This window comes from Microcebus murinus, chromosome 17 (genome assembly GCF_040939455.1).
Source record: "Microcebus murinus isolate Inina chromosome 17, M.murinus_Inina_mat1.0, whole genome shotgun sequence".
Classification (NCBI taxonomy): domain Eukaryota; kingdom Metazoa; phylum Chordata; class Mammalia; order Primates; family Cheirogaleidae; genus Microcebus; species Microcebus murinus.
In genome coordinates, this window is record NC_134120.1 from 11,860,903 (window position 1) to 12,929,761 (window position 1,068,859).

Here is a 1,068,859-nt window from a genome sequence, read left to right on the forward strand (position 1 = left end):
ATACAAAAATTAACTAAGAATGGATTGAAGACTTAAATGTGAGGACTGAAAACATAAAACTAATAGAAGAAAACATAGTGGAAAAGCTCCGTGACGTTGGTCTGGGCAATGATTATTTAGCTATGATTCTAAAAGCACAGGCAACAAAAGCAAAAAGAGACAGATATGATTACTTAAAGCCAAAAACACTCTCCACAACAAAGGAGAAAATAATTCATGGTCAACAGAGTGAAGAGACAACCTAACAAGTGGGAAAAGTATGTGAAAACTACATCTCTGATAAGGGGTTACTATTTAAAATGTAGAATGAACTGCAAAACTCAATAGCACAAAAACAAATAAGGCTATTTAAAAATGTGCAAAGGATGTGAATAGTGTTTTTCAAAAGAAGTCATACAAATGGCCAACAGATGTATGAAAAAATGTTCAATATCACTCATCATCAGGGAAACGCAAATCAGAACCATGATGAGATATCATCTCACAACTCTTAGAATGGCTATTACCAAAAAATCAAAAGATAAAAAGTAATGGTGAAGATGTGGAAAAATGGAGCCCTTGTACCCTGTAGGTGGGAATAAAATTAGTATAGTCATTTAGAAGATAGTACGGAAGTTTCTCAAAAAATTAAGAACAGGACTACCATATGATTCTGCAATCTCACCTCTGGGAATACATCCAAAGGAAATGAAGTCAGTATTTCAATTTGCATCCCCTTGTTCATTGCAGCACTATTCACAATAGCCAAGATAAGGCATCAGCCCAAGTGTCCATCAGTGGACTTGTGGACAAAGAAAATGTGGTTGATATACACAATGGAATACTATTCAGCCATAAAAAAGAAGGAAATTCTGTCATTGGTGACAACATGGATGAACCTGAGGATATTATGTTAAGTAAAATAATCAAGACACAGAGAGACAAATACTATATGATCTCACTTACAGGTGGAATCTAAAAAAGTTGAACTCATAGCAGCAGAGAGTAGAATGGTGGATACCAGAGGCTGGGGGAGTAGTGGGATTGGGGAGATGCTAGTAAAGGATATGAAATTTTAGTTAGGAGGAATCAGTTAAAGGTCTCTATTTTACATCCTCACTACTATAGTTAATAACAATATATTGTATATTTGAAAATTGCAAAGAGTAGATTTTCAATTCTAATCACAAAAAAGTGTATAAAGTAATACATAGGTTAATTAGCTTGATTTGGCCATTCCACATGTATACATATATCAAAATATGTTGTACACCATTACTACATACAATTTTTATTTACCAATTAAAAGTTATTAAAACTTTTAAAAAATATTCTGAAAGCAATTTAAGAAGTTCATATACCTACTACTTAGACTTGACACAAGTTAATATATATTTATTTGTCTGTTTTAAAAAATACATTACAGATACAACGTTAAGGATTCTTTTATAAAATTAAATAAATGATATTTACCTTTCCTTTCAACTTTCTTTCCCTCTACACATTCTGTTTAGAGATTTATCCTTTTTGATACATGAATATCTGTTTTATTTATAATTACTGCTGTAGAATACACCATTGTGTAAACTTAGCTTAATGTTTTCCTTATTCTTCTTTTGAATACATTTAAGCTTTTTTATATTTCAAGAAAACATGAGAGTACAAACATTTTGGTTGCATTTTCTATCTTTGCCTCTCCCTAGCAAGGGTTACACGTATGCCCCTCCCCGCCACAATGCTCACTGCATTCCTCAGATGTGGGTCTAACCCCTCATCTTCCGAATCCCTGGTGAACACCACCACCCTTTGAGCACCATAGTGTCAATCAGTCAGTACCACTTTGATGGCGAGTATATGTGGAGCCCACTATTCTGATCTTGTGTCATCTCACTTTGGATAATGGACTTAAGCTCAATCCGGGATGATATAAGCAGTGCTAGCTCACTGTCGTTTCTTAGAATTGAGTAACATTCCACTGTGAACATATACCAAATTTTAATAATCCACTCATGATTGTTGGACACTAGGGTTGTTTCCATGTCTATGCAATAGTGAATTGTGCTGCCATAAACATTAGGGTGCAGATGTCTTTATAATAGAATGTCTTATGCTCTTTGTGGTAGATGCCTAATAATGCTATTGCTGGGTCGAATGGTATTTCTATTTTTAGCTCTTTGAGGTACCTCCAAATTCTTTTCCATAAAGGTTGCACTAATTTGCAGTCCCACCAGCAGTGTGCTGGCTGGATTCTAAGATGGTGCAGTCTCTCTGCAAAACAGTCTGGCATTTCCTCAAAATTTTAAGCACAGAGTTATTACATGATCCAGTGATTCCAGTCGTAGCTATACACCCAAGATAAATGAAGAGCTATGCCACACAAAAAACGGACGTGGGTATATAAGACATATGCCACACAAAAAACGTATGCCACGTTTGCATACAGGATTATGACTACCTGATATTATACATTGTCACAGGAAACTCAGCAATTCTCAGAAGTTTTTGCATGTGTGCACTTGCCAATTTATGTCTATCAGTGTTTCATAATCATATACCGATTTCATTGGTTCCAAAACTGCATAAATAAAAGAAAATACTCAACAGGAAATTGCACTTTCACAATCATCCTCCTATTACTAATGCTTTTACAGGTTGGTTAAGAAATATCCTCTAGGTTTTTCTGAACTCCACTTTCTTGTGAAGAGTGTGAAGTTTTCTCAGCATTTTAACATTACAAATTAAAGAGAACATTTTATTTCTTTTTTCTTACCAAGTATGGGCTTTTTGTTGTCTATATGGAAGCTGGTTAGTGTTAGGTAGGGATAAGGAGGAGAAGTAGGAACAGATGTCTTGTCCAGAGGATATTTAAGGACTGAGTGAATAGCTCTTTGGTCTATGATAGGGTGTTTTTAAGGACTGACTAATGAGAAAGAGAAATCATAAAGAGGAGATATGATTCTATTTTTAGCTCTGTGAGGTATCACCAAATTCTTTTCCACAGAAGTTGCACTAATTTGCAGTCCCGCCAGCAGTGTTAGAGTGTTCCTGTCTCTCCACATCCTCGCCAGCATTTGTTGTTTTGGGATTTTTTGATAGAGGCCAATCTCACTGGGTTAGGTGATATCTCATTGTGGTTTTGATTTGCATTTCTCCAATAATTAGAGATGTTGAGCATTTTTTATATGTTTGCTGCCCATTTTTTCTCTTCTTTGGAAAAGGTTCTGTTCATTTCCATTGTCCATTTATCCATGGGGTTGTTTGAATTTTTCTTGTGAATGCTTTTGAGTTCTAGATATATTCTTGTTATCAGACCTTTATCAGAAGCATAGAGAGCAAATATTTTCTCCCATTCTGTAGATTCTCTATTTGGTCCAATGGGAGTTTCCTTGGCTATGCAGAAGCTTTTTAATTTGATCAGATCCCATTTGTTTATATTTGTTTGCCATTGGCAAGAATACTGCAATTCACACCCTGGTGTAGGTTTTGTTTGACATAGTACATGGGTTCATCTAGGTTATATATTTAAAGGTAGAATTGGAAGCGGTTAAGATAAAGAGAAAAATCATGGAAGAGTGGATAGGTGACAAATTACCTAATGAATTAATATTCACAGGAGTAGCACAGAAGGTACCAAGTGGGCACATGGTATAACTGCATGGCCAGATAATTAAAATAGGATATTGAAGACAGGGAAAGAACAATGGCTAGAAAAGGCAGTGGGAATAAAAGAGAAGCACCGAGGATGAAGAACAGTTCTAACAAAAAAGAAAATCCATATTGATGTATTTTGGCAATAGAACAAGAATGTCAAGAAGAATCAGGGAAGGAGCTATAGGACATGAGTGAGAAAACAGGGTTAGATTTGGTTGAAAGCATAGTATGATGTCTGTCCTGAGTGGTGTTGAGGTGGGAAGTGGGTAAGGTCAGTGGACATAGCATCATTTGTCTGTGTTCCATGATATACTTAGATGAGAATATTTCCCTAACTAACTTTTTTTAAGCCTTACTGGAGTTGGTTTTCCTCATGAAGACTTAAAAAGGAAAGCTAATTGACCTTGTTATAAAGCTGTTCAATATATACATATCTATTTCCATAAAGAGATCCTTGGGAATACAGTCATTGGCACAAATCCTATAATTTAATGGTTGAAGAATCGTCTTCAGTGTTAGGTTTGATGTCAAAATATCAGGTTTGTGTTTCCTGGTTGTTGGTTTCCAGTACCAAAGAATGGTTACTGGTATCAAGTTAATGGAATAAATGAGCAAGCCAAACAGATGCAAGGAAGCCAAATGGTAACATTTATTATGCACAGAACATTCTGAAGAGGGGACGGGTCTAACTCCATGAGGAAAGACAACCCTTAAAATGAAAGTATGTTCCAAAGAAGGTCGAAGTCTAGCTCAACCAGTGGAGACCACCCTGAGATTCAATAGAATTCTCTCCTTTACACTAAAGTTTTAATTCTATGTTAAGTTGGGGCTGAATATTTATTTATCATTTTTCAGAATGGGGTGGAGAGTTCTCAGAATGGCAAGTCCTCCCCCCATTTTCAACCTTGAAAGGCAATTTCTGGGAGTTGCCACAACATTTGCAAACTGTTGTGGCATAGGTGGGTGTGATTTTTACTATGCTAAAAAGGGTAGGTCACTTGAGGACACTGCCACCTTGTTGTACACATGTCCCAAGACCCCCTTTTGTAATCTGAATAATATCTCCTCTTCATGATTTCTCTGCCTCTTTCTCGTTAGTCAGTCCTTAAAAACACCCTATCATAGACCAAAGAGCTATTCACTCAGTCCTTAAATATCCCCTGGACAAGACATCTGTTCCTACTTTTCCTCCTTAACCCTACCTAACACTAACCAGCTTTCATATAGACAACCAAAAGCACTTACTTGGTAAGAAAAAAAAATAAAATGTTCTCTTTAATTTGTAATGTTAAAATGCTGAGAAAACTTCACACTCTTCACAAGAAAGTGAAGTTCAGAAAAATCTAGAAGATATTTCTTAACCAACCTGTAAAAGCATTAGTAATAGGAGGATGATTGTGAAAGTGCAATTTCCTGTTGAGTATTTTCTTTTATTTATGCAGTTTTGGAACCAATGAAATCGGTATATGATTATGAAACACTGATAGACATAAATTGGCAAGTGCACATATGCAAAAACTTCTGAGAATTGCTGAGTTTCCTGTGACAATGTATAATATCAGGTAGTCATAATCCTGTATATAAATGTAGCATACGTTTTTTGTGTGGTATATGTCTTGTATTCCCATGTATGTTTTTTTTGTGTGGCATAGCTCTTCATTGATCTTGGGTGTATAGCTACGACTGGAATCACTGGATCATGTAATAACTCTATGCTTAACATTTTGAGGAAATGCCAGACTGTTTTGCAGAGAGACTGCACCATCTTAGATTCCAGCCAGCACACTGCTGGTGGGACTGCAAATTAGTGCAACCTTTATGGAAAAGAATTTGGAGGTACCTCAAAGAGCTAAAAATAGAAATACCATTCGACCCAGCAATAGCATTATTAGGCATCTACCCCAAAGAGCATAAGACATTCTATTATAAAGACATCTGCACCCTAATGTTTATGGCAGCACAATTCACTATTGCATAGACATGGAAACAACCCTAGTGTCCAACAATCATGAGTGGATTAATAAAATTTGGTATATGTTCACAATGGAATATTACTCAATTCTAAGAAACGACAGTGAGCTAGCACTGCTTATATCATCCCGGATTGAGCTTAAGCCCATTATCCAAAGTGAAATGACACAAGATCAGAATAGTGGGCTCCACATATACTCGCCATCAAAGTGATACTGACTGATTGACACTATGGTGCTCAAAGGGTGGTGGTGTTCACCAGGGATTTGCAGATTGGAGGGTAGTCCCACATCTAAGGGATGTGGTGAACAATGTGGAGTGGAAGGAGATACCTCTAACCCTTGCTAGGGAGAGGCAAACAGATAAAATATAACCTAAAGTTAAGAAAAGTAGAAAAACAAACATTTGTCGGGTGTGGGGCAGGTGGGAGGGGGGAGGAGAGGATGGGTATATACATACATAGTGAGTGTGATGTACCCCGTCTTGGGGATGGACACATTGAAAATCTGACTCTAGGTGGGAGGGGAAACAAGGGCAATGTGTGTAACCTTAATGTTTGTACCACCATAATAATCTGAAATTAAAAAAAAGATAAGAAAAAAAAAGTATGTGAAAGGTCAGAGCACCATTATTCATAAGAGCCAAAAAATGGAAGCAGCATAAATGTTTACCAATTAATAAAGAAATAAATGCAATGTGAGAAAAGGAGAAATGGTGGTATATCCATACAAAGGAACATTATTCTGACTTGAAAAGGAATGATGCACTGATCTATGCAACAACATGGAGGAAACTTGAAAATAATGCTTGGTGAAATTAGTCACAAAAGGACAAATATTGTATGTTTCCATTTACACGAAGTGTTTAGAGTAGGTAAATCCATAGAGGAAGTAGGTAGATTAGTGATTTCCAGGGTCTGGAAAGAAGGAAGAATGAAATATGAGGTTTCTTTTGGAGGTAATAAAATTATTGTGTAATGAGATCACGGTGGTAATTTCACAACTTTGTGAATATACTTTAAAAAACTGAAATGCACAATTTAAAGTAGTAAACCTGATGGTGTGTAAATTATATTTCAATAAAAAAGGGCCTCCACCGAACAAACAGCCCCCACCCCTGGTGGTCAGGGAGATATTGGGTTAAATGGCCTTGGACAACAACCTTCTCCTTGGCCACAGACATCTTTCAGGGTATGGGGTATTCCATGGAAAACACTTTTTTTTTTTTTTTTTTTGGCCCTTCTCTTTTTCCTCTCAAAGTTACTCATTTCTCCTAAATCCAAGCTTGACAGAGCAGTTTGGCAAAGAGAATATTGGGCAGGATTTGATTGTCTCTCTGAGGCCCACAGTCAGAAGAAATTACCCTGTTTCCATCCCCCCTCTGGATGCAGCCCCCAAGGTTATCTATGGGCCCAGCCTTCTCCCCTGGCTCCTGGGAGACCCCAGGGAGGGCAGATCTAGGGCTTAGTATTTGATCCACCTCTGCCCCTTCATTTTTTTTGTTGTTGTTTCTTTCTTTCTTTTTTTTTTTTTTTTTTTGGCAGGGGGGAACATTTTCTCTTCTGAGTACAGAAGAAAAGGGCCTTGTCACTGAAAAAGGAGGGAAATAGATCATTTTAAAGCTGAAGGCTATCTTATGTGGTACAGGGAGCCAGATAAACATGTGGGTCCCTCACCTAGATTATCTGCCTGGAAGTCTCAACCATGCTGTTCACAAGCTATATGACACAGACTCTGTACAATTAAAAACAGATGTGTTTTCTCATTGGTAATATGGGGAAAACAAAGGCACCTACATTAATGAGTTGCTGTAAGGTGCAAGTAAGCAAATACATATTCCAACTCAGTGAGGGTCCACAGTCATTACCATTATTCTACATACAGAAACACCATGCATATGCAGAGAATAAGGATCCAGTAAAAGTGGACTTACCGACAGAATTCAAAGAATGCTTTTCCACTTCTTGGTATGTCTTACAGGCATTTGATCGTGGCAGCCAGCCCAGGCTGATAAATGGTGAGGTTGACAGAGAAATGCTGTCATCCTGACAGCTCAAACAACTTATTTTTCTGTTTCATTTTTATATGAAAAATTGGAAATTTGCCATTCAAAATGGCTTCTGTTTCTTTTTCCACCTGTTCTTCTCATTGTCAGCATGTTAAGTTAGTGAGGTAAATAACCTTCTGACTGACCTTAAGCAAAGGAAAACACTGGTGTGGCTGCAAGGAGCATGGGAGGTAACCAAGAGGATCACTGCCAAGGCAGAGCATGTAGGAGAAAGCAATAGAACCCTGTTCTCCACAGTTTGATGACACATCTCCTCAGTATCTCTTCAGATGCAGAATTAGAACTATTTTCCTGGTTTTGCAGAACAGTTACTAAGGAAATTGTAAGGATGAACAAAACTTTTCAGAAATGTAAAATAGTCAATGTAAGCTCTTTAGCCATTTGGTATTGCAAGTGTGCCTTAAAAACAGTTACATATTCAAGAACAGAAAGAATTGTTTTTACAACTGGGGAAGTGTACAAAGGGATGGAGCTGAAAGGAATAAGAGGAAGTTGAAATTTTAAACTTATTCTCATTGGTATTAGAAGGGCACCTACATGCATTTCAAATAAGCCAAAGATTGCCAAAGACTGCAGATTTGCAATTTTTTTCCACATATTAAAAAGGAAGTACACTGCTAGAACAAACAGTCACATCTGTGTTTCATAAATTTTCATGTTCATAAAAGTGAGTGTTATCATGGTTGTGAAATCTAAGGTTCTTTTACTGGAAACACCAACTGCAATGAAGAGGGAGTGGCAGAAAGAGGAAAGGTATATATATTCAGGATCTCGCCATACAGAACACTGAGACTCTCATAGGCTTCCTGACAACCTCTGCTCCCTCCAAGAACACAGGTGAGTGCGTCCAGATGCTCCACATAACTATATGAATCAATTTTAGAATAATAACAATAATGTGTTTTATATCATGCATCTACTTTATTCTGTCTAATTGTATTTTGCTTATTCTGCAAGGGCTAAATTAAAATACCCATTACATCAGACTTATCCTTTCAATTATTTATTTCTAAGTGAACAAATGCGCCCTTAAAAGCATGGGGGTAGTTGGAAGACTGCCTTGCAGACACAGAACTTTGAAAGAAAAGTCAGAGGTGCCTCTTGAGAGCTGGCTGCATGCCACCCACAGTAATCTTAATCTGAGTGTTTGTTTTAAAGCCTTTCTACCTAGACCTAGTACCGCCCCCCATGAAGAACAGATAAAGATGTTCTATTTCCTGTAGACAAAGTCTTTGAAAATAGTAATTTCATGAGTCTTGTAATTTTGACATTAATACATGACCTTGTAGAAGGCTTAAAAAGTAAAAAGAAAGAAAATTTTAATTGCCAGAATCCTATAACCCAGATATGTCACTTTCTGTAAGAAAATGTTATTATGAAGTGATTCTCCATTCAGTAAAGTGATTTTAAAATGAATCTGATGCTTTTCCAGGAGTTCTAGATCACACCAAGGTCACCATGAAGTCACTCAGTGAAGCAAACACCCAGTTTGCTTTAGATATGTTCTGACAGTTTGGAAAATCAAAGGAGGACAACATCTTCTATTCCCCTTTCAGCATCACATCAGCATTTGGGATGCTTCTATTAGGGTGCAGAGAAAACACTGCACTACAAATCGAGAAGGTAGGTGACAGCTGTGGTATCTTGGCCTGTTTGAACATTGCTATCCATTTTTGTGTCAGTGAGCATGTGGATGGCACCAGATCTGGTGGCCTATGGGGTGGCAAGGAGCCTCATGGGTGGTGGAGGGGCTGATGGGAAGTACAAGGGCTGGGAAGAAATTCCCATAATTGAGTGAGCATTAATTTAAACAGATCTTCTGAATAAAGTTTTCTTCTCCCACTTCATATCTCTTCCAGGTCCTTCACTTCAATCAACTCACAGAAAACGCAAAACAAAGAACTGCCGCATGTCATGTGAGTCACAAAGCACTGCAGTTCAGAAATAGCTTTAGGTATCTCAGTGGGTCGCAGTTTAAACTGGGACTTCATAATAAATTAAGAAACTAAAGGCAATTTTTAGAAGTATTCTGGGACAAAAAAAGATTGTGGCATACACAGTGGTTTTGCATTTTGTGTCACATAATTATTATTTTCACATTTTGCTTTACTGTCAGAAGGTCAGCATTGCACTTAAGAGAAAGGTTCTAGAGCTACATATGTTCAAATTCCAACTCTGCTCTTCACACATAGCGAACGCAGACAAGATATAACTGCTGAGTCACACTGACCTCATACCAACAAACTAGGGGTAATAAACAATCTGACTCAATACATGCAAATACATGCAAACATTTACAACACTGCCTGGCCTCTAAAAAGCCATAATAAAAGATATTATTATAAAATAATAATTATACTAATGACAATGTTGCTAAAATAATTTAATTTTCATTGTCATCAGTGAGATCAAGAAGAATAAGCAAAATACCAAGTATATTTTGAGAAATGATACATAAGAAATATATTGATTTAGAGCATCAATGGTGCAAAACTCTTAGCTACAAAGTAGAAGGTTCTAGAATAAGACAGGTTTAGGTTCAAACCTTGGAATTTCTAATTCATGTCTCTTTAGACAGGTTTTTTAATTCTCTGAGTCTTCTTGTTTTCATCTGAATTGGACAAAAGACTTCGAGCTACCCTTGTAAAGCCCTCAGATGAGTACCAGGCACACATACAGAGAATGACCATCATGAGGAAAGAGCCATAAATCACAGTCAATGTGTCTTAGAAGATGATTCCATCAGGGGGTAGAACAGCGCTTCATGTCATAACATATTTAAAAAATTGATACTTCCACATAATCATATCCTTGATGGCTGTTAGAAATGAAAACTAGTTCTTGCCCATGAAAGCTTAGAGTTTAGCAGGGAAGTTACACTTAACTGTTTAAACCAATGAGGGGACAATTCAGTGGTAGAATGGTATTGCATCTTTAGTTCAAAAAAGAAAACATTGGATGTCTTAGAACAAGAAGAAAGAATGTACTGGAAAAGTTCAATGTAAGGTAGATTTCAAAGAGTATTTGAGGTAAAAATGCAGCAAATGTCAAGGAATTGGCACAAAAGGTCATATTTGAGACCACCCACCTTTAGGTATTGACACCACAGATTTAGCATGAGTTTAGTAAATTCATTGACAGGGTATTTCAATGAGGTCCTTTTTGATGTTTGAAGGATGAAAAGCCAGGAAATGTGCATCACCAATTTCAAAAGCTTCTGACTGAATTACACAAACACACTGAAGCATATGAGCTGAAGATTGCCAACAAGCTTTATGGAGAAAAGACTTATCAATTCCTTGAGGTAATTTCACCTGATCTACCAAAACTTTCCTCTGCCTCCTGGGTCCTACTTGTCTGAATGGTCTAATGTGGCAGGGCAAGGAAGATGAGTCTGTTCCTCTCAGGTGGGGAGCATTCACTCAGGGTGCATAAGTTCCAATACCACAACTCCACCCCAGACTCTGATAATGCACCAGGAAAGTATAGTTTTAGGGATAATCTGATGAGGAAACAGGAGGTGGGGTAGCACAGTGAGACATGACATGCCAGGAATATAGAGCACGTGTTGGTGGAAATTGTAAGGCTAATGGGATATTACTGGAGTGGGCAGACTTGGGTGAATCCCTAGGGACAGCTGAGGAATACTGAATGCCTGAGGAAGACACAAAGGTGAGAAATGACTTGGATGAAATTACTGGAAAGAAGCCTCAGAAGCAAGTCACCTGCTTAAGAGCAAGGTGCTTTGAAGCTTGCCAACCACAGCCTCTTCTGCCTCGATGTCTGCCAGGTGACTTTGACCTGCAGTTACCTCCATCTTGTGCCAGCCTGTACCCCTGTCATGTGGACTACGTGACAGCTGCACAAAAATAGGCTTGGGCAGGAGATAGTGGATGTGTTCAGGGTCTGGACTCACCTTACTATAATTATAAATAATTAAATTTGGTAACAGTAACAAATATCTACTGATACCTTACCATTAATTCCTCTTTTATTTTTTTCCAATCTCAAAGCAATATTTAGACAATGTTAAGGAATTTTACCTGGCCAGTGCGGAATCTGTAGATTTTCAAAATGCTACAGAAGAAAGTGAAAAGAAGATTAACACCTGGGTGGAAACTCAAACAAATGGTAAGAGGACTGCCCATTATAGGAACATTTTTGATTCTCCTGTGTGAGTGAGTCCTGTGCTTGACACTGCATGAGGTTCTGAGTGTTGGTGCAGAGATGGATTTGCAGAGCGGAGGCAGGAGGACTCGGCAGAAGATGAAAAGGTCCACGATAATATGGGAGATCCAAGGGGAAATCCCACAGGAGGGATTCACAGGAAGCCAATTATGCAGAAACACAGGTGGAGAACTCTTTGCACATGGCCCACGTGACCCACATGACTGTATTTCTGTGGATCCCAAGTCTCTGCACAGGCCCATTTCAAGGTCATATCATTTTCTTTAAGTCAGACCCAATTTTTGACTATGGATCTTTAAGAGAAAACATTACAAAGGGTCCCTTCTCCTTTACTAAATGGAAAATGAGCAGCCCTCCTATAAGCCACTCTTTTTACCACCTGTGCTGGAGCTGCAAGGACCACACCCACACCCACATAGTCTGCAGGGATTGTCACAACTGTTTTACTGATGCATAGTAGAGAGTTTCATTCTATGAACATCCATCCTACCTCCCAACTGTCATTACAGGACAAATTTACAGCAATTCAACATGGGAATGAATGGAAAAACTCCCCAGGAAGTAGTGGCTGATAGCACAGGGCGTGTATTTCAGAGCATAGAGTTCATATTTTTCCTAAATTACAATCAAGTCCTAATCCTCTTTGAGTAAGGCCACATTTGAAAAAAATAGGAAGACAGGAAGGTAGAAATGAATTCTATATAGATATGTTGAAAGAGCTCAAGTTTATCACTATTCAGTGTAGATGACTGACATCACCCATAGACAGAGAACCTGCACCCCTTTCCCATCACGAGGAGTGGTATCTCCTACAGGGCTAACTCTATGGGGCTGCAGCCATGAGGACAGCTGAGTCTGGTGAATGGTTAGTCAGTGATTTTCTAATGTAGTGACTTGGTGAATAATTAATGATCACTCATGAACTTTTGCAAAGCATCTTCCAGACAAACCACTTGTACCTTGCATGACAGATGCTTCTTTCCTTTCCTTGCAGGAAAAATCAAAGACCTTATTCCTAACAAGACTCTTGACAACACCACCGTACTGGTTCTTGTGAATGCAGTCTATTTCAAAGGGCAGTGGGAGAAGAAATTTAATAAAGAAGATACAAAAGAGGGAGAATTTTGGCTGAACAAGGTATTGCCTATATTTTATTCATATAATGTAATGCAGTTATACAGGAGATATTAATTATTTATTTCAGAAAATTATGATGGTACAAATATTTTGGATACAAGTAATGCCTTTGGCTTACCCAAGCCAGGGCTAGAGGTGTGCCCTTCCCCTATACAGTGTGCTCCATCTCCATTAGTTGTGAATTTACCCACCTACCCCCCCAACCTGACTGACACCCAGTGAATATTACTACCCAGTGAGTTCCTTCGTGTTGATCAGTTAGTATAAATTTGATCGTGAGTACATGTGTGATCACCATATTTTTTGTAGTTGAGTAGTATTCCATAGTACACATGTACCACATTTTCTTAATCCACTCATGTCAAATTTAAACACATCTAATGGGATGTACCATGCAAAGTAAAACATTTCATTCTTATAACTTTATTTAGCTACAAATACCGACAGAAACTCTTTTCTCCTATTCACAAATTTCCTGCCTTATTCCTTAGAAAGAGAAAGATGTGTTGGTAACTCAATACTATTATCATTTTTGGCTTGTGTCTCACTTGGTATTTGTTTGGCACATTAATTTATTGCAGGGCACAAGCAAATCTGTACAGATGATGAATCAAAGAAAATCCTTTAATTTTGCCTTGCTGGAGGATGTGCAGGCTAAAGTTCTGGAAATACCATACAAAGGCGAAGACCTAAGCATGATTGTGCTACTGCCAAATGAAATAGATGGTCTGCAGAAGGTAAAATCTTGCATGCACAATCCTTCTATTGCCCGATTTTCAAGTACCAAGTCTAAACAAGGCTAAAGGTTTTACACAAAGGAGCCTCAAACTAATAAAGAATTAAAACTGAGGAACAATGATTCACTTTTCTCTTAAACATCTTTTAACATAAGACATGATAAAAACAGAAGGCTTAAGCAATTATTAATTAACGACAGTTATATACAGTGGATCTCAATTTGATGGCAGTATTATGCAACAATTTACACTTGATTGAGAGAAATGTATAGCACTGTGGGAAAAATTTAAAAATCCATAAAGCAAAAAAGTAATTATAATAGTGTAGATGCTGTAGTTGCAGAATGTGGCAAGTAATGTATACAAGAAAGGAAGAGTCTATTACAATTAGACACATTTAGGAAGTTGTCGGCATAAGAAATAGTGAAATAGAGTTAAGTACAAACTGATATAATGATTCTGTTTTTACATATAAATACATATGTACATACATATATACTTATACATAAATAATCAAATGTACTTACATAATCAACACTGTTATTTTTCCTATTAGAATATCTAATAAACTGGACCTTTTGTATTTTTATTTATTGCTAAAATAAAAACTTTATACATATTCATTCTCTGTTAAGCTGTGTTAGAGGTCTGTAGTTAACCATATCAGTTTCTTTTTATCATTTTTATAGCTTGAAGATAAACTCACTGCTGAGAAATTGATAGAATGGACAAGCTCACAGAATATGAGCAAGAGAGGTGTGGACCTATACTTACCTCGGTTCAAGGTGGAAAAGAGCTACGACCTCAAGGACGTGTTGATGGCCATGGGGATGGTGGACGTTTTCTCTCCACAGGATGCTGACCTCTCAGGCATGACTGGGAGTCGGGGTCTTGTAGTGACTAAAGTCCTGCACAAGGCATTTGTAGAGGTCACGGAGGAGGGAACAGAGGCTGCTGCTGCCACTGGCATAGTTATCAGTAAAACATCTACTCCATATTCAATTTACGAAGAGTTCCATTGTAATCACCCATTCCTATTCTTCATCAAGCAAAATAAGACCAACAACATTCTCTTCTTTGGCAGAGTCTCTTCCCCTTAGATGTGATTGGCCTGTAATTATTATAAGATGTTCACAGAATTGTTCCAGTAAACTTATTGCTGGAAACAAGAGGTTGTCTTGATTCATTTTTCTTTTCATACTCATAATCGTCACCAAGAATTTACTGGTTCAAATAGCACTTCTTTCTGTCTTTCTCTTTCTAAACACACATATAAATCTACCTTATCTCCAATAAAAATTTCCTTGGGGAAATATGTCCAACTTCAATAATACTAAAGGTTATTTCAATACAATATCTTCTAAATTTGAAATGTAATTGTTTGCAACCTACTTTTTTGATTTTTTTTTCATTTCATCATATTGTGGGGGTACAAATGTTGTTAAGGTTACATATATTGCCCTTGCTATCCCTCTCCCCTGGAGTCAGAGCTTCAAGCGTGTCCATCTTCCAGGTGGTGGGCATCACACTCATTATGTAAGTATATACACATCCCCTCCTCCCCACTCCCACTTCCTGACACCCAATAAAAGTTTGTGGGGTTTTTTTGACTTTCTGGCTACATTTTATATCTTTGCCTCTCTAGCAAGGGTTAAAGGTATGCCTTTCCCCTCCACAATGCTTGCCACATTCCTAAGTTGTGAGACTGCCCCTCTACCCCTGAATCCCTGGTGAATACCACCACCTTTTGAGCACCATAGTTTTAATCAGTCAGTACCAATTTGATGGCGAGTACATGTGGAGCCCATTTTCCTGATCTTGTGTCGCCTCACTTTGGATAATGGGCTTAAGCTTAATCCAGGATAGTATAAGCGATGCTAGCTCACTGTCATTTCTTAGCATTGAGTAATATTCCATTATAAGCATATACCAAATTTTAATTATCCACTCATGAATTGACGGGCACTTGGGTTGTTTCCACATTCTTGCAATAGTGAATTGTGCTGCCATAAACATTCGGGTGCAGACTGTAAGATACTGAGCTATAAGGACAATGGACACCTTCCAGCTTCTGTTTACTGCTTGTTTGCTAACAGCAAGGCATTATGAGTACATTATGGGATGCAGAAGAAAAAGACAAAGAACGCAGAAACCGAAGTCTCTCAGCTAGGTCCTGGAACTGGTTAGAGCCTATCAGGGGCAGCATGAAGTAAGAATCACTGTGGGGGCGGATGCATGATCAGTGTGTAAACAACTTAGCTATAAAAGGGTCACTAGCACACAAAGGGGGGGGTCCCTGCTTGAAGAAGAGGCCACTGCGCTGGCACTCTGGGGGCTCGGACCCTAGCTCGAGCTAGACAATAAAACTCCTTTTGATAATTACAGCCTCGGTGACTCTGTCTCTCTGTCTTGTGGCCCAGCGAATCTCGAATATAACAAGATATCTTTGTTATAAAATGCGTTGTTGTCTTTTGGGTAGATGCCTAATAATGCTATTTGCTGGATCGAATGGTATTTCTATTTTTAGCTCTTTGAGATATCACCAAATTCTTTTCCACAGAAGTTGCACTAATTTGCAGTCCCACCAGCAGTGTAAGAGTTTTCCTGTCTCTCCACATCCTCCTCAGCATTTGTTGTTTGTGGATTTTTTGATAGAGGCCAATCTCACTGGGGTTAGGTGATATCTCATTGTGGTTTTGATTTGCATTTCTCTGATGATTAGAGATGTTGAGCGTTTTTTGTATGTTTGCTGGCCATTATTCTGTCTTCTTTTGAAAAGTTTCTGTTCATTTCCATTGCCCATTTATTGACAGAGTTGTTTGATTTTTTCTGGTTGATTTTTTAAAGTTCTAGATAGATTCTTGTTATCTGCCCTTTATCGGATGTATAGACAGCAAATATTTTCTCCCGTTCTGTAGGTTGTCTATTTGCTCTAATAATAGTTTCCTTGGCTGTGCAAAAGCTTTTTAATTTGATCAGATCTCATTTATTTATTTTTGTTGCTGTGGTGATTGTTTTGGGGATCTTCTTCAAAAATTTTTTGCCTATGTCCTTTGCCTTTGCCAATGTCTGAAAGGGTCTTCCAACATCTTCTTCTAGAATTCTTAAGGTTTCATGCCTTAGGTTTAAGTCTGTTATTCATCTTGAATTGACTTTTATGAGAGGTGAGCAGTGGGGATCCAGATTCATTGTTCTGCATGTAGCTATCCAGTTTTCCCAGCACCATTTATTGAAAAGAGATTATTTTCCCCATTCAGTCCTTTTAACCTCAAACTACGTTTTAATAATAGAAACACTAAACATCCAAGAAAAGCTTATTAGGCTTACTGGTATTTTAAACTGTACAAGAAAGCATTGTCAAATATGAAATAGCATGTAACTTTCTTTTGGTTGTATTTATATCAATGTATTATAAATACTTGTTCCAAAAGTATATAAGATTCCTAAAATTCTATTATGCCTTGGTATAATACTATCAATAATAATTATACATGCTAAATTGTTATATGCCACAGAAATAACTAAATCTCTTTGCTTCTTTAACCATGACTATTGCAAGGCTTTTATCATCCACAATAATTATTTTACTTTGATTGTCGTTAAACAACAATTTATAATCAACTACATCACTTCTCGGCCTTTCGGCTAAGATCAAGTGTAGTATAATCAACTACAATCCAAGAATTCCTTCTTTTATAAAAAGGTCATGGAAAGAACTAAAATATTTTTTATGACTTTTATTTAAAATATTACTGATTCTCTTGCTTTGTTTTCCAGAGTCATGACAACTTTCAAATAAAAACAAGTCTACCTGATATCTCCAGGATTTAAAACAATTGAATCCTGCTGGGCCCAACCTGTTAGGTGAGATTACAAGAGCCAATTATAAGGGACAGAATTAGTTTAAACCCTCCAGATCAAGGATGGGCACGCAAAAGCCTAAACAAATACTAAATGAGAGACTTTGCCTTTCTGGGCCAAGTGGATATCCATCCCAATCATAAAAATTTCCTGCTTCCCATAGACTTAGAGCTCCCTGAGCATAATCCTACTCAGTTATGGGGTTTAAGCAAAAAGGGATGAAACAAGAATTTTATGAGCCTCCTTAGGACAAATTACTAAAGAGACTAAAATATTGTGACACAAGGAAAGTCCCTAAATCCCTCAGCTTAAATGGTTAACAATGATTGCATTTGCTACAAGTATTTGGCTTCTTTTCTGTTGGCAAATGGTAGAAAAAAAAATCCTGACTTTTTGTCCGAAACTCTTCACCCTCATAAATCTAAAGTTGATTTACTTGAAATACCAATTGCAATGAAGAGGGAGTGGCAGAAAGAAGAAAGGTATATATATTCAGGATCTCACCATTTATCACACCGAGACACTCTAGGCTTTCTGACAACTTCACCTCCTCGAGGAACACTGGTGAGTGTTTCCAGCCACTCCAGCTTAACACCATGAATTATTTTTTAGAATAATAATAATAATGTGTTTTATATCTACTTCATTCTGTCTAATTGTATTTTGCTTATTCTGCAAGGGCTAAATTAAAATACCTACTTCATCAAATTTATCCTTTCAATTATTTATTTGCAAGTGAACAAATGCACCCTTAGCAGCATGGGGGTGGGGAATAGTGCCTTGCAGACACAGAACCTTGAAGGAAAAGTCAGAGGTGCCTCTTGAGAGCTGACTGCATGCCACCCACAGAAATCTTCATCTGAGTGTTTGTTATAAAGCCTTTCTGCCTAGACCTAGTACCGCCCCCAATGAAGAACAGATAAAGATGTTCTATTTCCTGTTGACAAAGTCTTAGAAAATAGTAATTTCATGAGTCTTGTAATTTTGACATTAATACATGACCTTGTAGAAGGCTTGAAAAGTAAAAAGAAAGAAAATTTTAATTGCCAGAATCCTATAACCCAGATATGTCACTTTCTGTAAGAAAAATGTTATTATGAAGTGATTCTCCATTCAGTAAAGTGATTTTAAAATGAATCTGATGCTTTTCCAGGAGTTCTAGATCACACCAAGGTCACCATGAAGTCACTCAGTGAAGCAAACACCCAGTTTGCTTTAGATATGTTCCGACAGTTTGGAAAATCAAAGGAGGACGACATCTTCTATTCCCCTTTCAGCATCACATCAGCATTTGGGATGCTTCTATTAGGGTGCAGAGAAAGCACTGCACTACAAATCGAGAAGGTAGGTGTCAGCTTTGTTATCTTGACCTGTTTGAACGTTGCTCTCCATCACTGTGTCAGTGAGCATGCGTAGGACACCAGATCTGGAGGCCTATGGAGTAGCACAGGGCCTGATGTATGTGCAGGGGCTGATGGATACCACAGGGGCTGAGCAGAAATTTCCATAACTGTGTGAGCACTAATTCAAACATAGCTTCTCAATAAAATTTTCTTCTCCCACTTTGTATCTCTTCTAGGTCCTTCACTTTAATGAAGTCACAGAAAACACAAAAGAAAGAGATACAAAGTGCCATGTGAGTCACAGAGCATTGCCCTTCAGAGAGAGCTTCAGATATATAAGTGGGTCACAGTATAAGCTGGAAATTTCACATAAACTAAGAAACTAAAGGCAATTGTTAGAAGAACTCCTGGACAAAAAAGAATATGGTGTACAGACTGGTTTGCATTTCATGTTGCACAATTGTTAGTTTGTGTTTTAGCTTTACTGTGAGCAAGTCAGCATTGTACTTAAGAGCAGGGGTCTAGAACTGCATAGCCTAGGATCAAATTCTAGCTCTGCTCTTCACACATAGTGAAAGCGAGTAAGCTACAACTGCTGAGCCTCACTGACCTCATCCCAGTTAAAGTAGGGATGACAAACAATCTGGTTCAATACATGCAAATACATGCAAACATTTGCAACAGTGACTGGCTTATTAAAAGCCACAATAAAAGTTATTATTATAAACTAATAATTATATTAATCACAATAATATCACTAAAATAATTTAATTTTAATTGTCATTAATGAAATCAAGAATAATAAGTAAAATTCCAAGTACATTTTGAGAAATGATATCTATGAGATATTTTGATTTAGAGCCTCAATGGTGCAAAACTCTTAGCTACAAATTACAGACTTCTAGAATCAGACAGGTTTAGGTTCAAACCTTCGATTTTCCAATTCATGTCTCTTTAGACCGGTTTTTTAATTCTCTGACTTTTCTTGTTTTCATCTGAATTGGACAAAAGACTTCTCGAGCTACCCATGTAAAGGCCTCAGATGAGTACCAGGCACACACCGCTCTTACATGCAGAGAATGACCATCATGAGGAAAGAGCCATAAATTGCAGTCAATGTGTCTTAGAAGATGATTCCATCAAGGGGTAGAACAGCATGTCTATGTCATGTCACAACATATCTAAAAAATCGAAACTTCAACATAATCATATCATTATGGTTGTTAGAAATGAAATATGGTTCTTGCCCTTGAGAAGCTTAGAGTTTAGCTTTAGGAAAATACACCTAACCATTTAAACCAACGAGGGGACAATTCAGTGGTAGAATGGTGTTGCATCTTTAGTTCAAAAGAGAAAACATTGGATATGTTAGAGGAAGAAGAAAGAATTTACTGGAAGAGGTTAATTGTAAGGTAGATTTTGAAAAATATTTGAGGTAAAAAGACAGCAAATATCAGGGAATTGACACAAAAGGTCATCTTTGAGACCACTCACCTTTAGGTATTGACACCACAGATTTAGCATGGGTTTAGTAATTACATTGATAGGGTATTTCAATGAGGTCCTTTTTGATGTTTGAAGGATGAAAAGCCAGGAAATGTGCATCACCAATTTCAAAAGCTTCTGACTGAATTACACAAACACACTGAAGTATATGAGCTGAAGATTGCCAACAAGCTTTATGGAGAAAAGACTTATCAATTCCTTGAGGTAATTTCACCTGATCTACCAAAACTTTCCTCTGCCTCCTGGGTCCTACTTGTCTGAATGGTCTAAAGTGGCAGGGCAAGGAAGATGAGTCTGGTCCTCTCAGGTGGGGAGCATATTGACTAAGGGTTCATCGGCTCCAATACCACAACTCCACCCCAGACTCTGATATTGCACCAGGAAAGTATGGTTTTAGGGATAATCTGATGAGGAAACAGGAGGTGGGGTAGCACAGTGAGACATGACATGCCAGTAATATAGAGCAGGGATTGGTGGAAATTGTAAGACTCCTGGGATATTACTGGAGTGGGCAGGCTTGGGTGAATCCCTGGGGACAGCTGAGGAATACTGAATGCCTGAGGAAGACACAAAGGTGAGGAGATGTCTTGATTGGAATTACTGGAAAGAAGCCTCAGAAGCAAGTCACCTGCTTCAGAGTAAGGTGCTTTGGAGCTTGCCAACCACAGCCTCTTCTGCCTCGATGTCTGCCAGGTGACTTTGACCTGCAGTTACCTCCATCTTGTGCCAGCCTGCACCTCTTTAACATGGGCTACGAGGCAGCTGCACAAAAATAGGCTTGGGCAGGAGATAGTGGATGTGTTCACGGTCTGGACTCACCTTGCTATAATTATAAATAACTAAATTTGGTAGCAGTAATACATAGCTGCTGATACATTACCCCAATTCCTCTTTTATTCCATTACATCTTAAAGGAATATTTAGATAATATTAAGGAATTTTACCTGGCCAGTGCAGAATCTATTGATTTTCAAAATGCTGCAGAAGAAAACGAAAAGAAGATTAACTCCTGGGTGGAAACTCAAACAAATGGTAAGAGGACTTCCCATTATAGGAACATTTTTGAGTCTCCTGTGTGAGTGAGCCCTGTGCTTGACACTGTTTGGGGTTTTGAGGGTGGATGTAGAGATGGATTTGCAGAAAGAAGGCAGGAGGACTCTGCAGAAGATGAAACAGTACATGTTAATGTGGGAGAGCCAAGGGGAAATCCCACAGGAAGGAATCACAGGAAGCCAATTATGTAGAAACACAGCTGGAGAATTCTTTGCACCTGGTCCCACATGACTATATTTTTGTAGATCCCAAGTCTCTGCACAGGCTCATTTCAAGATCATATCCTTTTCTTTAAGTCAGAGACAATTTTTGACTATAGATCTTTAAGGAAAAATATTCCAACAGGTCCCTTCTCCTTAATTAACTGGGAAATAAGCAGCTCTTAACCCACTCTGTAACCCACTCTTTTTACCACCTGAGCTGGAGCTGCAGGGATTGTCACAGCTTTATTTCTCCTGCATGGTAGAGAGCTTACCAAAGGTTTCATTCTATGAACATCCATCCTACCTCCCAACTGTCATTACAGACAAATTTACAGCAATTCAACATGGGAATTAATGGAATAACTCCCCAGGAAGTAGTGTCTGACAGCACAGGGCATGTATTTCAGAGCATAGAGTTCATATTTGTCCTAATGAAACATCAAGTCCTACACCTCTGTGTGTGAGCCCTAAGTTGACAAAAAGAGGAAGACAGGAAGGGAGGGAGACATGAATTCTTAATAGATATGTTGAAAGAGCACATAAAATCAGTTTAAAAGTATTCAGTGTAGATGACTGAACTCAGCCATAGACAGAGAACCTGCACCCCTTTCTCATCACAAGGAGTGGAATCTCCTACAGGGGTAACTCTATCGGGCAGCAGCCATGAGCACAGCTGAGTCTGGTGAACTGTTGGTCAGTGAGTTTCTGAAGTAGTGAATTTGTGATTAATTAATGATCAGTCACAAACTTTTGCAAAGCATCTTCCAGACAAACCACTTGTACCTTGCATGACAGATGCTCTTTTTCCTTTCCTTGCAGGAAAAATCAAAGACCTATTTCCTAACAAGACTCTTGACAACACCACCATACTGGTTCTTGTGAATGCAGTCTATTTCAAAGGGCAGTGGGAGGAGAAATTTAATAAAGAAGATACAAAAGAGGGAGAATTTTGGCTGAACAAGGTATTGCCTACATTTTATTTATATAATGTAATGTAGTTATAAAGAGCATGTTAATTTTTTTTTTTTTCAGAAAATTAGGTAGGTACAAAAATTTTGGATACAAGCAATGCCTTTGCCTCATACAAGCCAGGGTTAGAGGTGTGCCCTTCCCCCATACAGTGTGCTCCATCTCCATTAGTTGTGAGCTTACGCACCCACCCTTCCCAACCTGACTGACACCAGTGAATATTACTACCAAGTGAGTACCTTTGTGTTGATCAGTTCATACCAATTTGATGGTGAGTACATGAGGTGCTTATTTTTTCATGCTTGTGATATCTCACTTCGAAGGATGCGCTCAAGCTCTATCCAGGACAATATAAGAGGTGCTCGATCACCATTGTTTTCTGTAGTTTAGTAGTATTCCATAGTATACATGAACAATGTTTTCTTAATCCACTCATGTCAAATTTAAACACATCTGATGGGATGTACCATGCAAAGTAAAACATTTCATTCTTATAATTTTATTTCGCTACAAATACCTACAGAAACTCTTTTCTCCTATTCACAAATTTCCTGCCTTATTTCTTAGAAAGAGAAAGATGTGTTGGTAACTCAATACTATTTTCATTTTTGGCTTGTGTCTCACTTGGTATTTGTTTGGCACATTAATTTTTTGCAGGGCACCAGCAAATCTGTACAGATGATGAATCAAAGAAAATCCTTTAATTTTGCCTTGCTGGAGGATGTGCAGGCTAAAGTTCTGGAAATACCATACAAAGGCGAAGACCTAACCATGATTGTGCTGCTGCCAAATGACATAGATGGTCTGCAGAAGGTAAAATTTTGCATCTGCAATCCTTCTATTGCCCGAGATTTTCTTCCTAAGGTAACAAGTCTCAACAAGGCTAAAGGTTTTGGACAAAGGAGCCTTAAACTAATGAAAAATTCAAAATGAAGAAAAATGATTTACTTTTGTATTACACATCTTTTAACATAAGACCTGATACAAACTGAAAGCTTCAGCAATTATTAATTAATTACAGTTATATACAGTGGATCTCAATTTGATGGTAGTATTATGCAACAATTTACACTTGATTGAGAGAAATATATAGCAACGTGAGAAAAATTTATAAATACACCAAAAAAAAAATTACAATAGGCTAGACACTGTAATTGCAGTATGTGTTAAGTGATGTGTACAGGACAGGAAGAGACTATTACAAATTAACATATGTAAGAGGCTGTTGGCATAAGGAAAGTGAAATAGAGTTCATTTAGTATAAAATAATGTAATGATTCTGTTTATATATATACATGTACATACATATATAGTTACACATGTATAATCCAATGTACTTATATAATCAGGACTCTTGTTTATTAGAATATTTAATAAAATAAATGTTTTGTATTTTTATTTAGTGCTAAAACAAAAACTTTACACATATTCAATTCATTGTTAAGCTATGTTAGAGGTCTGTAGTTAACCATATCAGTTTCTTTTTTCATGTTTATAGCTTGAAGATAAACTCACTGCTGAGAAATTGATAGAATGGACAAGCTCACAGAATATGAGCAAGAGAGATGTGGATCTATACTTACCTCGGTTCAAAGTGGAAGAGAGCTATGACCTCAAGGACATGTTGATGGCCATTGGGATGGTGGATGTTTTCTCTCCACAGGATGCTGACCTCTCAGGCATGACTGGGAGTCGGGGTCTTGTAGTGACTAAAGTCCTACACAAGGCATTTGTAGAGGTCACAGAGGAGGGAGCAGAGGCTGCTGCTGCCACTGGCATAGCTATCAACCTGACATCTGCTTCTTATCCAATTCATGAAGAGTTCCATTGTAATCACCCATTCCTATTCTTCATCAAGCAAACTAAGACCAACAGCATCCTCTTCTTTGGAAGAGTCTCTTCCCCTTAGATGTGATTAGCCTGTAACTTTTGGAAGATGTTCACAGATTTATTCCAGTAAACTTATTGCTGGAAACAACAGGTTGTCTTGATTCAGTTTTCTTTTCAATATCGTATTCATCACCAAGAATTTAATAGCTGAAATAGCATGTCTCTCTATCTTTCTCTTTTTAAACACATACATAAATCTACTTTCTCTCCAACAAAAATTTCCTTGGGGAAAAATGTTCAACTTCCAAGTACTATAAAAGGTTATTTCAATACAATATCTTCTAAATTTGAAATATAATTGTTTGCAACCTATTTTAAATGAATCAAAACAAATCTTATTTTCTCTTCAAACTCATTAACCTAGACACCCACAATTCTTTGAATTTAGGTAACATCTGGGACCCTTCTTATATATCTAAATTTGTGATTCTATATAATACATTATCAATAAAATAATGACTTAAATTATTTTCTGTTTTGTCTTTCTTCTTTCCACAAAATGCAGTGGCCATTCACACATAGAAAGGATAATTTGGAAATATATTAATTATATAGATAGAAAAATTCTAAACTAGAATAGAGCATGACTATTCCAGAGTGGTAGGCAGATAGTAGAACATGAAGAGCCTTGTAAACCACATTAAGAACTTTCTGTTTTATCCTGAAAGGAATAGGAAGCTCATTACAGGCTTTGATTATTTGTTTCTCTAAGAGCGAAATAAAATCACTGTAGAGATGAAGAGAATGAGATAACTTATAAGAATTATTTAGGAAGTAACGGACGCAGGATTATGGCAACAGGGTAGATATAGGGAAGTGAAGAAAAGCCAAGAAAGACACCCAAGTTTCTGAGCTAGCCAGCTAGATTTTGTTTTGGAGAGAAGAGAGGATCATGAGTTAAAATTAGAATTGAATTTGAGGCTCTTTTAAGATCCAAATAGATTTGTCTGGCAGGCACATGAAAATATTAGTATAGAACTCAGAGACAGTATATGTTCAGAAGCTCTAAATTAGTGATGTTCAATATAAAATTGCTGAGCTACTGGCATAAATATGGTAACTTTAGCTTAAGGCAAAGATGATATCCTAGGGAGATAGGATAAATTCAGAAGAATGGAGGGTCTAGAACTGACCTTAAAGTATGCCAATATGCAAAGGCCAGGATTGAAAATTTTTATTTTCTAGAAGGTAGCTTTATTCATGGATATATGTTTATCCCAGATTCTTCCCAGTCATTACTGAATCCCAGCTGATTTCAAAAAACATAAATTTAGAGTATTTGACCAAGGTCAAATTTTCCTCAGGAGGACTCAGCAGCCCAAGAATAAAGAAAGCTGAGGGAACAGAACTGTCATCACTTAAGAATGAGACTTGGTGAAGCTGTCAAGGGAACTGGAAAAACTGGATAGCTACATACAGAACAATGAATCAAGACCCCTATTTCTTGCCATGTATAAATATTAATTCAAGATTTACAAAAGACAGTATAGTCATGAAACCATAAATATTCTAGAGGAAAACATAGGAAAAAAATCTTCTAGACACTGGCCTAGGTAAAGAATTTATAACTATGACCCCAAAGACAAATACAGGAAAAGAAAAACAAATAAATGAAACTTAATTAAATTAAAAAGCTTCTTCAAAGGAAATAAGCAACAGAATTAATAGACAACCTAAGGAATACGAGAAAATATTCAAATAGTATTCTTCAATAAAGGACTAATATCCAGAATTTACAAAGAACTCAAATCAGCAGGAAACAAACAACTCTATTAAAAAGTGGGCAAAAGACATAAATAGAAGTTTTTCAAAACAACATAGGCAAATAGCTAACAAATATATGAAAAAATGTGTGACAATCACTAATCAATAGGAAAATACAAATTAAAATCACAATGAGATTTCACCTGACCCCTGTCAGAATGCCCCTTATTAAAAAGTCAAAAAACAGTAGATGCTGGCATATATGCAGACAGAAAGGAATGCTCCCCACTGTTGGTGGGACTGAAAATTAGGACAGTCTCTATGTAAAACAGTATGAAGATTCCTCATAGAAATAAATGTAGACATACCGTTTGATCCAGCAATCCCACTTGATACTTTCCCAAAGGAAGGGAGATTTTTATTTTGAGACACAGTCTCACTCTGTTGCCTGAGCTGGAGGCCAGTGGCATCATCATAATTCATTGCAACCTCAAACTCCTGGGATCAAGCAATCCTCCTGCTCAGCCTCCCAAGTAGCTGGGACTACAGACATGCACCACCACACCTGACTAATTTTTCTATTTTTTCTAGAGACAGGGTCTTGCTCTTGCTTAGGCTGGTCTAAAACTTCTGCCCTCACGCAAGCCTCCAGCCTTGGCTTCCCAGAGTGTGAAGATTATAGGTGTGAGCCACCATGCCCAGCAAAGAAGTTATTTTATCAAAAGAAATCTGCACACAAATGCTTATTGCAGCACAATTCATAATTGCATAGATGTTGAATTAACCTAAGTGCTCATCAGTTCATGAGTGGGTAAAGAAAATGTGGTATGTATGTGTACCTACAATTTTCTTCATTATGGCAATTAAAAAAAAAAATCCAGAGAAATAAAGTGCCTTCTGAGTTCTCAGTTAAGTCAGGGCAGAGTTAGAATAGAAACTCTAGCGTCCTGACTCTCGACCTGGTGCCTTCACCATGATTGAGCTTAAGCCCATTATCCAAAGTGAGGTGACACAAGATCGGAAGAATAGGTTCCACATGTACTCACCATCAAATTCGTACTGATTAACACTATGGTGCTCAAATGGTGGTGGTGTTCACCAGGGATTCAGGGCTTGGACAGGTAGACCCGCATCTGAAGGATGTGATGAGCATTGTGGAGGGGAAGGGCATGCCTCTAACCCTTGCTAGGGAGAGGCAAAGATATAAAATGCAACCAAAATGTTTCTCCTCTCATATTTTATTGAAAAAAAGAAAAAAGCCACATCAAAGCCCATATTGTAAAATTTCAAAACACTGGATACAAAAGAAAAATATTCTTCAAGCTTTCAAGTAGAAAAAATAAAAGAAAGAAGTCATGCATAAGGAATCTGAGTGGCTCCAAATTCTCCATAGCAAAAGAGACAGAAAGAAGACAATACAGCAAAGCCTTTTCAAAACTGTGAAGAAAAATCATTTTCCACTAAGAAGTCTAATCTCAGATAAATATCAACCAAATGTGAAAGTAGAATATAGACATATTCAGACATGCAAAGTGTCAGAAAAATTATCTCATAACCCACCTTTCTCAGGAAGCTAGATGTTCCACTAAATACAAGAGTAAACCAAGAAAGAGGAGACATAAGATTAGGAAAGAGGACAGATATCCAGAGGAGGAGAAAGGCAAAGGGAAACTTGAGACGATAGTAAAGAGAAATCCAAGGATGGTAACTGTCGACCTGACAGCACTAATTAGCATATTTTGGAAAGTGTGACTTAAGGAAAAAGGAACAACACATCGAGAACTGTCACCTTCAAGACTGCTGCCACAATTGTCCCACATTTTGATCTTGAGGATAGAATACCCAGGAGATTGTAAGTCAGACTCTTACCTGTACTTGGCTTGTCTTGACCATGTGCTGACAAATTTCTTATTGTCCATAACCTGTTGGCTGGATATGCCAGGAGCGTTCATTTCCCCACAGAAGCTTCTGGAAATTGGAATTAGGCTAAGGTGAGCTTAAAAGAAAAAGCCACAGAGCAGCTCCATCTGTAACCTACTGTACCAAATAACCAGTAACCAATGGAGCAGCTCAAGAAATTTCACCCTAAAATATGACTCTTTGATATAAAGAGTATTTTGAATTAAAGGCCCTTAGAGATCAACAAGCCCTTGGAAGGGGCTATCCCTCTATTTGCATAACCAGACAGGCCTATCAAAAGAACAATGGATTTCCCTTCCTTTTCTTATTATCTGGCAACATTGCAGAAAAGAAAATCAGCAATGCAACCAAACCTGGCCTAAATAATTTTAAACATAATACCTGTCTCTTGGGTTTTACAAGTCAATCTGTTTCTTCCCAGCCATTCATTCTCCCAACTATCTATTCATCTTCCCTAGCAATCATTTATTGCCCCTACACAGAATTACATATATTCCTCATCTCTCCTTTCCTCTAAAAGAAAGGTATAAAAATATCTGGGTCCCACTGGGATATTGGGTAATCACTCTGAGATTCTGCCCATGCACACAGTAAATAAAGCTCTTCCTCTTATTAATTTGCCTTAATTGTGAGTTGATCTTTCAGTGAACTTTCAGGAGAAATGGGAAGTTTCCCCTCACTCCCACACTAGACACACTAAACAACCTTACCTGATGCCCCACCTGTGGAGAAACCCATGCCTCCCAGGATCACCTCATTACTTCAGCCACTGACTGCTTCAAATGGAGCTCTGAGAAACTCCCAAGAAGGCTGAGATCCTGAAATTCTGTGTTACTTACCCTGTCCTAGGACAGTGAAGACAGTGGCTTTTCCTTGTATGGCTAGGTTTGTGCTTGCTACTCAGTTTTTTTAGCTAATTGACACATTATTTAAGAGTACAATCCTAGTGAATAAAACTATTTTCAAAAACAGGAATTGACTAAAGCAAAAGTCCATGTAGTATATATCTGCAGGAAGGAACATGGATAAAAAGGGATTCTGAGGCCAATTTACTGACCTATGGGAAGGATATATGGGGAATTATTTATTATTATTAAGATTATATATACATATTTGTATACATTTTTGTACATATTTGCATTTTATATATTTTTAAATCATCTAAAATTTAGAATACGACAACATGACAAAATGGGCTCATTCCAGATAGCCACAGTAGAAAATACATTAATATACTTGGTCACATTAACAGATCTCAGGGGGAAATTGCTTTAGACCTGCACTGTTCAATACAGTAATCATTAGCCACATGTGGCTATTTAAATTTAAATTAAGTAACAAGAAACAAATTAAAAATATAATTCCTCTGCCATACTAGTCATATATCACATGTTCAATACCTTCCTATGGCTAGCAGCTATCATATTGGACCATGCAATTATTGAACATTTTCATCATCATATAACATTCTATTGAACAATATTGCTTTCTAGTAGATCCTAGAAAATTATGTGGCAAAAATTTAATATATATGTTTTATAAGAGCTCTTTACAATAAAATAGAGATTGATTCTTTAACATATTAAAATGTAACTCTCTCAATTTTGAAGCCAAAATCCATTTTAATAGGAAACACTAGAAGCATCTAGAAACACTAAAAGCATTGAATTCAAAAGATAAAAAAGGACAGAAATATTACTACTATTTTTGCAGTACCAGATAATTATTAATAACTAGTAAAAAATCAGTGAAAAAGAACAGAGATCATTTTATAGAGTGTGACACCATTTGTGCTAAAAAGAAATAAAAAATAATCTGTATGTGTGTATTTGTGTGTGTGTATATATATATATGTAACATATCTCTGGAGTAACAGATAATAAAACTATACCATGTATTCGAGGGGAGGGTAAGTGAGTAGCTTAGTGATGTTTGTGGCAGAGATTGTGCACTCTGTAAACTCTTTTCACCTTTTGTATCTTAATTCATGAATGTATTATCTATTCAGAAATATCAATAAAATCTAAATTTTCAAAAAGTTCACTGACTCTAAGTCTGATCAATTTTACTCATAAATCTAGGTATAATTTTTAAATAATTATAATTTGCATTAATATACTATCAACTCTCAAAGAACACAGACTATGACATAATACTGCTATTGGAATCAAGATACAACTCATTAAACAAAACAGGATAAACTGTAACTATACTGGATTACTACTGTCTACAATGATTCACTATTTTCTATGCACTGTAATTCTAATAAGTGGATTTGGCAACTATGATACTATTTCCAAACAGCTGGTAATACTGTTTCAAGTAAATAGTCATAAAGTAATGTGGTGAGTTCAAAGAAAAAGAATTGAATATATGTTAATGACCACATTTTTTACATAAATTTTTGAATGTTATGACAGTTGTAATAACCAGATTGTGGTTAACTGTGCTAATGTCAAACGAGAACCCCAATGTCAATGTAACATTTGTTAAGACACATACAAGTTAAAAATAAGAGGCTTAATGTTCTTTGATAAAAATTAAGGAAGAGATTCTCCTCCATCTTTTTTATCAGAATATTTACTTTAGAAAATTTATTATTTTAAATATTTTCTCCTCTCTTTGAAATGTACATTAATCCTTTTGAAGACAAAATGGGCTTTTTTCAGCTTTATGGCCAAAAGAGTTGTTTCTTAAGAACCTGGGAACAATTTCTTAGAAATGTCTCCATCAGGGGAGATAGGAACACTATATCCCAGTTTCTGTAAGAGGATAAGAGTCTAAGGTCAAAGGGCACCTGCCTCTGAGCTGCAAAATTTCCTTCTGTCCTAAAGATAGAAAAAGTTTGTTTTTCCTCTGTATAAAGCCAATTAGCTAACACAGATGGTCACCCCAATTACCAGGTGAATCTAGGATGAATTATATGTGACAAATGGAGCAGCCAAATCCTCTTGTTTGGGGACCAGTTATTGTTTACCTTGAGAACATGTGTGTGATGGGTTGTATCTGCTTGCCAATATCAAAGGGTGAGATTTCCTTCTGTCTCTACAGTCTCTCAGCACATTACCTATGATGTGCATCACATTCTGTTTTAATGTTTATTCAATACTAAAAGTGTTTTTTATTTTTCTCTACTACCACAATAGAGAAGTATTCTGGGTTGGAAAGATTTGTTTTTAATTATATCTCCCCAACACATTTCACAATTATGAAGAGTGTGCTTTGTTCCGCAAGAAACTTGCTGTGGGATACCTAAAGAAATCATGTGGTACCTATAACATTGAAGACAGGAGGTTCTGTTTTCTAAGAATCTGATGCATTGTGAAATGGAGAGACCACTAGGTATTGCTTTACTAAGAGATTTGGATCTCAGTATTCTGAGGGATTTGCAGACAGGAACATACTGAGACATTGTCGAGATTGAATGGGCTCATGGAGAACTTGGGGCTTTGGTGCCTTCACCTCCAAATTCTCATTCTTAGGGTCACTTATTACATATCTAGGGTATGGTGCCCTCCAAACCTCAGAGCAGCTACAGCCCAGTTCCCTGACCACAGCTCTGAAAATTCCAGCTCCTAAATATATTGGGAACACAGAAAGACTTGATGGCACAGTCTTAAGAAAGAAAATAAGCATCTGACATGAAATACTTGGTCTTAGAAAGTCACTGCTACCTTACTCAGCTTGATGAATGAACATTAAAATCGTTTTTGGGAAACACAAATTATTTGTTGCAAGTTCAGTTAAGCTGATTTTAATATTACATTATAATTTTTTTTACTTTTACTGATCATTGGAGTAACAAATGTGGCTCAAAATTAGAATTTAGTATTTATAACATTTTGTTTATTCACAAGTCTCACATACGCCCATAAGATCTTCTATTTAAATTTTTTTCCTTTATAAAGTATGCTTATATTTGTCTTTTATACCTAGATATTCAAAATATTTTAAGGCAGGTGAGTATCTTTTCAAATATCTGTTTGTTGCAGAGTCAATAAAGATGGCTCACAGAACATCTATACATATGTTATTATCATCTCAGGTAACACCCATTTTCCTTATTCTAATCCTTCCTTTACCAAGCAAATTTCCAAACTATAATTCTGTCTGTGAACATACCTGTCTAGCAGAAAGATGTTCCAAGATGACTAAACATGGCTTACAATATAGGTCCACTTATATGTCAGTAAACTTACCTGTTTCTGGTTAATAACTCAGACATACAAGTTTGAACAATGAGAAACACTCTTCCAGGAAATCTTTCTCATCCCTCCCAATCTGTGCTAAATCTCTCTCCCACTCTGACCCTCCACTGAACTAAGTACAAGTCTCTTTCAGATTAATAGCATCATTGTAGAACTGTTCCTTTTTACATGTCTGTTTCTACCACCAAATTGGATATTCTTCAAAGGCAAGGATCATCCCAGTCATGCCTGTATTCTCTGCAGCAAGTGGTTAAGAGATATACATTAAATCAAATTAAACTAGATCCCTGGGATCTGATAGTCTATGAATACCAAAACAAACAAAAAATGCCATTTCATCTTGTAAAATTGAAACCAGATCCTGAAACCTTGTGAAGCCTCACCAAAGAACAGCCAGCTCACAAGTGAGACTTGGGAAAATCCCTCAATTCTGCACATTTTACTCCAAGGCTACTCATAAGCCCTGTCAACTGCACAACACTCCTACCTGACAGGGAACAGATGTAGGCAATATCAAATGGTCAGTGTTGTGAGACTGATATAACTGACCAGGAGGACTGATATGTTGACTAGCAAGTAGCCTGTTAGTTAAACTTATTGTGAATCTGCTCTGGACTTAGGATTAGATTTCTTCAGACCGAAGAGGGTAATATTCTCAGAGGACACAGGTTGGTCTTCAACTGTATAGGATGAGTGTGAGGAGCCAACACTAATATATGAAAGCTTCAGTGGTTACATTAATATCAGACAAATTAAACTTCAGGACACAGACTACTACCAGGTACGTTTTGGTGTTGACATAATAACAGATATATAAATCAGTAGAAGCACAGACAATCCAGAAATTGACCCACATATCTACATGGCACAAAGTGTCCAAGGCAATTAATTCATTAGGATAAGGAATCTTTTCAACAAACAATGCTGAAACAACTGAATATCCACATGGAAAACAATTGATTCTAACCCTTACTTTGCAAAAATTAACTCAAAATGAATCCTAGGCCTAAATGTAAATGCTAAAACCATAAAAATTCTAGAAAAAAATATGAGTGAAAATATCAGCAAAATTGAGATTGACAAATGTTTCTTAGATAAGACAGAGAAAAGTAGAAACTATAAAATAAAAATTTAATAAATTGGACTTCATCAAAATTTAAAACCACTTTTTAAAACCATCATCAAGAAATGCAATCCATGTATCTCACTCTTATATTTGGAATACATTAAAAAACAATTACAAGTCAATAATAAAAAGAAAAACAGATTAATTTAAAAATTGGAAAAGTTTGAATAGACACTTCACAAAATAAGATATACATATGGCCAATAAGCATACAAAAAGATGCTCAACATAATTAGTCATAAGATAATGCAAAAATTAAAACCACAATGAGATACTGTTAAAATTACAGCCACTAGAGTAAGGCTGCAGAGCAACTGGATTGCTCACACATTGCTGGTAAAAATGTAAAGTGGTATTAATACAACCCCTTTGGAGAACATTTTGGCAGTTTCTTATAGATTTAAACCTATACTTAGCAAACAACCCAGCAGTTTCACCCTAGGTATCTACCCAAGAGAAATGAAAACATGTGCCCATACCAAATTTATACCCACAAATTTTTATAGTAATTATTCATGATAACCAAATACTGAAAACAACACAAATGTCCATCAATGGGTAAATAGATAAACAAAATGTAGTTTTTCCATACAGTGAAATACAATTTGTTGATAGAAAGTAACAAACTACTGATATGCCAAAAAAATTGATGAGTCTCAAAAACATAACACTGAACAAAAGAAGTCAAGCGCAAAGGGATATCTGCTATGTGAATCCTATTTTATAAAAACCTGGAAATGACAAATCTGCTCTGTAGTGATTGAAAGCACATCGAGTCGCTGGGCTGGGGTTGCAGAGGGTAGTCAATGGGAAAAAGAGCAAGAGAACCTTGAGGAATGATGTCCTATATCTTCATTATAGTAACATTTTCATTAGTGTATACACATGTCAAAATACATCAAATTATAGGCTTTACATGAATGCATTTTGTAACATATAAATTATATCTTAAGAAAGTTGATTAAATATTAACTTTTAAAGATAATCTTCTGAATTTTCCTCACAGAAAAATTGCAAATTATATATGTAGATACTCTCCCTTTCAGTGTGTTGAGCTTAATCCTTCCCCCACAAATGTGGGCTGCACTTGGTAACTTGCTTTCAATTTATACAGAGTATGGAAATGGAAAAACAGAAACTTTACACTGGAGAAATCTAACAAACTTTACCTTAACCAAGCAATCAAGGTTAACTTCCCAGTGACATCATGTAGATATCAAAGACTTTCTCAATTGAAATGAGAAGGGCACTTCCCCTCTGTGACATCCTTTCCAATACCCCATAACCCTCATCTAGTCATGAGAAAATAAATTGGACAAGCCCAAAACACAGATACCTGAGCAGTACCCTTCCAAACTACCAAGGTTATGAAAAACAAGGAAAGCCTGAGAAACTGTCCTAGATCAGAGGATCCGAGGAAACTAAGACGTGATAACTAAACCATTGTTATATCCTGGACTGTATCTTATGGCTCAAAAAGAACATTAATTTTTTAAATGATGATATCTGAATAAAGTTTGGAGTTTAGCTAGCAGTAATTATGTTAGTTTATTATTATTATTATTATTACTGCCTAACGAATTGCCAGAAATTCATTAACTCACAGTTCCATAGTTCAGAAGAAGTCAGGCACAGAGTGGCTGAGTTCTCTGCTCAGTGTCTTACAAAGCTGCAATCAGAGTGTCAGCCAGACTGTGCTCCTTTCTGGAGACTGTGGGGAAGAATACACTGTCAAGCTCATTTGGGTTGTTGGCCAAATTCGTTTTTTTGCAATTGTAGGATTAGGCTCCCCATTTCCTTGCTAGCTGCCAGTAGGGGCTCTCTCAGCAATTAGAGGTTGCTCTCAGAGTTTTTCCACAAGACACTCCCATCTTCCAAGTTAGCAGGATAATTATACTCTTGCCAAATACATCTCAGGTTTTGCAACTCTCTGACTTCCCTGCCTCTAGACCAAGATATAAAGGGGTCAAAGGATTGGATCAGGTCCACTCTGACAATTTCTCTATCTTAAGGCCAACTTGTCTGGGAACCATGCTTCACACCTGTAATCCTAGCACTTTGGGAAGCCAAGTTGGGAGAATGGCTTGAGCCCAGGAGTTCAAGTTCAAGACCAGCCTGGGAAATAGCAAGATCCTGTCTCTACCAAAAATAAAAAGAAATTACCCAGGTGTGGTGGTGCATGCCCGTATTTCCAGCCACTTGGGAAGCTAAGGAGGAAGGATCCCTCAAGCCCGGGAGTTGGAGGCTACAGTAAGCTATGATGATAATGATTCCACTGCACTCCAGCCTGGGCAACAAAGCAAGACCCTGTCTCAAAAAATAAAAATGAAAAAGGAAAAGTCAACTGACTGGCACCTTAATTATTTCTGCAAAATCCCTTTATAGCAATACTTTGATTAGCATTTGATTGAATAACAAGGAGAAGGTATGTGTACACCAGGGGCCTGGAATCTTAGGGCCGTCTCAGAATTCTGCCTGCCACAGTGATGTACCAATGTTCATCTTAGATTTGAAAAGTGCAGCATAACAATTAGGTGAAATTTAAAGTGAGTGAGGGCATATGGAAACTCACTGTACTGTCTTTGCAACTTTTATGTAAATCTAAAATGATTTAAAATCAAAAGTTTATGTAAAAAATTTCTCTTTGAAAATCTTAGTTAAATATACCACCTCTTTCCTGCTGGGACAAAAACTGATAGAATCACTATATTCAATTGCTATAAACAATAATTCAGAGAGAAGGAGGAGAGGGAAGAAACAGCAGCATTTATCAAGTGCCAGGCATTTTCTTAAGCACTTTGCATAAACAGTCTTATTTAATCTCCACTATAACCCTATGAGATATTATTTTATTGGGTAATCTCCCCATTTTACTGATGAAGAAATTATGATAGAGAAGTTTATATAACTTGTTCAAAGTCACACCGTTATTGAGTGTTGAAGCTAGGAATCAAATTCAAGTAATCTGATGCCAGAGTCCTCATTTGGAAGCATTTCCCCTTCAGACCTCTTGGTCATAATCCACAGGTTCCACAACACCAATCCATTGCTTCAGCCACTCGGCTCTTTCCTCAGATGCAAATAGCTTCCAAAGAATGTAATATAGGCAGTAGCTGACATTGGACACAAATACTTCTGTAAATGTGATTCATCACTGTAGGAGCCAAGAGGACATTGTCCTAAATTCACTCGCAAAAAGAACACTTGATACTCACTCATCTTGTATCTTTTTTTCTCCATGCACAGAGCTCAGAGCTCATTTTGATGGTTTGTGTTCATTTGTGAACATACTCTTATCTGTAAAGTTTGATCAATTGCAATTATATGTCCACTGAAATCTTACCAACCTAACTACTTTAAAGCAGATGTGAATTATCCCAATCATAAACCATCTCAAATGGGAACAAGAAGCAAGAGATTTATTTGAAAACCGTTGCCTAAATTGAAAATATTTTAAGATTTAACTCAGATTTTTCTCTTCTTATTTTCCCTGTGATAATAGATGATTTTCTCTTTAGGCAAGAATATAAGGCAAGATTTATATTCTCTAAAAATATGTTAGCGGTGCTATTGGCACCCCCAATATCTAAAACAAGTGAAAATCTCTTCAATCAATTCATCGACAACTGTGGTTAGGAACACCCCTGTCTTAACTGTTTAATTCTTGGCAACCCTACCACACTTCCTAAGGGTTTGTTATTCATAATCCAGATGAGTCACCTCCTCTCTTTCCTCCCTGCCTTTTTAATAGACTGAGAAGGGGGTGGCCATTGGAATGGTTGGAAGCAGAAGAGCTGGTTTGGCCTTCTCATCCCAAGCCTGAGAAGGTATCTGGTCTCAATTACTCAGAGATTTTATGAATGTAGGGTACTTAAAATCTCTTTGTCCCAGCTGTGAGCCCCATTATCTAGTTCTTTTTTTTAAAAAAAAAAAAAACAGGGTCTTGCTCTGTTGCCCAGGCTGGAGTGCAGGGGCATCATCATATCTCACTGTAGCCTCAAACTCCTGGACTCAAGTGATCTTCATGCCTCAGCCTCCCAAGTAGCTGGGACCAAAGGAGAGTGCACCACCTAAATTTTTGTTATTGTTCTTGTAGAGATGAGGTCTCACTACATTTTCAAGGCTGGTTTTGAACTCCTGGCCTCCTCCCTCCTGCCTCACCACTCAAAGTGCTAGGATTACAGATGTAAGTATCAACAAAATACCGTGAAAACTAACACTCCCCCACTTTTTAAATTCTCTTAAAACATCTTATATTAATGCTTCTTTTTATAATAATTGACCTCTTTTTAGTTTATTATATGTTAAATGTCCTCTTTTGAGTATCATTGTAAACACACAATCTTTTTTCTTCCTCTTCTTATTGTATATATTTAAGGGATACAACATGACGCTCTAATATACATATATATTGTGAAATGGTTACTCTAATAAAGTATATTAGTGTGTATCAGGCATCTCACACAGTTACCCTTTTAGTGTGTGTCAGGAGCACCTAAAATTTATTCTTTTAGCAAAACTCCCCAATACAGTATTATTAACTTTAGTCCTCGTATTGTATGGTAGATCTCTAGACTTGTTCATCCCATGTATCTTCAACTTCAGGTTCTTTGACCTACATGTCCCCATTTCCTCACCCTCTGCCCTAAACTCCACCCCTGGTATCCACCGTTTTTATTCTCTATCTTTGAGTATTTGACTTTTATTGGAGTACACGTATAAGTGAGATAATTCGGTACTTTTCTTTCTCTGTATGGCTTTCACTTAGCATAATGTCCTCCAGGTTCATCCATGTTGTAGCAAATGGCAGGATCTCCTTTATTTTTTAAGGCTGAATAATATTCCATTATATATTATATTGTATTATAATATCACATGTCTTCACCTATTCATCTATCGACAAACACTTCGGTTGTGTCCATATCTTAGCTTTTGTAAATAACCCCACAATTACATGGGAGTGCAGATATCTTTATGAAGTGGTGATTTCATTTCTTTATTTACCCAGAAGAAGGATTGCTGGGACACATGGTAGTACTATTTTTAATTTCTTCAGGAACCTTCATACTCTTTTCCTCAATGGCTACACTAATCTACATTCATCTCATCAGTAAATAAACAATCTTTAAAAATGCAAACAGTTTCAACCAACCACAGAATTTTGCCAGAATTATAGATGAAACAGATTGTCCAATGTGGCTATGAGAACCCCCTAACCCGGTGCTTTCATCCTTTTGGCATGACTCATTTTTCTTAGAACAACAGAGGTTTGCAAAATCCTTCTTAATTTTTCCTGCCCAATACCTGAAAGAGCTATCTTCCAAAAAGTCTTCATTCTTTTTTAATGAATAATGCTGTCCAAGACTACACTCTTGCTGCTGCAAATTATGAATGGTGCTTCTGTGGACTTGGGTGTTTGTGTTAGTAACAGACCTGGAGAAGGCTATTGGGACTTAGCTTGAAAAAATAGCCTTTTGTAAATTCCCAGTGTTCATCCCACAAACAACTAAAACCTTAATAATAAAAATGATCAACAAAGCACTGAAATCAACCATAATACAGAATTCATTTTTTGGTTAACTTTGCACAATTCAAAGGATAGACATATTTTATATCACACTACAAGGAATGCATTAGGGTAGTAGTAGGGTTATTTGTCCATTCTATGAAGAAATGCCATGCAAAAATTAAAATAATTGAACTAAATTTCCATTTGTCAATGTAGTGAAGTATCAAATAAAAATTCAAATGATTTAGGCAAATTACAGAAAAAGAGGTAGATAAAATTTAAAAACAAAATTACATTATATATTTTCTATAGATACATGTAGCTATATGGTAGAAGTATAAAGCATAACTAATGTCCTAATTACCACCTTCAGAATAGTGATTATACTTCAATATTGAGGAATAAGAAAGGTATGGCGCTGGGTTTAGTAGTATACATAACATTTCCTGTATTTGAAAAGAGAAATTGAAGCACATATGCAAAATGTAAGCACCTGTTGAATCTGATTATTATATTACTTCATATTTGTTTCTGTTTGCCTGAAATATTCATAATTGAAAATAATTTTTAAATCTCAGTAGGCAGAAGGAAATGTTTTTAATAAATAGCATACAAGAATAATTTATTCCAAAAATAATTCTCAAGAAACTGATGTTGTACAAAGTCACAAGGATCTGAGAAGAGCAATTACCATTATGCTAAAATACTGCAAATAACATATGTGTATTAATTAGGGACTAGGCAGGAAAAAAAGAACTCACAACATGTATTGCAACAGAAAGAATTTAACTTAATTAACTGAACAGTTATAGTGGGAACCCTGAGGTAACATAAAGGAAGTAACCCATAGACAAGAATTACCACCCTGGAGTTGATGGAACAAAGTCACTTACTGATATTATCAGAACCTAGATATTCAGCAGAGGATCTCTACAGACATAGAACTCAGATTTTGGAGAGGGCATTGCATAGCTGATACATCAGCTGATGCTGATGTATCTGAAGTCACTAGAGCTCCCTACATCACCAGGAGAAAAGAACCCTTACTAGAATGAGGTTAAAGATCAGTTAGAGGTTATAGGTAAAGTTAGTAAAAGGAAGAAAAGAGGAAGAAGAAAGTCTTTACTCCTCTCCTGTTCCCAAGTGTCCTTCTACTGCCCTCTGAGACTTTAAGAGCACTCAGTTTGATCATAAAGGCATGGCTTCAAAGTCTTATTCAAAATGGTTTGGGAACTCCTTGGGGATTTCCATGGAGTCCATAGCATATAATTTGTAATATCTTCAATGGAGAAAATATTCTTTTTTTTTTTTTTTTTTTTTTTTTTTTTTTTTTTTTTTTTGAGACAGAGTCTGACTCTCTCACCTGGGCTAGAGTGCCCTGGCATCAGCCTAGCTCAGAGCAACCTCAAACTCCTGGGCTCAAGCGATCCTCCTGCTTCAGCCTCCCAAGTAGCTGGGACTACAGGCATGTGCCACCATGCCTGACTAATTTTTTCTATTTTTAGTTGCTTGGTTAATTTCTTTCTATTTTTAGTAGAGATGGGGTCTCGCTCTTGCTCAGGCTGGTGTCAAACTCCTGACCTTGAGTGATCCTCCTGCCTTGGCCTTCCAGAGTGCTAGGATTACAGGCATGAGCCACCGTGCCCAGCCAATGGAGAAAAGATTCTTTGAAGATTTTTTTTTATTTGAAGAATTTCCTTATCTGAAAAATCAACAGTGAAAATTCACAATCATTTTAGGTTAAAAAATGAAATGGTATAAACTACAGAATAATGTCCATATGTTCTCTTAAGAAAGATAAGTAAAAAATTTTTGCCACTGTAAACTCTTTCAAAGAAGAGTTGGAGATATAAATAAATCAAATACATTTATTACTAAATAAATACATTACAAAACTGTTTAAACATGGCCATATGCATACATACAATCTCTGTTTTTAGAATCAATTTATTTTTTGAAAGTTCTATAATATTAATTATAAGTGTTTAGAACAAAAAATAACAGAAAAAGCTGAGGTAAAAAAACAAATAGGAAGTTTACAAAACATAGGAAGAATTTTAGGGGAATTGAATTGAATGCTAAAAATAGTCATAAGTTAAATCGAATTTAAAATGGAGCTATCAAAACAATACAGTACACATATTTATGAGCAAAAGAGAACATGTGATCATCTCCATAGATGCACAAAAGGCATTTAAAAAAAATCAATTCCCACTAATGTTAAAAAAACACCTATGTATCATGAGTTGACAGACACTTTCAAAAGTTGGGAGAATATTTATGTAGCTTAGCCAAAAGCCAACATATTTTTTAATTTAATAGGGAAATATGAGAGGCAATCCCATTAATGCAGGATATAGAGAAGAATGCTCACTATCTTCACTACTATTTAACATATTATTAGAGGTATTAGCCATGCAATCATAAAAAAGAAAGGAAGCAGAAGCTTAGATTAGAAAGGAGGAAATAAAAATCAACCTGAAAATTATATACACTATATTTGATATAATATTAATATATGGTATTTTTAAATATCTGAAAACCCAAAATAATTAAGGAAAAAATATTGTAAACAATAAAATAATTTCATAAGGTAAGAGCTTTTAAAACTTTTATATAATAATGAATAAACTTTATATATGCAAAATAAAAAATTTGAAAATATAATGAAACAGAACATGTCATGTATGATAGCAAAAGAAAATAAGATGCTTAGGCATAAGCTTAATAAATATCCTTATATTTCTGGTCAATTTATGGTCAGTTAAATCTTTTTTGTTTTTGTGAAGTACATCATAACATTCAAGATTGTTAATAAAGATACAAAGACAAGGCCGGGCGCGGTGGCTCACGCCTGTAATCCTAGCACTCTGGGAGGCCGAGGCGGGCGGATTGCTTGAGGTCAGGAGTTCGAAACCAGCCTGAGCAAGAGCGAGACCCCGTCTCTACTATAAATAGGAAGAAATTAATTGGCCAAGTAATACATACGGAAAAAATTAGCCGGGCATGGTAGCATATGCCTGTAGTCCCAGCTACTCGGGAGGCTGAGGCAGGAGGATTGCTTGAGCCCAGGAGTTTGAGGTTGCTGTGAGCTAGGCTGACGCCATGGCACTCACTCTAGCCAGGGCAACAGAGTGAGACTCTGTCTCAAAAAAAAAAAAAAAAAAAAAAAAGATACAAAGACAATTCAATGCAGAAAAAAAATCATCTTTTTGAGACATGGAGACATAAGTGCAGAGGCAACTTATAGATTGGGAGAAAATATCTGCAAACCATTTTTCTGATAAAAGGTTAATATCTAAAATATATAAATAACAAACAACTCAATAGCAACAGAATGAAAAGCACAATTTTAAAAATGGGCAAAGAATCTAAATAAACATTTCTCAGAAGAAAACATACAAATGCCAACAAGTATATGATAAAATGCTCAACATTGCTACTTATTAGGGAAATGTTCTTAGATTTGACACCAAAAGCATGGTCCCTAAAAGATAATACTGATAAATTGGACTCCAATCACACTTCAAAAGATGCTATAAAACCATGATGAGACACTACTTCACATTTAATAGAATAGCAAAAATTAAAAGGACTACAATAAGTATTGGCAAAGATGTAGAGAAATTGGAACCATCATACATTACTGTGGTATTGTGATATGATGGAGCTGCTTTGGGAAATAATTTAGCAATTCCTGAAAATGACAAACACAAAGATATCATATGACCCAGTAATTCCATTTCTAGGTATATAGCTAAAAGAAATGAAAATATAAGTCCACACAAAACCCTGTACACAAAATGTTCATAGCATCATTATTCATAAGAGCCAAAAAGTCAAATACAAATGTTTATAAACTAATGAATAAACAAAATCTGATATATCTTATAATGGAACATTACTCAGCCATGAAAAGGAATGAAGTATTGATTCATGATACGATTTCAATGAACCTTGAAAACATTATGCTAAGTGGAGCCCATTCTACTAACTGAAGTATCACAAGAATAGAAAAACAAGCACCACATGTACTGACCATCAAATTGGTACTAATTGATCATTAATTATGTGTATATATAGTAGTAACATTCATCGGGTGTCAGGCAGGTATGGGGAGAAAAGAGGATGGGTAAATTCACATCTATTGGGTACAATACACACTATCTGGGGGATGGGGCCAGTATAAAAGTAGTTTATGTAATCAAAATATCTGTACCCTTGCAATATTTGAAAAAGCAAGAAGGAAGGAAGGAAGGAAGGAAGGAAGGAAGGAAGGAAGGAAGGAAGGAAGGAAGGAAGGAAGGAAGGAAGGAAGGAAGGAAGGAAGGAAGGAAGTTAAAGAAAAAAATGCTCATGTAACTGACAAAATGGGTAATATACTCTGTTAAAATGAATATGAAAATACAGAATCCTCTCTGTCTGACATATGGTTTTATTTTGTCCTGACAATTGAAGTTTTTTTTTAGATCATAATTTTAATAGCTATATTAGAAGTTCACCATAGAATTTATGCTGAACATTATTTATTTATTTACCAAATTGAATCTGTTATTATTTATTTAACATCATTTATTTAACATTATTTATTTAACAAATTGAATTTGGAGTTTAAAAATTTTTATTTACATTTCAAATTATTTGCTTTGAATAAATTCTTGAATATAGAATTATTTGGTTAAAAGATTCTTATAAAAATATCTTTGATCCACATTTCTAAATTATTCTCAAGTTTATACTAATTTACAATTCAAACAATAGAGTATGAATTGGCCATTTTCTCAACCCAGAAGAAGTTTCTTTAAAAAAATTATACAGTTTTTTTCTTAATATGCAGGGAATGAAAAGTAAAATGGGCAGTGATTACTTAGCTTATTCTGACATTTGAGTTTTAATTTACATTTTGCTACTATGTTTCTAAATTCTCCTTCCTATGTTGTAGTTTGCCACAATATCTTTTGAAAAAGAAAAAAATAATACAGGAATTGAGTAAATTATTATTTTATTTTACTTGTGTATTACAATATGCCAAAATACTAGAACTAGGACCCCCAAAATCACCAGTCCATGCTCTCATTACTGAAGATACTATTGCTCTTCATAGTATACAAAACTGCAAGACATTGATTTACTTTCAAGAGAAATCAAGGAGAGATTATCAATGAGCTCTGGTTCACTCCCCTTATACATGGCACAAACAAAAGAACATTTCACTTTCAAAGAAAAGTTTTAAACACATACACACTATTACAGTCACTAAATCATTGATTTGATGATAGCACTGGAATGAAAGAGAGTAAAACAAAATTTACATGAACATACGATTTCCATAATCACACGACTACTCTAACACTGGTGGCTGTTTTTTCTAACAGCAGCAATGCCATGGCAATGATTGTCTTAAGGGGAAGAAAATCTGCCAAAGAAGAGGATGCTGTTGGACTCATTGTGCTTGATGAAGAACAGGAAGGGATGATCACAGTGAACATTTTCATCACCTGGGGCTGATGTGACGTTGAAGCTGATACTGGTGGCAGCTGCAGCTTCTGTGCCTTCCTCAGTGACCATGATGAAGGAGCTGTGCAAGAACTTCTGGGCATGCAACCCAGAGCGTAGGGACATTCCTGAATAGTCGGCTTTGTGCTCACTGAAAGCATCTCCCATCTCCATGGCTGCCAGGACTGCCTCAAGGTCATAATGATCCTCCACTTGGAACCGGGGCAGGTGTAAATTCACATTCCTTTCTTCCATATGCCCTGGACTGGTCCACTCTACTAACTGCTCAGGACTTATTTTATCTATAATCTATTTTTTTTTAAATGAGAGCAGAACGGAATGCTTATTAATAAAAATTCAAAACAGTGTAACACTGATTTGTGTCCATCAAATGTTACTAATTTTAGTAAGAAATAAAAGTAAACTTTTCACTAGACTCTTGTCTTTATATAGCAGGCAGTTGTCTTACATTTCTCTAGTTAAATTATCTGTGTATACGTGAAAATCCAATAATATTAAATGAATTTTTAAAGATTAAAAGTAAGTCATTTCTTATTGCATCAATGTAATACATATTATTTCATTTTTTACTATCCTCCTCTAGTCTATACATACATATATATATATTTACATAGTTGCAATCACAGTGAATGTCCACTTTGTTATAATATGAACTTTTTCACACAACTGCATCTCTCTTTTAAACATCTTTAAACTGCTAGATCATATTCCCATTAAGTTGATAATTTTTACCTAATATTCATCTATTCATTCACTTTACAAGCATGTGGTATGTATCAGGTATTATGATAGATGTTAATGGATACTGCAGATACAAAAATAAAAATCACTGTAAATTTCAAACTAGGTATCCTAATGTATTTGATACTGAAATTACTGATTTGACTCAAAGGGCAACTTTTTTTCTCCTGAAATATTTCTTTATGGTAATTCCCACAACTGGGATTTTTGAGTCAGAGTATAAATTCTCTTAAAGCTCCCATACATAGTGCCATTTTGCTGCCCCCAAATATGTTCTAATTTAAAGTTCTATTAGCAACGTTTCACAGCAATAGCACAGCATGTAATAGTATAATAATACAGCAGCTATTGTTTATTGAGTGCTAGATCCACTCTAGGCTACATTTCTCTAAGCATTATAACAACACTGCACGTTAAGCACCATGGAGCCCACTTTACAGAAGGAAAATATTGAAGTTCAAGAAAGTTAAGAAGCTTCAAAGATGAGAAAGCTGCTGGAGGAACAGGGTTTGAAACAAAGCCTTCCTAATTTTCAAAATATGAAACACTAGCTCCATAAATTGTTTAACTGAAAAATGGCTGGGACTAAATCAATGGGTTCAAGACTAAGGGTCTAAGAAATTCAAAAGGTCCAGGAATCAACTGAATCATATGCAAAATTGGCTGAATATGTGCATATGTGATTTTTTTTCTAGAAAGGAACCCATAGATACCAACCATTTCTCAGAATAGTAGGTCATCTTTAGAACTTCCATAAAATCTTAAATGTTCATTTTAGCTCATCCACAAATATTTTAGTATTGTTTGTTCTCAACAGACCAGATACATACTATTTAATTCTCCTTTTTGGACATCCACCTGTAGCTGCTACACGGAGTGAGAAACACTTTCTACTTGATGCTGCCACACACCAGCTCCCACTAAGAAGCCCTATTTCCAGGCTCACCCAGAACAAGCTCTGGGATACAAAGCCTCAGAAAATGAAAGCAAGAATAGGGAGATGCAAGTGTTTACCTGCTCCAGACCATCTATGTCATTGGGAAGAAGCACAAACATGCTTAGGTCTTTGTTTTTATATGGAATCCCCACAATTTTGGCCTGCAAGTCCTCCAGGAAAGTGAAGCTAAAGGAATGGCTCTGGGTCATCATCCGCACGGATTTACTTGTAGTCTGCAACAAATGAACAGAGCGCACAAGGTCAAAAGACAAGACCACAGACATAAGGCAACCAAGTGAACTCACCGAAATAATAGCTCGACCAAAAATGATGCTCAACATCAGAGCCTCAGAGCATTTGCTATCTACCAGTGTACGTTTGCCCAAATATGACTTTAGATTTTACATTCCATGTGTGACACATCACATAAATAAATTAAGGACTGTACCTTATTCATCCAAAATTCCTCCTCCTTGGTATTTTCTTTCTTAAACTCCCTATCCCATTGCCCTTTAAAATAAACTGTGTTCACCAGCACCAGCTTGGTAGAGCTGCTAAGAGAGCCATCTGGAAGCAGGTCCTTGATTTCTTCTGCAAACAAATGACAACAATAAAAAAAACTGGCCCATCTTCTCAATTTTAGTGATATGTGTGGCAGAATCAATGCACATGGACTTGACTGATCATTAAAAATACAGCCAGGTCAGCACCTGAAGGCCTTGCCAAAAAGGGTTTGCTGGCAGAATCAGTAGGGAGGTTCTCACTTTGCCCATTGCCTACTTATCCCACTGGATAAATGGAGGTTGATGGTTAAGAGTCCCGACTCTGGGGTTAGATGCCTCTGTCAGCATCCAGTTTTGCCTCTTATCAGCTGAGAATCTTGGGTAAGTTATGTAAGCTCTCTGTGCCTCAGTTTCTAAATCTGTAAAATAGGAAGAAAACATGCCTCATAGCATTATTGGAAGGAGTAAATGATTTAATATGTGAAAGCACTTAAGACACTATCTAGCACATATTAAGTACTCAATGTTAGCTATTACTATTCTTACCCATTAGATATAGTTACCACATGAGATTTAGAGACTATTTATTCTATTAAAAAAGAAGTTGATTTTTTGTCTCTGGGTTCAGCCCATCTCACACCAAATTCTAATAAATATCATTCAACCAACCTTTTGATAGACCCTTTTTTTCTGCTTCTTTTAATTTTCTTTCTTTGGACTAAGCATGAAGAAAAAAAATGCACTCGGAAATAACAGAGATCTCCCTGATAACCAGGATAAAAAATTCAGCTCTAAATAAAAACTCGAATAAAAACTTTAACACTAAAGTATCAGCTATTGCTCCTCCAAATATGTTTACACATGAACATTCCTCTTTGCTGTCTCTTACAAGCTTGTCTAATATTTGGGGTTGAGAAGGGAGAATGGGGTACAGAGTTTGTCAAATTCTCTGTTGTGGATGGGGCTGAACGTTGTTATTATCCCTGCAGGATGCTCAGGTGGAGAAGGCCCAGGTGACCCCAGCTGCAGGTAGCACAGGCAGGTCTTGCTGGGAGAGTTGCATGTCTCTCATTTAGCAAAGAAAAGCCCTCTGATGTTTTCACTTTGGGACTCAGACTCAGAAAGAAAGTTTCTAGTATAAAGGAAAGAATGTAAACACAAGACAGGCATGAGCCTCACTCTCTGGAGCCTCCAAGGTATTATGATCCATGGTCATATGCAAACAAATCTCCACAAGTGTTTCCACTTCCTGTGGTCCCCTCCCTGGCTCACCTGGGCCCTCTCCACACTTGCTGAGACCACTGCAACATCTGCAGTGCCCTCCCCCACCCTCTGCACCCAGCCCTGCCCTTCCAACCCTTCAAAAGCCATCTCAAGTCCCCTCCCAAAGCTTGTTCACCTGGCACCCCATGCGGTGTGAAGCCCAAGGATTTATTCCCAGCAGGTTGTCAAGAAAGTATTTTTATGATGAATGACCCACACATACACTACCATTTGTTTGGCTTTCAACCCAGGAATTAATCTTCTTTCGACTTTCATCTGCTGCATTTATAAAATCAACAGGTTCCAGAGATGCATGGTAATATTTTTCAACATAATCTAAGTATTTCTTTAGGAAAAACAAAGAAGGAATAGAAAGAGGTAGAAAAATCAATTTATTAATTCCAGACATTTCCAAATAAAGTTATCTGTACATTAGGATGACTCATGTCATAAAAGGGATTTTAAGGCCCTGGGCACATCCCTTTGAGTACCTCCATGCACATTTTAATGCAGGTAAAATGGAGTTAAGACAAGAGCCAAATTCAGATTGCCAGGATTAGAAAGAAGCTCCCTAAGGTTCCGAATGTCTGGCCCCGAAAACACAGCAGTGATGTAGGTGGAGCCAGACAGCCAGTGGCACATGTCCCCAAGACCACAGTCCCAGCAGGGCCACCTGGCCACTCACAAACACTGCTCACAGATGTGGTAGACCCTGCAAAACTTACTTGAAGGAAGAGGTATGTTTTTTCTCCAAACAGCCTGTTGCTTATGTTCAGTTCATAATCACTAGGGAGTTTGCTTATTTCGGTCAAAAACTTTTGGAATTGGTGATGTATCTCTTCTGTCTCCTCAATCTTCAAAATCAAAATAAAAACTCAATCGGTTATCTTGGCAAAAGCAAGCCTAGATTCAGCTGTAAGAGGAGGTGGCTGCTGTATCTCCCCCTTAGTTTGGCAGACTTGAGGGTGGTCCGTGCATTTAATGTGGCCCCTGTATAGCAGGTGGCTTTTACTCCAATCGTATTGTAATATAACTCATGACCAATCTCGGTTTTAGAGAGAAGCTTTCTCTGTCACCCCAGCACCAGAAGTCTTGCTTCTTTGAGGGTGCATTTTGGGTCTCAAATGTATTTGCCCACCAAATGTTTCATAAACTTGTGTTTAGCTCCGCAGAAGACTCTAACCACATGAGGATTCCCAAATAATTTTTACTCACTAAATCTTAAAAATTTCTGTTCTAGCAGTGGATAAGAAAAGCGAATCCTAATGGTATGAGTTAGCCATTTATCAGAGCTACACACTGGGTGGAGTGGGGAAACAAACTTTTCCAGACATTTCTGTAGGATGCATCAGTTTTCTGACTTAGGGCTGAGGAGTCTTCAGGGCAGTGCTGGCTGACCCAGCACACTTCCCTGGAACAGAGTGGAACACTGTCTCATTGCCTGTCGAATGATGTCTGAAAAACCTATTCCTGATCAAATATGAGAACAGAAAGGCAATCTTCCTCTAGAATATGAAGCCCATGGAGTTTTTTGTTATTTATTTTATTTCTTTATTATTGGTTCCCCAATGCCTAAAGTAGTATCTGACTCATAATAGATACTTGATTTTTGCGAATAAACAATGAAGTTTTGAATACATTCAAATTGAAAATGTAAAAGTATGCTGCTCTAACAAAATATATGAGGCTGAATTTGACCTTTGGCTACCTCCTTGCTACTACGAGCTTTTAAAGAGTTGGCAATCATTCTCTGGCTCTTAGGTTGCTGCAGTGTGGTATGAGCAGATCAAGGTAGTACTGGAGCCTTTGGGGATAAGTGGATTGATGCAAAGAGAAGGTATCTAGCCAGAGCAATTTTACAAGGAAAATAAATAAAAGGCATCCAAATTCAAAGGCAAAAAGTAAAATTATCTCTGTTCACAGATGACATGATCTTATATGTAGAAAGAAAAAAAGATTACACATGAAAAACCTGTTAAAGCTAATCAATCATCTCAGCAAACTTGCAGAACATAGAATCTGCATACAAAAATTTGTTGTGTTTCTATGCACTATGACCAATACAAAAAAGAAATTAATAAAATAGTCCCATTTACTATAACATCAAAAAAGATAAAATACTTAGGAATAAATTTACTAGAAGGTGAAAGACTAGTACACTGAAAACTATAAAATGTCACTAAAAGAAATCAAAGAAAATAAAAATAAATGGGAAAAAAATCCATGTGCATGAGTTAGAAGACATAATATTGTTAAAATGTCCACACTATCCAAAGCAATCTTCACATTCAATGAAATTCTTGTGAAAACCCCAATGGCATTTTTTTCAGAAACAGAAAAAAAAAAATCCTAAAATTTATATAGAATTTAAAGGGATCCCAAATAGCCAAAACAACATTGAAAAGGAACAAATTTGGAAGCCTCATGCCTCCTGATTTCAAAGCGTGCTACAAAGCAACAGTAATTAAGACAATGTGCTGTTGCTAGTATGAAGATAAATATATACACCAATGGAACAGAATGAAGAGCCCAGAAAGAAGCCCTTGGATATTGGCCAAATGATTTTTAATAAGGATGCCAAGACTACCCCAGAGCACAGGGCAATCTTCAACAAATGGTGTTGGGAAAATTGAACATCCATAGGCAAAAGAATGATGTTGGATATTTTCCTTATACCATATACAAAAATTAACTCAAAATATATTAAAGCCCTAAACATAAGGCATAAAACTATAAAACTACTAAAAAAAACAGGTGGAAATTTTGAAGGCATTGAATTTGGTAATGATTTCTTGGCTAGGACATCAAAAGCACAAGCAACAAAAGCAAAATAATCAAATGGGACTACATCAAACTGAAAACTGTGAAACAAAAGAAACCATCAACAGAGAGAAAAGGCAACCTACAAAACGGGAAAAATATTTCCAAGTCATATATTTGATAAGGAGTTAATATGCAAAATAGGTAATAAAATTCTACAACACAACAACAAAAATACAAATAATTAAAAAATGGACAAAGAACTTGAATAGACAACTCTCCAAAGAAGATATGCAAATGGCCAACAAGCATATGAAAAGATGCTCAACAACACTAATCATAAGAGAAAGGCACATCAAAACCATGAGGAGATATCACTTCACATCCATTAAAATGGCCACTATCAAAAGAAAAAATAACAAGTGTTTGGTGAGGATGCAGAGGATTTGGAACCCTTGTGCATGTTTGGTAATGTAAAATGGTGCAGCTGTTATGGAAAATAGCATGTACCATACTCAAGAAAATTACAAATAGAATTACCATATGATCCAGCAGTCTCACTTTTGAGTATACCTAGTATAATCCAAAAATAATTCAAAGAGGGGGCAAAACAAGCCCAAATCTCAAAAAACAAAAAATTCAAAGCAGGATCTCAAAGAAATATATGCACACTCATGTTCATTGCAGCATTATTCACAATACCTACAAGGTAGAAGCAACCCAAGTGCCCATCAACAGAAGACTCATCTGTTTAATGCATAAAGAAAATATGGTATATACATACAATAAAATATTATGCAGCCTTAAAAAAAAGGAAGTCTCAACATGGATGAACTTTGAAACATAACTCTAGGCAAAATAAGCCAGTCACAGAAAGACAAATATTGCATGATTCTACTCATATGAAGTATCTAAAGTAGTCAAAATCATAGAAACAGGAAGTAAGAATGTATTATAATTGCCATGGGCTGTACGGAGAGGGTAGGAGAGATTAGTGTTTAACAGTATAGAGTTTCAGTTGTACAAAATGAAAAGGTTTTAGAGATCTGTTAAACAACAATGTAAATATACCTAACATAATTAAACTATACAGTTAAAAATGGTTAGGTTGGTAAATTTAATGTTATTTATTTTTTACCACAATAAAAAAAAGAAATTTCTAAAAAATATGTTATAAGAAGAAGTTTATTGATCCTAGAAGGGAAATTGGAGTCCAAGAAGGTACAGTAAGCAAAGAAACTCATAAACATGTGAACAAATCTAAACAAATACAAACACATTATATAATAATGGATAATGACAAATTTTGGAATATATAACATAATAACAGAAGAAAGATATTGAATAATAATTTAAGGTAAAAACAGAACTTTTGGAATTAAAATATTCTAAGATTTGTGCTCGAAAGTATAAAGCTATTTATTAATTTTTTTAAATTTATATATATAAAATTAGAGATGAGGTCTCACTATGTTGCCCAGGCTGATTTTGAACTCCTGGCCTCAAGCAGTCCTCCCGCCTTCACTTCCCAAGAAGCTGGGATTACAGGCACAAGCCACCGCATTTAACTGATTAAATTTAAACTCTAAATGAAGTATATTCATTAAAATATTATGGGTAGCCAGTAAAATAATAGATATAAAATTATGATTTCCAAAATAGTAAAAGTGTATATATAAATTTATACACACATATTTGTGAGTTCAAAAAGATATCAAGAAAGAAGGGAAGGGAGCAAACAGAAAGCCCCAAAATAATATAGTGGAGATGATGCTAAATATATTAGTAAATGGACTAAACTTTCCAGTTTAAAAGACAATTTTTCAGTTAGGATTCTTTTTAATTTTATTTTGAAAAAGGATACAAAACAAAGCACTAAAAATAAAAGATAGAAAAATGTATCCCAAAAAAATATATCTCAAAATATGGCTCATATAGACATGTTGATATGCATCAAAAATATATAATATCTAAAGCATAAAATGTTACACACATTGGGAAAGATTTAATTCACCATAAATGTATGACTATTTTAATGATTAATGCACAAAATTATCACCTCAGAATATACTAACCAAAAATGACAGAAATACAAGATAAAGTATTCAAATCAACCATTATGGCAGGAGATTTTTAACACATCTTTCCCAGTAATTGATAAATCAAAGAGAAAAAAATCTTGGGAAGGCTAAAGCATAGCAGTTGTGTGTCTTTCCAGAGAGCTCTGACCATCTCAGATGCTAGCCCTGATCTAATGGACTTATTCCTTCCCCAGCTTTGGGCAGACTGTCCTTTGGCTGAGGAATACTATTAATAGAACTCTGGAGCAGGAAAACATCAGCAAGGGGCTAAAACTATGAATGGAATTTAGTAATAATATCCATTATCCTACTACTACTGCCACCACTGGATGAGTTACTCGTGTGTTCCAAATGCTCTTACAGATACTTTACAAAGGCTGAAAGAAGATAACTTGCCCAAAGTAACATAGCTCTTAAGTGACTGAGCCAGGACTTGAAACAGTAACTACAAAACTACAAAACACTCTGCCATGGGGAATTTTCAATCTAGTAGCCTTTGCCAGCTATATCATAGTGGTTATTATCCATTAAAACTAAGGTCTCTTCTTAATATTAAGAATATTAAGCAACATTATTTGACTACAGTGATTATTATTGCTTAATAACAATCGTGAAGTGTTACCTTCTTTCATGCCTTTGCAAGTCCTTCGCCCCAGTGAGTCCACACCTGAAAAACCTCAACCCTATGGAAGTGTGTAAAACATGTCTCCTCACCTCATTTTCTTCAGCCTTTATTCTTGAGCTCTCAGTGTCTTCTTCAGAGCAAAACACCTAGGAAGGACAGAAAATATTTCTCAGAGCAAGAAAACCTCACACAGAATCAGTCAGGGCAAAGTGGATGCTTGTTAAAGAAACCTCTGGACACTTCTCTCCTCTCAAAATCATGGAAAGGTCTGGGTTTCCCATGGATGTCTTTTGAGGAGCCTGTATTGGTTTAGCCGTTTGTGTTTTCCTCTTTGATGTGTCATTTAAACACATCAAAGGATTATTATAAGGATGATGTCATTTTATCCAGTGACTGTTGCTTTTCATCCTTTGCCTAATTATGAGTGTAATGGCTTTAGACGAAGTCACCCAACCAGTCCCCACCAAAAGCAATTTCAACCATCCAGGGGCTGGGGGCATGATAGTATTTGGATAGGGAAGAGGGCTCCCCTGACAGACCTGAAATTGCTCCATGCCTTGATAGTTTTTGTTTCCTGGCCCACAGGTCAAAACAAGCATGGTTTCAAGGTATTTGCCAGAAGGCCAATCCCTCAAAATGAGTCTGAGTAGATAAAGCAAAGGAAGCCCCTCCCCCACCTTCTGTAATTGGGAGGCGGTGGCTCCTCGGGTACCAAGGAGGAGCATGCCAATGACAGTTGAGATGCCAATCGGGGAAAAGAAGACATTGCTGTCATCTCTTTTCTTCAGCTCTTTGAAAAGATCAAACCCAAAATGAATGCTGGCTGCACCAAGTGAATCCATGACAGTTTTAGCGAGATCTAGAACAGCAACAACAATCAAAAGTGAGCATTTGAATTGCTTTGTATCACAGGAACACTTCCAGCTTCTATTCCTCTTCTTGCATTGTTCCAGAAAATACAGATTTTCACTCTCAGTGAAAGGTCACTGCTGCCTGCTTCTCACCCCTTCTCTTGGCCTCCTGTTGACAGGGGACATCAATCAGCTGGAGTCTGGCATCACCCCGTCATGCTCGGTTCTCATTTCCCCAGGGAGCAAGGTTGACGCCTAAATGGCTTTGTTCTCACTTGTTCTCTGCCCAAACCTGCCTGCCTCTGCCTGCCCGCAGCCTCCCACCTGTGCTAAGCTTCTCTGGGCGCCAGACCCAGCCCTTGTCTAGCTGCCGGGCCTGGGATAAGGCAGGGACAAGGCATGGGGATCTCAGGGGCCCCAAGTGCAGGCAGTGCTCTTCCGTCCAGCCTAACAATAATAAACCAATAGTTGTATCCTTATCTGATACTTTCTATTTCTCAATTCACTCAAAATCCAGTCCAGAGAGCAGCAGGATTGGTCAGTTCTCTGAAACCTCAATCCCTAGCTGCATGAAAACTTGACTCTGAGCAGAATTTTCCCTAGGGGGCAACGGCCTATCTATCCCTGTTCAAGGTGAGAGTAAAAGCATTTTCTTTTTTATGCTTTTCTGTATTGTTTTAGGCTTGTCCATGAGCTTATCTTACTTTTGTTATCTCACAAAAAAAATTTTTAAAGAGCAATTAACATTTACCAAAAATAAACAGGTAGAATAGGTTTTATATTTTCTTCATGATCAGCTACTTTATAACTGGTGAATAAAGACTTTAAGAAGAATCCTAAAAATAAATAAATAAATAAATAAGATTAATGCAGAATAAAGTTTTGAAAGCCCACATACTTTCAGAGCTTTTGTTCTCAAGGGCTCATCCCTGCCAGGGAACCCTGCATCTGATGTTAAAGCTTCAGTTTCAACCTCAGGTTTCCACGCAGGTTGACACAGAAATAAAATGAATGAACTTATTGTCAAGCAAGATGAAGAAGATAAATTGTCATAGCAGTGCAGACACTAAATTAAATAAAACCACCCCAAGGAAAGTCTGTGCACAATAAAAGTACTTCTTTCAAATCAACAAACATCAGTGTTTTTATCTACAGAAGTCTTAAATTGGAACCAAAAGAAGAACTTACCAGACTTATGAAGAAACAGAGGTGGCTGGGCAAGGAAGACGGAAGCATATGTAAATTGAGTAGCCAAGATCCTTAATTTATAGCTCGCTCTCTTTGCCTCAGCACTGATTTTCCATCTTGCATGCTCATTAAATTCCCCTGGGGAACTTTAAAAATATATATCTATGCCCAAGCCCCACCCCCAACCAACTGAGTCAGCATCTCTGGGGTGGAAACCAGGAAACAGAGTTTTTATCACCTCAGGTGATTTCCACGTGCGCCAAGGTTGGGAACCACTGGGATACAGGCTGGTGAAGACATAAATCAAATGTACACTTGCCGTACCACAGATGGACAGAGGTGTATCATGATAAGCCATTCTCTGTAATAGAGTTATCTCCGCAGTTGCATTATTTTGGTGTGCCAAATGCAAAGAAGAACATGAAAGAAAAGTACCTTGCTAGAAAAGAATAAGAAAAAGGAGTGAGAAGTGTTTGCTCAGGAGCACATACACATATACATGCACACACACACACACACACACACACTTGTTCTCAAGTATTCTGTACACTAATTACGAAATCTCTCATTTTAACGTATTCAATAAACAATTATTGAGTCTACTATGTAGTAGACATGTGCTAGACTCCAATAATTCATAAACACCCAACACTCTCACTGTTTTCAGGAAAATAACACTACCAAAAAAGAAAAAAGAAGAAACAGAACTCAGTAGGAAATTACGCCTCCAGATTCCAGTTTTTCCTGCTAATCCTGGAGCATGTCTGCTGGCTCTACCAGTTCATTAAAAGAAACAGCCCTGGGATTATTCTCGGCTTTGATCTTCAGTACAGAATGTGAAGATTCACCATCATCACTAGGCTGCAGCTCCTGGAAGGGCACATTAGCTCTGTCCTGTACTGGGATGCCCGTTCTCAGACCAGCGACTCTCAGCTAAAGAAAATCCCCTTCAGAGACACAGACTCAAGGGACATGGGTCATGTATGTGCCAGTCTCAATACTCAAAATTTTCTTTTCTCAAAAAAAAATTTTTTTTATTAACAATCTTTAAGCAACCTCAAAGCAGTATTTGATTGATTTTGCCTTTTAATAGTCACCGAGAAACATGCAAAGGGAGTAAAATTTAGAAAGAATGAACAGTTATGGAGTTAACCTTAGATGCCAATGAAATGGAAATGTTAGCTTTTTAAATGGCATAAAATCTTTGATCTGGAAATAAGGCTCTTTTTTAAATATCCCTATCAGTTTATGTCTTCTACTTTCTTTCTCTGTGGCCCCTGGACTTCCTATTCAATTGCCCAGCCATTTCTATAGGCCCTCTGCTTTGTCCTAAAGCTGTTTCTGTACCATCCTGCTTTTCCAGGGAAACCCACCTTTCCCCTGAGGACAACTACCTCCTGCAAAGTCTTCTCTGAGAACAACCACTCACATCTTGGGGTAAGGAGAAAAGCTCACAACTCCTATTTTCCCTCCTACTCTCACTTATTCCAAGCCTTTCTTCCTTCAGTCACCCTCGACATTCCCCTTTGAAGTCTTGCACTGTCAAGCTGGCCTGCCCTTGCCCCAACCACAGGCCCCTCTGGTGCTCTGCTCAGGGCCTTCTGTCCACCCCAGCTGCTCCCACCACTCTGTACACCCTCCCCGTTCTTGCCCATGGTGCCTCCCACTTCCCTGACCTTCCCCTTCCCTACCCTGCGGTAGCCTACTCACATGGTCATGCATTGGCTGCTGTCATCACCAGAAATTGCTTCTGTTGTAAAATATGAACACCAAAATACCTCCATCTGGTGACAGATTCTCATCCGTATTCTCTCTAAACCTAATTTTCAATGTTTTCACAACCTCCAATCACTGGACCTCTCCCCATTCTTCTATTTGTATCAGTCTCTTCTTTCTAGTATCAAAACTGACCCAGAGGTAGAAAATATGTTGATGATCAAGAATCATAAAAGTGATTCCTATGCTTACAAGAGAGAAGAGGAACAGTTAAGCCCTGAAGCAGAGCACTGAAGGGTTCCTCACTCTGTTCCATAACTCTCAGTTTTGGTAAAACCTTTGCATGTCTGTTACTGACACAGACTTGTAACATTTTTCTTCTCTGAACCTATGATGTAGTGAATGCTGCTGGTGTCCCAGCCAGATTCCCTTTACCAGCCAGAACATCTGTCATCCGGTTGCTGTTTTGGCTTGCAATTCAGAGATGCCCTTTTCTCGGGCAGATGATTCTCAGCTAAACAGGAGCCACCGGCCTGGGAAGCTACGCAGCCCTCCACCCGCCAGCCAGGGCACACCTCAGACATGACTCACTGGCATAAGGGTTTAAAGATAGCCTTCTCACATCAGGTAAAACAACTTTGTAGGGCACTTTCTTCTCCAGTCCTTACCCATGGGATCAGACTGAAGCCGATCTCTAGAAACCACGTGATTGATCAAAACTTTTCCCTCACTCTGTCCTGCATCTCTCAGAGAAGGCCCTGATCCTCACCCCCACCAACACCCTCCACACAAGTTACCTGAACAAAAATCTCTATCTTTGGCTCTGCTTCTAGGGTACCTGACCTAAGACGAAAGTGTTTTAATACCAAGCCCAAGCCCCTTGCTGTTTTCGCTTTCCAAACATTTCTTTACAATTCTTGCATACTTTAGATAATATTTAGATAATATTTTTAATCAGTTTATAAAGACCTATGAAAAATTCTCTTGGGGTTTAGACTGGGAATCTTTAGAATTAATAAATTAGGTGTGAAAAAGTATCACCTTTGTATATTGAGGAAAAAGGATGCTCATCTTACATGCCCATCAACAGAGTTTATAGATAGAAAGAGCTAGAGGGAGAGGGGGAGAGGGAGAACCAGTTCCTTCTTTGTGATCAAAAACAAGAGAAGTATGCTTGCTATCACTGCTTCCATTCAAAATTGAACCAGAGACTCTGGCATGTACAATAAGGCAATTATTTAATTGATTAATTAATTATTTAAAAGGTAAAGATGATTTGAAAGGAAAAATAAAATTATCATTAACAAAGAAACTGAGATATATGTTATAAAATTTAGAAAGTAAATTCCACAAGATGCTGAATGCAAGGTCAATTATAAAGAGCCAGGTATTTTTAATATATAGTTAGAAACTTTTAAAATATATGATTTAGAAGAACATGAAAAGCTATGCAAAGTAATGTATATGTTAATTATCTAGATTTAGTTATTACACAATGTTCTTAATCTTCAAAACATTATGTTGTACATGGTAAATACATACAATTTTATCTGTCAATTAAAAAATAAAATAATAAAAACATCACATACCTAGTAAATATAAGAGATGTGTAAGCTTATATATAGAAAAAGGTTAAACATAATTTAGAGAAATTAAGAAGACTAGGTAAGTGGAGGGATATATTTTATATCATATGATTTATGATTTGGAAGGGTCAATATTTTAACGATGTCAATTTTCTCAAAATTGATCACTGCAATCTCAATCAAAATCTCAGGAAGTTCATTTTTCAAAAAACTGGCCATCTGATTCTAAATTCTTATGAAATAGCAGAGGGCCAATAATATCCAAAACACTTTTGATGGAGAAGGAGGAGGTGAGAGCTGCTCTATCTATAACAAGATTTATTAAATAATTGTCAGTGTGGTTTTGGCAAAGGATAGGCCAGACCAGAGGCCCAGAAAAGTTATAATGCATATGTTCACACTTTATTTTTTTTAAAACTGTTGTTTCAGAGCGGTGGGGAAAGAGTGGTCTCTTTAATAAATTATACTGAGTTTGTTGAATACTTACAAGGAGCAAAAAAGGAATCTTGACTCCTATCTAACACTGTATACAAATTACCATCATAAATGGATTGCACAGCTAAATGGAGCACACAAAAGCATGTACAATAATAGTAAAGATTAACAAAGTGTACTATGTGAACTTTAAAAGCTTTCATTAATCAAAAGACACTATCAAAGTTGAACATGCATATACCCCATGACCTAGCAATTCCATCTCAGGTATACACCCAGCACAAATGTGTGCCCATGGGCACCAAAATACATGTAAAAGAATGTTTATAGCAGGCTATTATTTATAATAGCCAAATACTGAAAACCTAAATGTGCATGAACAGTGGAATGTGTAAATAAATAATATGTTCACACAATCAAATGCTACACAGTAATAACAATGAACAAACTAAAGCTATAGACAACAAAATAAACGAATTTCACAAATACTATTGAAAAAAGAAGCCAAATGCAAAAGAATACATACTGTATGCTTCTATTTATATAAAGTTCAAAAGCAGGCAAAACTTAACTATAGTGCTGCAAATCAGCATACTGGTTATATTTTGGATAAGGTGAAAAGGTAATAATTGGAAAGAGACACAAGTGGGGTGTTTTAGAGTGATGCTAACATTCCATTTCTTTACCTGGGTGGTAGCTGCATGGATGTTTATTGTGATAATACATCCAGCTATATGTTTATATTTTAATATTTCCATATTTGTGTTATTCATTATGAAAAAATTCTTATTCAATTTATTCATAGATGTTTTATAGTTTTGATGTTGTTATGAATAAGGTCTTTGGCTTTTCCATTTATTCATTTAAGCATCTACTCTGTGTCATATACTGCTTTAGCTGCTGTGGTACAGCAACGAATACTGTGTAAAGGGTCCTCTCCTTTAAATTCACATTGTATTGAGGAGATGCATACAATAAATAAGATAGTCTCAAATAGAATTTGGTGTTTTGAATTAAATAAAGCATTAAAGTTATTACTGGTGTATAAGAAAACTTTTTTTTTGGATGTCTAGCAAACCATCTTGAAGAACATTCTTTTCTGGTAAATTGTCAGCCTATTCACTGGATTTTCTAGAAACATGATCATAAAATATCTGTTTAATGGCTTGGTCTCTCTTTATCAATATTTATTGCTCTGATAAAATCATTTCTCTGTACAATGAAAGAGACCTAATTTCAAATTTCTGTGTACATAGACCAACAAGCAAAGCAGCAAGGCACCTTAACTATACCAACAGAAGAGGGCACTCTTGAACCAAGAAACCAGAGTATGGTACCCATTCACCTTCATAAAGTTGCTTATCATTTTTAGTCCAAAAATTCTACACATTTTAGTACGAACAGGAAAAGTTACTCAAGAAATATGCAAAACTACTATAAGAAGAAAACAGAATCAAAACTTTTCAGCTGATGAAAATACTGCCGAAGAGATCAACCATGGTGGGGGTCCTGTGGGAAGCTGTGTTAAACAGTCACCAATTTAGAGAACATTGACTTGTTAGCCTTTCTTGAGGAATCTACCAGAGATTCAACACTAACAAAAAAAAATGATTGGAGAAATTCGGGCAAAAGACTTACAGAGTGCACAAATATATTTTATTGTAGCTCTAAGACATTAGAAACATGGGAATAAGGGTAGAAAATAATATGTGTTATATATTTTATATGTTCTTCCAAAATAAAAAGAAAAAAAGACCAAAAAAGTAGGAGGAGATGCTAGGAAGAAAAAAATCCATTGATTATTGCCCAGGCAATAGACAAGAGGCAAATGATATCACTTAAAAATGATAAAAACCTGAGTAAGGAAAAAAGTAATGTGAGGCCATTAGATAATAATATAGTATAAAAGTAATATCTAGTAAAAAAAAGTAAAAACTTTTGTAATATCACAAGAAAAAATTAAAAAGAGAAAAATAGTGCAATAGCAAGATAATATGATTCTAAAGCTCATATAGAAAAATAAAAAAACAAGAATAAGTAGGGAAGCACTGCAAAGAAAAAGCAATAAAGCTCCAATAACTAAAACACTGATATTGGCATGTGAATAGATAGAACACAGGAAGAGGACAGAAAGATCATAAATAGACCAAAGCACATGTGTACTTGTTATATGACATGACACATACGAAATTTAGTATATGATAAATTGGATATCTCAAAGCCCTGAGGGAAAGATAATTTTTTTAATAAGTGACATTGGACAAACTCTAATAGAATCAGAGATCTAATTTTAGAAATGAAACTATACAGGTAAAAGAAGGAAACACGGGTAAATTCCCACAAACCTAGATGGAGACAAAGCCTGATTTTAAACCTGGAAGCACTGGTGCAGTGGCATATGCCTGTAATCCCAGCATTTTGGAAGGCCAAGGGAGGAGGACCACTTGAGGTCAGGAGTTCTAAACCAGCCTGGGCAAATAATGAGAACACCGCCCCCCACACACACCCCCCACGAACCTCTACCAAAAAAAAATATTTTTAAATGCACCAGGCATGGTGATACCCACCTGTAGTCCCAGATGCCCAGGGGCTAAGCAGGGAGGATCACTTGAGCCCAGGAGCTCGAGACTGCAATGAGCTATGATCAATCACATCACTGTACTCCAGTCCAAGTGACAGAGCAAGACCCTGTCTCAAAAATCAATTAATTCAATTCAATTCAATTCAAAAAATCTGCAAATGAAAGATTGGTAAATTCATCTTACAAAAATTAAAAAGATAGATTCAATAAGCAAAGAGAAATGACAAACTGAGGAAAGGATTTTTGCTAATTCTAGTACAGAAGGCTAATCTCCCTAACGCATAAAGACATCTCTAACATCAGGAAGAAAATCAAACACCTACGTAAATATGGTTGAAAAAACAGATATTGTACTGGAGAAGATCTACAAATGACTTAACATATATGATCACATGCTCAAATTCATTCCAAACAAGACAAATTCAAATTACATACATACTAATCTACCATTTTTAATCTATCAATTTGGCGAAAATCCAAACACTTTACAACGTTCCGTGGGTGTGCTTGTCAGGAAATCGGAACCTATATATATTGCTAATGGAGTGTTATGGTGTAATCCTTACAATCTGAATTTGGCAATAGCTAACAAAATTACATACGTAATTGCACTTTGGCTCAGCAATTCTACGCCTATGAATTTACCCTACAGATGTAGCACCACAAATACAGAAGAGCATATAGCCCTTTTCTTCTTAAATTGTTTGTTAGTGTCATTACTTTTTAATCATACCTCCAATTCCTTTTTTTCAGCTTTCGTCTTCCATTTTTTAAATTTCTGCCTTTATTATTTTCACCTTCATTTGGATTTGTGAAGCATGTTGTTCTCTTTTCAAACTTCTTGGGGGAAAAACAACTCATGTGTTTTAGTTATTTTCTGTTTTCTAATAAATGAATCAAGAACCTTAATTTTTTCCCTAAGGAAGTTTTTTCTACCTCAATTATTGGTATTTAGAAAAGGTATATTAAAGTTTTCACCATTTTTGTAGATTTTTCAATTTATTTATACCTCCTTGTATTTTGAAACTAAGATATTAGATTGTAATATTTTTTAGTTTTGATATATAGCATCTTTTATCAAAGTGGAATATTTATCTTTGTTCCTATTATTGTTTTGGACTTTGATTGGATTTTTTTCTGATGTTATTGTTGGGTTTTTGTTTGTTTGTATTTTTGCCTTCCTTATGTTAATATTTCTCTAGTATCTCTTTTTCCCTGTCATTATTTTAATCTTCTTATCATTGCTGTTTTAAAGTTGTCTCTTATAAATCATCTTTAAATGGATCTTTGTCTTTTTAATGCAGTCTATCTTTGGACTGGCCAATTTAAAATATTCATGTTTCTTGTAACTAGTCATATTTGGACTTATTTGCCATTTTGCTTTGTTTTGTATACACCATGCTTTCTTGTGTCTTTTTTGGTTTCTTTTTTCACGTTCCTTTGATTTGATCAAGTGTTTTTCCTTCTCTTTTCCCCTAATGTTTTGGAGGTCATGCATCCTGTCTCAGTTTTTCAACTGGTTATTCTTATAAATAGCACAAATATTAGACATAATTTTCTATTAATGTCTAGGGTCTAGGGTTACACTATTTTCCCCACCACCCCCTGAAAGATAGCAGGAACCTCAGAGATTTTATTTCTTTCCGTCCTCTATCTGTAATTCCTTCTTCACTCCTCAAGCCCACCATCTCCCACCTCTCAATATGAGATAATCTGAATCTTGATTTTCAATTATTAATTCTGATTTAATCTTAAATCATGTTTTACTCTCCTTTTTTTGCATCACTGCTACTCATATTCCATATTTTCCTCTCCAATTTATTTTTTAAGATTTTTTTGGAATAAAACTTCTAGACATTCTTTTAGGTTAAAGTTTGCACATAGTAAACTTAAGAGTCCTTGCTGGTGCATTTTGCCCTCACACTTGAATAATAGTCTGTATAGGTAAACATTTTAGTTTCATGATGTTTTTTCTTTTAGAATTTCAAAATATTGCCTGTGTCTTCTCGTGGGGCCAAAGAGAAACCTAAACTCTATCTCATTCTCATTTCATTTTATGAATTCTATCTCTTTTAACTCATGAAGCTTTCAGAATACTTTCTTTTTGCTTTGATCTTCTGTAATTTTGCCAGTGTGGAAGTGTGAGTTCTCAGAGGGCCCTTTCAATGTTAGGATACATGACTTTTTTTCAACTCGATACATTTTTCTTATTTCTTTGAGTACTTCCTCTCCTCAGTTCTCTCTGTTGTTTTTCTTGAAATGCCCATTAATGAATGTTGAAATTCTTAAACTACCCTGCATGACTCAACATTTTTAAGTACTTTCAATCTCTTTATCCTTTTATCCTGTTTTATGGAATCCCACAGCTCACTCTTCCAGCTAACGCTTCAGCTGTGCTCATTCTACTCTTCCGTCTACGTACTGATCTTTTGTGATAATTACATTTACTTCCAGGAACTTTAAATTAATCTTTAAAAAAAAAAACCTGTTCTTATTTTATGGATGTTATTAATTATAATATTTACATATTTTTTAAATCTTTTGTTTGACCTATTAACTCTGTTGGGGTTGATATCCTTCTTTCATGGGGTTATTTTCTTCAAACATTTGGTAGGCCTAGGTTGTAGGATTATCTTTGTATTTGAGATCTCTCCTTAGGCTGTCTGTGAATACTGCTCTGAGGTTTACCACAGCCTGCCTTGGCAATTTAGCACTAGGAGGGGCAGGCAAGTGTACAAGTGGTTTATAAACCTTCTGTGGAAACTCTTCCTATTCTTGAATATTGCCAGTCACCAGAGGACAGACACTGCTACGCCTCCGTGACTCCAGCATACACACTTACTGTCCCAGCCTTGGGGCAAAGGCGTCTGCCACTCATTGCCTAGCTCACAACAGGGGCAGAAAGACACAGACTTGTTGGGCACAGTCCTTGAACCAGCCACCACAATGGTTGCCTGCCTCGGTCCTCCTCCGTTCCCTGAATCCTCCCTTTCCAAACTTAAAGAACACTGGCACTCACGACCCTAGTCTCTAATCTGCCACCCAAAACTTTATCTTGAGTAAGTCCTGAGCCCTCAAAGTTCACATATGCAAAATAAAGAAATGGAAAAAAATGATATGTTCTTTACTGTGTTCTTTATTTCTACTTGGGAGGATATATTGAGGAGTGGTTATATATCTTCTGTTTAACTTCCAGCCTAGTTCAAATCCTAGTTCAACCACTTGCTACCTGGGTTACCTAAGGCAAGTTACTTAATCTCTCTGTGCCTCAGTCTCCTCATGTGTTAAGTATAGATAATAATAATAACCTACCTCTCAGGATGATTGAGAAGATTAAATGGACTAATGCATATAAAGGTCTTCAACTACTGATGGCACACAAAAAGCACAGTATTAGTACTATTCCCGTTCCAGTTCAGAGATGTCATAGTTGCAGTCTTATTCTGGATGCTGAAACTCCTCCCATGCCAGACCCAACATATTAAAAAATCAGTACTAAAAGAAAGAGTCACAGCTGCCAACAATTTGGGGAAATTGTAAGAATTTTAAATAAGGAATTTCTCTCTTTCCTTTGTCAGTTGAGGTCATATTTTTACTGAAGGATTTTCTTTACTGGCTTTTGTGAGTCTCTGCATTGGATTCCACTCAAAGTAACATACATTTAAGTTTAGTTTCTGTAGCGTTTACAAGATGGTGCCACGTGCAGGGGATTAAACCTATCTGCACTCACATGCACCAAAATAGATCTAAAAATGATTTTCTGTTGCATTTGCACACAAAAGCAACCTGACTAAACATGAAACTCTTTAATCATGTGTTTTCGTTTCAAACTTATAGACTGTTTCATTGTCTTAAGACACAAAACAAATATCTGAGGCCCATCTGAGTTTTTCTTTTTTATCCTTTATATGTAATCTATTTGTTTTCTGGCATCATTACTTTCTCAACCTTTTATTTTTAAAGTTTTTTAGCATTTCTATTTTTGCTTTTTAAAAAATTTAATCAGTATCATCAGGTGACTGTCCAAGTTAAGAAGGTTTTCTTTCATCATGTCTTTGATTATGGATTTTATGCCAATTAATCTGCTTTCTTCCCCAGAAACACAATGATTCTTGGGTTTACTTTCTGTTCTGTCTTTCTATCTATCAACTTCTCTCTTATTTTTTCTATATATTGTAAGAGAGACACTCTATCCATCACTATTAAATTTTCCAGTGTGTCAGTTTTGCTCCTTTGCTTCCTTTAAAATCTATTTAAATTCTTTTATTGCATTTTAGTTCCCTAACAGTCTTCTTATATCTCATTCAATTATTTCATGTCTCATCACAGTTTATCGTCACAGATTTCCACTCCACTTCCATAGATGTCATGTCTTCTTAAGTCCTATTAATCATGCCAAAAAGTTTTCTAAGATTTTCTTCCAGCTCTTAACATAAATCATTTTATGAACTCTCTCACTCTCTTTCTCTCTCTCTAGCATGATGTGTCTCTTCCTTACTTGGCACTTATTTTTTTTTTAGTAACATTATACTTTTTTCCCCATTTACTCAATTTTGAAAATGGAATGATCCATTGAGAACAGATGTGTGTCAACAAAGCTATGTGAGTTTCTCTCAGCCCAGTTTTGCGCATTCAGTTGCTTTTTAAATCCTTTTCACCCATCCATAGCTAAAATTTTGTTAGCTGCACATGATGGATAACATTATTTAAAAGGTAAATCTATTATATTAAAATATGGAAATTTATAACTCAAATATTAAGTAGATGGAGTTCATTTGTGAGAAATGTATATGTTTATGTATATATTTTGTTATTTTTATTAAATAAAAAGGAAGGATTTGGATTTCCTTTCAGTAAAAAAGAGAAGAATAAGAAAATGAGTTTGGGAAAATAAGAACACAAGATGAGTAATGTGGATGAAGAACATGTTTAGAGTTGGCATTCAACTGCGGAACAAAGAAGCCCACTGACACCACTGCACAAGCTTCCTCATCCTGTTGCCCCAATTGGACCTCTTCCCTCAGGTTAATGATATTATAATTTTTTTAAATACCACACATGCAAAGGAAGTAAATAGCAATTATGAGTGAAGCAACATCTGTTCTGGCCTGCCCCAGCACAAAGGAAAACTGGAGATGAGTTTGAGGGAGAATATGCTCTAGACATCATATGAAACCAGGAGGAGGGCTCAGGCTGAACTACAACAGAACATACGGTCTGTGAACTAGAGTACGAGAGAGCCCGCTGAGTACTCTACAGCCATGGTTCTCTTACCAGAATATTTACAGTCGGCATAAATGAATCGATTGTTTTTGAATCTATATTACCTCATTTGTTCTACCTGTCAACATTGCTGGCTGGAGGGAACCTTGAACTGAGAACAGGAGGAGCTTGTTCTCCTGGTGATGTTCATGCTCTTGTTGGTTTTCTAGCAATCATGGCAGCTTGCATGACTTGCATGTTCTTTCTGCCTCTGGCTGCCATGCTGCAGGGTCAATCTTGCTGGTGCAAGAAAAATGACAAGAGCTTCTAATTTTGAGCATAATTCCCAGTGTCTCACAGGCTACCATGTAGTGTAGTTCTGCTGGACTAGGGCAGAATCTTCTCCTCCCTGTATGGCCTGGCTTTGTAACACTTTAAACAGATAGGGTAGATGAAATATAGAAACCCATGAACACTGCTACCAGGGCTTTTCCTGTCCTTGGTCCCACCAAAGATATTTCACTTGTGATGACTAAACTGGCTAGTCAATGGAGAGAGCCAATGCCTGTCCTCATTCTCCTCTAAGTCGTAATTGTGAAGTTCCACTCAGTTTTCAAATGGATGCACACACAAAAAAAAACTGATATGAAAGACAGAGCAGGAGAGAAAGCAGTGAGTACAAGAGAGACAGATGTCCAGAATTTAGGTTGGCAGAGGTCTCATGTCTCTGAACTCAAGGGAAGGCAGTAGTGCAAGGAAACAAGGCAGACACAGGTGGCGTGACACAGGTGAGTCCTTGACTATGCCTCCCTGTCCAGCCACATTAACTTGAAGTCAGCAGAAATGTCTTCTATAATCTGATAAATCAGTTTGCTGTCACTCTTAGGTTTTAGCATTCTTGTGAATTTTCATCTTTTTTTATATGCCTTAGTATGTAACTATGATGGAAAGTTGGGAGAAATTATTACTGGGGCAAGATATATTTTCCCCATGCAACTGAGATGAATTGCTAGTTTCATGAAACATGTAATTTTACATTTTTTGATCAAAGTTTTCAGGTTAAAGTTATATCACTAAAAAAAGTCACTTGGCAACACATTACATGCATTTTAGCTAATAACAAAAGTGCTTTATTCGTTAAGAAGAAACATTATGATCAAAGGTTTGTAAAGAATATGTTTACTGATTTACATAAAGATTTAAGAATCTTACTCTTACTATTGTAAACAGATATATTTTCCCTCTCATACCTCAAATTTTGAGAAATCCCAATATAAATGAAAAACATGTGTTTACCAAGAATAAGAACACAAGAAATACCAGACAGTGAGGGCTGACATTATATGGTTGTGATTATGCAGCTCAGCACCTGGCAGTGATGCCCAGACAAGTGTGGAACCAGCCCTCGAAACGTCAGCCCCAAAAGGAACCCCAGGAGACACTAAGCTTTTGATTATCTGAGATAAATTTGACCCATAGGACATGCATTCTAGGAAAAGAACTGCCTAAAACTGCTTCACATTGCCAAGGACAAATTGTTTATACCATAAATGAGTTTCAACAATGAGAATGTGGGACTTGTCTCTCACAGCACAAAGAGATCCCTGGGGTAGGAGAGAACCAGGGAAGGAGGCCAGCCTCAGAGCAGGTGTAGTTAACCGGTGTCCTCCTTGGAACACTGCCGCAGCCACTTTTAACTCACACGGTAGCAGTTGGTAGGGGAGTCCTAGGCAGAGCAGGAACAGTGGGCCACAACCAAGACCAGAAATTCACCTCAGCAGAAAAGAGACCGACTCAAAAGAGACTTGAGTTATACATGTCTGTGGACATTCCAGAGCACTCAGCTAAGGCAAAACTTTAGAGCTCAGACTGCCACAGCAGAGAACACAGGTCCCGACGCCGGGAGTAGGAGGAACACTCGGGCATCGGGCTTCAGCAGACGGGGGCTTGAGATGAAGCCAGTGGCCTTCCTGACAAGGATTTCTGGGTGCATCATGCTCAGGCCCATGTTTTCTGTGACGATGTGGTCAAACATGAGGCTCGGAGAGGACACATAGGTCGAGAGGGCAGAGAGAGTTGAATGGGGGGCAGCAGTCCACCAGGATTCAGTGCTGCTCCCCACACCTGAACACACCTGGTATGTAGGAGAAACAAGCCACAGCTGGGAATTCTCTGAAGAAGGAGGTGAAGAAGAGACAGGAAAGTGCTCAATAATGGTGCCCTAGAGCAGTGGTCCCCAACCTTTTAGCACCAGGGACTGGTTTCATGGAAGACAATTTTTCCACAGACAGTGGCATGGGCAGTGGAGCTCTGAAGCTCAGTCCCTAACAGGCCATGGACCAGTACCGGTCTGTGGCCGGAGGATTGGGGATCGCAGCCCTAGGGGACTCAAAAAGGAAAACTGAGACCAATCACCTCTAAATCGACTTGCAAACTCCTGGGTCAGTGTCAGATTCCCAAGACAAATATCATTCTCCTGCTCTGTGCAAAATGAGTCCTGGCTGGGGGATTCATATATCTTTGGGCTATCACTTAGATACACCCCAAGATACCTCCCAGAGACCTCACAGGACATCTTCCATACAGTAAGAAGACAGAAAAGGAAGAGGCAGAGCATCCTGACCAGTGATGGCCACAATTATAACTACCCTAGAAATAGAGCTGAGTTTCCAAAAGACATTTTAGTCAAATATTTTCTCTTGCCATCTGTTAAAGTGGCTTCTGAGTTTGCCATCTCTTAGAATGGGTCTAATGACTTGAACTTTCAGGATTCTTTCTTAAGGAGGTAGGTAACAAATAAAATGAAAACCATTCTCAATGGTGCTTACTTCAGGTTGCAGAGGATGAATTTATATGCTTGAATGTTTAGGGTGGGGAAAGGTTAGAGAGGGAGCAAGAGCCCTTCAATACCAACAGACTCAGATGAAAACAGCTGCAGAGGGAGAGGAAGACGAGGATAAGCCGAGCTGATGGCCAGAGGAAGGGAGTGGTCAGCTTTAGATTTTGGCAAAAAGGCAAGTGACCTTGTTATACAAGGGAAAGAATATATGGCCATTTTCCTCCAGCTCCCACGTGCTAGAGGGTGTGCTTCTTTCAAGGAGAGCAGACCCTTCCATAGAAGAGAATGGTTTGGGTTTTGTTGTGTCTGATGAAAAAGAGAAAAGGGTGGTTGGCATTAAACTCCACCAATGATGGCATTGACTTAGTCATGCCGACAACCCCACTGGCTGCCGCTGCCTCTGCACCATTTTCATCCACCTCCACGAAGGTCTTGTGGATGATTTTTGATAAATACAAATTGGGAGTTGGAGAGATTCCAGTAAGATCAGCCCTCGTTTCATCAAAGATATCCGTGATGCCCATGTCTTGTAGAATAGAATTGAGATCGTAGCTGTCTTCTAAGGTGAACTGGGGGAAGGACACAGCTACCATTTTCTCAGACATGTTTTCTGAGCTGCTCCAGGCCACTAGTTTTTCATAGGTGACTTTCCTTCCAAGCTACAAGAGGAAGAAAATAATATTCAGGGTCAGATTATGAGTTTGCAAAGAATGTCCCACCTTAGGTGCATGAGTCTGTTTCTACAGTCAATGACAACCTTCACGGTCTTTCTCTAAGCCTCAGAATAGTCTGGTTCCATTTAAAATTCCTCCAAGCAAACATCTTTCCTCTTTAGAAAAAGCTATGGGACAATTTGAGTTCCAGCGTGCTTTGGTGTTTGACAGATGAGTGTTCAAAGCCCAGCAAAGCTCAGTTGATTAGTTGGGTGCTTTGGCCAAGCTCTAACATTCTGAAGTTAAATTTCCTCTTCTAAAAAATAGAGGTAATACTATTAGGCTCTTGCAAGGATTAGCAAAATAATGTGTGTAAAGTAGTTAACACAGTGCAGGCACAGAGTAAATATTGAATAATGATTATTATTGATATTATAATTACTATGCCTGCTATCCAGGTATTTCTCTCACTTTCTCCCTCTATCCCTATGTCTTTACCGCACTGGATAATATGTAGCTGAGCTTCTCCAGCCTTCATTAATTCCTACCTAACAATCAATCTATTCTGGTGTCAAAATCCTTACTCCTGTCAAGGTACATGTGCTCAAAAACAAGATTCAGTTAAAGGGTCTTTAACTGAGCTAGAGAAAAACAACTCTGAGTATGTGACCAGAAATCAGGATATTCAGGGAGAAGGAAAAGCTGTTTTATTTGTAGCAATTCTCAAGTTACTCAGAACCCAGACCCCTTGGTTTGGAAAAATGGTTGCAGAGAACTAAGAGATTAGAGGGAAAATGTCAATTCCAATATTTTTGGCATTTGTTCTTTAGGTCTAAACAAATAAGGAATAAATATCTCATTTAATTCAGATTTTTATATACTCTTTGATATCTCTGACAGCTCAGGTACTACCCAGGTATCAGCCTTCCTCAGGATTGTAGATGGTAGACAGTGTTGTTCTCCAAAGATCCATAATTAAATATTTTGTAGAGACATGGAAATTAAGACTTACTTACCTCTTCCAGACCCTTCAGGTTATCTTGCGAGCAAGACGGCAGCAGGATGAACATGCTGAGCTCCCCCTTAGTATATCTCATCTCAAGGATCTGTGCCTTCAGCTCCTCTATGAAGCCAATTCTATACTGACCTTTTTGAGTCATCATCTTCACATTCTTCTTTTCATTCTGCAGGAGACAAGGTAGGAAGTCACAGGATGGCCATGGGAAGCTCACAAACGCACATGGCCCCAACTCCCCTGAGAACAGAGGTTCTGTAAGATGAGACGAGTCTGCCGCAGAAGTCCTGAACCACACCAGTAACCCAGCCCAAGAAAGTCTGCCCTCTGATTGGTTGGCCCTTATGTTGCTAATACTGTGTCTTTATGTGTTTTTAGCCAGTTGTTCAGCTCTCAAGACTGCTGCTGGTAGACTCTCTATACGAGCACCTCCCACTGCCTGGTCAGCAGAAACGAGCCCTGCCAGCTGTCCATCTTCAATGCCTGCCTCACCTTGCCTCTTGGCCTCAAACCACCCTGTCCCCTCTGACCTGGAGGAGCCCACCACAGCACTGATGGGAGCCGTGGCTAAACAATAATCATCTACATATTAAATAACAACCCCTGCTCAAAAGGCGTACTTCAGAGGAAGGACACCCCCAAGCACATTAAACCTCACAATAACCTTGAGGTAAAGGGTGAGGTGTCATCAATCTACAGATGAGGACATTCAGTGCTTGAGAGAAAAACTTGTCCCCAGTAACAAGCTAACCAAATAACAAGTGGTTGGCTGGGATCCAACCCTTGTTCTTTCCTCCCATTCTAAGCCCAGTGGCTTAAAACGCAGGTTTCTCAGGCAAATTCTCACAGATGTGAATCCTTATGCATTAATTTGGTTAACTAACTTAGCTTTTGCATTTTATTCCCCCAGATCCTAAGTGAAAATAATAATAACATTCATCTCATAATGTATTTGGGGGAAATAATGAATGGAAAAATATTCAGTGCAGTAGGTATTTGGCAAAAAAAACACCCAGTGAACTTCATGTGCTTTAAATGTTCTTATTATTTAAGCTATAAATAATAAGCTATAACTCAGAGAGCTAAGTTTTACTCAGTGGAAATTATGAGTTGAATAGCTAGAAAACCATGAGCTCTAATACAGTACCTCATTTAGAGAGAAAAGTGCATCAACTGTGTTTTCACAGTCAAAATATTTTTCCCATTTGGCCTTAAAGTAAACAGCATTCACCAGCACCAGCACAGTCGCATCATTAATAGTGTCCTTGCTGAAGAGTTCTTTGATTTTGCCTAAAGAAAAGGCCCCAGAGAATATCCTCAGTATGAATTTTATCAAAGGTATTCATGCATATAGATTTTTTTTAATGCAGCTTAACAACATCAACACTAGGGAGTGTCTCATCCAAGAGCTAACCTGAGAAAATTAAACCCTTTTGAGTCCCAGGAAGGGGATATGGAGGTAAGCGTGGGGGTTAAGGGGTGGGGAGGAAGCCTCTCACTGCACCCTGGGGGGATCTGATTCAGAGCACTCTAACATGGAGAATCTCCTCTGATTCTATCACTTGTGATTGGGACTTGTCCTTAGACATCTCATACTATGGTTTGTCTTTCAAATTATAGATCCAGTCACCTGACTATATGATAACCTCTTTCAGAAAAGACTATGGTATAAACTTCCATCTCAAACACTCATCACAACATAGTATATGTGCTTACATATAAACAAAAATATACATAAATGTAGTAGGCCATGACATAAAGTCTATTTTACTGGGACGTTCATGGGCCCTCTCTCATTCCATCCTACCTAAACCATAGGAAGGAGGTACTGTTATCCCTTCTTTATGAAAGAATAAACTGCATCCAGTAAGAGGTGAGGCCACACAGCCAAGAAACAACAAGACCAGGTAGGATGGGTTCTTGGGTCTTCCAACTTTGGGCTAAGCTCTGGGGCTCCTTCTGTAACCAGCCCTGTGAACAAATGCAGGACGAACCACCATACACATTTTCCCCATAGCTTTCCTGTGCTTTGGATTCCCAGGCCAGTAGGGCTTAAAAACAAGGACCCTGCAACATTTAACTAACTACTTGACCTTTTAAGTTGTTTCCCAGAGACAGCAAAATTTCTGCAAGAGTTGAGATTCCAAGGTCCCTGCTGCAGACTTCCTGACGCCAAGACTCACCATCCCTCACTAAATTGTGACCTATGAATCAAACCACCCTCTTCAGTGACTTTCAACGCAACTTGCCCTGATGCACATAGCCACACTCCTTAACCCCTATAAAATCCCTTCCTCATCTCCATTAGTCAGGGAGACAAATTTAAGGCTACTTCCCTCCCTCGTCACCCAGTTGACGTCATTCATATTAAAAATTCCTTTCTTCCTTAGCAATCCTCATTGTCTCAGTAATTGGCTTTCTGTGCAGTGAGCAACCAGACCTAGGGCAGAGCCCCCCTGCAGTTTCAGTAATACTCCCACAATGGCACAGCTCTGAGGTTGCCTGGAAAAGCCCAGTGCCATCAGTCAATAGTTCATCTTCATCAAAAGTGCATGCTTTTCTACCCGAAAGTACCAAGTCACCAGTTACTTGAATGCTTGCTGGGTTCTTAAGAAGAAACAACCCTTCCTTCCACATCAAGATCTCTGCTTAAATCCCATAATAATAACAGATTATGTTGACATCATCCACCTTTAAAATGCTCTGGGAGACTTAACTTACTAAGAAGAAACTACATACTCAGGATGAACTCCTTTAGTGAACTGTTTTCCTCCTGACACCTGAGTGGAGGCTTGAAGAAATGGGAATTTTTGTGGTATGTGCAAGAAGGAAGAACAGACAATTTTGGAATTTGGGGATTTCTCCCAAGGAAAAGCCAGGCGGAGGTATCCCAGCTCTAAGTCAGTGTGAGGAGTGGAGGAGACGTGGAAAGAAAGAAACCAAATGGAAAAGCAGAGCAGAAAGTGTTGCACCTGTGCCAAAGACAACCCAAGGGCAGTCAGCTGTTGTTCCCAGGACACCAATCACTCAAAATTTGTGCCAATGCCGTGGGTCATGGGGAAGCAATGCACGACCTGTGTTCTCTCGGGTACTCCAAACTTTTCATTGCACATGAAATTCTTCCCAAGTTCCACACTGGCAATCAAAAACTGCCCTAATCTGCATCTAGCAGCCTGACTTGTCCCTTCAGGTCACTAACCTTTAGGCCTGTGGGCAAGACCTTACTCTGTTTTTCACATCCATAGATGCAATGTTGGAAGGGAACATTCTCTAAGGCCTTCATAGAGCATCAGCACCCACTGGGGCTGGTCCCCTCCCTTCTTTTCCACAGAGGGTCAACAAGCCCACAGACCAAAGGACTAATAATAACAGTAATATGTAAGCATTTTGGCTGTTCAAATCACACTTTGAGCATATTCTACATATGGGAACTTCTGACCCCAACAGACTGGCAATCTGAAAAGCTGGGCTGCCTGGTTTTCTTTTCTCTCTCTTTTTTTTTTTTCATTTCAGAATATTATAGATTTTGCCTAAAGAAAAGGCCCCAGAGAATATCCTCAGTATGAATTTTATCAAAGGTATTCATGCATACCTTTGATGTTTTGATTACATGTTTTGATTACATGTTTTGCTTTTGTGCAGTTTGAGCCAAAGTTATATGTGTGCCCGTCACCAAGGTAGCATGCATTGTATCCATTATATGTAAATTTACCCATCCCCTCCACCCCCTCCCATCTACTTGGTTTCTGTTGAGTTTTACTACCACATGTGCACATGCGTACTGATCAATCAGTTCCCATTTAATAGTGAGCACATGTGTTTGTTTTTCCATTCTTGTAGTACTTTGCTTAGAAGAATGGTCTCTGGGTCCATCCAGGTTGTTACAAAAGGTATTATTAGTCCACTTATTTTTTTTTATAGCTGCATAACAAACCTGGTTTTCTTTTAAATGGAAAAGAATTCCAGTTACCATGTGTTTTGTCCTCCTTACCTTGAGACTGAGATTCAACCCAATAGTTAATCTCTTGTCTGGACTTTTCAGTGTGTTTCCGGAAATCGACACTTTCAATGGTTGTGTGATAAAACTGAATCACACCATCTGTATACTCCTGTTCAGTTGGAATGAAGGGGAAATCATGCAATAAAGTCATAATAGTGACATTACTAGTTAAGTGTGAGGCAGTCTTGAGACAGACAAGTCTGGTCATTAACACTGGAGGAACAGGCATGTCAGTTTCTATCTCTTCCCCAGTCTTAATTCAGCCAGAGACATTTCTGCTCTTGTGCTGACACTGTAAGATATAAAACTTTTATTCATGATGCAGTCTACAGTCACAAAGGCATGAGCCTTTCTTACCAGATGTCATTTTATCTGGACAATCCATTTGTGGAGGCATCACAAGATAAATGTCAAGTAACTTGAGAGACTCAGCTGTAAAATGCTTCCGTTTTTAAGAACTAAAACCTTGCTTAACAGTTGCAATTTCTGTTTGGGGTGATGAAAAAGTTTCAGAAATAGAGCAATGGTTTCACAACATTGCGAATGTAATTCATGCCACTGAATTGTACACTTAAAAATGGTGAAAATGGCAAATTTTATGTTATATGTGTTTTACCACAACTTTTTAAAAAATGTATACTATAATATATCAAAACCATTCATTTGTACTCTTTCAATAGGTGAATTGTATGATATGCAAATTGATATTCCAAAAAAGAAAGCTAGTTGGAAAAAAATGCAAAAGATAAAAATCTCATTTTTATTGTAAGAGAACACACTTATTTTGGTCAGAAGTGGGCTGTCCCCATCCCTGACTAGTCCAGCCCTAACCATCTGTGCTGCATCTTTGCCACTAGCCACATTCCTTACATTTATCACTTAGTGTGTGGCTCTTCTAGGGATTAGAGAGGAAACCAGAGCCCAGATGGAGACACATCTTGCTCTAGGTACAAAGCTGTTTATCCACAGAGACAAGTCCTGCACCTTTTGCTCCAAATGGCAAAGTGCAGTCTCCTTCTGCTGTGACACTTTACTTAGAAAAAGCACAGTGAGCACAATTTCACTGATGCCAAAGGTGACTTTAGAGAATTGCCTTGGGGGGAAGCCAACAGGTAGGGGAGGTACAAAGTGCATCTACCAGGCACCTTGACAGGGAAAGACATCAGGAAATAATGCCGTCACCGTCCCCACACACTCTGAAGGCTGTTCTTAATAGGACCCTTCTCCATCCACTCAATTCTACTCCTGACTGACCTCATCAACTGCTCAAGGTGAAAACTGGGAGGACCAAAACAAAAGTAGGAGACTGAAAGAGGTGGGTCCTGAACACCCCACAAGTCCCCCGCATATCATCCCGTCAGAGGGGTTTGCATTCTAGACAACAGGTGAGTAATCCAGATACTCATTTTCTTTCAATTGTATGCTATGTGATAACTTAAATCACCAGGTGTGTGCAACTCACCTGACAGATGGGGAATTCCTGCTCTCCATAAAGCCTATTGGCAATGCTCAGGGTGCAATCAGTTTTGATGCTGTCTAATTTGCAGAGAAGCTTTCCGAAGTAGCAGCCAAGCAGTGCACTCTCATCATTTGAAGACTCGGCCTAACAAAAGAAGAAACAAAATGTGACCTGAAATGTGTCTATCAGAAAAGCTGAACACCCCTAAGAGACAGGTGTTTTGTACAGAAGCAAGATAGAGCTGCTTAGTAAGATGTCATTTGTCTGTCTTACTATGTCAAGGAACAAGTTGGGAAAAAGAGAGGAAGAAAGGATGAGAAGTGGTCCCAGTGGGAGATCATGGCTCGCACATTTGTGTTAAGATCATACAGGAAAAATGTCTAGGGACTCAGCAATACACCCTGTATTTCAGAATGGTGCACCCTAGTTTTCTCTGTACTCAAAAAGGCATATGTGGCCAGGCGTGGTGGCCCACGCCTGTAATCCTAGCACTCTGGGAGGCCAAGGCGGGAGGATCACTTGAGGTTAGGAGTTCAATGACCAGCCTGAGCAAGAGCGAGACCCCATCTTACCAAAAATAGAAAAAATTATCCAGGCATGGTGGTGTGTGCCTGTAGTCCCATCTACTTGGGAAGCTGAGCCAGGAGGATCGCTTGAGCCCTGGAATTTGAGGTTGCTGTGAGCTAGGCTGATGCCATAGCATTTAGCCTGGGTGACAGAGCAAGAGTCTGTCTCAAAAAAAAAAAAAAAAAAAAAAAAGGGTATATGAAAGACAATCATCTCTCTACCTCCTTTTAAACTTTCTAAGGTAGGAGAATATATAACCTGAAGAATATCTTTCCTGCTCCTGGTACAAAACAGTCAATAAAAGTTTTATGTGTCAGTACAGTTTTCATTATGAACTAGAACAGGCAGAGGTAGAAGGAGAAAGTAACACTTCCATGTTGGATCCTACCCCTTACTGCGCTTCGTCCTTAATCATGCTCCTTCCTGGGGACCCGTGGCCTATAGAAGTAGGTGAATAATAGGGTTTTATTATTAAATATCTAAGTTTCTTTATCATGAGCAGAAGATACTAGATCCTACTCTTAAGGAAACAAGCTCACAGCCAAGGACATATAAGACACATAGAAAGAAATTGCAGATCACATGAGGTTATTGCTGTTGAAGGCAGCCAGGACCTAATGTTTGGGGATAAGCAACCATCACCAAATGGTGCAGCCAGAATGAACAGTTTGTAAAGAAGAGGAGCAGGAGTTCATGTAGCAGCTCACCTGCTGACTCAGAGATTCTGTTGTTTTCTTCTGCCCTTCCAGAGAGCTGTCAGCCATCTCTTCTTGCTTATTGTTTTTCAGACAGGGGTCAGGTTCTTTGCTTTCATTCTGAGAAATTTCACTGAAGTGTAGTACCTGCATGATAATGGAATAGGGTATTTCAGACAGTATGGACAGCAGGAAGTCTAAATAGTTTCAGAAACATTTTTATAATGTGACAATGACAATGATTACATAGTCAAACAATAGTTTAAAGGAAAGTGGATGCTTCTTTTCTTGGGTTGTAAGGTGAAATGGAGAGGAAGTAATTGAATGCTACCCCCCAGAAATGCATATATGAATGGATACAACCAAAAAGAATACAGAGGTATCTGTGAGCTCCGTGCAGCTATTGAGCACTGCATAGATGGCCAGTCTGAATTGTCCGTAAGCTCAAAATACACACCAGCTCTAGAATATAGTATGAAAAGCAAAGAATGTAAAATATCTCAGTAAAATCCTTATGTTGATTACAGGTTGATATGATAGTATTTTGGATATATTGGGCTAATTAAAATTTATTATTAAAATTAGCCTCACCTGTTTCTTTTTACGTTTTTAATGTGGCTACTAAAATTTTTTTTAATTACTGTGTGTCTCCCATTAGATTTGTGTCAGACAGAGCTGTTCCAGAGTTTTGCACCAATCAAGGAAGCCAGGACAGCAAAGACAAGTTGTCCAGAGCCTTACAGAAAGGTAAGGCTGGTGCAGGATGGTGACATGTCCTGCACTGTTCAGACCAAGTGTGTTGGCAGATGACCCCCAAGTGCCTGAAGGAAGAACATCTGAAACCTGACCTGGAGGATGCAAACCACACTCTAATGCTAAGTTTTTCTAATGGAATAAGAAAGTAATAATACACCCAATCTAAGTAGATGAATAACGTAGAATGACTCCAAACACATTCTGCCTGAATCCATAAATTTGATTCATCCATATTCAGGGGCAACAGCCATATTCACACATAACCCTTGTGCTATGTGCTAATCCAAGGAAGGAAGCATAAGACCAACCTCAGGAGCTTACAGTTTATTTGGGGAGTCGTTATCATCTTCATTCATTCAACCTACAAATATTTATTGGGTGCCTACTTTAAGCCAAGTACTGTCCTAGACAAAGATCCCTGCCCTCTAGGAGATTATATTCTAGTGAAAGAGACATACAAAGAGCAATACATATAGTCATTAATTACTGTGTGCAGTATGTTAGACAGTGGAAAATGCCACATGGGGAGAAGTAGTAGGAATTTCTTATGGAATTGAGATCCAAGATGCAGCACTAGATTGGGAGGTCAGAACAGGCATTCTAGAGGAGGTAAACCCTGATCAAAGTCTTGAAGGAGAAAGAAAACTAAAATCAGTTATCTGAGGTAATCTGAGCCATGAGGCAAAGGCAGCCAGAGCAAAGGCCCCAAGACAGGATGGCGCAGCTTCCCCCAAGGAAGTGGGAGACCAATGTGACAGGTGCAAGGGAGGAGGGGAAAGGGGAGAGATGGAGTCACAGGGATTATCTGGGATTCACATCGTCAGATCCTCATAGGCCATTGTAAGCACTTGGTCTTCTATGATGAGCAAAATGAGAAGTCTGAGATTTTTGAGCAGAAGAGAAACAGGATCTGACTCAGGTTTTAAAAGGATCTCAAGCTGCCATGTTAAGAACAGACTGTCATGAGAGCAGGAAAGCCCACCAGAAGGTTGTCACAGTGTGCAAGTTAGAAAAGATGGTGGCAGTTCAGATCTCAGGGAGGCTATGGGAAGAGCTTGCATCCTGGATATATTTTTGAAAGAAAAGCCAACAAAATGTTCTGATAAATGTGGTATAAAGTGAGAGAGAAAGAGAAGAGCCCAGGAGAACACCAAGATCTCCAGCCTCTGGATACACATCTGTGCTTAATAAATACTGATGAATGAATCAGGTGAGAGAGAAAACGCATACACTTACTGAAAGCTACTAGCAATATTGGTATCAGTAATGATGAGAAAGGGTGACAGACATGCAGAGATAGACAGAGAAGACAAATGAGAAAAGCTGTCAGACTGGAGAGGATGGGGAAACACAATAAAGGAGGTAGAAGTTTAATTGAACATGGAAGAATGGTAGGATTGAAGAGACAGCAAAGTGTGGGGAATATTAATACAAATGAGGGCTCAGAAGCAGATGCCAGTGCCAGCTCCGAGCAAGTCCAGGGTGCGGTGAGCACCGCGACTTTCCTGAGTATGACTAGCGTCTGACCTGGCCCGCAGACCAGGATGTTCAGGACCCCAGGCAGCACCTTAAAGGTACGTACTTCGTCGATCTGATGTGCGCTGTCATTTCTAGCTCCCAGACGGACCATACCAAGGGCAGCCGAGAGACTCAGAGGACAGAAAAAGATATTTTTACAATAATCATCTCTGCTTAGCTTGTGGAAAAGATCAAAGCAAAATTTGGTGTTTGCTGCAACAAGACCGTCCATTGTAAAACGCCTAATAGTCTAAAACCAAAAAAAGGGAGAAAACGGTGAGTGGAAAAAAACAGGTAAACAAACAATTCTTATTTTAAGTACCCAAAATACAATCATTCACTGTTATGCAATATGTTATTAACAACTGGGAAACTAAGATCATTATCATCCCCGTATGTAATTATTGGTGTCAATATTGATAGAGATAGAGATCTATTTTCATGTAGAGGAATGAATTAGTTTCCTGGTGCTGCCATATCACAAAACATCACAAATATCACAAAACAAATAGTTTAAACAACAAGTTCTCCCCCGGTTCTGGAGGACAGACATCCAAAATTGAGGTGTTGATTTATTCTAGAGACAATCAAGGAAAATCTTTCCTCTCCCAATTTCTGGTGGTTGCCAGCAATCTTTGCCATTCCTTTCTTGTAGACAAATCACTCCAATCTTTGCCTCCATCCTCACATTCTTCCCTTTATCTTCCGTGTGCATATCCAAATTTCCTCTTCTTTTAGAGATACCAGTCACTGAATTAGAGCCCATCCTAAACCAGTATGACCTCATCTTAACTTGATGACATCTGCAAAGAACCTATTTTCAAATAAGATCATATTCACAGATACAGGGGTTAGGACTTAAACATATGCTTTTGAGGAACAAAATTCTGCCTTCTTTGTGGTGGAACTTCCTTTACAGGTAAAATAAAGTCAAAGGCTACTATTCCTCATGGTCAAGTTAGCAGCCAGGCGAACATCATTCATCTCGTTCTCCATGGGCTATGCCTGGTTCTGCAGAAGACTCTTGCCTGTACTCTCCCCTCAGTGTTCTGTCACTTAGGAGATGCCCAGCATATTGTCCTGAGTCACGTACCTTGTTAACATTCTCACTCCCTTTTGACTCATCCCATATGAAACCTACAGAACTTGAGACACTTTAGTCAGTCATCAATATTGTTCAAGAAATAATAGATCTTGAAAGATGTCAGGTGTTTCAAAATCACTGAGTTTAGCCGGGCGCGGCGGCTCACGCCTGTAATCCTAGCTCTCTGGGAGGCCGAGGCAGGCGGATTGCTCGAGGTCAGGAGTTCAAAACCAGCCTGAACAAGAGCAAGACCCCGTTTCTACTATAAATAGAAAGAAATTAATTGGCCAACTGATATATATATGTAAAAAATTAGCCGGGCATGGTGGCACATGCCTGTAGTCCCAGCTACTCGGGAGGCTGAGGCAGTAGGATCGCTTGAGCCCAGGAGTTTGAGGTTGCTGTGAGCTAGGCTGACGCCACGGCACTCACTCTAGCCTGGACAACAAAGTGAGACTCTGTCTCAAAAAAAAAAAAAATCACTGAGTTTAATGTTCTCTTTGACATTGTAGAATCACAGATGATAGAGAACCAAAGTAAGAGAGTAAGAGACTTCCCTAAAAACAGATTCCCTGCCTCCCCCTGCCCAATCTATTTCAGAAGTATCAAGAGAACCGTATGTAGATTTTGTCCTGGTTCTATGCCTCTCACATAAAATGTCTTTTCTTTCGTCCCTTTGCCTATGGATAGTGTGTATTTCCAAGATGGAAATGTAAGCCTCCTTATTTGTGTTTTGATCATCAGATGTGGCACATTGTAAAGATGAAAAAATCATTATTGCATTGAATTAAATGATATCCATTGGCTTTAACATTTTCCCCATTTAATATAGGCCTTTTTAGCCTATAAAACTTAATTCAAAAATATAATATTATGTGACTTTTTAAAAATGTGCCTGACATGTGTTAAATATTTTACCTGTATTAGCTTTAATCTTACCACTCTGTAAGGTAGATATTATCCCTTCCCCTTTCTAGATCAGAAAGCTGAGGAATCAATCACACATGTACTTGGCCCCAAAATAAGTACTCTTTCTCCTATATCTACTATTTCTGCTAAGTGTCCCCTCAACGTAGGATAGGCTGATCTAACACATGTTCACTATTTTCACCCCCTGTTCGGCTTACAGTCCATTTTTATCCTGACATTTTGTCTGCTAACTTTGCATCTGACTTGTATTTCTCACTCTGTGCCTGTGAAGCTGTGTTTTGATACCTATTTTGTACTTTGAAACCAATTTTTGGCCATCAGAGTTTTTTCAAGAGCTATCTTCTGGACAAGGTAGGTGTTTTCCAAGTAATAATGAATGCCCTCGGTGTGCTCAGAAATGCAATAACATCTCATACCTCAGAAAGCTAAGCTCAATGCTTGCATATATTAGAAAATATCTTCATACTCAGGGTAGTTTCTCTGCACATGGCTTGCATTACCCATTTAGCAACAAGTCTACTAAAGAAAATCAAGTAAAGATGGTCTGAGTTGAGATGGCCTGAGATTTCATAGGCTTTTGTTTAATCATAAAACTTTATATGAAATGTAGTCTAATATTTTTAAAGCCTTTGTATATAACTTAGGTTGATATTTGATCAAAATTTTCGCATCAAAGAGGAGAAGGTAATGGACATCTTGGCTGTTTTTGCATTACTAGCAAAAGACTAGACACAGACTATATTGAAGGAAAAGAGGAGTTTGGATGGAAAGACTAAATGATCCCGACTTGGCTCTTTAGATGTTCCAGCTATTTGCTTGACTTCACCCATGCTCCCTCCTGTGGATGCACCCTGGCATCGTAGTGGAAAGTGTTTCTTTCTGCCACAAGCACACCCAGAACTGAAAGATCAGCGTCTGACCGGATTTAGAAAAACATGACTGCTCATGTAGGCCAACTCCCTTCTTTTCAAGATTTAAAAACTGAGGCCAGATGAGGTGAGGTGACTTGCACACCATCATGCAGCTGGCCAAGAGCAAAGCAAGGCCAAGAGCCCTCCATGTCCAGGCCTGCTTTCTACTGGATCATATGCTTTTGGCACTTGTTTCTAATTTTGGCCCTATCCTTACTCACTCTGTGAGCTACAGGATGCTCCCAAACTCTTTCCTTTTCTCTCTCTCTCTCTCTCTCTCTCTCTCTCTCTCTCTCTCTCTCTCTCTCTCTCTCTCTCTCCATTTCTGCATAAAACTTCTATAAACTTTGTGAGAGTCTCCTGAACTAGCTGCAAAGACTGATGCACTCACCCAACAACCATTCTCTCTTCTGAATGTTACCTGGTTATATGCCATAGACTGGTTCTAAGCTTTCATTACAATTCTGCGTAGCTTTAACCCTACCTCATCTTCTAAGAGAGAGTTGAGAATAGCAGTGATACAAAACTACTGAAAGAAATAAATAGCTAGAAAGTTGCTATAAGAATGCATGAGTACATGTAAGCAGGAAGATCCTTCCTGGCTTTATATCAATGTCTAAAATATACAAAAAGTGAACATTTAATAACTTGATTAAAATGACATCTAATAACCATCTTCTGATGGTTTGTTTTGTTGTTTGAGGTTGGGGGGTGGTTCTTGTTTGTTTGATTCATTAGTATTTTTGCAAGGGGGAGTTAGTTTTTAAATTAGGAACTAAATCTAACAGTAACCTAATTTTGAATTTCTCCCTCTGGATTAGTCGCTTTGTATAAAAGGATGAACTGAACAGGACACTATCTCTGCCTTTGAGAAATTCATGACCTAAGAGAGCAGATAATGCAATATTAGCAACTACAGGGGTAGAATCTAAGAAACATAGAGGAACAAGTTATTACTTTACAAAATGAAATGGAAAAGGCAAGGGAATATTATGTAAGAAGAGGTTGTTAAACAACACTCATTAAGATTTGGTTATTTTAATAATACAGAGTCAAATAGACATTTAAAAATATAACAATTTTAAAAACACTTTGAAGCTTTTTTGCCAAGTGTGTGGCTAATGCCTGTAATCCTAGTACTTTGGGTGTGGCTAATGCCTGTAATCCTAGTACTTTGGGAGGCCAAGGTGGGAGGCTCGCTTAAGCCCAGGAGTTCAAGACCAGCCTGGACAACATAGCAAGATCCCATCTCTATTTTCCCAAAAATAGAAAAATTAGCCAGATGTGGTAGTATGCACCTATAGTCCCAGCTTCTCAGAAGGCTAAAGCAGGAGGATCACTTAAGCCCAGGAGTTTGAGGTTGCCATGAGCTATGATGATGCCACTGAGCTCTATTCCAGGCAACAGAATGAGAGCCTGTCTTTAAAAAAAAAATTAAGCTTTTTAACACTTTTTATTTATTAAATATAAGCTTAGATGGTCAATAAAAGTCATGGTATGATGTTTTGTTGCAATAAAACATAAAAATACAAAGAAATGTAAGATTAGTTTTCTCATTCTTATCAAAAATCCCTTAAGATCAGTATTAATTTGAAAACAGTAATGACTAACCCACAAATTCCAAATGCATTGTATTTGTAGATAGGACTAACTTAGCAATAAATAGAAAAGATAGAGATCTAGACATCATAATACTAAAATGTATTTGTAAGAGATATTTCTCAGAGGTATCTCTTTCAGATTTTAAAAAATTATGTGAACAAATATGTTCACAGTGACACTTTCATAATAGCCAAAACTCAGAAACAGCACAAATGTCCATCATCAGTAGAATAAACAAGTAAAATGTGCTTTAGTCATAGAGTGGAATATACACACCAATGAGACTGAACTGTAGTCAACACATAATAACACGGATCTCACATCACATCATGGTGTAATGTTAAGTGAAAGAAGCCCTACATGAAAATTTTCATACTGTAAGATTCCACTAACATAAGGTTCCAAACCTGGCAAAACTAATCTGCAGTTTTAGAATTCTGGAGAGTGGTTACCCTTGGGGATGGGTAGGAAAATCATGGTTTAGCAACAGGTAGGAACAGTGGTAGACTAGTAAACTAACCACCCTCACCAAAAAAATCCATGATTTTTAGTGTTTGCCAATTTCCATGGTATAAATACCCCCTACTAAGGCCAATTTCAAACTACTAACAAGGCATCACTGTACCCAGAGTTGGGAAAATATGAACTGCTTTGGTGAGCTGGTAGGAGATGGCTCCAGGCCACCACATGGCTCAGGCCAGAAGGAGACTTCTAGGAAGCTGGTAATATTTTGTTTCTTGATCTTGGTGTTGGTTACACACCAAACTTACACTTATTTCTTATGCAATTTGTATGTGTGTGTGTTCACATACAACTTTTACATATACATATAAATTTGAACCTATAAACTTTAATTTTAAAATGTACTGTAGACATATTACTAAACGTGGCAGTTAATTTTACATCATTGCAAGTTTGTGTCTAACATGAAAACTAAGAACAGTATATATGAAAAATTAAAAAATAACCTTGCACAATGAAATTTAGGCTCCAGATGCAATTAGGACATGCTGCCCTAAGCATTAACAGCATTTGCATCTACTCTGGAAAGATCCACCATACACAGAAGTTACTGTTTGATTGTCTCAAGATGATTGCTGATGCAGGCTGCCTCCTAATGAGCTACAGCTTGAAAAACTTGTACATAATTTACTTCAGTCATCATTATTTTCAAACAGACCTGAAATAACCTTTCAAAATAATAAGGTCCCGAAAATCTATTCAGCTCCCCACCCACAATGACTTTATAATACTAATAGCTGCCATTTAATTTAAGCCTATGTTGTACCTGGCATTTTACAAATGATTGCTTCTAAATCTCAAAAAATCCTCTAAGCTCAAAATTATCTGCATTTTACATAAAAATTATCTTCATTTTATATCTAACCAATTAGTGGCTGAGCATCAAGAGGTTTTCTCAACTCTCAATAGTAAGATTAGAAGACAAATATGTTGTTTCAATAGTTTACTCCATGATCATTAGAAAACGCGTGTGCTTTTCTTCCTATATGCTTCCACAAAATTCTAAAAACCAGTCTAATCATTGGTTATGATTTGCAAGAAATCAGAACACTTTAACACATGAATCGATTAATACCTATTCCAGGTAATCTCTAACTACTTCATGTCATTGCTGCCCATCATAGCCTTCCAGAAGGGTGAAAAAAATATAAGCATATCCTCTAAGCTCAAAATTATCTTCATTTTACATCTAACCACTAAGTGACAAAGGTGGTGTGCAAATCAGTCAATTCAGGCTTGTTTCAAAGCTGGATCTGATAATACTTGTGCTCTCAAACACCATGCCCTGAGTGACCCTCCCTGCAGCTCTACGGTGTGAAGATGCTGCCAGCAGGTGCATGTCTTGTCTGTGTCTCTCATCAAGGCCACAGGCTGTAGAAAGGACCTCCCAGCTCTGAGAGTCCGTCTCAAGACTGCCCTGAACTCCCTCTCCACCAATGGAACAGCTCAGACCCCTTCTTCCAAGACTACTATCACCTACATGGCTATCGCTTCTCTAAATTAAAAATGTGCTTGAAAATCTTTTTCAAATTTCACTGAAAGGTGTGCAGATGTATCATAAATATACATTGAGATTTTGAGATTGCAAACAACCTTACCACCAATTGGGATTGACTTACATAACTGCATATTTACTGTCCCCAATATCACCTCCTACTGACCATAGCTATATAGGAAGGATATGATAAGTATCATAATAAGATAACTTATTCTGAATAAGATAACACTTATTCAGAAAAAAGATAAATCATATTTATATCAATATAAATATTATCATATTTTTGCCTATAATACTTTCTAAGTAAGTGAGTCACTATTTAACCACTAATGAAGTAAAAGAAGGAATTTGCTTCTCAAATTCTAATTTATTGTACAAATGGTAGAATAATAATAATGAGGACTTTTGCTCTAACTATATTGACAAATCAATTGCCTTTATTTTTCCATGTGCTTTCCAATGTTGCAATCATAGCAAAAATGTGTATAAGTATATATATATGTATACTTTATGTTTGCTTGTTTTCACTTTAAATTGCATTTGAAGTTTTTATCCACACTCATACCATCCTCTTATTTTTCCTTTTAATGTCCTTACAATATCTCCTTGTAAGGATATCTCATATTGATATGTCTAAAGGATTAAATTAATATTATATTGCAGAGCATTTATATTAGTTTACTATTTTTCACTACTATGAATAATTCTACAGTAAACATCTTCATAAATATACCTTTTATCTCTTTTCAATTATTTGTTCAGGATATCTTCTTCGAGATGGGATTTCTAGGTCAAATATTATAAAGATTTTTAACTTTCATACTGTCAACCAAAGGTTACAGATTAAATGGCTGCATCATAATCTCACTGTTTTCAGATCATATCATTGTCTGTGATTCTTAATAACTTAAAAAGTAAAAAGGAAATTTATATCATTTTAAATTTACATTTCATTAAATTATTAAAGTTATATCCTTTAAATTGTAAATTTACATTGATACTTGCTAACATTTGAAGCCATGTGGTCTTTTCTGTTTATAGATTCTCTCATTTTAATTGTCTCTGCATGTTCAATTATCAATTATCTGTTGGAGTCTTGGTAATTTATTGACGAGTTATTATGAACTCTTCATATTATATAGACATTATGTTTTTCAAAATTTTTAAAATATTTTCCCCAGCTGCTGTAGCCTCCTTTATTTTATTTTCTATTGTTGTTATAGAATTATTTTTACTCTTACTTAAAATTGTCAACATTTTTTGGTGCCCTCTTCTATACTTCAAAACCTTGAAAGTAACATATTTTTAATTTAATTTTAAAACTCCATCTACTTCCAATTTATTGTAAGGAAGATAATCTTCCTTGTAAGATTTTAACTTACATTGCTAGCTTTGAAAATAAATTCCTAAATATTAGTCATCTTAAATTTTGAACATTTTTTTTAAATGATATTTTTTCCTTTTATGGTTTTTGACACATCAATACATGATATGTTTTGCTTGTCTTCTTTCCCTCTGACTTTACTCCTCATGTGAAACCCTCTTTGACTTTCCTCCCACCCTCTCCCCTCAAAGAGTTAGTCACCACTGTATACAATAACTCCACAGCATTTAGCTCTCTCATTTCCCTTATCACACTATAAGATAATTGCTTTTTTTATATTTCCACTTTTACTTCCAAAACATAATTCTTTTGTGGGTAGGTTCAATGCTTTTTATTTTTGCATCTCACCAGTAAGGAACACAATGGCTGCACATAGGCACACTTAATAAGTGTTTATGGATTTATTTGCTATCATCTGCCCCTTTTTCATTGTAGACAATTCTAATACCTGAAATGTTAGAAGATTATTTAGCATTTTGTATTAACTTCATATATATATTCTGCAGGCAGCTGTAATCAATAGAGATTCTATATAAGAGAACCAGCTTTTGATTAATTTTCTACTATCTAAGAAATAGTTCATTTATTAAAATATGGTTTCCTTTATAGTCAAATGTGAAAACTTAGACAAATAGATGTTCTAACAACCCAAAATAGTTTTAAGATTTTTTTTCTATATATAGTAGGAAGAAAAAACTTTATAGTCCAAAAATATTTCATGTCTTATAATTTCTATAATTTCCACAAAGGTACCAATAACCCAAGAATGCAATTTCAACTTTACACGCAGGTAAACACTATTCTGCCAGAATAAATACTCAAACAAGATTGTAGCAAACTAAATAATAAACAATACCTAAAAACAAAGAAATACTTGTGAAAGATATAATCAAAGTGTTTTCCAACTTATAGTGCCAAAGGGAAATCTAAACTCACATTGCTTAAAATACAGATATTCTATATATTCTACCATTTTATATTTCAGAAATAGTTCATTAAAAGATGAACTACAATCTGTCAAGTATGTGAAAGTTAAAAAAATTATTAAACCATCCACATTTAAAAAAAATCAATCAGATACATCAAATGTCTCACCAGGTAGCTGGGGACTGAGGAAGAAAATAGGTATTATTAATATCTTCCAGTAAGTATTCTCACATCTGCAGAAAATCCAAAACATCATAAAACAAATTGCTCTTTTTTTAAAGGTATTTAACTTAATAAAAATAGCATATTCATTGGTTTCAATTACATCTCCTTTGGGTTTCTATTGTTTAAAATAATTTTCCCATGCAGTGTTCTTTGTTAAAAATGATATTTAGCAATGTTAACATTTACCTTCTTGCCTTCAGAGTTGCTGCTAACAGCTGGCCAGGTGAGCTGCAATTCACACCCTCCCTAGGGTGGAAATATATCGACTCTGCTCCTCCCTCAAAGGCACTTTTCCAAGTGCCATTTTGGAATCCTGGGTGAAATCATCATTGATTGATTAGAAGAAAAAGAAAATAAAAGAAAGGCTCACACTTTGAAACAAATTCTCATGCTCTATGCTTTCAACTAAATCAAATGTTGAACTGAATATGCTTATATTTTCTTTGCTGTTGCCATTGAATCACTATATAGGGACCCACAGAATATTTGACCCACACTTTTCTACCCAAATTTCTATACTAGATAAAAGTGAAGTAGAAATCTGTTTTACTTCATATACCTATTCCCTTGGATGATCTCTTATTTTTGAATTTTTATATTATTCAAAGCTTTTTAAAAACTTATTACATAGGATTTGCAAAGTGTATTTTAAGCTATTTTCAAAGTTTTGTGTTTTTTTTCCTGCAACAGGGCTGGGGTGGGGGTGGGAATTACTATTGACAAATATATTCCACAATTGAAAAAACAAAAGTTTTAAAACTGAGCCAACTAATGTTCTAATGTTACTTTTAGTTTTAACACTCTATGATCTTGAAGTGTTACTTACTGTCACATAAGGGTCAACCCCACCAATATGAGCCTATTAAACATAGGGAAATTCAAAAGAAAAACCTTTAAAAAGGGGGGGGGGGAGTGTATATTGCCTTTATGGAAAATATGAGCTACTTATGTAGCTAGCATATAAATAAAACAAGTAACAACCATTTTTATAAGATAATATATCAACCAATGGAAATTAGTGGCTGAGCATCAAGAGGTTTTCTCAACTCTCAATAGTAAGATTAGAAAACAAATATGTGGTTATCAATAGTTTACTCCAGGATCATTAGAAAATGTGTGTGCTTTTCTTCCTAAATGCTTCTACAAAATTCTAAAAACCAGTCTAATCATTGGTCATGATTTGCAAGAGATCAGAACACTTTAACACGTGAATCGATTAATATCTATTCCAGGTGATCTCTAAGTGCTTCATGCCATTGCTGCCCATCATAGCCTTCCAGAAAGGGTGCTGTTTACATTTAGAATGGGGTGATTTTTTGTTTGTGGATGTTCCTTTTGTTACTGTTGGCTGTTGGTATTCACGTTTCACTGGGCTCCTGGGCACCTGAGCAGTTTCCAACCTTTTTTGAATATCTTTAACCTAGGATTTGCATCTGTTTGTCCTCTGAGATAATACAACAAAGATCTGACTACAGATGACTGTGCTTTACAAACCTAAAAGTTTGGTGTGGTATGATTGCTCAAGCGGTGATGATGAAACATACCACTAAATGTAGTTAAATATTAAGCAACTTGATAAATCACTAAAGAAGGGATGAGAATTTCTAGAGAATTTACTATATGCCAGGCACCATTTGATACTCTACACACATAATTTCATTTGAACGGCTGAAGGAAGTGAATCCCTCTAATTATCAGTGACTCCAAGCATCAGAGAATTATGCTAAAGTTTGAAGGAATTTTGGAGGCCAACTAGCCTGACAGTACTATTCAAGACAAGCTAAAAAAAAAAAAAAAATTCTGTGTCAACAAACTGTAAAATTAGTGTCTACTTCATCAAGTATAGCATTAGATGGTTCCTCTTTCATATGTTACGACTCAACATGACTTATGAGCCAATCAACTGACCTTGTAGTATTATAATTAGTCTTTTTCTGCCTAAAATTAAAAACTCATGGATGCCAGAATGACTCACCAATCAAAATCTTTGCCAGCTTATGATGCCAAAGGATATTATTAAAATTCTCTTGCTGATAAAGGCAGTACTTTTGCAACATTGTAAAGAGGTTCTTCTGCATTTAACAACCCAATACTGAGGAAACAAAATGTGTTTATAGGAAAAATATCAGCATAGACACTTTCAGTCTAATTAAAAATGTATCTTTTATCTGAAGTACACAGTTTTCCTGATGTTCATCATTTTATCCTCCAAACTTAAAAGCCTCATAACATATAAAATCAAAAAAAAATCCAGTGAAACAGCAAATAGCAACAATAATAAAGACTAAAACACAACAAACTTGTTTCAAAATGTGCTATCACCCTTAAGATATTAATTATTCTTCTCATAAAAGCCCTCAGTTCTTTCAGATCCGAAATTAAAGCGTCCAGGACTGGAATCAATCTGAACTCCCCAATATGACAGAGACAGAGACACACAGAGACAGGCAAGCTGGTGAGATGGCAAAGAACACAGCATGGAAAAAGCAGCACATTTGCCATCAGAGGACCTAGATCCTGGTCTGGATCTTACTAGCCTGAGACACCAAGCAAACATCTCTTAAACTTCAATTTTCTCACCTATTAAAAAAAATGGGCATAATGATATGGTTATCCATGCTCTTATGTGTTATACAACCGTTTGTTATTAATATAATTACATAATATTGGTACTTTCCAGGCTCCTATGGGTTATACAACCATTTATGTTATTAAGATAATTACAGAGATTTCTTAGCCAAGCCTTTATGGCATATATCTGTTTCTCCCAAAATTGTAACTCAGGGATTTATCCTTTAAATCAGGATTTCCAAACTACAGCCCACAGGCCAAATGCAACCCTCCGTTTGCATGAATAAAGTTTTATTGGAATGAAGCACACCCACTCATTTATTACTGTCTATGACTGCTTTTGCGCTACAACAGCAGAGTTGAATGGCAGTACTTGAGAAGAGATCATACAGCCTGCAAAGCCAAAAATATTTACTATATACCCCTTTATTGGAAAGTCTATGATCTCTTCTTTAAGTGATGAAATAAAATAGTTTTTAAAACTTGTGATGTTTTTATATCCTTGGATATATAACCTCTTTTTACATTTAATAAATGTTATAATTCATTGAAAGTAATATAGTGTCTTAAATTTAAAATGTGCACTTTGGTTTGATGTTAACTGCAGGCAAAACTCTAAGACCCTTCAGTATTGCAGTAAAATAACAGCCCAGACATTCATTTGTTGAACAATTATTTATCAAGTGCCAGGCACTGGGTATACAATGAATAAGAGCACCATTGTCCCTGCACTCATCATGCCTAGTGCAGCAGGAGCTTCCAAACCATACTGTATTACCTGCATCTAAATGTAATAAACATTTATTGAGGACCTAATATTGTAACAGGCCCTTCCACATCCATTATCTCATAAAGTCTTTCCAATAAGTCAGGGAGGTAGACATTATTATCTCAATATGACTAATGCAAAAACTAGGACTCAGAGAAGTTAAGTTGCTCATAGTTATGATGCCAGAAAGCAGCAGAATGATAATTTTAGCACTTCTCTGACTCTCTGATCTCAAGAATGAAGACCTGCAATATAGCTTCAATACCGGGACAACCAACCCCAAAAGGCATCTCTACCAACAACAGCTTTCCCACCTCCCAGCACACACTTGGAATCCAGTGATGACAGTCCACAGCTAAGGTCTGTCTGTGCCCTGACAAAGTCAATTCAAAATCACATAGAGCAGGGAACAGCCAAGCCCTGTAGCCCATGGAAACTGGTAAGGAGAGGTGTTGAGCTAGTAATTCTGTGACTTTTAAATAGTGGCCATGAATGAGAATAATTAACCTATAAAGCATGCATTTATGGTCATCAACTCAATGAACTTTAAATTAATTGTCTCTAATCTATGTTATTACTCCTTTAGAACAAAGCATTTCACCACAAAGGCTTCTCTTTCCAAGCTGGCACAGTGGCAAAGCCACAGATTGGGAGCTAGAGCCTTCAGTAACAGGCAAGCTTCATATCTCTGTTCCTCATTCTCCCTAGACAACTTACAGAGCCCTTACGACATTGTGGAAGGCCGTGAATTCATAATTTGTAAATGGAATACATAAAATCCACCAGGAATATTTTTCATAGCCTGTCTCAATGCACCACCACCAAACAGACTGAGAGAATTATACAGTTCTAAGCCAAGTGTGAGGCTATACCTTTTAGATATTATCAACTGTTTTCTCTATGCTTCTATTATCTACTCTATCATGATGGCAACTCTGCAGCTGTCCAGGGAAATTCCATAAGCATCCTCACCAGTTAATATTTTCTTCTGGCATCTCAGACAGAACCTAGCAAATAACAAAAAAATCTTTCCCCTCTTCCCTTCTCTCCCTGGTTCCTTCTCTCTTCTCTGTCTTCCTCATCTCCTCTATTCCCAATCTCTCTCTCCTGCCTGACCCCATTTCCCTATCTGTCACTCCCTTTCTACCCTTCCCCCCCTCCCTCCTCCTCTCCCTCTCTCAGTAAGGACATTTCAGAGGACCTAATTTACCTGCAAAACTCACCAGGTATTACCTATCATCATAGAACAACATTGGCTCTTCTTGAAAACATGGTTCATGTTCTGTTAAGAAAAATAACAGATGCCCCACCCAAATCAGAGCTATAAACGTGTCCATCCATCCCTCAGACAGTGCACACTGCTCCCCTTAGGTGTGAATATACCCATCCTTTCCCCGCCTCTCCCACCTGTCCCACACCCAATGAATATTATCATATGTGCACATAAATGTTGATCAATTAATACCAATTTGATAATGAATACATGTGATGCTTGTTTTTCATTCTTGTGATACTTCAGTTAGCAGAATGGGCTCCACGTCCATCCAGGATAATACAAGAGATGCCAGATCACAATTGTTTTCTGTAGTTGAGTAATATTCCATGGTATACATATACCACATTTTATTAATCCACTCATGTATTGATGGGGACTTGGGTTGTTTCCACATCTTTGCAATCATGAATTGTGCTGCTATGAACATTCAAGTGCAGGTGTCTTTTTTATAGAATGTCTTTTGTTCTTTTGGGTACATGCCCAATAAAGGGATTGCTGGATCAAATGGTAATTTTACTTGTAGCTCATTGAGGTATCTTCACATTTCTTTCCACAGAGGTTGTACTAGTTTGCAGTCCCATTCAGCAGTGTATGAATGTTTCTATCTCTGAGATATCACTTAACTCCAGTGAGAGTAGCTTTTATCAAAAAGTCCCAAAACAACAAAAGTTGGTGTTAATGCAGAGAGGTAGGAATGTTATGTTATTTTTAAACCAGTTTTTCTCTTCTAATACCTGGTAAGGTCTCTCCTAAGGAAGACCTTAGGAAGGTTTCCTAAAGAAGGTCCCAGAGAGGAATACAAAGATCAGCATTCTTTACAGCTTCTCTAACATAAATCACTGCTATTCACATTCCAGACAAGTGGCTATTTAAACACTTTCAAGTCAGGTTTTGAGCATCCTTCAAGCTAGTCTGTCACCATCAGGTGGGGACAGGGTGTAACCACCTAATTTTCTGAGTATCCTTAAGTGAACACCAAAGACAATTGGAGTCTACCTTTCTTATATTTTTTCCCTGTGACTCTTTTGCCCTATTGCAATTCTGTATGTCCACATACTAAGTTTCTCCAGTGGCACCCAGCAATGGCTTCTATAGGATATGGCATTGAAAAACTTAAGAAAGTAGACAAGCCTGAAAAACTTATTTGGTCATATTAGTGCACAGATTGGAGGCTAAAAGAAACTGTGCCCATGGAGAGGACCCATCTGGCAAGGACCCTGGCAAATGGCCAGCTGGTTCCCCTTCTACCATAAGGATTTCTGGGAGAGTGATCACCCCACATCTGTCTCGCAGTGTGCTTGGAAAATAGAGCTCATTTTAGAAAAACACTACACAAGACATTCGTGTGAGCACCCAAATAGAATGATAGGATTTTGTTTGTGTTTTATTTGAAAGTGGAGGGAGGGGGTGCCTAGTTAGTGGAGGGAAAATTGAGAGTTCAGACATGAGTTCCTTGGCACAGTCTCAGGAAAAAGCCCTCCCACATCCCTCCCTGCTGCTATCCCCTCTCTCCCAAATCCTAGATACCCTCTCTCCCTACTTCTGGAAAAAACAAGGAATAAAACCACTGGGACATTCAATGCCTCCTAGCTGCCTGGATTTGTTGGAGAAGTGTGAAAATTTTGTGCAACTTTTTTTTATTTGTATTCTTTTTTAGCAGGAGAGTTGGGGGAATAGAATAAAATTTATGTTATCTAGAGCATGTTTAGATTTACTGCAAAGTTATGCAGTAATGCAGTAAGCATGCTTTCTGTTTTTGTATCTCCTTATCCATTCTGATTGGGCCTTTGAAAGAGATGTGACAATTACTTAATGGGAGCTCTTCAGAAGAGTCATAGTCATAAAGAGAAAGCTGATAATGAGTGCTGCTCATTTATTTGTTCACTACATTATTATTAAGTTAGTGCTATGCTTAGCAATGATCATGTTAAGATTTATCCCTTAAAGAGTTTTATCAAGCAGATTAATTAATTTATCATGCAGGCTAATAAAAAATGTATCAGTTGACCCAGGCTTATTTGTTGAAAAACTATTCTTTCCCCACTGAATTCTTTTGGCACCCTTGTGAAAATCAGTTGACCATAAATTTAAGGGTTTATTTCTGGATTCTCAATCCTATTTCATTCATCTATATTTCTATCCTGATGCCAGCACTTCACTGTTTTGATTATACTTATAAAAGAATAAAGTTGGACCCCACCTGACACCATACACAAAAATTAACTCTAAATTGACCAAAAACCTAAATGTAAGAGCTAAAACTAAAAAATTCTTAGAAGAAAATATAGACATACATTTTTGTGACCTTGGATTAGGCAATAGTTTCTTAAACATGATACCAAAAATATGCCACCAAAAGAAAAAATAGATAAATTAGAATTCATCAAAATCAAAGAGCTTTGTGCTACAAAAGACACCATCAAGAAATTAAAAAAAGAGTCCACAAAAGGAAGAAGATATTTGTAAACCCTATCTTTGATAAGAGACTTGTATCCAGAAAACATAAAGAATTTTACAACTCAGCAATAAAAAGACAAATAATCCAATTATAAAATGGGCAAATGATTTCAATAGAAATATTTTTGAAGGGCATATGCAAATGATCAGTAAGAATATTTTTAAATTCCAAACATTATTAGTTGTTAGGGAAATGCAACTTAAAACTACAATGAGATACCACTTTAGACCCACAGGATGGTTATAATAAAAAAGACAGATAATAACAAGTGTTGGTGAAGATGTGGAAAAACTGGAACCTACCTACAAAACTGGTGGGAATGTAAAGTGCCCACCAAAGTGGTGCAGCCACTTTGGAAAACGAAATGGTACAGTCACTTTGGAAAATAGTCTGGTGGTTAGAGTTACCATATGACCCACCAATTCTACTCCTAGGTGTACACCCAAGAGAAATGAAAACATAAGTCCACACAAAAACTTGTACACAAATGTTTATATCAGTGTCATTCATAATAGCCAGAAAGTGGAAACAATTCAAATGTCCGTCAGCTGATGAATAGATAAGCAAAATGTGGTATATCCAAAAAAATGGAATACTATTTGGCCTTTAAAAATGTTTTGATACATACTACAACATAGATGAACACTGAAGACATTATGCTAAGTGAAAGAAACAGGTCACAAAAAAACTACATAAATGTCCAGAAGAGGCGAATCCATAGAGAAAGAAAGTAAATTAGTGGTTGCCAGGGAAATAGGGACTGCTCATTTATATAGAGTTTCTTTTAGGGGTGATGAAAATATTTTGAAATTGATTATGGTTATGGTTGCACAACTCTGTGAATATACTAAAAGCCACTAAGTTATACACTTAATAAAAGGGTGAATTTTATTGTATGCAAATTATATATCAATAAAGCAGTTTTCTAAGTAAAGTATTAGACATGCTCCTTTCAGCAGATAAAGACTAGCAGAAGTCAAGAAGTCCAAGTGTTTGAAGTCCTTCCATACTTCCATATCTTATTGATATGTTACTTTTATATTCAGTTATCATTCAACAAATATTATTGGGTACTTATTATACAATAGAGTGTATGCATCTAGAAATGAATCAGACAGACCCAAAGTTAGCATATGGTGAAATTTCCGTTATATATTAGAAAAGCCTCAACCATAGCCTCTGGCTCACGACAGGCTAACTTAGGTTATTAAGTATTAAATGTACAATTTCCTTAAGTACCAAGTTTGATATTTATTATCTCTGACATTTCACTTTGACACTTTTTGTTTTATTTTTATTGCGAAGGTACATCCTCATTCTTTCAAATGCATAGTTTGGCTTCTGATTGTCTTTCAAATTTTTTTAGAGCAATTTTTATGAAACCATGGATAAGTCAAAAATTCTTGTTATTTTCAAATATGAGTTCCATCGTGGAACCAAAGCAGCACAGACAGTTAGAAATATCAACAAAGTGTTTGGGAAGGATGTGACTAATGAATGCACAGTACGTGGATGGTTTGAAAAGTTCCAATCTGATTTTAATCTTGAAAATGAGCCACATGGGTGACCTGAGACCAAGGTGGATAATGACAAGCTGAAAGCTGTAGTGGAAGCAAATCCATCTCAACCTACCTGTGAATTAGCAGCAAGATTTGACCTTACTATTACAATGATATTGGACCATCTGAAACAAATTGGCAAGGTAAAGAAGCTGGATAGATGGATTCTGCATGAATTAAATGAGCATCAGAAAATAAATCATCTGGAAGCTTGCCTTTCTTTGCTGTCCCACATAAAGGCAAACCATTCTACACTTCATTGTTTACCTGTGATGAAAAACGGATTCTTTTTGGCAATGGCAAGCATTTCTCACATGTTTGGTTAAAGATGAAGTGCTAAAAGACAGTCCAAAACAAAATATTCATCAAAAAAAAAGCTAATGGTGTCTGTTTGGTGGTCCAGCGCTGGTATTATACACTTCAGTTTCATGAAACTTGGTCAATCCATTACAGCAGACGTCTACTGCAACCAATTGGTTGAAATGATGAGGGTGCTTGTGATTAAGCAGCTAAGATTGGTCAATAAAGACAGGCCAATTCTCTTGCAAGACAATGCTCAACCACATGTCACACAAACAACGCTGCTCAAACTACAGAGACTGGACTTGGAAACTCTCTGTCACCCACCATATTTGCCAGACCTTGCACCAATTGTCTACCACTTATTTCAGGCTTTGGACCACTTCTTGCAAGGAAAAATATTTAATTCTTAACAAGCTGTGGAAAACAACTTTTGTGATTTCATCACCACTTGCTCTCCAGGATTCTTCGCTGTCAGCATCAACAAGCTACTATGAACATGGCAAAACTGTGTCAATAGTTTAGCACATACTTTGATTAATTGTACTGCTTCTTGTTTGAGATATAATAAACTGCACTTTTGATTTGAAATCAGATACTTCATATTTAACGGCCTAACATATTTGTCCTTGTCCACTTTCTGCTCACCCAAATGTACTCCAACATGCTCTAAACCTCATCTCTGAGGGCAAAGACTTAATACTATTTTAAAATAATAGTCATAAAATAATTCTAAAGATTAGTCATTAAATGGAAAAGAATAAATGTGACCTACCTTCATGAGTTTTTTTTAACCATGTACAAGGGGGGGAGGGTTCCATATGATCATATTTAGTTCAGATAGTATTATGAGTTCTACTGATGTGTTTTAGTCTTTCAAGCTTCCAATAGCAATTTGTTAGGCACAAAAAAATATTTATGCACTATATCCACATTCCTGGTGAATTTAGAAATACGGGTGTGGAAGTCAGTCAACCGAATTATCTTTCCATCGTAAAACCGTTTCAGCTCTATCATTACCCCTGGTATGTCACCAGTCTAGGGACATGCCTGCTGTGCTTTTTCTAGTCTTCTTTTTTGGCCACACCTCAATAGAATTCTTTCATCTACTCAATCTATCAAAACAGAGAACAGAATGCTCAAGATGTACTAGATGCAAACAAAGATGTTAGGAACACACACATGAGTAGAAGACAGTCCTTCCATGGAGAAACATGTAGTTTATTAAAGGAGACACAGAGTACACGGGGTGTCAACCTGCAATTCTCCGTACACCAACTCTTTCACAGAGCCCTAGCTGTCCCCACATAAATCATAGCTCATAATCACTTCACGATGTAGAGATGTGTTAGTAGATTCTGTTAAACATACATTTTTATGTGCTAAATTTAATCTTTTCCTTGATAATTTTTTAAATTATATTTATCAAGTCATTCTCCCTCCAGAGAACAGGTTCTTCCATAGTGTCTAGTAGATTTTATTTTTAACTTTTTTGGTTTTTGCCCACCAAGAATTTATTCTGGTCTACGATGTGAGGTAGGGATTTAAGACAATTTTCCCCCCTAAAATACTGAGCCAATGTTCCTAGTACAATGTGGTAAATTATCAAATCCTTTGTTGATTGGCATTGCTTCTCTTACCATCTAATTAGTGTTCATGTATGATAAATTAAACCATTTGTAAAAACAATACTATTATTATTTGTAAAATAATAGTAACAACTTTATAGAATTATTTTGAGGGGTGAGTGAAATAATGTATGTGTATAGTGTACTCCATGTCCTGCCTAACACACCAAAGCCATCAACAAGATACTGATCAGTTTAGCTCAGTGGAGATCAGATTCTGTCCAATCTAGCCAGTCCTCATTGGGTGGAATGGGTGGGGAATGGCTAGGGATGAAATTATTAGTTAATCTGTGCTTCCTTCTATGTGCTTCTATGGGAATAGAAAAAAAAGGAAGCCCCCTTATCTATATAAAAATGATAGTTTCTCCTAATGCCAATTTTGATAAATTTGGCAAAATGGCAAAGAATGGACCCCCCATTATAATTTGTATTTCTTTGATTATTTACAAGTTAAGCATCTCTTTCATGTTCATTGACATTTTGCATTTTATTTCATTTTCTGTTATGTATGTCTTTATATCCATTACCACTTACCACTTTTAAAAAACTGAGTAATTTGTATTTTCTTAATAATTTATGTATGTGTTTTTGTTGTTATATATATTAATATTAGCTATACCTATATTGCACATATTCTCTCATTTCTGTCATTTGACCTTTAAATTTAATTATTTATTTTAAAGTGTAGACATTTTAATTTTTATTAAATCAAATCATCTGTCTCTCTTTTTCTTTATACCTTTTCTAGGAGAACTTTTTTCTTTTTAAAAATTTATATTTGCAATTAATGTCAAACTTAGAGAAAGTAACAAGAATCAAAAAACTACTACATTTTTGGAGGCCAAGGTGGGTCACTTGAGGCCAGGAGTTTGTGATTAGCCTGGTCAACATAGCAAGACCCCCATCTCTACAAAACAATTTTTTTAATTAACCAGGCATGGTGGTACACACCTGTAGTCACAGCTACTCAGAAGGTTGAGGCAGGAGGAAGGCTTGAGCCCAGGAATTCTAGGCTACAGCGAACTATTGTTGTGCCACTGCACTTCATTTTCAGACTGGGCAACAGAGCAAGAAACTGTTTCAAAAAAAACAGAAACAAAAAAAAAATATCTACTATTTATATTCATTACCCAGATTTATCATCATTAACATTTTGTCTCTCTTTCTGTTTCCATATATATACACACACATATTATATAAACACACATATATAAAGACACACATATATACACATATTATATATGCATATACATCATATATGTATATATGTATATTCAGAATGATAGGGGAATAAGTTGCATATATCATTCCCCTATATTTTGTCATGCATTTCCCAAGAAAAATTAAATTCTCTTACCTAACTACAGTGCAATTATTGAAATCTGGAAATTTAACATAGTCCATAATTCACATTCCAATGTCACAAATTGTCCCAAAAATGTCCAATTTTTCTTAGTCCAGGATCCAATCCAGGATTGCAAACTACATGTCATAGTCATGTCTCTTTTGTCTTCTAATCTAGGAAAGTTCTTCAAGCCTTTCTTTGATTTTCATGGAATTGACATTTTGAAGGGTATATGTTGGAAGACGGGAGACATGAAAGGTTTCAGGAGTTTTTCAGGGCCTTTGCCTTGAAGGAATCTGTGAACATGTTAGTTCATAGACCAAAAGCTGCCTAGACACAGGAGGGCTTCTCACCTGTCAGAGGCGTATGAAAGGCAACGCCTGTCTTGAGACCTGAAGGCCAATGCCTGATGCTTGTGTAAGACAGAGCTCAGCATGGGGTCACAGGTTAAGGACTGGTCAAAGAATGTCAGCCCAGCAGACATCTGCAGCTAAAACCAATTAGCCTCAAGGACAGTTCCTGCTTCACTCCGGACCACTTGTCTCAGTTAATAAAGAAATAGATAAGAAATATATAGCCTCTATATTTCCGTTTAGCTTTTCTGCTAATTAACAATTTTATCTTTAACCTGTATATTCAGCTAAGTCTATTCTTAATGTAGGACTTAGAACTTTATCTTAGAAAGATTTTGTAACCGTTTGCTCACATAGATAGAGTTAATTAAGGGATCTCTAGAAACTTTTGGGGAGCCTTAAAACCGAAACAAATTATCTGTACATGTAAATCTGTAACCACAACAACCAATTGCTACACCAATACATAATAATAATAATAAGGACTTCACTCAGAGCCTCACAGCTCACAGGAATGCTGGAGGACCCCTGACTCCTCCATCACTTTAAACTATACTTTGTCTCTGTCTTGGTTATTTCTGTCTCTATTATTTCTCTATTTCTATTATTTCCAAATCTCATGTGATGATCCTGCCTGGGACCTGTTTTGCTGGGAGTGTAGCTAACTCCCGGCAGGAACAGGCCAGTTATTTTGTAAAATGTCCCTCAGTTTCGGGTATTTTTTAAAGTTTCCTGATGATTTGATTCAAGTTATACACTTTGGCAAAAGCAGTACATAAACAATATTATGCCATTCTCCAACCATCACCTCAGAAGACACATCCTGTTCATTTTTCCCATTACTCATGATTTTACCTTTGCTCATTTGGTTAGGCAATGTCCCATAGGCTTCTCCACTGTAAAGTTACCACTGTCCTTTTCATTGGATAAAACATAAGAGAGGGAGATATTTTGAGACTCTGAAAATATCCTTGTCATCATTAATCATTTTCAAATCTTAGCACCCATTAATGATAGTTGTTTGAATCACTGATTACTATAATGTTTCCAGTGATTTTCTAACCAGCATTCCATCTGTATTCATTAGTTCATAATCTGGAAAGCTGTTCTTAAAATCAGTAAACCATTAGAGAAATTCTGACTGAGCATAGCTTGTCTATATTTTGATTTCAAACTCTCATCTAAAATATTATATTTTGGCTGGGCATGGTGGCTCACGCTTGTAATCCTAGCACTCTAGGAGGCTGAGGTGGGAGGATTGTTTGAGCTCAGGAGTTCAAGACCAGCCTGAGCAACAGTGAGACCCCATCTATACTAAAAATAGAAAGAAATTCATTGGCCAACTAAAAATATATAGAAAAAATTAGCCGGGCATGATGGCACATGCCTATAGTCTCAGCTACTCGGGAGGCTGAGACAGGAGAATAGCATGAGCCCAGGAGTTGGAGGTTGCTGTGAGTTAGGCTGACACTATGGCACTCTAGCCTGAGCAACAGAGTGAGACTCTGTTTCAAAAAATATATATATTATATTTTAAAGAAAATAGTCTCCTTTTCTGAGATACTGGCTCTGCTCGTGGAAAATCTAAGTCTCATGAGTATGGACTCTGATCTGCACTTGTTTGTTGGTCATAACATGGTGTGAATGAGACAGTGTTTTGCAGTTTCAATTTCCAAATAAGTTTGATCCCAGGCACACACCTTCCTCAGCCACCCAGTCATTATATCAGAGAAGCCATTAAGGGAAAAGTGTTGTTGCAAAGTGTTTCCACTACTGGAAAAGCAACTCTGATGAATAATGTGCAAAGACACCATATTAGAATATAAATAAGTACAAATTACTGGGAACTCTGGTTGGTTTGGTTTCTCCTAAAGAGTGATTCTTTCTACTGGAGGAAAAATGAGAAATGAAAAAACAACCTTTTGTGAGTTTTAGGCTCTTTCCATGTTTCGTTAGATTAAAACCTCAGAACTCAAGTGCACAGTCAAAGTCAGCAGAGTCTAGCTATTCTGGGCTGTCCAATATCATGCTTGTTTATGGAAATATTTGTGAGTAATAAGTAATTTGGAAAATCTAGTCCTCTTGTGTGACAGATGATACAATAAGGCATCAAGGACAGTTGACAAACCTAGAGCTCTCTAAATTTAGTAAGTACCTACAGACATCCACATAGTTTTTCTCCTTAATGAGTTGTCTCCTTCAAAAATAGAACATCAATTACTATTGATTTTACAGTTGTTTGTGATGGGTTTTGTTCCTTTTTTAGATGCTAAGAATGGCAGTGAAGATATATTAATTTTAAAAGATTGGTGAGGAATTTTTCAACAAGGCATATGAGTTTAGTAAGCAGGGATCAACTTTTAAAATCATGAAATAGAGCAAAGATGGAATCAAAGCTGGAACAAGCAGTAACCTGTGTCAATGTGACTTCAAATTCTCAACACAACGGTGTCTCTGTGCATCCCAAAGCCATCTCACCTCACAGATTTGTTCTTTGAAGGTGATATATACATCAATGAGGAAGTAAACCCATTCTCCTTTAATCAGTATTCTCTTTATCTAAACCTATAGCACAACCCAAAAATTTCAAACGGCCATAAAGGTTTAGATCTAGAAAGATATCATGGAATAAAAAAATCCTCCCTTCTCCAAATACACACATTTCCCACATGCCTGTGTGGATTTCTATAATTCTACATTTGTAGATATATTCATTTGGCCATCAAAATTCAAGAGTTAGGAAGCTGTACTGGAAAGGGAAGTGGAAGAATGCCAAAGCTACAAATACTCCATTATAAATGGGGTTATGCAAACTAATCTCTAAAACCCTAGCTCTGGATCAGCAATGAAGATTAGCACCTGTTCATTACAGCCATAAGGGAATCTGGATTAACATGTTTTCAAAAGGATTTAAACTATGCTTCTATTTCATTATCTGTAAACTAAGAGGTTAGATAAAGGGAACTCTAAGATTTCTTTCAGCTTTGACATTCTGCAATTTCAGATGTGGCAGTAATAGAGTGCTGTATTTTTTCCCATGATAATTGAATAGGAGGATGATGACTAGATTAACTGGTAATTATATCAAGATGTCAAGTTTGAAAGACCTCATTAAATGCCATACTCAGGATTCAACCTTCTTATATGGCCCCAACCACTAAAACTTAACTTTTGATTCATTCATTAATAAACATGTACTGAGTGTGTATTATACGCCAACTATTTATGAAATTAAAAGCTATTACACTCAAGGTCAAACTTTTGCAGGCTCAGAAAGGTTTATGGACTCACTACAAACATATCCTAGACTCTAAAAACAAAAATGATAATGGTATTTGCTGTTGTTGCTGCTGCTGCTATTGTTGGTTTTTCCCTTACTATTCAATTATCTTCACTTTCAAACATCACCCAGAAGCCAGAATTTGCACCATCTGATTTGTGGACACACCCTTAGAGGTAGCAACCCTTCAGCAAACTCTTTCCTACTGAATTTCAAGAATCATTTGCATCTACCATGGAGACAATCTCTTTAATCTTGAGCAACCCTTTTCTTGAAGATGTGTCACATAAGATACGAAAGACAAAACTGTAGAGTAGGCATAATTTGTCCAAAGCCTTCATCTCCACCTCCAAAATCTCCACCGCTCCTATAGACACACAGCCCAGCACTACATCGTGTTATACCTGTTCCCTTAATCAGCATTCTCTTGCTGTATCCCAAACCCCAATATTGAGGCCCCAACCAGAAACTGACCTTTCCATCACTCCCATTGAAATTGAAGATGTCAGCTAACTGATCTGATAAACTAGTGCTAAGGGAAACCCTCCTATAATATATGTGGCCTTCTCTAGATACCCCTGGCTTTGATGAACAACCATTAACCTATCAGTGAGGAGTATTTTCAACCATGTGAAAGAGGATGTCGGGGTTTTGGCAAACTTGTAAGTAAAATGCTGGAAATAAGTAATAGCTGAGTCTCTTGAACTAAAATGTATGATTGTGTCCTATATCTGTGCAGGGTGTCCTCCATCAAAAAGATTTCTTCAGTCTTCCCCAGTAGAATATAAGAAATAAGGAGGCAAACATGTGAACTAGAGTCCCATTGGCCTTGAGAACCATGTTATTTGAGTTTAATGGTGAAAATTATCTAGCAGTCCACTCCTGGATAAGTTTGAAAATCACAGTCTTGACCCATATCTTTGACAGTTTCTTGTCCCTTCTTCTGAAGTTGGCACAAATACTAACCTATATGTTGATTAGAATTTAAGAAAGGCTGCAGCCAACTCAAGCTTAAAGATCTCAAGATCAGTAAAGAGAGGAAAAATTAAATGACCCAAGGGAACACTCTTAATCTGTTAGGGTACATGAATTCACTACTGTCAACAAATACTGACTGAATTCTCCCAAGTATTTGAGGTTTGGCAAACCCCTCACAACCCCTGCACATTAGGACAAGAATGCTACACTTTTCAAGCTATAATGGTGTAATGAAAGATTTATATCTGTAGTGTCTTGGGGAACCCTACGATTTAAAAGAATTATTGTTCCTTTCTGCCATGCAGTATATACCTAAGTATGAATTATATTTCTTATAGCAAAAATAATGTATGTGGCAGTGCCTGGCACTTAGTAGCTGATAGGCAAATATTTATTAAATATAAATCTGAGGGTTTTTTTTAAATTTCAAAGTATTACAGGGGTACAAATGTGTTTGGTTACACAGGTTGCTTTTGTAACGCTCAAGTCAGGATTAGAAGTGTGCCTGTTACCCAGATAGAGTTCATTGTACCCATTCGGTAGGTTTTCACCCATTCCCTCCTCCCTCCTCCCCCTGCTTTATTTCTTTTTATATTTACTTCCCTCTGTGAATATTTGTGCTCATCAGTTACTTCCAATTTAATAGTGAGTACATGTGGTGTTTATTTTTCCATGCTTTAGATACTTCACTTAGGATAATGGTTTCCAGTTCCATCCAAATTGTTGCAAAAGGCATTAGGTTACTCAAATGTTTACTGCAGCACAATTCACAATTGCAAAGATGTGTAATCAACCCAAATGCCCATCAGTTCATGACAGAATTTTAAAAATGTGGTATCTGTATACCATGGAGTACTATTCAGCCCTGAAGAAGTCTGAGTTTCTGAACTGTTCAAAGTCTACCATCTCTGCAAGGTTTCCCCAACTTGCTCTAACCCTCTCTTACCATTCGGTCTGATTTAAGGATACTGTTCTAATTATTGCTTTTCTGTGTCATGCTTCACTTAATTATACACTTGTCACCATAATCCCTGAGGGAGGTCCTGAGTCTGTGAGCACCACATATTATGTATCTATGGAAACCTGTGACATGCTCACTAATTATGTTGACTGATACCATTTGACACAAGGCACTGAGGGCAACTACTTGAAAGTAAGACATATTTGGAAGGCGGTGGGGTGACAGCAACTTTTGACTTTTACCAATAGTATTTTGATTGATTTCTAACAAGTTGAGTAAAGAAATATCATTCAATCTGGGACAAGAAATAGAAGCAAGCCCTGAGTCCAAGGGAAAGGGGATCTTCCTCTGCTTCAAAAGCTGAGACTTGGAAATTTCGAGAGAAGGTAGGCCCAGGCCTGGCCATCCTGCAGCATACCTTAGAAAAACGGCTATATGTGTATATAAATTAAGAAAAAACGGTGACAAAATGGCAGCATAAATGAAGAGGGTCCACATCTGTGGTGGTGTGGTCTTTATAACTCAGAACACTAATGAAGTCAAAGACCTCTCCCGCCCTATCCCCAAAATACTATTCTTCTGCCAGCAATGGTAGCTTCAGCCTCAGGCCACCAAAGAGCTTTGCTTCAGTGGACAGGAGTGTCCCACCACTGCAATGTAACCTGACCTGGACTCTATATGCCCAGTTACCCAGATAACTTAGCAATTGATGAAAAGCCATATATGCAGGACGCCTGTATTTCAACAAAGACAATGACCAAGGTGATTGCATGAAACTCCTCTACAAACTTAGATGGGTTTTTCATTTTTTTCTCAATATTATAGTATGCTAGTGATTAAGACTGATTCTTTGGCACAAGTAAGCATCCTGCAGGCTATAAAATTACCATAGGAGATATTTCTTGAAGTAGGGAACAAAAATATTATGTAAAAAGTAAGATAACTTAGCACTCTGGGAGGCCAAGACAAGAGGATTGCTTGAGGCCAGGAGTTCGAGACCAGCCTGAGCAAGAGTAAGACCCCATCTTTACAAAAAGTCGAAAAATGAACCAGGCATGGTGGCATACACTGTAGTCCCAGCTACTCAGGAGGCTGAGGCAGGAGGATTGCTTGAGCCCAGGAATTTGAGGTTGCAGTGAGCTATGATCACAACACTGCACTCTAGCCAGGGTGACAGAGCAAGACTTTGTCTCAAAAAAAAAAAAAGTAAAATGACTAATGAGTCATTTAATTTGAACAGAGTGAAAAAAAGTAACCTAATCTTGTGCCTCATATCGATAAACAAAACATTAGTTTTTAAATGATAAATTATTTTATCTTTTAATTGGCAAAATTCTGTTTTCACTGATTTCAACTCCTCTTCCCACCCCAAACCACACACACACACACACACACACACACACACACGGATCAGTCCACCAGTTTATGCAGTAAAACTTAATTGGTTGTTTACTTTTATGAAAGAATAATCCAATATATGATTTTATGAAGTACTGACATCTGGGCTGGTAGAAAACTCAGTATATCCAGAACTGAATTCAATCTATTTTTTGCAAACTGGCTTTCCTCTGTGATAGTTATCAAAATTGGATGGAGTCCCTTGTGTCAAGCCCTGAACAAAGGAATCCAAGGAAGGCCATGAAGGAGGCATCTCTGGAGTATAGATCTGATAACAAGAACTATCACAAAATACTCTGCAAGAACCACAACTTTTCACAAAGGCCATCACCACCTTACACAGAAAATACTTCTGCAAGGACATCTGTCCAGTAACAGTTACTGGACAGATGGACTGACAGACACTACCCTTGTTTATTGACTCTTGTAGCCAACATAATCAATTCAAAACAACTTATGTAATGCTCCTTTTTTTGCCTTTAAGAACTTTCCCTTGCCTCAGCCTCTTTGAATACACACTTAGTTTACTAAGGCACACGTGTCGTCATTGCAATGCTACTCCTGAATAAATATCATTTTCTTTTAGAGAGTTTCCTTCTCTGTTATTTAGTGTAACACCTCCTATGTATCTTACGTTATAGAATGGCCTCACCATCTGTTTATTCACTTCAGTTTAAAATCTTGGAGGTTTTGTTGATTTCGCCTTCTGTTTTTACCCACCCCCACCTTCAACTGAGCATCAAGATGCTTTGCTTCTACCTGCCAAAGTTCTCTGCATTCTTTCCTTTGTTGTCTGGTTTTTCTACCACTACCCTGATTTAAGCCTTTCTTGTGTTCATTCTGTACTATTGCAACAGCCTATGATCAACTTTTCTATCTCCCACTGAGTTCTATTTCAATCCATCTCCCCCTTGCAAGTGCACACCTGCTCACGTCCCCACCCAGCACGCAGCACGGTCTCCTGTGTGTGGCTCCAGGCCCTCCACACATGCATCTTGCCTCATTCCCCACTCTTCCCAATCACGTGCACTTCAGTCACACGGGCCTCGTCTATGCTCCCAAACACACCTTGCTCTTTTCTCTCCCAGAAATAGCTTCCACCTTGCCCTTCTCCTGTCTAAGAACTCCTCATGGTCCTCTAGGGTAGAGTGGGAGCATAGTTTCCGCCACCATTGTCCCATCCTGGTAACTCTGGTCCTGTGTGTGCTCCACAGTTAAGGCATTAGATCACTACCCAGCCTGCACAGGGGGTGAGGCCACTCCCTGCTTATAGAGAACGGGTCTCACCCGAAGGATAAGACTATTCATGGGATCTGTCTCTGCAGAAAAGCAAGAGCCTCACCCTTCAAAGGAAAGCCGAGGGTGAAGTGGAGAAACTGTGCACTGTTGGTGAGGATGTAAAATGGTGCAGCCACTGTAGAAAACAGCATAGAGGTTCCTCAAAAAATTAAAAATGGAACTACCATATGGTCCAGACATCCAACTTCTGGGTATTAATCCAAAAGATTTGAAAACAGAATCTCAAAAGAGGTATTAGAACTCTGATGTTTGTTGCAGCACTATTCACAATAGCCAAGATACAACTTAAATGTCCATCGAAAGATAAATGGATAGAGAAAATGAAGTACAGACATAGGAATTCTATTCAGCCTTCAAAAAGAAGGAAATTCTGCAATATGTGACATCATGGATGACCCTGGAGGACATTATGCCAAGTGAAATAAGCCAGGCACAGAAAGACAAATCCTGCATGATTCCATATATATGGTAGGTTCCACTTCTAACCGGAGGATGGGAAGGAGGGCATATTTTTTCACATATATGGTAGATTCCAGTTAAAATGGTTAAAGTCATAGAATCAGAGTGGAATGGGGGAGGGGAAATGGACAGTTAGTAATCAAGGGGCATAAAGTTTCAGTTAAGCAAGATGAATAAGCTCTAGAGATCTGCTGTGGGGGTGGGGGATGGGGGGTGGGGGGTGCCTAGAATAAAACTTTAAAGAATGTTAACATATAAGGAACAGGCAGAGGGAGAGTTGAAGAGTGTGCCTCCTGCCGTCAAAGGGAACAAAGTGCTTCAAGAACGTCCCTAGAAAAGCAGGAGCAGAAGGTCTGAGGCATGGTGTGAGTTTACAGATCTCAAAGAAAAGCTATTGACAGCTGGTAGTTTGAGACCCCGGACAGCACTATTATAGTGTGACGAACAGCGCCATCTAGTGGAAGATAAGATGAAGAGACGCGATGGTCAATTTTCTTAATTGTGGATAATACAATGGCATTGTTTGAGTTGGAATGAACCTCTCTGACTCAGCTTAGACTCAGTTGGAGTCTTACCTCTTGCCCTGGCTCCCCTCTAGTGACCCCATCAGGGCTCTGCTTCCTGCCCATTTTCTGTGACATGACTATGACCCCTGTGTCTCACTTTTGCTTCTCATCCCCCACACTTCAGCCAATAAACATTTATCCAAAGAATTAATTGAACAATTAATTCAATTAGTTAATTGAATTAAGTGAATTAATTAATTCACTTAAAAGAATTAAGTGAAGGATTGGATAGAAGACAATTTCTGTGATAACCTTGTGGACAAGACAGAGATAGGAAATGAAAGTCTAGTTAGGAGTTCCATAGTTAGGTGGTCAGACAGCTGTCTATTACATGCTCAGTATGATTTTATTAAATAAAGACATAAATTCATTATTGAGCATGACATGCTTAAAATTGTGGAATACAGAGTGTAAATCTAATTTGCTGCTTCCTGTGCCTCCATTATAGGTGGTGAATTTTGACAAGGAGAACAACACTCAGGATGGTCTCGTGTCTGCCAGCTGAGGCAGGTGCTCATGCCAGCACCTTTCCAATGATGCCTCCCTATGGATGGGAAAACCTCTTCTGTGCATGGAAAGCCATTGACCTAATTACCCAATGTGTTGAGTTCCTGCTTTTTCCTACATCAGCAAAGAAGAAGAACTAAGGGTAAGGGAAAACAGCTCATCCCAACTTCCAGAACCGGCTTTTAGCAGTTGACCAAGCTTAGCATCCACACCAGCCTCTCAGCAAAGGAGAAAAGCCTGTTTATTTGGGTGCAGTGCATAAGTGCCCATATCCCCAGCACCCAAGCTTTGCTTCTTAGGCATAAAACTCCCTTCACCCAGGTGTCCTCCTTGAGGAATGGTGGAGCTGGGGATGGTATTATAATTACCCCTGTTGGACCACAGGCAGTCTGAGGTGAAGGCCAGGGTGACAGCCAAAGAGTGCAGTCTCAGCTTGTCATCACAGCAAACAGAATGTGCATTGCAACATCACGGCTGTGAGCTGCCCAAGGCTCCTCCCCAGCCCTCTATCCCAGGGTAGGTGTGTTCTCCGAAGCATGACCTACTTCTCATCAGCTTATTTGCTCCTGAAATCTACCTACTTTTAATTGGTCTAATTTTACATAGGATCATTATCTTAGCAAAGTAAAATATTGAATTGATGATGATGATGTCAGCAATGGTAATAATGATAGTAATATTAATGATGTGATGATGCTTTTATTTCTTCTGCAAGTTTTACTGAATACTGAACAGGTCACTGCTAGCCTATACAGCATCTTTTTGTGAATTCAAAAGAGGTGACTCTTCCTCAGACACAGTTCCACACCCTGGGGTCCTGATATGCCAGGGCAGCATAAGCTTGATGTTAGCCCCTGCTCACCTCTCTATAGGATGCCCTTGTGCAGGGATCAACCCTCACAGGCTATGCGATGGTGCTCATGTAGGAGAAAGCCTGAAGGAAAAGGAAAAGGCTGGGGTGGACGGTAGGAAACAAGACAGCCCTATGTTTATAGCTGAACAGAAAAAAAACAAGCATACAGTGTGGGAGAAGCAGCTGGTTATATTGCCTTTACACTTCCTACCTCCCTTGGTAGCATTGCTGGAATTTCTGGGGGGGAAAGAGTCATTTCACCACTAAGTTGAGGTTCTAGAATTGACACAGGTGGGTCCTAGCCTCAGGTGTTCCAATTTTCCTGCCAAAGTGGGGATGGGGAGCCATAGCACTCATGCCTCTTCACTTCGGGGAAGCCAGCCTTGTTCTCAGTGTCAAAGAGCAGCGTCAGACCCTTGACTGTGCTTTTAGGTGTGGAGGTGACAGTCAGCTCCCCACAGATGGATGGGTGAGGACTGGCTCAGGACAGAGGATGCATCTCAGCCTTGTGGACTGTAGGCATCAAGAAAAATCTCAGAGATTGCTGAGATAAAGGCCCTCCCTCCCTCATGTCCAGGTAGAAGCTGAGCCACAGATGGGGGAGTGTCTTGGATGTTGGAATCCAGGGCTTCTTGTCTCCCACACCAGGGTTCTTTCCACAGCACCCACATGGCACCCTGAAAAATCTGGATTTTCTTCCCCAAGTCTGTTTCCCAGGTGAGTTGACTTTTCCCCAAACTAGATCCACTAAACAACAGTCCTCTAAGATGCAGTGAGACTAGCAGATTTAAAGGTCACATAAATTTAGGAAACCAAGCACTACACCTTCTACCAGAGATTCAGAAAACACATTAACTTCACAAACACTTAGGAAACTGCTGCAGAATCTGTTTAGCTTTGTTCAACACAGTCTTTTCAAGATTTTTTCGACCATGGACTCCTATTTTCACAGAACTTCTGGTCCCCCACGGAAGTACCATTCCTCCAGACACATGCTTGGAAACACTGAACAGTTTTGTTTTAAGTCTTCAGAGAAGCCCTTGTTAGGTCCAATGGACAACCAAGACAACAAAAACACATGGATCACCCACGCGATCAAACTCTATTTTCCACTGATCAAAACTATGTGTTGATATTGACTATTTGTTAGAGTGGGTACCAGGTTACGTGAGAGGTAGGAAGGAGCCCATGGTGGAGACAGAAGGAGCTGTCAGTTCGGGCTACACGGGTCTGGCAAGACTCCTTGAGGCTGTCGAAACTTCTAGGAACACATCTGTATCTATCTCATCACTAATGGGAATAATGCCATTCACTTTGTTCCAGGACTTGGGACAAAAATAGTCATTCACGGTCAGTGAAAAACTTTAATCTCTTCTTTTGAAAGGCTCTGACAAACTCAAGCAGCTATTAGTATCTGGGCAGAGGATGGTGACAGGAACAAAAGCCATTGAGCAGGTAAGTTCTCATCCCCGAAATCCTCTGTGACAGTGGGCAGGGTTGAGAATAAGAATGTTGTACAAGTGGTATCTAGTCCCAGAGCTAAAACGAAAAGAGGGAAGCCTTTTCATCCGGTGTCAATTGCAAAGGGCCTACAGCTGACTGACCAGAACCATGAAAAAAACAGAGTTTTTGAAAAAGTGTATTACGTTTAACCAGAAATATTTGAAAAGTAAACACTTATGGAAGATGTACTTTTTATGTAGACATTTAACTGTTTTATTTTATCTACACTCATTTGTCTTCCATTTAACCTAATATTTCATTTTTAACATAAACAGAAGAAAATATGCCCTTGAAGGTAGACGGTTTAATTCACCAAGTAAGTTTTTAATGGAATCAAATCTAGTGATTAAAAGTTTAGACTGTGGAGTGAGAGAGCTGAGGTTTAAATCCTAACCGTAACAACTCACCAGCCATCTGTGCTCAGCAAGGTTTGTTATGTCCTGTGTCTGAACTTCAGTTCTTTTCATCTCTAACAAGTTCTCACAGGGTTGTTATGAAGCCAAATTATAATAAATGTCATGTTTATCAACATGCTCAGCTCATAATAATTACTCCAAGAGTGGCAGTGGTGATGGTAGGAGCCATAGTTGGAAAAGTTAATTATTAATAATTATTATTTAATAATAATAAAAGATAGAGGGGCACTAGTAGAACCGCTTTGGGAAACTGACACTGTCTACCAAAGCTGAATATTTGCATAAACTATGGCTCAGCAATCCCATATATGTGCATGTACATGTATATGTTACATTTTTATGTACATATATACAAACATCAGAAATGCATACTTATTTCACCAAAAGACTTGTGGTTACAGAGCAAGATCCTGTCTCAAAAAAAAAGATTATTCAAAGGCAGTTTTGAGATTATTAAAATTTGATCTTTGTGAAGTGGGAGAATTTGAAATATCATTTAATCTAAATTTCACAATCATCTGAGATTTCAAAAGCCTGAATTCAGAAACTTAGAGTTCAAATTCATGGGCTTTTGCTTCTAAAACCCTGGTCATCATATTCCCCAGGCCTCCTGTTAGGTGAGGGCTTTTGTGCTACACTGGAGGCCCCTTCCTGAGTTGTTTGATTACTTAAGTCAAAGGCTAACCCCTCCCCCAGATCTGCCTCAAGGTCCCAGAGCAGGCCTGAAACCCCGTGGCCTGGCCCCTCCCTTTAGGTAAGTGCACGCGGCTCTGAGGTGGCACCAGCTCCCCACTGTTTGCCAGCAATTTCGCCTTCCAGATTTCAAATACTTAACAAAAGCACTGTCCTGCAACTTGCCATTTCTCTATAACACGAAGGGGCAGATTATGCCGCATGTGGCTGTCACTCTGGTCTAAAGTGAGGAGCAGAAGCCGCTGAGCTACACCCTCGCCCATCACAAGCAAGCATGGATGTGAGCACCACAGCCCCAGGCACTGCCACTGTTGGGGCGTGGGGAAGCTGGTGACTGTGGCACAGGCGTTCTCCCTCAAGGAACACCCTGCCCCATTCCTGCCTGTCCATGTCCTACTGAGGCTCCGGGCCTGGCTGACATCCCACTTCCTTCTCACACCTTTCTGGGTGCAGCTACCTCGGGCAGAAGTGCCCTGTCCTGCAAGGGACAGTATCAGCCTGTCTCTCCAGCAGGCAGGCAAGAGGTCCTGCTGCTCCCGTGTCCTGGTAGGACTAGCACAGGTTCTGGCCAAGAGGTGTTCTGTTTTTTCCTTAAAGGCAGGGACAGGTTGATCATTTTGGAAACACTGGGTGGCCAGGGGTCCCGTGTAATGCGTGAGTCACAGCTAAGCCATCCAGAGGGAGCCCCCATGCATAGCCCAAAGGCCATGAGGCCCAGCAGAAGGAGTACTGGGCTTTGGGGTCAGACAGAGCTGCAGCCAAGTCCGAACCCATTACCAATTTGGATGCCTTATCTATTCATCTGAGCCCATATTTCCTCATAAAATAGGCACAGCCCCTAACTCTAGGGTCACTGTGAGAATAAGCAAAGGAAGTAATTGAGCCCATTACTGCAGGACCAGTCTCTGACTTCAGGGATGTTTTGTTTGACAAGAAAAGGACTTCCAGGATAAAACAAACATTTGGGAACTCCTAAATAGAGAAGAACTCTTTAAAGAGGGAGGAATTCTTTAAAGGCAGGCGTTCAGGGTCCGTTTGTCACAGGTTATTGCCAGTTGGAAGATGGTGGCATCTAGTACAGAGGTTGGAAGGTCTAGCTCTGGACTCAGTCTCAAAATGCTCTTGATAAGAAAAGAAAATATTTTAAATATATACAGCTTACTTAATACAATTAAATACATTTTGAGGGTGGACCTGGAGTGAAAAGGACCTGGAGTGAAAAAGCCTCTGATTTCCTTAAACATTGTCATGTGGTTGAGAATCAATCCAGCACCTCCCTGGTCCTCTCTCCCCTAGGATGAAAGGATGTGGGAGGAAAAAGGAGAGTGGAGGGCCAGGAAGAAAGGAAAACAAGAGGGAAGGGACAGTAATAATTCTTACTCATTTTCAGTCTACATCAATCCCCAAAAAACATTTACATACAGGGATGCTTTTGTAAATGAATGGCTTGGTTCTATTTCAAAAACAGTAATGTCTAACTTAATGGAAAAAAACAAGATATGTTGTTCAATAATATTTTATTGTCAATAGCATAGGAGAAATTCAATGTGGAACCTTGGAACAAGAAAAATCTATTTACAATGAATAGCACAGAAGAGATAGGGGAAGGAATGTCTCAAAATCTTCAGTAAATATATTCTTTGGGTAGTGAATTAATACATGAACATTTAGCATGGATAGCTTATCAAACCAACTTTACAAATTACTATTAATGTAAGTTATCAGCTTGCTGTCTAAAATAACTAAACCCATAGACTTTGAAAAAATATGTGTCAAGGCAGTATGAGCACTTTCATAGCCTGACTTATATTTTCTAAAGATATTAGGTTCCTTTCCTTTTCCCGCTATCACAGTACACAGACACAAGTTCCTTCAACATTCACGAAACTCTTTTATTGGCCATTGAGAGAGTCCCTGTGCATTTCAAGTCCCTGGCGTCCAACATCCAAAACCTTATGAGTCAGTTAGAAGCCCCTGCCACCAGTCTAGCACCAATCAAATGATGAGGTGGGACACCTATCAAAAGTGAAAGTCGGTTTTCAATAAGATCTGAACTTCCCCCTGGGATTTTGCACTTTAGCTACTAGAGGTCTTTACTTCCTTACCTAACATTCCACAATCTAAAAAGTTCTGCAAAAAAAGGATTTTCACAAGCTGGTGCTATACTCATTTGGCATCAAAAATTGACCACTTAAGGGCTAAAGTCTTTATTTATCCATTTTGTATACATATTCTACACCTTGCTACAGAAATATATAGGTGTTGATTTATAGGGTACTGTCTCAGATCCTATCAATAGAGTTCCATAATATAAAGTATGTGCGACATATTATCTTTCTAAAATTCTAAAAATTCAGACTTTGAAAAAACATCTGCCTCCCAGAAACATAAGGAGTTCTGGACCTGTAGTAGCCTGAGCACGTGCCCAAGTTTCCTAGGCTCCAGGGAAGTTTTGTGGGTCCCATGCACCAGTTTCTTTATAGTCTTTCAGGGAAATAAGAATGTCTGGAATATTCTATATCCCAGGGAAGGAAGGCAAAGCTCCGAGAATAAGATCCTCCACATCTTCCTTATAGGAATTTTCTTTGTGGAAGATTATGTTTCTGCCAACAACCCTGGACAGTTTGCCAAATAACAAATAAATATTTTTCTCTAAGGTGATTCCTTTTCATTAAAAGCATATGTCATTGTCTTTTATGAGGAAAAAAAGGGAAACAAAGGAAAGACTTGGAAAAGAAAAGCCTATTAATGCAAAGGCTACATATGACATGTACTGGGTGCTTCCTGATCCAGCAACATTAACAATTTTTTGTATTTAGAAATGGATTCTCTGGATGCAGAATTTACAGAAATCTGCATCCACAGAAAAGTAGGGAGTGGGAGGTTGGGACTTAACTTTGCACCAAGCTATTTAAGGGGAACAGAATTTGCCAAAGAACACAATGTTCCGAGTTTTGTTGTGCCTGATGAGGTAAATAAATGGGTGGTCGGCATTGAATTCATCCTTGTGCTGCAAGATTCGTGACCCTGGCACCTCAATGGAATCCCCGCCATCTTCGGTGATTTCTAAGCACACTCTGTGAACGACATTTGATAGGGCCACTCCCTTAGTCTCTGAAATTCCAGAGAAATCAGATGTTGTTTCATTAAAGATATTTTTCAGCCCTAGGTTTTCCAGACTAGCCTTGGGATCAATATTCCTTTCCACCTTAAATTTTGGAATGGAGAGTTTGACTTTGGCGTTGGCCATGGTGCTGGGATTGGTCCACTGCGACAGCGACTCTGAGCTGAGTTGTTTTTCAATCTGAAAAACAAAAAGGAGAAGAAATTATTTTTATTTGTTTCTAATTGTAAAAGATCTTGCTTGACTAGAAACAAAGTTTTATTACAAGCCCAGTTTTGAAGCAGTCTGGATGGACCATCAAAGACGGGCCAGCAGTTGTGGAAGTGACTAGTTTCTTTTGTAAGATCCACCAGCTTTGCTCCCCACCCCCCACCATACAATAATGCTCCCTTTGCACTGAAATTTATGAGGGCAGGGGTTTCTTATTTTCTTTTAAGTTATAGAGTAGCTTTAGGGAAACAAATGCATGGATTATGGTGTTGCATACACAATAAGGAAAAGAATATAAAATGAGAAAAGTTTTTATACAGATTTCTTGAATGCTTATTATAAATTCTCTAAGAGGAAATCCAAAATATTCATGTACTAGGTATGGCATCAAATTTAATAACTTAAATTAAAGCTAAAGTACTTTTTTAAAAATGAGAACTTGAACTGTCTCTGAGTCATTCTTTAATATCATAGGTGGTGAAAGCATCCATTTTAGCTAGTTTAAAAAATGAGAGATATGCAATGAAGCATAAAATTACTGTGTCATAAAATTCTTCACTGAGCAAATCTCAAATTGCTCCTTGTCCTTGCAATCTCCCCACTAGTTAGGAGAGAAACACATGTACAACAAAGAATGATAATACCTAGACCTTTACTATCCTGGAGCAATATTATACCTGCATTATTCATGTGAACTCTGTAAAAATCAGGGACATACCAAGGTCACAACCTGGGTTGTTTTATTTTCTTTTGTTTTTTACTAGGGGAGGGAACCATTGGATTCTCTTGCTATCCTATTATAATTACTTTTCAATGGAAACTGTTTCAACTTTTCGACAAATTATTAGGATGGAAAGACTGTCATAAGTAACTAGAGTTTTGAGCCAACAGGATATTCCTTGTCCATTTTCCATTTACCACGCAGGAATGGGACGAGGGGAAAATACATTTATAATTCAAAAAGACCATGTAAGAGGAAAAAAAAAATCCCTCCATTGTATATGTGTTATGGGTTGAACTGGGCCTCTCAATCCATATGCTGAAGTCCTAACTGAAGTACCTCAGAATGTGACATTATTTGAAAATAGAATCATTGCAGATGTAATCAGTGAAGATCATCAGAGGTCATTAGGGTGGGCCATAATCCAATATTACTGGTGTAATTCCCCCTTGTAAAAAGGGGGAATTTGACCCCAGAGACACACAGGAAGAACGCCACATGAGAATGAAGGCAGAGATCAGGGTGATGCATTTACAAGCCGAGGACACTGAAGATCCGAAGATCACCAGCAGCCCCCAGCAGCAAGGGCAGAGGCCTGGGACAGATTCTCCCGCAGGGCCCTCAGAAAGAACCAACCCTGCCCACAACTTGATCTCAGATTTACAGCCTCCAGAACTGTGAGAAAATAAATCTCTGTCATTTAAGCTACCCAGCTTGTGGCACACTTTGTTACAGCAACCCAAACAAACTAATACAATATGTATTTTTAAACATTCCTTTCTGAAACTCAAAAGATCATTTTCTGTAGTTCCATACTTTAAGAAGAAGAAAATTGGCACTTGTTTGAGGGTAGTTTCATATGTAAGGAAAAATCCAAGACAGCTTAATAGTGGCTGAAAGATTAAGGCATGAGATGGAGTTAAAAAAGAGAACAAAAACCAAAGAAGGAACCAGAACAGTAATTATTATTCAGTTAATAAAGTGATGGATAAAACATAATGACAAGTGGATAAAGTTAAGATGGGGACTGGGTCAGACTGTCCCCTGGAAAGTCAGCAAGTAACTGAGGCTGGAAGGTGATCCCTGGCTCTTCAGAGAGCCTCCTCCTTCCTGGCCAACGGTGGAGGCCCAGGTGGGCGGAGCAAGAAGGGAAGCCAGGGACGGCACCTGCAGGACAGCAGGACTCAGGCAGCTGGGTGGAAGGGGAGGGAGCAGGGGGACACCAAAATTTCATTCCCCAGCAGATCAAACTGCTACTTTTATGTAAATCTTATGCCTTAATAATCCATATAAATAAATAATATAATAATTTTACAATATAAAAAATATATACTATAAATTATAAAGTATAGTATAATAATATAATAATCTATAGAATACAAAAAGTTGAAGCATAATAAAATCTCATATATGTGTGTATATGTATTAAAACCCCATAAATGTACAACACAAAGAGTGAACCTTAATGTAGACTGTGGACCTGAGTTAATAATAATGTGTCAATATTGGCTCATCAACTGTAACAAATGCAAGATGCTAATAATAGGGGAAACTGTAGGATTGGGAGGGGAGAGGGAGTATATGGGAATTCCCTGTACTTTCTGTTCATTTTTCTGTAAGCCAAAAACTGCTCTAAAAAATAATGCCTACTAATTTTTTAAAAAGAGAGAGAGACAGAGGGGGGTGGCTTTTGTTCTCAAGACAATGGACTGGGCAGTATATAGCAATTTGGTGCCTTACAGCAGAGGAGATATGAGAGGGGCTCTAGCCTAGAGTTAAGAACATGCCCCAACCTTCCTGGGCTCAAATCCTGACTCTGCATACCATGGATGAGTTATGTGACCATGGACTAGTTACCTAACCTACCCCTCTGTGCCTCAATTCTCTCAGTGGTAAATAAGAGTATAGCAATAGTCTCTCACTCCTCGTACTGCTTTAAGAGTTAAATGAGATAATGCACATAGGCAACTTATCACAGTTCTTGCACATTGTAAGTGCCAAATAAATGTCAGCTGTTTTTAATATTAAGGAGGAAAGGCCCCAGAAAGGACCATGGAATCCTTGGAGGTTGCTGAGCCAGTGACAGTAAGGCAGGGCTGTCCCCACTTCTCACAGCCCCACACTGCTCTGTCCACACATCTCTTTGCCAGGGGGCACCTTCGCGTAGAACACCTGCCTCCTCCTTACCTTCTCCAAGCCCGTTGACTCATCCTCCACGTCCTTGGGTAGGAGGATGAGCATGCTGAGATGCTTATTTTGAAAAGGAAGCTCTATGATCTTAGAATTGATACTGTCAATGTTGCCCAGACAGAACGTGGCCTCCAGATTCATCATTTGCACTGGTTTGGTGTCTGTCTGTAAAATGAAAAATTTGGACTGCTTACTTTTCAGTTTACACAGATATTTGTAGCTATTTTCTAGCTGATGATTCAGCTTTCCCCACTGGGTTATAAGTTCTATAAATTTCACTCAGGCCCTTGAAGACATTCTGGAAATGAATGGAGGAAGGTCTCTGAATTATGGTTGCTTTTCTACCTCTTACCTCCCAGCTGTTCATCCGAGGACAGGCACTTCCTATTCCCTCAGATCCCTCATTGGAATGAACTCCTATGCTCCGCTCTGCTGCTATCATTTTTCAGATCTATAGTTGGGATCCTTTTACTGCTATGTGTTGCCCCACATACCTTGCTGACTCTGAAAGGGCATTCTTTTGTTTCTGATTCAGGAAATTTCTTCATCCACTTTCCAACAAAATACGCAGCATTAACCATGAGGATTTTGGTCTGGTCATTCACACTGTTGTCAGCTAAAATGTTCTCAAAGTGGCCTGCAATGATTTTAGAAAAACACAAATAGCAGAGTTATTATTCCAAACTATATCTGATATTCATATGCATATGATTCACTGAGTGTTTACCACTTGCTAGAGTCACATCATGTAAGGCCTGGTAGCCCAGACCATCTAATTTTAAAGGACTCTTTCCCCTTCTTCTACCTTGACACAATCAGATTTACCAAATAAGGCAAGATAGAAGAATGAAGGAAGGTAGGGAGAAAAAAGGACAAGAAGTAGGAAGGACAGCCATCATTTTTAAATGCCTATTCTGTGTCAGGCAGTATGCAAGATATTTATATATATGATATCATATATTGGTCCCTAGTTTACAGATGAGGAACCAGAGACTCATCAGTGATTTTAAGTTACTTGCTCAAGATGACACACAAGCAAAGGTGAATTAAGGATTCAAAGCCAGGTCTTTCTGACTCCATAGCCTGAGCTCTTAAATGAAAATGCATTATCACTTGCTTTACATCTGGCCCTGTGCTCAACATTTGTTAATAAATTATCTCACTTTTTTCACAACAGTCCTTTAGGGCAAAGATGATTATTCCCATTTTATAGTGGAGTAAACTGAAGCTGAGAGAGGCCAAAGGACTGTCCTAGTTCACTCAGCTGGAAAGCGTGTCTGGAGGCTCTTTCCTTCACCCCACAGCTCTCCACCCACTCCCACAATTGCACTCCTTGCAGGTAGGCTGTATGCCTCAATGTCACCTGAAATCACCATGGGTCTCAAACACAACTGTAATTATTATAGAGTTCAAATCCCCAACAGCCAAAATAGTTCAAGGGTGATAATCTCTTACTAAAAAGAACTTCTCATATTTGAATAGAATTTAAGTTTGTTTTTTGTTGTTGTTGTTGTTGTTTTTGAGACAGAGTCTCACTCTGTTGCCCAGGCTAGAGTGAGTGCCGTGGCGTCAGCCTCGCTCACAGCAACCTCAAACTCCTGGGCTCAGGTGATCCTCCTGCCTCAGCCTCCCGAGTAGCTGGGACTATAGGCATGTGCCACCATGCCCAGCTAATTTTTTCTATATATATTAGTTGGCCAATTAATTTCTTTCTATTGATAGTAGAGACGGGGTCTTGCTCTTGCTCAGGCTGGTTTCGAACTCCTGACCTCGAGCAATCCGCCTGCCTCAGCCTCCCAGAGTGCTAGGATTACAGGCGTGAGCCACCGCGCCCGGCAGAATTTGAGTTTTTTAAAAAGTGTTTTCATTTACCTAATCTCTGATTTTCACATCAATCTTCAGGGTCCACTTCACAGGCCTGTGACTCCTGTGTGAAAGGCCCTATGTTTGGCTTAATGTTAATCTATCACCATCTTAAAATTCTTATTAAATTTTTAAATAAGAGGGCCAGGCGAGGAACTCACGCCTGTATCCTAGCACTCTGGGAGGCTGAGGCGGGTGGATTGCTCAAGGTCAGGAGTTCGAGACCAGCCTGAGCAAGAGCGAGACCCCATCTCTATTAAAAATAGAAAGAAATTAGCTGGACAACTAAAAACATATAGAAAAAATTAGCTTGGCATAGTGGCACATGCCTATAGTCCCAGCTACTCAGGAGGCTGAGGCAGCAGGATTGCTTGAGCCCAGGAATTTGAGGTTGTTGTGAGCTAGGCTGATGCCACAGCACTCTAGCCTGGGCAACAGAGTGAGACGCTGTCTCAAAAAAAAAAAAAAAAAATTTTAAATAAGAGGCCCTGCATTTTGATTTTTGCACTGAACCACACAAATTATGTATGTAACTGGTCTTGCCAATGCTATGGGATGTGTTGGATATGTATTAGTGTTACTGAAGAACAAAAGAAGCATAGGAGCCAGTAAGTGACAAAGCTTCAGCTTAAATCCTGAGCTTCTGACTTCAAATTTAGAAGTCTTCACTAAACTACCTTCTCCAGTCAAAACCGTAAGTATATTAAGATATAAAAGGCTCTTCCAGAGAAAATACGATTATTTAGAAATTCTAAAAGCAAACCTGTTACACAGTGATTTAAACAGGAGCTGCTTTTTGCTTATAACTTTAAAAACTGTGCTTAACCTGATGTTACTTATACCAAAGTTTTGCTTTATATATGAAGCCAAAGAAACTTCATTTCAGTAATATTTATGTACACGATATATATGTATGTATATGTGTGTACATATATATGTGGGTATATATTACCTAATTTGATCCTCACAGCAACCACGTAAAAATTAAAACAGGTAATTATTGCCCCATTTTACAGTAAATTGAGGCTCCGTGTCCAAATATCACAGTTAATAAGTGGCAGTGCCTGGATTTAAATCTAGGTCTTGAATGACTTCAGAGTTCGTTCTGAGTCCTCACCCTGCAATTCCTGCCCTGACAGACCATATCATTCCTGAATCAGCTCAGAGGGAGGGCAGCTGTGGACTCCGGTCATTCTCACAGGAAGTGGGTCTCCCTTGCACCGGAAGTGTATCTCTCCGTAGACGTCAGTGACTGCCCGCGCGCTTCTTTCCTTCATGATTAGGTGCTTTCTCCCAGTGGGTCCCTCCCTACACAAATATAAATATATCCCCTGGGAAGGGGGACATAGTCACTGATTTGCACTCAAAATCATCTTAGCTCCAATTCCTTTCTAGCAAGGAAGACGACTCCCCGGGCATTTTAACCGAAGGAGGAGGTGTCCGAGAAGGGAGACGCCTGGGGGAGCCCTGAGGCAGAGATCGGACCCGAGGTGCTGCCGAGGAACGCCGGGACTGTCAGAGAAGCGACCAGCAGGGGGCGCTGTGGCACTGAGGACAAGATTCCGCTACAGTTTATTTGGTTTTTCTATATGTATATTTGCGTAAGATCTTTTGTTCTTTTTTCCGTCATACGTTTGTAGAATTTATGATCTGGAAGCGGCCTTGGGGATCATGAAGTTATAGTCCAATCCCTCCATTTCCAAATTGAAAAACTGGCTTCATGATATGCCCAGTCATACTTTGTTAGAGGCCCAGCTGGGGCTGCACTAGGGCTTGTGGCTGATAGAGGGCGATCAAGGCAAGGCGGACTAAAACTGAAGCACCAGCAGTTTCTGCCAAGCGATGAGATGATGCAAGAAATGCCCAAAAATACAAGTTGTTGACATGGCTTGACAGGGCAAGAATTTAGCTTGTGTACTGAAAATATCTGAGGAATCCTCCAGATGTTCATTTTTTTTTTTTTTTTAATGCTTGAAGCAAGGATTCATAGAAAGGAGGATCTGTTTACTTAGGAATTTGTAGCGGAACAAATAAAGGGTACTTGCCATCTGTGAGATCCTTAATTGAGTTGTTGATCTGGCCTTTCGTTTCTTCCAATTTATCTTTGAAGTCAACAGTTTCCAATTCTTTTGCATAGGGTCTCTTAGTAGAGCTGATGAACTCCTGAAAAATATCCAGTTCATAAAATCACAAAGTACTTAAAGTCTGTAGTCAAGCTATTGCATTGTTGCCCTGTTCTAACAAAAGGATTCTTAAATATCTATTACCATGGATCAGTAACACTATAATGGGTTGAAACCTCATGTAAAAATCGGTGAATTTTCTTTGTATTTGATGTTTCATTTTTATCAATTATAAGACAATTTCAAATATTAAATGCATCCATCAATTTAGTATCCACTTTGGGGAAAACAAAAGAAACACTATGTTAAACATACCCAATTATAATATGGATTCCAATTTCAGAAACATTAAAATGTTATATGTGTATATGTATACATATATATTAGAATAGAGGAAATGTACAGAGAAGAGAACTATGAACAGAAAACTCTTATCTCACTAAAATAAATAAATACTCTATAGGCTCTTGTTACTCAAAGTGTGGTCCAAGGTGGTACTTACAGCATCACCTGGGACCTTGTTAGAATTGAAGAACCTCAGCCCCCACCCTAGACTTACTGAATCAGAATGTGAATTTTAACAAGATTTCCAGGTGTTTTCATCTGCACATTAAAGTCTGAAACACAGTGCTGTAGAGAACATAGCAGTGGTTCTAATTCTAATGCTTGTTAAAAATGCAAAACCATAAATCCCATCCCCATTGACCTTGATTTAAGAAATCTGAGCCCAAGAATTTGCCCTTTTAACCCCCAGGTAGTTCTGATGCAGGTGGTCCTCCACAGACCACCTAATAGTTTGTACTATTAGCTAGTAAATTTGCAGATGTTATACAACCAACAGGAGCAATGGAAAGGAGTCTTAAATATTTACAACTCCTAGTCTGGTTGAAATAATTCCAAACATTGAATGAGTGAAAGTTCAACAAAACTGAATGAAAGTAACTTGATTAGATATCATGTCACTTCACTTCTAAGCACAGGAATCCTTGAATTGCTTCAGAGCAGCTACAGCCTCAGCCAATTAACTTAGCTTCAGTTAATTGCAAACCAACCTTGGGGCTGACTATTGCCTGACTAACTATTGCCTCTATTGACTGAGAGAGCTGGTGCTACCTAAGAGCCTCAGAAAGCCTCAGCAAGATGAAGGGCCCCCATTGTCCTCACTGGAGCAACAAAAACGTATTAATCATCTTCTTAAAGATCACCTACAGAGCTTTTAGAAATTTTCCATGCTCAGGCTCCAAATCACATCTCAGATTTTTTTAATTCCCCAGGTGATTGTTGGAAGAAAAATGGTTGTGTATCTATGTCTTCAAGCAACAATAACAAACTCACAACCATATCTAGTAACCCATGTCCTCAAAGGCTCTCAAACACAAAAACAAATACCTACTGCAAAAAGTGTAAAATTTTGATACAATATTTAACTGGCAGTCTAGCTTTTAGATTTAGAAAGCTTGAAATTTTGACCATCCAAACAAGAACTAAATCAACTCTATATTGCTAAAGTAGAGAGAGAACCTCCATATAGTCTAGAATGTTGACTATGTATTTCAATACAAATTTTAAAAATATTATGATACACTCTGGTGCCAAATATAAGGGTACCACAGTGTTCTTTGTATAATTTCATCAAGAAATGGCTGAACTTAAACAATCAGAGCTTCCTTGTATACATCTCCATCTGACTGGCCTAGTAAAACAAACAAAAACAATTAGTAACTGATAAAAACTGTTGATTCATAGTTAGTATTTTTCTTATTGATTTTGATGAACATAAGGAGAACATTGTGTGCCTAAACAAATTAGGTGGAGAGCCAAAACATTGTTCCAGGCCATATGCCCTGCTGCTTATGGAGAAAAAAATTTAAATCATGAGCTGTCTTGCACTCCTTGTCTAAATAGATAAGCAGATACATTTGTTAGAGAGTTAATTACTATGTTCTCAATTCTCTCAGAGGAAGCTGAAAGGAAGGGTAAGATTTATGAGTGTTTGAGAGGGAAAGGGAAGCCCACAAGCTTCTCTATATTTTTAGTTAGAAGATGTGACTGCAGTTGATTCCTGCTGTATTCAACCTCTCCATAGGGATTTACTTATTTTAAGAAGCCTCACATCATAAATGAACATCCTACAAATTCACTGAAAAAAAGTTATAGGTCTAACAATGCAAAAATGCCACTCCTGGCAAAAAGTTAAATCATTCTAATTGTTTTAAAGAACTTACTGTTGAAGGATTCAGAGATTTGTCTACATAGAGCCGCTTGATTAGTTTCAATGAGTAAAAGGAACTAAGTTTGTTTACATCCGATGTTACTGTTTGAAATCCAAAGGGCACATCTTTGACATTTTCAAAATGAAGAACCTGTCAAGAGAAAACTCCATTACCCAGAAAGCACTGCCTCTTCCCACTGAAGTGGACACGTGATAATGGCCAGTCTCATCAGGACGTACAGAATATCCCTGCCCAGTTGTTCCTATAAAGCAAGGCTTCTTAGCCTTAGCACTATTGACATTTTTGGCTTGATAATTCTCTGTTGTGGGGAGCTGTCTTGGGTATTGCAGGATGCTTAGCAGCATCCCTGGCCTATGAGATGTCATACCACTCCTCCCCCCATTAGTGGCAACCAAAAATGTCTGCAGGCATTGCCAAATGTCCCCAGAGTGGGAAGGGGAGGACAAAATTGTCCCAGTTGAGAGACACTACCATAAAGATATTCTTCCTGATTGTGAAATAGGGAACATTTGTCCCTTCTTCAAAGTGATTCCCTTAACGCTCACACAGAAAGATTTACAAACCTGAAAAAAGATGAAGCTAGGTTGAAATTTCTATCCAATTTAGAAACCAGAAGAGAGAGATTTAATACCAAGAGAGAGAATCATTAGCCAAGTAATCAGATTCCAGGACAGAAGTACCTCTAGCCAGAGTCTATATGCTCACTCTAAATGCTTTAAAAAGTGCCAGATGAATTTATGACAAGCAACTATAATCCATGGTGGGCTGCTCTGGGTGGTCTAGAGTCACATTGCCCTGCCTTTGAATTCCAGCCTTTGCCTTCTAGAAACGGAATCTCGTCCAACTCTTCAGAGCCTTCTTTTCCCCTCTGTAAAATGAACTGAGGATACCTACTTTTCTGAGTTGTTATGAAGATTCCAAATATCATATGCAAAACACCTAAAATATCATATGGATTCACTGAACTGTTAATTATTATTCTTAAAGTGTTATTTTAAGCCATTTAAAACCAGGATACTATTATTTGCAGGGCTTAATCCTTTTATTTTGGTCCTAATTTATTTTTGTTCCAACCAATTATAGTCTAGCATCTTCTCTATTTTGTGGCACCACAAAATGTGATTTCAGCATAAGGTGATTCTCTCCTCACTCCATAACTCATAATGGCCACACCCTGACACCACACCTCAGGTAACGCCACCAAACCGGCACGTTGTGCCAGTGAATCACAATGCCTCAGCATCGCAGGGTCAAAATGGCTTCTCCCAGGCGGTGCATAACTCTCATTCCTAATGATGGGTGAAGGAGACCAGAAAATTAAAAAGCCCAGGTAACTGCTGAGGAATCAATTACATGTACTGAAAATATCTTTGTTATTATTTAGGGACATACCCACCACCAGGAAGTTCTCTTTTCTGGCCCTTCTCTAATGGGAGATAAGACATGAAGAGTGAGAGATGGAGTAGGAAATATGGGGTTGGGGTGTTCAGAATGAGAACAGATGAGAAAATACATCTCTTCCCAGGACTGAAGCTGCTTCCTCAAGTCCCACACATAAATTCTTCATTCTGACCTTAACAACATTTTGTGGGTCATACTTTCTAGGGATTTATGGATACAAGAGGTGGTCCCATGGCTGGGTGCAGTGGCTCACGCCTATAATTTAGCACTCTGGGAGACCAAGGTGGGAGGATCACTTAAGGTCAGGAGTTCAAGACCAGCCTGAGCAAGAGCAAGACCCCATATCTACTTTAAAAAAAATAGAAAAACAAATTAGCCGGGCAACTAGAAAAAAAAATAGCTGGGCCCAGTGGCATGTGCCTGTAGTCCCAGCTACTTGGGAGGCTAGGGCAGGAGGATCACTTAAGCCCCAGGAGTTTGAGGTCGCTGTGAGCTAGGCTGATGCCATGGCACTCTAGCCCAGGCAACAGAGTGAGCTTCTGTCTCAAAAAAAAAAAAAAAGAAAAAGAAAAAAAGAAGGTGTTCCCTTTTGAAATACTTACAAGCTCATGGAAAAAAAATTCTATTCAAACTAGGACAATCACCATAAGAATAATAATGAAATGGAATTAGAAGAACATTCACCTACTATCTAAATGTACATGAGGACTTAAGTCGAATAGTCAGGAAAATCATCTCATTTGAAGGTCTAAGAACTTTACAAAACTAGATAACCAACCATAGCCAAAAAGAAATCTTAAAAAATTACAGATTTTGCTTCTTGATTTATAATGAGATTGTATCTTGATAAACCCATCATAAATTGAGAATATCTTAAGTCAAAATTAAAAGCATATGATTACCTGGCAGATCTCCAAGTTTTCCATCACAACCTGATACCTGTTCTAAACATGGGTTGCTGGATACATAAATGAACTTTCCCATCTAAAAATAAACTAAAAAGACTCCTGGAAATGCCACGACTCTCAATCCTGAGCAATTCTGATCACAAAGTCTCCATTCATTTTTTTTCCCTAGGTACTGCCTATGGGTTCTAATAACTGTATCCTGAATTAAAGAAGAAATAAGATATGGGATTTACCTGTCCAATTTCACTTGCTGTGTCACCTTTGGCACCTACTTGAGCAAGTGACAGAGAGGTGGAGAGACAGATTGGAGAGAAGAGGACATTGCCCACTGGCTCCTTTTCACACAGTTGTTTAAAAAGATCAACAGCAAACGCTGAATTTGCCAGTTGCAGGGCATCCATTGTGAGCCTGGAAGCAAGAGCAAGGGAGAGATTAATTTCTAAAACATCTTTAAACTACATTCTGCCAACACGGTAAGAATTCTACTTCAAACTCTGACTCAGGTGGGGCAAAGGCAATATATGTAACCTAAACATCTGTACCTCCATAATATGCTAAAATTAAAAAAAATTTTTTTAAAGAATTCTATTTCAACAAAGTAATGATCTTGAGTAGAAGAGAGGAAGGAGTTTTCAGTAAGTTCAACAAGCAAGCCAGTTGAGGTCTATGATGCCCCCTGGGTGTGCAGCTCTGCCTGGAATCTCCAAACTCAGACCTGCCCAGATGCAGCGCCCCTTGCCCGGAGCCCAGAGGTCATGCCTCTTCTTCAGCAAGTGGCCAGAAGAATTGACAGCACTCATCAAAACTGGTTTTATTTATCACATATTGTTTCATTTGCTATTGCAGTTAATCCATGCAAAATTGAAATTTTTATAGATCAAAAACAGTCAAATTGCAGCAGTTTTGTGTGGTTCAATTTAATATTTAGCAAATGTTATGGGTTGAGTTGTGTGCCCCAAAAAGATATGTTGAAGTCCTAATCCCCAGTACCTGTGAATGTGACCTTCTGTGGAAATAGGGTCTTTTCTGTTCCCTAACTAGTTAAGAGGAGGTCCTACTGGAGTTAGGTGGGCCCTAATCCAGGATGACCAGTGTCCTTGTGAGAATAAGAGAAAAGACACAAACAGACATGCGCAGAGGACAGAAGATGTAGACACAAGGGGGGTGCATAAGCCATGTACTGAGGGAGACAGACGTTGCAGTGATGCTTCCACAAGCCAAGAAATGCTAAGCATTGCTGGCAACACCAGAAACTGAGAGGGGGGTATGGAACAGATTCTCCCCCAGAGGCTTCGAAGTGCTAGCCTCCAGACTAGCAGGAGAATAAAATTCTGCTGTTTCAAGCCACCCTGTTTATGTTGCTTTGTTACAGCAGCCCTAGGAAACAACTACAGTAAGTAGTGCTTGAGTAGGACACTAAGCACGTAGCAATATTTAATAAGTAGAGCTGTTATTGTTTTGTTACTAATGCATACCTACTGTGTGTAAGAGGCTATAAGGACCAACTGAGTTTCCCCTTCTCTGAGTTGGCACTCTCTTTGGGCAGATATGTAGACAGATAAATAGAATGCAGGGCTGCCCCTGCCATATTTGTGACATAATAAATATTATGGGAGTTAAAGGAAAGGGAGAACAGCTTCAGCTAAAATATATGAAGCCTTGTAAAGTGGATATAGCAGCAAGTGGGCAACTGGCAACATGTCAGAGTTCTTTAATTCTAATAAAGCAGCTTTCAAAGTGTTGTTGCTTGACTCCTGGCAATCCCTAAGGCACTTTGAGGGGGTCCATGAGGCCAAAAGTATCTTCATAATAATACTTAGACATTATTTGCCTTTTTTACTCTCAATCTCTCATAGGTATACAGTGGCGTTTCCCAGAGGCAATATGTCTTCTATTAAGCCAACTATTGAAGAAATTTACAGAAATGAAAACAATGTCACTCTTCTCCCTACATTTTTGGCTTTAGAAAATATTTTTATTAAAATATTATTCACATTAATATATAATGATTACATTATTGTTATGCTTAAATAAATTAGTAAATATTTCAAAATTTTTCCGGTTTTAATTTCTAGTTGGTAAATACTGACAGATATAATACACACTTTAAAAAAAAAAAAACAGCTTTATGGGATCCTCAAAGTAATTTTTAGAAGAGTAAAGTAATCCTCAGATTTAAAAAGATTGAGCATCACAGCTCTAATGAAAAGTCTACCGTACCTGTTTAGTCTAGTAGTTACTGATTAACTCCAAAGCCACCTAGGTTAAGTTCAAACAGTCAGGGTTTCCCTTTCTGAAAGTGGAGCTGAGCTACATAAACTCTCCAGGCTCTGCCTGACCCCAGGATAGCATATTCTCAGGGACATCCATTGATATTACTACACCTGGGTGATTAGGGCATGGACCAGGGCTCAAAGCTTTCCCCATAAACAGTCAGACACATGCACACAGATTGAGAGTAATGGAACATTGAAGGGCTCCAGGTAGGACCTGTGCCCTGGCATCAGAAAGGAAGCTCCACTACTCAAGATAGACAGCTTCCTTTAGCCAGGACCCAAGAATGTGTTACAGTCAAATGCATGAATAGGATAGCAATTTGCACTTTGTACCTGGACAGAAATTCAAAGTGCAAAGACATAAGAATAAGATCTAGGAGTGGGCCCCTAGTCTTCAAATAATTCTTCAGAATTCTCCCTTTTATGGGATATATGGCTTATGTGTAGGATGGATGCAAATATAATATATCTCAAAGTCTGAGCAAGTTCATTAGCAAGCAGAATGTTTTGTTAACCCCATTCACGCTCCCTGGTCATCTCCACTGACTTCCTCCTTCTCTTTACATGCCAGATAGATACAGCTAGTGCACTCAGGCCAGCGTTCCAATTACAAAACTCTGAAAAGGTAACATAAGGTCAGGGTGGGCATCTTACTTTTCTTTAAAGCCAACAACATTATTCCTTCTCTCCTCGGTGCAGGGGCAGGAGCCAAGGGGTGACCTCACACCCCAGTGGAAGCTGCCCAGCATTAGGTGTGTACTGAGACCAGCAGAGTGTACAGAGACAAAGCTGGGCGCCTGTGGAGTGTTTCAACCAGTGTGCCCAGCACTGGAGAAATTAAAGGAATCTCTTCACAAAAGGTTTGGGGAATCTGTGGAACATACTTTCAGAATAAGAATTCTGGCTTCCTCCAGCAGCAAATTTCACAATGATAATGCTGAGTTTGTCTACACCTACAACTCTTCATATACATGGAGTAATGAACTATTTCTTCACCAAATAGAAATAGCTAAACCAGATCCCTGCAAGCTGCTTAACACTGCCACAACTTGAGGCCTAATTACACTGATAATAATATGAAAACACACAAACTGTCTTTTAACAAACACAAGTAGTTCTCCCCAGCATGTATTTACTACTCTCCAGAAGAAAAATTAGAATAATTTTCCATAGTGGGTAACAAACTGTGCTTTTTGTGATTTCCTCTGTGTAGAAAAACTGTGTTTAAGGACTTGTATTAATCTGCCGAGAGAGTTTGCAAACACCTAGAAATGGATTCTAGAAATTGATCAAAAGGTAAGGAAATGTTCATTTTACCATTTTGTTCAACTAAAGCGTTATACATTCACTCATAACATTTTGGAATACATTTAGCCTAAATGACTCTGTGAATACAAGATCACTGTGGCTTCTAGTACAGCTAATTACACAACACAATTAACACTGTGTTGCAATTCAAGGCTTAGATCCAGGTCCCTGTTGGAGAATGTAGATCAGTCCACACCTAACCTCTCAGGGGGCTTTCTCACCAGCTGCCGACCCTCCCTTTGAGTGAGTCTCTTCCTCTGCATGGTAGTCCTCCATGCATGAATGCAAACAGGTCTGCCTTCCTGTTCATGTGCTAACTGGCTCCTTTCTCAAAAAATCCTCCTTCAGGTTGGGGAAGGTCATGCAGCCCTTAATGCCTGAGATTCCAGCTATAGCAGCATTGTTCGATGCTGGCCAAAGGCCAGAAAAGGTCAGGAATGGAAACTGTCATAGTGGCAAACAATCACCCATTAAGTAATTAATCAAATATTGCATGATACATCTGATCAGTTACTCCATGATTAGTCCCAAGTGACCTAAAAACACTGTAAAGATGATCTGGTCTGGGGTAACTCAAATGATGACTTTGGCCGTAACAATTGCCACCTCACTGTGTTGCAAGACAATCAAAGCATTTAAAGAAATCTCAGCAATATTAGCAATGCACACCCAAGAAAAAGCATCAAGTTCCTACATAGACAATTTTGTATGGTCAAATGCTATAAAGCTTACAGGTGCAAGGGATTAGCAATTCCTATATGGTAAATTTACATACCTAATGACTTGTGTTCAAAATGCTAAAAATCGCTACAAATTTTTTCCATTTTACCACCTGATTACAAAGATCTCTTCTTTCATTTTATGAAAACCCTGTAATAATTTTTAACAAAGAGAATTTCATTTATTTTTTGTTTTATTTATTACATAAACTTAGTCGATAAGATAATTTCATTTAGAGTTACAACGTAGAAAACACTACATCTTTCAGTCACTTAAAAGTTTAAAAGGAAATTTGATTTTAACCAGAGAAAAGTGAGATGGAAGTTCGAGTAGTAATACAAATGAAGTTTTAAGAATTTTTTTCAGAGTACCTGTTTTTGCAATACGGCCTAAAATCATAAACCTTTACAGTGGGACAAGACTGTGGAGAGGATCTAGTCAGGCCCCACCCCTTCATTTCACAGATGAGGAAAGTGAGGCAGACGGAGATGAATTAAGTCTCCCAGGCCACCCACGCAGGGAGTGAGAGTGGCAAAACCAGCCCTGAATTCACTTTTCCAGCTCCCAGCCTGGTACCTCCCCACCACACCTTACCACCTGCTTTCCTGGTAATTTCATCTTTGCTGGCATTCGTTCTCTCGGGTGTCTCTATGATTTTACTACTTGAAGGTGCTCTTGTTCTTTCTGCCACTGATATTGCAAACTCTTAATATTATGTTGCTTTCATCTAACGAGTATTAACTGAGTCTGTAATGTGTGTCAGGCACTGAGGTAGGCATTAAGAAATCCAAGGTGAGCAGGTGCTCCTGCCTCCAAGGAGCTGTCGGCTAGTGGTGTGGTAAGTGTGATGAGTGTTTTGATGGGGTGCACAAGTCCCCATGGGAACCCCCTCAAGCAGCAACAGCCAGCCCATAGTAGAAACCTCAGCGACACCTCTTCAGAGACAGTGACATGTAAGTAAGTCACACTAAAAGTGAGGCCTGACGGACAAGTAGCAGTTAGCCATGCAAAAATATTGGCCAGAGAGAACTGACACAATCCAGAGGCTGCAAGTAGCCCCCGATGAATGGAGATGCTGTACTGGGATGGCACAGGGAGTGTTCACTTCTCTAGACTTAGAGGGTGTCACTGGCCCCTATATAAAGATTTTCTAAGGTTTTAATGCATCTAAGCCAACAATCCTCAAACTTTTTGTCTCTAGACCATTTGGGTGAGATAAAGGCCATATGAGATAAGATGACTATGTGTCCCACTTCATCTGAGAAAGTCCAGATTTACATCTGTTGTCCTGACAGTGGCCCTTTCAAGCATCTTGATTTGAACAACGTTCATCCTACTTACAGGCCATCAACCATACACATGCGTGCACACACACAGCTATATGCAGAGTTTTTTCATCCCTTAGAAACTAAATTTTTACTGTATTAAGGTATTATAGATATCATGTAGCCTAGTCTGCCTAATTTTACAGATGGAGAGATGTGGTGAAAAAAAACTCTTTAAGTATTTGGTGTAACTGGTCTTTAGGCAATGCCATGAGAAACCTTGCCTGTTATAGCTATAATGGAAGGCTAAAAATACAATGTCTGTTGGCCACATTCTAAGTCTATGAGGATGGATGGTTGTGCCAGATTAAGAAAATACATTTTACAGCTTCTGCAGCATGAAAGAATATTATGAGGGTAAAGGAAGTGAGTAAGTCAATAAACGTATGTGAAAAGTGCTTTGTGGGCAAGAAAGTTCAGTGCAGCTATTACTAATAAGGTTAATTGCTTTAATTTCCCATGGCAGGGGAGCCTCTGCTTTCCTCACATTTTCAGAAATATCATATATGCTCCTGTTTCTTTCAAAGCCTCACCTTTGCTGACCCACCTCACCGGTTGCCTGACAGTAAACGTAGAGCCAGACTCAGTAAGAATCACAAAACTGCATAGCCCCAAAGTCAATCCACAACCCAGAGCAACTGAAATGGCACAATTCAAGGTGTTAGGAAGCAAAGATAAAAAAAACCTGCTGGCTCCTTTTCCATGGAGAATCCTTTCCTCAGACTGGCTTCCACCTCTACCCATCAAGACTCATCAAGACTCACACTTGCACTTACTGGCAGGGACTGAGGTTTGGAACCTGCCTAATTTTACTGGAAACCTCCTGGGAGATGTACAGGAAGAAACAGATGTTACAGGAACCCACGGCATCACGGAAACATCCTGCAAGTTTGGAGGCAAGTTTGGAATCTCTTTCAGCTGTGCCACTTACGCACTGCGTCACTTTGGACACCACTCACCTCTGTGAGTTCTACTCATCTACAAAATGAGGGGGCTGGGCTGAAACATGTCCAAGAACCTCTAGCGCTGAGAGTCTGATTACAAGCCTGTGGAGTCACCTGGCAGGTTAAATTGGTTTTTTGTATGATGCGCTTAAATGAAGCCATTAAGAAAAAAAAAAAGTGTGGCATCAACGAGTAAAAAACTACGAGCAGCCTAAATTTAAAAGTCCAAGAATACACATCTGAAATGTGTAACTTGTTTAAAACTATGCTGAAACCCAGAGAGACAGAGGGAGAACACTTTCTGCCTAGAAGAATGCAGTTACAAGGAGATGAACACCAATCTGACACTTTAAAATGCCAAAAAGAAGAGCAGTTCGTAAGTCTGAATCTCAACCCCACGTTGCCAACCAGGAAGGTGAGCCACACACACAAATACCTCTCAACTTTCTCCAGTTTGTATCACACACACTTTCAGAAATTAGCATTGTCAATTCATTCTGTGCTCCAAGGTAGGGTTGAAAATATCCTCAGAAATATTTTCTTCTCCACGAATCACTGTCGCTCCCACCCCCACCCCCACCAAAACCTCCTAGGCATGTTATTTCCTCATATTCTTACCTTATATGGTTAAGGGATTTTACTCCCTCTCTGGTATTCTTGGTGCCCAAAGGGCTGGGAGCTGGAAGTGCTGCCAATTTCGGGTGGGGGGGGGGAGGCGATAGTACTGAAGCCTAACAACCTATTCTTGAAAATAGCCCATTATGTCCACTTTGTTCACTGTCTTGAATCAGCTCAAACAACTATTTTATGAATTGCCCTAAAAAGGGAAATCATCAGCCCTGCTACCCCACTTTGCTTACCTGGAGTTCCAGTTATCCTGGAAAACGTGCGGCAAAGGAAAAGGCAAGCAACGAGCACAAAGACCTGAGGTAGACACAACCCTCTCTGGTCAAAAGAGCAGGAGGCTCACCTGAACAGCGCCACGCCCCCCGTGACCACGCCCAGCCTGGGCTCTCTCCGTGCCGCCCACCGCTGCACCCTCAGTTCTTACTCATGCCACTTGGCAGCTTGTCCGTGATTGAAAGAAATGATTCAGGCTGAAGTTGCTGTTGTCTGCACAGCTTCTAAAGGCCTCCAACGTGCTCGGGCAGGAAGGGGCTGTCGGCACATCCTGCTTTGGGCTAAATACATTCACCATACATTCATAAAGGCAACCCTAGTGGCCCACGCAGGACAGGAAAGTGAAAGGTTATAGGAAAAAAAGGAAAATGTGATTATAGTTAATACTACAAACTTTTCAAACATGTTGGTGGTACAAAAAGTACTCTAATGTTCATCCTTTATATGTAAACTGCAGTAGCGCAGTCTGCTAGATGCCAGAAGAGGTTTCCACAGAGAAAAACAGATATATATATATATATCTGTATATATATAGTATATATATACTATATATATTTAACATATATTTAGTATATATATACTATATATATAGTATATACTGTATATACCTAAAATTAGGCATTATTAGCAAAATATTTAATACCCAATTGATAGTAGAAATTGTTTAGTGGGGTGGCAGAGTGCTCACTTCTCTAGACTTAGAGCTTGTCTGGCTCCTGAATAAAGATTTTCTAAGTTTTTAATGCATCTAAGCCAATAATCCTCAAATTTTTTGTCTTTAGACCATTTGGGTGAGATAAAGGCCATATGGGCAGAGGATTACACAGTTTTGCTCTGAATTCTCTTTGTGACGCCTGCTCTAGACATATTCCTGTTTTCCTGCCTTCCTGCAGCTCCTTCATCCAGTGGGACCTGCTCTCTTCCTGCCAAATCCATCTGAGGAAAAAACCTAGATCTGAGCCAGTTGCCTCTCTGCTGTGCTCATCTAATAGTCCCTATTGTTCACTTACCACATTGTTTCGTACTAACCTATTTATCTTACAGTCTCCTCCATGTGACTACAAGAATTTTAAAGATAAGAGCCAAGCCTCATTCATTTTTGAAACACTAAAGCTTGGTATTGACTTGACAGTACGTAGTCAATAAATGCTTTCTGACAGAATGAAGGAGAACAATTCATTATACTAAACTAAAATTAACTGAGAGCTTCCCCTCCCCCCTACATCCTGGGTATTTTATAATTAACCAGGATCAAAGTCCTAAACTAAATGAGTTCAACTCCAAAAGCAGAATTTCAGGTATCCATGGAGTAAGTGCAGGACAAGTTATAGGAGGGGATGTGGGCAGAAAGCCTCTTAAAAATTACATTATCCAGCTGTCATGGGGAAGATGAAGGTTTGGAGGCAGAGACAAAAATTTGCAAAATGACTCTGACTCTTTGCTTGAGTAATCCTGAACAAAGTGCTTAATCTCTCTAGAGTCAGATTCTTCATCTGTAAAATGGGATATATAGAGAGAATTATGAAGAGACATATAAAGTATCTGGCACATAGCATGTGCTTCCTAATGATAGCAATCACCACTTTGCCTATTCATCAGGAAGGCCCAGGGAATAATCACAGTGGCCAAAAGGCTGAAGCATGATATTGACACCTAATTCACCACAATTACTTATGGAACATCTACTGCATGCTTGTCTGTGATCCAAAGAATGAAAGGGACTTGCACTTAAATCATAAGCTTTTCTATTCTCCCTTTCGATGTTTTTAATTTCCTCTACAACACTCCTGTTCAGTGCTTGCCCAGCCTGACAGAAACATTCCCAGGAACAGGAATTCAGCAATACCCAAGGAAGCCCAAATCTAATGTTTTCATTCTGACGAGTTGAAAGTTGAAGTCACCATTCAATTAAGGATATAAGACATGCTTCGTCCCCCCAAAGAGCTTGCAAATAATACAATAAGAGGATAAGAAACAAAAATACTAGTGTACCTGGCAGCATATAATAAGGGACATAAGAGATGACAAAAGGAGTTCAGAGACAAGTGTGACCCTTTCAAAGTGGGAGTAAGTGGGGAAGGATCATAGAGGTGGTGTCACTGGACATGAGGAGACCATTCAGGCCTGGGGACAAAGCATGAACAAAGGTCCATAGCTGGGATGATATGTTAACAAAAAGTTAAATAGAGCATTTCTTGGTCTATTCTAAGGGTTCAAAAAAAAAAAAAGAAAAAAAAATAAGAAAAAAAAAATAAATAGAGCATTTCCTGTCAAAAGCTTTCACTTGTTGAAATGTTTCTGGAGGTAAGACTACATACCTGAGTGTTCTCACCTTCTCATTGAACCCAAGTAAGGCAAGGATGCACAAGTTTCAAGTGTAACATCAATACAAGACAAACTACTGAGGCAAATTAGTGACTCCCATTCAGTAGTAAGAATATAAAAATTGTGATTCTATGTGACTAAGAAGAGCCATTTCCCAGCAATATTTTTTCTCCATGATATCCATAATTTTAAGTTCTTTAAAATTCCACCTAAAAAGACTGGAAAAGAGAACAGTGGGAGGGGGTAGAGTTATACAAGTATTTCACATTATAAAAGTCACACATTTTCAAACTAGTTTCTGGAGAACATGATTAACTTCAGGAGAGAATGGCCTCAAGAATTTCTTCTGCATCCACCACGTGGGTTTCTCCTCTGCCTCCCCATTTCAATTGCTTATTTTGATTGGAGTCTGCGATTGATTAAATAAGCGCTTGTTCACCGTGTCAGACCCTGAGCAAGACCCTGGAACAGGTAGATACCAAGAATAAAAAGACCTAGTTGTGGATCTCAAGGAGACTACAGTTTAGTTTTGAGTTTCCATGAGTCTGGTATCTACAATAACTGTTATAGTGTCAAAAACACATATCCTAAAGAAAATACTTGAAAAAACCATGTTGTCGGTTATGTTAACATGTGGACTTACAGGCATGAGACTTTTAAGAAAATGGTTCTATTCATACTGATAAATCATAGAGCAGCAATATCAAAATAACTATGTGTTCTTTTTATCATGTGTAATCTTTAATCTCTTGCTTCATGAAAAGCTTTTCATGTGGCCTCGTGAAAAGCCAACTCTTGAGCTCTTTTGATCTTCCTTCCTCTTGATGAAGTTTGAACCTGTAGGAAGCACATATAAAACCAGATTTTACAGTTTTCTATATATTATACAATTCTCTTATTATATATACTGTTGAGTGCCTCTTCGAGCTAAAATCTAAGCAGAAGCAATGTGAGGTTCTGTTTTATTCATTAATATATTCCAAGAACTTAGCACAGTATCTGGCACATAGTAGGTGTAGATTGAATAAATGGGAAATAACCCTACCTGAAAATGAGTCAGATCACATAACATTTTGTTAATTTCAATAGTGATGAATTCAACCCATAAGTTTAAAATTGGTTTGGTGTTTCTTTAATATCAGCTACCTGTCCTACAGTTCTCTTTATTGGTACTAAAAATCATTCCATCTGCTTCATCCCAAACACTTAATATTTGTGAAATAAATGTTTCTTTAAAAAATATTTAGTGAGAAATGATATACCTGTTTGTAGGAAAAAGCATTTGCTCTATAATTTCAAAAGTAATCCATAATGTTCTTCCCTCTCTTTTACTTGCCACAAAAGCCATTTTATTGACCATATATTTAAAAGAGTAGATTTTTTAGAGGGAAGAAATATAGCTTAAAGAATGAATAATTCATTTGTTCATTATACAGTTTTATGAAACAATAATTTCCCCTAGTACAGCAAAGTAATCATTGGCCCAAATATTTGATAACCTAGGAGACTGTTTTGTTAGTACTTTTTCTTACCTATAGGCTGAAACTTTGCAAAGGTTATAACTTGATTACTCAGCATTCTGGCTGAGGGATGACCTGACACACCCAGCCACTCCCAGGAGCAAATGAAAGGAGCTTTGTTACAGCATGCTTAGGATCTCTCCTCTCTTTCTCTGTCTCTCCCTCTCCCTTTTCCTCCTCCTCTCCCTCCCTCCCCCTTCTTCTCCCCATCCCTTCCCTCTATCTCCTTTCCTAAGAAGTTTCAACCACAAATTCCTGAATCTTCTCCCCAGATATCTACAAATCATCAAGTGTTTTTTTCCCCCACTGATCCATATGACAGCTCTCCTTTACAATGATGGAAGGATGTTACCCTTATGTTTCCAGTGATTCACAGGAAGTTCACAATAAAGCCTGCCATCTAGTCACTGAGGACTATGATCTCCTTTTCATAGGTGGAGAAACTGAGTCAGGAAAGATAAAGTGACTTTACCTTGGAGCTTCTGACTGAGAGAGAAAAAAATGTTTTAAAAGCCCCAGATTCATAATCCTGTACCCTAACTACCCCATTGTGAGAATCCAACAGTTTCATGCTTTTTGTCTTATCAACTTCTAGTGTTGACTACACGAGTCTGATATGTACAATAATTGTTATAGTGTAAAAAAATACACATCCTGAAGGAAATGCCTAAAAAGAACATGTTGTTGGTCAAGTAGTGAAGAAATCTGATATCAAATAATAAGCTGTTATGGAAAATAGCTTCTGTGAAATTTTCTACTAAGAAGCAAACTTAAAGAAAAAAAAGACAACGGTGAAAAAATAGAAGAGTTAAAGTTAGACCCCAGAGTTAAACTATGCACAGCCAGATATTGAAAATGGCACAATTTGCCTTTAAAATGCTTAATATTATGTGTAAAGGCATAGCTTATCCAAAAATTCAAAAATAAATCGCTAGATAAATGTAGAAAAGAGTGAAGTGACAGTGTAGAAAAGAGAATTCCTTTTGGAGTCAATTCTGATCCACACTTAATATTAACTATTATTGAAAAACTTAACTTCTCTGGGCCTTAGACCTCTCCATATTTAGGAGCAGAGGGAGGAGGGTTGAACAAGTTGTCCTTATGTTCCTTTCAAATGTAAAGGTCACAGAGTAAAATCCTGGTTTTACCTTACCACATAAAGCTTAATCTTAAAAATTGTACAGAATGCATTTGAATCTGACATAAAAGTAAAATAAAAATTAAACATATTACTTAGTTCATCAATGACTGAATTTTAATTATGAATTTTAATTATTTAATAGAGCTATGTGATTCAGTTACTTCACATTCAGTTATTCAATATTTGTACCTATAGAAGATTTTATAGTTTTCACATATAATTCTCATAAGACAAAAGGAACAAATATAAGAATCAAAATGCAGCCTTTCCAAAATATTCAGTAGAAATAAGAATTTCAGTACAGCTGGTAAGAATGTAAATTGGTCCACTCTTCTGGAAAAACATTTGGCAATATATCACTTTTTTAATATTCATCTCCTTTGACTCAATAATACAGCTTTTAGAAATCTTTCTTAAGGACATAATTACAGATAAAGTTGATGATGATTGAGGTATAGAAATGTTCATGATAATATTATTTATAATAGAAAAAACTAGAAACCAGCTGCATGTTCATCAATAAGAAATAACTAAATTCATGTTTTCATAGTAATGTTCACAAGATTAGGTTATGTTAAAGTAGGTTACAAAATATATATACAAATTGTAATCCCAATTTTGTTTGATAAAAAATACATTGTATCAATAGTAACATCTGGAGAGTAGGATTCAGGAGCTTGTGTTTCTTGTTACAATGTACTTAATTTTGTATTGCAAACTATATAAAAGAAGACTTGAGGAAAATACCTAAAATAATGTTAACAATAATTATTTCTGGCTTGCAAAATGGAAGATGATTCTTTTCCATAAGTTCGCTGTATCTTCCAATTTTCTACAGTTACCCTATATCATTTTTTATGATACAAAGTTATATATCTTACGCAGTAGAAATTCCAGAGCATCTCTGTGAGGTGTAGGAACTCTCAGCTGCCCAGCAGATGCTCGTGTCACTCAGAGATGAGTGACCAGCCCTTCACATGTTCCCAGGTGAGCCAGGCTGAGGAGAGCTGAGCCCCAGGCAGAACAGGAGCACTCTGCGAGCAGAGTCTCTCAAGTGGGAACAGGCCTGACCTCTTTCTCCCTCCTCTTCCTCCTGCACAGCATCAACCAAGGTGCTGACTCAGTTTCAGGCCACGATCTCTGCCTTGTTACATGATGCAACTAAAGCATGTCAAGGAGGAGTGAAGCTTGTCTCTAAAGGAAGCTTGGCAATCACTCCATCCAAATTCCTTGTTTCCAAATGGTGAAATCTTTGGAGGCCCATAGTGCCTTATGTAGACATTTTTTAAAGTGATATAAGTAAGACTTTATATACATGCTTTGCAATAACCATTTTATATAAGGTCTATTTTCACTCCATTTTATAAGTGAGAAGGAAACAAATACAGATGCACAGGGCTATTGAATAACTTCCCTTGGGTTACATTAGTGAATGGAAGGCCCAGACTTAAAACCAGGTAGTGCTCTTAACAAATGCACCATACTCTTGTGATTATTCTGGGATTAAACATACCCATCCCTGTGTGGAATATAAGAAATGTTCCTTCCTTCAGTAAGCACTCAGTGTTGTGTGACGGCAGGACCAATTCAATGTGAGAGAATGTAGCCCATTTACAGGGCTCAGAAATATGAAGTTATCTGGCTTCACTTGGGAAGGGAGGGAATTTTCACGAGGGCTTCAAAGGACTTTTTTGGGGGGGAAGGACAGTGTATCAGTCAATCTATTCTATGTGTGTAAGGCACCATGCTAGACTTTGGATGAGAACTCTATCTTTGTCTCCACCTTCTAAAATGGGTCTTAAGAGTGATTCCTTCCATCCAGCATCCTCAATTGCCCCCAGATCCAGAAGACTCTGGGATTCACCTGTAACTCCAAGTGCTTCCAATGTAGACAGTGGGGACCAGATGTTTCTTCACTGAGCCCTATTCTGTATTTCCACCCCTTCATCCACACCCACATTACCTGCATTTGGCCCTGGTCCCTCCCTAGACCCTGAGTCACCTTAAGGGCAGGGACCACGGTTTATCTGCACATCCCTACTCCCTCTCACACAGTGCTTTGTATACTAAACATTAAATAAACTTGTCTCAAATTTTCAAAGGGACACAGGAGCAGATATCTAATGGTAGAAACCAGTAAATGATCTGTAGCAAGAACTTGGTGCAGACAGGGATTGTTATGAAAGAAAGAGGTGTCCAAGAAAGAGTACTGCCATTTTAATGTTTTAAAATATAAAGGAAAATTTTAAAGTTATGGCAAGAAATTCAAAGTTTTATTTTTTATCCAATTAGATCAAAATGCTTATGCTCCTGGTTCCAGCGCCACTGTGCATCAGAACCACGTGGGGTCAGAGGATGTGTGGGAGGGAGGACAGGAGAAGAAGTACAATCTAGTCGCACATTTCCAGACCTCAGTCCTCAGAGATTGTGATGCAGTAGGTCGAGAGTGAAGTCCAGGAATCTGAATTCCTTCCAGTGGTTCAGAACTGACCACATGGTTCAGAATCCCAGGCTTCTGGCAGGTTCTGCACTGACACAGGCTGTCCAATGGTTAGCACTGATTTTGGCAGGAGACTGGCTGGTTCCAGCTCGGCCATTTACTGACTCCATGGCCTTGAGCAAATTGCTACATTTCATTTTGCCTTAGTCCCTTCTGTAAAACAGAGGTGACATTAGCAATCCCTCATAGGGTTACAATGAGGACCAAATGAGGTAAAACACATAAAGTGCTTGGAATATTGCCTGCCACCAATAAGTGTTCCATAGATGTTAACTATCACAATTTTACTCTTTAAGGCTGTAGCAAAGTTACAAGCCTTAGAGAGATTAGTTTTACCTCTATATTAGGTAGAAGGTAGATTTTTTTTAAAATTAGAAGAAAAATTGATCGTCTTTAAAGCTTGAGAGGAATTAAGAACCACTGGCCATATCAGAGGATGTTGTTAGGTGACTAATAAGAAAAATCTAACATCAGAAAGAGGCTTCTGGGTTTCTTACTTTTGCAACTCCTTATTTATGTTGGTTTACTCTGGCACCACTGACAGTGGGGTTTGTGCTGATCCAGCAAACATACCCCAGGACTAGGGAATTATAGGCTGTTAGGGCCATTTGTTTAGGTGGAGAACACAAGTTTTATATGTTCCAGCTATAAGATGCCGAAATTATTTTAACTTCAACATCCCTACTATGAAAATGCCAAACACCAACCCAGATGCTTAAAAGATTGATTTCCAAGAATTATATTAATATCATGTCTTGTTTAAGCCAGGCTTACGATTACATGTGATCTTTCAGCACAAACTGAGTATGTTCCAAATGTAATATAGCTATTATCTTTGCTTTATACAAGAAGTAATCAGCATGCACTATATAGTTCCAACTCAGAGAAAAAACAGCTGTCATCTTCCAACTGACTGCAATACAGTACAATAACTGAGAAGTCTGAATGTAGTGAAGCATTTTCTATCCTTTTTACACAAGGACATAGAGCTATCCATAGTGGTAAATTATTTGTTTATAATCATCTAAGAAACGTTAATTCATCACCTACCATGTATCAAGCACTACAATATCAAATACTTTATTAATAATGCCCATCCCACGGTGTCCTCACGTTTCTAAACACTGCACAACTCTTGATATCAGAATTGGGTCAGAGATCTACAGCTCCCTTTTTCTCTGACTCTCCCAGTACTTCCTTTCCTCAGGATGAAATTAAAAATTAAGCCATACCTAAATTATAATTTCATCTCTCATCATGATGCCCTCTTAGCTTGGGGCAGATCATTCTCATACCTTCTTCAAGTCTCCATTTCCTTATCTTTAAAATGACGTTAATAGCACCTACTTCTTTGGGAAGATGGGAGAAATAATTAGCCCCGAAATGCTTTGAAGATGAAAAGTGCCACATTACTTTTTATGCTCATTTTCTGACGTAAGGTGCCAAATTTTCCATTTTCATGAACATCTTCTACAGGAAAACCAAAAATAAGACCATACTAAAAGAGTTGGTCTGGCTAATTCTTGGCAAGTAGGCAAGCATCTTCACATTCTTCTACTGTCTTAAAGAATACACTGTCCTACCCAACTTAGTGTTTTGAAAACTGATGCAAAAGAGAGAGAACCCAACATTTATTTTGCGTTTCTTATACAAATCTTAGATAACTAAGTAGTTAGTAAGAGGAAGCTTTCTTTTTTTAAGTATATTCCATCCAACAAAGAAGAAATGACAGGGATGGAACCCCTAATGAATTAATACATCTTAGGCCATGATTATCGGTGGCTGATACCATCACAAGAGACTCTACAATATACTACTGTTCTTCAACAGTTAAACTTCAAGGACAAAAAGAGTTCAAGGGGGAATTGATAAATTCAAGTAAATTTAAGAGACAAATAATTGCAATGATTTGAATCATGCTATAGAATTTTCTCTAGTTTAAATGTGCTTGAAATATTTCATAATAAAAATGTTTTTAAAAGAGAAAGGAAATTTAAAAATTTTTTTAAAAAGAAAGACATACATAGCCTCTAAATACAAGAAGGGGAGGATACTGCTACGTAAAATGGATTATTTTTAAAGATAGGCCACTTTGCCAATTAAGGAAGGGTGTGAGGGGTGAGTGGCATCAGCATAATCAGAACCAGGCAGAGAAGTAGGAGGAAGAAGAAAACTGCTCAGCAAGAGACACAGTATGAAGCAGTTAACAGAGTATGTGAACATCTGTACCCCATTGGGTTATTGGGTAAGCATGCTCCTATGATTCAGACTCTATTAGACACCACTCAAAGATCAAGTATTGAATAGCAGTTGATAGCCCAGGCTCTGAACTCAACTTTAATACTGACTTCATACTTACTAAATATATGAACTTGGGCCAATTGTTTATCTCTCTGTGCCTCAGTTTTCTCATTCATATTATGAGATTGATAGCAGTACCTACCTCATAGGGTTGGTAGGGGAATGAAATGAATTAATACAAGTAAAGTGCTCAAGCATATTGTAGGTGCATGATAAAAGTTATTATTGTCTATAAGTATTAAAATCTCATCATCTGACACTCAACATCATTAATTATCAGGGAAATACAAATGAAAACCACAATGAGATATCATTATACACTCTTAGAACTGCTAAATATCTACTCTGATATTCTTTAAGTGTTTGTGGTCCCTCAGCTACAACCAGAAAGAAATGTAGGAGCCAAAGGAAAACTTCCCCTTTGCCCTCTGAAGGATCATCAAAAATCAACTGCAGATTAATAAGAAAAAAGGCATGCAAATTTATTAACGTGCATAGCATGGGGGAATCATAGGAGCATGCTTTCCCAGTAATCCAGTGGGGTACAGATGTTCCCATACCCTTCTTCACAGGGGAAAAGAACAAGGGGGAATCTGGCAATTTGAGGGCTAATAAGTGATTTTTAGGGGAAAATGAATGGACTTGGAGGATATACAATGGCCTGGGACAAAGTCCCAACAGGGCCTGCAGAGCAGACAATGGCTAGTAAATGAATCTCTTTGAAATAATGAATGGAACCAAAGCAGAAGACAATGGTTTATGACAAAAGTCTGTCCAGGCATATTGACAGACTTCAATATTTCTTCTGGAAATGTGAGTTAAGTTAATGAGAACTCAGGGAAGGGAGCAGAGGTATTTGTTTTCTTATTTGGTGGGTCCGGACTTAAGGCAGATAAAGGAGCTTCAGAGAACAACTTCACCCTGCACTTTGGGAGAGACAGAGGATTGAAAGACAGGGTGGGAGGAGGTCAAGGAGACCTTGAAGATTCTTCTTCAGTTCAGCACATCAAAGCGCCATATTTTGGGATATCACATTCTGAGCCCCAACCAGAAGAAAGGGATAAGAGTGCTGCCACCTGGTTTATGCTTCTAAGCTAAAGATAGTTTTGTTCATTTCATGCCCTAGTGGTTGGATGTTGTCATGGTATTTACCAGACCACAACAGTCTGGACCACTGTGCTCCTACTTGACTGTGCATTCAGAGCACAGTGACCAGATTGCTCGTGGTCCCAGATGCTTAGGAGGAGCAAATGTAAATACTCTCTGTAATAAGATATCGTCCTGGGCATCAAATTAAATCCACAAACAATATTGACATGCAAAGACTCATGTGATAAAATAATCTGGCAAACTAGGAACCAAGACAACATAAATGAGAACAGGATGAAAAAAATGATAACAGAAACAGACCTAAAGGGGCTCCAGATATTGTGTATTTGGCTAAACATTATCCTGGGTGTCTGAATGAAAGTAACATTTGAATGAGTGGACTGAGAAAAGCAGATTGCCCTCCCCAAAGAGAGGGGTCCTCATCCCATCCACTGAAGGCCTGAGTAGAACAAAAAGGCTGAGTGAAAGAGGACTGTCTCGCTCTGCCTGTCTTGGAGCTAGGACATCAGTCTTCTCTTGCCTTCTGACCCAAACTCAGACTGGAACTTACATCACTGGCTTTACTGGTTCTCTAGCTCACCTAAGGAAGATCTTGGGGCTTCTCAGCCTCCATAATTGCATGAGCCAATTCCTTATAATAAATATATCCATATGTGTTTCTCTGGAGAACCCAGACTAATACAGACTTTGGTACTAATACAGACTTTGGTATAGCAGAATGGAATTCTGCTATAACAAATACTTATGTATGTATTAATAGAAGCATCTTTGGAACTGGGTAATGGGTAGAGATTGGAAGAGTTTTGAGATTGTTCAGTTGACATATCTCAATAAAGCTGTCATTTTTAAAATATACATTAAATACTATAGGGAAAGTCAGAGTGACACATAAATACTAGTACTGAGCCAGTGCAGGTTGGAGGAAAACCATGCTTTGCTGGACCATCCTTGATAGAATTATGGGCTCTTTTAGAGGCTCTAGAGAAAAGATAAGAATGCCATGAGGTGATGCCTGAGACCAGCACTGGATGATGGAGTGGGTGGAGCCAGCACTCAATCCGCTTTCTGGTTGGAGCGGTCACTGCATACCATGCCCAAGGAGGAAAAAGAAATTTGCACTGGGGTAGTGGCTTATTTTGCAATTATGCATCACACAAATGTAATGCTTCTCAGTAGCATTCTAGTTATTCCAGAATAGTACTGAAAACTCTAAAACCTAAAATATTAATCTCTCTTTCAAATTCTAAATCTACCTTCAAAATCAAAGATTTTGTGTCATGACTTACTGAGAAAAATGCACCCAATCAAACCTCATGTGAGTGCAGGAAATACACAAGATTCCCGTATTTAATTGAAAGGAGTCCTCCCTTAATCCAGGGGTAAATGGAGCAGAGGGTGGGGCAGTCAATGTTGGTGTCCAAACAGCCTCAGGCTACTGTGCACTCTTGGTGAGTAAGCCTGAGTCCACCAAAGCCACAGCCTCGCCCAGGGCAGTCTGGCAGCCAGTGACGTCGAAGGGGGAAAAATTCATTTCTTTTTTCAACCCTCATAAATTCATTAAAGGGGCAGATTCCTGTTAACAAAACAGATTAATGAGAAAAACAAACCTTGTTATTTACCGGTGCCACGCCCACCACACAGGTGAAAGCGACTCTCATGAAGCAGTAGCTTAGGGCCTTGCTTAAGCCGTACCTCATCAAAGAGCGACAACTCTAGAGCAGCGACAAGACGTAAGGGAGAGAAGTTCCAGTCCCTCAAGCTGGGAAAACTGTGGGAAGGGAGTAGGTTTGCTCTCCTATTCCCCTAGCCATGCCAGCGCCAATTTCTGAGCTGATAAGAGCCCAGAACTATTTCCAGTGAAGACAGAGTTTACATCTGTCTTGAGGCAGGAAAAGTGGGGAGGGTCAAAAGACCTTTTCTGTTTGTGGATCGCTGTCCTTCTATCAGGCAAGCACAGAGAAAGTCAGTGCCCCACCTCCATTCTAACCCTCTTTAGCTCAACAATCCTCCGTATTTTAGACAGAAATATTTTGGTTTCCTTCCACATCCACAGTCGAAGTGAAAGAAAGCTGTCTGGACTGCTGTCATACCCTCTAGAGAGATTGTGTGAGGTGTGAAACACCACAAAGGAGGAACCTACGGAGGGGACTCGGGACTCAATATTTTCTTTCAATTTTCACACATGAATTAATGTACCACTGAGATCCAAAACAGCTATTGAACTTGGGGAAACAAGAGACAATTGTTCTAGGGACACCTCCACTCCACCCAAGCCTAAGAGGAACTGACTGGTTTTCCTGGAAGAGTCTCCAGGAAAGAGTCTCCAGCCACAGCAAGCGGAACTTTCTGGCACGTGTGGGGAGACTGGACTTCATCCTCTTTCCACATAACCAACCTTCCTGATACAGCAGCGCTTTTTATCCATTGTGTCCAAGTCATTGATCGTTCATCGTGTGACCTACCTAAGCTGATAAAACAATGTTTAAAAACAGATTTCAATGGGGGCAGTTTTGTTTTTTTTTTAATTAAGGAATTTTGGTCATCAGTTCACTTGAATTCTAAAAGTGAATTAAACAAATTTTTGGCTTTTTCTTTCTTTTTCCATAGCATCTCTCAAAGGAAGGAGGCAGCAAGATGTATAAAAATAAAGTCCTTTGGCCCCAGAATCCAATGCTGGTTCCAACACTCGTGTGTCCTGACATTAATTATACAACTTTTCTGAGCCTCAGCCTTTTAAATCTAAATATGGAGCTAGGCTGGTCCAAAAGTAGTGTACAGGTGAGGAAAAGCTCAAGGTGGATGACTTTAGGGACATAATGAATGATTTTTAGGTGAATTCAGTGGGCTGGAAGAACATACAATAATCTGGAGCAGAGTCTGTTAGGCCTGCAGACCCCAAACAATGGTTTGTCACGAAAGTCTGTCCAGGTGTCTTGACAGAATTCAGTCTTTCTCCTTCGATATGGGTTCAGTTATTGAAACCTAAGCGAAGGGACCAGAGGTCATTGTTTTCTTCTTTGGCAGGTCAGGACTTTAGGCAGATAAGGGAACTGCAGCCTGTATTTGGGAGAGGTAGAGGATTGAGGCAGGGCGCAGGGAACTGTTCTCAGTTGTGGGTCTGTCTAGTCTTTATGTAGTACAAGAGAAAAGTCTCTCTGGCTTTTGCTGATCTCTAAAGATCTTTAATTTAAAATCTGCATTATACCAGGGAGCCATATTTTGAGGTGAAGCTCCCCACACTCCTCCAGTAGTGAATCACCTCCATTGATTTTTCACAGCCAGTTACAGATCGAACTCCTTGTTCTACTCTTCCCCTTCTCACTATCACACTTCACTAGTCTTTAAAAATAAGTGATTTTTTAAAATAAAAAATAGATTAAAATGGGATTAATTATACCAAACTCATAGAATTGTTGTAAGGTTTAAATAAACATCTTCGATTGTGAGTAAACACCATTGTCTCCATGCATTTAGGTGAATGCCAACATCGCCCTGGACATTTGGTTATCCAGCTGGGATCCTCCCTGCCTTGGCTGAATTTTGAAATCTCCTGAGAGCACTGAACAAATACAGTTCCCAAGCTCTACCCCTAGAAATTCTGATGTAATTGATCTGGGGTGTGACCCAGGCATATATCATTATTTTAAATAGCCCCAGGCAATTCTAAACAGCAGCCAAGATTTAGAATCAATGGATAGGAGAGTTCTCAAGTTGAGATCTAAGAATCAGTTCCAACAGGATCTCAGGGTTGATCATAGAATGAAGATTCCAGGGCAGGACCCTACCCTATGCCTACTGTGTCAGAATCTCTGGGAGGAGCCCAATCAGCAGTGCTTTAGCAATAAGTATGCCCAGAGAGAAGGCTACAGGAGCAAGTTATAAAGCTTAGATGTGAGGTCCAGCATGACCACAGACTTAACACTTGGGGTTCCTTAGTGCTCCATTTGCAAATTCAAGGAACTAGTACTAACAAGTACTGGATCAGGCAGATCCTTTTGGTTGCAAGTAACAGAAACACAAGCTCACCTAAACAAAAAAGGGGACGGTATAAGTCCATTTAACCAAGTGGGTAGGGCAGGAGTTAACTAGGGATTCAACCCAAATGAGACTTTATCTCACTGTCTCTCATCTCTACATCTCCCTGCATGTTGGCCTCAGTCTACTGCTGCCGGTGGGCTTTCCCTGGGCAGCAGGGAACAGGGGTCCCACAGCTTCACCCACACATCATAATACCCCATCCCCAGAGCACAGAGCTCTATCCTGCCAACTCGAGTGAGAAAGACCTCAAGGCAGTATTCTGATTGGCCTGGCTCTGGACACATTTCTATCTCTAGACAAATGGTTACCATCTGAGTCTGTTACCAATAGAGCATACCCTACAGATCCTTGAATTCAAACTGCTCCATTGCAACGAGAAACATCCCTCATGTGTCCTTTCGGAAAGCTTAGAGCAGTTATCGTAATGATTAAGCAACAATTTCTTTATTATTAATAATAAGCCAAAGATCTTCCTTGATTTCTGCTTCACTCATCTGAATTTTATTCTCATGTATACATAGTACTAATTTGTATTGGCTTAGAAGTTCAAAATGATTTTTAATATTTATTATATATTAATATACAATGCAAGATTATGAAAAATTGTAACTTTTCATCTAGTTGACTAACAGGTATTTTAGCTTATTACATATAAGATTTTAAGATTTGAAATTATGTTTCTCTGGAAATATTCCATAATTAAGAATTTTCCTTTATCTAAACTCAATTTTTTCCCCAATAATTCCAAGCCAGGGGGGCTTTTGTCCTCTCTCCCTGCCTTCTTTGGTCTCTCTCACCTCAGTCAAACCCACCCCTTCTGCTGCTGCCTTAAAATGTCTGGGAGAACTCATTCATTTCCTCACAAGACAAGACATTTGGCTTCAGGATACAAATGTGATTGGGCAGGTTCTCTGCCCGAGAGTTGGGCACAGTTCTGAGTGGGGTTTGTTCCAATAGAAGATCACCCAAGCAGGCCCCAACAAGAAGATCTCTGGATTCCAGTGTCTAGGAATGAATGCATCTCTGTTACATGATGCCCCATGCCCTGTCTTCCCTGAATCTTGGCTCAAGAGAATGAATTCACACTTCGAAGAAGAATGGGGAAGGAATTTTTTGGAGGGGAGCTTTTTTGGCCATTAAAAAAAAGCTCACATTTCAGGCACTTGTTTACCCCAGGAGTGGAGTTACTGAACTGTACCATTGAGGAATGGACTCGGAATACTCTAATCTATCATCATGACATGCACTCTACCTTAGGGATAAATTTTTACGTGGTAATAAGTAATAAAATATATATGTATGCATTTCCAGAGACATATTTACATCTCATGGAACTAGAGGAACTAGAAGCTGAATGATGTGTTTCCCAGAGGACTCTTTGTTAACTTCCTGTCAGCCTCAGTGATGGCTCTGCAAGTATTCACTGCCAATGAGTGACATAATCACTGTCTCATTCAGACAGTACATTGTGAAGAGACACTCAACTTGACCCACTCAGACGTACTTGGGTGTGTGTTGGGGGGGTAATATTTCCATAAGCTACTACATGCTTTTAATTTATTACATTCTCAAATATCTAGGCATTTACTCAATAGTAAAAGAAAGTTTTTAATACCCAAGAAATAAAATAAGCAATCTATGTTTCCAAGCACAACACTTCTTAACTTGAATACATGAAAAAAAGGAATGAAAAATAAATTTTTAGAACCATAGTACTAATGATTTATAGAACATAAGGTTAAGTTCTACGTACTCTAAAGCCCCCATCTCTACTAGCATGACACCCCCTCGACTCAATGACCCTCAATTCAGGTACCTACCCTCCCTGCATTCCAAGAGCATATCTCTGACCTTGACTATTTCTTCCCATGTTCACTTCTGTCCTGATTAGCTCTAGCTCTTCCCAAGACCCACATCACTCCTGCCCACCACTCTACCATTCTGGGCCATTTTTAAATTCCTGTTCTCTTGCGAATGGAGTGGAGTATTTGTATTTTGGGGAGTGTGTTATTGGGTGTGTCCGCCACCTCCATATGCATCTTTCTTTTACACTCTCAGCCCCTCCCACTAGCCCAGGCATGGCCAGAATTAGCAAACAAAGATGTTGAAAGGAGTAGGGCAGAAAATATTTGAAAGGAGGTACAACAGAGAAGACCCAGTTCTCCTAGGCCTCACCCTCACTCCAATAAAATAAAAGGCCCTCTGATTTGGGATGAAAGAGGAAAAATTTGGAAAGCAAGTAAGAGGGTAAGATTCAGTGTGGAAGCCACACAATCCTCCCCATTGCTTGGCAGGTCAAGCTGGGAATAGAAGAATAAGTAAAAGCACATGCTAAAGATGCCTTTTATGTTTCAGAATCCAAGAACACGTAGGGCCTGAGCCTCAAATGCTGGAGGAGGCCCAGGGAGACAGCAAACTGCACAGAGAAGTTCTCCTGGGGTTGTGGGCTGTGACAACCTAGAGGGGAAATGGTAGTACAAGAATGCATCTTGCTCAGGAGGGCATCTGGAGGTACCCATGGCCACCCCCTGCCAGTGGTCTTCTGTGGCTGGGATGCAAAGTTCACATCCTAATATCTATCCTTGGGAAAGGAGTAGTGCCAGGAATGGGAATCCTGAATGTGACTGACTTTGTTCTGAGTGTGACTAAACCATTAAATCAGTAATGACCCTCGAATTACTGAATGTAGCAATTTACTCATAAGTAACCAGCCCATTGTTTTCTTCTATGTTATAACTAAATTTGCTTATCAAAAAAGTTGCATTTCTGTATATCTCAGTTTTAAAAATTCATAACATGCATATGAAGATACCCTGTATCTTCAAACATTTCTTTGTGTACTTGTTCTACCTCCATAAATTTTATTACTTGGAATTTGGCTTTTGCCCACTGACACCATGACCCTTACAATCTTCTCTAATGAAAGGTGAGTTTCGGCCAGTTCTCCCCCAAGGAAGCATTTCGTGGCCACCCTTCTCCCTCCTTTTCTAAACCTTCTCACAGAACTTTCACATCATAGCATTTATTGTACTTATACTGTTTGTGATTATCTACCATATTATTTGGGATTATCTCACCTACTGGACTACAAAAGCCATGGCTTTTTGATTTCTTCTATCCAGGGTCAAGCATGGTGCCTGCCCTATAATAGATATTCAATAGAATCTAGCAGATTCTCTACTTACAAAGTTCCTACTCACAAACTTTCACAGGTATATATACACAAGCTCCTCTGCAAGGCAAGAGTGCATCAGATCAGCACCAATATTACAGTCTAATCTCCACTACAAATACAGTTAATTTACAGCTAAAGTCAATGGGTGGCTTTTCTTATAATACAGCCCAATCTGCTCTGTCTCAAAGGATTACTACTTGGAACATCCCCCTGCAAAGAAGCCCCATCTCCATCTGTTGGTGTCTTTCCCGATCTTCAAAGGTCCAACTTAAAAGTGTCACGGTTCTATATATTATTTCCAGAGAAAATTCAGCTCCACTTGGGATAGTTTGATGAGAATATTCATTTTAAATGATTTTGACCTTGATTTATTTTTTGCTTTCCCAATTGTAGGCAAACTTAGGGACAAATTTGACTAATAGAGAGAGGGGAAAACAAGAGGGTCCTCAACACAGAAGCAAAGGCTTCGGAAGGTGGGGGGAATGCCAGTTAAGATATTGTAACATGTATGGAGAGATGGTGAGGCCTGACAAGAAAGTCTCTTGCCTAATGAATTCCTGGTGGGGTGGCTTTAGTTGCCATTGACATCTCATGCCCTTCTTAAAGCAGGAGTCTATGGACTGCCACGTGCTTTGTTTAGTTTATGTATTCGTCAAACATTGAGTGTCTGGAACATATCTACACCCAAGACACAGACTAGAAAGGCATAGACTTGTCCTCAAAGGTGATGAAGCAAGGAAGTGAATGATGACAATCTAATGTGGGACAAGTGGCAGGACAGAGCAATGCGTGGTGCAGGAAAGCAGTGCCCTGCCAGAGGAAGGCAGGGAGACGGATTGGATGAGCATCCATTGTGGTGGAGACCTGAAGGGAAGGAGCTAAATCTCTGCTCCACTAGCCCCATGGAGTCGATGAACACTTGAAATGTGGCTAGTCCACACTGAGATGTGCTGCAAGTAGAAAGCACACACCATATTTCAGGGATAGTACAACAAATGAATGTAAAATATCTCATTAATTTTTTATATTGATTACATGCTGAAATGAATGTAAAATATCTCATTAATTTTTTATATTGATTACAGGATATTTTAGGTAAATTATATTAAATTAAAATACATTATTAAAATTATTTTCACACGCTTCTTTACACTTTTTTTTAAGGTGACCACTACAAAATTTTAAATTATATATATGGCTCACACTTCTGGCTTGCATTATTTTTCCATTGACCAGTATTGTTCCATAGAGAAGCAAGCATTTTTCAATTCAACACAGAGAGCAATGGGCTAAGACTTAATTCACAGTGGGTTTCTTAAACTGTCCTTCTATGTTCCTGCTCTGAGGCTACTACCTCTGATAGTTTTCTAAGGTGGCTGTAACAGCAGGTGAGCTACTGTTAATACTTTCGAATCCCTGCATTAAATTGCATAGGTAGGGAACTGTAGCTTCCACATGTCGCCAGTAGAGGGAACTCTTACCACACGTAAGACTGAAAACCTATGACACTAATTGTTCACACTGGAATGCAGATTCTCTTTAACCAGCTCTGGGCTGTTAATTGATTAACAGATAGATCGAGTGAACTAAGCAAATCAAATTATTTCATATTGAGTGGGAGAATTTCTTTTTTTGCAGATGGACCTGACACTTGGGAACTGCCCCAACAGCCAAAACATCATTAAGAGGAGCGATAATACTTGAACTACTCTTTTAATTTTTTAATTACAATTTGAATTACAATTTTAAAAATTATTTGAATTCCTCTTTCAAACCACTAGACACTAAAGAGTAAATCTGAAACTTCCTGATGTAATTACTGTATGGACTAAGGAGCTTTAGCCTATTGTTTGTATAAAATATTTACAACAGAAGAGTGACCTGGTAGTCCATAGTTAATCTCCAGGCACAACTGATGTTCTTTTTTTTTTTTTTTTTTTTTTTGAGACAGAGTCTCGCTTTGTTGTCCAGGCTAGAGTGAGTGCCGTGGCCTCAGCCTAGCTCACAGCAACCTCAAACTCCTGGGCTCGAGTGATCCTTCTGCCTCAGCCTCCCAAGTAGCTGGGACTACAGGCATGCGCCACCATGCCCGGCTAATTTTTTATATATATATCAGTTGGCCAATTAATTTCTTTCTATTTATAGTAGAGACAGGGTCTCGCTCTTGCTCAGGCTGGTTTTGAATTCCTGACCTTGAGCAATCCGCCCGCCTCGGCCTCCAAAGAGCTAGGATTACAGGCGTGAGCCACCGCGCCCGGCACAACTGATGTTCTTAATGACAATTATTCTTCTGACACCCATTGTCCCCAGGTTCTGCTTCTCCTAGGAACTTTCTGGTAATATCTGGATAATAAATTTGTTTAAGTTCATACTGCCGTTACTCAGAGTTCTTGTTTGTTAACTGGTGTCCTTGTAAGAAGAGGGAAATTTGGATGCAGAGGCTCAGACACCCAGGGAGAATATGATGGAGGCAGAGATGGGGTGATTCATCTGTAACAAAGGGAAGAAACAGAAACCACTGCCGATCACCACCAGAAACTAGAAGAGGCAAGGAGGGATCCTTTCCTAGAGGGAAGTTGGCCCTGGCGATCCCTTGATTCCAGATTTCCAGTCTCCAGAAGTGTGAGAGAATATATTTCTGTTGTTTGAAGCCACCCAGTTTGTTACAGCAACCCTGGGGGGACTGAAACACTGGGGTCTTTTCAACAAGGAAGGGCAGTTCGGAAGATGGGCAACCAAAAACCCCAGATACAATGTCTGTACTAAAACACTGGACTAGATTTCTTTAAAATTATTCTAAAAAGATCTTTCAATACTCCACAGAAATATTTCAGAAAGAACAAAGAACTAAGAAATCTACTATGTTTGGATTTATTCACTTAAGTATGTTAATTAATTTGCAAATAAATTCTTACATAAGATTAATAAATTACAGAGATGACTATGACCCAACCCCGACCTGTCATATATATAAATATATATTTATGTGGAGTGGGGGGAGAGGCGGCATCTCCCATTCATCAGGAACATGCTCCCTCCTGCTATCATCATGTGCTACATCTTAGCTGCCACACTAACCCTTAACTGTTGACCTTAACTGTTGAAATTGGACTTAATATGGACATATGGTCTAACCAAGTTCACACATCTAGTACCTAGTACCCACTTTCCTTCTCCAGGTTAGACCAAAATGAATGTCTACAGCAGAGATGAGTTTATGAACTGATCGGGAAATAATCTTCTTTAAAAGTTCTCAGGAGGAGAATCTGCACAAACCATGTGTTCGGCAGCATCCTGCCCCCACGCCTTGGCCCCCCGCCTTGGTCCCCCACCTGTCCACTCTTGAAAGTCTCAGCCTCTCCTCTCCCACTGTGAAGGGACAGCTCGTTAGTAGCCAGCCCAGCCCGGAACAGTGTCTTCTCCTTCCTGAAGCCCCACTGCCTGTAACGCTGTGCTCACCCTTGTCACACAGGACTGCGTAGTGCTTATTTCTCCATATGCGAATGGATTGTAAACTCTTTGAGAACAGGGATCGTGCCTTACACAGGGAGTTGCTCATGAAATCACGAAATCTAGAAACATTACAAATGAATGCTCATTTGTGAGTGCCAACAAGAAATTTTAGGTCAAAGAATAGAGAATGACAGGTGCTCAAAAGTGGGATAAATTAACTAACCCATAGTTGGCCCCAGAAGCAAGCATTGTTGCGTAAAATGTAAGGGGTCTGTCACTTTGCACCTTACAAGGATCCCTGGTGATGCACAGGAGAGGAAGACGAGTGACCAGGGGTGGCAGAAACCTGCATGCTGGTCTGTGTTTTCCTGAAAGAAAGAGGAAGCATTCAACTGTATCCACGATGTGACAAAAATGGAGGAACACGGAGTAATGGGATCACAACGTGCCAGGGATGATGGTGAATAAGAGGAACCTGGAGAGAATAATTGGAGAAAACACCAAGATGAGAAGCAGCTTCATTCAATCAGTATCGTCCCCCTAACATGAAGCCTGTTTGTTGGAGCGAGCCTAACTACTCGTGGAAACCTTAGGCTTAAGTGTCAGAATTAAGCATAAGATCTGAGTGAGGCACATTACAAAGGCAACATCCGATACCTTTGTAAAGTACGGACTCCATTAGTAAATTTTCCTAAAATTTCATACCTCAAAAGATAACATTATACTGTGTCTGCCACAGCAATGCCCTAGAAATGGTAGACTGTTATAAAGTCTATTTTATTTTCCCTTAGGAATAATACTACCCCTTGGCATCAAGTAGTTCACAGAGGTAAAAATAAAGAGCAGCACCAATTACTTAGTGTCCGATATGGGCCAGACATCATAGTTCATTATCTCTCATCTTTGCAGCCACCTTGTAAAGTAGGAATTATTAGTCCTGGTTTAAAGATAAGAAAAGTAAGTTTGAAAGCAGTTAAGTGCCTTTCCTTGGGTCTCACTTCAAAATCTCTGTTACTTTCTGTTATACAACAGTGTCTCAAGAGTAGAGCATGAAAGCAAAAGTGCAACTCTAAAAGTCTACAGTAATTTCAAGTAATATAATTATACTTTGCTTCAAGAGACTAGTTTGAAGCAACAGGAGACTTCAGAGGTGATGTAGTTCATTCTTGTCATAGACAGCAAACTAAAGACAAAAGAAAAAATGACCTTCTCAAAGTCAAAAGGCAAGGGAATGGCTCATATCTGTTATCCCCAGCTATTTAGGAGGCCAAAGCAGGAGGATCGCTTGAAGCTAGGGGTTTGAGACTAGCCTGGGCAACATAGCAAGACCTTATCTCTAAGAAAAAAAAATTAAATTAGCTGAGTGTGGTTGTGCATACCTGTAGCCCCAACTACTCAGGAGGCTGAGGGAGGAGGATCACTTGAGCCTAGGTGTTTGAGGCTACAGTGAGCTATAATTGTACCAGTGCACTCCAGCCTGGGCAACAGAGCAAGACCCTGTCTCTAAAAAGTAAAAATAAGTTAAAATTTTAAAAACAAGGACACTAGGATAGCTGAGTATAGAACTAAGTTCTTCTGATTCTATCACACCATCTTTCATCCAAACTCTTCTCTCTACTCTCTAAGAAAGGCATCGAAGCTGATGAGTAGAAGAGTCAGGATTAGAACCTAGGACTTCTGGACTCCAAGCCCAGAGAAAGCTCTTTGAACCACATTACAATGTGCACACGCAGCATAATAAAATTACAATGTCACTGTTGGCACTTCTAAAATATATTTGTGTTGTAATACCCATGAGTTAGACAATCAATGCACAATGCTGCTCTTTTTCTTTTGCGAAATTTAGAAGGAGCTTGTAGGGTTAGGTGCCTTTCACATAATAGTCAACTCAATTTAGATTTGTTGATTGACATATTGGCCACTTGGATCAATTACATGATACTTTACACTCTGGGGTCTTTAAAGAGAGCCAATTTCTAAATAAGTTAATGTCTCCAACTCCCTCCAAGGTATAGATTTCCCTTGACCTAAATCTACCCCTTAGGGGCTCTTATAATATCCCTCTTCTGGAGTTTCTCACTTGTCCCTAGCACAATAAAACCACTTTGTTTGGGGGTATTCCTTGCCTTGATAGGGGTAGTGTATCTTTTTTTTAGTGGGAACCTGAACCTTTTGCTGCTATAATGCCCCACCATTGAAAAAATAGGCTCCAAGACATGAAGAGTAAAAGCTAAACATTTCTCTTTTCACATCTGTATTTGTAATGTTTCCAAGCATAATATCTCTTAGTATAGCTTTTTGACAACCTGTGAGTACCTGATCATAAGATTATGTGGAAGGCACTTGTAATTAACACTAGAACACACTGCTTCTCATGCAATTTTTATAGACCAAGTTTTGTTTTTATAAAATCTATTACAATTGGCCTTTCAGACTACTACTAAGGGTCACTCATATGTTATTGAGTGTGTTTTGCATGATACTTTTTGGCCCAGTGCTTTCTTGTGCTAAGTTAGGTAAGCTACAGAATTGTCTAAGAGTACCAGGGGTGGAGGATGGAATTTTCCAATGAAAAACACATCCACTTTGCAACTTCAAAAATATCATTGGCCAGGAATTACCCTTGGGAATAGTTTGTCTGGCATAGAATAGCTTATTTTCCCAGGATGAACTTAGGGTATAATTTGGTAATGAGATCATTTGGCAACCTTGAGCTTTAATACAGTGAAATTAAATAATTGAGTTGGCTGTGGTTTTTAACTTATTCTTACTCTTACAAAGTGGAACTTGGCCAAGATTATAAATAAACATTTGGGCTTTCAAGACTTCCATTTTGTAATTGTAATTTGAATAATATGAAGAGACAACTCTCTTCAGTAGCACTGAGTGTCTTTATATGAACAAGTAAATTCTTTCACTGTATCAAGTTTCCTCTATAGGCATATTTCAGGCCTAACCTTTCTTATGATCACTAAGGCCAGCATGTCTCACTACTTGTTTCTAACTCATAAGGTGTACATGGTAATTATCATTCATTTTGACTGGTAAAGGCTGCTTTCTTTCTATATCTGCTTTATTTTTCCAATTGTATTAGAAGTTTTCAGGAAAAAAGGGGTCATGTTTAACTTCTGGTTTTAAATCTCTTTTTTTTGAACATCAAATTCAAGTGCTGCATACCAGATAGAATCTCACTTAACACCAGTGGATTGCCGTGTCACCAATTCTATTGTCTTTTCTTTGAGTCTCAGTTTTACATGTATTTACACATATAAATAAGAATTCCATCCCACGTGTGTTGATTTTGAATCCAATGCTATTACAGCTAACGTAGGAACACAAGTATTGAATGTCTTACAGAGTTAAAATATTGACCTTGGCCGGGCCCGGTGGCTCACGCCTATAATCCTAGCTCTTGGGAGGCCGAGGCGGGCGGATTGCTCAAGGTCAGGAGTTCAAAACCAGCCTGAACAAGAGCGAGACCCCGTCTCTACTATAAATAGAAAGAAATTAATTGGCCAACTGATATATATATAAAAAATTAGCCGGGCATGGTGGCTCATGCCTGTAGTCCCAGCTACTCGGGAGGCTGAGGCAGGAGGATCGCTTGAGCCCAGGAGTTTGAGGTTGCTGTGAGCTAGGCTGACGCCACGGCACTCACTCTAGCCTGGACAACAAAGCGACACTCTGTCTCAAAAAAAAAAAAAAAAAAAAAAAAAAATTGACCTTAAGGTGCCCTAAAACAGTAGCTTTCAATAAAATATTTTTTAGGTTTGGCAATGTTTGGTTTTTCATAGGGAAACTGATAAATCACAAAGAAGAAGGTTGCCAGCCAATTTTCAGTCCGTGTGTGTGTGTGTGTGTGTGTGTGTGTGTGACGTCAACAGAGGAAGATGACTTTCAGTCTTGAGGTTTTAATTGGGTGATCTTTTCCTCAGGGGTTTCCAGTCCTGTTCCCATATTTCCCTCACTCATCACTCAGAAATTTATCAAAGGGCCATTTACTAAATGTTTAGCTAGTAATTAAATCATGAGGCTTCTCTATGTATTTTACACAAAACCACAACCAACTTATTTTTTTCCTGACACAATCACATCTTCTTAAAAATATTTATGGTATCTAGACATGATAAGTTTATGTACTTCAAAAAGGAAGAAAAGGAAGATGGAAGCAAAGCTTAAAGTCTCAGCAAAGATCTGCTTGCAGTCAATACAAATGAGTTTCTAAAAAGATGAAGAGAGCTTTATACTCATTTCAAAAGTAAAAAAAAATTACTAAACAGACATTAAATTTGAACCCTCTCTGCTACAACACATCATTGCTACTCTTATGATATATTCATTTTGTTTCTGCCTAACCTTTTTTTACTTCCTTTAGTAATCAAATGGGACAATGAACAACTAATGTGTACTATAATTCCTGGGAAAATGTTCAGTTAGATAACAAAATGCAAATTTCTTTGCTCATTTAGACAGTCATTAGCTTGATGATGGTATTGTTGCTATTTGAGAAATTGCGCTATTTGGTGTTGGGGGACATCCTGAAATTCTTCTAAAATCCTTCTCCTGAAACTAGTCCACCAGAAGTAAATAAATGGAGGTTGATTTTTGGACCTAAAATGATTCACCCAGTACCCTTACCCCAGATCTCTGTGCTAATTTAGTGACAGCAATCTTGCAGAATTTTGTCTATTGAAAAGACAACTAGAATTAGTTGCTCTGGAGAGGGAATGCTCAGTAGACACTGAGAGCTTCTATGTCCAAATGAATTTTGCTGCTGGAATATGTATTGGCTGGCATATTTCAAAGGTATGGAAAGCTAACTCCTCTTTAATAAAAGAAATGCTTCCCCTTCATAACACAGTGCAGGCAGAAATTGTGACTTGTTTCAAACCAATAGAATATGGCAAAGGTAAAGGGATTTTGCAGATGTAATTAAGGTACCTAATTAGTTGACTTGGAGTTCAGCTTTAAATCATCTCTAGATCACTTACAGCAACTAATACAATGTAAATGCTATGTAAATAGCTGTTACGCTGTATTGTTTAGGGAATAAAGACAAGAAAAACGTCTGGACATGTTCAGTATTGACACAACTATCCTTTTTCCCCCCCTACTATTTTCACCCGCTGTTGGTTGAATCTACGAATGTGGCACAGATGACTATGGAGGGTTGTATATCTAAGATTATAATATACCAATTTTTCCTATTGTACTGGCAAAGATCAATTAATTTTGCACAGGGCCTTGAAAGCAGGAGAAAACAGAAAGAATGTGGCTCATATCTGATAATCTCTGAGAGGGGAAAAAGAGAATTTTGAGAAGAAAGCAAATATTTTCTACCTTCCTTCAACAAGTAGAACACTATGAGCCACAACTGCTTGAATACAGAATCTAGACCAAGAGTTAAGGAGGCATTTTGGGGTGGGGGGAAGTCCAGGAAAAGACTTAGTTTGAGCAGTGGAAGCGAAAGGTGTTTGAGACCAACTCTTCCCAGGTGCATTATCTCTGTGCCAAGTATCCATCATCTGGAGGAGGATGCTGTTAGCCTGAAAACTTCTTGGGGGCAGGCTCTCATCTCTTCCTGTGTGCTAATGCCTTACAGCACACTTGCCCTTGTGTAATAAGCAGTGAGGAATGGCGGCTTCATCTCCACACCCTCCATCACAAGGCTGAATGTGACTCCATGGGTTGATTCCTGGACCCACTTATCAGTCCACAAGCTGGCTGTGGCCTCATGGGAATAAAATGAACAGCAATAAGTGAGAAAGGGCTGGGCCTCAGGGCATCTGAGCACATTCAAAAGGTGTGTCACTTGATATTGCCCAACAGGTTTCCTGCCCAAGAACTGCCTGTGAGTCACTTCTTTCAAGGGACCAACCCTGTCAGCACTTTGCTTTCCTTCTATACTCCAGGTCAGGGAGGGAGCTGGAAACTCAACAAACAGAGACCTGACTCACACAAGTCTGTGCAGGGCATGTATGTGGGCCTTAGTATGATGTGTGTTCTTTAAAATGGTCTGAGATGGATTCAGTCCTGGACGGGCTGCATATGAGACCCTGTTGAAGGCTGAATCCATGAATGCCACCTACTAGCCCATGGACCCTCCCCCCCTCTATTTCCAAAATCCTTAATCACAGCAGGAAAATTTTATTCTGTTCAACAAATCTTGGCTCTTTAAGCACATACCCTGTGTGTATATGTGGTGGGTAAGTGCACACAGTGGGAGAGTGTGTTACAAAAATGATTGAAATGAAGCCTTAGCCCTTGGGGGTTTTACAGTCTAGAAAGGTAGAACACTATGCTGGTGAGGCTACTGATGTTTGGTAGCTGCTCTGTGCCAGGCACTGTATTAGGCGCTTAGCATGCATCATCTAAGGGTAATCTAAGGTCCAAAGTTTGATAAGAGTTTCTTGAGGAAGTGGCATTCAAAGTGGCATTTGAAGAATAAGTATGATTTTAATGGGCTGAATTGGTGAAAGCAACTGAAGCAGCAAGGATGTATTCATCAAAGCCCATGAGGCAAGGAACTAGGGGCTGTGCTCTAGGAATCGGAAATACTGTTGGCTCTGTACATCCTGTTTTCTAAAATGTAACATTCCTGTTGGACCCTCCTACTTGATCTTCCTGCCTCTTCTCTCTTCCTGGTCCATTTGCAAGCGAATGTCAGATCCATCTTCATAAAACCAGTATATGACCAAATTACAACTCTAACAAGGAAGACAAGAAGGGATAAAGGCAGGGAGGAAGGGTGGAAAAGACAGTGTGTGGGGAGGGACTTTCCATAAACTCTACTGCCTCCAGGATAAAGTCCAAACTCCCTATCATTTAAAGCACTGAGCACCTAGCAGTTCTGGCTGGTGTGTTTCTAGCTTTCTCTCCTGCCACTTGGTCCCCACAGCTCCTCTGCTTCCTACACTCCAACCACCCCTCAGATATGTCATGTATTGTTTGTATTTGTCCACACCTTTATTCATGCTCTTCCTTCTGCCTGAAATGGCTTAGCCTCTGTCAAAATCAGTGTAAGGTTTTAAGATTCACTTTAAATGACACTTCCTAACACATTCCTAACCACTCATTCAGAATTAAGCCTTCTCTCTCCTGTGGTCCCACAGTGCACTCTGTCTCTATTCCAGCACTTGTCACCTTGGAGTCAGATGACCTGGGCTCAAACTCCAGTTCTGCCATAGAATAACTGCATGGACTGGGGAACTTATACTGATCTCTTGGAAGCTGTCTCCTCATTTGTAAAAATGGAATACTTAAAATCTACCTCACAGAATTCAATAAGATAATGTATATAAAAGTACTTTGTAGATGTTACACATGTAACATTTTTACATTTACATTTTAAATACCTAAAAGGTAAAGAGTTTCTACTCCACTAGAATGTAAGGTCCCAGAGAATAGGAATTTAAAAAAAAAACTTTCATTTTAAAATAAAACTTACAGAAGAGCTGCAAAGATATATAGAGAATTCCCAGGTACTCTTCACCCAACTTCCCCTACTTGTAATATCTCAAATAACCAGGGTACTAAGAAATTCACATTGATATAATACTACTAGCTAAGCTGTAGGCTTTATTCTTATCTTTATCAGTTTTTCAGCTAATGCCATTTTTCTGTTCCAGGATCCAATCCAGAATCCCATACAGCATACAGTTGTCATGCCTCCTTCCTTAGTCTCTTCCAATCTGTGACACTCCTCAGTCTTTCCTTGTCTTTCACAACCTTGACTTTTTTGAAGAGTAATAGCTGTAGAAGTAGAAAAACCCTCCACTTGGATTTTTCTGTTGTTTTCTTATTAGACAGAGGTTATAAATTTTTGGAAGAATGCCACAGAGGTGATGTGCCTTCTAATTGCATATCAGGGGATCCATCATATCATCATGATGGATCATGGACATCCATCATGTCAACGTGATAAAAGAGGAATTTTTGACTGTTCATATCAAGCATTTAAAACTGGCACATGGCGGTATTCAATAAATCTCAACAAATTCTTCTTAAATAGCAAGGAAATAAATAGCAATGAAACTCCTTAAATAGCAAGGACCATATCATATTCATCTTTGTAGTTTCCTGATGTCCAGTACTTGTATTGAGTTTTAGCAAATGTTTATAGAGATTGAATTGAAAAGTATGTTAGAGTCTGGTTGTCTATTCAGGAAAAATCAGGTTTATCTGATAGTCATTAAGAAACCAGTGGCTGATTTTAAGCAGCTCAGTTGAACAGCTTAATATTTATTAAGTATCTACTATGTACAGCATTCTCCTACTGGCTGGAGGCCCTGTGGTATTTTATCAATAACTAGAAGGGGAAAGAGAGGTGGGAAGAAAGGAATGGTAGATGCAGGGTAGAGAGAGGGCTTTGAGCTTTGAGCCTGGGTGATATAGATTCGGTGATACAATTCTAAGAAGGAGAGACCACAGAAGGGAGTTTGTGATAGAAAATAATTTGGCTTTGAACATGTTGAATTTATCTTGCTGAAAAACCCTGTGATGAGACCTCTGGGAAGCAGTTGTAAATGCTGGACATGGGATAGGACAGGCCTAGAGATCCAGATTTGAAGTCATTTCTCATCTATTAACAGCTGAAGTCCAGGAAGAGGATAAAATGAACAGAGATGGAATAGTGAGAGAGAACAGGGCATCAGACTCTTGAGGAAATTCTGCTCTTAGAGAGGAGTAAGGCGAGGCAATGAAGGAGATAGAGAAAGAACATTAGGAAGGGAGATAAGAGAGATTTGACGAACTGAATAGTTGACAATACCAGTTAAGAGGCGGGAGGTGAGTACTTTATCTAGGTGATACCAAATGATTGAAAAGAAGTAGTGAATGACTAGGAAAGAAAATGGAGTGATTAAACACATATTTTTGCATTCCTTTAAGAAACTTAATTACGAAAAGAATAAAAAGAGGACTGTGGCTGAAAATCATAGGCTGAAAAAAGGTTTTATTTCTGCCACTAATCCCTGCCTTATATGATCTTGAATAGCGCCATCAACTTACCTTGTAAATATAACTGGCATAAATAATATGTGATATACCCATTTTACAAGACAAGTTCAGGAGCCTGCTTCCCCATCAGAGTGTAAACTCGAGGGCAGTGGCCACACATAGGCTATTCATATTAGTAGTCGCAAAGCGGCGGAGAGTCAACACAATAATCATGCGAAAGATGTTTGTTGAATGATGTGTGAACTATGAGCAATAACAAGCGCCAACACGACTGAGGCCTGACTGTTCGCCCCCCCACTGGGCCGTGGACCTTCTAGAGCATTTCCTCTAGTATTCTTCACCACTCCAAGATAGGTACCACGATTGTCCCCATTTCACAAAAGAGAAAACGGAGTGGATGAGGGGCCCAAAGTCTTCAACCGGTGGGTCTTGGAGAAGAAATGACGTTTTCCCTCAAAAGCCACATAAGGACAATTCACGCAGAAGAGGAACAGGAACCAGGGCCAATAACTCATGTTCAAGTAAAAGACTTCCGGAAAAACAAAGGAACCTGCCCTTCCGCGCTTGCGCTCCTCTTGGCCCTCCAGGCCGCCTCCCGACCCCTGGTCCGGAGTCGCAGTGCGCCTGCGCTAAGCCTGACTTCCGCCAGGGCTCATAGGGTTCAAGGCTACTTTTCCCAGTCTCTGGATGGCATGGGCTGTAGCCAGATGCGGGGAATGCCGGTGACTGGGTAGCGCGCGTGCTGATGACGAAAGCGGAAGTGCACAGGCTAGAGGCGGGATCAGAGCCCAGAGGGGCTCGGGATTGCGGAAGTTTTGTGAGGAGGGTCGGGCGTACAGTGGTGTTTTAGGATAAGTTCCGGAAGGGAGGCTGCCTCTTGGGGTCTGAGAGCCACCAGCCTCCTCAGTTTGGGAACTGTTACACCCGGCGCAATTCGACGTTGGTGCTGTTGGCTCTCCTCAGCCCTCGTTCCCCTCTAGGGAACCGCCTCGGATCTCCGCCATGGCATCCACTTCGACCAACCTCCAGGTATCTCTACTCATCTCCCGTGCCCCTGAAGAGCTGGGGCGGGGTAGGCGCGAGAAGTAGGGTGCGGGGCGGGAAGGAAGGAGGAGGCCGCCGCGCCTCTGGTAGGGGCGGAGGAGGGCGGGTCGGGGCGAAGCCGCAGGTGGGAGAGTGGGCGCTTTCCAGCGGAAAGGTGGTTTCCGGCTCGCGCCGGGGTCTCCCAAGCCAGTGCCTTTGTGAGACTCTTGACTTGTTGGGGCTTTTTTGTATGTTTCCCCCCAAACCAGCCGATTTTGAGCCAAACTGGGCAGATCTCTCCACTCAGTGTAAGAGAGAAAGGAAAGAATGCAATTTTTGCAAAGCACTCTCTGGACCAGTTGAAAATAGGGTGATCATAGTTAATTTAGTTTCTCAAGCTGATAATAGCAAAGGCCTTCCTACTGAGCTGTCAGGTAAATAGAAATAAGAAAACGGCCCTGCAGTCTGAGCTTAGAACCAGCCAACATACAGTCTTTGTGAATTCATTGAACCTAAGTGCTCATGTGCACTGTCCTGTGTCTGTCTCCCAAATTGTGTATAAGATCGTGAAGTATTCTTCAACTATTTTGTGGCTACACTTCCCCACCCCCGCCGCAATGAGCACAATGTTTTGTACATAAGTCATGGAATCCTAAGGTTTTAGACTTAATCGTTAGCCTTCTGTTGAATGGAATTCATTGAGAGAAGAAATTTATGTGACAGTGTCTCCCATCCCCAGAATGGGTCTAGGGCGTTGGTGGAGTTTAGATTATAATGAGGCTTACTCCGAATCAATCTATTTGATACAAAAGAATACCATGAAATGCCTGTGTTGAATCCTTGTCTTGATCTTCTGGTAATTTGTTGAACAGGCATTTATTCAGGGCCTGGTACAGGCATGGAAGATAATGGAAGAACTCCCAAACGCAAGATAATTTATCCTCAAGAAAGACACACTCAAAGTAAACTCTTTTAAACAGACATCAAAAATTCACAAAAAGAATGGAAGGAGAGGCTTACTTGAGACTTTTATCTTGAAAATTGACCCAAAAGATTATGAAGATAAATGTTTTATCTTTCACAAAACATTATAATTACAATGACTTATTGTGTAGAATAAAGAACAAGTCATGTGTTGATTTTGTCTGCATATCTTTTCCACCAAAATTGTATTAAACTAAGATAAAATGATCTTCACTTAATCTTAAGTTTTTTTGTAGTCCCATTTGTAAAGGGTCTTTTTGGTAAGTATATTTGAAAAAAAGTATTGGTCATTTGGTCAAAGTATTGTTCCTTTGAGTATTAAATGTGATTTCTTTTGAAGGCCCATCTTGTCCTCATCCTTGTTGGTTTGTTAACTAGTTTTATTTCATTAGCTTTTTTTTTTGTTGTTTTTTTTGTTTTTTTTTGAGACAGAGTCTCACTTTATTGCCCAGGCTAGAGTGAGTGCCGTGGCGTCAGTCTAGCTCACAGCAACCTCAAACTCCTGGCTCAAGCAATCCTCCTGCCTCAGCCTCCCAAGTAGCTGGGACTACAGGCATTCGCCACCATGCCCGGCTAATTTTTTGTATATATATATTAGTTGGCCAATTAATTTCTTTCTATTTCTAGTAGAGACGGGGTCTCGCTCTTGCTCAGGCTGGTTTCGAACTCCTGACCTCAAGCAATCCGCCCGCCTCGGCCTCCCAGAGAGCTAGGATTACAGGCGTGAGCCACCGCGCCCGGCCATTTCATTAGCTTTTGATTTGTCAGAGACTTTGCCTGTGACTTGGGCATTCTATAACATAATCTTCAGCCATTCACTGTTACCTTTCTTCTACAAGATTTGCAGTTTTGTTCTATAACCAGAAAGCATCATATTTGAATTGTTGGGTGTTCTTCAGTGAACCAACTAGAGATTGACCAGTATTAAAGGAATAATTGCTAGTGTTAAACAGGAAGAATCTCGAGTTATAATTTTATTAGTGATGGGTTCACAGGTATGCTTTCTTATTCAGCCTTTTCATCCTTCTAACTCAGGAAATTTGGATGAAGAACATTCACATAATAACTTTTCCACTGAACAAGGCAAAAATCCCTATAGCCAGGTGTTTATAATCTAATGGGGGAATGTAGATAACTAAAAAATCAAAATTATAAAATAATACATGCTATATAGTAGTCCTCCCTCATCCACAGTTTTGCTGCAGTCCAAAAATATTAAATGGAAAATTCTAGGAATAAACAACTTATAATTTGTAAATGCTACATTACAATACCTATATCATTCACCTTGTTTCATCTCATCACGTAGGCATTTTATTATCTCACATCACAAGAGAGATGAGTATAGTACAATAAAGATTTTAAGAGAGAAACCACATTCACATAACTTTTGTTACAGTATATTATTGTAATTCTATTTAATTATTAGTTATTGTTAATTTCTTACTGTGTCTAACTTATAAATTAATCTTTATCATAGGTATATATGTATAGGGAAAAATAGTATATATAGGATTCAGTACTATAGCAGTTTCAGGCATCCACTGGGGATCTTGGTACATATCCCCCATCAGAGGAAGGGGACTACTGCAATGGAATCAGAGGTTAGTGTGGGAAGGTAGAAAGGAAGGGCATATCTTATTCTTCCAAGAACATGTGAGAAATGGTTCACAGGAGGTGATGTGATCTTAGGTAAAGTCAATGCTAGTTGTCTGCATGGTGTTTGATATGATCTCATTTAATCCTCAAAAAAATTCTTTAGAGTGAATATTATTCCAGTTTCACAGTATAAGAAACTTAAGCTTATTAAGGTTATGATTTGCCCAAAGACATATAGTTAATTAGTGTTGAAGATAGTTTTGAATCTAAGTCTGTCTGCTTACAAATCTGTGTTTTTGTTCATTACATCATTCTGCTTCCTTGAGCGAGAAAGTTGATTACTTTTCAGGCAGAGAAAACCAACTTGTGCCTCAGTCTAGAATTGTAATAAAATTTACAGAGGATTGGGGGAAACTACAAATAATACGATGTGAAATGGAACTCAAAGTTTACTCAATCTTAAATATTTTTTGAGTGTCTACTGTAGCATGCATTTTGCTGAGTCCTGGGGAACATAAAAATAATATATCATCCATGACTTCAGATGGCTTATGTTCTGATGTGAAAACAGACATATAAAGACATAGGATAGATACATCACAGTGTGATCACTGGAAGTGTGTACAGGAGGCAGAGGGAAGCTAGAGGAAGTTCAGGGTAGGCTACCCAGGGGTGTTGGGGAGGGCTTTGCAGCAGGAGGCCCAGGACTGCACTGAGTCTTGGAGAAGCTGGAGTTTCATGGGGAGACAGTGGAACAGAGTATTCCAGACAGAGCATATGCTGTATACAAAGGCACTCAGTCCAAGTTGGTCCAGGTTGTGCCAGTAGCTTGGTATGACTAGAACTTAATGTATGAGGTGGAAACTCGAGCCTAAAGAGTTAGGCCATGCATGGCACACATAAATGATGGATCCTCATCCTTTATTTTGTTGTAGATGGGGAGTCATTGAAGAATGACTATTGTGTAAACAGGGAAAAACTTGACTGGTAGGAAACCTGGAAGCAGGATGGGCAGTTAGGAAGCAGGGGTCTGTGTGACGGGAGATGATGAGGGGCCAAATTAGTGTAGTGCCTGTTCAAGTAAAGAAGAGGATTGGCTAGAGGAAAGCTGGAGAAGAATAGTCAGGCTTGTTACCTGCAATTAAAAATGGAGGGAGGAGAAAGAGTCTGGGTTTTCTTACAGATGTCTGGATTGGATATCTGAGTAGGTAGGAATTGGTTCTAGGAATATAAAAGGAGGGGTATATTTGGGGTTAGGGTTGGGGAGCAAAATAAGTTCTAAATTTGTTGAGTTTACAATGCTTGTGGAGACAATCAAATCGAAATGTCCAGTGAGCATTTGTATACATACAAGGGCTGTCCAGAAAGTATCCAGCCATTGTTAATATAATAACTGTCTATTTGGCTGGATACTTTCCGGACAGCCCTCATATGCGTAAAACTAGGGATAGTGGGTTGGTTGGAGTTAGGATATGGGATTTATTATTATACAGATGGTAGCAGAGGTTGTAGGCATAGAGAGTCTCATCTTGGAGAGTTTACAGAATGAGGAGAAACAAGGACCAAGATAGAAACTCTACAGAATATGGACATTTAAGGAGAGAGGAAATGGAGTCTGAAAAAGAATCATTAAATAGTAAAGAGTAAAACCAGAAGAGAATGATTTTGTGAAGGCCAAGAAAAGAGACACTATCAAGGTATTTGTTACTAGTGTTAAAGTACAGCAGAGATGGAGTTAGATAAACTCTCTCTCTGTGAGATTTGGCAATCAAGAGGTAGAAAGCATTGCTGTAGGAGGACTAGGAGCTGGAGAAACCAAGATGGGCCAGGCCTGGTGGCTCACACCTGTAATCCCAGTGCTTTGGAAGGCTGAGGCTGGAGGATTGCTTGAGGACAGAAGTTCAAGATCAGCCTGGGCAACACAATGAGACTCCACCTCTACAAAAAATAAGAAAAACTATCTGGGCATGGTGGTGTATATCTGTAGTCCTTGCTATTCGAGAAGCTGAGGTGGGAGGATAGCTTGAGCCCAGGAGTTTCAGTCTGGGAGACAGAGCAAGACCATGACTCTTAAAAAAAAAAAAAAAAAAAAGAAGAAGAAAGAAAGAAAGAAACCAAGATGAAGTTAGGATGTTCTTTAGGATTTTGCTGTGAAGGCAAAGAGATAAGTAAGATGATAGAGAGGAACCTAGGAACTGGGGAGAGTCAGTCAGTGTATTTTATATGAATCTGAGATGGAACTTAAACACACTTTCCTGCTGTAGAGTTCCCCAATTGGCATATCATTGATGGAGGGAATTTCAGAATAGGAAGGTGGGGATGGGCTCCAGAGCATAGGAGAAAGAATTCTTCTTGACAGTCAAGAGCTGAGACGTCTTTTCTCTTGAGGTAGGTGATTATAGAATTTACCTCATTTCCCAGGGTTTCCTAAGGTGGACATGTCAGGGTCTCCTAATCTGAAAAAACAATCCCACATCTTCCCAATCTTTATATCTATATTCATGACCAGATCCTGACCGACCTGAGGTAATAAAGTCATTCAGTCTTGTGCCAGCCTCTGTGCTAGACTCTGGGAATATAAAAAAGTGAAGACAGTAGACATAACCCTGGTCTTCATGGCGCTCACATTCTAGTGGAAGAAAAAGACAAACCAAAAAACAAATAAAACAAAACCCATGTGTGCATGAGTGGATTCTATTGGGGAGAGAGGCAAAAGACAAACCCCACTTACACTGTGTGTGTGTGTGTGTGTGTGTGTGCGCGCGCGCGCACGAAGGATTTTAAACATAGAAATGATGTAGACAGCTGTGTTTTAAAATTGAATTTGGGGCCAGGCTTGGTGACTCACTCCTGCAGTCCTAGCACTCTGGAAGGCTGAGGCAGAATGATCCCTTGAGGTCAGGAGTTCAAGACCAGCCTAAGCAAGAATTAGACCCTATCTCTACTAAAAATAAAAAAATAATAGCTGGGTGTGGTGATACTTGCCTGGAGTCCGAGCTACTCGGGAGGCTGAGGCAAGAAGATTGCTTGAACCCAAGAGTTTGAGGTTGCTCTGAGCTAGGCTGATGCCACGGCACTCGCCTAGGCAGCACAATGAGACTCTGTCTCAAAAATATATACATATTTAATTTGGGAGTCATCAGCCTGAAGATCATTAGCCTTAAATCATTCAAAGCATCACATAGGGAGAGAGTAAACAAAGCGAACTGAGTCCTAGCTCAAACCTGAGGAATGTATTTCATTGTCACATGCAAGAGGAAGAATCAGCAGAGGAGAATGAGAAGGAGCTGCCAGAGAGGTGGAAGGGAAACCAGCAAAGTGGTTCTTGGGGGTTCATCAGAGGACTGTTGGAGAAGGAAATGAACAGCATTGTAGAATATCATCAAAAGGTCAAGATGAAGACAGCTATTCTTTGGATATGGCATCAGCAGGAGTCTTCTTACTAGTTTTATTGATGTGATAAGGGAAAGAAAATAGAGGCCGCTCCAGTGAGATTTGGGCTCTAAAAGGTAGCAGAGAAACAGAACTAAACCTGAAGGGTGTTTGGATGTCAAAGATGACATTTTTTTTTTTAAAGGAGGACTGTTGGTATGCTGATGGAAATAGTGGAGAGAAATTTTTGTTAAGAGATGACAGGTGAAATAACCAGAGGGAGGAAGATTTTCAGAAAGCAATAGGGGATTTTTTTCATTCGTTCAACAATTTCATTGAGTACACATGGAATGCCAGCACCATTCTAGGCTCCGGGAGCTCCAGGTGAAGCCCTGTGCTTATGGAGCCTGCCTGCGTAAAGGAGATAGGCAGTAAGTGAGTACACAGGTAAATATAATGACAGTGATGGACTAACAGCAGAGGTCAAGGGAGAGCTGAAAGCAGGATTGGAATGCAGCCTCATGTAGCTGATTTGGGGGGGGGGCTTGCCATCTGAACTAGGACAAAAAGGAGAATGCCATGTGTTGATCAAGAAGAACAAAGAGCATTCCAGGTAAAGGGGTCAACTGCTCAGGCTCCCTGGGTGAGAGAGGTTTAGAGGGTTTCAGGTGCAATCCAGACAGAGCTAGGGCCCAGGTCATTTCAGGCCTTATTGGTCATGCTCCAGCATTTGGATTTATTGTTTACAATGGGAAGCCATCAAAAGTTGCTGTGTCTTCTTGGTGGCAAGGATGGGAGCAGGCTGACCACTGATAAGCTGGGTCATAGTTTTGGCATATGTGATGGTAGATTGAACTAGGGTGTTAGCAATGGCGGTGAAAAGGATTGTGTTCTGAAAGAATAGCACACCAAAACCTTACAAGCCATGGTTAATTTAATTTCAAATGAAAAACACCAACGTAAATGAGGGTGAAATGGGGCATTCATCAGGGGGAAGATAGATGTATATCCTGATAAGTCATCATCTTTGATTAAAGGTTTAATGTGGTTATTGAAATTTAAATTTTAATTAAATAAACTTACTCGTCAGTCACACTAGCCACATTTCAGGTGCTCAGAAGCCATATGTGGCTGTCCCATGCTAGTCAGCTGCCCGTATGATCACTTCTGGGGGCATCGCCAGCGAAACCGCGCCCTCCTTGACTTCCAGGGCAGGATCATCTGGGTCCCTTGGGTCTGAAAAGCCAGGCCGGAGTACCTTCCAGGTGGGCCACCGCAACCTGCCAGCACTGCACATGGTGCTGGAGGCGCTGCTGGGGGCGGGGGAGTGGTGGGAAGCAGCGCCAGGGCATGTCGTTGGTGCCATCAAACGCTACATCCTGCACAAGTACCTGACGGTGGATGTCATCCACTTCAAGTACCTGCTGAAGCAGGCCCTGGCCACGGGTGTACACCGCAGCCTCCTCACCAGGCCGCTCAGAACTCCAAGGCCAACGGGGCCACTGGCAGCTTCAGGTTAGTTCCTAAGCACAAGAGGAAAATCCGGCCCAGGAGGACAGCTGCCTCGGTAGCCCCCAGGGGAGCTGGGGAGGCCAAGGAGAAGGTCCCCAAGAAACCAAGGGCAGCAGAGAAGGGCCCTCCCAGCTTGGGCAAGGTGGAAAAGGCAGCTGAGAAGCCTGGAGAAGTGAGGACTGCGCCTCCCAAACCATGTGCAGCCAAGCAGAAGGCCCCCAAGAAAGGCAACAAGGCCAAAGACACCGAGGCAAAACTGGTTGAGGCTGGGAAGGCCCCCCCAAAGCCAGACAAGACCACACAGGCCCCTTCTAGTACCAGCGGGCTCAGTGGAAAGTCAAAGGTCAAAGGCAGTAGGAACGGCCAAGGAGATGCCGAGGTCCACAGGAAAATCAAATCTGAGAGCAAGAGTTCAAAACCCACAGCCAGCAAGGTCAAGAATGGGGCTGTTCCCCCAACCAGGAAGAAGATAGTGGCCAAGGCTCCTCGAGAGGCAGCTGCCCAGGGGTCTAGGGAGGGGCCAAACGCCAGGGCAGCTTTTCCTGCTAAGGGCAGTGGGTCCACAACAGCACCTGCAGCCCTGGCCACGAAGACGGAGGCCCCCACAGGCCCAAGAAAGCCTGGGCAGCCCGTTAAGGCCTCGGCATCCAAGGCGCTTAGCAAGAGGGCTGAAGCCTAGACCCAGAGGTGCGGGTAGAAACTGAGATTCAGCTCGAGTTTTTATTCCCCAGCGAACTGTTGCTGTATTTAACCTGTAACTTATATCAACAGAGACTTTTGTTTCTCCTCACACACACACACACACACACACACAAAAATGGGCAGAGCAGATGCAGACATTTTCATCATCAGAAAAAGGCTGGTTTTAACCCATTGGTACCGTGTTTGGACTTAGATGCTTAAATAATGCCAACTACAGCAGCGGTCCCCAACCTTTTCTGCACCAGGGACCAGTTTCCTGGAAGACAGTTTTTCCACAGGGTGAGGGGGTGGCCCTCAGGCCGTAATGCTAACTTCATGCTCATGTGGGTACGCAGCGGAGTTCTGTGGCCTGGTCCTTAACCTTGGGACCAATCCAGAGCTCGGAGGTTGGGAACCACAGAACTACAGTATAAGGAATTTTCCTTTAACAAATATCAGTGTGTTGCCACAATAAGGGATGATTGCGAGTGAAGGGAATGAGTGGCACAGCACTTCAAAATAATCTGAGAAAAAATTAAGTCAGAATAAGAAAGAATTTGTTTCTGTTGCTGTGTAGCTTAACTGCTGAGCCTTTGGGATGCATTTTTATATGACCAGTCTCACCTAACCACCAGTTGACCATATGCTATGACTCTACTTTTTGTTTATATCCTGCCTAGCTTATAAAACTTATGAAAATTTAGCTTTGAGTTTAGGCTATTTGAACTGTGAAACATGTAGCTACTACGTTTTGTCAATTCTAAAACACATAATTTTTCTTCTCCTTCTACAGCAGAGGAAGTGTGTTTCTCCAATGGGAGGCCTGTTCCTACCATTTATAGATTTCCCATCTATCTTCTTATGAATGATTGATTTTTGGATTGTTTGGATGATTTTTTAAATTATATACTTATTTTTAATATAGCCTAGCCATGATTGTTTTCTTTTCTTTTTTTTTTTTTTACTGGCTCATACTTCCGGTTGAGTAGAGGTTTACTACTTAAATTAACCTAGTTGGAATGTTTTATAATAAATCATGCTTGTTCTTTGTTTGGATGTATCTATATTTTTAATTAAATGTAGTTTTTAATGAAAATTTTATTTTGAGATAACTGGAGATTGACACAGTTATAAGAAATAATACAGAGAGATTCATTGTACTCTTTACCCAATTTCCTCCAACGATAACATATTATAAAACAAGCAAAATATCAGTCAGGATATTGACATTGGTACATTCCACTACTCTTACTCATTTTCCCAGTTTTACTTATGTGTATTTATATGTGTGTACCTGTACAGTTTTTCACATGTGTAAGTTCTTGTTGCATTTTGAGAGTTATGATTTCTAGATACTAATCCTTTGTTGGATATGTGTTTTGCAAATATTTCTTCCAGTCTGTGGTTTGTCTTTTCATCCTTTAAACAGGATCTTTTAGAGAGCAAAAGTTTTAAGTTTGATAAGGTCCAGCTTATCATTTTTTATTTTATATATTGTGCTTTTGATACCAAATTTAAGAACTCTTTGCCCAGCCTTAGACTGTGACATTTTCCATGTTTTTCTTGAAAGTTTTATAGTTTTACATTTTATGTTTAACTCTCTGATCCAGTTTGAGTTAATTTTTTTTTCAGACAAAATGTAACATGTTATGAGACTTCAATTTTTGTAGAAAGTGTTACGGTTGAGGTTCTTTTTTGCAGAAAGTATTAGGGTTGAGTTTCTTTTTTGTGTGCTTATGGATGTCCTATTGCTCCAGCATCATTTCTTTAAAAAAGCCTTCCTTTTTGCTATTGACTTGCTTTTTGTACCATTTTCAAAAATCTCTTGGATATACTTGTATGAATCTATTTCTAGAAGGTTTCTTTCTTAATACTACAAAAGTAGTCCATGTTCATATGTACATTTTTAGAAGGTATGAAAAAGTAGAAAATGAAAAATCAATGAAATCTTATCAAATTAAGCCCTGTTAAATTTCCTTTCCAATTTTTTCCTTTTTTTCCCCACTATTGTTTCAAATAGTTGAACTTATGCTACATATAAAAGATTGTATGTTGTTTTTAAAAAAAGGCCCATCATAAACACTTTCTATGTTATTACAAATATTTCTTAACATTAATACTATTTCAGTGATCCTTTAATACTATTGTGTGGCATCATTTTGCTCTTTATGATACAAGTTTCCAGGTTTTGTTTTTGTTAAAAGATCTTTCTGGTTAAAGTCTTTGCTCAGTAAACCTTTTACAAATTATTACTGGGTTAAAAGATTCAGGTATTTTTTAGGTTCTTGAACCATTGGCACATTGCTTTTGACATTTCTATTTTCATTGTTATGTGCTTTAAATATAGCAGCATTTAATTTTTGATAATTTCCCTAAATGCTTATTTAATTTGAATTTTCAGTTATTTGATTATTCCTTACTAGCCCTAAGTTTGACTTTAGTTGAATGAAAATTGTATGTGAATCTTAGTGATTGGTACTAGAGAAAGTAGTATTCAGACAGCATTTATTCACATAACAAGTGTAATTTGTCCTGTATAAATTTGTAATTTATAATAAAATATAGTTATCATTTAGAAAAAAAGATGGATTTGTTTTTAGGTTGCTTTTATTTTTTAAGAAAACTTTCAGCTTGATTGTTTACTTTAAACTTAATTTTATGCTTTGAATTAATATTATTGTTTTGCCTCCCTGAAACAGAAAGCAATAGATCTTGCTAGCAAAGCAGCCCAAGAAGACAAAGCTGGGAACTATGAAGAAGCCCTTCTTCTCTATCAAAATGCTGTGCAGTATTTTCTCCATGTAGTTAAATGTAAGGTCATTGGTTATTTATTTTAAAACACTAGGCTGGGCGCGGTGGCTCACGCCTGTAATCCTAGCTCTCTGGGAGGCCGAGGCGGGCGGATTGCTCAAGGTCAGGAGTTCAAAACCAGCCTGAGCAAGAGCGAGACCCCGTCTCTACTATAAATAGAAAGAAACTAATTGGCCAACTGATATATATATATAAAAATTAGCCGGGCATGGTGGCGCATACCTGTAGTCCCAGCTACTCGGGAGGCTGAGACAGAAGGATCGCTCGAGCCCAGGAGTTTGAGGTTGCTGTGAGCTAGGCTGACGCCACGGCACTCACTCTAGCCTGGGCAACAAAGCAAGACTCTGTCTCAAAAAAAAAAAAAAAAAAAAAAACACTAAAAGAAGAAATTACTCTATTTCATTTATAAAAATTGAAATAAAATGCCAGAAAATTCTAAACCTTCCATTTGCAAACGAATTTCCACTTTTTTCATAGTAACTTTTAAGTTTAAGTACTTAGACTTAGCTCATGACTGTGAGAGCTGTCATAGTTACTACTTTATATACCTAAACATCTCAATGGAAATAATTTTTTATTTTACTGATAATGTACCCAAATTATATAATCTAAATTTACTCATTTGTCTAAGCCTATGTTTGAAAATATTCTGTTTAAAAAACAGGTTTGGAAACATTTTACTCGTGTATTTCATAAGAATGTATTGCATGTTTACCATGTGCCAGGCACTGTTCCAAGCACAGAAGATGTAACAGTGAGCAAAAATGGATAGAGACCCCTGCCCTCATGGACCTTAAATCTAATGTAGTTGAATAATTTAAGGTTTTCTTTAGAGCTTCCTCATTTAATTTGAGATTTTATGTCAAATTTTATGTCAGATTATTCCTAGTGAAACTAGGAATGAATCATAGAATGTAAGATACAGGGGACTGATCCCATACATTGCATATTTTGCCAAAGTTGACTTTTGAAAATAGCCCTGACAGAAGCCTTTATGTGGTAAAATTACTATGGGGAAAACGTAGGAAAGAGTTGGTAATCGTTGGTTATCAATGATGAATTAGAGATGATCTTTCCTCCCTCTCCCAACATAGAATTTCCTTGTTTGAAAAATTTATTTAAGAACCTTTCTATATGGAATTCTCATGGAAAAATCTTTCTCATTTCCCTTTAATAGATGAAACACAGGGTGATAAAGCCAAGCAAAGTATCAGGGCAAAGTGTAAAGAATATCTTGACAGAGCAGAAAAACTAAAGGAGTACCTGAAAAAGAAAGAGAAACCACAGAAGCCAGTGAAGGAGGGACAGCCGAGTCCATCAGATGAGAAAGGGTATGTGTTTAAAAGTGTTAGATTTTATTGTACCTTTTAGTTTTAATTTGTGAAGTAAATTTCTTTTGATTAAACCAGGTGTTGGCAAACCATGGCTCATGGGCTGAACCTGACCTGCTGCCTGTTTTTACAAATAAGTTTTATCAGAACACAGCCTTGCCCATTCATTTTTCTATTGTCTGTGGTTGCTTTCATGCAATAACAACAAAGTTGAGTGGTTGCAATAGAGACTGCATGGCCCACAAAACCTAAAATATTTTCTTTTCTTCTGGTCCTTTATGGAAGAAAGTTTGCCAACCCCTAGTTTACTAAGGTTAGGACGTGATATAACTTAAATAACCCTCCATGACTGCTTGCTAATAGTAGGGGAAAACATTTGAAGGAATAGCACTCAGTTACCTTCTGGCCATTAGGTAATATTAAAGTTTAAAATTATTATAGGAGTAATCTGTGAATTAAATCTTTGACCATGTGGACAAAAAGAAAAATAATTCTAATATAAATAATTTTTTTGATATCTTATACAAAGTTTTTAGATGTGGATTTGCTTTCTGTTATTATAAAGAAAAACAACACAGCATAATTTATAAGCATTGAAACCCATTTTTGGAATGTCTTCCAGAGATATATCACTTCTAGATGCAGAATTTATTTATTCACCATGTAATATATGCATGTCAAGTTCCGTCATAAGCAACAGGAACATATTCTAACGAGATCGTCTCAGACTTTTCTATGAATTGGTTCCAGAGGTAGTTCCGGGTGACACATTCTTAAGAAAATGAGAGTCCAGAATGGAGTTCCTGGCCTGGTTGGGCTTAAACGCACTAAGGTTCTGCTTCAGAGGATGTGATACTCACAGTTGATAGCACATAGTGGCACACATTACTTAGACAGATAATCCCCTGTGGTCATGAGGAATGAAGTGCCTTATAGGCAGTGCTTTGGGGCTTTATGGCTGCCACCATAGACCATTGAGAAGAATACAAGGAATTGTAGAGTTGACATATTGCTTCTCTGTGTGACAGAGTTTGAAGAAAATTATAAGCTCACAGTTTTATATTTTCTGTTCATGATGTGATCAGGAAACCAGGGAGTTTCTGTGGCACCCTAAGAATAGTTTATCTTTTGCACCTGTGGCATTGATATAACAAAAATCAGTTGATAGTCTGATCTAATGGATTATTGAATTTCAACCTCTATGCAAGTAAAGATATTTAGTGTAAGATAGGGACTCCAAACATAAAATGAAAATATTGGAAGAAAAATTCAGTTGACTTTGGGTGCTCGGGATCTCCAACTGTCACTGAGACTCCCTTGCCAGCAGAAGATTCTCTCTTCCCCTATCTGTTGAAGTTCTTCTAGTCTTGCTTGGGGACCCTGTAATGATCTATCCTGAGGTGGTTACCTGACTAGGGGATGACAGTTTTTCTCCTGTACTAAAGAGCAATCTTAGTTACAAACAGTAGGACCTGCTTTGACTAATTTAAGCAAAAAGGGATTTATTGTACGGTATTACCTTACAGAATTTGTGGGCAAGAAAGTCAAGCTTGGATTCCATATCACTAGGAGAAGTGCCTAGCTATGACCGGGTTGTTCAAATAGGGATCCTCCTGTTGCCATCCACCCTGCTCAGCATCACAGTGCTTGGGAACAGGCAGTAGAACCTCTGTGCAGCTCCCTCAACAAAGCTGGTGCTTTCCCATGAAGAATTGGTCTCCTTGCGAGCAGCCCCGAATTTCTTGAAGGAACTTAGATCTTGTGTGGAACCCTAACTTCAGGGGAGCCAAAAAAGGGCAGTTTTTTATAAAGACAGCCTTTACAGTACAGGACAGCATGATAGAAGAGATTGGAGTGAGTATCCAGAGAATCAGTTTCTTAGTGTCTACCTCACCCATAGCCCCACCATCCTACAAGGTGGTCCCGTTTTGGTATAAAACTTGTCAAGCTATTAATCCCCCTTTATATCTTACAGTTTTAAAAATTATTTAATGCCATATTTTTTGCTTTATCACTTTTTCCCTCAACGTTGTAGCAGGAATACCTTTCCAATAAACTATTTCTACAACATCATGTTTAAAGGATGTAGTGTTTTTTATCATATGCTAACCCTTATAATTGAACATAAATTATTTCCATATTTTCTCTGTTGGCAAACAGTATGGGTGCAATCATCCTTATAGTTAAATCTTTGAACTCATTTTAAATTATTTCTTCAGGATAAATTCCTAGATATGAAATGCCTCAGTTGATCTACTTGTTCTTTGGGTTCAGTTCATTGTCATCAGGAAGCTTTATCAATCCTTTGGAACCCTAGATTAAGGGTTATAGACTCTTGTACCTTAGATAATTAGTATTCTGGATTTTTTTCCTCCTGGTGTGACTTCTCATTCTAATTTATATTTTGTCCAGTTCTGGTGTTTTTATTGTTGTTTGCAACTCTCCTGTAATTCATCTTAAATCCTTCATGGAATGATATGTGGGGCATGCATTTATGACTTAACACATATGTAGGTATGTCATAGGAATTTGGAGCTAGTTCCTGAATTTATTTTGGTCTTTTTGTCCTTCTATTGTTCATGATTCTCTATTAATTGATAATGTGCCTGCTTCCTATTTTATTTAATATATGCTTAAAAATAATAACGTAAGCATAACTTTTAATGGGAATGTGTTCTTTTGCCACTTAAATTACAAATATTTAGGTTAATTTTTCCTTCATTTTGCCTTATTTGATAGTAATGAGTGATCATTTGAATATATTAAATTCTTTTTATTAGGAATGACAGTGATGGGGAAGGAGAATCTGATGATCCTGAAAAAAAGAAACTACAGAATCAACTTCAAGGTTGCTTTAGATTTCATTTTTAAACTTACTATCTTATTTAAAAGACTCATAGTGAATTGTCTATTTGAATTGTTTTATGCCCACCACACCCCCCTTTGTATTTAAGTGAGGTTCAAGAACTGGCTTTGGTTCCCATTGGTCAATGGGCTGGATTTATTTATAGCATTTTCATAGGGGTAGCCCTCTACGGTCTCTAATGGCTTGGTTTTTTCATGTAATAAAAATATTGTTTGGTTTTATATCTGCCTTTAAAAGGCTGTAAGTCAACTTATTCTCTTTAATTTTGTTTATTTGCCCTCTTTTAGAGAAGGTAGCATTTATACTGTTAGCACGCTACAAAATCTGGTGGTATTAAAATTCACTACTGTCAGAGGAGCATAACTAATTAGGAATTACACATGTCTATTGTGGCCATCACTGTAGCTGATTCATTGATGTTTTATTTCATGTTTCTTACCTACTGTTCCTCATTTGCTTGTCAGTGTTCCTATTTACATTTATCTTTTTAAGCTTTCTGTTTTTACCTTCCATACCTGTAAGCGCCCTTTCATGCTGTGTTACAGTGTAGTAGTGTAATGGGGAGGGTAGAAATTTTGGCTCAATTCAGATCTCTTTTCCACTCAAGGGTCTGCCAATTAGAAGCCTTCTAATCATGGACAAGTTACTGAACCTGTTGGAGTCTGAGTCCCCATCTGTAAAATAGAAATCAATAATACCTCTCTTTCAGGGCTATCAGATTAATGACAATGTAAAAACTGCCTAATATATCTGACAAATTCTAGGGACTCAATAAATGGTAGCTTTGTATATCTAAACAGGCATCTGTTTAATTGCTGGTTTCTTTAATTGCTGAGATTTGATTGTTATTAGATATAACTATTAAATGATTTTTCAGACTGAATTTATATTCACCCATTAGTATGGTTTTTGTTCATTTGAATTACACCACACAGAGTGCATAACTGGGAAAGAATTTCCATTAGATAGATTCAGTCTTTGTTAGTGAATAGTGAATATACCTAGCTTAGCCAGACCTCTTTAACTTTGCTCTACTAGTCTATTCATTTTGGTAATATTTCTGTCTTCCCTACCCCACTAGGCTTTATAGAAGAACACTGTAGGATAGTATGTTGGAAACAGTACAGTTAATGAGCATAGAGATTATATTTATATGCCAAGAATTTCAGTGGTGGATGTAGTCCAAGGGCAGAGACTCTCAGTTTCCACTGCAAGTGCCTTATTCCACTTGTAAGGCAAGAAGCTTTTTTCTGTCTCTGCTATTGGTTTTGGTTTTGTTTACCTCATCCCACCTGCCCACCCCCAAGTGAAAATTGGATTGTCTTTAATTTTGAAAAAGATAACAATGTTTTTAATAGGGATTTCTCTAAATTACCTGTCAGTTATGACAACTATCAAATATTATACTTAATGTTAGAAATAGTTTGCTGATGGATTTCATGGTATAATATCTTTTTTTGAATCTTTCCTCTTTTTTTTTGAAACAGTATTTTAAATCTTTTACTTCTGTTTTAGATCATGACATTAAGCATAATATTTGATAGTTAAAATTAAAAATGGGTTTATGATTTGATTTGGCTTTTTTTAATATTCAGTGGTTTTTTTGCGGTTAAATAATATATTAGTGTAATAAATAGTATGATCAAAGACTGGATAAACTTATATAAATAGAAGTACAACTCAATTGTTTTATTTATATTTTCTAATAATCCCACCTCCCCTTTTTAACTTTACAAACAATTAATATCTATTAGTATTTAATTGTTTATCAGGAAACATTCCAAACTTACCTTTAAACTTCAAGGAGAAAAGTGTTAGTTAAATATGAAAATAAAGTATAGTATATTTTTAAAATTCATAGCAAAAATCTGAGCTAGATGATGCACACTCATAAAGTAAATTTACTTTAATTTAACTGACTCAAAATCCTGTCATGATGTAGATATTTTCTTACGTAGGATTACTAATCTTAATGGAATATAAGAAAGAAAAAGTGAATTGACTGTTTTCTTGCTTTATAGTACTCTGAACTTATAGAATGCAAAAGTGTTTATGGTTTCATTTAATTTTAATCTAGCAACTAAAGATTTGCATAGTTTAAGGAAGTTGCTAAGTATAACTAGTTTTAACATAGTAGATAGATGATCTTTACTAACCAGAAGAAATGATAAAACTAATTTCATGAAGTAATTAGATTATATAAGGGTTAGGTGTTTTGTACTTAATACAACTACATGTCAACTGAGAACAAGCTGCTTAATAATTTATACTTGAACAATTTCTGTATACTAGAAAATTGGAAAACCTTTTAATGATACTAGAAAATTTTGCCAGTAAACTGTATTAAAATAAATTCTTCTTGGACTCTCACTGCAACAATTGTTATAGCTTTTGAATATACTGTATTTAGAAACCAAATCATCGATTTAAGTAACTTTGTTAATTTACAAAAATGGTAAATCTGTTGAGAAGCCAAATAGAAATTTTGGCAGATCTCAGGAAAGTATTGCAAATCTACAGGGCTGTACTCTGTCTCTTTTCCATCATCTGCTTCTGTTGTAGCCTTTCCTCTCTCCTTCTTTCCTGTCTTCTCCCTTCTGTCTGCCTGTCTTTGGTTAACGTTTTTAAGCATATTGTCTTTCTGTGGTTGAGGAGATTAGATCACCTTTTCTTTTGGTTAACAGAAGAAAAGGTAGATGAACCCCCATTGAACAAGTAGTTTTGATACTCTGGAATCAGTATATTCAGATATTATAACCACTTTATGAAATGTTTGGTGCTTTTCTGAACACTCTAGTATTCATTATGTCATTTGATTTTTACACTAACCTATCTCTAAGTAGTTTGGGCAGATGGCTTTATTTTCATTTCACAAATGAGAAAGTAGAAATGTAAAAGGTAAAAGTGACCTGCCTAGGTAATTTAGCCACTCGCCCAGGCTGCTGACTCCTCCCTAGCAACTACTTCCTCATCACACTTTGCAGAAAGGGTTTTAACACATAAAACTTACCCAGACAATTTTATAGTACATTTCTTTAATGTCATGATTCCATGTTGTCTTCTAACTTTGATGAAATAGTCTTCCTCAATTTAAAGGTGACAAAATTTTTTGTAGGTGCCATTGTTATAGAACGACCAAATGTGAAGTGGAGTGATGTTGCTGGTCTTGAAGGAGCCAAAGAAGCACTTAAAGAGGCTGTGATTCTGCCTATTAAATTTCCTCATCTTTTTACAGGTGAGATGACTTTTAAGTAATTTTATTTTATGATATTTTAAAAACACATTGATGACTGAGGTAAAGCTTGGTGAATTCTTGTCACCATGTCATGAAGTATCTTAAATAAATTGTGACTGTTATACGGCAGTGATACATCTTTACACAAAGATGTTTTATTTCTTATACATATCCATATTTGCAATAGATATATTTCAAGACAACCTAATGTCAACCAGTAGGATAATTCCCCAGCATGTAATAGAATGCTATGCACTTAATAAAATGTAGTGTACATCTATATTAATAAATTTAAATCTGCTTATAATTCATTGAAGAATGTCTACATCTATTATAAAGATCAAAAAGCAAGTTATAAAATATGTATAGTATGATTCCACATTTGTTAGTAAGTGTGTGTGCTGAGAAGTAAGTATAGATAGATCCACTTAAAAATGTTAATGTATGCCTAGGAGATAAGGTTATAGGTAATTTTTACTTTTTCTTTTGATTTTCATCTCAATTTTTTGCAATGGGCATATATTAATTTTTAAAGAGTATTTCCATTTCTTAAAAAGAGTAAGACTTATTTAATAGCTTCAGATAAAGTACGTATCAAAGGAACTTTCTGCTCATGAAGGGCAGAAATCCTTTTGTCTGTGTCCACACATTGTGCTTTTACTACATGTTGGTGGAATGAATGAATGAGCAAGCAAATGAACTTCCTGTTAGAAGGCTTGTATTTATATATACTCACTTTTGACAAAATGGGCTTTAGAGAAAACAAAATATATTCAAGACATACCTTAGATTGATTTATTTTAAAAATATTATTATTGGTTGCTTTAGATTTAAAATCTTTTCACAGTATTCTTCACTATGGATGATGTCTATAGTAACTAAAATTAAGTTTTGAAATTCTCTTATTATTTTTCTAATGCAAATTTTAGGCAAGAGAACACCTTGGAGGGGAATCCTATTATTTGGGCCTCCTGGAACAGGAAAGTCCTATTTAGCCAAAGCTGTAGCAACAGAAGCAAACAACTCAACATTTTTTTCAATATCTTCCTCTGATCTTGTTTCAAAATGGCTAGGTGAAAGTGAAAAGTAAGTGGTAAATTAATTTTAAATGTTTTTGTCTTTGCCTGGTAGTCTATAAAGTAATAGGTTCTTACATCATTAATAGATATTCAGAGATCTGACATAATATAAATACTCATTTATCTGTCACATCAGACCCTAATTTGGAATTTATTTTGTGGAAAAAAGATAGTACACATGTGTAACTTAGTAAATGGTAAAGTGAATTATCCAGTTGTAGCATTCTTATTTTCTGTACCTGAAACATGATTAGGCTTTTTAATCTATAGAGTTCTTGTAATATTGGTATATTGCCTTGTTTTGGTTTGTTAATATTTTTTAGAGAACGAAAGTTTTTCTTTATTTTTAGATTAGTTAAGAATTTATTCCAACTTGCCAGAGAGAATAAGCCCTCCATTATCTTCATTGATGAAATTGATTCTTTGTGTGGTTCAAGAAGTGAAAATGAAAGTGAAGCTGCACGTAGAATTAAGACAGAGTTCCTAGTTCAAATGCAAGGTAATATTACTGATTTTTAAAATAGTTTCTGTTTATTGTATAACTATTATTTTATAACAGTAATGGAAAAAATTCAAGCAGAATTTTTCCACTCTAATAAACTAACAGTTTCATTATGCCATGTTTCATTCTGATAGTTTCCATGTGTATACATAATTTTTACCCAGTTATAATCATCTTATAGGATTCACCTATACAAATAGTATACAAATAGTAAAGAGATTAATATTTCACTATAACATGCCAGGAGCAATATTAGTAAAAGTAATATGTAGACTTTAAATGAAATCTTTCAAGAAATATTTTGAAAAGAATATTAGGTTATTAAGTATGAAATGTCTGATTTCATATTTGAAGAATCAAGTACTAAGTTTGACAGTTGATATCTCTGACATTTCACTTTGACACTTGTTTTATGTTTATCGTGAAGGTACATCCTCAGTCTTTCAAATGCACATTTTGGCTTGTGATTATCTTTCACATTTTTTTAGAGTAATTTTTTTGAAACCATGGGTAAGTCAAAAATTCATGTTATTTTCAAATATGAGTTCTGTCGTGGAACCAATACAGTGCAGATAGCTCAAAATATCAACGAAGTGTTTGGGAGGATGTGGCTCATGAGTGCATAGTATGTTGATGGTTTGAGCAGTTCCATTCTGGTGATATTAATCTTGAAAATGAGCCACGTGGATGACCTGAGACCAAGGTGGGTAATGATTAGCTGAAAGCTGTAGTGGAAACAAATTCATCTAACCTACACATGATTAGCAGCAAGGTTTGACGTTACTATTCCAACAATATTGGACTGTTGGAAACAAATCGGTAAGGTAAAGAAGCTGGATAGATGGGTTCCGCATGAATTAAACAAGCGTCAGAAGCGAAGCTTGCCTTTCTTTGCTGTCGCAGCATAAAGATGAACAAACCATTTCTACACTGTATTGTTACGGGTGATGAAAAATGGATTCTTTTTGACAATCACAAATGTTCAGCACAATGGTTGGATAAAGAAGAAGTGCCAAAACACAGTCCAAAACCAATATTCGTCAAAAAAAGCTAATAGTGGCTGTTTGGTGGGGTGCAGCACTGGTATTATCCATTATAGCTTCATGAAACCTGGTCAGTTGATTAGAGTGGATGTCTACTGCAACTAAATGGATGACATGATAAAGAATCTTGCGATCAAGCACTGGAGATTGGTCAATAGAGACAGGACAATCGTTTTGCCAGACAACATTCAACCACATGTTGCACAAACAATGCTGCACAAATTACAGAAGCTGGACTTGGAAACTCAGTTTCTCAATAAGCTGTGGAAAATGCCTTTTGCAATTTAATTGCCACTTGCTGTGCAGCCTTCTTCACTGCTAGCATAAATAAGTTGTTAAGATGGCAAAACTATGTTGATAGTTTAGGTACATACTTTGATAAATTGTACTGCTGCTTGTTTGAGATATGATAAACTATACTTTGATTTGAAATCAGACATATATTTAGGAGATTTTATTCTTGGGAATATATTTGTATCATATTGCAATAATATATTAATATTTGAGTAAATACAATTTTTTCAGAGAGATACTCTCAAGATGAGGCACTTTAATGTTAAAGTACCACATTTCTTAACAGAACAATGGTCTAAAGAGCACTAAAATGACAAATTATTTAAACTATTACCTATTTTAATGCAGGGGTTGGTGTGGACAATGATGGAATTTTGGTTCTGGGAGCCACAAATATACCCTGGGTTCTGGATTCTGCCATTAGACGAAGGTATGATGATCCAGTAAATATCTTATTTCCAGCTGCAGATGTAACAAGGAAATGATAATTCCCTTTTTGTGCAGCAAGGAGGCATTCTGGTAAATTTTCACAGAAGTTTTAATGTACCCTAACCTTGTTGCTTCCCTGCCTTGAGGGAAGAGAGCTGGTCATTTGCTTGTTTGCTTGCCTGCTATACTGAAGATAAAAGATTTCCATATACTGTAGTCTTTCATGCTGGAAATTATATTACCTAATGCTTACCCTTAGTTCAAATTAAGCTTAGTGGGCACCGATGCTTCAAAAATTACAAATATAGTTTGATATTTCAGTAAAAACTTTTTATGTATAAAATTTTAGTAAAATGACCATTATATAAATCAAAGTAAGATAACTAAGATATACTTTTAGTAAAAAAAATTTATGTCTCTAATTTTTAAGTTGAATATGAAACTAGATGTAGGAAAGGCATACAGACACTTCACTTTCCACTGTTTCACAGTTCCTTACTCCATTCATTTAATTTTACGTGGTAAAAACCAGCACTTCAGTTTTGCCACTTTTATCACATTCACTTGATGGTTTCCCAGTATGCTAGATTAGGAAATGTGGTGGGTATTTTTGAAAAATGGCCTGATTCCAAACCCATCTCTAGAGGTAATGGAAACTTTAAATTTCTTCTCATTGCCACAGAGAGTTACCTGAAGGACAGAAGTCTGCACAGACCATTTATATTGTCCCTCATTGCTTTCCCCCTATCTCTAAATACTGAAATTCTAAGAAGGCAAGCAAAATTATTATTGATAAAACATAATGTTTATAATATAGGATTATTTGTTCTGAATATACTCACTATAATACATTTTGTGGACATTTTGTGTAATATATATTTAATTATATATGATATTGGATAATTTTACCATTTTGAATTTAGAGAATGTGTCATTTCTACTCCTCTTTTAAATTGTTAATCATTAGCCCCTCGATCAAGAATTCAGAGTACAATTTTATGAGAAACAGTAATCCTGTAGGACATGTCTTTTTATATCATGAATTCTAGACATATAAATACTATGGCCAAAATAACCCAAAAATCATGTGAGAAAGATTAACCTATCCAAGCTGGTTCCCTGGCTATTTTTGAATTTGTTTGTTTGTTTTTAATGTGTTTTGGGCATCCTCCCTTTATCTGCCCTAAATGTATATGTTTAACCTTAGCTCATATGGGCACATTTAACTGATTCGACTCAACTTGTTATAATTGAGAATATCTACATATCTGTTTCTTCTTGAAAATACCCTAATTTTCAGTTAAAATTAAGTATAATATCTTTGATATAATGTATTTTTTATTTTAAGATTTGAGAAACGAATTTATATTCCTTTGCCTGAAGCCCATGCCCGAGCAGCAATGTTTAAACTGCACTTGGGGACCACTCAGAACAGTCTAACAGAAACAGACTTCCGAGAACTTGGGAAGAAAACTGATGGTTATTCAGGGGCAGATATAAGTATCATTGTACGGGATGCACTTATGCAGCCTGTTAGAAAAGTACAGTCAGCTACTCATTTTAAAAAGGTAAGTCACTTTTATCTATCCTTTCATATGTTTTGTCTTCAAAGAATTTGGAAGAGTTTCAGTGTTGTATAATAGTTACAATAGGTTTACATAATAGACATATTTCTATTTCATTGAAATAAGTTCTCCAGTCAAGTTTATTAGTAGCCATTATTAATAGTTCTAACATGTTTTACATTTTCCATGGCTTTGGATCACCAACTGTAGTAGACCTCTCTATGGCTCCATCCTTTTAATCTTTTTAAGGCTAATTATTTCAATTAGCAAGAATAGGTTTGCCTGTTTATTTTTTTTATTTATCAAATGTCTAACATATCAATGTGGGCCCAGAGGAAGATCAGAAAGTAGAACAGTCAAAAAAGACAAAAATCTCTGACTTCATGCAGCTGAAATTTTTGTGAGGACAGACAATAAAATATATATATAATAAGTAAAGTGAGATGGTGTATTTCTCCATACCTATACCAATCCTGAGATAATATTTAAAGTTGATCATTAAAAAACAGATAGGAAATAGCCCCCAATATGTTACAAATTTATTGCCATCTAAATACTTGTGTGTGACTTTATCACAAAAGTTCTTTTTCTAGATATTCTTAAAACTGTTAAATAAGTTATATATCATAAAAATGACCCTGCAGTTAACATTTAGCATTGAATTTTATATATATGTTTGAAAGAATTTTTGTTGAAAGATAAGAGTTCAGTAATTTCAGACTAAAGGTGCCAGATATTACAGAATTTTCTCAGCTATGGACAATAAAGCAACTTATAAGAATTTTTTATTAGGTCTATTTTTGGTCTCTAAAGTTACTACCACTTATTAAGCAGTAGAGGAAAAAAAGGGAAAGGTTAGCCACAGATAACTTTTTTTTAAACTCATTTTCCCCATGTATGTAAGTATTGTAATTTATTGTAGGAAATTTCAAAATATAAAAAAGCATCAAGAAAAAAGCTAAAACCAACCAAAGTCTATTCCATGACTCGGAGAAAACTACTTTGTTGTATATTCTTAATTTTTTTCAGAAGTAAACATTTAAACAAAACATACAAAAATATTAATACAATTTCAACTTTCCTGATGATGACTTTAATGTTTATTTAATTTGTTCAAATAAATATTTCAGATTGCTATTTATTCCAGGTTCGTGGACCTTCCCGAGCTGATCCTAACAACCTCGTAGATGATCTGCTAACACCCTGCTCTCCAGGTGACCCTGGTGCCATTGAAATGACATGGATGGATGTTCCTGGGGATAAACTTTTGGAGCCAGTTGTTTGCATGGTTTGAACTTTTGTTTGTTTTTAAGAAAAATTTTAAAACATTATACTTTATAATTTGCCAAAGATAAAATTTTCCATTTATATAAGACTTGGGAAATGTTGGTGTGAACAGGCATGTTTATTTAATACTATTGACTCATGTTAAAAATTGTGAAGATTGGCTGGACACAGTGGTTCACACCTGTAAACCTAGCATTTTGCGAGGCTGAGATGGGAGGAACAACACTTGAGCCCAGGAGTTTGAGTTTGCAGTGAGCTATGATGACCTACTATACTTTAGCCCAGGCAACAGAGACCTTGTCAATCAGTCTCTCTCTCTCTATATATATATATATCCTCCAACTCCTCCCACCTCAGCCTTCTGAGTAGCTGGGACTACAGTTACATGCTACTATACTCAGCTAATATTTTAAAATTTTTTGTAGAGATGGGGTCTCAAACGCCTGGCTTCAAGTGATCCTCCCACTTTGGCCTCCTAAAGTGCTGAGATTACAGACATGATCCACCATGCCCAGCCAAAAATTATTTTTAAAGCATTTTCTTGGGCTTTGATGAAACTTTAAGTGAAAAGGCTACTTTTTAAAAACATAGGTTTCTGACTTTGTAGCTTTTATGGCTAGAATATTATTTTCAAAATGCTCATATATATTGTAGAAATTATTGTTAAGACTTAACTAAAAAACAGAATTGGTGAAAATTTTTTCCCCTAAATGTCAGATTTTTAAAAATAACTAGAAATTGCTAATCCTTGTATCACTGAATTCAGAATGGTGTTTTTCTGTTTTACTTTTCTAGGCTCCATAGAAAGTTTAAATATTGCAGTTCTTAAAAATTTTAACTGAATTTAAACAACTTTTATTACAAAAAAGAACGTTTTTATGGTTTCTATTGGGAGAATTAAAATATCTTACAGGACTTTGTTTTGTGAAGTATATTGTTTTTAGGAAACTTTGGGCGATTGTAGAGTTATATTGATTATGTTTTTCTTTGTTTTTTTTCCTTCTTTACTTAGCCAATGATGGATGAGATTATGTTTTTAAGTTTTTGTTCTCTGTCCAGCTTTGAAGAATTTACAATAACTTAGGAGTGGTCCTTTTACAATAACTTAGGAGTGGTCCTATTTTCCTTACTATTTTACAGGAGACATACCCTAGAAGTTAGTTTTTTAATGAACCTCTGATATTAGCATATTTTCTTATCATTTTGATCTTACGTTTTTAAATTCTGGTTAGTTGATTTTGACAAAATGGTATTCTGCTTCACTTACGTGTAAATCAATGACCACATTCCTTTTGAATTGTATTTTCTTGGAAAACTGATCTCTTGTTTAAGAAAAACAGATGAGGCCAGAAATTAGATCATAAACATACCTTGGAGGGCCTTGGTCCTCAGGCTAAAAGGATTGTACTTCTGATAGGTATTGGGGAGCCACTGAAAGGTTCTGATCAGTTCAGGGGAAGATATTGGAAGTTTCTACGCAAAGGAATAACAACATGTCAAAGATATCTTTTAGAAAGAATAACAGAGTTTATTGTCAGTATCTTATGGCACACTGCAAATTTAGGTTAAAGTTAGTAAAAATAATGATAGTATGATGATTTTGTATTTTCTTAAATCTATTATTTATATACTCCTTCCCCCTTCTTTTCTCTGACAGTCGGATATGTTGCGGTCACTCTCTAACACAAAACCCACAGTCAATGAACATGACTTGTTGAAATTAAAGAAGTTTACAGAAGATTTTGGTCAAGAAGGCTAAGCCAAAGATGAGGAAGATGTTTACTATGTGTATTGTTTCTTTCATAGATATTTTTGCCTCTTTTGGATAGCATTCAGATTATTTCCAGTAAAACTCTTTTACCACGGGGAAATACACATCTTACTTCAGAGTTCCTTTAAGTTTGATTTTGTAATTTTTCTCCATTACCTATCAAATGCTCCTATTAATGAAAAGTATAAGATAATGAGCTATAAAGAAATGAGCAATATATGAATGGCAAAAAAAGAAATTACCTAGTAAGAAGAATATTAGAAATTGATTGACATACAAATATTTACAATTTTATGAATGGTGGTCTTTGCAAAGAGCATTTATTATTTCTTTTGGACTAAAATGAAACAGGGCTTATTTTATATTTTGAAAAAAATTCTTAAAACATTCTTATCAGTGCAAAATTTATTTACTGTATTAAAAAATTAAAAGTGATAGCATCTTTACTCTCAGGGACAGGCAATAAAAAGCAAAGAGTACTGTGATTGGGTTTGAAGGATTTTGAAGTGATAGCCAGTGCTCTTATTGGTTTTTAATAGGTTGACTTTTTTCCTGTGTAGATTTAAATAATTTCTTTAAAAGCAGCAAGCTTTTATATTTAATTAAATACCTTTCACTGTGCAATCTCAAGAGAAACACTTTCTAAATTAGGAGTTTTCTTTACCTTGAAGAAGAAAATTGTCTAATTCAATGTCTTTTTGTAGCAAGATTGACCAAAACAGGTGGTAAGCATGTAATTTTTAAATAACTGTCATGAATACTGTAACGGAAACCTTTGCTCATGAGGAAATGGCCTACCCTTGGATTATGGGAACTTTCTGTGTGTGATGTTGGCGTGTGTGTGTACATATATATATATAAATTTCTTTTTTTAATGTAAGGTAGCAGTATAGGGTCTTGTCTTTCTCACCTTTTAAGTTCAGGGAACAGTTTGTCCTGGCCACACATCTGTATCAGTATAATGCTTATAAAGCTTTAGAAATGAGCTGATGACTCATTAATAAAATACAAACATGATATTATTTTAATATCTTCAAATAATCAGAGGATGTGTGTTATACACTTTAGCACCAACACTAAGTTGTGCCTTGTACATTTGCATTGGCTCTACATGCAAAAGATTACTAAGTTAGGTAGAATGAGATAGATTCCTTAATTACTATGAAGTTTTACCTTGCAAATGCTATAGAATAACTTGCATTTTTAAAGTATATTTGCACATTTTACATATTATGCTATATGGCTGCCTTTGGGTTTTCTGTACAGATTGTTTTTGTTAATATTAAATGGAAATCAGAGGCCTGAAATATGCAGTTCTTATGTGAAGTAAATTGATATAACCTACTATTGGCTATATTCTGTGTATGCTTCTTTATTTTGGGACCTTCTGTGCTGAAGAAAATATTATCTCAATTGATTAGATATAAAGAAATCATTAAAAATTACTAAGAATATATACTTGAAAATTCTATTTTTCAGCAACTTTTGTGTGAGGGTTGGGAATTAACTTGACCAAGAAACATTGAATTCTTTCTGGATAAGATAATTAATATACCTTATTTATCAGCCTCAGTGTTATATGGTACTGCTGTTCATTAATTAGGATAATTAATATAATTATATGATTATACATAATATAGTTGAAATCTAGAATTTTTTGTAAATCAAAAAGGTGATGAAGTTTTCTACTTAAATTGATCAAATACATGACCAAGTAATATGCAAACAAAGTATTGATGATAAGTGAATACTTTATCCCACTTCATTCTTACATGTGCTTTAAGAGCTGTGTCTTATATCTATATCACTTCTAGCCTGAGCTCCATTTTCTAAATTTCTGGGTCTAAAGATAATTATGGAATCTAATAATTTTAGATTCATTCTACAATAGTAGAGGATGCTTTATAGGCCATATTTATGTGTTCTTTATGTAAAGGTATTGAAAGGAACCTGGATGGGTATGCTCTGGTTCTCTGGCTCTTGACCCTTATGAAGTTTTGGGTAGACATTTTCTGAGCCAACAGAAAATTGTTATTGACCATCTCTATGAGCTGCACCCTGGATGTTTAAGAGGCTTTGTCTCAGCCTGAGAAATGTGTAGGGACTCTAATTATTAGGCATGTCAATAGAGAATTTTTTATTTTTTATTTATTTTTGTTGAGACAGAATCTCGTTTTGTTGCCCAGGCTAGAGTGAGTGCCGTGGCGTCAACCTAGCTCACAGCAACCTCAAACTCCTTGGCTCAAGTAATCCTCCTGAGTAGCTGGGACTACAGGCATATGCCACCATGCCCGGCTAATTTTTTTTTCTATATATATTAGTTGGCCAATTAATTTCTTTCTATTTATAGTAGAGACAGGGTCTCGCTCTTGATGTCTGAGTTCACTGTCAACAACATGCTGAAGAACAGAATGAGTGACTTTTATTATTAATGTTATGGAACCTCTATTTAGCCACGTTCATCATTAAAGAATGGAGGCATACCTACCTAACATTGGTGCAGCAGGCTACAAATGAAGCAACACAGGGTGCATGGTGTTGACACTGGTGTTACCTCAAGTTCGTGAGCTCTCACAGGTGCCATGTTCTTTCCTACCTTCATTCCTTCAAATTTATATCAGTCTCCAATATAGTGTCCTTTTCTCTGCTAGTCCAAATCACATACTTCCTTTAAAACCTAGCTGATGAACCAGGTAATCTTTTCTAGGAAGGATCCCTGACCTATGCTCATCCTACCTTTGGATTTCTTTAGTCCTAAGTTGCTACTCCTATCTTGAGGTTTTTCTCTGTTTCAAGCATGTTCTATTCATCTTGTTTAGATCATTTAGATTATAAGCTCTGAGAATTAAATTTTCCCTACCAATTAACATAGTACTGGTCATTACTTATTAGATACTTAGTAAAGGCTTAAAAAAAATAAGGCAGTTATGCTTTTATTTTGATTTACCTGATGGATTATCTGTGTGACTTTTTATAAAATAGTTAATTTTATAAGGTGGCTTTGTTCTTACTGGTCTAGTGAAGTTGTGATATATTTCTGTCTTGGTTATTGGGGACTTCAAAATGAGAGATATGCTAGAGCCGACTTGCACTGTCCCACAAAAACCAATTGTGCTGAGGCAGGAGGATTGCTTGAGGCCAGGAGTTTGAGACCAGCCTGGGCTTCATAGTAATATAATAGCCCTATCTAAATCTGGGTGACATAAATATGGATACTTATTTTTTCCTTATATTTTTATCTTTAAATTTTTTTTGTTTTTTTGAGACAGAGTCTCACTCTGTTGCCCTAGCTAGAGTGCTGTGGTGTCAGCGTAGCTCATAGCAACCTAAACTCTTGGGCTCAAGCGATCCTCCTGCCTCAGCCTCCCGAGTAGCTGGGACTACAGTCATGCACTACCATGCCCGGCTAATTTTTTCTGTATATTTTTAGTTGGCCAATTAATTTCTCTGTATTTTTAGTAGAGACGGATCTCATTCTTGCTCAGGCTAGTTTCGAACTCCTAACCTTGAGTGATCCTCCCACCTCAGCCTCCCAGAGTGCTAGGATTACAGGTGTGAGCCAGTGTGCCCGGCCTAAATATTTTTAATTTCCCAAAGTTAAGAAAAAGTTTTAAAGAAGAATTACAGTCAGATTGACAGCAAATCACAAGAATTAAAGTCTCCTCCTCTGGAATTCTATAAAATAACAGAAAAGGTTTTAAAAAGAGAAAACTAGGACGGCAAAGATATTTATTCATCAAACAAATACACTCTGAAAGACGGTATATTTCATCCAGACTGCCTTCCTAGTTTTTTGGCAGTGCCCCTGTCCTCCCACTACAGGAACCAAAATAGAAAGATCCTATTTTTCTGCATCAATCAGCAGCCAGTCCATGGGCCCTTGACTTCACCTTGGCATGTCAGGTGCTGCCACTCAGGTCCTTCAAGTAACACGAAGGAGCAAGTAATACGAAGTTGGTAGGACATTAAAAATAGGATCGTAGCTGCATCCACAGCATCTAGCCGCATGGGAATCTGGTAGCTCATGGTGAGACAGGTAATTACATTATTGCCTATGGTCACATGGAATGAAGTGCCCAGTGAGGACAAGACATTGGGGAGCCACTTTGCAGCTACTGGAGTACAAAACAAAGAGCATGAGAATGGCTGGTTGAGATCAAAGCAGAGATGGAAACCCAAAGATCTTCCATGACTATGCTAAAAGAGACATTTCCTACAACCACAGTGCCTAAGTAATCAAAAGCCAAACAGCATTTGATCCTGTGAGTTGCCAAATTATATCAATTGAATTCGCAGATTCACCACGTTTGTATGTGAAAGTAACAAAATTTAGTGAGAAAAGAACAGGCTTCATAGGACTGTATATTTGCAAGAATTTAGAGGATTCTGAATTATCAGCAAATATCTGAGGCTTGTATAACAATGGGTTATGTTGATGAAGAAAAAGGAGAATCAAGTTTCAGATGTGATAGAATTTATCAATATGAGTTCAATCAACAAAGATTCTGCATTCAATATTTTGGTTTGAGCTGCTGAGAGTGATTTTGTGTGACTGGTTGAAGGAACTGAACTGAACAGTGGATCCTCTTTGAACTCCAATAACATGTAATGGGAAAGAAAACCCAACATCATTAGGAAATATAAATGCTAGACTAGATTTATCATGTAAGAATCATCTTCAAAGCCACAGCGTTCCTAGAAAAGACCCAGAATCCAATCCCTTAGCCAAGGCTTTTTTTTTTTTTTTTTTTTTTTGAGACAGAGTCTCGCTTTGTTGTCCAGGCTAGAGTGAGTGCCATGGCGTCAGCCTAGCTCACAGCAACCTCAAACTCCTGGGCTCGAGCGATCCTTCTGCCTCAGCCTCCCAAGTAGCTGGGACTACAGGCATGCGCCACCATGCCCGGCTAATTTTATATATATATCAGTTGGCCAATTAATTTCTTTCTATTTCTAGTAGAGACAGGGTCTTGCTCTTGCTCAGGCTGGTTTTGAACTCCTGACCTTGAGCAATCCGCCCGCCTCGGCCTCCCAAGAGCTAGGATTACAGGCGTGAGCCACCGCGCCCGGCCTTAGCCAAGGCTTTGATAAGTGGAAGGAACACTTTCTAATGTGCTTTACTGGCTTTTCAATTCATCAGAGCTAGAAAGATCCATCGGTTGCAAAAGCCAAGTAGTGGCAATTGGCCAGCACATGGCTAATGCACTTGCGCACCACATTAGGCTGCAGGGCTAATGTGGTCATCAGGATGGCCTTTCCCACAGAGATCTTAAGCAATAATTCATTGGCGATGAGGTACCTAGGACAAAAACAAATGACTCCTCTGCTCACTAAGGTGCTACTTCCTTAGCATAACCAAAAAAACTCCCAAGTCTGGTGAACAGCCCAGAACTATAACAGGCAGGGCATGAAGCACAGCACAGACTCGGTACCTCTCTTTTTTTTTTTTTTTTTTTTGAGATAGAGTCTCGCTTTGTTGCCCAGGCTAGAGTGAGTGCCGTGGCGTCAGCCTGGCTCACAGCAACCTCAATCTCCGGGGCTCAGCGATCCTCCTGCCTCAGCCTCCCAAGTAGCTGGGACTACAGGCATGCGCCACCATGCCCGGCTAATTTTTTGTATATATATTTTAGTTGGTCAATTAATTTATTTCTATTTTTGGTAGAGACGGGGTCTCGCTCAGGCTGGTTTCGAACTCCTGACCTTGAGCAATCCGCCCGCCTCGGCCTCCCAGAGTGCTGGGATTACAGGCATGAGCCACCACGCCCGGCGGTACCTCTTGATATAACTCAGCAGTTCCTTCCCCTCAAACCCTCCTCAACGCTGATTCCACTCCCCAGAAGTAATCACTTTCAGTCATTTTTAGGTTTGGTTCTTGTATAAGATTTTATTTTCCAAAAATGGCCACAATGATATCTTCCCACTCAAATCCTCTTACAATGTCCCTTTGACATTCCTTCCAGTGATATGTGGGATCTGTCCTCTCTTAAAATTGGGTGGGCTTTTGTGAATATTTTAGACCAACAGCATATGGCAGAAGTGACACTATGAAGCTTATGTCTGCAGACACCAGTCTGCAGCTTGCCTTTTCTTCCTTTTAACAGTCTTTTGCAGAGTAAAATTTTCAAATTTTGATGAAGCCCAATTTATCAGTGTTTTCTTTTAGTGACCCCTAGGCTGGGTCACTAAAGATGATACAGCCTCCACTTCACTCCCTGGAATACTTGCTCTGAAAGTTTTGGTCTCCAGTCTCCTGTCGGCAGTCTGACTGTCCTGAGGCTACTATGCTGTGTAGAAGCTCACACTAGCCCAGGCAGAGAAACCAATTGGAGAGAGCTGTCCCTAGATGCTTCAGCCCTGTGCTACACCAGCCCCAGATACTGTGTGGGTGCAACTGTGCAAAGCGCTCCTAGCTAGAATTGCCTAAACTAAACCCTTCCTGAATTCCTGACCCACAGGAACTGAAAGAGAAAATAATTGCTGTTTTAAGCCATAAAGTTCCACGATGACTTGCCATGCAAAAATTCCAAACAGTGTTAGTCTCAGTGGGCAAGGGGAACTTGTATTAGATTTGTAATACTGCTCTAACAAATTACGGCAAAGTTAGTGGCTTAAACCAACACAGATTTATTGTCTTGCAGTTCTGTAGGTCAGAAGTCCAATATGATTCTCACTGGAGTAAAATCAAGATGTCAGCAGGGCTGCATTCCTTTCTGGAGGCTCTAGGTCATAGTTTCCTTGTTCATTCAGGTTGTGGGCAGAATTCAGTACCTTGCAGATGCAGGACTGACATCCTGTGTCCTTGCTGGCTGTCAGCTGAGGGCTGTTCCCAGTTTCTAGAGTCCCCCTACATTCCTTGGCTTATGGCCCCCTCCCTCCATTTGCAAAGCCAGCAATGGTGAGTTGAGGCCCTCTCATGCTTAAAATCTTTTCTGGCTCTTCCTGTGTTGTTACATCTCTCTGACCCACTTTCCTGCCTTCCTCTTCCACTTGAATTTTCTGTTTCTTTTTTATTAAGCTTTTTATTTTGAGATAATTATACACTCACATATAGTTGCAAGAAACAAAACAGATCTCCTGTACCCAGTTTCCCCCAAGGGGAACATCTTGCAAAACTATAGCACTATATCCCATGACATTGATATCATCCAGCTATAGGACATTCCCTTTCTCAGGCTGGTCTCAAACTTCTGACTTCAAGTAATCCTCCTGCGTTGGCCTCAGAGTGCTAGGATTATAGGTATGGACCGAGAATTCTTTACATATCCTAGATACTAGTTCTTTGTCAGATATGTGGTTTGCAAATATTTTCTCCCAGTGTGCAGCTTCCCTTTTCTTCCTTTTAACAGGGTCTTTTGCAGAGTAGTTTTCAAATTTTGATGAGGCCCAATTTATCGGTGTTTTCTTTTATACACTGTGCCTTTGGTACCAAATCTATAAAGTGTTTACATAATCCTGGCTCTCAAAGATCATCTATGTTTTTTCTAAACATTTTATAGTTTTACATTTAGGTCCCTGATCCCTTCTGTATTAGGATGAATAGGATACATACATAACAAAGAGATTTATTGTAAGGAATTGGCTTACGCAATTATGAAGGCTGAGAGTCCCAGGATCTGCAGGGCAAGCTGGCAAGCTGGAGACCCAGGAGAGCCAATATTTCAGGTCAAGCCCTAAGGCCATGGAAAAAGCCAATGTCCTAGTCCAAAGTTCATCAGGCAGAAAGAATTCTTACTCAAGGAAGGGTCAGTCTTTTTGTCCTATTCAAGCTTTCAATTGATAGGATAAGGTCCACTAACATTAGAAATCGCAATCTGCTTTGAGGTTAAATGATAATCTCATCCAAAATACCCTCACAGAAACACCCAGAATATTTGACCAAATAAATATCTAGGCACTACACAGCTTAGTCAAGTTGAAAATAAAATTAACCATCACACCTTCTTGAGTTAATTTTTGCAAAATGTATAAGCTTCAGGTCAAAATTCATTCATTTATTTATTGTCTATGGATGTCCAATTGTCCTAGGACCATTTCATAAAAAGGCTACCTTTCCTCCATTAAATTGCTTTTTCATTATTGTCAAAAATCAGTTGGGTGTATTTGTATGGGTCTGTTTCCAAGTTCTATTGATCTATGTGTCTGTCCTTCACCAATGCAATACAGTCTTCATGACTGCAGCTAAATAACCAGTCTTACAATTGGGTAGACTGATTCCTCCCACTTTATTCTTTTAAAAATATGTGTTAGCTATTCTAGTTTGTTTGCCTTTACATATAAATTTTAGAGTAATCTTGTCTGTATTTACAAAAATATTGCTGGGGTTAGAATAGGAAGTGCATTAAAACAGTAATCAATTTGGGAAAAAATGACATCTTTATTACTATGTTGAGTCTTCCAATGCATAAACATGATGATGTAACTCTCTATTTAGATCTCCTTGGATTTCTTTTATCAGCATTGTGTAGTTTTCTTCAGCATACAAGTTCTGTACATGTTTAGTGACAGTGACACCTATTTATTTCCTTTAGCAATTTTAAGTGAAATTATATTTTTAATTTCAGTGTCCACAAGATCATGGCTACTATATAGAAATGCATTTTACTTTTGTATATTTATTTTGTACCCTGCATCTTTGCTAGAGTTGCTTACTTCTACTAGGTTTTTGTTTTTGTTTAGATTCCTAGGGATTTTCTGCATGATCAGTCATGCCATCTGCAAATAGAAATAGTTTTATTTATTCCTTTATGATCTATGTGACTTTTATTTCCTTGTCTTGTCTTACTATACTGGCTGGAACTTATAGCATTTTGTTGAATAAGGGTGGTGAGAGCAAGTATCTTTGCCTTGTTCTTGATCTTACAGGGAAAGCAGTCAATCTTTCACCATTAAATATAATGTTAGCTGTAGATTTTTTTGTAGATGTTCTTTATCAAGTTGAGGAAGTTCCCCTGTATTCCTATTTTTCTGAGAGTTGTAATTATGAATGAGTGTCAAATTTTGTCAGATGTCTTTTCTGCATTGATATGATCATACAATTTTTCTTCTTTAGCTTGTTAATAATATGGTAGATTACATTGATTGAATTTCAAATATTGAACCAGCCTTGCATCTCTGGAATAAACTCCAGTTCATCATGCGTGTACTTACCTTTTGGAAATAAGATTCACCAGTGGAATTTAGAAATGATGGATTCCACTCCCAGGGAGTTGGCTCATTGGATGCAAAATAAATGCAAAGTAACAAGAAAAAAGCTGAACATGTAATCCTTTGATGATGATGATGATGATGATGATGATCTGTAATAGCTGAAAGTAAGGGATAGTGTTGGGGCAGATCCTGAGGCTGGGCCAAGCTTGAATCCTGGACAGTTTGAGCTGCAGCTGCTACCTCAGGGCCACCTCCAAAGGTAAAAGTTATGCTGAACAACATATAGCAGACTAATTCCAAGACAATAGGGAAATAGAAAAGGGAGAGTGAATGAAATATTTAAACAGTTATTAAGAAATGGTATGAATAAAGCAGGCACAAAACAGAAGTCTTGATGCAGCACTCTCAGAGGCTGGGTGGCCCAATGGGAGCCTCTGCTGGTCCACTAACATTGAAGGGCCCTAAACAAATCCATCCTAGTTCTGATAAATCCTAAAACCTGCAAAGCAAAGATGACAAGAAGAAACCTGACCTCCATTCGCCTGTGGTAATGATGTGCAAGGTAATCAAGATAATAACTAAAGAAAGAAACTGGGTCCATTGGTCCCAACCCCTGGCTGGGGGCCCAAAGCCAAATTTACCTGAATAGGTAAATAGTCATGGGTGGCAAAGAAACATTTCTGAAATTCCTTGGTATGGGGGCCCCATATAATGTGGTTCTAAAACCTATTGGTAAAGTCCTAACAGAGGCTACATTTAAATTGGGAAGATGTGGAAATATAAGGTTTGGTAGGATTAAGGTGAAATTTGGATAAAAACTGAACATTTGAACAGACTATATGAAGTGGTTGCATCTCCTTATCATGAATGTACTGTTGGGATGGATACTGTGTCTCCCCAAGAGTTTCCCTTAACAGGAATTACAAAATGTAAGGCAGTTAAATTTGGCCTTCAGGCAATTTGATTGGACATGCTAAATTGGAACAAATAAGATTACTGGGTCCACATAAGCTATTAATTTTAAAAAGTAGAGGATACCTGGTGGACAAAACATGTGCAGTGTCTGCTGCCTGAAAGGGTTTTCCTGGTTTTGGAAACTGATAAGTGTTAAATGGGAACCTGCAAGCCTGAATTGCAGTGCTCTGGGTGATAGAGATAGTTTGGTCATATGTTACGATTGTCAGTGTGGCGTTCTACCCTCAGTTCTTGGTGTGCTCTTGGCCAAAGAATGGCCAGACACACCAAAGTGTCAAGTCCAGACTATTATCCTGGTCCTCTGATTCCTTACTTGGAAAAGTCACCAATAGGGCCAATGCCACAGAGTAACCTCAGGCAGGAAGCAGTTTCACAGGAGCAGCTCATTACTGTACAACAAAATGGGTGAGTCTCCATGAGTAGAGAGAGACCGACCGATCAAGTCACTGACTCACTCTCCCTGAATTCTCGGATTTTTCCTTTTATTAGCCTAGTCCTGGGGAGGGCTCTCAGGAGGTGTGGGAATGTTATGAAATGATCGACAGGTGTCCTCAAAATTCCATCTGCCTATAAGAGCTCCTTCTCTGAAAGCTCATGGGGGGGGACCATGATGCAGATTGAACCTGATGGCATAATAATTACCCTTAGGTTACTCTAACTCACTTTGGAAACCCTATTATGCCTGGGCTGGGGAATTCCCAGATTGAGAACACAGTCCCTCTATCCCAGGTGTTGCCTGGGCTAGGATTAAGGGTGGGGCAACACCAAAATGGAGTGCCACCCTTATCCTTCTTCCCAAGTGGAGCCATTGCCTAAGACAGCACCAAAACAGGGCACCCTGGTCCCTAGAAGAGCCAGAGATCCTATCTACCTAATATCATGATGAATAGGACAGGACCAATTGTTGATGACTGAGTAGATGCTAGTAATATGTCACTATCTTTTGACTCTTATTTTCCACGTTATGTTTACTACCATACAGGATAACACCTAGCAGCATTAGTGAGATTGTAATACTGATTATAATAATATTGATGATCAATGTATTGGGAAATTGAGTTAAAAGTCTCCTACTCCACACTGGTTCCTCCAAATGTTGGACATATGTTCATTTTTCTGTAAGATAGCTTTGGCCAGAGGTTAGGTGGCAGCCTGTGTAGTAAAAGAATTCAGCCTTTTCTGAAAAGGTTTGGCCTTTGCCCTTGGCTTTTGGTAGGTCATGTATGTCATACCTGATAGGAGTGTCTTTGTTTAGATGGGGATTGGCCATGCCAGAAAAGTCAACCATGTGATTTCAGTGGGGGCTGTGTGTTATGCACTATCAGTCTAGTTGGAGACTGAGTTCATCCACGTGGACAATTAATCAAGCCTATGTAATGAGGCCACAATAAAACTTCTGGACACAGAAACTCAGATGACCTTCACTGATTGGCAATACTCCAAGCATATTGTCACATACCAATGCTGGGAGGGTCACACATCCTGACTCCATGGGAGATGACAACAGAAGATTTGCATTTGGAACTCTCCAGATTTTGCCCCTATACGTTTACTTCCTTGGCTTATTCTGATCTATATTCTTTCCTGTAATAAACTGTAACCACGAATACTCATAACTTTCAGTGAATTCTATGAGTCCTTCCAGTGAATTATCAAACCTGAGGGTGGTTTGGGAACCTCCAAACTTGCACTGGTGTCACAAGTCTTGGGAACTGCCCTCTCAAGTCTTGCAGTTTGGCTTACTCTGGACAGTAAGAAAAGAAATACAGTACAGGATTTCTTTGGGGGTGTGACAAAAATGTTCTAAAAGTTATGGTTGTGATGGCAGCACAACTCTGTAACTATATTAAAACCCATTTATTATGCACTTTAAATCGGTGAATCGTATGGTAGAGTATGTGAATTCGATTTCAATAAAGCTGGTTTGGTTTTGTTTCGTTTTGTTTTGAACCTGCTTTGGTAAAGAAGATGAACACAGAGCTCAATCAACGAAACTGAATCATCTAAGTGATTTTTCAAAACTCCACGTTAAGGCTTTCCGGTCCTCTGAAAAGCGAAAGTGCTGTGACCATTTTCTCAGTACACTAAGAAAACATGAAAGGGAAGCTGGGATTTCAGGGCTTAATCTTCGGGCTTCCACACTGTTTATCACACTCCGACGTACAGCCCGGGCGGCGGTACTCACGAAATGGCGGCGCTCCCCGCGCCGGGGTGCTGCTGATGCAGGAGGTTTGGGGAGGTCTGCAGACCTGCTCTGCGAGGTCCTAAGAGGCACCCTCAAATCAACCCAGGAGCAAGTCACCCAGCCCTTCCCGGGAGCGCTCGCAGGTGGCGCTGCCCGCTGCACGCTCGGGGACGCCCCGGTTCGGCAGCGCAGGTTGCGGGGCCCGTCCCCACGCCGGGGGCTGTGGGGGACACCAGTGCACCCCAGAAGCGGTTCGGTCCGCGAGGCGGCGGCGGCGGCCTCAGAGCGTGCGCGGCAGCCCCTCCCCGCCTGGGCGGCGCCCCCGCCCGGCTCCTCCTCTTCCCCTCCGCGCCACCCCGCCCCGCTGCGAACCCAAACACTGCGCCGCGCTGCGCGAGCCGCGCGTGACGCTCCGCCGCCGCAGAGCCCAGCGCGCCTGAGCCTGCGCGGCCCCCGCCGCCGCGGCCGAGCGATGCTGCTGCTGGCCGCCGCCTTCCTCGTGGCCTTCGTGCTGCTGCTCTACATGGTGTCTCCGCTCATCAGCCCCAAGCCCCTCGCCCTGCCTGGGGCGCATGTGGTGGTGAGTGGCCTCCTGTTGCTGCGCCCCGACATCCCGGCCCGCTCGGCCAGCCGGCCACTGAGGCGGGGCCGCCACCGTCCCTTTCTCCAGGCCAGGGTCCCCAGGAAGGGACGGCCAAATGGGGAGAGTCACCTGCCGCCGTCCACTCCGGCACTGTCACCTCAGGCCGAGCACCCGGCCTTTGGAACCCTCCCGCCGTTGCACCTGGCGCCTCTTGGGGCTGGAGAGCGGTGCGACCGGGGGACAGCGCCAGCCAGCAGGGTTCCCGGGGCTCCGGAGGCACAGTAGCTGCTCGTTAATTCACGAGCATCCCTGGGATGTGGATATTTTGTTCTCCGTTTTCCTGATGAGTCAGCTGAGGAACAGGGGCTGAGAAACTTAGCCAAGGACACAGCGGTCGGTGGTGCGCGGGGTACGGAGCGCGGTGCCAGGGAGGGCGCAGACGCCACTGGGTCGCGAGGGGGAGGGCGGGTCCCACCGCCAGGACCCGCTGAGGCAGCCCCCAAGTGGAAGACGGCCTGTTCGAGTGACAGGAAGAGCAGTTGCCAAAGGATTCCAGGAAGTGACTCTGAACCCAGTGGGCTGGCGGTCCTGGTTAGCGGTGTTAGGACGCTTCTGTCCCGTCTGCACACTTGTCTCTGAGCTCAGTCCAGGGACTGCTGATGGCTGCTTCAAAGTAATCCTTTGCCATTACTTCAGAGTCAAAAGGGGGAGCCTAACGACACGGATGGTGCTTTGGGAGTGAAGGAGATGTGGGTAGGTTTGGTTTGTGTCCTGCCGGAAGCTCGCGTATCCAGCGATCCCTATTCTGCATGTGTGGCACCTTCCTTACTGTGAGAGAGGACGCCTCCCCGCCCGCGCCAGCACTGGACCGTGTGCGGTAGCTTTTTCCTCGGCTTTCTTATTCGGATCTCCTACCCCCAAAGCACACCGAGGCGGGGAGTTAGGAGTAAGGAGAGTTAGTTACTAACTAAGCCGGCAGCACGTACGGTATCTTCCTGGCACATCGGCTCCGCGTCAGCGCTCTGAGCCTCCCCACCGAGCTGTTGTAGAATAAGGTGGTCGTTTCTTCAGTGTGCTTTAAATCTGGACAAGAGTTTGTGAATGAGGCCGTGTATTTTCTTTGATTTCTCCTTTGTAAAAAAAAAAAAAAAAACAACAAAAAACTATATAATCATACTAAACTCTGAAAGTTTCACAGCCACAAGAAAACTTCTGCCACAAAAGGATTCTTTCAGGACTTGTGCTTGCAGAGGGTAATTTGGAAAAAAGTAGTAGCAAAAGCAGAATGAAAAATGTGATTCCTTATTTATAAGACATTTTCACTTAACCCTGACTGTAGTCCTTCCAGCTCCGTGGAGCTGCAGGTCATAGATATGATGAATAAATATCATGTCTGGTTGGGATAGACTAAGGAGAATTTCTTATTATTACCATCCCACTTTAAAACAAAGGATTATTATTTCACACTATAAATAAGGTGAGAATGACTTAATTCATACGGATGTCACCATCTGTCTTCTTTTATAATGTCCTAAGAAGAGTGAAAGTGTAATTATTTTTCCTGAGATTTCTTAAGAAAAAAAGAAAAAAATTTAAAATAAGACTAGACTGGTTGGTTTTAGGAGGGGGAGCTAATCTTTAGGCTGTCTGCTTATGTGGAAGCATGAACAAACTTATAACTATTGTTTATTTTTAGAAAAATTCTTATATATTGGTGTTATCAATCTAATTACAGTAGCAAAACTGCAGCAAGTCTCACACAGTATATAGTTATTTATATATCTTCCCCTTTTTGGGGATGACTGGGAGTAGCTCTCCTGGCAGCAGTCCCTTTGTTGCCGTTAATAACAGCTATGTGATGTGATTAAGATAGTAACACTTAAAAAACATTTGCAATGAATAGTAAGAGGGAATAAAGGAAATTGAACTATTAACTTTAGTGTGTCCTATCAGGGCTCGATTTAGCAGCAGTTGTCTGGCAACTCAATAGACATTTATCACTTTTTTCAGCCCTTGTGGAAATCCCTTGTATTTTCTTATAACATTCAGAATAACATAGCCCAATTGGCATAAATGTATTCTTGGATACCTTCTAAGAATTACCTGACTTGACTAGGTTAGTTTCCCATGAACTACACTCCAAAATGATGTCAGACTCTTCTTGTGGGTTTGGGTTTAAACTTGTTTCTTGCCTTGCAGTAAATTTACACAGCTAGCTTACATATATATATGGTCTAGAAAAAGGAAATGATAGCAATAGCTTAAAATCTACAAAGCACTTCAGAGCATATACATTTTCTCAGTAACCTCATAACTTCCACTAATTCATTGAATAATTAATTCAATTAATTCATTGAATAACAAACAGAGAAATTTTATTTACAAGGGTTTCTTTTGGCATTATACTTTTCAGAAAAATGGCATCATACACCAATTTGCAAATTAACATAGGCAACTATTTATTTAGCAATTGCTTATGTGAGGTGCTGTTCTAGGAATGAGTGAAATCAGTTGGACTTGGTTCTCATCCTTAGAGAACTGATGTCCGGCAAGGGAGCTAAGATATGTAAGCAACTGCACAAGGTAGATGTGACAGCTAAGGTTAGGACTGGGTAGCAAAGTCAGGAAAAGCTTCATGGAGGAGGATATGTTTGAGCTGGGCTCTGTAGGATGGGTAGGGTATGGAAATGTACGTGTGTGTGGCATGTGAGTAGAAGGACATCTAAGCAGCAGGGGCAATGTCATAAAACAGGAACATTTTGGGGGGTCCTGCCAGTTCCTGTGGAATTGCCATATCTGGTGATATTTAATAAGCCAAAACAACCCATGAACTGTCCCTTTAGCAGAGACCTCTTCAGAGTCAACCGTTAGCTTAGGCAATAGGTATATTTTAACAGCAACCTTCTGTAATTAATTGGTTAATTATCCACCAAAGAAATCTCTTCAGTAGTGGCAAGTTGAGGCTAAAGAGTTATAAGAGATGCCTGTGAGTCAAATAGAAGTAGATGCATTTGTGTAGGAGGCACTCCACGATGATTTGAAAATCCTGGGATAGGGTCAGAGCTCTTCCTTACAGCATGATTTATGTATAACAGTAAAATATTAAATAATCTAAATATCTGAGTATAGGGAAATGGTTAAGTTTGGATATAGCTATTTAATGCAATATTGTGAAGCCTTTTAGTTTTTTGACGTAAGACATTATGATATAATTTTTTTAAAAATGGGATACAGTACCATGCAATATTATATAATTTGCATGGGGACAAAATGACTAGAAAGATAATGTTGCAGTTGTCTTACTCAGTGAAATATATATCAAATCCTCCCTGTGCTAAGAGAGAAGTTTATGGGGTGGTGATAGAGAGATGACTGTGAATCAAATAATCACACAAATGAATGTATGGCTGTTTCATTCTGTGTGTGCCATAGAGAGGAAGGAATGCAGTGCTGAAAAGTGAGGCAGGGTGGGGCTGAGAGGCAGCAAAGGCTTTCCTGAGGAAGTGATATTTGAGCTGAGATTTGATGGGTGAGTAGGTGCCAGTTAGATGAAAAGAGGGGAGGAGAGCATTCCTGGCAAGAGAAATAGAATGTGCAAAGGCACTGTGGTTGGAAGGTACATGGAACTATGGAACTGAAAGACAGCTGATATGGCTAAGGTATAGATAATGAGGGGGAAAAAGAAAACCTTTACTTTTCAGATTTTTCTTATGATTATATATTACTTTTATAGAAAGCACTCATTTCAAATATCATAAGATATATACAGATGACCGTTCTTTTAAATCTGTTGTAGTCATACCTATAGATACAGTAAGGAAATAAGATTCATTTGGATTTGGGATCAGAGACAGACTAATGTTTACTAGCTAGACTTATAGATTACTTTTTTGCCAATAAATTCAGTAAAATATCCTAACTGTGTAATTTATGCTTCAGTACTGAAAACTATCAAAGCAGCAAGCCCTACTGACAATCTTTCATGTTTGCAGTTATTCCAGTTGTTAAGTTTGGTATGAAGAAGATACAATAGCTAAACATTTAGGTCTTGTAGATTCATTTTTAGAGCATATCATAGTTACTTTTAAATTAAGATTTTTAAAAATCTTCCTACAGAGGGGAAATTTCAAGTGCTAAGAAGATTTTATGATTTTTGTTTTTAGGTTACAGGAGGTTCCAGTGGCATTGGGAAGTGCATTGCTATCGAGTGCTATAAACAAGGAGCATTTATTACTCTGGTTGCTCGAAATGAGGTAAGTCTTCTAGGTTTGTTATTACTAACTTACTTATTCAACTTTACATTAGTTAAAGAGGCTTGCTGAACTTCTTAGCATTCACATCTGTACTGGAAAATGCTTGGCTTCCTTAATTTGAGATATGATTCCTGAACTACTGGTTCTTTCTCATATGTAGGCCAAATACTTCTCAACTGAAGTCAGGTCAGCTCAACAGAAGTTTATTTATGCCATTAACATATTAGGCAACATCATCATAGATACCGCAGATCTTGAGTTAGAAGAGGCCAAGGAATAGTTAGGTAGCACATCTGGCCATCGGAAGCCAGGCAGGGCCCTCTGTCAGGCCAGAGGTGTTAGAAGCAGTGATTCTGGAGCTGAGACCTGAAGGTGTGTAGGTGTTTCTCTGTATAATTTACTTATGACATGATAGATATCGCTCGTGAAATCTGGACACCACAGAGGAGTCTCATTCTTCCCTAGAAGTTTAGCATAACATGTTTTTCTAAGTCAAGTTGATGCAAGATCTGTTTTTCTTTATGTCATAATTTGTTATTCTTACCAAAGTTGTTTTTGGAGTGCAAAGCAGTGATACTATGTGCACACGAACTGTCTCAAAGTCCTCTTGCTCCCCATATGGGAGCCAGGGGATAGTGTCCATAGCTGCCCTGTCCACTGCTGCTTATTCTGTGTCTGGCACATAGCATATGCTCAAACATATTTGCTGAATGAAGAAATGAAGGGAGGAATGATGAAGAGTGTGAGAATGCCAGAATGGCATCGTTGCGTGGGGATTTGGGATTCATCTACACCAAAGGATGGTAATAGTATGGTAACTGCTCAAGTAGGGCATGGATAGTGGAACAGAGCCCAGTGGGAATGGCAGGTCAGGGAGGGCCTTTGGGGGAAAGTGTTTAAATAATGACACAGAATTAGGCCTGGTCATCCACAATTTCTTTTAAAAACTAAGAAAGGCAGAATTAACTACCTGTCTTTTATTTATAGCTTTACTTCTCAAACAGTGAATTTGCTTTGGCATTGAAGCCATCTTATGTGAGTGAAGACACAAATTTAATAAAATGGCATTTTGTGAGTTTTAAACAATGCCATTATTTGACTCAAGATAAAGAAAAATGGAGGCAGAGCAGCCAAGTGTTTTAAGTGCTCAGGATCTCTTAGAGGGTCCTTGCAGTGTTAGAAAGGAATGAGCTGAAGAGCCTCTGGCATCAAGACATTCTTTCTTTTCTTTTTTTTAAATCTAATTTTACTTTTTCACTGCCATGCCAGTGTTAGGAACCGGGCTGCCCAACAAGAGGTGAGCGGCAGGTGAGCAAGCAAAGCTTCTTCTGTATTTACAGGCGCTCCCCATCGCTTGCATTACTGCATAAGCTCCACCTCCTGTCAGATCAGCAGTGGCATCAGATTCTCCTAGGAGCACAAACCCTACTGTAAACTGCACATGTGAGGGATCTATGTTGTGTGCTCCTTATGAGAATCTAATGCCTGACGATCTGAGGTGGAGCTGAGGTGGTGATGCTAGTGCTGGGGAGATTTATCATTAGCAGAGAGGTTTGACTACAAAATAATGGTAATGCACTTGAATCATCCTGAAACCATCTCGCCCACCATCCCCAGTCCATGGAAAAATTGTCTTCTGTGAAACCAGTCCGTGATGCCCAAAAGGTTGGGAACTGCTGCTTTTTTATTCCAGTCTCAGCAAAGTCAAGTTTTATGTATCTTTAGTAATAGAACAATGTTATTGTATTATAGACATGTTCAGGTTTAGAAACCTTGTATGTCCTTTGGAAGAATTTTCCTCCTCTTTTTTCTTCTTGATATCATACTGTTATTTAACTTACTTTTGTAGCAAATTAAGATACTATAATTCAATATCTGTTTCCTTGAAAGTAAGTAAAACAAACAAAATTGAGACCTTACAAGAATTACTCAGTTACTTGGGTGCTTTGCTTGTCTTCAGAGTATTTTATAAAGTAGCCAGGTAGAGGTTTACCCGTTTCAGCTAGAAAGTGATTTTTACTATATTTGCTTTTATAATAGAGCAGGGAAATTTTGGAAAATATCTTACGAAAGCACTCTTGACATAGGATCATACATACCTTTAAATTTGAAAGCATTGCACATTAATATGTTTGCTCTTGTTTTGGTTCACAACTTAATAATGTCAGATGAAACCATTTATGAGAACTGTACCATAACTATCAGTAGTTAATACTGTTAATTTTATTTTTCTATTATCTTTCTCTGCAGTGAATTTAAAACCCTGTTATCACTTAGTCATATCTGAATATACTTTACAGTTTTTCTCTCCTAGACTGTGGCCCAGTCCACCTTTGCAGTGTAGATACTCTTTTGTGTATTTTCTAGAATTTAACAAATAATACTTAAACAAACACTTAGACAAATAATTGCTTTTTCTTTCATTTTCAACAAACAGACATAGGTATAGACAATCACTAGAACTAATTGTTCCATGTTGCTTTCAGGACAAGCTGCTGCAGGCAAAGAAGGAAATTGAAAAGCACTCTATTAATGATAAACAGGTAAGTCTCTGTCTTTAGTATGCATTCTCTGACATCAGCACACTTCTATAAAGGAGAAAAGGATTACCTTCAACTGTGAATAGTTAACTGAAAGCATATATGCTTTTCTTAATTAAAATTAACACATATTACACTCTTTTTTAAAAATGTAAAATTGTTTGAATTGTCTAGGAACTCAAGTTATACCCCCCCCCAAAAAAGGATTGACTCAACACACATCCACAAATGGTCAAATAACAGAATGTTTTACTAGAAAATGATTTCATTTGAATCATTTATTTAAATGAACTTTATACAAATGCTTAAGAGGAAAGGGGTATTTAAAAGCCTTTTGGATTATGGAATTTTTTGATGAATAAAATGGCATCTATAATATACATTTCAGTATAAAACATAATAACAAATTAATCACCACACACCTATCACCCAGCCTAAGGAATAGAATTTATCAGAGTCTCTGAAGCCCCCTATATGCTCCAAGGCAGCCTCAATCTCCCTTGTCTTGTTCCTAGAGGTACCCCCACCCTGATTTTTGTGTTGTTCCTTCCTTTGGTTTTCTTTACCATTTTATTATATATGCATGTGACCCTGAATTATCTGTTGTTCAGTTGTGTTTTGAACTTTATGGTATCATTCTTATTTATTTACTTATTTTGAGATAGAGTCTTGCTGTCTTGCCCAGTGTACAGTGACATCATCATAGCTCGCTGCACCCTCAAACTGCTAGGCTCAAGCATCCTCCTGCCTCAGCCTCCCCAGTGGCTGGGACTGTAGGCATGCACCACTACAGGCTAATTTTTCTATGTTTTGTAGAGATGAGGTCTTCTCTTACTCAGGCTGATTAACAAACTACTTCATGCTTTCTTGTGCAACTTTATTTCTTTACTTGATATTATTTTAAAAATTCATCTATGTTGCCACATAAACTAGGAGTTCATTTTTTTTAACTGCTGTCTAGTATTGTATGTACAGATTACCTTTTGTTCATCAGTTCCACTATTGGTGGATATTTAGGTTGTTTCCAAAAGTTGTTTCCTTTTTTGTTTGTTTGTTATTGTTTTTTGCTTTCAGAAGAGTTTTCACTGTGTCTCTTTGTATACATGTACAGGAATGGTGCATACCTAGAAATGGAACTGCTGAGTAGTAGTATGATGTGAGTCTTCAGTCTCACCAAGGTGGTCACGGTCCCACCATTTGGATTTCAGTTCCTGTTGCACCACATCCTTGTCAACACTTGGTATTGGCAGACTTTGATTTTTGCCTTTTTGATGAGTTTTAGATAGTATTTCATTGTGGTTTTAATTGCCTTTTCCCCTCTCCAGAATAGGTTAGAGATCTTTCCATGACAATTAAATAAATCTGCCTCATTTTTTAAACTACTGCAGCAGAGTTAAATAAACCAGAGTTTATTTAAATCAGTCCCTTGTTGCTGAGCTGTTCCTGTTCTTTTTTGTTTGTTTTTGCTATTGCAATCTATGCCACGGGTAAAACTCCTCGTCCCTATCTCATGTGTATGTGGGAGTTTTTCTCTATGACTATGGCCTCTGCCTGTAGCCTCTTCTCCAAAACCCACAAGCATTGGAAGAACAGCAACCCCAGCCTCCATTCTTTCCATACTCCTGTAACTTCTGATAGAAAAAGGAGTGTGGTGTAAAACCACACGGATCCTGAATGCTCATGGCCAAGGCCAATCTTGCCTGCTGCCATCACCATCTCTCCCTCTCTTTATCTATTAAAACATGTTAGGGCAGGTAGAAAACTCTTTTCTTTCATATCAAGGAAGGGAGGTTATCAGGCCTGGGGGGCAAAAGTGAGCTTGATCCTTTGTCCTACCAAGCTTATGTGAGCTGTTTTATTTTTTTTGTGCCTTAACTTTTTTTTTTTAATTTTATTTGTCTGTGGTATAGATTTTATTTACAGTAACTGATCTAATACTGTATGAAAAGGCATATTTTAAAAGTAATCATATGATTCCCACTGCCTTTAAAAATGTTTTCTGTGTGAGGATGTCGGGATAGAATCCACTTTCAGCCAAGGGCAACCCCTCTAGACTGGAATACTTCAGGTTATGTTTGTGATCGCGGCATTTACTTTTCTTATAAATTTACATCATTTGGATGGGAGCTCCTTCTTGCATTAAATAAAACTTCCTGCCCTTAAGGCAATGGGTCCCTTTTTATTCAGCCCTTCGGCATAGTTTCTCAGAGCAGGAGAGAATCTTGGACATCGTTAGCTACTGATGGCCTTATTTACAGTGGAGGCCACTGCACCCTTCTCAGGTTCTGCTGGACTAGAAAGTGAAGAGCCAGCATTGTATGTGCACATTGTTTCTGTGTGGATGTGCCGCCTATACACATGTGTTCTCTCTCTGTGTTAGTGTGGCAGCCAGTCTGAAAAAGGAAGAATTAATGGAAAGGCTGAGAAATTGAGAACCCCATTCTGCTTCTTGCGATGACCTCCTTTGGAACTTAGAACGTTCCTCTGTCGGAGATCTAAACTCTGGATCTGAAAACACTACTCGAAAAGGAAAATCAAAAGGGCTCTTGATGTCTTTTTCATAAATTTCTATCAAAGTATGCACCCGAGTCTGTGCTTCCTCCCTTTTTACCTCCTTCCCTTTCTTTTTTTTCTTTTCAAAGTCTAAATGGAATCATTGTCTGTGATAAGAACAGGCTGTGCTCTTCCCCACCATCACTCTGCTACGGCCCCCTGAGCATGGCTGGGTTTGTCCTGGGTTACCCTCTGGGGTCTGTTTGGTGTCTCTTATCCAGATAATTTTGTGAATGGCCTGATCAGCTCCAGAGTCAGGGGTCTCAAGCAAACCTCAGATGCCACTCTGCACCCAACTCAGGTCTGACAGGCCAAGACTGACCCTCAGCCTTCCTCGTCAGATAATGTCCCTCGGTCTACTTGGCTTATCACTGACTCAGTCTTCAGCATGGGCCCAAGCTGAGGTGACTTCTGAAATAGGTGTTTGCTCAACACTTTGTTCTACCTACTGATATTGAATCTCAACAAGGTAGTCATAGCCAGTACTGCTTCAAGGGGAGTATCTTTAAAAACTTATTAGGTTTGTTGTTATTCCTTTTAAAAGTTTCATTGAGATATAATTTATGTATAATAAACCATACCCATCTGAAGCATATAGCTGGATGGCTTTTGACAGATGAAACACCACTGCAATGGGACACAGAGCATTTTCATCATTCCCCAAAGTCTGCCCATGCCCTTTTGAAGTTCTTTCCATCTTCCACTCCTGGCTGCATGGCCCCCAATCTCCCTTTTGTCATTATAGATTAGTGGCATTTCAAGAGGAGCATTTTTACATTTCTTAAACCATTCTTTGGAGTTTGCTTAACTCCAAAAACTGCTAAGAAAATTAGACTCTACTAATTGCATTGTCAGCAGATTTCAAACACTACAATTTGTACATTCAAAATTGGCCTTTATTGAGGAGAATTGCCTTTAATTTTAAAAACATCTTTTTTTTTTTTTTGAGACAAAGTCTCGCTTTGTTGCCCAGGCTAGAGTGAGTGCCGTGGCATCAGCCTAGCTCACAGCAACCTCAAACTCCTGGACTCAAGCAATTCTGCTGCCTCAGCCTCCAAAGTAGCTGGGACTACAGGCATCCACCACCATGCCCAGCTCATTTTTTCTATATATATTAGTTGGCCAATTAATTTCTTTCTGTTTATAGTAGAGATGGGGTCTTGCTCTTGCTCAGGCTGGTTTCGGACTCCTGACCTCAAGCAATCCGCCCGCCTCAGCCTCCTAGAGTGCTAGGATTACAGGCGTGAGCCACCGCGCCCGGCCTAAAAACATCTTTTAAAAATAGTTTTGACGTCTGCATTTTTGATCATTTTTTTTTTCTTTTTTTAACAGGTGGTGCTTTGTATATCAGTTGATGTATGTCAAGACTATAACCAAGTGGAAAATGTCATAAAACAAGTAAGAGGTTGGGCTAATTGGAATGAATGCGCTTGACTTTTGATTGGTTCTTACCATTTGCTGTGTGACTTGGAATTGGTAAATCTTCCCTATAGGTTTAATAGTTTAGATGTTATTTATTAGCATTGATTTGCTGCTGTGGTTTTTCTCTTCTCTTTCATAATGCCTGCTCTAATACTTTTTTCTAGGCGCAGGAGAAACTGGGTCCAGTGGACATGCTTGTAAACTGTGCAGGAATGTCACTGTCAGGAAAATTTGAAGATCTTGAAGTTAGTACTTTTGAAGTAAGTAAAAATGTTCGCTCACTAGGGTGGCCCATGTACTAAAAGTAGAATAAGCCATGGGTAAAGGCTTTAAGACTGAAACCATTGAATGCATTCGGATGTTCATGGAAGTTTGAGAGGACCAGAAGAAGGCTGAACAAGGTTTTGGTCACAGTGCCATGACCATCTAACCTTAAGAATTTAGACGAGTTTCTCAGCCTTGGTTCTCTCAGCTGTGAAATGGGGTTGAAACCTCTAACCTGACACAGATAACTTCAACACCAACTTCAACTTCAACTTCACCGAGGTCATATTTTCAAGAGAGCACTCGATAATCCAAGAGATGTTAGATGTTCAGGTCAAGTTCACATTATTAGCAAGGAGAAACCAAAACATTTGGAGGACAGACTTGCTAGACTTCTCAAATAAAGGTTAAAAAATAACGCATCTATTGATGTTTCTATTTTTAAACAGATTTTCCAGGGAACCTTTCTTAGTAATTTATTTTAGCATCAAAAAATGGACATTAGATTTGAAATATTTTTAAGTGCACAACATTTTTTAGTTGGCAGCACATCAGCCATCTTTTTCCTAATGTTCTCTTGAGTCTTCATTGTAATAATGTTTTTGTTTTTTTTTTTCTTTTTTTGAGTCAGAGTCTTACTCTGTTGCCCAGGCTAGCATGCCATGGCGTCAACTTAGCTCACAGCAACCTCAAACTCCTGGGCTCAAGCAATCCTACTGCCTCAGCCTCCCGAGTAGCTGAGACTACAGGCATGCGCCACTATGCCTGGCTAATTTTTTCTATGTATTTGTAGTTGGCCAATTAATTTCTTTCTATTTTTAGTAGAGATGGGAACTCGCTCTTGCTCAGGCTGGTTTCAAACTCCTGACCTTGAGTGATCTCCCCGCCTCGGCCTCCCAGGTAATAATGGGTTTTGAATGCTTGACCTTGTAAAGTTAAATTACATTCCACTTTGGAGGAAAAGAGACACTGAACCAGTAGCACAGACCTCTTTGTTGCTTCTGGTAGGCTGGGGAAAGCACCCTTAACCCTGTGGTTTACTTAAGTCAGGAGAGTCAAGAGGTAGACACAGGCAGAGTGATGGAACTCAAGCATCATAAGACTCCTTTATCAAGTAGGCATAAAAGAGTGCTGTCTAGGCCTGTGTGCCTTCATCTGTAAGGAGCGGAAGGCAGATTTCCAAGATTATGCCACTATCTATATAAAGGATCAATTAGAGAAAATGGTTTTTATAGTAGTTATAGACATGAAGTGATCAAGCAGAAGACTTGGAAGGTAGCAAGAAAAAGAGGAATAGGTGTGTGAATGTGTGTGTGAGGGTCTGTGCGTGTGTGCACGCAAGTGTGTGAGAGGGTGTGTATGTGCATACGTGTGCAAGATGATAGGAAGGAGAATCGGCAGAGTCATTTGACTAAACGGGGATACAGTGGACTGAGGAATATGGAGGTGCATGATTGTGATAAATAAATGCACAGCTGTAATGTCAGGACCTCAGGAAGTGGGGTGTGTCTGTTGGGGGCAGCAGGAGTGGGGATTGTCTGATGGAAGCGCAGGATAATTGAGAGGTTTTGTGGAGGTGTGTGATTGTGAACAGGAAGAGAAGAAACTGAGGTTTTAATAACAGGTGAATGTGTGTAGGTATCAATGGCAAGGAGAAATGTGAAGCAGGTGAGATGAGGGAAGACATAGAAATAGAGAGAGAGAGACTATAACATGAAGCATGTTGAAATATAAAAACATGCACAATTTTCTTTGTAAAAAACTAACTTTACTCTTAACCTTTAGTCTCCATTCACACTGCTATTTCCTTCTTTCTTTCTTTCTTTTTTAAAAAAAATCACAATTTATTTCTTTTCTATGACCACCATCATCTTTCCACACCTGTGCCCACCCACATGGACTATTTGTTGTGCTATTTCCCAGCAGCAGGGTACAATCAGAAAAAAAAGGTAGGCTTTGGCATCAGGTTAAACCAGTTTCAAATCTTAACCCCAATGGTTCTAAGTCTGACCATGTACTAGCAAAGCATTCTGTTTTCTTCTGGCGTCAGCTTTTTTTCCAGCCTCAGCTTCCATCTCTGTAAAATGGATATAGAGCTCACAGAGCTGTGAGGATTAAGTAGCGTAATGTCTGCCCATGTCAGCTGTTTAGTAAACATTAATCTCCTTCCCCTTTTATTCACTCAATCCACAGATATTCGGCAGAGTGGCTAGTGTGCCAGTGTTGTTCTGGGGGTGGCTTGGTGAGCGAGGAAATAAAGTCGTGGTCTACGTAAGGTAGGGCAGGCCATGATGGGCAAGCAGATAAGCAATAGAATTATTTTTAAGTTTTCTTTTGTCCTTTCACTGTCTGTGCTTTGTGTGTTCATTAGACCTAAGAGGCCAGTGTCTCAGTCTCGTGTTAGAGGCTTCGCTGGGAAGTCTGGTAGCTTTCTGAAGGGTTATTGTCTGGGCCTTATCTCCGGGGGAAGTTTCAGTGTCAGTATCTGTAGACTTTGTCTGCTGGGTTGGTTAGAAGCCGGGAGAAGAGTCTTCCTTCTCCTACCTAGGAAGAACAGGCCCGTCCATGGTGGAGCTGGGGAAGACAGCTGGCCTCTCAGTGTTCAGTGTGTAGACAGACTTTCACTTAAACCTCTCACTTAATCTAGACTTACTCTCTCCAGAAACTAAATCTCCAGTGTCCTCCAGGCCAGAAGAGGGGCACAGATCTCCTCTATGGGGAGGAAAAAGGCATCTAGAATCTGACTGCTTTTTTCTTTTTGTCGTTGTCACACGTCGATTTCTTTAAATTGAGGTGAAATTCATATAAAATTAACCATTTTAAAGTGAACAGTTCAGAGGCATTTTTCAGATTCACAGTGTTATGAGACCTTCTCCTCTATCTAGTTCCAAAACATTTTCATCGCCCCAAAGGGAAACTCTGTACCTACTAAGCAATTATTCCCCATTCCTCGCTCCCGCCCCTGGCCCCTGGGCCCCAACAACCACCAAGCTGTATTCTGTCTCTCCAGATATTTTATATAAATGGAATCATATGATATATGCCCTTTCGTGTCTGGCTTCTTTCACTTAGCGTAATGTTTTGAGGTTCATCCACATTGTAGAATGTATCAGTGCTTCATTCCTTTTTACAGGGTGATAATATTCCATTGTGTGGATATACCACATTTTGTTTATCTTGCTGACATTTTGTTTGTTGATGGACATTTGGGCTGTTTCTAGCTGACTGCTTTTTAAACAGATTCGTAGTATGGACTTTCAGCCCTGTGTCCACCCCCCTACCCTCCATACCAGAGATACTTGGTGTGGCTTGAGCCTGTTGGGCTCTCTGATACAATCCTGTTTCTCAGTTTCTCCCACTTAGCTTTCATTTTCCTGTGGTTGCCTAAGTTAGTTATCACTTGTCATTCTGTTCTTCAGCTTCCTAAAGGTTATTGCTGCTGTTATTTTATTAATTATTATTGATTGATTGACTGGTTGAGGCAGGGTCTCACTTTGTGGTCTGAGCATGAGAGCAGTGGCATCATCGTAGCTCACTGCAACCTCAAACTCCTGGGCTCAAGTGATCCTCCTGCCTCAGCCTCCGAGTTGCTGGGGACTACAGGTACATGCCACCACACCTGGCTAGCTTTTCTATTTTTTGTAGAGATGGGGTCTTGCTATGTTGCCCAGGCTGGTCCTGCCTGAACGCCTAACTTCAATCCACCTGCCTTGGCCTCCCAAAGTGCTAGGATTATAGGCATGAGCCACTGTGCCTAGCCCATTGCTTTTATTTTTATTTCTATATTCATTGTTCTTATGGGATCTTGCCTTAAAAAAAATTTCTTTGTTAAGATTTTAATGGATTCCCTAAAGGGTGCCAATATAAATACATGGATTTAGTGTACCATATTTTTTCAAATACTTTTTAAGAACATTTTTATTATCAACATAATATAATGGTATTAAAACACATGTTGAGTAAAAAAAAGAGAATCCCAACATCCTAACACAATCACGATTTTCTGTATTTCATTGGTTTTGCACCTGAGCTTGTGTACTTTTATTAAATGTTTAAAATAGTTACAGTCACAGTCTGCCTTCTGCTTTTTCTCAACTTAGAGCATAGTTATTTCCCCATCTCTCTCAGTGTTTCTGGTCATCATTTCAAAAAGTTACCTAATATTCTCTTAAGTTAATATATCATGATTGACTTCAAACCCCCAGTTGAAGTGTTTAGTGTTACATGATGATCTAATATTGTTAAAAATATTTGAATATTTGAAACATTTTAATGCAAGTAATAGAGAAACGTTTTAATGCAAGTATTCTTAGATTTTCAAGTTAAGATTTAAGATATTTAAGAGCTCTCAGGATGAGGAAAAAATTTATTATTAGTCTCTATATGAGCTCTTATTCACATAATATAAGAGCCAGTGTTTTGTGAGTTCTTATTTGAGCCAGGGGTTGTGCTAATGCTTAACTTGTGTTTTCTCCTTGAATCCTTGTAAACACCCTGTGAGTTACTACCAATATTAACCTTGTTTTCAGCTCAGAAAATGGGTGGAGTGTCTGACTCTCTTACTCATCATCAAATAGCCAATAAATGGTAGAGCCAAGGCTTGAAACCAAACTCAGTACTGTTAACCACTGTCCTATTCTCTTTGTGGTCTTTTTTAGCTTAGAACTAAGGGCTAGAAATATTTGGAAGCTCTTTCCTAAAATTATCTTTCAAGAAGTATTACCTGCAACATGCTGTATACTTTTTATAAGGAGAAAACTAATATTGACCGGTTTTCAGCAAAGACATAACTGCTGTTATTATGAGAATGCAAGATTAGATTGAAATAGGCTTTACATGGTAGGTCCTGAGGCTTCAGTGGTAGGCTTCATGTCACATCCCATTTGCAGCATCACTTATTCATTCTTTCAACAAATCTAAGCAGAGCAGGTTGGCTCACACCTGTAATCCCAGCAACTCAGAAAGCTGAGGTGAGAGGATCTCTTGATCCAAGGAGTTCAAGGCTGTAGTGAGCTATGATCAGCTGTACTATAGCCTGGGCAAGAGAGTAAGACCCCATCTCTTAAAAAAAACAAAACCCCAGGTCCGTTGAGCTTTCACTGAAGAACTTAAATCTGGAAAGCAGACTAAATTCGAGGTGAGTGCAGCCTTGAGGCTTTTAACCTCATTTACTCCTCATGCAGCCTCTTTGTTCTCTGCAGAGATTAATGAGCATCAATTACCTGGGCAGCGTGTACCCCAGCCGAGCAGTGATCACCACCATGAAGGAGCGCCGGGTGGGCAGGATCGTGTTTGTGTCTTCCCAGGCGGGACAGCTGGGACTATTCGGCTTCACGGCCTACTCTTCATCCAAGTTTGCCTTACGGGGATTGGCTGAAGCTTTGCAGATGGAGGTAAACATATTCGTTTCTGTATTTATTCCTCCCAGCTCAGCCATATACATTCCTCTTTAGTTTTGGAGCTTCTTTACATATTACTGTATTAAATTCGAGATTTGTAGATTTGACATTAGTGAAAGAGAATTGACTCCAACCTGAGTTTTGCAGTTAACATTTTTTCATTGCGTGAAATTATAGTTATGATTTATTGCGTGAAATATAGTTATGATTTTCATTGCGTGAAATTATAGCTATGAATTATAGTTATGACAGATGCAAAATGGTTATAGGGTTTTTGCCCGTTTAATTTGATACACACAGAGTACCAGTAATATCTTCATATTGTATTGGTCCAGTACTATATGAGCATGGGTAAAGTTAACCAGATATTTTATTCTATGGAGATTTTTCTTCAACCAAAAGATCTGTTCTTGTGACTGAATAATAAAATAAGGGAAGAGCTTGAATCAGCTACTGTCTAAATTCTTAGCTTGTAGACAAGTCATTTAACTTGCTTTCAGTTTTCTCATCTGTCAGATGAGAGGGTTGGAATAAAAAAATCATTTGGCTCTCTTACTACTTATATTTTCATATCCTCAGGAAATGTTGAGGAAAGTAGATGCTTTTTATTTTCACAGTTAATAGAACATTTTGTGGAAGAAGGGCATAGTTAGGATTAGTACCAAAGTAAGTGTTTGTCATGATGTATAGAACCTTATACCTGAGCTGCATGAAGTAGACTTCTTAATCATTGTCACATGGGGATGCTTAGAGAGCATCACATATATATCTATATCACATACAGAAAAAGGCAAGGTAAAGTTCTTTGTTATTGCTATACACAGTTCCAAGACCCATAGTGGATGCCTGAAACTGCAGATAGTACCAAACCCTATATATACTATGTTTTTTGCTATATATACATACCTATGATAAAGTTTAATTTATAAATTAGACACAGTAAGAGATTAACAACATAACTAATAATAAAACAGAACAATTATAACAGTAGACTATAATAAAAGTTATGTGGATGTGGTCTCTTTCTCTCAAAATATCTTATTCTACTATAATCACCTATTTTTGGACCTTGGTTGACTGCAGGTAGCTGAAACCACAGAAAGAGAAACCGCAGATAAAGGGGGACTACTGTATGCTGAAATATAACATTACATCATGATGTTCAAAACCTAGAAGAGAATTCGTTGTTTGGCCCTCTTGTACTAAGAGGGGGCTTTTGGGAAACCTGGTTAATGACTTAGATCATGGGTTGGTAAAAGTGAAGGACCAGATTGTAAATATTTTAGGCTTTGAAGGCTAAATGGTGTCTATCACAACTACTCAAGTTTGCTGTGGTAGTAGGAAAGCAGCCATAGTAGATAATATATAAATGAATAGGTGTGGCTGTGTTCCAATAAAACTTTATTTATAAAAACAGGCAGAGGGCCAGATTAGGCATATAGGCCATAGATTGCCAGCCTTATTTAGAAGATCCTCAGAAGGGACCTTTATGGTGTATGATGGAGTGCCACACTGCCTAGATAATAGGTGAGTACTGCAGTACAGATGAGTTGGATCAGCGGCTGAGTCCTGATGCGCTACTTGGGGACTGATAGACTGGGCCATTATCATACCAAAGGAACCAGCCACAGATTCCATCGTTAACAACTGGTTTAATACTCTTAATGAATAATAGACCATTACAATATGCTTAGCCAATAGGGCACACATGGCTATGAACTTTCAAACAAGAATTCTGATTTTTTTTTTTTTTTTGCATTCTTTATTTTGAAAAAGTACCTTTGTGAATAACCATTTTATTTTTATCACAGTTTTGGGGGTTTTTTTTGTTTGTTTGTTTTTTGAGAGAGGTCTCACTATGTTGCCCAGGCTGATCTCAAACTCCTGGCCTCAAACAGTCCTTGCACCTCGGCCTCCCAAGTCTGGGTTTACAGGCGTGAGCCACCACATCCAGATTTATCACAGTTTTGTGAACTATGTGAGGTAGATGTTGTCATGCCACCTTTTAAATGAGAAAACTGAGTTTTCTATAAATTCAGTGAGTTTCTCAAAGGCACATAGTTGCTTAATGACTAATAAAAACAAGGCCCAAGCTCTTGACTGCACATCTCTTTTGCAGCAGGTGATGCAGGTCAGAGCTTGCTTAATTCATCCAGTTAGTTGCCTCAGCCTTTTACTTCGGTCTCAGACTCCATGTAAGTGAAGGTGTGTTTTGGAGATGAAAAATTTGCACATTAGGGCTTTTTGCAGAGTTGTGTCCAGATTCACTAATTTAGAGCAAAACCCAAATCTGGGTCGCCTGGTTTCACTTCAGGTAGAGCGGAGATGCTAATAAAGAAGAGGACAAAGAAAGTGAATTGCTAGTATAGAGAGAGTCCCCTCAGCCTCCCTGTGACACGTGCAATTCCCACGCTGCAGAGAGCTGGCCTGGACTTTCAAGTTGGCTTGACTTCTGTCCATATTTGGACTGCATTAAAAATGTCCTCACTTAGCTATGATCAAGCCACTGCACTCTAGCCTGGTGACAGAGTGAGGCTCTGTCTCAAAAAAAAAAAAAGTTCTCACTTGAACAAAAATTAAAATTAATCTATACCATGAAAAATAGTTTTAGGGGAAAATAAATTTAGTCATCAAAATCTATTTCATTCGTAGTAAGGCTTGCATCAAATAAATTGTTTCCCTACGAATTTATGGTAGTGTTTTTTAGAAACCTGGATAATTTGATCAAGGTGGTTGTGTTTTCTATAAATGAAATCTTATATAATTGCTCAAAGTCTAAGTGCTTTTGATGATCTTTTTTAGTTCAATTAACTTTGGGGTCTTCCTGTCTCCCTCTCATCGCCCCCAAACTAAGGCAGGGCCCTGCCAGTATTGTTGTAGGTACAATGAGTAATTTTGAAAGGATACTTTGTTGGCATTTTTTTTTTTTTTTTTTTTTTTTTTGAGACAGAGTCTCGCTTTGTTGGCATTTTTTTTTTTTGTCTTTTTTCTTACTCAGTCTTTTAGGAGCGAATATATTTTTTAAAGATTTTAAAAGGTTATCTTTTTGGAAAGCAGACTTCTGAGGTGGGTAATAGCTAAAGACATGTTAACAGAGATCAAGCCAAAAAAACAAAAAAAAGTAGCTGTCTCCTTTTTGCGTATCTTACCCCTATCATGCCCCTCCCCTGCCTTTGTCTCTACCTGCTATAATAGGAAAGTAAGCTAAAGCTTAAATTCTGGAGTTTGTGTAAACAGCTATAATCTTCTCCCAGCCACCTGTCTTTGTTCTGATGGAACGAGGAACTACACATTCTAGGTGGATTATTTTGATAATAAATTCATTCTTGAGCCAGTGGTCTGTTGTCTTTCTGTTTAAGGTTGAGGCCAGGCAGAAGGGAGAAAGTGGTGATAGCAGGGTGGGAGTGGGGCACAGCGGGGGGACAGAGAGCAGCCAGGCGACAGGCACAAGGAGAAGCAGTGGCTAGGTCAGCTAGTGAAGACCTGGCTTATCTATTCTTAGAAAAAGTAGTGTCTCAGGGAGTGTCTCACTGTCTTACCATGAGCAAGTGAAGCCAAGCTACCCTCATTTCCTTTTTTTATAGGGTTATGAGATCGGTAGATTGAAGAAAGGTGTAAATATAGATTGGTGTATTCGGCTTTTAGCAAATTATTTGAGCAAGAGTTTCAGGAGACTAGAATCTCCATGAAGGCAGGGATTATGTTTGTTTGTTCACATTCATATGCTTCATTAAGAATGATATTGGCACATAGTAGTGATTGAGTAAGTATACATTGGATGAATAAATGCAAGACTGCATAAATGGTCAAGTGACCAGCCACCAGAGGTATTCAGCCTTAGACTGGCAGTCGTTCGGCTTGTTGGTCATAGAAAGGATACCAGCCCAGAGCAGGGCTGGACTGATTTCTCCTGCCCCCACGACAAAGCTGTTCTGAAAAGCTCTGTATAACCTCTGGCAATTCAGCCAAAATCTTGAGTTTGAGAAGCAGTGCTTTGACATTAGCTTAGGCACCACAATCCTTGCTTCTGAGGAACAGCACAGAAACAACCGCGTCTGAGCAGTCAGGCTCAGTCTCTGTAGAGGCTAATGACCGTGGATGGGCTGTTTTGTGGGGTTTTTCTCTGGTCTGTGCACAGTACAGGGCAAGGCTGTGGGAAACATTTTTTTTTTTAAAGCCACTCTCTCAAAAACAGTGGAAGAGAAGTTGCTTGCTCATCAGGCTCATTGCCTGGCCCCAGTCCAGAGCTATTTCTGAGTGTAGCTGGGCCATGCAGCTGCACGCCTCAGTGATGCCGAGCGGACGGGCTGTCCCACGCCCTAGTTGCATTAGAACAGAACCAACAAAGACACCTCCCTTTTGCTACTGTGCTTTCCAGGGTGGCTGGCCAGGATCTGCTGATATGCTTCTGCAGGCTTCCCCGACCCCTGCAGCTCCTGCCACAAGCCTCGGAACTGTACTTCACTAAGGGGGACCTAGGGAGCAAAGGGATCCATGATCAGACAGGACCCTGGGTGCTCTGTGAAGCTGTTGCGTGAGGCAGCGGTGTTGTTGTCTGTTCTCAGCTCAGGTACCCAGTGCCTCTCCACTTCCAGATCCCCTGGGTGTTTTCATGGGGACCAAAACTGAGCCAGTAGCAAACAGAAATCATGGCAAAGAGATTCTGATGGTATGAGCCGTTGCCCTAATTACCAGGGCAAGATAAGAGTGTGTAGCAGGGCGGTTGCTGAGCAGAGTCTTTGGGAAGGGCGTGTCTGGTATGCCCAGCAGAAGAATCTGTGATTCTGTGGGGGCGTGTTTATGAGTAGGTGTGGAGGCATGGTGGGGAGGGAAACAAGGGTAATAAGCTGTTCCCAGTTTCGAGTATCAGAGGAGTGAGATGGAACTTTAGATAAGACAAAAGAGTTCCTTTATGTAAACGTAGGCTGAGGTGGTTCACAGGGAGGTGGTTGGCTGGTCTGACAGCAGGGGTTGCAACCAGCAGGAGGGTGTTCTCTGTTGGTTCTGTGAAGAAGGAAGCGACTCTTGACCTCTTAATGGTCAGGGGTGGTTGTGCAGGGAATTCTCAAATAAGCAAACTTCTTAGGGACAGATACAGTTCTAGACTGGGCCTGGGGAGCACAGCAAGGCCACAGGGGAAGGGATTTTAATGACTTTAAGCCTACTTTGTAGATATCAACAGAAGCAGCCTGAAGGGAAAACAAATTTGCAGTCTGGGGGAGGAGGGAGGAGCAGGCCAGTCCCACTGCTTTGGCGAAGTGCTTGAATGGTGTGCAGTGTTCAGGGAGAAAGTGAACAGACCTTTTTTTTTTAAATGCTGCCTGGCTCTCCTGGTTAGACAGCTCCCCAGGCCTCTGCTTAGGTGGCCAGAGTGGAGGACACTGAGGAGGAGGTGATTTGCTGTACTTTTCGGATCAGCTGAGATAGGGATGAGTTTTCTGCCTCCATTTCAGAGTCATCTTTGTGGAGCGGAGTTTCTCGATGCAATTGGTGGTACTTCTCCACTCATGGAACAACCCTGTTGGTCTCACCACAGTGTGAGAATCAGGACAGCCAGTGCAGGTTGGCAGTGCAGGGCCTCAGGTTTTGTCCCATTCACTGAAGGTGCATGTGTCGTTTCTGAAATGCAGGTGAAGCCGTACAATGTCTACGTCACAGTTGCCTACCCGCCAGACACAGACACCCCTGGGCTAGCTGAAGAAAACAAAACAAAGGTCAGTATTCCCACATGTCCCATTTTGAATCTTTAATGTCGCAAACCCACTTTTCTAATTTTCTTTCTACTCTTCAGCTCACACTTGTTTTTGTCAGCCAGCAACGTCCATCAAGTGTCTGTCAGGTGCAGGGCACCGAGCTGGTTTCTGACGACCTTCCTGAAGTTCTCCAGGCAAATCTTCCTTCTTTCCTTCCTCTCTTCCCTCACCCCCTTTTCTTAAAGTTTAATTTAAATTTTTTTTCAAATTGTTACCAGAGACATATGTCACACAGTTTTAGAGGTCCAATATCAACCCTTAGCCTCATCTACCCCGTTCCTGATTTCTGCTCCCAAAAGGTAGCTGTTTATTTTAACTAACATGTTTATACTGCTATTTTTTTTAAGATATAGAAATTATTCATTGACTTTCTGGTGTGGAAGATAAAATTTAAGAATCATTTCTGTTCCCCACTCCCTATGTCAGGGGTCCTCAAACTTTTTAAACGGGGCCAGTTCACTGTCCCTCAGACCGTTGGAGAGCTCGCACTGTGGGCCCAGGGCGAGTCAGCTGCTAAGCAGGACAGGCAGCGGTGGCAAAAACAGCCAGCGGGCTGGATAAATGTCCTAGGCGGGCGGCCCTAGAGGGCGGGTGGCCTGTGTTTGAGGACGCCTGCTGTACTCCCTCCATCACTGGTTAATCAGGTTCAGTGTTTAAAGTTTTATAATGGGACTTTATAAACATTCTTCATACCTGAGCCACTCTATAATGGCATTTCCTTTCTTGCCTTTTCATTTGCTTAGCTTTGTGTGTATCTATTAATATAACTAATTCAACCCCAGATTCAGGCAGACTGAGAATCTCCTTTTGATTCATTTGAGCACATGGGTATTCTGTTAATTTCACTCTTTTTTCCTCAAAGACGTTTCTTCTGGGGTCCTCCTGCTTCCTGGTAATTCTAGGTCTGCTGCCTAATGGTGGTCTCAGGACTTGTCTTCACCATCATTCTGCAAGTTCCCCTTGCCTTTTCCTTTGGTGGATCCTGTATGTTTCACTTTTTTGGTTTATCTACTCGTTTGGTGGATCCGTTAACTTCCTGAGAAAAGCACATCAGAGGTAACATTTTTTTTTTTTAGAGTGAAAATACCTTTGTTTTCACTTTATTTTTGATGGATTGTTTTTTTCGGTATAGCATTATAGTTTGGAAGTAATATTTCCTAGATTTTTGTGGGTGTTTATTGATATCTAACTTCCAGAGTTTCCATTGGTAATCTGATGCCATGTGGAGTCCCAACCCTTTGCATAGGACCCATTTATCTTTTGAAAACGTTTTATCCCTTTCTGTCTTTACTTAATGTATTTTGGTGTGGAACCATCTCATTCCATATACTAGATACTCAAATGAGCTCTTTTATTTTGTCAACTCACGAACTTTGTTTCTGGGACTTTTTATTATATTCTTTGATAATTTCTTTCCATCCCAATTATTTTAAGTGTTCATTGTTTCTGGAGCTTCTGTTACTCAGATATTGAACTTTCTAGGCTGATCCTCTAATTTCTTTTCTCTCATTTTCTATCTCTTGGTCTTTTTCTTCTACTTTCTAGTCTTACTAAGTTTATCCTTAAACTTTTCTGTTGAAATTTTTACCTCTGCTGACTTCTGTAAAAATTCTTCCAGATATCATTTCTCTGAATAATTTAGAAAGTTTTTGTTATAGCTTCTTGCCTTGTTTTATGGATTTTATATTTTCTCTTATTTCTAAGGATATTTATTCTGGGCTTTTGGTCTTGTTTTTATTATTGTTTTCTTATTTAAAGTTTTCCACTATAACTTGTTTTTTCTGTTTCCTCTGAGTTCCTTTTTATCTGTTGTTGTTATCTTGGGCTTCCTCAAATGTCCAGTGATCCTTGGTTGTCCACATTTAAGAGTGAGGCTCTGGCTTCTCAACTGTTTATTTTACCATAGGGGGATCAGGAGGAATGCAGCCACTTCTTTAGCATTAGATGATTGCTCTATGTCAGCAGCTGCCCACCTTCCCTCAGGGTTTGAACAATTTCCCTAGTGAGGAATCATGTAGTCTTCAGCCCTGGGGAGAGTAAGACCTGCTGTCTGTGTTGTGAGAGCCAAGCAGGGTCACGGGGGAGAGCTCACCATTTAGTACCAGTTTCCTACAAGGTGTCACAGATCTACTCTTGGTAGTGGCTGCTGTTCTAGCTTGAAGAGCCTCTGATTAGTAAACTTCTGATTTTCTGCCATTGTCAGGGAGATGATTTGGGGTCTGATGATTTGGGTCTCCATAGCACTTTCCACGGCCGGACATACCCATTGCACAAAATGACTGCCAACAATCACCCTGAGCTGAACACAAGTGTCAGGCTTTGTTACAAACACCCTCTTTGCCTTAGTGACACAGTAGTCACTCTCAAAGCAAACCAGTAAGTGAAGTGGGAAGAAAGGAATCAATCAGAACTTACCACCTTGCACTGTGGCCGATTTTAGTTGTAGGTTTTTGTTTTCTTCCCTTTTATAGTAATACTTTGTAAGTGTGAATCTCCATAGCATAAAAAAATGGCACTTATGCTCCATAGACTGTACATTTGCAGAAAGATGTTTATGATTTAAAAGCCATTCTTTTCTCTTTGACTCTGCCTCTTTTAAAATTACTACTATTTCAAAGAAGTAAATTTAAGCCAAATGTGCTGTCTTAGAATAAGCAGAGATCTGTTAAGCAGATTTGCAACATTTGGTATGCAGTCTTTTAGTTTGAAGCCAAAGCTGACAAAGGGTGGTGATTTCTCTCTTAAGACTTGCTTCTGATGTTGATTAAGTTGGGGTTTTTTTCCCCTCCAATAAAATTTTGGGTCAGACTTGTTTGGGTAAATAAAATTTGATGTTGTTCTATGTGCCCCTTAGGGGGCGCCATAGTGCTTTTAAGGCTACATGTTTATGTCAACTTGGTGGTCTGGGAGAATGGGAATAGTGGCACCTTCAAAAGGGCCCTTCTCTTAATTCAGGTTCATCAAGAAATACTTGACTTTTATGGAATGCTTTACTTTTCTATTTTAAGAAAATATATTGTTTTTTATTTTCTTTAATTTTTTCAAGACAATGTAGTAAATACAATTTATAGTCTCATGCAGTTTAAGGCTTTAGTTTGAAACTCCTAATCAAAAGTCTTTTTTAAATAATTTTTGAGCACACATGTTTAAATCACCACAAAGAATAATCAAAGATAAATGGGGAAAAAAAAAAGACCCTGCCCACAAGAAACTTAGGAGGTAAAAATGTAAATACACACATGGCTAATATGTGTGTAATATAAACACAATGTATATTATGGCAGAAATGTTCAAAGAAAAGAGAAAGAGATTACTCCCAGTTAAGAATTCAGGAAAGGCTTTTTGAGCTAGATGAGAGTTGAGATGACCTATTGAAGAAGAAATAGCCATGGTTTGGAGTCTGAAGCACCAACCTAGAGCATGCAACTGAACTGGGGGCCAATCCACGTTGTCTAGTAGGTGGCTCCTTTTATCGTCCTATTGCTTTGCCACCTCTGCAGGTCCTTTAAGAAACAGCTACAGTTGAACAGGGGCTGGGTTGGGGCTCTCATTGTCCAGGGCCTTAGCTCTGTCCCCAGAGCGCAGTCCTCTGCCGGCCTGAGAGTATGGTCAGATGGAGTGCTGGTCACGGGACACAGGGTCTAGCCTTTGCATAAGCACCATCAGTTAGGAGGAGTCAAAGAGGGGGTCCTTCTGAACTTGTATCCAGTGATGTGTTTTCGCTTTAGCTTCCATGGTCCTCATTGGAGCTGAGACTACACATGTCCTAAGAGAATGATTAGGGCCTCCTTGTCTTGCCTCAGCTACTAGGCTAAATTTTACATATTAACCAGGTTGAAACTGATTAGAATCCAGATGGGCCTTATTCTAAAAAATAGGAATCTTATCAGAAGTGGAAGATTGGAATTATGTATAAATCATGGAACTATAAAATAATTTATTTTTTGATGTAATGGGCAATAATGATATTGATATATACATTTTTTTCCACCTTTAGCCTTTAGAGACTCGACTCATTTCAGAGACCTCATCTGTTTGCAAACCAGAACAGGTGGCCAAACAAATTGTTAAAGATGCCATAGTAAGTAAAATCTTTGTTGTGTTTTTTATACTATTTGTAGTTGTAGTACTACACTGCTGGAAAGATATTTGTCCAAAGACTTATTTCAAAACATAAATTATTATAATTTTTTAGTCAGATTCATTGTATCTAATATTGGACTCTACTTTTGTTCACTTTAAGATTTTATTGTTAGTAGGTTCCTGGAAACTAATTATATACTTTAACCTTAGGAACAGATTTACCAGTAAGGATGTCTGGGGACTTTGGTTATTTAAAAAGAAAATGAGGCCAGGTGTGGTGGCTCATGCCTGTAATCCCAGAGCTTTGGGAGGCCGAGGCAGGAAGATTGCTTTAAGCCAGGAGTTTGGGACCAGCCTGGGCAACATAGCAAGACCCCATCTCGACAAAAAATAAAAACATTAGCTAGGCATGGTGGCACGTGCCTGTGGTTCTAGCTACTTGAGAGGCTGAGGTGGAAGGATCACTTGAGCCCAGGACTTCGAGGCTGCAGTGAGCTATGGTTGTGCCACTACACTCCAGCCTGGGTGGGCAGGCTCTCCCACAAGACCTTGTCTCTAAAATAAAAAAAATTTTTTAAAAGAGATTTTTCTATAATATGTAAACACTATATATTTTATACTATATACTATATGTATATTGTTGCCTTCTTTCTTTTTTCCCCACAGTACTTTTAGTTTTAGATTATTTCAGATACCTTATTGCCAGGCTTCTTGTTTAAAGATTTTTCTTTCCACTTCCAGCTTCCCAGTATCATTTTCCAAAAAGTTAACTTATAAGAAAGCACGACCAGCTCACTGGATCCATCACCCGTCCTCCCAGCTGATGTGCTTTTTGGGCTACTAAGTTTACTTACAATCAAAAAGGGTATCTTTAGAAGCCATGTGCTATTTTGTAGAACAGCGTATGTGCCACATTCTTTTTTACAATCATCCTGGCAGTACTCTGTAAATGGTCAAAAAAAAAAAAAAAAAAAGAAATACAATCATCCTGTAACCCACATGCAGAAAAATATATGTTTATGAGGGGTGTCTGTAAACCACATTGAATTTGGAAAATCTTTAGGCCCATTGGAATGAGGGTGTAAGCACATGGCGGGTCAGCCCTGAAGTAGCCTGAGTACTATTGCATCAGGCTGGACTGAGCAGAGTAAAAGAAATACCAAACCCGTCACACAGGTGTGAAGGACTCTTCCCTGAGTACGCTAAAAGGCATAGGAAGATGGCACAAGTGGCTTGCGTGGAACTTTGTTTTTCCTGCTTATCTCAAATAAAAAGAAACACTCAATGTTTTTAATCATCCTCAGTAGCTCGTAGTGTTTTGGCAGGATTCATTTAATCTGGTGGTTTTCAAACCTTTTCTTTTCTTGACCACCGTACACTCTTAAAGGTTGTTGACAATCCCAGAGAACTTTATTTACACAGGTTATATTGATTGGTATTTGCCATATTAGAAATTGAAACTGTAATTTAAAAAAATATATTAATTTATTTAAAATGATAATAAACTGATTGCATTTTAATGTGACCTTTTTTTAAAACAAAAATTACTATTTTTCAAAACAAAAATTCAGTGACAGGAGTGGCATCTTTCACATTTTCACCAGTCTCTTTAAGGTCTGTGTTAATGGGAGACAGCTGGATTCACATAACTGCTTCTGCATTCAATCTGTTGTAATATGTTGTTGTGATTGAAGAATATGAAGGAAATCCAGCCCTACACAGATATGGAGTTGGACAAAGGAGGAGTATTTTACTAGGCTTTGTAGATCATTGTAGACATTCTTTTTTTGATATCAAACCCAAACTCAACAAATGGTAGTTTCTTAAAAGTTAGTTACAATATAGAATTGGAAACCACATCAATGAACTTTTTGTTCTCTGTTACATTAAATTCCATTAGTCTGCCTTGCACTTTGAATGGATCTTTTAACCATTCATGATTTTGTAACATTATGCATTAGTCATTTGGAAAATATGGGTTCACTGAATGACCAAAAAAAATTACATTCGTCAATATCAATGCTGGTTTCATCATAAAAGTCTGTATGTGTTGAGAAGCTGACAGTCTCACAATGGCAGAGTCTAGTTTTCACAAATCTTAATTTTTTCTTGAAAGCTCAGATTTTAACATTGACCACATGTGTGGCCAGTTGTTTTCCTAAAGCAGCAGGCTCACTTTATTATTTTCCACAAGTCTGCTATGTACGCAAGCAAGTCTGGAAAAAGCAGCAGGTTTAGCTCTTGACTTAAACAGTTGCACAAGGGCTTTTCTTCCAGGCGCCCATCATTCTTTGGTATGCAACTTGGCATAAGCGCTTTGTGCCTATTTCTCATTTGTCACACGAGGTATTAGCCTTTGGAACCCATGTCATCAAGGGTTGTGATTTAATAAAGTGACGAATTTTATTGCTTTATCAAGAACATTTTAAAACAAAACTGACACTTTTAATTTTTTAAAGATTTTTAGAAGTTGTATTTTCTTTATATTTTTATTTATTACTGCAAGCACATGTGGCAATAGAGGTGATGGTGACTACTAGTCCATTTTGGCAAGAACACTGAAATTTGTCCTAATGCTCCGCAGTTTTGCCTATCAGTACAATGTCACTCTGGTGAAAAATATCATTACTGTCTTAGGATTATTACGGCAATCATTTTGTCCTCAGGGACCTGCAGGGGCCCGTGGACTCACATTTTGAGAAGCACCTATTTACCAAGCCTGTGTATCCAGTTATGAGTTCTGATACTGTGCTTTGTTTCTGTCTTATTCCACCTAAAGTGAACAAACATACTGCATTATTTCTGATATGCTGAACTGATATCTTTCCATGTTACTGTGATTCCCTCTTTCTTTTTTCTTCCTTCTCTTTCAGCAAGGAAATTTTAACAGTTCCATTGGCTCAGATGGGTACATGCTCTCGGCCCTGACCTGTGGGATGGCTCCAGTAACTTCTATTACTGAAGGGCTTCAGCAGGTAAGTTCTGCCTGGGCCAGCAATCAGACAGACCGACACATGGGTGGACATGACACAAACTGCCTCTCACCAGACTTGATGGGAAAAGGACAAGGGAAGACTAAGTAACTTTACTTGAGAGTGTGAAGAATTTTTATGGAGCTATCAACTTTTCCTCTTTCTCTGCTAGGAATAAATAAATAGGAAATAGGTTAAAGTTATAACTTCAGGAATTTAGACTGGGAAGAAGTCTTCCGTGCTGGGCCTTGCAGATAGAAAGCTAAAATGCCATCTCTGCTGTTGAGGTGTTAATCTGGATTCTCATCTAAAAATCACTTCTCCAGAGTTTTGAAAAATGGAATCCTCCTCTGTCTGAAGTAGTTTAGAGGTGGCCTTGGTTAAAAGTACTGGGGTGTTAAACTGGACAACCTTTCCTAGGGGAGTCGGGTAACAGTACAAATCAAGGATTAAACACAGTTCCTACCCCTGTGGAATTTATTGTTTTATCCAAGACACAAAAGGTAATAGTAGTTCATTGATGGGTGAGGTGCTGAGTTTGCTCCTGGAAAATCAGATGTTAGGCAACCTCAGGGATCTTACGGTGTAGTGGGAAAGACTGACAACAAGGATGATAGTAGTAAAGTGTTATAAGAGTTTCATTAGAGGAATTGTTCTGGAAGGACAAAGCCGTGGGCTAGTTCATGACACCTACTAAATTCTGTGCAGTCGACCGTGATCAGACTAAGGCAAATGACTTAGTTGTTGGTTTTCCTCGGGTCTTTCCGAAGCCCTCTTTCCTTTTCACTCTGTAATATACCCATGATCTTGTCTTTCTCTCTTGGAGGTTGACACTGTATTAGATATAAACTCTTTGGGGACAGGTCCATGTCGCTCTTGTTTGCCATTGTACTTCTAGCAGCCAGCGCCTGGCACTCAGCAGAACTCTAGAACAACTGAGTAGAACAAATGCATGAATTCTTTTTTAAAAAAGTTTTTTATTGCTCTATCATATATTTTTGGGATACATGTGATATTTGATATTTGTATACAATGCATAATGATCAAATCAGGATACTTGGGGAAATCTATCACCTCGAACATTTATCTTTGAGTTGGTAACATTATAATTCTTCTCTTGTAGCTATTTTTAAATATACAATAAATTCCTGATACTATAATTTCCCTATTATACTGCCGAATTCTAAAACTTATTCCTTCTGACTTTATGTTTGTACTCCTAACCAACCTGTCTTTCCTCCCCTCCTGAATGGGTGAATTCTGCACATTCTCCATGGGCGATCCCATCCTTTCTCGTGACTTCCACTTCTACACAAATGATGCCAAGGATAAAACTCCAGCCCATAACTAGTGTCTGAACTCTAATTCTGCATAAACATTTATAGATATTTTAGATATTTTCCCTAGGAAGTGATGAAACATCTTCTATTCAGTGTGCATCCTGCTGCCTGCCTCATGCACCTCCTCCTCCTCCTCTGTCTGTCTCTGGGAACTGTGCTCACGTTCACACAGCGCCCAGCCACAAACTGGGGTATCATCCCCAACTCCCCTGCTTTTGTCCCTTATATCAGGGACCGTACCTCACCCCCATCACTCTATTTCTCCATTCTGTTTTCTACAATCCTGTTGCTGCTCCTGGATCTCAGGCCTGGGTCGCTGTAGTAACTTGCTCAAGTTGTACACTTTGCGAGCCAGAGTTTGTAAATGGGGTCCCAAGGGCCTGTAAAACAAGTTTTGTTTGGTCCATCTGGCATGAGAGTGTGTGTTCAAATAAAATAGTTTTAAAATTAGATTTTACATCAAAAAGTCCAGATTTTAGACTTTTCTTAGAAAACGAGAAGGTCTAGTAGCCCGGGGTCGCATTCTCACGTGGTAGTCATCAGTGGGCACAGGTGGCAGCTGCTCCCATGGGACAAGGCACAGCCCCCTCAATCACTGTGGTCTGTAGCCCCCTGCCCGGGCCCCTGGATGTGCTGGAGTGTGTCATCACGTGTTCCACACTGGTTTTTCTAAACTGCAAATCTACCTTGCTTGAAAGCCTTTCAGTGGCTCCCCAATACCAATACTGGGATGAAGCTTAAATTCTACTGCAGGGCACAAGCCCTCTAATCTCCTACCCACTTACCTTTAGGCCTCTTTTCTTTCTTTCACTACCCTTCCTCTTCTTTCTGGAACTTGATCTGTGGCCTACCAACTTCTAATATTCCTTCAGTTCTCACCTTTAAATGTTGCTTTTTCCAGACAACTCCAGGACTGGTGCTCTGAGGATATGGCGGTGGGGGTGGGGGTGGGGACCAAAGTGGTTTTTCTATTCTCTCACTAGACAATCAACACAGAAGGCTTCTGTGACCTCTGGTCACCAAGAAGTATGTGGGGATTTCTCCCTGACAACAGCCAATCAGTCAGTTCTGCACCAGTTGGATGTCCCATAATTCACTTCAATTCTGACACTGTCTACCTTGAAATAGAGCCAGATCCCACAGCTTAAGGGCCCAGCCCCACAAGACTGCCCTGCACCTGGGACACCAATCACAAGTAATAGGTGTCACCGATAATTCTGTCTGATCAGCTATGAATTGGGGTTTCTACAGTCCCTTCCTTGGGTTTGGTTAATTTGCTAGGATGGCTCACAGAACTCTGAGAAACACTTAATTGCATTCTCTGATTTGTTATAAAGGACATTACAGTGGATACAGATGAAGGGAGAGATGGGCCAGGCACGTAAGGAAGGGTGTGGAGCTTACGTGCCCTCTCTGGGCGTGCCCAGGAGCCTGGTGCAGAGCTGATGCCTTGGGGGACCGTGGCTTCCCCACCACAGTCATGCTGGGGAGTTGCCTCGGCTTCTCTTCAGTATTGGGTTCCCTGGTGCTTCTGTCTCGTGACATTGGCATTCTGTGTTGACCTTCTCATCTTGGTCGTTTACCTCTTCTGCTAGCTTTCTGAAAACAGGGCCTGGGAGGCAAATTTGTTGACCTTGCCTATTTGAAAATTTTTCTGTCTGTAGTTTTATGCCTTTTTAAAGTCCCATTTGGAGTTGTTCTAATGAGAGTCTTTTAGTGGAAAGAGTAAAGGTAAATGGATATGGGTAATTGCTGTCTTACCCCAGAAACCGGAATTGCCTTTTTACTCGATTGTCGTTACAGTCTGAGAATAAGTTCGTTGAAGGCAGGGACTGTGTATTTCTCACCACAGCTTTTCTGCACCTAGTATAGGGTCTCGCTTTTGTGTTCAGAACATACATGTTAAACTGAAAAGCCTTGATTGTAGTTTGGATATTTGGAATGCTGGAGTGGATCTTTCCTAGCTATGATAACCCTAAGACTACTAAGAATATGCATTTTGTTCTGTTTATGGTTTGAATGTACTAATTGGACAAATAGTTTACTATCCATCTGGCAGGCCCTGTGCTATACAGTGGTGCAGGGCACACATATTTTGTTCTTAGGGCTTACTGATGTTTACAAAATTTTTACTATACTTGTCCTTGGAGCAGATTAGAAGATGTCTTGGAAACTATTTATTAGGGACCTAAATACCTTAAAATGAACTATTGTATTGTACTCTTGGATGAGCTAAAATGTCTCTCTCTATCGTGCAGGTGGTCACCATGGGCCTTTTCCGCACCATTGCTTTGTTCTACCTTGGAAGTTTCGATAGCATAGTTCGCCGCTGCATGATGCAGAGAGAAAAATCTGAAATCACAGATAAAACTGCCTAATTCCTCCCCCTTGGAAGAAGACTGTTTCCAAATAATTTGAACATCTTGCTGCTAAATGGGACCCAATTTTTGGCCTATAGACACTTATGTATTGTTTCTGATTATGTGAGATTGGACCGGTGCTCTTCAGAAATATGGCTGCACGCAAGGAGATAGAAGCTCAACTCCAGACAATATCATTAATACTATGCAAATATGGAATAGGAGACCATTTGATCTTCTGGGCTTTGAGATGGAGAGGTGATGGTATGAGAACTAGTAGCATGTGATTAAGGTAAAGAACAGAATTCCAGAATGGTAATTTAACATTTTTTTTCTAATTATTTTTTACCCCCATAGAGATCTAGTCCAGAAAGGTACTTTATGGCAGCATAAGAAGTCTTGAGAATTTTTGTAACCTTCCATAAAAGGCAGTTTATGGGTTTCTGGGACTTTTTTTTTTAAGTTGGTATATTTTATTCAAGATTAGTTTTACTCATTGTCAGTGAGTCTGAATGTCACTGACACCTGTGCTGCTGGTGGCAACTCATGGCTTCTCTCTCTCTTTGATCCCATAAAGCCGCATGGGGGATGGGAGAGGGCGGTGCAGGTGGAAGATAATAAGGAGATAGATATTTTCCAGCAGGAAAAGCAGTATTTTCTTGTCTTCTTTAGGTTCGACTGCATAGGGAACTTTTCATTCTTCTCTCATGGAGAAAGGCAGCCTCCTTAAATGTTTTCTGAAGAGAAATAAAATCTTAGAAGCTTAAAAGTTTACAGTTTCCTCAATAGCCATGATGACCTGAAGTTCACCTATTCCAGTTTAGTGTCTACTTGTTCTTCCCATCTTCCTTTCCAATTTTGCTTACATTGCTTTAATATTTTTATAAAAAAAAAAAAAAAGGACAGAAAAAAGACCAGCTAAAATTTTTGACTTTTTAAATTAATTCATGAATTAATTAAAACAAACAACAAAGAAAAAAGTGTGACATTCTTTTCATAGCGTATATGTAGCTTTTATGAAAGGCTGATGATTGTATATTTAAATTTTACTCATTAAGAAAGATGAGGCTGATTTTGAAGATACTCATTTTTGAAATGAAATAATCACCTGTTCTTTCTGTGACTCTCCTACTGACCCTAACAACGTCATCTTCATACCATATGTTAAGGAAGCCCATGTATCACTCTAACCATATAGCCCTGGAAATCCTCTTGGCCCTGTGAATGTTGTTTCCAGGTTGTAGGATCTGTTGCTTACTTAGTGGATTTCTACAGCAAGTGCCTACGATGAGTTTTAGCAAACATTCCTTGTTTCATCCTGTTCGTTGTACACACTCACACACTCTCCTCTGACTTAAGAATAATTACCTTCGTCTTGATGTTTCTCCTCCACCTTGCATATACAGTAGCACATTCCAGTTCACTTTGGGGAGAAAAGACCTCTGCTTTTGAAGAAGAAACTTTTTTATTGTTTGAAAAAAAAAAACCAAAAAAACTATAACAATAAGATTGAAGACCTAAAAATTATAGCGAATCTTTTTTGCTCTTAAGTTTTTGAAGCTCTTGGTGACTTAATTGTTAAATAATAATTTGTGTAATGGCTTTAATCCATGGTATCCTTTTATCAGGATCTGAGAATGGCATATTTTAAACACTGACAAATACAGAAGAAATTATTATTTAATATATAAATTGCTTGGAATGACTTCATTACAGTCTACAGGGCTGGGTTGATGCCAAAATGGTTTCATGAATCTTTCAGTCTTACATAGCCAAAGTTCTCAAACTATATTGAGTTGCATTCTGCAGCCACTAACACATGATAATGGCTTTTCATAATTTGCAAAAAGCTATTACATTAATGTCTGGACATTTCTCAATTTTATTCTTTTCTCATAAATGTTCCTTGAATGTTGGCACCTTCTGCTGATCTGTATGAAAATCTACTCCTAGATGGGGTCTGATTTAATTAAATTAACTATTTAACCATAGTTATTTCAATATATATATTTTCATATTATCCTTAGAGAGAGTACTGTTCCCTCCAGGTAACCCACTGCCTAAACACATGTAAGAGCCCCTGTTCTGTAGTGGAATATGTTGCCCCTAACCCAGCATGAGAGCAGATTTGTAGAGCTAATGATGTTAGGCAAGGAGCTTCTTTATCAGAGATGTTAAAGGTCTACAGTCCCTTACCTAAAAAACTCAGAAATCTAAGTTGGCTGGTTTGGTTTTTCTAAATTTGATGCCATAATTCATTTGGTAGTAAAACCTGATTTAAATTGATGTGAGATTATTGTACTTTTTTATTTATGCCACTTCATGTGACTATTTGTTAATTTTACCAGAAGAAATATCAGTGGGTTTGATGACAGATATTTGGAGTTTCATAATATTCAAAATATGCTTAGATTACCTTTTTAAAATGCAAAAATTATGAATTCTGAAACACATCTGGCCCATGGGTTTTGGATAAGGGATTGTAGACATTTAAGAAGCATCGCACAATGGTCTGACTTCATTCAAAACATAAAAATATTACAAAGCAAATTATATTTTTAATCTTTTTTGGCTCAATTCTTGTACAACTTGTTTTTTGTGAGGGGAAGAAAACAAAACAAAACCCTGAGTCTGATTGTTAGGGAATCGATTATTATTATTATTTTTTTTAAGGATCACATTGATTCAGGACGTTCTACTGGACCTAGAAATGGATAAGTCTTTCCTGTGGCAGTAGAAGTTCAGTTATAATTCTGTTGGCTTTGTAAATGTGACCCTACAACAGATTATTATGTGAATTTCAGTTCAGAAGTGCCTGCTCTTTGGTTTGGTTGTACTATTTTATTATGTATTTGTAAGCATATTTATTTAGAAATTAACATCATTCAGCCATGGAAATTCTAAAATATGTTCAAGGACCCTTCATAATTAAAACATGTATAGAAAACAATCCTCATTTCTTTTTTAAAAAAACAAAATCATGAGAATTACTCTCTTCTGTATGTTATAAATCTTTATCTGGATCTGTTAAACCATATATTATTGATCCTTGCAAGTGAAACCTAGGGAGACTTTCTAATGTTTATATTATGAAAGAATTTTGGTAACAGTTGCTTCCGTTTGAATAATTATATGTCTTTTTCTTTGTAGAAGAAGGTAATACCATAATATTTTGCTGAATTATATCAACAGATTTAATTTTATTACATCATGTTATAATATAAACGTATTACTCATTTGAGGTCACTTTTAAATATTCGTACTTTTTGACATAAGATGCTTTGTATCTTTCTCATTTCCTTTAGTTCTAAGTAAGTCAGCTTTAAAAAGTACCTGCTAACCATAACTTTCCATGTTTCTGACTAAATTTTTCAGTTCAGATTATAGTTCAGTATGGTGACTATAAATTTGGTATTTTGAGGAGGAGATATAGTAGCTGTTATATTTTACACTTGCTTGATGTGACAACTCTAAAGACATTTTTAAATTGATAAAAGTGTACATGGCTATTTTGATACATATTAGAACTTGTGTTTGCTACTTTAGAAGCTTTTGTGGCAGAATTGTAACCTAACTTTCATATCTTGTATTTCTGAATCACAACAAAAAATAAATGGGGAATAAGCTTTTCAGATTTGAAAATTATTTTTCTGAGAATTTGCATTTTTAAGAGACCATTTAAGCAAAACATAAATGTCTTCTATAATGTTATCCTTACTTTCTATCCTAAGCATTTCACCAGGCCTGATTTTTATCCTTTTTTAGGAATAGGAATTATTATTTTTGGAGTACTTAGTATTCTGAGCTCTTGTTTCAAATATGTTCTGTTCGTGTGAACTATGATGTGGGATTTATGAGTTTAAGAAATGTGGAATTTAGTAAAATTCCTAAGTAATTATGTTTTCCATACAAATAGATTTCTCATACTTTAAATTAAACCTGCGTATTCCAACAATGAAATATCTTCTAGAGCCTGATGGGCAGCAAATGATACAAGACTGATAAGTAAAAGGACATACCTTATTATTTATGAGTTTTTAAATAGAAGCATTTTGGCATGTTGAGAAGAGATTTCTTGAACATCTTGGTTTGCAGGTTAAACTTTCTTTACATTTGAGCAATGAATAGCATGGGATAGTCCTATAATTTTTATGTTTGGATGTTAAAAAGAAAATTATTTTTTTATTTCTGTTCCACTTCTGATTTTATAACCGCCATTTTTCTCATTCAACATGTATTTGTTGAGCAGCAATTTTGAGCTCTGTATTAGGCACTGGAGATATAATTCCATATAAATAATTTGTCCCTTTCTCATGGCAATTAACATTTGTTTCCTCACCCTCCCTCGCCCCACTTTCATCCCTCTGGTGGCTCTTCTGTGTCCTTACAAGTCTTCCTGGAGAAAGAAGAACCACTCCCCCTTCCCTTCTTCAGCTTGGAGCCTCTGAATTTTAGGCCCCAAATATCTGAATGCTAAGCACTGTTCTAAGCTGGGAATTCACCAAGGAAAAATATGGTCTCTGCCCCCAAATAGTTTATAATCTAGTGAGAAAAACATATGCCAGAAATTACACTGTGATCCGAGAATAGCTATAATTAAGATATCATAACTAACACTGAACACTTAACAGGTGCCAGTTGGTCACTGTTGGGAGTGCGTTACATGTTTTAACTCATTGAAATCATACACTAACCCTAAGAGTAGTACTATTTATAGCTCCATGTTATAAATGAAGGAATAGGAACAGAGGGGTTAAATAACTAGCTGAAGGTCACAGCTACTAAGTGATGGAGCCAGGATTCAAACTCCTGCTTTGGTTTTTTAGCTTCTAGGCTCTGTACTAAACATCTTCTAGCTGCACAGATCAAATCCTAAGACTGCCTGGGAAAGTCAGGGATGGTTGCACAGAGGAAGTTCTTGAGCTGTCACTTGAGGAATGAGTATGAATTTGCCAGGTGAAAGGGTTGGGTGCATTTCAGGGAGACCAGCAGAAAGGCAGAAGATGTGAGGAATTGTGGCATTTTCCAGAAACCACAAAAAGTTAATATAGCTGCAAGAAGGGAAAGAGAAGCCTGAGGCTTGGGCCAGATCATGCCCTCAGAAGAGGTGAGATTTTAGCTTTTAAATAACTTTAAGCAGAAATATGAAATAGCTAGAGTCTAGCTTTTGAAAAGTCATGGTACCCCCCGGAATTCAGTTCTAATGTTGCTGAGTCCTTAGTCCTTCGGGTAAAAAGCTCATTAGTTTGAAAAATACCATATTTGATACATATTGTTATGAGTTGAGTCACCCAAATAGATGTTGAAATCCTAACTCCCAGTACCTGTGAATGTGGCCCTATTTGGAAATAGGGTCTGTAAAGATGTAATCAAGTCACGATGAGGTTATTAGGGTGGGCCCTTATCCAATATGACTGGTGACCTTGTAAGAATAGGAGAAGACAGAGCCACACAGGAAGAATGCCATGTCACAGCAGAGGCATAGATTAGAGATGTAACTGCAAGCCAAAGAATATCAAGGATTGCTGGCCACTCCCGAAAGCTAGGAAGAAAGAGACAAGGGAAGGATTCTACCCAGTGCTTCAGAGGGATCATGGCCCTGCTAGCACCTTGATTTTGGATTTCTAGCCTCCAGAACTGTGAGAGAATAAATGTCTTTTGTTTTAAGCCACTCAGTTTGTGGTCCTTTGTCATGGCAGCCCTAGGAAACAAACATATTAACCTTGATTTTTCTAATTGTGTTCATTAGCAATTAATATATGGGAGATACTGTGCTCTGTGGTAAATAGCATAAGAGAATAAAAGTTATTGCACATAATAATGTAAATTCTTCCCATATCCCATTTGATACTATGGTGTTAAACCTCATTTGGTTCTATTAGTGCAGTTTCAATCCAACCAGAGCAGTATGCATTTGAAATATACAAGACAAGTTCCTACGCTTAGTTTATTTCACTTTAAATGCCAAGTTATTAATTTGAAAGGAAGAAAAATCATCACAAGTTAAGTTTCCTATGCTTTCCATTGTAAACCAAAAATAAATGTTATTTACCCACTATTAAACTTTCACAACAGAATGATTTATTTGTGGTCCACTGCCCAGTTTCAAAGGTTGTTGCTTAATTATTCTGAATATTTTTTAAGATTAGTACCCACCATAAATTAGTTAGGTGGGTTTCTAAATTAAATGAAAGCTTTTTGGTTTACATTTGATAAAAAGAGTTTCCTGATTATGACAAGAATGATCTGAGAGCTGACAACTTGGATGTGATCACTTACAGCAGAAGATGGATTCTGAAGCACAAATGAATTGGGAACAGTGCACTTGGGCCTTATATAATGCTTGTCTACATCGTATTCAAACCATTTGAGAGAGCGTGGCACTATTCAACAGAAGAGTCCACCATGTAGAAGGGACTTGAAATTGGAAACTAGCATTTTGGATTGCTTATTTAAGCCTTGTGAGATGTTATTTTTTAAGCAGTTCACATTTTTCTTTTATGTAAGTTATACGGACTACTTGTTTTTACTCTCTGTAGTCAGTTCATTTTGTTTATGGATTTATTTCTGCTTCCATTTGAAGTCATGGTTTATATTTTTAACCTAAAATAAATGGTTTGTGATCATGTTTTATATTTTTAACTCTTTCATCTGCCCTATCCGTTACCAACTCCTTCTCAGTCAATGATCTCTTTGTACCCTCATTTTAAATAAAGATTTTAATAGTTGGAACAATTTGATACATACCTATATTAAACTGTATGCTCAGATTAGAACACTGTTATATAGAATTTCATAAACTTAGGGAACATGCATATTGACGATGGATAAAGAGAACTTTCTGAATAATGCTGTTAAACATCAACCAGTAGGTGGCGAAACTGGCGATAAAAAGCTTTTTGTTTGGCAGACTGGGGAATGAAGGAAAGAAAACACAGGCCTTTCGGACTCTTGATATGATCTCCATTCTCTGCATCTGATCTTTTCTCTTCCTGATGCCACCCTGGTTGTAGAATCCAACCAGGCAAAGCTGCCAAATGGATCATTCACTGGCTCGTAGAAGTGGGAAAGGTCTTGGAAAGTGAAACGTCTGCTGTGTATGTTTGGAAGCTGGTTAGGTTGTTGGAAGGTCTCAGGCACAGATCTGGGGTTCAAATCCAGGAGCCCTGCCTCAGGCTGGTATTCCCTCCACTGCCTCAGCATTACCCAAATATTAATAGTTAATGTTCCATATTTCCTGGGAATGCTTACCCTTAAGCTTTGAAATGGAATCTAATAAACAACGGTTTCACTCTTCACAACTGAAAAGAGTATCCAGAACATTCCCAGGGTATATAACCCTAGTCAATGACTGTAGCAACCTATCCTGAGACTGTCTGGTTGTAGCCAAGGTGTCACATAAGGAACTAGTCTGGGAAAATCCATAAAGCGAGGCTCTCTGGGAGCAAAGCAAGAGAAAAACCAGGAAGCTTTTCTTTCTCCAGGAATAGGAGATCCATCTTCTGGCTGCCCCCTTGGCAGAAGTACAATTTCTTTTCCAGCTCTCTCATTTCCTCACTTGCATGCTCAGCGTAGAGGCATGAAGTCTTTCAATTCCTCTTAAGTAATTTTGGAGGTTTAAGACAAGGTTCTGAGGTTTCTAAGCCAAAATGTAGAATTAGTATGGATTACTATGAGAACATATATGCCAGGTCAATCTATACCCTGTGTCTATCCAGACAAGAACACCTCCCTACCACTGTCCATGGACAAAAGGGGACTCTGTCTCAACCACCAGGAGGGCAGGAAGGAACATCTCCCTTCATTTCCTCATGGCTGCATAAGAGTTTGTACCAAGGCACCAGGAGAAGTTGGCACCTTGGCTGATTGGATGTGATAAATTAAGTAATAAAAATAGCCAGGTGGGTGGAGAGTGCCTGTAGTCCCAGCTATTCAGGGGCTGGGGCAGAAGGATTCTTTGAGCCCAGGAGTTACAGATCAGCCTGGGTAACATAGTGAGATATCATATCTTAAAAAAAAATAAGTAAACAACTAAAAATAATTTGATTTTCTCTCTTTCTCTCTCTTTTTTTTTTTTGCTTAGCAATAAATGCTTTTAGACTAGGAATAAGACAAAGTAAAGAAGGTGTCAGAACGTAATACTCCTTGGTCATGTTTCTATGACCATAATAGTCCAGTGTCCCTCTATATTTGTTGAGCCCTAGTATGTAAGCTGCTGTGCTGCTAGTAAACTTTTTTCCTCTTGGTGCTTTATTTGTCAAAGATTCTTAGAGATAAAAACAGTTAAACACGTGCAACTTGTTTGTCCTCTTGTCCTTTTCTCCCAGGATTTATTCCTGCTGATGAATTTAAAACTGTGTCTGCTCGTGTGTACGGGCGGGCGCACGACTTGGTGTGTATCATTTGAGAAAGTGCGGCCATCTATAGCAGGATTGGCTGCCAGGCAAAGGTGGAGACCTCTCGAAACCCACCCACCCCGGCGTCAGGACCGTGGGCCTGAGGTTGCCATATAGAACTCCTCAGCGTCCCAGCTCTATCCTGGTGCCCAGTGTTAGGAGCAGAGGGAAAACATGGACTTAACTATAGAGCCCAGTGGACCCCACCGGCCCCTTCACCGGCCCGCTGAGTTCTGTCTGGCCTTGGCCACAGATGGGGTGTTCAGGTGGAATCCGGCCGGGGTGCGTGCGCGCGCGCCCGTGTTTTGCGTGGACACCTAGGAATGCAACTTGAAAGTAAACACGACGCTGGGGCGTCCCTCATCACTCCTTAAAGAGTGTGCAGTCGCCTCCCTTCACAGCAGGGCAGCGCTGAGGTCCCACTGCTGGGGGTCGGCATTGGCCTCGGCCCTCTCACCAGCGGCCAAGCGGTGACACGGGGTGTGCGTATGTGTGTGCATACCCGCGCGAGCACACACACTCGGGCAGAAAGGGTCGAAGCGATTCCCGGCGCTTTTCCAGCCCTTGTTTTTTTGGCGCACCCACCCGGCAGCCGCCCCCTCTGCGCCCCGCCACCCGCCCAGCGCGGCCGCGAGCGGCTCCCCAGGCGCCCCCAGCCCACGGCGGGCCCCGGCGGCCCCCGAGCCCGCGCCGCAGGCCCGAGGAGGCCGCTCGCACACCCACCGCGCCGCGGCCGCGCTGGAGGCCTGTGCAGCCCGCGCCACCCACCGGCCGGGCCCGGCGGGCGGAGCGGAGCGGGCGGGTGGCCGGCCCGGGCGCGCCCTCCCCGGCCCCGGCCCTGCGCGCCATGCGTCCCCGGCGGGGCGCGTCGCTCCGGGCCGGCCGCGGCGCCTTTAACCGGGGAAGGGGAGCCGGGCGGAGGGGGCGGTCGGCGGCTCAGAGGAGGGCTCTTTCTTTCTTCTTTTTTTGAATGAACGGTGTGACGTACGTACAGGAAACCAGTCGGTTTGTGCGGAGAATGAAGTAAGAGGCCAGGCCCCCCCGCCCCGCGCCCGCCCCTTTCCTCCCGCCCCCGCCCCCGCCCCCTCCCCGCCCGCCTGCCCGCCCGCCCGCCGCGCTCCCGCCCGCAGCTCTCGGTGTCCCCGCCGAGCCGCCGCCGCCAGCGAAGGTGCCTGGGCGCCGGGCCCTCCCCGCGGCGGCCGTCAGCGCTCGGAGCGGGCTGCTCGGCGGGAGCTCGGGGAGGCGGCCGCCGCTGCCGCCGCCGCGCAGGAGCAGCAGGAGGAGAAAGGGTGCGCAGCCCGGAGGCGGGGTGCGCCGGTGGGGTGCAGCGGAAGAGGGGGTCCAGGGGGGAGAACTTCGTAGCAGTCATCCTTTTTAGGAAAAGAGGGAAAAAATAAAACCCTCCCCCACCACCTCCTCCTCCCCAGCCCTCGCCGCACCACACACAGCGCGCGGGCTCTCGCGCTCGGCACCGGCGGGCCGGGCGCGTCCTGCCTTCATTTATCAAGCAGCTTTTCGGAAAATGCATTTGCTGTTCGGAGTTTAATCAGAAGAGGATTCCTGCCCCCGTCCCCGGCTCTTCCATCGTCCCCCCTCCCCTGTCCCTCTTCGTGGAGGCGTGAAGCGGTCCCGTGGATGGAGGTCCATGTCTGCGCCCGCGCGTGTCTGTGCGTGTGTAAATTGCCGAGAAGGGGAAAAATCACAGGACTTCTGCACATACTGGACTGAAAATTGTAATTCATCTGCCGCCGCCGCTGCCTTCTCTCGTGCTCTTGAGATCTCCGGTTGGGATTCCTACGGACTGACATTTCTGTGAAGCCCAAGTCTGGGAATCAATCTGGAAATCCTCCTAATTTTTACTGCCCCCTACTCCTGATTCATTTGGAAGTTTCAAAGCAGCTATAACCGGAGAGTTCTGAAGATTGATGGGATCGTTGCCTTATGCATTTGTTTTTGGTTTGACAAAAAAGGAAACTTGACAGAGGATCATGCTGTCCTTAAAAAATACAAGTAAGTTCTTTGCACAGGAAGTTGGTTTAATGTAACTTTCAATGGAAACATTTGAGATTTTAACTTTAAGTGCATTCGAGTAAATTTAATTTCCAGGCAGTTTAATACATTTTAGCTGTGTAACTTGTAGTGTGTATGCCCTGCTTTCACCCAGTGTATAAAGGAAAATGCACCTGATTTTGACTTACTAGATTTTTTTTTAACCTTTCAGCATCACGGAGGAAGTAGACTGATACTAACAATCTTATTAATAATAATGTGCCTCATGAAATAAAGATCCGAAAGGAATTTGAATAAAAATTTCCTGCATCTCATGCCAAGGGGAAACACCAGAATCAAGTGTTCCGCGTGACTGAAGACACCCCCTCATCCAAGAATGCAAAGCACATCCAATGAAATAACTGGATTATAACTATTCCTCTTTCTTTGGGGGCCGTGGGGTGGGAACGGGGGCGAGAGGTGCTGTTGGTACCCGGCTGCTCTTCCTCGGTGGAAGGATGGCGCACGCTGGGAGAACAGGGTATGATAACCGGGAGATAGTGATGAAGTACATCCACTATAAGCTGTCGCAGAGGGGCTACGAGTGGGATGCTGGAGAAGCGAGCGCTGCGCCCCCGGGGGCCGTCCCCGCACCTGGCATCTTCTCTTCCCAGCCCGGGGACACCCCCCCTCCCGCTGCGCCTCGGGACCCGGCCGCCAGGACCTCGCCCCCGGCCGCCCACGCCGCTGCCGCGGGGCCTGCGCTCAGCCCAGTGCCACCTGTGGTCCACCTGACCCTCCGCCAGGCGGGCGATGACTTCTCCCGCCGCTACCGCCGCGACTTCGCCGAGATGTCCAGCCAGCTGCACCTGACGCCCTTCACCGCGAGGGGACGCTTTGCCACGGTGGTGGAGGAGCTCTTCAGGGATGGGGTGAACTGGGGGAGGATTGTGGCCTTCTTTGAGTTCGGTGGGGTCATGTGTGTGGAGAGCGTCAACCGGGAGATGTCGCCCCTGGTGGACAACATCGCCCTGTGGATGACTGAGTACCTGAACCGGCACCTGCACACCTGGATCCAGGATAACGGAGGCTGGGTAGGTGCATGTCTGGTTGAATGTGAGTCTGGGCTGAGGTCTCAGGTCTGAGATGCCGCGGTTGGCGTGTGGGTGGACTCCTGGGGCAAGGGCAGGCTGTGCAGCCCGTGAGATGAAATCAGGTTTCCCTCTCTCTTCCTCTGGACCGAGCGCTCCTTGCCAACCCGACTGTGATAACTCCTTCCAGCCAAGTGTTTAACTTGCTTGCCAGCCGTTGAGGTTCAGAGATCCAGCATTTCTGATCCAGTAAGATTTGTGATAAATGATGTCCCTTCAGTGTTAAACTGGGGGTGCAGGGGTCCCCAGCATCACAGTTATGTGGCCTGAGTTGCGTGTTGAAACCGGAGGTTTCTGGGACTGCTTATGAACAAGACCCCTAGGTTGGGTCTTGATAACCTGCGTCCTAAACAAGCTCCTCTTGAACAAGCTCCTTGTGTACTAAAATTTGAGAACTATCCAATTAGAAGAACAGACTCCACCAAAGGACCAAGGATGTGCTTTTTCTGACTCACTTGGTAAAATTTTCCAAAAGAGGGAAACCAATATAGCCTCTCTCCCTGGAAAACAGTTGTGTTTATAAAGAGGTAAATTGACAGTCCAAGGTCCTTGGACTGGAATCTACAGTGTGTGCCATATTCCCACTGGGCGTGATGAGGTGTCTTGAACATTAGGCTAGGGATGCTTTACTTGATCTCATCAGTGCTAGTGTTTGCATTGGCTGCCTACTTTGTGTTCTGTAATTCACGTGTGATTTAAAAGTTTACTTGGATTTTAGTATCTTTTATCTTGCACCACCCTGAATCTACATAATTTTGTGGTCTCCTCAGCTGAAAAAAATATGCATCCAAGGTATCCGTGTAAAGTGTACAAGAATTGATTCTTAGCTGTGGATTCTCTCATGACCTGACTTTAGTTGAAGTGATTGATACCTGTGGCTTTGAAGAACATCTGTGAGATGATTTTTTTTTTCTGGTACTGCACTAGATAGAGCTTCCATCATTTTACCATACAGTTCTACTTTTCTGTGATTATTGGAGGAGGGGTGTAGATCCTAAGACTCGAAGATTGTAAATAATACCTACATCTTATATCTAAAATGATTAATTTTTGAAAAAGTAATAATTCTTCTCTGAAGTTTCTTTTTAGGCTTTGGGTTTTAATCTGAAGAGTTATCTTTGAAAAGGGATGCAAGTTAGTGCTTCCTTTTATAGTGTCTTGGGAGAATGACTAATGTTATTATTTTATAGGACCGAACAGGAGTAAAAAGCCTAGAAATGACTGCAAGTGGATTAGATGTCAAGAAGCACATTACATGTTTTTATTACATTTTACAAAGTATGCTAATATTAAGGGGCCAGAAAGAGAAAAAGCCAAGAAAAGTAGATGATTGATGTGAACATACGATCTTATTTGACCAAAGTTGACAAAATATTTATGCCACTGTTCAGTGTTTAAAAGTAAAATTAACTAAAATATTCCAATTTAAATCTCTAAAAAATGGAATGTTCTTTGTGAATTGTTTGTTTGTTGAGATCACACATTATCAGATCTTTAGTAATTCTGGAAGAATTTGCCAAAGGGTGGAAAGAATATTTTTGTTAAATATTTGGTTAAGTAGGTGGTTTGATTTTTAACCACCATAACCAAAGAGATAGGGACTTCCAGACTCCAAAAGGATCATTTTAAATGCAAAGTAAAACTTATTTAATAGTTTTACTATTTCATATTTTTATGGGGAAAAAATCATCTTTAAAAGTTTTCTTGCTAGTTGAAAGAAATCCAAGGTGGTAATGGTCATCTATCAAGTAAGTTAATAAAAAGGTGGGAAAGAATGACATGTTTATGATAGAAATTAAGATATAACCTTGCTCTTTGTTGTCGAATTGCAGAATGTTAACATCTCATACAACTGAGGTTTCTTTTTAAGTAAAAGGCTCACTTTTTCCTCCTTTCAAAATAGAGTTTTCATAGTAGAGCTTATCTTTGTGGTCAACAGGTATCTGAGGTTGATAAATGTAGAGGCTACATTTTATGATGCCAAACCACAATGACATACTATAGAACAGGATAAAAAATTTTTGAAAAAACTTTTATAGTAAAAATAAATCATATAAAAGCACACATGGCTGTTGGTAAAGTGTGTAATAGTTTTCAGAACAACACATAGGTTGATGATTATATAGGAAAACAAAGGAATTTTGATTCCTTTTGATTGGCAAAAAACAAAAAACAAACAGGAAATACAATCCTATATGTAGACACTGGAATAAAAGTGGTAGCGTTTGAGAGTTATGAATGATTTGCCTATCATTTCACATGCACATTATAAATCTAAATTTTAATTTTAGGTATTTGGCATACAGACAGAGTTTCCTCAAAATTTGTACCCGTCAGGTTTGCATCTCTAATAATATGTTGCATCTTATAGTGTAAAGTGGTCTTAATGGTAAAGTTTCAGAAGAGATCTAGCATATTTTCTTGACATGGGAGAATAATCTGCACTGTTCCAGAGCTCAGTGGATCAGCTTATCCTGGATACTCCAGGCTTTAGACTTCGAGTTGTTTCTTTTTCTTTGCTGCTGCTCCTGCAAAATCAGAACCTTCTGAGGCTGAGGAACACTGTTTGCATTCCTTGTTCCTTAACATGGAGAAATAAGGTCCTTGGAAGGATCAGCCTCAGATAGATTGTCCCAGAAGCCTACAAATTAAAGACTAAAGAAGTAATTGAGTGTAGACTGGGGTGTGGCTTTATTCCTAAGCCTGAATAAGGCTTTGTGTGGCATCCAGAGAAAGGACGGAGGGAGCAGCAAGAGAGCAGCAGTTGTAGAATATGTTGAGGACCTTGGTGCTCAAAGTGACTCACAGACCAGCAACATGTGCATCTTCTGAGAAATTCTTAGAAATGCAGAACCCCAGGTTCCACCCCAGAGCTATTGAGTCAGAATCTGCAGTTTGTGTGTGCATTAGAGATGCTGACTGCTATCCTTGATTCCTGGGACATCTTTTTGGAAGAATCGCAATGTGGGATAGATTCTGCATTGTCCCTTTCCAGTGGCCTCACAGGTCCATAGAATTACCTGGGATACTGAATATTTCCCAGATGTCCACTAGAGTGATCTGACTCTGGGAAGAAATAGATTGGAATGAAGGAGAGATAGGAGGTAATTACTACATGCCCAGTCTTAATGTTTTTCATGGTAGTTACACAATTTGTATTGGCATCACTGGTCCCATTAAAAAGTAAGATAGCTATTCTTCTTCAATTAAAGGCAAGAGAGTTAGCTCTTTTAATAAGCTCTACAAGTTATGATTTTGTCCCCTCATAACACAGTTTAAATTCTGTAAGCAACGTTACTAACCTTGCCACTGCTTTGGGACAAAGGGACTCTTGCAGGCAAAGGGTTGAGATATGGGCAAGTGATGGTGACTGAAAATGGTTAGCATTTTTCAAACTGAGAACTGTGATGACATTCACCTTCAGGTCTTGGGGGGAGTGAGATGGAGACTACTAGAAGAAAGAGATGATTCAACCCAAGATTGGAGGATATCTGCCTCATTTTGTTGATGAGATGGTAGTCTGATGGGTTTTTTTGTTTGTTTGCTTTTATTTATTTATATATATTTTTTGGTGTTACTAGTTTAGGAAGATAGGAACTTCGCCACATTCAGTAGAGGTCAGCCTCATTTTTATTAGTTAGCAAGCAGTTTTTCTTTTCTGAATGCAATCCACATCCAGCAAAACATTTGATTAACTCATGCCAGTGTACAAATTACATGAAAAAGCATCATTTTTCTGGTGGCTTAAGTATCAGTTGCTTATGGCCAATTTTGGCAGCAAAATGATAACAATTAAAAATAGTCTGAAGATGATCCAGTCTTAAATAATATATTTAATGATGAACTTTCCTTGGGAAAGTGTATCTTTCTGTCTGCTAAGAATCATATGACCCCTTTCAATAATTTATTTTGTAGAAAAAAAACATATTATGTCTTCTAGAGTTTTCGGTCATGTGCTGTTGAGTGATTATATTTCTGGACCTTTGTAAAATTTTATACTTCACTCAGTTCTCTTTTCTGTCTTAAGGCCTTAGTTGCTATTTAATATCTGTTGAAAACATGGCTTTACTTTTGTGCATCCTATTACTTTTAGTTGTGCTTTCTAACTCTTTTTAGCAGTCCTTGATTGAACTGGTACATTTCAGATTGCTTAAGTGTCATGAGACTGCACAGCATACCAGGTAACAGAAAGCCACAGATTTAAAAAAAAAAAAAAAAGAAAGAAAGAAGGCCAAATTCTTGTAGTTTTTTTCTTATCTCCGCTTTCAGTCCTATTCTACTTTTTGGAGGGATGAGAACCTCACTCATAACCAAGTATGTGGGTGCTGCACGTGTTAATAATGGGTGTCTCCCACCCCTACCTGTTTCTAAGGTCATTCATCGTGTCTTAGCAGTAGTCTAGCAAAGCAGTATCTCAGCAGAAGTGCATTTGTGCTGGAAAACAACACTGTCTTTGTAATGTACAAGTAGAAAGTTTTCTTTTTCCCCCCAGAGATATATTGTATTTGAGGTTCAAAGGTTGCTAAACCTTTTTAAGGTAATCTAATATTACCTTATTCAAGTATAGCAGTAAACTCTCAGTCTGGGCACCCTTTTCCCCAACTACATGTAGGAGACCACTCAGGGAATTTACTTCACTGTGAGGTTTGTCTTTCATTCTTCTTGGTTTGGTTCAGACATTAGTGCTTGACATCTAAACAAGGTTAATGATGAAAATCATCCAGGGACTGAGACAGTTATTCGACTAGACGTGATTGCAAGTCTTACATGTGTCTGGCCCTGGGGAAGGTTGGGGCATGGGAAGGAGAGCTTTGGCCCTGCCCTGGATGAACTCCGAGGCCAGTGGTGTAGGTGTCTTAATAAACACACAGTTACTACACAGCCCAATAAGCATCATCCTAGACTCTGAGCCTTAGAGGGAGAAAGAAAATTCCTGGGTATATGTTATTTTGCATGCACTTTGATCTTTGCCTAAAAAAGTTATTTCTAACTATACGGCTATTCATGTGTGCATTAGGCCTAATTTAAATAGGGTGCAAAATATAGATTCGTTTTAAAAATACTGTATAACATAGACATATGCTTAACAGAACTGAAAGGGAAGGGGAGTTCCCTTGTTAAACATTAACCCACTAAGCACTCTTTATGCACATTAAGAAGACTTAATAAACACCAGTCTACAGTTTCTAAAGTATTTCATTAATTCTTTTTAAGTAAAGGACAAGCAAGGTTCTGATTAGACCAATTAGAACAGGATAATTTGAAGAACTATCTTTCTTAAATAACTCTTTCTTTTATACAGAAAATTACAAGTAGATTTGGAACCGGAATAGGGTCTCTTGCTTTGGGAGAAAAAAGAGTTTTTGTTTTGCCTTGTTTTTAGGTTATATTACTATTCTATTTATCAACATGCCCCTCTTTCACAATGCTATTTACAGAAATTCACAGTCCACTGTACCATTTATGTTCCTAAAGAGCAGGTGTTTATCTTCTGATGTCTTGCACTCATGGTCCTCTCTCTTTCTTTAAATGGAGATTGTAAAACTTTTAAAATGACAACAAAGCTGTTTTCATTTTAAAGCATATTTTTGTAGGTTGCCACTTGTTCTGATATAGGCCCAATTCTATAGTACCAACACGGTTTCTCTGCTCTTTATTTGCCAGACAAAAGATAAACCCACCTATTCTTTGATGAGAATGAGGATTGAATGATCATTCTCATCTCTTCAAAGCTGATTAGTGTTTCTCATAAGTATCACCACTGTCTTGATTGTCCCTACCTATCTTGTCATTCCACCGAAGGGAGACCTCTTACATGTGGCTCCTTGTTAATATTCCAGTACGTCGAAGGGTGAGATTCATGTGAAGAAAATAGCAATATGCCTAGATACCAGCAAAAAAGTGAAATGATGTCTAACCAAGGTGAGAATATAATCCCTACTCTAGACTTACTACAGACAGTTGGGCAAGTAAAACTTCTGTTAACACGGCCAGGCGTGGTGCTTCACACCTATAAACCTAGCACTCTGGGAGGCTGAGGCAGGAGGATCACTCGAGCCAGGAATTTGAGGTTGCTATGAGCTATGATGATGCCACTGCACTCTAGCCTGGGCAACAGAGTGAGACTGTGTCTCAAAAAACCAAAAAACTTCTGTTTACACAAAATATCCCTTCTGTTAGCAGAAACTGTTCTTTCCCTCCAGAGGTTAAAAATTTCAACTTTGCGCAGTGAAAAGGTAGTATCTGCCGGCAAAATTTTTACTTGCTTCAATCCCTGTACTGCAAGATTATAGTGGGGTTATACTTGAGCCTTAGATAAATTTTGACAAACTAGACTAAAATAGCTTGTAGTTAAGACTACTTCCCCAAACACCCTCTTAAACATGTTAGAAAGGGAATCTCCCTGACGTGCTATGCTGGTGTGGCCATTTGTAGCAATATACTGAGAGCTACTTGGGTGATTTTCTTGGGCAATCGCCACATTCCATGAGCAGGTTAACTATCGGATGCACCTTCTCTTACACGTTGCACCGGTGGCACATGCTTTTAACGGGGACATTTGCGTTTCCATTCTGCTGCTTGTTTTGCCTTCCAAATTTCAGGGATAGAACCATATTCCATTTTTAGTTAATAATCAGCTCTCTGGGGCTTCAGCGTAATGAGTCAGAAGCTTATGACCGACTCCACTCTGTTCGTTCTTATGTCTCCCGAAAACAACACGAGAACCCACCGTGTCAAGTGAAGCTTTAATTTTTCAAAGGAGATTTTTTTTTCCATTGAGACTAATAGATCTTTTCTTGTGACAGTTCCAATTACTGTATTTCTCTATTTTTAACTGTTGAAAAGACAGTTAAGCTGCAGAGGAGTATGGAGAGTTTATGAATTCTAATGCTTAGAACACCAAACAAAGGATCAATGTTGCACGTTGTCTTTTCTTGACTTTTTCCAGCTCTCCATAGCAGATAACTAAGATTCCTTCTGCTTTACGGCACGATAAATGTTATATCTGTGTATTCACCCTGAAATTGAACTGCAGTCAAATATTCCTCTCAGCTTCATTAGAATTTTCTATGAGAATATTGGACAGATACTTAATCCTCTTAATTCAGTGCCTATCTGATATATCTCTATATACATACAGATATCTTTCTTACAGTTATAATAGGAATACAATTAATTACAAATTGTATCATCAGCTTTAAATATTGATTTGTTATCTCTTTTTTTAAAAAAAGCAACTCCATAAGGATAGCTGCGTAGGAACTTCTGGCTCTCAAATTTTAGTGCTGTCTCCTGACCATTTTATTTATGGCTTCTAGCCAGCATATTATATTTTTTAAACACCAAAAACACAGAGAGGAGTTTGGAGGTATTTTATAACAAAATTATAAGTACCGTAAGACAGAACCACTTACTCAACATTAAAGTGACAGCGTAAGAAGAAAATGATTTGAAGAAGTCTTCATTGAAAAAATTAGCAATTATCCATGAAATTTAACCCTGAGTTCTCAGTAACCAGGGCAGTGATGGGAATAGAAAGGATTGTAAGGATCTGGTTATTTTGGAAAGCATGCACACTAACTTTTTCCATTGAGAAAAAGATTTATTGAGGGCCTACTATGTGCAAAGCTCTATGCCAGGTGTTTTAGTTAAGTGAAAAATGGGTAAGATAACTTTCTTCAAGGAACTTGCCAACCAGTAGGAGACTAAGACAAGTATATAAATTGCTGTCATTCTCAACAATCTTTTGTGGATAGAGAGATCCGATCCAGTTAGCAGGGTATCTGAAGAGTTTCTTGCAGGAGGTAATTTTGAGACAACCTTTGGAGAACAGGTAGGAGATGTGGGGAGAAGGCATTTCAGGTAGCAGGAACCAGCAGGAATGTCTGAGGTGTGTTTGGAGAATTGTGAAGAGTCTGCCTTAACTGGGGCATAGAGAACTCTCATGAGATAAGACTGTAGGTGGAGAACTTATCACTGGTTCCTGACTTGAGAGGTTTGTCCATTTGGCCCTCCGCATCTGTGAGTTCCACCAATATAGGGTGAAAAATATTTGGGGCAAGAAAAATGTCTGTACTGAACATGTTCAGACTTTTTTTGGTCATTGTTCCCTAAACAATACAGCATAGCAGCTGTCTATATAGCATTTACATTATATAAGCAGTAGTATAAGTAATTGAGAGATATTAAAAGTATACATGAGGATGTGCATAGGTTATATATGAATACTATACCATTTTATGTCAGGGACTTGCGCATCCCTGGATTTTGTTACCCGAAGGAGGTCCTGAAGCCAATCCCCCAAGGAAACTGAGGTACGATTGTGTTTAACTGTACAGATGAGGACTCAAGTGCCACCCCAGCTGGCTCAAAGAATGATACTGTCTTTCAGAGAGAAAGAAAAGAACAGTTCCCTTTTTGTGCAATAAATGCGATTAATTTAATTGTGGACATTTTCAACTTGAGCTTCCAGTATGATATCTAAGTGGAAATGCCCTGTAAGCAGTTGGACATAAGGATCTGGAGCTCAAAAGACAAACTGAGGTTGGAATATTATGCCTTTCCTCCCAAATCATGTAGATTTCCCTTTTTCTTCTTTCATTTCCAAAAGTGGGCCTAATTGCTACTACTGATTCTGCCTTCTTTGCTGTTTGCATACCACCTTTCCCCAAAAGTCCTCTGTAGACTTGTATGGATGGGATTAATGTAGTTAACTTGAAGCTTTACTGTTCAAAGCTTGGCTTCCTGCCACCAGTTTACCAACTTAACAAATAATGACACTTGAGTCAAATTAGTATTCTTAAAAAATATCCTGATAGTATCCTCCACTTGTGGCTCTCGGCCTCACAAAATCAAGGTGTCCTACTTATCTGGGATTTCCTCATTTAATAAAATATTTCTCCTATTAAATTCAGCCTGGCACCTAGCATAGCAGGTAATAGGCACACTTGATGATTGTTTATTGAATGAATGAATTCATAGACTGATTATGTTAGAGGGACTTTGGGCATCTAATTCACCCAAAACAGCTAATGTTCTCCCACTTCTCTTATTACAGTGTGTGTATATATCCCAAATATCCCATCCTATAGGTTCATTAATATTCAGTAGAAATGAAAAAATAAAAATACCTAGTGTTTTGATTTCATCCTTTTCATTGAATTGAAGAAGTTTGTCATTCATACCTAAAGAGAAATCTTCTGTATTTTACTTTATATCAAACATTCAACAATTTATTAGTTCTTAATGCTAATATTAGACACCAGCCTGCTGGTTGTCATATTGTATCTCTTTATACAAAGGTTGTACACACACAATCTACATATATGTGCCTACTTGCTTTCATTCCTCCTGTTTTACCTCTGAAGCCTAACCCAGACTGAGAAGGTCTTGGAGCCTGAGATTATGTGTCCCCTTTATCATTAAAGAAAGCAGGGCTTGCCCAAGGTCCTCACATTGGGAGCGAGGTGGATTTTAACCCTGATTGGTGGTGCAGCTCAAATATGAAAAGAACTACAGCATAAAACTCAACAAAAATAGAGCATTCCCCAATTCTTCTCCCATAAACACAAGCAGCCAATTGAAGGTGGAAGTCAGTACAGCATTCCCAGAGGTGAGAAAGCCTAAGATTTTATTTCTAAAGACACTGATCATCAAGAAGACCACCAGAGCTGTCTTGGATTTAACTATCGGCCTGGCAGCTTTGGGATAAGTTGTCTGTTCTGGTTCAAGTAAGCATCGCAGCCTATCTGTGATTGTAAGAACTGGTGGAATTTGTGCTTTGGAATTTGTATTCTGTCATCTGTTTGAGAAAGATTGTATGATTTGTTTACTTATAATGAAGCTGGACCACACTTCTCCAGGGGCTTTTTAAAAAGATGAATGTGTCAGCTTGCAGATTTGTCCCCATGAATGAAACCACAAGCAAATTCTCTTCTCTCTCCCATCCTCCCTTCCTCCCTCTTGTTTCTTCAGTGGCCATCTGTGCATTATGTCCCCATTGCCTGCCCCTCTTCAAGTGGCTTATCTATGACTGAATTCAGAAACTTCAAATTATAAAGGACACCCAGATAATTGGCCTGTTCTCCAAAGTATCTGTCCCCTGTGCTGCTGCCAGATTCCTTCTTAATGAATACATCCAGTGACAGTGGGATTCTTGAGCTGGTCTGTATCTGTGAGAAAATGAGCTCCCCTGCTTTGTAACAGCTTGTGGCTTGGGGGAAAAAAAATGACAGCCATTGCACAAGTTTTCTTTGAATGTAGTTTTCTTTCCCATAAATGATACTTCGAGAATACAGTTAAGGGGTTATTAGTTTTCTATTTCATGCTTGGCCTGTGTGTGAGAATAACACAAGCTGTCACTGCAAATCAGTAGCTAAACACACTTTGTCTGGTTAATGTGAGTATTTGATATTTGGCTCAATTAAAAATTAACTGATGAAAGTACATGTCATTGGAATTTGAAAATAACTTTTGTAAGGAATACTTAAAGAGCATGACCAATGAATAAATTAGTGGTTTCAAAATATGAAGAATTTAGGGAAATTTAATATGAGTCGGAACACTTGACTCTTCTTTAAAACCTCTCTATCTGTTTGGCATGTCAGGGTATTAAAGAGGAGTGTCCTCATTGTATTGTTAAGGACCCATTGCATCTCTGCATTTTTTAGTGAATAATTGCTTTTTGCACTGGGTCGTATGATTAAAGCAGACAGAATAGGAGATAAGTTATTCATTTATACCACACATTTTAGTGAGCCAGGCCCTGAAGAAGTGGGAGCCAGAGAGGCACGGCTGACAGTCTAGGGGGGTGGGGACCACGCCACGGCAGCTGCAGGAGGGCATGCTTACAGCCAGGGGAGAAAAAATGCCACAGTACTAAGAGCAGCCACTGGCATCAAGGCAGTCTTCCCAGGAAGGGGACTGAAGCCCAAAGGATGAGCAGGAGTTAACCTGTGAAGTGGGTGGGAAAAGCCAAGTGTGGCCAGCAGACAGAACTTTGAGAACAAAGGCCAGAGGCAGAGACCACGTGGTGGGTTGCAGGGACTGCAGAGTCCAGCCTGGCTGGAATAGTGAGAGCAAGAGGATGGGTCAGAAGGATAATGCTGGAGATGCACTCCCTGGGAGGGTGTACGTAAGATAGGTCACTCTGACTCCCCACCAGACCATTAATGAGCCTGGGGAGAAATCAGTGACCAGATAGGAGGCTGTTTCAGTAAATGAACAAGAGACCAGGTGGTAGTGGGAACGGCAAGAAACTGATAGCTTTGCGCAACGATTAGGACTAGACTGAAGCAATTTTAGGAAGAGGTAACAATCAACTAAATGCTTCAAAACATGGCACATTTCTTCTTCAACTTCAGTGGTCTTTTTCTGTAATTATTTTGAAAAGAATGTGGTCACTGCTCTGATTATATACAAGTATTTATTTTTCTTATTTCTCATTCTCTTAAAATTAACAATGCCTGGTTGAAAACCCTAGTTTGTTAGAATTTACATTGTAATAAATCTTCATTAACAATCAGTTAGCAAAAGTGTATTTGAGGAAATAATTCCATTACAAAAGGCAGTTTTCATAGAATTTTTCCCCACGTGAAAAAATTACAAGGGTCTCATGCCTTTATTTAGGATTTTAAAATTTCCAAATGAATTCCATATCTGTTGGCCCCTTTGATATAATCAACAATCCTGAGCAAGGCAGGTATTATATTCCAACTTCTCCCTGCCTTCCTCTCTTCATACACTTTTTGTTATTTGATTATTCCCACGTGAAGAGAAAAAGTCTGGCTAACAAAGCTACGTGAGAGCCAGTAAGCGAAGGAGGAGCTGGTGTGCACTCCCGGGCTTGGAGTCCAGTGCATACTTCATTATCCTATGCTGCTTCTCTGGGCATGTTTTATGAGGATACGAGGTCACTCAGTAACAACTCAATCACATATATTTAATTTTGAAAACTAGTGTACTCTACTGCTTTCTATCTCAAATATTTTTCAGGAAAATTGCAATGTAGTCTTTTGTTTCTGGTTATCTTTCCTCCTTTGAGTCAGACTTTGAAGTGTTTTCCATGCTTGTAGCAGAGGAGCACCTCGCTGCAGATTTGTTCATAGTGCATTGAGACACCATTTTCCTTTATAAAAAAAAAATAATAAATAAATAAAACCAGCCTCCTCTCTTTAGGTGACCAGTAAAAATCTGGCAAGTGTGTATTTAATTTAAAAAATGGTGGAGCCTTCATAGGGTTTCCACAGTGTTCAAAGGCACGTTCAACTTCATTCATTGAATAAATACTTAATATAAAGAGCCTACTCTGTGCCAAGCAATATTCTAGGGGCTGGAGCTACAATAGAAAACATGGCAGTCAAAAACTCTCCTAATCTCCTGTGAGTCTAAGGTTGTGGAGAAGTCAGAACAGTCAATAGGGAAATAATTAACAATATAACATAAGGCTACAAAGTGAAGTAAACAGGGCAGTGCAATGCAAGGGTGCTGATGGGGGGATGTGAACTTCTTTGTTAGTGTTTGAGTTCCTCCTAGCAGTACGGTAGTTTACACAGAGGAGGTTTAATGCTTTTCCTCATTAACAGCTGAAGACACCATTCTACCTTAAAATCAATATAAGTGTTAGTGTAAAATAGCCCCCATCTCAGCTTAAAATGAGTTACCATCCACGATACAGAATTAAAGAAATTTCTACTGTTTTTGACTAAGATGTTCAGAGCACTCTTTCCCTTACCTACTAATCCTTCTATCCTTCTCCTTGTCCCCACTTCCTTTATCCCATCAATAATCATTGGCCTCAGTCCTGGACAATCAGCAGGAAGGAAGGAAACGAGCATTTATTGAACCCCAGTATATGCTAGACCCCGGGTTTAACACTTTTAGGGAAAGGTTATTTAACCTCAGTGACCTCCCCCTGAGGGTAGGAAGTGGAATTATAGTTGAGGAAACAGTTCTGCAAAGTCAAGTAACTTTGTCTCATAACAGTCAAAAATCAGGGTCCTTTATTTAGGCAGTGCAAGTGATATTAATGTCCTCTGGAACTTAAAAGAAATTTTTAAAAATTTAAAACAGAAACCTATTAAAGATAACAATTTGATGCATGTGACTTTTTGGTTTCTTTAGGAAACCAATTAGTCATCTTTATTTTAATAACCAGAACGGGAACTCTTTCTCACAACATGAATTTTTAAAAGTTTTTTTCGTAGTTAAAATATAAGTGAAACTTTTAAGTGAAACTTGTTTTTCCCTCTCTTTCCCCTTTGACTCCAAGAGTCTGTCTAAATAGCCTTTGAAAAATAAGTTGTAATCACTGCTTCATACCAAGACAGACACCTGATTCAGAAGCTCTCTCTGGGGTCAGAGAGTATGTTGGAATAACAAACCCACGGTGCTTTCCTGGTTTTAGAAAAATGATCTCACTGTCAAATTGTAACCTGCCTAATGCCTTAATAAAAAGGTGGGAAAAGTTTGTGGTTTTACCTCTGGTGCTATCCTCATCCCTTCGCTGTTCTTATTTTAGGCATGACCTTAGTGTTTTTCTCAGAGCCCAGAGGTGGAATGACATGTTCCTCAAAGTTTACAAGATGATGATGTATCTGTTTTTATGTTTAGCCGTAAATTTTACTCTATTTCTAAACAAACCCACCTTCAGCAACCACTGGTGTATCAAGGGAGAGTTATTTCCATCCCCCTCCGTTTAATTTGGATACATCTGGCCTAGAACAGCACAGTGTTTCCATAATAACATTTGAACAGGATGCCGTTGTGTTGATTTGCAGGGCTAAAGGAGTTTCAGCATGGGCCAGGAAACTGTTTTCTTAAAAGAAACTTAAACACTAAGTTTGACAAAATAGGAAACTTACTTCCTTATTAAGCCTATCTTTTTTTCCCCCTGCTTTCTTATTAATTTATATACTGTCTTGTGTTGTTTGACGTGTATAGATAGAATATTTAACAAAGTTCATGTGCAGAATCGGTAACTCAAATTCAGAAGGAAAAAAGCTAATGTTTTAAGTGGTTTAATAAAGCATATATTAAAAAATTTGAATTCAACATTTTTCCAAGGCACAACATGTTATGTCTTTTTTAGAGTAGACCCTCATGGTATTTCATAAGGAAGCAAAAAAGGAAGAGAAATTATTATTCAGGCAGAGGGACAATAGTAACCTTTCATTAAGTAAGACAGAGTTCACCACCAGGCTTCCCAAACCCTGGGCTCTGGGTTAGTTGAACTGAACAAGCCACCAACTATTTCCTCTCTCTTTTATGGACCAGACTGCTTTAAAAATGTTGGTCCAATATAATCTAAAATGTTTCATTTATAAGCTATAACCCAACATTGTAATATTTAAAAGGCTGCTTTATGTATTTTTACAAATCCTTAAAATCCTAATGAATTCAGATAATAGGTATCTTGTTCTTTTAACAGCTTTATATGTGACCTCTTAGCTACAGAGATTGATTTCAGGACAAGGGAAGAATAGACTGGGATTCTGTGTCCTGGAAGAGCTCACTGGTTTCCCCGCCCTTTCTGGCCTCAGTTCTCTTTGGAATTATTCATAGTGTCCACCGAGAAGCAAGGAACGCCTGTGTGTCACCAACACTGTAATTTGTGAGCAAAAGACCTTTATGACTGCAAGTACATTAACACCTTCAGAGATCTCTGTTTAATGTTGATGATCCAAACCCAAGTGGGAACTAGGAAGTCATTTCAACCCCTTCTGTGCAGAAGGATGTCACGGAGTTCACACGCTTAGGTTTGCACCCGTTACTTGTAAGAGTTTGGCCATCATTCTCAACCAGTTTATTTTCTTAAAAAAATACATATATATATATATACATACATACATACATATACATATATATACATATATACATATATATACACAGACACACACGCACACACACACATACACACATGTATGTATGTATATGTGGTGTGTGTTAAAATATACATAAAATAAAATAAAATTGACCATTTTAACCATTTTTTTAAAAGACACAGGATCTCCGTCTTTTGCCCAGGCGGGAGTGCAGTGGTGTGATGATAGCTCACTGTAACCTCGAACTCCTGGCCTCAAGCAATCCTCCCACCTCAGCCTCCCAAAGTGCTAGAGTTACAGCCATGAGCCACTGTGCCTGGCCCATTTTTAAATGTACAATTCAGTGACATTAAGCACATTCACATTGTTATGCAACCGTTACCACCATCCATTTCCAGAACCTTTTCAATCATCCCAAATCGAAACTCTACCTATTAAACAAAAATTTCCCCATTTTTCCCCCCTCCAGTCTTGGATAACCACTATTCTACTTTCTGTCTGTAAGAATTTGATTTTTCTAGGTACCTCATATAAGTAGAGTTATACAGTATTTGTCGTTTTGTGGCCTAGATTATTTTATTTAACTTATTTTCAAGGTTCATCCACGTTACAGCATGTGCCGGAATATATACCTTTTTAAGGCTGAATATTCCATATAGTTTGCTTTTTTCTCACAAGATGGGTTATCATTTTTTTCCCCAGCCGATAGAAACAGCAGATACATTAAATTAGAACTGAGTTGGCAGTGGGGGTAATGGAGGCCTGCAAATTATTTGAAACATTATTTTAGAGTCTGACAGCAAGGAAGAGACAAAAATGCTATTAATACCAGCCCAGGCACCACAAAGCGCAGCCCTCTGAGGCTCTTCTGCGTCGGGCAGACAGTCATGAAGATCTCAACAGCTCTTGAGGGTGTCACTGGGGTGTAGCACAAGACAATCTCAGCTATCCCTAATGCTGCAGCTGAGTCAGCAAGACAGGGTTATGTTCCCAAGGAACAGTTGAAGAGTTCAGGGAAAGTGGGTAATAAGTTGCAGAAATAGCTCCATTCCAAATGGTTAAAATTTTTTAAAAGTTTAGGCTTCAGTCATCTGAAAAATTTACTTATGTGAAATGATACATTCCAGAATACAGTGAGAGGAAGCAAGCAATAGCAATGTAAAAAAAAAAAAAATTAAATAGACTAAGAGACCTAAAATGGCATGGCATTTGCTTACCTCTTATGTTCTTTTTCTCCTCCTGCTTGACTCAAGGAACTTGACTCAAGTGGATGTGGATGTTATTTCTGGGGGATTTCTGGCTGCACTGCTGTATCTAAACCATTCTGCCTGTGCATAAACCAAATCGTGCCCGCATTTAGAGTAGCCGCCTGCCCTGCCGCATGATGCGTAGAGAGCCTCATGGGAGGAGCTGCTCTGCGGCCTTAACTCTGCCTCATGCCTTCATTTTGAAACCACTGTACAATAAAACGTGGTCATCTGTTCACTCAGTAGTCTCTGTGCCTATTAGGTCTCTGGATTGATCTCTGGCCTGGGGAGGGCAAGGTCCTGCGAAACAGATGCACAAACAGATATGTCACCATCCAGTGAGTTTTTTCTTGGGAAAGTTAAGGACGGCATCATGGAGAAGGTGCTGTTTGGCCTGGGTCTTGAGGGATAAGTAAGAGCTTGTTAGAGAAAGAGAGAAAGAGAGAGAGAGAGAGAGACAGAGAGAGAGAGAGAGAAAGCAAGCTTGCTCTGCAGACAATATGAAAACGTACCACATACAAATAAACAGGGTAACTGAGGAGCCTGACAAGCTTGGGAATGGCAAAAGGTCAGGGGGACCAGAATATAGGGGTTTGGGGGTGGAATGGAAGGAGATGAAGCTGGGAGGGTAGTTGAGGCTCACTTACCAAGGCACTGGGTGCCACACTGAGGAGTTTAGATCTGGTCTTCGCTGCAGTGGAAAGCCAGCAAAGGTTTCTAGCAGGTTACTGAGTAGCATGACCATATTTTTTGTTGAGGAAGATACTGCTGGCAGCAGCGTGTTGGCGGTGAGAGGGCGGCAGGGAGGCCAGTTGGGAAGGTGGGGGCAGGTGTCCCAGAAAAGGTGCTGAGCAGCTGCCCCAAGGCCTGGCAGTAGGAATAGCCAGGATGGGACGAGCTGAACAGGCATATCTAAGGTAGAACCAACAAGGCTGTGGACAGGAGCTGAGGAACATGGATATAATTCGATCATCACATAGGAGGCTCTCAGTAAATACCCACTGAATGAATGAATGAATGGATGGATGGACAGCAGGCTGGGTTGACGTCACCACCAGTACTAGCAAGTATTAAAAGGACACCGTGGTTATGCTCATGACAATGACAAGGCCAAGGTTTATACAGTGTATACCCTGTGCTTGAATGCACACCTTTCTTACAACCGTCTGGGGAGGTTGGTGTGATTTGCATCCTTGTCTTGCAGATGAGGGCACTGAGGCTTGGAGAGGTGAATGATTGTAGCTGCTTTGGTGGTCAAGCTGGGATTTGAACCCGGGCAGTCACAGAGCACGTGGTGCTCTTACTTACCTTGCTCTGCTGCTGCTCTGCTCTTAGAGCTGCCAGGAAGCTGCTTCTATCAAGGCCCCAGAAGTGATGACTCGGGGCAAACATAAGCAGTGGCCGGATGCAGAGAAGCCTGTTTAGGAAACCATTTATCTCACGTAGACATGCCATCTGAGATGACCTTAGCAGAAATAACAATGGCAGTGATAACAGTGCCACAGCCTTTTTCCCTGGCATGAGAAACCAGTTTTGTAATGAAAATGGAATTTGTCTGGGGAATAGTCCTAGAAAGAGATAGGCAGTTGAAATACAAATAACAAAATGTAAAATAGCATCAAAGTGTCTTCTCTGTGTTTTCTCTTCCACCCTTGGCCTTCTCCGTTGTGTGATGCACCTTGTTCTCTCACCATCGTAGCTTGGGCCTCACTGTAATTTGACTCACTTGTCCCTTGGTCTGCGGGAAGAGAGATGACAGGCAATTATTTGCACACTACCTGGAGTTTGCACTCCACATTCCTGACCAAAAGGAGGAGAGACCCTTCAGGGTAAACGTGACTGTGGGAATGGAAGCCCATGGCTTTCTGGAATGAAGGCTGTTGAGTTTGGTTTCCCAGATGGCCCATGGGCCGGAATCTGAGCTCCTTGGCACTCAGGTGTGTGTGCCGTCATGGGTCATTACAACCTCGACTGAAGCTGTGTTTTCATGCCATAGGTCAGAGTCACGTAAAATAAACTGTTGTCATAACAAAGGATGCAGCAGCCAGATTATGTCTCAGAGTTCCTTCACTGGTTTACCCTAGAGGCCCCTGATTTTCATGTCAGTATAGACAAGAGATTCCATTTTTAAGCTGGTTTTAATTGGAGGGTGTACCTTGCTCGACCACCCTGATAAACGGTGATAAACAGTGGTGGCCATAGCAGCGCAGAGAGAGAGCACAGCTTGGAAACCCAGCCAAGCTCTCTTGGCTCCAATTTTATGCAAATTTGCCTAACAGAATGCAAATGATTTCACAGTAATACGGATCCCAGGGACACGTGCTCATCTGTTTTCAGCAGTGTCCCTGGGCTTTTAGAAGCAGCCACGTTAGAGGCAGGGCAAGTCTGCAGCGAGGCAGGTTAAAGACGGCTTGCGAAGGAACAGCTCACGCCATCAATAGACACCACGCCTGGAATTTCATCACTGGTGGCAGCTTTCCCTTAGGCAGCCCACAAGCCAAGACTTCCGTGTTCTGGAAACAGGAAAAGGTCAACACAGACTAATGCTTTTGCAGAGTCCTTTATTCCTGCTCTTATCCCATAGATTTTTCATGAGCACATGATGTATCCAAACATTTATTCATACCACACATACACATTGCATATTTAATCATTACAGAGCACTGTGCTGGGCACTGAATAAAGGCCACTATGTCCCACCAAAGAGGGACACCATAACACTGTGTCTGAAATCTACTCCTGCACTCCCCAGGATGGTAGCCACTTGCCACCTGTGGCTATTGGGAAATGTTTGGCTAATCTGAGTTGAGATATGATTGGAGGATAATATATACATCAGATTTCAAAGACTTACTATGAAAAAATGAATGCAAAATATTTCTTCAGTAATTTTTATATTAATTATGTGTTGAAATGATAGTTGAAATAAAATAAGTTACATGTAACCACTAGAATATTTAAAATTACATACATGGCTCCCATCATATTGCTGTTGGACAGCACCCATTTAAGGTGCTAACCATTTATTGCACAATGTGGTCACCTTTGTGTTCCCATATTTGGATGTTGTTATATAGGAGGGTAGAAAGACCTTTCCTTTTTGCCACAGGTAGGGTACAGTTGTATAACCCTTTTCAAAGTGCACCCATGTCCCGGTTGTTGTGGCTTCCATTGTCAGTCTGCTGAGGTGGGTGGGGGAGGCCTCACCATACCTTTACCGGTAACTGTAAGGAAGTATAAGAGGTCACTCTTGCCAGCCTGCTCTAAGAGCAAGAGCTGGGAGCAGAACATCAGTAGTCTGCAATTCTTGCCAGCCTGCACAGTTAGAGCTGGGTTGGGAATCAGACTTCAGCCTTTCAACTTCTGTTCCAAGGCCTGTTGGAAATATAGTGAAACTTACCCATGGAAATACTTTTATTTCTATGCCAGAGATAGTAGAACACAGCCCATTTAGAAATGGTTATGTGTGCATGTGTGTGTATAGATTTGCACAAACATGTCCTGGAGCTGGCTAATAACACATTAGTCAAAAGTTATAGCCAATATTTAATCTAAACGTACCACTCCTGTTGAGTTTTTAGGCCCATCAAGGGAAGGGCAGGGTCCGAGTAGCAGGCATATCATCACGACAAGAGGGTGTTTTCTTCTGTTGGGAGTCAGCTACCATCATATCAAATTCCAGGCAGTTTGAATCAAGGTTGGGTGGGTCCCACCTTGTCAGCAAGTCCTGAGACTGAGTTTCAGTCTTTGATGGCATGGAAGAATGAGGCAGGTACCCTGGACCAAAGAGGCAAAAAGTCAGATCCGGGAAGTCACCAGTATTGGGCATGGCTTAGGACAAAGGACGGGAAGGTGCATTTCCAGGGAAGAAGAGAGAAACAATCAAGGCCAAGAATCGGAGGTCGATAAGGCAGTGGAGATCTGTGTAGGGGTTGAGGGCACTCAGGATAAGGACCTGGGGGTGTACCTCCAGGCCTTGTCAGGAACTTACCATTGGGCACACCACATTCTTTTCTGAGACTCTGTTTCTTCGTCTGCAAACAAGGGAGTTGAATTGAAGAGTCTCTCGCGAACATTTTATGAACCTATGCGTTTTGAAGGCCAGAGAATCAGCACAAATAATACTAATAAGCTATCAGTTACCATGCAGAGGTTTTGGTTCTTACCGCTGCTCTTTGTGTTGTCTCTTGTTCTTGGGGGCACTGAGATCTACAGCAAATGAGACCATTGGCCTGGACCGTTCGCTGGGCCAGACTGAGACCCAGGTTGGGTCTAGGATTTCTTTACAACTAGTGTCAATACACACATATTATAGTGTAATATTTAAAAACATTTATACTCACTTGTCTTTCTCGGTTCTCTCTATTCTTATCCCTACACTGTCTGTGAATTAACTCCCATCTCAGAGTCTAGTGTACACAGGCAGTAATGCCCACACTGATCATATGCCTCAGCGAATCCCTGCTCGCTCTCTGTTGTGAACTGTTTTCTCTGCCTATACTTCCTATGAATTAAAAAAAAAATGCTTTGGGGCCATAGATGAATAATATAAGACTCTAACCAATTTTACTTTTTAAAAGATTTTATTTTAATTGGTTTTCCTAAACGCAGGGAGACAAAAACCGTTGGATCTTGGAATAGCTTTGTATTTTGTAGAGAAGCGTCCCAGGAGCACATTCCCTCACGGAGGGTTCCAGCCACGTCTTCCGCCTCATTATACTTTGCTTAGCGCTGAGAAGTCTGCCATCGTTTCTGTTGGAATGAAAAGATTGGCAGAGCTGCCCTGGACAACAGCACCGCGAAACACTGTGGCAGAAGGTTTGGTCTACATACCAAGGCAGCCAAAGTATTAATTGCATTCTCTGTGATCACAAAAAAGGCGCTGAATTATTCTCGTCGTGTTTTAAGAATGACAGGCTCTGGCTCTGCCAGCTCCGAGCATAGTGCATCGCTTAGAAAGGAGATGCTAGATTTGAAAGAAAAAAAGAAAAAGCCTGGAAGTGAAGATCTCTGGTAGCCAGCTGGTTCTTAAATAGATCTGAAGCCGAACTGTTGCATGATTGGTACCTGTAAAAAGGTTACGAGTAGGGTGAGGAAGCATTTCCATAAATTTCCATAGTCTAGGAAGCCATTTTCCATTTTGAAATCTTACTTTAAATTTTGAAATGGGACTCTTCAAGCTGATCCCATTTCTCTTTGTGTTGGTGTGAATACTGGTATTTCTGTATGTCCTTATCTTCCCCCAGCCCCTGAACAACACACACTGGTGAATATTCCAGATTCCCGGGTCCTCTGCACATGCCATGCTCTTTCATGAAGCTTCGTTTCCTTGGAGCCTGTTGTTCCCTCTTCCAGGAGTCGACCCCCTTCCCAACCCTTCCCGCCCCCCACACCCCAACACTCCACAGTTTCTTGCTGGTCACTCCTTTAATGTCTGTGAACCTGCAGAGGGTATTTCATAAAGAGCTGTTTGTGATTATTTAACTTGGTTGGGAGGAGAGCAGATAAAGCAGGTGTCAGCCTGTGTATTGGGGATTTTCCTATGCTGAAAATTGTTATTCTGTGCAGCACCCCACCCTCCCTTCACAACCCCCAAAAAAGAGAAGTACGAGCACTGCTGATGTTCAGGGTTTGAGTATGTTTTAGTTTAAAATGTTCAGTGGATCAGAGAGAATTTCATTCTGGGCAATGCAGAGGCTGGAGGAGTATTTCAATTTCATATTAAATCTCCTTTCTGTGTCCCTGTTGCTATGTGCTCTCTTGGGGTGGGGTGGCGTGGCCGCTGAGAACCTGGATGGTCCCTGCTGGGCGGGAGTACTATATGGGGGGCTGGGGCCAGCTAAGGGTGAGGGCATCTCTGTGCGCATCTTGCATGTCGCATGAGCCCAGCTTGACTCTTCTGAACTTCCCCTGTCAGAGCACACCCTGCAACCAAAGTGAGGGGCCAGCAGCCGCCAGGTTGGGTATGAGAGCCATCGTCACCATTACTTGTCGCCTGTAGCAGAAGGAAGAGTGCCCAGAAAAGTCTTGTCTTCTGGCCCGTTTGCCTCCCGCATCCAGGAGAGAGCTCCTAAGCGCCTTTCCTAAAGCCGGGTGTGTGAAAATGCTTTTATTCAACGAGTTTTCTGCAGCAGAAACCTTTTCTGACACTTTCTGCTCCCCATAATTACTTCACCCACAGAACCAGGGAGAACTTGAAGCTATTCCTCAGAATTATATCTCATGGCTGAAGAACCATTCACTCACGACATTGATGAAAAGGGTTCTTAGTGGCCTTCCTTCAAAGACCATTCAGTTGCTTCCCATTTACCGAGCACCTGGTTGGTGCCACACACTAGCCCTTTTCCTTTTGTGCACACGCCCAGCTCTTTGGTGTCAGAGCGCAACTCCCGGACTAGAATTGCATGTGAAATGTGGTATATAAAGTTGGGGATCACAATTCAGAAGGAAAACCCTTCTGAAAGCATTTTGTTTTGATGTTCACCTTAACCTATCAGGTTGCAATTCTTTCATATCTAGGATGAGCAGATGTATCATCCAAGCTGAGATACTTGTGAGAGGGAAAAGAGGTGTTGTTAATCATTATACTGGGACATCAGAGTAAACCAGGATGGTCCCACTATTCTGGCAGCTCAAATTAAACATATAATCGACATATTTTTAAGACTTGGACATGATTTTTTTTCCTGGGGGTGTTGATGGTTGTGATGAGTCCTTCTAGTATTTTCCTGAAACCCAGTAAACCCTTTTGTAAGTTTCTTTGCCATTATCAATGTGCAAACATATCCACTAGAACCGCTCTAGTTGATCTATTGTCATTAGGTCTTATCTGGACACTCTTCATTGGTGTCCTCGTGATCTGTCCACATTGTTGGCCCTTTTCCCTATGACATAGCTCTCCTGTGAGCCCAGCACTGCTTTTAAATGGTTTCTAGCCTTCTTGGACTCTAATTGAACTGCCTTCCCATGGGACTCTTCTAACTGCTTCCCCAAACCACCTTCTAGACATTCATTTCTTTGTGTAGGATTTCAAGAATAGGAAGAAGAGACATATGCTAGAGTCATTGTCTAACTGTTTCAGTAAGGTGGTTTTCCACCTTTCTGCCATAAGAAAGGAATATATCTGAAGATTTCTTTCAGCAATTTTTTCCATTTCATTGATGGGGAAAAAGAGAATACTCATGAGTACTCCAGGGCCTTGTTTGATAGTGCGACAAATATAGTTCCAGCTGAACTAAGTAACTGAAGGCTATTTGTTTGCTTTACCTTTGTCCTCTTTAATGTGCTCTTGTGTGTGCTTTTACAGATTGGGATAGAACCTGCTGGTTTAAATTGCAAACTCTAAGAGGGTGGGAGCTCTGTTTGTTTAACTTTCTCTGAAAGATCCCTGGTGCGGGGCTGCGGACTAGTTGACACTCAAGGAGTGTTGGTTTCCAGCGCTAATGATGCTCTGTTGAAGAACAGAAGGCGTATGTGAAGGTCTCCATCCAACTAGGCAATGGTCCCATCAACACCGTATTGTGAATCTTTGGTAAGAAGAGTGATAACTTTTTGAAAAATGTAGTTTTTTTTTTCTTTTTTAATAACCATGAACTTGATTTTATCCAGTCAAAATAATAATCCATTTGGGGAACAATTTAGAGATTCAACAAATACAGAAGAGTGAACACCAAGCCTATGTGCCTTAAGAATTTGATATTGGAAGAAAATCAGCTTCATCTTGCTAAGTGTCTCTTGTGAAAACTTTATCCTTTTTTTTGCTTTTTTTGCACTTTTCTATGTACAGCTAAATTAGGCCACAGGAAAAGGATGGTGTACCTTCAAAGAGCCACTTGGGTTGGCTGTGTTCTTTCTCTTAGTGGAAAACAGCTGTGGGTGCCGAGTGTCGAAGTCAGGCTTTTGTTCCATGCAAAGGTGGAAAGGTTCGTCTTGAGACGATGGCTGTGGAGGAGGAGCGCGCAGATGTTGAGCTGCTTTATCAACATCTCAGAGGCTTTTGAAATGTGTTGATAACGACCTGGGAAAGAGAGCCATGAGGGTGGGAGTAGGAAAGAAACATTCATCCCACACAGTGCTCATATCGGCTCTTGTTTTTGTGTCTGTGGCGAATGCAGATTAAATGAATTAGGCTATTCTTTTCCATTGCCTTCTACCAAATAGAAGTACTGATTGAAGCCTGGGTTGTTTTTTCCTACAGAGTGAAGCATGAACTCAGTCCACGAAAGGCGATCTGTACAACGCACGGGGTTCTATTTCCCTCCTTCCATCCCCTTCCGTCCCGTCCTGCTCTCTCGCAAGTGAAATTCCTGCAGTGGCATTTGTCCTTAGCTTTGTCCTGAAGGATTCCTGCTGTTGCCCTTATTACCAATGAGGTGCTGAGGCATTTTCTTTATTTCAAGTTGAAAAACACATTTAGGAATTCTCTTTTGCTATAAAAAAAACGTGTTCTGAAGGAATTAAACTTACCCTCATTTCCATTTTTGTGCTGAGTATATGGTTTGCAAGTTCCTTCAATACTGCTTACCTTGACTCATTCTCACCCTTTGTTTTTTTCTGACTCTATCTTGCAGGAACCTTCTCTGTCCCACAGCTTCGGTGTCACCTATATGCAGCTGATTCTCAAATGGGCATTTTTGCAAATTCCAGTTTTGCTTTTATACTATTTCCCTAGGACCCTTTCTATCTGGATTTCCTGTTGGTGGCTCAAATTAAACATATAATCAAAATAGTTAATTCAGGGCTAAACTTGTCTTCAAAACCTGCCCCAAAGCACTAATGTTCTTGCTCCTTCCTAAGACTCCCCATTTTTGTAGCCACCCTCCTCAGCTCTTGAAGAAACAATAGGCAGTTATTTTAAACGCAACTCACTTTCTGTTTTGTTATTCTGTGATTAAACTTTGCTGCCAAGAACATTATGCTTTTTCAGTAGTTTGCATCTTTAAGGTTCTGGTTCTGAAAATGGGTTGTGTATCCCAGTGGTTGTGAGGGGGTTGAAATCTCTAATCCTTTTCCTTCCCTGACTACTAAGTCGAGTCATTTTCCAGATTGCTTTGAAATATGGACAGAAGCCTCCTTAGTCTCTGCCCTTTATGCAGTATGGAAATTTTCACTAGGCTGGTGCCTGTTGACTGATAGCAAGTCAATGTCCGTCTTCGCCGGGTTATTTGCCACAGGTTATAAAATGAAAACAAAACAGCAGTGAGTTATAACCTGACATCGATAAGAATGGAAAACAACTGTTTATCATAGTTTGGCTTGTATTATTATTAATAAGGAAGAAAAAGCTTTGTGGTATAGATATGTGGAACTATGGTAGTGTCAATGGCAAATGCATTACTGAAGAATGTGCCTAAAATCTTTATTTAATCAGTATCATTCCTTCTTTGTGATGTTAAAGGCAGTCGCAAAACAAAAACAACTCAGAATAATCTCACGTGTCATCTTCACGTAGGAATCTTATCGTCACAAGTTCTTTTTTACTGTAGCTGCAAGGAAACAGTATTTGTGGAAAGATAGTGCTTTCAGTGCCAAAACCCAACAATTTTGTTTTCAAATTCCTAAAAACTAAAAAAAGAAATTTTGATGAGATAAATGTTCCAAAATCAAGATGTCCAAAAGTGAACTCATCAGCTTCCTCCTTCAGCCTGTTCTTCAATGTCTGTTCTGTCTGGTTGGTGACATCACCGTCCACCCAGACAAAACCCCAAACTCTTAAATCATTTCAACTCAGTTTTCTCATCTGTGAGATAGAACTTTCCTGGATGGTCTCTTAAGGTCCTTTCCAGTCCTGAAAATCTGTGCGTCTGTGTTTCTTCACCCTTACTCCCCACATATCTGAATCCCACTTCTGAAATCTCCCCTGCATCCCTGATTACGATTATTTTTTTATCCTGCTGCTGCTCTAACTCAACCTTTCATTACTTCTTGCCTATTCCGTAACCTCCCAGCTGGTCTCCATGTCACTTTTTAAAATTTATTTTAAAATTTACATACAGTAACATTAATTTTTTTGTATAGTTTTGTTGAGTTTTGATAGATGCATAGAGAAATCACCACCACCATAATCAGGTTATAGAACAGGTCCCTCACCCCTAAAAATATTCCATCATTCTGCCCCCTTTGTATGCGGACTTTTAGCCCCAACAACTGCTTTTGTTTTCTCTAGCCCTAGAGTTTTGTATTTTCAAGTTGTCATAAACTGGTCTCTCTCTTGTTGAGCACCTGTTCCCAGCCCATCCATGCTCTTATTCAATGCCAGGCTACCTTCCTAAAACACATCTGTGTTGTAGACTTTGAGAAATACTTATTTTCTCTGAACTTCAGTTTCCTTGTTAGTATGTGCCTCAGCAGGTGTATAAAATGATGAATATAAGGAATTCTAATATTTTCTAATGAGGTTGGCTCCTGATGAAGACTCTTTACCTTGCTAATTGATGGGGAAGCAGGAAGCCACTCTGCGTATGAAATGGTGGCTTGGAGCTATTGTGAAGAAAAGAGATCCAGGAATGGGGTATTATAGAAAGGAGACAGAGAAAGAGAGGGAGAAATGAGATCAATTATGACAAGGAGTGAAAAGTGGAGGAGAGGGACAGACATCTGCAGAAGATGTTTTGGGGGAGTTTGGCAATGGAATGTCCCCGTCATCCTTCCTCAGTGGCCTCAGGAAACCTGCGGTAGCAACCTCTGTTGGGGAGTGTCTTTCGAATGGGTCTTCACATTGAGAAGGGAGGCAGGAGACCCAGATCTACAATGGGGATAACTCATCTTCTCCGTGAGGCAGCAGGCTGGTCCCGCCCCAGCCCCCAATTCCGCCCAAATCTCACGTTCCAGCTGCATTCAACTCCTTTGTTGAGCCCTCCGCTCTCCCTTTCAACCAAAACTAACCTCTTCTTCGTCTGCGTTCATTTTGTGTCATATAAAACACGATAGGTTTTGTATCATGGCTATTCACATATGTCTCTATCCCTGCGTCCCCTGCACTGTGTGAAAGTTGTGAGCGCATAAGGCAGTCTGTTTCCCAACAACTGTCACATGGTCAGAGCTCCTCAGGTGATCCTCTTATGTGCCCAAGACTAGGACACAGTCCAGAAATACCCAGGAGAAGGAAGGGCATTGAATACCTGGCCAGCTACTCTTGCAGAAAGGAGGGAGAGAATGCCACCTTCTGGAAGTGGGGTCACCGTTTGTTCCCTCCATCCCCATCCAAGAGTTTGTGTGCTGTCAAGTTTCAGTTGCCAACAGAAGGCACAGAACACAAAGACATACTTGCTAAATCAGGTTGAGTGAGCTGCACTTCCAGTACCTTCCAAACCCCGCCAAGATGCAGGTCCCCACTCCCACACAGACACTTTTGCCCTGCACATAAATCTGGGCCACCGTCACACAACCATCTCTCTCTGTACGTGCTCAGAGAGGAGAGGAGATGAGCCTGTTTGTGAAACCCAAGCTCAGGATTCCGCTCTTGTGTAAGAGCACTACCACATGGCTGACATATGTTCCGTCTGTGGCCCGCACGAGCCTCCGAACACTTCTCCCATCCAGTACCTCACCGGCAATCACCCGTCTTGCATTTGCGTATGTTCCCCCTTCACGAGACTGTGGGGAGGATGCAGTCTGCAGAGACAGCTCCAGCTAAGGCCGTGCATCCTTGCTCGGAGATGGCAGGAGAATCACAAGGGCCCCTAACATCCCCTGGAACTCAATTCCAAAGGTCAGCCAGAGAGAGAAGGCAGCAAGGACAGAGCCCCCCCTGACATTTTTCTTCCCACCCGTTCCATCTCCAGGGCAATGTCTTCCACAGGGAACAACAAGCCCTCACTCCCTGCCAGGGGAGCAGAGTACACACAACTGCTGGACGAGTGAGCAGTTCCCCCATGATCTTTATTTTTCCATTTACAAAGGACCCCTGTTCCAGCCCCTCGCTCCAGCTGCTGCTGTCCCAGTCCCTCGGGTGGCGCAGCTGCAGGCGAGCAGGCAGGCCCTGGGCTGCCCTGAAGATGAGGAGAAAGGCGGTGATGTGGGGGGTCCCGACTAGAGACCTCCGCTCCCTGGGGGTGCTCTGCAGCCTGTTGCCAGCAGCAAGTCTGAAACCTTCCCTGCCTGACTCCCCCTTTGCCTTTTTTCCTGGCGTCTACACTGGCTGGAGTGGAGCCTGCCCGGAGCCAGCCCCTGTGGCCTTCCAGAATTCTCCTAGTCTGGAGCCAGAGCTTCATGGGCCTGGGCCTGGGGGGAGGGTGGCTTTGAGGAAAAACCCACAGTTTCTCTCCCTCGCAGGTCCTAGAATACACTGTGACCAAAGATTGCTCAAGTTGCCCCGCACCAATTTAAAATAAGGTACGCCACCTACCAGTGCAGCCTGGAGTTCTCTGCTCTGAAGCTTTATGCTCTTGAGTCATGGCGAAGGTATTTTTTTCTTTTATTGGATTTAAAATTTCAAAATAATGAACTTGTTTAAATTTCTCGGTCAACCTCTGGGAGCTGCTTAAGTACCTACTGCCATCTGGGCCCGGTGGGGGTCTGTATCTGGTGCTCGTGGACTAGCTGGGCCCGGCCTGCCCAGGAAAAGCCCGCCTTGTTGTCAGCGACCCTCAATTAGACTCTGTCTACCTTTGGTGCATCTCAGATCCTGGGAATACGGACTTCCGGGGTCCCCAAATAGGGGAGACTTTGCTCAATACAAATTGGGTCAATACACTTGGGTCAATACACTTGGGTCCTTCCACAAGAGAAGCAAGACTATTTGTGACCTTCCTGCTCTGGTTCGAGGAATTCTGAAGCTTCTTAGTGGGGACAGAGGAGTGACTGATTGGGAGCTCCAACTCAGTCCTGTCTTTGTTCTTCTACCTTGCAGAGCTTCTGTTAAAATTGCCCAGGCCACATCTCAGACCAATGTAATCAGAATATCTGGGGGTGGAGGGTGGGACCCAGGAATCAGGATTTGGGGAGGTTCCCAGAAGCTCTTCCAGGCTAAGGCTGCCCACAGCAGCTCAGAGCTTTCAGGGCACTTCAGTACCCTCGTGCTGACCTCCTACAGTGGGGGGTGACAAAAGCCACGTTCTGATTGCCCAGAAAGGTAAGGCTTCTTTGCTGTCGCTGTAGAGTCTGAAGTCACATTTTCCATTGGAGTAGGAAACAAACGCCAAGTTTATTTTAAAAGTACTCTTGATCTACGTAAAACTAGGAAGTATAAAGAATCCTCTGGGAGCAGTTTATTCCCACATTTGAATGCCTCTTTGCTTCCTTTGCACCAAACCTTATGGTTTTATCCATCACCGAAGGGGCCATGTGACTTACAAAGAATAGAATTGAACTGAAAATTCTGGGGTCACTGGGAGAGTGACTTAACCAGTTTTTCACCAACACACTGAAAAGTGATTTTAGTTGAGACACTGATCTCCATAAACTACAAGGTGGTTCTGCGTTGGCATAGGTATCTCCTGGCAGAGGATCATTCCCAGCTGATTATGTCAGTGATTATTTGTTTAAAACTTTAAAAGAAGGAGAGCAGATACAGTACATTTGTACTCAGTTAACCACGCAAATGTTTTTAGGCTAAGAAAATAAACAACTAAATTGGTGGTTTATTTTATTACCAAACTGATGGAGTTTCACAGGCTAGAAAGAGTCTACCTTCCAGACTGGAAAAGGTTAAATGTTTTTCTCCAGGAAGATTAAAGACTCTAAAAACATTACTATTGGTTGAATTTTACTGAAATCAGAAAGTGATCCATTTGATAGCCAGTGACCAAAGACCCTTAGAGGTGACACGGAATGTTTTGAATTCTGAGTGATGGGCTTTTTAGAGCTCTGCAAATGACATTTGTTTTGGCATTTGGCATTTTTGTTGCCATACTTACTGCTTTTAGTTCCTAGTGGGAGTAGTTTTCTGCTCCTAATTATCCAAAAGGCAAGGAAAAATAACTAAGATTTTTTTAAAAAGTGAGGAAATATGTCTTGAAAGTTTCATTAATTGCAAAATGAAGTTAAATGGAGCGGTCAATAAAAGTACTTCTCAGAACCGATGTAGGATTTCTCAGAAAGGAGCCCATTAAAGCTGGATTCTCTAAAGCAGTGGAAATCCCAGGAATAAAAGCCAAATGCCTGGGAATTGAGTTCAAAATTTTTGAATTGGTACAGCTCAATAATTTACAAAATGGAGTGGAATCATTGAATGCTCTAAAATCTGTTCAGCTAAAATGGGATAATAAATTTAGCCTACATAGACCATGCTTATTCAACTCGTGATATTATTATATTTTTTTTACTATCATTTATTAAGCATTTTCCATGAGCTGGGGTCTGTGTTTTGACATTCACAATCTTACTTTGGATGACTACAAAGATTCAGTACCTTTTACAGAAGTCATTAGTAAATTTTGGAAGGGTCATAATACTGACTCTTTGGTGTTCTTAGTAAGTAAAATCTGTAATGGCCTTTGAAATATTCTTTAGATGTATGTTAAAGCTAACCTCGAAAATAAAATTTGCATTCCATTGACATGCTTTACAAATCGGACTGCCATTTAGGAGGAAAAAAAGAAAAATAAATGAAGTCAACTTTCTTTATTGCTTAAACCATGGGATAAACCGGGTATTTGGGCAGATCGTTTTCAAGGCCACTGTAGGCTGTTGCATGCAAATAAGACTTTTTGAAACTTGAAAGCAATTCTGATAAACTTCCAGGGTAAATTCTGATCCTTTGGCACAGGAGAGAATAACTACTAGTTACAACTCATGGATTGGAATTACAGTTTAAACATCATCTAAGGGTGACTTGTAGCTTAACTTTCTTAATTACACATGTCAAGATCTTAAGATAACAGCCCTAATTGAAATGAGTTATCGAGTCAGGTAATATTAATTCTCTTTTAATCAACTGTAATCCTTAATTAACCTGATCAGCATTAGCTCACTTTAACAAGTGCAATGGGCTATAGTCAAGCTACAAATAGAATACTTAGTAAGACTATTTGATATTTATTAGTATTAATTACTGCTCTGGACTAATTTTAATTTGATCTTTACCATAAGAAATTCTTGTTTGTATTTATCCTGAAGGATGAAATAACTTAGGAAAATTGTTAATGGAGTATTGGATAGGGCAATAGGAAAAAAAAAACCTGCCAACAGCAAAACAAATAAACCATCAGCCTATAGTGGTGGTGTTGGCTTCTTTCTATTCTAAACATGTTAACATTAACTTCTCTGGTTTGTGGAGGCATCTTACAATCACAGTTGCTACCATTTCTTCTTTTCATGGTTAAGCATTTTAAAAAATTGGAGTAAAATGTATATTACATAAAATTTACTATTTTAACCATTTTTAAGTATACAGTTTAGTGGCATTAAGTTCATTTGCATTGTTCATTAAACCATCACCACCACTTATCTGCAGATTTTTTTGTCTTCCCAGACAGAAACTCGGTACCCATGAAACAATAACTCCTCATCCCCCACCCCTGTCCCTGTTCCCCAGTCCCTGGAAACTACCATTTTACTGTCTGTCTCCATGAATTTGACTATTCCAGGTACCTCATGTAAATGGAATCATGCTTGTGACTGGCTGTTTCACTTAACATAAGGTCTTCGAGGTTCATCCATATTGTGGCATGTGCCAGAATTTCCTTCCTTTTTAAGCCTGGACAATATTCCATTGTATGTATACACCACGTATTGTTTATCCATTCATTCATCTGTTGACACTTGAGTTGCTTCCCTGCTTTTGGCTATTGTGAATAACGCTGCTGTGAACAGTGTACAAATAACAGTTTGAGTCCTTCTTTCCATTCCTTTGAGTATGTACCCAAAAGTGGAATTTCTGGATTGTATGGTAATTTTATTTTTAATTTTTTTTAGAAACCCCACTGTACTGTTTTCCATAGCAGCTGCACCATTTTACATTCCTACCAGCAGTTACTAGTGTTTCAGTTTCTCTACTTCCTGGCCAACCAATGCTTGTTATTTTCTTTCTTTTTTTTTTGATAATAGCCATTTTAATGGGTATGAAATGGTACCTTGCTGTGGTTTTGATTTGCATTTCCCTACTGATTAGTGATATTGAGCATCTTTTTTATGTGCTTATTTGCCATTTGTTTATCTTTTTTGGAGAAATGTCTAGTCAAGTTCTTTGCTCATTTTTTAATCAGGTTGTTGTTGTTGAGTTGTAGGAGTTCTTTACATATTCTGAATATTAATCCCTTATCAGATATACGATTTGTAAATGCTACCATTTTTCGAGACTTATAGTGCCAGATGTTCTGCTAAGTGCTTTATATATAGGACCTTAATCCATTCTGTAACCCTGAGACATAGGTAGTATCATCCTCATTTCATAGATGTGGAAACTGAGGCTTTGGGGTTTAAATACTTATTCAAGATCATACAGTTTGTAAGCAGCAGAGCTAGGTTTGGAACCCAGGTATGTCTTACTCCAAAGCCTGTGATCTTATGTAATTTGGGGTGCATACTCTGCTATCTTTTAGATTTATGATTTTATTTCCTTAAATTTGTTTTAATTTAGAAGTATAATATATTTACCAAAATGTACATAGAATACAAATGTATAGCCCTTTGGATTATTTGAAAGTAAATACCTGTAACCATCGTCCAGATAAAAGAGTCAGAGCATTGCTAGCACCTGGAAGCCATCCTTGTGTCCCCTGATAACTACAGCCTTGTACCTCCCACCAAAGGCAGAAATTATGTTAACTTTTTTGGTAGTCAATTCTTTGCCTTATACTTTTACCACCTACGTATGTAACCCTAAATGATATAAATTGGTTGTGTGTGTTAACTTTGCCGAGCTGAAATTATATATTATTTATATGTTTGTAGATTTAGTGAAGCTGAAGTTTGCTCATTTTCCTTGTTGTATTCTGTTGTAAAAATCCATCCACTGTTTTTATCCATCCTGTTGTTTTGGCTATCATATATAATGCTGCTGTGAACATTATTATACCTGTCTTTCAGTGCATAATGCATATATTTCTGTTGGGTACATACCAAATAGTGAAGTGGTGGAAGATGTGATACCATGTGTGAGAATTCCTGTTGTTTTGCATACTTTCCAAGCTTAGAATTGTCAGTCTCTTTAATTTTAGCCACTCTGGTGTGTTCATCACAGTGTAACAGTGTGGGCTTACTTTGCATTTCCCTGATATTAATTACTGATTACTAATAATCTTTTCATGTGCTTATTGATCATCTTCTCTTTTGACATGCCTATTCAAGTTTCTCGCCCATTCTTCAACTGTGTCGTCTTTTTCTTGTGGATCTGTAGAAGTTCTCTGCAGCTTCTGGCTGTGGACCCTTCATTAGTTTTCTTTATTGCACATACCTTCCCCTGCTCCATGATGAGCCTTTTTACTTTCTTAACAGGATCTTTTGATGAAAAGAATTTCTTACCTTTAATGTATTCTTATTTATCACTCTTTTCCTTTATGGTTAGTGCTTGGTGTGTCTTGTCTGAGAACATTTCCTATCCCAAGGTCGTGCAGATTTTCTCTTGTGTGAAATTCTACAAGTTGGGTCATTTGCCTTTACATTTTCATGTATCTAATGAACCTGGAATTGAGTCACATAAATGGTGTGAGTTTGGGAAGGGTGGTGTCAAGTTTCCCTTCTCCCACACGGATATTCAGTTGACTAAGCCACATTTATTGGGGGAAAACGTCTTTTTCCTAATCCTCTGCAGTGTTAGATTTTTTAAAAATTAGGTGTCTATATCTATGTATGGGCTGTATTCCATTACATTAGTCTGTTTACTTAAGCTTGTGCCAATGCCACACTGTCTTTCTATCTTACAGCTTTATAATAAGTCTTGATAGTGTTAAAGGAAAAATTACTTTCCACACTTGCTGAAGACAACAAAGGAAACTTTATTCCAGAAGGGACCATCACGATAGGTACGGGGACCACTGCCATGGGGTCCTGCAGTGGGGAGAGGGATTGGGCTCGACTCTAACTTCTAAAGGAACAAGTGGGGAGTCATAGCCAAGAAGCAAGGGGGATCAGTGGATGGAAAACTACTATGAGGAAACATTAGGGGTGAGGGGAATTCTTGCTAGACCAACTTTCCAAACTCTCACTGAAGGTGGGCCAGCATGATGAGTCACTGAGGATGGGGGATGAGGACTAATACAAGAATGGAAGAATTTTGCTAAATTGACTTAGTGGGATTCTTGCTTAAGTGGATTCTACAAGGACAGAGAAGGATGCCCAAGGTCGGGGTCTAAGTCGAAAAGAAGATTCAGAGGAGCATGACTTGAGTTTGGTCAGAGGAGAGAGTCTTTGTCAATTTCCAGCAGAGTAACTTTTTCACCTCATTTTCTTTTCCTCAAGTGTGTTAGTATTTGGCCATTCAGGCTTTCACATGACTTTTAGAGTAAGTTTATCAAGATCCACAAATATACCTATTGGGATTTTGATTTTAATAGCATTTATTCCTGATCATTTCTGAATAAAATTCATCTCAAGGAAGCATGTGGGTCAGTGGCACGATAAAAAAAAGCAAAAATGAAAAAAAGAATAAGGAACTTTTGCCATCACAAGCCAATATTTTATCATCTTAAAATATCTGTTTTTGCTTTTGAGTGGCATTTTGTCTTGAGTTGGATATGGAATTGCAGAAGTTGATTATTTCTTGAGGGACTTTGCCTTCAAGAATCAAATATTTGCCTCCAGAGTGTGTTTCTGTATAGGGAGCAGAGAGGACAGGAAGGTTGTCCTGATGGAGACCCCATGTTAGAGTGTATCCCACACAGAGCTTGTCTCGGAAATATGCTGATTTAAAATATTACATGTCCCTCCCTTTCATGGGCCTTTTCCCTTTAACTGCTCTTTTATCTGGGAAAGGGTGGGCAAGAACAAGCACAGTGGAAGAAAAAGCATATTTGGCAATAGCAGTTATGGGGGTGGGGGTAGAATGTGCTGGTTCCCAGGGAAGCTGAGCTCTTTTGCAGGGCCAGACTTCCATTTGCTTGTGTGTCTCTTTTTTTCTTCATCCACTGATGTTAATAAGTGTCTTTTATGTGTCGGGCCTTGTTCCTGGTGCTGGAGAACAAGACAGACAAAGCCCTTGGTCTCATAGAGCTTAATTGTACTAAAATAGACAAAGTTGGTAAATGGTTAAGTACAAAATTTCGTGTTGGGCAGTGATAAATTCTGTAGAAAGAAAAAGGAAGATCAGGGGGGAGGGGAAGGGAAGCAAGGAAGGAGCCGTGCAGGTATCTGAGAGCGTTGCCTTCCAGACAAGGGCAGGAGCACTTGGCCTGGTGACACAGAAGAAAAAGATGTCACAGGGTGATGGCGGGGAAGTGGTGGGAAATGAGGTGGAGGGAAGCAGCGCTGGCCAGACCCAAACCTCACTTTTTATGATAGATATTTAGTAGCACTCCTTTTATTCTTCTGCGATGAAATTTGTAGGAAATATAACCTACCTACCCACGTAATTCAACATAATACCTTAACTGCAATATAAAGGAAGTACAAAAGAAGAGAAATTTGTAACGAAATAAGAAGTATTTCAGCACATCAGCATAGGTGTGGCTACACTGGAAGGCTTAACGGTGTGGTCATATGTTTTGCACCCACTTGTAGGGCTCACCATGAACGTGGCAGCTATAAATGCAGATGGCTACAGATGTGTTACATGGGCGACTCAAATGACATCATCGGTGTTGACTTCAGTGATGTGATATTTCTGAAACGGTGAATACTTCTTAGTAAAGCTAGAACAAAGCAAAGTACATCATCCCTATTGCATTCCCAGAAATTCAGCATTTAATAATAGAGCGGAAGGAACCCTTGTGTTGACATGGAAAATGGCGCCAGGCTGTTCAGCCGCATCCTGTGGATGCTGGAAAATCCTAGGGGACATTTCTGAGTTGTGTCGGACCATGACCATTCATGTATTTCAGGTTGTCCCCCACCCTGTAAATGCCACTAATAAACTCTGATTATCAGGTGACTACCAAACAGCCCCCACGGGTTTCCAGAACGCCCTCCCAAGGGTTCGGGATTTTGTTTGTGGGTCAAGAGAAGCTGGCAGACGGTTGGGAGCTGGGAGGTGAAGTGATCTGCTTAGGTTTTAAAGGGATCTGCTGTCCATAAAAGGAATGATGTGGAGACTGAGGTTTCTGTGTCCCTCAGCAAGGACCTGGCCCCAAATCTGAGATGTAGAGGTGCCAAGCAGACCTCCATCTTCCCTGTCTGTCTCAAGCTTAGACTCACCCAAAAGTCTGTCCGCCTGCCCAGAGCCATCTGAATCACCCGCCCAAGACCTCCCTCTGATGCAGAGCGCAGTGGGGCACCCCGTGGTGCCCTCTGACCGTGCCCCAAGCCTTTTACAAATACAGGTGTGGGCTGTCAGCTCAAGCAGTTTTCAGCCATCACTCCTTTCCCTCCAAACACACTCCCAATCCACTTTCACTCCCCTTCCTGCAGTAAATAACAGATCCTCGCAAAGTGGTTAGAAGAAGTTTTGTGGTTAAACTTCACACTCGGCTTATTTTGCCTGGGGATCTCTCCCTCCCATAGGACCCTCCCCAACACGCAGGCACCACTGTAGGGTCTGCTGCCATCTGGCCAGGGTTTGATTTGGGCCAGCAGCGCCTGCCATGGCGAAAGCATTTCCTGTAACTGGGGTCCCTTGTGCCCAGCCTTCCAGACAGTAGATAGATAATTGTACAAACCCTGAACTGGAAACTACAACAATAAACTACTCTGAGCTAGTTTACGTATGAACGATGAAGCTCATTATTTGTGACACTCAGAGGCACTCTCAAAATATGCTTAATAAAAGGGTCAGGACTTTATAGCATTTAGCACCAGAATGGAAACGCCTGTTCCAAGTTCTCTTCTACCTTTTGGCCACCAACAGGTTTAGGGGTGCTGAGGAGGACAGTAAGGGTAGAGCCACTGTGACTCATTGTGCTTGGTGAAGGAGTGACAGGAGTGATGGGCATTGTTATTGCTGTGTGTGTGTGTTAATGAAATCTAGCTTTATTTAACATGGCCTCAGTAACTCGCTATTCAAGTCACACAAACTTCAGTGATCAAATATTATTTCCCAGTGTTTCTAAATAAAAGGATAATGGAGCAAAATAGTGCATATGTATACCATAGTGGTCAAATAAATACTTCCTCAGGGACCACACGCAAAATTATGAAGGCAGAATCTACTTTTGTCCTTAGATGTGTTGGAGAATGAAAGTTTGGGTCCGAGAATTTAGCAGTGGTATACACCACAGCATGTGCATAGCTGGATTTAGAATTTTCTGTTTAAAAAATTAAGCTTTTATTTATATTTATCAATTCACTCAACAAATACCTGGATTCAGCCTAATGCCTGAACGTTTCTTCTTTGGGGGCAGGTGGGATTGGAGGCGGAAATAATCACTGCAGACTCCACACTGAGGGCTTCATTAGCTCCCAAGTGGCAGGTCGAAGGAGATCTTGTTGCCCTGTCATTCCATGTGCTTCAAAAATATGGGTGGGAAGACCTTGGTGCATATCCAGTGTGGGAAAAGTGTTACTTGGAAAATGTTTATAAAAAGTCAGCTCTCACGGTAGATGGGCCTAATTAAAGTTTACCAGCAAGTCTCAGAAATTGGCGTATGAAATTACCATAGAGGCATGCAGGACAGTGATTCAGATTTGGCCAAATCAGAGGTAAAGAGAAAAATATCTTAAAGGAGACAGGAAATCAGAAGAATCAGAGCCTCAAGAATGAGGGTTGAGCAAGTAGAATGTAAAAATGGCTTTTTTAGATCCCTTCTTGGAAAAAAGAAGGGATCCAGAGAGTTTCCAAAAGTGGCTTTTTCCTCCTTTTTTGGAGGAATATGTGTTTTTCTTCCTTTGTGAAGAATATCATCTCAATCGTCTTAGTTCATCTTAGTATTCCCCCCTTTACTGTTCATTTGCTCTGAGATGCTTATGCAAACCAAGGAACAGGAAGCATCTTGATGAAAAAGGTCTCGTGTCTCCACCTATGAGGTCCAGAAAACACAGTGTAGACAGAGCCTTAGAAGAGACACGTCAGGTGCAAGGGCTCAGAGTCAGGGGTAGCCACAGCCTCTTTGTTTGATCATAAACCATGGACAGTTAGTGCTAAAAGGAACATTAGAAACTGCCGAGGGTTGTACAGCTCATGGGTGGCTGAGCTAGCAATGGAAGGGCAGATTTTTGATGAGGAACTTTCTGAAGTTTTTCAGATAGGCTCACATAACTGACAGGGAGAGAGTATAAAGGACTTGAATATATATATATATTTTAAAGCACAGGCTGTTTTAATTCTTTATCAGTGTCAGTTTACTTGGGTTTGCCTTTGACCTTCACCACCCCAGCTGGGAAACATAAATTGTCATTTTTAATTTGCTTCCCTTGACCTGTTTTTGAAGGACTCTCCTCTAAAGGAGTCAGTAGGGTTGAGAAGGGAGGAGTGTTTGTTGCACATTACATACCCCTACTCTGAGATTCCATCCAGAACGGCCTTGGAAGTTCTTAGTCGGCTGACACAAGGCAAAGCCCAGGCTCTGATCTGAAAAAGTTTGCAGGGTGCATTTTCCATGTGCATTGATTGATTGGTTTTGCTGGAAAACCTAACCAAGAGAAAGCATTCTGACCCTGCCATTAGCCTCCCTCTTCATGCGTCCATTTTATACTTTCTGCATTTTTGTCTATACAATTTTCCACTTAAGAACTATCCTTTCATAGAAAATGGACTTGAGATATCTATATCTATATCTGTATCTATATCATTATGGAAATCTTGCTGCATTACCAAATCTTCCTAAAAGGTTAGGAAGCTTTTTTTCTCTTTTAAATCTCTATCTTTCCTGAGATTTCAGACTAGGTTATAAACAAGCCGTAATGCAAAGGGACGACCAAGAAATGCACAACAGAAACAGGCTCAGAAATAGAAATTGAATTTATAGGCAGTGAGATAGGATAATTAGTTTTTATATTTCAAAATATCCTCAAACCAGAGGAGTCTGCTGTCTCAGATAGAGGATGAAATTGAGTTTGAATCCCAATACCTCAAACAATTTAGTGGAAATCGCCTGTTTTGTGTAAAATATATCCATAAATCTGCTGTGTGTGTATATTTATGATATATATGTATATATTCCTCCCTAACACGTGAATTCAAGTGTCAGTTTAAGTCCAAAGATTCAGATTGCACGTACCATTTGTACTTACAGTTCTCAGCCGTAAATGTTGTTGATAGAGCTAAAGATAATCTGATTGGCCGACTGTCTACCCTTTCTCTTTGAGCAGCTTAGAGTTCAGAAATCAAACAAACAAGAAACCTTTTCTGCTTTTTATGTGTAAAGCAAAAACTGTCTCTGTTGTTTACCAAAAGTTTTGTTTTATATCTGTTATTGACTACGAAATTTACAATGTAAAACTTTATATATATATTAACATATGTATGTTAAACAATAAAAGACAAAGGAATATTAAGTGTCTACTATTGTTAAATATGTGTAAATTCAGCATACTTTCTAGAATGGCCAGTGTCTTAGCCACCAATCCCTATTGCTCTGAATTGGTGGAAACCAGATCCTGGTTTTGGATCTGGAACAGACTTTTTTTGTTGTTCAAGGTTGCATCATGACTCTTGGGAGGGCATCCTGTCTGAAATGTGCTGTATCCCCAGCTTGGGTCAGTGGGGACAGAGAGAAGTAGTATCTGTCAGCTGGATTGAAGTCCCCCACATGTGAAATCCATCACTGGTTCTTTGCTGAGGGTTTGGCTAATGAAACTGAACTGCTTACAGCACCCTAGTTTCCACAGAGAAGACCCTAAGAGCTTGATGAACTTGAAAACAAGAGGTACCAGTGCCATTCCTCCTCACAGCTTTAGCTCTATTTTGCCTTTAAGCAGGGAGGAGCCAGAAGCACGAAGCTCTTGCTACCTGCACTGTGGATCTTAGGAGGGTTTCATCAATCCTGGGATCGTTGCCCCTTTCTCTGCCTCCTGTCATAAATCTCTGCTTCAAAGGAAAGAAAAGGGATGGTTGTTAAAGCATAAACCTCCCGGTCAGCTCTTGTTACATCAAACTCAAGATGATGTCCAAAACCTTTTGTTGAACTGAAATGCTAGATTGGTTTGAAATAACTGAGCCATTCATTGCCTGGGGATAGGAAATCTTTCTGTTGTAAAAAGGTGGTTGGTTGGTTGGTTGGTTGGTTGGTTGGTTGACGTGTGGGTGTGTTTGCAAATGTAGGAAGTGGGATGGGGTTCAGAGTAGTATTTGCATTGTGGGGACTGAACACAAAAAAACAGCAAAACCTGACGTTCCTTAAAACTAGAGAAGATTGAATAAGTGAATTCATCCATATTTTAGAGCCATTTTCATTCAGGTATAATTTTTTTCAGTTGCTTGAAGTTTTCAGTGTCGGATCAAGTTTTCTTTCTTGCTCCTCAGTAACTCTTACGCATGTTTGCCATCTGTTCATTTCCACTGCAAACTGCTCTTTGCACAATGTTACTCGGTGTTAATTAGAACATGTGTCTCTTTGTCATTCATCTGGGGAAGGGGTTAATGATGATTTATGTCCCTTTAATTGGTTTTCCTCCAAACTATTATATTTAATTCATTATTTTATAAGAACTCCAAGAGACTGGAAAAGAGGAAGAGTACCTCATTTTTATTCTTCATAACTTTAATTGTATGTTTTTTTTTTCTTTTAAAAAAACCCAAGCTTGGCCTAAATGTTTTGGTGTTTAAAAGATATAGTCCTTCAAGTTCTTATTAAATGGTAATACATGTAAGTATGTGTTTACTTTTTACCAGTGACAACTTATTAGTCACATTTTAAAATTTATTTCTGAATAAGTAATGTGTTCACATGGTTCAAAATTCAAAAGGTCCCCAAAGGTATACAGTGAAGTCTTCCCCAACTACTGTCCCCAGACAATTGGTTTCCTTTCCTAGAATCTGTCAGAGTCTTGTGTGTAGGTATACTCGTACTTATGTATAATACACATATGTATATAGATGGGTATATGCATATGTACATATATATGTGTGTATACTTACTTTCTCCCTTTTTATGCAGAGAGTGGCAAACATATATGCTGTTCTGCATATGCATTTTAAATACATTTTGGAATTTAGTGCATATCAGTAAGTTAAGAGCTTCATTTTTCTTTGTTAAGGCTGCATTGTGTTACCATATTGTGACTAACTAGTCCGTGACTGATAAACATTTAGGCTGTTTCCAGTTTTTGCTGGGACAAACAGTGAGGCAGTGAATAGCTTTGTATCACATTATTTTGTAAATCTCTGTATATATGTGTGTATATATAAATATATATACACACACACACATCTATCTATAAAAATTTATCTCTTTAGAGTGTTCATTAAGCTCAATATCACTCAAAATAAGAAAAAGGACAAATTAAACTAAATTAAACTATAAGCTGGAATAGTTATTTTACCTGTTATTTTCACAAACATGAAAAAGGCTGGTGACTATTCATACTGCTGGCCTGACTGTAAACCGTTACGTTCTATGGAGGACAATTTGACAGAATCAATCAAAATGATAAACATACTCACTTTTCAGCTGCAGCTAAAGAGGTAAATTTTTATAGATAGATGTGTGTGTATACACACACACACACACACACACACACACATATGAAAGATGGAAACCCATTTGTACATTTTTCCCTTTACCCCTCAAAACACTAGTAAATTATATCTGGTTCTAGTAAATTAGACAGATAATTTCTATATTGCTGTGTTATTAACATCGAATACACTACAAATGTTAGAAGACACCTAATATTCTTCTTCATATGGTTACCAAAACGTATTGCTGAAATCTGATTTCAGCTGAAATTATTTTTCAGAATAATGCCTTTCAAACTAATCTAATCAGGTTTTGATTTATAAGGGTACATTACATGCTATCTTTCAAGATACAATATTTTAAGTCAATTAAACTCTGACATATGCTGCTTTTTACTGAAAGCACACAGATTATAGGGAAATCATGGTTTGACTGACATGATGAAACAAAAATATTCTTATACATAAAAATGGCCACCTTCTTCTCAGTATTGTTCTTTGTGTTGAGCTTTAGATGAAAATCCCTTGTGGGGATTTTTAATGACTTGCTTTGCTATAATAACTGAATTCGTCTCGATGGCCCCATCAGGAGGGAAGTCAGAGGGTCTGTCATTCGTGTTATTTCCTTGTCCATATTCTTTGCTTGCTGTCACAAAAGTCACATAAATCTCTACAAGTGGAAAAATAGGTTGTCCATTTCTTGGTACATTGAACTATCTAATATTTTAAAACTGTAAGCCCATCCTTTGCCTGGCTAAAGACTGAGTACTGATTCCACAGCTTGGATGCCATGTTTTCTCCACTGGGAGTCCACACCTGTGGTTTCCTCAGGCCGTGAAGAAATGGCTTCTTTGGAAAATACAAAATTTGAAAATTGAGTATCTGCTGAATTATAACAGTAGGGATTTCCCTTTGGGATAAATATAGTTGTCATTGCAACCAAGTTTTTGTGAGCAATAAAAGATAATATTTCTATTGCCCAGTCAGGAAATCAACCAGTCTCCAAAATGAAATTGCCTTGAATATGTAAGAGTGGTTTTGAATTGTCGAAATATTCCTTACTGTCATGAAACCAAATCAAATCAAATTAAACGGGATCTAGACTCACAAAGTTTTAGAGCCAGAAGGGGATTTGAAGATGGTCAAGCTGTTAATCTCCATTTTATAGGTGAGAAAACTGAAGGTGAGAAAAGGTTGTGATCATTTGAGTGAGTGACTGAGTCACAAAGCTGGCACCCTGGAATCCTGCCCCCAGCCCCCGCCTGGTGAAATTGTTCCAGAAATCTTGCTTAAACATTTTTTTCTAATAGAAAATGTATGCTCTTTTAGAAATAAGTTGTGAGGTCTCTTAGTCAAACACTTTGGTAGGTCATCCTTTAGTGAGGGTTGGTTTTGCTGAAGAGAAGAAGAGAAAACCACAGAATGCTCTTTCTAAGAAACACCTAGACAGCACACATGAGGCAAGCACATGGTGTTCCTTCTCTCTCTTTGTAATTGGTAGTCTGTAAAATACTCCCCTATTGGAAAAATAAAGTCTTCAGGCTGCTCATGGTGGTGTGGAGATGTGCCTACACAACTGTGTCAACTTTCTAGTGGTTTCTGCTACGCACGAGGAGAGACACAAAAGGAATGCAGGAATAATGGTGGGGGGGAGGCATCGCCACTAATTAGCTGGGACTAGTCAGAAATGGGTTATTTCATGTGAAGCATCTAAGGAAACTTCTTGTAAGGACTTTTATTGTATTTTTAGAAAAGAAGGAAGAGACGGGGAGGAGAGAAAAAGAAATAGATAAAGAGAAGGAAGAAGGGAGAGAGGTGAGAAGAGAAGAGAGAGGAGGAGGGAGGGAGTGGGATTTACCCGCATGACAAGTAATATATGTTCTCCAAAGTGTATTGCTTGGACCAAAGGGACCATTGGTGGCAGCTACCTTAACCATATTCCAGGACTTTAGTGCTAAAAACTTGTCTGATACCTTCCATAGCCCAAATATCCATCTCAGGTCTGCCATCTGAAATTTAGCTACCTACAGCTAACTACAGATGACCTGTGAGATGTTTGAACCTCAACAGATTCAGGACTTAACTCCCCCTCCCCCTATCCAGTTCCTTTCTCTGAACTCGTCATCTCAGTGAGCTGCATCACAGTCCCCCAAATGGTCCAGGTCAGAACCTTGGGGATTATCCTTGATGGCATCTTCTGTTGCTCCCATCGGGTCCCATCAAGGTCAGCAAGCCTGGGTGACTCCAGCTCCTATGTGCCTTCTGAATCCTTCCTCTCATACTGGCCACTGCCACCACTTTAGTTCACAGCCTCATGATTTCTTCCTTGAGTTGCTGCAGCAGTCCCCAGCTGGCCTCTCTGCCACCCCGTTTTTGCCTCTCTCCAACCTCTCCTCCAGGCTGTTGCCAGCGAAATCGTTCTAGGAAAGCCTGTGCAGTCACGGAATTCCCCTGTTTAAAATGCTCCACTGACTGCCCACCACCCACAGAGACCCTGCTGAGACCGATCTGTGCTCACTTGTTAGCCATGTCTCTGCTGTCCCCACCCTCACAGGCTCTTTGTTTGGAGGAACATATTCTGTCTCCCTACTTCCCTCTTCCTTGACTGATTCCTACTTATCCTTCTGATCTGACCTGCGATGGCACTTTTCAGAGATGTTGTCCTTGACCAACCAAACAAACTTATTTAGCAAACACTTGCATAGGTTTACTGTGTGCCAGGCACTGACCTAAGGGCATTACATATATTCATTCTTTACTCCTCAAAACTTTAAGAAGAAAGAAGGATTATAATCCCCATTTTATGGATGAGGAAACTGAGACCTCGTTTGGGTGGGGAAGCAACTTCTGCAGGATCACACAGCTTTGTGTGCCAGAAGCCACTTTTGCCACAGTTTGGCACTTGATTTTTATTTGTATGTGATACAGAATATATATATACACACATACATTTACATATATCTTCTATATATATATGTTATTTTTTGAATAGGTAATAGAATCACATACTGTAAAATTCAAAAGATACAAAGAATATACAGTGACAAGAAAGTCTCTCTCCTAAACTTGCATCTCTCTTCTCCTCGGAAGCAGCTACTGTTACCAGTTTATTGAGTATCTTTCCAGAGTATATACAAATATATATATGTAGACACTGTGTAATTTTGTTTTTACATTTGTGATAGCATATTCTGCTTGCTGTTTTTAATTTGTTTTGTTTGCTTAACAGTATACCTTGGGGCTTGTTCCATATCAACTTATTAATATTAAGAACTTCCTCTTCTCTTTTATGTCTAAACAATAGGCCATTATGGGGATGTACTGTAGTTTATTTAATTGGTCTCCTTTTGTTGGCTATTTAGGTAGTTCTGAAACTTTTGGCAGTACAAACCATGCTGCAAAAACTGGCTTCCTCCAGACATTATTTTGCATTCATATGAGTTTATGTGTAGGGTAAAATCCTGGAATTGGAATTTTAGGTCAAAGGGTAAGCACATTTGTAATTTTGATAGATAGTGCCAGCTTGTCCTTCCTAGCGGATGTATCCACTTATTCTCTCATTAGTAATTTATGAATGCCTGTCTCCTCATAACCTCACCATTGCGTGGATAATAAAACGTTTTGATGTTCATCATCCTAATATGTTCAATCTGCATTTCTCTTACTATGAGTAAAGTTAAGTGTCTTTCAATGTGTTTATGAACTATTTTTGATTTTCTTTTCTATTAGCTGTTTATTAGGCTTTGTTGGCTCTTTTAGTATTGATTTATTGGCATTTCTTATATATTAAAGAAATTTAGTCTTTTGTCTGTGATTTATGTTCCAAATAGGTCTCCGGATTGTCATTTGTTTATGGTGTTTTTTTCCCCTTGCAGAAAATTTTTATTTTCATGCAATCAAATTTATCAGTTTTTTTCTTTTATAGCCTCTGGGGTTTGAGTCATAGTTAGACTGACTTTCCCCACGCCTAGATTATAAAATTCTCTTCTCTGTGCTTGCATGCCTGTGCGAAGTTGTTTCAAATAGAGAATTAGTGGAACATAATAGCTTAGAAAATAGATTCTGGAGTCAGACTGACCTAACTGCCCTGGCCTCATCTCTCATTCTCTAATCTTGGATGACATTTTTTAATGAGTTAGTAATAACTACATCCTAGGGTTATGGGGTACTACAAAGATCAAATGCCACAATATGGGAAAGTGTCCCATATTCAATTACAGATAGCCATTTTTATGGCGTTATTATTTTCTCCAAATTCAGTGATACTTCCACGAGAACAGAAGCCCTTCCTTCTCTTTCTTTTGGGTTACTCTAGCCACCTTGGCTCTTCCCTGACCCAACCCAAGTCCCGACGTTACCATCTTGTGGTGCTCTGCTGCTTGCTTAAGTGCTCATTGTGATCGCTTCACTATTTTGATCGGAGGCGGAAAGGCCTGGAGTTCTGTCTGGAATCACCTGGAGAGCCGGAGGTGCTTCTCCACTTGCCATGTGGCTGCTCCCCCAGCCTTCGAGGACCCTGGTACCTTGGCGGATCTTGACCCCACTAGCCATGGGGCATCAGTAAGAGTCCGTGTCCTTCCCTTGAGCCACCCTGTGGCCCCTTGCCCTGGAAGTCCCCTTGTCCTTGTGCCTTCTGCTCTGTGGACATTACTGCTGTGGTCTTGGAAACCGTCACGTCTTCTCCCATTGCTGTAGCTCCACGGGCTGGTGCCTTACCTCGTTCTCCTTCACATCCTGAGAAGACTTGAGACAGTGTGCACCACTCAGAGGTGCCCCCAAAATATCTTTGACCAAATGGGTTGGGAGAAGTCAGAGGTTCAGTATGTAGTATTGATTGGAAGAGCCCCAAATCACTTGGTTCTCCCTTCATTCCCACCGGCCATAAAGGAAGGAATTACCCAAAGTATTATGTTTTTTAGAGTTTCTAGTATGTCAGCTTCTGTTACTATTTACTAAAAGTTTCAGTTGCTGTAGATGGTAACTCACTTAAAAATGTTTAATATCATGCAAGCTGTTCAAAGACACCAGTCATTTAGAGACTGGGCTGAGAATTAGGCTTTAATTTCCTGACTGTTATTTCTGTTTCTCCCTTCTATTCTCCTTTGCCTCTTTAAGTGTTTCCTTTGTATACTTAATTTTCACAAAGGCCCCTTGAAATTCCAGGGGTAGGAGAAGCAGTGGAGCAGTAAGTAAGGTCATCTCATATTTAATTTTACCACTAGCCTGGCCATTAATTAAAATAATGCTTGAGCATAAGTGTCAAGTTTTACAGGAGGTATATAAAATTCTAATCATGACTAATCCGCAGCATGCTAGTGCAGTTCCGGGGAGGGAGTTTGGGGGCAAAGGCAGAGGACATGTTATCAGAAGGAGGAAAAAATAAGGGAAATAGAACATTTTACTATTTTGTTGAATGTAGCATAAGCCCCTACTATGGGCGAGTATGACAGAACATGCAGTGAAGGGTAAGGCATAGTCCCTGAACTCAAAGGCAGGACCTACTGCATGCTGAGCGTTTTATTTATACAGTTACATGAAAGATTCACAACAGTTCTAAGAGTTGGTCATGTTGACTCCAATCTTATGGGTGGTAAGGTTGAGTTTTGAAGAGAAGTTGAGTCCAAGAGTGTAGCAGAGCCAGGATTAGTGGGGTGGACCTGACTCTGAAGCCCCAGGTCTTCAGCCACATTGCATCACCCTCCAGAAACTTACAGTCCAGTAAAGGGGAGAAGGCAATAATACAGGGATGTGACTGTTGTCAGTGGAAAAGAAAAAAATAATGAACTAAACACAGGAGAAACATCTTAGTACCCTTGAGTTTTCTTTCTGGCTGGGGATTTTGACTCTACGTTCTATGATGCAGTTGAAAATGGTGGACATTCACAAGAGGGAAGCCACCCATCAGCAATCATGCTCCCACAGCCCCATCTTGACACAAGAAGTCTCCTTATGATCTGACGCAGCTGCAGGTAACAAAACAGGTGCTTAAGGAGCGCTGCAGCACTGCTTGTTCCTTTCTGGCCATAATCCCTGTGGTAGTAAAACTACATTGGACTGCCTGGGACCGTGGGCCCAAGGGGTTAATTTTTTTTAAATGCTTGAAGTTATTGGGTTCCTCTCATATGTTACTAGAATGTTCTGTAGCTTTAAGAACTCTCAGCCTTCATTTCCCCCACTCTCTCTATACCTATCGCACGTATTCGGGGATTGATCAGCTCACCATCCGCACTGGCTGCCCACGTATGCTGAAGCTCACTTATGAGCGTGGAGCTTTTTTGGAAGGATTTCAGCCCTTCTGTGAAAGATTTCAGTTATCTCCTCTCTTGTTTCCAGAAGTAGCTTCTTTACCCCAACTTAAAATCTTGCTGTATTCCTTAGTGTTTTGGAAACAAAATGTGCAGTAGGAGAATTCTGGCTTTGTGGATATTGGATCACTTTGTTCCCTGGCACAACAATCTCTCCTTTGTATTAAACATCTGAGAACAGAAGTTCTAAATAACATTTTTATATTCCCTGTTGATATGAGTTCTTTATTTGGGGACAACAGTTTGGTGCTTGTTCCTCTGTCAAATTCTGATGTCCTTTCCCCTTCCCCTGTGAGGAGGATGCCACAGACCCATCGCCTGGAATTGTACTTTATGTAGTAGTGGTTCGTGTGTTCCTTACCCCCTGGGACTCTCTTGTTGGGTTGTTCCAGTCTGCAGTGAGTGGCGTGTGTCACAGTGGGATGACTGACTAACTGGTCAGAGCAAACGTACCTAATCCACTGGCCCTAACCATGGGCTGAGTGGCTAAACCAGCTAGCCACAAAGAGACCAGATGGGCAGACAGACCAAAATAGCCACTTCTCCACCTCCTTCCTGGAAACGCAGAAGGGCTGCTCCGGCGGTCCAAGAAGACCTAATTTGGTCAGTGACCTGGCACTTACTCTGGACAGGAGGTTGAGTTGGGACCCTGGTCTGAGTTTCTACCTCCAGTTTTATTTCCATCAACGACGTTTACACATCCTAAAGTGTTTGATCACCTACATCAGCCACAACTAATTGGTAATGAATACCCTTAACATTAAAGTATTCCTGATTTATTTTCCTTTATTTTGTACTTGTACAAAGTACTTGTACTTTTATTCCAAAGAAAATAAGTATACGTTCTCTCATCTTTAGGCAAACCCAGTAGTATGCAAGTCCAGTTTTGTAAGACAAAGTAGGACGTTTTTATTTATTTTTCAGAAAATTTATCACCATATTCCTTAAATGGAATAGGTAGTATAATAAAAATAAGATTTATCTCCTAAGAATGTTTTTATTTCTCTGTAAGTTTCAAAGCTATGTCTTTTTCTTATTCATTCAACAAATACATGATATAAGTTGTCCTAGAGGAGGGAAGGCTGCCCTACATGGCTATCTTGTGGCTAATGACAGGAGCATGTCAGCTCTGGTGTTTAATCACTTTGGGTCAGACAGAGATGTACTTTTTGCTCCGCCTTTCTTTATTATTTATTTCCTGCTTCCTATGGGCCTAGCATTGTGCTGGTTTTCTCCCTGTCTGCCTTGTTCCCAGTGGGAGCAGTTGGGATGGTGGTGCTGTTTTCTCCCCTGGAGGAAGCGGCAATGTTTTGTTGCACTCGTACCCAGGAGCCGGGACGCTGCTCTTGGCAAACTGGTGCACCAAAGGGAGGCGCGGTCAGCCTGAGGCCCTGGGATGGACTGGATTATTTTCTAAGTGGAATAACATTCTACTCCTCCTGTTTAACCTTTCCTTGCAAACTAAAACGGGAAAGTCACTCTACGGACAGACAAGCTCAAGTGGTAATAAAAAATACCCTCCACGAGGCTGCCTGACAGTACCTGCTTGAGTCAGCCCGTGTTTGGATAAGAAGAAGCCCCTCAAGGAGAAATGGGGCCCTTCTCCGGAACTTAATTGATTTTTGTGTTCATTCTGCTCCTTTTAATTCTTTTTGGAAAAATGATTTGTAGTGCAAAGTGGCTTTACATGTTATGGGTGCTGTATTATGTAATACTGTTCTTATCAAAAGATCATTTCTGCTTGTTTTGACGTATTTTTTTTTCTGATCCAACTCATGTTTGTTTTCTTTTTCATTTTATTTCTTCTTGTTTAGGCAGTTGTTGTTCCTCTTATTTTTTTCCCACTACATCAACCTCCATCCTCTGCCAGGAGAATGGGAGAAGAAATGGAGCACTCTTTTCTTTTCTTTTCTTTTCTTTTCTTTTCTTTTCTTTTCTTTTCTTTTCTTTTTAAAACCAATTGAGTAGACTTCTTCAGAAATAGTCACCTTTTCCCTAGTGAGTGTGTTTCAGAATGCAGAGCCTCATTAGTTATAAATCTGACTCTGAAGAAGTTGGATTATATTCCTAGGGATTAAGGAACTGTCCTGGCCTGATTGTTTCTTTGTGGTCTGTGCCATGACCAGGTTGAGCCAGGCTCATGACATGGGTACCTCCTCACAGAGGTACCCTGCTATGTGACAAAGTTCTGTAGACTAGTAGCTAGGAAAATCTTTTTTGGTAAAATGAGGTCTTGAAGCCTTCATTCATATGCCCCAAACAATTGACATAATAAATCCAGAACTTGGAGATCCAAAGGGTATTGACATGTTTTCGGTTATGTTGCTATGGGAACTCCATCTCTGACCTCAAATAATACATCGCTCTGTGTGTGCGTGTCATGCGTGCACGTGTGCGTATATATGGAATGAGAAAAATGAGATATTTCATGTTTAGGCGCTATGGTGAAATCGTTGTTAGGCTTATGTGATGGATATCATAACTAAAAATACAGAATTTGTTTATAGCAGTGTTCATGTGACCAAGAAAAAAAAGCAGACGAGAAGTAGCCAGGCACATTCAAGGCACAACTAATACATCAGGTTTCTGGAACATCTGAGTCGAAGGGTTTGGTCTTTTTCACGATGTGTTGAGAGGTGATGTTTTAAAAGCAAGAAAGGAGAAAAGGCCAGCTGTGGGGAGTGGCAGCTGAGACGATTAGAAAGCAGAAGTGTGCAACTGAGTCTAGTCGGCCTTAAATGGATCCATGCTCTCTTCTGTATGAGGGACCAGAAGGGAGAGTTCACAGGATAAAAATTGAGTCATTTTATTCTTTCTGTTCAATATAGATTTGCACATGCAGTGGGTACTAGAATTGTGACTTGCTTTCTCATTGGCATAATTCCCACCTGCCTTTGGAAGTCCATTCCAGGGTGACCTTGCCACCTGCAACATGGAATGGGAAAACACTGGCTGAGTCTAGACGTCTGATAACCAAGTAGGCAGGTAAGGTAATCACCTGGGTCGCTGGAAGGTATTACCCAGGGAAACCAAAGGCTAGGATGAAAATAAAAGCAAACGGTTTCCCCTTGGGCAATGACTGCAATCAGGATTCTGCTGCTGATAAAATGCCGCCCCTTTGTTCTGCTTCCTGCGTGTTCATCCATATGATAGCTGTTCGGCATTTCATTCAGCTTTCACCCACCTGGCACTGCTTCAGCGCCAACAAATGGCAAGGTGCTCCCCAGCTGCCACGGGGAGCTGTGTACAAACAGACCTCGGCAAAGCCCTTTGTGCACACAAACTGTGTTTGTCCTTTGCATCCTGTTTCTCTCTCCGGGCCGTGCTGGGGTCACTGACATGCTCCCCTGCGCTCTCTCTGTGCTGGGGGCTGGTGCCTTTGCACTAGGTCCCCACAGTCATCAATAGGCCTGTTCACGTGGGAGGTGACAACAACATTTTGCCACATTACAGGCTGCTGGGCTCAATGTGCACATTCTTCTTAGAATGAGCAAAGGGCATGGGACTTCTGATGGCTGGGAGGGTCACCGCCTGTACCACAGGGCGAAGATGCTTGATACAGACCATGGGGACACTTAGAATTTCTTTTTGTGGGTGCAGTAATATGCGATGAGCAAACGTTTGGGATGAAGCTCTATTGTGAGGTTTTCTGATAACATATAACCTAATTACAGAAATCTTTGTGGGGCATTGTTTTGCATTTTTAATCTACAAAGGAAGCCATTGACAAGCTTTCTGCTGTTCTCTGTTTTCAGTGTAGTCGACACTTAATCATCTAAGTCAATAGAGAAAATCACCATCATCGATGTTTCAAACCCACAAAAAAAATCTAAAAATAATTTGTGTTTGATTTTGAGATGGAGATAGGAGGCATGTGAGCAGCCACATGCCCAGACACTTAGTTACTTTGAGGTCCAGGTGAGGCCCTCCTGGCTCAGTTCCACTCGCCCTGAAGAGGGGGCGGGGGTGGGAGTGGGGCGGGGCAGCATCCAGTGGTCTGGCAGCCACAGGGGAGAAGTCAGGGGGACGAGAGGAGGAGGAGGGGCCATCAGTCCTCGGAGCACATCCTCCACTATGGAGAAAGCTGACCAGGGTTTGCTCTGATCACATCACATGGATATTTTATTTACCCTTTTTAAAAAGATCAAAGTAACATACGTGTGTGGTTAAAAAGCCAAATAGCATGTAAGCCTTTTAATGAAAAAATAACAGCTCTGCCTGGATCCTCTCCTCCCTTTGCTCCAATTCCCGGAGGCAACACCTTTAACCCTCCCACGCTTGTTTAAAGTTCTTTGGGTGGTTACTTTCATATCTTTAAATAATATATGTATGCCATTCGTGCTGGTCTTCTAGGACTGCTGTGACAAAGTACCATAAACGGAGCGGCTTAAAACAACAGAAATTTATTCTCTCGCAGCTCTGGAGGGCGGAAGTCTGGGTGTCGGCAGGGCATGCTCCTCTGACGGCTACAGGGATGGACCCTTCTTTGCCTCTTCCCTCTGTTGGTGGCAGCCTGCGATCCTTGGTGTTCCTTGGCTTGCTCTGTGTGTCCCTGCGTGTCTCTGGCTTTACGGGGTGTTTTCTCTTCCTATAAGGACACTGTCGTATTGGATAGGAGCTCACCCTAATGACTTCTTAACTTACGTTTGCAAAGACCTTGTTTCTGACTAAAGCCAGACTCATGGATACCAGGGACTTGAACATAACTTTTGAAGGGACACAAGTCAACCCGTAACACCATCGTTTCTCAGTTTATAAACATTTGACTTTGTTGGCTTCCTTTTGTAGAAATGAGCTTTCTCTCCCTTGTTCGGCCCCCTCTCTTCTCCCAAGCCTCTTCCCTCCATGGTATGTCCCTCCACTTAAAGGACATTGCTTAAATCCCAAACAGATTCTTGTAACCTCATTTCTCATTGTATTAACCATAGACCACATCATTTAATTACCTGTAAGAAATGAGAACATTAGCTCTTTCAGCTCCCTTCTTCCGCCTGGAAGCCTCTGTCAACCAGTGCCAAGGTTGACAAGACCTGTGTTCATTCTGGTTCCCCGAATGGTTAGGTCCTCTGTCGTTTGTCCTCAGATGGAGAATCGATATTTGACTATAGCTTCTCTGGATAGGATCTAAAAGTTGAAAACCAATAAACAGTGTTTTCTCTTTCCTTGTTGTTACGACTGTGTATACTGGATTACATTGCCTTTGCATGCTCTCTGGGTTTTAATTAAAATACTCTATACCATTTGAAAAATGGCAATGTAATTTGTTTGTGTAGTACTTTAGAATCTGTATTGCATTTGATTTTAGATGACAGGATACTTTTCTAGCTCTGAATTCGGAAACTCCTTTTATTAGTATATCTTTAAATTCTTTTGCATTGCATATTGACATGAAGCTTGTGCTTGTGTCTTATTATGAAATGTTTGATCACACAAAAGGCAGCCACATGGGTCTCTTTATGAGTTTTTAGCAACAAGTAACCCATTATAAGATAGTGGTAGCCAAACCTTTGGATTTCAAAGCTCTTTTTTCCACCTAATTAAAACACCAATACAATGAAGCTAACTTCTTGTTTTGCTAAAATGGGATATCAATAAATCATCTACTATTTACCCTCATTGGTAAAATAAAGAACATTTAACACCAAAAAAAAAAAAAAAAAAAAGCCAAATAGGAAGGACATGATCTCAGAATAATTTATACAGTTTTAAAATTGAATGAATTTAACTTTCACAAAAACTCACTACTTGCTCTAATTTTTCCCATTTGGTGTAGATTGGTGAAAACAGTCTGGATGGAGTTTGTCCTAGATTAACCTTGTTTAGTGATCATGTATTTGGTTTAATCTAGAACTGTTAATTACTCCACGTACTCTGGGGATGGTTAAGTTGACCCGTTAGAACCACTACCTCTACATCCCTGAGAGGTAGGGAGACATTGCCTTCCCACCATTTTTCACACAGGGAAATCCAAGACAGACCAGGGTTAAGAAGTGAGTAGCCCAAGTTTACTCAGCTGGTCAGTCGCAAAGTGAGAAAAGGAAGTCCAGGATCTTAAAACCACATTACCTATCCTGGCTAGGGAAGGGCATCCTTCTGAGTCCATATTCTTGACTTTTAGGATTTCATTTGAGGGAGGCCACTTTGGTTTGTGAAGACCTCAACATTTGACTAAATCAGATGTGGCTTTCTAACTAGAAGCTTAGACAGTCATGTCTCTGGAAGGTTCAGTGTGCCCAGAAATGAAGGTAGAGACGGCTGCCAAGACCCTGGGACACAGGCCAGTCCCCATAGACAAGGAATCAGGCTCTGAACTGGTAGCATCACCAAGTTTAGTCTGTGATCAGAAGTAATGGTTTAGATGGCGCTGTCCACACTGTCATCCCATTTTATTGGTGACCAATGGCATATACTACAGAAAAAGTCAGGTTATAATTTATGGAGCCAGAGAAGGTGACAAGTGCTAGCCTTGTGCTGCTCTAGCTCTGTGCTTCTTAGCTCTTTTGTACCTCAGCTGTGCCATCAGTAAAATGGGGATAATGTTAGCTGCCAGACCCTTCCCATTGTACTTGATTCTTTGATTCTTCCAAATGCCATTAATAGGAATCGAACCATATGTTCTTTAGATCTATGCACTCAACAGTTGGACTTCACAACCCAAGGGCCAGGTCCAATCTAGGACAGGGCCCATGTTTTGCCACTTTGCATTCTGTCTCCTCTACATTTCTTCTCTGCCTGCATCCCACCTGACCTTTGGAAGACTTCGTGCCTCACTGTCTTTAGTTCTCATCAAATGGTTTTTGCTGAGATCCAGGGAGTCCACTGCCTGTGTGCCGCCAGGATGGTGCCTCTGGTGATCCCACTTGAAGATAATGGTCTTCATTTTATTTGAAATCTAATACTTCAGCGTGAAGAATAAGGGCAGTACAACTCAAAGGTTTGGACCACTACATATAGTACCTTTTCTATAACCCATAGTTTGAGTATGTGTATTCATTTGTAACACAAACATCAGGAGGTTTCAAATAACATTGGACCATAATCATGACTACATTGAGAAGTACTCATCAAAGGAAGATGGAGTTCAGTCTAAGCACATTTTAGTTTTTGTCCAGTCATGTTATACGTGGTCATTATTCTAAAGCTGAAAAACCACCAGGTATCTTTTTATCTCCTGAGCAAACATTCTAAGTAGTTGGGAGTTTGCTGTACATAAAAGGAAGCTTTTTGTCACACCAAGTTTTCCAAACAAAATTGTGACTCCTGAAAGCAAAGACCAAAGAAAGAATAACTTGAATAAGCTTTCAGTGGCTAGAAAATAAACACTAACTTTATATGTATTTCAAGGACGTAAAAGACACAGGTGGGAAATGAATCCTCCTTGATAAAAGAGAAATGCTTAGTAGGGTGGAAAAAAAAAAACATTCAGCAGTTTTTTTTGAACTGTACAAGTCCAGAGAGTTTTTTTTCTTTTCTTTTTTTTTTTTAATTCTGGTTAGCTGCTCATAGCCACAAATATGTCTATTATTTCCTTCTTGCCCACAATTTACTGAGAATCATCTTTCTAATATACTGGGGAATCCCAAATAAAAATCTCATTTTCCTAAACACAGACAAGTCTTTTAACTCTGGCAATTAAATGATTGAATTATTCATACATAGACTGCAAAAGAAATAAATTGTTTTAATAGAAGTCTCCAATGTCCATCTCAAATAGTTTCTTCCCCAAATTTATGCTGTGAATGGCTTAGGTTCTTAAGGAGGGGTTTTTGCCCTCGTCACTGATGTTTTGGAATCAGACTCAGAAGCCTCTTTTGTGAAGTTTCTTTGGTGATTAGGCTGCCCTAGAATATGTGATATAGTGGTAGGATCATAGAATATTGTAGCCCTGTTTTTAGTGTTGCCGTATATTCTTATGTGAGAAATGATTATTAGCTACTTTGAATATGCTTCTTATCTAAGTATGTCAGAAGAGTGGGCACAGCTAACTTTGTAGATGGTCAGGGTGGTGTCAGGTGTGAGCAGCGTGGACTCTAGCTGGCATGCCTAGAGCCAAGCCTGAGCTCTGTTCTTTCCTACCCAAGGTTTTCGTGGCTCCTTTTCCTCATCTGCAAAGTGCCAAGTATAATAGCATCTTCCCCATAGGGTTGTTGTGAGCTCTAAATGCCTTCACATGAGCCAAGTGCTTAGAACAATGCCAGGTACATAATAAACACTGTGTAAATGGCAGCTGCATGGTGAGCAAACAAACCCAAACTGTGTGCATCCCAGGAATAATTTTAGTTACCAGTAAAATATGTTTTTTGTTTATAAGAGTTGGTGTCTGTTGTCTGTGCATTCACTTTAAAAAAGATCAAGAAATAGCAGATGCTAGGAAGCTATTTATTTTGCTTGTTCTTCCTCCTTACTTTCTGTGTGCTATCTATATCTATTCCAGTTCTAGATCTGAGATATGTCTCTGTGCGGAATTTCTCCCATGCAGAACTAACCCTATCAGATTTTCTTGGGTACAGGAGGAAGAAAAATACTATTTAAAAAAAAAAAAAAAAAAAACAAGAGCTCTCCCACTAAGACATTAGGACATATGCAGAAAGTGAGGAAATAAAGGGAGTTGGGAATGTTAAAAAAAAAAAAAAAAAAAAAGCAAGTGGCAAAGCCAAGTAGGTGCCGACTTTCAATTTGCTGTCGGTTAACTTGAAAGCAAATTTTCTATCAATGAGCCGTGATGAGTTCTGTGTCCTAGTAAACATTCACTTCTTCATTGTACCTAAAAATCTTAGTGCATGAAGATCTCATTGACACCTTTTTTGATATATTAGGAAAATTCGCATTACTTGTATTTAAGGAGTAAAAGATTGGTAGAGACGTAAATTCATCCTTGTGACTCGTGTTTTTGTTTTTATTTTCAGATGGTCAGTCTAAAGCTAAAGTTCACTAAAGACTGACTAAAAATTTTGCCTTGATAACTAAATATAAAATACCCTTCTTTGTGTTAGGCACTCCTTTTCTTAAGGTTACATCGTGGTGGTTGACTTTCCTGGAGCTCAGAACATACTATCCCAGACAGACTATCACCTACTCTTCCAAGGGCCGCTCCGACATAACTTCTATTACCTGAGAGACTTCATTTGCCTAACAAGACAACCTTTATTCACTGTACATTTCCTCCTCTCAAAGTCCCATAACTTGGGTCCCCACCATCCCCAGAAGCCCCCAACCCTGTTTCCTTTCAGGAGCTCAGGATACTGTGTAAGCTTCAATCATCTGACCCTTCTTCAAGTCTCATATTTTGTGAAACTCCCATAAGTACCTACATAATCCAATATGGGTTTTCTCCTATTAATCTGTCTTATATCAGTTTAATTCATAACCCAGCTGAAGAAGCTGGAAGGGTGGAGGGAAGCCACTTTTCTCTCCTCTACAACTTTTAAGTACTAAAATTAAAACTTTTCCCTTCCATCAATTGAAACTCCATGGTATTCATAAGCTGGGTTGCATATTAATTGTTGTAATGAGCAATATAAATCCTTCCATGCCAGTATTTTATTTGATTATTCATGGATCTGTGACCATTATTTGATATTTATTGGTTTGTGTTGTTGTTGTGAATATTTTACTTGCACTTATAGACCATGTGTTTACTTCAGAAATTCTCTAAAAGACAGAAATTCCACTAGTAAGTGGAAAAAATCACTTAGTATTCAGAGTACTTCAAAAGATGCCATAAAGAAGCTTGACTTGAACTATGGAAAAGATGAATATTAAAAAGAATGTTCTTATAATTTATCAATTGATTATCCCTGGGGAAAGTTTTTGTTCCCATTAGGACTTTAGGAGTTTTGAAGGTACGTTTTTGTGTATAAAATGGAAATATACCACCACCACCACCACCACCACCACCATCATCTTATTAACTGTGCCCGTTATAGATTTCATGAAAAATAACCAACCATCGATAATAACCTGACAGGAGAAGCCAATAAACTCTAACATTAAATGGTCCTGTAAAACTTCCCAGGTATATTATTTGTGATATTCAATAATATCATAAATTAGTTTTCATTACTTCATTAACTTGATTCATGTTTCATTAATAGTAAAAATTCACTACCTTCCCCACATTCACAAATGATAGGCTATTTTGACAGAAAAACAAAGGCTTGCTTTGTGTTCTTCTTTGAAGTCATGGTGGTAGTCGCTGCCAGCAACCTCAGATATGCAATTCCTAGTTGTAATATGTAATTCCGCATGCTTTTATCGGGGGCCTCTTTGTTGAGAGGGAGTATAATACACTAGCAGGAGTATATGTTTTAGAGTCAGACTGTTCTTGGCTCAAATCCTGGCACAGCTACTTGCTTGCTATGTGGTCTCGAGCTTCCTGGTCTGTGAAACCCCTGACCTACAGAGTTGTTGAGAAGGTTAAGTGGGAAGATGTATGTGCGAGTGTGGGGGGGCGGCATTTAGGGGGTGCTCCATAGCACGGTTTCCCTCTCCTTTCCCGCTGGGGCCCACTGTGCTAATTCCTGTCCACAGAGTAGACGGGGAGGCAGGGAGAGGAAGCACTTGAAACCACCCTGATCTTAGGTGAGCCAAACATGTCACATTGTGACATCTTGGGCCATTTGCTTCACCTTGGGGGGCCTTGGTTAACTCCTCCTTTTACATTCGGGGTTGACCTTTATTTTGTGATTATTTCTAAGAGCACATCCAGATCCGACCTTCTGTGAATCTTCAACACTGTGAAGCAATAAGTTTAAGACTAGGAGATTAACAATAGGATGTGAAATGGGCGGTACCGATCACAATAATAAATCATGAAGGAAGAACCACTTGGACTTGGTAACACGTGAGCTGTGATTAGAAGTGCATTAGAAACTTTTCTAAGGTCATGTTCTTCAGTGTGCCTTCTACAAAACACTAGCTCCTGAGGATGGTAATAGGTATTCATTTTGAAAAGGTTTCTGAAAATCACTTGGGAAATGTTGACTTAAACAGGTTTCTTTCCTGCAGGACTTCTCAGACTCTTTAATATGCTCACATGCATTATGATTCTGAATTTGGGGAATGTAGTGATTGTATGAAGCATTTCTAAAACTTATTTCATTATGGAATCAGAATTATTTTACACCCAAGTAGCATATTATAGGACCAGTATTTCATGAGAAATATTCTATAAAGGCTGCTGTACGGTTTTAAAACCAGGAACGAGTATGCATGCCACGACTCAACCCACTGAATAGGCTGAGCATCAGTCACTCGAGAGGTCCCGTGGAGGCCAGAGACAAGTAAGATCCCATTTTTGCAACAAGTCTGGCAACAAGACCTCAAGGGTGGTCTTGTCTGCATGGCAAATAGCAGCGATGCTGGGGAGAAACAACATCCCACGGGATTATTGATTCAGGATCAGCTGGGGCAGTGTCCTATGGGTTCAGAGCCCAGGTTTCTGCCTTGGATGGGTTTATTCCCTGTCTCTCTACACAGCTCCTAGAATGGTATTAGCATCCTATTTACCTTGGAGAAATTCTGCAGATAAAATGAACATGCAGTGCCCAACATCGGTGGCTGAAATTAAACCAGTTGCAAGTTTCATTCAGGAGAAGATTTTACAAAATGGACCCTCTGGACTTTGCGTGCATAGTCATTGACCATTTTTATACTCGACCTTAGTGTCAAAATATGCTCCAGGGAGAGGAACCTGAAAAAACAAACTGTATGCATAGGTAACCTCCTTCTTCATGACGGACGTGGTAAGTCAATGATGGTTGAACCTGACAGCATAATCTTTATTTTTATTTCTCATCGATAAATTAGGAACTAGAGGCCTGATGGCGCATTTTACTGGGAAGGACCTTTTTTTTTCCCTCACTGGTCAGATCTGTGGACTATTTCACCATGGACTTTTCTGCCTGTTAGGCCTTTGGAAACGTTTTGGCAGGTTGAGCAGTTATTTTGCTCATGTTGTGAGTAGCATTTCTCTGACCTTTTGTTATTTACTGAAACAGTCCAGCCTGTTTTCTTTTAAGAGAAGCGTGAAATGAAGGGGAGTCAGTCAGCACATGCTGACTTTGGTATCAGAAGGCTAACTTTTGGGCTGCTTGGCACCATGTATACTTTTAAAGTTACAGGGTCATTGGCCTCCTTGTTTCTTATTCCCGTGATTTTTAAGGAGTCTTCTGGGGAATTTTTTTTTCCCTGCTAAAGCAGATGTGTGTAAGGTTAGTAATTTGTTTAAAACATTTCACCACATCTAAAAACACAACCCTCTAAGAGTTTTCTTATGACTTCTTGGGCATGGTGGGTTATCTGAAGCCTCACCTGTTTTGAGCACTGATGTGACATGTTCCAAGGGCTGGTGACTTGGTGACAGGGCAGCCCTCACTCCCAGCCTCCCATGACCTTGTGAGTCCAGACCACTGAAGTGATGACATCATTTAGGACACCCTCTGTCAGCCATAACAGCATCCCTGGAGCTGCTTCTCCCCCCCTTCTCTGCCTACCTGTGCCTAGAATACCTGTCTCCTTGGTGCTTTTGTACCTCTCTCCATGAGAGAGGATTTTCATTCACTGCAGACTGACTTACAAGGGTAAAATACATATCAGGATCTTACTGTATCTTTGACAAAGAAAACTGTGTGTGTGTGTATTTAGATGTATGTTTCTTCCTACCTCCCCATATATCTACTTACCTACTAATCTCATTCTATCCCAGTCCAAAAATTCAACAGAAATCATGTCTTTTCCTTGGGATCCCCATAGCATTTGAACTCGGCTGCTGGTATCAAAGACATCACTCAAATTTGTCATGTTCATTCTCTTAGCCAAACATAAAGTGATCATTACATACATAAACTAGCCTAGATGTATCATTTAATAATGATCTCTGTGTTTGAGAATTATTGAAATCTAATAATGGGCTGTTTCTTCATTCAGTCAATAGATACAGACAATAAATAAGTTAAACCAAAAAATAAGGTATTGGTAGACAACAAAAAGGATAATGTAGGGAATAAGCGGGGAGGTGGGAGACTAGTTTAAATCTAGTTTAAGACTAGTTTAAAAGAGTTTCACAGGACATGGTGCTTTGCTTTGAGATCTGTAAGATGAGGATCCAGCCATGAGAAGTCCTGGGGAAAATGTCAAGACAGAAGAAAGAACAAAGTCATGGACTAAGTTAGACTATTCATTCCTTCCTGTTCTTACTGAATGACCTCATGTATATGTTTGCCACTGGGGGTTGCAGCCTGATTACTCTTTAAACCTCTTGGTCATTGGGAACTCATGAAACAACAGAAAGATAGAGTGTTGGTTGTAATGCAGGACACTGGTGAACCTAGTATGAACCTTTCAGAAACCTGGTTATCCCTTTCCATCCCCTCTCTACAGCTCTTATATTGAGAGAAACTACCTTTTACAGATCAGAAAGTAGGTCAACTTCATTTCTTAGGGGAAGATTGTAGGAAATACTTAAAAATACTGTGAGTATAAGACAAGAAGTAGTGTAGAGCTCCAAATACAATCAAGATAAATTGTGTAAGCTACTTCCAGTCTGGGAGTAACTTTCTCCTAGAACTTGAAAAATAACAAAAAACTTTTAACTTTTTATTTTGAAATAATTATAGATTCACAGGAATTTGCAAAAATAGTACAGAAAAGTCCCACGTACTCATCATCCAGCTTCCCCCTGTGGTAACATGTTGTGTAACAATAGGGTATAGTATCACATACAAAGCATACCATTATCAAGACAAGGAAATTGACATTTGCATAATCTCCAGACTTTATTCAGATTCTGCTGGTTTTTATATGCACTCATCCATGTCTGTGTGTGAGTGTGTGTGTGTGTGTGTGTGTGTAGTCTACCCCATATCTAGAACTCTGTAGTCACCACTGCCATCGGGACCCAGAGCTATTCCATCACCACCCAGAAACTCCCTTGTCTTACCATACTTTTGTGTACGAGAAGTAGCAGCAGATGTTATGCTACTTCTGGCCTGGATCCTATTCTGGATGAATCTATAGTGAGAGAGGTTGGACACGTCTCTGAAATCTATTGCTTGGTTTGGCCACCATGAATCTGCTTCCCTGGCATACACGTGGGAAGTTCCTTGGTCTGTCCTACATGAAGACCATCCACAAGCCCAGAACAGAAACATCCAGTTTGAGTCAGTAACCCTGACCACATCACGGGAGCCTATCCGTGGACACCCAGCTGGGTTAAGAAGCTAATACCAGTCATGTGGCCTCAGTGGTTTACTTCTAAGAAGAACAAAACCCTTTCTGATGTGACATAACGTAAGGGATTAATCATTTATATGGGGTGTTTACTGCATTTCTTGAAGATGGCTGAGGAAGCAAACACACCAGCAATGGGTTAACGCGTTACCTGAAGAGTGGGGGAGTCCCTTGTGGAAAACAGAACAAATGATAGAAAAATAGCCCTTTGTGTGTGGAAGCAGGACGTGCAGTTAGCAGTGAGAACTTAAGTAAGGTGCAGGCTGAAATGGAAACACGCTATAAACAGATTGAGAGAGAGACAACAGATTTAAGGGAAAACATCTGTCTGCTGGATCTGACATCCAAAAGCTGCATCTGTGGCCTAGGACCAATCTTGTAATGCTTAAAAAAGGAATGCAAAGGGGCCCAACATGGGCTCTGAAAGATTCTTTTTTTCCTCGAGATTTTCTGTTTGCTGTGCCCAGAATGCTGCCAGGGACTAAAGAAATGAACTCATCTGGTCCTATTTCTCAATGCTGAAGTAGCATGCCTTAGAAGTTAACTTTAGAGTGATTGGTTGAAAAGATCTTTTGCCTGTATTGTTGTTCTAGACACACTGATCAGCGGAGTCCATTTACTTTGCCTACTGAAATTTCTGGAAATCTTTGGGTAGACTCTTCAGGTATTTTGTATTCCAAGTAGAACTTTTCAGTAATAATGAAGTTAGGAACCAGAAGAAAGCAGTAGGTGATGCTTTCACGAAGGTTCAGAGGAGATGAAAACATCTATCCCAATCCTGCAGTAAACTTAAAATGCGTCACATTAGTACCTGGACTTAGTCATATATTTTTTTTCTCTTGAGCCATTTGTTTGTGTTCTGTAGACAAAGCCTAAGAGGCTTATTTATGGGAAATAGAGATCAGGTGTTCTCCGTAGACAGGCTAGTTCTCGATTTCTCAGTGGGAGCAAAAGAGGATTATGAGAAGACTCATCGTCACCCCAGCACATCATCCCTTCTCCTTGCACAGTCTTCACAGTGGGATGCTGATGAATTTACACTTCACTTTCAGTGATTTTCCCCTTGAAGAACTTAAATGACCCAATCCGTGTTACCTGAAGACTACCATATCTTGAGATGGACGAAGTTGTTCTGATTATCATAAACAATTTTGGGGGGATTTCATAATAATCTCAACCTTCTTAGTCCCTCTCGCTGTCCTCCCCACATGATCCCTCTTTTTAACTTTTTTCTTTTTTCTTTTTTTCTTTTGGAGATAGTCTCGCTCTGCCACCCCAACTAGAGTGCAGTGGCATCATCATAGCTCACTGCAGCCTGGAACTCCTGGGCTCAAGGCATCCTCTTGCCTCAGTCTCCCGAGTAGCTGGGATTACACGTGCCCACCATGCCAGGCTAATTTTTCTATTTTTTGTAGAGATGGGAGTCTTGCTCTTGCTCAGGCTGGTCTCAAACTCCTGACCTCAAGCAATCCTCCCACCTTGGCCTCCCAGAGTGCTGAGATTATAGGAGTGAGCCTCCACGCCTGGTATGTTTTATTTTTATACATCTTACCCCAAACCAAGATTGCAGTAAGATCCCTATGTACCATTGCCACATGTGATTTAAGCAAGTGGAAATATTACCTAATGAACGAAGCTTGTATAAATAGTATTGCTTCATGTGCATGATGTTGTTTGCTAGAGCCTTGTTGTGAGTACAGTGGGAATGCCTTCCTTGTTTTGTGGCAGGGAGGAGGAGGAGATGTTTTTAATGAGAAGTGACTGGTAATTAGACATCGTGTAAACTGGAAGGGGAGAAAATTTAATAAGCAGAATAGAGGAACCCAGGATAGTTGGGCACTGGAATGCTACAAAAAAAGCACTATGTGATGCTCCGACGACACAGTGCCTACCTGTTTTCTGTGCTGGGAGTCTGTGAAATTCATTTTCCACTATCCAACACAAGAACATGATGCATTCTCGGCATTTGTTGAAATAAATTGGGCCATATTTTATGCGCCCGCTGTCTCCCTGATCTCCCTGATTTCTTCTCAATAATATGTATATTCTAGCCCTGCATTGAAAATTAGCACGTCAATTTACATTAAAGTCAGATAATTTGCCTCCAGGCGCATAGGTTGAAAGTGGTAGATGGGAACAGGGGTCTTTTGCCTCCCGTCATGACACCTCTTATCTCTAAGCTGCTGGTAGCTCATTTGCTTAAGGCACAGAATCCTAAGTTTCTTAACCTGGTCTAGTGTTCTGGAGAAACATAGCATAATGGAAGGGCTCAAATGTCATTTTTTTCTTTCTTAAAAGAACTCTCTAGAACTATCTCATCATAACTTGGGGATGGCTGATGCCATTTGAAGATCCCCACCTTAGAGTAGCTCATCTCAGGAATTGTCACTGGGGTGCTTGGTGGGACAATGTTTACTGTACGTTTTCTCATTCCTCGGAAAGGACTAGTTGAATTTTTCTGCATCCGTTCAGCGTCAGCCACAATTCAAATCCAGCTTCTTTTTTAAATTGTATGTTACATGACCTGATAGCGGGGCAAAGAGTAATGACGGCGAGGCGTCCTCCAATCAGGCCGGGGTGGCAGGCCGGGACATCTTGTTTTCATCAAATTCTCATAGTTACCCTTTACTTCTCTGTGTGTTTGCTGAGCTTTTGAGATTCTGTTGTGCTCTTTGTAGCTGGATGTTTTCCAGAGGGTCATCAAGAAAAAGGAGTATCTTCTGCATTAATAACCTTGGGAAGGATTTTAGCAGTAAAATCAGAGACCATATGATCTGGTGGAGAGCAGGATGGGGAAACATTTATTCCCCCTTTCCCAGAAGAGTGTCAAGTTCAGCATGACCTAGCACCAGACCCTTCACTCAGTAACTCCGAGATCTTATCATATCAAGTTAGCTCAGTAGGATGATGTAAATGGCAAAACTACTACCCTTATTTCTGGGGATACGAATTTTAAAGGCATATAATATACAAAATAAGTAACCATGAAATATGCTTGGTGGAACAGCTAATTTCTGTGTGTGCTTTCCTGTTGTTGTTTTTTTAAGTGAATTTATTACTGTAAGTTAAAAAACAGCTCTTTAGCATTTATGTTTTCTATTCTTTATCTAATTTTTGAAAAACAAAGATGCCTAATGAAAATTTGAAGAATATGCCAAGGTTTATGGCAAGATTAGGGGTCAGAAAACTGTGTCCTATGGGCCAAATCTTTCTCACCATCTGCTTTTGTACATAAAGTTTTATTGGAACATGCCCATTTGTTTATATATTGTCTATCTCTGCTTTTGTACTACAACAGCAGAGCTGAGTAATTATGATAGAGATCATATGGCTTAAAATATTTACTATCTGGTCCTTCACTGAGAAAGTTTTCCAAGTTTTCAAGACATTTTCATGATATTTATTTACTCATTGATTTATTCATTCTTTCAGTGGGCACCAACTCTGTTAATGGGTAATATAAAAAGGAATAAAACGGGGGATGGTCATGCTGGAAACTCAGACTTGGGGGGGAGGGGGGAAAGGGCATTTATTGAGACCTTAAAATTTGTACCCCCATAATATGCCGAAAAAAAATAAAATAATTAAAAAAATAAAGAAATAAAAAAGACTGGAAAAAAAGGAATAAAACAGTCTCTGATGTCCAAGAACTTACTTGGACATTACTGCTATAATGTAACAGAGACAAGAAATGTTCTCCAATAGCTGTCTGATGAGGCAGAGTGCCACATGTAGAGAAGAAATGATGACATTGCTGTGGCAGCTCAGAGATGGTGAGGGTCACCGACAATGGGAGAGAATTGGGACGTGCACAAAGATATTGCCTCCATAACTGTGGCTCTCTGTGATTTCCCAGTAGGAACTTCATGAGAAATAAGAGTCATTTCCTTCATAGATTTTATACATTGTAGTATCCAAAGGGTGGACATGATTTAGGATATTAGTTTTTGTCCAAATTCCTTTATCTGGAAGCATATTTCCCCTGTAACTATGGGGATAATCATATTTATAGAAAAATTTTGAAGATTTGAAGGAAGGCTTCCTTCTTCAGGGTGGGAAGACAGAATTCTTTTTTCTTTTTTTACTAACTGTTCACAGAACAAAGTAATATTAAATGCTACGAGTCTTAAAGAAAAGATCTCTAGGGGGAATCCCTCAAATATCAAATGGATTATAAAAACAAGATAAAATTATAGAACATCAGCCAGGAAATAACATGACTCAGTGACAGCTATATCTCTTTCTTCTCCAGAATGCCATAGTGCATAAGCAAGAACTGAACTTTTGGTAAGTTCCCATTGGCTTGTTGAAACCTTTTAAGGGTTCGGCTCCCTAACCCCGGGAGGATTCCATGCATGAAGCCCACCTGAATCCTCTCTGTTGGGATTATTGTCTGCCCCTTCATTTGTGATGTGCCTGAAGGTTCATGCCTTTTTGATTTTTGTATCACCAGTAGTGCCTAGTCCAGTATTTGTGTTTTCCAAATATTGAATTAACTTGAACTGGATGCAGACAGACATCTTGCATTCAAAATCTAGGTGGCTGATTTGGTGAAGAATTAAAGAATTCCAGGTTAAAGGAGTGATACTTAGTGAGACTCCTTCCATTTTGCTTCCAGCAGGGTAGCAAAATTATTGGCTAAATTCCAGACACCTATTCTTTAGAGTCATAACAATGATGGTACCAGAGCTAATGCAGCGTAGTTTTAGAATATGGCCCTGTGCTGTTTTACCCACTGAAAGCATAATATTTTGATGGATAAAGTGTGAATGTGTTTGGCAAGAAAGCTACCGAAAGAAAATAATACTGGACCCCTCATCAGGTAATTTAAATGTGCTAGCAAGCACCAAACCCAAATGTTTCATATTTGCTCCCTCTGAGTGGGAGACCCCTGCAGGTAGCCATCCGACAGTGTCCCCTAGGGCTCTCCCTTTCCCAGGAAGGACACACCAGCCTGGCTCCCAGTGTTCCCTGGGACTTTCACTGTAGACAGACAGGAGGATGCCCCAGATACAGACAAAGGAGGGAGACACAGTCTGTAAGCTCATCTTGCTGGCCCCCTTCCACTCCCAGAAGAGGAAAATCCAACCCTCTGTGTGTGAAGAACACATTTCAGGGCATTTACTGACAGTAGGTATATTACTGCATACCCATGTGAGGGCTGTATTATATCAAAACTGTCTAAATAATCATAGACTCTGCTCACTCCTTCAAGCCCCACTGTGTATTTATGAATGAGATTGCTTCATCGTTTTATTTTAATGTCAGTAGCAGGCAGGGAAGTCAGAAAGCATTACCTCTAAAATGGGGAAGGAACACTGCAAATACATATATTTCCCACCAGCTGCGCAACCAGAAAACAAAATTACTTCCTCCCCCCACCCCCGTCATCATCATGGGCCGGGTCCCTGCAGGATTTTCCTAAGTTTCTGATTTATAGTGATCACTTTTGAAGGCCTAGAAATGCTTAAGGTGAGATTAAATTACTGATTGTCCTAAAGTTCTGTTTTCACTGGAGTCTTTCTGGACGGTTGCTGATTCGGTCCCATTTAAAGCATTCGGTGGCATGAACACACTCGGTTTCTGCCCACATCACTGCATTCCTGAAATGCCGTTCACAGGCCTTAGCAAGATCATCTGACAGCCGCCTGTGAGGTCAACGAACTTTATACATAATTAAACACTCGCAGTTAGGAGAATTCTTTTTTTCTCTCCCAGAGAAGTGGAGAAAGAATACATGTTATGTTGCCTTCCATTACTGAGTAAAAGTTACGTGGAGTAATCAGGCTAGTTTCATATGATTTAATGCTGAACCGAATAAGAAAGTGATTGCATCCTCTACTGGGCCTCACAGAACAGTCACCACCCACACTGTTTATTCAGACTGGGATCTTGGCCATTTGGGGTTTAAGCCAGAAGAAAGGGGGGGAAAAATCCAACCCTGGAATGAACGCTTTTGAAACTCTGTATTCTCGATGAAATGCAGCCAAGGATTCTTTTAAAAAATCTATTTAAAATCAATTACTGGGATCATATTTTCATTTACAATGGATTGTTAGCAACAGCTAATTCTCTGTTTCCATCCAGATTTGAAGTTTAGGCTTTGATAGGCTGGCACTGGAACTGTCTCTGTTTTGCCTGGGTATCCGATGCCACCACCAAACTATTTGGGGATAGTTGGGCAACTCTGACCTCTGACCAGCTTTCCATAAAATAACAAGGAAAGGTGCAAGGAGGCAGGGATTGAATGAAAACAAGCCGAAGCGAAGGCAGTAAGCGTTCTCCACCAGGGGCAAAGGCACAGAGAAGACTGCCAAAGGCAGGAGAAAGCAAAAGTCAGGATCATGTGCCCGGGGAAGAGGGTCAGCAAGGCACCGAGTCCATCTGTCTCTAGTCAGGACTGCAAAAAAAATCAGCTCAGATGTGAGATTGTATCGTGTTTTTAAAGATCTCTAGAGGAGATTCCGGAACCTCCCTTGGTTATCCACCCTATTATTTAGCAATGCCTACAGCCAGGAAATTCTTCCTTATTTCCAGCCTAAAATGTGCACGTGGTGCTGCTGCGGGGCAAGTTACCGACGCAGACCACGCCCCCTGCCCACGTCTGCTCCTTCGCTGGGACGGAGCATACTCCTCGCTTCTTCCTTGCAGCGACGGTCCCGTGGCCCTCGGTGGCCGAGAGTCCCCGGGCGCCGGGCGCGGGGTGGGCGCGGGGTGGGCGCGGCCGAGCGGTGGCGTTCGCGGGGACTGGCAGCCGCCGGGAACTGTTGCTCGGCATTTTCCGTCTTCACCAGCGGCCGGAGAACGCGGCTGACACTGCGGGGCCAGCCTCGAACCGCCCGCACACGTTCAGTGCGCAAGCTCCTGTTTCAGACTTTAAAATAAAAAATAAAAAAAAGTCCTGAAAAATCAGAAAGGACAGCCTGGCGTCTCACTGGCCTGGAGACGGCAGTGTCCTCCGAGGTCTTAGCCAAGAAGAGGCCAACGCTGGAGAAGGAAGGAGACCAGTCCGGGACGCGGGCTCGGGTCTGGGCCCCCAGGGCGGCAGGCTCCGGGGCCAGAGGAGGCTGGGGCCGCGGCCTCCGCTCTCACTTCCTCCGGCCTCTTCCTCCTCGGCAGACGCGCAGTGGACGGCCGGCCAGCGCCTCCTCCCGCGGATGTCACATTCATCGAGGAGCCGTCAGATGACCGGAGCAGCCTAGCTCCTTCCCTTTTCAAGGAGTTATGTCATTGCCCGGCCTCGGGCTGCGGTTTGGTCCAGAGAGGAAGAGGCCGTGCTCTCCTTCCCGCGCCTGCCCGAGCGGCGTCCAGTTCCCGTCCCCGCGTTAGGTGACCCACTCCCTGAGCGGAGCGAGCGCCCCAATGCGAGGAGTCCGGCTTTCGAGTCCTGGGACGACCGTCACGGGCCTCGCCCGGCTCTGTCGTCTACCTAATGATGACGGTAACGCTCGCCTACCTGCGATCGGGGCCTCCCCAGAACAAACGATAGTGTTTATTGACGTCTTACAAACGTGCAAAACACAGTGCTTGTTACCATGAAATGGCTCCAGCGAGCAGGAAACACAGAGAGTCAGATCTTGAACCCATGCATCCTCCGCTATTTTGTCATGTCCTTGTCCGTGGTAGCTTGAGATCTTCCAACTTAGCTTATTTTTTATTTTTTTCAGACAGGGTCTTGCTCTGTCGCTCAGGTTGGAGTGTAGTGGCCTGATCATAGCTCACTGTAACCTCCAACCCCTGAGCTCAAGCGATCCTCCCCCCTCAGCCTCCTCAGTAGCTAGGACTACAGGTGCATAGTCTAACTTTTAAACATGCCTGGCTACTTTGTTTTTCATTTTTTATTTTTGTAGAGATGGGGTCTTGCTATGTTGCCCAGCTGATCTTGAACTCCTGGCTTCAGTGGTCCTCTTGCCTTGGCCTACCAAAGTGTTAGGTCTGTTTGTCTTTCTTTCTTCTCTCTCTCTCTCTCTCTCTCTCTCTCTCTCTCTCTCTCTCTCTCTCTCTCTCTCTCTCTCTCTCTCTCTCTCCCTCTCTTTTTATTTTTGGTAAAAAAGAGCTAAAGCCCTCCTTCATTCCCACCTCCTTCTTCCTTCCCCAGCTTCCCACAGCATCAATTTAAGTGTGATGCTCATTATCTCCATGCGTGGTTTCATCTTTTACACATGTATATCCATGTGTAAAACATATCCATGCATATCCACGTGTAAAACAATATGTATTTTTAAAAATGTCTTTAAACTTTATCTAAGTGGTATCATGGAGTTTGTTCTACATTGTATTTGTAAGATTTGTGTGTTGCAAAACACCTGCTTCCACTTCATTTGTTTTCCGTGCTGTGTGGTATTATATCCTAGGAAGGATATTAACGTCATTTCTAACTTTTAAACTGTCCTTTGAAAGGATGTTATAGTTGTTTCTAGCTTTTTGATAATAGAGGCAGTGCTACCGCATGCACATGTTCTTTGCGCACTATGTGTGACAGTTTCTCTTGGATATGTAGCCAATAGCAAAGTGATACAGTTAGCACATCTTCAGTTTTCCTGGATGTTGCTGAATTGCTCTCCAAAATGAAAGTATCAATTCACCTTCTCACCAGCAGGGTTTGAGAATTCCTGTTGTTCCGTATTTTGTCCAATACTTATTATAGTCATCTTTTAAACTTTTTCTTTTGCCAACCTGATAGTTGTTTAATGCTTAGATTGCAATTTCCTGAATACCAGTGCTTTTGAGCATCTTTTCATTTGCTTACTGAATAGTCAGGAGTCTTTCTCCATGATCTGTTTATCCTTTGCCCGTTTTTCTATTGGTTTGTTGATTTTTTAATTGACTTATTGCACTGTGTCAATATACTTGATACCAACCTTTTATCCATTTGTATGCATGGCAAATATCTTCCCTTGGTTTTGTAATTTTATTTTTTTAATGGTGATATGCTAAGAGTTTTTCATTCTTCATTTTGTTTTGTTCTCATAACAAGTCTGTGAACTAGATATTATCTCTGTTCCCATTTTATAGATGAGGATAGGACATCTTAGAAAGTTTAAATAAATTGGCTAAGGTCTCACAGCTGGTAAGGAGGGGGCCAGGGATCAAGTCCATATCTAATTCCAGAGCCCATGCTCTTAAATACTGCTCTCTAAGACATAAGCTCTGTGACTATCCCAATTTTACAGGTGAGCACACTGACGCCCAGAGAGGTTCAGTGATTTGCTCAGGGTCACATTGAAACCAGGACTATTTCCTAAGGTCCTCAGACTGCTAACACAACTGTATACCTAGATTGAAAGATGGGAGAAATGAGCAGATAAATATCACATACAACCACATTAAAAATGCAACTTTAAAAAATTATGAACTATTTAAAATACACAAAAATTTACAGAGAATAATATAGCAAACAATCAGGCACCCACAACTCAGATTTGATAAATATTGACATTTAGTCACACTTTAAAACGATTTTTAAACAGAAAATATTATAGTCAAAGCCTCTTTTGTATCCATGATGACCCTATTCTTCATAAACAATAACTAGTAGTATTTTTTAAATTTACAGTAATATTCTGTCTTAGTCATCCATTTTTCTGCAACACACTTTGTTGCTTGAAATTATGTTTTTGAGACTTGTCCCAAATAATTTCTGTAGAACTAGTTCCTTTAACTGCTTTATTGCTGTAGACTGAATGTGTCTCCCCAAAATTCTGACCAGGCTAGCTAGTGTGCAATGGTATGATCATAGCTCACTATGGCCTCAAACTCCTGGGCTGAAGTGATCCTCCTGCCTCAGCCTCCTGAGTAGCTGGGACCATCGGCATGCACCACCGTACCTGGCTGATTTATTTTTTAATTTTTTCTTGAGACGAGGTCTTGCTATGTTGCCCAGGCTGGTCTTGAACTCCTGGCCTCAAGCAATCCTCCACCTCAGCCTCCCAAAGTGCTGAGATTTCAGGTATGAGCCACCATGGCCAGCCTCCCCAAAATTTATATGCTGTAATCCTAACCTCCAATGTGATACTCTTAGAAGGTGGGACTTTGGGAGGTGATTAGGTCATGAGAGTTGAGCCTCCATGAGTGGGATTAGTGCCGTTATAAAAGAGACCTCAGAGAGGTCTCTCACCCCTTTCACTGTGTGAGAACACAGTAAGAAGGCCATCTATGAACCAGAAAGCGGGTCTTGTGTCTTGATCTTGGATTCTCAGCCTCCAGAACTGAGAGATAAATGTTACATAAGTCACCCAGCCTATAGTATTTTTGTTATAGCAGCCTGAACAGACTTAAGACATATATCAATTCCCTTCTGTGAATATATCTTAATATATCCACTCCCTAATTGATGGGGTTTGGATTGCTTCCAGTTTTTCATTTTATAAACTGTTGTGAACTTCTCTGGATATGTTTCCATGTGGACATGTGGAGCTTCTCAAAGATATAGAAGCAGAAGTGGAATTACTGGGTCTCTGTGTACAGACATTATAAACTTTGGTAGGTATTGCCAAATTGTTCTCAATTTACACTTTCGGCATCAATGTATGTGAGTTCTTATTGTTTGGCATCTTCTCCAATTCTTGGCATTGTCAGGCTTTTAAGACTTGCTGATCTGATGAATTGAAAAAGCATTTGATTATGGTATTGATTTATATTTCTCTAATTACTCATGAGGTTATATGTTTGGAGTTTATGGTTTGTGTGTTTATGTCATTTCCTAGCCTGAGATCATAACCATGTCTAAAAATCATTTTTCTCTAAATGTTTTAAAATTAACTGTAATTCTCTTGGAATTCGTTTTTGGATACAGTGTGAGTTAGAGATATATTTTTTCTCCCATATGGATAACTGTTGTCCCAGAACCACCTATTAAATAATTCAGTCTCTGTCACATACTAAGTTCCCACACATTGCAGGGCTCTTTCTCTGGCACTGGTCTGTCTAGTTATCTATATCTGCACCAATACTCTACTGTCTTAATTATATGGCTTTTATAGATATTACTGTATTGATATCTAGTAGGGCAAGTCCCTATCTTATTCTTTTCAAATATTTTGGCTGGTTTTGGACCTTAATTCTGTATGAATTTTTCAAACCAGCTAAAAATGTTTATAAATAAACCTTTATGGGATTTTGATATGAATTTCATTCAATTTATCTATTAACTTAGGGGGAATTGATGTTGATGTTGACTCTTCTAATCTCTGAGCATGATATATATACATCTCTGTTTATTTAGGTCTTATCTTGTGACTTTCAATGTTGTTTTATCATTTTTTTTCATGTAGTCTTGCACCTCTTTATTTAGATTTATTCTTAGGTACCTCACAGTTTATTGCTGTTGCTAATGGGATGATCTAAAAATTACATTTTCTAATTGCTTGTTACCGATGTATAGGACGCCATGGATGTTTGCATATTAATCCTGGCTCTGGCATCTTTACCAGACTCTCTAATTACTTGTAATTATTCGTAGTTTCTCGTGGATTCTCTAGTAGACAATCTTATTGCTTGCAAATTATGCCGCCTTTCCCCCTTCACTTCTAATCCTGATTCTCTTACTCCTTTTTCTTGTTTTATTGCATCAGGTAGATATCTCACACAATAATGAATGGAGTGTGAGAGACAAAGCATGTTTGTTTGGTTCCTGACTTGAAAGGAAACATTCCTCAAGTTTATTGTAGGTTCTTAGGATAAACTGCTTCTTGGTAAAAACTTTCTTCTGCTCCCATTTGGCTAGGCATTTTATTGTATTTCCAAATTGTGCATGAGGGTTAAATTTTATTAAATGCTTTTTCTTCATCTATTGAGATGATTATTATGACTTTTCCTTCCTAATCTGTCAATGTGGTGAATTACATTAATATTTCCTAATGTTGAAACTTCTTTAAGCTTCTGGATGAACCTTACTGGGTCATCGCACACACATCCCATATATTTATCATGTGATAAATATGATATATATCGTCTCAAACATATATATATATATTAAAGAAATTGTGTATATTTATGCACACACTGCATGGCTGGAATGTTTTCTGACATTTTATTTAGGATTTTTGCATTGATTTTTAAACTGAGATTGATCTATTGCTTTCTTTTAAAATCTAGGTTTAGACTGGACTCATAAAAATACATTCAGGAGTCTGGGTTTTTTTCTCTTTTTTGTGTGTCAAGTTTGGTAACATACTTTTCCAAGAGACTTTTCATTTCATCTGTGTTTAGATTGTATTGCATTAAAGCAGAGAATAGAATTCTCATACTTTACAATCTTTACTATATTTAATTATAGCCCCTTTTCATACCTAATAGTGTTGATGTGTTTCTTCTTTCCTTTTTCTTGCTCAATCTTGTCAAATATTTACCTACTTTATTAGTCTTTTTACAGAATTACTATATTTTATTTCTACTCTTTATTATTTCTTTGTTTCAATTGTATTGATTTGTTATCTTTATTATTGCCTTCCTACTACTTTGGCTTTATGTGTGGAAAAAGAATTTTCTTCTGTTGTTTTTGAGTTTACATTTTTGCTCTTTCTCTTTTTTTTTTTTTTTTTTTTTTTTGAGACAGAGTCTCACTTTGTTGTCCAGGCTAGAGTGAGTGCCGTGGCGTCAGCCTAGCTCACAGCAACCTCAAACTCCTGGGCTCAAGCGATCCTCCTGCCTCAGCCTCCCGAGTAGCTGGGACTACAGGCATGCGCCACAATGCCCAGCTAATTTTTTATATATATATCAGTTGGCCAATTAATTTCTTTCTATTTATAGTAGAGACGGGGTCTCGCTCTTGCTCAGGCTGGTTTTGAACTCCTGACCTTGAGCAATCCGCCCGCCTCGGCCTCCCAAGAGCTAGGATTACAGGCGTGAGCCACAGCGCCCGGCCTCTTTCTCTTATTAATTTTAAATTTTTCTTGTTTACTGATATTGCATTCAATGCTAAACATTTTCTTCTACTGAAATTTAGAGCTTCAACTGTTGTTCAGTTCTAAATATTTTTTACTTTCATTTTGATTTCATATTAATAATTTAGCAGTGTGTTTCTGAAATTTCAAAATGCACAGTTTGAGGGCTGTGGTTTTGTTATTGATTTCAAATTTTATTGCATTTTGGTTGGGGAATGTGGTCTATATGATAGCAGTTTTTCTAAATTTGTTGAAATTTGTTCTGTGACCTAGAACCTGGTCAGTTTTTATAAACATTTTATGTGTATTCTCTTTAGGTTGGAGCATTTCTCTTTCCATGTCCATTAAATGAAACTTATAAAATACATTATTTAAATCTTCAATTGTTTTCTTTTTTTTGACTTGATCTATCAGTTTCATAGAGATGTATGCTAAAATCTCTCACTATAATTTTGAATTTGTTACCTTCTTAAAGTTAAATAAATTTTTTACTATATAAATTTGACATTGTATGGTGAAGTATACAAAAGGATTTTGCTTAATGTACCTTTTTGTCATTAAGCAATGATCCTCTTTATCCCCCAAAATGCTTTTAGCTGCAAAGTCTATTTTATCAGATTCACTCATTTATTCATTCCCTTATTCCATTAAGACAAATAGTTATTGAATACTTAGTTATTTGTAGACTGTTCTAAACACCGGTGTTACAGTAGTGAGCAAAATGAGAAAGCCCCTACTCTCTTGGATCTGACAGATCTTATATTTTATTTAGAGATCACAGATAATAAACAAACATAAAATTTGTCAGATGGTATAGCACTATAAAGAAAAATAAGGCAAGTTGAGGTAGAGTTATGCTGGGAGTTATTGCCATTTTATGTTATGTGGTCATGGGGCAACTCTTGGATTAGATGACATTTGGGCAGAAACCTAAAGGAAGTGAGCCACCTGATGTTTATATTGGTGTTGTGGACTGAATGTTTATGTCCCCCCGAAATTTATATGAAGAAGCTCCAACCCCCAGTATGATGGTATTTGGAGATGAGGCCTTTGAGAGGTAGAGTTAGATTAGGTCATGAGCATGGGCCCTTATAAAGTCATTAGTGGCCTTTTGAGAAAAAGAGAGAGATTTCTCTCTTCACATGCACTGAGGAAAGACCATGTGAGGACACAGCAAGAAGATGGCCATCTCCAAGCCAAGAAGAGAGCCCTCACCTGAAACCAAATCAGCTGGCACCCTGATTTTGGACTTCCCAGCCTCCAGAAGTGTGAGAAATAAATTTCTGTTGTTTGAGCCACCAAGTCCATGGTATTTTGATATGGTAACCTGAGATGACTAGTGCAATTACTATATCAGGTTCTTCTGGGCATTTCCCCGAGATATTTCTTTCTCTGCCTTTACATTTATCCTTGTTGTTACATTATGTTTTAGGCTTCATTCTCGAAAACATCATAGTTTTAAAAAATTCAATCTGGATGGGGCACAGTGGCTCATACCTATAATCCCAGCACCTTTGAGGCCAAGGTGGGAGGATTGCTTTAGCCCAGGTGTTTGAGGCCAGCCTGGGCAACATAGCAAGCCCCCATCTCTAAAAAAAAAAAAAAAAAATCAGCCAGGTGTGGTGGCACATGGCTATAGTCCCAGTTACTCAGAAGGTTGAGGTAGGAGGATCACTTAAGCGCAGGAGGTGGAGGTTGCAGTGAACTATAATTGTGCCTTTGCGCTCCAGCCTAGGTGAACAGAGCAAGACCCTATCTCTAAAAATAAATAAATAAATAAATAATCTTAGAATTTCTTTTAGTAGATTATTTTTCTCTTAATATACGTTAAGAATATCCTTCCAGATAAGTGGATACAAATTTAACTCATTTTAAAAAATAGCTAAGTAAATTTCATGGTATGTCTGTACTACAATTTATTCAACCTTTTCACTATTAATGAGCATCTAGGTTGTTTTCAGTTTTATGTCGCCACAAACATCATAGCCCAAAATGTCCTTATGCATATTTCCATATGTCCTGGGTCCTTAGTGTTTGTGGAAGCCAGTTCTGTGCCACCCTACACCCCCCAGTGCCCCTTCTCAAAGAACATCGCTTTCTATATTTTAGCTTTTTCTTCTTCTTATATACATATCCACATTTCTAGATAATGTATATATTGTTCTCTTTTTTAAAATCAATTTTTTATTGTCTTAATCTCTTACTATATTAAATAAAAATTTAGCCCCCTTACACAACCATGTCCCCTGCTTTTCCTCCCTCTTCCTCCCAGTATAGTTATGTTATAATTTTGGGGTAAACTAGTCATCAGAGTTTTTACTATTTTGCCAATGTAAATAGGATTAACATCTAAACCTTTTTTTGAAAAAAATGAAGTTAATATCTGTCCTTTTTATTTTTCATTTCCTTGGTGTTCTCCATACCTGGTACAGATTTTTCCTGTACCTTCCATAGTCTCTCAATACATTTTCCACAGGGCTGAGCACATAAGGAATCTGTTAGTTCTACTTCTTCTGTGGTGACATCTCCCCTGGAGACTTACATTTTTCCTTATGTCTGGACCTCTCTCCAGGCCTGCTACACAGCTGTCATCCTAGGATTTGTCTTCCATGTTATTCTGGAAATTTCCATTGCTTTTCCTCTGAGTCGGATCCCCTTTCTTGATTTACTCCATTGTTTGGGAGAGCACGCCCTCCAGCAGCCCATCAGAATAGAACCCAGTGCAGTGGTGACACCCCCAATATGCCTTTCTCTGAGTCCCCTGGTTGGGTCTGGGTGACTGCTCTCTGTGCCTGGGCCCAGTTGTCACCCTGGGACATCTCACTTCATCGCCACCATCTCTATGTCAGTCCTGTGTTGGAACTCATCAAATTCCCTTCTTTCCCTCTCTCACTTTTGTGGCTCCCAGCCTACAGTAAGTAGCCTGTAGAAAATGTATCCATGAGACACACATTCACACTTTGAATGTCTGAAAATGTCATTATTCTACTATCTTACTTGATGGCTTGTCTGTCTTGTGCAAGAAAATCTGGATCAAAAATCATTTTCCTTTAGAATTTTGAAGATATTGCTGTCTTGCATGCTATCTCCCACTATTGCTGTTAGAAGGCTAAAATAGTTCTGATTCTAGATGTTTTTTTACCTGACCTTTTCCCCCCCCTAGAACCTGTAGAATATTTCCTTTCCCCTTGTATTCTAAATTTCACAATAATTGTCCTAATGGTGGGTCTGTTTTCACCTGTTGTACTGAGCAATTGATGTGTTCTTTCAATCTGAAAAATATTTGATTCTCTCTGCAAGCTCCAGTCTTTCTTTCCAGAACTTCTATTATTTGGGTGCTGTACTTCCTGGACAATCTTCTAATTTTCTTCCCTATTTTCCTTTTTTTTTTTTTTTTTTTTGCGCTCTTTTTGGACAATTTCTTTAACTTCAATTTTCACCCCATCTATTGGGGTCATTTCTGTTATTGTTTAAATTTCCTCTTTTCATCTATAAATAGGTTTTTTTTAAGCATTCTGTTCTGTTTTCAGGATGCATGACATTCTCTTAGCTTTCTGCAAAATATTTTTTCTTTTTTGAAATTTTCTTCATCCTCCATCATCTCTGTCTCCTCCATGTCACCTGTTTCTGTCTGTCTGCTGTGAACTCTTTCACATAGAGAGAAGCTTTGCATGTCTGGAAGTCCTGGCTATCTGACCTTATTTGGGAATGAAGAACTAATAAACTTACTAGAAGCTCTGAGGATGTGTGTTGTCAACTCTGAGCATCTCTGGAATGATATGTTGATGCCATTTGTTGAGGGAATTCCTAATGTCAACCCCCAAAGTCTCCTAATGGGCAATCCAGGGGATGGTCAAACTCTCCAGAGAATATTCTTCCAAATTCCCACTTTAGGGTGAAGACCTGCCTGTCCCAGGGCTGAGAGCTGAGATAAGGAATAAGACTGGAAGGTTCAACCTTCGGTATGCATATTTCCTATTTTATTGGATGTATGGCACCTCCTGGTCCAGGAACACTGTCTCCAGAAACCAGCCTTCAGGTATTAGTGGTTGGGATAGAGGCTGCTGCCCAGCAGGTAGAAGAGGGGATTTAGGGATCTAACTGGTTCTTAAACAGCTTCTATCCCGTTCTCCTTACTTTAATGACTCTCTCCTCCCCATCCCCAGTCTCAGAGGTCACCGGTTCTATGTTCCTGAACCCTTTAAGTATCTGCTGGTTGTTCCTCACATTCCCTACTCCTAACTTGGGATTCACCTTCCTTTCATGTACTCAGTCTATTCTCATTTGTCCATCTGCTCTCCGTCTTCTATAATCTGGTTACTATTATCTCCTCACCCATTCTTCTTGTCCTCATGGGTTTCTGTATTTTAAAAGGTCACCTTCCCTAGTTTTAGTGAAGTTTCAGGGGAAACTAATATTAGATATGGTGTGTTCAATTCTCCATTTTTGCTTGCAAGTCCTACATTATATTTTGATTTAATTTCCTCACATCTGTCTTCCAGGTCACTGGTTGCCTATTTTGTGTTACTCTACTATCTAACCTTTCCATTGAGTTATTTCTGGGAGTTCTGTTCTGTTCTGTTCTTTTTTAAAATCTTACTCTTTTTTGTGTTTCATCTAATCCAATTTTTTATCATGGTTTTTGGTCTCCCCTTTATCACTTTCATAATTTTAAGCAATCTTATTGTCCATTTCAGATTGTTGTATTTTTCCAGTTCTTAGGATTTAATTTTTAAATATTTCCCTCTATGACTGTCCCTCATGGTAGTTTATTCCCATGTGTGTGTGTTTTGCCAAGCTCATCTTCAAAGATCTTTCTTTTCTATGGGACTCTTGTGACTCCTAAGTTGTGAAATTGTCCCTACATAGTGGCCACATGTTTGATTTTTCTGGAGATCTAAAAATTTTCAGCAGCCCTGGAATGGTGTTTATGTTAATTTCTTGTCATGGGATTTCCATACCCAGGTACACAAGTAGTGTAAATTCTCATCCTACAACTGAACATGGTTCATGCCTGGGGCTTTGATATCTCAAAGGTGTCCTGAGCTATGAATATCAGAGAATTTTCTACTCTCTATGTCTGGGCCAGTGGACAGTGTTTTGTCCCCTTTTCATGGATAGGGTGACTTTTTGAGGTTTTTAGATTTATGAAGAAAGCTCAATTCTGGCCCTCTTACCTCATGCAGGAACAAGGTCATGTCCCTGTGTGGGTATTAGAATCTAACCACTATCCCCAGACCCCTAGGGGCATTCATGTGGGTCTGAAACTCCCTTGGGCACCGTGGAGTCAACTTTTATTTAAAGCTCTGGCTTCAATTTTTATCTTTATTTCTGGGGCCTATGCTTTTCTCTCTCCCTCCCTCCCTCCCTTCCTTCCTTCCTTGTTTCCCTCCTCCCTTCTTTTTTCCCAAGTTCAGCTCTGTGACATTTTCTTGGGAATTTCACATCTTTGTAGTAGAACCATAGGATCATCCCAGTGTTTGCCATTTTGCTGGAAATGAATGCTCATGTCTACTTTTGAGCTAAACCTACAACATACTAAACAAATTCTGGCATTGATTGTAGAGGGTCGTGGATTGCCAGAGATGAAAAGGTTTGTAAAGATCACTTTGTCCCACCCTAGCATTTAATTTAAGGAAACTGAGGCTCAAAACTGATACAGTCACTTGCCCAAAGACACATGGCCAGTTAGTGGAGAAGCTGGGATAGAACGCAAAGGGTAGTCACTTTTTTCTCACCACATCACAACGAGGAGGAAATGCTGTCATCTAGCAGTTAGCACTTGTCCCTTGTTTGGTTGTCAAAACACCTAGATTCAATGATTGTTGAGCTTCAAAATCACTGTGATATTTTGGGAAAGCCCCACAGACCATTTATATTGGGGGGGGAGGTTTCTTCTGGAATATAGAGTAAAAATGCTTGTAGAATTATTCAAGTTGGTTATTTCTGTCCTAATTTCATTTGTTTTCTATTTTTAAAGAAAAATGCCTTTTCCTCCCCTTTCTGGGTTTTCCTTCCTCTAAGGGCCTAGTTCATGATCCATCACCTTCCAGAAACCTACCCTGAAGTCTGAAGCCATAGGCAGTTTTTTCCCTTCTCTTAACTCCTTTTGAAATTGTCATTTGAACTGCATAATTAAGTACCATATTTTGAATTTATCTGATTCTCTTTAATTATTGAACAAGATTATAAGTGCAAGTTTGTAGAAACCATGGCTAAAAAATATCTTTACCATTTTATAAAGTGTTTTTCTGTTGATTACTTGATGAAGAAACAACCTAGAGGAGATATATTCTTTTGGATAGAGCCAGGGCTTGGCATCGGAAAGCTTGCATTGTGCCCAGTTTCTCTGCTCCTAGAGTACCTGAGCAAACCATCAAACCTTGGATGGAGAGACCACTGATGTCTGACAGCAGCACTGATAGGTGGTCTCATAATTTATCATGCAAACTGGGACAGTTTAAAGAGTAAAAGGGGGTGCTATTAATAATTTTTGAGGGATGACAGGTGTCAACTGGGAATTTCCCTGACGAACTGGGACATATGGTGGGTCACCTTATGTTATAGATCACCTTGAGCTCTTCTGAAGAATTTGCACAGCTGCTCTTGATACTAGTTTTTCAAACAGAAAGTTATCATTCCTTATAAAAGTTTTCATCCACCAGCCCAACTTTACAGGTAATAAAATTTTTAGTTTCTCAAGACATTTTTGTTTTCTCAGCTACTTTCATGTCTTGCATTGTTCATTAAAACTGAAGTTAAAGTAGATTATGGATTTAAGGATTAGTACTGCTGAGTGACAAGTGCCTTCATTTTTCTGTATCAACCACTCTCTCTCCTGGAAGGAAAGAGAAGCTCTGATTTCTAGAGTTCTGAGTCTGCTTTTCTTGAGTGTATTTCGAACCATAAAGATCTTACCCCTCGTATATTCAGTGAGGAGGGAAGGTTTGTGAATGATTGGTGATCCACAAGACTGGGTTATATCTCCATAATGGTACATTAGGTGCACAGTGAGGTGAGGTAGGTCATTAAACAGATGCGATATAAATGCCATTGTTTCCAAGCTCCCTGGATGCTACTCTTGCCAGAGTGCTTCATGCATAGTAGGCACTTCATAAATGCTTATTATCTTTAAATTCCAAGGCACACTTGAAAGACTGTGGTGGCTGTTGAATTCATCATCAGTGCTAGTAACTTCATTTCTGCCTATGCTTATGGAGTATGACCATGGCTGAGGCCTGGTGTTGGAATGCAAAGAAAAATAGAGACTATCTCTGTTCTCCAGCATTTTATGATCTAGAGGCAGCTTCGGAGCTGTAAACCACTAAAATTTAAAAAGTGTAGGAGAAAGATGTCAATTTTGATTTGGGGGAGTTTGGTGGCATTTGAGCTAGGATTGAAAAGTAGGATTTTTCTCTAGGACAGAGGTGGGAGAAGGTCATTCCACATGGTGAGAATGGCTTGAACAAAAACCCACAACAACAGAATTGTACTGTGTGTTTGGGGAATCAGAAGAAGTCTTGTGTGTTTGGAAGATATGATTGAATAGATGGTGGGATGGGGAAGGTCAACTGAAGGAACTCGCCTTATATTATGTAGACAGTGGGACTCGAATAAAGTTTCGGATGGGTGCAGTGATATCAACCAACTCGTGTGTTAGAATGATAACTTGGCTGCAGGGAGACCAGTTATGAAAAGGCTTTGGTGTTCAGGAGAGATATAAAGGCAGGAGAATAAAAAGGAGGAGGTAGAAATGAGATTCAGAATTGGCAGTTGACGGGATGGAGGGCAAGGCGGAGAGAAGTGCCAAACACGACACCAGGGGCAGAGTGCATGGGGCTGAGTAGAGGCTGGTTCCGGGAGACGCGGAGAGGAGCAGAATTCCAACTGCCCAGAACGCTGGGTTTCCAGGGAGGCTTGTGGAGAGGTGAAAGGAAGGCTGGGCACCGTGGCTCCCGCCTATAATCCCAGCACCTTGGAAAGCTGAGGCTGGAAGATCTCTTGAGCCCAGGAGTTCCAGGCTGCAGTGAGCTATGATCACACCACTGCACGCCAGCCTGGGAGACAGAGGCAAACCCTATCTGTTTCAAAAAAAAAAAAAAACTATATGAAATGGTATGTGATGGAACCTTGAACAGTGCTTTGCATAAAGTAAGTGTTCAATAAACATTAAAGGAAATAAAGAGGGAGGAAGGAGCTTTCCCCTCTCCCCGCCGTGCCACTCAGGGGGGGGAAGCACTGAGGGTTCTAGGAGGTCCAGTGGGAGTCGTGCACTGGGGCGGTTCCTGCCCACAGACTTGCTGATGACTTCATGCTCATTAAGTGTACAAACCAGGAGAGGACTCAGACAGAATGAAAGATCAGAACTTGCTGGTGTCAGACAGAGAAGTGGGGAGCTTTGAGCCAAGTCTGAAGGAAGAGAACTGGGTTGAAGAAGAGGCCGTGCGGAGACTGCCAGAGACGCAGCAGGAAGGCAAGAGGCAGGAGCGTCCCCAGTACACGAGAACAGGATGAGAAGGACGCCAAGTGACCTTGGAGGTTGGCTCCGCATGTGGAGAAATGTCCTGGGTGAATGACGGGGTCACCTAAAGGAGGGCGTTGCTTGCTTTCTGATCAGCCTGTCCTGAAACTCTACCAGGAAAACCCCATTTCTCTACAAAAACCAACCCAATTGCTCCTCATTTTTTCCTGACCATTGGGAATAATAACAGGACAATCCTTTTTGTGATTAGAAACCAAGTCACGTTGAATTTTTCTGATGAGGCACTTTGGGACAACCTTCAATAAATTCTCTTGTTGGAAGTGCTGGCCAATACTTTGACTTACAAAATGCCTTTTGGTTTCTTTGTCTCAGTCTTTGATTATTTGGTAAACATTTTAGTTTCGTGATTACATGGTGTTTAGATGGCGATGCATGAATTGTATTACTAAAATTGTTTGCCTTCAGTTATATTACATCTCCTTCAGGAATGCTAGAAAACATAAACACTGTTTATTGAGTAAGTTACCTCTATTGGATCATCTTGGATCAGAGGATCTTGAAGCTGGGCAGTTCCCTGGTGCCCTGGGCAGTGCCACCTTTGACAGCACCGTGCACCATCCTCCCCCAAATGCGTCAACGAAGGGGAGTTCTCAGAACCTGCAGACTGGTGGAGAAAGACAAACACAGACTTTAAAATTAATTTCTCCTAACACTGACCATAAATGTGTTATGTGGACTACAGTAGAAAAAGAATCAAGCCAGAATTATGTTGGAATATTTTTATTTAATCTACAGGATACCAGTGTACCTTTGAAGCAAAGCTTCCAAAGATGCGTGTCTTTTCTGCCTGGAGGAAGCCTTTTTACATCAACTGAGCACATAGTTCACCTGTATCTTCTAGGGCTTCTAACATTTATTTTGTCTTTTCCCTTAGGTATTATAACTTTCCTTGATATGGGTTCCAAAATGTAGCTGTATTTAGAGGTTTGATATTTAAAATGGGCCAGTCTCTAAAACATTTAAAGTTCTTTGTAATTTTTGGATCAAATCAACCAGCTTTGACATTTGGCTAAGTGTGTTTTTGTAGGCATCCGTATACTCTTTGCATTTCTTCCTTAGCAATGTCTCTCTCATCCATTCCTTTATTCATTTACTTATTTATTTATTTATTCATTTACTTATTTATTTATTGTTTTCTTTAGAGATAGGGTCTGTCTCTGTTGCCCAGGCTGGAATGCATGGCACAGTCACAGCTCACTGTAGCCCTGAACTCTTGGGCTCCAGCAGGCCTCCCACCTCAGCCTCCTAAGTAGCTAGAACTATAGGCCCGTGCCACAATGCCAGCTACTTTAATTTTTTTTTTTTTTTTTTTTTTTTTTGTAGAGACAGAATCTTGCTATGTTGCCCAGGCTGATCTTGAACTCTTGGCCTCAAGCCATCATCCTGGCTCGGCCTCTCCAAGCGCTGGAATTATAGACGTGAGCACCCAGCCTGTATTTAAAAAAGCATTTAAGGCCTACTATGTTCTTTTCTACTTCCACTCTTTCTTCTTTATTTGGGTCCCTTATGGACTCACACTGCCACCACTGCTTCATAAATGGGGTTTTCTCTCTTTCTCTGGAGGTCACTGCAGATTAACATCCCCAAACATCACTTTGATGATCATCCACTTCCACTTAAAAACGTTCACTGCATTACTTTTTACGTAATACTTTTGTTCTGGTTACAAAAGCAAGATTGGTTTTTGCCAAAAATCTGGAAAATAGAGAAAAGCAAAAAGAAGAAAAAGAAGTCACTCATAATCCACCACCCCCCCCCCCGAAAGAAATAAAAACACAACCCTCTTGTTAATATGTTGATATGCATCTTCCAGGCTGATCTTCCCTGTCTCTGCCTAGTTAGAACCTTCCCAGTCTGGTTCTAACCTGACTTTACAGCCTCACCTGCCTGCTTGCTTCTTCTGCTCTGTGTACCTGTGTTGCCTTGCGTAGGACTTTTCATATTTTCTTCTCAATGAATTTTTTCTGATTGTATAAATAATGCATGTGGTTGCACACATTAACAAAATACATCTAAGGATAAGGAATAAAATAAAAATTATTTTTAAAACATCTCACCGTCCTGAAATGAAAACCATTGACATTTTGGGGGACCATCCCATCATCGTCTGTCTATGTATGTGTGCGTGTAAGTCTACGCACACATGATATCCTATAAACGAGATCTAAGCATCCATGTGGTTTTAATGGTCAGCACCTTCTTCCATTTTTCACTTGTTTTTCTTCCCTCCTTCCACCTTAATCCCTCTCCCCTGGGTTGTCAGTGTATATCCTTCCACACTTCACTCCATGCTCCTACAATTACACCAAGCATTTTTAGACAGAGAGAAAGAGAGACATATAAAGATACATATTCACACATATATGTCGTGATTTTTGTCACTGTTTTATAAAAATCAGATCCTTTCATATGTCCCTTTCTGCAGCTTTCTTCTCACTTAACAATGATACATTGTTGAAATCCCTCTACTGTTTTTTTCCTGACTGAATACTATTCCGTGGTTGGCTGTGGCATGATTTACTGAACTAGTCTACCCCAAGCAATGCCAGCCAGAGTAAACATGCCTGTGCTTATGTGGGCATGAGATGACTTGATTAAGAACAGAATATATTTTTAAATTGGGATAGATATTTCCAGATTGCTTTTTAAATGGTATGGCAGTTAGTATTGCTAACCGCAGTGTATGCAAGGAATCTTTGTACATCCTGCCAAGGGACAGTGCCTCTAAATTGCAAGAGAGGATGGGATTCCTTGTCTCTTTGAAATCCAAAACATCAAGACAAATACGGGGCCATAATAAGACCATTGCAATAATATATATAAGAGAATTCATTAAGATGATTATGGTTTACTAGAATTGGGTTCTGGGGAAGTATTATTTATAGAAATGAGCACTAGGGCCTGAAGTATAATTTTATTTTTAGGATGACTTTTTTTTTAACTACCCGGCATTATTTGGTTAGTGTGCCAGCTAGAAATTTCCCTCTTGGCTTTAATTTGTTTCTTTACAGTTTTTGTCAAAAACTCGAAAGGTAAAACACGTCACACTCGACTTTTGAACATTTGAGTCAATGTTGAAAATACACAGATGGATGAATGTCAAGGTGAGAGCTGACTGCAAGTTCCCGTGAACATGGTTTATATTTTAAATGCTTTGAAAATAACCATCTGTGTGGTGGCATTAGGGGTCTGGAAGCAGGTGGAAAAGCTGGGTCTCGCAGGTCTTCTCCTGAGCTGTGTGGACATGTTTGTCTCACCCTTCTCCTGCGGCAGTGTAGACCTGTTCTTTCCTCGCTGCGTGTCTTCCTCTAGGTGATGCTTTCTACCCTCATCCTCGCCGCCTGTATCTGTCACCACGTCTGGCGACCCTCTCGCTTCCCTTCTCCTTGTCTCTTCTACCCTTGTCCCTTCTGTTTCTCCCAGACATCTCTGCCTTCCCGACGAGAGACTCGGCTTTCACGGCCACTGTCTGCCGTGGCGATGCCATTTGTTGTCCAGCAGACCCCCCGACCTGCCTCCTTCTGGCTGCAGCCTCAAGGTCATTGGCTTGTCTTAGCTCTTTTCATCCATAGTTTTTCTGCTGGTGGGCTTTCTTTCTGACCGAAATGCATCTCCCAGCCCCCTTTTGATATTTTTTTTATCTGATGCCATTTCGGGACCTTGAGGTCTGAGGCTCCTTGTACCTGGGGTAGGCCAGGTAGATCCTGCCACTGGGAGAACTCCAGCCAGCCTGTAAGAGCCACTGGTTTATAATGAGTCCATAGAACAGTCAGGACAACAGACGGAATAATCTGGAATGTGACTTCATCATCCGTCAATATGTTCTTGGTGTTGGGGAAAGTCATGAGTAGGATTCTGTTCTTAACTCCTTAATTCTGAATTTGCTCACATTTTTGGTTTAGATAAGGCCTCGATGTCATTTTGGTAGAGAAAAAGAGAGAGAGAGAGAGAGTGTGTGTATGGGTATGTGTGTGTGTGTGTGTGTGTGTGTGTGTGTGTGTGTGTGTATGTGTGTGTGTGTGTGGTTTAATGTGTACAACTCATCTGAACGCCGAGGCTCTGTGGTTGTCTTTTACCGAGAACTGGTTTCTTTCCCTTCCTTTTCTAAGAAAATGCTAGTTTCCTAAACTAAAGTATTTATTGCGAGTTCATCAGCAGTAGGGAGGGGTGTTGTGTGAGGACTTGTCAGTGATAATGAGATCAAGCAATCAGCCAATTCGGGTGACTATAACACAAATCATATTGACTAAAATAGTATTGAGCACGTGATGCTGGCATGTGACATTTGAATATTTGCCAAGAAAAACACCTACGTGGTAACAGTTGGCTGCAAGTGTAAGATATTTGCCTGTTTTATTGTTTTTACAGTTTTTACATACATTTTTATGAGAGAATCTGAAACCAACCTTTGTAGTTAAGGGAGGGAAAGTAACATATACATCCAGCATGGATCTGTTCACCTGCTTTTCTCTTCCTCTGCTTATAAGAACTCAAGTCTCTCTGGCTTCAGCACTTAGTCCAAGTCAAGAGCAACACTCAAACTGGGGGATAGGTGTCTTAACAAATGTGGAATTTCTCTATGTTCTTTCTCTTTCACACCCGCTTCCTGAATCTTTTTCCTACTTTTCCATCCTTCATGTAAAGGTAGCAATCTCTGTTTGAAAAAGCCTGGACTTAAGACAGTTGGGTCCCCATTGTGGCTTGTGGCCACTCATTACCATGAAAGTCACTCCCTACCTTTGGTTTTCTAATCTCTAAAATGGGACACTCTATTTCATGTGGCTATTAAAAACATCATAACTTCCTTTCCTGCTTTCCTTTGGAGAAACTTAGAATTTTTCAAAACTATTAATGCAAAAAAACAAACAAAAAAAAAAACAGCCACTTGGAAAATTGCCCCTAACAATAGAGGGCAACTAGAAATGTCATATTCTATTACTGCATTCATTAAAACCATCCCCCCACCACATAGAGAAAGGAGTCACACGATTACATTTCTGATAAAATCTGATTGCATTCTGATAAAACCTGTGCAGGGACCAGGACGATCAGCAGTGACGTGTTCCCTGATTTTCATGATTCAAGATCACTCTGGTGGGGCCTTTGCACAGCGTGGCTCCTTGTGTGTTGGCAAATGCGTCATTACCTGTGTAGAAACAGAGATTGCAGCCAAGTTGGAACGATGCCAAATGCCATGCTATTTGTCATTCAGGAGAAAAAGAACTGTCATCAGCAACATAGATTATTGGCAAGTACTGATTTCACGGCACATGTCTGAAGGACTAACCTGAAGCCAGGTCTCCCCTATACACACCAAATGTATGCAGAAAGTAAGGGGTTACCCTAACTTTGCTGCTTCGCCGAAAGGAACTTAGTTGAGGTTTAAAGGTGAAGACTTTAAAAATATAGACGGCTTAAAACTGGAAATAAAGGATGCCACGCAGAGACTTTTGTGGGCTCAGAAAACCAGGAGAAGATTTAGGTCAAGAGAAAATAAGACCAGCGTCTCTCAAGTGGCAGTTTTCTGCAGGCTTTGGAAAGATGTGTAGAAATAAAAGCTGCAAAAGGACCAATGAACAGATTCGGGCCGGAAAGTGAGAACAGAGCTGTGTCTGAGCATGAGGCTTGCTATTTGGGATTAAGCGAGATGAAGTGAAGAGAAGGGCTGGAGAACTCGGAAGTGGGTCAGAGAACAATGAGACCGGGGCAGAGGTGAAAGCGCGGGTCGCAGGGCCACCCCGAGACCCGTCCTCAGGGCAGGGCTACCCCGAGACCCGTCCTCAGGGCAGGGCCAAGCACCAAGTGAGCAGAGTTAGTTCCCAGAGTCCTGCAGAAGTGAATGGAAAGAAATTTCTTATAAAAAAACCTATGAATGGCAGGAGGGAAAAAAAAAAAAAAAGAAGAACTGAAAGGAAAGCAGAAGGCTTCTGGATAAGATAAGCTCGTTCTTCGACATATGACTGAACTGAAACTCAGATAAAATATTATCTTCTAATTCAGTGTCTTTCATTAGCAAGAAGTTCAGTTTCTTTATATTTCATTCATAAAAGAGCAATGTCAATTTCAACTAATATATTTGCTCGTAGAAATGTGGATAGAAACTCATTGCTGATTAGAATATTATGAATTAAGGGAGTTTCAACAAAATATACATGGAAAGTATAATATGGGAATGAAATTTAAGCCAACGATAAGATCATGAAGACTCAGTACTAATCTTATGTGCACTGTTTTGTAAAGAATTAAAGATAATTCTTTCTTGGGCCTGAAGTCCACACTCCCCAAATAACCACAGGGAAGACCCCAAGGTGTCCCACTCCCCAAGACCTTCACAAGTCTTCTGTATGTTTGGTTCTGTCCCCTCTGCCTCCTGTCTCCATCTGAAAAGTCCAGACCCTTCCAGAAGCTCCTCTGCCCACACATCCTGGGAGAAGGTTGCCTCGAATGCAATGATGCTCCTTTGGGCTGTCGTGGCCTCTCCCTGTGTTTTTAGCTTCTTTAGGCTGCATTGTTTCTTTCTGACTCCATGTCTCCATGTCCTATGCCCCCTGCCACTACCCTCTGGCACGCCAGGGGTCTCCTGTCCCCAGCGTTCTACAGAAACGCTGTCTTGGGGGGGTTACACACCAATGTCAGCTGGCATCCAGAGCCATGCCGCTTTGCTTTTCTGTAGCCACGTTGTTTTACTTTTTCTGTCTCTCTTTAAATGCTGGACCCTCTTGCTCCTGTCACATGGTCTGATTCCTCTCCGGTCTTGCTGCCCTGCCCACCTCCACCCAGCACGCCAGCTCTTCTCTCTTCTCCAGACATTGGCCCAAGCCCAGGCCTTCTGTTCATCTCTGTGTTCACTCTCCCAGAGACCCTGTTTCCATCCCATGTTTCCACATCACCCTGGACGCCCACCACCACTCCAAACCAAGTTCTTCCTCTTCCTCCCCCATATTACCCCCCCCCAAGTTGCCTGTGGGGCCACCTGGTGATGGGAGCCCCCAGTCCTAGTCCCCACCCCTCAGTCATCTTTGGTTCCATTGTCCCTCTTTCTCCTATATAGAAATGCTCACTAACACCCTATAGTCCCCATTTCAAACTCTGTCCTTATGGTGTCCCTAGAAGTGGCTTAGATGGGCAGTTTACTGAATCCTTACTTGATCTCTGTAGTGGAAGAGGGCTAACACAAGGGAACAAAAGTTCAACGTGAACCACAAAAATAAAGAGTTATGGCCCTGAGGTCAATCCCCAAACTTGAGCCAGTTTACCAGAACCCCTTGAATGAAGGGGAGGCCAGGTCCCCTTGAGGAAGGACCCTGCCACACTGCCAAAAATGTACTCTTGCTCTTTCTCCCAGCCTTCCCCAACGGGAGCTGCAGTCTTTCCAGGGTGTCTACATCAAGGAAAAGGAAACAATCAGCCCTCTAGGGACTGTGGCCACTGGCTCTGAGCTGACACTGAAGCCAGGAGACCCAAAACATCACCGTGGTCCCCCCGTCAGAGCAGGAGCTCACGGAGGTCAGGTGGTGCCACAGCACCGTGTGCAGGTGGCATGGCTGGGCAGCTCCCTGCGGCCTTGCCCTCCCCTTCCTCAGTGCCAAAGCACCTCGGTGACATTTATAGCCCCTGGCTCAAAACTTGCAACTTGCACTGGTGCCCAGTTAGCAGTGCCTTAGCCTGACGGTTAAAACCTTTCACAAATCCTTCCAGCCTCCTTGGCTATGAATCCTCCGCTCCCCTCACCCCTCAGCATAACACGCTTACCTTCTTCTCATGTTTGCTTTTATTCACGCTCTTCCCTGCGCCTGGTATTTCTTTTTGGCCCCTTTCTCTGGATTAGTGTTGTGCCTGTTTTTAGCACAAATATACCATGTCCCCTTGTAAAACTTCTTTTCTTCACTTTCACCTATAATAGCCAGGAAAGTGAGCAAAAATGTGTGGATGGATTAATTCTCCAGTGTTGGGGAAGTGGGGGTGGGCGGGCATGTCTTTCTATGGGTAGGTCGTTAACAGTTTTCGTCAACAAAAGATTGCCTTGTTTATACCTGTTCAACAGAGTCAACATTTCTTAAATCTGCTTAAGGTGGAAAGTGAGTGCTTTGTGTTTAAAAAATCATATGGGAAGCAAAGAAATATGAAATATTCACTTTGTTTAATGTGTAAGTATATTGCACAACAGGTGGCCTCTCAACTGGCACAAATAAAACAAAATTGGTTGGCTAAAACCTACCAGGGAAGAAGAAGGAATAATGGCCAGGTGGTGGGACCAGGAGCAGATGGGGAATATTTACTAAGATCTTCAATACTCCTTGTTAAGTGTCCCTCCAATTAAGTACCACACCTTAAATGTTAAATAAACTTCCAGTATCTTTGAATAGGCTTTTTTCAAAAAAGCATATTCCTATGCCAGTTTCTCCTTTTTCCAAAGTCAAGGGTAGAATAACCGTACATTGTTGGTGGAGTCTATGCAAGCATGAGTATTCCAAGTTTCCTTTCAGACTTTTATTTGAAGTTTGCAAATTTCACAGCCAAAATAAAAACAGCACAGAATTTAAATTGAAAACACAATATATCCTGGGTTTTTTTTTCCATACCAAATAAGGCAGTGTCAGCCCTGGGGGTCCACGTCGACTCAGTACAGTTGAGGCAGAATTTCCAGGTGAGCTAGCTCATGCTCCCCACCCCACCTCCACTGCTTCTACCCTCTGGTGCACCCAGGCAGTCCAGAGCCCGGCGCTGCCTTGGTCTTCAGGGATACTGTACTTTCGATGCAGAGTTAGCCCTTAGTCATCTCTGGACTCTTATTCTGTGACTTACGCAGCATAAGTCTGCTACTCTGACTATTGCATTTCCACTGCCTTCAGCAAACATTTATGAAACATTTGTCCAGAACCTGCTGGGGGTCAGGGCTGTGCTGAGTTCCATGGATCTGAACAAAGACAAGTGAGACAAGCCCACGCCCATCTAACGAGGGGCTTGAAGTCCAAGGCTCTCTCCTGCCACCTCCACCTGTGACTCTGAGCGGCCCCCACACTCCTCTCTCGTTCTCTGCTTCCCTGTGCTCCTTCTGAAAAACTTGTTGTTTTCATGGCTTCACCCACAAAACTATGTTCCCAATCCTAATTTCTCATCTGAGGTCAAGTATGAAATCTCCTCTTGTTTTCCCCAAAGTCAACCAGCTCTCCACAAGCCCTCTCTGCCAGACCCCCTCATCTGAAAGCCATCTTTGAGTCATCCTGCCCCTTTTCCCCTATGTCCAGGAATCAGCTTTTGAGCTTTTCCTCTGACCTGCCTGTTCATTCTTTCTGTCTTCCCAGTTCCCACTGCCTTCATCCTACCCTGATCTTGAGGCCTTGCCCTGCCTCACCCTGTCCAACACGCCCTTCATACCCAAGCCAGATTCTCTTCTTTGAATCCCGTCTGATCAGTGCCACTCAACATAAGTGGCAGAGATGAAGTCTTAACTTTTTATATCTCCAGCAGCATCTGACCTAGCACCTGCCACTTAGGAGGCGAGTCAGTAGCACTGGTAGGGCTGTCGCGGCCAAAGCATGCCTGGGCTTTAGATCCATCTCTGCTTCCATCTTATTGCCACCTCCCAGAGCCTCCAAATGGTGATCTCCACAATGACAGTCTCCTCCACCTTAGTTGTGGAGGAGATGCAGCATCACAGAAAATAGTGCAACTGGTGAGAACATTGGGAAATGGAATCTAGGAGGGAAGTTAAGGACTTGGAATTGTTTGACCTGGGAAAGGGAGACAAAGACGACGAGAGATAGTAAGAAGGTGAAGTGCCCTGTCTTTCTTGAGACAAGTGTAGGCACATCCTTAGTTTCATGCGTCAGGCATGCATATCCTTGGCACGTCCTTTAATACTTAGTGCTTTGCTGTCTCCCTAGTCCCTGCACACGGTGCTTATCTTCTGCTGTGTTGATCCAGACCTGGTACCAAGGCTACGTGATGCTGCCCAAGGGTGCAGTCCAGGACGCACAGGGCTGAGAGGGCTCTGCACGTCCTTGAGGAAGTGATGTGGACACAGCTGTGAAAGTGACCCAGACTTCCTCCTCCGGGAGCTTGCACTTGCGTGGGGGCCAGACATGGAGAGGGAGAGGCTTTGAGGCAGCGTAGGAAAGGTACAGGTTCAGGGTTAGTGAAGATTGCCAGCCAGAGTTGTCAACCCCTTGAAATGGGTTTTGGAGAAAGCTTGTGGTCTCCTTCCCAGAAATGCTAAAGTCATGACCGATGAGCTCTCCACGGTGGCTTGAGTGCCGACTTCTCCGGAGGCCTGAGGATGGGCGGGGAGCCTCTGGCTCTGCATTCCCAGGGTCCACTTTCCTGGGTTGCGCGTTTGCTTTGTAGAGGAGCCGCATGTTCCAACCACAGAAGTCAAATTTGTTACTTATGAGAACTATCAGAGATATTCCTTTCTTTCTTTTTTTAAGACTCCTAGTCAAATGTTTTTTTAAGTACATGAGCTTGTTTGGCATTTTTCCTTTTGTAGCATTCAAATTTAGCTTTTGTATATACTTTCCCCAGTAGTTCAGGGTACATTCATGAGCCTCAAGTTGTAATGAATGTTCCCCCTTTTCCTGAAAGTTGGCGTGTGGCGTGTGTGTACAGACAGAAATTAGGCAGTTGAAGATTTTATAGAGCTCACCAGCATTAACAATGCACACTTTTAGTGATGTCAGAATGCTTTTACTTATTTCTCTGACTCAACAAGCATGTACTGAGCACTTCTCTGTGCCTGGCACTACGCTTGCCAGTCACTAAAGAAACAAAGATACATGAGATGTGGTCCCTGCTTTTAAGGCACTTACAATCTAGTAGGGTAGATAAATATGTGTATGTGCAAAAATAACCATGCGTATTACAAAGAAAGGATTGTTGTGGTTCGAAGGAGGGCCATTTGCTGTGAAGGATGGCTTCATAGTAGAATTATAATCATCAGCTTGAAATTCAGCTTTTTCAAGCTTTGTCATTTCTATCTTGTATCAGCCTTGTTTTTCACTTTTTAGAAATTATTATTTCTGAACAGGTACTATATTCACATGATCTGCGCACCGAAACAATTTAGAAAGGTGTTTCTTGATGAGTTTTACTCCTACCCTTGTCCTCTGGGCCCAACTCACTACCCTCCCTCATTGGGACAGGTAACCAAGTCTGCTAATTTCTTCAGTGTATGTCACTGTGTCTTCATACAAAGTGAAAAGTATGTATTTTTTTTAAATTATCTCTCTTTCTTACACAAAAGGTAGTCCTCTGTTTGCCATGTTAATGTAACAGTATATTTTGAGATCTTACCACTGTGTCAGTTTATAGAATGCATCTTTTTCCTTGCTTCACAGGTAGTATACTAGTATGGCATTGTTTTGGAGATATCGGGGTGTATCTGTTACCTGTTGCTGTGTAACAAACTACTCTATAACATAGTGGCTTAAAACCACAACCATTTTATTAGTCACAATGCCATAGGTGAACTATTTGGCCTGGGATCAGCTGGGTGGTTTTTCTGCTGGTGTTGCCTGAATTCGGTCCCATAGATGCTGTCGTCTGGGGCTAGATGGGCTAAGATTGCCTCACTCACAGGTCAGCGGGAGGTTCTGACCCCCGCTGCAATATGTGGCTCCGGAAGGCTTGCCCCCGGCGGCTCTACATGGCACCTGGGTCCCCAAAGCCAAGAGGGGTTATGCCCCATGGTGGAGGCAGTTATTAGGCTTCTGCTTGCATCATGTTTGCTAATGTTCCTTGGCAAAAGCAGGTCACAGGGCCAAGCCAGAGTCTACGTGGGAAGGAACACTGGGATAATGTCGTGATGAGCAATCTATTGGAGGCCATTATGTAACTACTACACATGGTGTAATTAACCAGCCCCCGCTGACGGACATCTGTTTATTTCCAATCTTTCAGTATTAGAAATAATACTCTTGTCCATAAGTCAGTTCATATGTGAGCAGGATAAACGACCAGAAGTGGGTGGCTGGGTCAAAGGGCAAACGCTTCCTAAATTATCTATCTATTCTATTTCTGTGGTACTGTTCCTCTGGTTATTTTAAGCTTGTGTTTTTATGTCACTTGCACAGGAGCTTTGCAAATGTGAAAAGAGTTTAGATAGGAAACGCATATAACCTGAATTAATTAGAAACTCATTCCTAAAATAACAAAAAAGGATGAAGGCTAGACTAGAAATAAAGTAGTTTGGAATAAAGTAACATGTGTATATTATTTGAAAAAATATGTCTATTATTATTACAATGTTTTATGTTTCTATTGTGTCTACAGCATAGAAAAACAGTTTGTTTATAGCATCTCACTTAATTCTCAGAACAATTCTACGAGTTGAAGGTATAATTGGCCTCATTTTATATATTATAAATATATGTATCTATACGTATGTATTTTAAAGCTTACAGAAGGTACATGACTTCCCCAGCTAGCAAGTTATACCCAAGCCTGTGACAACACATTTAACTTCTTCCCATTTACTGCATCTCATTTGTAGTGACCTGCGTCTTGTATCTGGCTTAGTTTCAAATGACATAAATTTTCTCAACTTGCTCATCACCACACTAATCCAATCATGACCACATGTAATCTCTTCTCAGGAGACTCTTTATTAGAAAATTATTTCTAATTTCTGAATACCGGGAACATCCCTAAAGTTTTCTCTTGTTTTGCACGTGACATTGTCATCCAAGGTGGGAGCTCCATCTTCCGATCTTACTCACTAGTAAATCTCAACAGACGAATTCGCTGTAAGCTCATAGGCTTGCTTTCAGCCTCCATGAATTTCAGCCTTCATGAAAGAAGAGTTATTTTTAAATAAAACCTTGTCTTGGCCTTCCTGCAGTGGACACGGAAAGTAGACTGTTTTCTTTCTTTTAATTCACACTCAGACGTTTTCACAGGGGCTTGGTCACGGCGAAGTGGGCCCCACATACAAACCACCCACTTCCCTGAAGTGTGATTGATTAGCAAAGCTGTTCTGCTCAAGGGCAGCCTGTTTTCCCGAGCTGGGATGTTGACAGGTCCGACATGCACAGATTTTAAAACAGGTCGCTAGTCCTCGGGCTGCAGGCTGTGGGCCAGGACGCTTGTGCTTGAAGGAGAAAAGAGGAGAAGAGATCCACTTGGGGAACAGGAATTACCCCACATGCTAGAATACTGGGACGTGGCATCTCAGGCCAATGTAGTCCCTGTTGAGAGAGCTCCTGATGGTTTAAGGCGCCAAGAAAACTTTGGCTGCAGGAGACACACAGAGGGAAGGTGAATGTAAGGATGTTTAGGCAAAGCCTGTGCAAATAGGAGTGAGAATATCTAAACATCAAAGAGAGGCATAAATTTAAAGAAAGATGGAAATCTGATGCCTAATCAAAGTAGCCTATGATGGAAGTCTGGAAATACAGCCAAGCAATGACACTATAAACAGGATGAGGTATGGATCGTGTCTTTGCATGTTTGTCTCCTTCGTGGCATCTAACAGGGTGTCTTTTACAGACCAGAATCTACATAAACATATAGTCACAAAATGTTACGGCTGGAAGTAACCTTAGGAGCCATCTTGTCCAGGCCTCACCTTTTTAGAAATAAGTAAACTGAGGCACAGGCAGGTGAGATCAGTGGCCTCAGATTGTTTTCCTAGGCTGAACCAGGTCTTCTGAATCTAATCTCAAATTAGTTGTCATAAAATCGTGCTGCTAATATTCTAATCAGTGTTATTATGTAAATGAATTAGTTAATTTCCTTTTAGAGAAACTTATTTAAAAGCCACTAATTCAGTAAAATCCCATATAATCATGTACTTAATTTACTTCCGTCTTAATGCTAGGAGATCACCCTGGGTACATTCTGTTGGGGGTGGTAGAAAAAGGGAGGGCTTATAGGATGAATTGACTAGTGTCTTTTGAAAGACTTTCAGGAATCTGGGTCTGAAGATATTTGGCCATCTTACAGGAAGTCTTAAATGTCAGAGTTGGATGAAAAAATCAGACTTTGAGCATATAACAATGACTTGTTATATGCTCAAGGTGCAGATAGCCTGGTAGGGGAAATTCAGCCCGAGGCTAAGAGTGATCTTTATGTACCAACTGGGTGTCAGTGTCACCCGGTAGGAGCAGAAATCATGAAGAAAGAGGGCCCCAGCCTTTCACTTGACTTCTCCCCCTTAGGGCTGTCTGCTCATTGTTCGGGTAACTCAGGAGGTGCCGGACTCCTTCCTGATATACCCTGCTGGGTGGAGCTTCGAGCTGCAGACCCAGTGGCCTCATTTGAATGCCGCCCCTTTCATTCAAAGCTTGACTTGTTCCCATCCCACAGGCCACTGTCAGTTCTCTGTCATCTTGATCCTTGACTGTCTTCCTGCCCGGAAGGGTAGGTTTTGCCAGTCTCTTCCAAGATGCATTTGATAAAATCTATTGTCATAAATAAATGCTGATACCTGGCCTAAGACTTTCTAGAATCTTACTTTCCTCTATAAGGCATAAAGGCTCAGATGTATGGCCCCTTTGGGGATATAAATCAATTATTTTTCTGCCAGTCACTGAGAACATTTTAGAAGCCCATTTATCAGAATCTACAGCAGTGCCTCATATTTGGTTTCCTGTGTCATCAAGAAAAACCTGCAAATACCTAAAAGTAAGGATTCCAGTGAAATGTGGGTTCTACTTCACTGTGTTTGGTGTGGGAGGCTGTGCAGCTCTAACTCTAAGAATACCGGTAGTGGTATCTATCTTCATTCTAAGAATTTAGGGAGGCGAGGTTTGTACAGAATTAAATCACCCAGTCGTATCTGTGAGGCTTCCTGCAGAATGAAGGCAAAAATAAACCCAAACAAACAAGACAGGAATATGTCTGAAAACTGCACGATGTGTGCTTCTGGAGCAGTAAAGATTATGAACTGATCCTCAAAGCCTTCCTTAGAAACCGAGTTGCTTGAAAAGATCCTTTTTTTTTTTTTTTTTTTTTGGTGTTTTTGCTTTGTTTTGTTTGTTATGGTTTTGGTTTTGGTCCTTACTACCATATTTGCCCCGTGTGTGGTTGGAAATGTCAGGGTTTTCTTGATAAAAAGTGGGGAGGAGATAAGAGATTCTGCTACTCACAGGACAGGAGAAGTGGGATAAGCCTAAGCATTATAATGTGCACACGTGTGTGTGTCTGTGTCTCTGTGTGTATATCCGTGTGTGTGTATCTGTGCATGTGTTGTGTGTGTTTGTGTGTATGTCTCTGTGTCTTTATATCTGTGTGTGTGCATGTGTTTGTCTATGTGTGTCTCTGTCTATGCCTGTCTGTATGTGTGTTATGTCTCTGTGCACATGTGTCTGTGTGTCCGTGCATGTCTTGTGTATATGTCTGTGCACATGTGTCTGTGTGTCGTGCATGTCTTGTGTATATGTCTGTGCACGTGTGTCTATGTGTCTGTGCGTGTCTTGTGTATGTCTGTGCACATGTGTCTGCGTCTGTGCATGTCTTGTGTATATGTCTTCGCATGTGTGTCTGTGCGTGTCTTGTGTATATGTCTGTGCATGTGTGTCTGTGTGTCTGTGCATGTCTTGTGTATGTCTGTGCACATGTGTCTGTGTGTCCGTGCATGTCTTGTGTATATGTCTGTGCACGTGTGTCTGTGTGTCTGTGCGTGTCTTGTGTATGTCTGTGCACATGTGTCTGCGTCTGTGCATGTCTTGTGTATATGTCTTCGCATGTGTGTCTGTGCGTGTCTTGTGTATATGTGTGTCTTGTGTATGTCTTTGCATGTGTGTCTGTGCGTGTCTTGTGTAAATGTCTGTGCATGTGTATCTGTGCGTGTCTTGTGTAAATGTCTGTGCATGTGTGTCTGTGTCTGTGCAAGTGTCTCTACATGTGTTGTCTGTCCCTTTGTCTCTGTCTGTGCCTGCCCGTGTGTGTTCCTGTGTGTCCCTGTGCCTGTGTGTCCAGTGTGTGTCTGTATCTGTATGTTTATACATGTGTCTGTGTGTGTGTTTGTGAGCACCTGTGCATGTCTCTACATGCATTGCATGTGTTGTGCATATCCCTGTGTGTGTGCGTACACGCACACGTGTGCAATACACACAGCACAATCACACTGAACTGTCTTCATTCAGCATCATAGTTCTCTCCTTCCTTAACCTGAAGCCACTGTATTTTGTAAGAAAGTAGTTATTCTATATTTGTTTTACAACAAAGCAAAGACCAAATAACCTGAAAAGCTCGAATAAAACCCACCTTATGACACAATATTAAAAAACATAGAAATTTTCCATGGAGAAGATCCCACAGCAGACTGAGGAAGACAGGCCAATTTCGTTTGAGTTTTTGCTTGTTTTGCATTTCTTTTCTACCCTTCACCCCCATTTGCCAACAAAAGAATGCTCTCTCTCAGGCCACACATTTCAGCATCTGACTCAACATCTGACTGATAATGGTTTTCATTTGGACTTAAAATATTTGGTGATGATTGGAGAAGGATGAGGATGGGGGACAGAATATTGTACTTTCCTGTGAAAACTTTTTCCTTCCTTCCCTCCTCCTTATCTTCCTTTTCTCCCTCCCTCCTTCCCTCTCTTCCTCCCTTCTTCTCTGTTCCTGCTTGTGATCTTTCCCTTGATGGACCAGATGTGAACATGCAGAAGCCAACTGTGAGGGTGACCGGCACCTCCCAGTACTATTCTGAGGTAGCTGCCGCCGGGGCACGTCACTGAGAATGCAGGGATGGTTGGCATTGGATTGTGTCCTGCGCTTCTCAAGCAGGACAGATTATGGCAGAAGATGACAACAGACATAGCCACGGTGTAGTGAGCTCTCATCACACGACAGACACGGGGCTAATCTCTTGAATTGCTCTGAGTCTGGAAAACTTCTAGCAGGTATGAGCGTTTTCCCTATTTTCAGATGAGGCCATAGAAGCTCAGAGAAAGTGAATGACCTGTCAGGGGTCACGCAGCTAGGAAGTGGCAGGTCAGGGCTTGAGCCGGGTTGGACTCTGAAGGCCACAATTTGTGACTTCAGCATCCTTACAAAGACCCAAGCCCTTAGGGACACATTAAAATCCATTTCAACCCATATGTATTTGGCAGCCATGTGTCAACAAGAGCTAACTTTCTTACCTAGTTCAGGAAAACGTTTATTTTCTCTCGCTTGTGTTCATAATCCTCCTATTTTCTCTTTCACCAAATCAAAGCGTGTGAAGACGATAGAGTTGAAGAAGAGGCAGTTTTGGGGCCACTTCTGGTGGTGACATGCAGTCAGGGAAATGGAATTTAGATGGCTATTCATGGTTAGAGAGAAAGTTAAGTTGTAATGTGGAATTAAGAAATCCAAGAAATTCAGGAAATCTAAGCCGAGAGAAACCCGTAACTATCACGCTGCCAGGTGTGGGAAACTTCAGGTCGCTCTCTAACCCCAGCCTTCCTGGAAGGCTTTTTTCTTTAATTATATTGATTTTTAAATTATTTATTTATTTATTTGTAATTGACAAATTAAAAATTATATATAAAGGCTTTTGTGTTTTATCCCGTGTGATAAAGGGCCTTGCAGTTCTTTTTTGCTGCCTGAGTTAACTAAGCATATTAACTGCGTGCAGTGTTCAGCTCTCATTAATTTTCCATAGGCTTATTTGCCTTTGATCTTTCTATTTCAAAGCCAAAAAAGACCATAGAGAGAGAGAGAGAGAAAATGATCACGTTTTATCTTCTCCTCCAGTATGGGCAGCTCAACCCCTAACAGTGTCTTTCAATCGAGAAGAAGGTTTTAGTAACCAAGTGACTAAATTATACAACTAAACTTTCCCCTCTTTCTTTATCAATACTTAATTAGTATTGACTCTTTTCTTGGCTAAATCTCATTTTGCAACCTGCACAATTGAACTTTTTCCATAAATGAACCTTTTAAAGTATATATTTGAAGTATCTTTAAGCCTAAGAAAAAAATAGTTTTTAAACAAGCTATGCATTGATTTTCTTTTTACTCTAAAATATTTCTCAAGCGATTTTCCTGAAAGATTCTTTGTGGTTCATTGAACACAAAAAACAAACCATGTACCAGGTTTGGTAGAGGTTACGGGGATATAGGTAACACACATTTGTTCTCAAGGAGTTTATGTCGATTAGAGAAAATAAGACACATAGCCATAACGTAAAATAGAAAATTGTCCAGTGCTGTAATTTTATTACTGATTACTATATAGCTAAAAGCTGGTTAAATTATAGTTTTATTGAATGCTAACAAACTCTTATACCCCTCCTGTGTAGAATTTTCAAACCCCTTTATTTTCTCTGGGTTATAATTATGGTGACCGCATTTTCCATACCAAAAATTAAGACACATGGTCTGACAAAGGATTCTTGTGCCACTTCTAGGTGTGAGGCCACCCAGAGTTAGAATTTTTTTAAAGCAGCCTTTTTTAGGCAGGCCCTATAAAAATAGGTGTTTTTCTAGACTTTTTAAAGGTTAAATAGGTGTGTTTCTAGACTTTTCATTAAAAGCCTACAATACAAACAGTATTTTATTTTGTATCTGAATCAACATGTTAGATCCTAAGCACTATTTTACAGCCTAAGCCGTGTTAGCCTATTCACAAAAACATACCGCTGCATAGAGTAATAATACCTGCCATTATCCAGGTGTAATAAAAAGGTCCCAAGTGGTCTTCTCCAGGACTTTAATTTTCCTTTTGGAGATAAAGCTCCTTATTTCATTTTCAAGGTTCAAGGTTTTCGAACCTTGCAAATGACTGCCATTGAGGTGTGCCAGATGTGAGCAATTGTGAGCAGTTCTTGAAAAGAGGGTAATGAAGTGACTTTTTCTTCCTTATTTTCTCCCCCTACTATCATCTGTGGTTTCTACACATGTAATTTTTCAAAACAGCAAGGCATGGGAAGAGACAGCAGGCAGGGCTGCCACCGTCCGGGCATGGGACTTCGGAACTGAGGGGACCCTAGAGATAAAACAGGCCAGTATTGAGAACTTAACAGATGATAAAACCAAGGCCCGCTGAACCCACAGTTAAATGACTTGCCCAAGGCCACACAGCTTGCCAGTGGCAGAGCGAGCTCCTCCTCCCCAGCTTTGTGACCAAGGTAGGCTTCTATTCCCTGGCCATGATGTTTTATTCTGTTCTGGGCTCACACTGGGCGATTCCCTACCACTCTCTGTTGGGTGCAGCCCCCAAATGTGATTGTATCATTCTAGAATCATATTGGCTATATGGACCACCATACTATTAAGGAAAAAATAAGCTGGAAAACCTGGAGAGGTAATGCTTGCCACTGATGACTCCTTGGTAGAGGTGACTTAGTAGGTACCAGGGCTTCCCACAGCTGACTCTGAGCTATTCTGGGGCTGAGTTCAAAGCAAGTCATACGTACCATGGTTCCTGCTCTCCTGGGGGTTGCTGACTCAAACTGCTGATTCAGGAGCCCTTGGAACCAGACTTTTCCCATGAATGCTTTATTTGTGGTTGGAGTATCGCAGCGTATGGTTGGACCACTGCTCTCTTTAGTAGATGGTTTTGATACTTAATTATTTGAGAAGATGGCTATATTTTTAGGTTGATTCTCTGAATGCCCTGTCAGAATGTGTCTCTCCCATTAAAAACATCTGCGAGCAAGGCATAGTGGTGTGCACCTATAATCCATCTACTCAGGAGGCTGAGACAGGAGGATTGCTTGAGACTGGGAGTTCAAGATCAGCCTGGGAAACATAGTGAGATGCTGTCTGAAAAAAATATAGTCATCTGACAGTTAATTCAGCAAAGATAGTTGACCGACCTTTGAATTCAACCACATTTTACTATAACTTCCCGTTCATTCATTCAATGACTGTTCATTGAGCACCTATGATATGGAAGACACTTTTCTGCTTGCTCAAGATACAGCAGTGAACAAACAGACAAAAATTCCAGTTCTTTTGTGGCTTGTACACCATTGGATAGTAGTAATAACTATATCCAAAAAAAATAAAAACTATTAGCTTCCCCAAAACTTGGACTAGCATAGAAGCAGAGAGCTAAAGGAAAAGGGAACTTATATTCATTGAGTATCTGTGACTTTGTCATGTGCTGTGTTGGGTGCTTGATAAAGATATCATTTGAGATATCATTTAATCATTGCAACAAGCCTATGAAAGATGAATATGATTATCTTTATTTTTTATAGATGAGGAACCAAGGTTTAGGAATGTTAATACATCTTGCTTAGGGTTACACTAGTAAGGAAATAAAAATCTATATCAGTGTTTTCAATACCTTGCTAGATGTGATTCTATTATTTTAGAGCCACGTATTTGATGTATGGACTACCATGCTATCGTGGTGAGAAACCTCAAGGCACATTTTTGCCCATTAATAATATATCTCAAGAAATGTCTTTTCATAGATGAATGGATAAAGAAAATGTGGTATATACATGCAGTGGAATATCATTCAACCTTAAAAAGGAAGGAAATCCTGCTAATATGCAACAACTTGGATGGATCTTGAGGACATTATGCTGGGTGAAATACCCAGTCACAGAAATACAAATACTGCACGATTCTACTTATGTGAGCTGTCTACAATCACCGACTCACAGAAGGGGAGAGCAGAATGGTGGTTGCCAGGAGTTGAAGGGAGGGGGAAGTGGGGAGTTGCTATTTCAGTGGGTGTAAAGAAAGTAGATCTCATGTTAAGTGTGCTTCCTATACACACACAAAAATGTTATTTCATACATCATTTGAAATTTAGTTGCTAAGTCCATGTTCCACTTACCATTTATTTAGAATTATATAAATTTCTGAATAGCAGGAATCACTATACTATATACTATACTATACTATACTATACTATACTATACTATACTATACTATACTGTAGTTTCATAGCAAGCATCTTCCATAGAACACCTCACCCCAGATTAGCTATTTGGTGACCACAATAACATGTGCTTCTCAGATAACACATGACCTTTCATTTGGCTCAGAACTTAGTGGTTGGCTTTGCTAAAAATAGGTCTTTAATGGTCGAGTATGACATTCATCACAGGCTGTTACTTGAGAGTTTTTGTCTTCATACGTGAAACAAGTATGGCTGTAGGGTTAATTACCCTCGTCTCTTTAATGAAATTCATCAAGAATTTCAAAGATATTAGAAATTTTTGTTCCCAAAATTAGTTACACAGGAGAACTGTGGAATCTGCCAGTGCTTGGGGACCCAAACACTTCCGTGTATCCAAAACACAAAAAGTAGACCAGGGCAGCATTTCTGGAAAGGAGTTAGAGGCTGGATCAAGTCTGGGTGCGAGGAAAGGGGTGAGGAAGAACATCTTGCAGACTCAGGTCTTGACCAAGTGGATTCTCATGTAATGGCATGTGCTGTGGCTGTGGGGTCACCTGATGATGTCATTCCAAGAACCCAGCTGTCTTCAGCTCTCCCCAGAGCCACGCTCCCTGGGTGAGAGGTCCCAAGAGATACATGTGAACCTCAGCTACACCTTCTACACCTTCTCTTCAGCTATCTCGCTTGTCTGGGGTCTTTGTAGAAGAGTTGTGTGAACCACACTTTTCCGTTTGTCTTATCACCCCTAATACTTCCTATCACCCTCAGAATAACATCCAAACTCTCCATGTGATTTCCAAAATCGCACATGGCTTTCACACGAGTTCTCAAGCCTCATCTCTCACCACTTGTGCACGGACCACTCAGGCTGAATTCCTGGTCCGGTGGCTCCTTCCTTGAAGCCTTCTGCTACTTGTGACCTCTGCTTGCATTTCTTACCCCTAATTTTCCCAGGGCTGGGTCCTCCTTGCCTTTCAAAACTCAGCTCAAGTGTCATTTCCTCTCGAGAGGCTCTTTCTGACCACCTAGTCACTCCCTCTTCTGTCACCCCTCATTAATTCTCTACCTATTTTCCTCATATGCATCCGATGCTTTGCTTGTTTATTCTTTCAGCTCCATGAAAGGAGGGACCTGCCTGTCTTATTCTTCACAATGCCCCACCACCTAGATGCGCACCAAGCCCATAGCAGCTGAATGATTAGGTGTCAAGTGTAGGAAGGAGGCACTCAAGTTGTAGGTGATTTAAATGTAACAAATATATGCATGGGTCATTTTTTTAACAATACAAAAAAAACAAAAAAAAAATGAGGACCAGGCCAATTTTGTTTTTTAATTTTATATTTCACCTCAACATTTAGCTGCTTCTGATTGGTCAGAGATTAATTAATCATATTCAACAACTGTCCTAAGGGGATCCAATTGTTCTTTGCAACGATTTGCAAATGTACCGGCCTAAAACCTTACTTTCTGGCACCGATTTCATAATCTCCACTTAATGCATCAGAAACCTTTAGGGCTTATCCTGAACTCCAAGGCTAGCTTAACTTCTTTAGCGAGCAGCTGCTCGTGCAGGGATACCCACAGTGCGTGACCACGCCAGAAACCCACCTCAGCTACTTAAATGGAGTTTGATGTATTTCACACACATAAAAATCACTTTTTCATTTGAGTAGCTTAGTGACACTCTTGAATACAAATGACCTGTTCTTAAATATACTGGAAACTCACAAAAAATTTTTCTGACTAGAAAGTGGAATTCAGTTGAAGATATGCCTGTCATAGAAAACCAAGTTATTTCAGTAACTATTTTATTTATTTTATTTTGTAGTTACTAAAATAAAGACTCTTACTTGCTGGGGCATCCCCCGTGGTCTCTGGGGTTTGAGAACCATCTCTGAGGCTTCACATGCAGAAAGGGAGAAGAACCCCCTTCCCTTGCAGGGAGCATGGGGTGGGGGGTGGTTGTGCTCCTGCTGTCTGCAAATGAGTCGTGGGCTTTGATAAATCTTGACTTGAATCCCACAACCTGGTTGGTGTCCAGCTTCTGATACTTTATGAAACATACCTTTGTACTTGCGGATCTAATGTTGTTAATTGGGAGGGGAAAGATGTAGATTGAGTTTCAAAACCCTGATTTTAGAAAAGTGTTTTTCTGTTTTGTTTTGTTTTTACTAAATTTGAGGCTTTGTATTTAGCAAATCGCAGAGGATATCCTGTGGCGTAGAATCATTTCGTCAAGCTTTGCATTCCAGACCGATTATTTGCTCTAATCTCAGTGATGTAACTGTTAACTTGGAGATTATGATTAAGGGTGGATTTCACAGTCTTCCATTGGATTTTTTCTAGGGAGGAGGATGGGAAAGGACTCTTTTTCAAATGTTTTACCTGGGAGGAGGGCACCCACTCTTTTGTTCAGTGTGCTAGTGAGAGTGAAGTCTTCGTGGTGAGATCGGGGCTGAGTAATATGGTAAATCCCAGTTTATCTTAAGTACAGTAAATTCTCAGTTAGCTAGAAGAAGAGTGAAGTGTTCCTGTTAATTCAACATTCTGTTTAATCTAGAGGTTGACCAAACTTCTCTATGACTGATTTTTTAAAGAATTCGAATACAACAAAATATACTTGACACCAAAACTATGCTGAACACACGTTTATCTCTTTTGATGATTTAGAAGACATCTAAAGATCTCCCCAAGCCTCAGAGTCATCGCAAAGAACCCCGGTTATCTCAGAAATGGCTGTTAGTAGGGACTTTTGGCTGGTCGTGGCCTGGCCCCCTATTGCTGACTGAAAGCAGCACTTTACTGGGTACAGCCACACCAGTTCTTATTTTCTCAGGTGTCATCAGGCAATCTGGGAGGCTTGCTCAAATTACACAGACCCTAAAATGAGCTAATACATGTAAAGCCCCCAGTGCTGAGTCTCACACAGAGAGGCGCGGTCAGCCAATGCAAGGGAACTTTAATATGTTCATCTGTCATTAGTTTGGGTTACTTTTGCTTTTTTCTTTTTGGGGGCAGGGGGGCTTTTTCTACACAAGTCCAGGCTCCTCAGCTGGAGAAACTGGCTATGCCTACCACAGAACAAGGAGAAACTGCACGACCCCCAACATTGTTTCAGTTTTAAACTAAGCAACCACAGAGGACAACTGCAAGGAACTACCGTTAATTAAGAGTAAATGCTGAAGGGTGAAATACTGAGATCAGTTATTATTATGAATTCAGATCATACCTTCTCTGGGACGATTCTGGAGAGAGTTAGGAGAAGCAAGTGTGAAAAAAGCCCAGGTTGTTTGTCTTTTTCTTTCTTTCTTTCTTAATATGCTGTTCATGAGAGGGTAAATTCTTGTAAATTGTTTGGAGGGCAATTTGACCTTAATTGTGAAAATGCAAAGTTTACATACTCAGTTATTTCACTTCTCAGAGGTTTTTTTTGTGTGTGTAAGGACATCCATGGCAGCATTATTTGTTTTGATTCTGCAACAGAAACAAAAAACAAACTGGGGGGAAAAAAATGTCTGTGTAGGAGACTGGCTAAATTGGTAAATTGATATTATGAAATAAAATGCTGCTATTAACAAGGTGATAGATACATATGAATTCACATTTAAAAATGCCCGAGATCTATTGGAGAGGGAAAAAGTTGAAGTCTGTATGGACAATATGATCTCATTAATGAGGAAAAAATTAGGTACACATATAAATGCATGTATATGCATACCATTTTCTGGAAGGATATATAGTGTACTGTTCAGTTAATATATACTATGTAAGTATTATGAATATTATAAATTAAAATTGATAATTATTACAAATGAATAAAAATTAAGATGAGTTGATATAAACATATTCTTTATGATAAAATGGGTATGGTTAAATTATTTAAAAGTTTGCTTTCTTATATTTGTTAGATATTTTCTAGTTTACATTCTCTTTTGCTTATTCAAATCTTTATTCCTATCACCCATATAATTAAACTTCAATCCAGCTTAGGGTCATTCATAATTTCCAAATTGATGATTTTACTGTTTCTCCAGTGGTGTTGAAGATAGCGGTGATCACACTAGTCATTACTTATTGAACCTCTGTGGTGTCCTAAATACTTGTGCATATATTTTCTCTAAACCTCACAAAGTCCTGAAAGATGATGTGGTAACAGAGGTTCTACCATCTTTAGGATCTTGCTAAAGTCATGTAGCCAGGAAATTTCGGAGCTCACACTGAAACTCGGCTCCAGCTCCAAAAGGCCATACTGTTTCCATATGATATTCTGCCTTAGATACAGTGCAGGCAAATTAATCATTTCTCACAGAGTCTGTTTTGAGGTTAAAACAGATAATTAAAAAAAAAAAGTAGATATAACAGAAAACATGCTTTGGATTATTGCTTTCTAGCATTTTCCACTCACCGTTGTTATTAATTATTCCGTGCTTCACCTTTGTCCAGACTTTGATCGCATACATAGAAAAGTTTATGGAAACTTCCCAAGCCCACTCGATTGCACTAACATTTCCACGGCGTGAACGCCAGCCCCACGAGCAGAGGCCAAGTGGAGCGTGCCATCTGAACACCAACTGCTCCAGCTTTCAGGGTTGGACTTGATTCAGATGAGAACGCCATACCATTGTTTATTTTCTTGAGATAAAGAACCAAGAAAAATAAAAGAGCTAAGTAATGTACTTTTTATTAGTTGAACTAATTCAAGGTTTGGCCTGGTTTCGATTTAAGAGATTTCCACAGTTCCAACGGGTACCCCCAGGGTGGCCACATAGAAGTAACGATAACAATATTAGGAAGACCCTTCCAAGTCCCTCTCTTCTTTCCTGGTTTTTGGATATCCTTCATCTGTTCTTTCATTCTGCTGTTTACTGAGGTGTGGTCTGTATATGAAGCTGTTCCCAGTATTTTCAACTCATTAACATAAATGGGGTGAGTTGGGGAGCCTATTCCCACAAAATAAGCGTCCAAAATAAGGAAAGGCTTTTTAGAGGAAATGATGGCTATACTGAGTCCTGAAAGAGAAAGAATAGAATTGCCTGCTTATCTAGAAAGAGAGAACAGTGTGTGCAGAAGCCTGAGATAAAAGTACAGGGCACCTCTGTATAAGCTGCGAGTCCCCAAATATCTGACCTCTCTTGAATGAGGATATTGACTACACATTAGTTACTTGACCTTGTCAAAGGCTCATCATATCAGTATTACCAGAGTACAAAAACATTCCTCAAATAAATTCCTTTTTTCTTAACACTCCGCCCCCCAGCACCAGTAGTGACACTGTGGGTATTTATGACTTCTTTCTATCTCCTGTATCTGGTCATACCTGTCTCATCTTCCTAAATTCATACTGGCAAATGATATGTCTGGGCAAGAGGAGAGCTTCAGGGACTCATGCAGAATGAAATGGTAACTGCCCATTCTTAAAAAGAGACCGTTGGTAAAATATCCTTTTTGCAAAAACAGGGAAGTGCTTGAGACTGGAGTTTCTGTTTTCAATAATGAAGAGGATGAGAAGAGGACACATGAGAAGAGGACAAAAGAAAACAATGCCCCAGCCACAGGAACAAAAACATCAAATGACAGTTCTTTCTTCAGTCTCTTAATGCATCCTGTACTGAGGCGTGCTACCAAATTTTAAGTTCTGTTAATTCCTGACAATGCATAAACTTAGTGTTCCAGGGCACATATGCCATAGTTTGGGATCTGTTCTCCAGCTAGTCAGGGAAAGCTTTGTTTAGAGTTCTTTTCTTTCTTCTGATTACTATTTCATCATCTAAACATATTCTTTCCCAGTAATACCTATAGATTAAAGGCAGCCAGTAATACCTATAGATTATAAAAACTAGTTGAAAACTGAGAGTCCTGCAGTAAATATTAAGCATTGTGGGGTATATTAGTCACATGCGTATAATAAAGACAATAAATCTACATAGGTATAACTGTGATGAAATGTATATAAAGCAGTTTGAACTCCAGAGAAGTAAGCAAAGTATAAATAGATAGCATGCTCAGGCACAGAGAAAATCAAGTGCTCTTTTAGCACTTGGGCTAGTGATAATTTATGGTTCGAGCTCTCCAGTTGAGTCAATGTTTATACGGTGCTGTATATTAACTGAGACAAAAATAGTCTGTGCACATCACTGTCTTGGATAAATTACTGAGTGATCAACAGAAACTGTATCAAACAACCACTCCCCTATGAGTGAGGGATTTATAATATTTAAAATATTCATCCTCCAACTCCAAGTTGTTTTGACAATTTTATCTGTTAATAAATATGGTTCCAGGAGAGGCAGTGTGGCATATGCAAGGGAAAAAGATAGTAAAGTGGTTTACATTTCAAACTGAGGGCCCAGATTGCCCAGGGTTCAAATCCAGGCTCTGTTGCTTACTAGCTGTGTTGACTTTAGGCAAGTCACTTAACTTTTCTGTGCCTTTGTTTTCCTCATAGGGGTTAAGGATAGTACTTACCTCATCGAGTTGTTGTGAAGCTGAAACAGCCAATACAAATAAAGTATTTAGAATAGTTCCTGACACAGAGTGAGGGTTAACTACCTAGAGTCTGCCACGGACCAGCAGAGTGACTTTAGACAAGTTACTGAACCTTCTTGATCTTTGGTTTCGTCTTTGTAAAATGCAAAGAAGAATAAAACACCTCACAGTATGACTATGAGAATCAAATGAGACACACCATATGGAAAGCAGCTGCCCTGAAGGAAGCATTGAAGGTTTTCTTCTAAGTGTCTCCCTTCATCCATAAAAATATGCAGGGATATTTTTAATGACTATTTTTTGTGCACTTTTGTGTGCCAGGCACTTCGCTTCCACCCTGCTTAGCCCTGTGAAGTCACAAAGAGTCAGGCATTGCAACCCAAGTCCATTTGACTTCAAGACCTGGCCTTTTATCATGACACTAAGTGGCTCTTCCTTAGAAAATAACGTCTTTCAGGAAGCCTCTTGAGATTAACACCATCCAATCCTGGCTCCCTCACTTCTTTCTCAGTTTGGGCTATATTTTTATTTGTGACATTGGATATGTTTGATATACCATTTCGTGTACATATGTATATATTATGTCTCCCCAAGCATCTCTTATAACTCCTTCTGGTTAACCTTTTCCACTGATTTTCAGTCTGATGAGGTCAGGATTGGGCGTGGCTGAAGGATTCCATGGGTCAGAAGGGATATCAACGGTGAAGATGGCTAAGGAGTGGAACAGAGGTGTCCACCACTCCTGGGGCCACACCAATCATGCTCAGACATCCAGACTCTGCAAAACCCAGGTCGATTCTGAGTCTAGGGTCTTCATTCAAGAAGATGGTAGAAATTCTGGAATTAGCCATGGAAACCTGTCAACAATGCACTGAGGTGTCCCAGGGGGAGACTAAGAGTACGGCCTCCAAGAGCCTCCAAGGATGGCATTACTTGCTGAGTTCACTATGGTCTGGGATCCGAGCTTCATTCTGGCATGCTCCAAGATCTGATCTGTTCGACCTCTCAAAGGACAGATCTGTCTGCTATTAAAAGCCCACTGCACAGATGTTCAAACCAGATGCCAGTATATTAATTTCTAAGAACATGCCAGATGAGTATGTGTGCTTACCTGCCCAGCCCATGCTCTCTCTGCAGACAGGTTGTCCGGGGAAGCCAGATGTGCTGCAGAGGTAGCTTGGGGAGCACAGGATCTGATTACAGAAAGGAGACTGGGCAGGTGTCAAGCTGATGTCACACATGAGTTCCTAAGTTTGCTGAGATGGTTGAACAAAGCTCCCTTTCCATGACCAAGGCCAGCGTTGGCCTCCCCAGCTCACTGGCCAGCAAGGCCCCTATTCTGATGGGCACAGTCCTCCTCTGAATGCATCCAGTCGAGTTATCATCAAACATTTCAGGACTGGGATCCGATCTGTTTCTTGGAAGTGCCTTTTTCTTTTCTGCCCTGTCATGTCTCTGTGCCTGTGTGGTCCTGGAGACAGCGAGTGTGGGAGGCCAGGGCCACAGCACAGGCGTCGTACGCAGAGGAATGGAGTGCCAGTGCTCTGTGGCAAGAAGCTCAAAGAAAAGCAGTAAGAGAGGAGCACAGTTATTCTTGCTAAAATAAATTACACCGCTTAATGTACACAAGAGATAGGAAAAAGAAGAGAGCACAGGAATGCTCCCCAGGCCAGTGTTTACTATTGAAACTATGTGGTTACAGATGTCCACATACAGTTCTCAGGCACGGCCGTCCCCACCCCCGCTCCCTTGTCCCACGCAGATGGCGATGTCGTGATTTCCCTTTCTTCTGAACGCCTGCCACACACGTCATGATCCCACTGCCACCTCTCGTCTGCAGTCACCTTTCTCAGAGTGCGTTTGCTTCTTGATGTCTTTGAACCTTCTGTCATCTAGAAGCTGCCTCCACTCTCCGAGGTGCCCACGGGCACAGCTGAGCTGGTGGCCAAGTGTGCGGGCCCCATCTGCAGCTGTCTCTCACGAGGAACAGCTGTCCCGAACTCGGCAAGCGAGCAAGCGCGTCAGGCCTGTGTCCCAAGTAGCTCTACGCGCCCCCTCCCCATCCGTGCGGTGGTGGCTCAGCCCCCGTGGAGCCTGTGTGACTCGGGGCATGCCCCACGACACCAGTTCCTCCAGGACACCCCTTTTCCTCACCTGGGGCAGTGGAGGAGCAGACACCAGCCTCTGCCTTTCTTCTTTCTCTCCCTTGCTCCTGGCTCCAGGTGGGGGGTGGGGTGTCCAGAGGGGCCATTGCCTGCCATCTGTGCCAGCTGACCTGGCTCCGTGTAAAAGCTTCGTGTTCACCACCCTCCCCAGCATCTCCTTGTCTGTGGCAGGTGGTGGGCCTAAGCCCCGCCTTCAGCGTGACTCTCCTCTGCTCTTTTATACACTGACGGGAGATTTGCTGGTGACCTACAGGTGCCAGCTGGGTGCCAAGCGCTCCAGGCAGTCCCGTCACTCCTTGCAGAAGCCGCTCGCTCTCCTCGACAGGAATCCTCTTGCAAGGAGTTGCACTTGTCTTCAGGCAAGTTTCCCAGGTAGGGACGTGAGGTTTTGTTACAGTCTGCAATATTTCCTTAAGGAGGCTGGTGCAAAGCAATTTGCGGGATGTCTTGTCCTCCACGCAGTGTGTGTGTTTGTGTGTGTAATAAACTGGGGGTCTGATTTGCAGAATGGGCCAATGAAGCCGGTTTTATGGTCTCCTTTATGGCACGGATCTCACTAGGAGAAGGGCGTTTGCACAGCCGCTCCTTGTTTCAGGCTGTTTAATATGCAGAGAGGCTGGGGTAGCTGCTGCTCTTCCTGTCACCCACCCTGTGGTCACCCCCTGGTTTCAAGGGCACAGCATATGTTTTTCCAGGGGGTCTCTGCAGAGGCCAGCCAAGGACGCTGGTTGCCCACCAGGTGCTGGGATTCCTCGCTCCATGCGGTCAGCTGGTGGCAGCCAGGTGTTTTCTCAGCACGCAGCTGGTGTGGCAGGGCTGGCACTGGGCCCGCCTGGTGCTCCCTCATGGTGCCCTGTTTAAAGCAGTGGCCAGTGGCCTGCATGTCCAGGTGAGCCTCCTGATTCTGCAGCTGTGGCTCACAGGTCTCTGCAGGGCGTGGCTCTCAACCTGGGCTGCACATGAAACTCACTCAGGAGTATTTAAAATTCCTGATGCCCAGGCCACACCCCAAACCAATTCTGCCACACTTCCGGGGGCTGGGACCCAGAACCTCGCAAGTGATTTCAGGACTGGGCTGAGGGAAAAGAGAAAGGGTGAAAGCAAAGCAAGGTGGGAGGAGAGGAATGGAACCAGGAAGAAGAGCAGAAACAAGGGCCGCCTGGGGATGCTGGAGTGGGGCGAGGGGGGGGCCCAGCAGGTGCCGGCGCTCTCCCCAGCACAAGGGCCACGTGCTCGCCCTTCTCCTTGGACTTGCATGTGAGGAACAGGCTGTGCTGAAAGAGGGCAGGGTTCCTGTTGTGGAATCTGTGTGTGTCTGATCTTCCCATCGGCTGAGCTGCTTCCCAGCTGTGGATCTCCTCAGGGCTCACCTGAACCCCTCCGACCTCTGTTCCGTCATCAACAGAATAGAGGGGTCACTTGAGGGTGGTCGTGTGGATTGGGCAGGATGATGGTGAAGTGGGCAAGTGCCAGGCATTCTGCGCATGGAAGTCGATAGTCATAAGACTAGAAGTATTTTCCATCTTTATTTCAAAAATTTTACCACTCTTCCCACCTGTTGGTTCTCTCTGCTGTCCTGAAAGGCAATGGCTCTGAAAAGGTTGGTTTAGGAAAACGAATAAAAAACACAGAGGCCCAGGATCATGGAAAGGCCCGGGCATCTGTGCTTTTCTCAGGCTTCGCAGGTGATACTGGGATGCTTGGGACCCTCTCCGCAGGTGAGGACCTGGAGGGGCCAAACGGTGTGATCGCAGAACCGAGCGAGGGATTCTGCGCCACTGACCCGGCTTTGAGACCTTCCGATGCTCACCTGACACCTCCTGGTTTCTCTTTCTGGTGACCTCAGTGCACTCCTGTCCCTCCTCAGCTAGAGAGCAGGGTCTGAGAGGCGTGCTGGGGCGGCAGCCGCACAGCGGGGCAATTTTGGCTAGGTTCCACCTTTCATTTGCAAGTCAAACTGAGAGCAGCTCTAAAACGGGCATCCCCCAAATTAGTAACCCCTCGTAGAACGAGGCAAACAGGAGTTGTCTCTGTAGCCTTTTGCATTTGGTTTGCCTTGAAAGCTTTTCATCTGGAGCCTCCATCCTCAGCCATGAGAGTGCATGGTGAAACAAAGCACCCTCTCTGCGCTAATATTTATTTTTAAAGGCATGAAAAGCCCCTCGGATCACAATGAATCAGAGGGTCTGTGCATGGACACGTTTCCACTGGGCATTGTGAGAATGTTGGTCCGTGGGAGCCCGCAAGGCCCCTCGGTGGATTTACTGCTTATTGTTTGTGTTGTAACTATAATAGGAAAAAGGATGTGTCTGCCCAGAGGAGCAGCTACCGTAGGGGCTCTGCTCGAAAAGCACAGGAGCTGGAGGGCCAAGGGACCTTGACATTGGAGGTCTGAGAGCCTCAATGCTAGCAGAAGGGCTGGGAATCCTGGCCGGACACCTGCGTACCCTATCATGCGGCTCCAGTCCCTCGTGCCTCTGCGAGGCAGAGTTCTCCCCGCGAGCAGTCGGCTGGCTGGCAGCGAAGCGTTCACGTTGCCGTGGCCGGCCTGGGAAAGTGGAAAACGCCATGGAGATTAAGCCTGGGGTGGGCTGGGCGGCCACCCGCCTCCCCCTTCTCTCTCCCTGGGGAGCAGTGCTGCCCCAGGAGCCCCCACAGAGCAAGGGAGCCGGGCGAGCCGTTTGTTTTCCATTGCACAAAGGGCAAGAGGGGATTCCGGCTGCGATTTTTACTGAAGAACAAGAATTCCTAGCAACACCAAGGGCTTCTGCTTTATCACGGGATTTTAATCTCTCTTCCCTGCGCTTCACGATTTGGCTGGGGAACTGGCGTCTGATTCACAAAAGCGACTTTACTAAATGACATTTATCTTCATACTACTAAAACTTGTTTTTCATAACCTGCCAGGGGTTAATAAAATATTGGCTATGAATCCTTAGCGGATTTCGACGGGATAAGGGGGGAGAAAAAGGAAAGAAGGAATGTGGCAGAAAGTTAAGTGTTTTTTTAGTCATGTGAAGCATGGTACTTAATTGACTGCGTAGGTTGCCATATGCCTGAGGACCCCAGGGCATCTCAGGGATGAAGGGGCACGTACAGACAGACATTCATCACAATATTGTAGAAATAGCACTGAGGACACAGGAAGCCAAATGAATGATCAGAGACACTTTCAACAGTAATGAAATCTAACATCTATTGAGCACCTACTGTGTGCCCTGTGCACTCTAAGTGCTATGCCTGTCAACTCACTTAATCTTCACAAGAACCCTAACCTGTGAGGCAGGTACTGTTATTACCCCCACCCTAGAAGTGAGGGTGAATTGGCTTGATGAGAACCACTCGACGTACTCAAAGAGTATTTCTTCAATGTGAGTCTCCATTCCAAAGACCGCTGGGAATATGCAGACCGGGTAAAGACCCAGCCCCTTGCCAAGAGGCGATTTCTCCCTAAGGCGAAGCTAGAGGCCCGTCACCTCCTTACCTGCCTCCCACACCCCAGCACAGGGCTCTGCGGCACCATGCCCGTGGGATTAGAGCAGCGTTGGTGTCACCACCTTTCCTTGCCTTTGCAAACAGCATGAGGAGAAAGTGTGGAGGGCCCCTGTGTATAGCAGGCTTGGCCAGTTCCAAAGATTTGGAACCAGATGGGAGACCCCGGGGGCCCTTTTCAAAAGCTAGGGTGCACCGTGTGTCCAAGAATCTGACCACACCACCAAACCAGGGCAGGTTTTTCACAGCCTGCTTCAAACTCTTCAGCCTTTTCTGCCCCATGCCTTGAGAACTTGTACACCTTTTCTCTCACCTTTAACCCAGCGGCTTTGCTAAGCACCAACCCACCTCTCAGGAAATGTCCAGGGCAGGGTGGGCCATTCATTCCCACTCTCTGTTACAGAATCTTTGTGTGTGAAGGGCAGGAAAGTAGGTAAAAAACAGCCACTGGGCACCCATGCTGTGTTCCAGGAAGTCTGCTCCGAGGTTCCCAAGCAGGCTCAAGAATGGAACCAGAGAACGAGCCAGAATAGCCTTGCCACGTTATTTTATTATTATGTTTAAATTGTGTGTTGGTGCTTTTCCATTAATTTTAATTGAGTCAGGTCCCATGACTTTTGCGATCCCCAAATCCTCCATAAATTCATTGCAACTGACTTTTTCCCCCTCGAGTCCCCTTTCGCTTCCCCGCCTGGGAACCTGCCCTTTAAATTGGACATGGCTGCGGTTTTAATCGCTCCTCAAAGGCCCAGTGACAATTTCACAACAAAGCAGGGAGGTTGGGTGGGGGAAAGAGGGGGAGAGAGTTTTGTTTTGTGCTCCGATTAAGAGAGCAACTGTTCCCTCTTTGTCCCTGGGGGCGGCTCTTGGCACCAGACTGGGGAGACCTCAAACTTGGTGTTGCAACATACATCGGACCCAAGTGAGTCTGGGGCTCCTCAAAGGTGAACTGCAGCTGTTTGGACAAAATTCTAGAATCTTGTTTGGGAGATTCTCAGCCCTTGTTTTACAATCGCTCTTCCTGGCAGAGAAACCAGGAAGTTTTACTTTCCCAGGATCTCAGGCAGGTAATTGTTTTCCCAAACTGCATTTTAATCTGATGGAAATGGACATTCTTCACCCTGAGAACCTTCGCCCGCATCTATAAAGTGCTCGCATCCGCCTGGCGCCCCCGTTCAGAATGGCCCGCCCTCCCCCTCGACCCGTTCCCATCTCTGGCTATGATTTAGGGCCGTTTTCACTTTTAAACAACAGCTATGAGCCTTTTTAGTCTTTTGGCATCTCGGAGTCCTTTCCTGTCCCGGCCCACGGGACCTTCTGTTACTCGTGGGGTCAAGGGGGACCGTGCCTGAAAGAGATGGGCGAGAGAAGGAACAAGACCAAGCAAAGGGTTGTCAAGGTCTACTATACTTAGATTCTTAGTAGGTTTTATAAGCATACAGAAACAAGGAAGTAGAAACAGAAAAATAGAGTGGGGTGATGATGAGGCTTGGGTCTGGGTTAATCAGCCCCAATCAGCGTCTTATCGGTATCGAAGCTGTTTTTGACTGGTTACTCAACCCCAACCTGGCAGGTGGTCGGGAACAATTGCAGTCAGCACTCCCTGGAGCATTCCGTGGTCAGCACGTCATGGAATGCATTCTTCTCGGAGCTATAGCTGGAATTTTCCAGGGCGAAGCCCGTGCATAGGACGAGTCATAGGGGAGTTGAGGGTCTTTGAGGGTCCTTGCCTCTAACATCTCCCCGTCTCTTTATTAATATGAGGGAGATTTATATAGGTGGGTGGAGAGCCTGTCTTAGGCTACGCGATGGGCTTCCTCGACCAGCACCCCAAATATAAGATTGGGCGATTAACGTGAAGGTGAGGCCTCTGTCTTAGGCTATGTAGGTGGCATCCAGCTCCGGCACTTCTGATTATGAAGTGTGCCCCCGGGCATAGACCTACAATATTCCCGTCATGGAGTCACCTCACCGTCGGCAGGGTGTGCCTCTGGTACACGGCATCGTGATAATCCCGTCATGGGCGTCTCCACAGCTTTTGGAACCAACTGCGTTCCATGTCTGAGGCAAGGTCTGAGAAATTTAGACCTTCAGTGGGTGTATTGGGAGACTCTTCATGGAGGTCTTCTCTGGAGCCTCTTTGTTCTAGCTGTTGGTAAAACACGGAGACTGATTTTTGTGTGGCTGCGTCTACCTGTGACTTGACAAAATTAGTTAGTTTCTTAAATGCCCAAGGCCCAAAGGTGAGGAGCAACAGAAAACCTACAAGCGGCCCTAAGACACTGGGAAGCAATGTGGATAGCCAGGGGGATGTGGAAAACCAATTTTGATACCACGCTTCACTCTGTTCTCTCCGTTTTTTTTCTATCTTCTAGGCTCTGTCTAACCCTTTCAATGCTATCTTCTACCAGGCCTGTTTTGTCTGCGTAGAAGCAACATTCTTCTTTAAGTGCTGCGCACAAACCTCCCTCTTGGAGGAACACTAAGTCTAGGCCTCTTTCTATTTTGTAACACTATCTCAGAAAGTGAAGCAAGGGATTCTTTGAGATATTTTAGGCCCTGCTGTAGCTCTCGGAGATCATTATCGATGGCAGCAGAGAGCTGCAGGTACTGCTGGTTGGAGGTGACTAGAGAGGCTATGCCTGTTCCAGCCCCTGTGGCACCAAGGCCTAGAACAACTGTGAGTGTTATGGCCGTGATGGGCTCCCTCTTTTCTCAGGGCATTATGGTGCCACGTTCCCAAAATTTGAGCAATTCGTCAGCAGGACGTATAGTGAGTCTGGGGAAGAGCATGACTAACACACAATATTCTCTATGCTCAAGAAACGTTGCAGTGACTACATACGGGGTAAGGCCGGAAGAACAAGCAAAATAAGAGGTGTTAGATGCCTGAATATACTGAAAGGTGGAGTCGACAGTAATTGACTAATTGCATATTTTCTCTAAGGGTGCGGGGGGAAGCATTCTTGAGCTAAGAAGGCAAAGGCCTAGGCCTGTGATTTGGCTGAGTGTCAGGCCATCATGGGTCTCCAGGCCCCATCTGAGTTTGCTGGTGTCGTTAGTAAATAATGGTTTACCAAATGTAGCGACACCTTCATAGAAGGGAGGCCGGGGGAGTAGCATACCCAACACTCCTGATATTCTGAATTGTTGGCCTCTCGGATGGTCCTGACAGAGGCGTTGACTAGGGTGAGAATTAGTTCTGCAGAGGAGGGGGGCAGAGCTGAATTTTTTCAGGGGACAAGCGGAGGCCTCGAGCCTGTAAGGCCGAGACAACCTGCATGGTAACTTGATGTAAGGTTGCCTCGTCGGCCCCAGCGAGAAGAATGTCATCCATATAATGAATTATATATAGCTGAGGATGTTGAATTCTAAAAGAATCAATTGTCTGAGCTACATATTTTTGGCAAAGGGTAGGGCTGTTGGCCATGCCTTGAGGCAATACTCGCCATTGGAAGCGCGGAGAGGGTCCTACAGAGTACTACCAGAAGACTGAACGCGAAGCGTTCGCAGTCATCTGGGTGCAATGGTATGGAGAAGAAGCAGTCTTTTAGGTCAATGACTATTTTATAGTAGCCTTTGGGGATAGCTACGGGAGAAGGCAAACCAGGCTGGAGTGCCCCCATGGGGACCATTGTTTGGTTAACAGCCCCTAAGTCTTGTAGCAGCCGCCACTTGCCAGTCTTTTTTTGAATGACGAAAATGGGGGTGTTCCATGGTGAAGTAGAGGGCTCTATGTGTCCGGCAGCTAATTGTTCCTGCACCAACGCTGCAGCTGCGGCTAGCTTGTTAGATGGGAGGGGCCACTGATCGATCCACATAGGTGAGTCACTCTTCCAAGTGACACACTTTCCTGTTCAGCAGCGAGCCGTGTCCAGGTGGTGCGTGATCTCCAGAGGATGAGAATGAACAAAAAATCCTTCCTCGGTGTCATTTCGAGGCAAAGTAGCATAAACTGTGACTAGCTGGTAGTTTCTGCCACAGCCAACACTCGGTGGCCTCTGGTCTCCAGTCAGTTTATCATGAGGCCTCTTGCTCAGGGGACTTGGCTCACGGCTAACACTGGAGCCTGTTCCCTGAGCTCATGTCGGGACTGCGCACCCCAAGAGCGGCAGGGGACCAGGTGCTCTCCCGAGGTGTGCTCAGGGACATGCCCCTCCCCCCATGCAGGGCTGGGCTAATTCTCCACCACTGCCTCTTCCAGAAGGTGGGGACCCCGTACTGCAGGGAGGCTGGCCCAGCCATCCCGAGTCAACTAAGTGACTCTGCAGAGTCAACTTGGAAACCTCCCACAGGGTCCCGTCACCCTCTGAGAGGCCACCGTCACTTCCTTCTTACCCCAGACTTCAGGCCTCTGATTTCCTGACTGTCACCAAAATGTAAAAGCCAAACCATTTGAAGGGAAAAGTCTAACTTGCCAAAATGTCTTCGTTGTTCATCCACCAATATTGATCTGTCGCATCTTGTGCTAGGTTCCACAGCACTGGAGAAGTAGCTGTCCCATTTAAAATGTGAGCAGAAATTGCAGTCCCAGGCAGTTCCCTCCACTGGCCAGGAGAGGGGCACAAGGGTCAGTGGTCTTGGCTGCCAGGGACAGGGCCTCCCCGGCAGGAATGGACCTGGCTGCAGTCGGAAAGCACGTGGTGGATATTTAGAGGACTGCAACAGGCCCTTCTGGGAGAGCATCACGTAGGGGGCCTGTCCCCAGAACCAGAGGCCCTGGGTTAGGTTTGGTGTTTTGTGTTCTCTGTGCTGCTCTTCATGTTGTGGAGAGGCACCCTTAGTGGAGGGGAGTTAGGTCAACTGTGTGAAGGTGGCTGAATATTCACCCTTGCCCGCCCTTAGGAAAGGGCATCCTGCCCACGGGCTCCCGGCAATCAGTGAAAGACTATTTTTTTAAATTTATATTTTACTCTTCAAAAACGTCAAGTTCTTTGGGAAAGGGGCATGAAGAGAGGTTGGTTAATGGTACAAACATACAGTCAGATAGAAAGAATAAGGTCTGATGTCTGTAGCACAGTAGGGCGACAGCAGTAAACAATAACATTGTATATTTCACAACAGCTGGAAGATTGGAATGTTCCCGACACACAGAAATGATAGATGTTTGAGGTGATAGAGATCCTAAATCCCCCGATGTGATCATTACGCATTATATGCGTGTATGAAACTATCACATGTACCCCATAATCACGTGCAATTATTATGTGGCAACTTAAAAAAGGGAAAAAAGACTGAGTATTCCTGCCCTTGCCCATTTACCCACATACCTACCACTCACTCATTCATCATTCACTCACTTATTCACGAACTCGGTCATTTCGTACTCTCATCCACTCACTCACTCAATCAGCAAACATTTCCTGAACGGGCGCTGACTGCACTGAACACTGTGCCAGGCACACAAACACCCTGTCATAAGGCGAAAGCAAAACGGTTGTGGAATCTGGTCCCCAGGTGCCAGGCCACCTGCGTCAGTCTCGTGGGCTTCCCTGCTCAGGCCCAGTGGATCTCTAGTGTCAGAAAAGTGTGGAGAGAGGACAAGAGAAAGACCAATTTCTTAGGCTGGTTCTCATCATTATATTAATAGAAAAGTACTGAATAGTCGGCAAGTGATTTTGTCTTGAGGGTTCTCAAAACACTCCTTTTCGTCCTGCCTCTGCTCTCGTGTTAATAAAGTACCATCCTGTCAGTGGGCCGTGCGGAATGCTGATGGGAGCAGACGGCACGGCTTGTCTGGGAACAGACGTCGCCAAAGGACAACGGCAGGAGTTCCAGCTGAGATCACGTTTTAGATTTACCTTTGCTTGAGAATGCCGTCCAGTTTTCAGCTCCCGTCCCATCATCCCAAGTCAAATTTCATTCCACCATCCCCAGTCACATCTGCAGGGCGAGTGCCTCCCACACTGCAGGCAGCAGAAATGACAGTGACACGGTTCTGAGAGCTGCAAGCCCGGCAGAAAGCTGGAGGTCGATGGCACTTGTCCCGCGGGCCCCTGGCACTCTTCGGAAGGCGTCTAAATGGATCCCCTCCGGAGTCATTCCAGTAGCTTCACTGTCCTGTGTGGCGCGGGGCTCCAGACGAGCTTGTCTGCCTCAGGACGTTTTAGGGCACCTGTGTAGTGGGAGGAGCATAGAGCAGGGCTCAGAAAATCTTGAATTTCGTCTCTACTGTTCACCAGCTGATTGGCCACCTCTTACCTTCCTCAAGCCTTGGCTTCCTTTTTAAATCCATTGGCAAAACAATTTTAGCACCAATAGGGACCTTGAACTACCCAGGGCTGGAATTCACCTGGGATGCCCCAGCACACCTGTGCCAGCTGTTTGCAGCCGGCTGAAGTGTAGTCTGATTGGGCTGGGTGCTCACCACACTGGTTGTTAAATATTTTGGAGATGACTCTTGGAAATGATATATGTGCAAGAGTCTGGAGCAGCACAGCACCCTGTTAGCTAACTTGACTATGGCATTTAGGTAAGTCACCACATCCAAGTCTAACTTAAATTATGTTTCCAATGCACATTTTTTGAATCAACAGACAAATTAATAAGTCTTCAAATTTGCCTGTATCCTTTGAGGCTTAACAAAGGAGAAGTCCTGCAACCTTTAGGTCCAAACCTTCTTTTCCAGGATTTTTTCATACCTACAGATTGGTGATTTGGCCCTTGAGGGTCCAGGGAACGAACTGTATCTGAGCCTTGGAAGGTAATTGGAGGCAGCCTTATGACTAAAGATATTTGAGGAAGGTGACTTTCGACAAAATGTGGTAGACTTCTGTAGCGTGTCAAGACAGATACCCCTCAACTTTGACTTGTGCGTCACTGTGACATCTTACTTGAAAATGGCAGACAAGAAACGTTTTTAAAAGGAAGTATGCTATGTGGTTCTTAATGGAATGCCATGAAATTCAGTTTTGGGGGAGATGTGATTAGATTGAGGAAGGGCATTAGAACCTCTTTAGGATGGTAATAATGGAAATGAGTGTCCCATTCTTTCATTGGGTCTCAGAAAAGTATGACTCGGCATTTAACTTTAGACTGTGATGTGAATTGAGCAGAGACCCATCAGCACGTGTGAGAAAAAGAAAAGTAGAGTCACAAAACCAAAAAGCAACCCCAAACATCCACACATCCACCCATGTCCACACATGCTGATGTACCAACTGGGAATTCTAAGTTGTAATTTTGTTTTGCAGTGAATAACATTTTGGGTTCACAGTCTTGATGGAGTCCCTTAAGCATCAAGTGAAACAACTGCTAACCTAGAAAAGAGGTGATCTGTGTTCTGGAATGGACCATGCTACAAACTGACATATGACGCAGGACAAATTGTTTTCTAGGCCTCAGTTTATTATCTGTAAAATGGGTATCAAAATGGTTCTTATTTCATAGAGTTTTTAAGAATTAAATGATAAAATATATATACATGTGTATATATGTATATTTATAGAGTCATATATATGTATATTATAGATGTATGTGTGTGTGTATCCTTCGAAAATTAAATTAAAGCTATTTACCTTCTCCTCAGAAAAGTTCAGAAACACAAGAAACTTAGCCTAATATTGTCCAGGAATTTATGGGTTCCCCAAAGCCATAGGTCTCCTGATAGAGGAGTCTATTATCTAGGGGGAGGGGGAGCCCTTTCTAAGCTGAAATTATTATGTTTTTCTCACTTAAAAGGAAACTTCAAGTCAAATTCGATTATAGTCAGTATTCTATAATAAATATTTCTTTATGATTGCTACCCCCTAAGATTTCTAAGTTCAGTCATGTCAAGAATATACCAAATGATAAAAAGTCTGGAACAAATAAGAGATCTTATACAATTATTACAGCTTATAGTAACAGGGTTTGGCCTATAATAACAGGAAAAATCATTATATGGACATATATCAATTTGTTTCTGAGCTTAATTCCATATGAGGAATAAATTTTCATTTCCATTTGTACAGGGTGGAGATGTACTTTTTTCTTGCAATTTGTTTTTCCACATCTATTTAGAGCAACCAAAATAGGAAAACTACTACACAGATCCTAAAATTCACTTCCTCCATCCATTTTCTGTACTTTGCTCCAGGTCTGATGACTGTAACTTTTTAAACATGTCATTTATTTTTATTTCTATTTTAGTCTAACAGTCCCTTCAGAAACACCAGGGAAAAACATTTTTAGCTTAACTAAGAAAACAAACAGGTTTAAACAAATAACACCCAAAATATGCAGGTAGAGTTGGTGTTTGGGGCTTGTGTGTATTTTAACAATGAGCCTGGTAAAATATATCCTGAAAACAGAATTTTTTTTTCTTCATCTTTGATGTGCGAATTTCTTTGTGGAATAAAACAAAAAGGATAATTGGTCACAATTTTTATGTTATAGCTAAGCTTTTTGTTGTTTTGAAAGAGTATTTCAATTTCAAGTTAAACAGTAGGATGCTTTTTTTTTTTAGTTTTTAATTACTATTTATAGACATCCTGTGTAGAGTCAGTAGAAATGCAGAGAATCATGCAAGTGAATAAAAAGGTAATCTGGAAGAGGAATGAACACTGAGTTGAGACCTGTTAGTACACTAGGACTTTTCTGCCCTCGTGACTTCATAGGAAGCTTTTTACATTTTCAAGCAGAATTGCTAGTTTAAATGGGAGCCCTTTGCTCATCATTTTGATTCCTACTCTCAGAGCATGATTCTTGACTTCCCAAAGATCCAAGTAGGAAAATAGTAATATTTCGATTAAAAAAGCAAGATACATCTTGCCAGTTCATCAGGACCAGGCAGTCCCAGGAATGTTTAATGTTTGCATTGTTCCTGCTCAAAAAAGCCCAGATAAGTGAGGAGTAATACTCATGAGTGAGTAAATAATACTCATTCAGCAAGTGAGTGAATGAATGAAAGTATGTGTGGACTATGTGTTACCTAGTAAAGTGTTCCATCCATCTTTAGAAAGTGTTCATTGGAAGCCCAACGTGCTCTGCACCATGGAAGCCAGTTAGAATAATCTGTGCCTGGTAGGTAACAACCCAACTATATGTCAAAGTTAAAATCTAACTCTGAAATACAACAAACACATTTGATATTCTATCTAATATACATATTACTTTTATCTCCTATAACTTGAAACATACTAACTCTATATAGTTGACTCTACTTCTTCTAGAGTTTCACTTTACCTGTTGCATCGTATGCTGTTTTGTGAGAGCACTTAACGAGACTCTTGCAAGAATAAATGACGTGATCAATCTGTTGGCTATTGTCAGTAACTTCTCTTCCCATCTCATGATTATAAGTGCTTTGCTCTCGGAAGCCTTTTGAACCCTGCTGGGCCACCAGTTGCTAAGCATTTTCTTTTATACTTTATCTGAATTTATCAGGATCTCCTAACCTCCCCAACTCCAGCTGTGAATCAGGCTCATTCACACAGTGCTAGTAAAATTGCAAGGTAGACACTATGAGATGTATCAGCAGGCTATTTAAACCCTTTCATTTCCTAAAAGGTTAAAAGGCCAGATCTTAGAAATTAGGGTGGGTTTTTCCCCCCTTAAATCCATTAAGCTGACAGAGGGACTGAAACTTGAAAAGTAAGCAGTGAACTCTGACCATTGTCAGATGATGGATACACATCGCACATGGCTTAAGAATGCTTAGAGCATGGCTTTTAGACTTCTATAAAACAGCTCACTTTGAATTCAGAACAGAAGAAAACATTAACATTATAATGGTGAGAAAATTTCATAGACACTCAATTTATAATATTTTGCTAGTGTTATTTCAAAAATAAATCAATCTCCTCAAAAAAGTCTATTTGCTAAGAATGCCTAATTAAAAGATTGGCTTCCACCTGTTCTAAGGACTTTGGAGGAAGGCACGCAGTTGGTATAATCTCTTTGTACCAATGCACAGCCAACCAGCAACAGCAGCCCATGTGAGACCTGCATATTTGTTAGCACAGTGATCATCCATGACTAGCCTGATTAATTTCATACCCCCCCATGATTAAGTTCATGTTGTCATTTGTGCATATGTTTCCTGATGTGAAAAATAGAAGTACTAGTGAATGAAGGTTTTAAAGGGTGTAAGTGGCCCCAAAGTTTGAAGACTCAAGGACATATAAAGAGGAATGTGTGGGAAAATTTGTAGAAGGGCAATAAAATGGGAGAAGAACTCCAAAATGAGACTTGACTTACTGGTCTTATATCAGAATGTGACTCTGCCTCTCACGTGGTTAGAAGAGGATTCCCTCTGACCTGGGTTGGGGGCTTGGCCTTTTCCCCCTGAGCACCAAAGATGAGAGAAAGGAAGCAAAATGTAATGTAGTACCACTGAGCTTTGAGCAGGATTAAGTCAAGGTTATAAAAAACAGTTCAAAGTAAAAAGGGGACCCAGGTACCCCAAGTTATCAGTTGCTAACATTGAACACTTACTAGGCACTAGGCACCATTCCAAGCTCTTTGCTGTATTATTTTACTCCATTTAAAACCCAGGTTCCTAGATGCTGTCTCATCTGCTTGGTGTTGATCCATTCAATGATTTATTCATTCATCATTATAAGAGTACTTACCAGGTGCCAGTTTCTGTTTTAAGCATGTTATATGTAACAACTCATTTTATCCTCCCAAGAACCTAATGAGGTAGGTACTGTCATTAGCCCCATTTTGCAGATGAAGAAACTGAAGCACAGAGATGGTTAGCAGCTTGCTCAAGATCACACAATAAGTGGCTGAGCTGGGATTAACCCATGCTGGTCCTCTTAGCTGCCATGTGGGGCTTCCTCTTGTATACCGATCAGTGATTACAGAAAGCATGTAGGTATTGATTACATTAGCTCAGTTGTTATAATTACAAAGAAAACATCAAAAAATGTCTACAAGAATATAAGTGGATCATCTCTGTTCTTCCCAACAGATAAAAATTTAAAATTGCTTTGAGGGTGGCCATTGGTATCTATCCAGTAAAGAAAATGCAAAAGGGAAAAAACTATTCTGTTTGCATTTAGTTTAGAAAATGAGGCCTGGCTTTTTCTGACAGCCCAAAAGAAGCCCTCCATGGAATCAGTTAAGGAATGAATGTCACCAGGGATTATCAGGTGCCTACCTGTACCTGTGAAGCCCTTGTTGGACTTTAAGAATCAGAAGATACTTCAGGAGAGTAAACCAGAGCCTCCTAAAGGTCTATTTATTCAGTGCTGTTAGGCCAATAAACAGTTCTTATCAAAGACAGATAAGACCCCAAGATAAAGACTGATGACCGCTGAGCCTGCTAAATGCATAGCATCCAGGTTGTTGCTGAGGGTGGCTAACCCTTTGGTTTGGGCTCCAGCAGGGAAAGTGCAGTAACTGTTGTTAAGCAATGTTTCCAGATACCACCCTCGGATTACCTTTCCTCTCCCACAACACGCAGCCCTTCTAGAGAGCCCTAGCATTCCGGGAGGACTTCATACCTTACAGAAGATAGGGAACCTTTGGAAATTTATTGCTGCAAAGGCCAAATTTAACAATAAATGGAGTAGTCCTCATCTCCCTCCAATTGGAAACAGATCAGAAGCTTTAGAGCATTAGAAAACGCTAGCTATGGAACGAAATTCGGAGTTCAAGCACCTCATGGGTTTTTGGCACTTGATGTCAGTTATGGATGACTGTAGCCTGGTGTGACTGTCAGTGCCGAGTGGGCAGTCCCTAGTAGAACCGCAGCCAGCAGCAGTGGTGACCTCTGAGACTACAGAAATGCAGTCCAGAAATGTGCCCTCCAGGGCCACTGTTTCTCACCTCAGTGTTTGTCCCACACAAATCTGCGTGGGACAAACACTGAGGCGAGAAATACAGTATTATTACAGTATCAATACAGTATTGAGGGTAGCAGCTACTCATGGTCCAAGGAAACTTACAGGCTCTCAGGAATGGAGGATACAAGGATGAATGAAAACTCGTGAGAGGTTCTCTAGTAGGCCCCTCTGCCTTTAGGCAGGACCACCCAACCGTCCCAGCCAGAGGAGAACAATCCTGTTTTCAAAGGCCTCCAGAGGAGGAACCCTAAATCTCCCTTATCAGCTTTCACTTTGGCAAAACGATCTTGGATAGCCAGCCTTCCCCTGGAGCAAGAAGAGAAACCTGTCTCAAGAAGGCTATGTGTTCACAATGTTTTTAGATAGATAGATGCTGGGTGGATGTATGGATGGAGAGAGGTGGGGAGGTAGGTGATAGGTGATGGAGGGAAAAAGAGAGCGAGGAGGTAGCTGTGAGAAACAGTTGAACCCTGAGACATATTTATTATAGAATTATACGCAGAGGAAGCCTCTAGAACCAGTTCAAAACAAAAGCCACCTTTTGTTTTATGGTGCTCCCGTGGCATTTTCCACATTCTGCTGCTATAGCACCTTGTGATTTGCAACATTAGAACCCATTAGCTGTTGGTCTCCGGGCTGGAGCGTGAGCGCCCTAGAGCAGGGATTGCGTCTTACCCTTCTGTGTGGTCACAGCATCTAGCCTGATGCCCAGCACCTGGGAAATGCTCTGTGGATGGAAGGATAGAAGGAAAAAAGGAGGGAGGAAGGGAGGTAAGTCAGTCAACCAGCGTGAGAATAAAACTCATATAAGGTGATACTGTCCCTTTTCAGGAGCACGCCATTCCTAACACTGCAGTCATTGGTGTTTTCCTACCCAAACTTAATCTATATGATTCCCCATTTCCCCTCGGTAAGCTGTCATACGCAAAGCCAGTATAATTATATAATCTGCACGGTGTTGGAGGAATTTGTTAATACTTGCTTCTATTTAACATCATGCTAAGGAACACACCAATTCATCATCATACCATTTGTCTCCAAAAAATGTCTTTCCCTGGGTTCATTGTTAGCACACAGAGAGTGTCACTGTGTGGTCTGGGCCAGTGAGAGCTAGTGTGGCAAACTGCCCAGCATCCTCCCTGCCGGTGACATCGTGCACCTTGTGTTCATGCCCTCGTTTGCCAATCAGGCTGTGCGTGGTCCTCTCTGCCCCTCGAGGGCTCCTGGCAGCTCACATCATCTGGAATGGCCCCTCTCTGACCTCCCCCATCCAAATCCTCATCCTCCCAAGCCCACCCTAAGGCTAGTCCAGTTTCTCCTCTTCCATGGCATGTCCTTCTCCCTCCCTTGGTGCTGTCTGGTCTTTCTCCTTAGCACCTGCTGCTTTCCCTGTTTTCCCTGCTAACTGCCTCTCTCTGGGCACAGGACTGGGCAATCTATAACACTCCTTCTGCTGCGAGGCCAGGCTTTGCGTCCCAGCTTTGTGTCCCCTGGGCTCTGCAACCCTGCCTGTGACTGATACTGGATTGAGGACCCCGGTTGAACAAAAAGACAACGGACTTGCTCTAAGGCGGGCAGCACAGCTTCAACGTGATTTGGCACAAGAACTGCCCATCTAAGGCAGAGTTCAGCAATAACTGTTTGCTTGAAATGGACCCTACCCCGGAGTTATCTCTGTTTCTAACATTGTCATATTGCTTGTTTATTATCGGGACGTTCCCTTGGCTTAGATCTTTCTTTTCCCTTTTCTGCAGCTCATCAGGTCCTTGAGGACGGAGTCTTGCCTGATCTTCTTTGTCTCCCTCTCCGTACCTGGACCCTTTGCGTTCGGTAACTGTTAGTTGCTCAGGTGAATGTAAAACACCAGCGTCCGATGCCTTAACCCAGAGGAGTCAACTTCTCCTTGGCTCCCTTCCAGGTCGTGCAGCCAGTTAGCATGAGAGAGATTTGGGGTCAGAGATGTCTCTCCAGCACCCCCGACAAGCGCGGTCAGGCCGCCGGGCAGGGCAGTGGAGGCAGCACAGCTGTTGGCCAAGGATGTGGTTGGAGGATAAACACAGAAGATGCCTGCGGCAACCCAGGCCGGGGAGGTCTGCGGCTAGGGGCCTGGGAGAAGGGGACAAACAGTCCGGGAACAATGAAGATGGAGCCAGAGACATGAAAAGGGACAGCAACAAGCCCAGGGAGAAGGACAGACACCCAGAGACTGACGGTTACACTAGGTGGTGTTCATCCAAACCAAACACTTCTCCCTGAGCTGGTTAGCCCTCCCTCGGGTTGTAAATTCCTCCTGAGCAGGGGTTGTGTTTGTTCCTCTCGGTGTCCCCAGGGCCTTGCAGGGCACCATATAGGGGCTGGCACGTAGTAGGCTCCCAGTCATGGTTTCTAACCTGACCTGAATTAACAGAAGAGGATTTCTCAGCCTTTCTGGACAATCTATTCACAGGGCTAGCAAGGTTTCAATCACCTTGAACACTATGAAGTTCTTTCCCTTAAATCTAACTGTGCTTTCTTGACACGGCTTAAGTCCGTTTCTCCTTGAGTGGTTTCAAATGCATGGGATGATTTTTTAGCCATTCAGGAAGAAGGAATGCTGTGTATAAAGCCTGGATTCAATAAAACCAGATTTTTGAAAAACAGCTCTTAGCATCTTCTACTACAGACATCGGTCTGGGCAGGGCTTTTTATTTTATTGAATCCAGCTGAATAGCTTGACTACATTAATAATGGGGCTTCATTTCCAACCACTACCTCCCAGTGTTTTCCCCTAAAAGCCTTATGGTACTTAAGCAACTGCTAATACATGAATAATTGTCGGTGGCATCATTTCCTGCCGTGATTTGACCACCAGGATGAGGTTTTCTTCTTGTACATAATCTGGAGTTCTCAAGCGTACCATGTGTGGGTCTCAAGATCATATTTAAAACATAGTAAACAAATCTAATGGCAGCTATGATTTGGGTTTTATTGAGTTTATGTTGAGAAATGCAGGATTTGGGAAGATTATGTTTTGTGTGTAGTAATATTTGTCTGCAGCGAGCCTACCTGAAGATTGTCCAGAAGTTCAAATCTGGTGTTTCTACAGAGAGTGGATGGGTGGTACCATTTTGCAGGGTCCTGAGAGTAGACTGGCAGATTTTACCCCCTTACAGTTCAAAGAAAACTCTATTTATTTAGGTCCCATATTGCCATTCTTCTTTTTGAAGTGTCCCTGGAAGATTACGTCTCACCACCAGTTTTCTTTACAATGGACCTGCATGGTGACGGGTTTAGTATATACAACTGCGACAAGGTGTTCGTGTTGAAGACAGGCTCCTTTTTGCTGCAGTGAAAGAAGCCATGTAAAAACACACCCCCGTTAACAGGGATATAGCACAGCCACCAAGAGCACAGACCCTTGGAGCTAGATTGCCTGAGTTTAGATCCAGCTCAACCACTTTCTATATGTGTGACTTTGGACAAGTTACCTTCTATACTTCAATCTTCTCGTGTGTAAAGTGGGGATAATAATAGTGCCTATGTTTTTGTGTCAATGTGAAGTTTAGAAGAATTGTTATTTGTTAGGTGCTTAGATCAATGTTTACACATAGTGCTACGTAAATGCCTATCAGTGCCTGCATTGGTCACTTTGTTGAATATTCAATGCATTTATTCCTCTCCATGTAGCCTCCTCCTAGGATAAAAAGTAAAGCTTATCTTCCAGGTGACATGCAGTCAAAATTAACACAGGGCCAAAAGTTTGGTAAGAACTTGCATATTATACCTTTTGGGCAAAAATAAAAGGTTATTTCTCTTAATCTGAAGCTCAGTTTGCCTGTTGCTGTGGAGCTAGGCACGGTGGGGCCACATGGGAGTGAAATGTGTGATACCTGTCCTGAAAGAACTTGCAACCAAACCATATTGCAGGCAAAAAGCATTGGAGAATATAAAGAGTCATGTAGTAGGTAGCAGATAAAACTGGAGGGCAGAGGCCATGAAGTATGCGGGGAATTTAGGAGCTGTAGGCAGTAGAGACAGCGTGAATGGGCAGGTAAGGAAGGTTTCCTGGAATGTTTTCAGGTGGGATGAGCTAAGCTGGAAGAATGGGAGTAAGAGTTGGGTGATGATGACAAGAGGGCTCCGGGAAGGTAGAGGTAGGGCAAGGGTGGAAGAAAGGTGGAAGAAAGGCATGGGTTGGGAGGGTGAAGGCTCTGGTGTCTTCCTCAGAGGGGCCACCCTGGTGGCAGCCAAGGATAAATTGTGCCAACGACATAGACAGTGCTAGCAAATAAGACGAGGGGCCAGATTATGAAGGTCTTCACGAAGCAGGCAAATGAGTTCAGCTTTGGTTTAATAAAAATAGGAAGTGAGAAAGAGGTAGGAAGCACTCTCTAGAATGCCTGCCAGCTGTGTCACCCGCGTGCCTTCCTGCAACAGCAGTGTCGCCGGGCAGGGCCTGACACCACTCTCTGGTGATGGAGGAATAAAGACAAGTTGGAGAAATAAAAACATTTTCATGTCTGTGAGTTACCAAGACAAAGCACAAGCAGATCCCAGGGACGTTTTTCTGATTTAGAAATAAAGACACATAGGTGGGGTTTCAGTCGGTGTGGGTGTCATTGCTACTTCATTAGGTCTAAATTTCTACTGGGGCAGAAAGAGACAGAACTTAGAGTAGTTTTTTGTTTCTATGGATCCTCATCGAATTAGATTTTTGTGGGTTTTTCTCAGAACTTCCTGATGGTCTACTGATATCGAAATAAGTATACTGGGCCTTTTGCCTGTCTCTTTTATTTTCTGTCACTGAGTGCTGTCCTTGGTTTCCCCTGAGGGGCACATCCCAGGTTTGAGCGCAGAGCGGGCAGCCCCGGCCACTCCTCTCAGCCGTGGCTGCCTCCCTGTGAAGCGAGGGATATAAACAGCACGTGGGAGGGGGAATCTGTGTTCTAAGAACTGCTTTGGTTTACACATCTATAGATACACTCAGGCAGCACTGCAGGTCACATGTCCCGGCTGGTGAGGCTGAGGATGAGTCATTTTTAAATTACTCATAGAGAAAGAAATATGTTTCTGAAAGCTGCACGATCGGCTTACACACAGAGGTGGGAGAGTGAGCAGGCGGCTTCTGAAAGCCCTCAGGCCGCCCATGACAGCTGAGATGCACAGTGCTTTAGGCGGCACGAAGGGGCCCTGGGGCCTGAGCACTGTTCGTTGGGCAACATGTCTGCAGGTGAGGCTCTCCCTGAGTGGGAGAGCCTCCCCCTGCACTGCGGCTGTGGCTGCTTGGGACAAATTTCCCATCTGGCAAGTGTTTCTCTTCCAGTGCCACTTTGTAAATGGCAGCAGAACTCTTAAGACCTTCAATAACACAGTCTAGCGGTGGGTACCAAACCCACCTGTGACGGGACTATGGAGAACTCTGTCAGTTCAGCAGCAGGTCAGAGGGGCAGGAGCTGAGGGACAGAGGGCTCTCACAGCATCTTAGAGCACGAGGACTTCAACAGAGCCTGAAGGTCTTAGTTCAGGGCAAAGGAGGAGGAATTCCATCCCAAGCGAGATGGAAAGCATAAATGACAAAGGCCATGACTTCATTTCATTGGTTGGGAGTCTAAACTTTTTGACACACAAAAAAAATACCTAAAAGCTAAGAGAACAATCAGCTAGGAAGCCCAAGGCACTGCTTACTAAATTGGTCCAAAGGGGGGATTTCACCAAATGCAAATGAACAAAGAACAATACATGTGACTCAAAATATCCGTTATGCTCTTAATACATGAGGGTGTGAGGCAGGGAGGTGACCTTTTCAAGGGTTGAAAGTTGTAAACTTTTCAACCGCATTGTTTTGATTGCTGGGAGATTTAAGAAAGGATCACCTCAGGGTACCATTTTGGAAAAGTGATTTAAAAAAAAAAGAAAAACTACTTCCTGCATAACATTTTGGGACATGTTTTATTTTGTTTTTGCTTTGAAGACACAGTTCAGACGTCTGTGAAGTATCTTAATCTTTTATGGGAAACTAATGCCCAGAAGTTGAGAGGTGCCTGGCACCTGCTCTGCAGCAGGTCTTTCACTACTGGTCCCATTGCAAAAATGTTGGCAGAAGGGACAGTGAGGAGTGCAGACTCACTGGAGCAGGGGTACCCTCTCCCCACCCTGCAGGAGCATATATGGCCTTGGGATTCCTCCCAGCCCTGCCTGCCTCCCCTTTGGCAGGCCACGAGGCCAACACAGCGCCCAGGTGGCGACTTGGGGAATGTGGTGATGATGGTGGGGACCCAAAAGTAACCATTTTCCTTCATCCTGAACGTGCCACCCTCTGCCAGACATTCCCTGAAGGGCTTCTCTGAAATCTGGGAAACAGGAAATGCCAAGAGAATTTTTAATTTGCCTGGTCATGTGAACTCTTTTCTCAGTGTCGCAACAGAATTTTGGAAGCGAGGACTCTGAGCTGTGGTCGAACCCTCCTAATCAGAGAGCACTGGAGCATTTGCTCCTACGAGAATATGGTAGATTTGACTATGCAGCCTCAACTTCCTTCTTTCTAAACATATAAATCCTGATGCCTAAAGAAAAAAAAAAAAAAACAGAAAAGAAACCCACTCAGTTACATGATCAAATGCCAGCAGGACTGCAGAGAGGGACCCACGTGCCAGTCCCTAAGAAGCCCCTTTGGTGTTTCCCAACAGGACCCATCCCCGCAGACAGGTCTGCGCAGGCTCACGCACCATCTTCAAAACCTTTCCTACCTGTGTTTGCAGACGATTAATGATTCGGCTTGCTTCCCACACATTCGGCTTGATAGTCTCCACTCAGAACATTCAGATGCAAATAATTTAAAAACAAAGTGGCTTCGAGGGATCTTTCTGGGAGGGTGGAAGCGCTCCCTGTCTTGATGGGGAGAGCGGGTACAGCAGTGTGTGCGTTTGTCAGTATTCATCAGCCTGTACACGTAAGATGGATTCATTTTACCGTTATGTAAATGATACCAAAATGAATAATTTTAAGACATGAAAGTGGGTTGAGTTGGGAAAATATAAAAAGTGGATATGATGTCAATGGCCCCAAAGGAATTCAGAAACATCAGAGCTGGCCACCAGAAACTAAGAAATGTGCACGTGTGGGCCGCCCCCACTGTACGGAGAATCTTTGCAAGGTGAGCAGATTTGGCTCAGCTGATAGAAACTGCAGCCAGTGATGTACATTCATCTGTGTTTGTGTGGGTGGTTTTGTTTTTTTTTTTTGTATCTATATGTCCATTTTTGTTTGGCTCATTTCCCTATTCTGTTGGATTTTGACTTCTATGTCCTTAATGCAACTCTCCCACACCACCTAATGTCTCAGGCCAGTCAAAAGTGAATGCCCCATAAATGTTCACTCACCCGCCAGGGTGGAGGGTGTCTCCTCTCCAAAACACTCTATCGAAATTAACCAGCACCTTTGGCCTTACATGCATACATAAAAATGGAAAGTGAAAGGAGAAACATCCACTCTTGTACTAGTTTAGAGAAAATTCCCAGCTATCTCTGCTTCTAAAAAATCCATCTCAGAACTTGTACTTTGGAAAAACTATTTGGGCCCAACAGGAAAAAAATAAAGCAGGTACTCCCTATGCAGGGATGTTCATTTTAAAGTAAGAAAGCAGAGATGGTGCATAAGTGTTCACGGGGGCAGATGCAGGCGAAGGTCCCTTCCTATCTCCTCTCTCTCCTTCTCTGATGTGAGGCACATCAGAAGAGCAGGTGTGGAAATTCCCACAAGTTGTTCTATGTCGGTTTGCACGTTTCTAGATGGAGTTTCGTGTTGTTTCTGACAAGTCAGTCTTTTTGTCATCATCTCATCTTGAAACCAGAGAGGAAGGGAATGGAGGGGCAAATTGCTAATATCAGAGGCTTCTGGAATTCCCCTTTTATGGTACATGAGTCTTTCAGAATAGTTCTCTTTCGGTTGTGTTTTTGTGATGTTTGGTGACACTCAGCACACCCGGCCCCACCTCTGGCCGGGCTGCAGCGTACTTTGCACTCTCCGAGCTCTCTGCAGGGCATGCGGTGGCGGCGGTGGGTGGGAGGGCGGCGGAATGGTAGCGCTTTGGGGAGAACAGCCCAATAAAAATGCTTTTCACGGTAGATAACCAGAGCATAAATCTATACTCACATGATTCTAAATAATTAATTTATCTGGGATCTTTTGTAAACTGATAAATCTCACATGAATTAATGACTCATCGCTGCCTAGAATGGTGAGTAGACAAGCAGCCCTGTACATTTCTATTGACATTTTAGGTGTTATTATATATGATCAGTTCCAGTAATAGCCTGGCTTCATTGAAGATTATTTTAAAGGAAAAGGCTTTTTTTCCCCACGTGGTTTCGGGAGATGCGGTATTGAAGATGAATTGGATTCTGGGGCTAGCATGGGTTTGTGTCCACTGTGGGCAGTGGCCCCTGGGGACTGCTCACTGGCTGGCAGGCTACCTGGGGTTCTCTGAGGGCCCAGTGTAGACTGACACTGGAGTGTAGGAGAGTCGTGTGTGACTGCCAGTCCCAAGGCTGGGCCGTGAGGGACTATGCTAATTAGCAAAGTCCATGCAGGGGTCAGGTCGCTGGGCGGCCAGGTGAAGAGTATCAGGTTATCTCTGCACTGGCAGCGGGAGTCGGGGGCTGAATGTCTTCGCTGCAGACTTGCTCTGTGCAGTTACTTATTAATTGCACCTCAAGGCACCACTAAGTTAGACAAGAAAAATTCCTTCTCCATCAACTTTCCCTATGACTTCCTCACGCCCCCAACAGTTTGGGCAACCAGGAGGAACTTTCTAAGGAGCCAGTGGCTTCCCAGGCCCCTGGGGTGCACCCTCTTCCCCTCCCCAGTCAAAGGAATCCCAAGGTTCTAGGCCAGGTGAGTTTCATCCTACTCAGTGGTTTTCTTACGAAATGTCTTAACTTTTGAATTTCTTTTTCCTGCGCCATTGAGCCCTGTGTATGTTTGTTTTTGTTCTAATTTTGGCTTGTGGGGGGAGAAGAAAAGAAAAAAGAATGTTTGGGTACAGTGTAAAAGTGTTCTCATTTCCAGATTGGAAACTCCCTAGTCACCCTGAAACCGGACAGGTGCTGAGCCGTGTTTGTTTCTCCGTCAATAAAACAGCACGCACCCGCCCAGGCGGGCAGCCCGGAGGCGGCAGCCGTGCTCGGGGCGGCGCGGAGTTTGGGAAAGACCGAATGGCCCTGCTTTAGGAGGAAGGCCTGCTTCTCGCCTCTCCTCTTTTGATCTTCTGATAGAGACCACATAGTGTTCTCTTCATGGTATTTTGACGGCGTATGGCGTGTAAACACAGGTGTGACCTTTACACGGTGCACTGCGATACAATGATAATAAGTGAGAGAAGATAAAGCCAGCTGGAGTTTAAGGTTAAAGCTGAAAACAGCTAATGCTAATTTTCACTGAAAACAATGTCACGGGAGCAAGCACGGGTGCCCTTTAGGGGATTCTTTTCAGCTGCCTCGAGCGCGTGGTTTTACGAACAGCCCCAGGTGAAGGGTTTCCATGAAATAAGTCATCTCTTCAGGTACAGAAATAGTCAGTGACTCAGGCTCCGAGGACACCCTTCCATACCGCCCTCCCGGGTACCAGCACATCCCTGATCCTTGTCTGGGTGTGGGGGACGGAGCGTCAGGTAACTTCCCTCAGAACAAGGAATCATGTGTCTGGTCCTGGCTTCAGCGCTGGCTGGAATTTCACCTCCAGGACGCACTGTCCTTGATTTAAAAATAAGGGACTTTGACAACATTCACCATATTCCATCAGCTTCTTGCAGTCTTGTTTTTCAGACAGAGGCTCAGCGTGGAGGCCTAACCCTAAATGGGTACTTAATTCCTCAGGAAAAAAATATTTGTCAGACCCACAATTAACTTAATTGTGTATTTGTGTGAAGGCTTTCTTGTTTATCTCCAGGACTTGCTGTTGAAATTTGAGGGAGGGTGGACCCAGATTCCTGCTCACATGAGTAGTACTGTGGCTTCTACTCACTCTGTGCAAGCTCAGGGGAGAGCAAAAGGAGGAGAAAACGAGGGGGGAAAAACAGACAGCAAAGGAAAACAAGATCTCCAAGGTTTACCTAAGATCTGCTTCTGGGCAAGCACTTCAACCTGGATCTCTGGTTGCCCAGGAAGTTGGGGGATCAGGGCTTTGGGTGTGGAGCCCCCTGGGCAGTCGTGAAGTCCACTGGGTTGCAGTTTCTGAGCACGGCAAGAGACAGACCCCCTCCCCTCACAGGTCTGGACTTGGAAAGAGATTCCTGGGCTTCTGAAAGAAGCTTCTCTTGCTGTTTCTGGGAACATCAAGTGGATGGGGAGGTGGACGCCAGCTTGTGGCGTTCTCGTACTGCCCAGGTGGGGGTGAGGTTGGCGGGGGAAGTACAGGGTGGGGCGTCTGGGTAGCCCCTAACAATAATGTAAGGCAGTGGTTCTCAACAGGGCGATTTTGCCTCCCAGGGGACATTTGGTCAAAAGGTCTGGGGACATTTTTGGTTGTCACAACTAGACAAGGTTTTCTCCTGGCATTTAGTGGGTAGAGGCCAGGGATGCTGTTCAACATTCTGCAGTGAACAGGACAGCCCTCCCCCCACCCGACAAAGGATTATCTGACCCAACATGTCAATGGATCTAAGTCTTAACGCTTAATAACACTTCGTAAGTTGAAAGCACTGGGCTGACGCAAATGGGAAAAGTTATGTGCAACTTTTTTTCCCAAGGGATAATTGGCCACCACTGTCTTCCAGTCTATTGCTGGACAAGATTTCTGTTAGCACTTGCTTCCTTCACCCCTTTGCCCCTCCCTGTCTGATGCCCCTTCAGCCGTTTTGGTTTTGGTTTTTTGTTTTCTGCATCTCCACAAACCTCATCATATTAATGGAGGTATTTAGAGCTAAAATAGTTTCTGGCCTTAAGAAATGCTTGGGTACCAAGAGTCCCAAGAATGCCAAGTGCCCCTCACATTGGTCACACCAGTGGTTCACGCTGGCCGGGGAGGGGGTCTTGGGAGACAGAGAATAAGCCTCTGACCAACAAAGGAAAATAGGTGGAGGACAGGGTGTGACTGGTATTCCAGGGAAAGAAAAGAGAGGAGGTTTCAAGGTGACCCACAGCTCAGCACAAGACCTCTGGCCAAGCAGCCCTCCTCCTCTTCTCTCCCCACCTGCAGCACCTGCTCCCAGTTGCTACATTTCTCCCTCCTTCCTGGGCCTCTTCTCACCTGCACCCTCCTCCCGCCCTCCTCCTCTTCCTGCTCCACACCAACAGGGGGCAGCAGAGAGCAACAGACGAGTCTAAAGGCAACAAACCCAGTTTCTTCACTGCGGCATCCCTTGCAACCCCAGGCCCCATAGCCTGTGTCCCCAGGTGGGCCCTCCTTCTCCCCCAGGCTCACCCCCCGCCCCTGCCCTCCCCACCCAGTGCACGGCACGTCCCGCGCCAACCTGGCATCGAGCCTGTTCTGCCTCATGACTCATCCAATATCGTTGACTTGCTGTACGTTTCTCACCTTTCCCAGTGAAGATACGCTGCCTCTTCAAGTTGACTGTCCGCCCCTTGAGGCCAGGAGTGCCGCTGTGCCCCTCCTGTCTCCCGGCCAGTGCCTTTCCTTTCCCAGAGTCTATGTTTGGTTCAGTCCTGTTAACTGAGGAAGGAGGACACTGTGCCAACCTCGCCGGACACTTGGCACATTCCCTCCTAGCCCTTGTGCGGATGCTGTATCCTCCTCTTATTTGCATGGATGAATAAGCTGCGGCTCGGAGACGTTAGATACCTTGGCTGAGGTAAAGCTGTGATACCGTAAACTTGGGGACCTAACTCGACATCCTAGACTCTGCCCCACACTAGTTGCCATCCCAGTCCCAGAAAGTCCTGAGGTTCCTTTAAAATATGTAATGAGTCCCTCTTCCTTGAGCATAACACCACCTTTATGGACCTGTTTAAAGAGTTTTAATTTCCATCCGCTCATTCATTCATTCCACAAACACTTACACAGCCTGCGCTGTGTTAGAACCTGGACCGAGAGTGATGAATAAAATGCAGGCGCTGCCCTCGGGGAGGAGACAGAGGACAGGTAGCAGGGAGTTCAACAGCAGAGTAAGAAAAGGGCATGCTGCGGAGGTGGGGCTTGGTCAGGAAAGGCTTCTCAGAGGAGGTGATGTTTGAGCTGAGTCTGAGAGCAAAAGGCAGAGTGGCTTCCCAGCTCAAGGACACGCGTGCTCAGCCGGAGGTGCGAGGTGTCAGGCTGACAGTAGTCACGTGAGTTTAAGGCACACGAGGCAGGTGTGGGGAGAGGGGAGGCTGGGGCCTGGGTCCAGGCCAGCTCGCCGGGGATAACGGGAGCCACTGGGGCATTTGAAGGAGAGGGGGGACCCAATCGCTTTGTGGCTTAAGGGGAGTAGTGCAGAGGGGGTTGGATGCGGCAAGATGACAGAAGGTGACTTCGGAGCTTCTTGCCATTGTCTGGGTGAGCGATGCAGTGGGGTGGACAGAGGAGACCTCTGTAAGCGATGTCCAGGATGACGGTGGTGGTGTGGCAGTGTGGCAGTGGGAAGAGAAGAGTGTCCAGCCAGGCTGTACGCTGCTGTCAGGGGGGCTGGGTGGACCCTTAGGGGCAGATTTTGAGAAAGCTCAGAAAGTTCCCTCTGGGGTACGCTGAGTTTTCTGTGCCTGATGTGTATGCAGATCTAATTGGTAGCAAACGAGGGTTTGAGGCTCTTGAGAAATTGGAGAAGCATCAGCCTCAAGGCCCCATAACAAGGTTATAACTGAGGTCAAGGGAGGGCATGAGGTCTCTACCTTGAATGGGGTAGCAGTTTCCATAAATCTAAATGGAGAACAGTATTGCCTGTGTCTTTTCCCCCAAACTACCTACTTCAGGTTGATAGAAGTAGCTCAGAGTCGAACGATTTAGGTATGTGATGGAATAGGTGGTTTTAATACTTTCCATAACATTACGAGTCCATGGATATACCCACCATTCACATCCAGGTCTCTCCTTTCCAGGGTGATGCCTCATTTTTAAATATTATTGTCTCGTGAAAGGCTCCCTCCTCGATTTTAGCTGTCTGCCCTCCTCTGGAGCCAGCACGGGCTTTTTGGAGTGGCCAGCTCTGCGCAGAGCATTCTTCATAGAGCATTCCAGGTGGGAGCCGCGTGGCTGAGGACAAGGTCTGAGGCTCTTGCTGTTGGGTTGGAAACCAACCCTGATTAGGCCCAAAATTTAGCTGCCCTTTCTGCACTGATGTCTTTAAGAAATCACTTCTGTTGACTCCAGAACTCTTCCCCAGGCAGAAAGCTCACAGGTATTGAGTCTAGTTGAATGCTTGTCTTTAAGAACTTACCTGGACTAACGATGTTAGGAAATAAGATCCTAAAATTTAAAATTACAAACTCTGCACAAAGAGCTTTACCAGCTTTCAGATGTTTTACACTACTCCCTTCATATATGCATTCCCTGTAATCTCCTTTTAAATAAAGAGCATCCCCAGGAAAGGGAAATTGAGATCTCTGATAGTTCAGTGAAAAAATAAGAAGGGGACGAGAGAGAGTCACCACGACTGAATGCCACTCCCTGTGCCGGGCCCTTCCCCAGAGTCATTTCATCCTCTGCGACTCTACAGCTAGAGTTTTTTATTTTCCCTGTAACATGAATTAAGAAATGGAGGCTCAGAGAGGTTGAAGAACGCCTCTAACATGAGTTAGATTTTAGCAACGCAGGGAAGGAGAGAACAGATAGTTCCTCCAGGGCTCTGACACAGCTAGTAGTGTTCCTTCCCGGCACCACTAGCTGGAGTTAGACTTGAGCATTCCGGGGAGGTGACAGGTGGAGGTGCAGAGTCAACAGCTGAGTCAAACAGTTCCTCAGGTGAGAGAGAGTGGGCTGGGGGTGGGTATTTGTGAAGCGAATTGGATACCACCTGAAATCAGAGTGAAAGTTGCGTGGGTATACCAGCCTCTCGTAATCTCTGCTGAAGGAGCAGTTACCAAATAGGTAGAAAATACTAAAATTGAAGAAATGGTGAAGTGTTATATTACCTGACCAATTCACCATGCTGTTACAACGGCTATCGTACAATTGCACCAAACCCGAGTGATTCCATCTTCTAGAAAGAAAGGAACCTCTAGTAAGTGCTGAGGACAAGCACCGTACATATTACTGTTTTGCCTCTTGGAGATACTTGGCACTTTATCATTCAGTAGTGAGAACATTTAGGAGTTGCAGTCTTAGGTATGTTGGTTGGCTAGTTTGTGCACCAATATTACAAAAATTCAAGAATATATTTGGTTGATGTAATGTCTTTTTGCCTTTCCTTGACTTAGGAATGGTCCTGGCAAATCTCAGGCACTTTGAGACTAACTTTGGGGAAGCTTGTTACGAATTAATGAAAAAAATCTTTCATTTTAGAATTTTCTTCAAATAGGTATGTTTTTAAAATTGTTGAGTACCTAGAATTGGGCAAACAAGGTGTTACCAAACAGAGGCTCTGCTGAGCGAATAATGACCACATCAAAACACCAGCCTGGCTGGGGTGAGCTCGGGTTCTGCTCCCAGAGCAGTTTCATTGGTGTGGTGTCAAATGCGTGTTTCTAAAGAACTCGAACGTTGTTTTCTCTTAGTTAGGTAAACAAACTCCTTGATGTCTATTTATAACTAGTTGTTAGTGAGTCTCTTGTAAGCTGTACAGAGCAGTAAGAACATGAAGGAGATGTTCTGCAGGTTGGCTGTTGAGTAAAGACCTTCTGTTTTGATCGGTGTTTCCGCGTCCCCTACCCAAGCCCCTACTTGAAGTTCTGAATTAGTGTTTCTCTGATTGCCATCCAAAACTGTCCTGCCAACCACTGCAGATTATATATGTCCGGAGCAGCAACTAAGTTTGCTTCTTCCTGTGAAGGAGCCTGGCCTTGAGAATTAGCCAACGAGCCCTTTTAACTCTCTGTTTTCTAGCTTATGTATCCAAGAGCTCAATGGAAAACGTTCATCTAACTGAAAGCCAGTGTTTAGGGGGCAGGCATTTGGTTTCAACTTGCTTGTGTTTGAACATTTATATTTATAATAGTGCTAATCTCTAAGGGACTCAAATCACATTAAGAGCTTTATTTTAGGCTGCCAAGGAAATTAGCATATATCCACATTACTGGGAACTATGAGAAATTGGGTTGGGCCTGCAGAAATTTAATAAGCTCCGATTTTAATTTCAATTATCTTTTCCATGAGATTTTGTTTGGAAGCCCACGAAGTCAGGCCGGGCCATGAGTGTTTCCCTGTGCACACATTCGTCCCTTCCTTCCAGCTTGTGCTGTCCCTTTGCTGTCTACCCTCCTTGCCCCCAGCCCCTCACCTGCTATCCCTGAACTGGCCCTTCTCTGAACCCTCAGGGCTCCTCCTCCTGCCAGTGGGACACTCCTTCTCCTGTCTTTCTCCTGACTTCACACACGTTTGTCTCTTAGTAGAGGGAGAGGTTATATTTCTCTCGAGTCCACTCCAGAGTTTAGTCAAGCCCAGGCCCAGTACATTCTGCTGCAATTGCTGTTAGTCAGCCATGGGTAGATTGGGTGAGAGGCAGTTGAGGGTGGGTGACTGGGCCATATGCAAAAGTAGCGTAGGGTCATGACTGTCACTGTCAGCAAAGGGGAAGGGAATTTTGGGGGGAAATCTGGACAGATCAATTTGACCAATCTATATGGCTAATTTATAGAAAAGAGCACAAAAGGGAAAAATCCCTTTTGGCAATTAGGTGAAAGAGAAGCAGGGAATGCCCCCTGACTGCATTATAGAAGAGGAAACCAAGATGACTTCAGAAGTACTTTTTTGAGGGTTCGCTGAGAGCTCAGTGGAGTCAGGGTGAAACGAGGCCCTTTTGCCTTCCCTGGGGGGGGGGGGGCATGGCTTAGTGATCCTCGAGGCGTGTTGCCTGCCAAGCTCGAAAAATATGACCCGAGTCGCCCAGCAGAGGTTGGAGATCCAGCATCCCTTCCCACCCCCAACCTGGATAACTCTTTCTGAAGCATCAAATTTTATGTTACAGTCCAACATTTCTGGACAATTTTCTGCCAGAAGAGTCTCCAAAATGTGTTTGTTAAGCTTCAGCTTTTTTATTCTCCGTGTAGGGATAAAGAAGTAGATTTATTATTAAACAAATTTAATATTAAATAGTAATACTGCTTTATCCCTACATGGAGACTGCTGGAATGTAAGACAAAAACAGCTCCTGAGAAGGCCACGCAGAGTCTAGATCTAGAGTTTGTGGCAGGCTTGTGGGTCACAGAGAAGGCACAGGGAAGATGGGTTCAAGGGCAGGGAGAGTAACTCAAAGGAGGACCAGTGAGAGCAAAGGCAATGAGAAGAAGAAACAAGAGTAGATACACATACACAGCAGTAAAAGAAGAAAAATCATTACAATGCCCGATGGGCAGAAAAGTGATTTTTCTGTTTTCTTTGGGCTCTCCTGGGCCCATAACTCTTGCTGGAAGGTGAGAGCAAAGTGTTTTCTCTGGAGTCCACACTCGAAGTGGGTGTTGCTAAGGGAGAGGAGAGAAACTTTAGCATTCTTTCTACCAAATTTCGTTCATTTTTCAGCAAAATGGGGAAAAATTGCATCTGGACATAGGGAACTTCTCTCCCCAAATCTGAAAGCTTTGGTCAAGAGAATCCTTCCTGTAGAGAGCCATATAGTTCATCATTGTGCTTGATTCCAAACAAAAGCAAGAGAAAGGGTTAGAAATCGATATTATTAGTGACATCTCCCCTCTTCCTCACTACCACCCTGCACCACCAGGTCACTATCATAACAGTGTTATTTTTCATGTCTGAAAGGAAAATTGGCGATTCCATCAAGAAAAGGCTTTTAAAGGAAGGCTGAGTTACGGTATTATTATTTGGATTTGGAGTCTCACTGTAAATATTTGAATGATTACACTTTCTTTGAACATGGGTTGAGGGTGGCAGAATTCTCTCTTGCTGGGCTAGAGGAGAAACAGGCAGAAACAAGTCAAGGTCCTCTAATGTCAGTCAACAGTTATGATATAAATGTTATGAATAAGCAAGTCACTACCATATTCAAGTTCACAACTTCATGGTTCTGTGCAAACCCATTTAGCTGGGAGTCACAGCTACATTTAGGGAGGCCTCAGGATTGAGTGGAGAGGGAAGATATTTTACGTTGGAATTCTAGGTTTGAGTCCTGGTTTCATCACTGATTAACTATGCATCCTTTGGAAAGTTGCATACTCTTGGTGATCTGTAAAACAGGAGTGACAACAGTAATAACTTACCTGTGGGTTGTAGTGAGGGGCACACCAGTTCATAGATATGGAAGCAGTTTATCAACCTGCCGTGTGGCATGGGAATACTTGTTTTCATTTACAGTAGGTACCTCTGTAATAAAGGAAAAGAGAAGGTTGTCATTTCATCCTCAATGTATGTTCCCTCTTTTTATTTAACAACTGTTTTTCCATCCTACTATGTTCCAGGCAGCAGGCTAGAGACCAGGAAGATCCATTCCCACCTCCCAGCATCGCATTGCATCATTGTGAGGGTCATTCCTGATCTGCACCAAATAATCATTTTTGGCCTTTAAAAAATAAGGATAAAAGTCCAAGAGCCAGAAGATTAAGGATTAGGCTAATTTTTAAAATAACAAATCTTTTCTTATATTCTCTTCTCATTTATATGGTGCTGGTAATTTTTTAAATTAGATTTTCCTCTGGGCATTTCATACTAAAAATGATATAGTTCTCTGTCCCTTGTAATTGCATTTCTTTTGATTTTCTTTTATTATGACTTGCATATCACTGACACTTTTTTCCTGGAATGTTAAAAGTATACATCATCCAGCTAAAAGGAAAAAATACTGACTTAATAAAAATGGAAAAGAGAGAGAGAGAGAGAAAGTGGATATTCCTCTCTTTTGGTTCCAAACAAGGCAAAGTCTTCATTCCTCGTTCTTTATACATGCCAAGGTTGATGTCATGGAGCCAAACCAGTTTTGAGTTATCTGAAATTGGGGGTGGGGGGAAGGGGAAAGGCAGTTCAACAATCTTCTGAAGCTTGAAAAACAAATTTTTCACAGTCTGATAACCCAAAAATGACTGATGGATTTTCTCTGCAATTTCCAAGGGGGAGAGGGGTGGGCATGGAGAAGGAAATGTTCTGAGAAAGGACTTAACGATGGAACTTGCAGTTCAAGGGTGCTCTGGGAGACACAAGAAACATCGCCTGGAGGGGCCAAAAAGGAATAACACAGTAATCTTGAGTATCATGCGGTTCTATTACCAGGGATGAAAACCATAAAACTCCTTTGGTTGATGTATTAACTTATCATCAAAAGTTACCACTAATAAATATTATTTATGACTGATAAGGAGGGAAAGCATCCCTTAATTTTTCATAAAATCATCTCAGTGCTATTGAAATATGGCTTTCATTCCATTTGAACTGTCTAAATATCTATTGTGTGGATTCTTAAGCAGAAATAGATAGTTGGGACAGTGTTTCTAATGTCTGGTGCCTTGAAGAGTTTGGCACGTGTTTCTTTCGATGTCTAGACAACCCGGCACATCCCTAGCCTCTAGATCACAGCACGCCACGTGGTTTGCTCTAGTAAAACCACCTGCAGGATTCAGGCTGCTGCTTGCACCTGTAATAGATATGATAGCAACACCATGATTTTTAATGACAGCCAAAAAGGCCATAGCAGCCCTCTTTCTGCCAATGTCCCAGTTGCACAACCCTTGTCATTCTCTCTACTTTTGATGCACAAACATAAAACAGAGTCCCAGAATCTAAAAATCATGTTACCTTAGAACTGCCAAGGGCCTGTAGGGGACCATGGGGCATCTCTTCCTGTGACAGATGGGACTCCAAAAACCTGGGGAGGTAAAGCCCTAGACAGCAAGCAGAGAACCGGTTTAGAGAGGAGTTGTGGACACTCAGACCCCATAGGCTGCCACTGTGTGGATTGTGATAAAACGAAGGACGTCAGAACAGAACAACTTACACAGTTCCGAATCTGAGATGACACGATGCACCTCCGAGCCAGGGGTACAGCTCTGCTGGGACTCTTGCTCTTGAAAGGGCACGTTCCACTGCCAAACATGAAATCCTTGGAATTCTTGTTCTCATTAAATGATATTGTAAACATGGTGTGGCAGTGAAATTATAATTTTTTAACATTTAAAATTACCCTTAATAGAATTACCTTTTCCAAGTGATGTACTGAGTTAGTGAAACATACCTGTTTGAATCTGTAAATCCATCAACCATGAATTTATGCCCAGGGATCAAAAATCTCTTAAAACTCTCCAGGTGCATGTATGGAATAACCCTAATATTTTTCCACAGTTTTTCAAGGGTGTTTCAGTAAGTTACTAGGATTACCTCAAAAGACATCTAAATGACATTCCAGATTCAAAAGGAAATGAAAAGCACATAAAATTGGAAGTCTTAAGAATTCCGAGAATTTGGCAGAGGTGAAAACACACAAAGAAAAGATGAAATGTAGACATTTTTATTCTGCTCTTTTATCCAACACAAATCCCTCTCCCGTTGTCCCACAACCACAATGCCAGTATTTAGCTCCCAGGGGTTAAAGGAGGCTTGTAGAGCAAGCCTCTGGCTGACTGCAGCCCAGATCGCAGGCCTGGCGCGCTGTAGGACTTTCTTGGTCAGACGGTAACCACGATGCCTGGCGGAGCTTCGCACCATTTCCCGAGGGGCTCGGGTACAGCTCACTCTCTCCCAACTGCGCCCACGGCCAGGGCCCTTCAAACCGGGAGGAGGGCTGGAAGGTCCCACACAGCCATGCCCAAGCCGGTTCCATGGCTTTAGAGGTCCTGCTTGTTCCACCTAGGCAATGTTTGTTTCTTTATGTACCTGAGAGGGTGAGGAATTACTGTCTTCCAGAGAACTTAGAGCCTGAATTTTCTATCCTAGAGCACAGCAGGCGAATGGAGAATGGGGGGGTGAGGGGGGATCAGAACTGAGGAATAAACTTCCGGTGATAAGATGCATGACAAGGAGGGAACAGGAAAGCAAAGCAAAAGACAAAGGCAAAGGAGAAAAATAAAAAGAGATACCTGTAATCCTAGCACTTTGGGAGGCCTAGGTAAGAGGATCGCTGGAGGCCAGGAGTTCAAGACCAGCCTGGGCAACATAGTGAGACCCTGTCTGAAAAGAAAGAAAGAAAGAAAGAAAGAAAGAAAGAAAGAAAGAAAGAAAGAAAGAAAGAAAGAAAGAAAGAAAGAAAGAAAGAAAGAAAGAAAGAAAGAAAGAAAAGAGAGAGAGAGAGAGAGAGAAAGAGAGAAAAGGGAAAGAGAGAGAGAAGAAAAGAAACGAAGAAGGGAGGGAGTGAGGGAGGAAAGAAAAAAGGAAAGGAAAGAAAAGGAAAAATCAGCCAGCTGTGGTGGCATGCACCTGTAGCTACTTGGGAGGCTAGGGACTGGGGCAGGAGGATTCCTGAAGCCCAGGAATTGAAGGCTGCAGTGAGCTACAGTGATGCCACTGTACTCTACTCTAACCTGGGCAACAGAGCAAGACTCTATCTCAAAAAAAAGGGGGGGAGATTTGGAAATTTGGGGCGAAAGGAATTTGAGATGTAGGAGTGGCATTCTGCCTGAATTATGGTAGAGCAGAGGAAGCCAGGTTGGAAGGTCTCAGAGGACCTCCCACGTCCAGCCTGTTTTGTCTCCCCACAACTCCTCGCTGTTCGGTGACCCCACAAAGCAGGGTTAAAGGCCTCGTGTGTGCTGAGGGTGGAGCTGTTGTAGGTGACAGACTCTGCAATTCTGCTTCCATTTGCTCGTCTTTAACTGTGCATAGCGGACGCTGCACTGAACGAATGCTCTCCCGGCGTGCGACTCCTGACTGCAACAGCCACAAACTGCCCCACAAACTTCTAGCCTTCCAGAAACACACTGAACGCTAAAGGACTAAATAGTGAGCATAGATAGGTTCTTGTAAAATACTTGTTGGGCCTGTTCCTAGGAATTTAAAGGTCTCTGCTTTTGTTAAATTATGAAAAATCTTAAGAACGTAAGTCAGTAGAGAAAACTGCCACTTGTCACAAGGAATAAGGGGGATACCTCAGAAGGAAGACCACATGGTGAGTGGGACAGCGTGGCAGGTGGCCCAGCGACGCCTCCTTCCTCCCTGTGTCTCTTCTGAGGGCTCACGCCCCGTCCCTGGCGTGGGAGCCCCTCTCGTTCACGCGTGTCGCAGACACAACTGCTTGTGATCCAGCCAAAACGGCTGAGCCGGTCCCTTGGAAGGATCACAGTCGGGCGACGACCATGAACGTTCTTGGGTCACATGGTTTAATATTCTAAATAGGCCTCACGTTTGATTCATTCTTGTGACTCAAGGAAATTTTATTCGCTTTCACGTTCCAGAGTCCCCTGTACATGGGAAGGTTTTTCCTCAATAATAACGAAAAAAAAATGTCTCTGTCGGGATGTGAGTCCTTATCACACAGCATTTTAAAATACTCCTGAGGCATGTGCAGCCCCAGCCGACAGGGCCAAACCACAGACAGGGGATCCCAGAGTGTGCAGTGCACGTTCCCGTGGGATTGAGTCCTGCAGAGCTGCCCGGGGGGATGGCGGGTGGGTCCTGTGACTTGTGGTTTCTCCTTGGTCACGGGTCCTCTTTCTGCTGGTGCAGCCCTGTGTGCTGTGCTCGCCCGGGCCTGCACATGCCAGCTCGCTTTAGGGCCCCCAGGTATGGCCCAAACTCCGTGCTGTTCCATGCCCTGAAATCCTCCGTTTTCCTCCTTTACTCAAAGTCCTTAAGACTCAGCTCCCATCTCCCTCTCTGTCCCCTCCAGCCAAGCCCATCTTAAGAACCCTTGATGCATTTACTGTCACTCCTCAGGACTTCCTGTTTAACCTCTCAGATGTATTGCTTGTCTCCCTTGGGACTGGATCTTGTATGTCTTTTCTGCCTCCAAAAAGCACATTTCTAGGACTTGCGCAGTCCTAGGTTCAGATCCCAGCTTTGCTACTCTGAGCTGTGTGACTCGGAGCAAGCTGTGTGACCTCTCTGATGGCAGTCTCGTCTGTTTAGTGTTGTTTATAAAAGCCGCCTCATGGGGTTTGGCACCACAGTTAGTTCTCTCTTCTCATCCCAGAGTCAGTGCCTGGCCAGACGTAGACACTAAATAAATACTTTGATAAGTGGTTTGACTGCGACTGGATCCCTTGAGCCAGATGTGTTCCAAGGATAGATCAAAGCAAGAGGAAAGAGGGCCACACTCTCGAAAGAAGGCCCATGCAGTGTCAGGAAGAGCCATCCAAAGTTTGTACCAAATGTTAGGAAAAGCATGTTGCCCATGGAACCAAGACAGGCCACGGGATTCCCTTGGTGGAAATAGCAATCTGCTCAACCCACAGTCCCTCCTGGAGCCTTTGCCAGCGTAAGCTTGAGCTTCTTCTTGTGACTTTAGAGTGAACATCTCTGAGTTGTCCCATTGGAAGAGCGTTTATGGAGTACCCGATTTGGGTAATGAGGATGACATCATCCCTGCCTTAGGAAGCTCATTGTCATACAGAGCTCTGGTCGCCCGACTTCCCCTGCAGCACTCGGCACAATGCCGTGCACAAAGCAGATGTTCACTAAATGTTTGTGTCACTGAATTCAACTTGAGCTGACTCACTCCAAGGTTTTGGCCATGGCAGGAGCCCCAAGACCATGCACCTAGGCATGGGCACTGACTGCTGAGCTGCCGGTCCCTCCTGGGACATGCTGGCCCTGCCCTTTTGCCTGGGGAGTAATTGGTGTAGGAAGGCTCCGGCCCTGTGGTGCAATTCAAACCCCCTCTCAAATCCAGCCAGCACATACTTGAGTTCCTTCTGCAGGCAGGTCCCACAGGTGCTGTGAGCTGCAAATGTGTCTGACCCACACTGAGCGTTTGACGGGAAGTGACGGTTGCCGTGGAAGTCGAGCTCCCAGGGGCACGACTTTCCTCGTTTTAAGTGCCCGCTGCCGACAACACTGACAGGCCTTCTGCGGTGGGCACGTGTGGTTTTCTGACCTTGCTCGCGCCCCCAGCAGGCACGCCTCACTGCGAGAGGGTGTCCTTGTGTCAGGTCGGCCAGCTGTCAACTGTCCCCCCGGAGGTTGTGCTGATGGAAGAGTTTTCATCCCCTCTGCTCATCTGAAGCTCATCCATGATTGCCTTCAGCATCTCTCTGTCTTTCTGTGTCTCTCTGTGTTTTCCAATATCTCTCGTGCGCGCTCGCTCTCTCCCCCCGTATACACGGCCGTATCATTTTGGCAGTCGCGCACTCAGAGGTCCCTCACAGTGAAGAGGCCACGCGGGCAGATCTCACCCGTGTGCTAACGAGCCTGCATCCCGGACCACAGCCCGACCTTGCCCGGCATCTGCAGGTCTCGGTACTAACAGCTGTTGCCATTGACAGAGACTTTGCATTTTCCTCGTGATGGGTCTGCTGCCTTCCCTGGGCACAGGAAGACAATCTGATGAGGAAGGGAGGGGGTTGTCAAAGAGCCAGGCAGTGTGCCTTGAAATGCATCTGGTTTTATTCATGTTGAGTCTTTCCAGGTGAACTGAACTCAATCATAAACTGCAAAATGAAAGCAGATTCTTCTTAGCGCGCCCACATAGAGCACACTGAGAGAGTACACCATGGACGGACGTCAGGCCCCCAGCACAGAGGAGATGACTATTCTCTTACTGATGGGGGGATTGATAGTGTGGGTAAGAAGCTTCTCCCGGGAGCTGCTCAGAGAATATCATGGTCATTTTGACCATCACGGGGTGACTCACTGGGCTGCAGAATGGGGGAGCTTGGGAGGGGGGAGACTCACTACATGTCGAGGTGTTTCTGAGGCTGTGAAGGCTCAGCAGTCTGTGACTTACCTGCCCCAAGCGGAGAACAGGACAAGCACCATCTGCGGGCAGATCTGGTCTGCCAGATCTGAGCCTCCAGAACCCTGGAGCCAGTGCAGTGCGAAGCTTCCAGAAAAGACACCCAGGGTGATTTCTTAACCAGTCCTGAAAAGCAAGTGTCAGACAAGGCACAGCTGGAAGCTGGCAATACCCAGGCCCCCCGAGGATGCCACTGGCCAAACCCAGTCTACTTTGCTCTTACACTCCAACACATCCCCCGCCAGGGCTGAGGCCACTTTCAGCAGTTTCCTATTAGGAAATGCAGGTTCTTTGTGCTCTCCCCTCCTGCCAAGCTCAGTCAACACTTACTGATTTAAACAAGTGAGAACCAAACATTTGGCCCCCAACTCTGGCCCTCTATGTTTAATAAATGAAGGACTCCTCCCCACCACCCCCCAGGAGTGATGTCCTGATGACAGCGATTAGACCAAGCTGCAGAACTTAACAAGCATCTGCTTTCAGTTCCCATTTTTGGCATATTTTCATGAATTAACTCTTGCAGCGGCAGAGATACAGGTAGGCAGCCTTGGTCATGCCCTACACTCCCAGGTCACATGCCCTACACTCCCAGGTCACATGGCAGGCACCAGACCACTGTGCCCTTGGTCCAAACAATGACCTACATACAGGTAGAGCAGTCACCTGCTGCCAAGCCCCGGGCAGTGTGTGATGATTCTGTTCATGCTCACATCCAGGGAGACAGGTGTGGGCAGTGGCGGGGTGTGGGGAGGGAGCCACACCTGTGGCCGCAGAGCCCAAGAGAGAACAGTTGGTGGATCTGTTTCAGACGCTGGTCTGGTCTGCCCGTGGGATGCCCAGCCCGTGTCGGGGAGTGGAGAGTCCTGTTTGGCACTGAGGATAAGCAAAGCTTCCCACCTTCTCCTCACTCCGAGGAACACTGATGTCGCCAGGTCTAATTAAAATTGGCGAGAGAGGCAGAGGGCTCTGTGGAAATATGTGGGGTGGAGACTGTGGGACAAATAAACTGGATTATCCTCATAAAAGCAAACAGATTAAAAGCACAGAGGCACGTGAGAGGCCACAGCAGCTTGGCCACCGTGCCGAGGCGGCTTCCTCCTGCTTCATGCGGGAGGTTCTGCGGCCAGGTGTGCGTTTTGGGGAGAAGGGGGACACGGAAGCGGCGTGTGGCAGAGACGAGCCAGGCAGGGAAGAGCCAGGAGATCCGTCATCGGCAATAGTTACAGTAACACAGTTTCTGACATGCATCGGCATATCCCAAATCACGTCCTAAAGGGTGGCAAGAAAGGGGGAAGAGTCCGATGATTAACTCTGTAAGCCTGGGCGGTGGAGCGGAGAGACAGTCTTTGGAGATGAGCTGCTGCAGAGTTTTCAGATGAGGAAAATCGAAGTCCTGAGAGATAAGATGAGCTGCTCATCTGGTGAGGAGGAGCCCAGACTGGTGCTCAGCCATCCTGACTGCGCACACAGGACACAAACTGTGCCACCTCGTACATTTTTGTTTGTTTTGAGGATGACAATGGCACAAAGTTTTTAACCAAAGGAGTCCCATCCCCCGTATATTTGTGAGCAAGGGTTACAGAACAAACTAGTACTTCTGTCAAACTCTGTATGGTATAAAAATGGTCCCTCTTCATGTAGAAATGTAATTGAGTTTTTTAAATTGAGATATACTTTGCATACCATAAATTCTATTTAAGATGATGCATTCATTGTTTTTTTGCATATTCATAAGGTTGTGCAGCTATCACCGTTATCTAATTCTGGCTCTTTTTCATCACTCCAAAAAGAACCCCTGGACCCATTAGCAGTGACTCTCTCCTCTCCCCGCTCCCCAGCCCTGGCAGCCACTACTCTGCTTTCTGTCGCTATGGACTTGCCTATTTGGACATTTCATATGAATAGAGTTATATGACATGTGACCTCTTGTACCTGGCTTCTTTCACTTAGCACTATGTTTTCGAGGGTCATACATGTTGCAGCATGTAACATATGCTTCATTCCTTCTTACGACTGAATGATACTCCATGGCATGGATAGACCACATTCTGTTTATCTGTTCATCAGTCAATGGACATTTGGGTCATTTCCATTTTGGGCTAATATGAATAATGCTGCTGTGAATATTTGTGTCCAAGTTTGGTGTCAACATACTTTTTTATTACTTTGGGTATATATATCTAGGAGGTGAATTGCTAGAATCTCATGGTAACCCTGTTTAACTTTTTGAGGAACCTCAAACTGTTTTCTACAGTAACTGCACTATTTTACATTCTCACTACCACCGTGCGAGGGTTCCAGTTTCTCTACATCCTCGCCAACACTTGTCATTGTCCATTTTAAATTACAGCCATTATAGTGAGTATGAAGTGATATATCACTGTGGTTTCAATTTGCATTGCCTCAATGACTAATGATGTTGAGCATCTTTTCATGCACTTTTGGCCATTTGTATATTTTTTTGGTAAAATGTCTATGCCAATCTTTTACCAATTTTTTAATTAGGCTGGTTAGCTTTTCATTGTTGAGTTGTAATAGTTAAGATTTTTTTGGCATGACATACTTTCATGCTCAACACAATATCATAATGTGGTATTTCCCCTGAAACAGTAAAATAGAATAAGCCCAAAGCAAGGAAGGGCGGTCAAGGGCTCTAGCCAAAAGAAGGTAGTGGAATGAGGAAGGTAAGGAAGAAAAACGAAGAAACTTTGTTTTAAAGCCAAAACACTGGAAGGCAGGTTACTGAGACCTGTGTGTGTGAGATGCTGAGGACGGCACCTTCTTTAGGGCATCCACAGGTGTGCTGTAAAGTGAGGACAACAGCATCAGTCTCTTCTCTCCTGGCCAGGGCACTGCAGGAAAAACATGCCTACGTGTACAGAGTGCTTTGAATTCAGTACTGGGAACACTCTCGTGGCCAATACAGCGGCTACAAAGGGATTAGAGTATTACCAAGCAATTACTGTAGGGCAGGGCCCATGTCCTGTTTAGCTTTAAGATTTCTTGCACTTTACAAAAAATGTCTTTGGTTACTGAATGAATAAGCAAGCTGATGGTGATATTTCAGGGTCTAGTATAGATACATTCTCTTGTCTTTCTAATTATGGTTTATTACGTAAACTTGAATCGAACAGCATAATCATTAACATCTTTTGAGCACATTTTGCTATAAATGCATTTCTTAGCCCATTTCAAAAGTATATCTGTAATTTGGAATACTAGACTGGTCACACTACCTGAGCCCACAGGTGGCTGGGCAGCCTCTCCCCAAAATATTTGCATAGCTAGTGCAGCAGTGGGGAATTTGTCTCTGTGCTTGCCTCCAGATAGCAGCTCCTACCCCAGCCCAGATGCTAATTAGACTAGGAATCCTCTGTGCACCAGCCATGGAGGCTGGTGGGCTCTCAGCTCAGGTCTCTGCTAGCAGGTGGACATGGCCAAGGTTCCTTTGACCTGGCCCTGTGGCTGCAGGTTCCCAGGAGAGTCAGACACCTTTGCAAATTATTTTCAAACTCTGCCCTGCCCAAGAAAGGAAGCAGCTAGTGGGGCTTCTCATTTTTCAGCCTCCCCAGCTCCTGAGGGCCTCTGCCTAATTTGCATCCTCAGCTAAATTTGCATAACAAAATACACCAAAACTTTCCTGGACCTACGCTGGTAGGCGGGCAAGTTTTGTTTTTGTTTTGTTTGGGTTTTTCATCTCCTGCCATTTTTCTAGCAGGTTTCTAGTTACATCCAAATGAGGCTCAGATTAGGTTTCATTGTCTGTCGTTGGCCTGCGATTCAACGAGCCCCTCCCCCTGGGCCTGAAGTTCCTCCGGGATCAACCCCCATCACTGAAGGTGACTTTGGGGTGCAGGAAGGACAGTCCTTGTGCTTCTCACGCTTGTGTGTGTCTCTTCACAATCTCCGGGCCAGGCAGCTGTGTGTCCTTCAGTTATATGCTCGAGGGTTATTTTTTCCTTTTCCTTTTCCTCCAAACCCGGAATTAATATTTTGGGAGTAAATATTACTCCCAATATTTGGCGAGGGAGGGCGACGGAGGAGGAGTCACAGGGGACAGAAGCATGCAACTGCCAGCACCACTCTGTTCCGCAGAAGGAACCCTCTAGACTCATTCAGCACAATGTGGCTGCAGAGGAAATCCTGCTGAGCCAATGATAAGGGGGGAAATGGAGTCACTTCCTCACCAGCTGCTTTATTCAGGTAGAAAAAAGGCCTTACTTCCTCGCGTGTGCTCTGCCGGCCACTACTCCCAGCAGCCAGGGCCGCTGCTTCCCTTCTACTCTCGGCCAAGCCTGGTGTCATGAGAATTGCCACTTCCTTCGCTTCACGGAGAGCTCTCATCTCTGCCAGCGCGTGTCTGTCTCGCTCCCTTCCTCCTTCACCTCCTCCCATCTCTTCCTCTCTCACCAGGCAGTTGCGAGTCAGCAGACTCTATGGGGCTGAAGGCGTTGTAGGTAGTGTTGCTAATGAGCCTCACGTCCCCTTGGTAGAATCCAGGGCGAGGACCCATTGGGTGGTCTTTATGTTTGCATACAAGTCCAGAAACAGCCCTTGACCTTTGGTCATTTCCCCTGTCCTGTACAACCAGCGTCAACGCTGCCCATGTTGCCAAATGCCCCGAATTTTTTGCTCTTTTACCTCTAGGCAGCATTTGTCAAGATGTGTCTTCATAACACTCAAAGCACAGCGGGAGTCTCCCTGGCAGAGGGCTGAGTGGTCAAGTGAGTTTGGAGCACACTGCTCAGCTCATCCCTTCCTTGCAGAACCATAGTGTCTATGGGTGGGATGATATTCAAAATATTTAGTAAGCAGTATGGCATGGACCCTGACCACTCAGATCCCAGGCCGACGAGTGCACTGTGCCCTTATGAACTGGCCGAACATAAGTCCCTGGGAGGAAGACACCAGAGGGTACTGCAAAAAAAAGGGGGCACTGGAATTTTGTTTAAGCCAGTCATTTATTTGGCCTCTGAATAATCCCCTAAAAAAATATCATCTAGTAGGATATGTTTGGAAAACCTGCTATGTAGTAAAAGAAATCAGTTTATTTCAGTTCTGCAAACATTTGCTGAGTGCCTAAAATATGACAGACGCATGCTCCAGGGATCCAAAGATAAATAAAACATGGTCCTGCACCTCCAGGTGCTAATAGTTAAATGGGGAAGACAGACATGTAAACAGATGATCTTCATATAATACTGTGAACAGGGAACAGCCGAGGATTATTAAACTCATCCTAGGGATTTGGAGAAAGTAGCCTGCAGAAAATGATTGCCCTGAATCTCTGAATGAACCAAAGTTGACTTAAAAGTGACAGAAGCTGAGGAGAAGTAAGTTGGGGCCAGAGCATTGGGAACCTTTGCGCTTAAGCTTGCAAATGAGACATTTGATTCCAAATAGATTTCTCTGGCTGCAACACAAAGAGGAGATTTAAGGGCTGAGCAAGATATAAAATTGGAAGTCACAGCATTCATCCTGGGGAGACAGGCAATCAAGAGAGCAAAATGTTTAGGTGACAGTATCCAGGGTGCATATACTGTGGGGTCTGGTCCCCTCACCCTTTGCTCAGTGCTCACTAGCTGACCTCCAGCTACAAGAGACAAATAATCTGCATCTCTTTCTTGAGGGCTCTTCTGACCCTTAGGGCCCACTTCATCTGTGCACATGGCCTGCCGGAAGTGCTGGGTATTGACGCTCCATAGGAGCAACCTCCAGCCAATGAATGGCAGGAGTTGGTGTATCAAAGCCCCCGATCGCTGGCCCCTCGGTGGGATAATAAGAGGTGCATATTCTACATTGGCCCTAAGATTTCCCCACCAGGATTAAGCTCTACTCGCCAGTAGCAATAACTTTCTTGATAAGGCAATTGGTGCATGACTATTTCTCTCTTTTACCTATTCCCCTAGAGTTCCTGGCATCGTTGTCTCTCCAATAAACTGCTTGCACGCAAATCTTTGTCTTAGGGTCTGCTTTGGGGGGCATTTACTGATGAATGAATGTGGGGGACACTCTCAGGGCATAGGTTTACTTGATGAGACAGGCATGGGCACGGGGAAGGCAGGAAGAAAGGCAGGCTTGGTGCAGGGAGTGAGGACAGCTTTAGTTTGGGGCAGGTTGATTATATCTTCCTGGGGGGTGTCTTAGAAAGCAATTAGAGTAAGAATCTGGTGCTTAGAGGAGAAAGTGTAGCTGAATATAAAGATTTCAGAGTGAGAAAGAGGTTGGCCAAAGAGAGAAAAGACATAGCAGGGCAGGCGGAGGAGGAGGTGCCTGTGCAGGAGACAGAGCGGAAGTTGTCCAGGAGACAGGAAGACTCTTCAGTGGTCCAGTGTCCAGTGCATTGAAGCACCTAGCAAGACACAACCTGAAAAGCATCTGGTGAATTTAGCCACAGGGAGGATGATGGTGGCTTCTGTGGGAGTGGCTTCAGAGGCACAAGAGAAAAAGTGGCAGACCGAGTGGGTGACAGGTGGGTGGGAAGTGAGCCGGGGGGGGGGGGTCGGAAAATTGTCCAGGAGGGAAGGAGAAAGAGATGATTAGGGCAGGACAGGCACCAGCATGAACATTTTGAGGAAATCTGAGGCAGAAGGAAGGATGAGGTTGAAGTCATGGTTGACAGCAGGGACAGTTGATAGAGGAAGGTTCCCAAAGTAATGAAAGATGGTAGAGCCAGGATGAAGAGCAGGAGGAGCAGGGAAGGACAGGCAGAGATGGGAGCTAGTGGCTGAGCTGGGAGAGGAAGTTATAGTAATTCTTGCCCAGTGGCTCTGATTTTCTCAGAGAAGAAAAGGGTGGCTTTAGCTACTGAAAAGTGAGGAAATGTGAGAAAAGTGGTGGCTGTTTGGAACGGTCATCTAAGGGAACGGAGAAAAGACCTGACAAAGGTTATGGCTGAGAGGTTTCACGAACTCACTCACTGAGTTTGGAGACTGTGAGTTTAGAGCAGCACCCGTCTGCACGGTTGGGCGACTTTCTTCAGCACCACTGGGAAGCCCAGATGAGGATCCTGTGGGGTAGAGGCAGAGAAGGAGGGCAGGGAGGGGGAGAGCAAGGTGAGGGAGGCAGGGAGAGGCCCCGGGGAGACAGAAGAACCAGCTGCTCGACAGTGTTCTCACCTGTGAGGTGCAGGGGGCAAGTGAAACCCCGAGTTTACACTCCCGGTCCACCGCGAATCTGCTTCTCTATCAGGCATTATTACACCAAGACAGGAAATCTGAACATACCTGGAGGTTCCTTCCAGCTCAAAGCTTTCTGTTACTTTGATTCATCCTTTCCTTTCTTTTTCTTCCCTAACCTTAAGATTGTCATGAGAGAGGAGATCCCCCTGGAGACAAAATTATAAAGCCATGAAAAATAGAAAATATCAAAGGAGTCTGGTAGCAGTGTTTGATTTCCTGTTGGCACCATCTGGTTTTCTTTTTACTTTCTTCTTCTGATGGAACCTTCCAGTCTGAAGGGTGCAAAGTGGCAGCACACGTTGATTTAATCTAGTTTAGATGTGCACACAGAGGTGTGACCCTCTCAGGACTGTAAGCTCTTTGAGGAAGGATGGCTTTTCCCCCTTACCATCTCCCCTTGATTACATAGTGCCTGCGTGCACAGTCGGCTCAAAGATTGTAGAATGTAGCTGAATTTCGAATTTGTTTATAGCCAGCCAAGCCATATTAAATTTCCCCAATGTAAAAAGAAAGTTGAAAATCAGCATTGAGCTCAAAGCCTGAACCTCTTATTGCAGACGCTGGTGTAGCTGGGTAGAGCTCCTGACAGCTTGTCTGGGCTTGGGTCTAAGGAGGAGTCCACCTCCCTCGGGATCGCTGTGTGGATTTGGGCCAAGCTGCTCCTGCCTGGGAGCCCACGTATCCCAATGTTTTTGTCTGTTAAATTATGGAGTCTAGGTTTTTTGTTTTCAGATGCAATAAGCACTTAAGCATATATCATTATTACATATAGTATATTCTAAAGTATACTTCATAAATAGCAATACATATTTTGTATAAAAATTAAAAAATACAGCTAAGAAAAAAATTCCTAATACCCTCATAAATACCGTCTCTTCACACCCACCCTTGCCTTCAAAGATAACCACTGGTAACATCCTGGCATTTTTCCTTATATTCTTCTTTTCCCCCTGTGTGTACACACAAACACACACACACACACAAAAGCACATGTTCGATTTTTACAAAAATGGAATTATGTTTTGCTTACTGTTTTGTCCTGCTTTATCAGTATAATGTTAGGAACACCTTTCCTTGCCAATAAATAAGTACAGGATATGACTTTTAATGGGTGAACACCACTCCTGTGCCGTAAGTCACTTAAACAATCATATTTCAGTTGTTTCTAGGTTTATGCTATTATAAATAACCTGTACATTTTATTATTTTTTCAAGATCAATAACTAGGAGTGAAATTACCAACCAAAGGATCATATTTTTAAGGCTTTGGATATGCATTACCCAATTCTCAAGGTCTCTCCACTCCCCTCTGCCTAGGTGTAAGGGTTTGGGAGACCCCCTCCCAACTTCATCCTTTTCAGCACTTGGTATCAATACCCTCTTCTGCTTTTCCCAATCTAACTGGTTTGTTTTTCTAATCTCGTTTTATTTGGAATCAGGTTCAAATGGAACTCCTTGAAGGGTTCTGAAGGGGAAAAGGAAAATTTTGGAGGGTGCATTGCCTCCAGGGGTGCAAGAGAGGAAGAGATGGAGAGAGGAGGGGAGAGTGGTCCCATGACCGGGTCACAGTCACAGTGCAGGAGGGATGAGGACGCTTCTGCTGAGTTAGGGAGTCCTGACTCGGGTCTTTCCTGTCCTCCCCTTCCTGGCTGCTTTCCACCCTGCAGCAGAGAGTAGAGGCTGGGCTGTGAGTTTGGCCATCCTGCCCTGGGTGGAACTTAGAGCCTCCGTGGCCTCTGAATGTAACGTTTGTGAAGAAGCCATTGTCGAAAAAGCAGCCAGAGCTGGGGCCCTGCCCACCGCCTCCCCAATGTGAGGGGCCCGCAAAGGGCACGAGGAACCCTCCTGGAGGGACCTGAGTGCGCCACTGACGTGTGTGAGCCCTGGCCAGTCCTGACATGAGCAAGGGATGTGGAGCCTCCTAAATATATAGCCTGGGATTTTGTCTGAATCACATGGTGGTGACCCAGGCTTTCTTTGTCCCTCTTGGTTGCTTTTAATACATAAAATGAGCATGTGTTTATTTAAAACGGCTTTCAAAGTTAAACAAATAATGACAGACTGTTCAAACAGACTTCGAAAATCACCCTAATCAGGATGTTTGAAAAAGCAAGAAGACTGTCTACGAAAGTAGCTTTTAGGACGTTCTGTCCTGAAGCCACAGGGTCTCCTTTGCGCTTTGGAATCACAGAAGGGCAAAGTGGGGGAGCCAGATCCAACCTCAAGAGGGCTAAATGATTCTCCCCCTAGTCTTTCAACCTGACCAATAATTTATGAAGATCTATAGATGGGCATTGTATTGTCACTTCCCATCTTGCACCAGAACATGAACGTGCACATTTTCATTCATAATTTCTATAGAACTCACTGACCATCTCCAGAACCAAAAGCTTAGTGGAGCTGCTGTGAAGTGGCAGGCTCTGCAAACCTGGAGGGGCAGTGCCGGCTGAGCAGGTCCCCAGCAGGTGTGCAAGACCACAGACTCGAGAGCAAGGCATCTGTCCTTCCACTAGTTTCCATTCTATACCGCACTGACAAACGGCTTTGAGTGACCTACCCTAATCTTCCCAACAACCAATTCTGTGGTGAGGGGTGCAGTAAATGAGGCTCAGGGCTGGGCACTATGCTCAAGATCGTAAATGAATAAAACATCGCAGCCTGGGCTTCACCCAGATTTCTCCAAGCCCAGTGCCCTTCCCAGCCCCGGGGACTGCAATAGCACTTCTGTGCTCACACTTTGGATCAAGAGATGCTAGTTTAGCTCCTCTCACTCTAGAACTGACGTTTTTCTTTATACTTCACGTCAGAAACAGCCTGTGTGGTCCATTAGAAGCGCTGTTATTTGTGTGAGGGGTGCAGGCTGTGAAAGGGAATTCTGCCAGCTCCAAAAGGGTAGGGATATCTGGGGAGGCCTTTCTTCTGCCTCCTAGTACATGTGCCAGGAAGACTGGGAGAAAATGCCAGAGTTTGTCCTGATTCTTGCATGTCCCTAGGATACTCCCGGTCCAGAAAGGGCCAGGGGCTTAGTCTGTTTCAGATTTTGCCCCAGAAAACTCCGTTGGTGACTCTAGGAATTCAGGGCCCAGCCATTGACCCTCTCAATGTCAAGCCAAATTGCAGACAACCCAGTGCCAGGGCCCTGAAGAATTCGGGGTGTCCTTTGGCTGGGTTGATGCGGGGTTTGGCCTGCCTGTCCCTCAGAGAGAGAAGCGTGGAAGGGGGCTGTTCGACATTTGAAGCTGTGTCTATGGGATCCTGCCATGTATTTGGAGGAGATGAAATTTCTCCTGCCTGTAAAGAAGTCCCCGAGATGTCTTTCTGCACAAACAGTCATGATTGTACCTCAGGTTTGTGCCAAGAGCACTAAACACATATCTCATTAATGTCCATCACCTCGATTTTCTAAGAATCAAATTAAAAAGTTTTAAGCAATAGATACTCAAGAAGAAGAAGAAAACCCTTACGCCCTCTCCTGGTAAAAGTCAGTCTGGTACGTCTGAAGACACAGAGTGCCCACTTGTTGGTGTGCCATTACTTGTCTGGACGAACTAATCAACCTGTACTGATCTGACCAACACTCGTGACACACCAGCTGGATCATTTGTTCTTCAGTGGTCTGTGATCACAGGGTATCTTTTAAACTAGGGTTTCTCAGCATCGGCCCTATTGGTATTTGGGGGCTGGATACTTCTTTGTGGTGGGCGCTGCCCTGTTAATTGTGGGCTGTTGAACAGCATCCCTGGCCTCTACCCACTGGTGACCAGTACCGCCCTCACCCCAAGTCATGACTACCAAAATGTTTCCAAACGTTGCCAAATGTCCCATGGGAGGTACATCACCCTCAGTGTGAACTGCTGACCTAAACGCTTGCCCGCCTTTTGCAAAAGGGGCCATTGGTCACAGGGCACCCCATGAGAGAGTGAGGGTGGCTCACACAGGTCCTTCATCATTGCCAGAAGCAATTTTGATGACTGAGTTCACTTCTAGGAGTTTATTTCAAAAAAAACAATTGAACAAGTACTGGTAGATAAAAATTTATATACAAAGATATATCACGATATTTTTTATAATAGCAACATTTTTAAACAGCCTAATTAAGGAATTGGCTAAATAAGGTATGACATATATATGATGGGCTACTATGCACACATGAAAAGTAACTGTCTAAATCTATATGTAATAATGTGGGACATTCTCCTAACAATGCCTTAAACCCTCACTTCAAGATGTTTGCAGGATTCCAAGAGATTGTTATGTATGGCAAGAATAATTTCTAACAGATTAATAAGCATCTGGGTGAAGTGTTTAGGCCAAAGACAGACTTCAAACCAATGACTGAATTCAGAACACTTTAATCAATCATTGAACACTAAGTACCTACAATGTACCAAGACCATGCACAGCTACCTTGTCCATCTACTGCCGAACTTGCCCCAGGTAGACAAAAATCACTGTGAACATTGTTAAGAGTTTCCTCCTCACAGCAGTGCCCAGAGTCATAGTATTGTTACGGTTTCCTATAGTAAAATCATGTGTTTTGATTCAGAGTTGTTGGGAATAATCTGGAACTATGCCTTGTCTTCCTCTTCATACCTGAATAAATCATAGCAAGTAAAAAGAATCCATTTACTGATTTATACATTCAAATATTCATGCAGGGAGTTGTCCAAATACTCATTGGGCCCAAATGTGAAACAGTAACTTTCCAAAATCTAGGAAATGAGCACTCAATGATTTGTTCAATCTAAGACAGTCCAGAGGGTGAACTTTGCTACAACACACTTCACCCCCGACTTCAGATGCAGCAATAGGAACAGAAAGCAGAAGCCCTTGGCTACCCTCAGGGACCTGCGTGTCCAGGGACACCTCACAGAGCGTGTGCTTTGTGCATTTCACAATGAGTTAAATGCAGAGTGGTGGGCGTCCAGTCTAGCCACCCCCAAGAGAAACCCTCCGACAGCTCCGTTTCCCTGGGAGAAACATCTTTTCAACCTCAGGGCCCAGGCCCTTCCTTACCCACCCGCTAGCACCCTGGCAGGCTACCCGCTCTCACAGAGCTGCCGTTAGCCATGCCAGGGCATCAGCAGAGTGAAGCGGCTGGTTTGGATCTGGCTTCAAAGCTGGTTGTGCCATTTATTAGGCAAGTCCCCTAACCTTGGTGAGTCTGTCTTTTTTCATCTTGAGAACAGGAACAAATAAAATGACTTCCTAAAATTGGTATGAAGACTCAGTAAAATAATGCATGTCATCTATTCGGTACAGTGCCTGGCATATAGCAAGCAGTCGATACAGGAGTGACAGTCGCCTTCATTGCTGCGTTTTATTGTTTTTGTGAATGGCCATGCTAGCTAAAATTGCAAAACCTCCAGTATTTCCTAACTGCCTTTGCTGTTTTATTTTTCTTCTTAGCACTTACTATTAATATGATGTATTTATTTTGTTTGCTGTCTATAGTGCTTCACTAGATAAAAGGTAGGAACCTTTAGTCTATTCTGTGCACCACTGTATCGCTAAGGTGCCCAGCAAGTGAACAAGTTCTCAATAAATATTTCTTGAATGAATGAAAAAAGTGAAAAAATGTGAAAAAAATGAAAAAAGTTTGAGTCATGCTCTCCAAAGAGTGTTTTTCTTTTTCCCTCTGGCCCTTGTGAAGGTGCCCAGGTTGCTGTGGCAGGATCCTTCTTTCTTGGTAGGGTGGCATTCTGTGCGTGCTCTCTAATACTCTTTCTTTTTCTTCCTTCCTCTTCCCCCACTACAGGACGCCTTCGTGGAATTGTATGGCCCCAACATGCGGCCTCTGTTTGATTTCTCCTGGCTGTCTCTGAAGACTCTGCTCAGCCTGGCCCTGGTGGGAGCTTGCATCACCCTGGGTGCCTATCTGGGCCACAAATGAAGTCAACACACCTGCACCAAACAAATATGCAAAAGGTTCACTAAAGCAGTAGAAATAATATGCATTGTCAGTGATGTACCCTGTAACGAAGAAGCTGTGCTCTCTCTCTAAAACGAAAACAAAAAAACAAAAACAAAAAATCAATAAACAACACACACACAAAACAGCTTTCAGACAAAATGTCGAATCAGCTATTTACTGCCAAAGGGAAATATCATTTATTTTTTACATTATTAAGAAAAAAGATTTATTTATTTAAGACAGTCCCATCAAAACTCCTGTCTTTGGAAGCCCTACCACGAATTGCAAAGCACCACTTCATGTGGCTCCACCTGGGTGTCTGGTGCCAATAAACACAGATTTGTTTTCCATGTTGTTGGCTGGACTGACTCACCATCTGAAGAGGAGACAGATGGACAAGGACCTGACTGTCGGTGAAGGCTGGGGAGAAGGTGTTCCTTTTACTTGCATTTCTTTGCCCTGGGGGGTAGGATATTAATAAAGGGAGGGTGCTGGGAGGAAGTCCATTCTTTCCTGGCCTGAAGAACAGACTTTGTGCATATAACTCAAGTGGTACATACCTGGTTAGAGGAAAAAAGTTGGGAATTTCAGATGAACATGGTACCCTCCGGGATTTCCACATGAAAGGACAGTGATGGGAAAAATGCCCTTAAACCATAGGAAAGTATTTTTTTAAGCTACCAATTGTGCCGAGAAGCATTTTAGCAATTTATACAATATCATCCAGTACCTTAAGCCCTGATTGTGTATAATCATATATTTTAGATACGCAACACCTCCCCCCCCCTTCCTCCCAATACTGGTTCTGTCTGAGTAGGAAATGATCCTCTGGAACTTGAAGAACTGAGCATTTCAGCGACGTCTTCAACTTCAGAAAGGCTAAGAGTTACCCAGAGCAACAGGCCGCCACAAGTGCCTGCTTTTAGAGACCCAAGTCTGCAGATCCTGCCCTGCGTCCCAGCTCAGAGGCCTGGTCCTGGAAATTGGCCTGGGCACTCGCGGGCCTCCTCCAGGGGTATTAAACAGAGTAGTGTGGTCTCTGAATGTTTGGAAGCTGACGGAGCTCAGAATTCCACTGCCAAGAAAGAGCAATAGAGGGCCAGGCCTGGGCCTGCTCGCCGGGGGGGCCCCCCAGGTAGGCCCGTTTTGATGTGGAACCTGGAAGCCACTGCTCTTCTTAAGACATGTATCACTGTGGAAGGAAGGAACAGAGGCGCTGTGCCTTTCCTCGCAGAGGGACATGGGGAAGCCTCATGGAAACGAAAGATAAGAGGAGATGGCGGCCGCCATTTTGGCCACGGCACATGCGCACTGGCTGTGCGGACATCAGCCGGCCAGTGCGTGCGGCTTAAAGCAAGGCTTTAAATGATTTTGAGGAGGGTCATAAATCCTAAAGGAAGCGTTGAAATGAGGTGTCATGGATTAATTGACCTATGGCTATGGAATTACATGTAAAACATTATCTTGTCATTGTAGTTTGGTTTTATTTGAAAACTTGACAGAAAAAAAAAAAGAGTTCCAGGTGTGGAATGTGGGGCTTAGCTATACATCCTGGGGCGTTAAAAAAAAAAAAATTAAAAAAAGGTGGAAAACTATAGAGAAGTAGTGAAAGAAGAGAAATCTCCAGCTAATAAACTAGAAAGTATTTTTTTCAAGTTTAGAGTCAGCCTTGAGACATTTGTGCATTAACTTTGTGGCATTATCACATTATATACCATTTATCTGTATTAACTCTGGAATGTACTATGTTCATTGTTTAATGCTGTGGTTGATATTTCGAAAGCTGCTTTTGAAAAAAAGATACCTGCATCTCAGCGTTTTTAAAGAAATTGTATTTAGTTATGGCCTCTACACTATTCTTTAGCAAAAGTGATCATTTTCCATTTGAGATTTTTGTTTATTGATTCTTCAAAAGCATTTCTGATAAGGTGAGATGAGCCCTGAGTCTCAGCTACCTGAGAGACCCTGGATTTCAGTGGCCACTGAGGAGCTTTGTTTAAACCACGTTGTGTGCATCTCCATGTCAACAGAATTGTTTATTGTGATGGATATATCTGTTGTCCCTTTGACCTTGTTTCTTGAAGGTTTACTTTCCCTGGGCAATCCAGCGTTTAACTCATGTTACTTAGGATTACATGCATGTTTGGTTAAACCCATGAGGTTCATTCAGTTGAAAATCCAGATGGGAAATGGCCAGAGAATTAAAATCTGGCTATGATAGTTTTGACCTTTAGAGAGTTGCTTTACGTGGCCGGAAATCAGCAAGACCCATCTAGAGCCCTCCTGCCCTCCTTCCACAGGGGTCTCCACGGCTCTCCTATTGGGCCTTCCTGAACCACAGTGGCAGCTACACTCCACTGAGAAAGCAGGAAACCTGTGGTATGAAGCCAGACCTCCCTGGCGGGCCTCAGGGAACAGAATGATCAGACCCTTGAATGATGCTAATTTTTAAGCAAAATATTATTTTATGAAAGGTTTACATTGTCAAAGTGATGAATACGGAATATCAAATCCTGTGCTGCTATCCTGCCAAGATCATATTAATGGAGTCAGTTTGCAGTACACTCCAAGTGGCAAGATCCTCCAAGCTGCTTTAGAAGTAACAATGAAGAACATGGACATTTTTAATATAAAGCCTATTTGTCTTTTGTTGTTGTTGTTATTGTTGTTGTTCAAATGGATACATAGAGTATTTGAAAAATGTATATATAAAAAAAAGTTACAGGGGGAGCTAACTTCTGGCTGGTTTTCTTTAGCTGTGGGATTTTGTTATATGGTTTTAATGATAAATGTGCCAGCCACCCAACTCCAGAACTGTACAGTATTGTGGCTGCACTCGCTCTAAGAGTAGTTGATGTTGCATTTTTCTTATTGTTAAAAACATATTAGAAGAAATGAATGTATATAAAAGCCTCAACTAGTCATTTTTTTCTCCTCCTTTTTTTCATGTAATCAGATTATTTTGCAACCAGGCAACAGAGAACCATCCATAATTTCGTGTTGAGAAGGGGGTCACACCTGCATCTTAATTCCTCTTTATAAACGAAAGGGAATCCTCTGTAAGTACTCCTCTTTGCATTGGGTAGGCTCAGAGTTAAACAGAGCACACATACTTTCCAAATTGGAGTTGGGTCTCTAAAAAGAGCCCCAAGAAGAAAAGCATCTAAGAACCTTCTGGGTCCTCCCAAGCCCTCATTGCACAAGTCCCCTAAGAGACCAAAACAGCAACTGACAGATTCTACAGCAAACAGTTCATCCCAGAAGATTTTTCAGGGGCTGACAATTCCTGTAGTCTTAAGATTTGGATAAAATTCATATTTGGAATTAAGGAAGCACCTTAATTTAATTCAAACAAAAAACCAGCATCTCTGCCCCAGCTCACTTATCTATGATTTTCAGATGTGGCCTTTCATTTACATGTGACTTTTATGTCATTGGTAAATGCTTATTGCTTACCATCTAAAGACCTAGCTCTGGCCCAGTGGGAAAAATTAGGAAGTGATTATAAATCAAGAGGAGTTATAATAATCAAGATTAAACGTACATAATTAGGGCAATCCCAACACATGTCTAGCTTTCACATCAAGAATCTATTGAATGAACAGAATTGCAAATAGTCTATATTTGTGATGAAACTTATCCTCAAACAAATCATTTATAAATATGAACTTAAACTCATTCCAATTGTACTTTTAAGGCAGTGGTTGTTTTTATACTTTCTTATCACTTATAGTTAGTAATGTACACCTACTCTATCAGAGAAAAACAGGAAAGGCTTGAAATATAAGCCCTTCTAAGGAAATTAGGGAGTCAGTTGAAATTCTATTCTGATCTTATTCTGCGCTGTCTTTTGCAGCCCAGACAAATGTGGTTACACACTTTTTAAAAAATACAATTCTACATTGTCAGGCTTATGAAGGTTCTAATCAGATCTTTATTGTTATTCAATTTGGATCTTTCAGGGAATTTTTTTTTTAATTATTATGGCACAAAGGACATTTGTTGCAGGGGTGGGAGGGAGGAAGAATTTTTAAGTAAGTAAAACATTCCCAAGTTTGGATCAGCAAGTGGAAGTTTTCAGAATAGCCAGAGCTGTAGGGTATGAGGTACCTTCAGTAGGGTCAATGTGACAAATGAGAAACATTTTGAAGTTCTGTGGTAAAGCATTTAGATTCCCAAGTGCAGTGCAGTTTGGCAGTGTAATGTTGTACATTTCAAGCTGGATATGTTTAATAGGTATTTAAACAATAAATTTGAAATTTTAACCAATAGGATATTTAATGGCAACCTTCTGGTTGACAGGGACATCTGTTTCCAAATGCTTATTATGCACAATACAGGGGAAAAAAATTAATAAAATGTGATTAAATAGAACAATGTTAAACTGAATTGGGTAAGTGATAATACAAGTCTCTTAGCCTTACCCAATGAATCATTCTGTTCCATGTCTTTGAACAACCATGAAATATGCATCTCACTGGGCACAAAGAAAACCAGATGGCATATAGATGGTATTGCACCAATTCATCATGACTACCCAAAGCCAACATTCCATCAATAACAAAGTCGTTCTTCCTACCAGGCTCAGCATAGAAGACAAAAATACTCGTGGAAAATGAAGGCTAGCTTAATCAAAAAATCCTGGAACTGTTAATAAATATGATTATAGTGTAATACTCAGTAATGCCATACACCTAAACCTTTTGGGAAATCTGCAGTGGACCCTCCAGATAGCTCATTTCATTAAGTTTTTCCCTCCAGGGTACCATTTGAAGGAGTGATAGAAGATTAAATTTCTTTGGGGAAAACTTTCTTTCAGTGATTGTGTTTATTATGATATCTTCTTAAGTTCTCAACCAAGATTTGTTTTTGTTTTGAGTTACTGGGGTTATTTTTGTTTTAAATAAAATAAGTGTACAATAAGTGTTTTTGTATTGAAAGCTTTTGTTACCAAGATTCTCATACTTTTACCTTCCATGGCTGTTTTTAAGGTTGATACTTTTTAGGGGTGGCTGATAATCCTGCAATGCAATAGACACACAAAAATATATGGTAAGCATACTTTACATAGTTAACGCAAAATAAGTCTCCAGTTGGCCACTATTAAGTATAATGGCACTTTGTTTGTGTTGTTGGAAAAAGTCGCATTGCCATTAAATTTTTTCTTGTCTTTCCAGTTAATATTTGAAGAAAAATAAAGTACAGTGTGAGATATTGGTTGTGCCCTGGAATTGTTTATAATGTGTTCACATGATTTTTTTTCCCTGACATTCATCATCATTAAACAAGACTTTGAAAAGCCTTCTTAACAAGCCAGTAAAACCACCAACCCTCAGGGATCAGGCTAAGGGATTGCCTTACAGGTGAAACCACCTTAGAAGGAGACCCTTTTTGTTTCTTAGTAATTAACCCTCTTGGTTATGTGCAAGATGGACCAATCTAGAGTTCTACTCCCTGAGAGAGCCACAGTTGTTGATGGGTATGTTCTTCCTTATAGACTGGAGATCTCATCCTCTGCATCCCCTAAGATGAAAGCTTGTATGAAACAGAGTGAAACAACCTGAAAGTTCTATTTTGAAGTTAACATTTTTAGATAACCAAAGCAGCCACTTGGTTTGGAGCAAGTAAATCCTAAATTACAAGGGATCCAATGTTTCCCACTTAGTTTGTGCCTTGATACCCTAAGCCTCAATACTCCACATCTCTTCTCTTAGACTCCTCAATACTCCACATCTCTTCTCTTAGACTTAATTAAAAGGACTCTGATAGTAACATCTATCTGTTGAACATCTTCCAGGTGCAACACAAATGTGTGTACTACCATTTGTTCTCAAACCTTGGAAGGTAGGTACTGGCTTCTCCTATTTTATAGGAGAAAACTAAGACTTAGAAGTTAATATACCCAAGTTCTCAAATGTAATAAGTTATAGAGGCTGGATTTGATCATCAGTTATATAGAGACATGTCTCACGCCAGGGCCCTGCTCCATGCTTTCAATCGGTGGTCTCCAAACTACTGCATGTGGAACCCTGGGGACACACAGCCTTTCCAAGAGGTACCCAGGCAAGGGATGCTTAAAAGAACCAAGGTTCTTAACACCCATGAGTACTTTGTCATAAACTGATCTTGAGAACACCTCGAAAATCAGACCAGTTCTCACCCACCTCCCCTTTCATGGTCATCTGTCAAACTTCTTAAAAGAGAGGCACACTGCTTGCCCCTCTCTGAATCTTATTGTGAGGCACCGTGGTAGTGGCTGGGACTGCCTCACACTGGCCAGCAGAGACAACCGTGCACCTGTCTTCCCAAGTGCATGTCAGTGAAGTCAGGTTGGTAGCTTGAAATTGGCTGTGGTAGAAGCATTTACGCCATGGAAATGAGCAAAAGTTACCCGCACGCCACTGATGATGGCCTTGGGGTGTTAAAATCCTTAGGTTAACAGAAGGCATGATTTGAAATCCTGGGGCTATATTAGTCTCTAATGACTGGGGAAAAAAATCTTTTTGTAAATTGTTTTCCCAATGCTTTGTTTTCAACAAAATTGAAAGAGTACCTAGTCAAGACGGCCAACAGATTTTTTTTGGAATATAACTCAGAAATTCAAAGAGTTGAGGAACGTCACTATAACAAAACTCCTTCCCCTCCCATGTAGTTGTCATATGAACAACACTTGTCAGAGCTTTTATCCATAACAATGAAAAACATGAATAGACTTGCTGGGAACCCTAGCTCTTTCTTAGAAATTACTTATTGTCAAAGTAATTTCTATTTATGGATACATGAATTTCTTGTGGAGGGGGAATAAAGTAGCTCCATTTATCTTAAGAGGTATATTTCCAATAAAATTTAACTTTTATATTTAATAATTATTTGTCAATATTGTAATATATTTGTGCATTTTTATCAATTGAGTAATAAAAATAGTTGTAATAATTAACCAACCCAGGAACAAAATAGTCAAGACTTATGGTCACAAAACTTCATAGACTTACTTTTGCTGTAGAAAACTATGACAGGTTCATCAGTTTTAAACTTCAGTTGTAAGAAATATCATATCAGGATAAAGTGGGGGGTAAAATTATGAACAAGGAGCAAAAGGAAAGTTGTTTTCACAATTTTCCAGGTATGAAAAAATAACTCCTGTATTTTTCATGTAGAGGATGTTGAGTATCACTTCATTATGGTATTTAGGTTCCACTGTGTATTATTAAAAAGTGATGTAACAAATCTATTTTAAAATGTCAGTTGTTAAAATAACTTTCCAGACAAACTTGTTATTAGCATGTATCAAAATTCTATTTTGAACTGTCCTCAAGGGAAGAGGCTCCCAGCAAACCAGCCAATTCAGAAGCTCTCTTGTGAAAGAGACATACAGAAAGAAGAAATGGCACCACAACAAAAGAATGGCTGGAACCTAGGTGACGGGGTTTAGCATAGCTGAGTGAGGAACCCTAACGTCTCAGCAGTTCTTAATCCCATTAAAGTGTATCCGGAAATTACCCAAGCATTTTATCAGGAATCACAATTACTTCATGGTGGAAGGGGTTGTAAGTTACCTCATACAAAAAAGTTCTGCCACAGACAGTTTGGGGACAATTTTCTTTTTCATACTATTAACAATGCATTGGAAATTATCCTTAGCAACTATTTGCATTCAAATTTTAAAAATTAAATGCCAACTTTAATACGTGTGAGGGTGGAGCATGTCTTTCAAACTTTGTTCAGGTGGCACATGCGCCAACCTGTCAGAAGACCGCTTCCCTGGAAGTCCCTCCTGGCAAATCCTCTGGACTTTACTGGAAACTAAAGGGCAGATGTGCAGGGGAGGCAGCAGATACTACCTAGAGGGCATTTATTTAAATTCATCTTTCCATCAGTACCAAGGAAACAAGTAATTGGACAGTAATAATAGTTATAATAATTACTCAATCCAGGAACAAAAACGTAAAGGGTTAAGGTCACTAAAATTTATTAAAATGCATAGACTTAACCTTTGTTGCAGAAAAGTATGAGAAGTTAATCGTTTTAAACATTAATTAACAATTTTCATCTGGGATAAAATGGGGGATGAAAATGTGAATTGTATACATTTTAAAAGTTATGAAACAGACTTAGTTGGTATTCCTACTCCATATTTATAGGAAGAGGAGCGAAGGCAATAGGTTTAGAGTGACTGTGTTTGCTGGTGTCCCACCACACATGCCACCAAGTGGAGGATTAAATCTCAGGTCCCTGTCAACCTCCACCAAGAGCAGAAGACTTGCCAGACAGAACCATTCCAATTCAGTGATTCTCTTTTGAAAGAGAGACACATAGAGAAAAACCTAGATACAACTGTATACAAACTGTAAAATGTATATAATGGAATCTAAGTACCATAATGATTTGACTCTCAAACATTGTCTATAAGAAAAATACAGAAACAAGTTCTTTTTTAACATGGAAATTTGACATCATTTCTTTTACTCCTCAAATGCATATTTTCAATCCCCCGTTTTATCCTAGATGCTATTTCTTAATGTGATTAGCCTCTCATACTTTTCTACATATGTCTCTTTGGCCATTAACACTACCCTCAGGCCATTACCACCACCACCTTCCCTGGAAAGGCATTGTCCATCTGCCCTGGTGAGTTTAAAAATTACTGTTGGGTTTTTAGCCTGACCAACTGGGTAGATAGTGGTGTCATTTATAGTGGTCTCAATCCTGCCGAAGGATTGAGAAAGTGAGGTCAGCAAGGATCAGATCTGGTGGAGGAGAATCGAGAAAACTATAGGCTAATAACTTCGTCCTATATCTTTGTCATGAGCACAAAACTCATGTTCAACTGAACAGTCATCATCTCCTCTTGAGCAACCAGCAGGTGTCTCAAGCTTAGTATGGCCCAAAGAGTACTTTGATCAGAGTCATCAGCCTATAGATAACATGCAGACATGGACCTGGATGAGGTCACCTGAGGAAAGAGAGAACAGGTGAGGCTAGAGCTGTGGACCACTTCAACATGCAGAACTTTCAAAATGAAGTCACCAGCAGGGTGGGGGGAGGTTGAGAAGAGAGAGGGAAGGTATGGCCAGAGAGGAGGAGGCAAACATCTTATTATGATATCATCTTATTTAAATCTCATGAATTAGGTGTTATTATCCCCATTGTATTGATGTAGTGAGACTAAAAGAGATGCATTAGTTAAGGTAGGTTAAATTAAGCTGCAGCAATAAATAAACCTTCCAGTCTAAGTACCTTAACAAAATGATTTATGCTCATGCCATAATCTGACACAGGTTGGGTGACTCTTCCTGAGCACCTCTCATCCAAGAATTGACTTGAGAACCCAGCCTCTATCTGTCCTGTGATGCCATCATCTTTGACAGGAGGTTGGCAGACATGTGAAGCTAACAAAACAGCAAAAGGATCAGTCTTCCCCTTCTGGGTGTCAGATCCTCAAATGTAAAGATGGTAAAATGTCTCTCAGTGGGCTTTTCTCCTTCAAGCTGAATGTCTCAGCCATTCATAGGCCTTCATCATCTTGGTTGTCCCATTTGGATACACTTTTTCTTTCAATATGCCTTTAGAAGATTACACTAAGCTAGAATACAGTTACCTGGTCAGCAACTGTCCTGTTCCAACTGCTTTGGGGCTATTCCCTTCCTGACCTGGAAGCCACACCTCTGATAATACAGATCAGAGCCACATTCAGGTTTTAGCCAGTGTTGTTATCTGATAAGTTGGGATTGACATTGACCCAGCCCTTTTTTTCCCCATGAACCACTAGGAAGTGTCCAAATTATTGCAGGTGTCCAAACTTATGCAATTGATTTCTTTTAGTTCAAACTCAAGTCTTGACATTTCTGTAAACTTTCTTTTTCTTGGTCTCTGCCCTACATGCCAAGTCATATGACTGTTCCCAGTCTTGGTTCTTACCTCTGTCATACCATCAAGCCCTTCAGATTTAAATTTGTGTCAACCACAAATTTGATAAGACAGCCTTCTACACCTCTAAGTCTTTGATAACATTACAAAACAGGTCAAGGTCAAAAATAGAGCCCTGGGCTGCTCTCCTAACATTTCTCCAATAAAAATAGACTGTAGTTTCTTCTTTTTATCTTTTTGTACTTCATAATTTGCTGAATAAAGGCAAAAGAATAGCTGGGATTTCTCCCTTCTCTGTATCTGTATCACCTTATCTGTGCCTATCTGTATTCTTTTTGTTGCAAATATAGGAGGTTATCCAGAAAGTATCCAGCCATTTAACCGTTCTTGTTATATTAACAATGGCTGAATACTTTCTGGACAGCCCTCGTATGTCAAAAATCCTTTTGCTATTTTGTGTTAAAAAAAAAAAAAAAAAAAAAAAAACAACTACAGCTCATTGCCCACCTTGCCTTACTTGTCCTTAGTCTCTCTGTCTGTATTCTTAATCACATGCTATCTGAGCCCATGTCCACAGTGAAGGGCATACCACCAAAGCAATCAGGGCCTGGTCTTTTCTTTTCTCTCACCTACTACAGGAGAACTCTCTCTGGTTTGACTTTAATTACAGACTCCTTTCAGTGTCTTCTACAGCTCCTCCATGGACCCTAGAATAAGAATCTCAGAGGGTGACTGTCAAAAATTCTGAGAGGCCTGAATTTTTCGCTACTCGCAAGCTAACGAGTCAATCTGCCACAGTTTTATGGATGCTGGTTGAAACATGAGATTCCTGGGTCAGAGACAAAGGACAGTTTATTACAGTAATTGCAGTTGCCAGAGTTATCAGCATTTTTAAGCGGGGGTCCCCAAACCCTAATTCCCACAGGGCAATATGGAGAAGAGCAGGTGATACCTGCAGGCAAGATGGGTTGTAATATAGGAGAGGAAGTCAGAATTTAGGGAACTTGAATCTTTTATGTTGGGCAGTAACCATGTATGCACATTGCTCTGGATGGAGACATTATCTCTGTCTTCCAAGGCTATTCATGGTACGGATATTCTTAAAGAAATAGTCTGGAGCAAAGAGCAATCAGTGGCTTGCTTGCAACATGAACAGAAACAAGATAGACCCATGGAAAATTATCTCCCAGCAGTGACTCAGAACACGTCTACCCTGCTGGATTCAGGCCACCAGATGCAGACACAAAATATATATCCCTGGAGGCTTTGCTCTTTGAAGCTGAGTGTTCTAGCTGCAATTCCAGCCTTACACCATCCTAGCTCCTGCAACTGGACTCATGCCACACATCAACATCTCTTTAGAAGGATTACACCAAATACATCCCTGGTTCCCTAGGTAAGAACTGGCTTAGTGATGCTGATCATCAAAGATAATGACTCTTCTCTTTTCAGCCACCTGCTATCCATAGACACCTGAATATTTACTATCATCTCAACTAAGGCCAGCTATGGGCCGAATCAAATTTATAATCTACTCCCAAGACAAGGTCCTTCCTTAGCTTCCAGTTTTCTGTCCGTGGTATCATCATTTCCTCAGGTTAAACATCTTGGGCACATCAGTTCACACTCTATCCTCAATTTGTGGGTTGATTAATGGATCCAGTTATTTGACAAATATTTGTTGAGCTCCACAAGGAGTAAAGGTGTGGGCTGGGCTCTCAGATTTAGGAATTATTAACACCCAGTCCAGGTTCCCATGGGTAAACCATAAACATTTCTCTCTCTCTGTGTAGACAAGCTTTGGAACAACTGGCTTAGACGCTATGTAGCAATGGATTTTTCTACATGTTATTTGTCTGTTTTTACACAGTTTCGAGCCCACTCTATTTCAGAGCCCTGCAGGCGGGTAGAGGTTGAAAGTGCAAAGATTGTGAGTGAAACTCAGCAGCATGTAGACCCAGGGTGGCTTTGATCCCCTCTCCCAAGGGGACCATCACCATCTATATCCATGTGGAATCTCTAAGCTGGAGAACAAAAGGAAAAAAAAAGAGAGAGAGAAATGAAATATTTATAGGAAAGCTATTTCTCACAAGCAAACATTTGTTCTAAAAGCTTTTAGAAATATAATTATTTTTCTCCTTCTTGGGTTCTTCTGTTTTTAATATGAAACACTTTCAAGTCCCCTGGTTCAATTTCCAGGAAGTAATAATCCATTTTGCCTTGGGTGGAGTTTAGGTTTCAGAAGTGAAAATGTTTCCATTGAAATTGCCACATGGAGCTCTTGCTCCTTCTTTAATGTTCTTGCATAATGAAGGCCCCATTCCCTGGGGCCAGATGGACCAGCTTTCTTTCCTTCACCCTCTAGTGCAAGTCTCAGTCCTCTTTGACCCACAGCAGGACTCCTGGTCTCACTTACTGCCACCTACCAAGTAATTGTTGCATCCAGAGGGGAGAACTCCAGACCAGCACTGTCCAACAGAAATAAAGTGTGAGCCACAAACATGAGCTGCACATGTACTTTTAAATATTCTAGTAGTGACTGCAAAAAATTTAAAGTAACTCCATGAAATTCATTTTAATAATATATTTTATTTAACTCAATCTATCATATCAACATACAATAAATACAAAAGTTATTGAGATAGTTCATATTCTTTTTTCAACTAAGGCTGAATTTGGTGTGGAACTAACAGTTGTAGCCCATCTCAATTTGAAAAAGCCATGTTTCAAGTGCTCGATAGCCACATGTGGGTGGTGACACCATGTTGGCCAACCCAGCACTAGGCTCAGTGTACAGCTACGGTACAGCTCACACACAAGCAATGTGTCCGTCAACTGCCTTCCTCTGCATGCTCCATGTCCCCACACCTTACCCCATACTTGCTAATTAAGTTGTAAGTCTTCCTCTCCAACTCCCTCAACTCTCCTTTTGCAAGCTTACCCCAAAGAATTCGTAATTTTGAAACCTTTGTTGTCAGTTCAAAGGAGAAACTAGATCAGACTTGTGTCCAATGAAAGTATTGCAAGTCCTATTGGCAGTCAGAGAACTATTGATGTCAGATCAGGGTTCATATCCAAGCTTGCTAATACTTTTGGGCAAAGTATTTGGCCTCTTTGAATCTTTGCTTTCTCAGTTCAGTGGGGGTGTGAGGTTTGTCCTACCACATTCTACCAGCCTCATGGGACAGTGGGGTAAGAGAGAACAAAAGGGTAAACGAGAAGGGGTTTTAATGCCACATAAAATGGAAAATAATATTATTTATTATGCCAAACCATTAAAAGCTATGCAACTACAGAAAATAATAAACCCATAATAACTACAATGACAGTATAAGAATTCAAATTAAGAAACTGAACCAAAGAAGCAAAATTTTTTAATTACCCATGTCAATGATTTTCTTAACCACTACCAAACCTTGACTTGTCATTTTTATTTACAGAGAGTGAGCAAGTGTGCGAGAGAATGATAAATTACTCCCCAAGATAATAATCAACTATAGTCCTTGGAGCCAGGTACACAACATGAGAAAGCATCTTGATAATGCCTCGCAATAAACTTAGTTATGATCTTGACAATGGCACTGCAGAGAGCATCCCATGTGGACCTTGTTTTCAAAGACCAATAATTTGAGATGTCCACAGAGAGTTCCTGCAATATCTCTGCCCCATAACTACCTGTATATTTCCTTGTACTGATAGTTTTTAGATTAGTAACATTAGCTTCTAACATTCCCTATGACACCACTTAAAACTTACCTTCTCATTGTTTTCTTTAAAATGAGATCTGTGAGCTAGGGAATAGGGAAATGTGTTGTCTTCTCATATTGGGAAATTGTTCTCTCCCAAGTGTTACTTAAAAACAAAATTCCAATTTTGAACTTTTCCCATTCGCCTTTACTAATTACTTCCTTTATGCTCCATAACTAATTCAAGTTCAAACAGAACTGAGTCATTATTTCATCACACTCATCTCCTGCCCCTAGGGAAGCCACTCCACAAACTGGCCACTCCATAAAGACAGGAGTTAAGAGGTATCTTGGGCTTCATGAGGCCACAGTTGTGGTCATGCTGATCCCAGCACATGACAGCACATTTGTTTAGGTCCAAGAGTGCAGAACATGTTCTCACCTCCAAATGCACATTCACTAGTTGTACGGTGTGTGGAAATAAACAAGGACCAACCAAGTGAGAAGAACAAAGGCAATTTATCCAGAGCTTTCTATATATAGCAAGGGAGTCAGCCACTCAGTATCCTTTGCATTTTAGCAGAGACTCAAAGAGAGGCAGAAGAGTGGGAAAGATTTATAATGGGAAAAAGAGAAGGCCCTCGGTGCAGGTTGTTCGTATGGGGAAGTCTATGTGGAGTTGGGCTAACTAGAAGCAGGACGTCCTATGTGAGCAGTTAGAGGTGCATATTTGGCCTTCTCTGGTTGGTCCTAAATCGGAATCAGAAAGAAAAAAGTCAAGAAAGCTGTCAGTTATTAATCAGATCCTGGCCATTTGGGGCCAACTGTTATGGGGGTTATTGTTTGGCTTCCTGGATTGTTACTAAAGATAGTGATCTGACTTCCGATGGACTGGCTTCCTGGGCTGGTTTCCATGGATAATGGGCTGGTTTTCTGGGATGGTTGCTGCAAATAGTGGGTCAGATTCTACTTTCATATGGGGTCTGGCCATTGTCCATTTGTATATTCAGTCTCTTGGAGTTAAACAAAGCCAGTGAGGAGAGCAGGAACCCAGAAAGGGATAAACAGGAATGATCAGCAAATTATCAAACACAATCATCAGATTTATGCAACACCCTGACAGTCACCAGACTTATGCAACACCCTGACAGCAACTTGTGAATGACATTCTGAGTGCTTCTCGCCCACTTCACAGCCACACAGCTTGGTGATACTTTTTTCATTTTCATTGCCACATTATATGAGAGAGTGCCTCAAGTGCACATGCAGTCCTGCCAAAGCCACCAAGGACTTGAACTTGCAGAGATCAGATACAGGAATTAACACATGTCTGCAGGACTGATGATGCAAGAGGTTCCTTAAGCGGTCGGTCCCCTAGGGTCCTCAAAGCTTTCTGGAATAAAGGACTTGGTAGCATCTCTTTGGATTCCAGCAATCCTAAAACGCTTTACCATAGATTCTTTGGAAAAGCTGCATCCACTTCCAACCACCCCAAGTTGTCTTTAGTATAATGTAGTGAGCAGACTTTAACCCAGATGCTATCCAAACCTGGCTCTGGTAATATAATTTCTAAAAGCAAAGGATAAAATCATCTACCTTTTACTTGGCACCTAGTTCATGGCAGACACTATGCTAAGTGCTTTAGGTAGATTGTCACCACAGCCCTATGGGGGGGAGTGCCTTTATTTTGAATTTTATAGATCTGGGCTAAAATCAAGCTGTAGCCAGAGCTATGTCCCTTCTGGAGGCTCTAGGGTAGCATCGTCTCCTTGCATTTTCCAGCTTTTAGGGGCTTCCTTCGTTCTGTGTTTGGTGAGCCTTTCTCCCATCACTCCAACGTCTATGTTTGTTATCAAACCCCCTCTCTCATTCTCACTCTGCTGCTCCTGCCTCCTTCTAAACCTGTGATTAGGTTGGGTCCTCCCAGGAAATCCAAGATAATCTCCCCATCTCAAGATCATTAACTTTTTTATTTTATTCATTTATTAATTTTAGAGACTGGGTCTTGTTATGCTGCCCAGGTTGGAATGTACTGGCTTGATCATAGCTCACTGCAGCCTCAAACTCCTGGGCTCAAGCAATTCTCCCACCTCAGACTCCTGAGTAGCTGGGACTACAGGTACATGCCACCACACCTAGCTAATTAAACAATATTGTTTATAGAGACAGGGTCTCACTATGATCCCAAGGCTGGTCTTGAAGTCTTGGCCTCAAACAATCCTCTCACTTTGGCCTCCCAAAGTGCTGGAATTACAGGTGTGAGCCACCACACCCAACCTAGAGATCCTTAACATAAGCACATCTGCAAAGTGCATTCTACAATGTAAGGTAATATATTTGTAAGTTTCAGAGATTGGAATATAGGCATCTTTGGAGGAGCCATTATTCAGCCTTCCACAATAGATAAAGAGACTGAGGTTCAGAGAGGTTAATTTGTTTTCACAAAGCTAGTAGTAGCGGAGCTGAAGTTTGAATTTTCCTGCTACATCAAGATTCCCCTTCTGAGTTCACAGCATGATGCCACATGTGTAAAGTCTAGCCTTCGCCAGGCACTGCAGTCAGCACCCAGCCATCCACACCATTCGATCCAGAAGCTCCAGCTTTTAGGAAGACAATCGTCTGCAGGGGAGGGGGTGCAGTAGCCAGACATGCCTCCCTCCAAAGCTCAGCCTCCTCCGCTCCACAGCCACAGCCCTGCAATCTCCCCTGGTTTCATTTCTTCTTGTTCCCTGTGCGTCTTCCATGCACTGCCCTCACCCCAACTCTGGACCCCTCGAAACTCTTCCCTGGCTTCCCTAGCTAGTGCTTTGAGCTCTATCCTCAACACACACAGGGATAATGCCTGCCCTACAGCTGTTCTTGCCCCCATTTCCTCTTCAAGGAGATCAGGGGTTAGAAAAAATACCTGGTTTGACCAAGAATTATTCCCAAGCAAAGCCAATATACCAGCCCCTGAATGAACAGGGTGCTGAGGACAAGAGGACCCCTCAAGAAACCTGTAGAGCACATCTCCAGGCTGAGTGCCAGGAGAGATAAAGGTTCTCCCTGAGAGGAGGAAGATAGACCCTTGTTACCACTGTGAAGGCCTCACCTTCTGCCCTACCTTCACCCTTCCTCCTGATTATCAGGAAACTCAAGGCACCCTTACTGATACAGGGTAGAATTAGGAAAGAGAGCAGTGCACTAGTGTTGGGTATACTAATTCTCTGACCTTCTGGGTCAACTGTACTTGGCCACACCTACGTTACCTGGTCAATGCTCCCTGCCTCATCTGGACCTGGTATTTTGTCTTCTGGCTCCTTATGAGTTGGTTGGCTATTCTGATACACAACCTCTTATCACGTAATTTACCTAAAAGATTGTCAGAACTGGTGTCCCAGTTCTCTGGGTCTGTTCAATAAAATCACATCCATGAGAGATATGAGCCTTTCATGGTATCTTCTCCAACAAGTCAAGGCCCCGAAGTTAAAGAAACACAATCTATGGGGCCAAGAGGAGATACTCTGCTGCTCTCTTTTGTATTTCCTCGTTGCATGTGGGTGGGCAGGAGCATAGAAGAACATAGGAGAGGTATTCATGGTAAATAAGAAATTAATAAAGACCACAGTGAACCCAGATTCTTCTTTTATCTTCTCTCTAGACCATGGTTCAGTTACCTGTTAAAATAACTGCAGATCAATTTCATTTAGTTAATAACTAAAAACAATTGCCCAGAATTCCCTTTGATCTCTCTCCACAGGGATAAATTGTATACAAGGAAGCTTAGCAGGAAAGGTGACTCTTAGAGGAAGTATCTGGGCTCCTTCTATGGGAGGACATTTTTTTAAGAGTCCCTAAGCCCTGAATTCCCCATCTTTAACACTCTATAGCTCTTTGTGTTTGATTTCTGCAATTGAACAAGGCTTCAACCCTCCCCCATTTAATAGTAGAGATAGGCTCTTGCTCTTTCTAGGGCTGGTGTTGAACATCTGAACTCAAGCAATCCAGGTTGATGTCAAACACCTGAGCTCAAGCATTCCAGGTTGGTCTCAAACACCTGTGCTCAAGCAATCTTCCCACCTCAGCCTCCCAGACTGTTAGGATTATAGGCATGAGCCACCACGCCTAGCCAGAAATGTTCTATATATTTTGTTTCTATATCAGAAACAAAATTTTAAGTTTTATTTAATTCCAATTAAAATAGCTGTATGTAGCTAGTGGGGATGTATTGGACAGGGCAGCTCTAAGGGGTCCCCTCTTGAGGTAAGGACTATGAAAAGAGAGGTAGAGGTGAATGATGCCATAGGACTAAGGAGCCTTGGGATCCACGTCTATAGTTACCCCACTTTGGAGAGCTACTCCTCTGCCGAAAGGACGCTCTTAGACAAAGAGAAGGGCGAAGAAGAGAAGCTGCAGGGCCCAGTACACTATGCACCTGCTTTACGATTGGCAAGACCACTGAGAATCCAAAGGAGAAAGGTGTGAGGAGCTGGGTGGACACTTAGCAGGTATAGCTACCTAGTGGCCGGCAGGACATGAGGCGGGAAAGAACAGAGCAGCCTCTTCCACGTCCCGCCTGGCCTTCCCGGATGTTCTCTAACTCCAGACAGCTGTGGACACCAACGACTCCACAGCTGTGGAGAGAGCAGGACTTAGTCCAGTGAGACAAGGGAGCTGGCTCCCTGCTGCCAATCAATCAGAAAGCTTTTAAGATGGGAGTCTATGAAATATGTATTAAATATAAAAAAAAAAAGAATGCAATGAAGTTTTCAACTTAGAAGCACTCTTGGGAGCCAGGGGCCAGGTTCTCACAACATAAAACCTGCATTAAGGCCTCATTGCAGATCGGACTCGTAGCCACCTTCCTAAGGGATCAGTGAGCTCCATCGGGGTATTTTACCTTTTTTTTGGGGGGGGGTGGAAATTTGGTACTCTTCCCAAGAGCTAATTTCCTTTCTAAAAGAAACAAAGACAACAGAAAACACTCATTCATGCCATTGTGTTTTGCACAATCACACGCCTTTAAATTGCCACATTAAAAACTCTTCCCAAGGCCCTGTGGAGTTAGGTGATTATGTTTAATATAACCTTCTGGGTTTGGGTTTCATGCAGACCAACAAAGAATATGGAAACATGTAACTCCATACTGCCCAAAGTACTTCTGCAGTTTGAGCCTCAATTAAAATGTTTGTTTACTTATCTGTTAATCTCATTATTTTTTCTAAACTCGTTCTCAGTCAGTGAGAGTGCAGAATCTGATGTCCAGTCATTTCTGAAATATGACCAAAATAGAAACCTGGAGAGAGAGCTCTTCAACTAGGGGGGAAAGGAAATACATAAACTCCCAAATGAATGACTTGGAGTGTCCTTTAATTTTCCTCTAACAGAAAACCATTTTCTGGGAGAACATATGTGCACAAAGGAGTAACTTTTTAGAAATTTACCAGCGATTTTATCGTAGTAAATTGAGCCACAATCCCAACGAGAATACTTACTATTATTGCTAGAAATGCATAGAGCCTGTATTTATTTTCAGAGGGTTTGGTATCATTTTTATTAGTTGCTCTTCACAAAAAGCAAAACAGAAACCACCCTGAACCTCTAAGAGGTAGATCAGATTTTATCTCTCTCTCTCCCTCCCTCTCTCTCTTTCTCTCTCTCTTCCAAAAAAGGAAAGCACACACAGTGATCTGCCCTGGGGTCAGTGGGCCCCTGGGTGGCTGGGCTGGGGTTAGCAGTTCTCGTCTCTGAACTCCCAAACTGCTGGACTGTCACTGGAGCCTGCTCCGTAAGTCTAGGCGCGGACAGCATGTAGCTAGTAACTATGCCAACAGACAAGTCTTTCTCCCTAAATACTCCCCAGTGTCACCACCTGGCAGTCCCTGAGGGCTCAAAGCTGCCTCACCAGTGAGACCTTCTAAGGTGGTTCTTTTGGTTTCTTTGTAACTAACACCCGCTGGATGGAGTCCAAGATCCTTCTTATACTGAATTCTCTTCTGTAGCAAATAAGTCATATTGTTATTTTTGCTATGATCTGGCCATGACCCCCCCAGGCTGTTCTGAAGTCCCCGTTGGTGTCTTCCCCGAGGCAGAACGTTCTTCAGAGAGACAGAGAGAATGGCTCCTGTATCTGCCTGCCCAGGTGTGTGGGACAGAGTCAGGGACAGCTCCCCCAGCCTGGCCAGAGCTGCCAAGCAGGACAGGCACACCGCCATCCTCAGGAAGGCTAGCGCGGGGCCGTTGTCAAGGTGAGTCCTCTCCTGCCTGCAGGCCAGCCACAGGGAGAGCAAACACATTGTCCCAAGGTCCCCGGCAGCAGCAGACTCTGGGGCAGCGATCCCTATCAAGGTTAAGAAAACAAAGTAAACAAACGAGAAGACTCACTAGGACAGTCAAACAAGAGCCTCACTCTGCACTCAAGTCTCCAAATTAGCGAATCACCCACTCACCCACAACACAGCGGGGGATGGACCCTGCAGCGTTTCCCAAACAGCGTTCTGTGGAACACCAGCTCCAGGAGGCACTTGGCAGAAACTGGGTTTCATTGTCAGGTAAGTTCGAGAAATACCACAGATTACATTTCCCAGAGTCCCGTTGGGCATATCAGAGGCTAGGAGAAGTTCTACAATAAAGAACCCTATTTTGTTCAACCCAGAGCTCTCCAAATGCGACCACTAGTAGATCCTCTTACGTATGGAACTTGCTTTGGGAGATGCTGTCTCCTGCGCTGTCTGTCTGCTCTGTCCTTTCCTGTCTCTGGCCACCCCTCCACCTCAGGCCGGGCCCATGCTGCCCAATCCTGTGCAGTCTCCCTGCCTTCTGGCATCTTCTAGCTAAGCCCAACCCCTTTCTCTACAGGCCTCCCATGGTCAAAGACCCACCACAACTCTCTACGGCCTCCTGCAATAAGACTGGAATCTTCTGTCCCCTTCTCGAGTCTCCAACGTCGACCCCTCACCCTCTCTGTGCAACCGCGTTGCCCTACTCAACACCACGTTCCCGCCTTCCACCAGCCGGGTCCCACCAGGGTGTGAGTAGGAGCAGGGGCTTCGGAGACTGACACAAGCTTGGGTCCTCTTTCTTTCCCTGGTGGGCCACATGGCTCAAGCATCTCTGAACCTTAGTTTACTCCTCTGTAAAATGAACATAATAAGACCTGACTCTCAGGGCTGTCACAAGGATGGGGTGAGCTAACACATGTCAGTGTGCTGCCTAGCACATGGGAAGCTCAACGAATGTTCCTCACTCTTCTTCTGAGCCAAATATCCCCTGCTAAGCCCACTTCCAGATTTAAGCTTATTCTGACTCACATACACACACCCACACTCACACACATGCACCTGCTAGAATTCCTTCTCCCCCTTCCCCATGACATGACCTTCCTCATCCTCTGGGCCCGACTCATTCCACCTCCCCCAGGAATCCTTCCTGGAAAGGCCTGTGCAGCTCTACCCGCCCCTGCCTTGCTCCTGCAGCCGTGGCCTTGGCTGCCCTCTAACGTTTCCAAACGTTCCATAGCGTTTCCCACCTGGTCCCCAAATGGCTGCAAACCTGAGAGAGCAGGGGCCTCTTCCTCCTGCTCCATGTGGCCCCACAAACCTGAGCTCTGCAGAGACGAGGGCCAGCCTGGCGGCTGTGTATCCGACTCAGGATGAACCTGGGGGCTTTTCCTCCCAGCTCTCTGAAAGCCTTACTGGTTCTCAATGTGCTACAACTTCTGAACCCCCACCTTGTCGGCGTGTTGTAGGGAAGAAAGAACAAACCCAAAGGCCTGCCCTTTTTTAACATCTCACATAACAGAAGGAAAAGCAACGAATGGGTTTGGGGGAATTTCATCAACACACACTCAGTGAGCGCCTTCTCCGGGCTTCGGTAAACACCTGTGCGGGAAGGAGGCTCGGCTGAGAGGCGCAGGTGAGGGAGTTACCAGAAGCTCCCAGCCTGCCCCGCCACACCCGGGAGAGGAGCATGGAGAGAAATGACCAGGGGAGATGTCCAGAAATCCCGCCTCAGGCAGCACTGGGGGTGTTAGAAAGCAAGGGGACACCCCCCCACCACCACCACCTGCTTCTCCCAACTGAAGGCTTCAGGAACTCCAAGAAGCCCTCTCCTCTCTGGAAGCCAAGCCCGGGCCTCGCATGTCCTCTCTCCGCCCTGCGGCAGAGAGGGCCCCGGCTGCTGGCGGAAGCCCTGGGGCCACCCCTCGCACCCCAACTTCTTCGCACACAAGCCGAGCCTTGCCTTCACTGGGCTTCCTGGCAGGAATCCTCTCTCTTTTTGCCCCTCACCCTCCCCACAGTCCTAGGGAGCCTGACCCTTTTGGTGCCGCCACACACTGGCCCACGTGTCAGCAGAACAGCAAAGTCACACGCCAAGGATTTTTTTTAACGCCAAGTCAAAGGCCAAGGATTTTTTTCTCTGAAACAGGATGATGCCTGCAGGCGTCTCTCTCTTTTTACTGTGCTGTTCCACTTAGAAACATGCTTCCCAGCTGATACCCACACCAGTAACAACCCCGTGGAAGCTTTTCATCATTTTAGGGGCTCCCCTGGGACCTCCCAGCCACCACGCCTCCCCTGAGGGCCGTGGGAGACCGGCTTTCCCTCCCCGGCCGGGGAGCTCCCGAGGGCCGCGGCCCTCCTGCTGGGACGGGCCTGGGTCTGCCCCACGCAGAGAGCCAGTTACGCAAGAGGATCTTTTTTCTAACTTCTATTTTAAAAGATCAGGTCTTTCCTAACACGGATGGAATGCCAAGGAATCCAAAGGAGCCTTCCTGAGCCAGGTTCTGCTCAAAGCAAAGAGGTTTCCTGTTCTCTTTCTGGTTCTTAGTCCTCTACTCAGCTCAGAGATCTTTGTCCCTGTCCCTCTTCTCACCTCTCCTCCTGCCCACTGGCCAAGATCTCCTGACATAAGGTCGTTGGCCCTCTCCAGCAACAACCTACTGCACCTTCTTCCCCGAATATGCACACACGCACGCACACACTAGCACTCGCACATGCAGTCACGCACGAAGTCCCCGTTTCGATCTGGGACACCATCCTCCCAACCTTTTATCCTAGGTGTAGACAAGTTCTTGTGGCAGAAGTTGGAATGCCACACGAGAGAGGCTGGGTCCCCTCATCTGTCTGTCAGCACCTCTTCATTATGGCTGGGCTAATTCGAAATGAGCAGACGCCTCGCCCCCCACCTCCCTGCCCCGGGAGGATCTTCTTACCCAGCAGATGATCATCTGCGTGCCCACAGCAGGTGATAAGAGCCTGCGACTTCCCCGGTGTGCCCGGTGGGGAGGCTCCAGTCGGTGAGCCGGGAGCTGTCATGGGCAGGGAGGAGCAGGCCAGGCATCGAGCCCACGAGGAGCCTGAAACACAAAATGGAAAAGACGCCATGAGGCCAGAGGGCGCCAGGACGATGGAGAAGTGCTCGCCTGCTCACCCAGCTCCGGGGTGCAGAGTAGGTTTCCAGGACTCATGACAGGTTACCAGCGAGCTCCATCATTGTCAACATTCACTCTCCTGACTTCTTTTTAACTTCAATTCTTGGAATCATGCACAGCAGATAAACTGCCGACACTTGTTGCCTCTGTTGCAAAAGACAGTTTCGAATTATTGGTGAGCAACTGGTGGTGGCAGAGGAGAAGAAGGAAGGGGTGAGACAAGAGAATGATGGATTGGAGGGGATTAGACATGCCTGGCAGAGCCGGGAGGTCAGACCTGGGACCGCCATGCTTGAACACATCTGTCTAAATTCAGCAGCGGTGAAAGGCCAGTGACAGGAAGCTGTCTCATTGTGCCAGGGAAGAGGGCGAGCCCCCACCCCACACACCCCAGGGCTCAGCACAGAGCAGGAAGCAGGGACGATCGACTGGGTAGAGACCAGCTAGAGCGGCTGTAGCTGGGGTGAGAGACCCGGAACCAGGCAGTCAGGGACACTGGCGAGCTCCCCTGAGGCCCCCAGAAGGGATTTGGGTGTGGGATGAATCCAGACTCTGCCACGCCAGGAGGATGAGCTCAGCGTTTAGTTCACACGTCCACACATGCCAGAGAGGCTTATTTTACAGCATCGTGTTGTCCTCACAGCCTTTATTCAGGGCGGGGCATTAACACCCTTGAATGTGCCAGTGAACCTGTCGAATCCCATTTTGTTCGGGACTGGGTGCTTCACTGAGCCTCCCGTGACGTCTGAGGAACAGCGGCAGCACCGCCAGGGGCCCAGCCCCAGGGGCCCCCCTTGCCCTCGAGGAGGGAGCCCGGCCAGGGGGCTCAGCCTCCCAGAGCCGGTGCCTGCCCCCACGGCCCAGCCTGGAGGAGCAGAGAGCCCGGAGCCGCGGGTCCACAGGGCTGGCCCATCCCACGCACTCAGTGCCCTCGAGCCCAGAGCTGGAGGAGAAGGGGCCTCAGAGGGCCGCATGCCTGTTGGCTGTGCACCAGGAGCTGCAGCATCAGGTAGGGCACCCCATGACACTGGGTGTGGCACCTGTGAACACTGTGGGGGCCCCTCCCATCCTCCCTTGCTCTGTCCTACTCTCCTGCCTTCTCTCCCTTCCCTGGTCATTTGTGGGCTTGCCCGCCTCTCCTGCGCTTTTTCATTCTGCTTCACCCTGAAGCCTGTCAATGCACTCTTGCCTTTGGCTTAACGTACCTCAGAATTTAAAAAGGAAATTGTTGCCACCTGCCCTGGACCATCCTGACGCTGCCTTGAGGTCTGCAGTACCTCCATGGGCGAGACGGAAGCACCAGAGGCTCCTCATTCAGATGGCACTGCTGAATGAGCTTGCGGCCAGTTAAAAACACTTTGTAGGACTTCAGCGCTTCAGCGAAGTCTCACATTTGCTGCCCGGGCAGACGACCGTGGTGGAGAGGGAATGCAGCAACAGCAATTGCAACACTGGAGTGTGCAGGCGGTATTGGAGTGAGGGGTGCAGGGGGCGTTCACTGGGGAAGAAGGCTAATTGATCTTCCATGGCGAGAGCTTCGTGGCAGGGTGGACCCAACTGGCAAGTTGTTGGGTGTGGGTTTGGGGTCGCAGCTGTCAGAGAGGATATCCCTTCTTGAGTGAGCAGAAGGCGGCATGAATCTGCTGAACATACCACGGCATGAAATTCACTGACACGTGATGGAGCTCATCAGCTCATCACGATGGGACGGGTGGCCTTGGCCTGTGGACACCAACCCCGATCCGTGGTGGACAAGAGCCCCAGGCACATCTTGAACCACGACAGGAAGCCAGAGGCCAGATACCAGGCTGACGCTTGAATGAGTCCAAGGGAAAATCACCCACAAGCCCCCACCCCCAAACCCAAACCTAAGTAAGACCAACTTGAAAACTAAAAATAGGAGATGGAGAGGAGATGGTGGAGAAGACAGCCCTAAAGGAAATTCGTTTTTGACCATAGAGGTTGGAAAAGGCTCGTCTGTTCCCTCGGTTGGCAGAGTGGTTTGTTGTGCAACCTGTGAGCCTTCGCCCAGTACCTCTTATCTGGGCTGTCAGTTAAACTGACACAGGGTAACTCTCCCCACAACAGAGCTGTAATTAGCTCAGACCCGGAGCCAGGACAGGCCTGGGACCGGGCGCTCCCAGGTGCTGGTTATTGCTCAAAAGGGACGGGCTCCGGCAGCTGCTGTCTCCTCTGGGTGCTCCTTCCCCGCCCAGGCTCAGGGCTCGCGTTGCTCCGGGAGAGGCCACAGACAGGCAGTGCACCCGGCAGCCCACGGCAAGCTGTCCACACGCCCACGCTAACGTTCCATGCAGCCCTAGGCTTCCCAGTGAGAATCAGAAGCCGAGTTAAAAAGTTGAGTGCTTACAGGCCATCCCATACCTTTGAAAGATAAGGAAAGCCCTCAACTGTGTGATAAGCATTGCTCAAAGTCAGAAGCCTACGGGGGAGGTGTCTTTGGAAATCCGTGTTTCCTATGGTCAGGGCTACCTTAGCCTTCCAGGCCTTCCCAGAAGGGAGGACGGAGACAGAGGCCCCGCGTGCCCACCAGCCTGGGCTGCCCACTGAACATAGTGGGCCATGGGGTACACACTTGGGGACGCTTGTCACTCAGGCCAGTCCTGAATCATTTTCCTGGACCCCAACAGTCCAGGTCTGGTTCTGCCCTCAGCCCCGCTTTGGGTGGTGGCTGTCCCATCACTTTCTCTGGCTTCCTGGGACCATTTGAAAGATCATGGTGTCTGCCGTCATGCATCTCGATAACAAAAATGTTTCCAAGCCGTAAGTTTACAAATTCCACAGAGTTCTGATTTCCTCTTGGTGACCACTTGCACACTGCAGCCGCTCCTTCTCACTTTTCGTCGTCTTCTTCCTTCCTCTTCCTCCTCCTCTTTCTCTTCTTCTTCAAGGGTCAAATTCTTTCGACCTTTATCTGATGTTCCTGGTTGCCGGGTGCCCTAAGCATGGGCTTGAGCTGCTGTTGGGTGCCCCGTACTGGCCTCAACCTGGCTCTTAGCAAACAGCTCCCAGCAGTGACATGTACCCCTTGGTCACCATCCTTCATCACCAGATGGCCATTCTTGGTCATCAGAACCAGTTCTGGTGATGCCAACTAGTCATTAGCTTACAGCTATGGGTACAACTTGTCCCCTTAGAATGAACTAGAGCCAGGAGCTCAGAGACCCAGGTGCCAGTCCAGGCTCTGCCTCTGACCAGTCACCTCTCCCTGGGCTCAGTTTCTTCATCTGTAAAGCGACTAAGAGGCTGTTGCAGTCCTTCCCAGCTACTGCGGGGTACGCCGTTGCCATCAATTGGATTCAGACCCAGGCCTGGACAGCATGTGGCCCTTTCCCTGTGTCACCTCTGTCCATCCTGCCTCTGGCTTAGTTCTCATCCAGGAGAAGAGTGTGAGTCCAGGTAGCAACGGGAGGCTGAGTGGAATCCACTCCCCAAGCCAGAGATTTGGATCAAGTTGGGATCCAGGGTAAACTCAGTGCCCACCCTGACGTGCTAACCACTGGATGAATTATTTTCACTTCTGCGAACAGGACCTCTGCTATCGCTTCACCAGCAAGCCTGCCACATCTTAAAACACTGGTGTCTGAAGCTGTATTATGGAAAGTGGAAACGGGGCAGGATGTGGTTTGAACTGACAAAACACCGAGGCAGCCCATTCCTCATTAGGGAGTTTGAAGCAATGTTAAGGGGGTGGGAAAGAGACTGTCTTTCTGACTTGGAACCAACCGGCCATGAAGTCTGGGCCAGCTGAACCAGCTGCTTGGTACCAAGACAGTAAACAACAACAACAAAACACACACACAACCACTGAAAGACAAGAACAAATCAGATGACAGTATTTCTCCTTGCAGTAGTAAAACCTGACATCTGTACAACAACTAACACACTCAAGAAATGTTCACGTACACTTGATTCTTGTAATGACCTACAGATACATGTCAAGCTATGTTAACAGTCCCATTTTCAGGACAAGAATGCTGAACTAGGGTTACAGTTGTGAAGGCAGCAAGTGAGAAAACGGGCCCAAGAATCCAGGACTCCTGTTCTCTGGTCCAAATCCAGTGTCTGGTTCTTCTGGACTTGTGTAAACAGAGCCCAAGGCAGCTTCTCCTGGTGACATCCCGGCACACACCCCGGTCTGGATTTGGGGCTGTGTCCCCCCAACTGGCTGCTGTGTGAGGGCAAAGGTCTCACCTGTGCTCCCAGTGCCTAACACCTTGCTGGCCCACTGAGACACTCAATGAACATCTGAAAAGCAAACAATTCATTACAAAAGATAAAAACACCCACAGGCCACTAATCTCCAAAGATTTGGGTACAGAATTCTCTGAGCTACCATAGGATCTCGTGAGAAAAAAGTTTCGATCCTCCCCTCTCAAGCCAATTAGACGAAAAGCCTCTTGCTTAGCCTTCCTGGAAAGGAGAAACACTGGTGTGAAAACACAGGAGTTAAACGAGTTCCTGGAATTGACAGCGGTCCACATTTCTCAGAACCATAGAATTCACTGGCTTGATTCCATTATGTCCTCTCGCGAGACGATGCTGCATCCTATGCTCCATCTGCAGGGACCTTCCTGGGGTGTTGTTTGTTGACATCTGATGTCTTTGCTGAGAAGTGCTGTTTTGAAGAAGGTGACAATCCCAGCGCCCCCGCTGATTGGCTGGTTTAGCCACATTTTAGGCAGTTGTCCTTTTGAATGACTTTGGGGGAAGGGACATGGTATCTCTGGGCCTCAGTTTTCTGATGTCTAAAAGCCGGGTGATGATAACAACACCCACATCGTGGATTAGGGTTAGGTCGTAAGGGTGGAGTGACGTCATCCTGTGGACCTGCCCAGGACAGCGCCTGGCATAGAGTGAGTGCCCGATAAATAGTAGTTATTGTTACTTTCGCAGGGTTCTTAAGCAGCATAATAGTCTTTAAATCATAAAATCCCTGCCTGCTTTTTTTCTTCATAGACATTATCCAGAGCAGCAGACCTTGTTTAATGTTTCCCTGGCTTCCTTCCCTCTATTTTCAGTCTCTGGGGAGGAGAAGAAAGGAAGGACGTCCACATGTTGCGAACATCACCTCTACAAACTCCTCAGATTAATACAGGGCTCTCAACCGAAATGACTTTTTATTTTTAGCTCACATGAGTATTTAATATATGATAAAGGTTACACCACACATCAGTGGGGAAAGAAAGGACTGACCACTCAGTAAATGGAGCTGGAACAACTGGCAAATTATTTAGAAAAATGTGAGTCTATTTTTATCTCTAACCACACACCAAAAACTTTACATATGGATCAGAAATTAATGCCCTCCCAAATCCCATATCAAATATATGAACTTCGGAATGAGGAATGTCTTTTTAAAGCATAAAAGTGGTAGAGAGAAAGACACAGAGACTTGACCCCATAAAATACAAGCCTATGAGAATCACAAAAATAATATAATCAAAGAGTAAATGTCACACCAGATTAAAATATGTGTAACATACACAAGAGCCCATTGCTCCATTGGGTTATTTATCTTTTTATTAACTCTTAAGAGCTCTTCGTGTATTCAAGAAATCAGCACTCTGTGTCTCGCGTGTGCCATAGGCATCTATCTCCTCATTTGTGGCATTCTCTGCCTCACATAAACTTGGGACCCTATGCAGTTAAATTTGTAAATCTAACAGTAATTGTAAGCTGACTTCATTGCATATATATCTATACAGTCACCTTTGATGTCACCTGAGATCTGAGCTCTGCCAAGAATAACATAAACCTCACTATAGAACTGTTGTTGTTAGAGTCTTAGTTGAGTGGGATTACACAGAATTGGGGGTCTATGTTCTCCTGCTGCCTTTGAAGCAAAAAAAAAAAATAGCTGATGACTATTTTTGTTGGAATTTGGACAGAAAGCTGCCACTCTTAAAGCCTTAAAGCCCACGTCTGCTTTCAACCCATGCCTTCACGTCTGAAATACCAACCAAGTCACCAGCTTCCACTGAATGTTCCCAGAGGCAGAGCCAGAAGGGTTACTGCATCTGAGCAACTGGCTCCACAGGGACTGAAAGGCACTGAACGTTTTGTGATGTCATTCTTCATATCTCTCCGTGTCTGCCCATCCATATAGGCTATTCGTCGACTGGTTGCCATTGTGTTTTTCAAAGCTGGACATGTGGAATTTCCAAACAAGAACTAGAACAGGTAGGCATGCAATCCAAAGCTCCTGATTTCATTAGTTGTCTCTAAATCTCCGTGAAGTTTTTATTAGCTTCTGGTAACCAAGAAAGAAAAAAAAAAAATAGCAAGTCATTTGTTAAAGTCATAAAGCGGAACTAAATGGATAAGGTCCTCTAATTGACCTCGAGGAAGCTCAGGGACACTGTAGATCAGCGGTTAAATGACTCGTATGTCTAGATTTAGAGAAGATGTCTGGCTCCCCGGCAAATTTGTCCGCCCATAAATTTCTTGATTAGGCTAAAGGCTTCTGCCAACATATCCAGAACTTCAATTCAGTACGTCCTTCATTTGAGCTAATATCTTGACGGAAAGCACATTCAGAGTGACACAATATTTAAATTTAAAATTGTGCTCACAGCTTGTTTCTAAGAGATCAATTTATTAGTCTAGGCGGGAGATGGAAATCCTCAAGGTTGCAGCTGTGACGCTATTGCAACTTTATTAATTGCAACCCTGGGCTGCAGGCAGGAGCTCCGTTTGACTTCACGCTGCCTGCCAAGTGTGCCTTGCTTTAAGCACGTCAGTATTCCTCTCAGGAAAATACATTTAATTTTGATGGTTTAGGTCAGGATCCACAAGGCATCACTGAAATGCCCAAGTAAACTCTTAGTATAAGTCACAGGTGTTAAAGATAAGCCAGGAGCTTCTCGCAGTATCTCCACGACATCAAAACAAAGGTTCAGGTCCTTGTTCAAAAGGGGACAACAGGTGAAAGAAGCTGTGGGGAGCTTGGGACTTATTTACCAACTTTCCTCCTCTCCAACTATTAGTAGAGATATATGTACAACACACTCCCTCTTAAATTAATGTTTCTCTTTTTTGAACTCCTAATATTCTTTTTCAAAAAGAAATAAGCTTATGTGAAAAAAGTATGAAAATCTCACTTAGGAATGGTATAAAACAAACAAGTAACAATAACAACAACAACAACAAAAAATCACTCAAAATTTTTGATTTTCTAGATCTTTCTTTTCAGCAGCAAGTAATCTATTTTCTTCTTGGTAGGAATTTCCTTCCTACCAAGTATAAGTAAAGAGCACTCTCATCAGGAAGAGTAAGAATGAAAATAAATAGGTATAACATCTTTTGTAATAGACTTTTTTTGGGAGTCTTTTGATGGGCGACTTTTGGTTTCGTTTTTCACTTTACCAATCACTAAGATCCAGACAACCAAGTATTCTTGTTGTTCCTCTGTCTAGTAGTTTTTTTCTTGCTCAAGAATGGCACTCTTCAGGGGTCTGGCCTGTGTAGGTGTCTCTGGTCCGACATCTGTCTTGCGTGGTCATAGACTTTATCCTCTGCCACTGGGGGGAAAGAGCAAGGTTAAGCCCACCATGAATGGCAAATGCCTGTGGAACGAACAGCAACTTTGGTCTTCTCTTATGTCATTTGGGGGATTTTATGATTTTCTCTTCCTTTCCTTCCCCTCAGCCATAGACACTGTTATATAAGGGACGTTTAATTATATAAGGGAGGTTTCTCCAGAAACCAGCACCATATTGCCTGCATATGTTTTGTTACTACAGACTGTCTCTTTTTCTGTTTTTGTTCCCATTAATACTATAGTATTAATACTCTCTCTCTTTCTCTCTCTCTCAGGATCCCTCAACCCTTCTGATGTTTCTATAACCAATTCCTGTGTTAAATCCTCTCTGTCTGAAATACTTAGTTTGATCTCTGTGCTCCCATCTGGCGTCTGGCACAGACTCGATCCCTGAGTCTGACCCAGGTCCCATCCACGACTTTCCATCTTCCTACTCGTCTTCCCACTGTGGGGACCAGTACTTGCGGTGTTGCAAAAAGGGTTGTGGGTAAGGCAATACACAGCTAAAATAAACCTGAGAAAATCACACATGTTGATTAATGCAATTGCATAAATTAGTGTACAGGAAAGAAAGGAGTTTTGAAGTCAGTATTGGGTCCAGATTTTCTCTGCCATCTGCAGGCAGTGTGACCTTGAGCAAGCTATTTTGTTCATGTTTAATGGGTTGAATTGTGCTTCCCCCAAAAGATATGTTAAGAACCAAATACCCAGTACCTTAGAATGTGATCTTACTTGGAAATATGGTCATTGAGATATAGTTAGGTAGATAGATAAGATCTTGCCGGAGTAGGGTGGGTCCTTAATTCAACATGACTGGTGTTCTTATAAGAGGAGACACAGACACCAGGACACAGAGAGGAGAATGCCATGCAGTGACAGATGCAGAGATTGAAGTGACGCAGTTGCAAATCAAAGAGTGCCAAGGGCTGAGAGCACCCGGCAAGGAAGCATCCTACTCAGAGCACCAGGGGGGTCAGGACCTGCCGGCACCTCAATTTCTGACCTCCAGCCTCCAGAGTGATGAGAGGATAAAATTCTGGATTTGGGAGGATTCCGGAGGATTTTAAACCCTTGAGTTTGTGGTACTTTGTTACGGCAGCCTTAGCAAACTAATATGTCACCTGAGTCTCAGTTTCCTCATCTGCAAACCTGGGAGAGTAATACTTTATAGAGTTGTTTTGAAGACTGAGATAAGGTAACATATGCTAAGCACCTGGCACCCAGAAGGCAAATAGGACACAGTCACTGTTAGCGCCATTCTGCAGTGTTGAGGGCACCGGCTTGCGACAGGACTCATTGCCTGTCTACAGTGCCTGTCTCCCTACACACACACACACACACACACACACACACACACACACACACACTTTATACGCACAAAAACACACCACACACACCACACACATCACACACATGTACAATATACACACAAAAACATGCCACACATCCCATATACAGCGCACACACGCAAAAACACACCACATGCCACGTACACCGCATACACAGCACACAATCACACACACATATCCTACACACACAGAAACACCCCACTCACACCCCACACCCCCCACACATACACACAGCCTGGTAGCCCCTGTTCTACGTGTTGCCCTGTGCTCTGTGAGAGCAAACTCCGATGTACCCTTGTCCCGTTCCAAACTTCTGGGATATTCAGTTCAGCTGGGCTCAGGCTGTGCAAAAGGTTCAGCCAGGTGCAAACATCCGAGTCCAGTGATGGCCCTGGAGAGGGGACCTCTGGAGAGCTTCCTGCTCTTGGCTTGGCCCTCATCCCACCTGAAAACTACTCCCTGCGGCTTTAACATCTGTGGCCTTAACTTAAAACCATGAGGAGTTGCCAGTTATAGAAAAGTTGAATGAAAAGTGCATTTGTTTTACATTAGCCAAGATGTTTGCCCATGATAGATAAATATGACCATAACTTCTGGTCCTTTAATGTGCCTTTAAAAAAAATTAATTGCTGGTGACAACTCAAACTAAGACGGAGGGAGACGAGCAGGTTGGTTTGGTTTGGTTGAGTGTGAATCTGAGTAGGAGCCCCAGGAAGGGGGCAGCCTGGTCCCTCCACCAGCACAGGCAGCCTGCATGTCATTCTTGCTACCACTTAGGAACACTTGAAAGTAATTTTCAAGGGAAGTAGGTAACTTTCCAAAATGCTCAGAGTACAAATGAAAAACAGAGAGTCCTGCAGCCTTGAGCATGTGTCCAAGGCGAGCCCTCGGCTGCAGAGAGAACACGAATGTGCCCGTCACCAGCTGCTCAGAGCTTCAACTGGAGCAGCCACAGACCAAAGATGCCACTTGCAAGCAAGTACTTGTAACCCCTCAATGACGCCAGCACTGCTCCCTCTCCTCCTTGTTGCTCAACAAATCTGTACTCCAGAAAAACAGCAGGACTCTGGACTGACCTGCTCCCTATCTGAGTCATCTCACCTTTAAGCCACAGTTGGATGGAGCTGCAGAGCCATGAATAGTGCACCTCTCCAAAAAATGCATGACCGCTGAAGAGAAGCAGTCTCTGGGAACTCTAAACAGCAATTAGGCAAAATCCTAAATTACAGACTTCTCACTCCACAGAGAAATGCAAATTATAATTTTGTCTCCTGCAAAAGCCCACAGCCTGATTTTGCTCTCCATCTGCAAAACGTACCCCCCCAGCAAGGGAAGCAGAGCTCTTCCCCAGTGAGGATTTCTTGGGCGAGCTCACCATTGGGCAGCTCTGCCTGTGTACAATTCCTGCTGAAATCCTGGAAGGAGGGAGGGGAGGGACAGAGGGAAGGAGAGAAAAGGCAGAGAGAGTGGAAGGGGTTGGGGAGGGAAGGGAGGAGAAAAAGAAAGAGAATTTCTTTTGCATTGTTTTCAGCAATCCCAAATATTAGTTGGGCACTAACTATGTGCTAAGCACTGTTGCAGATAAAGTATAAAATGTAACTTATGCTCAAGTCGTTCCTGATCTACACAGGAAACAAAAAGCCTAATGTAAAAGTATTTTAATGTCATGTGCAATGATGGCTGTAGGAATTCCGGAAACAGAGAGACAATTGAGAACCTCCAGGCTTCCCCATGGGCTCTCGCACCTCCCTCAAAGTCCCTTTGTGCCTCCCTGTGCCCAGTTCTCTGGTGATTAGCACAGTGTCACTCCAGGGCTCCTGGAGTTCCTGGGGGAAGGGGGCTGTCTCCCCGCTTTGTGCGCAGCCCAGAACACAGCGCCTGGGACACACAACCATGGGCCTGAATTGTTGCTTGAACAAGTGAGTGACTGAGAATAACATGAACTGCAAAGTGGGCACCTGGTAGGAAACCTGCCAGCCTGTCCTTGGTGATCTTTGATTCACCATCACCTTCTGTGTCCTTAAGAACCATCCAATGGGCTCTCAGTCTACAAGGGAACAAAATGAGGAGTCCGAGAAACGTGGGCTGGGAGCCAGCCGCCCCTGCACTGTGCCTCCCCCGTGCTGTGCGACTCCCGCCTTCATGGGGCGGTTGAGCCCTGGCCTTTTCCGGCCCCATCCCAGCTGTCCCCGAAGATTTTGCTCCAGAACCAGTGAGCTCTCCACCCAGCCAGATGCAACGGCTTCCTCCCTCCTCAGTGCGTTTGGGGACAACCTCAGCATCATGCCTGCAGCTCCTCTGAGCTCAGCGGGTGACAGTGTAGGCTGGCTCCTCCACAAGCTGCTCCCAGTGAAGTTCTCATCATGGGGCCTCCCTTCTCCTGGGGTCTCCCCGCTGGGAGGGCCCAACTCAGGCCTGCCCAGCTCCAGGTCCCCACCTTGTCTGAGTTTCTAACTCTGGATCACAGGGACTTCCTGGCTCCATCCTGCGCTGGATGCTCTTGCTGTCTCAGCACCGGGTCTGAGAGAGGCGCTTCCTGAGAAGGCAGATCTGAGCCGGGGCTGAAGGAGCAGGAGCCCCCAGGAGCTACAGAGTCCAGGAGGTGAGATGCCCAGGTGGGAGGAAAAGGCAACCGGGCCGCAGGGGCTGATTGGAACGTGGGGTGCACAGGCCCAGACTGTGGCCGGGAGGGGGTCAGCCTTCGGTGAGCCTTGAGCAGGGCACGGCATTGAGAGTTTGCCCTGTGGGCAGAGGACAGCCATTAATGAGTTTTAAGCAGAGGAGATAAATGGCTAGATTTGTGTTTTGGGAAGATAACCCTAGCTGTGGTATTTTTAGCCATAAAGGGTTGCCTAGGTTAATGAATCACTTTTTACAGGTCCTGTCTCCTAGGTACTCATCCATCAATACCCATCTCTGATTCATTATGGAGACATCCAAGGCACTCAGATTTATGAGGATGTGGGAGACAGTCAAGTGTAGGATGGGGGTGGGGGATTCTAAACGGGGGGCCTGTGCGTCCCTCGGAACTGAGGTTTTCATCTCTCCATTCCCAGCATAAAATGTACTTTCCCCACAAGTCGTTTGGATTTTTAAAATCTCTATTTCATACACACCAGAACTAAGTTTCTGTATACTTGTGCCAGCAGGAGATGATGTGTATAAATCATTCGATTAAGTTATTACCGGGTAAATCAAGAGCATCTGTGTGGGTGAGTGAGTCTGCCATCCCGATGTCAGTGATTTGCAGCAGTGCCTAATAATATCTCCACTTGTGCAGCTTCGCAGAGCCAAGAGCCTGGCCACCAACTGTTACCTCTCTCGAGCCCTGTGACCACCAACAGACTGCCTGGATCGAACCCCAGCCCTGGCATTTACATGCTGTGCAACCTTGGGTAAAATAGTTGACCTCTCTGTGCCTCAGATGCCTCTTTGGTAAGACAGGAATTATAACAGAACCTACATCATAAGGGTGTTATAAGGCCCAAATGAATGAATACACGCAATGTTCTTAGAACAGTGCCTGGCACACAGGAGGCACACAGTAAATATTATCTATTCCCCTTATTCCTTATTGTCCCCCTGGCTACCAAGACATGGCCAGAATTACACTTAAACTTGTCACTTTTCCATAGATTCATCGTTGATTCTTGGCCCTTCCGTGTCCAAGGAAAGAGCTCCTATTCCAACACCTGTGAAGTTCCCGTTTGTACTACTTTCCAGCTTGAGTCCAGAATGCCTATAGGCCTGCAAGATTACTTAGATTGTGTCAATCCCCATCTAGTTAGTAATTAGCATATTTGCAGAGATTTAGGATTGGGTGCCTGGCAGTGAATTACTCTAAGTCATTGTGTGATGTGAATAAAACCAGGGCAGGCATTTGTATTCCCAGTTTCCAGAATATTCTAGGCACTCAATAACATTTGGTGGATAAGTGATGCTAAGGGCAGCAATACAGAGTACTATCTGGGCTACTATAGATTCATTATTTCGTCATGCACATCACATGCTAGAAGTCACCCTTGTACTATGAGTAGTTATAAAATGATCTCATTTAATTTACTAAGTGCCAATCTTAAATTACACTGTAAAGCTGAATGCAGTCCTGAAATCACACAGATTAATTCTGGCCAACTGGTCAGTTGCTACTTGATAAACTTTAAAATGCAGTATTTACTGAATCAGATTAACCTGATTTAAGAAAACTAAATCTACAGACTTACAAAATTAGCCAATTAGAGATTGTGTGCTTTACAAAACTATTCTTCAACTTTAAAGAAAAAGATCCTTAGGAAGTATCTATAAATTTCAAGCTTCTTATGAATGTTAAAAATATTGCTCAACTTACTAAAATGTATTTTTCCCCAAGAATACACCTATTTTACAAATACATCAAGCTATAGTACATTGCTGTTTAGCTATGTCCAAGAACAAATGTAGGTGCTAATAATGAGTATGTAGGACATATAAAAGACTGAAAATATATAAATGTGTTAGAGATGAAAGATGGGACAGAGAACCAAAGATGACTAGAAAAGGAAGGTAGAAAAAAGAAGTGTGTCAAAGGAAAGCCATCAAGGCCTGGGGGAACATCCTAAAGACAACAAAAAGAGTCTAGGATTTTCGTCCCTAGCTTAGAAGGACAAAGAAAAGCTAGACCGTGCTGGGGTAGACAGCACAATATTGAGCAACATTGAAGAGAAAAGAGCTTCTTAACTCCTTGACCATAAGGAACAGGTCCAGCGTCCACTTGGGCAGGACCTCAGCCATGACAGGTAGAGCAGATGCCACAGGACTTTGACTGAAAACACGGCTGCTGCTGCTCATGACTACACAAGCTGATTGTCTTGAGCTCCACGCTGAGATTTTTCCTTCTGGATCTTCACTGGGAAATTGGGTCAAACCTATGTTTCAACTTTTGTCTCTCATTCTTCAGCCTAATGTTCGGGCCCCTTCAAGACCCAGGATTGCATGTCTTTGAATTCTCCCAGCCAACTGTGCCTTTATTAGTCTCCAACCCTTGGGCTCAGTTCTTAACTCTCTTCCCTTATTTCCTGCTTTGACAGAACTAATAGATTGTAGGGACACAGGCATGCTATGGGCACAGTGCCTCATAATTACAGCAGAATACTTGGTAAAGCCTCTCATTTAAATCCCAGGGGGACAGACTGGAAGCTTGCATGCTGCATGATATAGTAACAGAATTAGATCAGGGTTTTCCAAGTGTGTTTTATAGGACTCCATAAGATGATACCCTCACACGCAGACACACATAGACAGAGTATTCCACATTATTAATGATTCGCAGGGCACAATAATAAAGACTAAGGACTTTTTTTTTAAAGCAAATCTTATCAATATTTAGAGGAACAGTTCCTCCATCAGACACATTCTGAGATACCCTGCATTTGGGCTGATTCATAGATAGTTTAATAACTGTACTCAAAGACTACTGTTCAGTGTCAATTTGTAGAGACATGGCTAGTTCTATTTGGATGAAAAGGCTTTATATTTGGCCCTGGTCAGTTCAATTTTTTTCCCCATCAATGACTTTGAGTAAGATGTAGAAACTATGCCTATTAATTGATGATAGGAAGACAGCTAATATAATGGAAGGCATGGTCAAAATCACAATATTCTGAATAATGACTACTCATTGTTCCTTTCTGACTTGACTCATGTACCATCCTGCACTTATGTTTAAAAATTCATTGCACAAGAGTATAACAGGGGAGAGTTGATTTGGCAATGGCTCCTGAATGGCCTACAAGCACAACCCAAGTCAATGCAGTGAGGCTAATGCAATCCAAAGCCACAGGAACAGAAGCTTATTGTTCAGACCATGTCAGGAGTATATATTCAATCCTACATACTACATTTTAAGAGGGCCACTTGAGACTAAATTATGTGCAGAAGTGGTTGGACAGAGTGAACGCTACCATCATAGGAAAACCGTTTGAAGGCATTAAATATGCTTAGCTAGAAGAGAAAACTCTAGAAGGACTGTATATTGATTTGTCTTCATTATACAAAGGATTATCATGTATGTGTACATTGTGTAAACTTTGATCTATGTGCTAAATGGCAGCCCAAAGCATAGAATTCAAATTTCCCTTTAAAATTAGGACTTTCTCATACTTCATATGGTCCAATAATGGAATAGGTTGTCCTCATAAATAGTATGCACACCATCACAGAAGATGTTCAAACAGATGCAGAATTCCCAAGTTTGGGGGCAAAAAAGGAAGGGATAACATCAAGGATTCTAAGATTTTCCCTGATTGTTTAAATATTTAACTACTGTGCAGCCACTTCATTTGGGCGACAACTGGGATTACCTAGCCTGTTCCCTCCACGTTTCAGAGAAGCTTCTCCCATGCCTACTTCTCTATAAAGTTCATACTCTTAGTCAGTTGTTAGCACAATCTGACAGTGAGGGAGCACCAGGAGCTGCCGCTGCAGAGGCCCCTGAGCTGCCCTGGTGTCTGCTCCTGGCCTCTGCCCAAGGAGTGTGTCCAGCGCATGCTTTAACACTGCAAAGCATCTCGATATCTTTCCAGCAAATTCTTTTTTTGTTGTTCAAACTGACCTGACTTGGTTTTTACCACTGACAAATTAAAGAACCTTAACTACAACCCCAGCCGCGTGCCTTTTAAATATTTTCTCACCATAAGATAGTTCAAGTTTATTTAAGCAGGAATCTGGGTCATAATTTTATAATATACTTATTTTCCACCCTTGTACCATGAGTAGTGAACGCCATAAACTTTAGAGCAATAGGACAGAGATCCAGATTAGCCTCATAGTAATTCATCCTCCAGTGGCAGGCTATCTGAAAGGCCCCCAAAAAAGGCTGCTAGGAACAGATTTATTTACCTTTTAATTTATTAAAAAATGCATGTCCTGTGATGCACACTTGATTCAGAAGGCAACCCTTTATCATGCAAATACCAATTTCTCTCCGAAATGTCTCACTAGCGGTAAAGTTTTATACCTATCATTTCTGGCCTGGGACCAAGAACATGGCACAGAAAGTAAAAGTTCACTTGTTACATGGCAGGCCTGACAGTTAATTAACAGGCTTTATTAGGCTGGAGGTTGGGAGGCATCCCTGAGCCAAGTTTAGGACCCAGTTGGATCTCAAGTGTCAGGTGCTCAAACATCATGCTGTTAACTCCCCAAACTCTTGGCAAAGCACAGCTTTCTTTTCAGAAAGTAATGGTCTCGTGTGTCTCGTGAACAATTCCTATTAGGGATCAAAGCAATTTTTCATAACTTTGTTTTGATGAGTTAAGGGGAAAAGAACCTTAAATGTCCCTTAAAACTCCCCTTGGGATGTAAATACTGAGAAGAATGCACTGGGCCAAACTATATATGGATTTTATCAGATGCCAACCATATGCAGAAACAAAGCAAGGCACGGCTGGGTCTACCTCTACCTAATTGGTCTGGATCATAGTCCTTAAGGGGGTCTCCTCGTGGAAAGGGCACCTGGGCTGTCTTGGGGGGCTGCTCCCATCAACAGGGCATAATCTCTTCAAATGGACCAATCATAGCCATCTAAAATTTAGTTTGCTACTTTTGCTTTAAATCATTCATTACACACAGTGATTCTGCACAGTTATAGATGTCTTGGATGGCTCCAGGCTTATAAGTAAAAATGGTTTTGTTTAAGTGTTAGTTTCTAACTAAAAACACAGCTCTCTCAAAGGAGTTTTTATTGCACACATGACATCAAAAACAAATGCTCACTCTGTCTCTTAAATGTGCGACGACTATCCCTGCATGTAAGAACATAGAGGGTTTTGTTTGTTTTTATTAAGGTGAAGTTCACATAACATAGAATTGACTGTCATAAAGTGAACAATTCAGTGGCATTTAGTACATTCACAGTGTTGTACAACCACCACCTCTGTCTATTTACAAAACATTTTCATCACCCTAAAAGGAAACCCCATCCCCATCGAGCAGTTGTTCCCCAATCTTTCCTCCCCTCAGCCCCTGGCAACCACCAATCTGCTTTCTGTCTCTATGGATTCGCCTATTCTGGATCTGTCATATGAATGGACTCATACAGCGTGTGACCTTTGCATCTGGCTTCCTTCACTTAGCATCATGTTTTTGAGCTTCATCCGTATTGTAACATGAATCAGTTCTTCATTTGTTTTTATGGCTGAATAATATTCCATTATATGTATATGCCACAATGTATCTATTCATCAATTTGTGAACATTTGGGCTGTTTCTGCCTTTTGGCTATTGTGAATAGTGCTGCTATTAACGTGTGCACATGTACTTGTTTGCTCACCTGTTTTAAATTCTGTAGGGTTTTTAATTTTTTTTTTTTTTGAGATAAGGTCTTCTTGCTCTGTAACCCAGGCTAGAGTCCAGTGGCAGGATCTTAGCTCACTGTAGCCTATAACTCCTGGGTTCAAGTGATCCTTTCTGCCTCAGCCTCCCAAGTAGCTAGGTCTACAGGTGTGTACCACCATGCCTGGCTAATTTTTTAATTTTTTGTACAGACAGGGTCTCGCTGTGTTGCCCTGGCTGTTCTCAAACTCCTGGCCTCAAGCAATCCTCTCATCTTGGCTTCCCAAAGTGCTAGAATTACAGGCATGGGCCATCACACCTGTCTTCTTTTTTTTTTTTTTTTTTTAAGATGAGCTCTCACTATGTTGCCCAGGCTGGAGTGCAGTGGCTATTCATAGCTCACTGCAGCCTCAAACTCCTGGCCTCGAACAACCCTCTCATCTCATTCTCCCAAGTGGCTGGGACTACAGGCCTAGGCTACCCTTGCCTGGATATTTTCAATTCTTTGGGGTATACGCTTAAGAGTGGAATTGCTAAAAAAAGACACTTGATGCTAGAAAGAGCTGTAACTGTTCTCTGCGTGCCTATTTTTCCCCAATACCAAAATACACACACAGGAAGTTACATAACCATAGTCAGAGCAGTGGCCCTGTCACCAGTTCCCTTGAATCAGAACTGACATTGCTACCTGGCCAGGAGAGGAATAAGCAAAAATGGAGGTCTCAGTGCTTGCTAGAGAGATCGGGCCCACCTGCAAGGAAGCAGGGAGACGGGTGCAGCAGAAGCCCGAAGAGCGCTGGTAGATATCCGGGGCGGGGCTTAGCCCTGAGGGTGTCCATTTGTACCGCCTGCCTCATGGTCAAGGTTAACCAAGCACCACATCAGCTCAACATGGGCAGAATCACCATGCCTCAAACTCTTCAGGAATAAAAATTTAGGTCTCATTAAGCAATGAGCTGCTGGGAAAAGGTAAGGGAAGTGTGGAATAGTAGGCAGGGTTACTCAACCAACCTACTCCTGCAACCTACCGCAGATAAGCAGACTGACATCTTCACCAATATTTCTCTGCATGTTCCATGTAATAATTTCCTCTCCTTTTTGGTTTAAATACAAGTTACAATTTTTTCAAGTAAAATATCAGAATTTTATGAGGAGTACATATGGAAACTTTCCTCATTTTTTCAAACATGGAAAAATATATTCATTGATTCATTAATCAACAAATATTATGTAATGAATACTATTCAATGTGCTGGGGAAATGGCAGGCAACAAAATAGGCAAAGTCCCTGCCCTCATAGACATTGCCTTCTAGAAGAGGAAGACAGTGCACAATGAGTTGATAATATTAATATGGTAAGTGGTGATAAGAGCTGAGTGGAAAAATGAAAGAGATTAAGGAGACAGAGCTTTAAGACAGGGATGCTAATTTAGATAAGATGGCCGGCAAGGCCTCTGTGATGAGAAGCTATTTGAGCAGAGACTTTAATGAAAGGAGGAGGGAAGCCCTGTGCCTCTCTGAAGCAAGAGCATTCCAAGCAGAGAGAACAGCAGACACCAAGGCCTTGAGGAGGATGTGCACTTGGTTTGTTTGAGGAACAGCAGAGAACTGTGAGACTGAAGTGGAGTGAGCAATGTGGGGAGGGTGGCAGGATATGACACGGAGAAGCAGGGAGGTCCTATATCACATGGAACCCCTGACCACAGTAAGGATTCTATAGAGCTAGTAAACCCTGGATGCCAACACCAAACAGGAATACAAGAAAGGAAAATCACAGGCCAGTCTCAATCATGGACATTATAAAAGTCTTAACATAATATTAATAAATTAAATCTAGAGATATATTTTTTAAAAATCACTTTGGATTTATCTCAAGAATGCAAGGATGGTTCCGGTGGAAAAGATATTCAAATGTCATTTACCACTTTAGCAGATTAAAGGAGGAAATCATATGATTCTCTCAATAGTTACAGATAAATTCATTTGATAAATTCAACAGGAATTCATGATTTGTAAAAAATCATAATAAACTAGGATTAGAAGTTAATAAACTTCCTTAACCTGATAGAAAATATGTACAAACAACACCCTCAAAGAAGAAATGTTAGAAGCATGCCCTCCAAAATAAAGAATAGGACAAAGATGTCTACTCTCAGTACTTTCTTCATCATTTTCCTAGAGGCTAATCAGTAAGACATGAGATGTATAAAGATTGATGTGTCTACATCCACCTGGCATCATCACCACTTCCTTCTACAGCTGTCTCTGAATTGCATAGGAGAAGCCAGGAACCACATTTCCCAGAGATTCCTTCTTTGCATGGCTCTGCATTAAAGTTTGCAGTCAGTGAGCTCTGACAGGTAGAAGAGGAGTTGAGGCTTTTATTCTCCACATATGGATATAACCAGATGTTTGCACAGACTTGATTCGCCCAGTGAATATATGAGAACCACCTGCTTCACTGCTGCAGGCTGAGGCAGTTGATGGAAGCTTCTCAGAAATTTTTAGGATTGCAGGTGTTTCCTGTCAAGAACCACCAATTTGGACCATCACGCTAATCTCTTGTACATCGCTAGTAGGATATGTAATAAGGACAAAAAGAATTGAAAAAAAATTAAATATTGATTTTGTTCTTATGAAACTATTATATGTATTTTGTAGAATGAAACAAATATGTAATTATGTTAATGTCATTAGAAACCAGTTTTCAGTGTAAGAAGAGAACCCAATACAAAGCAAAAAATAAAAACCTGTGATCTTTAACTGGAAATATGAGTATCATATGATGACTTTCCTTTAAAAAATTAATATATTAAGAAATACACTTCCCAGGAAGCTCTGTCCACTGAAAAAATTATCTAGAAATGAAAAAATAGCCTACAAATAAAGGATCAACCCAGTGTCAATGAGTACTCTTCATATCCATTAGGGAAATGCAAATCAAAACCACAAAGATATATCACTTCACACCCACTAAGATGGTTATAATAAAAAAGACAGATATAGCAAGTGTTGGTGAGCATGTGATGAAACTGGAACCTTCATACACTGACATGGTGCAGCCATTTGGAAACAATCAGGCAGTTCCTCAAAAGCTGAAACATAGAGTTACCAAATGACCTAACAATTACACCACTCAGTATATTACCCCCTTGAAGGAAAGATATGTCCACAAAAACTTGTATACAAATGTTCGCAGTGGCATTATTTATAATAGCCAAAAATGGAAACAACTCAAATATCCATCAACTGATAACATCATAACTCTCCAAACCCTGAATTCCATCCTGAATTTCTTGTGACTCTATTTCCTTTAGAACCATTGGCCCCAATCTCTCATGTCGAGCAATAGAGCTCTCATGGGGCAGATGAGAAGGAGTGCTCATCTTTACCGCTTAGAGACGAAATGCATGGGTTGTGCAGATATGCTGTATAGCCACGCCCATCACTAGGTCTTATTTCAGGGTAGGGCTTCTATTGTGCAGATGCTTAGAAATCCAGCTAGGGCTTATTTTATGGGTAGGGCTTATTTTATAGGTAGGGCCTATTTTATGGGTAGGGCTTATTTTGTGGGAAACATAGTAGTACATGCTACAACACAGATGAACCATTAAAATATTGTGCTAAATGAAAAGAGCCAGTCATAAAAGCCCACACATTGCATTGTTAGGATTGGCAGAGGGTAAACATGTGGCAAGGAGGTGGCTAGGGGCAGAGAGCAGGAACCGAATTGTAGCTAGGAACCAAACTGTGGCTAAGGACTGTACCCTGGGGGGAACATACATAGTAAAAAGTTCCTAGTAACCTTGAGCTCATTACCATCTAATTAGCATAACATGGGTGGAGCTTTGTGGAAAATTCTAGAAAAGACCTATGTGCAGGAAGGGAAACTGTTATATAAATTAGCCTGTTATATAACAAGTCATTTAACCACAACCTGTCAATCACCCCCAAAAGCAGGAAATGGTAACCAATACTACCAGGGAAAAGGCGGGACAAACTAGTGAGCTTATAAAAGGCGACGTGTGCAAGGTTTCCATCATCTTTCTCCACTCCTGGAAACTGACCTGTTCCACTGTCTCTAGAACACATTTTCCCTTTGTGTAGCTTCCTTTATTTTCATTATTTCTTTTATATGATAAACTGTTTGTATTAAGTTGCTCTGTGTTTGTGATCACTCTATCATCGGCTCTATTCGGTACCAGTACTCACTCTGGACACTGGGAACCAGGGGACCAGGCAAAAGCCATACAGAGGAACCCAACAGCATGATTCCATTTGTATGAGAAGTCAGAATAGGCTAATCTATAGGGATAGAGTGTAGATTAGTGGTTGCCTAGGGCTGAGGGAATGGAAAAAGACAATGGTCAGTGGTCTGGTATGCATTCCTACACTTCCATAAGAATTACAGTTTTAAAAATGTTCCCCTGTTTTCTCTCTGTCTTTAATATGATGTGAGAAAGACAAATACATCATTTAACCTATATATTGTGTGATGTGAGCTAACATCATGAGAGAAATAATGGCATATTCTCTGTATAAAAATTGCACGGGCAAACCTCATGTTAGATTCCCCCAAAAATATACTTTTGAAGAAAAACAATAAGAAAATTTCTGTAGCTTTATGCTCAATTCAATTTTAAATTTTGCATATGCTTTATTTTCATGAAATAAAGATAGAAACCATAATGATTCATTTATAATGATTTTAGGTCTAAAAAAGTAACAAATCCCCTCCTGGGATTGCCATGTTCTTCACAACAATGCTGTACCTCTGTGTAGCCGTGGCTGTAAGCCTCTGAGACCACAATTTTGACACACACCTGTCATTCACAGTCCAAGCCACAGGATGCCACTGTTGCATTTTTGCTATAATAGATTTTTACTTAAACTAAGATAAATGAAGAAAGAAAAAAAGGGAAAAATCTATTTTTTAAATAAACAGACACATGGCAACTATTTAAGATTTAAGAGTCAAACCTTATCTTAGTCAGTAGTTATGGCTAATTTTTAGAATCCCCTTAGATTGGATTTTACACATCACATATTGAAGTTGTATGAGTCTTTTATTAATTACATTCCAGAATCAAACTAAATCAAAGTATTTGGGGACAATCTAAAAAATGTGAGCACCCACAAATGCTTAGAACAAAGCCCTCTGAGAGTTAAATCCTCACAAGAGATGCCTGCGCCAGCCATGTGAAGTCACCTGCTGTATTTATAGAGTCATGAGATTTCTGTGATATATTACTTGCTACAACTGACAAATAATATATTCGCTAGTATTTAAACCTCTCTACAATTATTTCTTTTTAATGGGGTCGATGTATGTTTGAAATCAAAGTGTTGGGTAAATCAAATTATAGTTTTCCTTTGCCTCACCCAAAGATGCTTTATTTGCATTTCTGACTGAACCACAACTGATAGTTACTCTTGGCACTTCACAATTTCTTTCTGACCCTGTCCCAGACTCCCTAGCAAGTAATTAAAGGTTTATAAATTAACAATTACGGATCCCAAAGAAACTCCTATTTGAAGGGAAGCATTCCTTTTGTCTCACGTGTAAATTAAATGTAAAGGAAGGCGTTCCCAAAGTAAAATACATTCTATTAAAAAGTGACCGTATTTCTGAATGCCTGTCCATGCATACAGGGGATAAATCAACTGTGGACTGTCAAAGAGAATGCAGTCCCATCAGGGACACGGGACACATTTATATGAAAAAGAAAACACTAGCAGGAATACGAAGTGCCAAGATAGTTAAGTTGCACAGTTTGGCTGAGGAGAGTCTTCAAGGGCTGAAGCAGCCAAGAGGAGGTTTGGAGCAGGCCGAACGCGTGGCCTGCAGCCTCAGTGTCACCTGTGGAGTTTCACCTGCCCTGACTTCACCCAGCCCAGTGGGTCCCTTTCCTTTGTGGACTTGGTCAGTCTCTGCCTTCTGCAGATCCTCGCAGCTCTTTGAACATGTGTCTAGTCATAACCCTCAGAAATTGCTCATTTGCTTATTCGTTTACTTATTCAACAAATACTAGGCACAGAGAACAAGACCAACAAGGTCTGTCCTAGGCGCTCGTGGTCTAATAAACGCATTGCGATTATTTGCTCATTCATCTCTCTCTTCTGCAGCACGGTGAGCTACTGCGGATCCCCAGAAGCAGGGCAGGGCAGACTGTGACGCAGTGTGGCTTCTGCGAATGACGCGCCATGGTGAAGTAGAAGGAGGAAGGCCAGAAGTTAGCACAGTCATCTGTCATCTGCCCAAGAGGTGCTGGGAGCTCAGATCAGAGTGACAGAGAGCTCATGGGAGAGTGGGACAGTCCAACAAGATGGAAAAGCAAGGGGACTTGAGGTTCCTGCAAGCAGTCGGGCAGAGGATCAAGCCAAAAGCTACTCCAAGGCTGGCTGTGGACAGTGAGGTTTTTTGTGTGTTCGTTTTCCTCACTGACCCTTGTGCTGTGGTCTGAATTTTTTTGTCCTTCAAAACTCATATGTTGAAATCCTAACCCCCAAGGTGATGGGATTAGGAAGTGGGGCCTTTAGACAGTAGGCCATGAGAGTAGAACCCTCATGGATGGGATTAGTGGCTTTATAAAAGAGAACCCAGGGCCAGGTGTGGTGGCTCACACCTGTAATACCAGCATTTTGGGAGGCAGAGCTGGGAAGATTACTTGAGGCCAGGAGTTGGAGACCAGCCTGGACAACATAGCCAGACCCTATCTCTACAAAAAATAAGAAAAACTAGCCCTGCGCAGTGGCACATGCCTGTAGTCCCAACTATTTGGGAGGCTGAGGTGAGATTGCTTGAGCCTAGGAGTTCAAGCCTATAGTGAGCTATGATCTTGCCACTTCACTCATGCCTGGGTGACAGAGCAAGTCCCTGTTCTCTTAAAAAATTAACAGCAGAGGCCCCAGGGAGCTGCCTGGCCCCTTCCACCATGTAAGGACACAGCAACAAGATGCCATCTATAAGCCAGAAAGTGGGTCTTCACCAGACACCAAATCTGCCTTGATCATGCACTTCCCAGATTCCAGAGCTGTGAGCAATACATTTCTATTGTTTATAAGCCACCCAAACTTTGGTTTTTGTTACAGCAGCCTGAACAAACTAAGACACATGGGCACTAGCAACCTTTCTGTTCCAGAATTAACCCCATGCTAGGCTAGTTGCTATGAAGTGAGCTCTTCAATTCTGCAGTAGATAGTGATGCAGCAATAAAGGGCAGGTGTTGAAAAGTTGACGTGGAATGTTCCTCTGCCCATTCTGTTTGACGGACTTAGCGAGGAGACTTAGTGAGGAGATGAGCAGGCGCTGTCGATGTGAGTCCTGAGGCATTTGTTCCTGAGCTTCACATGCACCGGGGCCACAGGTCTTAGTTAATTTAGAGTTTGAAGCAACTCTTAGGGGGTCAGTGTGACTCATAGGACTGGAACATGAGCAAAGTGATGGGCTGAGTGGTTATAAGGTAATAAATTTTTAAACTTAACTAAAATAGCCCAAGTCTTAATTCAGGATATTGGTTGCCTAAGCAACAGAGAGGTTAAAGCAGCAATAAATTTTGGCTAGTCTTATCAAAATAGAGCTATTACAGTTTTACAACAGGGCACTAGCACCCTAGTTGTTGGCTGCCAAACACAATTCGGCATGGAGAAATTATCAACAAGTCCATATCAAAGGAAAACAGAACACCATGACCAAGGTCCAAGGTTCAGGAAGACTGAAGTTCTAATCTCAGACAGTTTAGAAAACAGAAGACCTACATCCTAATGTCAGCTCTGCCCTGCACTAATAGCATGACCTCTTTGGGCAGCTCACTTTATCTGTCTGAACCTCAGACTGCCTTCTTTAAAGGAGAGATGTTGTAAGGCTCCTATGAACCTGAGTTCATGAAAACTCAAAAAATAGTAAGATGCTCTGCAAAAAAAGTACTGCTATCTGTAAGAGATGAAAAAAAAATATTAGTTGAGTGAGAGCAACAGTAAAGCTAAATATTTTAATAAGAAATACCTGTCAGCCAGCAGTTCAGGTGACTGAAATTATCTGAACAAAGAAACCACATCTTTAGCAACTTTAAAAAATCATTTTTTGTTAACACTCATGCTGACCTTCAGAGACACCAACATTCCGGCTAAGTTAGACATTTTTGGCAAGTCCTAGGTGGAGACTCACAGGGGTATAGTCATTCTCCTCTGTCTTATTCCAATGTTCGATTAATTTTTCTAGGACAGTGTTTCTGCCCAAATGCCTCTGTCACTCATCTGGTGCCTTGCTCGCCACGTGTTATTTTCTGCATTTATGTTCTCTCTCTCTCTCTCTTCTCTCTCTCTCCTCTCTCTCTCAGCCTCTGCTTCCACATGTGAGTTCTCCTCTCCAGCCAGACTGATTTCTCAGTGCCACATGCATGACTCATAGTCCTTTTCTCCTTGAAGACCCAGGTCAGAGCTCAGTGGCCCAGTGATGTCTACCCATACGTGCTACACCTGCCAAATATGTGTGGTGTTGTCTTGCTCCCTGTGCCTTCAGGTAGACCATAAGCTCTTAGAGAAAGGCCAGGAGGGATCCCGCTTATTGCTGTTCACTCCACACTACCTGCGACTCACCCTTGCACAGGTGAGTTGTCTGAGGAAGGGGAGGAGGGTGAAGAAGATTCCAGTGACCCTGAGCTCTAACACCTCTGATAGGCCCCCCGGGGCTTAGCACAGTGCGGAGGCCCAAACAGTCCTTGAAGAAGAGGCAGCTTTCTTTCCTCTGGAGGAACTTAGGAACCTACACGTGTAGGGGAGATGCCAAATGTGCGCTGTGCTGCCAGCGAGGACCCTAAGTTGGATGACGCGGGCAGCTGGTGCAGCTGCCTTCTCTTCCCTTCTACTATCCTGTTGGACGTGGAGGACAGAGACAGGTGTGGAGAAAACCCACGTCTGCAGGTGCATGGCCCCATTGAAAGTTAGACATGGCACACAGGAATATATGACACCCGAATGGCATATCTTTGGAAACTTTAGCTAAATATATGAAAATATATTTAACACACACACACACACACACACACACATATCTGAATGGCTGATTTCTTTCTTCTTCACATCCCAAAGGCAATGAGGATTCAAGACTGACACCTATGACCTGTGTTTCCCCAGCACAACCACATGCTGTAGCCCTACATGGATGGCTTTCTGACAGACAGACAGAAATAGCTTTCAGACAGACAGACGGAAATGCGACTTCTTGTCCTTCCTGAAATTTGCCTCGGTGAATTATGCATTCGCCTCTGCCTCCCAGGACGCCATGGAGAGAAGAGAAATCCATATTAATAATCCTCAAGACTGAATATTCTCATTTGCCAACGTTCTATTTCTATTCAGGTATAATAAAAACAGTGAAATGCACAGATCTTAAGTGTTCAGTCTGATGAGTTTTGACAATTATATACCCATGTTAACCAGCACTTCAATCAAAACACAGAACATTTCCATCACTCCGGGAAGCTTCCTCGGCGCTCAGTTCCAGGCAACCCCCCCTCACCCCCCCCAGAGGCAATCACTCTGATTTTATCACCACCGAGAAGTTTTGCCTATTTTTGCATTTCATATAAAAGGAATCATACAATTTGCATTCTTTTGGTTCTGACTTTTTTTTTTTAGCTCAACATAACGTTCATCTGCATTGTTGAGTGAATTAGTGGTTGGTTCTTTTTCGTTACCGAGTAGAATTCTGAATGTACCACAACTTACCTAATCGCCTGTTGATAAACATTTGGATTGTTTCCAGTTTTTGTCTATTACTTTTTTTCCCAGCATATTATGGAGGTAGAGCTGCTGTTACAGTCATGTCCAAATCCTTACATGTACATATGTTTCCCTTTATCTTGGGTAAATGCGTTGGAATGGAATACCTTATGTCCAAGTACCTATGTCTGCATCAGAAGGAAAAGGCACAACAACTCAACATAGCAAACTGCCACGAGAGCTCTCTCTCTCTCTCTCCCTTGCTTTCTTAGAATGAATCAATTTTCTCCCGTTCCCCCTCTATCCATTTGCTCCCCCCTCCCCAATAGTCTTGTTTTTAAGCCAATTTAATGCCTGAATCACTTACTTTGAGCCCAATCCATTTGGAATCATCAAACATGGTCACCTGCCTTAGAAGGCTCAGGTGTAATGAATGAGAATTTGGAGCCAGGAGAGAGGAACTGAGGGAATCTGGATTCAGAGGACGAAGCATAGTAAAAAAAAGTCAACATTTTTAACTTGGAGGAACTGATGACGAGGCAGGAGGAGGGGCGGGGCTGGCGAATGCGTGAGGGGCGCTCAGTGATGGGGGCGCAAGCAGACAGGCCCTGCAAGCACAGGATTCTGACGGAGCAGACCTGAGAGTCCATTAAATTACAGCATGCTTTTGTTAAACAATGCCTGAGAGATGACCTAATTTCTTGTAAGTAAAATTAAATCCAACCGTAAGCCCCAATTTCACCATTAACAAATGAGATAACCAAGTCAATAGTTCCCACAATACGCTGGGGTTAGGGACGCCCCCAAGGCCCTTCACGCTCTGCCAGCCAGAGGAATTTGGCAATAGTTATGGTCATTCATATGACTTTTTTAAAAACAAATATCTAAATAAATTTGGAAGCCCAACGATTAGGTGATTTCTTGTTTCCCTTGCAGTGCTGACATAATTTCTTCCTTCTTTTGAGCCCAAGCCGCCCCCCCGCCCCGTGACTTTGATTTATTAAACACGTGTGCCATTCTCGCTCCTTGGGTTCCCTGCCTGTTGCTCACCAAGACTCAGAACCCAGGTGTCTGATGAACGTAGATTTGTGCTATGGAGACGAATAAATGAGGAAAAAGGAAAGAGCGTGTCAGGGTGTGGGTGGTGGTTTTGATGAGGGTGGTCAGGGGACTCTCAGTGAGAGCGTGGAGCTCCGGTGGAGAAGGAAGCAAGGCCTGGGGACAGCAAGGGGGGACCCATGCAGGGCAAGGCCACAGCAAGGACAGAGCCCCGTGGGGACAGCCTGGAGCCACAGCAGAACGGGCAAGAGTGATGCGGCCGCTGCGTCTCAAACTTGGAGGTGCAGCAGAATCCCAGCAGGGTTTGTGAAAACACAGAGCCCCCTGCCCAGTGGCTCTCACTCTGTAGGTCTGGGCAGAGCCAAGCAGTTTGCATTTCTGATGAATTCCCACGTGCTGCCAGTCTAGGCCGGTGCTGTCAGAGCCACCGCTGTGGACAACTGCCGCAGGCTCTTCTCCAACAGTCTCGCTCTCACTTCTTTAGGTCCGTATTCAAATATGTCCTTTGCAATGAGGGCATCACTGGCCACCCTGTCTACGGTTTTCAAACCTCCACTGTTGGACACACGCTACCCTCAATGCCGACTGTCTCCATAGCACTTCTCACCTGTTTTGGTTTCCTAGAGCTGCTATAACAAACTTTTGCCATAACAAAAAACAAACTGGGGGTCTTACAACAACCGAAATTTATTCTCTCACAGTTTTGGAGATCAGAAGTCCAAAATCGAGGTGCTGGCAGAGTTGATTTTCTCTGAAGACCCTGGGGGAGAGACTCTCTCCCAGCTCCTGCGGTTCCCAGCCATCCCTGGTGTTCCCTGGCTTGTAGATGCAACACTCCAGGCTCTGCCCCCTTCTTCACGTGGCCTTCTCTCCTCTGTGACTCTTCGTGTCTCCACGCGGCCTTCTCGTTATGACACCAATAATTGGAATTAGGCCCACTCTAATCTGGTATGAACGCATCTTAACTGGTCTGCAAAGACCCTTTTTCCAAATAAGTTCATATTCTGTGGTTCTAGGTGGGCATGGATTTTGGAGGGTTACAATTTAACCCAGAACCTGACCCTTTGACACACAATATTTTTAATATTTCTAAGAGCCTAGAAAATACTAGCCTCTTTCTCCATGAAAAGGCCCCTGCTACAAGCTCCATAATGGGGGTTTTCCCCCCATCTTTTCTTCTATTAAATTATCAGTGACTAGAACAGTGCCTGACACTTAACAGATACTCAACAGATATCTGTTGAATCAATAAATGAATGCATAATAGAATAAATGGTTTGAAGACAAAAACATGGCATGAGGGCATCAAGGGAGCCAGTGAAGACAGAGAATTCCCAGGACTGGGCTCTGGAGCTCCAATGTCCAGAAGTGAGGGAGACGAGAAGGCCAGCCTGGGAGGGAGAAGAATCGGGTATTGTGCTGTTCTGGAAACTTGGTGAAGACAGTGTTTCCAGGAGGAGAGAACATCATCCGTGTCTGATGGATATGCCAAGTGGAGTGAGGACTGAGAATTTAGCCACATGGAAGTGACTGGTGACCTTGACAAAAGCCATTTTGATGGAATTTTGGAGGTCAAAGCCAGTCAAATGCAGATGGTGGGAAATAGGCTAAGATGATATCCGCGGTGGCTGCCGGATGGCTGGGACTGCTGTCATTTTTATCTTCCTTTGCTTAACTGTACCTCTTTCCTTTAGGGCAGGAGCTATTTTTATTATTATCAAGGAATCCACATCTGTGACTGTCATGAAGCTCAGGCTGAGTTAACACTGGCAAGTTCTGACTGTAACCACACTCCATTTAGAATTTTCTGGTTCCAATTCCTGTCTTCTCTCTCGACCTCAGCTGAAAACCCAGGCTCATGAAGCCTCAATCCCTGCCCTCCTCTTCCTAGCAAATGGCAAAGCCAACTAGGCATGTGGGTGTTTCGGAGGAGAAAATGACTTTGTCTTCCCAGAAAACAAACCCTCTGCTCTGCTTCATGAGGCAGACAGCAAAGCTCAGGCTACCCCAGCCACAGACACGCTGGGGCCGTGCAGGCCTCCACTATATCTCTTTTACTGCAATGAATATGCATCTCCTTTTATAAAAATAAAATAATCTTAAACCCTATATGATAAAATAGAAAAAAATGTTATCTGGGATTTTTTGGAGTTTAATTTTTTTCTAATTTATTTTTAACCTGTTTTACTTATCTGCCAATGTGTTGATGAAATTTTAGAATTAGGCCAAGCTGAATATTACAGATTACCAGTCCACATTTTTAAAGTTTTTGTGCATAATATAAAACACCTTTTATAATTTATTGAACCAATCCTTTATCGTTGGACTTTTGAGTTACCGCCAACTAAACTCCTATTGTTAGACGTTTGGTTGCTTCCAATTTGGCCCTAACAAACCAACACCAGAATAATTGGATGAAACCAATAATTGGATGAAACAAACCACCAGAGCCAGAATAACTGGATGAAAATAAATTACAAGTAGAGGAGGAGGTGAAAAAAAGCAGCAAAACCACTGGTGAAATTTGGGAAAGATTTACAAAAGTTCTTAAAGGAAAAAATATTCTTTAAAAATGTATCTTGGTGCACAAAATTTGCCCGCATTTACAAAAAATATGATGATTAGAGATTAATTTTCAATCAAATTATGATTTTTATTTTTAGAAATTATTGATTTACTGACTGGACTAATTACGCATACGTACCCTCCCAGGCCAACACTTAACAACGTAGCCACTCGGGGACTGTGTGAGCATCCAGTGGTACAAATGGAAAGAGTGTTTGTTTTTCATAACATTTGCAAGATTGTTTTCTAAACTCCAGTGCCTTTCTCTCAAATCTCAAGTCTGGTATATCCTTGACACAGTTCACAAGCAATCCAACAAGAGGGCATCACTTGACACAGCATTCAAATGTAGTGAATGACGGGGTCTCTTTCTCAGTCCCTTTCTTCCTCCTTGTTGATCCCAACCAATCCCATCGTGATTGGTGCAGAAAGAGACAGACAGGGCTGCCTGGGCTCTAGCATCCAAAACATGCCTGGTGCATAACAGAAATGGAGAGCCACTCCGAAAATAGTTTGTTCCCTCCTGATCCAACCCCATCCTCAAAATAGTAATAGAATTCTTCATTTTTTCCCAATGGGGACATGAGTAGTAGCAGGCAGAGGCCCTTATCAAAGCATCTACCGTGGCGGGCTTTACTTTGACCAGCTTTAACCTGTCTTCTTCCGGTCTCCTGAAACATGATCGATCCTCGTTTCAGACTGAGAAATAAAAACAAGCCCAGCAGTATACTCGTCATAAAGCCACAGTTAGAATTCTCATTTCCAAGGAGGGCGAATCCACTTTTGGCACTTAAAGTTGCTTGTCTGGTTCTTTATAGCATTAAATTCATTCCCAGGTATGAGTAAAACCACCAAGCATTCTTTATCTCTTCCACCAGGAACAGAGGTGAGAACCCAGCCCCGTTCCTTAGAATATACCTGTAAGCAAATTGCAGTTTGTTTTATCTCGTCCTTAGACAGGATATTATTTTTCTTTGATATATATATATACTTTGGCTGAATCATTTGAAAGTTTAAGTTTCAGACATCGTGACACTTCATCCCTAAGAACTTCTGCAAACATCTACCCCTGATGACACTTTCCTACCTAACCACACCATTATCACACCAAATAAAATCCACATTGATTGGATATTATAGTATCTAATGTAGAGTTCATATTCAATTTCCACAAGAGTCTTCAAAATGTCCTTTACAGCTTTAAAAATTATTGTCATACAGCTGAGGTTCATATATTATGTTTTCATGTCTCTTTTCACTGTCTTTTAACTTAGAATAATCCCCTTGCCTTTAGTTTTGCCTAGTTTGTCTGTTTTCCATTACTTGGATTTTTTTTTAGTCCACATTAATTGTCTTGCAGAATCTCCCACAACCTACATTTTTCTGATTAGTCCCTGATGAGTAGATCCAGGTTAAACATTTTGGGCCAGAATGCCGTATAGACGATGCTGGGTCCTTACAGCCTCATATCAGAAAACAGGTCATGTTAGGCTGTCCAGATGCTGTGTTTGATCACTCAGTAGCCAACTTATTTTTAAAAAATAAAATTAAAGCATACAGTAAACAAATATGTATTTTTAATTGCCTCTATGTGTGATGAAAGCTTAGCATATCTTTCAATATAATTGTCATGAGCTTTTTTGATTTCTTAATTTGGCCATAAGCAATGAGCCTTCTAAAACCTTCTTTTAAAACCAAACACCACTTTGCACACAGAAAAAAAAAAAAAAAACCAATCTTTACAAGCTGTGAATTTACAAGCCAAATTCCAGGTCTGAAACACAAAGCCGGGGACAGTGGGCACGGCGGTTGCAAATGTGGCCTCTGTCCCCGTTCAGGAATGGTCACTGGTCCCGACACACCTCACTCACCTGAGGGGTGTCCTCTAACCCACCGCAGGTCAAGTGCAACCGGGAGTCCCAGGGCTGAGCTACGCTGGTATTTTGGAACTCACGTAAGCAAACATTCACTGGCGTGGCACCGAGTCATTCCAGCCGGCTGAGAAACAAGGCGACTTCCAGCCCTGAAAGGGAGCGTGGACTCGGGCTGAGTTCCAGCCTTCTTGCATGCCCAGCACCTAACAGTCGCCCTGGCACTGCGCAGGGGCTGAGGCGGGCTTGTGGTGATTCCTTGGTCACCACCACTCACCCCTTGTCCTTGTGGTGTGATTCCTGGGCCTGGCAATGGCTCTTCTGTGGCCCCCAGAGCTTTCCTATCTGCCAGAGCTGCAGAAAACCTTAGTTGGGGAGCCCTGCTGCATTCCCACTGCCCCCAGAAGCCGCTGCTGGGGTGTGCCAGGCCCCAGGGCCCAAGCGAACATCGAGGCATTGAGTGCCCCGGGACAGGGTCTCCACACCAGGCGCCACCAGGGCTGGCTCATGGCTGCTTTAGCTTCCTGGGCACCTGCTTAATAAGCACCTACTGTATGCTGAGATACCTACTTTATCCCTGCAACCTCAGCTCCCCCAAATCCACAGACAAGACGCCCCCTCTCCTTCCTCTGGTCCAGGCTGGGCTGCCATAGCAGGGCAGGTGCCAGCCCACCTGGGACGTGGCAGGGCTGAGCCAGGCTGGCGTCCACAAGGGCAGAGCTCGGCCTCATGAAGCCCGCAGTTGGGGCCAGACAGGGTTTTCTGAAGGGCTTTCACCACACCCCTGCATGGGAGATGGTGGAAAGGAAGGAGGAAGAGCAGATGACAATGTGCGGGATGTTTCCTGCAGGGGTCCTCAAGCTTTTTAAACAGGAGGCCAGTTCACTGCCCCTCAGACTGTTGGAGGGCCATTGGGGCACATTCCACACATGCGCACTGTGGGCCTGGGAGGACTCTGCTACTAAGCAGCACAGGCAGCGGTGTCAAAAACACCCAGCGGGCTGGATAAATGTCCTCGGCAGGCCACATGTGGCCCGCGGGCCGTAGTTTGACGCAGTGTAGACTAGGGTGTCCAATAGAGAAACGACATGAGCCCCAGGTGTAATTTAAAATTTTCTAGCAGCCACATTTTAAAAAGGACAAAGAAACATAAGAAATTAATTTAAATGATATATTTTTGTTAGTCCCATATATCAAAAATAACATTTCAACCCGTAAGTCAGTGTTAAAATCTAGTGAGATGTTGTCCACTCTCTTTTTTGTGCAAGTCTTAGAAATCTGAGGTGCACAATCCTTTCCTATTTGGATTTGTCACATTCCAGGTGCTCAGTAACCACACATGGAGAGCAGGTGCCCTCTTGCACAACCCAGGTGTAGACAGAATGAGCCTCGGGGAGAGGCCAGTGACTGGTTTGACTAGGGTGGTTTCCAGCCACTCTAGTAGGAAGGATTGGGGGATGAGAAGAGGAAAGATATTTTTAAAATTGTACTTTGAAATGGTTAGAATCCTTTGCTTGTTGAAATTTCAGACTTAAAAAACATTTTTCAGGAAGAGGAGCAATTTGAATGAATCTGTGTGTGTTTTATGATTTTGAGTTTGATCAGTGCTTTATTATTATTATTATTTATGATATGGATGAGATGTTTTCTATTTGGGCAGTGGATTCCAGACTTGAAGCATCTCTTGCCAAACTCGGTTCTAACTTGATGGATATTTCAGTGCGCAGAGCTTCTTACTCCCACTTCTCATTTTGGGGAAGTGCACTGCTGATAAGAAATGGGCTGAACATTCAGTCAGTGATAGTTACATAAATACTCTCACGTTGCATAAATAAAACTGCTTTTTTAAATGAACTGTATTTTCGGCTTCTGGCAGTAGCAACTTTAGCAAATGTTCTTTAGGGAAATACCCTCCATAAATATTAACTTTGAAAAGAGTTTTGTGAACTCAAGATACTATAATACATGAAGTCATAGAAGAGTGACCTTATTTAAAAATCTGTTTTCAGCTGCCATTTCGGTTTTCAAGGTAATGAACTGTCCTACTCATTGAACTTGAGATTCACCTTTCAATTATGCATCAAATTGCAGAACCAGAGGACAGGCAGGTAAATGTGAAATGACGAGCAATCATGTTGCAAGTAAGACGTACTTTGTTCCATCAGCTATGGGCAACAGAGCTTTGTATTCTTTGTAAATCTTCCTGGCGGTGTCTGGGAAACATACCAATCCCAAAGCATCTCAGGATGGTGCCTAGGGAGGGGTTGGCGAGGGGTGGGGTGAGGAGGAGGAAAGGGGAGAGAGATTGAGAGATTCTCCTTTTACAGCGTTTCCTCCTTGTTTTTCTGCACTACACGAGAAAACGGTCTTCATGTGACAGAATGAATTAAAGAGAAGGCCTGTGTTTATTTTCCCCGGCTTTGACTCTGAGGGAAGCGGAATTGAGCGGTGGTAAATAACTATATAATTGAAATCGCCCTGCTTTGTATTACCTTAGGAGTGGCTTGTTTTGTAGAGGCTTCAGATTTATTGAGACAGATTACACTCCGGTGTGTAAATCACTTTGTAAAAGTAAATCAGGCCGGTTTTTCGTAATTCCCTTAGGCCTCCAGGGTACAATTTAATACACTAAAACAATAATTTACTATTAAGTGGGACCCTCGGGGTGACTTTTTCTTAGGGAATCATCTTTTCCTTGGGAGACTCTCATTCATTATGCTACAATAAAGAAGCCTCCCAGTTCCTGTCGGCTCAAGCCGTTCTTTGTTTATACGTCCAAGAGGGGAATGCTCAGGCTCTAGGTTGGGAAGGTTGAAGGTCAGTTCTTGTGCGTCTGGCACAGGGAAGGCGTTATCTATTCTCAGGAATGACGAGGTGACACCACATGGAGGATGTGTGTGTGTCTGGGGGTTGGACTGAACAGGACAGGCCCCGTTCAATCAACTAGGCTTCCCTTGGCTTTGGAGAAAAGGCCAGCTAGGACCCTGGCACTAGGTTCTCTATGCAGTCTTTCTACGACATTTAACTTGCATTTTTTATTTGATTTAGGATGTGGTAGTACAGTGTTTTAAATGTCCTCATATTTCTGATTTGCAGAAATACTAATAACCATTTGGGTGCTCCATCCTCGACTGCTAAAGTGAAGAAGAACTTGGGGAGATAATAGTTAAATATTTTTAAAATTGTGCACTGAAATTAAGAAGACCCATTTAAGAATTGGTAGCTTTAGTTTATTGAAAATGTAATTACTTTTAGCCTTTGTAATTTTGTTCCTCTTTCATGAACGAAGACAAGAATTCTGCAAACAATGCCATTCAGTGGAACTTAATATTCAAGAGAGGATTTGGGTGGTTCAAGATGAAATTAAATCACATGCTTGGGTAGGCTGCATTATTAGCAACCTCCAAGCTACATTCTTGGATTTTCTAGTTTCTGGTTTCCTTCTGCTCCATGCTGCTCCTCCTCTCCATTGGCAGCCAGTGGTTTCGTTGCCACTCTAGTGACCAGTTCCCTAACAGCCCTGTAATCCTCCTTCCACACCCACACTTTTCTATTTCATTATTAAGTGAACAGGACTTAAACAACCTTTCTCTTGTGCCTCTTTTTCTCATCTCATGGCTCTACTCTTTCACTTTTGAATTTAATTATTTTTCTCTAGTGGTTTCTTATTATGTAATTCAAAGAGTAAGGGGTGAGAAAAGAGAATTCAGCATTGCACACTCCTATTCCAAACGAGATCAAGATTCACATTCTTATTTAATAGGCCTGGGTCATGCTTCCTTAAGCAACAGTAGCGTGGAAAGTTAGTAAGAGCTGTTAGTTGTCCTGTGTAGCTTTAGAAAATTGGGCTTGATTGCAGTGGAGATGTTTAAGCAGCAGAAAACTCTCTAGTAAATGGTGGCAAAACCATGTGTAAATCAAGCTTTGATTTGTAAATTTGCCAAAATATTCTTTTGGCCTAGTAAAACCTAGACACTTTGTCCCATGACACCCCATTTATATTTCAAAAATGAAAATATGCTGTGTGTACTATTTATAGCCTACTTTTCTTTTTTACTTAACAGTATATATTATGAACTTTTTTTTGCCTATAATTAAATGCCTTATAATACCTTTTTATGGTTACATATTATTCCATCTCATGGCGGCCTGTCATTTATTGAGCCACGTGTTCCCAGTTTTTTCAGCAATACGTGATGTATGTCCATCTCTGTGCCCAGGCTTCCTGGCCTTCCTGATTTCTTTCTCCATACTGTGGGTTGAAGCAATTCCCTGGCACGGATGTTGCTTGGTAAAGCCAACAGAATGGTTTATCTCACCAACAAATGACTCAGGCTTACACGTGATCTCAGGAATCCACAAGCATCAAGGTCACTTATTTCACAGATGCAAACAAGCCCTGGAGAAGCCAAGAAATTGGCTAAAAGTCTCATAGCAGGTGAGTTCAAAGCATAGTCTGGAACCCAGGACAGCTGGGTCCCCATTCAGTGATCTTTCCATCCTACTGGATCACCTCCCACAGTGCCTGAAAATGAAACTTTCAGAATCATGCAAAAGCAAAACATTATGTGTGTGTGTGTCTCTATACACACACATACACATATACATATATATCGAATTTAGCAGGAACGAAATGTCATTTACCTAAAAAAACACTCACTGCAATATTGTACAGATCTCAGTACAATATTATATTAGTAGCATGAAATAATCCTACACTTACAGTTCATGTCCCTGAAAAGTTTCCAGATGAGACCAAGGGATGGCAGGGAAGCCCCTGTCACCCCCAAACCCCCGTGTCTCCAAGCTTGGGGTGCAGGCACACAGCCCTTGAGTGTGAAATGCTGTGGCCTCACCTGAATCTCAGATGTCAAAGCACTCATCTGCCTTTCCTCCCACCCTCCCATTGACTCTTGGAAGACATGAGAGGACACTACAACAAAAATCTGTCCAATATATATACAAAAAAAAAAAAAAATAGCCAGGCATGGTGGTGCATGCCTGTAGTCCCAGCTACTTGGGAAGCTGAGGCAGGAGGATTGCTTGAGCCCAGGAATTGGAGGTTGCTGTGAGCTAGGCTGACGCCATGGTACTCTAGCCCGGGCAACAGAGTAAGACTCTGTCTCACAAAAAAAAAGTTTGTCCAAAACCAGTGAATCAATTAAATAGTCTAGTCTTGGTGGCTTTTCACATGTATTGGTGACTTTACTACTGCTGTCCCAGGCTCACGGGCTGTGACAACCACAGAAGTATGCTTTGAAGCCTAAAATGACAACCTCACACAACTGAAATGCTGCCAGTGTTTAAGAGGTGCAGATAGGTCTCAAGCACCTGAGGAGGTCTTCGTCATCAGAATGTCACAGAGAGAACAAGCTCCTCGTGGCTGTGGCCTTTGTGTGAGTCTGTAGTCCCTTTCACTTGGCCACAGAACAGCCATGGATGTGTGCTGGACAATTTTTAAAATAATCCCAGAAGTGGGCTCATATTTCCACTTGGCTCGGTGTGAGTTGTGTAACCAGCCCCCAACACGACTCCGGCAGCGTGGACACGCCTGATGACGTCACTTCATCGGTGTCAGCGGGGACTTGAGCTGGAGTTTGCTGGTGTTGCTGCCTTGGGAAAATAAACCAGTACTTACCGACTTGGAGTAGACAGATCTGCGAAAGTCTGAATCGCTTTTTAGAGCTTTGCAAACAGTTATTGCAAGCCTGGTATTTTTCAGATACCTAATAATACAGTAGTATTTTACATAATTGCCTTCCCTAACATTCGTAGAAAACTATAAATAGTCTTCTTAATATGCACAGAAGTACTTATATTCCAGATGTTCCCATGGTGAAGGAACTCGAGCTATAATTTCCACCTATTTCAGATGCACTGAGACACCGAAACTTGACAAGCACGTTCTTCCCCTTCCCCTCCTACAGAATCTCACCACCCATCCTCCAAGCCAGCACTCGAGACACCCACCTCCCTTTGCTGCAGGCCAAGTGCACCTGCAGCCGTCCCTGCGCCTTTCTACTCCCTCTGAAATAAAACCCAAGGAAAGCCCTCCTCAGAGAAATGCTTTCACCTTTGCTCCAGGAAAGATGTGTTTCGTGTGTCATTTGCTTCCTTGTGTCTGTTTTTAAAGGCTATTGGAGGTGGGTTGAGTGAAGGCTTCCTGGCATTATTTTATTGGAGTTTCCTTTTCTTGGTTACTGTGCTTTCATGCCTCGTTATAAAACCACTGATGTGTAAATCTAGCAAAAGGTCTTTTTCCACAATTTGGATTAGAACCTTGACCAATAATTATCTTGAATTTTTTTTTAGGCTGAACTAAAATTTGCAGCACTATTTTAGTGCTCAATGTTTACTAGAATCAGAACTGTGTTTTAAATCATTTTGGCCTTAACTTGCACCCTCAATGCATTCTAAGTCTCATCTTCAAAGGTACCATGGACCTGAATCTTGCCAGGTGTGTGATTGGGTAGGGGACAGGCATAGGGTGGAGGTGGAGGAGAGGGTCTGGAAGGCTCCAGGGCCTCGTTCATAAACCCTTTGGCATGGACAGAAGTGTTGCTTTGCTAACCTTCTGGGTGGTGTGAGGAACTCTGTCAGGCGCATCAATATCAGGCAAGATTCCCAAGGAAGTCGGGGAATCTGGAAGTGTATTTCTGTTAACCCAATTCTTTGTACCTCTCTCCCTGGAAGTCACTGGGCTTCCATAGCAGTAGGCACCAAAAAGTCCCCAGACTGAAAGAGCAGACAGAGTAACCAGCACAGCAAAGGGAAAGATCCACATCGAGGCACATTACTGTCAACAACAAAGATAAAGGAATGTTCCTAAAAGCTTTCTGAGGAGAACAGAAAGCAGAGCTTGGCATCAGGCTCCTCAACGCAGGCTGTGGAAGATAGGGGAGCAACGCCTTCCAGATCCTCAGAAAAGTTAACTGAATTTAGAATTTGGCACTCCGCTAAACTCTCTCGAATGCAGGCAAAACAGTTTCAGACCTGTTGGGACTCAGAATCTCTGCCTTCCATTCACTGTGTCATGCAAAGTGAATGGAGTTTTATGCTGAAGACAGATCCAAGAAGTCAACCGAGACAAATGAATCACTGGGACCAGGAAAGAGTGCATGTACGCCAGGAGCAAGGTGAAGAGAAGGTTCCAAGAGACAGAGGAGCAGCAGCCCAACCTGGAGCAGGAGCACAGGGCTGGGGAAATAGGGGGGCTCCCTGGGTAGCTGAGGCACCACCAGGGTGAGATAAAAGACAGACAGATGGCAGAGATGATGGAGTGTCTGAAACGAAACAAGTTATATTCACATAGTCATAAGAATATGATTTAATTAAAAATGGCGATCCATCATAACAGACAACAGATACCATCTAAGACACACAGATGAAGCACTAGCCGTCGAAGCATCTCCTACAGTGGCGTGCAGGTAACTGCCAGAGCCACAGCTGACGGGGTTCAAAGTAGTTGCCTCGAGGTACGGGAACTAGTGTGTGGGGAGGTTCAGGGAGGGAAAAGGATGGCTAAGATTTATTGCCAGCCTTTGGGCACAATTTGATTTTTAACTCTATATATGTATGACTTTGATAAAAAATTTCAAACTAAAGGAAAACAACCACAGTGTGGTATGTGCTACAGAAGTGGGTGTGGAGAGAAAGTAGTTATGAGTCATGTGTGGTGTTCTGAAGGGAAACCTTCCTAGAAGAGAATGATGATAATACATCGTAGCATCGTTATAGAAACCAACTGAGAGTGCTTCGTAAACTACAGAGTTCTGTGAACATTTTACTGACTTTATCCTTGGGATTATAAGGAGACTTTGTCTATTGCTTTTAGCAGAATGAGAGCTTAGGAGCTTGGAGTTCATGTTGTCCATCCTATCATTGGACAGAAGAGGACACTAGGCTCAAAACGGGGCAGTGGGTCACCCAAGATTATGCAACCAGGCCCTGGGATCCACGCTGGTGCATTTGCTGTGCCTTCCTGTAAGACAGCCCGACCCAGTCTGTGCCCTTTGGGTTCAGAGATTTCAATTCAGAACTTTTCGGAAGTTCTGTAATTTAAAAATGAAATTATATAATTTAAAAGTGAAAAAAAGAACTAGTCAAGCATGAAAGAATTCAAGGTTTTATGTATAAGAAAGTCCTAAGGTTCAAACGAGCAAATTACGACAAGTTAGCTCTCAAGTCCGACAGAATCTTCTGTCTGATTTTCAGTGATGGGCTGATCCCTTATTTCCCAAGTGCAGACCAGGCACCGAAAGCGTGACTGCTTTGCGAATGAACAGCAGTGCAGCAAGCCGCCGCTCTGGTCTTAGGCCACTACATATAGAGGTGTGTAGATGCGTCTATGCTGCATTCCAGAAGGATCCAGGAAGAAGTTAAGTTTAGAAAATGAATTACATCTAATAAAGGCTTTGGAAATCTCATTCAAAGGACTTTAGTCCCGAAGCTGTGTGTGAATTGATGTTATAGAGGGTAAGCACAGAAAAGCAGCTGTTATTTATTGGGTTTTCCTTTTGTGCCAGGCATTCGGAGAAAAATCTTATTTGTATTGGGCCATTGGTCAATGGCAAAAACTCCTTTCTCCACAGAAGACCTGGACACGGAAGCTGCTGTCGTAAAGACAGTGAGGGAACAACATACAAAACACCCAAAGATTCAGGCTCCCCCCAGGGGTTAGTAATGGTGGCTCCAACCTCTTCTTCCTCTGAGTACACTGCACAGAAACTCACACTCGAGTGAACTCGCGGAGCTTTGGAGGCTTCAAGATGAGTTTGCCAGAGCTCCACCCTGCCCCAGTGTCCACAATCTATGTCATATGATGAATAATTATAATGCAGTTTTATATATCAAATATCATACATGTGATATAGCTCATGTATAATATATATTTTGTTTTAGTATAATTAATATATTATGTATTTAATATAAGTTTAATATATCTATATTCAAATATATATTTAATATATACTATAAAATTGATGATATATTTATATAACATATTACATGCTGTATTGTAATATTATATAAAATTAAATGAGGAGCTTAGTAATATATAATGATATTATATTATATAACATTATATAACAATTATAGAGTATATTATGTAATATATATACACACATAGAAGGAGCTTAGGAACCACAGCAATGTGGAGACCCTAAGCCCAGAATAAACTATTCTTAAAATATGTGGAAACAAAATCAATCATCAGCGGTCCATCCTGAGTGACTTAATAGCTTGGATCCTTTATTCAAATCTCTTTAACAAATTACCAAGTACTTATCACAAGTGCCAGGCCCCTTGCCAGGCACAGTGAGCAATTCAGAGATACTTTTGCTCTGAGTTGCTTAGAGTGGATAAGACGGAAAATTCCATTTCATGAACTCTCTTTCTGTTGTGTCTTCTTGGACCTGCCTCAACTGGTAAGATCTGCACCGGTTCAGGTTGTAGGTCATAGCTGAGACCATGGCGTGTGGGTCTCTCACTGGGTTCTACAGAGCTCCAAGGATCTGAGGATGTGACAAGGGCCACCAAGTTCTCTACAATATGTATTTGTAAAATTTCATATTAATATTTTCATTTTGATGCTAATTTCAAAAAATAGAAGTGAATTCAGGGTCATTTGATGACCACTATAAAACTGAATCCCACGATCACTGAAGAGCATATAATTGTCCTGGGCTACTGCAAGAACAGTGGGGTTTGATAAAGGAAGGTTCTCAGCAGGTGACGCCCGTGATACCACCTGGGTGACTGAACACAAAGATCTCCCAGCAATTAACAGAGAAGAGGCAAAGAAATCACTGAGCCATTACATGCCTCCCAAGAATATGGGTTTGTTGAAATTAAACAAAACAACAAGACAAAACCAGGTGCCACAGCAATCAGTGTTATATTAATATTTCCATGAAGAACAACAGTTTAGCTTCAGCAAACAAGAACAACGGTCCTGGAAGATACTATTTTAATTTTCTTGGTTTTGTGCTTTAATTTTGATTTGTAAATTTGTTTTTATAAATCAATGTATAAGAGCTATTAGTATAAAGGGTTAAATGTGGAGATTTGCTTTTGTAAGCAACATTACTATAGAAATAATTTAAGCCAATAGTGGAGATCCACAAGATATTTTCCCTTTAAAAAGGGTCTGTATGTTGCTCAAGGTTAAAAGCAGGCAGGTAGCAGGAAAGGGAATATTTAGCCACACTGGGCCATGGAGGCAGGTGGCTTGCTCACAGAAGGCCATGGCAAAGAGAGGGAAAAACTGTCCCACCTTATATCAAGAAACCTGAGAGTCCTAAAACAGTGGACTTTTCTCCTGTAGCTTACATAATAGGTAAATCAAAACTAGAAACCCCCTGCATACAATTTTTTATTTAACATTAAAATTTTTCGTAAGTTAAAATAACCATAAAGATATACTTTCCCATGTGTTATAAACATTGGCATTTAAAAAACAAACTGCTACACAGAACTATTTAAAATACAAAATAATGAAGTCTAAATACTGTAAGAGTTGAAAACCCCATTGTTCATTTATAAAAGATGTGAAACTTCTGTATCCTTCCTTTTTTCTTCTAGAACCCACATTTCTGTTCTACTCCCACTGAATTTTGTCCCACTGTAATATCTGTGTGCTTCAAGGTATTAATCGATCACCCTACCATGATTCTCTGCCACAGAAATATGCATATAAATTAGAATTTAAAACTGTTTAAACTTCCAGTAGCCATAGGGTGCTGAGCATTAATTTTTATCTGGATTGATTTATTGCTATAATTATTATTAGTTCACAATTGATCAAAAATACATACCTATATTTCAAATGTTGATATATAATTATTACATATAAAAGTAAAACGCTGTTAGAAGTGCCTCTCTTAAAGAGATGGATTCATCCATAGGTGAATTATTACTTATTGCTAGAGTAAAACAGGGTTCTGCTTTAATTATATTCCTAGTTTTCATTTTTGCATATGTAAGCTCTAAAAAAATCTTTGTTTCCATAAATAAATGGCAGGTGTTTTGTTACAGCAAATGACACAATTCTTTGAACTCCTTCCAAAGGATATTCCAAAATCACCTAATAATCCATCATCAAAATTATTTTTAGTTATCTATCAGCTGACAACTCAATTAGCTTCTCCTTCCATTCTAGTAAAAGCTAACTCCCTCCCCACCCCCACCAAAGGAAACTGTCCGATTTACAAAAGATTCAAAAGATTGGTTATTTAATCATTGTAGTCATTTAGTGTCTCGATTTGGGGAAAATATCACCAAAAAGGCTCTACTAAGACTTAGTAAATGATGATTAATTATACCTATTTATTCTTTCACTTAAGCATTTAAAAAATTTCACCCAATATTACCAGAAAAAGTTGGGAAAATTTAAACACTGTTAATTTCAGTATGCCTTTGCCAATAGACTAGTTTTGACAAAATGCTATTAGCCTTATCAAGGGCTTTACGTCTATTTTATTTAAAACATTGGAGCTACTAATCTAGCTTATTTAATTTATGGAAAATGTTTTGGGTGTTGGTTACTGTGACCTGGCCTTAGGCTAGGAGAGCATTCCATGTGCAGACTTGTGCCTATTCCCTCCCTGTTTCAGCCCAGCTATCTCACCCCCACCTCCACTGTGTCAATGGCTTGAAGCTAAATTCCTCCCATTCAGTTCCTTCAGAAAATAAATGCTAAATGTCCTGCTGGCAGCTAGCACCCCCTTGGGACAGCAGAAGAGAGTTAAAGGCTCTTTGAACTTCAACCCAAGCCCTTCCCCTCCACTGGATATCTCAGCCCTTCTCTCAGCCATTCCTGGCACCCCCACATCCTGACCTCTTGGGGTACATCAGGGCCTTCTCCTTAGAGATACCATTCTCTACATCCACTGTGGGTTGTGGCTTTCTACCTCCTACTAAGTCAGATAACAATTGTCCATCCAGTTTTCATCCTGCAATTTTCATTGAACTCTCTTCCTCTCCTCTATATTCTTTGCTCTTTGGGGTTTATTCTTTTCTACTTCTCTACTACCATCTTATCAGAAGTGTCAGAAGGGAGAGTTGAAAAATATATGTGTTTAATATACTCTCTTTGCTTGTGATTTGCTCACACAACCCCCTGATATTAGATACTAGATTAGATTTCCTTGGAAAAGCTTATTGAGAGGGGCTAGATTTTTGAAAACACAGGCAGAGGAAATGATTTGTCAATTTCTCTGTGTCCTTGGAAAGTGGTTTCCTTCCTACCCTGGGTCCACTCAGTCCTTGGTCACCAACGTCTCTGCTGCGTTCCACCACCAGAAAGGAGGGTGCCTGAAGACCGTGCTCTCAGCAGCTGAGTACTTTGTGGTCCGGGCGCCGGGTCTCTGACTTGGATTATGCCATGTTTGGTGCAGTAGACTCATTTATAACTTGCTTGCCTTGGATGCTTGCTCTTTGGAGTTTGTAAATGGCATACTTGGTTCTAGGTTGAGTGTTGTGTTGAGGTGCAGCTAATTAGAACCCATCTGAAGCTGGTGGAATAACCGTGTACTTCCTCGGGTGGGCCTCCCTCATTTTTCTAGTGACAGTCCTGACCTCTACCAAATATTGCTTTTGCTCATCCAGCCCCAGCCTTAGGCTAGAAGAAGGGCATTGTGAAAAGCACAAGCAGCAATAAGAAAGAGACACCCAGGTGACTGCCCTGCCTGTGACTATGTCATCTTTTATTTAAAAACTCTCCTTGCACATTTTCTGGGGTAGCAAGAACCACCTGCCATGTTTTTCCACTTGGGTCCAGGTATTTGGGGATAGGTGGCTAATATTTGCCAGGCTGTAATAGATGTGCAGAAATGCTTCTTTCCCCTCCAGCTTTGGGCCTAAAAATATTAAAGATGACAACCCTTATTACAGTTAGAAATTGTGAGTAGAAGAAAATTTTCATTTTGTGCACTCAAGCAAAATGACTTAATCAATTTCTCCTTGACTTACACAAAGGGAGTTTGAAGTTAAAGTTCATGCTTTAGAAGGCTTTATTGCAGAGACTTTTTTTTCTCCCACACTGCACATCAAACTGACTTTTTATTCAACTGCTAATGATGTTGGGATAATTAAGATAAGCCTCTGAAACACTGTGTGGAGACAAGTAGAAATTCCACTTATATAGTTAAAAAGAGAAAATTGTCAGAGCGTTTATTGTCAATGGATGCATTATGCAATTGTATATCATTATAAGTCAATTATTGGCAGGTATTGTGTCTATATAACAGTTTTCAATTCGCCCATTTCCCATAATACAGAGTAAATTGGCTCATCTAAACAGAACAAAACACAAAAGCAAAAGAAGGAAAGAAGGGCCTTAATTGTAGGTGTCCTTTTTTAGGAATGACATCTTTTTAGTTGCAGCTTGTAGTAACCTTAGAGTGTGCTGGGCTCGTTTTATGTTATTCTTTGTTCGGCTTCTTAAAGGTGATTTAAGGTTTTTTTTTGTCTTTTTTTTTTGAGACAGAGTCTCACTTTGTTGCCCAGGCTAGAGTGAGTGCCGAGGCGTCAGCCTAGCTCACAGCAACCTCAAACTCCTGGGCTCAAGCGATCCTGCTGCCTCAGCCTCCCGAGTAGCTGGGACTACAGGCATGCGCCACCATGCCCGGCTAATTTTTTCTATATATATCAGTTGGCCAATTAATTTCTTTCTATTTATAGTAGAGACGGGGGTCTCGCTCTTGCTCAGGCTGGTTTCGAACTCCTGAGCTCAAAGGATCCGCCCGCCTCAGCCTCCCAGAGAGCTAGGATTACAGGCGTGAGCCACCGCGCCCGGCTTGATTTAAGGTTTTGACTCTGATGAATCTTAGCTTTACTATATCTAGGTGGCGTGGGAAGGGATTTGGAAACTTGGGAATGAGTGTTGAAAAAAGGCAGCACCGAATGCAAGACAGCAGCTGTCTAAAAAGACAGCAATACAGATGTGTAAGATAATGATTTCTGAAAAAGTGGGCCAGCGACACCTATAGCACTGAGGGTCTTGCTGGAAATGCAAATTCTCATGTCCCGCTCCAGAGCTACTGAGTCAGAATCTGCATTTTCATGAAACCCCTATTAAATTGTGAGAAACACTGCTTTAAGAGACTTTTAAGATCAGTGCTAATTCAAACATTTTATAAAGGAGAGAGTGAATTTATCCAAAGTCACTAACTGGCAATATAGCCCGTCTCTGTTGTTTATAATGTCCTCTGTCTGTTCAACCTCTACAGCACCTGTAGTTATAATTCCCTTTTAAATTCATATTCCTTGTTTATCTTTGTTTTCTTTTTTTCTTGGTTAATATTGCTAGATTTTTTTTTGATTTTTGTCCTTCAAATAACCAACTTTTGGCTTTGTTGACCCTCTCTAATATTTATATTTTATTTTATTAATGTTTGCTGTTACCTTTATTATCTTCTTTCTTTGGGTTTCTTTTGCTATTTTTTGTTAATTCTTCAGTTGGTTCTTAGGCTTATTAAGTTTCAGATTTTCTTCTTTCCTAATATAAACATCTAAGGCTATAAATTCCCTTTTAAATTCATGTTCCTTGTTTATCTTTGTTTTCTTTATTTCTTGGTTAATATTGTTAGATTTTTTTTTTTGGATTTTTGTCCTTCAAAAACCAACTTTTGGCTTTGTTGATCCTCTCTAATATATATTTTTTATTTTATTAATGTCTGCTGTTACCTTTATTATCTTCTTTCTTTGAGTTTCTTTTGCTATTTTTTCTTAATTCTTCAGTTGGTTCTTAGGCTTATTAAGTTTCAGATTTTCTTCTTTTCTAATATAAACATCTAAGGCTATAAATTGTTCTCTAAGTCTCATGCTAGCTGCACCTGACACATTTTGATACATAATTTTCAGTTACTGTCTAGTGACAAATATTTTCTAAATTCCATTGTGATTTTGTTCTTAATGTAGTAATAGATTTGAAGTGTTATATGTAAGTTGACCAATGGATGATGTTTTTTAGTTATCTTTTTATTTCTAATTTAATTAAATTATGATTAAAGTTTATGTCTATATGATGTCAAATTCTTTGAAATATTTACCAAAATAGATACGCTAAAATTTTTCACAAAGATGGTGAATTTGGTAGTTTCCTTTATAAAGCTATTAATTTTTGTTTTATGTGTGTTTGAGAGTCTGTTATTAGTTACATTCAAATTTAGAACCATTGTGTATTTATAGAAAACTGAACCCTTTATCACTCACTATATGGTGACTTTTAGTTCCAGTAATGCTTTTTGCCTTAAAGTTTATATAGCCTAATGTTAATATCAATATTATTACTTAATTTCTTTTTTGGTTAGTATTTCTTTAGCATATCCTTTTTTTTCTCCCATCCTTTAACTTTTAATCTTCTTCTACTCTTATGCTTAAGAAGTCTCTCTCTTACACAGCAAATACCTGGAATTATTTTTTTTAATCCAGTCTGGCAATCTTTGTCTTTTCAACAGAGAGTTTAGCCCTTTCATATTTTTAGTGATTACTGATATACTTGGATTTTATTCACCATCTTATTATGTGTTCTATTTGTTCTATTTTGTTGTCTTTTGTTCTTCCTCACTTTAAAATGTTTTCTTCTTTTTGTCACTCACTTCATCCCTCCCCCCTCCACTTATTTGGAAATTATGTGCAATATGTCCCTTTGTTAAGCGGTTACTCTAGCATTAACATGCATGCTAACAAAATTTAAAGTTAATGACTTTAGCACCCACTGACGACTTTATAAAGCTTTAACTCCAGACATTCTCCTCCCAACTTGTATGTTATTGTTGCCCATTGTTTAATCCTGTCCTTTCCCGACAAATTAGATGTTACTGTTATTATCAATCAAATAAAATCACTTTCCTTTAGCCTGGAATACATCCCTTAAAATTTTCTTTAATCAGAGATTTGCTGTTTTTCTTTAAATGATAAACTCTCTGTTTCTATTGATATTACAATTTCCTTATTTTGGTTTCATTCTTAAGATATTTTTCCAGATATAGCTTTCTGGGTTGATAATTATTGCACACATTGAAGATTTATTCTACTGTCTTCTGGCTTCCAATATTGTGACTGAGAAATCAGTAATCTAATGATCACTTTTTATAGGTGAGATCTTTCTTTTGTCTCTGGCTGCTGTTAAGATTTTCTCCTTTCCTGTGCTTCTCTTTAACTCTACTGTGATGGATCTAGGATTTTTACACTTCAAAAATTCTGGAAAATTTACAACTATTTTTTGAGTACTACCTATTCTTCATTCTTGTTGTTTTCTGGACTCTGATTAGACACATGTTAAACAATCTTACTTTGTAAGCCATGTTTCCTAACCTTTGTTCCATATTTTCTATATCTTTTTTGTTGTTGTTGTAATTTCTTCTTTGACCCACAGGTTATTTAGAAACATGTTGCTTAGGGACAGGCGAGGTGGCTCACACCTGTAATCCTAGCACTCTGGGAAGCCAAGGTGGGAGGATCACTCAAGGTCAGGAGTTCAAGACCAGCCTAAGCAAGAGCAAGACCCCTGTCTCTACTAAAAATAGAAAGAAATTAGCTGGATAACTAAAAATATGTAGAAAAAATTAGGCAGGCATGGTGCTGCATGCCTGTAGTCCCAGCTACTTGGGAGGCTGAGGCAGAAGTATTGTTTGAGTTTGAGTTTGAGTTTGAGTATTGCAGGAGTTTGAGGTTGTTGTGAGCTAGGCTGATGCCATGGCACTCCAGCCTGGGCAACAGAACAAAACTCTGTCTCAAAAAAAATAAAAGAAAGAAAGAAAGAAAGAAAAGGAAACATGTTTCTTAATTTCCCAACATTTAAAAATTTTCTAGTTATATTTGTGTTATTTATTATATTTATAGTGTAATATCACTGTGTAGAGAATATATGTTCAATCTTCCATATGCTGCCTGGTTTTAAAAAAATTTTGTTGTTAATACACAATATTTGTACATATTTATTTGGTACATGTGATGTTTTGTTACATGTATAAAATGTGTAATGATCAAGTCAGGGTATGTAGGGTATCCATCACTTTGAGTATTTATCATTTCTATGTGTTGGGAACATTTCAAGTCCTCTTTTCTAGATCTTTTAAAATATATGTTGTTGTTAACTATAGTTATCCTACTGTGCTATCAAACATTAGAACTTATTCCTTCTATCTAACAGTATATTTGTGGCCATTAACCACCCTCTCTTCACCACTCAACCCCACATCCTTCCCAGCCTCTGGTAATTATCATTCTACACTCTACCATCATGAGAAGAACTTTTTTAGCTCCCACAAATGAGTGAGAATATGTGATATTTGTCTTTTGGGGCCTGGCTTATTTCAATTAACATAATGACCTCCAGTTTCATTCATGTTCCTACAAATGATGGGATTTAATTCTTTGTATGGCCAAATAGTATCCCATTGTATATATGTGTGTGTGTGTGTGTATGTGTGTGTGTATATATATATATATATATATATATATATGCCACATTTTCTTTATCCACTCATCCATTGATATTTATTCGAGACTGCATTCTAAATTTTTCCAGATCCATCTTCCAGTTTACAAATAGCCACTTCGCCTGTACCTAATCAGTTAGTTTGTCCACTGATTTAAAAAGCATATGTAATTGTTATAATTTTTATTTACTGAAGTTCTATTGGGTTTGGTTTGTTTTCATATCTACTTGTTCACTTGTTCACATCTACCTGTTCACATCTGCAGGCTTCCCTTTAATTTTAAAAAACATATTAGATATAGATAATGTGTATTCCTTATCTGAAAATAAGTGTGTGAACTTCTAAAAGATCTATTTTTACTATCTGTTGTTTCTACCTCTTCTCATTCATGATGTCTTGATTCCTCATAAATTTCATAATTTTTTGGGCTGCTTATATTCTTTGCAACTTCACCTGTGGGAATTCTTACAGACCTGGGCTGAATTATGTGTTTTCCAGAAAGGATATTTATTTCTATGAATCACCTAGAGGTGCTGCTAACCAAGGATTTTAATTTAAAGTCTGCTTGATGTTTTCCAGACCACACTAGTGGTGAGTTGAGATAAGATCTTGCATGAGGGCTGGCAAATGGTTACACATTCTCAGGGTATTTTTTTTTTTTCCTTTTCCACCTGGCAGCGGAGCTGAGAGAAGCAAATTGCTTTGCTATGTATTTCTGTGCAATAGGGCTTATTTCCCACACATATGTAGTGTGGGTCCCAGTTATATACGGGAGTCCCCCACTATAACCCCAGCTTGGGTAGGATCTAGGCTTTATCTCCAGGCCCCACACCTAGTCCACTTGTCAAAGTGAAATCTCAACATCTCCAGAGTTGGCTAGAAACCCTTGGAGGAAAAGCTGGCTTTGGAACCTGCTAACCCTCCCAGTGTTCCTACTGTCATTTCACTTTTTGACTTGGTGTGTCCCTCACTTGTAATCATTATTTTAAAATTTGGCTTAAAATTTTTTCTTAAATCATTTTAGTTGTTCCATTCAGGAGGGTCGTTCAGCATTTAATTGCCATTTGCTAGAAGAGAAAGTTATCAGGTACCACTGAGAGACAGGATTTAAAGGAAGCCATGAAGATCATCCATATGCATCTTACTGTACAGTTTTAGGGTAATTTTGTTGTTAATCCAGGACCGTAGAAGACCGATTGTACGGTGAGTAGGTAAAAAGTGAATTATTTGTGCTAATGGAGGGTATCCATTACACAAATAATCTAAAAATGTATATGAGATAGAAAGAATTGATTATACTAGGGAAATTAAAGAATTTAGAGATAAATTGGCAAGTCAGAAAATTAAACAAAAGATTCTAATACTCTATGGAGAGTACCTTCTGAATTTATATTACAGAGAGTTTGTGAACATATAGGCCTATTTATTATAATTAAGGTTTAAAATTAATATCCAATTTATTAAAGTAGTAAATTTTAAAATATACATATTCTTATACCCTTGTGTTTAACTTGCAAATTGTATTCTCTTAATAAATCTAATTTTTATTCAAAAAATTTTTGAGTTTTTTAAAATTTTTTGTTCAAAATGTGATTTTTGTTAAAAAATAAGAAATATAATATTCACTCATTTTTTGATTAATCTTAGATTAACTTAAGCTTAATAGTTATAGTCTTCTAAACAATTAAATACAACTTATAAACATAATTGCATTCTTTTAAACATTCTAAACACATTTACACATTTAATATATTTAATTTGCTCAAACATTTCCAATGCCTGACTGGATAAATTTACAAAACAAAATCTTCTAAGTGCTTAAGAAACTCTTGCAAATTTAATTAATCAAACTTATAAATGCAGCAACTCAGTTTTTCTTAAACATTTAAATACGGTTTTAAAATTTAATCAAATTCTTTTAGAGTTTGCAAATTAAATTTGCAAATCTAATGCCAATGAAATATTTCTTTTTTTTTTGAGACAGTCTCACTGTGTTGCCCAGGCTAGAGTGCCGTGGTGTCAGCCTAGCTCACAGCAACCTCAAACTCCTGGGCTCAATCAATCCTTCTGTCTCAGCCTCCCAAGTAGCTGGGACTACAGGCATGCGCCACCATGCCCGTCTAATTTTTTCTATATATATTTTTAGTTGGCCAATTAATTTCTTTCTATTTATAGTAGAGACGGGGTCTCACTCTTGCTCAGGCTGGTTTCGAACTCCTGACCTTGAGCAATCCACCCGCCTCAGCCTCCCAGAGTGCCAGGATTACAGGCATGAGCCACCATGCTTGCCCGAAATATTTCAAATTGAAATCATAAGATTGATAACTCAGAGCTTTGAATGTATTATACATTGTTAACACAAAGTATTAATACCACAAGTTTACCATCTCGCTACTAATTTTTATATAATTTTGGAATTATGAAGGTAGTTAAGTAAAGAGGACACATTTCTAGCACTGCAGGTAGCACCAATATTATTGGGATGAAGTTTCAGAACCATAATGTAATTCCTTACTGGTCACAGCCGGAGTGGGACATGGGCATGGGCACTGAATGCTTTTAGACTGACTCTACCTAAGCCTGGGCGAACATACTGGGCCAATTCTGTCAACAGGAAGCCCAGAGCCATGCTTTCCAACTGGGTTCTAGTTTCCAACACAATGCATCATGTATTCTTGGAATGTACCTCAAATTTTAATTTTGTCCACTTTTTAATGAAAACTCTTTCAACTCTTTATTACCTGATTTGAGTGGATGGCCCCCTACCCATATTGCAACCAATTCCCTTCATCATTTGTTTGGACTCTAATAACCTCTCCACTGGATACTGTGGATGCTGTGTGCTATTGTTTTTTATTATTATTATTGTTTTTGTTTTTATCTGTGTGTTATTTGGTTCTCAGCCACAATTCTGTTCTCATTTTATTCACAGGATGGGCATGTCACCTGATCAAGTCAAGTCAGAAAAAATTGACAGGAAGAAATAATGTCAAAGCCAAGATCTCAAGGACTCATCCATCTATTAAAAAATATTTATTAATTACCATGTGCAAATACTGATTTGGTATCTATAGAGTAGGTGACATATTCAGAGACTGGTAGTCTAGCAGTGAAAAAAAACAGACCAAAACGGCTGCCCTCATGAAGCTTACATTCTAGTGGAGGATGACAGGCAACAAACCACTCACTAACATAGTGTAAATGGCAGGTGACATGTGAACAGTAACCTGAATGTATAGGAGGTCACTAAAAAGGATGACATAGATTAGAGAGTTTCAACTCTGTCAGGCTCAACACCCCATTTTTACAGTAATAAATATTTTGTAATACTCTCCTTTGATATCCTGAAATTAAATTCATAGGTAATATATCAACCCAAGTGCATAATTTTTTAAAAAAATGTATATAATGGCTTGACCATACTATAGGTAAGATGCTAAGCATTTTTTGTCCATACATATCCAATCAGGAAAACAAACCACTCTAGGTATTTCAAACAGAGGAGAGTTAATATAGGGGATTGGTTATAAGGTTTTAGAAAGGCTGGAAGAGAAAATAGAGGAAGGTAGGGTTTTCCGGGATTAGTAGGTGCAGGGAATCACTACCCGGAGAACTGGAAAAGCAAAAGGGGAAATGGTGACACCCAGAGCCTCCACCTGGCTGGCGGCTGCAGCTGCCATCATCCAGTGTTTACTAAGATACACTGACCCAGAAATGCCACCCTCCTGCCTGTACCGGACCCCTCTTTGGCACTTCCCCCTCCTTAGGGATGGTGAACAGAGCATCTCCTTTCCTGGACAGGTTATGCTGGTCTGAAGTAGGCCAGGCTGTATTTTTTGGCTTCGTGGCATGGAGTTTTCCTTTAACCACTTCGGTGCGGCGCTCACCGGCCAGAAAACCTTGCCCACAGCTGGCACTCACAGTCCGCACGATAGTTTGTGCTGTGCATTGACGACAAATCTGTTTTGCTCTTGTGTGATGAGGAAAGCTTGAAAGCACCGAAAGCTTGTTTTACTTTACAGGCAGCTTTACTGGTAATGTAAATCAGAACAGGTAACATAGACATACATGTTTTCATTATGTTATTTTTAAATGTTCACAATTTTATTTTGATGAATGAAAAATTAGAAAAGTCTTGTCACGGCTGTCAGCTAAAGTTGCTGTACTCGTTTATTTGTGGCTGTCGACTACAGTCAACACTGGTATCGAAGTGGTTAAGAATAGGTGCCCCCTAAACTCAGCACTTGGTGATGTAGAAATATTTCACCCTCATGCCTGTGCCATAAATCTCAGCTGTAAAGCCCCAAACCGGGAGACCCAGTTCAGATAACCGTTTCCCACCATGGGCCAAGCCAAGGCGGAGGCACCAGTGAGACAAGGTAGGTCACGCGCTGGATGCTTGCAGTAGGCCTGGCACTTTGAGCCCTGCCAAAAAACAAAAACCAAGGAAGGCTGATGGGACAGGAACACAGCGCAGTGCTGTTGGCAGGTGGTCCCAGCATTTTCCAAACGACTACCCATTAGGACTTAAACCAACACACCGTCTCCGTCTCCAAACCAGCCCCCAGCCGCCGGGCCCCCTGCCCTGCAAAGGCTCTTGTGTTTGGATCAACAGGCAGGGTGTGGTCGTACCTGAAACACACAGCTCCTCAGCCTGAACACTTGGGCCAAGACTAGGGATAGCTTCCAGATGTGGACTTCACATCTGGGCCAGCCATCAGGAGGCTGCTTATTTGAACAAAGGCTGTAAGTACTCAAAGAGCCCCAAGGTCCAGAGAAGGCTGCCAAGACCTGGCGAACAGATGAGCGCACAGCAGACCTTAATTTATGGTTCCAGGAGAGAGCGAGCTGCGCTCTGCGGTCCTGCACTGGCGTGCGCGAGCAAGCTGTCCGCTCTCGCAGGGCAGGCGACAGGACTCACGCGAGGGGCTCGGCCTCTACGACAAACAGAATCCCGGACTGAGGATGGGCTCCTATTTGTGGCATCCTGTCTCTTTACCCCTGCCCCCCTTTCCACACCATCTCTTCGCTGGGATTCCCCAGAAATACTAATATTTTAGAAATGCAGAATCTCACAACTCTACGGTTTGGTGGGCTCCTTCAGCCTGCTGTCCCCACCAGAACACATTCTTTTATGCATGACCATGTGGCTTGAGAATTTTCCCCACCAGATAAGGAGAAACAAATGAGCAGGCCTGTTAGCAGTCGCCTCTGGGAGAGGCCAGCGAGATTGCTGCGACATGACAGCGCAAATCGCACCGCGAGGAAGGGAAAGGTGCCCCACTGCCCACCTGCTGGGGGCTGAGCTGTCGCCCTCCTGGCCCCAAAACTCACACGTTGAAGTTCTAGCCCCCAGCACCTCCCAGCGTGACTGCCCTTGGGGATAGGGCTTTTGAAGCTAAGTGAGATAAAATGGGATCACCGGGGTGGCCCTAATCCAACATGGCTGTGTCCTTATGAGAAGAGACGGGGACACAGACACACAGAGGGAAGACCACGTGCAGACACAGGGAGAAGGCGGCCACCTACAAGCCAAGGAGAGAAGTCTCCGAAAAAACAACACTGTCCACACCTGCTCTCAGACTTCCTGCCTCTGGGACGGTGAGAAAATAAATTTCTGTTGTTGGAGCCACCATCTGTAGTATTTTGTCACGGCAGCTCCGCAGACTAACACGGGGGATGCCTGGCGTGTGCTATGAGAGTGGGGACCGGGGACCAGGCTGGTTGTGAGGCCCAAAGAGGAGCCCCGGGTATGGGGCTGAGCCCAAGGGTGTTTGTAATTTATTTTCTGTTTTGTGCTCTCGTTATCCTCGAACCGTCAATAAAGGTCTATTACAAGTCACTACCTGCCCTTTGCTTTGCTGTGGGACATTGGGAATGTCCTGAGAATGGAGTGGCCAAGGGAGAACCATGTCCCTTCCTCTGGGCATGGGGGACCGTTATGCCACAGGGCACAAACCTTCCAGTTCAGACACAGGACCCAGGGAGGAGCCCACCCGTACACAGGGACAGCGTCCATGGGGCTGTTCCGTTATAATGTGAATCGCATGTAGAATGTAATTTTCCCTAGCCATGTTACCTCAGGGAAGTCACATAAACTCTCTGGTCCTGTGTTTTGACTATAAAATGAGGATAATTGTCCTTTCATAGAGCTGTTGTAAAAATTAAAAGAGACAGTGTATGGAAAGGGTTTATACACCAAATATTTCTTGAGCACCTACTAAGTGCCAGGTATCATTTTTGCTGCGAGGATGTAATAGAGAACAAGAGGGAACATGTCCGTTCCCTGGCAGAACTCACAGTGTGGAGAGGGAGAAACGATGAAGGAAACAAAAGTGGAAAGTGATTCTAGAAGGAAGACGTGGTCCGCTGCGTCAGAAATCGTTGCGAAGTCAAGGTCAGGGCAGGAAAGCATCCCCGAGCAGGCGCCGCCCGCGTCATTCGCTCCTGAGGCGGGGCCCTGGGTCTGTGCCAGTTGGAACCCAGAGCTGAACCCCATGCAAACCAGACCCCGCAGGGGCTGCGGCACCAGGGAGAAGAGGCTGGAAAACCCTGCTCATTGTCCCAGGGAAATGATTCGGAAGTTTGTTCGTGCCCAGGACCCTGAGTGAGGAAAAGCAATCTCCTGTTTAAAAATTAAAGGAGGCTGGGCGCGGTGGCTCACACCTGTAATCCTAGCACTCTGGGAGGCTGAGGCAGGTGGATTGCTCAAGGTCAGGAGTTCGAAACCAGCCTGAGGAAGAGCGAGACCCCGTCTCTATTATAAAAATAGAAAGAAATTAATTGGCCAACTAATATATATATAGAAAAAATTAGCCAGGCATGGTGGCACATACCTGTAGTCCCAGCTACTCGGGAAGCTGAGGCAGCAGGATCGCTTGAGCCCAGGAGTTTGAGGTTGCTGTGAGCTAGGCTAACGCCACGGCACTCACGCTAGCCTGGGCAACAAAGCGAGACTCTGTCTCAAAAAAAATAAAATAAAATAAAATAAATATAAGGAGTTTGGCAGTTCCTCCAGAAGTTAAGCACATAATTACCACGTGATCCAGCAATTCCCCTCCAAGGTGTGTATTCCGAAGACTCGGAAGCAGGGACTCAAGCAGATCCCCGGACACCCGCGTTCCCAGCAGCACCACGCACGACAGCCCAGCGGTGGACACCACCCAGATGTCCATCGACAGAGGAACGGATAAGCGAAATGTGGGCTGCACAGAGAACAGAATATCACTGAGCCTCCGAGAGGAATGAAATGCTGATGCATGCCAAACACAGATGAGCCTTGGAAACATTCTACTAAGTGAAATAAGCCGGACACAAAAGGACAAATATTGTGCGATCCCACTTACATGGGGTACCCGGAGCAGGCGAGTTCATAGAGGTCTGCGCGGGTCTCGGAGCTGGAAGGGCGGCGCTGAGCTGGATCCCAGCAGCTGCGGTGGCAGTCAGGGCAGGGGCTGTCGTCACGGCAGGGGCTGTCGTCACGGCAGGGGCTGCCGGCAGAGCACCCAGCTGCCTCCTCAGCTCCTGCAGCGTGATCTTCCATCGCTCGTATAGGTTTCTTCCACTTCTATTGCTTTTTCACTGTTTTTCCTGTCTTCCCTTCAAATCCCTCTTTCTCTTCTTCAGTTTTGAACGGTCACGGACTGGGACACCCAGCGCTGTGTAGGTCGGAGCCGGGTAGCCTGGGTTCAAATCCCAGCCCTGCCGCTTCCTCAGTAAGGAGCCGTGAGCAGGTTCCTTAACCTCTCTGGCCCTCAGTGTTCCCACCTGTGTGGGGGAGGGGGTGGGCAACAGTGGCATCTGCCTCACTGGGGGTTGTGAAGACAAAACGAAGTGACCCATGCAGAGCGCCGGGAGCCTTGCCCGTGTGCGAGTCCCCAGCGCAGGCGCTGCAGGGCTGAGAGCCCGGCCTAAGCGCCAGGCTGTGCGCTGGCTCCCAAGCCTGTTGACCTCTAAGAATCCTTTTGCATGATTAAGACCAAAGACTCTTCTAGATGGTTGTATCAGAGGCAGGGAGCATGGCAATGAGATGTGTTGTCCACATGCATCCTTCCTTTCCTTCCTAGTGATGCTCGATGGATCTCAGTTTCCATAGGATAAGGTTTATAAATTGCGGGGCTGTCATCAGTGTAGCCTAACAATACATGAAGTGTGTTCAAAACTTCCACACACTCTCAGCCCAGCACCTCCCACTGAGCAGCATGACCCACTCTGGGCAGTCCCCACTGCAGCCTGCAGGGGGGTTGGAGGAGCCAGGGAGAATTCCTGGGCTTGGTGGTATTCTTTCCCTGGCATGAGCCCACTCCTAACTCTGTTCCCTCTGTTCTCTCTGAAATGAATTTGTGAGATACAGCGCTGAGGCTTAAGAAAAAGAAAAGAAAAGGGCAGCCAACCTCTGCTAACCCAAGGAGGGCAACTGCCATCTGTGACCGGGGCGGTGTGTGGGCAGGACCACGGGACCACGGCCTGCACGTTTCTGGCCTTTCAGAGCAAACCTGCTTCTAGAGGCCCAGGGTCTACTCTCCCATAAAGAACATCCCTTTTTGAACCTATGACTCAAAATTCAGAGGTATACAGGAAAAAAACAACATGTTCTACTACATTTTTAAACCTGTGCATGAAAAGGAAAAACCAACCACAATATGCTACATTTTTAAAACTGATAAATGGAAAAAATACTTTTGCAATTCATATGACAAGTCCTAATCTTCCTAATATATAAAGAGCTCCTAGAAAGAGGAAGGAAGGAAGGAAGGAAGGAAGGAAGGAAGGAAGGAAGGAAGGAAGGAAGGAAGGAAGGAAGGAAGGAAGGAAGGCTATAGAAAATATGGATAACATTCACAGAAACAACACTAAAATACCATTTTAACTCACCAAATTGGTAAAAATCCTACTGTTTAATACCACACTCTGTTGGCCAATCTGTGGAAAGAGAGGCACTCTCCAATGCTGATTGCTTCATGGGAATATAAATTGGTATATCCGTTATGGAGGGGAATTTGGCCATATTTAACAAAAATCACAAATACGTAATTCCACTTCTGAGGATTTATCCAATGGCTACAGGTATGCGTGCAAGATGACATATGAGTGAGATTATTCATTCCAACACTGTTTGCAATAGAAAACAACGGAAACAAACAGGTGGCCGGTACTCAATTTTGACGCCTCCTGAGATGGAACACTATGCAACTGAAAAAGGCAGGAAGGTGTGCTCTGAGTACTGATGCGGAAAGAGCCTCACCACATGTTGTTACGAAAAATATGCAAGGTTCAGGTCAGTGTATATAATTTGCTACTTTCATATAAAAAAGTGGAAGATAAGAATCTATATTTGAATTTTTTGGGCTTTGCAAAACAAAACTGAACAGACATAGAAAAAATTGCTTTAAGAAATTTCCTGTGGGGGACAATTGGACCAATGGGGACAGGACTCAGAGGAAGAATTTCCACTGTTCTCTTTCTGCTACTCTTAATTGTTGAATAATACGAATGCATCACCAATGCAAACTTAAACAAATATATCCTGACTCATAGAGGAGTGGGGACGATTCTCACATACTACAATGGGAGAATGAATAGTCCAATATTTCTGAAATGCAACAACATGCATGCACATGAAAATTTAACTGCAAGGAAGCTGATTGTGTGTTGTTCAAAGGGAAAAACTCCAAATTTCTGGAAGATGGGCATGTTAAATGTCCAATATCAGGGGATTGGTTGAATAAACTGATACATTCATAGGACAGAACACTCAAAGTTAATTAAAATATGATGAAATATATGTATTGACATGAAAAGTTGGCTATTTGATATCATAGAGTAGAAAAGCAGGTTACAAATTTGTATGTAAGTCCTGGTACAATATTTATAAATATGTAGATACAGACACAGATAAACTCTGTAAGGATAATAACACCAAAATGTCACCAGTGGTTCTAGCTAGGTGGTAGGTCAATGTCAATTTTAATTTTTGTCTTTTTCTTATCTTACTTTTTGGATATCAATATTATAATTAATGCTAATAAAAATAATCTTCCATATATATGTATATATGGAATTACATTTTTAATGATGGGCTCATTACATATATACTGTTACATAATCTGTTTTTCCACCTTGAGCATTCATCAACAATGTCTTTCCATGTCAATAAACACACCTTAGGTCAGCTCTAGGTAATGGAACTACAGGTTTTTATGTTTATTTGTTTTAATTTTTTGCATTTGAATCTGTTTATTTTTCCATAGTTGATGTTTAGCATTGATGTAATTAGGAAGTAATAAACAATTTAAAAATGAAATACTGTTGTCTAATAGTTGGTAGTTTTCAATGTTCTTTTCATAGACCATTTGCACACAATTTATGCAAAAGCAGGCAGGGCCATAACCCTACATGGAGATCCAGAGACCTGGGAGGTTATGAGTTCTTCTGGGGGTAGTGAACCAATAAAGTGAGGCTGGCCTTAGACCACGTTGGAAAACGCCAAGGGCTGCTCACTCTGCCTGCACACGCACGTGCCCTGAATCCTCCTGGACATCTGGAAGGCTGGATCTTAATTCCCATTCCATTAGAAAAGTGGACAAGGTCATCAATAATGCTCAATGAAAATCCACAGAAGGAAGGGCTGAACAACAAGACAGCATACGCCTTGGAAGACACTTGCTTGACAGCCCCATATTGAATTGCAATAAAATTCTCAAGAATTCACTTTCACCTGAATGTGCTTACTACTAAATGTGGGAAGATTCACAGATATTTCTAGATAAAATTATTTCCATTTAAATAAAAAGAAAAAAAATTATCCCCATTCCTAAATTTTAAAAATGTTATTAAAGGATAAATTCTTTGACAGTAAAACCATTTTTACCTCTGTGTTTCTTAGCTTAGGTTAGACCAGAGGTACTCAAGAAATGTTGGATGGTTGTGATAAATGGGTGGATGGACAGATGAGTGGAGAGATAGATAGGTAGAAGGATGATTGCTTGAGATGCACTAATGGAAGGAGAGAAAAAAGGAGAAAAGAAAGGAGGAAAGAAAAGAAGGAAGGGTTGGGAGAAGGAGGAAAGGGAGGATGCTTGGGTTGGATGGATGGATGAATGGAGGATGGCTGGGATGGAAGAAAGGCTGGCTGGCTGGGTGTGATGGAATAATGGATAGGAGGATGAAAGGACCGATTGATGGATGGACAGAATGGAAGATGGAAAGCTGAAATTGATCCTGAATTATAACAAGACTCCTATTCAAGTGGTATGGCTTGTCTCAGTTTAGGGACAGAGGAGTTGATGTAATTCTCTTCTCTTCCAGGAAGCGTGGAAATACCACGACTTTTTGTTTTGTTTTGTTTTTTCTACTAGTCTCATTAACAGCTGCCAAGACATGCAGGGCTCTCAGCTGAGATCCTTCCTTTTGAGCAAGAGGAAGCTGAAATGAGGAGGTGCCAGGGACTAGCATCTTTATTTCACAGATGAGGTAAGTAACTGAATCCTCTTATTCTAAATAAGAATGCCCAAGCCATTAGAGACCTTATAAAATACCATGGATTTAAAATAAAATTGTAGACCTCAGAAATGAACAAAAGAAGAAAAAGAACAGGGTCATTAAAGCTATTCTATAGGACAGGACAGGTCACCGGCTGCAGTTACGGCCAAGGCTAAATTACAGCGTGCGACGCCATCTGCCTGGTCATCTTCCTGCCACTCCAGAAAGCTTTTTATTCCAACTTATTTTAGGAGTGCCAAAAGGTGTGTTTCTAATTTTATTTCTCTTTAGTTCTTTTTATAGTACTCGAATCTGGGAAAATGTCAGTGAAATATAAGTGTGTCCTCATTTTTGTATTTTAAGTCAGCAATAATTTTAAGTATCCTGGATTTCCTGCTTCTTTGGAATTCATCACCTGCTGTTTTCAGTGCCCGCTGCACCTGCACGGTTCTCAGCGCGCTCGTCTACCTGCTGGACCACCTGCCAGGCCATTAGCAAAGCCAGCGGACAATCACACACCTGGGTGTTTTTAGACTCTTGTCACTGGTGAAAAGCTCCAGGTTGCCTACGACCCCTCCCAATGTCTGCCAGAGAACTGGGAGCTGGGGGCCGGGGGTGTTTAGAAAGTGCCAGTAAGCAACAGGAAGTTCTCTAAGTTCTTTTTACTTATGAAGAAGATAACCAATTATTGCCCTGAGTTTGTTGGGGTCTTATTATTTTCACCTGTAAAAGTGCATTCTCCTAAAGGTATTGAATGAAGGGGTATAGTAAACGCTGCCTGAGCCCCACCCACATCCCCTCGCCTTTTCCCTTCGGTGCTGACAGGCCCCAGTGCCAACTGCCAGACCCCATTTCTTCATCTGAAGACTTTATCTTGCCCCAGAGTTCCAGGGAAGTGATGCCCCTGGGAGCACCTCCCAGCAATGACCGGCAAGCGTTGGTGTACACAACTCCCTGGTGGGGGACCCTGACATGTGTGTTCTCAATGGCTTCTGGAATTTCCCAAGCAGAATTAAGCTTCAGCCACCCACAGTGGCTGCTAGATAACACAGGTGTTACTGGCCACCTTCCCATCCCCATCTCACTTCCCCACCCTTTGTCTCCCTCAATCATGTCCCAAATAAACTACTCAATCTGGATTCTTTGTCTTAGGGTCTGGTTCGGAGAGGACCCAAACAGAGTCAGATGTCCACCTGTATGAATGGGATACTGTTGGAGAGATAGGGAACAGGTTATGGGTGATTCCCTCATAAAATCGGAAAGTGTGGCTACTTTTACAGCCTGAGCCACATGCAGTTGGAGGTCCTCTGGTGTAGATTGGGGACCAGGTGGTGCCAAGCACATGTTGGGTCCCAGGGGTGGTGTGCTGATGGGGAGCTCCAGCTCTTGTTCAGAGCACAAGAGTAAAGACACAGGGACAAGGGGGGTGTCAGGACAGTGCCCAACGTGAGGACCTTTGTGTTCTCCTGCTGTCACCATCAGGTGTACATTCCCATCCTCAGTCCCTTTTAAGGCAGGAAGTGGAGGGAGAAAAATGACAGGGAAAAGCAGAGGTCTTCCTGTATCCTACTCAGTCCTTTTAGATTTAACTAATTTTTCTTCTCCAAAGTACACTTTTTAGTGTTTCTTTCAGGGAGGGCCCGCTAAGAGTAAACTCACAATTTTTAATTTGATAGTTTCTTCATAGTCATCCCTCAGTTTCTATGGGGGATTGGTTTTAGGTTCTAGGACCTTCTGAGGATACCAAAATCCATAGAAGTTCAAATCCCTTATACAAAATAGCATAGCATTTGCCTATAACCTATGCATATAAGTCATCTCTATATTATTTATAACACCTTATATAGTGTAAATGCTGTGTTAACAGTTGTTATACTGTATTCTTTTTTTAATATGTATTATTTTTTACTGTGGTACTATTTTTATTGGTTTATTTCCCCAATAGTTTTGATCTGTGGTTGACTGAATCTGCAAATGTGGAACCCACAAATACAGAGGATGGACTGTATTTTGCCCTTAATCTTGAATAATAGTTTGACTAGGTTTTGAATTCTACCCTAGTAGTTATTTTCCGTCAGCTTGTGCTTTGTCTTGACTTCTCTTGTTGATACTAAGAAGGTTATTGTTAATCTACCTGTCATTGTTTTGTAGATAAGCAGTCTCCCCTGCCCCCTGCCTTAATCAGAATAAATTTAATCCCCCTTTCTCTCTCTGGTATTCTGCAGTTTCATTTTCATGTGTCTAGATGTGCCTTTATTTTTGTCTCAGGATTCCCTGCTACTTGAACTTGAGGAATCATATCTTCTATTAATTCTAAAAGCAAACAAAACAAAACAACCTCAGCCATTATCTCTTTGAGGATTACCACCCTCTTACCTTTTCTATTCTCTCCTTAGATTATTGGGGATATGATAGCTCTTGTTATTCTATCTTCCACGTCTCTTAATCTTTTCGTAATATTCCCTATCTCCCCTTGGCTTCATCTTCCAGTTTACAAACTCTGTTTTTAGCTATGTCTAACCACCTGCTTAACCTCATCCACTAAGAGGTTTAAATGATCCTATTTTTCATTTCTGTAAGTCCTATTTTGTTCTTTTTCAAATTCATCTGGGATATTTATCCTCATTAGTCTCACTTCTATGGTTTTTATTTTTAACATATTACTGTATACTCATTATCTGGGCATTTTATTATCTGAAAGCTACAACATTTGGGGTGAATGCTTACTTTCACTCATGATGGAATGTGTCCCTTTTGTGTTTATTTATTTTTTTTATTGCAAGCTTGTCTTCCACAGAGGTGGTCTTGTTTTATTCTGTTTTGTTTTCTGTGGCAATCCTGTGCAGCTTGGATCATAGATGTGTCCCTCCAGTTTTGGTTTTGCTTTCGGTTTTGCTGTTGCCAGGTGTGTCGGGGATAGTCAGTGCAAAATAAAATGTGGTATATGTACACCATGGAGTACTATTCAGTTCTAAGAAACAATGGCGATATAGCACATCTTATATTTTCCTGGTTAGAGCTGGAACCCATACTACCAAGTGAAGTATCCCAAGAATGGAAAAGCAAGCACCAGATATATTCTCCAGCAAACTGGTATTAACTGAGTAGCACCTAAGTGGACACATAGGTGCTACAGTAATAGGGTATTGGGCAGGTGGGAGGGGGGAGGGGGGCAGGTATATACATACATAGTGAGTGAGATGTGCACCATCTGGGGGATGGTCATGATGGAGACTCAGACTTTTGGGGGGAGGGGGGAAATGGGCATTTATTGAAACCTTAAAATCTGTACCCCCATAATATGCCAAAATAAAAAAAAATAATTAAAACTTAAAAAAAAAAAAAATCACCACCTCTGTGCTGCCTCCTCAGGTACCTTCCCATCAGCTGAGTCTTAGAACCTTGTTCGCATCTCTATGGCACCTCAGATCACACTCTGTTTTGAAGCCTATGCCTCTGTTTTCTCTGTATTGTTCTGTGAGCCCCTCATAACATTCCTCAGGTTTGTTGAGTGAATGAACTTGGAGAAACACATTCTCAGAGCCTCAGCTTCTTTAAATGGGATATTATCTTTCATCCTTATTGCATAAGATTTTTGGGAGATCACAGCCTCTCAGGGTCAAAAGGTGCTTTAATTCTCCCCACAGGTGGACCACATCGAATGCCTAATTCCCTGCATGAGGTAATTAACTAAAAAGCCCTCACAAGCTGTGGAGAACCAACAGAGGTAAATGACTGTGATTTTCCACTGCACCTGGCAGCTGGGCCACTCCGACATCATTGTCACGTGTTGTGCTTTGTGAGCCAGGAATGGTTCCAATGGAAAAGACCTGTCATGTAGTAACAATGTCAAACTTTTCTGAGACCAGAACAAGGTTGTACCTGAGGCTGGTTCCCTTTGGGCTTATGTTGGACTTAAACGATCCTTCAAAATCAAAATTCTTGCGACCAAGAATGCAGCTGTGTCAACTGTGAATGTCCATTGTCCGCTCCTGACTTTTCCAACTCGACTGAATGCTCTTTAATGGCAGTGACCATAACACATACGTCTGTGTACATTCCTACGGGTCAAGCTGGGCACACTGTCCCAAACAGTAGGATTGACTGAATTTTTACCCATTGAATTTCAAGTTAAAGGCAGAATTGCATTTGACGCTCAGCACGCTAAACGTAAAATATAAGCTACTTCAGAAAACTAGGAATTCTTGATAATGATAAGGCCATGTTGGGTTAGGGGTATACTTTTTCTTTTTTACTCAAGCATCTTTTGGTGGGAAAATAGGATTGGGTTTGCTGTGGTGTTCAGTGGCTCCAACAGCTATCGTCCCCTGCCCCCTAGTGGCTTCATGACAAACTGCAAAAACCTTTGCGTCGTTTCTTCTCAAAAACCATTTTGTTCATTTCCCCTATTCTTACTGCTTTTATTGTTTGTGAAAAGAGACTTTCCTAAACTTGCACAACCTCAAAGTTCCCTGTGCTTAAATAAAATAAATTGTAAGTGTGCTTTTTCTAGAAAAAGTCAGAGACACCATCCTAGACACAGAGGACTGAGGATTCAGGAAGTGATTTCCTCTCCCTCCCCGGCTCCAGGCTCCATCTGTGGCCATTGCCCTTGGTGTAAATACTTCCTGGGACACTTGGTCCCCACTCTGGGAACCTTTGTTCCATGGTTGCATCTGATCCAACATGAAACGTTCACACCTTCCCCAGCTGCACTCTACCGCCGGGAGCCTCCTCCAGCCGTCACGGCTCCCCCAGCCCCAGTCTCCTGTCCAGGTCCCACCCCCTGCAGACAGCACCCTGTGCTCTCTGCATAAACACTAGTGGGTGGGGCCCCAATAAAACCGGATCCTGGACTCAGACACAGGGTTCATTCCCGGTGTCTGACCAGCAGCAACCACAGTTATTTCTGGTGCGGCAAAGACCGTGCACGCCACGTCTTCATTTATGCCACGTACCTCCACATTCTTTCCTTTATCAGACACTGAATCCAATCAGTTCCTATGGGGTTTCTGCCCTCCGACACCCCCAGATCGTCTTCCTGTCTACTGCTGCCCAGCCAGGACTCTCTCATCTATCCTCATAATAGTAGTTTATTTCTTCTTTTTTCAATATAATCTTGGAAACTTTATTTTCATCCCTGTTGCTTGCCAGGAGACTGGATCGGGATCTGACTCATAAAGAGAAACTCCAGCCTGAAAAACTTTGACCACAGAGGAGAGAACATCCTGACAGCACAGGGTGACGCGGCAGCCCTGGGCCCAGGAAGCAGAAGTCCTATCCCTGGGCAAACCTTGGACCCTCCCTGGCTGCCAGCCTCCTCATCCTGATGTGGAATTTACTTCTCCACACCCATGTGGGGACAGAAGGAAGGGAAAGAGTTTTCTAGGAGGCAATGTTACAACCTTGAGAGGACAGCAGATTTTAGAAACTGCTCCCAGGGGCTGGGCGTGGTGGCTATAACCCCAGCCCCACTTTGGGAGGCCAAGGCAGGAGGATCACTTTAGCCCAGGAGTTCAAGACCAGCCTGAGCAACATAGTGAGATCCTGTCCCTAAAAACACTCTAAAAATTAGCCAGGCATGGTGGCACACACCTATAGACTCAGCTACTCGGAAGGCTGAGGCAGGAGGAGGATCGCTTGAGCCCAGGAGTTTGAGGCAGCAGTGAGATATGATCATGCCACTGCACTCTAGCCCAGGCAACAGAATGAGGCCCTATCTCAAAATATAAATTACAAAAAAAAAAAAAAAATAGAATCTTCCTCCAGGAAACCACATTGGCCCGAAGGATATTAGCTTTTCTATCTCTGGATAGTGGGAACCTCTGTCCAAAAATGTGGGTGTGTAAGAAAGATTGCATTTTACTTTCCCTAAGTCCAATTTTGAATCTCTGCACTAGTTTGTTGGGAATGCCATAACAAGGTCCCATCAACTGGATGGCTTAAATGAAAGAAATTTATTCTTTCATGGTTCTGGAGTTCGTGGTGTTCTCCCTACGTGCATGCCTCTGTGTCCACATTTTCCCAAAATTTTATAAGGCTTTCAGTCATGTAGGATTAGGGCCCACTGTGTTAACCTAATTTTTAACTACCTCTTTAATGATTCTATTTCCAAATAAGGTTGCAGAGTTAGAACTTCAATGTATCTTTTTCTGAGGGGGGTGGGCCACAAAAATCTCCATTCTGCTGAGTTAACAGAAAACCCAACCGTGACTATTATAAGCTACTGAACCCCCATATCCTGCAGCCCAGAACTGAGTTTCTGATGCTTTTGGGGAATCCGAAGTGCCTGGGAGGACCCTCTGCTCTTCTGTCTTTCCTGGTCACTGCCAAGTGCCCAAGCTTGCATGGTCTCCCCAAGCCAGAGGCCAGCTGTGGGCCCAAATTCCTCTGTCACCGTTCACAGCCCCAGTGTCCAGGGCCTGAGCAGCGCAGTGCCCTACACAAGCATCTGAGTGCTGCTGCCCCACCAGCACCTGGGCCTGCTGTCCTTGACCCAACCAAGCTCTTTCCTTTTCCCTCTGGAAGCTTCTAAAGGCAATTACTCAAGCCATTTCAAAAGCCTGAAAGAGCCACTGGCATTAAGTGGATTCATCTTCAAGCCTTCCCTGAGGGGAGGCCACTCAGAGTCAGTTACTTGCATGCAATGGAGGGACAGAAATATGCAGGGTGAATAACAAAGCAGTATGTAAATAGATCATCCTGCAAGGTCCGACTGCACCCATGGAACAAGCCAGAGGCAGTTCACTGACAGGAGCCAGGCTGGCAGGAACATGGCCTCCCTCCTCTCTTCCACCCCCAGCCCCGAGACATTTGCCTTCCTCAGCAGGCGCTGCTGAGACTTGCAGGTGACTGGGTGCAAGTGGGCTCTGCTGGGGTCCCCAGAGTCAGGGCTAGATACAGGGAGCTGGACACAGAGCCCAGAGCAAGAGCCAGAGAAGTCAGAGCTTGGGAAAAGTTAGGAGGGGAGAGGTCCATAGTCTCTCCTGAGGAAGAGAGAAGTGACCACATGCTTGGGCAGGGTCACCCTGACTCCAAAGTCCCAGAGGAGCTGGCTGGGTGGATGGGGCTCCCCTGTCCTTGAGATGGAATTATTATGGGAGACTTGAGGGCAGAGAGGATTCCTTTCTCTGAGGTCCAAGGGCCAGCCAGAGACCCATTTGCCTCTCACCACCTGTGAGATTCCTGTCACTAAGGAAAGTCCAGGGCGAGACCTGAGGGCTAAGATCTGCTGAGAACAGTGACATGCTTTTGGGCGGCCCAAACCAGAGAGAATGGAGCGAGGCAGAACCACACAGACACAAGTGCAGGGGAGCTGAGTGCTCGAGGACACCGATGAGCACCAGACAAGAAACTGCTAAGTGCTCTAGGGACATGCACATGCAGGACACACGTGTGCATGTGCACAGAAATATGCACACACATGTGCACACACACACACACACACCCCAACTCCGTGGAGCTTAATCAACATGCTTTGCAGAATCAAAAATGCTGCAGATGAATTAAGACATTGTGTACATTGTGAGATATGAATTTGTACCCAGGAAGATCTGGTACAAGGACTGTCCCATGAACTAAGTTGCTGAATTCAAAATACATGAAATCTATTGATTTTCTCTGTCCCAGCAAGCACAACTAGAAAATAGATTTTTTTAAATGACATCTTTCACAACTATATCAAGAAAACATCAAATACCTGGGAACAAATCTAACAAAAGATGTTTAAGACCTTTAAACTGAAAACTACAAAACATCATTAGAAGAAATTTAAGGAGATCTAAGTCAATGGAGGGATATGCAAAGTTCATGGTATGGAAGCCTCGATAGTATAAAAAATGTCCATTATTCCAAAATTGGTTTATAGATTTACACTAATCCCCAGCAAAATGCCAGGATTTTTTGGCAAGATTATTCTAAAAATTCATCAGGAAATGAAAAAGCCTAAAAATAGGCAAAATACGATTTAAGAAAAAGAACAAGGCTAAAAGAGTTACACTATCAGATATCAAGAATTTGTGCATAATTCCACATTTGGGTACAGACACAAAAGAATTGAAAGCAGGGACTTAAGCAGGGCTTTGTACACCCATGTTCATAGCAGCATAATTCCCAGAAGCCAAAAGGTAGAAGCAACCTAAGCGAACCTCAACAGATGAATGGATAGACAAAATGTGGTGTCTACAAGCAACAGAATGTTATTCAGCCCTAAGAAGAAAGTAAATTCTTACACATGCTACAACACGGACAAACCTTGAAGACGTTGTGTTAAGTAAAATAAGCCAGACACAAAAGGACACACACGGTATGATTCCACTTACCTGGGGCACCTAGAGCAGTCCAACATGTAAAGACAGAAAGCAGAATGGTGGTTGCCAGAGGCTTAGGGGAGAGAGGGAAATTATTGTTTAATGAGTTCGGAGTTTCAGTTTGGGAAGATGAAAAGGGTTCTGGAGATGAACGGTGGTGACGATTGCACAACAATGCAAATATGCTTAATGCCACTCAACTACACACTTAAAATGCTTAAGATGGTTAATTTTACGTTATGTATATTTTAGCATAATTGTTAAAAAGACTTGCTATAAAGCTACAGTAACTAAGACAGTGTGATAAAGGACTAAGGACAAATAAACCAATGGAACAGTAGAGAAAGTGCAGACACAGACGCACACACGGTCACCTGATTGATGGCAATGGCGACAAGGCAGTATAATAAGGACAAACTGGACTTTTCTATAAATGGGGTTGGATCAATTGGATAACTTTATGAGAAAAAATGAGCCTTGACACCTAATTCACACCACACACAGAAATCAATTCCAGATGGGTCATAGATCTAAATGTAAAAGATGAAATACTAAAGTCATCTAGAAGAAAACATGGGAGAATATCCAAAAAGCACTAACCCTAAGAGAACAGACTGGTAAACCAGACTTAATTGAAATTAGGAACTTTTTATTTTCATTTTGATTTATTTGTTATTGAGGTAAAATACACATATATAATTTACGACCTTTACCATTTTTAAGTGTATAGTTCAGTGGTAATAAATATGTTTATATTCTTTTCTCCCCTTCATCCCTACCCCTCCTCCCCAGTTCCTCAGAATATCACATTAGAAAGGTAAAAGGGCATGTCTTAGAGTGAGAGAACATGTGTAGCACATACACCCAACAATGTACAAAATGTGCCACAAATCATTTAAAAAGACAGACAACGCAACAGAAAAATGGACAAAAGACTTGGACAGGGACTGCCCAAAAGAATGCACCCAAATGACCAATAAGCACATCAAAAGTTGCTCCACAACAAAATAAAACTACAAAAAGACATGACAACAAATAAAATCAAATAGACAACACCACAGGTTGATGAGATTTTTGGAACGACTAAAACTCTCATGTATTGCTGAAAGCATAACTTGGTACAAATATTCCAGAAAATTGTTTATCTGTATATACAATAGTTGAGAATACGCATATCTTACGGCCCAGAAATTCTACTTCTGGGAATGAATCCAACAGAACTTTCAGCATGAATGTTAATAGTCCTAGTATTCATTAAAAAACCAGAATTAGAAACAACTCAAATGTCCATTAACAGTGGAATGGATAAATAAATTGTATACAGTCCAAAACCAGGCAGAAGTATCCTATAGTGTTGGCAGTTAGGAGGATAGTGGTCCCTGGCAGGGGTGATGACTGGTGGGGACGTGGAAGAGACTTCTGGAACAATAGTAACCTTCTACTTCTTCGCTGGTGACACAAGTGTGGACTCTGAAAATTCCTTCATCAGCAAACTAATAATGAGTGCACTTTTCTCTATGTGTGTTACTCTTCAAGAAAAATTTACTTTAAAAAAGTGTATATGCTATACACTTTTTAAAATTTAGTCCAAAACCAACAGTTTGCTTAATGGAGAAACACTAGACGTAGAAAACACTAACAGTAGGGAAAAACACAAGGTTTCCCAGGATGTTCATATTCAAAATTATATTCAAAATATCACCCAATAAAATCAAACAAGAAAAAACAATTAGAAGAATAATAACCAGAAACAAAAAGGTTAAACTATCTCTGTTTGTAGATGATATGACAATATATCTGGGAAACAAAAAATTAACAGAAAAACTACTATGGACAATAAGAGAATTCAGTAAAAATAACAGAAACTTAGCATCCAGAAAACAATAACTTTCATGTAAACAATGATTAACTCGGTGATATATAATAGAATAGATTTATAATATAAAAAGTATTTTAAATAAAATAGCTCAACAAAAAACTAAAATGAAATGTGTAAAACCTATATGAAAAAATTATACTCCTGAAAGACACAAAAGTAGACTTGGTTGAAAAATCATATTTTTTTGATAGAAAGATTCAATGTCATAAAAATGTTGATGCTTCCTAATTTATATATAAATTCAATGTGATAGTGAGGGTTTTCTTTGTTTTATTTTCTGGAGCTAGCCAAGTTAGTTGTAAAGATCATATGGAAGAAAAATCAAACAAGAATAGCTAGGAAAACTCTGCCAAAAAAGAATAATATGTGTGGGTTAGACAGGGGAGGCTACCAGATATTAAAACATAGCATAAAATCTTTATAATTAGAACAATGTGGTATTGACCCATGAATAGACAGGCCAATGAAAAAGAACCAGAAATCCAGAAATAAACCTAACTGTATAAGAAAATATACCTTACCATAAAGATAACATCTCAAATTAGTAGAGAAAAGATGGAATTTTTAATAAGTGATGTTTGAACAATTGGATAACTATATAGGAAAAGATAAAATTGAATTTGCTTCTTGCACCATACACCAGGATAAATACCAATGAGTCAGTCACACAAATCCTAAAGGAAAATATGGGTAAATTGCTTTATTACCAGGAAGAAGACACATTTTTTCAAAATCCAGAAGCAGTAAAGAGGAAAAAAAAGATTTTTATAAATGTGACTACATTAAAAAAACTTTTGCATGGCAAAAAATAACATAAGCATAGATGTTAACAGAATAATAAAGGAATATAAATAACTCTATGTTCACAAATTTGATAACTTAGATGGACCAATTCTTTAAAAGATACAATCTACCAAAACTCATACAAGAAAGAATAGATAATCTGAATATGACTATTTCTGTTAAAGAAATTGAGTAATAATTAATAATCTTCCAAAACAGAAGGCACCAGGCCCAGATGGGTTCACTGGCAAATTCTACCAAACATTTAAGGAACAAATTATACTAATTTCCTAGAATCTCTCCCACAAAATAGAAGCAGAGAGAACACTTCCTAATTCATTCTATGAGGCCAGCATTACCCTAATACCAAACACAGACAAAGACATTATAAAAAAAGAAAACTACAGACCAATACCTCTCATGAAAGATGTAAAAATCCTCAACAAAATATTAGCAAATAAAATTCAACAATGCATAAAAAAATTACATGCCACAACCAAGTGGGATTTATTTTAGGTATGCAAGCCTGGTTCATCATCTGAAAATCAGTATAATCTATCATATCAACAGCCTACAAAAAAGAAAATTACATAATTATATCAATAGATGCAGAAAAATCTTTTGACAAAATCCAACACTCATTCATAATAAAAACTCTCAGCAATATAAGAATAGAGGGGAAACTTGCTCAATTTGATAAAGAACATCTACAAAAAATCTACAGTAAAAATCATACTTGATGAGAAACTAGAAGCTCTCCCACTAAGATCAGCAATAAGGCAAGGCTGTCTGCTCTCATTACTTCTAATAAACATCATACTGGGAGTCTTAGCTAATGCAATATGACAAGAAAAGGATATAAAAGATATACAGCATGGAAAGAAGGAAATAAAACTAACTTTGTTTGCAGATGACGTGATTATCTATGTAGAAAATCCAAAGAACTGACAATAAAACTCCAGGAACTAAAAAGTGATTATAGCAAGGTTGCAGGATACAAGGTTATCATATAAAAGTCAATTGCTTTCCTATATACCAGCAAAGAACAATTGGAATTTAACATTAAAAACATGGCATCACTTATATTAGCATTCACAAAATTAAATAAATTTAAAACGCTCAACTAATTTTTGACATAGAAACAAAAGTAACTCAATGGAGAAAGAATAGTCTTTTAACAAATGATGCTAGAACATTCACAGGCAAAAAAAAAAAAATGAATCTAGACACTGACTTTACACCTTTCACAAAAATTAATTCAACATGGATCACAGACCTAAATGTAAAATGCAAAACTATAAAGTTTCTTAAATATAAAATAGGAGAAAATCTAGGTGACTTTGAGTTTGCTGATGACCTTTTATAATATAATAACTTCAACATCAAAAGTACAATATATGAAAGAAAATCTTGATAACGTGGACTTCATTAAAATTCAAAACTTCTGCTCTGCAAAAGACATTGTCAAGAAAGTAAGAAGACAAGCCACAGACTGGAAGAAAATATTTGCAAAATACATACCTGATAAAGAGTTTATACTCAAAATATTTTTAAAAATCCTCTTAAAACTTAACAGTAAGAAAAACAACATAACAAAATAAATGAGCAAAAGATTTATACAGACATCTCACTATACAGATGACAATTAAACATATAAAAATATTTATAACATCATATATAATTAGACTATTGCAAATTAAAATGAGATACCACTACACATCTATCGGAATGGCTAAAATCCAAAATATTGAAAACACCCACTGATGGCGAGAATGTGGAACAAACAGATGGCACAGCCATTTTGGAAGACAGTTTTGTAAGAAACTGTGAAACTATCAAATTTTGTAACTGTGTGCAAGGGAAAGAGTGGAAATATGAGAACCCTGTAGTTTCTGTGCATTTTTTCTGTAAATCTAAAACTGCTCTTAAAAATAAACTGTATTAATTAAAAAGCAACAACAACATTGCAAAGTCAAAAGACTGGGGAAAATATTTGCAACTTTTATTACAGACAAAGGACTCATTTCCTGAACATGTATAGAGCTGAAAAACCGAGTAGAAATGGACCAACTTGAATGAAAACAAACTGACAAAAAACACAACAGATAATTCACAAAAAATAAAAGCAAATGGCTTTTAAAGACATGAAAAGATAGAAAACTTCATTCACAATAACGGAAATGCACATTTTAAAAACCAGGATGCTATTTCTCACCTATCAGATTGGGAAACAGTCACGAATGAGACATGCATTCTGTGTCCAGGTTGCAGACAAAAGGCACCTTCATATATTGCTGCAGAGAATGCAAAACAGCATAAGCTCTATGAAAGAGAATTTGGTGCTATCTACTAAAATTGCATATGCATTTACCCTTTGTCTCAGTAATTCCGCTTCTAGAAATCTATCCAAAGAGATACTAGGAAAAAAAAGCAAAACGATGATTGTGCGAGGCAATGTGGCAATACGTACAACGAAACACTGGAAACAACCCAAGTTGCTCATCAACAGACGGAATAAAACCAGGTACACACACACTCCATAAAGTACTGTGTACTCGCCGTAAAAAGCCACAAGGATGATCTCTAAATGGTGATATGGAAAGATCCCGCACCATCTTTATGTGTGTGTATTGGAAGTGGATTTTGTACTGCAGTCAGCCTCATAAAGGACAAGGTTTAGCCTCCTCTGGGGACTAACAGTCTCCTGTATATCCGGTATATTCTACCAAGATTTCGAAACTCTTAGAGTTGAGTTTTAGTCGGGGCACCCAGTGTGTGCGTGTGCGTGTGTGTATGCGTGTCACAGTTTAAATAGCCTTTGGTAAAATAATCTGCAATCCTGCCTTCAGACAGCAATTCTCCAATTCCTTTTCCAATTCAGTTCTTCAGCACTGCCACCGAGCTCTATCCACCCGGGTGGAAAAGCAGCGGGGTGAGAGTGAGTCTCAGCATTCGCTCACCACAGCGCCACAACAATGACGAATTCTCACGAGTCCAAGGACACCGGATATCCCAGCCTTGGTGCGCACCCGGATGCCGCTGCGGTGAGAACCACAGATTCTGGCGTGGCTTTCCTCCCCCGAGGGGACGAAAGCCACAGAGCGTCCCGGATGCTCAGCTCAAGTCCATCGGGAACGTGTTCCAGGCTGATCGATACGTGCTTTTGCAGCTGGGAGCGTGCTGTTCTGAGCAGCTGCCTTTCTATGGCATGTAATAAAGTGATTCATTTTGATGTAGAAAACTTCAATATTTGACACAAATTCTGTCAATATGCCTTTCCCCCCGAGCTCCTGCCTCTGATGTGTAATTGTAATGTACTGTAGTTGCAACAAGGCAAATCAACTGAAATTGAAAAATGAGATGTAAAAAAAAAAAAATGGAAAAACATATCCTTTGTGGTTAATATTAATCTCGCAAAGGGTTTTTTTTTTTTTTTTTCCCTTAAGGAAGCCTGCCAAGAGTGGAGGAGACAATTAGGAGAAAAAGTGATTCACTGTGTCCGCAGCTTCGGAGAGGTCAGAAGGAGACAGAGCTGCCCTTGGAATTTGGCAAACAGAGGAGAGTCAAGAGCTCGGGCCACAAACAAAGGCCTCACGTGGGGGTGAGGCGAGGCGAGCAGGAGGCAGGGACCACGCGGCGGTCGGGAGGACGCGGCTCCGGCCTCCGCACCGTGGCTCCCGGCAGGGCGGCTTCCCCTTCCCGGACTGGCTTCCTGCGCCAGACGGAACGCTCAGTGCCCCGTTTAGTCGGTCACCTCCCCAAGACCAGACTATTCTTGGCCCACCGCACTTCCGCTTGGGCTGTCCCAGCAGTGACCCCTCTGTCAGAGCCAAGGAGGTGGGGTGGAACCTGCTCAGTATGAAGACAGGCTCGGGGAGTCCCTCACCTGGGACCCCCGGCGCTCAGCTCATCTGACAGAGAAAGCTGAGGCTAGAAGATGCTGACGACGCAAAACAAAACAGTAGCCCCCCACCTTCTCCAATAATCACGTCCCAGAAAGAACCGAAGCGTCAGTGACACCCCCAGGCCGCCACCCCAACCTTCACAGGTCCTCACCAAAGACGGAAGTTGTTCACGCCTCCATTCAACATGTGTTATTTGTCACTCAACTGCTACGTGCTGGTACTGTTGTCATAGTAGGGACGCGTCAGACACATGTCTGCTCTCAGGAAGCTTACAGCCATGCGGGGCAGACCGTGGACTGACAGACAGGATCATCTCACGTACTGATGCAGGAGATGAAGACACTGAAATGTAGTGCAGGGTGACCCAGAAGGGGGCGCCTTCCAAGTTGCGGTGGTCAGGGAAGACCCTCCTGTTACCCTCTGAGGAGGTAACACCCGGGCTGAGGCCAGAAGGGGAGGCCAGTCACGAATGTCCAGGGAAGAGCAGCAGCTCCAAGGATCTAAGTGGCTTGTTCCACAGGAAGGAGGCCCCGTGTGACTAGACTGATGACTGTCCACCAGAGGGCACTGTGCCCCTCAGGGGATACTGGCAATGTCTGGAGACATTTTTGCTGCCACTAGTTGGTGACAACTGGCAGCTAGTGGGCAGGGGCTAGAGATGGCACTGAACATGCAGTGATGCACAGGACAGCACCCATGCCAGAGGACCATTGGGACCCAGATGTCACCGGCGCTGAGGTTGAGAAACCCCGGCCAGAGGGTGTGAGTGGGGGTGAGAGTGCGAAAGCCACAGATGGGGCGGCGGGTCACACGGGCCCTCAGAGGCCTGAGGACGAGTTTGGGCTGTGTTCTGGAGGACACTGGACACCTCTCCTCGGGAGCCTGGCGTGGCCTGCATGTAAAATGATGGCTCTGGTGGGAAATGGGCGGGCTGGGCACCACCATGGCACGCCCCTCTGAAGCACAAGTGGGAGATAAGGGCCACCAAGACCAGCAGGGTAGATGGAGAGAAGCGGATGGCCGGGATACGGCTTAAAAATAAGACCTGTCGATGAATCGTCTTGCGGAGTGGTGAGGGGAAAGTTATCAAGGATGAATCTTGGTGTTCTGGGCAGAGCAAATGAGTGGACAATGGTGACTTTTTTTGTGACAAGAAAGCCTAAGAGAGGAATACTTTGGGGTAGAAAACTGGAAGTTCTGTTTCAGGCGGAGGAGTTTGTGATGCCTATTAAAAATCCACATGCAGGCCGGGCACGGTGGCTCACGCCTGTAATCCTAGCAATCTGGGAGGCCGAGGCAGGCGGATTGCTCGAGGTCAAGAGTTCGAAACCAGCCTGAGCAAGATCGAGACCCCGTCTCTACTATAAATAGAAAGAAATTAATTGGCCAACTAATATATATATATATAAAAATTAGCCGGGCATGGTGGCACATGCCTATAGTCCCAGCTACTCAGGAGGCTGAGGCAGAAGGATTACTTGAGCCCAGGAGTTTGAGGTTGCTGTGAGCTAGGCTGATGCCACGGCACTCACTATAGCCTGGGCAACAAGCGAGACTCTGTCTCAAAAAAAAAAAAAATCCACATGCAGATACGGTAGGCAGTGGGCTATCACCACAGAGGTGGTATTTAAAGTAGATAAAATACACTGAAATCCACTAACAGTGGACCATTTTTTGCCGGACTCCTGAAACAACAATACTACATTCAACATCAAAGAAAAATAGAGGGAGATATTTTCCTCTTGCTATTTGCCTAGCAAAAGTTGACTAATCTCTAACAATCCATGATATTTAGAAGAATAGATAGATAGATAGATAGATAGATAGATAGATAGATAGATAGATAGATAGACAGATAGATAGATATTTTTTAAAGAGGCAGGACAACTCTCACTCTTTTTCACCTGTGATCTAAAAAGATGTCAACACATGCAGAATGATCCGGCAGAAGCAGTTAAGAATCAGGGCTCAGAGAACTTGAACTTCTTGCTGGCATACAAACTTCACATGCCTGAAACACCCGTTCCCCTGGCTGGGATGCTGTCACCCGACTTCTCCACGGGCCACTTCCCAAACTCCTCTAAGAACCACAGAAAGCACCTCCGCGTGACGTGGTCTCTCTTCTTGACCTGGGTGGCTGTTCTCTTTTCTGTGCATGTGAGACACTTTGAAATTAAGCCCCTTCCACAAGCCAAGCCTGCACTGATGATGTCACGTGCATCATTGAATCTTCGTGTACTATAAATCCCAGTTTACAAAGTCACGAAGGCACTTGGGAGTCAAATTGCCAAGGCTGCTATGCCAGTCCACTCAAGCTACCCCAACAAAGGACCAGAGGCTTTTAACACCAGAAACTTATTGCTCACAGTTCTGGAGGCTTGGTGTCAGCAGATTTGGTGTCTGGTGAGGGCCTACTTTCTGGGCACCTTCTTTGTGTGCTTACATGGTGGAAGGGGCAAGGCAGCTCTCTGGGGTTCATTTATAAGGGCACTAATCCCATTCATGAGGTCAAAGCTCTCATGACCTAATCACCTCCCAAGCACCCCACCACCTAATACCATCACGTTGGGAATTAGGTTTCAACATATGAATTTTAGCAGGGGAACACAAACAGTCAGACCTAGCTCATTAGGGGTAGAGCCAGGATTTGAACTCGGGGCTGTCTGCTCCAGAACCCCTGCTCCTATTATTTACAAATGTTAGGAGGGCAAGGTCTCCCCTGCAAGAGGTGCTCAGAAGATGTGTAATGACCATTTCAAATCTTGCAATGAGAAAAAAAAATGTTTAAAAAGTATGAACCAAAATCCTTAAAGATGAATACTTTCCTTTTTTTTCAAAAAACTTTCCAGGGATTGAAACAAACAATCCTGACCAAATGTAAAAGTGATAAACTAAATGGGGTGTTAGATATTTTTCCTAAACCTGTCTTCTACTTCTGCAGGGCTGGCTGTAATCTCTCTTTCCCCCTCAAATGCGCTCCACAGGAAGGTGACGGAAGACACTGTGACCTTCCCAAATATGGTTTGTGCTCCAGCCTTACCTCAGAGTTATATTTCCTCCTTCTATAAAAACACCAGCTCCCTACCCATAAATTGCATCGCGTCCGACAGACCTTCTCTTCCGCAGTAATGAACTGGAGACCTCTCCAAGCATGCCCTGTGATTTGTTTTGTGACACCCTGGATCCTCCCCAAGTGCAGGCCACCCCCCCTCCCTACTTGCTGTCCCTGGGAGTGTTCCCTGGACTTCACTGGAACAGCGACACCACAATCCTGTCACTAGCAACAGACCCAGAAACACCAAAAAAGCCAAAGCCCTCTTTCTTTTCCTTTTTAAGCTAAATTTTTCCAAATCACATCCATCTAGAATGAAAAGGTCCCAAACTATCCAAGGTGCTTACATCATCGCTTAAGCACTCCCAGTGGAACAGGCAGTCAAATGCCAGGGGAGACTGCTGTCCTCTCCCTAAACTCAGGCTCAGTGGCATGAGTTCACTGTGGACGCCTGTCCCGGGGACAGTGCCCCAGGAAACAGGGCTGTCCTGGAAGCAGTGAATTACACAGCTGGAAATGGCCCGAGGTCACTGCCCCAAAGCTCTCCTTCACAAACTAAAGTCCTCAGAGTCCGAGGTCCAAGGGACTTGTCCAAATTCCCACTGTTGGGGTCAGAGTGACATACTCTCTCCTTTGACCAAACTTGAATCAGGCTGCTCTGGGTCCCTTGGCTTTGGGCTCTGTGCTTGGCCCATTCAGTCCAGTTTTAGCAAGAATCCTGCTGGGCAGCCTTAGCAGAAAATCCCTCACCCTTGATGTTTAAGGGTCCACCCCAAGTTCTCTGTCCAGCCACGCTACCGATCAAGTATCATGTTGATCAAGTGTCATGGGAAAACAAAGATATTTTCAGACAGGTAGGGTCTCATAAAATGTACTTCCTATGCATATTTTCTAAGGGAGTAGCTAGAGATCACTTCCCAGTAAAATGAAAGAGTACAACACCCAGATAAAGGAAGTGTGGATTCAGGGACAGTTGATCCAACGCAGGGGATGAGGGAGGCGCCTGGGTGACAGCTTTGTCCCAAGCCTGGGGAGGAAGAGTCTGGACTGGATGGGGCAACAGAGGTGCTAGAGGGACGTCGCTGAGAAAAAGAGGAACTGATTAGCAGCGAATGTGTCTGAACATATCCACACTTCTGTGGAGAGGTCGGGGATGGGTGAATGGTAATTACATACTAAGCTGAGAGAGTAAAAAAATAAAAAATAAAAAATAAAAAAAGCAAGTATCACCTCCAAAACAAATAAAAACCTGTTTATGAAAGGAAATATAATCAATATAATGAGAATGCATTACACGGCTCAGCTGTGAATAGTATTTACATGCTCACGATGATATAAACACTGAGTCCTGAGCTGACAGAACATGATTTAACAGTATCAGGAGGACGGGAGGAAGGGGGTGTGTACAGGGGCCGGGAGAAAGGGAGGACAAGAGAGCAAACTCAGAGCTTTGCAGGGATTTCTTGGGCAGTCACGTGGAGGACAAGACTGAGTCAAAAGGGGTAAAAGTGAAAGTGGCTGGGAGGAGCCCCAGGAATCCCTTCTGATAACTTGGGAGAAAAGCGAGCCTCTCAACAGACAGGACGAAGGGGAAGAGGGGCGCACGGGGGTGCTGAGGAAGCAGAGCTGACAGGGGGTGGAGGGTGGGGATGAGGTGGGAGGGGAGGGCTTTGGCCCCACTGGGCCTGCGGTGCCCACGTGATGGTGGGGGTGTCCAGGAGGGTGGGGGATGAGCCCAGCTGCCTTGTGGGAGTGACCGAGAGCCCCAGGGGAGGGGAAGAGAAGGGAATGGCTGTGGGACCCACCACCCTTCAGGATCAGGCAGGGGACATCTGCAAAATGGAACAGAGAAGCAGCAGTTCCAAATCAGACCAAATGCAAAATAAGAGCTGGCCAGACAAGAGGGAAGGTGCTGAGAGCTGGTCGCCCGAGGCCAGTGCTGCCAAAGGCTGAAACAGGCCCCTGCAAGTCCACCCTGGGGCGCTGGTGCCTGGGGAGTGGGGCACAGGGTGCCAGGAGAGCACGGGGAGGCATGAGAGCCAGGTGGTGGCCAGGACAGAGACTGCCTGGGGAGAGGGTGGAGAGAAGGAGGTGGGGAAGAGCTAGATCACACTCAGGTCCAGGAGAGAATTTTTAGTTTTTATTTTTGTAAATGGGAGGGATCCCGCAGATAAAGACAGGCTGCAGGAAGTGCCAGGCTTGACGATGAGAAAGGTGAAGGGGCTGTAAGCAGTTCCGCAGGGCAAAGGAGCACCCCGAGGACTCAGTGGGGACTGGAGGCTGGACATCTGCAGAGGGCACCCATCTCCACAGCCCCAGGGGAAGCGAAGAGGACAGAAGGCTGGGATCTCAAGTTAAGACCTTGAGGTCTTTAGAGGCTGCTTCTTGCCCAATAGCAAGGGGGGGTGGTGGCGGGCATCGCACTCAGCTCCACGCGCAACTGCCCCCAGCTCTACACGCACCCCCGTCCACTCTGCCCTTCACTACAAGGCACTCAGGGGTCTCTGCTGCTAGTGGGGCTGTGGCCTGTCCTCAGTGTGTTGGGATAGCGTGTCCAGGGCATGCTCCTAGCGGGCTGCAGAAAGGACCAGGGAGCCCTGCAGTCATGGGAGCCATGAGGCAAGCGTGCCAGATGGGAACAAGGGGTGGTCGCTGTGCCACCATCCCCGGCACGCACAATTGAAAGCTGATCAACATCAAACCTGCCCATTCAAGAAAAACAGTTTGGGGAGGTGTTTTTGACGGTGTCTGGTGCACAGAGCACAGAAGCATCGGTCCTTCTGTCCTTTGGTGCCCTGAATTTGAGTCTTCGTGAGCTCTGTAAGTGCAGGACAGGGCCCCTCTGTCTGTCTATTGATTTGAGACAGGGTCTCACTCTGTCGCCCTGGCTAGAGTGCATGGCGTCATCATAGCTCACTGCAACCTCCAACTTCTGGGCTCAAGTGATCCCCCTGCCTCAGCCTCCTGAGTAGCTGGGACTACAGGTGCATGCCACCATGCCCAGCTAATTTAAATTTTTTTGTAGAGATGGGGTCTCACTATGTTGCCCACGGGTCTCTCTTATCTACCCTTGCGCCCCCAGCGCTCCGGGGTATTAGGAAGCGTCTCCTGGGCGGGGCGGTAGCAGCGGCTAACGGCTCTCCGTTGTGGGAAGGAGCCTTGTCTGGGCATCAGGGAGGCAGCAGCTCTTGGGATGTGGACACTCGTCCCTCTTTGATGACCAGAGATGGAAAGTTAGTGTCAGCTCTCAGAATGTCACCAGACAGAAGAGTCTGGACAGCAAGAACTTCCCACTGAGCCAGTTCCCAGTGGCCGCACCACAGGGCTGGGGCTTGGCGACCCTTTGGGACCCTGGGTGGTCCCACCAGCAACCTCAGACCGGGTGCACGTCCGGGCCATTCCCACCCCGGGCTCCCTACCCCGCCACTGCCACCGCACTCCCTGCTTCCAGGTCTCTGCAGTGGGCTGCCATCTTTGGAATGTGCTTTTGTTATCCATTTCTGCGGTCCTCTCCCAGCCGCTGGGACAGCACTTCTGCACAGTGGGTGCTCCCCAGGCGCCCAGCAGCTTAGAGAGGGGCATCGTGGAGCCTCTCTCTGCAGCTCCAGCGGGAAAGCACAAAAAAACCGCTCGGGAGGACAATGTAGTTTGGATTCTGCCCAGAAGTGGGCATTAGGTGTCCACACTGGTGCTCAGACTAGAACGATATGGAGGGAAAGAGCCCTGTCTGGTCAAACCGATGTGCTTGGCGTTTCCGTCCACTGCCCCTTCCCAACACGCACCAGCTCGTCCCTTGCGACATGTGCCAGGGGCAGCGGCAGAGCACACACCCTGCACACTGCAATCCTGGGAATGCAATGATGACACTTAAACTGGAAAACTCAAGACTGTTTACATGGAAACGGTATGCAAATCGTATGCAGGCGACATTGTAACACATGCCTAATGACGTTTCTAGGGGAAAAATCCTAATGGGTTTGCTTGGTGGTTTCAGTGCATTGCTAAAGTGTGGCTTATTGTTTTTAAGGTGAGCAGGAATGTGACACACATTGAAATAAGCTATTTTTAACCTACAGAAGTGCTCTAGGAGGAGTACTGAATAGGTCTTAAACAGTATTGTAGATACTAAGGCAAATAAAAGACATTTATTTTGTGTGTTTGATTTATTCCTGCCTTATAGGGCAATTTCTATTAAGTTGGAACTGGTTTAAGGACCTCCAAATGTTAATTGTGGAGCCATTTTCTTAAAGCTCAGAAAAGCAAATGACCTATAAATGAGTTCAAGGAAAGTCAACAGCTGGAGGTGCAGCATTTGGGAAAATCATCCTAGTTGCCATTTGAAGTCTTTCAGTAGGTAAGATTGGTAATTAGGGGAAAGTACAAGTTTATTGGAATAAGACTGAAGAAACAGTAATAACTAGAAAGTACTTGAAATTGCAGTTTGAAGCCAGTTTTCCTTCTTTGTCCTTAGCAAAGGAGAGGAATGACAATAGGAGCAATTCTAGGCAGGAGCAGATGGAAGAAAATTCTCCAAGTGTTCTATTGTTTCTCCTTTGAACAGGATGGAACATTGTGTTTCTGATTTAGAATAAAACGAAGGGACTAATGAACTGAATTCCCAAACACGCAGTGCTTGTTTATGGGGACCTGAATTCAGGCCAGGCAAGGCCATGGCTTCTGCCTCCTACCACACTGCCCAGAAATGGAAGGCAGCCTCGGGGACCCACTTGCACATTTCCTCCTCAGTCTCAAGGGGACACTAGGCAGGGCCTCCAGACCGATTTGTGACATTGGTGTGGACTTGTGTGCCATCTTTATGCTGGTTCACACCCTCACGAGGTTGGCACAGCCACCATCACACCTACACCGTGTGTTTGAGGCCCCATGCGGGTGACCCAAAGCCAAGCACAGTGGCCAGCTCTTTGCTGGTGTTTCCTAAACACGGTTGAATGAACAGACGTGGGGAATGAGGTGGGTGCGGAGTCAGAGCTGGATGCTTGCTCCCTGTCAATAGCCCAAACTGCATCCACTAGATGTAATTCCTCCGTTCACTTACTGCCCAGCGCAACAGGTTTGCCAAACTAAGTCTGAGCTTTGTAGTAATTTTGGTACTGGTTGGGGTGAGGATTAGAAAATCAAAAAAACTTTAGAATCATCTTTCAAATACTCAGCAGTAAGAATCAGTTCGTGACAGATGAATGACAATAGTGATATAAAACAAAGTTTCCATAGACTAATTTGCATAGTGAGTTGAGGGATGCATTGAAAGAAAAATGAAATTCAGTGGCAAGAAATGAGAAAAGCCTATTTTCTCTACCATTACTGTATCTTTTCCTCCTACAGTAGATGTTTCCCTAAGAGTTTTCCATTTGAAAAGGTACTTTTTTTCTTTTAAGAGATGGGCTCTCACTATGTTGCCTAAGCTGGACTTGAACCCCTGGGCTCAAGTGATCCTCCCGTCTCAGCCTCCAGAATAGCTGGGACTACAGGTGTGTGCTACCTCGCCCAGCTTAATAAAGTTACTTTTGCTGTGTTCCCAATTATTTTCATTCCAACCGCCCTTAGTTCTTAATTTATAACAATGACAACAACACTCACACATAAATAAGGCTCTACTATTTACAAATTACTTTAAATACATTACCAGATTTGATCTTTGTAGAGGTAGGTAGGACAGATACCACAACCCCACACTTTACAGAAATTCTATCTTCTGATATGTGTCAAGGACGAATTCAAAATACCCTTTGATGAGTGTTCACATGATCAAACGGGAATTATTTTTTCCTCCTCAATGGGCCCTATGCCAGCAGGGAGTAGATTCTCAGGTTCAAAACATACAACAGATGCTTTTTGTTTTGCTTTTTAAACCATGGATAATGGGGAATTGGGAATTGAATGGACATCGGAGATAGACTATATGGACAGGACAGCCATATGATTCTGGTGATACATCTTAATATTTCTGCATGTCAGCATCCCATGGAAAAACAGTGCCCATGACAGGAATCAACCAGCTGTCATCAGTTACACCACCTTGCAGAGCAGAAACCGCTACAGCTGCAACAAACAATACTATACAAAGCAGTCAGCGTCTCCGCTGTACTTAACAGTGGCGCAGGAAGGCTGCTTTCCATCAGGTGTCTAGGAAAATACAGTAATAAGAAACTTCCTAAGCTTTGTTTCTTCTTAGAGAGTGGAGGAAGGATAAAGAACGGACAGGAGTCAAGCCCATTTCCACCCAAAGTCTAACTCACCAGCAGGTGGCGCTGAGTCAAAAGCGATCAAGAGAAACTCGGTCGGCCGGGCTGGGTCTCCCGACGCCCGGCCCGGGTGTGCCCGTCCAAGCTGGTCCTGGGGAGCGGCCGCCGTGCGCAGGAGGCTTGAGGGCACGCACAGGGCAGCATGCGGCCGACCCGACACCAGCTAACTTCTATAGGCTCGGTTGGGAGCGTTTACTCTGCTCGCGGCTGTAGGCTCGCCAGGGCTTCTCAGCGTCTGCTCTTCTCCCCGCCCCCTCCCAATATCGGACGTCCCAGCAGGAAGCAGAAACAGCAGGCAGGCGTGCCCTTCACCCTGACACTCACCCTGCAGATACCATGGCTTCAGGGACCTTCAAATATTCAGCACTGCCATATTCAGAAAGCACTTTACAGTTCTATAAGCAGCTCTCTGTTACTATTAGATGCTGTTTTGGCAAGCAGAAATGAAAACTCTTTGGAAAATAACTAGAGAGGCTCCTATGCAAGAGCTTGGAGACCTGTTAGTAAGTCTGTGCCTCTCTGGTTACTCACCATGTGCTTCACTGAATGATCCTCCTGTCTTCACGCCCTATTTCCCACAAGCTCCCAAAGGGCAAAGTCTCATGCGGAATCTCCACAGTAGCTTATATGTAGCCTGTGCACAAGGGGACTCAATGATGTACCAAGCACTGCCTGCGCTGGGGGACTTAGGAAAACACTAATTCCAAGTCTAGGATTCCTTTTTCCCATATCAGAGCTAAGAGCTGGTAAAGGAGGCAAATCTCTGCATGAGACCTTCTCAGTCCAGGGGCTGCCCCTGGCAGTGGAGCTGCTGCAGGGCCCCTTATGGAATCCCAGAAGCAAAGGTTGCCGCTGATGACCACACGTGGGTTCTGCCCCCCATGAGTGAGCTGCAGCAGGCGATATCCATACCGATAGGCTGGTCGGTGCCACCCACAGTGACAGCTGAACCCTGCCCAGAGGGGAATTTAAGAACTGGGGGGGAGGGGGAGAATTAAACACTGGTGTGAAAACCCAGAGCTGTCCAGCCTGCTCCGACCCATATGGAGTGGAGCAGACAAGGAAGGTGAGGGGGGCTGGTTGAGTACAGCTGGGGCAGGGGTCCCGAGACTGTCTGGCTTCCAGCCTAAGACAGAGCACTCTGCTTGCAGTTGGGGAATTCAGCTCCCTTGGTTACTGGGTCCCTCACTGGGCTGAGATGAGCAGATTCTTCTTCCTTAGCAATCTCCAAAGAGCACCATGTGCAAGTTGCCCCACAGGGATATTAAGTATGGTCATTACCACAACAAAGCCAGTCCACTGGCTGCCTTGTGAGCGACAGAGAGCCCACCAAGTCTACAAGGTAAGAACTATGAGCTGCCAGCCACTGAACTAGCAATGCAAGGGCAGGCCTGGAAAAGAAATACAGGTCTATATAGAAAGTTGGTCCATGTGAGATGAAGACCAACAGTATCGTCTACACGCGTAGGGTGGGAGGTGTGGGTGGGAGGACCAGTCTGTAGATGGCTGGGTCAGTTAGGAGTACTGGCTTTCTTATGTGTGCCCTACTATGCCTATATCATATCCGCTAGTGTTGCGGAGTGAGCCAACAAGCTCTTCATTTTTTCACTGTTCAAATAAAAGGAATGTTAACCTGTTTATGTGATCCATGGGTCCCTGGGAAAATTGAAAATGAACTTGGCTTTGTGGGAGAAGTTTTCCAAGGATCTCCTCTATGCAGCCTCTATCTATTCCCCTTTTAACATCTACCCTACATCATAATAATTATAAAGGCTGTAAGACCAGCTATTTAGCCATAAAGTTAGCCATAAAGTTAATTTCACTACCTCACTCAATGTCGGTTAACTTGTTGGATATTTTTCCCTTCTAAAAGTATATTCAAGTCAGAAGTATCTGATAACCCCAACATTCCATCCATTCAGTCCAAACCCAAGCTGGTGATTGTCTGCAAGACACATCTGGCTGCTGAGACAAAAGCAGATGGGTCCAATACTTGTAAATTTTGTATTTATTATAACAAAAATTATGACATGTCCATTTGTGCATTCTGCTTTAATATAACTCTGGGTATGTAAATGGTCTAATGGAACGCTATACAATCATGCTGATTGTGGCAGCAGTAAGGAACACAATTAAAAAGTGTCTGCAGAGTCAGGACGCTGGGGACAGGGGAGGAGGAAAGCGGGTTCAGGGCCTTGTGTGTGCGGGTTCTTGTCCCGCAGCCTACGATCCGCCGCCTTTGGACAGAACCCCCCAGCTGCTCAGCCTCTTCATTCGATGAAGAGAGGTGTATTGTGAGGTGGGGGTGAGCAGGGGGCTCCTCAAAGGGGAGGAGAAGAGACAGTTATTTAGGCTGTGTCCTTGTGCCGAGACTACAAAACATTTTAAGCATCACTATACAACACTGAGCTATTTACAATAGAAATTTCTCAATCAACTGTTCTCTCAGAGAAAATTAGTGAATCCCAGTGACTTAAGTCACCTGACAGAGTAAAGCAACTCCTAGGAGTTAGTCTCCATATTCTACAAATGTCTATCATTTTCAAGACAAAAAAAAAAGGCCTCCCCCCCACGAAATACAGAATTACAATATTAATAAATCATTTAGCAATGGCAATTGCCCTGCCTTCCAAACAAAAAGCCATTTTAAAAAATATTACATTATCATTAACTGTTTCTCTGTAATATATTAAACCTTTTCTTCTTTGTCTTTACATATCTGATATGTTAGGGGAAGAAGTTAACAAATTTAAATCATATTGGTAAAAGCATCACTAGAAGAAAAGCAGTATTTAAAAAAATAACCAACAGAAAGAGAACCTACAGATTAGCTGCAAAGACAGGTTGGGGGCAGTGTCTGGGATAAGGACGTGGAGTAAAACCCCTGGTTTAATGTGAGCCTGGGAGACTCTTGCAACTCAGTCTTTCCTGGTTAGTTTATTGTGTAAATAGCGCCCAGACCGGGTCATAGTGGTGTGTCGTAATAGTCCGGCAGCTGGTCCACCTGATAGTGCCGCTGTGGCGGTGGCTGCTGGAGCTGGGGCTGGGGATGGGGCTGCGGCTGCTGCTGCTGCTGCTGCTGCTGCTGTTCCTGGTGATGTTTCATGATTTCTTTGACTTCCTCTTCTAGCTCCGGGGGGATGATAAACTGATCATCAGGATCCGGCTGAGCTGGGGCAGCAAAATAGCCTCCCGGCTTTCGAAGAGGTGCGTCTGTAGCCACCTCTATCACGTTGTGGCTCCTTTCCTGGGGTGCGACAGAGCCATTAGCCCTCCGGCGCCCAATGGTCCCCACTGCAGAAAAGTCTGCCTTCCTAGGCAGGCCTAGCTCATCCTCGTTGGCGCTGATGACGATGCCCTCATCGCTGGCCTCGGCTGGCACCTGAAGCAGGTGCTGCTGTTTCTCCTTCTCCTTGGCCCGGCTACAGTGGATGTCCACTTCCACCTCCACCCGGCTGCCGTTGATGAACACACCCTCAATGGGTTCTTCGTCATCACTGTCAAGGCCATTGTCGGAGAAGGCGCTAGAGAACGTGGCGCTGGACAGCTGGCGCTGGAAGGAGTTGGACAGGCAGACGGGGTGGAGCATGCAGCGCTGCTCGCTGGGGCAGGCGGGGCTGCTCTCATTCAGGGCCCCCGACGGGGGCTCGTCAGAGGCTGTGGACCCTACCTCGCTGCTCATCTCGGAAGTGGAGAGCTCGCTGCTGATCTCGGAAGCCATGCCGCTGCTGGAGGACGGCACGCCCAGCCCGTCGGAGGGCCGGTCCTTGATCACCATGTTGACCGAGGGCGGGAAGATGCCCGGACTGGGTGGTGGCACGCTCCCGCCGGCGCTGAGCTCGCAGCAGCAGAAGCTGTCCTCGGTGACACTGAGCTGCACCACCACAGCGCTGATGCTGTCGTGGCAGCCGTAGCTCTGGGCCAGGGTGCACAGCTTCTTGGCAGCCGCCAGGGCATCGGGCACGTTGCGTACGGCCTCCACAGCCTCCTCGACGGACAGGCTGTCCCACAGCCCCTTACTGCCCAGGATGAAGAACTCGTCCTGGGGGGTCAGGAGCACGGACTGCACGTGGGGACGCGGCACCACACTGGGGTGGAGGAAAGTGTAGCCCAGGATGCGCGTGGACTCGGTCACTCCATTCACCTTGCCGTCCTGGAAGAAGAAGGGATTCCAGAGTTAACACAGAGCACCTGAAGCGACTGTAAAGCTTCCCTCTGGGCAACCCGACTGGGGACCACAGGGACAGTGCTTTGTGTCCCACAGGGGGAAGACGTAAGCAGTCACCGTGTACCCTTCATCAGAAACCACAGGGGTAGTGAGCCTGGTAAGCAGCAGTCCGGACACAAGGAAAAGATTTTGGCTATTCGCTTTGGTGGCACCATGTTCATACCAGGTAGGTAGCAAGTTCTGTCACTTCTCTAAAGCAAGCCATTTAGGCCATGGTTGAGTAGCTCCTCCTGTAAACCCAGGAAGAGCCTTTCTGAAATAAGCCAGTCCTGAGCAAAGACACACAAGGCAGACAGTTTTCAAGATAACGCCCCCAAATCTTACATTCCTCTCCGACAGTGCATCAAGGAGTGGCCACTGTGTATGAAGGTCTGGAAGGGACCTGAAGGGGACAGACACTGAAAGCACTTAAATAGTGGAGAAAATCCTGGTGTGACTAGCTGGGTAAGAATGTCCATGTGTGGAGAGGCAGATGCTAAAGGAGAAGCGCCAATTCTTATTCTTAGAATTTCCTTGAACTTCATTTCCTGGTGGCAAATGGAGAAGGCAGAGTCAACTGGCTTTCATTCAGCTGGGCTCATGCCATTTAAATCAGCAGCCGAAGTTCCAGACCATTTGCCAGCAACGAGACCTGAATTTTTATTTTTCCCCTGTGTACCTGCTCGGTTCTTTCTTCTTCAAGCCTGGGGTTCTCAGGTCCATCACGTGCCTCTGTGTGCACCTGGCTTCACACCTCCTTCCAGAGAAGGCTCCACTATGACAAATGCAACTTTGTGTGCGTCTAGGAAGAGCAACCGCTTCTTCCAGAGAACACCTACTTCCTTTCTAATCCTACCACCTTCCTTTCTTTGGGATTTTGCAAGGTGCTTGCTTGTTCTAGGGGGGCCTTTCCCGACTCCTCACGTAACCTCGCCACACTCACAAGCAGGCCACTTTCCTAGAAGTAAAATTGGTAAGATGGGGCTTCCAGCAGCATTTTAGACTCCCTTGATTGTAATGGTGCAATCTGTCCCCCAAGCGTGAACTTTGGCAAAAACTACTCTTGCTGTGCTGCTCTCTCCTTTAGGTGTCTGTCCGTTAGAACCACTGGTTTTGTGCATTTGTGTGTGTGCCTCCAGGGTGTGCCTCAAGAAACAAAGCAAAACCTCACTGTTGAGTATTCAGCGATGCAGACAAAAGTGAAGAGGACACAGAAAACAAGAGAAGTCTGATGTACAAATTGTGATTCACTTACGTAGCAGAAATCACTAGCTTTCTAATCATGTTGACATAACTCTAGGCTTTTAATTCAATACATTCTATACCGTATGAGACTGCCTGCTCCCTGACATAGAGTTCACTGTAACTCTCTCTGCTGCTAGAATATGCAGAGAGCTAAAGTTTATACACAGACTCATTTCCAGTGCCCAATGGTCCCCATGGTATATCTTGAGCCCTTCTGTATCTTTCTTTCTTATTACTCTTACCAAAGCATCCAGAATCAGTCTTTTTTTCTACTGGACTAGAAACTGTCACCAGAGTCTACTGTGAACTACATGTGGCTCTGTGGGTTTTTATCAATAATACGAGACTGGAAACTTCTTGAAGGCGGGTGTGTATCTGTAGGCATCACTGATGTGTCCCACATCATTTTTTCAGGACACTGCAGGAGATCGACATTGTATGATGAATTAGTGAATGGAGGAGAACTCCTGGAAGACATTACAGAAATTTTGCTGGTGATGGGTCTTGTCACAATGTTGCAGACTCACTCCAGGGTTTCTCAATAGCAGCGCTATTGACATTTTGGGCCAGGTAAGTCTTTTGTGGGAACTGCCCTGTGCATTGCAGGGAGTTCAGCAGCTTCCCTGGCCTCTACCCACTACATGCCAGTAGCACTCTCCACCCCAGCTGTGATAATCCAAAATGTCTCTGTATGGTGCCAAATGGCCTGTGGGGGTAACCACTCACTGCATTACTCAAGTGGAATATGAGGTGTGAACATTTACACAGACACTTCTAGTTTATAGTTACACCAGCCCTCTAAGATAAGGCAGATACATTGTCATTCCTACTTTACAGATGAGAAAACTGAGGCTTAGAGAGGTTTTAAAGGTCACAGCCTATAGTAGCAGGGCTAAGGTATGAAAACCAGTTTGGGGTAGACCCCTGAACCACTAACCCCGTGGCCACGAGGGTCAGTGCAGTCAAGCATGTTCTCCTGTTCTACACAGTGCAATGTTCAGACATCCCAGGCCAGGAGTCTGCTTTGTGACATGGATTTGGACTTCTCATTTTAAACCAACTTCAAAAATATTCCTTGAAGGCAGACGCTCCCTAGCTGGTTTCTGCCATGCCCTGGTCCTCTCCTCGCCACCTCCCTGAGGAAAATCCCTTTCCTCACCTCAGTGATGATGGCCTTGTGCTGTTTAATTCTCTTCAGTTCTTCTTCGCAGCTCATGACGTAAGATCTGGACAGAGGCAGCGGTTTTCCATTTCGACAGAGAACTGTTTGGCACTTGCCCACATTAGCAGAGGTCAAGGTGAAGGATCCTCCTGGGTCCACAGGGTCATGCTTGATGTGACAAAGGACAGCAGCACCTCCAAGCTTTTGCCCAGCAGTTCCAAGTTTCCTGGAACCGGAAGAAAGGGGGTGAAAACTCGAATGCAACCGCGTCACACGCCTGTTTTATTAACTCCACAGGAAGACTGCACCACGGGATGGCCAGGAGGGAGGCAGAACCTGGGACTCAACCCAGCCTCTTTCGTCAGAGCACACAGTGCTCAGCTTCTCACAGGAAAAGAGCCCCTGGAACCGGATATCACAAACACCCACACTGAGTGGCATCTGCTCACAACTGGGAGACAGTGTCACTTTACCAATAAAAGCCACAGGAGCCCCGGGACTGCTGTGTCCAGCCTGCTACCCCCTGTCACTCACTGTGCCCTATCAGCACACTCCAAAGGCAGCAAGGAAATGACCATTGCTTCCTCCATCCACCTCTCAGCTCCCTCTGCCCCCAGGAGAGGAACACTGAAGGGACTGTGTACACAAGAGCAGGTATGAACACACTGCCCCCGCCGACAGACACACTCAGAATAACCTGACCACTCCTCCCCTTGTATAGGGACGTTTGCTGATAGGAGCCTTTAAGTATTGGACTGTTTGTGTTCTTACCCTAAACAATGAAACTTTCCAGATCAGAACTATCTATTCCAGGACATTCACAAAAAGGACATTCTAGTAATCAAACACCAAAGGCTTGTGATTTATCCTTTCATTCATGACATTAATCCATAGATTTACTGAATACATGAAGCACCTGCAAGTTGTGAAAATCAAAAGGAGTAAAGAGCTCCCATCACAAGCCCCAGAAATGGTGACACCTCCCCAGCCCCAGCTGTGCCTGCGTGATGACAGAAAAACAGCCTCCCTGGTTTTACAAGCTGACCCTCAGGTACTGTCAGCTCCAATCAGGTGTCCAAGGTAAGCAAGTGGCAAGAGCAGCAATGGAGACCAGGGCTGCCTACGTGTACGCATTAGGAGGTCACTCACAGAGAGCACATGGGCCCGCTAAGGACCATAAAGCTCATCACACATCTGTACCCTGTTAACACACGGTGAAGCTAAGAGGCTTAGCAAAGCCCCTGGAGATGGGCCTACAGTTTGGGTGTCTAAACTCCAGCTTCCAGTGTTCATGACCAGATTTGGCTCTAGGCTCTTCTGAGGTAGCTCTACATTCTTCCTCTCATAGGCATAATGATTTATAAAAAGTATAGCTAGTAAACAGAGTTTGGGTTTCTCAGTTTTTGTTATCCAGAGCTTAAGGGTCCATAAGAAGTACACCTCTTAGGGGTTGCAAAGGGTGTGTGTGTGTGTGTGTGTGTGTGTGTAGTGTGTGCACATGCCTGTGTCTGTGCGTGTGATACATGTTCGCTTTTCCTCTAGGACGAGGTGATCAAAACAGAAAGCTGATGTGCATGGTAGTTAGAACATTCTTTGGAGCCTCACTGCCCAAGGTCAAATCCTGGCTGCGCCAACTACTGGCTCTTAGGGCACTTTGCTTCACCTCTCTGCACCTCAGTTCCTCACCAGTAGAATAAGAATAACAACAATACCTAACTGGTAAAAATTTATGACGTAAGGTATTCAGAACAATGACTGGTACGTATTAAGGGCTCGCTCAGTATTAGCTATTATCATTGTTCCATTGCTAATCGTACGTGCTCACTGAGAATCTGAAAGACAGAGGGAGTCTAGCAGGAAGGACCACACTGGGCCTGCCTCTACTGAGCTCTTTGGGAGGAACCATCCCTGACTAGGTACAACTCCAAACACTGCTCCAAACAGTATCCGCAGCAGACACTACTCCACCCCTGTTACAAAGCTGCTCGCTTTGACAGATTATCCAGGGAGAGAAAGAGAGAACATTGCTGCTCCCATGACTTTTAGAGCACTAGTACACTTGTCACTTCTGGGTCCCACATGAGCGAGAGTCCGTAGTACAATATTTATAAATAGGCATTTCTTTTACAACCTATAAAGCCATTAAGGTGTCATAAATGAACAGATCTTTGAATAAGGAAATCCTTCTAACACTCAGCTTTAAGAGTTATTACAAACAACATTCCACAATTTTCACAGTGGCCTGTAAAGCTCTGTTGCAAGTGGAAGCTCCAGGCAAAGGCCTAGGATTCTGCTAGTAACACTGCTGTGAACATTTAATAAGGGGGGAAGACATCATAGAAAGAATGATTGAACTCCTGGCCTAAAATCTGACTATTTCAATTTCATAAAGGTTTGCACTATCTCAAACCAGTGACAGTATTTCATAAGGATCACCAAGTAGAAACAGTACATTTCAAAAAGCAGTCCACTTACTGGAAGGTCTAAAAAGCCTCTGGGAAGCCTCTGGGGATCACATGATTTGGGAAGAAGGAGGGTATTGCAAATGACCTGGTGAAAATCTGGAATCAGTACAGACCTGTGCAGTCCAGTTCTCGGAGAAACTAAATCCCTGTCACTGACTTAGGCTTCTCCAAAGTCATCTGAACACGAGTATGTCTCGACTAAGGCCTAGCCCAGCCCCAGGGTTTAGGTAACACCAAACTCACCAGAACGCACCTTGATACCCACATTCAAAAACAGTCACAGACATCACTGGGCACCTACTTTTCTAACCAGAGTGCAAACACCCAAAGAACAGGAAAACATAGCAGGGGCTCTGAGTTTTACCTTTGCATAACAATGAACGTATTGACCATGTATTCCTCTTCATTTTTAGTTTTTTGCAGCTCTTCAGCCAGAATGTCACTCATGGTGCACTGCAGAAGGTAGGGCACCTCCACATTGCGGTCCCCATCAAACACACCGTACAGGGCTTCCCGATTGTCACAGAAGTTATTCACCGACAGGGCTGCAACACATAACCTGCAAGGCAAGAACATTTCTGTGCCAAGTCTGCTCAGCTTGCCTGTTCCCTGCCCAGCCCAACTCTGTTTTGCCTATCTCGGTGCTGTCTCTGTCTTCATGGCTGCAGACATGGTAAACTGAGCAGAGAATAGGTAAACTGAGCCCAGCTAATTTGTACCAGCCAATCTCTAAGAGCAAAGAATAGGCATACACGCTGTGCTTTGCACATGCTTTCCTCCACCCTTCTCTTCTAATGAGTTTATTTTTAAATGGCAGTGAAGGAGGGGAATAAGAGACATGGGAAAGAACAGATTTCCATACAAAATTATGAATCCATACCTACACATTAATTCAATAAAGAGTTATTAAGGAGAACCTCCACATCTGGCCCAAATAGACTGACAACTATAACACTGGGAAAAAGACATGAAACACATATGAGGAGCATGTAAAAATATATGAAAAGCCTCAAACAAATTTTTTAAAAGGCAGAAAAAAATATAAAACAAAAACAGGAAAACAACAAGTGTTCAGACACCGGACAATAAGCAGCGCAGGATGACAGTCCCTGGGAGAGCCTGATACCCGGCCGCTCCCTGTTGAGGAAAGGTCCAGGCTGCAGCAGAGGGGCGTCTGCCTGCGCAGCGGAGATGGAGCTGAGCGCGCACAGCAGAGCACAGGTGCCGAGAGCGGCGCTGGCAAGGGCCCGAGTCGCAGAGACTCTCCCTGCCCCACCTCCAAAGAATCAAACTATTTCCACATACTTAACTCTGTCCCAGAAACTATCCAAAATGAAACAAAGAGAGAAAAAAAAGACTGGAAAAAAAAGCCAGGGTATTAGCAAGTGGTGGGATAACTTCAAGTAGCCTGATATACAGGGGATCGGACTCTTTAAAGAGGAGAGAGGGACAACTAACTGCTAGAGAAACGTGAACAAAACCTAACTGAGGCACATCAAAATCAAATTGCTAAAAACCAGGAGCAAAGGTGGGAGGGTGAGGGCACAAGGACATGAATGACAGCAGACTGCTCACTGGAAACCCCGCCAAGACAGTGGAGCAACATCTTTAAAGTAATGATGGAAAAAACTAGAAAAAACCCTAGATTTCAAAACCAGTAAAAATACCTTTGAAAAGTTAAGGTGAAATAAAGACATTTTCATATGCACAAATACAAGAATTTACCACCAGAAGACTCACACTATAAGAAATGTAAAAGGAAATGAGGCAGAAGAAAACTATACCAGATGGAAAGCCGGATCTGCACAAAAGAATGAAGAACACAGAAATGACAAATAGGTGAGTAAGAATAAAAATGTTCTTCTTTTAAAAATCACTTTAGAATTGTAGTTTTGCCCACAAGAGACATTTTCACTCTCAGGATCGAGGGGCGGCACCACCAGCACCTAGAGGGTAGAGGCTGCGTGGGAATGCTGCTAGACATCCCACGATGCACATGACCACCATTCCCACGGCCACCACCAACACAGAATTATCTGGCTCAAAATGTCAATAGTGCTGAAATTGAGAAACATTGCTTTAGAAAATAACTCACTAAAATAAAAATAGTAACAATGAATTTTGGAGTTTATACAAATGTAGAAGTAAAACATGACAACAACAGCACAAAGACCAGAATAGGAGAAGCAGAAGTACATATTTATAAGGTTCTTATATGTAAAGTGACATATTACTTAAAGATAAATCATAACAAGTTAATGATTATACTATAAGCCCTCAACAAACCACAAAGTAGAACTAATGACTAAAAAAGATAAAATCAAACCATAAAAAAAAAAAAAATACTCAATCCTGCCGGGCGCAGTGGCACACGCCTGTAATCCTAGCACTCTGGGAGGCCGAGGCGGGCAGATTACTCGAGGTCAGGAGTTTGAAACCAGCCTTAGCAAGAGCTAGACCCTGTCTCTACTATAAATAGAAAGAATTAATTGACCAACTCATATATATAGAAAAAATTAGCCGGGCATGGTGGCGCGTGTCTGTAGTCCCAGCTACTTGGGAGGCTGAGGCAGGAGGATCACTTGAGCCCAGGAGTTTGAGGTTGCTGTGAGCTAGGCTGACGCCATGGCACTCACTCTAACCAGGGCAACAAAGCAAGACTCTGTCTTAAAAAAAAAAAAACAAAAAAAAAACCCAACTCAATCCAAAAGAATAAAAAAAAGATGAAAAATAAGATAAAGAACAGATGACAGAAATAGAAAACAACAGTAAGTTGGAAGGTTTAAACCTAACCATCTCAATAATTTCATTAAATATAAGTGGTCTAAACCCTACCCCAAAAGACAGAAAATTCAGATTGAATAAAAAATGCAAGGCCTAATTATATGTTGCCTATAAGAAATCCATTTTAAATATAAGGAGACAAATAGTTTAAAAGTAAAAAAGGTGTACCATGCTAACACTAATCAAAAGCAAGCTGGAGTGGCTATGTTAATATCAGACAACGTATATTTCAGAATAAAGACTATTACAGGAATAAACAGAATGATACATAATGAAAAAACTGACAGTTCATCAAGAGGCCTTAACATTCTAAATGTTTACACACTTAAATAAGAGAACTTCAAAATACAGGAAGTAAAAACTGAGAGGACTACAAGGAGAAACAGACAAAAGAGACATTTAAAGTCTCTCAATCAGAACAAATAGCAGAAAATCAGAAGGAATAGTTAACACTTGAGCAACATTATCAATCAACTTGATCTGATACCCTACCCCAATAGCAGTCATTTTTTCCAAACGCACATAGAACTTTTAACACAATAGGTCATATTCTGGGCTAAAAAATGAGTCTCAGTAAACTTAAAGGATTCAAGTCATACAAAGTATGTTCTTCAACCATATTAAAGAAATTGCTCAGAAGGAAATTTATAATTCTAAATACTTACATTATAAAATTAGAGAGTCTCAAATCAATGATCTAAGCTTCCACCTTAAGAAACTAGAAAAACAAGTACAAAACAAACCTGAAGCAAGCAGAAAGAAAATCATAAAAATAAGAAAAGTGAATGAAACAGAAAAATGATACAGAAAACTCAATGGAACTAAAATTTGGTTCTTTGAGAATATAAATAAAATTGAATAACCAAACCAAATTGATCAGGAAAAAAACCACATACACACAAGTTACCAATACCGGGAATGAGAGAGGAGAAGAATATCACTACAGATCCTATAGATATTAAAAGTGTAATAATGGAATATTAGAAACAAGTTTATACCAATAAATTTGAAAACTAGACGAAGTGGACAAATTTCTTGAAAGACACAAATTGCCAAAGTTCATTCAAGAAGAAAGAGATAATTCTATATTAAAGTAATTGTATGTTTAAAGACCAAAGAAAATTCCAGGCCCAGATGGCTTTACTGGTGAATTATTCTAAATGGTTAAGGAAGATATAGTATCAATTCTATACAAACTCTTCCAGAAAACTCAAGAAGAGGAAATACTCCCCAACTCATTGTATGAGGTCGGCGTTACCCTGATACCAAAACCTGACAAAGATATCACGAGAAAACCACAGTGTATATACAGTGGGAATATACACACCCACAACAAATTACTAACAAATAGAATCCATCTGTGTATAAAGAGGACACTATATCGTGACCAAGTGGAGTTTATATTGGCAATGCAAGGCTGATTCAACATTTTAAAATCAGTCAATGTAATCCACTATATATCAACAGACTAAAGAAGAAAAAACATATAATCATCTCAATTGATGACAAAATTTGATATCCATTTATTGTAAAAACTCTTAGAAAACTAGGTATATTAGAGAATTTTCTTAATTTGATAAAGGATGTCTACAAAAATATCTCTAGCTAACATCATGTATAATTGTGAATGAATTAATTCTATATGGATGGTAAATATTAGGTCATTAAATATAAAATGTCCGATTTCAAATCAAAAGTGTAGTTTATCATATCTCAAAGAAGCAGTACAATTAATCAATTAATCAAAGTATGCGCCTAAACTATTGACACAGTTTTGCCGTCTTAACAGTAACTTGTTTATGCCAGCAGTGAAGAAACCTAGAGAGCAAGTGGTGATAAAATCATGAAAGTAATTTTCCACAGCTTGCTGAGAACTGAATATTTTTCCCTGCAAGAAGTGGTCCAAAGCCTGGAAGAAGGGGTAGTCAATTGGTGCAAAGTCTGCTGAATATGGTGGATGACAGAGTTTCCAAGTCCAACTACTGTAGTTTGAGCAGCATTGTTTATGGGACATGTGGTCAAATGGTGTTTTGCAAGAGGATTGGCCTGTCTCTATTGACCAATCTTGGCTACTTAATTGCAAGCATTCTCATCATTTTATCCAATTGGTTGCAGTAGACATCCGCTGTAATGGATTGACCAGGTTTCATGAGGCTTAGTGGATGACACCAGCACTGGACCACCAAACAGACACCATTAGCTTTTTTTGATGAATATTTGGTTTTGGACTGTGTTTCAGCACTTCATCTTTATCCAAACATTGTGCCAAATGCTTGTGATTATCAAAAAGAATCCATTTTTCATCACATATAACAATATGGTATAGAAATGGTTCACCTTTATGTCATGACAGCAAAGAAAGGCAAGCTCAGAGACCATTTCTCTTCTGATGTTTGTTTAATTCATGCAGAACCCATCTATCCAGCTTCTTTGCCCTGCTGATTTGTTTCAAATGGTCCAATAGTGTTAGGATAGTAATGTCAAACCTCGCTGCTAATTCATGCATACGTTGAGATGGATTCACTTCCACTACAGCTTTCAGCTCATCATTATCGACCTTGGTCTCAGGTCGGCCACGTGACTCATTTTCAGTATTAAAATCACCGGAATGGAACTTCTCAAACCATCAATGTACTGTGTGTTCCTCAGCCACATCCTTTCCAAACACTTTGTTACTATTTTGAGCTTTCTGTGCTGCATTATTTCCATGACAGAACTCATATTAAAAAATAACATGTATTTTTGACTTATCCACGGTTTCACAAAAATTGCTCTAAAAAATGTGAAAGATAATCACAAGCCAAAATTTGCATTTTAAAGACTGAGCATGTACCTTCACAATAAAAATAAAACCAGAAGTGTTAAAGTGAAATGTCAGAGATATCAACTAGTACTTAAGGAAATCGGACATTTCATACTTAATAACCTAGTACGTACATGGAAAGATGCTCAGCATCATTAGTCATTAGGGAAATGTAAATTAAAACTGCAATGAGATGTTAATATTAAAATAGCCAAAACAACAACAAACTGACAATAACAAGTACTGGTAAGGATGTGGGGTTACTGAAACTCTTATGCATTGCTGCTGGGAGTACAAAATAGTATGGACACCTTGGAAAAGTTTAGCAGCTTCTTATAAAAGTAAATACACACTTACCATATGACCCAGCAATGCCACCCCTAGGCATTTACCAAGAAACGAAAACAAACATTTATACAAAAACCTGTATGTAATTGTCTGCAATCTGTAGCATTTTTATTCTTAATAGCTAAACACTTGAAACAATCTAAATATCCTTCAAATGGCAAATGGATAAAATAAAGCATAATACATCCATGCAATCCATGAATCCTACTCAGCAATAAAGATCAATAAAAATTAACAACTACTGACATATGCAACAATACAAATGAATCTCAAATGCATTATGCTAAGCGAAAGAAGTCAGACTGAGAAGGTTATATACTGTATAATTCCATTTGTGACATTCTGGAAAAGGCAAACTTAATGGGATAAAAAATAGATCAGAAACTGCCAGAAACTGAGGGTGGGGAGAAATGACAAAAAAAGGGCATGGGTGAATTTTGGGGGATGACGGAACTGCTCTATAACTTGATTGTGTGGTGGTTACATGATGATATTCTTTCATCAAAACCTGCAGATCTACCTACCTACCTATCCCTATCTATCTTTCCATCCATCCCTCCCTTCCTTTCTCCCTCCCCATCCACTTTCCTGCTATATAGGATACTTCCCTACCTCCAAAACTGTGAGAAATAAATGTCTGCTGTTTAACATATTAACTTCCATGAGAACTGTATTTAACTTACTCTAGTTTTGACGCTGGGGCTGCCTGAAGCATATAGAAAATCCTACTTACTGGTGTTCTTATTGTTATAATTAATATTGACAATTCAATTCTAAAAACATGGATTAAATGAATAGACGTTAATACAGTTTGTTTTTCTATTTATGTTTACCTTTAAATTACACTTGAAGTTTTTATTCTATTTTTGTAATAAAACACTGTGGCCCCAAGGAAAAGTTTCTGATTTGTTTGTGTGGCAGTAAATGTGTTAAAAAAACAAAACAACTTGTAGAACTGCACACTAAAAAGGGTGAAGTTTACCGAATACAGATAACTTCTTACTGCATATAAATAAAAAGAAAAAATCTATTAAGCATTTGCGATGTATTATGGCTAGATACCAGAGAAATAAAAATATAATCCCTGCCCTTAAGGAGTTCAGGGATAAATAACAGTAATAACCATTATCATTAATAATAATAGTAGATAGCACTTAAATAGGGTTTATGGTACACATTGTTCTGCCTATGTTACATGAGGATAGGCAGTATTTTTTTCACATTTTTACAGAGGAGGAAATTAAGCTAAATAGAGACTGAAAAACTGCCCCTGGTCACATAGCAGTAAGTATAGAGCTCAGATTCAAAGCCAGGCAGTCTGGCTCTTATCTTAGTACTTTGAAATTCTTGCCTCCATTTACTAAGAAAAACAAGTCATCCAGAATTATATGGCAATGTATAGCAAAGTTAAATTTTATAATCATCCTAAAATTGTCTTTCTTCTGTAAGATTCCCTTGTTAGTCAGAAGGAAGTAGTGTGAAGGAGAGAAAAACGTACAGTAATGTGTATGTGATTTTTTTTAAGAAAAGTAGAGTAGTGATCACTTTTAGGATTTATTTCTGCTGAAGTTTCCTGTTTTTGTCTTTTTTTTTTGTCTAAGGAAGAGCATAGATTATCAAATTGCAGCTCCTTTCTTGGGTTTCCCTAAAAGATCTGAAATGACCTGATAGGGAGGCAACATTGCACCCCAGGGAAAAGGACGGAGAGAGACCAGAATAGACATCTATTGAGATTTGGAGGAATGGACAACTGCAGTTCTCCCCTTCCTTCAAGATAGCAAGTAGCATGCTCTTTGTTTCAATGACCACTTTTTCTACATTGCACCCCAGGGAAAAGGACAGAGAGAGAGACGAGAATAGACATCTATTGAGATTTGGAGGAACGGACAACTGCAGTTCTCCCCTTCCTTCAAGACAGCAAGTAGCATGCTCTTTGTTTCAATGACCACTTTTTCTACAATGCAAACAAGAACACCAAAAAATAAAAATAAACACTTGAGAAACTTTTACTGGCAAAATCAAAGGGTATAAAAGCAAAGGGAAATAGAAACTGAGGGCCAGGGGTGGCCTGGGAAGACTGGGGTGCTGTTCATCGTTTGTGGATCCAGGTGGTGGTCTGCAGGGGTGTTCACTTCAGAACAATTCACAGAAGTCGTATACCTCTCTATGCACTTTTCTGCACCTATGTTACACTTTAATAACAAGAGTTTTTAAAAAAGTAATTGTGGAAGAGGAAATTATGGAAAAACAAAACGAAACAAAAAAACCCCACAAAACTCAGATCTAATTGGCTACTTCTTTATTTAGTATGGTATAAGTAGATAATGAATTCTAATATCTAGAGAACTTAAAAACCAATCTTAGATTTCACATCAGTGTTCTGGAAAATTAAAAAGCAATTTCACATACTGGTGTTTATAAACAAGACATAAGGTCCTTTGACCTAAAAAGTGATTATCTCCAGAAAGAAACTCTGAGTGCTTTGAGGAAGATGTTAACTCCCCCTGCCCTGATATAATGACATACAGTGCAAAGCATATGGAAGAAATAGGGCGATAACTGGAGAACAGGCAGAACTGAGGCAGGCCTCCTCTGGTTATTCTGCCTTTATTGAGCAAATGGAACAGAGGTGTTGAAATGGGGGCTACTCCTTCTCTAGCTAGCACAAGGCCAAATTACACCTCAGAGAAAGAGGAGAAGATTCATGTGTCAGATCCAGACTTGAGCTGATGCTGGTTTTTATCCCAAAGAAAACCAGTCAGCATGGCAGCAATGAAGCCACCTTTATTTTCCATGAAGGGTCTCAGCCGGTCAGTGGTTCTCAGTCCTAGATACATATTAGAGTCACCTGGGGGAGATTTTAAAACATTCTGATTCAATGGGTCTAGGTTTAGGGATTTTTAAAAAAAATTTCCTTACCTAATTCTGATGTGCACCCAGGGTTGAATACTAATGTTAGCTATTATTAGATCTTCCTCTACTTTCTGTTCTTCCCCTACTCTCAATACTATGTTCTTATACCTTAGCTAATTACATTATGACTCTTCTAATTTATAGGATTCTTTACCTTTCTAGTACTAATTATGAGCACCTCTTCATACAATGCAAGCAAGCCTGAAATGCTTGATTACATTTCTCAGGAAAATCAACATTTATATCTAAGGAAGGGACGGCTGGTGAAACTAGGGAAGAAAAACAAATTAAAATGGACAAGTCCTGGTGGCAAGGCAAGCAGATGACATTACAGGGAATGGACATCAAACTCCTACCAAGCTAATTTAGATTGTAAAATTAGCTCCACAGTCAATAACATGAGTGATCTTGAATACAGACAATCAAAGCTACTTCTCCTTTAATACTATCCCTGTTATGCTTGGTAAACAGGCTTCAGAGAAAGGGGCTTTTCAAAGGAGCAGGGATGCATTTCAATACTTAGGCCTTCTCCAAACACTGGAGTCTTACATAGATATAACGTGTCAGTTACATTGTATCCTAGCAACGTCTCTCACAAAGGGAGTTTATATGATGCCAAACAGGGCCTTAGCTGAATGTTCAAACATAAGTCATAAAGGATCCTTCCTCACTTTGGGGAAACATCCTCAAAGAAATTTTACATGAGCAAAATGTGTGCTATAGCACTGGGTTTCTTTCTATACCATTAAAGAAGTGAGGCAGGCAGGAGGCAGTTCTTGCTCCAAAGTTTCATCTGACTTACTTATTTTTCACCCCAGAAGCTTCGGTGTAACCGTGACTCCATACAGCCGGAGCTCCGGATGTGTCTCCTGCCGAAGGCTGATCAATCTTGAAACAGCGGATATTACTAACAAGAGAAACAGGGAGGGAACAGGAATCATTAAAACTAAACATGTGCAAATTGCTACCTTTATCTGAGAAATGAAAAACACCTGCGAAGCATGCTGTACTTATCATTTCTTACTGCGTTTAATGTGAGTGAAATATTTATCAGCAACAAGAACCAGCTACTCATCATAATGAAAACCAAGGGGCATATACACAGAGCATGAAAATTAGTTTTTATGAGCACCTAGTAAAGGCTGTCACACACTCCACACTAGATGGCTGCTCTCTTCTGGGAATGAAAATGACAGCTCTCAGCCTTGGCATCAGAAAACAAAACTTAAGTATTGCATTGGGTGTATTCTTACACCATTAACATCCAGACTCGAAAAGAACAAAGCCTAAGCCACAATTATATTGTGTTCAGGTGATGTGAGAGAATTCTACAATATTCATCTCCAAATCCAATTTCTACCCACATAACCCCTTCGACTATTTAACTAATATTATCAATGACTTGCCATTCCCTAGAACTTTCAATTCTTTCCTCATGTGGATAGCCACTTATGCTGAGACCATAAAATAAAATGTATATGTAAAATTATAAAGTTAATGAGGGGTATTTTAATAAATCACAAGTTAACTACTTGTATTTAAACTGGGAGATTTAAGTTCTTATCTCACCTCAGCTCGCATATGCCATAACTGGTCCCAACAGGACCCAAAACAGAAATATTAAAAGGATAAACTCTCAAATGGGGTTTCTTAAAAATCAGCCTACCAGAAACCATTTAGTGCCCCCAAACAGGAAGTCATAACAGATGTAAAGGAGTCTGTTAAAAAGCTGGCTACCACATGGTAAAATAAATTCTGCTTACTTGTAAATTTTTAGTTAAGTACCACACCATTATTTAAACGAAAAAAATACATATGTATCATCTCTTGACAACACAACACCTACTTTTGTTATGACCACAAGAACTTAAGAAATACTATTAATATACATCCTTCCCAGAAACCAGTTAAAACTCAAAGAAGTAAATCAGTATCTAACTAGTATTCAATCTGATTCTAGAAATAACTTGCAGCAATTTCTCTGAAATTTAAAAATATTTGGTTAAAGAAATGTTCCTATTCTTAGTTACTAGCAAACATTCACTTTCCCTCATATCCTAAAAAAGCTGAAAAACATATAAATCATAGATAGTGTAAATAAAAAATCCCCAAATCAAGTTAATACTTCATTTTACAGTAAGGTCATAGCTATAAATCCTCCCTTTAACATTTTCAATCCTATCAATAAAAGAGAGGCATTAAAAACAAAACAACAACAACAACAAAAACACAGCCCCCAGTATTTGCTTTCCATATGATCTGGTGCTCAATTTTACTCATCTAAAATGGTAAACAGTGCAATGGGCTTAAGTTATACCTTAAGGTTCTTACTACATCTGCTTACTTAAGGTTCTTACTACACTGCTACCTTTCTGAATCCTGGGGAAAAGTGAAGGCTCATTTCTAAAGACATTTATGGTATTATAGAAAACAAAATCTTAAAAGAAGTAATTCCATTTCCTAGCCTGATTATTAAAGGAAAAAAATAATCCTTACTCTCCCCCTTCCCAAGTAATCCTTTCTAGTGAAGCAGCAATTTCTCTTCTCTGCCTAGCTGAATACGGTGTGGCTGTGCAGCTCTCTGGAGTGCTCTGAATGTTCACTCTTGTTCATATCTGAGTCTGAAAGAGTCCAGGAGCTGCCACTCGATCCCACATGTACTTACCCCAACTCCCGCAGAGCAAACAAGCTAACCCTCTAAAAGCACAAATAATGGATAGAAACTCTTCTGAGTTATTAAGAACCCACAACCTTCTAGATGCTAAACAGAAGGTAACATTTTTATGTGTTACGATTTCATTGTCTTATACTAATTCTTTTAAAATCTGACAGGATGATGCACATGAGCACAGTTTAGACTGCTGCTGATATGCTACACAACATTCTGAAAATTTAGAAAAGTTTAAAGAAAAGAAAGAACACCCATAATCCCAGTAATCCAGAGAATAACCCTATTTTAACATCTTGTTACACACCCTTTTAGGCATTTTCTAGGTGTATGCATGCACATGCACGCACATATACCCAAATGCACACTAATTTAATTTGCAAAAAATGGCATTGTACTGTACAGATTCCTTTGTAAATTTTCTTTTCACTTAATATTATACTGCAGAGCTCTTTCAAGTTAGTAATATAGTTCTACATCATCATTTTTCATGGATACACAATATTCAATTGTGGAGCATAATTTATTTAATTCTACTAATAGACATTTAGAGTTCTGTGATGAACATTCTTAGAAAGACATCTTTTCTACTGAGGTAACCTTTAATGTTTTACAAAGCAAACTTCAACCTGTAACTCTTTATCAATACCAAGAAAATGGTATCAATGAACTACTTCCCAAAACACAAAAAGAACATCAGCAGGATCTAACTACTCCACAGTCCTACGTTTACATCATCTGTCTCTTTCAAAATCCTTTCTTAACATTTGTATTAAGTGGCACAACCATGCTGTCAGTCTCAGTAACTGCTGAGAATTAAGTTTGCATCTTGGCTGTTCCCTGATCTCCCTGTGTCTTCTACATCCTGTATATGTGCAGATACAGACAATGAGTCAACGATGCTCCATATTTTCTGTTTCATTTTTTAATAAATTACAAATCCCACTGCCAGTGAACAATGACGGGGCTACAATGTAACTATTTTTACAAAATACTTACTTCAGTAGTTCCAGGGTTTTGTGATCAAGAACGAGGCGAGGGTTTCCAGTCAGGTCTAGCTCTTGCAGTTTGGGAGGCAGGTTTTCTGGTAAAGTGACTTCGCTTAGCTCATTACAGCTCAAGTCCACACACTGAAAGAACAAGTGCAAACAAGAAAGAGATGGTCTAGAAAATTCTTCAGGTAGTTTTGTACTCCTACACTTTGCAGGCAAATCAGTCCAACCATTCACTGTAATATAGTGGTCAAATGCAGGGAAAAAAAGACTACTGCTTTGCCATAAACCTTTAAAACAGATTTCACTAAATGCAGTACAATTTTTTACTTTCTTGAATAACAGAAAATCTATGTTCTTTATTCTCCCTACTTTTTCCATTAAGTTTATCTCTATATTGAACATTAAGCAGTTTAACTGAAAAATCCTAAGAATGGGAGTTTTTCTTATTGCTCACAAAATCTCTGTGCCTGTTGTGGTCATGAGAGCCATAGTTCAAACATTAAAATGAACAGAGAGGGACTTTCTTAAAATGAAAAGCAAACAAAAAAACATGCAAAGTGAGGAAAAGGCAGGGAAAACACACCCAAAATGAGAAGATACTTCAAAAGGAGCTAAATAAGAAGTTGGTAAAGGCCGGTGCGGTGGCTCATGCCTGTAATCCTAGCTCTCTGGGAGGCCGAGGCGGGCGGATTGCTCAGGTCAGGAGTTCGAAACCAGCCTGAACAAGAGCGAGACCCCATCTCTTCTATAAATAGAAAGAAATTAATTGGCCAACTAATATATATAGAAAAAATTAGCAGGGCATGGTGGCGCATGCCTGTAGTCCCAGCTACTCGGAAGGCTGAGGCAGGAGGATCGCTTGAGTCCAGGAGTTTGAGGTTGCTGTGAGCTAGGCTAACGCCACGGCACTCACTCTAGCCTAGGCTAGGCAACAAAGTGAGACTCTGTCTCAAAAAAAAAAAAAAAAAAAGAAGTTGGTAAAAGACAGCAGGTGGGCCTGCCTACTATAGGCAAGAAAAAAAAAAAAAAAAAAAAAAGGCTGAGCCAGGCGTGGCTCCTGCCCTCAAGGCATTAACATCTGGACTCTCCAACAGGTCCTGCCTAATTTAGCTTGAGAAACAACCACAAAAGGGTCATCCTGTTGATTAGAACAAAAATTATAAGTTAGTTCTAAATGGGAGTAATACCTCCTCTCTCACAAAATTGATTAAGGCTTAAATGAGGCAAACTCTAAAAAGAGGTGCTGCTCTTGTGGTTGGGGAGCAGGGAACTGGGTAGAGAAGGCTCACCACACACAAAAGAAAACGAGTGACTGGCCAGTGCTGTGGACTTTACGATTAGATAGAATGGGGTGGAAGCTTTCAATTATCTGGCTTGAGTTAGCACTTTATTATAATTTTTTAAAATGCTTAAAAAGCCTATTAAAAGGGGAATTGGGCCGGGCGCTGTGGCTCACGCCTGTAATCCTAGCTCTTGGGAGGCCGAGGCGGGTGGATTGCTCAAGGTCAGGAGTTCAAAACCAGCCTGAGCAAGAGCGAGACCCCGTCTCTACTATAAATAGAAAGAAATTAATTGGCCAACTGATATATATATAAAAAATTAGCCGGGCATGGTGGCGCATGCCTGTAATCCCAGCTACTCGGGAGGCTGAGGCAGAAGGATCACTCAAGCCCAGGAGTTTGAGGTTGCTGTGAGCTAGGCTGACGCCACGGCACTCACTCTAGCCTGGACAACAAAGTGAGACTCTGTCTCAAAAAAAAAAAAAAAAAAAAAAAAAAAAGGGGAATTGTATTCAAGAATGTCAGGATCTTAGAAGTGGACAAAAATCTTTTTATTTGGAAAAATTCTTAAAGTATTTATTAGGCATTGGGGAGGGGTAGAGATTGGGTAAAATGAAAATCTGTACTTTTGGAGAAATATATTTTCTACAGACTTCAAACAACACAATGCTTCCACATAAAATGTTCCGTACTGTTGCTTCCAAGTAGTAGCAATGATATACAATTATATTGCCATTTTAAATAATTACAGTTTATTATGAGAACATGATAACCACACTGCCCAAAAAAATGTTGGGCAAACATAAAACCTCAGAAAACTTACCCTTAAATCTACCACCCTAATACAACCAGTGTTAGCATTCTGAGGCTTTTTTTCCCTTGTAACCTTATCACTGCTATTAAAAAAAGAACTTTAAAAATCATAAATGTAGGTACAATTTCATTACATTTCATTTACTCTTCTATCACACTTACTCTTCTACCATTTTTCCACGTTCATTCCCATCGCTGTGGTCCGAATGTTGCATCTCACCAAAATTCATATGTTAAAACTTAATCCCCAATGTGACAGTATTAAGAAGGGGTCCTTTGGGAGATGATTAGGTCCTGAGGGCTTTGCACTCATGAATGGAATTAGTAGTGCCCTTATAAAAGAGGCCCAGTGGAGCTTGTTCACTCCTTCTGTAAGGTGAGAACACATAAAGGCACCATCTGCGAGGAATGGGCCCTCGCCAGGCCAAATCTGCTGGCACCTTGATCTTGGACTTCCTAGCTTCCAGAACTGTGAGCAATGTATTTCTGTTGTTCACACATTACCCAGTCTATGGTATTTTGTTATAGCAGCCTGAATGGCCTACGACACTATCACCTTTAATAGCTCCATACTACTTCTAGTAGGTGTACATTAATTCACTTCACCTAAGCAGTAATAACAGAGAAGTGGTCATCTCCTTTTTGGTTTGTGTTTCAATTACAAATAATGGTTGCCATGAACAGTCTACCAGACTTTAAGGAAAAATTGTGATAATACTGCCTAATAATGGGTCGTGCTGCCAGCACAGTCAGTACATATCAGCATAGGAAGACCATCCACTGCGGGTAGAATGGCTTGAGGTCTATGGGGATAAATACAATCTACTAGATAGTGATGCAGGATGAGCTAAAGGACCAATAAGTGTGGATAATTTAGAACATAAGTCATTGACAGAAACAAATTCAGGGGGCAGAGAATGCCTTTGGTGAAGAATTAAAGACATTCTACAGCAATACTGAATTTTATAAAATTGATAGAAACTTTTTATAAGATGTTACCTAAAGATGTAAACTTTCAGATTTCTATAGATATAAAGCAGCTCATTCTGTAAATTACCAAAGTGTGAAATGAGTTCAGCAGGGTAATTATGTATGAAGGAAATGCTGTAGGTCATAATGTAGATCTTAGAGATGATGCTTCCAGGCCACCAGCCCAGGCCGTTGGGTCTCCAAGGCTTCTCCGACTGAGTGTTTGATTCACTTAGCCAGGTCCCTTTCATGGAGTGCTGCTACCCTGGCCCACACTCCGGCCTGACCTGCACCCCACCCCCAGGCTCTGGCTATACTGTAACGCTGCTTTGGGTGTCACTTCACTACATGCATTCCTCCGTCAGGGTGGTTTCTCTACTGTGGTTTATTCCATCTGCTCACACTCCAGCTACAGTCCCTCTGCTGCTCCCAACTGCCCTTCAACTGCCACTGAACTCCTCAGGATGTCCAAATAAAGCCCTTCCTCCCTGCTTTCCCCACCCGATTCCTCACACTGTCAGAGTCATCACAGCTCCTGCAGGGGCCACACTCTCGTTTGTCTGTGTGCCTCTGCATGTACTACTTACTCTCTGTGCTTGTAACTCTCTGAAGTGTTTCTTGCCTTTTACCTGGTAAAATCTGCCTTATTCATTTTAAGACTGAACTCAATGCCAACTCTACTACAACTTCTATTTCAATTAGAAGTCCCTTGCTATAATTATCTGCTTATTTATTTCTTCTATCTACTAGACTATGACCTCCTAGAGAGCAGAGATTGCTTCTCCCTGTACATGCTAAGTGCAGTGCATCAGAAACAGCAGATGCTCGGTAAGTGCTTTCATTAAAAGGGTGAACAAATGAACAACGGAATTGTCTGGCATGTTGTAGACAATTATTTGTTGAATGAATAAATGAAGGAATCTTGTAAGGTCCTTCAGTAATTAAATCTGCTAGGATGGGAACTGAAATACAAGTGCTTAGGTTAAGTTCAGCCTAGAGTAAACAGCATTGTAGTGCAATTCTGATATATTCTGAATGTCAGTGTTTATTTCTACACGAGAATGCAACTATTTTCTTTAATGGCAGATAAGCAGAGAAACACCCTTTTATACTTCTGCACGTTGGAGGCAGTTTGTTCATAAAAACTGTAAGAGGTGGAAAAATAATTATAGGAAGTTGGTATCTGGTGCCGCTCTACTGATGTTAACACGGTGAATGACGCACAAGTACCATTTCATATTTTTTTAATGGTCCTCAACACTGGTTACTGCTGAGACACTTAACAAACACTTGTTGGCTGAATAATTATAAAGGCTACCACTCAGAGAACAGAAAATATTTGAGTAAGACTGGAGGAAAAAAAATAGTATCAACATATTCTATTTTGTTAATGAAAGTAACTGTGTTTAATGCACTATAATTTTCTTAAAAATGCACTGTTAAATAGAATGTTAAATCTGGCTAAAAGATGACTAACATAAAATTACCTTTCCCCCTTTCAGGTCCATTCTGCAATGCAGCTAACAAAAATTACTTTGTTATAATAAAAATTCTGGTAAGAATACCCAAAACAGAAAATCCAATCTCCAGAAAAAGTGAGATAACTCATAGCTGAGAAAAAAACTCATGATTTAGAAGAAAACTACTACAAATACATTTAGATAGGAGCATATAAAAATAATCCGTCTATCTCAGAGAAAAAGGAATACAATTTGATGTATACTATAAGTGTAATTCTCACAAAAGCTTCATGGAACATATCTTTGTTTTCTCATAAAACATTACCAGAGAAATAGGCATATTAATTTTCATAGCAATGAATTATATATCATCTGCTAAACAGTTGACTATATTGCCCTGAAATGGCAACTAGCTCCTAGAGATTCTGCAACACCTTGCTTGCTTTCCTCCTTCCTTCAGACTCCACTAGTCCACCACCTCAACTGTGCTCCCCAACACAAATGGGGCTCCCAGCCACAGTCTGCACTTCCTTGGCCTTACAAGGTAAAAGCTGCTGGTGTATAACATATTTCCACACTGAACAGTCTCACTAATTTTCATTCTGAATTCATAAGCAAATAAATTCAAGTATTCACTCAAAAAAACACGTATTAAAGCACCTATAAATTGGCAGGCAATAAGGCAGATATCAGGGAACTACAGAGGCAGCAGACACAGTCCCTGCCCTCAAGGAACCCTCAGGCTAGTGGGAGAAGTAAATAATACAACCTTTAGCTGCCATGATCGATGGTATGGAAGAACTGTGCATGGCTTATGAGAGCACAGGGACAGATACTAAGACCCAAAAGAGAAGATTTTTGTATAGAATCAAAGTTAATCAGGCATGTGAGGACAGGAGAGCTAGCAGCACATACACCAGGAAGGAGACGAGAACAATGTATGTGTGGTATGCCAGGAGATCACTATGCGTAGTTGGTGTGGCTTGACATTGTTGGATCTAAGAACAGAAGATAAGGCTTATCCTGCAGAGATGGACCAAATGATGAAATTGTATATCGTGTCTCATACAGAAGCAGTCTCCTTTTAGCACAGCTATCTAAGAACTAGAGCACTGTAGCCTAATAATAAAATAAATATACATATATTATTTCTCAATATATAGCTTTTAGTCAAATTCTCTTAAACAACTATATATTCCTACTGTTGTAAAAGGTTAAGTGATCATTACCGTGGGATAGTCATATATCTAAGTAAAACCTATGAACTGAATGAGTCCGCCTGAACCTACCTTATACCTCAAACATAGACCCCAAAGCCAAAGTATAGTACTATTTTACTATATAAAGTCATGTTTATATAATTATTCAGAAATGTTTATTAATGTTTAAACCTCTTCATCTTTCAGGGAGTTGCAAGAGATTAATCTTACATAAAGCCTTCCTTTTAAATTTCGATATCCTAACTCTTAGATTTTTTTCAACTGGATTTTAGATTTAGGGAACCTTACTGGCAAGAATTTGAACTGATAAAAATGACAATCAGGGTAAAGATTTGTTTTAAAAAAAAATCCTCAGTATTCTATTCCTCCAAATACTGAATTTTCTCAAACATTATAACTAAATTATTTGCAAAATTTGACTTTAAGAAAATACATCCTGTATAAACAATTCCTTTACATTATTACTTCTTAAAATTGGTTGTGTGTGCCCTCAGGGGCACTCAGTGAGTGGTATGTTACAAAGTTACAGGGCACCTGGTACATGCTTCTGAGGGCTTTGGTTTTACTCAGAGACTGTGGAGAGGAAGAGTCATTATTTCTACAGTAAAACAAACAGAAATAGTAAAAAGTAGAACACAAAATTCATAAAACGTGAATTTCATTTCACAAAATGAAATTTGAGACTGAAGAGGGGACTTCATCTCCTAGATTGCTGGGTGCATGAGCACATTTCCCTTTACTCTCAGGGATCTCAACAGCACCAGAGTGACCATCTCACAGCGGACTCAGAGTCACAGTGCTCCCTTCTCCAGGCGCATCTCTAAAGAGAGAGCTTTTAACATGCACAAGCTCACAAAGGACCAGTTGTTTATCTGTGTATCTTACATAACACCTGCTCCATAAGATGTATGCAATATTTTGTTGGAAAGGGCATGGCTTTGAATTTAGAAAGATCTGCTGAAACTAGAGTTCAAAAACAAACACAATAACAAAGCTACTCTGGGTTAACTCGTTATACCAATTTTGAAAGACAGATAATATGCAGTCCTGGCTTTCAGTGAGTCTATTCCTCAAGAGGCAAGGAGCAAAGGGGCTTCAATGGCATTTCCAAGTATACACTGCTTGCTTTCTCCTTCCTTAGCCCTTGTATGGAACCCTGTCCCAAACAGGAATTGACACTGGACTTTTGAGTGTTAGAGAATTTCCTAAGTAACTATTACTCAACCTGATTCCAGGACCATAATGATGACCACTCCTGGTTACTGGTTTGGGGATATGCATTATGCCTAGCTGACCTTTTAAGTCTACTAGGTCAACTGTGCCACCCAAATGACACCTAACTTGGTTCCTGCCATGTCTTCATTGCCATTACCCTACTTGACAAAGGACTAATCCATTTTCTTTCATCCATTCTGACCCAGCCATTTCCCCAGGTTCTTTGTGTCTTTATGGCTGATTCTCTTCCATCTCACTTTAGAGACAAGAACAACAAATAGGGCTTGCAAGGATCCAACTATGGATCCAGCTGCGCCAAGTCAGGCTACTTGGTGACTCTGGGGTTGTGTTTTCCTCTCTAGCTGATTGAGAGCTGATCTGCGTCTAGGAGGAGGTCTGTCCATTTTTGAAACTTCCTGTAGTCATTGTCCTCAAGAATATGGCATATTAAAAATAATTCATACATAGCCGGGCGCGGTGGCTCACGCCTGTAATCCTAGCACTCTGGGAGGCTGAGGCGGGCGGATTGCTCAAGGTCAGGAGTTCGAAACCAGCCTGAGCAAGAGCGAGACCCCGTCTCTACTATAAATAGAAAGAAATTAATTGGCCAACTAATATATATAGAAAATTAGCTGGGCATGGTGGCGCATGCCTGTAGTCCCAGCTACTCGGGAGGCTGAGGCAGCAGGATTGCTTGAGCCCAGGAGTTTGAGGTTGCTGTGAGCTAGGCTGACGCCACGGCACTCACTCTAGCCTGGGCAACAAGCGAGACTCTGTCTCAAAAAATAAATAAATAAATAAATAAATAATAAATAATAAAAAATAATTCATACATACTCCATTTCCCAGTTTTAGTAACAAAGATTCTAGGTATGAGCTCACCCAACTTTTATCTAGTTTATTACATAGCACAAACATGAAAATAATCTTCTGAAGAGAATTAAGACATTTTAAAAGATGCCATTCTTAGAATCAAGAAGCCACAGGAACACAAAAATTTGCTAAGGAAGTTGCTGATATGGTTTTAAATCCCAAATTACAAATTTCATTTACCACATGTTTGCTTAAAATACACTTCTAAAAGGTTAGAGTAAGTCCCTAATTAGAAATTACTCAACTAACAGCTTGGGTGTTGTTGCAGACCTACTACACCACCAGTATGAGAGCTATGTAGTTCAGCAGAAGGACAACCAAGTGCCATATCCACAGCTATCTCTGCTTCTGGGGTCATCAGCCATGAGCATTAAGCATGGGCGTAGGCCCAGGTCCAGCCAAACCAAGTTTTAGGTGTACATGAACAATAGCCTAATTTTTCAAATGTCTTACAAACACATTTTAGCACACATAGTTTAGTATGGAGACTTATTTACCCTTTCAAATAATAATTGCTTTTAAAGCTTTGGTAACAAAGCTGTAAATAAGCACTTTCCTTAGTGTCTGAAAAGATCAGACTGCTTGGGGAGAGCTAGCTAGTTACACACACCATGATCTTATATCTTTAAAATATTTTCTGCTAAGTTTTTATAATTACAATGATCTTAATACCTTTATGAGATACTATACAATGAACACCTATTGTACTTTATTTTCAAGAAGCAATATGAATGTAATCTAGGGTTACTAACTCAATAATAAATTTTTAATATAGGTTACATTATCTTATCCTAGGAATGAAATTCTTTCTTTTACATTAAAAACATGCTTTAAGGCCGGGCGTGGTGGCTCACACCTGTAATTCTAGCACTCTGGGAGGCAGAAGTGGGCAGATTGCTCAAGGTCAGGAGTTCGAAACCAGCCTGAGCAAGAGTGTTACCCCCGTCTCTACTATAAATAGAAAGAAATTAATTGGCTAACTAATATATATAGAAAAAATTAGCCGGGCATGGTGGCGCATGCCTGTAGTCCCAGCTAATAGGGAGGCTGAGGCAGCAGGATTGCTTGAGTCCAGGAGATGGAGGTTGCTGTGAGCTAGGCTGACGCCACAGCACTCACTCTAGCCTGGGCAACAAAGTGAGACTCAGTTTAAAAAAACAAAAACAAAAACAAAAAAAACCACACATGCTTTAGGGCTCAATTTGCAATGAAGACTTTCATAGGTATATTTATCATTTAAGATACAGCAACCATTTTTATCAGGAACTTTCTTTTAGACAGTTCAAATGTATGTAAATACACTGCAACTTAAAATATTCTCATAAGAAAGTACATTAAAATATCAATTTAAAGTTCTAACATAATATACCTACTCTTCTTTCAATAACATTATCTGTCCATGGCTGGAAAATTTTTATTTTTATACATAAAGATTACTTGATATTGCTCAACACCCCCCCACCCCCCAAAATCCCAACAACAAAACCTCTATTGGTAATGGAAAAGCTGCTTCTCAAAGACTGGACATTATTAACATGAGGAAAATGCTAAGGTATAATAGCTGGGGGGAAAATCAATCAAAGAAAAAGAATGGAAACCATTTAAAAAGTAAAATTTAAAAGGAGTTGTAAAGAAGGGTACAGAGAGAAGACAACAGGGGAAGGAATTCAACAGAAATAGACGATACTGATTCTGAAATCTAGAAATCCAAGCAAGAGTCTAGGAGAGGACTAGCTTTCATATAGCAAGATTTACAGTTTTCAAAATCTAGTCAAAACCTAAAAACATTTAAGCGTCTATTTGTATTTTAAGCTAGAAATTAAAAAAAAAAAAAAAAACAACTAAAACGAACTAATCTACATTTAAGAGTTATATAACATTAAAAGACAGGTATAGGCATTAAGACCAGCAAACAGGAGGTTAATCTTGAGACTCTTACTTTCTTTTGTGCTAGTGTATCACCTTGTACCTCACACTGAGGCCAGTTTAACAACCCCCTGTAAAAGATAACACAGCACAGCCCCTATGTCAAATGGGCAGCTTAGGAACTCCCGGAAGGCTTAGCTGGCATCTTTCCTGTGCTAGAGGCAAAGAAGCATTTGCTTGAGTAGTAAATTTCCTGGATTTTGTTGAGCTTCAGCCAAAACAGTTGTTCCATATAATCAATATCATAGCTGAATCCTATGGAGGACTTGTATTAATCACAGCTAACATTTAGGGAGCACTTCCTATGTGCCACTCCTATTTCAAATGCTTTCATTTCATCCTTACAATCCTATAAGGGAAGTACTATTCTTTTCCTCAATTTACATATGAGGAAACAGAGCAGTGAAGTAGTAATTTTCAGCTGAGATCCAACTCTGAGCTCTGTCCCCCTTCATGGCCCTGCCATTCCCCACTGTGAAAGGTACTACACAGGAAGTAAAAGGAAAATATTTCTGGAAATTTATAATAAACATTCTAAAATGCCAGTGTGATCTATGAGATAATAGTGCTCTTAAAGCCCCAAGTAAATCATTTCGTGGCTTAAAGCACACACACATGCACACACCTAAGTGTATAAAAACCTGAGATAAAAAATTATGCATGCTATTTAAAGTGTCTTCAAATGTCTATACACTTTCTTAATCTTATACACAAGGTTTATATCAGAAAGTGCCTGAAAATTGAAGAATGGCTAAGTAAGGGCTACTTGTTCCTTGTTAGATTAGAATATGCTCTGAGTCTGAAACCACCAAATTATTTTTTATTAAGCATAAAATTGATGATATTTAGAAATGCTAAGAAACAAATGAAAAACTGTATTATATAATAAAGAACTTCTCAATTCTGCATCCCCTATAACCTCAGGAAGGAAATAAAGCAGGAATACAGTTGTTAGATGGCTTTCATGCTAGTGAACTGGTTTCATCCCATGAGGCTACCTCGAGTCAGGAGTCAAGAATTGAAGACTGTCTCTGCCACCAATTTGCTATCTTAATTTACACAAATCTCTTCATTTTTCAGCTCCTTAGTGTTCTGACCTATCAAATGAGAATAATATCTGTTCTACCAATTTCATTCAATTGAAATGAACGTACGGCGACAGCAATGATGCTAGTCTATACGGAGAATTACTACTGATTGGCTACTGTGGGGGATATGCTATTTGATCAGTTGAGTTAGGAAGGGCAGGGTGTACAGTGGCACTTTTCACTTTTTCAAACTGCTATGGTGCTGGACTTATCCTTTGAGCCTTATAACTACCTTGGAAATAAGTAGGACAAGTATTAATAGATAGAGAAAGAAGTATGGGGCAGTTATGTGGCTAACCTCATGTCACACAGCTTGTTAGGGACAGGGCCCAGAAATATAGTTTTCCCAACACCTAGTCCAGTGTTTTGTTTTGTTTGTTTTTTTAACTCTGCTGGCTCAACTGTAGTGCCTATTGGTTAGGAAGGATAGAGCAAGGACTACTGAGGTCTCCACTCTGAGTAAATCCAACAAAGGTGCACACATCTTGAACTGATGAATTGGGGAAATCAACTCTCTTTGCTGACTTGAAGCTTAGAGTTTGTGGAATCAAGCCACCAACCTTGATTTCTGGGAGCTGCATAACTTCAGGAAAGACTTCGATGCAATTTGAGTGAGCAATCACTGTGTGCATACGCCTGCAATTCATGATAGTTGTTGGGATGGCTTTCAGTTTATTCCCACTTATATCAATTTCTTCAAGTTCCTCCAGTTTTGCCATTTTACTAAAAAAGAGAAAAATTCATGGGGGAGAGTTATAAAATAATTATAAGGCAATTAAAAGAAATAATATATAATGAGAATCAAAAGATGAATTTACTATGCCTTTAAAGATTCACTTGTAATAGTTAATCTTACAACCAAGATAATTTTTCACTATTGTTTTGGAGTATTCAAAGCATTTTAACACCTCCTTTCCTACCACAGAACAAAAACTATTAACTAACTCTTCAAATTGGCAACAAGAAGGAAAATGGATGCCCCTTTCCTCCTAAAAATCTGTGTATAACTTAAGTTATCCTGGCAATAATCACTTTGCTATGTAGCTTACTCTGAACACTAATGAAAATCCTACTTAAATGGATCAAAAGCCAGCATTAATCCAATATAACTACCTTAAAAAAACTTAGTTTGAGAGTATGATTTCTTTGTAGTGGCACTGAAATATCAAGGGGACATAGAGAACACGGCTATAGCTCAAATTAAGATACGCTTTTCCTTGAAAGCCCCTCCCCAAATTCCTCAGGCACCAATGATGAACACAGGCTGGTGACGGGAGCAGGTGCAGCTGAAAGGCCTTTGGATCATCTCTTGGCTTCTGGCAGATCCTGTATTCAAACCAGGCCCCAAAGAAATTTCTCTCAACTCTTGTTAAATGTCTTCAAAGAAGATCTCTCCAACCTTGCCTAAATAACGTCTTCTAATGTAATTTAACACTTCTGAATGTCTTTTACTATTCAATCTTTGTCTATAATCTTAATAAGTACAGAAACCAACTAAAGAAAAATTTGAGAATCAGAGTTTCTTGCATTGTCTATAAATTTGGAGGAAAAAACAACCCCTCCACCTCTGCAATCTTCTGACCCTCTCCCTACCACTGGTGATGCTGGACTCCAAGAAGTACAGGATTCCCAGATAGCGTAACTCAAATTTATAATCCAAATCACTTAGTTTACAGTTATTGGTATCCTTGCAGCTTGTTATAGTTTCATTTGTTACACTACAAATGAAACAACTTAACCTTTAAACAATTTAACAAGAAATACTTCATAATTTTTCTTTGTTATCTTTCAAATTCTTTGTTATCTTTCAAATACAAAGGTTATCTTATTTGCTTATCTTAAAAATAAATATGTGCCTAAGATACAACAAGAACTAAGTTTTGATCTCATGAAATCAGATCTTTTAATATCATCCAGTGTGATATCAGGATATACTACAAACAACATTACATACACAGACTGTGAAGTAATCCACCTATGATTGCCTGAATTTGTAAGAATATTATTTAAATATGTTGTCATCATATTTTGAAAAGAAATATGGAGAAACTAATGGGTAATGCTGCATGAAAAATGATTAGAAGTACAGAAAACAGGCCCAAGAAAGAAAAAGTTAAGGAAGTTTCATCTCTCAACATAGAAAGAAGGTAGCAAAAGACTTGATCACTGGGGCATGTTCTTTAATTAAGCAACCATTTGTTGAGTGTTGACTGTGGGCCAGGCCTTGTGTGAGCTATGAGGCTGAAGGAGACAAAGAAAGTCATAAACCCAGCTCTTGAGGTGCTCAGCCACATCACAGCCCCCAGGGGAAGAGAATTATTGCTAGGTGGATTTTTACAAGGCACATAAAAAACTTCTCTGCACTTGGGGTGGGTGATTATACCTGGCATGGGGGACATCCTCAGCATTAGAGCTGAGGATCATTTCTCCTGCGGGGCTTATACATTCACCACCTGAGAGAGGATGATGAGCCTTTCAGATGTGTTACTGCTGTATGATTGCCATGGTTTTTTTCCCCAAAAATATTTTATTCCCATTCCATAGTAAAGTAAAAGTATATGGAAGTAAACATAAAATAGTTTAATCATTAATATCAAATGGGTGGAAAATTTTTTAAAAATATTTTATTACACCAAAAACAGAGTAATATTTTAAGTCAGTACATAATTTGGGCTGTCTTCCTGTTAGCAAGGGCTTACACAGACTGGTAGCCCTGTTGGCAGCATAGGGAGGCTGTGTGAGTATTTTGATTTGGTCCCAACACTGAGTTCCAGTTACGAGCAGAATACCAGAGGGGTTAGTGTTTGCTTCTTTGATGTGTGGGTGTGTTCCAAGTCCTAACTTGTTAGATGGATAAATGCCAATGAAATGAAAGTGGAGTAAATCCTCATGGCAGACTCTGTAAATTCACTTAAGGGCTAAATGTAATGCCACCACTCCCCCCAAATTAGACATTAAAATGAAAACGAATTAAAAATGGAATCTTCTGAGAGCCATAATATGCAATGTCACAGTTTGTGTGGTTGTACAGGCCACCATTGCTTTGTACAACATGAACACAGATGCAAAAGTTGGTAGATAACAAAAAATCTTCAGGTTCCTGGTTTACATTTTAATTCCTACCATATTAGGTTAACTTAAAAAAAAAATTAACTGGGTTAAAAAGAAGTAAAAAAAAATTACCTGCTAAACAACACATCTTCAAAATCTTAAGAACATTTTTATGATTGAAACTTTGGATACATTCATACTGAGAAAACCAATATATTTCTCTTTTGGGAAATACCCAAATACTTTGCATAAAAGACAACTGTGAACAAACAGGGAATAAGCGAACAAGCTTTACATTACCTGGAAAATAAATATTTCAGCTTTTGCCTTTCCCCTTTCTATCTATGCATACATTTTTAGAAATGCAATTAAGAACATCACTTTATAACCCTCCTTTACCTTGCTGGAAAACTTTGAAGTCGGTTATAGGCCATGTGAAGAATCTTCAGATGGGGGTGTCCTGTTAACAAGGGTACACATTTATCCGTGAGGCTGTTATTTGTCAAATACAACTCTTGTAAGATACTGTTTGTCTCTTCACAAAGTGTGGCTGGAGGAAGGGTTTCCAGTTTGTTTGCAGATGCATTCAGGAATCTCAGGCTACAATGACAAAATGCAATAAAATGCTGTTGATAAGCCAGAGCTCTAGTTCAGAACCCTCAACAAACCCTCTTTTTTTTTTTTTTTTTTTTTTTTTTACTGCTACCCACTGTGTCCTAACCCTACAGGCTTTCTGATCAATACCAGGCATATTAGAAGTTGGCTTCGGAAACATGAATGAAAAGATAAGCCCTGGCTTCCAGGAATTCAATTTAGTAGGCATATGGATCTCTGACTCACTATCTATGATAGATACAATAGTTATCTATATGCATCCAATACAAAAAAATAAAAATCAATTTTTATGGAAGCACAGAGGTAAAAAGATGAGATTATTTTTTTTATAGCTGGTGGACAGTGAAAGATAAAGTAGTATGGTAAAGTTAATATTCTGACTTAAGAGAAAAACAATTCCTTATTTTTTAATAAGAGGGTTCTTATAGTAATAAAACAATTAGGCATTAGATCACAATACAACTAAATCATGTAGTGACTAGGTTCTTTTTAGTATGATGTCCAAATCACATTTTACAGGCATACATTCACAACTGCAGGAGATAATTTACTCTGTATTAAAATATCAGGATACAATGAAGCAATGAACACAAAGAACCACAACTATGTTCATCAACAAGATGAACCTCACAAATACAATGTTTAGCAAATGAAGCTGGACACAAGACGACACACCGCACAATTCCATAATTATAAAGCTCAAAGTCACGCAGAACTAATCTACGGTAACAGAAGTCAGAATGGTGGTGACTCTTAGATGTTGAGGGCAAGAGTATCTAGGAGACGGTGTGCAACATTTCTAACTTCGTAATTTTCTGTTTCTTTGGGTGCAGGTTGCACAAATGTGTTCACTTTGAGAAAATTCACCAAGCGTTGCACTTATGATTTGGCCGCTTTTCTGTATTTATATTATACTTCAATAAAATTTACATTAAAACAAACGAGATAACACATATGCTGTCACAGTTTCCAGATGATAGAGTGAACAATGGATAAAATACAAAGAACAGTTTCACACCTAAGATAACTAAAACTTCAAAAACTATATAATCCTCCACAGTTGGGAAACGTAGATAACGCACAATGCAAATCTAGGGAACTGCAACAAAATCTTTGCTGTGATCAGGTTCCAAATCACTCTGAAGGGATGGGAAGGGCAGAGCCGGGATGGACTGTGTCATGGCTCGGGTCAGAGAGGACCCTCTCCGATGCAGGTGGATGCCCAACTGTGCAGCCGCAGCAACTAGGAAACAGAGAGTGCTCAGTGCACAGGACTCACCCGTGAAAGTCAGTAGGGTCAAATCTGCCTTGTCTTTCCACCCAGAGATATACCCTGTTAACAAGCCTCTCTGTTCTCTCATTTCAAAATCAACTTGGTTTGAAATGTTCAGGATTCAATTCAGGACTATTCTGCCATAAGTTAGAAATAAAAATAAAATCATCCTTAAAAAGGGAGAATATGGAATACTAGGTACAGTGATGTTTAATCTTGGATTTTAAAAAAGGCCTTATATTAGAAGTTTTTACCAGGACTCCTAATATAGTCCAAGCTCCCGATCCATTACTTTAGCACTACTCAATCTTGCACAACCTACACAACTTACACACACGTGCACATACACCAACTCCATTACTTATCTGAGGAAAAGCAGCTTCCCCAAAATAGAAAATTTTCCATTAAAGAAACACGTATTCCGTTGACATTTTAAAAAAAGGGGGGGAGGAGTTAGAGAAGGGCTGTACAGACCATAAATAGTCATGGGAAATAATAGTCGTATGTGCTACAGAGAAGAAAATAAAGGTCACTCATGCAGTTTCTGAACTGGTTTTGAACTAGGAAGGAAACTAGCTTCAGCACCATAGGACTTTAGAGTATTTTCACAAGTCTGTTTCTTCAGGTCCCATTTATTCCTTCTGACTTAAATTTTCTGTTAAGAATTTCATCAGTGTAGAATCAGAATATATTAAAATGAAACAAATACATTTTATTGCCCTAAAATATCGTGGACTAGGGTTGGCTAGGAAACCATCTAACAATCCCATTAAAATAGAATTCTCTAGGAAATACGTAGTTATAGACACATAAAAAGAAAAGAGAATGAATTCATGAATGTTTGCATATTTTTAGGCCAGAAAAAGAGGGAATGCTGTTTTAAAAATATATACAAATGAATGTTCATCTAGAAAGCTGCCAAGGGACTTAAAAACCCCTTCTATCATCTGCATAAAGGGAAGAAAGTGATTTCCAAAAAGACTTATCCTCTTGTCTTTTTGAAATTTTCCTGTACTTAAGGAACTATATATACTCTTTATGCAAAATTAAGGGGGGTGGGGAAGTCCTACATTGTCCCCCTCCAAGGAATTGAAACTAAGTTAGCTGAAATTACATGGGCTAGTTCCAAAGGACATTATTTGAACTATATAAAGTCTGACTGAATCACCTTGTTGGTTAACAAAGAGTAAACAATTGTACTAAAAAGATTTTTATCACAATGGTCTCAGGAAAATTAAATTTAATATCCACCTTTTAAAACACTCTCTCCACAACCTCACAATGTTTCAGCAGGAGACTAATTAAACTGATTTAATGGTCTAGGTGTCATCCTTCCACCAGAATGAATGACCACTTTGATTTTACAAAGTTTCTCCAGTATGGATAACAGTTTTACTCAATAAATGAACTTTAGAACCATATCCCCTACTTTTAACCCTGTAAAAAAGCAAAATTCCTAAAGCACCGAGTTTGGTTTCAACTCACTATGATGCAATTAACTATCCTCAAGCTTCTCCCTTACAAAATTTTGTAGCTGTATGCAAAAAGATGTTTTAATGTGCCAAGAGATGTTTCCCCCATATAACCTTTCTCCCTATGTAACTCTCTTGTAATTACAGAAAAGGCAGTAACATGAAATCACTGCTTTCTTTTCATTTATAAGGTGCTTTGTAAGATTCCCTAGATCTTCCCTATTTTCTATCTCACTGAATTCTCCCATCATCTTAAATATACCACCCTCACATTTCACAAAAGACAGAAACTGAAGCTGAGAAAGTCAAATTGCTTGGGAATGGTTCAATAGTAACTAGTGGCAGAGCCAGAAATAAAACCCAGTCCTCAACAATCTGAAGAGTCCACAATTCTCAAAAATACTTCTCCAAAATTCAAACATTAAAATAATAATAATAACGAAAACCTTTTCCTGGGGACATTTTCATAGGTCCCTTTTCTCCAAAAAGGCAAGAGGTCAAGCACGGCACCTGCTAGGTGACAAGAAGACCATTTGTACACAGCACTTCAAACTCAATTCTTCAACCAAGTTAGTAAATAGCATAGTACTTAGAAACTTTTCTTGGCATAAAGTGCAAAAGTCATAGAGAAAAGATACACAGATATGGTTCCTGCCCTGAGGCATCTGGAAAGTCGCCCATAACAGCAGTGAGACAAATCCATTTCCTGCTTCTTGAGCAATTGCTCTGTTCCTCTGCCTTGGCACATTCTGTCCATCTGGCTCATGTATGGGTTTTTTTTTTTTTGGTGGTGGTGGTGGTGGTGGTGTTTTGTTTTGTTTGATTTTTAGTAATTTCCAGCACACCCTTACATTTTGCAGCCAAATTCTGTCCTTGAAACAGAGCACAGGATTTTGTACCATGACAGATTTAGTATTTACAAAATAGGCACACCAGGCATTCGGCATTTAAGTGACTTTTCTGGAGATCAGTATTGGGACTTGTATTCCATTAAAAATCCAAATGGTTAAAACCAAACAAAACTCTCCTGGTTTCTGTCTCCAAAATGTCCTAGAAGTATCAAACAAAATGCTTTGAATTTCTTATTGCCTGTCTTTACAACACAACACTTTTGACAATTTCATCTACCATCACAACGTTGATTAGTTCTTAAAGCAGAGGCCTTCAAACTTTTTATGATGGGAACCAACAGTACAAAGTATATTTTATGTGACGAGACAGTATACATGTGACATATACACGTGTAACTGAAACAAAAAGTTTCGTGACACTTTGGGAGATTGAGGTAGGAGGATCATTTGAGGCCAGGAGTTCAAGACCAGTCTGGGCAAGATAGTGAGACCCTGTTTCTATAAAAAAATTTAAAAGTTAGCCAACCATGGTGATGTGCACCTGTAGTCCTAGCTACTCAGGAGACTGAGGCAGGAGGATCACTTGAGCCCAGGAATTTCAGATTACAATGATCTATGACTGTACCACTACACTACAGCCTGCGTGAAAGAGTGAGACCCTCTTCAAAGAAAAAAAAAAGAAAAAAAGATTCATGAAATAATACTTAATCTTACTCTGTGATACACACTGGTATTTTCTATCCTATTTAATTTTTTTAAGTCCTGGTTGTAACCTACCACATTAATGTTATACATCTCACTAATCAGTCTGAAAAAAGGAACACAATTATTTGTCTAGCAATATCACCTAACAGTGGGGACTGCAAATGAAGAAAAAGTGCATACAATCTAACAGAACCTACATCACCATTATTTTTGAAGGTCTGAGAATCTGGCTTGGACAATAAAGACTATATGCCTACAGGAAAAATGGCAAAAATTATACAGATTTAAGAATTGTTGAACAAGGACTCAAAAATCAATTTTAAAGATTAATTAAAATGAATACTGATGCAATACTTTAATCTACAGACTTTATCCTAGTTGTACCAATTATTCCATTAATGTCCTTTATCTGGTCTAGGATCCAATTCAGGGTCTCACCTTGCATGTCTTAGTTTCCTCCAATCAGTCTTACTATCTTAAATGACCTTAACACTTTTGAAGAATATTAGGTACTTATTTTGTAAAATATCCCTCAATTTAGGTTTGTTTCATGTTTTATCATCATTAGAATACGGTCATATATTTTTAGAAAAAATATCACAGAAGTTGTGCCCTTCTTAGTGTACCATATCAGGAGGTGCATGATATGAATGTCTTATTATTGGCAATATTAATTTTGATCACTTGGTTAAGGTGGTGCCTGCCAAGTAATTGTTTTTTCTTTTATAATTAATAAACTTGTAGGTAGATCATTTAAGACTATGAAAATCTCCTGTTTCTCTTCATACTTTTTTCCATTAATTTAGGATTCTTGCTTGCAACAGTTATTTCTGTGGTATTTGCCAAATGGTTATTTTTCTATTTCCATGATTCCTTCTACTTTCAGTTTATTAATTGGAATTATTCTGTAAGACCTATCCCTATTTATTTAATTATTTATTTTATATCAATATGGTCTTACATATATTTATTTTATTCTACTGAATATAATTCATTACTATCATTGTGTATTTGTTGCTCAAATTGTCCTAGATGTGACTTTTGGGAGGCTCCTCCAAGTTGGCTCATGTATCCTTTGACATGCCCCCTCATTTTTTGAGCACTTCTTTACTTTTGGGCTCGTTTGTGTTAACTCTTTTCTGGCCTGAGAATCAGTTCTGTTTCCAAGGGTACCTGGTTCCTTTTCTGGAGAATGGCACTTAGAAACTGAGGTCTAGGCATTCAATATTCCCACTGGAGCTGGCCTGTGACTGCTTCTAGGCTTTCTCAGCAGAAGAACCAAAACACACATGTTCTGATATCTGGTAAGGTTTGTCTCTCCCCTTTGTAGTTTCACTTTTTCAGTGTTTTCCTGGCTATTCTTGTATGTTTCTTTTTTCCATATGAACTATAGCATCAATTTGTCTGACCTCATTACAAAAGCTTTTTGGTATTTACATGAAAATTGTGTTAAACTTACAAAGTAACTTACAGAAAACTTGATATCTTAATAATATTAAGAACAGGGGATATCTTTCCATCTGTTTAAATTTGCTTTTGTGATTTTCAGAAGAGTTTTAACATTTTATTCATATAGCCTTTGTACATTTCTTAAGTTTATTCCTTAGTATTTAATCTTCCTTGATGATATTATAAATGGGATTTTTGCTACTACCTTTTAATGGCTATATTTGTGTACACAAAGACTTTTATTTTATATATTAATTTCATATTCTGTTACCTTACTAAAATTTTTTATTGTCTGAGTTCATTCATAAGTGATTCTCTAGGGTTTTCAAGTATACTATCATGTTAACTGCAAATAGAGATCTTTTCTTTACCAATTCTCAAGCCTCTAATTGATATTTTCTTGTCTAACCTCATAGCTAATACATCTAGTATAAAATTGAATCATAGCAGAAATAGTGGGCATCCTTGTACTGTTACTACTGAACTTAGTAGTTGGAAATGCAACTGGGGTTTCCCCTTTTAGAAAGTGGCTTTAGGATTAAGTGTATATATGTATAGTGTTAAGGAAGTATTCCTCAATACTTGGGTACTATGTTTTTTATTAGCAGCTTTACTGAGATACAATTCACAATGCACATATGAATATGCTACATTTTTTTCTATCCATCCATCAGCTGATGGACATTGGGTTGTTTCCATTTGGGGGGTAAGTTCAGTTCAAGCATATGTATTGATATATCTGAGGTTTGGTCTCAACTGTATCATATATTTTATATTCATATGTATTTGCTATGTAGCTCTCTCTATGGGTATATATTATTTCTTCAACACATTTATTTATGTTTTTGTATTTAGGGAATGTTGTATTCTTGTCCTAGTGGTTACCTTTCTACTTATGCCTTATTGAATGACCTTAGTCCCTTGGCTTTTTATTTAATCATTTACTATCTAGCTTGTCAGTTTTTGATAGTGTTCTTTAAGTCACATCTATTGCATATACAGCAATCAATAACCTCCTTCTACTTTACTTTCTCCTTTTTCCCTCTTCCTATTTTTAAGCAGCATTATTTATAGTTTGTCACCACTTAAAACTTTTGTATATTAATTTTCCACCCTCCTCCTTACCTTTGTTTTAGTCTCAGAGCTACATTTATATCTACCCCGAGGCTCATTATCATTCCTTTTAGCAATTTACTAGTTACTTCTTGGTTGGATAACATTCATCCTCTGGCATATCAGTGTCCAAGAGCTTACTGTGTGGAAATAAATGTTCTTTTTGAGAAGACTGATGATAGTCTAAATATTTGCCTTTTAAAATTATCTGATCTTTTTCCTGGTAGCCATGAAGATTTTGTATCTTCAAAATCGAATAAAATGTCTCAAAAGTGAACATTCTTGGTTAATTTTTTCCAGATACTCAATTGTAGTCTCTTTCAAATATACATTAAAATCTTTTGTTTATCGCTGGAAAAATTTCTTGGATTACAGTTTTAAATATTAGTTCTGTTTGATGGTTTTGTCTTTGTTCTTCAAGGACTCATATATAAATGTTATTTCTTTTTGGTCTATCTATTTCCACTATTGTATCTCTAACCTTTTAAATTTTTCTTTATCTCATTTTCATTCTTTTCATTTTCCTGCCTTTAATGCCCCTTATTAATTTTTTATTTGAGTCTATTCTCCCTTGGGCACCCTGTAATATATTCCTCATTTCTGAGATCACTGCCATTCTCTTCCACTTTCTGAGTTCAATTACTTCTCTTTTTAATCCTTATTGTTTATCCACTGGTGTTCTTAGTTTCTCCACTTTTTGTTTTCTATATCCCAAAGTGCTTGAGTATATTTAATTCTGCTTAGAACAGTTTCTTATAGCTTCCTTAGGCTTCACAAAAGATTTTTGGGGGGAGAACATTCCACAGTGGATGCCTATTGTTTTTTGTTTTCTCATTGGGGGGGATAATAACTCAATATGGATCTGTTCATCTTTTTCCTTTTCATTTTCAAGGTATCAGGTTGTAAGATTCTTAGTTGAATAGTGTCATCTTCTATTTTAGCATAGCAAAGTCAAGATAAAATAATGTATTTTTGTTTGTCTGAGTTGAGTATGGAAGTGTTGTGTGTCCTACGATGTTCTGGTTTACTTTTGTTTTGTAGGACCTTTAGTTTTCCCATTTGCTTCTCTTCACTTTCACCAACTCAATTGCCAATTTTCCTTCAACAGCCATATTTTGTGCACACTACCCCTTCAACTGCACGTACTTTTGCCTAAGCTTTAGGTGGTAGCTGTAGACCCATCTTAAGCCCCATTGCTAGCTCCCCTCTTTTCTCTTCCCATAGCTTTTCTCACCCTGCCGCCTTTGCTTGACAAAAAGTCCCAAGGGTAAAGTAGTGGTGAAGTGCAAATGTGAGAGATTGCTTGCCGCGATTTGGTGTTTATTTCTTTATTTACACTTTATACTCTCACTGAATTAAGACTGGAGATGCTAAAGGAGCAACATTCCTCACACAAGATGCTCTAGGTCAGTAGTTTGCAATCTGGCTATGCTTCAGAATTATCTAGGGAGCTTTCATTAGTACAGATTCTCAACTTCAACTCTCAGATATTCTTGCTAAGTAGGTCAGAGTGAGGCCCCAAAATCTATATAAAAAAATTCTGATGACTGAGAATCATTGCAGTACAAAAACCTCTGTCTTAATGCATTGTAGTAGTTTTGGGGGATACACACACCCCTCTCCCACCAGGGAGGCACACTTGACCATCTTATCTGTTTTAGGAGCATCAGAGAAGCAGTGCAAGGATTAACAAAGCAGAGGGTTGGCAGGACTCTTTTGCTCAGAGCTCTGTTCACAGACAGGAGTGCTTGGAAACTTCTGGTTAAACTCCTCTGGTTTGTTTTGGTTAACAACAAATTGAGTTTGCCACCAGAACTTTGCCCTTGTCGAGATCACATAATCGGCCACTTTCCAGTAGCCCACCCCGCCTCCCTTCTCCAGGACTGAGGTCAATCCTGGGGGGTCTGAGGGGTTGGCAGGGAGAAAAGGATGGAAACTCTCCTTCTTTTCATAGTGTTCTAAACCCCATTAACTGATTTTCTAGTTTTGAAAAATTTGTTAGTTAATTTTTTTTTTTTTTTTTTTTTTTTGAGACAGAGTCTCACTTTGTTGCCCGGGCTAGAGTGAGTGCCGTGGCGTCAGCCTAGCTCACAGCAACCTCAATCTCCTGGGCTCGAGTGATCCTTCTGCCTCAGCCTCCCGGGTAGCTGGGACTACAGGCATGTGCCACCATGCCCGGCTAATTTTTTTATATATATATCAGTTGGCCAATTAATTCCTTTCTATTTATAGTAGAGACGGGGTCTCGCTCAGGCTGGTTTTGAACTCCTGACCTTGAGCAATCCACCCGCCTCGGCCTCCCAAGAGCTAGGATTACAGGCGTGAGCCACAGCGCCCGGCCTGTTAGTTAATTTTGATTTAACAACCCTGGCTAAGAACCACTTACCTTAAAATATTTGAGAAACACAACACTTTAAAAAGCAGGGATGTATATAATATCCAGAAATAGCACTAGACTCAAATTCAATTTTTGTATTAAAATTCTTCTACAGAAATCTATTTATTTCAGCAATAGCACCTGAGGTCAACTTTAGCTTCTAGTGTGTTTGGCAGACCCTCTGCACTGAACTCATTGGGGGAGTGCTGTTAAACATGCAGATTCCCAGGCTATCCCTCTAAAGTCCAAGTAACAAGAACTGAGATAAGAGCCAGAATCTGCATGTTTGAGAACTCCTCTAGGGGATTCTGAAGACACACTTTGAGAAAAACTATTTGAGTCCACTATGACTCTCAAATCATCGAAACATCACCAGATAGCTCTCTTCACTCAAAAAAAAAAAAAAAAAAAAAAAAAAGTGTAGGCAACTTAGTTCTTTAAAATGCCAGAAATGTCTGTCTTTGCCAAAAGGTAGCAGTTGTCATGGTCAATCGATCACGCTCTTCTAAGTTTTCTGTTCCCATTTAGTCCCTTTGATATTTACATGTATTCTGTCTGAGTCACTAAAACTTATGGTTTGTAATGTGACTAATGCTCTGGGGATATTTAATAAAAAAGAATGAGCAGTTACCATGAACTCATTTGTACACATACTCACCCCACTCCTGCCCTGAAAATAACCTGTACTGGTCCAACTAGGGAAAAAAAACAGACCTGGATACCCACACACAAAAGGGAGCTATAACTTTCCCTTAAAGGGTCTGTTTTGGCTTTGTTAATTAGACTGACTTCCCCAGGAGAAGCTGTCTGGCCATCAAATGTGCATGCAGATGCTAGGTGGACAGGGAGTCAGCCATCGCCAAGATTTCAGGAAGGAACAGAAGGATGGCAGTACCTCTGGCAATGTCTCATCCACTCTCGTGACCCATGGGGAATCTACTTCCTCTCCTGCCCATCTGCTGATGACAACCAATTATCTGAAACTCTTTTTGGGTTTCCATCAAGAAAATCCTCAACTCAAAGCTAAAAGAGGTAAGATGAGAAATTCAGGCAAGTAAGATCCAGATTAGAATATGTGCCAGGTTACCCAGCAGAACCAAATCCTGACCTGATAGTAAGATATAAAAATCACAGTCAACTTCTAGGCGCGATGTACAGTCCACCATATTTCATGTGTGTCTATAACTTGTGAGCTGCCGGTGAAAAACAAGTCAAAATAAACAAAACTCAAAGGATGAATATAAATAAGGTAGTTGGTACTGCCATACTTACTTGAACATAAGATTTATAACTACTTGTATAACTAAGGCACACAGAATGAGAAGATTCAAAAGGGATACTCAGTACATGTTTTTAGTTGGCAAGAAAAAAAAAAGATGAATCTGGAGAGTAAACTCAAACTGCAATTGCTGATTCAAATCATAAGAATTTTAATAAAACTGATCTCAAGTTTTCAAAGGAAGATGAAGATATTACTAAAAGTCATCTAATTTGAAGTCGATTCCTCCTCTCTCTTATTTGGTTATCAAACTATCTTCCTGCTACCAGGTATAGCAGATTAAAATATACTGGTCTAAAGCTGTAATATTTAACAGGCAATGCCATGTAATTAAAACCATGAGATTGGGTTAAGCAGGCAAGATTCACAGCAAAGGAAAACTCCCAAGAAAGAGAGACAAAATTTGGTCTTCTACTCTATGTCCAATGATGCATGTTTTTCTGATAGTTCACTTTACACATTCAAGCACAAGTTCTACTTAAAGCATAAACTAAACCATTTTAAGTTACAATGCTTGTATTTGGGCCTTTCCTCAGTTATAAAACCAAATGTAGAACTGGTAATAATTTATTATCACAAAGAATGCAAAAACAGGAACTTAAATATTTTTAAGATTTCTATCATGGAACAAATTGAATGGAAAAAGAATTGAAGCAAAGTGTCATTAATGGCTGTAGCTATATTCCAAACACACAGCTTTGTATTGTACAATCACGAAGTGTCGTTCTTAATTATCATGAGCCTAAATTATGCCAAATCCAACTGTATCATGTTTCATGTCTTCTACCTTCTTAAACCTACCTTTTACTACAATTTACTAGTTATTTTAAATTCTGCATTAGATTGTAAGCTCCTTGAGGGTAATTCCTACATTTAGTTATTTTTCAATGCCCTATACCATCCAGCACAGTGACACACAATTTACTTGGCCAGTAAGATGTTTGCTGTACTGAACCATGTAAACTAAAATCAATCACAACTGAAAACACCTGTAAGAGGCCTGTCACAAGGATTCTTTCCTAAAAACCTCCTTTAATATTTCAAACTGCATGTTTTATGGGTTGGTATGCTTTAATAACTGTCAGTACTAGTTTATTCCTCTCTCCCAAACTTACCAAACCAAATATATAATATCTGTAAATTTTCCTGAATGTAAATTATGCCTCAACAAAAAATATACTTTTTGTTTTAATTAGGCAAGTAAAACCTCCATTATTTAGGCTGTACAAGCAGGATAAGTAGAAGTATTAACCCATTAAGAAACATAGTTTGGTGGAAATTATTAGAAAACATTTTTTAACCCTCTAACAAGTAAAATAATACAAAAATGTGCTTAAAAAAAAAACAACTAACCAGGATTACCCCATCATAAACCTGTATGTCTGAGATAACCAACTCTCTTAACTTTCTTTCTGACTCTACTAAATCAGGTGCTATACCATGCTGGCGATATAGCTATTATACTAGCTGAAAAACAAAGACACAAATATACCTTCTTGAAAAAATTTCCAATTTCTGTCTTTTTTTGGTCATGTGCATTTCTCTCATAAAAGAAAACCAGGATACTTGCTCCTTCTAATTCACCCAACCCCTTACTCCAGAAATCTCCTGTGTCAGAAATGCATTTAGCATGCCCTACCCTCTTCTCAGGGCCTACAGAGGCTAGTTAATTTCCCCTACAACATTTTCCAAAATGCAATTGGCTCTAGAAAGGTCAGTCTATTTGGACTCTGGTGATTTCTGCCTAAATGCCTTTAGCTGACATGGCCAGCTTAGCTTATGTTGTTCATTACAGCAATGTCCCCTTTTAATGGCTCAGTTCACATCCTAGTTTGTCCACACTTCTACATTACTAGAAACATTCTAGTTCACACAATCCTTCCTTTTCCAACTTACAGTTTCCATGTAGGAAATGTACTAAATAAGCAAAATGAGAAAACTGAGGTTTAGAGCGACCTGCATGGGGTCACAAAGTCAACAGTGAAGGCAGTGGTCCTCTATCCTGGAACAACCTGAAGTTACAGCTGTTCTAGCTCGAATCCTCATCCAAACCCATCTCCACATGAAAATACAGTCACCCTAATCTAAACAAGGAGCTCCTCCAGGGATCTGTTTTCACATCTTCCCTGGCATCAAGGATACTCAATGACTGCCTCCAGAGAGCAAAAATTAGAACTGTCCTTTAAAACTAAACCCTCAGAAATGAATAAACAATGATTGTTATCAAGTGGAAATTCCAGCACTTATTCACCTACTAGTTGTGAACTTACCAGAGTTGACAAGATTCAGAAATAGTTTTATCTCACTCAAAGACTCCTGAAATCTGAATCAATCTATGTATTTGGTTCTATAGATTCAGTGTAGAACTCTAGGGGAATAAGTGGATTCCCATTACAAAATTGCAACCAAATTTTGCCTACTTAGCTTTATAAAAGAAATACAAGATTATAACATAGCTTGTAATTCTCCACAAGGGAAGAAATCAAATTCTATAGTATTTACAACAAAAAGCACATGTCTAAAGCTACCCATCTGCTGCACACTGTACCTTGATATGAATGTAAAAACAAGAAAAATTCTTTATATGATCTTGAAACATTTCACTTTTTGTCAGGAGAATGACATCACACCATTCAATTGCAATATGGCAATCCCATTTTCTTACAATGCCACTATTTCTTTATAATTTTTCTAGTACGAAGTCATTATAATTTACCTAAGTACACTGAAGATAATTTTTTTTTAAATGAGGAAAACAGAACACATGGAAAAGGAAGTGCTGGAAATATTCTATATCTTGATCTGGGTAGTAGTTGCAGGGATATCTATGTATCTACCTATGTACAAATTCATTGAGTAGTATGCTTAAGAGCTGTACACTTTACTGAATATAAGTTACATCTTGGAATAAGATTTATTTAAAAAGGAAAAGGAGAAGAAGAAAAAATATGAAGCCAGGAGTGAAGGTAGTATTTAAAATTCCTTAAATTTTCTATGGTTTATTATACAAATATTTGTTGAGTACTTTCCTTTACTCCACACACAGTATAAAATGTTGAGGATAAAACTATGATTAAGGCCGGGTGTGGTGGCAAATGCCTGTAATCCCAGCACTTTGGGAGGCCGAGATAGGAGGAGCACTTGAGGCCAGGAGTTCATGACCAGCCTGGGCAACATAGTGAGACCATGTCTCTACAAAAAATAAAAAAAATAGCCAGGCATGGTGGCTCATGCCTGTAGTCCCAGCTACTAGTGAAGCTGAGGCAGGTGGACTGTTTTGAGCCCAGGAGTTCAAGGCTTCAATGAGCTATGATGATGCCACTGCACTATAGCCCAGGCAACAGAGCAAGAAGATGCTGTCTCTTAAAAAAACAAACAAAAAAAATTTTTTTTTGAGACAGAGTCTTGCTCTGTGTCACCCCAGGCAGACAGAAATCAGAAACTCTTCCTTAGGGCCACAGTCTTTTATTACAAAAATAAAATAAGAAGTTTGACTGTAATTTACAGATAAATATAAGTAGAAAAACAAAATTTATTGGCTTCTATTCATTTAATCCATGTTTCTAGAATTGTCAATATTAATTGTAACGATAAGAACATAAACAAGATTTTATATATGCTTCAGGCAGCCCCAGGGTCAAAACTAAAGTTGAATTAAATCTAACTCTCATGACAGTTAATGTGTTAAAACAGTCATTGGCTTCACAGAATTAATAACCTAATAATGGAGAGAGACAAGAAATAATAATACAGTGTGTGATGAGTATTGTGATGGGTGCAAGCACAAGGACGTGGGGACACATGGTGGGGTATGCAATTCAGCTCCAGAGAGCCAGAGTTCTCAGACTGCTATTTTACCTGCATAACATCACACATGGTGAAACACATCTAACTTTTATTTTTTTAAAGTAAAAAGATCCATCATCATTTCCTTCTCTTCTCTGTACTTGTAGAAGCAAAATTAAATTTAACTTTTTGGTCTTCATCATGAGATACACTAAAAGTCAGATCCCTCATACTGTCTCTAAAGCAATGGTCATTCACTAAAAATAAACATGAACAGAAGTTGAAATGATTTGTGCCAACTGTCTAGGAAACACGTTAGTATAAGGCACAGGGCTCTGGTGCACACGAGAGGCTCCACCGTAAGTGAACTGCCACTGTTACTTCAATCTCTCTTTAATGAAAGTTCTGCATGTGGCAACTCATAGAAAATAGAACTTCACTTAATGTTTAAATTTACCTCTCCCCTATTCAAAACAGAATTCTTCAAATGCTTAGTGTATAATATAAATTATTTAGAAAAATTGTTTGTTCAAAAGAAAATAAATTAAAACAAATAAATTAAATATGAAGGGAAAACTGGTAAAGATAAGGAGGACTGATAAAAAAAAAGAACTAAGCGAGGCCGGGCGCGGTGGCTCACGCCTGTAATCCTAGCTCTCTGGGAGGCCGAGGCGGGCGGATTGCTTGAGGTCAGGAGTTCGAAACCAGCCTGAGCAAGAGCGAGACCCCGTCTCTACTATAAATAGAAAGAAATTAATTGACCAACTAATATATACAAAAAATTAGCCGGGCATGGTGGCGAATGCCTGTAGTCCCAGCTACTTGGGAGGCTGAGGCAGGAGGATTGCTTGAGCCAGGAGTTTGAGGTTGCTGTGAGCTAGGCTGACGCCACGGCACTCACTCTAGCCTGGGCAACAAAGCGAGACTCTGTCTCAAAAAAAAAAAAAAAAAAAAAAACTAAGCGAACTCTAGGAGAATCCATCCCTATCACCAAAAGTCCCAATTTTGAAAGCAGGAAGGGAGAATCGTAAGATAATTAAGCTAAGCATGCAGCAGGCTGCACGAGTTCTGATCAGGTGGCGATACAGGAGTATATCTCTCATCCTTGTTTTATACCGATATCCTCATGACACATTTCTATGCACAACATAACCTACTTCTCTCCAGAGAGCAGCAAAATTAATAAGGAATCTATAGGATGCCCCTGATTCCATCCTCTCCCAAATGGTTGGAGAAGTGGTAAAACTATTTTCTTCATAAATCTACAACAGACATATAAGCAGAAAGTTTACACAAACGGTCTCAGATCATGGAAGACAAAAATGCAAATGAGGGAGTATTTACAGACTCAGATGAATAACCCGGACAAACAAACCACTTTACCTGTCTGCCTTCATCAGAAGGTTAGGTGGTAGCTCAAGGAGCTGGTTGTGTTGCACGTCCAAGACCTCCACTGAGGTTCTCTCTAGCCTTTCAGGTAGCCTTGCCAACTGGTTGTGTCCTGCCAATAGTTTCCGGAGACTGCTATTACAAAATAAGCTGTACAAAAAAGACAAGACAGAAGGCAACTTACTTAGAGCTAATTTGGGGTAAAGTTTGAAAAATGAGTAAGAATAGGAGAATACTTAAAATTAACTCTCCAAAAATCATAAATTCATTCAGAGCAACTACAAATTCATTTTAAGATAAGTTCAAACCTACAGCTATTTATGTTTCAATACTTTCTATACTTTAAGAAAAAAGGGAAAAGGAGAAACTATGAAAAGAAATATTGAGCAAAGAAGCTCTACATAGCAAAAAAGGTTTCATAAAAGTAGCCACTGAAGAGATCGGTTTAATCTTACTCAATTCACAAGGCAAGCTTTTAAAGGTTGTATGCTTCTTCAAGGTAGCGTTTGTGTCTTCTATTGAACTAGAATGCTGGGTGTTTTATTGGCAACAGATTCTGAATAAACATAGCTGAGCAATCTTTACTTAGAGGATCCGTATTAAATAAAAGATTCTTCTATTCAACTAAACTTTTACAAATGTCAACTGAGAAAATGTTACATTTTCCTTCAGCTGCATTTCACAATCAAAACTGTTTCTCCCTTGCCTCACTTCTCTGGCTGGTATTTTTATTTTCACTTTAGTTTAATGCTAGACCAAGGTAGAGATTCTCTCCTAAAGAAAGTAGAATGCATTTAATCCACTACCTTCTTAGGAGTCTGATATAGCCATTTGGAAGCTTGGCTGTGTTTCTTCTAAAGGTTATCAGAACTGTCACAAATGATGAATACTTGTTAATCTAATGTAAATCTGCATTATGACCACTTCAGACATCTTCAAGAGTTGCAGAGAATAAGACAGGCCCTAGGTTTAAACAGACATCTGGGAGCTGTGGGAAAGCAAGGTTATAATTACATCATGATCACTTTAGAATAAGAATTCATGGCTGGGCACAGTGGCTCCCGCCTGTAGTCCTAGCACTATGGGAGGCCAAGGGTCGGATTGCTTGAGGCCAGGAGTTTGAGACCAGCCTGAGAAAGAGTGAGATCCTGTCTCCAGAAAAAATTAGCCTGGTGTGATGGTGTGTGACTGAGGGCAGGAGAATCGCTTGAGGTTGTGGTGAGCTATGATGATGCCATTGGACTCTAGCTGGGGTAACAGAGTAAGACTCTTTCTCAAAAAAGAAAAAATAATAATGATTAATTAAAATTAAATAAATAAATAAATAAATAAAGGAAGAATTCTTGTTATAGTGTCATCCATTTCCTGTTTTCCACCATTCTGACCCCTCATTTACTGATGCTCGCAATTATTTTTTAGTTAACTAATTTAATTTTTAACTAACAAAAAGTTTACATATATTTCTGGTGTACATCATGATGTTTTGCTATATGTATACACTATGAAATGGCTAAATCAAGTCAATTAATATATGTATTATCTCACATACCTATCTTTTTTATAGTAAGAACATTTAAAATCTACTCTCTTAGCAATTTTCAAGAGTTCAATGCATTATTATTAACTATAATCACAATGTTTTAGACCTCTTGAATTATTCCTCCTGTCTAATTGAAACTTTGTATCTTCTGACTTATAATCGTTAAAAATCACCATACCTTATGGCATAACTTTACTTTAAATATCAGATCTAGATTCTTTGCTCATGAAGATGTTAGCTAACAACTTGTCTCAACCCTGTGACACCACAGACCACAATTAAAGGTATCTGGCTTTGTAGGTTTAGATATCAGTGTGACAAGACAGATGATCCAGGCCAATCAGATTATCCTCACATTCACAGTTATCCCAGGGGAGTCTCTGAAATGGTCACTTCAAACCAATAATTCAGCATTTGGTTCATTTTATATCTATCTATCTATCTATCTATCTATCTATCTATCTATCTATCTATCCATCCATCCATCCATCCATCCATCCATCTATCCATCCACACACACACACACATATGTATAATTTATCATATATATTATTTATCCTTTTACACATAAAAAACTGAAAGACAGTTGAAAAATTCTTATTCTTGATTTTTCCAAATAAAAAAGTAGATTTGATCAACTGCAGGATGAGTATTAAATGCTAATTATAGGATTTAGTTAAATTCTTTTGAATACTGTTTAAGCATAAAAATACTTTCTTTCCCTTTTAATATATTTCCACTTCTAAATAATAATTTCTATTTTGCCAAACTCCTCATAAACCACTTAGGTAAACACAGTCTGAATATTAAATCAATTCTAATGAATCACTGTCTTGCCTAAATGTTATTAATACATCAACAATAGGGCTCATACAAAATTTGCAACTGAATACCACCATAAACCAGAAAACAATACACATTCTTTTTGTCCCATGAGCTAAAACACACACACACACACACACATACACATGGTTTAAATTCTTTGACAATAGAGCATTTGGGATTTGTTGTGAATAAGCATTTGTTTAGATCCCCCAAAAGCCTATACTGATATAAAGCAAATCTAAGATTAACAAATTTGGGGAAAAATTGGATAAAATATCATATCTTGTATTTACTGTTTATTTACATATATACACAAATACATTAAAAATGTCTTTGTTTTACCCTACAGCAAGAGAGGCCTTAGGCACCTATGTGATATCTGTTGGATTGAAGGGCTGGATAGGGAAAGAGAAGAAAGAAAATAGGAGGAAAGATATGGTAAGAAATTTTTTCAACAAGCTATTTTTTCCCCACCAGTAGTAGCCTGTTTTCATCTTTGCTGTTCCTCTTTTAACAGGATCATACATACTCTTGACCCTCAGCACTGAGCCACCTAAATGCTCAGTCAACATAATACTTGAGGGCAGAGAGCATTTTCAAATGGATCAAATTTACAGGTATAATGTATGGCTGAGGAACAAAGCAAAATTAGCTGAGCTTTTCAGGGACTGAAAATATAACTCAGATTTCTTTTATGGGAGCTATGTTATAATACATTGTTATCGAACAGAAATATAATGCAAGCCACATATGTAGTTTTAAATTTTCTTAAGAGCCACACATAAAGTAAAAAGAAACAAGTAAATTAATGTTTAGTGTGTATTTTACTTGACCCCAAATATATCCAAAATATTAACATGCAATTAATATATACTATTATTAGATTGCCGGCCGGTAAATTAGGGATTTGGTGATCGACCTCTTTATAAGGAATCAGAGACATGGCCCATGGACATGGACATGAACATGGACATGGACATAGTAAAATGGAACTTCCAGATTATAAACAGTGGAAGATAGAAGGGACACCATTAGAAACTGTCCAACAGAAGCTGGCTGCAAGAGGGCTAAGAGATCCATGGGGCCGTAATGAAGCTTGGAGATACATGGGCGGCTATGCAAACAATGTTTCCTTTATTGGTGCATTATTAAAAGGATTCAAATGGGGATTTGTTGCATTTGTGGTAGCTGCAGGGGCTGAATATTTCCTGAAGTCCGTGAATAAAGATAAGAAGCATCACTGAAGATAATACCTGGAACATAATTCTCTTATAAAAATAAGATTTCTTCACTGTAGCCTACTTGTGTCTGTGTTTGTCCCTTAAAGATTATAAGTAAGATTTAATAAAGAAAAGCATATTCCAAAAAAAAAAAAAAAATATATACTATTATTAATATTTCGTATCCAATGTATACTTTACACTTGCAGTACTTCTCAATTAGGACTAGTCACTTTTCGGGTGCTCACTAGTCATGTGGCTAATGGGTAGGAGCTACGATATTGGACAGTCCAACTCCAACATATTTACTAGGTTTATTAAGCATGTATATTTCACCATCCTTGTTCTTTACAAGAAAACAGAGGAATACTGATGACATACCTTTAAAGAGTGTGTGCTTGAAGTAAAAGTTTACTCCACAATGGTGACACACTTTTATAATATTTTCACTGCTATTTTTGACGACAGTTTAAAACAGCTAACTTCCTCTGTTTGGTGATTGGCTAAGAACAGTGGCAATAACTAGACCTGATCTGTGGCAGGCATTAGTCACAAGTGGCTATTTAAATTTAAGTTAATTAAAATTAAATAAATAAATCAGTTCCTCAGTAACACTAGCCACATTTCAAGTGCTTAACAGCCCCATGTGCCTTGTGGATACTCTATTGGGCAGCACAGATATCAGAGAAAGTTCTAAAAGACAGCACTGACTAGACTACTTTTTTAGTTATTAATTACATGGCTAGTCACTAACAGTTCAATAATATTTGGACCACAATTAGTCAACTTGAAAATATTTCTCTGTATTTATGGGCACTAGTTGTCATCACATGGCTGTTTTGCAAATCTCGCCACTAAAGTGAAAATTATGAAATAAAAATAATAACACATTTGAGAGAGAGAAGGAAAGAGAAGTTCTTGAAACTTTTACTCCAAATTTCACACCAAGAAAAAGATAATCTAATTTGCCCCTTCTACATTTAATGATCTAACAATCTTTTGTTTTGCTCAAAGTTATATTCTATATAAACAAAACAAACAAACAAAATATATATATATATATATATATATATGAAACAAAAGTTATTTCTGGGTAAGGTAGACATATTAAGTCAATGGATAGAAGTGGAAGATTCTGAAATAATTAAGGTCCCAGAGGCAGGCTAATTATATTGTTTGCTGAATCACTGAACACTTCTCTTAGCTTCTTGAAAAATGTCTACCAAGCATCATTTTCTGCATGGCTTTAAAAAGTCAGACTGAGAGTCGAAACCTGACTCTACTCACTGCATGAAGAAAGTATGTAACTTGAAGACATCGCATGGGGTAAAAACACCAAATAAGGTTTTAAAACAAACTCTTAAGGGTTTATAATAACAAGTTAAACACTGAATCAGCAATTTTTTTTCTTATTGCTCATTTGTTTTGAGATTCTTTCACTTGATCTGTACTTACCGGGCGGGAAGTTCACATATTTCATTATGGCCAATATCCAAAACTTCTAACTTTCGGCTCTCACATACCCACTCAGGCACATTTTCTAAGCGGTTCCTAAATATAATAACATAAAATTAATTTTCTGATTGAACTTGGCCTCAAATATAGTTCTAAACTAAAAATAATTAACAAAAAATAAATAAAAATTTAAATGAAATACCAAAGTACAGTGAGTATGAATCAAAATCATATGTGCATTCACTTTACTCTAGAATCAAGATGAATTGTGAAAGGGAGAAGCAGGAAAGAAAAAGTAAGAAAGGACATGGTTACATCATCTGTATCATCTCAAGTCTAAAAATAACTCTAAGCTAGGCACAGTGGCTCACACTCATAATCCTAGCACTTTGACAGGTGAGGCAGGACGATCGCTTGAGGCCAGGAGTTCAAGACCAGCCTGAACAACATAGTGAGACCCTGTCTCTACAAAAACAATTTTTTAATTAGCCAGGTATGGTGGCATATGCCTACAGTTCTCAGCTACTCAGGAAGTTGAGGTGGGAGGTCACTTAAGGTCAGGAGTTTGAGGTTGCAGTGAGCTGTGATCATGCCACTGCACTCCAGCCTGGGCAATATAGCGAGACCTTGTCTCAAAATAAATAAATAAATAAAAATAAAAAATACATAAAAATATTTTTAAAAGGTCAAGTTCCCAAACTTACTTTCCTATAAATTCTATAGATCCATGTCAATTTTAGGGAGAGGATGTCATATTGGAAATAAAAACACATACACTTCCATTAAGTCAATGACTCAAATGATGTAATGGTTTTATTTTCAAATGTACATTTTAACCCTTAACATTAAAATACTTCCCAGTTCCAGTTGGCATCATGAAAACATAGTCATGGATAACTGGGAAGAGTGAGAAGCGGTTTTAAAATGGTACCAGTGAAAAAGTGCACTGACAGTTAAGACTCAGATTTAATTACTTCAAAACATTTACTTGGGTATTAGACAGTAATTATATTTACTAGAGACAAGTGAACTAAACTAATGTTGATTTTATTAAATGAACTGACAATTACTTAAACACATCTACTCTATTTGGATGTGACCCTAGTCAGACATGGTTAGCCTTTTACCTTCTTTTTTAAATATATTAAGTGACCAGGCACAAGGAATCTAAAATGGTATGTATACTATAACTCTTTATATACAGATAAAAATTCTATGAAAATATGATGCTTGGGACAAGAGCTATAAGATATTAAATAAAAAACAAAAATAGTTGTAATGTGTATACCTGAAATACATCTGTTCAAGATATTTATATGCACACATGAATGCATACCCTATTCCTATACTGTTTCTATTTAAAAGGTAAAAATAACAATATCCAGGGCTAATAGGAAAAAACAGTAAACTAATCAAGCAATGTCTGACTTCAAGTTCATTAAATAAAACTGTCTGATATATGTATTTAGTAGAAAATGCATGAAGCACTACTCAAAGGGTTTTATAATGATAAACTTATAATAAAATTTTAAGAATTCTCCCAATAGCTGACACATTCTTATATAATTATATTATTAAAATAGCCAAGTCTGTGTACTTCATGACAAAAGGTAAATTTTTTTATATGACAAACCTACATGACTATTGTGATTACAAAGTATGGTGGTTGTTAACAAACTATCAGAATTTATACACTGATACAAGTTAACAGTTATCACCTGACTGGGCCACAGACTCCCATGTACTGAGAAAATTTTATGTATTTCCTTTGGAATTATCTTGAGTTTCAATTTTAAAATTCAACATTAAAAATTTTAAAGTTTAATTTATACAAATATATGCTGTAGACAGAGTCACATCTTTGTGCCTTCAGGAAAAAGTCTATCATAGTATTTGTATGAACTGGAATAAGTATGATATACTGCAGAAGCAAATTTGCATAAAGGGTAAGATGGTCAGCCTATTCAAAAAGGAGCTAAGAAAACTGAACAGGTTGTACAGAATTCCTATTTTGTATTGCTATCTTCTAAGAATTCTTACCAAGGAGATACAGGTACAAAATAATAAAGGGGAGGAGGAATTAAAAGAAATAGCACTTAAAAAAATAAAATTAATATCATTTTAGGGAAAGACACAAAGCCCTGGTTAATATAATTAAAGTAACTGAGGGACTACTGGACCTTCAATTCATATAACCCTCAACTCACTAATCTTTCAAGTCCAAACTTGGTGTTCAAATTGAGACACACTGACACCTTCCTTGGTGTTTTGGTCTGAACTACAGAACACAAATGCATTTTAAGTGAAAGATACTTGTATACATTTTTAGAGGATAAGTAAAAACTATTAAATTTAATTATTATTTACCTTCAAAATATAAAAAAGTGATTATACATAAGTTCAGAGAGACTTATCTAAATAATTTTCAAGTAGACTCTAGAGTGCTCTAAGACTTGACTTCTTACCTTGACACATCCATGTAGGACAAATAATTTGGAACTGGGTAAACATCAAGTTGAACAAGTTCTAGGAGGGAAAAAAACCCACAAAAACATCACTATCCCAATGATACAAAGACTCTTTTTGTATGTCAAATATCATTACTGTGCTTTATTCTCCATTGTTTGTTTAGTTTAGGAAGTACAATACATCCATTTGTTTAACTTTGAAACTACAGGAAAGTAAAAAACTTTCAATTTAATCACAAGATCTTACTCAGAGATTGAAATAAATCACTCATTCTACCTTCCTACCTCTTTCCATTTCCTGTGGTTCTCCTCTTATGTTATGCATGCTAAATTATACCCAGAAGATTAACTGAATAAATGCTCTAACACTCACCAAATGCATCTTGTCTTTTATCTTCATCACTCTACTGAAACAGCACTCTGGAGGGTCACAAATGACTTTCTACTCACATCTGAAACTCCTTCTCAAAATCTTTTGAAATATGACCCCATTGCCCAGCTAGGGCTTTGTTTCTTGGACAGAGTAGATTCTAAATGTCCTTCTGCTTCTCTAAACACTTACCAAGTAATTCACATGTTCAGTTCCTACCTAGTTGACCACTCTGGCCCCAGTTAACTGTGAGGGTTTGTAAGACGACTTTTGGTACCAGGTCTCTCTGCCCTTTCAGTTGCCTTACTTCCCTGGTTTCAGGTATCATGTCTGAGCAGAGGAGTCTCAAATCAACACCTATAGCTCTGACTACAAGTTCCCATTCGCTCACATGGAAGCCCATCACAATAACTTAGATTAGCAGAGTGGTGAATTACCTCACTTTTCTACCATTAATGCATTCTGTGCAATACTTTTAAATTAACAGTCTTACAGAATCATTTCTCTCATGTCTCCTCCACTTAAGAATCTCTACTGCTTCTCTATAGCTTACTGTACTAAGTTCAGTGCTTCACTTCACCATCAGATCCCAACACATGCATCCCATAATTACTTCCATGAGTTCAGAATTCCCTGTCTTCTCCCAAATGCTGAACAAGCCACATTCAGATCTTTTACTCCCATTTTGTTGTCACTGGCTATCAAAATCCTATAACCCTCTGGTGTTCAGCAAACCGATTACACTAGATCGTGTGCTTATTTGAGGTTTGGCTTGTTTTTCTAATGAGATGACAGTAAGCACATTAAAAAAAAATCTCTTATCTTTCAGAAATCATGAGCTACACTATGCATACTACACATATATTTTATACAAGTGCTTGATAAACATTTGTTCAAATAGTTGTAACTATTTGTTCTCATTCAGTTTTCTGATTATATGAGATTGAAATCTTCACCTTAGCACACATATGTCCATATGATCTTTTCTTTTTTGGAACTACCATGATTTTCAAATTCTAAGAGATATTACTGAATGATTAGGACTCTTGCTTTATGATGTAGGTATATAATTCAGGTTTACTTCAGGTGAGGTCTTTGTTGGTGGAACATGAAACTGGTAATATGGGACATCCCAAAACGGGATTTTCTTTCATCCTCCAGTATTAAGTCAAGGTTCTGGATTTACTATCTTACTGTAACAAGGTAGCCCACTTTCCCCCATTCCCTTTAAGCAAAGGGACCAAAGCAAAAGTGGGAATAACTTAACTAAATATCACAATATGAGAAAAAAAAATAGTAACAATAAAATTTTCTTCTTGATTCCTTTAAATACTAAATTGGCATTCTTCTTTTATAACTTTTATCTTAGCAAAATTTGACACTTATTTTGCTAACTAAATGGGGAAAGAAAAATCAGAGAGGCAGACTTGATGCTGCTGGGTAAATTCTTGGAACCAAAAGAGAAACTTCGATGTGATCTATGTTACATACCATTAGAAGAGGCATAGAGTGCTTTTAGAAAATAGCCACAGATGTTCAATGTCACTAGTTGATTCCTTTCACAGTGTAAAACTTCAATGTTGTTGAAAATCATAGCATCTAGATCACCAAGTTTATTGTCTCTCAGGTCAAGCTGAGTGACATGCTGCAGAAAGTCCACTTCATCTGCTATTAGCTTCCTAATTACATTCAATCTTGAGGGGAAAGAACACAAATAGAGACTACAGTTAAGTCCAGTGCTATAAATAAATGGCCTTTCCTTTAAAAACAAACAACAACAAAACCCCTCCACTTTTCATTACAAAGCCAACAAAGTGCCAAGATCATGCGCTTGATTAGAAGAGAATTAATACCAGGATGTAGTATAGGAAAAAGCCAAAGTTTCTCTGTAGTGAATTTCTGCCCTTTAAAAAAAGAAAATAAAACTATGGTAAATGAATTTTTAAGAGCAATATCATAAAGCTACTGAAACACAAGGATGAGTGACAGCAAAGAGCCAGGCCTTGTCACATGCAAGCACAGCATATGGCCTCTTCAAATGTCCCTAAGACGATGTGTTTTTGGCTACTTCTCTTTTTTTATTCCAGGTTGTAGGATTAAAAAACTGGCCCCAACCCAGCAATTTGCCTATTTCCAAATGCTCACTAAATTACTAGAATGTGCACACAGAATAAAAAAGAAAAAACAAATCTCATCTTGAATACAACAGGCTGCATAAATTTTAAAAATGTCTCATCTTCTTCCCAATCTACACTTTAAATAACCTTCAAAAGGCATCATCTTCATTTGAAATAACCACAAAAACACACAATTTCATTGTATTAATACTAAAATAATGAAAGTGTTGGTTTAATGAAGAGAAAAAAGAAAGCCTATAATGAAAGAAACGTTAACATTTGGCTTAAATTGCCAACTCTCACCATAATTCAAATATCAAGTTTTTAGCCTCACACAGTAATTTACCTATTTAGGATGAACTGTATTATTATTATTGTTATTTATAAAATTGACTGATAAAATAATATGCATTTATAGTGTACATGATGTTTTGAAGTCTATATATATTGTGGAATGAATAAATCTAGCTAATTAACATGTGCATTATCTCACAGAATTATCATTTTTGTGCTAAGAGTGCTTTACTTCCATTCTCTTAGTGTTTTCAAGAAAACGATCTACTTATTGTTAACTATACTCACCATGTTGTATTAGGATGAACATTTTAAGGAGCAAAATGTGGTTAAAATTCCCTTTCAATAGTCCCCTCAGTTAACACAGCTATTTTGTTCACATTATCAATATTCACTGAGTGGCTCAGATGTGTGAGGAAGTATCATGTCCTAGCCCCAGTTGGCAGCCCAACCTTTGCATATAAGACTATGAGCAAGTCAACCTAACACCTGAGTCTAATTTTAATCTGTGAAATAAGGACAACACCTTCCTTGTCCTGCGAAGCAGTTGGGAAGATCAAATAAGTAATATGTGATGGCATTTTGTAAACTGTGAAGGGCCATGGTGATGATGGTGATGACAACAACCTGTGGCCTTGTGGCAGTAAGAGAGGAATAAAACAAGGTGTTTGGCAACAGATTTCAAAATTTAGTGAGGAGACTCAGACATGTTTTAAACAATATAAGGACTACAAGTATGTGATAAGTGCCATAAATGATGTATAAAATATAGAGAATGGTCAAAAAAGATCCTAAGAAAAAGGAAGCGTCTCATCTGAATCCCAAGAGTAGTGAGAATCTAACAGTTGTAAATGGGAGAAGACAAGTAGACCAGGAGGAAGTGGCAGAACGGCATCTGCACTGAAGAGCAGAGAGTACAAGGTGACCTCGTGCCTGCATGCACAGGTTCCTCAGGAACATAGGGGATGTGAGAGGAGAGACTATGCGGCTAGGAAGATGGGGCAGTCAATAATATTTATCAAGGACTGTGCCTACCACCTGCTAACACTGGGGCTCAAGGATAACTAAGAGCAGTGCCTAAATTATCTCTGGTGAAGGACCTATTTTCTAAGCTTGTCATTCATCAGAGGCTGGTTCACAGCCCCACTGCACACGACCAGTACCTAGCTCACACCCTCACACCACATGCAACTCACTGTGCAAGTCTGACAACACCTGAACTAGTGAATCCCTGTACAATGAGATGAGTCTACTTATAATCACTTCGATGCTGTGACAATGTCAAATCAGTATAAGTTTCTTAAAATATTAGTCTCAAATTCTATACACATCTCATCGTGGAAAAGTGGCAAATAGTTGGTTTGCCAGCACGGGCTAGAGCACTGCACTTGAGCAGCTCTGAGATCCCCTCATCCTCAAGGGACTCACAGCCTAGTGAGCTAAAGCCAAACATGAGTTTGAAGCCTCAAACTAGAGAACCGGAGGCTCTGAGCAAGGCTGTGCTTGCCTGAGAGGCTGTACAATGGAGGCAACAGTCACAGTGAGAAGAAAAAGGGACATGAGGGAAATGAGTGTAAAAGAAGAACAGATAGACTCTGATGGAAGACAAGAAACAGGGCCAAAAGGTTTGTCTGGGAAACCAACGAGGTGGTGCTGTTCTCAGCAGAAACAGGAATCCAGGGGAAAGAACTGGTTGAGTAAAAAAAGACAGAGAACTCTGTTTCACATGTACTTGGTTAAATGTGTCAATAAGGCAAACCAAGGAGAAATGATCCAGCTGGCAGCTGAAGTGAAACTGGTCCCAAGAAGAGAAGGCTTAGGGAAAGATCAAGGGATTGTTTAACATCGAGACGAAAAGTGAAAGATGATGCGAGAATACATGCAACTACCAAGCGAGAAGATGTGGATGGAAAGAGAAGTAAGCGAGGGGAGAGATGAGGCCGAGGGTAACAGCCATGTTACAGGAGGTGGAGGCGGAGGAATTATGAGTGATGCCATAAAGGAAATAATATCAGACTCAAAGAACTTATGTGTGTGTGTGTGTGTGTGTGTGTGTGTGTGTGTGTGTGTGTGTGTGTGTGTGTGTGTGTGTGTGTGTATAAAAGAATAAGATTAAAAGAAAAATGATCACTTAATCTAATGCAACATTTCTATTTAAAGGAATAAAACACCCAATAAAATTAGCCTTTTGCTTAGAGAAACTAAGTGAAACTCCCCTTACATGTCTCCATTAGCTTCAACTTAAAGTATTAAGGCAGAATCAGAGCAAAATCTGATCTGGTTTTTTCCTTCTGCGCCTCAGGAAGGAAGCAGTTATCTATCTACTCACTGTCATTCAACAGTTACAGAGTGTCCAGTGTCTATTATGGCATTTAAATATCTTGTAGGTGATGTCATTAAAGAGACTCAAGCTAGAACTAGAAATCTGAAGAACTTATAAAGCTCTTACTAAGAATCATTACTTTTGGACATATTGGACTGATCTTATTTGTAAGCTAACTCAGATCAAGAAAAGTATCTTCTTACAGTACCAGGTAACTCAAAAATCATCTCATGCTTGTTACCTAAGGTCAATGCAAACCATTGTCCTTGGCTCTAACAAAGTTATACCACTAGGTGGCTGAATAAAAAGGGCCTAAATTCTGGAACATAAGAGTTTGCTAAGATTTCTTAGTGATTCATAAGCAAATATGGCTAATAATTTGGAAAGAAAATTAATATGACAAAATGGTTAGTTCCCTATCTTGTTACATCCAAAAAGTTCTCAAAGTCAAATAAATTGTAACCTTCTGTACTCTCCAAATTAAGAACTCTGGAATTGCAAACTGCTAACATTTCCCCAGGTGGGACAGGTCTGATTCCTTTAGTCTAAGGAACGGTGAAGCCAAACAATTCTTTGAGGGACTGAACTGTATGGGCTTCTAGGCCAAACCATATGAATGGAGAACAGGGAGCCAAAGATGATGCTACTTTATGCTGATGAAACTGAGCAAGCCTGAGTAAGGGTCTGGGGTTATCAAGAGAGGAAAGTGGATATAACACAAGAAAAGAACCACCTTTTAACAAAGAGAAAGGAGTAAAGATGCCAGGAATGACAGCTGAGCAGGTTCCACAAACACAGAAGAGTCCTCAATCAGGTAAGAGTACCAAAACATACCACTTGGTGGGAGTGCTAGCGAATTTAATTTTCTCCACAACTCTGTGAATTAAGTTCTATTATTAGCCACAATTTAGAGATGCAAACACAGAGGCATGGAAACATTAAATATATTGCCCAAAATTTAACTTGGCTAGTATGTGGTCATCAATCCTGCCAATTGGGGGAATTATTAATGGTTTGGTTGAAAAAGTATCATACAGGGCAAGTCAGTATCAAGGCTAGCCCTATATGTTGCTTTGCAGGAACTCAAGCCCATGAAAGGCTATTATTTTTCCTTAAAATAGAGAAACTTAGAATAGCTTGCTCCTGTGCACTTGTTCTCTGTATATTAGAAACTGAAGCTGAACCTTACCAAGGGCAGACTGCTGAGGATCTAACATGTAGCAAGGACTGTGCTAGTGGTTTCCAGTTAGGGTTTAATGTGATCAGGATTCAGAATGCAGGTTCCTTGTTTTTGCAAGGGTGAGAGTGGAGGTTCTAGCCAAATTTTGGTATTATGGGAGATTATGAATTTCATATTTTTGTAAATGAATGGTAAACTAAGGCAGAGTTACCGGATAAAGAGAGGAAATTAAAATAAATAAGTAAAATAAATTTAACTTAATGGATACATTATCTTAAGGAAGCCAAGGAAGAAAAAAAAATTAAGAAAAGGGACATGATCACTGACGTCAAATGCCTCAGATAAGCCACAGAAAAGAAGGACTAAGAGAGAAAAATATTCACTTTGTTCTCAATGATATGATTTTCATCCATCATAAATAGCCCTCCCACTCAGTGGCCGTATCTATTATCATATAAAACTGGGTTCAAATTTGCAAAGGGGTAGGACCCTCAGGACACCAAAATCTCACCAAAAGTGATATAACACCAATCCCCCAAATATAAACCAACCACTCAAATGAGATATATTTCTCAAAAATGGATACCTTAGGTCCACATGTTTAATGTGAGGCATTCTTCTTAAAGCCTGTAGCCTAAGGGTCTCCATACAGTTTCCAGACATACAAAGTTTATCCATAGCAGTTAATTTCTCCAATACCTCCGGAATGTCAGTAAATTCATTGAAAGAAAGACCAAGATAACTAAGCTGGTGCATGTTCTCCAGCTCAGCAGGAAGGGACTGGAGGAAGTTTCCATCCAACAAAAATGTCTGTAAACTATTAAAGAAAACATAAGAATCAGAAAGAATGTATAAATTTCACATCTTTATTATCAACATACAAGTTCCATAAGCATAGATCATATTACTAGAAAATGTACTACTCTTTGCAAAATGCATAAGGGCAGAGCCCGAGGCGATAATGGACCAGAGACAAATTACCAGAGATAGGCATCTTAATCTTTTACTGAAAATGAGAGTTATGACCAATTTTCCCAACTTCGAAAGGCACAAATGGGAACAATGTGAACTGTGGTGTGAATCAGCCCAAATACCTATCTTTCCTTGCTATTTCTTAAAATTAATTTCTAAGTCTTAGAATTCAATATAACTCAGAAAATGAGAAAGTAACACCCTCCCCCATGTTTAGATATAGGCATCCATAGGAATTCCGCTCTAAACAAGGATATTTTAACTTTTTACAAGATTCTAAAGACTATAAACCTAATAAATGAACTCTCCACACCAACCACACAGTGCCTAATTTCCTGATTTGGGGCCAAGCCTTACATGACCAACAGAACAGGTTAACTAATCTCATGTGCTATGACCCCTATGCAGTTTCCCTGGGCTTTCTGGACACTCCCGCCAGTGGGGTTTAAAGTACGCACTTGTGCATAGCTCCAACAGCTGCTGGGACTGCTCGCAGGGCATTGCAGGACACATTCAGCTCCACCAGGGTTGGAATACTGCAGACTGCTAATGGGAAGTCCCCTAAATGATTATTGGAAAGGTTAAGACTCTTCAATTTGGTGAACCTATTACAATAAAAAAAAGGAAAAAAGACAAATGTCATAGATGCAAACATCACATAATTTTAGCATAGCCTTATAATCTAGCCTGACTCCCAAAATCAACTGTAGAGGAAATGGAGCCCTCAGAGGTTAAGGACAGCACAGCAGAGCTGGAATGCACATCTTCTGACCCTGACCGTTAAGGCCAGGGTTTTACCTAAAATGTAAACATTGTATTTAAAAACAAACTTGTGACTCTTAACCCTTTGCACTCAGATGTCGAGTGTGACTCAACACGGTTAGCAAAAATTATAAAGATTAAAATTACTCTTTGAATGTATCAATAATTTGAAATATAAAAAAATCCAAATACTCCAGTTTTTTATTATACTGCCGCACTTTGTAAAATCTAGGATATTTAAAAAACTAAATCCTGAGTAGAATAAAGGAATCGAGAAAAAAGCAAGCGAGTGCAAAGGGTTAAATAAGGTTGACTATTTGAGGAAGTGAGTTCTGCTGGAGTAAGTTTTTTAACTATATCTCAGCTTAATTAACACACATGTACATGGTCCGGGTGAGGGAGGGCTGGAGCTAGCCCTTCTGGATTCTGTGTTGTTCCAAACAAGTCAAAAACCCAAAATGGAATAAAAACTCAACAATTTATCAAAACGACACTCTAAGAGAACCAGGACTTTGTTCCAAATTTAAAAACCAATTATCATTCCTCAATCTCAATACAACACTTGATAATGCTGGCCACGTACCCCTCCTTGAAAAGCTTTTCTCATTTCAGTTTAACAGCATTTTCCTCATGTGATCTCTTTCTAACTCTCTTAAATCCTCTTCTCCTGTATTACCTTCTTTTCTCTTCTTCATCTCCTGTTCTTCACTCCTAATTGAAGTACTCCTCACAGATAAGTTGACAGTTTCACTTTCTCTATACATTGTCTTCCTTGGAAATCTTTTTACTGCTATGTGAACTCTCTCAATCCTATCACACGCCAGCTCCTCTCCAGATCTGCCCTACAACATTTCCAGCCCCAAATTGAACTTACCATCTTTATTCCGAACCAGCACTTCCTCCTGTTCTATTTTTGTTGATGGCTCTTTTATTTCATTTTCTCAGTTGCCCAAGCAACTAAAGCATGAAAGAAGCTATCTTTATTTTTTTTTTTACTTTACTTTTTTATTTCTCTGTGTACTCTTACATTGGATCCACTGCCGACCTCTATACCATTTCTAGATAAGAATCAGATCAGTGGCTGCATTACGCTAATTCTTTTAAAAATTGTCCTAATACTAGGTAGTACATACTCGCCTAGAACTAATGCACACAACCTAAAAATAAATACAATTCAACTCAATCCAATCCAACATGATAATTTTAAAGAAATTATCATGTGACCTACTTGTCAAATTCTATAATAAAAAAGTTAAGCTTTTTTCTAAATAGACAGATAAAAGTTCATTCTAAACAGAGAGATGACAATGTACCTATTTGACAGCTTAAAAGTGTTACTTTGATACCTGTTTTCTTGGATGGCTGCTTAAGAGTCCTCAATTTTTGAGAGGGTAAATGAGTCCTAAAATAGGATTGCCTGATAAAACACAGGACATCCAGTTAAATTTGGATTTCAAATAAACAATAAATGTTTAGTATGAGTATGTCCCAAATATTGCATGGGACATATTTATACTAAAAATTAATTATTTATATGAAATCCAAATTGAACTGGTGCTCATTTTTCCTTCTACTAAATCTGGCAACTCTATCTGAGATAAAATGTTTGTTGTAGTCATCACAGATGAAACTGCTGTTCTAGTCCAAACAAAAACAGCATCCTACTATTCTAGATACTTTCACTTATTTGATAGAACAGGCCACAGTTTTTAAATTTACATGCAATTAAATTGAATTTTAAAAGAAAGTTCCTCTAGGAGGGAAAATGTTCCACTAGACATTATCCAACACAATACAGTACACAGACTTTTCAGACAGTGGGGAAATGGACGGATTTCAGAACCAGTAATTACTCATGATGGGAAACAGAAATATTGGCTTTTGGGAAAGTATAAGTCAATAACAGAGGGTGGGGGAGGTATAATTCATCTGTGCAAACAAATTTACTAGGACCATGTCACTCCTGAGGACAAAGGAAAGCAGAAGCAAGTAGAATGAGTAAAACGCAGTTGACAAACTTAAATGGAAGAGGGGGAAAAAAACCTCTTAACAGGTATTTCCCATTTGTTTTATATATATACAAACACTTTGTATTTTAAAGTGTCCACCAATTCTAAATATAAAGACAAAGCGATATGATTATTTTCTACATCAACTCAATGATAAAACACTACCAGATAGACATAAAGAGACCTGCTCTCAGTCTCCGGGCCAAATGTGCACATAGAACGAGGAGTTAGCACCCTTTCCCTGGAGCAGCAAGGCCTGGTAGGAAACCACTAGCCCCACCTCAAACTGGATAGTCCAGAACCAGATGTTCTCTAAATATAAAATACAGACTAGATTTCAAAGACTTAATACAAAAAAAAGAACATAAACTATCTCATACATTTTTTAGAACTAGTAATAATTTTGATATACTAGATTAAATAAAATACATTATTAAAATTAACTGCATGGCTTGCATTATATTGCTACTGGAAAAGTACTCTCTCCATCCTAAGAGTAATTAGGACCCTGGAATACCCTACCCAATTGATGACAACCCTGTTTGCAGAGCTTGTATGACCCGTTCCCTGGGTTCATCCTCCCACTGATGTGCACCCATAGGCCCTAGGGTGGGCGGAGATTGGACCTGGGGGCCGCAGTGTCCATAGCCTTGCAAGGTGAGGAATGGAGCTGGAGATGGGAAGAGAACAGCAGGGGCTGCTGGCCTAGCTCTGCCCAAGCTGCCATATTCAGCGCGGAATCCCAAGGATTCCGAAGATTTTAAATTTGAATCTATGTTTCCAGGACATTACATGGTATGTGGGTCTCCATTTATACCCTTACCCTAGACCTGTAATTTTAAGACCTGATATGATTTGCAAGTATCCACAATGTCTCCCTCCTTCTTGCCATGTTCTTCACTCCCCTCACATTCCTCCCCATGCAGCCAATCTGCCAACTCCTCCCAGAGAAGAAAACAGTGTTCAGCAGAGACTTGTTTACCAAAGAAAGTATGGACTGCTTCTGAGAACCTGAGTTCTGGATCAGAACACATCACTCAACATTAAATTCATCTGTTTTGGGAACTCTAAACCTTAGTGCTCTTAGAGTTCTACTTTTTCTTTTACAGATATGGAAAACAGTCAGATTATAGGCATTTGCAGATGGAAAAAAAAAAAAAACTCTTTCAGAAAAAGAGAGAGAGATGGTCCACATAAAATTCACTTCCCTTTGGTACTTAAAATAGGTGAAACAGATACCTGGAGACAATGTCTAAGTTATGAGAGACATGAGATCAAAATGTTGAGTGGCTGGATGACCTTTCCACACTTTGCCTTCTTTTAAAAGGATGAAGAGGAGAGAGCAAGGTGACAGCACATTATTATGGATGAAAAGACTAGAAATCTGTCTCTATGACAAAATATAAGACTTTTAGCTCTGCCATGGTAATAGGTAAGTCAGACAAATTATGAAATGTGCACAGACCCGGATTCTAAAATAAAATTGGCTGTTTGGGGGAAAAATACATTTGATGAAATATTTTAAACTAATATTTCAGTTCACTCAGGCTACAGATATTTCCTCATAGCTGTCCAATAAGGGTAAGTAGAAGAGCATCAGAGCATCACAGAATTTAAGATTAGTAAAACATATTTTAATGATGACTGTTCTGACTGTAGTGGTCAGATTAGTAATAACAAGGTAATTGTTATTCTAGTTAATGCTTTAGAAGCTGAAAGGACAAGAAACCTACTTTTTTTTTCAAGCATTTCTTGTTATACATGTATATTCACGTATAGCACCAAGACTAAAGAAAATTAGTTAAAGTAGATGCTGTGGTATGAATGTTTGTCTCCCCAAAATTTCTCTCCCACTTAACATCTAATGTGATAGTATTAAGAGGTGGGGCCCTGAGCAGGTGAGATTATATTGAGGAATGAGATGAGTGCCCTTATAAAAGAGGTTGGAGGGAACTGCCTTGCCCTTCTGCCACCTGAGGATGCAGGGGGAAAGCAGTATCTCTGAAGCAGAGGCTGAGCCCTCACTGGATATCAAAACTGCTGGTGCCCTGAAATTGGAATTCCCAGCCTCTAGGACTATAAGCAATAAATTTCTACAGTTTGCACATTACCCAGTTTAAGGCATATATATAACATGTAACATGTTATACATGTAACATGACACACATTACAGTTTTGCATTTAGCAAATCACAATGGCATTGTGGGAGTTTAGACTCAGGTCTGACTTAGTCCAAAGCTCCAAGGCATACTTTTGTTTTTTAATATCAAGCATCACAGAAATGCACAATCAACTAAATATACTTGATAACCTACAGGGACAAAAAAAACCCCTGTAATTGTAATGTGTTTACAAACAAAACTTGAAGTCTTCTTTCAAACCAGGTAACCTACGTTCCATATAACAAAGTATGTGATTGTTTGCCCAGGGTGGGGTTTTGAGGTGGTAGAAAGTCAAAAGGAGGGATAGGGAAAAGATGGTAGAATGGAGCCAATAATATCACCACTCTGCCAAAGTAAGGTATTTCTTTAATTTGTATCTCCTACTGTATTTACATCATAAAACAAAAGTATAGTAACAATGACACTGGATCTAGACACAAAATGTGCCAAACTATCTAGGGGTGTGATCTATTAACATCCCTACCTTTTTTCCTTACTTTCCCCAACTTCACAGTCATAACTAATTAACAGAAAGTGGGAATAGCTCACGCCTTAAAACTGCTATTGAGGGAACAGAGTCATCATTAGTTTGTTCCTGTATTTGTCTAGCTTCCCTTTTAATCTAGACAACACATATTACTGTCTACACTTAGCTGTAAATGGATTTTTTTCTCAGTTACTAAATTTTGAGGTATAGTCTTCCAATCTTCCAAGAATAATTTGCTTGTTACCACCTTAAATTAAGCAACCCTACAAAAGAGGTTAGTGCTTAGTTTCTTAATTAGAAAAGTTAAAAAGCACCAAATTCATGGTTCAACTTCCCTACATTTATGAGGTATATGTAAAGGTTTTAAAATAGGTCAAACATAGTTCAACATGTTTATTTCATTCTGGCTTCCAAAAAACTATTTGGGAGTGAGTGCTCCTCAGAAAATGAAGTGGGGCCATTTTTATCCAAGGGTAGAGAAGAAAAAAAGCTAATGTTCTACAATATCAAAGTTGAAAGAAACAAACAAATATACACAAATGCAGCTAATCCGTACATACTTCCTCCTGGGCTTGTTCTGTCATGATCATAAGACATGCTTAATCCTTTTTTCTTTCTTAGTATTTACTCAGCAGTCTATCCACACTCAAAAATTTATGTACGAAGTTGTTTTTTTTTTTTTTGCATTTGAGTTACAAGGAATATCTATATATACTTGTAATATTTAAGAAATAAAAACAAATATATAGCATGATGACTATTTAGAGATATGATATTAATTAAATTTAGATATATCTAAATCCTTATAATTTCCTTCCAGGAACTTAGGATATACGTGACACACTTGGAAAGCTTGACTGTAAAATAACAGTATGATGGAACTAATTCTATTTTTAAATGTATTCCAAATGTACTTAAAATGAGTTTCACATATGACCATACTTGTTTTTCCTCAATGAGTCTAACAGAGAAAAATCAATATTTCCTTAAATTAATACTCACTACAAGTGGGTCAATTAAAAGAGATTCCCTAGGTGAATGGATTTCTATTAAATAGTAACAGCCCATGTTTATTTAGTTCTTTCCCCCTGTGTAGGAACATGTTAACACACTTCAGAAATTATTGGGCTTCTGTACTGAGTAATAAAAGAGATGCTCAAAGGCTGGATTTGTAAGCCTAGCTCTGGACTTAGACCCCTGCTTTGCATTAATTATGAAAAGCAGGATCCTTGATGACTTAAGAGTGACTCTACCTCAGTGGAGAGTCGCCAGGCTGTCAGTGCTCTAATAAGATTCACTATATTTGCTTTTAAGAGAAAAGACTGACTTTCTTTGATTACCAAAAAACAAATGCTTATTTTAACAAAATGAGTCAAACTACAACAACATATAAGGAAAAAGTTAACAGTCCCTCCTACTTCCTTTCAAATCCCATTCTTCTGAGATAGCCAGTGTCAATGGTTTGGTATACATCCTTTCAAAGCTTTTCTCCTTATAAAACATATATTTGCATAAACAGCACAGCCCTCTCCTTACTTTTTTGAATGAGATTATACCACACACATTTTTTCTACAACTTGTTTTCTCGTCTAATACAAACAAATCATCTTTCTGAAACAGTACATAAAAATATAACTCAGCCGGGAGCAAGATGGCGGACGAATAACACCGCCAGACAGAGGGTCTCTGCAGAAAAGACAGATTCTAGCAGAAATTAGAGGAAAGAAGCAAGAAGACGAGCATACAGCGGACAAGGGCCGGAAGGAGGGGTACCTGAGACCCCGGGAGACTCCACGGGAGGAGGCTGCGGAGGAGAACTGGAGGCTGAGACCACCAGAGCAGCCCAGAGACCAGCGGCAAGGGTAGGTGGATTTGCTGTTTCCCCTCCCCTGCATTCGGGACTGCTGGTGGGCTCCCCAGCAGGTGGAGAGACCTGCGGACATCAGCCCAGAGACCGCCGCCGCCTGCCAATGGTGAGCCTGTAGCAGACGTGGCACCAGGTTCCCAACTTCCTCCGGGCACCTCCGTGTGCACCGACCCGAGCCGCACGGCAGGCGCCATATTGCCTCCTCCTCCCCTCCGCCGACCCTACCCGCGGCTGCCCAGAGAAACAATACAGCCACCAGCCGGAGGCACCTCCAGGGAACAGGACCTTCCCGTTTGGGACCCTGCCCGCCCTCCCAGGTGCTGCTGGCACCGCGTTCCCAGGAAAACGGTGCCGACTCAGAGGCTGAGAGACATAGACCCAGCTTGGGCTCCCTGTGGGTGAATTAGGACCAGAAATCCTCTCCCTGGTGGGAATACAGTTTGAACTCTGGGACCCAGAGGTCGGACCTGCAGACCAGATCCCCTGCACCGAGGGCTAGCAGTGCCCGGGGCACAGAAGGGTTATACGTGAACAGCCTACTGAGGCGTGTGTGCCTCCAGGGGCGGATCGGCATCCTAGAGGACAACCCTCCTCCCAGGAGGAGGCCGTGCGCCCAACCCAGGTGGCATTCCTGTGCAGGGAACCTCCCCGCCGGCATCACAGTCCGGGGAGGCCTGGTGGCTTGTGGTCTGGCCTGCTGGCAGAGGCCCAGGAGTAGCTTCGGAGTTGGGGAGGGTGGAAAGAAGCCAGGCCCTCTCCAGACTGCGGGTCTCAGACAGCCCCACCCCCACACACAGACTTTCTGGCAGAGCAGGACCATTCCAGCCCCGCCCTGACAGCTTTCCCTGGAAGCAGAGAACAGAACCTTGACCCCTGCTAACGGCCTGAGGGCAGGCTTACCCAACCCAGCTCCGCCCAGAACGAGAGCTGATAACAGGACTTAAAATCAACACCATAGCCTGTTCCTCCAAGCAAACACCACCTACTGACAGGGACGGCATCTTACACAGCCTTTCCACGGCACCCACTGACTCAATATACAGGGAGTGGTCCAATTTCACCCACAGACACCACCTAACGCCTCAGAAACTAAACAAGGTGTGTGAATACCCAAACAATAACCTAAGGAAAGAAACAACAACTGATCGACATGGGAAGAAATCAGCGAAAGAACTCAGGAAATATGAAGAACCAAACGGAAAACACACCCCCAAAGAGGAGCACCAGCCCCCTAGAAACGGACACTGACCAAAATCAGGCAACCAATATGACAGAAGAGGAATTTCGGATGTGGATCATAAGAACACTCACCCAGCTGCAACAACAACTCAATAACCAACACCAAGAAACCACAAAAAGCCTCCGGGAAATGGAACAAAGGTTCAACAAAGAGATTGACACAGTGAAGAAAACTTTAACCGAAGTCCTGGAGATGAAGAATCAACTCAGAGAACTACAAAATACTGTGGAAAGTCTCAAGAACAGGGTAGATCAAGCAGAAGAAAGAATCTCAGAGCTTGAAGATAACACCTTCCAATTAAATAAATCAGTCACAGAAATACAGCAGAGAAACAAGAGAAAAGACCAAAGCCTACAAGAGCTGTGGGATTATGTGAAAAAACCTAACGTGAAGGTCATAGGGTTAGCCGAAGGGGAGGAAGACAACACTCAAGGGCTGGACAAGCTTTTTGAAGATATAATAGAGGAAAATTTCCCAGGCCTTGCTCAAAATCTCGATATACAAGTTCAAGAAGCCCAGAGGACCCCTGGGAGATTCAATGCAAACAGGAAGACGTCACATCATGCAGTCATCAGACTAACCAAAGTATCAACTAAAGAGGCCCTTCTAAGAGCTGTAAGACAAAAGAAGCAAGTAACATACAAGGGAAAGCCAATTCGAATAACATCAGACTTCTCTAATGAGACTTTACAAGCAAGGAGAGACTGGGGCCCCATTCTCACTCTTTTGAAACAAAACAATGCCCAGCCTAGAATATTATTCCCTGCAAAACTAAGCTTCGTATATGAAGGAGAAATAAAAACATTCTCAGACAAGCAAAGGCTCAGAGAATTCACCAAGACAAGACCAGCCCTACAAGAAGTACTTAAAACAGCGTTATGCACAGAACATCATAATAATAACCCACGAATATAAAAACCACCAAAACCCAAAGATATTAAAGGCCAGATATTACAATGGCTCAAGACAGAAATCATAGCAACAACATCCAACCCAACAGAATGATCAGTAATCTACCTTACCTATCAGTTCTCTCAATAAATGTGAATGGCTTAAACTCTCCACTCAAGAGACATAGGCTGGCTGAATGGATAAGAAAATACAGGCCAAGTATATGCTGTCTTCAGGAAACACATCTAACCTGCAAGGATGCATAGAGACTAAAAATAAAAGGGTGGAGATCAATATTCCAAGCAAATAGAAGCCAAAAGAAGGCTGGTGTGGCAGTTCTAATTTCAGACGATTTAGTTTTTAAACCAACAAAAGTAGTAAAAGACAAAGAGGGTCATTATATAATGGTGAAGGGCACAGTCCAACAAGAAGAGATAACAATTTTAAATATATATGCACCCAACTTAGGTGCACCCAGATTCATAAAGCAAACCTTACTGGAGCTAAGCAAATGGATTAATAGCAACTCCATAATCGCCGGAGATTTCAACACCCCACTGACGGCACGAGACAGATCCTCCAAACAGAAAATTAATAAAGAAATAATGGACTTAAACAAAACTCTAGAACAATTGGGTCTGACAGACATCTACAGAACATTCTACCCAAAATCCACTGAATATACGTTCTTCTCAACAGCTCATGGGACATTCTCTAAGATTGACCATATCCTAGGACACAAAGAAAATCTCAAGAAATTTAAAAAAATAGAAATCATACCATGTACCTTCTCAGATCACAGTGGAATAAAACTAGAAATCAACCCTAACAGAAACTCACATTTCTACACAAAAACGTGGAAATTAAACAACCTCCTACTAAATGATTACTTCGTAAATGAAGAAATCAAGACGGAAATAAAAAACTTCTATGAAGAAAACAACAATGGAGAGACAAGTTATCAACTCCTCTGGGGCACAGCTAAAGTAGTTCTGGAAAGTTTATCTCCATAAATGCCTATAACCAAAAGACAAGAAGATCACAAATAGACAATCTAATGAAACGACTCAAAGAGCTGGAAAAAGAAGAACAGACCAACCCCAAACCCAGCAGAAGAAGTGAAATCAACAAGATCAAATCAGAACTAAACGAAATTGAAAACAGGAAAGCTATTCAGGAGATTAATAAAACAAAAAGTTGGTTCTTTGAAAAAATAAACAAAATTGACACACCATTGGCTAAGCTAACGAAAAGCAGAAAAGAGAAATCTCTAATAAGCTCCATCAGGAATAAAAAAGGAGATATCACAACTGATCCCAAAGAGATACAAGATACAATTTATGAATACTACAAAAATCTTTATGCACACAAACTGGAAAATGTGGAGGAAATGGACAAATTTCTAGAAACACACAGCCTCCCTAGGCTCAACCAGGAAGAAATAGATTCCCTGAACAGACCAATCTCAACAGCTGAAATCGAAACAGCAATTAAAAATCTCCCTAAAAAGAAAAGTCCCGGTCCAGATGGCTTCACACCTGAATTTTACCACACTTACAAAGAAGAACTAGTACCTATCTTGCAGAAACTATTCCACAACATCGAGAAGAACGGAAACCTCCCCGACACCTTTTATGAAGCGAATATTACGCTGATACCAAAACCAGGAAAGGATGCAACAAAAAAAGAAAACTACAGACCAATATCCCTAATGAATATAGATGCAAAAATTTTCAACAAAATCTTAGCTAACCGAATCCAGACACTTATCAAAAAAATAATCCACCACGACCAAGTGGGCTTCATCCCAGGGATGCAAGGATGGTTCAACATACGTAAATCTATAAATGCAATTCACCACATAAACAGAAGCAAAAACAAAGACCACATGATTCTTTCAATAGATGCAGAAAAAGCTTTTGACAAAATTCAACACCCTTTCATGATACGAACACTTAAGAAAATAGGCATAGAAGGGACATACCTAAAAATGATACAAGCCATATATGACAGACCCATAGCCAACATCATACTGAATGGGGAAAAATTGAAATCATTCCCACTTAGAACTGGAACCAGACAAGGCTGCCCACTATCTCCACTTCTGTTCAACATAGTGCTGGAAGTCTTGGCTACAGCAATCAGACAGGAAAATGGAATCAAAGGTATCCAAATAGGGGCAGAAGAGATCAAACTTTCACTGTTTGCTGATGATATGATATTGTATCTAGAAAACCCCAAGGATTCAACCAAGAAACTCCTGGAACTGATCAATGAATTTAGTAAAGTCTCAGGATACAAAATCAATACACGGAAATCAGAGGCATTCATATACGCCAACAACAATCTAATTGAGAACCAAATCAAAGACTCAATTCCCTTCACAATAGCAACAAAGAAATTAAAGTATCTAGGAATTTACTTAACCACGGACGTAAAAGACCTCTACAGGGAGAACTATGAAACACTGAGGAAGGAAATAGCAGAGGATGTAAACAGATGGAAATCCATACCATGCTCGTGGATCGGCAGACTCAATATCATCAAAATGTCTATACTACCCAAACTGATCTACAGATTCAATGCAATACCTATTAAAATCCCATCAGCATTCTTCACAGATATAGAAAAAATAATTTTACGCTTCGTATGGAACCAAAGAAGACCCCGAATATCAAGAGCAATTCTTGGCAACAAAATCAAAATGGGAGGCATTAATATGCCAGATATCAAACTATACTACAAAGCTGTAGTAATTAAAACAATATGGTATTGGCACAAAAACAGGAATATTGACCAGTGGAACAGATGTGAGAATCCTGATATAAAACCATCCTCATATAGCCATCTCATCTTTGACAAAGCAGGCAAAAACATACGCTGGGGAAAAGAATCCCTCTTCAATAAATGGTGCTGGGAAAACTGGATAGCCACCTGTAGAAGGCTAAAACAGGACCCACACCTTTCACCTCTCACAAAAACCAACTCACGCTGGATAACAGACTTAAACCTAAGATATGAAACTATTAGAACTCTAGAGGAAAAAGTTGGAAACACTCTCCTAGACATCGGCCTGGGCAAAGAGTTTATGAAGAAGTCCCCAAAGGCAATCACAGCAGCAACAAAAATAAATAAATGGGACATGATCAAACTAAAAAGCTTCTGCACAGCCAAAGAAATAGTCATGAAAGTAAACAGACAACCTACAGAATGGGAGAAAATTTTTGCATCCTATGCATCCGATAAGGGACTGATAACTAGAATATACTTAGAACTCACCAAAATTAGGAAGAAAAAATCAAATAACCCCATTAAAAAGTGGGCAAAGGACTTGAACAGAAATTTTTCTAAAGAAGACAGAAGAATGGCCAACAAACATATGAAGAAATGCTCAACATCTCTAATCATCAGGGAAATGCAAATCAAAACCACAATGAGATATCACTTAACCCCAGTGAGAATGGGCTTTATCAAAAAATCTCCAAACAATAAATGCTGGTGTGGTTGCGGAGAGAGAGGAACACTCCTACACTGCTGGTGGGACTGCAAACTAGTTCAACCTCTGTGGAAAGCAATATGGAGATACCTTAAAGCGATACAAGTGAATCTACCATTTGATCCAGCAATCCCATTGCTGGGCATCTACCCAAATGATCCAGTGACACTCTACAAAAAAGACACCTGCACTCGAATGTTTATAGCAGCACAATTCATAATTGCAAGGCTGTGGAAACAGCCCAAGTGCCCATCAATCCAAGAATGGATTAATAAAATGTGGTATATGTATACCATGGAGTACTATTCAGCTCTAAGAAACAATGGTGATATAGCACATCTTATATTTTCCTGGTTAGAGCTGGAACCCATATTACTAAGTGAAGTATCCCAAGAATGGAAAAACAAGCACCAGATATATTCTCCAGCAAACTGGTATTAACTGAGTAGCACCTAAGTGGACACATAGGTGCTACAGTAATAGGGTATTGGGCAGGTGGGAGGGGGAAGGGGGGCGGGTATATACATACATAATGAGTGAGATGTGCACCATCTGGGGGATGGTCATGATGGAGACTCAGACTTTTGGGGGAGGGGGGAAATGGGCATTTATTGAAACCTTAAAATCTGTACCCCCATAATATGCCAAAATAAAAGAAAAAAAAAATCTAACTCAATCTTTTTCAAAGCTGCATAATACACACTGTACAATTGTATCAAAATTTATTCTATTCCTCCACTGACTGCCATTAGGAGTACCTCCAGTTTTCTGCTGTTAAAATTCTACAAGAAACATCCCAGTCATATATCCATTTGTGCATCAATGATTTTATTTTGCAGCATGTATACTTAATGCCTCATCCCTAATTCTGAAATCCAAATGACTCTGGAAATGGAAAGATTTTTCATTGACATATGTGGTAGCAAAAAATGACCTGAACTGATGTGAATATTCATTTGTTCTCTCTAGAAATATGAATGTGTTTGCTAATGACTGCTGTCCTAAACTCTGCTGGAGGTGTTATATAATATACAGTATATGCACCATGTTATCTTCATATAATCTGAAAACTTCTGAAATCTAAAACACAAATAACCTCAAGACTTTTGGATAAGGGACTATGAATCTCTACTTCTAAAACTATAACTAATGGGCCCAAGAGTATATACAATTAAAATTTTAATATGTACTGCAAAACTATAAAAAAAAAAGTCGCAGAAATTCACGCTCCCAATCAGCCATGAGAGAGAGGATCTCTTCCCTCATGCTACTTTTTCACTGGCATTTAATGTCAATATCCTTTCAATTTTTACTAATCTGATGGACAAAAATGATACCAGGTTATTTTAATTTTAATTTTTCAGTGAACTTGAGCTTCTCTTTGTGAAGAAGGGAGTGGTATTTGCAAATCTTGAGATACACATTCACATCCTTTGCCCATTTTTCCACTGGGCTATTCATCTTCCATTTATCACTTTATAGATGCTCCCCGAGCACTCCTGTCATGTATTGTCATATGCTGCAAATATTCCCTCCCAGCCTACTGTTTAGTTTTTCCCACTCTGTTAATAGTGACTTTTAACACACACTAATTTTTGATTTTTGTTTGCTCAAATTAGGCAATCTTTTCCATTATGGGGTACATATTTTTCTCCTTGCTTAAGAAGCTCCTCTCACTCCACTCCAAAGTGGTATAAATGTTCTCCTGTATTTTCTTCTAATATTTAGATATTTCATTTTTTACATTTGGATCTTAACTCCATATGACATTAATTTTTACATGTAATTTTACATAGAGGTCTATTTACTTTTTGGTAGCTAACTATGTTAGCATAATTTATTAAATAAATCATCCTTTCTGATATCCATTCAATTTAAATAAATTTCATATAGTAGGGGAAGGGAGAACAAAAAGAGAAAGCTTAGTGCTGTTCCAATCAAGTAGACAACGAGAAAAGGTTAGATAAAAACAAGTTACATTTACTTTTTGTTTTTTTCTTCAAGAGATTTTTATAAAACCAAATGCATGCATGCTGTTGTTCTTCCTAAGAGCCCACCTTGTGGTTTTCAGCAGGTAAAGTGCTTCAATAAGACCATTAGTTTGACAGAGTAACTTTTCTAGCTTTATAAGGAAAAATCTTGAAAAAGGTATCAAAGTACTTTATAAAATGTGTACTGAATACACTTGCTCTTAACAATAGTTAAGAAATGAATGAAAGAGAGATCACTAGTCAGCAATTTCCTTGATTTATCTTCCACACTCCTCACATTTTGATTCCCTTAGTGTGGTGCTTTAATACCTTAGGAACTTAGTCCTATGGCCATGTTTTAACATTTTTGCCTCGATCTAGGTATGATAAAAGGCAACCTGCATGTACTATAATAGTTATGTAAGGAAGCAAAATAATTTGCAAAAGACATAAATAAGAGGCTGTCTTTCCTGAGTGCAGAAGAAAAGAAAGTATCTTTTGCCCCATGTTCCTCCTGGACTTGTCTGTGGTTGCACTGGCATGAGAAACGTGTGACTGGTTGTGCCTGCTTCAGAACTGCTGGGAACACCGACCCTGTAGAAGGCATGACTCAACTCCCTTTGGCTCTCACACTGCTGTCCACACCCCTAAACTCTGCTGGCCTGTAACTGAACTTTCATCTCTTCTTGGTTTCTTGCTGCAGTGCTTTGCCTGTCAACTCTATATGACATGTCAAATGAATGCGCATGAACTTATATATGCCCTTCTGTTCCAAGGGCCAGGCAGTTCACCCAGTGGGCCCCTGCCATTGTCTTCTGGGAGGCTCAGTGGTGCATGAGTGCTAATGTGGCACCAGCTTCTTAACAGTTGAGCCAAAATAAACAGAAACCATCCTATCTGAATCCTAATCAACATAAATGACTCTTGGTATAAGCAAAAGAAGCATATCATCACTTTCTCATATGACTAGAAAACAAAAATAAACACATGTATATTTTACTTGATAAAAATTAAAATTTATGGTCACAGGATTTCATCATAATGTTCTAAAGAACTGCTTCATGGCTGCTGGGTACAGCGGCTCATGCCTATAATGAGGCGAAAGTGGGAGGATCACCTGAGGCCAGGAGTTCAAGACTGGCCTGGGCAACACAGCAAGACCCTGTCTGTACAAAAACATTAGCCGGGTATGGTGGCACATACCTATAGGCCTAGCTACTAGGGAGACTGAGGCAGGAGGATGGCTTGAGCCCAGGAGTTCAAAGCTGTACTGGGCTATGATCACACCTCTGCACTACAGCCTAGGTGACAGAGTGAGGTCCTATCTCAAAAAACAAAAAAAAAAAAGAAAGAATTGCTGCAGATGCTAAAAATCAGAATATCAAAGCTAAAACTCACACACATAACTTTTTCAAAGTAATAAAGAAATAGAGAGTGTTGGCAGTAAATGCCATGGACATATTGCTATAATGGCAAATTAAAGCATTCCCTGAAGAGAGAAATTCTTATTTTAATCCTTATTGTAAAATAATTCAAACAAGAGGCCCTTACTCATTACCTACCATGTGCCAGGCGCGAGGCTAGGTTAACTCTATGGATACAGCAGTGAAGGAGACGGAGCCCTTGCAGGGGTGTGCAGGGGCAGGCTCTGTGAATCCAGTAAGTGCATTATATGGAAAACTACTTCAAATCATAAGATGGTGATTATGTGAAAATGCCAGTCACTAGATCTACAATAACCTCACACCAACTAAATTCATTAAAACAATGAGTCATAGAAGCATAATTTGTCATTTTCTGATTCTTTTATAAATTAGCAATATAAGAATCAAAAGACAAGCACTATGTTATCATGTTACACTTAAACATCTTTCGAGATAGTTTTCTTTACTCAATTTATTCATGACTACATTTTTTCATTTTCTCACCAACAGATCTGCCCACAGTTTGCCAATTTAATCACCGATACTATTCAAGAGATGCTTAATATGAACCACCACACTAGTAGGACAAATTTTTAAAAAGTAAAAAGAACATTTCTATAAAAGGCAGAAAATGGATCATTATTTCTGTTCCTTTTCTCAAAGCAAAGGTGAGAAGATCCACAAGTATACTTGGATAAAATTCCATTTGAGTCATACAAAGATATACAAAAATAAAAACCAGACCAGATCTATATCAAGAATACTAGATTACTAAGGGAATGAGAAAGTGAGCTTAAACAAAAGCCAGAGAGAATAATTGTGTCATGAAAACGTGCTTAGACATGAGTAGCTTAAACTCCACATCACCAATAGGCCAAGGATATATATCTGATAGCTAAACAGAAAAAAAAAAAAAAAAAACAAAAAAACAACACCCAAAAGTTTACTAGGTATAATAAAACTCAGATGCTAGGATTGAACCATTCATTCATTAAACATTTACTGAGTTCTTACTATGTACAAAGGTGTTTGAAGCATGCAAATGTGAATTGGACATAGGTTTCACCCTCCAGGAACTTGAAACAATTTAAGAACAAAGCTTCTATATAATACAAAGCAGAAGACGAAAACTTACTAGAAAAAAAAATATCATGAGTGCTTACAGAAGAGAAAACTCACTTTTATCTAAGGGACATGAATAAGAGTTCACAACAGGCAGATGAGTACTGGAGGAGATAACATTTAAAAAGAATGGCATGGTGTGACTGTTTCCCAAACGTTAGCATGCACTGTTAAAAATGCAGATTCCTGAGCCCTCTCACCAGAGGTTTTGATTTGGGTTTGGGATGAAAAATAAGTACCTGTGCTTCTAGTTGTCTTAGTCCATTTTGTTTTGGTATAACAGAACACTACAGACTGGGTAATTTATACAGAAAAAATTTATTTCTCATAGTTCTGAAGGCTGGGAATTCCAATATCGAAGTGCCAGCATCTGGTAAGGGCCTTCCTGCTGTGTCATCCCATGGGGGAAGAGCAGAGAGGACGTTAATTCATTGATGAGGGCAGAGTCCTCATGGTCCAATCACCTCGTATAGATTCCACGTCCTAATACTGTTACCTTGGAGATCAAGTGAACTTTGGTGGACACATTCAAACCACAGCACCAATGAATTCCCCAGGTACTTCTGATGCAGACATTTCATGAATCATTTTGAGAAACACTGATTTGGAGGGCAAAAACTATAGGCTGTACTTGGGAAACATTAAGTAGGCCAAATTATTAAGCAGAAAGAACTCCTATGGTTGTAAAGAATGCCTAAAGCTTAATCACAGAGCATCCCGATGAAGACACTGGTACTGAACTAAGTGAAATAATCCATTCTAGAATGCTTGGGTTGGTGTATCACATAAATCAGATAATATCTCTCCTCCCTTTGTTGCACTTGCCCTGTGTACATACACACACACACACACACACAAACACACAGACACATACACACACACACACACAGAGTATGGGGTCAAAGTATACATTCTAACAGAAAATTTAAAATTGGAGGAAAGAACAACTATTTGGAAATTCAGACTTTCCCTGAGACTTTCTTATTAATTATAAGTCTAAAAGACATCTTCAAGGAGGGGTGGGTGTGTCCTGGATTCACAGAGGTCATTGTCAAATATCCTGCCAGTTCTAGTGTCATCATCTAACCCACCCTTGAGAAATGACAACAGGCATGTGACTCCTCCCACTCAAAGCTCCATGACTTTGGAGAATAGTGAGTGACATCAAAATTTATAGTCACTCAGGGAAAACAGAAACTCACAAGGCTTTAGTTTTCAAAACTGACATGTGTGTTATCAGTATGAGCTTCAGAGTTAGAGCTCCAGAGTTAGATGTGTTTGTTTTTTATGAGGTACTGGAGAGAGGGAGAAAGAGGAGCATTACTAGTCTCCATCAGCGTTCTCACACTGGCAACCAGAGAATTATTTCAGAAATCATCAGTAAAGATGTTAATCACGTTCCCAAGTTACAATGGTACTTCGCCACCACCAACCACAAAATAATCATCTGTTGGCTTCCTTACTCTAGACTTACTATTGACCCCCCAAGAGCTGTACAAAGTTGATTATCACTCAAAATAGCAAATATCTACAAACACAATGTCTAGCATTAAACTCTGCTATTAAGATAAAGCTCAGAGAATAAAACAAAGAACTCAACTAAACCACAAAAGAATGGAATTGGGCAGAATACAATAGCAGAATTAGAATCAAGATAAGGTTTTTGAACCTGAAGTATCCTGCCCCCTTCCAATTTGTATTTAAGGGGGGGGGGAGTTAAAGACCATCTTAAATGATCCCATTAAGTTAATGGGACAAACTGTAATTTAATGCAGCCTGGCGGATAAATAAATCTTTTGTTTCTGAGCTCCCTCTTCAAAATGTGTTATATGAGAGAAGAAGAAAATAGACCATTATTGCCAGAAATAAGGCTGGCAGCATTTGCCAAGGAGAGGACCAAAGGCCCAAGCACAATCTCAGAGCCCCAAACACCATGTAAAGACCCTTCTTTGATCAAATGCTCCAGGAAGGAAAGTGGGAATCTTGTGAAATGGAAAGCGTCCCAAGAGGATCAAAATTCCATCTGAAAAGCAAAGCTGTATAAGAAAGGAACTTCCAGTGTTGGGAACAGTTAACTGAAAAAAGGACATTCCATACATTCCATGAAATTCCTTGAACACTTGGCAAGCCTCACCAAACCCCAGTAGTGGAAACTACTTCCCAAGGTTATCTCTATGCCTAAGTAGCACTTGTGCTGAGTGTTTTTTCTTTTACATTGGGCTTTACTCTTTCTTTAGCAATTAGCAACTGGTTTGCTTGTAACATCTTTCATATAACAGAGCATCTTCAAAGAAGCTGAAATTGTTTTAAGTACTGCTGTCTAATCTGGCAAATGAGCTGCAAAAATATTTCAGCATGCCACTCCTTATTCCATTATGCTAATGAATTATCACTATTTCCATTAAAAGTAGTTTTCAGGAATTACTAACAAAAATTCTCTTTCAATAAAAACCTGGAAATGTGAGCTTTTCCTAAGGATGAGTAATTAACATTAACAACTTTGTACCTCTGGAATGCCAAGATCCCCAAAAGAATAGAATAGGAAATAAGGTCATTTGTTTTCCACACCATGGAGATTAAAAATGTAGAAATTTGAGCTTTTAAAAAAGAAAGGTACTTGATAAATGCCATGCATAATTATGAGTTTCTCATTGCTCATTTCTCCATAACTTTCATTCTCTTACACCCACATCCTTGTACACCCAACTCAACTTCATTCCATCTTTCCCATTGTTCTCTTATTCCAGAAAGCCAGCCCCTCTCTCCTATTCTTTTTGGCTAAAACAAATTTCACATCTACTCAGAGATCTAATTACTTTTTTCCTCTAAGCCTTTAATTACCTCCCCACTTATTTCAGGTGACAATATACTCATTTATACCACAGCCTCTAAAACACAATCCTATACTACAAGTTCCTTTGACATTGACCTCTAGGTACCATATAAGGTAATGTGATTGATCAGAAATCATTCTGAATGACTGATGTCCCCTTATAATAGTTACCTTGAATGCTAAATACACAAAATGGTTCCAGTGCTGAAAGTATTTGAATGCTCTCTTTTGAAAGTTTTATGATCACATCCTTTTGATTATCCTTGGTGGTGGGAACCAACAATTCAACAAATATTTATTAAGGACTTTATAACTAGATGGTGATTTTAGAAGTCTTCAGCTGTTCATTAAAAGGTATAATTGATAAGTGCAATAGGTATAAAGAAAGCTAACAATGCAGAAGAGGAAAAGGTCACATGGAATTGGGAAATAACCATAAGCTTCAAGAAACAAAAGTCATTACCAATACAACCTGAGAGTGGGGTAGGATTCTAGGGGTGCCTATTCTTGCAAGGTCAGAGGCAAGAGGATGTGAGGTGTGTTTAGAGAATGGTGAACAGAACCACAGATTTTGTTTTTTAGAAAGGGCAATTTCATACTGTCCATTTTAAAATTAATGTCTCCTTTTCCAACTTCAAATTCTTTCTTACAAATCCTTTTCTATGTAAGGTTTTCTGAATCATCTCACTGTGCACACTGTCTTCTCATACCTTCAACCAAAGAGAAATATAATGATAAAATTACTGGTCTCACTTCTTTCTGAAAGTTGCTATAAATACGTTTTGCAAAGGTGTGGGGTATATTTACACATAACTGAATGAATAAAGACAATTCCCACCATCACTCACTCATGCATTCGTATATTTATGAAGTATGTATTTAATGGTTCACCTAGCAACAGCAATGACCTCTGAGGAAGACCTGAATCCTGCCCTCCAGGGATTCAAAGCCAAGCAGAAAAACAAGATAAATACAGAACATGGTGAGGGGAGGTGATAGACTAAAGTCACTGAGGCAAAAATTAAATGTGACATCAAGTATCTAAAAGTTAAAACAGTGCTATTCCTATGTACTATAATATCATTACAAAAACAGGCATTAAATCTCGTCAATCTATTGCATAAAATCTTGCAAAACTGTGAGAAGACAACAGAAAAAAAAATTTAGTATTCATAGGAGAATGTTAAAAAACAAAAAAAGCTGACTGCACTTCAGTATCACATGTGGTAAAAATCACATTAAAACTCTACGGATATAGAGCAAGTCCTCAAATAATGTCACTTCATTCAACATCATTTTCTTATAACATTGATGAGAAAAAAATCATCTACCCTGGACGCGGCCACAGTCTTTGTGGAGCTTGCACATTCCCCCCACTTCTATGTGGGTTTTTTCAGAGTACTACAGTTTCCTCCCACATCCCAATACTATGCACATTAGGTTCAGTGGCATGTCTACATGGTCCCAGTCTGAGCATGGGTGTGAGTGTGTCCCGCAAGGGAATGACATCCGGTCCAGGGTGGGTTCCCACCTTGTGCCCGGAGCCACTGGGAGAGGCTCTGTGACCCAAGACTCTGAACTGGAATAATTGGGTAAATAATTATATTGTTTTTATTAATCTTTCTTAAATGTATGAATAGCTTACATTTATTTCAACATTTAATATTAACTGTTTTGGTTTTTATTTATTAGTTTGGTGATTTTTTTTGTGGCCAGAAATATGACATACGAACTTAACTCTTATTTATAACATCAATTAGCCTATGGTAAAACTGGTTTCATATTCACTGTCTTGCTTAAAGTTGCAGTTTCTAAGAACCTACTGATGATGATGTTAAATGAGGAGTTACTGCACATGACATATCACGTCGTTGAAAATACCAAATTACACTGAAATTAAAGTTAGTTCTCTTCCTCTAAAATTCCTGTGCTAGCTTTGTTTCTCTGTACCAATTTATCTACAAATAGCAAAAGCAGATTCACTTCCCTTATTAATGGATGGAAGTGATGACCACTAACCACAAAAACAACTGAAACACTATAACAAATTTCTGTTTATGAAGTAGTTACCTTATAATTTGTCTAATTCCCACATACAGAATTAAGCAATCGAAGTATATTTTCATTATCAACAATTTGTAAAGCACTTACTAAAACTCAGGCTTCTCTCTTAAAGTGGTAGGTAGAAATGATTAGTAAAGTAAAATAGCCTAAGATAAAGACATTTAAGTTCAACTTAAGTGACAAGCTTTTCAACTACCATGAACAAAGCAACTGAAACCATGTACATACAAATTATTACTATCAGACTTTGCTTTTGAGGCCATTCTCTATACTACTCTTTCTAAACGTGGCAGGATATCACTATAAAAGAATTCTCTGATCTATTATCTCATATGAAGGATGGCAGGATGTGCCACCCCAAATCATGCCACTTTGGACTTTGGCCAAAAGACACTTGGTTTCTTCATGAAACCAAGAGAGAAAACTCCTAAGTGAAAGATGCCCTCCCTATCCCAGGAGGAAAGCAACATTCTTATTAGCAGAGACTGGAAATCAAGGCTGAGGATTCTGTACAAATAGATCTTGTTAAAATAATTCTCATCTTCATTTGGTCTCCCCATATATTAGTTACTTTTCCATAATTTCCTCTTTATTCAACCCAATACATGAGCACGTAGGTTTTGCCATCTCTTTAGGTCTTTATATTCCTATGGGGGCTCCTATGTACACATAGAAATCGGTGCGCTTTTCTACTGTTAATGCTTATGTCCATTTAATTCTCAGGTCCAAATAAAAACCCTTACAAAGTACAAAGTACAACCCTTACAAAGTAAAGTTTTGCCTCCTCTACACTTTTACAAATTCCAGGTAAAGTTTTGCCTCCCCTACACTTACAAACTCTAGATCTTACCAATGAAATTTTAATAAATGATAAATGAATAAATGACAAATTTATGAGAGCTAAATTTATCAGGACAATAAAGTGTTTGAACACCATTATAATTGACTGCAAATAAGTCCATACTGCTTTGCTATCATATGAAAAACACAAAATTAAGACATGGGAAGCAAAGTTATATTCCTTGGATTTAAACCAGCAAAAAGTTGTCCTCTACTGACTCTACAAAGAAAGTTATTATATCTTATTAAAAATCATTCTCCATTGTAAAACCATCTAGGTCATTTTAACATAAGTGAAGTGCTATTTATTAACAAAAAAGATAAACAATGTATTATAGTTATTAGTGACATATATAATCAGGAAAGAAACCATTCAAACCACCAAAAATTACTCTCATGTTTGCCTCTCCTTTATATTCTTCCTTCGTTTTTGAGATATAATAAACTAAACTTTTGATTCAAAATCGGACAGTTCATATTTAATGACCTAATATTTTTTTTTTTTTTAAACTTGAAAATTCCAATGCCAATACAGGAAAAACAAACAGCAGTAGTTCCAAGAACAATGTTTTCCTCCTGAAACTGCTGACCTGTATGTGTACAACAGCATGCCATCTTTCCAGATTTAGAATGCTGGTGCAAATACCAATTTAAATGTTCTGTAAAATAGCTCACTTCTTTAAGATGAAAATTTGCAGAAGAGATAAAAATTAAGGGGCTATGCGCTCAAGATAAAATGTCTCAGAACTCCTACCTGATATAACTATACTATAGTTAAAGTTTCTTCCTGGATATTTGCCCTAACACTATAATCTAAAAATTAATTACTTTAAGACTTAGGTAAAAATATAAAAATAAATTACCTTTTGGTATCTCTCTAATAGGTTCCTTGTGAAACATACACTAGAGATTTATTAGCACAAATTCCTTAAACACACAAATAAAAACAAACAAATATATGGCGCATCTCAAAGTCACCACACTAACTGAATGAATATAAAAAAGGTACATTAATGTTTTCTGAAGTATAAATATAATTTTCTTAAATACATATTATAGGTTTAATTCCTGGCATTAAGTATACACATGTATGTGTGGTGTATGTATGTTTATATGTATATTTTTCAACTTACTACTCTAAAACTTAGCAATAAAATCTTTCTTGGCTAATCAGAGTGGGAGACAAACACCTCATAGTAGTGTATGGTGAAAAATAAATTGGTTTAAAGCCTAGTTTTTTCAAAAGGACAACACAACAACTCACCAGTTACTCAGACCCTATATACCAAGTCCTCTGGGCCTACCTTTCCCATGCTTTAGCAACAGAAAGGACAAAACAGAAACCCTTTTTATTGCAATGCTAAACTTGAAAGTCTTTTACCTTAAATAAAAATCACCGCTTTATATTTTACACTATAAAGTACGAGTTGATAATGTAACTTGGTATGTTTTGTTTTGTTTTTTTACAAGAAAAGTCAATTAAAGAAGCTGGACATCAGCTGGATCACATACTGTGTGATCCATTTATATCAAGTACAAAAACAAGCAAAACTAATTTATGGTGTTTGAAGTCAGGATAGTAGTTATCTTTGGGATAATAAAAGGAGAGGTACAAGGAGGTCTGCTGGAGTGCTGATAAAATTTCATTTCTCAATATGTGTAGTGGATAGCATACAGTATGTAATCTTCAAGATAAATTACTATTTATCAATAAGAATGATGGATTTATCAGCACAAAGGGATTTTTGATTATTCTGTTCTAGATACCTAAGTGCTTATTTCTGAATAATTTTAAAGACATAAACCAAACCAAGATTTTTTTTTAAAAAATATGTGTACTGGTTACATAGATGTATTCACTTTGTGGAAATCCATCAAGTGGAATACTCATATTTGTGCCTTTTCTATGTTTTTGTTGTACTTCTACAAAAAGACTTTCAAAAGGTTACATAAGGAGGAGTTATAGCCTAGATTCTCTCCCTAATTCCAGCAGGAGACAGTTTATTCCCTGGAAGAAACTAAACCACAGAGTCCCTGATTCAAAGACATCAGGCGTAGTAGAAAACACTGCTCTGGAAACAGAGAGATTAAATACTCACTAACCTTGAGATGCCAGTTTTTTTCCCTACTCAGTTCCCTGAATCTTGGTGTTCACTGCTGAAGGAAAAGACCAAAAGACTTCTCTCAAGTAAAACTGACACACCTAAGGAAAAGATCCACATACTCTTTGTTGTGTAGCAGGCCAAAAGAGCAACCTACACTAGGCTCCAGGAAGGAGGTCTCCAAAAATGGAGTGTTGAGAAGAGTGTTGGAGTTTTGTCAGAAAGCTTACAAGTATTAGAGAAAAATCAAAGTATATAAATGAAAAAGTAGGACCACTCTGCAGCCAGCACAAGAAAGGAAATATAATCATTGCATTTAAACACCTTATCTAGGCCGGGCGCTGTGGCTCACGCCTGTAATCCTAGCTCTTGGGAGGCCGAGGCGGGCGGATTGCTCAAGGTCAGGAGTTCAAAACCAGCCTGAGCAAGAGCGAGACCCCGTCTCTACTATAAATAGAAAGAAATTAATTGGCCAACTGATATATATATAAAAAATTAGCTGAGCATGGTGGCGCATGCCTGTAGTCCCAGCTACTCGGGAGGCTGAGGCAGAAGGATCACTCAAGCCCAGGAGTTTGAGGTTGCTGTGAGCTAGGCTGACGCCACGGCACTCACTCTAGCCTGGACAACAAAGTGAGACTCTGTCTCAAAAAAAAAAAAATAAAAAAAATAAAATAAACACCTTATCTGTGGATAATAGTTCCATGCGCATAATAATGTGAACAGTGGATATTGATTTAACAAAAAAATATATTATTGAGAGAACAGGGAAGGAGAAGTTTGTGCATGTGACATGGCGCAGAGGGAGTGTGATATAATGAAAAAGAACTAAACCCTTACCTTCCACAGTAGTAAGTCAACATATAATGTTCCCTAATGAAAAATCAAAACATAGTAGTACATGTATAAAATTTAAAGAGACGGAAGAAAACAGCAGAAAGAGCCAGAAGACTGGGGAGCAGGACTTGGTTATAAGGATGGGCTAAAGCTTCAGGCACCTATTTTTTTAGTATAAACCTATTGCTTATTAAGATTTTTACAAATCTATATATGATATTACTTTGATGGAGAAAAAAGGTTAAACTTTTTTAAAGTTTGCAAACTTTGTAAAGTAAAGGCTGGGTGCAGTGGCTGGCACCTGTAATCCCAGCACTTTAGGAGGCCAAGGCAGGAGGATTGCTTGAGGCCAGAAGTTTGAGATCAGCCTAACATAGCGAGATCTTATTAGCCAGGCATGGTGACATGTGCCTGAATTCCCAGTTACTCAGGAGGGTGAGATAGGAGGATCGCTTGAGCCCCGAATTGTATTCTTAGCAGTGAGCTAAGAATACCACCACTGCACGTTGACCTGGGTGACAAAGTGAGACCCTGTCTGTCTATATCTATCTATCTATCCATCCATCATCTATCTATCTATCTATCTAAAATATATGTAAATAAATAAATACAAAATAAAACAAAAACCAAGAAACATATAAAATAACAGGCAATAATAATAAAGTCTGACCTGCAGAAGGAAAATGACAGTAAGACAATCAGTTCTCCAAGGTAGTACAAGGTCCAGGTGAGAGCTGAGAAGTTCTTTTACTATGACAGCTGCTAAGAGAAGGTATGTATAGTAGAGAGATGAGAGTAGAGGGGAACAGAGGATGGATTCAAAAGATACAGAGATTCAGAATCAAGAGATATGGGGGGTCAAGTAGGTGACTAAAAGGCAAGGCAGGACTTGAACCCTAGTGAAGTAGGGCATGCCCAAAATATCCTTCCATCTGGATATTTATTTATTCCACAAATACTGGTTCTTTGGGAGCATCATATTCTCCTATGTAACAAGAAGGGTGTTTTTTTTTCTTTTCTTTTCTGTTTTATTTTGTTTTCTTTTAAAGAGATAGTGTCTCATTGTGTCACTCAGACTGGAGTGCAGTGGCACAATCATAGCTCAATGTAGCCTCAAACTCCTAGGCTCAAGTGATTTCCCCACCCCAGCCTCCAGATTAGCTGGGACTATAGGTATACACCACCATGTGTGGCTAATTTTTTCCCTTTTTTTGGTAGAGACAGGGTCTCGTCATGTTGTCTAGGCTGGTCTCAAACTCCTGCCCCAAGCTATCTTCTCATCTCAGCCTCCCAAAGTGCTGGGATTACAGGCACAGGCCACTGCACCCAGCCTAGAAACATTTTAATTTTCTTCTTGTTTAAAGTTTTGGATTATTACAAAATACTCAAATAGAAAAATACAGAAAATAATAATAGTGATCATCGAGGTATTCACTATTCAGCTTTTCAAAATATTAACATTTTCCTTATAATTTCTTTTTATTTTTTAAAGAAATAAACATTACATACAGATATAGTTGAAATCCTCTTCAAACCATTCCTTAATCCATTCCCCTAACTTCCTCCCCAGAAAGTACTATTAACCTGAATTTGGCATTTAACATCCCCATAGATGTCACCTCTAAAAAGAGAGCATTCATTTAAATGAACTCTAATGCCCTGTTCTTTTCTAAGACACCAGGATTCTGTAGTATAACAAAAAGTCCTTGATGTTCTATAATAGAAATGCAGAAGTCTACGCTACTGTGAAATACACAAAAAGATTTCAAAATAATTTCAAACCTCAGAACAGATTTTGAATCATGACGTAATCCTTCAGCAAAAAAAAAAAATCATATCATATTAACTTTATTGCAGTAGTATCAGTACAAAGATTAATATCAATACATAGGGTACATAAAAACCAAAATTTGAGAAGTCCACTGTGGTTTACTTTCATAGTACCCATCAGCTACAGGGAACAATGAGTTGCTTAAGTACAACATCCTTATTGGAGTCTCTACTATCTATGTAACTAATTCACTGCAGTACCAAATTGTCCCAGTTGTCGTTATATTCTTCTATGTTCTTCTCTGCCAGGCAATTGCAGCAGAAATATTCTTTTAAAAAGTCTGTAATGCCAGTTTTACTTAAGAATGTCCTTGATGGTACAGGTAAGTTATTTTTATTACATCTCAACCCCTGAGTGCATGTCTTTTTAATTTTATGGGTGATAAAGTAGGAAGTAAACATAAAGCACATCTGGTGCATACTAAAGCATGATGGCTATCTCAAGGAAGACACCTGTATGATGATTTTAATTGTAAGCCAAACCAATCACTATTTACATGGAGTACCATTTTTACTTGCAAGAACTGACAAACTACTGTTATTTGTACTTGGGTATTTGGCAGCCATTTTCTTAAAAATGAAGTGAGAAGGTTGCTTTAGAAAAAAACTGATGGTGTCTGTTGCCCATGATAACCTTTAAGTTTGTTTTGTTTTGTTTTGTTTTGAGACAGAGTCTCACTTTGTTGCCCAGCCTAGAGTGAGTGCCGTGGCATCAGCCTAGCTCACAGCAACCTCAATCTCCTGGGCTCAAGCGATCCTCCTGCCTCAGCCTCCTGCGTAGTTGGGACTACAGGCGTGCATCTCCATGCCCGGCTAATTTTTTGTATATATATATTTTAGTTGGTCAATTAATTTCTTCCTATTTTTAGTAGAGACGGGTTCTTGCTCAGGCTGGTTTCGAACTCCTGACCTCAAGCAATCCGCCTGCCTCCCAGAGTGCTAGGATTACAGGCGTGAGCCCCCACGCCCAGCCTTTAAGCTTTTGATAGAAAATAAAAATTTTGGAAAACTTGTTTCTACAATGAGCTTGAAACTTCCTAATACTTAAAGACTTGTCTAATAAGATCAAGTGGTGCTATCAACATATGTGAACTCTTGAAATTGTACAATGAATGTGTTAATATTTGGAATATCTATATTACCCAATAAACCAGTACTTTCCAAATGACCAACACTTCATGCAGTAAAATGGGGCATGGATATTCAATGGATCTTAATGTTAAAGAATTCAAAAGGTTTTAGATCTCATATTAGAACTAACAATTAAGAAATGACCACTTGTCAAGTTTTGATATAGTATCAAAGAAGAATATTCACAATTATCTGAAAAGGCAATTACAATACTCTTCCATTTCCAATTATATTCACAAGCTTTATAAGCAATTGTTGGATTATTCTTTCTGAATGTTAAAAACCATAAACACAGAATCACAATGGTTAATTACCAGTTTAACCTCTTATCATACCAGTCATATAAAAACAAATGAACTGGCCATTATTTATTTAAAACATACTCTTTTACAGTTATAGTTTTATACGTTTGCAACAAATATATAAATATCAGAGGATTAATTTACTGCAGAATCAAGATTGATTACTGCTCCAAAAGGAAAGGAAATGAATATCGTAAACTCTGACATCTGTTTTGGAGACGTGCAAGTCAAGTTCCTTCTCTCTGGTTATAAAGGAGCAAACCTATTTATTTAACATGTGACTCTTCAAACATATATACTAATCACTCAGATGACATGGTGTCAATGGATTTAAACCTTGGTTCTTAAATTTCTAAGGAAATGTCTTTCCATTGAAAAAACAGATCTTCCGTAAATTTCAAAAGAAATAATTTAATCTGAACAAAACCCTGAAACTCAGAAGTAGCATATCCAATGTTATTAACTTTTTGCAGATGCATTTTTAGATAGGTTAAGGAATAAAAGTGATTGAAAGAGGATTGATTGTTCTTATACAAATCTATCTAGTTAATAAATATCATAAAGCACTAATTTCAAAGGCAAAAACTTTGGAAAAAATTCAGAATGAGAATTGACAATGTCCTAATAAGCAAAGTTCTATTACTCTGCTCTCTGAAAGAGAAAGTTTATACACTGTAGCTTTTCCAGTCAGGATATTCAAGAGATAACAATCAGAAGCTGCTTCTGCCCCTGTGCCTCCCTAAGGAGCCACCCATTTCCACAGGCTCACCTTTGCAGTTCATTGAGCCCCCTGGCAGCTGGAAGGTTAGGGTTTTGCCTTAGGAAGTTTTGTTTTAAATTGAGATGAGTGAGGTCTTGGCTGTAGAAGAGGTTGGCAGGCAGATGCTCTAGGCTGCAACACGAGAGGTCCACTGAGCTAATGCGCTGCGATGCAACCTACAGTGGGGATAAAAGTACAATTTAATTTTAATACCATCCACTTATCCTATAATTACTTTCTATGAATAGAAATAAGATAACCACATTTGGGAACAGACACACTATGCAAGTAGCACTGTTAGTCCAAGCATAACTAATAGAGTATTGACAGCCATGCACCACATAACACTGCAGTCAATGACAGACTGTACATGCAGTGGTGGTCTCATAAATTATAATGAAGCTGAAAAATTTCTATAGCCTCGTGATTTGGTAGCCATCATAATGCTACAGTGCTACGTATAACCCTTTCTATGTTTAGACATGTTTAGGTACACAAATACTTATCATTGTATTACAACTGCCTACAGCATTCAGTACAATAACTTGTTGTACAGGTTTGTAGCCTAGGAGTAACAGGCTATACTATATATGGCCTTAGTGTATGGTAGGTTATACAATCTATGTTTGTGTAAAAAAAAGTGCACTCTATGATGTTAACACAATAAGGAAATCGCCTAATGATGCATTTCTCAGACTATATCCCCATCACTAAGTGATACATGACTGTACCTAGTACAGAAAACAGAGCCTCTGCCTAGGAGGGTGCTTATAGTAACCTAGCATAGGAGACAAGTTCAAAATAATACAGATTATCCCATCAGGTTTAGTGATATCCGTAATTTCCTCTGATGTAGGAGTTTTATTCCTAAAAATATAAGGAATAATTCTACCTCATGGTAAGAAAATTCAGAGCTAAATAATACAAGACTTTAAAGCAAATGCAGGGTTAGGAGATAGACACTAAGATGTAAATCAAATGTATGAAAGTTCTTGTATATATACATTGATTTAAAATAGCACAAACAAAAAAAAGCAGTTTATCAATGGCCTTGTACACATCTTCAATAATAGTATCATATAATCAGGTTCCATTACCTACTTGCTATATACTTCTCAGGTTGCCTGTCCCTCCCACAGTTTCAATGAGATGCTTATAGATTCATTGTGCTTTGCTTCACATGTAAGTATTCTATGTAAAACTTATTTTATGTCTAAATGTTTATCCAGATGTTCAATGCCTTCCTGGTTAAATGACTCCTGCCATAGCCATGATCCTAGGGCTACAGACCAACTTGCATGCTGGAGACAGAAAATATGTTGGGTACCCTCTATTTCTCAAATGTTCTCGCCAATGTTCCATGGAATACACTGCCAGGTTATGCCAAAGCATGCGGCTTTAGCCGCACCACCCCACATCTTGGCTCCTCTCCTCACAGAGACCATGGGAATATAGCTCTAAGACTCCAGTTGATTCTCCCTCTTTATTGTTACCAAAGCTTTAGGGCAGAAGCTTTACTCTTAATCTCTGATCAATCTGATGTCCTTTGCTATTGCCAAAGCTCAGGTTTCTTTTATTAATTACAGAAGGCAATAGAATAGAGTCCTTAGGACTGTGGGTCTAGACTCCCAGTGTGTGGATTCCTATCCCAGCACCATCACTTAGGAGCTGAGATAACTTGAGCAGATCACTGATCTCTCCAAGATCCAGTTTTCTCATCTGCATTATAGGCATAAAGCTAGTACCTACTTCTGTGTGCCTGGCACACAGAAAAAGTATTCAGTAAATGTTAACTACTATTACCACTAATACTGCTATTTCCAAACAGAGTAATTCACATTTTATATCCATTGGAATCCAAATTCTCCTGATGCTAAAGAGGTATTCAGAAGTAAATTCGCATAAAATATTTTCTGCTGATGGCATATTTGAGATTGGAAATAAATTACTGTGCACATATAAAATGTAAAGGGACCCTAGGGTGAAAAGGGCTGGGCAGGACTCATCCCAAAAGATCTTACAGAGGAAGTCTTGAGTTTGCATTTCAGCAGTTTTATCTTTCCTTGAATTTTCACCATTAAATAAGAAAAAGAAAATTCCAAACAGGGCCAAACCACTCATATAAAACAACAGATGTGAAAAGAAACAGAATTTTAATGGGCCTGAAAGACAGGTGCAAAAGCTATGGAGTTGACAGGAACCTGTTTCTAGAAAGTAAGATTGAAAGTTCTGTTAGTCAGTGGAATCATTCATTGAAAACTATGTGTTGAGCATCGAAGGGTGTGTGCCAGACCTTATATTTTCCGAGGTACAACCATAAAACAGGACAGATGCACACTCTGTCCTGAATGCGTACACATCAAGAGGAGATGGCAATTAAGATACTGCATGATAGTTGTTATAATAATAGAAAGTGCAATAGCACAGAACACTATCCCAAGGGATCAGGAAGGCTTCCCAGAGGATGTAACGTCCAAGCCCAAACTTGAAGCCTGAGTAGAAATCTGTGTTTTGTGTCTGCCGCAAATCCTTTCTCCAGTTCTTCCTGGTACAGTCCTTCAAACACATGTGATCCTAAGGGGAGCTGCAAACAAAGTATCCTGATGTTCCGTGTATAGGATAGGCATGTACTCCCACATGAGCAACCCTAGTGCTCCATCTGCTGAAGCCACAGATCCAACAGGTGCCAACAAGGGGATCCAAGTTAGGCTAAGCAGAGGACTTCTCTAGGATTTACATATTCTGAAGCCAGGAGAGAGATAGAGAGAACCAGCTGCTTGGTGCTGTGGTTAAAATGAATGAACTAGATCAGGTATCAACCTGAATTGATAAAAAAGCAAATTGCAATATGCTTCACACAGTATAATACCATTTAGGAAACACATTTTTAACACGAACATATACAACTCCATATTATATATAAATAGTTATATGTGCAATAGGCTGTAAAACCACACATTGGTCATATACCAAATTAATGACTGACTGTTTCTAGATAGGAAGGGAGGGAAATGGAAATAGGGAAGACAGGAGATTTTATCTGTAATGTTTATTTCCTTATAAGAGGAACAGCAGAAGATACAAAGCAACTGTATCAGTATGTTAAGAACTTGGGAGGCTGGTACATGGAAATTATATTTGTATTATCTTTTGTATTCTTCTGTGTATATGTGTGTGTATTTAATTTGAAAAATATAATATGATCTCAATAAAAATTTCAGTAAAAATAGGAAAAAAAGATGAAAGCAGTCTTCTGATTTTCCTCCCAATCGAGTGTTCTAATGAGTGGCGCACCAGGGACAATTCTTCCTCCTGTAATCGAAGGATCCCCCAATACTGTGTAGTGGGCGAATGGTAACCCTCAGAAATACACATTCATGTCCCAGTCCCCAGAATCTATGAATATTATCTTAAATGGCAAAAGTGTGAATATTACCTAATATGATGAACGATGTCATTAAGTTAAGGATCTTGACAAGGAGATGCTTACCCTGGATGATCCAGGTGGACCCTAAATACAATTGCATGGATCTTTATCTGAGAAGCAGATGGCATTGTACGATAGAAGAGGAAAAGGCACCGTGACCATGGAGGCAGAGACTGGAGTGATGTGACCATAAGTCAAAGAATACTGGCAGCCACCAGGAGCCAGGAAAGGCAAAGAGTGGATTCTATCCTGAATTCTCCCCAGAGCCTTTGAAGGAAACCAGGTCCTGCTGGTACCTTGATTTTGGATTTCTGGCCTCTAGAACTGTCAGAGAATAAGTTTCTATTCTTTTAAGCAGGAAGGTTTTATTAATTTGTTGCAGCAGCCACAGGAAACTAATACATCCCTTCTCTATCTTTTCCATAGAAAAGTGCTTTTCATTTTCATTTATTCAGCATGTTCACTGAGTATCTACTAGGTGCCAATTACCATTCTAGGTAAGCACTTAATATACTTTAGTAAACAAAATGAACATCCCTGCCCCTATGAAGCTTTCCTCACAAATAAATTAGATGTTAAAAATTGGTAAGTCCTCTGGGAACAAACAGAACATGAAGATGGAGGTGAGGGAGCAGGATTGCTGCAACGGTGGTAGACTGTAATTTAAACGGGTTGGTCAGGGTGGGTGTCACTCAGAAGGTGACATTTAGACATGAAGGACAAGAGGAAGTCAGCTAAAAGGATTTATCTAGGAAAAGAACATTCCAGGCAGAGGAAGTAGCCAGTGTTAGGGCCAGCAGAAAGTAATGTGCCTGGCATGTGTGAGGGACATGGGGACCACTGAGAACAAGGGGATGGTGACTGGCAATAAGGTCAGAGAGGTCAGGGGGTAGGTGAGCAGCAGATGCTGTGGGGCCTTCAGGCCACTGTAAGGATGCTGGCTTTAAATGTGAGCAGAATGGGAAGTAAGTGTGGAAAGGTTCTGAGAAAAAGTGAGAGGTAATCACCAACATATAGTCCACTCTCTGTATCCACAGGGGATTGGTCCTAGGACCCCCTTGGATACCAAAATCCGCAGATGCTCAGGTGCTTGATAGCAAAATGGCATAGCACAGTTGGCCCTCTGTATCCATGGTTTCAATTCACACTTGGTTGGCTCCAGGGGTGGGAAACCTGCAGACACCGAGGGCCAAATGTATTATGTAATTTCCTTATTTTTTATCTGTCTCTAGACTGTCCGCTCCATAAAGGCAGATATTTTTCTATTTTGTTCACTGATATAACCCTATGCTTAGCACTTGGTGCGACCCTCAAAACTTACCTGCTGGAAGAATGGCCAATGGATCACTTTACAGCCCTTCCCGCTCACCAGTTTACCTCTGCATTTAATGTATTCATTCACGTGAAGATCACTTTAAAGAAGACAAATTCTATTTCAACTGAAAGATCACGCTAAACACTCCCTTTGGACAACTAAGATAAAATGATTAAACGTCAAGCTGTATTTGCTTCCTTTCCTCATTCTGGACCACAAGCTGTTTCTGCTGGAAACAAGGGAGAGGAAACCACAGTAACGAGGCTACAACAAGTGCAAGCAGTCTTACAGGAGCTGTGGCAGAACTAGGAACATCTAGAGTGAGGAAATAAATTCAACATATCATGATGGCCATGGACAGTGAGCTGCCAAAGTGACCATAAAAGCTACCACTGGCTGCATGTCTGCCCAGTCCCCTGCCCTGGCTATAGAATGGGAGATTTAAGTGCTTCCACCCAGGCCCCACCTGGGAACACCAGGACTCCACCACAAAGAGGAAAGCACTCTAGTTAGAAGGTTTTGCTTGAATCCCAACTGAAAAACCTACCAGTTGGGTGACCCAAAGAAACTCTGACCCATCTACACAGCAGCTGATAAGATCCTTCTTAAAATGATAAAGACCTACATAAATAAAATTAATCAGAAAACTACCTATACATATCTCAGAGCAAGTAGCCTTTAATGTTCTTTTTATTTTTTCAAGTAATAGTAACCACAATAATAATAGCTAAAATTTAGGTAGTGCTTCCTTTGTTACAGGCACTGTTCCATGAACTTAAGACATGGTGCTTAATCTTCACAACAACTTCATGTAGTAAGGGCTTACTCCCATTTCAGAGATAACGGTTAAACTGAGTCACAGAGCATGCCTAAGGTCGCATGGTTAAAGCAACAGGATCAGAGTTTAAACAAAAGCCTGTACTCGTAACTCAATGCCATCAGCTCAGGACTTGGAAGAAGTTTAGATCTGACCAGAATGGAGGCTCCTCTAACCCTAATAATAAATAATAACATAACTAGAGCAAAGAAAATTAGATGTAGTCCCTAAGATAAGTTTAAGCCTTACAAATGAAGACAATGTGGTGAAAGATAGTGAGTCCTCCTCGAGAGAAGCAGAGGAGACCATCTGCTGACCAAACACAGATTTCAGAGGAGAGAGAAGCCCTATTGGGCATCATTCCCTGACATCATGGGCTCTGCCCGCTCCAATCTCACACAGCCTGTCCAAATAGGCAATAGCAGTGCCACCTGGTGAGCACCTAATCAAATTTTAAAAGTTACAAGAAAAGTGTAAGAGGTCACAGACATTTGGAAAGAAAGTGAAAGAAACAGGCACGTATAAAATTGCCTCAAATCTTTGTTATAAAAAAGGACTTCTAAAGGATCTCATAATCAGAATATTTTTCCTTTTGGCAAAAGCTACTCTACTTGTACTCAAAAACTTCAAGACAGTAAAAGACACAAAGCTGAGACCCAAGCAACTTGACAGATAGAAGGAAGAAAGGGCATAGGCTTAACAGTCTGCAGGGGTGTGTGCAAAGGGTTCTACTGACAAGCTTTGTGGTTTTAGGTAAGTCATTTCATCTACCTGACCTCCAGTTTCCTCATCTCTAAGGTAGAATAAATAATATCTTCCCTGATCAGCTTGATAAGTGGCTATAGTAATAACACTTTTCTCATTTTAAAAAAATCAGAAGAGGCTCTGTAGACCAAGTAAACCATTGCTCTTGTCACCCTAAGCAGTTATACAGATAAAGTGCAATCAAAGACAAACCATCAATGAACTACAAGTGACTGAATTCAGGTTTTAGATCAGTTAAAGGTAATTGTGGCTTAGGAAATCAGTTCTAGTCTATATTAACAACAAGAAAATGTTTAAAGCTTATAATTTAGAGTTAGTAAATTAAATGCAACTTTTCCCGCATGAACCTACATACTCTGGGAGATATAGGAAAATGAACATGAATCCCAACTACCTGCCTAGGTTGTCTTCTTTTCCAAATGACTTGTAAACATATATGGGGGGAAAAGTTCATTTGGCTCTCATTTGGCTTTCCCCCAAAGAACACTACAGGGTAAAAATAAAAATGATAGTATGAACAACAAGATTTTCAGATTACTTAAATGGGCATCCACAAATTTTCTAACATGTTACACAGCTGGACACTTTCTTGAGTCATTTCTTTGCCTATCCAGAGGACTCTTATGTCAAAAAATGTCATTGTTCTAAGTCTAGCTGAGTTGCATTTCCAAAGCAATATATCTGTCCTATCCTTAACCTATCCCCACCAAGCTGTCAAAATTATTAAATATCATCTTCCCTTATAATAGGACTGTATTCTGCATCACTCACATTACTCTTTATGGTTCACTTAGTGGATAATCATCTTTTATAGACAAGGGAAAGTTCGCAGTATCATTCACCTGATTTTTTTGTCCGCTTTGTACTTTAGTAAAGTTACATTTATCCTTATTATGTGCATCGCATGCTCAAAATTAAGCAAAATGATTCTGAAAGGTTTGGTCAAAGCAGCTTAAATAGCACAAATAATTCAGCCTGTGTAAAGTAAAAGATTGCTGTGAACTGGCATTATGAGTCATTAATTGCTCTGGCCTACCCTTTAGTGGCTTAGGAAATTACGCCCCTGGCTACAGGGATAGTCTCTGGGGAGTTCACCAGACTTTTCTAAATAATTCTTAACCTCGACTGACCTAGTTTTCATTCTCATCCCTCCCAAAAATGCTTTGGGAAGGCATGAGGTGGGAGAGTATAAATTTAGAATACAGTTTATTAATCTTTATCAGTTAAGCAACTTCTAACAGCTTTACTTGCTTCAATTTCATCCTTATCAATACAATTTTACAGTGTTTTATATCAAACAAAAAATTTCAATTTAAAAAAATTTTAATCCCTACTGCTCCAAAACACGCAATTATTTCTTTTAAAAACTTCTATAAAAATGCCTTTTGCTTGACCCCAGAGCTTTTCACAATGACATCTCATCTCTTGATTCTGTACTAATTATCATTCTATAAAATCTGTTTAACAACAGATACTAAAAATCTTCCTATAAAATTAATTATAATATATACCTTAATAATGTCCTAATAGGAGCATATCAAGCTACCAATTTTGGACTCAGTAAATTTTATCTGGAATTTCAGTACTTTACCGTTTCTTTTCCTTAAAAAGGTTAAACAATATGGAATATAAAATAAAATATGCAAATTAATTTTAAATTATTAGAGCTAATGAAGTGGCAAATCAATGAAGATAACAGGAAAATCCAGAGAGGCTGTCATTAATAGGTAAAAATGAGAGATGGAATTCTATGAGGCCAAGAGTGGTTAGGGGTGCAGAAGGATACCTATGATTTTAAGATAGGCTTAAGGTACCTGTGAAAATATAGTTAACAAACCCCAAAATAAAAGAGTATGGAAAGAGCTACGGGATAAAGAAACAATACATTTGGCTCATTGTTCAATCACCAAGCTATACCAATATAGAGAAATCTAGACTAAGAGATCCTCCTAGGCATCTCTCACTCTTTTTTGCCAGGGAGGAGGGGTACAGGGAGAGAGATGAGGAGTTGCCATGCTTACGGCCATCATGAAAACCTGAGTGAATTGTGCTATATATGTTCTTTATTGGCATTTTATGAACCAGGCACTGTCCTTGGGACTGGAGAGATGCAGTCTTTGTCTTCACAAGCTTAGCCTCTTGAGGACAGAGACCTCTAAACAACTATAATTCAACAATGTACATGCAGTGGTGCCAAGAGGGCAAGCACAGAGCCAAGAACACGATCCGATCCTTAGAGCTCCACGTCAACAATAACAGTTCCCAACAGTAACAGTCCCCTCCCGTGACAAAATGAGCCGTGGATTCACAGGCACTTCTGCTGTATTTGTCCAGCGAGCTCAGTGTGTAGCCAAAAGTGAAAATGTGGACCTGGTACCTCATTCTTCATGAGTCAGAAGCAACTGTAAGGGGACAGAGGAGATGGCACCAACAGCCTTCCAAAATCACAAACCACCGGTGTCATTCTAACAGTTATCTCTCCTCCACACACATAAACCCCATTGTGTTTCTCGGTAACAACAAGAAAATAGAGCTCAGCTTGGGTGGAGATAAAATCTGAACTCAAGAGTTCCTGCCTCATTTCCTTATTGGCAAAATATGTGTAAACAATCTCTTTAGAATGTTTTTACCTGGGAATGTTTCAGAAAATCATGGCCACGTTCTCCCATATGTGGTATCTCCTTGAAAAAGGAGAAGCAAACCACAAAAAACTTACATACTCGCTCTCTAGTAAAAGAAATAATATAAATAAATATTTGATCAATTATATGACTAAAATTAAGCTACTTGTTTTGTATTTAAATTTTTAAACATCAATGTTTAAGTTCCAAGTCTAACATACAAGGTCCAGTATGTTTAATATAGAGTTCATAGATTTTTTCCAATTATTCCACAATTTCCTGCTTTATAAAATTATAAACTAGACCAGTGGGTAGAAGAATTTAACCCTTCTGAATAGCTGGAGAAAATTCAGCACTAGGGACTCCCATGATAAGTAAGCATTAATATATAATGGGAACACTAAACTTTTAATAATATATATATATATATTTAAATTGGTCTAACCCCAGATTAAAAGGATTTAATTTCAAAATAGAACATGACCAGATACAGAGATCTGATTAATTATATATGCTAAGTTCTTGATATATCAATATTTGACCACTTTGCAAAGAATCAGACAACAGCAGTCCTCTCAATATTGAAAACAATTAAATCTGCCTTAGATGATTCAGAAGGCATCTCATATTCCTTAAATACTTCATAATTATCATTTAAAAAGATCAGTGATCAATGTAAAGTGGCTGTGCTCAAGTGTCCTTTAGTAACTGCTTGATAAACCACCTTTTTCATACAATTGGAGCTGCCTGGATTCTGCTAACAACTCTGTATATAAAATATTTTGACAGTGTTTGTAGATCTTACTTGTTATTTGAATCTTGGTTTGTTTTTAGACCCTTCTGATCACTGTAAAATATTAAAAGTACAATTAAATAAAAGGAGCAAGGCAATAGAACCTATTGCATAAAACAGTAATTGAATATTTTATACTTCAATTCCCTCAACTGCAAACTGAAGATGATAATATCCAAGAGATAGTATGAGCATCTATCTCACAGGGCTACTATTAAGTATCTATAACCATGATTGCCAAACAGCAAAACTTATAAAAATCTTAGTTAAACTATTATGTGCACTATTTTTGTCATTACACCATCAATTTGGTATGGTAAACAATTTTGCTATTAACAAAATATATCTACCAACAAGTTGGGGGAGGAAAAACAGCAAAACAAAAGTGTTTTTATTTTCGAGTTGACCTCACAGATACATAACATACTTACTTTGGACATAATGTCTAAAGTAAGGAAAATAATGGTCACATACTCTGTGATGGCCAGATAATATCTGCAAGTATATCCACAAACCACAGAGCACCCAGAAGGGAAGCTACTAGATAGAGGATCTGAGAACCAAGTGAGAGAGGGAATTGTTGGGATTACCAGAGATGGTTCTCCTGAAAATAGATGCTAAGGAGGGAATAGGGCCACAGAAGGACATAGATCAGGGTAAGGCAACAATATTTAGAAGTTATGAAATAGGAAAGGAAGTAGAATCATGTTGTGTTATACCAGAGAGCAAATCTAGGATCAATGTGTCAAAGCTAAAGGAATAAAGACTTAGCTCAATTGTAAGGAAGAACTATCTTATCAGACACTACAGATGTCTGAAACACTCTTGACATTGAGGGAGGGGGAAGTCTGGGAGGCTACAAGAGCTTTTTCAAATCTTAAATTCTATTCTAAGTCTCTGAACTAAGAGCCATTTAATGACAACTACAATTCAAGGTTAAACTAAAGAACACTTTCAAAGAAAATGCCAAATAACACAATTATTTTAGAAAATAACAATAATTAATATTATCTTCTCCACAAATACTTTACAAGGGGCCTTTAGAATCTTAAAATAACATGTTGCAACTTTAAAATGTAGCTATAAGTTCATCCCTTAAAACCCAGAATGTATTTTATTAAAGTTAACAATATACAGACAAAATCCACAAATATTTGGAAATACTAATAATAGTAGTGCAGACCCCAAACAAGCTTCCTTAATGATTCCTAGGAAAATGTTTCCAGGGTTCCAGCAGGAACATGAGGAACACATTTCCATTTGCTGCAGTCCAGACAACCCACATGCAGCCTAGAATGGTGCCTGCCACAAAGAAAGACCAGAGTAGAGTCCTCTCTTTCCTCCCTCCCTTTCCCTGCTGAGCAGGTGGAGGTACAGCCCTGCTAAAGCCAACACAGCTGGAGAAAGCAAGAGGAAGGGAAGAGGAAACAGGAAGAAGGGAGATGGAGGTGCAGAGGATGAGTTTAAAATGGTAATAGTCTAAATATACAAATACACACTGCTTCACAAAAGCATGCTTCTTTCCTTATGAGATGCTAAGCAGTCTAGGCAGCTTTGCTATTAGTATAAAACATGATTATAAAATTTTGGGAAAAATAAAATCACATAGTTTTAAACTGAAATAGCTTTAGAAGCAAAGTAAAAACTTCTTCTTCAGGAATATTAACTAGGATTTCTGAAACAACAGCTACCAAAGGAAAATAAAAGAATAGAAAAGATTAGCAATGTGGAAATAAGATATGGGTAGATGGAACATAATTCTAACTGTAATGAGACAATTCTATTATTTTTACTCTTTTAATAAGTTGTATGTATAACAAAAGCAAAATTCAATACAATTGAAAATATTCCATCTTTAGCTTAAATTCAAAGCAGAATTTCTAAGTTCCTAATTTCATAGATGGCTCCTTTATATCTGTAATAAAGATTTCATAATATTAGTTTTTATAATATATAACAAACTCATTACTATGCTGGAAAGCTCATTATAATAGTGGGCAACTTATAGTCACATTTCTGTAAGGAAATGAAATGCAACTAGCAGGAAACAATTTATACTGGCCAGAATTCTTTTGCTTTTTTTAGCTTCAGTTATTTTTTCCACACTGTTCAGACCCCTGTGATATGATTATATCTTTACAGTACATCTTTGCGAACTGCCTATGATTTACCTATTCTTAAAATGAACTTTCTTTTCTTGTCTTCATGGTGAACTCCTATGTATCCTTTAAAAGACTCAGCTTGCCCATTACCTCCCTGAAGTCTTCCTACACCCAAATTTCTCATATACTAAACATCCAAACCTTCCTCACATCCTCATTACAGAATTGATACCAGGTCACATTTTATAAGCTAAAATTCATGTCATTCAGACCCTCAGTTCCACTTCACATTCTACATAGCTTTGTTAAATCAAAGGGCTCTTCATATTTTATCTAAAAAATGGGTATAAAATGTGAAGTGTTTCCAGAAAAGCCTTGGACTTTTCAGGAGAAAACTACTGAGAGCAAAGTTTCTTACCATTATAACCCCAATGCAATGAACTACAGCACAATCCTTAAAGGACAAAGGACAGATCATGCTGACAAAAAGCAGGAGACTCCCTAAACTATGTTTCAAGAAGCAAAACATGTATGAAAGATAACCAAGTCATATTAAAGTATTCTTTGCAACTACATCTAATGACATGAATCTGTATGATGGAAACCTCCATCCTATTAGACCAGAATGATTTGACTCTAGTGGTTGGTTAAGTATTCTTTAACTAAAATCTGAACGTAAAACGCTATTTCTAAGCAAATGAAACCAAAAGTTCAACTGTGATTCACCATGTTTCACTCTTATTTAAAGGGTGATGCTTACCCATCAGTTCATGTGATCTTTCAGCATAGTATGTGGCCCCAACTTCCCTACACTGTGCACTTAAAGGTGAACCCAATACATTACAGCAACCAAAAGGTCACTGCAGTGACTTTTTTTTCAAGTTAATGGCCTAGAATTAAAATACTATGGTTAATATTAAGAGCTACACAGGAGAGATAATGACCATGATGATCACCGTTACCTGTAACTTTCATCACATCAGCCACTGATCAGCAGAGAAAGAGACACAGACAAATAAATGGCCCTCAAGAGGCCTGAATTAATAACATTGGGATCATTGCCACCATGTTATAACCAACTAAACTGGCCAGGTTTGAGGTCCTGGAAAGAGATTATGCTGTGCCTTTTTCCTTTCTCCTACAGAACAGAATTAAGATAATTCTGTCAAAAGTGCATATTATTAAATATAGTATTCCTAACTACAGGGCTCCAATCCCTTTCAATTCAGTCATTTTACTAATTCAAATTCAAAATACTAAATTTTGAAATGTGCCAAGTAGTAAATTGTTTTCATCATCATTTAGCTAATCAATGCTTGAGCACATTCAATCTGTCTGATAAAAAGTTAAGAGTGACTCACAATATGCCCTTTTCTACAAGTGCTGTATATTCTCTTCGGTATTGCAGGCTACATCATTATTTCAGGAATAAGACATCTGAGTCAACTCTAAGTTTTGTGATCTGAACAGAAGATTTGTAAAAAATTATCATAATTACCTGAATTGTCCATTTTATAAAAAAAACACCCATCAATAGTAGTATTGTGATTGTATTTGTAAGAAGAATTCTCATCTTCTAACACACACATAAACACACACAAATAGTTGTGGGTGAAATAATAGATGTCTGGGATTTGCTTTATAATAATCCAGAAGAGATGGTGTACAGATAAAACACCACTGGCATGAGCTGGTAATTGTGGAAGCTGGGTCATAGGTATGTGGGTGTTATATTATCTCTACTTCTGAATATTTGACATTTTCCATAATAAAGAGTTAAAAACATATAAGCATACAATACTAATTCAGTGATCTGAATCCACTTTTAATCTTCCATGAAATAAAGAAACAGACTTTAAAGTGGGATAACACAGTGTCACAAAGCTACTAAAAACTTCTACATTAAAGCTAAGGCTGAGGCTATAGATTCACATGAAAGACTAACTTTGAAAAGAATTCATAGGATCAAACATGTCTAAAATGAACATGCTCTAAAAAGTGGGCCACAAAGATGGACAGACAGGTCAGAGTTCTACGAAGTTACTCATATATCTGAAAGGACCTCTTCTGCAATTCCTATTCTTCCCTCAGCTACCACCCTCTGCCTTTGTACATCACTGCCCCACCAACCACTTTGAAAACATGCCGGACACATGTACCTATATTGAGCAAATAGAGCCCCTTTTTTACATTGCATACAATAGGATGTTTACTGAATTTTTAAAGCATGCCATGCATTAATATTTTAGGGATGAATTTACAACCGATATTGTAATCCTCCCAAAGGAGCTCTTCCACAGTTTCTACCACTAAAGCACATCCAAAATAAAAACTCTAAACGGACTACATTGGGTATTACTTTGGCAAGCAATAGTAAGTGCTAACATTAAGCTTAAAAGTATATAAGAGCCTATCTTGGTAGAAACACATTTGATTAATCAACTTTTATAAATTTTCCCCAAATCAAATGAAACAAATTAGAACAAAGATTAACACTTCACTTATATCTAAAATCCAGAAAAAGGAACTGAAAATAAAGAACCTTCCTTTTAAATTACTTATCTAACTCATTTTAATTTAAAAATAACTAGAATTCTTTTTTGTCCTCCCACCCTGACTGGGGTGGGATGGTGGCTGAAAATCAGAAACTCAGATATTCCTTTGTGTTGTTGGTTTGTTTTTCTTTCAGATCTTTATCAAATGGATCTCCATTTAAACATCAGGATATAAAGACAATCCACTCTGTGTATGTTTTATTTATCAATATGAAAGAAAAAGAAACTAAATGTTTCCACAGTAACCCTGAGTGTGAACTAAATTATCTAACTTCCTAATACTTACTTAGGAGGAAGAACAGATGACAACTGAAGGGGAAGCTAGAAGTAGAATGGGCTTTTAACAGTCAGCCTTATCTACACCAAACTCCCTCTCTATATGCCCATATTCCCAAATGGACTGAGATTCTCACCCTCTTTTCAGCAGCCCCAACCTACCCTCCCCACATGCTGGATTAAAAAATACTATTATCACAGTGTCACAAAGCTACTAAGACTTATCTGCAACATATGAAATTTAAAGAAAGTTGTGGTCATATTTTATATGTATTCAAATCCAAATAGGGAGTTCCTTCACTCATTTCTTACATAATATCTAACTTCTTTAATCAGCCCCTTGAAACTCATTTGCCCTTTAATTCATTAACTATAACAACTTCTAAACATTTTTGAAATACATATTTAGGTTTTAAGATTAAAGAAAAGAAAGACACCATATCTAAAATCTGCATTTACTAAAATGTTTTTGCCTTCTATTCCCCACCCCTAACTTTTAGGAGGAAATCTTCTTTCTCCAATGTCTGCCATCCTTAATTACTTTCCCCACAAGGATGCTATAGTTAAGAGCAGCAAAAGGTAATTTACTCAGACAAAGTGAGACATGAGTGTCCTTATCTGCTGAACATAAATGTATAAATAGATAATACTTTAAAAATTGACCAATCGATAATAGCAGGAATGCATCATAAAATTATTGTATTTACTTAGTTAAAATTTAGTCATTCACATACACGTGGACACACACCTACTTACTATGTGTCAGTGTGAGTCCATTACATGTATATCTATCTCACATAAGCCCTAAAAGGTAAGTGCTATTACTATTCCTTCTATCAGATGAAAAAGCTTGAAATTGAGAAACTTGGATATAGCCACATAGCTTGTAAACAGTGGAATTCCCATCTGCCTTACTTTGAAACTCAAACGCTACCCCCACACTCTATATCTTCTCCAAACAAAGTCTTTCTGAAGGGAAAGGAGGTTAAAGTTCTCATTCTAATTAGTTCTAATTGATACTAATAATTTAAAGTAATTAAATTGAAATCTCTCCTCCCTCCTAGAAATACTCACCTACCCTTGTTTTAGGTATAAAATGTATTTTGTGTAAGTATATATGCATGAATTTTCCTCTACATATAATTGTACTACATTTCAGCACTCACATATCAAACGTTTTGGAATGGTGATACAATAATCAGTGGACAGGGAAACTAGCACCAACACTCCTTTCTCCCATCCTGCCACCATCATGTTCTCCTGTGTCACAATTCTCCCCTCACCTTCCACTGTCTCCTGTCACAGAGGTCTAATGGCTGTTCATGGTTTGGATAATCAGAGAGAGAGCCTCGTTATAGATATACTACACTACTAGACCATAGAGATGGCACATTAAGCAACCAGGAAAAGAATACTAACCAAGCTAACCTGATATTTACAAATCCCTAGAAACGAGTTAGAAGTCAGTATTTTTTGCACCCAACTTAAGATAGATATTTCATAATCTACCTCTTGAGCTTTGCCTCCCTGCCCTCTCTTGCAATAGAAGCTCTCTGAAGTCAAGAACTGTATTTTGCCAAAGTTTTAAAGGTGTAAAAAAAATAAAGGGTCTAATTAGTGCTATGGTTTCTGACTGAAGCTACAATCTACCTAGTAATTCAAAGGTAGAACCTAGAAGCCGTTCTTTATTTCTGCCCTTTTCTCATACCCCATGTATATGATTTATCAGTAATCCTGTCACTCGATCTCTAAAACATATCCCCAAACAGCTTTCCCTGCAAAGCCACCTTCACCTCCTGCCCAGACTAACGACAAGAGCCTCCTGGGGGTCAGGCCTCCCTTCTTGCCTTCTACAATCCACTGGTTACCCAACAGCCACTAACAGATTATGTAACTTTCTGCAAGTAAACTCTTTAATGGCTTGCTATTAATAACAAAATCCAAACTCTTTATTCTATAAGCCCCTGCCTATCCTGACTTCACATGCTATATCGTTCCTTTGTTGCTATCTCGGGGCCTTCATTTTCTTTACCCTCAGTGTGGAAAGCTCCTCCCACCAGATCGTCAAATAATTATACTACTTTAATTGAAGTTCCAGTTTACTCCTCAAAAAGAGCTGTCTCTCCCCCACCATTCTCCGTCACACATCACCTTGTATTACACCACTCTGATACTTGCTACCTTCTTTCTTGTGTGCTTACTTATTTATCATCTGTCTCCCTAGCATAAGGCCTAACAAGAGAGGGGGACTGGAATTGTTTTTTGCTGTATCTCCAGTGCTTAAAACACCATTCAACTCAATGCCTATTAATCTTTTCGTTATTACTGTTTCAATCAAAACAATACGCCAGGTAAGCCTGATAATTTATGTTTATTCCTATTTACACCTTTAGCCATGTTTAAGAATTTATACCTCTGATTTGTTTCATAAAGAATGTAAAGCAGCTGACATTTGGTCTCAAATGCATCACACTGCATTTGGTCTAAAAGGTTAAAACATCTCCACATAGGACATTCTATAAAATACCCCACTGGTACTCCTCAAAACTGTCGAGGTCATGAAAAACACAGAAACACTGAAAACCTGTCACAGACCAGAGAAAGAAAAGGAGACATGAATGACAACAAATGTAATGTGGTACCTTGGATTACATCCTGGAAAAGAAAGACTATGGAAAAACTAGTGAAATCCAAATAAAGTCTGGAGGCAGAGTAATATACCAATATTGGTTTCTTAGATTTGACAAATGTGGTGATGTGTTTGGGAAACTGCATGAGGGGTCTATAGCAACTCTTTGTACTATCTTTGCAACTTGTCTGTAAATATAAACATCTGCCAAAATAAAGAAAAGTTAATAATTAAATAAAAAGTTTATTTAAGAAATCAACATCTGGGCCGGGCACGCGGTGGCTCACGCCTGTAATCCTAGCACTCTGGGAGGCCGAGGCGGGCGGATCACTCGAGGTCAGGAGTTTGAAACCAGCCTGATTAAGAGCAAGACCCCATCTCTACTAAAAATAGAAAGAAATTAATTGACCAACTAAAAATATATATACAGAAAATTAGCCAGGCATGGTGGCGCATGCCTATAGTCCCAGCTACTCGGGAGGCTGAGGCAGAAGGATTGCTTGAGCCCAGGAGATTGAGGTTGTTGTGAGCTAGGCTGATGCCACACCACTCACTCTAGCCTGGGCAACAAGGTGAGACTGTCTCAAAAAAAAAAAAAAGAAATTATCTTCATACAGAAAAAAATTTGCTGCACTTTCATCACAGTTTGGCATTTTATTCTGAATAAAGCAGCATGAAGGCAATCGGCTTATTGCTTTGAACCCATATAACCACTTAAATATAAATACATATAAAAGCACAATTTAAAAGAATGCACAGCCACTTAAATATAAAGGCCCAATATTACTTAATACTTATCTAGTCAAATTTGCAATCACAGGAGTAATTTTAAAACAGCTAGACAAATGTAATTATCCCCTCTAATATTCACATGAATTCTACATGCAAGTTGGAAGGAAAAGTGCCATCTTTCTCATTTTCTCCCAAAAGGTTGCTGCAATACACATTACAGGACTTCCATTTACTTGTTAGGTTAAAATCTACTAAGTACTATCGACTGAAACTCTGTTGCTTCTTCTCTAGAAAGAAAAGAAACTAGTATTCCTAAGTGATAGCATGTTATCAGAGAATGGGTTTTTCCCTGATAATTCAAATGTGGCCAGTATTTCAAAACAACTTTCTATACATGATTCTCTAATTTTCTGTTAACTGTTTTACAAAGCTATTCCCTTACTCATTCACTTAACAAATAATTACAACACACAGCAATATGAATCACATTGAACTTGGACAACAAGTTGGATTATAAATTAAAAATACGAAAACAAATTCCGTTGTAATGTTCCCGCACCCTAGAGGTTTCATCATTTCAGAAACACACCCAAAAACAACACACTAAGTACTATAATCTACCCCATCATTTTACACATAATTCTATAAATGAGATGTAAAAATATCAGCATTTACTTATTATCAAGTTATTGTTTTTCATTATACACATACACAAAGGTACTACATATTATTTCATGAGACATGGTAATCTTAATGAGGGGAATAGAAAATGGTCAAAATAAAACAAAAAAAGATAATTATTCAAAAGGCAGAATAAAGGTGAAAGAGATATGGCATAAGACTAGCCTGTTTATATGAAAAATAGTCAAAGGAAGAAGGGAAATTTGTAACAATTCTCTGGGTAATTTTGTGGTTTGTAGTTGTCCTACCTTGGGCCAGTCCCTTAAATATTCTCAATCTCATGTTTTTATCTACAACATTAAGACAGTAATGCCATTCTACTGAATGAATAAGTATAAACAAAACCTGGCAAATAAAAAAAATTTTTACAAAGCTACTTTTCAGACAAAAATTAGCTCTTAAAAAACTAAAAATTGCTAACCCCTGGCAGCATCTGGAGGAAAAAATTGTGAGTATAACTGTATTCTGGACCTGGGTAAAGCAGAAAGCAACTTTTCAGCCAGCTCGAAGCTGAACAGATTCCTGGGTAAGTGCTTGCTTACCTTGGAGACTTGTCGCAGCCACCTTAAGTACTCTGCGAAAGTATCAAAGCAAATGTAGTAAGTCTGGCTTTGGGGTCCAGAGGAGCTAAATGCTAAACAATGCTGGTGTTTTTTCACTTCTTCTACCTATAAAAATAAACAGAGAGAAGCAAAAACAAGTAAGACAGCAGAACCATTGACGTATTTCACTAACTATATCTTGGATCAATGAGCCTGCACAGATTTGCATCTTTCCCTACATATGTTCCTCTTATCACTTAAAACAACTAAGTTCCTGTGTCTGACCAACCAATCTGAATTACAAGTAAACCAAAAAAGGGGAATTTTATCTTTATTAGATTTCCCCACCAGACTGATATTCTCTTCTTCCTGTTTAAAACTGCTCCAGACTCCCTTTCTCTTACCTCACAATGGGGTGCTGGGGTTCTTACTTCCTCTTAGGAGTTTTACTTAAGATTTTACTTAGAATTTTTACTTAGGGGACTTTTGTATTACTCTGAATCACAATCTTTTTTTTTTTTTTTTTTTTTTTGAGACAGAGTCTCGCTTTGTTGCCCAGGCTAGAGTGAGTGCCATGGCGTCAGCCTAGCTCACAGCAACCTCAAACTCCTGGGCTCGAGTGATCCTTCTGCCTCAGCCTCCCGGGTAGCTGGGACTACAGGCATGTGCCACCATGCCCGGCTAATTTTTTATATATATATCAGTTGGCCAATTAATTTCTTTCTATTTATAGTAGAGACAGGGTCTCGCTCTTGCTCAGGCTGGTTTCGAACTCCTGACCTTGAGCAATCCGCCCGCCTCGGCCTCCCAAGAGCTAGGATTACAGGCGTGAGCCACAGCGCCCGGCCTTGAATCACAATCTTTTTAAAAAAGAGGTCTTCAACCATGTTAAATAAGTTTTTAAAAACTGTGAAACTGAAATTAACCTGAAATAAAACCCTACCACGAGAACTTTCAAGTCCTAATAATGCAGTATTAGAGTCAAACCAAATTTCAACTCCCAGTAATTTTTCACAATGGGGGAAAAATTTAAACAATAAAGTAACATGATATTACACAAACTCCTATGTTTCACTTAAAAAAGGACCATAAGCCAAGTCACAAAGAAAGTATAAAAATATTTCAAAGAGGTCAGCATCACATAGACTATGTTCTTGGACCAAATGCAATTAATTTATAAGTCAATAATAAAAAATTTAAAAATCAATTTAAAATCCATGTATGTTTAGAAAATTAATAACATACTTCTAAAATGACACACTTTTAAATTATATACTTCTAAATAACTCACAGGAGAAAGGAGAAATCATAATCAAAATTTTAAAATTCTTAGAACTAAACAATTATAAAAATACTATACATCAAAATTTATGTAATGCAATAAAAGGAGATGAATAAGGAGAAATTTATGCTCTTAAATACTCATATTGGAAAAGAAGGTAGAAAATTAATTTGATTAGTATGTATCATAAGAATTTGGGGAGGAAAAATTCAAAACCAAAACCTGAATAAACCCAGAATGAAGGCAATGATAAAAAGCAGAAATTGGTGAAATGAAAAACACTTAACAGAAATTGGTGAAATGAAATCTTCTGGCAAGTTTTATAAAAAAAAAAAAGAGACAAGATATTTATAAATAATATTAACAATGAAAAGGGGAACATAGTACAGATTCACGAGAGATTAAAAAATATAAATAATTTTGTGGCAAATTCTTAGAAAAAATATATTTTGCCAACATTACTAAATCGAGAAAAAACAGAAAGGCTAAATAAGCCCTATAACCATTTAAGAAATAGAATGAGTATTTTTTTTAATTTCTCAAAAAAAAATCAGGCCCACACAGTTTTACAGGTTAGTTTTACCAAAGTTATAAGAAACAGATCACTCCAAATTCATGCAAACTCATCTAGCAAACAAAAAGGAAGGAAAATACCCCAACCCATTCTATGAGACAAGTATAACTAGGACCATACCAGAAGGGTAACAGAAAGGAAAATTATAGGCAACCTCTGTCATGGAGACTTATCTTAAACAAAACGTTTCCTCAGAATACAGTAATACAGAAAAAAATGTATCAAAGAACAAGGTGAATTTACCTCAGGTAAGGCAAAATGGTTTAACATTATTAGACCTATAAAATCATTAACCAAACTAACAGATTAAAGAAGTAAACCATATATGATCATCTCTCCTACTGCAGAAAAAGCAGTTAGTAACATTCACCACCTATTTAGCATTCAGGATCAGAACTTTAGCAACTCAGAACATGAATTCACTTAAGCTAACCAAGGGTGTTTAACAAATGTCTAAAACAAACCAGTGTAAATGATTTCACTCTCTTTTAAATCATATTTATAAGATTCAAATATCTACTTTTTCTTTTCAACACTGTAAGAGTCCTGGCCATTATAATAAGGTAAAGAAATGGAAGAAAGAAAATTGTCACTATGAGTATGATATGATTAGCTACACAGTAAACTCAAGATAATCTATAGGCATCATATCTGAATAAGCCAGAAAATTTAGCAAGGTGGCTGGATATCAGATCAAAACTCAAAAATAAACTGTATTTCTATATACCAAACAAAAAATATAATTTTTTAAAAATGTCATTTAAACTAATCTATATTCACAGAGATCAGGGTGAAGGTTTCTTGGGGATAGTGAGGAGTGAGTGGGAAGGGATGAGAGGGAAGGAGCACAAAAGGGCGCAGGGACACTCTGGAGAGTGATGGATATGCTCACTATCTTGATTGTGGCAATGGATTAGGGAGGGTATACAGCTAGAAAATTGGATTTACAGGAGTATGCAGTTATCAAAATGTGGTTTATCGTTATCAATTATAGTTTAATAAAGTGTCAGTGGTCATGTAGAGAAATAAGAACACTTGAACACTGATGTGGATGTAAAATGGTACAACAATTTTGTAAAACAACTTGACATCATCTTGTAAAAGTAAATGCATATATAAATGCTCCAGAGTCCAGTAACTGCACTCCTAAGTATGTACCCCAGAGCAGTATTTACCAAGGAGGTCATCATAGCAATTATTCATTATAGGAATTCTGAACAGTTCTTCATTGTGCATTGTGTAGGACCATCTAATACTTTGTATATTTTACTCTCTAAGCCCCTGCCCTTTAATGTCAAGAGTGTCCCACTGCAGCAAAGACATTGGTATTCACCAAGCACTTTATCTGCTTCTCTATATTTCTCAGACCACTTGAAATTAAGGCAGAGTCATGTGACTGGCTCTGGCCAATGAGCCGTGGGCAGAAGTGGCACGGGTCACCTCTATATCTAAACACAGATGAGCCAGTGAATGACCCTCCAGTTACCTCTCCCCCTGTCAAAGCAATAAAGGAAGGTTACGTGTCCCAAACGTTGTAAGTACAAAAGAGCAGAGTCTCCATCAGGCTGGGTACCTGTACAACTTCGTGAAAATAAAAATTCCCAGCCCCCAACCCCACTGACCCACAGTGGACATATAATGTGAGTGAGGAATACCTGTTATAAGTCACTGAGATGGGGGTTGAGGGGTTCCATGGCGTAATTTAAGCCTATATTAACTAATAGGTTGACTGTTCAATCATTTGACCATCAAAACACTCCTACATATTACCAAATATCCCTTGGGCACAGAAACCCTAGTTGCAAACTACTGCCCCAGAAGAAGTACTTACAGGAGGCCTATCAACGTAAGACTATGACAGCAGCATTGTTTATAACAACAAAAAACTGGAAGTAACCTAAATGTCCATCAGCAGGGAAATTACTTAGGAAATTATGGAAATTGTGTAATTTTACAGAGTGGAACATTATGGAGAAATAAAGCCCATATAAGCAACATGGAATCTTATTATAAAACATTATATTGAGTGAAAAATTTCAATTACATTAGACAATATGCAGTATAGTAACATTTTTAAACAGATCAACAAGCAAAATATAGTTACATGATAAAATTTATGTAACAAAAAAAGAAAACGAATACATATTCTAGGACAGTGGATACCTCTGGTGTCAGGGGAGGCAAGAACACAGGTAAAAGAAACATTGGGATTGATATTGCAATAGTTCCTAAATTAAGGTGTAGTTTAACAATTATTCAATTTATTATGCTTCATAATTTAACAAACATTAAGTATTTATCAAAGCATATTACCTAAAAATCTATGTTAAATTCTAAAGGACAAATTAAACATAACATAAAAACTATAGGATGAATAAAAATATATCTATTAAATATCTGTTCAATAAATTAAAATATTAAGAGAGCTTTAACAGTAAAATATTTATTACTTGAAAAATGTAAACTTAATGGTCATGCTAAATTGGTGTGCCAATTAGATACCATAGCAATTATAGTTAGGCTTTGACCAGTTTATCTCACATCTTATTTCTAGCTCTTCCACATATAAATTAAAAATAAAAAATAAAAGCCCTTCCATTTACTCTCAGTTTTTCCTTTAACAACAGAACAGGATGAAAAAAGTAATAGACAAACATTAATGAAAGCTCAGATTGCAAAAAGTGAATTATTTTTCCCTAACTTGGTCGACAGGTTTTAAAGACTCAATATTTCAATGTACTCAATTATTTTTAAAGGCATAGTGAAGAACAGGTTTTACAAGGTTTGCCTGTGAAAAGAGGAAGCTATTAACTTTCAATTCACTCAATAGTAGAAGTCCATCCAATAATAGGCCTGGGAAACAGGACAAGTCCCCCATTCTGAATGAAAATGCTAATTATAACTGAATCCGCTGACCTTATCTGAACATTCCCCATGCTTTCCTGCCTCTGCCTAAGCATAATAATCTTTCTGACCATCTCCTTCATATGTCAAAAGATTTTTCATCCTTCAAGTTCTATCATAATTGCTACTTTATTATAAAATTTCCTCTTATCCCCCCCCCCCACAAAATATAATCTCTCCTTCCACTAACCTTCCACATGGCTTTTCTGTACCTCTCTTATAGCAAATATTATTGTGTACATCATTCATCTCCTGATAAAAAATTATAAGCTATTCAATGGCAAGGATGGGGGACTTACCCATCTTAGTATTTCTGCAGTGCCAAGCACCGAGTCTTACTCACTGAGGACGTTGAATAAATAGTTATATTAGATTTGCCTATGCAAACACCCAGAATCACAGAGAAGAAAGAGATAGACTATTGACTTAAAGACTCAAACATTAAATATGTACTTCTATGATGACCTACGGTGGTATATTGATAACTAATTTTTCAGTAGTCCATCCAAAGGACAAAATCTTAAGTACTAAGTATCAGTCACTAACTCTTCAATGTTCAGACAAAAGTTAAGGAGCAATGGTTTCAAAATGAATGACTAAAATAGATTTAAATATGTACCTTGTAGCCTCACCAAAATCTATTTTTGAAAATGATCAAGCCTTCTTAGAACTAGAATGTAAAAATAGTGTAGAGAAAAAAAACTGACCTGGGCTATTTATTCGCAAGCAAAAACTATGAAGAATGTACTTGCTACATAGCAGGTGAACAACAAAACTATTTAATACTACACACATCAGTCTCACCTTCTTCATTTATAACCCTTGGAACAGATCAGACATTTGTAAGTCAAAAAGGTTTACTTTAACAAAAGTTAGTTTCCTATTTTTCCTCTCTTTAGAATCTCCCTCTCCTGCCTCCTTTCCTGTGTTCATTTAAAGGGGGAAAATGGTAAAGAAAATAATTGTTTAACATATCCCCAATTTCCGACAACCCGTTTTCTCATCCAAATCTCCCTTCCCAATTATTAATATTATATCACTTAAAAATCAAGAAATACTGACACATAATCATGGTGATGCTACCCCTACCAATGCTTAGGAGTTTATAAATAAATCTGACAAATAAAAAAATATAACATTTTCCCAAGCAATCTGGTTCTTTCTATTTTATAAATGATAGGAATAAAATAGTTAACAAGTGCAAAGAAACGCAGCCAGTAGTGTCGGAAATAGGCCAGTTTTATCACATATTCTCCAAAATGAAAAACATTTAAGATTCACACTTTATGACTAGTTATAGTAATAAACTAAAAATGTTAACCCCACTTATCACTAAAGGTAAGGGAAAGTGTGATCAAAGACTGAAGCACTAGAGAGTCCCACCCTTGGTAAGTATGTGTGAATGTTCCTAAGGTCACTCACTTAAAGATCAGTATGATCTATTACAAAATATATGTTGAAGATATCAAAAGATATCTACTCATAAATAATGAATTTATCATCTACACTATAAAATATAACAATGAAATTCTATTTGATCTATTTTCAGTCCAGTAGGTATAGTTCATATATTAATGAGGCAACCATCACCCAGGCCTCACATGAGCCAATGCCATGCATTTTTCACAACTTCACCAACCAACAATGCCCACTGGGGGAGCACAATGGTAACTGAATAAAACCTCAGGTCAAAAATCATTTACCTCTTATATCAGAAATGGCTCAAAGAAAGGTCAGTACTGATGCCAGGAAATACGTCAGTATTTTGATTGTTTTAAACTTACTTTTCCACCAATTAGTGGAAGAACATGCATCTTTCCAGTCAAACTGTCTTTCACAGATGATACTATCAGGCAGGTCCCACACAGGATGACTTGGCGTCTTGTCCATCGGTTCACTGGCAACTGCATTTTGCCCTTACGGACATTATACATTCCTGAGAGCTGAATCCGTTCAGAGCTACCGGTACTGTGAGGTTTCCCTGAAATAAACACAAACAAAGATGTTATTCTCCAAATATGAGCTTTTTTCCCTAATCATCTACATACCAAATGTATTAAGTGGACAACAAGAGAATAACTATAGAGAAACAATCTAATTTATAATGAAGAGAATATGACAGCTGTGGTAATGGAATTATCTCACGTGTACTTATTAAGGGCCTTTTCCTTAAAAAGACCATTTTAACTCCTCTGTTTTAACCCGTTTTATTTTCTTGAGTATCTTTCATGGTTTAATTTTAAATTTGGAAACAGATAATTTCAAGATTTTTATGGATAGTAGAGTTAATTTAAGCATACCAAGAAGAAAATATTAGACTGAGGTAGGAAAATAACATCCAATATCTTGCATTTAAAACTAACTGGTGGCCAGTCACGGTGGCTCACGCCTGTAATCCTAGCACTCTGGGAGCCCAAGGTAGGAGGACTGCTTGAGCTCAGGAGTTCAAAGACCAGCCTGAGCAAGAGTGCGACCCTGTCTTACTAAAAATAGAAAAATTAGTTGGATGTCATGGTACTCGCCTATAGTCCCAGCTACTCAGGAGGCTGAGGCAGGAGGATCACTTGAGCCCAGGAATTTGAGGTTGCAGTGAGCTACAATGATGCCACTGCACAATGATGCCACTACCGTGAGTGACAGTGCAAGATTTTGTCTCAAAAAACAAAAAAAACCCCACCTAACTGGTATAATGAATTAACTGCTGATATTTTCCTTCTACAGATATTCAATATTCAATCAATGCATATTTACTATAAAGGAGACATAAAAAAATTAAAGATTTTTCTAATAGGAAAATACTATTATTTCCTACTCGAAATAATAGGAATAGTATATGTCCTATTTTAATATCCATAACCATAGGATAAATCTTCAAAGATAAATCTAACAGCAATCCATGAAGGATGGGTACCATGACGCTTGTGATTCAAGGAGAGAAGCACAGAGACAGAGAGAGTGAGCGAGATCTGAGAAAGATCTAAAGAGCCTTCATTTCCCAAATGGAAATGAATTTGGCAAAATTACATTCAGGCAAGTCCTATCAACTTAATGGAGAACTACAGCAATTAACATGACATAGTGATGGGGTTGTATAAGCAACTAGAAAAGTATTTCCCCAGTTCTAGATACTGAATATATAACAACAAAGAGCACTGAAGCCCATGCTCAGAAATAAATTAATAAGGGGTATATGTACTACAGTACAGATACAGAAGTGATATATTTATTTGGAAATTTGACTGGTTGCCAAGGGCTAGCAGAAGAAATAGGTTTAAGAAAATTATATTCTTATTAATATTAAAAATCAACATGCATACTAAGTAGTTTTGATAGATGTTTAGTACCTATTAGACAGGGACCAGGAAGAGCAACAGCACAAAAAAGAGATCTCAAGAAGATCCAGAGTGTCTGAGACCTCCCAATACACATTTGGGTAGAGATGTTAAGAAATAACAAAACCAGCAGGTTGAATTTTACTTCCTCTTTCTCCCAGTATATCTAAACGTTTTACAAATTAAATACTTCACACTACATAATTTTGCTGCTGCTGAGCCAGAATAAAGTATAACAGTGATTCAGCTATTCAGCCAGGTGGCCAGTAAACAACTGTTAAAGCTCTCAGTGGAAAGGTACTGAGTTGTTTGTTTACCAGATGTTAATTTTCCCACAAATGAGTAGGAAGCCCAGGAGACTATTCAAAACAGACACGACTTTCCAAGAGCTACCAATGACAGACAAGACAGAGTCATTTACATGTCCCATTCTGCACAAATGCATTTATACCCAGAGATGAAGATGTCTAGGTCTCCAGCCTAAGAGCTCCTTTCTAAATGACAGACTCTTCCTGAAGGAGAGAAGACTCAAGAAAAATGAAAGGTAAGTAAGACTCAAAACAATGAACAACAGGCAACTGGGTTTCCAAAATCCAACTTCCTTGACTATAATAAATCTTCTCTAACAAGGTATTTTGATCTACACACACACACACACACACACACACACACACACACACACACACACACACACACACGTACTAGTAAATGCAAAGAAACAGATGTTTTATTCAGCCACATCAGAGAGTGGCTTCAAGAACACTTGTTAACCCATCACATTTACGCAGATCTGTGAATGACTGGAGAAAAAAAGACAACTGGGTAAATAAGAAACAGCCCTTCCATTCTCCTATTCCATATACACCCTAGAGAAAGCCCCAGAGCAAATCACCAAATAGACTGGACTAAGACTGAAAGCAATCTTTAAGAAAAAAGTATGGATACATCAACAGAGACTGGCTTCTTATGCCCTAGTCAGAAAGTCCTGGAGCCCAATGGTAAGATCAGACTGTCCTTGGAAAGCCCTGAACATCCCAGTCTGAATCAAATCCCTCTAGTCTTGCTCTGAGTGCATTTCAATACCTTTGTTTTCTGTCCTCTCCCTGGGTGTTCCAGATCAGACACACCCTCAGGGCTGTGTGCCAACTGGGCTCTGGGGAATATGGAGATAAATGAGGTAATATATACCTGGGCAATCGCCCAGGAGCACCCTCCTTTGTATCAACTTTCTTATTCTATGACATAAGAAATTATCTTTGCTTTCCCTGCCAATTCTCAAAACTTTCAATTCAGAGGAATTCCAATTGCCCTATGCTCTAATAAACACTGACAACACCAGAGTAACCAATGTCTCCCAGTTTAAAGCTGGGTCAGTTGTCGTAACTTTTGCTTTAGAAATGTTACTCTCATTCTCTGCAGGTTTAAGGCATTTTTACATGATCCAGGAGGAAAAACAGACACCAAAAGCAAACATTTCAAGCTGAGACAGAAACATGACCACAACAGAGAGTGATTTAAAAACATACTCATATACTTTCTCTTTTACTTACTCACCGGACACATAGTGGATAAGGTGTACTATACCAGTCTATTTACAAAACAGACACTGGCCCACAGGTGGTTAAGGGCCACTTGTAGAAAATTACAGCATGATGCTAATCATGCTAGGACCTCTGGGTCCTATTACTTACTCAAGACTCCTCTCCCACACCAAACTGGCAGTTCTTACTTATTTTACACAGTAAAACTGTTGTTTAAAAAGGGAGAAAAAATAATATAAAATGTCTACTACAAGCCACTATGTTAGATACTGGGGATATCAAGAATATGTTCTCTGCACCAAATTGCTTAAAGCAGAATTTCTCAAAATGTCTAAAAACCACATTTATCAGAATCATTTGGATTCTGTCCACTACAACAACCCTACAGATTTGGAACCTTGGTAGCCAAGGCCTAAGATCTGCATTTCGGCAACCATCATCTCATGTGTATGTTTTGTGGCCATAAATCTAAAAACAAAATGATCAACTCATTCCCCAAAGTCAGCTTATTTTCTAACAAATGTATTAATATTCCTCACTTTCACGAATTCAGGATTTCAAATTTGTCTTTCCCTAAGTCAGCTACTTTAAGGATTTTGTGTCATGTAAAGACACCTGAAAAATATGATGAAAGCTATGGACCTCTAGAAGGAAAAAACATATAAATATGTACAGACATCAAATTTGGCAGATAATGGCAGTAGATTCATTTAATCATCCCCAATAGAATAAAAAGATGGTGAAATTACTCAATGGCAAAGGCCTATTCCCATTTGCACAAATCACATTCCAAACACAGGAAAGTAGTGGTTTAAAATTAATTTCTCCTATAGCTGAATTTACTCTTATCATATTTTCTCTCTCATTGGCTTATTCTGTCTCTTTGACCTCCCTCACCCTCTCTCCCGCCCTCTCTTTCTTTCTGGTTAGTCAAGTTAAACAGTGGGAGTAGAGAAGGAACAAAGAATCTCTGACTTTTCTCATCTCTTCCTTGACATATTCTACCTATATTAGGAGGCCCAGCCTACCTAACAAACTATCTAGATAGATAATATGTATCTAGATATTTATTTATTTAACAAAAAAAGCTCATGGAGTATCATAGTGACAGGTCTATTATAATCCCTATAGTTGAAAAATGTCTGTTTTTTAAAGGATTTACAATTTTAAATGAAAAAGCCAAAGATAATATCTTAACTAAAAAATAAAACATTATTTGAGAAAGTACATCATCATATTGGTTCATTTAACTAATGTTCTAAAAAATGAGTCCATTATAAGTTAAACTAAGAAAACTAAAGCAACACACTGCCTTTTTTGGGTTGTTATTTTACGTCATGAAGGTTTGAAACATTTATTTTCAGAGTAAAAGCCAAAAGGTCAATATTTTTGTGAACTGAAATATTTTTTGAATGCCATGAATGGTTTTTGCAAAATGCTTGCCATGACAGAAATGTTTGCCTTTTTTTAATCAACTAATTCTATCATTTGCATCATTTCTGCGTCAGTTTAGTTTCATTGAGTTTTCTCCCTATATTTTCCACACTTAGAGGACAGTCATTATGAATTTTACTTGTTGAGTACTGCATATATTTGTATTTCTAGAAATACTGCAGAGCTTTGTTCTAGGACACAGTTGTTTGGAAACAGTTTGCTTCTTATAAGGCTTGGTTCTAAGATTTGTTATACAGGACCAGAGCAGTCTTAAGTCTAGAGCTAATAATAATAACAGCTGGCAACACCCTGCTGAGTACTCTACCTGTTGCCCTGTAAATCATAAGGTTTTCTACTCTGGCTCATAGGAACATGAACCTGGCCCTGCATGAACTTCAAGGTTTGTTCCCTCTGTTCCTTTTTGGTGTTTCCCAGCCCTGGATAGTTTCCTCACACACATGCATTGATCAGGACTCAGTTTAGGCTGAGTGACAACCCCTTGCACACATCCAGAGCACCACCTCTGACAGCCGCTCTTTCCTCTCCAGCACTCTGCCCTATAAACACAAGCGGCCTAGAATCAACAGACTCCCAGCTCTGTCTCCTGGACTCAGGGTGAGTACCAGGTTCTATGTGGGTTCTTTCTCCTGCACTGAGGCCTAGAACTCTCTTCCATCAGCATATTGGTCCATGTAGAGGGTTTATCTAATTTGTTCCCCCTCTCTCAAGAACTGGATTTACTGTGAGCTTTTGTAACCTGTGCTAACTGATGCCCAATGTCTGAAAGCTGCTGTCTCACATATTTCCTCCCATTTTTAGTTGTGGTGGGTGAAAGAATAAATGCAGTCCCTATTTCTGCATCTTGGCTGGAACAAAGTGTTATATTTTTAATTTAACTTTAATACCTACTATTTATTTTTCTAATTTCTAAGAGTATAGTTAACATAATTAAAGATTTTCTTCAAAATGCTGCTTATAAATATATTACTACAATCAGGAATTCAGAGAGGCCTGTGGGACCAGTGGACTGGAACAGCTATCTGTCCTCATCCAAAAACAGTTCCAAACATCAGTAATAACATAGTTCTTCTGCTCTTTGTTCTCCATTACTGACAGTGATAAGTATAAAAACAACTTCTTATTTGCTGCTTTACTTCATATTCAACCCTACAATGATAGGCCTAAAGTTAGCCCTCTAGCCCTATTCAAAGTAAAATACTAAAATTTATGGTAGCTCTTTCTGTACTCAGGGGCCTTTCTTGATTTTCATATTTGCAGGTATTAATCTAAGTAGTGGGGGCTACTGACCAATTCGCTTATGGTTAAACTGGGTGTTACTATACTATCTACCTTTCAAAAATGGATGTAAATAGAACAATAATGAATAGTTCATAAATCTCTCTACACCACCACAAATATTAGAACTCTGACCTTAACAGACATACCTAATACTGGATAAAGCTACTTAGGTAGAAAAATCTTGACTGAGAATTCTGACGTAGACTTTGAATGGCTTCAGCCACAGTGATTTTCAAAGTGTAGTCCCAAGAGTGGTATCAGAATCACTTGGACTCTTATTGGAAGTGCAAATTCTCAGTCTCTACCCCAAACTGCTGCATCAGCATCTCTGGAGGTGTAGCCCAGCAATCTGTTTTCATAAAGCCTATATAAACACCAGTCAGAAATAGAGAAAGCACCTTGATGCTTTAAACAAACACCTCCATCTGATACAAGAAGAGTCTAGGTTTCTCTCTTTTCTATTTCATAATCAAAATATACCATTCTATAGAGAAACTATCCTCTATATTTGTTTTATATAGAAAGATTTTTAGCATCTCTAAAGTTCCATTAATTCAATGAGACACTAACTGGTCATGTTGCTGATTTCACCAATTAAAATTTCTGTGAACTTGTTAAATGTTTTTTTCTTAGATTAACTTTTTAGAAGTTGAAAAGGGGTTACAAAAACTAAGGCTTTTGATACTTATTTCCAAATTGCCATTCAGAAAGGTTATAATAATGTACATGCATATCAGCAGTGTAATGCATGTAATGTTATTTACAGTGATAAAACATTAAAAACTCTCCTAAACATCTCACAGAAGAGAACTGATTAAAGTAGGATACATCCATAAATAGAATCCTAAGGTATCACTTGAAATGATACTACAGACCAGGGGTCCTCAAACTTTTTAAACAGGAGGCCAGTTCACTGTCCCTCAGACCATTGGAGGGCCGATGGACAGTGCGGCGTGCATTCCACACATGCGCACTATGGGCCCAGGATGAGTTGGCTGCTAAGCAGGACAGGCAGCGATAGCAAAAACACCCAGCGGCGGGCTGGATAAATGTTCTCGGTGGACCGCATGTGGCCCAAGTGCCATAGTTTGAGGATGCTTGCTACAGACAATTACTGACCTGAAAAAATGGTTATAATAGAGTATTAACAGGAAAATGTCTATTTTAGACTACAAGTATGACATAATTCCAGCATTATAAATATATGCATGCATTCAAATTCATATGTACGCATTCAAATATCATAAAAATATAGCACATATTTAAAGTTTAAAAACAGAACAAGTCTAAAATATTTGTGGATATATTGTCCACAAATTCTTTGAAATCCTTCCCTTCAAAAGGTAGAGCCTAATTTCTATTCCCTATGTGTATGGACTGCACTCAGTGACTCGCTTCTAACAAAGAAAATGTGGTAGAAGCCACAGCTGCAGTTTCTGATTTCTGAAACTAGGTCATAAAAAGCATATAGCTTCCTCCTTGCTCTCTCTCTAGGATCACTCCCTCTGGGGAAGCCAGCTGCCATGTCATGAGGATACTCACACAATCCTATGAAAAGGGCAACAAGGGTGAGGAACCAAAACTTCTTGCCAAAAGCCAGCAAGGAACTAAGGCCTCTTATCAACAGCCACAACAGCAAGTCACAGTGGAAACAGATCCTCCAGCCACTGTCAAGCCTAGAAAACTCCAGCCCCTAGGACCCTGACTGCAAACTTCAAGCTAGACCCTGAGCCAGAACTACCCCACTGGGCCACTCCTGAAGTCCTAAGAGATAAATGTTTGGTGTTTGAAACCACTAAGTTTGGGGGTGATAACTCATACAACTTTACTATGTTGGTTTCACTTAGTTCTATTTACTGTGTTTATTTAGTTCTACTTACTAAAACTTTAATAACCTACACTTCCCTTAAAGGACTTTGTATAAACTAATGAGGGTCTACTATGACCGAAAATGGTCAAAAACAAGAATAAAAATTAAGCAATCACAACAACTTCCAAAACATTAGAGAGTGAAAGTGCTCATCATAATACAGCACCAAAAACTAGGAAAAGTTTGATCACTACATAAAGTTACTGGAAGAATTTACCGTGTCCCTGCAGCTGAAAATTGTCAGGAATGAGTGAAAACACTCAACTCTCACCTCACCCTCTTTACCTTTAGAGTTTGGACTGATAAAACTCTAAAGCATGTTTCTTATTGCATATAAATCCTTAAATCCTTCTTGACTACCACCAGTGACAGAAAGAATGAATTAAATTACTTGCCTAGGGTCATTTCAAGAGCCAGCAGAAGGATTGAAATGACTCCATAAGAGGTCTAGAGACATGAGCACAAAACTGCATCTGGGAATTTCGTCTGGAAGCTGAAAGGCTAAAGAAGCTCAGCAAGGAGTGCTGGCAAGAGCTTTGAAACAGATTTAAGACTAGCTGCTTTTTAGCTAATGGAAATGACAACCAGCTGCTAAATAGATTTGGGAGAGTTAATGTATGCATCAGATCAAAATATATAAAGCCAACTGCCCAGTAAATCTTACTGGTTACTGACAAGTATTCAATTTGATTAGTTTGTTTGTATCTCCCAAATTACTGTAGACCCTTATTGCTAGGCAAATGTCATGCCCTGAGCCTTTCTTTAATCTTTAAATTCTTTAATGTCCCTACAGCTTATAATTTCATTTATAATGCTGATTAAATAGTAGCTGAAAAATGTAAACTACCACTTTATAGACTTACAGATTCTGTAAACACAGAGCTGAAGTAATTAAAAAGGGGTGAAAAAACACCAAAGAAAACTATCACATAATCCATAGTAACATTAGCCATGAGCTATTAAAATATGCAAAATCAAAGTTATGAAGATGATTACTGACTGTACATTCACGTAATGTATAGCAGAAGATAATAAATTAAAATGCTGAAAGGAAATGCTGAATGAAGACAAATTAGAATAGAAGGTCTCAAACTTTAGCATCTACCAAAACACCTTGGAAGGCTTGCTAAAACACAGATTGCATGGCTCCACCACCCAGAGGTTTCTCATTAAACAGTTCTGGGTGGGGGGCTAGATTGTGCTGATGCTGAAGATCTGGAGACCACAATTTGAGACCCACTGGGTCCAACACTATAATACTAGTATACTTCCTGACCTGGTGGATCAACGTCATTTGGTTGATCAACTTGGACCAAAGAAGCAAGTGAACCAGGCTGGGGAGAAAATGAGAGGCCAATGCAAGGCAGAATGGACTAGCGAGCAGGTGCTGCCTTTGCACTCCCCTCTACCCTCCTTCATTCCCCATCTCCTGTCCTCACAAGGAGCTAGATTCAGTTCTCAGGCATCCTTAAAGTTCCGTCCATTCCAAGATTCCACTGACAGATCAAAATTACTCTTTAGTTGTCCTGAATACCTGATGCTCCTGTCTCTTCTTAGGCTGTGTGTTTAGAGAAGGTGAGACAGTATCTTGCTCAACTGTGGGCTTCATTATAATTCTGTGTTCACACAGACCATAAACCTTCCCCCCTTTAACAAGTAGCTTAGTTCGGTTCCAGGAATTAGTTAGGGGCAGCCTCCTGCTATTTAACTTCATATCTGGCAAAGAAAACACATTTAAAATTTTTCAAATCAACCTTCACTTGTCAGTTGAATGTCTTCACCATCTGTTACTTCCCTGAAATGGTGGTCTCACATTTCCTGTGTATATCTTCATACAATACCTTGAGAGTCTTTTCAGCGTTTTTTTTTTTTTTTTTTTAGCTTTCTTTCTTATTCGATGAGCAATATTGTCATTGGCTGGAACAATCACTGAAATATTTTCACTAACTTTTTATTGTGGTCATTTTCATTTTAATGAGTGGTTGACTTTGTTCAGGTCCATGGGTTTGTTAAGCTTCTGCCACATTCAACATTCTTAAGTTGCCTAAAACTTATCTATCATGAGGTTTTAGAGGCCTCAGGGATGATTAAATCTTAAATCTAAGACTGCCTATGGTCCAGTATATCCCTATTTACTCTTAACTGCTCTAAAAGAATAAACAACATACTCAGCTAGCTCCTTTAGGTAGAAATTGTGACAGTGTCAGGGGTGATACACACTGCTGTGGGTGTGGAAATCAGGATGATGAAGCTAGACAGCTTCACAGCTCCAGCTGAGTCAGGTTTTCACGGTGACATGCTTTTATTAGAAGTGTTATAGTGTTCCATCCAAGTAAACACACACTTCTAACTAAATACTAACTCAAAAATACTAAAGCCAAGCATGAATGATTTTTGGATAATCCACACCACTATTGCTCTCTCCGAAGACGGTGAAAGAATTGACTACATTTGAACTTCCTTTCCTGCTAAGGACAGACATCAGCCAATATGACTCCAGAAGATCACAAAGAATAATATCTACACAATCACATAAGTTGCAATAAGATTCAAAATTCTGTTTCACAGTGATTCTCTCTGGAAGGTTGGGTTATAGAGTTTACTTTCCACCTTATAATACATACTAATATTGTTTAAATTTGACTTTTATAAACAAATACAAAAATTTCAAGAGCAAAGCAATTCCCTAAAACCTTTATTTTCTACTCCTATTTATTGTGTTAGGTAATAGTCAGTAACTACTCTTTTCCCTACAAAGCTGATTACAATAAAGTTGTTGAGTCTGGATTCAAAAGTTCCAAAACTGACCTTAAGAAGCTATCTCAGACTTCACCTCAGAAATGTCTAAAACTTACCCATGCCAAATAAATGACTATTTCTCAACTTACTAGGAATCTTTTTTTAAAAACTACGAAACTTTCCATAATTAGCCCATTCCTATGATGTACCTATAGGAAATTTCAGAAGCTTTATTTTAAAACTTCTTAGAACCACACACAAAATCTAGAGTTCCTCCCTAAATTTTTCCAATTATCATAAATACAGCCCCATCAAAAGTTTAAAATAAAAGGAAATTTTAAAAAACCACCCACTTTCTTTATTATATTGTTAACATTTTGAATTTTTGTCAATCTTTAAAATTTACCTACTTGTAATCATAACAGAATAAGAAGAAAGTTAAGTAAACCACATTCACAAAACTTATCACAGCATACTGTTATAATTGTTTTATTTTATTGTTAGTAATTATTGTTAATCTCTTACTGTGTCTAATTTATAAATTAAACTTTATCATAATTAAGTAAGTATAGGAAAAACTTAGTATTAATATATACAGAGTTCGGTACTATCCATGGTTTCAGACATCCATTGAGGGTCTTAGAATGGGTCTTCATTCTAAGACCCTCAGTGGATGTTTGAAGATAAGGGAGGACTCTACGAAGTTTACAATAAAATTTACTTAATCACCAAGTATTACATAAGATCAAGTACTTCTTGTCATCATAGCTCCAAATGAATTTCTAGGCACAATATGGCATCTTGACTTTTAAATGTTAAAGGCAAATGCCCTAGAAGACAAAAATATTATGCCTCTAGGCATTGTATCTGAACATTAAAACTACTAAAGACACATGAAGCACACAGTGAGTTTTGTTAAGTGTAAGGCAATTAGTTGGCTAAAGTCCAATAATCCGGTGTATTAAACTGTGCCAGAGTTAACCCTTCAGCTCTCAGTTAAACCTTGTTGTTTACTTAGCTATCTTCAAGAGAAGCTCTTAGCATCTGGAAAGGACTTAAAAACCATGAAGATCAACTCTGCAGACTATCACAATCTTACATATTCAACAATTTTATAAATTTTTGCTACTTACAACACCAAATACAACTAGATCCACTAATTAAATAAACCAACTGGACAGTGAACTAAAATGTCAACACATGTACAAAAGACTTGTATATTAGTTGTAAAACACTGAACAGAACATAATTATTTAGGATAATTCATTCTAACACATTCATTTAACCAATATTCAGGGTAAAGAATATGTAAACAAATAAAATAAATAGTGTAATATTCAATTAGTTATAAGACATGCTCAGAAATGCCAATAAAAATTTTCACCACTTAAATGTATTCAAGGTTATCACTATAAATCTATCATTCTCACTTCCTTGGATTAGCAGCTCTTTATACACATAAATAGAAAAGTCATTGGCAATCTTCCCTTCTCCCTCATAATCTTCAGCAAATCATCTCAGCTCTATCCCCCAAATATATCTATCCTGAATCTAACAGCCATCATCTCTCGCCCACAGAGCAACAACCTCCCAATTATTAATAGTTCCCTTGCTTCCACTCTCAGTCACTGTGTCAGCAATCCACACCCCCTGTTGTGGGCTGAACTATGGTATGCTCAAGTCCTAACCCCAGGTATCTGTGAATGTGGCTTTATAAGGAAATAAGGTCTCTGTAGGAGTAATCAAGTTAAGATGAGGCCAGGCGAGGTGGCTCAGGCCTGTAATCCTAGCTCTCTGGGAGGCCGAGGCGGGCAGATCGTTTGAGCTCAGGAGTTCGAAACCAACCTGAGCAAGAGCGAGACCCGTCTCTAGTATAAATAGAAAGAAATTAATTGGCCAACCAATATATATAGAAAAAATTAGCCGGGCATGGTGGTGCATGCCTGTAGTCTCAGCTACTCGGGAGGCTGAGACAGAAGGATTGCTTGAGCCCAGGAGTTTGAGGTTGCTGTGAGCTAGGCTGACGCCACGGCACTCACTCTAGCCTGGGCAACAAAGTGAGACTCTGTCTCAAAAAAATAAATAAATAAAAGGTTAAGATGAGGTCATACTGGACTAGGATGGGCCCTAATACAATGACTGGTGTCCTTAGAAAAGAGAAATTTGGACACAAACAGAGAGGGGAAAAAGGATAGATGACAACAGAGGTAGAGCTTAGAGTGATGCAGCTGCAAGGAACACTAAGAATTGCCAACAGCAACCAGAAGCTAAGAAAGACAGGGAAGAATCCTTCCCTATAACCTTCACAGGGAGATCTTCTAGGAAAATAAATTACTGTTAAGTCACCCGGTTTGTGGTAATTTGTTATAGCAGCCCTAGAAAACAGGTGTCAGCAGGGTGGTACTCCCCAGAGGTTCTAGGGGCTGCTGGCATTCCTTGACTTATCGCCATATTATTCCAATCTCTGTCTCCATCTTCACATCTCCTCCTGTGTGTGTCTCAAATTTGCCTCTGCTCTTTAAGAACACTTGTGACTGAATTTAGGGCTTACCTGGATAACCCAGGATAATCTCCCCATCTCAAGATCCTTAGATTAACCACATCTGCAAAGACCCTTTTTCCAAATAAGGTAATATTCACAGGTTCTAGGAATCAGGATGCAGACATATCTTTGGGACCCATTATCAGACTATTATTAGGCATAGTCCTAGGAACCTCATCAATGTGTCCAACAAGTAAAATACCTTTTTTTTACAGAGATGCAAAGTGGAAAAAAGAGAGTTAATAGGAATGAACCTTACTGAAAATTATGTAAACCTGCTGTTAAACAAAATATTTCTGAATCTTAGAAGACTACTGACAGGAATTTAGAATATGAGGGGGGAGAACTTTTTCAGAGGTTACATTCACAGTGATAAAAATTCAGCCTGTTAAAATCTATATTTAAATCAAAAAACCAATTCCTGCCCATCCTTCAAGGCCCAGCTCAAATATCTCATATGTAAGCCTTTCTTTGCCTACCACCTTAATTTCTCTCTCATTTGTCTTCCCATATACTTTACATATACTTCATACTTGCTATAGTTGGGATGTTTGTCCCCTCTAAATCTCATGCTGAAATTTTATCCCCAGTACTAGAGGAGGTAGGGCCTAATAGGTGTCTGGGTCATAGGGACAAATCCCTCATGAGTAGATTAATGCCTTCCCTCAGGGGTGAGTTTTTACTCTATTAGTTCCAAGGGAGCTGGTGGTTAAAATGAGCCTGGCACCTCCCCTCTCGCTCTCTTGCTTCCCCTCTCACTATGCTATCTCTGCACACACTGGCTCCCCTTTGCCTCCACCATGAGCGGAAGCAGCATGAGCCCCTCACCAGCTGCAGGTGATGGTGCCGCTGGTGCTATGCTTCTCATACACCCTGCAGAATCATGAGCCAAAAAAATCTCTTTTTTTATGAAGTTATTCAGATTTCTTTATAGCAACACAAGACAGACTAAGACAGTACTAAAAAGTATGATTCATATAATGTTCAAAGATTAAACTTCCTATCTTCTGTTAGCTTCAGGAGCAAGAATCATGCCCATTCACCTTTGTGTTCTCAGAGGACTAGACCAATGACAAATACACAGTAGGTATTCAATAAAAGTCTACATAAGTGAAGATTTTTTTAAAAACTACTTCTAGAGAGAAATTCAATGTATGTATGATATTTTCCAATGATAAACTAGATATAAAAGAAACTGCCTCAATTACCTAAGATATAAAGGTATAAAAGCTGAAGAAGATAGTTCAGCTAATGAACTATTCAGAAAGAAGTGTATATTTTCACCCAATCAAGCCGATTACATAACTTGTCCCTCAAATATATAAAATATTTAATTTAAAACTTTTACATTTTTTAGGAGCAAAGAAAAACTAATTATTATACTAGTTATGGATACAAAATGATATACTACAGTGATCAAAGACAATTAAACACAAAACTTTCTAAGACTCTGATTATGATAAAATCCATCCATTTCTGATGCTAACTCAAAAAAAAATACTTTCATTTTCCATATTTACCACTGTTAACTGTGACAAAACTCCTTTAGGGCAGTATTATTAAGTTTTTAATCATATGACTAGTTTTTTTCCACCCTGAGTTTAGGAGAATGAATGCTTCTCATTCACTGAGCTCTTGTTTATCAGCCACCACTTATCTGCATCTTCCGTTTTGCTTGAGCCATTCAGCTTATAGATTAAGCTGGAGGAAATCTCTCCAATCCCATCATGAGCACAAAATGTAGCTTACCTCTGAAAGTGAATGCAGGCTGGAGCCATCCTAGATCCTAGTGTGTCATCTTACACAACTGCACTCTGTCTTCACCACATTTGACTCACCCACCCCCCCTTCCTCCCACATAGGAGAAGCAGAATTCTGGGACACGCTACTGAATCAACGATTTCTAAATGCCCACCTCAGAATAATTCATATATACAGTTATGTTTCAGTCAACAATGGACCACATATACAACAGTGGTCCCATAAAATTATAATATCCTATTTTTACTGAACCTTTTTTCTATGTTTAGATAAACAAATGCTTCTCATTGTGTCACAACTGCCTACAGTATTCAGGACAATATACTATATACAGGTTTGTAGCCTAGGAGCAACAGCTATACTTTATAGCCTAGAGGTGTAGAAGCTACACCATTTAGGTTTGTGTAAGTACACTCCATGATGTTTACACAAGGACACAATCACCTACCAACGCATTTCTCAAAACATTAAGCGACACCGACTATGTAAATGTCTTAGTCCTATTTTAGCTTATGAGCTATGTGAGTACCACAATGGTATTCTTGGTTATACTTCGTCCTCAGAAATAAGTCTTGGAGCAAATGCTCAATACATACAAATGAAATTTACTTAAAATTTGAAAGTAATGCCATAATTTTACATCCTTGAGTTTTAGAGTAAATACAATTAATGGAAAATAAAACTTGCTGAGCAAACCAAGACTGATTACAATTAAGAAGAACTCTCCTTCACCATCACTATCTCTTATATTTTGCCATAACTATGCAATAAAGAAGATGTGTGAGTTTACTTTTCATAAAACAAGGAAGAAAATTATCTTACAGTCGCATACTGCCATAATCCTTAACGATTAACTTGGAAAACCCCCAATTAATATATTCATCTTATACTAAACCAGAAGATTTCATTATGAAAGACAGTAAGGGCAACTTAATTCATAAAAAAGATATTAAACCAAAAGCTGACTACTGTTGAGTAAATAATATACTGATTTAAACTAAATCCTGATGAACTGAGCCTTTACCTCAAGGTTCTTATTTCTTGGAGTTTCCTCAGATAGTTGTGACTCTCTTTATCTTATCTCCTATAGACAAAACTTGAGCTCATATAATCCCAAACAAATTTTTAGGGAAAACAAAACTGTAGTTAAGAGCTCTAGAGCTGAAGAATATAATCTCATACTAAGATCTGAGGACAAAGTTCTGTTTAGATAAATAGAAAATTATGGATTTCAAAACAGATGTTAAGCTAATCCTCAAAGATCTAATTTCAACATTGCAAACAACACTTATGTTGATAGTCCAACTACAGAAAGCGTGTACACGCAGTACACCACAAAATTCTTACCTTTTTTATTTTCCTATATAATGTTTGCCTTGGAAGTACAGTGCTATGTATCTTTCAGAAGAAAAGGGTTTTCTCTAAATCTTAGGAACAATAAAAATAGCAAAGTAAGTATCAACTAACCAAATAATAAGCTGCCCTGAAAGCATAATGCTTGTTCATCAGTCCACTGCTATAACTGTTTTAATGCTTTATGCCTGTGAAGAAAAATGAGGAGAGAAGGAGAAACTAAAAAGTATAAATAATAAATGCTAGAAGGAAATACCATAGAAGGTTTCCTGGAGGAGAAAATAAAAAGTATAAATAATGAATACTAGGAAAGAATAACACAGAAGGTTCCCTTTCCTTCTAATAAATCCTTTTTGGAATCACTATAAGAAATCAATCTAAAAGGAAGAAGTAGAAAGGAGTCAAATAATAAAAATTACTAGTTTCCCTGATTTATCTATCAATTCTCTGTTCTTCTATGTATGCATAAACATGCTCAATGCGCATATTGTGTGTTTATGCATACATACAGACATGTAGAGGATTTTCTTATATTCGACATAAAGATATGACTTCTCAGAGCAAAGACACTATATAAAATTCTTAAAGTTTTTGTTTTGTTTTGTTTTGTTTTGTTTTCTCTACATCAGATGAAGGAAGTCCATGGGAACGCAGAAAAACCAGTTTGTTTGCAATTTAGAGTATTGTTACAGAAACAAAACCACCACTATTTCCATTAAAAGAGAACATTTTAAGTCACTTAACATTATTAATATTTGCAAAAAAGACTGAATTTGATAAAACATTTTGAAATCTTTTATGTTCTAAAATTTGACACTTAAAAAAAGCAAGGCTGGCAATCCACATGGGTGGGGGGAAAAAGAATCTTGACCTCTACCTCACATCATACCTACACACTGACATTGGAGAATATCTTCATGACCTTGATATAGATGAAGATTTCTTAAATAGGACACAAAAAAGAACAATCATAAGAAAGACACACTAGAACACATTAATACTAAGAATGTCTGCCATCAAAAGATATCATAAGAGAGAAGGAAAAAAAGCAAGGCAAGAATGAAAAAAGGTATCTGCAACATACATAACTAGCAAAGAGCTAGTATCCAGAATAAAAAGAATCCCTAATAATTATTTTTTTAAAAGGACCCAAATAAAAAACAAAGAAAACAACTAGACACACACACCCACACACACACCACTTGTACCTACATAGCCTACTCTTTCCAGCCTACTCTTCAATTCATCTCCTGCCATTCACCTTATGCTCAAGCCTCCCGACCTTCTCCCCAGTCCTGACATGTTGATCTTTACCTGTACTTGCCCTACCTTCAATCCTGCTACTCCCCTGCCTGAAATGGATTTTCTGAACTCTAATTCAATTTTTATTTGGTTTCTACAGGACTGGCCTCTCCCACTCAAAAGGCATAATTACTAGGTTTCTACCTAGTTTATATTCCTTAGATAATTTTACAAGTTGTCGTTTGCCCAACTAGGTTCCAATCTCAACAAAGGGCACCGACTCATCCGTTTATACATTCTCAGTGCCTGGCACAAGAGTATAAAGATAGATGGAAACATATATATGTGCATTTAAAAAAGTTACAAAAGAGGTAAAATTACTTTCCATTCAACCGGTGTTTATTGTTTATTTTACCTAAGATATTAGGTCATTAAATATGAAATGTCTGATTTCGAATTAAAAGTTTAGTTTATTATATCACAAACAAGAAGCAGTACAATTAATCAAAGTATGTGCCTAAACTATTGACACAGTTTTGCCATCTTAACAGTAGCTTGTTTGTGCTAGTAGCAAAGAAGCCTTGAGAGCAAGTGGCGATGAAATCAAGAATGGCCTTTTCCGACTGGGAGTGGTGGCTCATACCTATAATCCTAGCACTCTGGTAGGCTGAGTCGGGCAGATCACTAGAGCTCAGGAGTTCGAGACCAGCCTGAGCAAGAGTGAGACCCCCGTCTCTACTATAAATAGAAAGAAATTAGCCAGACAACTAAAAATATATGGAAAAAATTGGCCAGGCATGGTGGCACATGCCTGTAGTCTCAGCTACTCAGGAGACTAAGGCAAGAGGATTGCCTGAGCCCAGGAGTCTGAGTTTGCTGTGAGCGAGGCTTATTACGCCATGGCACTCTAGCCCCAGCAATAGAGTGAGACTCTGTCTCAAAAAAAAAAAAAAAGAATGGCCTTTTCCACAGCTTGTTGAGAACTGAATATTCTGCCTTGCAAGCGGTGGTCCAAAGCCTGGAAGTGGTAGTCAGTTGATACAAGGTCTAGTGCACACAACAGATGACAGAGAGTTTCCAAGTCTAGCTGCTATAGTTTGAGGAGTGTTGTTTTTTGAGACATGTAGTCTTGCAAGAGCATTGGCCTGTCTCTATTGACCAATCTCAGCTGCTTAATCACAAGTATCCTCATCATTTTGTCCAACTGGTTGCAGTAGACATTGCTGTAATCAATTGACCATGTTTTATGAAGCTATATAGTGGATAATACCAGAGCTGGGACCACCAAACAGACACCATTAGCTTTTTTTTTTTGACGAATACTGGATTTGGACTGTGTTTCAGAACTTCATCTTTATCCAACCATTGTGCTGAATACTTGCAATTGTCAAAAAGAGTTCATTTTCATCACACGTAACAATTTGTAATGGTTCCCTGTATGTCATGACAGCAAAGAAAGGCAAGCTTCGAGACCATTTCTCTTCTGATGCTCATTCAATTCATGCAGAACCCATCCAGCCAGCTTCTTTACCTTGTCAATTTGTTTCAGATGGTCCAATATTGTTGGAATACTAATGTCAAACCCTGCTGCTAGTTCACGCGTAGGTTGAGATGGGTTCAACTTCACTATAACTTTCAATGTACCATTACCCACCTTGCTCTCAGGTCACCCACGTGGCTCATTTTCAAGATTAAAATCACCAGAATGAAACTTCTCAAACCATCGACATACTATGTGCATTCATTAGCCAGCCACATCCTTCCCAAACACTTCATTGATATTTTGAGCTGTCTGCGCTGCACTGGTTCCACACTGGAACCTATATCCAAAAATAACATCAAATTTTTGACTTATCCATGGTTTCACAAAATGGCTCTAAAAAAAAATTTGAAAGATAATCAGAAGCCAAAACGTGTGTTTGAAAGAATGAGGATGTACCTTTGCAAAAAAAAAAAAAAAAAAAAAAAGTGTCAAAGTGAAATGTCAGAGATATCAACTGTCAAACTTAATACTTAAGGAAATCAGACATTTCATACTAATAACCTAATATTAATACTTAGCCCTAATTAGGAGATCAGAAATAATGTTACTTCCACATCAGCTGCATTTTGTGCTCCATGTCCCACTCTCTCTCTCTATCCTATACTAGTTAGCAGTATGGTGGTCTGGAGCCACAAATACGATATTTGTGATTCTTACAACAGTTTCAATCATCAAAATAATTCACTTAGGAGGGAGTTAATCCCCACATGCTCAGGCTCCACATTGTTCTCTCCCTTCCACAGAATCGAGCCTGCTCTCTTCCTCAATGTACCTCACCAATGAGACTTGGGGGACCTCTCTTGTTTCTTTGCTGGGTTGCTCCAGTGTTTTGCAGTTCAGGCTCAGCTCTGCAGTTCCAGCAGACTCACCACTCCCCTGCCTCTGGGCACATAATCAGTCCTTTCCCTAACCACTGGTCACCTCACCACCTTTCCTCTTTTCTCTGGACCTCTCTTCCCACCAACAACTGAAAGAGGGGTAGCTCACATCCCCCTCTGCACACTGCTCCAGCCCTTCTCTGCCTCTGAGTGCTAGTATACACACACTCTGGCAGAGAAAATAAGGCAGTCAGGTGAATGAGGGAAAAGAATGATGACAAGCAAAAAAAGGTAAAGGAGGAAGGGGAGGAAGAAGAGAGAAGTAAAAATATGAAATGGTGAATGATACCAGATATAAATCAAAACAATGCAAAACCAATCATGTTCCTAGAGACTAGGAGTCATACTCTAGTGTATGTGAATGTGACTATGACATAAAAGGTAAATATGAAAGATGGAACATGAGAAAAATAAGAAATAGGTGAGAAAAATATGTTAAAATGCTGAAAAGACAAAAGGTAAATGCCTAAGACTTAACAAGAAATAAGGGAAACCATGGACATAATAAGAAATAGAAGTCCCTATATCTCAGTGCTGAAGAGCCCGGGATGTGGAGCCAGGTGGCTATATCCCAGCAATGTCCTTTTAGAACTCTACTCTCTGCTTTGGGTGAGTTCCTTAACAACTCCCTTTCGTAGAACTGTTTTGCTTCATTTTATTTTTATTTTTGAGACAGAGTCTCACTTTGTTGCACAGAGTAGAGTGCTGTGGCATCAGCCCAGCTCACAGCAAACTCAGACTCCTGGGCTCCAGCAATCCTTCTGCCTCAGCCTCCCGAGAAGCTGGGTGGGACTACAGGCATGCACCACTATGCCCAGCTAATTTTTTCTCTATATATATTAGTTGGCCAATTAATTTCTTTCTATTTATAGTAGAGACGGGGTCTCGCTCTTACTCAGGCTGGTTTCGAACTCCTGACTTCGAGTGATCCGCCCACCTCGGCCTCCCAGAGTGCTAGGATTACAGGTGTGAGCCACCATGCCTGGCCTAGGAAGCCATTTTAAAAAGACAAACATCGGAACACATAGCCAAGTAGCTGATCCCAAGCAAATAAATTATCCAAGTATTTTATTATTACTTTTTGACAAGTTCATATCACTTATCCAAATGAATGAGTAATCTTGGTAGTTAAATTGTAATATAAATTTTATATTCCATAAAAATCATTTCTGCTCAATGCATCTCTAGCTCCAAAGCAAACCTACCATGGAAAACACATCACCTCAGAAAACCCATAGTTAAAAGTTAATTGCTCTGAATAATTATATTAGAAATTGACTTCAATTCAGCACTCAATTTGCACAAATACCAATAAAGAAAACTTCTGGTTAAAAAAGTAGACAATAAAAGGACTTCATAAAATAAATCTGCTGAATTTTTCTCTGTGTATCTTCTACCAGCAGTGACAAGAGAGCCCTATTCCTAAGGATTGAGTCAATGTTTACAAAAACTCACTGCTAAGTCACGCAAAGAATGCAGGTAGCTAGAGAAACCAGTTCAGTATTCAATTCCTTCAAGGCACTCCAGAAAATAACGTCCAACCTCAACAAGTTCTTATTAGGATCATAAGCAGAAACTCTCTAAACAACAACAACAAAAGTAACTAAAACCAAGGTAAATATCAAAATTAAGAGGTCTTTTATAATAAAGACCCTTCTTTTTATAGGTTCCCCTAAAAGAAAACACCTCATTCTTCATCCACTCTCACTTCACCTTGCCCATGAGAATAATTTCAACTGCATATAATGCAGGATGTTATAGGTGAGAGTTTGTATGCATTATACACAACTAATCTAGAGGCAGAAAAAAGTTGAGACCACCACTATACCTAATGTTACCTAATATTAACAACTATAGAGCCAGTCTTAAAACATAATTGAAGACTGAACCTGCTAAAACTCATCAAACCACAAAATCTATAGAGTTGACCCAAATAAACTATCAATACATTGTATGCAACGCAAATTCTAAAGCCTTAATTTATTTGGATATCCCTTGTCGTCTCCACCCTTCCCCACCCTACTCTGTGCCCCCAGAAGCTGGCCAGTGCGTAAAGTACTTTCTGTGTGCCCTGGCTTCCCAGTGGATTCAGTTCCCCTGATCCCTTCCTGTAAGGTGGCCTCCAGCAGGCTATGACCCTGCTCTCAAGTTCTCTCAAGGAGCAATCATCTCTAAATAAAGGCTCTATCTCCTGTCAGGTCTATAAACCTCACCCTCCACTCACCCACTTGGGGTTTGGGATGATAACAGCTCCACATTGCTAACCTCAGGCACTGAACATGATTGTAAACCTGGCAGTTCCCCTACACCCTGCACATATCCTCCTCAAATTCTCCTAATTTAAGTGTGCTATCTATTTCCTGATGGGACCCTGACTGTTATACTTGTCAATAAAAGGAAAAATGTTTTAAGGAGTATTTAAGAGCCATGTTCTGTTCATAAGCAGAGAGACACAAACAGAAAAAACCCACCTCAACTATATTTTCAATATAAATACAGGTGAGGTCAAGTCAAAGAATTAGGGTTCCTCTGTATGAATGCAGAAGACACATTGCATGAAATAAATGGTTTAGGAGAGATGAATGGAGACAGATCTGGGAGGGGGGAAATGTATACCAGGACAATCTGGGGACAGACAGACCCTGAGACTATCATTCAATCTATCCCACACTTTGCCATTAATTAGCTGTGCACCTGAACACACCCTATGAGAGCTCAGTTTCCTAATGTAAGGCATAGTCAGGTGGCCTCAAACTACGGCCCTCGGGCCACATGAGGCCCACCAAGGGCATTTATCCAGCCCACCGGGTGTTTTTGCCGCCGCTGCCTGTCCTGCTTAGCAGCAGACTCACCCGAGGCCCACAGTGCGCATGTGTGGAATGTGCGCCGCACTCTCCAACGGCCCTCCAACGGTCTGAGGGACAGTGAACTGGCCCCCTGTTTAAAAAGATTGAGGACCCCTGGCATAGAATCTAACAGATGAACTCTGAGGTCCTGCCTAGCTTGAAAATTTTCTAAATGGCTCCTGGGATGAAAGGATAGAGGTTCTAAACAGTGAACACCACAGCATCTCCATGGCCTTTATAACCATCTCTAGAGGTTTCCCAGCCAGCAGACTGTAAGTCCTCAAAGTCTCCCTAAATATAGTAGTTGCTTGTTAGCAAATGAAAGCTCAATGATATAAACCAAATGACATACAATACATGAAATAAAATGTTATTTTTAGTATCTTTTCATTGCCCATTTCATATAACAGCCTATTTACCACTCTCTGGTTCTTTTCTTTCTCCTTATGGGGGATTATCCAAGATCACTGCTGCTTCTCTTTCTTTCCTTAAAGTCTCCCTCACCATCTGTGAACTCCATTCAGCAGAGAGTATTTCAAGGCCAAAGGCAAGATGGGAAATTCCAATAAGTCAATTCTGCTACTTAATAATTTGACTAAAACACTTGGGCTTTGGAAGGGAGCTGACCTTAACTCTAAATGCTTGACTAAGATTTGCCAATTTTATGAGCTCAATTTCTTAAACATCCACATGCCTTTAACAGGTATCAAGTAGACACATAAGGAGATCCAGGAACATCTGTTTTCTGACTACTGGATCTCACTGGGGACCTTTCTGGATCTTATCAGGGCTGACCTGATCAGTGAATCAATTATATACAGAAACCATCCAGACAGTTCAGCCACAGAGTTCAAAAGAGAGAATGTGAAGCAAACTCCAAGGAACAAATAAGCAATAAAAAACAAGATTCATTTTTGCATATGATTTATGCAAGAGTTGTCAAAGCAAGCCTATAAACTTTCATAATGTAAACTCTGAAACAACATCCCTCTAAAATGTTTCTGAAGACTTTTGAAAGGGCCTTTCCTTTCTTAGTTACCAGTTTAATATGATCTACTTTAACAAAAGTAGGACGACGAGTCCTATGGAAACTTCTGTGAGTCAAACAACTCCTATAAATGATCTCAAGAGTTTAAATTTTGCTTCATAAAATATATCACTTTTAGACTAAGAAATACCAAGAAGTACTAAGATGATGTATTTTGCTCATTTCCAAAGAAAAAATTAAGAAAGATGCAGGATAAGAGACAAAGGATGAGTGGAGTCATGTAGACCTGGTTTCAAAGCCTTGGCAAGCTGATTCCATTTCAAAATAATTTGAAAAATATAATTCCAATTTCTGAGGCATGTGGTAAAGTGGTAGTCCTGGGTCCAAGAGCATCATGACCTCCAAACTACTGAGAAGAAACTCTGGGGCTGAGGTCCAGCCACTTGTGTTTTAGTAAGTCCTCCAGGTAAGTGTGATGCATGCTGGAGTTTGAGAAGCATTGTTGTAAGGAAGGAATGAAGTCATGTCTGCAAAATCTCTAACTCAGAAAAGGACATCAAGTTCTTTTCAACAATATTTAAGATACTAATTCTTTCCTTTTTAAGAAATGTACTGATAGTTACTATGTAACAGGAGATATTTAAACATAAGTGGCCCTACATGTCTTCCCAGTGATCAGGCTAAGGCCTCACAATGAATCAGTGGTCAGGATAAACCAAAAACTTAAATCATAGTCAAATAGTCTTCTCAGGTTTTATGAATTGCATTTCACTGAGCCATAATCCAGCTCCATCCCAGGTTATGCTTATCCTCAGATTCCTCATAATTTCACCCCACCAAGATACTGAAAATTGTTATCATTTAATGTAGGGAAGGCTGAGATATTTAAAGGCATATAAATATCTTCTGAGATACTTAAAGGCATATAAATGTCTTATAAGCAGGGACTCAAATTAATCAAGGTCTGTCTACAACAAGCCTAACAGTGGTAATAAAAAAAAGGAGATGACAAGCTTTATAGCTAATTAGCTATTCGGATTATTTCCTCATTTCCTTCAGGTCTCTACTCAAATCACTAGCAGGTCTGCCTTGGCCACCCATCTACAACTCTGCAATCTGCCTCTCCCCATTCCCTGGCACTTCTTAGCCTGCACCTGTAAGGTGCTTTTCCATAGCACCTAACACATAATATATAATTTACTTACATATTATGCTTATTATTTATCTTCCCTCCCACACACAGAATATAAGCTTTATGGGGACACAGAGCTTTATTTTATTGATATAGCCTGAGTAGCCACAACAGTGCCTGGGGCAGGGAAGTCATTCAGTACCTGACACATAATGGCCTCAGTAAAAAGCTGTAAAATGAATGGCTGGGTAATATTTAAGATCTGTTTTATTGTGATAAAAAGTGTTTTAGTTGCTGAAGAATAATCTTGTCTTACCCAACAGGTTGGGAAGAATGAATTTTATTTATCAGCTTTCTTTACCTTTAATATCTGAGGATGTTCAATAAGATCAGATATTTATCTCTCACTCAGTCAACATTCATAGATCACCTGCCTATACACAGAATTCTGAGAAATGTCAATTTGGGCTTGGATTGCCAAAGAAACAGAAAATAGAATTTCTCATCCCAAGCAATTAATCCAGATGACAATATGCAATCCATAAACAAAACACTAATCAACAGTTTTCTGAAATAACTGCAAATTCATAACAAGTTCATTTCTATCTTCCAGCAGATGGCTGACCAAAACAGTACTTTGTTGATGTTTTTAACACATTTTCCACAATGAATAATCATGCTCAAAGGCCTTCTCTTGTCCTTGCTTATGGATAGGATCCTTGGCACATTCTATGTAAAAGGAACCTACCTGATTATGCTTCAGGAAAAGAGCTGAATTTTTTCTATTCTGATAACTCTTCAGCTCTTCCCTATTTCAAATGAAATACTTCCATCTGTAAAGTTTGGCCAAGTTCACAAACTATCTGGCAAAACAACAAAATAAAAAAAAACCTGGGGCCTTGGCAGGGAAAGGGATGAAAGGTTAAAGCCATATTTGAATGATTCCTTCCTCTCCTCTACTAGGTTTAAAGTCTTTCTTTTAGCTATTAATTCATTATGGAAGCACTATAGCATAGTGGTTCAAAAACACAGATTCTGAAGCCAGACAGCTTGGATTTGAATCCTAATTCTGCCACTTCCTCTACTGACCTCTCTGTCTTAGTTTCCTCCCTGTAAAATAGTAAAAATAACAGTACCTTCCTCATTAGTTTGTTGTGAGTTCAAAATAGGCTAATGTATCTGCAAAGCTCAATGATTCTTGTTATTTACCATTATTGCTAGAGCCGCTGAATTTTACCTCTAAGTTTTACAAACTTGGAATTTACTTTTAACAATGTACTTCAACAAAATCCTTTATGACTAATAAATTTCAGATTTGGCAAGAAATTAATCACAAGCTATAACCTCCTTTATAAACTGTGGAATTATGTAGGAAACTAATAAGAAAGACAGTCAGTGTATGGAAAGCTCGATAACCTTTCAAAGGTAAGAATGGTAAATGTCAATGTCACATAACAAAAAATTAGGAAGCCATTAATGTACCTTCAGTAGAAGGACGACACAGTGAGACTGTATCTCCGAAATGTCATTTTAATAGCTGTGTATACGACAGTTTATACAAGTGATTGGAAGCAGGAAACTAGCAAGAAACTTGGGCAACAGGTAATCTTACAATAATCCAGGCAATAGGTCAATAAGAGTTGAGATTAGAGGGTAAAATTGAAAAAGAAGAGGTAGGACAGAGATGGTGGATCATGTCTGTAATCCCAGCACTTTGGAAGGTCAAAGGAAGGCGGGATGATTACTTAAGGTCAGGAGTTGGAGACCAGTTGGGGCAACACAGCAAGACCCCCATCTCTACAAAAACTAATAAAAAATAAATAAATAAAAGGGGAAGAGATAGGTCATACTAAAAGCCTGAGAGTGATGAGGAATGACACGAGCGGTGGAAAGGGACTTCTGTGCGTTCCGCAGGATAGGACACAATATGAGTTCACATTTATAATGCAGGTGTTCGTGGGGCTCAACTGAAAAGATTCCTATAGAGTAGAGGTCAGCAAACTATCATCTAGGGGCCAAGTCTACCCATGGCTTGTTTTTGAATAGCCAGTGAGCTAAGAGTGGTTTCTACATTTTTAAAATAAAAATTTTTAAAGGTTTGCAAAAAACAAAATAATATACAACAGAGACCTATGTGGCCAGCAAAACATAAAATATTTACTATTAACACTTTACAGAAAAAGTTTGCTGACTCTTTTTTTAAAGCAATATCAAAGTGATTTCAAAATAAGCTAGAACTGATGGATAATAAAGAGGCTGAGAGCTACACAGTGTAAAGTCCATGATCCACACTACTTTGTTGCCTCAACAGCAGAGTTTTCTTCCCTATCCCACCTATTTAATTCTGAATGTGGTTATGTTAGTAAAAGTATTGATATTCATTAAAAATTAATCCTCCCCAGCGCTGTAACCACCAGGCCTACCGAGTCCACTTTGAGCATTTAAATAACAGGGCCAGTTCCTATGTGTCCTTCATCTTTTTCTGTCAACAATAAATCTACAATCTGAGTGATTTGTATAAAATCACTGTTCTTTAATCAGTATAAATCATGTTCTTTAAATTGTTAGCATGATTGTATTAATCATGTTCTTTAAATTGTTAGCTGTAGATTAAAATAGTATTAATTAAACTCTCCACAAAAAGTATACTTGTGGAATGAAATGTCATTCTTTCCTATCTCCAAAATCACAGCCTAATAAATACACTGATTTATCAAATGTTCTAGGAAAGAACTTTGCTTGTTTTTTCCAGGAGAAGCTCAAAAAACAAGCAAACAAGCATTTCAAATATATCAGGGGGTGGAGGGGTTATGTATATATGTATACATGTATGTACAGCAAAATGTACCTTACAGGAAAACAAGTTATTATAGTGGATAGCAACAACACAGGAGACCCAACAATATCAGGAAACAAAACTTATTTAACTTAGGTTTGACATAAGATCGAACATAAAAGAAAATAAGGCCCAGCTGGGTGGCTCAGTCTGTAATCCTAGCACTCTCAGAGGTAGAGGTGGGAGGGTTGTTTGAGCTCAGTAGCTTGAAGCCAGGCTGAGCAAGAGTGAAACTCTATCTCTACAAAAAATAGAAAAATTAGCCAGGCACAGTGGCGTGCACCTGTAGTTCCAGCTACTTGGGAGGCGGAGGCAGGAGGATCACTTGAGCCCAGGAGTTTGAGGTTGCAGTGAGGTATTAATACTCTACCCTAGGTAGAGTGCCCCACAGCACTCTACCTGGGGCAATAGACCAAGACTCTGTTCCAAAAAAGAAGAAGAAGAAGAAAGAAATTAAGACCCAAATGGCAGGCCAATGGACCCCAGTTTGAGAAACATTCAACTAGTCCAAACCATATCGAGTAGAACAGGGAATTACCAACATGGTAGGGGAGTTGATTAAATAGACTTTGGAGTCAAACAGACCTGTTTGAGTCCTGGCTCTACCTCTCCCTACTGTGTGAACTTGGGCAACTTACTAAACCAAGCCTCAGTTTATTCACCTGTAAAAATAGATAAAACTACCATCTAAACCTGCGCTCCCCAACCCCCGGACATGGCCGGGTACTGGTCCATGCCGTGTTAAGAACTGAGCTATGCATGACCACCTGAACTCTGCCCCCTCCTCAGTCCCACCCTACACCGGTGGAAAAATTGTCTTATTGTCTTCCATGAAACTTAGGAACCAGGCCTCACAGCTGCAAGCCAGAGAAACTTCAACTGTATTTACAGCCCTCCCCAGAGAGCATCACCACTTGAGCTCAGTCTCCCTCCCTCAGCTCCACCCCCACAGCACCCCCGCCCCTACTCCATGGAAAAATTGTCTTCCATGAAGCCGGTGTTCCCTAGTTCCAAAAAGGTTGGGGACCATTGATCTAAATTACGTATCTGTAGTATTTGGCATAGTGCCTGATATATAGCAAGCACTTGGTAACTGTTAATTAATATTACAGTGCATATAAAGCTCTATGTTCAAACAAATACATGTTTGTTTGTTTTTGAGACAAAAATCTCGCTGTTGCAGTAGGTAGAGCGCAGTGTAGTCATTATAGCTCACTGCAACCTCAAACTCTTGAGTTCACACAAACCTCCTGCCTCAGCCTCCCAAGTAGCTGGGGTGACAGGTGTGTGCCACAAGGCCCACTAATTTTTCTGTTTTTAGTAGAGATGGTGTCTTAACTGTTGCTCAGGCTGGTCTCAAAAGCCTGGGCTCAAGTGATCCTCCCACCTCAGCCTCCCAGAGTGCCAGGATTACAGGCATGAGCCATCTCGCCCAGCCCGATACAGGGTATGTTTGTTATTATGGAAGAGCTGAAGAGCAGGCTACAGGAGACTGGAAAAAGGAACAGTCAGTGTTAAGAATGACCAATACTAAATAATCAAGTAGATCAAGTTTCATCACCTGGTAAATCTGGCAGTTAGAATGAGATGGTTCAAACAGGCAAGCACACTGACATGAAGGTCAATCAGCAGCAGGTGGTAAAGACCCAGCTCTGAAGACACATTCACTAAAGTTAGATACAGAACTGTTACTAAATTTTTCAGAACTGATTTTCTATGCAAATATCTAGATAACCTGCAGGTCATGACAAGTACCCCCTTGCAATCTCGGATAAGCCTTACACAGATTTTCTAATGGAACTATTAGAAAAGCATCACTATCATTGCTATTACACAACATAAATTGTATTCTTAATTGCCAGGGAATTTGTGTGTGTGCCACTTATACAGCATCAAATAAAGGGAAAAACCCACTTCTCTTTCAAAGGAGAAGTGAGAAAAAGGGAAAGTGAATTCATTTAGAAATCCTTTATTGGAGTTGTTCAATTTTTAAAAAAAATTCAAACCCAGGCCGGGCGTGGTGGCTCACGCCTGTAATCCTAGCACTCTGGGAGGCCGAGGCAGGTGGATTGCTCGAGGTCAGGAGTTCGGAACCAGCCTGAGCAAGAGCGAGACCCTGTCTCTACCATAAATAGGAAGAAATTAATTGGCCAACTAGTATATATAGAAAAAATTAGCCGGGCATGGTGGTGCATGCCTGTGGTCCCAGCTACTCGGGAGGTGAGGCAGAAGGATCGCTTGAGCCCAGGAGTTTGAGGTTGCTGTGAGCTAGGCTGACGCCACGGCACTCACTCTAGCCTGGGCAACAAAGTGAGACTCTGTCTCAAAAAAAAAAAAAAAAAAAAATTCAAACCCAGAGCTTGATAGTAAAAGAAAAGAAAAAATTTAAACTTGTTTATCAATGGGTGCTCCTTTGTTTAGGAAAGTAAATATATTAAGAAGTCATCAGAATACATTGATTAGAAGGCAAAAGGTAGGTTAGACAGAAATGAGAAAAGAGCAAAAGTGGTAATTAAGGCAGAGAAAAAGTAGCAAAATCAGAATGTTTTCCCCAGAAAAAAGTGATGCCATCCAAAAAATATAAAAAATCATTTACACTAAGAGAACCTCAGCAATAAAATCAACTGTTTCACATTAGTGTCCACAGAGCACAGGCAAGATAGCAAATTACAGTTTAACTCTGGCACTAAATATTAATTGTTACAGAGTCAGTAAGTCATGCCTGAAAACATACTTTTCTAAACTGCCTTTATGTTCCAGCATTTTGAAAGATGGGAAACCCTCCAAAGTCTAGAAGTAAGGCTTAGTCAGTATTGTATATTCCCCTGGACTTAATTTTTCTATTTCTATAGCTTTCACTGGAAATGATAGTTTGCAGCATGAAAAGAGGGGTTTGCTTTAATCATTATGATTAGAAAAATCATGTGTTTAAATTTATAATAAAATCTGCTTGGTTATAGGAATCCAAACAATATCCAGACTGTAAAAAAAAAAATCTATCTTTATAATTTCTTTACTCAGAAAGAGAGAAAATGTCTCACTCAGAAAGAGAGAAAATGTCTCACTCCAGGAAAAAGTAGTGTGTTCCTCAATTAGCAGGGTAATAATTAGAATTATAAAACAGAAAAATAGGTACTAATTCAAGTTACCTATGGTTGCCTTCCCTCAAAGCTACCTATTAACCACATGGATTCTTGACCCTTCAATGACAGTATCTGCAATTATTAGCCACTTCAATAAAAAGCACTATTTTCTATGAAGACAAAAGTCTTCAGTCTCTTCAGAAGTTCCCTATTGTTCTGTTATAAATACAGCCACAAGAAATGTTTAAATGATATGAAGCTGTGCTATCTTGCTTTCCTAACAGCATTTCATAATGCTCAGCTGGTAAATTTATAATATGTGCCTAAAGATTATGGAATAACATAAAGAACATTCAATGATGTAGCACAAGAGCTGTCATATTGCTGGGGGGAACTGTATTTCCCTTTGTAGTTGGAATAAAGTCAGGAGCAAAGCATACATCCTTGTAAGAAGCAAAAGAGCCAGGCAAAACCATGAGAGAAACACGGTAGGAAACTTTTCATTTGGGGTTAATGGCAATTCTCAAAACTTTTATACTTTTTAAATTATATTCAAATAAGTATTATGGAGTAGAATGGAGATTTTACACATTTCAAGAAAAAACATGTGGCTTCATTCACAGTGATGTAACAGGCCAGCATGTCTGCTTCTGCTTCCACTCCCACCCTCCAATTACATGAGCGAGTCTCATTACTTTTTATTTGTAAGTATGATAAAAACTATATTTCTGAACAAAGTTTGTTTTCAAGCAAATCCAACCATCCCACAAAATTAAAAACAAAACACCAACCCAATAATTACTAAGCAATTACCAGGGCAACAATGAAAGCATGCCTGTCTCTACTTGTCTTGGGAACTGCTGAAAAGAGCCTCTCTCTTGGGGCTAAAGGACCTTAAATCCAAGCTCCTCAACTCCACACCTTGAAAACAAATCCAATCTTCCTCCCTGCAAAATCAGCTGCTGTCCCACTTTTGCAGTAGTAAACAACATTCTCCCAGGCTCGGACTCGGAGCTGGAAAACCTGGGGTCACCTTTACTTCCTCTCTCTATGCTATCTATACCAAGTTAGTCATAGCATCTCTTGCATCCACCCATCCCCTTCCTCTCTTCCCAGGTCACGACCCAGGCTCAGTTTCTTGACCTTAACTCCCCACTCAATTACAGCAACAGCCACCTAACTATTCTGTCCCCAGTTTCTCCCTACTACATACCACCACCAGTATACGTGCAACCCCTAGGAATTACTGTGGGTATCTTCTTTTGTCCCACTTAAAGTGTGTGAGTTTTTCTGGAACATTTTAAGTCCCTGTGGCTGTAAACAATAATATCTTGGCTTTCCTAAACTTGGGAATCATGTGGTGTTCTAGATTACCAAGCTTTATAGATGCCCAAGAATTTATTCTTTTGGCAATAAATTTTATTTCAATACTTTTGAGTATACCATAACTTGTCCTGCCCTGTCAAAAATAAAATAAATAGCAAATACTTCTTCTTGATGGCCTTGAGTCATCATCATTACAGAGATATATACAAGTATAAATTCTATTCACAAAAACATCCACAGACACTACTCAGGTCCCAGGCTGGCTGGCTCCCACATTTTGTGAGTGCTACTTCTGATATACCCCACGTGTTTACACTCGAATCCTGTAGAGTCTATTCAGGCTTCATAAAGGCCTTTTCCGCTAGCCTCCTAGCCTAAGGTTTTGCTTGCAGTTGATATTACTGAATGACAACCAAATACCAAACAGGTGAGGGGTACCTATATTTAACCTTGTAAGTCTTGCCTTTCCAAATCCTTTAAAAATTCATGGAAGGTACTTCCTTTTATGCAATTTCCTGTTATTCCTAGCCACTGTTTCATCATCATATAGTTCATGAAATCACTACCTTCGCACAGAATTGATTTTTTAAAATTAGCTAAAAAATAAGTATTTAGACACATAGGACTTAGGCTCTTTAAAGAAAAAGCCAAAGAGAATTTAAGTTGTTGCTATGAAGAGAACTGAAGATTTATATGTCCAGTTTTCTTTTATTTATGTGTGTATATATATGTATATATAAAATTGATCTCAAGTGCAGCCTTGAACTATTTGCCTTCAATAGTCAGAAATTCCCCAGCCACAGAAGTAAAAAGCTGCATTCCAAACGGACTTCAGGGATTTGCAGTATAAAGAAATGCAAGCCAGACAGAGCAGGAACTTGTAGATAAAAGGCGTGGTGCCTGGAGACTAGACATGGTGCAGAAGGTTTTGTGGTGTGTAAGAAGGCGCTGGTGAGGAGTGGAGGGAGTCAGGTCCACCCCCTGCCGCCAGGCTTCCTACTGCACCTACACCATCCAGCAGAGAATAAGATTAGCATTTTACCTCTGCAAAAAAAGGCTTTTGAAAATACAGCCCAGAAATATTTGGTAAAAATTCAGATATTTTATCAAAATCTGCGATGTACTTGTCTGATTCTTCAAAAACAAATGCACTGTTTTACTTTCACTCAGAAACATCTGAGACTATCATTTGATTGCTATAGCTACACACACATACACAACCATCTGAGATTTTTCAAGCAGTAATTCAGGACAAAAATGCAACCTACTCACATGAAAATGTTCACTGCTATTGTTTGTTTCTGTAGAAACAACAACAACAAAGTCTTACATATATTCACTAATGCTTAAGGAAAGAAATTACAACAGTGCTGTTCAGACTCTGAAGTATTTTCAGTTCATCCTGCTCTTCCCCCACATCCCCGAGTGTGTTCATCTGACCTGGCATCATCAGTGTGGCTCTCCTTGCCTGGTTTACTGCCTTGACATAAGCCTTGATGTGGCTTTGTTTAATTTAGCTTTATGGGCTTCCCTGCCACAACATTAAATCCCCAGTGATGGGAAATAAAGCAAGCCACCTCAATAGCTGGTTAAAGCTGCTTTTTTCTTTTATTTTTTTTAACTCTCCCCTTATTTGCCAACACCAAGATGGAAGGGCCTGGTAGAACTGGTTCCCTTGGCACAATAGAGAAACAGACATAAGAATACAAATAGGTAAAAGAATATAAGGTATAAGAAATTTATGTATACAATTAAACACACTAAGAGGACAAAAGAATATGTAAAATGCCAGATATTAAAAAAAATCACTTTTTAATGCATTGTGATTTAATGAAGCTTAGGCCAAAAAGACAGCCGGAAAACAGTGGGAAGCAACGGCCAAGATATCCTGGAAGTTCCTACTTGCCTATATTCCACATACAGATAATCAGGGTTAACCACATTTCAAAATTTGAGAACAATCTGTTATGCCAAAATGAAAAAAGGAAAAAGAAAAAAAGCCATCCTTGAGTAAACCACCTTTTCTCTGGGATTCAGAATACTCTGTTTTTGGTTTATCTATCTGGTATCAAAAACAGAAGCTGTGCCTTATCAAGGGCTTGGTATGGTTATTTAAAAGTCAAGACTACTGAGTTTTAAATATTTTCATATTTTTTAAAACGTTTTTTATATTTTTATATTTTAAATATATTTTTAAAAACATAAAATGTAATAAGTTTTAATTACAATTTATGGTAACACACCTCACTAGACTTAATGAGAACAGCCCTTGGGTTTGAAAAAAAAAAGCAAAAACAAACTCTCACTACCCATCTATTTTTGAAGGGACACTAGAATCACATAAAATAAACAGCATACAAAAGGAAAAAGCTTTCATGTTTTACAAGAATTCCACACACCTTTGCCACCTTTTGCACAATTCTAATAAAAAAGTGAGAAGGGAGAGGCTGATTTCATGATAGCCTTGTCTCTGTTACTTACTCTTACGGATCACAGGCACTGCTAGTCCTGGCTGTCTCTGACAACAGTCGTCCCTCCCTATTCCCACCATCCCAGCTCCTGCCTTACCACTTTGGCTTCCTGCACTCCTAGTATCTGGCTCATACAGAAAAATACAAGTGTGCCAACCTACACAACACGTTGGCAGTAGAATCGCTCCACCTCCCAGAGATACAGCCTAGGGGTTCTCTGTTAACAACCAATTCAAAGGAAGGAATTTAAAGAAAACTAACATAAAAGGCCTCTCTGCTGCTGAGCCTCAGGAGACCACAGCTTCAAAGGATAGAAAATGCTATTGGTATAACTTCTTCATTAACATATTATTGGGGGAGGGGGATCAAATAACATAAAGTAGACATGAAATGTTTATGACAAGAGGATACTGAATGAATGCTATGCTGCTGACATCTGATAAAATTAGCAATTTTCTCCCAAAGGCAGGAGACTAAATAAAGACTGAACAGAGCAAATGTTCTGTTAACTAGGTTCCACTTAACCAACCCACCATATTAACCACACATCTCTATTCGTTCAGTAAAATACACCAGTGAAATCCACAGCACTATGGGTCCCCCACTATATGCACAGGATATTTCTATCCCCCACACCACACTTCAACAGGGGGTCAAACCAAACCTGTAATGCTACTTGTACTTTCTATAATTATATTAATTTTCATATGGACCAGTGAAATATGAAGGCAAAAGTAATTTCTATGAAAATTAAATTGAATGCTTTAAAGAAGCTCAGTAATGAGTGAATCAATTAATAAAAGATTAAGTTTAGGAAGAAATTATAAACAGGGAGAGCTAATAAAATATCTATACCCTGATTCTGAGGCAAGAACTAAAATAACAATTCCATTCCTGATTCCATTGGCTTCGGAATATTACTCCAGAAATTGTCACTCTCTGCTCCCCTCAGTTCCTTTCTTCAAAATGATGCTTTACATGTATCCTACCTCCCTGCCTTCGTACAAAGTCTAGAATAAGTGTAAAAAATTACCTTATTTTATGCTGTGCTTTAATCAGCTTTTGCAATTTACTGACCAAATATTAGTTCTGATCATGTTAGGTAAGAGGTTTTATACTAAATAAACTTAGCATAAACCATTGCAAGGCAGAAAGACAAATATCATCACTTGTTTGACACAATCAGCAGCTTTCAGAAGAGGCCGTTCAGTAGGGAAAAGTCAGACTAGACTATAAACGGAAGGGCCACCAGGGCCCTCTTTCAAAATTAATTCTACCAAAGGTAGGTACTATAAAGGCAGGAGCTTAAAAGAGCCTTTAAGTGTGGATACAAAAAAGTCAACAACTGACTTTTTATTCATCTGCTTTGTAAACACCATTCTTAAATTACAAGTGACTTTTTCTCTTTAATATTGATCAAGCAGAATTGGGTGTTTAAATGAAAAGTTCGTTGCTAAAAGAGAATATTACAGTAAACTTCATGCAAACAGCAGCTCTGAAAATAAGTCATGGAGAGATTAATAACTTATCCAAGGTCACAGAGTGAGGAAATAATACAGCCAAGACAGTCAGATTCCATGGACTCATCTCTCGACCAAAAGTAACAGCAACAGTAAGGGCCATGATAAAGAAAAGAAATGCGGGTGGTGATGACGATAATAAATAATAACAAACCTGATAGTTCGATTCAGAAAGTTCAAGAAATGGAAAGCATTAGACTCATCAGCCCACTGGAGAGAACTTGAAGAAACAGAATAAAAATAATGTTTACCTTTTTAAATATCAATCACTCCCTAGGCAGCAAGGAACACTTTAAAAACTCACTTTCATCTGTGAGCGTTAGCCACAGGTGCCTATAGTAAGCAATGGAATGCCTCTCTTACAGGAAGACATCGGAGTGAAGAAAGGACCAGAAACTGGTGGAGCATGCTGGAGGTCATTGCTGTCTGGTTTACTATCAAACAAGAAATTAATGATGGCCTGAGCTAAGGCAGGGACAGAAAGTCAAGGAGGGCGATAAAAGATATAGTCAGAAAGCAGTCATCTCCCTGTAAATATTTATTATTATGACCTATAAATTACTATAGTTACTGATTAAGCACTTATTGTAGGTAAAACATTGAGCTACAGACTGAAAATACTGAAATACAATTCAGTTGAAGGCCTAATTTATCTGTCTAGTCCTCCCTACATGGTCCACTCCTCCATACCAAACGGTGGCATGGTTTCCTCATCTCTGAAATAGAACTGCCATGCAGCATATTCCTTTCTCAATTAGGCCCCACATCCAGCATGACAAGTAATGATCCAGGGGGGGAATAAAAGACAAAATCTTGGCAAGACAGCACAGTGTGCAGTAGGCATCTGATGGAGAAGGCCTTTGGCATTTGGAATAATCAGTTTTAAGTTAGACTCTTCTTACCTAGAAAGCTTTATTTTTTTCCCCACCATTTTTTTCCACACATAATTTAAGTCTAATGCCATTTTCCTCTCCCCAAAGGGATGTTACTAATCTATAAACAGTATTAGAATTTGCAATCTAGGTAGATCAATATCTTCCACCACCATATCTAATAGCCACAGTACAAAGCTGGAAACCAGCATTATTTTCTCTATTTCAGTCCCAAGGTACTGCTTAGAGATTGTATTTCTGTTCTAACAAAGCAACTACTTTTCCTCTGGAAAGCAGTACTCTCTCCTTTCCTAGATGATGTTAAATATAATTTGTAAATTATAAGTAATTAAATGTTGAAAACATTATCATTTAAAGCAACAGAACAGAGGAACACAGTAGGAATTTTAACATTGGTTCAGATGTTACACAAATTCTCCCTGTCTAATGATGATTATAAAGAGTCTTAAATGGCTCTTTATCTACTGACTGTGACATCACCATTGGCAGTCGCTGCACTATAATTGTTTTTGGGGAGAAGCACTGCATATCTCTGAGCTGCTATCACATGCATTCTCTATTCCCTCCCTATCATCCAAACACTGTATTTAGTGAACAATATAAACAATACATCAATTAGAGTCCTTTAAAATTGAAAGTCAAACAGAAAAACATACCAATTATCTGATTTTCTATGTTTTATAACAATTTTGGAACTATGATTTATTTGCCTTATGTTATAAATAATGAGTTTTTCAAATCATTCTTCCTCTCCTCTAGCATTTGTTATATTACTCTTTTTCCACAAATATCTATATATTTTCTGACTTCATGACTTATTTTGCCCTGAACAGATCATGCTTCAATTTCTCAATTATGGCAACTACGTCAAAAAAGAAACCACAATTCCAAAATTCCAAAAAGGATCCCTATAATCTCCTGTCATTAATAATTTAAGTGTCAGTGAAAGTAGATTCTTGCTCTATTCAAATTCACTCTCAAAAAGTCCCCGTAGGACTGAATTAAAGGACAAGAAACTATAGGTCCAACAATGTAACACATACTGCAGCCAGTTGTATACCATTTTGCAAACCAAAGAGGTTTTACTGTGTGATTCTCCCATTTTTTCAGCACACAGACAAATTTGTGGCTTTATAAGTTTCTGAATATGTATCACTCACTTAAATGCAAATTGGCTTGCACTGAAACTAAGCCTTTGAACCTCTCTTCCTCCTAAAGATGACTTAAGATAAAGCCCTAAAACCTGTCATGTGTTATCATAGTATACCAACTTCTATTACCTTCATTCTAAGGCCTAAAATAAGAATTCTATGCCTGCTTTCTTTCCTGGAGCTACCTTTCAGGGTAAGAACATTATACTAGAAACTTTGCATCCCTCTGTTCCTCTCTTCCAAATGATACTTTGACAATGATGTTTCTCACCTGTTTCTCTTTCTCAACATTTTGGGTCACATAATTCTTTCTTGAGGGGCTATCCTGTGTATTGTAGGATGACAATAGATGCTAGGAGCAACTTCCCTAGTTGTGACAACCAAAACTGTCTCTAGATGTTGCCAAATGTCTCCTGGGAGGCAAAATCTCCTCAGATGAGAATCACTGCTTTAGAGATATCCCTCACTGTCTGTCTGCCTCTACATGAAGTTTAGGATGAGAAAAATGTGTTATAAGAGAATGAGAATAACTTCAAAATTGTTCCCATTGTCTTGAATCTTAAAGATGAACAACCTTGAAGGCCATAAGCCTGGATCTGGAGTTACAAGTTCTCCCAGCTCTAGCCCAGCTGCTCAGGCTCTGACTAGCAGGTAAACAATAGCCACCCCCCTCCCCCGCTGTAGCAATCTTTCTTCTCATTCTCAGTCCCATAAATGAGAGATCACACCAAAACTGTGAGAAGTATGAATTTCCTAAAAGTTAATTATAATACAGTATTCCTTTTTATTTCCATTATGAGGACTATTGTGCCTATAGTTTTTCATTTCACCCTGTAGAAAGATGATTTAATTAGTTAAGATACAAGTTATTAGGCTAGGTTCCAAACATAAACTGGTAGCTGCTAAGAGAAAAAAAAAGTGCATCAAGAAGAAAGGGCAAAAGAAAAGCAGTTTCTTCAAGGCTTCAAGTGTCCCTTTGATAATGGTGCTATTCATGGATCAGAAAAGATACTCATTTCATGAGTACCACACAATAGCTTCTTGTTGTAATAACCATTATAATATAGCATTCATTTAAAGGCTGTGAGGAGCAGAATCAAAACCCAATAATTGTAGGTGACTCACCTTTTAAAAAAAGTCTGAAAACAAATGCTCTTAACTCATCAAGTTTTAGCATAAGTACCACTGATGGGTACCAGTTCCATCTTCTGGCAAGAATAATGTTTTATTGGCCCCTAATCTATTTAGAGATTCTTATAAACTCTCACCAAAGCCATTTCCTTATGAGAGCTGGAATCAAGCCAAACTATGGTTAAGTGTTAAAAACATTATAAAAGTAAATAAATTCATTTTACTCCAGCACAAACAGATGTCGAAAAACAGACCACTGGAAGTCAAAAACCAAACAGCGCCTTTCTCTGAAAACATCTGATCTTACTCTGTCAAAAATTACCACTACATTGCTCTTTGCTATGCCATCTTTAACAACACTAAAAGTCATTATTTCATGTTACTTCTCCTACCCTCAAAGAATTTTTAGGGAAGTTGCATTTTACTCAGGGACAGATATTAAAGTCAGTGAAGAATAGGATAAAATCATATATTATTAAAATTATCCTTGTAAATTCCTTCATTTGTAAATTTTTCACATATGTAAAACATTTGTAGTTAATACAAAAGATGGAGTGTATATAGTTGAATTCATGTAAATTAAATTTGTATATAATGTCTACACTGTACTAAGATACTTTGAAGCAAGAATATGGAAATGGTAGGGAGATCTCCTTTATTTATTATTCAGTCCTCCATAGTAAGTCACATATTTTTAGTCAATAATATTGTGTGCCAACCCTGAATTATTCTACCAGATTTAAATATCCAGATTCAATCAAATAAAACTATTACATTTTGTTCTTTACATAATTCCATATATAACTGTTAGTCTATATCTGCTGCCTCTGTTCTCTCTCCATGAGTTTCACTTGGTCCAGTACCAGAGGCTTGCCACATGCTCACAAATGCAAGCAAAAATCATGATTTGGAGACAACTGCTCAGTCAGACTCGATATCGATTTGCTGAAACCCTCCAGTTGAATCAGATGAGCATCAATAAAGTGAAAAGGAAATAGGAAGCAAATTGTTTTAAAACGTAGCAAAGACAAACTCCTTTGGCCTCTGGAAAGCATTAAATCACTAAGTATGGCTGAAAATGTATCATTACAATAGGACTTAGGACAATGGAGAATTCATGACCCTAACCAAAAAAAGAATGTGAAACAACAATGACTAGTCACTGAACCTCCAACACTGCCACCAAGTGTAATCTGTGATGGAAGCAACTGGCACGTTCTCACAAAACATTTGTTAGTCACTAAAACTGTTTCTTAGGGCATCGCCATCCCAATCAACTGAATTCACAGTTTGAAAATTTCCCAATGTATTCCATGCTAACTAAAATTTGGTGAATACAGGTCCTTTTTAAGAAAACACAATAAATCAAAGGTCTCTCCATGGGGCTATGCTTGTAGTGAACATTCAGTATTAAAACTAGAGCTTAAAATGCAAAAGAAAATTAATAAATCTAATAAAATTAACATCATCCACATATTGAAAGACATATTTAAAGATTAAAATGGTTAATTTTGTGACCACAAGAAAAATCGCCCCATCCCAGGTGGAGGGGACAGCTATACACCTCTAACCACACTGGTTTTCACGTGGAGCTAGAAAGAGGAGCACAAAATCACACCATTATATGGTGAAGGTTAGTGTCAGAGAAACACGCTCCAACAGGTCACCAGGGCAGGAAGGGCTTGATATGAAACCAGGAGCCAAAGCTAAGTGCCCAGGGATGCAGAGCTGGGTTAGACAGGAACAAGACACGGCATTTCCAAACAAGTAAGGTGAAGTGGGATCTGTGCAAACACTGGAGACATGTCCACTGCCCATGGCTAGGCCCCAGGAAGCAGGTTAGGTGAGCAATACACATTAAGGAAGACATAAATAGCGCTCTGAAATTAACACTGTCCAAAACTACACTGAAGTTATAACCACTCAGACTGACATATAAACTTTTCTATAACCACCAATTATTCAGTATCTGTGAAGTACTTTATATACTTTATCTAATTTAGTTATTGCAAAAATGTCACGAGGCAAATATTACCAACTCCATTTTAAAAATAAGAAAACAAAGATTTAGAAAAGTTACATAGTTTTCCCAAACTCAAATAGCCAATAAATGGTAGAACTAACCTTTGAGCCAAGGTCTTTTTGATTCCAAAGCCAGTGTTCTCGAGAATAAATGCTTATCACCTCTAAATGTATGCTCTTCCCATTTAAACACACAATTGAAAAAGTTAAAAGTTACTGGCAGCATTCTGTTAAGAGTTCCACTGGCATTTAAAAGTGTGTTATGTATCACACCAGGAAGCTGGAAAGGATTTGAGGTATCACATAATATGAGAGAATCTAATGACCACAAGGTAAACAGAGGAATGGGGCTCAGGTGTTATTGAGATGCATCAGTATACAATATGGAGCAACCTAGACTCCTGTGGATGGGAATGCTGCCAGCACATGCAAATAAAGAACTTGACAAGCTACAGCAGAGGTCCTTCAAGTGTGGCTGTCAGACCAGCAGCATTGATATAACCTAGGAATCCATTAGAAATGTAAATTCTCAGGCCTCACTCTGGACCTTCTGAATCAGAAACTCAGGGTGGGGACCAGCAATGCGTGTTTTAACAAATCCTACAGAGATTCTGTTGACTACACTAGAGTCTGAGGACCATTAAACTACAGAATATAGAATGGAACATACAGTATTCTACTATATTTCTTAAAACTGATATATGTATAATATGGATGAAGAATGATATGAACTTTAAAACTGATACGCTGAAGTAGTACACATTAGGCCAGGCGTCCTCAAACTATGACCCACGGGCCACATGCCACCCGCCTAGGACATTTATCCATCCCTCCGGGTGTTTTTGCCACCGCTGCCTATCCTGCTTAGCAGCCAACTCGTCCCGGGCCCACAGTGCGCACTCTCCAACGGTCTGAGGGACAGTGAAATGGCCCCCCGTTTAAAAAGTTTGAGGACTCCTGCATTAGGCCATTGGGCCAAGTCAATTATAAAACTCATAAATGAATTCCAAAGAAGAAAAGGGTTGGGATTCTTAAAACAGTGATAAAGCCAACATTAGTATCCTAAAGACAAACCTTCATTATCCACTTAAATAATACTATGAATTTTTAAATCAATACTTCCAATAAATCAGGTATAGTATTTCTTACTGTGGCCTCTACCAAAAAACAAAAACAAAACAAAGTGAAATAAATGAGACCACTTCTGAATCCTTCAGATGTTTTAATGTTCAGCTAAGTGAAACAAATTTGACTTTTCATTCTTGAAAAGCTTAATATCTGGGTAACTATCTATCATATATACCACATATTCATACAACCCATAAAAATTTCCCGAAGTGCAAAAATGACTGGTTCATGCCCAGAATTATATAATTATACACTGTAAAAAGAAGACAGACATTTGAGATCACTTCATTCAACCCTATTATTTTATAAATTAGGGAACTGAGGGCGAAAATTCTCATGCAGAGAGTTGGCTACTGGCAGAACTAAAACTAAAGGCTGGGCTTTCTGACCTCTAGCCTGGATTGCTCTCAACCCACAACCTTGCTTCAGCCATGATTTAATTTAATAAAAAAAAAAAAAAAAAACAGAACACATGACCTGGTGATGCTTCAGCAAGTTCCAAAAAGCCTCAAGAATTAATAGAAACTTAAAAAAAAAAAAAAAAAAGACTATTATTCAGCGGTCTTAAAGAATTGATAGAGAAACCATGACCTGACAAATTGAATACGAGACAGGACTCTGTATCTTCATGCCAGCTCCAACCACAAGAGACAGTATCCATTTATACCATAATTGAATTCTGTACTATGTAATGAAAAGATGAATCAATTATTGAGTAATTTAAACAGACAATTGTATAAATTAGTACCTGTTTAGTCACAGTTGGTTCTGACTCATCATTTTATTTCAGGGAGGATAATGATAAAGATGACATTTATCCCTTTGAACACTTCCAAAGCACCCACTACGTGTGTCCATGCAGAGGACACCACAGCAGGTGAACCAAACAGCAAGGCAAAGACTTTCCTGAGGATCACTGACCAATGAGAGGTAGAGTAACGAGTACTATGGAGACAATAAAAATAGTGTAATGGAATAGGTGACTAGAGAGGTGGGGAGACTGGTGAAGACCTTTCTGAGGAGGTGACATTTGATCAGAGACCTGAAAAAGACATTTGAAGGACTGCAGGAAGAGGATTACATAGACCGAGGTGATTGAAAGTACAAAGCAGGGAGGGGACTTGGGTGCTCAGAAGCAGAGCAGCTGAAGCAAGGCTACTAAGGGAGGAGGGGCAGGAGATAAGGCTGAGAGGCCCAGGAGCAGGTCGTCCTGGGAGGGTGTTTGGATTTCATTCTAAGTGCAATGGGAAACCCCAGGAAGGTTTAAATAGGAACACAACAGGATCTAATTACATACGAATACAACAAAATCATTACAGACTCTAAACAACCTTTGAGTTTATTATTGCAGCCAGCATCATTCCCTGCATTAAAGATGTACAAAGCCCACAGCTAACCTCCTGGGACCATAGGAGTCAGAAGGTTTATTTGAAAGTATTTCCAAAGCATAGTATGAGCAAACACACTAAAGAATGACTCGAAATCTACACCATATCATCAAGCTATAAACATTAAATCAATAAACTAACACACAGTTACTCCACAGGCTAAACAATTCTATCTTCTGGATACTTAGCCCGTGTATTATCTAGAAAAGCAGTAATGAAAGTTTTATAAAGTGCCTTTTGGAGCTCTGAAACCCTCCAAAGAACACACTTAATTGAATACATGCTTCTATATTTCTAAAAACATATAATATTATTGCTTAGAAATCTATGTCTGAAACAAAACAACAGCAAGGCCCTGATGAATGAATAGCCATGGTATACAATATGTCAGAGAAAGTTCAGAATAATGAATCAATGACACTCTTACCATTCTCATCAACACATCTTCCACTGCCAGTTTAACAAAAGCTACTTCCTATTAAAGGCTATAGTCTTCCAGATTAGTCTCTTTAAATTAGGCACTCTAAGCATAAAATTACATGGTTTAAAAAAAAAATGGGCAAAAGATCTAAACACACATATCACAAATGAAGATAACTGAATGGCAAATAAGCACATGGAAAGATGCTCAAACTTACCATAAAGAAAATGCAAATTTAAAACATAGTAAGATACCCCAAAACACCCATTAGAATGACTAAAATTTTTTATTTTTTTTTATTTCAGGATATTATGAGGGTACAAACATTTTGGTTACATTTTATATCATTGCCTCTCCCTAGCGGGGGTTAGAGGCATGCCCCTCCCCCCCAATGCACACCATAAAATGACTAAAATTTAAGATTTACAACCAAATATTGCAGAAAATGTAGAGCAACTGGAACTTTCATTCATTGCTAATGAGAAGACGAAATGGTACACACCCTTTGAAAAACTGTTTGGAAGTTTCTTATAAAGTTAAACAACATCTACCATTGTGCTGCTGAGTATTTACCCAAGAGAAATAAAAACATATGTTCACAGAAAGTCTTGTACACCCATGTTCATAATGTGTTCATATTTGCCAAAAACTGGAAACAGCCCAAGTGTCCATCAATAGGAGAATGACTAAACAGTATCATACAATAGAATATATGTATGTATGTATACATACAATAGAAAGGAATGAACTGCTGAATACAACATGGATAAATCTCAAAATCATTATGCTGAGTAAAAGTGACCAGACACAAATAGAACACATAGCATATGTGATGGTTAAATTTTATACGTCAACTTAGCTAAGCTATGGTACCCAAACACTAGTCTACATGTTGCTTTGAAAATATTTTATAGATATGATTAACATCCATAATCAGCTGACTTTAAGTAGACTTCCCTGGATAATGTGGGTGGGCATCATCCAATCAGGTGAAAATCGTAAGAACAAAAAACTAGGTTTCCTAGGAAAAAGGATTCTGCCTCAAGACTCTAACATAGAAATCCTGCCTACATTACTAGCCTGCCCTATAGATTTTGTACTCAAGACTACAATACCAACTCCTGTCCCAGCCTGCTAGCCTGACCTACAAACTCCAGACTCAAGACTGTATCATAGACTCCTGCATGAGTTTAAAGCCTGTCAGCTTGCAATCTGGGGCTTGCAAGTTGCCAATTCCTTAAAATAAATTTATTTATATATTTGCATATATTTTCAAAAATGTCTTTATAGATATATAAACACAGATATCATATTGGTTCTCTTTTACTGGAGAACCCTAATACAATATATATTTATATGAAATTTACACAAATTATGTAAGTTATATAAAATTATATAATAGAAAGTACAAACTAATCTCCAGTGACTAAATGCAGACAATGATCTTAGTTCCCTGGGGCCAAGAGTAGCGAAAGGATGAACTGACTGCAAAGTAGCATGAAAAAATTTCTGGGAATGATAGAAATATTTCATATCCTGACTATGGTGGTGACTTCGCAGGTGTATATATGTCAAAATTGATCTAATTATATATATAGTTTAAATAGGTACAGTTTACTATACATAAATTATACCCCAATAAATAATACATAAACTGGGCAACTGGGTGAATGACCGTGCTATTAGCTAAGATCAAAAATACAGGAATACATGCTGAAGTGGATTTAGCTTTAATCACATTAAACTGTGGTTCTGTTGGGACATCCTGTGGTAATGCCAAGAAAGCCAATGAATATGAGTCTAGGCCTCAAAAGATAAATCTGAGCTGAATGCAGCTTTGGGAGCTGTCTGCACGAAAGTAATAAGAATGGCTAGGGGTAGATTCAATAAGAGCAAGACAGCAAGTGAAGGAAAAAAAAATGCCTCATAGTGTCTCATAGACTCTGCTATTGGGGTTTTTATGACCTGAGAGAGTACAGTTTCAATACAGCAGGAAGGCTGAAAGCTGCACTGAAAGTGGCTTTACAAAGGAAAGGAATTTTTTTTTTTTTTGAAAGTGACTATAGTGATTATGGGTTATTTTTTGAAGATGGAACCTATAAAAAAGGAAGAGAAAAAGAGGTTGATAAACAGAAATGAGAACCAAGAAGGGTTTTGCATTTTGGTTTTGAGGAGGTATTTTGTTTGCTTGCATTTAGTTTTGTTATTCATTTGTCTGACATCTTATTTAGTTTTGTTTGTACACAGAAAAAAACTAGAACACTTATAGCCTGAGAAAATTAGCCCACAATGTCGGTGGGTTGATGTGACAAGACAGAAGGGTATGGTCTCTAAATGAAAGATCAAGAACACAGATGGAATTGTTACCTTAAATAAGCATCTCAAGCGGTACTACAAATTCTCAAGAAAACTTTCAAATTTACTGTGATTGTAAGCATATGTATAATGCTTCTTTTAAAAGAAGAGGAAGGAGCCATTATGATATTAGCTCAGTCAAGGGCAAAGGAAGAGAAGAGTTATTGAGTGACCTCTATGTCAAAGCCTTTCACATTTATCAAAGCATTTGAACATCACAACTTTGCGATCCATTTGTAGATGAAGAAAGAGAGGCTCAGAGAGGTCAAGTGAGTTTCCCAAGGTCAAAAACCCAGTTGGCAGCAGAGTAAGGCTCAAAATGAAGTTGGTCTGACTCCCATCTCCTTGCACTTCCCCAAACCATGCTTTGTGCCTAACAATGTGGAAGTGTCATAGGGGAGCAAATATAGCTAAACTCAGCTGCAGTGAACTATATATGGGAGAAGGAGAAAAAATTGCCTGGGACCATATCTTGTAAATGGTCTTGAATCTAGCCAAGATAATCAGATTCTGGACAATAGGCAGAATGAGCCAATAAATCAATACATGTCACAAGAAGGTAGCTGTAGATTGAATATTTGTGTCCCCCGCCCCCCAAAAAACAATTCATATGTTGAAATACTAACCCCGCCATGTGAAGGTATTAGGAAGTAAGGCCTTTGGGAGGTGATTAGGTCACCAGGCAAAGCCCTTATGAATGGATTAGTGCCCTCAATAAAGAAGCCCCAGCTTGCCTTTTCTGCAATGGGAGCACACAACGAAAAGATGGCCATCTCTGAACCAGGAAGCAGGCCTCAACAGACACATAATCTGCCAGCACCTTGATCTTGGACTTTCCAGCCTCCAGAATTATGAGAAATCAATTCTGTTGTTTCAAAGACCACTCATTCTATGGTCTTCTGTTATAGCAGCCTGAACAAACTATGACAAAGGCAAACTAAGGGCAAACAATGTCAAACTAAGACAAACAAATTCACAGCAACAAAAGCAATGGCTTTTCAAATTTCATTTCTTTGAGGTTTCTCAACATTTAGAGTAGAAATACTCTAAATTTTGGCTAACAACAGGTAGAATCCAACTCCTCTCTTCCCCAAAAGTATTTTCAGTAATCCTTCCCAAAAATCTGACATGTTGTAGTGGCAAAGAAATATGAATAAAGAAAACACAAATATATTAACAACAAGGGAATTTTACATATAGACACTAATACCTGTGTCTGAAATTTACTTCTTTTTTTTTTTTTTTTTTTGAGACAGAGTCTCACTTTGTTGTCCAGGCTAGAGTGAGTGCCGTGGCGTCAGCCTAGCTCACAGCAACCTCAAACTCCTGGGCTCGAGTGATCCTTCTGCCTCAGCCTCCCGAGTAGCTGGGACTACAGGCATGTGCCACTATGCCCGGCTAATTTTTTATATATATATATCAGTTGGCCAATTAATTTCTTTCTGTTTATAGTAGAGACGGGGTCTCGCTCTTGCTCAGGCTGGTTTTGAACTCCTGACCTTGAGCAATCCGCCCGCCTCGGCCTCCCAAGAGCTAGGATTACAGGTGTGAGCCACAGCGCCCGGCCTTGAAATTTACTTCTTTATCTGAGGGAGACAATTAAGGCAAAATAAGTCAAGGCCGAAGGGAATAAGTCAAGGCCAAAGGCCATAATAATAATAATTATTATTATTATTATTATTCATGATGTACAAAGCTCAAACAACATTACAGGTTTTGAAGGGCTTTGACAATGTCCCACCTTCAACCTAACTGCGAGATTTAGACTACTTAACACAAATATTCCATTATATTTCTTAACATTTTTCAGCAGCTAAAATCTATGAAATATATTAAAAAGAAAAAAATAAAGTAAGGTGGGTGGGCATCTTACAGTAGACCCAATTCAGCAAATACCACAGGAACTAAAGCTTAAATAACAGTACTCTCAAAACTCCAGAAGCCTAAAGTTCCCAAATAATCAAACTGAAGGCCTTTATTGTTCATGTTGTTTCCTATACCCATTCCTTCCCTTTTGCTTCCAAAAACATCATATATTGCCTACAATCTTGATTGGCCCTCAGCATACCACAAGAGTCCACTGTATTCAACTTTAGGTTATTTTAGCTTCTCTTTTGAGTAGTTCTAACTGTAAGGATTGTATTTCATGACATATTTTTTCTTTAAGTCCCCTAAAGAACAAACAGAAAATCTAATTATTTCTAAAAACAGAATAAAATTCACTATATCTTTCCATTACCATATGTGTCCACTGGACCATTTTATCAATCTAAGGTACATTATGAGACCTTAGTGATCTTACTTTCCCATATCTTAAAACACTTTGCTATTTCATCACCCTAAGAATTAGCTCATTATTACTCATCACTTATTCCCAAATATGCTTAAACAAAACAACAAACTAAAATAAGAAGACAGGAAAATGGTGAAGCATGTATAGAAGGATAATATAATAATGAAATGAATTGTTACTATTGTATTATCCTTCAGTTTTCTTATTGTATTGCCCATGATCTTCCAAAATAGTTTTAGACTAAAGGCAGTAAGTTCATAGTCTGCTTTTAGCTTTCACTGAACACAATTGAGAATTCAGAATTTTTCATTTTCCACCTATAACAGCAAGGAGAAGAAAAATGACAAAGGACGACACGTTAGCCCTGTTTTCAGCATAGACCAACTTGCCAATTGCATGATGTATTAACAACAGCTAATACAGGTATTCTGATGATGCTACCACGCTTAGTTACCCTGAACACATTATTTCTTTACTGTATTAATTGTATGTCAGATTTTTTACTGTAAGTACTTATGTATAAGAAAATGACTACTTATCGGTAGCACAAAAATTCAGAGTCAGGAATCCTGGTGATGCCAAACCACCACAGATTGTTCACATGGGTGGCTAAGATAGTGACATCTCTGTTTTCTGATGGCTCAATGTACACAAACTGTTTCATATACAAAATTACTAAATATATTGTATAAAATTACCTTCAGGCTATGTGTATAAGGTATATATGAAATATAAATCTCATGTTTAGATTTGGGTCCTATCCCCAAGATATCTCATTATGAATACGCAAATATTCCAAAACTCAAAAAATCCAAAATTCAAACACTTCTGGTCCCAAGCATTTCGGAAAAAGGATACTCAACCTGTATAAGAAAAATCCAGATTATAAGTCTTCAAACGAAGATACCTGACACAGATTTCCTCAAATTCAAGAAATGATATATTGGCTAGACGCGGTGGCTCATGCCTGTAATCCTAGCACTCTGGGAGGCCCAGGCAGGCGGATCGCTCAAGATCAGGAGTTGGAAACCAGCCTGAGCAAAAGTGAGACCCCATCTCTACCATAAATAGAAAGAAATTAATTGGCCAACTAATATATATAGAAAAAATTAGCCGGGCATGGTGGCATATGCCTGTAGTCCCAGCTACGCAGGAGGCTGAGGCAGCAGGATTGTTTGAGCCCAGGAGATTGAGGTTGCTGTGAGATAGGCTGATGCCACAGCACTCACTCTAGCCTGGGCAACAAAGCAAGACTGTCTCAAAAAATAAATAAATAAATAAATGAATGAATGAATGAATGAATGAGTGAGTGAGTGAATGAATGAATGAATGAATGAATGAATGAATGAATGAATGAATGAAAGAAATGATATATCACCAATATATTTCTAAATACAAAAACAAAGTATGGTGTTCTTATCCAATAAGTCATTTAACAGGAAGGACTACATCATGCAATATTCTGCAACAAGAACTTGGACCAAACCATACCATTTTGCTAAAGGGGCTAGTGACAAAATTTAATATGATTAGTGGGTGGCAAGCTGACATATGCTGAAAACAGAATGAAATGAAAATCACACTATGAAATGAAAAATATACATTAGATTGACCATGCTAATTTGTTTTTCCAAGCCTAGGAATAAAAATGTTTCGCAATTACAAAGCAAAGATGATGGCCCCCTTCTCTTCAACAGAACTATGAGTTGTCCCAAATTTCAAAAAATTCAAGCATGGCATTTGATGATGCAAGTACAAGAAGAACAAGAAGTAATAATAAACTAGAACCTATGAGAGATGTATTTGAAATATGGAATCAGTATTAAGATGGATATGTTTTACACTCATGTATAACAGCTAATGAGCAGTTAGTTGCATTCACAGAATGCTGTACATTTTGGACATATACTGTAAAAAGAATTTGGGCATACCATGCTTAAATTCTTGTTAAACTAGTCTTAATAAAGCTGTTTTTCCTATGCCTTTATTGTTCTGTAAATTATTTGTAAAGTGAAAAATGCAAGAAAATTAAAAAGGAGCCATTGGACCCAGATAGTAAATGGTAATGGACTATTCTTCCTGGTATACGGAAGATAAAGCAGCTTTACAATATTTCTGTGAATGTTTTAAAAGATACATTTTGGAAACACAGAATACCATCCTTTGAATCCTAGCATGATTAAACAAGAGTTTGCTTAAAATTGTTGTTTATCTTCCCTTCCCACAGTAATCACATCTAATTAATCTACTCATTTCAAAATCAGAAATCATTTTTTCAGTTGATCAATACTTTTTACCTCTAAGATAATAGGCATAAAAACCCTGTAAAACATCCTAGCAGAAACCAGGGATTAAATCCTCTTTAAGACCATTCCTACCTCTAGACTTCTGATTCCACAATACTGAAGAGTTTAGTCAAGATTTATACCCAACATTCCATTAAAATTCAAATGTATTTCTGATCTACAACTCCTAATCACGCTTGACTTTCTGTTTCTTTCAATTAAACAATCTCTGAAACTTTGTACATAGAATGCTAAGTGAATGAGCAGTTCTTAATAGTTTCTAGACATTATACTTGTAAGGACTCTATCATTATAAGCAATCATTTTATAGATAATATGTTAAATATTCAAAAGTGTATCTCCAATTCAACCTTGATGTTCAAAGAGGATAGCAGTCATCACTAACAGTCATCCCCACCACCATCACCCCAGAGACTAAAACATATAAACCATTTTCTTGATATCTATAAAATAATCCAATTATAATTCTGATACTTAAAGGTGTACTAAGGTATAAATTGTTTGTTTTTACCCTAATGGAACCCAGATTCTGCGATTTTAAATCCTTGTATTTGCTTTTTATAGTTTTTTTTTATCTCCTTTCTCATTGTTAGATAATCATAAAATTTCTCATCCCCACCCACATATTTGTTTGACACTATCACTGCAAACGCCTATAGCTGCCTCTTTACCATTTACATATTTCTAATATAACCATATATCCAAGCTTAGCAAAATTATATTTAAAGACAATGAAATCTGATCTTAGCTAAGGTTTAGGAATTTCAATTTGAGATATTCAGAGAATTTTCTGATATATTTGCTCATTTTTGCCTATATTCCAGGTAGGTATGGTTATTACAGAACCTTTGTGTTGTTTCTGTTGTTTACAGAGTAACGTAATTATTAAACTCCTATTCCAGAGAGTTATAAAATAGCTTCTCCATCATCAGCCAATGATATCATTGTTGAATTGTTTTCAATAGAAGTTCAAGCTGTACTTCCTGCCTCACAGGTCATGTCTGGTTCCGTTTTTGGTTCCTTCCACTGTAGTCAATCCCTTTGGTTCTCAAGGTGCCTACTCATTGATCTGGGGCTTTAGGAATGGGAGGCAATGTTGGTTTTTAATTTGTTTTTGTTTTTCTTTAATTATAGCAGCTGAACTTTTTCATTCAAGCTGTGGCTTCTCAAACTTTTGACTTTAGATTTCTCTGGATAGATTCTAAGACAGAAATTAAACTGAGTGTCAATGAAAACAAACTTATAAAACAGGCCTTCTGGCAACACACCTTTTCCAGATATAGAGGTGCTAATGGATTCTCATCCATCCTCTGGGAGCCCTAAGATGACTTGAGTCTCCTCCTAACTCTCTTCTCTACTGTCTATGTAGTTAACCAAGTGCTAGCCAAATACTAACTCTTAGCCTCTTTTATTCCTAACCACTTTGTGGATACAGAGGGCCAGACTGAAATGGGCAACTCCCTGAACTGGTTAGTTTTCTTTTATATTCTATTAAACCAGATAGGAAAAAACAAAAGTATAATTTCTCTAACACAAAAGCAGTACACTCCATCACCTCCCCCATGCCGCCAAACACACACCACCACAGCTGTTACCATTTACCTATTTAGAAATGCAATTAAACATAAATATTTTCAGAGACAGATCAGTCCCTGTATTCTAAATCTCTATAGCAGCAGTAATTCTCATGAGTCATTACCTAGGATTTCATGCCTATGCCACAGGTGAGTCATGCTCCAAACTAGTAAATCATTTCACATAAAGCTCTCAAAAACTGAATTGGGTTTTGCCATATATGGGCTGTATCTTTTCATGCATGGAGGAACAGATCAAATCCAACAGGAAACTGCAAATGATTTTCTTTCTAGTTTTATGCTGTAATGGGTAGAATTGTCCCAAATTCTAGGACTTTCACAAGTGGTAGTAGGAATTGTGGTTTTGGCTCCCTTCATCCTATGCAAGCACATTTCCCACTGTTCATTAACTGAGAGAAGAGCAAATAACATTGTGGTACTTTTGAAAAGCTGAGGGAATCTCTATTTTAGTGGTCTCCTTTGAAATTATTTATTCTAACTTTCTCCACTCCTGTTGGAAAATTAATTTTCTTGATCTGATATTTCTTTATTTCCATATTCTGTGATATCCTAATACTATGATTTTAAGGCCTGATACCCACTTTATGTTCAAAGTGATATATTTTTCATTTGCTATATGCACTCACTGCCACCCCCTACACGGCTTCCTATAATCCAAGGATCTGGCAGGGAGTGGCTGGCAGGAGCTAGAATTTAATCTGTGGATGGCAGTTAATTATAAAAGCAACAGGTCCCAGCTTGTTTCTACTTTTCACCTCCAAGAACATGTATAAATCTATACATCTGTAGATGGTTTATTTTTCAAAACTTTTCATTCTATATTCTTCACCCTCACCTCACAACTCTGAGTTAGTGATTGGTGACTTGATTTTAGAGATGAAGGCTTTGGTGTTGAAGAAAAGAGATTCAATACTTAACACCCCTATTCTTCCAGACTAAGTTCAAAACCAGTGGAAGAAGGACAGGAAATCCAAGCAAACAGAAGACTTTTTAAAAAATCAGCTTTATTACTAATAAAGGCCTAGTTTGGAAAAGGTAGCTTAGTCGAGTGGTCTTCCAGGGGTGGGTAACCTACAGCCTTAGGGGCCGCACGTGTGTGGCCTTATGGATCCTTGAGTGTGGCCTTTTGATTAAATACAAATTTTACAGAACAAATCCTTTTAATAAAGGGGGATGGTGGCAGTCACAGTAGAGTTCAACAGCAAAGATCCTCCTCAAGGGGCCTGCCCCTATAAAACTCACAGCACATGCGCACAGGGCAGAATGCAGGCTCTGCAGGAAGGGATGAGCTGAACTAGAAAGGCCAATTCCTTTTTCCAAACTCTAGGGAGATAAGTCACTTCTCCTCCCTGGGGAAGAATAAGTTGAGGGTTCCTAGAAAGGCCAAGAGTATTACCTCAGTGAATGCCCATCCCATAAAAGCAAGCAAACATGAAACCAGAAGGAGTTCTCCCCCAACACACAGCACCAAAGCTGCCCCCAAACCCAGCCTGATATTCCCAAGTCCCTGTGCATAATTCTCTCTTGACTGAAACACTTTTCCTCTCCCCATATCTAAATGCTATTCATCTCACATTATTAATATCATCTTCAATTCTCCTTCTTTTATAGGAATCTTAAGTCACTTACCCACTTCAGGAACATTTGCTTATTAAAAACTAAGCAATACACTCTGTACAGCCACTTAAGCAGACACATGTAAACCTTCACAGACTGTAATAAACTGAGAGGCAACAAACAACGAAAGGCTATTAACTCATCTCGTACTCTTTCCCTGGGTACTTCAAGGTATATGACCAAATGACTTACAGATTCAATGAAGGTACCAAGGCCAATGCCCACATCAATTGTCAGTGAAGCTTAATTTAAGCATAAACACAAGCTTTAATGTTTTCTTCACGCATCCAAATGTATTTATGTGCATACTTCCTATGATACAAGCACCCCTCTTTGGAGACCACCACTTCATGCAATGGGGAGTGACATCAGGGCTGAATTTTAAGAGAACTGTGGAAGTAATGAGAAAAGGGGGAAGGTGAATGGCCAGAGATTTAAATTGGGTAGTAGCAAAAAATATGACAAGGCCATGCATACAATGGTACAGGTGCAATCAATAAATTTGGAAAAAGGTTATATTTGGGGGTGGTCTAAAGAAGAGAAGTGAAGGAAGAGACAGAATTTTGGATGACTTCAAAGTAATAATCTGGAGTGACTCAGAAAATATAATAGCATTAACCAAAAAGGAAAATGTATAAGACAGCAATTTGAGAAAAGGACATTTAGATGGAGAGGACCTTGAGACGTATTTATATTTAAAGGACAAGTGGAATAGAAACTAATGAAGGAACTGAAAATGGTCAATGACACTGGAAAAGAACAAGGACAGTAAAGTGTCATAATAGCCAAGGGAAGGAAAAAGCATTTTAAAAGAATGAGGTGATCATTTGTATAAAATACTGTCAATAATTAAATGAGACAAGGGACAAAGACATTAGTGGATATGGCAAATAACTAATAATAACAAAAGCAAGTATCTACTGAATGCTTTCCATGCGCCAGGCACACCATTCCAAGGGTTTTACAACTAAGAGCTCATTTAATCCCTCCAGAGCCCTATGAGGTAAGTATTATTACCATCCCTATATTTTGGTGATCCTCAAGAATAATAATAAGTAATATATAGTAAGGAAGAGGCAGAACCCAACTTTGATGAGGTTGAGAACGAGAGGTGAGAAAATTATCTGCCAACAAACGAACAGAGGGAAAGAAATCAGAATAGTAGCTGGAGGTAAAAATGATTTTCGTTTTGCTTTGTTTTTTATTTTTAAGATGGAGGGTAATTGAGCATTTAAAATGATTATGAACTGAAGTGATAGAATCAAGGTTTATCCAACAGTAAAAACAACTCTGGTGCCACTGGGAAAAGTCACAGCTAGAGAGGAGAGAAATATATCAAAGGGTCCAGGAAGCAGACAGGGAAGGACATACGGTAGCCAACAGCACAGTGCCACGGACTGGTGGATTCTGACAGTGAGAAACTAAAATGGAGGGACTGAAAAAAAGTAAGATCCTAGAGGGGATCAGGCAGAAATGGCCATTGGGTAGCAGTCTCAGGCTTCCTTCCACCCCAACACAGGAGTGACAGCAGTTCAATACAGGCTGCAAGAGGTTGAAAGAGGCAACCACATGGTTGCTGCAAGAGAGATGTGAAAACCTGACAAAAGGACAAACCCCAGGGCCCACTCGCCCTATAGGAGAGGCACTAAGTGATCTTCCCCCTCTGTTAGGCAGCACCCTGCCTCTTCATGAATTCCACGTGAGGTCAGAGATCACAGTAACAGGCCATTACACTACCAGTATTTCAGAAGCATGCAGAGTTACGGAGAGGAAAGAACTCTCAGAGGAGTGGAGAAGACAAGTTACTGCAACAGCTTTCGCTAAACGGGCTGGCTACTTCCCTAGGCAGTTTGGGAGTTCACACATGGCCTGGAGGCAGAATTGCTTGTTAGAGAAGGGACAAAAAATGGATAACTGAGTCACGCTGGGAAAATTTCTGGATGAAAATTTTAACTGGCTAGGTGGATCCCTGGGCTGGTAGATTTTGTGGATTTAACTGCAAGTGGTGTTAAAAAGGGTGTTAAAAAGTAACAACTGTGTTTTGATATCTTATTTTACAATTTATATTTCCTGGGTAAAAACACTAAGAATGCTTTCTCATGGGCACCTCTATCACAACCATTAAAATAAAATTTTAAAAAGAGTCAGTATTTTAAAATGAATTTTAGACATGCAATATAGATATTTTCCTTTGAGCGGTATATTAATATATCCTACTTGGATGAATTATAAAAAATCAAGGTCATAAAATTAAAGAACTGTTCTAATTTTTAAAATCTAAATTCAAAGTATAAACCTACATGAAAATCCTGTACTATCAAGAGAACAGGAATGATTTCTAAAAAAACACTTTTTTTAAAGTTTTTATAAAAGAGTTACAGAAATATGTAAACTCAGTGGAAAAGACATGGGTCATAGCCCAGGGTAAACTGATAATTATTTATGGGATCCTAAACAATCAATTCCCCCTTTAAGACTCAGTCTCCTCAGCTTCGTATGAATGAGGTGAACTAGATTCAAAGTACATCAAAACCACAGCTTTACAAATGCAGATAATCAATTTTCTAAAACAAAAACAGGGTTCTATTTAGCTGAACAGTGAGAAATACAGCACTTATAATTTATCAATTAAAAATCAATATTGTTATAATAATAAATCCTGTCAGTTACATACTAAGTAAAAGGTATTAAATAAATCTTCAGTAGGTTTTAGATCTGATTATAAATGAAAACAGAGTCTAGGAAATTTCTGTTTTCTAAATCTTTTTTATTAAAGCTGCTTACAGAGATGTATCACATTTAGTACTTCTACTTCAAATTTGTATATGCCTGTATTTTTTCTTTATTGATACCCTCATTTTCAATAAACCATATTCTGTCAGCACCTTGCTTAGAAAACTGTACTATTTGACAATCACCACTCTTCTAAGAATATTGAGAGGGATGTCGTATTGCTTTAAGTTTTAACTTAAGACTTCTCCATCCCCAGAGAATATGCACATGTGCAGCCCTGTCCTCATTAAAAATGCCAGTGGGACACCCATTCCAAGGGGTATCACTGTGCAAATTTCATCAAGTTGTGCTAAGCAGGCCACAAATAAAAACATACAAAAAACCCACCTATGTGTAAATCTTGTTTTATAATCACCCTCAAACTCTGGGTTTCCAACAAAATTAAATCATGTTATCCAGCTTACAATGTGGAAGTAGAAGAAAAAAAAATAAAGGCAGGCAATAGAAAGAGCCTCAGACTGAGGCCACAGGCACTCCACAAGGTGGGATTTCACTGGTGCCATACATGAGGAATCTGAAGCTTAAGGAGGTGACTTAAAAAGTGTAAATGGTGAGACTTGTATTCAAAACTAATTCTATTTGGCTGCCAAAACCATACTTTGTTTCATCAGTTCACAAGCCATGGTAAGCACAGAATCAACAGCAATAAAGGTAGAAAATCTAATGCCATGAAAATAGGGAAACACCTGTAACAAGAATACCTGTAACAAGCACTGACTGCAAACTGAAAATGCCTACAGGGGCCAGGCACGGAATATAAAATGGAGGGAATTCATTGGAATTGGGAACAGCAGACCATGTGTATCATCCTCAGAGGCAGCTGCTGCTTCACTCCATGCAGGAATGTGGGCCCAGTGTTGCCAGATTCTCTGCTTCTTTTCGAGAGACACTAAATTTAATCTCATTATTTTAAGGTATTGACGACTAATTTTAAAAAATTAAACACTCCTCTGATCAAACAATATAAATTTGTTAACCACTAGTATCCAGCCCCTGGAACTGCCAGTTTTTAACCTGCAGTATTCTGGGGGCACTATATTATCAATTCTAACAGAAACAGAAATAAAAAGGCAAGTGTGGAACCCAAGGGACAAATAGGCACAGGTCTGAGAACAGCTGGAAGATTACAAAACTAGATGAATCATCATATCTGCTTAACCTAAGCTGCAATTAGTTACTAGTTATATGTTTCATTCTCAGTGTTTTAGTTTTCAATTTCCCAAAGTTAGAAGAGCAAGCAAGAGGGAAGAAAGGAGGGACGGACGATATAGTAATGATTTTAATTAATGTCCAGGCTAAACCTATTCATAACTGAGTCAACCACCAGTCACAGAAACTACAGTTAACACCAATTCTGAACAAGATTAATTTGGGAAAGTAGAATTAGTCATTTTTTATTAGGCCTTGATTTTAGTCAACAATGCATAGCTAAGGGAAAGTAAGCCTATCCGTGTGGTTTCATTTCAAGCAGTATTTTGAAGTTAAGACAAATATTTCATGTTTAAGAGATTTTTGACAAATATTACCTAAGCTAAAGATAAAACGAGAACATAACCAGTATAGCTACCTCTTCACATCTCTCCATATATTCTCAATCTTTATATTTTCAAAGAAATGTTTGTGAATAAATTCAAAACATTTCAGCTGCAAACACAACAGAATCTGACAATGAAAAGTGACATAAGATATGTAAGTGGTGATTTTTAAGCTTTCAAAGAAAACATTTTTCCAAACTTTGAGACCTCAAGACAATTCCTTTCCCTATGTTTTTTCTGCAGAAACCTTCTCGGTAAATGGCATGGCCATTTGATACACTCCATACCATTACAGGTACTCAAACCCTTGTTGTGGATCCCACCACATCTGTTAAATCACTTTCTGTCATTATATTTATGTGATTTTTTTTTTGTTGTTAAAGTGGCTATAAGTTATCTTAAGGACTGTTCTCTCCACCTTCTATATTTCCCACAAACGAGAATCACAAATTCAACAAATAAACATTTCCAAATAAATCTTGTTTTTGACTCATAAACATCACACTTCTACAAACATTACATAGGAATCAGACACAAAATTTTCCTTTTATCTTAGTTTAGAAGGACAGATTCAACAAGAGCCTCTATTCTCCCCTTGCAGAAATCACCATGTGAAAAGAAGCTAATTTGCATTTGATTCATTATCCTTAAAAAGGAGGAATTTTCAAAGAGGGGAAAGAAAGATTTTATTTTTTTTAAAACTCTTAAAAGAAATAGATTGCTCCAGTGGCATAGGTTTTCCACATATAAAATGCAAGTGTGGTCATTAACTGAAATTTTCTTTTCTGAAATGGGTTTACTGGGGAAAGTTATAAGTTTAATAAGATGTATAATCTCTGCCTCAAAGCAATTCACTAAGCAGTACCTACAAAGTTAAGATGTCAGAAGCTCTTTCCCTCAGCAAAAAGAAGCTAATTTTTTTTTTCTTTGCTCGGTAATTATGGGCTTCTCTGACTACCCCAAAATCCACAAAGGAATAAAGGCTTTGGTTTTGTTTTGTTTTATCTTTTAAAAAAAAAATTCTAATGGTCACCAACCTAAAAGAATAAAAATATAGAAGAAATGTATAGTTCAGACCTTCTCACTTTTTCTAAGCATGATATGAACTACATCAAAAAAAACAAAGAAAGAAAAAAAGAACACGCAAAAAGAAAAAGAAAAGCTAAAGGAGTGCAATAAGGAGAGAATACCATCACAATAAAGCATGGGCTGAGGCCGGGTGCGGTGGCTCACGCCTGTAATCCTAGCTCTCTGGGAGGCCGAGGCGGGTGGATTGCTCGAGGTCGGGAGTTCAAAACCAGCCTGAGCAAGAGCAAGACCCCGTCTCTACTATAAATAGAAAGAAACTAATTGGCCAACTAATATATATAGAAAAAATTAGCCGGGCATGGTGGCTCATGCCTGTAGTCCCAGCTACTTGGGAGGCTGAGACAGAAGGATCGCTCGAGCCCAGGAGTTTGAGGTTGCTGTGAGCTAGGCTGACGCCATGGCACTCACTCTAGCCTAGGCAACAAAGCGAGACTCTGTCTCAAAAAAAAAAACAAAAAAAAAAAAAAAAAAAAAAAAAAGCATGGGCTGAGTACAAAAGGAGGCCCATTTACTAGCTGAAGAATCTTGATCAAGTTACTCAGCCTCCTGGTTACCTTATCTTTGAAATTTCAGTTTACTGGCCCTGACAAGATGTTTCATTTTGCTTTTAAAAAAAAAAAAAAAAAGCTGGCAGGGCATGGAGGCTCTGGCCTATAATCCCAGTACTTTGGGAGACCCTACTGGAGGCCAGGAGTTCAAGACCAGAATAGGCAACGTAGTGAGACCTCCATTTGTACAAAAAATGTAAACATTAGCTGGCATGGTGGGGTGCACCTGTAGTCCCAACTACTTGGGAGGCTGAGGTGGGAGGATGGCTTGAGCCCAGGAGTTCCAGGCTTCAGTGCACTATGATTGCACCACTGCACTCCAGCCTGGGCAACATAGCAAGACCCTGACTCTATAAAAAATAAAATAAATTTGTTAAAAGCTGTGTTATTAATTACTGGATACCAAGGATATGATTTACTTTGGTAAATGTAGCCCAAAAGGTTTTTTAATAAAGGAGTTACAATTACAATTAAGTAATTTTACCAAAGTGCAACAAATTTTCTTAAAATAGGGAAAAAGATTTCTATTTTCCAATAACAATAATGAACTTTTACATTTGTAATTTTTAAAGCACTTGGAGAAAAAGACATTTTATATATGCAGAAACTGCTTCCTGGAGTCAAACACAAGCTGTCTCCACCAAACAATAATCTATGTGGTTTTATTTAAAAGTGTTTCTAACTTAGAACTTTCCACAGATGAAAACTAATTAATTGAACACATTTACCTCAAACCCCAAACACACAAATGAAAAAGGCCTTGCTCATAAAAACAAATAAACTCCTTAAGGGCCTAGAGCCAAATGGGCAAGATGAAAAGGCTTCTGCAGGAAGTACTCACAGGTTGATCTGCTCATACAGGTCTACAGGCAGGTGAAAGAGCAAGCCACAAGGAGCACGGAAAGCTAGAAATGCAAAGCTGGAAAACAGTACAGTGGTGGCCCTGAGCAAACACCAAGGCAACTAGGTATTCTCTGCCAGCTGAGGATCACGGGAGTCCTACTAAACAATTTAGATAAGAAAAACAAATGAAAAGCTATAAAGAGGGACAGTATACCTTTACTAGCACATTGCCAGTTTTAGGGTTCAGCACCCTCTCCAGGCACCTCAGATGTTGGGAAAAGAGTAAAGTTCTGCCATTTGAGAACAGAAAAGAAACAAATGTTTCAGAAATTAAGATGGGCCCACACCATACAAATAGGTAGAGGTATCACCAATATGGCCTGTACTAGAGAGAAAAGAGAGACATTAGAGTACACCTTTTTCAAAACCTTAAAGAAACACCAAGCTTTATATGAAACACAACAGGACAATCAGTACAACATTACTAATACATCTCTAATAGAGAGCAAGAGATGAAATAAAAACTAATTAAATTCACATTTGAGTTTTATCTCAGTCAGACAAAATATGAACAGTTTCACAGGTACTAACTAGATGCAATAGCCCATTTCTGGTTTGCTACATGTAGGTTTCTGTTTGTTTCAGTAGGAGTTCTATAAACTAATGACAAGATGTACTCAGGCCTTGTTTTTCTTATAATGTATAACCTGGCACCTACTGTAGTGTTGACTTCTGTACAAATGATCATTTTCTATAATTACTGAGTTATTTGAAAATGAGATTTTAAAGTTAACGTTACCCCTTTTCCACTCAAGAGTTTCTTTTATATGCACCATCTTACACCCATGAGAAATTAGCATCTCTCATCACCTCTCTGGACAAAAGCCTCAAACATCTACACACACACTGTAAGAGTATGGCAGACACTGCTGGTGGCTTATTCTACATTCCCATTCTTGATTGAACACCACTTTTATTGAAGTGTCTACCTCTCCTACATACAGCCCTGTGCTCCAGAGAGAAGTCAACCTTGGCCCTAGCTCCAACAAAGAGATTCTCATTTCTAAACCAATCATGGTAACTTGTTTAGAGTGGATATATTATAATTCTTCCCAATGAAACATGAGAAATCTAAGTGAGGGCTTCTGGAAAAAGTATGTTGCTTCCTATATCTCCTTTCTTCTCTAGACTATCCTTTCTGGAAGGATAGTCATCTTGAAATGCTAAAGCAGCTTCTGACCAAAAGGTAAGCCTGCCTGAGAACAGACCTCCAGGTCAAGGGAAGCAGAGCTGAGAGACAGAAAGAAGTCAAGTCCTTAGGACATCACTGAGTTCCTCATCATACCACACACTGTCTGGATCCCATGACTGTCTGGATCCTCAGTGTTGTAAAATAATAAATCCCCTTATTATTTAAGCTTGCCTGATTCAGGCTGTCCTTCACTTGTAGCCAACAGCAGCTAAAGGACCCACACAACAGAGTGGGTCTCCTCTCCTACTGGGCATAAGGCAGGATTACCCTTCCTGGCTTCCTGGATACTGGGTGGGGCCATGCCACTTCCGCTAAGTGAGCTGAAACCCTCTAGAACTCTCTTTTCCCTTTGGTAACCAGCAACACTCCAAACAGTTCGTACTCCACCAGCCTGACTTCCCGAGTGATAATGATGTGCAAAGCTCTTCTCTCCCTCCATGATGATTATATACAACTTGAGCAGAAAATAAACCTTTATTATTTTAAGCTACTAAAGTCATTTGGGAATTATTAGCCAGTATAGCATAACCTAGTGTACCCTAGTACATTTTATTTTAAAAATATATAAAAACAAATGAAATAAACATTAATCTGGGTTCCCAATTGGTACAAATTGAAGGGAGAAAAAAAAAACACACACAAAATATTCTCACAAATCATATTTCTTTTTGCCCTCCCCAGACATAAAGAAATGGCAAAGAAGAAGAGTTTGCTAACGGAAGGTAAAAAAAGGGAACTGCCCCTGAAGAGAGAATAACACCTGCTAAGAAACCCCTAGTAGTAGTACTTGTCCAGTGCACTAAAAAATAGTAACAACCTATCTTACCAGCACAAAATAAAGCAATTTTCTATCTTTCTTACTCTGTCTGGGCTGCTATAACAAATAAACCACAGAAAATTTCTTTCTCACAGTTCTGAACACTATGAAGTCCAAGATCGAGGTGGTATCTGGTGAGGACCAACTCCCAGTTCTATCTGGCACCTTCTCACTGTGCCCTCATATGGTGGAAGGGGCATGCGGTCTCTCTCTGGCCTCTTATAAGGGCACTAATCCCATTCTGGATTAGGATGGGATGGGTGGAGCCTCATGATCTAATCACCTTCCAAAAGCCCCACATCTTTACACTATCACCATGGGAGTTAGGATTTCAACATATGAATCTGGGTGGGGACACAAACATTCAGACCACAGCACTATCTAAACTTTTCCCTCTTCATTCCCCATGGGAGTCATTAGAGAGAATGGAGTTATTTATGGAGAAGATTGGTATTGGTAAGAACAACCTACAAAAAAGAAAAGAATGAAACAATGGGCTGACAAAGCATCCATAGGACAACAAAGAAAGGGATATAAAATGTCTAAACCTCTAGCTCATTTGTCTACATCAGTTACTACAAAATGCTATTATCTAGCTGGCTAACTCAAAGACAAAAAAATCTGCCAATTGTTAATTTCAAGAAGCCTACTGTGGTCTCAGAGACACATATTAGGGATCCTAGACTGCAGCAGTTTTGTTTGTTTTTAAGAGATAGGGTCTCGCTATGCTGTCCAGACCTTTAACTCCTGGGCTCTAGCAATCCTCCCACCTCAGCCTCCTGAGTAGCTTGCCCAACTTGACTACAGCAATTTGCACAATGCAAAAATTACCATCTCAACCCATATTTTTTTCTGTCTTAATTTACATGTGAAAATTGGTACATTATATATGTTATTGTTACCTCACAGCAAATTACAGAGGGAAATGATGACTTCCACTACCCTTTGACAAAATAGCTGGACAGGCCTCCTTGGGATATTTCAGTCAGGGGCAGGGAGGCCTACTTTTGACACTACTGATCCAAACTAGACTAAGCCTTCTCAACCACCTTTTTAGTCCATTCCATCATACTCTCCAAAGCATCATACCTCTCTCTCAGCATAACTGCAAAATGTAATCTACTTGTCCCTCTTACCAGAAAGCCTCTATGACAGCCAAACATTTTATTACACTGAAACTGGAAGAGAAACAGTTTAGAAAAGTATGAAGGCAGCAGCCTCCATCCCTCTAGGATAATGGCTAAATGAGCAGACAGGACCCCTGCACACATTCCTGTGCACACACAGACACACACTATTGCTACACCAACATTTACACCCAACAAAAACCGCCTAGTCCTTTCTCTAAGCACATTCTGCCAGAGTGACAAGACAGGTGATGGGAATGCCTGTTGCACAAGGATGAAAGGAATTCCATACCAGAACAGGAACAGCTGAGCAAGTAACTCATGCACAACTGAAAGTCCAAAAGCTATGACAGTACAATGGGCAAACTCTCTCCACTCTGGAGAAGGCAAGATGGTAAAGCAGTTCAGAAGAACAGCTGAAGCGTTTAAGACTAGAGGGGTAGGAACTGCAGGCTTAACAGCTAGTTACAGGACTGTTGCAAAATGCTTTTACCATACAGCCTTCAGGGGGAATCAAGAGCATGTGACAGCTCAAGGAAATAACCAACCCAACTCCAAAAGGAAAAGCAATAGCCTCAATCCCATAAGATAAAAAATTATACGTTTTTTTTTTTTTTGGTCCATGATAAGAAATCTTATAAAAACAGTTCATTTCTCTAATCAAACTTGTAGGTAAAAAATGCCCAACTTTTAAAATTCAGAATCTTGAGGAAACCATACTTTTATTAGTCTGATTTGTTGGAAATTACATCAATAGTAGTCACACCATGACATACTCTGATAAGAAGGATGAAGTTCATCCTAGTCAATAACATAGGTAGGGCGTGATCCTATTTCAATGGTAATAGCATTAACTAATGAGTTTCTAAAGTCCCACTACTTAGCAAGGCACCTGAAGGCAGCTACACAAAACTCCTGACACCGAACTGATGACACTGAAATTATTACTGGCAGTGAATAAAGGATTCAGACATCTGCCAGAGAACAAGATCAGATGCCAACAATGCATGTAAAGTGCCTTATGGGACATTGTTTGGGTTTAATAAATAATAGTTATTATAATTACTATTATTAGAATGAGTTCTCAGTTATTTTCCTCTAACCAAACACTATATATATACCATATTATAAAAATCTTCTCATGACTTACATAGATTCAGTTGATTATTAGAAAAGAACCCTTTAAAATAACACATTTAGAATACTATGAACATAAATACCATAAACAACTGCATTTTAACATAAATGTACATGCATCTGTCAATTCTTTGTATAGCCAAGCATAAACTTGGTTCTTACATAAACATCACAATTCATTCTCTAAAACACTCAGTTTCTGTTTCTTTAAAGTGGGAAGCATTCATTTGTTCAACAAATGCTGAGTGCCCACTACAAGCAAGCACTGTTCTAGGAATTAGTAAAGACTTTGGCTTTTGGCCTGGTATGGTGGCTCACGCCTGTAATCCTAGCTCTCTGGGAGGCCAAGGTGGGTGGACCGCTCAAGGTCAGGAGTTTGAAACCAGCCTGAGCAAGAGCAAGGCCCCGCCTCCACTAAAAATAAAAAGAAATTAATTGGCCAACTAAAAATATATAGAAAACATTAGCTAGGCATGGGGGTGCATGCCTGTAGTCCCAGCTACTCAGGAGGCTGAGGCAGAAGGATTGCTTGAGCCCAGGAGTTTGAGGTTGCTGTGAACTAGGGTGATGCCATGGCACTCTAGGCCAAGCAACAGAGTGAGACTCTGTCTCAAAAAAAAAAAAAAAAGACTGGCTTTTACTCTGAGACAGAAACCATCGGAGGGGCTGGTCCGATGGTAGTGGGTTATCAGAACGTATTAACATTAGTGTCACTAAAGTTGGTATTCAATCCCCCACTGCTAAATTTGACTGGCTTAAAAAAAAAAAAAAGAAACCATCGGAGGGTTATGAGAAGAGTGACAAGATCTGATTTTAATTTTATCAGGATCATTTTGCTTAGACAGGTGGAAGCAAGGAGACAGAAAAGATAAGAGGCTATGATAATAACCCCAGGTGAGACATGATGGGGCCAGGTATTCTTTGTTATAGGGGGCTGTCCTGTACATGGTAGGATGTTTAGCAGCATCCTTGGCCTCTAACTGCTAAAATGCCATTAGCCACCACTCCATCAGTTGTGACAACCAATATGTCTCCAGATATTGCAATGTCTCCGGGGGGACAAAACAGCCCCTGGTTGAGGACCACTATTCTAGAGAATATTCCTGAACACAACAAAATATCCCTATTTTACATCAAAATAAAAACTTTAATTCACTGTGATGAAAATTACAGCTTCAGTGAAATGAAATAAAGAAAAATCCTGGCATTAATATTTTTTAAAAGTTCCATTCAAAATAGAAATCATTTTATTTTTCACTAATATTTACAGAGTGCCTGGTGTACAGGTGCTGAATAATTTGAACTAAATTAAATATCTTAAAAAGAAATTGTCCCATGAAAAATCTTTTAACAAGACAACTTCAGATTAAAGAGGAAAAAAATTTTAATTATTTCTGTTTAAGTCTTAATTCCACTAAATTTAAACCAAAAGGGTAGGTGAAAGTTAACATATGAACAAAATCAGCACTCCCATGTACAGGGAGCCTCCTCTTCACTCTAGGCACTAGGGATACAACAGTGGATAAAAGGGGCAGAGCTTCTTGGCCCCATTGTACTTCCATCCCCATCATCAGACTGGAAAGCCAATCCTGTTAGCAGTACAGCGCCCACTTTAGATTAGTACCCTGAGAACCACACTTTATGAGGATGCAATCTAAAACTTAAGCATTATCATTTGTACAAGTACATACCCTAGAAGAAAAACATCACATCATGAATAGCTATACAGTATATACATAATAGCTAAGATTGTTTCTCACTAGTAATATTAATTAGCAAATATGACTAATGATAAAGAAAAGGATAATGCAGAACACAAAAAGGAGGAAATTAATTTAAGTATTAGGGTTTTACTTGAGAAACTATTCTTCCAAGGCAGAGAAACAAAAATGCTTGGAAATCTCATCTGAAAATATGACCTGTTTCTCTTTCATAAACTACATTTCAAATTTAACTAGAAACATTTTTGCTACCCTCCCATATTAGAAAGACATAACAACTTTACCTAATTACATGCTTAAATACAACAAAATGTAGGAGCACACTGTTATTCCCACCTACTAAAAAACAAAATGACAAAATTCTGCACTATTTCTCTCAATGCAAACTGCTGAATCTTCAGTTCTTCATCTTTATTCCATTCAATTACTTGGTTTCCTATGCTTCTAGTCAAGGGCTCTAGTCAGAATTCTTCTTGTCATATCCTTAAATAGCTATTTTTCTGGGTTAATAACTTTTAAAAATTTATGCCACAGTAGAAAACACAGTGCAACGACACACAACCACATTCTTCACTTTCATCCTATTTTCTACTACAGATTTTATAGAGATTTGAGGGGTTGTTTAATTTTGATTTGTTTTTTAACTATGTGTCCAGGTTTGATGATCTACTGAGACAATAAGAGATCACATACTTGAAATGATCCCATGTACCCAAAAGTTCTGAAAAAGACACTAAATCTGTAACAAAAGTAGACTCTAACCTTGACCACTCCCTGATAACTTGTTCATTCACTTTTCAAGATTTCAAAACAAACAAAACCCAAGATCAAACTTCCCTTGGGTTACAGAACACTGTTAACCAAGATAACCCTGGCAATTCAAAACCTGTGCACTGACACTCTCAGGAATCAATCTACACGCATCATTCCTTCATCTACAGGCCTCTCAAACTAAAATAAAACTGAAATCATTTTGGTTTCCCTGCTTATGTGCAGGGAACATAAGCGACTGTAAGCATAAGCAACAATTAACATCTACTGGCAAGATGTCACATATTCTAAACCAGACCTAAAATACTACTTATTTTTAAAGACTCTGCAGAAAGAGGGGGGGAAAAGGATGCCTTGGCCTCTTTATCTTCCCCTGTTTAGACTGTAAGATGTTCACTCAACCCCTGCTTCTCTGTGTCAATTCCCAACTTAACTGCTAATACAACTATAAGAGCTATTCTTTACAAAAAAAAAAAAAAAAAAGTCCTTTAAAATACATTCATTTGAAGGAAACAAATCCTTTGGAGAACATTACCATCTATTCTTCCAATGCCTCCTACCCTCATCTGACCTGAAATGCTTTTTCTGGGTGGTTTAGTACTATTTGTAAATAGATGCCAGAAGTAGACACATTTTTCTGTTATTTACCAGGATTTATCAATCCATTAAGTCACTTGAGAATCTCCTTGATGGCTATCTTCCTGAGTTTGCTGTTTGTTTGGGGTTTTGTTTTATTTTAAGGGGCAGAGCAGGAAATGGAGGGGGGAAAGATCCACACAGTACTTTCCCTCCCCCATTTTCCCCTCCCCCTCCATCCACCCCAAATGACTGTGAGAACTTCCTGCAGAGAGAACACCATGAATAGGGCTGGCATCCAGACAGGAAAGATAGTGCAGGACTAGGAATGCTCTGAATAAAGCTTCTATGCAGCCACGAAATTAAAGGGATTCAGGAGCCACACAAAGGGCCTGGCTATTTAATGGATTCAGTCTTTTATTTTACGGTATAATTAGGCAGCATACAAATGAAAGCCTTTTCCAAGGAGCTGGACTGGACTAACAAGGCCAACCGACTTTCCCCTACATGCTCGCCATTTTCTCCTTGAGTTGATGTTGCTCTTACTCTTAGACAAACATTTCAGGAGGAAGTTCAAGTTCAAATTCTCTCTTACCTAGAGGTCAAATTCTGAGGTACCTTCAAGTTTTACTCCTTTAAGTTCCCATGCATATTATTTATTCTAGAGACAGTTAAGACAGGAAAGACTACTTCCTTCCCCATACATACATTCTATGTGCATAACACTTATTTTTTAAAAAATAACAATACTAAAAAATATTTCCAGGCCAATTCTGCCTATGAATAAGTGGCGGGGGAAACCTACCACACATCTCAGATGTGCAGCTGTTATAAGAACAATCCAAGATTCACTCTGGATCACTGACATCTGAGCTGCAGTACTGAAAAATCAAATGTAGCTAACACTGTATACAGTTTTTTAATTCATCTCTCATTTTGGGCACCTAAAGAATCTGATGTACCTGAGAAACAGCATTTAAAATGAACAGATACACTGACAAATTAACCCCACAAGTTTCTCTCTTTTTCCCTTCTCTATTTTACTTGAATCTTTCATTTTCTCTTTCTTTGCATTGTTCTGGCCAGGACTTCCACCCAAAATCAGGTGATTTGTCATCTTAAACTTAATGAAGGGGGAACTTTTTTTAAGATGCAGCAATCAATCAATCAATGAAATGTATTAAGGAACTGCAGAAGAAAATAAAGAACCCAGAAACTTGTAAAAATCTAAGAAATGCACCCTCTCTCCCTATTTTAAAACTACAGAATAGTCTTTCTATTAATATAACAGCAACAAGTCACACAAGTAGCTGGAAATATATGAAAAAGAAAAGAACAATAAATACAAAAGAAAAAAATTCAACAGTCAGAAATCTAGGGACAAGATGAATCTGAGCAGAGCTCTCAAAAAATTTATAAAAATATAAGTGCAAGGTTTAAGACTATAAAGGCTTTTTTCTCCTGTGTATATATTAATAAAATAGAATGGTTATATTAACAACCACAAAGCAGCAAGCATAATATGATTTCACATGTGCACTACTGTGTGTGTAGAGGAAGGAAGAGAGAGACAAAGAAACAGAGAAATTATCATTAGATTTCTCTGGATTGTAAGCCTCATGAGGACATGAATTATGTCTCACTTACTACTGTATCCCCAATGAACACACACCTGCACAGAGTGACAACACCATTTAGCAAAAGGAAGACAATGGAAAGTGGGTGTTCTGGGCTGATTTGTGTCCCCTTCATAATTAATATGTTAAGCCCTAACCCCTAGTACCTCAGAATGTGACTGTATTTGGAGATCTGGCCTTACAAAGGTGATTAAGTGAAAATAAGGTTGTTAAGTTGGATTCTAATCCAATCTGACTGGTATCCTTATAAGAAGAGGAAATTTGGACACACAAGAGACACCAGGGATGCACAGGCACAGATTGAAAGAGCAAGTGAGGACACAGAGAGAAGGTGGCTGTCTGTAAGTCAAGAACAGAGGCCTCAGAAGAAATCAAACCTGTTCCCAACCTTGATCTTGGACTTCTAGCCTCCAGAAATGTTGAGAAAATAAATTTCTGTTGTTTAAACCACCCACCTGTGGAATTTTGTTAACGCAGCCAGAGCTGAATAATACAATGGGAAAAGGGGGAAACTGAAAAGGAAAGAGAGAAACTGAAAAGAAGGAAAGAAAGTCTAAGATTCCAGAAATTTATACTCTCTCCACTATACTTTTCCATATTATAACAAATTATTTTTACAATTATGTATCTTTTTCATAATGGTGGGGGAAAGAGTTTATCCTTTTTTCCCATTCCCAGGAAGTTTGGAGTTTGAAGCTATAAAAACTTGAATTTAAAAAAAGACTTCCCCTTATATATTTAGAGCGCCATTAAACCTATGAGTAAATCTAAACATCTGCTGACTAAATACTAGTAATATTAATAATAATGTATAATTTCAGGAGTATAAAGGTAAGAAAAAAAAAACCAGTTAAAAATAACACCTACAAATGCAGAAGTGTTACCAGAGTTAAAGTATTCTAAGGTCTTTGTTTTTGGGGGTTTTGTTTTTAAGGAGAGGATGCTGAAGAAATGGTGATTACAGGCTTTTTAGGTCACAAGTGAAATGTTTAAAGGTAAAGACTAAAATAGTAAAACAAATTATAAAACTTCCAGATGAATGGATGGCAAAATGAAGCTGCTCCTAAGAGAAAACCCAAAGGTATTGGGGGAGAGGGTAACAAAGTCAAAAGTAAATAAATACAAATACAAATAAACAGATTTAAGTTATAAACTCTCAGATTAAATTTAAGCCTGCGATATGCTGCTTAGAAGGCAACTATAGCAATACAGAAAGAACATCAAAGAAAGAAAAAATATACACCAAACAAATATTAGCCAAAGAAAGCTAGTATAATCATATTAATATCAAATAACACATTGACTAAAGCAAAAGTCACTACTGAGGCCGGGCGCTGTGGCTCACGCCTGTAATCCTAGCTCTTGGGAGGCCGAGGCGGGCGGATTGCTCAAGGTCAGGAGTTCAAAACCAGCCTGAGCAAGAGCGAGACCCCGTCTCTACTATAAACAGAAAGAAATTAATTGGCCAACTGATATATATATAAAAAAAAATTAGCCGGGCATAGTGGCGCATGCCTGTAGTCCCAGCTACTCGGGAGGCTGAGACAGCAGGATTGCTTGAGCCCAGGAGTTTGAGGTTGCTGTGAGCTAGGCTGACGCCACGGCACTCACTCTAGCCTGGACAACAAAGTGAGACTCTGTCTCAAAAAAAAAAAAAAAAAAAAAGTCACTACTGCAAATAAAAATAGTCACTACATAGTGAGAAAAAGATTCAAATGAAGGTAATTTTCACTTTATCTACTATTTACTAACATAGCCTCAAAATACATAAAGCAAAATTAGAATTAAAGAGGGAATGTCATGAATTCACAAACACAGAGGGAGATTTTACTACTCTTAATGGTTAAACAGTCAAAAATTAGTAAACCTACAGAAGACCTGAATACATTATTAAAAAGCAGGATCTTGTTGTCTCTAAAAAAAAAAAAAAAAATCATGAAATGAAGGGAGAGAAAATAACAAAATCACAACATATAGAACTGAAACACATATCAAATGAAAATTGAAACTTGTACAATGCCACTAAAGTGGTCTTAAACAGCTATTATATATGGTCTTAGGAAAGAAGAAAAGCTAAAAAATTAATAAGCTAAATATCTGACTGTAGTTAGTAATAAAAGGAAAGACAACTTCTAACAAAATTGATTGATGGAATTAAAAATAAGAGTATGTATGGGACAGAAGTTTAACAAAACCTAATACTGATTTTTTTAAAGCACTAATAGAAGTTACAAACCCATGGTTAGACCAACAATAAAGAGAAGGAACATATAAATAAACATAACTGAAAGAGTAGACTTTAATACTGTTAAACAGACATGGAATATTTTCTAGAAAAATGTATCTTTCCATGTTTCTTTTTTCTATAGAATCTATGATAAGAATCTTTACAGTTTGGAGGAAAACTATGATTTCATAAAGGGAAAGATTTTAATGAAAGATTTGAGTCTAGAAAAAGTAGAAAACCTGAAAATAGCTATATAAACATTAGATAAATCAAATTCAGCTTAAAAGCTACCAGGTCCAGGAAGTATAAGCATGTTCTACCTCACAAAAAATAAATCAAATCGCTATGTGCCAGCAAACAATTTTTTAAAATTTTAACCCATTTATAATAGACCAAAAAACCACATAAGATATATGGGAATAAATCTCACAAAGCATGCACCAGGATGCTGGGACCAAAAGGTGTACACAGGTTTACAACTTAAAAAAAAATCACATCTGAAGCAAATACTGCAAAATGTTAGTTATACAGGTGTCCTTTATATGTATAATCTATTAAAATTTTTTAAAAAGAATACTTGAAAACTAAAATCATTGGACAAAATCAAACTAAATTAATTGCTATTTAAGTACATCTTTAAAATAGTGTCCATCCTATGATTTTCAAAGGCTTTTATAGGCAATACATAGAAAAGGAAGAAAATAAAATTGCATATACAAACCATGACTAACAAAAGCAGGAAAAGGCTAGCATCTGAGAAAACCTCACTATAAAAAAATTACTTTAGTTTTTCTTCCATCTGTCCCCTTCCAGTTATTAATATATAAAGCAATCCATTAGACCTGCATTTCAGTCTTCCTCTTGGGGGCCCAGAAAGAAATCCTGGTCAGCTATCTGGATTTAACAGCTCTTGTGCAGTCTGTCTCTGACACAGTTCATTTAAAACTAGTATGGTATTTCAGGTCCAAATCTTTCACTGAAATCATAGTTTTCCTCCAAATTATAACAACTCTTATCATAGATTCATATGAAGAAAAGAAACATTGGCTGACATTTACTACCAGTAACTATTTTTTTTTTAAATATACTCACTAGAAAGGGCAACAGTAACATTAATAATTTTTCTTTTCATCAGGAATTTCTCACAGATTTGGTTTAGTCACTATCATTTCAATACTGAAAATGTTTTGAAAACTGTTAAGCATTTTGTAAATACAGAGTGATTATTTGATTGTTATTGTTATTATTAAAATCATTGCTCAAAAACAAGTCCTCTAATTTCTTTCAACATTATACTTCCCAGTAATACTCCACCTCACTATGCCAAGATAATACACACTCTCAGTGAGAGTTTATAATTTCTCACCACCCACAAATGCCAGTGAAGGACTCTTTAAAACTGAAAACTCCTTACTTTTAATGGTACCACTTCTTTAGTTCACAATTTTTAAAAAAAATGTATAAAATGAGCTAGATTTCCTAATGAAATGATAGTTTATTGTGGTTTGGGTCATCCAAACTACATATTCATATGATCACCACTAGTTATAGGAATTAAGACCACTAGAACATGCTATTAGTAACATGTATTTGCTTTTCCTCTTCTCCTAATTACAATAAATATTCTCCTAGAGTCAAAAAGGTACAGAACCTGACCTCACCCACACTTTTTAATCAAAGGTTGTCAATAGCAAGGCAAGGTTCAGACAGACTTAACACCTACCAAAAAAAAAACAAAAAACCTCAATTCTAATTTTTAGGTATGTATTAGTGTAACACAGATAAGATTATTAAGCCCTAAAATGCAATAGCATTTAAAAATTCTTATTGTTTGCAATGATATCCAAATGTTAGGTTTTAAAATATTACCAAATTACCTCAACTACACTTCCTAAAGTATCTTCAAGTCTGTGGACTCTGTCCATGCTGTCTTCTTTTCCTTTGGACATAAACCAAATAGAGGAAAAAACTTTAAAAATAAACCAAATGGAGAAAAATTCAAACTCCAAATTCTTAGAACACAATGGGAAAGCCTAACTGTGTTCTCCAAACCACAAATAAATTGAAATCTCTTATTAAGAAATCTATCCCCAACTTACATGTTATTATGTATGAGTTAAACATCTGTATATCTATACAGAAATTATTTCTAATACTGTATAGTTTTATACTAATAACACATTATAATCACAATCACCTTTCAATAACATACCAATGGAAGAAGCAAAGGTACTGACATCACTGAAATTTCAAGCATGAATGTACATTACATGTTTTTTTTTCTCTTCCTATGCTTTCTTTATCTGGTATTTTGTTTACTGGTTCCTTTACTCATTCAACAAGAATGTACTGAGTATCATACAGTAATATGCCAAGCCTTCTGTTAGGTACTAAAAATATAAATACCAATTTCCACAGTCCCAAAGGAGAGGGACATGAGAATAAATTAATACAATACACTGAATAAGTCTTATGACAGAGGTACAAACCACAACAGGAACATTAGCTGACACTCTGACCACTATGTGAAAAAACAATTCTTACACAGTAAAACAGCCCGAACACCAGCTTGGAGAAAAACACATAGCAAAAAATTAGGAGTAAACTATCATGCATAGAATTGAAGAGACACCATACAAAAGTAATTTCTGTTGCTCTAAGTCAGGGTTCACAAACCCAACAGGTCACCGGGCCCAGGCAGGAAACCTGCGTGAGTGGCCCACACTATGTAGGGTGGCACAGGCAGGCACCCTCTACAGGGAGCTGCCACCAGTCAGCAGCAAAGCACAGAAGCATGGCACAGAAGCCCAGTATGCCCAGATCATATGGTTTTAAAAAAAGGAAAAAAAAAATCTTGAGTCTTATGGGAAACTCTACAATGTTTAACTGATGGTAATTAATTATTAAATATTTCCAAATGTGTCTACCAAATAAAACAAGCCAGTGAACCACATGTGCCTGGCCCAGCTGTAGACCTCAGCTCTAAGTATAGTAAAAGAAGATCCAACTCAACTCTTCTTTATCAAGATAGCAGAAGTTAGGTAAAACTCAAAAAACAAACAAACCTACCAACATATACCCAAACTTTCAGTGTAAGCTGAAAATGTAAGACAACTGGCAATTTGAACACTGACTAGATATTTGTTGAAAAATAAGAATTAGTGTTAATTTTAAAGAAAATAACAGTGTCAGCTTTTTTTAAGAGCACTTATGTTTGGAGATAGTTTAGAGATATCTATGGATGAAATGATATGAGGTCTAGAAATTTTTGCTTCAAAATACTCTAAGCAGAGGAAAGGGATTCAAAAGAAACCAAGACTGGCCATAAGCTGCTAATATTTAATGCTGGGTGATTACATGACAATTATTATTTTGCCTACTTTTGTGATTGTTTTTAAATTTTCCACACACAAAAAAACGCTAAAATAATAAGCTATTTTTTAGGTCTTTCCTGTTCACTATCACTTGATCTGCTCAAAAGTAGGAAAATGATTCAAAGGATTAAAAAGACCAAGAAAGGAAAAAAAAAAAAAAAAAAACAGAGAATAATAGCTTCAATAATAACTCTAAAGAAACTAATTAACCTGCCCCTTAATTTAAAAATAATTGACTCTGTGCACAAATGACCCTGGGACCTGTCTTGTTTATAGATAAAAAGTATAAAAAAAATTCTAAGCAGGTATAATCTCATTTAATGTTTCCCCAACAGGAGATAAAAATTGGAATGCTATATTCCAACTTCATTAAAATGGAAGTTGGTTGCTAAAGTGCCAAGAGAACACATTGAATTGGTGTTTTTTAATTTCCTCAATCAAACATGCTTGATGTTGAGCACAGCTTATTATTGCTGAGGGTGAGTTAGGGGAAAGTGGAGTGCACAACAGGGGATGTTTATATACACTCATTCTAATGAGAGATACTAATTTTTCTTTTCTAAGAAAGGGAAAATGAGTATGCTGGGATGGGGCAGAAAGAGGGTAAAACAGAGTTACCTGTAACAATTACTGTGAAACCAGAAAAAAAAAGGGTAGGCCCCTTGTATGTTGGGATTATCTTGGAGTCTCATGGAATATACAGCCAATCACTGTAGCTGTATAAGGAAGTAGGTAGACGGCTAGGGAAGCCAGAAAGATGAAGAAAGTCCTGTACGTAGGAAGGATAGAAAAGCAGCTCAAAATGTTGGACTTAGAAATAGAAGAGACAAGGTTACTTTCATCCTCCCTTTATCCCTCCTACTGATAAGATAAAAAAAAGTTAGTTATAAAATGACAGCCATGGCACCTGCCCTTGAAAAAGACAAACTAAAGAACATTTGATAACTGAATGGAATGATTTCCCATTATTCTTAAAATCAACTCCAAAACACTAACTTTGACCTTCTAAGGCCTTTGTAGCCAGGGATTACAGAGAATGCATATCTACCTATTTTGCATTTAATTTGAGGGAGTTGGGGGGACCATGATAACCAAAGCACTCTGCAGGCAGAAGTTCGACTTAGATCACACACACCCATGATACAGCCCTTGCTATTTCCTGATACTCTCAATCACTGCACTATACTCTGGTCCTTCCCTGAGTCCTTCACCTTGCTGGGCTCCCTACCTCAGGACCTTCACACACACTCTTCCCCTATATGAAACACTCTTTCATGTAGCCCTAAGCCAACATTCAACCCTCAGGTCTCAGTTTATTCACTGCATACTTATTTTTCCCTAGTGGCACATATCAAAATTACAATTAAGTGACTATTTATACAAGGACTTGGTAAGTTTCCTCCTTATTGTGAAATCACAAGGGCAGGGACCACATCCATCTTGTTAAAGACTGGCACATAATAGGAACAAAGTTCAAGAAATATCTGTAAGAAAGAAAAGCTGGAGAACTGTCACAGTATGGTCTTATTCTACTGTTTTTATGATAATCTGTGTCCTTCTGCAATTTGGCTTAAGCTTCTGAAAAGGCAGAGGCTGTGGCTGACTCATCTTTTCCCCCAACCTTCAAAGCACCTTATACCTGGGGAAGCAAAGCACTCCACAACTGTTTGAATTGACTAAGCAGATTGGGGGGCAGGGGGGAGGAGACAATATTCCATATAAAAAAAAGTTTCTGTTACCACCAATCAGTGACTTTTGAACACAAACAAAACTTTGTGCCAACTTATAGCCCAATAAATACGAAGTTCCTAAGCAAGTAAAAGAATAACAAAACTCTACAGCCATTCTACCAGGCCCTATACAAAATCATGGAGAACGGTCCATTATTTTTTCCACTGTTACTGCTGTTTGTCAATTCATCATGTTTGATATGAAGAGTTTGCAATTATGGTTCTTTCTCAAGAGTTTCTTTCCTAGTACTCAAAACATCTATATTAAAAATTTACAAAAATCAACTTTGCAACTGGAATAAGACTTCAGTAAATATTTGAGCAATTATATTCTTAAAAATAAACAAAATAAGGCTAGTTTCTCATTTGTTTCAATAACCACAATTTGAAATCTCAGCATCTAGCCCAGTACTGAGCACAAAACAGAAATTCAATGCTTACTACAACTAACAAGAAGAAAAATGATAGGTTTAACATGGTTTCTCTTAACAGTGTTTATTATTTATAATAACTGTCCTTATACCATCTGCTTTATATCTATCTAAAATGAAATTTTAGCATGTCTTTGTGCTCACTTTATAAACAGATTTAATCCATAAGTCACTTTGATAATGTATGAATGGAAAATGCATTCTTCAGAATCAACTCTCATCTCGGCAAGTATAATCAATAGGTCATGAGAAAAAAAAATCAAAACTATTTCAGAAGTTATATATATAAGTGATTTTATAAACAGAAAGGAAATGGAATATATGGAAGGCACAATCCTAACCTGGTCATTTACTACTTGTAACTTCCCTGAAGGCTTGTGACCAACCTTCTTCCTACACCTAGTCTTACACACACACACACACCCCACCCCCTTAGAAATTAGGGGCAGGCAACCACAAATCAAAGTCCAATGAAAGCATCGATAAACCTGTAAAACCAAGTTTGGCAATCAGTTCCTCTACCTCTAGTTTGTCCCCACCCCACTTCCAGTCCCCACCCCACTTCCACTGCCCTAAGCTACTTTATTATGGCCCAAGAAAGGATCACCCTTCAGAAAATTTAGCATAGGTTGAAATCACAAATTCCCCACAGACAGTATACACTATTATTAGTTGGTCAATTGACTCAAGGAAAAGCTATATTATAATAAATATTGAGACTCGAGGCCGGGCGCGGTGGCTCACGCCTGTAATCCTAGCTCTCTGGGAGGCCAAGGCGAGCGGATTGCTCAAGGTCAGGAGTTCGAAACCAGCCTGAGCAAGAGGGAGACCCCATCTCTACTATAAATAGAAAGAAATTAATTGGCCAATATATATATATATATATAAATATAAAATTAGCCGGGCATGGTGACGCATGCCTGTAGTCCCAGCTACTTGGGAGGCTGAGGCAGAAGGATTACTTGAGCCCAGGAGTTTGAGGTTGCTGTGAGCTAGGCTGACGTCACGGCACTCACTATAGCCTGGGCAACAAGCGAGACTCTGTCTCAAAAAAAAAAAAAAAAAAAAAAAAATATTGAGACTCGGCTTTTCCTTACCTTCTAATTCATGAAGAAAATTGAGGCCCTTTGAGACCCAGAGACTTTCAGAACTCTTAAAAGAATCTTTTCCTCTACCCATATTTCCTAAGAGCTTCAAAGAAATGGGTAGCCCTCTTCACAGCCAGGGTTAACTCCTTCATGGATGTTCATAATTTCATACCCTCTAATTTCCTCCAGGACTTCCCTTTGTTTATTTTTCCCACTCTACTCATCTATCCTCCTTGGCCTCTCCTTCCCTCTCTTTTTCCCTTCAGGACAGAAATACCGTTCAATACTATTCAAGTTTCTTCCTTCAGGACCACTTCCCTTCTTCCACTGAGGTATGACTCACATCTAGTGAAGCACACAAACCATAAGGGTATTGATCAGTAAAGTTTCATATACATACATACCCAGATAACACCCAGATCAAAACGAAGAATAATATCAAGACCAGATGGGCTCCTCATACCCTTCCCATCAACATCCCTCTGAAAGGTAACCACTATTATGGTCTATCACCAAAAATTAGCTTTGCCAGTTAACTGACCTTCATATAAATATACTCATACACTATGTCTCTTTTGTGTCTAAATTCTTTTACTCAACACAATCTACTACCACGTTCTAAACAGAGGCATTCCTCAGAGTTGCTTCCTAAGGCCTTTCCTCACTCTGTCTACTGTATCTAGCAATTTCATTCAATTCAAAGGCTTGAACTACTACCTAAATACAGATGATCCCAGAGTTCTTCACACATACCTAGATGTCCTTCAGGTACCTCAAACTTAACACATCCAAATTCTAACTCATCATCTCTCTCCCTCACCTGAAAGCCAATTCCTGCTCCTGTATTCAGTCATGCCCAAACTAGAAACCTCCAAGTCATCCTATCATACAAAACCTTACTGGTCTTGTTCACACTATGTCCCTAGTTCTTGACATGGAAGCCATACAGTGGTCTCCTGCTTATCTGTGGTTGCACTTTCCACGGCTTCAGTTACCCCTAGTCAATCACACACAGTCCAAAAATAGGTGAGTATCATACAATAAGATATTCTGAGAGTGAGTGAGTGAGTGAGAGAGAGAGAGAGAGAGAGAGACACCACATTGACATAACTTTCATTATGGTATACTGTTATAATTGTTCTATTTTATCATTAGTTATTTATGTTAATCTCCTAATGTATATACTACATAAATTAAATTTTATCATAAGTACATATGTATAGGAAAAAACATAGAATCATTCCTTGGTCCAAATGGAAGACCATTCCTGGTCTACCATCACCCTGCACCACCATCCATCTACATCCCTTGCAGATACCAAAATCCACAGATGCTCAAGTCTCTTATATAAGTATTTGTATATAACCTACATTTATCCTCCCATATACTTTAAGTCATTTCTAGATTATTTATAATACCTAATCCAATATAAATGCTATGCAAATAGTAGTTATACTTTGTTGGTTTTTTATTTGTATTATTTTTTATTTTTGTATTGTTATTTTAACTGAGTTTTCCCCCCAAATATTTATTACCTACAGTTGGTAGAATCCACAGATGGAGAACCCATTGTTACAGAGAGCCAACATTGTATCTATGGTTCTAGAGAGAGAGAGATAGGTACTATCCTCGGTTTCAGGCATCCACGGGGGTCTAGAAACATATCCCCCATAAATAAGCGGGAACTACTGTACTGAAATTAATTCAGGAATGAATAAAAAGTCTTGAGCCTCTCCTTCTCTCCACACATATAATTATTCGATAAGACCCAACAATTCTACATTCTAAACAATTCTTCCATGTCCACAGTTCTTCATCTGAACTGACCCCATGTAGACCTTCCTCATCAAGGTCCTAGATGCCCTGCCAGGAATGTCATATCCCATCCACTCCTACTCCTGGTCTACTCTTTCTAATCTTCAACATCTTCTCCCACCTACTCCCAGCTGCAGCAGAGGTTATTTCCCTATTTGGTACGACAACCACATTGTACATACCTCAAAAGTAGCTCACTCTGTACTATATAATTCTTTCCTTCTCCCCTACTCATCAGAACTCCTTGAAGCAAGGGCAGTATACCATTATTTCATTGCATCTCCAGCTCCTAAGAGTGCTTTAGCACACAGAAGTCAAAAATGTTTATTCAAGGCCCCACTAAGGCAGCCTCCGAGTCTTGTCTAGCAGCTCCCTCTCCAATCTGTCCTCCAGCTGGCTGCCAGTTAACACCCAAGAAAACAAATCTAATCGCTTCACTCTCCGCTGTACTGTTCCTCCAGTCAAGTCCTTAGCACGTGTGGACCCAACCTCCCTCTTAGTCTCATCTCCTACCATTTTTAATCTCACCACCTAACACTCACCACTCCAAGCTACTCACCATTCCCCACGCACATCAAGCACTTTCATTCATGCTTTCATACCTGACATGCCCTTTTTAAGCAATGCTAGTCCCATTCACACGGGGAATCATTCCCAGGAAGCATCTCCAGAGCATTCCACTTCCAGGCAGAGTTGGTTTGTCAGCTTTCTGGGTTCCCTTGGCACTGTATAAATGTCTCCATTAAGACATTTCAAGTTGTATTCTAAATGTTTATGTGAATCCTCCCACAAACACTAGATAGAAAAGCCTCACCATTCGAAAAGACATACATCCTAGGAGCTTCATAAATTTAATACATTCTTTTCAGACCTCTTCGCTTGTTCCACAGCCATAGTCAGTACTAGCACATATTTTGTGTATGAGGAAAGAACGACTCTCACATGAAAAACGAAGTAAATAATGTTTTTATCACCTTCTTGAGAGTTACCACACATATGGCAACCAGTAGGAAGCAACAAAGCTCCACTGAGATTTGGAAGCTGGGTGGTGAGCCAGGTCCATTTACCAGATAAATGAATGGCTACAGTCAGCTTAATGTGCATTACCATTTCAAACCCATGCCTCAGCAAAATTAGTCCTCCAATTATTTAATTAACATTACAGTGTAAATACCAGAGAAGGCACATCTTCATTACATCACCAACTCCTAACTGTAATACCTGGTTCTCGAGGTACACCAAATTAATTAGCAATAGCCCCAGCATTGCTTCCTAGTTTTATGAAATGACCCACAATTCTCCCTCCACCCAAACTATTATCTTTGTTATCGTTGAGTTTCTATCACCAGAACAGCCAATTAGCTACTGAATCCCACGATAACATCCAAATCAGTCTCCTTGGCTCCTTCCCACTGCCCTAGCTCACACAATGGTTTCCCTCCTTCAACTTCTAATCTCTCCTGCTCCCAATTCATCCAGCACTAGTGCTTCTCAAACTGTAATGTGCAAATGAAACATCTGGGGATCTTGTTATGCTGATTATTCAGTAAGTCTAAGGTGAGGCTTGAAATTCTGCATTTCTAACAAGCTCCCAGGAGAAGCTGATGGTGCTGGTCCACAGACCACATTCCAAGGAGCCAGGCTGGACACAATGCTGTCCTGGAATAAAATGCCTAGCAACAGTCAATAAACAGAGGCCATATGACCATCAATCAGGAATGCATGAGGTAAGAAACTAGACTAGATGCCCTCTGGTCCCTTCCAGTGCTAAGATTCTATGCCATCCCTGGGATAGCCAAGAGGTTGTCACCTATTTTACAACAGTGAAGCCTGGCAAAGCTAAACTCTAGCAGGTATTACTTCAATTATTGAACTCATCAGGTTCTGACTTGGTAACTGCCTTCAGCCAACTCTGGCTTACTAGTCTATTCTAATATCACAAAAGTTTCTAAAAGATAAAGAAGATACTGTGCAAGGGGTAAGTACAATTGTGCCTATGATATTACCTTAAAAACAAATGAACACTACTACCTTCCCTTATCCATCAGTGTTATCTGGAGGTTGATACCACTTGGGTTAATTCATCAGTTTCTTAGAACCAAGAGGACAGTCAACTGTTATTTTTAATTAATGTTGTTTTGATGGGGGGGAGGGTTATGTATATCCACAGAAACAGGAAGCAGAGAGCTCCCAATTCTCTATTAGCAGCTACAAGCCAATTCAGGACATAAAACAAGCATTCCAACTATGCTAACTATAAACAATCAATCCCTACTCTCACATATGGACTTGTGTGGTATCTTCTTCAGAATGACATTATCCTCTTAAGCTGTTCCTAGGTATGTTTACAGAATTTTTGTCATCATGTATTTACTCATTAATGACAGTACCATTTAGATTTTGGTTAAAAACACCAAGTCCCTCATATGACTTGGTTACAAAGCAAAAGATCCTTGAGCTCCTGCTTCATAATCACACGGGCCAATAATTATTCTCCTTATGATTACATTGCTGCTAACATGTCTGTTAATATCCTCCGTGACAATCAGCTTGTCAGGTGCTGATAATTGCTCTAATGAGTTAACTGACGTCTCTGAAAAAATTTTCAGAGGGCAAATAGGTGCTAGTTGGTAATAGATGGTAGAAAATACACAGTGGCCAGTAATTAACCTGAATGTTGATTAATTTGAAAAAAAAAGGTATTTTATTCAAATTAGAAAAGCATGACTTATTTTAGTCATAACTTTTCTTACCATGGTATTTCTCATAATTCTAAAACATAAAAAGCTAAAGGAAGCTCTTTTTCCAGTGTTGTCATTCACATTATTACTTAAGACAATATTTCACAGAACCATATGCCATCCATCTAAGACAAAAATAATTTACAGTAGGTCATTAGTTAAGACTTAACTTGCCAGGTGTGAAGCACAGGTTTTACAGCAGGGGTAAAAAAGCTAATAAGTTGTTTTTGCTTATGTGAACACTGAAGAATTTAGTTACCTCCTAGTCCACACAAGAGTTTTAAAAAAATTCCTCCAGGTCATGACTAATTCATCTTCCAAATTTTACATTAATGTGGTCTACATCTGACACTAAACACATGACCTTCAGAAGATACATAGCTCAGGCGTCCAGCAGATGGGAGGGGGAAGGAGAGGACGGGTATATACATACATAATGAGTACGATGCGCACCATCTCGGGGATGGACACGCTTAAAGCTCTGATTCTGGGGGGAAAGGGCAACACATGTAACCTAAACATTTATACCCCCATAATATGCTGAAATAAAAAAAAAAGAAGATACATAGCATTTCCCATAAATCTCAGACACCCATAGAAAAACAAAACCTAATAGGCCTTAAAAAACAGAAATAAGAAAATGTCTTTCAGTGTACAATAGGCCACTGCCAGGCTTCACTGCAACCTCCATCGTGCACATTTGCATCTTCTTTTCAAAAACTAAAAACTATTATTTGTTTTACCCAGAACTTAGATCCTCACAAACTATGATACCAAATGGAGCCCAAAATGATTCAAGTGGATAAAAGGGCCCAGATGCCTAGATAGAGAAGTATTTGGTAAATTTTAAGGATTAAACTGGAATTATTAATTCTAAACTCAGTCAGAATAGACCTCAAACCAATAATGTACAGTTGCTTCTAAAAAAATTCAGGATCTCAGAAGGGAAGCAACAGTTTACTCCTTCTGGTCCTTCAAGGGCAGCACATAGTAGAGTCAGTCCCTCTCTTCTTTTTTGCTACTGCAGTAACTTGTGAATACTATGTCTCTATTAGAACACTTTTTACCTTTCTATTATAAATGTTGGCTGCTTGTTTGTTTCCACAAACATGCCCTCAAATTGATAATGATTTCAAGGGATCATCAACAATTCATATTAGTCATCTCTGAATCGAAAGCACCCTAGACACAGTAAATAATCATAGTAATTACTGAATGAATGAATGAGTGCCACCATACCTCAGATATTTTGGGTTCGGCTCCAGACCACTGCAATTGAGCAAGTATCACAACAAAGCAATGTGAATTTTTTTTGTTTCCCAGTGATATGTTTACACTATACTGCATTCTATTAAGTGTGCAACATTATGTCTAAAACACATTATGTCTAAAAACCCAATATACATGGCTTATTTTTAAATGTTTTATTGCCTTTCTGCCCCTTTCCAGCATTCAAGATGTCAAAGTGAGGACGTGGTGGGTCCTCTGGTACAAAATTCTGGATTTCCTTGGGTCTTCCGGTAAGAGCTGTGATCAACTGTGCTGACAATACAGGAGCCAAAAATCTGCACATCATCTCTGTGAAGGGGATCAAAGGACAAGTGAACCAACTTCCCGCTGCTGGTGTGGGTGACATGGTGGCAGACCACAGTCAAGAAAGGCAAACCAGAAACTCAGAAAAAAGGTATAGCCAGCAGTGGTAAATTGACAATTAAAATCTTACTGGAAAAAAGATGACATGTTTATTTTGAAGATAATGCAGAGGTCATAGTAAACAATAAAGGTGAGATAAAAGGTTCTGCTATTATAGGACCAGTTGCAAAGGAGTGTGCAGACTTGTGACCCAGGATTGTGTCCAATGCTGGCAGAACTGAATGATTCTCCAGTATATTTGTAAAAAACTAAACCAAAAAAACATTAAAAAGTATTTGCTCCCCCCCTCAAAAAAAATAAAAATGCTTCATTGCTAAAAAGTGCTAATGATCACTGGAGCCTTCAGTGAGTCATAATCTTTCTACTGGTGGAGGGTCTTGCCTGGATATTGATGCTGTTGACTGATCAAAATGGTTACTACTGAAGACTGGGGTAGCTGTAGCAATTTCTTAAAATAGACAATAATGAAGTTTGTTACATCTATTGATTCTTCTTTCATGAAAGACTTCTCTGTAACATGCAATGCTGCTTTATGGCATTTTACCCACAGGTCTTTCAAAATTGGAGTCAGTCCTCTCAAACCCCTGCCACTGCTTTATCAACTAAGTTTATGTAATATTCTAAAGTCTACATCGTTTCAAAGATGTTTACAGTATCTTCACCAGGAGTAGGTTCCATCTCTAGAAACCACTTTCTTTGCTCATCCATAAGAGCAACTCCTCATTTCTTGAAGTTTGAGCATCTAGAATGGTGAATCCCTTCCAGAAGGTTTTTAATTTACTTTGCCCAGATCCATCAAAGAAAATCACTATTTATGGCAGCTGAAGGCTTACAAAATGTATTTCTTAAATAATAAGACTTGAAAGTCAAAATTACTCCTTAATCCATGGACTGAAGAATGAATGTTGAGTTAGCACCATGAAAAAATATTAATCACTTTGTAAGTCTCCATCAGAACTCCTGGGTGACCAGGTGCATTGTCAGTGAGCAGTAATATTTTGAAAGGAATTTTTTTGTCTGAGCAGGTCTCAACAGTGGGCTTAAATATTCAGTAAACCATACTATACACAGATGTGTTGTCATCCAGCCTTTGTTGTTCAATTTATACAGCACATGCAGTGTAGATTTAGCATAATTCTCAAGAGTCCTAGGATTTTCAGAATGGTAAATGAATACTAGCTTCAACTTAAAGTTACCAGCTATATTCGCCCCTAACAAGAGAGTTAGCCTGTCATTTGAAACTTTGAAGCCAGGCACTGACCTCATTCTAGCTATGAAAGTCCTAGATGGCATCTTCTTGCAATAATAGAAGGCTGCTTCATCTACATTGAAAAATCTGTTGTTTAGCGTAGCCACCTTCATCAATGATCTTGGCTAGATTTTCTAGATAACTTGCTATAGCTTCTACATCAGCACATGCTGCTTCGCCTTGCATTCTCATGTTATGTAAATGGCTTCTTTCCTTCAACCTTATGAACCAACTTCTGCTAGCTTCAAACTTTTCTTCTGCAGCTTCCTCACTTCTCTCAGCCTTCTCAGAATTAGAGTTCGGACCAAAGCTCTGAATTAGGTCTTGGTTTAAGAGAATGTTGTGGCTGATTTGATCTTCTATCTATACTACTAAAACTTTCTCCATATCTGCAAAAGGGCTGTTTTGCTTTCTTATCATTTGTGTATTCACTGGAATAGCAACTTTTAACTTCCTTCAAGAACTTTTCTTTTGCATTTACAACTTGGCTAACTGTTTGGCACAGGAGACCTAACCTTTGGCCTATCTCAGCTTTCAACATACCTTCCTCACCAAGCTAAATCATTTCTAGCTATTGACTTAATGTGAGACATGTACAACTCTTCCTTTCACTTGAACACTTAGAGGCTATTATAGGATTACTAATTGGCCTAATTTCAATATTGTGTCTCAGGGAATAGGAAGACCCAACAAGAGGGGAGAAAGAGGAGGAAATGGCCAGCTGGTGGAGCAGTGAGAACACACATATTTACCGAGTCTGCCATCTTATATGGGCATGGTTTGTGGTGTCTCAAAACAATTACAGTAGTAATATCAAAGATCACTGATCACCATAACAAATATAATAATAATAATGAAAAAAGCCAGGCACCGTGGTTTACACCTATAATCCTAGCACTCTGGGAAATCAAGGCGGAAAGGACTGCTTAAGGTCAGGAGTTCGAGACCAGCCCTCTGAGCAAGAGCAAGACCCTGTCTCTACTAAAAATAGAAAAAATTAGCCAGGTGTGGTGGCACAGGCCTGTAGTTCCACGTACACAGGAGATTAAGGCAAGAGGATAGGCTGAGCCCAGGAGTTTAAGGTTGCTATAAGACAGGCTGATGCCACAGCACTCTAGCCCAGGCAACAGAGTGAAACTCTGTCTCAAATAATAATAATAATGAAGAAGAAAAGGTTTGAAATATTGCAAAAATTACCAAAACATGACAAAGAGACACAAAGTAAGCACATGCTGTTGGAAAATGGCATCAATAAACTTGTTCAATGCAGGGTTGCCACAAACCTTCAGTTTGGAAGAAACACAGTATCTGTGAAGCACAATAAAACAAGGTATACCTGTATATTCATCCATGTAACTGAGCATCAGTGCCCAACAACAGTATATCCCATCTTCCTTAATGAGCCCTAATTAACTCTAATTAAGATCTGTGGCAATTTACTATGGCTAAAAATAATAAAACCACATTACATTTGTATAACATCTCACAGTTTACAAAGCACTTCCATATATATCATCAAATCTGAATCTCACAATATTCTCTAACACAGAATTTATTTTTTTAAGCATATTATGGGAGTACAAGTGTTAAGGTTACATATATTGCCCATCCCCCCCTGCCCCCTCGAGTAAGGGCTTCAAGTGTGACACAGAATTTTTTTATCATCTTTTCTTTCTCTCTAATAAATGAGGCTGAAGGAGGTTAAGAGATTTATTATAGGTCTCATATCAAACAGAAGCCACATTCAAACATGGGTCTCCAGTTTCTCAATCAGTGCTCTTTCCACCCAAAGAAAAAGTGGCAACATATATAACTAGTATTGTTGTCCTAAATCCTTTCATTCATTACCTCATTTGATTCTCTCAATAACCTTGTGCTGCAGGTAGAAAAGGATGAAGTAGAACTTTAGGGTCAGTGGCACAGCCAGAAATCAAGTCCAAGGCCTAACTAGTTCAAGGTCTGTGCTCCAAAACACTGATGTGTCCAAACTGACCACAGAAGCTTATTAGGGATAAGTTTTCCATATTCAGCGAATCAGGGGGGACACTTATTCTGGTGTCAGATGCCTGGACTTGAATTCTGTCTCTCTCTTGCTCACTCTCACTGTACAAATCCAGACAAGTTACCAACTATTCTGTAACTCAGTTTCTCTACCTGTAATACTGGGGTGGTAACATTATCTACCTTATAGAGTTGTTATGAGGATCAAATTAATATTTGTAAAGCACTTAAAACAGTGCTTAGCATATAGTAAGTAGGATATAAATGTTTGCTAAATCATTAAATACAACACAGTTTCTTGAACATTATACAGCAGGATACAGTTATGCTGAGGCAATTTAATTCTTTCACACTTATTTATGCAAATCTTTTGAAAATGACATCTGGTTTGTCACTGTGTAAGAAAGAAATGTTACTTGCAAATAACTAAGTTTAGTGACCATAGTTTTATTTCATTAAGTATTTTAGAGCAATCAGTCTGGAGAGTTTCTCCTTAAATGTTGATGTATTAAATAGAGACTACTCCAGCAAAGGTAATTTAGAACTTCGGCAATATAACTAAAAGAGAAACCCAGTTCTCCACCAATAACCTTATAATGTCACAAAATCCAACAGTAGTCCAATTTGTCTTGTGGTCACACATAATAACTAAGAGTTGATCACTAGACCATGAAAGCCTGCTTACCAAAGGTGGTAGATGTTCTAAGTTGACTTTTCTATTTGACATCTGTTACTTTCCCCCTCCCCCATCCCTACTATAACTATCTCATCTTTTCTGGGAGTTCATTTACTTAATAGCACTAAAGCACCATGGATACCATTTGAACACGTCTCTGCATGACAATATTGTGCTATCTCAAATCAGAGTTATTTCAAATTAAATTCCTGTAATCAAGAATTGTCATCAGTTCATGACTACACATGAAACCTCTTTCTCAGGTCAACTAAAGAAAACAAAGAAATCCCCTGCCTGCTTGTTTATAAAGGAAAAGGAATAAACTCTGGGGAATAGTGGCATTTTAAATCAGTGAAGAAAAATGTTTTTTCTTCACTGATTTAACTTAGAACATCTACCACCTAACATCTACCATCTAACAACTTAGAACATCTACCACCTTCACATCCAATAAAAAATATGGGGATAATTTGTTATCTTTCCTCTTTACTATCTTACTTAAACAACAAATTAAAATTTTAAGTATAGAAAATAAAACTATAAAACACTATAAGAAAATATGAAAGATTTTTTTAAATCTAGGGTAAAGGAGACCTCCTAAGCATGACACAGACCCTCAAAATCTACAGGGAAAGATTAATGTAAAAGTGAACAACAGATAAAAAATATATTAGTGACTTAGAAAACAAAATTAGTTTCCCTAAATTTACCTCCCAAAGAAATCTGTAAATCAGCAGGAGAAAAGCAAACATCTAATAAAACAACAACAAAAAAGTGGGCAAGGGATAGGAACAGGCGATTCATAATAAATTACCAATTAATATGGGGGGAAAAGGGCTAAAAAGTTAAGCACTGCAAATTTTTTTTAATTGGGATTTTTTCCCCTACTTACCTCCTCCCATCCATAAATATAACTACCCCTTCCATTACATTCTACCTCAACACTCAGTGGAGAACATATAAATGTGCATGTGTCATGTCTGTGTGTAAGGAAGAGAATAAGTCTAAACTTACAGCAGTGTTTATGCAGGAGAGTTCCTTGTTACTTAAAACTGAATGTCAGCTATACCCCAGCCATACCACCTCTCTAAGATAAATTTCTCCTCTGCTTCAGCACCTAGAGTACATATTCAATATGCTAGATGCCACGTATTTTTACCCTTCTGTACTTAGGTACTTTAAAAAGTTCCTTTCCTCATATTAAAAATGAACGGTAATCTTTGGAGAATTAATTGACTCAGTAGGTTAACTTTCATAGAAAGGGAAGCTAAAACTTTGGCTCAAGGTAAATGATTAAATCTCTCTCACACCCCTAAAAATATCTGGGACTATTTATTTCCAGAGTTCACAAACTGTCTTTTTGCTACCAGCAGCAGGATACTTCTTTTCTTTTCTTTTTTTTTAAGAGACAGAAATAAAAAGAGAGAGAAGGTATTCAAGGCCGTGGCAGATTTCATAATAAAGACTTCCAAAATCAGTACACAACAAAAGCCCTAAGATTATTGAACAGAGTTGTTTCAATTTTTTATGTCATACAAAGGAAGAACTGTGTATGTATACCTGAAGAATAAGCTAAGTGCAATTAATTTTGAGATGACTTCTTTTTTAAAAAATTGAAATAAAGAATACAATGATCGGCATGCAAAATCCTGTCGAACAAAAAGAAAAAAAAAAAAAAGAATACAATGAATACTGAATCTTTTTAGTACATATATGTTTGGATGGAAATTTTTAAATCTGTTCTTAAATTTCTCTCTCAAATATTTTTGTAAAATTCAATGATTTCTTTTTCCAACATTTCTATTCAACAATTTAAACTTCAAAATACTGGATGAACCAACATTGATTTTCTAGCATTGTACCTCTTCTCAGCCAACTGTCAAAAGTTCTATCATGCATCCCCTAAAGGGTAAAATCACTAATGAAATCTAATTTCCCTCTGTGCAATTAAAATATCCAGCTGTTCCATCAGAAGCTCCTCCCTTATAATCTGTCAAAGTGATCAAAGTGATATGCAACCTCTTCAAAGCTCTTATTAGAATGAAAAGAAACTCAAAAAACCTTGAATTGGGAAACCACCACCTATGTGAAGCACACAATTTTTTAAACTTTCATTCTGAATAATAAATACAAGGAATATCCAAATATAGTAAGTATACAAGTTCACAGTGTGTGAAAAAAAAGAACACTGGACAGATCATTTTATAAGCTGGATTATGAAGATATTTTGGTAAGTCAATTTAAGAAAAGAATTTTACTTTAAAAGAGTATGTAGTTCTTTAAATCCATTTCTAGAATTTTGGGGAGTAGCAATGGCAAGGAGAGGGTAATCAAACACTATTTGCTCTTCATTAGTCCTAATCTACACCAAAAAGGAAGTCCGCTTTGTTGGCAATCTCAGGATGTCTTGTATATGTTAGGTGCAAGTCCATAAGAAAAGGCAGGGGATTTCACAGTTTTAAATCCATAAACAGGTCTTACAGAACTTAAAACAACTATAACTTTCAAAGCCCTTCAAAAATACAGGCTCACTAATGAAGCCCCAGAATGTTGAGAGCTGGAAGAGATCTCAGACTTGTCCTACCTACTCCAATCCCACTGTTTTACAGATGAGGAAATCAAAACCCAGGACACGTTTAAATGAATGCCCAATGCCACACCAAGTTTCCCAACTCTCAGACTAGTTTCTTTAAAATACAATGCATTTTCTCTCAATCAAAGTGTAAGATAAAAAGATATAAATTCTTTCCCAAAGTTCTGTTTTTGAAAGGAAAAGAGTTACTTTCACCAATACTCCACCCAACCCCCACTCCCACATATTAGCCAAACTCACGCTGTATTTAAAAACATGCCTGGTATTTGGGGAAAAAAAAGCCCAAACCTTCTAACATATTATTAACTGAGGCAGGTATATGAAAAGACTCATTCTCCAACTGCTCTTCATCAGATATATGAGTCAGAAGAAATAGCAACAAATAAAATCTCTTCCTGCTTTAAAAGAATGAGGAAAATAAAAAACCACACAACCAATTCAAATGATCTCAAACTTCAAATTTCTAATTAAATTTTTCACTCATTATTGAAATGGTCCAAAACCAAATATTATTCAATCTTAAACTGAATGCTTTCACAAAGTAGAAATGAGACTAATTTATTTTTAGCTAAGCTTCATTTGGGAAAGTATATACCAAAAATTCTAGATATTTTTTGTTTCTTTGCTAAGTATTAATATCTGCAAACTCATATAATATGTACAAACTACAAATAAAGTATTTCACCCAGTTTCCAACAGAATTTATAGGTTATAAACGCAGAGATAACTAGATTTATACCTCAATAAGACACTTTATTCTACCATTAAATACATTTACAATATATAAAAACAATCTCAAATGTAAAAATACAACAGGGAAAAAAATTTTTCAGCATGAATGGGGCATTATAGGATAATCATGCTTTGTTTCATTTAACATCGCAGTCCCCACCCACTGGGTGGACCAGGCCACAGAGCTCCACTGTCCTCTACCCACCCACCCTCAGTCCATGGAAAAACTGTCTTCCAAGAAACCAGTCCCTGGTGCCAAAAAGGTTGGGGACTACTGAATACTGAAAGGTATACCAGGCCAATTCATGGTAACAGAACCATTTCAACACTAAAAACAAAGTGTAATAACACTTCATTAATCCAGTAACTATTACTATATGCTTGATAAAAAGTACAATATCACACAACCTGAAAGAGCTGCTATTCCACAGTTAAACAAATACACTGATGTCCTTTAATCAAGCATCATTATAATCTATTCTTTCCAGATCCTTGGGTTTGAATTTATCAAAATTTTCTAAAGCCTACAGTTGAAGTTTCATACAAATCCAAACATAGTCACAAACCTTAGGTTATAAATACCTAATACACCAAAAGAATCCACATGGCTGATTTTTTTTGTTACAATTATATTATCTTTAGAAAACCAAAGGTAAGTATAAAAAAGGGTTTGCCCTAGAAGCACAGTGACATTAGGCCAGATTCAAAACCCCTCATTACCAGTGTTCCACCAGATGCATGTGATTAAAGGGGTGGAATCGGTTTTAGAAGGTGGGATTTTAAAGGAAAAAAAGGCTTCATTTCCCCAGACTGTTTTAGACATTTTGATAACATCTCTTTCTCCTTTTCAAAATGTCAGGCGTCTTTAAAAGAACAGTTTTCTATTGAGTGGCTTCAGGATCTCTTGATTTTCTAGTTACTATTAAACCCTTCTCTTGTCCAGACAGACTGAACTACATTAAACCCTGGCACATAACAAAATCATTAAATCTAAGATGCTTCATTTGACAGATGTCTCATTAAATTCATCTCAAAGTTGAGGTAAGAGATGCCTTTTAAAAGAAGAGAAAAAACCTGTTAACTCTAAGAAAACTTTGAGAGAGAATTGCTCTCTTAAAATCCACATAGAGTTCACTCACGTGCAACAGAAGATATTAATAGTATGTGGCACATCTAAAATGTCCTGCCATGGGAGAAATACCTCCATGTATATGTATGCTTAACACATCCCTGGGGACCCAAGCAGGCTGTAAAGCTGAAGAATCAGGATACATATCACCAGCTGTTTCACAAAATTCCACAAATTCAATTCAACAAATGTAAAACTGAAATGCCAAGTATACTAGGCTTGGATCACATACAATGTCAGTGAGTGTTATGTTACCAATAAACCAAAAGCTACATTCAGGATTCTAAAAAGAAAGAGAATGAGAAGCAACAAAAACATCTTACACATTAAAAAATAATTATCATTTTTGCATAACCAATCATTTAAGGTAGCTGAATTGACAATCTTATAGAACAAAAGATATAACCTTCAACCTTACACAACTCATTTACACCCATCTCTTCTCCCTACAATTAGTTAAATGAATACAAAAGACACACCAATGTAGGAATAACTATGAAATTCAAGAACACACTTTCTAGCTCTATATAACATATGAATTATAAAAACTGTACTAGAGCATAGTAACAACAATTAAGTATCATTGAAAGACAAATAATTCTATTTTAAAACAAAATGTTTAGGCAAATAAGATCTTTAATGGCAAGTTCAGTTTCTTTTAGCCATGTTTTAAAGGAACTGAACTGTCACATACCCCCCACACACACACACTCTGAAAAGTTATCCACTTTTCAGGTGAAGTGTTAATTCTCTACTTCCCAATGGAAATTTATAGTCTAACAAATGAGGCATCTTGAAAAAGTGAATAAATAATTATTTTGTATACTTTAATTCATATCAACTTAAATGTAAGTATGACCATTTGCAACCAGAACATTTAGAACACTTTATTCTTTCTGAGTTGCCTACTTATTTGCCAGTCTTGGCTCTTTACGTTTTTAAGGGCAGCATGATAAAAATAGAACCATCCACATTTCACAAGGAATACCACTTTGAACTAGAGGAAAGTATCACCTCATTACCACCAAAAATAGCATATTTTCTGAATGCTTTTTAACCAAGTGAAAATTCAACTGTAAATGAAATTCAGCATCGAGATTCATGGAAAGTGATATGAATTGCAAAATAGAATACCCAAGCTCTGCCAAGGACTGAAAAACCACAAGCAATAGTCAACCCTCACTGTGCATCAGTTTCTCTATCTGAAAAGAGGATTGACACCGACTCCTCCCTAATGTTTTTGAAAGAACAAATGAAATAATTTATGTGAAAAGCCTTTTTAAGATTTTTGAAGATAAGACCCAAGATATAAATGTTATCAAACCATAGGTATAAAGAAAGACAGCATGTACTTTATATCAAAAATAACAAATAGAAAATAGAAAAACAACAAAAATAAATTTAAACCCTTTGGCCTTAAAATTAAGAAGACTGTTCAAGCACACACTGGTGTCACATGTTCAAACCACATTACTCAATACTGCTGTAATTATAGTAATAAGAACCTGCCCATCAATATTATAGCTTAATGGTGAATCACCCCTTCTTGGTTTCCATGTAGAAAACCACATAAGGTTTGATCATTCCCAGAAAAGAAAAAAGAGAAGAAATATGAGAGGGATAGGGAGATTGTTCCCGAGCAATCCTAAGGAATCACACACAAAAATACCTTGTCCAAGATTCACTAGGTATAGTGGGTGTGCGTGGCATTCTGTCAACACCCTTTCTCAATATTGCAATTGGAACTGAAATAGCTAGACTACTCAGATCTAAAGGGTAGCAGAAAAGAGTCAAAAAAATATTTAAAAATATAGTTTAATACTGCCCTTGATCAATGACACAGACTCCCAGGGAGTCCAAAACAAAAGTTCATTCATGTTTAGAAGTCCATAATTTATGTCAGGCGATCTAAGTTCTTTAATTTTTTGAACCTAAAATTACTCTTTTTCAGGTAAAATTTAAGATGTTTGACTTTGAAAGTAAATTAAAGACAAGAAACTTCAGATAAAGCCACTTAAATTTTCTCATATTTTAACTCAGGAGAATGGTTGCTTGATAAACGCAATAACAATTTTCAAACTAAGTTTTCATTAACAAGTCTATAATTAGATAGTACCTTTTATCCAACGCCTCTACTTCATTAAAGACTTTCATTTTACTTTACCCAAATAAATATTTAAATATTCAAAGCAACCACAAATGGCTTTCAAAGCCTTTAAAGAACAACCTGAGTCAGGCTATATATACTAAAATCTAATTGAAAGGTGACCCTTAAGAGAATGAAAGTTCTGTTGGATAAGAGCTTCTCAAAAAAAGTAGCTGACTAGATAAACTAGATAGACAATAGATAAGCTAAATTTAAATATAGAAAAATATTCAAAAGGCTTTAAAAGCAACTTCCTACCTATCCTCCAACTACAGATAAATATTAATAAAACATGCAGCAATAAATTACACAGAAAATTATTAAAGCAAATGGGGTATAAAATTTTCCAACACCCTCTAAAAGGGTGTCATGTAAAAAACAAACAGTAATTATCCTCTTTCTAAGGAAAAGAATATCAAAATGTAACACTTTCCTGTAGAGGTGTCCTAATTTCCACTGGAGCACACAGGTAATTTCTAGGAATTTCTTCCGGCCTGGTGCAAACCTTCACCATATGTGAAATCCTGACAATGTTCCCATAATTGAGACCACCTTCTATCAAGGTCCTTTTGTTCGTCAATAACTAAACTTCCTTGCAAAAGTTCAAGTGGATTCACCATATGCTAAATTTTGTTCTATAGCAAATGAACATCAGCACAGGGATGTCTAGTAGACTAACTTAGGCTTTAAATAAGCTCAACTTTGTTTAAAAACCAAAATAAGCAATTAGATATTTTTTTAAAAATCAGGCATCTTCCTTGTAGGACACTTATACACTAGCTTCACATTCAAGAATAGGGTAGATACTGAGTGTGTGTGTGTAATCCCCACTTTATTAGTTATTTTTACGAGCATATACTCAGAGACATACATATATTTATGCTGTGCATATAGAAATAAAGCAGTAAGTTCAGGATGAGGTAACATTTACTGCTTTTCATAAAGAACAAGACAAAAAGATTTTAAATGATCATGCCAGAAATTTAAAATTTAACCAGAAAATCGACATGCCATTTATATATTGAGATGAGTTTAATAAACAAATAAAAATGCTTAATATCCACTTAGAATATTTTAGACACTCTTGAAGAGAAAAATCAAAGAGAATCAAAGATTGAAATTTCATGACTGTGACACCAAAACCTTTCCCATGAGCATTTATCAGGATCAACATATCCAATCATAAGCAAAACAAGGGATGCAGAGCTCTTACCACACAAAATATGTTCAAATACTGTTTATTTAATATATCCTTTGTTTCACGCCTATTTCCTTCCATGTAGTTATTTTAATAATAAGGGCATCTGTGGTTCTCTTGTCAACAAAATATTCTCCTTCCAAGTGTGATTACCATTTAATGCTTTTGTAAAATAACAGTATTTTACAAATTACATGAGCCATAGGAGAAAAGGATAGTTGTTGCTCCTACATAATAAAATCACCAATTTTCTGGGTCATAGGCTTCAAAAGTCATGTCATCTAGTTGAGATATTACCTTCAGATACTGCAAATGCTATTGTATTATGATTTGGTTTTCTTTATAAGGCAAATATTCATCAGAAATCCACTTGAGAATTTCAAAAACATTTCAATTAATCTCTACGAGGAATGCTATCTGTCCTGCATATTTCATTGTGGGAGTAATAATTTCTTCATGCAAACTAAAACTACTACTAGGAGACATTCTGGAACAAAAATATATTTAATTTGAAAGAATACCTATAGATTAATGAAGATGCAAGTATGCTTATTTTTCCACCATACAACATAAAGGCTAAAGTTGGCAAAGATTTATCACTCCTGATTTAATCTTGCTATGCTAACTTTATTTTAAATAAAAGTCCTTATCACTGAGAACATAATTCTTTAAACCAGAGGAAGAAAAGGATGCAAATTACTTATTAAGCTCAAATACAATAACCAAGACCTACAGCTACCTAATTTAGTACCAGCCAAGTCTTCAGCCAAAAGAGAAACCTTGTATTAGTCACCCCTAGTCAAGAATTTGATCAAGTTTTGAAAAAAGATGGGGAAGACTTTAGGTCACATCTGAAGAAACAGCAATCATCAAATTCTTATTATGAACCCTACTGCAACTCTTATTGCAATGGTCAGTTCTGACTATTAAAGCTGGAAGAAAGAAGAGAGAGAAAGAAACAGATAAAATCATTCTTGATTCGAGACTCAACGTTGCAGAGGAGATTGAAATAAAGCAAAAAAGCGCTGGGGAAGGAAATTACTTTTAAAAAGGATCGTTTTTGTCAGGTTTCTAACCAGGACTACGTGAGTAAATATGCACGGCAGGCAGAGCTGAACAAACAAGGGCACCAGATGAGAAGGAACGAGCTCCTGGTGGCATATACTTAACATGGCATAATACTTAACTGAATAGTAGGTAGACTGGACAGTCAAATGTAGGCAAGGGTGTTCTTGAGCATTTCGGTTGATCATTTTCCTCTGTCGGTATTATGTTCACGTGATAGTTTACCTGAAATCCCAAACTGCCTGAAACCCAACAAGCCCCTGAGGAGAGGCCTGAAGGAAGCACCTTTATTGTTAAATGTGCTATCGCCTCTTTCAGGAGTGTCTGCTTCCTGTACTTCCTGGTGATCGGCCACCTCCTTCACATTGCTTTCCAACCTCTGAGTCCCCAAGATTGACTAAAACTCGCAGATTTAAAGATTGCTCAATTTAGTACTACACAGATTCTATGTAAAATCTGGAAAGAAGTATGAGACAAAGACTCACCAGGACCCGCATTTACTCTTGGGTAGGGCAAACAGACGAGCAATTTGAATCATTCCTTGGTCCTTCCAAGTGTTTGCACCCACCTGTCAACGTGCAGGTGATTTCCTTACCTGCATAAAAGCGGATGAGGCAGCCAATCTCCGAGTCCATGCCTTCCTCCTGCACCCTCCACAGCTCCCCAAATCCCAGTTGGAAGAGGTAGTCATTTTGGATCTGCAATGGCTTCTCGTCCGCCTCCAGGCGCCGGGTGGTCTCTCCGTGGAGCTGCACATACAGGGTGGGTGGCGGGGGCGGCGGGGGCGCTTTCTCTGCGGCCGCCCCGCTCCTCCCCGGGGTCGACTGGGGGCTGCCCGGGGCCGCGGCTGCCGCCACCTTCTCCCCTGCAGGCTCACCGCGGGCGACCCCGCTCGGGCCGTCGACGCCCCTCGGGGCTTTCTGCTGCGGCCAAGGCGGGGAGGCCGGGGCGGGGCGGCGGGGCTGTCCTGGGGCCCCCGTCGGGGCCGGGTCGGTGTCGAGCTCCTCCGACGACGACGAGGAGCCGCCGCCGCTGCTGTAGGGGTCCAGGCGGTCGGACACGCTCTCGGCGCTGGGGCTCAGGCTGAAGCTCTCCGTGTCGGAGGCTGGGCCGGCGGCCGAGCCATCCAGAGGCCGCGGGGTGCCGGGCGGAGAAGCAGGGCCCCTCGCGAACGGTTCGCCGGGGCTGGAGTCCGAGGGCGCGGGGCTGGCGCGGGAGGTGTAGCGCGCCCACCCGCCCCGGCCGCCGTCGGGCAGAGGCAGGTCGGCAGGAGGCGCGCGCGGAGGGGCCCCGACGGCACCCAGCGCGCTCCTCGGAGGCGGCGGCTCCAAGTCCCGAGGCTCCGGCGGCAGGAGCCGGGGGCCGGCATCGGGGGGCAGCTCAACGCCCGACCGGGAGGCGGCGGGTCTGGACCCCTGGCCCAGCACCTTCACCACGCCGCCGCCTTTGTGGCCCTGCTGCAGCAGGCGGGCGGCCACCTCGCCCGCGGTGGTGTCCAGAGTGCAGAGCACCGGGCGCAGGTAGGTCGAAGCCATGTGGCGGTCGAAGACGTGCACACAGCCCCGCTGGAGCTGGTGCCTCACCCAGTCCCTGTCCGACGGCTGCAGCTGCATTATTTGCCGGTGCTTCAGGAGCAGCGTCTTCCTGTCCAGGCTCCGGGTGCACAGCGACGCCGAGGCCGAGCAGGAGGCGGAGAGGCCGGCGGCTCCGGGGGAGTGCGAGGCGGCAGCGGCCGAGAACGACGACGACGACGAGGACGACGAGGCGGCGGCGGCCGCGGACAGATTCCTCTTCAGCCGCCCTCTCCTCAGCAGGAGGGAGTTAGCGCCGCTGCCGACCCCGGACACCGGGGCAACCCCGCCGGCGGTGGGCTGGGGCGCCCCGCGCCGCCTCCTGCGCCCGGTGCCCCCCGCTCTGCCCGGCAGCGGCCCCGGGGGTGCCTCGCCGGGGGCCTCTTCCCGCGCCCCGCCGCCGCCGTTCCCGCCGCTCTGGGCCGCCGGGGTCAGCGCGGGCTCCGGGCTCCGGCCGCCCCCGGCCGCCGCCGCCAGAGCTGCCGCCGCCGCTGCCACTGCCGCCGCCGCTGCCGCCGGAGCTGAGGCTCGGTCCTCCCTGCTGGTCTCGGGGAGTCGCTGCGCCGTGGCCGCGGCGGCGGGCTCCATTGCAGTGGGGCTTCGCGTTTCCCCCCCAGCTCCGGAGGCAGCGGGCGGAGAGGGAGGAGGTAAGGCGAAGGTGGGAGACAGCGGCGGCGGCGGCGCGCGGAGAGGGAGAAGCCAATGGCGTTCGGCGCGGCCGTTCCAGGGGATTATGTGGCAATTCGGAGCATTCCGTCGGTGTCTCGGTGTTCCATCCCGCGCGCCCGCCTCGCCGCCACCGCCCCCCCACACACGCCCTCCCCGCCCGGGTCGCAGGCTCCCCACAGCCAGGCCCCGCCCGCTCCCCCCACCTCACCCCGGCGAACCAGCCGCGGAGCTGGGCTCATTGAATATTAATCAAGCGCCGGGAGCGGGAAGGCGGGAGGCCGGCAGGGCGGGAGCTCCGCGCGGGCCTCATGAATATGCATCGTTAGCATGACCGCATTCCAGGGCGGAGTGGGGCGAGCAGGAGGGCGGCGGGGGCGGGGCTTCAGGGTAAACAAACGTGACGCGTGCGTACGAGGGCGGGGCGGGGGCAGTTTCCCGGGAGGTTCCCGAGCCGGCCTCGGAGAGGGGCGGGAGCAAGCAGAGGGGCGCGCGGTGCACCTTGGGAGATGTGGTTCTGGTCCGGGGCCGGAGTGCCCATGGGAAACAAAGCGAACCACAAGTCCCAGCGGCCCTTAGGTTCCGCCCCTCCTTGCTGCCTGCAACTGGGCATGGCCAGGGAGTATTGTGCCCTCTGCTGTTGAACTATGTGCCTCGGAATACTCTTACTCATTAACTTGTACGTTACCCACCCGCTCCCGCTCGCTAGATAACTTTTATTTTCCCTGCTAATTGAAAGTGATTGCTTTCAGGGACTGTAAACAGTACGAAGGTCCTGGGTCCTCGGTCCTCACCTCTGTCCATTGAATGAGATACAAATACACACCCACACACAGGATCACTGGCCGTCAGAGTGGGCCAACCTCACTTTCCCCCACTTTTTTAAGGCAAGGGGAGAGGCAGTTTCTGGGAATTCTAACTGAGGCAATCCTTGAGTGTGCTTGGTGGAAGTCGCACAGTCCTGAGCCCTTCCTCTCCTTCTGTATCTAAAAGAGAAATGACAAAGGACTGGGGTTTCATTGTTTCCCATTGATCTTCAAGTTTGAAGTAGCTTAATAACATGGAAAGCAGTAGAAAGTAGAAGAAACGTTAGAAGGGGACATTTTGGGATATGAGATGGGCTGTTTCCTTGTTCTCTCTTAATAACGTTTCTGTTTGTTCTTTCAACATCTAGAAAAAATTATTTTCTACAGCTACAATGTTTAGTTGTAATCTAAAAGTTGCGCTTTTTTTGTCAGTTGAATCAATATTGTAGGCTGGGCGAGGACAGTTTACTTTTTAAAAGAATTTAGTAAGCCTTTTTAATTGAATTACCATTCCCCCTGATTGCTTTATAAATCTGGATTTTCACATGTGAGACTTTTAAACAGTTTTAAACTATATACTATCCAGGGCCTGCCTTAACCCCAATAGTTAACTAAACTTGGAGATAAAAAGAGAGTGGGAGAGAAAAAGATATTAATATCAACCGGAACTTGTAGCAAGGAAAGTTGTACTTAGGTTATCCATATACAATTTCATTGAACAGGAATTGAGGAAGGTACTGGAACCAAAAAAAAAAAAAATATTTCTCAATGATTCTTGAAATTGCTGATTATTTTCTATATTTTCTTTTAAAGTTTTACCCCTTGTCCTCATGAAGCTAATTTTTATTCCATTTAAATTCAATCGGCAGTGACATTTTTAAAATAAAGGAGATTGCAAGTTCTCCCAAGAGAAAATATATTCAAGTCTATTAATTTAACAAATAATCATAAACCTATATTATGTATCTGTCACTGTGTTACAGCAATTAAGTCGTACACAATCCCTGCCTTCATAGAGTTTATAAATGAGAAATAACACTCAACAAAGTGAGAAGGGGAAAATACAAGGTGCCGTGGAAATAGACATAAAACAAGAGAAGATAACCTAGTCTAGGAAGTAGGAGAATTGAGTCCTAACTGAATGAAATTTTTTGGAGCGAATGAAAATGTGTGCTTATTCAAGGATTAGTCTGTGAAAGAAAAAAAAATAAGCAAAAAGGTAATGATTTTGAAGGTGAATTTAAACTACACTAATCATATGTTGCCTTCAGTAGCCCCTAACACAAACTATTCATTCTAGACATTGAAAGAATAGCATTTTAATTTAGGCATCTTTTAGTCAGATGAAAATGCAAGGCACATGTTAAATTTCAGTATTAAAATATAGAATTCTTTCTTATACCTCTTCATGTTCCTTAGTTGACTTTCTACAAACCTCTTTAATTTTTGCTATATTAAGAAACATATGTTAATTCTCATATATCTGCTTTCTAGCGTTATGTTTCTTTTTTTTTTTTTTTTTTTTTTTTTTTGAGACAGAGTCTCGCTTTGTTGCACAGGCTAGAGTGAGTGCCATGGCATCAGCCTAGCTCATAGCAACCTCAAACTCCTGGGCTCAAGCAATCCTTCTGCCTCAGCCTCCTGAGTAGCTGGGACTACAGGCACGCGCCACCATGCCCGGCTAATTTTTTTTATATATATTAGTTGGCCAATTAATTTCTTTATAGTAGAGACGGGGGTCTCGCTCTTGCTCAGGCTGGTTTTGAACTCCTGACCTCCACCAATCCACCCGCCTGGGCCTCCCAGAGTGCTAGGATTACAGGTGTGAGCCACAGCTCCCGGCCTAGAGTTATGTTTCTTTAGCTAAAGAAACAAGCCCTAAAAAATTTTCTTCTAAGCATAAATTCTGGGCCAGTTGCAGTGGCTCATGCCTGTAATCCTAGCACATTGCAGGGCCAAGGTGGGGTGATGGCTTGAGGCCAGGAGTTCAAGACCAGCCTGAGCAAGAGGGAGATTTGTCTCTACAAAAAATAAAAATAAAAAAATTAGCCAGGCATGGTGGTGTGCTCCTGTAGCTACTTGGGAGCTGAGGCAGGAGAATCACTGGAGCCTAGGAGTTTGAGGTTGTAATGAGCTCTGATCACACCATGGCACTCTAGCCTGGGAGACAGAGCGAGACCCTATCTTAAAAATGAAATTTAAAAAATTAAAAAAAAAAAATTAAATAAAAAAAATTAAAAAATTCTGTCACATTGCTCTTTTTCCAAGAAATTATAGTACTGTAGTTAATCTATGTCTGGCTCCTGTCACTTAGCTTTACACAGTCACTCTGCTCTGCCTTTTTATCTTCTAGGAATTTTGTTTACCCTTTGAAGGTATTTATAACCAAAACATCTTTTCCAAGGGGAAAAAATGTTGAACCAAAGGCATTACTTGGAGAATTTAGTATTCAAAGTATGGGGGAGAAAGTCTGGGGAGCCATCATACACTCCTGGCAGATAGGGACTTAGTACCAGGGATACCTGATACCAAGTTGGGGGTGTGGGGGAAAGAAATAATGTTAAAGTATCTCAGCATAAAGAAAAAGGAAATACATTCCCACCTCAAAAAAACAGTGTGGGGAGGTGGGGTTATAGAATACAATTTTACTAGAATTCATGCATAGAGTCTATAATCTGAAAGATAGCATATTCTATTGTATGCAGAATAATAAAAATCGGAGTTGAGAGGAGAGCAGAATGGCCAGGGTCCACAATGCAATCCTTCCCTTGTTCTACCCCAGACCTTCAGTGAAGTTACTAAACTAGGGGTGAGAGGAGAAAGAGAAAGAAAATGGGAGTTCCTGAGGAATAGGCAGTCTGCTTAACACCAGATCAACTAGAGCCTTGTAGGTGAAATAACGAATTGATAAAGGGCAATGAAACTTGTGCTTAGAGATTGCTAGTATTGTGAAACATCATCCAGACCATCTGTGCCAACCCACGCTATACAATTTCTCCGAATAAGGAAAGGATTTCAATAAAAGACAAATGTATTCCAGATACCCATGAAATAGCAGCTTCTCCTACTTAAAAGTAGAATGGGGAATATGCCAGTATCCTAAAACCATGTAAGTCATGAATGCCTCCCCTTTAAAGTGTTCCAAATGTATAATCTAATACCGCATTTCTGACTATCCACACTTTTCAAAAAATCCAGTCTTAAAATGCTAAAAGATAATCCTGAAAAGAAACATCAGATGTAAAAGTTGTAAATCCCGATGCCAACTTGTTAAAATATTTTCACAGCTAAGTTTAGAAAAAGATAACATAATTTTCAATTTATGGCCACAGTTTACTTTCTGCTGTGTGATTTATAACTGACTTGCTGTGTTCTGCATCTAGGTTAATCCTGTCTGCATCCTTAGATCTAAGATAAAAGAAATCATCTTTGGAGGTTTTTTTTCTAATATAAGCAGTTGGAATTTTAATGGAAGCATGAATTGATAGCAGGGATGGTTTCAGTCTGAATTGTCAAGGGCTCAGCTATGTCCAGAAATAAACTCAGAAAGATGCAATATACAATGTAATACATTTAGTTAGTACATTATGAACAAGGGATCTAATTATAGTTTCACATTTTTATATCCCTTGAGCTACTAGTGGTTTACCATGCCTAAATTGCTCACTGTTTACTCATTCTTTTTTACTATGAGGGACCCATTTAGCAAATTACTGCTCTAGTGCACTAAATGGGCCCCAGGTGGCCAAACTGAATTAATATGTTCCCTGTTCACTAGCAGGATGAGACCGTATGGTTTCTCTAAGATATCACCCCTACCTCATAAAACTTACAATTTGAATTCTATCAAGAGCTTAGATTGCTACTATCATCTTTGGTAGTCCATTTTATTGATATGATTTGATAGCTTTTCAGATTTTAGTGCACCCTTTTAAATCCCATAATTCTTTATCTTTTTCTTACTTCTCACATCCTGCCTTACTGAAATAAACAGATGTTCTGTGTATCACAACAATGAAGTTTTAGACCAGAAATAGAGGCCATGTAGACCCACCCTCTTCCCCTAACAGTGTAAATTACCTGGGACATTCATTCAACAAGTGTTTATTAAACTTTTATGTGTAGGTATCACTCACCATAAGTAGATAATATAGACAAAAATATCTGCCCTAATAAAGCTTTTTAAAAGAAAATCTTCAGTTAAAATCAACCTACTCTTTTCTTTTGTATAGACAGTTCTTGCTTTAAGCAAGTGGGATATATGAAAATCTAGATGTATGAATTATATATTAGAGTATCAATATTTCTTCTCAGAGTATCATTTATTCTTTCCCTTACAAATGAATTCATCGTACAATTGTTTTAAATACTTCTATAATATTAATACATTTTAAAATATATTAATTTGAAAAGTTATTTTGTACCCAAGCTTTTTAGAAACATATTTTGGATTATAACCTGTCCCAAACACCCAATATCTCTTTCCATCAAGATTCATATCTATCCAAAATCCATCTGCATCATCCCAAAGCATTTCTTCTGATTCTTCCATGGCAAAAAATAGAAAAGTATCCTCCAGGTAATGGTCCCCCCCATACTTATTATTAATTATGCCCTGAAGAAGCAGCATGGGTGTCCTTTTTTTTTTTTTTTTCCTTTTGCGACACAGTAGAGAGATTATAGGAGACACCATCAGTCCCTAGGAATCTCATCCTTTCCTACTCTACTTCCTGCCACGTGCAGTGGAGTACATTCCTAGTATCTTAGCTTCCTAGGGCTGCCATAACAGAGTACCCTATGAACTGAGTCACTCAAAACAACAAAAATGTATCTCTTCACAGTTCTGGAAGTTAGAAGTCCAAAATGAAGGTGTTGGCCGGACCATTCTCTCTCTGAAGTCTCTAGGGTAGGATCCTTCCTTGCCTTTTCCAGCTTCTTGTGGTTACCAGCATTCTTTGGCTCGTAGCTGCATGACTCCACCCTCTACCTTCCACTATCTGTCATCACACAGCCTTCTCCCAACATCTCTGTGCACATTTCCCTCTCCTTATAAGAACACTAGTCACTGGATCAGGGCCACCATCACAACCTCATCTGAACTTAATTATATCTGCAAAGACCCTATTTCCTGAGGTTCTGGGTAGATGTGAATTTGGGGGGAATACTTTAACCCAGTTCACTAAGTGTTTTGTACCTCTCCTCAGGGGTGAAAATCTGAAATTTATCAGACTTATAGGCCTCAGGGTTTAGTAAAATCTCCCTAATATACCCACACAGACACACACACACACACACACACACACACACACAGGTAACTGAACTAGTTTTATTAACTTTTTACTAATTCATTTAAATATTTATTGACTCTTTGTTATATGCCAGGCACCATAAAAGGAACTGAATATATAATGGTGGACAAAACAGTTGCAATTCTTGTCTTCAAAACATTTTTAAACTATAAATACTATTAACATACATTCATTCATTTGAATAGCATGTTGCTATGGTGTCCAGGCTGGTCTCGAACTACTCCTAGCCTCAAGGGATCCTCCTGCTTCAGCCTCCCAAAATGCTGGGATTATAGATGGAAGCCACCATGCTCAGCCAAAAACACTATTTTAAAGGACATTTTTAACATACACAAAAAGTGGGACAAATTTTAGCATAAAAGGTGGTCCCTTCAATGGAGCAAAGTTAATTTTATGAAAAACTCCTTAACTTGCCTTATTTTTTCCTTTCATGTCACTACAGATCAAGAAAAATGCCATCCCAGACCTGATTTCAGACTGGCATTTGGGCATCACAGCACTAGAGCTTCAAAGGACTGGCTGTCTCCAGTACCCTACTATTCTATAGCCAATAGTAGAAGGTCATGGGCTGGGCATGGTGGCTCACACCTATAATCCTAGCACTATGGGAGGCCAAGGCCGGAGGATTGCTTGAGCTTAGGAGTTCAAGATCAGCCTAAGAAGGAGCAAGACCCCATCTCTACAAAAAAATAGAAAAATTAGCTGTACATAGTGGCATGCACCTGTAGTCGCAGCTACTTGGGAGGCTGAGGCAGAAAGATCGCTTGAGCCCAGGAGTTTGAGGTTGCAATGAGCTATGATGAGGCCACTGAACTCTACATGGGGTGACAGAGCAAGCCTCTGTCTCAAAAAACAAACAAACAAAAAAAAACCAGAGCTGTAACTTTCAAGATTTTGACAATTTCCAACCATTCGCTGCCATATGTATCAAAATATTACAAAATATGGCCACTGCCCCAGTGCTATATAATATCTATGATCTTATCATATCTCTGTTGTAAAAATGAGATGCCAGGAAAATCAAGAAGGGTTCCTGCGCAGGTGGGTGCATTAGTAAGTCAGAGTGATGCCAGCCATGGCAGAATACATTCTCAGTCTCCTGCACATGCCATAGTTTGAAAGGTAGCTCCATGTGATATTTTGGAGAAGCTTTGTAATATTCAAGGATGGAAGTCAGAAGTCCTGGTTCTATATGTACTAGCTAAATATGACCTTGGGAAGATATTCAACTTTAAAGAGCTTTCATTTACTGATTTATGTAATGAAGGGGTTGAACTAGGTAGTGATTCTAAAATCTCTCCTGGCTCAAAGAAATTCCTGATCCTGACTAAAAGTGAAATTTTCTAACTTGGAATATTGACAAATGTTTTTGTCACAAAACAGAGACCTTCACATTTAGATGCTATTAATTTGAAATAAAAAGGCTTTTAAGACTGTTTCTTGCCATTTAAAAGAATTGGTAATACATTTATAATAACAGCAGGTTTATACTGAAATGTAAGAAAACTGCTGGGTTTTCCATCCTTTGAAATATGATTTTGTAGCGGTGGCTGACACCTATAATCCTAGCACTCTGGGAGGCCAACCCGGGTGGATTGTTTGAGCTCAGGAGTTCAAGATCAACCTGAGCAAGAGTGAAACCCCCGTCTCTACCAAAAATAGAACAAATTAGCTGGGCATGGTGGCGCATGCCTTTAGTCCCAGCTACTCAGGAGGCTGAGGCAGAAGGATCACTCAAACCCACGAGTTTGAGTTGCTTGTGAGCTAGGCTGATGCCATGGCACTCTAGCCCGGGCAACAGAGTGAGACTCTGTCTCAAAAAAAAAAAAAAATATATATATATATATATACATATATGAATTTATCACGAATAGGAACCACTTCATGACAACAAGATCCATAACTTCAGATCCCTGAGCTCCAAGGTCCTTATCAGTTTTCTCTTTTAATGGCCATGGATAAGTATAAATCTCATTAGCATAAAGTAAGTTCTCACAGAAACTCAAATGTCAGGTCCAGTGAGTACTAGGGCCCAGGAGACACAAAAAAGGATGTTGGTAGCAGCAGCAGTTCATGATGCCCAAACTTGGGATCAGCCCAAATGCCCATCAGCAGTAGCACGGATAAAGAAATGGTAGCATATCCTACCTTGAAATACTAATATGGCAACAAAAATGAAGTGTTAAGCAATATGAATGAATCTTAAAAGCGTGGTGGGTGAGACTGGGCGCGGTGGCTCACGCCTGTAATCCTAGCACTCTAGGAGGCCAAGGCAGGTGGATTGCTCGAGGTCAGGAGTTCGAAGAGGCTCAGGCTTCTTGCTCGTAGCCTGAGCAAGAGCGAGACCCCGTCTCTACTATAAATAGAAAGAAATTAATTGGCCAACTAATATATATAGAAAAAATTAGCTGGGCATGGTGGTGCATGCCTGTAGTCCCAGCTACTCAGGAGGCTGAGGCAGGAGGATGCTTGAGCCCAGGAGTTTGAGGTTGCTGTGAGCTAGGCATGATGCCATGGCACTCACTCTAGCCTGGGCAACAAAGCAAAACTCTGTCTCCAAAAAAAAAAAAAAGCGTGGTGGGTGAAAGAAGCCAGACACAACAGAATACTTACCATATGATTCTATTTATGCCAAGTTCAAGAACAAACAAAACTCATCAGTATTTTTTAGGGATGCAACTTAGGTGGTAAAACTGAAATGACAGGAAAAGGAAGTAAATGACACAAACCAACTGGGGAGAAGTGAGAGGGTTGTGACTGGGAGAGAGAACTTGGGGCTTCATTCAGGGACACTGATAGAGTTCTAGTCTCTTACCTCACTGGTTACCTGGTCTCTGCTTTCTAAAAACATGTTCAGCTAAACATTCTTGTTTTCTACACTTTCCAGTTTGTGCTACATTTCATAACCAAAGTATCTTTAGAGATCAACTGTATGGTTTTGTTACAACCTGAATTTCTATGGTCTGTCCATTCTTAAGAGTTTAAAGTTACATTTCCCACAGCTTGTTTAATTTATTTAGAATTTTATCGATAATTTAAAACAATTGATAAGTTATAATCTAACATAGTTTAAGAGAGAACTTCAAAATTAATTGTAAGAGTGATAAGTTCATTATAGAAAGTTTGGACAATATTGCAAGGTATAAAGATTTGGCGATGAACAAAAAAATTCCATGACACGGACTTATTTTCACATATTTCCTCCCAGATTTTTTCTATGCATTTTAATGTAATAGAGATCATAATGTAGCTATAATTTTTTTATCTTGCTTTTCCTACTTAAAACTATACCATAAGCAGTTTTCCATGTTGTTATAAGCTCACCATAGCATAATTTTAAATTTCTAGATAAAATTGCATTATTTGGAAGAAGTGTAATTTAGGTAAGAGTTCCAAAAGGGGGTGAATTAGTGATCAAGGAGGAAACTGTATTGGCTTTCCATATTTTATACTATTTTTATGCTAATATACTTGTGGAAGTAAGGATAAGACTATAGCCAGTTTTGCCACCCTCATCTTTCCTTATCTCCCCATCCTACAAACCACAATGTAGCCATGTTTAAATCAGACTGTGTCTGAAGATCTTTATATATGAGTGCATGAGGAAGTCAAAATGAGGAAACAATTACCAAGTGTCCATAATAGGCCAGGGTAGGGTGGCCAGATTTAGCAAATAAAAATACAGGATGCTCAGTTTTACAATATTTGGACATACTGTAAGAAAAAAATTTCATATTTACCTGAAATCGAATTTATTTAGGTGTCCTGTATTTCATCTGGCAAACCTATTTCAGGAGCAGGGCCAGAGCCATCAGGTATATATTCTGATTAAATCCCTTTGACCCCTTTGAAAATTACATATGATTCCCATTTTATTTAGTCAACTTAAAAAAATTTTTTTTTTTGAAATGGGGTCTTGCTCTGTCACCCAGGCTGGAGTGCAGTGGCACAATCATGGTTTCGTAGCCTGAAACTCCTGGGCTCAAGTGAACCTCTTGCCTCAGCCTCATGAGTAGCTGGGACTAAAGGTGCATGCCACCAAGCCCAGCTAATTTTGTTAATTTCTTTATATAGATGGAGTCTTTCTGTGTTGCCTGGGCTGGTCTCAAACTTCTGGCCTCCCAAAGAGCTGGGATTACAGGTGTGAGCCACAGCACCTGACCTGATTCCCATTTTAGAGAAATATGCAGAAAGGTTCAATGACTTTCCTAGAGTCACAGAGCTAGAAAGGGACAAAGGGTAGAAATCCAAACTTTCTGACACAAAGATTAGGGCTCCAAATTTGGGGATCTACCCCATAGTGCTTGGGTAATATGGAGCCAATTGTCCCTCAGTGAGAGAGGTGGTTTGTTTTTTTGTTTGTTTTTTGTTTTGTTTTGTTTTTGAGACAGCATCTCACTCTGTCACCTTGGGTAGAGTGCAGTGGCATCATTGCATCATTGTAGCTCACTGCAGCCTCCAACTCCAGGGCTCAAGTGATCCTCCAGTCTAAGACACCTGAGTAGCTGGGACTACAGGTGCGTGACACCACGCCCGGATAATTTTTGTATTTTTAGTAGAGACGAGGTCTCACTCTTGCTTAGGCTGGTCTCGAACTCCTGAACTCAAATGATTCACCCATCTCGGCCTCCTAGAGTACTAGGATTACAGACATGAGCCACTGTGCCCGGCCTAGAGAGGGGTGTTTTTGGTTTTCATTTGTTATTATGGTTTCTTTTTAAAAATGGTTCGTCACTCCTTTCCACTGTTATGTTAAAAATGAGTAGGGGAGGAGAGTGCTGGAGCACTGGACCTGGGTGACAAGGCCAAGCCACTGAACGCGACTCAAAAACCAGGCCCAGGAAAAGGGGCTTTTCCCTGCTACAGAGATGCAAGAGGCAGCTCTGACATACTCCCTCGCCCCAAGCTTTGGAAGCCAGGAGACTCAGGCACCATTACACTTTCTGATGACTATCATATGAGACGGTTTCATTTATTCCTGGAAACCCCAGATAAGAGTCTGGGTTTTGTTTTGTTTGCTTGTTTTGTGTGTGTGGGGGGGTGCTTTTTAAAATGTATTTTGGTTTAAAATAAATAAATAAATAGGCCGGGCGCTGTGGCTCACGCCTGTAATCCTAGCTCTTGGGAGGCCGAGGCGGGCGGATTGCTCAAGGTCAGGAGTTCAAAACCAGCCTGAGCAAGAGCGAGACCCCGTCTCTACTATAAACAGAAAGAAATTAATTGGCCAACTGATATATATATAAAAAAAATTAGCCGGGCATAGTGGCGCATGCCTGTAGTCCCAGCTACTCGGGAGGCTGAGGCAGAAGGATTGCTTGAGGCCAGGAGTTTGAGGTTGCTGTGAGCTAGGCTGACGCCACGGCACTCACTCTAGCCTGGACAACAAAGTGAGACTCTGTCTCAAAAAAAAAAAAATAAAATAAAATAAATAAATAAATAATGCAAAGAGTGAACCTTCCAGAACTGGTTCATCCGGAGTGTGGGAGGAAACATGATCAAAGCTGTATAAGTTACCTCTATCTCCTCCAAACCAGGCATGACCCCAGCCCTGCTGCGTGGCATGGTCCAGGTTGCCCGGATGACCAGAAGTGGCTCTCTGGCATCCGCTCACTGATTCCTTTGCACCTTCTACTTCCCTTCTCCGAACAAGCAGATTCTCCCTAAACAAGCCATTTGGCAAATCCCTCAGAGTCACTACGTCTTGATCAGGGAGACGAGACTTCCCTTAGCCCCAAACTGACGAGGTGACAAAAGTACTGGTATTGAGGGAGGTGTGTGCAAGAGATGAAATGGAGCTGGAACAGGAACAACGGCAAAGTCCCTAAGCCTCAGCTATCCTCCTGAGATTCCCCTGGGTGTGGCTCTTTGGGTAAGCTCAGGTCTGTGGTGGAACCTTGGAGAAGCATGCAGATCCTGCAGTGCTGCCACTGGGGCCCCAGCCCTCACTCCAGGAAAACGTGTGCTCAGTGGCATCCAGCTCTGAACCAAAGAGGGACTGAGTCTCTGCACTGAGAGGCTCACACCCAGCATCTGGCCACAACCACCGCTGTACATCCCTCCTTAAGTCCCTGTAGCCTCAGACTTGCTTCCTGTCAGCTCCCAGAGCAGTTCGGGGGCCTGGCATGCTTGCCAAGATGTATCTCCTGCAAAGCCCAACCAACCTGTAGGCAGACAAGGTGGCATGACCAGGGAGCAGGGAGCGACTCCAGGGTGACTGTATTAATTACATCTTCACCACGACTCAGAGGGTAGCTTAGCATTCCCCTTGGCTTCACTAAAGGAAAACAGCCTTCTAGTCCTTGACCTCCCTTTTCTTAGAGCATTTACTTTAGAAAATTTGTCATTTTAAATTCTTCCTCCACCTCTTTTAGATGTATGTAAATCTTTTTAAATGCCTCTTGCCAGTTTTACAACCCAGGAATTTCTTTCTCAAGGACCTTGGGAGCCACTTCTTTGAAATGTAATCATCAAAGGAGTTAACACCCCTATTGCCCAGTTCCTGCGGGAGGGTAGGGGCCTAACTTCAGTGGGTGTTTTATTCCCAGTTGCAAAACTACCTCATCTCATAAAGATGGGTGAAGTTTATCTTTCCTCCCAGTACTTTTCCATGTGCTTACCCCAACCCTGCTTCAGTGGGGTTGAGTTCAGACGTAGTTTCTGTCTCTCTCTTCTATTTTGATAGCCTTGAATACATTCTTCCTTGCCTGTTTAACTTTTTCTGGTGCAATTTTTGCTTTGGAAGGGAAATTCTAATTTATGATTTTCCCTCAACTTTTAAGCAAGTTATAATTTTTGCACATTGGCAACATGCTTGTAAGTTAGAACTGCCCTAGAAAAAAATTAGACACAGGTTCATTCACAGCTGGGAAAGTGAAAGTTTCGCATTCCCAAAAACATCTCCACAGCTTGACTTAAAAAGGCCACAGTCAGATAAAGTAAGAGATGTGAGAAGCAAGATCTCTGAGAAAGCCAGAGAGAGCTCATCATCCTAGGGTGACAATTAAAATATTATGGGGCACTAAACCACAAAATTAATTTGAGATAGATCGTAGATCTAAAGGTGAAAGATAAAATAACAAAACTTCTGAAAGTGACCTTGAAGTAGGCAAGGTCTTAAGACAAAAAAGCTGTCTAACAAAAGAAAAAATGGTGAATTTGGCTTTTTTAACATGACGAAAGTCTTCTCATCAAAAGACATCATTAAGAGAGTGAAAATGGGAGACAAAGGATTTATATTCAGAACATATAAGCAACACGTACAAAATCAACAAGAAAAAGACAACCCTTTCAAAATAGGCCAAAAAAGAACTTACACAGGCACTCTGCAAAAGAAGATATCAAAAAGCCAACTAGCATGTGAAAAGGTGCTCACCATCATGACTTAATGAGAAAAATATAAATTAAAATGACATAAGATGCCCCTATACATCTTAAAAAGATTAAAATTTAAAAAGTGACAATACCAAGTGATTGAGAAATGATAATACAACTAGAACTTCATGTTCCGCTCTGGAAAATTGTTTGACAATGTCTAATACTTATAAACATATGCCTACCAGAAATTCTATTCCCAGGTATGATACCCCCCCAAAATGAGTAATATGTCTGCCAAAAGATATGTACATGCCAAAATATATGAATATGCACAGCAGCTTCACTCATAAATAGTCAAAAATGGTAAACAACCCAAATGCCCATCAACAGGAGAATGAGGAAATAAACTGGACCATACAGTTATACAATGGAGTACTACATAGCAATAACAAAGAACCAATGAAACATGCAGTAACATGGATGAATCTTAACACTATTATGTTGAAAAGACAAAGAAGAGCCCATACTACATGATTCCATGTATATGAATTGAGTTTCAGAATAGGCAAAACTATGAAATAAGCCAGTCACAAAAAGGCAAATAGTTGTGATTCCACTTATATGTGATACCTAGAATAGTCAAATTTATAGAGATAGAAAGTAGAATCGTGGTTGTCAGGGGCTGGGAGAAGGGGGAAATGGGGAATTTAATGGACAGAGTGTGAGTTTTACAAGATGAAAAAAGTTCTGGTAATTGGTTGTACAACAAGGTAAATGTACCTAACATTACTGAACTATATATTTTTAAGATAGTTAAGATGGTAAACTTTATGTTATGTGTAATTTTAACACAATTTTCAAAAAGAATAGACAAAACCAATCTGATGGAAGTCAGTATAGAAGTTACCCTCAACCGGGGGCAGTGGCTGGAAGCAGCTTCTGAGATGCTGGTAAATATTCTATTTATTTATCTGGCTTGTGGAATGGAGGTGTGCAAATTCATAGATCTGTGTGATACAACAATTTCTTTTTATACACATTCCTCCAATAAAAAGTTTTGCCTTTCTGTTTTTTAAGGACATGGGAACACTGGATTTGTTTAACACATGGATTACATAAAACTCTGAGCTCTGGACGTGTGAGATAGGGGACAGGTGGAGTGTTAGGTAAGGTAGGCAGGCCAGGGGAAGGAGAGTGTTAGGTGGAGTGTTAGGTAAGGTAGGCAGGCCAGGGGAAGGAGAAAGCTGTGGTGCATATATGGGGACAATGTCAAAATAGGCAGCAAAATCCGGAAGAGGAAATACAGTGGCATTCACCTTGCAACTGTGTCCAAGAGTCTCAATTCCTACGTGTTTTCTCTAAGATAAATATTCTGCATATATAGAGCAGGACCTGTCTCCCCTTGTTTGAGCTCCATGTGATCTGGACTTAAAATGAGTCATATTTATTGCCTTTGGGCAATACAATGTCATGATTGAAATTGTGAAGGTCCATTTATGTACCTGGCGTCCTCAAACTACTGCCTGCCGAGGATATTTATCCAGACTGCTGGGTGTTTTTGCCGCCGCTGCCTGTCCTGCTTAGCAGCCAACTCATCCTGGGCCCACAGTACGCATGTGTGGAATGTGTGCTGCACTCTCCAATGGCCCTCCAATGGTCTGAGGGACAGTGAACTGGCCCCCTGTTTAAAAAGTTTGAGGACCCCTGAGACAAACTCATTCAAGAAAGTTTTACTGAGCATCTGCTATGTGCCAGGCACTTTGCTAAGTACGAGAAATATAATGATGACCATGTCCTCCACAGACCCTCCTCTCTTGGATATTATAGTTTCGGGAGGAGAAAGCCCACTTATCAATCCGTATTGTTCCTTTGGGTCTGTAAAAATAGATGTGCTTAACTCTCCAACAAAAACCAACTCCTCAAACTGGGCTGCAGCCCTGTCCTGAAGAATCACACAGTTTGGGAAGGGAGAGAAGTAGAAAGGCAGCAAAGGCAGGGAAGGGACCGAATCCCCACTGGATTGGAATAGTAGACATACAGCTTTTAAAATGAAAAACTAGAAGCAACTTAAAATCTGACAATAGAAGAGATTTTTTGACCCCAGAAGATTGCGAAGAATGAACAATAATTTCCTAATTATACCTTTTCTGTATTCTGAAGGTTGACACTTTAATGTTAACATAGATTTTCTAGAATTATGACCTAATCTGCCTCTGGTGTTTGAAAGTGTAAAAACTTAACTGTAAAATCAATGTATGTTAGACTTATATCAGGCAAAGGGCATGGAAGGATGATAGTGGGGAAAGCTCAGATTTATTTTTTCCCTTATGTAAATGTAAGTATGCAAATACTGTTAGTCAGTGTTGATTGATAACATTTATAATTGATAGTGATACCCAAACACAAGGAGACTCATTAAACAATGTGGATGTGTAATGGTAAAAAAAAAAAAAAAAAAAAAATTACAAATTCAAAAATCAGAAGGACCATATTTTTGTTGAAGGGAGGGAAAAGGGGAAACAAGTTGGCTTTAAAATCAAATTTCATTTGCAGTAGAAGCAAGATATTCAGGTGATCAGAAACGGGAAACCAGAGCTCTGGAGGCAAGGCAGGGTTTGCAGTAGAGATTGTGTAATTATTTACATTGGAAGAGAATTCGCTCCCTAGAAAAGATAATGTTGAGAAACAAGAGAAGAGGCGCGAAGGCAAACGCTGTGTAAGTGCCATGTGGAGTGTCAGGAGAGAAGGAGCCTCCATGAAGAGGACAGCCAAGAAACCCAAGGAAACGGGCGTTTCGTGAAGGGGTAGAAAATAATGATCGAGGTCAAGTGCTCAGGGGCTCAAAAAGACCCAGATCATTAGAATAAAGAATGAAAATTTTCTAAACAGGGTATTCTAATCTAAGGATTAAGTTCATACCCTTTAACGAGAATTAAATTGAAAAATAAAAACAAAAAGGTTTTGAGTTTTGGGAGGATCTTGTATTTTTCCAGGACACCACACAATGAATATGACCCTGTTTTCAGTAAATACACAGTTGTCTTTCATGGCACGGTAGCACAAACCCTGCATTAATAAGAAAGCGAATCTTAGGGCATATTGTCATTACCATTCCCATACAAAGCTCTGTCCCTGTTTTTTGTCCACACAAGGGACGGCATTGTCTGTCAGAGATGAGCATTGGAACTAAAGTTCACGGCTTGGCTGGGATTTTCCTTCTGGCTGCACTTCCCCAGCGATCAGCTGCCTATCACAGGCCACGGCATATTGACACCCCAAACAACATGCCAGTGCAGGAAAACAAACACCACCGGGCTGCTTCCCCTTCCTGGCACGTCAAACGCTGCGTTCAAAATACCAAATGTTATGTTAAATCTCAACTTAAGATGAAAGCAAACTGGGTGAAAGATTCATTATTTCATTTTGCTGAGTCGAGTTCAGGGTTTGGCTTCAGGACTGAAAGTATAATTGGTAGCAAATGTTCCCTAATCGCTCTACAAACTGTTTTCTCATTTTCTCGTTCTAGCATACATTGTGCTATACACTTCCACACCCCCCAAACAGATGCAAGACCAACCGAAAAGTCTGGTTTTGTATTTTTCAAAAGCCCATCATAACGTTTTAAGACTGAATTTTCCCATTTGCCTGTGGAAGTTATTGCTGCCTTCCAGACATTTCCATCTTAGACATATCAGAGGTACAAATATAGAAGAATGGTATCAATTTGGAATTCAAAAAGTTGACGCAAGTCCATTAACGACACCCCAAAGAGCCTGGTTCGCAGATATTTTTTATGCCAGTATATTTACCAGTTTCCCCCTAGAGTGTTAACCAAAGTAATAGTCTTCAGGGGCTGGAACCGCATGTCCTGAGTCCCCTTGGTCAGAGTTTCTGGAGCACAGCATGAGCGCCCCACACCACCACTGTTACACGCCTACTTCCCCAAACACACTGTAGGAACTTCTGTAACGCAGGGAATAGATGAAACATCACCCTAAAATGCCTATTTTGAACACCAATGAGGGTGGTGATGAAATTGACACAGATTAATTAGAAATTTGCAAATATTTGTGATGTTTGATGAATAGTCCTAGGGAGATATTAAGGAGACATCTGTGGGGAAGGTATTCAGACACAGCATGATCTTACACTTCCTTCACTCATTAAAATGCTTTTCCAACAAAAAGGACTACAGTAAGATGTTTTAAATGATACATGAACATTAAGAGTCTGTTGACTTAGGTCAATAATGGGGCCATTTTAGAAATAGAAGACAGAAGAGATTTTTCTAGAATCTAGCTGTGTTCCTCCCCAGACTCTGCCATGGGTCTACAGAGAGGAACAGGGTGAAGACAAAGCGTAGGAGAAGTGGTTCAGCTCCAATCCAACAGCTAGCTGCACCTGTGCCCACAGGTGGCTCAGCAGATGTTCTCCTTAGCAAAGGTCCCTTGCTGGAGTTTATCTGATACAAGCCCCGAAATGCGGTCCCTTAAGCAATGGAAAATGTCAGATCCTGGATGGGGTAACCAGTTAAGTGGAAAAGAACTCGGTTGGAGAAGTCAGTTAAACCAAACGCAGAGAGAAATGTCTTAATGTGCTAAGAGCTGGGATAACGATGAGCAAAGGGGAAGAGAGCTAACATGTTCCACATGCCTACTTTTCGCTGGATATTCTAAAGTGTTTACCAAATAGTGCACCTCACTTCACCCTCACAAAATTGCCAGAGGGTGGTTAACTCCAAAATCCCCACCTTGGCGCTGCCCCCACGCTCTATCTCCTCCCTCAGCTTGATTCTCCTTCATCGCAATTGTACTGGGTTGAATAGTGCCCCCCCAAATTCATGTCCACCAGAACCTCACAACGTGACCTTATTTGGAAATAGGGTCTTGATGGATGTAATTAGTTAAAATGAGGTTATACCTGATTGGGGTGGGGGGCTAAATGCAATATGACTGGTGTCCTTATAAGAAGAGGAGAGGACACCTGGGGATACACACACAGGGAGACGCAGTGTGACCACAGACGCAGAGACTGGAGCGATGCAGCTGCAGGGACAAGGAATGCCGTAGATCACAGGCGACCACCGGAAGCTAGAAAGAGGCTAGAAGGCTACTTCTCTGGAGCCTGCAGAAGTACGGCCCCTGCTGACACATTGACTTTGGACTTTTAGCTTCCAGGACTTCTCTCTTTGAGAGAACAAATCTCTGCTTCTTAAGCCATGCCAGTTTGTGGTATTTTGTCACAGCAGCCCAAGGAAACAGATGCGGCATCTGTCACTACCTGACATATATATTTTCTATTGACTGGTTTCTCTCTCTCTTTCCCCGCTGGGACATAGTCTTTAAGATAGGGCCTTTGTTGTTGTTCACTGCTGTGTTTCCAGTGCCCGGAGCATTAGGCCATTTGCTGGCTTTGGAATGGAAAGGAATGACAAGCCTGGGAATGGGGGCAGCCCTCTAGAAGCTCGAACAGGCAAGGAAATGATACTCCGCTAGAGGCTCCAAAAAAAAAACAAAAAAACACAGCACTGCCAACACCTGGATTTCAGGACTTCTGACCACCCAATGTAGGATACTAAATTTGTGTTTTAAGCCATGAAATTAGTGATGATTTATTGTGGCAATAAGAGGAAATTAATACATATTGTTACCTATGATGTGTTCTTTGTTCTCTTTCTCACCCCTGGTGGATCTCCCCATAACCGGTGGCCAAGGGAAGGGTCAGTTACATGCACATGGATAACCCACCCAACCTAGAGACCTAAGGTTGCAAATAGGCTGTTAGTGATTAGCAGCAAAGAAAAATATTACAAATGTCAATGCCTTTGCCTCAATGTAAGAGCTGAGTGCCAACAAATTTCCAATAATAGAATTCAGTGTTCTCTAAACTCTTGAAAATAAAATAATTTTTAAAAAGTAACTCCAAACCATGAATAAAGATCATGGAATGGAACATTTTCTTCCTTCCTGACATAGAAACCAAACCACTTAATGATATCCTTACACGGGTATCTACTAAGAGAAAGGGGGAGAGGGATACAAAAGGGGAAAATTCAGCATGTTTACCAAAAGAAACTTATGAAATATTAAATAATCGTGGTTTGGTTTGCTGTAATATGTTTGAAAATATTTTTTTAATGAGCCCCCCTCAATCCCCCCACTTAGTTGTTGAGGTATAATGAGAGGAGTCCTTGTTTATTGAAGAGAAAGTTGAGAGTTTGAATAAGGAAAGAGCAACTCCTTCTGCAGGAAAATTTATCTTTTCATTATTTTGTAATTTGTATTTTATTCAATTGTTTATTTTAATTTTTATTTGCAGGAAATGTTAATGAGCAGGGGCCTGGGGATCTTATCCAAGGCTCCTGATTGCAAGTTTAATGCTCTTTACTTCATGTGTCACTGCTGATTACAAAGGACAAACAAACGTGCATGGACATTGCCCCCAGACTGGGAAGACAGCTAGTTGGTCCCGGTCTGCTCTTCCTCCCACCAAGAACCCACCAGAGCTTAGGAAAGGGAAATTACCTCCTCTAAACCCCTCAGCTCCTGCATTTGAAAAGTGGTCATTAGAACACCTACCTTAGAGAAACTGTAAAGAGTCGATTAAATACATGTGCAAAACACTTAGCCTGAGGGCAAATCCTAAAAAAATAATAACTGCTACTATGATTGTTCAATCACCATTTGATCTAGTGCCTGGAAGTTTATCATTAGAGAGGATTCATTTGGCTATTGACTTGATTTTTGGAAACCAAAATACCCTAGCAGGGGTACACACCAAGTCATGATCAGGAACTCACATCTGAGTGTGAATTCTTTTTTCAGATGGGAGTGAGAAGAAAAGAAGCACAAAGTAACTGAGGCAGCAGAGCAGAAGTGAGTGCAGAAGCTAAAACCTGTTTAACTTCAGAAGCACCTTCATGCATGACCTTGCTGCAGATTAGCCAGGTGATTCCGGGCCATTTATAGACATGTCCTGAGCCATAGTTTCCTCATCTGTGAAATGGGAATGCTGTATCTTAAGTGATTATTGAACTAGGTGTGTGGCTCACACGTGTAATCCCAGCACTTTGGGAGGCTGATTCTGAGAGGATGGAGGGGATGGCTGGAGCCCAGGAGTTTGAGATTGCTGTGAGCTGTGACAGTGCCACTGTGATAGTGTCACTCCAGCCTGGGTGACAGAGTGAGACCCTGACTCTAAAAACTAGCTAAATAATTTTTAAAATAATAAGATAAAAAATGGTTATTGAGCAAATCAAATGAGATAACATGTGAACATGCTTTGTAAACTACAAAGAGCTATATGAAAGCTTTGAATAACATTACTTTGGGGTTTAGACGAATTTTTGAAACCTATATAACAGTATATTCTAAGTGCTAAATTATTCACTGCTAATATATAAAAGCATTTACAATTTATTATTATACATTATTATAGTAAAATTACAATTTTTGTTATACATGTGAGTCAGATTGAACTCACTTTTCTCTTTGGTGGTATTACTCTGAAAATTGTAATTTCAGAGTATTACAATTGAACACTGAATTCATTTGTAACTCAATTGGATTCTGAAAAAAAAAAAGAACTAGATTTACAGGAAAAGTATTAAAGAATTGGAGAATAAGAAAAGCATAGATAAATGTGTATCTAATTACTCCTGTGCTTGAACTGTCAAAATACCCACTCCCCATTTCTCTATGTTGGGATAAGGACTAGAAACCAGTAATCAAATATACTTAGAGTAGAGAGTATTAGAAAAAAAAGCTTGGGAAAGAATTTACTTTAACCCTTTGCACTCGCTTGCTTTTTTCTTGATTCCTTTATTCTACTCGGGATTTAATTTTTTAAATACCCCAGATTTTACAAAGTGCGGCAGTAGAATAAAAAACTGGAGTTTCTTTTCATACAAACTTATTTATTTGGATTTTTTTATATTTCAAATTATTGATACATTCAAAGAGTAATTTTAATCTCTATAATTTTTGCTAACCGTGTCGAGTCACACTCGACATCCGAGTGCAAAGGGTTAAAACAATCTTTCTAGGTTGTTTCAGCAAGTAATGTGAGCCACCAATATGTTTTATTTTATAGAAAAATGGATGATTAAATTCCCAACATGCACACTTATGTATTCAGATACATCAATTCATTCAGAGGAACATTTAATTTTAGCATGAATTCAAAGAGGATGAAAGCTGCTTAGAAAGGAATTACGGGGACACACCTTAATTAGATGTCCCGATCAACTATCTTCCATTTTTTCCATATTCCCTGAAATGAAGTCAAAAGCACAGTTACAAACTGGAAGTTACAGCATCTTTGCTTTTGGGGGACTGCAAATGAGAATTGTGCAACAGCTCACCATTAAGCGAATTAATAATGCCCTAGTAAATGTAACGGGGGCACAATGAGGTCGGATCAATTTTTCTGCCGCCTGCTTTGGAAATAGACTTGCTTGTGAACAGCAGGAAACCTTGTCATTAATGAATGCTTTTCTTTACTTTCTTTCCTTTGGCTACAGCTAATTTGAATAACAATGCCATTTTGAAATCACTAAATGAAGGACATACATATTTGAGGAAATAATAATCCCCTTCCCCCTACCCCACTCCCAAGTCAACCAAAAAATCTCTATTAGCGCACTACAGCAGCTTCGTGCAAAGACCTGAAAGCCTTTTGATTTTCTGCTCGGCTGACTGACCAGACGTGATGAGGATCTGGACAAGCAAGACAGTTGTCCAAATGTGATGCTTGTGCGTTTTCTCGGGCCATCGAGGGCTGAGTAACTACAGAATGTAACTTCAGCAGAGAAGCTCAAGTGCTAAGAGCTCATTTTGTACAAGAGCCTACAGCAAAGAATAGGAAAGAATTCATGACTGATATATTTTGGGTCTCTAAAGTAGTCTAAGAAAGGACTGGTAAGTCTTCCTTGTTTACGTTAGAAACGAACTGCTTGATTATAGGAATCTCTTCTATGATATTTTATTGCACTTAGGAAAAAAATTACCTTATCCTCACTTTGTATGATGCTATTCATACAATAAGGAAAGACTAAAGAGAGATCGATAAACGATAACAAAAACATTATTTACAACTGCCTATACTGTTAAAAGGAAAAGCAAATAGTGTAAGATAGTTGCCCTTTGCCCTTTTAACTATGGCCCAGAAGGTACTCCAAAAATCATACAAATATGTGAATATGGCCACCCCATTCACTTCCCAATCACATCTTTTATTTTAACGACTTCATGTTTGTGTAGTTCCTTTCCCTGGAACAGTTTGCATGAAAGAATGTTTCCCAATTTCCTGGTATAAAGTGGGTAAGATAGACTAGAGAGACACAAAGTCTCTGATCTTGAACATGGCCAAGTAATTAAAAATTCTGCACCCCTTGAGGAAACCACCTCATTGGTAGAAGTGAATAAGCTATTCTTAGCACATGAGGACAAATATCAGATTTGGAAGGATTGCTTATTAAGTGGCAGTCCTGTCCATGTGTGGGGAGAAAAATCCACTATTTTTCTTTTTTGGAAGGTCATCTCCAATGTTGAGTATATATTTTGGTTTGTGGTGTAATGATGTTTTAAAAAATGTTTACCCGTGTTTTCAAAGATGTTATACATACACATAACACCAAATGTAAAGGATACAAAAGGATTTACAGGGAAAAGTCCCCATCCTATTCCCATTCTCCAGCAAAAACTATTGTTATAAATTTCTTGTGTTGCCTTCCAGAAAAATTTCTATGTACATACCAACAATTACATACTGTCCCATTATTTTTGTTTTCACTTATCTCTTTATCTTGGGTATGGTTTCATACCTGTACATACAAATGGACTTTGGTATATTTAACATGCTGTTGAAGAACATTCTATAAATGTAAACTCTGAGGTGTTTTTTTTTAACAAGTTTAAGATATAATTTATAAATCATAAAATTCACCCATTTTGTGTACAGTTTTGACTTTTAGTGAATTTACTGACTTGTGCAACTATCATAATTCAGTTTTTTAAATATTTCCATCATCCCAGTAAGATTCCTCATGGCTGTTTATAGTTAATCCCCATTCCTATTCCCATGCCCAGGAATCACTAAGCTACTTTCTGTCTCTGTAGGTTTGCCTTCCCTGGCTATATCATAAGTGGAACCATACAGTCTGTGGTCTTTGTAATGGGCTTCCTCCACTTAGCATAATGCGTTTATGATTCATCCATGTCATATTTTTGTCAGTAGTTTGTTCCTTTTGATGGCTGAGTAATATTCCATTGTGTGGCTATACCACATATTGTTTATCTATTCACAGGTAACAGACATTTGAGTTGTGTCCAGGCTGGGGCCACTATGAACAATGCTGCTATGAATACCAGTGTGTGAGTTCTTGCGTGGACATGTTTTCATTTCTCCTGGGTGGAAACCAAGGAGTGCAATGGCCAGATCATATAGCAGGGGTAAGTTTATCTTTTCAAAGAACTGCCAAACTGTTTTCCAAAGTGGCTACACCATTTTGCATTCTCTTTGGCAATGAATAAGAATTTACTGGGGTCTTCAAGTTGGCTACTAGAGTAAGCTTTGCCTTAAGTTGGCACTGGGTCCCATTATGGATTGAATTGTGTTCCCCCCAAAAGATTTAAAGTAGTAACTCACAATACCTGTGAACATAACCTTATATGGAAATAGGGTCTTTGCAGGTGATCCAGATAAGATGAGGTCATCAGAGTGTGCTCTAATCCAATATGACTGTGTCCTTATAAAAACCCAACCCTGCCTTGATCTTGGACTGCTAGCCTCCAGAACTGTGAGACAATACGTTTCTGTTGTTTAAAACACCCAGTTGATGATACTGGGTTATGGCAGCACTAGCAAATTAATATAGATCCTCAACTCTATGGCTATAAGTCACAGGGTATTTAAACAAATCCATTTCTTATCAGAACAGTAAATAATGTATATCTTTTAAGGAATCACTGTTAGGAAAAACTAACAGTGAGACTGTCCTTTAAAGACCATTTCCTTTTACCCAGTAACTATAGAGCTGTCTGACCTATGGCCAGCCTTATTTTATGAATTGTCTCTTTGTAGACCCTGAAAATGCTGGGGCCTAAAGTGTAATTACACCATAGGGGCTGCTGGTGTAGAGCAAGTTATGTAAAGAAATGCTCTCATTAGCCTACTTATCAAGGAAGAAAGTAGAAATTTAAGTCATTTAAGTTTTTAAGATACTTTTCTTTAGTTCTGCCGTGGAATGACCAAACCCTCAATTATCATTTATTTTTCCTTTTACTGTGCATTTGTATAGGTATAATATGAAGGAAAACTCCTTTTTTTTTCTTTTTCTTTGTGTAAGTTTATGGGGTACATGTGAAATTTCGTTCCACATTTATAATGTGTACTGATCAAGTCAGAGTATTTAGAGTGTCCATCACTCAAGTACGATACGTTTTTGATAAGTATAGTCACCCTACTCTGCTATCAAACATTGAATGTATTTGAAGGAAAACTCTTATTTTTCTTATAGCATGTCTGAGAATACACCGGTGCCGGGTGTGTATTCTGTTTGCCTCTCCACATCTGACCTGTGGGACTGTACCAACTGGCCCCTTCTTGGCTGCCTCTGGCTGGGTTCGCTAATGGGAGCACTGGCAGGGGACCAGAGAACAGGGCAAGTGGGGTCAGGGTCCTTGTTCTCCCTCCCTCAGGCTACCGCAGGTTGGCTGTGCCCACGAAAAGCTGCCCTCTTTTTGGGTTCTGGTAACTACACTCTGCCTTTGTCTCATCAGAACTTGGGGTCTTAGGTGTATGTATTAAATAATAGTTGTCTATTACCATCAAACTTAGTGGCTTAAAACAACATACATTTATTATCTCATAGTTTCTGTGGGTCAATAGTCTGGGGCATGACTTAGTTGGATCGTCTGCTCAGGGTCTTACAAAGACCCTGTAACTGAGGTGCTAGCCAGACTGTGTTCCTTTTGGGAGCTTGGGGCTCTCTTCTGAGCTCACATGGTCATTGGCAGAATTCGATCTCTTGCAGTCATGAGACACGGGTCCCTGTTCTCTTGCTGGCAGTCAGCCAAGGACCACTCTCAGCTCAGAAGTCACCCATGGTTTCCTGCTACAAGAACATCTCATAACCTGACAGCTCACTTCTCCGAGGCCAGCAGGAGAATCTCTCACTCCAGTCTGCTAAGAGAGCGTCTTCCATAATATAACACAATCACAGGAGTGATAGCCCATCACCCCTGCCTTATTCTATTGGCTAGCAACAAATCATAAGTTCCAGCTGTATTTAAGGGCAGGAGATTATACAAGGGTGTGACTCTTCGCAGGTGATCTTAGAATTCTGTCTCCTGTAGTCAGTTAGTCCACTGTTTCTAGCCCTCAAATTGTTTTCCCTAAACCCTGCCTATGCCTTTAAATGTCCCCTCAATTAAATTCCCCTCAAATTCCCCATTGGAGTGTTCCATCTGTTCCTGCCAGGACCCTTACTGATAAAATCCCTCTGCAAGTGACCTGCTTTGATAATGTGTTTTCCTGAGTCGTCTTTGAGTCCAGGCCAGCTGGTGGCTGGACTTGAGAGAGCTGAGACTGAGTGAGCTGGTTAGCATAGCACAGGGAAAGGTGGCATGATTTCCACTCGGCCGGAGCCAGGGAGAGTGAATGAAGAGGGAGCAAGTCTCCACAGCCAGGGACCAAGGAGAGAGACTCGGGAACAGATGATGAATGCGAATCTTTGGAGTGAAATGCTGAGTGGCATGCAATGTAAACCCTCTCACAGTCTATAGAATTTACACTGTGCACTCCTGCCTCATGTTGGCATCTTCTCCCGGGGGAAACAAAAGGAAGAACAGAGTCCTGCTTTGAAGCTGGTTTGGAGCATGAACAAAGAACGCCTGTACCCAGCCATATCCGGGGTCTCTGTGGCACCTGATCCCCCGTAATAACATTTGGAAGCCACATGGTTTCTTTTCAGCACTTTGAACACTCAGCTTTTTATTGTCTTTTTCCTTTTAAAAAATTGAAACCAAACTTTCCATTTTAAAAATTATTTCACTTTAGAATATTTACTTTCATATTTTTTAAAGAAAATTTGCTTGTTAAAAAGTACATATGTTCCTAGACCACTGGCCACAATGCATAGAGACCCTGTCTGAAGCTTAAAAATTTGCTCTATTACTTAGCATTGCACATTTGTGATTATTTCATTAACTGTAACACACAATCAACCTGTGATCTATCTTCAATGGATCCAAGGCCAGAAAAGCAAAACTACTAAACTAAAAGCAAAAAACAAAAAAAGCAGCCCAAACAAGGTGATGGTTTACCTCTTGCGATGTTACATTTATTTGTGTATATGAGAGACAGGAAAGCCTTGCCTTAAATTCCACTCAATTGCATCCTGAAGATAGTCACGTAAGTCATCACGGCCGTTCTCGAAGACAGCATGGAGCCTTCCCAGTGATTCTAATATACTCTATAGGTTGCGAATCACTGACTAGAAACAGAGGGATTAGTATTTAGTGACTTTCACCTGTGTGTTTAAGGGTAGGGCTCTTTAAAAAGAGAAAGAAAGACCAGGCAATGTGGCTCACCTCTGTAATCTTAGCACTCTGGGAGACCTAGGTGGGAGGATCACTTGAGGTCAGGAGTTCAGGAGTTCGAGATCAGCCTGAGGAAGATTGAGAACCACCCCCTCCCCAACTCTACTAAAAATAGAAAAATTAGCCACGTGTGGTGGTGTGCACCTATAGTCCTAGCTACTTGGGAGGCTGAGGCAGGAGAATCGCTTAAGCCCAGGAGTTAAGCAGAAGGATTGCTTAAGCCCTCTCTACTCCTTTCCTTTGAGGTTGCTGTGAGCTAGGCGGATGTCATGGTACTCTAGCCCAAGTGACAGAGCAAGACTCTGTCTCAAATAAATAAATAAATAAGAAGAGAAAGACAGAAATATCAGTACCTTGAAAAGTAAGGTTCCTTGCTCCTGGCCACCTGGGATGCCCGGTAGGAAAGCCTGTCGCAGGAGCTGCCTGTAGGTTACTGGGTAACACTACCTCTTCTCTACACCAAACCTTTCCTTTGAGCTTATTCTAGTATTTGGATTGAGCAGTTTTAGTCCAGCAGGTACAGATATTGGACAGCTCATTGTCCAGGGATGGCTTAAGATTTTTGAAACTATTTTTCAAAGACATCTTTTAAAATGACCATTTGGGTTTTTTCTTTTTAATTATTGTACTTTAGAAACTAGAGGTTGAGAGAGATGCCCTCTCATAATCCATCCCAATTTAGAATTCCATAAAGTTCAAATGCTACTCTAAAACATGCTTGAAATACCATGACTTTAAAAAAATCAAATTAACTAGCAGTGTAATGTTTTCTGTTTGAAACATTTCTCATAATCGTTTCCAGTTATTGCTTCTAACTTCTCTTTTGCCAGTTCTTTCCCACAGGAAGGGGATAAAAAATTCATACATCATTTGTTCATCTATCCATGTATTTGTTGTGTTAACTTTAGCTGAGGATGAACAATGTGGCAGGAATAGAGCTAGGTGATGGGTATAAAAGGAGCTTCCAACCCAGTAAAAGAGAACAATGTGGAGACAGATCACTGTGGAACAGTGTCAGGATGTAACCACTGGAACAGGCCTAATGGGTCCCAGGAGCACAGAGCAATGACCTTGAAGATAGAGCCAGGAAAGGCTTCAAGGATGATGTGAGTAGGAGTTGGGGAGTGGGAGAGGGAGGGAAGGCACAGAGGTCAGAAAAGGCTTGGCAAATGTGAGGGGATGGCTGCAGTCCAAAATTTCTAGAACATAAGGTCAGATGCAGGGGATGTCAACAGATGGGGTGTGGAGGGACCTGATCAATGAAGGAGCTGTAGGTGGGCAGCGACCAAAGAACTGAAAACAGGAAGGATATGATTATATTTGCATTTAAGGATTATCTCTCTGGCAGCTGAGGAAGGAATTAGGGACTGATAGCACTGAGCAAGAGAGACTACTGAGGATGCTGACAGGTGGTCCAGGAGAGAATGCTGTAGTCTTGGACTGGGACATTGGCAACGAGGATGGAGAAAACTGGACCAACTTGAGAAATGCCCAAGAGGCTAAATGGGCAGTACTGAATGACTACTTAGATGTTGATAATGAAGGACACGAAGGAGCTTAGAATAGTGACAGGTGGTGCTACCATCCCTGATTGAGAATATAGGAGGAAGAGAGTTTAGATTCTGTTTTGGTACATGTGTGATGTTTATTTCTCTCTCCATCTAGTAGGCAAGCCTTTTTTTAGGGAGGAAAATAAAAGTTCTAGAGAAACAGATTTGGGAGTTATCAGTATATAGATGATGTTGAAACAATGAGGGAGTGTGGATGAGATCACCTAGGCAGACTGTAACAAAGACCCTGGGTGGAGGATTAAGCCTTGGGGAACCCTGGAGTTTAAATAATTACGGAATGAGTGGAGGGAGGCAAGCCCATAAAGGACAGAATCAAAAGAATCATAAATGTTAGGAAACATAAACCAGGAAATACAGTGGAAGTCAAAAGGAACAACTGTTTCAGGAAGGGTAAGTTAACAATGAACAATGCCTAGGTAAGATGCAAGATGATGACTGAACACTCATTGAACAGAGGTATTGGAAGTCATTGGAGGTCTTTAAAGAGCAGGATTTTAATAGAAACCAGAATACAGGGATTTGTGAGGCAAAAGAAAGTTGGAGAGAGAGAATGTCAACAATTTTTGGAGAAGAGAGAAATTAGACAGAGATGATTCTCTTTTTAGATAAGTGAAACTAAAATCGTTTGTCATCTAAGGGAAGATCCTAGTGAGGGGGAATAAGGAAAAAAATTAGAGAAATGAAGGGGGAGCAAAATCTGGCAGAAGTGTGAGTGATGTCACGGAAATGGTGAAAGCATGTAAAGACATACACTACCCAGAGCTGCCTAGGGCAAAGGCTAGAGGACCAGGTAAACAGCAGACAGACTGCAAAGCCTGAGAAAGAGGACACTGAGGAGGAAGATTCTCAGTAGCAGAGAGAACAAATGCTCTGAGAAGCTCCCTGTATGCTGGGGAATCTGGAGTACAACACACATACCCAAAGCCAGATATATGCTCAGAAAAGACCTGAATAAACAGTACACTTGCATTTCTGGCTGATTTTTGGGCTCCATGCAAACAGGAGGTAAAGGCTAAGGCAGAGTTGAAGAAGTACTTCAGCCAATCTACAAAGACCAATAGAATTATTTTTTTTCTTTTTGGTTCCAGGTATTTAAGGAAATCTCTGTTAGGTCACTGGCTGAGCATTATCACTAAGATAATGTAAGAGAGACTTCAGTAATCACACAAAACAAGGAACATGGTCTCTGCAAAAACAGTTAGGGAAATGTCACTAAACAGATGACTGCAATCCTTAACAATCAACAACAGCAAACCCTATGGAGAGCAGAGAATTTGACTTCCAGAGTTATCACAGGGTAGTATTTAAAATGTCTACTTTTCAACAAAAAACTATAGGAATGCAAAGGAACAGGAAATTATGGCCCATTCACATGAAAAAACAAGTAAGTTAACAGAAACCATGCCAGAGGAAGCCCAGATATTAGAATTACTAGAGAAAGAGTTTAAGTATATAAATATATTAAATAATATACTTTTAAATATCAACCACTTTAAATTTGCTCAAAGAACTAAAGGAAACCAAGGATAAAGAACTAAAGGAAACTGATGTATGAAAAGTAAAGGATATCAATAAATAAATAGAAATTATAAAATAAACCAAATTTTAAAACAGAGCTGAGAAGTATAAGAGCTGAAATACAAAATTTACTGAGAGGTTCAATAGCAGATATGAATAGGCAGAAGAAAGAATCAGTGAACTTGAAGATAGGACAATTGAAATTATCCAGGCTGATAAGCATAAAGAAAAAAGAATTTTAAAAAAATGAACAAAGTTCAAGGAACCTGTGAAATACCAACGAGCATCCCAGCATATGAGAAAGGGGTGGAAAGATATTTCAATGGTCAAAAAGATCCCAATTTGATGAGGCATGAATGTACTCATCCAAGAAGCTCAATGAACTGCAAGTAAGATAATCTCAAACATATCCAAACCATGACAATCAATCCCATTTATAATCAAATGGTCAATATCCAAGGCAAAGAAAGAGAGAACCTTGAAATCAGCAAGAGAGAAGTGACTCACCACATACAAGGGGCCTCAATAAGATTAACAGAGTTCCCATCAGAAACAATGGAAGCCATAAAGCAATGTAATGATATGTACAAAGTACAAAAAGAAAAGAACTGTCTAGCAAGAACCTATAGCAAGAATCTATATTCTTCAAAAAATGAGGGAGAGGCCAGGTATGGGGGCTCGTGCCCCAAATCCCAGCACTTTGGGAGGCCAAGGCAGGAGGATCACTTGAGGCCAGGAGTTTAACCAGCCATGGCAACATAGTGAGACCCTATCTCTATGAAAAATTTAAAAATTAGCTGTGCATGGTGGTGTACAACTGTAGTCCTAGCTACTTGGAAGGAAACTGAGGTGGGAGGATTGCTGGAGCCCAGGAGTTCAAGGCTATGATCATGCCACTGTATCCTAGCCTGGGCAACAAAGTGGAACCATGTGTCAAAAAAATAAAAAAGGGGGGGGGTATTAAAACACTCCCAGGTAAATAAAAGCAAGCTGAAAGAGTTTGTTGCCACTAGACCTGCCCTGCAAGAAATGCTAAACAAAGTCCTTCAGGCAGAAATGAAAGGACACTAGACAGTAAGTTGAAGTCATATGAAGAAATAAAGAATTCTGGTAACTACATAGGTTAATATAAAAGCCAGTATTGTTTGATTTCTGGTTTTTACCTCTTCTTTTTGTTTCCCCATATGATTTAAAATACAGTGCATTAAACAATAGTTATAAATCTATTTTAATAGGCACACAATGTATAAAGATGTAATTTATGACAATAACAATATAAGGAAGGGTGGAAAGTTGTACAGAAACAGAAATTGTATGTCTTATAGAAGGTAAGTTGGGATCAATTCAAACAAACTACATTATTATAAATTTGGGATACTAAATATAATCCCCATGGTAACCACTTTAAAGTAACTTTAAAAATTACACAAAAGGAAAAGATGAAAATGGTACACTAAAAAAAATCAATGAAATGCAAAAGAAGGTAGATCAAAGGAATTAAGAACAAAAAAGATATAGAAAAAAAGTGATAGAAGTAAAGTTTCAGTAATATAATATATAACATATAATAATTATGCATATAAATATATTAAGTAATTATATAATATTTATAATATTAAATAATATGAGTTTAAATATAAATGGATTATGCTCACTAACTAAAATATAGAGGCTGGTAGACTGGCATTGAAACTATTCTGTTACCTACTGTAGTGGTGGATACATGTCATTATATAGTTTTTATTTTTATTTTATTATTATTTATTTATTTATTTTTGAGACAGAGTCTCACTCTGTTGCCCGGGCTAGAGTGCTGTGGTGTCAACCTAGCTCACAGCAACCTCAAACTCCTGGGCTCCAGTGATCCTTCTGCCTCTGCCTCTGCCTCCCGAGTAGCTGGGACTACAGGCATGTACTACCATGCCTGACTAATTTTTTTATATATATTTTTAGTTGTTCAGCTAATTTCTTTCTATTTTTAGTAGAGACGGGGTCTCGCTCTTGCTCAGGCTGGTCTCGAACTCCTGAGCTCAAACGATCTGCCTGCCTCGGCCTCCCAGAGTGCTAGGATTACAGGTGTGAGGCACCGTGTCCAGCAGACATGTCATTGTTATATAGTTTTTAAAGCTCACAGGGCATACAACACAAAGAGTGAATCTTAATGTACCTAATGTAAGATGTAAGAACCTTAATGAACCTAATGTAAGATGCTAATAATAAGAGAAACTGTATGCAGGGGAAGCAGTGGGTATATAGAAACTCTCAGTACTTTCTAGTCAGTATTTCTATAAACCTAAGACTGCTTCTAAAAGTAAAGTATATTAATTAAAAGCAGATAATGCTCTCTATAAAAGGCTCATTTTAGATCTAATAAGTTGAAAGTGACAAGATGGAAAAAGATATTCTATGCAAATGATAACCAAAGAAGAGCTAGGGTAGCTATAGCAATATAAGGCAAAAGAGAATTTAAGTCAAAAATTATTATAAGAAATAAATAAGGTCATTATATATTGGTAAAATGATCAGTTCATCAAGAATATATAACAACTATAACTATAGACCCACCTAACAACAAAGCTCCAAACTAGATGACATGGATAGAAGTGAAGGGGAAAATAGTTCTACAATGATAGCTGAAGACTTCAATATCCCACTTTCAAAAATGAGTAGAACATCTAGATAGAAGAGTCATAAGGAAATAGAGGACTTGAATAACACTATACACCATTTAAAGCTAATAGACATATATAGAACACCCCACGAAACACAGCATACAAATATGCTGTACATAATACACATTCTTCACAAGTGCACATGGAACATTCTTCAGGATAGACCATATGTTAGGCCCTCAGAATGGTCTCAATACATTTTAAAAGATTGAAATAATACAATACTATAAAATACTAGAAGTAGCTTCTCTGATCACAACAGAATGTTGTTAGAAATCAATTGCAGAACAAATATATGGAAATTAAACAACATGCTTTTAAACAATGAAGCGATCAAAGAAGAAATTACAAGGGAAATTAGAATACTTTAAAATAAATGGGGAAAAAATGCAACATACTGATGGTTATGGGATGCAGCAAAGGCAGCATTCAGAGGGAAATTTACAGCTGCAAATGCCTCCAAGCAAGAAGATGATTCAGATTGCAAGTGCTTTTCTGTGGTTTATTTTAAGCTCAAAATAAGAAAAATCCCTTGAGAGGGTTTCGCTTATTCAAAAACTTTAAAAGGTACTACAGTCTCCCAACACTGCAGCTTCAGGGTCTAGAAGGCTCTGCTGAGCCTCTGGCCTTGGCAGCCTGGCTTCTGGTCAAGTCATCAAGAAGCTTCTAGAATTTAAGATGGCAGCTCTCTTATCAGTTCCTCTCTGATATTAAACAGAGGGGATGCTTTGTGGCCAGGAGGCAGGTTGGATTGGTTGCAAGACCTATTTAATTTCTCTCAGGAAAAAATATAAAATAAAACAATTTCTGAGCACTGGTAACAAGGAAAACCAGCCCTCTACACAGAAAATTTTATTCTTCCGCAATTGCAGGAAATTCATAGACACAAAAAACCCCAACAGGCTAGGCACAGTGGCTCATGCCTATAATCCCAGCATGTTGGGAGGCCGAGGTGGAAAGATTCCTTGAGGCTAAGCATTTGAGACCAGGCTGGGCAGCATAGCGAGACCCCATTTCTACAAAAAATTAGCCAGGTGTGATAGTGTGCAACTGTAACCCCAGCTGCTTGGGAGGCTGAGGCAGGAGGATCGCTGGAGCCCAGGAGTTTAAGTCTACAGTAAGCTATGGCTGTGTCATTGCACTCCAGCTTGGGTGACAGAATGAGACCCCATCTCTAAAAACACAAACAAACAAACAAAAAACCAACAAGCAAAACCACTTTTGGTCACCTCACATTTTTTAGAATGAGCAAAAGAGATAGATGAGTAACTGAATGATTAATATGATTTTAATTATTATAATTAGTCAATGAAAACATGATTATGTCCAGCTCTTATCCTGGATCAAGCTTATAAGTGCTTTATCCCCAAAAGATCCCTATTTTGGAAGCATGTAAAACTTAGAAGTTGTCATTAAAAATGATTGATTCCATTAGCTCTGAATATGAGATTTTTCTAATGTTACCCTGGGACAAAAAGAGCCTCTAACACTACAAGGTCTACAGGCTAACAGTAAAATAAGGGCCTAATGACTAGAGAGACAGGAGCAGAATTCCTTGGGGAAATCATCTGGACGTGATGTTCCCTCTGCACATGGCTCTCAGCTGGCCTCAGGCCTGCCATGCAACTGTCTCTGTCCTTGCGAGGCATAGAAACCAAAGTGTCCATGTCCCTTAGATGTGGAGTGTCAGTTGTTCCAGAAAAATCTCTATGATTAAATGGAAAATTTTATTCACTTGCATTTAAGTGGATGGGTTTGTGCAGAGCTGTATGTATAAATTATGCCTGGCCAGCCCCCATGTCACCTCACTCAGCTGATCTCTGGCCTTTGCTCAGCCCCTCGCAGACACCCTCCAGTGCCAGGTTCATCCCCCCAATGGGGGGTGCTATGGCCACCACCTGCCCTCACCCCAGGCCCTGGAGTGCTACAGTTAAACTGTGGTGCCAGTAAGGAACATTCTAGCATTTGTGGGCTAGCTTATATACCTAGTGATCATGACTCCCATTATTTCTATGGGAAAATACCTTCTGAGTTATGGTTTGTGTTTTTTTGAGATAGGGTCTCGCTCTGTTGCTAGAGTGCAGTGATGTCATCACAGCTCACAGCAACCTTAAATTCCTGGGCTCAAGTGATTTTCCTGCCTCAGCCTCCTGAGTAGCTGGGACTAAAGGTGTGTGTGCCACCATGACTGGCTAATTTTTATATGTTTTGTAAAGATGAGGTCTCACAATGTTGCTCAGGCTGGTCTCAAACTCCTGAGCTCAAGTGGCCCTCCTGCCCTGGCCTCCCAAAGTGCTGAGATTACAGGTGTGCACCATCATGCCCGCCCCTTCTGAGTTTAAAACTCAGAAGGTTTAAAACCAACAATTTACAACCTGCACTTTAATATTTATATTCCCTTTATAATGCCTCTCCTTGGAATTCCATGAAAATGAATGTCTATAATCATCAAAATGAACCAACGAAGGGCTGAGCTTAGGGCTGCAAAATGCTATAAGTCTTAAAAGCAAAGCACGTCAGTGTCATCATTAGGTAAAATAGTAAGGTAAACTGCAGATGGTGAATAAGCCAGACAGGCTTCAGCTTTCTCAATTGTGAAATCAGAGCATAAGATCCAATGAGATCATGGAAAAATGTTCCGAAAGTTGCAGGGTGATACATAAATTCAAGTATCATTCATTATCCATGGTGCATTTGTAAGAGCAAAGACTCTAGACAGGGTCTCCCTTGGTTCAAACCCTGGCTTTGAACCATTCTGTTTGCACTGCTAACCATTCATTCTACTTGCACTAACTATCCTAGCTGTGAACTTGTGCAAGTTATTCAATTGCTCTGTGCCACAGCCATCATCCCTCAGTATCTGTGGGGGCTTGGTTCCAGGACCCCTGTCCCCACATATACCAAAATTCACGGATGCTTAAGGCTCTGATATAAAATGGCATAGTATTTGCCTATAACCGATGCACATCCTCTTGTATACTTTAAATCATCTCCAGATTACTAATGATATTTAATACAATGTAAATGCTATGTAGATAGTTGTTATACTGTATTGTTTAGGGAATAATGACAAGAAAAATAAGTCTATACCTGTTCAGTACAGACTCAATTGTTTCTTCCAAATATTTTCAATCTGAGCTTTGCTGAAGCCTTTGTATCTCTGGAACCCAGGGATTTGAAGGGCCCCTGTGTATCCCACTGGGGATGATAATAGTAGCTGCAGGACATGATGGCTGGGAGGATTAAGATGTTAAAATATGTAAAGTGCTTGGGCACACTAGTGCTAAGTAAGTACCAGCCCCAGCAGTGGGGCAGCAGCGTCTGTGACAAGTGACCTGGCCTAATGGACAGTTAATGGCCTGGACAGACCAGGGCTGGAATCTGACAGTTCTGCCTGCAGGGGTGTTTTTTATTGTTGTAATTATATGCAGCTGCTTTCTTGGGCACTCAAGAGGAAACTTGGGAGCTATTTTAGATATGTGTTTATTTTGGCTTAGGCCTCTCTAGATAAAACTGTGAAGTAGATTAATGGTTTTCTTTATAACTTGCTATATTTTTTTTTTAAGTCCACATGCTGCGGTGGCCTCAGCCCGAAGATTCTCAGGCTGCATTCTCAGGACTCACCTAGGCTTGCCTCCTCACCTGGAGCTGTCAACTTGCAGTTAATTCTGCAGATCGAACACATGCCCTATGTCTACTCCTCTTCACACCCACTGAGATAGCCATAAAGGACTAAAGTAGGAAGAAGTGCATGGCAGAGGAGATGCAAAAGATGTCAACAAAAGATGTAAGTATTTGGACCAAAGGCATCTCATTTAGTTTCAGCTATTTTCATTCTGCTAAGTGTCTACACTGGGAGAAGCCAACAAAGTGTAGACTGAATATACTGTAGATCCTTAACAGGCTCAGAAATGGGAAGCACCTGACATCTCTAAACCCACAGGGATCAGGATGGGGCTGAAGACAAGAGGATTCACCCAAAGGCTGTGTAGAAGGAGCTAGACCCCAGATCTTCCCCCTCGCTCCACATGGCCATCTACCTCTACCATCTAGCAGGTGACAGATTTGCTATCTGACGGGAGTGAACCAGAGAGGTTCTGATCCAGGAGACATGAGGCATAGCAGAGGGCAAGAACACAAAGCCTAGGCTGAGCGTGGTGGCTCACACCTGTAATCCTAGCACTCTGGGAGGCTGAGGTGGGAGGATTGCTTGAGCTCAGGAGTTCAAGACCAGCCTGAGCAAGAGTGAGGCTCCTGTCTCTACCAAAAAGAAAAAGAAAACAAATCACAAAGCCTAAAATGAGTACGTATCCAAAAGTCATATATGACCAGCCACTGTCTTACCCCACCACCTGAGATGGTACACTGGCTCACTGCTTTTTCTGTGCAGGGTGACTGCATTGCAGAACTGTAAGGAACCATTATTTCATCGACTACAATAGGAGTAATGCTCCGTGGAGCACCTGGGGGAAGTAGTCAGCTCAAGAGAAAAAGCCAGTACTTCCCATCATCTTATGGTGGGCTCACCAGTTGACAACCCCATACACACACACTGAACTGATCAACAATTTGATGAACAGACAGTCAAGGATCACCAGATGCTCGAGGAAAGCCTCTACTATGAAGGCCAGATGTCAAAACAAAAGAGAAAAAGGAACCTGGAAAAAAACAGATGGTGCAGGATGAAGACAACATCAGAAGGAGAAGATAATGTATCCACGACACAAGTAGAGCATTTTATGAAAAGGAACAAAGCTCAGAGATTATGAAAGAATGCTTAGAAATTAATAATAGGACACAGTATTACCCATACAGTGGAATATTATTCAGCTATGAAAAGAATGAAATACTGATTTATGCTACAACACGGGTGACTCTTGAAAACATGATGCTCAGTGAAAGAAGCTAGACAAAAAGGGACACATATTTTATGACTCTGTTTATATGAAATGTCCAGAATAGGCAACTCTGCAGAGACACAAAGAAGCTAGTTGGTTTATTTTTTATTTTTTATTTTTTTGAGAGACAGAGGCTCACTCTGTTGCCCTGGCTAGAGTGCCGTGGCGTCAGCCTAGCTCACAGCAACCTCAAACTCCTGGGCTCAAGCAATCCTTCTGCCTCAGCCTCCCAAGTAGCTGGGACTACAGGCATGCGCCACCATGCCTGGCTAATTTTTTCTATATATATTAGTTGGCCAATTAATTTCTTTCTATTTTTAGTAGAGAAGGGGTCTTGCTCTTCTTGCTTAGGCTGGTTTTGAACTCCTGACCTTGAGCAATCCACCCACCTCGGCCTCCCAGAGTGAAGCTGGCTGTTTAGTGGCTAGGGGAGGTAGGGAGACTAGAGGGTGCTAGCTAAAGGGCATGGCATTTTTTTTTCAGGATGATGAAAAAATGTTCTAAAATTGAGTGTGCCGACAGGTGTACAACTCTGTGAATATACTAAAAACAATTGAATTTTACACTTTACATGAGTGTATATTGCATGGTATGTGAATTATATCTTAATAAAACCATTCAAAAAAGTAAAAAAGAATAGGATAGCAGAAATGAAAAATATCAACAGAGGGTTAGAAGACAATGAGGAAACAATTAGAATTAAAAAGACAAAAGACAAGCACCAAAACAAAATTAGAGGGTTAATTCAGAAGGTTTACCTTCTAATAGGAGCCCCCCAAATGAGAGAACAAAGAAAATTAAGAGGAAATATTATCATATAAATTGTGTTAGAACTTGAGTTTGATTGTATAGAACCCTAAACCCAAATAATAGTGGTTTAAACAAATTACTGGTTTCATTTTTATCATATACTGTGTAGTTAGCAGATACAAGGTCTCTATGTTGTCAACAGAGACTTGGGTTCCTTCTATTAATATCTCTGGGCTTTGACATCTTTAGTTTTATTCTCATCCTCACACAAAATGGTTTCCACACACCCTCTTCCAGTCTTGGGCATTGTAACTATGTTTCAAGCAGCAAAATGAGGGGGAAAACATTCATGCCAAGTATGACTTCACCTTACATCTCATTGGACAGGACTGTGTCACATGACTTCATCTATCAACAAAGGTGACTGGGAAGCGTTAATTAGGCACATTGCCATCCTGCATAGATACTCTTTTAGTAGGAGAGAAGGAAAGATGGATTTGGTAGACAATTAGAGACCTCAACTACAGAAATAAACAGTTTCCCAAGAACTAGGAGACTGATTTCCTAGATTTGAAGAGCCCACTTAGTACCTAGGACAAAGAATTAAAAAAAGACTCACAATAAGCCATAACATTGTAAAATGTAAGAATACTAGACTTTTTAAAAAAAATCCTGAAAGCTTTCAGAGAGAACAAGCGAGTCACATACAAGGATCGAGAATCGGTATACATTATGTCTCATTAGCAACACTGGAAGCTCTCAGCATTGGAACAATACGGTAAATCCTCACTTAATGCCATCAGTAAGTTATTGGAAACTGTGACTTCTAAGCTAAACAATGTATATAACGAAAACAATTTTACCATCAGCTAATTGATACAAACTAGAGTTCGGTTCCTACAACATATTTCTGGTCACAAAAACATCACCAAACTTCTAAAGACCCCAAACACTTCTAATATTAAACATGGAAATAAATGTGAGCTACACATGCATTTAAGAAAGACTAATACAAACAAGTGAGATAATTATTTACCTAATTTTTGGTGAGTCAGTGAGTGACAGTGGTCATAGTTGTGATGAGCTGAATCAAGGAATAAATGTTTGCAAAGTGAAAATTCCAAAGAGCCCCTCCTGCCCACAATCCAAAACAGTCACGAATGTGGCGGCCTCACTGAACGCCCTCATACGGCATCATTTATCATTGTGCATTTGTACGATTATCGTAGACGTTACAATTGTATTCATTCATTCATTTTCCAACCTGCTTATTCCAGTTCAGGGTCCCGGGTGGCCAGAGCAGGGGACCAAGCAGGAACCTGCCCTGGACAGGACAGGGTACACTCACGCACACCTGCACTCACTTATCTTGGAGCCATATAGACATGCCAATGAACCTGACACGTACAGCTCTGAGATGTGGGAGAAAACTGGAGGACCCAGAGAACCCCCATGCAGACATGAGAATGTGCAAGCTCCACAAAGACAGTGGCCTCAGCTGGAATCGATTTTTTTTTTCTCATTAGCATTGTAATGAAATGGTGTTGAGCCAAATGAAGTTTTTTGTTTTTTTGAAACAGAGTCTCACTTTGTTGCCCAGGCTAGAGTGAGTGCTGTGGCGTCAGCCTAGCTCACAGCAACCTCAATCTCCTGGGCTCAAGCAATCCTTCTGCCTCAGCCTCCCGAGTAGCTGGGACTGTAGGCATGCGCCACCATACCCGGCTAATTTTTTCTCTATATATTAGTTGGCCAATTAATTTCTTTCTATTTTTATAGTAGAGACAGGGTCTCACTCTTGCTCAGGCTGGTTTTGAACTCCTGAGCTAGAGCAATCCGCCCACCTCGGCCTACCAGAGTGCTAGGATTACAGGCGTGAGCCACCACGCCCGTCCTAAGTGAAGTTATTTGAAGACTTGCTGTACCTTCAGAATCTGATGGAAGTTTATTTTATCCTAGAGTTCTACATTAAGTACTAAATTAGTATGTTTTAATGAAAGTTGTGGATGAATGTGTAGCTTAGTCAAGATGTTTGTTGACATTTACCGTCCACCATTGGAGCTGTCATTTGATCACTGACCACATGAAAACCAGAAGGCACAGACCTGGGGAAGAAATAGCAGAATCTCTTTAAAAAGTGGGTAATGACTGGGTATGGTAGCTCACGCTGGTAATCCCAGCACTCTGGGAGGCTGAAGTAGGAGGATCACTTTAGGCCAGGAGTTTCCAGACCAGCCTGGAAAACATAGCAAGACCCCTATCTCCACCAAAAAAATAAAAACAAAAAAATTTGCCAGCTGTGCCTATAATCCCAGCTACTTGGGAGGCTGAGGCAGGAGGGTCACTTCAGTTCTGGAGTTTGAGGTTGTAGTGAGCTACAATTGAGTCACTGCTCTTCAGCCTGGGCAACAGAGAAAGACCCTATCTCAAAAATAAATAAATAAATTAGTCTTTATTTCAAGAAGTTACTTTAAGGAGTTATTCCCGAAGATAATAATTTGACATACACAGCTGTCATTTACATCTCACTCTGTGAAATTTGACTTTTTGTTTATATCAAATAACTGTTCCCCTAAATTAATTTTTCTTTTTTATTTCAAGTTTTGTTACAGATACAAAAAACAGGAAGATGGCTGTTTAAGTTGGCTCCATTAGCAGCAACAGAACTTTGCAAATGGCTAATAATGGTGGTTTGATAATGTCATCTGATGTTTCGAAAAGAAAAGCAGTTCAGCCCAATAATGGCTTTTTTTTTCATACGATTCATGGAATCAATGTAAGAGGTTTCTTCTCTGTCAAAGGTGAAATGTCTGACATTATTGCTAATTCTATTATAAATTCAGTTTTAAAAGTCTCCATTCAAAATAAAATGATTTGATTTTGCAGGGATACTATAAATGCAATTTTTGGATGAGCATTGCACTGTGGAAAAAATAACACACTCTTCATACTGTTAAGAAACCAAATGGTCTTGGCAATGATTTCTTGGATATGACACCAAAAGTACAGGCAAAAAAAGCTAAAATAGACAAGTGGGATTACATCAAACAGAAAAGCTTCTGCACAGCAAAGAAAACAATCAACAGAGCGAAAAGGCAACCTACAGAATGGGAGAAAATTTTTGCAAACTATGTACCTGATGAGGGTCAATATCCAAAATATATAAGGAACTCCTGCAACTCAATAGCAAAAATAATAAATAGCCCAATTCAAAAATGTGCCAAGAACTTGAATAGACATTTCTCCAAAGAAGACATGCAAATGGCCAATAGGTATATAAAAACATGCTCAACGTCGCTAATCATCAGGGAAATGCAAATCAAAGCCATGAGACCTCACCTCACACCTATTAGGATGGCCATTATACATAAAGAAAAACAGAAAATAAGTGTTGGTGACGATGTGGAGAAATTGGAACCCTTGTCCACTCTTGGTGGGAGTGTAAAATGGTGTACTTGCCAAGGAAACAGTATGGACTTTCTTCAAAATATTAAAAATAGAACTACCATATGATCTAATAACTTCTGGGTATTTATCTGAAAGAATTAAAATATTGAAGAGATATCCACACTCTTCTTTCCATTGCAGCATCATTCACAATAGCTGAATTAGAAACAACTTAAATGTCCATTGATGGATGAATGGATAAAGAAAATATGACATATACATATAATGGAATATTATTCAGCCTTAAAAAAGGAGGAAATTGTGTCATATGTTGCAACATGAATGAGCCTGCCAAGTGGAGTAGAAATAGTATTTGGAATTGTTCGTGGCATACACATAATTTGTAATTGCATCCAATCAAGCTGTGACGGTCTTCAATTTAAATAAAAGTGGTAGTTGACATAATTTACAATATATACACAAAGAACTATGATATTATTAAGATATATATACACAAAAATGTTTGTGATAAAGCTGATGGATAAAAAGTACCTCTGCCTAGAACTTTCTCATTATGTCCTGACCAACTCTGCATCTACACCATACTCCACACCCTCTTTCATACTGCAATGGATAAACCATCCTTGCTCGTGTCAAAGGGCCTCCATGTCCCCTTCAACAGTGCTATTAATCTCATCCCCTCTTCCTCCTCAAAGACTTCACTCCTTCTATTTTCTCTTTTCTTGCATCAGCAATTCCTCTCTTTTGGATTAGTGCCATCAACATAAAATATATTCTATTACCTTCCGTTGCTTAAAAATTTCTTCCTTCGATCCTAAATTCTTCTCCAACTATCAATTTTATTTCTCTTCCTTTCACAGTAAATCTTCTCCCAAAGTTCTGCCTCCACCTACTCATCTTTGTCCGTCTCCTGGACCTACTCTAGCAGGATTCTGAGCTCGCTGTCCCTTCCACTAAAACTGCAAGGTTATAGTGCCCTCCTTGTTGTAAACCCAATGTCACATTTCTGTATTTTATTTGGCTTTTTAGCACAGTCGACTACTCCCACCTCCTCTTGAGCTTTTCCCCTTGGCTTTTAAGATATCTCCATTGTTCTGTTTTATCCTACCTCAGCCTCATTTGCTGACTCACCTGTGTGATTTGACCTCTAAGTGTAGGAAGTGTCCCTGCTTGGTCCTGGTCCCTTTGGTCCTTATTTATAGTTGCTCCCTTGAGTAACATTCCTTAGTTGCATAAATACCACATATATGCTAAAGTTTATATCCCCAGTCCTGAAATCTCTGAACTCCAGATTAATATATTTGTACATGTATTTGAGACCCAAACCTAAATATTTAATAGATATCATCAATTCAACCTGTCCGAAAAAGAATTCCATTTCCTCTGGTCAGAATCTAGTTCACTCCGCCTTTGTCCATCTCAGCACAAAGCACCATCCCCCACGTGCTCTGGTGCTCAACTCCCTCCACTGCTTGTCCCAAATTTGCCCATTTCTCCCCATCCCCGTGACTATCCCTGTCCCAGCATTGTCATCTCCTGCCTGGACCTCATGGGCCTTCCTCACTTGCCACCCTGCCTCCCATGCTTGCCTCTTCTACGAATCATTCTCCTCGTGGAAGCTAGGACAGCATCTGAAAACACAAATGCAATCTTGTGGCTCCTCTGTGCTGAAAAATTCTCCAATGAGAGTAAATTTTGCTCTTGCTGTGGCTTGCTATAGTTCCATGCCTGCGCTCCTGTCTGCCTGTCCCCTGCGCCTAGCCATGCTGACTTTTGGTCAGTTCCTAGAGCATATTAAGATCTTTCTTGGCTGGGCGAGGTGGCTCACGCCTGTAATCCTAGCACTCTGGGAGGCTGAGGCGGGTGGATCACTCAAGGTCAGGAGTTCGAAACCAGCCTGAGCAAGAGCGAGACCCCGTCTCTACTATAAATAGAAAGAAATGAATTGGCCAACTAGTATATATAGAAAAAATTAGCTGGGCATGGTGGCACATGCCTGTAGTCCCAGCTATTTGGGAGGCTGGGGCAGTAGGATCGCTTGAGCCCAGGAGTTTGAGGTTGCTGTGAGCTAGGCTGACGCCACGGCACTCACTCTAGCCTAGGCAACAAAGCGAGACTCTGTCTCAAAAAAAAAAAAAAAAAAGATCTTTCTCACCTTAGGGACTTTGTACTAAATGCTCCCTTTGCCTAGCATGTTGTTCCCTTAGATCTACCCATAGCTGGTACTCAGCTCCTCAGAGAGGCATATCCTACCTGGCCTATCTGATGCCGCTCTCTACCATGTTACTCTGTTCTTCTTTTCTTTTTTAATTTTTTTAAGATACAGAGTCTCACTCTGTCACCCAGGCCAGAGTGCAGTGGTATGATCATAGCTCACTATAACCTCCAACTCCTGGGCTCAAGTGATCCTCCTGCCTCGGCCTCCCAAAGTGCTGAGATTATAGGCATGAGCCCTTGCCCAGCCTGTTTTTCTTATTTGCACATATCCCCATGGGAAAGCGTTGCTACTACATGTTAGTTTACTTGCTTATTGTCTGTGTTCCTCACTGAAATCTAAATGCCACAACAAAGTAGGGTTGCCAGATTCAGCAAATAAAATTACAGAACACGGAGTTAAATAAAGAATAATTTTTAGTATGTCTTATGCAATATTTTAGACTTACTTAAACAATTATTTCCATTGCTTATCTGAGACTCAAATTTAACTGGGCATCCTGTATTTTATCTGGGATCCCCATTCAAGAGCAGAAGCCTCACCTGCTGTCTGTCACCCCAGTCTGATGGTGATGATGAAAGTCTGACATATGACAACACCCCATAAAATATGCTTGATGAAATAGTGATTGAATGAAGGAAGGAAAGTAAATGTATCGGTTTGTGTGATGCTCAATCTAAAATCTAGCTTTAGTTTTCTAGACCATAACCCAGTGGTTCTCAGACTTTAGCCTGTATCAGAATAGGCTTGTGAAAATACCTATTTCTGAGCCTTAGTTGCAGAGATCTTGATTCAGTAGGTCTGAAGAGGGATTTGAGAATTTGCATCGGTAACATACTCCCAGGTGAGGCAGAGGCTGCTGGCCCAGGGCCATACTTTTTAAACCGCTAGCCTAGTCTACCTCTGAGGTCTACTTGCCTATTAAACAGGCAACCTTCGCTCGAATTCTAATTTAAAGAGACAGAAAACAACACTGGAGTGAGTATTCTAGTCCACCAGGAAACGAAAATTGAGTTGATTCTCACCTTGTAAAACACGATCACCTTCTGCATCGTGGCTGGCCTTCAGCTGTGTGCAGCGGAACCAATGCTTTAAAAAAGAACACCCCCTTGGCTGAGTAAGAAGTCTCTCAACACACAGGAATGTGTATTTTAGGACCAGATACGCACCTTCAGGGAAAACTCACAACAATCTGGGTGTCTCAGGGCAGAAAACAGAGAGCCTTGTGCCAGTATCTCAGAAGCTGGGCCAAACAGAAGTCCCATGAGAGCCCATGTATGTTTTCCAAGTTAATTAAATTTATTTAATCAGTTGTTTCAGAGCTAGTTTTCCCTCCAGGATTGGTACCCGTGACAACAGACAGAGGACAAAGACACAGCTCTACCAGGTGGCAACATGATTGTGCCTCAATATAATTTATAAATATTTAGGGACTCGTGGGATCTCTTCATTTACATAAGGTATGACTCTTCATCCCTCTGCCTGAGCAACTCTGCCCATTTACCTCAGATATATTTTTTCCATCTTCTCATTTTCCCTTGGTCCCACATGGCCAGACTGGCATCTTGTAATAAATTTTTTGCGTTTATACTTCTTTCATTTTATTTTATGAGTTAAGAGACCGAATGTGGAGGCTAACTATGCTTCGGAGATGAATAACCGCGAGTGGTTGCTTCTTAGACGATTTTAGCCACAATTCTATTTTCCCAGGTTCCCAACCTTAAAACCATCTTCCCTTCCCCACTTCCATTCTCCTGTCAATCCTACTGCTCACTGTGCACCTTCCTGTCTGTTCTTGCCCTTCTGCCCCAGCTGCCCTCGTCCAACTTCCCTTGTGTTCCTGCTTCCTCTCTTTGCGAGCCACGCTCAGTGCAGTGCTTCATTCACATTATTCCCACTGAGTACTCACTATGTGTCAGATTGTGCCGAGCACCATGGAAAACAAGATAACGTCTCTCCCTTCTTTTGAAAGCAGCTATCTGATCTGATTGTCTCTTCCCTATGAACCTGCCAAGACTAGGACATGCTCTGAATTCCCCTATGGAGCTTAGATCTTGCCTGTACTGTCTCTTCCTCGTGGGACATTCTTTGCATCACAGTGTAATAGTCCTGTGATTAACTCCAGGGTACCATAAAGGTCGTTAGCACATAATGTGTCTGGAAAGAAAACAACATGATGGCATATCTTTATTAAAGCACTTCATACTAAGTCCTCCCTGCAATTAACGATGTCCTCTACCCCTTCTAGCTTTGGAGCATCCAGTGTGACAAATGGCACTTAAACAACATTACAGTCAATCATGTCACAAAATTGACTTGAGCCAAACAATTCCGGGACTGGCAATCTGTTTCGTTTTATTTGGACTCTCCTCATACTATTTCCAATGTTGCATTTTTTTTTTTATTTTCACTTATTAAAAAAAATCTCTATAAAAATAACAGGAAAGGGTCTTGTGAAAGAAACCCCACCACCACCACCTCAATCCCAGCATCTGAATATATCTGTTCTGGCTTTCTCTATTCCCTTCCAGGCTCTATTCTTTAGACATTAGCATGTTTTTTTACATATTCTTAATCATAGGGCATGTATAATTTTATATTTTGCTATTTCCACTTAATATTATATTATCAACATACTATGTTGTTAATTACAACTTTCAATTACAGCATAAAATTGCAGTGCATACATATGCTATAATTTATGCAGTTATTGTACTAATATTGAATAATTTATGAGTCTCTTTCTTCACATCCATCTCTCCTTATAGATTCCACTGCAATAAACATCTTTCAGCTTAAAAAAAATATTTCTTAAGATCAATTGCCAGGAGTGAGTGAGATCGTGTGAAAGGGGATAAATGCTATATAATGGTTATTGAAACCTCAGCTAAATTACCACCCTAAAGGACATAAACAGTGTAAGAGGCAGATTTGTACATTGTCAGGATGCTCTGTAATAAAGGAAATGGTCCATGTGCACTCTGACAGGACTTTCTGAGGGCCACACCCCCCATAGGACGCGAGCTGTGTTACATTCATATCCATTTATAATCTGGCAAAATATAGGCACAAGTTATACAAACCTATGGTGATGTGTCTGTCATCTGTTCCTAGGCAGCTTTCAAAATATCGTGTGGTTATTTTTTCCTTGCAATTTGACTTCTCTGGTTCTGTCGATCCATTGTAATGGACCCAACTCTAAAACACTGAAAGGGGAGGCACGTGAAAGAAGAGAGGCCATGGATGTTGAGAGGCCACAGAAGTTCAAAGCCAGGGATTTTCCGAGCTTCCACAAGAAATCAGGGAGGCTCAGTATGCCACCAAATGCTGTTAATAATCTTTGTGCTGTGATTGTTCCAACTCTTAAGTACTTTCTTTAAAATCACATTTGGCTCAAAAAGCAAACAGGTGTTTGACTGATGAGGAGCCATCTCAGTTTTCTGAATCTCCCTGGTGAGGGAAGGGACAACACTGTGGCGCCCTCCCAGGACCTTCCCCGGCCGCATGTGTCTCACCCCAGTCTCCACCCCAGGCCAGGTCTTTTGGAAGAGCAGCTTGTGTACTTTTCCATCTTCTTTCTGATAAACATTCAGCTCTTTATCCCTCTCGCTATTTCATGGATGTGTATGGGTGACATCAATAATACTATACATGAAGTCTTTTAAAATCTAAAAAATGTACTAGAGTTCAAAGTATAAATATTTATTAACATTTCCAAAACAACAAGAAAAAGAGAGATAGTATTATTGCTAAAAAACTGGAAAAAAATTGCTGATATAGAGGTCAATGTAAGAATACAGTTGAATATGATTTTGGAAGACTGGTCATAAATATATCAAGTAGTATCAGAAGTGTTGAATTTTAAGAAGTCTAAATAAACAGGCACTTTTTGGTTTCCTGAGAAAATATTCAAAATTTTAGTTAAAAGTGGTGAATATTTTCTTTCTGAAACATTTTTTCCTGAAGATAAATATGTAGAAAAGAGTATATGAAATTTCAACTGATGTTAACACATTGTTGAGAAAGACATCAATTCTGTAACTGAGAATCCATTAGTAGGTAATATTCTGATATTTATCTAAGAAAATTGTTAAATGCTTGTAACATTCAGCCTGTTGTGATAGACACTTTGGAGGATTGAATAAGGAAAAAAAACTGTCATTTCCATTTATAAGCATAACTTTTTCTCATAAGAAAAGATTTGATGTTTAGGTAATGTGGTGTTTAAATTGCTTGTTGTTCTCCTGAGGGTTGAGAGAGGCTTTATAATGTCTAAAACCTGGGATTAAATCAGCTAATGAATCAATGGTCATTATTGTTTCAAATCCCCACTTGCCAATTCTGAGATATTAGAATAGGGATGCAGGGAGCATTATAACTTGTCATTTGATTATTTAATGTGATTTCTGGGGCACCAGGAAAGCTTCTTTGAGAAACAAACTCTCCCTCACTTGTTTATTATTTCCTAAAAGTTCCAATTTGGATACACAATTCCTTTGCTTTAGACCCTGCCTCTTTCAAAATGGTGGAGGTCACTAGTTGAGCTGATAGTTGTTGATGGTCACTTAAACCTGGTGTGACTTGGTTTCAGATTTTGTCTTGAGACAGATTTTGTTTGGGAAAGAGCTTAAGACCCAAAATATGGGATGGAGATCCCAGTGATGGGGTAGAGGAAGGAAGGAAACTCCAGAGAAAACTCCAGAGAAAAGCTCACACCACAATTTGGTGCAGGATCAACACTGTAGAAAACACCAGCAATAAATTTGAAGTCTTGCTGTAAAAATGTGGAGCAACATGACATTCTAAGGGATGACTACGTAAGTAGGGAATAAAGGGAATGAATCTCCAGGAGAAACATCTAGACCACTCTTTAGGGGCTGCTGCACTTAGGTGGAACTTTGAATTATCCAGAATAAATCGGGGGTGGGGAAAGAAGCAGCAGAGAGAGCCCCTGGGAAAGTCGGCAGCCCAGCCACAAAAAAGCAGTACAGATGGTCTGACTGACAATGGTTCGATTTAGGATGTTTCAACTTTACAATGGGTTTGCCAGGGTATTACATGCACTTGCAACTTAAACACTATTTCTTATTTATGATAGGTGTGTCAGGATGCGGCCCCATCATAAGTCAAGGGGTGCCTGTATTAAATGAGACCACCTGGTGGGAACCCAAACCCGGTAGCAGATGAGCGCTGGATTCTACCAGAGCTGCTACTTCTCTTGTGTGAAAGAGACGAGAAAGTGTACATCGTCCAGTGACTTTCACCCTCCAAACTTGCTTTTTTCTGTACAACAGTTTGAGGCTGAACTCGCAGGCTCTTGATCATCTTGTTCCCCTCAGACGTGGGGACTCAGGCGGAATGTGCCCAGGTAGCGGAGGCTTCATCCACGTCCTGCAAGAAGCAGCTCCCTGCGTTCTCTAAGGGAACATCTGCTCCAAACCCTTAATTTGCACAGCCCTCAGTTACAGCAGCCTAAGAAATTGTTCTTAGGACTTAAATCTTGTAAAACAGCCAAAACTCCCTTAAATTCTTCCTTGAAAGGGCCCCTATTATGTGAGGAAGTGCCAACTCCACCCTGGGGCCTGCTTCCTGCTTGGCAATTTAGAAAGAAAGCAGGACGGTGAACTTTCCTAGCCATTATTCACCTCTGAAAGGTAATCAAAGGGAATGCCTTTCCTTCCATTATCCTATTGTTGAATTTTATGGAGGACCGCTTCTGAATACAGATGTTGTCCGAGGAAGCCAACAACCTAATGTAAACAGAATTTCCAAATAGTGCTTGTTCAAATGACATTATTTCCATGGCCAGTGCTGCTCAGTCACTGTAGGACAGTTGGCCTCCATATTGTTGAATTCACTTGCACAGTTGAACCTCGTCTGCCTGCCGGACACCCAAACAGGCTATGTGGGCAGGGAGCTAGCTTTAAATTTCATATAAATGGAATCATACAGTATGTATTCTTTTGCATCTGGCTTTTTTGCTCAAGCTCCTATTTTCCCATCCATCATGGAGTTGTGTGAAGCTATAGTTGTTCATTTTAATTGCTGTATAGCTTTGCATTACAGAAATATTTCACCATTTATATATCCATTCTGCTCATAATGGATATTTGGGCTGTTTCCAGTTTGGAGCCTATATTAGTTTCCTATTGTTGCTATAACAAAATGGTACACATTTATTATCTTATAGCTCTGGAGGTTAGAAGTCTAAAATGGGTCCTCGGGGCTGTTTTTCTTTTGGAGGCTTTAGAAGAGAATCCATTTCCTTGACTTTTACAGCTTCTAGAAGCCACATATATTCCTCAGCTCCTGGTCCCTTTCTCTATCTTCAAAGCCAGTAACATAGCATCTTTTCTTCTGTCTGAACTCTGCTTTCATCCTCACTTCTAACTTTGACCCTCCTGTGACCCTGTTATAAGCATCCTTGTGATTGCATTGGGACCACCTGGGTTATCTAGAATAATCTCCCCATATCAACATCCCTAACTTCATTATATCTGCAAAGTCCCCTTTGCCATGTAAGGTAACATGTTCTGTTTCCAGGGATGAAGCTGTGGCTATCTTTGAAGGGGCATTATTCAGCCTACTACAGAGCATTATGAAGAAACCTACTATTGACAATCATCTACGTGTCTTTTGGTGCACACACTCTGCATTTCCCTCAGGTATATACCTAAGCATGGAATTGCTACGTTATAAGGTATGCATATGTTCAACTTTAGTAGATTCTGCAAAAATGGTTTTCCAAAGTAGTACTAAGTTACATTCCTGCTGCCAAAAGCTCCAGTGGATTGGCATCCTCTCCAGGACTTAGTATTGATACTTAACCATTGTGAATATATAGAGATATCTCATTGTGGTTTTAATTTGCACATCTTTGATGAATATTGAGGTTAAGTAGCTATTCATATATGTGTTGGCCATTTGGATCGCCTCTATTGTAAAATATCTGGGTTTATTTTTTTAGTTTTTTGTTCATGTTTCTATTGGGTTACCTTTTCCTTATTGATTTGTAGGAGTTCTTTATATATTCTAGATCAAAGCCCTTTGTTATTTATATGTGCTATAAATAACTTCTCCCACCTTGTGGTTTGTGGTTTTACTCTTTTAACAGTATCCTTTAATGCACAGAAGTCCTGATTTTCATAGAGTCCAATGTATACAAGGAAATCTCAGGAAAAATTTTAAAACATTTTGAACTAAATGAAAACAAAAATAACATACCAAAATTTATGGAGGGAGGCCAAGATGGTGCTTGGAGGAAAATTGACAGCATTACATATGTTAGGAAAAAAGAAAGATCTGAAATTTTTAATCTAGGCTTTCAGCTTAGAAACTTAAAAAAAGAAGAGTAAATAAAGCCCAAAGCAAGCAGAATAATAAAAAATTATAAAGAATAAAAATCAATGAAATTGGAAACAGAAATGAATAAAACCAAAAGTTGCTTCTTTCAAAAACAGCAATAAAATTTAAAATCTTGACATCAAGGTTTTGCTAACTTCATAAAACATGTAGAGAAGTGTTCCCTCTTGATCTATTCTTTGAAAGAGCTTCTTTAAATGTTGGTAGAATTTACCAGTGGAGCCATTTGAGTTTTTTTTTTTTTGTCATAGCATTTTTAATTAGCAGATTTAATTTCTTTATTATAGATAGGTATATTTGGGTTTAATTTTTTTGTCAGTTTTTACAAGTCATTTTTTAAAAAAGAACTTGTCCGCTTCATTAAAACTTTCAAATTTATGGGCATAAAGTTTTCCATGATACTCTCTTATTATTTTTTAAATGTACGTGTGATAGTGATATCCTTTTTTAAAATTTCTTATATTATTTGTGCCTTCTCTATGTTAATTTGTCTTGGCCTTTATCAATCTTCAAAGAACCAACTTTTGGTATTATTGATTTTATCAACTATAGATTTATTTTCTATTTTACTAATTTTTACTTTTTTCTTTATTTCCTTTTTTTAAAGAGTTAGATTTGATTTTCTGATTCTTAGATGATTGGTTTTCAGCCTTTTTTTCCTTTTCTTTTTTTTTTTTTCCTAGTACAGTGAACTTTATTGATGGTACATGACAAGGTGGGGCTCCCTAGGCCCCTCCAATTCTTCAGGGGCTCTGGCATGGAAACTGCGTCGTGAGGAGGGGAGATTCTCAGTGAGGTGGGGACTGAGTAGGCAGGGACGCCCCAGCAGCTGAGGCCTCTCTCTTCCTCGGTGCTCTGGCTGGGGCTGATGGTCCAGGACTTTTACTCCTTGGTGGCCATGTGGGCCATGAGGTCCACCACCCTGTTGCTGTAGCCAAATTCATTGTCATACCAGGCAACCAGCTTTACAAAGTGGTTGTTGAGGGCAATGCCAGCCCCAGCATCAAAGGTGGAAGAGTGGGTCTCGCTGTTGAAGTCAGAGGAGACAACCTGGTGCTCAGTGTAGCCCAGGATGCCCTTGAGGGGGCCATCCGCCGCCTGCTTCACCACCTTCTTGATGTCATCATACTTGGCCGGCTTCTCCAGACGGCAGGTCAGGTCCACCACGGACACGTTGGCCGTGGGCACGCGGAAGGCCATGCCAGTGAGCTTCCTGTTCAGCTCGGGGATGACCTTGCCCACAGCCTTGGCTGCGCCAGTGGACGCAGGGATGATGTTCTGGAGAGCCCCACGGCCATCACGCCACATCTTCCTAGAGGGGCCATCCATGGTCTTCTGGGTGGCGGTGACGGCATGGACTGTGGTCATGAGTCCCTCCACGATGCCAAAGTTGTCATGGATGACCTTGGCCAGAGGGGCTAAGCAGTTGGTGGTGCAGGAGGCATTGCAGACAATGGTGAGGTTGTTTTGGTACTTGTCGTGGTTCATGCCCATCACAAACATGGGGGCGTCAGCAGAGGGGGCAGAGATGATGACCCTTTTGGCACCCCCATCTAGGTGAGCCCCAGCCTTCTCCAGGGTAGTGAAGACGCCTGTGGACTCCACGATGTAATCAGCGCCCGCTTCACCCCATTTGATTTTGGTGGGATCTCGCTCCTGGAAGATGGTTATGGGCTGGCCATTGATGACAAGCTTCCCGTTCTCCGCCTTGACTGTGCCATGGAACTTGCCATGGGTGGAGTCATACTGGAACATGTAGACCATGTAGTTGAGGTCAATGAAGGGGTCGTTGATGGCGACAATATCCACTTTGCCAGAGTTAAAAGTAGCCCTGGTGACCAGGCGCCCAACACGGCCAAAGCCGTTTATTCCGGCCTTCACTTTCACCATGGTGTCTGGGAGACGGTGCTGGCGCTGCCTGGGAAGATGCGGCCATCTGTCGAACGGGAGGACCAGAGGGCCTTTTTTCTTTTCTAATATGTGCATTTTAAAGCTATAAATTTCCTTCTAAGCTTGACATTAGCTACATCCCAAAAGTTTTGAAATGTAGAAAATTATGGCTTACTTCAAAATATTTTCTAATTTCAATTGTTATTTAATCTTTGACCTATCAGTATTATAAGAGTATTAGTTTTCAGACAGATGGGGATTTTCTCGTTTTTTTAAAGTTTTAGCTTGATTTCAAGGCAGTCTGAAAAAATATTCTAACCTTAGTAGCTCTCCAGTGTTCTAAAAAAGATGTTTTTATATTTAGCCCAGCTTTCTAGTTGTTTTCAGAAATAAGTTTGATACAGAGTAACCTATTCAGCGATTGCCAGAAGCATAACTACTGCCAGTGATAATTTAATTAATTGTGACACCATCTCAACCCATTGATCACCCGTATCCCATTTTCCATTTGCAACAGAAAAAGTCATCATTGCATTCAAGGTCAGAGAGTTAAGTAACTTGACCTCAGAATTTCATCTTATTTTCTCCAAAGCCTAATTTCTATCACCAAGATGCCATTTATTACATCAATTACTGCTTCCAAGATCCTCCCTGGCAAACTCCACATTTTCTATCTAAACTTATTTCTCCTATATCTTAACTTGGTTTCCCCACCATACCTTCTCGTTGAATGTCTACCCTTTGATTGTTTTTATCGAATGTGTAAGAGAATAAATGCATGAGTATTAAAGAAAAAAAAAGAGGTCATCTGTGTATCCCTAAAATTGTCTGGAACACCAGCAGTGGCATGTGTCACATTTTTGGAAACTCTGAGCTGGTGTGAGAAATGGGGGCTTCGCCTTCCTGGTCGGGGGAGGGGGTGTCAGAGGATCCACGGTGACTTGTTGGGGTGTCATCCCAAGGACTGATATGTCAGATAGGGAACACATCACATAGCGGTATAACTTTTGAGATCTGCATTTTGAGATTCCCATTCCAGTTTCAAAATCTCAAAAACAGCACACAATTCTGGAAATATTTGTTTCACTTAGGTATAATTTTACAAGTAAATATACGCTCGACAAATAGATTGCCTCCAAAGCTGACAATGGCAGGCCTCTCAGATGGGCAGCGCTCTTAACTGGAGACATAAACAACTATGGATTTATATCCACAGCTTCTAGTGTTACTCATATTTGAATGCATCTTGTGGAGAGGGAAGTACGCAGAAATTACAGGGAAAAATAAAAACAAATAACTCTCTTTTGATGGGAATGGAGTTGGTAAAATGTTTTTAGTGTATCTCAAGAATGGAAAAACAAGCACCACATGTACTCACCAGCAAATTGGTATTAACAGATCAACACCTAAGTGGACATATAGGAATAACATTTATCGGGTGTGGGGGGGGCGAGGAGGGGCTGGGTGTATACAACCACAACAAGTAAGATGTGCAACGTTTGGGGGATGGTCACGCTTGAAGCTCTTACTCAAGGGGAGAGGAGGGCATGGGCAATATATGTAACCTTAACACTTGTACCCCCATAATACGCTAAAAGAAAAAATAAAAAAATAATAAAAAATGTTTTTAGTGTAACAGACTGATTATTTCTTTCTGAGACTTATTTGAAGAGTAATGCCACCTGTCCCAGGCAGACTATAATCTCTAATTGTCAAGCTCTCAAGAAAAGACAAAACCACTGAGCCCCTGGATCACCCATTATTCCAAGCTCAGCCCCTCTGCTGCGGCCTGTGGCTGTTTCCTCTCTTTCCTTAGCGGCCATGGACACCAGCCGCTCACTAACTCTGTAAAATAACCACCCAGGCACTGGCTACCACAGCGATTAACCCGCTCCTCAGCCTTCTCCTCGCAACAATCCCCTTCCCTTTAGCATTTCCTCACTAGTCCTAAGTGCAACCCTAACCCTTATCTCAGAATCTCCTAAGATTAGGGATGAGGATTTGCCTCCCCACTAATCATCCCAAAAGAAAAATAGAATATGGTGCCTAGTTCAGCAGCGGGACAAAGCAAGGAACTATGTCACCCTGGAATTGAGCGTGCTGCTGAAATCAGGGCCACTCTGTCATGTCTTCAGCAGTATTTTATTACAGTGAAGAAAACACAGTTCCTGCTGGATGAGACGCCTGCCAAGGTGTGGCCAACACAATGATGCCATGCCCAGGGGAGGAAAACGAACATCCCAGCGTTTGAAACCAACTCCCCGGACAGATGAAGCCCCAAGCCCAGCCAGCAAAACCAGTTGTAAACAAACAGGGATAAATATGGACGTGGCCTTTTTTTTCAAGGAGTTTCCACGTCCTGGGAAAACCAAGAAGTAGCAGATATGTCTTTGGGGCCCACTAAATACCTACAGTGGCATCTTAAACACCACAAGCAACGAATGCATATGCCGACTGATAACGGGAGGGATGTCCTCAGCCTCTTTCCCTTCTGTGAATTTGAAGCCTTCCTCCTGAAGGAACCATCAGATGGAAAGAGTAAGTCACCCCCAAATCCAACCTGATGCCACACCTCCCAGGGACTGTGGCCTCCAGTCCTGCACCCAAATGCCCTTGGCAGAACACATCTTTTCAGGGATGAAGTGTGTATGTGTGCACACGCATGTGTATAAACAGGCAGGTATGTGCAGATGTATGCGAGGGTGCGTGAATGTACATATATGTGCATACATGAGTTTGCATGTGGGCATGTGTGTGCAAATGTGTATACAAGTTTGCCTGTGGTACAAGTGTGTATGTGCATGTGCACATGTGTGCTTTGTGAGTTTGCACGTGAGCTTGTAAGTGTGCAATTGTGCATGAAATGTGTGTGTGTGGGTGCACACGTGTGATTATAGTATAGGTATGTGTGGAACCAGGCTGGGTTCCTTGCTTGGGCAGATTCATTGCAACAAACATTCCTTGAGTATTTACAATGACCCATGACTGTGGCAACCATAAAGAGGAATATTACATTTCTCTGGACCCAAAAGCTTGTAAGCTTATAGGAAAGATGGACACATGAGCAACCCTGTGCAGGACAAGAACAAAGATGCTAAATGTCGTAATCACTCAAGGAAGAAGAGAATTGTTCTGCTTTGGGATGGCAGGAACATTTGAGGTCAGCTTGAGAGGAGACAGGAGGTGACAGGAGGGCAGTCCAGGCACAAGAATAACATGAGGTAGAAATACAGGGTGTGTTTAAGCAATGGGGCATTTGCTGTGCCCAGCACAGAAATGAACATGTGTTATATCAGATCAGATATGACAGCTGGCCATTCTTCACCACATTCACAGGGTGCGCGGTGATGAATGATGGGAGATGGCCAATTTGTGGAGAACTCTGACTATTGTGCTTACAAATGTGAACTTCCTTCCTCCAGGCAAAAGGAAGCCATTGTTGGACTGGAAAAGTGGAAGGCAAGGGTGGGGCTGGAAAGCTCAGGGTGAAGAGGTTATTGCTGGACTAGGTGAGAGAAAATGAGGAGTCAAAGGGTGACACATTTTACAGATACACTTAATGGTTTTCTTCTTTTTTTTTTCTTTCTTGAGACAGGGAGTGCAGTGGCGCAATCATAGCTCACTGTGGCCTCCAACTGAAGGGCTCAAGAGATCCTCCTGCCTCAGGGAAGGACTGTGAGTAGCTGGGACTACAGGTGTGAGCCACCACGCCTGGCTAATTTTTAAATTTTTTGTAGAGACAGGGTCTCAATACATTCCCTAGGTTGGTTTTGAACCCCTGGCTTCAAGTGATCCTCCTGTCTGATCCTCCCAAAGTGCTGGGATCACAGATGTGAGCCACCGTGCTCAGCCACTAATGACTTTACCTCTCTAGCTTTTATTTTTCTTTTGAGACAGGGTCTCACTCTGTCACCAAGGTTAGAGTACAGTGGTGTCATCATACCTCACTACAACCTCAAACTCCTTGGGCTCAAGCGATCCTCCTGCTTCAGCCTCCCGAATAGCTGGGACTGAAGGTGTGTACCACCATATCTGACCGATTTTTCTATTTTTTATAGAGATGAGGTCTTGCTGTTGCTCAGGTTGGTCTATAGTTTTAACTCAAGAAAAGTCTCAGTTTGAATCGTCAGTGGGAGCCTCAAAGAAGCAGGTTTCTAGAACAAAGGAGAGAGGCTCTTGCTCTGGTCTTTTCTGTTCCGCCAACAGCAAGCCATATTCTGGACACCACAGTGGGCATGTCCGGCGGTGGATGACATGACAGAGTGATGAAGGGACTTGAAACCACATCTGTCATGTCAAGGCACATTTGTGGGTCCAAGGAAGAGTCAAGTTCCAGGAGAGGACAGGCTTCAGGGTGGCTCCAGCCCACAGACGGGTCTCAGCTATGGCGGCTAGGATGCGGGCAAGGCCTTAGCATGCCACATGTGCCTGGAAGGTCTCGGGCTGCAGGATTCAGAACCAGTGGCTAAATTTATAAAGTCAGAAAGGCAAACACAACAGCAACTAAAGTGGATTCCAAGAATGAAAAATGGTTAGCCAGAAATATGTTAGGGCCCAGGCTGTTAAAAGCCAACGAGAACTAAAAGGGATAGAAAACTCAAACAGCAAATGATGCAAAGACACACAGACTAGGGGCTGTCCTTGGCTCTAAGGGGTGTGGTACCATCTCAGAGTTGCAGGAACGGGGGGGTCCTCATCCTGAAGAAAAGGTGGCAGCTGTTAACTAAACCATGAGCTCCTGGAAGGCAGAGAATTCAGATATGATGTCTTGATTGGTGGATAATAAATAGATATTGGTTGTTTGATTACTTAAGTAAGCATTTCAAGAGGATAGTCTCCTAATTCTTAGCTTATACCTTTGGAATGGCTTTGGTTTTCTGGTTTCTCTCTCTCTCTCTCTCTCTCTCTCTTTTTTTTACCCCCTGGCAGCTGTTATTGCCTCAGCAAACTAAAGCTGTTGCTATTTCAGCATCTTTGCTAAGAAGGGCATCAGAGCATCTTTATGTCAGGCTGAGCTCACTCATCCAGATTAATTCCTTAGATGTTCCACATAATTTCTGGTAAAGTCACCTTTTGGTCCAAACAAAAAGCAGATAACTTACTTTATCTGTGAGCCTTTTATCTTGTTGACAACCCCAAAATTCCCATCTATTCCAATTTTCATGGCAGTTTAAGAAATTGCTAGAAGAAGAAATGTGGACTTTGGAAAGATATATTAAGTCTGCACTTTGCTCTTTGCTATCACATGAGTGCCTTGGTATCCTGGCAATTTCTGATTCAGTTCCCTGGGGATTACAGAAACATCATGATTGCTGTGCTCTCTAAGCTTCTCATTGGCTTTAAGGAGGTGGCCAATTTCCGCTTTTATTTATAGGAACTCCAAGAATGATCTCCAAAGGCCAAGAGTCCAAGAAGATATTTAGAATCTTAGAATTTGAGAGGACGTTTGGGACCATCTAAACCCCTCTCGTGTCAGATGAGTAAATTGACATTCCGAGGAGTGTGGCTTGCCCAAGGTCCTTCAAATAAGTGGAATTTTGGGGCTTTGATCTGCAATCCAGGCTCAACCTACCATGTCATGTCTCCTTGTTGACAGAGATACTTGCAGTGGATCCAGATATTTAAAATGAATGCAAAAAAGGGGGAATTAAAAATACAATAAAAAGCAATAAAAACAAAAAAAAGCACAAATAAGGGAAAAAAGTCTTACACAAAAATATAATGAATGTAATATTTGCTCTGTAGCAATTTCATTCTGTTTAAACACATTCATGCATCCAAAAGACTAAGCACTCTCAAACTGTCTAAACATGTGTTTCTCAAAAGGTTCATTGTATTTTTTTCTATGCAAAAATGACAAGCAGTTATAATCTTTTTCTGAGCAAGTGATGACAACCCGAGCACCCAACATTATGAAATTCAGGTATATAAGTTTAGCCCTTCATCTGCGTCAATTTTTATCCCCAGAACAAAGGAAAATTATAGACATTGTGCCGACAGTAGAAACGTAAGCTTTTCTTTCTTTTCTCTGGTTTTTCGTTGCTAGGGTATAAGACCATGTGTGTCATAAAACTCTCTCCCATCTGGCTGGTTTTGGAAACTTCTCTGGGACCCAGTTTTTACAGCTGAGCAATTAATTCTCCAATACTTGGGAGCTGCTGAAATAAAGGAGATTTCAGAGAGAAGAGTTCATGACCTTATGCCTTCGTGCGTTTTACTGAGAACTGACCTCCTGCATTACTGGGAAAGAAAACTCTATTAAAATCTCTTGGGTGAACACTTCAACGGGCTGATTTCATTTTAAAACTAATCATTTGGTGCATTTTAGAAGGCATGATAAATGATGTCATCTCAAATATTAACATAACCCCGGATAACGTGCTCTTCACTCAGAGCTTGATTACAACATGTCAACAATTCCATTAGGCCACACCAACAACATTTGAAGCCTAGTAAAATGCAGAGGATAAAAAGCAACATTGTTTGATAGTATTGAATAAGTATCCACAAAACCTATGGTCCCCAACCCCCGAACTGCAAACTGGTACCTGTCGGATGGCCTGTTAGGAACCTGGCCACACAGCAGGAGGTGAGTGGTGAGCAAGCAAGCAAAGCTTCATCTGTATTTATAGCTGTTCCCCATCACTCGCCATCCCCCGCACCCCGTGTTCCATGGAAAAATTGTCTTCCATGAAATCGGTCCCTGGTGCCAGACGGTTGGGGAATACTGCCCCAAATTATAAAGTATCTATGAATTAACCTAAAAAAAAAAAAAAATCCCAAAGTTAGGGGAAAAAAATTAAAATTCTAATAAAGAATATAAAGACCAAAAAAATAAATAGGCAGATGTATTTCATGTTTGTCAAGGACAACGTAGCACAGAATAGATGTTAATTCTCCCTAAATTAATTTCTAAGTCAGTGCAATTGTAATCAAAATCTCTCAAGCCGTTTATTTAAATTGGAAAGATTCTGAAATTTGTAAAGAGTAAAAGTGCACAAATAGCCAAGTGAATTCTGAGAAAGAAAAGCAAAGAAGGACTAGCTCGATCAGACAGTAACCCAAATGACAATGCATAAACATAGGCAGGACAATGGACGGACGGACAGAACAGGAGATTTAGAAACACAGTTACGTCCATGTGGGTAATTTGTACATGGTGGAGGTGGCATTGCAGATCAGAGGTGAAAAGACAGATTATTTTAATAGAAATGTGGTTTGCTCTGTGGAAAAACAGATTTAAAAGTTAAAAATTTAAATTTATTTTAATACATGATAATGTATAATTACATTAATATATATATTTTTTTCTGAGACAAGGTCTTACTCTGTTGCCAAGGCTAGATACAGTGGTATCATCATAGCTCACTGCAACCTCAAACTCCTGGGCTCAAGCCATCCTCCTGCCTCAGCCTCCTAAGTAGCTGGGACTACAGGCCTGTGCCACCATGCCTGGCTAATTTTTGTTTTTTATAGAGACGAGTCTTGTTCTTGCTTAGGCTGTCTCGAACTCCTGGCCTCAAACGATCCTACTGAGGCCTTGGCTTCCCAAAGTGCTAGGATTACAGGCATGAGCCACTGTGCCTGGTCCATAAATACTACTTATATGATTATAAATTAAAGACCAAAAGAATTTATTTCAATAAACTCAAAATCACAACAACATAAAGAAAGAAATGCCAAATAGTTTTAAGACCACAAAACTGCTAAACAGAAATACTGAAGAAATAGCTTTAGGAGCTTAGAGTGGCATGGCAGATTGGGAAAAACAATGACTGCAACTGCAGCTTCTCCTATTAGGAAATAGGGTCTTTTCGTTGACTCCTTGAGTTTGGGTGTGGCCATATGGCTTGCTTTGGTCCCCTGGGCACGAGCAAATGTGAAGAAGCAGATCCTTGCAGACCCACGTACACTGGGCTTGGCCCCTTCTGCTGCTGGAAACCCCGGCACACAATATGCAGCAGCCTGGGCTAGCCGCCTGGAGAACAAGAGGCCATGTGGAGTGAAAGGCCCAGCCAACCTAGCTGAGGCCCTGCCACGTGAGTGAGGCCCCCCTGGACCACCTAGCCCCAGCCAATCAGGCTCAGTACCTCAGCAACCCACAGCAATAAGTCATAGAGGGGTGACAGGTAGGAAAACTTAACAGCATCGTGGAAAGCGATGCCCAGAGATGAGTGGAGGTTGTTCTCCATTTCCAACAAATGGAACTATTTATATGAAGGGGGAAAAAAATCTCTAAAACAACAAGAACCCACCACTAACCCCAAGGCTTATCAATTTTAACCACAACGATCCACCACATGGCTCAGCTGATTTCCCGGAATGTGAGACAATTCCATGAAGGAAATAAGCTGATTATAAAAGTTAGAAATAACTCAACTAGGATTTTCTTTTTATTTTAGTTTGCTTTGCTTTTTACTTTAGTTACTCCACAAGGTCCAATCGCCACCATGTAAGAATCCTACAGGGGCTAAGTTGGATGCCAGGTCAAACATTCACGAAGACCTGGGGAAATCTCAGGGCAACGACTGGGAAGAGACGTGTGTCCCTCAGTTTATTCCAGTGGGTCCATAGGGAATTTTTCTCCCTGTTTTAAATTTCTAATATTGTTGTTATTAAATTGACCAATAAATAACATGTTCTAAATTTAAGCCTTCCTTGTGGAAAAACAAACAAACATGCTAATCTTTCCTCTCCATCATGCTTTGGGGAAGACTGACTGGTTCCCTAGGAGATTATAAACAAGCTACTTTCTTCCTGGTCATTGTAAGGTTTAACTACTGGCAAAAGAGGACAAGAAAAATAATCAGATGCATAATAGATGGGTAGATGGAAACAGAATCCTGGCGTTGGAAGGAATCTTGGAAATGTGTTTTGTCGGTCCCCTTGGCCCTTGGGCCACACCTAAACTCCTAAATCCCTCAGGAATTTACTGTGCTGAAGACCTCCCAGGACAATGCCTAATCTGTCTTAGAAGCTCATTCTAGTGTCTAAGAATACTTACTGTCAGGAAATTCAGCTTTGTGAGTAAATTCGGGCTCCACTCACACCCATTTCCTCTGGCTCTGATCTCGGGTGGAGAAGGACCGCAGCTGGACACATTCGTGCACACCCAGCCAGCACACGTGAAGGTTATTACCGAAATAGCCTCTTCCCAGCCTTCTCTGCTCTGGGTTAAACTAGCTCAGACCCTTTAATCTCTCCCCATTGGTCTCATTCTCTTAACTTAGACCTACCTGTGACTAATCTTTGACCTATAGTGCAGTAGACAGTTACCACTGAGGAACTGAGACAGTTACCTAGAGTCTAGGGTATCCAACTGTCCCAGCTAGCCAGGATGTGGGACAGGCTTTCCGTGCTCAAACCAGGAAAGTTCCAGGCGAACCAGCACAAGTTGGCTTAGCTAGCTCTAAGGAAAAAAAATGCTACCACTGGAGGAATGATCCTCTAATGCTTCAAGGGAACCTCTCAACTAATGCCATGTCACTAACCTGGAGACACGATCAATCTTAAAGGCTGTGGCTTAAATGTCCCCTCCAAAACTCATGATGAAATTTAAGTGTCACTGTAACGGTACTAAGAGGTGGGGCCTTTATAGAGGCAATTAGATTTTGAGGGCTGTGCCCTCACGAATGCATTAATGCTGTTATCAAGGGAGTGCTTGGTTACTTTGAGAGTGGGTTCCTGATTGAAAGGATGAGTTCAGCCCAATTTTCTCCATCTCACATGCTCACTTGTCTTTTTGCCATGTTACGACACAGCAAGAAGGTCCTTGCCAGATGCCAGCGCCATGCTCTTGGACTTTGCAACCTCGGTAACTGAGAAATAAACTTCTTTTCTTGATAAGCTACCCAGTATCTGGTATTTGGTCTTAGCAACAGAAAAAAGACAGACAAGGGCGGTGTTTGTTGTTGTGTCTCAGTACAGACCTCTGTCAGGCAGGGACAAAGAGCATCTGCCCCACACACACAAAGAGCGTCTGCCCCACTACATGCGGCATGTGTGTGTCCTCTACTGCTGCCACCTGGGTAAGTGGGACACACCTGTGGATGTAGCACCTGTGGCTTGAACAAAAAAGAATCAGGTGCAAAACCTGGGACAGATACAAAATGTGTGAGGGGGAGGAGAAACAGGGCATGAAAAGGAGAAAAATGCCACCAACCTAACAGGCTGGAGCCAAAGAAAGAGGGAGAATGAGATCAGAAACATGCTCAAAGAGAGGGAGAAATTGGCTAAGGAACAAGAAATGAGAAGGAAGAACATGAGAAACATGAAGAAAAGCCTGTGGTAGACAGAGAAAAAGAAGCTATCCCTGCCAAGTCCACACTGCTGGAGCATCAGGCAGGATCACGAGTGGCCGCCATGCCCGCCCTGCCTGCCCCTCTTTGTACTTCCCACACCCTTTAGAACAGCTCCTGGACTCTTGGAGTCCATGGAGCAGGAAAAAAAAATAAAGGACTAACTTAAAGTTGCAAAGAACATGAAACTTAAAGTATCTTCTGCGATCGGTATTTCCAAAAGCAAAGGACATCATACATCCTCAGAGGAACAGAGGAAAGGACATTGCTTCCCAAGAAAGAAAACTGTTGTTGGCAACCAAATACCCCGTGCGCTTACAACATAGTCCTTATTTCTCCCATTTTGCCAAGGAATGCTGAAAACTCTGTCACAGACTGCCGTCGGGTGTCACCAGGGCACGCAGGAGGCACTGCGTCAGTGTGCGGAGGAGTCCGGCCATGCATGTCTGTAGAAAGATGGTAAAAGGCTAATATCCCTATTTCAAATAAGGAAACTGAGGCCCAGAGATGTCAAGAAACTTGCCCACGGTCAAGTGGCACAGGAAGGTTTTAATCCAAGTCACTTGACTTCAGGGCCACCATACTGCACATCATAACCTTGCTCCTTCACAGGAGTCTTCTGGATTTTCTAGACAGCTTAGAAAGGTTTTCATAAGCTCTACGTCTGTGTGGGTTAAGACTCCAACTGAAAAAATACAAGCGTCTGCCTAGGATTATCTTTTCTGCAGCAGAAACACTTTAAGCCCAGAGACTGCTGTGTCTCTCCTGGCCCGGTCCCCAGCTGGGCGGGCTTCTGGGTCCGCTGCCTCTGTCCTGGCCGGCTGCCAGCGGCTCACTTCATACCCAGGGCGGAGGCCTGGGCCTGCGAGCGGCCGTCCGTGTCTGTATGCGTTCAGGGGCTTCCTTCCTGTCTCCTCTTTAACTTTCACATCTTCCCCTTTCAGCAACTTTTTGCCTTGAGTCTAATTCCAACTCTACCTCAACATCAGAGCCACAGAAAGATATTATAGGTAGAAGTTTCTTTTATTTCTCTTTATTGGTGACTTGGTCCCTGTAGGACAAAAATGCTTGGACAAAAGATAATGCCTCTTATGTCATTCACGGAGGGTTAAGTGACTGGTACTCAAGGAACTGGGCTTTCCTCCTTCAAACCAAGGTCTCTGCAGTGTATTAATATTTTATCTGTTCACCACTTGCTAATTCTGTTTTATTAGCAGCCTGTTAATGAGGGAAGCTCCCATTATGGCTCTTTTATAAGCTTGAGGGACACAGAGTCTATATTAATTTAATACGCTGTGACGTAAATGTGAACGTCAGAATCACGGCTAGAAGGTACTTTAAAATGATCCCCGGGCATCATTCCAGACAGATGGGAAGTCGCCACTTTTTAAAAATCTCTAGTCAAGAATCTTCTACGATCTACTTCTTTAGCTCATCCCAATGTTTAACAACCCGTATTTCCAAGAATTTTTTTCCTTAAATATAAATCTTTTCTATAGTTTTAACCCGTTTCTTAGAGTGGCCTTAGCAGAGCTGAAAACACCATTCTCCATGTTAGTTTTGAATGCAAACCTCTTATCTGAAGGAGAAAATTCTTTAATCTTTTCTCATTTCCCAACTCTTGCAAACTAATCTTTCCACCCTCCTTTAAACAGCCATAGGATTTGGAAAGGACGTCAAATATACATGGTTTGGTATTTCTCGGATCTGGCGCTTCACAATGACCTGGGAACTGATGCCATGCCAGGGTCCCACCCCAGACGTGCCACATCAGAGTCCCAGTGAGTGGGACCCCAGGAAGTACTTTTAACAGTCCCAGGTGACTCTGATATTGACGTTGTTCAGACAGGCATTTGGGAAGCCTGGCCAGTCTAGTTTGTTCTTGGCTGTCCCTACGACATGCAAAGGGCCCGCCTCCAACAACAGCGCGTGGCCACAGCCCTAAAATTTGCCTCCTTGAGGTTTCTATCAGTTATTCCAGAGGTGCGTCCTCCAGTACCAGAGTGTTCCTTCCTAATTCTCTTTATCAACTTTTCCAACTCAGTAATATGCAAATCAATTTCCAGGCCCATATAAAAAGAATAAATCATTTCTTTCTCCAGCAATTTGTCACAGACGTGGTGAAACTACATATCCAGTTATCCAAAAGCTCTGGTTTAGCCATCGGCATATCAATGAAAAAAGAGTTGTCAAAAGGTCTAGCTCAGTGGTTCTCAAACTTCGGTGTGACTCGGAACCACCCAAAGGGCTTGTTAACACCCAGAGTGCTGGCCCCAACCACGGGGTGTCTGATGCCGTGGGTCTGGGTGGGACCTGAGCATCTGGTTTTCTAATTAGCACCCAGGTGATGCTGCTGGTGGGCCGCGGACCACACCTTGAGCTCCACCGGGCTAATTAGTGCACGCTTGGGGCAGCATTTATTAGCCTGTGGAATGAGAACCTACCGCATCAGATTCAGCTGGCAAAGCTTTACAAAGTACAAATTTATTTATTTCTAGACAGGAGTCTCACTCTGCACCCCAGATAGAATGCAGTGGCATCATCACAGCTCACTGAAACCTCAGGTTGATCCCAAGAAGCTGGGACTACAGGCATGTGCCAGCATGTCCGGATAATTTTTTCTATTATTAGCTGCCTGGATAATTTCTTTTTTCTAGTTTTTAGTAGAGATGGGGTCTCAGTATGTTACTCAGGCTAGTCTCAAACTCCTGACCTCAAACCATCCTCCTGCCTCAGCCTCCGAAAGTGCTAGGATTACAGGCATGAGCCACTGTACCTGGCCATAGGGCTCTAGTTATAAATGCAAGTTTTGCTATTGCTTCCTACTGAAAACCCCTCCCTCACGAACGTTCCACAGGAGCAGGAGCATGTCTGCTCATTCGGTGCTAGTTCCCAGCCCCTGTAACCCTGCCCAGCTAAGAGAGGAGCTCAGTCCATATGTGATTGAGTGAACCATGGTTGGGGCCCAGGATCCCCAGTGGAGATGCTGGGTCAGAGAATCTCTCTCCCTCCCCACCCAGCGTCCAGAGCCAAGCTCCTGTCTCAGCCCTGTCTACTCACTGTGATAGGCGGCCAGGCGGTCCAGAAGGCAATTCTCTCAGCTCAGAGCCCTTCTTGCTGGCCCAAGGCCCAGCCTTTCACGCTCATTCCAGATCCCTTTCCTGGTGCTGATGCCTTGCTTTTCCTGGTGTGCATGGCCAGCTGGGGTTCTGCCATGCAGACAGCTCCCTGGTGGACACTCTTTGGACTTCTACAGCCATATTCCCCACCTCCATCCCCCAATGCCAGCAGCGTTCCCGCTTTGTCTCCAGCCGCTGGGAGCCACGGCTCAGCGTTAGCTCTGGTCAAGTCCCAGCCTGCTCCGCGCTGCTCTGTGTCGGGTCTGGAGCTCATGTCACCAGCAAAGTTGGGAGGACGACAAAACACACTCAATGGTTGATCTGCTGCTCGGTGGCCTTTGCACAAGCTCACTGGGCAGCAGAGAAAAGCTGAGAAATGTGGACTGAGAAGGCTCTGGGTTGGGGCCCAGGGTGAGCTGGGAGCTGTAGGAGATGTTTTCTATTACCCCAGACTCACACCAGCTGTCCTGGGAACCCACAAGTGGGATTGATGTTTACCTTCCACAAGATACTTCCTCATTTATCTTGAATTCATAGTTTACATTTTTGGTGGAGAATTGATAATGAAAGACAATTCCTGCCATTCTATAAATCATTATATACGCCCTTCACCCCCACCCCCTCAACCCATCTAGATCAGGCGTCCTCAAACTATGGCCCACGGGCCACATGTGGCCTACTGAGGACATTTATCCGGCCCAAGGGGTGTTTTTGCTGCCGCTGCCTGTCCTGCTTAGCAGCCGACTCCTCACGGGCCCACAGTGCGCATGTGTGGAATGTGCGCCGCACTCTCCAATGGCCCTCCAATGGTCTGAGGGACAGTGAACTGGCCACCTGTTTAAAAAGCTTGAGGACCCCTGATCTAGATGTTTTGGTCCAGTAGCTAAAGCTTGGTTTGGAGCTCTAGGTTGAGGGTGGCTGTGGTCTCCTTGCATGTTGACTGTGCCAGTTCAACAAGACTGGCTTCTGGATAGTTGTACTAGGAGGAAGAATCTGGAAGAAAATTTTAGGTGCTGGGTCTGTGATAAAGTTAGCGGAATGTGAAGAATTTATAATCAAACCATTTGTCAGGGTTCTGCTTCTGATACCCTGGAGGACTTGTATGGATATTCTAGAATAGTACATAACTTCTGAAAAGTGTTTATTATTTTCATTTTATAATGTTGGTTGAAAACTGTGCATTCATAGCATCGTACTGAAAGCTTTTTATATGACTGACACCTCTTGCTGATAGTTTTCATGGGCCAGGCTGGCGTTCATTTGCATACTAAGTGAAAGCAGTGAAGCTTGTGAGTTTCAAACACCACTCTTCAGTTGTCAGCAAGAATTAATTTGATAGGCAATGCTTACTGGATAGATAATATTTTGGAAACCCACTTTCACACACACATACAGAGCTTGGAAGAAAGAAGAGAGATGATGCTATTTTAGGATCTATATTTTCAAAGAATAGCAACTCTTGAAGGGACAAACGAGCAAGTAGAACCAACTTTATAATTAAAGGATGGTGTGTAGGTAGTAGGAAAGGGACGATATAAGTTTGGAACTTGACAAACTAAGACACAGTCTTTACTCTTAATAAACTAGCCTTCTAGTGGAGTGTGTGAGACTGAAATGCCAAAACAGAAGTGACCAGAATTCCCAATCCAAATTTGGGACATATGGTCTAAAAGAATGGGTACACTTCATGGGGACAACTGGAACTACCTGTTTGAAATATTAGCAGATTCAAGACATGTCGTTGCCATATTCAGAGCAGAAAACAGAAGACAGAGTAAGAATAGCTCTTTAGGAGACATGTGTAGTTGCTGGCAGCTGTGGGAAGGACGGGCTCACAACATGTCACCCTTTCCTTAATACTCCCAAGATGCACATGGTTCCGTGCCTGCTTAGGGACTGTCCACCTTCACCAGGTACTGAATCAATAGCAGCTGTGACAGGCTCCAGTCCAGCTACACCCTTCCCTTTTGACCAGTCACATGCATTTATGAGCCAGCTGTCTGGGCTTGGGTCTTGAAGAAACTTCCATCTTCGGGTCCACACACGTGCGCAAAGGGGCTGTCGGGGTGTAGAGGCTTTGACACTTTGAGGCATCAGAAGCGCAGCTTTAGGTTGACTAATTTCAACTTGAGAAATACAAATTTAAAACAATTCTTTCACAGAATATTGCATATCTATTCAACTAACAACAACAACAACAAAGAATAAAGAGAAGAAAAAGAAAAGAAAGAAAAAAAAATCGTTAAGCCTGAAGGAAACTGGTGATTTATACACTGCTGGTGGTACTAACAATAGGTTTATTCTTATAGAAAAGAATCTGGCGATAGGTAATCGGGTATCAAATCCTTTATGCCCTTTGACTCAGTAATTTCACTTTGGGCGACTTTACCTCAAAATGGAAACCGTAAAAAGACAAACTGCTGCACTATTTATAAAATGAACAATGGGAAAAACCAATACTCTGTAATAGGAAAACATTAATTAATTAAATATTTTTAGCCCCTAAAACTTGTGAGAATATATCAGTAAATGGGAATGTGTATATGAAATATATAGCAAATAAAAATAGAACATGAAATTATATGTACATATTGATTATAACTTTGTGTACTGATGTATATATCAACATATACCCAATGGGAATTTTTGCGAAATAGCCTTTCGGTGTTTATTAGGTTTTGCTGTAAGTTGCTGGCATTAATGTTTTTTTAAAAGGGAAGAGTGAGTATGTGGGGTGTTAGTTGAACTATCACGGTTTTCAATCTCACTGAGTTTTTTATTGGTTTATGTTATTGAGAGGCATGCTGTTAGCACTTTGTGAACTAAAGCACCAGTCTTTGGTTTATTTTAATATTTTAATAAATTAGAGACAATTCAAGGTTATCTGCATAACAAAGTCACTGCCGCACACTTGCATTTTGAGATGCTTCTATAGTGGAGGCAGAAAGGACAGAACCACCCGTCATTCCCCTGCTGTGCGTCTCCAGGTCCTGGAAGTGTGAGTGTCAGCTGTCACATGAGAGAGGCTGGCACTGATGAAGTGTCATGCTGTGCATGACAGTCTTATTCCCCAATTATTAATACTGTCATGCCACCTGATCTCTTTAATCTTAAAAAATAATTGCATTTCCTCTTTCCTTCTCAGTTAAAGGCCCTCATTAGGGTCGCTCCTACTCTCCCTCTTGCTGACATGATCTCCGGAGGAGCAGTGCCCGGGTATTATCCGTGGCCCCTCTGTCTCAGGGATCTCCTAGCTATGAGATTCAGCAAGTGCTTTCCTTGGGTTCTCTGCAACCCTGAATGCTGGGACCACAAGTCTCCTTGAAAGTCCCCTTCCCCTGAGCTCGTGCCCAACTCTCCAGCATTAGGGGGAAGCTCAAGCTCGTGTGCAAGCTCGCATAGTGGCCCTGTGGAAGGCTGGCACTCCGGCATCCCACGGCCTTGCAGCCACCCCCGTCCCACAGCAGAGGGGCTGCTACCCAGCCACACACTTCCCTGCTCCCTCTCTCCACCAGGATGACGGGACTGCGAGGTGGGCCTCCCACGGTGCCTCTGTGCACCTGATGGGTCGCCAGCCTGTTCCGAAGAAATGAGGGATTTTCCCCTGGAATCACCTGGCTTCTGTCAGCTGAGTATGACGTGTATGGAGACACGTCCCACGTGTCTTCCTAACAAGCCTCCTTACTCCCCGCAGAGTCAGCTGCAGGAACGGAGCCAGCTAGGATGACGATGGGAAACAAGGGGTGGCCTCCCCCTCCATGGGGGACTGCAGGAGCCGCCCAGGGCGGGGCCCGAGGGGGATGGGCAGCAGATGCTTAGACTGGAAAGGAGGAACCATCTGAGGCTGAGCCAGGCCTGGGCCTCCCCAGCAACACTGTGGAGCGTGGTTCTGTCCTGCGCTCAGAGGCTGGTCACCGGCTGCCCTGGTTTCATGTGATCATCTGGGTTTGAAGGCGCAAGCCCCGGCAGCTGTGTGCAGGGGGCTGGGGAGGGCCTGGCTGTCCTCCCTAAGTCCTGTGGCTACCGGTAGCAGAGAGGCCAGCCGACCCATGACGATTCCCCTGTCACAGACCCTGCAAGGGAGCCCACTCCCACTCCTGCGTCCAACTCTACTCCGAGGCTTATCTCCGTCTGCAGTGATGCAGAGACTTGTCCCTGCGGCTCCTGTCTCGATCCTTAGCCGGCAGGAGTGGCGCCGAGCAGATTTTCCCACAAAGCCCTGGTCTCTGCGGGATTTAGAGTTGGACTTCTTGGTGGTGGTGATAAGAAATGCCCAGGACTGGAGACTGAGACCGGGAGGGAGGAGGTGCAGGAGAGGGTGTGTGTGCAGGCACGTGCCAGGTGCAGGACACAGCCTGATCCGACAGCTGGGGCAGGAATGTCACCCCGGGCACCCGTAGGCCCAACCTGTCTGGAGGGGAACAACATGGGCCCCTCGCTGGAACCCCAAGAAAGAGCAAGAAAGTCACTTCTGCTGGGGTGTAAGTGCAGGGAGAGGGACAGGCAGCCTCAGAGCAGCCTGCTGCGGGGGGGGGGGGCATCCTAGCTGCTGGGGTGGGGTGGCCACAGGTGGGGCCCTGTCTGCTGTCTGCAGCCTGCGGGGCTCCCTGCACTAGGGCAGCCGTCGAGTCTGGGATAATGAGCAGCAAAAACAGCTGGAGAATGTCCAGGTCTCAGAAAATCTGCATCTGACTCAGATTAGCACATCCACTGCGCGCCCAGTTCCACCTCCTCGTTTCTGTCTTTCTGTTCCTGTGATTTCTCTCTCCTGCGTTCGTGGCCTTATTCCACCTTTTGGGGTCCTCTCCTGTGCCCATCCCTTCTTTCTCCTCTCGGTGCCTTTGCTCTTTCTTTCTCCTCCTCCTCTCTGATGTCACGGGCTCCTGGTTCTAACTAAATAGAATGTGATGCTCGTAGCCTGATGCTATCCAGCCGGGGGGATTTGGCAAAGCACAAAACAGAGACAAACACCAACCCGTTCATCCCCAAATCCCACCCTCGCCACCCCACAGCTGCACTCGCGGCCACCACCACTTCGGACAGCTGCTTCCAATCTGCCACCGTTCCCCCTCTTCCAAAGGACATCTTCCAGTATCAAAGACACTGCCAGCTGTCAAAATAAGCCTTCATATTTTCATATGTAGGACAGTGACTGCTGAAAACAGATTATGCAAACACACAAACAGGCGGAGTGGAGGAAGGAGAGGCTGGTGGGTTGCCTCCTCCAAATTCGTCATTTTTTCAGAAGCCGGGACTGAAATGACCTCCAACTCCTTAGAACAGCAAGCGCCAAGCACATCCTCCCAGCCATAAAGTTTGCATCAAAGGAAAAGAGAGAGAAGGATAAGAGTTTGATCTCTGGAGGAGAAAGACAGGAGGATGCAAAGTGCTTGAGACAAAAGGGCGGCAAAACCTGGGAGCTCATTACCCGCGTTCTGCTGCCCCCGCGACACGATGACGTGTGATGAGCACAGATGACAGCAAAGGGAATTTCTAACAAAGAAAATGAGGCAGCAAAGACAAGGAAACCCAGGGAAACTGGAGAAATAAGTAGGATGACCTTCTTAGGCATTTATTAATGCCATCCTCCCTTTCTTGAGAAATACTGCTCTGTACACATCCCCCTGCTAAAATTGTAAGGAGCTGTTAACATCAAACTAAAGGCGCAGACTAGAGGCTAGAAGGAGGTTCTTAGTCTTGCCCTGAGCCCTGAACAGATCGCTAAAATGTTCTGTGTCTCAGTTCCCTGGTTACTAGGTGAGGATCCTAAAACCGAACTTGAGGACCAAATGAGATCGTGGCTGGGAAGGCGGAGTGTACACCTCAAGGAGCCCTCAGTGGAGGCGAGTGGTTCTGTGTACGGAAATGCCAACCCCTTGGCAGCTTGCTGAAGGGACTGAGTTTATTTTTAAACGTCATTGACTTTCATATAACACAACGATAGTCTGCAGTGTGCGTTCACAGTGCCTGCCGGGCCCTCAACTTCTAGGATGAAGCCATCCAGCCCACAGTCATGCAACAAGGTCAAAATCAGATCAGCTGCTGGGCTCTTATGGGTGCCCCCCACTCTCCAACGGGGAGGCCAGCCCAAGTTACTGCCAAGCAGTGAAGGCCTTGGGACTTTAGTCTTTTGGGCGCCATCGTAGCTGTTGAGAGCTGGCCACTCCGAAGGACACAGTGACCCAGATGCCTGCAGATGCCAAAGCCTTCATGTAGGAGCCAAGAGAACCCCGAGTGGGACTTCATGGACAGCCCCAAGAGGTTCTGGAGGAAATGTATCATCATAAAAATCCCCAGCCTGGTAAAAAGGGATATGTCACACTCAAAAAGGTTGCAGGGAGTTTGGGTCCCTCAATTAATTCTGAGACCTTAGAACCAAGCTGGAAAGCCAGGTAGCTCTACCTGTGACACAGGGACCAGCTGAAAGTCTTGGCACAACCAAACCAGCAGGCAGCAGCTCTGGAAGTCAGATTCAGCAGCCACAGAACTCACCTTGGTGCAAAGATGTAAGGTCACATGGGAACCCCCAAATTCTCCACCACCCACAGGTGGTCGATAAGTCTAATGGTGAAAGGTCCCAGTGTGAGGCAGGGATAGTGTCTGCAAGGGCCCAGGACAGACTGGGGACAAGTCACCAAGAGTGATGCTGCTTCTGCCATTGCTGGAATTTGTGGGCACAGGAGCCCAGGGGAGGAGGTGGCTCTCACTCTGCCCATGCAGAAATTCCAGTTTCGTTCCACTGTCTCGTAGAATCTATATTGGCTGTACATGTAGAACATTAACCATGTAGAACATGGATTGCAGAAGGGAGAGAAATATCTAGAAGGGATCTCAACGTGACCAGGAGGGTTATGTGCAGGGCCTCACACCCACCACTGTCCCTCTCCAGCTGTCATTCACCCTGAGCATCTTTAAAATACTCCCCTCCCATTTTTTTAAAATGGCTTAAGACTCTTACCGAGAAAAGAAACTAACCAGAGCAAACGGGCCCTGCCGGCCCGGGAGGCGATGATGCTCTGTGGGGTGACGGGAATCTGGGGAGATAGCAGCTGCCCAGAAACCGAGCCCTCTGTGCTGTTAACCAACACAAAAGGGCCCGGGGTCCTCGGGCTCTCCAGCCTGAGCGCGTTGTAACGTCCTGTGGCTGAGCTCACTGCTTTGCTTTCATAGTCCTTATTCCTGTTGTCATCAATAAGATTTAAAAGATTTCTTTTATCGTTGATACTGTTTGGAGGGTTTCCATATTTTCTAAGGTGAATGGGGGGGACGGAGGGCAAGGGAGAAAGCAAATGGATTGCATCCTTTTCAGGGAGAGAACAGAGCCTGAGGCAGTGGCTGGATCTCTCCAGCATCAAATGAAAAGATAGAAAAAGCCGGGTGCTCCTGGGGACCCAGGGAACTAGGGCACTTTTGGCCATTGAGCTCATTCAAGGTTCCCCCAGTTCCCCAAAGGACACTGGAGGGTCTCCTAGCATGCCGCCTGTCCCCTTTGGCTACACCCTGCAGCCTCGTAGGAGTTACTCTCTTCTGGGAATCAAATTAGTCCCAGAACTCTGTTCCACCTGGGCACGGTGCCCTTTCTGCTCTGTTCACAGGCACAGGTCGCAGCTAGCGCGGAGATGGCTGTTTATTTGGAGATCGGAGGGAGCGGAAGGCAGCCCTCCCAGGCCTGTCACATGACGCTGGGGAGGGTGGACGTTCTGGCTACAGCACAGGCCAGGCCTGGCCTTCAGAGTCGTGTCAGGTGTGCACTGCAGAGGGGCCCCTGGGAGCTTCCCAGACAGGGCGAAATGGTTGGATTGATGACACACTTCTGAAGGGCTGGCTGGCAGGCCAGGTGGCCTACTTAGCATGGCGTGGGGGCAGCAGGGTGCACCTTTACGAGCCCTAAATAGGGACAGAGCAGCATGTGGAAAGGCAGGGACACTGGCTCCTTGCTGAGGAGTCCCCTTTGTCCTGGTGTCCAGGCAACAGCGAGGGAGACTGGGGACAAAGCAGTGAGAGGGCGCAGTAGCGGTGTGGTCACCTGGACCTTCCTAGACGGGCACTCTGAGTGCAGGTCACACCAGGGCCACTTCCATCTCAGGGCCCAGGAGAAAGGGGGATGCGAGAGGGACGTGGGGGCCTGAGGGCTAGGGGTGCTCACCCGGGGGCTCTGGGCGGGTTTCCTGGAGTCATGACCCTGCAAACGCAGGCAGCACCCGGGGCTGTGTGCATTTTTCTAGGAAAAGTCCATAGATTTTGCCCAGCGTCTTAAACAGATCTGTGGCCTTAGAAAGGTTAAAACCACCGACACAGGAATCTCTTTGACAGAAAAGGCAGGGTGACTGAGTCCTGTTGTTGCGGGGGAGTCAGGCAGTTCTGAGCTTCCTGCACAGCAGCCTGGAGTCCAGAGGGCAGAGCCTGCTTGTCAGAATCATGTCCCTGTCACTGAGCAGTTCGTGGCCCTGGGTGAGTTTATATATATATATATATATATGTGTGTGTGTGTGTGTGTGTGTGTGTGTGTGTATTTTTTTGAGACAGAGTCTCACTTTGTTGTCCAGGCTAGAGTGAGTGCCGTGGCGTCAGCCTAGCTCACAGCAACCTCAAACTCCTGGGCTCAAGCTATCCTCCTGCCTCAGCCTCCTAAGTAGCTGGGACTACAGGCATGTGCCACCATGCCCGGCTAATTGTTTTTCTATATATTTTTAGTTGTCCAGCCAATTTCTTTCTATTTTTTTTTAGTAGAGACGGGGTCTCGCTCTTGCTCAGGCTGGTCTCGAACTCCCGAGCTCAAATGACCTGCCAGTTTTGGCCTCCCAGAGGACTAGGACTACAGGCGTGAGCCACCGGGCCCAGCTGAGTTTCTGGTCCTCACAGAGGAGAGACACAGCTGTTCACTAGATGTCTAAGATCGAATCCCTTCCCCGGGGCACAGAGCCTGTCGTGGGGTGTACATCTTCTCTGTGACGTCGTCTCCTACCCCGCCCCAACTCCTGAAATGTCCTGCTTTCAAACCCTCTCCTCTAATGTTCTAACCCAAACCCGGATCGTGCTGAGGACACTGCAGCTCCTGAGCCCGCTCAAGTGACACCCGTCTTCTCAGAGGGGAGGGCCAGGTTGCTTTTCTTGCCCCTCCCTGAACCCCGTCCTCTTCCTCCCTAAGCCTTTCTTACAGAAAGGCATTTGTCGCTGCCCTAGACCAGGACTACTACCACGCCCTCCCCTTTCTCAAGGGAAATTGCATCACTTCTACTTTGCCACTGTGTGCTGGGTGTTGGAGGGGGGCACGGAATGGACCCCTTTAGTTCACTGGTCACCAGAACAACAGGACAGATATCTAGCCCTGGGGGAGAAGAGTGTGCGTGAGGTTGAGATCCCGGATGCAGGGACCGGTGGGGACTTTGGGTTGTCTCCCTAGAGAAGCGGATGAGTGCTGCTGTGTGGGAGGAAGAGGGAAATGGTTTGGCGACTTAAAGAGTAGACAGGGGCCGGGCGCGGTGGCTCACGGCTGTAATCCTAGCACTCTGGGAGGCCGAGGCCGGTGGATCGCTTGAGCCTAGGAGTTTGAGGTTGCTGTGAGCTAGGCTGATGCCACGGCACTCACTCTAGCCTGGGCAACAAAGTGAGACTCTGTCTCAAAAAAAAAAAAAAAAAAAGAAAGAAAGAAAGAGTGGACAAGGACAAAGACGTTGCTGTTGCATTTCCTTCAGGCACACAGAGAGGTTTCTCAGTCTGCTTTGCAGCTGGGTGGGGCTGTTACTAGTTTAGCTCTTTAGCTCGGTGCTATACAGGGAAAGACTGGTCTGTAAAAAATTACCCTTGTGTCATCCTTCCTTTTATCTCCTCCCGTGGTGACCTTGGAGGCCACGCGTTGAGGATGTGAGTGTTACAGGGTGAATGTAGCCTAGTCTTTTGACTGACTACAAGACGCAGTGCCTATTGTCCGTCCTAATTCCTGCCCCACCCCCAGCTCTGCCTCAGGCCACGTTGGGTTTGAAGTAGGGAGTGGCCCTTTTATTGTGTTAGGGCACCGAGCTTGTGGCATTGTTTGTTAGAGTACTGAGGCTGCTGGGACTTATCCACTAGGTGATCACTAACTGCGGTGACTGAATCTTCTGATTTCAGAACCCACTCTTTTAACCGCTGTACCTCTCTCTTGATTGGCTTTTTCTCCCTCTCTTCATAAAATAATTTTCGGATTTTAAAAGTAATATGTAATCAGAATGCAACAACAAAAAAACCCAAATACTCAAGTGGGCAAAGGACTTGAATAAACATTTCTCCAACGATATACAAATGGCCCAATAAGCACAGGAGAAAATGCTCGACGTCTTTAGTCATTAGGGAAATGCAAATTAAAACCACAATGAGATGCCGCTTCGTACTCATCAGGATGGTTATTACTTAAAAACAAACAGAAAACAGCAAGAGTTGGCAAGGATGCAAAGAAATTGGAACCCATGTACACTGTTGGTGGGAATGTAAACTGGTACAGTCACTATGGAAAACAGTATGGCAGTTCCTCAAAACATTAAAAATAGAATTACCATATGATCCAGCAATTCCACTTCTGGGTAGATGAACAGATGAAATGTGAGGTAACCACACAATGGAATATAATTCAGCCTGAAAAGGAAGGAAATTCTGACACATGCTACAACACGGATGAACCTTGAGGACCTTATGCTAAGTGAAATAGCCAGTCACACAAGGACAAATCGTGTATGATTCAATTATATGAGGTACCTAAAGTAGTCAAATCCATAGAGACAGGGAGTAGAACGGTGGCTGCCAGGGGCTCGAGGGAGAGGGGAACGGAGAGTTGCCCAGTGGTGGAGGGTTTCAGATTTGCAGGGTGAAAACTGCTCTGGAGATAGAATGTACAACAATGTGAATGTACTTAACACTACTGAACTATACACATCACGAATGGTTAGGATGGTAAATTTTAAGTTATGTGTATTTTATCATAATTAAATTTTTTTTTCTTATTTAAAAAAGTAATATTTGTCCATGTCAACATATAAAAGTATAAAGGAAGTAAAAAAAAAAAATCAGTCCCCATCACCCTAATAGAGATAACCACTACTGAGAGTCTTTTTATGTAGCCAAAGTGGAGTTCCTTTATAAAACATCGATTCAACAGTTAAAGCGCAAGTCCCAGTCCTGGTGGAGAAGGCAATCCTGTTATAGAAGGTGAGAAGGAGCCCACTTTTTGCTTCCAGGCAGACTGGAATAACGCCTGTAATTTTCTCCAAGCCTCCCAGTTTAAATTTGGTGAATCTGGTGAGTATTGCTTCTGTAACAAGAAGTGCAGAGACCTCAGTCGCAGGCCAGTGTTTGTACAAATAATTAGTTTTAGCTTCAGGACTGAACAAATTGATGCCTGGAATATTTCTTCCTTTCGTTCACACACATATCCATTCATTGAATAAGTATCTGCTGAACATCTGCACGGACCAGGCGCCGCACTTAGGGGCCCGGGAGGCAGCAGTGCATAGGAGAGGACACTTCCTGTTGGAAAAGCAAACAGTAAACCAGTCCACGAACTAACACAGAGACTCCAGACTGTGAAGAGCTTTGGAGGAAAGAAACAGCACAACGCCATGGAAAGGAAGGGGAGAGCAGGTGACATCTGAGCTGAGACCCGGAGGAGGCAAATGTGCTCCCACATAACACACGGGAGACACGTCATTTACCTGAACAGGCAAAATGAATCTAGGGTGGGAGCGATCAGAATAGCGGTTCCCTTTGGTTGGGGGGGGATTGAGGAGGGGGAGGCCCGAGCAAGCTTTCGGGTGTGCCGGAAATGGTCTATACCTTGACCTGGGTGAATATACTTGTACAAGCATATGTAAAAATATATATGTAAAAATTCATTGAGCTACACGCTTCAGGTGTGTGTAGGTTACTATACGAGTGTTATACCTTAATACAAATAAAATTACTCCTTCCCAAAAAAGAAAAGGAAGGGGATGCATTCCAGGTGGAAGGAACGATAAGCACCAAGCCCTGCGGGTGGAACAGCAGAAACAGGCAGGTGGAATGCAGAGGGCGAGGCAGGAAGCACATCAAACCCACAGTGGCCATCCCTGGGGAGGGAATTAAGACTAGGGGATAGGGATGGGGGATTTTAACTTTATTTTCAAAAATATTGTTGGCGAGCATGTCCTCATGTTTTACATGTATTTTTTTAAAAATAAATAAATGAAGCCATTTGCTTTTGCTTTCAGAACGGTGCTTCCTGCCTTTCCTATCTGCTTGTTAAAAGGAAGTTAGTGGCCTGGGAGGTCCTTTTCTTGTCTCCGTGGGGAAAAGATCCAGGGGCAGTAGATCCGCAGGCCCATCATTTCCTCCGATCAGGGCTGTGGTCCTAGAAGGCCCACTAGGAGCATATGGGATTTCTTAATAAGAGGGGAACGAAAGGGAATCAAGGGCAGCTGGTTCGTCACTTCATTCATTCACTTCACGTTTGTTGAATGCTCATTAGAAACAAGGCACAGCTCGTTCTGCAGACAATTCCCAGGTACAAATTTCTCCACCCACCCACCGTTCAGGGAGAATCCAGTCTGGGGTCAAATGGGATTAGCACCCTGCGGTAGGGGTGCAGAAAGGGAGGAGGAGACATCCAAAGGGCAAGGAGATTCCTGGCTTTATGGGGCTGCCCGCCAGCCTGGGCTCAAGGACCCTTTCCACTTGAGGGTTGGAGAGCAGAGAAGCAATTTCTAGACCAGCACTTTCTGGGGGTTTAGAAGGTGCTGGAAGCTCTATCTCAACCTTTGGGAAGAACCCTTTCTCACCTTCTTCCAGTCGCATGTCTGCTGGATGCACTAAAGCCTGGGAGGTCCCCTGCAAAACCTGCGCTCCCACCTCGCTCTCCAGCGCATTTGGGGCGAGCCGGGAGGACACGAGCCCGCGCGGCCTGGGCGGCTGCAGAACCGGCTCCGTGCTGGATCCTCCCCTTCCCGGCCTGTTGGCCGCTCCTGGGTGGCGCGGGCTGTCGCGCGCATTTTCTGGGACATCCTCAGCCCTGGGCATTAAGTCTCCCCGCGCGTTTCCAACACCCCTAGAGGGCGGTGTGCCCGGGTGAAACCCTGTGGGCTCCTCTTCTGTTCGCGAAAGTGGTTTGGAGACGCGAAGGGGAGTCTCCGCGCTGGCCCGGGAGACCGATGTCGCGGGCGCGGGGCAGGGGCGGGGAGGTCGCCAGGACGGCCCCTCCCCGCACCCCTGCTGCCGCCCAAGCACCCCGGGGCCGGTCAGCCACAGCCCTGTAGCTCCCGGGCTAGGGCGCCCACCGCGACTGCCGCTGCTTAGCAAAAGGGCCTGGGGCAGGCGGGAGCGGGGTGCTCGGGGTAGGCGGGATGGGGCCGGGGAAGGGTCCCAGAACAACGGAGGCCGAGTGATCACACGGTTTGGCCTAGGGGCCCGGGACTGCATAGTAAAAGGGGTCCCGGGGAACCCACTTAGAGGATCTTGACGAGACCCCGCCCAGCGCCAGGCCCACCCCCAGTCCCAGGTGAGGTTTGATGTGACAGTCTTGTGCCAGTGCAGCACAGAAGGCTCGACCCCAACACATTTTTGTTGAATAAATAATTTAAAAATATATGTATTGGGGGAGAGGGGCGTTGGAGGGCGCACTTGGCTACAATACTGGCTGAGTCTGTGGCCAGAATTGGGAAGGGCCAGGTGGCCTGACTTTTCTTTGCTGCCCTGGTGTCACCTCAGTTCCTTCTTTCATCCAAGAAGGACCGAGTTCTAGGGAAATCAAACTCCTTGCTTTGTGGTATTCTGGAACATGGGGTGAGAATCGCCAAATTGTCAAAATAGGTTCAAGGAGTGGCCTCGTCCAGTTACAATAGTGGTCCTGCACTGCCAGGTTCTGGGGACAAAATGCTGTACTTCAGCACGGCGGGTTTTCTTTGTAAGTCTGGGTATGAGACTTGGTACATTTACACACATCATCCTGGAGTCCTCACACTGAATAGGTTACTTAGGGATGCACTGAGTTTGAGGAGCAGGACTAGAGAGCAAAATACCAACGTTCCCAATGATGCAGCTGAAGAAACAGGCATGCACCTGCACACCTGCTCCCTGGCAACGGCCTGTCCTGATGGCAGATGATTACTTGCCACGTGTGTCCCTCCCCTCACACATCCATTTTGCTCTGTAGACATAAAGGGGCAGTAGGCTGGAAAAACAATTTTTTATGAGAATTTGCTGCCAGTCTGGAACAGGAGGTCCCGTGTTGGGACCAGCACTGCTCAATAGAACCTTCTGCTCTGAGGCAAAGTTCTCTCCTTCTGGTATCCAGCGCGGCAGCCACTAGTCCCACGTAGCCATTGAGTGCTTCAAATATGGCTGGTGCAACTGAGGAACTGAATTTTAAATTTCATTTCAATTTTTTTTAATTTTAACTATTTTGAGGTATGACAACTGCATATTGTGTAAAGTTTGATGTTTTGACTTATATGAGGTCTGTCTGGAAAGTATCCAGCCATTGTTAAAGATTACGTGGCTGGATACTTTCCTGACGGCCCACATACACCTGTGAAACCATCACCACAATCGGGATAGCGAATATGCCTATCTCATCCAACTGTTTCCTCGTGCCCCCTTCATTTCTGTCCTCAACCCCTAGGTCCAGGCAACCAATGACCTGCTTCCTGTCATCATATAGTTTGCATTTTCTAGGATTTTATACAAATGAAATCATGTGGTCTGTACTGATGTTTTTTTTGAATGGCTTCTTTCACACAGCAAAATTATTCTGAGATCCATCCATGTTGCTGTGTGTCTCAGTAGTTCATCCTTTTTATTGCTGAGTGGTATTCCACTGTTTGGAGATCATAGTTTCATCTGTTGATGGAGATTAGAGTTGTTTTCACTTTTTGCCTAATACAAATAAAGCTGTTATGAACATTCTTTCACAAATCTTTGCATAGACATATGGCTTCATTTCTCTTGGGTAAATTCCTAAAAGTAGACTGGCTAGATCATGTGGGTGTGTGTTTGACTTGTAAAGAAACTATCAATCTTTTCCAAAGTGTCTGTATAATTTAACATTCCTACCTGAAGTATATGAGCATTCCAGTTGCTCCACACCCTAGCTAATACATGGTGTGGTCAGTCTTTTTAATTTTAGCCACTCTCTAATAGGTGTGTAGTGGTTTCTCATTGTGGTTTTAATTTGCATTTCCCTGATGACTGATGATGTTGAACATCTTTTCATGGGCTTGACATTTGTATACCTTCTCTGGTGAATTGTTCAGATCTTTTGCCCATTTTTTATTGTGTTGTTTTCTTATTATGACATTTTGAAGGTTCTTTACATATTCTAGACACAAGTCCCTAATCAAATATATGATGTGCAAATGTCTTTTCTTAGTCTATGGCTTGTCTTTTCATTTTCTTAACAATGTTTTTCAAAGAGCAGAATCTAAGTTCTGATGAAGTCCAATTCCTTAATTTGTTCTCTTATGGATTGTGCTTTCAGAATCACAGCTAAGAAATCTTTGCTTAACCCAAGGTCAGAAAGGTTTTTTTTTTCTATAATGTTTATGGTTTTTGTTTTTACATTTAGATCTATGAACCATTTTGAGTTAATTTTTGACTATGGTGCAAGGTATGGATTGATTTTTGTTTTTTTCCACAATGCTGTTATCATTCCCATTTCACAGATAAGAATTAAGGCATTTAAATATTTGCCCTAAGGCAGCAAAGTCAAGATCTAAATCCAGGTTTTTAGGCCTCTGAAGTTTATGCTTTAACCTAACAATATTCAAGTGTACTGAGTACCTGAATGGCCTGGGAGCTTGTAAAATGCACACTCTCAGGCTCACTCCAGGCATTCTGCATTTCACAGGTTTCCTCAGTGGTCTCCACCACTTTGCTCTTACTTTCACTGGGGCCAGAGAAACTGTAGGACAGTTCACTTGCTCCTTGGCCCATGTTTTCCACTATAGCCAGAAATAAGTATATTTTAATTTGAACTCCTGAGAAGATACTTAGATCTTCTGAAGCATCAGGACATTGTGTTATCAGGAGGCAGGTACAGTGGGAGAAATGTTCTGGAGACCCACAGGAAAAGCCCTCTGTGAGCTGAACTTCCCTTCCACTGCCATGTAATGGTTTTCCATCCTATGGGAAGCAGACAGGATTAATAGTCTGGGACCATTGTCGATTGTTCTGCCAAGGCCCTGCCAAGGTCTGTGTGTGCCTTCCAAAAGGCACATCTGCATTGGGCAGTGGGGAGGGGACAGGCAACACCTGCAATCGCTGCTTGAAGCCTCTAAGTTTGCAAACCTAGTACTTGTTCCTCTAATATGCATCTCTGTAAATACCTTGGAGATGAGTTCAGACTTTTGTGTCCGAAATAAGGTCAAACAAAGCTATAAGGGGAAGTCCTGTAGGTCTACAATTTCTGTCCCCTGAACAGGGCAGGTAATAAAAGGGATCAGCAGTGGCCCAGCCCCCATAGAGTATCTGGTTGTCTCTACAGGGGAAGAACTTTTAACTCCCCAGTGTCTACTTCCTCTGCTGAGCGAGCTGCACCAGTTCAGACGTCCCACCTTTAGCACATTGCTGAATGTACAAGGAAGTGCCACTGGAGAATGCCTGGCATCGCATCTGATGAGAATAAAAACTCTATGACTGGTTTCTGTTCCTTGGTGCCCCCAAATTTCAGTTTCATTGCAATAAAAAGAAAAAAGCATTAAGAGAATGAAAAAACAAGCCACAGACTGGGAGAAAATACTGTATTTGCAAAATACATATCCAATAAAGGACTGGTATCCAAAATATAGAAAGAATTCTTAAAACTCAACAATAAAAAAGCAACCAACCAAATACAAGAATCAGCAAAAGATTTGGACACCTTGCCAAAGAAGATGGCAAAAAGCATACAAAAAGATGTTCAACATTATACTTCAGTAGAGAATTGCAAATTAAGACAACAACGATACCACTACACATCTATTAGAATGGTTATCATCCCAAACACTGACACCACCAAATGCTGGTGAGGATGTGGAGCAACAGGAACTCTCATTCATTGCTGGTAGGAATGCAAAAATGGTATAGTCACTTTGGAAGACAGTTTGGCAGTTTCTTATATAATTAAACATGCTCCCACCATGTGATCCAGCAATTGCACTCCTTGGTGTTAACCTAAATGAGCTGAAAACTTATGTCTAAACACCTGCACACAAATGTTTATAGCAGCTTTATTCACAATTGCCAAAACCTAAAATCAACAAAGATGTCCATCAAGAGATGAATGGATAAAGAATCTGTGGCACATCCATACAATGGAATATTACTTGGCAAAAAAAGAAATGAGCAATCAAATTATGAAAAGACATGGAGGAAACTTGAATGCATATTGCCAAGTGGAAGCAACCAACTTGAAAAGGCCACACACTGTGCAATTCAAACTATATGACACTCCGGAAAAAGCAAAACTACAGTGTCAGTAAAAATATCAGTGGTCACCAGGGGAGGGAGGGATGGCAGAGCACACAGGACTTCTAAGCCAGGGAAGCTATTATGTATGATACTGTAACGGAGGACACCTGTCATCATACATTTGCCAAAACCCACAGAACTCTACAGCAAAGAGTGAGCCCCAATGAACTATAGTTAGTAATAAAGTATCAATATTGGCTCATCAATTATAAAAAATGAGACATAGAATGCATATATGGGATGACTATGAATATGTAAAATAAAAATAGCTAACACAAAAGAATACAGTCCAATCCAGAGAAGGGAGGCATTTCTAATTTGGACAGGCCCGAAAATAGGAAGGCATGTTTTGAATAAGAAAACATTTTAAAAGGAAGCAGAGCAATGTGTTCATGCTCCCTGTATGCTGGGCACCGTGTTTAAATGTGGTGTCTTACTGACCCTCACACAAACCCATGGGGTGGACACTCACCTGTAGATAACACGGGGAAGGGAGCTGCTGTGTGGCCCCAGCACGTAAGTGGCAGCCTCGGGGTTCACACTCAGTCTATGCTGATCACCTCTACATCATACTTCTGTTTCAAATATTTAGCAACTAGGCTGAGCTTAAACAGAGTAGAACTGTAATATCACTTATTTGTTAATCGATCCTTGTGAAATGCTTGCAAGTTGCTTGTCCAAGAATTTGTCTCTACATTCAGCAAACTGCCCTCCCTCCCCTCACCCCTGCCATTAGAGAAAGGCAAATTTCGGCCACTCACCTTTCATACTTACATAATCCAAATGAGTCAAGTCTAAGTGCAGCTGCCCGGTTGGCCCCTGCTGGCCCCTGCTGCTCAGGTGTGGAGTTCAGCTTGCGGCCTCGTGCACACACACTAGCTATGTAGGAAAACCACCCTTCTGGGGGGCCTGGTTTGTGTGACTGATGTGAGTTACCAGAGATCAGTGACTGGGGGACAAGGTTTGGGTCTCTGGGGGCAAGTCCCTTTCCCACTTGGTCTGGGAACAGTGCCCTGGAAGCTGGGACAAAAACTAGAATTTGGAAAAGGGAAGGTTTGAACCGTCTGGTGGCAGCAGGACCCTGAGGACAAGGCCCAGAGTGGCTGCAGGAAGCCGGCACTTGCAGGGTGCTGACTTGGGCCCTCGGACAGGGCGTGCGGCTCACAGAAGCGACAGAAACAGGCTTGTTGGAGAGTGACAGAGAAGGGGGGTGAAAGCCCACAACAGGTAGCTGCATGAGCAAGGGCAGTGAAATCAGCACAAAACAGGAAACCTACCATCTCCACCCCAAATCAACCTAACCCTACTCCCACCCCAGCTTCCTCCGCCATGAGGAAAAAAGGGATCCCTGAACTGTGCTGTGTGACTGGCCGCCCCTCAAGTATTCGGTTTCTACCTCAGTCGACCCTCAGGCTGTGTTTTTCTCAGTGCTCAGCTCCCTGCTCCACGCAGAAGTTCCAGACCTTGGTCCCTCTCCTCTCATCCCCACCTCCGCCTCTTTCAGCAGGACAAAGGAGGAGGTCGGGCCTCTTCCACCCAACAACAGCTCGTGGCTCCATCCTCACCCCCTCCACCGGCCTGGGCACCTCCCTCCAGCTCTGCTCAGGCCGCCCCGCTCCCCACCAGCCCTCCGGTAACCCGCTTCCTACAGTCACCAGGGACACTGCTGAATGATTCCTTCTCCCTACCCCTGTGATAAGAACAGCCATTTATTTCATCCTTGAAATCTTTTATTTATTGCATTCAAGGCACATTCTCTTGATCTTCTCCAATGTCTCTCAATTCTCATTCTCAGCCTTCTGTGGCAGCTCTGCTTTCTTTGGAAACTTCCACTCTGTAGGAATGTGTTTGGGGGAAGGAGAGTCAAGGAGTCTGTGTTTTCACTTGAGCCCATGCGGTGACTGTTGCAGGCAAACCCAAGGACCACACTTTGAGAACCACTGGCTGACCACATGTCACTCAAGCACCACGACACCATCCCGTGCAACTGACCCACACATTCTTTCAGACCCACTCCTCTTGGCCCCACCCCTCCCCAGCCCGTCCCCTGGCCCTGCGCCTTCCCAGCCTGGGCCCTGTCAGCCCCTGCTGCCACCACCTCCTCATCGTCCCTGACCCAATGCATTCCATATCAGCTACTTTTCTGAAATACATCCTTGATTATGCTGTTTTCTCTGCCATCTCTCCTGTCATCATTAAGGAAAATCACACTTCTTCCACCTTGGCCCAACTAAAACATGTCCTTTGAAAAATCCTCCTTCGGTTCTCCTCAGGCAGAATCCACCTCTCCATTCTTTGCGGTCCGAGGCATGTCATTCTGTTGTGGTTAGTCACACCCCTCCCTGGCTGCGCTCCCAGCCAATGTTTGCTAAACTGAACGCGTCCAAGGACTACCTTCTATTTAGTGTGCTAAGAAAACAGCACCAAAAACAGAGGGTGCAAATTCCTCCTTCCAGAGCATTCGGACTTTAAAGATACTTCAAAGGGCAACGTTATTTAGATAAGGCTGGTAAATGTCAGGGGTCAGCAAGCTTTTACTGTAACAGGACAGTAAACATTCTAGGCCTTGAGGGCCACATGGTCTCTATCGCAATGACTCAACTTTGCTGAGACAGGATGAAAGCAGCCGTAGACAATATGTAAAGGAACGAGAGTAGCTGTGTTCCAATAAACTTTATTTGTAGACACTGAAATTCGAATATCATATAATTTTCACGTGTCATTAAAAATGTTTTTTTTAACCATTTAAAGATGGAAAACACCATTCTTAGATTGCAGGCTGTAGTTTGACAACCCTTGGTCTATGCTGCCTATCCCACAGCTGTGCTTAACCTCATATCCTTTGGCATGAGGCCAGTCATATAGCTTTGTCTGTCATATAGCCCCTGAAAATGACAACTTTATACATAGAGCTAGAGAGGAGCCTGGACACCCTGATGGAGGAGGAGGGACAGAAACTGCTATCTGCTTTGGCCAGCCTGTGCTGCCCTCTGGAAACCGGCCGGTCCTTCCTCCCAGCTCTCCCCTCAAGACCGGAGAATATTTTCAGTCCCACAGCCTCGCTGTGACAGCTGGGGCTTGTGTCCCTGACCCGCACCAAATAAGGACTTCAAACCAGTTAAGCCACAAAGAAGTGTAAAGATAAAGAATTATAAACCTTGATAAATCATTTAAAGTGAAAAAGCAAGCTTCCAGTGAGTCACAGAATTTTTGAACTGAAAGGAATACGAGATCACGGAGTTCAATTTCTTATCACCATTTACCATCCACATAGCTTTCAGACAAGGAAAGAAAGGTCCAGAAAGGGCTAGTTGTTCAAGACAACAGTGTTTAAGGCAGAGCCTGAGAACCCTGCCTGCCTGACCCCAGCGCAGGGCTGCCAGTACCCGCACTGACGTATCTATACAACAGGCACACAGAGGAGTGCCCCTGAAGCCACACTGCCTAGGTGCACTGTCATTTAATTGCTCTGTGTCCCTGGACAGCAACTCTTAGCCTTTGCTTTGAATTACCTAACTGTAAGACGGAGCAGAGAACGTACCTCAGAGGTTGGATATGAGGCTGAAATGTGCTGATCATGTCTGGCCTGTGCTGGCATTCAAGTGTTGTTAGCTACCAGCACAAATTTATTGAGAGCCTACCATGTGTCAGACATTGAGTGCTTTATTTTGCCAGATTTAATCCTTGCAATCTATTCTATGAAGTGAGTGATACTATCCTCCTTCCATAAAGCAGCCTGAGCAAGGTCACCTACAGCGCGGTGGGTGCTGGGAACAAAGCCAGGACCAGCACTGCACGTCCAACAAGCTGGTTTTATGAGGGTGTCCAAGGCACAAGTGAGTTACCATGTAACAAACAGGACTTAACGCCTCTATGCCAGCAAGAGCAAGCACTGACTGACTGCTAGGTGGCCTGGTGGCTTTCTCAGCACTTAGCAGTGCTTTCTTGGAGTGGGGATGATTGTAGTTGTTGCCACGGAGATTCTTTGCCTTTGGAGTGTTTTGTGGGGGGTGGCTGGTAGAAAGAGTGCTTGGGACAATTGACTTGCGAATGTCAGAGCTTTGAAAATATCAGCAGTTGCTCATCCTTTCTGCTCATGCCATCTCTTCATTCCTTAATTTCTGAAGTTTTAAAACTAATGGAATGGACTATTCACTTCATGCTAGACTTAAGACACAAGGATAACAAAAACCTTTGCAAACCAAAACTCAGTGTGCTCATGAGGGTATTTGTGAATGTTTAGAACCTTCAGTATCAGCAAGCACTGATACTCCTTGAATTTACCTGAGATAGGCAAATATTTAAAGCGTAGTTCTAAAAGTTCCAAGGTCTCCTATCTCTGGAAAAGTTTTCCCATTCCACGTCCTTAAATCCTCCAACAGAGACACAGAAAAGAGTCGTCCCAACAAGCTACAACACAGTTTGGGCTGCAGCTGTGCCCACGACCTGGTCCAGCCCTCTTAGGAATCCAGAGGCCACATGGTGGTTATGTCTGTGGGTTCCTATCATCTTACACAGTTTTAAAAAGCCACTGCACTTGGTTCAGCGTAGAAGCACCCGTGAAGGCAGGACACGGTGCAGGGAAGTGAGCACAAAGCTGAAGTCAGGGCCTGGACTTCATCACTTAATCTTGCTGAACCCCCAATTCCTAATACAGAAAACGGGGGGGGGAGGGTAGATCCCATCCCTTTCACTGTCGTGATGACCAAAGGAACACAGGAAAAGTGCCAAGGAAACTAAAGAACCATCCATGCCTTTAAGGTGTTCACACAGAAACTCAGATGTCAACGGCTGAACGAGGAGACTGCTCACACTGCTTTTATAGCCAGCCACCAGCATTCTTTAAGGTTCTGGGCACAGGTTTACAATCCCAAACGCTTTCTCTCTTACGTTTAATTTTCTCTAAATTAGGTCAGTAGGAAATAGCATCTGCTCGCTTGCACTGTCCTTGTCTCCCACCAGGTGGCATTGCTTTCCAATGAGCAATTTCTTCTGGTGAGAGGCCGGCTGAGGCCTCCTTTTACAGCGGATCAAATTGGAGCTGCAAGAGGAAAAAGAAAAACAATGAAGAACCACCCAACCCCCCACCTCACCCCACCTCCCACTCCCAAATGTCAAAGAACAAATCTCGGGATTAGGAGCTTCCAGTGACCAAGGCCTGCAGCCACCGCAGGCTCAGGAGGTGACCACGTGGAGGGCCTGTGGTCCCTGCACGTGTGATGCACTCCACTTTCCACAACAGGAAGGAGGGAAGCCCCAAACCTCTGTGCTAGGGGACTGGTACACATCTGCACACACACAGAGTTCAGGAGATGTGTACCCATGTTCCAATTTAGTGGGCTTGTATTTTCAACAGAGGACAGCATTTAAGAATTAGGTAAATTTCTCTCTGGAATATGGCAAAGAAAAGTTATTTTTGCATGCACAGGCACAATAGTTGTGATTTGTAAGCAGTGATAAGATACTGATGTTAGATTGACCTTAGGAATCCCAGCTGTGCAAACCAGTGTATGAATGGGCGTCCCTGGGAGAAGACAAGATTGCCCACCATGCCCTGCCCTCTCTGCAAATGACCATGCTGCAGGGGCTACAGCACTGCAGTGCAAACACCCAGTTGACATTTGCCACCCAACCCTCAGACCCCAGAGCCCTTCATCCCTGGAACAGCTGCTCTCGCCCCCCCCACCCCAAGAGAAGATGCAGAGATGTCGTGACGTGTTTCAAGTCAGAGCACCCCATGTCCTCACTTCGTCCCCCGCACCTCAAAACTCATTTCTCTGAAAATAAATGAGCCCTTTTGGTGGGGTGGGGTGGGGGGAGTTAGCATTTTTCTTTATTCTTTTGAGATGAAATTGTGGGAGGGTTATGGGGTTGCACTACTGTCTCACAGCTTGCCTCCATGTGGTTTCACTGCCTTAACCTTAGAGTGCTTTTGTAATCAGTATGCGGAACTGAGAAAAGGTGTCTTCCAAGCTCAAATGGATGTTGCTCCTAAGTACTAGATGCTACCTGTTAAAAAAAGAAAAAAAAGATATTTTACACTGTGCTTTAATCTCTTTGGAACCTCCTCAGAAAAATTTGATTTTTAGTGCTTACATAAAAAATTAAATGCGACTTTGCTGTGCAACGAACTCACTTTACTTTGGTACTGAAAGATCAGGACTACACCACTCCGCATGTACACACAGTCCATCTCCACCACTGACTGACTGACTGGTAAGCTCCAACTAGGTTTCTTTCGAGAGCAAGGAATACTTTTTATGTCTTTACCCAAGGATAGGGCAGAATTAATTAACGTTAACCTAATGAGCTATGTGAGGTGCTGTACCACCCAAAAAACCATTGCCATCACTCCCAGATGAACACATTCTCTTCCAGATTTTCTCTGTCTCTTAAAATAGTATCATAGTCCTGTTCATCCAAATTGAAGTCAACGAACGTCTGAGTGCCTTCTCGGTGCTATTTCATTATGCTGGACCTTTCTCACATATTATTTTAACCCTCAGAGCCATAATTTAAGATAAACAATCATCTTACATCTAGGAAAAATGAAGCTCAGAGCTCCAAGATTCCTTCTACTTGGCTCCTGCATCCCTTTCTAAATGGGCATCACCAAGTCGATTCTTCCCGACGTTGGCCTTCCTCTACCCATCCAGACCTCACCCTAACTGTCTCTCAATTTTTAGGCTTTCTGCAACCATCCAGTGATTTCAAGTACCATCATCAACATATTTCCCTTCTATTTAGAACTTGGTAACTTCTGATGTTTCAATCAACTCCACATTCTCCAGTCTGACCCCATTTTACCTATGGCACCCGCAAAGCTCCTCTTTCAAAATGTTCCCTTGACTACAGCTGTGTTTGTCTCCTTCTCCTACCTCCCCGACCACACACTGTCATTGCCGTTCCTGGAACACACAGTTCTTACCCATCGTGCATCCCCTGCCCCTGGGGTGACTGTCAGCCCTCCCTGCCCACGCCGTGAGGCTCTTCTCCAGACTCGCCTCCGCCACGGGGCCTCACACAGACGCCCCGGCTGCACGTGCGCCCCGGCCTCGCACCAGGGCACCCGCTGGGGAAGGAGTCGGGATGTGGACTCGGGTCCCTAGTACACTGTCGGTGTGAGTGTACGTCACTTGGAAAATATGGCAAAGCTCAGAAAACTAAGTATGTGCGTGTCTTACAACCCGGCGATTGCACCCCGAGAGTAATACCTGAGAGAACTTTCGCACACACGAATCAGGAGACTGGTACAAAAATGTTCCTAGCAGCCTTGTTTGTAGCAGCCAAAAAAATGAAAATCATCCAAATGTCCGCTGACACAATGGATAAATTATTTATCTATGTTCTTCCCCACTTCGATGACTATAAAGTGGCAAAACGAAAACCGTACGTCTATAAAATCGGAGGAGCAGAGCCAGTGACAGAAAACTAGGTACTAAAAGATACCCTTTTATACAGCTCAGGAAAAGCAAAAATAAACTATATATTTATAGGAGGGATGTAAGAAAAAAAAGCAAAGGAATAATGCAACATCTGAGTCGTGGTAGCCTTGGTGTGGTGGTGGAAGGAGGGAGATGGGCAGGTAAGGAACATAGATAATAACACTGGAGACACTCTAGTTAATTTGAAGTTGGGCTCATGACTTATACACGCCACACACTGGTACACATTTGCTGTCGAAAAAGAAACCTGATGCCTGTAAACACTCAGGGAATCTGTAACTATTTCCAACTCACTGCCCAGCTGGACACACAGGGAGCATTGGGTAGATGGCTCCAGACAGTGCCTCAGTGCCTGAGGGCTCGGGCCCTTTTGTCCAGGACTGTGTCAGGACTACGGGAAGGACATGGCCACATGGGCCTCCCAACAGCCTCTTATAAATTATTGTGTAAAAACTCTCACTTGAGACTCGATTACAGAAGAGAATCTATAATGAAATAAGACAGTTGAAATTGTACTGAGATAAGTGCCTAGCTAACAAAATCATATGAACAAGCTTAAGAAATTAGGTCCTTTCCAATTTCGGTGGGGGTGGCCTACCCCAGAAACACAATGTAGGTTGACAAGGACTCTGCTTGTTTACAGCACAGCCTCCAGCACACAGAGTGCTCGACACGCTGACGTGCAGGGCCCCCTCTAGTGGTCACACGGATGCCCTACGCAGTCAAGTCGTTTGGGCAACAAAGGAAGAACATCCCACTGGTACGTGACATTGGGATTCACTGCTCACATTAAAGGGAAATGGGTTGATTGTTTTTAAAAAAAGATCACCATGTATGATGTCCTTTAACTTTCACAAACTTTGCAATAAGGCACAATTCTTAAGCTGTTTTTCATTTTTTTTATTGCTGTTAATTCAAGGAAAAAAGGTTGCATAAAATCCAATCTGTTCTAGAAATATAAGTGGCCTTTCCAGTACATAACATTTCAAATATCAAAGTATATGGTAAACATACAAATAAGGAGAAGGTAACATACCTCCTGTGTACAGTACAGTATTTTAAATCATAAAATAAGCTCCATAAAGTACAACTGGCAAGTGATTCACAATGCGGTCCATACGTGGCTTATCAAAACTCTCACTTGAACAACTCAACTGCAGCTTAACAATTAATTTAATAATGTGGTCCAAAAATACCCAGATCAAATAAAATATATTTAATCAAAATAATTTCCTTTACTCGAACTATTTTTCTTTCTAAATTAAAGCTTTCATCTACCCATTCACGCCCACCCCTTCCCCCATAACTCCCACCCCTGAAAGTTTCAAAATGTACATTGGTGCTATAAATATAAATGCTACTTATGAAGCATTAAGCTTCTTTTTTCTTCAAGTTTTTTCTTTTGTCTAGCAATCTGTTAGGCTTCTGAACCAAGACCAAATATTTAAGTTCTTCTGCTGCATGCCAACATTACCCCACACAACAAAATCTTATCATTTCTGCTCTGTACTGAGGAATGGAAAAACAAAGCCCCCAACCCTTCAGATCTATAACTATACAGTGGTAGTTGTTCATCGCTGTTGAATGCAGCAGTCACCAAAAAATACACCCAGTCTTCCAGATAACCTCAGTGCACTTTAGGAAATCAAAAATTACCTGGAAGCAATTTAGTACATAGATTGGCTTTTAAAAAAACTTTTTGTTTTAAACAGCAGCATTAAACTTAGTGACATGACACTGACATGATTAATACCATCTTAACACACTCAGAATTCAGTCTTTCACATTATAATCAAGCATAGTGGTAAACTGTTATAAAAGAGACTTTGTTACGAGAGACAGGTTAGGGAACAGATACCTGACTTTTTGTAGAAACCCATAGCTTCTGATCAGATTGCAATAAACCATACACAATTTAAACACAACATAACACTGTAACAGTTGGTATAGGAAAGGAAGAACTCTTTACTCAAGTAGTGTCTCTTTGAGCACAACACAGTGGTAGACGACAAGTAAAATTGGCTGTGGACTTTCATTACAAACACAAGCACACAGAGAACAACATTCACACCAGTGTGTTCACTTTGTGTCTCTCTGAAGCAACAGGCTAAAAAACTATGATAGAAGTAAAAAGTTTGTTTTTTTTTAAGAAAAAGCTTTTTGTCCATTTCATACATCCTGTTTTTTCAGTTTCATATGGTTTGACTTCTTCCTCTCTCTTCCACTTATTTTCATTTTTATTTGGACAACAAGCACTGCATATATGTATTTACGTGACGCTGTTTATTACATATATACACACTACTTTGGGAGTTTGAGTTCTCCCGAAAGATTAAGGTGAAACTTTTTGCCCTTGGTTTATATGCAGAGCAGTTTATAGAAGTGTGCACAAGAACACAGCTGGCCACTCCTGCCTCAGGCTAGGAAAAGAGTGAGGGTGGTGGGGAGAAAGGTGTAGTTTAGGGTGGAAGTGAGAAAAGCTGGGGAAGAAGCAAAGTTTCTTTTTTTCAAAACCATATGACTGTCACCAGTGTTGTAAAAAAAGGTCAAATACACAGTTTTAAAGATTCAGTAAACATTGCACACAGCAAGTATTCAGTGTAAAAAAAAGCACGCATCAACATTTTCCTTTTGATAGTTTGTCTGGAAGTTTAAATTACATGTATCACACATATAAGCCTGTTGTTGAACCAGGAGACCAGAGGCTCAAAAAAAAAAGCATTGCATTCTTTCTTGTTTTGGACATTGGTACAGAGAAATGAAAAATCCCAACTGCATAGAAATCTAGGAAATGTATAGACAAAGAAACAAACAAAATACCTTTCCTTTCCTCCCCTCCACACCCCATGACTCCCCACACTTGAGTGTATTAAGTAGGCAAGCTTTACTTGTCTCAGTCTGCAGAATCCAACGTATCGTTAGAAGGGGGGAGGGGAGGTGCGTATCTCAGTCTGTAAGTGCCTAAAACGGGAAAGACAGAACTACTAAGTCACCGCTTACAAGGAAACGTCATCACAAACCACTACTACAAGATAGCAAATGGGCATGCTCTTCACAAGGCACCTTCAGCACTAGTACCACTCAAAACGGTCACTCAAATTACTTCAAAAAAGTAATATGAAGTTTGTGCTTTAAGTTCAATCTAAAGCTATTGAACTTGATCTTCCTTTAAGAATGCCAAGTAAATATACTCCCAATTCAAGACATTTTTTTCCCCTGGGTAAGATTTGGCAAAATGACAAAGGCCAAATGCAAGTGAAAGACAACAGTTAGGTGGACAGTGAATTGGGTATCTTACTCACACCTATGTGTGAGCACCTTCTTTCTGATGGTAGTAATGTTAAACTTAGTTCAAATTCCCCTATTGCAAATCAGTAATGAACTATTTTGTTCCTGTAAAATGCAACAGAATCTTGGATTTTTTTTTTTAACATTGGCTGGGAAGGAACAGTGTAGCAGGGGGAGTATGCGTGAGGCCAGCTGGTTATGCAGATACTAAATAGTTACTAGAAACCTTACATGTCAGGATGCCTGGATTACTTCCTACTTTTTCATTATTTAAAAATTTTGCTTACTCTATGAGGATTGTAGCTTTAAAAAAGAAAGTGCTGCAAGCAAGAGATTTAACATTACAATAATGCAAATTCCCATAACATTCCTTGAAAAGTGCCTGTAGAGTTTATTCCTCAATTGCAAACTGAATTCCCCAGAATTTCCTTGCGCTCTGTGTGACCCGAGTCTACACTAGGTTTTCCGGTTGTATTTTATGATTTGTCACTGAAAACAGAATATCCATAAATGAACACACAAACAGATCTTTCTGCTACAACAGAATCCCATGATCAGTAAGGGAAGGAAGGAGAAACAGGTGAACTCAAAAACAAGTCCTCTGGGAGTTATTGTGATTACCTTGTTGATTGGCCTCCATGGATGACTGCTTACAGTCCTGTGCATAGTGTCCGCTGACACCACAATTGTAACACGAGACATTCCCATTCTTCTTGGGCCCCGAACCACTGGTGTTGGCAACTACGTTAGGTGCCGGGTATACAGGATAGAATCTCCCGAACCCTGTCATCTGCTGCAGGCCATAGCTGGCCTGGCTCCCCATGACTGGGTCATGGACCAGTCCATTTGCATATGGAGTCTGAGGCAGAAAAAAAGGAAGTTGGTTTCCATTGCTCTGATGTGCTTGGTTGAGGTAGCTGCCATTGCAAATGGATGGCAGAGTAAAGAACGGGACTCGGTACATTGGTCCGGGCACTGGATTAGGATAATAGTAACTGTTTAGCTGAAGGTTTCCATTGGTCCCACAGCTGCACCTTCGCCCACAAGAACCACAGGGACCTGAGCCCATCTGCTGCGGTGGCACTACCGTCCCGTTGGCGTTTGTGTTCCCCACAGCACTGATGTAAGATGTGCTGTCGCTCTGCGCAGTACTGTGTGTCAAAGCAGGGCTCGGGCTCGGGGCAGGGCCTGGGGTGTGGGTAGGAACCGCAGGAGGGGCGGTAGCCTGGGCCTGGCTGAGGCCCGCGCTCGCCGGCTGGGGAGACGGTGCTGCCGTGTTGAGCACACTGGAGTTCTGGCTGGGTAACACGCTGGCGGCAAGGGGGGAGCCTGGTAAGGTGTAGGAAGCTGGTGGCTGTGTGGCTGAGAGGCCAGCTGCTGGAAGAACTACCTTCACATTGGTAGGCTGAGGGACTGTCCCAGTGTTTCCCTCAATTTGAGGCACCATTTGATTTAGTCCTACCACTTGAGATGCAGATTTTGTGATGGGGTCCGTGGTAGCAACAGGAGATCCTGGAAAACTACCTGGGTTATGGACAGGAATAAAGGCAGTGTTTGGTGACCCGATGCTCAGACTTCCGGTAGGTTGTTGTGGGATGTTAACTGTGCAACTCTCCGAAGATCCCTGTGGTGGTGGCAATTTCAGCCTCTGCAATGTCAGGTGCAAAGCGGGAGTACTACTATGTGGAAGGAAGGTTGATGGAATAGGTAAAGGGGAAGCCAGTAATTCAAGGTGCTTTTCTGATTCTCCAGTGGAAGCTGTTGGCCCTAGTATTCCAACAGGGGTTGAATTTGTGGACTCCCGTATTGCAGAGATGTCAACAGGACTAGGAACAAGCATCCCTATTGTTTTACCATCAGCAGATTTGGGTGTAGGAACGACAACTTCAGACTTCTGGGCACCATTGTGCATGACACAGTGTAAAGTTGGCATAAAAGAAATATGCTGATACTTGGGCGCGTTTAAGGGATCATCTAAAAGGCTTCCACTCTCATTTCCTAGTGAAGCAATTTGAACAGGTGGCTTGACAGTGACAGTCTGGTTGACAGAACCATAACTTGTAAACCTAGTTGTTGATGGATTCCCAGAATCTTCAGAATTGCTGTCTGTGTCTAAAGAAAACACACAAATATAGATATTAACATGTGCATAACTCCCATCTTTCTTGCTAGAAGTAAAATTTAAGTAAATCTAAAATTAACTGTGAAGCTTGGAAGGTGTCCCTCCACTGTGTTTCCTAACTGTCCAAGCTGACCACCTTTTAACTTCTGGCTGTCTGTGGATCATCATTCCATACATGCTTTACTTAAAAATAACATGGGGATATAAACAAAAAACCAAAACAAAAGGTTATTTGGAGACTGAGTGAAGCACAGTATAAAAACAGAGATTTATTTAATACTATCTTATTATTACTGAGAAAAGTATTACTTTCAACCTTAATCAATTTTAGGCAATCCACTTGATTTAGATTCTGCACTGCCAAACCCAAGGTCTTCAATTTATCTCAGATAAATGACATAATTTACAGAGCTCAATCAAGACAATATTTAACTCAAATATCGAAAGGTAGGGAATGGAAAAGAGTTTCTTAGAATGAAATATTCTTATTACTAAATATTTCAATGGGGGAAAGAAAATTTAAAGCATCTACTAATCACAAAATATGCTAGAATACAAGAAGCAGGAAAATATAAGAGAGTTGCCATTTCTCCAAAATCAAAACAGCAAAATGTCACATTTATTACTACTACAGCATCCCCCGTTTAAAGAGACAGGGGCTCACTCTGTCACCTAGGTTGGAGTACAGTGGCAAAATCATAAACTTATTACAGCCTCAAACTCCTAAAGCTCAAGTGATCCTCCGGCCTCAACCTCCCTGGGTGACTACAGGCACACACCAGCATGCCCAGATAATTTTTTAATTTTATGTAGTAATTTTATGTAATTTTTCAGTTTTATAATTTTTATTTTATGGCAACTGTGTTGCCCAGGCTGGTTCAAATTTCTGGTATTGGTGATCCTCTGCCTCAGCCTCCTGAATCACTGAGATTACAGGTGTGAGCCACTGGCCTGTTTCTACTACTGTATAATTCTTACGCCTGTATACAAAAATAATTTCAATCAAGCCCTCCCCTGGATGTCCTGACTTCTGGTATAAAGGAGGCAAAAGATAAAATCTAATACATGACATTTAAACATCATAAACCCAGATAATGCATTGATGTGTACACAGATCATTCAATTAAATGTGGTGCCTACATTTAAAATTTCCCTGCTCAAAAATATATGCTGAATTGCCCTAGGTACTTAAAATATTTGTATTTAATTAATGTAAGAACTGGTTACATTCACCTTAAGATGTTAAAAATTTTTGAAACAGAATACTAAAAACAAATTAGTCTTCCTGAAGAATGGTAAAATGAAATATAGTTACTGGCACAGAACGTCAGTTATTAATTCAACTATATTATTTTATATTAGAAGAGATTTAATTAATGAATGAATGGTTCTAGAATAAGCTTCCCCATATAAATTAATAATTGGGGTACTTCTTATTAAACTTTGAAAAATAAAAAGTATCTCCACAAAGCAATAACTTGTTTAAGGCATTATGTCTATACCATCACACCAGTGCAGAGTTAAAGATAAAAATATTAACCTAAGTTTAAAAGAAGCTTCTGCTTAAGCTGCCTGTTAAATATAAGTTTAAAAGAAGCTGAAACGTTTTCAGATGGTCAGTTAAATTTCTACATAAATTAGGCTTTGTTAAAATCTCAAGTCAAAGTAAATGGCCCCACAATTTTCAATGGTCCCAAATGGTTTTCTGAGCACTGTAAGGACTCACCCAGACAGGATCAGACAGCTCTTGCCCTTTTTTTGTACTGACTTCAAAAAGCATCGAGTCCCAAACAGAACACCAGCACATCCCACCCAGAACAGCAGGAAAGCCAGCCTCGTGCTTTTCAAAGTGGCCTTTTCATCCATTCTGAATTCTAAAAATGATGGAAGTCCTCTATGATAAGGGATATTTCCCTGGTTTGAGAGAGCCCCAAGTGCTTCTTTCATTTAGGGAAGGCTCATTTTGTCACTTAACAAGTGAGCCTATTTGAAAAAGGGCAAGCTCCTCCATACAGGCCACTGCCGCCGCCGCCGACAGAACAAGGCGCTGCAGTTGGCACTGTAACCACCAGGCCAAGTCCGCAGTGTGAGCTGAAGAGCCACGGAATCTCCTGTACATCCTACAGAATGACGTATAACATGTGCAATGAAACACACTCAAAGCTTGTCTATTCTGGGTAAGGCATAAAAATTCTCTCATTTAAGCTTCATAATAGTTCTGTGAAGTTACTTTCATTTTTTCCTTTCATGAGGAAAACCGCAGAGCAGAAATGCAGCATTGCCTCAGATTAGAACTAGTGGTAGAGTCGCTGCATGCTATATTTGGTATGACTATAAAATAACTGCAAAGTAAAGACTGACTTTAACTGTCTGTGACACAGCAACACTATTGCCTGGCTCCCTGAGATAGGGCCCGGTAATACAGAAGCTAAAGTCCCAGAGAGCTGCAGATTGCCCAGGAAGAAACTGCATGTGGCCAAAATGATGGGGTCTAAGGATCTCCAGCGAACCATAGATGGCCCAAGAGAAATCATTTGATACTGCCCACCAGCCTGGGTACACCTTATAACCAAGTGTTATTAATCAGATGTTGTTACTATGTGCAAAGAACGACATCCTCAGTCAACACGTGCATTTTCAAGGAGATCTCGCTTCAGATCAGAATGGTGGAATAAGGACTTCTAATAATCTACTCCCTTCCACAAAAGCAATGAGAACCCTATCAAAAACTGTCAAAATTAACTTTTTAAGAACTCTGGAAATTAACTAAAGGCTTACAGCAGTCTGAGGAGTGTTTATTTAAGAAAAATTGCATCTGTAAGAACAGAAAGCCTCATGGTGTTTTTCCCTTGCCATACTCCCATTCCCTTTTTCTCCAGCTCTGAAGTCGGAGAAAGCTATTAGCTGGAAGCTATTAGCCCCTCAACCACTTGGTAGCTATGAAAATCAGCAGCCTAGCAGCCACTAGAAGAAATAAAGATTTGGAGTTTCCCCAAAACCCCATCACCAAAGAACTGTCATGTTCTATTTGACCACTCTGACAGCTTGGGCTCACTGTGTTATAGCCTCTTACCCAAAGGACATTTGTCATAATTAATCAATGGCAACTGTTTAATAACGAGGCTGCCTGAGGCAGTATTACCAGTTGGGGCTAACAAGAGGCTGACCAAAAAACAAAATGAAAAACTGAGGAATGAGATGTCCACAGGGGGATCTGAAAAGCTTCGATATGGTCCTGGGAATCCCGAAGGGTATTATGATCTTTTCTTGGCTGTGTGCATTCCCAGGAAAGACTGAGAAGCCCTAAGCTCTCACTGCTGGCTGACGTTAAGCCTCTGTGCAAGTAAGAATTGAAGACATAATATGATACATACAGAAGACAACAAAATGGCAGGTGTAAATTCTACCTTATCAATCATTACATTACATATAAATGGGCAAATGGCAGAGGTCAGCAGAATGGATTAAAAAACATATCCTAAACTACATGTTGCTTAGAAGAGATACACTTTAGATTTAAAGACACAAATAGGTCTAAGGTAAAAGGATAGAAAACGAAGTACGGCGCAAGCAAAACAACTGGAATGGCTATATTACTACTAGACAAAATAGACTTTAAGACAAAACTTGTTACTAGACACAAAGAAAGGTATCTTACAATGATAAAAGGATCAATCAAGAAGATATAAAAAGTATAAACATACATACATCTAACAACACACACATTTTCAATCTTTCTATACTAACTCTATATTATGTTAGGATCCTATCTTCCTTCTATTTAATTTTATATGCAGTGAAATAAGCTTATAAAGTCAACATTGGTAGGAATTGCTAAGGCAATGGTCTATGTCATCCTTTATACCAATTAAATTTTTTTATTTTATTTTAGCATTCAAGTGAAAGGAATATACTAATTAAATTTATAATCAGTAACGGAATCTATAGGAATATAAAATTCCTAGTTTGACTCTGATTTGAAGAGATGACATTCCCTCCACCACCTCCTCCCCACCTCCTCTCCCTCTACCCTCTCCAAAGAGCAAACCTCTGTCTTTTTCTTCTTCACTTTCAAAACTTTCTCTTCCATCATGTCGTGGACTAGACGGAGAACTGTAACTCTCTGAAGATGTTTCTCCACATGTGTCATGTCCAGATCCAATGTCCAAATTCACATCTAAAAATAACAACTCTATTTTAAAAAAATCTTAAGTAATTTCTAAATTGAACCATTAGAAATTAGTTGTAGCTATTATGTTTTTCCAGTTTTCCTACAACCACCTAAAAAGCTGTCTTTGATCTAGATGAATATTCATTAATTACAATTTTAATTGAAAATAATTAATAAATATACTCTTAAAGTGAAAGGCATAAAAGAACAAGTCAATCTTACTGACTTCAAAAAAGAGTTAAGGTTCTTTGAAGGGTCTGTCAAATTATATTACTTTGAGGCACTAAGTCTAGATAATAATATTTTAACACCTCAGAGCTTATTGAAAAATTCATTCTTTAAGAGAACTCAAGAATAGAATGGACTGCCAAAATGCCTATTCAGTTAAAATTACTTGGCTTGACTAGTAAGAAGAATCAAATTCTTCCCATCTAGTAGACTGAGTAGCCCCTGGAGTTCTGCCCAAAGGCCACACCTATACCCTGAGGTGTTGTCCCCACTAAAATCCACTAGCTATCTGTGCTGTGCACATAAGGACTACTGCTATATCTAGTATTGGACATTCCCACACTGGCCCAGACTTAGGGAACTGCTCTATTCACTTCTGTAAACTCAGTGGCTGGCACAGCTTCTGCCTCATAGCAAGCTCCATCCAGTACACATTCAGTGTACAAATCCCCACATGAGGGATTCCAGAGGGTGTCTAAAAACTACAGATAATAAACTATCATTTCCATGGGAATCTGGTAGAACCAATAAAAGGTAATCATTATTAACATTTGTGTAATGAGCAATTCAGCGGACTAACCTGTATCTTTTGAGGATAAATTTATAACAGTGTTAAATTTTTAAAGATGATCTAGATTAGCCTAGCTACTCAAATGTTGGTTGAATATTGAAGAAAAATAAAGTCATTAAGAAATGCAGATGTTACTAATTCCTTTTGGGTAATAAATTATGTGTCAAACTACCATGGGAAAACTGCACAAAATCTCATGAGGGTATAAGGCAGAGGAGTTACAAGGGCAAGTTATAATTTTACAGAAAAGTAATCTGGAGTATACTCACAAAGAAATAGGCTTCTCAACTACCAGTCACAACATGTCCAAAGAGAGGGATGCAAGTCAACACAAATGGCCGTTGAAGACAAGCTAATGTGCCACAGTTGCCAAATAAGTTGGCATTAAATTGTGCTAATATAACTGTAGCACATACAGAAATCCTGAATGTAAATATTTCAACCAGCATATAACAAAATGAACAATCCAAGGATTAGGAGAATCCTTGGTTCAACAGGATATTCTTCTCAAAGCAGAAATGATGGACTAAAAGGGAACCACTGGGGCAGTGTTCACCAAAACTCAGGCAGGGAAAGTGTAGTGGGGGCCTCTGAAACTCCAAACAGCAAGTTTCAGAATACGATGAAGGAAAAAAAAAAAAGCAGCTCTCTCTCCAAGTGGCATAATTTACAAAACTATTTTCTTTACATTATACTACCTAGTAGATATTCTAATCACCAAACTGCCATATATTACATTGCAGCTTTCAAAGAACTAAATACATAAATCTAAATCTATACTAAATGTAATCTTTTTGATGATTCAGAAGCTACTTCAGAACTGTGTAGGGTAAGAACGTCATGCTTAGAAATAATGTGATCTGATTCAGGTGCAGACGGTGAGAGTGAAACAATTATGCCAAAGGATACTTAACAAATTGTCCTTTTAAAAAGATGCAAACTTAAAAATTTTTTGTCCTGTCTCAAGTGATAGGTCTTGCACATAATTAAGACAAAAATAAAGACCTAAGCCACTATTTTATCAATGAAAAATATTGGTTATTGGTAATTATAAACAACAGAAGTCAGTAACAGAGTTAAGAACTGTTTATATAAATCACAGGTAACAGAACTACATCTATCATCTGAAATATGAAAAGAATCTGGAGACCTTTAAATCATCCTAAATCTTTTAAAACGTGCCGAGAGGTCAATCACCTCATTTCCCCCAAACTTTTTGGTGTCAGAATCTGCAACAGAAGAGTGGGCCAGTAGAACCCTGAGTGATAACCTAGAACAGTGAGCCATCTGTGATCTATTAAATACATGAGGTAATGCACATGTCTCTTGAGAAGAGAGACAAAAAGCCTGGGTTTTAAAAGAAAATATACTGCAAAGAATACAGATGAGTAAAGGCACTGATTGCTTCCTGGGAGGAGGTAACACGGAGGGAGGCAGTGAGGGATGGTGACTTTGTTCCCTTTCAGAATTTTGAGCTACAGGAATGTATTATCGTTCAAAACAGAAGTTAAAATTTAAAATCAGTAATAAAGTAAATAATACATATCTTAGGATAGAATGCACTATTTAAAAATCCAAACAACCTACTACTAATCAGAAGGACTCAGTATTTTCAGCTTCAATATAGTATCTACATTTTATATGAGCTGCTAAGAGGGAAAAAAAAACCCTTAAACATGTCTTGTGTTTACTGAATGATAAAAAGGCAATTTGTTATTGGTACCTTAATGTTTCAAAGGAAGATTAACAAACAGATGGTTTTTTTAAAAGTCAGAATTAGCATCTATCTGAGCAACACGTGATATCAATGAGACAAGCTATAAGCAAGATATATTTTACTCATAGTTACACTCTGTAAATGTAAATATATGAATCAGCGACACATAAAGGACAAAGGTTTAATAAAGATTCAAGCCACAGGTGTCTGATCAAAGTCCATGTGGTTCTCTAGAAATGAGACTAAAAAGGAAAGAATAGTAACAAACTACTTTTGCAAGCAGTAGTTCCTAAACCACGTGAGACAAGAGCCAGAATGATCTTGTGGAGGGTGGTATATACCTGCTAGGAATTACATCAGGAAAATGACCCAATCAAGTATGTATTTTAGGAGACAAATACAGTAGCACACCAGGTGTGGTGGCTCATCCCTGTAATCCCAGCACTCTGGGAGGTAGGAGGATCACTTGAGGCCAGGAGTTCAAGATCACCCTGAGCTACACAGCAAAACCCTGCTTCTACAAAAAATAGAAAAATTAGCCAGGTGTAGTGGTGTGCACCTGTAGTCCCAGCTACGCAGGAGGCTGAGGCAGGAGGATCACTTGAGCCCAGGAGTTTGAGGCTACGATTGAGCTATGACTGCACTCCAGCCTGGGCCACAGAGATCCTGTGTCTTAAAAAAAGAAAGACAGCAACAGACACAGGGAGACCTGGCGGAAGCAATTTCCAACTGTCCACCAACAGAAACTTTTGTCTTTCTTTATTTAGCTTTTTTTTCATCTGTTTAGCTGCCTATACACCACAGGGAACCTTGAAGACGGAAAAGTGTTACAAAATCCTCCTGGAATTAAATCCTTATATAGATGAGACGGGTTTTTCTCAAGTCATTTTCCCCCCCAGTTCAGCTGATTCAATGAGTTGATGATTTTAGATTCAAAAGGTAATTGTTTTTCTTTCATGACTATTCAGTATTTCTATACAAACATCTGGTTTAAAAATATACTGCATTTACGAAACATTCTGAGTTTTTATATTACATCACAACTGAATGTATTAATATTAGAATAAAATTTAAGTTAAAATAATGATACTTGTGGACCACTCAATAAATGTGTCAGGGGCACACACGGAACATTCACCTAGAGGTCTGTGGGTTTTCATTCTTTTTTAATCTTTACTATTAATAGTAAAGGTTACCAAAATACAGAAAAGTAACCAGTGGAGCTGCAAAAGGGGCACTTCTCAGTCCAGTGAACCTTGAAACTAAAAATAAAGGAACCTTAAAATAATGGTGGGAAAATGGAACCCACATAAATGCAATATTACAAAAACCTGAGGGGCTGGGCATGGTGGCTCAATCCTGTAATCCTAGCACTCTGGGAAGACAAGGCGGGAGATCACTTGAGCTCAGGAGTTTGAGATCAGCCTGTGCAAGAGTGAGACCTTGTCTCTACTAAAAAAAATAGAAAAAAAAAAAAATCTGAGGATCAGAATTCTCCTAAAGCCCCATAAAATTTCTCGGAGGACAGTTCTTAAATCTTGAAAAAGTCAACAATATTCCAAAGTATGACTTTCCATAAAAGCACATCCAGACTTGATGAGGGTGGCCTGTAAAGCTGTAGAAAAGACTCCCCATGACCACAGGACCTGCCTGCTCTGGAATAGGGACTGGCTTGAGAAGGAAACAAGTTGGAGACTGCTGCCACCAGAGGAAGAAAAAGGTGGGTAAGTATGACTAAAGCAGAGGGAATGTTTATCTCCATGGCTGATTTATAGTCCTTGAATTAATTACTGATTCCAGAATTATTTAATTTGGAAACTGTTGTACACATCAATGCAAGGTAAAATTCTAACATTAGGATTTGACATGATAGCTCAATATCTATTAATATAAGTATCATGCTGAATATATTTAGGTGATGGGTAATTGAAAGAAAAATAAACTTTCTTACCTTTCACAGTACCACCATGGGCATGCTGAGGAGCAGATAGTCTAATACCATTTACTCTACTATTCAATCTGTTGTCAGTTTTCTTAATTTTCTCCCTAAACCAAACATACATAGTATCATTTTAAATAAGGTTCCCTACCAAACACATTAAGTACAGTATTGCTAAAATTCCTTTCAACATTATTTTGTAATTAAAAAGAAATTTTAGCAAAGGCAATATATGTAACCTAAACATTTATAGCCCCGTAATATGCTGAAATTAAAAAAATTTAAGATTTGCCCTTTAGAGTTGTAAGAGTTTTGACTCATCAAACTGAATATAGTATTTGACGATAGCTTTATTTTTATCTGTATATGTTAATATTTTGAACTAAAAAAGCCCAGAATTAAAATCATAAAGCAAACAAATGAAAAAAATACTACTTATACCAAATACACTAAATATGTCCATAATCAAATGCTACATGCCGTCACTCCTTACCAATTTCTATTACTGGAAACATTAAATTGAACCTACTTCTCTATTTGTGTCTTTCCTTTCTTCTTATTTAATGAAGATAAGCTCCGTTTTTCAGCAGAATGCTAGTGGAAAAAATTAAAAGACAAATCAAACAGACAATAGGTAAACCATACTGGTGTCGGTATCCTTTTATTCTGGTAACAAACTTTTAAATGATATATTTCCAGTTGTATATTCTAACAAATTTTGATTTTCTACTTATTTTTGAATTCGCCTACCTGAACCACTAAAATTTACATATTTGGTGATAAATACTTAATATTGTATTAATCATGAGAAAAATATATCTGTTTTCTATTTTTCCTTTAAAATGGACCTGAATTCTTTTCTCTGATTACAAAATAAAACACAGTCAGGTGACTAGTATTTACTACAGGTTAACTATAATAGTATTCTCTTAAAGTTCAGTTTGATAAAACTGACATTTTGTCAACTCCAAGAAAAAAGGGTATAGGCGGGAAAGTAGAATCAGATGGGCTTTGAAAATAGATCATTAATTAAGTACAACAGAAATAATTTACAATTTCTCAAAATATGCTTTAGTGTATAAAAACACATTCCAGGAAGAGTTAACATTTTGATCTGAGTTGTGGCCAAAGACATAATCAGGTTAACAAATCAATTTTCTAGATAGAAGGGTCATTCTGTATTTGCAACATACATATATATTATACACACACACAGGTACTTCCTCCCATATCTGTGATACCATACTACACTAAACACACTTGACAGCATTCTATTCTATGATCACACCCAATTCCTAAGAAAGCAAATATTCCCTAATCATATTCTGAAGTGCCAGTAAATTGGCCCAACTACTTATGAAGGCAGTTTGAAAATTTATATCTTAAATAGCAAGATAGTGATTGAACTGTGAATAATTCTTTTAAGATCAAGAAATTTTGGTATAACAATTAAACATCCATTTGTTAGAATAAACATTTTAGGTGTCATAAAAAGGTGTATTAATTTTACATGAGCAATAAAAGTAATCTAAATATACTTTTTAGGTCTCAGAAGAGCTTAGGTCATATATACCAGTTAATTATAATGTCTAACACTTAAATATTCCTTCATTTCTTCTTACCAGATATACTATCTGACTGAATGCTTATAGAACTCAATTTTTTAAATACATTGCAATGACTTAACTATATGGCACCAAAACAAAACAAAATCCCCATATACCTGGTCAGCTAAGGTCACACAGTGCTCTGGGTGCTGAATGGTGGTGCAGCTTTGCTTCCTCCAATCCACAATTCCATTCTGTTCAGAATATTGCATGGTAAGCCCGTCCAATGGAGAACAATTCGTACCAATAGTGCTATCAAAAGAAAAGTTTATGAAAGTATGAAAATCTACCCTAAATAATCTAATCTGCTATATCATTTCAATGAAGAAGCTACAGTGACTCTTAAGTGTATTAGTTTTTTCATAGAATGTGTAGTGATAGGTCTAAGGAAAAATGTATACCATGAGAAATAATCCAGAACACATGTATTTTATCATTAATATCATTTATCATCTCTAAGAAGAGTAATAACCACTGCACACTCTGCCTTTAGACCCTACACTCTGGTGATTATTCTGCACCACTTACAGCTAGGAATAGAGGCTTATATATAACCCTGTATCTTGAAAGAACTGCTGTGTTAAGTACTGTGTGTAACTAGGTGCATGAAGGGACAGAAAATGCGAATGAAACCAAAAGAAACAGAAACAGGCCAAAAGAGAATCCAGGTGATGAAGTTACTGGACACAGACTTTCAGATGACAGAGTTTAACATAGGCAATGAATACAAGACTGAAAATTTTGGAAGACTACAGAAAAATGTTTAAAAAAAACAAACTTAGATTTTACAGCTGTAAAATAAACTAATATTAAGAAAATGTATGGGAAATAGGTGAAGAAAATCAGTGAAAGGGAAACATGAAGAAAATCAGCAAAGAAAACGTGATCAGAGGAAAAAAAATTGAAGCACTGAGAGGAAAAAATATGGAAAACAGGAAAAAGTTTAAAAGGGGTGTGGGACAGAGTGAAAAGTCTAATATATGAGGACTTAGAGTCTTAAAAGAGGGAGCAAGAGAATAGGGCAGAGGAAATATTTGAGGAGATAACAGCAGGAGTTTCCTAAAATCAAAAGATATCAAGCTATAGATTCAAAAAGCAGAATTCATCCAAAGAAAGCTACAAAATGTATCATGGGAAAACTGCTGGAAAACAATGAGAAAAACTTAAAAGCAGTCAGGGGGGGAAAGCCTGTTACTGAATGGTAAGATTGAGTGAAATGATGGATGTCAGGTACCTTAAGTGTGAGTTCCCCTTAAAAGCAGAGTCTTGAATGACAGTTTACTTGGAGGTGATCCCAAAAAGGAGAAGCAAGGGGGTAGAGAGAAAAAGCAAAGGACCCCAGTGAATGATCCACTGCAAAGGTTAGAAGCAACACAGCCTCCAAGGTGCTGGGCCCTCCCAGAATGATCTACCCAAAGGACAAGAAGCAGACTCCTGTGAGATCAGCAAAGGCCCTGAGGCAGAAAGTAGAAAGCCTTGTGGCACATACCTGAGAGGGAACAGCACTAATGTGATGTGAGTCAGAAATCACATAAATGACTTATGTGACCTGCATGAGAAACCCAAGGAGAGCTGAGGATATGATGCAAGGGACCAAAGGCACTAGACCAGAAGACAACGAAACTCTAGTCTGAAAGAGCTAACAGAAGGTAACTGCAAATCTACAATCCCATACCCAGCCAAAGTATCTTTCAAAATTGAAGGCAAAATAAACTTTTTTTTCAGATAAAAGCTAAATGCATTCATCACTGGCAGATGTTACTATAGGAAATACTCAAGTATTCTTCAGTTAGAAGGAAAATGTACTTAGATGGATGCTAAGACACAGGAAGGAATGAGAGCAAAGGAATGGTACAATCTAAGTAAACATTCAAAAAGGTTTCATGGGGCTTGAAATTATATAGAGAGAATTAAAATGCATGACAGCTATAATTTATAAGTCAGGAGGAGACAAATGACATCAAACTGGGAACATACAAGTACAAATTAATATCAGACTTTAATAGGTCAAAATGTGTAATTTCTAGGATAACCACTAACAGAATAGAAAAGCAATGCAAAACTATCAAGAAAAAGAGAAAAACAAAAAAACCCAAGAGAAAGCAACAAAGTAGAGAAAAAAAAAACACAGAAAATGTGGGACAAATAAGCAGCAAATAGCAAAATGGAAGAATTACAGCCAAATACATAATTTAATTAAATGTTACACCAATTTAAGAATGTACAAAGGGATTTAAGTTTTAGAAATTAGATACCTACTTCACAATGGGACTCTTTCCGGTATGTTTCTTGTGGATTACAGTGTGCTGCAACACATCTAGAGTAGAGGAAAAAGTAATTTGTTATATTAAACGCTGCAGCAAAAATCCGAAAATTGCTACTAATGTATGTGATCACAACAGTGGTGACAGACCGCACGAAGCACTTCTATGTGTTTCTCAACACAAAATATCTTAAGCAATTTTTCAAAGACACAATAAGCTATTGAACTGCCTTAAAAATATGCTCTCAAGTGTGTTCTACCTAACAGAAATCAATCTTCTCCAAAAGTCTAACATGAGCATACCCCTGGAAAACTGCAACATTCAATTTCAGGTAGAACTCTTTTTAACCATTAAAACATGAAGTGATTCACATATTTAAAAAAACATACCTATTACTATAACAAACACCCATATACATCTACTTCCCAGACTTCTATATATTTGTTTTTTTTCAGTGCTTGCTTCTGCAGGGCACAAACTATATATTTGTTTTCTTTTTTTCAAGAAACAAAGTATCATAGCTATGACTGAAGGCCTTCCTCCTTCCATTTACCTCCTGCCCTCTACAGAGGTTAACTAGTACCTTACTTGTTGAAACATTCTAGTGCAAGCTTTTCTTTTAACCACTATATATATGAGCTCATAAACATATACAGGTTTTACGTGTTTGAATATACAGTTGTCCCTTGGTATTTGCATATAACCTACGCACATCCTCCTGTATGCTTTAAATCATCTCTAGATTACTTACAATACCTAATACAATGTAAATGCTACATAAACATTTGTTGTATTCTTTAGGGAATGACAAGAAAAAAAGGTCTGTACATGTTCAGAATGGGCCAATTTCTTTCCCCTGAATATTTTCAACTTCCAGTTGGTTAAACCCATGGATGAGGAATCCACAAATAAACAGAGGGTCAACTGTACTTTGAATATCCTTTACTTTAATTGCTACCTAGGACAAATATACTATAATTTATTTATAACTTTACTAACATTTGAAACTTCAGGCAATTTCCTGGTATTTGCTCTCATAAACAATGCCACCTCGAGGACTCCTATCTTTGTCCTCTCGGGCATGTGCATGCACAATTTTCACAGATGCAGAATCACTGGAGAGAGCATAAAATTATCTCCAACTTCACCACACGGTGCCAAATGTCTCTGTGAAATAGTTGTGCCAATTCGTATCCCCACGGCAGTGCATGAGAGCTCCTGTTGCTTTACATCCTTGATAAAGTCAGACGTATGAAAATGTTCTGCCAATCTGACGATTGTAAAATGATACCTCACTGCTTTCATCTGTGTTTTCTGAGGCTGCAAACTGTTTAGTAGCCGTTCAAGTCTTTTCTTCTATGAATTACCTATTTATGTCTTTCACTCATATTTCTGTTGGGTGGATTTTCTTAGTGTGTTTTCTGGAGGATCCTTCTATAGTCTGGATATAGTCTTTTATCTGTAAATACCCTGCAAACAAACATCATCTCCCAGTCTATGGATTATCTTCTAGCTGTACAATGTCTTTTGTCATATGTAAGTTCTCATTTAGATTAGTAAGATCTCTACTGTGGTAATGCTCTGCCTTGTTCAAGAAAAGCTTCTCTTCACAAATTAACATTTAAAAGTTTAAAGTTTATATATCAATTATTATTCACTTGAAATTTTTCTACATGATGTCATTAGGAATCTAACTATATGTATTTTTCCTATGGAAAGTCAATTGTGCCAACACCATTTATCGAACAGTCTATTTGTTCCTCATTTGTGATGCAATCTCTTGTCACATTCTAATCCCCTGTACGTCTGTTTCTCAGCTCCTTAATCTGTTCTATCCAGGTGCCAACATCAGGCAGAATGACTTGTTCTGGTGAATCTACATTTACCTTCTTCTTGACTTGAAGCTTCTGAGCTGTCTTCTTTTAAGTGTTCTAATATCTTAGAAGTCTTCAGAGAGGACTGTAAGTTATCTGTGGAAGTATTCAATACTATTAACTTTTTACAAAAATCAAAATAGAGAGATAAAGAAAACAAATATAATGATTATTTTCCACCCAAGAAGATGAGAGGGGAGTGTTAGTGGTGAAGAAAACATTTCTACTGGTTGGACCTTTGAGAAAGCAACATGACACAGCACAAAGCATGGACTTTGAGGGGGACCCTGAATCATGGAGCCAGCTGTCCCCTGAAGAACCAGGTGACCTGGCAAGGCATTTCAGATCTGTCAGCCTAGTGTGCTCATGTGCAAAAAGAGGAAATGGACTAGATGGGTGCTTCTCAAACTTCTGTGGGGTGGTAAGGATTCTGTTTTTGTTTATTTCTTTTAAATCTTCGTTTTCTTGTGGATTGTTACTTTTGTAAATACAATGATAATGTGGCAATGTCAAAATGCTATAAAAGTCTCTCAGTGTCTACTCAGTTTCTGTTCTACTACAGACCAGCGAAGACTAATTTGTGGACCAGCACTGACCCATGGGACACATTCTGTAAACAATGAATGGATTATTTCCCTATAGATCAGGATTCTAGAGTTCCATATCTTCACTCATTTAGTTTAACATTGTTTTCTCTGTCTTAGTTGTCAGGATATGGAGTGTTGCTCTCTGTCCCAGGATAACAAAAAGGTAAAGCTATTAATTAAAGAAAAACTAAAACAAAACAAACTGAGGCCAGACATGGTGGCTTATGCCTGGAATCCCAGCACTTTGGGAGGCAACAGTGAGAGGATTGCTTGAGTCCATGAGTTAGAGACAGGTCTGGGCACCACAGCAAGACCTTGTCTCTACAAAATTTTTTAAAAAAAGATTAGCCAGGTGTGGTGATGTGTTGTGTGCCTGTAGTCCCAGCTACTGAGGAGACTGAGGTGGGAAGATTGCCTGAGCCCAAGAGTTAGAGGCTGCAGTGAGCTAAGATTGTACCACTGCACTCTGCTGAGACCATGTCTTTAAAAAAAACAAACAAAACAAAACATGCAAATGAACCTTGACAATGTGTTCATTGGTGAGAAAACTCAGATATGCATGAACATTAATGCTGACAAGACTTCTCACAATCTCAAAGCATATACTTCCACATCCACACAGTATTTTAATTTTACAGCCTTAAAACAAATCTACCAAACCTTTTTAGCATTGCTCCATGTAATTTAAATACTGCCAAGCCCTCAGGATGAGTATTCTACTACTCATATGTGTATTCCTTACCAGGGTGAGTTTTCCTGAGCAGCCTATTAATCTGAATTAAAAGTTTAATTTTGTGCTTTAATTCAATACCTTTTTAGAATTAAACAGATGCTATGGATATTCATTAAAGAGTACTTACACTTTTCTCAGGGAAAAGGCGCTGACTGTTAAATCTACATAGCTCTAGAATGATCAAGATTCTCTTTAACAAATGCTATTGACACTACTCAAACATAAATTTAAACCACGGAGCTGTACATCTTGTTTGTCTTGGTCAAGTTGTCAATAAAGACTCATATTTTTAATTCTAATTGCTAATTTATGTTTAAAATATTTAAGGTATCTATATATACTTAAACAGAGAAACTTTAAAAATTAACCCTATATAAACCTATGTAACATCTAATCATATTTTTTCACCTTTCTTGCTCATCTCAAATTAAGGAAATATGCAAGCAGGGTAAATTTAAAGACAAAAATGTTCCCTGCTATAGTAGCTGTGCTTAAAGGGGGCAGAAATGCTCCTTAAGGACACATCAATGTTACTGGCAAAATATTTGTTATAAAGGACGGCTGAAGTAGGTATGTATAAAATTAAACACCAGGCAGGCTGCGATGAATGCTGAACAAAGAGGCAAAACTGAACACACAGGAACATAAGAAAAACTGAGAAAGCTTCAAGGCAACAGTGATGTTTCAGTTGTGACTTAAAACAGGTGGGATTTTAATGGGCTGTAACCAAAGGATGGATATTTAAATAAGGGTACAAATAAGGAGAGACACTGGGCAGGCAATGGCAGGATATAATGAGAGACACTAGGCCTTCAAGCAGAGTACAGGACAGCACAAGGAACCTCGAAGAGGTTCCCAGCAGTGCTTGAATTCCATATCAAACTTTTAAAGTTTTTACCAGGGGATTAACAATCAAGTTTATTACTACAATAATCCTCAGATAGGTTAAAGCAGAATGAGAAAATACGATCTGAGAAAAGAGTGAGGCTTCAAAGCTCAACAGTCTATGCATGAAAGGGCCTGAGAATGATGGACAGTAAGGAAGGGACAGAAAGAAAGACATCCTTGTTTAGCACCGGTGGCCTTTAAGTCACTGAAAACAAAGGAAAGTGGAAGGCTACTGCTTTCCACTTGAGCGGCTAGGAGGTCAGGCAGGTCATTATGGGAACAGGTGACAGAGGAGGAAGGCAGACTATAGGTTATACACCCTGCATGAAACACTGTAATATCTCTCCAATCTGTGGGCCAGCTCTGACAAGGAACTGAAGGATCAGCCATGTCCCGAAGTCTAGAGATACTCAGACCTTGCCTTGGAATCAGTCTGCTTTGTTACACTAGCTTTTATAGATTATTTTCTTTAAAACTGCAGCATACAATTTATTAAAAATGGCAAGTATTTCTTAATTGTATGTCACTAATTCTTTAACTAAAATGACAAAGCTATATGCATTGACACAGTAAAGCAAGAAACCAAGCAAAGAAAAAAAGATTTCCACAGAGGGAAGAGAATGCTTACTGAGACTGTGCAGAGGGTCTGATGATATGGATTGAAAAAAGCTGTGCACTTTCTGACTCTGTAGAAAAGCTTGTGATGAAGTTGAAAATAGCTGCCTGCATATAAACAGAAAAGGGATTTGTTAATTTCAGACAATATAAATCTATAAGCAACCCAGTTTATATTACAATGCAGATATAAGTGGCAGTTTAATTCAGGTATAGAAAAATACTATCTTTTCCTAAAGAATATTATTTTCTAATGCATTTCCTACAGAAAAAAAGCAAGTAAAATTTAACAAAACTCATTTGCAAGAATCAACTAAACAGGTTTATTTTTAATTTTGTATAATCTGATGGTAAGGTTTCAATTCTGGCAAAAAAGGTAAGTTCAGCCTTTTGCTCAAGTGGTCCGATAGCTGCCTTTCTGCTCAGAAAAAACTGCAATCTCTTTGCCCTTCTCCCTAGATGTTACATTTCATCATTTGGGTATACCATTAAGGGACATTCCCATACTCTGAAATTAAGAGGTTGGGAAAAGTTTGGGATGCTAAAATTCCTGGAAAACATGGATTTTTATGTATTAACAGTTAACATGTTACATGTATGATTCACATTGAATGTGTATCACACTATGATTCTAGTTATCTTTGAAAACCAACTTTCCTCATATTTTATTAATATAATTAAAGGATTCCAACTAGAGGTCTTCCCTATAGCAGTACCTGTGAAAAGGTCTTAAGCATACAGTAGAGCTTGGTCTAATGGAAAGTTTACTCTGGGTTTGAATATCAATTAAACCACATATAAGCTCAATCACCCTAAACAATTTAGCCTTTCAGCTTCAATTTCCTCATGGGGAACACTACCAATTACTCAAGGTTATGAGACTCAAATAGTATATGTAAATAAACTGTACTCTACCTGCTACACAGATGCCCAACCTACAAATCCCCTTCTATTACTTTTGAACACTTTTAATGCTTACTTAAAATCTTAATTATTAACTTCTCCCCAAGGTTTTTGACCTGTCATTGAGATTAATTATAAAAACATTAAATACCATAGCAACAGATGACCCTTATGGGTCAAGGTTCCTGGTATGTTAGGCAAAATTGCTTCTTGGGACTCCAATATGGAGGGAAACACCCAACAGGAAGACATGGGGGAAATGAAGAGATTTGAGAAGAATAACAGATCTGAATAAGGAGCCAATCTAAATTCCCATGTCTGAACATGTCACCTTAGGCTGAGATTAAAATCCAAAGGCAGTGGAACCCACACCCAGTTACACGCTCATAAGCACAGGCACACCTTTAATCCAAGGCCTGAGTCCCAAGGGACAGCCCAGATATGACTCTAAGTATCAAGTGCATATCCACTCCAGGAACACTGAGTTATACACTTAACTCTGACATGAGATAAAGGCACAGGACTGAAATCAGTGTACAGACTAAAGTCTAGGCTCATTAACGCATAACCACAAGATGGCAATTACACCTATGTTAAAAAATCAAAGTGGCCATAAACCACTTAATAAATTAAATGAGTAAGAAAAACAGGATTACATTTTGACATGATAGAAATCATCCATCCCTAAATACACATTTTAGGGCCATACTTTCATTTTCCTAATTTAAGCATATTTGAGACTAAATGTAGTGTGTCTTATACCAACCAATCTCTATTTCACTTATAAACTCATTTCCTGTTTCTCATTTTCATTTTTCTTCCCTTCTCCCTCATAAATGCTGTATCTCTCTTAAGGAACACGAATGATGATCTAAAATTCACAAACTGAGAATGAAGTGCCCTAACATTCTATGAACAGTGTTGAGACCACCAGCCTGTCATTCAGGAGAAGATACGGATCCCTATCATATTCTTTACACTAAATAAATTACAAACCAAACGAATCAAATATTTTTTAAAAATTGGAAGAAAACATTTAAAAATTATAATCTTTGAAGATAAAAGGTCTTTCTAAGCATGACACAAAATTCTGAAACCATAAGAAAAAAGATGGAAAAATCTGACTATATAAAAATTTAAAACATCTGTATGATCAAGAAATAATGACAAGCAGGGCTCCTTTTTTTAATCTAATAGGAAACTCTCATAAATCAGTAAGACCAATAAAAAATGGAAAGGATTGAAAAGGCCATTCATAGGGAGGCACCAAAGGCCACTCAAATACAGACTGAAATGAAAGTCTTTCTTTCTGAGACTGGCAAAGATGAGAAATTTGAGAATGTTTCGTGTTTGTTGGGGTGGGAGGTACAAACATGAGGCTTTGGAAGACAAAGTGCTGCTACCTCTTTAGAAGTAATTTGGAAATACGTATTGCATTATAACATTTGAACAACTATAATTCTATAAATTTACCTTACAGATAAATGTATATAAATGTGTTAAGAAACATATAACCAGACATTGTAGAATTGTTTGTAGTAGCTTAAAAATATTTAAGAACTAAAATAGCCATAACAAGTGATTAATTCATGGTTCAGCTAAAAGTGAAATATTATGTGGCAAACAGTAATACAAGGCAGCAATCTCTTTACGTGTATTGAAGTATTACATACATTTAATTTTAAAAGTGGCAAGAAAGTATAGATATTTCCATTCGGATATACATAGGAAATATATATACATAAATCCAAGGGTATATACATACACAGAAAATTTCTGAAAAGTTACATAAGATTCTTAGGGTTACTTCTAAACTACATGTGGAGGAAGGAACACTAGGAATCTTCACATTACAGCTTTGCTTGCTTCATCACAATTAGCTTGAATAACTTCTTTATAGTAAAAATGCTATCTTAAAACACATACAGATACACACACGTGGAGGCAAAATAAGATCACTGCTGAGGAGAACCCAAATGCTGTAAGGAGAAGTTACACACACTTTTCCTAATTTTGGTCCTGGCTGAGAGTCAAAGTTCTGAAAGTGCCTCCTTGTGGAAATAATTTTTTTTCCCTTTTGAAAATCTTAAACTTACAGAAAAGTTGCAAATATAATATGAATTTATTTTCCCCAGCTGATCTCTGATCTGATGCCCCAACTCCCAGGGAGACATCTGAGCATTTCCTACAAAGTCTTTCTCCTACAATCAATATCAGGAAATTAATACTGATTAATTACCTTCTAATCCTTAGACCCCCATCTAAGTTTGGCCAACTGACCACAAAACATCCTTTCTATCTCAAAGACCTGGCTCAGGATCCTGCGCTGCAGTCACTGTCAAGCCTCTCCATTTCCTCGGGCTTCCCCTAACCCTCCTGGCTATGGGAAGACAGGACAGGCATTTTGCGGAATGTTCTCCACCGAGGCTTGTCTGGTGTTTCCTCACCATCAGATTCACAGCAGGAATATCAGAGGAGTGAGGCTGTGTTGTTTTGCAGTAGCCTACAGTGTGGTGTACAATTCTGACTGACCTACCCCCGACAAGAGTTCCCTTTAGTTGATTAAGTGGTATTTGGTCAGGCTTCTCTACTGTAAAGTTATTCTTTCTCCCTTTATAATTAATAAGCATTATTTAGTAAGAAAGTCATGGGAAAGTTGTTTGATACTATAAATAACCTATTCCTCAAACTTTTAATCTATTCATTTATGATTTCAACATGGATTCATGGTTGGTTTCTTATTTTATTCAATTTACTATTGTTATTTGTCTTGATGTTGTTTGCCCCAGAATTGACCACTAGGAGCCCCTTTCAAGCTGGCTCTGTGTCTTTTTGTCAAAACCACATCATTCTTTGAGCACTTCATTGCTTTCTGGCACAACAGGCTCATCTTATACACTTTTCCTGCCCTAGCCCTGAAATCAGCTTGTCTTCCAAGGAGCTCTAGTTCCTTTTAGTGGAGACAGGTATTTAAAAGTCAAGATCTGGGCACCAGGTACACCCGTTGCTACTGGGGTGCTTTTGCTTCCAAACCCTTTCAATGAACAGAGCTAGGGAACACATGTGTATAAACACACACACCTTCACATTTATTTATTTATCTATATATACTGAATGTCATGAGTTCACATCAATGATGTCAATGCCAATCAGACACTCCAGGGTTCGTTCTAGTTTTCTCCTTTTCCATATGATAACTCTCTTTCATAAAACAAAAAAATCTGGTTCTCATTACCCTTAGCATATCGACTTATTAGTTTGAATCCCCAATAGCAAACTACCTCCCCTACCATCACGGTTGCTCCCTTCCAACTCTGTGCAGATGCCCTCCTGACACCACTGGGTGCCAGCACCCTGTGGGGCCCCTCCATGCATCTGCCCTCCTCACCTTCCACATAATGCGCACCAGGCCTCACAGCACCATTGCCCACTTAGGTCCCCTTCTCCAGCCCATTAGGGCACAACCTCCCATCCCCATGGGTCACTAACTTTAGGACTTAAATGTTTGGAAGGGACAGGAGAAAAGAGGACAGGAATCTGCAATGATTTTACACTCATACACAGAATGTAGGCACTGGTATTACTAAGACCAAAACTACATAGTTCAGCATATCTCTTAGAACACATATGCATCGAGTTGTAAAATAACTATCTAAGCTGAAGAATAAGTATTTGAGAATGCATATAAGAGTATTTTGGAAACAGTACCAAAAGTAGGAAAAACCAGATTTGCCAGCTATTAGTAAACTATGAAGCTCTAATAATTGAAATGTGATCCCAGAACAAGAATGATAGTGATGACATGGGAAGCCCAGAAACACGTTAATATACCTAGGAATGTATGATAAAGAATGATATAGTATATATCAATAATATAGGAATGAATTAATCCATTGTTTGGAATGAGAAATGAAGTTAGATCATGACCTCACTTGGTGTAACAAAAATTCCAAATGATTATAGGAGACAGTAAAAACAACAACAAACACCATCACACACACAAAAGTAAATTGATGAAGTTTCTAAAGAGGATGGCTATACATTTTTTTTAATGAAGAATAAACATGGCCAAACCTCAAAAATTACAAAGTGAAACGTCAGTCTCATTCCTACTCTGCAGGTGCTTCTTGTTCCCTAAAGACATGGCATTTTACTATTTTACTGTATAAAATAAGCTCTTTATTTTCCTCAAAAGACATTCCCTTTAACTATCTTTATTGTAATCAAGTCTGCATCAACACTGAACTGTTTGTCTTTTACAGTAAAAAAATATTACAGTAAAGGCCAGGCACAGAAGCTCACGCCAGTAATCCCAGCACTACGGGAGGCTGCGGCAGGAGGGTGGCTTGAGGCCAGGGCTCAAGACCAGCCTGGGTAACACAGTAAGATCTCAACGCTACAAAAAAAGATTAGCCAGGTGTGGTGGTGCACACCTGTCATCCCAGCTACTCAGGAGGCTGGGGCAGGAGGATTGCTTGAGCCCAGGAGTTTGAGGTTATAATGAGCTATGATTTTGTCACCACATGCCAGGCTGGGTGACATAGGGAGACCCTGTCTCTAAAGGAAAAAAACAAAAACCTACAGTAAACATCCCTGAATCTCTAAACATTCATCTTTGCATTTAAGTGGGAATACACCTGTGGGATAAATAATTAGAAGTGGAACTATTCAAAGGCTATCTGCATTTAAATTCTGTTTTGCCAAATAGCTTTCTGTAGAAATTTTACCTACTTATGCTCATCACCAGAGAGTACCTGACAACCTTTCTGATCTTTGCATATTCTACAGGTCAAATAAAAATCCAAGGTTTTCATTTACATTTCTGATAATGAGCATCTTTTTTCGCACATTTAAATGTCACTTAACATTTCAGGTTTTCGGTGCCATTTGTTCATAACTATTTCCATTTCCCCCTGCTTTGGACTAATTGGTCTTTATTATCTTGTTGATTCTTAAGGAGTTTTTACAAAAAAAAGAACTTATTGCAAGTACTTTTTCCCTGAACTTCAACTTTGTCTTCACTTTGTTTTTAATGTGTTTTCCTTTTTACATCAAGCAGAAATTTGATTTCTGAGTACCCAAATTTCTGTTTTTCTTTAACGGTTTCTAGGTATCGTGTGATACTTAGAAAAATCTTTCATACACACATTGTAAATTTCATGTTTTCTTTCTAGCATTGACATCTTTGAGTCATCTAGAGCTAATTTTGATATAAGGAATGACAAAGGACTCCAACCTAATTATTTTCTACATAGCTACCAAGACAAACTCAACATTTTTTTTTTTTTTTTTTTGAGACAGAGTCTCACTTTGTTGCCCAGGCTAAAGTGAGTGCCATGGCATCAGCGTAGCTCACAGCAACCTCAAACTCCTGGGCTCAAGTGATCCTCCTGCCTCAGCCTCCCGAGTAGCTGGGACTAAAGGCATGCACCACCATGCCTGGCTAATTTTTTCTATATATATTAGTTGGCCAATTAATTTCTTTTTATTTATAGTAGAGACGAGGTCTCGTTCTTGCTCAGGCTGGTTTCGAACTCCTGACCTTGAGCGATCTGCCCGCCTCGGCCTCCCAGAGTGCTAGGATTACAGGCGTGAGCCACCGCACACGGCCTTCAAACTTAACATTTAATGAAGAATCTGGGAATGACTTTCTAATCAGGAAAGAGAGTAACATAAAGACAAAGACTGGCAGACACAACTTTTTAAATTTCATTAAAAAGATCACAGATAAGTGAAAAAGAAAAGATAAGTGGTTAATATTAATACATTTCACTTAAAATCTAGGAAAAAACAAAAAGATATTGTAAAAGGACAGATGATCTCACAAAATATACAAATGGCTATACTTAAAGACACTAAATTTTGCTAATAAAGAAAATAAAAATTAAGCCAATGCAATAATCATTCGCCTATCAAATTAGCAAATATTTTTAAAGCTGATACTCTAAGCTAGTCAACCTGTGGTAGCAGGTTAGTCGGAACACTGAGTGTGTACTGCTACTTACATAAACTTCGTAAGAGAAACAGTGTGTGTCAGGGATCGTTAAAGAGGATCTTACTCTTTCAGTCAGTAAATTGATTCCAAAGAAATCTCTCTGCAGCAATTAATCATAAATCTGGGAAATGTTCTAGGAAGAGAATGGTCAAAGCTTTATTTTTAGGGGAAAAGAAAAAACCCAGAAAATTACCTATACTCCCAACAATACTAAAACACTCAAAAGATTACAGAGCCAGACAGGATATCACTTTGGAGCCATTCAATATGCTTCTCAAGAACTACATACAAGCTGAGTATCCCTAATCTGAAAGTCCAAAATCTGAAATTTTCTCAGTGCCAACATGATGCTCAAAGGAAATGTTTATTTCAGCATTTCAAATTTCAGATTTTTGAATTAGGGATATTGAACCTGAGTAATGCAAATATTCCAAAATCTAAAAAAATCTGAAATCTAATACACTTCTGGTCCCAAGCATTTCAGTAAGGGATACCCAACCTACAAAAAATGCTTATAATTTCAGAGGAAAAACAAGATATAAAACTGCAGATCTAGTATTACAGGCAAACAAAAAACAAGTAAGTCAAAGGAAAAATAAAAACGTCAACAATAGTTATTTGGGCAGTTCTCATCTTTTTATTACTTTCTGTGTTTTCCCATTCTTTATCGAGCATCTGTCAGATTTATCACAAAAGCCCCAAGTTATTCAAAATAAACTGAGTGATTCTATATTGAGCAATCTGTATGAAACATTTTACCATACTCAACTGGAGCAAGACAGCAGTGGAGCTCTGAGTCTACTACTGGTCAGCCGTATGACCGCAGATATGTTAATGCCATTTGTTTGACTCTGAGGCCAAGCAGTAAACATAGCTGGGTGGGGGTTGCAGCACACACAGACAAGGTAACAACACGCACCAACTGCTCAGCTAGAAGAATCACAATCTGTTGCTCACCACACACCAAGACCACCAGGCTCTTGCTGCCAGACACCCTGGCCCTACAAATAACACAGCTGCAGAAACTCCTTCCTCCCACCACTTCTAGATCCAGTGGTCTGAGTGCTCACCAACAGCTGAGGCCTTGCTACTCAATTTGTGTCATTATAACAAAAAAACTCTCCCCTCCCAGATTTTTGCTTATCTCCATCAAGGAGCAAACATTCACCCTACCTGTTCTCAGCTCGCCAACCCCAAGAATACTCACTGGGCCCAGTTCCCAACCCAGGATCAGGAGGGCAGTCAGCCAGTGGCACACCTCTCTGCTCTCCCTCAGCAAGACTGTTTCCCAAATTGGGCCATCTGAGGTTCAGAGGGCAGACAACATGGCATCTCACTGAAGGCTTGACCCTAAGCCATCCAGGCTCTAACATGGCTTTCACTTCATTTACTTATTAGTGACTGTAAGTTTCCCGCATGTTTCCTTGCCATTATTCCTGAACGTATCTCCCTCCTACAGGGAAGCCCTCAGAGAAGGGTTAGTGCCACAACTGCCAAAACTGCACCCCAACCTCCACTATCACCTCCAGACCCACTCCCCAGACCCCCGGCCCCCTCCCAACCTGATTCCTTCTGCCTGATAACATGACTACTCCCAACAGCCCCTTCTCCAAGCACAGCTCATTTCACTCTATCAGACTCACCCATTTTCACTCTTCCCAGTTGAGCTCAGATCTGTGATTTGTTAAAAACTGAACATATGTTTTTCCTAAATTCCCTTGCCCCATTATCTTTTTGTCACATCCAAGAAAGCCCCCATCCAGGATAAATCCAACCATCTACTTTCAACCCCACTACTAGAAAGATTTTTAAAAATATAACAAAAAACAAAAACCTCACACAACAGGATGAACCAATATCATTATAATTTACTGATTTTCAATCTCAACTGGACTTCATACCTGTCCAGCTTACTAGGCTTCCTTTTTAGGCTGTCCTCCAATCTCACACAATTTTAAATCCCTCTACTCTCAAGCTTTTGATCCTGTACCCTGTAACTACCCCTTCTTAAGCAAACCTCTTACTTCAGAGAAAATATGAGCCAGTAAGGATGTCTCAACTCCCCATCACAAAATAAGTATACCTATACCTATATAATAATAACCTATACCCATCATATCTATACCCACACCCATCTGCCTCTGCAGGGACCTTGTGTCACCAATGTCCCCCTTGCCTATGTCTTCAATATTCTCCTGTTTATGGGCCCATGGGAAGCTCTGGGGCGTAAAGCAAAGTAACGTCTATGTGCCATAGGCAGCACATTTAATGCTCATCTCACCTACACCTGTCTTTCCTAATGGCCTAACAGCCTCGACAGGGCAAGACCCTGACCTTACTTAACCAGCGCTGTGGCTCCAGAAGAGCAAACAGCAGAGAGCAGGCACTCAGCAAGTGTTGCTGCCCTTCACTTTCCAGCCTGAGCTTCCTATTGGACAAAACAAAATCAAAACAAAAACATCTCCAAAGTTTAGCTCTTAGACAAAGGCGTCTTTCAGTAAATATTTTATGGAGAAAATAAGAGGTTTTACTCAATATTTGCATATTTTAGAAGCAACTAAATTTTATGACATCAGAGAACTAAAGAGTACAATATGAAATTAGTTTGGTAACTTTTACTATGAGCCTAGACCTAAACAGCACAAGGATAAAAGCTCATTTTAAAAAGTACTCCAGAGAAAGGATGTGTGACCCCTCCTTAAGTAGCACTTTATCCTGTTTGTAATGGTACTGTGCTAGGTGTCGGGTAACATCTTACCTTAGGATGGTCTCTAGGTCAGGATGTCGCCGTTCTTCCCTTTTCAAGGAACCCTGATTCAGGGCTCTTAAGATGGTCTTGTCAAAAGTTTCTGAAGACAATTCCTTTGGAAGCTACAAAAGAAAAACATAATGTTGAAAGTTAAGTTTCTCACTTACTGGCAAATATGTTACAAATCAGATGAATTAAATAAAGATAAATGCCTCCTGCTCATTAATCACCCCAAAGCAGCTCCTTTTCCAAATCTTCATTACACAGGACACCATACTGAAGCAGTAAAGATCTTTACCAGGAAATGCAACATCTCCTTCTGATCATCCCTCAGGGCTGCTCCCTGAGGTGTGGAGTAACACACTTCCCAGACATACCTGCATGTACCTCACACTCTAAGTTCCACATGCCACACGGAAATGACACCCACATTAAGGCTCTCTAGTTAAACTGAACATTTTGCATAGCAGAGCTAGTATTATTTTTATCCTGGAATAGTATTCTGAAGTGCTATCTCTGCCTTTATAGTTACCACTTTCATGCCTCCAGTTTTACATTTTAATCTCAGGCAACGTCAGACTACCATTGCTGTAGTACCATTCTGTATTGCTCAGCAATACAGAACTGAGTATGAAGGATGGGTGAGAAACTCTCAATCTCACTTGAATAAAAGCCACCAATTGGAGGTTTGATAACCTTTTCCTTAATGTAATGGAAATGCCCCCTCTGGGCAATGTGCTAGAAACCACAAAAAAATCACTTGGCCAAGAAAAATTTAAAACAAAATTTTGCCATTTAACTTTGTAAAATTCCTAGTAAATTGATTCTTTGTAAAACCAACTTTCCAAGTCTTTCAAGAACTCAAAGTTTTAAATTTGACTTTTGATAACTAATCTTTGCTATCAACTCTTGAATTACTGGCACTTTCACTAAAATTCAGAGTGGAACCATTAACAGTATCTGAGGAGTCAAAGGAATATAAAATCTATACAAATTGGTGATTTGCATATGGAGCTTTGAGAAATCCAAAGTAAACATTTTCTGAAAAATAAGTATTCTGAGTCAATAATTCAGAAAAATGAATTCAATAATTCATGAAAAATTTAGCAAAGGAAACATAAAACATCACTAATTTTAGGAACAGTAGACTATGGAATCAAGATGCTCTGTCAGAATGAAGCTCCTTCTGGTTATTAACCTGGGAACATCAAAGACTCTGTTGGCATGCCACACACTCACTGTGGAAATTACGTCATCTGACTAGCGGGGAAGAAACAAGTTCTCGATCTACACATTTTCCAAACGAAGAAATCACTCTTCATTTCAGTATTTATGCTTTGATATTAGCTTTTTAATACAAACTTATGACACCAAGCATGTATCATATTACCCATTTAAACACGATCTCTCCTGAATATCTGTGCACAGCCAAAGAAAACCAGCTTTAATGAAGAAGTCTATTTCAACTACTGAATCCCTAATGATTCTTCTAAACACTGACGGCAATAGTACATAAACAGTCACCAAGGCAATGACATTGTTCACATTACTAGGCACAGTGCAGATAGGCGGTCATCAGTATTTGCAAACTGATTGATTTTCATGTGGTTTTCAAATTCAATTTCCAGAGCCTACTTCTAGTCCTAAGGGAAAACATATTTTGTAAAAAAAAAGAAAAAAAAAGAAAAAAAATATATATAGCTTCAAATCGTGTCTTTTATATTTTAGTCACTTGTTTTGAATATTCTTACCTCTCAGTTCTAATATACTCAGCTTCCCACCTCCAGAGCACCAGCTGAGCCTCAGAATAAGCTCAGAGTAATGGAATGTTTTTATACCTAGCTATTACAAGTTTATCTTTAAAAAAAAACCTGAAGTCAGTGCATAACCATCTATAAAACCTCACTGCAATGTAGTTCCTGTAACAATCTTCATTCGTTCATCCAGTCAGCAAACACTCAAACTCCTACTGTGTCCCAGGTATTGTTTTAGGCACTGTAGACGCAGACTGAGGGAAGAAACAAAATCCCTGCCCACAAGGAGCTGATGTGTTGGTCATGAGAAACAACAGATGTAGCTGCTAAGAAGAAAAACAGGATGGGGGACAGGATATGGAGGACAAAGGCTTCTACATACATGGAAAAAAAGGACTTGAAATTGCTGACCTCAAACTCATGCTTCCCCACTATAGCAAACTAGAAGTGCAGTTAAACAGCAACCATAGAAGTTAAAGGGTATTAGCCTGTACAGGTTGTCAAAAGGACGGGTTCTGCTCTTAAACTTTTGTAGATGATGTTAAAAGAAAGATAAAAAGAAAAGAAGGATACGGGAAACTTGAAAGGATATTTCATAATAACCAATACATTTCTAGAAGTACATAATGTTGCAGATTATTTTGTGTAAAAAGGCATAAACACCCTTTTAGAAAAATACTATATTCAAATATTGGCTAAATGGGAAGTATTAATTAGCATGACTTTAAAGACTGAATTACTTAGTTGGAGCTGTAGTTTTTTAAAAGCACCTAAGCTTCTAGAAAAATTGTGTGAATGAAAAAAAATGCAATGTGTCAAGACATATAATAGCTGAAGCTTGAGGAGAAAGGACACTGCCTGGGTGCTAGGTCAGGGGAGCGGGGGTCGGCTGGTATGTGCTCTCATTTTAGTTTCGCAGCCTGGTGGGCAGGGAGGTAGTTCCCCACACACAAACATGCCAAGTTCCTTGGCTTGGACAGATGGCAAGCACTCGAGCCCCCACTTGAAGACTTTCCAGACTTAGCTCTTATCCCCTGCAACACTCCCTCCAGCATCAGAATTCCGTCATGGAAAGGGAAACAGAAGGGAAATGAAAGCATGCTGCTCCCTAACCCAACTAAGCCTATTCATGATCATGTGTCCTCAAACTTTGATAAATTTATCCTATCAAGAGACAGAAAAGTTAGAAATAAGTAAAAAAGACTTTAAATGTGTAGGTTGGAAGTGGGGTGGGCCTCCTTAATTTTCTCTATAATCAGACTGTCAGCCAGGGCCTCAATTTCTCCTATGGGGTGCACTGCTTTGTGGATGATGCCTGCCTGGGCCCATGCCCCTCTTTTTCCAGCCACGTCTACAATGAGACTGTTGCCATGACTGAGTCCAGCAGTCAGAGGCAGGGCTCACAGACCACTCCTTCCCCCTCACCAAGTGGGCCAGAGCTGGTATGTCCTAGGCAGTGGCCTTTGGCAACTGGAAATAAGTGAAACTCACCCCCCATCTTTACCCACAGGCAGGTCACTAACAAGTGGATGAAGGACTCTTTGGCCCTTCACTGAGAGAGCCTAGTTTAAAATAAGCAACAGGAAAACGTAACTGTTCAAGTCATCCCTGAGTGTCATTTTAATTCAGAGGAACTATCCAACTGAACTAACACTTGGACAGTATATCGAACTATGTGCTCCTCAGAGAACCACCATCGGACATGCTGCCCAAAGCTCTCCAAGTTGATGGAACGCAGCCTCTTTCAGATTTAAGAATGATCTGAAAAGAATGTACTTACGGTGATAAGTAGAAACCCACAAACCAGCACTGGGCCTGAAAATTTCAGATGCTACAGATTTAATAACTACACCCTTACCCAAAACTTAGTGACTGAGTTGGGAATGTTTTGTGCTTCTGGACTGCTTTATCTTTCTATTAATAAATTTTAAAATATTCGCTTATTGAGAAATAGTAATTTACTGATTGTTTAAACCTATTCCCTCCTTTTGATATTTATTGCTACCCATTCACTTTGCAATAAAATCAAATTAGTATAAAAGAAACAGGTGACAGTTTGAACAGAATGATCTAAGATACCTTTCACCTCAGCAAGTCTGTGTGTTCCCATTATCTTCTTATTCCCAGTAGTCTGGAGATTCTCTCAAAAGAGGGATAGGGGGGAGATGGAACCCAAAGAAGAAAGAAATGGAGAAATATTTAAAGGAAGTCTCCAGAGAGAGCTGACTAGTTATCAGGTCTGAGAACTACTACCAAACAAAAATAAGCCTTATCTCATTTTGCAGACACATTCTCTCACTAGAAGCACCCTTGTTGCAAGCAGCCATCAACAATATACATCTTTTGCAAGGAACTAGGAACCAGGTTCCATTTCTTTAAAAAGTAGAAGTCCCTTCATCATCTCCTTATGTTAGTAATGTAAGGTAAGAAAATATGTTTAGAATAATACTATGTCATCTATAGCTAATGGTCATTCAGAGTTCTGAGCCAACCTTTACGTGTTTTAATTTTCCTGGTGTTTGTTTTGACATTGAGGTTTCTGGATCCTGCATATTATGTAAAAATCATTTTAACAACAAAATCTATATTTTTACCTTCAGTAGAAATTCCTGTAGTTCTTGGTGGGTTTTTGTTACTGTTGTGACTGAAAGATCAGACCAATTTACCTGATTTAAAAAAAACACACATATTATATGGTTATTCCTTAGGCAGGAACTGGCTAGAAAAAAGCCATGTGTAAAACAAAGGGCCTTACTTAAATTTTATTAAGATTAACAATTAGAAACATAAAGTTAATCTGGCATTGTCATATTTTCTCCATAATTATTAAAATTAACTCTACATTGACATATTCTACTCAAAAAAGTTTTCTAATAACTCTTCAAATTGCATGGTTTTTTAAAAAAACCTATCTTAAAATGTTACTGTGTTTTAGTAATTTTTGAGAAAGGGAAACGTATTACATTCTTTTTGTGAAGTTACAGGACTCTAAAATGACACTTCCACAGTGTAGATCTATACCACCCAAAGATAAAAGTTCTACGTCATGAAACTTATTATATATACATTCTTAAGAGAGTAACTAGAGTTTACTGACCCTCTTTGGTAGTAGCATTTCCTATTTTCATGGGAATTTATGGTTAATGAAGAGATTTCATCTTTATCTCAGATCTTTAAAATCCTATTAAGAGGGTAGGGGCAGGTATGATTACCTCCATTTTCAGGTGGAGAAACTAAAGTTCAAAAAGGTTAACTTACTAATGTGTGACCCTAAGTAAGTGTAAGAGCCAGAACTGACATCTGTTAGAGTACCCTATCTCCTGGGTACTTTCATTCAGCGACTCAACTGTGGCCCGCTAATCATTTCTACCCTACAATTATTTGAGCTAAACGAATATTTGGGCTATGCTAATACCCAAGCCTTATCATCTAATCATAACATAATTAATCAGACACTTAAAATATATATGGAATTTTATCTAGCAACTCTCAAAACTATCTTTATTAACTGGCACATTTCTTAAATGATTTTTAAATATTCAAATGTTCACTGAATGTCTACTTATGTCAGGCACTGTTCTGACTCTTGTGTCAGGAGACACAAAGATGGACAAGACAATCAGAGTCTCCGCTGCGTTCACAGTTTAGTGCATGAGACAGATGAAAGCAAATGAATATATAAGAATTTCCATAAGTGATAGTACCTTGAAGAAAATGAATAGGGCATGGTACAAGAATAGGAAGAACACATTAGCTGGAGTCAAGAAGGACCTGAGGGAGCTTCTGAGCTGGAAGCTGGTTGTGTCTCAGTCTGGGAGAAGAGCTTTCTGGCTGAGGGGACAGTGAGGCCTTCAGGAAGGACAGCTATGACTTCCAGCAGCGAAAGGGGCCAGCATGCTTGAGCGCAGAGAGCAAAGACTGAGACACGTGCCACAGTGAGACACGTGGAGATAAGGACTGAAACCCGCCAACAGAGAATCTTTCTCCCTCAAAGCAGAAGCCAGAGTTCTGAAACTCATTCAACAGATGTACTGAGCAAGTCAGACACGGTGGGATGGCAGAGGATGAAGATCCCTGCTCTCTAGGAGAGCATAATCTACTGGAAAGATCTGTGAGAGATAAGAGGGTAGTATACACTTTGGATGAAAGCGAAAACATTTTGTTGGAGGATCAGAAATAGCTCCATGAGAGAGGTACAGGTAAAATTTGGCAAGAAATGCCTTTGGAGTGGCATCAATCCACTTGGCTTCAAGGCGTGTACAGTCCAACTTGAGAAGAAAGGGCTAGATGGTGGGGCCCAAGCAGGGAGGAATAAGGAAGCTATGGACAAGGAATCATGTTACAGCTGACAGGTAAGAAGGAGACATGGAAAGTGTTATCCTGGGAGTGACAGAATCAGAGCTGGGCTCTACAGTCAATCAGAAGGACAGGTGACAGGAGAGCTGTTACCTAAGAAGACAAGGCAACAAGGCAGGCAATAAAAACATCACAGAGAAGGGAGAGGAAGAGAAAAATGCCAGGGAAAACAATGCCAGGACAGACAAATGCCTTTGATCTTGATTTTAAAAATACTGGCACAAATAGTTTACTTTTACTTTTTTAAAGATACATCTTATATCTTAACTGTCTCCCTAAATCTAAGGCTCTTATTTATTTTTAATAAAACAGCCAGAGTAATTTCAATAAGATACAACTTCAATACTTTGCAAACCATGCAGTATATACTAAAAACAGTACATTTCCTTAATTTAAAACAAACATATACATAGTTTTTTTCCTTTAAATTAGCAAACTTGCTGTTTTTCCAAAGATCACTTAATATAGTGTATATCAGGTATCTTTTGTGGCTGAGAATAGCTTACTTTGAAAGTGTATTCCGAATATTTGTCAGCCCTTTTTCTCTGGACTCCTTTCAACATTATCTTCTCAATGTGTACAGCTGAAAGAAAAAACACACACTCTGACTTCTACAAAGACTGGATATATATTTCAGTAACCTAAAGTAACCCTAAAATTTGAAAAATACTTAACAATTAAGCTGATTAAGTTATTTAATACTTTCATCTTTACTATTGGCTTTAAAAATCACAAGATTAAAAAAAAACACCAGCAGCACAGCAATGTGCCATACACCCATGTAGTAATTTTTTCTATATCCATTCAACATGCTGAAGTAGTTTTAGGCAATCTGCTAACACCAAAGATTTAAAAAACAATAAAAAGTGCTTGCACTTAAGATGTTTTTCTAAATGATAATCTTTAAAATTGTTATTCTAATTACCACAAATGTAGCACTTTAGGATCAACTAAATCTGGTTCATTCAATTATTTATACATAATAGGTATAAAGCAGAAAATATCTAGTTTAGCACATTGACTGCCACACTAGAAAAAAATTTTTTTCCTTGGGGCCACAGTGTTTTATTATGAAAATAGAACAAAAACTTTGAAAACAAAGTGATCCTTTCTAATTTAATGAAAACGTTGTTATTTTTTAGGCTCCCAAGGTGAAGAGACATGTGAGTTAGATATACTTCACAAGGCCCCGGGGACTCAAACCTTGAGTGAGTTAAATACAACAGACATGACAGTTAATGTGTTAATCCAAAAAAAAAAAAAAATACAATTCAAAAGTAACATATCAAGCTGATAAAAATTTCTAATTGGGTATATAAAAATTGTTTTTCTCAAATGTGACCCTCAATATATAATGTAAATACAAATTGAATGCATATATCATTGTATAATGATAAATACAAACTGAACATTGTGATAAAGGTTCACTATAGCAAAATTTTTCACAATTTATTACAGGGAGAAAATAGTGGACATAAATCATATTAAACTTAAAAACAATTATTCTGAACTGAACTAAAAAATCAGTTTGTTCATGAGGTAAATAAACATACAAATCCCCCAACTCCTCATTTTGCACCTCCTTTTATAAAAGTATCACCTTAGTAAATAAATCAAATTGAAAAAGAGCCAATTTGAAAAGAGCTAATCTACTGACTGTAACATAAGGAGTTAAGAAAAGGAGACTGTTGCTCAGGGTATAAATAGAAGAAACAGTACTTACACAGTAATGAGCCTGGTAATAACGACTATGACAAAGGTCGCAGGGAAGAGGTTAGCAAAATAACTCAACACAGTGGGATGGGTCACACTGTTGGATTCAGGGGAGCAGGGATGGGGAAAAGAGCAGTTTACTCATTTTTGCCTTAGGTGAAGAAGTAAAAACAGGTAGAATAGAATATACAAAGTGATGAAAACATAGAGGGGGAAATAAGATTGTTAAAGACCATGGAAGGTGGGCAAAAAGAAGGTATGAAGCATGAGGCACAGAAATATGCAGGGAAACAGACATTCATAACAGACAAACGATATACCATCACCATCATTTTGTGACAACTTTCCAAATATAGAGTGTTTGGTGGTCTGCTTCTGGGCCAATTTCCCCTTTGCAGGCCAGAAATGTTGACAACAGAAATGAAAGAAAACCTCAGAAGCCAGGCGAGAAGCCTGTACCTCAGTGCAACACTGCAAAGGTCAAAGTGGGATGGGAGGGTCTCCTGTTTCCAAAAGCTGTTAAATTATTTAAAGGATGAGACTATTAAGGGAAAAACCTTTTGAACTAATCTATGTTCAGAAAGAAATAAACCAGCTCTACTTCTGCAAATCACTAGGCCTAAGGGTGGGGATCTTGGGGGTTTTGGGGTCAGATCCCAGTTTAGCTTAGCAGAAAGACATTACAGGATATAGGAACATGGCTGTAGCTTCAGCTTTGATTTCAAGTTATATCTACTCTAGTCTACCAGAATTAAGTCAAGACAAGAGAGTACATGGAGAGGGATGGCTGAGAATGAGAGTGCCTCCAACTCCCATATATTAAAACTAAAAAGCATGTATTACATATACCTTTTAAAAAGTTAGGAATGTATGAAAATCATCTACTATACCACCTTACAGTTAATTGTTAGCATTTTCATACAATTTTTATGTTCTTCTAAAATATTTTTATAAAATAAAAGGGACCTTCATTGTAAAACTAAACTCTGCTATAGGTTACTCATGTATCCTATGAGCTCAGGTGAAGTAGCCTACAATTTGAGTAGTTGGAGAAACAGGAGTACTGTGATAGTCTTGAAGTGGTCACTATGTAAACTTCAACAGTAAACAGACCTATTTTTCCTCTGTGAGGAAAATATATTAAACAAAAAAGATCATTACTGGGACTAAAAGGAGACATAATTTCAAGATCGATATAATTGAGTGTGATGCTTATCAAATACCCTTGGCTCTTCTAAAGGCTAGATGGCAGTCTGCATTTTCAATTTCAGTTCTTCTCTCAACACGGGTTAATGGATTCTCCAAATGAAAAGAGAAGAGACTATCCAAACTTATTTCTTTTTAGATGGCAATGTTCTTTCATTCCCCTATTACAACCCCCTTAAAAACTGCATTATTGCAGGAAAAATGGATTTGTAAGGAATTAATTTCCTCTTACAGTGAACGTCTGTGAAATTTATTTTCAGATAAAGTACTATTCTAAATACTTTAGGAATAAGATAAGGTCTTTGCCTTTAGTTGTATGCGTACAACCAAGTTAAAGATACAGCCAAGAAAATGCTAGGACAAGCCCAGGGCTACGGAGCAGGAATCCAGAATGCAGATGGCCAAAACTGGGAGGACTGGCTTTTGAGCAAAACCTTGGACCACCAGTAGGATTCTCTACTCCAAAAAATGGGAGTGAAGTTAAGAGTTAATCAGTGTAAATAGTACCCTACAATCTTATGATACATTAACGCTTTAAGTTTTAAAAAATTCAGCATACCTTCTCGCTGAGCTCTATGAGGGGCCACAGTAAGTCCATCCTGAGGTATTGGGGCTTGGTCTATTAAACTGGTCTCATTACTTTGCACATAATCGCCATGAGCAGAGTCGTTCTAGAGGAGAAAGAGAGGGACATGTTAATCTACACCACAGGTTAAGAGTAATGAATTCCATAAAAATAAGCCAGACTCAAGTCTTCCAGTTTTAATAACAACCATTTTAGTGGCAATTTTTAGAGATGAAACAGGTGATGGCACAAAAAGTGCAGAAAGGCACAAAGTGTCAGAGCAGCAAATAAAAGATGAATCATAAATATTTTTATTCAACAGTAATACTACTATTTACTGTTCCAGCTTTCTTGGGAGATAAAAAATTGCCCATAATTATTCAGAGTTGTCAACCATGTCAATTCTGTGCTATAATGAATCAGAATCAAAGGAACATATATAACAAATGGTACCCATTACACTAATCCACCGCAGGTAAGGACATTTGTATTTTTTATATTAATCATCACACAATTTTTACATTGGTTTTAGTGATAGCGTAAAAATATTCTGCTAGGAAAAAGTCTTACAAAAGGTATCATCAATACATGCCAAATTTTTCTAAACAAGAACGTGTATGGACAGTGAGTTTAAAGTTAAGTAATCTAACAGCAACTGGTGCTCTAACCCTAACTTAGTTTGCCCAGCCAATCCACTAGTGAACCAGAGGGAGCCGGACTCCCAGATCTGCTACTTGAGGGTAATACAGGTCTCGCCAAAATTACACACAGATCTCCAGAAGTCAAGTTACTGCAACATGCTGGTTAAGCCAAAAAATAAAACAGGCTTATGTCACCTTTCTATTACAATTCACACCTTATCCCCCATCATGTTCAGAATCTGAAAACATAACAAAATCAGCTCAGTTTCAAGAACCAATTAAAATTTTACAAACCTGCAGTAAATATATTGATTGTTCTAATCATGTAAAAAATGAGGCAAACAGAAGACCCTAAATTTCCCAAGAATCTCAACAGAAAATACTTTGTTCTGCTGTCTGACAATGAGTATGGGTTACCAATAGACAACTTTACTCTGAGAACAAAGCACCACATCGGACACTCTTGGGAGCTACAAGCTTCAGCCTTACTGTCTGTCTTCCTCAGTCAAGGAAATAAAGATTGTCTACATAGGAGAACACAGATCCCTTCAGTCAACATCCAAATTTTCAAACATTTAGCCTGATGGCATTTACTAATTTTTGATATTAATAATTTTTAAAAATATGGATACAAATGTTTTAAATAAAGTCATGTATATCCTAACTCAGACCAGATAATATTTTATTACAAAGTAGTAAAACCACATTTGCCTAAGAGAGATTTTGCTTCTCAAAAATTTAACATTGCTGTGAATACTTCAAAAATCAAGAAATTAATCTTTTCAAATAGCTGTGTTAACTGGAAGAAGTTTAGTTGAATGAGTCAACCATTTCTTATAGTGGAATATTTTTCTTTGTTACTCATACGTGGTTCATAAATTTAAAATAACACCTTCAAGTAGAAATACAAAATGTGCAAAAAACAAGAGTTTTCATTAGTGAAATGCAAATCAAAATGTGATACCACTTCATGCCTATTAGGATGGCTATTATCAAAAACAGAAAAGAAGTGTTAGCAAGAAAGTGAAGAAAATGGAACCCTTGTGCATTGATAGTGGGAATGTAAAATGGTACAGTCAATGTGGAAGACAGTATGGCAGTTCCTCAAAAATTTAAACGGAGAATTACTATATGACCCAGTCATTCCATATCCAAGTATATACTCGAAAGAACTGAAAACAGAGACTTGAACACCAATGTTCCTAGCAGCATTATTTGCAATAGCCACAAGGTGGATACAACTAAAAAGGCCATCAACAGATGAACAAATTGTGGTACATACATACAGTTGCATGTTATTCAGCCTTAAAAAAGAATAAAATCCTGATACATAATATGATCTGGATGAATCTTGACAGTATATTAAGTGAGATAAGCCAGACACAAAAGGACAAATAGTATATGATTCCACATATGAGTTACTTAGAGTAGTCAAATTCATAAAGAAAGTAGAATAGTGGTTACCAGGGGCTGCAGGTGGAGAGAGACAGAAATAAAGAGTTATTGTTTTATGAGTACAGAATTTCAGTTTGGGATTACAGAAAAATTCTGGAGATAGAAAGCAGTGATGATTGCACAACAATGTGAATGTACTTAATGCCAGTGAATTGTACCCTCAAAAAGGGGCAAAATAGGATAGTCTATGTATGTAGATTATACCACAATTTTAAAAATTGAAATGATCATGCTGCCTCCACAAACACTGAAGTAACCATAAGAAAGCAGTTTACTTTCACAATCAAAATCATATTTTTAAATCTGAAGTTAACTTTAAGAACACAATTTAGCAATCAGGAAGCAACCTCCTGTTTAACAGCCTAGGGAGAAAAATGGGGGTTGAGTTTCTATCCAAGGACCTAAGTTCATCAACCCATGAAATATCTACTAATTAAATGTTTCTTTTCCTCCCCAAGTCTCAGCATGTACCAATGCTGTAAAGTCATTTAGACTAAGTTTAGAAGCCATTTATAAACTCACACATGTGAAGCTGCAGCAGTTACAGAGATCAGAATTATGGCCTTCAGCAGCCTCAACGTTGGGCAGCTGCTCAGCCATGCTGCTCCCCTTGTGCGATTGTCACACACGCCTGTCTCTGTGTTCAAGAGGGGAAGGGTACCGTAAGATCTGAGAACTGCTGGTTTAATGAAACTGTATAGATAGGAATTACACCAACTTTTTCTATTTAGTTCAGATTCCAATGAAAATGCAGTACAGATGATGTGCCTGAGTCAGCATTTTACAAAGACCAGTTAGAACAAAGAGTCAGGACCATGTGAAAAGTGGAGAATTTTTCTCTGCTTGGATTAAGGACAGGGTTTAAAAATTCTGAGACTGCAAAAACATGCACCAGCACACAAAGAACCTTAGTATGCGTGTGCAGTCTTCTCCTTTAACTTCCATGAGGTGCAGTTTTCTCTGTCCCATGGCTTGTGTCCTCTAAGAGTTACTGGTTAGCACAGATCCATGTGGCATGTGTGATTCAGGTGGTCTGGAGAGTTTTGCCAGAGATCACTCAGATCTAACTTTTACACATTGAGACCCATCACAATTACATACTTGAGATTTCTTAAATGTGGGAACCTTGTGAAACAGTCGAGTGCCTGGATAGTCCTAAAAAAGCCTTTGTGTAAAAATATACCATAATATTATAATAAAGGTCACACTTGTCTCATTTTATTTTGTTGACAAAGGTCAAACTGTAGATGGAGTTTATTTCAACTCATCTAACAATATTCTATGGTTCCTCTAGTTCCTTGATGTAGATTGTAAATTTAAAAAATGCCAAGGCGGGCCGGGCGCGGTGGCTCACGCCTGTAATCCTAGCTCTCTGGGAGGCCGAGGTGGGCGGATTGCTCAAGGTCAGGAGTTCAAAACCAGCCTGAGCAAGATTGCTCAAGGTCAGGAGTTCAAAACCAGCCTGAGCAAGAGCGAGACCCCGTCTCTACTATAAATAGAAAGAAACTAATTGGCCAACTGATATATATATTAAAAATTAGCCGGGCATGGTGGCGCATGCCTGTAGTCCCAGCTACTCGGGAGGCTGAGACAGAAGGATCGCTCGAGCCCAGGAGTTTGAGGTTGCTGTGAGCTAGGCTGACGCCACGGCACTCACACTAGCCTGGGCAACAAAGCGAGACACTGTCTCAAAAAAAAAAAAAAAAAAAAAAAAAAAAAAAAAAAAATGCCAAGGCATTACCAATATAAAAACAAGCAGTAAGAGTTTCTTAGCTTTTTCTGTAAACTAAATTTACCAACTTCTTTAGAAGTTTTCACACTTGTTAAATGAGACCCAGAAAATTAACATTGGTTTATAACAACATTCTATCAAGCTTCTGTGATAAAGATAGCTAAAAATTCTTTTATATTCTTCCCACTGAAAGATGGAGATTAATTCCCTACCCAGTGGATCTGGGCTGGCTTTAGACTGTGACAGTAGCGATGTGCTGCTGAGATTAGGTCCTAAAATGCCTCAGCCTGGGCCTCCTGGACACCTGGGCCACCACATATGAAATGCAGCTTTCCTCCAAGCGGCCACTCTTAAGAGACCACATGGAGAGAGGAGAGGGGTCCAGAGAGGCCTTCCAGGCCCGTGCTGTGTCTCCCGACACCCTAGAGCAGAGACAAGCTCCTTCGTGGTTGTTATCTGTCTAAATTCCTCACCCACAAAACTGTGAGAGATGGTAATTAAAAATGTCATTGTTTCAAGCAACTAAGTTTGGGAGTTATTTGTTACACCGTTATATGTTTTAAATTCTATTCTTTAAATCAAGGGTCCCCAACCTAGGGGTGAGTTGTAGAATTATTTCATTATATATTACAACATAATAATAATAGGAATAAAGTAGTACACAATAAACGTAATATGCTTTAATCATCCTGAAACCATCTCCTCTCTCTCCCCAGTCTGTGGAATAACCGTCTTCCATGAAAACAGGCCCTGATGCAAAAAGGTTGGGGAGCGCTGCTAAATGATCAGGGATGCAACTAAAGCACCTGCTACTATTTAAGCAAGAGTCACAGAAAATCTTGCTTAGAGTATCAGAAGATGATCCATAAATAGAAACATTACTGGGATGCCAAATTTAACCCATTTCTTTTGGAAGAAGAGGGAAGAAGTTGGGGAAAATTTAAGAATTACTTATTGCCTGTCTTTTTACTGAGGAAAATGTGGTGGAAGAGGCAGAGGTTTGTTCAATTTCCACTTAATAAAACCATACAGCTCAACCCAAAGTGATGCCTTGAATCACCCTACAGCATCTGATAAAAGGCAAGTTCTGGAGTAAGAAGAAAGTTGGCTGGTAATGTATGAAAGTTGCACTGGAACAACAAAATTGACACAACAGTTCAGAGGGGTGCCCAATGAACCAATGGCTTAGAAACAGCAGGATACAAATTTTGCCTATGATCCTGGACTCACTGCCTATGTAACTTATTGGTTTAACTAGAAATGTGAGTATAAGTTGGTTTACCAAGAGTGTGGCAGAACATGCTATCTTAAAGCTTGGGCAAATGCACTCCAGGTTCTGAACTGGAGGAGTGGGGATGACAAACCATTTATTAAATTTTATAACCCCTCTGGCATGATAGCCCACAGATCAGACCTGGCCACTAAAACAACAACTACACAACTTCTTAAAATGACATTTGTGAACTAACAGTGTTTACCTGTGCAGAGTGGGGGTGGAATGGAACTGGACAGATGGAGCGAGAAGGGGCAGGGAAAGTCATCACTATTACTTTCTATGAATTTTTTTCTAGCAAAAGATTGCTGACACAGAAGCCTACTGGGGAGGAGGGAGTAAAGGCTCTGAAAGAGAAGTGAGGGCAGCAATTTTTACCCATAAACAAGCCTTGACATTTTCCTTGCAAAACTCTCTTCATGGCCTAGCTTCCTGGCTCACACCTGTGAATGCCAGCACTTTAGGAGGCGGCTAAGGTGGGATGATCACTTGAGGTCAAGGAGTTTGAGAACAGCCTGGGCAAAATAGTGAGACCCTGTCTCTACAAAAAGTAAAACAATTAGCCAGGTACGGTGGCATGTGCCACTAGTCCCAGCTGTCTAGGAGGCTGAGGCAGCAGGAATGCTCGAATCCTCAGAGGTTACAGTGAGCTATGATTGCCAGTGCACTCCAGCCTGGGCCACAGACTGAGACCCTGTCTCTAAAAGAGAAAAAAACCCTCTCTCCATACTTCTGTTATTTCAACCTAAATAGTTCCATTTGTTAGTTGGTAGGCAGACTGGTGAAAAATACATACTCTGTACTGGGTCACAAAATGACGGTGCTATAGGATCCAGAGAGGGGCTTGCGCAGTTTACAGTAGGGTTCTCGCTATGAGGAGTTAATGCTGCTGCTGACTTTTGGACAGGAGGAGGAGCTTATGCCAGTACTGGCTGGGGGTTGGGGACTGCAGTGTTACAGGACCCACTATGGAATTTCAATTATTTGATATCCAAAACAAAAATCAATTATACTTCAGGAAATTATCCCAATTTAGACATTCCTAACAAGCCACATAAACATTCCATGATATATACATTAGAGAATGCTCACTTCAGTGACCAAAGTTTTTAACTTTCTAATCACAAGCAAGGTAGTATTCCAACTCTACAGCTGACTCACGCCATCCCTCAAGTAAATTATAAATTGAGATCAAACACCAGAGACTCTAGACTAGAGTCAATTAACCAAACAATAAGAAAATAGTTTGTAATATGACTTTTCCATTCTATCAAAACATCATTGCTAGGTTTGCACCAATTTGGGCACTCACTACATAAAAGCATAATTAACTTAGAGAAAAGTCTGATTTTGGAAGAGTATTTAATAATCACAATTATTCAGCATACACCCATTGAAGGTTCAGCTCAAAACTATATTGTTGTTCCACACTTTTTATCTAAAGACACAATTTCTTTTATCATTTCTATTTGTGCCTATCCTATATAGCTACAAATATTTTTATGCAGTGCATATCTGGTAAGTATAATTCAAAATAAGACAAAAATCACTGCCTGATGCCAATATGATAACATTGCTTTAAGACTAAGTGTATTTTTCAAAGCTACATCTGAAAAGCCTAAACACAGGAATTTATGACTGAGCAATTATGATACATGCAACGCTGACAAAAAAAAAAAAAAATGAGGCACAATGCCAGAGGCTTTGGGGGAACTTAAAATCTAGTAGGAAGGGTCAACTTTAAGTGTTAATAATATCAACAAGTACAGAAGCACCAAAATTATAGTATACATGCTACTTCAATTCAGTGGCTGCAAAGAATCTTTTACAGTAAGACTGCCACAAGGACAATTCCAGAGAACACTATGCAAGAGGTGATGGCATGAGCACAGCCTTGAATGAAAGGCAGGATATATGAAAAATAAGTGGACAAGAGAGATTTTGAGTCCAAAGACCTAAAGAGGTCTGGGTCCAATGGTCGCTGAAAGAAAGTGTAATATGATTAAATATTGCTTTAAAAAGATGTATCTAGCAGTAGTACCCAAAAGATAAGGGGTGAAAAAGCTGAAAGCAGGGCAATCAGGCTACTGTAAAAGTCCAAGCATAAAGTCCCATAAAGAGAATGGCGTCAGGCAAGGATAAGGAAAGGGTGGATTCAGGTTACGAAGGGAGATGATGATTAAGATTATCAAGCAAATTATAGTGACCAGAGTATAATTGTACCACTGAGAGAACTGAAGAGTCTGGAACTTTAAAAAAAATAAAAAATCAATGATGAATTCTTTTTATACAGATTAACTTTAGAGTGACAGCTGACATTCAGTGAGATATATACTATAGACACACACAAATTTTCACAGGCTCCCAGTGCAACCTGCTGACAACCTCTTCCTTTAATATGACCTTCTAAGCCCCATGTAACCCAACCCCTACTATCTCTTCAAATGTCATTTCTATTCATCCACTGCAACCAAATTGTGCTAATCACTCTCTGAATAATACATATAGCATACTATTGTTTACCGAGCATTTTCACCTTATGTTATCACATTAATGCAACAGTTAAATGAAGTAGATGGCAGTGATATCCCTATTTTATACTGGCACTCTGGAGCTTGGAACATATTGTGCCAAAATGACCTTTTCAAAATCTAAATCTGACCTCAAATAAATAACTTCTTGAAAGAGCATAAAACACTTCTAATGAGGTAAGACATTTAGAAAGGAATTAAAGGTCAAATGTTCCCTAGAGCATAGGAAGAACAGAAGGAATGGGACTACCTCCAGCCAGCCACCTGTAACATAAACACCCGATTAGGCACTTCCCTTCTAGATTGACTGTTTACATAGATAGGCACCAAAAAAAGTTAGTGGATGAATGAGGTTTTTGTAACAAAGAATCCTCTGTAAGTAAAAAAAGTACTGTTACACACAGTCCTTCATATTGAAAAATGTAGTCAATAAAATTAAAGTCCAGTCTGCTTTGAGAGTAGTAGTATGGGCCTTTTTGCTTCTCTCTTTTTAAATTTCAGCTTAGCATTTCTCAAGGAAAAACAAATATATTAAATAAGCTAAAAAAATTAGCCAATTTAATAGCTTTTATTAAGAAAGACATTAAAATGCTCCTTAATTATCCATGGATTCCAGTCTGTGCTCTGAACTAACAAAGAATTATGTCACTTAAAACTGCAAAATAGTTTTAAATTATAGAAGTTTTCTGGCAAACTGTGAAAAATGGATAAATATTTAAATAGATTAAAGCTGCATGGAGTTAATGATAATCTAAATTCAAAATACATATTTTCTCTATTATCCCTAAATCCAATGTGGGAAAATATGTATTTTAATAACTTGTGACCCAGAGAACGTCTTCCTTTAGGTTTACCTGTAACATACCAGATCTTCATAATTATGTACTAATAAAAATATAATAACTCTTCCAAGTAAATGTGTTTTTGAATACCATCTCATCAATTATGCATCGTTCCTGAACATCAACCTATTTACAGGTAGGGTAATAGAGAATACAAAAAGTACTCTACCGTAAGAATTTGTATTATGTGGAAAAAAAGAAAACACATCTAAAGGTTGTATCTTAGTGGGGAAGAAAGATCTATTGATAACTATTCTGAGAGAATTCATACTCAGGACAGTATGTGAACTATTGTGCATCTTATCTCATTAATTCAATCACCACAACCTCAAAAGGAAGTTATTATCCCATTTTACAGATAAGACTGACATTCAGGGATTTAAGTGCCCTGCTTCATATCACAGAACTAGTGACAGGGCTGGAACTTATGCCTCCAAGTCTAGTGCTCTACTAAACATGGCTATCATTCTTTAAGGTGTTTTGATAGCTTCTACCACACACTTTCTTGTCCCCTACTCATGAAGAAAATCAAAAAACGTAAAGAAAAATGTGTATACAAAGATTTTTTATATATATATGTATATATATATATATATATTTACATATATAGATGCACAATTGGTCCTCGGTATCCGTGGGTGACTGGCTCCAGGACCTCCCACACACACCCCAAAATCCAAGGAAGCTCAAGTCCCTGATATAAAATGACATATTTGCATATAACCTATGTACATTATTCTGTATACTTTAAATATCTCTAGATTACTTATGATACCTAATAAAATGTAAATGCTATATTATACTGTACTGTTTAGGGAATATTGACAAAAAAGTCTCTGTATGTTCAGCACAATTTTTTTTCCAAATATTTTTGATCCAAGGTTGATTGAATCCACGGATGCAGAACCCACGGACACAGAGGGCCAACTGTATGTACAGACACAGATTTTAGTTAACTTGAGGAAAAGAACGGGTTTCCTCTCCACATCTAACACCCACTCCCCTCTTTCTACTGTGGTATAAATGAGACTTTTTCCAAGTTCTTACCTGAGAAAACCACTACACAGAAAAATATAACTAGGGAAGGATACTCAATATTTTAGTGATTATTTGCTACTAAAACAATCACTACTTAACTCTGATAGCTGAAAAAGTCTCTTCCAAAAGGCTTTTTATAACTGAACTGCTTTTAATTTTTGCTGCAGTCAAGCCAATCTAAAACTTCCCGAGAAAAACTGCTACCTCTGCTCCCCATTCTTAATCTGTGACATGCTGTAACCACTCATATACCACCACCTTCTTCCACTCAAGGCTGAACTTTTACCCATAATTGCTAACATTTATTGAAGACCATTCATCAGGCACTTATTCTATGAGTACTCCTTCACTAAATTCTAACATTCCCAACAAGGCGTTAAGTATTATCAACTCTAACCTTTAAAGTGAGGAAAGCCTCAGGCAGCACCCACTGCCCAATGACACTATTCACTTCAAAATATCAATTATCCCAATAAATTAAATAAACATTTATTATCAGTGAGCATTAGAACTGTTCTTTTTTAAAGTCATTTTTTAAAAGCGTCTTTTTAGTGCCTAATACAAGAACTGAAATCCTGACAACCAATCTTTTCCCTCTCATTTTAAGTCATTTTAAGTCAGTTAACCCTAATCTCTCACTAGGATTCTGGTTGCCACACACACGTTTAAGTTATCTTGAAATAGCATCATTTATATTAAAACTCCTTGAAAATACCACCAATACAGTATCTGTATTTGAAAATGAGTCAAAGTATTTGGTCTCTCAAGTACAATATAGCTAACTAACCTTAGCTATGAAACAGTAACAATTTGACAAGGTTTCTTTTCCTTTTTTTATTTTTTACTAACAACTAATTTTAATAAGGACCTGGCCACTTAATTTTTGTGAGTTCAAATGGTACCGAGTTCAAATATGTTTTGACAGTTCAAATGACACTGTAAGACACAAGATGACTGTGTGTGTCTTAGTATGAAAAGTTTACATTTTATTTCATTCAAACATTATTTGACAAGGAACTAAACTTTGAGGATCCTGAAAACACAAAGAAAACAACACAGAATGGCCATACCAACAATATAAACCACTAATGACTACTATGATAGTCTATGCATTTTTTTGCTTCTTACACCTTTGTGTTAGTATTTGGGGGTTAAACTTCCAAAATTAGAATATCCATTTTCATGAACAGTTAAAAAATGTCTTTAGGCCTGCACACATAGGAAGCTTGCCTGTCTTGCTTCTGCTAGGCTTTTCAATGAAACAGCAAAAAAACTAGCATCACTTAAAAATACTTCTACAGTTTTTTTGTTGCTAACACACAATTTATAGTTTGGTTTCCTAATAATAGGAAAAGATCCATTTTTAAAACCAGGTGTTTTCAGCTCTGCCATATATGCAGTCTGTAACTTTGTAACACAGAGCTACATCAATCACACACATTTCCTAGGACACTGTTAATGAGTGCTTTCATTTACTATCCTATTTGTTGAATTGTATGCAAATTACTTGGTAGCTCCTGTGAGATTTATGCACAAGCCTCCTAAAACTTTGAATGCCAACATTCAAGTTGTAACTCAATGTAACATTTACTATAAAATCATTCAAGTCACAAAGAAAAACTCTGGAAATGTTACTTCTAAAAGAAAAAAACCTACTTGTTGAATCTTCGTTTTTCCAATGAGACCTACTATGTATATTTTAGTGGCAATTTGTGGACCTGTCACTTTAACTATTAACATTAACTATAGTATATCACTCATAGTTGTTGCACCTGGTCAACGTCAAGACATATAATTAATGTAAAATTGGCATTTAAGCACATGTTCTACCTGTAAACTTCATTAGTTTAATTTTCTTTTCCCAAAGAGGCTGATTCCTACTGGGCACTGGGTACAAGTCTTGTGAGAGCCAGCAACACTATTCTCGGCTAGGATACTCGTTTTAATAGAAAGGAAAATTAAAAGGAAATTAGTTCCACGTTATTCACTTAATATGAATGAAAATACGAGGGAGCATCACAAAGCTTCATTTAGACAGTAGCAAGAAAAAGAATGACTCCTAAGCAATTAATAAGTTGCATACTGGATCTAAAAGGTTACTTCCGGGGCAATAAAATGCAACCACGCGAATTTCCCCTTTCCCAGGGTTGTCGTCACGGCCAAGCACCCCCAGAATGCACAATCCACGTGGTCCTCGGCTCCGGCCCGAACTCTCCAACGCTAGCCCGGCGCCCGCGCCTCCTCCCGCTGAAGCTCCGGGGGCGCCCTCCGGGGGCGGGGCCGGCGCGCCAGTCACGTGGGCGGCGAGCGGGGCCGCCATCTTGCAGGGCGGGGGAGGGGAGGAGCCCCGCGGGACCGGCCCCGCAACGCCGTCTGCCCCGCCGCGGCGGCGCGTGACCACCCGGGCTCTCAGGCGGGCCGCGGCGCCTCCACGCGAGGGACGCGCGAGCTCCGGGCTCCTCCTCGGAGACTCGGAGGAGGGCACTCCCTGCCCGGATGCACCTCAGCAGCGGAAGGCCGAGGAACAGCTGGGTTGGACTGCAGCGAATCAGGATTTAAATCGGCCCACACGCTTCAGCGGCCTCTGGACTGACAGCCCGGGAGCAACCAGACCCGCTGAAACGTCTTCAGGCCAGAACAAGCCACAGCGGGGGACTCAGAGGCCACTCCAATAAGCAGAAAATGTGAGGTCATAACAATTTAATGAGACGTAAATGTTATGGTAACCCTAAACTACTACTGGAGAAAAAAAACTACTACTTCCCCACACCAAGTGTCTAGAAATAGCCTTCAGTGTCACCTGTAGTCCGCATACCCCCTATGACTTATTTGCCCATTTTGAGAGATGGCCACAGCACAGGGCACTTCCTGAGAAGTAATGACGTGCTGAAATTAATGGCAAGATGCCTAACCTCACTCTGTCCACTCCTCCCAACACTCGCTGTTGGCCAGAAAAGGCCACGCACTGCAGTCAAGATAAAAATCTCTTTGCTCTGGTTTGCACGCATCCCTCCCCTTCATCTAGCTGCCTTTCAACACTCCCATTAAAAGCAAAATTTACAAAAAGAAAAAGGAAAAAAGACTCGCAGCAGTTAAAATCAGAAATTGGGTATCCTTGTTGGAATATGAATGGAATGATATAAGCTGTTCCATTGTAGGGCATTTCCTTTAGACCTACAATTTAAGATTATCTTTATAACATATACTACTATTATAGGAACACTTTTAAAAATATTTAAACATTGTTCCTGAATTTGTGCTTTCTTCTCTCAATTTAATGGCTGTGCAGCATATAGGACTTGTGGGAAATATTTTAATGAGTAGGCTGAAGGGTGGGAAGGGCTTCCACCTGATATCACTCCACACACTTACATGCTAATAGTAAATAGGTACTGGAGGATAATAAAATTTCAAACTCACTAAGGAAATAATGGGTACTACAGCATTACATCTGAGTTCTATAAAACACGTCCTAAAACATAAGACTCTTCACGGAAGCCTCGTTTTAAAAAGGTTTCAGCCCAGATTATCTCTAAATTCCTTCCAGCGCTCCCAATTCCTTGATTCCATGGTGAGTCCACACAGCCATTAGTGAAATACAATGCCCAATTTTCGTTCTAGTACTGAATGACAGCAGATATGCAAGCTGAATTAACTTTCAAGCAAGGAGGGGGAAAATCCCCTTTTCCACTATATCATCCTGGAGATCACCAAAATTGAAAAGCATGAAATCCAAATCAATATCTTTCAAAAGACTGTGATCCACAAAAATAATCTTATTGTACATAGTTTTAACTCTAACTGAACCATACTCCACCTCCTCCATTAACAAGCTCTCCTCAAAGACTTTATTGGGCCTAAATTATTAAATTGCTTTCATAGCTGTATAAAAATTCATCTTTAACGTTTGCGACAAGTGGCTCATCTGGATTCTCATCTACTACATTTTGGTGTTTAAACAACTCTTTTAGACAACATTAATGTATAAAGGCCCAATAAATATCCCGGACCCAAATCCGTTAGAAAGCTGAGTGTGTCAGAGGTAAAGGGCATAACCAGGCCGCCATAGGAGAGGTCTCTTTACCCAGACAACCTGCGTTACTACTTATCCCAGTCAAGTTGCAAGTCTCCAAATCACATTTCTTCAGGGAACACCCAGCTTTCTGAGCAGGGGCCAAAAGACTGATACGACCCCTCTGAGCTCAGGCACACACTGAGCAAAAAAGTCCCTCTGAGCCAGAGACTAGGGCAGCACGCCGGGAGCACACCTTTAGGACACCTCTCGGGAAGGTAGAGCTCTGCGACGTGTTAGCACAGCGCCAGTCCGCCAGAAAGGGACGGCGCGGCCCTAGGCTTGACCGCGACTAACAGACAGGTTCCTCTAGCGCTTCGCTCCCCCAGCCCCGCACCTAGTGCTGAGAAATGCCTCAAAGCCAAAAATGTCCCGAGACTCTTCATCCAAGAGGAATCCCGGGCTAGGAGCTCCATGCCACGGAAGAGACTTCCAGAGCATTCTGTTATGGCGGGTGGCTGCGTGTGTATGAGGTGGGGGCTGGGGCAATGGAACTGAGCGGCCCAGCAAAACGAGGAGTACTCCTGGGTTGGGAGCCGCGGCAGAAGGGGGGATTCCGAGCCACCTGCGCCGGGCTGGGGCTCGGTCAAGGGGCGTCCAGGAGCGAGACCGAGGAGCTCACTGGGGCGGTGACCGCACCACGAGTCTTGCGAGGCTCCGCGCGCCTTACCTGGGCCCTAGAGCCGGCAAACTTGCAGGGTTCCACCTCCACCTCTGCGTCCTCCGGGCCCCCGCGGAGCGCGGTGCGGAGCCTCTCCAGGTGCTCCCTCAGGGTGACCCGCTGGTGGAAGGAGAAAGCCGGGTGCAGCGAGGCCATGGTGAAGAGCAGCAGCAGTTCCTCTTGGGCCCTGAAGCCGAGTCCGCTACCGGCCCGAGGCTCGGTGCCGCTACCTTCCGCGCCGGAGCAGTCCTTCTCGGCGTCCTGCTCGCCGTCGCCGTCCTCGCCCTCCGCGCCGCCCCGTGAGCCCTCGCCCCGGGCCGCGCGCAGGCTTTTGAGCACCGAGTCCACCTGGGGCAGGAGGCGGTGCAGGCGGCCGGCGGCCTCTCGGTTCTCCGAGCCCAGCAACGCCAGGTAGACGATGAGGCGCGAGCGCACGGCCGGCTCTCGGAAGTCGGCCAGCGGCCCCGGGTCCGAGAGGCCGTTGGCCTTGGCCTCCGAGTCGCGCAGGTAATGGTAGTCCTTGCGCGCCAGGTCCTCCAGGCACGAGCCGAGGAAGCGCAGCTCCAGCGGGTTGCACAGGTCCAGCAGCCCACACATGAATTCCAGGCGCTGCGCCGAGCCCAGCACCAGCCCGAACCACTCATACACCCGCTCCTGCTCCCGCAGCGCCGCCGAGGGCCCCCCGCCGCCGCCCGGCATGCCCGCCCCCGCCGCCGCTCCGCCAGCAACAGGCGGCCCGAGCCCCCGGGGCGGCGGCGGCGGCGGCGGCGGCGGCGGCAGGGGGCCCCGCGGCGGGCCGGCGGGCGGCGGCGGCGGGGGGCGGCAGTCGCGGCGGCGGCGCGGCGGCGCCTTAGCGCCCGGCCGCGCGTCCGCCTCCGGCTCCTCCGCCTCGGGCGGCGGCTCCGCGGGGTGCGTCGGCTTCAGCGGCAGCTTCATCCTCAGCATCCTCGGCTAGGGCGGCGCGGACATGCGAGCGGGGGCGGGCGGGAGGGGCCGCGAGGTGGGGCGCGGGACGCGGCGGCGGCGCAGCCGTCAGGAGCGGGGCCCCTCCATGCCACCGGGGGAGGGCCGGGGGCGGGTCTCGGCCGGCGAGGGGGGCGGTGGCTGGCCGGCGGGGTCGCTGGCGTCGTCTTCCCGGGCCGGAGGCGGGGCGTGCCCGCGGCGGCTCCGCCCCCTGGGCTCCGCGCCGTCTCTGGGAGCCTGGTTGCGGGTGGGAGCAAGCGAGCGAGGGTGTCCTCCTTCCGCCTCCCTCTCTCCGTCGTCCGCACTGAGTGGGGCGGCAGTGCCTGAGCGGTTCCCTCTCGAGCCGGTGCGGACGGAGCGGCCGGGCGAGGAGGGGGAGCGGCCGGCCCGGGCGGAGACGCTTGCGGGATCCGCGCACCTCAGCCCAGCCAATCAGCGCTCCCAGCCGACGGTTACGTAGCTCTCCCCGCCCTCGGGGGCTGCCTTTCTCCGAGAAGCCACGCCCAACCGCTGCCGGGCCACCTCCCTTCGGCGGCCACCGTGCGGTCCTAAAGCCCGGTCGTTCCCGGCGTGGGGTTGGACGCGGGCTGGGACGGTGTGGCCGCGGCTAGGTGTGCTGGGGCGCGGCGAAGATCGTGCGAGGCCTACGTGAGAGGAAGGAAGTGGGCGATTTCACCTTTCCCAAAGGCCCTGGCTCCTCTTTTGCCCAGTGGCTCCTCTGTGCTTCGCCACCTGGCGCCGGCTGCCGCCCGCCTCCGTCGGCGCCGCCCGGTTGAACGCGGCCCCGGAGCCGGGACTTGTGCGAAGTGAGCGCGCGAACCCCGGGACGACCTCCTGCACGTCCTCCAGCGCCTGGCGGGCTGTCTGAAAGTCGGCGGTGGGATAATCCACCTCGTGAGACTGCAAGGAGCGGTTGACTCTGCGGCAGAGGAGGGACGCGGGTCGAGACGCAGGGTTGCGGCGGTGGTTGGGGGCCCGGGCGGGCGCCCGCGCGGGCCGGCGGCCCCGAGTGCAGGTGGGGACGCGCGGCGCGGAGGTGCGCAGAGGCCGCCCGGGCCCAGGGGACGCCCCAGCCTAACGGTTGGTTCTGGTCTGTAACGCTCTTTTACTTCCTCAACAGTTTAGGAAAAGCAGCCCCCCCCCCCAAAGCTTCCTTCGTTTGGGCATCGTGTCTTTGCTAAGTAACGTTTTGGTGTCTGACACAAACATTTTGAATCCTTGTGCTGGTGTGAATTTCCTGTGACTGGAGGAATTTAATAAGCTACCACCTTCACAGGCTTTAAAGTTTTTAAAAAATTTTCTGTCACATTTTTAACATTTAAAGACTTCCAAAATGTCTATCTGTCACACTGTTGCTGTTTTAGCGACATAGTCCACGTTTTTAAAATTCAGGGAGCTCTTTTGAGGATTAATAAAAAAAAAATTTTTTTTTAAAAATTCTTAACGTTTTAAATTTAGAAGTCCTACTACATCTTGTAGTAGGACTAGGACTATGTAAGGCAATAAGAACTACATTGTAACTCTTTCCCAAAGTGTTGGAACTTTGTCCATCTCACAACTTTGTATCCCATGAAGCTCATTTGTAGTTTAGGAAAAGGTTGAATTGAAGCCTAAATCAGTTTCAGCAATAAAACTGGAAGAGGGAGAATTTTATTTTCAACACATTGGATGTTAGCAAAATATATGGAAGTCATTCTTTCATGTAATTTGCTATTTCCTCGTATTCTTTGGATGTAGTTTACAATCAGGGGAAAACTTTCTAAGGACTTTTTACAATCCTTGCCCCTTTTAGCTGTCACCCTCAACTGCCTAGGACTACTGTCTCATCTTGTAGTCTCACTATTCTAAAGTGTAGGGTGAAAGACTTTAGGCAACTAATAATAATATTAATCTTGCTAGATATTCACAGGTTCATAATGAGTCACCTGTATAGATCTGGATGTTTGTGTAGTGAGCAGATGCTTTATTTCCAAGTTGATTTTTATATGTAACCTAGGCAAAAGGTCATTTTCCTTAGCAAGAAGAAGCCATTTGGTATGAACTCTCCATAACACTTGATGCATACATTTTACACCAGAATTCAAATTTGTGATCGGTAATGATGACTTTTGTCCTTCTAGCATTGGCCAGCATTAGAACATTAAATGATCAAAGCTCATACACATAAATGACATATACTATTGTTTAATGATTCTAGTTATCATCCATCAGCTGGGTAAGTTACTGTTTATTCCCCAGTGCACAGTTTCAGGGCCTTCTCTCCACACTGCAACTCACTAGACCAGGCCTCAGTGTTTTTTCCACCCTATCACAAGTGAGAGAACATGCTCAATAAGAGTGAAAAAGCACTACTGCAGTGCTTTTAAGGGAGGGGCCTAGATGGAAGTCCCAGGGTGAGATGTGGGTATGTTTTTTTGGGAAAAATTACTCTGATTATTCTAATAAGATTCCCTAGGAAGATATTTCTCTTACCCACCCTAGCTGTGGAGAAATACTTGGGCTAGATTATCTGATATATATGCCCTGCAAAATCAAATCAGATAGTGTTATTGGGATAATAATGAGTGTGGTTTGTATCCAAATCTTTTGTAGAGGGATATATCCCATCAAAAATGTCTTTAGGGGCACAAAGTACTATTGTCCCTTGTCTGTAGATTTTTTTTTTTTTTTTTTTTGAGACAAGGTCTCAGTCTGGCACCTGGGCTAGAGTGCAGTCATCATAGCTCATTGCAACCTCAAACTCCTGGTCTCAGGCAATCCTCCTGCCTCAGCCTCCCAAGTAGCTGGCACTACAGGTACACCGGGTGCACAACCCCACCCAGCTAATTTTTCTACTTTTTGTAGAAGTGGGGTCTCGTTCTTGTTGGTCTTGAACTCCCAACCTCAAGAAATCTTCCTGCCCCAGATTCCCAAAAAATGCTAGGATTATAGACATGAGCCACTGTACCTGGCCATCCCTAGATGATAATGCACATTCAATATGCTGTTGTATTTGCCTCTTTAATAATGAAAGATAGTATTATTCACATACCATGCTATATCATAATATACTTGGTATTATTGTCCAAGTATTAGTAGGTAACCAGAAAACTGGTTTCAAGTTAAGGTTGTACTTTGGAATAAGATAGTGATCACAAGTAAAACTATTGATCAAGGAGACCTCATCCCTCCATTTTGCAACTGGGTTATTGCATTGATGGTTCAGGGCCAACTGCTGTACTTAATGGTATTAGCTCCATAGAAAGGATGCCCAGATACCTCTGCTTCTACCTCAGATGATAACTTGAAGCAACCAGTCTGATCCATTCCAAGAATTTGTCCTCTTGGTCTTTGTGAATATTGACATATTTGATCCCTCCTATTTCTTCCATTAGAATATAAATATTTTACTGGGCATGGTGGCTCATGCCTACAATCTCAGCACTTTGAGGGCCAAGGTGGGTTGAGTGCTTGAGACCAGGAGCTGGAGACCAGTCTGGGCAATATAGTGACCCCATCTCTACAAAAAATTAAAAAAGTAGCCAGGCACAGTGGTGTGCACCTGTACTCTCAGCTACTTGGGAGGCTGAGGGAGGAGGATCCCCTGATCAGGAGTTCAGGGCTAAGCTACGATTGTGCCACTGCACTCCAGTCTGGGCAGCAGAGCAAGGCTCTGTTTTATATAGAGATTATATATATATATATTTATGTGTGTGTGTATATATATATATATATAGAGAGAGAGAGAGAGAGAGTCATGGAGAATATAAATATCTTAATGTTAGTGGCTATGTCTTATTCAATTTTGTATTTTCCCATTGGGCACACAGTAGATGTTCATAAATGTTTGTTGAATAAACAAATGAATGAATAATGTTCTAGGAACCGAAAGTAATGGCAAAAGCTCCTGGGTCACTTGAAACATTGTTCACATCTAGTAGGGAAGAGAAAACGTGTCCCAGCGTTGTCAGACTAGTCCTGAGAGTCACTCCTGTTGAATTGGCTGAAGTTATATGCCCTTTCTTGATCAATCACTGGGGCCAGAGAAGTGAGTCAGCTTCTTGACAACTATATGGATCCCCCCAAAGAAATCTGGGCTCTTGGAATGAAGAAAGGAAACATGGATGCTGGGGAAATGACCGACATACGTCCAATCATTGTACATTAATCTGTAGTTTTGATCATTTAAATTGTCATCGGTATAAGGTACCGCAAAAATAAATTTTGGTCTAGATTGCATACAGCCTTTATTTTTAAAGAGATGTTAAATATTAAACTACCTTTAAAGAGTACACTTATAAAGCTGATTTAAAGGTCTTGAAAACACAGGTAAATTATTCATTGATATATAATTTAAGGAAAAATTAATTGCATATTAAAATTAAAAGGTAAGTTTTTTGTAAAGTTTATAAAGATACACTATAAGACAGTTTGAGATAGAAATTATCTGTTTTGTTACTGTGACAGTATTCCCATTGGTGACCTGGGAATCTGTGCCCAGTATATGGCATCTTTTCTGGAAGACTAAAATTCAGATCGAATTCAGAGTCTCCCTAGAATTATGGTTCCATTTATCAGAAAGATTCTTAGGGACTTAGATTGACCAGGCTGTCAAGTTCTTACATTCATACATTGAAATTTTTGGAGAAACCATGAAATCCACCAATCTTTGGAGACTGTCCAGAAATAAACTTGATTCTAAAGTGGTTTGGTTTAGAAAATCCTCAGGCTACTGGCTTGTGTTAAAAATTAATAAACCAGCTGGGCATGGTGGCACAAGTGTGTAGTCCCAGCTATTGGGGAGACTGAGGTGGGAGGATTGCTTGAGCCCAGGATCACTATGATCATGCTGGTGAATAGCCACTGCACTCCAGCCTAGGCAATGTAGTGAGACCCCATCTTTTTTTAAAAAAACTAATGAACAGGCTAATGTTAGGTACTTGCCACAGTAGAGGTCCTTAACTAAGTTCCCTGGTTCTGTGGGACCTCTGCACATAGATCTTTTGCTTAACTGTTCAAAAAGGCAAGGCCTGTCCCCCCAAAACACTGACTTCTAGGGACTCGTGGAGAGTTGGAATTCAAGTTCCTGAAGGTTGGTTTGCTACACAGAAAAATAACCACTGCTCCAGCAATGTCCTCTGGAATGGAATTTGCTGATTCATGTTTCTTGAGATACATGGTTACATCAAATTGCTGAGCTGTTGATTGTCAACCCAGCTTCAACCCACCATCTCTTACCCTTTTGCCTTCCTAAAAGAAGCCTGATTTTGTTCCAATATCTAGCCTTCTCCCAACGACCCTGTGTGGCTTGCAGGATACCTTTGCCAGAGCCCAGAGTATATCTTGATCAGTAAACCAATCAGGAAATCTGATACTTTTGTAGTTGGTTGAGAATAAGAGCATGACTGGAACATGTCAAAGGACACATGTGCCAATTTGGAGGGGCCCTCACTGGCCAAATCTGGCAAAATTTGAGTATCAAAAAGAATAAGATAGTATATTTGAATAAAAATATAATCCAAGTCCATAGGGATTCTCAAAGAAAATGAGGCTGGGGGGGTACAAAGAGAAAAAAAAATTCTTTACAGAAGAATGCCAGCTGAAAATGTAAAAAAGAGAATGAGAAAAGTATCATTTTGCAACCAGCAAATGTAATAATCAATTCAGGCATTTTCACCATTGAGTGCACTGTTGTTGAGAAATGAAACATTCACATCTTCTCAAAGTGTCACCTCAATTAAAAAGGAGAAAAGGTACTTTTACATCTGATGGATATCTCCTTAACCATGTGGTCACGATGACTAACATCTATAATGGAACAATCTAATAGATTCTTCCCCATGTCATGAATGCTATTGGAAGTATACAGTATTTGTAGTTTTCTTGCCAAAATGTTTAAGCTGAATTTCATTATGAGAAAATAAGACAAATCTGGATTGTGGGACATTATATGAGAAAACTGGCCTGAATCTTCAAAAATATCAATGCCAAGAAAGCAAACGTAGGCAGGGGACTATACTAGATTAAAGAAAACTAAAAAGACATGACAACCAAATGCAATTCATAATCTGTGGTTAGACCCCAGATATTTAAAGAACCTCTAAGACATTTTGGGAATACTTAGGTAAGTTATGTAAATTTTAATATGGACTAGTTATATCAATGCTAACTTTGTTAGGTGAGATAATGACATTATGGTTATATAGGAAAATGTCCTTGTTTTCAAGAGGTATATGCTATAGCACTGAAGGATAAAATGGCATGTATCTACAACTTATTTCCAAATGGCTCAGAAAAAAAGTTTATATAGACAGAAATAAAGCAAATGTGGCAAAATATTAATAATGATATGGGCAAACATTGTACCATTTTACCTTTCAGTAGGTGTGATTTTTTTTTCAAAGTAAAGTAGAAAAAGTGAAGATCACAAATATACATCCTCAGGATGAATAAGAAATAATATGTTAAATATATGAATGCAAATTAACACATTTAAAGTTTATTTACCTGGTTTTGTAAATGGGACAAAACATTTCATCAAAGTCCCCTTAACGCTACACCTAAATTAGAATAATAAAAATTTATAAAGGGAGCCTAAAAGCTTAAAGAAGAAGTGACTTTCTGAATGTATTACTTCAGAATATTGACATTTCAAAAAACGAGAGAGTGAAGCTGGTTAGAATCAACTTGTAATGGCTTGCAGAGTCTGAAGGTGTCCCAAGTGTCAGTTTGTCAATGTATTATAAAAGAAACCTGAGATATAGCCAAGTCCAAGCAAGGTCATCCTCAGACAGAAACATTCCCAAAGAAAGCTGCAAAACAATCACTCTGGAACCAAACTGCATGAAATCAGGGTGGAGTACATTATAATTAAATTCTCTTAATTAACTAATGCTTGGAGTCTAAAACAGGAAAAATGGATAGTATAGTGCGGTAGCCCCCAACCTTTTTGACAGCAGGGATTGGTTTCATAGAATACAATTTTCCCATGAACTGGGGTATTTTCCATGGACCTGAGCTTGTTTTCCTGCAACTAGATGGTCCCATCAGGGGATGGTGGGAGATGGTGACACTTGAAGTGTGTGGCTTATGTCCAGTCTACTCGATGATCTTGTTTTGGTTGCTGTCACTACAGAAAACCCTGCTCCAAAAAAAGGTAGGATGTTGGACGTTTTTCAGTGCTTTTGTGGCAATCTCAGAATATTCTGCCTTGACTTTAATCCAGAACATATGGAGATTTGTAGTTGTTTCAAACATACTTTTAAAGCCACTGTCATTTGCGATATCAAGTAGTTGATCCTCTTCTAGCACAAAGTTGATTCACCTGGCTTATTCACAAGTGGGTTGAGGATCCATCCTTTTCCAGTCCGGCAGTCTTTTGTGGTTGGGAAGTAATGCTCAAACTCTTTTGAAAGCTGAGATAGGTGATCATGCACCAGCTGGGAGAAAGAAGGCCCTGGCTCAGTCTCTTTCAAAAGTTCTGCTAATGTTTGAAATATGTCAAAAATCCCAGTGTTCACTCATTGCCCCATAATTCCAGTTTGGCTTTGAATGCAGCCACTTTATCTGCTGACTTGATCACAGTTGTCGTTCTCCCCTGAAGTGACAGATTGAGTTCACTGAGCAGGTTGAACATGTCACACAGGTAAGCAAATTTTGCTACCCATTCTGTGTCACTGAAATGTGCTGCCAGTGGTGACTATTTTTCTAAAAGAAATCTCTGGAGAAGCTCTTGGAACTCAAAAACTCTGGCCAGTGATCTTTAGAAAGCCACTGCTGATGTGACAGGAGGCAGAGCAGAGTGGTGATGCATGATCAAGAGATGGGGAGCGGCTGTAAATACAGATGAAGCTTACCTTGCTCGCCTGCCACTCACCTCCTGCTGTGAGCCCGGTTCCTAACCAGGGCTTGGGGACCCCGCAGGTTTTGTATTAGCATTTGTCAAGGTTGATACAGCACTTTTCAATGTAACTAGCTATTGTATCAGGTGGACATGGCTTTTCCATCACTAGAAAGACCTACTCTGTCCTGGAGAAGAGTCAGTTCTTTGGGCTTTTTTCCTCGCCCCCAGGAAGAATCTGAGACTATCGAATTTTCACAGTGTGATTCTGATTCAGAACCAAATAATCTTTTGATTAGCAATTCCGTTTCCCAATGACTTAATGCCGGGAGACAAGAAACTGTAGGGGAATAGAGGTATATAACCCATTCCCGAAAAAAGGATATTCCACATTATAAGTAAGTACATTGACATTCTGGCTTATCAGTCCCTTGTAAGTTTAGGTAGATGGGTCACTCCTCCTGAATCTTATCAGTTTGAGATAAACAAGATCAGCTATGTATGATGACTTGAACAGCCTGCCGTTATTGTTCTTTGACATTATTTTAATTTATATATTGCGTGAACTTTAATAACTATTTAGATCTGAAACAATACCATTTCAAGAATACTGTTCTTCCTAATTTTTAAAAAAAAACTTGTTGAAGGCATTTTTAAAAATGAACTCTACAATTTTAATTATTACTTGTATACTTTAGAGGGCTGGTTATAAACCTTTATGTAAAGAGGGAAATACATACTAAAAACTCTTACTTAAACCCCATAAACAACAAATTACTTTTTTAAAAAATGTACTTTTAAAACAAAAATGATGGCCAGGTGTGGTGGCTCATATCTGTAATCCTAGCACTCTGGGAAGCCAAGGCGGGAGGATCACTCAAGGTCAGGGTTCGAGACCAGCCTGAGCAAGAGCAAGGCCCCATCTCTACTAAAAATAGAAAGAAATTATCTGGACAACTAAAATATATATATATATATATATATATATATATATATATATATATATATATTATCCAGGCATGGTGGTGCATGCCTGTAGTCCCAGCTACTCGGGAGGCTGAGGCAGAAGGATTGTTTGAACCCAGGAGTTTGAGGTTGCTGTGAGCTAGGCTGACGACACGGCACTCTAGCCTGGGCAACAGAGTGAGACTCTGTCTCAAAAAGAAAAAAAACAATGTTTAAATTATGATAAAATAAATGGTGAATTTCTTTAGTTCATTTAAAAACTATTCACTTAAAAACCAGCCTGTTTTTTTAGGATGTACAAAATATGTTTGTATTCTTTTTCATTTTTCAACAGTTTATGATGGAACTGTGTGGATACAAGCTAAGCTAATATAATCTAAATAAAACCGTACTCTTACCATATTTATCTCATAGCTTATCTATACATCAGAACACTGGTTTTATAATCTGACCATACTTGAAAGATTCAGAAACATTAATTTTGCTATTAAGCCTGAAGTCAAAGTTTATTTTTCCTGCATGCACTATTTGCTTTAAAAAAAATGTTCCATCAACATTTACAACTTTCAAAGGATTTTCATCATAAGTCTCAACTATCATACTGTTTTAAAAGTCATGAGAACAGTTTTATTTTATGGAAATGTAAGCTAAAGCCACACATTAAGACTCCATCTACATAGATCTATTTTGTTTTTCAGATTTAATTGTGCTTACATAAGATTAGTAAGTTTGCTCGATATATGTCATCATTGCTAATGAAATTTGGTGACTGCCCACCTATTTCAGTTCTATCAGGAGGCTTTGGGTGATAATGCTAGAAGTGTTAGAAGTGATCAAAGTAATTTGACTAAATTGTCATTTCCTGACCTCTGACCTCTGAGGAGTCTTGGGCTTAAGTTGGGGACTCAGCAGGTAGCCACATGGACATGATTGCATGGTGCTAAATTCAGACACAGATATATGAGCAGTTCTCAAAAAGTCCTCCCCTAGCACCCTCCTTGCTGCATCCACACCTAGTCTTCTAGCTGCAAGGTCTCACAAGCATTCGATGTCAAATAGCAAGGAGGGAAACCTACTGCAGGACCATCCAAGCTTCTGCTCCCCATTTGAGACAACTCTGATAATGATGCCACAACTTACCTCTCTAGCATATATTCTGTCTGTGAACCAGAGCAGTGACCCCAAGAGCTGATGTCATGCAGCGATTGAATGGCTCAAACGCAGAGCTGTGGAGTTACAGTGATGATCTCCATCTCCACCTGATCCTTACTGGCCAGAGTGTTCCCTATGCCATTGACCTGAAGAAGTCAGACAGAGCAAGGGACTCGCAGCCCAGAGCAATGAATCATTTTCCCACAGCAAAGCATAAGAATCCCTACACAGAGCAACAGGAATGGTAATCATGACTGTTTACTGAGTACTGAAGTGAGTGTCATTATACTAACCACTTAATACACAGTTCCCATTAGTCTTCATAATGTTCTTAAGCTACATGCCATTTTATAGACGAGGAAACTGAGACTGAGAGGGTATGCTGTTTTCCTAAGATCTCATGCCAGAAATTGAGATTATTCAAACCCTGTTTTGGCCACCCCACAGCTATGTTTTAACCACTATACCTCCCAGATAACATGAAATACTTTCAATTGTTTTCTGACTATAAAAGACACACATATTCACTATTAAAATTTTGATTAATAAAGACATTTTAGGCCGGGGGCGCTGGCTCATGCCTGTAATCCTAGCACTCTGGGAGGCCGAGGCGGGCGGATTGCTCAAGGTCAGGTGTTGGAAACCAGCCTGAGCAAGAGCGAGACCCCGTCTCTACTATAAATAGAAAGAAATTAATTGGCCAACTAATATATATAGAAAAAAAATTAGCCCGGGCATGGTGGTGCATGCCTGTAGTCCCAGCTACTCAGGAGGCTGAGGCAGGGGGATCGCTTGAGCCCAGGAGTTTGAGGTTGCTGTGAGCTAGGCTGATGCCATGGCACTCACTCTAGCCTGGGCAACAAAGTGAGACTCTGTCTCAAAAAAAAAACACACACACACACAAAAAAGACATTTTAAATTAGCCATAATTTTCCTGCCTTCAGGTAGCTACCATAAAATTAATTTCCAATATTTGTCTGTGATTTTTGCAGAGTATATATATATTACACTGTAGTTTTGGAGGTACTACATTTTTCACTGTATATATTTCTTAATTTTATTTTTGGATTGTTTATTGCTAACAGATAGAAATAAAATTGATTTTTGTGTATTAAATTTGAATCCTGCAACTTTGCTGATCCATTTATTCTAGTAGTTGTGTGTGTGTGTGTGTGTGTGTGTGTGTGTGTGTGTGTATGCATTTTTTAAAGTTTCTACATATAGGATCATGAGTCTCTAAATATAGATGGTTTTACTTTTTTTAAGTAAAAAAAGAAAAAAAGTTTTTTAGTTTTTTAAAAAATTTTTTAAGTAAAAAAAGAAAAGTTTTACTTTTTTTTCTTTCTGATCAGTATGCCTTCTATTTTCTTCCCTAATTGCACTGGCTAGTACTTCCAGTACAATGTCAAATAGAAGTGGTGAGAGCTAACATCCTTGCTTTATTTCCAGTAGTAGGAGGAAAATTCAGTCTTTCACCATTATGATGTTAGCTGTACATGGCCTATTTTTAGATTACAGAAGTTCCTTTCCACTCCTAGTTTGGTGAGAATTGGTTTTTATCATGAAAGGGTGTTGGATTTTATCCAATACCTTTACTGAGTCTGTTGAGATGGTTATGTGGGTTTTTGTACTTTATTCTAATATATGGTGTGTTACATTAAATGATAATTCAGATGTTAAACCAACCTTGGATTCCTGGGATAAATCCCACTAGATAATAATGTTGAATCCTTCTTGTATGTTGCTAGATTCAGTTTGCTAATACTTTCTTGAGGATTTTTGCATCTATCCTTATGAGGGACATTGGTCTCCAGTTTTCTTTTGATGTCTTTGGTTTTGGTATCAGGTTAATATAGGTCTCATAGAATAAATTGGGAAATATTCCTTCCACCTCTTTTTTCTGAAAGAGTTTATGAAGGATGGTATTATTTCTTCTTTAAATGATTTATATAATCCTCCAGTGAAAAAAAATGGGCCTGGGATATTTTTTGTGGGAATATTTAAAATTATGAATTCAATTTCTTTACTTGGTATACATCTATTCAGATATTCTATTTCTTGTTGAATCAGCATTGGTAATTTTTATCTTTCTAACAATTTGTCCATTTCATCTAAGTTGTCTAATTTGTTAGCCTAAAGTTCTTCACAGTATTCCTATACAACCCTTTTTACTTCTGTAAGGTCAATAGTGATGTCCCCTCTTTCATTCTTATCTTTGGTAATTTATGTCCTCTCAATTATTTTTATCAGTCTAGCTAAAGTTTTACCAATATTTCAATGTTTTCAAAGAATCGACTTTTAGTTTGTTTTTCTCTATTGCTTTTCTGTTTTCTATTTCATTGATTTTTCTCTCTGATTCTTATTTCCTTCTTTCTGATCACTTTGGATTTAGATTATTTTTTTCTAGTTTGTTTGATAGAAATTTAGGTTATTGATTTGAGATTATTCTTTTCTACTGAAGGCGTGATTAAAGCTATAAAATTTCCTATATGTATTGTTTTAGCTGCATCCCGTACATTTTAATACACTTTCTCCATCCCATTCAAAATATTTTCTAATTTCCCTTGTTTTTTCTTTGTTAGCCCATAGGTTATTTAGACCGGTGTAGTTTAATTTCTAAATACTTGTGGATTTCCCAAATTCTCTTCTGTTATTGATTTCTAATTTAATTCCATTCTGTTCAGAAAACAAACTTTGTAATATTTTAATGCTTTATTTTTTTAATTCACTGAGACTTCCTTTATTGCCTAGCATATGGCCTATCCTGTAGACGGCTCCATATGTGCTTGAAATGAATTCTGCTGTTGTTGGGTGGACTGTTTTATAGATATCAGTTAGATAAAGTTGGTTGATGGTGTTGCTCTAGTCTTCTACATCCTTGCTGATTTTCTGTCTAGTGATTCTTATCAAATATTTGAGGTAAAATATTTAAATCTCTATTATTTGACATTTTTTGGTGCTTTTCTTTTCTTCATGTGGCTTTAGTTACTGTTTGGAGCATTTCCTTGCCCAAGTAGCTTCATTCCCTCCCTCCTTTTCAGTGCTATTACTATCTATATCACATCTTTATCTTTTATAAGCCCAACAATATAGTCTTATAATTATAGTTTCATATAATTATATTTTCAATTACTTAAGAAAACAGAAAAAATGTTTATAATGTCTTATTAATAGTTACATATATTTTATACTTACATGAACCACCTTTGAGAGTGCTTTACTTGTTTATTTGGATTTGAGTTACCATCTACTGTCATTTCTTTTCATCCTCAATGACTCCTTTAGTATTTCTTGTAAGGCAAGTTGGCTAGTAATGAATTCTTCCAGTTTTTGATTTTTTGGGGAGTATCTTTATTTTGCCTTTATTGCCAAAGGATAGTTTTGCTGAATATGGAATTCTGGGTTGACAGGTCTGGGTGTTTTCTTCAGTACTTCTAATAAGTTATCCCACTGCCTTCTGACCTTCAGTCTGGTGAAACATCAGTTGTTATTGTAGGTTCCCTTCTATATGATGAGTCATTTTTCTCTTGCTGTTTTCATGATTTTCTCTTTATCTTTGGCAGAACTCAGTGCAAAATGAAAATGTGAGGTCCCTTGTTCAGAAATTAAGAATTTCAAAATGGTGATAGCAAAGCCAGCAATGGTCTTTGGTTTTCAGTAATTTGACAATGACTTAACTATGATGTGTTGGTAGTTATCTTGTTTGGAATTTGCTGGGCTGCTTGAATGCAGAGATTAAGTTTTTCATCAAATCAGGAAGTTACAGCCATTATTTCTTCAAATATTTTCTCTGTATCTTCCTTTCTCTCTTCTCATTCTAGTACTCCCCTTATTCACAGGGTATCCTTCAAGTCTGAAACTCTGTTTATTTTTTCTCATTCTTTTCTTCAGTTCTTTGATTAAATAATCTCTTTTGATCTACCTTCATGGTCATAGAGTCTTCTTCTGCCATTTCAAATTCATTATTGAGCCCCTCTAATGAATTTTACATTTCACTTATTATACTTTTCCACTCCAGGATTTCCATTTGCTTCTTTTTAATAATTTTTACCTCTCCAACAGTATTTTCTATTTAATGAGATATTGCTGTCATACTTTCTTTTAATTCTTTAGACATTGTTTCCTTTATTTCTTTGAAAATATTTGGTCTTTGTTTGCTAAATTCAACATCTGGGCCTCCTAAGGGATGATCTCTATTGACTGCTTTTCTCCCTCCCCCTCCCCCACTGTGTATAGGTCACACTTACTGTTTCTTTTCATGTCTCACAATTTTTTTTTAAAAACTGAATATTTTAGATAATATACTGTAGCAACTTTGAAAACTGATCTCCTCAACTGTAGGTTGGTATTGTTGCTGTTTTGCTTTTTGCTTAGAGACTTGCCTGAACTAATTCTGTGGAATCTGGCTTCCTCACAACATGCAGCTACTGATGTTTCTGCTCAGTTTTTATTATCGATGTTGTTGTTTTTGTTGTTGTTATAAAGGCATATAGCTTAATGGTCAGTCAATAATTGGTTAGACGTTATGCTTAAAGACTTTAACCTAATAAAGCTTTTACCCTTTACTGGTAAATTGGTGTTTCACTCAAGATCACATGCAGTGTCTAGGCCATTTACAAGTTTACTCCCTGCTTTTAATATCTGTCACAAAGCATCATATTCAGCTAACTATGTAGCTAGCTAAGGACATCTCTGTTTTCTACTGTGCATGTGCACAATCATGCACATGCAGGCAGTCTTATAGACTCCCCCAGAGAAATGTGAGAGCTTATCAGAGCCTACTGTGTTTCAGTCCCCAGATCACACTGTTAAATTTTTCTGGCTGGTCTGCCGGTGTGTTGCTTGCCCCAAACAGTGTTGCAACCTCAGGCTGGCTGCAATACTGGACTTTTCTGATTGTTTGCCACTGAGATCCCTATTGTTTTTGACAATGTTTCTGAGCATAGGTTTTTTTTTTTTTTTTTTTTTTTCCCAAGCTCTGCTCCAGATAAAATCAGCCTCCTCTGGCAGCAACCTCTCATGACCTACTATGCTGCCTTGGCAGAACTGTCACACTATGGAGCTGGGGGAAGGGAATGGATAGGAGCAGCCCCAGCTGAAAACACCACAGACGCCCACTAATCTTACTGAAGTTCAGTAGCTTTCCTTGAATAAATTCTTCTCAATTTGTTGTATAGCTTTGGTCAATTTATAGAATACAAGAATTGTTGTTTTTGATAATTTTGTCCAATTTTATTATTGCTTTTTGGGAAAAGGATTTGCCATGCTTCTCCCTCAAGTATTCTGGCAATCTTGCCCCTGTATTTTTTTTTATTGGTTTCTGTAGGATACAATATATATCCTTAACTTTTCAGTCACTTTAGTTAATGTTGTTTCTACTCCCTGCAAAATGTAGAAACCTTGTAATATAATATACAGGTTCATCCACCACTGCTCATGGTAAACACTTCCCTCATCTCGTATCCTTTATGCTATAGTTATCATATATCTACAATTTTCAGAATTTGGATTAAATAATGATTAGGGCCCTTTTCATTCAAAAACTACAAATGCTTTTAAGGGAGAAAGAAAATTATGATAAAAACTACATGTGTTGTGTATCTTTACATGTAGTCAACGTGTATAGTATTAATACATGTTTTTTCTTATGGTTTAAAATTCTCAAAAGAGGAAAGAAAGCCTTTATACTATAGAGACTAGTGCCTAAAATAATGGTTCTAATTCTTTTACTGTATAGAGAGTTCAGAGGGCTATTGGTGGCAAAGGGATTATGTGCAAAGCGAGTGATCTGTGTATGCTTGCGATACCTTTGCCCCCATGCAATCACACAGAACTGAGCTTACATGTCTTTTACACAGGGAGAGCATTGGCATCTATCAGTATTTTGCTACTATGGGGTCTTAATCACTAATATATCTTGGAAATTTCAGAAGGTAGTATACTTTCCATCCCTGACTGTTCTAGTCTATAGCGTTATGATTGGGGAAAATTTTTTAGTTCATGGTTTTGTTTTTTGTTTTTTTGAAGATAAATAATTTATTTATTTTTCAATGCTATCTTTTTGAATATACTTTTTTCTCTTGCCATAAAACTATCTCTTGGTGAGGTATACTGTTAATTTTATGTGAAGTTGTATATTTATATTATGTCACGTGCATGCTAGTTTATGCTATGTGCCTGGTTATACCACATTTATGTGTTTGGGAAAGTTAATTTTTAGCCATCAGAGAACATGTTTATCTAACTTGCCAAGAATAGGCCCTTTAGGTTTGTTTTATGCCTTCTCTGGAATCTTTCTCATCTCCTCCCAATTCTTCTAAATGTTAGCCACTCTTGAGGACCCAGCTCACATTGATACTCTTTCAGGGAATTTTCCTGGCTCTTGTATATGGAAATGGTCTTTTCCTCCTTCCTTCCTCCATTCATTTAGCAAATATGTATTGAGTGCCCACTCTTTCTGTGATGCTGATTAGGTAATAGAAAGTTATGTAAAAATTATCTTTACCAAAATATTTTGCATTTGTAGATATGTGTTTCTATACAGGCATGTGCCACATAATGTACTGTTTGACGACTTCCAACAGTGGTCCTATATGATTCTAATGCTGTATTTTTACTGTACCTTTTCTCTGTTTGGATATGTTTAGATACACAAATACTTTCCATTGTGTTACAATGGCCTACAGTATTCAGTATAGTAACATACTGTACAACTTTGTAGCCCAGGAGCAATGGGCTCCTTGGTCACATATAACCTAGATGTGTAGTAGGCTATACAATCTAGATTTGTGTAAGTACACTCTATGATGTCCCCATAATGATGAAATTGTCTAACAGTACATTTCTCAGAACATATCCCCATTGTTAAGCGATGCCTAAGTGTATCTTATTTCCTAAGTTATATCATGAGTTACTTGGCCGTATAGCCCCCTCATTATTTAGTGCATTCCTTATAAAATTTAGCAGGGTGACCTTCACGTAGTAAGGGTTCAAGAAAAAGTTTAATTTATTTGATGATTATATTTGTAAATTTCCTTTTTAAATATACTTCAGCATGCAAGACACAAATTTTCCAATAGTTAATTATGCCATTTAATCATTTCACAAAAAATAACCTAATATAGGCATGGAACTAAAATCTGAAGCTATTAAAAACTCAGATACTTCTTTAAATCTACATAATCACTCCTACCTGGAATTTTCCCCTCCACTATTTTCCCAGGCTTTTTGTTTGTTCTCTCTCTCTCTCTCTCTCTCTGTTAGACCATACAAATATAACACAAATATAAGACCATATAAAGCATTAAATAACCTTGGTCTCTGTAGACTTCCATATGGTGTATCTGAGTGAATAAGATTAGTACTAAGGGACCACAGAAGGAACACAGCCCTAGGAATAAGGACATAAAACTTTGAATCCTTCACTGATGACCACTTCCTCCTTTGCAAAATGTAGGATGTGGGTGGTATTGGGCTGAGTGATTACTAAGGTCTTTTATAGCTCTAAACTTATACAAATCCACGGGGTCTGACTTTGAATACAAATCAGGAGATGGCACATTAGAATTTAGTGAACAAATATGGTCCACACCAAATTGCAAATTTTAGCCTACTATCTTTGTATTTTCCAACATAATGATGAACAGTCTTTGTGATGCTATTCTGCCAGTCTAGAAGGCCCTTCTCTCCCCTTCTGTGTTCACCCAAGCCCCAACGTTCTTCAATGTCAGGTTCTACCACTTCCAGAAGACAATAACTTGTCTTCCCCAACCATTCCTGCACCCATGGGTCTCATCGCCCTCTTAGCTGTTGTAGCACTTACCACTCAGTTCAGCAGCCATATTTCTCCCCTAACTATTTCTGTGTATAATTCTTGTCTATCCTATGGGATGTGGACCACATTCCATACTTCTTTTTATGCCTCTGTGTCAAATAAATAAACTGATTAAAGCTTGGCTTTTAAATTCAAATATGGTAACATTAGTGAACTGCTAAAAACCATGCAGAGACATCGGTAAAATAAAGAACTTTTTTGGTACGAATTAGACATATGGCAAACTACTTTCAACAGCGTATTTGCTTCAGACAACTTTAAGTAGCCGATTTTACCAGGAATATTTACATTATGTAGGCTACTCTAGAGTGTAAACTGCTGTAACTAATTTGTACAGTAACCTGACAATCTGTATCAAGAATCTTATAATTTTTTGTACTTCTTAGTTCACCTGTTTTGGGGACTGTATCCCAAGGAAATAATCCTAAATTAAAAAATAAAAATAAAAAAGCTTTATATGCAAACATATTCATATGCAAACATGAACAAATATGTTCATAATAGGATAAATTATAATATTAATGTTCAAAAATAAGTCAGTGGGCAAATAAATGCATTATATATGTGAGAGAATGTTATGTAAATGTAGTTGGTAGCAACACAAGGAAATGATATAAGTAGGAAAAAATCAGGATATAAAATGTATATATAACATGGCCAAAACAATATACAAAAATATGAGTAGAAAAAAGAAGTGGAAGGGAATATGCCAAAATGCTAAGATGAGTTATCTTTTCATGACTGGGTTGCCATTTAGATTGTTTTCTTTTTCTTTCTATCTTTTTCTGTTTTCCAAATCATCAAAATTGAGCATATATTAATTTTGGAATATAATTTCAAATATGGAAGCATTAAGGATTTAAGTTTCAAGCAGAAATTTTTTAGAGTTTAAATCTCTTAGTTATTTAGTGTCTGAAGTATGTATGGTTGTCTAAATAGTTCAATTCCCTTTTCCCTAAGTGTTGTCAAGTCTGATGAGTGATCTAACCACTTGGTTGCTATTTTGAATCCCTTCTTCAAACTTTCTAGTTTTTCTGTGATTCTGCAGAGCCTGAAAGCAGTTTGGATTTCTGCAAAGCTGAGAATTAACTGAATGAACAAAAGGGATTATAGGTTCCTTTCTTCTACTTTATGGCCAGAATACTAGTTAACTCAGGAAGTTCTGAATCAATCCTACCTCCAGGTAAAGGCAGAAATACTAGGTTGGGGGTCCTTCAAGGTAGGCTGATCAGGTGTCACAAATTCTTAGTGGCCTTCTCATATCAAGGAATTACAGATAGGGTAAATCAAACCACAAACACGTAAGTACTAAGCAGCTATTGGGCAAATTTATGATCTAGTAAAGTAGATGCAGTTTGTTCAATGCTAGAATAAATTGGCATGGCACTAAGCTTTAAATCTGTTTAAAGTTCCTATTTGGGAACATCTGGCCTAGAATAACTGGTTTCTTTTAATCAAGTTAAAGGGCACAAAGGAACAATTATAATAAACAAGATCAGATAATACCACTAAAAGGGAAAGAGAGTATCCTGAGAAAGAGAACTGAAACTTAAGTGACAGAAAAGAAAATGAAACTGAAACTTAGCCAGCAAAGCTATTAAAAAAAAAAAGAAAAGAAAAGAAAAAGTCCTGATCTTAACAGAGCCCTAGCAGGTAGCTATATATGCGCCGATATTACCAAAAGTAAAACCACTAAATGTCGTCAGTTTTCCTAAGTTACCTTTGTGCTTAAAATGAAATTCTTAACCAGTTGTATGACCTTACTGAAGTCACTTACCTTCTCTGAGTCTCCGTTCACCCATCTGTGAAAACAGGGGTAACAGTATGTGTCTGCCTTGATTGAATATGGAACCCCAGGGCTTCAAGGTGCCTTAGAGGTCACCAGGTCCTACCCCCGTCCACTGGTCCAGGGCATGGTCCTGCCATGCTTGTTCCTGTTGGTGTAAGTGAGCCCTCTTGGCAGCTAAGATACTTCAGGGTCCACTGTGGGCTCAGGCAAACTGAGTCCCCAACAAAGCTCCAGAGGCTGTGAGAGGGGGCGGGCTCGGAGGGCACTCCACTGATGTGGCTTTAGAAGATGGCTCTGTGAGGGCGGCACAGTGGCCCAAGGCAACTCAGGCAGCGTGCGAGCAATCATCGTCATCAGAGAGGGAGTCTTCTATATTGCAATAAAGCAGCGATGGAGCAAAGACCAAGAGACAGGGATGGGGTGTCACCAGGGTGTGTGCCCCGTGTAGACAGGACCCCATGCTCAGAAGGGCCCTAAATGTTCTGTCATCCCCATCTTGAAATTCTTAATTTTTTTTAACAGAAGGCCCCACAGTTTCATTTTGCACAGGCTCTGCAAATTATGTAGCCAGTCCTGTGTATGACATCCAAGACCTGCACGACAGAGGGCTGGGGGAGGGGACACAGGAGATCAGGAACTGCCCTGGGATGTTTGACTTTTTCTCAAACCCCAGTACATGGTAGGACAGGAATAGACTGTACTCCCTGCCCCCTCAGGACTGGCTTAGCACTGAAGGACTAACCTGAGTGTGTGTGTGGGGGGGACTGTGGCTCATTCCCTTGGAGGTGGCCCCACAGAGGTGGTCCTGGGCCCAAGCTTTGCATCTGGGGGAGAGGCAAGGACCTGGTTGTTGTCATTTTTTTCTTTACTTTAAAAATTTTATGGAGGTACAATTCACATAATATAAAATTAAGCATGTTAAAGTACAAGTTGAGGATCTCTTATCTGAAATGCCTGGGACCATGTTTTGGATTTTGAATTTTTTGGGATTTTGAACTATCTGCATATGCATAATGAATTATCTTGGGGTTGGGATCCAAATTCATTTATGTTTCATATATACTTTATATTCATAGGCTGAAGGTATACAACATTTTTAATAATTTTGTGTAGGAAACAAAATTTGTGTTAAGTACTTGTGTGCAATTTTCTACCTGTGGTGTCATCTTGACACAAGGTTTCAAATTTTGGAGCATTTTGGATTTTGAATTTTCAGAGGGTATTCAACCTATATAGAGTTCAGTTGCATTTAGTATATTCACTATGTTATGGAACAATCCCATCTATCACCTCAAAAGGAAACCCTGTACTCAGGGGTTTCCTTTGAGTGCTAAGTCAATCCCCACAACTGCTCTCTTAAGCCCCTGCCAACCACTAATTTGTTTTCTGTCTCTGTGGATTTACCTATTCTTAATATCCTTATTTATCCATTTATCTCTTGATGGGCATGTGGGTTGTTTCCACCTTTTGGCTATTGTGAATAGTGCTGCTGTGAACATTCCTATACCAGTATTTGAGTACTTATTTTCAGTTCTTTTGGGGTATATACCCAGGATGCTGGATCATATGATAGTTCCATGTTTACCTTTTTGAGGAACCACCAAACTGTTCTCCACAGTGGCTACATCTTTTTACATTCCCACCAGCAATGTACAAAGGTTCTAATGTCTCCACATCCTCACCAACACTTGTTATTTTCTGTTTTTTCCCCTGATTGTAGCCATCCTCATGGGTATGAAGTATATTTTATTATGGTTTTGATTTGCATTCTTCTAACAACTAATGATGTTGAGTGTCTTTTCATATGCTTTTTGGGAATTTATATATCTTTTTTGGAGAAATGTTCGTGCAAGTCCTTTGCGTATTTTTGAATTTGATTGTTTGTCTTTTCTGTTGAGTTCTAAGAATTCTTTATAAATTCTGGTTACAAGTCCCTTATCAGATATATGATTTGTAAATATTTCTCCTCTTGTGTTAGGTTGTCTTTTGACTTTCTTGATAATGTCCTTTGATGCACAATGTTCTTAATTTGTATCAAGTATAAATTTATTTTTTTCTTTTAATGCTTGTACTTTTGTGTCATTTCTCAGAATCCATTGCCAAACCTAAAGTCATAGAGGTTTACCCCTATGTTTTCTTCTAGGAGTTTTATAGTTTCAGCTTCTAAATTGAAGTCTTTGATCCATTTTGAGATAATTTTTATATGTTATATAAAATAGAGGGCCAGCTTCATTCTTGTGTATGTGGATATCCAGTTGTTCCAGCAGCATTTGCTGAAGGACTATTCTTTCCCCATTTTATTGTCTTGGTACCTTTGCTAATTAGCCATAGATGTATAGGTTTATTTCTGGACTCTTGATTCTATTCCATTGATCTATATATCTTATAATTTTTGATAAGTGTGGATAAGGATGTATCAGGATGGGCTGTGGCCTGTCTTGCACAAAAGCGTGGTAGGTGGCATGTCAATACATTTTGGCCAAAGGTCAGATACACAGTGTTTGATAAACTTGATAAAAGGGTAGAACTGTTAACATTAAGCACAAATATCGCAAACATATGCTGAGATAACAGTCGAGAGACTTTTTCCAAGAACTTGAAATAACTATGTAAGTAAAGACAGCCTATTCAACCTTACTTGAAAGATCTGTCCTAGAAGCAGTGGTGTTTATTATCCTGTGGATGAACTCCTTCTGCAAATGCAAGTTAAACACTGTGAGGAAGGGCAGATCCACCAGGCACACTGTAAACAATTCAGAACATGGTGCTGTATGCTAAAATCAGAAGAAGTTAGGATGTAGTTGCTTGAAGCTATTTGAAATCATCCCCCTATTTTCATATTTTGCAACATAGAAATTTGCTTTTCTCCCTCTTTAGACAAAGTGGTCGAACTTTCTAGGAGTGAATTTAGTTCAAATAGATTCAACAAAATTGTTTAAATAATATTTTAATAAAATTAACAATTAGTTTATTAATAATTATATTTATTTTTATTATGTATATTTATATTACACAGATAATTATAACACTGTTTATATTTGTACTAGTTAACTAAAATAGTTTAAATCAATTATACAACAACAGTTTGCTATTTATTTTGTATACCATGCTAGATGGTAACATTTGTTCATTTATTCAGCAAACATTACATGAGTGCCTCCTACACACAGAGGCACTAGGTTGGGACAGATACAGTCTCTGCTTTCCTGAAGCTGCTAGGTCCTTTGTCAATCCTCAGTAAGGGCAAGGTAGCGGAAGTGACAAGATGTTTCCACGGCTCCCCCTGCCTTAGTTCTACTGGCTGTGTCCTGAGGCCCAGGGCTCTGGGCTCTCCAGCTGGGCAAGCCCACAAGCCCACATGCCCCTAAGCCTCTCAGTTCAGCCAAGACACAGAGGAGTTTTTCATACGGAATTTGACGAGGATGCTAACAGAAATTCCAAAAGAACAAGAACAAAGAAGAGAACACCAAAGCAGAGAAATAGATCAGTTTACTGAACACAGATGGTTTATCCCAAGGAAACAAGAGTTCTTCACTTTAGTCTTACCAAGAAAATCTTTCCTCAGACCCTGGTTTTGCACACAGCACTCCCGATACTCACAGCGTACACCTTTCTTTGGCTGCTGACTCTCAGAAAACTCTCCAAGGGAGTCATAGCATCTTCTCAGGGACCTCATAGGCTGTCCGAGCTAGGTTTCAGAACCTTCCGACTATCCACAGGGGTAATTCACTTATGGATAAACCCACTGCCAGCCCCAGGCCTACCCTGACCTTTGCAAGGGCATGGGGGCAAAAGTACAAAGGGAGGCCCACATGTCATATGTCTAAATATTTAAAAGTTATATGGCCAGGCATGGTGGCTTATGCCTATAGTCCACTTTGGGAGGCAGAAACAGGAGGATGGCTTAAGGCCAGGAGTTCAAGACCAGCCTGAGCAATAGTAAGACCCCATCTCTGCAATAAAAAAAAAAATTAGCTGGATGTGGTGGTGTGCACCTGTAGTCCCAGCTACTTAGGAGGCTGAGGCAGGAGGATCACTCGAGCCCGGGAGTTCGAGGTTCTAATGAGCTATGATCTCCCCACTGCACTCCAGGTTGGGAAACAGAGCAAGACTTCATCTCTTAAGAAAGAAAAAGTAAGTCAAACTAACAAACCAAACCATTAATCATTCTTCCTTGATAAACATAATTTGGTAATCACACGGAAAGCACGTTCCAACCTAGAATTTTCTGCCCTGCCCTCAGCCTGCCCCCCTCTCACTTCCAGTCTTATTCCATGAGGGGCCTTTTGTGCATGTGTGCAGACACTCAGCCTTCATGGCCAAGTGCTCTATTATTTCTTACAGCTGCATGCAAATCTACAATTTTCTCAATAAAAATTTAAATTTAAAAAGAGGAGGGAAAGGAGAAAGACTATGTTTGTGTGTGTGTGTGGGGGGGTGTGTGTGTGTGTGTGCATGTGTATGTGTGTGTGTAGCTGTGCAGTGTGACCCATAGACCCAAAGTCAAGGTGCCCCGATGGGCTCTTTGCTGTAGAGGCCCTCTCTGGCCCACCCCTGCCTGGCCCCTTCTCACAGGGCAAGGAGCCCACAGGCCAAGGGGTTTTGCCAAGTACTTGCTCAGTACAGTCTTGGAATTCCTTGCCACAGTGGCCTGCAGCCCACTTCTGGAGCCTGCGAGGGCCTTCTCCTCAGGTCCATGTCCTGTGTGGATCTTGCTGCCCTGCCAGCGTGTGCACCTCTGGGCCCAGGAGAAGTCAGTGGGTGGCTGTTTGGGGGACGCACCAACAGAGCTTGATTTGGAAAATGAAGACCTAGAATGTTGGTAACCCTGCATGGCCTTGACCTTGTCGGGGAGGGAGGGCAGGGACATGTTTCTCTTCCTTTTAGCCATAAAATTCTGGAAAGGAGAGCCAGAGGAAGGTGCAGCCAGCTCAATAGACTCCGATAGCTCTAGTGAATGGGACACGGTTCATAAAATACGTGAAAGGCAAAGATCAACTGCTCTGCTCCAATCACAATCCGCATGTGATTATGACATCAAACAAGATGTCAGGCACCCATCCAAAGATTACAATGTATAAATCTGAAATAAAACAAGATACGCTTCATTATTTCACTCTTCAGACCATGAGCTGTTTGTCTTTCTCTGGAAAGAAGGGTCATTGATTTTGGCATGCAACACCTAGCAGTTCAAAGTACGGTAATATTCTCTGGTCCATCTGGCCTAGCCAGGACTGCTGGCCGGGTGGCCGCAGTGGAGAGAAGCTCTTTCTTGTTTCAAGTCTCGTCAGATATGAAGGTGTCCTGGTGCACACGAAACCTCATTCTCGGAGGCCAAGTGAACCCGAGACCTGGGCTGATAAGTGGTGCAGGAAGAAACAGGACATCAGGGTTAGCTGGTCTCGGGGTACCATTTAGAAGACGTTTCCAGATGTTTAATATTAGGAACAAAACATTCATCAGTCGCCAAATGCTGACTGTTTTTGAGTTTTGAGCACTCCTTTTTCTATTCCAGGCCAATTTATATTTCAACAGCGAACTTTGGGCATTACCATCTTAGGTATTTATTTAGGCGCTGCCTTATTCTCCTCCCAGAAGGCTTTGAAGGAGCTTATCTCCCTTTAAGGTTAATGTGTTTGGGCCCTAAAACTCTTCAAAATGCATTTGATTTTATATTTGCTGGTCAAAATTGCTCTTGGGAAATTGTCAGAGAAAATAAATAGCAGAGGCAGGAGAGGCATGGCTCAGCTGAGGGCACTTGTGTCCGAGTGCACTGAAAACACATTTCTGCCGGTAGCTCTGCTGGGAGGAAGGGCACAACACTTTAAAAATAATTCATCTTTGGGAGAGCAGGGCCTAGCACACAGAGGTGCTTGATAAATATTTGTTGAGCACAGTCTCCCGACCAGGGTGGCTCAGCCCTGCGAAAGGTCAGGGGTGGGTGGCTGTGTCCTCTGGCATGGTGCTGGCTTCTGTTACAAATATTACCATTTGCTACGTGCCCTGTGTTGGAAATTACCGTGTCCAGCCCCATCTACATTTCTAGCTCCGGATCTTTCCATGAGCTTCTTCAGGGCAGGGCAGAAGGCTCATTCGGATTTATGCCTTTAGAACCATGCTTCATGCCCCGCCCCTCGTAGTCACTGAATAAACGTTGAGCAGAATTTTCAAGCACAATTTTTATAGCTTCCTCCAGGTCATCCGTTAGAATGCTGAGCAATAAAAGATCAAGGACGAAACTATTGATCCTGCAGGTGCCAGGCTGACGATAATTTATTAATCCATATTGGAGGGTTGTTAAGTCAAGAAAAGGTGAAGACTTCGGAGGGACAGGACAGTTTTTTTCAAACACTAGAAAAGCTTGTCCCTGGGATAGGCTAAGAACCAAGGAGTGAAAAATAGAGAAAAAATTCAGTTCTCCCAAGAACAGTGTCCTGGATGGGGGCTTGGGGAAAAGGGCATTCTCATTTCTGCTGGACTAAGGGTAAAGGTATGGTTTTTCTGGAACAGAATTTGGCAATGTGTATGATATACAGCCTTAAATATATGCAGAACTTTTGACTCAAGAATTCCACTTCCAGATTTTGGTCACAGATGTTTAATCAGCTTCACAAAGAGATATGTGCAAGGATATTCAACACAGTATTGGTTATAATAGTGAAACATTTAGGACAATGTACACTTTTGACAATAAGGGCTTAAATAAATCATGATATATTCATTGAATGGAATGTTATACAGTTGTTGCCATAGTGATTTGGAGCTATATTTCTTTGCTACCCAAAGTGCTCAGCCAGGGACCAAACAGTTATCTATCTGGCTAGATGTTGTGGGGGAAAGGTAGAATAGAAGAGGCTAAATTCACCTCCAACTGGAGATACTATGATTCCATGTAGGAGACGGTGACATTGGAAACTATGCCGAAGATCCTTGCACACTCTGTCAGGCAAATAGGGTTTTTCAGAAATAATATTTAAAAATTATTTACAAGGGGTTTTTTTTTGTCGATGACAATGTCTTAAAATCAGAAATTATGTTCTTAATATTTGCCTTGTTCTGTGACTTCTCAATGAGCAATAACCTAAGAATCAGAATATTCTCATTTTGTTCCCTGCTTCGTCATACAATAGCTTTGTACCTGGCCCTAAAGACAGAGGTGATATTTGCCTCTCACCCCATTGAGTACAACGTAAGCTCCAGGGGGCCAGGGAGTTTTATTTCTTCTGTCCTAGAGCGCAAAAGACTCCCTGGCCCACAGCAGGCATTCAATAAATTTTTTTTTAAATAAATAAATGAATGTTGGCAGAGTAAAATATGCAACCTGGAAGGCAGCTGCTATGCAAATAAATGCTTTTGCTGTATTCATGTGAATTACTTTAAAAAACATGAATTTATCAACAGAAAATTGATTTTTTTTCACGTAATCAATTTTTCAAATTATTCACATTCTTTAAAAATCAAGTATGATTGTTATATGGTCATATATTTTAAAAATGAGAACTACAAATTATCTCCTAGGTAACCACTGGTCAACAGATTTTCTTCAGTGATAGAAATATTCTATAGCTGCAATGTCCAGTACAGTAGCCACCAGCCATCTGAGGCTATTGAACACTTAAAATGTGGCTGGTGAGACTGAGGAGCTGAATTTTAAATTTCATTTCATTTTAATTAATTAAAATTTAAATTTGAATAGCCATATATGGGTAGTGGCTACTGTGTTGGATGGTGTGGCTTTAGATCGAACTTAATTTATGTGACAAGGTAAATATACATATATAAGATGGAACCATTAGCACAATCTAGGCTGAATCTTGTACTGAGAGGAGGAGATGGAATTAAGGCCAAGAATTATAAGTTTCAGTATGCATGGCAGCAGAGTGACTTCATAGATTTAGACATTTTCTCTGCCACACAGCCTTCCTAATCTCCGGTACTTCTGCTAAACTCTGGATGCTCCACAAACCTATTTGTTTCTAAAAATAAGGTTTATAAAAATTACAAAATCCAATGCAATTATCTAGGCAATGCATGCTGCCAGCATTAGAACAAAAAGTGCAATTTGCATGGAAACTATTATCGTTATTCTAGAGTGCCCTTTTTATTAGTTGACCATTGTACAATACTGCTTTGGTAATGGTAGTTATAAATAAAGGTTTTTGTTTGTTTGTTTTTGCTTAAAGACCCCCTTGATGTTATCTCTAAAGCAGATAACAGCATTGAGGAGTTAAGTGAATGTAGAATTAAGGTAGCCATTCAGAAGAGCTGCCCCACTGCCTTCCTCAAAAACCTTTAGAAAACACTCATGCATGTGTTTTCCTCGAAATTAATGAGTGATTATCTTAATTCTTCATCTTCTTGATGTACAGCAATCCCTCCTTATCCTGGGGCATACATTCCAAGCCCCCCAGTGGATGCCTGAAACCATGGATATAGTACTGAACTCTATATATATTATGTTTTTTCCTGTACATGCATATCTATGATAGTTTAATTTATAAATTAGACACAGTAAGAGAATAACAACAAAACTAATAAAATAGAACAATTGTAACAGTATACTGTAATAAAAATTATGTAGCTGGGTAGGGTGGCTTGGGCCTGTAGTCTTAGCTACTCAGAAGGCTGAGGCAGGAGGATCCCTTGAGCCCAGGAGTTTGAGTCCAGTCTGGGCAACATAGCGAGTCCTTGTCTTAAAAATAAATAAATTTAGTTGCCAGACATGGTGGCTCATGCTTGTAATCCTAGCACTTTGGAAGGCCAAGGTACGAGGATTGCTTACTGCCAGAAGTTTAAGACCAGCCTTGGCAACACAGCGAGACCCATCCCTACAAAAACATTTTTAAAAATTAGCTGGGCGTGGTGGCATGTGCCTATATTCCCAGCCACTCAGGAGGCTGAGGCAGGAGGATTGCTTGAGCCTAGGCGTTTGAGGCTACAGTGAGCCACTGCACTCCAGCCTGGGTGACAGAATAAGAACTTGTCTCAAAAAAATTTTTAAAATTAGATAAATGTTGTCTTTGCCCCCCCAAATATTTTATTGTACTGTACTCACCCTTCTTCTTGTAATGTGAGATGATGTGATATCCACGTGACAAGACGAACTGAGGTGAATGACGTAGGCATTGTGACATAGTGTTAGGGTGCTGTTGCCCTTCTGACGATGTGACAGGAGGAGGACTGTCGAGCCATTCCAATGTCTGATGGTATCTGGTCCTGACATCCAGCCAGGAGCACAGATGATACAAAACACTGTCTGTCCAAACCTCACCACTGCTTGCTTTTAGAATACCTGGTGTTATTCCTGTCTATATTTACCTTAATTCAATATTTATCTTCTTGTTTCTCACATTCTTTGCCTATATTCTGCTGGAAGTGTGATCCAGGTGCCGGCATGGGGGTTGGGGGGAATGCTACCAGCTTGAGAATAAACAGATCATCAAGTTAAAAAAAAAAAAAAAGAATTATAACCTGTTGTTAAAAAAGTGCATGCAGAAAACTGTTTAGCTCTTTTCCCATCACTGTCTTCAAACTTGTGTTGTCAGATCTTCCAAGAGTCTGAAAGCCTTGGAGGGCATCCCTGAGTGTTCCAGATTCTTTATTTCAGTTTCCAAACTGACACTAATTCTTGTATTTCAGATTGAATTCTTCCTTTCCAGTCTTGCTGCTACCACCGGAGTCAAGGACTTCAGGGATCATAGATATTTCCCCCTCGCTGGAAGACCTTCCGGCATTCCTACTCCAGGGGATGTTCCTGAAACGACAGGTCACTCATCACCCAACAGTAGACAGCTGTGGAGTGAACGTCACTCTTCTGACGTATGGACCATCGTGGCTTCCGTCGCTTATCACAGCCGGCCCGATTTCCTGTGATGCAAGGTGGGTGGAAGATGCTCTTTCCTGGAAGTCGTGGGTACCATCTACCACAACTGACATGCACCCTTAGGCAAGTCACCCATCCCTCATCCTCGCTTTCCTTCACTCTGCAATAGCGAGATGAGACCAAATAGCATTTAAGTTCTCTTCCAGGTCAAGATTTCCAAAAGCCTAATTTTTGCTTACAAGCTCAAAAGAGACAAATACTATCAGTTGTTTTTCCTCAGGCTGACAAACTCACTTGGCTCATTTTCAAGAAAATGTCTGCCAAACAGCCAAGTCTGAACAATCGTAATTTGCCAGCAGTTCCTTCAAGTAAAAAGAGTGTTCCGTGCAGAAAACAGTTCAGCTTGCGACTCAAACTGCAAGTGCTTTTCCTTGCGATGACCATGGTGGTTAGACACTCAGCAGAAGTGCTTTCTGTGTCCTTGCTGTTTCGTCGTAGAGAATATTCAAAGACGTGCGCTCAATCTATAAAATTAAGAGTTTATACTGCTTTATCGAGGACATTCTTATGTAAAACTGGCTTTTTTTTTTAACCCATCCTGGATGGCAGTGAAGAATACCATGAGTGCTAGTCCCACTGGACACCACAGCCACGATTCATGATCAGGCACCAGCAGCCGTGTCCCCCACGGCTGCTGCAGCATGGTGCAAATGTCAACACAGTGAAAAAGACAGTTATCCTCTTAGCATTATTACGATCGTGATTTTCACCTTGGAGACCTCCTGAAAGGGACTTGGAGACCTCCAGGGGTCCACGTCATTACGCTTCGAGAACCGCTGCTTCAGAGCCTGTTATGGGCTGAACTGTGTTCCCTCCAAATTCATATCTTGAAGCCCGAATGCTCAGTATCCCAGAACGTGACTGTATTTGGAGATAGGGCATTTGAAGAGGTGATTAAATTAAAATGAGGCCATTAGGGCAGGCACTAATCCAACCTGCCTGGTGTCCTTATAAGGAAAGGAGATTAGGACACACAGAGACACCAGGGACGCACGTGCGCAGAGAGAGGGCCATGTGTAGAGGCAGCAAGGGGGCGGCCACCTGGCAGCCAAGGAGAGAGACCTTAGAGGAAACCTCCCTGCCAGCACTGTCTTCTTGGACTTCCAGCCTCTGGATTTATGAGAAAATAAACTTCTGCTGTCTGAGCCGCCCTGTGCTATTTGGTTATGGCAGCCCCAGGACACGGATACAGAGTCTTCCCGCTGCCCATCCTCCACGTCAGACGGCCTCTGTGGCACCAGCCCCTTGAAAACTGTTTCCCCGACTTCTCGGTCCGACAGATCAGGCCATTGCTGGCGTGCATGTGTCCCCTCCTCCTTCAGACAGAGCCAGCCCGCCCTTCTTTGTGGTCGTGTCGCCCTCAGCCCACATTTCCATTACAGCTCTAGCCCAGGTGTTTATATGCCCACAAATCTGCTGCTTTGCTTAGTTATGAGATCTTTGAGTTTGCAAAGCATTCATTTTCTTCTCCGTACCTTCAGTGCCCGGCGCAGTGCTCCATGAGCAGATACTGCATGAGCAGATAAACTGACGCAGCACAGTGGTTGCCACCTACCCCTCCCTTGCAGTTCTGCAGCTCTCGGAGGCAAAGCACATTGTGCTCTGACAGATTCGTGTCCGGGACCTCCTGGCCCATGGCCATAACTTTTTGTGTAATATTAGTTCAGATGCCATTTTAACAACTAAAAAAAATTATCATATTATAAAAATGTGTTACTCTTCCTGAAGTATATATTATGAAACATTGAGTCACAATTAAGCTTTCTTTAGGCATAGTTTGAAAGAAAATTGAAAGTTTCACTCTCCATTAATATTTCGGTTTGATTTATTTTTTTTTTAAAAAATTATGGTGTATCTCACATTTTTCCCCCCGAATTTGTTCTTTGTTCCCCAGGCAAATTTGTGATTCTGTGTATCAATGATAATATTTTGGCTTTTTGGCTTTTCTAAATTCATTTACTAATTTCACAAATATTCACTGCCTCTTCTGTGCCAAAAATGATTTTAGATTCTAGGGATGTAACAACAAACAAAACAAAATTATATCATCATGGAAATTATAGTCTAGTAAATATATTGTGACTTATCAAACTACTTTGGAATAAAATTCAAGGACACATAGTTTGTCTCTTGCTTATGTGCTCTGAAATCCTCTTCTTGAATCTTTAGCAGTAAACTTGCTATTGGCAAATATAACATTTTGGCACTGTATTATGTAGATGCCAAGGACTTAATCTTTAGACATTGTGTCCAAAACAAGAATATAAGAGGGGTCATAGCTTATTAGCAACTTAATCTTTTTAAAATCCCCCTCCTACCTTGAGATATAACAGGCCAAGCAGTATTGGCAGAGTTCATGTATGTTTGGACATGGTTTTTCAGAACTCAATTCCAATAACTGAGGACAAATTCATAATACTTTGGGATAGTCTTAAAAGATGTCAACATTTTTAACGGGACAGTCCAAAACAAGACATAATTTTAAAGGGAATGATTTTTAAACTGAGCAAATACTTATGAATACAATTACAAGAGGAAAAACAGCCTTCTTATAGCTGTTCCAAATAATCACAATTCAATTATAGAGGACTAGATAAAGCACTTAATAGAGAGATATAGTTAGTGTCATTAAAGTGCCTTTTGGGGAGTAATGGATAGAGAAAGCAGAACTTCAGAAATATATTTATAATGACCCTCCTCCTTATTTTTTCCAGTGAATTCACAACTGTTATTCTCTCTACATTTCCCAATTCTTTCCTTTGTGTGTAGGCCAGGATTTAGGCTATGTATATACGGTGAACAACAGCTAATCCACTGGGCTTGGCAACAGATGTCTTACCTATGATGGTTTTGAATGAGAATTGAGCCAATGTCACCAAATCTCCTGATGTACATGTGTTGAAGGCTGAAGACTGGTTTGAAAATGGGCTGTCCAACTGGTCACTAGCAGGTGATTGCTATAATCACCTGTGACCTTTGCAATGGGTGCACGTACTCTATAAGGATGAACCAGAAGCTCCAGTGGAGTGCTGGAAGGAAATACTAGAACTTCTATTTATACTTTACTTTTATCTTTTTGTAGTTTCTATTTCTCTGTGTGCTTTCTAATACAGGAGCTTATGTCTATAATTGATAAGTTAATAAATGCCCATTGGGGTTCACACCCAAATCTTTTTTATTGATGGGGTGTTGACCAAAAAGAGTTGGGGGACATGGTTCTAAACAGCCAGGGTGGAAATACTTCAATAAAATAGGCTGGGGGAAGTCCCGCAGATGCCAGAACACGAGAATGTCTGGAGCAGCAGACCAGGCTGCCTGTCCTGCCTTGGGAAAGAGGAAAACGGGATGGTGGGAAAGCGTTGCTGACCCATCCTTAGGGGCCATCTCTGAGCCCTGCGGAGGCTGGCACTCTCCCAGGTGCGGTCATGGGAAAGCCCTCACCAGGAGCTCTGGCCTTGTTGCATTAAAGGACTCCTTGGTGCTACATGAGAATGGTGTCTACCTGAAGTCGCTATCCTTGAACTGGCTGGCCTCCCCACCTTCCAACCCCAACCCATCCACGCCGGGCACTGGAGCAATGGAATCCTTCTCCAGGCCTTGTTAGTGTGTTGTTTCAAACAGAACCACACATCAAAGACTCCCCCAACCCCACCAGCCCCTGCGTCCTCCTGGTCACAGGGCCACCACCTCTACAGTGCTCCTGGGGGTTACGCTGGCCACGCCTGCCTGTTCCTGCTGCCCACACTGTGGCTGAGGCCACAAACCCTCTAGCTGCTAAAGCCACAAGGCGCTGTGTGGCAGAGGTCCTCAGCCCCTCTGCCCCGTCCAGTCAAGAGTCGGCATCCTCACTCACCAACTTTAAAAAATGAGTCAAGCTTGTCTGCTCTTTTCCCAGAGCCATGTCACCAGTTTGCCTGATCAGTACAAGGGATCCTTCTCAAGCTGAACCCCCTCAGGTACAGAGGGGCGACTGGAACCCTACCTCCCAACCCGAGAGTGCATCATTTTGTTAGTTCAGCCAAGGCCTCAAATGCTTTCCAGCAAATTCTTTCTAGTATTCCTTTCTTCATTTGATTCAAATAGGTGGTTAATTATTCCTCCTATGCAAACACACAATTAATTTTTCAACATAAAAAGAGAGTTTATGTTCTCTGATCTTTCCTGGGTAATATACTTTTCTATTTCCTTGCCTCTCTCTCTGTACTCCAGCCTCAAGAAAACCATTTTGAAATGTTTGTTTCCTTTCAGTTCCAAGATACGGGTTTTAGCCTCCCTATGGGCTTGGGTCCAAATAAGAAGTAACAATATATGGAGTGGGATCCCACTTGTTTTTAGTTTTAGTTCTTCAACTTGCTTCACCTTGACAGTGAATTATGTCAGACTATGTCTCTGCTGTTCTCTTGAAAGACACATTAATAAAACCTCTCTAGCCCTCCAGGCTTTTTCTTTCTGGCTGGAGAGGGAGGTTTCCCTCTCCACATTCATTCTGACTCATTTTGTCATCCCTTCCTTCTGAGAGCCTGTAGCACACTTGCCACGACCGACCGTGGCGTGTGACTCAACAGCATGTCTGGTCCCAGCTCTCAGCAACACCTGCAAGTTTGTGTGAATCAGCAACTCCACATCTGTCCCTTTACCTGTTTTCTATATCCCAAACAGATCCAACTGACACAATAAAAGGTTATGTTTATCTACGAGACTCCCAAAAGGTAGAGTGTTATAATAAAAGAAGATGAAAACCACATGCCTTGAAAACAGAGATTTTTAAATAGAAATACAAAATAGTAAAAGAAGAAGTTCACCATCAAATACTAGAAAGTCATACATGGTAGAAGAAAAAAAAATAAGATTTTATAGTTTATGAGTCATCCCTCCTCCACACCACCCAACTCTTCACTTGTAAAGCTCTGGTTTCCTTGTGTTGTAGGTATTTCTATACATGGCTTGTTCTCCACCACATTGGTTGCTCTGGGATTAAAAATCAGGTTTTGTTTATCTTTATACCTCCACTACCCAGCACAGTGATTAGAAAACTGTGGGTGGTCAATAAAGGATTATTAATGGGAAGGAAAAAATAAACTGTTTCTGAGAGAAGAAGAGAGAAATCCTATTGAGAGGTAACATTGGAGTCTAACACATCAACCAAAAGGGGCACAGTGACTCACTCTGGGTCATAGGAAAAGGTTATGTTAGACAGCCACAGTGCACGCTGGGCTGTGTGCTCAAATCATTTTTATGGATGGGGCATCAATCAAAAAAGTCTGGGGACACATATTTTGCCTCCAGTTTATTGGAAAGATACCAAGGATTACATAACAAATTGAGAGGGGAGGGAAACGGAGTCGAGGATAGGGTAAGACTCATAGCAAATAGTGGATTTGAGAGTGGTGTTTTTCACACCAACGCTGTCCTATAGGCTGCAAGATTGAGAGCAAATTAAATTAATCACCAAGTGTGAAATGCCTTTGAATTTGCCAAAAATGATTTGGGGATCTTTTGAGAATTAAAGATGAGCAAAAGAATAATGGTCTCTACAATGGAACAGAATAGAGAACCCAGAAATAAACCCACACATCTATAGTGAACTTATCTTTAATAAGCGTGCCAAGAACATACAGTGGGGAAAGGACAGTCTCTTCAATAAATAGCGCTGGGAAAACTGGATATCCATATGCAGAAGAATGTAGACCCTTACCTCTTGTCATATACAAAAATCAGAATCAAAATGGATTAAAGACTTAAATCTGAAACTATGAAACCACTAAAGGAAAACATTGGGGAGATGCTTCAGGACATTGGGCTGGGCAAGGACTTCCTGAGTAAAACCCCCAAAGTGCAGGCGACCAAAGCAAAATTGGAGAAATGGGATCAAATCAAGCTAACAAGCTTTTGCACAGCAAAGGAAACAGTCAACAAAGTGAAGAGACAACCCACAGACTGGGAGAAAATATTTGCGAACTACCCATCTGACAAGAGACAGGTGTCTTCAAACTATGGCCCATGGGCCACATATGGCCTGCCAAGGACATTTATCCGGCCCGAGGGGTGTTTTTGCTGCTGTTGCCTGTCCTGCTTAGCAGCCGACTCGTCCCGGGCCCACAGTGTGCACTCTCCAACGGTCTGAGGGACAGTGAACTGGCCCCCTGTTTAAAAAGTTTGAGGACCCTTGGATTAATAATTAGAATATATAAGGAGCTCCAACAACTCAATAGGAAAAAAAATCAAATAATTCAATTAAAAAATGGGCAAAGGATCTGAATAGACATTTCTCAAAAGAAGACATACAAATGGCCAACAGGTATATGAAAAAATGTTCAACATCATTAGTCATCAGAGAAATGCCAATCAAAACTACAATGAGATATCATTTCACCCCAGTAAAAATGGCTTTCATCAAAAAGACAGGCAATAACTAATGCTGGTGAGGATGTGGAGAAAGGGGAACCCTCGTACCGTTAGCAGTAATGTAAATTAGTGCAACCACTATGAAAAATAGTATGGAGGTTCCTCAAAAAACTAAAAATAGAACTACCATATGACCTAGCATTCCACTGTTGAGTATATATCCAAAGGAGGGGAATTCAATGTATCAAAAAGCTATCTGTACTCCCATGTTTATTGCAGCACTATTCACAATAGGTTAGATGTGGAATCAACCTAAGTGTCCATCAATGGATGAATGATTGATAAAGAAATTGTGTTACGTATACACAAGGGAATATCATATGCCCACAAAAGAATGAAATCCCTGCCATTTGCAACAACATGGATGGAACTGGAGAACATTATGTTAAGTGAAGTAAGCCAAGCACAGAAAGACAAATCTCACATATTCTCACTTATATGTGGGAGCTAATTATTAAAAACAATTGAATAGACAGTAGAATGATGGTTACCAGAGACTGGGAAGGGTAGCGGGGAGGGGTGATAAAGTGGGGATGGTTAACAGGCACAAAAATATGTTAGATAGATAGAATGAACAATATTTGATAACACAACAAAGTGACTATAATCAATAATAAGTTAGGGTATACTTTAAAATAACTAAAAGAGTGGAATTCAAATGTTCCTAACACAAAGAAATGATAAATACCTGAGGTGATGGACCAATTACCCTGATTTGATGAATGCACATTGTGTACCTGTATCAAAACATTATATGCACCCCATAAGATATGCAACTGTTATGTACCCATAATAATTAAAAATGTAAAAAAAAAAGAGAAAAAATAATAATGGCCTCTAATAAGAGTTGGAAAAAAAGGAGATTTTACTATCATCGCCATCTTCCTCCTCCTCAACATCGTCATCAAACAAACAGAAAACATGTCAATGTCACTACAACTGCACAGGGGAGCATCCAAATTGTATTTTAGAGATCGACTCCCCTTTCCCCACTAGATGCAGGAGGCCAATGAGGTAGCAAGGCGATCAGCCGTAGCCCGGTGCTTGTTTTACTTTTACGCTGTGGTTTCACTCTAGTAGTCATCACCGAGCAGCTCTGTCAATAGAAGGTTCCCTGAAGGGTTAGTATTCTGGTAACGTGAAAGAAGATGGAGCCAGGATTTTTATATCTTCTGAAACAGATGGTTATAATTTAAACTTCATGAAATACAGGAAAGAAGAAACGCAATCAAAAACCTGAAAGTCCTAGTTTCTTATTTTCCAGGCCAAAGCCTGCAGGATAATTGTATAAATAGTTCTGAGACTCTCTTCTATTTTTCTTCCTTCCTGGAGATAATCCGCAGAGTGTCTGTCTGGACATATCTAATGGTTAGCCAGATGGCATTCCAAGAATCTTTTTTCTGAACATCTGAGAGCTCGTCAGATACGCTGGAATGATCTCGTGCTGGTGGAGGGGGAAAGCATCAAGGATGGAAGCTGTGGAATGGAAGGAAGGGAAGAGTATAAAAGAATGCTACAGGAGAAATATTTAATTTAAAAAGTGGAAAGAACAGTTGAGTGTGAGATGAGGAAAGCCGTGTATTAAATCTGTCACGATCCTGATCATGCAGTGTTGCCCTGAGCTAGACTCGACGCTATCACCATATCTCAGTAGCAGTGTAAATGCTATATTGGGGTTTATAAATATTTCACATTCAGACTTGTTAACTGCAACACTTTCCTAGCCGAAACTGAACAGGTTTGGAAGCAAATTATAATGGCTTTTAGCAAAGCTGATGAGCCTGCCCTTCCAGGACGGCCAAATGCTATTTCAGGAGACTCCAAACCTCATTTTGGACCCATGAGTTGATGCTGGAAATTTACCTAGAACTTCGGTACCTTAATTTAACTCAACTCCTGTTGGAATGCACTGCTCCCTCTATACCATTTTTGTCATTCACTCTCTCTCAGAAATAAGAAAGTAAGCTGTATATAGGTCACTAACTTGGGGTTAATGAATGAGCTTCAATTTGAGTGCTGAGCATAAGTTTTGAAAGTGTACAATACATTGTATTTAATACATTCATAGAGCTGTGCAACCACAACTCTTTTAATGGCTAAACAATACCCCATTGTATAGGTTCCACATTTTGTTTATCCATTCCTCTGTTGTGGACACTTGAGTTGTTTCTACCTTTTGGCTACAGTGAATAATGTTGCAATGAACACTGGTACACAAATAGAGTCCCTGTTTTCAATTATTTTAAGTTTATATGTAGGAGTCATATCGTACGTTTCGCTTTTTGAGGGACCTCCAAACTGTTTCCACCTATTGTAAACAGTGCTGCAGTGAACATTCGAGTACAAGTATTTGTTTGGATACCTGTTTTCAATTCTTTTGGGTATATACCTAGGAGTAGAATTGCTGGATCATATGATAATTCCATATTTACCTTTTTGAGGAACTGCTAAACTGTTTTCCACAGGGCTGCACTAGTTTTAGTTCTTTTTCACCAGCAGTGTATGGAGGTTCCAACTTCCTCACGTCCTTACCAACACTTGTCATTTTTCATTTTTTTAAGATAGCCACCCTAGTGGGTATGAAATGTTATCTTGTGGATTTGATTTGCATTTCCATAATGAGTAATGATGTTGAGCCTCTTCTCATGATTTGTGTATCTTCTTTGGAGAAATGTCTATTGAAATCCTTTGCCAATTTTTAAATTGGGCTGTTTGTCTTCTAGCTCTTAAGTCATAGAGTACTTTATATATTCTAGATTCTAGACCCATATCAGATATACCATTTATGGCCAAATGCTATTTCAGGAGACCCCAAACCTCATTTCGGACCTATGGGTTGATGCTGGAAATTTACCTAGAACTTCGGTACCTTAATTTAACTCAACTCCTGTTAGAATGCACTGCTCCCTCTATACCATTCTGTAGATTTCTCCCATTCTATAGATTGTCTTTTCACTTTCTTTGATAATATCTTTTAGAATCCAAAAGTTTTTCATTTTTATGAAGTCTAATTGTTGCTCGTGCCTTTGGTGTCATTCCTAAGAAATCATTGACAAATCTGAGATCATGAAGATTTATCTCCATGAGTTTTCTAAGAGTTTTATAGTTTTAGCTCTTACATTTAGGTCTCTGGTCAATTCTGAATTCACTTTTTTGTCTATGGTGTGAAACAGAATCCAATTTTATTCTCTTTCATGTGAATATCTAGTTGTCCCAGAACCATTTGTTAAAAAGACTATTCTTTTCCCACTGATTGGTCTTTGCATCCTTGTCAGAAATTGACTGACCACAGATGTATGGGTTTGTACTCTTCCTTCTATTTTATTGGTCTGTGTGTGTATCATTAGGCAAAAATGAGGCACCACAAACCAAAAATACAAGATAAAAATACCTGTGCAGTTACCTTTACCATTGTTCTTTATTCTTCTTATCATTGTTCATTATTTCTTCAGATAGCTTTCAGGGATTATCTAGTGTCCTTTCATTGTAGTATGAAGGACTGCCTTTAGCATCTCTTAGAGAGCAGCTCTGGGTGGGCAATAAACTCTCTCAGCATTTGTTTATCTGGGAATGTTTCTCTCCTCTCTGCTTTCAAGATTTTCTTCATCATTGTCTTTTGACAGATTATGTGTCTCAGTGTGAATCTCTTTGTTTTGTAACACATGGAGTTCTTTCAGTTTTTTGCATATATATAGCTTCATGTTTTTTTAAATCAAATTTGGGAAATCTGGGGCTATTTATTCAAATATTCTATCGGCCCCTTTCTCGCTCCTTTTTCCTCTGGGGCTCCCATAACATATATGTTGGTATATCTGAAGTTGTCCCCCATTTCTTTAGGCTTGGTTCCCATTTCTTATTTTTTTCTTCCTACCTCTTAGTCTGGATAATTTCAATTGACCTGTCTTCAAGTTCACTGTTCCTTTCTTCTCCCTGCATAAATCTGCTGTTGAAATACTCTAGTACATTCTTCATTTCAGCTATTGTATTTTTCAGCTCTAGAATTCCTATTTGCTTCATTTATATAATTTCTATTTCTTTATTGATATTTATTGCTGCATCATTTTCTTGGTTTCATTTAATTTTTTGTCCATGGTTACCTTTAGCTATTTGAGCACAATTTGATAACTGATTTAAGATCTTTGTCTAGTAAGACCAATGTCTGTGCTTCCTCAGGGATTGTTTCTGTTCATTTTGCTTTTTTTTACTGCAGATGGGCCATACTTTCTTGTATCTTTGTGTGCCGTGTGATTTTTTGTTAAAAATTGGACATGTTAAATATTTAAATATAGTAACTCTAGAAATCAGATTCTTTAATTCCCTAAGGATTTATTGTTGTTGCTTGCTGTGGACAGTCTCTAAATGCTCTGTTCCTTTTCCTTTTGGTCAGCTAGTGGTTTGAAAGAGATTTCCTTAAACCCATAGGGGCAAAAGAAAAAATATTCTCCTGGTCTTTGCAGATTGGCTCTGTGTTAGAGACACTCTTTGAACACATAGCCAGGCCATTTGCAACTCTGCCTTGGCCTTCATTTCTTGCTCACGCTGAGCCTAAAGGTTAGTCAGAGGTCAAAGCTATAGGTTTTCTCAGCTCGTTTCAGGGCATGCATCCTACCCTGGATATGCACATGGCTTTATAGATTTTCTGTTACATGCAGGAGATTACTCAAGCCCTTATTCCCCAAAGTAAATCCCTTCTTGGCTTTTCTGCCCAGGCTTTGGCATGTCTACTATTGACTCAATTGTAATCTTTTGCTCCACGTAGCAGCAGCTTATTTATTTTCCTATCAGTGTTTTCACAGAACTCCCTCTGCTTAGCACTTTTCTGTACCAAGAGAGTTCTGGGTTAGGCAAAACAAAAGCAAGCACCCAATGTCAGTGCTTCAGGGAACCCCCAAGCACACACAATTGTTTGGAAACAAGTTCTGCTCTGCTCCCTCTGGCACTCCCTCCCAGAGTAAGGAATACAGGCTGCATCTTAAGAGTACCACCATGCTAGGAAGGAGAGGGGAGTAGGACAAGTTTGCATTAAAACATCACAAAGCTATTCTACCATTTTTAAGTCACTTTTGCCTTGATTCAGGATTCACTTGGTTGCTGGAGACCAACATTGTAGACTAATGCAGTTGGCTATTTTCCAGAGTTTTGAAAAACTTGGTTTTGGCATTTTTTGCTTGTTTATTAAATGTTTTTGCAATGGGATGGATCCTACTCTGCCATTTTTGCTAACATCACTCTCTATACTTTTGTGTTTGAAATATTTTATAATCTAAAAAGAAGAAATGAGAAATGCTATCTGGCATTATACCTTTTGCAATATTGCTAGCCAGATAACAGGGAAGAATATGTTTGATAAAGGGAGTCTAATGTAAGGGTACACGAGGGGTGGCTCTAAGGCTTACAGAAGCTCAAAAGGTTGGTCATGAAGATGGGGCTTACAGACCTAAGACTAGAATCTTATTAGTGTGCATCTAGGGACCCCTATACCCAAAGGTCATGGAGTCATGAATCTCATATATTTTCTTCTTCATATGATACAAAAGGAATACATAATGCGTAATACTACCTATAAAACATTCTTTTCAAAAATTTTAATTGAATCTATTTAAGGTCTTAGGTTTTCAGAAAATTCAGAGAACACTGGAACATATTAGATGATGTTACAAAGCTGCAATCAGCAAAGACCAGAGTATGGGAAATGTTACAGGAAAACAACCCAGTTCTTCTAACAAATAAATGGCATGGAAAGGAAAACAGAAGGAGCAGGCAGTTATGGTGGTAAACCCATAGACTAAAAGCAATTTAAGAGCTACAACAAATTAATTTTAGTTTGGTTCATTTGAACTGAAAAGGTTTATTATGGTTATTTTTATTCAGTAAAAATTCAAAGCTAAGATTTATATGGAAGACAAATTATAAACTGGGCTAATAAGTTTAATCAGCCAAGTGTCCTCAAAGAGAACACTTAACAGGAAAAAACTTAATTTGGCTCAAGATAGTGGTGAGACCAGAGCATTTTGCCATGATTTAAGCTTGCTCCAAATGTCCACATTCTCACCAGCTTCAAAAATTATCAACTGATGGTCAATCTTGTTTCACCCATACCCCTAGCCACTCCTACCTTATCACAGGTAAAAGTTTTGAAAATTACAGAAAGAAAAAGGAATCTTAATGGAAAATGTCTTAGTTCATTTGTGCTGCTATAACAAAATATCACAGACTGGGTAATTTATATGTAATATAAATCTATTTCTCACAGTTCTGGAGGCTGGAAGTTCAGGGTCAAGGTGTCAGTGGGTTGTACATCTGGTGAGGGTTGCTCTCTGCTTCCAAGGCAGTGCCTTGTTGCTGTAGCCTCTGGAGGCAGGAAGGCTATGTTCGTACATGGCTAAAGAGCAGAAGAGATGAGCCCACTCTCTCAAGCCCTTCTCTAAGAGCCTTAATCCCATTCATGAGGGCTCCTTCTCGTGACTTAATTACCTCTTAAGGGCTCCACTTCTTAATACTATTACACTGATGATTAAGTTTCAACATATGAATCTGCAGGACACATTCTGACCATAGCAGAAGTGAAAAAATGTTTGAATTGAAAAAAATCCCTGGCAAATCAAAACTTATGAGATGTGGTTACGATGTACTTAGAACAAAATGGATAGCCTTAAGTGCACGTGTTAGAGAAGACAAAAGGATGAAAAATTTATAAACTAATCATCTTAAGAAGTTCAAAACAAAGAGCAAATTAAATCCTGACATGGTAGAAGGGAAGAAAAAAAATAAAGAACATGAATTAATAAAATGCAAAATAAACATACAATAGGACAAAAATCAATAAAGCCAAAGTTGGTTCTTTGGTAATACTGAAAATGGGCTAAATCCCTGGTAAGACTGAAAAAGAAAAAGAGACAGGCACAAATTAATAGTATCAGTACTGGAAAGGGGACTTTGTTAAAGATCTTAACAACTTGAAAAAGATAATAGAAGGATGTCATGAATACCTTTACACTGATAAATTTTAAAATTTAGATCAGATGGACAAATTCCAGGTAAATATAACTTACCAAAACTGATACGAGATGAAAGAGAAAATCTGAATTCAATATCTCTTAAGAAAACTGAATTTAATACTTTTATTCAAAGAAAACTCTAGGATTTTACTAATGGAGATGGCCCCCCCTGGTGAAGTCTTCCATATATTTAAGAAAGAAATGAGGCTGGCCAGGTGGCTCACACCTATAATCTTAGCACTCGGGGAGGCTGAGGCCGGATGATTGCTTGAGCTCAGGAGTTCCAGACCAGCCTGTGAGCAAGATCGAGATCTTGTCTCTACTAAAATACTAAAAATAGAAAAACTTAGCTGGGTGTGGTGTATGCCTATAGTTCCAGCTACTCAGGAGGCTGAGGCAGGAGAATCACTTGAGCCTAGAAGTTTGAGGTTGCTGTGAGCTAGGCTTATGCCATAGCACTCGCCCAGGCAACAGAGTGAGAGTCTGTCTCAAGAAAAAGGAAATAATATTAATCTTACACAAAATATTCCAAAAAATAGAAAAAGAAGTATTTCCCAACTCATTTTATGAAGCTAGTGTAATCTTGATACCAAAAGCAAACAAGTGCCATATAAGAAAGGAATACTACAGACCAATCCAATCTTTCACAGAAGCATAAATGCAAAAATCTTTTTTTAAAAATAGAGAATTAAATCTAACAATACATAGAAAGAATAATACAACATAACCAAATTTGGCTTACTCCAGGACTGCAATATTGGTTTGACATTTGATAATCAATTAATAGAATTCAGCACATCAACAGAATAAAGAAGAAAAGTCACACAATGGATAACCAATAGATGGAGGAAAAAATTGATAAAATGTAGCACCCATAAATTAAAAAACTCCTAGTAAACTAGGAATGGAAGGCAATTTTCTTAAAGAGAATGTAATGGGTTGAATTGGGGCTCCCAAAAGGATATATTCCAGTCATAACTCCCAGAAACTGTAAATGTAATATTATTTTGGACAAGGGTCTTTGCAGATGTAATTAAGAACCTTGAGAAGAGGTCATGCTGGATTTAGTGGGTACCCTAAATCCAGTGAAGAGGAGAAGACACAGATAGAGATGCATGGGAAGATGGAGGCAGAGATTGGGGTGATGCTTCTATAAGACAAGGAAAGCCAAGGATTGCCCACAATAACCAGCAACTAGCAGTGATGCAAGAAGCAGATGTTCTCTCAGAGCCTCCAAAAGGAACCAAGCCTGCTGACCTCTTGATTTTAGACTTCTGGCCTCCACAACTGTTAGAGAATGAATTTTCATTGTTTTAAGCCACATAGTTGTGACAATTTGTTATGGCAGGCTTGGGAAGCTCTACAGAAGGTAGCTGCAAACAACCTCTTGCAAAAATCATACTCAATGGAGCAGCACTCCTTTCCCTTAACATTGGGAAGGAAATAAGGGTGACCACTATCATTACTTCTCCTGAATATTGAGGGGGAGGTTCTAGCCAGTGCAATAAAGTGAGGAAAAGAAACAAAAGTTGCAAGTATTGTAAAGAAATAAATAAAATTGTGTAAAAATTGTTTTCAGATAATATGTTTTTGTACATCAGAAAATCCAAAAGAATGCTCAGGTAAGTTATTAGGTTTCTCTCTCCCCTTACTATGAGGACATAGTAAGAAGGCAGCCACCTGTGACCAGCAAGCAGGCCTTTACCAGACACTAAATCTCTGGTGCCCTGGTCTTGAACTTTCCATCCTCCAGAACTGTGAGAAATAAATGTTTAGTATTTAAACCACCAAGTCTATGGTATTTTGTTATAGCAGCTGGAGTTACTCTTTTAGGTTTTACATTTTTTAAATTTTGAAAATTAAATTTGTTAGAGTAAAAAATTTGAACCAGTTCTATTTTTCCTCTTTGATGTTATGGAACATAATAATGAGATTCTTTTTACTTTTTCCTAAGTTGTTGATTAAAGTTGCCAGTTAAATTTGAAGTTCAGATAAGCAATGAATTTGGGACATGCACTAAAATATTATTCATTGTTTATCTGAAATTCATTTTAACCAGCCATCTTGTATTTTTATTTGCAAAACCTGGCAACCCTAATGTTGTGGATCTTTTTTCTGTGGGTCACCATTTTCACTAGAAAAAGGTTCATTAGCCCCTGCTAAGTAGGAAATTGGTAGGCAGGAAATATGAGAGACGGTCAAGCTTTAGACAGAATTGTTCTGTAGGCGTAGATCTGATGAGTCCTCTTCTTCTCATTCTGTTCAGCCAGAACTCACTCTAAGTACCAAGCAATGATGGAAACTTCCACAGAGAAGAGCACGGGCTTTAGAGTCAATTATCCCGGGTTCAAATCCTAGCATCATCTTTTATTAGTTTTGTGACATTGGACAAATAACTCAACCTTCATCTGTAAACAGTAGTATGTTATCACAAGCCATCCACATTGTCATAAACATTGTATAATATATGTCAAAGCACCTGCCATAAATTAAAGTTCTTGACAAAGAGCAGTTCTTGTTATTGTTGGAAAAGATACATGGTCCTTTTCCTTCATACTTTCAAGGAAAGCACATAAAATAAATGGTCAAGTGACTATCATACAAGACATAAATGACATATACAGAAAGAGGGAAGGCACCATGTTATGGAAATTTAGAGCAGAGACGTTCTCCACCTTTTGGTTCTTGAAATCAGGTGTTCATGCAACATGTTGTAATTGAACCTGAACCATGCACAAAGTTCACTATGGGGTACATTTGAAGTAGGCCTAGATTATTGAATTTAGAGTGATGCTATAGACTGTTTACTCCACCCTCCCTTCATATGTTGAAACCTAATCCCTAATGTGATGGAATTTGGAGGTGAGGCCTTTGGGGAGTAATTAGGTCCTGAATGAGATTAATGGCTTTATGAAAGAGGCCTCAGAGAATTCTCCTGCCCCTTCTGCCATGTGAGGTCACAGTAAAAAGACAGCCATGTGTGAACCAAGAAGTGGGACCTCACGAGACCGTGAATCTGCTGGCACCTTGATCTTGGACTTCCCAGCCCCTAGAACTGTGAAATAAATTCCTGTTGTCCATAAGCCACCCAACCAATGGTATTTTTTGTTGCAGCAGCCCAAATAGACTAAGACAAGTGGAGACATTCTAAGAGGAGAAAACAGCTTGAGCCAAAGCATGAAAATGGGAAAATAGGGGATATGTCCAGGGAACAGCAAATGACCTCGTTCGAAGGGCAGTAAGAATGAAGAAAGAGTCAGGGGACGGGGTGGCTATAAATGCTGGGCCCAGGAGTCTGGATTTGATTTCACATCTTTCTTAGCAGGGGCATGAAAGATGAGGATACTGGAAGATTATTCTGTCACAATGTGTAGAAGGGAGTGAAAGGGAGATTTCCTAGCGGCTGGGGGCGGGGTGGGGTGGGGTAACTGCGTTCAGGACCTATTGCAATAATGCTGCTTTTGTTACTTCTCTGGTTAAAACTCTCTAGTGCCTTTCCACTGCCCAGAGGATCAAGCCCAGATGCTTTCATTCGTCTAAAAAACCTGCATGTCTGGCTCCTGCCTATTCCTCCCACCTGGTATCTCTGGGCTCCAGCCACACAGGCCTCTCTTCAGTCCCTCAGGCTGTCTGGACTGTCCCAAATCTTGACCTTCATGTCTGGTCTCCCATCTGCCTGGCACATTCTCCTCCCACCACATGGCCCTGGTAACCCTACTCATCATTCAGACTTCAGCTTAATCGACCTCCCAGGGAAGCTCTCCCAGAACCTTCATCAGGTGAGGTCTGCCCACCACACATTCCCCCAGAGGCCTCCTGTGCACACTTGTTATTATTCACCTATTAGTAATCATTTGCTTCCTGCCCATAGCCCTAGGAGGGCAGGAGCTCAGTGGGTTTCTACATCACTCTTCGGGTTCTAAGTAGCTGGCTGTCAGTAAACACTTGCTGACTGCTGGACATGGTGGACAGTAACGAGGGCCTTCATTTGGGATGATGACAATGGAGAGGACAAGGAGAGGACAGGGAACTACAAATTTTGCAGTTCATGTTTGCCCCTTTCCAAATTGAACATTCTGTTAATACAACAGGGGCAGCAAGCTATGGATGAGTCCCAGTCAGGCCAGCTGCCTGTTTTTGTAAATGCAGTTTTCTTGGAACAAAGCCACGTTCATTCATTTAGGTGTTGTTTATGGCTGCTCTCCCTCCCCAACACCAGAGGAGCTGCAATGGAGGAAGGGAGAGAAAGGGAGAGAGGGGGGGGAGAGAGAGGGAGACAGGGAAAGAGAGGGGGAGAGTGGGGGAGAGAGGAGGAGAGAGAGAGGGAGGAGGGAGAGAGAGGGGGAGAGGGGGAGAGGGGGAGAGGGGAGAGAGGGAGGGAGAGAGAGAGAGAGAGAGAGAGAGAGAGAGAGAGAGAGAGAGAGAGAGAGAGAGAGAGAGAGAGAGACCCTGCAAAACTTAAAATATTTATCTGGCCTTGCACTGAAAATGCTTACCAGCCCCTTCTCTAGAAGAAGACTGCACAGAGGGGCACCTTCATAATAACAGTGCTTATCTCTGTGTGGCAGGATTACAGATGAGCTTTATATTCTTAATTTTCTGCATTATTCATGCTTTCTATGAAGAACATATATTTTTTTTATAATCGGTAAAATAATGAAGGTTATTAAAAAAGCCCAGATGGAGTGCCACACTAATTCTTTTAAGTTTTTAATTTCTAAGTGTTTTATACTTTTTTTAAGGGAAAAAAACCTGTTAATCAGAGCTAGTCTCTTTGCTGGCTTTGGACAGCATAGTCAGACATCTTTAATAGCAACAGAGAAGATCCCTGCTTTCCTTGCTTCCTGCCCAGTGGGACTGTGCCTTTCTGCTGTTTGGGGTCTGGCTTCTGCTTCTAAGTTCCCAGAATCAGGCTGAATGCTTCTGTGGCACTTGGATTCCAGTAAATGTGTACCTGTCACATACTGTACATGTCCATGGCCAGCAGCTTAATGAAACATTGGTTAATACACAGCAGTATTCTTCCTGGGACCTCTTTTCTAGATTTTAATAACAATTATTAACTAAAGCTGCAAAAAAAAAAAAAAACAAAAAAATACCATAGACACAACTCTAACAGTAATTGCAGATTTTTTTTAAAAAAAGTGTTAGGAAAGTGACTTTAATTAAAGCAGAAAATGACTAACCCAGATTTTTAAACATGTGGTAAAAGAAGTCAAGTTTCTCATTTAGACACCTCTCTCCTTCTTCCCCCAAAGTCTCAAAAATAATTTAAGCAAAATGATTATTATAGAAATTTTCTGCTTATAATTTCCCACTAGAACATAAGCTCTATGATAACAGGAATTCAGTTGTCTGTATTGTATGTGGCTAGAGAACCATGAGGATATACACATATTAGGTGCTGCCTAAATATGGGTTGAATGAATGAGTGGGTTACTGTAAAAGAAAGAGATAGGAAACAAGTGGGCCACAGGGAAAGCAGTCTTTTACAAAATATTTTGTTAAGAAAAATATGCACTCTTAAAAACAAAGAAAATTAAGAAAAGTAGAAAAAAAGAAGAAAAAACATTTCCATTCTCTCAAATTTAGAACTATCGTTATTGTTACACTGCTTTCATTCTTTTTCCATACACATAGCTTTTCAAATGTAGTGCTAATGTACAATTTTGTATGTACAATTTTGTCTTCCTTTTAAAATTAATCTTATAAGAATTTTCCATGTAATTTAAGGCCTTTATAAACATTGATTTTAATGATTGTATAATAAATTGAGTGGAATTCCATCGTTTGCTAACTCCTACAGTAGTTTCTTTTCTTTTGCAATTATAAGTAATGCTACCGTAGATACTTTCATACATTTAACCATTTTTCAAAGAAAGAACTTGAGGGTGGTCAGTCAGCCCGGAGAGTCTAGGTGATGCTGCAGTTACAAACAACTCCCATCTCTTGCTGACAGCCACAATGGTGTATTTTTTGCTCATGTTCTGCCCACGATAAAAACAGAATAATACAATAAAGTCTTATAAAAATTCAGGTCCCTGCAATTCGATTCAACACATATTTGTTGAGTACTTGTTATTACAAGGCTCGCTGCTAGCTCTGAATGCAGTTGAAAAGATTTTCTGATGAGTCACAGATAAATGAAAACTGGGAACTTCATTTTCATAACATGGTGTACAGCAGCAGAAAAAAAATCAATAAGGCAAAAGATCATTTTTCTAGCCTAGTCATTTGTATGCCATATCTGTATTGTTTTCGATGTGACACTCTTTTTCTGTCTGCCTCTTAAAAATACTCCTCTGTGCATGAAAGCCAGCCTGGTGTGTCTGTATACCAGGCAGATAGCTTGAGCAGACTCAGTGTCAGGCACTCTGGGATCACCAGCGCTGGTTTTACAACACCCTCATGTTCCTTGTGACTTCAAATGCTATTGTGAAATTTTCCAAACAAAATGCATTTCAATTCACTAAAAACAAATAAAATAAAAATACCCTTTAGACCAATAACCATAGTTCTAGGAAATTTCCAAAGGAAATATTCCAACAAAGGAATAAATAATACACACATGAAGATCCTTATAGATATTTGTCATAGCAAATCATGGTAGGTCAATTAGAGTGTATTTATCAGATTGATTATAATGAATTGGTAAACATTGATAAGTACAAAATATAGGTAGAAACAATAACAAATATTTATGATTTAAGGTAAAATGGAAAATAAACTTCCATCTATATTGGGCAATTATGTATAAAACACAGATTTTTTTTCTAAAACTATTAGGAAACTCAGCAAATGAAGTAATTGATTTGTTAGGGGATGGGAATTTTGCATCATTTTTTAAGATTTATATTTCTGTTATTTGTTAATATTCAAAGTAATAAAACATTTTTAAAAAATATAATATCGGCTGGGTGTGGTAGCTCACACCTGTAACCATAGCACTCTGGGAGGCCGAGGTGGGAGGATCATTGACTTAAGGAGTTCGAGACCAGCCATAGCCAGAGCAAGACCCTTGTCTCTACTAAAAATAGAAACAAATTAGCCAGAAAACTAAAAAATAGAAAACATTAGCCAGGCGTGGTGGCCCACACCTCAAGTCCCAGCTACTTGGGTGGTTGAAGCAGGAGGATCACTTGAGCTCAGGAGTTTGAGGTTGCTGTGAGGTAGGCTGACACCACAGCACTCTAGCCCAGGCAACAGAGTGAGACTCCGTTTCAAAAAAATAAAATAAATACAATAAAACCCATTCCTGGGAGGGACTCTGTATCTAATTAATGTTTCAGAAAGTTAAAAGTAAACACTTGGGTAGATACCTAACATTGTGTTGGAATGTTAGTTTGTTACCTCTTCTGGAAGCATCTTAGTTCTCTCTTCATCTGATATGTCCTTATTCCTCATTACTCATGGATTGGATCACTTAGATACAATTTTTTGAAATAGAACTGTTTGGAGAAAAGAGTATCCATTGCTATCTCTAGCTATCACTTTCCAAAACTCAGAAAATGAATAGGTTTGAATACTGAGACATGCTTCTATATGAAATATGTGGATCTAGGGGGAGACAGGTTTCAGAACCTGTCCCGGCCCGCAGCACCTTCTGTTACTCGCGGGGTCAAGGGGGACCATGCCTGAAAGAGATGGGCGAGAGAAAGGAACAAGACCAAGCAAAGGGTTGTCAAGGTCTACTTTACTTGGATTCTTAGTAGGTTTTATAAGCATACAGAAACAAGGAAGTAGAAACAGAAAAATAGAGTGGGGGTGACGATGAGGCTTGGGTCTGGGGCAATCAGCCCCAATCAGCGTCTTATCGGTATCGAAGCTGTTTGTGACTGGTTACTCATCTCCAACCTGGCAGGTGGTCGGGAACAATTGCAGTCAGCACTCCCTGGAGCATTCCGTGGTCAGCCCGTCAGGGAATGCATTCTTCTCGGAGCTGTAGCTGGAATTTTCCAGGGCGAAGCCTGTGCGTAGGACGAGTCATAGGGGAGTTGAGGGTCTTTGAGGGTCCTTGCCTCCAACAAGAACCAACTATAATCAAGTCTTCTATTTAGCTTTGGAGTGGGCACACAGCAGACACCCAATAAATTGTTGACGGAAAGGAGGGGAGCTCTGTGTCCTCCAGATTGGCAGGCATCTGGAAGTGGGGGGCAGAAAGGACGATCTGACGAGACACAGGAACCCTTGTGCACAGCGCGCCTCACCATCGTCCTGTCACCACAGAGACCCGTATGGAGACATGAGCAAGAGCAGCCTCAGTGCTGGTGCAGTGAGTGCTCTGGGCCCTTCTAGCCAATGTTTACACCCTTGTCAACAAAAGTGGCAGGAGGGGGCTTGGGAAAACCACCCAAGGAGGTGCCAGAGTCATAGACCTCTTGTCAGCATATTACATTTTTTATTGGAAACTCCCTTAGACTCCAGGGCTGTAGGGACGGACTCTTGGAATCAACACTTATCCTTGAATCAAAAACTCTTTGGAATCACGACTGTGCATTGCCATTTGAATCTATAATACGCTGCCAAGACCAGAGATTTTTTTTCCCAGTAGCTTTTACAAGTCCCCTTATTGTTGTTGGGTTTGGGGTTCTGGCTTTGCTAGGAGCAGACCCCAATATCCCCTTGGTGAACGTGGTGACAGGCATAGCAGCAGAAGCCTCCTACATAGTATGAATTCTATCTAGGAAGCAACCTCAGCAGCCAGTGGCCACGTGCCACGGTGTCACCTTGGCTGTAGTCCTGCAGACAGCATGGTGGCTGGTGACAACTCATCTCTTTCAGCTACTTCTGTAGGCTGTGCCTGAGCAGTGACGAGACCAGCATGGGTTTACCAGCAGCCAGGAAGTCCTCTTTGAAACAAAGCCAGGAACTAGTCTTAAAGAGATAATTAGCATGCCCCTGGGGCTGCAGCACTTGACTGGTAGACACCAGCACTTGCTGTGAGCAGCTGCAGGGTTGTTTGCTCAGGCCACGCTGGCCAGGGAAGGCACACGGCCAGGAGCCTGGCCACTCTGGGTGGCCCTGCTGGCACCACTGGCCTTGTCTCCCTGTCTTCGTTTGCCCTCCTTTGTTGCAAATTTAGCTAACATATGTCTATCCCTTGAGTCATTGTGAAGTTTCAACTCCCTTCACCAAATATTTCCTCAGTAGAAACAAGGGAGCAATTGTTAAACATGACTAATGAATTAGACTTGAGCCCTCTCTTCTGGGTAACTAGCAGGTAATGTATCCTCTTTCCACACTGCAGCATGGAGCCCAGGGAGCCGCCATCTGCAATGCCAACCTCACCTCCAGGCCTGCTTTGCAGTTTGCTTCTTAGGACAATATTGTATAAAGAAGCTTAAAAGAAAACCCAAACAAACAAAACCTGTTATTCAAATGATCTGATGCTTCCTTTGCCAAAGATTTAAAAAAACAATTGCAAAGAGTTCAGAAAACTGTGGGAAACGAACCTCCCACTGCCAATTTCAGGAAAAGGAGAATGGTCTTTCTGAGTGGTTTTCAATTGTCTGCTGTAATAAATGATTGATTCCCCCATTACATTACATTAAAGGGATTAAAAATGATACTACCTTCCTTTTATATCCCACTTTATGAGTCACTTGTATGATGGTGTGTCACGAGTAATAAAACTGGACTGACTGACTGAATAAACTGTGCTCTGGGAGAAGGCTCGGTCTGGCAGGAGATCCCATTAACCCTTTCTCTTGGCTGGGGTCAGCTGCCTTCTGAAACGGGGCCCCTCAGTGCTCCCGATGGGACCAGAGGCCAGTGCTGTCAGGCTGGGGGACACAGCCTGGGAGCCCATTCTGCACTCCTCCTGGGGACTGGACGTGTGGCCCCCTCGCTAGCCTGCACTCTCTGCGGGCTCACTGTGGCAGTCTCCTGTGGCCGCCATAACGAGGCACCACAAACTGGGTGGCTTGGAACAACAGAAATGTATTCTCTCACAGCTCTGGAGGCCAGAAGTCTGAGATCAAGATGTCAGCAGGGGCCTGCTCCTTCTGAAGTCGCTACCGAGGGACCTGTTGCAGGCCTCTCTCCCAGCTTCTGGAAGGTCCTCGGCTTGTGGCACCAGATTTCCAATCTTCACAAGGCACTCTCCTGGTGTGCATATCTGTCTCCAAGATCCCTCTTTTGATAAGGACACCAGCCACATTGGACTGGGGCCACCGTGCTCCAGTATGGCCTCGTCTTAACCGGTTACATCTCCAACAACCCTCTCTCCACGTAAGGTCACATTCTGAGGTGTTGGGGGTTAGGGCTTCAACGTAGGAATTTGTGGGGGACAAAACTCAACCCAACTGCTCACCCAGGAGAGTCTTGCAGCTCCTCACTCTCCATCCAGAAGCCACAGGGTAGCTGCCATGTCAGGCTTCCAACTGAGACCGTGAGACAGTTCTCCTCCCTCCCCTGCCCCTTGGAGAAGAGAAAAATCAGTGTGTAGAGAAGCCCAGATACGGTGAGGACCCCAAACTTGGTCTGCGTCCTCCTTATAGTTCGACCCTGTTTTCATTCCTCCTTCCTCAGATTACAGATGCCCTATTCACCCTCTATCCAAACTGCCTTTCAAGAAATGACCTGGAATTCATTCACACTGAAGGAAAACAGTGCAGTCTCATGGAATTTTAACATTAGATCTGAGAGGTCACTTAGTCTAAATCCTTTCCACAAATGTCCTAGACACTTTGCATTTACCAAAGCTTCAACCAATGAACAAATGTCCATAGTGGAATTCTGGGCACTGGTGGGATAGCTTTTTGGGAAGGCTGGGAAGGAAGGGTTGAGAAGAGTTCTGATGTTACAACCATGAGGCCAACTCTTCCTGACCTGGGCAGCATACCTGGGTTCTCATGCCTTGGATTCAAATAGGATCTTCCATGAAGGCCAAGGTTCTGAAGAAGAGTGAGGAGGTGGGCGGGTGGGTGGGGGCACCTACTCCTTGGGTAGGAGACACTCAAGAATCACCTGAGGGCTGACAGCCGATGACGCTCCCACACACACACACATTCTGCCCTTGACAATATAACAGCCCCACTGGGTGTTCTGTCCCTCAGCCATTTGGGTGGGGGACATACATTGAGACCCTGCTCTGGGGGACTCAGAGTGCCTGTCTTTTAATAACTTTTCCTCCTAGTTTTTAAAAGTAATATATATTTATTGTATAAAACTTTGGAAAAAATCAGAAAAGTATGTATTTTTTAACTGCCATAATCCCTTTACCCAGAAATCACTACTACTACTGTTTCTATATATTTCATTTCTATGTTTCTTCCAAGTATCTGTGTAGACTTATAGATGGCAGAGAGATTTATATTAAGGGCTGGTATTGTAGATTACACTTTCATAGCCTGCTTCTTCCAGTTAACGTGCTGTTATGTATATTTCTCCATGTCATTTAAAACTTATACACAGCTTATTTAATGGCCACATGATAATACATTGTTTGGATTTTCTGTACTTTTATCAACTGTCTCCTTGTTTAGGAACTTTAGGTTCGTTTTGCAACTTGGAGGGACAAATATATTTGATAATATTTGCTTATTACCCTTAGTATCCTAAAAGTAGAATGGCTTCATTAAAAGGCGTAGGCATTTGGAATTATCTTGATAAATACTCTAAGTTATTACGTGTGTCCCTTCTACATCCTAGTGAAGTCTTATGCTTGTATTGCAGCTGCCCAACATCTCAGTGGACAGTTCTTCATGGAATGAGAGGTCAAACAAGCAATGCCTCAGTATGGAGGGGCTATAGAACAAACTTTTCCATTATTTTTATGTCACTAAGCTCACAACAGCCACGTCCCCACTTTTACTTAAATGTTTTGGGTTTTTTCTTTCTACTGCTGCTGGAGAAGGCTATCCAAGAACCCAGAGGGAAGAAAACATCGCCAGAAATCAGTTACCTATTTTTTCCCCTAAATAAACCCAATGCATAACAGGAAGGAGGTGGGAAAGGAGATGGAGCTGACCGTTGGCTGCTCACATTTCCTCCCAACAAATCATGTACTAGAAGCTGCAGGAGGCAGATATTTGGTATCAACAGAATCATTATTTCAGGAATCAGGAAACTGGGCAGTGTTGGTGGAAATGTCAGCCAAATCAGCACCCCAATACATCTTGAGGCCATGTCTGGAGAAACAGTGCTTGTAGGGCCTGCAGACACCCCTGAGTGACCTGGGAAAACCTCTCTGGCTGACCCATCTTTCCCAGTCCCATTGCTTCATTAATTTTTTACCATGAAATATTTTAGATATGTGAAAAGGCAGACCCACAATCCAGCTTATTATATAAAATCTTACAAACAGGGTGAGCCTTGTGCTCATTCCTTACTACCTTCCCCTCTTTCTCCTTCACACCCCTGTTCCCAGAAATAACAATTGTTCATAATTTAGTGTTTATCATCCCCATGCATTTCTTTATACTTTGCTACATACACAGGTAGCCCTAAGCAAAACATAGCGCTGCTTCCCGTGATGTTTATCTGTGGTAAGGATACAGGACACATCCCTCTGCAGCCTACTTTTTTGTCCCACATGATGTCTGTGAAACATTCAGGTGGAACATGCAGCTCAAGTTCATTCATTTTTGCTGCTGCATCATACTGTTTTGTACATATATACCATTATTTATCCAATCTCCTAATGGTGGATGTTTAGACAGTTTCCGGTTCTTCATGATTAAAAACAACGATGTTACGTATATGCTCGTGCAGCATCTTGTGCAAGTTCCTTTGGGCTTCTACGTAGCTGTGATCCAGGTCTGTACATCATCATCATCACCTTGTCTAGATAGTGCTCATTTGCTCTCCTGGAGAGCTGTGGCCTGGAGTTCCCATTGCTCCACAGTCTCACCAATTCAGTGGTCGGTACTGGATTTAAAATTGTGTTAAACTGATGGGTTTTAATTTGCATGTCCTTAATTACCGGTGAGTTTTAGCATCTTTATGTTCTTTGCCCATTGGTGTTTTCTCATCCACAAACTCCTTTGTGTTCAAATCATTTGCCCATTTTGCTTCTTAGGTTGTTTGCCCATTTTGGAATGGGCAAATATGAACAGAATCGGCATCGGTCGTGGTCTACCCCAAGAGGTGGAAAACCAGCGCGAAGGGCAGCGTCGGGAGGAGAGGCTGACATGTCTGGGTGGAGACAACAGACCATTCTTTAACCATGAGCAGATGGGACCACCACCCTTCCCTGTTCCCCCTGGTGGTGAGGGGCCCAGGCAAATCCCCCAAACCCTCTGCAGTTTAGAAATGGGGGATTTCTCTCTACAGAACCAAGTCAGTGTAGCTGCCCCAGCAAATCAGTTCAGCGTTCTTCACTACAAGCATTGGAAACCAGCTCCAGCTAGTTTAAACCAAAATAGAATTTACGGAAAGGGTGCCAGTAACATTGAGAGGGTTGAAGAACCAGATTTGGACAAGAATTCGTGAAACAGGAAAAATGTCCTAAAGCATTTCGCAGAATTGGCCTGGTGGAGATACCACGGGCCACAGATGCCGTAGCCACCCTCAGCCACCGTTAACTTTGGCATGAGTGGGTTCAGGTTGGAAACTTCAGCATGGTTTGAGTGGGTCCAGAAGATGGGAGGAAAGGAGGTAGAGACAGAATTTCCTGTAAAGGGACTCAGAGAAACAAGACTGTAGCTAGAGGGGGACGTGGAGGCAGGAGGGCTATTTTGTTTTAGGATGGGCACATCATGGGAACAGTCCAGTGCAGACGAGAAGGCAGATCATTCCAGGAGCAAAATTTTTGAGTAGGCGGGAAGGGACATTCACACGAGGAGGCACAGGTCACTAGAGTGATGGAGGGAAGCTGAAGCATTTGAGGACAGAGGCAGGAGGCTAGCAGACTAGGGGAGGTGGGACAGATCAGTTCTTTTCTGATTCCTTCAATTTTCTTGGTGAAATAAGAGGCAAGGTCAATTGTCAATAATTAAGAAGGAAAACACAGCATCAGAGAGTCTTGAGAACAAGAAAGAAACAAATAACAATTTCAAAAGTTTATGATTTTTTACATCCTGTGATAAAAATCAAATGAAGAAAAGATCCCTTCAAATGTTCACTAATGAACAAAAGTGGCATATAAATTGGGTTTGTTGCTTTATCCCGGGGGATGAACTGCAAGTCTACAAGAACAATTTCTCTATCAGAGAACCACATCAAGTCCTGGAGAATCTCAACAAACCACCATCTGTTTACCTTTCTCTAGAAATGAAAGTGGCAGAACAGTCGACATCTGCTTGTCCTGAGCTGAAAGTCCAAATTGTCATATTGATTCAGACTAAACTTCAGAGAGTGAGAAAGGAATCTGTTAGAGCAAAGGGAAAACCTTAACCAATGGCAAGACACTATGGCAAGTGCCGCCTTTAAGAGAAAAAGAGACGAAGCTGGAGCAGCCGGAGTTTTGCTCTTCCAGAACTTGCGAAGTCGTCTTTGTAGCAGGAGAAGCAGACTAACCTTCCATGGATGTGTGATCAGCACCGAATATTCTGCCAGCCACAGGACCTGTGATCCAGGCACCGTGGGTGTTTCAAAAGGAATGTTTTGAAACTTACCGCCCACACCTGCCACCTCCCTGCACCCACTGAATTTCAACACCGGTCTGGTGGTGCAATGCAATGATAATCCCCTGGCAAAAAAACCCTTCCTGGAGGCTGTGAGGAGGAGGTAGGCTTCCTGGTAGCGGCTTCTCTGCACAGCAATTGACAGTGTGCCACTGATTTGTAAATAAATTAGATTTAAAAATTTATTTTCTGCACAAAATTTTGCCAGGCCGTACATTTTTTTCTTTGGCTCATTTCCCCAACTTCCTGCCTCTGATGCTACTTGCTGGGAGCACCAACAAGAGCACAAATTTGTCAATAATTTGCTCAATTTCATTTAAAGTGACCTTTACCACCCCAGCCTGATTTCTTTTAGAGCTGATCTAATTTCTTTAGAGACCTGTGTGCCTGCAGACTCGTGTTAGTTTGTTAATTGAGTTAGACTGCTGCCAGATGTCAGAAGACCTTCACTGGAGCTCTATCTTGCGTCTAACGGTGACACGTTGCATGTAACGAAGTTATAGGGGTTGAAAAAATGAGAACCGATGAATTATAGCCCACTGATGACAGTAAATCTCTCGGACGGGGAATGCCATGTCGGCCTCAGAACCGCAGAGCTCACAGGCCAGGCTGGCAGGGGGGAGACTGGTGACTTCTAAGCAGTGTCCCCTTCTTCTGGAAGCCTTGACACGCAGCAAGTAACTGAGGCGGGACTGAGAGGCATGAGTCAGCGCCTGGCTTCCCTCCCTGTGGGCACTCTCCCGTCCCCAGATGGCAGTTGCAGTGCTCTTCTCTGTGACTCAGCTGTCACGACCTCTTTGGGCAAGTTCCACTGCGTGTCTTGTGGGCCAGGCTCTCCATCTGAAGGCAGAGGCCTTGTCAGCCAAGAGGAGGGACCGGCAGCTGCCACTTCCCAGGGAAACCAGGAGTTCCCCCTGGGTCAGCAGGGAAGGGTTTCCTGCGAGGATACCACGTGTAAAGTCCTCTGGGATGCAAGGCATTCTGAGGATGTGAGTTATCACAGCGAAGCTCACCAAGGCGTCTCTGATTCAATATAAATAACTCTGCACTGGCAGCAGATGGGAGGGGAGCCAAAGAGTAATGAATACGAGGACAAACAAACAGGCCTCCGGGATGCCGGCCCAGCCTGTCCAAGCCACAGTTGGCGACGGGCTTGGAGGTGGTGGTGGGCGAAGCTGTACCCACAACATTGCATGAATCACTCGGGAGTGCAGGGAGGAAGCGCTCTGGAATAACACAAGCTCCAATAATTAGGAAAGGCCACCCCACGAGGGACCAGAGTGTTGACTTGAAAGAGGCATGACTGTGAAGAAGCATGTTAATTTGCCTGACTTGATGTTCAAATATTAACCCACAAATCCATAGTTATATAACAGCACTTCCTATTGGCAAAGCGCTGTGCTTGAGAGATAACAGGGATGAGGCCCAGTTCAGCGCTGCCCCGCTCCCAACACAGAGCACAGGATTCAGTGGAAACAGAGCAAAAGGAAGCCTAATATTACAGTATTATATACAACTAACTCCTGTGTAAAACAGACTTTTTACATTGCTGAACTCATAGAAGTACAGGGGAAAAAGTGATGCAACTAGAGTGGGAAGGCTGGGGGTATGAAAGTTGTCAGAATCAAAATGGAGTTTCCAATGATAGGAAAACCGTGACAAATAGTGCTGGGAAGGCCATGAAGAGAGGGCACCCACCTTTGTATGCCCGATCATGAAAAAGACTCTACAAAACCCACAATGTGGCACAAAGGCCATCCCAACCTCACACAAAAAATACTTCTGCAAGGACAGAATACATCTTCCTGGGAACTGCCTGCCCACTCTTGTTACTGATCTTTGTAGCCAAGGATAATTGTTTCAAAACAATTATGTAATCCTCATTTTTTTCTTTTAAAAACCTGTCTTCCTTCACCTCTCTGAATACACACATAGTTTACTATGGCATGCGCATTTCCATTGCAATGCTCTATTCCCAAATAAACATCATTTTCTTTTAAAGAGCCTTTCTCTGTTTGCTATTTAGGTTGATGGGGAACAAGCAAATGTAAAAGACAGAGTTGCCTTGAGCTGGGATGCTGGGATCAGCCATGTATTGGTTAGTCTATCAGGGGTCCTCAAACTATAGCCAGCCCAGGACATTTATCCTGTCCGCTGGGTGTTTTTGCTGCCACGCTGCCTATCCTGCTTGGCAGTCGACTCGTCCTGGACCCAAAGTGCGCATGTGTGGAATGTGCGCCGCACTCTCCAACGGCCCTCCAATGGTCTGAGGGACAGTGAACTGGCCCCCTGTTTAAAAAGTTTGAGGACCCCTGGCTAAGCCATGAGCCCAGGTGAAAGGGGGTGGGGAGCAGAAACAGAGACTCATGCATTAGGGGAGAGTGTCCCCTGCCCCTCAGGAGAAGCAAACCCAAGTCCTCCCTGGATAGAAGTGTCCCCATCTTAAGCCTCCAGGATTCCTATAAATTAAGATCAACAAAACCAGTTCTGAATCAAAGAACATGAAAAACAAGCAAACAGGCCACCATGAGTGAGAATCAGCAGAAACAATGAACAGAATTAAATCTCCTTCCTTCGGGTAATGAAATGATCAGACTCAAAATACAAAAGAACAATGGATAAAATCATTAAAGGCTGAAAAAGTAAACACAAAAATAATTAAGCAATAAGAGACTATCAAAATGACCCAGAAGAGGCCGGGCACGGTGGTTCATGCCTGTAATCCTAGCACTCTGGGAGGCCGAGGTGGGCGGATTGCTCGAGGTCAGGAGTTCAAAAGCAGCCTGAGCAAGAGTGAGACCCCATCTCTACTATAAATAGAAAGAAATTAATTGGCCAACTAATTTATATAGAAAAAATTAGCCGGGCATGGTGGTGCATGCCTGTAGTCCCAGCTACTTGGGAGGCTGAGGGAGTAGAATTGCTTGAGCCCAGGAGTTTGAGGTTGCTGTGAGCTAGGTTGATGCCATGACACTCACTCTAGCCTGGGCAACAAAGTAAGACTCTGTCTCAAAAAAAAAAAAAAAAAAAATGACCCAGAAGATTTTGAAAAAAGAAAAAATGGAAATTTAAAAAATGAAAATTAGAATTGGAAAAACTTAAACAAAAAATCAATGGGTAGGTAAAACAGCAAATTAGGCCAGTGGGGGAGGATGACCTTAGAGGTGATGGAGAGCAGGTGCTGGGGGCTCAGCAGCATAATAGAGGATGAGGCCAGGCAGTGATCACACTTTAGGAGTCCACTTGAAGTTAGTGGTTATGAATTTATATTCAAATTTAACTGTAAAATTCATCTTGCAAGTAATCCCTAAAGCTCCTCCCATCTTGGCTTGTCTTGGATTCCTTTTGTATGTCTGGGGTCCTCCTTTCCCTCTAGTTCTGTATCTTTGAGGTTTGCCCTGACCCCTTCTGTTGGATTTATTTGTACCCTCATCCCTGCTATTATCTCGCTCTCTACTTACAGAGCTGACATTATAGCCACTGTTTTATGCTTTTAGCCAGAAACTCCATAAGGACAATGGCTGAGCCACAATCATTGAATGCAGTGCTCAGTAAATTGAACTGAATTATATAAAATTTCACCAAATCATTGAAGAAAAGGGCTATATGGTGATTGTTTGCAATAAGATTCTTTTGGTGCTGTTATCAGATTTGGTTTGTCTTTAATTTAAGCACAGTGCTGAATGTGCAATCAATATTTTAGTAATTAAGTACAAATAGTCCCCATTATAAATCAAAGTTGTTATTGCTGCCTTAAGCTTTGGCTTTGGCAACAAGCCTTTTCTTGGATACTGTGCTGTTTTCCTGGTGTCAGCTGCCTCGGTCAGCGCTCAGCACCCTTCCTATACAAAGCTGCATGTTGGAGTTAGTTGGAAGTATCTTGTTAAGGGCAGATATCACCCCCTTGATGCAGCTGGGGTAGATCTTAAGCACCTCTCTCACCAGTGGAAAAAATCAGGTCTCCATCTCTAAATGCAGGATTCCAGCCAGAGACTACGATGTTTTGTCCAGGCCATCATGACTTCTTGCACAAAACTCAGAGAGGAATTTGGAGAGGCTACAGTCACTCTACTCAAAGAAAATTCTGCTTTCTTTGAGATCAAGGTCATCACAAGTAAACCCAAAGCCGAAGTCAGAGTGTCCACCCCAAGCACCCGCAGCCCCCTCTGCAGGCTGGCACAGACTCTGGGCCTTGGTAGACGAACCCCTGACTCACTTCATCGGTGTGGCCCTTACTCTTCCCCAGGTGTGGTCCTGGGCTCATTTTCATGAGAATCGCCTGTGTGCTTAATAAAAAACACAGCTTCCCAAGCCTCGCTCAGGCCTACTGAGTTCCTCTTGTGGGTGGAGTCAAGGAATCTTCTCTGACAAGCCCCCCATCCTAGGTCTGTTTCCTAGAAGCAGAGCTAAGCTGGGGCTTCCAGTGAACCCCATTTGTCTAGGGAGCGTTGCCCTGAAAAGGCGAGGAAACAGGATAGGGAAGAGAAGAAAGGTAAGCAAAGACGTGGCCCTCACTGGAGAACACAGTCGCGTGGGGAGCTCCAGAACACAGGCTGCACCCTGAGTTGGCCCATCTTGATGCAAGGGGACTGGCCTCTTGTGCCTGTCATTGTACCCGAGCAACAGGTCAGTCACAGACTGCTGCCTGCAGGGGCGGGTGTTTATGTGGGTCAGCAGTGACCCCCCAGGCAAAGCAGCTCCTCTCTGCCTGGACAGTTCTCCAGTGGAGCAGCCCTAAGGTCACAGCAGAATGGGACCCTCAGCAGTGCATTCACACCCCCAGGAGACTCAAGGCAGAACCCGGTGGATTGGCCAGCAAAGATGAAGGCAGCACGAAACCTACATTTTTTTTGTTCTCTTCCCACGAGCAACTAGACTAAGTAGCAAACCAAGACAAACGGGCTCTTCAGGTATGGTGTCCTCCTGATCACCTTCATTTCTTGACAAGACAATCTCAGCTCCCTAAACCTGCAGCATGTAAGCGACAGAATCCAGGGCTTAGCCAAGACAGACTCCATGACAGGAAAACCTCACACGCGGGGCCGGCGCCCTGGGAGGACCCTGTTCCTTCACTTTCTAATTAGAGAGCACTGTCATCGCTGGGCAAGGAGACAGCTGAGTTGACACCAGCCGCACACATAAGGCTTCCATTTGACTTCTTATAATCAGAAGGGGAAATATCACTTACCTCTCAGTTTTATCTCAACATTGCATCTACTAACATTGCCCAGAAAGCCTTGGCTTCCCACCCAGCACAGACGTTAAAAGAGGCCTTACTGGCTGCTGCTTCTAAAGAGAGATCAGTGTGGGCCGGGCGTGGTGGCTCATGCCTGTAATCCTAGCTCTCTGGGAGGCTGAGGCAGGAGGATTTTTTGAGCTCAGGAGTTCGAAACCAGCCTGAGCAAGAGCGAGACCCCATCTCTACTATAAATAGAAAGAAATTAATTGGCCAACATATATATATAAATTAGCTGGGCATGGTGGCCCATCCCTCTAGTCCCAGCTACTCGGGAGGCTGAGGCAGGAGGATTGCTTGAGCCCAGGAGTTTGAGGTTGCTGTGAGCTAGGCTGACGTCACGGCACTCACTCTAGCCTGGGCAACAGAGTGAGACTCTGTCTCAAAAAAAAAAAAAAAAAGAAAAGAAAAGAAAAAAAGAGAGATCACTGTGTCCAAAGCTCTGTCGTCCGCCTCCTACTTCCTCCAAGCAACGTTAATGTCTCTATTTCCTTCCGAGCTGGACCCAGATCAAACCCCACCGGACTTGCAATCCTGTCTGTAACACACGCCAAATTCTCACGCAGATTGTGACGAGAAACCTGCATACCCCACTCTGTTCCTGCCTTTGGTTCAAAATAAATTAAAAACTGAAGACAAAGATTCTAACAGGAAATGAAAACAAAAACCTAATTTATCGAAAGAACCAGTCATTTACCCCCTGGAGGTATGAATGGCTCATGCCTTGCTCTGAATCAGGGCACGAATAACAAAATGCATGTGTTAAATGTATATTAAAGCCTTACCTCAGACAGATGACTAAGGGGTGTTCTGCTGTTTTGTTTTTTGTTAAACCCACAGAGATAATTATTTACTCCACAGAATTTCAACTGTTATATAGCATAATTGGAAGCCGAGGGTGGTAGTTTTCTCTCCCCACCCCTTCCCAGCTGCAGTTGACACCGCCACATATGAGATAACACGATTATTAGTTTGATTCTATAGTTCTGTGACCATTTATGGAGAGGAAATCCACAGGTCCTCACCTTCTTTGACGGCCTTCCTAAAGGTGCTCCTTCGAAGTTCTCTCCCAATCTGAACTGCCATCTTCTTATTTCTGACTCTTTTTCTCCATCCTCCAAGGAAAAGGGGCTGTTTTCCATGATTACTATTTGGGGGAGAAGAGAACACCCATCTATAAATTCTCTTCTTTTTCATTTATGAGTTTCTAAGGGGTAGGAACCCTTTTTGCACCATCCAAGAGAACCACTGAGCGCCTGCGCAGTGGTCTGAGGGCAAGATCAGGAAACACTAGGAATGTTAGAGACAGGTGATCACGGCGCACCTGTCGTGGAGGGGAGCTAATGGGGGATGTTTCCCAGCTGGGAGCTAGTTAGGAGAAGAGCTGGTTCTAGACCCAGACCGGACCACGAGTGCGCCCCGCTGGGGCTCCTAAGCACTGTCCCCCTCTCCCTGCATTACAGCCCTTGTCCAGGCAGCAACATGGGTCTCTTCTGACTTAGGAATGTCCCATCCATCCTTCCAAAGTGGCTGGATTTCTACACAGCATCCAGGGAAATGTGGCCCGGGAGCAAGTTAATCTCTGTTTGAAATATAGTCTGTAAATCACTCCGGCTGATCTAAATCTGATTCCAGAACCATCAAAACATATGTTTGGTGCTTATCATGAGAATACAACAGGGCTCTTCTTAGAACCCACCTCAGCTGGTAGCAACAATTCAGCCACGTTCTGTACTTCCGTACAGTTCCTGCTGTTATGGGATAGATAGTAGACCCACCAGGAAGGAGGTTCGAGCAGTCACAAGATGTCAACCTACCTGGGTCAGCTGAGCCTTTGTGCGGAGTGAGCTGCTGCCTTTCTTGGAAACCTGTAGCCACAGGCCTCCTTGCCTTCTCCCCCTCCATCTGCCTGTCATCCTCTAGAGATTGAATGGCTGCCATGGCAGCCCGCAGACGTTCCTCAGCTTCCTGCTGCCTCTGAGTCATTCTCAGAGGGTCCCAGGAATCAAGAGGCAGATGCACTGGGCACAAGTGAGCTTTGCACCAGAGAAGGTGGTGGAGGGATTGCAGCCACCCAAGGGCACTGGTGTCAGATGCTCTGTCTGGCCACCTTTTTGGGTCACTCTTGTTGATCACTCCATTCCTGATCTTGTCACACACCAGCTGGGCAGCACAAGGAGACCAGGTGATGCTTGTGTCTAGAATCTATCAGTCCTCTGGAAATGGCTTCTCCCCTGGCCACCAAAGGGGAATGAACAATGCCATGGAGATTTAAGTCACCATTAACAAGGACACTTCTTTACCGAAAAGGGCATTTTTCTTTTCCAAAGGAGAGTTGCCAATGCTTTTCTATTATTTTCAGTAATAATTGTAAATTAAGAAAAAGGCCAGAAGACTCAAGGATTTTCTTCCCTGAAGATAAAATATGGGTCTCATTCAGAAGCTCTCAAAAAATAGGAAGAAATATTACCTTGAAAACTAGATCAAAACAACAGATCAAAACACAAATACCTTTGTGTTTTCTTCCCAGCTGTTAATTGTTAAAGCAATTTTCTCAGGCAAAACGCTCTGATTAACTGAATCCTCACAAGCAATGCCTGTTGATCAGTTTCTCCAAGGTGTAAAGGAAGAGATGACTCCCCCCATCCTGTATGACCACCCCGTTCCTTCTCACTGCAACCATCGCTTACAAAAAGAGTTCTCCCATTTTCACATTTTTATGCCCCTATCTCTGGCACCAACTAGCCCATGTTTGCTTCTCTTTTTCTCAGGCCCTTTGCTGTGCTGCGGAGCTTACAAAGCTGCGTGGGTCTTCAGTTTACCTGCAGAATCGCTGATGTTCTACAGCAGACCACTTAGACAGTGGGCTTCGGCCTCATTTGAGCTACAACATAGCTGCTAGGTGCTTGGACCCTGTAGTTGCTTTGTGAGTGGTGAAGCTGTCCCTTAGTTTCCTCATCTGTAAGATGAGGATGTTTATCACTATTATCTTGGTTTGGGTCTCCTCTCTCCCAAGAGCAGAACCTAAGTAAAGACTTAGGAGCAGATATGTTATTTGGAAAGTGTATTTGTCTCCTAGGGCTGCCGCAATAAATTCCCACAAACCTGGTGGCTTGAAACAACAGAAACGTATTTCTCCTGGTTCTGGAGGCCAGATGTCCAAAAGCAGTACGCTCCTTCAGAAAGTTCTGGGGGAGAATTCTTTTTTGCCCCTTCCTGGCTTCTGATGGTTGTTTACTATCCTTGACGTTCCTCAGCATACCAATCTCTGCCTCTGTTGTTACGTGGCCTTCTTCTCTGTGTCCCTGTGTGTCCTTTTATGTCTAAGGACACTGTCATTGGATTGAGGGTCCACTCGAATCCAGTATGATTTCATCTTCACCCTTCATTACATCTGCAAACACCCTGTTTCCAAGTGATTCCAAGTGGAATCTCAGAATTCCAATTCTGAGATTCTCGGTGACCATGGAATTAAGGAGGAACCCAGCACAGGGCTCGTGGGTCCTTTCAGGTCCTTAATTCCGGACTGACCTCATGTTGACAGTGGGACTAACCCGGAAGGGGAGGGAACGTGGATGTCGTAGAAGAGATGAAGAGTGTAACCGGGACTCAAGCTCTCCCCCTCACCACTCACCCCTACGGCTAAAATTTCCCTGTGAATCATTTCTAAGCAATTTGACTCAATCTTCAAGATGCAATCCTCTGAGAAATGGCAAATATCCCTGAGAGAGGTAATTTCTCAAGCTGTCATTCTCAAGGGGATAGGGACACATTAGAGCCATCTGGCTGGGGGTGGGGGGTGGGCTTTACAAAGAACATCTGCCCCAGGAATTCTGAAAGGGATTCAGGGAGGGGTGCCTTGCAAATAAAATCATTTCCATAGTAAACTGCTGTCATTTATGCAAATGGTTTTTTTTTAATATATCTTATACAGATGTCACGTGTATAAATTCTGTTTCAAACAGTGTGGCACCAATGTCCACTGGGACAATCAGGGCATGTGTCACAAAGTCAACATCCCCAGTGAATAGCTTTTTTAGGGCCATTTCCTAAATATCATTGCCAGACATAGGTAACAGATTGTTATGCCCCGATGGAAAAATATACAAATAAACAGAGTCATAGAAACAAGCTATTTCTATGCTATTACTACTTTTCCATATTTCTAAAGACATCTGGTTACTCAATGTACAAATCTTGTGATTTTTGAATCATAAATTCTTAGAGGCAAGGCACTGGGTCTATTTATACTCTCTAGGCGAGTGCATGCTTGCTATCAGTTGCGTAACCAGGATTTGTGGGCCTGAGCCAAGCCCGAGCTAAGCCAGCGGAGTTGGGGTTGGCGAGAGAATAAGAAGTAGGCGCCGAGGGTGTTCTAGTCCCAGTTCGGCCCCAAAGGGGCAACTGCAGCACCCCGGGCGGCTTATTCCAAGCCTTGGCATTTCAGCTTCCCGTCTGTAAAATGGACAGAATGATTCTGCCCCATCCTCCAGCACAGGTGGGAGTGAGACAGGTGCGGAAGTGTGACCCCATGCGGTTGTCTTTTAGAAATCATTCCGGCACATTCTGAGGGCACGCCACAACAAACAGGAACATTTGTATGAAGAAGGCACTGCCCAGGAAGTCCGGCTCTGCGTGTTAAAGAGAGACATCTGGAAGTCTCCAGGGCCCAGTGATTCTGAGAATGCCAAACAACGAAACATGATCATCTGAAAAGTCAGCAGCGGCTCTTGGGGCCGGGGACAAGGAACAGCCTGTGGCCACGCCTGGCAGAGGGAGCGGCGGTTCCAGGAGCCGACCTTTCACATCCTCGGCACGGTCTGCAGGAGCCCAGGACAGCCCGGCCAAGGTCATCTGAGCTCCCAGCCAGCCCCTGGGGACTCTGCAAGGGGCCTTAGAAATTACTCAGTTAAACATTTGCTCTTTTTTTTAAAAAATGAGAAAAAGTCATTCTTGCCAGGATCCCAAAGCTATTAATAATTAGGGGCTGAAAGGGGAGAAGAACTCCACTTTCCAGATGCCAGGAATAGGAGGATACACAGGGAGCCAGACAGAAGCCCCTGAAGGGAACCCCAGACTCCCCCGGGTGAGCTGGGCTCTAGAGACAGGGAAGCCGAGAGGGACGAGAAGTTGCTGAGGCTCTTCCCGGGGAAAGAGGCTATTGCTTGAGCAGGAGAAAATAAACCAGTGGGATTTCAGTCTTTAAATCTATTCAATCCAGCCAATAATAAAATCAGCAAGAATTCTTTTTTCAATTAACTATTTTTAATTATTATAGGTACATAGCAAGACCTCGTAGCTACAAAAAGATTGTAAAGACGAACCAGGCGTGGTGGTGCTTGCCTGTAGTTCCAACTGCTTGGTAGGCTAAGGCAGAAGGCAGGAGGACAACTGCAGTTTAGGAGTTGGAGGCTGCAGTGAGTTATGATCATGCCATTGCACCCCAGCCTAGGCAACAGATCAAGACCCTGTCTCAAAAAAAAAAAAAAAAAAAGGCTGTACTAGATTAAAAGTGAAGTGGACAGATCTGTGCTGTAGCAAGGACAGGCAATGGGTGTAGTCTCCTCCGGTGTAGACAATAAGGGTCAGGGATTGTCTGTAGAGAATTTCACAACACTAATAAAACCATCTAAAATTGGTCTGCTTTTTATTTCCACCAGTGTTAGAAATAAAAATATAATGTTAGTGACAATATTCCTCCCCAAATAATCTCTTGTTGGTCTAAGTTCTAAACAATGTTGGGTACTGCTGAGTTATACATGAGCACATTTTTACTTTCTCTCCTTTAGTAACCATTGTATTCCACATGGAAGTTAATTTGGTTATTAATTCACAAGGACTCAGCTACCAATGTTTGTTCCAAACAGCAGACGAGGAGAGAATGTTGGGAGCGATGGCGGAGACAGGGGCATGGAACTTGGGTGACTTCAATTCTGTCATTCTATGCAACCCTGCAAAAATATTTGTAGACTGTCAGAATGTGCCTCGAACAGGTACACCAAACTTTAAAAGCGTTTCTTGCATATCAGTGCAAAGAAATTGTGGAGGGAAGGCTGCTACTTCAGCTAAAAAAAAGGCACACACAGCAGGGGGAAGAGAAAATGAAATTCTTGATACATAGCAAAGAGAATCCACATTCTCTTTGCTATGTATTAATAATTTAAAGAAATTTTAGGAGAAATGACCACAGGTGCCCATCTTCCGTTGCAAGAAGAAATTTCAGGGGCAGCGTTTGAAAGCCCCAGTCAGTTTCACCAGGAACTGGACAGGTAAGTGCCCAATGGCTCAGGTGAGTCTTGCTGTCGCTCCGCCACTTGATTTTTTGTAGAAGAAAAACTTGAAAACCAAATATAATAGAAACTTAAGATAAATTTCCTGTTGATGGCTTTTTAGTGAAAAATGTTCAACTGTGGACACATTTGAAAGCTGCTAGAACAATCGATCCTGAAGAAACAAAGATGTGGATTGTTTTGCCGTTTCTGGAACCGGTTGTGACCAGGGATTTCTACAGAACTTTGTCAAATTTATCTTTACACTTATGAACTTTCTTAACTCCTTGTATGCTTTTGCTTGCAGAGGAAAGAAAACTTCGGAAATTAAAATGAACAAAAAGTATTCCTCTATCAATGAGGAGTGTAGACATTGACAAATCTGGCTGAACTGCCTACTAAATGTGAACATGCAAGGAAGACTAATTTTGATGAAATCATTGACAAATTTGCAGAATTCTCAGAACCAAAAAGTGTAATGTTCTCTGCGTTACCAACATGTAGGTATAAGTTTTTTCCCTTTTCTCAATGTAAGAAAATAAATAAATATGACCACAATTTAAAAGTATTTACTTTTTTTCCCTTTTTTGGTAATATAGTAGTATTTATTTACCTGCCATGCTTATGTATGTGTAGTTTAATAAAAGAAAATTTTCATTGTATTTCTTTCCCTGCAATCATTATTATTTGTTTAATTTCATGACTATTATCAAAACTAATTTTGTCATATGGTAGGGGAGTTGTTAAAAACTATCCACTCCAGGTGCCAAATACACTAGATCCACTGCTAGAGCAGCATAGCATGGGGGGGGGTCTGCCAGTTAAAGGAAACATTCATGTCTATCAAGAGAATTACAGCAATATAGAATTTTGCATTAAAAACAGCACCAACATTGATACTTATATTACTATGGTTGCCTCTATCACATGGCAGATATTTGCCATCTACCTCTCTTCTTGGCTGACAAAACAAAGCTTGCTGAATCCTGACAAATACAATTACCTTGATACTGGCGGAAATGTCAGCTTCCACTTTTAGGTTCTCTTGTTTCTACCCAAGACCAGCCCCACGCAGGACTGTGGAAGCTGAATAATTTTTCTTTGCAGGTTTCCCTCTTCTTTCTTCTCTCTCAGGAACTTAATTCCCTCTGCCTTCTCCCCATTCCCTTATCAAATCTTCACCCCTCGAAGCCTGTGTGATACAGTGGAGAAAGCAGGGGTCTTGATAGACATATTCTAATTAATCCTGGCTCTGTCACTTAGTACCTGTATTATCTAAGGAAATTTACTCTCTGAGCCTCAATTTTTCCATCTGTAAAATGGGAGTAATAGCAGATTATGAAAATTAAAATAGATTATGTCTATTAGTAAAGACATGTATAGGACTTAGTGTCTGCCCCTCTAGGGACCCAGGCTATGCACTCCAAGGCTGAACGTTCTAATGGTACAATTTTAGGCATCAGCCAATAGTGGAGTTGGGAGGAATTTTAAGGGCAACCAGTTGTCTCTTTGGAAAGACCTACTCTGCACTGTTTTAAATAATTTAGCATTTGTCATAAGGCTTTGCCCCTCCCTCTGGGAATCACATTAGGCTCTTATCAGAGTTTCATCTCAGTGCCCACTCTAAAAGTGCCTTTCTTAGATAGTCACATTGAGAAGGATTGTGAGGCTTTGTTCCTGCACCATGAGAAGTAGGACTAATATGGCTTAGCAATGCCACTTTGTAAAGGAGGTTCAGAGATACTGCCAGTGCAGCTCCATACTTGCTATCCCTGTTTTTGCTTCTCGGCGGTCAAAGGCAAGCCCATGTCCTGCATCCTAAGGCTACCGTTTCCTTATGTGCTTGACACAGGCATGGAATAAAGTCTGGTTCTATCAGCAAACATAAAGATACAATTGGTTGGTCTGAATCCAGATAATGTTTTCCTTGAGCCAGGGTCATAATTTGGGAGGTGGGGCCAGGCCAAATCTTAAAGAGCTGTCTGGCAACTCTGACAATTGGCAAGGAGGAAAGAAATTGGTAAACAATGTTTTAAAAATATGTAAAATGCCAAGCATTCTGTATTTAATTTCTAATATTTATTTATGGATATTTGTTGCTATTTTTCAGGAATTCTAGTAGCAACTACCTAACTGTTCCAAACCTCCACTCTGTTGCAGAGGAGAGACTTCGAAAACACATTCATGCTTCCAACAGCCTCCCAGAAAAGTTGAGCAGACCGAGGCAGAACTGGCCCTGGAAGCCGCACATATAAGGACTGAGCAGAGCCGATGACCAGACAGACTCCTGCGGCAGCCGACCCCGGGCAGGAGCAGCTTCTGTCCATGCTCAGAGCCCTGCAGCTACCTTGAAGGCAGCATCTCTTACATCCTTTAATGGCCAGCTAAGGACCTGTGATTTTTTTTACAGCACTCTTAACCTTTCTTGAACTTCTTTATATGTTTGAATTCCTATCACATCCTAGAACAACAACAAAAAAAGATAAATGGACTCATTTTAGTGTAAGAGGTCTCGCTCTCATTTGCCCAAAACTTCCTTCTTCCTGCTCTCAGAGATTACTCTTTGCATCTTGTAGTCTGCAATTTAGTAAAACAAACCAACCACTACCAACCCTCAGTTTTCAAAGTTAATCATAATTTTTATGGATTTGCAAACTTCAAGTATAAGTCTTTCAAGTATTCATCTCTGAAAACTCTCCTATGAAATTCCTCCATCTCTGATCATCGCAGCGCCCTCATCCTGTGATCCCTCACTTTGTCATGACTTTCTAGAGGGGCGAAGAACAGAGCTGGAGGTCCCCCAAGCTGTAGAAACATGTAAGTCATGGCATGAGGCTTCTAGGAGAATGCAAAAGTGCCAGGGACAGAGAAGGTTAAACACAGTTGTTTGTTTTCTTCCTCCGTTCTTGGGAGAAAATAAATCCAGCTTCCCTTGATCTGGGAGAACATCAAACAAAAAAGGTACATTATCTTCAAAGGAGCAACAATGAAACTGACTGTTAACCACTCCCATAGAAACAAGATAATGGAATAATATGTTTTTAATGTTCAGAGGAAAAAATGTCAACCTATAATTCTATAACCAGAAAAAAAAGACCCTTTTTTATTTAGCTGCTTTCAAGATTTTCTTTTTGTACTTAATTTTTATCCATTAGACTATGATATGCTTAAGTGTGATTTTCTTTGTATTATCCTACTTAGAGTTTTTATAGATTTTCAAACCTGTGGCTTAATGTTTTTATATTTTGAAAAATTTCAGACTAATTTGTCAATTATTTCATGTGTGCCATTAATTCTTTATTCTCTTTCTGGGACTCCAGTTATATATGTTAAACTTTTTCATCATGTTCCATATGTCAAGTATGCTCTTTGCTGTTTTTTTTTTCTTTTTTAAATCCTGTCATCTCTATGCTTCAGAATTGATACTTTTCTCTTGATCTATTTTCTACTTCAGTAACTCTCTTTTGCTGTGTCTAGTGTTCTATAAACTACTTTCATTAAAATTTTTTTTTTTTTTTTTTTTTTTTTTTGAGACAGAGTCTCACTTTGTTGCCCAGGCTAGAGTGAGTGCCATGGCGTCAGCCTAGCTCACAGCAACCTCAAACTCCTGGCTCAAGCAATCCTCCTGCCTCAGCCTCCCAAGTAGCTGGGACTACAGGCATGCGCCATCATGCCCGACTAATTTTTTTTGTATATATATTAGTTGGCCAATTAATTTCTTTCTATTTATAGTAGAGACGGGGTCTTGCTCTTGCTCAGGCTGGTTTTGAACTCCTGACCTCGAGCAATCCGCCCGCCTCGGCCTCCCAGAGAGCTAGGATTACAGGCGTGAGCCACCGCGCCCAGCCTTTTCATTAAAATTTTAATCTCAGTTGTTTTATTTTTTAGTTCTAAAATTCTACTTGTTTCTTTTTAAAACATAGATTACAGTTCTCTGGTAAAGTTTCCATCTTTAAAACTATTTTCTTGAATATATTAATCATAGTTAAAGTCCACATCTGATAACTCCAATATTTGGATCACCCATAGGTCTGTTTCTTTTGCCTGCTTTTTCTCCTTGCTTTTGGTCATTTGGTTCTGTAAGCTAGCAGGCCTGATAATTTTGAATTAAACACTGTCTACACATGGTGTGTAAATTGAAGATGTTTAGAAAAGGCGTCCTCAAATTACGGCCCACGGGCCACATGCTGGTGTTTCTGCCCGTTTGTTTTTTTACTTCAAAATAAGATACGTGCAGTGTGCATAGGAATTTGTTCATAGTTTTTTTTTAAACTATAGTCCAGCCTTCCAATGGTCTGAGGGATAGTGAACTGGCCCCCTCTTTAAAAAGTTTGAGGACCCCTGGTTTACAATGTTTTTATCATCTTTTAAAGAGTATTGGATTTTCTTCTGGCAGAAAGCTAGAGTATAGGCAGATCACCATGATCAAATCAGGGACTCAGAGGTCTTAGTGATAGACTCACTTGGTAAAGTGGGTTACAGGAGTCTAAACTTGTCTTGAGAAAGCATTGTTTATTTTTTATAGCCATATAAAATGCTGACTCTACTCCCCTCAAGGAATAGTTATCTTAGCCTGAGTTTGTATAAACTGAGCCTGAGGCAAAATTTATGTGTTAATACTTTTTTTTAAAGGAGTATCTTAGTCCATTTGGGCTGCTATCACAAAGTACCATAAACTGAGTAGCTTATAAACAACAAACATTTATGTCTCACAGTTCTGGAGGCTGGGAATCCAAGCTCAAGGTGCCAGCAGATTCAGTGTCCGGTGAGGGCCCACTTTCTAATTCATAGATGGTACCTTCCAGCTGTGTCCTCACATGGTAGAAGAGGTGAATGAGCTCCCTTCGGCCTATTTTATAAGGACATTAATCCCATGAGGGAAGACCCCTTATGACCTATCACCTCTAAAAAGGCCCCACCTCATAATAATGTCACCTTTGGAGTTAGGATTTCAACATATGAATTTTTAGGGAGAAACAAACATTCAAGACCATAGCAAAGAGTATAGATAAAGCCAAAAAAGAGTGAGGAAAGGAGAGTAAGAAAAGGAGTAAAGATTCAAGAGAATGTGTTACTAAGATGGGCACCACTTTGTTCCAAAGCCATTGGCCATTGATTGTTCAGTCTCAGCGTTCTGTGTCCAGAAAGGCTGTATGAATGAATGTGCCTTAGGATAGTCCATTCAGGACAAGGGGGAGAAGAAGGGAGAGGTATTTATCTGCTGGATTTTGTTGCCTATGGGTCAAAATTTTGCCTCATGGATATTAATTCCCTGGTACTCTGTTTTGCATATATGTGGGTGCCAAGCACATTCCATGGCATCTCAGCAGTGACAAGGACACCCCAGGGCTTAAAAGAAAAAGCATGTTGCTTGAGAATAGGGCAAAACAAAGTCACTGTTCCTGGTGAAGTGCCAATCTCTGCAACTGGAGCAAAACTCATAGTCAGGGTTTCAGATACCTACGTAAGCAAGAGAATACGAGGTGGCACCTGAGAGGTGTCTAATCAAAGGTATTATTTTAGGACTCTTCAACTACTTGTCTCTGCTTCTTGGGATTTTCTATATATGAACTTCCATCTGAACTTCTACTGATGGTCATTATAACTCCATAATTCTGGAAAGTCACTGTCTGGAATGAACCTTATAGCTATGATGTTGAAAGACCAACCAGAATGTCTTTGTTCTAAAACTCTGGGCTTTAAGAGATAAAAAGCAGTAAATAGTGATCCCCAATCCTTCCTACCAACATTTTTTTCCAATAAACGCATTATAAAATCAAAAAATTATGTCAGACCATTGTAAGTGGGGGCTCTCTATACTTTCTCTCCACTACAGCGGTATTTGAAAATCTACTGGGTCTTTTTTGTGAGACAGAGTTTTGCTCTGTCACCCAGGCTAGAGTGCCATGGTATCAGCTTAGCTCACAGCAACCTCAAACTCCTGGGCTCAAGCTATCCTCATGCCTCAGCCTGCCTAGTAGCTGGGACTACAGGCATGTGCCACCACGCCTAGCTAATTTTTTCTATTTTTAGTAGAGACAGGGTCTCACTCTTGCTCAGTCTGGTCTAGAACTCCTGACTTCAAGCGATTCTCCCTCCTCAGCCTCCCAGAGTACTAGGATTACAGGCATGAGCCACTGTTCCTGGCCTACTGGGTCATTTTTAAGGTCCTCTCAGATGTGAGTGCTGGAGGGGTAAGGCACTTCCTGGGTGGGATCTATGGTTCTGAACATCAATCCTTTTAACTTTTAGGGTAGATAGTGTGAAGGACAGAGTTTTCCTCTGGGGTGATTTTAGAGGCACCAGATGATCCCTGCCTTCCAAAACACTTCTTCCATCTTTTTGGTGATGAATAAATGAGGAAGAATCTTGTGTAGAGAGAGAGAGTTGCAAAAATGTCCCTTACCTTAAAGTTACTGATAATGAATTTTTTCCCCTGAGATCAAGTTTTGATAGAGCAAAAAAGGGGATAAAACAGAGTCGTGCAACTTTGATGAGAGAGGAAAGGACGGGAAGGGAAGGGAAGGGAAGGGAAGGGAAGGGAAGGGAAGGGAAGGGAAGGGAAGGGAAGGGAAGGGAAGGGAAGGGAAGGGAAGGGAAGGGAAGGGAAGGGAAGGGAAGGGAAGGGAAGGGAAGGGAAGGGAGGGAAAGGGAAAGGAAAGGAAAGGAAAGGAAAGGAAAGGAAAGGAAAGGAAAGGAAAGGAAAGGAAAGGAAAGGAAAGGAAAGGAAAGGGAAAGGAAAGGGAAAAGAAAGGAAAAAATGTCCCTTACCTTAAAGTTACTGATAATGAATTTTTTCCCCTGAGATTGAGTTTTTTTTTTTTTTTTTTTGAGACAGAGTCTCGCTTGTTGCCCAGGCTAGAGTGAGTGCCGTGGCGTCAGCCTAGCTCACAGCAACCTCAAACTCCTGGGCTCAAGCGATCCTGCTGCCTCAGCCTCCCAAGTAGCTGGGACTACAGGCATGAGCCACCATGCCCGGCTAATTTTTTCTATATATATTAGTTGGCCAATTAATTTCTTTCTATTTATAGTAGAGACGGGGTCTCGCTCTTGCTCAGGCTGGTTTCGAACTCCTGACCTCGAGCAATCCGCCCGCCTCAGCCTCCCAGAGTGCTAGGATTACAGGCGTGAGCCACCGCGCCCGGCTAAGATTGAGTTTTGATAGAGCAAAAAAGGGGATAAAACAGAGTCCTGGAACTTTGATGAGAGAGGAAAGGAAGGGAAAGGAAGGGAAGGGAAGGGAAGGGAAGGGAAGGGAAGGGAAGGGAAGGGAAGGGAAGGGAAGGGAAGGGAAGGGAAGGGAAGGGAAGGGAAGGGAAGGGAAGGGAAGGGAAAAGGGAAGGGAAAAGGGAAGGGAAAAGGGAAGGGAAAAGGGAAGGGAAGGGAAAAGGAAAGGGAAAGGGAAAGGAAAGGAAAAGAAATTGAAGGCGCCCCAGACCACACTCATCTCTTTCGCAGTGTGGCTTGGACGGCTGGGGCGGTGCAGCTCCCCTCTGAGGCTGAAGATCCCAAGCTGTGTTGGGGAAGTCCACACCCCTGGCTTTGTCTTTTTGGGTCCTTTCCCAGAGCTATCCCAAGGCATAACAGAGGGCAGCAGGAAGCCACACGCTCCCGTCCTCACTGCCCCCAAATCAATCTAGTGAAAGTGGAGACAAGAGCATTTGTCCCCGCTGTGCCCACGGCACGCGTCTGCACCAGGGTATTTGCCACTTTGGCGATTGGTGTGTAATAATGGCAGCCATACCTGGAGGGAAGCCCTCCAAACTCCCTAGAATCGCAGCAAGCAGTGGAGAGAGAGTTGTTCACTGACAGATTTGCTCTGTGCCGCACGCTTTGCTAGGAAGCTTCACATTTTATTTTCAAGCTTCATCATACACCACAAGAAAAGAATTGTCTTTTCCGATTTACGGTTGAGGAAACTAAGAATCAGGAGGATGTCATGAGATTGACGTTTAACAGAAACTTCATCACTTAGAAGCAGCAAACTCTCGTACAGATGATACAGAGGGGAAGTCTCGTTTAAGGTGCACGACGAGGGCAGCCTGAGAGCTCGTCTCCGGGTCTCATAACTATAATATTCGGTCCCTTTTGTCTGTCCTCCTGGGTTGAAACACAGCGATTCTGACGGGAGAAGTTGGCCTCACTTTTGAGTATTTCAGGTCCAACCGGAAATGCACTTTATCCTGTCAGGGTGTCAAAGCCACCCTGTGCTTCTCAGCTGGCCTCCCTCTGTCCCAGAAGGACGGTAACCAGCACAGGCGGTTCTCTGGGGCCGGCCACCCCAGGTGACATCCCCGGGCGGTGCTGAGGATGCCTCCTCTGCCCCCAACCGCAGGCCCCGGGCTAACCCCGAGTGACAGTTCGTGCCTATATGAAGCCCCGAGAGCCTCCAAATGACCATTGTTTTTTTTTTTGTTTGTTTGTTTGTTTTTACTTGTCACCATCTGATGCTACAGCTTGGTCGTGTGCTTATGGTGAGCCCTATCTTTACCTCTTTACCTTGAGGGAGGGAGGTAGAAGGAGTTGATCACGGCTGAGGCTGTTTATGAGGGAGGCAGTGTAATCTGGAGATGAAGCAGGACATTAAGGGTAAATGACGTTGTGTTCTAAATCTGCCTTCCTGAGCTGCCCCCTCGTCCTGGGATTTTGCTCCGGGAGCTGCGGGACGCGCCGAGGGAAGCGCGAGGCCCCTGGCCCCCGCTTCGGTGGCGCGCCATCTAGCGGGAGCGCGCTGAAGCGCAAGCCGCGCGCCGCCGGGGGAGTCCCTTTTGCGTCAGGGGCCTGGCATCCGCCTCTTATTTTAGGCGCTGAGTCAACAGGATGATGGAGCATTTCCTAAAATCCAAATAAGCCGAGGTGGCATACCACGGATTTAAACAGGACGCACGTTCATTGAGCAAGGATATTTCCAAGCCCAATAACTTGAGCTCCATTTGCTGCCGACTGGAGAGAGGAGAGTGAACTGCCAGGGAAGGAGGGGAGAGAGGAAGGCACGCGTGCTGGAAGTTTCTGCAAAAATCAGGCATTGGCAGATGAAACCAGTGTCCTCCTCATGAAGACAGAAGCAGACAGATGACCTGGCGGTGCCAGGCGTCGGAAGCTGGCTGTCGGCCCTCGGGAGAGGGAAGCTCCATCTGCCCCCTGACCCAGGTGGGGCCAGCATCGCAGGGACTCTAAGTGTTTACGATTTTCCCTCTGAACACAAATGCTTTCCATCCTCTAGGCCCTCTTGTGTAGCTGCAGCTTGCTATAATGTTACAAGGTTAGGATTTCAGGGAATTAAAAACGACGCAGATGGACATCCACCACCCAGCAAGCAGCGCAGTGACGGCTCTGCTAGGAATAGCGTATTCGTCTCCCAGGGCTGCGGTAGCAAAGAACCACACACTGTGGCTCGAAATAACAGAAACTTATTCTCTCACAGTTCTGGGGGCTGGAAGGCTGAAGCCAAGGTGTTGGCAGAGCCACGTTGTCTCTGGAGAGAATCTGTTCCAGGCTTTTCTCTTAGTTTCTGTGCTGCAGGCAATCCCTGGTGTTCCTTGGCTTGTAGAGGAATCACTCCAGTCATCACACGGTCTCCTCTCTGCCTGTGTCTCTCCTGCTCCTCTTGCAGGACACCAGGCATATTGGGTCAGGGGCTCACCCTACTCCAGATGACCTCATCTTAATGCACACCTGGGTTACAGCTGCAAAGATCCTATATGCAAAGACGGTCACTTTCTTAGGCACTGAGGATCAGGATTCAACTTATTTTTTTGGGGGGGGGCACATTCAACCCACAAGTAATAGAGAGGGGGACATAAGGCAGAAAAGTACCCGTTCAACACCAGTTAAAAGGAGGAGGAAGAGGAGACTGAAGCAGAGACTCCCCAATCCTGCTGTTTGCTGTCTCCCCAAGTTCCTGCACTCTCATGCATACAGCTTCCCACCGTGGGAGGCTGTGTGTGCCACACCACACGAGGCCCTGATATCTTATACGGAATATTATCTTAGCAGATGTGACTTTTCCTTAGGAAGGCAATAAGGATCCATTATTTATTTGGAATACCTTCTGGTTGATATTTGTCACTAACTCATTGCCTTTTATTTTTAGTGGGTGTAGAGGAAAGATCTATGACCTGCTTAACACTATCTGTGCATTTCCATTGAAATGGAAGGTCAATCTGAAATACATAGAAATTTTCTTCTGAGTCATTTTATCCAGGATTCCTCCTTACTTAATACATGATTTATTCAACAGATAATTAAATAGATCCTATTGCACTAAAGCATATACTACTCTGATTTCCTTATGCCTTTGTAATCTGTGTTGCCTTGTTGCTAATAACACATGCTCGTCTGCAACAAGTTAGTTCTATCCTTAGAGGAAATACTTTACCCTTCCTCTCAAACTGACATAATAATAATAATACCTGTCATTTACTGACTGCCTTCTATGTGCCAGCCACTGTGCTAATTAGTATGTATGCATTATTTTATTTATTAAAATAAATTTATGCTGTAAATATTATTATTATTCCCATTTTACAAATGAAGAAGCTGAAACTTGGATAACTAAGCCTCTTTTCCCAAATCACATAGCTCTTTAGTAGTAGAGCTGGAATTTAAATCCAAGTTTATGATTCCAAAGCTCATATTAAACTGCCTTCATAGAATGTTTTCCCCAGTAATTCTGGTGGATTTTTCTTGACCAATCTAGTTCTTTTTCATCTTGCCAATCTTTGACTTACAAGAAGAGCAGCCCAAGTTTAAGTGCCTAGGCTAGTACCTAATGATCCAAACCCATTTCAATGTTCCCAAATTTTGCTTTTGCCCACTAGGTGGAGATATGCCTATTTTCTCTCCATATGATCTTGAACTCTATAAATGCGCAAGTGAATCCATTTCCCCTTTTTGCACCACCCCATTCCCCGTCCAAAGTCCAAATAGCTATGGAACCAGAACCAGATTACTAATGAGTCAAAACACACAGAACTAGGTCTATGGACTAACCTGCTCATCGTAGTGTTTCTCTAGACTTTATTAAAAGTGAAAAGAAATCTGCAGTGATTCTAGATGATGGTTGAATTAACAATCCACTTATAGGCAATAGCCACTATAGACCTGGAATCCACAGGAATATGTTTTTTTGAACTGTAAAGAGCTACATCAATGTAATAACCAAATAATAAAAATTATATGCCTAATGAAGGTGAAGATACAATGGACATCTTTAAAATGGCCTTAGTGGCTTTGATAAGATTATATCTAATCTATATGGACTGTGTACATGGAGTAGATAGTGGATGGAGTATACTCTCTCATGGTATATTTGGGGGAGGACTATTGTAGGTGTTGAAGATTTCTTACCATTTTTCCATAACTTTTAAACCCTTGTCTGTTTTCCTGCCCTAACCAGTGCCAAATTGCCTTGATGACTTCAAAAGTATTAGGTTCCTTCCTGCAGTGCCCAAGTGGGAGAAGAAAGTCTGGGGAAAGTAAGTGGTGGTGGCTGAGGTGGAAAGCAGCTACCCAATCTGCTGGAAAGAGAAACAAGGGTGAATCTTTCACCACCTAGAAATTATTCCAAGACAGTGTCCCCAGGTAAATGGCCCTATAGCCAACCACCCAGAGACATCCAAGGGGAGCCTGGACCTTTAAGAACCACATGAGGAAGTTTTAAAGACTGCAATGATCAGGGCTTGTGAAAAACTCTGGGCCCAACCCAGAGGGCTTTATTGATCTGTCAGAGCCAGGGAACAAGGAAAAGGACTCAGGCTCAAGGGAGAGTCTCGAGTAAATACCTGCCAGAATACAGAACTACTCAGAACGACTCAATAAGGCTTTTGTTTCTCTATCGCAGAAAATAATCATTTTGCCAGGAAGGGTATAATAAAAATAAGCTTAGAGAGATGTAAAACCCAGAGAGGGAGGAGCCCACAGCTTTAACATCCTGAGTGCACGCGACAGTGAGAGACAGACAGATGCCCAAGCTCAGATGAGCCACATTCCAGGGGGCCAGGAGCTACTGCAGGGGGCTGTCTGGAGAACCAGGGCAATGGGAGAGAAATGGCAAATCCCTAAAGGCTCCAATATAATAATTTTTTTAAAAGAGGGAAAAGTGGAATCTGGGAAGTATAAACAAGTTGGTGTTAATTGCTTGCTAAAGATTAGAACCTATCATTAAGTAGCCAATGTTTCAGCTTTCTGCATGAGCATTTAGAACAGGTGGTGCCAAACTAACCACGTTTTTCCTTCCCAGATTACTACTAGATTAGCAAATTGGGGGAAGGCAGAGAGAGTTCACATAGTTCATGTATGTGGATTTTGGCAAACTGTCATGGTGCCATGTAAATAAGATGGCACACCTGTAATCCCAGCACTCTGGGAGGCCGAGGCAGGAGGACAGCTTGAGGCCAGGAGTTTGAGACCAGCCTGAGCAAGAGTGAGACCCCGTCTCTACTAAAAAGAGAAAAATATCCAGGTGCAGTGGCACGCGCCTGAGGTCCCAGCTACTTGGGAGGCTGAGGCAGAAGGATCGATCGCTTGAGCCCAGGAGTGTGAGGTTGTAGTGAGCTATGATGACACCACTGCACCCTAGTCTGGGCAACAAAGCAAGGCCCTGTCCCCCACCCCCTAAAAAAAGATAGAAAAATGTGACTTGGATAATATCACATTACAACCCTGGGCTGGATGATCACCTGACCTAGAGTTTAGGCCAGCTGACAGAAAAGGCGGCCTTTCCCAAAGCCAAAACACAGGAAAATTGATGGATTGTCAATTTTGAGCAAGAAGTTGATGGCTTACTAAATTTCTACTATTGTACTTGATAGTGGAAACACAAAGATGGATTCCTGCCCTGAGTAAACTCATTCCTCAAGAGGTTAAACCCAGTAATTCCACAGTGTATGCTCAAAAACTTGTACATGAATGTGCAGAGCAGCGTTATTCTTTCACAGCCTAAAGGTGGAAACAACCCACTTGTTCATCATCTGATGAGTGGGTAAGTAAAATGTCGTATAGCCACACTTAAGATTTGTGCATTTCACTGTATATAAATGTCACCTAATAAGAGAACAGTAAACAGAAAGTGTGGTATATCCATACAATGGAATGTGATTTGGCAATAAAAAGGAATAAAATACTGATACATACTACAATATTGACAAACCTAGAAAACATTGTGCTAAGTGTAAGAAGACTACCTACTATATGATTTCATTTTCATTTCCTTTAATGAAATACCCCAAATAGGTAAATCTACAGAGACTGAAAAGATTACTAGTTGCCCAGGGCTGAGGGGCAGGTTGGAGGAGATGGAGCATGACTGTTAGTAGATGCAAAGTTTTTTGGGGGTGATAAAAATGTTCTAAAATTGAATGTGGTTATGGTTGCACGACTCTGTGAATATACAAAAAAAAACCCAAAACATTGAATTTTGCACTTTAAATGGATGAATTATATGGAATGTGAATTTTATCTCAATAAAGCTATTCTTTTTTTTTTTTTAGAGTGAATTCTTCTAGTGGAAGTACATGTAAATAATGACAATACACCTGGTTGGTCCCATGTCAGAGGTTCTATTAGTTTACATGTTCACTTTTCAGCCCCCTCTGCCAAGGAACCACGGAGTTGTCATCTTTGTATCCCCAGCTTCTAGCACCATTCTTGGCCCACAGAAGATCATCCCTAAATGTTTAATTCTTGATAAATTGGTAGCATGCTAGGTGGCAGCCTGGTAAAATTAAATGCATTTCAGGGTTTAGTCTAGAGTCAGAAGTGCTAAGTCCTAGGAGAAGGTAACCACAGTGGGGTTTTCCCCCCAATTTCTCCCTGGGCTGGTGGTCCCCTACCAAAGCATCTCAGACTGTAGATCAGACGTCCTCAAACTACGGCCCTTGGGCCACATGTGGGCCGCCTAGCACATTTATCCGGCCCTCCAGGTGTTTTTGCCACTGCTGCCTGTCCTGCTTAGCAGCTGACTGGTCCCGGGCCCACAGTGTGCACTCTCCAATGGTCTGAGGGACAGTGCACTGGCCCCCTGTTTAAAAAGTTTGAGGACCCCTGCTATAGACATTACCTTCTCCATGTGGTTTTCAGGGGGGCTAACCCTGCTCTCCTAACATACTACTTTTGACTATTCAGTTAAATCCCCCTTAAAATGTATTTTGTTTAGACAAATAGAAGCATAGTTACCACCCAGGCAACCCCAAAAGGAGCCTGACTAAGAGTATGTCTGCGAATTTTTTCCTTTAAGAGGGAACTCTTTAAAAAAAGTTTTGCTCAGGGACTTAAGAGTTTCCCTGAGAGATCACAGAATATTCCTGGCACGGGTTTGACATTAACACACATGCTAGTCAAGCTAACTAATAGTTATCACACATCATCTTACACAGGAAGGGGCTAGCATGCATCATGAATTTGAATTAGTATTCAGAAATACGACTGGTGTGTGGTAATGAAAAGATTTTAGCAGAAGCAATTGTGGAGCTCTTGACAATTACAGTTGAGAAATTATACTGAGATGGCTGGCACATCAATTATGAAATAACCTTCCGGCTTGACATTTTGGGTATTTCACATTTTCCAGCATTCTGAAAGAGAAGACAGACTGCTCTAGCAGTGAAGCTTATCTCTCAGTATATCGAAAATCCAAAATCAGCAAAAATGTGGTGTGAGCTGGATGTAGGAGAGGGGAAAGCAGACAGGACAATCTTCACACCAAGGCCTCCGGTCTTCTATGAGGTACGAGATAAATGGACATTGGATCAATCATTCATTCCTACATTCATTCGTTTACTATTTATTCAATCAATTATTGTTTGTGGGAGGATAGGGTTATCTTTTCCTTTTTTTTTTGTTTGAGACAGGGTCTTACTCTGTTGCCCAGGCTGGAGTGCAGTGGCCTCATCATAGCTCACTACAACCTCAAACTCCTGGGATCAAGGGATCCTCCTGCCTCAGCCTCCCAAGTAGCTTGGACTATATGTGTGTGCCACCACACCCGGCTAATTTTTTCTATTTTTAGTAGAGATGGGGTCTTGCTATGTTGCTCAGGCTGGTCTCAAACTCCTGGCCTCAAGGGATCCTCTTGCCTCAGCCTCCCAAAGTGCTACCCTCCTACAGCCTTCCTTTCTTCTCCTCCTATTCTAGTGAGGAAAGGGTCTTAGAAAGACAGCCAAGCCAGGCAGACAGTTAAATATGATAATACATATATATATATAAAAATATATATATATATATATATATTTTTGAAACAGAGTCTCACTCTGTTGCCCAGGCTAGAATGCCATTGCGTCAGCCTAGCTCACAGCAACCTCAACCTCCTGGGCTCAAGCAATCCTACTGCCTCCGCTTTCTGAATAGCTGGGACTACAGGCATGAGCCACCGTGCCCAGCTAATTTTTTTCTATATATATTTTAGTTGGTCAATTAATTTGTTTCTATTTTTAGTAGAGATGAGGTCTCACTCTTGCTCAGGTTGGTTTCGAACTCCTGACCTTGAGTGATCCACCCACCTCGGCCTCCCAGAGTGCTAGGATTACAGGCATGAGCCACTGTTCCTAGCCAATAATACATATTAATTATCGGTATTAGCAAGGAGGACTTGTCTTGTTTAAGTCCCGCTGAACCTGAAAGTCTCATGACTTGTGCTGGGCAGGACAACAGGGAGGGACCTCTCTCTGGCCCCCTGGATAACGTGGGAAGAACAGGCCTCGTGACCCTGTGGGCTGGTGCCAGGAAGAAGCTGGGATGCTGAGGAAGGGGTGGGAAAGGGAGGAGAGAAGAGGGAGAGAACAGTGAGAGCAGGAGAGCAGGGACCCTTGGGAGCCCAGAAGGAGGACTGTGAATGAGAAAATGCTTCCAAGCAGGCCCTGGCCACTGCGCTGGGAAATAACAGAGCAGATTGGAGGCAGGGGAGGGAAGTCTAGATGGAAGAGCGTGGCCTCCGGTGAACTGGCTGGGGGACTGGCCGTGGCTGTGACAAAGTATCAGAGGCTGTGGAGAAATCTGCCAGTGAGAAACTCCCAGTATCAGGGGCCCAGGTTGTATTCATTGATGTTATTTGTTATTTCTGCAGGGTCATACTACTAGTGGATATTTTATTTTTAATTTTTTTTTAGAGTTAGGGTCTCTAAACATTGCTCAACATTTACCCCTGCCACAAGGGCCACTGTGAAGTGCTCGACCCACTGGCTCTGGGGACCAGTCTGGTTTCCAATGCTGTTTGTCTTTTCTGTGCTGGAAAAGGGTACATAGGGTGCAGGCCAGTGTTGTGCTTGGGGCAAATCAATATGGAAGAGCCCAGAAGCCTGGGGAAGCAGGTGACAAGGTGGCAAGAGGTGACGTCTAGGAGATGGAGCACAGCCAGCGCAGAAAGCTGACACCTCCCGGGACGTACAGACCTTGCATGCAGGCAAGCTTGCTGCTACAACTGAGTGCTATTGACTCAACCCTGTGCTGAGGCCTCCAAGATAAAAACAATATGTAAACACGACTGGAAGATTCTCAGACATAGTCTCAGAAAGGCAACGAGTAAGGACGGGGTTTCTTGTCACCCCGCAGGAAGGGGGCTCCACCTGTTGTCTCCAGAGAGACTGACAATGTTTAAGTTCCAGAGTTAACATGGGGTTTTTTCTATAGGTTTTCTCAGATCTTTTAATAATCAAATGTGCCCAGGACGCTCCAAGGCAGGCGGGGCATTTGTAGCCTTTTCCAAAGTTATCTGTCCACAGAATAAATAGCTCATGGGCGAGGGTTTCACAAAACACACTTTGGAACGTTCTACAGTAGCCACCTGGGTACTGTGGAAATGTACCTGTCCAGCCGGCAGTACATCAACAGTTCAGCGACCCTGGAAGAAGGAAGTGCTCGTTGTTTTCCCCCGCAGGACTGTGCCCGCCAGGAGCCCTTCCTTAAAACCCTTCCTCATTGTGCCACCACCCGAAAAATACAATGGGAAGAATTCTTTCTGAATGATTGAATAAGACAAAGCATACTTCAGAATATTGACATCTCTGTCGTGTGGCCAGAAAGCATCAGTGAGGGCTAGGTTGCTAGATTTAGCAAAGAAAAATACAGGATGCCCAGTTAAGTTTGAATCTCAGATAAATAAGAAATAATTTTTAGTATGTATGTAGGTCCCATGCAATATTTGGGACATACAAATACTAAAAACGTATGTATTTGCTGTTTTTCTGAAAATTTAACTGGGCATCCTTCATTTTCCTGGCAATCCTAGAGAGGGAAGGACTTTTAAGGGATTCTGTCAGGTCTTTGAGGGGGCAGTTGTGGGTAGAGGGAGGAGAACGAGCTTTGGAGTGAGACAGGGCTGGTGGGACTTTGAGTTTGATCACTAGAATAGCAACTCGAGCAAGTTACTTAATCTCTCTGACCTTCAATTTCCCCGGCTATAAGTAACTGTGGGAGATAATACCTCCTTCTTAAGATGGTTGATAGCATTAAATTTGAAAATTCATGAAACTCTCAGGCAATGATCAGCACATAGTAGTTGCTTAACTAATGTTAGTTCCACTCTCTCCTCATACCGTTCTCTTTTATTTGGGGTCAATCATTGAGGAAACAATTTTGCTGGGCTCCTTGAGGATACAGTGAGTCATATAGCCACCTGCACAACTTTCATCTTCCACCACTCATCTTCTATGGGGCTTCCGTAGTTCCAAGTCAAGGACCTTATTGGGGGCTTCCCATCATTCCCTGCATGGCCTTCAGGCTGAAAACCTCAAGAGACACCTCTAGAAACCATTCTAGGGAGTCTAAACCTGCAGAGCCCGGTCTACCTGCTAGTTCAAACAATCAACAATGCTACGAGGGACAGTTAGCTCACATCTTCACAGAAGCTTCTATGTTTTATCTGCAAAGTGTTGATTTTACAAGTAATGTTGGCTTGGCTTGTGGACCACATCTGGACAACAGGCCAGGGCGGGCGGAAGGGTCCTGCCCCAGGTGGGTCACACTGTTGGCGAACACATTTTCATTTTATTTTCCATTTCCCAGGCTAATGAAGAAGAGCTCCAAAACTCATGCTGCAAAAAGATGGTGAACACTTCATGCTGCAAGTGTTAGTCTTTATACTGTTTTATATAATTATTTTTATAATGGAGTTAATCCTCTAATTATGTTCCATTTGAACCAATGCTAATTATTTAAAATTAGTTTGTGGCATGCCTGAACTATGTAGAAAATCAGCTGGCTTAGGCAATGAGGGAGTTGGAGGGAAATTTGGGGCAACTCAGTATTCCAAATTGGTTGTGCGTCATTCGGAAAGTAGATAATCCATATGTAGCATGTAGACAAATAACTTTAAAAAATCATTTCCTCAAAGAGAAATGAGAACAGTCCAAGGTTGCCATTGTTCTAATTATGGGTTTGGTTTTTCCCAGAGCACAGGAATCTTCACACTTTTTCAAAACAGCATTAAGGAAGTGGAAAACTTCCTTTCAATGAAAATACAACCTCATTTGAATGTTTAAAAATACCTCTTGAAGATAGGACCAATTGCTATCTTACCTACCGCTTAGGTAGTGAGAATCTTGGTTGTAAAAGTTTTAATTAAATAATAAGAGGGAAAAGGTCATACTTCAAGATTTCAATTACCCAGCAGAATACTTTATCTCATTATTAACTTCTTTGGATAGATCTAAAACCTACAGAAGCCAGGCATTTAGGAAAACAAACAAAACATACTGCCTGTCATTAGCGACTATTTTAAACTATTTTTAGAGTCAGCTTGTTGGCAGTACCCAGTGCAGATAAGAACATGGAGCAATCGGATCTTTCTTACGTTGCTGTATTATAAACACATGCGCCATAGTCTCAATGTTTGTGCGCCCCCCCCCCCCCCCCCCGATTCACATGCTGAAACTTAATCACAAAGGAGATGGTTTTAGAAAGTGAGGACTTTTAGAGGTGATTGGTCATGCCGGGGGAGCTCTCATGCATGGAGTCAGTGCCCTTTATAAAAGAGGCCCCAGAGCATCCACCCAAAAGATCAAAAGTCACTTTAGGAAAAAGACACCTGCACTCAAATGTTTATAGCAGCACAATTCACAATTGCAAAGCTATGGAAACAACCCAAGTGCCCATCAGTTCATGAGTGGATTAATAAAATGTGGTATATGTATACCATGGAATACTACTTAGCTTTAAGAAACAATGGTGATCTAGCACCTCTTGTATATTCCTGGATAGAGCTGGAACCCAATCTACTAAGTGAAGTATCTCAAGAATGGAAAAACCAGCACCACATGTACTCACCAGCAAATTGGTATTAACGGATCAACTCCTAAGTGGACATATAGGAGTAACATTTATCAGGTGTTGGGAGGGTGGGAGGGGGGAGGAGGGGATGGGTATATACAACCACAACGAGTAAGATGTGTAACATTTGGGGGATGGACATGCTTGAAGCTCTTACTCGAGGGGGGAGGGGGGCATGGGCAATATAAGTAACCTTAACACTTGTACCCCCATAATACGCTAAAATAAAAAAAGAGGCCCCAGAGAACTGCCTGTCTTTTAGTCACGTGAGGACACAGTGAGAAGCTGGCAGCATACAACTTGGGAGCGTGCCCTTACCACAGCGTGACAACGCCGGCACCCTGATTTTGGGTTTCCCAGTCTCAGGAACTGTGAGGAATAAGTTTCTACTGTTTATACGCCACTCAGTCTGCGGTATTTTGTTACAGCAGCACGAGAAGACTCAGACAACACTCTCACCAGACAGCCCGGCAGTCCCACTCGTAGGTACACACCCAAGAAAAATGGAAGCCCAAGTCCACACAGAAACCTGCATGTGAATGTGGATAGCAGTTTTGTTCACAGTTACCCCAAAGTGAAAATAACCCAAAAGTCGCTCAACTGGTGAATGGGTAAACAAATTATAGTGCAACCAGTCCCCAACCCCTCAAAATAGTACTCAGCAATAAAAACGAACAAGCAACTGATACACGCAAAGACATGTGTCATGCTAAGTGAAAGAAGCCAGACCCCGATGGCCACACGCTGTATAAGTCCATTTATGCGACATTATGGGAGGCAAAGCTGTAGAGACAGAGAACAGATCAGTGGTTGCCAGGGGTTAGGGTAGGGAAGACGACTGACTACGAAGGACACGAGAGAATGTTTTGCAACGATCAGCATGCTCTGTGTCTTGATGGCAGCAGTGGTTAGATGAGTACGTGCATTTGTCAAAATTCCCAACTGCAGACCTAAAAAGGCAAATCTTACTGCATTTAAATGATACTGACTCTATAAAATGATTTAAAAACAAGTCACTTTGTGACTTCTTAAGTATAGAGCTGATGTTAAATAAGCTTTCATCAAAACTCTTGACAGTTGGGTGTGGTAGCATGCACGTGTAGTCCCAGCTAGCTGCTCAGGAGGCCAAGGCAGGAGGATCACTTGAGGCTGGAAGTTTGAGACCAGCCTGAGAAACATAATGAGACCCCCATCTCTACAAAATTTAGCCAGGTGTGGTGGTGCATGCCTGTAGTCTTAGCTACTCAGGAGGCTGAGGAAGGAGAATCACTTGAGCCTAGGAGTCCAGGTTAAAACCCTTGGTGCAAACAAACATGGGGAAGGTGGGCAGGTCAAGCAAAGAAGGATGACTCCTTTGCTCTTCTAATAACCAGCCCAGATGCTGTGCTGTAGCTGCTTTTCTCTGTCTGAGCAGGAGACAGAGCACTTGGTTGACAGGGCCCACAGCCAACCACAGTGCTCTTGGAACACAGTGGCCACCATATGCCCCTCCTAGTAAACTTCTCCTATTCCATGTACTTCTGCTCATTGTCCACACCATCCATGGATGCCAGACATGAAGTGTCAGTACTTGCTGGGTTTGTATTTGTTTGCTTGGCTCAACTGATATTGATGGCTGTTTCAATTTTTATAATAGGCTGGGCGTGGTAACTCATGCCTGTAATCCTAGCACTATGGGAGGCCAAGGTGGGAGGATTGCTTGAGCTCAGGAGTTTGAGACCAGTCTGAGCAGGAGTGAGACCCTGTCTCTACTAAAAATAGAAAGAACTTTGGCCAAGCAACTAAAAATATACATTAAAAAAAATTAGCAAGGCGTAGTGGCACACACCTGTAATCCCAGCTACTTGGGAGGCTGAGGCAGGAGGATCACTTGAGCCCAAGAGTTTGAGGTTGCTGTGAGCTAAGCTGACACCATGCCACTCTACCAGGCAACAGAGTGAGACTCATCTCAAAAAAAAAAAAAAATATATATATATATATATATTTACAATACATCTTGTATGAATATATAGTCATTGACACAGATCTGTAGGGCCCCCTGCAGCATATGCCCAGTAGGATGCCATAATGCATGAATGCCCATCAGTGCTCTATGTATATACACACACAGACACATACTTACATACGAGTGTGTTTGTGTGTTTGTGTGTGTGTGTGTGGAGAGAGAGAGAGAGATTGGTTTATTATAAGGTATTGGTTCATGCAGTTAATGAGGCTGGGAAGTCCCATGATGCGTTGTCTGTAAGTTGGAGCTCTGTCATCTGGAAAGCTGGAGGTATAGTTCAAAGGCCAGAGGGCTGAAGGTATAGATTCCAGTCCAAGTCTGAACACCTGAGAACTGGGGCCACTGAGGGCAGAAGATCAGTGTCCCGGCTCAAGCTCTCAGGCAGAAAGAAAAATTCAACCTACCTCTGCCTTTTGATTCTATTCAGCCCTCAAGGACTGGAGGATGCCTGCCCACAGGGGTGAGGGTGGGTTTTCTTTACTCAGTCTACTGATTCAAATGCCAGATATCTGGGCACCGTGTGGCTCAGTCAAGTTTACACATAAAATAAGCCAAAGTTCATAATGCAGTGTTTTAGGGCTTACTATTTAATTTGGGAAAATAAATCTAATTATAATGAAAAGGCCTGGGGTATTTTAAAAATACTTCCATCATTGACTCCCTCTAACAAATCAGCTCAGCTCAGGTGTACATCCTTTTGTTACAGCTGAAAGCAGAATGCCTTAGAGGAAGCAAAAAATATGGGGTATAAACATGACCCTCTATCCACAAAGCTGTTATGACAATGGGCAGGAATGCCAACTTGGAGCTTGGGTGCAAAGTCCACATACTAGCTTTGTGAGTTTATGGACGTTCATTAGCCATTCTGAGCCTATTTCCTCTTCTGTAAAGATACTAGTAGTCACTCAGAGATTTGATGAGTGATTAAATGAGATTATGCATCTGTAAATCACTTTGGCAGGGAGCTTCAGTGAGTGGTAGTGAGCGGCTTACCTGTTAACTGCTGAGAAGTTAACTGCTTCCTGTCTTTATCTTGAGTGAAACTTACATTCCTATCTTCTTCCTATAACAGAATTGTCATTGTCAGTGTTTGCTGCTGTTGCTCCTTCCCCGTGGGCGGCCACAATGGATTGATTTACAAAGGGAACTTAAGGTCAAGAGCAGGGGCTGCTGTCAGTGCTGGAAGCGCAGGATCAGCACCAAAGGACACTCGGCCCCAGGAGCAGCCTGGCTCAGAGCTCAGGGCCCGGCTTTGCTGTCACACCTCTCCCCAGCCAGGACACCTGAGTGCTGGCAGGGCCTAAGGTTGTTTCCTTTACTGTCAGAAATGATATTCTATCCTTTCTTTACCTTCTGAACCATTGCTAGCTCTGGCTTAATAAAAATGCTTTTTTTAAAAAAAGGAAGGAGGACACACAAAGAATGCTTATCTAAATAGTCCCATTTTCCCTCCAATATCCTCAGAGCAGAACCTTAAAATGTGGCTGCTTCTTGTCGTGGCTTCAAACTAGGAAAAAATATTTTTATTGAGACATTATTAATACAAATGGAGCAGAAATTGGAAGGAAAAAGTGAGTCCTACAATGATCTTGCCCACCATTGCACTTGTCACCTAAGCAGTATGGGGCTAGACATGGCTCAGGCCACTGCCCTCTGACACCCTCTTCTGGATGAATTGCCACCATAGGCCTGACTGTCCCCCAAGGCCCTCCTTGACCATGGCTGATGGGACTGGCCCAAGTGGCCTGCAAATGGTAGCCTGGTTCAAAATTGTGTTGAACTGCCACAGTCTATCCCTTGGAATTTGGAATTGTGAAATATCCAAATGACCTGGGTGTAGTGGACACTAGAGCTGAAAGGTTCCGTAGATTTGGGAAGAAAGTGGCCATTGCATGCTATGCACACAGCAAAGTTAAGAGGGGAGACGAGAGAGTCTGTGAGTCTGAGAGAGGAAGGATCTGAGGGAGGAAGAACAGAGAGGCCAGCTGTGAGCCAGGTCATTCCTGCCCTTCCAACATTCTCAGGGTCATCTTTCCCTGGTGTCTTGAGATCCTCCCCCACCCCCACGAGGGTGTTTGGTCCCTGAAACCTTTGTACAAACCTTGGAACAGGCAGAAATAGATGTTGGTTTCAACTATCATGAGCAGGGCTTGAGGGTTTCCAAAACTATTTCCAAAACAAAGCTCTGGCCCCGTGCACACAGCGGGTGGCTGGAATGGTGAGGCACAAGTCCAGCCCCTGCCCTTGGTGTCTGAGGGGTCCTTCCTAGGGAAGGGGGGCCGGGTTTGTTTTGAAGTGGACATAATATGCTCATTGGAAGGAGAAGAACGAGCAGGAGCCTTCCTAGGACAAGGCCAACTTCTGAATGAGCGATTGTGGGACCATTTAGCCCCAGCATGAAGGTGTCACCAAAGCATCCTAAGAAGCCGGGCAGTGCAGTGCGGTGGGGGAGGGAGAGGAGGGTTGGAAGGAGGGGACAGAGGGGATGGGGAGGCTGCAGGGGGGAGGACTGCAGCAGGGAAGCGCAAAGGAGCAGAGAGTGGTCCCTGGGGAGTGACCGGGTGCTGGGGGAGGAGGCAGAGGTCAGGGACAGGAAGAGAGAGAGAAAGCAGCCGGAAGGAAGGGGCACAGGAAAGAGGTCAGGAGTTGGAGAGGACTAGGGAAGAGGACGAGGAAGAGCAGGAACAGAGAGAAGCTGTCCTTGACGCTGACGCGTTCCCATCAGTGACCTCTGGTCCGTGTCGGGACCTCTGCCCGTCAGGACGGCCCTAGCACCTTCCGGGTCTATCTCATAGTGCGGATGCCGGGGCCAAATGTGAAAATGTCCCGAAACACTGTACACACTACAACACGTATTGGGGCTTTTAACTTTTTTTTTTTTTAAACAACACATTTGCTGCACTTGTGTGTTTTTGTTTTAAAAAGTTGAGTTCAAAATACATAAAATTTACTATTTTAACTGTTTTTAAGTATACAAGTCAGTGGCACTAAGTACATTTACAATATTATGCAACCATCACTGCTGTCTGTTCCCAGAATTTTTCATCATCCCAAACAGAAATTCTGTAGGCACTATACCGCGACTCCCCGTTTCCCCACTAACCGCTATTCCACTGCCTGTTTCTGCGAGTTTGGCGACTCTAGGTGACTCACATGAGTGGAGCAGTACAGTGTTTGTCATTTCGGATCAGGCTTATTTCACTTACCATAATGTTGTCAGGGTTCACCATGTTGCAGCGTGGGTCAGAATTGCATTTCTTTTTATGGCCGACTTATGCTCCATGGTATGGACAGAACATATCCCGTTTGGCCATTATTCTGTTGAGGGACACTTAGGTCGTTTCCACCTTTTGCCTGTTGCGAGCCATGCTGATGTGAATGTTGGGGTACAAGTATCTGTTCGAGTCCCTGTTTCAATTCTTTGGGGTACATGCCTACAAGTGGAATTGCTGGATCATGTAGGAATTCTATTTTTAACTCTTTGAGGGACTGCAAAACTATTTTTTACAGCAGTCACACCGTTTTATATCCCCCCAGCAAGGCATGAGATTTCCGATTGCTCCACATCCTCTCCTGTTATCCTGCCTCCCTTTTACCACAGCCATCCTGCTATGTGGCCAGGTATGAAGAGGTCCCTCCTTGCAGCATGGTTTGCATTTCCCTGATGGCAGTGATGTTGAGCACCTTTGCTCCTGGCTGTACTTAAAGCCAGCATACTCAATAAGACACACATGAAATCCATGATAGATTTTTTTTTTTTTGAGACAGAGTCTCGCTTTGTTGCCCAGGCTAGAGTGAGTGCCATGGCGTCAGCCTAGCTCACAGCAACCTCAAACTCCTGGGCTTGAGCAATCCTTCTGCCTCAGCCTCCCGAATAGCTAGGACTACAGGCAGGTGCCACCATGCCCGGCTAATTTTTTCTATATATATTAGTTGGCCAATTAATTTCTTTCTATTTATAGTAGAGACGGGGTCTCGCTCTTGCTCAGAGCTGGTTTCGAACTCCTGACCTCGAGCAATCCGCCCACCTCGGCCTCCCAACCTACCACTTTTGCTAGGATTACAGGCATGAGCCACCGCGCCTGGCCCCATAATAGATTTTTAAACCTCTTATTTAGCTTCTCCTAAGTAAAGATTCAGCCCTGACAATTTCACCTGGAGACAGGCGCCTGCGGCATATGCTGTCTGAGAATATAGCCTAAACAGTTTCTCTTTGTCAGCAACTCTCACCTTCCCTAAAACGTTCCCCTTTTTTCCCCTCTCCAGCCAAATTCAAGCTCCTCTCAGGCTCTGTGCTCTTTTCCTCAGGTTCTGTCATCCTGAATAAGAATTTTGTCAACTTATTTTCAGGTGTCTACAAGTTCTGAGTGAGGCTATTTTACCCTGTTTCATTTTAATGACAACAACAGTAACAATTAGCCAGCTCTTTTCTGACACGTGCCCCAACATGGATGAACCTTGGGGACAAGGTCAGTGAAATAAGCCAGTCACCAAAGGACAAATACTGCATGATTTCACTTGTGTGAGGTACGCGGAGTCATTAAACACACAGAGACAGAAGCAGAAAGGTGGTTGCCAAGGGTTGTAGGAAAGAGGGAGTGGGGAGTTATTGCTTGAAGGGGATAGGGTTTCAGTTTTGCAAGATGAGAAGGTTCTGGAGATTGGTTGCACAGTAATGTAAATAGACTTAACACTACCCGTCCACTTCAAAATTAAGATGGCAAATTTTATGTGATGTTTATTTTAGCACAATGGTTTTTTAAATCAGCCAATTAATTCTGAAGTTTTTAGTTGCTCTTTTCCTACCCAAGGCCTGTGCTGCAACTTCGGCACCAATGTTAGGTTGGCCAGTGTTACCTTTGGGGTGTGGGAACACAGCCTGGTCACTGCAGGCTGGGGAGGGAGACGGGGCTGTGTCAGGTGGGGCCGCATGACTTCAGTCACAGCCGCCAGGCCCAAGCATCCATTCTCAATCTGGTGGTGAATGGCGACTTAATTCCAGCCAAGAATATGTTCTCACTAAATTAACATTGTTCATTTGAATTCTATTTCATAGTTTTATTTATATTTAATTTGCGATTTTGCTGTCCTCTCTTTGCACATCTTCCAGTAAAATTATAATGAAATCACTTCAACGCTGGAACTCACAATCTCTCCTTTCCCCTTTATAAGGGGTTTTGTATAATACATTACTCAAGTCTGAGAAACCCATTAATTCTGAAACTTTGTAATATGGTCTCTAGGTGTGGAAACAGATTTTTAAAAATCTTATTCTGCTTTCCAGAAACATCAACATCCCTATTGGCCCTATGTGCCTTAAGAAGGCCTTGCCACCTTGCACTCTTAAAGGGGAACAGTCAGTATTGGGTAATTATCATAACTGTCATTTCTTAAATGCCTACTGTGTGCAAGGTTCTTATCTGGTATTTTACACAAACTGTCTCATTTAAATCTTCATTAACTCTGTGAAAGAGATAGGTTTTATCTTACCCCTAGTGTGTTAGTAAAGTGGCTGGTATGGTTTGAATGTGTCCCCTCCAAAACTGAGGTGTTGAAATGAAATGGCCAGCGCGATAGTATTAAGACCTGGGACCTGAGAGAGGTTGGGCCAGGAGGGTTCCTCCCTTGTGGATGGGACTCAGGCCCATGTAAAAGAGGCTCCACGCCACATCCCTTTGGTCAGCTTGCCTTCTGCCGTGAGGATGCAGCCCTCCCCAGACCACAGAAACTGCCCGTGCCTTCACCTTGGACTGCGCAGCCCTCTCCACTGTGAGGAAGTAGATTTCTCTTCTTTATAAATCACCCAGTCTCAGGTATTTTCTTATGGCAGCAAAAAACAGACTAAGACAGTGGCCAAAGTAGGATTTGACTTCAGCTCAGCCTGGCTACCAAGACCACGACCTCAATCACCCTCAGGTGGACTTTTGTCTTGTTTCACGTTCCACCAGGAGCTGCAGTCTAGTGTCACCATTGGAGCAATCCTGGTGCTGCCTCTCAGAAGCGGTCGGTTTAACCTCTCTGTGCCTCAGTTTCCTCGTCTATAAAATGGGGAGGACAACAATACCTACCTCACAGGATCATAAGAAAGATCTTTACCATTGGCATCAATGTGGAACCTGGAAGTGCCAAATTACTTGGGGAAAAAAGAGATTTTGCAAACTTTTTCAAACTGTGCATAAAACAGAAGACCTATTATCTACTTGGCTTATGATGGTGAGCACCTTCAACGCTCATTTTCTGAGTCTGCTTTTGGGAAGATGAAAATACTAGTGATGTAGTTTGCACACTCAAAGCTTTATTGAAAATATAATTAGATTTTGTAGCATAGCACCAGTTTTACAACCTAGGCAACTATGACATTTAGAGATTAACAGTCTTGGAAGTTCCTGAGGAGACAGAAATGTAATTTACAATGCTTGACTTCATGAAAATCTCAAGCTTCAATTATAACTGTAATGTTCCTCCACGGATCCTTCGGGAACGAGAAGGTACTTCCTAACCATATTTGGATCGTGAACTCTTTTGAGTAGCTAATGAAAGTGTGGACTCTCTCCTGGAAAAAAAAAATCTTCATTTTGCATGTCCTGATTTTGTACATACAGTTATAAAACCGCTGTCGGTCTGGGCTGTGGATAGCAGTGACCACACGCACAGGCTGCTGGACAAGAGGGTCCTGCAGATGAGGGCAGAGGTGGGAAGTGAGGAGACAGGGGAGTGGCTTGACCTGGTTTAACCTGAGTCCAGCTGCGTCTGGAATGGCCTCAGTACCTACCCTTTTCATTTACATGAGTCAATAAATTCCTTTTCTGCTGAACGTGGTTTTAGTGGAATTCCTGCTGCCCCAACCAAGGGTTCTGACTAAATACTAGGTGGATGTTTTAGGCTGAACATACCTGACTCTTGTTTTCAAGTATTTTTTCAGTCTCCTCCACTCGTTTTCAGCTGTGCGGCAGTTTCCCTGACTCTTCGCTCCCGAACGGCGCCCCCTGCTGGGAGGCAGCCACCTTGCCAGTAAATATGCAGCAATCTGAGCCCAGGGCCTCCCATGAGAGCAGGTGCCAGGGTTCCTCTTCCTGGCTCAGAAGAGCTGGCACCTGGCTCAGAAGAGCTGGCACCTGGCTCAGAAGAGCTGGCACCTGGCCGACTGAGGTGTCAGTCTTTAAAACACCTGTTGAAAGGACACTTTGATGAGATTAAAAAACCCACGCAGGATGGTGTCGCTGCTATGGAAAAGAGTATGGCAGTTGCTCAAAAAATTAAAAATTGAGAAACCATATGGTCCAGCAATGTCACTTTTGGGTATATACCCAAAAAAATTGAAAGCAGAGTCTCAAAGAGATATTTGTACATCCATGTTCCTAGAAGTACTATTTACAGTAGCCAAAAGGTAGAAGCAACCCAAGTGTCTATTGATAGAAGAATGGGTTAAAAAAATGTTATGTTCATACAATGGGGTGTTGTTCAGCTTATTTTTATTTTTATTTTTTTAAGGGATAGGGTCTCGCTCTGTTGCCCAGGCTGAGGTGCAGTGATGCCATCAGCTGAGTCAGAGGCGGCTGGGCTTGCAGGAGTGTCCCCCTGTCCTACCCCAGCTCTCCACCAACCTTGCACATCAGGCCATTTGTCCAGATGTCCCCTTTGGAATCTTGGTGTCCTCCTCTGGCAGGGAACCTCACTTAATCCTTCAGAGAAGCCCCTGACTGTTGACTCTTTCAGGGGCTCCTTGTCAGTCTGCCTTCCTTGTCACCAGCACAGTCTCTGCAGACCAAGGGACAAGCGTGAAGACACTCCTGTCAGGGCACGACAGCTCCATTCGCACCCAGGCCAACAGAAACCCACTGGCCTTACATCAATGTGAGGAAACCACCTTTCTTGTGATAACAAAATCTGTCCTGAGGCTACTTGCTCGCTCCATTTCCAGATGCAGAGGATAATGGCATTTGGACTCGTTTTTACTTTTTCCCTCCTCCTGAATCTCGTTGTTATTATTAACATATAAAATAATGTAATCAGAAAATATCGATAGAGAGACAATTCATGCTTCCTCAACCAACAGAAGACATTTCTCCCATCCAAGTACTAACCAGGCCCGACCCTGCTTAGCTTCCGAGATCAGACGAGATCGGGCGCGTTCAGGGTGGTGTGGCCGTAGACAGAAGACATTTCTATCAGCGTGATTATGACAAAGCTCACAGCTTTCAGGGGAGAACAGGCCCTTAGAACGGTGACTGCTGCATTCCAGGAAGGTTTATGGGACAATTATAGCACATAGCAGCCCTGAAAGTGAGGGAGAGCTTTGGGCCCTGGCAGTAGGAGTTCCACTGTGAAAAGACGTTTTACTGTGGAACCATTTACTCTGCATAAACACTACTGGTGTACATCTCCTGAGACTTAATTTTTTTAAAAAATGAAAAATATATAATGTCTTTATTTTTTGCTAATGGTAGTAAACACAGAATTCTCTAAAAGCTTTAAATAGGCATTTTCCATAGTTTGCCATTGAAACAGAAAAGCCCTAAAAACCTATGTATTTTTGCATCCAGAATATATAAAGAACTTTCAAAACTCAATAAGAAAACAATCGATGAAAAAAACGGGCAAAAGACTTGAACATATTTCACCAAATAAGAAATAGAGATGGTAAAATGATCACATGAAAAGATGCTCAGTCATGGACTTCAAATTAAAGCCACAATGATATACTGTACACGTATTAGAATGGTGAACCTCAAAGCAAATAAGCGAACAGCTGACAATACCAAGTGCTGGTGAGGATGTGGAGCAGCTCTCACTGTTGATGGAAATGCAAGATGGCAGACACTTTGGAAGGCAGCTTTGCAGTCTCATATAAAGGTAAACATATTTACTATATGACCCCACAATTCTGCTCCTAGATATTTACCCAAGAGAAATGAAAGCTCATGTCCACACAAGTTGTTATAGTGACTTTATTTGTAATCTCTCCAAACTGGAAAGAACTCAAATGTTGGGGCATAAACTGTGCTATATCCATGCAATGGAATACTACTCAGCGATGAAAAGGAACTAACTACCAAGGTACCCAACAACTCGGATGAATCTCCAGTGCGTTATACTGAAAGAAGCCAGACTCAAATGGCTGTGAGCTGTGTGATTACATGCACGTGGAAATCTATTAACAGAAAAAGCAAACCATAAGAACAGAGAGCAGAGAGTGGATGCCAGGGGCTGGAGGGGAGAGGGGAGGGGATTGACGACAAAGGGAAACAAGAACTTTGGGGTGCTGCAAATATTCTGTACATCGATTGCAGTGGTGGTGGTTACACAGCTATATATTTTTGTCAAAACTCACACAGCAGTGTTTCTAAAAAGGGTGAATTTTACTGTATATAACAAACTCATTAAAGCTGATGTAAAACATTGTTTATTTTTCCACTGATACAGTAAATAGAGAAAGCTCTTCTAAGAGCTTTAAATATGCATTTCTATGGCTTCTTTGCCATAGAAATAGGCCATAAAAGCTAACAAAAGTGAATTTGCTTTTATATATTAGGGCAAGACGTTTCATTGCCTCTGCCTAAATGAAGGCAACCTATAAGAGTCTCCTTGTAAGAATGTAGTTTTTCTCCTGACTCTGGAGTCTGTGCAGCCTTTGTTTCCTGGGTGACTTCTGCTCGTGAGAAACTGAGAGCCTGGGTTACGGTGAAAGCTTTTACTAAACTCTGGTCCCTTCCTGAAGGGGCTCAGGCCTATCATGCCACTCCTCTGAGCTGCCGGCCAATTTATTATTCTTCTCAGACTGGGAAAGGCCCAGGAACATGAAGAGAAAAAAAAACATGTAAACTTTCAACCTACACATCCAGTAGTCTTCATTCACTCTCCCCAAATGTTTGTCTAGGAGAGAAAGGCCCACCAGGGCCTATTTCTTTTTCTTTTTTCTTTTTTTTTTTTTTTGAGACAGAATCTCACTCTGTTGCCCAGGCTACAGTGCCATGGCATCAACTTAGCTCACAGCAACCTCAAACTCTTGGGCTCAAGAGATCCTTTTGCCTCAGCCTCCCGAGTAGCTGGGACTACAGGCACATGCCACCATGCCCGGCTAATTTTTTTTCCTATATATTTTTAGTTGGCCAATTAATTTCTTTCTGTTTTTTTAGTAGAGACGGGGTCTCGCTCTTGCTCAGGCTGGTTTTGAACTCTTGATCTTGAGCGATCCACCCACCTTGGCCTCCCAGAGTGCTAGAATTACAGGCCTGAGCCACCGCGCCCAGCCAGTATCCATTTTAACTGTCGTCTTTCGAGCCAGTACAATGTGAAGCTATATTGCATAAGTCCACTTCCCTCGTGTGGCAAACGTGCGCTCCTTCAACCTAGTTTCAAAGAGTGGGAAGGTGTCTGAGGTGGTGTCAGGGCTCCGTTACAGTTACGTGGTCCGCCTCTGGAAGGGAACTACGACGTCTTCTGTGCCCTGGAATGGACAGGTGTCAGAGACAGAGAAGGAAAGTGGTGTGGAACAGTTGGATGTTGACTACTGGTATCTTCTAGAAACTCTGCTGGTGTTTGGTTGTACCTCATTCCATGTCCTCCTCACACCAGCCCTATAAACCGCTATTCTTATCTTCAGTTTACACACGTGGAAAATAAGGCTAAAAGGCAGCTGCACAAAGTAAGTCCATAAGTGGCAAGGCTGAGTCGTGAGCCAGGTCTAACTGCAAAACTTCTGCATGTCTATCACGTAGAGAGAGAGAGTACCTTCACCTGCTCCTTGGCTAGCACAGAGTTACTGTGAGAGGCCTATAATTTGTAATTTTAATGCTTACGCTACTAGTAATCTTATTCTTAAAGATTTTTTTCCAAGAGACGGGGTCTCGTTACATTGCCCGGGCTGGCCTGGAATTCCTAAGCGATCCTCCCACCTCAGTCTCTCGAGTAGCTGGGATGACAGGTGCAAGACATCAAAGGTTCTTTTGGTGAGTTCCAACCTCATCCTGGGGTCAGGCTAACTGGAGGAAGTAGGGCGGTAGAAAGAGAGAAGACCAGGCTCGCAAGAGTCATGAGAAGCCATGGCGGAGTGGGTCGGGAAAGGCACAGTCACGTAGGTGTCCCTGCCAACGTGTAAATTCATTCTGTGCTCCTCCTCGCTCAAACCTTGGGGGACACAGGGTTGTTTGGCCAAGGGAGGCAGCTCCTTGGCGGGGCTGCTGTGGGTGTGCCCCACCCCCTCGCCCCTCTAGGCGTGGCTTCAGTGATGCCACCTGGGCCTGCCTGTGCCCAATGTCAGCTCCCACCTCCTCTCCAGCAAGGCTTTACGGGCGTCCTCAAACTACAGCCCGCGGGCCACATGCGGGTGTTTTTTGGCCGTTTGTTTTTTTACTTCAAAATCAGATACGTGCAGTGTGCATAGGAATTTGTTTATAGTTTTTTTTTTTTAAACTATAGTCTGGCCCTCCAACGGTCTGAGGGACAGTGAACTAGCCCCGTTTAAAAAGTTTGAGGACCCCTGCAGCAGTTGCAAGTGAGTCCGTTCACCAGCACAGCCATGGGGGTCCGGAAGTCCACGGACTGCTCCTTCCTGGCAGCCTCCTCTGGCGCCTGGAGCAGCGAGTGCAGCGTCCGGACTCCCAGCTGCCATCACCTCCTTTCCCAGGGTGCTCAGGGCCAAGCTCTAAAAACACGCTAACTAAAAATGACAACTCATCAACGGAGCATTTCGAGCTTTGAAAGTTTTGTCCCCTCTCCCCAAAGGGGGTTGTACATCTTATGCCCAGAGCACCCCATAGCGCCCCAAAGCAGACAGACAAGGGATGTGATATGCCATCAGAGACTGTCAAAGAGCAAACATTTCAAAACCATGTTTCTTCCACCAAAGACAATGCCGTTGCTCAGGTTCACCCTTTTGCCCAGTACATAATCATAAAAAGCTCGCTGAATCAGGGTAAAGGGTGAACACTAGATCTTTTATCTGTTTATGTAACAGGTTCCTCTGCTCAAGGTATCTCGCCAGTTTCCTTGATTTTACAAGTAGTCAATTTTTTTGTACCAAAGGAATACAGAAGTAGTAGATTCAATTTCCAAATCATCTATATTTGGCTTTGGAAGGAATTTTGACACAGCACTTAAACAGGAACGTGGGTGTCTCCCCACTGCAGGACTCCATGGCGCTGTGCACCAAAGAAACTCTGTACCCAGAGGAGCCACTCACTTGTTAGGGGCTGGGGAATGTTCCTCTTTTGTCAGTGCCCCTGTGGCAAACACCCGGCGAAAGGGCCCCCATTCTTCCCCTCCCTGCGCCCACTCTGCAACTCTTCCCATGGAGGGGGTCTCTCCCCTCCCCTTGAATCTGGACTGGCCTTGTGACCTCCTTTGGCCCACAGAATGTGGCAGAAGTGACAGTGTGCTAGTCCACTCCTAGGCCTCAAGACGTCTGCTTGTTCTCTCAAGACCCTGACTCCACCATGAGAACAAGCCTGGCTGGCTGGCTGCAAAGATGGGGACCACGTGGCACGAGCTCGGGCTGGCCCAATCAGCCTGCTCCCTGCAAACGGCGAGCAAGCCTGGTCCAGCAGGGCCCAGGCCTGAAGAACCACCCAAGTGGATCCAACCCACTTAACTGTGAGCTAAATAGATGGTTATTTTAAGCCACTATGTCTCCGGTGCCACTAAGTTTGTCACACAGCAAGAATCCCCCTTCCCCAGCCAAATGAAGATTCATCACATCAAACTGCTCTTTGCATTTGCAGGTAGAGAGAAATTCATTCTTCCTTCTTGTGGTAGCCGAGTAAAATGTGAGCAGGAAACGTTATATCATCCCATTTCCCATTCGGCTCTTTCACTGGGCATCCAGGCTGTATTTAAAGAACTTTCTTATGAGATCCACAGCAGATATATCATCAAAGCAAGTATTTTCTGTCCCAACTCTGTTGTCAAGGAACTACCACTAAGATATAACAAAACCAACCAACCTTTGACACCACAGCACACTATAAAGATCAGAAATAAGTTGGATCATGATTTTACAATGAGCCTTGTTTTAACAAACCATGAAAAAAAAATTTATGGTCAAATATAAGTTTAATCTCTTTATCATTTCCCCCAAATAATCTTCATTATTGCCTTCATTTTGTTTACATTTGTCACAAACATCTCTGTAATACACAGACACAAACTTATATTCACTATACATTTCCTATCATTTAGTTGCCTTTGGATCAATACAGAATTAGTAGGGATCAGTGTGGGAAAGAATATTACCTTTTCTGAATTAGATTCTTACAGCACCTTTGATTGAAGGAGCTCAAGGCACTTCAATATTCACTGTAGCATCCTTTTGATGTCTCTGGGTAGGGAAACTATTATAAATTATCACTATTGCCTTTTTATGAAAGGCAAAATGAAAGCACAGGAAGGTGAAGTAGTCTGACAGTTGCAGTAGAAACTTGGGTTTTTAGCTCAGCATTCCACTTTGTGAACTGTAACTTTGTCTAATATATTCCATATCAAAAGGGATAATAGCTTCTTACAGTTTTATAACATCTCTGTGGATGGATGTTAACTAAAAGGGCAGAACAAACGGTAAATTCCCACCAGTGGATCAACCTGGCAGTGCAGTAATTTCCTGCAGTTCTTTATGTCAGCTAAGGGGTATCATAAATAACACAGCCGTCCTCTGCTTCTCCATTAAAAATTGTAATCAGCTGCCACCATCCCAGCATTTCCAGGAGAACTGCAACCAGGAGGGAGAAACCAGTGACTGCTGATGGTCATTCTCTTCAGCTGGGCATCTGTGGCTAATAAAGTCTGGACAATGACCAGTATTAGTGCTCTTCTAACCTACCAGATGTGCAGGATTAACTTTAATTTGCTTATGTGTTTTAACTTTTCTCCAATATTTGAGAACAGTGTGCATTGAGAACAATGAGCATTGAGAACGGTGAGCATTGGCGCGTTGGCTCACTGAGCACAGTAGATAAACCAACCCAGTTGACACCTTTCAATCTGACTCATACTGTTTCCTCACAATAGGGCTGATGCCAAGAGAAAAGCAATTATTCTAAAGACTAAGTTTTCTTATATTCTTAAAATGAGGATTTGGTTTTTAATTTAAATGCACTGGAAAATAGTAGGAATGCTTTCCACTTCTACAAGGCTAAGTTATAGATGCACAATGATTTAGGGAGAAAGGAGGACCCGTTTACACACACTCTTAGCTAGGAAAAGAAAATGCAAATCAAAATTTCAACTTTATCCTTTCTTTCTTGAATTTCCCTGGCACCTCCTTTCCACTGTGTGTGCAAGCTAGCCCTGTGTCCTGTTTCCTACATCTTTTCCAGACACCAAACTGCAGCAACTTGGATTTTTAGAGATTTAGTTACTAAGCACCTGATTGCCTCTGCTATCATGGATAAATAAGCCACCCTGGGAACAAGGTCACACATTGAATAGTTTTGCTAAAGGATTGACACAAACTTAAAAACATCAGGGAGAGCAATGGAATTTCCCTCTGTCTTTCTCTTAGGAAAACGAGAACACAGAACATTTTTCAGAAAAATAAAAGCCCCCTGCACCTTGATCTGGCTTCATATTTCTAGCCTTTTCCCAAAAGTGGTTAGTACAGACACCCCTGAGAAAGCCATCTCAAAACACTGTGCGAAGGGGCACAAATATATAAAGGAGGGTTTTCAAGAAAACGCTTAAATAGCTTTAAAAAAAAAAGGTGAGAAAAAAGTATCAAAAATGTATGAAAGTGAAATACGAATATAGGAGGAAAAATACAGACCTCAATAGTACAGGACAGCCCTAAAAACAGATCCCATAAGGGACATTTTGCTGATGGAGGGGAGAGGAGAAAATCCCTAAAAGAGAGTGAAGGGTGGGCGGCCAGAGGGAGCCCGTGCACCTGTGGTCAGTGGGTACGTGTATGTGGACAGCAGTGAGCAGACGGGACAACCTGACTCTTGGGACAGCCACTGTCTCCCTGAAGAGCAAGGTGGACGGAACGTCAGGGAATTTTCCATAAATGTACCGATCCTTGGTGAGTATCGGGAGGGACGGGCGCAGCGGTGGGGACCGACTCAGGGGCAGCTCCTGGCTGCGGGCGCAGGTATGTCCCGCGCGTCCAGGTGGGTGGCTCCGGAGCCGCGGGGACCCCGACGTCGCGGGCGCTCAGGCCTCCGCCCCGCCCTGCTCCTGCACGGGCCGCGACGCCTTCTCGGGGTCGCCCAGCTTGTCGGGGCCGGCGCACGTGTCCGGGAAGCGCGGGCCGTTGCCTGCGAAGGAGTCGCGGCGCGCCAGGGTCTCCTCCTGCACCGGGCGGCCCACCGGCTCCGCCGCGCCCGCGCCCGCCGCGCCCTCCTGCGACGTCTGGCTGACGTAGACCACGATGATGTCGCCCTTGAAGTTCATCACTTGCCCGCTGGAAATGAACGTGGAGTTGCTGTTTCCAGTCACGTTTCCTGCGGGGCAGGGGGAGAGAGCACGGAGAGGTGAGTCAGCGGCCGCGGGCGGGCGGGGACGCGGTCTCGTGAGAGGAAAGTTCCCCCGGTGGGGGGGCTCCTCGAACCGGCGACCCCGCGGCGGCGTCCCCCGAGGTACTGGGCAGCTCTGGCGTCCCTTCCGGGAACTGCACTGGTCGCCTGGCCAGGCCAGACTGAGGCAGGAAGCAGAGAGGAGAGGGGAGGCAGGAGACACGCAGCCAGCCCGGGCCAGACCGGCAGGAGGGCGCAGCCGGGACTGCCCGCGCACAGACAAGACCCGGATGCTACAGAAGTGCCATCGGCGTGCGCATGCGGCAGCCACCGCCGCCGAGGTCACCAAACCCACCCGAGCCGCCCTCCTCTCAGGCTGGACTCACATCTGAGGCCTCTGCCAGCCTGCCTGCCTCCCACCTGCCATGGAGGTCCCCATCATGGGGCCGAGTGGGCTCAGTGTGTTAGCATAGGTTAATATAATAAATTTCCTTAACATTTAAAAAATTTTACTCCTGGAAATAAAGGGATTCACAAAACTAAAATCGAAAAAAAAAATCTTGTAAATCACTCTTCCTTTCTGAACCCTCAAGGGTGTTTTGTCCCCGAGGGGCATCTAACAACATTCTTTGTGGGCGATTAGATGTAGCTAGTCTTTAATTAACGGGCCTTTTGAAAAACGAATAGAAAGTTCCACAAATGTTAGGAAAGGTAATGCTTCCTATCTCTTATTATGCTTCCATTTTAAAGACTAATGATCCAGAGATTTCTCATGCAAAAGAAAAGAAAAGAAGCCACAAACCAAGCAGATCTAGGAACTTCCCAACACTCCACATCACAAACAGAACCTTTTAGTCCGACCAAGGGACACGAGCATCAGAACACCCCCTCACTATTTACTCTCCTTACCTTTTTTCTTCTCTGTAGTGACTCGGCGTAATAGTAATTTACACAAATAAAATGCGGCTTCTGTTACCACTCTACATGAAGAGATTTTCCCCACATTTGGAAGGCAGGTTTTGGACGGTCTGACTAAAATACCAATAGGCACTCAGGAAATTCCTTTCAGGAGCTTCCCCCCACCCACAGGGTACCTGCAGAGAAGCCAAAGCCGAGGCTCAGGGAAAAGTCCACGGAAACACAGGGATTTCAAGTGTGAGCAGCAAATCAAAAATCACAAAGGGAGGTTTGGGACTCCTGCTGTTTCTCCCATAGGCAGTTGTATGGGGTGTACTCCAAGATGGACAGTGGCAGGGATTTATGTTCCTAATAACCCCCAATCAACATGAGGGAGGCTGGTAATTCCAATTAGCAACTAGCCACCATGTTCTCCAAGCCTCTAAAATACACCAACAGGTGCTCCTAACATACAGCGTACGCTAAGCTCGCTCTTGAGTACATCTGTGCCTTTCTGTTCCCACCAGTTGCTGAGTTACTTCTTAAGTCTGTTTTTACCAGATGAAATCACGAAGAAATTTAATTAAATATCTACTATGTAAAGCAGTGAAATGTAAGTGTGGAAAAAATGGGAAATGTTTCTAAGCAAACTAAAGTAAATGTCTTTCAAGGACCCAAATAAAAGTGGCTAAAAAAAACCAAAACAAACAAACACAAGAAAACAGCAGCAATAAACTGCTGAACTGGTGTAGTAGTGTGGGCAAGGAAACTATTAAAAAAGAAAGAAAAAAGGCGGGACTTCCAGTTTCAAAATGGCAGCACAGAAGCAAGCTGGCTTGCTGCCACCACCACTCCTGCCAACAGAAAACCAAAACCAAATGCACACCACAGAGATTATCACCAGAAATATCCCAGATTAGACAAATATGGCAATGACACTGTTCCTAGGACAATAGAGAAGTGAGAAAGAAGGAAAAAGAAGAAAAAGAAACACTAAAAGTCCAGAAGGATTTTGCTTTCAAATTTGTTTTGCACATATTTGTAACGTCTCATTTCACACTAAAGCAATGGAAACTGGAAATTAAAATGGCATGGTTAATGTGAAGAAGGTTCAGGAAACTATAATCAGACCAATAGATATGGTCTTACACTAAAAATAATCAGTGTGTGAATATAAGTTATATGGTTTAAGTTAAAAAAAATTTAAGATATGAATTTCTAAAAAATGACTTTTTCAAGTAACTCAGCCACTACTGACCAAGGGCTGATAAAAGGGCTTCTCTCACTGTGGCAACAGAGTAAGTGGGCTTAGCAACACAGGAGAAGTCTTCCTGCTTAAAGACTACTTAGTTACTTAGTTCATAGAAAAAGTCAAAGTGAGAAATAAAAAATAATATGTACTTACCATAAACACTCTCTTCTGATTAAAAACATACATTTAGTAAGTAATTTTAAGTTGCTTAGAAGTATGATTTTTCTTGACATAGTTCTACTTTTTTATTATTACAACATCATCAGCTGCTGATATAATGTAAAACTACAGAGGACAGCTCTAGCCATTGCATGACTGATTTCTGGTTTTAAATTTAATCTCATTTCTTCTTTATCCTCTTCATAGGCTTATCTGTTTGTGTCATGATATATTTGATTTCTCCACCATTTAAAATTTTATTTTTCAACAAAATCGTCATCATGAATCCATTGCTATTTATTTTTCCTTGTCAGAACCTTCAATTAGTTTGAGCCCAGATAAAAAGATGTTTTTTGACATCATCTTGTACGTCAAGATTTTGTGTTAAATCTTTCATGTTGAGAATTTCATTCCATGCCATTGCCCCATGGCAAACAATATCTTTGATACTGATATCCTAAATATTCTATAGGACCTATATTTGTTCTTGTTTTCTATTTTCTTCTAAAGTGAAACTCAAACCCTTTTGCCTAAGTGATATATTTAAATATTCCAGAATCCTTTTATCCATCGATCGAATCAATAATATTATTCTTGGAGGGCCACGGGTAATAGGGAAGGACAAAAACTCGGGCCTTAAAATTCCTATTATGACATAAAGAAAAGTTATCTAGAAAGAGCAGGAGATTCCCAAATAAGTTTTTTCTTCAAGTGTTTCTTTGTCAATGGTATAATTAATGTGAAAAACAACCTTCAATCAAGTCCATGCATGCTGAATTTGTGAGAGATAGTAAACTTATACGGACTAAACATTTTTTTAAAAAGTTCTACTGATTTGCCACTCATGGTAAGTGCCAATTCCTAAGTGGTGGCAGAGGGGTCTTCATGGGCAGGTGGCCTATACAGTTGCTCAGAAGGGCCCCATGGTTGGTTGACTGCTCTGCTGTCATCATCTTGAAATTCCTATTCATTTTTGCACAAGGGTTCTTGCATTTTCATTTTTCACTGGGCTGTGCAAATTATGTTGCCAGTCCTGACGGATGGGCAACTCTTAGAAGTATTGCTCTGTGTTTCCCCCCACTGATGCTCTAATTTAGCATCACTGTTTTGGGTGGTAACATCTTTTATAATAAGTTGGACATGTTTCAATATTGCAGAAGTGTTTGCCAACCAAATTTTCTCTACTGATGAACTGAATATTCAGTGAAAAACTGGGTTGTAGAAACTACCTATTGATGCTCCCAAAATCTTGATGTGTTTTCCTGATGTTCAAGCCACATACCACCCTCTGTAAAAACCCTCAATGTCAACTTCTGATGTCAAACTGAAGCCTGTCCCTTTGAGAATGGGCCCACCTGACTCTATCAATGACACCTCTAATGCTTTGCTTATAATTTCTAGTTTTAGTTTAACTAAAATTCACTTGCCAAGCAGTCTAAGTGCAAAATCCTTCTAGGGTTTCTTTCCTCCTATCTTTCATAGTTGTCTTATCCACCTCAACTTCAACAGAAAAAAAGTTTTAGTAACTCATTCTTTTTAAATTGTCCCAAAGCATTCAGTTTTCAGAGACACGTCCTCTTGATTACCAAATTCATATTTTTGCAGAGTTTTAAATTACAACAAGATCAGCTCACACTCACAGAACCAGGAGCACCCCCGGGCTTTGGTAAGCATGGCCACTCAGCGGTGGCAGCAGAAGGGCCCAGGTATTCTAGAGGAACCCACTAGTAGTGCGTGTCAGTGGGCTTCAGCTGGCTTCCTTCACAGACGGAAAGGAGGGTGAGGTTTAGTGTGTGGGTTAAGTGGAGAGAGATTAAGAGCTTCCATAATAACAAGAGTAACAGAAACAACACTACACATCTAGAACTTACTGAGTACTCTCTCCAGGCTCCACTGGCCACATCGCAGACACTAGTTTACAGGTGCTCTGCATCTGAGCATTCCAGGTTTGTTGGGTTTTTTTCCCCCTCAATGGACTGACACTGTTTCAAGGATAAAAACTAACAGTCTTCTTTTTCCATGGCTTGTGATAATCCAGACTCACCTGAAAGTGCTCTAATAGTGTCAATGTCATGGTGGCGTTTCAGCCCCTGAAGAGCAGAGGTAAGTGGTGACCACAGGGATGGAGGTACTAATGGATGCTTGAGTACAGGAGGGGCAGACATAGGGTAGGAGAGAGGAGACAGCAAGGGTCCAAAAACTCCCTGGTCTTGTCCCAGCTTGGCCCTCACTAGTGGTGAGAATTTGGAACAAGCCACCTAACAACTCTTCAGATCTGTTTGCATCAATTATCAAGCCATGCTAGCGCGGCAGGGTGAAGCTGCACAGAGCAAATGCATGATACATATTTGTTAAATAGGTAGACAAATGATCACATGAATATCCAGCAGGCTGGCATAAGGATCAAACAAGATAATAGATTTGCAAATGCTTGGGAAATAGCAAAGAATCAGGTACAATGATGGCATTACTACTCCCAGAAAGTAATACCAGTACTCACAAAACTCCCAAGGACACCAAGAGTCATGAAATATGCTGAGTAGTAATATTATCTTTCCATCCCTGTCTTGTTGGAGGATCTCAATGCATCTTGAACACTGAAAGGGCACTTTCTCTGGAAATCTAACCAGCTTTTGTTTTCTCTGCTGAAATCATCAATCATCATGACTGCCTTTGGTCAGAACACTCATGTATATAATTCTATACCAAACTCCACAGTCTCATTTCTCAACACATAAGTCAGCTGTGAGTTGAATACGGCACTAGCGTCTGTCAAGGCTTAGAATGAGTTGGTAATATCCTTCTCCAGGAATACACCTCAGTCTGAACTGTCCCTGCTAAAAGCGATAATTCCTTAAAATTTGCTTTCTGCATTTCAGAACAGATGAATTTACAGTCGAAGAGCTCACATCTGATCTGAGAGGGCAAGGTCCTGGGATGGGGACATCCACTGGCCGCTGTGTCAACAAGCTGCATAGCCACAAAAAGATAAGCCACACACAGAAACAATTGCAAAAGCCGTATCTGATAAAGGGCTGTTATCCAAACTATGCAAAGAACTCAACAGAAAGAAAACAATCTGATTGAAAAATGAGTCAAGGAGGATTGCTTGAGCTTAGGAGTTCAAGATTATGGTGATCAGGCCACTGCACTCTAGCCTGGGCAATAGAGTGAGACCCTGTCTGTCTACACACACACACACACACACACACACACACACACACGCCATTAAGCCACGAAAAGACATGGAAGAAATTTAAATACGTAATACTAGGTAAAAGAAGCCAATCTTAAAAGGCCTGTATGTCTGTCTACACACACACACACACACACACACACACACACACACACACGCCATTAAGCCATGAAAAGACATGGAAGAAATTTAAATACGTAATACTAGGTAAAAGAAGCCAATCTTAAAAGGCCTGTATACCGTACAATTCCAACGACACGGCATTCCAGACCAGGCAAAACTATGGTGACAGTAAAAGGATGAGTAGTTGCCAGGAGTTCAGGGAGGGGAAGGAAGGGATGGATAGGTGGAGCACAGAGGATTTTTAGGGTGGTAAAACTATTCTGTATGATACTATAATGGTGGATGCATGCCATTGTAAATTTGCCCAAACCCATAAAATGTACAACGGGAAGAGTGGATCCTAACGTGTCAATGGAGGTTCATCAGTTGTAAGAGACGCACACTGGTGGGGGCGTTAACAGTTACTAGTTGGGGAGGCTGTGCATGCGTAGGGGCAGGAGGAAAATGGGAAGTCTCTGTACCTTCCCCTCAATTTTGCTGTGAACCTAAAAATGATCTAAAAAATAGTCTATATACAAAAATAATAAAGGCCTGAGGTTTTTCTAGGTACTGTTAGTCCACAGAGCCAAGCAAAGGCCTGTCACCTCCTTGTCTGCTGTCTTTGGGATGCCTTTCTGACAGTTTTCCCCTTCAAGGCTGTCCCTGGCCTTTGTTTAAAGTTTATTTCACTTCCAAAAAAAAAAAGAGTAGGAGGCAAATGGAAGAAAGGGCTTTCCTGCAAAAGAAATAGTGACAGTGAAAATAGTAACTTCCAGAGATGACTGTCAGAAGAGAGGGGTCTCATTACAAGGGAGGTAATGATGACCCACTGCATGTCCTTGGTGTCCCCTCCATGCAACCTTCTGGGCCTGCCCACTGCCCCTTGCTCAGCCAGAGCAACCTATTATTCCAGGCCTGCGTTTGTCCTTAGTCTGTGTCACACTGAGGATTCTCCAAGGCACAGCAAACAAATCAAATCAGTATCACTGGCACCGATTCAAGAGGAAATGGTGTGGTGGTTTAAGGTACAAGCTTCACATCAAATACCTGAATCATGGCTTCGTTTCTTACTAGCTGTGTGATCCTGGCGAGGAACTTGCCCCACAGGCTTTCTGTGAGTGGCTAAGAAGATGATATACACAAAGCACTTAACCAGCCCCTCCAAACTAACATCTATCATATCGCTGATAAAACCGTAACCTTCAGGACATCCAAACAGTGTTAGAGGTCTCTGAATACAATGAGACTGACAGAATTGTATTTAAAGGTTACCCAAAAATAAGATTTAAAAGCTAAAATAACATGGGATTTTTATTAAATTAGGAATTTTGAAGAGTTTCTAACATTTAAAATGGATTAGTAGACTTAATATTAACATTTAATGTGACTTAAGTAGAAACGTATTCAGGTAACTCAAGAGTGTTAGGAATAGCATGCAAATCAACAGAAACAATGAACCAGTGATGAGTCCCATTATAATTAGAAGGATGTTTATACTTTGCTAAGTCCATACTTCACTTGGCAGGCTCCATGGAATCTGCATTTCTCAGGAAGAAAGAACAACCTTAGTTCTAAAAACACAATCCCTGACAGAATTTCTATTTTTATTTTTTTTTCAGAATTTCCATTTCTAAAAAGCAAGATAATACACATTTTTCTTCTCAAAAGGTTATTATGTTGCTTAAAATGCATAACATATGAATATTAAATCACAAGAACTATGCCAAATAATACCACCCAATTGTCATTGTAGATTTTCTTCCAAGGAACAGAACTAAAAATATACACAAATACACTCAAAGTATCCAGGCTATATTGGGTTCTTTTGGAATTTTTTTTTAAAACTTATTTTATATTTAACCCATATGCTTGTCATGTGATTTTCCTTTTTATGGAAATGTAAGCTCTGTTTCAAGCATTTGGAAGAAACTGGGTATATGATGGTAAGAGAAGGGAAGCAGTATTTAATAGTTCCATTCTGAATCATGCTAGAAAATTACTTAGAAAGTCTTATGGACCAAATCCTTCTAAAATGAACCCTATTCATACAGAAAAAGGAGAGGCAGGATTAAATGAAGCCAAGTATATAGTGACCACATTTTGGTTTTTTTTTTCTTTTTTATCTATTTTGAAATAATGTATTGACTTTTAGCACCAATGAACGCTGAATATTATCACTGAATAGCCAAATTATAAAATAGCAGTTTGAACTTAACATTTCAGGGCCAATGAACTGCTACCTGTCCTTACAATACCTAGCTAAAAGTGAAATGCAAGGTGTGGATGGCATGCTAGCAGGAGTAGGAAGAAAGTTAGAGGACTGTCCATTGCTGGGGTTGGAGGAGGGAAGGGGAGGTACATTTGGGTAGGAAAACCTTTGTCTGTACTCTCAGGATGGAAGTGGATGGTCGAGAACAGTCATGTCAAGAGACAGCGGCCCAGGGGTGAGAACTGAGGACGGGGAGAGACAGGGAGTCAGGCAGGTGTCTCAACCTCCAGTGCCCTGGGCTCCCAGGCGACTGCCTTAGAGTGTCTGTGCCACTCAGACGAACCAGCTCACCTTTGCTCTGTCAGTTCTGCCTCCTCTGCCCAGGGCACTAGGCGTGCCCAGGACAGCTAGAGCCAGTGTTCCCATGTCCTCATTCTCCCTCAGCTCCCTAGAGCAGGCCAAAGAAGTGGGAGGCCAAGAGAGACCTGGGAGATGAACAGGGAACGATCGTTTCTTGTTCATCTATTTATTCCTGACTGGATGAATCAATGAGCATATAAACATCTATTCACTTAACATGCCATGATTAAGCCACCTTTGGGGAAAGATCACATTATGAGAATTCCTACCGACTGGTTGTGGCTGCCTGGAACGGAGTTGCTAAGGGTGTCAAGGTATCCAGGCTTGGTGAGAGAGACCCCAAGACGCATTATGAATGACAAGCCTCAGGTCAGAGAGGGGCAGCCCAAGGATGGCCTGCATTTCTCATATGATTTATTCTTTTCATGTTGTCCACTCCCTGACATTAATCCCTAGTTGTTTTCCAGGATTTTCCAAGTCTCCATGGCTCAGTGGACCTTCAATAAAGGTTTGATAGAAAAAGAAATATGTAGCCAGTGTTCATCAAGAACTGCTGCGGGCCCAGTAAATAAACAACTCTCTCCAGCCCAGCAGTGGCTGAACCAAATGAATGACTTCAGGAGCCAAAACCAAGCCACTGGGCAGTGACGGACGCACTAATCACGAGCAGTCGTTATTTCTTTCCCACGAAATAACAGTTCTCTGGGGGCACAGTGAGAATGCTCCAAATTCCAGGTGAGAGGGCTTGTAACCAAGGTAACCATCACGTCATCAGGATAGGCATAACGTAAGACCTAGATTAAGGCATGGTATTTAAAACATAATGGAAAAGTGTGTTTCCCCTGTTTTTTGGTCTTCATTCATAACTCTTACTGAATTTTAAGAGTTACAACACTGCTAAAATATCCTTAGCCACCTTATTATTCTTGTTAAAAGTTCTCTCTACTTGTGGAGCTGTTTGAAAAGCCATCATTCTCTCCAAAATGATGCTAGGACAAAAAGAGACGTGCTTCCCTACAGAGAATGTCCCCAATCACTGTCATTTCTCTAGAGACCACTTGATTTGATTGTAAGTAAAAACATACAAATACCCACATATAAAAATCCAAAAACCCAATAAAAAAAGGCCACCTCCCTCCAGCCCTGAGAGCACAGTGGCCTTCAGGCCAAACAGGTTCAGGCCCCTCCTTCTCACCCAAGCTCCATCCTCTTTCACACATTTTACAGAACATAAATTATGACAATTAAAAAAAAAAAAAAAAACCAAGAATGAGAAAGTGCTATTTTGACCAGAAACCAGAAGGCCTGTTCATGCAGAAGTAATTGTAAGAATAGCGCAGCCGCGGAAATCAATCTGGCTGCTGCTGCTCCTCAGGCGCGAATTAATTTGGCCTGCTTGCCGGGCATGACCGCAGCAGGCTCTCTGCGGATGTTTTGCATGGCCGAGCCCCAGACGGAAGACAGAAAAAGCAAATTAACACCACTCAGCTGATGACACACTTTTTATTCCTTCCCTCTATGCCTAGAGGTTTGGTGCTGGAGAAATAAAAGATAATGAAAAACAGACTAGGCCACTGTTTTAACTCTTTTGCAGGAGAGCAAACATTTGGCTTTTGGTTTCATGGCACTAAAAAAAAAAAAAAAAAAAAAAAAATCAATCATCAGTCAATCAATCTTTAAATTTGGCCACCACTGTTCCTCCAAGAACTGCTGGTGATTTCCACACCGTGGAAACGTCATCTTCCTGGTGTCACCAACTGAAAAACCGGTTTGCCCCGGGCAGTGCTGCCAGGGCCTGGCTGCGCCCCAGACGGAGCTTCCGCCTTCTTGCCCCCAGATAACTAGTGTTCTGTGTGTCTGCAGCACCAGGGGGAAGAAAATAAACCACGAGAGAAGAAACAGAACAATGCAAAGGAGCAACAGAGCCCAATTTTTAGTCATGGAAATGCCTTACAATCTCAAAAAAAAAAATTCGGAGATCTTCCGAAGGAAAAAAACCCTTTTTTCTGCTCTTTTCAGTTTGGTGGAGAATTGATATTATAGAATGTATACATCAGTGAACTTGTCTAGCTGCAGCAAAACCACAAAGCTTGGGGAACAGACGAAAGCTAGGAACCACCGTTACCACGAGGCAAAACAGTGTCTGTGTTGAAGGCACAGATCTAGCTGCCTCAGGGTTATAGAATAATTCACAGACTGGCTGCTACTGCCACGCGTAGTCTAAATAAAGAGGCAGAAAAGAAAAAGCATCTCTGGAAATGGGTGGCCCATGGATGGTTTTTTTTTTTTTTTTGGGGAGAGCTATAGGATTCTGTAAAGCCCCTTAAATAGTATATATCCATATATTCATTTTCTGGAGAGAGAGTCTATAGCTAACAAACGATTCTCAAAGAGATCCCTGACCCTTGCATGACAAGTAATTCCCAGAGCCAGAGGGAATTGTCAGCTGCAGAGTCCTTTGTAACTACATAATAAAGCAGATGGTGTTTTACCCTCATGAAAAAAAAGTTATAATATCATAATTGGTGGGTTGTTCATGCTCAAGCAGTGTTGCAGTGATAAATCTCTATAATAATGTTAAATTGTTAAAATTACCCTCCTAGTTCCCTAAATACATTATACATAGTGGTTAGAAAAGGGGCTTCTCATATAAAACATTAAAGGACAGTTTTACTGTATCATTAATTTGGTATAGATGCAATACACTACTCACAATGAATATTAATTAACTGAGGATTAACTAGACAATTTTGTCCTCCTGAAATTTATAAGAGCTTTCTTGGAGGAGATTTTCGAGGCCTAAGATGCTTTCAACACAAAAACCAAAAACCAGAAATCTGAGGGAACTCTCTGATTCAGCCAGCCCTGAGGTGTCAGTGTTGACTTTGTTTTTTGGGGGTTGAAGCTGAGATTGGTGTCTGATCCTAGCATGAGAAGCCTAAATACAGAAGGGTACGGGACAAATACAGAAATAGCTTCAGTAGTAGAAGGTGCAGTCACACAGCCCAATCCACAATCCGACATGCGGTCTGAATCCAAACCCATCCTCTAAAGACTCTTATTTTTTATTTTTTAGAGACAGGGTCTCACTGTGTCGCCCAGGCTAGACGTGCAATGGCGTGATCATGCTCACTGTAACCTTAAACTCCTGGGCTCAAGTGATCCTCCCATCTTGGCCTCCCAAGTAGCTGGGACGCAGGCATGTGCCACCATGCCCCACTAATTTTTTAACTTTTTGTAGAAATAGAGTCTCACTTTGTTGCTGGTCTCGAACTCCTGGCCCCAAACAATCCTCCACCCTTGGCCTCTTAAAGTGCCGGAATTATAGGTGTGAGACACCACACCAGCCTAAAGATGCTTAAGAGAAAACCCTCAAGTTGAATTTTTCCCATGCTAGTTTCCTCTTCCCTAAATGGCCTGTAATACCTGCCGCCAAACCCTGTGCCAAGAACAGGCCTTTCTGCTCAGAAGTGAGAGACCAGGAAAGTCACTTACCAGATGCAGGTGGCTGGTCACTGGGGGAGCCTCCAGACCCAGCACCTCCCCTCGTCGAGCTTGGAAGCCTCCCATCAGCCCCGTCCTGGGGCTGGTCTCCCCTCTCTGCCCCGCTGGCTACTTCTTCAGGGGGGAGGCCCATGCCATAGGCACACTGGGGCAAGGGTCCACATTTTGGGGAACCCATGAGGGGTTCATGGTCCTCCCTAGGAGGGTTCCCGCAGCCTGTGCAGCCATCTGCCGAGTTGGAGCTGGCTGCCCAGTGGGGGCAATTGCCACCCTCCACCTCTTTTTGCAAGTACTTTTCAGAGGCCACAGAAATCCATTCAGTCCTGCACAGGGGCTCCGTGAAGTTGCAGCTTTCTGAATCCACCATGCTCTCTGTCCCCGTGAAGCACTGGCTTAAACTGTCATTCTCCCCCACCTCCAGGGGCTCGGAGAAAGGGGGTGTGGATTTGCTTCCAGGCTGAGTCAGGAACAGTAAACAGTCTGGGGGCTGGGAGGGCCTGTCCATGTATTCGTCTTCCGTGGGAATCTGCTTGAAGGGGTCCCCGTCGGTCTCGGTCTTGCTGACCAAGGAGAGCATCCTGACGTCTTCGCCCTGTGCATAGGGACCACCTCCTGCACACGCTCCCCGACAGACTCCACTACCGTCTGGATAGCACATATCTTCTGGAAACGGCTTCTCCTCCAGAGTCAGCAGTAAGACACCTTCACACGCTTCGTGCTGACTAGAGGCTGCTGTGTGAGTGCTGATACAACTGTCACCTGAGGACTCCTGCCGATTTAAATTCAGAAGGCAGAGGCATTAATACCCAGAGTTACTAGAACATGTTTGGCTAAACACTGCTGAAAACGGTATTTATACTAATTATTTCCACCAAGGCAAGTACAGCTGGAACATTCACCAGGGCACTTTATTTATGTTATTTAAAATGACAGGCCGGGTATGGTGGCTCACAGCTGTAATCCTAGCACTCTGGGAGGCTGAGGCGGGTGGATCGCTCAAGGTCAGGAGTTCGAGACCAGCCTGACTGAGCAAGAGGGAGACCCCGTCTGTACTAAAAATAGAAACAAATTAATTGGACAACTAAAAATATCTAGAAAAAATTAGCCAGGCATGGTGGCACATGCCTGTAGTCCCAGCTACTCAGGAGACTGAGGCAGGAGAATTGCTTGAGACCAGGAGTTTGAGGTTGCTGTCAGCTAGGCTGACGCCATGGCACTCTAGCCCGGGCAACAGAGTGAGACTGTTTCAAAAAAAAAAAAAGAAAAGAAAAGAAAAAATAAAATTAAATTACAGAGTGCAAGAGAATCCTATAATGCCGTGGTCACCAATCCCTGGGCTGCGGACGGGTACTGGTCTGTGGCCTGTTAGGGACCCGGCCAGAGAGCTCTGCTGCCTTCTCCCAACCCCTGCAGGGGTGTGGAAAACGTGTCTTCCACGAAACCGGTCCCTGGTGCCACCAAGGTTGGGGGCTGCTGCTATAATGGAATACACCCAGAAACAAATGAATCTAGCTGCATTTCAAATAAATAGCATATTCACGTCTAAGCAAGGGGGAGAGCTAACCCAAATAAATTTTGAACACAATATTTTGACTATATACTCTCAATATAAATACAAAAACAAAAACAACTATAAACAAATATTGAACTCGATTCTGTAGCTCTGTGTTTTGCTATAACTCCAAAACTACTCTGTGTGCACTCTAGTATTGAGCAAATGAAGAAATATTTTGAGAATAATAGGAACTAGGTTTCATACTGCTGAGGAAGGAGAGATTCAGATATGGAAAACAAAAAGACCAGGATGAATCCTGTAGTGTTGGCACTGGAATTGGAGAAATCAGCTTGAGCTCCTGCTTTAAAATGTGTATATTTTTCTACCGAAGCAAGTAGATCTAAAGGATTTAATGGGATGCTTAATGAAATTTTAATATCAAAAATAGACTGGCTAACAGTATTGTACCACTGTTAAGTTTCTTGCTTTTGATAAATGCACTATGGTTATATGCAACAACATCCTTGTTCTTAAGAAATTCACAATGAAGTACTGAAGGACATAGTAACCCACTGTCTGCCATTCAGTCTAAAATGGTTCAAGACAAAACCGTACAGAGAGAGAGCAAATAATAAAGCAATGCGATAAAATGAATACTGGTGGGTCTGAGTATAGGGCACGTGGAAGGCCTTTCCACCACTTTTTTATAATTTTGAAGTTATGTTAAAGTAAAAAGTTACCAAATAACTACAGAGTCAAGGAAAGCTGCATCTTGTTCTTCCTAGAAATCTATACTAGACAATCAAAGATTGGTACTACAGAAATAACGCACTTACACAGAGATGACAAGTAGAATGAAAACCAAGAAAACGGGCATTTAGGATGAGCATGGCCTTGGGCTTTGGGTTGTTCTAAGGGGATCCATCTGGGAGTTGAGGTTTAATCACCACACACGGAAGTGCCCCTTGAGCCACGGGGCTCAATATAGGACTAATACGGCTAGATCAGCCTAACTGTGGAAAGTACTTAAAGGAGGCACTAAGGCTTTTAACTTTACCTTATTTCCACTTAGGCGGCCACAAGCCTCGTTGATCCAGTGCCACAAATTAGCTAGAAAAACAAAGCAAGGACAAAGACTTCATGTTATTATTTCCTATTTCTTTTTGTTAAAATACAGTTCATTGTGTATACTGAAGATATGCAACACGAGGTTATGGAACAAAAACAGTAGCACGGTTACCATAGTGAAACAAATTAACATATCCATCGTCTCACATAGTTACCTTATTATTTTTGTGTATGGCAAGATAGCTAAAATCTACAAATGCAGCAAAAATCCTGAATACAAGATCATTAACTACCATGCTCATGTTGTACTTTAGATTTCTAGACTTGCTCAGCCCACATATCTGCTACTTTGTATCTTTGACATCCCCTCATTTCTTTCCCCCTGCCCCTGGTAACCACTATTTTATTTTCTATCTCTGTATATTTTTCAAAAAAAAGATTATGCATATAAGGATTATACATATAAGGGAGATTATACATATAAGGGAGATCATGTGCTATTTTTCTGTGTCAGGCTCAGTAGTACTGACTGCTATGTCAGTCCAATATTATCTTTCAGCATTGTCCACTGCAAGCCTTTCAGTGAGTATTCCTGGGAGTAAAGCATTTAAAAATGAATCAACTCAATTTGAAGGGTATGAATGCATCTCACTCCTATCACAACAGAACTGCCCAAGTAAGGCAAGTGTAAGGCAAAGCATGATCCACTGAATACTCTGGGCACATGTGGGCTGTCAGAGCTGCTGTTATGACGACAGACATTCCCATTCCCATAGCAAGCTTTCTTTGATTGCCAGGGACTAGGCTAGACATCGTAGGGAACAAAGAAGACGTGTCTAAGACCGATTTTCTAGTTAACTAGCTCCAATGTATGTACAATAAAATCGAGGTATACGTGAAGGGCTGTCAGACCCTGCTGAATTCCAGCAGGTCCCCAGATCTTTTCCACTATCCTTGGTTGCTTCTCAGAAGAAAGAAGAATATGTTCTTTGGCATATACAAAGTACATCTCCATTAACTTTTATAAAATAGAAGTGATGAAACCTAAAAGGTCAAATCTATGAATTTATATTATCCCAAGATAAAATTTTATCCCACCTCTAATGAATATGTAAGGTTGTATCCACTATAAAGACTGAAGTTAGGAGTCATCAGTTCTCCATGGGAAGATAATCACAGTTCCTAATAACAGTAATGACATCTAACACATACTGAGCACTTAAGTGCACCGGGCGCTGGGCTGCGCAGTCTACACATAATCTCATTTATGCTATACACTATTATGTAACCTTGCACAGTTTATTTAACCCCTCTTAGCCTCAGTTTCTTCCTCACAAAATAAGGAAAATAATAGTGCCTACCGCACAGTGCTGTTGTGAAGATTTACTTAGCACATGTCAAATGCATATAGTGGTGCTGGCATATGATAACATGCACTATATGTTAGCTATTGCTATCATCATCATTCTTGCTGCTATTGTTTTGAAATTATATCACAGAAAAATTACTCCCAACAAAAAGACAGTAGCAGCTGTTTCCTTGTAGGAATCAGTCTAGATAATCACAAATGGTACTAAACAGAAATACTTGTACACAGAGGTGATAACCAGTCATAACTAACTTGATCATCACTCCCCGAGATAACTGCAAACGCCTTCCTGTCTGGTGCACCTGCGTCCAGTCTCCCTGCACCCCCGAGTCTGTGTGCTACCAAGCCTGAGTCTGTCCTCACTGCGCTCTACCGACACCTGCAGGCCTCCTCGTCTGGCCGTGCCTTCCTCTCCCGTGCCACCTCACCTGGCCCCCTGACTTTCTGCTATGGGTGCATTAGCCTCTTCAATCCCCTCAGCACAGCACATAAATTCCAACTGCCTTTCAGATCTCAGCTCGCCCATCTCCTCCTCTGGGAAGCCCCGGCTGACCCCAAGGGCGGGCAGACCCTCTGTCACCTGCTACCTGGTGCTGGGCACTTCCTGTCCGGTGCTCAGCTGCGTGCTGAGCGCTTTCCTGCCCACTGAGATGCTTCCTCCAGGAGGGTACTGGCTGTGTCTGTGCTATTCCATATTGAGACCTCAGTGCCAGGCCAGTGCCTGGTGGCCAATTAACACATGTGGATGAATGGATGAAGAGACAGCTAACCTTTCTTCTTTAATTATTCTTTTGATTGCCCAGTGTTACATTAGGCCATGTAATGGTAATAGAAATAGAAAGAAGATCTGCTGGGTGTTATGAAGTCTATGGATGTGATATGGGAGAACTGACCAAATCACAGCAAAGGAGATGGGGACAGTATCAACAAGTAAGCAACTGAAAATGGAAAAGGATGCTGAAACAACAGGTGCTTCAAAAGAGAATAATTTGGGCCAAGTGCAGTGGTTCACGCCTGCAATCCTAGCACTTCAGGAGGCCAAGGTGGGAGGATCGCTTGAGGCCAGGAGTTTGAGGTTGCAGTAAGCTATGATGATGTCACTGCACTCTAGCCCACGCAACAGAGTGAGACTCTGTCTCAAAAAAAAAAGAGAGAAAGAGAGAGAGAATGAAGTGAATATTAAACGATTAAGAACTATCTTTAAGAGGTGCTGGGAAAACTGGATAGCCACTTGTAGAAGGCTAAAGCAGGACCCACACCTTTCACCTCTCACAAAAATCAACTCAGGCTGGATAACAGACTTAAACCTAAGGTATGAAACTGTTAGAATTCTAGAGGAAAATGTTGGAAACACTCTCCTAGACATCAGCCTAGGCAAAGAGTTTATGAAGAATCCCCAAAGGCAATCATAGCAGCAACAAAAATAAATAAATGGGACATGATCAAACTAAAAAGCTTCTGCACAGCCAAAGAAATAGTCATGAAAGTAAACAACCTACAGAATGGGAGAAAATTTTTGCATCCTACGCATCTGATAAGGGACTGATAACTAGAATATACTTAGAACTCAAGAAAATCAGCAAGAAAAAATTAAATAACCCTATTAAAAAGTGGGCAAAGGACTGGAACAGAAACTTTTCTAAAGAAGACATAAGAATGGCCAACAAACATATGAAAAAATGCTCAACATCTCTAATCATCAGGGAAATGCAAATCAAAACCACAATGAGATATCACTTAACCCCAGTGAGAATGGCCTTTATCAAAAAGTCTCCAAGCAATAAATGCTGGCGTGGATGCGGATAGAGGAACACTCCTACACTACTGGTGGGACTGCAAACTAGTTCAACCTCTGTGGAAAGCAATAGGAGATACCTTAAAGCGATACAATGAATATCCCATTTGATCCAGCAATCCCATTGCTGGGCATCTATCCAAAAGATCCAATGACACTCTACAAAAAAGACACCTGCACCCGAATGTTTATAGCAGCACAATTCATAATTGCAAGGCTGTGGAAACAGCCCAAGTGCCCATCAATCCAAGAATGGATTAATAAAATGTAGTATATGTATACCATGGAGTACTATTCAGCTCTAAGAAACAACGGTGATATAGCACATCTTATATTTTCCTGGTTAGAGCTGGAACCCATACTACTAAGTGAAGCATCCCAAGAATGGAAAAACAAGCACCACATATACTCACCAGCAAACTGGTATTAACTGAGCAGCACCTAAGTGGACACATAGGTACTACAGTAATAGGGTATTGGGCAGGTGGGAGAGGGGAGGGGGCGTGGGTATATACATACATAATGAGTGAGATGTGCACCATCTGGGGGATGGTCACACTGGAAACTCAGACTTGTGGGGGGAGGGGTGGAAAGGGCATTTATTGAAACCTTAAAATCTGTACCCCCATAATATGCCGAAAGGAAAAAAAAGAAAGAAAAAAAAAAGAAATATCTTTAGGAAACCTAATAAAGCCTTGAATCTTTTTGTAAATATTAGTTAACTTTGTAGTATAATGCCAAACATGATGTGATATTTAAAGGCACCAACAATTTTTATGAGAAAATTATTCCCAAGAAATAAGACAACACTTTATTGTCCATTCTAAGAATAAGCACCTACATTTACTAAATATATAATTTTAGATTCACCTCATAAATCCAAAATCATAATTTCAGATTCACATTTCAAAGTAACACCCCAATCAAAACTTCCCCCTACCATTCATCTGAATATTCTGTCTACATTTTAAATGTGTACATTAAAAATTGGTGTATTATAGGATAAATGCCACCCCCCTGTATAATCAATGCTGCATCATCTATACAAGTTAAACAGAGCTTACAAATTGTCACTTTCCTGAATGCTAGAATATTCTTGTTTGCATATATACAAACAGACACAATGTTGGGTTTTGGGTGTTTGTTTTTGTTTTTGCTAGAGAACAGTAAGACATAAACGAGGTGTTTCACTTTAGTTTAAGTGCAACCACCTCAAGGCACTTATTTAAGCAGATCACCAAAGGTAGCCAGTAGACAATCTACTCATTTTCCAAAGCATTTACTAGAAATGTATCTATTTTCTTTAAGATTAATTTTCAAAAGCCACCATGCACACAATACCTGTTAGTGCTTTCCCTTTTTTCCTGTAGTAAACACCAAAGATGACAGCAGCAACTACTGCCACACATATGAAGAACAGCAGAATAATTAAACCGGGCAAGTAAATCTGGGGTTCTGTATTGGAAGAAAGAAAGAAATACAGCATTAGAGATTATTTGATTTTGCTAAGCTTAAAAACAAAACTCTGCAAATCAAACCCCAGAATCAAGGGTCTTGGTTTGGAATGAGCTAAGTAAGAAGCTCCCCAGCTCCGAATGGGTTTGTCAGCGTGCGCTCACACTCTGAGATTGGGACCCACAACCTAGCCCAGGCCTGGTCACTCTGCCTTCACCAGGCATGAGGTCACCCAGGGCCACTGTGATGTTTCTATTTTAGAACAATTCGAACTGCGCTCACCATGCTGCCCAGCTTCATCCTGGCTTAGCTCCAGGACCCCCCTCCCCAGGTGGATGCTCTGCAGGCAGAAAGAAGCCCTTTGTCCTATCTTGTTCCTAACAGCAACACCACACCAGGTCTTGCTGATCTTGAGAATGCAACCACAGTCACCCTGTGATGTATCCCCGCTGCTTCATCTATGACACAATATGGACTTGACCATTTTCTTCATCCCTCCTTGATTGCTTCATTGCCAGAACAATCTTCACATTATGAACTCGTGGTTTACTTGTTCTGGCATCCTGGACTCCTATCATTCCTCTCCTTTCTTTTTAAAAACAACCTTTTATTATTCCCTTAGTTATTTTTAATGTTATCTGCAAAATGGTCTTTTATAAACTGTGCTCTGATTGTATAACTTCATATCCAGAATGCTGTAAAGTCTTACTTGTCCCCAAAGTGTCAAATCTAAAACCCTGATTTTCTTGGTCAAAGCCCGTTCGTTAACCGTTATTCTGTGACCTGCATCAGAAAGGTCTTCTTGCCACTTAGGCCATCTCTTCCAATAACTGGACCCACCTTCGCACTGTCTCACCACGTGTCTTAACCATGGCTAAATGATAGATTTTCGATGACTTTGATGGTGGTCTCACTCACCCTGAGTAGCCAGTCTCCCACATTAACCATTGACTTTCTGTCAATCTTTGGAGCTGTACTTAAGATTAATTTCATCTACAAAGTGTTCCATAAATAACGATAGGTAGCTTTTATTAGCTATCCCCAATCCAATGTAGAAAATTATCAAGGAAACAACACTTGGAATTAAAATACTGATAAAAATGAAATACTGAGCTGACCACAGACAGGATGCAATGAAAAGGGAAGACAAACTCCTGCAGGGGAAGATCCAGCGTGTCATTCGGGCACGGTCCAGACGAGCTGACTATACTGGGGCACACCTGCCAACCAACAAGCTCTTTTAAAACATACCATTTGGTGGCTTTCTAGATGGCAGAGAAGAACTGCAAACCACATCTGATTTCTCCGTCCCAGGATGTTCTACTGTCTTTCCAAGGATGGTACAGCTGTGGGGGGGGGGGGGGGGAGTAGTTAAGTGCTTTGATTTTATATTCTTGCTTAAAACACACACACACACACACACACACACACACACACACACACACACGATAGCCTGCACTGGGTTGCCAGCTCTCTCTGGAGAGGAACCCACGTCTTCTTGGACCTTTGCATCTGCAGGGCCTTCCGGAGAAGGGCAGCACATCGCAAAGGTGGGAAAACTGGGTGAACAGAAGCAACCACTGCCTGTGTCCCTAAGAACTACTCTGGGAGTGTGGTCAACAAGAGAGTGGATCAGGGTCTTCAGTAAAGAACATTCCGGTAGCTTCAATAACCATGGCTAAGTGATACACTTTTGATGATTTTGATGATGCTTCTTTTGAAGTTGAAAAATGAAGAAAATTCTCTTCAGCATAAAACTCGCATGAGTGGATCAGAAAATAAACATTTAATACAGAATATACTGGGAACTGAAAGAATCATTACATGGATTTTTAGCATTCAACATCAAGCATGCAGTGAAAGGACACATATGACTGAAAAAGTACATATATGAGAAACTTCGTTATAAAATTATGTATTGCAAAAGACTAGAAACAACCTAAATGACTATCAACAGGGCACTTAACAAATCACAGCATATCTCTACAATGAAACACTCTACAGCTGTAAAAAGCTACAAAGATCTAGGTGAACTAATACAGAAAATACTTCAGGATATGTGAAAAAAAAACCCGAGGTGTTTATAGTCAGCATACAAACATTTATATAAACAGGAGGATTCTGCATACACATATACAACACACACACAAATGAGTGACGAATAAATAAACCAGTGATGTTGGGAAGTTGGGAAAAGTAGGAGTGGTTATTGAATGCTAATATATGTCATAAATCATTTTCAACTAAATAAGGTTAGAAAAAGGAAAAAAGAAGCTGCAATTGTAAGTCACAGACTACTGAATCTAAAATGTCACATAAAGTTCCCATCATGCATATCAGGTTGAAGAATTGGTTTGACTGGTTTATTTTCCCCACACTGAATTGACATTTTTCATTTTGAACATGGCTTTAAGAGGAAGCCTAACCCAATGAAATCCGTCTGTTTTCAACCCAGACGAGACAGTGGAGGTTGAGTTATTTAAAATCAGCAAAGTCTTTGGCTCCTCTGTTGTCACTTACTTGGTCCAGGGTTTGCATTTGTCCGTGGAAGAAAAGGTGTCTGAGAAGTAGCCTACACGGCAAGGCTTGCACACTGTGTCCTTGTTGAGCTGCACTGTCAAAAAAAAAGAAAACAAAACAAAACAAAAAGGACACTTAGAGATCAGCCAGGATGACATTCCAGAAACCCAGAGATGAGGAGCTTCCCCTCTCTTGCTCCTTGTCTCTCCATTCCTGCTCTCGGTACCCAGGTCTAATTGCTTCAGCCTCTGCTGGCTTGTGCCAGTGAAGTAGTTCTGCCACCAGTAGTGAGTTACAAACTGTGTTCAGAAAGGCAACTCACTCACTGCCGGGCCACTAACATCGGTATTTGAGGTCCAGGTCCAGCTAGCTCTGGTCCTGACCCTTTGCTGTTCAGAGCCACTGCCCTGCACCCCCACCTTGTTTCCTAGTCTGGGAGCCTGTGCCCATCACTCCAGCTGCCCACCTCCTGTTTTCCCCAGGCACCTGGCTGCTGGCCCCTTTCTGCCTTGCTGGCTTACACGAGCCTTCATCTGCAGGGGAAGGCAGCCCCATTACTGCTGTTAAGGGTAAACTTATTGTCCTGACCCCTTCTGGTGAGCTTAATCTCAGTATGAGTGTTGACGTGTGAACAAAGTTTTCTCAATTAAAAAAAAAAAAAAAGGAACCCTGCCAGTCTCTTTCTCTGAAACCAAGGGCTGGTATCAAACTTTTTCTGTAAAGGGCCATACAGTAAATATCTGAGGCTTTGTAGGCCTTACAGTCTCTGCTGCAACTACCTGTAGTACAAAAGCAGTCACAGACAATATGTTAAAAAAAAAAAAAAGAATGTGGCTGGGTGCTCCCATAAAACTATTTATGAACACAAGTGGTGGAATAGATTTTGGAGCCCTGCCTTGATCCACAGGGCTGAAAGCAGGAGTTGATCCCGGTTAGTAAGCTTAACTCTCACATTCCTCATAAACTATGTTATCAAACATGGGGTGTCTCAGGTCTCCTATGTCTACTGGTTCTATTGTAGCAGCATGTGATGACCCTTTAGTGAGCCCAGTGGGGAACACAGGCCACCATGATATTATAATCAGGCTATTGGCTGGAGCCCAAACCACAAATTACTCCTGAAATCAGTAGCAATTCTGATTTATTTTCATGAATAAAACACGAAAATAAGGAATTAAATTTTCTTTGTACAAAGTCAGGTAGAAGTACATTCCCGATTTCTGCAATTTGGCTCAATGAGGAAGGTACCCGCTACCTTAATCTAACATCTTAATTTGCCTTGAAACTATACTCACAAAAGCTCAGTTAATGTCTATTAATAATAACTCATTTTAATTCAAACAGCTTTTTAAAAGATGAACACAATGTAGAAGGTTCTGAGAAGCCCTCAAAAAGAGGGCTAAGGCATATAAAAGGTTAAGGGCATTCATTTTCATACATTTGACTTCCACATGACTCTTTGGGAATACTGACCTGCCAAAAACACCCTGTAGGCTCTCCTCTCCTTTCTCCCTTTCACAATCTCACTTTATGAAAGAAAGTACACTTGTTATCCACCCCAAATCCTGCTATGATACCAAACAAAATGACAAGCCGAAATATTGGTATTGGCAAATCTCTTGCATTTAGAGCACCCTGGTACAGATTCTATTTTTCTCTATCTATTAAAGGCAAAAGTAAGGAAACAGAAATGGGGCATTTGGGACAAGGTTGAATTGTCCTGAATTCAAATATACTGCAAGGTGGGGCAGGAGTGAAATTGTCATTCATCTACCTCTTCACTGCTATCCTCCACCTGCTGTCAAAGAATGCATCACTTCCAAAGGTGCAAGGCAGAGAGGACATCCATCAGAAACCTGGATGTGACATGCAGGTGACAAACTTGAGGAAAGGCTCTGGGCCTTGTCCATCTTAGAATCAGAATTCAGAGGGAGTTGACTATAATGGGGAGATTTATTTTAATAATTAAAAAAATCAAGTCAGACTTTTTCCAAGAGAAAGCATGTTTGGTTCAGTCAAGGCATTTCATAATAAGGACTGTCAGTTAGACTCTGTCATGGACATACTCCTCAATATGGATTGAAATGAATAATATTTTAATTCTTCCAACTCTGTCCAAGTATATTGGGTTAAAACTAGGTGCCTCTAATTGAATGATTAATGATTATAAATAATCACTTGTTATGTCTTGAAAAACCTGCTTTGTTATACCTCCTAGAAGTTGGGAAAGCAAATGACACTAAGAAATACTTTTTGTAAGTCAAAGGGATTTCTATTTTTTTACTTTCAACAAAATTAAGGACTGAATTAAGTTCTCCACTGATAGATCATTAAAAATAACTTCTGTTATCACATCACTAGGTGATCTTAGACATATAAGTCGGAAGGTAACTAAAGAATTGAAGGATACTCCTATAACAAAAGTCTCTCCTTTAGCAATAATATCAACCATGAATATATGAATTGGAAAAAAATCCCACTCATTATAAAGTTCAAAAAGCTTTTACTTTTATGATTATAATATAGCAAAATAGAATATATTTATTTTTGACCAACTGTGACAGCTCGGTCTAGAAGAAATGTTTTCAAGCCTGAGAACCTTGAGTCATAGCACAAGGTTTCTAAAAACTAACATTTCAAATAAGGGTATATTTTTAATGTAAATGAATATGAAAGACTGGTTAGTAAAAGATCTCTAAGCATAAAAATATATTAGGATGAAATTCTGTGGGGAAGATGGAATGGATACAAATCAAAGGAGAGAAGAGAATCTGTAAAACTTCCAACAGTTATGTACAATCAGTGCATTTTATAATGAATGATGGTGGGTATCAAATTGCTAGGGTGTTTAGATTGCATTATTTTTTAAAGCGTTACTGCTGTTACAATTCCCTAGTAACTAATCCTTAGCAACTGTTTAAATTTGTAATAAAAAAGTGCAGATGTCAACTTAAAAATGTGCCTGGGGGTGGGAGGAGGGTGAGGGTTGCATGGTTTCTTCAAAATTCTAATAAGGGAGTGGGCAATTTTTTTAAAAGTTTGACCACCCCTATACTATCCTATTCCCTCCTAAGTGGGGACCCCAGGGTTTCAGAGATAGAGGAGCCCCAGAGACAGTGGCAAGTGAGTGACAAGGGCACGCGTGCCGACTGCTCACATGCCTTTCGAAGAGTCTAGGCCAGAGAGGCATTCTCAGGTTTTGCTTGTGCCTGCACCGTGGGGAAAACTAAGGGGTCCCCTCGGGTTCCTGCAGTGCCACGTGGCGCCCCGGGGTGTTAACGACGCTGTTACTAAAGCTGTCTCCAAGCAAAGCTCGCTTTGCCCTAACTGCAGGGTTCCGGGAGGGCGACACGCGCACAAACCCAACCGTACGCGGGTGCTGGGCGCCCAGGCCCGGCGCGCACTCGGTGTTGCGGCGGCAGCACTCGCAGTCCTGGCTCCAGTGGTACCCGGCCATGCAGGCGCAGCGCCGCGGGGCCGTGCGGTTGCCGGGGTCCACGGCCACCAGGGCCTTGCCTGCGGGAGACAAGAGACAGGTCAGTGGCGGCCACGTCGCGCAGCTGTCCAACACCCCGGCCTGGCCCGGAGCACCCAGACAGGCCGCCAGGCTCGCTCACAGCATGAATCACCAAGGACATGCTGTTTAGGGAACTCCCAAGTTCCTCCTGGCACTTCCTGAGTTGGCACCAACCCGTCCCAGGAGGTTTTTTTTTTTCTCTCTCTGATAATTAAGAGTTTTGTGGGCTTTTAAAAAAGTCAATTTGCATGTTGGTAGGACGATAAGAACGAGGGAATTTATGATCGCTGAATGTTTTGGCTCATGCAGGATAGTCAGACAGAGTACACAGCTCCTTGGTGTTTAGTATAATCAATTCGAATGTCACAGGTCTCCTTAACACCAATACTAGATCCGACCTAAGAGAATGGGGTTTCTGGAGATGTGGGATTCATTTTGGGATCCTTCAGGATCCCGGTGAGAACGGGAGTCACGGTGTGGTGAGGTAAGCGAGGAAAACCCACAAGTGGCCCCAGATGACATGCTTGGGAATCACTGTCCCCAAACACTTGGGATCAGGCGTTTGTCTCTTTTTGCACAACACATAGCAAAATGCTCATCTTCTTACTCTAGATCTCCTGTCCCCTTTCAGTTCTGTTGTAAATTACACACACACACACACACACACACACACACACACACATACACACACACACACACACACACAGAGTCAATCCTCATCATTCGCAGATTCATGCTTGCAAATTCACCTAGTGGATGAAAGTTATTTGTAACCTCAGAATCAATACTCTGGGCACTTTGCGGTCACTCATGGATGAGCCCAGAACCGTGTAAATTTTGAGTCTCTCCACACTCAGGTCCCTAACTGGCATTAAACCAGGTGACGCCCTGCCTTCTCGTTTCAGCTCTCGTACTGTAGATAAGTGTCCTTCGTCCAGTCTATCCTCTGGTGCCATGTTTTTCTCATTTCTTTTTCTTTTTGTTGGTGATTTCCCTGTGTAAAACAACCCCCAAGAGCAGTGCTGAAGTGCTTTCTAGTGTTCCTGAGAGGAAGGAGGCCCTGACGTGCCTTGCAGCGAAAACACATGTGCTAAATAAACTTTGTTCAGGCGTGAGTTACAGCGCTGTTGGCTGTGAGTGCCGAGTGCTAACGAATCGACTCTACATATCACATAGGTGTCTTTAAACAGAAACACACATGAAACAAGGTTATGTGTAGATCAGTGGATGAAAATATTGTGACAGGAACCTAACCTAAGCCTGTATTTCCCCTAGGAGCAACGGTTCAGGATTTGCTAATTCAGTGTTTGTGGTGACTTTACAGAACATAACTACTGTGAATAACAAGAGCCCACTGCACATACACACATGATACAAAATGGCAACGCATTTAAAACAGACCTGATAGCCCTGTAGGACTCCGTCTCACCTGGACTGTCCAAATGGTCCTAGTACCTTCTATTTTAGTACTTACAGGAGTTCCAAGGGAAAAAACAAACCAGAAATCTGCTCCCCCCTTCATTGTCTCAAGTTACAGCCAGCAGGGAGGGGACAGTTCCTATTTCTGCTCATATTAGACTCACACATGGTGAACCTGGAGACGTCCCCATGCCCTTCAGCGCCCACTTTCCAAGGCCCAGGTCAGCTTTGCAGCCCCAAGGCCAAAATGCAGAAACATATACCTAACACATGGGGACACATATAATAGACACATGCCACTTTTCAGGAAAATTCTAAGTACTCCCAGGATCCCACACAAATGTAAGTGAATATAAGCCTGTGGGGTGATGAGTAATTTTGACATGTTTTAAAATATCTTAATACATCGGGTTTTAATCAATGTTGGCAGTAGACAGAATGAATCTTTATTTCCAAGAGACAGCAATGAGTCAAGGTCATTACTAAGCAGTGGGAAATAAAAACTACTTGATCAGATGCTTCTGCTCAGTGGAGTTTCCACGTTACCTTCTCCAGCCAAAATCTGCCAGCTATCTCTAGTCCATTAGAAAAATTATGGTGTTAAAAACGATACTCAGTTCCTAGTTCTGTCCAATAAAAAAAAAATCTATAAATAAGGACCAGTCCAGTAGCAAGGAGTCTCCCTAGTACCAGGCTGAGGTCACTAAATAAAATGTTTCACGAAAAGCCATCAGGAATATTCTGCGTTTCCTCTATGCACTGCACTTCAGGGTAACAAAGAGTTGATGGGGAAAGTGTCTCTTTCTAATGCATGCCAGCCAATAAATGAAGAAGAAATAAGAGAATGAGAACATCAACTTTCTGCATCCCCTAATAAAAATGGATCCATGGCCGGGCGCGGTGGCTCACGCCTGTAATCCTAGCTCTTGGGAGGCCGAGGCGGGCGGATTGCTCAAGGTCAGGAGTTCAAAACCACCCTGAGCAAGAGCAAGACCCCGTCTCTACTATAAATAGAAAGAAATTAATTGGCCAACTGATATATATATATAATTAGCCGGGCATGGTGGCGCATGCCTGTAGTCCCAGCTACTCGGGAGGCTGAGGCAGAAGGATCGCTTGAGCCCAGGAGTTTGAGGTTGCTGTGAGCTAGACTGACGCCACGGCACTCACTCTAGCCTGGACAACAAAGCGAGACTCTGTCTCAAAAAAAAAAAAAATGGATCCAGACCATGCTCATTAGCAGCTGCTAACATCACAAAGAGAGACAGCAATTGTTATATGACCCCAACATTATATCTAAGAACTGTATTATGTGTGGAGTTTTGCCAAAAACAAAACAGAACAAAAAGAAAGCACAATGTGATTGGCTTTCTATATCTAACAACCAATTTACAGGAAATACAGGGGACAGAAGAATATGTTAAATGACACCAAGGGAACGCAACTGGCAAAATCCAGATTGTGGAAGCTCCATGGGACAAACAATGTGGGTTCTTCAACAAATAAACCAAACGGAAAAAGGAAAAAAACAACAGAGAAAGGAACCTCTAGCTTAAGAAGCTTCAGAGATGTATTTTGATCCTGATTCCTATGAATAAATTATAATTAAAAAAACATTTGAGGCAAAAAAGTTATGACATTCTGGTAAGGAGATGAAACTGCAGAGTTAATAAAACATTTATAGTTTAGGAAAAAGGTGTAAGAGTCAGAAGATACGGTTTTGAGTCCTGCTTCTCATCTGTTAACCTTGGAGAATTTATTCAACCTCTCTAAGTCTCAGTTTATCCAACTATAAAATAGGTTAATTATGGAGACCTCACAAGGTTTTAGGAAAGAAAGCATGTGGGAACATTGTAGAAACATTGTGTCAACTGTAAGATGTGTTCCATGATTAAACTGCAATATGAACACATTCTAGAACAAACATTCTAAGTGAAGACTTTTAACACAGGGCTTCAGGGGTCTAAAACACATCCTTCTGGGGCTTTTTAGTCAGAGCTTCTTCCTCTGCTCCCCAAAAGAAACATCATAGGCTGTATCTAAAAATGTGTATGTAGAAGAGGAGATCAGGCCGGTGTAGTGGCTCATGCCTGTAATCCTGGCACTCTGGGAGGCCAAGGAAGGAGGCTCGCTGAAGGTCAGGAGTTCAAAACCAGCCTGAGCAAAAGCGAGACCTTGTCTCTGCTAAAAATAGAAAAATGAGCCAGGTGTGGCACGCGCCTGTAGTCCCAGCTACTTGGAAGGGTGAGGCAGAGAATCGTTTGAGTCCAGGAGTTTGATGTTGATGTGAGCGAGGCTGATGCCACAGCACTCTACTCAGGACAACAGAATAAGACACTGTCTCAAAAAAAAAAAAAAAAAAGAAAGAGGAGATCAGACGGACAAAAGACAAACATTGGGTTTCCACCCTTCTCACTGACACATTGGTGTCACCAACTCACCTGTGTCACAAACTTTATGCAGCAAGCATTTATCTTCTTCATTCCAGGTGTCCAAGTACTCGTCCCGGCCACAGGGCAGACATACACTGTCAGAGGTAGTAGTGCACTTAGAAGACATGTACTTTCCTTAAATTGGAAGGGGAAAAATGTACCAATCAAAAAACAAAAACCAAACAACACAAAGCAAAATGACAACAAGAATAGCACCAATCTATTGGACCCACTTTCATGCCCATGATCCCAGGAAGCCCCGGAAGACGATGTGACATGTGAGACGAGGCCACAGCGCATGGTCCATGTGGCACCCCGGCTCCTCAGCTGGCTACATACCCTGCCTGGGTTGCTGAGCCTGCGGTCATAGCAGTCTCTCAATTCTTCCAAGTAAAAGACCAACCACTCTTTGCACCCAAAAACTCTGCTAAGGAGTAGAGCTATGATTTTAAATTAGGGCATGCAAAACTTGAGGGGTTCCCTGGAGGGGGGCTAAGCAAAAGGAACTTCATTACCCCTCTCCCCCTCCCATTTTCAAACTCCCCCCTGCTTTCAATCTGGGTAGTTCACTTCTTGTGTCCTACACACGCTATGGGCTCATGGTTAACTTGGTTTGACTAACAATCTGTCTCACACACATGCTTTAAAAAAACACTGGATCTTGGTTCTGCACATCCAAGAAATATTTGTAGCTGAAATATCCAAAGGGTCTTGTTATAAGGTAACCTGCCCATCTCTCCCCTCCCCAGAACAAAGAACTGGGGACGTCACCGTCACCGGGGCAGCAGAAATACTTGGCCACACGCCTGGCAGAGCGGCTTTGGGGAAAGTGGTGGCCAGGCCACCTTCTGTTCCTCTGCAAGCATGTGGGAGAAGGTCTGATAAGAGCTTCAGCAATTTTCAGCAGCAACAATTCCAGTAGGGTTATTCCAAAATAAAATGTCCAGGAAAACAATTTTAACCAAGAGTGGCATTTTACATTTTGAGAGTTTGAATCATAAAGTGCTAAAATATGGTTTTAAGAAAACTTCTTGCTGTCTCAGGAAATAGTGTTTTAGAAAATTGTGTTTTAGTACAAATTAAGTACTGGTTTCTATAACTGCTTTTGATCTTTAAGTGATTTTATTTTCTTGAGAACAAAAAAAAGTGTTGTCTTTTTAGTGACAGACAATACCACTTGCCACTGCCATGAAAAGTCTATCCAATTTCTTTTTTCATCTGGCATGACAGAAAAAAAAAAAGTAACAATGAAAGCCTCACCCACTTTTGAGGGGCAGGGAGCGGCGCAGAAGCAGGTGTACCTGGTTCGCATTTGCTGCAGCATCGCCCTAGACGCTCGTAACGCCTCTCGCTGGGACACAGAGGAGAGAGCTGCACGGTCACCTGAAAAGAACAGCGACATCAGCGATTACACACAAGTTCTTTCTGGATAAAATAAAAAATGAATCACCAAATTGCATTTCTATAAAGCATAAGAAAATACCATAAAACAGTTCTGAAACCGCTCTAATGTAATATCACATCCAAAAATGTCACGTTCCTATTCCTGCCCATTTCCCCCTAAGAATGTATAAAACCAACATTTTAGCCCAGGGCTGGAAACCTGTTTTAAGCATGAAAACCCATTTAAATAGTTAAAACCATTTCAGTAGCGCTCGTGGTAATTTGATGGATTAAGGGAAATATACAAATTATACACCGAAAGTTAAAAAACCGGCTTTGCGCAAGCCACAAACAAAACTGGTCCCACTACTCCGGAGTCAGGTGGTGGACAATACATTCAGTCTGCTTTGGTCACGAAACCATAGGAACAGAATGACGCTCTGTAGTATGATTATACCAGGGGATGTCAGATTTGGTGCCAGGAGCTCTCTCTGAATTTTAAAAAATACTTACCTTTTCAAATGTTAAACATGCAGAGAATTTTTAAAAAGTGCTGAGAGGTGAGGTTTTGCAGGAGCTTCCTGGGCTATGTCCCAATTGTCTGCTACCTGAGGACTCTTGAGCAAGCTGCCTAAACTTTTTGAGCCTCCAGTTCCCTTTCTGGTTCAAAATAGTGTGATTCTAATGTAAATACTAATCTCTGAATCTGCCCTCTAAGTAAAACAAAAAAAACCAAAGCAGCCCAGGCCACTGTAATCACCGAGAGATTCTTATCAGTTTGCTGCAGGAAAGCTCTTTTCCTCATCAGCGTTCTCAGAGTGAGAAAACAACAGCCCTGCCGATAAGCAGACATGCTAGAGACGGAGCAGTGAAACTGAAGAGCTGGGTTTAGCTGAGCAGACATCAGTTCATGCACACAACAGTCAAGTTCTGGCTGGGTCCCTGGGTGCGAAACGATGAACCTTACCCTCAAGGGGTTTAAGGTCCAGTGGTGAACATGCACCAGCGTGGCTGTCACAGCGTGGCAGCCAGGAAAGGTTTCCCAGCTAACACCCCCCAGGGACCCAGCCAACATGGAGAGGATGTTCCCAGTACATGCCACCAGGTGATAAGGGCCTAGGGACATCATAGTGAGCCTGGTGCAGATGACAAGGAATGGCTTAAAAGAAGTCACCATGCCTCTCCCTTCTGCTCTTTTTTTCCTTTTGTTTTTTTTTGTTTTTTTTTTTGAGACAGAGTCTCACTTTGTTGCACAGGCTAGAGTGAGTGCCGTGGCGTCAGCCTAGCTCACAACAACCTCAAACTCCTGGGCTCAAGCGATCCTCCTGCCTCAGCCTCCCGAGTAGCTGGGACTACAGGCATGCGCCACCATGCCCGGCTAATTTTTTCTATATAAATATTAGTTGGCCAATTAATTTCTTTCTATTTATAGTAGAGACGGGGTCTCGCTCTTGCTCAGGCTGGTTTCGAACTCCTGACCTTGAGCAATCCGCCCGCCTCGGCCTCCCAGAGTGCTAGGATTACAGGCGTGAGCCACCGAGCCCGGCCTCCTTTTGTTTTTATAGGAATGGCTTCCCTGGAGGCTGACACTGCCCTTCTCTGGGTCTCTCTGCACAATGTGCATACATGAAAGAAAAGCAGAAAGAGCAGAGGCAAAGTGGTAGAACTACATGTGGCCACCCAGACTAACAAATAGGATTTATCTGAGCCTGAGGATTTGTGGACACTGCTGCCACGCTGATGACAAGGGCAAACAGGATGCATACGTAACTGGGCTGTACTTCAGATGGCAAAATCAGCTGCTTCTGACATGTAAGAAAGTGGCACAGTCTCTGTAAGATAAGCACACACCTTGTCTGTGTTACACACACAGAGAAAGGTACTTTTTAGGGGAATTTGGTAAAGGGCTCCCCCAAAGCAGCTGTTTAGGGGCACTGTCAGATGGCCCTGGCTGTGTCCTGGACCCCAAGCCCCAGTGCCTCTGAGCACCACATGACCTGGATTTGTGGACAGTTCACATCCATATTTAGGAGTGTGGCTGTGATTCATTCACCCATCGTCTAACCCAGGAGCTTTGCACCTCTTTGCAAAAAAAAAAAAAAAAAAAAAAAGGGAAGTCACTGCTTCCAGAAGTGACCAGATGTCCTCCCTCTTAAACAGATTTTCACATTATTCCCTAAGATCCATTTCTCTCTCCTAAGCTCATAGCTTACTATGACTTTTCACCTGGTCACACCTCCTTCTCTTTCAAAAAATCGAGATATAATTCACATACCATAAAATCAAACCTTTAAAAGTGTACGATACAGTGATTTTTAGTATTTTCACAAGGTTGTACAACCATGACTGCTATTTAATTCCAGAACATTTTCATCACCCGCAAACTGACATGTCTACTTGACAGAGCTATAGGATTACAGATCTTTCAAGCAGCAGCAGAAATTTTATGACTGCAAAAATCTGCTATAGTGAGGCAGAAAGTTATGGTTTTATCTCATTTAAGGTACAGCTTAAGCAGAAATCTACTTTGTTATCTATTTGCATAATATACTTTGAAGTATAACTTCAAACCTTTAAAATGACAATATACATGCAACTTAAAGGGCAACATACATATATTTAAGGAAATGTGGTTTGGGGGTAAATTGAAAAAAATCTGGAAAACTCTTTAGGACGTCCACACATGCAGAAGACAAAGCATGCCTTTATCATCCCTGTCCTCTCTGCTCTCAACTTTCTTTCCCTCTACTTGCAGATCCAGTTCTAGGACGACCCCTCTTATGAAAGGACTTTGTGGCTCCCCAGTACTTGTGCATCATGTGGAACCTGGCTTTGCTGGGCTCACTCCAACCCTGTGCCCCAGTTCCAATGACCGGCTCCTGGGCTTGCCCTGTGCATTGTAGTCTAGTGTTTATTAGAAAACTCAGTTCATCTGACACTCTAGCCTGTCTTGCTTTGCCATTCCTCTGAGGTCGAATATACTTGCCCCTCAATACTGCAGTACTGCAGGCCAGACTAGCTCCCTCCTTGCTCCCGACTCCCAGACTCTGCCTAAGTCCCACCTGCCTGGGCTCAGTTTCCTGTTAGCCTGAAGTGGATCTGCTTATGCCTGTCTCCTTCTACCTGGATGGGCATCCTCTGGGTGTCATTTTTAGTATGTGAATGAATGGATGTCCTTTGGCCAGACAGCTTGGTCCCTCCTGGTCTGACTCATCTTTCTGCCTACAGCATGTCTAGTTCTGATGTCTACCATGTCACCACTGGCCGTCTTGCCCACCAGCTGCTAGCAAGAGCCCGCAGGTGGCTCAAGACCCTCCTGGCAGCAGTCCTGCCCTGCCCTCTGTCTGGGCTTCTGACTTCCTTTTCCAAAATTTGGGCCTGACTCCATCCTCCAAGACCAGGCTTCCCATGGTTGCAAGCTGGTGGCTATTATTATTGGTAGCAATCCTAGTAAAGCAATAATTTGATAAAAACATGTCCCTGCTTAAGTGTTCTTAAGTAGCCTCCTAAGGAATGGGGGAATTTAGGCCTAAGGCTGTAGATTTTCGGTTACTGGGGTGACTTTGTGAGCCACTCTGTTGCCTCTCTCTGCCCAAGATACAGCAAAGGGAGCCTTTTGACGATTGAGTGGAGAAGCACAAATTTTCAGTTACTGAGATTTTTTTTTTTAACTTACCTTTAAGCCTGACTTGTTTCCTTCTAAAATAACAGAGTCAAAGCTTTTGAATCATAGTTGTCTTCGTGAAGCAAAAGAGCAGAAACACTTAAAATTTTTCATCTTTTAAGTAGGGAATATAGTCACTTGATACAAAACTCAAAATGTCCAACACGCTATTTGGGGGAAAATCTCCCTCATTTTTTTGGGTGCATCCTTCTGGAATCAAAAGGAGAACTGATTCGTGATCCAAATGGGGGACTATTCTATATAACAGCTGCCATGGAGGCCAGCTAGGGTCAGGTCTCTGGTTCTTGTGTTTTGGGGAATATGATCTTACTTAAAGTACTTATAAGTCTTGTAAAAAACAACCATGTATTGACAGGCTACAGTCCTTAATCAACAAGCTACAAATATTCTGTTTGGTCCACAGATTTACTTCAGTTAACCTTTTTTCTAATAGATCTCTCCTGAATTGGTAAGGAATATTAGAGTATGTTTATAGCAAATGTCCTCCACAAATACAAATTCCCCCTGCAAGTTCCTTGGTAAGTCTGAAAAATGGGAGTTAAAATAGCAAGATAATTTGACTTCTTTTGCCTCACTTTTTTTTTTTTTTTGAGACAGAGTCTCACTCTGTTGCCCAGGCTAGAGTGAGTGCCGTGGCGTCAGCCTAGCTCACAGCAACCTCAAACTCCTGGGTTCAAGCAATCCTGCTGCCTCAGCCTCCCGAGTAGCTGGGACTACAGGCATGCGCCACCATGCCCGGCTAATTTTTTCTATATATATTAGTTGGCCAATTAATTTCTTTCTATTTATAGTAGAGACGGTGTCTCGCTCTTGCTCAGGCTGGTTTCAAACTCCTGACCTCGAGCAATCCGCCTGCCTCGGCCTCCCAGAGTGCTAGGATTACAGGCATGAGACACCACACCCGGCCTTTTGCCTCACTTTTTGCATCTTTTTGTGTCTTGTGTACACTTGTTTCAGAGCATACAGGCTGGTGTTTATCTTAATGGTGACAGACCCTTCTAGAATTAGATGCCCACAATCTGTGCAAGGCTCTGGAAGGGGGGGCAAGACAATAAATTACGAATAAAAATTCTCTTTATAAAGCCATGTGGATGTATTTCCTAAGCAAAGCCACATTGGGTTGAACTTTGAAAAACCATAAGCTGAGGAAACATAACATTTCAGCCAGTGGAGCTATAGAGACGAATGGATCTGTTTTTAGTAGAATACCGAAGGAAAGGTTAAATATTTATTTTTCATGCTGTTAACCCAATTGTAGTGAAAGTCATTGTGGATACTAAAATTACTTTCTTGCTCTACTGAAAATTCATGCTGACACATAACAAAGCAGAAAGAGGCTTGGCACCTTCTGTCAAATCAAGAGGAAAAGGACCTCACCTAGAAGACCAAATGAGGGGTTTTCCATAGATTTTATAAAATATCATCTGTGACTATATTTGAGAATCTAGTTATAATTTCAGTAAGGATGATATTGAATTTCTGAATGCTACAGAACCGAAAAGATGTGGTTTTTGTTAAGAGAGAAACTATAAAATGTGAAAATAACACCTTACTTAATAGTCCTGCTGACCTTGAAAAAAAAATACTTAAAGTCACTACTGAAACTGATCCTACCCAGAATACAAAGGATACGAATAAATCACTAGTGTCTCGGGTGCCCAGAACATGAAGAGAGTTTCTTTACTATGCCGGCCTCACGGTAAGAAATTATTTCTCTCTGAAGCATTTTGTTCTCAGAAGTAAATAACAACAAACAAACAAAAGGTAGCATTAATAGTCCAAAGTAACCTATAAGCAAATGCTCTACTTCTTGTCCATTTCTCTGAATGTCCTTGTTTGACAGCCAACTGAGATGGCTGGCCAGAGAGGAGGTCTCAGTCCCGCCATTTACAAACCTCCAATTAGTGAGTCGAAACGCAGACCCTTTAAATCGAGATGTTTTGGGACAGCCTTCCAGGTTTGCCCCTTTCTTAGCTACTTCTCCTGAAGCTTCCAGATGCCCTTCGCCATTTCATCTGGCCTTCTATTCTAGATTATGGCACAGTCCTGTGTTTGTTAATGCGAAGAAAAAGCATCCCACCCGCATGCTTGCAATTCACGTTCATCACTGGGAGTGGAAATGACATAGGAATCACGTGTAGCTCTGATGTCACACAGGGCAGATTTTTATAGAAAAAAGAAAAATTAAATAGTAACTAAAAGTCTGATATGACAGAACACAGAACTGTAGCAGAGGAGAGGAAAGGGCCGGGAGAACTCGGGTGGGAGGAGGGGATATGGTACCTGGAGTGTTGGTGACGAGGGTAGAAAGAGAGGTGGTCCCTATGAGCAAGGGCTGGGTGGGCTTCAGAGCAGGAAGATTTTTTTTTTTTTTTTTTTTGAGACAGAGTCTCACTTTGTTGCCCAGGCTAGAGTGAGTGCCGTGGCGTCAGCCTGGCTCACAGCAACCTCAATCTCCGGGGCTCAGCGATCCTCCTGCCTCAGCCTCCCGAGTAGCTGGGACTACAGGCATGCGCCACCATGCCCGGCTAATTTTTTGTATATATATTTTTAGTTGGTCAATTAATTTCTTTCTATTTTTGGTAGAGACGGGGTCTCGCTCAGGCTGGTTTCGAACTCCTGACCTTGAGCGATCTGCCCGCCTCGGCCTCCCAAAGTGCTAGGATTACAGGCGTGAGCCACCGCGCCCGGCCGGAAGATTTTTCTACTCAGCGCAGCTCTCAGAATCGGGCTTCCAGTTGGGCCTGGACAGGAGAATGCCTGACATTTCTTTAATAAAACTATCTACATTTCTATAATTTTGGGACCAAAAAAAGGCCAGTTTTAAGCCTTAGTCTCCTCATCTGTAAGATGGGGCTAATAACTGTGTCCATTCCCATGCACCGAGAATCAGATGCAATATTAATAATTCATGTGAATGACCTGGCATTGGCAAGTGCCAATACTCCGTAAGTGTTGAGGTTCTGCGTCCTGTCTTTGAAGCTAAAACCTCTCCAGCAGGTTGCTGGCCCTCAGCCCAGTGGTCTGCATTCAACAGAGAAGGATATTACCGTGCACACCTGAGCAGAATAGTCAGTACACACTACTGACATCCAGTCATTCCCTCAGGGGAAAAGGGTGCGACCAGAACAGGGAAAGAAGGTGGGAAAGAGAGACTAGGAACCCAAAGAAAGGTTCTGAAGGACTAGCATTCCTCCTGAGTGCATCATGCTTTCTTACTTTTAACCTGACTGTGCCCAGCAAAAGCTGCACAGCACAGTATTATTTTAGCAGGACAACTGGAAGAAGATGCATGCTTCGAGAAGCATGTTTGCTTTCAAATAAAGAAGTGCTTTCTCACGGGATTGGAAACTTGAGGCATCGATGCGAAGCCGTGACAAATGTCCCGAGTCACTGCGGCGGCTTCGCGTGTGGGAGTTCAGCTCCGCCTGGGTGAAGGCAGAGAGACAGCTGACTCATCTGTCTGCTGATAAAGCGGCTGCTAGATTGTATCTGCGATTTCCACTAACCAGGACATAAGCAAGTTACGGCCAAAAGTCCAGACGCTCTCATTTTAAATAAACTTGGTAGATAGAATTTCAGGCTTAACGGATTTACAGAGAAAATATCACACTGTTTCTTTTGTATAAACCAGAGCATCCTTTCATGCTTTAGAACAACACTGCACAGGCACCTGTGCAGATAATATGTTATAAATTAAAGAGACAAAGAACATAAAGGGGCAATGTTTTAGGATCTCTCGTGTACCCCAGTGGATCACCTGGCACCCTCCCTGGGATTGTCTGCCCCGAGTAGGAGACCAATGAACTATGGAACACATTGAACACTTGGAGACCCCAAGTTATACCAGCTAGGTATGTGGCCTAAGTCTGCGGTCCCCAACCCCTGGGCCGCAGACCAGTACCAGTCTGTGGCCTGTTAGGAACGGGGCTGCACAGGAGGAGGTGAGCAGCAGGTGAGGGAGAGAAGCTTCATCTGTATTTACAGACATTCTCCATCACTTGCGTCACCGCATAAGCCCCGCCTCCTGCCAGCTCAGCAGTGGCGGTAGACTCTCAGAGGAGGGCAAACCCTACTGTGAACTGTGTTTAGGGAGGATCTAGGTTGTGTGATCTTTATGAGAATCTAATGTCTGATGCTCTGAGGTGGAGCTGAGGCGGTGATGATAGCGCTGGGGAGCGGCTGCAAATACAGATTATCATTAGCAGAGAGGTCTGACTGCACAATAAACGTAATGTATGTGAATCATCCCCAAACCATACCCCCCTCCCCATCTGTGGAAAAACTGTCTTCCATGAAACCGGTCCCTGGTGCCAAAAAGGTTGGGGACCGCTGGCCTACGTCATAACAGAAGTAGATACAGAGAATCAGAGGTTTTAACAGAAAACTCTCAGAGGGTTGAAAATACAATTCAATTCCAGGAAACATATTTTACACATAGCACTGGAAAAAAAATTCTGCGGCCCAAAGTAAGGCTCACGTATTTTGTGATTAGTACAACATGAAAACATGTGCCTGGTTCGTTTAAGAAGATTGTGAAGAAATATGACTATCACAAACAATATAATTGGCGTGATACTAACGAATTTGGGATATTCTAAAATGCATATTATGAATGTGTGTCCAGTGATAAAGAGTATTCAAAACTTCCTACAGTCCCCAACCCCCGGGCTGGGGACCAGTAGCAGTCCGTGGCCTGTCACAAACTGGGCCTCAGAGCTCTCCCTCTGCCCCAAAAATTGTCTTCCATGAAACTTAGGAATTGGGCCACACACCAGGCGATGGGTGGTGGGAGAGTGAAGTTTTATTTGTATTTACAGCTGCTCCCCATTGCTCACGTCATCACCTGAGCACGCCATCCCCTGTGGAAAAACTGTCTTCCATGAAACTAGTCCCTGGTGCCAAAAAGGTTGCAAACTGCTGAAAACTCCCACTGGAAGGCATTCATTGCAGCTGGTCAACTCCTGTCGCACTGGAAATTATACATATGAATCAATCCCTTCCTCACATTCATAGTGTGCCCCCAAAAAGGGCTTGTGAGTTGATTTACTCACTGAAAATAACAGGGTAAGGCCATTCATTTCTTTGCCTGAGCCATTTGCCTTTATCTTGAAAAATGATTTTTCACATAATAGACCAGAGGATAAAATTTGATCAATTGCTTAAAAAAGCTCTACTGTTTATCAAAAAGACACCTGCACTTGAATGTTTATTGCAGCGCAATTCACAACTGCAAAGATGTGGAATCATCCCATGTGCCAATCAATTCATGAGTGGATTAACAAAATGTGGTATATGTATACCATGGAGTACTATTCAGCCATAAAAAATTGAATTACTGTCTTTTGCAGCAGTTTGGATGGAATTGGAGACCACTGTCCTAAGTGAAGTATCTCAAGAATGGAAAAACAGAACACCATGTGTACTCTCTAATAAGCTGGAAATAACCAATGGGCACAGAGGGAAGTAAAAACCACTAGAAATCAAGCAGGGGGAAGGGAGAGAGGGCAGGGGCAAAAACCTACCTAACAGGTACAATGAACACTATCCCACACTTATAACCCTGACTCGAGCATTACAAAAGCTATCCATGTAACAAATACATCTGTACTCACTTAGTATTTTGAAATTTAAAAAATAATTAAATAAAATAAATAAAAAGCTCTGCTGTCATCCCACCATCTAAGTCATCTCCACTGAGCTCTCGGACACTTGCACGAGGTATTGGCTTGACGCAGGACTAAAGGACTAAACACGAGGCCAATCCTTGCCCTCTCAAAGCTTTTGGTACCAAGGGACACAGCCATAGGTGCAGGGAAGAAAGAAAACTGTCACAGACAGAGCTCCGCACGGGAACCCAAGACCCGGTGCAGTGGAGAGCTCCCACTGATTGTGGACAGGGAAGGAAGGGGAACGTGGCCCTGGGCTCTGACCGGTGTCCCATCTTTCTCGGCTTTCGATGGGCCAGGGAAGGACTCAGCAGCACCATGGAGCGTACAGACATACTATAAAGACTGCTGGGAGGAGAAAGAGCGTCAAGAAGGTGCAAACTCCTCCTGGACATGAACAGAGCCTGGCCTGGGATGTCGGGAGGCAGTGGAGGTGCAAAGAGCAACTGGAAGGTGAAATCTGCAAGAGGCCAAGAATGCAGCTCTCTTCAGGGAGGCGAGAAAGGGCTGTCTCCCACAGTGAAATGCCAAATTTGGCTCTTTTTGTACCTGTCCTTTCAATGCCTTTTTCACTTTGGAGCAATTTTAAAAAATTTATTATGGTAAAATATACATAATACAACATTTGCCACTTTAACCATTAAGTGTACAATTCAGCGGCACTAAGTGCATTCACAATATTGTACCACTATCACCACTATCTACTTCCAGAATATTTTCATAACCTCAAACAGAATCTCCGTAAGCTTTAAGAAATAACTCTGCATTTCCTCTGCCCCAGCCTCTGGCAACCACCACCCTAATGCCTGTCTATGACTTTGACTACTCTATGCACCCCACTTAGGCGGACTCATACAGTATCTGTCCTCTTGTGTCTGGCCTTCATTTAGCATGTCTTCGAGGCTCATCCATATTGTATTATGCACCAGAACTTCCCTCGTTTTTATGGCTGATATCCTATTGCATGTATACACCACACAGGGCTTATTCATTCCTCTGTTGGTGAACATTTGGGTTGCTTCTACCTTTGGGATACAGCGGATAATGTGGCAATGAACACTGGTCCCATCATATGAGCCTGTTTTCAGTCTATACCTAGGATTCATACAGTAATTCTTTAGCTTTTGGAGGTTTAGCTTTTGGGGAACCCCCAAACTGGTTTCCATAGACGCTGTATCATTTCACATTCCCACCAGCAATGCACGGTATTTCTCCATATCCTCAACACATGTTAATTTTCCTTTTTTTTTAGTAATAGCCATCCTGAGGTGTGTGAAGTAGTATCTCATTGTGGTTTTGGTTTGCATTTCCCTGATAACTAAGGATGCTGAGGATCTTTTCTTGTTCTTATTGGCCATTTGTATATCTTCTTTGGAGAGATGTCTATTCAAGTCCTTTGCCCATTTTTCATAGTATAATTTAATTTTGCCTGGAGCTGTTCACAGGATTTGATTCAGCTGTTGACAGCACTGGCTATGACATAGAACATGAGTGACATCAGAGGGCTGTGGGATTCTTGGGTTCATTTTCACCATCTTGAAAGAATTCCTTGATTTTCTAAGAAAAAATGTTCCCATTCTAAACAGCATCACTGCATGGTTCTTGAGAAAATAATCTAGGGCTTTAGCATTTAAGTAAGACATAATCAGTGAGATCACAACCTAAAAGTGGGACAAATCAAATATACATTCATTTATTCCTTAAATATTAAGTGAACGCACACTATGTGCCAGAGACAATTTTAGGTCCTATGGACACATACAGTGGACAGATACTTAACAGAGAGTGTCCAGGGAGAAGAATGACAATGGAAAACAAACATATGAAATCTGGTTGTAAATAATTATTGTTAAAAAAATAGAACAGGCCGGGCGCTGTGGCTCACGCCTGTAATCCTAGCTCTTGGGAGGCCGAGGCGGGCGGATTGCTCAAGGTCAGGAGTTCAAAACCAGCCTGAGCAAGAGCGAGACCCCGTCTCTACTATAAATAGAAAGAAATTAATTGGCCAACTGATATATATATATATAAAAAATTAGCCGGGCATAGTGGCACATGCCTGTAGTCCCAGCTACTCGGGAGGCTGAGGCAGAAGGATCACTCGAGCCCAGGAGTTTGAGGTTGCTGTGAGCTAGGCTGACGCCACGGCACTCACTCTAGCCTGGACAACAAAGTGAGACTCTGTCTCAAAAAAAAAAAAAAAAAAAAAATAGAACAATCTAAGTAAGGTGATTGAATTATTATGGGAAATCTCCTTGAGAAGTTGGTATGTAGGGAGAGACCCACATAAAGTGAGAGAAAAGTCAAATGAATAGCACCTATCCAGAGAAGACCTGCACAGGCCTTGCAAAGAGTGTGCATGGCTTGGTCAGGAACCGGCAAGACAGTGTGACTAAGTGCAGTGACAGCAGGGTGGGACCTAAGGTCACACAACTGACTACATAAGTTACACAGATGTGAGTTATACCCACAGGGTCAGGGCTGTGTGGTATTGACTTTGGGATCACATTGGACATTGCTGTTACCCTATAAAGGTTTAAATAATAAGCACTTCATGCCATTTTCATTACCAGGTAGGCATGCCACAGGTTTTAAAAATGTATCATTAATCGTGACAACAAACACATAACATAAAACTTACCATCCTAACCATTGTACCACAAGATGTTTTCTGGAATAGATATTATGTGATTTTGCTTTAGCAAACTTTAAACCAACTTTAAACAACTGACTTTGCACAACTGTCTCCAAAGCTGCTTGTTACTGGGCCCACCAACGTTTTACCCCGCAACGCCTCGGTTCCGGTCGCGTGCACCTTAGGGAGAAAGAGCGACCTGTACAGATTCCGACAGGAGCGCATCAAAGGTCCATTGATTTTCGCTCACCCCTCTGTCTCACTTCCCTCACAATGCATTATTATCTGCTACTTGAAAAGAAAACATATGGCCCAGGGGAAAATGAAGAAATAGCCTGGCATTTCAACACTTTAATTGCAAGTTTCTTTGTCTTCCAGAGAGATAAAGAGTGAAGAAAGTTTGCAGCTGTGGGCTTCCTGAAATCAAGGTGCAAGGCAGGTTTGTTTCCTAAACACAGTAATGAGGATGGCTTTGACGTGTCCTTAGATGATCACTCAACATTTGCATGGGCTCCCCTGAATGCCCCTTTATTCTCCCAGCCTGAAAGCCTTTTTTTATTGTCATTCTTGGATTTTTTTAACTGTTAGTCATTTGAGATGAGAACTGCTTTCTCTTCTGTAGTAAAAGCCAGCAGCCCCTGTGCTCAGCTTCTAAGAGTCTGCCGCAGGCCAAGGACCCCTCCAGGCTCCACCCTCCATCCTGGGGTGCAGGAAGCTGCTAAGGGCATGACCTCCAGCTTGGCTAGAGGAGGAACTATCCCCGTTAACTGCCACCCTCCCTTCCTTGACCAACCCCGGCCCGCAGGGTGACAGCCAGGGCTTCTCCATGCGCACAAAATCGCCTGGAAATCTTATTAAAATGCAGGTTCTGATTCAGGAGGTCAGAATTGGGCCTGGGATTCTGCATTGCTAACACTCCCAGGTGCTGCTGGTCTTGGAGTAGCAAGGTCAGGGATGATGTTAAAGACCAAGAGCCAGAACTTTCTCATAGTCTCAAACACGGTATCGTCATCTCTATGTAACAGACACTGAAAGCCACCTCTCCGTCACTCAGTACAGACACCATTTACCTTGAATGGGGGACAAAGGAAGAATTGGCCCTCACGAAGCACCTACCATATGCTTCCCTTATCTTCCTGCATCCTCACAGGAGACAGGATCATAATCTCAGAATTTCCCTTTACAGAGGACCGTGACAGTTTCCTAACAGTTCTGAATCAAATTCACACTCCCAGGCATGGACTTGGAAAGACTCCACTAATGTGGGGCAAAATCAGAGACACCCTGGGGGAAAGGAGGTTGCAAAATCAAGTTAGAAATCTCTTCTTGGGCTTGAAGTATCTTTTCTAATAGGGAAAGAACACACAACACAGCTGCCCTGGCCTCATTCTACTGCCACGGGCACCTGCGAATGCGCAGCCCCCGGGCGCTGGGTGCCACCTCCACGGGGACTCGCTGCCCGGGTCAGAGGAGCCCGGCACCCGTCCCTTCTGCATGCCCTCACTCGAAGGGACTGGTCCAGACAGTTAAGATGACTGGTTATGCCTTCTGGCACTTTGGTCACTTGTAATTTTACAGTAAATCAGACCCCAATGTCCCTGGTCACAGGGATCCCCCAACTGAGGCATAGAAAATTTGAGCCCATTCGAGGCAGTGATTTTTTTATGGTTTCATTTTTCCATTTTTAAACCTTGTGACCATTAGAAATTAATGAGGTGAGGCTTAAGAAGAGATCCCAGTTGTGTTCCCACTGAACGTCATTGCCCTTCCCTTGTGCCCCAGTGGCACGGGACTGGGGGTCTGTTTCTAGATTTCCGGCTGCTGTGCAGCAGTGACACCACGTTGTTACCTTCTGCTCGGACCCCGCCAGTGTCCCTCTATCTCACCCTGAATAAAAGCTCGAGACTGACCGTGACCCAGAGGCTATGTATGTTCTGACGCTCTTTCTTATTTGAACTTTTCTCCCAATACTCAGGGAGTGCCTTTTAAGGAATTGGAAAAATGTCAGTAATGGAAAATGATTTTCATTTGTGTCATGGTAGAGACATGTCAAAGTAGGAACCCAGGTCATTTGGGTCAAGGGAGGAGTCCACAAATTAACTGTAATTATAGTAAGACTAAGACATGGTGAGCCTTTAGAGCAGGGGTCCTCAAACTTTTTAAACAGGAGGCCAGTTCACTGTCCCTCTGGCCGTTGGGGAGTGCGGGGCACATTCCGCACATGCGCACTGTGGGCCGGGACCAGTCGGCTGCTAAGCAGGACAGGCAGTGGCAGCAAAAACACCCGGTGGGTAGCATGTGGCCCTCGGGCTGTAGTTTGCGAACCCCTGCTTTAGAGAGATAATAGAACTGCCGCCAAAGGTTAGGAGGGCGAACGTCTAACCTCTCACTGTCTGCTGTCCTGGGGCTCCGAGGCCCTGCCCCCACCACCCGGCCCGGCAGAACCTGGCAGTGCGGGGGACAGAACGTGCCCATCTGGGCTGGGGCACGGCAGGGCTGCAGCGCAGTGTGGAGGACAGTCCGGCTCTGGTGTGCGGGCCAGAGGAGTCAGAGGTGCCCTGGCTTCAGGAAGTGGTGGAGATGATTCAAGATGTCACACTGCTTTTCCTCCTGAGTCAGGGATCAACTGGTACAAGAACTTGTACTGAGGGTGCCCTGGGCGCTTGTCTTGTATCTCGATTAGCCTTAAAGACACAGCATTTTCATTTCTGCTTAAGAACAGTTCTAGAAAGGCTTTATCGAGTACAGCCTCAAGCAGACAAGACAGACCCCCGCCCCCACAAATGCAGACGGGTTACGTTAGTGCTCAAAACACTAAAAGGCTTGCTTCTGTCCCACCCTTCTAGGAGGTCTCTTTCTCTACCCCATCATATAGACACCTGCACAAGCACTTTACCTGAGAGGTTAAGACCACAGCTGTTGGAGCAGATGCCTGGTTGGAATTCCAGTTCTGTCACTTACTAGCTGTGCAAACTCAGACAAGTTAATTAGTTTCTCTGTGCCCCAGTTTTCTCACCTTACTAGCAAGGTAGACTGAGCAACAGACATATTCTATGTAAAGCACCTAGCACATGCCTGGCACAGAGGAGTGACTCAGCAAGTGGCGGGCACTTTTAACATATTAAGCATACAATACTGTTAGAGCTGAGCTCCAAACCTTGGCATGGAAGCCCATGGTCTACAGCAGCGGTGCTCACACTGGAGTGTGCATCAGAGCCACCCAGAGAGGCTGTTAAGCTGTGGACCTCTGGCCACCAGCCCCAGGTTTCTGATTCAGTAGGTACGAGGCGAGCCCAAGAACGTGCATTCTGACACGTTCCCAGGTGACACTGCTGCTGGCTCCAGGAGTAGAGTCTGAGAACGCAGAGCCCTTTGAGACTGAGACCCACAGCACCTCCCAGCTGGTTTCATCCTTCCCTGGTCCCAGACATCAGGCAGGACAGGATTTTCTCCTGTTTGGCTCTGCTTGTCCCCTCTGCCCCTTCCGCTGCAACCTCCCCCCCCCACACACACACCTGTGCCTCCCAGAACCATACCCATCCTTCCACACCAGATCCAATACCTCCTGCCCGATTCTCCACCTCAGTGCCACCCTTCCCGCTGTGTCCCCAGCACCACTTGCTCCTCCCGTGGTGCTTTGCAAGGAACAGAGATACGAGGTCAGAGGCTGCAAAGTCCTAAGGCTGATGCCTTGTGGGTTTTGGGTTATTTTATTATTATTATTATTTGCTAGTAAATATAAGTATCTATTAGACTGAAAGGATGAAAAGCTTACAAAGAGATTGAAGGAAGTGGAGCAGATAACCCTGGGAAAGGGAAGTTGTGGGCTGACAATCTTCAACAATAGAAATATTAAAATAAAGAAGACATTAACCAACCGGTCTTTATCCCTGTTAAAGAACAAATTGGAGGAAATGGGGTCAAATTGTGACTTGTTAGATTTAGGTCTGTTGGAGGGAAGTTCCTGACGTTAGGAATTATCAAACAATGAAACGGGTGAGTGAGGGTGGATGTGAACAATCTCTACTAAGATTTAAAAATGGAACAGATTCTCAGCGACCATGGAAGTTTGAGGTATGATCTCGTCGGTGTATTTGAGTATGGAGTTGTGAGAAGACCAGGAAGGGCCTTTCAAGATCTCCTTTAACAGGATGTGAGTTTGACAGCTCTTTGTGCTACTAAGTGATACACTTTGAAGTTAGGTGCTGACTACATCAGACGAGCAATAAATATTTTTAAAAGACCAATACCTTAGGGAAATGGTTCATTTGCCATCTGCCAGAAGAATAGGAGCTGCAACGTGGCCAACTTGTGGTGCTAGCAGGATTTCAGGCTGGCCACACGATCTTTCCCCATTGCCCACTTCAGCCACCTCGTTCGCCAAAAGCTAAAGAGAGTTTTTCTTCCTCATTTTTAATGGAAAGTCTTCAAATTTCTGATAGTTTGAGGAAGTGGCTCTAGTATTCTCAACACTCTGAACAGGAAATGTAATAAGTTATTATTACTCTGATGAACCGAAAGGGCAGTTTTTGCAGTCCGTTCTTCCTGCCATTTGGAAACCAGGCAGTTCCCTGACTTGGCTTGTGCCACATGGGCCTCCCTGGCTGGGTTAGGACTTTTTGGGGGTGGAGGAAGTCTAAGAGGGACTGGGCAGAGAGGAAGGGGGAAACTCTTCTTAGGCAACAGCAATCTGCCGGGAAAATGCATATCATGCAAGCAAAAAATTTTTTGCCCAGCTATTGGTCCAATGTAAACACTGCTTCTTTTGGGGTCAGGGGACGTATCTGAGGCCAGTGTGGGAAGAACCATGGGTCAGGTCACACCTGCTTCTGCTGTGACCTGGGGCTGCTTATCTCTCTTTGGTGTGAGTTTTAGAGCTCTCTGCCTCTATCCTGAACTTCTCATTCCAAGACACCTCCAGGCCAGGAAATGGCTCTCGAAATTCCAGAGCACACAAATTTCCTGCCCAGCCCAACGCCTTGGGGCTTTTAGCTTGTTTACCTCTCTACATGGTGTAAAGAATTTTCTCTCTGCTTTCCAGTAAGATAATCCAAAAAATGGTGAGATTCAATAGTCTAAACTTCATCCTTCTTTTTTGTTTGGGGAAAAAAGTCCTTCACTTGAACCTGAAACAACTTTGTAATTTGGGCTAAGAACAATAATTTCCTGAATAAACTGTGAAAACTATAATTGATGTCGTCAGCCATCAATTGATATCTGCCATGTCTTTATTTTTTCTTTTTTTTTTAATAATAGGTCCAAGCAACCACGTCCTTTGCCCGGGTACCTTCAGCACCCTGCACAGCCCTGCTGGCTTTGAAATCACCCCTGCATTCTCTCCCCACTGCCTTGACCTGATTCAAGCCTTTTCTAACTGCTCCCTGAACCAAGGCAGTGGCCTCCTTACCAGCCCGACACCGGCCCCACCCCCGGACACTCTTCACACTCTTCCCCACCGCACACAAATCTCATCATGGCCCGCCCTGCTCACTGTTCAACAAGATTAGATCTGAACTATTTTGCTTGCACATAAAGCCCTTGAGTGCTGGCTTTTGCTGCCTTCTTGCCCCACACCCTAGAGTCCAGGAATACTGTACTTTCTATAATTCCCTAAAAACACTCCACCTGCTGTTCTCACCACCAGCAAAGCACTGACCATCTGGCTCCTCTGTCCAAATGCTGCTCTCTTGTGCTTTAGACACACATAACCACACAGGAAGGAAGAGGAAATCCTCCCCGATGCTTTCGGGTTAAGGCACCTCTTGTCCCAAGTGCCCACCGCACGTTGGAAATGCTCCCTGGGGCACAGTGTCCTGCTATGTTTTGTGTGCACACGCCTAGACTGCTAGTCTCTGGAAGACAGGGGTTGTGCTCTTTGGTCTCTCTCCTTAGCCCATTGCAGAGTGGCCTACATTCACTGAGTTGTTACAATCGATGGATGCATTTAAAACAAGTTCAGGTTTATTTCTCACTATCGAATGTAACAGCCCAAAGCAATCAAAGGCTGAAAGTCCACGGTGGCCAACAAAACAAATACAGACATAAAGCAATCATCACACAGCCATGAAGAATGTACTTCCGACTGCTGACTGGGGCTTCTACGTGCTCCGTGTTCTGAGAACACACCGCAACCGGAACGCAATGCCGTGAGAACAGCAGCGCCAGCCAGCCCTTTGACAATGAGCTTCTGGTGGCCGAGACAGACAGGCAGCCTGCCGGGGAGCGCTGCCAAGGGCAGGTTGGTCTCGCTGGCAGGAAACAGACTTAGAGCATCTCACAGAATCAGGACAGAAGATATGGGGCTGTGCGTAATCTTGCTCAACGCCCACTCAGCTTTAAACCTCAAAAGCTCACCAAGAACTTCAGAGGGACCAAGTCTGTTTTGCTGAAACCCACTGTTCCTTCTTGGTTTCTTCAAGCTCAGTGCTTTGGGGCAGAAGGGATGAGCTGAACTTTAACTATGCTTCCAGCAGTGGACACAAGGAAAGCCCACACATTGCAACTATAGGGAAATACACAGAAAGGACTTTGCACAAACCAGGTAGAGAACCGAAAGGTGCTTGGAAGAAAAATCACCTGCCGGGCAGAAGCCTACCCATGCCAGTCCTGGGATGACAGAGGCGAAGTCAGGGGCCTGTGTGCTCAGAGGTAAGATAGGCCGATGGCCACCTGGCTGGTGGGTAAATGCCCTGGGCAGTGAACCATAAGCTGAGGACCATCAGGGTGGGATGCAGACTCATTGCAGCAAAATAATAATAATAATCATAGCTCAAACAACATTCCTGGAGTCCATCGGACACATCATGTGGGAAAAACACTTTTTTTTCCATCCACTTCAAAAATAGGAAAATGCAATGGGGGAAATTTTAATACTGACAAGGCAGATAAAGTGCATGTTACACCTTCTTAAAACAACACTCTCTGCAAAGGAGGCCCTGGTTTGGAACTCCCCTTTTCATGTCCTCATAAAACAATGATTTATTGACCATCAAAGACACATTTTTATTATTTCAGTTTTCCTGGTATGAGAATTTCTGGTAGATAACTGAAAAAGCTAGCTCCTATTTCCTTATCAACACAGAGAATGTGCTCATATTACAGATTTGCCATTATAGGGGGAAGCAGTGGACAGGAAATAACAGGGGAGGCATATGAAACATCTATCAACAAAATGCAGTCAAAGCCCACAGATCTGTGTGTGTGTGTCCTCCACACATGGTACTGATATATACATCCAAGTCCACCCTCCAGGACAGGAGGGAGTGGCAGGAAGACAGAGGGTGCAGAGCACGCACCTTATCCTACAGCCCTGAGCCCCACCTAGGGGATTTCCTCTGGCGCCCCCCCCCCACGCTCCCAGCCTTTCCAGGGCCCCATGGCCTCTCTCTGTTTCTGATTAGTCTACTTTACCACTTCGATAAGGGCCATGCAAAAGTTATCTCAAAACTATAAAAGTTCAGTGCCCCATTTGTTTGGTGGCGTTTTCTGAATTAAGTGCTCTGTGCTATCTGTAAGATCATAAAAATGTGTTTGTTTTCCCTGGCAAGATTCCTTTCCACCTAAACCACTCACACCACCCTCTTGACTTAGAAAGCTTTCTCTGTCACCCACCTCTTGGAATCATTTCTTTTCTGACCCTTGACTTCCTGCCCATCCTTCAAAGACCCCTTAAGAAGCCTCTTCCTCCCGAAGTCTTCTCTGATTTAAACTCCCTCTCCTTCTTTTGCCACCCTCTGCACCTGTCTTGTCATGCTACTTTACTATTATTACAGCTTCACCCTGTCTACTAGACTGTGACCTGTGAAAACACAAATGCCTTCGTCTTGTTCCTCACTGGCACAATGTTCTACAGATGGCAAATGTTCACTGTCCTGGGAATGAGTGCACCTGCCCTTAGGTCTTAGATAACCCAGGATAATCATGGCTGTGTATAATCAATTACCTTAATGAAAATAGTGTGCTTCCATATTTTCTTACTTGGAATAAACAGGACTATCGACCTAAAAACTCAAAATGTTCTTATCTGTAGGCAAATACTATTATTATGTTTGAGAACAAATTCCCTTGCAACTATAGGCACGCAGAGATATAATCACAGAAATGTTCTAAAAAGCTAAATGAATAGTCTTCCAGGTAAGTCTCAATATATTTAATATAATGTACATGAAACTAAATACATTACTTGGTGGATAAAGCAATTTCTAGAAGCTGTTTTTCCCAACAACTTTGCAAAACTAATTCCCATGCTAAGCATTTCCTGAAGCCTTACCTGATGTTTGATCATTAACGACATCAACAGATCACCAATTCAATTCCTACATTTTTTAACTAACATAACAGGCTGGCTACTGGTCCTCAGTAGCACCTGAATACAGAGAGTGCTTTAAGCATGGTATCTTTGGGGGAATGATATTTTAACACTGCATCTAGCCCCGCCTTTCAGAGAAAATGAATGCCCATTGGGAGGTTGGGCACCAACTAAAATAATGCAGAAAAGCACCCCAATCTCACCTGATTGTAAAGGAGTTCAGGAAATGCCACCCCCAAATACAATGCTTTGGTGGGCTGATGACTTTGAACTGAGGGCACCTGGGGAACAGCAGCAGATGCAGGCAGAGGCTTTCTCTGAGCTCCCCTTCCTTATCTGCCTAAAGACAAAGGCTCCGAAAGGAACTTGATAGTCATGAATCCCCTCCCTGGGAATCTTATCCACCAAGGAAGAGTAACTGGGATCACAGGAGAGGTGGCTAGGGGTTGACAGGCTGCCCAGACAGTTACCTCTCCCAAGGGCCCTATGAGACAACTTTTATTACCTGAGAGACTTCATCTGCCTAACAAAACCACCTTCATTCAACATTTCCTCCCCTCAAATCCCCATAATTTGGGTCCCCACCACCCCCAGAAGCCTCAAGGTCCTATTCCTTTCTATAGTTTAGGATGCTGTATAAACTTCTTAGAGTCTCTATATTTTGTGAGATTCTAGTGCCTACGTCCGTAATTCAATAGGTTTTCTCTCCTGTTAATCCATCTTATGTCAATTTAATCTGTAGCCCAGCCAACAAACCCAGAGGGCTCCTAAATGAAGTCATTTGTTGCTTCTTATAATTGGAACTGACCAATGCAGAAGTTTGGATATGATTTTAAAAGATGCATAATTAAAATGGCTTAAAGAGAAAAGGAGGGGAAACAGCACTTATTGAAAGGTCTCCCTGAAAAATAAACTTGTTTCCACAGCATTTGCTGTTAATATTAGAACCTAAGACATTCAATGCACATATGTATATATGTAGTTTTTGCAACAGCAACCTGAGATAGTTTTTTAACTGCGGGGTCAGGCAGCTAGCTGTTCACTGAAACCCTGGACCTTTAGTTCGAATAAGGTAGCACCTTGTTCAACCTGTTGAACACTTAATTAAGCAACACCTTGAAGTGCTTAAAACGACAAATTCCATTAGGCTTTTCCGCCTTCTTTCCCTCAATCATTCTAAGAGACCCGTACAATTGGGAATGAAATAGAATGAATCTTCTGCGTCAGCCTACAGTGCACTCCTATTATTTTTGTCAAAGTTTTCCTCTCTTCTCACCCCAAACATGTTTCATTCTCCAAGTGCACCTCCCCAAGTCCGCATGGCGTTGGGCGCCCTGCCGCCCAGTGATGTTAGCAGCCTGAGCCAATTTTAACAGAGAAGGGAAATCTGACACTGCCGAAACCAAGAAAACTACCGACACTCACTCTTCCCTCTGGAAAGCTTTCGAGTGCGCATCAACGACTGTTAAAGCATTTGGGCTGGGTTTGCTGTACGTCTCTTCTCCAAGAGGACAGAAAATCAGAACCTGGCTTTGTTTACTTGATAACTGTACTGCGTGGGCTGGCAAAGAAATCTCTTCTGAGCAGCCACTCCATTTCCAGGATCCCTAGAACGCCTGCCCAAGCCCTTTCCCAGCCAGGTGGTGCCCCTAAGCGTGGGGACAGGGGTGTGTGGTCCCCAAAGGGGCCCTCGCCCAAGGCAACCCCGCGGCTCAGGGATCAAGGGAATCGGGTCTCTTTCTGGGTGGAAGTTTGGAAAGGAGACCACCTGCGAGAGACCGTATTTCGGAATAGGTGTCTGACGCGGGTGCCGTCTAGGACTCGGCTCGCAGGGAGCAGGGGCTGTCACCTCACAGCAGCCGCTCCGCGGAGGCGCTTAGTAGGTGCTCAAGAGGTGTTTGGAGAGTAAACGATAAGCGTCAAAGTCTCGACTGAGGGGGGCTCCTGGAAGAGCCCGTGTCGGGGTGTTGGGGGTCCCGCCAACCTGCCCCTCCTGCGCCCCGACACCCGTCCACCTGCCCTCTCCCCGGCGCGCACGCAGTCCGACCCCGCAACCGCCTCCCCCGGGCGCCCCAGTCTCCGCGCCCACAGCCTGGGCTCCGGCTTCTCGGGAGGCGGGGAGCCAGGACGCGTCGCGGCGCCCTCGCCCGCGTCCCCGCCCAGGGCTCCCGAGAAGGCGTCGCGCCGCGGGACGGCAGGCAGGGCGGGCGCGGCTCCTTACCTGCAGCCGGGCGAGCAGCGCGCAGAGCGCCAGCAGCGCGGGCAGCGGGCGGCGCCGCCGGGCGCGCGGGGCCATGGCGCGGTGCAGGCTGGCTGGGCGCCGCCGCCTCTGCGGCCTCTGCGGCCGGCCCGCGCGGCTGCCGTCCGGCCCCGGTCGTCCCGCCCCGCCGCGCCGCGCCCCGCCCCGCACCTGCCCCCGCGCGCGCAGCCCGCCCTGCGCTCGCCTCCCGCCCGGCCCGGCCGCGCCCGCCAGGTGGTGCCCGAGCGCGGGGCGTGGCCGCGCTGCCCGCCCGCTTCGCCGCGGGACAGCCGGCGCTGGCGCGGAGGGCGCCCGGGGAGAGCTCGCCGCGCTCAGTGCCGCGTTTGTGTGGCCCCCGCCCCGGCGGCCGCGGTGCTCGCCGCAGTGGGCGCGCGAGTCAGCCCGCCAGCGTCCTGCGCTCTCCAGGCCCCGAGGCTGCCCGCCCGCCCGCGGCGCCCCGGCGCCCCGCCCTCGGTGTCCCCAAGTTCACTGGCCCCTGTGTGCCAGCCCCGGGCCTGTGGGCTGGCCTCAGCCCTTCCACGAGGGGCCTTCCGAAGGTGGGCGCACAACCACCGAGAATGAACGGGAGGCGGCTCCGTATTGGATGGAGATTTCATTGGCTCCCGTTAAAGGATCAACAGAATACGCCGTCCACTCCGCTTCACAAAACACTCCTTTGCATAGATAGCGCGGTTCTTTCCTTCAGAATCCTCCGGCCAGCAGCCAGGTCCTCTTGCTCGTCCCCCAGACCCTCTCTCTGCTCCTCACCCCTTCTCCGCCCGGTGCCTACCGAGCTCTCCGGGTTGGCACCAAGCTCCACTAGCTTTGCTCCGCCACCACGCTGTCCCTTCCAGATGCAGAACTAGCCATACGTCGGGGTACAGCATCCTGTTGCTTTTGTGGTTGGTCATTACTTGCTTAGGATCGTGTCTTTCCTCACATTCTAGGTCAGTGTTGTGTAAGTAACTGTTTATATGCAGATACTTGTCCCATGTCAATATCATGTATTCTGTTTTGAATTCCTGAAGTGCCGGAATCATCTACTTGCCTTACTTTTACCCCAAACATGGTGTATCCTGGTCGATAGTCCGTGTACACTTGAAAAAGCTATGTATTTTGCTATTGCTAGTAAAGTGTTTTATGAATATCAATTAGGTCAAATAGGTGAAAATACTCACACTGGTTTTCTGTTATTCTGAGAAATAGTATGGGAATTTACAACAGCTGGATTTGTCTACTTTTAAAGCTCTAATTAAAGGCATAAACATTGAGGATTATTATCTTCTTAATGAATTGACCCTTTAATCTTTATATGTTCCCCTTGATCCGTGGTAAAAATTTCAAATTCTGAAGTCTACTTGGACTTTAACTATATGGCCACTTCACTTGTATTATCAATAGTATTCATATGATGTATCTCATACTATCCTTTTAATTTAGCTATATCGATTTATTTAAAGTGACAGCGTATATTTGGGTCTTGGCTTTTTCCATTTTATCCAGTTTGACAATCTCTGCCTTTTGATTGGACTGTATTTAGAGCATTCACATTTAATGTGATTATGGATATCAGGAAGTTTAAGTCTACCATCTTGCTATTTATTTCCTATTTGTTTCACCTTTGTTTCTTTTCCACAATCTTTTGAAGTGTTTGAGTGTTTTTTAGGATTCCATTTCTTTTCCATTGTTAGCTTATTGTATATACTCCCTGTTTTATTTTTATTTTTTAGTGACTGCTAGGTTTCTAATATCAATATATTAAATAATAGTCTACCTTCAGATAAAATTTGCCACTGTATATGTAAGAGCCTTACATCAGCATACTTCCATTCCCCTTCCCATTAAAATGGTAGCTTTGTGCTATTGTAGTCATACTACTTGCTGGCATATAAACTTCCTACTGTGCAGCCTGATTGTTGCATTGCCCAGTCACTTTGGTGCTTTTTGGCAGGGAATCTGGGAGTCTTGATTAAAAATCTTAAAAATGCAAACATCCTTTAATGAAGCAATTCCATATCTTTGAATCTAATATATGAATACATAAAGAAAGAAGCACCAAGATGTTTATTGTAGCATTTTATAAAACCACAAAAATAAAAAAATGTGAATGTTAATAGACAAATAGTGGAAAATATTATGGTCCATCATAGTTAATACAATGTAGGTATTTAAGAGAATTAAGTAGCTTTGGAAAGATGTTCTTGATACATTAAGTAAAAGAAGCAAGTTACAGAGAGCAATATCATCCCTTGTTTGTATAATAAATAACCATAAATGCAAGTTTCTGGAAAAAATAATAGTAAACACTAATAGCATACTAACACTTACAGATCCATTTAGTCCTCACAATAGCGTGTGAGGAGTACTATACTCCCATTTTACAGATAAGGAAACTGAGGCATGGAGAGGTTAATAACTTGCTTAGGGGTCACTTGCCAATAAGGGGCAGCGCTGGGATTCAAATCCAGGCTGTCTGACACTGGAGCAGGAGTCCTGCCTCACTCAGCACCAAATTTTTAACATCAGGTGAATTGTAGAACGGAAAGGAGAAACTACTCATTTTGCTTTTGATGTTTCTAAATTATTTACATTGAGGAAAAAGTACTTTTGCATATTTAACTGACAGTTGTATAAACTTGGAAAATAGATGTTACTACTCTAAATGAAGTGAACACAGGAATGGTCTCAAGTACAGATGAAATAATGTTGAGTTATCTGGCCTGTAGTTATCCTGAATGAGGGGACAGACTTTCTAGAAAAAGTAGTGGTTAGGAAGGCTGTATGAGATTATGATTTTGCTAAAAGGAACTGACTTGTGGGAGAAGGTACTTTCACTGTGGCACTTTGTGAAAAATACCAAGCCTTATTCCTGGCACATTTCTAACATTACCCCCTTCTATTTTCAAGAAAGATTAGAGGACTTAAAACTTCTGCTTGGAAAGCCCCAGAGGTGAGTGTGCTGTATTTGGAAACACGTTTGAACAGTAGAATGCCCATTTTAACATATTAAATAAAAATTAAAAAATATATTTTTTTAAATTAAATACTCTTGGCCGGGCACGGTGGCTCATGGCTGTAATCCTAACACTCTGGGAGGCCGAGGCGGGAGGATCGCTCAAGGTCAGGAGTTCAAAACCAGCCTGAGCAAGAGCGAGACCTCGTCTCTACTATAATAGAAAGAAATTAATTGGCCAACTAAAAAATATATATATGTAAAAAAATTAGCAGGGCATGGTGGCACATGCCTGTAGTCCCAGCTAGTCAGGAGGCTGAGGCAGGAGGATTGCTTTCTAGCCCAGGAGTTTGAGGTTGCTGTGAGCTAGGCTGATACTATGACACTCTAGTCCCAGGCAACAGAGTGACACTCTGACTCAAAAAAAAAATAAATAAATAAATAAATACTCTTTGAGACTATTTCTGGGCTGGGTGCAATGGCTCATGCCTGTATCCTAATGCTCTGGGAGGCAGAGGCAAGAGGATTGCTTGAAGTCAGGAATTCAAGATCAGCCTGAGCAAGAGAGAGACCCTGTCTCTACTAAAAATAGAAAAAATTAGCCAAGTATGGTGGTAGCATGCCTGTAGTTCCAGCTACTCAAGAGGCTGAGGCAGGAGGATCATTTGAGCCCAGAAGTTTGAGGTTGCTGTCAGCAAGGTTGAAGCCACGGGACTCTACCCAGAGCAACAAAGCGAGACTATTTCTGTATTTACAGAATTATCACTCAAATAATTTGCATATTTTTATAAACATTAATGTAGAATACTATTTGTTAATAACAAAACCCATTAAAATAAGCTTAAGGATGTCACATTTCTTATACATAATAGCATTATTAGGAGAAAATTTATGTCAAACACTATTTGTCTATATCACCTGAAAAATGAATACATTATAGCTAAGATGGTTGATCAATATTTGCAGAGACTAGCTTAAATGCTGCTTATAATCCTAAAACCTCATATTTAGCACATGTACAATTAAATTTTGGTTATATGTTGCTAAATGTAAAAATGTTTTAAACAATAGATGCTTTAATATTTATTAAAGTTAAATGTTTTCAATTTTTAAAAAGTAATCAGCTGACAATGAACTTTCTTATTTGTACTGAGGAAAAACAAAGCGTATCATACATATACAGGAATCATAGATTTATATGAAAACTTTTATATGGATAGTGTGCACCTCACATAGGAAATCCCCACTTCTCACTTCTTCATGAACTCTTTAGTTTTCAGAATTAAAAAGGTAAAATAGAAATGTGGCTATCATTTTTGTTTCTAGTGAATGGCTTGCAAGTATTATATTACATTTTAACGGGTCTTCAGTTTAAGTACCAGAAAACATAGTCACGATCTTTTAAATAAAATGCTTATAAATGTCAGCAAGAATAAGAATTCATCCATTTTTGTAATTTTCTTCACATGGTGATAAGGAAATAGCTGTTGTTACTGGGTATGGAGCTTAAGAGAATACATTAAAGACTTAAAGTAATTAAGTAAACAAAAGACTTTACAAATCTTTCATATGGTAAAAATTTACTAATAAATATAGATGTTTTTATTACTTACCTTGCAATGTCTTGCTCTTTCTCTCATATTGCCTATAACACACTTTTTAAATAAAAGTAAACCATTCATAAATCAGTATTGACTCAGATAGATCAAGGTGTAGTGCTATCCCATAATGACATCCAAACATAATTTGAAAACTTTCGAACTGTATATATGGGTATCTATCTTGCTTACTTTGGTAGGCAAGAATTATTTTAGTTCTACAAATTTGGTATTCAAAATAAATGAAATTCTAAGCTGTATGAGTAAAACTAGTAGGTATCACATACTTTTTGGACATTTTGTTACAGATAAAATAGTATCAAGTAGAAACATATAATTTGTATCTCCTCTATTTCCCTTTTTCTAAACTCTAATTATTTGATGCCACACTGGAGGAGATGGCTGTAGTCCCTTACACATGAACAGAAGCACAAGTGTTATCCTATATATTGAGGGCAAAGCTTTACTTTCATACTGGTTAGGTTCAGAATGGCCTCAATAGATAATCAATGCTGCTATCTTGATTGAGATAGAATGATTTCTTTTTAATAATAGTCATATTGAAGTATAACAGACATAAATTGGACAGCTTGATGAATTACCCGAAAATGAAAACATACTTATAGCCAGAACTCAAATCATGAAATAGAATATTACCAGTACCCCAAAAGCCCATCTATGCTCACATTAGGCATTACCCCTTATCTTTCTAGATTGAATGATAATATCATTGATTAGTTTTATCTGCTTTTGAACTTCATATAAATGGAATCTATACGTAGTATGTATCACTTTGTGTATAGCTTTTTGTTCAATATTATGTTTGTGAGAGTCATCCATGTTATTACTGTATAGTATCATATTGGATGAAAGCAGCATAATTTATTCATCATTTTCCTGAAGAAGGATAAGTCAAATAAGGGTTCGTTGAACGCAAGCAGTCAATCTGATGTGAGACAGCTACTAAGTGTCTAATGTGGTAGCAGTGTATAGAGTGCAGTTACACTGGACAAAGGAATGATTCAGGTCCCAGATAGGATGAAGCGGGAAAAGGTGGGATGGCTTGAAGTTTCATGCTACTTAGAATGGTGGTTGTGCAACTTAAAACTTATCAATTATTTCTGGAATTTTCCATCTAATATTTTCAGACTAAGGCTGACCACAAGTAACTGAAACTGCAGAAACTAAAACTGTGAATAAGGGTGGGAGCACTTACCCTTATAGAATTCTAGGGTGGTAGTTATTTTCATTCACCATTTTAAACATATCATTCTTTTGTTTTCTGTTAAGTCCACTATCAGTTTTATTGTTGCTGCTTTTAAGATTTTTCTCTTTGTATTTGGTTTTCAGCAGTTTTACTACGACACACATAAGTTTAGTTTCTTTGTATCTATCCTGTTTATGGTTCATTGCCATATAAAGAATATTCCTTTCATTAGTTTGAGACAATTCTTTACCATTCTTCCTTCAAATAATTTCTGGCCTATTCCCTCTCTCCTCTCCTTCTGCCCCATATGACTCTTACACTTTTTTCTGTTTTGCATTTTTATAAAAATCTGTGTTGGTTTATTTTCCTCTGATCTATCTGCCAGTTCACTAACTCTCTCTTCAACTACATCTAATCAGCTGTTAAACCCATCATTGAGTTCTAATTTTCAGTCACTGTGTTTTTCATTTTAAAAATTACATTTGATTCATTTTCAGTTTCTAGCCTTCTGCTGAAATTTGCATTTTGTTCGTTATTTTCTTGAACACACTAATCATAGTTATCTTAAAGTTTGTATGTGAAAATCCTAATGTCTGGCTCTCCTATAAGTTGGTTTCTATTTTTTCTCCCTCTTCTAGTAGCTTTTGGCTAATTAGTTTTGTCTCCTCAAATAGTTGGTAATTTTTCATTGATTGAAGATGCTGAGCACAAAACTTGAATTGAGGCTTGGGATGGTGTTTTCTTCCTTTAGGGAAGATATGCTTTTGTTTCTGGCAAGCATTAAGTAGAATCAGGAGCAGATCACATTAACCGACTCAGGATTGAAGTGCTCCACAAGTAGACTAAGATGACTCAAAGGTGGTCTATTTTAATTTCACCCTCATTTTTAGGGCATGACTCTTTGAGGTCCTTACCAAAAATCTGGGTGTTTACCAGTCTTTTCTCCTTTATTTCCCCCCTGCCTTGTGAGATGCTCTGCACTGATTTTCATCCTCTCCTCAAATCAGCAAGTGCCTCCTGGGGAAATATTGGGTTCATTTTTCTGGCATTCCCTTAGCTACAGGATCTTGGACCTATAAGTCCTTACTGCATTGAGAGCTTTCTGGTACTTTTTAACCTATTTTTCATATTTTGTCTAGATTTTCCCATTGTTCTCATTAGGAGGGTTAACTTGAAACAAACAGATTTGTCACAGCTAGAAGGAGAATTCTGTTAAAGAATGATATCAAATAATCTAAATAAAGGAAAATTATCTCTTTGTGTCAAAGGGCCTCCTTTTGAGTTTTCTTTTCTTTTTAATGATTATGATAGGTGACTAGTAAAAGCTACTCTGAAACTTTTTCTGAACAACTTCATGTACTGTAGCCCAAGGGCCAAATCTAGCCTATCCCGTTTTTGTAAACAGAGTTGTATTGGAAACATCCATGCTGATTTCTTTACTTACGATAAATATCTGGTTGCTTTTGTGCTACAGTGATAGAGCTGAGTAATTGACCAAAGAGGCTCAACATATTACTATCTGGCCCTTTACAGAAAGTTCTTCTATTCAACTGTTCTACAGCATCCTTAGGACTTTGAGGCTGAAGTGCTCATTTGTCTTTATGGTGGAACAAAAGTACAACTATTTCTAGTGGCAGATCTGGCTCTAGCTCATTGTTTTGGCTTTGTTCTTTATGCAGTGATTGGGGTTGCACTGTCTATTTTATTTAATAGGTACTGCTATTTAATAGATGTTTAATAGATACTCAGGTTCTCTTTAAGTGTACTTCTCTTTATGTAAAGAGCAGTTGCATTCCTTTCAGATTAGGCTATGGGTAGGGCTTATCTGACAAACTTCCCTACCCAAGAGAAATCTCTGCCATGATATCCTCGTGAAATGTAGTAGGCTACTTCCTCAACAATAGCCCTGCAATTACCATAGTGAGCTTTAAGTAGTCATTTCTTACAGTGTCCCTCATTATCAATCAAGAATACCAAAGCTGAATTCAGGAAAGGAAATCCACAAGGGACCAAGATAATGCAGTCCAAGTACACCACTCTCTGATAATTTGATTCAAGGTCAATATTCAGATGTATACCTCAAGGGATCCATCACCAAATAAGTTGGAAAATGCTCCAGACTAGAGCCCTTTCTTGTCTGAGGTGCACATCATCATATTAAAGATTCTTAGAATTTCTTCTCAGCAAAAAAAAAAAAATGGATTTAAATTTGTTTAATATAGCCTTTCTCAAACTTATTTTGCCAAAGGAAAAAAAAATGTGTCTCCCAAAGTATATTCCTAGGAAACTTCTTTGTTGGGATATTAATAAAAGAAACATTAAAAAATTTTTTTTCATGGCAGAGATTTCTCTTGGGTAGGGAAGTTTGTCAGATAAGCCCTACCCACTAACAAAAACTGTGAAGGATCTGAGATTTTACCCCACTTGCAAGCTAACAAATTAGCCTGTTTCATGGAGGCTGGCAGAAAACACAAGGTTCCTGGGTCAGAGGCAAAGGACAGTTTGTTACTCATAGCAATAGTAGTAACAAAACTATGAGAATTTTCTTCAGTTCCCTAAACTCCAGTTCCCACAGGGCAATGCAAAGAGATGTGATGCCTGAACATGCATGACAAGAGAGGAACCCTGAGTTAGGGAACCTGAATCTTTAACAATAGTAAGCCTGCCTGACTTTTGCCCCAGAGGGAGGCATTATTATATTGGACAGAAAACAAATTTGTTTTTTGCTCTGGAGTAAAACACTATCTCTATTTTCCAAGGCTGTCCACTCTACAAGCATTCTTAAAGAGAGAGTCTAGAAGAAAGGAAGTCAGTTAGAGCTGCAAAAACTAGACACCTATAAAGAATTTTCTCCCAATATCTAATAGACAAAGATCCCCATTAGCTTCTTACTTCACTCTTAAATATGAAGGAATAACCAAAGGTGACCATGTTTGAGGAAATACCCAATATGAAAGAGTAGATGATGAACAAATAGAAAAATAACACTGAAGGAAACAGAGAAAAGCAATAAACTAGAAAATAAAAAAATAATTATAATTTGTATTCTCAAGGAGATTAAAGAAGTTTTTGTACCCTTGAAACAAGAATATAATGCTAAGAAAAAGTATGTGAAAACACAAAAGAGGTCCCTAAACAAGAATAAATGCCAAAAGGAAAAAAAAACCCCACAGTTCAAGAGTTGGAAGATAATGTCCAAGAACTCTTTTAGAAAACAGAACAAATGAGATAGGTAAGTAGGAGATATGAAAGAAAAAAGGGACATTCTGAAAGACTGCTAGTTTCCTCCCAATATTTATGTTCACTTTCTTCTCAAAGAATTTTTAACTGGGCACATATAAAAATGAGTTTCAGAATGAATAAACAGGACACTATTAGTACTATAACATTACTTTGACACAAAGATTAAACAGAAGATCCTAAAATTTCTAAGGAGAAACAACCAAGATCTTTATGAAGGAAAACTCAAAACAGAAACGAAATTGTCATCTTAGAAAGACGTCAGTCTCTTCCCTGGCCGCCCTACCATTTTGATCTCCAGGAGGGAGGCCCAACAGAGCCTACTGTTCTATAATAGTTTAAAGGAACAACCTGGTTTCTCAGACTATCAGGTCTAACACATCATTACAAATTTGTTTGCCTTACTCACTAGAACCTGAAGTGGTTTTTATTTTATCTTATTTTTTTTTTATTGTTGTTTTTAACCTGGACTCTAACCCCTGAGCTACTCTAAATATTCTTTAAACTAACTTAATCTCTAACCCTTCCCCACCACCCATTGGGCCCATGGAAATCCATGTTCTGTCTTCAGATATCTCACCTATATCTTCAACCTCTTCTCTAGAGAGTCTCTCCTCCATCTTATACTAAGAGAATCCTGGTACCACCCTCCCTGCTCTGTGTTAAGTGGAGGATTTTTACTTTTGTTCTCCCAAACCTCTGTACCTTAGAGCCTGTAGCTAGAACAGGTATCTTAGCTGCTTCTTATTTCTATTTCCAAAAGAAGTATCCTTCCAGTTCACTTACTTGAATATTCTCACTATAACACATTTTTTTACTTTATTGAAACCCATTCCTTACATTACTTTTTTCCTCCTACATTCGCCCCAATATCTTTTTCCCTTACCCAGTTTATATCCTATGGTTCATCACTATACTCATTCCTCTGCAAGCACCTTTGACGCCTTTGTTCATTCTCATTACACACCTGGAAAAACCCAGTCCTGATTATACTTTACTCTGTGCATTTGTTCAGTAATAGCTGATCCTGGCTGGGGAAAAGAAAAATGAAAAACAATTGTGTTCACCGGTCTTTTGTTAAATTCATAATTATTGTTTTCAAATGGGCTCTCAAAATTGCTTGGCAATCCTGTACTTCCCTCCATAATTCACTCTGCCATTCTTGAAGACAGCCATTGCTACCTTCTTTCTCTTCAAACCTCCAGTAGTTCCCATATGCCAGTCTAGCTTATGTCTTTGCTTCATACTTCACTGAGAAAATAGAAGGAATTAAGTGGAAACTCCCTAATCTTCCCACCACTAAATCTACCAATTACCTGCAAGTGTATCTATTCTCTGCTTTCTCTCATTACAGTGGAGGCCCTACCCTCCATTTGTGCTCTCTCATCCCCTCTTGCCTTCTCAAGGATTTCATTCTCACAGTTACTGCCTATTGCTGCTGTTGCATCATCACCCTCTCTCACTTTTCTGGCTTATTTTCATCAGCATATGAACATGATCTGATTTCTCCCATTATAAAACAAAACTAAGTAAACCCCTCCCATGGCCCCATGTTTCCTTCTAGCTATCAATGCGTATCCTCCTCTTGGCAAAATTTCTTTAGAGAGCTATCATCTCTGGTTTATCAATGCTTATGCTCCTCTTGGCAAAATTTCTTTAGAGAGCTATCATCTCTGGTTATCGTTTCTCCTTAACCCATTCCAATCGGGGTTCTATTCCCACTAATCCACGGAAACTAGAACTAGTATCGAAGTCATCAATGACTTCAATCTTCCAATGGGTATCAGATCCATCCTCATCTTGACTGATAGCAATTGAAACAGCAAATCAACTCTTTCTTTGGAACGCCCTTATCTTTGCTTCAATGATGCCACACTCTCCTGGTTTCCCTCCTACCTCACTGTCCACGCCTTCTGACACCTTTAGTAGTTCCTTGTGCTCTGCTGAACTTCCAAATATGGAGTGTCCCAGAGTTAATTTGGATTCTCTTCTCTACTGTTACTGTTTCCCCAAGCTGTCTTATCCAGTCCCCTGGTTTTATCCAAATATTGGTGACTCCATAATAGTCAGTCCTGACCTCTCCTGAGATCTAGTCTTGGTTAACTTCTTATTTGACATCTCCACAGGCAACTCTCAGACATCCTGAATTTAACACACCTAAAACAAAATAGATTAACTCCATAAACTTGTTCTTCACTTCCTCACTATTGTCATCACCTGTTATTTATTGTTATTCCTTCCCAAATGCTAGGTGATGTTCTTGGTTTTTCCCTGTCCTTCACTCTTTATGTCCAATCTGTTATGCTAATTCTACTTTCAAAATTTATCTCAGAGCTGCCCTATTGCCTCCATTTTTGTGCAAGCCACCATCTTTTGTCTGGACCACTGCATTAACTTCTGCCTTTAGCCTCTACTCTTGCCCTCCTGCAAAGCATTCTTATATAGAATTATATCCAGCCATAATAATTGGATTAAGTAATTCTACTACTTGAACTATGCAATGGCTTCCCTTTCTAACTTCTAACCGTGGTGTATAAAGTCCTATATGAGCTGACTATATGCCTGTCTTCAATCTCATCTTCTGATATATTAGTCTTTTGTTTCTGTTCCTCGAACATGGCACTATTTCTTACCTTACAGTCTATGCACATACTGCTCTACTGTTTTCTCTTCCTGTTTTCATGTGGTTAATGTCTATTTCTCCCAGTTCTCAGGTAAAATGTCATCTCAGAGAAACCTTCCAAAGTAAACCATAAGGATAACCCTAATTAAGGTAAATGCCCTTTAGCCCTTATCTCTCAACCTGTTTGCTTCCTGGCCTGGCTAAAAGCTATGTGAGGTTGGTTATATGTAGGTCTTATTCACTGTATCCCTATGCCTAGCACAAAATAGGTACTCCATAAATATATGATGAATGATGAATTATTTTATAATCTTTAGAAAAAAATGGTTCCTCCACATTTACAAATTGCTTGGTAAAGCCAGATACGAATATAAGCACATACATACGTGGCACAGCTCTTTATTTGCACTCATTTGCCCACATTTTCTACCTTGGATATAAACAAGGACACTATGAGAAAGAGATGACTACTTTGCTGATGTCAAGATGCACAATACTGCACTATCGTCCTGATCAACATATAATAGCTTAATCAAAAGAACATTAGTCACGCCTGTAATCCTAGCTCTCTGGGAGGCTGAGGCGGGCGGATCGCTTGAGGTCAGGAGTTCGAAATCAGCCTGAGCAAGAGCAACCCCATCTCTACTATAAATAGAAAGAAATTCATTGGCCAACTAATATATATAGAAACAATTAGCCGGGCATGGTGGCGCATGCCTGTAGTCCCAGCTACTTGGGAGACTGAGGCAGCAGGATTGCTTGAGCCCAGGAGTTTGAGGTTGCTGTGAGCTAGGCTGACGCCACGGCACTCACTCTAGCCTGGGCAACAAAGCGAGACTCTGGCTCAAGAAAAAAAACAAAGAAAAAAAACCAAAAAAAAAACAACAAAAAAAACCCCATTAGGTTAGTTTGGCATGTAGTTTTAGTAAACTCATACTGCTTTGGGGAACATTTAATTATAGCCCATAAACCATCCTTTTAATCTAATTGACAATCTTGGATGGAACTGGTATCAAGCTCGACAATTCATTAATTCATTCAATCAATGTTTGCTGAGAACCTATCATATACCAGGCATTCTTCAAGTATTAAAGAGGAACTGGTTGAAAAGGATAGTTCCCTGTCATGGCACTGAGTCCAGTGAGAAAAATAGAGAATAGAAAACAAGAAAATAAGTACTGACACAAGTAATCATGAAAAAAAAAGGGTGGTATGAAGGAATTACAGGGGGTTAGTTACTTTAGATTGGGTAGTCAGAATAGGCCAACCTTAAGAGACATTATTTAGATTGAAAACTAAATGGTAATCCAAATTTTGTAAAATCTCTTGGCTTCTCCTTTTTGAAAATCAGGATGTCTGTCCTGTCTTTAGTCTTCTGTCACCTTTCCATGATTTTTTGGGGATAATAATTACATTAAAATGCTGTAAGAGTTTTAGCAGTATGGCAAAGAAAACAAAACGGTCTCCAAATAGATCTGAAGACTTTTATAGCTTCAGCAAGA

General features: G+C 40.6%; 12 protein-coding genes, 3 long non-coding RNA genes and 4 pseudogenes across 20 annotated transcripts; 10 read left to right on the forward strand and 9 right to left on the reverse strand.

Annotated features, from left to right (window-relative positions):
• The first annotated feature begins 8,397 nt into the window (after positions 1-8,397).
• On the forward strand, positions 8,398-14,899 carry LOC105883738 (serpin B3-like). The gene is made up of 8 exons (XM_075993813.1): positions 8,398-8,505; positions 9,101-9,291; positions 9,528-9,584; positions 10,844-10,972; positions 11,682-11,799; positions 12,851-12,993; positions 13,575-13,730; positions 14,420-14,899. The coding sequence occupies exons 2-8, from the start codon at positions 9,244-9,246 to the stop codon at positions 14,828-14,830; spliced, it is 1,062 nt and encodes a 353-aa protein (XP_075849928.1). The 5' UTR covers positions 8,398-8,505; positions 9,101-9,243; the 3' UTR covers positions 14,831-14,899.
• Positions 14,900-17,355: 2,456 nt separating this feature from the next.
• On the forward strand, positions 17,356-17,519 carry LOC142861731 (uncharacterized; annotated as a pseudogene).
• A 589-nt stretch (positions 17,520-18,108) lies between these two features.
• Positions 18,109-25,023, forward strand: LOC105876740 (serpin B3-like). The gene is made up of 8 exons (XM_075993759.1): positions 18,109-18,155; positions 18,745-18,935; positions 19,171-19,227; positions 20,516-20,644; positions 21,355-21,472; positions 22,516-22,658; positions 23,323-23,478; positions 24,164-25,023. The coding sequence occupies exons 2-8, from the start codon at positions 18,771-18,773 to the stop codon at positions 24,572-24,574; spliced, it is 1,179 nt and encodes a 392-aa protein (XP_075849874.1). The 5' UTR covers positions 18,109-18,155; positions 18,745-18,770; the 3' UTR covers positions 24,575-25,023.
• An 18,693-nt stretch (positions 25,024-43,716) lies between these two features.
• On the reverse strand, positions 43,717-55,612 carry SERPINB13 (serpin family B member 13). The gene is made up of 8 exons (XM_075993760.1): positions 55,489-55,612; positions 54,127-54,308; positions 53,539-53,595; positions 48,709-48,837; positions 48,212-48,329; positions 46,666-46,808; positions 46,295-46,450; positions 43,717-44,827 (listed from the first exon to the last, which is right to left on the reverse strand). The coding sequence occupies exons 2-8, from the start codon at positions 54,289-54,291 to the stop codon at positions 44,423-44,425; spliced, it is 1,173 nt and encodes a 390-aa protein (XP_075849875.1). The 5' UTR covers positions 54,292-54,308; positions 55,489-55,612; the 3' UTR covers positions 43,717-44,422.
• A 14,489-nt stretch (positions 55,613-70,101) lies between these two features.
• Positions 70,102-80,742, reverse strand: SERPINB12 (serpin family B member 12). Of its 2 annotated transcripts, none has more exons than XM_012774511.2 (7): positions 80,575-80,742; positions 78,303-78,383; positions 76,978-77,112; positions 75,507-75,624; positions 72,663-72,805; positions 71,517-71,684; positions 70,102-70,506 (listed from the first exon to the last, which is right to left on the reverse strand). In XM_012774511.2, exons 1-7 carry the CDS (start codon positions 80,740-80,742, stop codon positions 70,102-70,104), a joined length of 1,218 nt encoding a protein of 405 aa, XP_012629965.2. The 2 variants fall into 2 exon arrangements, with proteins under 2 accessions (XP_012629965.2, XP_012629964.2); XM_012774510.2 differs by having other exon boundaries at positions 76,978-77,118; positions 78,249-78,383.
• Positions 80,743-116,265: 35,523 nt separating this feature from the next.
• On the reverse strand, positions 116,266-137,109 carry SERPINB5 (serpin family B member 5). Of its 3 annotated transcripts, none has more exons than XM_012774465.3 (7): positions 136,973-137,109; positions 129,773-129,947; positions 127,222-127,359; positions 124,919-125,036; positions 121,505-121,647; positions 121,008-121,175; positions 116,266-118,069 (listed from the first exon to the last, which is right to left on the reverse strand). In XM_012774465.3, the coding sequence occupies exons 2-7, from the start codon at positions 129,938-129,940 to the stop codon at positions 117,677-117,679; spliced, it is 1,128 nt and encodes a 375-aa protein (XP_012629919.2). In that variant the 5' UTR covers positions 129,941-129,947; positions 136,973-137,109; the 3' UTR covers positions 116,266-117,676. The 3 variants fall into 3 exon arrangements, with proteins under 3 accessions (XP_012629919.2, XP_075849929.1, XP_075849930.1); XM_075993814.1 differs by having other exon boundaries at positions 137,083-137,106; XM_075993815.1 differs by lacking the exon at positions 136,973-137,109 and adding an exon at positions 136,731-136,752.
• A 31,047-nt stretch (positions 137,110-168,156) lies between these two features.
• VPS4B (vacuolar protein sorting 4 homolog B) lies at positions 168,157-196,384 on the forward strand. Its single transcript, XM_012774466.2, has 11 exons — positions 168,157-168,562; positions 179,404-179,515; positions 180,693-180,846; positions 183,627-183,694; positions 186,828-186,947; positions 187,877-188,033; positions 188,377-188,525; positions 190,214-190,295; positions 191,643-191,862; positions 193,007-193,147; positions 194,804-196,384. Exons 1-11 carry the CDS (start codon positions 168,536-168,538, stop codon positions 194,903-194,905), a joined length of 1,332 nt encoding a protein of 443 aa, XP_012629920.2. The 5' UTR covers positions 168,157-168,535; the 3' UTR covers positions 194,906-196,384.
• On the forward strand, positions 174,857-179,396 carry LOC105876739 (histone H1.8 pseudogene; annotated as a pseudogene).
• Positions 196,385-207,580: 11,196 nt separating the features above from the next.
• On the forward strand, positions 207,581-244,377 carry KDSR (3-ketodihydrosphingosine reductase). The gene is made up of 10 exons (XM_012774468.3): positions 207,581-207,801; positions 211,968-212,057; positions 214,544-214,600; positions 218,483-218,548; positions 218,737-218,832; positions 224,038-224,229; positions 229,866-229,949; positions 233,986-234,069; positions 236,945-237,046; positions 240,642-244,377. Exons 1-10 carry the CDS (start codon positions 207,694-207,696, stop codon positions 240,759-240,761), a joined length of 999 nt encoding a protein of 332 aa, XP_012629922.2. The 5' UTR covers positions 207,581-207,693; the 3' UTR covers positions 240,762-244,377.
• A 5,904-nt stretch (positions 244,378-250,281) lies between these two features.
• On the forward strand, positions 250,282-422,791 carry BCL2 (BCL2 apoptosis regulator). The gene is made up of 3 exons (XM_012774469.2): positions 250,282-251,149; positions 251,361-252,222; positions 417,428-422,791. The coding sequence occupies exons 2-3, from the start codon at positions 251,647-251,649 to the stop codon at positions 417,560-417,562; spliced, it is 711 nt and encodes a 236-aa protein (XP_012629923.2). The 5' UTR covers positions 250,282-251,149; positions 251,361-251,646; the 3' UTR covers positions 417,563-422,791.
• LOC105876729 (uncharacterized) lies at positions 373,776-387,489 on the reverse strand. The gene is made up of 4 exons (XR_002221988.2): positions 387,327-387,489; positions 381,277-381,328; positions 379,007-379,093; positions 373,776-374,942 (listed from the first exon to the last, which is right to left on the reverse strand). It is a non-coding gene; the product is annotated as an uncharacterized LOC105876729 (long non-coding RNA).
• Positions 422,792-441,256: 18,465 nt separating the features above from the next.
• Positions 441,257-452,887, forward strand: LOC142861649 (uncharacterized). The gene is made up of 3 exons (XR_012912869.1): positions 441,257-441,557; positions 451,926-452,060; positions 452,739-452,887. It is a non-coding gene; the product is annotated as an uncharacterized LOC142861649 (long non-coding RNA).
• LOC142861648 (uncharacterized) lies at positions 446,395-526,420 on the reverse strand. Its single transcript, XR_012912868.1, has 3 exons — positions 526,097-526,420; positions 447,935-448,089; positions 446,395-446,819 (listed from the first exon to the last, which is right to left on the reverse strand). It is a non-coding gene; the product is annotated as an uncharacterized LOC142861648 (long non-coding RNA).
• A 1,672-nt stretch (positions 526,421-528,092) lies between these two features.
• On the reverse strand, positions 528,093-748,927 carry PHLPP1 (PH domain and leucine rich repeat protein phosphatase 1). The gene is made up of 17 exons (XM_012774470.3): positions 747,130-748,927; positions 648,589-648,785; positions 642,045-642,170; positions 622,799-622,965; positions 593,119-593,265; positions 592,275-592,505; positions 587,266-587,468; positions 585,402-585,462; positions 582,937-583,032; positions 577,891-578,046; positions 561,987-562,187; positions 559,097-559,259; positions 547,697-547,827; positions 544,832-544,936; positions 535,546-535,740; positions 532,714-532,942; positions 528,093-530,255 (listed from the first exon to the last, which is right to left on the reverse strand). Exons 1-17 carry the CDS (start codon positions 748,691-748,693, stop codon positions 529,068-529,070), a joined length of 5,160 nt encoding a protein of 1,719 aa, XP_012629924.3. The 5' UTR covers positions 748,694-748,927; the 3' UTR covers positions 528,093-529,067.
• Positions 581,149-581,640, forward strand: LOC109729993 (NADH dehydrogenase [ubiquinone] 1 beta subcomplex subunit 3). The gene has a single exon (XM_075993816.1). The coding sequence runs from the start codon at positions 581,203-581,205 to the stop codon at positions 581,503-581,505; it is 303 nt and encodes a 100-aa protein (XP_075849931.1). The 5' UTR covers positions 581,149-581,202; the 3' UTR covers positions 581,506-581,640.
• Positions 733,550-733,970, forward strand: LOC105876732 (large ribosomal subunit protein uL14 pseudogene; annotated as a pseudogene).
• A 51,931-nt stretch (positions 748,928-800,858) lies between the features above and the next one.
• LOC142861650 (glyceraldehyde-3-phosphate dehydrogenase pseudogene) lies at positions 800,859-802,148 on the reverse strand (annotated as a pseudogene).
• A 36,603-nt stretch (positions 802,149-838,751) lies between these two features.
• ZCCHC2 (zinc finger CCHC-type containing 2) lies at positions 838,752-897,820 on the reverse strand. Of its 3 annotated transcripts, XR_012912870.1 has the most exons (15): positions 896,492-897,820; positions 882,232-882,343; positions 879,260-879,336; positions 876,992-877,063; positions 872,653-872,765; positions 863,010-863,104; positions 860,186-860,269; positions 858,295-858,352; positions 856,152-856,287; positions 854,958-855,022; positions 854,441-854,535; positions 849,851-849,979; positions 844,302-845,792; positions 843,213-843,353; positions 838,752-838,956 (listed from the first exon to the last, which is right to left on the reverse strand). XR_012912870.1 is itself a non-coding variant. In XM_075993817.1 (14 exons), exons 1-14 carry the CDS (start codon positions 897,425-897,427, stop codon positions 843,286-843,288), a joined length of 3,531 nt encoding a protein of 1,176 aa, XP_075849932.1. In that variant the 5' UTR covers positions 897,428-897,820; the 3' UTR covers positions 838,963-843,285. The 3 variants fall into 3 exon arrangements, 2 of the variants coding, with proteins under 2 accessions (XP_075849932.1, XP_075849933.1); XM_075993817.1 differs by lacking the exon at positions 838,752-838,956 and having other exon boundaries at positions 838,963-843,353; XM_075993818.1 differs by lacking the exons at positions 838,752-838,956; positions 876,992-877,063 and having other exon boundaries at positions 838,963-843,353; positions 896,492-897,181.
• Positions 897,821-1,000,659: 102,839 nt separating this feature from the next.
• Positions 1,000,660-1,055,842, reverse strand: TNFRSF11A (TNF receptor superfamily member 11a). Its single transcript, XM_020282237.2, has 10 exons — positions 1,055,719-1,055,842; positions 1,033,122-1,033,203; positions 1,031,830-1,031,955; positions 1,027,825-1,027,968; positions 1,024,453-1,024,546; positions 1,023,184-1,023,278; positions 1,021,819-1,021,932; positions 1,017,303-1,017,355; positions 1,014,742-1,015,519; positions 1,000,660-1,003,059 (listed from the first exon to the last, which is right to left on the reverse strand). Exons 1-10 carry the CDS (start codon positions 1,055,791-1,055,793, stop codon positions 1,002,770-1,002,772), a joined length of 1,851 nt encoding a protein of 616 aa, XP_020137826.2. The 5' UTR covers positions 1,055,794-1,055,842; the 3' UTR covers positions 1,000,660-1,002,769.
• Between the last annotated feature and the right edge of the window lie 13,017 nt (positions 1,055,843-1,068,859).

Coding starts and splice junctions, on each gene's coding strand:
- LOC105883738 (XM_075993813.1), top strand. CDS start 9,244: ATGCTTCTATTAGGGTGCAGAGAAAACACTGCACTACAAATCGAGAAG. Junction 9,585..10,843: donor AAAGAACTGCCGCATGTCAT/GTGAGTCACAAA, acceptor TGATGTTTGAAG/GATGAAAAGCCAGGAAATGT. Junction 10,973..11,681: donor AGACTTATCAATTCCTTGAG/GTAATTTCACCT, acceptor CCAATCTCAAAG/CAATATTTAGACAATGTTAA.
- LOC105876740 (XM_075993759.1), top strand. CDS start 18,771: ATGAAGTCACTCAGTGAAGCAAACACCCAGTTTGCTTTAGATATGTTC. Junction 22,659..23,322: donor GAGAATTTTGGCTGAACAAG/GTATTGCCTACA, acceptor AATTTTTTGCAG/GGCACCAGCAAATCTGTACA. Junction 23,479..24,163: donor ACATAGATGGTCTGCAGAAG/GTAAAATTTTGC, acceptor TCATGTTTATAG/CTTGAAGATAAACTCACTGC.
- SERPINB13 (XM_075993760.1), bottom strand. CDS start 54,291: ATGGATTCACTTGGTGCAGCCAGCATTCATTTTGGGTTTGATCTTTTC. Junction 48,838..53,538: donor TAAAGGCTGAAGAAAATGAG/GTGAGGAGACAT, acceptor TTGATTTTGAAG/ATTGAGGAGACAGAAGAGAT. Junction 46,809..48,211: donor GGTTGAAAGCCAAACAAATG/GTAGTGTATGTG, acceptor ATTTGTTTGCAG/AAGAAATCAAGGACCTGCTT.
- SERPINB12 (XM_012774510.2), bottom strand. CDS start 80,742: ATGGACGGTCTTGTTGCAGCAAACACCAAATTTTGCTTTGATCTTTTC. Junction 78,384..80,574: donor GCGCACATCAGATCGACGAA/GTACGTACCTTT, acceptor ATTATCATGCAG/GTACTACACTTCAGTGAAAT. Junction 70,507..71,516: donor ACCTGAAGGGTCTGGAAGAG/GTAAGTAAGTCT, acceptor TTCCTCTTGTAG/CTTGGAAGGAAAGTCACCTA.
- SERPINB5 (XM_012774465.3), bottom strand. CDS start 129,940: ATGGATGCCCTGCAACTGGCAAATTCAGCGTTTGCTGTTGATCTTTTT. Junction 121,648..124,918: donor AATTAAGGATCTCACAGATG/GCAAGTACCCTT, acceptor AAATCATTGCAG/GCCACTTTGAGAACATTTTA. Junction 118,070..121,007: donor AGTCAACGGGCTTGGAGAAG/GTAAGGAGGAGG, acceptor TTTGTTTTTCAG/ATTGAAAAACAACTCAGCTC.
- VPS4B (XM_012774466.2), top strand. CDS start 168,536: ATGGCATCCACTTCGACCAACCTCCAG. Junction 179,516..180,692: donor TTTTCTCCATGTAGTTAAAT/GTAAGGTCATTG, acceptor TCCCTTTAATAG/ATGAAACACAGGGTGATAAA. Junction 190,296..191,642: donor GATTCTGCCATTAGACGAAG/GTATGATGATCC, acceptor TTTTATTTTAAG/ATTTGAGAAACGAATTTATA.
- KDSR (XM_012774468.3), top strand. CDS start 207,694: ATGCTGCTGCTGGCCGCCGCCTTCCTCGTGGCCTTCGTGCTGCTGCTC. Junction 218,549..218,736: donor TGGAAAATGTCATAAAACAA/GTAAGAGGTTGG, acceptor ACTTTTTTCTAG/GCGCAGGAGAAACTGGGTCC. Junction 234,070..236,944: donor AAATTGTTAAAGATGCCATA/GTAAGTAAAATC, acceptor CTTCTCTTTCAG/CAAGGAAATTTTAACAGTTC.
- BCL2 (XM_012774469.2), top strand. CDS start 251,647: ATGGCGCACGCTGGGAGAACAGGGTATGATAACCGGGAGATAGTGATG. Junction 252,223..417,427: donor TCCAGGATAACGGAGGCTGG/GTAGGTGCATGT, acceptor CCCCCACTACAG/GACGCCTTCGTGGAATTGTA.
- LOC109729993 (XM_075993816.1), top strand. CDS start 581,203: ATGGCCCATGGACATGGACATGAACATGGACATGGACATAGTAAAATG.
- PHLPP1 (XM_012774470.3), bottom strand. CDS start 748,693: ATGGAGCCCGCCGCCGCGGCCACGGCGCAGCGACTCCCCGAGACCAGC. Junction 544,937..547,696: donor AAAACCCTGGAACTACTGAA/GTAAGTATTTTG, acceptor TTCTCTTGTTAG/TAATATCCGCTGTTTCAAGA. Junction 532,943..535,545: donor ACGTTCATTGTTATGCAAAG/GTAAAACTCAGA, acceptor TTCCGGTTCCAG/GAAACTTGGAACTGCTGGGC.
- ZCCHC2 (XM_075993817.1), bottom strand. CDS start 897,427: ATGCTGAGGATGAAGCTGCCGCTGAAGCCGACGCACCCCGCGGAGCCG. Junction 860,270..863,009: donor AGACCCTCTGCACAGTCTCA/GTAAGCATTCTC, acceptor ATACTTCCACAG/ATAACTTACAGTCCTCTCTG. Junction 845,793..849,850: donor TGAAGAAGAAAAAGACAGAG/GTTTGCTCTTTG, acceptor TGTTTTCTTTAG/ACACAGACAGCAATTCTGAA.
- TNFRSF11A (XM_020282237.2), bottom strand. CDS start 1,055,793: ATGGCCCCGCGCGCCCGGCGGCGCCGCCCGCTGCCCGCGCTGCTGGCG. Junction 1,015,520..1,017,302: donor GCCGCCTAAGTGGAAATAAG/GTAAAGTTAAAA, acceptor TTAAATCGGCAG/GAGTCCTCAGGTGACAGTTG. Junction 1,003,060..1,014,741: donor TGACCAGCCACCTGCATCTG/GTAAGTGACTTT, acceptor CCTGCCCCGCAG/GAAACGTGACTGGAAACAGC.